At 39.8% G+C, this 1,153,433-nt stretch overlaps 5 protein-coding genes and 3 long non-coding RNA genes across 14 annotated transcripts; 4 read left to right on the top strand and 4 right to left on the bottom strand.

The window, feature by feature from the left end:
* Nucleotides 1–163,642: 163,642 nt before the first annotated feature.
* MSC (musculin) lies at nucleotides 163,643–166,552 on the bottom strand. Its single transcript, XM_027064394.2, has 2 exons — nucleotides 165,776–166,552; nucleotides 163,643–164,844 (listed from the first exon to the last, which is right to left on the bottom strand). The coding sequence occupies exons 1-2, from the start codon at nucleotides 166,283–166,285 to the stop codon at nucleotides 164,758–164,760; spliced, it is 597 nt and encodes a 198-aa protein (XP_026920195.1). The 5' UTR covers nucleotides 166,286–166,552; the 3' UTR covers nucleotides 163,643–164,757.
* On the top strand, nucleotides 166,277–299,502 carry LOC106968359 (uncharacterized). Its single transcript, XR_001429118.3, has 11 exons — nucleotides 166,277–166,412; nucleotides 167,114–167,173; nucleotides 285,877–286,086; nucleotides 287,111–288,996; nucleotides 290,213–290,312; nucleotides 292,009–292,067; nucleotides 294,066–294,201; nucleotides 295,375–295,530; nucleotides 297,090–297,196; nucleotides 298,127–298,306; nucleotides 298,518–299,502. It is a non-coding gene; the product is annotated as an uncharacterized LOC106968359 (long non-coding RNA).
* Nucleotides 299,503–314,494: 14,992 nt separating this feature from the next.
* On the bottom strand, nucleotides 314,495–369,117 carry TRPA1 (transient receptor potential cation channel subfamily A member 1). Of its 2 annotated transcripts, none has more exons than XM_053208206.1 (27): nucleotides 368,658–369,117; nucleotides 362,849–363,005; nucleotides 359,359–359,534; nucleotides 354,594–354,701; nucleotides 351,587–351,695; nucleotides 351,257–351,402; nucleotides 350,706–350,842; nucleotides 347,883–347,931; nucleotides 346,065–346,164; nucleotides 345,317–345,417; nucleotides 343,629–343,798; nucleotides 343,377–343,541; nucleotides 341,797–341,911; nucleotides 340,700–340,866; nucleotides 338,997–339,090; nucleotides 334,399–334,458; nucleotides 333,788–333,886; nucleotides 331,218–331,288; nucleotides 330,131–330,293; nucleotides 329,258–329,347; nucleotides 327,480–327,649; nucleotides 325,809–325,938; nucleotides 325,231–325,413; nucleotides 321,948–322,016; nucleotides 318,232–318,342; nucleotides 316,503–316,600; nucleotides 314,495–315,758 (listed from the first exon to the last, which is right to left on the bottom strand). In XM_053208206.1, the coding sequence occupies exons 1-27, from the start codon at nucleotides 368,766–368,768 to the stop codon at nucleotides 315,467–315,469; spliced, it is 3,441 nt and encodes a 1,146-aa protein (XP_053064181.1). In that variant the 5' UTR covers nucleotides 368,769–369,117; the 3' UTR covers nucleotides 314,495–315,466. The 2 variants fall into 2 exon arrangements, with proteins under 2 accessions (XP_053064181.1, XP_026920194.2); XM_027064393.2 differs by having other exon boundaries at nucleotides 314,495–315,671; nucleotides 368,658–369,115.
* A 226,532-nt stretch (nucleotides 369,118–595,649) lies between these two features.
* KCNB2 (potassium voltage-gated channel subfamily B member 2) lies at nucleotides 595,650–978,755 on the top strand. The gene is made up of 3 exons (XM_015064708.3): nucleotides 595,650–596,184; nucleotides 622,288–622,971; nucleotides 975,533–978,755. The coding sequence occupies exons 2-3, from the start codon at nucleotides 622,393–622,395 to the stop codon at nucleotides 977,687–977,689; spliced, it is 2,736 nt and encodes a 911-aa protein (XP_014920194.2). The 5' UTR covers nucleotides 595,650–596,184; nucleotides 622,288–622,392; the 3' UTR covers nucleotides 977,690–978,755.
* On the bottom strand, nucleotides 959,371–1,038,903 carry LOC113600689 (uncharacterized). Its single transcript, XR_003421814.2, has 4 exons — nucleotides 1,037,774–1,038,903; nucleotides 1,035,926–1,036,002; nucleotides 988,113–988,242; nucleotides 959,371–959,949 (listed from the first exon to the last, which is right to left on the bottom strand). It is a non-coding gene; the product is annotated as an uncharacterized LOC113600689 (long non-coding RNA).
* Nucleotides 1,038,115–1,071,935, top strand: TERF1 (telomeric repeat binding factor 1). Of its 5 annotated transcripts, none has more exons than XM_053208311.1 (10): nucleotides 1,038,115–1,038,468; nucleotides 1,044,668–1,044,763; nucleotides 1,048,829–1,048,950; nucleotides 1,050,656–1,050,742; nucleotides 1,053,809–1,053,958; nucleotides 1,054,632–1,054,741; nucleotides 1,058,171–1,058,214; nucleotides 1,059,741–1,059,836; nucleotides 1,066,334–1,066,437; nucleotides 1,070,795–1,071,935. In XM_053208311.1, exons 1-10 carry the CDS (start codon nucleotides 1,038,162–1,038,164, stop codon nucleotides 1,070,969–1,070,971), a joined length of 1,293 nt encoding a protein of 430 aa, XP_053064286.1. In that variant the 5' UTR covers nucleotides 1,038,115–1,038,161; the 3' UTR covers nucleotides 1,070,972–1,071,935. The 5 variants fall into 5 exon arrangements, with proteins under 5 accessions (XP_053064286.1, XP_026920190.1, XP_026920187.1 ...); XM_027064389.2 differs by having other exon boundaries at nucleotides 1,059,741–1,059,832; nucleotides 1,070,795–1,070,852; XM_027064386.2 differs by having other exon boundaries at nucleotides 1,038,117–1,038,468; nucleotides 1,058,171–1,058,233; nucleotides 1,059,741–1,059,832.
* A 1,535-nt stretch (nucleotides 1,071,936–1,073,470) lies between these two features.
* LOC128312850 (uncharacterized) lies at nucleotides 1,073,471–1,092,204 on the top strand. Its single transcript, XR_008292682.1, has 4 exons — nucleotides 1,073,471–1,074,777; nucleotides 1,087,116–1,087,380; nucleotides 1,087,500–1,087,709; nucleotides 1,090,825–1,092,204. It is a non-coding gene; the product is annotated as an uncharacterized LOC128312850 (long non-coding RNA).
* Nucleotides 1,080,434–1,106,971, bottom strand: SBSPON (somatomedin B and thrombospondin type 1 domain containing). Of its 2 annotated transcripts, XM_027064392.2 has the most exons (5): nucleotides 1,106,618–1,106,971; nucleotides 1,095,598–1,095,792; nucleotides 1,085,938–1,086,028; nucleotides 1,084,137–1,084,313; nucleotides 1,080,434–1,082,153 (listed from the first exon to the last, which is right to left on the bottom strand). In XM_027064392.2, the coding sequence occupies exons 1-5, from the start codon at nucleotides 1,106,829–1,106,831 to the stop codon at nucleotides 1,082,036–1,082,038; spliced, it is 795 nt and encodes a 264-aa protein (XP_026920193.1). In that variant the 5' UTR covers nucleotides 1,106,832–1,106,971; the 3' UTR covers nucleotides 1,080,434–1,082,035. The 2 variants fall into 2 exon arrangements, with proteins under 2 accessions (XP_026920193.1, XP_053064287.1); XM_053208312.1 differs by lacking the exons at nucleotides 1,095,598–1,095,792; nucleotides 1,106,618–1,106,971 and adding an exon at nucleotides 1,095,826–1,096,149.
* Nucleotides 1,106,972–1,153,433: the final 46,462 nt, after the last annotated feature.

The following is a 1,153,433-nucleotide window of genomic DNA, read 5'->3' as shown; positions in this document are numbered from 1 at the left end:
CAAGGGTGTCTAAATTTATGTCCTTTCTGGAACTGCTCAGGAAAGAATGAAGGAAACAATGAGAGAATTGGGGAAAGAAGAAAGCACAGAGGCAGGAAGGATTAGGTTGAGATGCAAGGGTAAGGTTTACTTTTTTAAGTATCCGCATTGTACGGACAGGACATGCCATCAAAGGGTGATTGCAATAGGCAGACCCTTAGTTAATTCAATTCAACTTTTTCAATGGAGAAGTTGTAAGGATGAGCTTATAGAACTTAACCAGGGGGGTTAAAAGGCATGCTATGAATTGTGGTTTATGTGAAGTACCTACCAGGGCTTAGTCCCTGTGACATGATTGAGTTGTAGGTTTTTGTTGTCTAATCTCTTAAGGTGTGACAATTGCTTAGATCTGTGATTTGGAATTAAAGAGCAGCATTTCTCGACGAGTCTTAGAGGATATCAGGCAGTATTTCCTGCATGCGGTGGGCTCAGGGAGAGCCAGTGTTGCACCGAGGAAGGCCTCACGCACTTTGTTGTAGGACAAGTTAGTTCTGGGCCAAATCATGCAATTGAGGTGCTAACCCAGGAGCTATGGCCCGTCCCTACATCTCCCCTGGCTCTCATTGCAAGGCCTTCCCCTGGGGCTTAGCATTCTGGTGCTTCTCTGGACAAGGCTGCAAGAGACCTCACAGCAAAGACGAAGAAAGAGCAGGCTCAATAATAATGTCCACCATATAAGCATCAGCACTAACTGTGGGCCAGGAACGGTTCTAAGTCCTTATTGTATATTAACATACTGACCCTCATCACGACCTTGGGAGTAGCACTAATTATCATCATCTCCATTTTATGGGGAACTATGGTACAAGGAGGTGAAGTCAAGATCACATATCTATAAGGCGTAGAGCTAGGATTTGAGTCTAAGCTGTGAGGACCCAGAGTGTGTGTGTTAACCCCTCACTATGGCTCCCATCACCTTTTCTTAGAGTCTTCTTCTGAAGCTCTCTGCCCAGATCCATTGTTGGTTCTTTTTGTTTTTAATTTTTTAAGTTTATTTATTTTGAGGGTGGGGGGCGAAGAGAGAGAGAAAGAGAGAGAGAGAGAGAGAGAGAATGCCAAGCAGGCTCTGCGTGGTCAGCAACTGACTGAGCCACCTAGGTGTCCCCACTGTTGGTTCTTAAAAGGCTCTGGGTAGGGACGCCTGGGTGTCTCAGTCAGTTAAGCATCCAACTCTTGGTTTTGGCTCAGGTCATGCTCTCACAGCCGGTGAGTTTGAGCTCCACATCAGGCTCTGTGCTGGCAGAGCAGAGCCTGCTTGGGATTCTCTCTGTCCCTTTCTCTCTGCCCTTCTCCTTCTCATGCTCACTCTCTCTTTCAAAATAAATAAGTAAACTTAAAAAAATAAAAGGCTCTTTGTATCTGGCCTCTCTGGTATTGTCTGGTAACCATGCCCTTTTCACTCCAAAACCCAACAGCCTGAGGGGATGATAAACTAGCTTCTTCCACTGTGTTCAGAAGAGGAAGACCCAGGAGAACAAACAAAATGCCTGTGCAAGGCAGAGGAAAGAGAAAAAAAAACAAGCCCAAGAATGGATGGAGGGAAGAATCAGCAACTAACTGAAAGAGGAAGGAAACCAGAGCAATAGAAAATGAAGGAACAAAGTGAACTTCAATGTAATTACAGTTTCAGTCCTGGAAATAAGGGGAATAGAGGGCACTGCGAGCCTGCAAAATGTGTACAAACTCAAGGAGCCACTCTCCACTACGGTAGGCAGGCCTATGTCCCCGCACCATGACAGGGACAGTGTCTTAGCATCCGCAATGCCAAGTGTGGGAGTGGGCACTGAATAACTCCTCACTAAAAGCGTGTGGGAGGAAGAATAGACATTTATGATAAGAACCCAGGAAATCCAGAGGAAGGGAGGATTAGACAACACCTGAATCTGGCATCCAGGACTAGGAAACCAAAGCAAATCATTGAAGAGCAGAGGTTGAAGGTTATACTTGGATTTAGAGACCCTATCAGGATGCTTTTGGAAACTGCAGGTTTCATCAGCTGCAACTCAAAAAGCCTTGAAGTTCAACACACACACAAAATATTTATCTCCACAGAGGAAGTCCTGAGATATGCAGCCCTGTGGGTCAATAAATTTAGGACCTCGGCCAAAAGAACCCATCCTTTTCCTTCACAGCTCTACTATCCTGAGGCTGACAGGGAGCCCGCTGTAGCATTCTAGGAATCACATTCATAAAAAGAACATCCAGAGACACAAAAGGAAAAATCCTTGCCCGTGGCCTTTTAACTAGTGTAGACATTTTCCTTAGAAACTCTCCCCAAACCCACTTTCCCTTATAGCTCATTGTCCACACTTGAGTCATGCACCACAGAGGAAGCAGGGACCCTTAGTCTCATCAGACCGCCTGGAAAGGAGGGGATTCCATCTTCCTGAGGACCAGCTCTGCACGGGAGAGGAGTAGGCACAAAAACAAAATCCACCCCTTTTTAGGAAGGAAGGACCAGGAAATGCAGCAGACTCTGGTATGGACGTATACAATTCCCTTCAGGATATTTGTAAACAAATAGACACTGAATTTAAGTGTGTATTAAATTATCAACTCATTTAAGACCCAATTTAATAATTATAGGGGAGTAACCCAAGTTTGTTCGTGTCAAAATTTGCTAACTGCAGTACTTTTCCAGTTGCAAATGGATTTCTGACATTTCAAAGAGGATTTTCATTAGGAGGGACATGTAGCAGCCCAAACTGGACGGACGGTATGTTCTAGGCGGGAAAGAATAATAAGGAAGATGGCTGAAGGTGGCCATCCTGCTCCTCTCAGAACTAGCAGACCCTGGATGACCAGATTCTGGTCTCCCTACAAATGACTTTGAAGGATAGAAGGTGTGAAATACAGCTGCATTTACACCACTGTCATCAAGAGACTGATAAAGAAATGGAACCAACACATTCCACATGATAGAAATCTGTCAGATTTCAGGGCTATATGCGGTTTGTAACATTCAAAAGAGAAAATCTTAGGTACTCCGTGGTTTTAGTATTACTAAAAAGTTACACAGGAAAAGTTATTAATTATATTATTGAACAAATGTTTCTTCAATTTTTGTTAGCCATTGAAGATACTGTGGCAGAAAAGCTATAAATCAGACAGAGATGCAGCCCTCAAGAATTTAGTAACAGAAATAAAACATGAACCGACAATATTCCCTTTTTGTTTACAGAATGCCTTTTACATGTTTACTTATTTATTTTTGAGAGAGAGAGAAAGAGAAAGAGAGAGAGTGAGTGGGGAAGAACAGAGAGAGAGGGAGAGAGAGTCCCGAGCAAGCCCCATGCCATCACCACAGAACCTGACGTGGGGCTTGAACCCATGAAGGGTGAGATCATGACCTGAGCTGAAATCAAGAGTCAGACTGACCCACCAGGTACTCTACTATTCTCTATATCCCTAACATCTAGGTTTTGGAGTCACCAATCAGTTGTTCAAAGACTGCCAATTTATCAGATACGTATTTTATACCGATGTTATGACAATTCAATAGATGAAATGGATAATAAGGAAGACAAATTAAAAATCCTAACTGAAAAGCAAGAACAGAAGCACTGGAAAAGCATGAGCAAGTCCAAAGGATACTGATGGCTCACTGCTAAGAAAACCTCCTGTCTGGGACCCCTGCATAATCCCATGGTCTGTGCAGGTACCCAGGCTGGGACTCCTCCATAATCCTGTGGTCTATGCAGGTACATGGGCTGGGACTCCTGCATAATCCCGTGGTCTATGCTGGTACACGGGCTGGGACTCCTGCATAATCCCGTGGTCTGTGCAGATACACGGGCTGGGACTCCTGCATAACCCCATGGTCTATGCAGGTACATGGGCTGGGACTCCTCCATAATCCCGTGGTCTATGCAGGTACACGGGCTGGGACTCCTGCATAATCCCGTGGTCTGTGCAGATACACGGGCTGGGACTCCTGCATAACCCCATGGTCTATGCAGGTACATGGGCTGGGACTCCTCCATAATCCCATGGTCTATGCAGGTACTCAGGCCATGGCAGCTTTGCAGTGTAGGCAAGTTTGTGTGGCGACTCATCCAAGGTAGATGCTAATTTTAGTTCATGGCTCTCAAAACTGAGGAGCCCTTAAAGACTCAGCATGTAGTCCTTAGGCACACTAAAAAACACATTCTGTGCAACTATGGGTGCTTCACCTGTCACAGCTGAAGAAAAGACTTAGATTTTTATTATTATTAGGTGATAAAAACTCTCATAACACATGGATGCTGATCACACTTGGAGAATCAGTGATATATGAAATCTTATTCCTTATTGGATAAAGATTTGAAAAAATGGTAGGATTATCAGACAACATACCATCACTCTTAAATCCTATCATGCAGTCAACTTATGGCCAGGGTTTGAAGAAGTGACAACTCAAAGTGTGTTTGTTTGAATGGGAATAAAGCCCTTATTTGACCATACACAGATGCCAATAGAAGCAGTCAGGTCATGAATTAAAAATTAAAAGCTCTGTGATTTTAGTGCTTATCTCTATAAATATCTGTGAGCTTGTTTCTTTCTGGGGCACCTATATTTTAGCTGAGTCATAGAGTCAAGGAGTTGCTTGGCCCGATCCAGGGACTTAAGAACCCCACACATCTTTCCAACCCCTGACTAAGCCAAACAAAGTAAAGGGAAGATAAAGTAATGTACTTCCAGGACAACTCCTCTAGTGCTCCCTTCCAACCCAGAACTGTGGCTCCTCAACTCCTTATACACAGATATTCTGAGATGTCTTAGTGTTTAGTTGGTATATGCTGGTCACAGAGACTCCAGATCTATAGTCGTTGACATAAGGGAAGCTACCAGAATGCTATTATATAATATATACCTTGCAATTGCCATCATCTCTATAAGAACAAGGAAATTGGGAACATTATGTTCTGCAACTTGGGATAAGCAAGCATTCATCAATAGAAATAAGCAAGATTTTCATAAACAAAGGCACACCCAAGGATAAAACGATAAAGGGAAATTCTGCTAGCTACATTTCTCATTTAACTGTTTCTGTCATCTGTAGAAGTTATCTTGTTATTCTTCTCCCACAGTTTCCCACTTTTATTTCTAGAAATCATTGATAAACAGTAAAGGCTGTGATGCAGCTGAGCTGCAAACCAGTCCTGTGGCTGAAGTCATGGTTTCAGAGATGATGCTCGCATTGAGATACAATACTATAGTATGAAGCTTCCTGCTCAAACTGAAAGCGTACTGTGGAGGGCAAGGTTGCATGCAAAGAAAACACCGGAATTTTGTGAGAAGTAAGGGAGATGATTCATTTTCAGAAATACCAAATAAAAGCTGTGCTGTCTAGTTAACAGGTTTACAACCTCCTGGAAATAGGTACAACAGTTCCCCCCCCACCCCCCCAAGACCACAGTGGAGTCCCAAACTCTTAAGCACTTCACTTCCAGGTTCTTCTTCCCCCTCTCCATTTTGCGGGCTTATTTTCATGGGCTTTGCAATGAACATGTGCCAAAGAACAAAGGGGGGAAGGACTGAAAGTCTCTGCCTAACCTCAGGGAATCTACTTTGTTCCAATTAGACTAGTTTTTGCCTTACAAGGGCACAGACAACTTCTGGGTAAGGCTGTAACCTCTAGAGTACTCAGCCAATGAGGAACCAGGGGAGGGACTTGCATGCTAGGAATTAAGTTATCTGCTGTAACTACCCTCAGGGTACCCACTCTTGCAAGAACATGGATTAAAGCCTTGCTTCACTGTGCTCTGAGTTCCTCCTTTGATTGGGTCAGTGGGCTTATTTCTCACAAATTTCTAAGGAAAAACTTACATTTGTTTTGAGAACATGTAATTGTATGTCATTTAAGCTTTTTTATTTTGTCTTTGCTTCCTGCATTATTGACCTGAGGGGTCTTTATGGAGATTGAGATGCTTAATCTAAGGGCATTTTTCTGATAAAATTATTAATAAAAATAAATAGTCCAAATGATTCAGGTCTTTTATGTATATATATATATATATATATATATATATATATATATGTGTGTGTGTGTGTGTGTGTGTGTGTATATATATGTGTGTGTGTATATATATATATATATATATAATTACCAACGAGGGATTAAGTAGGCAAAGCCTTGCAAAGCCGAGGAGGGCAAACTGATTAAGTTGGGATCTCACAGATGTTAAAATTAAATACAAAAAGGAGACTAGACTTGAAAATTCACTGAGGAGACAAAACCATTTAAGCCACATAAGCAAAACTAAATCTAGCTTATTTCATGAACATAAACAAAACAAGTTATTTCTTATAAATGCCTCTGCTAAGTCATAAAAGAAACGTAAATCATCTTCCTAAAATTGATAAGGAGATAATCCTTTTAACCAATTCCCTGCTGTCTCTAAGTTCCTATTTTAATAACCAATCATCATAAAGATTAAACAACGTCCTCATTTTCACTTCACAAGACTCTCCTCCCCAACCCCACCCCCACCGTGTCAGGCCCCTGAGCTTCTTATCAGTTTTCAACTTGAAAGCTCCTAGTTCAAGAACTGTACTTTGCACAATAAGCTCTTACTAAATACCACCATCTGATCTCATGGTTTTAATTTTGCTTTTTCTGAATTTTTGAAAAGAGAATACAGATTTCTGGAAGAATGAGAAAGGGACGGAGTCCCAGAAATTGCCTGATGAAACCCTTAAAAGACAAGAGCCTTGTGACTGAAAAAAGGAAAGGAGATGGAACCAAACATAGAGGCTGACAAAGGAAACTGTATTGTAGTCTCAGGAGTCCCAAGAATCAACCTGGTGATAATATTAATGGCTTTTGACTGTTTAAGTACCTTCAAATGATTGCCTGGAGCCGGCGGTCCATTCGTTTCAAGGCCGTGATGTTTTCCTTTATCTTTAAGACTGCAGTAGAGGCTTTGAAGTAACAAGGTCAAATTCAACCACTTTTGCCCAGAGTCTGTGCAAAAATACGGGGTTTGAGTTTCCAGAGAACATGAAGAAGTCATTTCAGCCAAGCTTTTACCACCCAGAAGTCCTTTTAAAAGACTTTCAGAAGCATCCCGAATTTGCACATTACCTCCTTGACCTTTCGAGCAGGAGGTCAGAGCTGGAGCACGTGGTTTCAATTGTCCGATAAGATACTTCACTTCAGTGTTGGCCTGGTGGGAGGTTAAGCCAGCTGGTTTCTATCTCTTCTTCTCTAATCATAAGACATTAGGCAAGCCATGAAAATGTTATCACGGCATTTTATTAAAATCGCTACCAAGCCACAGGATGAATGGGAAGAAAACAAACAAAGCAAACAAAATGAAACTTCTCTAAAAAAAACCCAGGCTCCTAAATAAATCACAAAAGCCCATGACTCTTGGTTTTGAGGAGGAAAACAAAACAAAACAAAATAAAACACAAAAAACGTTCTTAAAGGAGATGGCAAGATTTATTTTATACCAATCATCTGATTTTAATATAAATACCTTGCAAATAAAAATGTTACAGCTTTTATTCTTTTTTACTTTATTTTAATTCAGGTATAGTTAACATACAGTATTATATTAGTTTCAAGTGTGTAAAAACATTTTTTTAAAGATTTGCTAGGAAACTTGTTTCTTCTGAATAACTGACAAGCTTCCTTTGAAAAGATAATGGAAATTATTAAATCTCCTCTAATTTTCTTTTGGCTTTGGTTGCTAGAAAGCTACCATGTATTTTTTAATGACAGTACCAGAATTCCATACTCCTTTTTTTAGTACAATGATCTCTCCTTTCTCTTTCTGATTTCCTATTAAAATTTTTGGATTCGTTATTATATAGTGTCATTTTTATTTAATTATCATATTAATAGTCTAACCAGGCATATCTTAAATCTAGTAACAAAACCAAAAATAAACAGCACAAATTGTGACCATGACTCCAAGACACTAGTTTGTTAATTATATTGAAATATAAGTCAGCCTAGTAGAACCAATGAATATATCACTTTCCAATTGGTCTTTTGAACCGTGTGGAAGCTAACCGTGACTTGGAAAATGTATTTGCTACCATCTAAGAGTCAAATACTCCAGAACTTAATGGAAACTGATACTTTTATAAGGTAATAGCTCCTATATGAGGACTCTTGCAATTGTATGTGATGAAGAATTCAACTCATACTGGCTTCAGGTAAAACCAAATATATATAATTGCAAACTGCTAGGGTGAACTTGAAGTACAGCTGGATCTAAGGGCTACAAAATGTCATTGGATGTGACTCCCTGCCTGCCTTCTCCCTCTTGATTCACGCCTCCCTCCAACGTGGACTCCATATTCCCTGGAAATCACCTTCCTTATGATGGTACAATGGCTGCTAGAAAAACTACCTTATAGCCGATCCATTCATCAACCCTGGAAGAATGAGAGATTGTGTATTTTTAACTGGCCAACAAAGCCCCGTTGGTTTCAACTGCTTCGCAGTGCTTTATCTGAACATCACCTAAGTCACATGCTCACACATGAGCACAGCTCTTTTCCAACCATGTAACTAGAAACAGGGAATGAGTATTTTTGAGAGGAAATCATAGCAGATTTTAAGGGTATGGGCAAAACTCACAGGTGTCTGCTACAACATTTCACTCAACCAGATCATTTTTTTGGACCTTGTTTTTCCAGGAAATCTGCTGCTTAAATATTAAGATTGATCAGTGAGCCTACCAGGAAAGAAAATCCTGGTCTTAATTATTCACATGAGACTTCCATTAACCTCTGATGAATTCATTAGTAAAAACGGTACAGTGACGTTAATGAGTGACATAGACCAAATTTTCTTTCCACCACCAAAGTTGTGGGAATATGTCAGCTTATCACACATTTAACTGCACATTATGCCCACAATCTTGCTAAAATATTTCATATTCATGTGTTGTTTATAAAATTTCCAAGTGGCATTTTGCATACCCAGTCTTTTCACCTATTTTTTTACTGGCTTGGGTGATAAGATGGGAATTAGGGCCTCTTTGACTGAATTTTTTCAATTACCTTATTTAAATTCCTACAGATAAAGTACACTCAGAAAATGAATAGATCTTCTAATGACGCTCATTGCCTTAAAAATAAAAAAGGAGTAAAGAGACATAATTTTGGGGTAAAAGCAAATCAATTTAGTTACATGCTTGAAGTTCTTCAGGGAGACAAAGAACCATGTTCCAGAAATGTTTGCACCTCATCTAACTTTCCATAATGGTTTTATTTGTGTGGGATATGGTGTCAGTACAGAACGTACAGCTCTTGAGCAATTACAACAAACAAACAAAAAATCAGATCAACAATAGGACAGTTAGACACAGCAATAGGCCAGGTCTCCAAAAGCAAAAGAAGGCATCAGCTTTTCATCCTTTCTGTTAGCAAACATTTACTGAGACTTTAACTCTGTGAAAAATACCATCCTGGCTCTTAGACATAAAAAGAACTCAGAAGATTTACAGTCTACCTTGCAACAAACAAACGACAAAACTTATTTAATCATATAAATAACCTTTGGGTGCAAACAAACCCAGGTTTGGATTCTGGCCCTACCTACCATGTCCTATCCATATGAACTTAGGCAAGTGACTTGACCCTTTAAAATATCAATTTTCTGATTTGCAATATGGAAACAATACCTATTTAGTAGGGTCAATGGAAATACTAAATGAGGTCATAAAAATGGTAACGGCAAATATTTATAGAAACTTACACTGGGCCAGTCGGGGTTCTCAGTACTTTACCTGTATCCACTCACTCACCTTCACAGAAGCCCATGAGGTGGATACGATTATTTTGGAGGGAGGGTTATTTTAGGCCATCGGGTAATTGGTTCCTGTTACCCCACCTTGGTCAGAAGTGGAACTCTTATACCCATTTTTTGAAACATAAAAAAAGGTGTTATGAAAATATGGAGTAACTTAGATTTTTTGGAATTCATGACAATTCCAGGAAATCTGATTTCTTTTTCCGGTACTATGATATTTCATCTAGATCCCTGCCTCAGAGCCAATTAATATATCTCCTAGCTCTTAGGACTATCTGCTGCTGAGAGGTCACAGATGTGCCCCTCACTGAGAATTGCCTTCAGGATTACTGTGCCTAGTTTCAATGTTAAAGGAATGAGTGCTAGTCACCACAGTCTGTTAAGTGCCTGTGAACCATGGGCATGTAAGAGTCTAGATCACTACTCCCTCCCCCTCCTGCCCCTCAACTGTTTAGTCCAGCAAAAGTGCTTCCAAGGGGGAGGGGAATCTAGAGTAGGTGGTGAGGAGGGGGATGGTAAGCATCAGTTAGTTACACCTTTGATGAGAACTCTTGAGGGGGCTACAGTTCCTCCTTCTAACCCCAACTTTCCTACGAAAAAAAGCCTAATGGGGATTATGAAGACCCTGTTTGCAGTTGGGATAAAACTTACAAAAATAAATAAATAAATAAATAAATAAATAGATAGGATCCCAGAAGTCCAAAAGGTGGACAATATTTGGTGCCATGGTGCTCCACAGAGATCCTTCCTCAGAGCCAAAGAACCATCCCCAGCTGCTATTCAGTATGGGGAGCTGATGCTTCACAGCCATGCCCCTCCCTGGACATTGCCTCCAGCCACAGGAACAGCCCCCTCCCAAGATAATGCACCTTCCCAGAGTATGAACCATGGCCAATAACTAGCTGATGTGAGGGTATAGCCTAGCCCCCTTGCCTTCAGCATAACTCTGAAGAGCCAATCCTATTGAGTACAGCTGAGCTGGAGAGAGCATGAGAAGCTGTCAGGTGTTGCAATAGCCAATTAAAGCAAGCCAAAAATGAAAAAGCTCAACTTTGAATCTCTTGCTGCAATGGCATAAGCAAGAGGCTGAAACCAGAGAAAGCACCGACTCCTGGTCCGTTTTCCCCACGGAAGAGCGCATTGGTTGAGAGTCAGATGGGTTAGTGCAGATATGGGGATCTTCCCTCTATTGAGGGAGCCCTGAACACAAGGCACTGGCAGTTTTATGGACCCTGGAGTCTGAGTGGGAAAGCTAGGAGTGGAAAAGTACTGGGCACTGTGTGAGAGTGGAAAAAAGCGTATTAAGTTTCCTCCATTAAGAGTCCTCAGCAGAGGCATCTGAGGAAAGTCTTGGTTGAAAGCTTCAGATGACGACCCTGGAATGAGGACCAGATGAATGCCAGGGCTAGGAATTTATTGAGCAACTCTGTGTCTGGAAATTGATGAAATCTGCATAAATGGCTTTATTTTTTCTAACACCAAGTCATTGATTGGCAATTAACCAGGAGTGTTCATTCTTGGGGCGCCTGGGTGGCTCAGTTGGTTAAGCATCCGACTTCGGCTCAGGTCATGATCTCACGGTTCATGGGTTTGAGACCCACATTGGGCTCTGGGCTGACAGCTCAGAGCCTGGAAACTGATTCAGATTCTGTGTCTTCCTCTCTCTCTGACTCTCCCCCATTTGTGCACTGTATCTCTTTCTCTCTCTCTCTCAAAAATAAATAAAATTATAAACATTTTAAAAAGGACTTAACTCTTCAATGCACTGTAAGGAAATGCTCTGATGAATATTTGTGTAGACAATACTTCATGATCACAAATGTACATGTGCTAGAGAAGAGCACAGGCTTTGGGGCCTAATAGACTAAGAGAACCCTCCCTCTGCTTCGGTTTACCTAGTTGACTGTATCAGACACACAGTAGCTGTGCTGATTATGTGGGTAATGGATATTTCTGCCTAAGTATCTACAATGATTGGTGCATAGTAAATATGTGTTAAATGGTAGCCATTTGTATTAAATGACAAAACTGCTTTGATTATTTTAATATGATAAAATTAACTAGTCCTTTTGACTAACCAACTACTCAATTGTGTTAAAACAGTAAACATCCAAGTTTGACCCATCAAATGAGTTTTCCAAGAGCCCTTAGTATATAGCTCCTAAATGTGCTATCTTTGGCCAGGTGCAAAATGCCCACTGAGCAGAATCACAGAACTAGTTAATGCTAGATACTCAGCGTAATTGAAATCCTTTTGTGTTTATTTCCACACCTAAAATTATAAATTATATTACTTGTTTAGTTTTTCTCAAGTAATCTTTAAAGGTGACTTTGTTTTCTTTTGTGTAACACCTGCTGTTCTTGACCCAGAAAACTAGATTTTACTTAGATCTTTGCCAGCGACATTTCATAGATTAAAATGTTCCCTTTCTTTCAATCTGCCTGTACTAAAGCAATGCAGAAAGGTTAAGGCACTATTTCGTTGCTTTGTCAACACAATGAGAAAAAAATAGGTAACTTCAAATTCTTTGACATTTAACTGAATTTTGTTCAAACATTTCACATTTAAGCATACTGATGTTTTCTCGGCGTAGACTCAAAATATCTGATTTTTAACAGCTATTTTTGTCCATCTTTATCGGGCTGTAGCTGTTGACTTCAGTCACTGGGTTGGAAATGGAGTTAAAAGAGGATCTCATTGTTTGCCGAATAGATGTATCAGATTTTGTGTCTCCTCTTACGTGGAAGCTGCACTTTCTGAAGTAGAGGGATGATGGTATAAGTGTGCTGGGGATGTTGGTTTCTTAGTCAAAATTACATCCAATTGCTTTGATCGCCAAGTCTCCAGGAAAAACTCAGGTGTACCTGAAGTCACTTGTTCTGGTTTGGTATGGAGTTACAGGCAAGTCTCTATTCTTTGTTTTAATTTTCGCAGATGTTTTGTGTATTCCGTTTTGAGTTTCTTCAAAAAATAAAGCAATCCACCCATCAGGAAAGTAAGTACATTATCACTTTTCCAAGAAAGATGGGGGAGGGGGGAGGGGAGAGTGAAAAAAAAATAGTCTGACGGTAAAGGAAAAACAAATACGTGTGTAAATAAAGATCATTCTAAATTGATTCCCAGAACCATATAAAATGTAAACCATATCAATCCAGTCGAGGACACACAAAACACAGTTGTCCAAGAGCACTCTCAAAACTCATACTTGCAATGCTGGGCTTGTTTGATCGGGCCCTATTTACTCACTGGGAAAATGTCGTTTGGGGAAAGAATCAGCCCAGGACAGAATGCATGGAAGACTGAAAGCCACGAAACTGGAATCACCTGGTAGCAATCCAACAAAAGGCTTGTTTTGTGCTCTTTTAAAGTGGGTGGCAAGATTTCTCCAAAGCAGTTAAGAAAGATCTTTTTAGGATAACGAACACTTTCTCAGACCCAAGTTTCCATCCCTATACGTGTGCACGCACCGCATTTCACAAGTAGCTTAGATAAAGCTCGCCTTACTGAGAGGTGTCTGCTTTCAGTGAGCCATAATCCAACTCAGCAGTCATGTATTAATTTAATAGAGACCAGGCACTCTATGTGAGGCACTTTCACACACGTTATCTAATTTACTCCTCTTGCTATTACCGGTAATAAGTTCACCATCATGCCCTCAATTTGGCATAGAAAAAGAAAAAAAAAAAGTAGGAATCTTTGGGATGAACAGTTAGGCAACTGTAGCTGTTTAAAGCCTCCTTTGCCCGAGAAATACTGAGAAGAAAAGAAAGAAACACAAGAAAGAAAGAGAACGAGGAAGGAAAGAGAGAAGAAAGAAAGAAAAGAAAAAAAGAAAGAAAAGAAAAAAAGAAAGAAAAGAAAAAAAGAAAGAAAAGAAAAGGAAAGAAAAAAAAAGAAAGAAAGGAAGGAATAAAGAAAGAAAGAAAAGAAAAGAAAGAAAAAGGACAGAGATTTACATCTATGGGAGAGGTCACGTGTATCAGACTCAGTGCTAAGCAGACACTAACTTCACTCCATTCAATCCCCCCAGGGGCCATATGAAGCGAGCATGTGTATTTCTACCAGTGTAGTTTCGTTCTTAAGGCTTCTTCCACTGGCTTCTTTCCAGACCTGGAGAGATGTCCTAGCAATGCATTCATGTGTCACAAGTCTTCTGATGTTTGTGGTATATGTCAGGGTTTTCTTTTTAATTTATAATTTGATGTATACATTCATTCTAAATAAATATTCACTTTCACACCAATTTTACATTCATGTTACTTTTCATATTACATTTCATATTCCTTTTCTTAAGAAAGGCCTCCAAAATTTTATAAGCTTCAGGCCCTACGAAATTCAAATCTGCCCTGGGAAGTAAGAATTATATCCCTTTGTGGGGTTTTTTGTTGTTTTTTTTTTTGTTTTTTGTTTTTGTTTTTGTTTTTTGTTTTTTGTGTTTTTTTTTACAGATGAAGACACCTATGGTTGGACAGGATGAGTAACTATACCTCCTCACAGACCAAGCAAAAAGCATACTTAGAACTTAACTTCACTCTTCATGACCCCAAGATCACATTTTTGTTTGCTGACTTCTTTTAGTGATATCAAAAGCATTTTTTACACAAATGATATAGATGTACTTACATTTAAAGATAAAAGAGGGGTGCCTGGATGGCTCAGTTAAGTGTCTGACTTCGGCTCAGGTCATGATCTCATGGTTCGTGGGTTCGAGCCCCATGTCAGGCTCTGTGCTGACAGCTCAGAGCCTGGAGCCTGCTTCTGATTCTGTGTCTCCCTCTTTCTCTGCCCCTCCCCTGCTCTCTCTCTCTCTCAAAAATAAACATTAAAAAAATAATAAAAACTTAAAAGAAGGAATAATCACATGGAAAAAAGGGTAATTGTTGTCACAATTGCCCCAAAGATTAAATACAGAGAAATGTATTTACAAATGAGAAAATTTTATATAATGAAAGTCTGAAAAACAGGGAAGAAAGAAAACAGAAAAAGAAAAGGAAAAAATAAAGTCATATCTAGGGTTGGTGAAAGTTTCAGGCAACAGGGCTCCTGTATTTTGCTGATGTGAATGAAACTTGATAGAATCATTCTACATTTCAAATTGGCAAGAGGCAACAAAGCTCCTAAAACAATGAGTATACTTTGAGGTAGCATTTACATTTAAAAACTGTGGCCTAGGAAACACAAATGACCCCACAAATGTTATCTGTGCAAATGTTCATCAGAGCACTGCTTTTAACAGGAGAAATCTGAAAAGGTCAAAATTTCTAATACAAATTCAATTATGTCATTTTGCTCATTCACAAGCGTTAATCTATAGTCAAAATGGATAAGGAAGAAGTGAGATACACACGCGCGCACACACACACACACACACACACAATGGAATATTACTTAATCATAAAAAAAAAAAAGGATGAGGGGCACCTGGGTGGCTTAGTAGGTTAAGCATCTGACCTAGGCTCAGGCCATGATCTCACTGTTCATGGGTTTGAGCCCCACTGTTAGCACAGAGCCTGCTTCAGATCCTCTCTCTCCCTCTCTCTGTGCCCCTTCCCCACTTGCATGCTCTCTCTCTCTCTCTCTCTCTCTCTCCCCGTCTCTCTCAAAAATAAATAAACATTTAAAAAAGGGATGAGCTTTTGTCCTTGACAACATGGGTATACTTAGAGGGTATAATGCTAAGTGAAATAAGTCAGACAGAGAAAGACAAACACCATGTGATTTCACTTATAAAGGAATCTAAAAAATGAAACAAATGAACAAACAAACCAACAAAAAAACAGAAGCAGACCAAGAAATGTAGAGAACAAACTGATGGTTACCAGAGGGGACGGAGGTGGGGGATGGGCAAAATGAATGAAGGGGAGTGGGAGATACAGGCTTTCAGGTATGGAATGAATAGGTCAGGGAATAAAAGGTACAGCGTAGGGAATATAATCAATACTATCGTAACAGCATTGCATGGTGACAGATGGTGGCTACACCGTGGTGAACATAGCATAACATGCAAACTTGTCCGGTCACTAAGTTGCGCACCTGAAACTAACGTAACATTATCAACTGTACTTCAATTTAAAATATTTTTAAATGATAATGTAGATTATTCAATAACATGGAAACAGTTGTGACACTCTCATTAGTGAAAAAGCATATTAGAAAATCCATAACTTATATTTATAAAATATGTGTCAACGGGGGTGCCTGGGTGGCTCAGTAAAGCGTCTGACTTTTCGAGCCCCCACGTCAGCCTCTGTGCAGACAGCTCAGGGCCGAAAGCCTGTTTCGGATTCTGTGTCTCCCTCTCTTTCTGTCCCCCTCTGCTCATGCTCTGTCTCTTTCTCTCTCAAAAATAAATAAACATTACAAATAACCTTTTAAATATATGTAAATTATTTGTATGCCTCTTTGTATACAAAGATGATACAATCATATGTAAAGATACACATATGATTTCCTCTGGTGAGAGTTTGGTGGTTTGTCTTTATTTTTGTTTATGAGCTTTACTTTTTTCTGGGTATCCTTTTTTAAGACTTGTTTTTCAATAAGGAGGAATCTTAAACACAGAAAAATGAGAAAACAATACAAAACTATTGTATCCACAACTCAACGTGAATAATCATTAGTATTTTAAATTCTTCCTTTACTTTAAGAATTTACAAAGTTGAAGTCCTTCCTGTCTCTGTCTGTCTCCCTCAAAAATAAATCAACATTAAAAAAAAGAAAAGAAAAATTGTATCTCTTCGTTAGTTATATTTGGGCCAATTCCCCTTTTATTTTGTAATTACAGCGTTGCAGTGAACATCCAGGCACACGAACAATTTTACACATACCCAAGAATATAGAGAGATATAAGAAGTAGAATTAATGGCTAGATTACAGACTATGCATATGTTCGACTGTATAATTTCCGAACAAAATCAAGGTTTCGGTTCAAGGGGAATCTTTATTGTGTCCACTACATATATCTTTTATTTGATTTATTATTTAGTAACATTTTGTTGCTACTGCAGATGGGATTGTATTCTTTTTTATCACAAAATTCAAATCAGATGGAATATGAAGGAACTATAAAAGTCTACAATATGCTTACTACCTAAGTTTTGAAAGTTTCTATGGACAATTTGCCAGATTTACTGTGTATTTATTTTTTTAAAGAAAGGAAACTATACTTTACAGAAATAATTGAAGTCTTCTCTTTATCCTTCCCTAAACCCACCTCCTCCCTTCCTCTCCAAATAATTGCTCTCATAGTTACTACCCACCATGTTTTCATAATTGTACTATGTATGTATTTTCAACACTGTAAATCATTATTTTATTAATTGTCAGTGCTCTGTGCTGCCAAGAACATCCTTGCACATCCTGTGCACATGTTCAATCTCTTGGTGCCGCATAAGAAGAGGTGGCGTTTCTGAATCTTAGGGTGTACACATTTTCATCTCTGCTTGATTTTGTGAGGTTGTGGCTGCACCCTATGACTTTCTCACCAACAGTGTGTAGAAGAGTGCTCATTTCACAACCTACTTATCGACACTTGGTGCCACAAAATTTTAAAGTTTTAGGGGCTCCTGGGACGTTCAGTTGGTTCAGCGTCTGACTTCCGCTCGGGTCATGATCTCCCCGTTTGTGAGTTCGAGCCCCGCATCGGGCTCCGTGCTGACAGCTCGGGGCCTGGAGCCAGCTTCTGATTCTGCGTCTCCCTCTCTTTCTCTGTCCCACCACCGCTCATGCTCTTTCTCTCTCAAAAATAAATAAACATTAAAAAATATATAAATAAAATAAAATTTTGGTCTGAACTTGAGCCTCTTGTTTTAATTTGTATTTGCCTGATTGCTAGTGACATCGACTAATCATATATATATATATATACACATATTTATGCACGTAGGTAGGTATATACTATATTTCATTATATGCATTTTTCTTTTTTAAAAAAATTTTAAAATGTTTATTTATTTTTGAGAGAGACAGTGTGAGCAGGGGTGGGAGAGGGGCAGAGAGAGAGACACACACAAATCCTAAGCAGACTCCAGGCTCCGCACTGTCAGCACGGAACAGGGCTCAAACTCACGAACTGTGAGATCATGACCTGAGGCCAACTTAGCCTTAACCAGCTTAACCAACTTAGCCACCCAGGTGCCCCACATTTTTCTAATGTAGCCAACTCTAGCACATTATGGTTTTGCTATTTTTTGCATGGTTTAGGAGACTCTTTTCTCCTTTGTGATTGTGAAGACATTCTCTTATATTGTCTTCATTAAAGTTTTGTCTTTTTACATTTAGGTATTTAATCCATTTAAAGTGTGTGTGTGTGTGCATGCGTGCACTGCACGAGTGTGCACATACATGCACGTGCATAGGTGTCGGTGTGCTGTAAAAGAGGGATGTAACTTAGCGTTTTTCTTCGTATGGTGATCCAGTTGTGCCGGCATAATTTATTGAAGCATCCACTCTTTATTCGTGGATTTAATGAACTTGGTTTTCAAAGTAATGAAGTGAGATAATTTTCTCATGCTCTAAGTATTATTTAATTTTCATATAAATTTCTTCTCTGGTTCATTAACATGAATTATTTAGAAGTAGGTACTTTATTTTTCATTTGTATTTTATGTCAAAAGACTGCTATACACTTATTCATCAGAGACACACCTAAAATGTGAGGACACAGAAAGATCCTGACCCAGAGAAACCTGGCATAGCCATATTAATTGACCTAAAGTTGGACAGGTTAGGTGATGGGTGTTAAGGAAGGCACTTGTGATGAGCACCAGGTGTTGTACGTCAATGGCGAATCACTAAATTCTACACCTGAAACTAATATTACACCATATGTTAACCAACTGCAATTTAAGTAAAAACTTGGAAAGAAAAAATAAATAAATAAAAAAATAAAGAGATGCCCAGGAGATCTGGGTGTATCACGCAGAAAAAAAAAATACATATGTACATACATACATACATACATACATGCATGCATACATACATACAGAAATAATTTCCCCAAGGGTGTAATAATCCTAAATTATTCCATCCTTTTCCTTTCGGTCCTTATCTTTCAGTTTGTCTCTTCATGAAAAAAACAATATGGCAGTATTTTTTTAAAATTTCCATCTGTGACTCTCTTGTGTTTTGTCAAACAAAATCCATCTACATTCACGGGGATTGCTAGTATATTTGGATTTATTTCTACTATCTTATTTGTATTTTCTATTTACCATGCCTTTTTTGGATTTTTTCTTTATTTTGTTTTTACTTATTTTCTGCTTCCTATGGAATATTGGAATATTCATGATTCCCTTTTAATTCTCTACTTGTTTCAACGTTTTACATCCTCTTTTTGTTATCTTAATGGATATGACTTACTGTTTTTCTATAATCAATACTTAGATATACACCTTTTTTCTCACTAATCTTGCATTTGACTTCATTTTTCTTCTGGCTAAAATGTACCATTTAGAAGTAATTTTACTGAGGGTCTGTGGATAACAGTCTTTCATACCTGAAATATATTTTAGTTGTATATAATTCTATTCTAAGTTGGCCGAATGCTACCAATAGGATGATTTGCTTTTGTATGTTATTTATCTTTTCTCTCTAGTAGTCTTTAAATTTTTATCCTTAATGTTCTGCCTTTTAAATATGGTATCTGTGCTTATAAATTTTATTCTTTACCCTGTTTTACATTCGATATGCTCTTTTAATCTAAGGACTTCCATCTTCTACCTTTCTTTAATCCTAGAACATTCTTAGCCATTTAGCTCATTAAATACTACCTTAGTCTCATTCTATCTGTCCTCTGAATTTTTTTAAGTTTATTTATTTATTTTGAGGGAGAGAGAAAGAGAGACAGAGTGTATGAGTGGGGGAGGGGAAGAGAGAGGGGGGGAAAGAGAGAATCCCAAGCAGGCTCCACACTACCAGAGCAGAGCTCAACGTGGGGCTCAAACCCACAAACCATGAGATCACGACCTGAGCTGAAGTCAAGAGCCAGATGCTTAACCAACTGAGCCACCCAGGTGCCCCTATTCTCTGAATTTTCTTCAACTCTGCCAAGCCAAGTGACACAGGCTTGGACTGGGAACCAGAGATGGATAGGAAAGATGATGAGATCAGACCTCAAGTTCAGGTAGGAGCAATAAGGAATTAAAGTGTTCACTAGATGTTTCCTGTGTTTTTCTGCTGGAAAGCCTTGATCTATTCACAGTGTTCTGTAGTAGACTGACATGTTTCCATTACTACTCTTTGGACTGAGGCTGTTACCATGGATTACATATAAGACACTAGTATCTCCTATAAAATATACTCCTGCTCTACATGGCGGGTTCTCTGGTCAGACAACTGTGGTACAGTTAGAAGGGCATGTTAAGTTCCCATAAGTCATTGAAAGCAGGTACAAATAGCAGAGGAGGCCCATAGGCTAGGAAGTTTATTTGTTTGTCTCTGCCAGCTTGCAAGTCTCTAAGTGTTACTCTTAGAGCCTCCAGGACCAGCAAGTACTATGTATGTTCCAGAAGGAGAGCAGTATGTGTCTCCTGCCCAGTCTTCCCCTCCACATTACTAGTTGCTCATTGTTCTGGTCCCTAATATTCTGGAAGTTATTCTTGAAATCTGGTTAAGATTCTGTAGCCTGCTTAAGTACTGACTTCTATCCAGGATATCCATGGTATAAAGGGATCAAGTAAGTAGTGGGAGTAAAGACAATAATGGCAATGGTATAGGGTGTTCCATGCAGAGGAATGAAGCGTGACAATATACGAAAACTCTATGGTTAGGTTTACTAGCCTATTGGTAGAATGTTTACCAATATAAATTGAATTAAGAGCTTGCTATTCTGTTTCATTAACATCCATGGTAATGATAGTGATATAAAGGTTACCATATGTTGCTGTTAAAGTTCCTTTTTATTAAGACTTCTAAATCCTGGAGAATAATTGAGAGCTGCAGCTAAGTACTCAGTGCGACGATCATATTAATAATTAGGCTGGTAGTTACCGGTAAAAATAGAGACTCAGTATAGGGATAAAGACTGGCCTCTTGGTGGATTTATTTACCATCACCAGGCTGGTGTTTTCTTCAATGTGAAGAGGTAGATAAGAGGAAATCAAGGATACTATATCTCAAGGGCCTTCGAAGTAGAAAGGAAAGGTGATCATTTTTGAGGAGGCTGAAAATGGGCTTACATGGTTACATAACAAACAGGGTGTTGTGACTGCTACAATACCACCAGAGGTCCCTGGAGCCCCTGCACAATTTATTGAATGCAATAAATGGGCCAGAGTAGCACTCTCAGGTGGTGCCATCACATAGTGCAAAATGTGGTTACAGGTATTTCCACATGCGATATATATATATCACCAATCCTTTCAGCAATCCAAATGGAACCCATTTCCTCTTCTTGTTGTCTGAGATGACTTTCATTCACTTTTCAGGGCTCATTTGAAAGGTACCTTCATCAAAGGCGCAGTCTCTGGCCCTTTCCCCCCATTCCATCTATCAACCTGGAGTGTGAGTCTCCTTTGCTAAATGAACTTCAAGTATCCTCCACATTTATTATCCTTGTGATCATTTGTTCATTTCTGACTTTTCCACTAGACTATAATCTCCAGGAAGGCAAGGACGCTGCTCATCTACGACTAAGTACAAGGGTTCCAATAATTATCATAGTTGACTGAAGGAGAAAATGAACAATGGCCATCATAGCGTAGCCTCCGTGCATCCCTGGAACTCTGAAAGAGACTTTTGTTTCTTACCCTTAAAGAAACACCTCAGCTGGTAGCGTTGAATAGTTTCAGGAAAGTTCAAGCAGAGGACCATGGCATGCAACATACATCACCTTCTAGTTTTCTGGCTACTGGGAGGAAATGAATATCTCCCAGTTTGGTGATACAAAATAGTGAGTTCAAAAACTTTAAAATAATGATATAAACAGGCACTTTGTAAAAATAAAAATATGAGTGCCAATAAGCACCGGAAATCATTATTTATGAGGGGAATTCCAATTAAAACCGTATGAGATAACACTGCATACCTACTAGAATGGATGACTGAAACTTAAAAAGGCTGAGCAGTACCACGTATTGGCAAGAAGAAGGAGCAATCAGAATTCTCAAACCTTGCTAGTGGAAGTAAAAATGATAAAACCACTTTGGAAAATAGTTTGGCAGTTTCTAATAAAGATAACCATATAACTATTGTGTGACTCAAGAATTCCACTCACAGACCAGAGAGAAATGAAAACAGATGTCCACAAAAAGACCTACACATGATGCCTACAGTAGCTTCATTTATAATAGTAAGTAAAAATGGAAACAGCCCAGGTATCCATCAATTGTTGAATGAATTAAAACATTACGATATATGTTACACAATGGAATACTAATCAACCATGAAAAATAACAAACTCTACACACAAACATAGGTGAATCTCAAAAACATTATGTTGAACAAAAGAAACCCAAATGAGTATACTCTGTACGTCTCCACTTACACAGAGATGGGAATAACAGTTGTCGCCGGCTGGGGTATTGACTGGGAAGTGGCAAAGGGGAACTTTATGGGGAGGATGAAAATATTCTATATCTTTATTTGGATGATGGTTACATGGATATATACGGAAAGTGTAAACATAAGATCTGTGCATCTTACTGTATGTAAGTCATACCTCTTTAAAATTTTTAAATTAACTCGCAATGAGTAAACAAATAAGAAAAACCCACTTGCCTATAACCAACTGGGTTTCCATGTCTGTTCCAGCTCAACAGACTGCAGTGGTCAAACGAATCATACACTCCTGGATTATGGGAATCTTCAGACCCATAAGGTAGTCTTTGGAGCAAACAATTCCTATTTCCCATTAAACTAGTTGACCTTTGTTGGGACAACCCTACCAGAAAAAATAGGTAACCATGTGCAGATGCACTGAGCTAGGGACAAATGTTTCAGCCAAGCCAACCTGGGTTGTGGTCAGCTCAACTAGAAATGCCATAGTGACGTCTAAGAACCACACTAGTTCTTTACCCTTTTTAGGAAAAATTCTATTAGGCTATTGTGGGAGAAAAATGAAGAATGAACACCAGTAATAGATGGGGAACTCCCTGAGTAGAGACCGTCTGAACTGAGATTTAAAGTGAAAAACAAGAAAAGATTTAAAGTGAAAGGTTAGCAACAGGGAATTGAAAAAAAAAAAAAATGAGACCAGAGGCTTGGGAACCAGGGGAAGAAATTGCTTGCCTCACAGTGGAGTGTGCTTTGAAAGTCCCCCTGCAGAGGCACCTGGGTGGCTCGGTTGGCTACGCTTCCAACTTTGGCTCAGGTCATAATCTTGTAGTTCATGAATTCGAGCCCCATGTCGGGCTCTGTGCTGACAGCTCAGAGCCTGAAGCCTGCTTCAGATTCTGTGTCTCCCTCTCACTGTGCCCCTTCTCTGTTCACAGTCTGTCTCTCTCAAAAATAAATAAACATTGAAAATAAATTTCAAAGAAAAGTCTCCCTGTAGATGATCTTGGGATTGAAGACAGAGCTGTTCAAGATGCCTTGGATTGCTTGGACAGTGGCAGAGTGTCGTTTTGACAGAATGTCATCTTTTTTAAACCTGTGATTTGCATTATGCAGGCATAGCCACTGCCTGTGTTTTGTGCACACTTCAAAGTAGCATTTTAAAGGGAAAGAATTATAAATGCTAGAAATCTGGAATCTCTCTTTGAAAAAGAAGCTAAAAGTAATTTAAATTAAAATACACTGATTAAAACAGCCCTGTTTCAGATGTCGAGGCATGCTGTTTCTTTCTGATTATTATCTCTCAGTTACCTAATATAAACCACTCCTAGATCAAGAGAATCAGGCAGAAATTTTGTTATAAAACTCAGGAACTATTCACAAACAGCCACAAACAGCTTCACAGATAGCCTTCTGAAGACATTTAATAAGTCTGTCATAATCAGCACATGATCCGCAAGACACAAGAATAAGAAACAGCTGCTTTGTAGCAAATCCCAACTACGGTAGGGATTAATTCCGAACTCGTGTCGCGTTTAGTCAGTTTTCATTTGGGACAACAAGGAAAATCTTTGCCAGGCTAAGGGTAATTATGTATTTGCCAAAACAGATGAAACATAAAATGTTAATTTTGTTTTTCTCTCAGATAAATATTTCTGAGGAACATGGAATCTTTTAATGTTGGAATAATCAGTGAAGAAAGAGTTCTAAAAGTTCTCATTGTGCCTTGCCTTTTCTCCTCTACTTCACTGCTTTAAATCTGGACTTCACTCATTTTGAAAATTCTTCGGTGGTGATGATAAATCTCTCTCCCTCCTTGCCTTCTTTGTCTCTGTAATACAGTCATTCTTAATCAAACATGGTGGTATCAGAGGCATGGCTTCCAATGGGTATGACCATTTTCAAGGATAAGAAGGCTACTTAAGACTCAGACTTAAGGGTTCAAAGGACCTACGCTTGACTCCCAGTTCCACCATTTCCAAGCCAAGTAATTTTTCAAGTTCCAAAAGGTTTTTGTATGTCAGTTTTTTCATCTTTACAATGGGAATAATAATGGTCATAATCACCTTGGAGGGTGGGTAGTTAGAATGAATCCTGATTCAGTAGGGCAGGGCTGGTGACGAGTCTGAGAGTGTGTCTATCAAACACATTCCCAGGTGAGGCCTGTGCTTCTGGTCCCTGGACCATACTTTGAATAGCAAGTACCTCTTTTCCTAACTCTAGGCAATCTGGTCCGTCTTCTGCTTCATTGTCAGTCATGTGTTAATTTGTCTTTCAGTTCCCGACTATGTGCTTTAGTGAGTTTGTATCTTTCAAAAGACCAAAACAACCAGGAGAGAAGCCAAGTTTTTAAATTACCCACATGTTTGGTCTACACCATGCCAAACTTCTGAATGTCATGGAAAGCAAATATCTAAATTACTGGCTATTAGTTCCTAAATCTTTGAATCATATATTTTTGGTCTTACATAAGGACAGACTGAGTACTTAGACATTCTTTCCCCAAATGATATGGCCTGTCAACACCCATTTTACTCACTCATAAGTCTAGGTTTGTACTTAGGAGTTTGTCCCTTCTGTACCTTCACCAATGAACCAGGATTTCAAAAAGGCTTCTGAGCCATGTCTGACTCCTTTGTCTCTGCTTCAATCAGAATTGTTTCAATCCTCTTGTCCTCTGACTGTCCCACTGGGTGTATGCGGTCTTTGTGCCTTGCCGCCTGCTGAGTCCAACTATTCTTAACAAGTAGAAAGAGGAAATCAGAAGGTAAATACCTCCCCCTGTTAATCAGCCCCCTCGGTCTCCTCCTCACTTCTATGTGATGTTGCCCTGTCTCTGGCTGCCCCACTCGTGCTCTGCCTACCTTAACTACAACATCTCTGATTCTAAAACCTAAGGTTTGCTATTTATCAGTGTCAACTCTAAGCCTTCTCTAGCCTCCTTCTTGGCCCCCCACTACTCACACACTCAGTGGCATTAGTTCAGTGATGCTTTGAGTCGCAATACTAGCTGCAGACGTGTATCTTATTATGCCCTGATTCTCACACTTGTCTAGCTAGTGTTATTTGAAGATCTGGGCCACAGTAGATCAACTGCTGGGGATCCAAAGGAATCTACAATGTATTTTCTCTCTGGAAACATCACCCACTTTTCAGCAGTGGTGGGCGGTCAGGCACAGAGCCACAGAATTTACCCTGTATCCAAAGCAATTTAATATTGTAAAGTTCATCAGAAAGGCATCCTTCCCCTATTGGGACTCTATAGCTGATGGGTTTGTGAGGTAGAATGAATTGGCAGACAGTGAGGGAAAATTTGCTCGTTCATGTTTAGAGACAGTGCAGTCAATGTAAAGTGGGGACGGGGGGGGGGGGGGATCCTGAGATGACGTCACATCAGGAACTGGATTTCAGCTTCATTTCTTACTAGCTATGAGAACTTGTATAAGTTTTAACATATACATACATATATGTATGTGTGTGTGTATGTATACATATATATATATATGTATATATATATTCCTCTTTTTTTTTTCTTTTTCTAGTTCCTTTAGGTGTAAGGTTAGGCTGTTTATTTGAGATTTTTCAAGCTTGTTAAGGTAGGCTTATATGGCTACAAACTTCCCTCTTAAAACAGCTTTTGCTGCATCCCAAAGATTTAAATCATTGTGTTTTCATTTTCATTTGTCTCCATATGTTTTTTAATTTCCCCTTTGATTTCTGCCCCCTTCTCTCACTCTTCTCCTTCCGGGACCTTTATAATGCAAATGTTATTATGCTGGATGATGCCACTGATTTCCCTTAATCTATTCTCACTTTTATTATTCTTTTTTCTTTTTGCTCTTCTGCTCATCCAGCAAATGGCCCCTGCGGGGACCAGCGCCACTCCAAAGTACTCTTGCCTGGGAAGAAGGTAAGATAACTATACACACTAGTTCGACTGCAGCCCCACTAGCCCAGCCTTACAACTGGCAGTACAGAGAGAGCACCCTGCCCATCAGTGGGTCTGCAGTCCTAGCAGATAGTCTGGGGCCAAGAATCTGGTCTGACTGCCATCTTGACCCAGCAACAAAAGCTTCCTAGGGGGCAGCACAAAGAGAGCACCCTACAGTTCAGTGTGACTGCAGCTCTAGCAAACAGGCTGAGGGCAGACATCTGGCCCGACTTGATGATAGCAACCAACTACAAGCCCATGGAAGCCCCAGACTGGCCCCTTAAATAGCATAGGAACCAAACCCTGTCCAAACAGGAAACATGGGCCATTGGAGAGCACTGGACTGAAGGCAAATGAGGCTCAGCCACAATAGTAAGTGCATACAACCCACATAGGAGACACCCCTGAAGTGCCTGGTTCTGGTGAACAGAGGTCATTGCACCACAGAACACCACAAGACCTCTTCTTCATAAGGCCACTACTCCCAACATGGGGAGATATAGCTGAGTTTCCTAACACTTAGAAACAAACACAGAGAGTTGGACAAAAGAAGAAACAGAGGAACATCTCCCAAATGAAAGAATAAGACAAAACCACAGAAAAAGATCTGAATGAAATGGAGATGAGAAATATGCCTGATAAAGAATTCAAGATAATGGTCATAAAGATATTTACTGGACTTGAGAAAAGAATGGAGGATCTCAGTGAAATCTTCAACAAAGAGATAGAAAATATAAAAAAGAACCAATCAGAGATGAAGAACTCAATAATGAAATTAAAAATACACTATAAAAGGGAAACCTGGGTGGCTTCGTTGAGCATCCGACTTCGGCTCAGGTCATGATCTCATGGCTTGTGAGTTCAAGTCCCATGTCGGGCTCTGTGCTGACAGCTCAGAGCTTGGAGCCTGCTTCTGATTCTGTATCTCCCTCTCTCTCTGCCCCTAACCCACTTGCATTCTGTCCTGTCTCTGTATCTCTCAAAAATAAATAAACATTCAAAAAATTTTTAAAAAATTAACTATAAAAAAAATCAACAGTGTATTAGAGGAGGCCAAAGAACAGATCAGTGAGTGGAAGACAGAGTAATGGAAAGGCAACAAAGCTGAACAGTGTGTATATTCATTTTAAAAATAAAATATTCTTGTAGAGGAAAAAAAATTTAAATGTGTACTAAATAACAACAAGCCCTAAAATACCTGTGTATTCATAACTGTGCTTTAACAATTACAAGCTCATAGCCAATGTTATTTCATTTCTACCCCCATCCGTTTTCCCCTCTGTATTATTGCAAAGCAAATCCTAGGCATCACATGAGCTCATCAATAAATATTTGGGTATATACAACTTGAAAAGATAAAGCCTCTTTAAAAAGACTAAACATAGTGTCTTAACTAACAAAGTTTAAAACTGCTTAGTATGATTAATATCTAGTAAATTTTCTAATTATCTCATTTTTTTTTTACATTGTTTGAATGAGGATCCAAAGAAAGTCCAAACATTGAGATTGGTTAAAAATGTCTTAGGTCTCTTATAATTTACCTTTTCCCCTCATGACATTTCTTCCCTTGAATTTATTTGTTAAAGAAACTGGATTATCTGTAGACTTTGCCATCACTTGAGTTTTGCTTAGCGCAGAACCATGCTGTCATGTATCAGGTTTCTTTATTCAGTTTCTGGTGAGTTGATATCTGGATCCAGAAGCTTTGGTCATTTCAAATATTTTTTTTCTTGGCAAGAGTACTTCATGGGTACTGTTGTGTTTTACCATCAACAAGCACATATTTTCTGCTTCTTTCTCTTTTGCGATATTAACAGCCATTGCTGATTCAGTGGTTAGATCCACTAATTCATGAGGGGTTGCAAAATGGTGATACTCAAAATCTATCACTCTTTCTTTATTTAATAGCTGGAATATCTGTATCAAGAGAAACTTTCCCTCATCTGCTATTGGGTTATCCAAAGGTGTAGTTTGCATAGGAAAGGCAAAACGAAGAGTTGATCCTTGACAAGCATTTAACAATGACCGATAACTTATCTTTATGAATTCACATACTTAAATGTACTTGAAATGCTTCAGTCTAATTGCAGTTATTACTCTTATTAATCCTCACTTATTTTTGAACAATGGGTGATTCTTTGAATTGACCCTGTATACTTTGATGTGATTTAAGTCTTCTTTTATAGCTTTGTTGTGATGAGGGATGAAAAATTGACCAGATATAGTATGTACATTTCTTTCCCAGACCTAAAAATTATTGAAATCTCCAAGGGGTTCTGATCCCTGTAGTGGGAACATATATTTGGAGATTATAATCCGGGCACTAAGAGTATTTAACTGCCACTGGGGTTAGTCATTATTTCTAGGTCTTTTCAAGAAACAATGCAAGGTAATTTTTTTTTGTTTTAAATAGAATTCATCACAAATTTAGATTGATATTTCGAATTCATATTGAGGAGTACAGGATTTTTATTTAACCTCTTTGATCTTAAATCTGAATCTCCTTTCCTCAGACCCTGAATGTGAGTTCTAATGATGCAGAATGACAGAATTAGAATATCAATATTTCTCATTTGTTTTATTCCCACTATGTCCACAATATTCTAAGAATAATAATAAAAATTTTCCCACCTGCCGTACGATTAGTGAAAATAGTATAAGATTTTTATCCTTGCAGTTAAAAAAAATTTGTTCTTAGGATATATCATATTAATGATTTCAGCCAAATTACAGTGTTTTAAGGTATTTTGAATTTCTATTTGGTTATGCTACCAACTAATTTGCTTCATTTTATTTTTGTTTTTATATATTGATTTTTCACTTTAGCTTTTTATAATTATGTATATGGTCCATGTCAAATCTATAAAACAAGTCTAGTTTCTATTCCTGACTACTTTACCCTATTTCCTCCCCCCAGACCATATGCAACTACTCTTTTCATTTTATGTTTTCTTTCCTGCCATAAAGAATTACCATAAACTTATTGACTTTTAGACAGCACAAATTTGTTATCTACAATCATGTAGGTTAGAAGTCTGACACGGCTCTCACTTGGCAAAACTCAATATGTCAGCAGAGCTGGGTGCATTTCTGGAGGCTCTGTGGGAAAATCCATTTCCTTGCTTTTTGCCACAAGAATGGCTTTCAGAGGCCGTCCATATTCCTTGTCTAGTGGCCTTTTTTCCTCTATCTTCAAAGTCACAATGCTGTATTTCTCTGACCATTCTTCACTAATCACATCCTCATCCTCTGCATCCATTTTGACCCTTGAGATTGGGCCAACCTGAACAATCCAGGACAATCTCCCATCTCAAAGCCCTTAATTTAATCATATTTGAAAAGTTCCCTTTGCCTTGTAAAGTAACATATTTTGAGTTCCAGGGATTAGGACCTGGGCATGTTTGGTGGGGGAACCATTATTTGGCCTGCCACAATTCCCCAATTTTTTAGATGAGTAGGTGCATAATGTACACATTTTCTCCGCCCTGCTTTTTTGCACTTAACCATACATCCACCCCATAGGAGCATATAGATATATTCCCACTTCCTCATTCTGTATAGTTGCATAGTATTAGGATATACGTAATTGTATCCAACCAGACCCTTATTAACAGATATTTGATTTTTTTTCTAGTTTTTGCTATTATGAATATCCTACAATAAATAGCCCTGTGCATTTATCTTTTTGTATTTCCCACTGTGCTGTGGAATAGATTCCTAAAAGTGTGTTGCTGAATCAAAGAGTAAAATAAGTATGTACTTTTTCTAGAGACTATCAGTCTCCTTCCAAATAGTTATATCATTTTGCATTCACACCAACAATGTATGAGAGTGCCCTGACATTTGGATATATTGTCAAACTTTTGGATTTTGCTAATCTCAGTACACTTTTAATTTCCATTTCTCTTATGAGTGATTTATACCTCTTTTCATATGATTAAGGAAAAAATTAATTTCACTCTCCATTTGTTCTATGTATCTCCAACCAATTTTTCTATAGGACTTTTCATCTTATTTTTCTTCATTTTTGAAAGGTCTTGCTCTTATTTTTTCATTTTGCTTACTGTATCTTTTGCTCGCCAAAAATTTTTATTTTGTGTAATTAAATGTACCTATAGTTTTCTTGTTCCTGGATTTTGAGTCATTCCAAGGTCATAAATGAATTCACCTCAGTTTTCGTCTAATACTTCTATAGTTTAATTTTTACACTTAAATGTCTGAAACGTTTGGGATTTATCCTAGTGTAAAGTATGAGATATGGACTCAAATTTACTTTTTCATGTAATATCTAATTCCTCTATTTTAAAGGTCTTTAATTTCTCTGTACCTCAGTTTTCTCAACCATAAACTCAGTATATTAATAGCATTATCTCATAGATTTGTTGTGTGGTTTAAATAAGATAAAGTCTTTGCAACATTTAGCATGATGCCTAGCACATTGTAAAGGCTTAATTAACGTTTTCTGTGATGAGGATGATGACGATGACCTAAAAGACAGTTCAGTGGTTTTAGCTCCTTATTCTTGTCCAACATCAAGTCACCATTGATAATCAGTGTAACTCTAACCTTTTACTCTGGTGCGATGCTGTGTTTGGTCTTATTCCTGAGGTACACTCCCCAGTCCTTTTGCCTGATTTGCTAACTGGGATTCTCTTCCCAAATCCATGGGGTAGCCCCTGTCTGAGTTCCTAAATTCTCTTCTTAGGGCAAGAGTCTTCCCTATCTACCTGTTTCCAGTCCCCTTCCCTGAATTTATCAACTTCATGAACTGACTGATTTTCCTGATGCTATTTGTATGGATTTCTGACATTGACTCCCCTCTCATCATCTTATTGGGCATTCTGTCTACTTGTTGGGAAATACAAATGCTATGTGTGAAAACTCTGCTGACTGTCGCTCTCCTGGACATCAGTTGCCATTGCCTTAGAAGCCAGGTTTTGCCTGCCAACCTCTTCTTTGGTGAACATGTAACTGATTCAGAGTCTTTCTCCTATCTTTTCATCCTGGAGGTGGGGTTGAGATGTGCTGGGACAGATCAGCCACTTACTGGACATGTGGTTAGGCTAGGGATGGTGTTCCCATGGGTTGAATCTAAGGGAGGGAGATTATGCTGTGGGTAAAGGATCCTCCTTATCACTCACCTGAAAACAAAGGGTTAAAATAAACTAAGTCCTGTAGAAGAAAACCAAAACATAGATAAAGGGCTGCAAAGCCAAGAGTCCAAAGATGTAAGGAGATGTGATTATTTCTAATGTTCAGTTATATGATGTATGGCTGCATGCTGTGGCTCAATGGTTCTTGACAGAGAGGACAATCATTTTCCCTAATGTGTGTCTTACCTGATGACTAAGTTTGGTAAAAAGCACATTCTTTCACCATACATCCTCCATTTTACATGGAACTCCTGATCGTGTCACAAGACAGGACAAAGAGTGTGTTTCAGCCAGTAACTAATATCTGACTTCATTAAACAGAGTAATGCCTTGCGTAAAGTGTAGATTTACATATCATTTGAGTAATCCATTACCTCTGTTTTGTAATTTCAGGACTCCTCCAGAATATTATAACTTAAAACATCCTGTCCTCATACAGATCTCTTCTTGATATTTGACTCTTTCATGTCTGTTTGCCAAATACACATCCTACTTGAATGGTGACACCTCCATTCCTATCCTTGCGTACTTCCATTGTCTTGACTGCTGTCAGAATAAGATTGAAGATATAATTAACCTACTCTTCTAATTTAAACCACAGTCAGTGGTTCCCCTCTGCTCTCAGAATTCTTTGGCCTGATCACAGAAACACATTTCTTCTCAATGTTTGTAGCAGATGAGATGCCACATTTATTTCTTCTTAAAACCAACTCGCATCAATCTCTGAACCCTTACTGACCAAAGTTGTTGAAAATTCAGTGTCCATATGTTTCTATACTTTATGGTTCATGCCTCCCACCTTGCACTGGAATAAGATTCTAGGAATTGAACAGTTTAGGGCATATGGGGCAAGAAGCCTCTGAATATCAGTCTTCCTGGGCAGGCTGAAGACCTTCCTTATCTAGGTCTCCATGGTCTGCTTAAGGACTAGTAACCTCATTCACTCCTCATAAAGCTTGGCCTCCAGGCATTTAATGAGGCCTTAGCTCTTGGACCTAGCTTCCGTATAGACATGTGCATCTACCCTGATAGGAAACACAGCCTGTCAGCAAAACTGCAAATGATCTAGAGGTAAAAGCCTACCCTCCATAGGACTTTCTATCTTTCTGTCTGCCTTTTCTCTGGAAAGTCTATTTATCCCATCTACCATAATGTCATGGAGTCAAGGTGTGTGTGTGTGTGTGTGTGTGTGTGTGTGTGTGTCTTCAGGGATACCTACCTCATCTGAATGCCACATCTACCAACATCTTCCTATAGGACACAGTCTCAGGATCAATAATACAAGACTCAATTGTCTGTTCTTTAAGGAGAGAGAAGTAAACTACCTTTTCATATTTAAGATAGTTTATTCTAACAAAACAAAACAAAAATGAATAAAACAGAAGTACAGAGTATTTCTGTATTCAATTATTAATAACTGATGCTACATCATACTTAGCATACTATTACTTATAGGGTACATCATTACTTTAGGTACTCCTACAAAAGAAAAAATGCCAATTAAATTGTGGCATAATGCTTTTTATCACTTAGAATTCTTAATTTTATTTATTTCAAGAATGCTTTTAGATTTACTTGCTTCTCTAATATCAAATGCAAGCCTTGATGCTCTGTTTTTGTGCCTTTCTATATAAACAACTGTCCTGTCTTATCTCAACACTGAATTATGTGTAATCTTTTTAAAGACACTATAATGGCATTAATTAAACATGTTGTACATAATTCAACTGGAACCTGGGGCAACTATGACCAAGCTTGTACATATGCTGGCAATAACCACAACATCCCAAATGACAGTGACTGCGAGACATTATCATGTGGAAGAGGAAGCCAAACCCAGGGATGTTAAAAGGTAAAAGTATATGCATCTTAGAATTGATGAAATGCAATGTATCTGTACATCTTATGCTCTACCTCCAAAACATATCTTTCCCTTCCTTGAACCCAATATTCCAGCCACTCAAGCCGCTGACAGCATTCTGCATATGCAAGCTATTTTACCCTTTGTGCCTTTCCACATACAGTACCCGCTTTCTGGAAGTCCCCCATTCTTCCTCCCCTTGCCTGTAAGCGCAACTTACTGATCTTTTAAATCAGAGCTTACATACTTACTCGTTTGAGAAAGCTTCACTTCCCCACAAGCATAATTCCCTCCTGCATACCCCTCTCCCTTGAATCTTGGACACATGTCAATTTCTGCACTAATACAGAGGATTGGGAATTTGCTCTGCTCTACCAGAACTTCTTAAGACCAGGAGTTGTTTACATTTTGATTCCCCGATGTCTTTCATAGTATTGCTATGTAACAGGCAGTAAAAAGGTCTTCAATAAATGATTGAACAATTTCTCAGATCACTGTCCTTCAAGAAGAGGGGTGGTTTTCACTCCAGAACTGGCTAAGTTAAAGGCATTAGAGGGTGGCTGTGCTAAGGACAGATGAAGGGACTGTATAACAAGAGTGGAAAGAATCACAAGAAGCTAAAGATAGATTTACAGACAAATATTTCAACTTGTTCAAGTTATACATGAGCCAATAGCACACTTTTAGGTCTGATTTCTACAAAATTGCTTTTAATAGCTAGGCAATTACCATTCTGGACATACTTAGTGACCAGGGTTAGGAAGAAGAAAGAAATTATAGTGTGTAGTGAAATCTTGTCAGTCAAGATCTTCTGTTAAGCACAGCATGTTTATAATTCTGATTTTCATGCATATTTTAATATCAGCTTCCTTAATCTTATCCAGCTATTTGCCTTGACCACCTGCTTGTTATAAAAGAATTATAAATGAACAATGCATTTCTATATCCAAAAAAAAATGATGTCCTTTCAGACATAAGGCATATGTTTCAATGATACTTTGATGTATTTTTTTTTAAATAGTATGAAATAAGACTTAACATAAATGTGAAAGATCCCCAGTTTATAATAAATATTCTGCCTGCTGTTCTGAGGATCAGCTGAAAATCAGTATTCATTTAAAATGCCCATTGACTATGTCTTATCCTCTTTTGAAAGCTCCAAGATGCTTATAATATCTGCTGTTAAGTCTGGGTGTCTCTTTTAAATGGAAATTGCATAGCACAGACCCCGTCCAAAGTATCTGTTTGGATGAGATAAATTAAGTACACAAGAGTTTACATTTCTAAGCTGTTCTGTTTGTGTGTACTAAATATGATAAGCTTAAGGAGATCCAAAGTAGGTAATATTTTTAAACTTCTGGCCATTTAAGTAGTAGCTTACAGCTTGTGTTTTCATTTTAGATAGAAAGTAATATACAGTATAGATATAATTTACATTTATCACCAAAATATCACATACACTATACTGCCTCATTATATTTATTATATGGGGGAGGGAGGATTGAGGAAACAATTTTTTGAGCACTGATGGTAAGTGCTTGCATGCCAAGAATGAGTTAATGTATACTATACAACTATTTTTCTTTTTATAACTATAAGATCATATTATATAGATGGTTAATTATATAGATAACTGAGTTGTTATATCCCTAAAATAAAGTTATTCATAAGCATACAGTAAACATGTCATCTGTTTCCTACTGTGATAGAGGCGTGGTTGAATTGAATGTAAAAGATGTTGGGGCGCCTGAGTGGCTCAGTCGGTTAAGTGTCTGACTTTAGCTCAGGTCATGATCCCACGGTCCGTGGGTTCAAGCCCCACCTCAGGCTCTGTGCTGACAGCTCGGAGCCTGGAGCCTGCTTCAGATTCTGTGTCTCCTTCTCTCTCTGCCCCTCCTCCACTCGCACTCTGTTTCCCTCTCTCTCAAAAGTAAGTAAACATTAAAAAATAAAAATGTCCATTGAATATATATGCGACACCTGGGAAGTGGAGAAATCTGCTGATTTGTTAATATTTAAATATTGTGTACCAGGTATACTTGGGTGACTCAGTTGGTTAAGCATCCTACTCCTGATTTCAGCTCAGGTCGTGATCTCCCAGTTTGTGACATCAAGCTCCATGTCAGGGTCCATGATGACAGTACTAAGCCCGCTGGGATTCTTTTCCTCCCTCTTTTTCTGCCTCTCTCTCTCAAAATAAATAAATAAACATTTTAAATACATAGATATATAGATAAACAAATATTGTGTGTCAATTACACTAAGAATCAGTTAATGAAGGATTGTTGAAACGGACAGTCTGTCTAGAGACCCATGTGGAAATGTCAGTTACATTGAAAATGTGAACATAAATCTCTGAGACGGCATAACTTTAATGTGAAGTTAATGAGCAACAACTATGCAAAAGCTAATTCATATTAGGGTCTAATAAATTTATATAAAAATTAGGTACAAGTGCAAAAGATAATAGACTGAAAATAATTCAATGAAAAAAACTAAGTAAATCTGTAAGCAGAGGACAGTGATTGAGAAAACCACTTCAGAATATCACTACCTTCACCATTATTCTTTTGCTGAGTTATATATGACAAATAGATACAAAGGAATGGAAAGGGGAAGCAATAACAATAACATAATATGTTATGTATTATATCATTTTATAATATATGCTCTAACGTAATGACGGTTAGTCTGGTCAGCCTGCTATAACAGAACACCGTAGACTGGTTTATAAATAACAGAAATTCACTTCTTACAGTTCTAGAGGCTGGAAAGTTCAAGATCAAGTCACTGGCAGATTCAGTTATCTATGCAAACCCACTTCCTGGTTCATAGATGCTTGCCTTTTTACTCTAACTTCACATGGCAAAGGTGATAGAAAGCCCTGTGGGGTCTTTTAAATAAGGCACGAATTCCATTCATGAGGGCTCCTCCCTCATGACCCAGTCACCTCCCCAAAGCCCAGCTGCTAAACACTATCACATTGGAAATTAGAATTTAACAAGTGAATTTGGGGGAGACACATTCAGTCCATAGCAGACACAAAGACTTGGTATGTGCTCTGGCTCTGGGTGGTGTGGAAAGCTCTCATCTCTGAGTTGGGCCCAGAGCATAAAAATGCACTATAGCAGATCCAGGCTGTGATATAATAAGCCTTGCCACATGCCCATATAATTGTGGTGACCGTGCAGTGTTGGAGGTGTTACCAGTTGGAAATGATATGGTGTGATGCTTTGGGCAAACTCCAACGGGAAAATCACAGTCTAAGCCCATGGATTTCAAAGCAAGGCTATCACATCTACCACAAAGAATTGGACAGATTTTAGCAGGTTATTGGGCCCTGTAGAGATGGGATGTTTGACCATGAGACACCAAGTGGTCATGTGTTTAGAATTTGCCATTATAAGCTGGGTTCAGTGAAGCCAACAAGTCAAAAAGTCAGATGGGTCCAGATGGAAATGATATATTTGGGATTAATCCAAAGCAGGACTAAAAGGTATGAGTATAGGGCATGAGCAGGCAACCCAGACCTCCTTGTAACCAATGACAATTGCTCCTGTCCTCTCTTCCATGTGCACCTATGGTCAATTGGGTAGGTTCCATATAACTAGCTGAAAGAAGAGGGAAAAAGCCTAAGCTTGGTTTTTAGAAGGGGTTACTAGGCATGTGGGGCAAGCTAAAAATAGATGGAAACTACATTACATCCACATTCCAGGCTGATCCTTAAAGACAGTGGAGAGGAAAAACATTTTTGATGGCAGAGCTATGAGCAGTGAACCTGGTCATACACTTTTTTGTAAAAGGAAGAAAGGCTGAAGTAAAAACATATTCAGATTCCTTAGAATCTTCCTAGGAAATTCCTTTTCCTAGAAGGAAAAGGACAAGAAGATTGAAGGCAAGCAATGGAGGGGATAGATGAATGTATGGGAGTGGATAATAAGTGTGAAAATTTTTGCACTGCTCATTAATATCCTATATGGAAGAAGCATTAAAAATGTGATTGAGCCAGTTGATGTTAGCCAACTTTCCTTATTAGCCATCCCAAATTTGGAATAAGGGACATGTGAACTTAGTGGTCACAGTGTCAGAGATAAAGGTTCTATATGAGTTAGGCAGCAAGAACTCCTACTTACCAAGGCCAATCCAGTTCCTGCTGCCTCTGACTGTCCAATCTGCCAGCAATAGAGAGCAACATTTGGTCTCTGGTATGGCACTGTCATTCTAGGAGATCAGTTGGCCACTTGGTAACAAGTTGACCAGATCGAGATTTTTCGGCCTGAAAAGTTAGCAGTTTGTCCCGACCGAGAAACATAGCTATTCTGGGTATGGGCATGCCTTTCCTATCTGCAGAGCCTCAGCCAGCACCACTGCCTGAGGGCAATGGAAAACCTAATCTACAAGCACGGAATCCACACAACATAGGACCTGACTACAACACACATTTTGCAGCAAAGGAAAGTACAGATGTGGGCCCGTGACTACAGTATCTACTGGTTGCATCACATACTGCACAGCCTATAGGCACCCAACCTCACAGAATGAAAGAATTATCTAGATGTATAACTAACCAGCAGCTTGGAGGCAACATTCTAAAAGGATGATGTGCCTTTAAGATGCTGTGTATGCATTAAGTCAGAGACCCTTATGTGGTACTGTGTCTCACTAGGAAGACTATATAAGTCAGGGAACTAAGGCATAGGAACACCATTGTTCTCAATGATCCACTGGGGGATTCTTGTGCTTCTAATTTCTACAAGTCTGGAGTATTTGAGATCCTGGCCTCCAAAAGGGGTACACCCTTTCCAGTACAAGGATCTCATTGAATACAAGTTGTGTCTAAGGACAACTTACCTGGAATTTTTGTTCTAGGGATGAATAAAGGAGTAGATTCATCACAATAGTATTACCCTATTCAAAAGAAAAATGTTTGCATTTCTTTTATACAGTGTGGACAGGAAGAATACATGTGAAATGTAGGTGGTGCTCTTAGGCACATCCTGGTACTTCTTTGCCCCATTTTAATTATAAAGGGACACACACAGCAGCCATTGCCTAAAAAATATGATTATAAGTATTCAGACTCACTTCCTCCCACCTTCATGTATGGAGATTTTGGTCACCACCTATAAGGGGAGATTTATAATGGATAATGGGTAAAGAAGAAGACAGCCAGTTCCAGACCCAACATCAACCACGGCAAAAAAAGAGATAGAATTGGTCCCAGTAACATTCATCTTCTTACTGTTCCTCAAGAAGAGAGGTCTGCAGGAATCACGAAGGAACTGCTCTCTAAACTTGCATGAAGGAGTAGATCCGTGTGGTATGACAGTGACTCTGGCAGCAATGAAAATGCATCCCTCAGATCTCCAAGTACAGGCAAAATAATTGCCTGGTGGCCCAGCAGCTGCACTTTGAAATCTATTATCATTGTCTCTCCAAGGCCATGTTTCCCATGGGCAGAGTGCAGCAGATTATTAAGGTTAATTCCTGTTTCAGGAAGATGTGAGATCCCTCTGATTGATGACCTTGGCTCAAGGACTCCCCATTGTGCCTTGTCAAACTTTCATCAAGTCTCACTTCAATCTAAGTGGCTTCCACTTCACCTTCCTTCCTTCCCTCTATGCCCCACAGGGGCCATATCAGCATTGCAGTCTGATGGCTCTCTCTGCTGCCCCTGCTCATTTTTCCTCACAGGCATTTTCCCTAATAAACCTCCTGCACATCTAATTCTGTCTTGATGTCTGCTTCTTGGAGGACTCTAACAGAAAGACCCTATTTAATATTATATTTAATAGAAACAGAATTTCTAAAAATGACAAAGATAGCATTTTAAATCAAAATCTCAGGAGGCTGGTTTAAATGGCAGATTAGACATGGCTGAAAAGAGAATTCGTGTCCAGGAAGTTATAGCTGAAAAAAAAATGCACAATAATGAGGCACAGAGCACCAAAGAGATGAAAATATAAGAGAAAATGTAAGAGACATAAAGACTCAAATGAGAAAGCAGAACATGTATCTAATTAGAATTCCCGAAAGAGATAACAGAGAAAATGAACAAAGGGCAATAGTTGACGAAGTCACTGATAATTTGCAAGATTGATAAAAGATATGAGTTTTCAGACTGAGAAAATAAATAATCCAAATAAAATAAACAATAATAATTATGTGCCTCACACTTTATAGTGAAACAATACTAAAGACACAACTTAAAGGATTTTTAAAAAGCAACAAAAAAGAAAAGATAGTTAAATAACAGCTGATTTCTCACAAGCAACAATAAAGGCAAAAGAAAAATGTAACAATATTTTCCAAGAAACATAACTGAAAGAAAATAACTGTCAGTATATCATTTTATGGTCAGTAAAATCACCTTTGAATAACAAGTATAAAATCAAATCATTATCAGAGAAACAAAAACTAAGAGTATTTACACTTTGAGACCATCTTAAAAGAACTTCTAAAATACCTATTTTAGGCCAAAGAAATTGATCCCAAAGGCAAGGTCAGAGAATCAAGAAAAAATGGTGGGCAAATAAAATGGCAAAGCTATGTGTAAATCTAAACAAACATTGACTGTATGTTTAAGGACAATGTTTAATTGTGGAGGTGGGGCAAAAATGAGAGAGAAACAAAAGACTTATACAATGACATGTATGCTGGATGTGAGCGGGTGATCAAGTTAACCCATTTAAAAATCCCTGTCCTATTTGGTAGGAAGAAAAAGGTTTTGATCCATTTTATATTTCAGTAAGCATTCATGTTAGAATTTTAAGAGTAACCACTGGAAAAATGTTATAGACTGAAACTTCCTGACTATGATAAAGAAAATATGGAATAAAAAAATAAAAACTCAATCTACATCAGAGAAGATTTTTGTAAAGAGAGAAAAATAGAATAAATAGGTAAAAAGAGACTTCAGCAGAAACCCAAATATATCAGCAATCACATGATATTATTTTGAGATGTATGTGCATGTGGTAAAACTATGAAGAAAAACAAGGGAACGATAGATAAAAACTTCACGATAACGCGTCCTTGGGAATGACAAAGTTGAATGCTATTATGAAGGGTACACAAAGAGCCTCAAATGTTACGAGCAACATTGTTTTTCTCAAGCTGGCTAGTGGCTGCAGAGATATTTCTCTTTCCCTCTCTCTCATTTATGTCCCAACATACACATATGTATCATACTTATTTCCATGTGCTTCACAAAATTTCATAACAAATTTTAAGAGACAAAATTACAAATTACAGAAGATGCAGAGAAAAATAACCATGGCAGAATCACTAGAATATGGACATCTCATTTTACGAGGAAAACATTCAAAATTATAGCTGAAAAAAAAAAAAACTATGATACTTTAATTCTTCTATTGTTTAAAGTCTAGCTGAATTACTTTAAAACCGCAGGTTTGAAGACCTCATTAACATACAAAGTTCTCCTCTTTTCTCATTAGCCTGAAGTTCAGAATTAATAATACAATGGTGGCTGATGCTATGGAGCAAGTGAAAGCAAGCTCAAACATGAAGTTAAGAAGTGCAAACGCTCGGTGAGAGACATTTAGGTGAGCCATAAAGTGTTTCATTAACTTTTTAAGATAGTCATCCAAAAAATAAACACATAGAATGAAAATATTCTCCTGGAAAACCTGCAAACCTCCCAAATGAGCTATATGGACCACAGCTGCAAAATTTTAATTGGATCTATCTTCGTTGAAGTTGAATAAGCATTTCTTAAGATGCTGGGGGAGCAGTGTTAGACAATGGTTAAGCAATTTTCCTGATAAATTCCATGAGATCTACCAAGTGGAAAGCTTCACTTTCTGTTGTTCTATACCTTTTTACTGAAGGCAAAAGATATTTCCTTCCTGCGGCAATAATAGCTCTCATGGTATACACATTAATCTGAGAACTCAGAAACTTTGACTAAGAATTTTGAATGCTAATGGCTGTGGGTGGAAAACGAAGTAATTTATGTGTCATAGCTAATTAAGATTACAGTATTTCAAGGCGCTTAAAATTCAAGTTCAAAGAACTTGCAGTGCTTTGGTCTGATAGGTGGTGTCAAAGAGCCCTTAAGAGGGCTTCCTGCCTACAGCAGTAGGCATGCAGTAGCTCATTCACCGTATCCTATAATTAAAACAATAAAACTCACCCTTACTTCTTTTGGGTGCTAAAATTTGTTCAGAAAAAGGTAGTCATCATTTGCTACAATTTTATTTTAAAATGAAAAGTTTTGTGGTACTTATTTCATTATATTTTCATTAGGAAGGGCCTTTGATCGATGTGAGCTCTGTTTCTGATACTGATGAAGTATGAAATGATAAGCAGACAGCAAGAGAAGGCAACCACTCAGAGAAACAGTGCAGCTTTATCTACTAGAGTGGAAGACATCCATTCCTATGATCCAATGATCCTACTCTGAAGTGGTGAACATAGTATGACATTGTGTGCACATGTACTCTGAGAGCCAGGTACAAGGATACTTAAAGCAGTAATATGCAGGATAGGAACACATTGGAAATGACAAAAACGTCCACTGACACTACAGTGGTTAAATAAATATGGCACATTCATATGACAGAGACTCACACAACACTGCAAAGGAACAGATGACAACTACACACAACATGAATTCCACAGACAATACTGAAAGACACCTGAGGCCGAATAATACATTTTGTATGATTTCATTTATATTAAATTTAAAGTAGGCAGAATAATCCATAATGCTAGAAGTAAGGATAATGGTTAGTTTAAGGGATAGAAGACTGACTGAGCAGGCATGAAATGTTCTAATATAGTGGCAGCGTTTTATTTCTTGAGCAATATTTACTGAGTTCTCATGGTTGTGCTCCTGAAACATTTTAAATTTCACTTGTGAAATGGAATTATGTCTATCTTGAGAGGTCATTGTAAGGATTAAATAGCAATGTATGTAAAATGATGCACAGTGTACCTGATACCTGCTCAGACAGTTGTAATTGTCATTGCTATTATTAACAGCGCTCTGCTGCGCATACAATAAATTTGAAAACTTACATAGTTAACCATGCTCTTCGAAGGGTGTTCATTGAATCTCCATTTGGTGTTATACAATTCTCAAATACTGAGGTATTTCCTGGAAATACCCTTATGAAACCAGCTGCTTCATTATTGTAAGGGTGTTGTTGAGGGCATTGTTCGAGTACGTGTGTTCTCGAGTACGTGTGTTCTCTTGATAAGGACCTACAGAAGAAATTTCTTTTCTATCTCCATAGGAAAATAGTTGTACTCCTGAGCAACAGATTCTAAATTTAATTTTACACATACTGTGAATCCTATAAAGAAAACATCTTTCTTCTTGACTTTCTATTTGGATACTGAAAACCTCAGACTTAAATCTGTGCTCTAACATTATCAAATGTGGAGAGATTTACAACTTACATTTTTTGGATAGATTCCATTTTCTTTAATTACTTGTTTTTATTTCATTTCTATATGAGCTGTCTGAAACTATTTTTGGAGTACGAGGAAGATATAAATAAATGAAGAGCCAACAAATCACATCATGTTGAATTCAGTTATGGGAATATCTTCCAAGATAGCAGTAATTAACAAAGTTGCCATTCCATTGAAAATGTGCTGAATAAGTGACTGCAAGAATGACTTGGCATTTTGGGATGACTTCTTTAAAAGCAAGGTTTTGGGAAAACAAAAGCCTGTGGTATGAACAATGGACTGGAATGGATTGAAAACAAGAGACAATAGAAACGAGAAGGAGGTTAAAGCCAGGATGGCACTGTAGTCAACGAACATTCAATACAGAGAACTCAAGAAGTATGGAGCATTGTTTGTTGATGATAGTCATGTGGGACCACAGTGATAGCAGCAAAAATGGAGAATAAGGGGAAATCTAAGTAGAAGAATAGACAAATTATATAGAATATTATATAATATATAAATATATATATATATTAGACAAATTATACAGAAGGTACAAAAAATGAGATTTCAGGGGTGAATTCAAGATTGAGCTTAGGATGAGAGTTTGAGGATCGGCACACTAAAGGGTAGGTCATCAGTTTACAAGGTACATATAGATATCTAGGAAATTAATGCACTTCTCCAATATAAATCATTTACAAATTTAGAATGTGTGAATTCTGACAACTCAGGCTTTATATTCCATGCATTAAATGACTGGAATATAAGAGTGCTCTTTTTGGGTGTAAGCAAGGACCAGGTCCATTAGAACTGACCAATGGATGGGCAAAAGGAAAAACAAAATCCATGATGATTTTCGTACTTTAAAAACAATACAAAATATAAAAGCTTGGTTTGTGGGGTACGTGAGCGGTTCAGTCAAACATCTGACTTCGGCTCTGGTCATGGTCTCACGATTCGTGAGTTCGAGCCCCGTGTTGGGCTCTGTGCTGACAACTCAGAGCCTGGAGCCCGCTTCAGATTCTATGTCTCCCTCTCTCTCTGCCCCTCCCCTGCTTGCACTCTGTGTGTGTTTCTCTCTCAAAAATAAACGAGGTGTGCCTGGGTGGCTCAGTTGGTTAAGCGACCAACTTCGACTCAGGTCACGATCTCATGGTTTGTGAGTTCACGCCCCACATCAGGCTCCGTGCTGACAGCTTGGAGCCTGGAGCCTGCTTCAGATTCTTGTGTCTCCCTCTCTGATCATCCCCTGCTCTCTCTCTCTCTCTTTCTCATTCTCTCTCTCTCAAAAATAAATAAACATTAAAAAATTAAAAATGAATAAAAAATAAACAAACATTAAAAAAAATTTTTAAAGCATGGTTTGTTTTAGAAAAATCAATAAAGCCATGTTGAATTGATCTATGTACATACATTAATTTATCCGAAACTATATGTTAGAATAAATTACATGTGAGATGCAATGGTGGATAAGATGGACATAGTTTTTGACTTATCAAAGCTTTTATTTTGAAAAAACACACACATATATATGTATATATTATTAGATATAATTTATAAACATGAAAACAATTTATAATTTCTAGGAAAGTGGCTGAAGTGACTGATAGAATAGCTTCCTTTCTCTCTTATGCCATAAGAAAATATTTCCTACAAAAATACAAGTTGCTGTCTCTTCACAACTTTTTTTGTAGATTTTAAAATCACATTACTATTCACAAAGCAGCATTACTAACATAATGAAGACTTCTTCCTTATTGATTTATCTGAAAGCTGCCTTCTTTATTTCATCTACACTTCACATATAATTGGGAAAGGGGAAGCACTGAATGGATAAATTTTACAGGGGAGAATATATCTTGAATATGAAGCGTTATTACTGTTGACAGTCCAATAAAAGAGACACAATGGAAGAATTTATGGGAGTTCTTGAAATTGGCTGAAGCCATTTTCAACACACTGTATTTCATTCTTGGGCAAAACTGAAGCTATATTTCTTACACCTTTTTCTAGAAGTCAACATACAACAGGCAGTATATACTTCTCAAAATGTACTTGGCATTCTCCAATGCCATTAACTTTTAAAACTAAAGTGTTTGAGTATTGAGACTTCTAATTGGGATGTCTAGCCATTTAATAGTTCTAATCGGCTTATTTTACAGAGTATGAGCCTGACAATAAACATTCCATAGTTGCTTAAATGCCTCATGTTTACAAACGGCATGTGGAGGTTTCCTGGTAGTTACACTTTACTTGGGTACCACGTGTTTGCTGGGCAAATAAGGAATATTTACCTAAATGACCTTGAGACATCATCTGCTTTATTTTTCAGTTTCCCTACCTTTCATTTGATTTTTGTGTCTTTTTTCCCCTGTAAGGCAAGTTTCTCAGAAAAAGCTGGAGTCACTTCCCTTAGCCCTAACAACAAATGGAATCTTATTTTCCTTTAGCTTGAAACATGTGTATCAATCAATTCTTTCATTGAGCAGCTATGAGGGTCCAGGGCAAGAACTTCAATCTGAGGTAGAGATTTTGAGGATATGTATTTTAAGAACATTATCTTCAATTTGAAGGTGAAAATGTCAAGTTTAAGTGAGTTTCCCAGAGCAGAGCTGGGATGAGAACTAAGAAATTATATACTAACAGCACACCAACAATTAGTAGTGGCCTCTTGATTCTTATTTTTCTGCATTCTATATTTTTTCCACACATGAGCTTTATCTGTATTTTTCTCTACATATCATCATCGTAACTGATGTCTCTTTGAGGTCAGATTTGGTCAAAAGCAGCCAGTAAGTTGAGAAGAGAACCCTAATGTTCTGAGTACAAAACAAATTGTTATGTTCTTTGTAGTTTAAAAAATGACCTGGGACATACCATTTAATATTAAATTATTTTAGTACATATTTTTCATTTTTGAAAACATCAAAATATTTATCCCTCAAAGATATTTTTCAGGACACAACTTTTCTTCCAATACTGATATTGTAACAAGAATAGGATGATTTGGAGAAATTGTAGTGTGTGTGTGTGTGTGTGTGTGTGTGTGTGTGTGTGTGTGTATTATGTGTGGTAGCCTTCCTGCCTATTATTCCTGCAAATACCTAAAACACCCCAAAAGCATGTGTATTACCAGTCTGTTATTCACATATATTGTATGTTGAGCAATTGCTTGCTCAGCCTTAGAAAGGAAATACCCAATTGGCTAGTTTACAGAGAGGTTGCCCTTCAGTTATTAGGAATGATTTTCATCCATGTCATTTTCACACATGGACAGTTTTGATGGGGCTACACAGACCACAGAATAAAGCTCAACTTTGGCTCCTACCTTTGCATCTGCTTCTGTCTGCTCTCACCTTCCACCAGAGGCGACAGATTCACATGCCAGAGGACTTGTTAGGTAACACACCCAGATGAAGCAGTCCAGAAAATGGACACATGCGCAGTGTTTGAGTGATGGCTGGGGAAAGTGCCTGTGTCTAAGGGGTGGTGGCTGGGTCAGTTCCATCTATTGTTGCCTTGTTGGGAGGAGAGTTGCTAGATTCTCTACTTTTCTTCTTATAAAGGCAGAAAGATGGCTATTTTGATCTTGAAATATCCTAATCTCTTTCTAACATTTATTCACTCTGTTGGCCATGTGGATGAACCAAACTGCACAGCTGTGCTCTAGCAACCCCAAATACTTGGAGTTTGCTCAGAGTGCAAAATTTTGTCATACCTTGGAGTTTTGTCTCATGTTGTCCTCCCTCCCTGCAATGCCTTCTTCTGCTTATCCACTTGACAAATTTGTGTGCAGCCATCCTTCAACACGGGTTCAAAGTCAGTTGTGCACAAGTCTTTTCCAATTTCCCTCCCCATCTGATCTCCCAACAGCCCAGCAGAACTATTCCTTTTGCAACAGTTCACTTAATATCATTCAATAGAAGAGGTACTACACATACATAGCTGTGACCAATATTCATCTCCTCTACTAGCATGTAAGAGACGTCGATTCCTCTGTGTATTCTTGATGCTTTATATTGTGAACAGCACTGAGAATGTCCAGTGCTTGTTGAAGCACGTAGAATAAAGAGTTCCCACAAATTTCCCTGACTGCATCCTCATTAGTCCTCATTTTCTACGTATGTCAGAGCAAGAAAGCCCCCAAAAGGTTATGCAATATATAGACTAAAGTTCAGATTTCAGAATTATGTATGCCCTGACACCATATTTTCATAAATAGAATGGCAGTTTGCTTCTGTCTCATGTGGTGTGAATACACAAACGAGCCTGCTCTCAGAGGGCTTACATTCTAGGGGTGAGGCCATAGTGTTTTATTCCAATACTGACTGTCAATCAACTGCCTGCTCTGTTGAAAGCAAATACTAGCATTCCCCTTTTCCATCATTATTTTTTTTTTTTTTTTGGTGCAGAATCTGAAACATTTTATCCAAAGATACACAGGAAGTTGGTGTTAGAAGTGGCGGTAGAAATAATTTCTAGCATTGGGTGCAGTCAAAAGTATTCCAGACATCTTCTTTGTTTCTCTTTTCTTAAACGAGGCTGCCAACTTCTTATCAGTCCACACTCTACACACACTAGATGCACACACATACAAAAACACATGCACGAATGTTTTTAAAAAATTAGGGATCAGTCACTCTTCCAGATTTTAATTTAACTTCAAATTGTCTTATTTTGCACTCTAAATTTTGAGGTGAAGTTGGCTCACAGGCTGCAGTCAGGGGGCACAGAGCTTGAAAGCCTACGTATGGAACCCTCTAGTGGCCCATCCCTCTTTGACACCCTCCTCTGGCTTAGGTCCCTCATGACAATCCTACACAGGTTTACTTTACCTCTCAAACTTCCACATTCCAGCACTTTCCTGACCTGCGCTTCCCCCTAAGCTACCCTACTCTCCACATCACCATTCCCTTACCCTTGTGACCCTGTCCTTCAGTCCCCCGCAGAGGACCATGGTTGTGATCCACTATGGGAATGAGAGGTTGTTACTGTTCCTCACAGACATTTGTACTGTGACAGGGCCTTCTGTCACAGGCTAGGTCTAAGGGTCAAAGAGCAGTCCATACACATTGAGAATTTTTGTCACACAGGCAAAGGGACATCTGAGGCCTCTGATACCAGCCGCATTCTGTATGCTGCTACTTCCCCTGTTATGTCATCTTCTGAAATATAGTTGGATCATGTATTAGTTGGCCAGGGTGGCCATAACAAGGTACCACAGCCTGGATGTCTTAACAGAAATTCATTTCCTCATAATCTTCGGAGCTAGATGCCCAAGATCAAGGTGTCAGGAGGGTTGGTTTCTTCTGAGGCCTTTCTCTCTTTGACATGAAGACCCATCTTCTTCCTATGTCTTCACACAGTCTTCCCTGTGTACCTATAGTTGCCCTAATCAACTCTTCTTGTAAGGATACTAGTCGTGATGGATTAGGGTTCACTCTAATGATCTTTTTTTAACTTAACTACTCCTTTAAATACCCTATCTCCAAATACAGTCACATTCTGGCATGCTGGAGGTTAGGGCATCAGGATGGGAATTTGGTGGCAGAGATAGAGGTCAGCATATAACAAATGTGATGGTAAAATTCTCAAGTTCATCCACTTCTCTTGTATTCCACTTCATATCAGAGCAATTTGGTTGGTGACAAAGAAGGGAGTTGGGTCACTTGGTGAGGAGATCCGTTTCATTTAACTGTGCAGCCCCAGGCACAGACACACAAATGCCTTAGAAATTGTTCTTCTTCTTCTAAGCTATGTTTGGTGGGATCAACCCCAGAGGGTAGCTTACAGAGCTTACAGCAATGAAACACGGCTTATATTTGTTTTACACCATGGAACTTCTCTAAAACATTTGTACTAGAATGAAACAGTAAAAAAATAAGTTTCCAGTACAAATTGTGCTATCACAATTTTTCTTTTGATATAGTGAGTGAGCATCTGTGTTCTAGAATCTGCACTTGCTTAGCTCTACAGAATACTCCTTCCACTGAAATCTCTTAATTTTTTTTTCTAAAAAGAATTTCGTATTGCTATTGTCTAAAAAATATTTTCCTTTATGTTTTTAAATTTTAAACGTGTTTACCCAATTACATTTGCGATATTAATAATAAAACCTTAAGCAGCCCATTTGGATTTTGCCCTTAAGTACATGTATAATAATTTTTGAAAATGTTAATTTCTACACTCAATAATCTTTATGACTAAAGAAAAAATATGATTAGTGTGCTCATTTACCTTTTCTGCAATGGTTTTGTAAAAATTGATACAGTTCATTCCCATTTGTCTCTAAGTCATGACTATTTATGATTCAATTACCAATGAGGTGTTCCATTAATGAACAACCAATGAAGTCCCTTCATTAAGATAAATAGAATATAGCATGATCTCCTCCAGGTAAAATATATACACTCACTTGCCCGGAAAAAGAATAGAAACACAATCAAAACCTTAAGATTGCTTACGTTTGGCTGGCAAGAATTTGGGTACTTTTAACTTTCCTCTGTTATTTTTTTCTATATTTTCAGTACAGCGGTATGTTTTAATTTTATAATTGGAAAAAACAGGAAAATTTGTTTTTAAAACAGAATACAAATATACACATCGTCAATCTAAATTTTGATTGCCATATCAAGTTGACCATTTAGCATATTAGTCTATGGTCTACTTGTTTTTTAAAGTGGCAAGACTTTATACGACCTTAAAATGGTTAAACTAAATTCTATTATAATCAAGATTAAATGACATTTAAACACAAACACACATATATATGAGGTAATTGTAAAAAAATAAAATGTTCCCACAAGACCCCCACAGACTTCCATAGTTTGCACATAGGCAACTGTACTCTGGTTCAAAGAGAATTGCCTCAGGGAATGTTTTATGATTCCTTGTCAACAAATTATACTTAGTAGATTTATAGGCTATAGTCCAGGTTTTTCATTTTAAAACATGGATAATAAGATCTATCTCTTCCCTTTCCCCTGTGTCTTTTGGAGCCATACCAGCTCTTAGAGAATAAAAACATAAGACAAAAACAGAAGTTTCTAGAACCCTACTTAGTAGAGCTGGAAAATATTTACTTAATGTAGGGCTGATGTGAGGGTAAGAAAGTGTTTTCACTGTGTGGAAGAATCCTGAAAATATATTAATATTCATTCATTTATTCAATAAATATTTTTGAAGACAAAGTGCCAGACATAGTCCTTAGCCCCTGAGACTGTAATGAGGAATAAGAGAAGGATCTTACCCTTGAGGGATTTACAATCTAGCAGACAAGGTAGACAACAAATAAGAAAGTGAACAACAGGTAAGATAATCATCTTATAATTGCCCTATTAATTCAAACAATAGCAAATCACATCATAGTTTCACAATTCCAAAACGTAATAGAAATTCCTTCTAAGAAAATTGCACTGTGATATAGAATAACAGAAAGAACCTATCCAGGATGAAGATTGTGCTGAGCATAATTATTTGTAGGTCTTATGTAGGTTGGGGTGGTTGTGTTTTGCCCTTCAAAGTGGGGATTGAATATTCAATGAGAAATTCTAGTGATACAAAATTAGCTGCAGTAAGAAAAACTAATTATTAATTACCTAGAAAGAAGTACTTCTTAGTGATAGGGACATTTGTTTCTCTGGATTTATCTCATCTTTAAATCACATACATAAACACAAACAATCCTTTTACTTTCCAAGTTTTTGCAGCACCTTTGACTTTGTGGGAAATCTTGGAAAATGGCTGAACCTTTACTCAGCCCCTACAGAGCCATTATAAACCCATTTTGTGAAAGTAACAAGTAGAAGGATGGGTGGAAAAAAGAAAAACAAATTTTGTCACTCGTGAAATATGCCCAGATCCAACCTTCACTAACCCCATTGTATAAAACATTCAGAATATTATTGAGAGAAAGCTTACAAGTGTAAATATACTTATTCTCAATGAAATCAACACCATCCAACTGATTTGTAACTATTCCCTTAATGCTGCTATAAACTTTATTGCAGTGAAAACACTGGTTCTACAGATTGCTTTCCTCTTCCTCAGGATGTGTTTGACCTTTGTGGCATTGCCACTATAAATCTCATGGCCCAACAACCCCTTGTCTGCAAGTGATTTCAAGCACTATCATAAAAATGAAACAGACAGACTTAATTTGAGTTCCAGACTTGAGGAAACTCAACTAAAATATTAGCATAATTTCGCTGAGGACAGAGGAAATTGTTAAAATATGTGTATTAGAGAGTGTCTGCAATTCAATCCGTCTTTTTTCTGGCTCTTGGGTGCCACCCAGTGATTAACTTAGCGGCAGGTTTCCGAAGGGGTCTGTGGTGCACAGTTAGCCACTGATCACAGGAAAGCAGGGCCAAGGATGCTAAGGGTAGTGAGGGCTGAAGTCTAAAATGTAGGAATAAGACAATATATCTGCTTAGAGATCTTTGTCCCATCCACAAAAACCTGGCCGTTGATGATGTGTTCCTCCAGACATCCAGACATCGCAAATGATCCCATCTGTGCATAAGGAAAATCAGATCTTCCGAACACAGAGGAGGTCCACAGGCACATGGCGGAGAAGAATAGCAAGGAAGTAGCCAGGACCCTTCAGCCTCCCCTTTCCTAATCCTCTTCTCCTGTTCTGTCCTCCACTGTCTAGACCCGCTCCCCAGTTCCATTCTAAGACAGAGCTTGAGAAACTCTATAACTGCAGAATCAGAAGCTGACTGAACCAGGCAATTATCTTCATCTCTCAAACTCACTAGTTTCCTATCCATAAAAATTCATGAAGGTGGGTGTAAGACAAACACTTCCCTTAGCCTCCCACTTTACAAAAATCAATAGCTCTCCAGTGTTGTTGCTGTGTTCAAACTAAGTTCTCTCTTTTTCTCTTAATAATATTTGTGACACATACAATACATTTTATATCAAGGATTAGTGTCGTTTTTTGGAGGTGAAGCAATATGTACTCAATTTAGTGGGCCTTCTACTTTTTTCTAGAAAAATATAATGAGCTTATAAATAATAGTTCTCTATATTATATATTTTTAGATTTTTATCACCATATATTATGTATTTACTTTATTATTATATGTAATATATTACATGTATCATATGTAATTTTATATTTATTTAATATATATATACATATATATATATACACATAATACATAATGTTATCTACTTTGTCATTTGTCTAGTCTCTCCTCTACTAAATTCTTAAGAGGAATTTAAGGAACTTAAGTGGTCCACTTAAAGGCCCACTCAGGCCAGGCTGAGCACAGGGGCAGATCCCACACAGAAGGATGAACGTGAGATGGATTCCTCGAGCCATTGTTTTCTTCCCACTCAGTGACCTTCGTTAATGGTTTCTGATGGAAGTAGGACCGGAGGACAGACAGCTGAGAAAGAAAAAGAAAATATATGCTCCAGAAGACTAGGAAGATCCCTAGGAAAGGCACAGAAATAGCTGACCAAAATCTAAAATTGGAAATGGCACCTGCACCAATTCCCCAGTCTCCAGAGGTATGCTGGCTCCAACACCGCTTTCCTCAGAATTTCTTCCTCCTCCACCTTCTCAGCTAAGTTCTACCCTAGAGGTACAGTTTGGCTGAATAAAGGGCTGATGCCAGTGGGTCCAGTTGTTGACTCGAAACAGGAGGGGACAAGAGGACTTCATCCACAGGAACATCTAGGAAACACTAAGATGCCTATGAGCTCAAGAAATGGAAGACACAGGGCAAACTGGGGACAGACACAAAGAAATGAGCCTCAGAAGGAATTTTTAGATGAAACCCATAGGATCTGGATTGGCATTTCATTAAATCCCATGTGATTTGAAGGGACAGAGAGGGTCCTCTCAGGTATGGCTTACCTGGTAGGTGTCCTGATGCCTTGAGGTGGAAAGAGAAGGGGAAGGAGCCATGTTCCCAGACCTTCTCAGTTACATGTTCCTTTCTCACAAGGAACTGGTTTTGCCAAAAACAAATAAATTGATGATTAGGCCCTTATACTGGCCTACAAAAAGATCCTTGAGACCCCTCCTGATTTTAATTTCTCACAGTGGTCTCACAATAGGAGGAAGATGAAATTGTTTGGGTTTGTAATGAGATCATATTCTTTGACCAATTTTAGTCATTTATGGACTGTTTACATATGAGAGACATTGTACCTAAAACTTAAAACCTCTAAATGCATATCACCATCATCATCCTCATCATCATCCTTTAGTGTGTTAACTGAGGCATAGCAGGGGTATTTGCCCAAACTTATGTTGTTGGTAACTAGTAGGTAGAATTTGTCTTCTGGAAATTTGACCCCCATAGACTTTTAGTAGCTCATCATTTGATACAATTCCTGAAATGTCATATATAATAAACTTAAAAAAAACTTGCAAATAAAAATTATTCAAGTCTTGATATGGATTGAACAAACTAACTTAGTCTCAATATGGATTACATAAATGTTAAAAAAGCTAATTTCCATTAACACCATTATAATATCATTATTTTTAGAAATGCATTCTGACTTTGTATTGACTTTCAAATATAATTTTGACACACAACCAGTTGGTAAGTTGGGTATTAACTATGTACATAATTTACTGGGAAAACCAACCAAAATCATTACTTGCCACACAATCTGATATTTTAAATCTGTAATTTCTGAATTCCATTCCAGTCCTTCATTAACATTAATGAAGATTAATTCTTTTATCTCGTAACTGCTGACAGTCAAGACTTACTTAAATAGAAGGTTTGGCTTCATCTAATGCTTAATTGGGTGCTTCATTGAAGCTCCAGGTTTCTGAAGTTCGAAGCATGAAAGAAATAACCATCCTTAAAGAGATGCTTAGTGTATGCATTAGCAGGTCTCTGTTTCTCAAGTGAGACATCTGGTGAGCATTTCATTTTGTTTCAGGTTTCATCCTGATGCATCCGTTGAAGGAAAATTACCTCCAAATTCATCTTCAAATAACTAATATGTTAACATATTGAGTGGAAATGTTTTATACTGTCCAATTGGATATTTAAAAAAATGAGTCTGACTGAGAATAATTATTATTTGCCTCTAAAAATAATTGATCCAGGAGTGCCTGGGTGGCTCAGTTGGTTAAGCATCTGACTTCGGCTCAGGTTATGATCTCAAGATGCATAAGTTCGAGCCCCACGTTGGGCTCTGTGCTGACAGCTCAGAGCCTGGAGCCTGCTTCAGATTCTGTGTCTCCCTCTCTCTCTCTCCCTCCGTGCTCATGCTGTCTCTCTGTCTCTAAAAATAAATAAACATTTTTTTTCAAAAATAAAAAATAAAATATAAAAAAAAATTGATCCAAACATACATTTACTGGTTGATCATTGACAACAATGGCTCTCCTGGAATTAAGTAGAAGATTCTGTCACCATAATATTAATGGAAGAGTATTCTTCCTGTTTGTTATAGGAGGAAAGAATATTCCAATCCATCTAAAAGTTTTAGCAGGTGGTCATACAAACTTACAAAGAAGGGGCTTGGAAAGACCTTATTTTAAGCCATTTAAATAAAAATATTCTATGACAAAAGGCCATCAGTGCTATTCTAATGCTCTGTGTTGCACTGCAACAGAAACTCTAAAGGAGAATGACATCCCAGACTGCTGTTAAATTCCATAGCTGGGCTTGGAATATGGTGGTGGTGCCTGAATGGTCACTTGTGCTCTGGAAACAGACTGGTCTCTGGGACCCAGGAAGCCCAGGAATTGGCTCCCTTTGAAGATGATCAGATCTCAAGAGCTCATTTGGACTGTTTAAGAGTCAACAATATTTAGGAAGTAGAAATTCAACTATCAGCAAGGTTTACAACTTTGGAATTGTACAAATGGACAAATCAGACAAATACACAAATACCCTAGGTCAGCCACTTTTCACTGCTTTGGAGAAGATATTTACTTTCCTCGTGCTTGCTTAAATGTCACCATATCAGAGCTCCCTTCACCACTTCTCCCCTGCCCTCCATTCTCTCTTCCCCTGCTTCATCCTTCAGAGCACTTATCATGACTGAATATGTTATTTATATGTTTGTTTACTGACAGTGTCCACCAGCTAAAATGTAAGCTCCATGAGAGCGGGGCCTATGCTGTGCTCATGTAATAAGCATTCAGTGACTGGTGAATGAATGAACTATGGGGGGACTCAATTTATCCCCCTGTAAAATCTTGTTTGTCGAGACGAGACAAGCCATGTTCCTTACATACAGTAGGTACTTTTCTGCACATTTCTCTCACTGGTTGTAGGGAGAACAACTTGGTTCTGGGAAGCTGTCAATCTTACATCCCCTAATGTACGTCACCACAAACAGCAAAGCCATATATTCTTTTATGAGTCACGGATGGATAAGATGGCATATATAGGGATACTCTGAAGTTTCATGAAGGTTCCTGGAATCTCACAGCCCTGAAACCTTCATTTTTCCTGGGCCTAGAATGCTCCTAAGGTCAGACTGCTGCCTCTCGAGCCCAGCCTGAAAGATGGCAGTGGGTTTCTCCAGTGAGGGCCCTTCTTCATTTCCACAGCTTCTTGTTGGCACAAGAATCGTGCTATTTTTGTCTTTCCCTTACTCAGAGTGAACCTCACTTCTTTTAAGCTCTTTCATCTAGAAAATTATTTTTCCTAAGGGCAAATTTCAGAAAATGAAAAAATGATCTCAAATGTAATGGCAGAAACCCTTGGTTTAGCCCCCTAGTCCTTAGCAAAACCTCTTGTTTGCAATAAGAGAGGCAAAAACAGTGAAAAAACAGCCACTAACATATGTTCTGGTATTAAACACTTATGCAACTATAAATCTGGATTGAGTTAGCCAAGGATCTTACTGATGTGTATCTCAGCAAAACAGATTATTTTTTGTACTCACATGGAGACAGATGTAGCATCAATCTTCTAACAATCCCTCTCATTGTCTCCTTAAGTCAGTAGCACTTCCCAGCTGGCCAGTTATTTGCTTTGGAAAGATGAGGTAGGATAGTGAAAATCTGAGCAAGGCTCTACCCAATGAGTTCCTAAAATCCAACTGATAATTGCCGGAAACAATGGCACCTGGGAATCTGAATGTTGTGAATAACTGGCCCTGATTTCGTGTTAGCATCTCAAGTCTGAGATGGAAGGAGAAGCACTATGAACCACCTTAGCTGATTCATCAGAACACAAATTCATCCTGCAAAACTCAGATGGAGTTGGTCAAAGTCTTTTAATTCACTTTCATGGATAAGAACATGCCTTTGACAAAGTAGTGATGCTTCCTTCCAATCCTTGCTTTCAAGCTAAGAAATCCCAGATACCAAGATAATGCAATGGTCACCTTCCATCATTGCAGTCCACCTGCAAATGGAATGTTTTATGGCTGAAGTAATTCATGTTTATCACTTGGAGATAGGTTTAATTCCTTGGTAGTTTGCTTACTGTGTCTCCATAGTAAATATACGATACCAAATCTCTAAATCTTAAATAATCATGTGATTTGACTTGTTATAAAAGATGGGCCAGAGTTTATTTTAATATCAAAATGCCTAATGATAGTGGCACAACATGATTTGGGTACTCAGTGGCAGGACTGAGTGCATTTACTATCATTCTTTAGGGTTGTGGGTGGTTGTGTCATCAGAAGACCTTAACCAAAGATACATCAGAGAGGCTGGAAAAGTCCAGATACAATTTTTGATCACTATATATTTTAAGACAAGACCATAGAAGTAACTGTAGAACTTCCTGATGCTGACAAAAATACTTTTGTCAACTTGCGTTAGGCTCTGGGATTCTAGTCTGTCTGCTTGTTTCCTTTTTTTTGAACAATGACGAGTACACATTTTGCTAGCACTGTGTAGCAAAGCATATCCCCAATGCAGTAGTAGTAGGGCCCTCTTGAGATTACTCGGAAATGCTAAAATGTGCCTGTGGCCCTAAGTTTCACATGGGAGATCACCTTTAGATATCAGTTTTCATAAAAATATTGTTTTGTATTGAAACAAAATTATTTCAGAACAGAACCCAAATTCTAAATATATTTTAAAGATGAAACACGAGATTTCAAAGCAGTTATAACCTTCTTATGCATCACTTCTGGCTGGGCCCCTGACCTAGGATATATGTAACCTTCTCTCTGCTCTTGGGGATACTTAGCGGGACAGGCTAAGAAGCAGTGCTTTATGCTAGAGCGTCAGTGATAAGAAATTTTAAGGCGGGCACACGGGTGGGTGAGTCAGCTAAGCATCGGACTCTTGGTTTTGGCGCAGGTCATGATCTCACGGTTGGTGAGTTCTAGCCCCACATCGGGCTCCACACTGATGGTGAACAGCTTGCTTTGGATTCTCTCTCTCCCTCTCTCTCTGCCCCTCCCTTGCTTGTACTCTCTCTTTCTCTTTCAAAATAAACAAACTAAAAAAAAAAAAAAAAAGAAATTTTAATGTGTTCACAAACTTAGCAGGGAACGGCCACTTCACAACTTAGAAAATTATCCTTAAACTACAGTTCAATATCACGGAATGCCTTTTTCCTGCAAGCAGTAATGAGGCTCTACAATGGTTGCCTTTTATGGAAGAAAAATGTGGTAGAAATCCGATAGTACCTGAATGACCTGAAAGGCTTAGTTTGCTTTTGAAGGAGGTGCATGGTCCTTTATCCCCTGGCTCCCTATCTTGAATGAAGCAAGTGTCAGTCATTCTGGGCATTGACTTAATGCCACTATCACTGTTCGGGTTTTACAGTTTTCTTTTTCCGCTGATAGGTCAAAGCAATGTAGGGCTTCCTAAAATAGTTCTGTGAGTTTATTTCCAGTTGATGCCATAACATATTCATCCAGTTGTCCCGAGAGCCCTTGAACCGATCAGAGTCCTAAACCTTCGTTTCTTCCTCTATGCTAAGGGGTTGGCAACTTTTTCAGCAAAAACCCATGAGATCTCTGCCACAACTACTCAGCTGTGCTGCTGTAACAGGAAAATAGCAGTAGACAATAAGTAAACAAATGGGCATTGGCTGTGTTTCAGTAAAAGCTGATTAACATAAGTATGGGGCAGAGGCGCCTGGGTGGCTCAGTGGGTTAAGCGCTGGCTTGGGCTCAGGTCGTGATTTCACGGTCGTGGGTTCCAGCCCCACATCACGTTCTGTGCTGACAGCTCAGAGCCTTGGAGCCTGCTTCAGGTTCTGTGTCTCCCTCTCTCTCTGCCCCTCCCCCCCACACTCTCTCTCTCTTTCTCTCTCTCTCTCAAAAATAAGTAAACATTAAAAAAAAAACTCACAAGTATGCGGCAGGTGGAGAGGAAAGCAGGTACTGATGGAAGACTGTAATTGGCTGAGCCCTGCTCTATGTTCTTGCTTAGTGGGTTCCATTGCTGTCCATTCACTCCCCGATATTCAAAGTTCTCTCTCTCCATTCATGTCCAAACAAACATTAAAGCTTAGTTATTTTACCATCTGTGTTAGTTTCCGAGGGCTGTTGTAACAAATTATAACAAACTTGTTGATTTAAACAACAAAAATGTTCCTCTCATAGTTCTAGAAGCCAGACATCCCAAAATCAAGAAGTTGGTGAGGCCTTGTTCTCTGAAGACTCCAGGAGGGAAGCCTTCTTGCTTTTTCCTTGCAGCTTCCTAGCTTCTGGGAGTCACCAGTAATCCTTGGCGTTCTCTGACCTGTGGCTGCATCACTCCAATCTCTGCCTCCGTTGTCACCCATTTCCCCCCACCCCCTTGTGTCTTTAAATCTAAATTTCTCTCTTATAAAGATACCGGTCATATTGGATTTAGAGCCAAATCCAGTATGGCCTCATTTGAACTTTATTAATTTTGCAAGGACTTATCTCTAAATAGTAGCATATTCACAGATTTTTGGTAGACATGAATTTGGGGGGCACACTTCCTATTTTGTAATCTGCCTTCTACTTTCCTTCTTAGCCACCACAGTGCTAATGAAGTTCTTTATCACCATTCTCATTTGACTCCAACAGCACCCTCCCAGATCTTGTTCCCCACTATCCAGAGCGACTTTGCTAAAATGCAAATTTCCCCATATCTCTCTCCTTTCTGAAATACTTCTTGTTATCTCAACAGTGTCTTTCCATCTTTTTGCCAGCACACGTGATAGATGAGTTCACTGTGAGACAACCTATTGGGGTGCCCAGATCATGTGTGGACTGACTACCCCTCCTCTCCTTTTTTCTCTACTCAGCTAATCTAATATGCTTTAATTTATAGGAAAAATAAGTCATTTCCTTTGTAACTGTTGATAACATCCTAGTTTTAACTGACCACTGATTGTGCCAAACAATCTTTCAATTCTACGGCTGAAAATTGCCAGTGTCGTGGATATAAATTCCTCCACCATGGGACCTTACTAGCCCCTATTCTTTTCTCTCTGTCCTCTAGTGACTGAGCAACTGTGCAGCTTCTCCTTACTGGTTTACCCATCCAATTCTTGTCTTTCCTTCTTGGATAATGCAGAGACTCTGCCTTCAGGTCACTTAAAGATAACATGGTCTCACCTTATCCTTGAAGTTCACTTGGTGTAGTTAGACAAATCTGACAAGTACAAGTGTACGTTAAGGAATAATGACACAGGGTATTTGAAATCAGGCCTATGCCAGAAAATCTAGGACACGTGGCTGCCCTAAGAAATATAACAATATATTAACAGGACTTTTTCTTTAATCTGTATTTCCAAATTTTCTGCGATGAGCAGATGTTGTCCGAAAGGAATGTGATAGACAGAAGTCTATCTCCTGGTCTTAGACATCCTTAGCACTAGGTCAGTTCTGTGTTGGCAGGACAATTGCCCTCAAAAGCAAATCTCATCACTTGCTCCTTAGTGTCTTCTGGGAAAGGCCCTTTAATATGATAAAATAAGACCTTTCATAGCTTCTTCCCATCAACCTGTCAGCCACCAAGGAGCCTAGCTCAGAGTCTGGCACTAAGCAGTTCCTCAGAAAATATCAGTTGCATGAATGAATCAATAAGTAAATGACTAAATGGAATTTTTACAACTTAAATATTGAAAAATATTCCATGGCTTATTTCATCACACAAGGAAGTCTCCTTTAGACAGATGAAAAAAGTGAAACACAGAAAATGTAAATAATGTGCCAAAGTCACACATGTGAGCCATAGGTACTCTGACTTCAAACCCTGCTCCATAAAAGAATAATACATCTACTCTCATTTTATCATTTTAGGCATTCCCATTGAGCTATTCTGCTATAGTCAGTATTACAGTTTCTTTTTTTTTTTAATGTTTATTTGTTTTTGAGACAGAGAGAGACAGAGCATGAACGGAGGAGGGGAGAGAGAGAGAGGAAGACACAGAATCCAAAGCAGGCCCCAGGCTCTGAGCTGTCAGCACAGAGCCTGACATGGGGCTCGAAGCCACAAGCCGTGAGATCATGACCTGAGCCGAAGTCAGATGCCCAACTGACTGAGCTACCCAGGTGCCCCCATCAGTATTACAGTTCAAAAGCCATTGGCCTGTTGGTAAGTTTATGTTAGGTTGATGTAATTTTTAATGAGCCCGTAAGATAGATTCTGTATTGTAAACCACTGAACACTGAAAGCGACTGTGTTTTTGTTTTTATTTTCCTTTATTTTGTAAAACTGTTAAAAATTAAATAACCATCTCTCTGTTTGGCCTTTATAATGTATAAACATCATGGCTAAGTTACATACTCATGTAACATGTTCAGAAATTTGAAAATATGGCACACAAAAGTGCATTTTCTCTTTCATTTTCTCCCTAGCACCTGCTTGATAGTTGTTTATTATTTATGTTATTAAGGTTCTTAGGTAAAAATACATGCACACATTCCTCTGGGTGTGACTAGTGCTCTCTATTAACAATGCTGATAAGAAAGATAGGACTTGTCTGAAAGGGATGATGATGTAAAGATAAATGTGTAACAACTTGACAAATTAAAGGAAGCCTTGTAGACTGTCAACTAAATTATACTGTACAAGCAATCAAAAGAAACTGAATCTAAAATGACAGGATGTCTCATCACTACTTAATGCTAAGACAACACAGTGAAGGGAAAAATATAAAAGTAAACACCTTCTTCTAATGTCGGAGGAAAGTGAAAGACCCGTAGTTTGGTAAAATACATTTTTTATTTTGATAGAGTAGCAGCACGCACAAATCAGCATTATTATTCTGCTCTCTTGATATAACAATCAAACCGCTTTGTGGCTATAGACATAGCTTAATGTCAGTGTGCCAAGAGCATTTTAGAGCACTGTAGGGAATACCGTTGTAAGCCTTGTTCTTGCGTCTTGTGGATAAAAAGAAGAATGTTAGAGACCAAACTCCCTCAGCTTCCCTCACTTCCTGGCTTTCCTGTTCAAAATTTCCCTGCATCTTCATCCAACTCCTCCCCCGCTTCACCTCTTTCCCTCTCTTCCATTCTAACCCTTCTTCTTAATTCCTTATTCCCATCCTGAAACACTGCTGAATCAATTGACTGGCCCCCACCCACTCCCCACGAACAGTTGTTACTATTCCTCTCTTCAAAAGTCCCTTCCATTTAGCCTGCCAATAGGCTATTGTTTTCCTATCCAAACCCAACTTTCTCTTGATCCTGCCATTCACTTGAACTAGCCCAAGTTTTCCATTTTTCTCCTTCAGGTCACTGCCAAACTTCTGGAAAGATGATTGTCCACGTTCACTGACCACAGTTGCTAAGTGTCTTCTCAGACCACTGATCTGCTCCTCCCAATTTCTGGAAACATCTCTTTCCAAAACTCACTGACTTTGGCATATGAGACTCTCATTCATCACTCCCGGTTCTCTTACTGCTCTGACCATGACTTTTTCATGTTGTTGTCGTCGTCTTCTCTTTCTTCTCCTTCTTCTTTGTAATCTCATCCAGTGTCAACTATTGATCTCTATAGGTAACTATCAAATCTTCGGCTTAACTTGAAACTCTTCTACACTCTGGGCATGCATTTCCATCAGTATCCTGGATATCTTTATTTTAATGCTCTAAGTGAGCATTAAATAATAAAATAATCTTTATTTTAATGCTCTAAGCTCTAAACTCTTCAGCTCACTCGTTAATTTATTCACTCATTTAATATATATTTAAATACCTACTGTTAAATAAGATGAAGGGTTAAGCTGCTACCCAAATACAATGGTTTTAATAAATGTTTATTCTTTATTTAACAAGATGACAGAGCGCCTATGCTCAGTGAAATCATTCAAGGACCCAGGGTCCTTCCAACTTATAGCTGTGTCCTCCCACAGTATTGTCTACAAATGTATGGCCAGATCTGGATCACTTTCCTGTCAGCATGTGAAAAAAAAAGAAAGACAAAAATGGGAGAGTGGTCTACATGACTCCCGCTCATGCGTCATTACCCTGACTTAATCAAGTCTCCACCCCTAACTTGTAAGGGAGGCTGTCTTTAGGTGGATGCCCATGCATTCTGCTAAACTCTATTGTATTGGAACTAGTGGAGGGCGGGTGCCAAGAGCAACTAGGGTCCGTCATTCTTATTAGAGCTACACTTTGTGTCAAGCATTGAAATTCACTATTTGGAATAATTCTCATTATATTGCCCTCTAAACCTGGCTCTTGCTTAGTATTTTATACTTAGGCAGAAAGCACTATCATCATTCCAGCGATGCTGTTTTAAAGCACCCGGGTATCTTTAATGTTTAATCAAACTTTCCTAACTCTCTCCCTCCAATAGTCACAATTTTCCAAAGGGTTACGTCATCTTCCTCTGTGATATATCTAGCTTAGCTCACCCTTTTCTGCTTTCCCTAATACATTTGAAGAGTTAATTAAATATCGTTTATTTGGAAAAAAGATAATAACCTCCTTACTTCCTTCCTCATGTCCAGTCTTACTCTGCTCTTACTCATCTTATACACACCCCAGCAGCCTCTCTGAAGCAAGTACAGCCCTGAATATAAAGGAATGAAGCATGGAATCCTCAGCATGGCATTCATGGCTTATAAGGATATGAGTCCTTGTCTAGGATTGGTGGGATTGGTTGCAGCTGTCTTCCCATCCATGTCACTGGCCCTGCTATGTTCTACATTGAGTCATGGCATACGCTCTACATTTTCTTCCTCTGCACATGTGTTCATATTTTTCTGTTGGTTGCAATGTCCTGCTAGATCCACAAATCCAAACGCTATCGATATTCCAAGGCCTGGTTTATTTATTTTTTTTAATATGACATTTATTGTCAAATTGGTTTCCATACAACACCCAGTGCTCATCCCAACAGGTGCCCTCCTCAATGCCCATCACCCACCCTCCCCTCCCTCCCACCCCCCATCAACCCTCAGATTGTTCTCAGTTTTTAAGAGTCTCTTATGGTTTGGCTCCCTCCCTCTCTAACTTTTGTTTTTTCCTTCCCCTCCCCCATGGTCTTCTGTTAAGTTTCTCAGGATCCACATGTGAGTGAAAACATATGGTATCTGTCTTTCTCTGTATGACTTATTTCCCTTAGCATAACATTCTCCAGTTCCATCCACATTGCTATGAAAGGCCATATTTTATTCTTTCTCATTGCCACGTAGTATTCCATTGTGTATATAAACCACATCTTCTTTATCCATTTGTCAGTCAATGGACATTTAGGCTCTTTCCATAATTTGGCTATTGTTGAAAGTGCTGCTATAAACATTGGGGTACAAGTGCCGCTATGCATCAGCACTTCTGTATTCCTCCAAGGCCTGGTTTAGATTCGAACTTTTCCAAAAAGCTTTCCATGGTTCTTTTAGGAAAAAGTTATTTCTCTCATTCCTTTGATCTTGTGGAAAACTTTATCTGTACTTCTCTTGTGGCACTTAATTCTTTATTTTTTGTATTATAATACAAGCTTATCAGTACATGCCTTCTTTTCCACAGTAAGCTCCTTGATTTAGGGACCAAGGCTAATTCTCCCATATATCCCATTTAGGTTCTAGTACAATGCATGAGGCATATTGTGTGTTCAACAGATACCAGTTTAATAAAAGACTATTTGAAGAATGGGTTATAAGCAATCCAGAATATGGTAAATAGAGAGCAGGGAATCTGTTAGGAAAGCATGCTAATTAAGTAAAGGACTGTTACGCCATTACCTGTGGAGCAGATTTCCACTTCGTGAAAATATTGGTAAAACATTTAGAAAGACATGTTTGGAGTAATAGTAACTGGTATCTTTCTCTTGTAAGTTTAGTAACAGTGATACGGGTTTAAAAGAATTATCATAAAAGTGTAAATATTTTCCCCAACAAGACACACTTCACTTATTATCTAAAATGCTTGTGAGGTCCTAAGTTATTGAACTACTGTAGGGTTTTTGGTTGTTGTTTTTTGTTTTTTTTTGCACTACATTTTCCCGTGAAGCCTAAAAATATTGAAATAATTTTCATTCTGATTATTCTGTGGTATTTCCAGTCACAGTCAGAAGTAAGGCTATGAAAACTCTTATTAGAAAGACCCTTTTCATAGTATTTTCCAATTGAATTTTATAGCCTGGAGATATTGCAATTCTTAAGATAATTTTCCCCCAAAGTCCAACATTTTTCCAAGCAAGAACTCCAACTCTTTTGACATTTATTTATCTGAAGCATTGGTAAAATCAGACCAGCTTTTCACTCGTAGCAACCATACATTTGCCTTCTGGAGTTAAGGCAACATTTTAAAGTGGCAGGATCTCATAAACGTTTCATGGAAAATAAGAAAAACATGCTATAAAAATCACCAAACCGTGAGATAAGACGGAAGAGGAAGGAGTGGGTGATCAATGAGGCCCTCTGGGATGATTGTAGAATAAGTTCTCTTGAATATTGGGCCAGATTTTCACTACACATAAGCATGCATTAGATAATTCTGGAAATCGCTTTAACCCTTTTAGAAACCATACCACCATTATCCACATAGCTAAATTTGGCCGTTCCTATATAGTCTGTGTTTTTGTTCTGAAGTCCAACATTTCAGTTAAAAGTGGTCCCTTATTAATTGTGAAATCTTGGCAAGTTTTTTTTTTTATTCTCTCTGAACCTCAGTATCAAAATCTATTAAATGTCTGTAAGAGAAGTTTCAACTATATTGATAAAGATGGGTACATGGGCTTCTGTTTTCTTATTTTTTTAATGTTTAAAATATTTTATTAAAAATGTAATATGTGGTTAAAACACAGGCAAGATTTGTAAGAGCATAAGGAGATTATAAATGCAAACTATCGAGCTCAGCACATGGCTTAATAATTGAAAATTATTGTTGCAAATAATGATGCTGCTGCCTGCCAATGATGGTTACTATATTCCTATAGCGATAGTTATGTACAGAGGAATATATTGAAAACTGGGAGAGAGAAGATGGTGATTTAAAAAAATAGTAAAACCTAATCCCAGTCCTCTATAATCTAAGTATTTTATTTTGGGGTGATATAACTTACAGGCATGAAACTACTAAGTAGTAATGCAAGGCGGTATATGATTAAGGTCAAAATGAATTGTGCAGATATGTGTTCCAGAGTTGAGAGAACCATGTGTTCAAATAATGTGTCTGTGTGTGTGTGTGTGTGTGTGTGTGTGTGTGTGTGACAAATATTGAAAAGTACCTTGCAGGACTTTAGAAGAGCAGAAAATTTCACGTTTCAGCCCAGAATGACAGAGCGCTATCAGAGCTTGTTATTTAAGAATTCTTTCTGAGCCCATTGTTGGAAACCCAGGGACCTGTTTGTAACAAGAGTTTCCCCTCCTGCCTACAAATGCCACCCATGTACCATTATCTTGACATATATAGTAAAACATAAAATATGTAGAAGCCACTTAATTGATGATTGAACGAAATACACATGAGCGCCAGGAAATTAATAAGATGATTGTCCCAGGTTAGCATGAGGCATATAGCATTCTGCTCGGTGTGGTTTTCTGGCGTGCTTATTAGACTCCTGGGCAAGGAAATGCCTCTACCTGGAGATTTAGACACTAGAATTGATACTCCCAAGCGAAAGCACACTATTTGAAATAAAAGCAGTCTTTGTGTGGAGAAAATAAAACTGCAAGTTTTGTAAAATTGTAAACCACCACTGGCTCAAAAGTTATTATTCCTGTTTTACTCTCAGATTGAAAAAAAAAAGGCTTTAAATCTGATATATTTTAGTCTGCAACAAAAAAGAAAGAGAGAGAGAGAGGGAGAGAGCAGGTTTCTGTCAGTCTAATCTCATTACACATGTAGCCATTACAGTCAAAATGAGTTTCCACTGAGTAAGTTTGGGTGAGTTTCAAAACCAATTCTCAGAGGAAAAGAGTCATTACACTAAAGTAGTGTGTTATGAAATGGAGCTTCCTATTGTACCAGGGAATTCACATTCATGTTTGCTTAAGCCAGGGGGTGATGAGATGAATAATCCAGATTTTGTTCAATACGACATTGAGCTGAATGAAAGAAGGGGAGACAAAACATTTAAAATGCATGATGTTAATACCCTGTTAAAGTTTAAAGAAATCGCTCTGGAAACATATGCCCACAATACATCACTCTTGCTTCAGATTTACACCTTCCTCGTCTCTCTATTGTACACTTTCTACTCAAAATCATTTGTCAGTTGGCCTGTTGATTACCCTTGACCACGTCGCTTCTATTCCCTTCTATTTTCCTTTAGGTAAAATCGTGTCCTCTCAGAATATAAACTACTTGATGGCAAGGAGTTGGCTTGGTCTTTGCTATTATCTTTAGGGACAAGAAAGGTGTCTTGTCCCTACTAGGTCCTCAGTAAATGTTTGTCAAATTCTGAGTATTTTGGAAGCTCTCTCTGCTGGTGATTCCTCATGAACTTAATGTCATAAAAGATGGTATATATTTGAAGAGAGAAGGGGAGTAATGGCTACATGTGTAATGAGATCAGGCTGATGGAACCCTGGGTTCTAAAACAAACTTCAGAAAAAACATTGATTGTCAGTCAATGTTAAAGAAAAGTCAACTTTTTAACCATACGAGACTCTTAAATACAGAGAGGAAACTGAGGGTTGATGGGTGATAGGGGAGAGGGAAAATGAGTGATGGGCATTGAGGAGGGCACCTGCTGGGATGAGCACTGGGTGTTGTATGGAAACCAATTTGACAATAAATGTTATTTTATTTTATTTTATTTTATTTTATTTTTATTTTTATGTTTATTTTTGAGAGACAGAGAGAGACAGAGTGTGAGCAGGGGAGGGGCAGAGGGAGAGATGGAGACCCAGAATCTGAAGCAGGCACCAGGCTCTGAGTTGTCAGCACAGAGCCCAACATGGGGCTTGAACTCACAAGCCGTGAGATCATGACCTGAGCTGAAGTCGGATGCTTAACCCAGGTGCCCCTTGACAATCAATTATATTTTAAAAAAGAAAGGAACAACTAATCTTTGATTTACTTGTCATATACCTTTATTTCCTAATTTTCCTCAAAACTTGATCAATGATACTTTTGATTTTGGTATCATTGTGAACTATTATTGCTGTTACTATTCTTATTGATGCTCAATTGTCTAATAGTTGGCCAAGGGGAATCTTTTTTTAAGTTTATTTTTGAGAGAGAGAGAGAGAGAGAGAGAGAGAGAGAGAGTCAGAGTGCAAGTGGGGGAGGGGCAGAGAGAGAGGGAGACACAGAATCTGAAACAGTCTCCAGGCTCTGAACTGTCAGCACAGAGCCTGACGCGGTGCTCGAACCCACTAACTGTAAGATGATGACCTGAACCGAAGTTGGATGCTTAACAGACTGAGCCACCCAGGTGCCCCAAGGGGAACCTTTTTAAGTTGGCTTCTTGGTTCTTTTCACACAACACTAAATACCTTCCATGCTTTGTAGTTGTGACAAGATATAGTAGCCTTATCGTGCTACTTTTTTTGCCCTTTACCTGAAATCAGCTATTTCTCTAAGGAGTATTAGTTCTTTTCAGTAGGAAATGATATTTGGAGGCCACAATTTGTCCAATGGAGCCATTCATTGCTCCTGCATTGGTTATTGTTCGTAAGTTTCTTCAGTGGACACATTAGGGAATGTGTGTATGTGTGTGTTGTAATAAATCCTTAGGTCATATTGATATTTCTGATTCAAATTCAGGGATATAGGGTTTTTACTTAACCTCATCAGTGTTAACATCTGTATTTACTTTCTTACACAACAAAAAACTTGGTTTCCCATATAGGGAAGGAGATTCCAGGAAATGTAATTACCAGATCTCTTCTGTAATACAGAGGATACCTTAAAATGAAGTAGAATGGAGGCAAATATTAACTAGTCTTTGCTTGGTCTTTAGGGAACACATTTGTTTTCCCTCTGCTTTAAATTCATTTTATTTTTTATTCACTTTTTGAATGGGAAGAAGAGATTGTGAATCCAGCCAATAATAATAAAAACAACTGCCTTTACTGAGCATTTATTATACACCAGGTACTGTCCTAAAGTCTTTACATGAGTGGGATGAGAAGGGAAGTTCTTATTTTTGCAGTATTCTTTATCTCCATTCAAGCAACTATAAGACTATGTAGGAAAGAAAATATACTAACAGGCCAATATTCACTAATGAACTGATATATACTTAGACAACACTAAAATACCCTACTTTATTTTTCTTAGCATCTTTTCTTGACCATAATTTAAATTTCTTTGTTGGCTAATCTCTTATAGATTGTACAATGTTGTAAATATCGAGGAGTAGAATAGCCAAAATACTTTTGAAAAGGAACAAAAGTACCCAGTCTGTAGTCTTCAAATACTATTTTCCACTAAAAGCAATCAGGTTCAGAGAAATATACAGAAATAATATCGGGAATATTATAAGATCAGCCTGGGAGGTCTTTTTGTACCAGACGGAAAGAAAATAATAGCAACTATTGGGGTGGCACCAAAAGGACTCAGATTATTTGAATAGAATCCCACTGGCCAAAGATCGGATAATTTGAATATTAAGAGAAGCTTCAATGGGTTGCAAGATATCTTATGTTTGAATCCATGAGTTTACAATGATACAGAAGGGTCAGGGTGTGGTAGCAAGGAACTTCATTGGTTATCTTTAGAGGATGCTAACGAACAAACTCATTATTCTCTAAACTGATAAATAAAGGGGGGCAATGAGCATTTAGCCTGCCTTTCCTGCATGACCCATACCTCAGGGTAACCAAATAATTTATGGCAAGAAATTCCTTTTTTTATAGAAATTTTACACCAAACAAATGGAGATGGAATGATAGAACATCAGCACTTTTCAAAATGCTAATTAATGGATCTTGACAATAATCATCAAAGGCTGCAACATCACAAAATGAGAAACTGGAAATTAGGTCCCCATTGCTAGAATTACACTTGAACTATTCTTGCCCTCCCTCCATCTAATCTAATTATAACTACTTTTTCACAGGAGACTGAGGAACATGTTAAATGACACTGCAGTGATACAATCATCAAATTTAACTGTGGGAAATTCTGTAGAACAAATGGCCATTTTTATCAGGTAGTAAACTGCAAGGAACCAAACGGGACTGGAACCTATAGTTCCCAGAGTTAGTTGATTTTTGGAATAGTCCATCCACACATAGCTGATAAACATACTTTTCATATCCTGTGACCTTGGCCTTCAAAACGAAGATTATGAGACAAAGCATAGGAAGGATTAGCAGGCTAAATTGCGAATGCCCATGTTAATGAGCATTTCCTTGTAGTTCTACTGAGCATAAAGTTTCCTGACCTATCCTTCAGAATGCAGATGGTACTACATTGTACAAGACTGGCTTATCATTGCTTCGTTATTTAATTCTCTGTATTTGTTTCTTAATTTTATAACTTTTATCTTCAACAATAGATTATATTATCATAAGGGACATACAATTAAAATGAAGCAATTGATTTGTCACATTTATTTTGGCCCTAAAATATACTCAAGCTAAAAATATTTTACATTTCCCTTACCTGTCCTATTTTGCCTAAAGTAGTGCCAGATTTTCATTTTTTGATAAAATATATGAAGCATTTTTTTTCCTAAGTGTTTTTTTAAGTTGCTCCATAGTGAAGCTCATTATTTTTAAGTAATGGTGAAATAATCAGATCCCTAAATTAGTAGAAAAGTAGACAATACAAATAAAGACAGTAAAATTACAAGTAAAGAATACAAGTAAAAGTAAAACTACAAGTAAAGACAGCATTGTTACAGCTTCATAGAATAAAGTATGTTTCATTTTACTTATAGTTTAGTTCCCAATGTTTATAATACGTGCTCCAGTGTATGCAAACTACCATAAGATGAGTGAAGAAGAAGAAGAAGAAGAAGAAGAAGAAGAAGAAGGAGAAAAGAAGAAGGAGGAGAAGAAGAAGAAGAGAAGGAGAAGGAGGCGGGGAGGAGAGAAGAAGGAGGGAGAGAGGGAGGGGGAAGAAGAAGAAGAAGTGGTTGTTTTGCAACACGAGTCCATTATCCTCCCCTTTGGTTTATGCGTTTGTTAAAAAGCCAGTAGAGATTCTAGAGTAGGTGAGAAGGCTTGGAATTTACTGATCAATGAGATGTCACTGTGAAATACTCAGAATGTGCTTAGTCTTCACTTTCTTTGAAATATTTTTCTGATACCAAATGCCAATTAAAATTCCATGTTTGAGTTGGTTTGATTAGCCACATTTAGAGCTAAGAAATGGACTTCCTTAACCACTAAACTTATTTCAACATGTTATTAAGAAGAGAGGAACTCAGCAGAAGAGAAAACAAACCGGTGACAAAAGGGTTCCTGTGACCTTCAAGGAAGACTAAAAAATGAGGCTCCTTGGTTTCATATGTGACTTTGCGTTAAGTAGGGAAAGGCTGATAGAAGCTCAATTTCCCAAAGTCTTTGAATTTTACCAAAATATATTGACGTCATTAGTCTATGATATTTATCTTGAAAATAAAGGCATACAAAAGTGTAAGGCTATAGAGACACAAAAATTGTGCTGTTCTAACAGGTACGTGCCCATGAGGACACATTTGCCCAGAGTGGGTGCCTCTTTCTAATTCACACAGTAGCTAGCAACAGCCCTGCTTTTGGCTGGGGAAGGATGAGCAGAGAGGGATGACAGGACATTTTTCTGTGAGGCAACAGTTCTTTCAGCTTTCAGTTTGAGAAGAATGGAAGAAAGGAGGTGTCTCCATCAGATAGTTTTGAAAGAGAACAATCTCACATATGCGCAAGAAACTCACAGACATCATCAGCTACGGTTCAGCTTTATATTTCTCCAATTACATGCTCTATAAAATGTTTTTTTAAATATGCTCTATAAAATATTTCTTCTTCATGCGCTATAAAATATTTCTTTTTTGTCCTTTAGTGATATCTTGGGCACATTCCATTGCTTTCTTGTCACTTTCAATTTTCATGAAGTATAGATTGGTCCAATTTAACACATCAAACTTATATCCTACTTGATGTTTGTCACCTCCCCTGCCCTCCTTCCCACCCAGGCTGGGGGTAAGCTGCAAGGGAAGAGACAATGCTCTACTCTTTTATTTGTCATTCCCTCCCTCTTCTGGTTCAAGGGCTGCACCAGTGGGGGGATAAAGATGTGCCCATGGGTTTATTTATCTGGCTTTAGATGTAATCTTCTCTTTGTTGTTCACAGATAATTCAGATAATATTGTTTTAAAAAATGATGTACTCTGGTACTGATGTTGATCTGTTTGATCTACAGAGTGTAAATATCCACTCCCTTCTAGTTCTCGATCTCAGTGAGGCACCCACGGACTCTGGAGTTGGGGTCTATTCACCACACAGCCAGTCTTCTCAGGTGAGATACCAGTAAGATAGTTCCAGCATGCCTATGAATGCGCTCTGTTGTCTGCCTTTATTTTGGCCTTCTTGTCTTTCTTTCTCTTTTTCCCCTTCTGAAATGGGAGTATTGGTCAGCCTATTCATCTTTCTAATTATTAGATGTGATGTCTATTCAACTGACAAATGAAGTGACCTTCTCCTCTTCTTAAGGCACCTTCAATGTTGGCAAGTAATTCACTTCAAGTTCCTTCTGTTTGGCTTGGGAGAGGTACAAGCACCTACTCTCTTCCCTGTTCCATTCCAAGATGGGTAAGAAAAGGCCAGCATTCCTCTTTCAAGTCAACAATCACTGATTTCAATAATTTCCTCCTTCTCCCTTCTCTCTCTTCAATTTCTAGTCTTCTGCCTATATAAACCTCAGTTTAGAATGGCCACAGTTAAGATTAGGCTGCTATATAATAAACCTGGAAAATTCTGGTTTCTAGTCCTTTGTAACCCTCTGGTTCTAGTCATTTGTAACCCTCTTCAGAATGTAGCTACTTTGGCATCTTCTCAGTCTCGTTTTTGGGTCTTAGATGCCAATTATGGGGCAACAGAAAAATCCCACTCAATGTAGTTTTGTGTTAACAGCTTATTTTATGCACATATGTTATAATTTCTTTTCTCCTTCAAGATTACCTTTCACGAAAATTTTAGCCTGATTTCACTGGCCCAAGAACTTTAGCAGGAAAGGTAGATAATATTGCCTGTGTGTAGACACAGCTAATCCTGTGGAGCAGATTCAGATTCAGATTTTTGTATGGGATGAGCTGGTGTGTGTGTGTCTGTGTGTTGGGGGATGGAAGTGTCATTGTTAAAAGGGAGAACATATTGAAATTTCATTTATGGAATTCTTTATACTTTGTTGAGATAATAGCAATTGTTAATCTCATAGAAGAGGGGCCCTATGGAAATTATGGAGGGGAGTCTTAAAGCTCCCTAATGCCTGATAGCTAATATAATGCTGCTACATAGCCTTAGACAATGGAGAAAAGTATCACTGGGCTCCTATATTAATCTTGGGAAGAAAAAGATGCTACACTTCAATAGGCAATTGAAGATAGTTTAACAAATGAACTACTTACAAAATGTGGGAAGCTAACAGACATGATAGGCACCTGGTAGTTAGCAATAGCAGGAAGCCATTACTACCCATAAGCTGAAAGAGTAAGAGGAGAGAAAGTTTATTGAAATCCAGAGAGAGATGTAGCTGAAGTTACAGATGAAAACTCACAAACAAATGTCGCCTTTAGTAGGGAAATTCAGTCACTGCCAGCCTGTAACCTCACAGGGAGAGAACTGATGTCTTTCTCCTTCTTTTCTCTGACCTCCTGACCTTCTTTCATCACCTCCCATTGGACGAACCAGTCCTGAAACCAACTGGAAGCCACAGGGCAAGAGAACCCACTGCGACAGTCCATAAAGGTCAGTCTCCCGGGGTCATGTCAGCAAGTCGGCAGTGTAGAGAAGGGGGAAATGGAGACAATCTGCCATAAACCCACTTCTTGTCTAGGGAAAGTCACCATTTTTAATACTATATTAAATCTCTGCCTTTGACATCATCAGCAACCAGGCGAATTTTCCATGATTTTATGCCTTCGGCAGAAATTTAAGTTCTTTCGAATCCTGTACATCCCCAGAGATTCCTCACATGGCCATCTATATTCTGGCTAAGAAAACAGACCACTCACCATTTGGTTGAGTCCAGTCTGGTTCTCAATGCACCTTTACTCTATTCCCCTTGTTCAAGTCTGAACGACTATTGCATTTCCCCCTTCTTTTCTCGTGGCAGGAATCATCAGTTCACCTTCGCTCTCTTTCCTGATGAGCTAAAATGCGGTCTCAGAATCTTTCTTCACCTGGTGCTTTAGCAATCAAATTAATTCGAGTTGGAGTACAAGACGAAAGTCATTGCTTTTTTATTCCTGGTCTACGGGCACCTTGAACGAAATGTTTCCAGTTTTATTTAAGAGGTTACTTTCCACCGGCTCCAGAAAATGTTTGCTACATCCATGGTTTGTTTGTTTTTGCCATCTACAATAACATCAGTGTCATCATTAATTGGAAGCCTTTCTTGAGTTTTGTAAATAACAAGGCCTCACTACTTGACTTTTATTATAAGTTTCTTTTCCTTTGTCTAGCATAGGTCTAGCATTTCATCTTTAGTTTACCACTGCTCACCATCTCTGACTACTCTTCCATGGCCAGACTATGGTTGGAGTTTCAGTCTCTAATTTGGGACATACCTCTTCAAATTCTTATTATCTTACTATGGTTTTTAGTCACCTTCTTTTAAAAATTTTAGAGCTTCTTTTTTTGCCTCACAAATTTTACTGCAATTACATAGGTAATTTTGGCTCTACAGAGTTGGTCAAAGGAAGTAAGCCTTTAGAAAAATAAATGTGTAAAACAAACCTCCAATTTAGGAATTGAACTACAAACACTTTCTTCCTCCAAGATGATATTTGACAACCGAACTTATATAAACCATAGTTCACATACACATTTCACAGCGATTTACTCATGATATTAGGAATATACAATCACTTTTAAGATATTTTTTCTTAAGAAGGATTCTTTTTGAGGATATTAGTGCTCCAATTGCTTCCTTTCTTTAAAAAGGGGAAACTGTTTGACATATTTTAGCTGGTCCTTAGAGAAAGTCACAGATGATTTTTACTACATTTCCTGTGGTATTTTTTTTTTAAAGGGGACATTTTTTTTAAATCTTTTTACCTTTTTAAAGCATGCTACATCAATGCCTTTCCTCTTAGATATAATTCCTCCAGGTGCTCCGGCTAAGCTTGTAAACCTTTCTACTATGATGAGTCTTTCTTTAAAATGGAAGCCTTCCTGAACTTTTTAAAATAATGAGACCTCGCCAGGTAAATTTATGATAAGGTTCCTTTTTTTCCAAGCCTAACCTATTGAACCTTGCATCAATTCATAGTTGGCCACTGGAATGTAAGACAATGGTAATAAACAATAAAAAGGGTTTCCTAGGTGTCCAAATTTCTTTATGAGAAAGAGGAAATGACTAAGTGATTTCATGTTAACCTATAAAGTCATCAAATAAATTATGATGCGTTATTAATCTTGATTCCTGATTCTGGCTTTTTTTTTTTCTTTCTTCCCAGACTGCTTGCTTCCCTTATGACATAAAGCCAATGCCTATGGTACAGACCCTCAGCTGGAAAATAGAGAAAGGAAAATAAGAGTTAGGGTTTCTTTTAGCTTCTCTTAATGTTATTTCTGTTTCTTAAGGAGTTTCCAGATCATGGTTAACCTGGAGTCTCCATCTCTAACATTCTTATGGAGCTTTGTCTCGTCTATAATTCAGGGCCACTAATGCCCCAGGGAGTGTCTTTAAAACAGGAAGTTGCTCAAGCAAATTATTATCTTTAGGAGGACAGATCTATGGCCAAAACATTACAGAGGCCAACTGCCTTTTCCTCTGGGAGGCAAGCAGACAGGGGCATACTTTGGGGGTGGAAGAACTGAACACACAAGGCTGCTGGCTACTCTCTCTTTTTCTTACTCCTCAGAGAAGCTACAGGCTGGACTACAAGTAAGAGTCACGGCAAGCGATAAGGAGGAGCTGTCATATTCAGTTGAGTTATCTCACGTGTTTAGTAAAGGTTATGAATACACCCTTCGTTTTCCTCCTATGTCCCCACCTTGCCCATGGTTCAGTGGCAGGTGTCACAAAGACCTTGTTCAAGTTTTCCTTTTGTCCCTATTTCATTGGCCACTGAAAGCTACAACTCATGCGTGCCCATGCAGTTGGCTCCTGATCGCCAGGGGCATGGGGGAAGCGGGAGAGTGCCCTGGTGAGGAGATAGACATGTTGTGAAATCTAGCCATGCTTTCTTTACTGCTTTAAGGGATTGAAAATTCCTGAATTTTGTAGTCTATGGCCCATGACAGGCATGGATGTAGGGGGAATCCTTTGAAGGATGCATTGAAAGTCTCCATATTAAGGTTGACACGGATATAAATAAATGGATTTCAGATGCAGTGTTAAAATCTCTTCTTCAGTAAACTTGAAAACTTTCATTTTGCAAAGCTGGAACAGTAAACAATAAAACGAAGTCATAATACATGTGTGTGTTGGCCCTCTGATATGGGAAAGACGTGGTCAGGTAGTCTGCTTAGAGTTTGAAGGGCCTGCACAATGGACGCTGTGTGGGATATGGACCTCTGCCCTGGGATGCATTTCTGCCTGTGGGCCACCATAGGCACCGCACACAGTAGGCCTTCAAGAATGCTTGTTGAGTAGATAGCTGAAGAGCAAACTGAGTTAGCACTGAACCCTAAATAATTTAGGCAAGTGGTTACAGAAAAGAGGAATAGAAAGAAGTGACAAAAGCCCTCCATTCATATCGACTCTCTCCAAGGTAAGTGGACACATGATCCATAGGAGATTAACCTGAGGCTATAGGTCCTTCCACGTTTCTTCTACTTGCAATTTTTTAAGGGAAAAAAGGTTCCTTTTTAAAAACAAAGTATAACACTATGAAAACACTGAATGTTTGATGTGGAAGCCTTTTTAACATCAGTAAAAAAAAGGGGGGGGGAATGCTTTCATTATTTCAAAAACAGGGAAATGGTTTTGGATTTCCTTGAACATTTTAGAATTTAAAAGAATTTCCCATGCATGAATAAAATCAGATTTTCATCAAAAGGCTTTTAAGCAAAACTTCACACTTTTCTCCATAAAACAAAACAAATATTTTTCAGAGCAATATTCTCTTACACAAAAGATTTTTACAAATCATTAGAGTGTTCCATGTGAGGAAAATAAAATTCAAAATTATTCAGTAAAATATTTTTCTTTCATTTTTTATTGCTACTGTGAATAAGAAAGCATTAAAGAGGATGAATGACTATAGATGAAAGTTACCCTGCCACACATAAAAAAAAAAATTCTTTTAATGTTTTGGTCACGAACTCTGACAATGATAAATCACTTTTCAACAGCTGCAGACAGCTGTTAAAGTCTGGAGCCTAAGACGCTTAATTGGGGAAGTGTGTTAAAAGTTAAAGGGCCAGTGTCTTTTTAGGCTACGTGAATACTTTCTTCAACACACCCCTAGGAGTGCCCTCTAAGGTTTGGGAAAGAGCATGCTATTCTCTAGATTCATTAATCGCAAAACTGTAGATGAACAAATGTAAAGCACTCCCATGTACATGTATGAGCAAGAAATAAGCTGCAGCGTATGATAAAGGAAGACACTCAAAACGCTTTCATTGGGTAAATGGTTTTCATATATTCGGTGAAGTGACTGGGATTCATGGTACTCTTTGATTTCAGATGTTTGAACTGGCAACTCCTAATTGCTTCAATGTGGGTCTTATTGCAATTAATATATTTGCCCAGGACTAATTGGCTTAGTGATGATTCCCAATCCTAGTGAAATCAGAACAAGAGATTTTAAATAAGTTTTTAATTGCTACTTTGTGTTGCTCATATTTTATTCTGACAGTATTTGGGCAGTGAGATATTGCAGTTAGTTTAGGGGCTGCCTCACTTCCAGTTTTTGTTCATTAGGGTTTTTCAGACCAGTGTGCTGTCATAATATTTATCCGTGGCATACAATTGCTAAGATAGCATCCTTCTGAAGCAGGCTTTGTTGATTGCACAGCATTCTTTCCAAAGCACGTATTTATATATCACATATGCAAAATGCATATATATGTCGTATATATACTTACTGCCTATTCTTGAAGTATCACTGAGGAATACACTTTATGTATATACACTCTACTAAGCTCTGCAAGAACTGGACTGATGGGTTTTACTTTTTCCATGGGTACCAAGTGTGTAAAGTTAAACATCATGTATCTGTTTGAAGAGGGACGTTTCCCGTTGAGTAACTGTCGGTAGGTCATTTCTCCTCTGTAAAACTCCTGACATTCAGGAAAGGGAGTAGTTCTGTTTCACACTCTGTAGCAAAGGTCTTCTCTGGGAATTGTTTGCCGAGTAATTTGCTCTTACACGATACATCATTTTTATTGGTAATAAGGCAGATGTCACCAACAGTAGAGTTTGTCCAAGGTGGGCTCTGAAATTTCTTTTAAGACATTATGCTCCCAATCAGGCAGAAAATTGTCATCAGCTAGCACAGATTGAAAGATCATGTTGCAGTGTCCAAGGACTGTTTATGATTTTTCCAGCTATCCACAGAGTGGGTGGTGAAGAGTGGCCTCACGCAAGCATATTTGTTCCAGCTATGATGTATTCAGTGTATAAAATTTAGGGAGAAATGTACCATAAAAATATGTTGTGTAAAGTTTGTATTTTCGGAAGCAGATATATCTATATCAAAGATGGAGGGGAAGAAAAAGACCCATTTTTAAGGCCTTTCTTCTGAAAATGTCCTTTTGAAAAATTTTACCTATTGCTTAATCAGAACACTAAGATAAATGGCTTCAAATGAAAGCTCTTCGCTGCTAATTTTAGAGAGACAGGTTTACATATTTCTTTCATAGGAATCCCGTGAGCCATTCGTAACACACTGGATAAAGACCTAGTGTCATGATCTGTATCTCAGAACTTTAAAAGGTTCAAATTCACTTACTTTGAATGGGAGGCAGGATTGTACTAATTCTCTAAATTTCTAACTTCAACCTCCTATACATGTGGAAAGATATTACCCCGCTACCCAAATAGGTAAAAGCAGCAGAGTGGGAATATAAATTTCATGTACACATCACGGGAGTGGGAAGATGGCTCCTGTCCAACATTGTGCCAAGACATACATCCTCTTGTTGCTCCAATGCTTATGGTGCGACAAAGACCATTTATAAAGCTAACATTAACTGTTACAGGGATACTCACTTATATTTCAATGGCTTAATAAAATAAAGGTTTGTTTCTCATCACAGTCGAATGTGGGTCTTCCTGGTCAGGTGGATGTCCCCCAAGTGGTGATTCAGGGACCTACACTTCTTTAGTCCTGTGGTTCCACCATCCTCAACATGTGGCTCCTAAAATGGCCCTAGGAGATGATATCCACTAAGAGAGGGAGAGAACAGAGGTGTTTGGGGTGCTCATCCCACTCCCCCACATGCCACTGTCACTCAGTCACAGTCTGGCCGAGACACAAAGAATGCTGTAGAATGTCATCCCTCATTGGGCAGCCCTTGCCCAGCAACTTCATCTAATGAAGGCAAGCAGGAAACTTGAGTGGACAGCTAGCCTCTTCCACCAGAGTATAAAGATCTCATTCTGTCTCTCATTCCCTCTCATTCATTCATTCATTCATTTGCTCTCTCTCTGTCTCCATTCAACACTTGTTTATTTGTTTTAGGGCTTACAAAGTGGGGCAAGACCTACAGTAAAAAGAAACGAGGAAAGAAAGAAAGAAAGAAAGAAAGAAAGAAAGAAAGAAAGAAAGGAAGAAAGAAAGAAAGTCCTATTTTGTGGAACTTGCTGGAAGAGTTCCAAGGAAGAGTTCTTTAGCTGCTTTTGTTTTTAAGGTAGTCAACAAGTTAATGATATACTTTAAGTATTGGAAATTAACAAATATGAAGAAAATGTCTTTATCTGTCTCCATTCGTCCTCCGCCCTCCCCACACACCAACAAGGCTGGAGCTCATAGTCAGGCACACAGTTTTGCTCAGTGTTCAAAATTTGAGCACGTGTGTGTCAGAAAGTTTGGGATGTTTGCCTACAGCATGCATGGATGTGCGCATGAATTGTGGGAAAGGGTGAGTACACAACACACTGCGCCTTGCCCCTGCTGGAGACTAGGGGGAGGATGCAAAAATCTAAATCCTAGACATAATTCTAGACATGAATGAGGTTGAGAGCTTCCAAAAACAAGAAGGAGGGAATTTAGTGAAATTAGGAAAATTTCTCTCAATTATACAGATTACTTATGCTTATCAAGTTAAAACATAATGCATGGCAAAAAGATTACAGATGTGTTTTTAAGTGCTGAGCCTCAAGAACAGCAATAACTATGACACAGCGCTGAGGACATATGAAAAAAATGTCAAACATAAAAGAAACAATTTCCATAATGACAAAAAACAGGCAATCGAAGAAACCTCAATGGAAATATACGTGCCAAAAAGGGGAAACTGGCTGTTGATTCCCCAAGGATAAATCCAAAGAGAAAGCTAAGGTGGGTAAGAGTAAAAGGAAAGGAAATGGAAAGCAGTACTTGTGTAGGAAACAAAAGTGTGATAAATGTTAGTATTTCTACTTAGTTACACAGGAAAAGGAACGGGTATTTTTTGAAATAAAACCTTTCCCTTAAAGATAATAACTAAAGCCAAGTAATGCTTTTAAAATGAACAGGAAATCACTTTGTATAAGAAATCATTTGATAAAACCTAGACTAAAAATAAATGACTTACGTCTTTGAGAAGACATTGAATAGACACAAGGAAGAACCAGCATTGTGCATAGTTTCTTTTTTAAAAAAAATTGTTTTTAATGTTTACTTTTGAGAGAGAGAGAGAGAGAGAGAGAGACAGAGTGTGAGCAGGGGGTGGCAGAGAGAGAGGGAGACACAGAATCCGAAGCAGGCTCCTGGCTCTGAGCTGTCAGCACAGAGCCTGACGCGGGACTCAAACTCACAGACTGTGAGATCATGACCTGAGCCGAAGTCGGACGCTTAACGGACTGAGCCACCCAGGGGCCCCAGCACTGTGCATAGTTTCAAAGGAAAGGAGAAGACTCTACTTTTCATTCTGGATAAGTAGGGAAGACAATCAAAACAGGATCCATTTGCACTGACAGACAAGGGTTTACAATCACCAGGAACAGATTCTGTCGAACTGTGCAAATATCTGCCTACAACAAAAAGAAGAGCCAACATGTGGCCAAGAGAATTTCACACACCTTTACTCAGCATACTCAGAAAAGGACCCGAGACCACGTAGCTCAACTATTTTCACACCGACAAAGCACTTTTTTTGAGAAAATGGGTGACAACAAACCAGCATCAATCTTAGAAACATCACAAGGGCTAGCAGGCAAAGATTGGTCTTGCTAAACCAGTGCCATTTTCAAATGACTTTTGCATGCTTCTTTCTCAGGAAAGCCACAGACTGAGCTTAATTGATTTCACAGCTGCCCCACTGCCTCTCCTTTATAGCCCGTTTTTTAATTGTAATTTAAATCATTGTCAGTGTAATGATGTGTTTCATATCTGTCTTCCCCACTAGACTGAATGCTCAGTGAAGGCAGGGCTCCCAACTGGATTATTGCTAGATTTCCAGTATCAAACACTGTCTCTGGCATATAATCGTCTCCCAATAAGTGTTTCCTAAGTGAAGAAATGATCTGAGGGTTGGAAGAATGTTCTTACCTCCACTCCTTGCTTAGTCAATTCCTCCCCATCCTTCAGATCTTGACTTGGGTCTGGCTTTCTCAGCAAAGTCTTCCTTGATTCCCTGGACTGGGTAATAGTTACCTGTTCGGACACTGCTCTTGTCAAAGTTGCAATTTTACCCTTATTTATGGTATGATTTGATATCTCTTCTCTCTCTAGTCTGAAATCTTTATGAGGGTGGGTCATTTTATTCCTAGAGCCTGTCATAGTAATCAGTATATAATAGGCACTTATGTAATTTAATTAACCAACCTAAAATTGGCTCAGATAGCTGAATGAAAGAATAAGTAAATGAATATATGAACAAATGAAAAGGTATTTATAATGTTTGCTATTAAATATACACTGAATCTGGGGGTAGTCTATGTACATACTATTAAAGAGAATAAAAATGTGAAGTGACATTCTTAAATTGGCATGGTAACAACAACAGCAAAAACATTTGTAACACAGTAAGCTTAAAACGAGATGCCCAATACAATGATGAGAATGATGTGCATTAGATACAACTTTGTGAGACATGAGTGAAATCAGGCTGCCAAGATTAACAACCATTTACAGCCCAATACTGAGACCTCACAGTTACATTAGGGGGACAGCACAAGGACTATCAAATGCCCACTCAGAGAGAAACATGTCCACATATGCCTTACTACTGCGAATAGTTAAAACTTGAAGCGCATTCCATTAAAGCAGAGACTATCAATCAGAAGAAAGAAGGATTGAAAATTAATGCTTAAGGAAAATCTTAAATGGACAAGGATCACTGAGCTTCAAGAACAAGGAAAGAAGCAGCACCCTTCAGCACCTTTTACACGGAAACTGTAATAGAGGGCTATTTTCCAACTCTTTATTGCCAGAGCAATAAAAATGAGCAAAATGCATCAGATGGAATCTATGTTAGAGGTAAGGATAACTGTGTGAAATTGAGCTTTTCAAACCTTGGACTAACTCACTAATGACACCATGTCCCTCCCCAAAGTCCGTAAGGACAGATCTGTTCTCACTGGGATGAGATGATTTAGGGAAGTCAATGAGGGGAGGTCCAGGACAAAGGCCTCCGTGACCTCCCCAGTGCCCTCAGCCTTTACACTGAATGATGAGAGTGGGTGAGATCATGAAAGAGTGTTTTTCAATGGAAATCTTTTATTTCTTCATTGTAAATTTGCACTATGCTCAACCACATGATCTGCTTACTTTGTTAGTGAAACACCTTCAGGACTTTATAACTAAAGGAGACAATTGTCATATATTTATCCAGAATATGAGTGATAATGCAGAACTATTGGTTCATATGACATCCACTGGGGATTTTTTTAAATTTGGGGTGAGGGATCATAAATTGAGACTTTATTGGAAAATTCATACTATTAAACCAGAAACATACTGAAATTGGTGCTAAGTTTATGAAATGGAAAGTTTTCCAAAGTTAAGTATCTGTTGACTTAATATACCCAAGATCAAGTATCTGAGTATTGAGAAAGCTAGCTTTGTTGTTGTTCTTATTGTTCTGAAATGTTCAGATATCATTGGTGGCCTTGTTCATGGTGGAGTGTAGGACTGCCACATGACCAGCTAGTTCACTTTATTTTTTCACTCAGAATGGAGCATTAATTGGACACCTATTGTTTCCACAGTGTTGGGTTTGATGGAACTCAAGGACTTTAAAACAGGAAACCTTCCCTCCTGAGGTTTGTAAAATAACTTTCATTTGATTCAGTGTCTCAGAAACTGACTGAGCAAACTAGAAAGGATCTATATTTATGGTGTCCCAATGGAATTGAACTCATTTATTGATTCATTCAATCCACAAATATTTATTGCAGGAGAAGGGAGGCCATATCTTGTCTCAAGGAGCATTTGGGTTGGTAGGAAATAAAATCAGTTCACACCAGTATCTAAAATATTAGGCAACATATTTTCAGTGCCTGAGTCAGGTACTATAGGTTGAATCTCTAAATATTTCCATTCCCAAACCACTTTTCTTTCCTTTTCCTAATATATCATAGAAACAAGAAAGCCAAATGTTTGATTCTGCGGATTCCCTTGCAGTTAGAGGTGGCCCTGTGACCGTTTTTTCCAAAAGGATGCAAGGCCAAGTCTGCCGAGGGAGATTCTATAAATGCTTTTGCTTTCCCCCTAAAAACAGACACAGTCTTTTATTACCTTCTCTCATGTTCTTATGTAGAATGAAAAATGATTTATGGAGATGCGGAAGCCATTTTGTTTCAAGAGGCAACAAATATAAGAATGAAAAGTCAATATAACAAGGATGGTGCAATCTCAGCGCCTGATGGCATCAGTAACCAGTTAAATCAACACTAGCAAGGGCCTGCCTACCTCCAGACTTAGAAGAAAAACAAAGTCCTATTTGTTTAAGCTACTATTAGCTGCATATTGTTATATGCAGCCAAATGCATTCCAACTGACCCAGATATTAAGTCACTTCAACAGACGTTGTCAAGCACTATAATGGCCCAAGGTTCGGCGCACAGAACCTTGTTCGGTGCATAGAAAACAGTGTTCGGCGCATAGAAAATTCTCATAAATTTTAGTTCAATAAATGAGTGTTTGTTTTCTTTCATACAACTTACACATAACAAGAAATAGCAAAACATTGTGTCATCTAGTCCGATTCTCTAAACTAGTGTGACTGTACATTTTTGGTCATGAAATTCCACTAGTACATCATGAATATTATATGTGCATGTGCATATACAGAAACACATATACGTGTATATGTGTATATATGTGTATATTATATGTGCATGTGTATATACATATTTTATGCATGTCACAAAATATTTTTAAAAATGAGAAGGTGAAAGAATTAGATACAAATACATATAACAGACATTGTGACCCTCCCAAACACCACTGCAATGGGGAACACTACTCTAGAGTAGTATAGAACTATTTTATGGCCAAGGAGCAATTGATGAATCTCACAGATTATATCAGTATCTCAAATCACAATATAAATCATTGTACATCATTTTCTTCTAAGTTTTCCTAGTTTCACAGCTGTAGGAATTGGTGCACTGTGGCTAAAAATAAACTAACAGATTACTAGGAATCTAATCAGCTGGGCTCACTTCTATTTACTCTAAAATGACATAAAATGTACCTGGGCAAGCATTTATTGAGTCTCTACTGTGTTCTAGACACCATGCTAGGTGCTGGGGATATAAAGATTAACTGTCCCCTATCTTCAGGAACTCAGTGTTCACTGGTAAAAGAGGCAGGTGAATAGATGAAATACCATAGTTTCAATGGTAGAAGCTTGTCCCCATACAATGCAGCCATGAAGGAAGCATTCCAGTGAAATCTTCATCATAGTCTGTGATACGAGTAGACAAAGAAGTCGTTTAAAATGGGGTTTGCATTTTTACTCACTAGTTTGTGCCAAGTGAAACATCCTTTACGTTTTAACAACTAATCAAGTTCTTCTCAAATTGCCTTTTATTAGGACTAAAATTTTTAATTAACTGTTCTAATAACAGAGTATTTTTTTCTTTTGCCCTCGATGGAATGAAGTAGGCTTTGAAAAATGGTCTTGGAGGCTCACAGCTGATGTTCTGCCATAATGTTTTGTACAGCACAGGTCAGTCTTAGAGTCAGCAGGGATTTATTTTCAGAAATAGAAAAGTGGCCCTTATCATAAGGTGGTGTTATAAAACATTTGTCCTAGGGTTCACGGCATGTCTCCCATGTGTGTTATTTCAGTAAGGTTCTGGGTTAGTATTTTAAGAAATAATATTCAAGCGATTTAAAAATGAATCATGTATATTTGCATGTCTTTGAAGAAAGATAAATATAAGTGTATTAACGTTGTATTTTATACTACACTGAGTAAAGAGAGAGATGATGAGAAAAACTTAAAAGAAAATTAATTCTTCCTTTGATTTTAACCATTGAGCCCCCCTCCCCAGTTATTCTTAAGGTGACTTCTGCACACAGCACATCCCCGTTTGTGGATCCCACGAAGCACAGGCTCTTTGCTGCAAGTCCTTTGACCTCCATCCCTTCCCCCACCCCTCAACTAACCCCAAGTGACTTTTCATTCAACACTTCCAAGAGCAAATGAGTTTCTTTTGTCTAAAGTCGTCTAGACAGATACTAGGGATCAGGGAGAACTCCAGATCCTTTTTTCTAGCATAATTGTGTCTGTATTAACTTACTCCGTAACAGTTCATACTAAAAAGAGCTTAAAAACTGCTAATTCAAATTCGTTTATTTTGTTAAAACTATGGTGCTTTGTTGTCTCCTATGTGGTGGTTCTGAGCAATGTGAATACTGTGTTAGCAGAAATAATCTCCTACTTAGCTCAGGATGAATATCTTGCTGTTTAAATCTGTTCTTTCACAAAGCCCTAAAGTACAGGCATATTTCTGCTATTGGGAAAGCAGAAAGCCTAATTATTACATTCTTGTATTTTAGTTGAAATGTAGGCTTTATTTTCACACTTCTGGCAGCTTTTTGGCTTGGACAAGATTTTGATAGTAATTTTTATTCACAAAGAGAGTAACAAGAATTCTTCTCAGCTCAGTTATCGATGGACATAATAGATGACCTCGTAAACTCTCCAGCAATCTGAATCTACTCCTGAGGATTGTCAGCTGGATAATGAAGAAATACGTTCCAGGGTTCAGAAGTGACTGTTTTCTGCGTGTGTGTGTGTGTGTGTGTGTGTGTGTGTGTGTTGCTGTGTAAATGTATTAGTGTGGGATGCTGTGTATGTGTTGGTATATGTTAGTGTGTCTGTGTATGTTAATATGCATATGAGTACATGTGTATTAGTATGTGTTCATGTGTATTGGTAAGTTAGTGCACATGTTTTGTGTGCTTTGTGTGTTGCAAAAACAGGGGCACTGATAAACTGACAAGTAGGAATAGGAAATTTGATGAGCATAGTAATCAAGCAGAACCATGTCTTTTTTGTTTCTTTTTCCATGAAGATGTGAGTTGGAACTATTCGATAGAGCACTGGGGCAGAAAAGTTGGTAAAAGAGCAATAAATTGAGAGAGAGCTAGAATGAGAGGAGACAGTGAGAGCTAGACAGGCAAGGAGAGGGAGAGAAAGAAATCAGAGCATGGAAAGGCAGCGACACTACCTGGGCCAGTGGACATCTCAGGCTTCCCCATGGAACAATTACCATAGAGCATGTGAAGAAAAATTATTTAAGGTCAAGTTCAACCACATGGGCTGAAATCCATCTCACCTTGGCTCTGTTTTGCTTTTTTTGAGGAACAGTAATGATAAGCCTGATGAAGGACAGTGTGTAGACCAAGATGCCTGAAAGCTCTAAGCCTTTTGGTGACTCCCTGGGTCTTGACAACATGTCCTCATGTCAACGCAGCACTGGCTCTGGAATGAACCGGGAGAGTTGCCCTGTAATTAATTCCTTGTGAGTGGTGGGGCGGGGGTGTGGTGGGGGGGGCGGTAGGGAGAGGAGAACAATAGTGGAAAAGAGAAGCCTAATTTCCCCATATATTGAAAGCTTCTGTAGCTTTCAATAGTCCTACCTGTTTTCATATTGAGATTTGATTAGATGCATTTTAGTATGATATGTAATAGCAAAGACTTAGCCATATAATATATCTACACAAAAGTCTGCATTCAAGAGCCTTGCCTTACAAAACAAAATAAACTACGAATTCCAATTAAAAATAAGAGAGGTTAAAAAATATAAAAAACAGGGCACCTGGGTGGCTCAGTAGGTTAAGAATCCGACTCTTAGTTTTGACTCAGGTCATGCTCTCACAGTTGGTGAGTTCGAGCCCCACATCGGGCTCTGTGCTGATAGCATGGAGCCTGCTTGGGATTCTCTCTCTCTTTCTCTCTCTGTCCCTCCCCCACACATCTCTTTCTCTCGCTCCCTCTCTCTCCCTCTCTCTCTCTCAAAATCAATAAATAAACTTTAAAAAAATAAAGAAACAAAGGAGGAATCTTTATAAATACATAATACATGCATACAAACAGAACATGTTTGCAGGGATAAACATTCATTGCAAACACGAAAATGTGGCTTGGACCAAAGCCACAGGTAGGATAATTCGCAGCAACAACAACAACAACAACAACAACAAACACTAAAGGATTTCTGAGAGCTGAAACAAAAAACGAACCGCACCAGAAGGGTGACGCTCTTTCCGATTCTCCCATTCCTCGTGCTCAGCCCCCACGTCAATCACCCCCCTCTCAGCGGCCACTAACCTGGCTATTTGTCTGTTTCCACACTACTGCCTCACAAAACATCATGCCCACTTGCCTGGAAAAGATAATATCTCACACATATGGGGCCTGCCTTTGATCTCTGTGGTCGAGCGAGAGGTCAAAGGCCTGCCTTCTCCAGGCCCTTACTTCAAATGATTCCTTTCATTTCGTGAGAAACCAAACGTTAGGAGGGCAAAGGCAGGAAAATAAAAGCTGTGATTTAATAGCAATTTATGGGTTTGGCCTATTTCAGTTTGGGTTTTATTCTCTTTGGGTCACATCTAATCCTCATTCCTCACTGCCGCCTTGCCCTCCCTCCACCACCATTTGTTTGTTTTGTGGCCCTCAGACAAATTGGCACTCTAAGGGACCCTCTTCCTGGGGACATGGCGTGTGCCACTGTGTCTTTCTGAAATGTGGCATCCAGTCAGAGACTCCATTCGCTGTCTCTTTCTGACAGGAAGAGAATGTTGTACGTAAGCCAGAAGGCACAATTATGGAGTGGGCTTTTGGAAATTTAATGTTTTCAACTGTGGATATAAACAGCCTTTTAAAACTCACATGGTTCGCTGAGAGAATGGCCTATTTGTACACAAATGGGGGAAAGACAATCCTGGAGCAGGTTGGACTCAAAACTGGATAGGACTTAGACGTTGAAATTATTTTATATTTTCTCTTTCATGAGTTAATAAAATAAAAATCATGGTATCTAAAGGCGCTCCAGAGTTTAAACACAGAGATTGTCATGAGATATAATCGGTTAGTTTGCAGCTATTTTACGGGTCATTAATGATAATCACAATGCTGCACTTCACCGTATAATGATGTGGGATGTTCTCATTTATGCAAGATGCCCCATGTATATCAGGCACTAGGTAGGGTGCTTAGTCATGTTTATGTCAGTTCATCCTCACAAGAAGCAGAGGCAGATATTATTATTCCTCCTTTTTAAACTACAAGCAGTTAATCAGTGAGTTGCAAAGAAAAAGATGGAAACCAGTTTTGCTCCCCCTGGAGTAAACAACCGGCCTGGTGAGATCGACCTGAATGGATGCATTTTACTTAAAGAATGTGAAAATACCATCCACTGCTCCTACAGAGGAAGGACTGGAGGGCTCAGCTCAGTAATGCAGTGCTTCAGTCATGGCAGCTCGTGACTTAAGTCATGGAGGCAGCTTCACTGAGGCCTCTGGAATCCCAAAGCCAATGTTAGCGTGTGCCATGGGCAAGTTATGGAACCCCCCTGGGCCTCTGTTTCTCTGTTTCTCTCTACTATGGGCATAAGGCGTCAGGAGAACACCCACCTCACAGGGCTGTCATGAGGATTAACTGAAGTGGCACATGTGACACCTTAGTCTATGGCTTTCTATAGTCCAATACATGTGTTCCACATAGCCACATTCAAACATTCTATATATAATATATATTATATATGATACATATGAGACATATCCATAAATAGAAGTTATGTCTACACAATATATATATATTCCAATATATACATCCAATGTATACATTATATATATATATATATATATATATTCCAATATATACACTCCAAGGTCAGCTAGAGCTGACCCCATATACATATATATACACACACACACATATATACATATATATGTATATATATACATACGTGTGTGTGTGTGTGTGTGTGTGTGTGTGTGTGTGTGTATGGGAGGGGGAGAGAAAGAAACCTGGAGACTGTTGTACCACTCCAGGGGATAGCACTGTTGAGTGAAAGCTAGGACTCCTGGAGACATAACAGCCATGCAGTATAACTAGATCAAGACTTTTACTGCTCTAAAAGGCAAAGTAGGGAAAAGTTGGACCTCTAGACATTGTAGAGAGGTTAGCTTACGGTGACTTGGAAAAGAATATAAGAACAGGACCTCGATGCATGGTATTACCTTGACACAAAATATACAAACAAACATGGAATTCAGTTAATCTTCCACAGCAGCTTTATATATGCAGGAGGAAGGCAAAGACGCTGTCCTAGGGATGCTTCCTGGGGCATGACAAGTCACTGAGGACAAGGTCACACTATTATAGTATCTTGCTCAATCTTCTGTCAGTAAAATGGCAGGTGGAATGGCAGTTCAGAGCCTGGACTTATGAGCCAGGCAGCCTTGGTTCAAATATCAGCCCTGCTGATTATTAGCTGTGGGACCTTGAGCAAGTTAACCTCTCAGTATCTCCATTTCCCCAACTGGTAGAGTAGATATTGGTGTGAGGGCTAAAGGAGTTCATGCGTGTGAAACACTTACAACACTGCCTGGAACAACGTCCATGCTCAATAGATGTTCGCTATATAGACCAGGTGTCACATGGGGTATACTGATCTCAGTGCCTAGAGGCTACACCGGAGGTTATGCAAAGCTTTCTCTCACAGCGCTCAGAACTCACTGGGAACTTTATTAGGAAAAAAAGATGCTAAATTGGGAGGGGTCTACATGGGCTTTCAAGAGTTTTCTAGTGTCTCCTCTATTTTTCACTAGAGTAAGTTCAGTGAGTTCTGAGACAGGGACACCACCCCTTGTACCAACCAGGGTACCATTTGCTTCCTATGCTCAAACCAGAGTCTGCTGAGTAAGATATTTACAATTCAAGAATAGCCTAACTGCTGAGGAAAAAAACTCTGTCTGACGGTACATAAGATTACAGATGTTGAAGAAACAGGGGATGGTAGGGAGCCAATGTCTATTTGTACTGGACGGTTTCACAATATTTAGGAAGATTTTGAAGGACACATTGGTACCTGGAGCTAATATAATGAGAACAAGTGAAAACCCTAATCATAGATGACTGCTGAGCATGGGAAACAATACCCCTGTTAGCACTGTGTGACATTTACATGCTCATCAAGCAGTATCTACACTCCATTGACAGATTTGTGACTGAGAAGCCTTTATGGTAAGAGTTTAAAAGGTAGCTTTCCCCATCCCCCTGAAATGGGTGAATCCCAAGTTTGGGAAAACTCATTGCTGACGCCACAGGGGAGGGGGAAATTACACAACCAGAGAAGAAAGAGAGACCCCAATGGAGATGTAGATATTAGGAAAAGACGTGAATTATTCATTGGAATTAGAGAAGAGGGCCGGGGGCTACAGACACAGGGGAAGCCTGTGTTCCTCTCCAGGTCTTGGTCACACCAGCTGAATTCTGTTTCTCAGGTGTGCATTCCACAGCTGGAAATGCGGCGACAAGGGATTAGACCCACAACACCTGTGATGATCTAAGCTCTCGCTGACCTTGGAATACGTGAAGATAAGCTCTTCCAGTAAGAAATCCTTACTTTCAACTTGCCTGAAGTGAACCCAGGGCCGGTTTCCCACACTTTCCGCTTACCAGAGAGGCACCTTTCCCATTGATTTTTAAAGTAACTTTCTTGAGGTCTCAACCTGGATCCTGTGCTGATTCATTCCTGCTCACTAATCTCCCCACTTATAAAAGTTTGAGGTCCTGGAAACCTGCGACTCTTACCCACCTGCTAATCGTTAAAACAATTACATGGTTAGGAGTCACAAACAAAGCAATTAATAATGTACCCGGGTCATGTTTCCTCCTTGTCCCTTCTGCAGGGGGATGAATTATGTCCTTGTCCCTTGTAGGAGCTGTGTCTCTGGAACAATGACACACACACAAAGGAAGGGTGGAAAGGGGGAATCTTTTTGACTTCTCCTGTCTAGACACCTAATTCCTGAAACCCTCACCTGACAACGCGACCTTGCCCCCAGTCCGCCTCATGTTATAATAGACTTTAAAAATCCTGTACCTTTTTTGCCCCACCGCGGGTAAATTAATTTTAGCCCATTAATTCAATATTGACCACATACTTATTTAGCACTTACCGTTCTTGGTGCTGGGATGCAGAAGTGGACCAAGCCCTTGACCTTCTGGTGCTGATGTCCTTGTGATTATGTGGTCTATACTTTGCATCAGTAGTTCCCAAGCTAGATGAGAAGTTTTATGATGGTAGACAGGATGCTTTTAATCTTCTTTTTGTTAATAATATGAATTTCCACACCAATGATCATTTGTGCCACACTTCATAATGAAACTTATAAGCATTCTGGTCGTGTTATTTTACTTTTCCCAGTAGTAGCTACTGTCTCCTCTGGGGCTGCCGTTTTGTGACAAAGGTATTCTATTTTCTAGTCCTCAGAAGTCCTCAGAACATTCCACATCGGTACAGATAGTGTGGTAGTGTGGTTATTTTAAATTTCCTTTTTTTTTTTTTTTTGGTTAGCATTTCCTACAATAAAAGTTCTGCTGAAATAAAACATTAAAATATATACAGCAAAGTATAAACTTTAAATTCAGAAAAGAAGGAAAGGTGGCATTCTGGCTGACAAAGTGAAGAGGAGGGTGAAACCCCTTTGCACAGAGGGATTATGGAATCCATGACTGCTGCATCATGGGAGCTGCCTTTTCAATGTAGCTTTGACCTGGAAGTTGATCTTTTTACTCACCTTCCCCACCTCAGGCCAGCATGGCTCAGAACAGAAGCTTCTGGAAGAAAAGGCTATGAACTTAAGTAAATAAGGAGGGCACAGGGAATTTTGAGGAGCTTGGGAATACGGCAACCCTTTTAAAGTACAACTAATGAATTCATTCCATTTAATAAGCACGTGTCAAGCCCCTTCTCTGGGATAGGCTTTGTGCCGGGTGCTGTGGGAGGGGTGGGCTGGGGAATTAAAGATTGTAAGTAGAGATATAATTGACTTTGAATTTAAAGTGTGATCTTGGTAGTTGTAACTATGAAACTTAGAATTATCATGTAATAGTTACAAGCCTCCTGATATTTGGAAGCAAGAATCCCAGCATGTCCTAGAGTGACCAAAAAGAGTTAATAACATAAATAAAAGGAGAAAAAAGAAAGGGGGTTGACAAGAAAACCTGGTATCAACTTGAATAGAGACAGTTGCTGGCAGACAGATTCAACTAATTTCTGGTGAGGAGGAATAGAAATCAGTATGAAACCACGATCACACATAATTTGTTGTACATGGTTATGCTTAAATTAATTGTATAGGGAACTGTGTTTACTCAGGCAATAGATATATATTGAGCGCTAATACAAATGATTTCCACCTCTGGCCAACATTAACACCACTTGGGGAGATTTGATACTCAGAGCTCCTGTCCCACACCAAGTAGATCAGAATCTTGATGGTGGTACTTACTGCTTTAAAAGTTCACCCTGAGAACTTGAATGTATGACGGAGAGTTGGGAACCATTGTCTTAGTGCAGTGGTTCTCGCATCTGGCTGTACATTAGAATCCCCCGTAGAGCTTCTAAAATGTACTGATTCTGGGTCCCAACACCAACCAATGAAAGCTGAGGAGGGTAGGACCTGGATAGCAGTACTTAAAATCTTCCCCAGATGATTCTAACGTTCAGGCAAGGCTGTGAACCAACCAAAACGAAGCACTCCTGTTTGGTACTTGTAAACGTAGAACAAAGCTAGTGAACAAATCTGACATCACCCCTCCCCTCACAGAATTTGAGATTTAATGAGAAAGAGGTAAAGATCACATTACAAGCAAATTATAGTAAAAGCAAAATTATGGTAACGAGTGCAATGATAAAAAAAAGGCAATAATTGAAAATAATGATGGAGTATGAAGGGATGATCACATTTAAGCAGAATGATTCAAGAGGGGACATTTAACTTGGGAGTTAAAGGACAGCAAAGAGCTATTCTTTGGAACAGAAGGAGGGGGTAGGAAAAGAAGGAATAGGGAATAGATATTTCTAGCAAACCCAAGCAGCACATGCAAAGGTCCTGGGGTGAGGCAGAACTAGATATGTTCGAGGAAAGTTTCTGCCTGGCAGGGAACAAAGATAGGAGCAGTGATATAAAAAAAAAAAACCTGGAGAAATTAGGCAGAGGCCCCATCATGCCACGTTAAAGAACTTGTATTTCATTTCAAGCTTGATGAGAATCTATCCAAGATTTTAAGCAAGAATGGGATGTGCTCCATTTGGTTTTCTAAAAGATGACTCAAGAAATAAGATAGGCTTGTTTGAGGGGTGAAGTATACCTCCTATTATCTAGCAATCACCCGTGGTTGTAAGTAACAGAGACCCACAGTAATATTTAATGTAGGGATTTAGTTTTCTCTTACATTGCGAGCATTCTGGGACTAAAATGGCGGCTCCTTCAGCTCCCCCCTTACCTTCCCTAGAGTGTGCCTCCATCCTCAAAATGATTGTATGATTGTGACATAGCTGATGCAGTCCTAGCCAGTGCGTCTCCACTCCAGGCAGGAAAAGAGAGGCGGAGCAAAATGGTCTCTCACACCATGTTCCCCGCTTCCAAAGATCTTTATGGGAAGCCCTACCCAGTTCTGTCCTACATTCTATTTACCAGGACTGTGGCTACCCAATCTGCCAGAGAGGCTGGAAAATGTAGCATTTCAGCCAGGCACATTGCTACCTCCAACAAAATCAGAATTTTATTTAAGGTAAGAAGGGGAACATTGATATTGGGAAGATATCGCTGGGTTTGAGATATATTTGGAGGTAGAATCTCTAGACCTTGCTGAATTGGAATGGAGAACCGAAGGAAAGGAAGCGATCAAAAGAGGGGCCACAGGGAACTGGGGAAAACCATGGAGCAACAGGTTGGAAAAATCAGAAGACCACCTGGAAATGTGAAGTCCCAAATACCTATGAGATGGCTAAATGACATGGCCAAGCAGGCACGTAAATGGGCAGGGGGGAGGGAAATGTCCAGAGAAAAGGTTCCTGAGCTGAAGGTACAAAGTTGGGAGTGATAGGTTAGTTTGAAATTGAAGCTCTGGGTAGATAGAACGAGGTTGCTCTGAGAGAAAGTATATAGGAACAACAGAAATTCAGGAATAAACCCTGAAAAGCGCCAAAATGTCAGATTCAGGCTAATGGAAGGGAGCTAGCAAAGGGAACAGACGAGAGGCCAGTGGTTTGAGCAGGATACAGGGAAAGTATGTCAAGGTAGCCTAGTGGAGAGCATTTCAGGAAGGCTGGAGTCAACCTACCCAATGCTTTCAAGAGGCTCAGAAAGTTGAAGACAAAGACATGTTTACCAGATTTGGCAAATGGAGGTCACTGGTGACCTTGAAAAGAGCAATTTCAGCTGACTGTGAGGGTGGGAGTTGACTGAGGTGAACTGCACAGAAAACAGAAGATGAAGAAGGGCTGAGAGCATATTGAAAGACCCCCTTTAAAAGATGTGTGACCTGGAGACGAGCAGAGCCATAGGGTAATTGCTGGAAAAAAAAAAAAAAAGATTGGAAGAGATTGTGTTTGTTGTTCATTTTTTTTTCTAAGATGGGGGATACTAGAGAATGTTTGCATACTGAGGAGAATTATCCAACAGAGGAGAGAAAGGTGAGGGGGGGGGATGGGGAAAACAGGAGGGCTGCGTCTGTGAGCAACAGAGGGCAAAGTGAGGGGCCCGGCTTGTGATGGGGGGCGTTCCTCATCCCCCGTAAGCTATACCCCCCCCTGTGTGAATGTAGTTTCAGAGTTCAGGCAGGGTCACACTCCAGTGATCTTTTTGTTTGGTGAAAATGTACCTATGAATTGAAAATGAACCTATGGTGAAAATCCTATGAATTTCTATCTGAGACAGGATAGCAGTTAAAGTCCTTGGACCCATTGTGGGCTCACCAGGTTCCCAACACTGCCTGTAAAATGTAAGACCTACTCCCCTGTACAAGTATGAAACAAACTTTATAGGTACACTGTTATTTTTCTTTTTCAGTTGCACACATTGAATATAATATGATTCCTCTCTTCCTTCTCCCCTCTCCCCCTCTGTTTCCCTTAATAATTTTCTTCCAGAATATATTTACATAGATGCATACCTCAGCTGGGATTGGGGACATGGTGTTTTAATTTTAAAAACTCACTTCTAAAATTGGTGCATGGCTGGGAAACAGTCCATCACACTTTGCACAGGCATGAAGGGTATCCCAGGATGCAGGACTTCAGTGTTATAAACTGGGGAAGTCTCCAGCAAACCTGAATGGTTGGCCACCCTGAGCGTGGGTTATGGTTTAAAGGCCTTTGGTCTTACAATAAATCTATTGAAACATTATTTCTTCTCATTACTCAATCAGGTTTATCAAGGCAACTATAATCTGTCCATACCAGAGTCTTTGGAAAACAAGTTTGCACTATGTAGTGCTTAAAAGCCTGACTTTTGAGTTCAGAAAAACTAGGTTCAAATTCCTGGTACTAATGCTCTCTGAACTTGGGCAAGTTGAGTCTCTCAAAGTTTCAGTTTCCTTATGAAATGAAATGGCATGATAGTAATCAGACCTATCTTTGATTGTTCTGAGTCTCATCCGAGAAAATGCATGTGGGGCTCAGTGCTCAGCAGAGGAATAGCTCAGTATTTGACAGTCGGTATCGATAATTATAAGTAGACCTACGTTAATAACATCTGAACTATGCTCAATTCCATATACGTCGGAACACTTGAATCGCACTTCCCTTATTAGTCTCATGACAGCCTAGAGACTGAAAGCTTCTATATCCTGTCTGTGTAATTGAAAATATGTGTTTTTTTAAAAAAAAAATTTTAAATAGAAGGAATACAGCATTATGGTTCAGAGCACAGACTGCCAACATCACTTCGTACCAAGTGAGAAATCTTGGACAAGTTATTTAACCATCTGTGTCTCTATTTTCTTGTCTCTAAAATGGGTATAACATCAATTCTTCTGTCACCAGAGGATTCAAAGACAAATTGAAATAATACATGTAAAATTTAGCACATAGTACGTACCAATAAAGGTACCTATGATTATCCTATTGATAAGGGTAGTTTAGGACGGTATTGATACAAATCCTTAGTTACGAACAATTTAACTCCACACTGAATACCAGATCTTAAGTTTAAATTTAAAATCAGGAAAATATAAATGCTAGAAAAAAGTAATAAGAAAAATGCTAATTGATGTAATAAACCCAAAATGCATGCTTGAACATTAAAATTTTATTGTCTCTCCCTTCCCAGACATATTAATTCAATATTTCAAAACCTAAACCAAAACCTATTACTCCAGGTGTTCCATGTTGCCAAAATTTTAAAAAGCCATCTTTTAGTTATAAGGTTATAAGTTAGACGTAAACCTATACCAAGAACGACAGACATTTTCAGTTCAGAGCTTTTGATAACGTTTTTCTCAAACCAAAAGAAACATGAAATTATTGTTGAGGTATTTTTATTACAGAAAACACTAAAAGTGAAAAGAAAATCTACCTCAAATCTCATTATCCAGAGATTAACATTTTGGTATATGCATTTTTAATTTTTTCTACACATCCCCTGTTTTATATTTTTTCCTAAAAATCTGGACTCATATTCTACACACTGTTTCTCAATGTCATTAAATATACCTTCTACAATATCGCCAGTAGATATTTCTGTACCACAAGATGCTTAACCAATCACATCTTTTTGGACACTTAAGTTTTATCCAATTACTGAACTTATAAATAAAGTTGCAATGTCTATTCAATAACCTCTGAAGAAGAATAATTCAAAGATTTTTGTTTTTATGAAAATATTTCAGTTAATGAAGCTGATAATGAAATAGTAGAAAATTAGTAGCTATAAATACAAGCGAAAACTCAACAAACCTATAATTGTAACATCTTAAAGAATGAAATACTTAAAACAAGAGAGTTGGGTTTTTTGTGGATTTTTTTAACGAATTTCTTTTATGGTCTCTACTGAGCTAAAGTTGAGATTCTCGAATTCTCTGCTGCTGATTCAGTTCTCTACCAAATTATTTTTAGATGTGTCTTAACTTTACTATTTGATGAGAAATTTCAAAATTCTGAGAATCTCATGTTGTCTGGCTATCTTTCCCCTTTGGTCCCCCCTAGCCCAGTGACAAGGTCCGCATGCCTAAGACTAAATAGTACTCAACTATATGTACTAATTTAAACCACTATAAATATTTGTCATATTTACTTTCTTCAAAACAAAGATGAGGGTTGAGTATATAACACAAAGAAAATGATTACAGATTTTTCTCCAAAAATTCTCTAAATGGTGACAGTAAAAATGAACCAGTTAAAACACAACAATGAAGGAAAGAAAGTTACCATGGAGAAGTGTTTTGAGATTTCATTTTTAAAGTTACTTCAAAAAACCCCAGAAAACAAACAAACAAAAAAACCTAAGACACCATGATAACTAAATATAGCATTAGACTCTTGGCTGAATACTGGAACAGAAAAAAGACACTCTTCAAAAATCTGGTGAAATCTGAATAAGGTCTGTAGGTTAGTTAATAGTATTATACAAAGGCTAACTTCTTAGTTTTGATAACTATAGCATGGTATACCAGATGTTAACATTAGGAAAAGCTACAGGAAGCTGAATGAAGGGTATATGGAAACTCTGGACTATTTTTGCAACTTCTCTCCAAGTCTAAAATTATTTCAAAATAAAAAGCGTTTTACTTATGTATTACGTTATTTTTTGTTTCATTTAAATTCAAGTTAGATAACATACAGTGTAGTCTTGGCCTCAAGAGTAGAACCCAGTGATTCATGTCTTACATAGGACACCCAGTGCTCATCCCAAAAAGTGCCCTCCTTAATGCCTGTCATCCATTTGTTTTTAAAATGTAAGGGGAAGCATAGGGGTGCCTGGGTGGCTCAGTCTGTTAAGCAACTGACCCTTAACTTTCGGCTCAGGTAATGATCTCATGGTTTGTGAGTTCAAGCCCGGTGTGGAGCGCCCCCCTGATGGCACAGAGCCTGCTTGGGATTCTCTCTCTCCCTCTCTCTCTGCCCTTCTCACACTTGCACATACCTGCACACATCTCTCCCTCTCTCCCTCTCTCTCTCTCTCTCTCTCTCTCAACAACAACAACAACAACAAAAAAAAAAAACACCTGAAATTTAATGATAAGCCATAAAGCAACAAGCAATATCATTTTGGTTTCCTAAAATGTTACAACCCAGGCAACATTTCATAATTATTTATTCTGAAGCTTATTAAAAGAGGAAAGACTAGAAAGCATCGAAACATCAAAGTACATGATGGAAACCAGTATCAGACGTTTAAAAGTGTCCATTTCTATATAGTTTCAGCTCACAGTACAACTTTAAAGAAACCAACTTCTGTACTACTGAGGCTGTATCTAAAATTGGGTGGTGAGGAGATGCTTTAAAATATTGATCTCTAGTTAAACGTAACTTCTGACAATGTTGCGTAGTTTCACAGTCTAAATAAATGATTTTCTTTTCTTCCAAATGCCTGAAAATAAAGTGCCTAAACCTCAGTTTTGTCATTAGATTTATCTAGATGCCACATGTACTTAAGAAAATGGAGTTTCTGTAGATAAAGTCATATGAAAAATGGATAAAGCAAGGAGAAACAATCAGATGGCAGTTTATATGAAATGCCCAAGCCATATAAATTATTTTTTAATTCATTATGGACTTGTTCCCTTTTTATCACTTTGATTAATTGGTTATATTTTGTATTTGATTAAAGGGCTTAAAAGTGTAGAATTTAATAATTTCCCCTAAGTCTTATATTTTATAACATGAATAAGCCCAAATATATAAATTTTATGAAATATTCTCAGCTGCCTTAGGGACCTCCTTTTTATATTAAGAAAGTGTCATCTGATAAATAAGAGTGGAAAAGATAGACAATACTTATTAAAGTTTTGTGAAGCCAAATATATATATATATTGCAATTTTTTCCCTTTAAAGTATATCTCTAAAACTCAAATGATTACTTTCCATTAATATGAATATTTCCAGAAACTAGAGAAAAATAAAAGATTGTAATCCTTTATTCAAAATTCTCCTAAAATTCTGCAACCCTGTAAATGGACATTTATTTTTTTATATAAGAAAAATGCATCTATCCCAAAAATAAAGGGGACTGGAAACACTTTGGTGATATTTTCTCCATACTAACTGCTATTGAAAAAGTAAAATTGCTCAAGGTTAATCAGGCTAATCTGAAGAAGAGGAAGTTCACCCTTCATTTCCCAACAGATTCTCTTTAATTTGGAACTACATTGACAGGTGGCCTCAACACTCAGGGCATTACAGACCACCTTGAAGGTCTCAGTGCCAGTAGCCTTTGAAGTCAGAATAATCAACAAGCTATTTGATATCTGATCAGACAAATGGCCCCATGGAGAAGGCCATCTCTCAGGTAGACTGATTATCTATCAAACAGGAATAACTTGATACACTTTGCTGAGCCAATTCGTAGACTTGATGGAACCCTAACATGGAGATAAATGTGAATTAAAACTGATTTTCAGTGCTCTTACTTTCTATATGTGTTACTATGTTTTCTTTCAAGAGTGCCTAAGTATCTACCAAAATATAATCCCTCACTGAAAATGAAAGGAAGAAAAATGAATTTGTATTTTATGGGCAGATAAACCTCCCTCCCCTTACTTTTTTTGGTAAATGGCAAATTGTTTGATCAAATATCTTGAATATGGCCATTTAAATTCATATATAGTACAAAGAAAAAAAACTAATTTTTTTTTCCATAATGTGTAAATAAGATGGAGACAAAAACTTCCATTCTTAGCAAGGGGAGGTTTTCTTTTTCTTTTTTTTTTTAATGTTTATTTTTGAGAGAGAGAGAGAGAGCATGAGCAGGGAGAGGGGCAGAGAGAGAGGGAGACACAGAATCTGAAGCAGGTTCCAAGCTCTGAGCCGTCAGCACAGAGCCCGACATGGGACTCAAACCCGTGAACTGTGAGATCATGACCTGAGCCAAAGTTGGACGTCCAACTGACCGAGCCACCCAGGCACCCTGGGATTGATGTTTTCTTATCAGAACAAAATAAAATATTCCAGACATCAAATATTCTCCACTATCTGAGATTTCTACTTATCAAACCTGATTCCAATTGCATTTATTTGAGTTCTCTGCCTTCAGTTAAGCAGGTAAATTTATGTTGTTACTTCATGTGACCAATCTTCCCTGTTCAACTGAAGAGTCATTCATAGTTGCCTTGGGTGCTCAGGAAAGGCCTGACACCACGTATATGTACATTTGTAATACTCCTATGGTCAGCATTAATGTCAATTCAATTTAGTACAATAGTTTCTGAACCCCTTCTATGTTTCACACACTGGACCAGGTGCTGTGAAGGGTATTCCATGGTTTGCAATGGCTTTCTCAATAGAACTTACAAATATCATGAGCAGTCTCCCCAGTGTGAATGATGTGCTTGACATCCTTTCCCTTTGTGGCCACAGTTCCCAGAAAACCAGTTTCCTAGTTCACAGGAATGCTTGACCTTACAGAATATGAGTGGTTCTCATTAGCAGGGACAGCTCCCATGATTACCTGGAGGCACCGGAAAAAATACTGCTATTGTTAACCTGTACAATACTTACCATAACCTTCCAGTCTCTAGAGATGTTCTAATGTAGTAAAGAAAGAGAAGAAAAAGAAAAAGGTAGAAAGAATAATTCTTTGACTATCAATCAGTAGCATTAGGAATGTGCCAAAATTGCTGCAAACTCATCTGCATGATGGCTGAATTCATTGACCATTTGCCTTATCATTGGTGAGCATTTGCCACCTAATGACTGTGGCATGACACTATGGCAAAGTTAAACATAGGCTCTGGAGTCAGGTCAGGAATCAAGTTTCCACTCTGTCATTTACTAGCTAATGACCTTAAGTTGACTACTTCAGTTTTCCAAGTTTTAGTTTCCTCATTAGTAAAATATGGGAAATAATATATCCACCACGTTCTCAGAGGCTATCACGAAGATGAACTGAGATCATATATGAAAGTGATCAGCACGTAACTTAGAACGGGATCAATGTTCAATGTCTTATAGCTTCTATTGCTAATTGGAAATGTTCAAGTCTTCCTCACAGCTACTTGGCAAAGCGTATAGTATATTTCAAGACCCTGTTCCTGTTGTTATTATTGTTTAACTATTAAGCCACCATTACTCTTTTCCCCCTTCCCAGAAGTCAAAAACGATATGTAATGAGTAGACGAATCCAGATCATGCAGAATGTTCTGTCATGGAGTGAGAGAAAATGTTTGTAAAGACTCTCTTGAATACTATTTTGCAGAGGTTATGCACAAAGCTTTGTAATCTGAGTAACAGGAGGAAAGTTGGGATTTAGGAAACTGGCGGAGAATGACATAGTGAGTATACTAACTGGAGACACAGAAGCCAATGACAGAGACTGTCAGGATAATCCAGTGTTAACTGGAGGAAAAGGGGGTAGGCATCAGAGAGAGCGTAGTGAAACTAGGCACACAGTTTGAAGAAATGAGCCTCAAAAATGAACCCAGGAAGTAGTACCATTTACAACAGCACCAAGAATCAAAACGTTTAGGGGAAAAGTCTAACAAAGTACGTGCAGGATCCACATGCTGAACAATTACAAAACACTGATGAAAGAAAACAAAGACCAAAATAAATGGAAAGATATACCATGGTCATTTATTGAAAGGCCCAATATTGTTAGGATGTCATTTTCCCCCAAACTGATCTCTAGATTCAGTGTAGTCCCAATAAATACCCTAGCAGGGTTTTCTTTAAATATGACAAACCTGATTAAAAAAACTGTTTTGAAAGGCAACACTCACACACACACACACACACACACACACACACACACACACACACAAATAGCCAGAATAATCTTGAAAAATAAAAACAAAGTTGGAGGATAACCTGATTTCAAGAATGATTAAAGCTGTAATAGTCAAGACAGACAGTGTTGTCAAAGACACATAGAATTATGCCACAGAAAGAGCTTAGAAACAGATACACATATAAATGGTCCACTTTGGCAAATGGGTTTTTGCCAAAGGTACAAAGGCAAATGGTGAAAAATAGCCTTTTCCATAAATGGTGCTGGGACAATTTGGATCTTCATATGTAAAACACATGAAATTCAATCCATACCTTGTGCATAAAAAAATTAATTTAAAATGGATTATGGACATAAACATGTGAAGTCCAAAACCAAAAAACTAAAATTTCTAGATTAAAATATAGGAGAAAATATTTGTTGCCTCGGTGAGGGAAAGATTTCTTAGATGTGCCCCCAAAGGCACAATCTACAAAGAACAAAAATTGATAAATCAGACTTTAAACTCCAAATTTAAAAACTCCAAATTCAAAATTTCTATAAAAGCTACCCTTAAGAGAATAAAAAGAAAAACCACAGACTGAAAGAAAATATTTGCAAATCATATATTCAACAGAGGACTTCATCTAGTATGTATAATAAAAAACTCTTAAAACTCAACAATATAAAAATAAACAGCCCAATTTTCATGAACAAAAATCTGAACTGACTTTTCACAAAAGAAGACAATGCGATCACACATAGTCCCATGAAAAGATGTTCAACATCATTAGTCATTAGAGAAATGCAAATTTAAACCATCATGGGATGTAATTACAAACCTATTAGAATGGCTAAAATTAAGAAGTCTGACAATACCTAGTGACAAAGAGAGTTTCAGGGACAAGTGAAACTCTCATACTTTGCTGGTGGGAATGCAAAGTGGTACAGCCATTTTGAAAAAGAGCTCATCAGTTTCTTATAAAATTAAACGTATACTTACAATATGATTCAGAAATACAAACACAAGAGAAATGCAAACTTATGTAGACATACAAAACCTTGTACGTGAATGTTTTTAGTGTCTTTATTCATAACAACACACAATAAACTGTAAAGACCCCAAATACCTTTCAACTGGTAAATAAATTATGGTTCATCCAAGCAATGGAATACTACTCAGCAACAGAAAAGAAAAAAAAAATCTGATAGATGAAGCAATGTGGGTCACATGAAGCATGAATGTAGTATGCTAAGTGAAAACAGTTACACTCAAAAAGTACGTACCATATGGTTCTATTTATATGATATTCTTGAAAAGGTAAAACATTAGGAAAAGAAAATAGATGGATGGTTGCTGAGGGACTGGTGTGGAGAAGGGGTTAATTACAAAGGGGCTGCAGGAGAAAATTTGGGGAGGCGATGGAACATTTCTGCACTTTGATTGTGGTGATTGCTATACACCTATAAGCCTAAACTATATATCCAAACTCAAAGAACTGTACACCAAAAAAAAAAAAAAAGTTAATTTTACTGCAGGTACAGTTTTTTTAACTGACTAGAATAAAAGTAAAACAACAATAACTAAAAAAAAAAGAATCAAGGTTTTGAACTGGCGTGGTTAAAAGGAAAAACAACTAGGTGAAACTCGGGAAGACCTCAGGGAAGTAGAAAGAAAACCAAAAATATTTAGAGTCATGGAAGGGAAAGGAAAAGAGACTTTTTAGAAGCAGATGATGGCAAACATTTAATGTGAAAGAAATTTAATCGTTGCCTTTAGAAAGAATTGTTTTAGCAAAAGAGTTACCCAACTAGCAACTACGGTATCTTCTCTTAGGTCAACAATACATTAATTCGACATTTAGATATCCACTCTTGTAAGAAATCTGGCAATGATAAGAAAATTCTAAAGTAGTTGCTAGATGGAGCTTCAGGATGGGGATAAAATTTTCAAGATGGGGATAAAATTGGAAATGTAGGATACAGGGGCAAAGGATTCGGAGAGGAAGAAGCAACTAAAGATGGTGAAGAAGGAAGAGGGAGGAGTGAGAACATGGCCCCTGTGACGATGAGAATAGATAGAGGTTAGTCTTTAAGGAAGGATGGGCCTCTTTTCCCTGGAGTCAGAGGGCAAGACCAACAATGAGCAATGAGGCACTACGATTCTAACACTGAGGGGCAAAGGGCTGTAAAGGGCAGACATTACCCCAGATGGCTGGTAAACTTTATTCCTTGTCTCTAATGGTGATGAGTCTCTAGACATTGCAAAAGATTTTCATACAGCTTCTTCTTTCTCATGCTAATTTCAAATTGGGTGGTGAGAGTTCTTTTCTGTAGCTTTGGCTACTCTCTGGCAAGCTTACCCTCTCAGTGGTGTATCCAGGAAGGTGTTAAACTAGTGCCCCCTTGTGGGCGTAGGGGAAAATGGGGCCCATTGTACATTTGCAAACACAAACTTCTAGGTGCATGATGCTCTGTTAGAGGAGTATGAAGGCTCTATGATATCCATCACCATTTTCTTCTCCCCAAGGTAACCAAGGTTTAGTCAAGTGTCACCTTGAATAAATATTCGGAGATACTGTGCAAAGGAGAAATGTTAATAATCAGTAAAAATAATGTTTGAATGAATTTTACTTCCAGATGTGTTCAACTACATTCACAGCTTTCATGTAGACAAGACTGGTGCGTATATAACTTTTGGCATTAGAAAAAAAAAAAAAGGAAAGTAAAAAAAGTTCTGAAATTGTTCTAACTATTCCTAAGCTGTTACTTAATGGGTGCCCTTCATAAATCTATTTGTAAGGCTGTGGACCATTGACAGTGAAGCAATAGAAACCAATTTGCAGTGATGTTTGGAATGGGAAACTTGGGATATAGATGTTAAACATCAGCAAATTGAAAGCAATTTTTCATGAAAAGTCTAAGAATTTATGAAATTTGACATATGTCATACCATGTTTGCCAATTAGAGAAAAACCCTACAGAGACACACATAGTGCTTTAATTGCAAAAATAACACCTATGGTAAGGAGAGGTAGAGCAAGAATCCTCATGATTCTCATTACCTCTAATTGGAATCAAACAGCAAAATCCCTGGCTACCACAGTGGTATTCATTTCACAGCTGACATTTGTTTTTTTCTCAATTGATATTTTAAAATTATCACATAGGAAGAAAAATGTTTTAGGGCCCGGCTTAGCTCAGTGTGCTAGCCTTGATTTGTAGGCTACATTCATGGGCCAGGCTGAGCCCTTTTCCCACACTCCTGTAGGGCCAGGACAAAAATAGAATTACGTAACTGTAGATTTTCCTTCGAAGCCATCAAAAAGTGGGAAAGTCCTGTGGAGAAGCAGAGAAAAGTGTGAATTTCTACACTCATAGCCAATAAATAAAGAAATAAATTATTTTATGGTTGCCATCCTTAAATAGAAACAAAATGGCTTCACTTTTGACTCATAACAATTTTGTCCACTCCACCCAAGTTGTTCCCAGAGGCCAAGCACTTTCAAATCTGGAAATGATTCAACACAGCAAAAGTAAGCATCAGGATGTGCCCAAATGTGTATGCTCAGGTTGACTATAAAAGGCTGATACACTGGAAGCTGAAATTTATAACAGCTTCGACGCTACCATGGTATTTGTTTCTTGAATTTGCCTGGTTGGGGATTAATAAATCTATTGAGAACTATGGGGAAATTCCTTCCCTGGCTGTTTGTATAGTGAAGAATTAAAGTAACAGGGCTGATTGCTGGAATAGTATTTGATGACGACCCTAAGTCTAAATAATGGCAAACACCTGAATGAAAACTAAAACAGGCAATATATTACCCTAGATTATCTGGCCTGTCCAATACCCAAATACACAAAAGTATAAACATAATAACTTGCTTGTAGCACTGTCCTCAGGATTCATCAGAATTCCCAATGAGAAAACCAGTATATAATGACCATTTTAGATAAAATCAACCAGAAGAATGAAATGACCCTTGAGAATAATAGTAAAATCCAAAGCAGAAAGGAATAGATACAGACATAAATTTAGAAATTGGCCTTAAGGGGTCTTATGTGAGCAAATGAAAGTCCTAAGTTTTGGAATACATAGAAGGACAAGCAGAAGGTCAAAGATAGATGTTTGGTAGATATTGGTGATTAATGGCACCATTCCCTCACTGAATTACCATCACTCTCTTCTTTATCACCACCCGACATATTATATACTCATTTAGTGTCTGTCCTCCTGACCCCACCACTGTACGTAAACTCTGTAAGGGCAGGTGTTTTCTATTGCTCTTGTTAATGTCCCCAAGCCCAGACCATTGCTTGTGATGCAGTAAATGCTCTGAGGAAAACGCACATAGCTGGTTAATAAGGCAGCAGGAAACACAAAGAGATAAGAACCAGCAGAAAAACTGTAGGGAGAAATACACACACTGTAGGTAGCTCATTGCTGTCAGGTGAAGCTGAAAGGTACAGGAGCAAAATATCTAGGAAGGGGACCATATAGTAGGATAACGCATTGGGGAGAGATTTAGTGGAATCAGGAGCTAGGCAGGCCCTGTTTTGAGTGGCGTGGCAAACCCCCTACTGAAAAATGCCCCTTCCGCTGGTATTCCATAGCCCCTGTGAGTCTCCACTGAGTTAAGGTAAAGCATCTGTTAACTCACAATGAAAAAACATGAGGCGTAACAGAATATTCGAAGCCATTGCATGAATTTGTTTCTCAGATTGTCACCTTCCCTTTCCTTATGTGTGTGCTTTTTCAGATGACAACATAAACGTGTGATACAATACATGATAAGAAATATTTGGAAAAGTTTCTAAAATTAAGATTGCTCACAGAGATCAGAATCGAGACATATTTGGAGTACATGATGTGATATCTTTTCACAGCCCACGGAATTTCCTATTTAGATCAGGCTAATGTTAACATAGCTTTGTTGCCTATGAGTATTCACAATAAAGGCCCAAAAAGTGACCCCAGAGGCTAATATGGCACAGAGAAAGCAACTTGAGATATAAATGTGCTCTGAATACTTTACATACAACTGGCCGTCTAATATTTCTGAGTTACAATTACTGTTCAAAGTCAGCCAGCCAGAGGAAATGCGTGCACTAAAATTCTCTGGGGGTTTGGATTGGGCATGAGATAATTTATAATAAATGACATAAAATATGATAAAATATATTGTCATTAAATATGTAGATAACCCAAATCAGGCCACTGTGCTTCCATAAAGAACCAGATTAAATATAACAAAGCAACCTTGTTAAATTGTCGCACAGAAAATGAAAGCATATGTGAACAAGACAGGATTGAGTCATAATCTGACAAGAACTGAATCAATGAAGAGGAATGAGGAGGAAGGGTTAGGAAGGATCCATTCTGTGCAGAATTAACAGAACAAGGTTCAAAGTGATATGTAAAATAAACACTAGCCAGTAAGGTAAAATGTGTCTTATGGGCTTTTGTGAGAGTGGCTATTAGCATTAATGCATGAATAGGCGTGTGGGGGTGGGTGGAGGACATATACAAGTTGTTTTTTGTGATTTTTTAAATTCCTATTAAGATTGAAGTCAAGCAGCCATGGCAAGCTGCCTTTGCTACTCAAGCCTGCTGCTGAGTATTAGGCTGCTGAGATCTCCCGAAATGAAGCCATCTTTTCACAGCAAGATTTCCACATAGTTCCCACCCTCTTCCAGGCAATGCTGACAATTCATCTTGAGCAATCTCTCCTAATGTCCAGCCCACAGTTACGTGAACATGAAGACTTAGTAAGAGGGCACTGCCCCGTGGGGAGAACTGGGGAGCAAGTTCTCCAGTCCAGTTGCTTTGCCAACAACACCTGGAAATTAGTGGCCACCCTTTGCAGCTGGAACGATTATCCTGTTACTTATTGAAGCACACTTAACCATCTCACCATTCTGACAACATGCCCCACAACCCCCACCCCAGTCACTGTTGCCTCCCACCTGTCATCACTAGTGAGACATAGGAGCTGGCTGGGAAGGTAAGGACCTCGCTGGGACAGAGGTGCCTGGAACACACACAGGTCATTAGAGACCTGATTGTAACTTCAGTGCGGTGAACCAACTTGGAAAATGCTCAAAAACAAGGAGTTTTTTAAAAAATTGATTATGGGTTTGGGAACTTGATCTGGAGAGGAAAAGAAAAATGAACCGTATGAATTTAATGAGCAGAAGAGAATCCTAAGGACTTGATTAAGCGATCCTGTTTGTGATAGTTAGCTGCCATTTTATGCGCACTTGAGAATGGTGCAAAAGCCTTGCTCTGCAGCATGATGGCTTTAAGTCAAACATTAAGATCTTCCTAAGTGAGCAATTTACTGGGATAATGAACTTTGCTGTGGAGCCTTTTGGAACGTTTGAAGTCAATTGCACTGAAGGTATGTGAATTTTGAACTATCACCAACAGAAGAACTTCTTGGGACACATTCGTACATTGATGGGAAAATATAATCTTCAAGGAAAGCTCAAGTGTACAGGGCCTTCCCATAAGCTGGCCTTGAATACTGCCTTATTTTCTCCATTCTCCAGACATTTTTCTCTTGAGCTCTGGAGCCATATTTCAAATAGGATCATGCTTAAAGTTGAAGAAAACTTTTAGAGTCATAGGAAAGGCGCATGGAAATGATTGAGTAGGGATAGAGGTATGTCCTTCTCACACCGACCTTTCCTAAAAGGTCAAAGAGGCATGGAAGTGTTGGAGTCAGGCAGCCAGGCTAGAGACTTTGTTCCCCAGGTTAGTGACTTAACGTGCTCTGTGATCCTGAATTAATTACCCTTGCTGAGCCTAACATTTTTCTTACATGTAAAATAGGGATAATATAATGATAATGATATCTACTTTACAGTGATCTTTATAGGATTAGTATTGATTTAAATAAGACCCTTGACATACAGTCGGTACCCAAATTGTAGCCGTTATCACATCTGTCCACTCACATTCCCCACCCAGAGCTGTTATCCATATTGTGATGTTTATCTCTGTAAACATGGTAGCCAGACACCCAGCTAAATTTGATCTGACATTTAAATTTCAGATAAATAACATTCTTTCTAGGATAAGTATGTACCATACACTTTGGGGGACATACTTATGTTAAAAACTATTTCCTGCGTATCTGAAATTCATACTTAGCTGAGTTCTTGCCATTTTTATTTGCTAAGTCTGGCAAGCCTACCTACTCAGCATTTATTCCTTATTCACCCCTTTCTAACCGCATGTAGATTTTTATTCTAGTAATGAACTGTCCCCTGTAACAGTTGACTCCACCTGACCCTCAGATGGGCTATGCATGGATTAATCCAATCAACCCATTTCATCCCCCGCTGGCCAAAAGTATTGGTTACCTGGTGGGCATGTGACCTAAGTCTAAGTGAGTCTAGGATCTCTTGTGTGGAATATAGAATTAGAAATACTTGTTCTCTCTTGGATGTGGGTGAGAAGTAGAGGCTTCTCCCAGATTGTCGGTAATCATTTGACCACCATGAGGGAAACTGATCCACAAAATACACAAAGCTGGAGAACTGTTCATCCCTGGAGCTAGGAGTGGGATCAGTTTCCCTTCAGATACATGAACACAATCTTTCTTCTCCTTCTCCTCTTCCTTCTCCTTCTCCTTCTTCTCCTTCTCCTCATTTTTCTCCTTCTCCTTTTCAAGGAAAGAAGAAGTAACAATTGATGCATCACAGGGAACTGCCAGTATCCCCTACAGGGTAAAATACTGGAGAGAAAAATGTATCCTTCTATGGGTTACAATGCTTTAGCTGCAAGCAATTTAAAAAAGCCTAACCCAGACAGGTTCAAACAATGAAGGAAATTTAAGGTTCCGATAACATAAAACCTCAAGGGTAGGTGAGCTTCAGGTTTATCTTCAGATCCTCTCTGGAGAAGCTTTCTATTTAATAGTGAAATATTGCGACAAAGAGAAAGGGGATTTGTTTTTTTCAACGTAGCCATTTCTTCTATTGTTATTATTCCATAATTCTATGATGATTTGGCAAACTCAAAATGCAGCTGTACTCATCAGTTTTCCAAATTAATATCTATACAACTTGATGCATTATCCAGGGCCAGATTCTTGCAGTAGTAGATGCATTATCCAGGGCCAAATTTTTGTAGTAGAACTTTGCAAACATTTCACTGAATTTCAGTCTTATCTGCTTGAGAAACGCAAGCGTCACATTTTCCTATACGTATCCCAGACTGACTTCTGCCAACTCAGGATTTCATGAGTTTTCACGATAAGTTTGCATTTGTAAGCTTCATTTCCTGACTACTCAGTTTGTGCCCTTGTAAATTATAATTCTGTGCATGTTCAGAATTAAGAAGACAACAAAAAATAAAACTCTGGCCTATAGTGGCCCTTGCTGCCAAATTTGGATCTCTGATTTTTTAAAGATAACTTTTCCTACAGTTGATTTTAATACAAGATGTAATGATAATTGCTTTGAAAATGGAGGACGTGTGATAAGGAAGCTTCCTTTCAATTCAGCAAGCACGGTTTGAACATCTTTGTATCTGGCACTAGGATGGTCTTTACATACATAAACTACTGATATGCATATGATAGAACATCCTTGATCCAGGAACCTGAACGCTGAAAACATACGTATAGTGGAACTGTTCTGATATCATGTTTTCAAATGGCCACCTATTTTTAAAATTACACATTAGAATACCTGAAAATACCATAGTTAGGTGTCTTGCGAGGAGCTGAAATGACAGCTCAGTGTTGCCCTCTGGCCTAACAGCTGTCACGGTGGCAGTCAGAGCAGGATTGCCCCTGGTAGGCTTATGGGTACCACAGTCACTGCCTCAGCTCAAAGCTGGTGCATAGTTCAGAAGGCAACAGCTTTAGAGGGTAATTTTCCAAACGCACAAACTTGTGTTCTGTAAATAATTCCTTAATTAGCGTAATGAGAGAAATACCACAAGAATGCACCTAGTGTAACAGAGCAAGACTTTCCTTAATTGCCGGGCTCCGGTGGCGTTCCGGTATCTTGGCTCCAGAAATACTATTGATTTGGCCTAGGACCGATTGCAGACTGTCCCACTAAATTACCCCCTACTGGAAAAACTATTCTATTAATAATTAAAACAAGAATGGCAAATATTTACTGGGCTATTACTAGGTCAGGGGCTGAGCTGAGTTTTACATTCACAACACTGTCCACATTTTGGGGATAGATGGGCATCTTTCTGAGTCCAGAGGGATGAGGCGCCCCCTGGCCCAAGTCACTGCAATTGCAGAGCCAGCATAAGGACACCAGTCACCCTGAGTTTTCCGGTATCCTACGCGGCAGGCTATTCCCCTTCATATTGGGGCTATGTGAGACCGGTACCAGTGTTCCCATTTTACAGAAGAGAAGAGCTAGTCATTTCCTAAACCCACTCTGATAAATGAAGAGCCTGGATTGAAATGTAGACTTCTGGGGGCGCCTGGGTGGCGCAGTCGGCTAAGCGTCCGACTTCAGCCAGGTCACGATCTCGCGGTGCGTGAGTGCGAGCCCCGCGTCAGGCTCTGGGCTGACGGCTCGGAGCCTGGAGCCTGTTTCCGGTTCTGTGTCTCCCTCTCTCTCTGCTCCTCCCCCGTTCATGCTCTGTCTCTCTCTGTCCCGAAAATAAATAAACGTTGAAAAAAAAAATTTAAATTTAGACTTCTGAACTCAACTGCATTGGTCTTCCTACCACTTATCTGCTACAATCCCATTCAAACGCTTTACCAGTTTTTTACTTATTTACAACCAAAACCTTAGGAATATAGATGACATCTCCCTTGATAAGAAGAAATGTTCAGTGACAGAGCTAAGACCAGCCAAAGAACTATTGTGAATTCATAGATTTGGGCGCATAAACTTTTAAGAGCATAGTAAGCTTCAAAAACAACACCCCTTTTGCTCAGCATGAGTGAAGGTAGCTTAATCCAAACAATAATGTTCTAAACCCACATGTTTCCTTTACCCATAAGACAAACAAATGAAACCATACAAACGACATTAACTTGAAGGGAGATGTTTTCCTCAACCATGCATTCAAATGGCATATACAAGCTGTTTTTGGCATTGCTGAAAAATTGTTTCTTTTATGTAATTTAAATGACCCTGCATCTTTCCTTCAGGGTCTGGCTACAACTCAAAAAACAACAAACTACCAAGTAAGACCTCCCTTTTCAAATTATTCTTTCATTCTGCAGACCTGGGAGACTCGCCCTCCAAGTCAGAGCAATTGAGATTCCAGCAGAAGGCTGCTTTAAGCCCGAGAGCCTTTAATAGGGAAGGATTCTCCCTCAGACTGATGAACATTTGCAATTTCACTCCTACGCAGCTTAATTATTATAATCTACCTTCAGGAAATACCTCTTTCGCTGTGAGGCCACGAGAAGTACTTGACATATTCTAAAGGTCAGCTTGCCCAGGTCACCCTCTACTCTGTTCTCATAAAAAGAATCATATGCGTCAGGGGCACTTGTCATCTCGCCTGCATGGGGCAGGTTCTAGAGCACGTTGTCCCTAAATGTATGGGACTACATGTTTGTGTGCGTACATCTGTGTGCATCTTTGTGTGGGTGCGTTTTAACATTTTTCCACCTGTCATCTTGGGAATGGTCACTTGCCCTTCTGGGCCTTAGCCTCCTTATCAATAAATGAAGGTACTGGACTAGGTCAGTGGTTCTCAAAGAACATCTGGGGGATCCCAAGCCCCTTTCAGGCTATCCCTAAGGTCAAAACTATTTTCATGGTGACACTAAAGGTGTTTCTTTTTCACTCCATGTTCTCACCAGGGTACAATGAAGTTTTCCAGAGGTGCCATGGCATGTGACGATGTCATCAGTCTGAATGTGTGCTTATGTTTTCTTGTGTTTTTAAATTATTTTTAGTTTTTTGGGCGCCTGGGTGGCTCAGTCAGTTGAGCGTCCGACTTTGGCTCAGATCACGATCTTGAAGTTGACAAGTTCGAGCCCCGCGTTGGGCTCTGTGCTGACAGCTCAGAGCCTGGAGCTTGCTTCAGATTCTGTGTCTCCCTCTCTCTCTGCCTCTCCTCCACTCATGCTCTGTCTCTCCCTGTCTCAAAAATAAATATAAACATCAAAAGAATTTTTTTTAATTATTTTTAGTTTTAGTATCTAATACTACAAATATCAATAGATATAATCCACCTACAATCTACTGGGTTCTCAATAATCTTGAGGCATGAAAAGGAGAGATCCAAAAACTTGAGAAATGCTGGACTAGGTCAATTGCCCCCATGATTTCTAACTGCAAGTACTAGAGTTAAAATATCCTATTTTTTTAAAGATCTTTAAGAAATGCTTATTCACTTATTTTGAGAGAGAGAGAAAGAGAGAGCACAAGTCAGGGAGGGGCAGAGAAAGAGTAAGAAAGAGAATTCCAAGCAGGCTTTTCACACTGTCAGCAAGGAGCCTGACGCGGGGCTCGATCTCATGAGCCATGAGATCATGACCTGAGCCTAAGCCAAGAGTTGGACGCTTAACCACTGACCTACCCAGGTGCCCCAAATATCCTATTTTTTTTAACGATAGTGATGGTAGATGTCAAATATTTAAATACGTTAAAATTTTTCCTATTTAGTAAGATAAAAATCTGTGACCGATTGTCAGTTCCTTTGTTAAAAAGTAATTATACTGCTAGTTTGTATATAGGCAGCCATATGAACTCTTCTGATCACCTCCTATAATTCAGAGAAAATAATTCCTTTCTGTGTAGATCATTATCACCCAAAGGAGTCTCAGGTAATGCTCTGTCAAACTGTCCTCATGCCCTCCAAGCTTTTACGTACAGTTTGTACTTGGCTGAAAATCTAATTGATAAGAACACACTTCTCTTTTTTATCAATTCTCTAATGTCAAAGTTCTACCCAATTTTGTCTTTACCTGGGCTTTTCTAGGTTTCCCACAGTTGATTTTAAGTCAGATCCTGAGTCTTGAGCCAAAAGTTTCTTTCTTTCTAAAACATTATTTTAAGGTGTCAGAAAAAAGAATTGATTAATGTAAACTCTTCCAGTGGGTGCTCAAAAAATGCCTCCTGGGAAACTCCAAGGGGAAAATTCCCAAGTCAAACAATAGATCTCTTTGGAACACCATATGTCTTTGACAGATGACTTCTGGATAAGTTACAAAGCTGAAAGTTCAATTTTTAATTTTGAATAGATATTTTATACTTAATTAAAAAGGTTGCAATTCAGGATGCTATCAATGAACATTTTCTTTCCCAAACCTATTATATGGCAAAATAGGATTATCATGTTCATTTAATTTAGATAAAATCCATACCACTAAATGATGATAAGCTAATTAATTGCTTCCAAAGCACTTTGGTTTTGGTAGTGCTGAAGAATGATCTTCATATTCCCAGACTTCCTATTTCACTGGATTTCCAATACATGGTGTATTTCTCTTGATTTTAAGTACTTCTTTTTATTCTTCTCCATTACCTCATCTTTTTTCCTCCTTGTTGGACCGAAGTGACAAGGGACCTTGAATTCATGATGAAAGAAGATGTAATTGAGCCTAGAGAACTAACCACAGGAAAATCTGAGTTCAAGCTGTGGCACCATTTCCCTTCATTATCAAACCCTGGAGTTTCATAATCAGGACAATGTATATTGTTATAATACTTCATGGAGACGTAAAGATTACTGAGTACGTTTCCTTTGGCATCACTAGTCTAAAGAGCTAAGCAGAGATAAGTGCTTTTCCAAATGCACTTTGCCTCAGTGAGGGTGCAAGGTCTGGGAAACAACTCTCTTCCAAAATGCCAATCAAGTCAACAGCAGTAGAAACAAGATGACTAGAAGTATGCCTTTTTTTACTTGTAGGAAGTTGTAATTAGCCTAATTTCCTTGGGAGGGAATCTGTCTGTAGCCTAGGAAGTAGAACCTGTTCTTCTTGCTGTGAAATTGACTTCATTCTGGTATTAGTTTCAAAGGTAGGTGAAAAGAGCAGGGAGCAGGTCTCAGATCTGAATATCCACACTGCTCTGTTACACTGACCACTTGTCTTTCCATTTGTTCTCTGGGAAAGTACTAGTCAATGGTTCTCAGTGCATGATCCCTTTGATCACTGCAGAGTTCCATTATGCTCCCATGGAAGAACCTGCACAATGGTGACATCTCAGTCTGTAGCAGGGCTTCTCGGTCTGAGCACTACTGACATTGTGGAGTGGATAATTCTTCGTTTACAGGTGGGAAATTGTCCTGTGCATTGTAGGATGTTTAACAGCAACCCTAACGTCAACCCACTGGATGCCAGTAGCTTTCCCTCCCCACAGGCAACAATCAAAAGTATCTCCAGACATTGCCAAATATTCCCCCGAAAGGCAAAATCACAGGCAAGTGAGAATCGCTAGCCTATAGACTCCTAGTCTATGAAATGTCAGAATTAAAAGAAACTATCGTTAACATGTAATTCTTTTTCCCCCAAATTGTAGTTTACTGACTACTTGTGGTATACTTAATGATTTGAGGTAGAACACAGCATTAAGTGGCATGGAAGCACATAAGAGAAGGTAATTATCATTTCAATAGTCGGTCAGGTGTTCCTTTAGGAGAGAGTCTCTGTTTCGTACTGGAGCACTTTTAACACCTCCTCAGTATTTGCCCATGATAGCAACCAAAGCAAGGGAGGCCTCGGCCTCGGGTTCAGAGCTTTCGGCAGACATTACCTAGCTATTACTTGGTAACGTTGTTTTTCTCTTTATGGTACGTGTTTTGTATGGTTGTCTTCTGTTTGTGGTAAGTGGCGCTCGTTGCCCTACTGATGTAAAGGTTTCTTTTAAAATTAATGTATCTGGGGTCGCCTGGGTGGCTCAGTCAGTTAAGCATCTGACTTGGGCTCAGGGCATGAGCTCATGGTTCGTGATTTCAAGCCCTGCACCACGCTCTGCTGACAGCTCAGAGCCTGGAGCCTGCTTCGGATTCTGTGTCTCCCTCTCTCTTTGCCCCTCCCCCGTTCGCTCTGTCTCTCAAAATTGGAATAAACATTTAAACATTGTTTTCAATTAAATTTAATTAACATATTTGATAACCACATTGGAAGACATCCATCTATGATTCAGCAATCCCACCTCTAGGCACTTACCCCATAGAAACATATATTTATATTCACCCAAGACACGTGAAGAATGTTTTAGTAGCCCTGCGTATAATGGTCCCAAGTTGGGTATTATCCAAATACCCACCAACACAGGCACAAATATGTTCATACAATGGAATGTATGCAGCAAAAAGAAGAACCAAGACTACAACAATGTAGATGAATCTCACAAACAAAATACTGAGTTGAAGAAGTCAGACCTCTCCTCCTAAAAACAGAAAATACATGATTCCATGCACATGAAGTCTCAAAAACAGGCAAAACCAATCTCTTCGGTTGGAAATCAGGAAAGTGCTTACCCCTACAGAATAATGACCGTACAGGGCCTGAGGGACCTTTTGGGGGTGCTGGGGACATGCTGTTTCTTGATCTGGTGGCAAGGGTGTGTTCCATTTGTAAAAAAGTTCACCTCACATATAATCGTGATTTTCATGCCTTTTTATCCATGTTATACTTCAATAACATTTCAACTTTCAAATAAATAAGTAAAACAGTAAGTAGATTAAGAGAAAAATACTAAGCAATACTAAATAAATGAGTGTACAGATCGTATGTAACTCCCAATGCTTTTTGTGATGAAACAGGCATGCACCAGATTTCCTACCACCTGCTCTCAACCCTCAGTTTCAGGCACACCCCCTAGTTTCTTCCTGCCTCCTAACTCAGCCACTTGCCATGGTCACACCAGCACTTTGGAATGTCAGATCTCAAATTTACTGATCTGATGCACTCTACCTTCTTTGCCCAGCTTCTCCAGAACATCCAAATACCCATGGGTCTGGGATAGCACTCAGCCCTCTGCCTCCGCCTGGGACGGTCCCCTAATCTTTTCCTGTTGGTTGAAATAAATGAACAAAGCAAACAGAGAACTCCCAACCACAGTTGTTCTCAGTATCTTAGTAGTAAAGCACACTGATAAGTTCTCAAACCTGACACTCTTTCCAGTGAATTTCCAAGTGTCATTGTGCAACATGAAAGTAAAATGCACAAACCCTGATTTAGAAAAGAGAGGGGAGAAAAGCAAAGGCTCCCTGTTGTTTCAGGGAAAAACACCAACTTGGCAAGGTCCTCGCCAGGCCCCTATAGGGTAGCAGTCTCCTACCATTGTATTCTGGTGCTTACTCATCGGCTCTTCAAGCAATCTGCTACTGCAGTGGAGTGTAAGGGTACTGGGCTGGGTGTGGCATGCTTCCAGGGAGGTCACTTACCTCAAGGTCACTTCTCTCTCTGTCATCTATGAGATAGGGATGAGCACAAAACTTGTCCTATTTATCCTACAAGGCTGTCATTGGAATCAAGTGTGACGAAGTGTGTGGCAATGTTCAAGATACGTAAAGTAAGGTGCATTGTTTCCTCCAATAAGCAGCTCAAATACTTTACCTCTTTTAGTGGACGTTATATGTGGCATATCTTAAAATTAAAATAGCAAGGCTAGTTAGCCCCACATTTTAATGTGGCAAGATAAAGCATGTTGGAATTGCCTAATTCGTAAGAGCGTGACCCCAGGTTCAGCGTTCTATAAGACGTTTTACATTTCAGAGCAACAAGACACTTGACTTTAACAGATTTACAACTACCGTGTCACTAGGATGATTATTCTTCTAGATGGAAGCACTTTTCCACAGTTTTCCCCACGATAAGCAGGGCTGCATTCTGGGAATCCAGCCAACTCCAGGGGAGAACGGGGCATCACGGAAAGTTCAATGTGCTTAATATACACAGCGACTCTATATCAGTGTGAGAAATTATGCAGATGACACACGAAGTGACTGAGCTAATATTTCTTCTCAAATGCTACTACATCTCTTCAAATACTAAATCAAAGGGAGAATAACTTTGATCTTCGGCATGCACTGCCCTGAGATGTGATTTGTTTTTCAAGTGATTTTTAAGCCTAACTGGTATGATTTCTTCTTTCTCAGACCAAAATTATGTCACCGGCAGAGGCGTAATCGCTGTCCTGTCAATGTGTTTGGGTACAATGAAAGGCCCTTGTTTCTACTTAGGTGTGACGGTGACATCAGCCTGAAAGAACAAGAAAAGCTACCAGGATGAGAAATTCTGCAGCAAAGGGACCCAATATTTGCAAGTTTACAAGTTGTTGGATTTCAAACGGCAAGAGAGGAAGCCCTTCGGGCCGGAAGTTGACATGTCCTTCTGTTGCCCTTAGCCTGACCTTCTCTAAGCATAAGCTCAGACACAAAAGGCACTCTGCTCCAAATGACTTTTTTACCTTCGGGCTGGTAACCCTATCATCTTCCTGAATGACACCTCTAGCACATCCATATCCACTCTTGTCAGGAAGGAAGTCTTTTAATTCTTCAAAGCTCAAAGCCAGCAATGTTCTTCACAGTGACCTTGAGGGACTACTCACCCTTTGGTACTTGGCATCCACAGATTAATTCCTATTATTTAGCCCAGAGAAACCTGTCAAGGAACTATGGATGCATGTAAGCCTCCCTGATGGGCCAAATCAGTTTAAATTTATTTGCAGATGAAGTTGTTTGTGATTGATATTTTGATGGGAATTACAGAACACACTAGGCTGTTACAAGCTCTACTAGAAAAATAGTGTGAAATATCAGTAGAGATGAATTTATTCGCCTCCACGTAAGGACTGCAAAATTATGAAAAGGAAAAAAAAATAGATGTTAAACTATTCTGTTAACTCTACCAAGAGAAACAAAGCCAAACACTAGATTTGAGGGTTGGCCTCAAATAGTTTCCTGTAATGAAAATCGGGATGAGAGAAACAATCCAAATGCAACGAAAACCAAGTTTGATTTAAATGAAGTTGTTGAAAGCTCTGAGAGAGAGTAGCTTTCCTTGCTTTGTTTTCCATTTTAAAAATCTTCTTTCTCACTCAGGCTACGTGAGAAATTGCCCGGAGACTATTGAAAACACTTGTGAGATGAAACATCTGAGGTACTTTCCTTCTGATCAGCACAAGAAAAAGCTCAGGGGTCCATCAAAGACACCAGTCAAGAACAGAACCATGGAGAGTTGAATTTGGAGATGCTTTTTACAGTTCTGCATCTTGGCATTGAACTGAAATAGAAAGGGGTCTTCGGGACTGCTGCAGAACCATGCACTTTTGGTTGCCCTGCGTGTTTCAGGGCCTGTGTAACCCTGAAGTGTTTATGAATGTATGTGTGGGTATCTGCGAGATGAAATTCATGTCACACAGAGTTAACCATCTTCAAGTGTACAACTCATTGCTCTTTGGTATATTCACAGTGCTGTGAAACCATCACCTCTCTCTAGTTCTGAAACATTATCACCCCTGCAACGAAATCCCACACCCACCGAGCCGTCACTCCCCATCCACCCCTCCTGCTAGTCCCTGAGCAGCTATTAACCTGCTTTTTGTCTCTAAATATTTGCCTGTTGGGGATATTTCATATCATTGGAGTCACACAATATGTGACCTTTTGTGCCCGGCTTCCTTTGCTCGGCATAATGTTTTCTAGGTTAATCCATACTACAGAATGCATTGGTACTTTATTCCTTTTTATGGCTGAATAATATTCCGTTGCATGGGTATACCACATTTGTTCGTCTATTCATCCGCTGATAAACATTTGGGTTGTTTCTACCTTTTAGCTAGTGTAAATAATATTGCTATGAGCATTTGTGTATAAATATTTGAATGCCGATTGTCATTCCTGTGGGTATATACCCAGGAGTGAAAGGGTTGGATCGTGGTGTAATTCTAATTTTGACCTTTTGAGGAACCACCAACTGTTTCCCACAGCACGCTCTGATTTACTTGGGTGTATAATCCATCTCTTCCCTTTATCATCTTTTTGAACAGGATCCAAGTGAAGTAGATAAACCTTTAGGTGACCTGATCTTGAATCTTTTCAGTGTGGAGGGGAAGCAGCAGCAGTTAACTATGCCATCTGGGAAAACTTTCTGGGGGCCTGATAATATGAGAATTTGTTCAGCCTGCTTTGAGAATCACCCCAAGCCCCAAGTCTGTCTCCATAGGGGAGGATGGCGTCATATTTGAGAAGTATTAAGTGCAGTTAATAATCATGATGATGCAGCCTTTTAAGGGCGCACCGAAAGTCAGAAATCCTCCTCCTTCCCTCACATTTGTGTAGAGCAGCAGGGAGATTTTCTAAATCAAAAGAACCAAGCCTCTGGGTCCTTTGAAGTCTCTGAGATCATTGTGTCTTGTTTCTTCTCTCAGATCAGACTGCCTCTTCTTCTCATCCTACTCCTCCACATCTCCAGGGACTAGATCCCTGAGTCTTGAGAAAAATGGGAAGAAATCTGTCACGTGGGCCTACAGAGGAAGGAAACTTCAGGCAGAAAAAAATGCTCCATGGAAACACAGACATTTGTAAAGGGTAGATGAGGGGGAAGATCTCTTAGGAAGGGTATGGAGCATTTTCAACCTTCCCTGTGGGCAGTGGAACAGACAAATCAAAAACTGTCGAGAGGAAGTAAGGAATCCCATATAAGACAGGAATCACCTCTTTTAAAATTATTTTATGAGTTTCTTCTTTTTTTTTTTTTTAATTTGCATCCAACATCAGAAGGAAAGCTCCTTTGCTCTGCCAAAAAACCCAAAGACACTTCTGAACCCTACACATTCCCCAATTCATACATAGAAATAAGGTTTTTGACATTTTAGAAAACCATTCAGACCATTGTTTAAATTTTGAGACTATACTTGTCTTTACTCAGCCTTTTGTGGAGGCTTTCCAGTTCTCCTAAATAGATAGATAGATAGATAGATCGATCGATCGATCGATCGATAGATGTCATTTAGCCATTTCTGTAAACTGCTTATGTTAGAAAAACCATTTCTTGTCTGTAGTCTCCTAGCATCCCTTTACTGTTTGCAGATGAGTGCTGATACAAACATTCCCTGATTCCCTGAGTGTTCAATTGGGCTAGAGTTTCTCATTAAACATGGATTAAACATGGATTCTCTCTGTATTCAAGTCATAATGACTTCTCCACCTCCATTCATTCATTGGGAAGACAACTTCCTCTTGGAATCACTTTCTTGGCTCTTGAAATGTCACTGACTTGAATTCTTGCTACCAGATGGCTTCCTCAAGGGCCTTGTTTACTCCCTTGCGCCCCCCAGTGGTGGATGAGGTCTTGGCTGACACTCCCAGCAGTTAACTTAGGACCCCAGGCTTACTTGACCACAGAGCAGGGGCAGATCGGTCTTGAATTTTTCTTTTAACTGATATATTTAAAAAACTTTTTTTCTCTTTATTGATAGACCATCTTTGTTTGTACTGATATATCCTATGTTGTCTACTCTTCCATTTTACCCTTGTGTTATAAAGTCTTTGAAAATCCTGCCTCTATGTTTTCCCCTACCATGGAATACTATTACTCATGAGACCAGGAAATTTTAACAGTATCTCAGCTATCACTTCTTCTCTCTAGTAGCCAAAAATGGGAGAGCTCCTATTTAAGATTTGTGTTTCCAGTGACTTGAATAAGTAGGTTATGAGATGCTATGAGAAAGGGGTTGAAAAGAAACAGATCTTCTCCCAGGTCTTCTGGAACAGCCAATGTAATGGCCTGTGTGTTGTTCCGGGGCGGGGTGGGGGGGCGCGGGGGGTACAGATTGAGCTAGGGCAGGAGCCAACACTGGAGACAAGCTGGGGTGCTGGGTTACAAAAGAGCCACTGCTGAGCTCCCTGGAAGGAATTTAGTTGAATCAATTATGGAATAATCCACACGATTTTCTCAGCTATTTTCAAGATGCAGGGCTAAATGACATAAGTGAAGTGTTGAGAACTCTGGTCTAGGGTCATGGCCTGTTTTATTAGGTGTTTAAAAATGTAGTTAAGAGGTTGGTGGTGTGAATAGAGAAACCATCACTGAAAAGCGAGTGTGGACTCCCAGACAAACCATGTTTGAGCTCCTTTTGCACGCTGCCAAGCCAGGCCTTCAGGTTTAACCTGATTTGGATGTCAGACAGTGTCCCTTTATTTTAAGGGGGCCATGGATTCTGTTTTGCTTTCCATGCTTTTTCCTGAAAGTGTGCCATAGTGTTACTGTACCTTTCCCCAAAGTGAGTCAGACGTGCTGACCATTAGAACACCAAAGTGGTGGTTCCCATAGCAGCCAGAACCACACAGAAGAAACAATAAAATACCAACACTGTTCTCAAACCCAGTGGAGAACTATGATCACTAGAGCAAATCAAGGATGTAGTCAAAATGCTGTGTCTTTCTGAAGTTGACATTTCTTTTCCAAACTGGAAGAGCTGCACCTCCTCCTCTGAAGGCGTCTTCACAAAGTGAATATTAGAGCCACTCAAACTTTCCACGGAAGGACGCTCAGGTTTCCTCTTGAACACATGGTTATGGCTAGGATGACGTTATATGGTGGAGTCACAAACAAGACCCTTTTGTGGGCTTTCAAAGTAAAGCCAGATGTTAGTTGCTTCCACAGAGACTAAATGAGGTTTCAGGTAAATCAGATATATGCATGATTATAAAACTGCATGGTCCAGTTCATTGAAATCCGCACTGGTGCAGAACATGATCTCCATGGTACAACCTTAACATGTTGAGCTGAGCATTTACCTGGAAATATTTTCAACTTACATAGAATCATATTTGGGTAAAATAATTCTAAAGACTCACCAGTTTTAGGATATTTACCTTTGGAATATGGGAACAGAACACATGTTCTTAGAAATATGACAAAAAAAGATTTTCTTGATTCTTTTAACGTTTATTTATTTTTGAGACAGAGAGAGACAGAGCATGGACGGGGGAGGGTCAGAGAGAGAGGGACACAGAATCTGAAACAGGCTCCGGGCTCTGAGCGGTCAGCACAGAGCCCGACGCAGGGCTCGAACTCACGGACCGCGAGATCATGACCCGAGCCGAAGTTGGACGCTTAACTGACTGAGCCACCCAGGCACCCCAGATTTTCTTGATTCTATGCAAATGAGACCCAGAAGACATTAACAAGGAGGCCAAAAAAAAAAAAAAATTCTGAACTGATACATTTGCATGCACAATAGGGAGACAATATAGCTTAGCAGTTAAGAGCATATACTCTGGAGTTAGCACATCTGAGTCTGCCTGTGACCTTAACATCTCCAAGCCTTGATTGCCTTCCTTTAAGAGAGAAATTATAGCAATAGCAATAGTTCCCATTTGTTGAGCATTTCCTGTGTCACAGTTTTATCATTTATCTCTCTTTAAAATCATTTCCTTCAAAAAACTTTACAAGGTAGGTACTATTACTGCCCAATTGCAAATCAGGAAAGTGAGGTAGAGATAATGTAAGCAAATTGCCCAAGTATATCACCGAATCGATCTGTGAATTCAGCAGTTACTACAGTGTCTGATATATATCAGCACTAATAGATGGCACCTATAGTGGGATTGGATATTTTGTATGATGTGTATCATTTCAAATTATCTTCTGTTTTATTTTGTGATCTACTTTTTCTCTTTCTTTTTTCTCTACCTTTACTGAGGTATAAATGGTCTACAAAAAACTGCACATAATTAATGTATACAGTTAGATTCGTTTCAGAAGATGTATGCATTTGTGTTACCATCACCACCATCCAGGTAATAAACATAATCTCTAAAAGTTTCCCTGGGACCCTTTGTTTTGATTTGGTTTGGTTTTGGTGGCAAGAGTACTTAACATTAAGCCTACCTCTTAATTGTTAAGTACACAATACCTTGTTACTATTGTTATTATAATATAATACCTTATTATTAACTATAGGCACTATGTTGCACAGCAGATCTCTGGAACTTACTCCTCTTGTATAACTAATTTTATAAACATTATCAAATTTCAGATTTTAAATCCTAGAAACTAATCATCTCCCCTACAAAAAACAGGCAGTAGATTCTCAAAAGAAAGGCTGTTGTATGCTACTTTTTCTCTATTTGGAGTCACCATTAAATACCAAAGGGCAGTTTTACTTTTAAAAAGCTGCTTTTATGCTATTCTAAAATGGGTCACTTCACTTCCAAATTTTTTATATCTTTTTTTTTTTCCTGTATTTTTGAGAGGGCATTTCACCACTAGTTTTTAAAGATTTGCTTTCTCACCTATCATGGGAAAAGTATAGAGCGAAATTTCTTTCGGGTTAATTTCTTCCAGTGAAAAGGAAAAGCCTAAAAATAAATCTGAGCAATCCAAATATCCGTAAGGGCTTCAAAAGAAAATATAAGGATCCCCATATTTATACACATATAGGGATATACATATTTTCTTGAAAGTTGGACAAGAACCCAACTCTTGACAGTTTCTGCAATGATGAGGAAAAAAAAAATAAATGCACATGTAGCCATGATATAGTGAAAACTCTCATAAGCCTTATTGTTTCATGCCAGATAAAATAAAAGTGAGTTGATTGGGAAAGAATTCCTAATAATGCCAACGTCATCAAGAAATAGGTTAAAAGATCTTGTAGTGAAATGAAGGCCAAAACAGATAATCATGGGCTTACTACATAAATAATAATCTGTCCTTCATATTGTGGTTGTGGCCCATAAATCTTGATTCATTTTTCTGGCAATGGGAATGAATGTGCACTGACCCCTTCACACAGTCTGGTCTGGACCACCTTGTGATGAGGGTCAGGAATTTATGGACAACGGGTGGGGTTTGAGTGCAATCCAGAACATGAATCAGGGGCTCGGCTTGCTGGTCCAAATCCCGTCCTGACCATGCTGATATGGGCCTCTAACCACAGGAAACTGACAGCTTCCATACAACTTTATTTCCAGAGTTTCAAAGGATATCCCATTTACCTTTATTGAATTCACACTTCTAAAAATACAGCTCTGATTAGGGTTGACAACAGCAGGTATGCCCTGGGATTCCATCTCCTCTGAATATGGTGCCCGTGAGTTAGAGGTTAGTAAACATTGGAATACAACCCTGAGTGATTGTAGAGTGCAACAGAACCTGTTCGTGGAACATATCTATCAAAAGTCTGAAAGCATATTAGATTTGAAAAAGATCAATGCAAAATCAGACAGTCAGAATCTAATGTTTAAAGCTGGCCTTGCTCAGTCCATTCAGATATGAGCTTTTTAACATTTTGCTTTGCAGATGAATCTCCTTCCAGAGTTTCCAGTTGAGTGTTGATAAATGATCTTACAAGAAGGCATAAACCTCCACTGTCAAAGAAATTATTTAAATTAACCTTCTGTGACTATAGGATCTACCCGCTTAAGCTAATCACTGAGTCTAGGGAGAATCCAGACTTCATAGCACTTTCAAAATGTACATTTAGACATCACAGTTTTGAAAAACGTCCAATACATTTGCCAAGTGCCTTCCCCCTTGCTTTTAATATTTGAACAGATTTAAGGGAAATCTAATCCATATGTTTCTGACTCATTTACACTTGAATCATAAAATATATTCTTTTCTAAGAGCCATTTAATATCCAACAGCCTTTGTCACTTGTAAAATATATATTTTTAGACGTTTTCCCCTTAAAAATAAAAAAAAAATCAACTTTGAACCAGCTAACATAAAAAATAGGTACAATTCTAGTTCAAAGTTCCTGTTTTTGAGCTCATCTTAAACTTGGCAAGGCGTGCTCCTTACATGTTCCCTATTTGTTATGTTAACTTCAGAAGCATGCCAATTTTTCATTCTTTTACTATATAATTATTAACTTTAGTGCCATTGTGGTTCCTGTTAATTCATTCCACACGTTGAATATCCTCTGGAGACTTTTATTTTTCAAGTATCTTTAAGCTTAGGTCATTTGGGGCTTAAGGAGTAAGAGAAATGGGGTGGGGGGGCGATTTTGCTTTTTTTGGAATGTGAATCATTTTTCAGCAAATAATTTCTTAAAAGGCATATACACTGTGTGATCCATATCCAGCTCGGAATTATTTTCTTCTCCATTTTGAAAACAAATAAATAAAATTCCAGACAGCACAACCATTCTAGGAAAATTCTCCAAGGAGGCCAATAGGCATTAACGCAGTCCTTGAATTTAAGGTGATTTGAATCAAAATCTGCTGTTTCCAATGCACTCATGAATAAAGAGGATTGAAGGACTAGGAACCTCAGGAACACTAGTATTACACATTACTGTATGACAGCCAAGAGCTTTTATTTTTTTAGCAAATATTATTTTTTCACTTTCTCCAAAAAGTTCATCGTGTTTAATGCATTTCAGTAATGGCCATAGATATGTTTCTATTTCTCACTGAAAAGATTTCTATTAATTGCTTCCATGTGTTGGTATCCATGCTGATGTAAAGTTGTCTTTGCTGTGAAGCACCCAGTTATTTATTTTGACATGACATTTTAAACATCCTGTCTTTTCTTTGCATTTATTTAACAGCTTCATACACTTGATGTAATACAATTGCTGTCAGGTTGGTAGATCTATCGTGAGAAATAAAATAGAAACCAAGAGTGTTCAGAAGAATAATTGCTGCTGGTCCCATGAGATATTTCATGCATCTGTATGTGAGCTGGCAAGCTATCTTCCAATGCCCACTCAGCATGAGGGATAATTAACAGGTGGCAGGAATATCCAAGCTCCACGAAGCTATTTAACTCAAGATCGTAAAATTCGCTTTTCATTTAAAAAGCACCTATGTGCCTCCAAATATATCCATGAAAGTTTGTTTTGATTAGCAGTTCTATCAGAAGTTATTAGAAGGTACGGTAAAAGAGTTCAAACTATGTCTACACGATAAATTCATTGTAGTTCTGCAATATGTGAGTTTGCAGCAATTCATGGCAGGTTCAGAATGAATGGCACGATCACAGGAATGCCTGGTGTGGAAGGCCTTGTCTTTGCAGCCTAAAGATTTGTCGGTCCCACCCCAGGAGCCACTTTTATCAGCCTATGCCCCTGACAGACAACATCTCAGGCCTTTCCTTTCATTCTTCCACTTCTTTGCTACCGCCAGTGTCACTTCTCACCCTGTCACATTTAAGACATCTTACTCCCGTGCCTAGCTCCCACCAGCATCTACAGAGACAGTAGCCTGGGATGCAACCTTGCACTCACACAGAGGGAAGCAAGCTAATATTTTTGAAAAACTCATAGCAATTCAGAAGACTTTTGCTGCCATTTTCCATTGGCCCATTGATCCAAGGCAGAGAACATAGGAAACTTTCAGGGATCCATAAAATCCTAGGATCACACTGCCATCCTAAGTACGCTTTGGAGAATCAGCTGCTCAGGGCTAGTCTGCATGGTGTAATTTACCTCTTTGGGTTGGATCTTTCAGGGAGACACAAAAGATTTTTGTCAACTCCTTTAGGAGCCACAGCACGTCAATGTGAATGGCACGTGTCAAAGAAACAACTGCTAGTATGAGCAGTGCCAGGAATGGTCAATTCTATAATTAAAGCCATGTTTTAAACCTCTGTTCTTGTCTTAGAAATGAAAATTTCTGTTCTGATTCCTACTTCAAGCCAGGGAAACAGAACACACGTTTGACAGTATTGGACAGTATGGGGAAAGTCTCCAAGCAGAAGCCAGCTCCCTTAGAGTTGACGTCCCAAAAGCTTGTTTCTTAAGGACTCACGGTCAAATGTTCAGAGAATTTATGTTCTGGAATCCGAACTCTGCCACTGGCTCGGTATGCAATCTAGAATATGTCATCTGGATACCAAGTATCATGAAAAAGTACTATGTTGATCTGCACAATGTAAATACATGGGAAAATCTGAAAGCTTTATTTTAACATGTATCTGCAGCAAAGCCAAAGCCAAAGAGATGTTAAAATAAAATGGATGTGTTTACAGAAAGAGGCATGTGAGAACTAGATATGGTTCAGAAGTAGGAAAAGTGAGAGCTCACACACACAAAAGATAAGGTAAGGTGACTTTTGCTTAGATAAAATTAATTTTTGCTAATATGCAAGTTCCTGCCGATATACACCACTCCCACATACAGCGAACTTTTTACGAGGAATCCTGGATACTAGCCAAGAGTAAATGTTCATGAGATAGGAAGTTTAGGGACCACAACCTCACCCTTGGGGAGACGAGTGCTTGAGGATAATTCATATCACCCCAGCTGGGGGCTGCCTCATGCACACCTGCCGCAGGAGACATGGTTACATGGGTTGTCTGATAAGCCCATTTACGGTTCCTAAGGGAAAGAAAAAGTTTCTGATGGTCACTCTAATGGGCTTAACAAACCACTCCTCCTGGCATTATTTGAATATAGTTAACAAACAGGGTTAGAGGCCCAGGAACATAATGGATCTGAGAATAGGGAAACAGTGCAATGTAATGGGGGGAAGAAAGAAAAAACAAAAACTACATGGAATTCAGAGGTAGAAAGCTCAACTTCCATTTGATCCTTACTGTGTGACGTTAGAATAGTTATTGAAACTCACTGAGCTTCCTTAGTTTTAAAGTGGGAATGATATTACCACCCCGAGGGAGGATTAAAGCGCTCCATATATAAATAAAGCCATGCACAATTGTCAGGCATACCATTATTTATTAAAAAATCATTTAAGGAGAATCTGTTATAAACCAACCAAGCATTATTAACATGCTCTCGGCAATAGTAAGATGTGTGGGTCCCCACTCTCAAAGAACCTAGGGACACTCTAGTGGGAATTATAAATGAGAAAGTAGACAATGTCAATAGGATGGAATATAAAAAATACAAAAGTTATTACCTAAATCATTTAAGGTGGTAACTATCTTTGTTTAGAAAAAAATACCTTGAAGGCGAGAAGAGGAAAGGCACATAAGTCAGCGGGGACTTTTCATGTAGCAAATATTTACTGGGAGCCGGCTATGTGCTAGATTCCCTTGGCTCTGGGGATCCATCAGTAAACAAAACCCAAGACTCTCATTCCCATGGAGTTTATAGTCTATTGAGAAGAGACAGCCCACCATAAGCAATGATTTAAAGGCCAAAGTGCTGGAAGAGGGTGAGGAAATCAGCCATGTAACCATTTGGGAAACAGTGTTCAGGGTGGAAGCAGCAGCCAGCACAAATGCCTAAGATGGGAACATGGCTGCATCTCCTAAGAGCACCAAAAAAGCCTGAATGAGCAGAGTGGAGGGAACGTCTGAGAGAGTGGTGGGAGAGGAGGTTGAGACTTGACCTTATAGGTTTCTACAGGCTTATCCAAGGCCAATAAGGACTTGATTGTTATGCCGAGTGAGACTTTTGCAGGCCTGTCAGGGGCCAACGAAGGACTTGACTGTTGAGATGTTGAGTTTTGAGTAGATGGAACCATGACTTGTGTGTGGAAAGGATGACACTGGCGACCAAATCATCCTGAAAAGAAAAGAAAAAGAAAAAGAAAAAGAAAAAGAAAAGAAAAGAAAAGAAGGAAGGGAAAGGAAGGAAAGGGAGGAAGGGAAGAAAGAAAGAGAGAAAGAGGAAGGAAGGAAGAAAGAAAAGAAGGAAGAGAGAGAGGAGGAAGGAAAGGGAGAGAGAAGGAAGGAAGGAAGGAAGGAAGGAAGGAAGGAAGGAAAGAAAGAAAGAAAGAAAGAAAGAAAGAAAGAAAGAAAGAAAGAAAGAAAAGAAAGAAACAGAGAGAGGGAGGGATAGAGAGAGAGGTAGGAAAGAAGGAAAGAAGGAAAGGGAAGTAAATAAAAGATGGAACGGTGGACTTGGGAGGGGAAAGAAGCACAATGTGGAGAGGGCAGGATGAGTGAAAGCAGACAGACTCCATGGAAGGAAGCTGGAACTGCCAAGAAAAGTGAGAAATTCCCAGCAGGGGGCTGGGTGCCAAAGGACATTTAATCCAGGGATGTTCAATGTTTGGTTCCACAGGTGGTTTCTGTGGCCGTGATATAAATTTCTAACACCTCTGCAAATCCTCACTAAATTCAGGTACTCATACACCCTAATATGATAGTTTCGTGAGGAATAAAAACTTATGCCTTACCTTATGATCCCTCCCATCTCGGTGCCGGTGCAAGGGAGAGGCATCTTGTCACAGGGAAGAGTGGTCCAGGGTTTCAGGAGATGAACAGCAGTGGAGCTAAGCATGGAACAGAGAAACAGCTATAGAGGGAGGCAGCCTGAGAAGGAGGGGATGTGGCCCACTAACAGGTACTATAACTGACAGAGTCTCAGGGTGGGGAGGGAGCACCACATGATGGTTACCTCCTCGTATAGTCAGGAAAAACATCTGATGAGAAGTGACTTCTAAGGGAAGACCTAAGAGAAGGCAGAGTGGGGGCTGAGCTATGACACTGTAGGGTTCATGCGGAGGGGCTAGCCTGCACTCGGACCTAGGTATAACTACAAACATGGACATAGGAGAGCCCCTGGTAGTTCACAGTATGGCTGGGGACTAAAGGTGAGGGAAAGTAACAGGAGAGAGGACCTGGGCCGACTGAGATGAATTCTTCAACCATGCCCGAGCTTCTACTTTATCCTCACGACCGAAGGAAGCCACTGATATGATTAAGCAGGGTGTTGACAATCATTTAGAAAGTTCACCCTGGCTAAAAACACTGTCTTCTTGAGGTTTGAGATCAACAGAAACACTATGTACCTTAGAAGGCAACTTGGCATTATTCTAGTAGGCTCAGGGGGAGGTATTCTTAATTCTGATAATTATTAAAAAAAAAAAAAAAGAATAAGACAGTTGGTATTGCACGAGTTATTCTAATGGCATAAAAAAAAAAGCCTGAAAAACTACTAAGTGCTTCCCCAGTGCACTCCCTTCTATGGCTAAAAGAATGGTCTAGTAACAGCTTTTACCACTTGATTAATCTGTAAGATTGCTATTTATATCTACCAAATTATCGAGTATATGCTAGGTGGCAATAAATGCAAACGATTCCAGCTTATTCCAGGTCATCATTGGGAGTGAGACAAATTCATCAAATTCTCAATATGATCTTCAGATGTCTTAATGTGACAGTGACACTGAATAAATTGCTAATGTCAATAACGGACACATTTCCTCCTATTCCAAATAAAATATTATGTCATAGCAATCATTCTTTTGAATTAACTCAAAATCCATTCCTGGACCACTGGGCTTCTTTAAGACCTATCAGCCTCCGTAATATTTCTTTAACTGTGGCACCTGGAGGGGACTGTTGGAGAACTTGGTCTGGTGGCCAGAAAGGGAAAGAGCAGAAAAGAGGGACAATTTGAGGCAGGAATTGGGAAAAGATCAAGTGGGAAAAGAGATACAGTCATCTGCAAAGGGAATTTTGCTCAGGACAGAGAGAATTTAATTTGGTCCAAGCCAGGGAGAATAGTTGCTCTGTGATTGTTATTACATCTGATTGTGGAGTTATTCTTCACAGGTCATACATTCATTTTCCAATGGAAAAAAAATATTTATTTCACCAGTCGCTCCATGGGACATGGCTAATAAATAATAAATGGAAACAATAACTCCATTTGGTGCAATTTATTTCAGTGGGTCAAGGCACATTTTTATTGCTTGCTGTCAGGGACCTTGTGCTGGGACTGTGTTCATGTGTCTATTTATCAAGAGACAGGTACTGATATTGGCGGAAGACGGGGACCAACAGGAACTAATCAATTCCAACATCGTGGTTTCTCTCGAGTTCTTCAGCTGCCAGTGCACAGGCTGTATTCAACATTCTAAGAGCCTAGGAAACCGCAAGCCAGTAAAACCTGCTTTCCCCTCGCAGTTATACATCCTGTAGAAGGACAGATTTCCCTGGTTTGGGGAGCACCGTGACATTCGGTGGTGAGAAGGAGGTGGGGGCCGACACTGGCCTTCACAGAAGGCCTGGCACTGTTGACTGTTGAGCCAGCTGTCTGGCGTCACATTACTTGGAAAACAACCCTTCATTTTTCACTCCCCTGAAGCTGGAGGGCGGTAATTCTTGGGCTCATTACCCTTGTCTGTAAAATAGAGGAATGTGAGAATGTGCTGGAGTAGGTTTCAAAGCCGTCGGACTTTGTGGTCTTGATATCTACTTGGGTGCCCAGCTTTGCATTTTATAAAACCATCGCCTTGTGTGCGTTGTGGGCATCATGCTGGATAAGCACTTTTCTGCTGCCAGCACTCGGAGGACCTGGAGTGAGAAGACCAGTGTACTGCCTGTCATTAAAACACTGATTGCGTAGCAGCATTTCTAGGCTATGGATTGTGAAATTAAAAAACAAACGGTCACCAAAGATAGAGAGATCCATATGTGTAATACATCTGATATGTAATATCCCAAGGGGAAAACCTGGAAAGCTCTAAACAGCGATGTTACAAACAGTTCCTTCTGAGTAGTGAGATTTGGGTTCGTTTTTCAAGGGTTCGTTGCCTATATTCCGTACTATTTTAAGAGAGAAGACTCTATCTAGGCTTGCTTTCTGCCTCCACTACTCCAGAGCCAGGTGATTACAGATGCTATCAACTCCTCTAAATTTCAGCGTCTCCATTTGTACAAATGAAAATAATAAGTGTCCACTATTAAATGAAATGAAATGAGGTTTGATATATGCAAAGCTTAGTTCAGGTCCGGGCTCACAGGAAGCACCCAATAAATGTGACTTATTGCTCATACAATACTCTTCTAGTACCGCTGTTATTGACGTACTATATGTATTTGGTGAAACTAACAGAAGCATTTCCAGACCTGTGATTACCTGCTCATGTGAGTGTCACTCATAGACCCTAACGGTCAGGGTTGCCTCAGCAGCACTTTCCAAGAAGGGTGGGACTGGTGAGTTCCAAGCCCACCCACACCACTCACCAAACTGCTTTGGTCCATACTTTAAGAAAATCACATATTCTTGTTTGTGCCTTAACTAAAAAGGAAATAATGCTCAGACCATGGCTTCTCACGGGGATCCTTTGAGCTCTCTGAAACCATTAGGGTTGCACTGAATGCCACAGGCAAAGTAATTGAGCGTCTCGTGAGAGAATTCCAGAGTGAGCATCCCACTCTTGTCATCAAGTCTCTCATCTTTGTGAGGCAAGAAGAAATAGACTCTAGTGCATGGTCCTTGTAGACTCAAAGACCCTGAAAAGAATTAGATGACACATTAAGAATTGCATATTCGGAAATTGTGTTTAGTTAGGATGCTGAATCCTTATGCTTTCATATGCATCAAAGCTGAGACCTTTGGTGGGGGGGGGGGGGTGTTGAAAATTTGGACTGGCCTCCAAGTATTTTAAGTGTCTCTGCTGGTTTAAGACATTTTACCTGATTCTCCTTTCTATAAAGCCATGTAGATGAAACTATGTGTATGTGCATTTTTTTATGAAATTTATTGTCAAATTGTTTCCATATAACATCCAGGGCTCATCCCAACAGGTGCCCCCCTCAATGCCCATCACCCACTTTCCCCTCCCCCCACTCCCCATCAACCCTCAGTTTGTTCTCAGTATTTAAGAGTCTCTTATGGTTTGCCTCCTTCCCTCTCTGTAACTTTTTTCCCCCTTCCCCTCCCCCGTGGTCTTCTGTTAAGTTTTTCAGCATCCACATGTGAGTGAAAACATATGATATCTGTCTTTCTCTGCCTGACTTATTTCACTTAGCATAACACTCTCCAGTTCCATCCACATTGCTACAAAAGGCCATATTTCATTCTTTCTCATTGCCAAGTAGTATTCCATTATATATATAAACCACATCTTCTTTATCCATTTGTCAGTCGATGGACATTTAGGCTCTTTCCATAATATGGCTATTGTTGAAAGTGATGCTATAAACATTGGGGTGCATGTGCCCCTATGCATCAGCACTCCTGTATCCCTTGGGTAAATTCCTTGCAGGTTATTGCTGGATCTTAGGGTAGATCTATCTTTAATTTTTTGAGGAACCTCCACACTGTTTTCCAGAGCGGCTGCACTAGTTTGCATTCCCACCAACAGTGCAGGAGGGTTCCCATTTCTCCACATCGTCTCCAGCATCTTTAGTCTCCTGATTTGTTCATTTCAGCCACTCTGACTGGCATGAGGTGGTATCTCAGTGTGGTTTTGATTTGTATTTCCCTGATGAGAAGTGACGTTGAGCATCTTTTCATGTGCCTGTTGGCCATCTGGATGTCTTCTTTAGAGAAGTGTCTATTCATGTCTTCTGCCCATTTCTTCACTGGATTATTTGTTTTTCAGGTGTGGAGTTTGGTGAGTTCTTTATGGATTTTGGATACTAGCCCTTTATCCAATATGTCATTTGCAAATATCTTTTCCCATTCCATCGGTTGCCTTTTAGTTTTGTTGATTGTTTCCTTTGCAGTGCAGAAGCTTTTTATCTCGATGAGGTTCCAATAGTTCATTGTTGCTTTTAATTCCCTTGCCTTTGGAGATGTGTCAAGTAAGAAATTGCTGCGGCTGAGATCAGAGAGGTTTTTTCCTGCTTTGTCCTCTAGGGTTTTGATGGTTTCCTGTCTCACATTCAGGTCCTTCATCCATTTTGAGTTTATCTTTGAGAATGGTGTATGAAAGTGGTCTAGTTTCATCCTTCTGCATGTTGCTGTCCAGTTCTCCCAGCACCATTTGTTAAAGAGACTGTCTTTTTTCCATCACATATTCTTTCCTGCTTTGTCAAAGATTAGTTGGCCATATGTGCATTTTTTTACAAAGAAAACCTATCTTATGCAGGAGCACCCGCCTACTGATGGGATTTCAAAAACCTCAAAAAGTCATGGCTTCCAAAAAATAGTTGCCCTACACATCTGCCAGGATGTTGCCCTCCCCACCTCTAAATGGTTCTGAAACTCCCCAGTGGAATTGTTTGCCTGGATGAGCCATTGACACTAGAAAACTGGCATGTTGATGGTAATGGGTTAGGATTCTAGCTTGAAAAGCACCCTCAGCTTATCCTCTCCCCACAGGCCTTCTAGCCTAGGTAAGCCTGCTCGATGAGCACCTCCTATCTGCATAACACTCCATGCTTTCCAAAATGCTTTTAGCAAGCTGAGCCCTGCACACATTGACAGATGCAGAGAGCAGGAGGAAGTAAGTGCAGCCAAGGCTGATTACGTTTAGTGAAGGCAGGAAAAGTGAACTTGGCTTGGCTTAGGCAGTGAGAGTGTGAGTGAGGAGTTGTAGGGGAGGAGCAGAGGGAAAAATAGGCTGGGACTGTCATGGGGGAAGTACCCCAAAGGGAGTGGGGAGAACCAAAGTGTGTCCAAGGTGACTTTCCTGTTTTTGTCTCAGTCGATTCTGCACTGTAATTATGTTATTAGCACAGGAAACTTTAGAGATCATCCTGTCCAATGGCTCTTGATGTATTGTGTGCATCAAGAAAGGCGTGGGGAGCCAGTAAAAATTCAGTCTCCCAGCCCACTCCTGGATCCTCTGATCGGCATATCAGAGTAAAGGCCAGAAATCGGCCTTATGACAAACATTGTGAAACTTCTGATGCAGGTTATTTGTGAAGCATGCTTTGAAAAACTCTTCTAACCATCTCATTTTATGAATGAGGAGATGGGAGCCCAGAGAGGTCACATGACTTAGCTCTGTAACACATTGATAACTTGCAGTCAGACTAAGCTGGAATCTCGGTATCACTTATTCACAAACCTGCTGTGTGCCAGAGACTTTTCTACTTTCATGCCAGCCTGCCCCCCTCCCATGAAAGTAATGGTCTCCATTTCCTGGAATGTGAATTTTCTTCCCGGCCCCTGGAGAGTTCGTGGAATCCCTTGTATGTTAATGGCAGGTCAAAACTTTGTGTCCAACAAAATATGTCAGAAGTGACATTCAAAGGACACTGGACACCAACTGGCCACATAGCTACAGACTGTGTAACTATAGATTCCCCAGCTCCAATCCCGCATAATCAATGCCACATAAACAGAAGGCCCAGATGCTCTGAAATTCAGTCTCACAGACCCAATCCAGGACCAGGTGGAGACAGGGAAATAATTCTCCAATTGTACAACCATAAGAGCAAGAATCCACAGTCACCTCTCGTCCTGTGTCCTTTTCTCCTGGGACAGCCACCTTTATTTACCATGGAGGTGACCTGAGCATCCTGTTCTCAGGGAACAAGTCATGGCAAGATCACTTCTCAAAGTCACCCATCATCCAACTCAGAAACCTCATTTACAGCTTCTCTCTGGGATAGAAGCTTAGATGATATAACTCTACAGATCCTCTATTTAAAACTAAATTATGGTGGAAAACATCATAATCTTTGGACAAAGCCATTTGGACATTAGTTTTAAGTTCTCAGATACTCCCAAACCTCCCAGTGTGACCTTCCATCAGGTTGGTCGGTGCATTGGCCTTGGTTCCACTGATGCCACCCAGCAACTTCAAGGCCCGAGCTGTTCTGTGGGAAAGGGCCTCGAGATCCACAGGGAGGGCAAGATGTGATGCTCAATGCCTGATGGTGGAGGGCTCAACTGAGCCTCAACTCAGAACAACTGAGTTGTTCTTCAACTGAGAGGTCTTCTTGAGGGTACAGTTGAGCAACCTGTACTGTTCTGGGATCTTGACCTCCCCAAAACCAGCAACATCCTGTGTCTGTGGTCGTTGTTCAGTTCAATCCTTTCAATCTTCAGATCCTTAGATTTGACTCAGTAGAGGTCAGGGTGGCAGGACATGGTTGGAAGCTTCATTTTTTCACTTCTCTGGCTCTTGAATGAAAGCCCACATTGATAATTATGCAAATTAGAGGCTGACATAATAAGACAAATGTGACTTAACAAATATTTTACATGGAGAAACTTGCTCTGATAATGAATCAAGCAGTTAAATGAAGCACTCCACATGAAGTCTCTCTCTCACACACAGACACACTCACACACAAATGCACAGAGAATTGCATCATATCCGAACAACTTTTGAACTTTTGAACTTTTGAAAAAAGGTCATATACTGGAAAAAGAACAAGTAAGCCCAGAGCAGCTGAATTGTGATTTGAACATTGGAATAATATTGGGAGACGTTATAAAAAACACAAAGTGAGTATTTCTGCTCGCAAATTTTGACATCTTGGCAGCCAATGCTATCATTCTGAACTTTGCCATATAGGTCTATACAGTTAAAACTGAGCTCCTAATCTGGCTTTTCTTCGTCGTTTGCCCTTCATTACAAAAATGTTCCAGAATATAGAGAAACCACGTCGCTCAGAGAGATTTAATCATAAAGCACCACTACAGAGAGATGATGGAGGTATCTGACTCATGGAGAGTGGCAAAGTTCCTCCATCCATTCCTTCATGCACTGCATTCTTTCATTCTTAGGCAAGTATTCTTTCACTTGTTACCTGAGATTTACGTGCTGAGTTCCACCCCAAGACGATCTCATCCTCCTTCCTTACTCTAGCCTCTTCTCCAATGTTGACTCTCTCTGGTAATGGCACTATTATGCTCTCCTCCTCTTGTTTCCTCACTTCCCACACCTTTCTCACCACTATGACAAACATCCTTGAAAATCTAAGTGATGACTAAATTATCTTCCCCCTCACCTCCAATCAGGGATTCTCTGATTTCTCTTTGAGTTCCCCATATGCGGCAGGTACCTAGTCAGAGCAGGTGTTTAATAAAACTGGAATGAATGAATGAGTAAATGATTCATCCTATAATTTCTCTGACATCCGTATTCTCTTTCTGCCACGAAGGTTATAACTCAGGTCTGTAACGCCTCTGAATAAACCACGGAAGTCACTTGCTCACACAGGCTCCCATTCCTATTTTCTCCCTACCTCCATTTCCTGAAGTGCTCCCTCAAGCAAGTTCTGATCTCATAACTCTTCGCAAAGTCTAAAGTCCTTAACCTGGTGTTCAAAGCCCTCCACACTCTAGCTCCAATTTCTTTTCAGTGCTACCTCATGCTGTACCCCATCCTGAAATCCCCATTCTAACCAGTCCAGACCACACATGTGGTCTTGCCAATTTCTGAATCCTTCTCTCTAAAATGTTCCTGCTTGTATGCCATGCTCTCTACATCTCATCTTAATCAAATTCTACCCACTTTGAAGGCTCATCTGTACAGAGCCTCCATTGGTATTTTTCTCCGTACCCTCAGGGTAAATTTTACTTCCAGCACTCATCATATTCTTTCTTATATTGTGGATGTTTATAAGAATATCTTATCTTCCACTACCAGGTAACAGTCTCATGATGGGGAGAATTTGTGTCTCATTTATCTTTCCCGCACAGTAGCTAACAAATGCCTTCTACATTTTAGGCACCCTATAAATGACTTGCATGGAATTGAGTTGAAGACAAAAATACACTATCGTCCTTACTATTGAAAAAAACAGGGAGAAAAATACATCAAAGAACATGATAAAGAGAGTCATCAGCTTTTTTGCCTCAGAGGTATTTTACTACCAGCCAGATAATGTCGATTTATGCCATGTGCAATCACTGTCTCTTATGTGCCTGGCACTAATTTTATAGGAATCTCTCCACCCCAAGACCCCCCGGCCAAATCAGGAGATTAGCAACAAAAAGTTAGACACACATACAAATTGGCCTTTTCAATTGATAGCAGACTTAGTGATCTCTTCTAAATGCCCCATTTTAAATATGAAGAAGTTGAACGAAGTCCAAGGAGGTTAATAATGTCCTTGTACATTTTTTATGTGCCAGATGCTGCGCTAGATACTTTATATGCAATTCACCTTGAATCCCTAGCACCCTATGAAGTGGGCACAGTTATTAGGTCCACATTTCATAGGCAAGGAATCCGAGGCTTGGATGCAGAATCAGGGATACAACCCACATTACTGTGACCCAACCGTGTTCTTTATTATTCAGTTAAGTAAAGGTTTTCATGATCTTTCAGTAAGTTAGAGATGGGTTTGAGATGACAACTCCAAACTTCTGACATCTTTTCCAGGTCTCCTTCATTCGCCATGTTCATTCAGATTTTGGTAATAAATAGGACAAGTTGGCAAGTGCTTAGAAAATGCAAATTAAAATCTAATAGAATTTGCTCCATATAGCCAAGTGGTGGGTACTTTTCTTTATCTCTTCCAATGTCTCCCGTGCTTTTCTCTATGTTCGAAATTTGCTATAATTTTTAAAAAGGCCTACATCAAGGAAAAAAATGAAACAAAACAGGATTTGTTATTCTGTAATACGAGAGAATGATTCTCTGGGGAAGGGCCATGTCCAGAGCTCCCTGGCAGACTTCATTTTACCAAAAATACTTGTTTTCAAGAAGATTGTCTACCAAGACTCATCTAACACCACAATTTGACACTTTGGTAATGAATTTTCGGAAAAGATGTATCAGAAAGAAGACGGGAAAAGATCAGAGTATTTTTGAGATCTCCAAAGGGGGGGCATGGGAGTCTTAGTAAGAATCTTATTCCTTTTACAGGCGTAGGCTGCCCTCTGCTGGAAAAAATAAGCTTTTACAGCCTCCCGTCTGATTCAACAGCACAACTCTTGCATCAGATGTGCTACACAAAAGGGGACTGTGAGGGGCAACATTTATGCTCATTATGTGATAAGCTTATTGCCTTGAATCTGAAAAGCAGAATCTGGAGATTCAGGCAGGTGGGTTAAGTCAGTGAGATGATTTTCATGTGAGCCTCAAAAATGACCGTTTTGATTTTATAACGATAGCTTGAATGACCAAATCTTATGTAACGAGAGGTCAGAGCCACTAGCCAGAGCATCGCTCTTACTCTCCTGTCAGAAGAAAGAACCAACCGGCGAGACAAGCACCCACCACAGGACTCAGATCCCAATTAAATGACACCTGCAAAGCACCAAAACCTGGCACGTAGTAATTGTTCCGCAAATAGTTTTCCTCATTCGCTTTTTCTTCATCACAACCATATCAAGAAGAGTATATCAATCTGGTAGCGTTGTCACCACAGAATATCACAGACTGGGCAGCTTACACAACAGGACTTTATTTTCTCACAGTCCTGGAGTCTGGAAGTCCAAGAACAAGGTACCAGTAGGTTTGGTTTTTGGGAAGGCCTCTCTTCTTGGCTATGTCCTCACACGGACTTTCCTCCGTGTGTACATGAAGAGAGAACACTCTGGTGTGTCTGTTCTTCTTGTAAAGACACCAGTCCTATTGGATTAGGTCCCACCCTGTGACCTCATGTAACTCTAATTACCCCCAGAAAGTCCTTATCTCCAAGTGTAGTCACATTGAGGGTTAGGGCTTTAACATCTGAACTCTGGGGGGACACAAGTTCACTCCATAACAGGGAGAAGAACCATCTCCCGGCACATCTTGAAATGCACAGACAACCGATTGCCTTCCCTTTCACCACGTAGGTCTGCAACTCGGTAAAATGAGCATCCGGGTGTGATCAAATGACTCTCAAGCACTGTGCAATTCGTCTATACCTCCTAACATGGATTTCACAAGGCTGGCCGTGCACATTTCAGGAAGATTTTCAATGAGGGCTAAAACAATTTAGATTTAACGCAGAGCCTTAGTTTAAGCTGGAAATTTAACAAGAAAACCCTGTCCTCAAAGCCATCCCATTAACAAAAGTTTTACTCTTATTTTTCAATGATTTCATCTCACATCTCAAAGCCAGAACAGATTCCAGGGCTGATAAACAAGACAAATAATGAGTCTGTCCTTGCTGATGCCAACACCCCAGGAGAATCAGTGGCTCACGGTCCTTGGTGGAAGGTCACTTTGTATGGGCAACTAATATTATGTTGCACTCACAGGATTACTTTTTAGCCTGCAAAATTGCGATTTCATTTGCAAGCTATTTAGGATCCAAGGCACTGTCTGGTATAAGGTAGTAACTACAGTAGAAACAGTGCAAGTGCTAAAATCTTTGTGGGTTTAGTGATGATGATGATAATAATAATAATAGTTTAACAAAATAAAAAAAAATATGAGGGATTGGGCCGGAACATCAACTCTCACCAGGCTGGCCACAACATCTCTTTCCAAGGAACAATTCAGGAAAACAAGATGACACATCAACATCGTTCCTACTTTGCTTGCTTGACGTTTAAATTTTTCTTGTATTTCTTAGGGGTGAGAAGTCAAATAGGGAAAGAGAACAAATTCATACAGAGAAGAATATGATGAATCTACCCCATTTAGAACAATGAGTGTCTGGACTTCCACGTCCTCCTTCCTTTACTATGGAAAATATGTCATCCTTTGACAAGTAGTCAAAACTTGTTGCCAGAGAGCGCTTTCCTTTCGGAAAATAATAATCTTTGTGGTTTTAAAAATCTTCTTTGTTAACCCAAAACTATTCCCATCAGTGTTCCGACATGTAGCAGACACTTTTGTAACTTCATTCACTCTGGGATCACTCTGGGATCCGAAACTCCTTGACAACACTTCCCCGGGCTAATCAGACAAGAATGAAACTTCTTAGCAAGGCCCCATAAAACTTTTGAGGATCCAGCCTCAGGCCCCCTTTCCAGACACAACTTTTCCTCACTTTCTCCTCCTTCCAACCAACCAACTCACTGATCCCTAAACACACTTTAATTATTCCCTTCAATCTCCATGCCTTTGTAGAAGCCATTGGTCCTGTCCAGAATACATCTCCAATGGCATCTTGCCTGTCAAACTTGCAATCATTTATGTTTTAGAACAAACCTTCTGACACAGGAATGTCTTCATGATCACGACAGAATTCACTTTCCTAAAACTTACCTCTATTAGAGCACTTCTTATAATGAAAGGCAACCATTTCTTTATATAATAATAATAGCTGACATGTTTTGAGTACCTATAACATGGTAGGAGTTCTGTTGTGTATTTTTTGTGCATTATTTCGACTCCTATTAGCCACGAAATTGCATAGATGTGGGAAGTGAGGGTTAGGGGAATTAAATGGTTTGCCCATGATGACACAGCTTGTGTGTTTGGAGCTCCTATATAAATCCATTTCTTTTCAGGCCATACCCATACTATCTGTTGCCACCTTACAGTGCCATTCCATCCACCATGCCCACCAGATGATGAGTTCCTTTATGCCATGCACATGGTCAGTTTCTTTCGGTATTCCTAATGTCAAGCATGGTACCCTACATCTAACTATTATGTCAAAATGCATGATGAATGAAGAAATCAATGATTCATTGCAAAACTTTCTTGAAATAAAGATCAAATAGTAAGAACTTCATTTTCAAAGATTGAGAGAGGAGGTCCTCAGAAGGAGTCAACATGATTACTCTTGGTCCAGCCCCATATCCTCCCCTCCCATTTACTTCCCTGATTTTCTCTGTCCCCTGTACTTTGGTCTAATAGGGCTGTTTAATGGCCATTCACAAAATCCTAAGTGCAGTTTCCCAGGAGGCAGCAAACATTCTCACTCGTCTCTCCCCTTACTTGCCAAGCCCTTTCTCTTTTTCATCCATGCAGCTTGTGAAATCCAAACTACTTGACAATATTTCCCTGGGCTAACCAGACAAGGGGTAATTACAAATAAGAAATGCTGTAGAGTGCCAACCCATGAGGGGCAGCAGTGTGGAGTGGTCAGCCCAGAGGGCTCTGGAGTCAGACCACTTGAGTTCGTTCCATGGGGCTGCCACTTACTTGCTTCATCACTTTGGGAAAGTCTCTACACAGCCATCTTTTCAAATGCGCCCATCTCTTGAGAACTCATGCCTCCAAAGCTCAGGATTTGGTACAACATAACTCTCAAGGAATGTTAGCAAATACTATTAACAAAACAGAAAATATAAAGAAAATGTAACCTTTTGTAGATGAGTTATCAAGCAAAATGAGAAGGGAGGAATGGCTTCCAACCTCTCTCCAGATTTCAAACCCAACTTTCAGTGATCTTACAAAAAACAAAAACAAAACATAATGCCTAAGCTACATACATGGCTGCAGCCATTGTCTGTGAGTCTTCCTGTGAAAACACATTGGATGGGGATGCTAGTCCTCCACCCATTAAATCACATAACAACTACATACTCTGCGATTTGGGGCAAGGAGATTGATTCAAGGGCAACCGTTCAGAGAAAACAAGCCATTTCCTATTTTTTTGGAAATTGCTCATAAGCACTTGGGATGTAGTCTTTGAAGTGAAGCATGACAGGTCTCCAGTGACTCACGTTCATAAAATTATTAATTGCAAATCAGGGACACTTAACAAGTGTTGAGTCCCAAAATTAATGATGATTTCTTCAGTGGTGCAAAGAGGGAGCAAAGGGAGACGCGAGAGGAAGCAGGCTCCAATAAGCAGCAGGGATCCATAGAGAGACAAGTGGGAAGATACATTGCCCCGCTGACTTGCTTCTTTTTCTAGTGAGCCACGGACTTCCTTTACCCCTTTGGCCATAGATTTCCCTACAACTTCTTTGACAAGTAAATGTGACATTTTCTCTTCCCTAATGTTCCTTTGAACTAAAGGCTATGCACAAAAACAAAACTTCCTCAGGGAGAAAATCTTTGAAGAAATCAATAGAATGTGGTAGTCAAAAGCATGGGTTTGAAAGTAAGGTAGCCCCGGGTTTAAATCCCAACTGTGTCACTCAATAGTTATGTGACCTTAGACACTTTATTTAACTTTTCTGAATCTTGGATCTTTTCACTGTAATAATGAGGGTAACTAATTCCACTTCAGAAAATTATTGCAAGGATTCGATGAAAATACTTATGAAACATCCCTAGCATAAAGCTAGCATGCAGTATTTGCTAACCATTATTATTTTAATCATTATATATGTGTGTATACGTTTGACAAAATATTTGTAAACAACCAAAATTATATTTGTGGTATACTGTCAAGGCCCTATGATAATATATCTATTTAAAATGCTAAACAGAATGTCCATTTGGACATTCTATTGAACAGAGAAAGTCCATTTCTGGTCCATCCATTTCCAAAGTCATTTTGCCACTCTAGGAAACCATGAAAGCTGTACTGACGTGTCAGGTCATGCCATATTTTTCACCTTAGGGTGTGTTCCAGTTTGGTTATAACCAATGGGAAAATCCACCTCATTATTCCCGGGTTCAAGCCATTTAACCAGGTTAAAGCTGAGTACGATTTGCTCAATGAGCAATTTAAGCTACATCTGAAGAGTAAAGGCGCCCGTGTAGAATTTCTAGAGGTAGTGTCACACTTCAGATTCCCACCCTCCCTGATGTGGAAACATTGCAGGTCACACACTCGTCATCAGGCAAGCACCTGACTGCACTTGAGAACTATCCAACTATCCTGTTATAAGAGTTGGCATTGGCTTCTCAGTCATAATCCGAGGTAAGGAGGGAAGGTATTGACAAAAACAACAACAACAAGAATAAAATCAGTTCAATTCAGCATTTCTGCCTTATAGGAATTATTGTATGATTTATAAGTTTGCTTATATTAAAATTCAAAACTTCTAATCATCAAAAGGTACGAATCCTAAAAGCAGAAAGAGCGATCTTCAGATGGGGATGAGATATTTGTAAAACTCATAACTAAGAAAGAATCATCATCTAGAAACTAGACTCACAATTTATGTCAGATTACAACTTGAATCCACAGCATTCACTTTTCAGGCTGCAGCCTAGGATGCTCCAGATGATGATGTCATCAGCATTGGATCTGCACAGCCTTCCTATCACTATATAGTTGCTCAGTAATGTGAACAGATCAGACATTGAGATCAAGTTCAGATAGTTTGTTTGGAGACCACCCAGAAAATGTGTTGTCTGTGCGAAGAAATCTGACGTCTCCAACGACAGCCAGATTAGGCAAGCTAGATGATAGGAAGAAAAGAAAAACTGTGGGGTAACTTCTGGTGACTGATGACCTTATAAAGGAAGCTTAAAGGTAAGAGTAAAAAGCCAACTGAAGTAACAACGAGAGTTCTTGGTATCATAGAACTTGAGGGGAGAGGATGGTCCAGTGTCACGGGTTCAGTGGTGCCACCCCCAAAGATATGTCCATATTCTACTCCCTGGAACCTGCAAATGTGACCTTATTTGAGAGAAGGGTCTTTGCAGATGTAACTAAAGATCTCGAGATGAGAGCATCCTGGATTATCCATGTGGGCCCTAAATCCAATTATAAGTACCCCAGAAGAGACAAAAGAGAAGCCACAGAAGAGAAGAAATCATGTATGTGTTAATGGAGGCAGAGACAGGAAGATATGGCCGCAAGCCAAGGATTGCCTGGAGCCACTGGAAACTTGAAGAGACAAGGAAGTATTCACCTATGAGGGCTTCGGGGGAAGCACGGCCCCACTGACACCTTGAGTTTGAATTCTAGCCGGTAGAGCTGTGACAGATGAATCGATTTTTGTTTTTTGAGGCCACTAAGTTTGTCATCTGTAATAGCCCTGGGAAACTCAAATACCCTTATTCTATCAAAAAGCCATCTAGGGGTACCTGGGTGGCTAAGGCTATTATGCATCCAACTCTTGGTTTCAGCTTAGGTCACGATCTCAGTTTGTGATTTTGAGAATCATATCGGGCTCTGCACCGACAGTGCAAAGCCTGCTTGGGATTCTCTCTCTCCCTCTCTCTCTGCCCCTCCTCTGCTTGCTTGCATGCTCTCTCTCTCAAAATAAACAAAAAAAATTTTTTTAAGCCAACTATATTCTCATTGCCTAGCTTTTTTTTTTTTTTTTTAAAGTAGGCCATTTCAAATATTTAAAGTATTGTATACTTGGCCTCCTCTGTTCTCTGTTAATCTTTGGACTGGCTGAGCTGACTCTTTCATGGGAACATTGTCTTTCAGTCTCCCAAATAGGGAAACAAATTCAAGAAATTAATAAAATCTCACACCCAACGACTCGATACTCCAACACCAATCTATTTAGGGCCCACAACTGAATAACTTACAAGCTAACTTTAATTTTGCTAGTTTAATGTTAAAGGGATACACATGCAGAGTTGTGAATTAAGGATAAGAAGATACAACTGTGCAGGTAGAGATTAAGCAGGTTATCAGTAGAACATGTGAAACACAATGAAGCTAAATCAGTAACAATGGAAAGCCACGCGCTCGTCTGCAGAAACAATCCTGGGCTGCCTTAATGAACAGAGCAGACAAGACAGCGGGCTTGGGTCTACCCTGCCTGATACCATTCCTGGAACCCACTGCACGCGGACAGCAACATATGCAAACTTGAACCCACCCAAGGGAGGAAAACTATGACTCCAGACTGTGGGTGTGATGACAAAGGGCAAATGAAAGGCTTAATGATTCTTAGCTTAGCGAAAGCCTTTAGAATGAATGTGGTGAACACTTCATGCCTTCGAGTGCTCTTTATAGGAATTAAATTGGGCTCCTGGTAGCAGCAGGGAGAAAAAGGTAGGAGACGGTGAGCCTGCAAAACAGATGAACAGGAAGTGGCCAAGGGGGAGGGAGAAATGCCAGGAGCACGTTGTGTCTTAGAAGTCCAAGGAGAACTATGGCCTGGCGATGTTGTGGGAAAGATACCCACAGCGCCCTGCGGTCTGCTCATCACCACGACGGTGCAAACTGAGGTATAAAGAGGGAGAAACCTTTGAACACTCCCACATTTACACTCTGGATACTGCCACATATCCATGTGCTCTTAATTTTGGCAAGCGTGGAAAATAACCCAATTCACCTGGTCTCTGCCTTCACTCAGTGGTTTCTAAATGGTCACCCACGGCTGCGGACCACCTGGGGGGAAAGTTCCTGATGACCATCAAAGCGAGAGAAAAATACAAACAGGGCAGTAAGTTTTCCCAACTGGCAGCACTGCCCTTCCCTTTGAATTAATATCCTTGATACATTTTTCCTGAGTGTTAAAATGCTCTTGCTGTTTTTATTTATTTATTTTTTAATGTTTATTTATTTATGTGTTTGTTTTTGCCCTTGCTGTTTTGCAGTCATGATGACCGTTAGAAACTGGCTTTTTAAAATGTCTGATCAGGTGAAATTAAAATTGGCAATCCCATTTGTGAGTTTAAAAGACAAAAAAACTCTGTGAAGTCCAAAATCTGGGAAGTGCAAAAATCTGTGAGCCGGGACTCCAGATTACAATAGAAGGAAAAATAATTTTTTTTTAATTCAAAGACAGAAACCTCAAGATTATTATCGAAGAATTCTTTTTCCTAAGAAATCAGCAATAAGAAAACACAATGTTTAGATGTGTTACTTCTGGCTTCAAAGGGCCTTAAAATCGACAGGATATATGCATTTTCGCATAGAATCAAGTAAATTAGAATATGGTTTGGACTAATTCAGTTACAAGCTTTGACCTTTAGTGTTTTAGTTGAGGTTACTAAGGGCTGGCAGATGAGGGCATTGACTCCTTTGCGCTTACCTCCAGCCAGGCACGGAGCACTTTTCCTGCTTCATCCGCTCACAGCAACTCTCTCAGGGAAACCCTCACATTCCATTTTATGGGAGTGGAATCTGAAAGTGTAGAGACCAGAAGCCACAACGAAAGAATTAAATGCTGTGCCACCGTAGTCACAACCAGAGCACAAGCAGATTCCCCAAACAAATTGCATTTCTTTGCCTCCGGCTCACCCGCATTCCTGTGATAACTCCCATTGACCACCAGGGGGAAGTATAGACTCAGATTTGAAAGGGTGTTCATTTTTCGGAGACCACAATTTCACCTAGTCCCATGGAACAGTTCAAAGTGTAATACTGTACGTTAACAATTTTCTCTGTGCTTCTTTTTTCATCTATAATATTATTATCTGGCCTGAGGGAAGAGCCAAGCTGAAAAAAGCGGACAGAACTCAGAACTGCTGTAGAATGTGTGTTCTCTGAAAACAGAAAACTGGAGATAATGATCATTTTTCCTACTTACCTCACACAGGACAGTTGGAGATTCCAATGAAATGATCAGCTTTGGCTCTTCCTTGAACTAACTACTTCCCCCCCAAAGTCCTTTAAGAATTGTAACGTTGCTTGCAAATATGAGACAGTGAATGACAAGGCACCGGAGCTAGCTATACATTTGATAAATAAAACAGTTGTGGCTCACTTCCCAGAGCGACTTTCTAGAACAGCTGTAGCGGTGATAGTGTTGTTGCAGAATTGCTACAAGGGATCCGAGAATCCATAGATGGCCCACAGACAGAAGTGGCGGCCCTGGTGGGCGGGGGAGGGGGGGTTGCCTGATGTTGATACGTGCACAGGTAAACTTGGGATTCCTTTCCGCAAGGTTATGTCTCTAGAAAGACCTCTTTGCACCAGCTGCTTTCTTGAAGGCTGCAGAGAAAAAGGCTCCATCTCCAAGGAAGTGAATTTTTGCACTGGACCCTGAGGCCAGGAGGGAATCACAGCGTAAGGGGCGGCGGCGCGACTTTTTCCAGGCTGGCGGGGACCGCAGAGGAGGGCTGGGGTAGTCCCCCAGGTGGTGCCTAACACACGCGTAGAGAAGACTCTTCATGGGGGCCCCGCTCTAAGGAAAAGGAGATGGGGAAGGCGGGGAATTCTCTCTGCCGCTCCACAGGACACCCCTCCCCCCACGCCCGGCGCACCACCACCACCACCACCACCACGTAGGAACCCTCTAATTCCTGCCGCCTCTCTGAGGCCGTCCTGCTGGTCCCAAAGCTGTGGCCAGCGTGGGCAAGCGCCCCCTGATGTTTGCTCTCTCTCCTTCCCTGCCTCCACCACCCATTTCCCTCTAATAGTGTGTTAGCCGGAAAGCTTTCTGCTTCTCCTCGGGCACGTCAAATAAGGCAGAGTTATTTGTTATTTTAGAACTTGAGGTCTTCAAGAAAGCGTTAACCTTGATCCTTGTATTCATGACCAGTGACCACAAGCACCTGAGCTTAAAGAAAAGGCAGAAATTAACCTCAAGGGTTAATATGCACGGGCTCAGGGCTTGCTGCCACTTGTATGCTGACCACCAGATGGCGCGCGAATCACGTTCTTTCAGGACTGGGACGGGTTGCCTGGAGCTGAGACAATTGGCCTCCCTCCAATCGATTATTTTTATGATTGAATCCTGTGGTAAGAACTGGAGCCGCAGAAACTTCCCCAAATGGCAGAAATAGTGGGTTATGTAAGCAAATAATATAGCGTGGAAACGTCCATTGACAAATGTATTTACTGCCCTTAACGGTGGGTTTCAAATCACTCTGCTTTTCTTATAGTGGGTAACGTATATTACTGTCTCTTTTAAATCATTTTTTGAGGTGAAATTCACATGATATAAAATGACCCATTTCCAAATGAATAATTTAGTGGCATTTAGTACATTGGCAACGTTTTGCAACCACCATTGCTACCTCCTTCCGAAACATTTCCATCATTCCAAACGAAAACCCCTCTTAAGAAGTTTCTCCAATTTCCCCTCTCCCCAGCCCCTGGCAACCAACCAATCTGCTTTTCGTCCTGATGGATTTATCTCTTCTGGATATTTCGTATAAACTGAATCATGCAGTATGTGTGTTTGTGTGTGTGCCTGGTTTCTTTCACTTAGCGTTATGTTTTCATGATTCATACACATTGGGACATTCACTCCTTTTTACGGTTGAATAATATTCTGCTGGATGGACATACTACAATTAGTTTATTCACTGAGGACATTTGGGGTGTTCCCATCTTTGGGATATTGTGACTAGTGCTGCTATAAACATTTGTCTTCAATCCTAGGCGTGGAATTGGTGGGTCCTGTGGTAATTCTATGTTTAATTTTTTAAGAAATCACAAAACTGTTTTCTACAGAAGCTGAACCATTTCACATTCTCAGCAGCAGTGTGAGAACGTTACAATTTCTTCACATTCTTGCCAATACTTGTATAGTTATTATTATTATCAGTATTATTATTACCATCCTAGTGGGTGCAAAGTGATACCTCATTGTGGTTTTGATTTGGATTTTCCTAATAACTTAATGATGTTGAGCATCCGTTCATGTGCTTGTTGGTCATTTGTATATCATCTTGGTAGAAATGTCTATTCAAAAGCTTTGCCCATTCTTAAAAATATTTTCTCCCGTTCTGTAGGTTATCTTTTCACTTTCTTAATAATATCGCTTGATGTACAAAAGTTCTTAATTTTGATGAAGCTGAATATATCTATTTTATCTTTTTTGCCCTTGCTTTAGATGTTACATTCTCTGTCAAATCCAATGTCATGAAGATTTACCCTTATGTTCTCTTCTAAGCGTTTAACAGTTTTCCCTCTTATATTTAAGTCATTCACATATTTGAGTTAATTTTTATATATGGTGGAAGGTAGGGGTCCAACTTCATTTTTTTGCATGTGAATATCCAGTTGTCCGTTGGGACATTCTTCCCCATTGAATGGTCTTGGCATCCTTGTCAAAATCAATTGGCTATAGAGTATAGGCTTATTTCTGGATTGTCAATTCTAATCCATTGGTCCATAAGTTTGTCCTCATACCAATACTATACTGATTGCTGTGTCTTTGTGGTAAGTTTTGAAATTGGAAAATGTAAATCCTCCCACTTTGTTCTTCTTTTGAAGATTGTTTGGCCAGTCAGGGTCCTTGCAATTTCATGTGAACTTAAGGATTGGCTTTCCGATATTTGCAAATGTCATATCCAATTAAGGGTTAGTACCTAAAATATATAAAGAACTTATACAACTCAATACCCCAAAACAAATAACCCAATTAAAAAATGAGCAGAAGGTATAAACAGGCATTTCTCCAAAGAAGATATACAGATGGCCAACAAGCACATGAAAATATATTCAACATCATTATCAGGCAAATAGAAATCAAAACTACAGCGAGATGCCACCTCACACCTGTCAGAATGGCTAAAATCAACACAAGAAACAACAAGTGTTGGAGAAGATGTGGAGAAAAAAGTGACCCTCATGTCCTGTTGGTGGGAATGCCAACTGGTGCAGTCACTGAGGAAAACGGTGTGGTGGTTCCTCAAAAAGTTAGTAATAGAATTACCCTATGACTCAGCAGCTCCACTACTGGGTATTTACCCAAAGAATATTAAGATACTGATGCAAAGGGATATATGCACTCGTAGGTTTATAGCAGCATTATTTACAATAGCCAAGATGTGGCTATAGCCCAAGTGTCTGTCCATCGATTGATGAATGGATAAGAAGAGGTGGTGTGTATATACAATGGAATATTACTCAGCCATAAAAAGAATGAAATCTTGCCATTTGCAACAGCATGGATGGAGCTACAGAGTATTATGCTAAGTGAAATAGGTCAGAGAAAGACAAATACCATATGATTTCACCCATATGTGGAATTTAAGAAACAAAACAAAGGAGCAAAGGGGAAAAAAAGACAGAGGCAAATCAAGAAACAGACTCTTCATTGTAGGGAATGAACTGATGGTTATCAGAGGGCAAGGAGGCGGGAGGGATGGGTTAAATAGGTGTCGGGGATTAAGGAGTGCACTTGTTGTAATGAGGACTGGGTGTTCTATGGAAGTGTCGAATCACTATATTGTACACCTGAAACTAACACTGTATGTTAACTGTACTGAAATTAAAATAACAACTTAAAAAAATACAAAAAATAAAAATAAAAAAGGATTGGCCTTTCCATTTCTGCACCAAAGTTCACTGGAATTTTTATGTAGATCACATTGAATTTGTAGATTACTTCATGTTGTACTGATAGCTTAACAGTATTAAGTCTTGTAGTCCATGGACACAGGATGTCTTTCCATTTATTTAGTTGTTCTTTAATTGCTTTATGCGATGTTTTATAGTTTTCAGCTTACAAGTCTTTCTCCTTAGTTGAATTTATTCCTAGGTGTTTCACACTTTTAGACGATATTGTAAATGGAAAGCAGAAAAACAGGTTTCTTGATTCTCTTTTCAGAGTATTCATTGCTCGTGTACAGAAACACAACCGAGGTTTGCGTGTTGATCTTGTGCCTTGCAACTTTGCTGAATTCACTTATTAGCTCTTGTAGCTTTTTGTGGATTCTTGTTGATTCTTTCATCTACATAGGTATATAGAATCATGTAATCTACAAATAGAGATAGTGTTAACTCTTCTTCATTAATTTAAATGCTTTTTATGTGCTTTTCTTATCTAATTCCTCTAGCTAGAACTTTCAGTACAATGGTGCATAGCAGAGGTAAAAGTGGCAACTTTGTCCCTTCCTGATCTCAGGGGGAAACTCAGAAAGCTCGGTCTTTCATCATTGAATTTGAGGTTTGCTATGGGTTCTTCATAAATACCCTTCATGACATTGTGGTAGTTCCCTTCTTTTCTAGTTTTCTGAATGTTGTTGTGTTTTGTTTTGTTTTGTTTTTTTATCATGAAAGGGTATTGGATTTTGTCAATGGCTTTTTCTGTGTTAATTGAGATGATCATGTGAATTTTTGCCCTTGATTCTTATACTGTAATGTATTACATTAATTGATTTGCTTATGTGAAAATCACTTTCCATTCCTAGGCATCTATTTTTAACACTTTTTTTTTAATGAAGACATATATAAAGTTCTGTAAGAATGTAAATGAAGTAGAATTGATTCTGCAGGTCAGAAAAGAAGGCATTGGGAGGTTGAAAGGGACGAGGAGGAAGATAAGCCAGCAAATGACAGATAGCAAATGACCTTGAATGATAAGGATGAAAGCCAAATTTACAAGCAGTCTTTTTCTAATCCCTGATAGATGAGAAGCCATATCCAATTTCCAAAGATCCACCTTCACTTTCCTTATCTGTATAGCGAATATATTATTTTGGTTTTGACTCTCGTTATTCTAATTTTTTATCACGCTCATATCATAAACCTTTCCAGTGGAGTTATGCAGTTTGCAGGCTATAAATTTTAATTGTTGCATAGCAGCCCATAGACAGGTAATCACAGTACGCATTTAGATTCGTCTTTCTTTTTCATTATTATTAGCATACTCTGATGAGAACAAAGTAGATTATTTATGAGACGCCTTCTAGATCTAACATGTTGTGGCTTTCTAAATCTATGAAATCTATGCCACTGGTTCCTTCTTAATTCTACAAAGTCCTAGTCCCTAATCCCGGGTCATGAGGAAAACTCCCTATCAGGCAATTTCATTAAATATACCTTAATTCTTGTATGACTGAATTCATACTGTCTCTTGCTCTGTCCTTGCGAAGATGGAAAATAGTGAATTACCTGTTCCTAGTGGAAAGTTGTGTCTTTTTCAACTCACTCAAACAAGTATCCATTATGCACATCTAAAACTGGATTGGCTATTCCAGTCAGAGGAGGGAAACCATGGCAGGACACTTGTGAGAAAGTGCCACAGTCACAGCTTTTCGGGTTCTCCCCACCTCAGTTTTTCCCCTTCAGCTTTTTTTTTTCTCTGATCTTCACAATGGCCACTTCCTGCCTCCATTGCAGGGCCCTCCCAGAGTGTGTAATCCTGTGAGCTAAAAATCCCAGGTGAGGGTAGATCTAGCCTCTTTTCAGCTCAGCACACATACATTCGACATTCTGCAAATCATCTTCATTAGAAGCTAAAGAGAAAAACAAGACCAAAAAGAAACGATCTCTTTATAGATGAGTGCCTCTCTCTGGGTGGTTTTTGGCTAGCATTGCTGGCCAGGTACGCAGAGCCCGGCCCCTTTCTTCACTCCCATACTATTTTAAGCACTCAGAACTGGGTATAACTCTGTGGTTCATCTAGTGTCCCAAGTTAACACCCGAAGCTACAGTAACCTTGTTGGTAAGCACCATTTTCCCACCAGCTTCCTTTCCATCTGGGAGAAGTATTTGGGGAGGCAATAGGATCCGATTGGTTAAGGGATCAGATTCTGAGCTAGAGAGAACCAGGTTTAAACTCTGACTCTACCAATTATTCCCCGTGTGGCTCTCTGCAAGTTATAAAAGTTTTGCGAGCCTGTATTTCTTTCTGTAAATTAAAAGAATAACATACTACTGATGGTCTAACGAGAAATTTAAAGGGGGCACCTGGGTGGCTCTGTCGGTTAAACACCTGACTCTTGATTTCAGCTCAGGTCACGATGTCATGGTTCGAGAGTTCAAGCCTGGCTTTGGGCTCTGCACTGACAGTGTGGAGCCTGCTTGGGATTCTCTCTCTCTCTCTCTCTCTCTCTCTCTCTCTCTCTCTCTCTTTCTCTCTCTCTCTTCTCTCTCTCTCTCTGCTCCTTCCTGCCTCAAAATAAATAAATAAACTTAAAAAGAAGAATATTATCTGTAAAGTATACAGCACGAGAGTTAGCATGTTGATGGTATTAATTCGTCTCTTTCAATTTTAAAGCTTTTGCCTTTTATTGTACTCATTCAAGTTTCCTTCCCGTCTGGGGGATCCTGAGAACCACCAGATCATGTACAGAGCTGGTGTGTTTCATGAGCAGCAGGAATTAGCATAACTCATAAAGCAGTAATGACTAATGATACCAGTGTCCTGGTTGTCCGTGATGACTACGCATCTCAGGTGGCTCCAGAGAATGGACTTTCCCAAATCGTCATCCTTTCACAACAGAAAAATGAGTTCAGCCAGAGAGTAGCAGGAACTATTTTCTGTTGCGAATAATGTATTAAATATTTACTGAGTACTCGCTTTTGTACCAGACAGATGGGGGTTATACTTTCATAAAGATACAGAATGAAAACCCGTGATTTCTGTTCTGAAGACATTTACAATGCAGTGACAGAAAAAAAAAGAAAAGCCTGCTCATGTAGAACCCAGGCAAGGGCATAGTTTCCTGACTTTGTGTCTCTGTAGTCAAATAGTCCTTGTCTCTCTTTAAGCTTTTAGTTGTTGGTGTTCCCCGCTTCGAATCTGAATCCCTACAACAGGACCAAATTTGATAAGAACCCCCTTAGGCCAAAGGGCAGTGTTCCCAAATGAATGGCATGGTTTCTAAATTCTGTACTCTTTTAAACTCGCCCTTTTAAACTTTCATGATATATGATGACTCACGATGACTTTGCTGTTCACTGTCTGGCCCAAGTTAGAAACCCTGTAGTCAACGTTAATTTCTTCCTGTCTCTCCCCACCCACATCCAGTGTATAAACGAGTCAATTTGATTCTAGCAGTAAAGTGTCTCTCGAATGCACCCCTTGGGTCCCCACCTCCACTCTCAATCTGGGATCTCTGTCTGTCTTGCATGTCCTGTCTATTTCCTACTTCCTTCAGTCCATCCCACACACAACCAGCCAGTGAGGCTTCTAAAAACCTTCTAAAAACCTAGGTTCAGATGAATCACTTCTCAAGGTATGAAAAAGGCATAAAGGTGTGAGTCTAAGGTACCAACAGTATTTCTGAGACGTCGTGGAGAAAGGTAATGAGTGCCGCAAGACAGTGGTGGGGAAACATCCTACCGAAAAGGGGGAAAAACTTGCTAGATTCTTGAAACAATAGACTGCATTTTGGTATTTCCCAGGCTTCTAGGCATTTAAAAAAAGTCATCATTTTTTTTTTCTGAGGATTCTTTTAGTTGGATGTGATGTTTTCCAACTATAATCTTCATTTGGGTCAAATCAAACACTATCATAGAATGCTTACTAAAAGTTCTGACAAATCTCGTTTTATCATTTTTTAATACTAGTGAATATCTGCCTTTAGAAGGAAATAGCTTAAATACCACAACTGCTGTGCTTATTTGATTTCTCTAGCATACTGAAGAAGCCTTTTTGTACACTGGTGAGATGAGTACTTATAATAGAAATGGAGGGTCTATAAGTCTGTAGTGAAGTTTATGGTCAACACTCGAATCACATAGAAACAGCACAGTTCTGTGTGATAAGTCAAAGGACACCTGAGGGGCTTGAGCTCATCTCAGACGCTTAAAAGCAGGTTGACTTTGTCCATCTGCTCAGGCTTTAAGCCTCCGTATTTGTAATATACACTGCAAGCTTCCGAATCGATGCTGTTCAGAAGGCCCATAAGAAAGAGAACATTTTCGCAATGTAAAGGATTTAAGGCTCCATCTAGCTCAGGTGGCTCGTTTTCGGTGAGAAACTGAAGCTGGAAAAGCAAGTGATTGCCCAGGGCCACCCAACAAGTCAGGTCCTCAGAACAGTCTACTTGTCACCCCAGGCAGACTCCCCAGTGCTTGGCTGGGGCGCATCGAAAGCAGCTGCAGAAAATAGCTGTCATAGTGCCAAATTCTTATCTGCTGGTGTCCTTCAGATTGGGTGGGCTGCATGCCAAGGGGAAACTCAGAGTCTATGAATTCTAATCCTGGACAGTTCTGGTCACAGGGTCTTAAATTTCCCTCCAGAGCAGAAGTTCTGGGACAGATCACAGGGGAATGAAAAGCATGAATGCATCCTGTGGACGCATCTGAATCAGTGCATGCTGTGGGTGCTAGTTTTAACCCCGACTTCTTATTGTGGCCATATCATCAATCTACACATCTTCCATCCAGCTGTCCTGACCACGCGGATACATATTTTACCAATCTATTCTCACACTCCAATAGGAGCTAGATGTATGGCTTGTCGTTTACATCAGTACCTTGAAGATTTAAAAATTCTGAGCTTGCCCAACTTTAGAAGACAACTGAAACAGAATCGTAGGTAAAGTCTCAGATTTAAGGAAGAGGAAGGGACTCTGCATCATCAGGGCTATGTTCCCACCTCCTCAAAGCATGCCAAGGGGACACGCAGATCGCCTCAATGTGATGCCCATGTGGATGCTGATACTAACAGACCAGCATTTGTTGGCTAATTACTATGCCAGGCCCTGGGCTAAGCGTTTGACATCCACCATCACCTATAATCTTTACCAGCCCATCAGGTAGGTTCTATTATATCTTCATTCTGCAAGTGAGAAAGCTGAGGCTCAGTGATTTTAAGTCATTTATGAAAGTCCACGCTCTTGACCACCATACTAGATATTAGCCCCGGTCGCCAGACTGGTGTCACTTACGCTTTCTTTCTGGTAAGCCCTACTCTTGTCTTGACCAGTGCCCACCTCACCTGTCAGCATCGTGGGAAACCTTCTATGCCTCTCCAAGGAGGTGTATTTTGTGCTCCTCCGCCCAGAACACCACCTTCTGTCATAGCACTTGGCACGTTGTATTTCAATTATTGGCGCATTTGTCCATTTCCTCCTTTAGAGCACTTTGAGGCAAGATGACTTCATTTTATCCAACACTGTGCTGGCTCATAGCGGATGACCAGTATGTTCCCTGGATAAATAGCTGAGGTGAAAATTTACCTGAGAAGATGTTTTTGTTATTTATTGCTGAGGAACGACGACAACAACAACCGCAACAGCAAGCTAAATTTAGTAGCTTAAAACAACAAAAATGTTATCATCTCTCAAGATTCTGAGGGTCAGGAATTAGGACAGGGCCTAGCGAGGATGGCTCACCCTTGCTAGCTGTCCTCAGTAGCTTCTTCGCTCTCCACTAAGACACCTCCACAGTTGGCTGTAATGGCTCCCCTGCGATCAGCCCAGCCGTCTGGGGCCTCAGGCCTCACTGACAGCTGGGATCCCAGTTCCCCTGAGCGTAGTCTCAGGGCTTTCCTCTCATGTGGTATCTTCTGGGTTATTGGACTTCTTACATGGAAGCTCAGAATCTCAAATAAGTAAAAACAGAAGCTTCTAGTCCTTAAGGCTTAGACCTGGACCCATCAGTCCTGCCAGTCACTTCTGCCACCTACCATTGGTTGGAGCAAATCACTGGACGGGCAATACACACACGTGTGGGTAATGGAAGCCTGGTTTCTCGAAGGCCATCTTTGATATCTAAGTCCCTCTACTTCAGCAGAGGCAACTCCATCCCTGCCCATGTCTGCAAAGAAATGGATGGCTCGGAGGATGACTGAGTCAGGGAAGAGAATAGCTCAGCCTATGCCTTCACCACAATTTGAGGGAAAACTTGTAATTAAAGCATATAAAAGTTGGAGATTCCCAGGGAGGTTTGTGCACATAAACAGCCAGTGATCTAGGGGCAGGTAAGAGACACCTAAACTGTCGTTTTAGAAAATTACATATAGCCAATGTCTAGCAACGCACGGGAATCAATATGTATTATAACTAGGGTCCTTCCTCCCCGTACAGCTCTCTCTGTTCTCTGCATGTGTGGTTTAACCACCTTGTCCCCTCAAGCCCTTGATGCCTTGGCTTCCAACTCTTAGAGCACCGCCCTTTGTGATTTAGATATTCCTTAATTGGATTTAGCTAGAAGAGTTTCTGTTATTTTTTTATTTTTATTTTTTTTACATTTATTCATTTTTGAGAGACACAGAGAGACAGAGCGTGCATGGGGAAAGGGAAGAGAGACAGGGAGACACAGAATCCGAAATAGGATCCAGGCTCTGAGCTGTCAGCACAGAGCCCCATGTGGGGTTCGAACTCACCAACTGTGAGATCATGACCTGAGCTGATGTCGGAGGCTTAACCGACCTAGCCACCCAGGTGCCCCGAGTTTCTGTTATTTTTGCACAATGATAGATAGTCCCTCCCTACTCCTTGGCTCTTGGAACAGTTTTCCTTAAGGATCATCCAAATCCCTTGGACCTCATGTGGCTGAGCTTTTTATTTTATGGGATCCTTTCTTTGCCCTTGAAGAAGTTTGCTTCCAAAGCCTTTGAATTTTTGTTTTTGTGTGTTTGCTTGTTTTTGTTTCTCTTGTACTCAGGTTTTGCATGTCAAGGCATTTAGTTACTTCAGTGATGTGTCCTGTATAAGCTAATCAATATCACAAATAAATATATTTGCCTGCCACTTGGCAAACTCACAGATAGAAGAAAAAAAAAACCTCTTTGTTGAGGATCAGTGGAAATGATCCCCACGTTTCCTTAAATAAATTTCTTCATCAGGACAACACAATGCTATGATTCTAACATAGCCCTCAGAGAATATTAATATATGGGCAAAAGAAATGGGATTTTGCAGTCACGAGTTTGGGGCATCACTTTCCCTTTCAGCTGAAAGCCAGATCCAGCCCTGAGACTAGAAAGGCTTAAAACACAAGGACCTAAAGAGCTGGGAATGGGGCAGAGAGTGGGAAACATTTCAGAAATCCTTCAGAAAGCAACCTATATGACACCAGCTCAGGCATCGGCCCTGCTCTGCTGATTTGCCTGGCAAGATTAAGGCAGTATTGCATAGGGAAAGTCTGCCCCATCTAATTGTATATCTTAACCGCTCTAACAAATCTTTCTGATCCCGTGTTTGCTCCTATATCTAACCTAGACGTGGTCTACTTGTTCCTGTCCTGCTAAGATTGCCTCACCGTCAAGAAAACATGGAATCCTATCTACGAAAAGGGCCTTAGGAATTACCTAGGTCAGTGGTTCCCAATTTTTTCTTGTCTCTGGTCTCCTCACATTTTTAAAAATTATTAAAGACCCTGAAAAGCTTTTGTTTATGTGGTTTATATCTGCTGATATTTACTGGGTTTGGAATCAAAACTGAGAGAAAAATTTTTTCATTCATTTGAAAATAATGATAAGCTAATTACACGTAAACATGACAAACACATTTTTATAAGCTTATTTATTTGTTTTGAGAGAGAGAGAGAGAGAGAGAGAGCGAGCAGGGGAGGGGCAGAGAGGGAGGGAGAGAGAGAATCCCAAGCAGGCTCTGTGCTGTCAGCATGGAGCTGAACACCAGGCTCAAACTCACAAACATGAGACCTGAGCAGAGACCAAGAGCCGGATGCTGAACCAACAGCTGCCCAGTTTGTTATACGCACCAATTTGTTATAGGTGCTCCATAACAAACACATTTTTAATGAAAAATAACTATATCTTCCAACACATTTTCATGGGAAGAGTGGCATAGCGTTATATTTTTGCAGATGTCCTTAACATCTGACTTAATAGAAGATGGCTGGATTCCCATTTCTGCCTTCTACATGATTCTGCTGTGATACACTGTTTTGGTCAAAGTAAATGAAGCCTCACACAGATACGTAGTTGTAAAGAGAAGACGTATATTAATGGTCATTTCACGTTAACGTGGATAGTCTTTGACACCACACCAAGACTCCACCAGTGTAGTTTCTGAAAGATGGGCTGCAGTGTGAAATCTGAAGTCGTATCAATGAGCTTTTTGTATTCTATTGCATCAAATCCTTTGGTCTACCTTGCACAACTACCTGAGTCTGTTTCTTACACCACTGGTGATTTTTGACACTGAGTGTGATCATCTTTATTTTTCAAGAGGAAACTAAAGAAAAATTTCTTCTTAGTGGCCAAAAAAGAAAGATCCATTAGTTTAGGAAAATTACATGTGGACTAAAACAAGCAAGGTGATAACAGTGGCAAAGGGATGATGGGAAATTTTTCAGATGAGGAATAAGGACACCTGAACTACTGTTAGAGGAAAGAAAATGAAGAATACAATTTTTTTTAAATTAGCATTTATGGAGCATTTCTCAAGTGCCTTATAGAATTATTTCATTTAATCCATTTTCTGTGGGGTAAGATATATTGTTCTTGCCTCAGGAAGAGTGGCAAAATACCCAAAGAAGCAGAGCTACAAAATTGTGGGATTAGACTGGAACCAGCTACATTTAATATGGTGGTTTGCAATCTTTTAAAAATATTTAAAAAAAAAAGATCCAAAAAGCATATAAATCTTTTAACAAACTAGGAATGGTCAAAGACAAAAGCCTCTTGCTTCTTGCTCCCCACCCCTCCCCATTTCTACTGCTAATAGTAATAGTCAATACAAGATACCGTATTTTCACCAAACGGAAAATCACTGCTCTTAACTGCTCCATGATCCTCTTTACCACAAGCAATGAAGGACCCCAAAGTTGGTCCATAACCTATCTTGCTGATAATAGAACTAACAAGGGCTGAGATAATTGGAGATAACCACTACAGTAGTGCTAATTGTGTTTACACAATTACATGTGGATTTCAGGTTTCTGGCGACTTTCTAGACCTTCTTAGTGTCATAGACTCACCTTTCACTGTTGTGGGAGAGAGAAGAAAGATAATACAGAGGGCAGATGGAATATAAAAGGAGATTAATGGTGAGTGCAAACAAGTAACCAGTGGCATCGTGGGGGGCCTGGCGCATGGGGGTGGGGGGGAACCGCCCTCAGGGGGTAAGCAGAACTACCCAGTGAAAGGAAAGTAGCCAGGTTCTCTGTTATAAAGGGAGGAAATCCATACATTCTAGTGAATTTTCCCAGAAGTTAGGTCTTTGGCAGTGAGAAGACAATTATTAAATTATCTATTTTTTGCTCTTCCAAACATAACTAAAATGACTTTCTTAGTTATTGTTTTTTCAAAATCAGTAGCCAAGCTATTTACCTATTGCCTATTAAAATAGGATGTGTATTAGTGTTTTTTATGGAGGGGAATATCTTTAAAAAAAACTTATTAAGCATTTATCAAACATGGGGGGAAACTGTACCTATAAAAAAATCTCCTTTGTAAATTGCGATGGTCGATGTCACTATCTGTTGAAGGAGCCATCAGACTAAAGTGAAGTTGTAACTTGAAGTCCAGGGCAAAAGAATACGCACAAAATCAATTCAACATCCACAACCAAGAGAGACGCCTAGGTGTTTCAAGATTACAGTGCCGAAAGCATTTCTTTTAAAATATTCATCTTAGGAAGAGCCTGTGAAAGGGGATTTTTTGTTCTCTTTGATTGAGTCAGTATCACTAATAATAATGCTTTGGTTTCTCAAAAAGCCCCCTGAAGACTATTTTTCAATTTACTCATTTTTATTTGCTATTCAGTACTTTTTGCATTATAGTCCTTACAGCTTTTTCTCTCAACTCTTCTCACACAGCAGCAGAATCGAATTGAAATAATCCTTCAGAGAGACGTTCTTCTTTTTTTCTTAATCTTCTCCATAGCCAGCCTCAACTCCTATTTCTTCAACCCAAATTCCTAAAGGAAAATAAAGAAAAAAGAGACTAAGGAAGGCTTTGGGCTCCCTTTCTACTACTCAGAGTGCACAATGGTCATGGTCCATCAATAAAAGACTGTTCCAAGGTGCTTAAGACCTCTCCTACAGCCACTGTTGTCCAAGAAGCTTGAGCAATTGATACAGATTCACTGAGACTTACTAGAAATTGGTCTCTTTCCTTCTTCTTTTTAAATAACATAATTCTTGGCACTGGACTTTTTAAAGAAACCGTGGAGCAAAAATAATTCTTTTTTTTTTTAACGTTTATCTGTTTTTGAGGTGGGGTGAGAGGGGCAGAGAGAGAGGGAGACACAGAATCTGAAGCAGGCTCCAGGCTCTGAGTTGTCCGCACAGAGCCCAAAGCAGGGCTGGAACTCACAAATTTGAGATCGTGACCCAAGCAGAAGTTGGACGCTTAACCAACGGAGCCACCCAGGCTCCAACGGAGCCCCCCAAAAATAATTCTGAAGATTTTTTTTCTTCCCTGTAAAGTAGCAACAGAAATGAGTTCGCATGGTACGACAGTCTGGACACATGAGTCAGTAAAGAAGGCCACTTCAGTGTGGGGAGTAGTGATAGAGGAAGGGCAGGAAATCTGTGAGTTTACCCCTGAACTGCCCAGAGGGAATATAATTATAGACACAAATATTTAAATTTTGTTTATGAAAATTTGCCCAAATATTTTGTCTATTCAAATGCTTCTTCTTTTCTGTATTTACTACAAACACAGCCTTTTTCTTTTTCTTTCTTTCTTTCTTTTTTTTTTTTAACTTTTTCTGTTTCTGCTTTTGTGGGACACGTCTGTTTTATGGTTGTAATCCAGGCATTTTAAAGCTGGGCCACGAATATTAAAGACTGGAATCCTGACATGCCCCACCTGTTTAAAGTGTCCCCTTTGCCAAAGCATGTCTCCCCACTTTTTTAAGGAGTCATTAGAACCCGCTTATTAGAAGGGTTGCATAAATATTTTCACATTTATTTCTGATGGCACTCTTCCTAGGTAGGCACTATTATTATCATCATTTTGTAGGTGATAAAACGGAGGCTTAGAGGGGTTGCATATGGTCAGTATTCTGTGGGTGGCAGAGTTTCAATTTCTAGTTGGGTTCTGTGGACATTCAAGGTCACCTTAACAACATACCACACTGCCCCCTTCCCTTAAAACGGATCGAATGTGATGGAAGCTTTGGAAAAGACACTAACAGCTGGCCTCCAGGAGACACCCCACCCCCAAGAAGCGGGCCACCCAGAACTTATCAGGGGACCTAAGTGCCTTTAAACCACCATACTAGGGTTTCCCGTCACTAGTTAGCAAACCTGAGTTTGCTTTTACCAGAGAGCCCCTAATGCCACAGAAACCAAGAAGTGTAATCCTGTGCCAACTTCTGCTGTTGTGGCAGATTAGGTCCTGAGGGCCGGGTCCCTCCCCCTGTGAATAAAGCCCAAGAAAATCGTCTCCGAAAGCAGTTATCCAGAGTTTTGGTTTAGTTTAGTTCAAAACAGGAAATCATGCTCCCCTACCTCCCTCTCACCTCCTAAACCCCAGCTGTATTTTCTCTTTCTGGTCAAGAAAACTGCCTTTCGATTTTATTAAATAACGAACATACTCCAAATTGGGCAGTTGTTTAGGTAGTTTTCTCCTTCACACTTTTCCAAATTTTCTAAATGTTCTACAACGAGAATGCAGCTTTAAAACAGACGGGCGTTGAAAAATAAATAAAATAAAATAAAATAAAATAAAATAAAATAAAATAAAATGACTGGCGTTTGAAAAACCATATGATGGTTTTCCAGGTTATTACTTCTTGAGAATATTGCAGTGAAAATGGAAGAAAATAACAAGGAAAATGAGGTGGTGTACATTAAAAGCACTATATAAACATTATTTAGGGGAAGAAAGAAAAGCTGTAACTGAAACACAACTTGGCGCCTTGTATTATGGTTTTATTCTGCCAATTAGACCTGAGACCTACTCCCCACTCCAGTGTGTGGGCTGTAGGGGTTTAAGCTGGAGAAAGCATCCGGTGTGTGTGTGTGTGTGTGTGTGTGTGTGTGTGTGTGTGTGTGCGCGCGCGCGCGCGCGCGCGCGTAAGTGTAAGAAGTGTACCTACATTACCCTGTAGAACATATACCTTTCAAAGTGGCCCTGGCCCCAAAGACCCTTCTGGTGTAACAAGCCTCTGGTTCTTGTCTTCCAGTAACCTCGGCCTCCAGAAGAATCAAATCATAGAAAGTAATGAGAGTTCCATTTGGAAGCGCAGTAATTTAAATGTGATCACCACCCGTTCTGCAGAGAAAGAACCAATCCCAGCGCAGGGAGCCAAGAAAGCACCTTTAAATGAACTTCCGGACCAAACTAGGTAAAAGGCAACAAAGACCACATTCTGCCGCGCCCACGGCCACTCGGTTTTCACAACGCGTTTTATTATTCATAAAAAAATAAATTTATTTACATTTGCTAGTTGCTGTGGTAGTGCAGCCTGGAGACAGCGGCGCATTTCCCCTGAGCGGGGTCACTGGGTACGTACAGCCTCAGCGGACCACCCAGCGCACTCCTCCCGCGAGGCAGAGCCTGGACGGTGGGCCGGGGGAGGCGTCCAGAGCATGGAGGCGGCAGGCCCGCTGGGGATGGTCAGGGGCCGGAGGAGGGGTGCTGCAAGGAGGCGTGGGAGGAAGGACTGGACGGAGGCCTGAAGGGGACGCGAGCCTGGTGGGGTGCGGGGTGCGGGGGTGGGAGGCTCTAGTTTAGACGGGAGGCGGGTGGAGACAGAAGCCTGGCTGGGAAGCAGCGGGAGCCTGGGGGGAGTGAAGGGCTTGACTGCAGCCGGGAGGCAGAAGCGCCGGGAGCGCTCCGGGCCAACCCGGGTCAGGTGGTCTGGGAAAGGGCGCCTCCGTCCTTCCCTAGACGGAGCGGGCGTGCCCCTGCCTCCCGGAGGCTGGGGTCCCGTGGGGGGTACAAACCTGGCCCAGGTGTGCCACTCCCCTCTCTTTGCAACTTAAAAACATGCTCCGATGTTGGTCTCGCGTGAAGACTGCTGTCTGTAAAGCCACTCATCCAGAGCACGTTCTAACCACTGCCTCACCGTAACATGCCTGTGCTGGGCACGGCCCCGCCATCGTATACGTCTATCTGGCTCAGTCGGGAAACTAACTCGTAGGCGGTTTGGCACGACAGCGCGGGGGTCAGTCTACACTGCTAAAGCCCGAGGCTGGATCTGGTTGCGCGTTGTAGAGACAGAAGGAAGGTCTTTTGGAAAAGAAAACTGTCGTCGCCAGGATCCCCAGCAGCCGCAGCCCTTGGCGCCCTGGGATGACGGCCACACGGCCAGCCCTCAGGCTCTGTCCCCAACGCCCGCCTCACGTCCTGCTCACAGTTCGGGTGGGTGGGGGGTGTCCGAGGAGGATTTAGCAGAGTCCGATGGCACTTTCCCCCATTCTCTGGGGGTTCTCATGCTCCCTTCTCTCCGTGGCCCCCAAACACACGCGCTTGAACAGTAACTCCAGCAAGTGACTTCGATCTAAGCGGTGGTCCCACATAATCTGTTGGCTGCGGAAACTTCTTTGGTGTCGGTGTCAGGTCGTCCTGAGACCACGAACGGCCATGTCTGTAAAGTCAAAAGAGAATCAGACATCGAAGGAAAAAAAAAAAAAATACCGTCTCAAAGCGAAACCGCTCTCTTAAATGAACCCTGGAATACCCCTGGCTTGGAGTAGCTCAGATTTTATCCGTGTTCTGGGAATTTGGGTATCTTCTCTCCAAACTGGGATTTTAATTTTACTGGATTTTGATTGCGTGAGACGTTAAGACTTCCGTCCACGCTTCCTCCTGGACTTTGCCCTCAAGATGATTTGGTGAAACTTGCAAAAGTTTGGGATTTTGTGTTTAATTCCCTTCCCCCAGCACGCGCGCGCGCGCGCGCGCACACACACACACACACACACACACACACACACACACACACCATCATCAGCCCTCCACTCTAAGTAGGAACTGGAATAGGTTCTTTCTCAAGCCTGGAAAGTTGGCAGGTTAGAAAGGGACTTTCCAGACAAATCCCTTTTGGGGAAACCTCTGCTATTCTGCAAGAACTTTTTAACATCCAAAGGCTGATTAAATAGAGCTCGGCCTTCCCTCCTTCCTTTCAGTAAGTAGGGCTCCTTACATGGAACCTGTCTGACTCTTAGATGGAAACGCTTAGGCGACAGAGACTTGCCATTGAATCTGCAACCGGGTAGTGGACGCAGATGGCATCGAGATTCACCCCGGAAGTAGGATGTAAGCCAGCTGCTGTCACAGGGCAAAGTACCAGGTACAAAGATCCGAATGAAGAAGCGCTGAAGGGTGCACGGTTCTTCCCCAGGAGAACGGCCTGGCCCCTCCCTTGACTGGGAGAAACTAAACTGGACTCCTCACCACCCATTCCAGCACCCCCTTTCGGGTTCTTGCCAGGGGGCTGACCCTGCCTGGCACGCGGGAGCTCCCTCCCTGAGCATTTCCCGGCCGCTCGCCCCGAGCCTCGCGTGCGGCGCCCCTACCAGGTTCACCGGGTGCACGTAGCCGTTCTCGTAGCGGTCCTCCTGCAGCAGCTGCCGCAGGTGCGCGATGTAACTGGAAGCCAGCCGGAGCGTGTCGAGCTTCGAAAGCTTAGTGTCTGGGGGCACCCAAGGCAGACTGGTCTTGAGCCTGGAGAAGGCTTTGCTCAGGACGCGCATCCGGGCGCGCTCGCGGGCGTTGGCGGCGTTGCGCTGCGACTGCTTGCAGTCGGCCGCCGAGCCCTTGGGCGGGAGGGGCTTCTTGCCGCCGCCGCCCCCAGCCACGCGCGGCCGTTTCCTCTTGCAGCCCTCCGCGCCGCCGGCCGCGCCCAGCGCGCACCGCTCTTCCTCGCCGTCGGGGTCTTCCTCCTCGGCCGAGGAGTTGTCACTGGGCGAGATGTAGCTGCGCTCGGCGCCGCGGAGGGGCGGCCTCTTGGAGGCGGGGACCGGGTACCCCCGCTGCAGCCCCCGCAGCTCCATCTCCTCGGGGTCGCTCACCGAGCCGGTGGACATCACCGCGTCCCCCACGCCCACGCGCGCCCGCCTTCCTGCCCCAGGCCAGCCTCGCGGTGTCGGCCTTCCGCTCCCTCTGGCGGAGGCGGGGGGCCAGGCAGCGTTCGGAGCGAGACCGGAGACCCGGGTAGGCAGCCCCGCCGGGGAGCGAGCAGTGCCGCGGACCCGGGAGAGCGCGGGCCGAGGAGTCCGCGCCCCCGCCCAGGCCCCGCGCGCACTAGCGCTAGCTGCGCCTTTTGACAGGACTATTTATTTGTACTCCTCGGGACAAACCACCCGGGCAAAGAAGAGGGGGTTGGAAAGGGGGGCAAGAGGTGGGGCGGGGGCGTGGAAGGGGTGGGGACCGTTTGTCTGCGCTCAGGATCTGCTGTTGGGGGCAGGGAAGGGGAAGTCTCCGCTGAGCCACGATTTGGGGCCCCGGGTCCGTGGGACCCTCAGATTGTCAGTGAGAGGTATGTGTCGGGCAAGTGAAGGAGGGGACCTTGTTCGCACCCACCCCACTTCCACGCCCCACTAGTCTTAGCGATGGCGGAGATTGCCAGACGCTTCAAAGCCCTAGGATCGCGACCTCTGCTTCTCTCCCGGGCTTTTCAGCGGAACTGTTTCCCAAGTTCATAACGCATCATGTAGGACTGCCTATCCTGGGCTTGCCCGACCACAGCTTAAGAGCAAAGCAAGCAAACAACACTGACAACAGTTAACCTCTCCCTTTTCCGTCCTCCTTTTCCCCTAACGTGGCTTTATGATTTACAAAGCACTTTTAGGACATCGGTTCGGTTCGTTCCATTTTCAAACATCTGTGACTTAAATGTTATCTCCACTTTGCAGAACTTCAAGCTAAGCCACAGAGATAGAGATTTAAGTAAAGGACCCCCAATCACCGGGCTGGTAAGTAGAATACGGACTGGAGATCTGTGTCTAGCATCCCCGGCCCCTCGGTCTTTAGTCGCTAACACGCCTCCCTCACCACACATCACAAGCCGTTATATCCATTATTTTCCACTGTCTTGAGAATTTCATGCTTCGTTTTGTTTGTAATACCACAATGCGTAAGAGAGAAGCTCTTGCCCCAACTCTTTGCGTTGTAGTCTAGGGAATCGATTCCTATTTTAGATTGTGTATTGAAGAGCACACTCCTGGATGCAGAATGCTAAGTCAATGCAGTCTCCAAAAAAAAAAAAAAAGACAAAACAGCATCCAGAATTATGCCAACCAAAAATAAGCCCTCTGCCCACTCCCCTCCCCCAAAGGAAACAAAACAAAACCGTGGCCTCATTATTTTCTAACTCAAAGGACCTTTGCAGTAGGTGCTCTTGGAATGGGTACTTCACTTTGGAAGGAGGCACCTATGGCCAGCTACTGAGTGCCTGCTGTGCGCCAGTCACTGGGCTGGGCGCCATACGACTGCCCACAGGAATTAAAAGAAAGCAACAAAACAACAAAATGGTTAAACCACTGCGAGGTTGGGGTATGGTAACTCCGTTTAGCAATGAGGAAATCGAGTCGTCAAACCGGAGTTAGGTGTTTACTTGTCCTTTCCCTGAAAGCTCACAGGCTCCCAAACGGAGCCAAGTGCGAGGAAAGAAATGTGCAGTCAGCCCAGGACAGAGTGGGCAGAAGCCATGGGGCCAGCCTCCCTCCACCAGCAACTCCGCAGAACAAATGCTCCGGGCTTCGTGCCTGAAGTGCCACAACAGGTGGCTGGCCTGGGCTGACTTCATCACTCAGGCATCGTCCACCTTCGTATCCCAGGCCAGGCCTCCCTGGTGGGGGATGTTTCACACAAGCCCTCCTGGTCGCCCTCATTTGTAGAGGTTTTCTCCCTATACATTTTGTCATTTTGTTAAGGGATGGGGCAGGGGCTCCTCTGGGGATCATTTGAATGAAAATATCGCTCATTTTCCGTTCTCTCTGGGCTGGGAAAAGGCAGAGAGTATCCACAGAATGTAGAGTTCTTCATAGGGGTGCTCGAACTTGAACTTGACTTTAGGTGCCACAGGCCAAGGAGGGAGGAAAAAGTGAGAAGGGGGAGCGAAGGAGATCGTAAGCTAGATTTCTGCATCACCTATTGGTGACTTGAATCTATCAGTATAAATACATAGTCTCACACATTAGAGGCAGGCATATAGGTTTTAAAAATCTGGATTGTTTATACAGGTGCAGAACAAAGTCTTTCTTTAGAAAAGATTAATGGTGGGCAAAGTGCTAGTTTTTCTCTAAACAGTCGCAAAAATCTGTACCCAGTCTCAAAGCTAAGCAGGTCATGGCCAGTTTCTCTTGCTTGTAGGAACTGACTGACCCCAAATGTTCCTGCTTATTTTTTTCATAGCTCTTTCCTGTTTCTCTTCTCTTCTTTGTGCCTCTTTATCTTTCCGTCTTTCCATTCTTTTTTCCTTCTTCTTTATCTCTCTTCCTTCTTCCCTCCTTTCCTGTGTTCTCTTTCAAGAAAGGCAGCTATTTTCATCTTCTTTCATTATTCCTTTCCCTCCTTTTCTTTCTAGTAATATTTTTCTTTTACTCTTTTTTTTTCAAGTTGCAGACTCCCAATAAAGATCAGGAAGTGTATCTTCAAATGCATTTGATATTAGTGTATAACTGCAGTTTGCTTTAAACATGTTTATAATATATGACGTCTGTCACCTCTTTCCACTTTGAATATGCTTTTACTTTCCCTTCTCTCTCAATACAGCAGCCCCGTGAGCTGAACAGTGCAAGTATAATTATCTCTTTTGAAAGCTCAGCTGTTCTAATGTTTTGGCAAGTTGTACACTGCAAATGAATCGCAAAGACTTTACTTTTGTATTTTAAAAAAAGCATATTGAAAATAATTCCTATCTGCCCGTGCTTTGCAACATGTTTTCTTTAATTTTTTTTTAAAGTTTATTTATTTATTTTGAGAGACACAGAGAGAGTGCAAGTGGGGGAGGGGCAGGGAGAGAGGGAGAATCTGCTGCAGGCTCAGCACAGAGCATCACCTGGGGCTGGAACTCATGAACCATGAGATCATGATCTCAGCTGAAATCAAGTCCAGTGCTTTTCCGGCTGAGCCACCCAGGCACCCTGCTTTGCAACCTTTTAGATTTGTGGCCTGAATATACAGATGTTTATGGTATACATTAATCGTCTTGAAATTCTTTAAGACGTCCTTTTTAAGTAGGCAAGGGAGGCTGGGTGGGCTAAAAGTTACATTATAAAACAAACATTAATACATTTAATAATGTTTTCTAATCCTGGTTTTCCTGCTTATTGGCCGTATGACCTTTGGCAATTTCTTTCTTCTGAGGCCCAGTTTCCTGATCTATAAAATGAACTATCTGGCTCATAAGGGAGAGGAAGGGTATGAGCAAATGCCTGGGCCAGAGCCTGATACATGGAAGAAGCTCAATAAATGCGAGTTATTTGCATCACTATTAATTGCTTTGTCCAATGTCATATAGCTAATGAGTATCAGGTCAGGAACTGACCCAGATTTTGTACTCCAGGACTTGCTCTGGGTTTTCGATGGCCCCAGGATGCCATTTGCTTTAACCGCAAGCTTCTAGGGTTTGAAGTACGTGATCCCATTTCCCATAGATCTTGTAGGACACCTCACTGAGGGAAAATGGATGGGCCTGCATTTCTTTCTCCAGGTTCTCTTCCCACGAAGTCACTCACTTCTCCAATCCTCACTCTCCTTATTTAAAAACTGGAATAACATTCCTAAATCAGAGTTACTGAAAGGCTTACGTGAAATTGTGGTGTATGTGAAAGCATACTCAGATGGAACACGGAAACGGCACGTAATATATTAAAATACTTTTCAGTGCAATATTTAAATATTTCAAATGGTTTAAAACGTTAAAAATATCTAGGGGTGCTTTGGTGGCTCAGTTGGTTAAGCATCTACCTCTTGGTTTTGGTTCAGGTCCTGAGCTCATGGTCTTGAGATTGAGCCCTGTATAAGACTCCCTGCTGAGCTTGGAACCTGCTTGAGATTCTCTCTCTCTCTCTCTCTCTCTCTCTCTCTCTCTCTCGCTGCCCCTCTCCCACTCGTATGTACATGTGCATGAGCTCTCTCTCTCTCAAAAGAAATATTTAAAAATGTATTAGAAATATCTAAAACTTAGGTTTTCTAAAAAGGTAGACCAAGGTAGGTTAATAATTAGAGACCACAGAAAATAGGCCATTTATGGCCACTGCCCCTTCTAACTCTGTTGGAAGACTAGATGCGAAAGTCTGAATTTGGGCTGGTCAGGTGGGTTTAGGGTTTTGGGAGAGGAGCGGTTGCATCTACATTCTGGGAACACCAGGCCGAAACATTAGTAAGTAAATGCTTAAGAAATGATTGCTGTGACAATGCATTTGAATGGAAAGAGCCCTCCCTACATGACCTTCCTGGTGGTATCTTCCTAAAGTCTCCTGATATTCTGAGCCATCTGGATGGCTGAAGAAATTGCCATATCTTTGATCTACAAAAACAGAATCTCCAATTGGCCAATATGGAAGCCACTAGCCACAGAAGGCTATTGAGGACTTGAGCTGTGGCTAGTCATGTACAGTAGAGTAAAACACACACCAGATATTGAAGACAAAATGAATAAGATCATGTAAAATACCTCATGAATATGTTTCCAAAATTATGTCTAACAATGATAGCATTTTGGATATATTGGGTTGAAAAAAATGTGATTAAAATTATTTTCACTTGTTTCTTTTTGGTTTTATAACGCAGCTACTAAACATTTCGATTTATATATGCGGCTCAGATTATTTTCTTTTGGATAATGTAGGGATTAACTATGCTACTATAGATGGAGTGTATAAGGTTCACTGTGAGACCAACTCCCACCTACTCAGGACACACTCTCGTGGGAAAAAGCATGATCATTCGGGAAGCACACATGACATCACGTATCTTGTCCCTCATCCCTGTCATCTCCCCTGCACCTCACCACACGTCCTCAACCTCACATAATCCACCTGACCCTAGAACGTGCTGAGAAACACTCTGCCCTACTATGTAACGGAAGCCTTAGCCCTGGAGAAGCATTGAGCTTAATCCCCCCAGGCATAACAGACACTCTGCAGACATCAGCCAGAGCTCCATGGCCCAGTTCATTAGGCTTTCAGTGCTTAAGGAGCAGGACACCTATGCCAGTGAGGTGAAAGATCTGGGGAACGCTATGCATGGGTCACGTGGACTGCTAGTCACGTGGTGTGCCGGTCACACGGGGAGCAGGTCGGTTGGAGGCACAGTTAGGCCAGCCTCACCCCAGGCCTTGTCTCTTCTTTCTCCGACTACACAAAGCCACGTGCCCAGCTCTAGGTCCCCTGCAGCCTCCGTCCCCTCCACCCCCACTCCCAGCCCAGGAAGGAAAGGGACTCCTGACGTTTGGGCGCCACCAAGGAAGCGGCCAAGCACCTGTGGGAACACTCGGAATGGACAAGAGGAGTTCTCTGTCATCTATGACACAACCAGTCGTCCACTGCTGGCTTCTTTATCCAGAAGTTGTGCCAAGATTTTTGCTTCCTTGGAGCCCCAACAGGCCTCAGTGCGTAGACAGGCCAGTGCCTGGACACATCAGGTCTGCGGAGGCTCGAGGGCGAAAAAGTCTGAGTATGTTTCAGAGACCTGATTTTCTCTGCCCTCAAGAGGGAAGGAAAAAATCTTCACTGACTGTCTTGACAAGTAAAAATGCAGGTGGCTTTGGGAAAAGATTTTTTTAAAGCAGTATCTGCGGATTGAAAGCGTAAACTCTTCTGCCCCTGGCATGGTGTGTATCTCCTGAAAATGACTTTGACTGCTCCACTAGCAGAGTGAAGCACACCAGCTCTCAGGAAGAAAAAGCCCTGCGGTTGAAGGCCTCCGAAGGAGGCCTGTTTGAAGAATCTCTGGACCTCATTGATTTGGGGGCATTCTGAAGGGTGAGCTAGTCTGAGTGCAGTCTTATTTTTTAAAGAATCTCTTGGGGCGCCTGGGTGGGTCAGTCAGTGAAGCGTCCGACTTCGGCTCAGGTCATGATCTCACTGTTCGTGGGTTTGAGCCCCGCGTCGGGCTCTGTGCTGACAGCTCGGAGCCTGGAGTCTGCTTCCGATTCTGTGTCTCCCTCCCTCTCTGATCCTCCCCTGCTCATGCTCTGTCTCTCTCAAAAAATAAACATTAAAAAAATTTTTTTTAATCTCTTGAGACAGACTTCCACTTTTGGGCAGAAGCTAAGAAACTTCTGTGCCAGGAGATTTTTAGTGTTTATCGGCAGTACTTTGGAAGTGTGAAAATATTTCATTATCAAAACACCCCTTGAAATGTAGCACACTGCTCTGGTCTCCAATATGTGGTCCCAAGCCTTGTTAATTGTGGAGTTAACCTGGGAGAGAATGACATCCTGCCATGTGGCTCCTCCCGGAAAGAGCCCCCTTTGCTGTGGGCTTTAGAAGATTTCTGCATTTGTCAGCTGAGTGGTCTTGGGACACTTGCTCACCTTCTTGGACTTGTTTCTCTGTGGATAGCCCACCTCCCAGAGACTTCCCAGCGTTCAGGCACCCCTGGACAATGTAGGGCATTGCACAAGGTTAGTTCTTGTGTTATTGTCTCCATCCTCTCTCCTAGGGTCCCATTCTTTTTGTACCCCCTGGAGCAAAAGAGTCATTCCCCTGCTGAGAGTTGCTTTCATTTTAGCAGCCCTCCAATCCTCCACGACCCCCGCCCCACCCAGTGCCTCATCCCCTACAGAACACCCAAGTGAAAACTAAATGCCTCCTGGCGCCAGAAGGAAGTTCTCATGTAATAGATACTTTGTGGTGTCAGAGAGCAGGGATTCTGTGCACTTTGTCCACCAGGCCCTTAATCAGCTCTTCTGTAAAAGAGGGGCCTGGCTTATTTACATACAAACTTTGTTTCTCCAGGCCCAAGCCCCTCTGACCTCCAATTCTAAAATGAGCTCTCATAGATGATCAGAAAACAGGGAAGTGTTTTGGGAAATGTGCCCACTTTTTCTTGATTTTTCCCCCTTTGGCTTATCTGTGCGGCTCTGCCCAATTAGCAAGGAAAATGAGCCAATTAACTTGCAGCGGGGGAGAAAAATCCACTCTGTTACATTCCTCTTAAGGTCTGATTCTCAAGCAGAGCTGCTTGAGGATGTTGCAAACAGAACTACCTAAGGAACCCTCACGCCTGGTTACATCTCCCTGCTCCCATCCCTTCTTAGACTGCCACATTCTGGCAGCTTCCTTTAGGGAAGAGAGGGGCAGAATTAAAAAACAAACACAACAACAAAACAACGAAAGACTTAACTGTAAACTCAATGAAGGCAGAGACTGTGTCTTGTTCATCTGGGTATCCTCAGTGGCTAGTAGCTTAAGAAGGCACTACCGAAATATGTGGTGATTGAAAACATTCACAAACACATGAGCACAATCCAGCCTTCACCCATAATTAAAGGAAGGTGCACACTCAACCCGTAATTTGCCCTTCATTTAACCAACTCGGTTTATTCCTATGTACTCTACCCTACTATTAATACTTACAGAGACCCAATTACATTTCTCACTAACTGAATGGACTTTTAAGAGTTATTTCCTGTTTTCAAATGTAGGTTATATATCCGTCTACTTTTCATATGATATACTTGCCACAGTCCCAGGGTTCATTCCTACTAGCAGAAGAATTACATTTATTATGAACATCCCAGCAGCAAGATCTCTTCTTATAAAAATGAACTCTAGCTTTAAATACCATTTGTAACTTTTTATTCCTGATTGGAAAAAAAAAATCAGAATTTTTATAAAGTTGCAGAGGATCACAGACCTACAAAACCTCGGATTACGCTTTTTCTCATAGAATGAGGAGAGAATGGGACCCTTGAAACTTTCATGGGTTAGCAGAGAAGGAGGACTCAGAAAGACAGGAATCTGTGAGGTGAGAGGAAAACCAAAAGTGAGTAGTGTCATTGAAAACAGGGGAGGAGTTTCAGGAAATCATGGGTGGGGACTTCCAGTTGAGATGCTATGGTAAGATCACGTTTTGAAGCTTCCCTTGTGCTCCAAACACATGGTAATAAGAGTTAAGATGTAAAGATAGAAAACTAAAAAGACATAGTCACGTTCAAGAGCAAGAAAAAGTATCTCTGTGCACCAGGACTGGAACAGAAACAGAATGTTGAGTAAGGTTGAAGTTCCTGGTGGGTCCTCGGCGTCTCCTTCAGGCAGGAGTACTCCAGAGTTGAGAACCTTTGCAGAGAAGAGGAGCCTAGCTGTCCCCTGTGAGGACGGAGACTCCCCTGGGTCACTCCTTAAATTAGGATGCTGGAACAAGGTGCTTGCAGCCGCTAAGGAAACACACAGAAGCAGGCCTAGCCAGTGTATTGGCTCTTCGACTGGGTCATTTTCAATTGTTTTAGTCTCTTAATTATGGGTCACATTTTTCTGCTTCTTCACATGCCTGGCAACTTTTGTTTGGGTGCCAGACATTATAAATGTTGTCTGTTGGGTTCTGGATATCTCTGTATTCCTGTAAATACTGTTGATCTTTGCTCTGGGATTCAGTTAAGTTACTTGGAAATGGTGTAATCCTTTTTGGTTTTCCTTTGGAGGTTGGTAGAAGGAATCAGAGCAGGGCTCATTTAGGGCAAATCATTCCCCTACCAAGGTACGAGTCCTGTGAACACTCAACCCAATGCCCTGTGAATTCTGAGATTTTCCAACCCAGCTGGAGCGGGTATTATTCCTGGCCCTGTGTGAGTACCTAGCACTGCTCCCTTTTATCTCTTTTGGTGGTTCTTCCTTCAGCCTCTGGTAGTTATTGATCAGCTGAACACCCCAGGGGGCCCTCTGCAGGTCTCTGAGTTCTGTCCCTGGGTAGCTCCCTGCTTTCTGGTACTCTGCTCTGTGAATTCTAACTGTCTTGTTCTCTGCAGTCTCTCAGCTCTGTGCTCTCCATTCAGGGAGTCTGCCTGGGTTCTCCCTTTCTGCTCCTTAGCTTGGAATGTTCTGTCATGGCAATAGCTGGAGAAACTATAGCAATTTTAGGGCTTGCATTATTTGTTTCCCTTCTCTTAGATTCCACTAACCACTACCTCATGCCCAATGTTTTGAGAGTCTCTATTTCTTATATTTTGTTTGTTTTGTGGTTGTTTCAGGTGGAAAGGTAAGTCTTATCTGTTTTGGCCACAACTGCAAGTCTTTGGACTTCTACCTTAGTGGGAAACTAATTTTTCCTTTTTTTTTTTTTTTTTTTTTTTTTAAGGATGAGAGTTGCTTAAACATGGTTGTATTTTGATGAAGATATTAAAGATATTAAAAAATATGAGAAACAGAAAGGAATAGTGATGGGCTGACTTCTCAGAGGAGGTGGAAAGAATAGGGACAGGGGCTGGCTTTGAAAAACAAGAAATATACCTCTCTGCCTAAAATGAGATGAAAATAACATGGGTTGCCAATGTAGATCAGCAGAGGTTTGTAACAGGAAGTTTGAGAGGTAAGCTCCCGATGGTCTCTGTTTTCTCAATAGAGTATAAATTCAGGTTACTGACTTCAGATAGGGGAGTAGGCATGAGGTATCCAGATTTTAAACAGTGAGAAATGTGAGAAGTAACCATTTTAGAGACTATAAGAAAGGTCTGATGAGGTGTAAGGAAAATTATTTGAAAGAAGTGTTAAGGGCTCTGATGAGGTTGACTGATTAGCATTTAGAGCCATTAACAACTGTGAAGTAATCTAGCATAGTGGCTGATACGTAGTGATTTTCAGTTAGAAATAGCTGAATCTTGATAGTAAAATTGCCTGTTTACATCCTTGGTAACAAGAACTGGCAAGAATGAGCCATTAGTGGGTGAGTTAGGTTTTGATGAGGTTAGAGAGGCAATTTAGGAACATGGTGTCTAGGGGAGACACTCACAGAGATTTAGATGAAGCCTCTATAGTTGGAGACCCCTGATATGCAAGAGAAAGACAAAACGAAGGCATACTCACACAGTACATATATATATATATATATATATGTATAATTTTATTTGGGGGTTAAGTGAAGAGGGAAGGATTTGGAGAGAGGCGGTAACACTATGTTGCACAAGACTTGAGGGTGCCATTGACATAGAGTACAATGTGAAAGAATCGGTATATTTCTTCTATTTTTTCTGTTGTGCTTTGTCTATATAAAAGACAAAAAATCTATAAATGCAGGCATACATGTATATATAAACACAAACTATTCTTCAAAATTTAGGTTGAGAGTATTAGCAGATTTCTCTCAATACGTCCCACAGCCACCTAGGTCACAGCAAATAGTGGGTATTTTACATCAATACTAAGCCTCTGATTTCTTAATATTAGCCATAAGGTATGGACTGGCATGTGATGTATAATTTAATGGAGGGAAAAGGTGAAATAGGTCAGATTGTCTGTCCCGCCATGGACCTTATTTTCTTATTCTGCATACTAAATTTCAGTATCTCCTCACATTTTACAGTAAACATATTGAGGTTAACAGAGGCAAAGTCCCTTGCTGAGAATCATGGAGATAGTTGAAGGGGAATTCAGAGTCCCGGGATAGGAGTCTAGCACTCTTGTTACCATATCATGCCCATGATGGCTAATTTTATGTGTCAGTTTGGCTATGATACAATATCCAGATACTTGACCAGACGTTATTCTAGATGTTTTCATGAAGGTGTGTGTTGTTGTTGTTTTTGTTGTTGTTGTTGTTTGTTTTGGGTTTTTTTTTTTTAGATGAGCTTAGCATTTAAATCAGTAGACTTTGATTAAAACAGATTATCCGCTGTAATGTGAGTGGGCCTTATCCAATCGGTTGACTATCTTAATAGAAAAAGACTGACCTCCCCAGAGGAAGTGTAAATTCTGCCAGGAGACTGCCTTCAGACTTGAACTGAACTCCTTCCCTCCATCTCTAGCCTGCTGGCCTACCCTATATCTACTGTTCTTGGACAAAGTATGCTAGTCCTAGACAATTTAGTAAGCAGGATAATATGTAATGCTATGCACTCTGTGCTTAAATTGAGAAAATTAAAATTATGAAGGGATATTGAATCTCATAGTTCTTGAAATTTAGTCCTTATTTTCAATGTCATGGAAAAATTATTCTATCCAGGGAGGAAAATGTTCCAAGTAACTATAAAATATCAAAACATTGACTTTTCATATTTCTTTTAATATTATTATGCTACTTTGTCAAAAAATATAAATTTTAATTAGAAATTTTTCTTCATGTCGCTTGGATGGATATAGCCATCTTTTCTTTTAATAGAATTATCATTTTCAAATCACAAAATTCACCCTTTACATATATGCAGTTCATTGGTGTTTAGTCTATTAACAGGTTGTACAATCATTATCATTATGTATTTCCCAGACATTTATGTCATCCCAAAATGAACTCCTATACCAATTAGCAGTCAGTCCATACCTCTTGGAAACGACTAATCTTTCTGTTTCTGTGTGTTTGTCTATTCTGGACACTATTAGGTAAATGGAATCATCTAATTGCATTTATAGGCCATTCATATTGTAAGTCACAGACCTTTTGTGCCTGATTTACTTCACTAAATATGATGGGTTTTTTTTTCAAGGTTTACCCATGCTTTTCATGTAATAGCACTTCATTTTTATATGGCTAGATAATATTCCATTGTTTTTATGTACCAAATTTTGTTTATCCATTCATCAATTGATGGATGTTTGATTCGTTTCCACTTTTTGGCTCTTGGGAATAATGATGTTATGAATGTTTGTATACGGTGTTTTGTAGAACATATGTTTTCAAGTTTCTTGGGTATATATCTAGGAATGGAAATGCTGAGTCGTATAGTAAGCTTATATTTAACTTTTTGAGACTCTATCAAAATATTTTCCAAGGCAGGTATACCATTTTATATTTACAGAAGCAATGTAGAAAGTTTCCAATTTCTCTCCATTCTCACCAGTACTTTTTATTGTTTGTTGTTTGTTTGTTTGTTTTGATTATAGTCCTCCTAGTGAGTATGAAGTGATGATGTTTCATTGTGCTTTGATTTGCATTTTCCTAATACCTAGTGATGTTCAACATCTTTTTGTGTCCTTGTTGACCATTTGTGTATTTTCGGAGAAATGTCTATTCCGGTTCTTTGTCCAGTTTTAAATTGGATTGTTTGTCTTCTTGTCGTTGAATTATAAGTATGCTTTATTTATTCTGGATAAATACATGATTTGCAAATATTTTCTCCTGTTCTGTGCGTTGTCTTTTCGTGTGATTCTTTCCTTTAAAGCACAAGAGTTTTTGACTGTGACAAAGTCTAATTATCTGGTATTTTCTTTGATTGTTTAGGTTTTGATTTTATGTCTAGGAAATGATTGTCTAATCTTTGGTCACAAAGATTCACTTCTGTGTCAGCAGTAATGTTCTCCATTTAATTCCTGATTTTAGTAATTTGAGTGCCATATCTTCATTTTGGTCATTCTAGTTAAATGTTTAATTAAGTTGACTATTCTTTATTTCTTATTCTCAGTTTTATTTATTTCTGCAGTAATCATTGTTTTGTCCCTTTTGCTTATATTTGGTATGGTTTATTACTATTTTCTAGTTTCTTAAGGTAGAAGGTTAGGTTATTGGTTTGAAGTCTTTTTTTATTCTTTTTTAATATAGGCATTTATTATAAGCATGGTGGATAATTTTATGTGTCAGTTTAGACTAAAGGGTGCTCAGATAGCTGGGAAAACATTTCTTCTGGATGTTTCTGGGAAGGTGTCTCCAGAAGATTAATATTTGAATCAGCAGAGTGCATTAAAAAATACTGCCTTTGGGGCACCTGGGTGGCGCAGTCGGTTAAGCGTCCGACTTCAGCCAGGTCACGATCTCGCGGTCCGGGAGTTCAAGCCCCGCGTCAGGCTCTGCGCTGATGGCTCAGAGCCTGGAGCCTGTTTCCGATTCTGTGTCTCCCTCTCTCTCTGCCCCTTCCCCGTTCATGCTCTGTCTCTCTCTGTCCCAAAAATAAATTAAAAACGTTGAAAAAAAAATTTAAAAAAAAATACTGCCTTTACCAACGTAGATGTGTGTCATCCAATTCCTTGAGGCTGTGAATGGAACAAAAAGGTGGAGTAAGGGCAAATTCACTCTCTCTGCTTGAGTTGAGGTATCTGTCTTCTGCCTTTGGACATCAGCTGGGCTATTTCTTAGGCCTTCAGACTCAATCTGAATCACACAACCAACTTTTCTGGTTCTCTAGCTTGCATATGGCAGATTTGGGGACTTCGCAGCCTCCCTAATCTTATAAACCAATTCCTATAATAAATCTTCTCTTATATATATATACTATTGATTTTGTTTCTCTGGAGAATCCTGACTAATACAACAGCTATAAATTTCCCTCAAGCACTGTTTGTATTGTATTCCTTAAGTTTGGTTTGTTGTGTCTTTAGTTTTTTTCATAAGTATTTTTAATGTGTTGTATGTATCACACCATACCTAAGTATAACATTTTCTTTTCAGAGTATTTTCTGATTTCCTTTGTGATTTCTTCTTTGACTGTTTTTTTTTTTTAAAGGAGTGTTGCTTACTTTCCACATATTTTTGAATTCCCAAATGTCCTTCTATTACTGGACAAATACTTTGTATTATTTCAATCCTTTTAAATTTATTGAGACTTCTTTCATGATGTAACATACATTCTATCCTGGGGAATGTTCCATGTGCATTTGAGAAGAATGTGTATTCCACTGCTGTTACATGCAGAGTTCTATAGATATCTATAAGGGCTACATGGTTTATAGTATTGGTCAAGTATTCTGTGTCTTTGTTGACTTTCTTTCTAGCTCTGTCCATTACTGCAAATGAGGTATTGAAGTTCCAACTTCAATTATTGTTGAATTTGCTAATTATTCCTTTACTTCTTAGAAATTCTGTTTCGTGTATTTTGGGGCCCTGTTGTTAGGTTCTTCTGGCTGCTCAAATATCCTGTTGAAACCCCTTTAGTGAACTTTTCATTCAGTTTAGATATTTTTCAATTCCAGAATATCTTTTGGGTTCTTTTTAGAATTTTTTTAGTCCTTAGACATGGTTTTCTTTTAAAAGCTTTTTGCACATATTTAAAATAGCTAACTTAGGGGCACCTGGGTGGCTCAGTTTGTTAAGCATCTGACTTCAGCTCAGGTCATGATCTCACAGTTCTTGAGTTCAAGCCCCACATCAGGCTCTGTGCTGACAGCTCAGAGCCTGGAGCCTGCTTCAGATTCTGTGTCTCCCTCTCTCTCTGCCCCTCTCATACTTGCACTCTGTCTCTCTCCCTCTCAAAAATAAATAAACATTAAGAAAATAAAAATAAAATAAAATGGCTAATTTAAAGTACACGTATAGTAAATCCAGTGTCTGGACTTCCTTAGGGATAGTTTCCTATTGGTTGCTTTTCTCCTCCTCCTGAATGGGCCATACTTTTATTGTTTGTTTGCATGCCTCATGATTTCTTTGTAGATAAGTGGATGTTCAAAATAACATAATGTGGCAATTCTGGAAATCAAATTCGTCCTCCTTCCCAGGGTTTGCTGTTGTGTGTTGATGTTTCTGTTTAATGACTTTTCTGCATCAATTCTGTGAAGTCCGTACTGTATGTCAGGTGTGGCCACCGAAGTTTTTACTTGGTTCGCATAGTGGTCCACTAATGATTGGACAGAGGTTTCCTTAAATTTCTGAACTGCCAAATCTCCCAGTCTTCGCTGAGGGGCTTTCTCTGTGTGTTGGGGCACTACTTCAATGCTTGGCCAAATAATTTACAATTTTGCCTTAGCCTTCACTTCCTGCTTGCACAGAACCTCAAGGTCAGCCAGAGGTGAGAGTTTAGGGCCTCTCAGGTCTTTCTTAATCATATGCACAGTTCTGGGAAGGTGCACAGACCTACCTGCGTTTGTGACTTTCTCAATCCCCAGGAGCATCTCAGAGCTTTTCAAAGCCTCTATGGAATTCTCATTCCCCAGAGTTTTCCTTTTAAAGTTTTGGTTAGCCTATTATTTCCCCCAACTGTTATTTACCTCTTTAGGCTGCTTCAAAGTTAAACAATTGCCTATAATGGCTTCTGATAATGTGCCTGGGGAATAGATTTTTTTTGCACTGAATGAGCTCTGAATCAGGTTAAATAAAGACATCTTTACAAGTAGGGTCTTCCAGGAACTAACAGGTCAAATAATGACAATTCTCTTGGAATCAACTTTCATAGGAGTGCCATTTTCTACCTTCCAGTGGCTTCAAGGCTGCTGGGTTTCACTGTGATTTTGAGCTGTCCATTTTCAAGGCTACTGTGGCGTCAGAGAGGAGGTATGGGAATAGGGTAAGTTAAAATGCCACAAATCACACAGTCCTTTCCAAGATTCAGATGTTTTTCTTAAAAAAAAAAAAAAATACTACCCAGGTTTCTGGAAGCCTTTGGTTAATTTCTAGCATTCTGAAGATATTGATTCTGACAATTTTGGTGAGTTTTCTTATTGCTTTTATAGAGAAAAGACTTTTTGGAGGTCCTTAATCTGCCATTTTTGCTGACATCATCCCCTTTCCCACTGAATCTTGATATATATTATGTATGTCATTAGATCCAATCATAAGGGCAATAAATTAAGTGCCAATTCTCCTGTTCACCTGTAGGAAGGAGAATGTTAAGAGGTCCCCCATATGTTGAGGAATTCGTGTTCAGTCTTTTCTGAAGTTTTTAACTTCCCTTGATGCAAGAATCAGGCAGACCAGTGGAACCAAGGAACAGCTAGCTGCAGGGATTCGAAATGCTTGTTTAACACATTCTCATAGGTAAACACTCTCCTGTGCATTTGTGTTTTAGCCTCTTCATCTTCTGAATAGCTTATCTGCAGTGAGACTTTCCCTGGCGGGGGCTGAAACATTCTCTTGAGAGAAGTGGGTTGTAGGAACAGCTGCGACTCAAAGGCTTTCCCTCCAGATACGAGAGGAAAAGCTACTTAGAGGAAGAGGTGGGCTTAACTATTTGCATCTATGCTTATACAACTTGATATTCTCTGATACTTTTACAAAACAGTCCCTAGGTGAATAAAAATAAACAAAAAGTATTTAGCTTCTTTTATTCTTATCTCCCAGCTATGTTCACATACAAGCACAAGTCTGTCGCTACTGCCGAGTGGTGGCGATTCTGGAAATCAGTAGTCATTCCAACTCTGGAAATGACAATAGTCATTTAACATGTATTCAATCAATACATTCTGTGATGAACCCAGTTAAATGAAGTTCATTCTTTCAGCAAAGACATGGTGAGCATCTACTATGGACTAGGCATGTGATTACATTTGGCCATCATTCTCCAAGAATTCCGGAATTCTATTTCTTCTATATCTTGGTTGCAAACATGGACTATGGAATTGACTGCATTTTTACTGCCCCTTCTTTTAGTATAAACACAGCACAAAGTGATCCAATGTCACACAAAATATTCAAGATTGTTGTGTTTCCTCCTCTCACGCACAGACGCGTGCACACGCACACACGTGTGCATGTACCCACACACAAAGCGAAATAGAAAAACTACCTATAAAACCAAGGGATGTTAAGTGAAAATAGTTTCTTAACCTCATACCACTTCCTAGTATGAGACAAGGAATACTAGAGAACGGGGCATCAGTTAGTTCTTTTTTCCGCTGGTGTGGCTCAACATGCAGAGACATACTTCGATATTAATTTGAGAGAATGAGATTGTGGGAAAATTTTCCTCTTGAAGGATTCCACCTCTACACCAAATATGTTCGGGGTACCATTTCCAAAGAGATCTCATTACTTTGTCTGGTTTAGTATTCAGAGCGGTGTGATTGCCAAGGCTTTCCTGTTTACTGGCTGTCACCTTGTGTCCTCTCTGTCCACAAGCAGACACAGTTTGCATGTGGCTTGATATTCCCAGTTATGTGGGGGAGGGTGGGAACACTGACAGCTGCCAGAACGGCTGTGGTGGTGGACGGCTGGATGCAGGTGCATACGCTGCCTCAATTTGACAGGCTTTCAGGCTTGCATTATCTCTAGTGATATCCAATATCCTATCCAATAATGTCCTTAAAAACAACAGAAGCAGCACACTTACGCGTATTCACCAGGGCGTAGAGTTCCATAACGTTCACTCAGATCTGCACGGATAAAACATCTGCAATGTGTTATTTTTGTGATCTGCCTGGTCACAGTGTCACAGTAGCTTAGAAATTAAATCATGCACCTGACATTATGATACTTTGTTATCTGAACGATTTTCTTTTTGCCTACATCCTCTGTAGTACATAAGGATTCGACCTCTTAAGGTTTTATAACAGTTCCTTGCCAGAGTTGTACAAGGGATAGGTAGTCACTGCTGACCGAGTTATTCTTCTCGTCAGAGAACAAAGAACCTCAAAGAGAACAGAGAACCTCAGAGTCAGGGGTTCTGTTCCAGTGTCCGATCACTTCAGTTTAGTCCCCCTCTGCCACGAACCCACTAGGCTGTGGTTGAGTCTCTTAACTTTCTAAATCTCTATTTTCTTGGCTGTAAATTAAAATGAATAATCCCTGCCTGGCAGTACCACAAGGCAGGCGGAGAATGAAATGATGAGGACAAATGTGCAAGTAGTCTGGAAATGGCTGTCAGAGGTAGACCAGAGCCAAAAATTACCTCTCCTCTCTGTCAGGTTCTCACTCATAAGAGAGGAATCACTAGCCAAACGGGGGTCCAAAGGATCATCATTTTAGGCAAAGAAGTTGCGAATACAATTCTCGGCTCTGGGAAGTCGAGATTGGAAAATGTGGCTTAAACCTGAGGCCCAGATGGGGTTTCCTCTCACCCAACCCAAAGAAAAACCTCTGCATTTGCAAAGAGAGCCCAGTCTGCTGTGCAGCCTTCCAGTCCCACTTACTTGAAGTTCAGAGACGGCTTCTGGAGGGCAGGAGGAACTGGAATGCAGAGAGAATGGCAAGCATCCCTACCGACCGGAGTAGGTTCTCCCAACGTGGGCTGGTACTCAGAGACAGGAAGTACCATGGCTGGCACCAGAGTAGGAGAGGGAACTCACTGCCTTAGCACAGATCTGTCAAAGGGAACTAGATGCCGGGCCACAGGCGAGCACAGGCTCTAGTGGAAGCCAGGCTCCCACCAAACAGATTAGCACCTCTCCCCGCTGAAGGGGGGAACAAGCAAAGGGAGAAAGAGGTTGGGAGTGTTGGCATCGTCTCTCTCCAGAGTGAGGAGGAGACCGTACGTCTGCCCCTCTGTGGATTTATGACGGAGAACGAGAGTCTCTCCCTCTCATCCGACCATGGCAATGAGATGTGCACATGGCTTAGGGTTTGCTTTTATAGGGTTCGCCTCAGTGAAAAGTCTGAGGAAATTGTTTATATAAGGTACATTAGAGGCTACTTACACAGTCCCCTAATTTTACAGTAAGAAGGGGCCAAGAACAGGTTGGTGACCGGCTCAACTAGTTGATGGCAGTCGTCTAGTTCTTAGGAAGAAGATTAGATCCGGAAAACAGGGCACTCACCAGGGAAGGTAGGACTTTGGCGAGAGGATGTGGGTTGCCAGAGAGCAGCGGGGTACCCCGGGGAGCAAGGGAATGTGTTCTCATACAGGAGAGGGAAGAGGGAAATGGATGTGAAGGAGATGAAGGTCATAAGTTTGTTTAAAGCAATTTTATGCAAATGTTAAATTGTAGCTATAATGGAGATAACCAAGTTAAGCCATTAGCATGATTTGCATTATGTGAGGAAGGAATAAGTACTTCCTTCTCACTGCCCTTTGGAAGGTGCATTTTCTCCTCGGTAGTATTTATCCTTCAGTCCTTATGATGGAAAAAGCACGCAGGATTCCTCTGGGAAGTGGGATTCTCAGTCCACCTGGTAAAAGTGGGGCTGGCCTACTCCCAATGCTAATGGGCCGTGTGCCGACTTAGACCTGGGCAGTCAGAACATTTCCTTTCTCTACCGCGGGAACTGGTTCCAGGAAGGGCATGTGACCCAGTCCGGGCAAATGACAATCTTTTCCTGAACCTCTTACAAATGAAAATTCCCTTTGCTGGAGAGTTTGCAGCTGAGGTCGTGTAATATAAACAAAGAGCTACTGTTGACCATCTTGTCACCATGAGGAAGGAGTCGCTTTGAGAATGAAGGCAGCCCAGAGAAAAATGAAGCTGCAAGATGGGGAGAAAGCTATGTTTTATTATATCTTTGAGCGTCTTAATCGGACATATCCAAGGACAACATCCCACTACAGTTTTCGGTTACATGGGCCAATACGTTCCATACATCCCTTTTGTTTTGGTTTAAAGCACTTTAATTAAGATTTCCGTCACTTCAAGTCAAAAGAATCCTAATTCACTTTCTCTTTGGTACCTCTCAAAATGTTATATGAGGGCATCTTTTTTTCTCCTCTTCTTTCTTTTTCCTCTTTATTCATCCAGGTATATCTCAACCTGAATAATAAAGCAAAGAATCAAATCCTGTTTTTTAAAGGTCAGGAGAATGTTCCATTTTTCAACAATATTAGGCCATGTCTTTACCCAAGACTGTCTTCAGGTTCACAGCATGGTTATATAAGAAAAGAAAGCTTTTTATAGTTATTTATTGCTGCATCACCCACCACCCCAAAACTTTGTGCTTATAGCAACAATCATTGTATAACATTTGGTGATTTCGTCTGTCAGGAATTTGTCCAAGGATCAGCCAGGCGATTTTTCTTCTCCACATGGTATCGACTGGGGTCACTTGGAGATGTTCAGCTGATGGCTGGCCTGGCTGAGACAGGCCAGGATGGCTTATGCCTGACATCTTGGTGAGGATGTCTGGAAAGCTGGGTTCAACTGGGGATCCTTCCCATTTAGCCTCAGGGCTTCTTCACCTGTTCTTTCACGGTGGCTCAGGACTTCGTGAGTGATTGTCCCAAGTGGTCCTGGGTGTCAGCTGCGAGACCTCTTGTAACCTAGACTCAAACGTCAAAAGATGTCATTTTCACTTCATTCTGTTGGTCAAGCAAGTTACTCAGGCCAAACTGGCTTCAAGGAGGGACGGAATTAGGTAATTAAACTCCATCTCTCAGTGACAAAAGTCGCAAGTTGTCTGTTGCCGTCTTTAATCTACCGCAGGGTGGGGTAGCAGTGAGGAGAGCTTGAGCTTTGGGCTCGGACAAACCTGTCTAAGCAGAGCTTCATCATTCCCTAGCTGTGATTATGGAGATTCCGTGTAAAATAGGGAATACTAAAACATCATGTTGAGAATCAAGTGAAACAATTTGTGTCAAGTGTCCCAGGACAGTGCTTGCTACCTAGTAGTCTTTCAGTAGGTTGTATTTGGATTTCTTTAGAGAGATCTAGAGCCTTGATTATATGTTTTCTTTCTGCCACTTTGTGGAGGCACTCATGAACTCTAGGGGCCTCTTCTTGGTTCCAGAGCTGACAATGTTGCAGATTGTTGCAGATACTATCAGTCTGCCTGGGGCCAGGATCATTTACTTCCGTAGACGAATGGCGTCAGCAGAAGGTAACAAATTCAGCATCTTTCTGCGGGACTGCAGTTCCTCTGCAGCATGGGCTTTCTCACCTCACTGTAGCCCTGGCCACAAGCTAGACTCAGATCAGGTCTGAGTACAGCTCAGCATGTGCTGACATTGAAGGGCATTAGAAAAGCCAGTTGAGGGGTCCCTGAGTGGCTCAGTCGGTAGAGCGTCCGACTTCGGCTCAGGTCACAATCTAATAGCTTGTGAGTTTGAGCCCCGCGTTGGGCTCTGTGCTGACAGCTCGGAGCCTGGAGCCTGCTTCGGATTCTGTGTCTCCCTCTCTGCCCCTCCCCTGCTCACGCTGTGTCTCTCTGTCTCTCGATAATGAATAAACATTTTAAAAAATTAAAAAAAAAAAAAAAAAGGAAAAGCCAGTTGAGAGCTCAGCAGTTCATCTGTGTAGAAATCTCATCTGTGACATCTGGGATCCCCGTCAGCCTCAGAATTCCCTTGATATTGACGTCAGTGTTCTACATTCGTGAAGTCCCTTCGTCTCGAGCCACCACCCCCCTCCTCTCTTTATGTCATCATAATCATAACAAATTGGCTGTACATGCTGGCTGTCTGGGAGGGAAACAAATTTTATGGTTCTAGTATAATGGGAAGAAAGGAGACACACGCACAATGCTTGTACTTGGAATTACTAAACTCTGGGAGCCGTTATTATCATCCCCACAGCTGAGTCTGTGGGTTTGCATTTGGTATATAAATTCCTAAGGGCTACTGCTGAAAGTTATGTGCGGAAGGGTGTTACTGATGAATGAGGAGTCTTCTGTATGATAAAGCTTAATATTTTATTCGGTGTTTTGCATAAAATTAGTGAAGTGTCATGAGTATATGGATGTTGTCATAATTTTTCAGTGGGTTGAGAAAAATAGTGCCTTTTAAATGAGGCTCCCCCTTTAAAGTTTTGTAAAATAGCGTTTTGATTATCATTGGCTGTCTCAAGATATTTGTGTTGTCACTTCTTTAAGTCATCTCATGTTGCAACATTGAGGCAATCTGGAACGTGGGTTTGCAGTTTCTGTTCTGAGGAGCAGGCCAGCTGGGAGCCCCACACAGATTATATGCTCCGCTGCTGTGGGAAAATAGAAACCTCGCTCATCACTTAATGACCCCTATAGATTCAATAATTTTTTTAAGTATATTTTAAAATAGCGGTTATTGAAAAATCTCTACTTTTTAATAAGGATATTTCAACTCAAATATTTGAAAGAAGGATGATCAATTATTATATATTTTTTAAATTGATTGGAATGTCAACCAGGTCAACAATGGATTTTTTTTTTTCGTATTTATTTATTTTTGAGAGAGAGAAACAGAGCACAAGAGGGGGAGGGGCAGAGAGAGAGGGAGACACAGAATCCAAAGCAGGCTCCAATCCGTGACATCTGGGGCTCGAACTCACGGACTGTGAGATCGTGACCTGAGCTGAGGTCGAAAGCTTAACTGACTGAGCCACCCAGGTGCCCCAACAATGGATTCTTAAACAAGGTGTTATATATCTTATCCATCTTACTTTAAATTTTAAGATCACATTAGCTAAGGATATAATTTTAAGAGGATATATATTGGGTTGAAAATTACAGTCAGCCAATGGTGTATTACCACATTATTTTTCTGACAATTCAGGCATTAAACTCAATTTATGGGAGGGAAAATAATCCGAGTTTTGTTCTTCCTCATTAAGTACTTCATGGATGCTGTCAAGCCATTTGAGCTGTGTTTGCTCCAGTAAACTATGGACACAGCAAGACCTCTTTTATTCTCTTAAATGGAAGTGTTCGTTGGGTAATATTTGTGTAGTGGTTTGAATTCCTCAAAATATACACATTGTTCCCTAAATTCAATTGTATGTGCTAAATGTCTCATAAAACACACAAAATCATTTCCCACTATAATTACTTTAAAACAATACAATTTTTGAATATATAATGAGGCCTGTTAACTAGAATATCTACTTCCCTTTCACTTTAGCAGCATTCCCAAGATCTACCTATTGTCTCTGTCTGAGTACATTTTATCCTACAGACAAAATAAGTATCTCTCCACTAGTGGAAAACCAGTCATACTGAACCAATTAAAGCAAGCAAAGGAAAGAATTAGCCGAGAAAATCTGTGGTGCTTTACGGATGAGATGGCCTATACAATATCGTACCTCACATTATCATAACTCACAGACTTCTTACTTTCTTAATGAGTGACAATAGCAAATCTGGAAAACATCTGCCTTGGAAAAGAACACTAACTGCTCTCTGCTTAAAAAATGTTGCTCGGCTATGACCATACAGCAGCCATGCGTATCATATTGTGGTATGAGATGTCTTGGTTGTGAGAAATTAATATTTTCATGTTTGATTTCAAATGGTCTAGACCAGAATTCTGGCATAATTCAAATCAATGTAAAGCGATAGTTCGAATAAAGAACATGATTTACTATTAGCAAAACTTCAACACTGCTACCTAGTTCCCAGCGATCGTTATGACTTGGGTGAAGGAAACTTAGCAAACTTTTGTGATTTTGTGCCATCTAAACAGAAAGTCTGCCATATAAAAAGAAAATCTCAAAATAACCTCTCATTTATATACCTGACCATTTCAACTGGTAAACATGTTTTGGCTGCACAAGTAAAATATATTTTTTAAGAATCCCATTACCCCCCATAAAAACCTCTGCCATCAGAATAAGTTTATGAACATTCCCACCTGTGTTTTCATCATGGGCAAGAGTATCCTTCCTTTCTTCTCAGTACCAATTGATAAGTGTTTGTAAGATCAAAGAATAACACTTTTGGAAGAAGGAACAAGAAACAATTCTTTTGGAAGAAGGAACAAGAAACAATTCTTGTATCAGTCTGTGTTTTGCATGACCTCCCGAATTTTTCCAAGTTATTGTCAACTAGGTCTGTAACTTAAAAGTAACTGCTCATTTATTTTTATTCCTCCTTATAGTGAGAGGTAAGATCACAGTAGTAAACTGCTTTCACACTTTGGATACATGTTCTCATTGCACAAATACTACACTGTCAATTTGTAAACTGCTGCAGAATCATGGGAATTTGGAAAAATGATAACTAATTCTTTTCTGGCTTAGAAGATAAATTCAGTCATGGAAAAGAATTCATTTTCAGACCATCTCAGATATTTGTCATCTTTTTTTTTTTCATTTCAATAGCAATGCATTATTACTACAAAGTGTGAAAAATTTCATTCAAGAGTGACTTTATCCAAGACATTATCTAATAGAACAGCTGGTACTCTTGTTCACATTGACCCTGTTTTTTGCAGACCTTTCACTTGCCCTTGTTATAAGGCAAAGCAGGGTCTAAGTTACTTGTATTATTTATTTAGCTCATAGTCTGTTATTACATTTGATGACATCATACACAGGAACTGAAGACAGAGTTTTCCATGTGCCATTTGAGTCTTAAATTACATAGTTAATTTAATCTCATTTTTAACTACTGAAAATACTCCCAAATTGTGCGGTTGACATTTTTAATATATCTGTGTACATATAAAAATACACGTATATGGTTTCAGATAATTCTACTTTTGGTCCAAAAAGCAGATTTGAAGTTCTAATCTTGTTAGTTGCAGAAGACAAACCTAGCAGTGTAGAGAGAAGACTGAGTTGAGTTTGGTGGTAGCTTGTGAATATTTCTGACTCTAAACAGAATCATATACTATTTACAGTTGTCTTTTGGATGCAGGTGCATTGTGGGAAAGTAACCCACAACTGAAGTCACACAAATCCTTTGCTTCAAGTCTTTTAGTCACATAGTAAGAAATTAACAATGCTGTATTTGTTTTCTTTTTAATATTTCTCATATTTCTTATTCTCATTCTGTAGGAATGCATTCTAATCCAAGGACACATTCTCATGCATTCATTAATCCTTGTGCTCCAAAACGATTCACATGAAAATTCAAAATCAGATGGTTTCATGTGTTCCAACTTAGCTTTTGCTAAAACAGGGTCATCCTTGAACTTGTCATCTGCTGAGGTATTGAATTCCCTATTTGACTCAATTACATGATCTTAAGAATGTGGCCATTTGCCATTTCTGTCTCAACTCTGAACACATGTTTTTGCATCTAACTGTTCAGCTTTAGGAATCCCTCAATTATAAATGACCTACTGAAAAAAAAAAGAGTAAATCATTTAAGGAGCTACCTAAGTAATACATAAAAAATGCTTCTGTTTAAAGGTAAAGTATTATTAATGTAATTTTCTGGTGATGACAAGTTTTAACTCTTTAATGTCTGAGTTTAATTTTAATTTAATTTAATACTACAGTGTCTGAGTTACAAATAGTTTATAGAGTAAAGTATTTCTTTCATTGTAAGAAGAATTTTTATGCGTTTAATGAAGTTGTAATCAAGGCAATATTTTGAGAGAAAAGTAGTTGTCATTTTCTTCTAATTTAAAACAGTATCCTAATGTGGAATAATTTAATTGTAAAAAAATATTTTGATATGTATTTATTGTGTTACTCAGTTTTCTTTTTTTATTATTTTGAGAGAGACAGAAAGAGAGACAGAGAGAGAGAGAGACAGAGAAAGACAAAGAGAGAGGGAGAGACAGAGAGAATGAGCGGAAGAGGGGCAGAGAGAGAGGGAGAGAGAGAGAGAGAGAGAGATAATATCCCAGCACAGAGCCTGACATGGGGCTTGATATCACCAACAGTGAGATCATGATCTGAGCCAAAATCAAGAGTCGGACACAACCTACTGAGCCACCCAGGAGCCCCTACTCAGTTTTCCTCTAAAATGAAGTAGACTGATATTAGTTTCAGATATTTATAATTAAATGATTGAATCAAATTAAACATGTATTTGTCTTCTCTGCTGGACTAAAAACTCTTGAGGGCACAGATTATGTCCTGTTCATTCCTCAGATGAATAGTTGACTAGGACAGAGTTTGGCAGATAGTAGGTGCTCAATAATGTTGAACTGATCTGAATGAACCTTTATGTGGCCAGATGTAAACACCTATTGTATAACCTCTATTGATTATATATATATATATATATATATATATATATATATGATCTTGAACTAAAGAATAAAAGATAAGCTCATACTTTGCATTTATTTTAAATGTACACACACACATATATATATATATACACACTTATATATATATATATAATTTTTCTTGGCTTTTCAGATCACTTTCACATAGTTATATCATTTGAACCTTTTGGGGTGGTGGGCCTAAGAAATTAGTCCATTTTTCTTTTTTTCTTTTTTTTAAGTTTATTTTTGAGAGCGAGAGAGGGAGAGAGACAATCCCAAGCAGGCTCCACACTGTCAGCGCAGAGCCTGACCTGGGGCTGGAACTCACGAACTGTGAGATTGTGACCTAAGCCGAAATCAAGAGTCTGCAGCTTAACCTGTTGAGCCACCAGGTGCCCCAGTCCATTTCTCTTGTTTGAAGTCATACTCCTGGTTAATTTCATAGCAGGAACTGGAAACCAGTTTTTGGTTTTTTTTTCCTTTTAAAAACTTGTAGTTTCTTTACCCTATTCTTACCCTTTTATGAGAAATAGGCGAGGTGGGTCAAATTGCCTCTTTGCAAAAAAAAAAAAAGCCTTGTTAATTCAGCTTGCAGAGGAAGAGTGTTGAACAAACTCTCACTCCTACTCACACAACAGGAAAAAAAAAGTCAAGAAGCTGGAAACTAATGACTTTTCTTGAACCCATGAGAGAATTGAGATTGCAGGGCAACAGCTCTCCTGAGATGTGGGGAGAGACAAGCGCTTGCAAAGAAAGATGTTGTCAAAGTCCAAATAAGCCAAAAAGAAGACCCAACGAGGTATTTTTAATGAATTGCTAAAGGCTGAGTGGGAATGTAAAGTTCCTGGAGGCTGAATACATGTGTGTATACAGGAAGTCTCACTCTTGAAGGATTTTCCTTTAGGAATTCACAGGGAAAGTTGGGGAGAAGCCCAAGAAAACATCCCCCGTGATACTGGCTGAAGCAGGGGAAAGAACAGAAGCCACTACCGACTTGCAGCCAGACTCCTCTTCGCTATCATCTCTGAGGAACAAGAGCCTTAACATGCAGGGAAAAGGGAACAAAAGTGTAGACAGAGGTCCTTGGGAGGCGGGTGGGACTCTGTGTCGGCCCATTATAACCTCTGGAGAAGGAGCAAGAATACTTGAGAATGTCCCAGATGCAAGACCACAATGGCTGCCTACATCTGAGGCTTCTTAAGAATGCCTCCTTCTGCCAGTCCTCCTTCTTCAACACAGTTGAGACTAGTGGCAACACAGTTAAGAGTGGAATATAGCTAGGAGAGCTGGAAGAGCCAAATTCTGTCTCTGTTGCGCAAAGGAGAATGCCAAAGCCCCTGGGAGATCCAAAGCCAGTAAGGAAGCAAGCTTCAAACCCAGACCACCTTCTGACTAGATTCAAATGAACACCTACACTAACAACTCAGCGGAAGGAAAGGTGTGCTCATCTCCAAGCATAACAATTCTTTATCTCCACATATATCCTCTTGTATAATAAGTCCAACTTTCAACAAAAAAACATGAGGCGTACAAAGAAGGAAGACAAAACACAGTTTACAATGGCGAAGAAGTTAACAGAGCCAGACTCAGATGTGACCTACCTGTTGAAGCTATCAGATGGGGAATTTAAAATAGCTATGGTTAATATGTTAAAGGCTCTAGTGGAAAAGGTAGACAACATGCATGGTCAGGTAGATAACGTTGAGCAGAGACCCGGAAACTAAAAAAGAATAATTCAGTAACAGAGATGAAGAATGCCTTCAACAAATCAAAAACATAGCTTTGACATAGCTGAGGAAACAGCAAATGAGCTTGAACATGTAGATCAATAGAAATTGCCCAAAGTGAAACACAAAGAGAAAAAAAATGCGGAAAAATAGAACACAGCATCCAAAAGCTGTGGGACAATATCAAGTGAGACAGCCCAGGCATAAATGGAAATGTCAGAAGAACAAAGAGAGAAGAGGGCATGAAAAATATTTGAAGAAATAATGAGTAAGAATTTTCCAAAAACCCAGCCCCGGTGAACATCATATTCAGACTTCTGAAAGCCAAAGACAGAAAACCTTAAAGGCAACTGGAGGAAAAAATGATACTACATCAGGGTAACAAGGATAATAATTACAGTGGACCTCTCAGTAGAAACCCTGCAGACAAGAAGACGGTGGAATGGTGTCTGTAAAGTGCTATAAAGGAGGAAAAAAACTGACTTAAAAATATATTTCAAAGGTGAAGCAGACACTTTTCTCAGACAAATAAAATTTCAAACAAACCTTTCAAATAACAAGTCTTTCTCAGACAAAGACAAAGAAAAATTAATGTAATTTAATAACTACAGATCTGCTCTATAAAGAATGTTAAAAGAAGTTCTTCAGGTAGACGAGGTATGATATGATTAAAAAAATACTTGGATTTATGCAAAGAATGCAGAGTGGAGGTCAACGGGATATTTTTTTCTTATATTTAATTGCTCTACAAGCTAACTATTTAAAGCAAAAAGTTGTATTAATGTGTTTATCCTAGTGAGAAAAGAGCAGTGCATGACAACAGTGGTACAAGGAGAGGAGAATTGGGGAATGTATCGTTACATTGTGTATGAAGTGGCATAATGTTATTTGCAGATAGACTCGCAGACCATTAAAAGTTAAATGTTAAACAAAAGGTATCAGTCCCCTGTGGAGAAGACACTGAGACCAGCTCCTGACTCACCACTTTTCCTTCTTGCTCAGGAAATCATGCTGCAGCCATGGGGCAGTCATGGCTCGCAAGGATGCCGGAAGGACTGGTGGAATCAGAGGGAGGCAGTTCATGGAGTTAGAATCACCCAAACCATCCACGATGTAAAATCCCTGCGAGTGTGCATGACTGGACCAGAGGTGCAAAGGAAAAGAACCTTCAAATGAAAGGACTGGCTGGGATGCCTACCAAGACTGAGAATCACCATGAGAAAATTTGGTGGTGAAGGATCCAGGCATGGCAGCATTTCTAGATGCAGATCATTGACTTGCGCCGTCCTTCCAAGATTGATAACCACATTACTTCTATCGGCATTGAGCCGGGGGTAGAGATTGAAGTGATTATTGCAGATGCTTAAATCAACTATTTTAGTAATTATCCACTGTTAAAAAAAGAGGCATAAATAACTATTAAAATGGAATAATAAAAATCTCACTAATTTAGAGAAGGCAGAAAGTGAACCAAATAAATAAATAAATAAATAAATAAATAAAACAAGAAAAAATAGAGCATGTAGAAAACAGCTAGCAAGATCATAGGTTTTAATCCAACCATCACAATAATCAGTTAAAAGCAAAGATTATTAGATTGGGTATAGAAATAAGACTCAGTTACATGTTGCTACAGGAGACTTACTTTAAATATAGACATAAACAGGTTAAAAGTAAAAGCATATTCCATGCTAACAGTGTTACCCCTCTCTCCCACAAAACAAAACAAAACAAAACAAAACAAAACAAAAAAAGAAAAAAAGAAAGAAAAGAAGGAAAGAAAAAAGAAAAAAACAAACAAACCTGGAGTAGCTGTGTTAAATTTAGTCAAAGCAGACTTCAGAGCAAGAAACATTGTCGGATATAAAGTAGACCATTACATAATGATAAAAGGATAAGTTCTCCGAATGCACCTAACAGTCCTGAAGGTGAACGTATGTAATAGCAGCGTTTCACAATACACGAGGCAAAAACTGGTGAGTCTGAAAGGACATACGGACAAATCCATAATTATCACTGGGGACTGCAGCACTTTTTTTATACTTGCTCACAGAACAAATAGCCAAAAAATCAGTAAGGATATAAATGATCTGAACAGCACTATCAATCAACTTGACTTCAGTGGCATCACTACACCAAAGAACTTCAGAATACACATTCTTGTTAAGTGCACATAGAACATTCACCAACATAGACCATATTCTGGGTCACAAAACAAATACATTTAAAAGAACAGACATGATACCAAGTGTGTTCTCAGATTATTACAGAATTGTATTAGAAATCAAAGAAAGAAAGATATCTGGAAGATCTCTAAATATTTGGAAATTAAACAATGTATATTTCTAAATAATCCATGAGGCCAAAAGGAAGTAAGCCTCAGGGGAATTCTAAAATATTTTGAACCCTCAACAATAGGAAAGCAAGCAACCCAATTAAAACAGGACAAATGATCTTAACGGAGACCTCACCAAAGAAATAGATAGCTGCAAATAAACACATGAAAGATACTCAACATCATTTGTAACTGGGAAATTTCACATTAAAGCAACAATGAGACACCACTATCCACTTATTAGAGTGGAGATAATAATAATAATAATAATAATAATAATAATAATAACAATAATAAAATAAAAATCTGACAATGCTAATTGCTGGCAAGGATGTTTAACAACAGGAACTCTCATCGCTTGTGGAAATGAAAAATAATACAGCTACTTTAAAAGACAATTTGGCAATTTCCTACAAAGCTAAACATAGTCTTATCTTTCAATTCCAAAATCACACTCCTACATATTTATCCAATTGATTTTAAAACATGTCCACACAAAAGCTTACACATGAATGTTTGTAGCAGCTTTGCTTATAATTGCCCCACAAAAAGTCTTAAATGGATATTGGTAAGTGAAAGAAGCCACTTTGAAAAGGCTCTATATTGCATGATTACAATTATATGACATTCTGGAAAAGTCCAAAGTATAGAAACAATAAAGTGATTAGTGTTTGCCAGGAGTTCAGGGGTAAGGAGAAAGGAATGAATGGTTGAAGCACTGGGAATTTTTAGGGCATCAAAATTATTCTGCATTCCACTGGGGATCTTGTGATAGATGTGAGACATTATGCATCTGTCAAATTCACAGAACTTTACGGCACAAAAAGTGAAGTTAAATGTACGCAAAGTTAGAAAAAAAAATCTTATAGCAGGTTGGGGGAACCCAGGATGGAATACAGAATGGGACAAGACAATCCAACTGCTTTACAAATGTATGAAGGGGGAAAGGTGTGTAGGGGGGAAAGATACTGAACTATGTAATTTTGGAAATGAGTGGAATATGTAAGACTGTACTCGAGTTGATAAAGTTGTTGACCATAGGGGTGTAGTTTAATAATTCTGATACCACTATAATGTATCCTGGGATTAAACAACTAAGCAAATGGATGGCAATGGTGGGAGATAGGTTTTTCACTGCTGACAAAGGAGTTTAGAGACGAGCAAGAGGAATAGACTAAAATGATCCATGGGGTCTAATTTATATTAGAGTTGGGGACATCAGTATGAACTTACATTTAGCGTAGTGTAGATACAGATGGTGATGTATAGAAATGCACACATACAGCTTAGGATACACACACATATTTTCTTGCTCTGTTAGCTGAGGGCCTGAAACAATGAAAACCCTAGTAGCAATGAGTATAACTACCCAGATCTGGGCTTGTAAAATTGTTTTCTAGTAAAAGGAACAGGGCTTCTTAGAGAAATGGCTGATTCTAGGATTGGGCAGGAAATATAGAAGATGAGTCTGGAGCATCTTACAGTGGCATAAACTAAAAAACATAAAACCAACAATGATGGGATGTGTGAAAGAGACACAAAAGTCAACCAAAAAAGCTCCTAGTGACCAGAGCTAGAGCAAGTTGAGCAACAGAATAAATTGTATTGGATTATAACCCAAAACATAGCATGAATATTCATGAGTCACACTGATAAATGAATTAGTGAATAAGTGAAGAAATAAATGAGGTAGAATAGACAAATCCTCATACAGAAGAATTCCAAATAATTTATACAGGTATTCCACTCTCAAGGAGATGGTACATAACTTTCCACTCCTTAAGGGTGGACTTTGTAAACTTTGTAAACTTTCTTCCCAAATATACAGTATGGAGAGGGGAGAGAAGAGTAAAAGAGTAAGTCTTCTGTGGAGACACATCACAAACACTACCTCAGCCAGGTGATCAAGATTAATATCAACAATGATAAGTCATGTTCACACTATATACCCTTGAGAAGATGTAGTGAAATTTTTACTTTATCCGATGGTCTTCCTCCTCAGAACTTAGAGCAGAAATCAATTAAACTGGAAACAGAAAAAGCTAAAGAAAATCAATGGAGTTTAAAGCTGATTCTTCGAAGAGATCCTAAAATTGATATGCTTCTAGTCAGGCTTAATCAAGAAAAAGAGAAGACAGAAATTACCAATATCAAGAAGAAAATAAGAGATATCATTAATGGTCCCACAGAATTTAAGGTATAATAAAGCAGATATGAACAACGTTAAGTTTCTGATTTTAACTATTTACATGTAATTAACCAATTCCTTGAAGACACATCAAATTCCTTAAAGAAATTATTAAAACTCACTCAAGCACAGATAACCTGAATAATCTCATAACAATGAAAGAAATTGGATTTGTAGTTAAAAACCTTCCGAGAAAGAAAACTCCAGGCCCAAATAGTTTCCCTAACAAATTGTATCAAATATTCAAAGGAAGAAATAATACCAAATTCCTCAAAATGTCTTCCAGAAAACAGAAGAGGGACACTTACTAATTCATTCCACAAGACCAGCATTACTCTAACACCAAAACCAGAGAAAGAAACTACAGAACGGTATCTCATGAATGTAGATCAGAATTCCTCAATAAAATATTTTTAAATTGCATCCAGCAATATATAAAAAGTATAATGTATCATGATTAAGAGAGGTTGGTTTAACATTGGATAACCAGTTAATATAATTTGATGCATTGACAGACTATAGAGAGAATACCATCTCAATAGAAGCAGCAAAAGCATTTAATAAATTTCTACGTTCTTCCATGATAACAGCATTTAGCAAAGTAGGAATAGAAAGGAATTTCCTTGACCTAATAAAGGGCATCTACAAAACCAAAACAAACAAACAAACCCAAACCAAAAAACAAATCTACTTGCTTGTATCATATTGAATGATGAGACATTAAATTTTTCCTCTAAGATCAAGAAAGGCAAGTATGTCTCATCACTCCTATTCAACCATGTATAATAAGGCAAGAAAAAGAAATGTGGTACATAGAGGTTAGAAAAGAAAAAAATAAAACTGTCTCAGTTCATGGACAATGTGTCTATGTAGAAAGCTCAGGGGTTTATACAGAAGTGCCTGGAACTAATAACACAAGTTAGCAAGGTTGTAAGATGAAAACTCGATATAAAACAGTCAATTGTATTCCTCTTCATTAGCAATAAAAAGAAGGGGGGAAAACTATTGATTCAACAATTCAGGTGTTGATTCACACAACAATACAAATGAGGCTTATTTGCATTTTGTCGGGTGAAAAAAGCCAGACTCCAAAGTCCAAATATTTCATGATTACAATTCTGTGATACTCTGGGAAAGGGAAAATTATTAGAATTGAAAGCAAATCAGTGGTTGTCACAGTTTCAGGAGGGAATAGGGGTTGGTTACAAAGTGTAAAAAAATTAACTAAGATGTTGGGGGATGTAGGATGGAATGAAGACAGATTATAACTGCATTTCAAATGCATGACATAACCTCACTGAAGGGGTTAGAGAAAAGGGAACTGACCTAAATTACTTTAGAAATGAGTGTTTGGATATTCTAAGGATAAAGACAATAAAGAACTGTACATAGAAATTATATTCTAGTTGGTAAATTAGAGCCTCATGGGGTTAGCAATTCTGAAACTAACTTACATTTATGTGAGGGTTAAGCAAATACGTGAATTAACTGTATTAATAAGAATCAGATTTCTCACTGTCAGAGAAAGAAGTTCAACATAAGCAGGGGTGGGGAAGCTAACTCTGTTCCCTAAAAGGGCCTATAAGCCATGAGCATACCTAGTGCCCAGATCTTAGTTGTAAATACCATTTGGGGAGGAAAAAAAAGGAAGTGAGAAAATGACTGTTTCTATGGCTATATTATAAGGTTGATGATACAGTGTGATGACAACAGTATTGACCTTTGTGGTGTTCTCCCCCAAATCTATATTCACTGTCTGATCATGAGAAAACATCAGGCCAATACAGATTGAGGGTCAGTCTACTAAAATCCCTGACCAGCACTCTGCCCAAGTATCAAGGTCATGGAAAAAAAAAAAGATTCAAACAGTCACAGATGGGGTGAGACGAGGGAGAATTGATGGATAAATGCATCTTGGTATACCGGATGGATCCTGGAACAGAAAAGGACTTTTAGTGGAAAAAACTGGTGAAATGTTTTGATAGATGTACTATACTTATGTAAAATGTTAACTTTAGGGGAGGCTGGGTGAAGAACATACAGAAACTTTCCATATTATCTTCGCAGGCTTCCTGTAAATCTAAAATTATTTAAAAGTAACAAGTAAAAAGAAAGGCATGTTGTAAAAGGTTTTGATATAACAAATGAGGCTATTTAATAGTTCTTTGATCTAAACAGAGAAACTTACAAATTAACATAGCCACAGACATTTATCTAAGGATAAGAGTCATAAAATAATTCTGGTGCAATATACTTTATGCTAGAAATACAAGTAGCTTTATCTGTCTCACAACTGTTTAATATCTATGCCTTTTTTAATTTTTTTAATGTTTATTTAATTTTGAGAAGGACAGAGACAGAATGCGAGTGGGTTAGGGGCAGAGAGAGGGAGACACAGAATCTGAAACCAGCCCCAGGCTCCTAGCTGTCAGCACGGAGTCCAACGCGGGACTCGAACTCATGAGCTGTGAGATCATGACCTGAGCCGAAGTCGGCCGCTCAACCGCCTGAGCCACCCAGGTGTCCCTTAATAGCTATTCTTTTTATTCCTCCTAATAATGCAATCTCAATGGTTACACTATCCAATGAAACTCTGCAGTGATAGACATATTTTATATCTGTACTGTCCAGTATGGTAGCCACTAGCCACATATGGCTGGTGTTCACATATTGTTCACATATTGAACGCTTGAAATGTGGCTAGTGTGACCGAGGAGCTGAAATTTTAATGTGATTTAACTTTAATTTAACTTTTAAGTAGCTACATGTTGCTAATGCCTATAGTATTTACCAACGCAGCTCTAGGTAATAAGCCCCTTTAGACAGCAATTTGTCTTACTCAGTTTTTATCCCTTGTGGTGCAAGCAGGACTAGACGTATAGGGTAAATAAAATGGACATAGCCAGTTTAGGGAGGTTCTGGTCTAGTGTGGTGGATGTTATCCTGCGTGCGCAGTAGAATCACAGGGAGAGGACTTTCAATGAAGTTTAATTTTGTGATCTCCACCCCAGAAAATTAAATCAGAATCACATTGGGAGTAGGGGGCAGTCTGGATCAGGAAGGAGATGTCCAGAGACAAGTATTTGTTTTAAAAGTTGCCAGGTGATTCTAAGACAGCCAGTGTTGAGAAATGCTGTTTTCAGGAAAAAGAGAATATATAACGCAATGGTATAAAATGAATTTAGAGTCCTTACCTTTCTGCAGTGCTCAGACTTCCTCACGTTATCTAACACCATTGCAAAGTAAAATTATACTTTTAATTTTTTTTAATGTTTATTTATTTTTGAGAGAGAGAGAGAGAGAGAGGGAGAGCGCTTGACCAGTGGAGGGGCAGAGAGAGAAGCAGACACAGAATCTGAAGCAGGCTCCAGGTTCCCAGCTGTCAGCACAGAGCCCAGTGCAGGGCTTGAGCCCATGAACTGCGAGATCATGACCTGAGCTGAAGTCAGAAACTTAACCAACTGAGCCACCCTGGTGCCCCATAAGTAAAATTATATTTTAAGCATATAATTTTAAAAAGTAAATGCCAAGTAGTACTTTAGGAAAAAGAGACATTCTATCATCCTTTAGGCTGATGTAACTTATGAAAAAATACGTCTCACTGGTTTAGGCCATATATATGTATATAAAACATTTATATATTTTACATAAATTATTTACATATATTATATATATATGTATATATATAATATATATATAAAATAAAGGAGAATAAGATACCTTGAACATGTATCTCTGCGGTTCAGAAAAACCAGATAGATAAATCACAAATTACAGATACCAGAAGTCTAAATATTCCCAGTTTACTGTTTGTTGTAGTAGAAAGTGCTTAAAGAAAATCAGTGCTTGAATCTTTTTTTTTTCTTTCTTTTTTTTTTTTTTGGTCTTTATAGTACCTAGAAATCTAGAGAGTAAGTAGATTTGTTACCTGGGCTCTAAATGGTAAATTAACAAATGAAATAAAAGGTTTGCACCAAGCCAGAGTAGAAGCCAGGAAGGTGACCACCATTATTCTCTCACTCCCTGTGGATTTCTTCTTCAAATTCCTGGATCTCTGTCTTTAATTTGGTGTATAGGTTGGAAGATTATGTTTAAACCATTAGAGGATTTTAACTGGAGAAAGGTGAGAGCTGAGGGGTAATTGTTACTGGATGACAGTATAAGGTGCTATCAAACATTCAGCTTCAACTTGGATAATCATTTATCTTCTCTGCATCTAGAATGTCAGCCATAATCATAATCAATTATGTGTTCCTTTCCTGTTGACTTTTTCCCTTTTTTTTCTAATAGAGTAAGTGGGGGTTATTTTTGGTGGGGGGAGCACTGAGAGGCATAAAAACCCCATTAGTCACAGATAATTATTTGTTGTATAGAATTACTTATTACTGATGGTGAACCGTTTTTATGGGCCATTTACAAAGATTGGGAAATGATTTACCTAGTGTAGTGGGAAGAACATGGACATTGTACAGACAGACCTGGTTTTGAATCTCAGCTCTGACTTACCACCTGTATAATCTTCGGCAGGTTTACCTCTGTGAGTCTCAGTTTCCTTTTCTGTGTAGTGGGGATAGTACCAGTCTTAAAGACTAAATGAGCTGGGGCTCCTGGGTGGCGCAGTCGGTTAAGCGTCCGACTTCAGCTCAGGTCGCGATCTCTCAGTCTGTGAGTTTGAGCCCCGCGTCAGGCTCTGGGCGGATGGCTCAGAGCCTGGAGCCTGCTTCTGATTCTGTGTCTCCCTCTCTCTCTGCTCCTCCCCTGTTCATGCTCTGTCTCTCTCTCTGTCTCAAAAATAAATAAACGTTAAAAAAAATTTTTTTAAAAAGATTAAATGTGCTGATATTATAAAATACATGACAGACACTTAATACATTCTCGTTTCCTTCCTTTATGACACCTCGCACTTCTGTCTACAAGATCCTTCCCCTTGCTCCCTCCGGCTCCCAGGGGTCCCACACTGGTCCCCACTATGTCTATTCTGCAACCTTGCTTTCACCCACCCGTATTACCTCTCCTGTGGTCTTTCAGTTTCCTTTAGGTTTCAGCACACTGTTGTTGCTACTCCTTTCACCCCACCCCTCTCCTCCTCCCCCTCCAATATTTATTGAGTACAGTGTTAAACCCTTTAGATGTGCGTCTGCCTAATTAATAGTAACATGATGAACTGTGTCCACTTAATCTCTACACCAGAGTTATCTCTATTTTACGGAGGAGGCAACTGAACCGGAGAGAGATGATTAGTAGGACACATAACTAGCCAATGTGACACAGCCAGTCCATCCTCTTGGCTGGCTCCAGTTTGCCCACAGGTCCCAATAACAACCTCTTAGGACAGAACACAATACTGATCACAATTGGGTCCCAGCCTTATCTCCTCATCACAATGCTCTAAGCTCCAGCCACACTCAGAGCTATTCCTTGGGTCTTCCCTTTCCTTGGGTTACTCCCTTTCCACGTGCTATTCCCACTGCCCTGTCCTTTTCTACCTAGTAAACTTTGTCTTCTGCTTTGTAGTCCGGCAAAGATGTCAGACCCTCTGAGGATCTCCCTGTGTGTTGCAAGGCCTCCAATTTTCATAGCCTATTGCACAGACCGGTAACCATAGTACTTTTCATACTCTTTGGAAATTAATAATTCATTTGTCGCTTTCCCTGTCTTCACTATTATCATCCCTGAACTGCTCTTGGGGAGAATTTTTGCCACCTAATTGGTGTTTAATAATGGGGTCTGGGTTCAATTGAAATTTCTGTTAAGATTAAATAATTTAGATAATTTTACATTCACATGCAGTTATTAAAAAATATTAGAGACCCTTGTACAGGCTGCTCGTTTTTCTCCTATGGTAATGTAAAACAATAGTATAATATGAAAACCAGGATATTGTCATTGATGAAATTCACCAGTTTTATTCAGATTTTCCCAGTTTTACTTGAACTTGTGTGTGTGTGTGTGTGTGTGTGTGTTTATTAAGGTTACTTAAAAATTGTCACCTGTGTAGGTTAATGTATCCACTACCTCAGTCAGAATACTGAACAGTTCCAATGTCACGGTGCTTCATCCTATGCCCTTTTATGACCCCATCTCGATCTTTCCACCCCTCCCCTATTTCCCACAGAATCCCTAGCCTCTGGCAACCATTTATCTGTCTTTACTGTCTAAAATTTTGTCCTTTCAAAATGTTAATAAATGGAATCATACAGTATGTATTATTTGGGGACTGGTTATTTTTAACTCACTGCAACGGCCTAAAGATTCATCCAAGTTACTGCTTATATTGCAGTGACTACATATACTTCATTCCTTTGTATTGCTCCGTAGTATTCCGCAGCACACGTATACTCCAGTTTGTTTAACCATTCGCCTTGGAAGGACATTTGGGCTGATTCCAGTTTGGGGTTATTAGGAATGAGGTTGCTATGAATATTCACGTTTCGATTTTTAGGTTACCACAAATTTCAATTTCTCTGAGATAAATATCCAAGAGTGCAAATGCTGGGTCATAGGGTAATTACATGTCCAGTTTTATAAGAAGCTGCCACGTTGTTTTCCAGAGTGGTTTATATCTTCTTCCCAGCACCTTATAGTTCCACTGGTAATGCATAAGTGGTCCAATTTCTTTGTATCCCACCCATCCTTTGGTACTAGCATTATTTTTTCTTTTGGCCATTCTGATCTCTCTGTCTCTTCCCCGCTCCTTCTCTCCCTCTCTCTTTCCCTTCTTTCCTCCTCCACTCCTTTCTTTCCTTCATTCTGAGCCTTGCCCCTTCATCATGGGCAGTCTGCTACTGTAAGGGTGTTTTCCAGTACGTGCCCACTTCTCTCCTTGGATACTTTCTTGCCTCCTGTGCATAGCCAAGTAACATTCATGGAGGGAAGGCAGGGGTCTTTAATTGTGGGACAGAGTGCTGACCACTCTTCCTGCTATGGTTTCCCTTTTTAGCACCCGTGGCTCTTCCTTATTCCCAAGATTCGTTCTTCAGAAACTGTTCTAGGAGACTTTCAATATGCTTTTCATGGACTAGCCTTTGCTGTGTTTAGCCAGATATCTGTTGTTTCCAGCCTAGGATTCTGAATGATACCATTACTCTTTAAAGTGTAAATGGTGTTTGGGGTGCCTGGGTGGCTCAGTTGATTAAGCCTCCAACTTCAGCTCAGGTCATGATCTCACAGTTCATGGGTTCAAGCCCCGCGTCCAGCTCTGTGCTGAGCCTGGAGCCTTCTTTGGAATCTGTGTCTCCCTCTCTGTCTCTCTCTGCCCCTCCCCCACTCGTACTCTGCCTCTCTCTCTCAAAACGTAAATAAAACATTTAATAAATAAATATAAATAAATAAATAAATAAATAAAATGTAAATGGTGTTAATCATTAGTTATTCATAATGAACATCTAACATGTATTTCAGTGTCTATTCTTAGTGATATACAAACACATGGAACTGTGATATGGAACAGAGCTAAGTATAAAAGGAAAATTATGTAGGGCCAGAGGGAGAACAATTCTATTTACCTGGGTGGAGATGGGGAAAGGAAATCAAGAAAAACTTTGTAGAAGATACAGAATTTGACTTAGGTCTTAAAAAGCAAATTACATTTGGGCAAATCATAATCCAAATTGAACAGCCATTTGCTGAATCTTGGTTTTGTGCTCATTGAAACAGACCACATAATATCCGCTGAATATCTTTTCTGCATTTTCACTACCTCTATATTTACCCATTCTATTTAGATAGAATATCTATTCTAAATAGGTAGATACAGATCCAGTGCTCTAATGCAATCTGATTACCTTAGATTGCTGTAAGTATATCCGTGTCTGCCCTGAAAGAGGGTGATGGCAATTGTAACCAAATGGTCAGGGGAAGAGAACGCAATCTGACATGTTACTACTAGGTTCTTTACAATATGATACCCAGAGGTTGGGGGGGGGGGGGGGGAGTTTGAATTTTTTTTTTTTTTTTAGTTTTTCCTAAAAACATACTGAGTTTTATCCAGTTGAGAGCAAGATGGAGGTATCGGTTTTAAAAGTACACCTTTGAGTTTGCTAACAGGAACTGCATCACTCCCAGAGGCCCTACCCACCTGTGCTGTGCTTCCGGGTGGTAAGGAGTGATAACAACGAAAGGAGCATGAGGTAACCATGTAAAGAACTTCTTCGTGTGTGACAGACATTGTTTAGCATGTTTATTGTAACTCCTGAAGCCGGAGAATGGATTCCTACATGGAGTGTTATGACCTCACTGAATATTGTATTTCCCTTAGCTCTAGAAGCAATGGAAACTTTATCAAGTCATAAATTATATAAGATAGATGAAAGTAACATCTGAAATACAGTTAATAGATCAAAGAGAACAGATTTTAACTTATATGAAGAATTGAATTGGTGACACTGTTGAGCAATATGAATCACAAAATAATGATAAATCCTGGAAACATACATTACCACCCACATTTTTTCATTATGACATATGTCATTCCCATAGAAGAGTATAAATAATATATATGCACACTTTAGAGAACAGTAAAATGAATCGCCATATTCCCAACACCCACTTTAAGAAATAGAATGTTCCCAATATATTTACAATCCTCATTTTCCCTGTTGGGTCCCTTCTTCAACCTGCCCCCCTGAAGGTTGTGGTTGTGAGCCTAAATTTTGTGTTTATCATTCTCCTGCATTTCCTTATGATTTTATTACATATGTATGCATCCACACACAACAATATATTTTTTTAATGTTTATTTATTTTTGAGAGAGAGAGAGTGTGTGTGTGTGTGTGTGTGTGTGAGTAGGGGAGGGGCAGAGAGAGAGGGAGACACAGACAGAATCCCAAGCAGGCTCCAGGCTCTGAGCTGTCAGTACAGAGCCTGATGTGGAGCTCAAACTCATGAACCATGAGGTCATGACCTAAGCTGGAGTCAGACACTTAACCGACTGAGCTACCCAGATCCCCCCCCAACACAATAATATTTTTAAATTTTGCAAACTACTGAGGCATATATAAATGGAATCTGTTGTATGTGTTCCTCTCTGGCTTTTTTTAAGTGTTACATTGAACATTTAATCATGTTGATGCCCAAGCTGCCATTATTCCTGTTTATTGCTATGTAGTGTCTGTAATAGTGTCCCACAGATATTTTTATCCATTCGAATGTCACAAACATATATTTCAGGGCCTACTTGTTGTGGATGTAAGCATACAGAATGTGAAATAATTTAGAAATACTGTTTTTCCGTTATAGATGTGAGCTGAGCTAGAAGACGTTCTCTAGAATAGTATAAGTTGTTCTCTTCATTACCTGAGTAATATATAAATTAGTTTTGCAAAATTTTTACAAAACAATACTTTGAGGGGTATCTGGTTTGAGCATCCAGCTCTTGATTTCAGCTCAGGTCATGATCTCAGAGTTTGTGGGTTCAAGCCCCTCATTGGGCTCGGTGCTGACAGTGTGGAGCCTGCTTGGGATTCTCTCTCTCTCTCTCTCTCTCTCTCTCTCTCTTTCCCTTTCTCTCTCAAAATAAATAAACTTCAAAAAATTAAAAAAAAATACTTTGATTTCAAGGGATGCTTTTTTGATGCTTTCTAGTCCATTCTCTTCTGTTCCATTTCACTTTATTTTTTTTATTTTTATAACATTTTTATTTATTATTTTTGAGAGAGAGAGACAGAGCATGAGGAGGGGAGGGGCAGAGAGAGAGAGACACACACACAAAATCCCAAGCAGGCTCCAGGCTCTGAGCTGTCAGCACAGAGCACAACGCGAGGCTGGAACCCACCAACTGTGAGATCATGACCTGAGCCGAAGTTGGATGCTTAACTGACTGAGCCACCCAGGTGCCCCTCCATTTCACTTTATTTTAAAAATTCTGGTTATGTCCCTTTATGTCGATCTCTAGAGCCACTAATGGGTCATAGCCCGTCGGCCTCAGTTTTGAAAATACTGCACTGGCACTGGGAAAGGGGCTGCTGGATGGCAGAAAGTGCCCCAGCTTTACTGGACAGTGTCAGAGTGCTTTCCAATCACCTGGACTAAGTCACTTCCCCAACAGCAGCAGCACATGTGTTCCCTTTGTTCTACAGCTTTGTTAACATTTGATATTGTCAGATTTTTGCATTGTCTGGTTCACTACACTCCATGTTTTTAATAAAAGAAAGTTGAACAGGAACCTAATTTTAAAGCTCACCACTGATAATGCAAATTAAGGTAAATCTACTCACTCTGTCAGTAAAAATTACACATTCCGACGACATCAGAAGTTTCCATTTGTGGGCAATCTAGTGTGTGAGATTATTTTAGGAAAAAAAAAAAGTGATGTGTGCTAAGTGCATGCACTAAACAATGATCTCGAATCAGCTGTTCCCAAACTGACTCTCTTGGTGGCTCAAATTGTCCACATCGATAGTCAGTGATGAAACACATCAACCTACAGTTGCAAAAAATCTACTTGGGGTTTTAATCTGAGCCGATAGAAATTTTAGCAATTCTAATAAGCAAGTGAAATGTGGTTTCTGGAGTGCATGTCCACCACATATTGAAGGAATTCCTGCTGTTGTCTTTGTGCTCTTTCTGTTTAAGCGTGGACAACTCTATAATTCCTTGACTTGCCCACTGTCTTCAGTGAACGATAGGAAGCCATTAGAATAATCTGCTTCTTTCACTCTTACTTCTAAATCCTTGACATAAATTTCTGGTGAACCTGTCACTCACTAGGGGTAAATTAGGGGCCTGGAGGCACAGTAACTTGTACTCGATGACTTGTGTCTCTAACCGGCCTGTGGAAGGTTCAAGGAGTGCAGAATCTCTAGATTTCCATGCACACAAACACAATCCTTCAGAGGCTTGCAGCATCCCTGCGCCCTCAGTCATTCCTGTTGTTGAAGCAAATTAGCAAGACCAAGGAAGTCAGTTAAGTTATCTTCTTGCAGACAGGCAGCAAATTTATTTATGGCAAATTCTTTGGCCGCTTGCCAACATAAAACATGTTCACACAAAACCGGCTGGGGAAGGGAGGCGGAGAAAGGAAGACGGAGAAGCTGAACCCTGGCCCGTAACATCATGAGGGCTTCCAAAGATGACAGCTTCCACAGGAGTTTTTAGAAGAACTATGTGAGGGGAAGTTTCATACTCTGGCTTAGGGAAAAAAAAAAGACGTATCCTAATATTAGGTGGACCTTTCTGCTGCCTGGAAAATGATATTTTGCAGGATTTTAATGACCATGTTCCCTTTGGCAGAGCAGAACATAACACACAGGAAAGGGGGCGTAACACTGGTAGGAGTTCAGGTAGGGAGTTTTGGCCTGGCTCTGTTGGCAGTTTGGCAATTAAAACAAAAAGAAATTCCAGGGGTGCCTGGGTGGCTCGGTCGGTTGAGTGTCCGACTTCGGCTCAGGTCATGATCTCACGGTCTGTGAGTTCGAGCCCCGCGTTGGGCTCTGTGGTGACAGCTCAGAGCCTGGAGCCTGTTTCCGATTCTGTGTCTCCCTCTCTCTCTGACCCTCCCCGCTCATGCTCTGTCTTTCTTGCTCTCAAAAATAAATAAACATTAAAAAAAGAATTTCCATTTAGAGCTTGTCAGGAGATTTTTAGATCCATAAAGTTTCATCTGTATTCACAGATTAAATGCAACCTTACAGCACCTGTTGCCATTTAACTCTCCGATTATGTTTCCTTATTTTTTCTTAAAAAATAAAATAAAATAAAATAAAATAAAATAAAATAAAATAAAATAAAATAAAATAAAATAAAGTAAAATAAAATACTGGTCACTACTAGCAGGACTCTATGCAGAGTATTTTCCATTAGTTAACTGTGAGTTCTTAAAACTTACGGTTTTAATAAAATTATTTGAGTATTCACATTTATGTTTTAAAGAAGTAGCTCTGTTTAAATGTGAGTTGAAAAGCTGAAAAAAATAAATTTTAGTTTATAGGCTAAACTATAGGTTTAACACCAATTGATATTCAAGTAACAATGTTCATTTATCACTCATTCATTTAACACCACGCCAGACACACACCTAACATTTACGAAGAACTTTGTGCTTTGCAAAGTATTCTCACGCGTCATTTCATGAAAGCCCAGAAGAACTCTGAGAATGTCTTAGTGGGTCTACTCAGATGGGGAATGACGACATTGCTGGGCTGCTGGAGATCTGCTCAAGCAGGCTGAACCTGACCGTGTGTGCCAGGGTGCAGCCGGCTGGGGAAGCAGGGTGTCTGAAGGCATTGGGACCTCGGTCACAATTTACCCCTTCCTCCTCTCGTTCTATCCTGAGCGAGCCCCGACGCTTTGGATGGCAAGGATGAGATAAAGACAACACTGATAGTGATTCCCCATTCCATCTTCTAGGAATATCCACCTGAATTCTGTAGCACAACCAGGAGGAGTTTTTCATGTTGGAAGTTCACGCGTGGTGAAACCTAGGTGGAGGGCACATTTTTTGCTAATTACCTATCCCCTGGTCCGGGAAAACACAGGTGATAATTTTTGTATTGACCAAACTGCCTCATTAGTGTTATTTTTTTTCTTTTTAACAACTGCGAGACTCCTGATTATTTTGTGGCTATTTTAGCTGCTCCATCAAGTAAAAAATTTCCCAAACGGGTGATCCCAAGTTGGAAACATTGCTGAATAATTATGGAAAGGAGTGATTCTTAATTCTACTCAGGAGGTATCCAGAACAGCGGGAGGCTGTGCCGAAGTCCTAAAAAGCAGATAAAATAACCTACGGACAAACCAATCAGCTAATGATGTGCACTGAGGGATTCCACTAACGAAGCCGGCAGCCTGTTGTGAAGACAAGCGAGCTTTCTGCCTTCACCTTTCGTCCGCAAGCATATGTTCGATAGTATCTTGCATATGTTAACAGATTACAGGGAAACAGTTGCCAAGTCTTTCACCCCCGTGTTCCTGGCAGTCCTAATGGGGACAGATACTCTGGCAAAGCAAGGAGGGAAAAGAGGAAAACGTTGGCCACGATGAAAACAAGTAGTGGGTTTCATGTCCCCCCGGGGAAGTTTGAATGGGCACATGTGCCTCAGGTTAAGAAAACACCAAATAAGTTTCAGCTGCTTTGGGGTCTGCATCTTGTTAGAAGATGGGAAAGAGATTGACCAAGGACTTGGCTGAATGCTGAAGACACGAAGAATTACAGGAATTCTCGGTTGCTCTCAAGATTCAGTGCACAGAGTGAGGTTTCAGCAGCCGGAAAGCTGGACACAGGAGCCAGTGCCCTCAACGTCTCACCTGCCTAGTGGGGAAAAGTAACAAGCCCAAGGAGGACAGCCAAGGACGGAGGATAATGCAAACTGCCGTTGTTTTCTCGCCTCCAGCTGCACTTTCTCAAGTGCAGACCATGAATTGTTCGACCCAACATGCATGCCCAACTGTGTACTTCTGCTGTAGCACCTGGGAGAGCCAGATGCTTGCCTTCACAGTCTTGTCTCCCCTGCAGCATGGTGGAGACATGGGAGATAAGCAGAAGACTGCAGTGGGGTGGTAAGTGGAGGTGTGGAGTAGGATTCTGGAAAATCTTTTGCTTTCCTAATAAAATGGCCAGATGTGCCTTCTTTGCTCCTAATCCCTTCTTTTCATCATTCTAGTTTAAGTGGAATGTGTTGCCAGAATCTGGGGGTCACTGTCTTATAAAGGAGGGAAAGGACTTTCGAGTCACTGTCCCTGACATTGTTGAACTGCTAAACTAACACCAGCATTTGCCTACCTGTAGAAAGAATTCTTGTTGTATGAGAAAAATAAACCCCTATTTGCTGGGGTCACTGTAAAACTTTTTTGATACTTGCTGTTGAAACACTCCTTACCGTATGACATGTGCATCATGCGAGTTTTCTCTTGATTAAAACTCCTCATAGACTGCTACAGTGAACGTGGTCATCCTGCGTCTCAGATATTTCTGGAGAGGCTGGGGAAGGCGGCAGAGGCCACACCCCCTGACAGTATTCCATGACTCCACCTGGAGGAGTTAATAAGCTACCGCTTGTGTGGGTGAGCTACAACATGTAATGACAGGTTATTCAAAAATGAACTTACTGACTCACTGACTTTTTTTTTTTCTGAATTATGATTCCAATAATTGATAAATTTAGTATTCATCTGCTCTCATGTCATTTCCATTCCTGCAGTTTGGACACCATCAGTGGGGGACACTTGGTATGGAGAAGAACCTAGAGAAGAAAGCCTGTAAGAAAGAGAGCTAGAGAAAGAAAGACCATTGTAGGAGGGGTGGAACAGAGGTTCCGAGAAAAATTATGTTCTATTTATTGTGTTTTCACTCGGTTAATATTTCTGGCACGTTTAAAAAAATTTTTTTAACGTTTATTTATTTTTGAGAGAGAGAGACAGAGACAGAGTGTGAGTGGGGGAGGGGCAGAGAGAGTAGAGGACAGAATCCAAAGCAGGCTGCAGGCTCTGAGCTGTCAGCACAGAGCCTGACGTGGGGCTTGAACCCATGAGCTGTGAGATCATGATCTGAGCCGAAGTCAGATGCTTAGCCGACTGAGCCACCCAGGTGACCCTGGAAGGTTTTCAATGAGATAGCATTATTCATCTGAAAACAACAACTGTGTCTCTGTTGTTCTTGGTTTATTTTAGAATCAAAGCCCCAAATTTACCCCAAGGGAAACTTTTCTTCTGAAATTTGCAACTCCTGCCTCCCCTCTACCCATATTCAGAAAGGATTAGAAACCTACTAACAATGTATAATCTTCTGAGCTCTATGGCTCTGTTTTCAAGCAGAGGGGGATCAAGTTGGGTGATCTATATACCTTTAGAGAAGGGATGGCATCTACTGAGTTTTCCATTTTGCTGAGTGAGATGAAAACAAAATAAAACAGGCGCCCTTCAAATGAAGGGCTGAAATCTGCAAAGGTTTTTCCATTCAGCTTAACTGTAACGTGTCTTTCTGGTGTCAGATTTGGCAAGGACTTAGAAATTGAGTTCTCCCTTCTGTGGGGTATTGTGAAGGGAGATGGTTCTGGGGCCAAATGTGAATGTTTGAGAGTTAAAACTCACTGTAAGTGTCTTCTATGACTATATTATTTATTTCTGCTCTTTTTACCCCTGTAAAGTCAAATAAATCTTCAGAACTCTTCACATTTCAAACACAATATTTTTTCATGTCCATGAAATGATTTTCTGAAGCTCTCAAGTATCCTAGCTCAGTGCATGTGGCTTTTATGTCTGTTCAGTGCTTACCAAGAACTTTATTAGTTTTGCCTCCTGAGAACTCTGGGGCTGAACTCCTATCCATGCTGTTAACCTGGTTAGATATTTAAGAAAACTGGCAGAGACTTATCAGAGGCCCTCTCCGTGAGCTCTTGGAATGATGATTGTGGCAAATGGCTGAATCACTCTGTCCTTTGTGTATGTTTTTAAAGGCTTCTTTAAACCTATTTTAAGATGAAAAAGGAAATGGCTTCTTAGCTGTATTGCCACTTTAAGGTATATCTTCCAGTAATCTCGTATCTATTTTATAATTCACTTCCTAATTTACAAGTGATACTGACTTGTGTGTCTCTGTGTGTGTGGAGCTTGGACGAGGCAAGGCCTGGAAGAAAATCTGTAATCTACTCACATGTAATACCCTTTCCTGAAATGGTGCTCCAGTTCAGGTAGGTCTAGAAGGGGAGCACTGACATGGGCTCCCTGATTGAGGGAACCGGGAAGTATTCGATCAGCTAGGGAGCTCGGGCCCATCTTTGATACATTGTGTAGGAGACTCACTGCATATAACTGACTTATCTCCCCAGAGCTGGCTGGGGCAAGACTCGGTGGGGCTGTACCAGTAGAGAGAATGGTAGGAAAGGGCTTTCACTAAGAGCCAGTGACTCTCCCCTCTGTCACCCTGAAGATACACTTATTTTGGCTTCTTGCAGGACTGTTTGGCATTTGGCTCAGAAGGGAATGATTTTAGAATCAAGAATGGCCACGACGATGATAAAGAGCTAGATTCTTGGTACTCACTTTAGCTATTTTTCAGGCTTCTTGAGCCTTGTATGCCAAGAGGGCCATGTTGAAAGGGTTGTGCTGGCCAAAGCTAGGGTTCAGAACTGCCCAGAGAAAACATCAGTGGCATATTCCAAAGTCATGTTTTTGAGAGGAGGAAGATTTGGTAGCTAGTTTACATTGATTTTATGAGTTAATAAACTGTTGGCAGTTTGGAGATATAGTTCTCTCTTTTTTTTTAAGTTTATTTATTTATTTTGAGAAAGAGAGAGCGTGAGCAGGGGAGAGGCAGAGAGATGGAGAGAGAGAGAATCCCAAGCAGACTCCACACAGTCAGTGTGCAGAGCCCAATGTGGGGCTCGAACCCACGAAACCATGAGATCATGACCTGAGCCGAAATCAAGAGTCAGATACTTAATGGACTGAACCACCCAGGCATCCCATGGAGATAGTCATTTCTATCTAATAAGTCTCTATCAGCTAGTTAACGCTACAGTTGTAAGAAAAACCGGTGATAACCATTTTTTTAAATTATGTATTTAATCTACAAAACACAGAATACTGAAAAATCAAATTGTTGGTAAGATTATGCAAGTATGAAATTGGGGATTTTTAGATATCAAATATTGTTATGTTACAAGAACATTTACTAGGGGAATTTGGGGAAGGAACAAGTTTTGTTAGAAAAATGTGAGAGCACATGAAATTTCCATCTCTGGATTTCTCTTTCCATTAGGGGTGAATGGTTCATTTTGAGGAACTGGAATTTATCTGGTTTTGTTCTGTTTGCTTTGTTTTTAAAGGCACAGGATCTATTTCTGATCATCGGAATAGGCACTTACCTAATCTTAGTTAATCTATGTAGAGCCTGAAGGTAAGGTATATTTCTGTTGTGAGATAACTCTGAAGACTTAGATTTTCCAGTGTTTCTTTTGAAGTTGAAATTTTTATTTGAAACATTGGGAAAAATCATACAGGGACGATAGACAGCTGGTAAAGAGTAAGGTTTTTTTTTTTTTGTATTAAATATAATTTATTGTCAGATTGGTTTCCATACAACACCCAGTGCTCATCCCAACAGGTGCCCCCCTCAATGCCCATCACCCACTTTCCCGTCTCTCCCACCTCCCATCAACCCTCAGTTTGTTCTCAGCATTTAAGTCTCTTACTGTTTGCCTCCCTCCCTCTCTGTAACTTTCCCCCCTTCCCCTCCCCCATGGTTCTTTGTTAAGTTTCTCAGGACCCACATATGCGTGGAAACATATGGTAACTGTCTTTCTCTGCCTGACTTACTTCATTTAGCATAATACCCTCCAGTTCCATCCACGTTGCTACAAATGGCCAGATTTCATTCTTTCTCATTGCTAAGTAGTATTCCATTGTATATATAAGCCACATCTTCTTTATCCATTTGTCAGTTGATGGACATTTAGGCTCTTTCCATAATTTGGCTATTGTTGAAAGAGTGAGTTGTTAACACAGCTCCAGTGTGGACCACAGGAGCTCAGTTCCCTAGGGAAAACACTGGGAAATTGTGCAGGATTCTCAGAATAATTCCTCTGAGGAGGCAAGGAAGCTTGAATACTTACATACCAGTTCTCAACATTATTAACTGATTTTAAATTTTCCTATGACAATGTATCCTGGATGGGATCCTGAGACAGAAAATAAACATTTTCTGTCCGCAGGCTGCCTCCAGGGAGTGTTAATTCCCTGCCACCTGTACCTCCGTAGTTCTGGCAAGAGTCCTCTGTCACTGAGAGGCAGACCGTGCCCACTGGAAGTCATCTGGAGTAACTGAGTAGTGGGGCTCAAGGAATATGAGGGAAACGCTGACAGTATCAGACACAATGGAAAGCGGTCCAAGAATCTGCACGTGGAGTACAGGGAACATCACTGGGGCTGTTTTGTTGTTGTTGTTGTTTTGTTTTTTAATGTTACGGAGTCATCCACATACATGAAAAGTTTGAAAACCATTAATACAGGCTATTAATCAATGAATCATAGATTACCAAAGGATTGTCTAACGCAATTCTTATTTTGCAGCCAAGGGAATTAATGTCCAGACAGTTTAAATGACCAGTGAATGTCAAAGAACTGCTTTTGGTGCAAGGGTCTCATGATTTAATGAATTGTGATGGACAGATGATCTGGTTATCATTAATTTGGTTATCCAGAAATTTCTAAAAGATGAATGAGTGGCATGGAGGCACCCTGGCCTCCACTTTTAGCACATTTCTCCGGGTCCCTGCAGGCATCCCCACCCCCAACGCCGTGTGGCATTCCTTTCTGAGCTCCAAGACTTGAAAACAATTTTCTTACTTTACTCCAGGAGCTTACTTTACTCCATACCCTTCAGTACTTGCTTAGGAAAAGGCCTTGTAAATTTATCGATACTAAAACATAAATGACTAAGTTTATTTCCTATTGAAGTATTTGTTCAGTAACAGTAGAGAATTTGCCTTCACTGATGAAGCTTTAACATTTTCAGGTGAGGAGAAGTTCATTTTGGGTTCAGAGGGCCTCGGTTAAATATTCATACACACGGATTGTCACATAGCTTTTAGACAATACTGATCTTATAGCCACGAAAGAAAGCGCTTTATATCCGATGAGATTGATTTACCCTGGGGCACAGCAACGGTTTTTAGAAGAGAGACTGTTTAACAACTATAATTCCAGGGAGTCATGCTAATATAATCGTTACTAGAGTTTTGCAATATGGAAATATCTAGTTGTATTTTTATAATATTGGGTCAAATACAAAGATAAAGCCCGTTTTAGATTATAACCGCATATAAATGGCAACTATTCAGAAAGAATCAGAAAATATCCAAACTGCAACTATTTACAAATTCAGTATTTGCCTTTTAACTGCTGTAATGTTTCCCAAATCAGGTTTTGCAATAAATTGCATTTCATTATATTCACTATTAATAGCTATCTATCATCTTTTGAACTGTGGTGCGCCAGACAAAATGTTAGGGGACTTATACGCTGTGATTCATTTAACTTTACAATAACCTTGCATGATAGATACTTTTATCTTAATTTTATGAACGTAAATGTACTTAGGCACTTAAGTAAAAGGTTCGAAGCCTGGCACATAATAGACATTCTGTTAATATCTTTGAACTCAGAATGAGTGACGATTTGCCCGAAGCCATGGCTTGGGCACTGGAGCCCGCCAGAGGGCTCTCAGCCTTTACGCTGGTCTGGCTGTGAGTGCAGGGAGGTTTTCAGTAGCGAATCTGAAGCTTCGGAAATCAGAATCAGCTTGGCCTAGAGGATGATCTTCACAGTTCGAGCTGTTCAGTCCAGTTAACGTCCTGGGGTAACTCCCTCTTGAGAGCTGAGTTTGTCTTCTTCAGGTCCACTCTATTCGATACTATCAGCTCACAACTCCGTCAAGGCCTCTGGCTCCCCCTGACTGCTCAGGGTCACATATTGTTCATTTGTTCCTGTGCTCATCACCCATCTATTGAGAATCTGCTCTGTTCTGGGGAACTGGCTGGTTTCTAGAGACACAAAGAAGGAAAACTATTGAGTAAGATGGATACTGTGTCCGTGCTGTGCACAAGTAACCTAGAATATGACTGAGCAGACCGCTTGCGTTCAGGATTCCAAAGAAAAATGCTTTCGTGCGGAACATTTTAGTGGCTCAGTGAACTACTGAATAAATGAGAATATACCACTCAGACAGTGGCTTTTGAACTTCTAGATCATTTAATATAAAATGCTCGAGAGGTAAGCAAGCTTAGAGAGAGGCATTTTCTTACCTGCTGGGTCGGTCCCTTTCTCCCAGGCTAGTGCAAGAATTCCTGAACCATTCCTCACCACCCATCTAAGAAGGATCTTGGATCAGACCTACCCTGACATAGACATACCCATCATAAAACCTAAAAGGCAGGTAATTGGGTGTGACAGCCTCGGCAGACACCTTTTTTTTTTTTTTTTTTTTTTAGCTGGCGTTATTCCCAGAGTATGATTGTGACACTCCATTATGCTGTTTTGGTGTCGGAAAGTAGCTGTTGTTTTTGCAAGGTCTGTGCATGGTCTGGAACACGGTCTTAAATAAAAATACAGAATTGTAAGAAGGAAGTTCTTACAATCTGAAGGCTTCCCTACACCAAAGATCTATTTTGTCACAAAACAATGTATTTGTGATAGTCAGAGTATCTGAGTTTGTGCATAGACTTTTGGGGAAGGCATTTCCAGTGCTGAGTTTTACTGCTGAAGGCTAGCCATAGTGTCACGAAATACTTGAACTGTCCTTTACGAGTTTTTCCAGGGTTTCAGATAAAGTGTTTTTGTAAGGAACATTTTCTTCCCCCTTCAAGGCTCATGTTAAAATAAAGGTCAGGAAATTCAGTTGAGTAAACAAGTTAGCCACAACTTTCATCCAAAGGGGCGCGCATCACAGGCTGCTGGAGTTAGTTTAAACACATTGGTTATGGTTATATATAGCACTTAAAGTCCAAACATTCACTGCAATTCCACCATCGCTTACTCAGGTTGTCCCAGCTAATTCCTCTCGGACTGTTTCTTTGCCAAGTTTAAAAAGCAATGGATTCTAAACTGTAACAAAGAATCAACTTCTCCGTTTTAGAAAAAGGTAAAGTTTTCCCTCACTTCTTTCCCTTAAAAAGAAGGCTTTTCATATGCAAAGGATTTTGTAACTGAGGACATTTAATGGAACAATGAAAGCAAGAAGTTCATCGTGGTAGATGAAAGTTTTATCAATTAAAGTCATAAGAAAATTTATTATTTTTTTTGTATTTGTATTTTTTATTTATTTTGAGAGAGAGAGAGAGAGCGAGCACTCCAGCATACGAGCAGGGGAGACACAGAGAGAGAGGGAGAGAGAATCCCAGGCAGAAGTGTTTGGGGGGTGGGGGTGGGGGTTCCAATTCATGAACCCTGAGATCATGACCTGAGCCAAAATCAAGAGTCAGATGCTTAACTAACTGACTGAACTACCCAGGTGCCCCTGTATTTGTATTTTTAAGTTTTTATTTTAATTCCGGTTAGTTAATATACAGTGTTATATTAGTTTCAGGTGTATATTATAGTGATTCAATAGTTCTATACATTACCTGGTGCTCATACAAGTGAACTCCTTAGTTATTGTTTTTAAAAGCCATTGAAAATAAAAAGACAAGAAATGGCCAATGAATGTCCCTATTTTGGGTTTTAAGTAAAATTTTCTTTGAAGGAAAATATACATAGAAAAATATACAGTTCATAAGTGTACCGCTTGATATTAACTACACCTGTGTAACCAGCACTCCTCTCTAGAACGAGATCATCACCAGAGCCTTATCTCCAAAGCCCTTCTTTTGTTCTCTGCTAGTCAATACCATTTCCTACCTGGAAGGGTAATCAGAACCCTGACTTCTAACACCATAAACTTCTTTTGCCTGTGTTTTTTGATACTTTGTATACGTGGAATATACCTACTGCATAATATACAGTAGGTATATTTTGGTGCCTGGATAATAGTGCTGGTGGGAACATGGTCGTACATGTCGTTTGTTGAACACATGCGTGCATTTCCCTTGGGTGTAAAGGTGGTGGGTTATGGAGTATGTGTATGTTCCCTTATGGCAGCTAAGGCCGAACTGTTTGCAAAGTGGCTCTACGTGCTTGCTTTTTATGCGTGCCTGTGCTGCCCTGTAACGCTTCTCCCAATCTCATTTGCCATGAGATTTTCTGAAACCGAAAAGATTATCTGAAAAACGCTCTGCTGCATATATTTAAAAATAATTTTGCCAATACAGTTATTTCGAGTGACACTTTGTGAGTTAAATCGTAATTGTGAAAACATATCTTCATAGGGGTACTAACAACTCCACCTAAAGGCCAGGCTATAAGTTCTGCAATGAAAGATGAATCACCATGAAGCAAGGCTATAGTCTGGCTTGGAAATAGAGTGTATATTCTAATGTTACATAACCAAACTTTCGATGTGGCAGAAAGATACTAGGTTGCTTTCCAGGAAAATAGGTGGAAAAAAAATAGGTAAAAAGAGTTCCTCTTTTCCCATAAATACATCAGTTTTTAATTACAAGGAACTGAAACCAACACTGGTTAATTTAAAAGAAATTTGGTTAAAGGATATTTAGTAACTCAGTGAGTCTCTCAGAGGGTCAAAGAACCAGGCTTAGGGACATTTCAATTCTCTACAGACCAACTGCCATTGCCATGGGGTACAGATCCCACAGCCTGCTGGGTAGCCAGTCCCCCAAGATGGCCCCAGTCAATCTCACACCCTGGTATCATGCTCTTGTACAATCTCCGTCCATCTCCACACACAGGGATGCTGTGTGTGACCAGTAGAGTTTGCAGAGGTGACAGTGTGTGACTCCTGAGGCTGGGTTATAGAGGACACTGAAGCTTCTGCTTGGTCTCTGAGATAACACAGGTGGGGACGGGGAAGAGGGGAAGCCAGCTGTCATGCTCTAAGGATATGCAAGGAGCCCTGTGGCTAGGAGCAATGGCCTCCTACTGGCAGCCAGCACTGACTTACCAGCCAGGTGAGTGAGTCACTTTGGAAGGAGACCATTCATCTCCATCTGCGCCTGCAGATGATTGCAACCCCAACTAATGTCTCACCTCCAAACTGCTGAGGGACTCATCTATGGCCACTCAAATGTGCTGCTCTGAATTTTTGGCCCACACCGTAGGAGAAAGAAATATCATTGTCTAAAGCCATTAAGTTGGGTAATTTATGACACAGCAACAGATAGCTAATCACCAATCATAGATCTGGGATACCACAGTTGGAACTGTTGCCACTCTTGCCTTCGGTAACTAGATGTATCTGCATGCAGCCTCACCGAAATGGATTCTGCACAGTCCCCTCTTCTTCAATTTCTGGCTTCTGATTCAAAGTCTGGGATCTTTGGGGCGCCTGGGTGGCTCAGTCGGTTGTGCGTCCGACTTCGGCTCAGGTCATGATCTCACGGTTTGTGGGTTCGAGCCCCGCATCAGGCTCTGTGCTGACAGCTCAGAGCCTGGAGCCTGATTCGGATTCTGTGTCTCCCTCTCTCTCTGCCCCTCCCCCCCACTCACACTCTGTCTCCCTCTCCTTCAAAAATAAATAAACATTAAAAAATTAAAAAAAAAAAACAACAACAAAGTCTGGGATCTTTGCATTTGACTAACACTACCTGGCTTGAGGTGCCCATATTTTAGTTGCATAGAAGACTTGGAAATGGAAGTAGGAACCTTTTCAGCTTCTAGAATGGAAGGGGAGCTCTGCCTCAGAAGGAAACTCCCTAAACCTAGGAAGACAGTTCTAGATACGAGGCCTCCAAGAAGAAGGCCAGATGTCCACTATGCTAGGGCTCCTCACAGTGTGCTTGTCTGTGAATTTGCTGTTGTGGGTGCATGATGAGATACACAAGGAAAAGGAGAACAAGCATTCAGAAACTTTCACAGCAGTTTGACATTGCCGCAGTAGTTTCATTATATGTGACAAAAGTACTGACCCACAAGTTGAAAACAAAACATGAAATTGGTTCTTCACTACAGATGATTTGAGAAGCACTGGACTACACCATGGCTATCCCACAGCTTGTTTGAAAACACTGTGCCTCTCAACTCTGCCTTGGGGGCTTCAGGAGGAAGTTGCTTTTCCATGGGAATGATATCACTGAGTGGTAATTTTCTCTGAATTCCTTTAGTTAATCAAAGGTACTGACACTGTGCACAAACTTATTGCTTCAAAAATCAGGTTATTGGGAGGCGGGGAGGGCACCTGTGTGGCTCAGTAGGTTAAGCATCCGACTCTTGATCTAGGCTCAGGTCATGATCTCATGGTTGGTGAAATCGAGCCCAGCATAGGGCTCTGCGCTGATGGCACTGAGCCTGCTTGGGACTTTGTCTCTGCCTCCCTACAGCTTGTGAGTGCTCTCTCTCTCTCTGTCTCTGTCTCTCTCTGTCTCTGTCTCTCTCTGTCTCCCTCTGTCTCCAAATAAATAAACTTTAAAAAAGTAAAATAAAAATTAGATTATTTTGGCCTGGAGATATGATGATGGGGATAATAGTCATAATCCTGTAATCTCATAACAAATCTATGAGGTAAATATTATGGTGCCCGTTTAACCAGTGAGATAACTGAGGCAAAGAGAAGTTAAATGACTTGCTCAGTCACACAGCTTTTGCGTGACAGAAACAGGCTTTGAACTCACACAGCTTGGCTCTATTTGGAACTTGCAATATGGATCACTCTCCCATACAGCCTCTCTAAGGTAACAAGAAAACGATTGATAAGCTCCAAAATATTAAAGTCATGTGGATATGGACTTTGTTTTCTCTTTAGTGGCCTTTGTAGAGATCGCTCAAAGAATTTTGAGGAAAATGCTATTTGCCTTAATTGCTAATATATCTTACCAAATATCTGGTGTCTGCTTTTTACAGTATTATAATGACCTTGAGACATAATAAATAATTACATTCCAGTGTTATGCTTAAGGCAAAGACTTTTGTGGTTTTGTCATTTATGAATATAGAAATATTGGAACTATTGAAGTATCTCAGTATCTATAGGAGTATTGGAGTATCTTGAGATCAACACACAAATCTTATAAATGAGATATATTTATCTCACTTGATCCTGTAACAACCATGAGGCATTTAGCAGACCATACAGCTGATTTCCAGAAGCCACAGGACCAACCCACAGTCATGAAGCAGTGGTCCATGGCCTCAGAGCAAATCAGGGCCAATCTGGAATCCAAGCTGAAGGCTTTTCCACATCATGTAATAATCCACCCCTAATTGACAGAACCCTAACTGAGGGCTTCGAGCTCTATAAATTCTCAGCAGACTTCTAGGAAGTAGAGGATGGCTAGAATTCATGTCCCAGGAGGATTAATTTGCAGCCAGAATCAACCAGCCTTTGGACTCATTTTTGTGTCGTTGGATGATTCTACCATCAGATCTGTTTCTCTGTATAAAATGTTTCCTGTTTGAGTTTCCTTTTGCAAATGAATGGATTTATTATCCTAGAGGAAGACTTGGTCTTGTTGTTCTGAGAAGGGAAAGATGAATGAAAGGTTACAGATCAAATGCATTTTATGTGGGTGACCTTGCCAGATGAGAAATGGTTTATGTGTATGATTTTATGGAAAGCAGAGGAACAGTAACACACCTATTGAATTTATTGAGTCAGGTGTAACGGCACTGGGTAGGTCTAAGGAAACAGGCACACGTGCGGAAAGAGAGGGAGAAGAGCAGAGTTAGTTCATGCGGTCCCTTCTTATCTCACTTGGAGAAGTCCAACATGTGTGGGTGAGAATCTTCCATTCCATTAAGTGAAGTAGAAGAGAGTACAATGTTGGAGAAGACGGCATAGAAGAGCTGGACTCTTAGAAGCAGGAGTTGCATGATAACATTGCTTAACACTTACTGAATACCTGATCTCATGTAATTTTTACCACAGCCATTTGAAGTAGGTACCACTGTGTTTCATTTTCTATTTTACAGTCCGAGATGGTAAACTGCCCCTATCACATAGCTAACGAGAAGTAGCTGGAATTCAAGGCAGACTGTACAGCACAGACTCTTTAAGCTTCTCTATGCTGCCTCCTCATACTGGGCAGAGGAGAGGTGCTCGGTCCAAGGAGGAGCTGGGAGACGGAACAATCTAAACCGAATTGGGAGGTGGACGAGAGTATGTTCTGGGGTCAGCGCAACTGGCCTGACCAGGGGACGGTCTAACGTGGAGGTTTGGGGGCAAAAGTTGTGCTTGATAAAACTGGAGAATTGTACAGAAATTAAAGGTGACTATCGCAACGGATTCTGAGAAGGAAACGATATCCCAGAAAACAGCATTTCTTTCAGAAGGTGGACCTGGCAGGCATGTGTGGACAGACAGAAGGAATCCTCTGAGAAGATGTTGCACGGGCCGAAAGACGTGAGTCCGTGAAGACAAGGACAAGCAGAGCATTTCTCACAGTTTTGATCTTGGGACTATTGACGGAGACCAAAGTCCAACTGCTTTTGGGAGGACTCCCAACTGCTTTTGTTTATGTGGGTTTTATCCATCTGTGTTCCTCAGACTTGAAATTCAAACAGAAATTTAAAAATAGTTTATTAAATTTTTGAAAAATAATAAGGACATATACATTAAAAGCATCTTCAAGAAACAATAACGTGAAAGCAAAAGATGTAGTAGGAAGAGTGTCGCTGGTTTATAGTTTTGCAAGTTTCTTTACTGTCTGGCTTACTAGAATCCAGCTGGATTGTCATACGTTCAGTTGTCACATCTTCAAGCCATTGCAATGTCACGTGACATGTGGTCTCTGGAAAACTCCACTGGACACTTTTGAGAAGAAGTGAAAAAGGCAAATAATACCTTGGTATAATCACAAACAGTGTTTTGACCTCATGACACCCTGAGAGATTCTTGAAGATTCCCACGGGCTCCCGGATAAGTTTGAGAACCACTGGGCTAGAGGGTGACAGAGGAGTGGAGACACTTAACCAAGGCAGAGACACAAAACAGCAGCACCTGGGGAGTGATCAGATATGGGGGGAAGGGTGGGGGACTGCAAAGGAAAGATTCTTCCATGATCCGGCACGGTAAACCTGGGTGACCTGGGCAAACTGCAATGCGTCTTACAGAATGAGGAAACACATAGGGGAAGGCAGTTTGGTAGGGAAGTTGGTAATTTCTGGTTTTGGTTGTTTGAATGTGAAGTGACAGAGAGACATCCAAGGACACACAGAATTAGGTCACAGAAGATGACAGAACCTTTTGTTACTAATGAAAGTAAATCTTCAAAAGTTAATTTGACAAGGAAATTGAAAAAGGTAACTTGAAAATGGAAAGTTAATTTACAAATGAACTGGAAGCAGGTACTGTAATGTCTATTCAGTTCATCACGAAGTATTTATGAAGTGGAACATTAGAGCACTTGAATTGTATTTGAAAAAATTTATTTCTTAAGATAGGGAATCAGTATATGGGCATTTATTATACTATTCTTCATATACGTTTATATGTCTGGAATAATTTATAATAAATTTAAAATTTTGAAGTTCGCACCACAGACTAATCCACACATCTCTCTCTCTCACACACACACTCTCACACACACACACACTATTTACATTCCTTAGATCAGATATCATTTTATTTCCAGATGTTAGGGCCAGGGATGACCCATTTAGAAAAAGAAACAAAGAAAAAGGGAGAGAAGACCTATACTAAACTCAAAACGTTGCATCTTTTCTTTAGATATTGAAAAGCAGACCGTAGGGAAAGGATTTATCTGCAGCGCTGGCAAAGTACAGGGAAAGCATAAGGCAAATAGGAAGATGCCAGTATTTACAAGATACCAAAGACCTGTATTTTATTAAGTGTGCAATGATTCGATCAGACCTGAAGTCCCTAGAGGAGTTTACAGCACTCAGTAGGAGAGGTGAGTGGGAAGCAAAGAATTACTGTGTGTGCTAAGCTTCCGGTAGACCTAGGGATGTTGGAAGAACAAAGCACTTGGAGCAGAGCATCTGCATGCGCCTGGAAGGCCGTGGAGCCAAGATCTGCTCTGGAGTTGGAGTGGACCTGGGTGTGAGTTCCGACTCAGGCACAGAGTCAAAGCTTTGAGACTTTGGCAAAGTAACGCAATTGTGTAATCGCTAGTTCTGAAATATTTTTTATTAATAAAAATATAGTAATACTAGCTACTTCTAGGACTGCAAGTGGGGCCCACTGAAGCAGGTTAGCCCCAGCGAGCCCCTCTCACTCTGTAGCGCTGACCAGCAAGCCTTCAGCTGCCCTCCAGACTTTAAACGCAGCGCGTTCTAACTGCTTCGATTGCAGCCCGCACCGCCATTGAGTCAGGAAACCTCTGAAAGCCTGGGCCCCAGAGTCCGCCAGCTTTCCTCATCCAACAGCACCTCTGGAGGACTTTTAGCTTCTTTCCTGTTAGTTTCACAGGCTTTTTATTTTTTGATTCTTCTTTAGCTTTATAACTATTATCCACCGTATTGCATACTTTTCTTTGCCTTAGCATTCATTCCAGAGTATGACCTGGAGTCATTTTAACCAATGAATAAATGAAGTGGGAAAGACTATGTAAATGGTTTCATTTTTTAGACAAGAAAGTCATATGACCAAAGCTTCTAAATTCTTTTTAAAAACATGTTTTGTGTGTTGTTTGAGTGACTGAGGGCAGGATAAGAGGCAGTGACCATTAGAAGAGCTTAGATCATTAATGAGCCAATTCACAGGCAGAAGGAGGCTATCATTGACCTTCAGAGTGAACCGGTGAACTAGTTAGTGAATTTACTCTCACCTGGGTCCCTGAACTAGAAAACCAGAACTAGTAAACCTGAACTAGTAAACCAGGTGAAACTAGTAAACTCCTGAAGCTAGGTGTTTCTTTCAACAAATGAGTGAGTCGGATGGATGGATGGATGGATGGATGGATGGATGGATGGATGGATGAATGAATGAATGAATGAATGAAGATAAACAAAAATATATGAAGCTACACTTTCTTGACAATCAGGAATTTTGTTTTGGTTTCCTTCCCCCCCCCCCCCCCCAGCGACAGAAATCATATAAAGTAAGGATAAAATTGGCCTTAATGCCAAGATCATCTTTCTGCTAGTAATTGTTTCATAAATATATGTGTTCTATAAACTGTCATAACCTTCATTTATTTTTGGGGCGTTGTTTCATGACCTTTGCAAACAAATGAGAGGACTCACATTTGCTAAGTTCCCATTAGTACTTGATTACTAGAAATATAAGGACCTACCAGGGACTGCAGCTGTTCTCAGTTTCAATTATTTTTCTGCTTATCTCCCAGGCTAATAGCTGGGGGCTCTGGGCTGAATAGATTCCATTTTTAGCAAAGGGAAGTATCAAGAGAGTCTTGTTTCCCACATAACTGACTGGAGCTGGAGAACAAGCTTCAGAAACCCTCCTGGAAGGGCTCAGAAGATAAGCAGGAACATCTACACTACTGGGAACAATTGGTTTCAACCAGGAGAGTCAGTGGTAAAAGCCAGGAATCGGCCTGGACCAGAGTGCAAATAGGGAAAGACTTCCTGAATTGTCTGTGCAACATAATGGTATGTGTTCTTTTTGGTGAATCTGAGCATTATTGCTGTGGTTTAGCACCAAGACATTGAATCGTATGTCTCACATAGAATCAAAGATTTTTACAGAGCCAAGTGGGGTCTGAGGCATTACTTGGGTCAATTTCTTTATAGCCAGAGAATGGGGGCCCAGAACGATGAAAGGACTTAACCAGAGTCACACAGCGAGTCTGTGGCAGAGCTGGGAACAGAACACATTTCCTATTCGCAGTCAGTGCACTTCCTCCCCATGACGTCGGCTTCCTCTACTCCTCCAAGCTTCTTTTCCCCTCAGGCAAGAGCTCCAGGCTTCCTGTGGGTATTCTCAGCCCAATCCCCGGATGGCTGCTTTTGACACTTCTGGGTCCGGGCACCTTCTTCTGACTTGAAAAATGATGGCTCTGTAAAATTACTAGGTTTCATGGTACAGTCAGGCACTGATGTTTGAGAATTTGTTGCATTTGGACAGTATCTAGATAGCAACTAATAATATATTGAATTAAGGTGTGTTTAGAGAATCATACAGCCGGAAGACATTATTTGGATCAAATGATCTGAGTCTCTGCTTTGCAGGTTAGGAAACAAAAGCCTAAACTATTTAGTGGCCATCGGTTTAACATACAGAAGTCCTAATGTCACGGAACACTCTATCAAAGCAAAGTTTATGTGTTTCAACTTTGACTCTGTCAGAGATTTAACAAAGATGGTCGTGGGTTTTTATGACATTCAAGAGAAGGCTGTTTATAGTTATTAAATGTTGAAGCATATTACTACATAGTTCATTGTTTTATTCACTTGGAGGAGTTCTACTAGGAAGAGCATGAAACCATCAACCATTCAAAATTACTGGGATGCTGGGGCCAGTGTGTTACAGGAAACCAAATAGTTCAGTGTAATCTGAGCAGTAAGTCACCGTGGTCATCAACATTACAATTTTGATTAGATTGGCTGTCACAGTACTCGTCATACATGTCTCTGCCTGGACATCATAGTTTCTGCTGTTGCCATGTCACTATCCTACAAGTGCACCTGTGAAATCCTCCCAACTTCAGAGCTCAGGCCAAGTTGCTGTCTCATCTGCAAAGCTTTCAAAAGATCCCCGTATCCATGGGATCCCTTCCTCCTTAGCATCCCCAGGGCATGGAGTACTTCTCATCTGTCATTTACCACACCAGTCTGTGTTTTACAAATAAATGCTTGTGTTACCCTCATTCTCATTGAGTTCCATAAGGGAAGAGATTAGGTCTGTGTTTTACAAATAAATGCTTGTGTTACCCTCATACCCTCATTGAGCTCCATAAGGGAAGAGATTAGGTCAATAGTTTTCGTTTCGTCGCAGTATCTTGTACTTTGGAGATGCACAGTATTTGTTGAATGAATGTATGGATGAATAAGTAAGAAAGCACTTGGCTGAACACGAAGCATTATGCTTCAGAATATTGATGTTGAACGGCACAAACGTGGGAAGTCCTAACTTGTTAAAGTCGAGAGTCAACTGGGAATTCATTGAGAAACTGAGTGTCCCGAACGTATGCCATAAAGAACGTTTTCAGTTCCTCTCTGCGATGCCTTTATTCACAGAATACTCTGGGAAATAATAGTTTGTGAAATACTAAATGATGCCACAAATTATGAGTGGAGTTTTCATAATATTCAGTTCCCTGCAATTTAAAAACCATATGTTGGCCTTTCAATAACTCTTTTAGCCATATCAGGTGCATGAACAGACTCCAGGAACCATCTGCTCTATGGCTGACAATTAACTTTGCTGTGTTCTCCCTGACAGGCCGACTGTTCCATTAAACAAGTGGCTTTTCCAGGAAAAAAAAGATCTGGGGATTTTCCTTGGTCATTAGATAGCTCTACACCAGATAGGAACATAAAAATTTTCTTTGTGTAGGGAAAGAGGAGAGCTTTCCTGAAGTTTGACTCATATTACAAAAATGGGGGAAAAGGGATTTAAGTGCTTTTTTCAGTTCCTTTTCCAAACATGGAAAGTTAAATAGTAGTTCAGCCTCAATCCTTTCAGAGGAAGATCTCATTGCAAATGTAAACTTCACTACTCACTCACGGTGTTTCATATATTGCAAATAACCCAGACTCAGGCTTCAAACTGCCACATGCAAATCCTACTTTAAAGTCCAGAAATGGTGGTGAGATCAAAAGCAAAAAATTCTGATTTAACCCTATTTCTTTTTAATATCTACATTATGGAACTCTATGTTTTATGCTTTCAAGTGTAAAAAATAGACAAGAAAACTCCTATTGCATTATTATTAATTGGCTACACGGAGCAAATTTGCGGCAGAAACGGAGCATGGCCTTTGAATATTAAACTTGCTCAGGTTCATGAGTCCAGATCGCCTCCTGCTTGGCTGTGCTACTGCTGCTGTGTGGTGAGGATGGCTGCAATATACTTGACCATTGTAAGCACTCCTTCGCTACGGACAAAAACTTCCAGAGAATGTATCTCCTGAAACAGTGCACCGACTCATAAAATCTCATCTCTAATTACATCTCTACAGTTGACTTGAGTCTGTGAGCTTTGTTGTTCCCAGTTTGCCAAACAAGATTAATCTCTTACCTTGCATATCTCTTAAGTTCATTGCAAAAATCAAGATAGCCTTGAACATTGTGAAGTCCCGCATAAATGTTATTGTAACCGCACAGTCCTCTGTGTGCTCACCTCCTGAACCTTTGGTTTTCTTCCCTGGAAATACGGAGATATACTGATTATTGGGTAGCTCCCCAGAGCATGCCGATGGCTCCATAATAACTTACCTAGCAAAAGAAAAAGTCCTCCTATCCAGAGAGGAGTAGAGAGGACAGAAAATCTTGTTAATTAGCAAATAAACACATATAGGGAGTTTTCTGTTACCTGAGGAAGAACTTTCCTTCTGTCTCCCTCCTGTCCTATCTCTCTTTTCATAAACACACACACACACACACACACACACACACACACACACACACACCAATATAGACTCATCGATTCTTTTTTGTTTCTTCTCAGTAATAATCCATTACTTTCAGTAATTCATTACTATTCATTTTGTTGCTCAAAGTGTCATAGATTTGGTCATGGGGGAGCCCCCTTTAAATTGTCTCCTGTGCTTGGGGCACCTGGGCGGTTCTGTGGGTTGAGTGTCCGATTTCAGCTCAGGTCATGATCTCACTTTTTGTGTGTTGGAGCCCTGCATGGGGCTTACTGCTTTCAGCTCAGAGCCTGCTTTGGATCCTCTGTCCCCCTGTCTCTCTGACTCATCCCCGCTTGAGCTCTTGCTCAAAAATAAACATTAAAAAAAGACTATAAAAAAATAGTTTCCTCTGCTTTTTAGCTCTTCTAGTTTCTTTGCCTTTTGGTATGTTTTATAATAATCTTTTCTGTATCTACAATAAAAAATCTTGAAAGCTTATTAGGAATTTGTTAAAACTTTATTGTTATGTCTTCTTAATGAGTGGTCTCCTATAACATTATGATGTATGTCTCTATCTCTTGTAATATTTTTATTTCATAGTCTAATTTGTCTAATATAAAAATTACCACTCCAGCTCTCTTATGTTTTTAGTATTTGCATGGTATATCATTTTAATTTTTTCACTTTTATCTATGTCTTTATATTTAATTTTTGTTACTGATAGACAACATATACTTGAGGATTAAAAAAAAATTTTTAATGTTTATATTTTGAGAGAGAGAGAGAGAGAGAGCAGGGGAGGGGTGGAGAGAGAGAGAGAGAAAGAGAGAGAGAGAGAGAGAGAGAGAGAGAGAGAGAGAGAAAGAGAGATGGAGACAGAATCTGAAGCAAGCTCCAGGCTCTGAGCCATCAGCACAGAGCCCAACGAGGGCTTGAACTGCCAAGCCATGAGATCATGACCTGAGCCGAAATCGGATGCTCAACCAACTGAGCCACCCAGGTGCCCCTACTTGAGGGTTTTTTTTAATCTATTTTGATAATCTCTGACTTTGAATTGCTATGTTAACACTACTTACATTAAAATAATTATCTATATGATGTAGTTTAAATGTTTTCTATCTTTTCTCATCTTATTCCCTTCTTTCCTTGTTCCTGCCTTCTTTTGCATCAATTAAATATTTTTTGTACTTCATTTTCCCCACTATATTTGCTATCTGTGGTATTTAATTTTTTGGTTAATGTTGCTGGTCCATCTTTAAATAGTATTATACCACTTTATTTATAATAGAAAAAAATTACAACTGTTTATTTTAGTTTATCTCATACATTTTACCTCTACGGAGCCTATAAACCCACAAAACGTAATTATTTTTGTTGTAAGGAATCAGTTTCCTACCTCTTAAGCTTAAAAATAAGGGGAAAAAGGCTTTTACATTTACCCACATATTTGCCATTTCTGATGCATTTTATTAATTTATACAGACCCAGGTTAACACTTGATACCATTTTCCTTCCAACTGAAGAGCTTTTCACATTTTTTTTGTAGCGAAGTTTTGGTGTCAACAAAGTCTGTCAGCTTGTTTGTTTCAAAAGTTTTTCCCTTTGACTTTCATTTTAAAGGACATTTTTCTTAGCTATAGCATGCTGTGGGGTCAGGTTTTAATTGCCCTCCCCACCAGCATTTCAGTATTTCTCTTGTCTGTTGTTCTCTTAACCTTTTGGGGTCTGTGGTTTGACACTTTTCATTGATCTTAGAAATATTTCAGTCATTCTTCCTTAAAATATTTCTTGTGCCTAATTCTCTCTCTTCTCCTTCTGGGATTCCAGGGATATTATAGTGGACCATTTGATTTTGTCCCAGACCTCTTTGGTACTCTACTGCACTTTGTTTTCCACTATTTTTTTCTTTCTGTTTCAGTTTGGGTAATTTCTGTTGACCCGTTGTAAGATCACTGAGTCTTTCTTCAGTGGTGGCAAGTCTAGTAGTGGGGCTTGTCTAAGGCAGTCCTTGTATTGGTATCATTTTAGTTTGATTCTTTTATTTATTTATTTATTTATTTATTTATTTATTTATTTATTTATTTATTTTTAGTTTACATCTCTCTGTTGAAATTTCCCCATCTTTTTCTGGATGCCTACCATTTTTTTTTTATTTTTTTTTCAACGTTTTTTATTTATTTTGGGACAGAGAGAGACAGAGCATGAACGGGGGAGGGGCAGAGAGAGACGGAGACACAGAATCGGAAACAGGCTCCAGGCTCTGAGCCATCAGCCCAGAGCCTGACGCGGGGCTCGAACTCACGGACCGCGAGATCGTGACCTGGCTGAAGTGGACGCTTAACCGACTGCGCCACCCAGGCGCCCCTGGATGCCTACCATTTTGACTAGAACTTTTAACATATTAATTATAGTAATTTTAAACTTTTTTTGGAAACCAGTTTAGACTTAAGAAGAGTTGCAGAGATAGGAGAGAGTTCCTGTAGACGTTTAACCAGCCTCCCCCAACATTAACATCTTGGGTGGCAAAGGTATACTTACCCAAGCTGAGAAATTAACTTGGGACGACACTGTTCACTAAGCTACAGACCTCACTGGAATTTCACTAGTTTTTCTACTAGTGTCCTTGTTCTTCTATTCCAGGATCCTATGTAGGGTCCCCCATTGCATTAAGTTGCCGTGTCTCTTTAGTCTTCTCCAACCTGTGATAATCCTCAGTCTTTCCTTTCCATTTATGACCCTGACATTTAGGAGTGTCAACAGCACTTGCCAAGATTTTTGTAGAATGTCCTTCAGTTTATTTGTTATGGTGTTTTTCTCATGAGTAGATTGAGATTATTGCTTTGGGGGAGGAGTACCACAGAGGTGATGGGCTTTTCTCAGTGCATTATACCAGGGGGTTTATGATATCAATATCTCTTATTGGTGATGATGTTGATTTTGGCAACTTGCTTTAGGTGATATCTGGCAGGTATCCTCACTGTGAAATTACTATTTCTCTATTTATAATTAAAAAATACTGGCGGTGGGGGGGGGGGGGAGATACTTTGAGGCTATGTAAATATCCTGTTTCTCCTTAAACTTTTGTCCGCTAATTTTAGCATTCATTGATAGATTTGCCTGTAGTGATTGTTATTATAGTGTTCTAATGGCTAGTTGCATTCATCCGCTTCATTCCGTCTACATTTATTCTATAAGGATGAGTTGTCCTCTTTTTATTTATTTGTTTATTTACATCAGTATGGATCCCTAACAACCACCAATCTCTTTTCCATTCTGATAATTTTCCCTTTTACAAGTTGTCATATTAATGGAATAATGCAGTATATCACATTTGAGATCTGGCTTATTTCACTGAGACAAGTACATTTAAATTTAATCCATGCTGTTATGTAATTCAATAGTTTATTTTTTTATTGTTGAGTCATATATCACTGTATGATTTACCATATTTTGTTTATCAGTATATCAGTTGGAGAACACCTAGGTGTCTAGTTTTCAGCATTTGTGAATAAAGTTGCTGTAATCATTTGTGTATGCTTTTGTGCAAACATAATTTTTTAATTTCTTTGGGTAATACATAGGAGTGGGATTGCTGACACATGTAGATATATGTTTAACTTTATAAGAGACTGACAAACTGTTTTCCACGTGGTTGTATCATGTTGCATACCAACAAGCAGTGTGTAAAAGTTTCAATTGTACATATTTGGTATTGTCAGTTTTTATTTTTAAAATTTTAGCCATTTTAGGGGCGCCCGGGTGGCTCAGTCAGTTAAGCATCTGACTTCGGCTCAGATCGTGATCTGGCAGTTTGTGAGTTCGAGCCCCATGTCGGGCTCTGTGCTGACAGCTCAGGGTCTGGAGCCTGCTTCAGATTCTGTGTCTCCCTCTCTCTCTCTGCCCCTTGCCCATTCACACTCTGTCTCTATATGTCACAAATAACAATAAAACATTTGAAAAATAAAAGTAAAAAAATAAAATAAAATTTTAGCCATTTTGATGATACGTGTGTTTTGATATCTCATTGTGAGTCATAGTCATTTAACTTTTTTGTTTGGTATGTTGGACATCTGTCCCATCTGAGTATGGTTCTGATGACTGTTTTACCTCTTGACAGTCATGTGGGGTGTTTGTTTGTTTTTTCCTTCCATTTTTTTGGTGTCTTATAATTTATTGAAATTCAGGCATGATGTGTAGGATAGCAGAGTGAGATTACTAGTATTTGTACCTGAGCATGAGCACAGACCTTCTACTCTGGTCTTTATTGTGGGGGTTTAAGTCCTTCTAGTTAAGAGCTGAGCTTGGTTTGAGTGTTGCTATTGCTACTCTTAATGGGCCACTGGCTTCAAATGTTTCTAGCATTACTTTGTGCTCAGGGTGAGGACTCAGTTACTGGCAGGTTTTTCTTAATATCCTGTTTCACTCCTAGCTTTAGACTCTCCTGTGAGCCTGTACTTCCAGGAGAAGTGCTTCTGGATCTCTCTCCAAGCTCCTGTCTGTCTCCAAGTAGCAGACTAATGTTATTTGTTATTCCAGTCTTGCTAGCTTGGTGATGAGAGAATGGCAGACATTATCTGTTGTCTCCTTTCAGCCTCATTCTTCAGCAGAGTCTGTGTCTGGGCCTCAGGCTTTCTCACTGATCCTGTTTCCGTCAAGTGGTGGTGAGACTCTCTTGCATTGTAGGTCCATGCCAGTTTTCTACTATTTCCTCAGCGGTACTCGTTTTTCTTCTGTCTCTCTTCCCCAGATGCAATAGATTTTCCACTGGTGCATGTGAAAGGCTGAGACCTGGTGAAGCAAGTGAGGCATCTAGGAACCCTCAGTATCCGTTTTGTGCAAGTACAAGGTTAGCACAAGTGGTAACAGTGAACAATATGGAACAATAGTGAAGGCATCTTTATATATTGCCCGATAGGCACCTCCTACTTGTGGCTTGGGCCATAGGGATGGCAGAGTTTTCTGCTCTTCCTCTAATGACTTAAGGCATTTCGTCCCATTAGAAGAAGACTATGGGTACGACTTTCTGTCTTTCCAAACTGGCAGCTGTCCCTCTACTGTAGACCCACACACAGGGGAGCTTTTTAGGTCACCTGTCCTGCTTCAATATTTCTTGTGAGTAAAACCTGTGGAGAAAAGTCTGCAAGTGGGTGCAAACCCCTGTTATATTTGTGATCTTCAGAGGATGTACACTTTAATTCTTGCTCCCAATTGGCCTTTCATAATATGTCAAATAGTTTAGCTGACATTTTGCCAGCTTTTTTGAGAGCCCTGCTTTCGTCCCATACCCTGCCCCAGATAAGCCTATTTGGGGAGGTATTAGCTTTTTCTTAGATGTCAGAGTATTTGGTTGTCCCATATCTTCATTTCCAATGGGCTTAAGGAAAGTTTTGATTTTGGGAATTATCCAGATTTTCTTGTTATTATTGGTTCTCTCTCAAGCTTTCTACATCTCAGGTGCAGTTTTTTGATACTTTAAAGTTATCATTTTATTGTCTTCTGCCTTTTTTTTTCCTTTGGATGAAAAGTTAGCAGTCCTTCTGGTCTTTGTATCTCTCTGTGTAGTGTCTCTTTTTTTTAATATCTGACTTTATAATTTTCTGTGACTTTTCTCTTATAACTTTCAATTTTAGTTTTCAGGAATTTGGTTATGATCTTAGTGTAGTTTTCTTTGGCTTATCTTGCTTTGAGTTCATTCACTTTCTTGAATTTGTAGGTTTATATTTCTTATAAAATGTAGAATTTTTCAGCTTTTATTTCTCAGAATATTGTTTTCTATACCCTCTTCTCATCTCTTTCCTCTAGAACTATAATTATAGCTATCATAGACTGATATTATTCCACACACTTTTGAGGCTTTGTTAATCTTTTTAGTCTTTTTTATTCGTGCTTGCATTTGAAAATTTTCATTACTTGTCTTTAAACTCCCTGATGTTTTCTTCTGTACAGGCTCATAAGTTCTTCCTTCTATCCAATGATCTAGCTTTTTTATTTCATATATAATTTTTTTTAATTTTTTAAATGTTTATTTCTTGAGAGAGAGAGAGAGACAGAGTGCGAATGAGGGTGGGGCAGAGAGAGAGGGAGACAGAGAATCCGAAGCAGGCTCTGCACTGTCAGCACAGAGCCCAGTGAGGGGCTTGAACTCATGAACCATGAGATCAGGACCTGAGCTGAAATCGGACACTTAACTGACTGAGCCACCCAGGTGCCCCTATTTCATATATATTATCTCTAAACATTCCATTTGCTTCACTTTATATCTTTAATTTTATTAGTATTATATTCATCTTTTCTTTTAAATCCTTGAACATCTTTATAGTAGCCTATTGTTAAGTCCCTGCTGCAAAATATATCATTTCTTTTATTCCTGTCTGTTTCTATTGACTGATTTTAATTTTGGGTTATGGGTCACACTTTTCCAATTCTTTGCCTGTCTAAGCAGAGTATAGGCATTGTACATACTACATTGCTGGATTTTGTGGTTTTTTCTTAAAGAGTGATGGGCTTTCTTTTGACATGATAAGATGTTATGTGGATCTAGGTGATCCCTTGGAGGTTTGTTCTTAATCTTTATTAGAGAAAGTTCAGAGTAGACTTTACTCTGGGACATGGCCCTTCTAGAGTTTTTATTAAATGTCCTGGGTGTTCAACAAGGATTCTTTACTCTGACATCAGAATTTGAGTATATCCCAGTGCTATGTGAGCATGGGAAATCGTCCAGCCTTTGACTTCCTTTTTTTTTTTTTTTTGGTCCAGTTTTATGGAATTTTACCCTACACAGATATGTATTCATATTTATCCAACAATACTGGAAGAATGATGTGGAGAATTCTGGAACTTCTTCTATGAAACATCCTCTTCTCTCAAACCCTAACACTCAAATCCCAGCTGGTTCAGCCTCATGAACTCTAATCTCTGCCTCAGTCTCAGTGAGATACCCCTGGTCCACTTGGGCCACCCCCTTGCTGCATTGTGGGCCCAAAAGTGCCCCAGACTGAAAGCCTGAAAGACCAATAAATAATTTTTCAAATAAATAATAGTTAAACCAAAAAAAAAAACCCACCAAATTTCAAAATGTTGCCATATAGCTACAAAACTTTGGTGTTAAAAATGTGGAATATGACTGGTTTCCTTATGTATGCTTTTATTTCTTCTTAGTAGTTCATAACACAGTGTGCATAATAAGTATATGCTGAGTGAGTGATGTTGTGCAATCAATTACACTTTGGTTCTTTTTCTTTAGAGCCTGTGGTTATTAGCACCTGAGACTTGACAGTAACTGAACACTTTCACATTTTTTTAAAAGTCTGTTTATTTAGAGAGCAAGGGGGCAAAGAGTGAGGGAGAGGGAGAATCCCAAGCAGGCTCCGTGCCACCAGCGCAGAACCAAGTGAGGGGCTCCGACCCACGAACCGTGAGATGACCTGAGTCAACATCAAGAGTTGGACGCTTAACTGACTGAGCCACCCAGGCACCCCTGAACATTTGCACATTTTATTTACAAATTTAACGAGCCAATTTCTTTTAAGATATGGGAAGATTCTAAATCTGGTCAAAGGTAGTAATGTTGCGAATGTAAGAAAATGCAACAGCATGTGCTTCATTAGCCACCTTAACCCCCAAAATGTCCCTCGTTTTACTTTTTTGGATCATAAACACTCTGTAGACTCACACTACCGTAAGTATATCTGTCTCACTCGCTGATTCCCCAAATGGATGCTGGCCTTTTCTGTAACTAATGATAGGCATTTGTGGTAGCCAGACACAAAAATGTTTTAGTTGGGAGGGAGAACAAAGGTTATGTTTTAATGTAATGGAAAATTAGGAATCCTAAACAATTTGCTCATCAATCAAAACACTGAAATTTTGAGAAAAAAAAAGGAGGCTTCTAGTTAACAGCGTTTTCACCTGGGGCTCATTAGTGCTTCAAAAGTGGTTCTTTCTCCAGTTTCTAACTAATGCATGGCTGGGAGTCAGGCCAGGTGTTCCTTATACTTGATTTCCACTCTGAGCAACTCTATCTGAAAACTCATCCCCTTCCTACCACACAAATGCAACCTGTTTGCTGGTTCCATTAAATTAGCTCAGTCTCTACTACTGTGTACAAATCAAGCCAAGTGGCTGATTTCAAATAATAAAAGCTAAGAACTCTAAATTCTTTTGCCTGTTTGTCTCTTGTTAATGGGAATTCGAGCTGTTCAAATTCAGAAAAGTATTTTTTGGGGTTGTCTTGCCACATTAAAAGAATTAAATAAGAGACAGTTTTCATCGTCACTTTATCAAGTGCGTTGAGCAATGTAAGTATTAAGATAACATTTTCAAATGAAAAAGCCCAGAAATTTACAAAGAATATCCATTTGTCTTCTTCCATGTTTCAGTGAGAGAACAGCAACGGTGCACGCGGGCGGAACTTGCCCCGGATCGGTCTGGCTTCTCCTATCAGACTTTCCCTATGGTTTTCCAAAGCTAGAGCAGACTTCCAGTCTTCCTGTGGTGCACCTTGGTGAGAAATGCCTTGTCATACTCTTTCCTTTAATGTAACGTAAGATCTGGCCTTGAAATCCTTCTGCGTTATGGACTTCCTTTTCCAATCACAGGCAGTGCTGGCAACTGAGAATGTAAAGCTGCACCAGACTGCACATAGCTCATTCCAAGGACAATTCAGTGGGGTTTTATTACATGCCAAATATATGTGAATATATTAAGAAAATAACACAATTTTAATGGCTTGGGGAAAAGGGAAAGGGGTAATAGGCTGTCTTAAGGGGGAAACAACCTATGAGTCCAGCGTAAAGGGGGATTCAAAGACAGGGAGAAGTTTAAGACAAGTCATGGCAGAATGAATACAGTTCTGAAATGAGCTACAGCACAATAGGGGGATAGATTCCATGTGTGTCTTCTAAATTAAACCAGGACGGTTTCATTGACATGACAGATAATTGTCTCTTGTATGGTCAGAGGAGGGCATGGGCTCCCGTCTTCTTTGGGAACGTGTAAAGACTGTTTTTGAGATCACTGATTATATAACTGTCAATATTAGACTGACCACATCCTGATCTGCGTCAGGAGAAAATGCACATGGCAAGTAATCTTGGACATGAAGCATCCTTTAGCGAGGGGGTAAGTGTATGCTTTCCTTCGTCTCTTTTCAAGAGCAATAAAAAGTTTCACTCGGAAGTAGCATGCAGCTGGGAATAGCCCCTTGTCGTTGAACGGAGAGTAATTTATGACAGCAAGAAGAGCCAACTCCTGGATTGGTTCATTTGACTTGCACTATGGTATCCAGAGAGTTTTCCCCCAGTGAGACCTTTTCTGGGTCTGGTACTGATTAAAATGGCTGCCCTTGTGGATGAGACAGAACGAAGAAGGACAGTGCCTAGTTGTGCTGTGCTCCCTGTTCACCATCAGGACAAGCAATGGTTCCACATCTCAGTTCTCCCGTGCTCAGGGTGAATGTGTTTACGGAGACCCAAGTGGCTGGCTCTTCTGTGAAGTAACTCAGGGCATACTTCCTGCTTTGATTTTGGTTACAAAAATCCTAAAATCTTAAATACACATCCTGGATCTTCCTGCCTGTCTGCTTTCTTTGGGAAAGGGGAGCGAGTGGGGAAAACCCCACCTTCTTTCTTTCAAAAAGAGAGAGAGAGTAGCTGTTTGTATTTGGAATTCTAGATCACTCTAGGGATAGTGTTTGAAATCGTTTGCTTTCCTTGATCTAGGACAGCCCAGGACGTGGTCTCTACAGATAATCACAAATAACCATCATCCACAGATCATTTTGTTAAGTTGGGAAGGACTTTTCTCTCACATCATTTTTTAAGAGTTCAAATAACCCTCGAAGAGTAGATAGCTAGTAGGGCTTCTTGGACAGGTTGGGTGAGGGAGAAAGAAATCACATATATTTATATTTGTGTATTTATTATATTAATGTATATATTTATATTTAAAACAACACTAAATCACTTTTTTCCCCATAGTCCTGTACTGAAATAGCTTCCTGGTCGTTAAGCGTTACAAAAAAAACACAACTCATTCAAGCCACCAGGAAGGTGTCCCAGTTATGGTATGGCACCTATGGTTCAAGATAGAGTCACTACAATCTGGAAATAGAAATGATTCCAACAGAGCTCATAAGTCCTGGTGATATTTGGGTCCAACAGTCTACAATACATTAAGAAGGTTAACTCTGGGTAATTGTTCCTTTCAGAGACAAGTTGAGCTCTTTCTGCTACTCCTATGAGCCTTTGAAAAAATTACACATACTCATTCAAACTAAAATATGGGTCATTTATGGTTCTCAGCGGGTATTTATTGGAGAAGGAAATCACAGCAGGGCCTATTGTATACTCGTGTGTGGCTGTCACAGAATTAGCCTGCTGACTGCCTTTCAAGCAATTACACATGTCTCCAGTCTTTGCTTTGCTTTTAATGATACTAATGAAACCAAGACCTTCCATTTATCTGGTTTGGTAAGCCGTAAGTGGTACTGTAGGTTCAGATTAAGGAAGCCAAAATCTCAAATCAAAACTAAGGATACAAATAAACTCCATTTTTGATTTGCAGGACACAGAGGCAAGTCTACAGTTTTAAACTGTATTTTGCAGTTAAATCCACCCCTTAGAAAACTAACATGAGGGTAAGAAAAATGACCTTCGCTTCATAGGAGACTCTGAATGTCCAAACCTCTTATGTCCAAAAAGTGGGGGAGGGGTAGGAAAGAAGGAAGGAAGGTGAGAAGGATGAATGAATAATCACAGGTCTCACTTGGATTTTATTCTATTTAAGGTTTATTTTAGCTTTTGTTTTAAAAGTAATATTGGGAATTATATAGCATTCCCTACCTAGCATGCTGTATGTGCTATTATTTTAGTGCTTCCTGCCCTGTGGCTCCTTCCATCTCCAAGGTATTAATTATTTCTGTAGGCTGCCCACCTTCCATTCCTCCCTCCATTTCTTAAGAATTCTCTTCTCGTGGCTTTCTTTCTAAATGTTCCTTTTATACATTTTTTCTTTTCATTCTCTACACAAAGAATAAAAATGTCCTTGTGAGTTTTACATGTGACCAAATCCTCAAGTATTGCATGCATCTTTGTTGTCGATTTTTATAAACTAGGTTTTACTTGCCATTATTAACTTACTATAAAAACTGCAGGATGGGGCACCTGGATGGCTCAGTAGGTTAAGGGTCCAACTCTTGATGTCGGCTCAAGTCATGAACTCATGGTTTGTGAGATTGAGCCCCACATTAGGCTTCAAGCTGGCAGTGCAGAGCATGCTTGAGATTCTGTCTCTCCCTCTCTCTCTGCCCCTCCTCTGTGCTAAATAAACTAATTAATTAATTAATTAATTAATCTTTAAAGAAAAAAAAAACCCTGAAGGACTATAGCTTATCTGGAATATCTTATTGGAAAAAAACAAAAAAACAAAAACCCAAAGAAAGGGAAAAGTCCTAAAAGTTCTTGTGGGAAAAAGATTACATGTATCTATTTACCACACTGGTCTGATCTTTTTCCAAGTCAAATGGTAGGAGGGTGTATCCTTCAGATATCATCCCGACTAAAAGGAGACTGTTTGTCATAGCTTTTGGCCACTTCAACTAGTTCCGTAAAGTACTTGTGACCTGATAAATTCAATTTACTCTCAGATTATATAAAAAGGTGATTGTCAGTGATGGAAACCTCTCTGAATTCTTAATTTCCTATGTGGTTTCCATTTCGTTGCAAGGATTGTTTAGATATATTTTACTTTCTAAAAATTTTTATTTATAAATATTATTTTATTCCTAATATAATTTTATTATAAGAAAGAAAGCAAATTATTACTTATCATTTAGAATTTACTTAGGCCTGAATTTATTTATTTTTAAGTTTATTTATTTTTGAGAGAGAGACTGTGAGCAGGGGAGGGGCAGAAAGAAAGCTTATTAATTATATTGTTCATATTTTTGGCATCTCAATTTAACTCTGGTCACTTGATTCGTTAGTTTGTGAGAGGGACAATGCTAAAATCATTAGCTGTAATTGCTGATTTTTCTACCTGAAGTTCTGTCAGCTTTTTTTTTTTCTATTTTGGGGCTGTGTTGTTAGGTCCATGTATGTTTATGATGATCTATATTCTTTTTTTATTGTTCCTTTTACCAGTATATAAAATTCACCTTCATCTCTCACCATTGTATCATGTGTCAGGATTGCTCCTGTAGGTATCTTTTGATCTGTATTTGCCCGGCCAATCTTTTTACTTACTTTTATTTTCAGCGTCTCTGTGTCTTTTGTTTTAAACGTGTCGTTTTTAGACAATATATTGTTGGGTTTTATTTTTTAAGCCAGTCTGGAATTACTGTCTCTTAATTGGTAAGTTGAACTCCTACGCATTTATTGTAATTACTTTATATTTGGACTGATTTTTTTCATCTCGCTATGTATTTTCCCTTTACTCTTTTTCTCTCTTTCTTTTCTCTCTATTTTTTATGTTTTCCATAAAACACATGTTCAAGTGTTCTTCTATAGGTTTTACACCTTCCAATTTTGTCCTTACGGTACAAATTCTTGACTCAAATTCATATTCAATTTTAATCACTTTTATTGAATTCTTAGGCTCATCAAGTTCAAAAAGATAACCTGAAACTGTCTCCTCCAATGCCACATCATAATGATATTACCTAGAATTTTATTTACAGGTTAGTGGATGTACTTTCTTTTGTTACTTTGGTTCTTACTTGTTGTTGTGCCTCTTCTTTCGGATAAACAATAGACTCCATAAGATACTTCTTTAACAATCCATAACTCATGAAATATATACCACATTTTCCTCTCCGTATTATTTGAATACTTTCTCCACAAGGTGGATCTTTGTGAAAATCTTCTGAGCCCTGTTAGGTCATTGAATATTTTTATTATATCCTCACATTTTAACCAGCTTGATATCAAGTTCTGGGAAACATTATTTTCCCTTAATAGAGTAAAATATTACTGTATTATGCATCCAGAATTGCTGTTGGTAAATGTACTATATATAAATCTTGTTCTTTTGTTTCTATTATTTCCCTCTGTAAGATTTTAGAATCTTCCCCTTTTCTCTTTACCATATGTTACAATATAGTAAATCAAGCAAGCAGATTGATTGATTTTTGCTTCAGTAGTATATGTTTAGTTTCTTTGTCGTCTGAACTATTTGGTTTTATGATATTCCCTACAGTGTCAGGCGCTCAGCCAGAAAGACAACATGCGTGGGGAAGGAACTCAAGTCCATGCTCTAAACTGTATCAGTTCTGTTGAGCTTAAAGAGAAGGGCTAGGATGAGCCCCAAGGAGGAGAGGCCCAAATACCCCGAATCCACTACTGATGATTCCTGGTAGTGCCACTAAACCGAGTAACTCTCTTGGGCAGGATTTCACCTTTCCACACTTATTAGGAAGACGCAGCACTAGGAAAAGGTAGCCTCCTTGGGTGGTGTTCCACCAGCCATGCTGGTTTGGATGAAAAGGGATTGGAGAATGAGGTGCCTGAGGGCATCTCCTTGGTGGGCACCCACTACCACTTTTATTAACTGTTCCAAAACGCAGGGTTCTTGAACTGTCCTAATATCCAAGGACATCCGTACTGGTGCTTTGGGCTGTTTTTTCCCATTTCTAGGTACTGGACGGACAATGATTACACCAAGCCAATATGAAGTGAAGAAACAGAAAATTAAGTGATTTCCTCCAGTGCATCCATTTCACACCACTGCATCTTGCTCGGGTCCCATACGTATGGGCTGAAGACAACCCGTGGTTTCAGCAAGAGGTTACCAGGGTCTTTTCTTGTGGTGGTTCCTGTCGTTTCTGGCCCTGGAACCACACTTCTCTTTAGCTTCTATACTTGCTCCAGGTTTGGTTTTGGGGGAGGGAGCTAACTGCAAAAGGATTTCCAACTCGTCTAAGCAAGGTCTCGGCCTAATCTCATTTACTCATTGACAGAGTATCTTTACTTTTAGTAGCTAGGGAAGATACTGGAAATGCCCTCAGCCTTCTTATCCAACCTTCAGAATTCTACAGGAGCTAGACAATGACTGTCTGTTTCCTAATATTTTTAAATTCTGTGATTGGCTACTCGGATAAATAACATGGGATTATTGAACATTATAATGTTTTTTTAATTTTCTGTATTTGTTATCACATATTTTGTATTGCCTAATTATTCAAGTCATTAGTGGCTGTTACTTAATTATCAAGAAAAAGCAAGCCTGGTCAAGTCAGTGATATATGTAGGCAGTCCTTGCTTTGTGCAGGTCTATAGAATGTGTGAGCTGAAGTCATACAAAGCAGTGTTAATAATCAATGGGAAGAAATTATGATTGTTCTATGACCTTTAAATTTTTTTTGTTAAACATTAAAACCTCCCTGATTATTAGTTATAAATATATAGGGAAATGAAAAAATGTAGTAAAACTAACATCTCTTTAGTACCCTGTAAGTGCCTTATATGCTCTGATAAAATGTTTAACTTTTGTGAGGAAGGTTAATAGTAACCCCAGGAGAGTTTCAGCTGGGAGTGGGGGTGAGTCGCATTTGGTGGCAAATCATATTTGCATTTACAAATGATTACCCTGGCCCTGTTGGAGAGGGACTGGAGGGTGATAGTTTGCAATGGGCATTATAAGAAGGGGCTGGGAGCAAGGGAGTGCCTTAAGGGGCCGTTTCAGGGATCCATGTGAAAAAAATAATAGGAGTTTGAAGGAAGACAGGGGCAGGGAAAGGAGATAAGATGCATGTCAGGAAAACTTGGAAGTAGAAGGATTAAGACTTGGTAACTGGATGTGATGTGAAGGAAGAGACATATAGAATGGTCTTCAGGCTTCTGGCTCAGATGACTAGATGGGAAGCTGAAGGTGACACATTCCTTCATGTAGGTGAAAAAGAGGAGAAGCAGGTTTAGGGGGAAATTTAGCTATGGAGATGCTGAGTTTGAACCAATAGTGAGATGTCTCAGTGAAAATATCTAGAGATAAATGGATATATATGGATGTGCATTCAGAATACAGATGTGGGTGATATTCACACGTATGTTATACAATATGTGCACGTATATGGCTCATATATATTATATATGTACTGCATGTATAATATACATGACCATGCTTATGTGTATGTGTATCTATGTATATATAAACTATCATGTTTTTGGCATATTTGAAGCCACAGAATTGATTGAATAATCCAGGCGAATGTATAGAAGAGGAGAAAGTATAGAAGAGTAATGGAGAATAATCCAGGAGAATGTATAGAAAGAGGAGAATAAGACTACAATCCTGGAGAACCTTATATTGGAAGCATGGGAGGAAGAGATTCCCCTAAAAGTGACTGAGAAAAACTGGGCAGGAAGCAGAGACAGAAAAGAGAGGAGGAGTCCAAAGGAAGGGCTCCCTTGAGCCTGAAAGAAGGAGAGATGCACATTGGTCAAGTAGAACTTGGGTGTGAAGGAAAATCAAAGTTCACGCTGTCTTTATGACATTGCGTTGTCTCTAGAAAAGTGCCTATCACTTTGTCCCAGAGAGCAGTTTCTGTAGAGTCACATAGACAGACAGTAGTTCGAGAGCAGCCTGCAGAGTGGCGGGGGGAAGTTCGGAGACAGTGGGTGGAGACCATTCTTTCAAGAAACTTGAGCACTTCTAATGTGTAAGGCAGTTAGTTGCTCTGCACTAGTGAAGATGCTTGGCAGTTGACATAGTGTGCAAATGATAGTAACCAGTGTGTAGTCGCCCAACAAGGATATAGTAAGTGCAGTAATGACAGAGCCAACCATGTGGCATCCCTCTGAAATACTCCCCATAGTCCGAGTTTCCACTCTGATTATGTGATTGTTCACTGGGTGTCTGTGTCTCCCAGCTGGCCTGTAAAGTCTGGGAGGGCAAGGACTATGTTGATTTTTTACTCACAATTTTATCCCTGAAGCTTGGCACGTGAGAGTTGAGTAAATACTTGTTTTATGAATGGCAAAACTGTAGTTCAATCTTTTTTTTTTTAATTTTTTTTTACATTTATTTATTTTTGAGAAACAGAGTGAGACAAAGCATGAGCAGGGGAGGGGCAGAGAGAGAAGGAGACACAGAATCCGAAGCAGGCTCCAGGCTCCGAGCAAGTGGTCAGCACAGAGCCCGATGCGGGGCTCGAACCCACAAACTGCGAGATCATGACCTGAGCCCAAGTCAGACGCTCGACCGACAGAGCCACCCAGGTGCCCCTGTAGTTGAATCTTTTTATTCCCAGCTATTCGATTTGCTGATTCATGGACAAATTTGTGTAGATTTGGCTGTATAATTAAGCTTGGTTATTAGGATGGTCGGTTTAAAAAAAAAAATCATTTTATTAATTTCCCGTGGCTGCTGCAACAAATTACCACAAACTAGGTGACTTAAAACAACAGCAGTTTATTCTCTCACAGTTCTGGAAGTCGGAAGCCCGAAATCAAGTGTCAACAGGGATGAGTTTCTTCTGAAGGCTCTGTGGGAGGTTCAGTTTCTTTCCTCTTCCCACTGCTGGTAGCTCCAGGTGTTTCTTGGCTTGTGACTACATCACTCCTATCTCTACTTCCATGGTCATATCATCTTCTCCTCCAGGTGGCTTAGGGTACATAGGTCTGATCTCTCTGCTTCTCTCTTCACGTGACCACCTTCTCTTCCATCCATGTGTCTTTCCTCTGTGTGTCTCCTATAAAGACACTTGTCGTTGGATTTAGAGCCCACCTAGATAATCTACATTAACTTCCTCGGAAGTACATCTACAAAACTCTTTTTACAAATAAGTTAACATTTACAGGTTCCATGGATATGACATGGATATACTGGAGCAGTGGGGAGGGAGAGGAGAGGAGGGCGGGGACCAATCCGTCCACTATAGCCATGAAAGGATAGTTTCCGATTTCAAGTCCCCAGGGACTTGCCTCATTGTAGCATCATAAAATTATATATGGACCAAGGTCGTTGTCGTTGCTTCATTTTGCTTGGTGGCAGAAATGCAGTTGTTAATTTTCAGTAAAAGCACTCATAAAAGAAACTTTCTTCTTGTGATTAGATGGACCTGGAAATGTAAATAGACTTGCAAGTTACCCCTTTAAAATGTTTGTGGAAGGTGTGTAGGTTTTTTAGAAGGTTCAGTCCAGTTAAGTTCCCTCGATTTCCGTTCTGAATCCTGGCTTTTAGGAAGTCATTGTTCAATAGGAAAGCCACTTGCAGCTTCCATTTCCAGCAGATCTCTTGCAGTTGATGTTTATTCTAATAATTAAAAGAGAATGACCAGAGGAAGTTTTTTTGTGGAGGCTCAGAAGCCGAAGGGAAGTAAAAAGTGGCAAAAAAAAAAAAAAAGATTGAGAATATTCATAAAAATTTAAGGTTGTGGAGTGAAGGACAGCTTTGTTCTAAAAAGCTTTTTAGGGGCACCTGGTTGGCTCAGTCGGTTAAGCATCTGACTCTTGATTTTGGTTCAGGTCATGATCTCAGGGTTCATGAGTTCCATCCCCACATTGGGCTTCATGCTGACAGCATGGAGGCTGCTTAAGATTCTCTGTCTCCCTCCGTCTCTGCCCTCCTCCCCCCAATAGACAACAACAATAACAAAAGCTTTTCAAAAGAACGGACTTATCAGTTGCTCTTGGATGTATATGGCTCTTCTTTTTTTTTTTCTTTTTTTAAGATGCACCTTTTAAAACATTTTTTTAATGTATATTTATTTTTGAGAGAGAGAGAGAAAGACAGAGCATGAGTGAGGGAGGGGCAGAGACAGAGAGGGAGACACAGAATCCGTAACAGGCTCCAGGCTCTGAGCTGTCAGCACAGAGCCCAGTGTGGGGCTCGAATTCAGGACAGTGAGATCATGACCTGAGCCGAAGTCAGACGCTTAACCGACTGAGCCACCCAGGTGCCCCTAAAGTGCACCTTTTTTGTTTGTTTCTCTCTCTCTCTTTTTTTGGATATCTACAGCTCTTATCAGAAACTTCACTTTAAAGAACCTGGGTTGACTGAAGCTAATGCCACTGATGTTACCTCTGGGCGATTTATTTCTTTTTTCCTAGAAATTAGAATGTATGCATTTGGGGAGTATTTGTTTTGTTTTGCTTTCCTTAGGGAGATAGCAAATAGAATTGGGAAGTTGATGCATGAAGGATCAAAATTTATTCTCAGCATTGTTACAACTATTACTTGATGTTTCAAACCTGAAGATCCAAAGCAACGCAAGAAGAGAAAAAGATTTTTTTCTGGAAAACATGGATTTTGGATTCTTTGAGCTGTAGGGAGATAGATCAAATCCCTTTCTGGAGTTTGCCCGAGGATTCTGTAAGAGCAGGATAAAATGTTATTTTTATAGCTATGTTTTTATTTGTTAGTAGGACATTAAAAGTGGAATTGATGAGAATTGAAACAAGCCCTGATTGGGCATGATTTGACTGATAACAGAAAATAGTTCTCTCATTATTCCAAATGGATTTTCTAGGGTTCCCCCCTACTATGCTCAATTCCAGATGCTTCGTAAAAGCCATCAGTGTAATGAATTAGATCGAAATATGAATCCTTCATCTGGTGTATCTTGACCCCAGCTGGTAATAGGACTGTGACCTGAGGCAAGCATTTCCAGAAGCCCTAAATGCAACTGGAATAAGCAGGAACAGATATTGGTCTCAGTTATCATGATACCAGATTTTCGCCCTTCTCCAGCCTGGTGCTTCAGGAGGAATATTAGCAGCACTGTGGGTCACTTCTCAAGCTGGAGCTTTACTGTCCGGCTCCCCAGGGTCTCAGTCCCTCCTTGCACACCACCAAGTGAACCTGCGACGTATCTGGGAAATGAGAGTTGGGACGACAAACCTACAGTTCGTCAAGAATGTGCCCAATGTGGCTCACAGCCTGGTGCGGACAATAAAGACACCAGCCTGGGGCACAGGGGGAGTTAAAAGATGCTCAGCAGCTGTTCCCATTTCTCTTGAGGCCCGGGGAGGAAATGGGCTTACGCCGGAGCGGGAGGGATTTAGACGGGTATATGAAAGGCTTTCTGACTCAAGGTAATGCTTTCCCACAAACAGAACAGTCACATCTCCTGCTTCTGTTATTCAAAAACAGAATCTGGTGTGTCTTCCGATGGCAGGTTAGAGGCAAGTGGTCCCCAGAGGCCCGCGGGGCGGCTCTTTTTAATATTTCAAAAACCCGAACAATGTAGATGAAGCATTTAAACACCAGGAGTTGAATAGACAAATAAGAATGTCTTTCGGAAAACCCTTTGACTGAAATGGTATCAGCTCAGCATCTTATGTTGGTCAGACCCTTGTATTTTAACAATTTTTTTAGGACTACAAATGAGGAATTAGTTGTCATTTAATTCTTAAAATTTGCTTGCTGGTCAAAATTCTATCAAAAGTTGGGTCCAATGGGAGGGAAATAATACATTAACGAGAGGCTCTTGGGACACTTGGTGGTTCAGTCAGTTAAGCCTCCAGCTTCAGCTCAGGTCATGATCTCACGGTTTGTGGGTTCAAGCCCCATGTTGAGCTCTGTGCTGACAGCTCAGAGCCTGGAGCCTGCTTGGGATTCTGTATCTCCCTCTCTCTCTGCCCCGCCCCCACTCAAGCTCGCTCGCTCGCTCTCTCTCTCTCTCTCTCTCTCAAATAAACATTGAAAAAAAATAAAAACAAAACAAACAAACAAACAAAAACACAAGAGGCTCTTGGTGATGAGAAGGCAGGAGTCCATTCCTTTGGAAGGGAAAACAGGATGTGTTAAGACATGAGACATAGGGTCCAGATATCTCTGGGTTAGAGGCCTAATTCTACACACTGGGCACACACATTTTTCCTAGCTTTGCTAAGCCTTTCCTTTGCTCATTCTAAAATAATAACCAGCTTGTGGACTGTGAATATTACATGGGAAAATACATGCGGACTTGGGTGAGAAGATCTCTGGTTCTGAGGAAGACGGAAGCACAGACATAAATTTTCCTGGAAGGAAATCAAGAAATCCATGGGGCATTGCTATTAGAGAAGGAGACATTTTGTTGCGTGGGCTTAAAAATGACACTGTCCCATCGCTGTTATCTCTTACACACACATGCACGTCTGTCTGTTTATCTTCACTACATACGTGGAAAGGACCCATTTGCAAAAACACAAGTGATAAGAACGAAGAGTTTTGAAGAGTGATGGCAATTTTATTTATTTATTGCTGTCTCTGCCTTGTTGGTTATTGGTAATTTTACTAATGCAGTTTTACTATAGTTGGTTACATATCCAGCTCATTTATTGTTTATGGGACCTATGTGTTGTTATTCCCTCATTGATTTCTCAAGACTTAGATATTATTTTATCCATGGGAAAACAAATGCAGTGGAGTTCTTAGGCTTTGCTTTCTGTGTTTCCCATCTTCATTTGGTGTCATGCCAACAGCTGACTCTTACAGAGGAGAGAGCTGGGAACCCATGTTTGTGTTAGACCAAATCCTCTGATGCTTTCCTGCTTCTCCTACTCAAGTACAGGTAATATTTTGATTTGTCTGCCTGGAAGGTTCCTCAGGTGCTATCCTGGCAAGGCTGAATAAGAGCAGAGGCCTCAGCTTCTAAAAAGGACCTATGGGGGCTGCCCATGGATAGCCAGGGTTTCGGAGACAGAGAACAATCCAGTGCAGACATCTGTGTGGCTCTTCTGTGGATAGTGTCAGACTGTTTCTGAGGAACATCTTACCTGGAATTTCTCCTTCTGCTTTCCTACTGGCAATTTGCCACCATAGCCACCAGCCATGTATTTAAACTCTTTTAGAGGTTTCTGAATACGGATAATTCAAAAGTAGCCTCAGATGGTTTATTAGGTAAGATACATACAAGGCTATGATGAGTAGCAGTTCATGGCAAGATAGATTTATAGACTTTCTTTAAGCAGCAAGAAAACATCTCTAACCTTTTGAAGTAACAAAAATAAAATTTCTAATCTGGAATGTGGAGTGGTCTTTTTTTTTTTTTAAAGCAAATCAGAAAATAATAGTGTGACTGCATATGGTGATAAAGTTTGGATAAGCTCATCTTTTGAGGCAAAATTATCTCAAAGGTTAGAGCATTTTTTTTAAATGAAGAGAGTTGTATAGAAATTATGAAATACATCATGCCCTTGTATGAGACTAGAATTCCTGAGAGTCTGAAGTGTTCATCCTCAGAAGTTTATACTTGAAAGATAAACTCAAGCTGCGTGTTTTCCCTATGGGGCTGGCTCAGCCACTAGAAGGCCAACTGTGGACTCAAAGGCCACGACTGTCAGCCTGTCCAAAGTTCATCTTCCTATTGGGACTTGCCTCGAAATGCAATTAGTAGGACATTGCTAGACATCTTTTTGGTGTATGGTTACAGAGAGTGTGGGATCGGCCTAATATAGAGGACGGAGGACATCAGACGATCCTATGCTATTTTCTGAAGAAAGCAAAGATCGTTTGTTTGGATCATGCCCTATTTAACTTTCTGATGCATTTAAATACCCTCAACCATAGAGCTCCTAAACGCCCTTTCCCCACCAGCATTCATCAAGATGCTTCCCAGGACATTGCATGACCAGTGGCATAAACCCCATCCAGGCCCCTCACTCATGATGTGGAGAGCCTCTGTCATATTTTTTTTGCTCTGTTTTTTTCTCACTTCTGATGTGGATTAAAGTCTGTGCTCACAGCTCTCTCCAATAGTTTAAGGATATTTGATCCTTGAGTATTTATCCATTATTGGCTCTGTTTACCCAAGGGAAAATTAAGTGCAGGGCCTTAGAACAGTGAGCGCTTTAATACGCGGATGCATATGCTGATCTCTGACAGATGTTGGTCTTTGGGAACAACAGAAGGGGAGCTACGTCATCCGCCTGGGAAGCTGCTTGTGCAAACTGACTGATCCCGCAGGTGCCCAGGCCGCGCGGCGCAAGCAGCCCGCAATGCTGAGAAAAAATGCCTGGTGCAGGGACGACTCCCGAAATGTTACGGTTTTTCACACATGCACCCCACCCCAGCCAGCTGGCAGAGGATTCTGAGCAGTGCCTTGTAGGAAACGCAGTGGTTCGAACAGGTTTTGATTTGAACTATGCATTACTGAACTATGAAGTTTAACTTCGTGTTTCTATAAGGAGAATTTTTTTCTTTTATTTGCCACCAGGTAATCTGATTTCTAAATCTATCCAGGTATGGCTCTTTTTCTCAGGCTAAAATAGGTATTAGGTATTAGGAAAAGTGACTTTTGTGTATGTAGATGGGGGTAGTGGTACAAGTGTGTGTGTGGGGGGGTTGGGGCTGTGTGTGGGTGTGTGTGGCCTTGTGTATATTTAAGATAGAAAAAAGCCCTTCTGGCAGGTTTTGGTTAAGACTCTTTTGTTTCTCTCTCTCTCTCTCTCTCTTTAATGTTTATTTATTTTTGAGAGACAGAGTGTGAATGGGGGAGAGGCAGAGAGGGAGGGAGACACAGAATCCCAAGCAGGCTCCAGGATCCGAGCTGTCAGCACAGAGCCCGAGGCGGGGCTCGAACTCACGAACAGTGAGATCATGACCTGAGCTGAAGTTGGACACTTAACCTACTGAGCCACCCAGGCGCCCCAAGACTCTTTTGTTTCTGAGTTAACTACCCCCCCCCATTTTTGCTGTTATGGGAGCCTCTTAGAAACACGGTGTTGTCTTTGCGAACATGCCACTTTTCAGTTGCCCTGAGTTAGTGTGTGTGAGGTGTAGGACTGTCCCACTGCCCCAAAAGGATACTGAGGGCCAGACCATCTAATTCTCCTGGGTGTCCCCTTGGGTGTCCCCAAGGCCCTGTCCCCTTGGCCTAAAATGGTACCTGTTACACTGTGGGTGTTCATGAGTTCAACAAAGGCACACCCCTGACCCAGGCAGGTGTCCCAAGAACCCCGTGTAATTGTTTCTGTGGATCTTGTTCCAAAAAGGAAAGAAACCCTATGGGGAAGTCATGGCCTCAGCACTTTGTGTGAGAACTTGAGGAAAACATAATTCTCATCGTGTGAATAAAATCCTTGTTTTCTCATCCACTACCCATTATTGAGACAGCATCAGTCTACATTACCAGCACTATCTTGTCTGATTCAGGCACCCTCCTGGGACTGTGTAGATAGGCGCCATTACCATCCTGAGACCTCATCATGAAGAGCAGTGGTCCTTGAGCCAGTCAGCCTGGGTTCAAATCCAGGCTCTGCTGCTCCCTGGCTAACCCTGATGATTTAGCCTCTCTCTAAATCAGTTGATGGTCTGAGGATTCGATGAGTCACCCGTACGATATGCCCAGAGCAGTGCCTGGTGTCTACTGCGTACCCCCTACCTATCAATTATCACGTGTGATTACTGAGTTCTTTGGTAACCTCCTTCCCTCTATTCACTCCCAGGGAATGAGGTGAAATCCAGAGGGATCTGTTAACTTCTCCTCTTCTCCGGGGATTCAGAATGTGGGGTTATGAGGGGCACTGGGGCTTTCTGCGACCTCCGGTCTCCTCCCTGTTCCGCCTGCTCAACTGGGGTCTAACTCTCCCCTTGGGCGCTGCTCCATCTGGTGCCCTGCCTGGCCCATTACCGTTTCTGGTTCTCAGTCTGGACACCAACCCACATCTCCACTCAGATGCCTCCTGGTACCCATCACTCTCTCTACGCTGGGTGGTTTTGTATGTGGCTGAAAGGCTCTTTTTGAAATGTTAGCCTAAAAGACTTGACTCAAGTTCCCCTTCCCTTGAGGGGAACCAAGGATTCACTTCTTGAGAATGTTGACTGATTATCTATTCACTGAAAGACACTGTTCTCTATCCCTGGGACACAACAAAATCACTGTATTCATGGAGTTCACATTCTAATGAGGGAAACGGACAGTTAGCAAATAGGTATCTAATTGAGTGTTGGGTTTCTGGTGCACCCAGATTTTCTCGGGGGTAGCAATACAGGTACCATAATAACCTCCATCTAAGCATGCTTGTCCCTGTTGGGCTTCCTAGAGCCCAGGATTGGGCTCGGGCCCATAGCCCGGGCAAGTAGAGCCCAGGACTGCCTCAGTCATTACCCAGCCCTTTTAAGTGAGCAAAGTACTCATGCTGGCTCATGTTCTTCCTTCCAAGATGTCTGCCGAGCTGCACGAGCTGCAGAGCTACGAGCTGCAGCTCAAGGTTGGTCCCTTATTCTTGGGAAGAGATCAGCTTCTGCAGTCAGAGCACGTCCCAACACCACTGGAACTCGCAGGGCCACAGAAAGGCAGCTGAGGACTGTGGTTATAGGTTCAGGCTTTGGAGGCAGACAGGATCGTTCAGTGCTTAGTGTCAGCATCACTTAGCAGCAGAACAACCATCCACAAGTTACTTAATCTCTCTAAGCCTCAGTTTTCTCATCTTCATAATGGGGACAATGGAGTATTTAGATCCTACAGCTTTGTGAAGATTAAATGAGGCTATGCAGGCAAGATGTGACACGGTACAACAGAAATTATAGCTAATGTTTAAAATCAATGAGCTCTCTAGCTTGGAGTTGGAAAGAGCTACTTACTCTAGGACAAAATCAGGAAGAGGCCCTCTAGAGACCTCAAAAGGAATTTGGTATTAAAGAAAGATTACCTAATAAAGCCTTTGCAGGGAGTGCTGTGATGGGAATACTGTGACTCCATTTGGGCTCTCTTTACACATGGTGGTAAAATTTCAAATAATAATTTCTCCTAATAACTGATTAGTGGTATCTACCACAGCATCGTGATAACTGAAGCTCTTAAGGTTTGCCTATAGGAAAGAAAGCAATTTCAGAGTCGGTGGATCTTTGTTATTACTTCAGTGGCCTTCGCCAAAGCATCACAACCAGGTGGAAGTCCTTTGCCTGCATGTTCCAAACTGTCGGTCTTCAGCATTTCTCCTGTGGCCACTGACTTTTGCATCCAGCCTGTCCACACCCATGCATTGCTTCTAATGCGTGGTCATACTCCTCTGCCTCCTATTCCATCCCAGCAAGCATCTCAGAGTACAAGTGAAAATAGTCTTGTGGCAGAAATAAACCTGACGTTGCTCTGAGTAATTACAAAAACCAATTTCTAAACTCCACGGAACCATATTGTTACTAGTAAATCACTTGCAACAAAATTCATAAATGGTTGTGATTTATCAATGGTCATGAATTGCTGTTCTGTTCAAGTTCACCAGTCATGAATTTGTGTGAATCAAAACACATTGGATAATAAAGCAAATGAACGTTTTGAGCTTTTAAAAAATAAACACCCGCATGCAACTAGTACCTTCTTCCTTAAATCCTAATTTATATGATCTTCACTTAATCTAGACTCTTTGATTAGCATTTGCCTTTCTATTTAGTGGTCATAACCCTCAGAAGTGGGCCCAGTGGCGCACATAGCAAAAGTCAATTGGGACAAGATGGGTCTCTGGCTCATCCGAACCAACGTGACGGTGGTCTTGACCCCTAGGAACTCAGTTAGCTATTTTATAGTATTCAAGGGGGCACTGCTAATGTTTCTTATCTGGGCTGCCACAAGGTGGGGTGGTGAGGTTGCCTAAGAAACAGCAATATTTTGTTAGACTTGAGGCAGTCTCTTGGTTGTGTGGGAAAACCAAATATCTTAGGCGTCCTTTGAGAATACGGGGGCCAGATCAGTCCTTCGGGAGAAGGCATACTTAGGAAGCAGGTGGGGAATTAGGTGGACGGCCTCAGAGCAGGTCTTCAGTAAAGGTGGGGAGCAAGCACGAAAGGGAAATCACGTTGACACAAAAGCTGGGAAAGAGGGGGAAATGCTGAGCCCAAAGGGTGAGAAGATGCCCAGTATTTCACCAGGGCAAGCTGGGCCACAGGCTTGCAATAGCGGATGAATCCTAGTTGCTGAGCGCCAGGACTGTTAATGTGCATCCTGGCTGGACTCTCCTGAGGCCATTGGCTGTGCTTACAGGATTGCCGACTTACTCACATGCTGCTCACCTATGCAATGAAGTGCTCCATCTTTATTTTTCTAAACTGATCTAATCTCTACAGGCACCACCTGCTGGATGATGGGATGATGGGGAATTTACAATTGAATCTTAAACTCATTCTCTTCCACTGTAATCATTTCTTTTGAATGACTCAGTCTCTATCACATAAATATTTCACCAAGGAAACTGTGTTAGTTTGTCTTCAGATGTGAGAGAGGGCCTTGAGAAAGACCTTGTGTTCTTCACAGATAATTTTGAACAAAACATGTAGGTAGGGAATCTCTACCGATGTTGAGTTTTCATGCTGGCTTCCTTTCTGTTTCCTTTCCCTCTCTGTAGCTCTCATCCCCTTCCCCTCTCCCAGGGGGCTCCAGAATTTGCATTCGTCATAAAGGATCATGGGCTGATACATGAATCCTCTGTCCAGAGTAGGCATTCCTCCCAAAAGGACATGCAAAAGAAAGTAACCTAAGCAGATGCATATTTTTTAAGGTAGAATTTTAGGCCCCAACATTCAAAGTGAGGAAGATTTTTTTTTTCCTGCACATTTCAAGTGTTACCTGACTAGTCACATAAAACGGGTGTGGAATCAGCCATGTTTACATAGATAGATAGATAGATAGATAGATAGATAGACCATCATGTGTCTTAAGAACCGTTATCTTAAGAGATCTAACAAAGAGATTTAGACATGGGAAGAAAGCTTGTTTATTTAAGAAAATAATGCCCAAGATTGGCGGTAGAGCACATAGAAAAAGAAGAGTTCCCAGGTTTGAGATAATAAAAATGACTGATTATTTAGCCAGTGAGTATGGAGTTTCCTTAGTTCAGCAGAGGTGGTCTGTTTTCAATATACTCGTACACTTTGGGCATCATTACATATGCCAGGGGGCTAAGGAAGGGAATTGACCTTGACCCTTCTTTTATTTTTTTTTTAATGCTTATTTATTTTTGAGAGAAAGTGGAGAAGGGGCAGAGAAAGAGAGGAATCAGAGGATCTGAAGCAGGCTCCGTGCTATCAGCACAGAGCCAGAGCGGGGGCTCGAACCCACAAGCCGTGAGATCATGACCTGAGCCGAAGTCTGACGCTTAACTGACTGACCCATCCAGATGCCCCTAGGCTTCTTTTTTTTAAAAAAAATTTTTTCAACGTTTATTTATTTTTTTGGGGACAGAGAGAGACAGAGCATGAACAGGGGAGGGGCAGAGAGAGAGGGAGACACAGAATCGGAAACAGGCTCCAGGCTCTGAGCTGTCTGTACAGAGCCCGACGCGGGGCTCGAACTCACGGATCGCGAGACCGTGACCTGGCTGAAGTCGGCCGCTTAACCGACTGCGCCACCCAGGCGCCCCCCTAGGCTTCTTTTAAAGAGACCAGATCACCCTGGCTGAGCCCCCAGTGTACATGCCACTCCCATCAAGTCTTCATCTGAATATGTCTTCATTCTACTTGGCATTGCCTTTCAGCTAAGGATCAACTGGACTGAACAGATTGAAAGAACCCACGAAGTCAGCCCACTCTCATGCACAAGAGCCAGTGCAATAGTCCTAACTCCTCCCGGGTCTATTCTATCCGAGAAAGCATCTCGGAGGCCTTCCCTTCTCATCCAATACTTTGCCTCCATAGCTCAGGCAAACAAATACCAAAGAAGCTGCTTCTTTAGAATTCCTCTTCTGTTAATAGAATCCTAGATGTTGAGAATGTCCATTTATGTCCAGGATCGATACATTCCTGATCCAGAAACCCGAGTCCTATACTTTTAATACAACATTGGAACAAAAAAAAACCCCAAAATATTAACAATCTACTTTTATAATTGGTATGGCCCAGAAGTAGTTAATTGTAGAAATACACAGAAGATACTAGAAATGCACATTAGAAGTCATATTACCATTTCCCCTAGATCTGCAGATGCAGCCACACACCATTCTACAAAGACAGGAGTCTTTCCTATTGTGAAATTACTCCCTATCGAGCTCATTCTAATATGTAGTAGGCTTGCCAACTCCCTTCTTGCCTGGACTATAACAGCAACCTGCTAATTGCTCCCCTTGCCTTCAAACAATGACACTTCTAGCACTTAACAGTATTAGCATCAATTTATTCCTTTAAAAACAGAAATATGGTCATGTTTGCATATCTTAAAACTTTTCAATGGGATGTGATTATCCACAGCATAAAATTCAGGTTCTTTAACATGGCATGGAAGTCCCTTCCTCTGTGGCTTCCACATGGTTCTCTAGAATGACCTCCTGTCACCCTTCCGTGTCTATTCACATCTCCAAGCTTTTCTATTCTCTTGTGCTATGAGGCCCATAATTTCCATGCCTCTAGGCCCTGGGGTTGAGTTTTTCCTTCAGTGGATGCACAAGAAAAGTCCCAGTCCTGTGAGTCCCTTCCTCTATCTACCTGGGTTTCACCTTCACTTTTAGACAGGGCTGAATTCTTTCCTGCCTCTCTTCTCATATTAGCCTGTGTTCTGTTGAAGCATTTATCATTCCTTTGAATCTGTTGATCAGCGTGTCTGTCTCCTCATCAGCCTTGTCAACTTAAGGACAGAGATTTTTTTCCCTCTCTTATTTTGTATGCTCCCCCCCCCCACCCGAGGACAGGATAGAAAAGGGTGTTAAATATGTGTTTAATTGAGATTAATCATTTCAAAATCTCACAGCCCCAAATTTCTTTAATCCTTTGATTCTTGATCCAAATCTACTGAATTATAAAATGGCTTTGAAATATGAATAGTGAAATAGTGAAATATGCATAGTGGGTGCCTCTGGATATCTGTCATTCAACAAAGATATTATTCTAAACACTCAAAGCCAAAAGTCATTTTTAGTTGGGGAATGCTAAGGTCAGAGAGTTATTTGGTGGTCGGTTCAGAAGAGCTGTTGACAACAGTGGAGAAGAGAAAAGTCCCAAATAACTATCATATAATATAACCTATGTATAATGCTGTATCATTGTAGATGCAAATCAAAAATATCTATCACCACGTTTGAAAATAGTTCTGTTTGTTTATTTGTTCTCTTGGGCTTCTCAGATAGTGAACTTGGCCTGTGGATTGAGTCTGAAGAATAAGTTGGAAATGGCCAGGTGGGTGAAGGGGAAATGTCCTATAGTAAAATAACTCAGCAGAAAAGAAGGCTAAAGAGAGTCCACGGAAGGGTGGGAGCCCCTTGTCTGAAGCACCCCTCTTGTCTGTAGAAGAGAAAAGGCTAGAAGGGGATATGGGAGTAGATCGTGGGGGGGGGGGTTCTCACAAACCCCACAAATTTCAAAGACCCATGGAAGGTCCCAGAAGCATTCTTTCCAGAAGAGGGAAGTTATCAGACATCCAAAAAGAAGACCTGGAAACAATTCGAGAGGTGGCGTAGATGCTGAAAGAATAATAACAACTATTGACATTTAGGGAATCCTTATTCCCGCCACGGTCTCTTCTAGGCACTTTACATCTCTTACCATACTTCACATTTTTCACAGCAACCTAGCAGGTGAGTGCTAGCATTTCTTCTTTTACCAAGCCACAGAAACAATAAGTAACAAAGCTGAAATTGGAACCAAGGTCAGCAGGCAGGAGACTCCATATGTTTAACCACTTGGCTGTAATGCCTCAAAAGCATGAGGGATCAGAAACCGGAGGTAAAGAGCTTAGTGAAAAAGCGAAAGCAATGTGATCGGACAGAAATAATAATCCATGCCAGTGATACGACAAATACAGAGATGAATGTAGGAGATACTCAGGAGATACAATTAATTAGCTTAGATAATGCATAGGGGATCGGGTAGAGGGGAATCCTGAATATCTGCCCAGGGCAGGTGGAGGTGCTCACTGGGATATGGGAATAGGAGAGGATACTGGGTTTCGGGCAGAGAGGAAATTTGATCATGGAGTGGGATTCAGCTTGTAAAGCTAGCAATATCGAGCAGTTTGGCAAAGGACGTATTCAGAGTTACGAGTACACACAGAAGTGACCCTTTCTGCTTGAGGATGACTCAGATGAGTCAGCTGGACTTTGAAGCATGTGTGGGTTTTCTACAGTTGCAAAAGGAAAGCGAGAAAGGTCATTACAGTCCTAGGGAACATGACGTGCAAGTGTGGCGTCAAGGAAAGCAGTGCGAGTTCTAGGACACAGTGAGCATTTGGGCAGGGGGTTGGGAGCTGCAGGGAGCAGGAGGAGGTGACGCTGCAAGGATAAGCAGGGGCTACGTCAGGAAGGGCATCTATATGTTTAGGAGCCTCTTGTCTCTGCAGACTAGTGAAAGAAAGGAAGGAAGGGAGGGAGGGAGGGAGGGAGGGAGGGAGGGAGGGAGGGAGGGAGGGAGGGAGGAAGGAAGGAAGGAAGGAAGGAAGGAAGGAAGGAAGGAAGGAAGGAAGGAAGGAAGGAAGCCTCATAAACCTTAGGGTCAGTCAGCACCCAAGTATGGTTGTACCTTGGAAGCTTACACCCAGCGTGAATGTGACAGCTGCCTGTGAGCTTTAAGGAATCACGAAGGAACCTAAAGCCTGAGCTGACCCGCCCGCCAACTGCAAAGCAGCGTCTGTTCCCAGGTGAAGACTGCTCTGCACCAGCTGTCACCAGGATAGCATTTTACACACTGGTGTGCTCCCTACCAAGAAGATACACCTCCCGGGGGACCGGTGGACAGTGGTGGGCACTATTTCCATGCCCTCTTAGGTGCTGGGTCTCTCCCAGAGCTGTGTATGTGTGGGCCTGCTACTGAGGACAGATCGAATTTATGGGGCAGCCTGTTGTCCCTTGAGAGCCACCTTGCACAGTAAGGAGCATGTTCTCCCCCAGTCCTGTCCTGGGCCTCTGTCCCTCATGTCTCATTTAGGAGCCTTTCCCGGATGGTTTCATAGCAAGTGCCCTGTGGCAGCATCCCGGCATTTATCACACAGATTTAATGATCTGGTTATTTGTCTCCTCTCCCAGACCGTGAACTCCTCCTTTTCCTGCTCCCAGCCCCTTATGTCTGAATCAGCTGAGCCTAGAACAGAGTCTGGCACAGAGTAGATAGTCACTGAAGTTTCTTATTGAGAATAGTAGTAGATAAGAAAAAGGGAAGCTTATTTACTTACTCAACATGTAAATTTCCCTCCGTGTGATTATTAACCAAACCTTTCTTCCTTCTTCCTTTTCCCCCTCACGGTCAGAACCCCTCACTTTGGAAATGCAATCCTTATGGAGCAGTATGCTCGATTACCTTCACAGAGGATCAAGATTGTACTCCTATTCCCATATTTCGAATGATAATTTTTCTTGATTATGTGTGAAATGCGCTTGTCTGTGGAGGCCTGGATCAGTTATGACGGTTCTCGCGGTTCACATCTGTAGGAGGAAACTCTTTCATGAGTAAGACACAGTGAAGTTCATAATCTGTGAAATCATTTTAGCCCAAGTGAGCTCTTTGTGTCTTTTGTTCATGGAGATTGTGTGAAACAGGGCACAGATGTTTCAATAGTAACTGTAACCCCACTGAGAAAAGAAGTTTTTGAGTTGTATGCTTAAAACTCGTTCTTGCATATGTGAGAAAAGAGAGAGAGACGGTAGAACAGAGGGCAGTCATGTAACAGATAAGAACGTGAAGCTTCATTCTCTGGAAAAAGCAGAGTGCATTTACCCTTCTTTAATGTGGCCAAAAGTACACAGTTTGCCTCCGATCCCAGTGTTCTCAGTGAACACCAACCATGGGCATATTCCAGAGCATTCATGCCTGATCTGCTACCTGTTAGGAGCAGAAAAGGTTGTACGTTCTTAACACTAATGTATGGACACAAGGGAAGGAGATGTTGACTAGTAATCTTGGCAATTAATTATTAGAAAATGCACATTTTGTCTTGAACGTCTACGTCATCTTAGAAGGAGAGAGACAGTGGGCTTCCCAGAGAGGATTGTACCTCAGTTGAATTTCGAAGCACGGGAAGGAATTAGCAGGCAAAGGTGGTGTGGGAGGGGCATCCTAAACACAGGGCACAGAATGTGCAAATACAGAGAAACAAGAGGCCACGGTGTCACACGCCCGTAGATGGTTAGGTCTACTCTACATTGACACATTATGTAGGATGCAAACATATTTGCCGATACTGTGTGCCAACTCCATTCATTCAAGAGTATTAATGAAGGTCCTGCTATCAGAACATCTTAAAACTTCACAGGATCATAGAATCCCGGGAGCAGAAGAAACATTAAATGGCTTTTACTAATCTACCTCAGCTCCCAATCCATAGGATGAGTCCTCACTGTCCAGTGAAAAGCTGGACGGATATTAGAACCACTGTACGGGAATAAGGGACCAGCAACATTTTCTTTTTTCTCTAGCTGAGGCACTTAGCTGTATGATTGAATATATATGACTAATGGCCTACTGACGAACATGCTGAAAGCAGCAGTAAGCATTTGTTTACTTTCATTCAGCCAATAGTGGCCTAGCATACGTTTGTTGAATAAATGCAAAGTTATTAGGACATGGACACCTCCTTTGCCAACGAAAAGATTCCAGTAGAGAAAAATCCCCAGAAATCCAATAAGACACACAAATACCCAGTACCGAAGATAGAGACAGCTAGTCTTATAGTCAGACAGCCACAGTTATTTGTTTATGGACGTATACATTGCCATAGAGATTTATACTTGAGAGAGATCATCCCATTGGGGAATCAGAAAGTCTTTTATGGGGAAGTGGAATTTGAGTTGGATTTTGAAGAACAGATATGTTTGGACATGGAAAACTGGTGGGAAATGGGCACCCCGGGGAGACTGAAGGGAGGAACAAAGGCACAGGGCCACCCAGGCACAGGGTAGGTCTGAGAGCAGAGAAGGCTTCAGCTACTACTCTAAAGCACGTGGAGAACTGTGTGATAGGAGAAAATGCAGGACATATGGGCTGAGGTCAGACTGCGGAAGGCTCAGGCATCTGGGCTTTATGCAGGAAGCCGAAGCAATGCCTGCACCCTTTATTTCACCTGGATATTTTCTGTTTCGTATGCTTTATTCTTTATAAACAAAAATGGGAGGTAAATTTCCTTACTAAAATTTTCTTACTTACCCCTTATTGGCGAGATCACCATTAGGGAGGTGACCACTGATTTCACTACACTCTTTGTTGAGGAAGGAGGGAGTGAATATCATGGTTGTTTGGCAGCAAGGCAAGTGGAACTTTGCTTTGTGACCTGATGTCTGGAGGTAAGAGTGGTGTTCATACCTTATCCACTGTCTTCACATTCTGACCCATCAGCTATTCTTACACAATAAAACTTTTTAAATAATTAAGAATTCCTTCATCTAGCAATTTATTTGTGCTAAATCCAACCGACTGTATCATATTATTGATTATTGCTCTCGATTTCCATTCACCAAACTCTTCTATTCCCTGAGAGAGAATTTCTTCTGGTTGGTGTTTCATCATTTTTCCTGTTAGGTCTCAGAGTAAAGAACCACCTTGAATTAACTGATGTATTGACAATATGTGACTGGAATCAACTGAAAATTTTAACAATTTGAGGATAACCTTAACAGATACCACAGAGAATCACAGATTTTTTTTTTCACAAAGGAAAAGGACAAAAGCCAAAATTTTTTGGAGACCCGCAGAGCTAGCCCTGTCCCTGTGGATGTCTTGTGGAGTTTTGGTAATTTGAGTCACTATCCGGGTTCTCTTTTTACTGAAGGAGGTGTCTTATTAATTAGTGAATGATTGAAAACTTTATAGAGATATAAGATGTTTGGAGTATCATTTTTGTTACTGACATCATCTAGTTTACATATTCTTGGAAAGCTTCCGTGTGAAGAAAGCCACATGAATACTGATGATAATGTGTTACAGTTGAGGATCAACGCTACTAGGGAGCGGCTGTGCTTCCTTTCTACCTGACTCCCTAACAGCTGTCTCAGTTTCCAATTAAAGCTCTGTATGTTGGGTCTTGAAAAGGGGCGGGAGGAGGGGAGCAGGTGAGGTAGAACTTGTGAGAGCAGCAAAATCTTCACTTAAGGGATATTTAACACTAGCCCAAAATTTCTTCAACTAATTGGACTCAAAAACTTGAGTGCAAAAAGGAAGAGCAAATCAACTAGATTTTCAGTTAAAAAGTTATGTTGTGTGGTTGTTACCTATAATTGTTTATTTAAATATAAAGAAGTATACTTTTGATACATTGGTTAACTTCAACCAAGACCCTTACTAAGTTGTTCTCCCAGACACATTGCACTGTCTTTAGCAGATCTGTTGGTTTAGAGAAGCAGAACTTGATGGCAAATTACTCTTTTATTTGGAAAGAGTTTTCATATTATATTATTATACACATGATTTGGGTAGATTGCATATTTGAACATTTTTCTGATTGTTTTGACATATTTGATAAGTATTTATAGGTTTTTCCTAAGACATTATGAAAATTACAAGTTTTATTAATGAGTGGCTAATTAGGTAAGAATGTGGAGATGTATCTTGAATTTCCAATCACTATTTGGGGAGGGAAGGAACAAAGGTTGCAAAGCCAAGAGCTATTGTGCACAAAATCGCCATCTAGTAACCAGAAAGCGTAACTGCATGGACATAATAGGAACATAAAGGCAGAATCCATTAATGCACTGGGTACAGTAACTGGCTCCCATGGGTTCACTCTTCTACCAGTGTCAGTGTTATCATCAAATGAAAATAAATTAGTAATTAATCAGTAATTAGTTTCAAGCTCTACCTTTATCTCCTTTCAGTAAATTCTTGGGTTTAATGTTTTTATGCTTTCTTACCCTTTTCAGTATTGGCTGTTTCAAAATGACCTGATAATTATACTAATTTGTAAAAGACTTATAATTGACCTCAACTCTTCTCCCAGAATATATGTAAATTTTGAAAGACAACACTCCGTGAACAGTAGAGGGATCTTGGATATTATCTAGACTTATTGTAGTAATCATGTCGCAATATATACCTATATCAAATCATAATGTTGTGCACCTGCAACTAATATGTTGTATATCAATCATATCTCAATAAAAAGATCTTATGGGGTAGTAGGCCTTTAGCTATTTTTGATAAAGAAAAAGTCCTCTACCATTTAAAATAGTTGACCAACTATTAATAGCATAAAATTTTCCCTGATTGGACTGCATGGCCATTACAAAACCACCTGGAAACATCACCAAGACATTAAAATTGCTGGCCTTTGGGGTGCCTGGGTAACAGCGTCCAGCTTTGGTCCAGGCCATGATCTCGTGGTTCATGAGTTCGAGCCCATCACTGGGCTGTCTGCTGTCAGCACAGAGCCTGCTTTGGATCCTCTCCCGCCCTGCCTCCCTGCCCCTTCCCTGCTCATGTGCTTATGTGGTTTCCTCTCTCTCTCTCTCTCTCTCTCTCTCTCTCTCTCTCTCTCTCTCTTTCTCTCTCTCTCTCAAAAATAATAAATAAATTTTTTAAATTGCTGGCTATTAGTACTTTACTATTGCTTAGGAGAGCAATGCATGTAAAGCAAAACACTACAGGGTTAGTTGATATACACTGATATCATGTGTTATTTTTTTTTCTTATGTGATACCATGATTTTTTGTCTTTTGTTTTTTGTTTTAATATCCAAAATAGAGCTTACTAAAAGCTAAGAGATGGCTGGTGCCGCTTATGAAGAAGGAACAGAATTCCTGAGAGTAAATCCAGATGAGTGTATTACAATTTTTTTCAGGTTTGGATTTTCATTCCCTGTCTGCTGTGCAATCTGCCTATTAAGGATGCTCCTTCATGCTTCTGTGGCACAAACAGGTGTCATTTTTATCATCGGGGGTATCCCTTCTACTTGTGAGGAAAAAAGTGTCCACAAACTAAATGCCCACTAACAGTAAAATGATGAAATAAAATATAGCATATCTCTATGCTGGACTAACAGATAGACAGCAAAAGCGGATTGTCTAAGATCATTAAGTGACATCAAAAGATGCTTCTGATATACTTTGATGAGATTTTTTAAGCCTACATAACTCTATTTTAGTTTGATATCAAGTTTGAAAATAGTAAAAGAATTTTTTACATCCCTAGAAAAAATAGTGGAACAATGATATCATTATAAGTCATGGTTATCTGTGAATGTTGGGATTAGGGGATACGTTTTAATTTCTTATTTATTCTCACTCGTCTTTTTAAAAATTTCAACTCCTGTTTTTGTCAGATTGTATTAGTGTCCTCAGTTGTTCATCTGTATGGTCTCACACTTCACCATGGAATTCTGTAGCTCCCCCAGTAAAAAGGGATATTTTCACCACGCCTTATATTTGGGCTCAGCCTTGTGACTTGCTTTGGTCAACAGAATGTTACCAAGCATGCCACAAGCAGAATCCCGAAAAGCGGTTTTGTGCTTCAGCTAGCCCTTTTGCACCTCTGCCGTGTTCATGAGAAGACTGGCCCTAAGCTAGCCTGCTGGTCCCGGGAGAAGGATGAAACATGCCTGGAGCAGTGCCCAGCAGAGCTGAGCCTGGCTGAGCCCTGCCTCCCTGCACATTTTTGCTGGCGACTGAGATTTTGTGGTTGATTATAATGCAATACTATTGTAGCAATAAGTATCCGATTCGCTGTCATTACAAGGAAAATCTATATATGTGATTCAAACAAGTAGTGTCCAATGTAATTGCAGAGTAAGAAAGAGAGCCCCAAGGATGGGACAGCTGTCTCCTCACTGCTCAACAGGCCCAATAGTGCTCATTCCCATGGCTTCCTTTTTTATGTTGTCTTCTTAGACAATGAGGTCTCAAACACTTTGAAATCTTTAGTCCAGACATAGAGATTGCAAGGACTCTGGGTCACCCAACTTCTTTCTATGCTTTTCCTGGGATTTTTCCTTCACGTTTCCTTTTAGTCATGAATAAGGAAATTTATCAATAAAATGGGTTTTTGTCGTCAAAGAAGTCACTGTATTATTTTTCAGTTTTCCATGCTCCAATTTGCCTCCCTTCTTTCTCTCTCTGCTCCTCCCTTCTTTCCCCCATCTATGGTTTTCTTTATTACAACAGTGAAACAACACAACAGGCAGCGATTCTAGTGGGTTCTTTTCAAGGACCATTCCTCTGGACCACCTCGATTTAGTACAGCACTATGTCACTACATTTTTATTCCTAAAGGTGTTACTCTTATGTGCTATCCATTTTCCACTTTATGGAGACTCCAGTGCCTTTGTAGACAGTATTTGACTGCAATGACCAGCCAGGCCTAGGGCAGCAAATTCAGTCACTGTTCCCCCCCCTCTCATGCCAAAGCAAGTAGAGTTTTAAGGAGATAGAGGACTCAGAACGAGTTCATCCAGCATGGGCTCTGAGCCACTTCTCTCAGGGACCTGGGGTGCTAGGACTGGCCTTAGATAGTCAGCAATGCTGAGGAACCAGCAGTGTCCCACAGGCCCTGAGCTAGTCAATATGTGGGCATCTGATACACAGAGGGAATTACGAGCCAACTCAGGGCTGCAGAGAAGGCATGACAAATGACAGGAAAAGATGGCAACCTCATCATGGATCTTCAAGCAGGTTAACACACTCTGGCCTCTTTTTCCCTCCTTCCTACTCAACCACAAAAGAGTAGCGGGAAGGAAGAGGGAGCCCTACCCCACCTCCACTCCAGGCCCCTCCCACTTGTGCTGGCTTGGGGATGAGCAAAGCTTGAAATGCCTATGAGGTTCAAGTGTAAAAGAAAAAATGAACTTCGGTACATTTTAAGAACTAAAATAAAACATTCAATAAGTCGAAGTGACTCAACAAGATGTCCTCAGACTGATATCATTGAGGACAAGTGAAAGCAGCCTCGAATGCCGAGTTTGATAGAGCACAGCTGAGAGCAGATACTGGAAAACTCAAAGTATTTCATGTTTAAACTCCCAGTCAGCTGAAACTGCTTACTAAACCAGCTTCCTCAGCTTATCAAACGAGGCACAAGGGATGGGGAGGAAGAAGAGAAAAACGGATGACTCTTCCTTTGACTGCTCATGGCAGGATGGCCGTCCCCTGTACTTCCGTGTCTCCAGCCCCTCTAAGGACTTTGCTGCTTTTGTGGACTTACAGTTACTTTCAGACAAGAGGCAGCCTCATCAGGCATCCTTCAATCTCATATGAAGAGAGGCCAGGTGTCTGAGTCAATTTAGGAAGAGATCATTGATGCTCCACGCACTGCGTTCTTCATAAAACCTCCTTCCCCAGTTAGAGGCCTCATGCTGTGTGCGCATGCGCAGTGGGGTATTGGGGGGGGCGGGGATGGGAAGGGAGATGGTCCTTCCAGTTCCCCGAAAACGGTGCCTTGGAAATCTTGACCCCTGTACTGGGCGGCACGAAGTCCCTTGGGTCCTCATCAGGAGGCTGTAGTAGTTAATTCTAGGAAAATAAGAATCACTTTCTCCGCCCTTCACGCTGGCCCGTTTGACGTCTGTAACTCTTAAGAGGGTAGCTTGCCCACACCGCTTCCCGTTTGCCCAGCCAGCCCCTTGGCTTGACCCAGCGGCTTGGACTTAACTCTCATTCCTGCCGCTGCAGCCATGAATGCTAACAGTAGTTTACAAAATACTACTGGCACGTCTAGTCTACACCAGGTGCTGTACCTGCTTTTTGTCATTAAATGCTCACTGCAACACAGAGCTTTATTAGTCCACCTGACAGGCGCGGAATCTTTGGCTTTGGCCACCTGTCTCCCGTCCAGTGTCAGAGTTCTGGTATTTCCTTTTTGAGCTTGTGCCCCTCTGGGGCCAGCTTGGTGCCTTCACAGCCACAGCCCCCCCCCCCCCCCCCCCCCCCCCCCGCCCAGGAAACCCTGGGCCGTCCCAGTCTCTACCAGCGGCACTTGCCAGAGAAGCGTCTGAGAGTAAGTGTCCAGAACCAGTTAGGATGATTCACGACAATGACAGGCAGCTATCCTGGTGGCAACAGCACGCAGATTATTCTTCAGAGTAAGGTAAGACTGATTCCGTACAGTGTGGGCAAGAGGCCTCCCGCTTTGGTGGCTTTTTGCTGACCTTGGCCCCCTTTGATGGGGGCCCTCCTTCGCACATTCGCTATGCACTGCCTGGCTTCTCCCCGGTGGCTTGCCTTCCGGGTGGGTTCCCCCCATCAGGTGACACAGAGGCCTCAGAAATGCTAGATGGGATCCTATGAACTAGCCACGTTTGTAAGTCCTAAAGTCAGCGCCATGATGTTGTATGCTTTAGCCTGGCACCTCACCATTTCCAAACCCAAGCAAGCCTAGCGGAGGCTTTATGTTATATGAAGTCAACTACTGTATATTTTATCGGAACTTGTGTTAGAAGATTTAATATATCAATGGACCTAGTGAAGATCTTCTTATGACTTACGGTTTACTTTTATAATAGAAGTCCCTGTGACCCATCTTTGTTTGCCACACTAGTGTTTTGTGTTTGGTTTGTTGGTGAAGCCAAACACAGCCGTGTCTGTTTAGCAGAGTTAACTGTCCTATATCGGCTAAGTGTCCTATATATAAATGGTCATATATCAAAGTTGATTGTCCAATTGAAACATCAATAAAATAAATAATGTTAAGCTGTCTGAAGTCCATGCTAGACCCAGAGAAGCTAAATCCAAAAAGTATTCATGGACCTGTTTATTTGGGGGTGGGGGGAACCCACTTATAACCATTGTCCAAAATGAAATTGAATTCACATCAGGTGTTCTCAGTTCTGCGCAATGAGTGTTCTAAGTGAGAGAGAATAGGGTGTAGCGTTTCAGGGAAAACGTTCTCTGGAGTAGAGTGGTTCTCTTTAAATACTCCTCAGTCAGCTTCAGAGCCCAAGTGAGCTCCTATGCTGCTCAGCCCTCTCTGATTCTAACTGGAAGCATTTAGAAAGGCCCCTTTCCTTGTTGTTCAAGTCACACATCCTAAAATCCTGCAGCTGTTCACCCAAGATTGCCCGCAAGATAACAGCTATAAAACTCAAACCGTAAGATGCACATTTGTGCACATTTTCTCAGTTCTAGCCTAGCAAAAATATCCTGCACCTTCCCTGCTTCCTAAGAGCTGTTGCGCCAGCGTGGGGGTGGAGGTGGGGGATGGGCTACCACTGTTCACAGGGAAAGGAAGAACCCTGCAGCCCGGTTGAGCTTACCGTGGGGCTCCGCTTCTCTGAGGCCTACGGTTTACCCAGGAGTGACTTCGTTTAGAAATGCTGTGATTGTTTCAAAGGACAGCAAGCGCAGGAAGGGCCATCTTTGAAGTGAGTGGGCACAAGACCACCCTTCTGCTTGTGCCAGTGAACAAAGGCCCAGCCTCTCTAGTTCTAACGGTTTGAGCTAATACGGTGTGAAAAACTAAATATAGAATACTTTTGTTAAAATCAGATTAGACTAATTCTATATGAAGTGCTTTAATGAAAAATGTTTAATGGTTGAAATACTATAACTCTGGAGGTAAAGCGCAGGTGCAGGAATGATATTCTACACTCCCGAGAGAGAACGCTGCTACATACTGTGAAATGTCAATTAAAGTTTATAGTTGCCGGGGTTGGCTAAATGTCTTTTTCATGGGAAATTTTCATTCTCTTATGAAATAATCATTTTGGGTTAAAATATGTGCTGAATTATGTGGGCATTCCAAGTTATTAAGAAATGGCTTTCTTTTACAAGCAAGCTGTAAGCATTCTTTGCTGTTTTTATGAGGTCATCGACATGACTTTTAAATGGGGCTCCAGGCCAACTCCGATTCTCACGTCAGTTCATTAATTCACACAGCTGTCTCTGAAAACTACAAGAATAATATATACTGCAGACAGAGGGCCAGAGAGGGGTGGGGTGAGATTTCCAGGCTGTATTTCAGTCGGGAGATCCTGCTGACATCATAAACTATGAGAAGACAGCTTAAGCTGTTTGGGGAACAGCGGGAGCCCCCCTGATGGAAATATGGCTGGTTTAATTGATTCTTTTTCGCTTCAGAATATACAGAGTGGGGACACCCAGTCGTTTTTATTCGGAGCAAAGTCAGAACATGAAAGGCAGGCACTGCAGGAACGCATTAGCAGGGAAACCCAAGCAGCACCCTGAGGTGCAAGAACGGATTTGATTGTGTTCATGATACACGAGCGGCCGCGCTGACACGGGAAGGGCATGGGCAGAGTTGACTGCACAGTGATTTTGTTTCACGGGCGATTGTGAACTCACTGTCTCCATGAAGAGTTTTCTTTTTCCAAATGAGATGTGACCGGGATGATGTGACTGTAGCCTGGGTGAGGGCTTGGGAGAACCAAATCCTCCGGCAAAGCCTCCTTCCCCTCTCTCTCTCTCTCTCTCTCTCTCTCTCTCTCTCTCTCTCTCTCTCTGCTTCCTGGTGGTGAACACCGAGTGTGGAGAATGAAATAAGCCGTGGTGGGACTTCTGACGGCTTTTCCCACTTGCTCCGAAAGGGGCGTTGCCAACATCGGCGCTGTGGACTCGGTCTGCCGGGAGCCCAGCTCACGAGGGGTTGACACCAAAGTGAATTTGGAGGCAACTTCTGCGAAACGAATGTGTAGGAGGCCGTCCTGGTCTCCAATGCCCCCTCGAGCATTAAAATGATATTTTTAAAAGGAATAGCTGCAGTTTCATATCCTTTAAATCCCAGACTTGTTTGGGTTGCCATGGGAAGGTGGTGAGCTAAGCCTCTCTGAGAGTAGTTTTAGTTTTACAAATACATCCAGCCACATTTTTATGTCTTTGGATGGGGGAAAGTTTCATGAAATGTGACATTTTAAGTGTGCTCTTCAGTGACTCTTCATTAAAACGTTGATACCTGTGGGGGCGCCTGGGTGGCTCAGTCGGTTAAGTGTCAGACCCTTGGTTTCGGCTCAGGTCCTGGTCTCACCGTTTGGTCCGGGAGATCGATCATGGTGTCAGGCTCTGTGCTGATAGCATGGAGCTTGCTTGGGATTCTCTCTCTCCCTCTCTCTCTGCCCCTCCCCTGCTTCTTCCCTCCCTCTCTCTCTCTCTCTCTCAACAAATAAACACAAAAAAATTGACACCTGTGTACACATGGATAGTGGAGGTGTGGATGCCCTCGTCTTTTTTGGATACACGGATGTCTTTTTGTACATGTGAATTGAAGCTTTGCATGAGAAACACATGTGCCCTCGAAGAGTGCTAATGCATAAAAAAAAAAAGAGTGGAAAAAAAATAAATTTACTGAAGAGATCAGGGATGAATCCCCTCTAAGCTTTCCCTGTACACTTTTCATTTCCCTTCTATACTTAGTTATTCCGGGGACAAAAACTGTGGGTTTTCCACTTAGGATCTTGAAAATTCTGTAAAAGCCTAGCATGTTGAGCAGAATTGTTGTAGTCTGTTCAGGCCACTCTAACAAAGTACAATCGACTTGCTGGATTATAAACGGCAAATATTTATTTCTAACTGTTCTGGAGGCTAGGAAGTCCAACATCACAATGCCCACAGATTCTGCGGACACAAGCCTTCTTGCTGTAACCTCATGAGGTGGAAGGGGTAAGAGCGCTGTCTCTGGGGGTCTCTTTAAGGGCATGAATCCCATTCATAAAGTCACCACCCTCATGGGCTAATCACCTCCCAAAGGCCCCACCTCCAAATACCATCACCCTGGGGGTTGGGTTTCGACATAGGAGTTTCGACATATGAATTTGGGGGCAGCACAAACATTCACTGTATAGCTGGATCCCCGACAAGTAGGAGGCAATCCCCAAACATTACCTGAGAGGCTCTCAGGTTGGCACCTGGGGCTCTGCACCTACGACCCCAGGCCCTGTCATACCTTGTAGCCTCTCCCCCAACTCTGTGGGCTCTGAGATGTTAGACCAATTGAGAGCGCTTCTTCATCAAGGAGAGTTTGAGCAATCCTCATTGAGAGCATTTGAAACCTTAAGACAGGTGCACCTTTTGATAGGCTTGCGGTGAGAAATCCAAGTTTAGTTAAACATGTTATTAGTTTTAAAAAAGATGCTTTGTGGGGCGCCTGGGTGACTCAGTCTGTTAAGCGTCTGACTCTTGGTTTGGATCTGGTCATGATCTTGGGATTCCTGAGTTTGAGCCCTGCATCGGGCTCCGCACCGTCAGCTTGGGCTTCATCTCTCTCTCTGCCGCTCCTCTGCTCTCAAAAATAAGCATTTAAAGACAAAAATAGGTAATAAGTTTATAAATTAGACCAGGAAACAGGAGCTAAGGGAGAAATATTAGGTTAAGAACTTTAAATGTGTAGCAGCTGGCATTCAGGGAGTTGGTTGAAATCAGAATCTAATCTTGCTAGTGTTATAAGGGATAAGACTTCCAGAGTGAATAGCTGGCAGACATTATGGACTGAGGTTTGTGTTCCCACAAAATTCATAGGGTGAAGCCCTAACCCTTATTATAATGGTATTGGGAGGTAGGACCTTTGGAAGCTAATTAGGTTTAGATGAGGTAATGGGGGCACGGGGGGTGTGAAACCTCATAATGGAACTGATAACCCATAAGAAGGGGAAGAGACACCAGAGCGCCGTCTCTCTCTTTCCGTCTCTCTTTCCGTCTCTCTTTCCGTCTCTCTTTCCGTCTCTCTTTCCGTCTCTCTTTCCGTCTCTCTTTCCGTCTCTCTTTCCGTCTCTCTTTCCGTCTCTCTTTCCGTCTCTCTTTCCGTCTCTCTTTCCGTCTCTCTTTCCGTCTCTCTTTCCGTCTCTCTCTTTCCGTCCCTCTCTTTCCGTCCCTCTCTTTCCGTCCCTCTCTTTCCCTCCCTCTCTTTCCCTCCCTCTCTCCCTCCCTCCCTCTCTCTCTCCCTCTCTCCCTCCCTCCCTGTCTCTCTCTCCCTCCCTCCCTCCCTGTCTCTCTCTCCCTCCCTCTCTCCCTGTCTCTCTCTCCCTCCCTCCCTCCCTGTCTCTCTCTCCCTCCCTCCCTCGCTTTCTCCCTCTCTCCCTCGCTTTCTCCCTCTCTCCCTCGCTTTCTCCCTCTCTCCCTCGCTTTCTCCCTCTCTCCCTCGCTTTCTCCCTCTCTCCCTCGCTTTCTCCCTCTCTCCCTCGCTTTCTCCCTCTCTCCCTCGCTTTCTCCCTCTCTCCCTCGCTTTCTCCCTCTCTCCCTCGCTTTCTCCCTCTCTCCCTCGCTTTCTCCTCTCTCCCTCGCTTTCTCCCTCTCTCCTCGCTTTCTCCCTCTCTCCCTCGCTTTCTCCCTCTCTCCCTCGCTTTCTCCCTCCCCTCTCTCCCCCCCTCTTGCTCTCTTCCTCTCGCTTTCTTCCTCTCTTTCTCTCCCTCCCTCTCTCTCTCTCTTCCTTTCTCTCTCTCCCTCCCCCTCCTCTCTCTCTTCCTTTCTCCCTCCCCCTCTTCTCTCTCTTCCTTTCTCCCTCCCCCTCCCTCCCCCTCTCTCCCCCTCCCTCCTCCTCCCTCTCGGTGTCCTGTGAGGACACTGTGAGAAGGCAGCCATCTACAAGACAGGAAGAAGGGTCTCACCAGGCACTGTATCAACCAGCATCATGATCTTAGACTTCCCAGCCTCCATAACTGTGAGAAATAAATATCTGTCATTTAACTCATCCAATTTATAATTTTTTGTTACAGCAGCCCAAGCTGACCAAGTGGGCAGCTTTGTTATGAATGTTACTAATTTATTCCAGGGAATGAGTCCTTTTTATTTTTTTTTTAATTTTTAAATTTTTATTTTTGAAGACAAGAGATACAGAGTGTGAGCAGGAAGGGGCAGAGAGAGAGAGGGAGACACAGAATCTGAAGCAGGTTCCAGGCTCCGAGCTGTCAGCGCAGAGCCCGATGCGGGACTTGAACTCACAAATCCCGAGATCATGACCTGGGCTCAAGTTGGACGTTTCGTCAACTGAGCCACCCAGGCACCCTGAATGAGTCCTTTTTTTAGTTACTGAGTTTTCTTTGTTATAAAGATTTGTTTCTTTTATTTATAGATTATAGGTATACAGACTGTCAATTGTTTCATTGCAGCTGAGTCCTCTCAGTTGTATATTTCAGGTCATTGTACATACAGTGCAAGTTCATAAGAACTTCACAAGTTCACACCTTACCAGCAACTGGTAGTCTCAACACTGGAATGCCCAGGTGACAATGAAGACGTCAAAAGAATTTTTATAAAGTGTGGACTATTTAGGACTCGTGGGTCTTTAATACGTTTACCTACTGAATAGATCTAGTGTTTTCCTTGAATAAAAATTTAAGGTATTAAAAATACATTCTTTTCTTGTGAGAATATGTGATACTGATTCAATAATGATTGAAGACATCCCTGTCTTTGCTCCTTGGATCTTCTTTCTTGTTTTCAAATAGAAAACTGACCTGGGAGAGAGACTCTAAACATTGAATAGATTCATTCTGTGAATAGTTTCTATGTCACCTCTTTCAAATACAGCAAATTGTTTCGAGTCTGATTTCAAGTAATTTTCATGTAAGCAATAAAGTATTTTTGAGATGAGTAATGTATATTTTTTTTAGTTTTTATTTTTTTGAGAGAACGTGCACAGGCGGGGGGGGGGGGGGCGCAGCAGAGGGGGAGAGGGACAATCCAAAGCAGGATCTACGCCTAGTCCGGTGTGGAGCCCTATGAAGGGCTCAATCACAGGACCAGGAAACCATGACCTGAGCTGAAATCAAGTGTTGGACCCTCAACCTACTGAGCCACCCAGGCACCTGGAGACCAGTGATATTTTCTAATGGCCAGCCATTTTTTGGAGATTAGTTTTCTTTTTCTTTGCCTTTTTTTCTTTCTTCTCTCCCTCCCTCCGATTCTTTCTTAGAAACAAAGGGGAGGCCACTTCAGGTAATCCCGTTATTTTCTTAAAACAATTTTTCTTACTGATTATATTTGTCCTCAGGAGCACTAGGAAACTATTCAACCATTGAAGGTGGAATCTGCCTATCTGCTGTCTGGAACTGTGGTCCTTTGTGGAAGTAGGTGGTTGGGTCAGTGATCCAGTCCTAAAGATCAGTTAGACTTCAGCCTCCCGTCCCCTACACAGGTCTCCATTCCTTAGTTATCTAGTCCTTTCATGACTTCCCCTCACTGCTTCCTGAGCCCTCTGGAACAGTGTTAAGTGGTAGATAAAAGCATGGCTTCTGGTTTCAGACCTCAGTTTAAATGTTGGTTCTGCTATTTAAATATATGACCTAGGGAACAGCTCTATTTCTTCATCTGTCAAATGGGCATCCTAACGAGCTTCCTATCTTAGGAAATGGGTGTGGGTGTTCAAATGAGACCACGTATGTGAATTACCTGGGAGTACCTGCACATCATAGGAACTCGGGACACATCAGTTCCTTTCTGCTCTCCACACCTGGACCCATTTCTTCTGTTTGATTTGCCCTGGTTCAACTCGAAGCTAAACTCAGGTAGCTATCCCACTGGCGCATATATGACAGATCTATACATAGATATCAACAATTAACGAAACTGAGTTTCAGGGAAGTCATGCAACTTTCCCAAGATGTAGAGTTAATGGCAGGGACAAGTATCAAGTTCAGGGTGGTCTGATATCAAAATCCATGCCCTTGACCACTCCACCAGACCGGTTCCCAGGAGCTGCTGTCAAGACTCCAGGCAATGGGGAATTCTCCCCAAAGACAGTTCAAAGTATAGATGGTAAAAAGAACAAAGTGGACACTAAATGGCTAAAAATAAGCAAATGTTCTTTAGCAAAGGATTTATAGTATTCTCTCTCTCAACAGTGGAAGCACACCCATTTCTCAACAGATTAGGTGATTCTGAATATTAATGACCTTAGCTATTTTGACTCTCTAATGAATGAAAACTATTACTTTGCTGGCCACTTGTATTCTTCGCTAGCAGGTTCAGTCTGATTTTCACAAAAAATTTTTTCAAGTGCTTATTACTAAGAGACAGAGACAGAGCATGAGCATGGGAGGGGCAGAGAGAGGAGAAGACGCAGAATCTGAAGCAGGCTCCAGGCTCTGAGCTGTCGGCTCAGAGCCTGATGTGGGGCTTGAACTCACAAACCATGAGATCATGACCTGAGCCAAAGTTGGACACTTAACCGACTGAGCCACCCAGGCGCCCCTGATTTTCACTGATTTTTAATGTCAGTTCATTCAATGGCATCTTCTAGTATACGTGCTCCCGAAGCAAGCACTCAAAGGTATTTTCTAAAGGCAAGTCTTATTTTCTAAAGGAAATAAGAAAAGAGCTTACTGGTAAAATGTTTTTTAGATGATTTAAAGTGAAACTTTTATATACTAGGATGATTCAGCTGTCTTCGGACTAATGAAGTTAAAATAACATGTTGAATGTGCTTGTTGTATGGTTCTTTTGAGTAAGATACATCGAAAATCCCTAAGCCTGATGTCGATTGCGACAGACCTACACCAAATCTTAGGTCTCTGGTCAGGATTTTGTGCAGTATTTGTGTCAGTCATTTTGTCTTTCTTAGGTAATTGTGTTTTCCTCCAGTTGTGCCATTTTCTTAATGCATTGCACTCTTAATGTCAAGGCCTAAGTATTAGACAAAGGTAGTATAGTTTTGGAATTTGTTTTTCAGCAGTTGATATTACAGAACCTAGGGATAGGAATGAGGCCCAAGTTTGAGATCTCATTAAAATGTACATATACACTGGTATACATTTGTGCACAATGCACATATCCATACAGATCTGTTAGTAGAATGTTTTGTTGGGACCAATGGAACATTAACAAAAATATTTCCTATACTAGAGTTCAACATAAATTTCAACACCTATCAAAGAATTTTTGTACAGACTGTATTCTATAAGTAGAGAGGAACTAAATTTTAGTGCTATTTAATCAAAACATAGCCATAGTCTCCAAATGAGGCGCCTGGGTGGCTCAGTCGGTTGGGCGTCCAACTTCGTCTCAGGTCATATTCTTGGGGTTCATAGGTTCCAGCCCCGTATCAGCCTCTGTGCTGACAGCCCAGAGCCTGGAGCCTGCTTCAGATTCTATGTCTCCCTCTCTGCCCCTCCCCCATTTTCTCTCTCTCTCTCTCTCTCTCTCTCTCTCTCAGAAATAAACATTGAAAAAAAATTTAAAACCATAGCCTCCAAATACTTTCGGACTATTAAAATCACTTCAAACTAACTTATGAGTCAATGACAAAAATTGTAATTGAAATTTTACTCTTGAATATAAAAGAAATATATTAAGTGATTGCATATTGAATCCACTAATATTCTGGGAAAATGTTAGGACCAATTATTATCATAGCAATGGAAAGATGAGTTAACATTAGAAATTCGGTTGAGGTAATGGGGTGCCTGGTGGCTCTTTGTTGAGTGGTTGAGCATCTGACTTCGCCTGAGGTCTTTATCTCAAGGTTCATGCGTTTGAGCCCTGTGAAGGGCTTACTGCTGTCAGCCTGTCAGCAGGGAGCCCACTTCAGATCCTCTGCCCTCTCCTCTCTGCCCCTACCCTGCTCATACTCACTCTCTCTCAAAAAATAATTAAAACATTTAAAAAATGTAAAAAATTCCATTGAGGTAAATTGTCATCTTAACAATTAGTTGGGATATTACATAATAAATTAACAGAAAAAAATGACAGCCTATTTCGTTAAAAATTCAGGAACAAATGGCTATAATGTGCAAAAAATAACATTAGGTAAATAAACTCCAGTTGCTTTAAGGGACTAAACTTGAAAAGTTAACCTTAAGACTTCTGAAAGAAAACAAAAAATTATTTATGACATCAAGATAAAGATTGCTTGAACACAATATAAAGTGAACAAAACAAAAAAAATGAATAAAATTTACATCATTATTTTCAAAAACTGATGAAAGTATCTTCTATAATAAACCAACATACAAATTACAGACTGGGAGAGGATATACAACGTAATTTAATAAAAAGGAATTCATAGAATTAATATATTGTAAAAGTCCCTACAACCCAATTAGAAAATGGGCAAAGGATCTGAATTTAAGGATGAATATACAAAATATGTTCACCTTCACTAGTAATAAAGAATTTGTAGGCAACTGACAGAATGGGAGAAGATATTTGCAAATGACATATCAGATAAAGGGTTAGTATACAAAACCTATAAAGAGCTTATCCAACTCAACACCCAAAAAACAAATAATCCAGTGAAGAAATGGGCAAAAGACACGAATAGACATTTCTCCAAGGAAGACATCCAGATGGCCAACCTACACACGAAAAAATGCTCAACATCACTCATCATCAGGGAAATACAAATCAAAACTACAATGAGATACCACCTCACACCTATCAGGATGGTTAACATTAACACCTCAGGCAATAACACATGTTGGTGAGGATGCAGAGAAAGAGGATCCCTTTTGCATTGTTGATGACAATGCAAGCTGGTGCAGCCACTCTGGAAAACAGTATGGAGGTTCCTCAAAAAACTAAAAATGGAACTACCCTATTACCCAGCAATTGCACTACTAGGCATTTATCCATGGGAAACAGGTGTGCTGTTTTGAAGGGACACATACACCCCCATGTTTATAGCATCAGTATCAACAATAGCCAGAGTATGGAAAGAGCCCAAGTGTCCCTCAATTGATGAATGGATTAAAGAAGAAGTGGTATATATATACAATGGGAGTATTACTCGGCAATCAAAAAGAATGAAATCTTGCCATTTGCAACTATGTGGATGGAACTGGAGGGTATTATGCTAAGAGAAATTAGTCAGAGAAAGACAAATCATATGACTTCACTCATGTGAGGACTTTAAGAGACAAAACAGATGAACATAAGGAAAGGGAAAGAAAAATAATATAAAAACAGGGAGGGGGACAAAGCAGAAGAGACTCTTAAATATGGAGAACAGAGGGTTACTGGAGGGGTTGTGGGAGGGGGGATGGGCTAAATGGGTAAGGGGCATTAAGGAATCTACTCCTGAAATCATTGTTGCACCATATGCTAACTAATTTGGATGTAACTTAAAAAAAAATAAAAATTAGATTTAAAAAAAAAGGATTTGTAAATGTGCTAAATTTTCACACCCACCATCTGAGCAGGTATCCTGAGAATACTAAGTGTTGGTGAGGAGGTGGGAAACGGGAGTAAGTGGGAATATAAATTGGTCTGATCACTGTGTAGGAGATATGCGCTAACACCAAAGAAGCACATACCTGGAACCAGGGATTGCCATTTTTGTGACAAACCTTGTAGAACTATTTCATTCTCAAAGACATGGAAAATACAACTTGAAATAAAAATTTAAGTATTAATTAAAAACAGAGAAATGAGGGGCGCCTGGGTGGCTCAGTCGGTTAAGTGGCCAACTTTGGCTCAGGTCACAATCTCGCGGTCCGTGAGTTCGAGCCCCGCGTCGCGCTCTGTGCTGACAGCTCAGAGCCTGGAGCCTGTTTCAGATTCTGTGTCTCCCTCTCTCTGACCCTCCCCCGTTCATGCTCTGTCTCTCTCTCTGTCTCAAAAATAAATAAATGTTAAAAAAAAAAAAACAACAACAGAGAAATGAAGAACTATGCCTGGAAAGATAGGCTAAAGTCGAACTTGAGAAGTTTCTGAGTATCAAACTAAATTCTATCTGTAATGGATTCAGGTGGTAATGGTAAGCCACTGAGTGGTTTTCAACAAGGAAGTACTGAGACCAAAGCTGTTCTAAAGATGGTTTAGCCAAGAGGTGAAAGATGGTTTGGAGTGGGTCAATGACCAGGGAGGAATCATTGTATTAATATGGGAATAGGTGACAAGCTGAACTGGGTGGATGGTGCCAGGAATTGAGAAGAGAAGATAAAAAACAAATTCCAGAAATATCCCACCTGCTGTGTCAAACTCCCTCCCTGTTGCCCTGCGTGTCCGTTAATCTTCTACCGGTCCAATACTTCCTCTCAGCCTCTTGAGCCTCTGGGCCATTTTAGACAAGACAGCCTTTGAGACCATGGTCTAACTCACAGCCGCCTCCTCCTGGCCTTTCCTGAGGTTGAGCCCCGTAAGTACCATCTTGCTCTTCTGGAAGATAACAGAATTTTCTCACATACATACCAAGGTAGCAAAGTTTGTCCCTTGATTTTCTCTTTGTCTTTGGTTGTATGACCATTCTGTGCTCTACAGAATTCCAGTGATTCCATAAACTAAGTACAATCTCCACAATTAATGTCCTCACTTTTGCAAGAGTTAATATTCCTGTGAACTAGCAAACACACTTCTAGATATAAAATGGCTTTGGAAATATTCCTTCCTCTTCAACTTTTTGGAAGAGTTTGAAAATGAATAGCATTAGTTTTTCTGTAAATGTTTAGCACACCTTATTTTTAAAGATAAAATCTCCACATATGTGATGTTGAAGGAGTAATGACAGCTACCTCCTAGCTTTAGGGTAAAATGACAAAAATAGATATAAAGTCCTATCAGGGAGTCTGGAATATAAAAGAAGCTTTTTTCCAGTAATAAAAAAAAAAAAAAGTTTTTCTCGGCTGCCTAGCTGTCTCAGTCAGTCGAGCCTATGACTCTGTATTCTCAGGGTTGTGAGTTCAAGCCCCACATTGGGCATGGAGACTACTTTTTTAAAAAGAGTTTTTTTTCTCCCCTCTACCTCAGTAGACCTGTCAAGAAAACTCAATAAATGTTCACAGAATTTTTAAAGTTTATCTACACACAAGTAACATATACATTACTGTAACAATAAAACCTTATTTATCATTGGTACCCAACAGTGAATGGCACCTGATAGAAGCTTCCAATTTTTGTACAATAAACTATACAATTATTATGTAAAAAGGGATGCTTTAAAAATATTTGATTAGTGATTTGTTATGACCTTTACAAAATTAGGATAATAAGTTTTTATCTTTTATTAATACATTAACAGATTTTCAAGGTTAACCTTAAAATCTTTAATAACATTTTTATAAAAGTCTATTACTGGGAATTGTTAAGTAAATCCAGGAAACATGTTAAACCATTGGAGTCTAAACCATTACCAAAACACATGAAAGCTCTTTTTCTGGAAGGCTGCAAATCCCTTCCAAATATATTTTTCTGGAATTATTTACTCTACTTTTATTCTGTCTACTCTTCCCCTAAGTTTTGTGAGTAAAATTTCAAAATTTCTGATGGGTATATGAAATGTTTCCATTTTATTTGCATTCTACACTCACTTCTTTGTCAGTTACAAGGTCAACTCAGTAAAGCTTTTAGTATCGATTTCCTAAATGTATTGATTTCCTAGATGTATTGATTTCCTAAAACCCAAAGCTTGGTTTCCAACCTTCCTCATTGTGTTAGGTTGGAATTTTGCTAGTGTTATTCTTTCCCTTTGAATATGTGTAAGTAAGGGCAGTGCATAATTGGAAATTGGGGACAAAATTTCAAATCCATTTACTGATGTCCAAATGACTTTACCTTAGCAGTTTACAATTAAATGTTGATAGTTAGGAACCACCTTAGCAACATTCATTTTATTAATTACTACATGCGGTACGATTCTTTAAATTTACCATTTATTTCACAAGAGGAAAGATTTCATTATCTCATTAGTTTAAGGCACTTGCTTATTTTTATAATCCTCAAGTTGATTTTTTCAATGCCGAAGTATGTAAATGTTCTGATTTGTTTTTCTCACAACTAGAATTTTTCCCCAAAACTGTATTACCCTTTTAATGGGATTATTTGTGGCATAGTTCACAGAAACAAATGGGTTCAAATTAGTTTATATCAACTCTCATTTAGTTTTGGTCCATCTATGGTTTTATATAGTACTGTTAACGTTTCTCCCCGCTTTTAAAATGAGATACTTAAAATAGAAAGGTTATTAAGATAGAATAAAATAGAAAAGCCAAATGAAAACCACTCTATAGGAAATCTGCCTCCCGCCTGGTAATAGAAGTGACTTTTAGGTTTATGATGCTGGCAATGTAGCAGGTATTGGCTGTGGAAGCGGCTGGGTGTTTTCACAGGTAGACAAAGGCACACGATGGGCATAACTTGATCTAGATAGAATTTCACATTGAAAGAAGTAATTTATTGTGTATTTGACTCATGAGATGTCATAAAAATATTCCAGAAAAAATATAGCACCTCCTATAAAGGATTTCTTAAATGAATGTTCTGTGCTATCTTAACTTTGACCAGAACGCTTTTCCTTAGGTCCTTGTCAAATAAAATAATCGTCCATCAGACTAAAAAGAAAATGCATAGCTTAAAGTTTACTTGAAAATGAACTAACTTTGGGTCACAGACTGAAGCTTATTTGGGGATTGAAACGCATATTCTATAATTGAGTGTGGAAAAGTGTGTGTGACCGTTGTTAAAATTCTCCTTCAAAATTAACTCAGCTTGTGGAGTTTGACACAAAGCCTCCTTTTCGTTATTGTTGGACTCTCTTCTTGAATCAGCACAGGTATCATTAACCCGAAAGGAGGTTTTGAAAGGGTCTGAGGGAGAATTTTCTGCCCCCCATCTGCCTCTCAGTCAAGTTGCCACAGCATTTGGTATCTGCCATTACAGGCCTCTCCCATTACTTTAAGTGGTGACTTTGTTCCACGGTGTGACTTGCCCTCGGGCCCCTCAGGCTGGCGACTTGTGTATCCTTCGCCCTCTCTCTCACTCACAACCCCTGCCACTCAGTCGAGATCGCAAACGCCTCCCAGACTCTGTCCTCTGGTCATTTCCCAGAGCCTCTGAGAACCCCATCTTCGCTCCCACGCTGTTAGAAGGCGGCTCCTAGGCTGGGAGCTCCTCAGCCACTGATCACTTGCCTTTGCTTCAGGCACACGAAATTCTTACCTTTCCTGGAACATTTCTGGCCCTTTCACAGCTCCATGACTTTCTCTTCCTGGCTGTACCTCTCCTTTAGCCCAGGAAAGAACAACTTGCCAGTCAGACTCCATCTCGAATGCCACCATCTCTGTGAAGCACATGCCTGCCAGCACATGCCGTATCGCGGTATTCAGATTTCTGACTACACACTCCCCACTAGACCAAGCTGCCTGAGAGCCGGGGTGACTTCTAACCCTGTCTGGGTCACCGACACAACTGCACTACGCATCGCTGTTCCCGGCACACCTGACATGCTCAAGATATATTTACGTGGTGCGTAATTGGCTGAACAAAACCCCAACGCTTGGGAGTAAAACATCAATCTGCTACCTCCAAATATGTTCATTCCGGTTCCTTTCTCTGGGTTTGGAAGTACCGAGTAGCAAGAAGACATGGGGGCTTGGGGACACTGATGGAGCAGATGAGAGGGATGGCAGGGGCCGAGGAGGCCATCAGCCACACTTCACCCACCTCACAGTGGGCCAGGACCGGGCCTGGTCAATGTGACCGATACCAGGAGGCTTAAAATGCAACCAAAAGAAAGCAGACGGGAGGAGGGAGGGTGGGGGAGGATATTGCTGGACACTTAGATCGTTTAGGTGACTGCTCCGTGGATAAATACATTTTGAAAAAATAATTTATTGAGGTGAAATTAACATCACATAAAAGTAATCACTTTTTAAAATGGTTTCTTTATTAAGAGAGCGAGCAGGGGAGGTGCACAAAGGAGGGAACAGAGGATCCTAAGCAGGCTCTGTGCTGATAGCAGAGAGCCCAACACAGGGCTCGAACTAACGAACCGACCATGGAGATCGTGACCTGACCTGAAGTCAGACGCTCAACCGACTGAGCCACCCCAGGTGACCCTGAAAGTAACCACTTCAAAGTGAGAAATTCACAACGCTGTGCCTCCAGAAGTGCTAGAAATGTCTTGGAACCAGATACATATTTTTAATCCTTCCTTCCGACCGCTGTTACACACAATATCCCTTCAGTAAAGGAATACACTCCCTAGTTCTCCTCCCTCTCAATCTTGAAGCAAACGCACAGCTCAGGGATGAGAAGGATGTCCCAACGTCCACGACGTTTGAATCCCGCCTATTTCAATTCTGGCGTAGTCGGGTGATGGTGGATGCTGAGTGACGAGCTGGAAATGCAGATCAGGTGGATGACACTAGACCGGGACTAAAACCCACATTTCTGCTTTGAGGTTTGGGACAAGAGATACACTTCTTGTAACTCTTCTATGTTTGATTTCAGAGGAGAGGTACCCCACAAGGAAATCCCCTTATTAAAGAGAGGAGCAGAGGGGCGCCTGGGTGGCTCAGTTGGTTAAGCGTCCATCTTCGGCTCAGGTCATGATCTCACAGTTTGTGAGTTTGAGCCCCGCGTCGGGCTCTGTGCTGACAGCTCAGAGCCTGGAGCCTGCTTTGGATTCTGTGTCTCCCTCTCTCTCTGCCCCTCCTCTGCTTGCCCTCTGTGTCTCTCAAAAATAAACATTAAAAAAAATTTAAAAAAAAAAGCAGTGAGCACACAACGAATGAATAGTGTAAAGTTGTGCCAGATTAACCTGTACCTGGGCTGCTAGGGAGGTGTCTGTGCACCCGAGCACGTGTGTGTTATGCTAAAGATCGGTGTGCTCTCTTCACAAGGGTGGTAGATGTTGGTAAGCCTAGAGATTTGTAAATGTATAGTTGTGATTCTTTTTGTTTTCTAATCATTAAAATGTCCAGTGAAAAGCCATGTAGAGACCAGTTTTGGCGAGAGCAAACATAAGCATTTAATTTCATTCTAGAAATCTGCCAAAATATCTGAAATGTGAGTAGCACAAAGACCACATTTCTTTGTAAGACATGGAGACTATGTGACTGTGGATCTGTGTTAGCTGATGAATTATAATGGGTATAGTGAATGCTGTAAGAGCATGTACTTCAAACCTGACGATTAGAGCTGGCAACCTGGGCTAATATATTTCATTATCTTGTGGTTTTTTTTTTAATTTATGTTTATTTATTTTGGGGGGAGAGAGAGAGAGAATGAATGGTTGAATGAATGAATAGGGGAGAAGCAGTGAGAGAGGGACACCTAATCCTAGCAGGCTCCAGGCTCTGAGCTGTCAGCACAAAGCCCAATACTGGGCTCAAATCCACGGACCATGAGACCATGACCTGAGCTGAAGTTGGATGCTCAACTGACTGAGCCACCCAGGCACCCCTTATCCTGTGCTTTTTAACATTATTTTTAGGTTACATTTCTTCTAAAAGATTTTTTTTTTTTTAGATTTAACCACAAGTATGCTTTCAAGGCATGGAATACCTCTCTCAAGCTACTGTGACCATCCTATCACCAAGTCTGTCCCCACACTGTCCACAAATGCTTGGACCAGAATAATTCCAAGTGACCAAAGAGAACTGGCTACCACCAGCTGCAAAGACAGTGCTCCACTGTGACGGAACTACTAGACTGTTGGGAGATTTGCCCTGATACTTGGTATGTGCTTTCCTTCCAGTAACACTGTCTGTTGCACGTTCATTTTAAGGCATGGCTTAATTGATGCTATGAAACCATTTTCTAGCTCCTGTAAGAAGTCAGTGCTTCTGAGTATTAGCTTTGTTTTCTTAGTGACATCAGTTTGTTTTAACGTTCTCATCAGGGACGCTGTTGTGAGAGGAGATGTAAATTAGGCTTTACTCTGTTTATTCTGCGTTTCTTACAAGCAGGATTTTGATGAAATAATCTTTGGAAATCCAAAATCCTTATGTACTATGGTAGCATAATTCATTTTCTCCCTCACATCTCATATGACATCCCTCTGAAAAAAAAAAAGAATATTTTCAGCAGGAGACAAACACAAGGGAAAGAAGGGGCTTTGGGGGTGAGATGGGGGACAGATGAGAACCGCAGAGTTTGGTGAAATGTATCTGCTCGTTCAGTGTGCCGATTCTCAGTCGTCCGGCTTCCTCTACATTTCCACCCATTTGACTCCCCACCTGTAAGGGCAGCTGCTCCAAGGAGCAATTTATAAAGTTGCAGTTCATATTGTGGTTGCAGTTCCAGGACTGACATGAAATTAAATCAGTCTTGAGTGCTGTAGGATACAAAGGTACCTTCCGAGTTTGCTGAGCCCTCTATGACTCCTAATAAATCTTAGAAAGGTAGCGTTCCACCAGTAACTGTCCAGGCTCCCCTGTCATGAAAGAACCTGGCAATAGAAACAATGAAGCTTTCTTTGCGGCCGTATTTCATACCACGAGAACAAGATATAGGTGGAGGCCGCATTCCGCAGCACCCTTTTCCAACTTTGGGATAAGCACTTTGTAAGTTAAATGAGCCCTTAACATGCTACTTCGTGTTCCAAATGGCTGGGGCCACGTGCTAGGGAAACATCCATGAACAGTTGACTGTGCCCACAAAGGTTCTTTATTGGTTTTCAACAACAGAAGGTAAGTCTTTAAAAAGTCTGGGAGCTGATAAACTTGCCTTCGCAACAAATGTGTCATCCTTCACTCTCCAGGGACACCCGCGGAAGCCCACGAGTCCTCCTTGTGGCGGAGAAGGAGTGTGAAACAGGTGCTATCAGATGGTAATGCTGAATCATGCACAGTGCTAACTTAGGTTTTCTAATGTTTTAAAATGTAACCTTTATTAGTCAATCGGCCCCAAATCTTAGGACACAAAGAGTCAGTTATTGAGGCCTGCACCAAGTGTTTTATTGGCATTTGCACTTAATTTTCCTCAGACCTATCTGAGCGAAATGTTACCATGATGCCCTGTGATGGTTAACTTTACGTGTCAACTTGGCTAGGCTGTGGTACCCATGGTTCCAAGTTTGGGGCCAAACACCAACCGAGATGTGGTTCTGAAGGCATGTTTCAGATGAGACTAACATTTAAATCAGTAGACTTTGAGTGAAGCAGAGTGCCTTCTATAATGTGGTTGAGTTCATCCAGTTCATCCAGTCCGTTGAAGGCCTTGAGAAGAAAGATTGAATTCCCCTGACGAAGAGGGAGTTCAGCTTCCTGAACACTTTGGACCCGAAAGGGCACCAGCTCTTCCCTGGGGCTCTAACTGCAGATTTTACTTGTCAGCCCTCACAATCCTGTGTACCAGTCCCTTAAAATACATCGTTGTCTCTCTCATGTGTGTGTGTGTGTGCGTGTGGGGAGCGGGGGGCTGTGTATTTTAACCCTGGAGAACCCTGACTAATGCATCTCTCTTTTACAAATGACGAAACAGGTCCCAGAGATAGATATTAATTAGCTGTAGGACACGCAGCTAGTTAGTGGCAGGGTAGAGTGTGGGCTGCTGGTCCTTGAAGGGCCACCCTCCTCCTAGTCGCACAGAGAGCCGGCATTCCTCCCCGCCTGTGGCCCGCAGCCACATGAGGGGCACATGAGGAGTTGCTTGTGTTTAATCCTGTCATCGGTTTATTGGAAAGCTTTTCGCTGCAGCCTGCATGAGGGAAAACGATTTGCTTGGGATGAATGTGGCCACCAATGTGCTATTTCCCTTAATCTAAACAGGGCCTCAGGCACACTTCATTGATCATGCCTCTAAGCTGAGAGGTCGCCTTCAGGCTGGCCAGCAAATATTATGTTTCTCAGGCAGCCCTATGCTGTCAACCACATTTCCTGATCTACTCTGATTAGATATATAAACAGCTTCAGTAAAACAGAGCCCGAGCTTTGCTGTTAAAAATGTAAGATAAGGCTTCCATAAAGATTCATCAACAGCAGAGACGCTGTCTAAGTTGGGTCTGAGCCCTCAGAGCTCACGGCTTCTTTTTTCGGTGTTGTAAGGAAGGTCAGTGGGCAAATGCCTATGATTTATCATCATGTTTTAATAGTGCTTGTGCTTTGGTTAAGGGACACCTTGGGGAGAAGAAAGGGTTAAAATATTTGAGCAGGGTCACAAAGTGGTCTTGCATTAAGAACCCAGCACGGAACTGACATTACTAAAAGTTACTTAGTCATTTTGTACCTGCTAAGAGGTATCGCCCAGTCCCAGCTAAGAACCGGGAAGAAGCGGGCTGATACCTGCATGTTGCAGAAAGTTTATGAAGACCAAACACTCCCTTGAAACTCAGCTGGGGAAATGAAACAACTAAAACCAAACATCTTCTACCTTCAACCATCATGACTGTTTCCGATACATTTTGTAAGATACTCAAGTACAACGCAGGAGAAGTTTATGAAATTTGATTATAGAGACGTGTGTTTAATCCGTGCATATTGCAATATCCTCTTCCACTGTTTGTCCCCAGGATAGATGAGATGATCTAAAGGATTTGTCCACCTCCAGTTTCTTGGAATGAGAACATATGCCTTTTCCAGATGATTTTCAGTATTTATTTTTCAGAAAGAAAGGGATCGATACCAGTTTTAAAGAAGACAAAGCAAGGTGAGAGTAAGAAGAGGTCTAGCCAATATCGCTTGGTGGGAAAATGTAAGAAATTAACATACCAGTGAAGTTTTAATTTGTTTTGATATTTATATATAATTTCTGAGATGCATTTTGCTCACATAAAGAGCTGACCATTCCCCACTTTAATGATCATTTACAATTTCCCCAAATTAATCAATGCAATTTCTACTCAATACTAAAAATAATTGCTAACATTTATTGAGCATTTTCTGTGTACCCAGGCCTGTTTAAAGCACTCTATACAAATGAGCTGAGAAAATCCTGCCAGCAATCACATGGCCTGCTGCTTTCTCCCCCCTCTTAATCTCAGTCTATAAAATTATACATGCTAAATGTAAGCCTTTCTTGAATTAGGATTGTATCCTCCCAGGTTCATGCCTGGTTTGGGTTAACATCAAATGCAAATATGTCAGGGCACCTGGTTGGCTCAGTCAGTTTATCCTCTGACTTCAGCTCAGGTCATGATCTTGTGGTTCATGGGTTCAAGCTCCCGCATCAGGCTCTGTGCTGTAGGGCAGAGCCTGGAGCCTGCTTCAGATTCTGTGTCTCCCTCTCTCTCTGCCCCTCCGCCGCTCACGCTGTTTCTCTCTCTCTCTCTCTCTCTCTTAAAAAGTAAGCACACATTTTTTAAAAATGCAAATATGTCCCTTATTCTTCTGAGATAATTGTTTTATTCTCTTGGAATCACTGTAATCAACCAGTGGTTCCTATGTCTGGCTGTGCATCAGGATGGCATGAGGAGCTTTCCAAAAATGCTGTTCCTGGGCCACACACCCGACTGCCGGATCTTTTTTCTTTTTGGTGTTTTTAATGTTTGTTTATTTTTGAGAGAGAGAGAGAGCGAAAGCGTGAGAGGGGGGAGGGACAGAGAGAGGGGGAGACACAGAATCTGAAGCTGGCTCCAGGCTCTGAGCTGTTAGTACAAAGCCCAATGTGGGGCTCAAACCCATGAGCCGTGAGATGATGACCTGAGCTGAAGTCGGATGCTTAGCCAACTGAACTGTCCAGGTGCCCCCTTACTGCTGAATCTTTTAGAGTGGAACTCAAGAGTCGCCCCTTTTGTAGAAGTGGTAACTGAATCTCATGAATGTGACAGCCAGAAGTTTACCCTGAGAGTAAATGGGTAGTAAGTGGAATTGTAGTTGATCTTAGTGCTAGTTGTGCTTATAACGATCTATTTTCTTTCTATAAGGTACTCAAATACTAAAGCTAAAATGATACTGGCTGCATGGAAGGGTACATTTGAGGCACTTTGGCCATCTCTCTGAAACGACTAGAAAAAATGAGGATAGGTGGGCTTTCATTCTTTCCTTTAGATCAAGCATTCTTAGGTATGTTTGACACATGCCAGTGGGTTTCAGTTATTAGAGTGACTGGAGAGAACCCTTCCTTCAGATGGTTGTGGGTCTAGAAGCATGGCTGCATGGATGTCTGGGACCTTCAGCATTTTAGGAGAAGCAGGCATAACCCTGAACCCAGAGTCAGAAGCCCAGGGTGCCAGTGCTGTCCCAGTCACCTCCTATCTGCTCAGCCCTGAGCAAATCTTAGGATCTCTTTGGGAGCACTTCTAGCTTTTGCCTCTGACATCTCAGTGAAGGGCCCTGAAGGCCAATACCCAGGCGTTCTGTAATGACGAAGCCTGATGGTTCTCCGAACAAAGGTGCAGAACAGAGGTGCAGGGCACTCTTTTGACGAGCCCATTTCTGAAAGGGGCAAATTCTTCATGAGAGACAAAAAGCGAATCTCTGATAGTATCCAGGCACGGGGAGCCTGAGAGAAGGGTCTCTTCGGCTTGCTTGATATTTATAAGTGTTGGGGAAGGACAGGGTGCTCTCAGCTTTTCATCTGCAAAAGGAGCATTCTGTTCTGCATGTCATTTTAAGAGTTCCTGCAACAGAGTTCCCCACGTTTCTTAAGGGAAGGAATTTTATGTTATAAATACTGCACTCAGGGCCTTTACTACAACAGTAAATTATTTCCTTAATTCTTTCGTAATTCCCAAGTACACAGTGCAGAGGTAAACAGATCTAGCCTTTTGCCATTTAAAGCTCTGAAGTATTTATGTATAAATCCAAGGGCACTGCAGTCCACAGTGTGCAGGTGACACACAGCAGGTTACTCTGTGTGTCCTTTAGTTGTAATTTCCTGTTTACCTAAGGTGCAGAAGCATCTTGCTACCACAGAGCGGAATCAGATATACGCCATTTGCACCCCCGAGAGCCAAAGTTACGAGGACCGAGGACCGTGTCTGTTTTTCAGACAAGCTGTGTTTACTCTGCCTTCAGTCCTCGCTCTAGCCCCGCCCTTTTCCTCGTCATGTTGATGTTCCATGGCTCTATTTACATACTTCTCCCCAAACCAGGTGCACACATTGCGATTTCTTTCCCCTGTAATAGAAATAGATATCATATATAATCATATAGAATAATTATTACATTAATATCAAAATATAAACAATATGTAATACTCAGTTGTATATAACATGCAGTAATAATCACTATAGTATAAATTTCCCTTCTATGTTAATCCTACAACTGCTCAACCTTTACAACCTTGCTGTCCCCCTTCTCTGCTGCTGCTGGTCACTGTTGATGACCGGGTCACATCTGAAAAAAACATGAAGTTGACAACGATCCAATCTGTAAAATAAAGAAACAGGACAGTTTTCTGAAGCCCCAACCTTACAAAATGCGATTCATTCCACCGTATCTGTTGAGTTAAACTGAAAGAAATGTCAGTCTTACTGGCTGAAGTGTGAGCAATGCGACCAGGAGGCCAAGCTTTGCACATCCTTCATGCTGTCACATTACCAGCACGGTCAGGGCCCCCGCCTGGCTTACTGACTGTCTCCAAGTGCATTCGTGCCCTACTTCTTGCTGTAATGCCTTTCGGAATGCAACTGTGATTGGTGATTGAGCCCTTGGCCTTTGAAGCAAACATCAAAAAAGGTGCTCGTTTTGGGGTTTTGACTAATCTTTCTATTTTCAGATGCAGTGCTGACTAATCTGCCTATTTTCAGATGTGATGCTGAGTTACAGAAATGCAAAGTAAGGAGGTAGTTTAAGAATTAGCAAAAGTCTCTTAATGAGAAATTGATCTAGCATCAAGGGGGGCATCCATGTGGGTAGCTAGAACATATTTTAAGAGTATCTTAAAATCTTAGAACTACATCTATGAATGAGTCTATGCACTGTCACAGGAGATAAATACACCAGATCTTCTGGGAATTCTAGAGAACAGTTAAGTGGTGGCCCTTCTCAGTGGCTGTTTCAACTCTTGCAAGGTGTTATAGACTTGAGATTCTAGAGTCCTGAATATTGTTCCTCCAATCCCATGTCTGTCCACCTCGGGCTGTGGACATTTGGGGAATGAGCCTTTGTCGTGGGAGCTGTCCCGTACATTGTAGAACATTTAGTATCATACTCATTAGATGCAAGTAGCATTCCCTGCAAGTAGCATTTTGGATAACCAAAATGTCCTTATCCCTCATTCTTCAAACTAAATGAAAACCACACACATTTTGCATTTAAATTGCCATTAGGAAATGGACCAGATGTTCAATGGGAAAAGAAAATGCACTAAAGAAGAAAAATACAGGCTGCTTCTGTTCACAGGTGGCCTGGAGGTCATCCCAGCTCCGCCTGTTTCGGCTTCCCCTCCTGTAAACGGTTGACTTTCCTGGGCATTATGTTCTGGCTTCTTACATTTCTTTTAATGTCTTTATCCTGTATCCCATAGTGATGAGACATGTCACAGCCCGCTCTCCTCTCTCGATTAGGGGGCGGGTAGCCACAAAGCTCCAGCTGCATCCAAGCCTGTTAAAGGACACATTAAAAAGTGGGACTGTAACCATAGGAAGATGACAGAGGTGTGGAGAGATCTAGATAGACCATTTCATCAAAAACACTGGGGGAAATGAGCTTGTATAGAGAGAGAAGGGAAAGAATGAAATAATAGAGTACACACTAACAGTCTTTCAATTTAGTGAATTGTAAAGGAAAACTTTTGTACTAACCAAAGAAGGCTAGCTAGGGCAAAGGCTAGCAGGACTGAAGTTAGAATATGGACCATCTTTCTAGGACTTGGCCTGTGCAAGGGATTTAAGTGTATTTAAGTTCAAGGTATACAATGTGTTGGTTTGATACATTTATAAATTGCAAAATGATTACCACCATAATATTTAGCTGTCTTCTCCATCTCTCCACATAGTTCCGATGTCTTTTTTTGTGATGAGGACATTTAGGATCTACTCTCTTAGCAACATTCAAGTACATGATACAGTATTATTAACTCTAATCACCATGCTGTACTTCTTTTTATCTTCCCCTTTTGGAAGTCTAGTCTCTTAATCATGAATGAACCTCTCAGCCCCTGGCTTTCCTTCTGCTCTTACGTAAACTCTTTCAGATAACTGCTGATATCAATGTGATCATTTACTCTGTCCACAGTCTGGGAGAGACCATGACTTCAGGGACTCTGGCTGGGCCATCAGCCAGGGAAGCTCATTCTCTGTGTTCACCTGCTGCTCCCTGTAATAGGTACTCAACAAATATCTGTTGAATGAATGAATCAGTCAAGAAAGCTTAATTTTATTTTAATTTCAGGGGAAATATTTTTTTTCTGTTTTCATAGCAGTAATAGGATGAAGACCTGTCTTAAAGTAATGTCTATCATTTAATTAGAAGGATTAATTGTGTGTTCATTGGAAGATAACTATCATAGTAGTGAATTGTTTGCTTCAGGTTCTGGAGAAATTAAATCGGCTGAAGCATTATGAGTAGAAAAAGACCAAAGAATCACAACAGAACTGGCAGAAACTGAATACAGGAGAGAGTTCCATTAATATCCAATTACCATAGAAGAGGGGAAGTTACTTAGAATAGCACCTGACACACATGAAGTGCTCAGGAAATGTCACTGTGATATATCACCCTCATCATCGCTATGATGACAATTTTAAGTGATGTTCCGATAAGACATTCAAAAATATCAAATCACACATTGATGGAGTGATTTCCTGTTTGTTTGTTTGTTTGTTTTGAAAGAGGGAGAGAAGGAGAATCCCAAGTAGGCTTTGAGCTGTCAGCATAGAGACCGATGTGGGGCTCGATCTTGGGAACCATGAGATCATGACCTGAGCCAAAATCAAGAGTCGGATGCTTAATCAACTGAGCCACCCGGGTGCCCCAAGTTATTTCCTTTCTGATTTCAAGTGTTCTCATGACCGCCAGAAGAATGTGGCCAGGTGGCACTAGTTTATCTTGTACACGCATTGCAGTTGACTCTGAGCAGACCTCAAGCTTAGCTGGAATTTAACAGCATTGTTTTGTTTTCATTGCGGTCATTTTTTTAATGATTACTTTCTATTTATTACAAACAGTATTGATTTTCCTTAATGGTAGTGCCTAAAGTTTCCCTTCAAATATTTGTTTTTGGGGCTAAAGCAAGCCAATTTAAAGAAAACATGAAGTTATTGATGGAAGAAGAGGTACACAGATCAGGCAAAATCTTGATGGTGGAAGGTTTGTGTCTAAAGTTTAGGAGAGTGCTTCAGGGGCATTTACTTGAACTCATCAAACCTCCCTAACCCAGATGTTTCTGTGGCACCACATGTGGGTGTCCTGTCTACACTACCTGGCTGCCCCATTGGCACAGATGGCCTAGGAAGTAATCCTTCCTCCTCAGATTACTGATGTAGAGAAGGGAAGGGACACCCACTGGTGGCTCCCTTAGCCTGACGTCAGATGCCTGGTCCCCCTTCCCAGCTCCCCCGGCCCAGCTGGTAGTTGGAAATGCTCACTACATCCTGGTTAGTAGTAAGGGTGGAACCCTCCACAAGATCACACGCTTATCTCCAATGCTGTGCGGGTGAAAAGTTAACAGGCGCTCTCGGGTAAGGACTGGTTTGTGACACTGGTTTGTGACTGGTTCTCCCACCTTAGCTGATTTCAGTCACGGCTGTGTTTAACAACCAGCTGACAAAATTCCTGAATATCGAACAGGTGTCCTGGGGCGCCAGCCCCAGCAGGCTTCGGCACGCCACTGTAAGTTGCAGTGTCAGCATTTGATGTTGTAACTGGGTTATTCCTCCGTGTCAGCCTTTTCCTCTAAAGGTGAAGCTCCATGAGAGAAGAAACCACATCTGTCTCGCTCACCATGGTAACTCACGTGCCCAGCGCAGTCCTGACACTTAGCAGCTGCCCCACGAATACATTGGCTAATACTTACTGGCAGGCGATCTGAGGTTAAAAGGCGTTCCCACAAAGGCCCCAGTCCCTTAAATCTTGCAGCTTTCTCAAGCTTAGTGAAGTTTGAGGGCGTTTTGTTTTGTTTGTGTTCTTTCTCCTTGAGCAGCAGACCAGCTTGGCTCCACAATGTCAAAGAGCAGATGTGTCTTCCTGGGAGCCTGAGAAGAGCTGGAGCTGGAGCTGGAAGGAAGCAGAGCCGGGCTGACCACATCAGGTCCCCTGCTTCAAGGGCCCCTGCCTCCCGCAAGGTGCACCGCTGTGGGTAAGAGCACCCCGGGGCCAGCCGCTGTCCTGCCGGGGTCCTGTGGACTCTGTGCTCTCACAGGTTCTCTCCGAGAGGCGGGAGAGCCCGCACTGACAGCCTGGCCTTGCTGACAGGTGGGGAGCATTCCTGCCTGTGCCACCCCAGGGAAGGGGCCTCGGGGACTGGGCCGGAGGAGGGGAGGCATCAGGCTTCAGAAAGGACGGCTGGGTCTGCATCAAGAGGCAGGGACCAGGCAGGAGGTGGTGCACGGTCCAGGCGCTGTGGCGGGCGGGTCACGGGAGCTGGTTCCCTGCCCTGCCTTCGGGCTCAGCTGTGCATCCGCCTGTGTGGTCCCAGACTATGCAGCTTCACAGATAGAGCCCCAACCTGCCAGCCTCCTTTAAGTTTAGGATCCGTGACACCCGTTTCCTCCTGAAGGCAGCGACATTCGGGAACTTTCACTCTTTGGAGGGGGATTGCTCCAGTGGCTTAAAAGGAGCCTGTCCTTCATATCACACCTATTTGACTGTCCTGCCCCTAACTGAAGCTTACAGAGCCTGCGCGGGGCTTCTGTCCCATCTTGCTGGGCTTCAAGGCCATAGAAGCCAGCTGAAAGGACATGCCCATAGACAGGACATTACCCCCAACCTGGTACCTTAGCCTGGAGAACCTACTTCTTCCACTCAGCACCTTTGGCCTAGGAGCTTATAAAAAGTACTGAAGAAGCTATGCAGACCAAGATACCTTGGTTCTATTTCTAACTTCGTCACAGATGGGCTGTGTGACCTCTAGCAAGTTACTAAACTTCTCTGAACCTTAGTTACTTCATCTGAAAATTTGTACCATGTGACTGTTAAGGCCCCTTTCAGCTCTGATGGTCCAAGACACTAAAGTTCTACTTCCTGAGGATATACAACTATAACAGTTTCTTCCTTAGTAATATTATACACTTTCAGTAAATAAGACTAACAATTGGAAAACAAATACCACAGGCTTACTTCACATATGGCAAAACAAAAAACTAATGAAATCTATATTTAAAGGATTTTATTAAGGACCCTCCAAGTCCAAGACATTTAAAGCATTTGAGTAAGAATTGATAACAATGATAACCAAATAAATAGAAGGATGAACTATGCTCCCTGTCTTTAAAGAGCCTATATACGTAAGTATATGTATATGCATATATGCTTTCAAAGAGAAATTTACACTAAGGCACATAAATATGAAAGATCACAGCACCAAAATGAATAGAGAAACTGACAGTAAAGCAGAAGACCGAAACAAAAACTATAGTTACCTTTAGAGAAGGGAAAAACTTTAATAGTTCCTTTTTTAAAGGGAAATGCCTTTCATATTTCACGTGGATTATAGCAAAAACAGTGAAATAAAGCAAGAGTGGAACAGATGATTTTTGTTGTTCTATGTCAATACTCAAGACAGTCCAAACATGTCTACAATGTCATTATTAATGATGCCGGAGTCCTATTTCCAACTAAGTACTATCATTCACTGCCATCTAGTGTTAACCAGATAAATTAATTTTTTTCATATTGTTTCTTCAATTCCTCTCCCAGCCCTCTGTATTCAGAGTAAAGGGGACCACGCATACCATCTCTCCTGAACATCTAGTCTTGTGCTGTGATGTCCATGTCCTGACAAATCGTGGTTCCTGCCTACTGAGGTGCGTCCTGTGGCTCAACCTCACCTTATTCTCTGTTCATCTTCCCCAGACCTCCATCACTGGTATCAGCCCTTGTTCCATGGACTTTTCCATGGACCATCATCTCATAGGACTAGATACTTCCATTGCTGGGCAGAAAGTTTGTAGCAGAAAGAGAGAGTGTATAACTCACAAATTAATTAGGGAGATGGTGAGGAAAAGGACTTCTCCACTTTTGTGAATGAGCTTGAACTTTCACTTTAATAAAACCCCAAGAGAAGCGTCTGAACTTTATATTAAAGACTCAAGTTCTAAAGGCTCTGAAACATTTTCTAAAAACCAATGAAGCTATTTAAGCAAACACCAAGTTGCTTTCATGTTTGTCTTATAGCTATGGTAGTTACATCTCTGGGCGTATACAGAAGTGGCCTTTGTTTCAAATATCTCCAGTTACTTCATTCAGGTGTCTTCAGTTTGCCTCAGATGTCTCCAGTTGTTCATATAAAATTCCTGTTCTGTTGCCTTTTGTGAACTTTTGTTAAATAACAAAATCAACAAAATACTGAACTTAGACTACTTAGAATCAGAATAAAAAGAATATATCGTATTCAGAGTATTCAAATTTAAATTATCCATGTTTTTCGAACACTAAGAATTATAATTCTCTCAAGATTGACTTCAATCAATTTGTGTAATCCTTAATAGTAGTGAAACTAAAATACAGAAAATTAAAGTCCTATTTTATGAGAGATAAAAATTAGGACTGCTCTTCCTGGATCTTCAGAAGTAAGCTTATCTGAAGGTTTAAGTAACTTCTGTTCTCAGGATATATGGACACGGAAGTAAACTCAGAGTTCGGTAGAGACATTTCACAACGCGAGCAGGTGCATCAGAGAGGAAAATCTCCATTCTGCTTACTCAGTTCATTCACTATTTTCCTTCCTATTACAGTTTCCTGATACAGCAGTGTTATGCTTTTCTGAAGATGGGGATTTTCATCCAAACCCTCTTTTAGGACTGCCTTCACACCTTCACACCTGAATGTATTCTTCGTTCTTCTGGAATGTTTATAGGGCTGCTCTGGCTCTCGCCACTTGCGACTGGATTTTGGTGCGACTTCTAGAATCTGAGGTAAATCCTTCTTGTTATGTCATCCATCAGTTCAACAGCCAGTGGTGTGCTAGACCTTCCCACGCCAGTGTGAGAGCCTAATGTGACATTTTCAGGATTTTTTGCAGGTGTCCACGGATTCCTTTGTTTTGCTTTGTTTTCCTGGTTGTGGATTCCTGATGGTTGTCGGAGCAGGAAGAACGTTACTAACTAGTTCTTTTTTTTGGTTAAGCATGGACCAGCAGCTACAGAATTCAGGGACTGAGCAGAGAGGAGAAATAAGGAGAGAGTCTGGGAGTGAAAGTGTGTGCAACAGGCTGTCTGCTCACAGTGATGTGAGTGCAACACACACACACACACACACCCCACACACACACACACACTCCAGAGTCAGCTTGAGTAGAAGTTCTAGTAGGGAAGGATGGGGTGATGGACCATGCAGGACCACACCTGCAATTAGAGTAATTACCTCTCCTGTCTTGGCCTGGCATGGGCTCGCTTTACATTCAAATGTTCTGAGCTGAGTGTGAACAAAAGCCCTTCACTCAACAACTGGCTCAGACTTGAAATAGGAACAAAATGTTCAAAAATAAACGATAGTAAATTCATGGGTGAAAAGAGAAACGGAGTATCATAAAACTAGGTAATTTGGCTTGCGAAATAAGTGTTTGCTCTCTGGGAGCTTTCCCCTGCTATCCACTTTCCTTTGGACCTCCAGAAAGGAAAGGAAGGCCTTGCTTGGCGTATGTCATTAGTTTCCATCGTGCTGCCTTTGAAACTAGTTTTCTATTTAACGTCTAGCCTCTTGCAAACTTTTGTGGATACTTGTGCCATTTTAAATACCAGATTGAGCAAATTTCTCCCTTCTGTTTAGCCAAGACTCATCATCCCAGAGAATGTTTCTATTCTAAGACTCAGACCTCCCCCCTCTCAAAAAAGACTCGTGTCTTCCCCATCAGATGAGGTATCTGACATCAGAAAGAGCTCCCTTTTTCAGAGCCTGCCCTCTCTTAACAGGTGGTGTAATTTTGAATTTTCCCTTATAATCTGTGGTAGAGATTGCTGGTTAACCGGCAACATCTATTGGCCCATTCTTCCAAATAGTAGCAAATTCCACAATTCATCTAGATGAATGGAATAAGAACTAAATTTTTCAAACTTTCTTAAGGTAGAGCGTAGTCGTCTTACTAAGTTCAAGTAATGGCATATAAGCAGGGTAATGTGGACAGATTCCAGATTTATTTTATGTGAACTACTTTGCATGAGCCATGTCATGATGTGCTGCGGCCGGTTTGTACTGGCTCACAAGGACTGATAATGTATACCTTTTCTGATTCTCCGAATCCTCCCATCCCCACATCCAGTAACTTGAACTTAGTAGCTTGAAATTAATTGGTCCTGTGAGAGTATATACACCGTGGCAATTGTCAAACAGTACACATCAGGGGCTGGGTTGCCCATATGCCATAAATTCTGTATAAATGTTAACATCATTATGATTCTTAGTAGGCACTCTTTACTCCCTTGTGGTTTTGAGAAAGCATTCTGCTAATTAAATAAATTCTGAGTTGAAATACCACTGATGGGATTCATTTAGCAATTGATTACCTCAGGGGAATTCGTGCATACCTTTGTGGTCTATAGATCTTAAGCCTTAATTCACATGAACTGATCTTTGGCTCCATGAAAGTAGGAACCGTGTCCGCTTTTCTCATTGCTGCAGCCCCCATGTCCCCAGCACGGACCTAGGAAGGAGTAGACACGCATAAATACTTGTTAAGTGAATAAATGAATGAATGAAATTTCTCTCAACACTCATATTTTCCACAGGGCTTTCACATCTATTTCACTTTTTCCTCCAAAGCCACCGTTTGATTAATTAATTAAAGGTCACAGTGTTGTCCACATCAAATGGGTGAGGAAACTGAAATCCAAAGTGTGCCTAATTGGTGATTTGCTCTCATTCATCATATTATGTTCATTAGTCCAGCATTTCCCAAAATGCTCCATAGATGTGAATTCTGAAGGATGTTAATAGTTATCGTGTGACAGGGGGATCCATGGAAGAATAGGTTTCAACAAGACTGAAGCAAAAAGAAAATTGGCTTATTCAATACAGTTTTATCAGAGACTTTATTAAGCCAATGTACATTGTGAAAGTGGAGTGGGGTTGGCTGGACACGGTATTGAATGACGTATCCAACGTTATTAGCAGAAAATAGTCACTAGACCAGTGCTTCTCAGACTGTCATGTGCACGCGAGTCACCGGGCAATCTTGTTAAGATGCAGATTCTGATTCGGTGGGTTTAAGGTGGGGTAAGAGATTCTGCGTTTCTAGCAAGCTCCCAGGAGATGCTCGTGCGGCTGGTCCACAGGCCACACCTTGAATAGCAAGGCTCCAGAACACATTAGAGTCAAGAAAAATATTTGGTATCCCCATGAAAGAGCATATACCACCACTGAAGCATATACTACTCACCATCGGGACCAATTGTTTAAACCAGTATGCTGCTTAGAAGGGATGAGGAAATGTGGGATCAACCCATACGGAAAACACGTTTTGGAGGAAGCAGCAAGCAAGACTAAATTGAAGTAGCTTAAGTAGGGCAGGTTGCATTCGGCTAACATTTAGATGGTGGGTTAACTGGAGAGGGACACAAGGATAGTTAAACAGCCCCTAATTGGCATAGGGACTAAAGGAGGTTCATTTTGCCATGAAAACCCAGGTGGGAGGAGGGGATGGGGGCGGGGAGAAAGACACAGTACTCGTTCAGATTTGTTATTTTCTTTCTCTACCTACAAACTCAAGTTCTGTAGGTTATGAAATTTTAAAAACGAACTCATTTTTCAAAATGGGATATTAATGTCAGAAATTGGAGGGGAAAATGGACTGAGATAAAAAGAGGTTAACCTGAGTCAAGTGTAGTAAGGTAAGTAAGGTAAGACCACAAAATATAGTCAGATATGTAAAAAGGTTCATAAACCCTTCTCCCTCCGAAGACCCATCTTTCTGCCGAGGCCCTGTTCTCGTCTGCCAACCTGGTTCTGGCACCTGTGCTACTCCAGCGGCTGCTGATCTCTGCTGGCTGCCTTGGCCTGGCAGACTCTTCCCTCCTGGTTCCTTGACAACCGTGTTTTAATAACCTTTGTGGGTCACACAGTTCATAAATGCAGAGCTTGGGATTAGTCTAATGGAGGTGTGATAAGGTTCTCCCATAATATTTCTATCAGTGATTCATTTCTACCAGTTATGGCTTGACATATTTTGGTAACTTATTTGAAACAAAAAGGCTAATAACTCATGACTCCTTAATAGATCAAAACCTTTATCAGTGGAAAGCACTATTTTTACTTAATTTCATAATTTCTCCCTTCCGTTCTTTACGTTCATTGGATCACTACCATTGTTTACATTTTTAGACTTATCTTTGTTTATCTTTCTACACTGCTAGCTTATATTATCCTCTAGTAATTAAATTTCTTCACTCAATTGATTTGTTGTCAGAGTCGACAGGTTTTGTTTTATTTGGGTAGTCTTGTTTATGTGTTTGGATTTTGGCATGTCCTGGCGTTTTCCTTTTTTTAAAAGAAAGCTTCTCTTATATTGCTCATTTGGTTAACTTTCTGCTATTTTTAATCGTAGGTATTCTGTTGAAAGTATGTTTGTGGTTACTTAACAATTTTTAAAAGAAATTGTCTAACCTGTATTTCTTAAGTTTCAAACATCAGGTATGAAACGGTATCTTTACTTGATTTGAATAGAATTGACTCCTTGCTAAGAAAAATGATTTAATACATTTGCCATCCCGTTTACCACCATAACTGCGAAATGCAAACAGCTGGACTTTTTTTATCGTTGTCAGAGCTGTCATTGATCAGTACTGAAGGTATAATCTACAGGTACACAGCTCTGGCAGTCTTTCAAATGGATACGGTGGAAATTTACAAACAGGTTAGTTTCTTCCCCCATAAACATCTGTGTCTTGCGCCATATACATCCACGCTGTGGTGTTCCCGATCTCTTGGAACTTTTGTTGATCAGTGAGAATTCATAGTTGTTTCTGCTCCAGAGTTTGGACTCAGGCATAGTCAGTTAAAACTGAGTTTTAAAATATCATAAAACAACTATCCAGTGCCTAGTAGAACCTTAGTTAACATTATTTTCTGCATGTTTCAGCGCTGCATTTTATTGCTCTTGTCTTATCTAGTGGAATTGGTGCACATGTCAAATGGTGTTCCTCATTACGTTGAAAAATGAAACAAAAGGTGCTTTTTTCCCATTACCTTGTATCCTGAAATAGCCAGAATATATACACATGGCACCAGAAGAACAGAGAGCTTGCCTTTTTCTAACTTGTTTTAAAAGTTCAGTGCAGACAGGCTAAATCCATCTGGGAATTCTGTGGGTCACAAGTGTCATTAGTGGTGCAGAGTTGAAGCCGTCTAGAGCTGACTCTAGAATATTTACATGGAAAGGTTGTTTGTGTTGCCTTAAATCTTCTTTGAAGGTTATGATAGCCACTTAATGACTGGCTATTTTTTTTTATCAGTGATACATTCTTTGTTTAATTCAAAAGCATCTGATACTTCTTACCTAAATACAGAATTTTAAGTCACACACATAATACAATGTATATTAACATTACAGCCCAGATACATAGCCCTAATTTTCTATTTACTCATGTGATTTGTGTCATTTGAAATGTACTGTTCAAATCAGAGTTTACGTTTCAAAAGTTATCTTTAGTGGTAACTCTCAATATATTCACTTATAAATAGTTCTTAGGATGTCATTTTTCAGAATATGAAGATATATGAGTGTATCCTTGGGAAGTTAAAAACCACAGCTAATTATTTTCTGAGACTGTGTGTGTGTGTGTATGTGTTTTCCTATGATAATGGTTTCTTAAAATATTTAAAAGCAAATATTAACCATAAATGGAAACATCCATGGCAATTACCATTTGAAATGGTTTAATCAAAACACCCATCCTGACTTTTTCTCTGTCATCCTTTCCAAGCAGGTGAGGCCCTGAATCTTAGGAAACATTTTACCCAAGCAGCAAAGTTCTGCCCACCCTGAAAGGCCTACCCCAGGTTTCTGCTCTAGTAGCTGCTTCTCAAAGTAAACAACCTTAAAAACTAAAAATAGAACAGAATGGCTACTTTAAGCCACTCATGGGTTATGGTAAACTGTGTACCAATCTTAGGGAAAATTAAAGCAGCAGTTTGCTGAATTTCCACATGAAAAGAACATCAGTAAAGCCAGCACAGTATTATTTTTTGTAAGATTTTATTTGTTTAAGTATTCCCTACATAAGTATGATGATTCTTATAAATTCTAGGACTTAAAATGGCAGTTTCAAACATACCTCAAAAAACATTTAATTTCTCTCTCACTCGCTTTTCTTCATAGCTAAAACACACACACACACACCTCTATTTTAAAAACTTAACATTGTGAAAAATTTGGCCTGCCACATAAGCAGTACTTTCATGTTGTGAAATTAATATATTCCGCATTTCAGGGGTTTGATAAATTCTGTGGACTGTCACTCACCAATGTATAGAAACTTTGAAAATCCCTGATCTTCTGGCTGGTCATTTGCTGGCAGTGTCACCATGACAAACTTGGGTCGAATCCATTTCAAGGCATTAAGTGGCAGCATAGCTCTTACAGGGTGGCAAGAGCTTGTTACCAGTACTTGGACTGGTCAGGGCTTGTTCCCAGTGATTGGATGAGAAAAAGGCCACTCTATGCTCTTAGGAGCTGAGGCGGAATGGCGGAGGCTGACCACTAGATGGCAGTGCTCTGTCTGCCACGGAACCGCAAGGGGGGACAATTGGGTTTAACATTTCCCGTGCTATTGAGGAGGGCACCTGTTGGGATGAGCACTGGGTGTTGTATGGAAAATCAATTTGACAATAAATTTCATACTAAAAATAAATAAATTTGGATGAACACATTTTTTTAAAGCAAATTTATAATTGGCAAAGTTTTCAAAGCGACATTGGATGGTGGTAATTGCATACAATTTTACAGGCAGTTCAATACCGCAGCTCTCCAGTACTTTTCTGGTTCCTGTAGTACACCCTGGACTTGAAAGGCAAAACCTGTCTGGGTCACCATGGTGGAGAGGAACAGACTTGGAGTCCCTTTTTCAAGACAGCAGTGTGGCTTGCTTGTTTCATTTCTTCACAGGACCCATCCTGTATCTCCAGGGCTGGGGACACCTCCCAGAGTCACAGTAAACTTGGGACTTGCGGGTTTACCTGGTTGTGAAAGATTTTATGTCTAACGTAAGGTGTCCTGAAAGTAGAGATGTCTGCTCTTCATCCCCAGCTCCTGGTTTTTCCCACTGCGATTTTCTCAGCTTTGGCTTCTTTAGAATCAGTGTCGTGTGTCTGTGCAGCGTATGGTTTGCAACTGACCGGTAGTGTTTTCACTTTTACTGAGTCTGTTTGTAGACAGGAAAACAATTACCTTTGTTGAGCCACTTGATTCCCCACCCTGCCTCACACACACACATTTCCCTCTTCTTGTGGACACACTTAGGCGGGGGCTTACAATGAGGGTCCTGCTTTGCTCTGAAACCAGGCCTGCAGCAGGTGTTGATGAGAAATTTGCATTTGGAGAGCAACTGTTGCTGTGGGGCTGTGGAAGAAGAGTTGGTTGTTATTCTAACAGGTTCCTGAGCTCCAGGATTGCTTCAAAATTAGATTCTTGAAAGCTGGTTTAAGAAGGTCCAAGAGAAAGTGTCCTCTTCAGGTTTTGCTGGTACCACTGAGACCCCTTCTGTCCATGAACCATAATAACCTTGCTCCTCCCTCTTTTTCTGCTTTTCTTCTCCATCAGTTTTTTAAAAAACAATTGAACAGTTGAGGTTCCTACTGATAACTTTGTCTTCTGAGACTTTTATTCCTCAGTTTACTCATTTTTTTTCGGATTTGGTTCTAGAGAGGGAACATCTCCTTTAAGCCACTAAATACTTGTGATTTACACAGAAGTATCATTTACTGGCAGCCTAAATAATGTAATGTTGCAATTCCAATTGAAGCCTTTGGTAAATTAGTACCACCATCTACCTTTGCCCTTGCAAGTGATCAATACATTTCAGTAGGAGAATGGGCAAAATTGTATGTAATTGCCAGTGGAGATTTTCCTGTGATTTAAAAAACAAAACAAAGCAAAGAAGAAACCTGTGGCACAAAACAGGTCTCTGGCAATGAGGTCTTCCGTTCAGGCTCAGTATCATTCACACCTCTAGGGGGTACTAGTTTTATTGTTGCCATTAGTGGAGTTGCAGTTCAGTTGTCTTAAATCTCCTTTCATCTCCTGAGAACCTGTGGAAATGCTTGAATGCCTTTTTGCGGGCGAGTCTAGAGTTGGAAATGGCCAGGGGTGGCCTGCAGCTTCCTGTCTTGTCTCCCACTGAAACTGCTCTTCTTTGAGAGCAAGTTAATGACAAAGATGTTGGTGTCAGGGACTCTCAACTAGAAGGCTCAGATGTAACAATGAAATTTAACCCATCCTGAAGCCACGCAATGACAGGAACTGAGACAGTCCCCAGAATCAGAGACGGGTCCTCTGATTTTTAGACCCCATTTCCATAATGTCATCAGGAGTTTTCTAGCCCCGGATTCCTGCAATTTCCCTCTGATTACACTGGAGATCTTGCAGCCAAGCAGGTGCTGCTCTGCAGGTTTCAGTGACAGTCTTGATATGTGAGATCCCTGGGTTACTGGGTCACTGGCCCCTCCCTCAGACCCTAGGCCTGCATATGCTGCATGCACTAAGTGATGTTTAAGCATTTCTTAGATGTACTTCATATTTTTAAAAAAATTTTTAATGTTCATTTATTATTTTTGAGAGACAGAATGTGAGCAAGGGAGGGGCAGAGAGAGAGAGAGAGGGAGACACAGAATCTGAAGCAAGCTTCAGGCTCCAAGCTGTGAGCACAGAGCTGATGCAGGACTTGAACTCACGAACCATGAGATCATGACCTGAGCCAAAGTCAGATGCTCAACTGACTGAGCCACCCAGGTACCCTGAGATGTTTTTTAAAAATAACTTCAAGGGCACCTGGTGGCTCAGTCGGTTAAGCGTACAACTCTTGATTTCCGCTCAGGTCATGATCTCGCGGTTAGTGAGATAGAGCCCCGCATCTGGCTCTGTGCTGACAGTGCGAAGCCTGCTTGGGATTCTCTATCTCCCTCTCTCTCCCTCTGCCCCTCCCCCACTTGTGCTTTTCCCCTCTCTCTCAAAATAAGTAAATAAACTTAAAAAATAAATAAGTAAAAATCACTTTCTACCCTGGCCAATGATTATTTGTCTTAGAAGGATGCTAATTTCCAGGCTGCATTTTTAAATCTCATTGCCCTTAAAAAACCAGCCTTTAAAATAATTCTGTGGCTTAAACATACCTGGCAGATGGAAAGAGAACCCAGGCAATTCCTATATGCATTAACCTTCATTACCTAATCTTCAAATGATATGTTTTATGTTTGCCATCTTCGTATAATCACTGTTACTTGAAACAGATATTAGATTCATGAAAGGGTTACCAGGCACACAATGCTCCTCTATCTTATTCATAGTTTTAAAAAAAAAAAGCAATTTGCCCATTTGAGTTTTTATAACTTACAAAATGTCACCATGATCTGGTGGGAAGATAGGTCATATCAAGCACATGAATGAAATTAGATTTGAGAAATTTGGGAATCAAACCAGGAGGAAAATCTGAACTAGGATATGATAGCTAAATTTTTAAGATGGTCCTTCTACAGTTCACATTTTTCAATTTGAATAAAAAGGAAAAAATGCTTTAAATAAATAGTTGTTCTTCCAGAACTTTGCAAATGATTTATTCTTCTATAATGGCTAGTAATTTTTGAGTGCTAATACTCAGATTAGTGCCAAATTCACTATTCCAAGCATTTTACCGGCACGAATTCACTTAATCCTCAGCACAACTCTGTGAGGCACATACCCTTACTATCCGCACTTGACCAAGAGTTTAAGTATGTTGTTCAAGGTCACACAGAACGTCATTTGATGTGGAGAGAGACTCGGGCAGCCAGACTTCAGAGCCTGCGTATCTAATGTCATTATGTCTGCAGTGTCCCACGCCTCCTAACCTTCAAATGCACGTACCTGTGAATATTACATTGAGAATATCCACTCGGTAACCTTTCATGCAGAGTCCCCAAGAAACAAAATGATCTTCCTGATTTTTATTTAAGAGACAGGATAGATAGCTTCATGATGAGAGCGCAGCATCCAGAAGTAACCCTCTGAGGTCACGTCTCAGCACTGTAACTTTGGACAAGCTACTCTACCTACAAGTGTCATGATTTCCTTTGTAAAACAAGGATGATGAATAATAGCACCTACCCGCTTTTGGCTGTTTTGAGAATCAAATGAGTTCATACATAGCACTGGAGCAGTACCTGATACAGTAAACTCTTGGATTGCCAGTAACTTCTTCTGGGACTGTTCTGCGAGATGAACAAGCATTTCTAAGAAATTTCAACTTGATAAATAAGCAATGTCTTGCAATATAAGTTGTACATGATGCCAAATGTCACATGATCACAACTGAGCCAATGATTCTCCCTTTCTCTTGCTCGCTACAGGATTGTGGGTGATTGTCTCCCATGCTCGGATGCTCAGTCTCAGGCCACAGTGTTTGACAGAAATCAGTGATTTTTCAGAATGTTGGAAGGTGCCCAAAACTGGCACTAGAGTTTTTTTTTTGTGTCACTTCAAAGCACCTATGCACAGTCCTTTGCTTTTCCATACCAAGAGTAAGCTTAGGAATGCTTTGCTTCATTCTAGGTCAGGCTGCCTGCAGGTATAGGCCCTTTCCTCTGCTGCCTTATTGCCAGTTACCTTAAATACAGTAGATGACAAGAGTTTATCAGTACTGTACTGTAGTCAGCATCTGTGTGAGCGTATACAATGGTCCCCATGCAGAAAAAGGTTGAAAAGAAAGGCAGTAAGGAGGAGGAGATGATTATGGTGGAACTTAAGAAGGAAATCATAGAGATATACAAACGAGGTATGTGAGTGGCCGAAATTGCAAGATTTTATGAGAAGTCTATGTCAGTACCTCTCCTGCAGAGGAGAAAAAGGCAGAGGAACCCCTCACTTGATTTTTTTTTCAATATATGAAATTTATTGTCAAATTGGTTTCCATACAACACCCAGTGCTCATCCCAAAAGGTGCCCTCCTCAATACCCATCACCCACCCTCCCCTCCCTCCCACCCCCCATCAACCCTCAGTTCTCAGTTTTTAAGAGTCTCTTATGCTTTGGCTCTCTCTCCCACTCTAACCTCTTTTTTTTTTTTCCTTCCCCTCCCCCATGGGTTTCTGTTAAGTTTCTCAGGATCCACATAAGAGTGAAACCATATGGTATCTGTCTTTCTCTGTATGGCTTATTTCACTTAGCATCACACTCTCCAGTTCCATCCACGTTGCTACAAAGGGCCATATTTCATTCTTTCTCATTGCCACGTAGTACTCCATTGTGTATATAAACCACAATTTCTTTATCCATTCATCAGTTGATGCACATTTAGGCTCTTTCCATAATTTGGCTATTGTTGAGAGTGCTGCTATAAACATTGGAACCCCTCACTTTAAATGAGATTAGGGAGATGTGTAAAATGTGAGAAGCATTGCAAAATTTTGTAGAAGAGCAACGCCCGAATAAGGCTGTAGCGGTGTGAGCGATGAATCTGTTTAATAACAGTGCAAGGTCACATTTCTGCAAAATCCTCAAAAGGAGGCAAAAGCAAGTGCCGTTGGATAGGTTCCTTGTTAAAGTTGCGTGAAAAGAAAAGGATTCCATTGAGTCAATAGATAGCAGTGATTCCATTAGTGATAGTGAAAGTCTTCCTAAACAATAACCCTCCCCTCTCTTGTCTCCCTCACACCAGCCAAGAAGGTTTTCAAGGGTAAGTGCAGGTTAATTTGTTTATTTTTCTTTATATTTTGTATTTGCTTTATTATTTTGTATTACAGTATTGTAATCATTTTTATATGAATATTTTGGGGTTGTGGAATGAATAATCTGAGCTTCCACTATTTCTTATGAGGAAATTTGTTTTGGTGTACAAGTGCTTTGGATTACAAACATCTTTCCAGGACAAATTATGCTTGCAAACTAGGGTTTTCCTGTACACAGTAAATACTTCATAAGCCTTTTTCTTATTACTGTTGTTTAATCTGCTAATATCCAGGGGTGTCTGGATGGCTCAGTCGGTTGAGTGTCCAACTTCAGCTCAGGTCATGATCTTGTGGTTCTTCAGTTTAAGCCCCACAGGGTGCTCACTGCTGTCAGCTCTGAACCTGCTTCAGATCCTCTGTCTCCTTCTCTCACTCTGTGCAACCCCCCCACGCTCTCCCTCTCTCTCAAAAATAAACATTAAAATTTTTTAAATGGGGTTTTTTTAATCTGCTCCTATCAACATGTCAAAAATGATTTCAAAATACACAATGCTGATGGGTTATTCTGGCTAGCAAAGAGCTGGTGCTCTGTTGATGTTTGGTCATTTGAATCTGGGGCAAAGACCAGATAAGTGCTAGTACATATTTTAATTATTCTTCTCTAAATGTGAGATTTTTATTGTGGTACACACTCCAGGATTTGTTTGGCTAATGAGATCCAGAAGTACCCGGGAGTGCCAGCTTGTATCAGGCTGACAATTCATTCATTTCTGAGGAAATTCCATGCATAATCCATACGATATGAAACTCCTGTGTTTCGTGATCCCTTTTAGTTCAGGTAAATCAGTTCTCTTAAACACATTGCAATAGCATTTACTGTGGTAGGTACTTTGCATGCATAGTTTCCAATCCTACCCACACCATAGGGATATATGCTCTTATCACCACTTTACAGATGTGGAAACATATCCAGAGTCACTCAGCCAATAGGAGTTAGGGTCAGTATTAAGGCTCCAGTTGTCTTATTCCAAAGCACAGACTTCACCCAGGCTAACCATAGTAAAAAACCATAATCAACAACAACAACAAAAAGATTGAAGCAGTAGAAAAGGCAGAAAAGTGGTATTTTAATGTCTCTTCCACCAGTTAGGGGCAAATTATTCAACTTTTGTAGGGCAAAGAGTCAACAGAATAGGAACACTAAACTTCTTTTCTGAGGCAGATTGAACTAGTTTTCTTGCAATATGATTCAGGCCTGTGATATTTATTGTTTTCACTGATTTTTATTATTTATGTGTGTGTATTCATTGGCCTCTGTCATGTGCAAGGGCCTGTACCAGGAGCTACAAAGCATGGGAAAAAAAAGTGATTTTTGGATCTCTTGAGACTAATGACGTTAGTGAACCATGGACCCCAGTAGAAAAGAGAGTCATGGTCAACACGGCAGGCAGAAGTGCCAGAGGAGAAATGCAGTGTCACCAGGTCAGAGGAGGCAGGAGCATCATCAGTTGGGATGTTAGGGAAGACCTCAAGGTGCAGGTGCCATTTAAAATGAACTTGAAAAGAGTTGAAGGGAGGACATTCTCGGCAGAAGACAGCATTTTACGAGGCAAGGAGGTGGGAAGCCATGATGTGGTTGGATGAAATAGTGCTCTTCTGGTTTGAAGGAAGTGCAGAATACTGGAAGATAAGGCCAAGCTAGATTGAAAAGCCAGGTTAGGAAGATCAGTTTGCTTATGAAAGAAAAGTCTTTTAAAGAAAGCTTTACAGCATGAGTGTGAAGGCCTAGAGCTAGATTTTAGAAAGATTAAGCAATGCAGTATGTCAGTCCCAAGTCTAGGACCCTGAGAGAATGCTGGTACCATGGACAGGAAATAGGATGCCAGGAGGAAGTGACTGGTTTACCCTCCTCCATTTGTATTTAGTGTATTTAATTTGAAGAACTATGGAAATGCAGAACTGGACTTTGGGAGAAGGAGCAGGAGAGATTATATCAGTCAGTCCATTACAAACATAAGTGAAGGTGTGATATAGCAAGATTGCCAAGAGGTGAGTCTGTAAGAGAAGAGGGCCAAAGACAGACCTCAGGGGTGTAAACATCTAGCTAGCAGGTAGTACAGAGAAGTCAGTGGGAAGCAGAGGAGGAGCAGTAAGCAAAATAGTGGAAAAAGCAGCAGAATTCAGTGTTTGGGCGTAAAAGGAGAGAATTTCAGAAAGCTAAATGATTTATTCAATTGTAAACTCCCTGAGAGCGGGCTAGATTACCTACTTATTTCAATATTTCCCCAGAATAGATGTAGTAGAGTATTGCACACATTCTTGGTGTCCAGTAAATGTTAAAGGTCTGTAATATGCAATGCTATTCAATGTTTGAGGAGACCATTCGTTTTCATGATTAGGACATCCTGGTTATTGTTCTTGTGTGCTTCCAGCCTTTCTGTTTTAAGGAAAATAAAGGACAAAGACCGTGTCTGAATCAAAGATTAAGGAACATACATTGTCTCTAGGCACGTGTTCTGCTGGACCTCGTATGCAAAAATGTCTGGTTTCCTCTTATTTGTGACTCAGCACTCTGCGTGTTCGCGTGAATGTATGGTTGCGAATGTGTGTGACAGCAGGAGGTGGAGGCCACCAGGATGTCCATCTGTGGAGAAGAGATGAGCCCATGCAACGGAGGTATGTGCAATGAGAGTAACATCTGTCGGCACCCTTGTACTAGATGCACAGAGGGTACTACAGCTGTACCTTGTAGCCATCACATCAAGTGGAGAGAAGAGAAGAATCCTAGCGTAATAACACCTATGTAAATACAAACACATACACTGTTCAACATAACACAAGGGTACATACATGGCCAAAGGCATTCATTAGAGTGGGCATCTCCTGGGGCAAGAGAGAGAATAAATGTGAGAATCAGGGTGAATGGGGAAAAAAGAATAAAACAAAAAGAAGGACCTTGAAAAGATCAATGATGAGGTATGTGATGATTCATACTTTGTGGTGGATATCAAAAGCAAAAAGGGCATATGTGATGGATGCTTTTTTTTTGCATCATGATAAATGTGCTCTTTAATCCTCATCCCCTATTTTACCCATCCCCCAACACATCTCTGCTCTGGTAACAGTTTGTTCTCTATAGTTGAGTCCGCTTCTTGGTTTGTCTTTCTCCTTTGCTCATTTCTTAAATTCTACAAATGAGTGAGATCATATGGTGTCTTTCTCTGATTTTGCTTAGCATAATATTCTCTAGCTCTATCCATGTTGTTGCAAATGCTGAGATTTTATTCTTTTTATGGCTGAATTATATTCAACAATACACTATACTATTGTGTATATACTGTATACACATGCTATATGCAGTGTATTATTGAATATAAATATTGTGTATATATTGAACGTATATTCAATATAAAGTCTTTGCCAATTTGGATGTCTCACATCTTCTTTATCCATTCATCTATTGATGAACACTTGGGCTGCTTCCATAGTTTGACTATCGTAAATAAAGCTGCACTAAACAAAAGGGTGCATGTATCTTTTCAAAAATAGTGTTTTTGTATTCTTTGGGTAAATACCCAGGAGTGAAATTATTGGGTCATATGGTATTTCTATTTTTAATTTCTGGAGGAACTTCCATACTGTTTTACACAGTGGTTGTGCCAATTTACATTCCTACTAATAGTGCATAAGTGTTCCATATTCTCCACATCTTTGCCAACACTTGTTTCTTGTGTTTTTGATGTGACTCATTCTGACAGGTATAAGGCGATGTCTCATTGTGGTTTTGATTTGCATTTCCCTGATGATTTGTGATGTTGAGTATCTAAGTGTCTGTTGTCCATCCGTAACTCTTCTTTAGAGAAATGTCTGTCCATGTCTTCTACCCATTTTTAAACTGGATTACTTGCTTTTTGGGTGGTGAGTTGTATCAGCTCTTTATAGATTTTAGAACCCTTTATTGGATATGTCATTTATAAGTATCTTCTCCCCTTCAGTGGGTTGCCTGTTTTCTTGATTGTGTCCTTCATTGTACAGAAACGTTTTATTTTGATGAAGTCTCAAAAGTTTATTTTTGCTTTACTTTGCTTGCTTCAGATGTGCCTAGAAAAATGTTGCTATGGTCAATGCCAGAGTGATTACTGCCTGTGCTCTCCTCTAGGATTTGTATGGTTTCAGGTCTCACATTTAGTGAGTTTGAGTTTATTTTTGTGTATGGTGAAAAAGTGGTCCAGTTTCATTCTTTCGCATGTGACTGTCCAGTTTTCCCAACATCATTTGTTGAAGAGACTTTTTTCCATTGTATATTCATTTTTCCTTTATTGAAGATTGACTATTTAACTTGTGTACTTTATTTATTTCTGGGTTTTCTGTCCTATTTCACTGATCCATTTGTCTATTTTTGTGCCAGTACCATACTCTTTATACTACTGCTTTGTAATGTAACTTGAAATCTGGAGTTGTGATCTCTCTAGTTTTTTTCAAGACTGCTTTGGCTGTTCAAGGTCTTTTGTGGCTCCATGTAAATTTTGGGATTGTATGTTCTAGTCTGTGAAAAATGCTATTGGTATTTTGACGGGGACTGCATTAAACCTGTAGACTGCTTTGGGTAGTATGGACACTTTAATGATATTCTTCCACCCCACGAACATGGAAGGTCTGTTCTTTTGCATTGTCTTGAATTTCTTTTATCAGTGTTTTACAGTTCTCAGAGTACAAGTCTTTTGCCTCTTTGGTTAAGTTCATTCCTAGATATTTTATTGTTTTGGTGGAATTATAAATGGGATTGTTTTCTTAATTTCACTTTCTGCTGAACTCAGTGTATAGGAATGCAACAGATTTCTGTATATTGATTTTGCATGCTGTGACTTTACTGATTTATCAGTTCTAGTAATTTTTTGGTGGAGTCTTTAGAGTTTTGTATATATAGTGTCATATAACCTGCACAGAATGAGAGTTATATTTTTTCTTTACCAATTTGGATGCCTTCCATTTCTGTATATAGTCTAATTGCTGCGGCTAAGACTTCCAGTACTATGTTGAGAAAAGTGGTGAGGGTGGACATCTTTGCCTTATTCCTGACCTTAGGGGAAAAGCACTCAGTTTTCCACCATTGAGGATGATGTTGACTGTGGGTTTTCCATATAAGGCCTTTACAACATTGAGATAGGTTCCCTGTAGACCTACTCTGCAGAGGATTTTTTTTTTTATTATGAATGGATGTTGTACTTTGTCTAATGCTTTTTTGGCACCTATGATATATGATTTTTATCCTTTCTCTTATTGATGTGATGTGTCATGTTGGCTGTTCTGCAAATATTGAACAACTCTTGCATCCTGGCAATAAATCCCACTTGATAGTAGTATATGATTTTTTAAAAAATGTATTGTTGGATTCGGGTTGCTAACATTTTGCTGAGGATTTTTGCATCTATGTTCATCAGATATATTGGACTATAGTTTTTTTTTGTAGTGTGTTTCTCTATTTCCATATGTGATGGAAGCATTTTTATAAATCTCAAACTAATTGCAATAAAAAGCTCACACAATTATCAGTGAGGTGACTATATAGGCTTTACATTTATTATGATTGATTATTAGCAAACCAAAAATACAGAAATAACATATACTATCTATATCCATAGTAAAACCCATGCATATCATAAGGTCTATTTGAATCCCAACTCAGAGTGACATCAGGTTTGTTAGGAGCAACAAGAAGGGTGTGGCAATTTCTTATAGTTGGAACAGAGGACACAGGGTTCCACACACAGGTTCTTCCAACACCAAAAACACGTACCTGAATGGTATAACCTAATATTTTATTATATGATGTACTTGTACATCATATAATAGGTAATCAGGTAATATGAATATTATACAATTATCAAGCAGGAATCCAGTATTAACATTTGTGTTACATTTAACAGTTGCATTTACTTCTTATTAAAATTTGTGTTCTACCAAATTAGTTTTCTACCCATTCAAATAATGAGGAGTGAAGTGCAACTTGAACTTGCTAGCAAAGACATTCTCTATACATAGTAACTGGCATAAAATATGAAAAGAGAGAAAGATGTAGTTTCTTTACAAAGAATGCAGGAACCACCATTTTGCAAATCATGAAATCATAATCCTATTTCTACTTTTTCCTCACTTTCCAAACTGGAAATGAGACCCAATAGGGTCCTGCAAACCACCGCCCCCACGATAGGAAGCCCCGTTGCAGGCTAAGGGCAGTGTGTTTTTGCCTTTACTGCTTTCAACACAGAATTCCATTTGCTATTCCTTTGTTCTAACTGCTCTTTTTTAAACCTGTCTTGAAAAGAATGATGGTTGTCTTCATCCTCTGTCTCAGAGATGATTTCCATCTTCTGAATGATGAGTTTAATAAGCTCATGCTGTTTCTCCACAAGAGAAGTGAGATCCTTCAGCCTAAAAGGATATACAGGGCTCATGAACTTGTTTTCAGTTATCTTCTCAGTCTCTGAGTGCAGGAAGGCCCAGGTTACTAGAAGTGTCCTAGATCAGATGAGCTGTGCTCAGGTCACAGCATCCTGGTACTTATAATCTTTGTAAGCAATACATATTTTTAAAAAATATTTTAATGTTTATTTTTTGAGAGAGCGCACACGAGCAGGGAAGAGGCAGAGAGAGAGGGAGACACAGAATGCAAAGCAGGCTCCAGGCTCTGAGCTGTCCTCACAGAGCTGGACATGGGGCTTGAACTCATGAACCAGAGATCATGACCTGAGCCAAAGTCGGATGCTCAACTGACTGAGCCACCCAGGGGCCCCAGCAATACATATTTTTTAAGTTTAAGTGTTTTTCCTAGTTTATTTTTGCTCCCATTTTAAAGATTAAAACACAGTTGCACAGAAAGATGAAACTGCTTTGCCCAGGTCAGTGCATTAGGAAGTAGTTGAAGAGGGCCTTAAACTCAGATCAGTTGATTCTAAAGCCCTCATGCTCAACCACTGCACACTCTATACAGCTTCTCTTGGAATTCTCCAAAAGCTTTCAAAGCTTTGATGTATGAATCCGGATGGATCATGGGAATGTGGTTTAAAACACTAATTGGCAAACTGGTGAATTGCAGCACATAAGTTGTTGGGTCTAAAAATGATTTTCAAATGATTCTCAATATGCTATGACATCAGTCAATTAAAAGTACGACTTAATATGTGAAATAAACACAACTATACAACATAACCTTACATCATTATTTAAAAGTTTTCTCAAATACAGATAAGGAAAAATACATACCGATATTTCTGCTTCAATATTTCTGTTTCCAGAGATGTGTCAACATTTGGAATTTCCTGCCTTTCTTCTTGGGTATAAAAAATAAAATGAAATATAGCCTGCAGGATAAAAGATTCATTATTACTCAGGTTGAACTCAATTCAGAAACTATTTCTTGCACATGCGCCATGATTCAGCTACTGAGCCAGGTACGATCACACCACAGATATTCTAAGACACGACTATGACCCTCAAGGCGCTCACAGTCTTTTGAGAGAAATAGACGTATAAAGAGCTGTAACACAAACTCATACATAATTATAATAAAGGGAAGTATGATATTTACAGATAATCTAGAAGAAGGAGAAAATTGGAGTGGTGGATTATTTATGAAAAGGTAAAACTGAATCATTTTATATTTTCTCATGAAAAATGTCCATCGTCAGTGGTATTCCACACAGGATTAGTTCTTTCTCTAAAACTGCTCTGCACAACTGAAATTTCCCATGAGGAAATTTCAGAAATGCCATTTTAATGTGTGTTTTCAAAATTTAGTGTTTTTTAAACCATTGGTAGACTGGAAAGCATTAAGGGCGGACGTGAAATGACCAGGAATCAATGAGTCAATCCTAGGAGTCCATGGAAGAGAAGATGGCAACTTGCACAGGCCAACCAGGAAGACTGATCAACCAAACAAGGGAGTGACTGGGTGTGAGGGGTGAGGAGAGGAAAAGGAGGTCAAGGATGACCTCTTGCACAGGCAAATGAATGGTGGTGATGTTAACTGAAGCAAGAAACTTTGGAGAGAGGAGGCTCTGTCATTCTTTCCCTGCAGGGAGACTGAAACCTGGGAGGAGTGAAAACTGTGAGTTCCTTTTGAAGAGTTTATTCTGAATATGCTGAATTTGAGGTACCTTTGAGCCATACCAGTGAAGATGTCAGGTAGACAGTTGGACAGAAGAGCCTGGAACTCAAAGAGAGCTCCCGGAAGAATGCCAAGCCTTCTGTGTTTCAGGAGTGAGTAGTTGCAAACACGGGTATGAACAACATTATACAGGGAGCTAGTGTAGTTAGAATAAGGCCTAGGCCAATACCCAAATCAACTTTATCATTTTATGACCACAGCATGGAAAATTAACATGCAAAGAACTCAGAATGTTCATAGAACTAGGAGGAAGCCCAGGCATGATCAGGATTAGCATCCAGTACTTCTGACTCTCAATACAATCCCTTTATCATTACAATGCAGTGGCCTTGTTTAGTCTTTGATATCTAGTGTATTTTCTATAATGCACACTCTCCATGCGCATGTGTGTGCATATATGTACCTGAATGTACATATGTGCTCTATATTTTCACATAGACACACACATATTTGCACATGCATATAAATGATAGGTGACTGGGAAAAACAAGAAAGGTACACCTGCACTTTAAAAAAAGATACTTACAAGGTACAGTCAGTCCACCCACCCACCCATGTGCTCTCACAGGGATGTGGTACATGTTTAACACTGATGCTGTGAATGAGCCACTAGGAAGAAGGAGCACAGGTCTCCCTCCCACTGCCCATCACTTTTCACACTGTTGGGTAATCATGCACTTTGTTGTTTTTTTTAAGTCACAATTCCTTCTTTTCCACAGGCACAGTGACTCAAAGTCTATAGAAGGGTACCCTTAAGGATAACACAACGAGTGAATGTCAAGCAGCAGCACATTCTCCACGCTGGTATTTTTCACATGTACTTACTAATAACCCTGTACATCTGGGTCTGTTGGGATACACGATGATGGATTTCTGATCTACTTTGCGTAGGAACCACAGTGGCAGCTTCTTCTCTAAGCTGGTATGAAGTTCCACCTAAAGCGCATTTTGGATTTATTGAGAGAAATGATTAAGAAGTATCTAGAATCCTTACACTACACAGAGACAGCGATGAGTACAGTAAACTGAAAAACGACTCCTGTGTCCTGCCTTACGCCACGCAGCTGGGCTGGCCAGGTTTCCCATCTCTCCTCTCAATCACCGACAAGACAGGGGCAGCAATATGCAGTTGGGGCAAATTGTTTAAAGAAGTTCAACTCAAGTGAGCAGCTGTTCACTGTTCAGGGGCTGTGACTGACACTGGGCCCATAAGAAAAAGCCTTTGTCCATCCCCTGGGGTGTTAACAGAAAATGCGCACGACTGCGCAGTGTGCTGGTATGAAGGCGCGCCTGTGGCAGGACAGGAAATGATGCTTCGATGGAGGAAAACAGTGGTAAGCACTGAAAGGATTACAACCGGCACACCTACGAGTACTTCATCGACGTTTCACCCTGTGCGATCTGGTGCAAAATGGGTTATCCATGCTGTATCTTGACTACAATTTTTTTTTTATGTTTATTTTTGAGATAGGACAAAGTGTGAATGGGGGAGGGGCAGAGAGAGACACAGAATCTGAAATAGGTTCCAGGCTCTGACCTGTCAGCACAGAGCCTGCTCTGGGGCTGGAACTCGGGAACCATCATGAGCTAGGCCGAAGTCGGACGCTTAACCGACTGAACCACCCAGGTGCCCCATATCTTGACTACAGTTTCTATTTTCAGAGATAACAATCCTTTGTCTCATTTAATGGATTTACCTTGAGTTGATAGTTTCTCATATTTTCAACTTTTTGTTTACCAAATTTGTCTTCCACTCTTTTTTTATAGCCCTTTGTGTCTCTTGTTTAGAATGGTTTATTGTAATTACCATATAGATGAGAGTTTGCTAAGACCATAGGCTTTTTTATATGTGGGTATTTAAGTGGCTTCCATCCACAAATGGTGAGATGTTTAAAGCTTTGGGCCCCTCTTCCACATATTGCTTCCCTATTTTTGTAGCACTTACCACCACATAACATGCTATATATTAGTTCCAGTTTCAAGAGAAGCTATGTTTTCTTGTATTTTATTAATAATACCAATTAGATGTTTGAGTTTCTATAATAACTTCCAAGGTTCCTTTTCCCCTTGGGTCTTAAGGTCAATATTCCTTTCCCTTTGCAATAACATTTTTTTCAGAGGTCACATGTTATCATTCACTTACTTAAACTTCACTGAAAAAGATTTATTCAAGCCTGGTGTTTGCCAACAGATCAAGCACATGTTTTGTCTTAACCTTATTTGTTTTCCACATAGGACCTGCCAGATATTCTCTCTCAGGGTCCTGGGGAGGATGGCAAGCAGCCCCCCTTGGTGGGTCTGGTGGGACCCATTGCCCATGGCTTCTCTGGGCTCAGGGAGCATCTCCACCTCCTCTAACTGGCAGGTTTTCCGTGTTGAAGGTAAGAGCACTCTGTGCATTTCCTTTTGTGATTTGCGGCCTGGACGTGAACATCTGTGGAGTGTCTACAGCTGCCAGCCTGTGCTGGACTTGTGGTCACCAAATGTTAAAAACTAAACAGCTCTAAGCCCCTCACAATACTCACAACTCCTGTCCCTGTGTAACTGTTAGACCTCCCAGCATGTGCTGTCCCCACTTAGGTCTGAGACGACTCTGTGAGAAGACGAATGTCTCTCTCTGTGACACGTGCTGCTGCCTGTCCCCTTATGCCCTCGTTCTGATGCAGCCTCAGACTTAGGTTATAAGTCTGACATAGAGAGTTGTACATGGATGTAGAGATTTGCTTTAAAAAAACTCAGAGAACTAAGAGAATGGCTTCCTGGTTTTCCAGTCAATGCTCTTTGTGATCCAAAACAAGAACCGCTAACACGGGAGTACTTGCTTTGCCGTTTACTTTATAGGCCTTTGTGCCATTGTGTTTCAGGGGAGAGATCAACTCTGATATAGAATTGTGCTTTTCAAATCATCCGCACTGAAACTGCAGTTTAGTGGCTCTCCCCTAGACATCTAGTGCTGTTGCTTATATTGTTCTTCCTTGATCTTTTCAGGAATTACTAGTTATGAAGTAATGACATGTCTGTGAAGAGGCCTTTTTGCATCTCTTTTCCTCTCTTCATCCACCTACCTGGAGTCCTACACTCCATCCTTGTTGTGGTAATAACTGGTCAGTTAGCTCTTCCTTCCTCTGAACTTTCCCCGCTAAGGTGATAATAGATCATCTTACGTACTACTCCCATTTTGTTCCCATTCTTTGGAAGAGCTGGTAATGACTTCCCACTAACAAAATAACTTGGAGCACTTCACCCTTTACTGCCCTATCTTTCAAAGCTAAGGTTTTCCTCATTTGTTAGCTCTTTTTTTAATAAAGCGCTCTATCATCTTGGGCCACCTTAATACTCTCTAAGGAGCCATCCCTCCAGGCCAGGTGCCCTTCACCCTTCCTTAGCCATTTCTCCTTGTTCCGCCTTTAGCCCATTGCTCCTGCTGGATCCTGCCTTTCTGGACCAGTCTTGCTGTTCCTCTAAATCCCATCTTTCAACATCTGGTTCACGTGCCAACTCTTCCATGTAGCATTTCCATAACTGTTTATTTTCTGTACCTAATATTTTAACCATTTAATTTATGTACTTTGGTTCTTTAAATGTGCCAAGTCCTCTGCATAATACGCAGCTTAGTCACAGAGCATAGAGTTTAAGGATGGTTCTAAGTTGATTTTGAGATTTTAAACTCTGACTGTTTAATTGGTGTGCTCTCCAGTTAGACTTATTTTACTTAGTGAAGTCAAAGGTCACACAGGCCTTTAACTCCTCTGGGTTCTCATGGTCAGTTGTACTCTGCACATACCACGTACTGGAGCATTTTTTAGAAATAAATATGTGCTGACGTATAGCAGAATGAGTAACAGAGAAGAATGAAGCGTGACAAAGAACAGTGAAGAGTGAGGGGAGAGTTACCTCTTAACATGAATTTGTCTTTCTCTTGAACTTGCCTAAGTTTTTTAATGTGTACGTTCAACTGGTCATCAGGTATTTTTGAAGCATCAGATATTCCCGTTCAAATCTGATAAACACAATGCAAATGAGAGCATAGAAATAGTTTTGCATTGTGTAACAGGAACCACCTCACAAGATTCAGTAGCCAAGGAAAAACGTAAGGGAGGTCACAAAAGAACAAAACCTCATGGATGCAGTGAACACTTCAATATAACACGTTATGTGGGAAGCTTGCAATGCGATGGCCAGAGTATCAAGGGGTCCTAGGAAGAGCTGGGCTGTGACAGGACAGAATACCTCACACCTGCGATAATTCTTATTTAGCAGATAGCTAACTGGTTGGCTGCATGTTGACATTTTAAAAAGCTCAGGTAATGTCTCAATTTCTCTGCTCAGATTGTTCTGAGAAAATGCTGTGGTCAGAGAGTAAAAACTAATGAAAACAGGCACGCCAGAGAACGTGCACAACAAGGTACCGTATGGTGCGGTGCTTTAGGACTCACAAAGTACCTGTCTTAAATACCTGTTCTCAGAAATCAGCTATTCTTATACATGGAAAATTAGGGTGGTGCTAATTTCAATACGTTTTAAATAAACGTAAGACTTACCTGCATAGCAATCCTCTTCAACAATGCGTGCTTCTGGACTTCTGCAATGTCACCAACTGCCAACCCAATCTGAAGTACAACACAGCATTGAGTCATTGCCAGTTTAATGGCGCACCTATAAATGCACTAAAGGTCTCTCTAGCTGCAGTGGGGGAGTGGGCATATAACTGCCTACTAGTGGCCTTAACATACTTTTGCCAACACATCTTACAGGAAACTGCAAAATCTGTACACCTTTGTAACACTGGTGGCCACACTGGTGGGTTCAGTAACCTTAAGTGTTATCATAAAAAATTAAGACACGTGAATCTGAAATTATTTAAAATAAAAATGTTCTTTTTGAAGAGGACAGGGGTCATATGGTATCAAATGCCATTGGGGTGGCCATGCAAATGGTTGCAGATTCCAGGAGTTTAGCATCTAGGTAAACGAGTGAGCAGACAACACAGAAAAGTTAAAATAGTAAACTGAGGCAATGCGGGAATTTATACCTTACGTATGTTTGGCAGGAAAAGGTACACTTCAAGGGTGGGTGTGGCTTTGATTAAAAAAATAAAGCAGTAACTGTATCTAGAAATCTGTGGCCAGATAGAATTAGGTGAGGGGACGCTCACCTCTACTCAATCCAAATGAAATCGCTTACTTAAATTAGCTGACTCATATTTGTTAGATAACCAGTACCTGTCTATGCTCGACCAGCCTCCTGGATGCTGACGCTCTCAAGAAGCTCAAAGTCAAGTAAATTCCATGAGAGGGGCTCTGTTTGGGGCACCACTGGATGCCCAGTGCTTAGAACCATGCAGAGCATGTAGTGGATACACAGAATAGTCACTGAGTGAATAAGCAGTGAAGAGTATATGCTAGGGTGTGCAGACTAGCATTTAGAGCTATCTACAGTCAGACACTTTATTTGGCAGGATAATGTTTATTTTTAACGCGGAAGCCTTTAGGTAGGCATTATCTCTAGTTTATATCAGCCACCATCAAAACTAATGGTCTTGGGGCACCTGAGTGGCTCAGTCGGTTGAATGTCCAACTTTGGCTCAGGTCATGATCTCCTAGTTTATGAGTTTGAGCCCTGCATTGGGCTCTCTGCTGTCAGCATGGAGCCTGCTTTGGGTTCTCTGTCTCCCTCCCTCCCTCCCTCTCTTTCTCACACACACTAAATAAATAAAATAAAAAAATAGTCTCATACTGACTGCTTCACCCATTTAAGATACTTGCCTGAGATCTGAAGACATCTGATTTTGTGAGTCACAGAGTAGATAAGTTACTAATATTTAATAGTAGCTAACATTTACTGAGTGCTTATCATGTGCCAACCACGGTTTTGAATGCTTTACTTTTACTTAAGAAAGAGAATATAACTGGGGGAGAAGGGAAGAGGGAGAAAGAGAAGATTTTAAGCAGGCTCCATACTCAATGGGGAGCCTGATATGGGGCTCAATCCCATAACCCTGAGCTGAAATTGAGACTTGAACGATTAACCAACTGAGCCACCCAGATGTCCCTCAAATGCTTTGTATTAACTCCTTTTGTCCTAATAACCTAGGAAGTAGGTTTTATTACCTTTTTCTGATTTGTGTCCTAAAAATTTTGAGAATACGAGGAAGGGGCATCCAATTTAGATAGGATGATGGGGTGGAGGGTGTTGGTTAGGAAGGTCTACCCAGGAGATCTGATGCTTGAGAGCTGAGTGTTAACAGCTTAGAAAGAATTAACCCAAAGTGGGAAGGTCTTCGAGGAAAAGGAACAGCTTGTGTGGAGCTCAGGCACAAAGGAATGTAGGGCATGCTCAGTGAAAGTTGACGGTACATGTCTAGGCAAATCTTGCCAACAGTGGGAGGGGTGGATGAAATCTGGGTAAGACCCAGATCATGAGGATCCTTGCACGCCATGCTGATGGGTTTAGACTGAGTTGAAGAGGCATAGAAGGAAAAAAAAAAAAAAAAGGCCTGACAGGCCCAGCTTTTCCTTATCAGAATATCACTGTGGTGACAATTTCAGGAAAGATTAGATAGAAGTGAGAGGAGACAGACTGTTCGGGCTACTGCAGCAATATGGATGAGGAACCATGAGGGTGTAAGGCAAATGGAAGTGGGTGTAAGAGGAAAATATTTACCGGAAGAACTGAGCAAAGGGCAGGGCTGAATCTAGAGTATCTTCCAATGATCTGAGTTAGAGGACCAGGAGATGGTACTGAGAGGCGGCAGCAAAGTTTGAAGGAAAGAAAACATGGAGTCTTGGTTGGCTCTTTTGGGACTGATTTTCCTCTGGGACATGCAGGTAGAGATGGCACTAACATGTACTAATGCTAAGCCGAATCTTCTAGATAATTATCTTCTGAAACGTCAGCAATTCTAAGAGAAGAATGTGGGCTTTATGTCATTCTTAATTATTCTGAGCGCTATCCTTTATGTTTCTAGGTCATCAAAATAGAACTCTGGATTTGTATCAAGTAAGTGAATCAAAACATTAAGTAGTATTTTTTTTTTTCTTTCCAGAAACATTGTACAGGACAATCTCTGGTGCATAGTCTCACTCAGAAAATGTATTGAATGTGTGCATATATACATAAATAAGGAAAAAACATGCACTGTCAGGTCAGCTTGGGCTCTCCATGGACCTGAGATGTACTTCTGTCTTTATTGGCTAACGTGGTCATGGCTAGAGCAGGTTCTCTGTGAAGGGCATGTTCACATCTGCTGAGGATTTTCAACCTGTAACTGGTTTAGAGATGGCATCTGAATGCCACAGATGCCCTCATGCCTGAGAGGCTCTTTGCCACTTGAATATCTGGTCGATGAGAAATATAAGAGCAGAGATGAGGTTTAATCCTTTATTCCCCCAAGGTCTCTGCCTAACCTCTGACCCCCACCCTAACACCAGACCAGTACACACCATTTATCTTTATTTCCTTATTCTGCTTTATAGTTCTTCATAGATAGCATTTATCACTCCCATAACATTATACTACATAGTTATTTATTTACTACCCCATGACTAGTTTATAATGTAAGGACGGGGTATTGGTCTATTCACCACTGTATCCCAGCACCTGGATCAGTGTCTAGATTATTCATAAGTATCTGCCAAGTGAATGCATCTTGGCATCCCCTGGGCTTTAGTGCTGTGTCTGGTACTAAATAAATGTTGAATGAGTGGATTTTACAATAGTCCCTAATTCCTTTCATGGAGGAAAATTAAGGAGGCTAAAAATAATGATCATTGTCAAATGCCCCAAATGATCAACAAACAGAAAACACAAGGATAAATTACTTACAAGTAAATTCATGAGCACAATTGGGACAAACATTGTGAAGGCAATAAGCTGTGCAAAAGACAGAACTGGATATACCAATTCATTTCTCAAAAATGGTTCTAGGAAGGCATCACGGTAATTAATATCTCCTAGCATCATGCTGAAGGTCTGGATTATAGAAAGCAATGGAGAGCTGAAAGCATCCTGAGAAAAGATGGTAAGGTAAAAATGCAATGCAAAACGTGTACAATGAAAAAAAAGTTTTCTGAAGAGTAAAATGATAAAAATCATATTTAAAATACTCTTTTAAATCACAGGACTATGGCTAATGATAAGAACTACTAATAAATTGGTGATAAAGTCATCAAGAATATCTTTTCTACACATATAACAAATACTCATGCATTATATTTAAACTTTTTGACAATGGGAAAAAGTCATGAGGTAGGGCTGCGATAAAAATCATTTGAAGGCTATTTTATCAGACAAAAAGATAAAGTCCTATTACTATAAATTTTCTAGGCCATTCAGATTTGAGTATAAATATGTACTCCCAATATTCACAGCAACAGAATCAAGTACTGATGCAAGTGCCTCACCTGTATACTCAGGAGGACGTAGAAACTGAGGCCAAAAGCCAAAAGTAGAAAGACAAACACGACTGTAGACCTCAACAGAGTTTTCATAATTACCTCCAACATAACGATGAAAATTCCACAATTTTCAAATCTAGGCATATTTAAAAATTATATATTCACTTTTCTGGCCAAACTGTATTTCATTCAATGTCTATATTTATCATGCATTAGGTACTAGGTTTCACAGGTGAGTCACGCTTTCAAAAAGGAGACAGAATTCATGAATAGTCATCTTACTTTCAAACTGTTCACTAAACAGCTTTGCTGTTTCTTCCTTCTTGTTAACGTTGATCTTTGTCCTACAACTTGACCACTAGGCATTACTTCACACAAAGGAGGAGAGAAAAATCTTCCCAGTATCAAAGAAAGTGCTACCAAAGCTTGATAAATGGATCTGAGAGGTGAGATGGGTGATGCAGCCAGTGGAGACCCTACATGAGCTCATGTACCTGAAGGGCGCCTGCGTATGGTTTATTCACCATCCTCATGACCTCCTGAGGGTTCTTTTTTCTTTCCCAGCAACCAACATTGTGAAATGTTTGGGTAGATAATGGGTGTGCCATCCAGCCACCAATGTGGACATTTCCTTTGGCAAAGACAACTTGTTAAAGGGGGAATCACAAGAGTTTAAAGCTGCAAAGGACTTCAGAGGTCTCAGAAACTTAGCTCCCAAGGGTTGTCTAGTAACTCGGTAAGGTCACTGATGACAAAGCCAAAGGAATGACAGTACCTAGACTTGCCCTGAAGCCTCTTGATGTCCAGACCACTGCTCTTCCCACTATACCATGTCCTTTTAAAGGAGCTGGCTTCAAGCCTCCAGCATTGTGTGCATGACATACAGAAAATATGGTAGGGAAAGCATTGTCCCTGGAGTTGGAAAGATGGGTAAAAGTGCTTACATCTTGACTTACTAGTTGAGATCCTGGGAAAGTTACTTAGCCCTTCATCTTCTTTTATATACCACAAGCGATTACAAGTTATCTTTACAATAACTAGAGGTAAATGTTAAGATATGTGAAATAACAAGTATGGGAGGTAGGAGAGCTTTGCCCTTTGTTCCCCCTCTAGAATTAGATTCTTTAAACTTATTTTCTTCTCCTAAATCGCTATTATTCCCCATACCTATCACTTTATTTTGATTGTTTTAATCTAAAGTAAATGCTTAGCAAATAATACCAAGTAAAACCAAGAATAGCCAATACTTTTATTCCCATTTACTCCCCCCATTTAATCTAGATTTGTCTTGACCTGGAGTAATGTTGCCACTCAGAAGATATTTGGCAGTATCTGGATACACTTTTTGTTGTCACATGGTGGGGAGGGGGGTTCTACTGGTCATCTAGTGGATAGAGGCCAGGGATGCTGTTAAACATTTTACAATGCACAGGACAGCCCCCCACAACAAAAAATTATCTGGCCCCAAATTTCAGTAGTGCCAAGGTTGAAAAATCCTGGTCTATACTCTGAACTCCAAACCTCCCTCCCCTTTTCCTTAATACATATTAAAGTACCTCCACAGTCTAAAACAATTGGAAAAGGAATAAGCCAATTATAAATATGGTACTTAAAACAGTTATTGTTTTAATATTAAAAATGTCTAAGGGATACAGAAATCATTCAAGCTGGCTTTACCTTTGGAGATACAGTAAGAAGTTCATCCAGTAGAAGTATATAGCAATCGCTCCACATTGCCACTGCACATAAGCTGGTATACCAATGAATAAGGGTGACACAAAAATGATACTTGTTGTGTAGATAATCCATTCAGCTCCATTGGCATTATCCAAGATGTAATTCCTTTTCTGGGGTTAAAAAGAATTCAGAATTACCACATGTAGAGACCAGGACCTAGCATCTTATGGATGATTATATATATATGTATATATATACACGTGCATATATATATATAAATACATGTGTGTATATATATATATATATACGTGTATACATACATATATACACATATATATATGTATATGTATATATATAATGTTGACCAGTAGCAACAACTGTCTGGCATTGCAGCTGGACAGGTTTAGGACCAAGGAGCCAGCTTCTGCCATCCTGGACTACACTCAGCCCTGGGTATGGACCAGTGTTGAAGGTGGCCCAATCTCTTCTGTTGAATTGGCACTTTGGGAATCTGATGCCTAAGTAAATTCTACAACTTTGTGGGCTTTCTCTGAGTCCATTCCTTCTTAAGGAAAGTCCTGGGGAGCTGCAGGTTGGTTTAGTGATTCCTTTATGCCTGTGTAAGGACATGCATATAGATTTCTCAGGATACAAATGAACTAAAGCTTCTTCTAAGGAGGTTTGAGACCTATGCTAAGACTTAATTGCCGTAACAATTTGATGTCATTTCCTATCATTAAAAATTTCAAGTTTTGGACATCAAATTTTCTATAGAGGTGACAATTTCAGTATCAATTAAAAAATGTGGAAACCAAGTCTGTTAGAGAAATCATATAACTTAATAGTTCAATTTAGAGTATAATCTATAAAAAATGAGAATTATGATGAGATTAAACAATATGCCCTAAATCATTCATACTACAATGGAACAATACAGTCTAACTCTCAGAATTGTGACAATCTACTGAAACTATATACAGACACACACACTTGCAAATATATAGTACCAAACAAATGCAAAGCATTGTAATGGTCATTGACATTCTTTAAGGCAGGTATCAATGTGCTTATATAAAAGTAAATTTTCACATAAAATGAGGTACTTATAAAAGTTACATATCTTATAAAAATAACATTCACAAAAATACAAAAAAATGAATAATAAAAGACTTTAAATAAAAGATTGATGCCATTTATTAACCAAAGCAAGGACCTGTAGATAATTCACATAATTCTTGAGTCTGATCTGAACTTGGTTCATCCATTTCAATGTATGAAGTAAAAATTATGCTATAAAAAGTTCCCAAATTTTTATTATAACTTGAGAATTTTATCCAGTAAAGAAAATCATTCTTATTAAGAAAGGAATTAAAAGACCCATTTGAAATGGAACCATGGGCCAAGTAAGTTCTTTATAAATAGTTATATTCAAACATACCTAATTCAAAATCCAGCTATCATGTTAGCAAAATATCAAACTGATAGAGAAAATACAGAAAAGTCATTCATAAGTTCATTTGTAGACAGACTCACACAGACTAGTAGAACTAGAATATCTCTACTTCAGATTTATCAAATAGGCACCATCTGATGCAAGAATCGTGTCTAAAATCATGTGATTTCTACGGTTGAAAAGTTTATGTTTGGTACTGCCAATCTATACATTGGTCAAGTTATGTGATTTTATTCTGACATATATTGTTCAATAATAATTTAGCAATTTATGTTCTGCATATTAAAATATTTGCAACTTTAGAGATATAAAATGTATCACGTACCTGTTGGAAAATTTGGACCACTTCTTTGCAGTATCCAAATATACTTGATAAAAAAACTAAAATCATACAAACTTTTATAGAATAGGAATTCTGAAACAAAAATGTGTAAAACACAGTTATGAAAGATAGCAAATAAAACACTTTTGCTTTTGCATAATTTCCACTATTTTATTTTCTTCTGCTTCATTTCTATGTACCGTTATATTTGCTTTAAACAGAAAATTACTGTGATACCAATATAAAGACACATACTCATTTCATAATGTCCTAAGAGGTTCAAAAATCACCAAATGAACTCTAAAAGAGTATGAATCTGTAGACCTATGTAAAATTTGTTTTACTATGGTAAAATACACATAACATAAAATTTACCATTTTAAAAGTTTTACATTTTACACGTACATTTACATTTCAAAATGTATAATTCTGTGGCATGAAGTACATTTACTATATTATGCAACCATCGCCACCATCTATCATCATCTAGCTCTATAACTTTTTTTCTATCACTCCCAAACAGAAGCCATGCATCTAAGACTGACCCCCTCTTCCTAAAATCCCAGACAGCCATAAATCTGCTTTATTGTAGACATATTTTAAAGTAGTATATACTTCAGTATTAAAGCTACTATCTCATATGTCAATTCCTTTAAATTAATTTACAAACTCATTTATTGACCAAATTATTTATATTCCCTCGCATTTCACAAAAGATCTTAGGAAAAATTGTTCACATATGAATCATACAGTCCATAATAATAAAAGCCTTAATATTTCAGATTTACTATGAGGTTAGCATTTCTGAGGAAAAAAACACACTTGTAATAATCTTTTATTTTAAAAATTTGAAATATGATGACCAATCAAAAATACCTTGGTGTCTAATATTTCTGAATGGTCACTAGTTTCATTGATGATTCCAGTTGAGTTGAAAGCCATACCTGGCTTTATACTGACAACAAGAAAGGTCATAGGCAGGAGACCAAGACAGTAAGATCCTAGGTTCATCATATGGGCTCTAAACCCATAAGCCAACCTACAAATATAAATCACAATCTCAACAAAAAATATTTACTTAAGATAGCCTGTGGAAAAGGTAGTTATAATCTCTCTCAGAAATCTATTTGGTAAATTCATTGAACTTTAGAACCAAGATCTTCAAATTCACCTTTTTTCATTTTCAGAAAAGAATCTCAACTTCCCAGGAAATCATGACTTACTTAAAATATCTCACCAATTAACGGAATAACAGAGACTTTAGCTCATATTTTCTGACTTCCATGTTGATTGCTCTTCCCAGGTACCCCTCTCACTTCACTGTCCACTAAACTGCAAGGCCCAGGAATGATGCTTCATATCTCACACAAGGGTTTCTACCTCCTAAATATTTCATTGAATGTCAAAAATAAACAATATCAGCATTCTTAATACCAAAACATTTGCCTTTGACACATTTCTTTTTCAAAGTGTAACACATTAATATAATAAAGTCCAGGGGCATCTGGGTAGCTCAGTTGGTTAGGTGTCCAACCCTTGGTTTTGGCTCACATCATGATCTCACATCACATCACGGTTCACAGGTTTGAGCCCCGTGTAGGACTCTGCTCTGACAGTGCGGACAGGGGATTCCCCCCTGCCCCACATCACTCTCTTTCAAAATAAATCAATAAACTTAAAAAAATCAAAAACATATTATTTAAGAGACTTTACATTATTAAAAAGAAATACTACTTGGAGCACCTGGATGGCTCAGGTGATTAAGTATCTCACTGTTAATTTTAGATCACGTCATGATCGCATGGTTCCTGGGTTCAAGCCCCACATCAGGCTCCATGCTGACAGTGCAGAGCCTGCTTGGGTTTTTCTCTCTGCCTCTCCCCTACTTGCTCGCTCACTCTCTCTTTCAAAAATAAACTTAAAAAAAAAATACATACATACATACATACTGCTTAATACCCACCATTTCATAAGTAAATATTCTTTACATACAGGATGATTGAGAAGCTCTATGCGGTTATGTTGTACCATTGCCTGAGAATAATAAAAATAAATCATATTAAACTATTAAGTACAAACTAAGTTTTTTGTTTGCTGGTTTTATAACTTTAATATTATAAAAGTAACACTATGAAAATTTGAAAGATCAAAAATTATATCAGGAATGTATTTTTAAAAAACCACAAGCTAGAACCATTTTATATAAATGCACTTACTTGATTCATTTTGTCTCTTTCAATTTCTTACCAGTTGAGATAGAATAAGCACTTTAATCTTACATAAAGTTACAACTGGAAAGGATATTAAAAATAAACGAGCAAGAGCTACACTCATTCTTTCCTTGAAGAAACTCAGGCTTATCTCTCTAGAAGGATTTTAAATAGTAGAGTACACATAGTCATTAAATTAGCTTGTGGATTAAGTTTTCAGGAATCATTGGGAACTACTAGTATCTATTTTAAAAACAATTTTTAATTATTCAAGAAATACACAGAGGAAGTGACATCAGCAAGATGGTAGAATAGGAAGTCCTGGACCATCTATGCCCATGGAGACAAGACATATCACAACTTAACAATACCTGGACCAATTGCCTTTGTGAGAAATACAGAAACCAGTTAAGAGGTTCCTGTACCCCAAGTGAACCTGTAGCCAAGAAGAACCACATCAAAAACAGTAGGAATATTCATGGCATTTACTTGCCATAGCCCCTCTCCCAGCACAGAACAATGAGATCAAGAGAAAATCCCCAACTCCTGGCTTCCACCTGAAGAGGAAAGCGATATGTGGAATGTTCTAATTGTTCAGGGAGTGGCCCAAGGGACTGGTTTCTGTCTTGCCTGAATCTAAGCACTGACAGGTCCATCCAGTCTCTCAGACTTCTGTGCACAATAATTTCCTATCGCAGACCAGCTCTCCTTCCAGAAGAACCCCACTCAGCTCAGATATAATGAGAGATTTGTTATGTTATTAAGGCATTATTCAATTATGCCAAAAGTCAACCACTAAGTGAGGTGTATTTATTCAAGCAAACCTGTGTCATATAAATTATTCTGAGTCTATAGTATACAAAGCCTATTTCCTCTTAGAAGCTACAAAGTTTTATTTCCTCCTTATTCTGCTGGTGGAAACAAACTCTGGTAGAAGTATTGCCTGTTCTTCAAATTATAATTTAAAAACCTCCACATACACACACAAAAATTCTAAGTAGAGCTATAGTATAGTTACTTTTAGGTGACTTTGTTATTCAGTCTGAACTAAAATAACAACTACAAAACATGACATACTCCAGCAGAGCTAAAATGTTTTGCATAGAGCCAGTGTGAGGTTAGTTTCCATTGTCAACCTTGTGGGCATAAAATCCATAGGACTCTGCATCCCTCCCACTCCAAGTACTCAGTAAGCCTTCTAGATATCACTTAAGCTCATGGATGGTACCATGGTCTCTGTCAAAGGCTCCCATATAGAGAAATGAATTCATTTAAAGTGAATAAAAATTCCCAATTGGTCTAGACCAGTGCTGTCCAATAGAACTTTCTTCAATGATGGAAATGTCCTATATTTGTGTTGTTCAATATGAGAGCCACAAGGCACATAGTCTACTGAGCGCTTGCAATGTGGGTACTGCAAATGAATAAATAAACCTTGAATTTTAAGTAGTCACACATGGCTAGCGTTTACTGTATTAGACAACACAGATCTAGACCCTAGACCACAATTTGGAAATCACTTTCAAATAGGTTTTCTTTTGCTTGCAACAGGGTTAATTTGTTGCCAGTGTGTACAGGGCTGGGCCGCCATTCCCACATGGCACCAATCTGTTGATGCTGCTAGCTGCTCTCCCTTTAGACGAGGAGCCCACTCATCAGTTATGTCTTTCCTCTGCAGTTATGTATTTGAGTTGGAGACCCCTGATTTAGACTGCAGTGGATCATCTTGCATGGCTTTTATTGTCCCATCTGCTAGAAATGTAAAATCCACTTTGGAGTAAGAGCTGGTTTGGTCTTAAGTCTCTCGGGCAATTTGGGTCCATACTGTGCATGTTAGGCCTGCTTTTAGATTGGGATCACTCCTCCAGAAGGATCAAAGAGCTTCTGAAAGGTCAGAGTTTACCGTGGAGCCCCTTAGATTGAACTTAGAATCTGTGATTGCAAAATGTCGCCCCTACATTTTCCTGTGGCTTGCATGGAGAAAACTCTTAAATATATAGGTCTATATTTAGATGGATGGAGTCAGGGAGTAAGCACTGACTGTCAGCCTATGTTGTCCATGGTTTATTGGATTTTGAACGAGGCAGGTTTGACATGACCATTAGAACTAAAGTGATTAAGAGTGTAGAACTTTAAGGGGACTAAAGTAAAGGATCCGTGGAAAATGACTGCTTTCTTCACTAAAAAGTAAAGGGTTAGGACACATGGCAGAGAGAGACATCAAACTGTAAATGTGGAATTCTCTCCAGGCCCCTCCCTGGAAACATACCAAAACACAGAACCCATGTAGAAACTACCTAGATAGTGAAAACACTGGACTTACGTTGAGGGTTGTAAGAGGCTCATATGTAACATCCTGTGCAGGTGTTACTTTCTTGGTAAATTCTAATGGACACTGAAGATACCTGAAATTATACTCAATCTGTAGAAGACACAATTTTTAAAACATTAACAATCTAGTATACACCCCAAAGCAGGTCTTGACAAATCAAATACGTAAGTCTACCATTCTTCTGAAAATTAAATATTTCAAATAAAATTGAGTCATTTTGTCTGAAGAAATGTAGATTGTTATTTCATCTTAATTAAAAAAAATATCCTGAAAGGCTGTTACGTAACCTTCTATAACCCACAGTCATGGAAGAAGATGAATTCTCAAAAGATCACTCAGATCTTTGGAATTTCATTCTTCAGGTTAGTACTACCCAAAAAAATACAAAGACTAGAAACAATCCTAAATAATGCTATTAGAAACAATTAAAATATTGGGGGGAAACCAAGGAAAAATTCTCTCACAAGCAGAGGATATAATCATATGACAAATGAAGACAGTAATTACCATCTTCCGAGACTGTGGAACTCTAGTAACATTGTTTTTAGTATTCATTAAAGAATTATAATAAACTTTCAATGACCATGATAAAACAAACTTACATAATAGTCTTGGCAGGACTTGTCTCTTTTGGAGGGCATCATGCAACAATCTAAAAGGACCTTTAAGAGAGAAAACATGGCTACGACATCGGTCAGAAAACGAAATGAGAGATGGGATTTGATCCCATTTCAAAAATTATACCCAAGACACTCCCCTCTCCCTTTCCTTTATTTCTGGTACTTCAAAGATAAACTATAATCCATGTCATTCAGGAACAAAGTTTAAAATATAAAGTTTTCAACTAGTACCACATGTCTCAGAAATACCTAGTGATTCTGAAAAATATGCCTAAGAATGAAATCACATTTACTAAAATTTGAGTCAAAAATATTTTGTGAGTTTTACCCAAGAGTTGATGTCCTTCTGGCCTTCTACAGAATATATAGCTTATAAAGGGTTCCTTTGCTCCACCTATATCTCATCTTCTATACTGCTCCAGCATGGAGTGCTGTGTTGGTTTCTGTCCTCACTCGCTAAACAACACTGACAAAGTATTTGCCCAGAGCAGCATGAACAGCATACTGAAGGACAGAGGTTAAATGAGGAAATATTGAACGCCCTTCAGGTGCTTGAGAAAAGGGGAGAACACTTAAGGGATCATTACAGCTACCTCTAGGACATGTAGGGAGAAATATTTTTGTGGGGCCCCTGTTAACATAAACTATTTCAGTCACCCCCAATCTGTGTGCTGGCACCTTTCTGGTGCCCAAATTCATCATCCCAAGAAAGGAATACTGCCCAGTCAGATTGTTCTCCTGGAGAAGAATCTGGACACAAAAAGCTCCAGATGATTCCACCAGTGTGTCCCCCAAAACTCCTGGGGCATCTGGTCAACCCCACCTGCAAGAAGCAAGGATAGAGGACTGGACAGCACCCCTTCATGAAGGAGAGAAACAGGGACCCAGGCCCCATTGGGAGGGCACCCCTGTCCTGCTGGTAGTCTCAAACACCCGGAGGGACTTAAAAAATTTTCAGTCTCCGGGCACCTGGGTGGCTCAATCAGTTAAGTGGCCGACTTTGGCTCAGGTCATGATCTCGCAGTCCGTGAGTTCGAGCCCTGCGTCAGGCTCTGTGCTGACAGCTCAGAGCCTGGAGCCTGTTTCAGATTCTGTGTCTCCCTCTCTCTGACCCTCCCCCGTTCATGCTCTGTCTCTCTCTGTCTCAAAAATAAATAAACATTAAAAAAAAAATTTTCAGTCTCTGTTGGTGACCAGGCAGTGATACTAAGGATCATAAAAAGCACCCTAAGAAATAAGGACAAAACTAGTCAGTAGTGCTGTGCAAGGCAGAACCAGAGAAGCAGGTCTGAGACTGTTTGAGACCTTTTTAATTAATAATCAGCATAAGCTACAGAAAGGAAGGTGGAAACATGGGGAGGGACTATGTAAATTACTCAAGTGTATGATGTGAGGCTAAACTAAAAGTTATTTAAGGACAAATTCACAATACTAAAATGCAAGCAAATTATCGAAAATGAACTAGAAAATATATAATCATGTAAAGAAAAGAAAAACTAATCATAATCCCACAATTGTGGTAATTCTTATTAACATTTTGGTGTAATCTTTTAAGTTCCTTTCCATGTTTTCCATATGTGAGTATTTCTAACATATTTTGTTTACTGTTAATAATGCTACATGAAACATTACTATATGTAAATCTGTATCTCTGTTCATTAGGACAGATTCCAACAACTAGAATTATTAAGAAATTCTGAGATCATTTTCAATCCTGAATATTTATGTTCCCTTTGATGAATTTAAGTACTTGAAATGCTAACCTATGAACTGGACGGGCTCCAATTTCTATTGGATATTATAAAGAAAAAAAATGCATGTGAAGTACTTAGCACATACTCAGTGCTTACTGACAAGTAAAAACTGTTAAGTGTGAGTAGCTGTAGTGCTAATAACCAACCACACAAGCAGTATAACAGTAGGTTGTACAAGGTATGACAAGCACCCTCCTGAATACTTCATGTATCTTGCCTCTACTTTTTGTAATCACTTTGTAAGATCAGTATCAGTGTCACTTGTTTGAAGATGAAGCAGAAAATGAAGTTCAGGGAAAAAATGACTCACTTAAGCAGTAGCAAGAGCCAGGACCAAAACCCAGGACCATCAGGCTCTAATTTTGTCCCTGTGCCCCTGTCTTACTATGTCTCACTGCCTCCTCCATATTTGAATATATTTTCCCTCTGAATGACAGCCAAAGGCATCTTTTTTTTTTTTTGATTATTCTTTGTCCCAATCTTCAAATATCAACCTTCTCAGGAGGTTTTTACCTACATCCTTAAACACGCACATGCTCAACAGTTCATGGGTGTTTCTCTTGTAGTGAAAGTCCAGTTACACGCTGGGTATATGTTCAATCCAGCACAGAGAATCACACACTTGGAGGCCCACAGAAGCCAGGGGGTAGTGTAAATGAATGAACTGTGCCAGCATTAAGAGCTCTTTTCCACTGTTTTTGAAATGTTGTCTCTCCTTGGGCTGGTTTCTGTCTTTACAATTTGGGTAAATGCATACATAGAGAAATATCTCTCAACTACAAGGAGAGCAGCTGCACCAAAATGACAATACACGGCAATGAACGGTAGGCATTAGACTGAGTATACAAAAGGAAGAGGTGGGACTCGCGGGCCAATGGTGGAGAAGAAGGGGGACCCGAAGTTCCCTCGTCCCTCAAACACAGAAGTGTTGAGGCCAAAGGACTTTGAATTCCAAGAGTCTGGGCTGCAGAGGGACAGAGATGTCCCTAAGGACCCACCAGGACAAGCTGGTGGGCCATAGGTATATGACTGTGGGAGAGAGAAAACAGGCTGTGTAGGCAAGGCGGGGAGGGATCCCGTTCTGCGGAGAGACAAAGGGAAGAGAAAGAGAAGCTGGGGAAGCATAGGACTGTATCTGGACGAGAGGAAAACCATGGAACAGGATGGAGAAAGATCCAATCTCTAACCTCTTTGACCTCAGCCACAGCAATTTCTTGCTTGACATATTTCCAGAGGTAAGGGAATTAGAAGCAAAAATGAATTACTGGGACCTCATCAAGATAAAAAGCTGCTTCACTGCAAAGGAAATAATCAACAAAACTAAAAGGCAACTGACAGAATGGGAAAAGATATTTGCAAATGACATATCAGATAAAGGGTTAGTATCCAAAATCTATAAAGAACTTACCAAACTCAACACCCGATAAACAAATAATCCAGTGAAGAAATGGGCAGAAAACATGAATAGACACTTTTCCAAAGAAGAAATCCAGATGGCCAACAGACACATGAAAAGATACTCAATGTCACTCATCACCAGGGAAATACAAATCAAAATCACACTGAGATACCACCTCACACCAGTCAGAGTGGCTAAAATTAACAACTCAGGAAACAACAGATGCTGGCAAGGATGTGCAGAAACGGGAACCCTCTTGCACTGTTGGTGGGAATGCAAACTGGTGCAGCCGCTCTGGAAAACAGTGTGGAGGTTCCTCAAAAATTAAAAATAGATCTACCCTAAGACCCAGCAATAGCATTGCTAGGAATTTATCCAAAGGATACAAGAGTGCTGATTCATAGGGGCACATGTACCCCAATGTTTATAGCCACACTTTCAACAGTAGCCAAATTATGGAAAGAGCCTAAATGTTCATCAACTAATGAATGGATAAAGAAGATGTAGTTTATACATACAATGGAATACTACTTGTCAATGAGAAAGAATGACATCATGCCATTTGCAGCAACGTGGATGAAACTGGAAGGTATTATGCTAAGTCAGTCAGAGAAAGACATATATGTTTTCACTCATATGTGGAACTTGAGAAACTTAAGGGGGAAGGGGAGGGGGAAAAATAGTTACAAATAGGGAGGAAGGGAGGCAAAACATAAGAGACTCTTAAATACAGAGAACAAAGTGAGGACTGACTGGGGGGTGGGGGAGAGGGGAAAATGGGTGACGGGCATGGAGGACGGCACTTGTTGGGATGAGCACTGAGTGTTGTATGTAAGCGATGAACCATGGGAATCTACCCCCAAAACCAAGAACATATTGTACTCACTGTATGTTAGCCAATTTGATAATAAATCGCATTAAAAAAAAAAAAAAAAGGAAGAGGTGGGATGTATCAAATGGGAGAGTGCTTGCCCTATCTCAAGGAAGCAGCTGCTACTTGCCCGGAAGTTTCTGCCTCACCAGATCTGATTTTTACAGGAAGCCAGATATCTGGATCCTTAAGAGAGGCATACTGGTTTTAAATATTAACAACTAACGCAGATTTGAAACAATAACATACGTGCCCCCCAAAAACTACCTGGAGGCTGTATTCCACCAGCAACCACCATTAATAGTCTCTGTTCTCGATTTGGATTATTCTAATAAAAAAATGTTGACCATATTTTCCTATATTCCATATAAAAACTAACATCATTCTTTAATTCAAGTAAACACTTGTTGGCTAACTTCTCTGATCAATAGCCTATTGTTAGAAACTTTACTTTAAAAATGAAAATTACATTTACATTATGATTACAGCAATAAAACCTCATATTATATTATATGCCAAGCATATACCCAGAATCAGTTTTGTCTGTAGAACTTACCTTCATGCATTCAGGGAGGTATTCTACCATTTCCATAACTGGACATTTATTGCTTGGAGAATAATGACTAAAAACCTTAAGGCATTCTTCCCATCTATTAAAAAGCAAAACAAAACAAAAAACAATGGTGATAGTAATAAAACAATCACAAGTCATAATCCTTCTGTTCTACACCACAAAGATGCCAGTTGAAATTCAAGATTATACCTTTAGGAGAAACCTGAAATTGTTCCAATGGAACCAATAGTTCACGAATCAAGATCAAACCATTAATAGGGTCCTTGTCCATTAGTGGAAATTAGAAATGTGGGAAAATTCTAGGATGGATATAATCACTGTTCTTTTTCTCTAAATTCCTTCTTAAAAAGGTAAGCTTTTACCTTCTTTTCTCCTGAAATCATGAAATAGTATGAGCTGGTCATGCTGGGTAGAGATACTCACATTCACATATATACAACAGCAACATAGTACTGAACATGATATATTTTTTAATTTTTTCTAATGTTTATTTATTTTTGAGAGAGAGAGAGAGACACAGAGTGTGAGCAGGGAAGGGGCAGAGAAAGAGGGAGACACAGAATCTGAAGCAGGCTCAAACCCACGAGCTGTGAGATCATGATCTGAGCTGAAGTCGGACACCCAACTGACCCCCCCCAGCGCGCCTGAACACGTGATATTTAATGGGTAATCCGTGTATATATATCGTGTTGAATTAAACTACAAAATAACATGTGTCAAGTACGTTAATAAGCATGGATTCTGCCAGGAGATTACAGAGTCTGCTCCTTTCTTCCCTGCCATTTGTTTGGACACGATAAGAAGGTGCTTTTGATACCAAGGAGGAAATAAATCTCCAACAGGAAGTAAAGAAGAGACCATTTATCTCCAAGATCCTATCTATGTCATAGGAGACTACTTCCAAAAAGTACCAAACTTTCTGTTAACAGTATCAGTAAAATGCATCTAGAACATCTGCATAATCAGTGGCAAACTTCTGGTTGCACACTTGCATTGGCTAGTGTTTCAAAGGAATAATCATTGGTGACGGGTGGGTCTTGAGATTGCCCATGCTTAAAAACACAGGCTTATCTGTCTCGAATATGAAATGGCTCATCTCTGTGTCCACAACTGGGTGATACGGGGCCCTTGAGCATATCTGTGATTATACAGAAAAGTTTATGTACAAAAACTAGGACAAACTACCCTCCAACTTTATCATTAGAACTCCTTAAAATATGGCATAAAAACCCACAACCACAAAAGGTTATGTGTTAAGGGAAATTCCAATCGATGGCCCTAGTAACAACCTGGATATACCCCGGAGAGGATTTTCACCAACATCCGGTTTTCACATTCCTATTGGCAAGAGAGTGTTGGCAGATTCAGGTTGAGCAGGGAAGAGTGTGCTAGACAATGACCATAGTGCCAGATACTACCCATGCCCGAACCCCATGAGTGTCACATGAGTGTTATGAAGGTGATCTATGCTCCCACGATTTAGAAATGGAAACCAAAAACCAGAGAGTTCAGTAACATGTCCGTTATTACCCAAAGAGTACATTAAAAACTTTATGTCAACAACTGATGTTTAAGAAATGTTGATTAACAGCTGAAACTTATTCTTTTTCTGTTTCCTTTCAGGTTATAAATCATCCCTCGTGCCAGAGGACACGAAATGACAGTGGGATAGGAAGAAAGCATACCTTTTGTTCTTGATGGTCGTAAGAACCACGTCCTTCCTCTTATTGTGAATTGCAACATGCAAAAAGGAGGCCTGCTGCTTGTTCAGGACGATGTCAGCATTATAACTCAAAAGAAGTGCGACGGCTTTGGCATGGCCTTCCCTTGCAGCAAAGTGCAGTGCAGTGTTCTTTCAGAGAGAACAGGACACAGAAAATCCAGTGACAATGGCTAGTCATCCTTTGGCTATCGTACTGCTTTCATCTTTGAACTGCTTAAAATAAATTATTGACAAACCCAACTATTTAATACCAAAATACGTAAAATTTAAAGCCAATGCTCAGAGTCAAGCATCAAATAAGGAGTTTCTAGTTCACACACGGGGTGTGTGTGTGTGTGTGTGTGTGTGTGTGTGTGTGTGTGTATGCGCACAAGCAATTCCAAGTGGTTTGTTTTACTTTGTTTTTATATTGGGATGATTCCGCAAGGACAAATGACAGACTTTCAGAGTAAAGATGTTGGAGTGAACACAGAATACTTCTAAGAGGTTTCTTGTCTTAGTAGAGCAATGATTTCCAGATGTTGGTTTTTTGTAGTCTGGTGAAATTTTTTAAAAATCAGGAATAGCTCTAAGGTTGCCAATCTTTAATTTGACACATAAAGACATCTTAAAATGCAATAACAACCTTCTACCTCTATCATTTCATGAAAGAATGTGAATTTTAATACTCTCCATAAAAAGAGGAAGTATATTATAGCAGAATAAAGGATAGTCTTTCAAATCAAATACACTTAGCTATATGAAAACATACCCTGGACCTCTTCATTTTTCTCAGTTCACCAGGGAGTACTGAAAATTTTTTCATCAATCTACGTGGGCCTGTGGACTCTCTGCAAGACTCAAGAGGTGTCCTCAACATGCACCCACCTGTTGGCATTCTCCTTATTCTGTTCCCCTCTTACTCATTCCTCACTTAGCGTCTGCAGAGTAAGAACCCAACAAAAGACTATGAATGCAGCAAGGAAGGAAATAAAATGGCTGGAAAGGATGCTTTCATGCAATTTTGGAAGTTTCTTCAATGCCAAGACTTTGGGTAGGTATGGAGAACACAGTACATACCCCTTCTTCATCTAGCTGATCTGTGCACTTCATGTTAGTGTCAAGAATGACCTTCATGGTCTGAGTGTACCCGCCCAAGGAAGCATGATGCAAAGCAGTCCAGCCACTGTGGTCACTGTTAAGAGTTAAGAAAGGACTGTTCATTCACTTCTCAGATGAATCCTGGGAAGGAATGCCACCCATTTGAAAGGTGAGTCTGATGAGTACAAAAAATAAATGCATATCTGAGTTCTAGCAACTAAATACGTATTACACATTTCTAAAAATGAGCTAATTTCAAGACTAATGGTCTTAAGTAATCTTCCAATAATGTGATTCACACATATTTTTTAATTTAGTAGATTAACATATAAAAGTATATAAACACATCAAACATCTGTGGGTGGGTAAAACTTGAAAAAACACATTTTTCAAGACTATAATGTACTTATACACACTATTTTAAATCTTGTTTTATTCTTTCGTTGAATATTGTATCAAAACTTTTCCATGATGGTGGTTATTAGTCTTCATGGCCACTAATTGCTGCTGCTGCTAATAATATTTTACAATACACGGCCTTAAGATGCTTAGCTTAATGCTACTTCTGTTTCTAAGACTTCAGGACTGAAAAGATCATTCCTCCAGTGCTCTCAAAGACGCTTATTAATCCCTTTAGAAAACATCCTTTCTCTCACAGAAATTCAAGATGTAAATACAATGAAGCCTTGTCATCCTTCCAAATTACAGATGGAAAAAAAAAAGTATGAGATCCTGACACAACTTAATTTCAGCGCTAGTGAGCACCTATTTTAGGTTGCAAGGGCCACCTCGCCATTTCAATTGTGAGGCACTTAAGCAACAAGTGTCTGGCCGGGATCCATTTGGGGTCCCCCACGCATGTCCGCTGAAGGCAGAAAGGAACTGAACAGAGCATTCACTTCTCAGCTGCAGCCCTACCTTGCAGGACTGGTGCTCGGATACAGAAGTGTGTTTTGAACATTAGCCTAATGAGCTCTTTGCTTCCACATTGGTAAAATTAAAAGATAGCTCACCACACTTCTGTAAAACTTGGCTTTTTACAAAGATGTCATTTAATTATGCTATCTTCTAATTATGTTTAATTATTTTTAATTTGTTTTTGCTCCTTGTGTTAGACTTAAGTATAACTAAATTCAGGAATTCTTCATGTTTCGTGTTGTAGCATAAAGAGAGATTTTCACGTCCATCGTTCATCAGACAGAATGAAAAAGTCTTTGAATTTGTATGGGGTGTGTGTGTACATGTATCTGCATAAAAGGATAGTAGCATGACAAAGCAAAATATGAAGAATTGTGTCTCAAACTACTTTGCACCAAGCCACTTATTCTGTGAACTCAAATGAAGTCTTCAAATCTATAAACCTTGATGTCATTGTCAATTAGAAATAAAACTGATGTCCTGTTCAACATATGAAAAATCATGTAGGTTCTGAGAATTAAATAAGATGGACAAAAGCACTTAGTGACAAAGTTAGATATCATAATTCAGAATAAAATAGAAAAACAGCCAAAAAATGGCTAATGAAAAAATACATAAATATTCTGGTCACATATCCTTACCTGAGAAATAATGCACCTTTTTTCAGAAGAAGTTGAACTACCTTATCATGCCCATTTTTTGCAGCCAGGTGCAAAGGCGTCATTCCATGGAGGTCACCTTCATTCAAAAGCCTCGTGTCATTCATATCTTGCAGAAGCCTCTGACAGGTGTTGATACGCCCATAACTTGAAAAAATTAGGTTTCATGTTTTCAAAGCAAATATTAAACAGAAAGAAGGCACGATCACAGGGTCAAGGTAAATGGACCCTTACCTGGCTGCAAAATGTAAGGGTGATTTCTTATCTTTGCTTTTGGAATGAATGGACACATTAAAGTCAAGAAGGTTATCTACAGAGACAGGAATCCCGTGTCTACATGCATAATGTAGAGGAGTACACCCGTCATCATCTTCATCCATTACCAGCTTTTTAATATGTTGCATCTATGGAAAAAATTAATATTCTAAATATAACTGTTCTCAAGCTCATGTAGTGTTTTTCAAACTATCCTGTAGGACAGAATTTTCCAATGGTCAATATGTACACCTTGAGGGCAAAAATATAAGTAACTCAAAGGTACTAGAGTAAAATTAATTTGGATGATGGTGCATGCTCTGTCTCCCTGAAATGTAGACTTCCATATTAAAGGTTATGCAAAGTCCTAAGAATAAGATGTGTACTTAACTTATTCAATCCAGCATCGCTACAGGCCACCCTCTTCAGCCCTCCTTTCACTTTTTTGTCCCAAATAACACTTAAGAACTTAATGCTAATGTGTTCCATTAGACAAAAGGAAGGAGATGTTAAAAATTAGGTTTACTTTATATTTATATGAATATTAAATTAAAAAATGAATGGAAAATGAGCACTTAGTCCAATCAATAAACATTTTTACTTTTAAACATGCAACTACAAGGATTTTTATTCTCAATTAAAGACTTTGACAATGTTAAAAATCTATTTATTATAAAAATATGGTGAACTTCAGATACACCTAATAGTCACTTCATAAGTATTAGCTGGTGAATATAAATACAGAGATAATGTTTCAACCTGTCAAGTGAAATATGTTGAATAGTTTTTTTTTTTTAATGCTTATTCATTTATTTTGAGAGAGAGAGAGAGAGAGAGTGCATGCAAGCATGAGCGGGGAAAGGACAGAGAGAGAGAGAGAGAGAGAGAGAGAGAGAGAGTCGGGCGGTGGGGGGGGGGGGAGGGAGGGAGAGAGGGAGAGAAGAATCCTAAGCAGGCTTCGCATTGTCAGGGCAGAGCCCCAGGCAGGGCTGTATTCCAAAAACCGTGAGATCATCATCTGAACCAAAATCAAGAGTCAGACGCTTAACTGACTGAGCCACCGAAGCACCCCAAATAGTTTTTCTTAATTGATGATTAAGTATTATGAATTCACTCCCATACTTGGCTTTTCCACTGATATGTAATTTGTAATAGTTAAAATACTGATGGAAAGCTAAATTATAGATGGGGATATAGAGAGGGCACCTGGGTGGCTCAGTCAGTTAAGCGTTCAAATCTTGACTTTGGCCCAGGGCGTGATCTCACGGTTTGTGGGTTAGAGCCCCACATCTGGGCTCCATGCTGACGATGAAGAGCCTGCTTGGGATCCTCTCTCTCTGCCTCTCTCTTGCCCCTTCCATGCATGCTCTCTCTCTCAAAATAAATAATAAACTTAAGAAAAAATAGATGGGGCATATAGGAAACCTCTCTAACTTGAAAAATTCAACCCCAATGAAATTTATTATCATAATCATCACCATCATGTTGTAAATATTAAAATATGGAATTTTTACTTTAAAATAATTTTTAAATTCCAAAATGAGACTTCATAATAATAAAAACCGTAAGCAAAATCATTTTACCTAACTCAGTTTATGGACATCCACATATATATCTTTTACCTGAACCCGACTTGCTTTATGTAAATCCACATATATATCCATTACCTGCATAAACTCAGGTCGCAGATTTTTTAATCCATGAGGTTGCTGTACAGTCAAATGCAAAAAATTACGTCCAAGATGATCTTTTATGTCTACATGGGCACCTATAAAAACATAATATAACTTCTACTCATTTATTTAAAGCATGACCTATGGTTGATTTTCAGTTTAAGAAAATCAAAGATTTTTTACTTAAAACTTTGTCAACCATTAGCTTACAGGAAACTTTATTTACAAAAGAAAACTGTATTTAAAATGGATTTACCTTACTGCGTATGTGTGTATGTGTGTGGGGGGGGAGTAGAGAATCTATGATTTGTTGCATTAATTAATGTAGGAGATCTCACCTTTTTAAAGCATAAAATATAAAGATGGAGAGATTAGATATCAAGAAAAAAAGGGACAGTAGTTATCTTCTTTGTTATCTTTACATCAGGTAGTACCTACAGTGGAGACAGTTGCAGTACCTACATCACAGGATTAATCATTGAGAGAATGTAGATAAAATGTTCAGCAGCATGCACACAACATAAAACTTGCTTTATAAATGTCATCTATTATTGTTCGAAATTATCTTTTTAAGGGTCACTCCCTTACTGAACTTAACAATTTTTCTAGACAGGGCAAGTGTTCTATTTATCTCTGTATTCACAGCACCTGGTCCAATGCCTGGCACATGATAAGTGGCTAATAAATGTTTAATATCAAATTAAGTAGTAGTTGTAAAGCTTGGCCTGGTCCCTCATGGTACCTTTAGACAGTAGCAAATTTACAGTATTCCAAGATGCAGAAGCAGTTGCTAATATAAGTGGAGAACGTCCTTCCGAATCAGTGCTATTGATATCTGCTCCCTAAAATAAAGAGTTTATGAACAAATTAGCTTACAAACTGCAATCTGTAAATAATGTTAATTCATTGAAATAAAGTGTCCATATATGGCTAGCATTCAAATGTATAACTATATAACTACTTGAAATCTCCCTAGAATTCATATCTTGTAGCATCAGAACTCAAGGCATTCTTTTATAATTTCAACAACAAATTATCCCCACGTGTTAACCTTTTGACTGACATCTGGTGACAGATCAATGTTATTACCGAAATCATAAAACTAAAATCCTTTGACCTATACCAATAGTTTAGTTCTCAATGTAAGAAAACATTTTTAAATATCCATGATAGGGGCGCCTGGGTGGATCAGTCAGTTAAGTGTCCGACTTTGGCTCAGGTAACCGTCTCACGGTTGGTGGGTTCCAAGCCCCACATCCAACTCTGTACTGACAGCTGGGAGCCTAGAGCATGCTTAGGATTCTGTGTCTCCTTCTCTCTCTGGTCCTCCCTCACTCACACTCCCTCAAAAAGAAACATTAAAAAGTTTTTTTTGAATATCCATGATAAAAAAATCATCCATATTTATTGCATATAGGATTTTTAAAACATTCACAAGAAATAGTTCACTTAAAAAAATCTACTTCATCTAAAATAGATGAACTTAAATAACTGAAGTAATTCAGATCCTAAAGTAAAATTTTAGTCAAATATCTGATAAAATGTATACTTAAAAATCATATCGTACAGATAGATTTTAAATTAATAAGTCAATATTTAACATTATGTGTTACGGTTATAATATTTTGCAGGACCAGAAACAAAAGCTTAAAAAAAATTCATGGGAAGAATTCTGTCTCTGGGACAGGGATAAAATAGCTTAAACTCTGACTCTGGATATTTCCCTGTTCTTTGGGGACCAATAAATACAGATGACGACAGCACCAGTACCCCCCTTTGAAAGCCTGATATTGGTTAGTGAGCTCCTGCCACAGTTCTCTTGCCAGGCAAAGACACAGCTGTGTTCGCAGAAAACCACGCATGACAAAATTATGGCATATAATGAATCTTTCCAGGATTCCTCTATGTAAATATCACAATTTCAATAGTTGCTATTGACAACAAACACCTGAGGAACACGACAAATGGAACTACATTCATTGCTGATATGGTGGGGCTTAAATACATACATCATATAGTCATCTGTGTAAATGACTTGTTAAAATTTAACTCGAAAGTCAACTGAGTACACCTCTTAGAATGAAAAAGATTGTGTGCTTTCAGCTGTAACAAACTCTGGACAGTATTTTTCTCAGTTTCCATCCTTGGGAAGACGGCGCTGAGGCAGCCGGGGTGGAAGCTTACAGAGAATGTGGAAGGTGACGTGTACTGCCTGTCCTGTGTCCCTCTCCAAGCTGCTTGTGCATGAAGAGTCAGCAGAGCTGTGAAGCCTAACACTCCTCGAGGACTGCTTCACAGAACTGTCCTTGCTACGTACCCACCAACTCCCAACACGAAAAACACAGGTACAGTTTCTGCCCAACTTGGTGGTAATGAAGTCCGGCCATTGTGGATTCGTATACAACATACTCTATTTGTAAATGTGTCAGTCATCTTTTTGTAAACTTTTTTTGCTGATAAGCAACAAAATATGGCTTAGTTTTGAAAATCCATTATGTAATTATATGATTTTCTAACTGTAAATAGTAATAAAACAAGAAACTGTCTATAGAATAGTTACCACTGAAATTAAGTAGTCTGCCAGTTCATGGTGATCAAATAACGAGGCTCTGCAAAAGGAGAATGATACGCATATAAAGTACTACTGATAAAAATATATAAAATAAAGCTATACTATACTCAAAAAGTTTATTTATATTATCACTTAACAACATAATAAAATGCTAGAAAATCAACAGCCTTTCAAAATTTATAATTGATTGTGATTTAGGGTAATATTTTCAAAGTAATAGTAATCGAGAAAGTTCAAACACATCACAATATTTTCTTCCTCATCTTTTAGTAAAGTGGTTATGTCCTCATCAAATCATCTTGAACATGTGAAGTGAGTAGTAACATCTGTCCTAAGAGCTTAAAGTAAACGACAAAAGAACAGGCTGTTATCACTGTGATCATGGGGGAAAAAAAACAGTTGCATGCAAGGTGCATGCAATTCACCTGCAATATTCAAAATGCCCTCTCTTCACCAAAGTTAACAAAGCATTAGCTTTCCTAAGGTTTTATGAAGCCAAAAACAAATTATGGGGACAATTGAAGTCATTGTGGCATTATGTCATAGCCAGTCACAAAATGACATTAATAAAGCAAACCAAAGTTTTCAATCTAAAGTGCCTCCATAGCAAATGTTAATGCTAATAATTGAAAGCTTATGTTTCGTATTAAAATATAATTTCTTTGTCCCTATTTAAGATTATCTCATCTGTTCTTAGCCTCATATATAAATTTCAGAATCAGTTTGTCAGTTTTCACCCCAAATTCACAAGAGGTTGCTTTATATTTAAATTACATTAAACCTGTTTAGTAATTGAAGGGAAATGAATAATAACATTATGAGCCCCATATGATTTGTTCTTGTACCCCCCCCCCCCAGTCTAGAGCTTTGCTACTTGAAGTGTGGGCTGCAGACCAGCAGCACTGGCACCACCTGGGAGTTCATTAAAAATGCACATTCTCAGTAGATGTTAGCATTGAGGCTTGGAGAGGTAAATGATTTGCCAAATGTTACGTAGCCAGGTAGGGCTGGCACCCCATTCCCCTTACTCCAAAGCTTATTGTTTCAGCCAGAATAATGTACCGAGGTCTTTGCACTGTGGTAAAAAAAGAATTCTAGCCCAAAGAACAAACCTTCCTTTGAAGTTCAAGATAAGCTCCAAATGTCACTGGCTATTAGAAGGATATTCCAGGATTCTAAGTATTAGGTTAATTAGAATTGGACTGAATTGGTCCAAGAAATCTACAGCCAATCCAAGGTGAGTATGTCCAACTAGAGTAGTCACCAGGCTAAAGACACTTATGGGTAAGGTGAATGGATTTTTTCCTTAAATAATTCCTTCTTATACATACTTGTACATTAAAGCTGTGATCTAAATGCACACATTTTCACTATATCCAGATCACTGGGGTTCTAAATTGGATATAACCTGGAAATAGTTACCAAGTTTTAAAAAGTTCCTAAGACCATCGTGAAGAATCTGATGTAATCTGGGATATGAACTGGCATGAGGACTTTATAAACTACCCCCATGATTCTAAGGTGCAGCAATTTGAGACTCTCCAGTGTGGACGTCAATCTATCTTTTGTTTTTGTTCTGATCAGCCATTTCATATCACCAGTCTTTTATTCCAAATGCCAATTTGTTTTTAATAATCTGTCATCTTAATCGACTTATTTTCACATAGTTGATTATTCCTTCCTTTAAATTTCTGAACATCTTAAATAGCCTTATTTTCAAATTATTTTCAGCTTGCTCTATTATTTCTATTTCCTTGGAAGCAAATTACCCTTTCGTTGATCTTGCTGTCCTCTATAAATTTTCCTCATTGCTATGAAATTTTGCTTTGCAAACACATCCTAAGTGGGAGGTTCTTTCCATTCGCACATAGCTCATTGTGGCTGGTGCTTTTACTAATGTGGACATTCATATCCACCTCCCTAGTTGAGAACTAGATCTTCTATTGGTAGCCAGAGTTTCTTTGTCCCTGAGGGATAGTGTAGATTTCCTGGTCCAGTTACCTATTGGGAATACTCAGCTCTTTCCTGCCATTCAGGGCTTCTGCATACTCACAGTGTGTGCGTGAGAGAGAGAGAGAGAGAGAGAGAAAGAGAGAGAGAGGGAGAGAAAGAGACAAAGACAGAAAGAGAGAAAGAAAGACTCATCTTGCCTACCTCCTTCACTCACACAGGAAGCATTTAATCCTTGTCTTCCAAAAGGAATTGAACTCAGTCCACATTGCCTGTTTCCCATCCTACCATCTAGTAAGCCTACAGTTTCAGATGCTTTTTTTTTCTGATGTGGATTTCTGTTAAGCCTCAAAAAAAAAAAAAAAAAAAACCCACACACATTTATCTTGTTTGGTGCTTGGTGACCATTTCCTAAAACTGGATGCTTTGAAAACATTTGTAATTGTGAGAGTGACTGGAAAGGGTAATGGGGTGAGAAAAGTGGAACACCCCTATGTATCTGCTCCATTATCTCTAATAAACATGAGAAGACACATATGACGAAGCGAAACAGATCAGAAAAAGGCTTGGAAAGGACATGTCTGTTGACCTCCTGCGCATACAGAGAATTCATCTTGAGCCTATTCCGCTGGCCTGAGAAATGATCCAGAACATGCCACTGGAAATTTTATTTTATGAAAATCTATTTAACGCTCTAATTTTAGAGGAACACAGAGATTCCAGCTGAAACACAGAATCTTTATGTTATTTTCTTCTGAACTATAGAATCTGTTACTATAAGCACTAACTTTTTCTGGCAGCGTACAATTTAATACATGAAGACTGAAAATGTGTACTCACAATGATAGGTAGGAAACTTGCCTGTGAAGGAGTGTCTCCTGATTTCCATCCACTGCATTGACGATATCACTGCTACCAGAATAGGAAGATATCATCAATTTAACAATCTCAGTGGCTCCCTGGGTGGCAGCAAAGTGAAGGGGTGTGCACTTCCCATTCTGCAAAGAGGTTTAATACCAGAACCAATATTTAAGTCCAAATTTAAGGATATAACCTAAATTCAGCTCTGGGTTTTTTCTTCCCAAGTCAACAAAATCAAGCATCAATATAAGAATCATGGCTAGCAATTTTGTTTCCATGCAATCTGATAGCTCTTAACATCTCAGTATCTCTACCATCATTATCAGTATCATTACCTGTACTGTATTTGCATTTGCAATTGTTTTGGGTAGCTCTTAAAATTCTTTGGCTAGGCTGAAATTTGGGATGTTTTCTTGTTCTGCTTCTACAATGAGCCGCAAAAAATAATACCTACTTCAATCTAAATTAAATGTAAAGGAGTTATAAAGCATTTTGGAATCTAATTTATGACAATTCTAAATAAAAGTAGCATGTAGAATATGAACAATTACTTCCATCAGATCCAACTGTGCGCCATTGTCCAAGCACATTTTAATCATTTCCAAGTCACCACTTTGAACCGCCATGTGGAGGGGACTAGCTTTTGCATTATTCACAAAGTTAATATGAGACTCTCTGCTATATCCATGTTCCTCACCTTTAGAAGAAAACAATTCAAGACAACAATTACTATAAATAAATAAGAGGAATTTTAGGGAAAAAAGGACATTTAGATTTATATAGAAGCAGGTGTATAAACTCTATTAAATATTTTTCAAATTAATAGCATCCACCAGAATAGGATTCTTTACAATATATAATGTACGAAAGCCTCTACTCACCAAACTTTAATATTATTTCCATGCATTTTTTGGCACCTGAGAATGCAGCCTGATGAATAGGGAAACATCCCCATTTATTTGCCTTACATGGCTTAGCTCCTTTATTTAACTAGAGTCAAAGAAAAAAGTCAAACGACACAAGTTAAACCTCAAATCACAAGGACAGACAAGAATTAAATGCCTCTCCCAGACCATTTCATTATTCTCGGCAACACTACATAGAAAAGCTTCATAGACTATGAAATTTAGGCACGAAAGTAATTTTGGAAGTAGGCTAGGATAATGAACTAGAGACATTTTATATTTCCAAAGATGAAGTAACAATGTGGACATAAACATAATCAATCCTTATACTCCAAACTAAAGTCAACACATTTTTCAATGGAATTAATGAAATGTTTAAAACATTACCATGACTTCTATATCCATGCTCAATTCTTTATGTTAATAAAGTGATAATATTTCCCAGATTCTTTCCTCTCACTTATGTAAAATTTATAAGTGGTAAGACCAGCACTCTTGTTAAACTATGAAAATCAAGTATTTTCATTAATGGAAATACTCTGCTAAAAGGACAATAGAAGAACCGAATCTAATGTTATCTTGATCTGAGTCCATCATTTTCAACTATCATTTTTTAATACATCAATGAACTTCAGTTTTAAGTGCCTTTTATTTTCACAAAAGTAAAGAATTTGAAAAAGCAGAATAGTGTGAAGAGGCTAATATTACCTGGAAACTCACCTTTGAGGAACAGTGTTGGTTTACGTTTTAGGAGACATTTGTCTTATTTCTTTGCAAAAGTAATTACGTGTATACTGTGTAATCACACTGCTTAAAAAGATGTTACTTAATGACATTCTTTAAAACTATGATTTTATTAAGTACATATTCCATTTTTGGATACACAAAAGTTTATACAATAAAATCTCTATTACTAAACTTGTTTTCTCAGTTTTCTCCGATATAGATCTATAGATAGATCGATAGATATACATAGATATGTTTCTATATCGATATGTATATATGTATGTAACACTAGCATTAAAATCAGTAATAGCTTTAATTATATCCTTGGAATGTATTCCAAGAATTGGAAAATCAAAAATATTCATATTCACAGTGAATGAAATTCTCTGATTCATCAAAATTTCTCTAACCCTGAACATCAACAAGGTTGTTTCGTCCTTCCAATTTAGGAGACGAAAAAATGATCTCATTGTTTTAATGGGTTTCTTTTTCATTATTAGAGAAATTAATTAAACTTCATGTGTCCCTTGCCAATCTTCTGTAGAGCACTCTCTTTTCCTCACAAATTTGCAAGAATACCTTATAGACAAATTTTTATCCATTTAAAAATAAACAAATGGATGTAATTACACACTTGGTCTGGTTCAGCTCAACTGATGTGCTCCCATCCAATACTGAACTATCTGTACGTTCCCTGGATAAGGCCAACATGGTACTATGTGTTACTCTTAACTATTTCAATCAATTTGCTAGTATTTTTAAGATTTTGCATCTATGTTTATTTACAAGTAAAACTGGTCTCTATTTTTCTTTTGAGGAAAACTGTCCAATTTTGGAATTATTATTACTTTTGCTTCTTAAAATTAATCTGGAGGTTTTCGCTCTTCTCCAGTGATATAAAACAGTTACTTGAAATGGAAACTTTTCCCTGAAAGTTTGAAAGAACTTGTAAAATCTACAAAAGCTTATAAATTAGTTGGCTCCAGAGCTTAATAATGCATTTTTAAAACTTTTTTATAGTTCTCTACAGGTCTTTAATTTTTAAATTAATTTCTAAATTTCAATTCCTTTCAGCTACTCATCCATTTTTAGAATAGGATTATGCACAGTGATCTTTTATCATCTTAAAATTCTCCATCATATCCAAATAAAGTCCTCTGTTATTTGCATTTTATCTTTTTCTGTTTTATTCAGACTTGCCAAAAACAGCTCTATTTTATCATCATTTTCAAAGAAACAACTCTTGACTTATCATATAATGATAATGATATAATGATAATGGCTTTTTCCCAAAAGCCATTAATTTTTGTTTTCAACTTTATTCCTTTATTACAGTTTTGTTTTATTTGGGGCTCTTTTTCTAAATTCTTGGCCTGAGTGTTAACTTATTTTTATTCTCTTTTTGGTCCAATCATGACATCTTATAGGAATATGTATTTTTTTTCTCCAAAACATCTAACAAACACATTAGAACATATTTGTAAATTTAAATATTCAGAAAGCTATTCTAAAATTATTTTTATTCTGTTTTCCTACTCTCTGGGATAGTGAAGAAAAAAAATCAAGTGGTAAAAATATATAACCTGGCCTGAATAACATACAAGTGATCAAGGGATAGTTGAAAGAAAGCTATTTTCTGGAATTCTAATACCACACTCAGAAGGGACACGATGTAGTCAGTCATTTAGATGGGCATCTCCAGAGTTTCTGTGGATCACATCAGAAAATCTCACCAGGAAGAAAGGGCTGGCTCTTGTTTTAGGGCTGTGGTTAAGGACCTTGGTCATTATGCCATGCAGGGCTCCCTTTCTGAGAATCTTCTAGTCCTGCGAACATGAATGGCTTCTTCTCTTGGTTTATATTTCATGAGCCCAACAGTAAGTTTGTAGTTGACTATGTTTCTCTCTCCCTAGACCATTCAGAAGCTCAGATCCACTTTTACTAGCACACAACCCACTATACTTTGTATTTTGTAGTCTCGCCTGACCACCAGCTTCATATTCATTTCTGCTGTCCATACTTTCTTTTCACTTGTATTTTCCTTATTGTTTTCCTGTTAGCCTTCTGTAAGCGATTTCAGATGGACTTAAGACTTAAGGGGTGTGTATAACTACAAAAACATGGAGAACTTTTTTTCTGACATTTTCTGCATTTTACATTTTGCTAAGAAGAGAAGCTGAGAGCTGTTATAAATGCCAATGACTCATGCTATCCTAATGGAAAGAAAGAAGATGGGGACAGGGGTTAAAACACAAACCAAGATTTGCAGTGCTTCACTATTATCTTTGGCGCATGCGATTATCACAGCTGTGTTTCCATTTTCTCCTTCCAAATTAATATTAGTGTTGTTGTGCTCAGTCAAGACCTACACAAAAGAGGGGAATAACGGTCAGAAAGTTAGCTTTCAAGTTTCCAAACACGGTACTTGTCTTCCATTAGATTATAAGCACCTGCATGCTAGGGACCATGTCCTCATTCATCTTTTTTTCATCTTTCTCCCACAGAATCTGGCACAACATAGTTGGTACTACGTAAGTTTCTCAAAAAGATGAAGTAATGGTGATTTCTATATCACATCGATTTAGGCAATATGGAGTTGTGAAACTGGAAATAGAATACGAATTATGGATGCTAGTAAATGTAGCTCACTTAATACTTTTCACTTGTATTAAATGAACTATGTTGACTAATATCTTCAAGAAAATAAATCTGTGGAACCATCTGGAATATGTGAGTGTGGAGCAGAAAGGGAAGGGAAGAAAAAGAGGGAGAGTGAAAGCGAGGCAGGGAGGGAGAGGAAAGGCTGCTTTCTCCTCTCTAGCCATCTTTCTTGTACCTCTGTTCCAAGTATTGTGGGAAATGTCAATTAAAACTCCATTCTCTTCAGCATAGAAAAGAGAGTTCACATAATGCTGGTATGGGTTAACTCAATTCATTCAAACTTAGTCTGGAACAGAAATTTATTGTAGGATGTAATAAATTAGCATTCCTGATAAAATGGTTAAGCAATTTTTCTGATGGAATTTAACGACCTGTTGCCCCCTCACCTGGCTGACTTCTATCTGATTATTGGCCAAGAATCTATATATCTTTAACCAGTCTTCATTTTATATTAAATTTAACAATAATTATCTCATATAAACATCTCTCCCAAGACAGAAATCTTTGAGTTGGCCTCCTAGAGGTCTTTTCTCTCATGGTAAGACTATAATAAAACTATAATATGTGCTTACAATTAAATTGCTTAAGAAGAATTTATTAAATAAGCTGTTTGCTAGAAACCTTGACTTAAAAAAAAAAAATCACACAGAACTCCTTGTTAATAGAACGTGTCCTGATAGATCAGCAAATGAATTAGGCTTCCTAATTAACTCTGCTCATAAACCAAAATTAAATTGAGATTTTAGTACATAAGAACACGTAGAAAATTATTGACAGATGAAAGAATGACAGCACAAGTTCAGTCTGAACCTCAGGCACTTTCACATTCTGTTCTCAACAAACACTAGATTCTCATGCAAAGTAACCTACCAAGTCTGTAAGATTTTTCTCTTTGCCCTCTTAGAATCAGAGACCATAGATTTATGGCACTTATTAGGGTGTTATTGCTTACTACCATAAGCACAGTTTTCCATAAAGCTGTGTAAAATTCTATGTGGCAGAGGTCCCAGAGAGAGCAACTAAACTGTGCCCACTTCAGATTCACTCAAGACCAGGCAAGTCTGGAGGTTTGCAGGTGAGGCCTCCAGAGGTCCCTTTAATAAAAATCCAGGAAGCCTCATGGGAGGCTCAAACCACTGGATACTTAAGGGTTAAGCCCTAAGGACAAAGGCCAGACTACCTGCTAACCCCCAGGCCAACGCGTCCCAGGGAACACTAAACACACCACTGGTGTCTGCACAAGAACCCGAGGTGACATGTGAATAACAACTTTCTACTTTACAACCATCTAGGCAGTGGTGGAAGGCCTGGGGGAAGGCTAGCCAAGGAGACAATGGAGAAGCATTCTACATTACGCTGGTGGGGTACAAGCCAGACCCAGGGGCGCAACTGGGAAGGGTAACCCCAGAGGCTTGTTTGTAAGCACATAAACACACCAAAATTCCTCCTCCTTCCATTCTCTTCATCTCTGGTTCAGTAAAGGGGTTTGGAGACACTTTTTGATGAAGTTATGACTGGTAAGACCAAGCAAAGGAGAGACCACTAATTTCAATTCTCTTATAACCCAGCTTTTTTTCTTGTTCTTGTGTCACCAGGAAATTCTGTTATATACACCATCTAGTTTACAAATCAGTTATGGGCTTATTTCTAAACTCTATTTTGTATTTCTATGTGATACCTTTCTGTATCTGAAGATTTCTGATATCTAATTAACAGCCTTTCAACTGTTACCTGCCTTTGAATTCCCAAATCAAACTTTCAGAGTCAAGATTAATTAAGTACTTGGGCACTTGCTTCTGAAAAGAGCCTTCAGAGGAAGCACAAGAGTTCCTTGAGGAAATATGTGGCCTCTCTGGGTGGGGAGGGGAATCCCCACAGTCACTAGTTTCCAATGCAAATGGTAGAGAAGGAGCATTTGGCTCACAAATAAATGCAGACAATTAAAAAACAGTTTACTGCCAAAGGCCTTTTCAATAACCTCTTCAAGGGGCTGTCCTGACCCATCTTCTTAGGTGCTGAGACCTAAGTTCCTCCATTCTCCTTTGGGCAAAATGCCCATTCACTCATTCATTCACTTATTCAAGAGCCATCCTTTACCAGGTGAGAACTGGAGAGATTTATATTAGTTGCACACAGTCCCTCCTTCAAGGATAACCAGCCAGAGCAGGAGAAAACCAAATGAACATTTGATTACAACATCATGTGTTAAGTATTATGGTAGAGCTATATACAATTTATAGTGGGAAAGCAGAACGCAGGCTCCCCTCACACCCTCTATGCTTGGCTTCAAGAACCCAAGGACCCAAGAGGCTGAGAGGAAAGTGTTTGGGTTAAAAGGGGCATGGAGCTCAAGAACACCCCTAGGATTTCTTTGGTAATTTATCAACAAGGTAAGTTTTCATGTGGTATGATGGACCAGAAATTTTTCCCTCAAAAGTTGAAATGCTAATCCTCAATTTGATGGTACTGGGAGGTGGGGCCTTCAGAAGGTGATTAAGAATGGCATTAGTGCCCATATAAAAGAAACCCCAGAAAATTCTCTTAACCCCTTTCACTTTGCAAGGACACTAAGATAACAGCCATCTGTGAATCAGGAAGTGATCCCTCACCAGACACCGAAACTGCTAGTGCCCTGACCTTGGACTTCTCAGCCTCCAGAACCGTGAGAAATGAATGTTTGTTATTTAAGGCCCACAGCCAATGGTATTTTGTTACAGCAACTTGAACTGGGTAAGATATGTGGCTTAGCACAAAATCCAAGTCATTATGTGCAGTATAATTTCCTTAGGAAAACTTACTCTCGGTTCCAAATTGCCTCCTTTAGAAATGGATATCTGGTGGCTAACAGACACAAGAAAAGATGCTCAGCGTCACTCATCGTCAGAGAAATACAAATCAAAGCCACACTGAGATACCACCTCACACCTGTCAGAGTGGCTAAAATGAACAAATCAGGAAACTACAGATGCTGGCGAGGATGTGGAGAAACGGGAACCCTCTTGCACTGTTGGTGGGAATGCAAACTGGTGCAGCCACTCCGGAAAACACAGTGGGGGTTCCTCAAAAAATTAAAAATAGATCTACCCTAAGACCCAGCAATAGCACTACTAGGAATTTACCCAAGGGATACAGAAGGGCTGATGCACAGGGGCACACATACCCCAATGTTTATAGCAGTGCTTTCAACAATAGCCAAATTATGGAAAGAGCCTAAATGTCCATCGACTGATGAATGGCTAAAGAAGATGTGGTTTGTATATACAATGGAATACTACTTGGCAATGAGAAAGAATGAAATCATGCCATTTGCAGCAATGTGGGTGGAACTGGAAGGTATTCTACTGAGTGAAATAAGTCAGAGAAGGACAGGTATCATATGTTTTCACTCATATGTGGATCTTGAGAAACTTAACAGAAGACCATGGGGGAAGGGAAGGGGAACAGAGAGGGAGGGAGGCAAACCATATGAGACTCTTAAATACAGAGAACTGAGGGTGGATGGGGGTGGGGGGCGGGGGAGAGGGGAAAGTGGGTGATAGGCATTGGGGAGGCCACTTGGGATGAGCACTGGGTGTTGCATGTAAGCCAATTTGACAATAAACTATATTTAAAAAATAGAAATGGATATCTGGAACATATTCCATTTGTAAATTTCATTGCCCTTTAAGTAAGCATGTGTGTCTTCTAATGTGTCTATGAAACTCTGCGATGCAGTTTAAAAGCCTTGGACTAAACCTTACCCTTTAGACATTCACCAGTATCTCCACTATTTGACAGAACTCACTCTGCAGGTTTGGAAAAAATAAGAAATTCCCCGAAAGTATGGTTCTTCTTCTGCTAAGACATGCCAGACGCTAAGGCATGCCGTCCATCCTAACAAAAGTCGTAAATCACACTTATGTTTTCTGTGTTCACTGAAGCACTCATCACTGTCTTCCTTTTCATCATTAAATCAGGCAGGTAAAAAAAGTAAAGCATTAACTCACAAACATGGAAATGAGAACAAAATTACTAATTTTTGCTTCCAACCAGTTATGCAACATTAGGCAAATTATTTCATTCTATCTGTGCCTCAGTTCCTCAGCAATGAAATGGGGACAATAACAGTCTGACTACAATGTTCTGTTTCTTTTAATGATGATTAAATAAATTAAAATATATGAATCTTTTTAGAAAATGCTGCTACATAAAAGCAAGACTATAATCACTATTCATCATTGGCTGGTCAGAAGTAAAACGAACATTATTACCACTATTTCCATTTGCTCTGGTAAGGTTAGGTTGGCCACTCTGGCTCAGGCAGAGACCACAGGACGTGGGTCCTATCCTATGCTATGATGGGGAGATGGCAGAAGCCTTACCTTCATCACCTCATTGTGTAAGCCCTGCACAGCGATGTGAAGAGGAGCCAACATGTTGCTGTTTCGGAGGTTTGGGTTGGCTCCTTTGCTAAGAAGAAACTTAACACTTTCAACTTGGTTTTTTTCTGTGGCCCAGTGCAGAGGGGTATTTCCATAATCATCCGTCACATTCAGCACTAGAAAAAGACACCAAAGTAAGGATTAGATTTTGCTTGGACTATACCCAACACCTACTGATGCCTATTCACTTCAAAGCTCAGTGCCAAGTGCTACTAACATAGGCTTCACCTTCTGTATAATAAAATGAAGGGGTGGGCTCAGTCAGTTAAGCATCCATGTCTTGATTTTGGCTCAGGTCATTATCTTGCAGTTCAGGAGTTTGAGCCCCGCATCGGGCACCATGCTGACAGTACAGGGCCTGCTTGGGATTCTGTTTCCCTCTCTCTCTGCCCCTCCCCTGCTCACTTGCTCTCAAAATAAACATTAAAAAATTGTTAATTAAAGTATTGCTTCAGTTCTTAAGACACATCTAATGGACACCTGAATATACAGCAGATATGCTGACGAATGGCATGGACTTTGTCAAATGAGTTAGATGTCTGTCTGCAGCATCTGTAAGAAATAGATTCTCCTACTGCTACAAGCTTTTATCTGTGGTATGAATTTGGGGATAGTTATAAAATATTGAGCTCACCTAAAAGCAGAAACTATATGCCAGGAACTCTACTAAGTTCTACACAATCATTATTGTACCCAACCCTCTAAGGGCCCACAAGGAACCATGAACATTTTTCAGAAAGATAAAGAAAAATGAGCCCTGGAGAGTTCAAAACCTTGCTAACATTACATAGCTAGTACAGAGTTCTACAAACTGCCTTACCTCTTTGAACCTCAGTGTTAGTATATTCAAATTTGGTAAGAGGGAAGGAAGAAGAAAAGGATGAGTGAGGGGAAGGGAGGAAAGAAAGGGGAAAGAAAAAATTTTAAATATATATATATTTCACAATGTTTGGGGGAAAAGAGTATCAAATCATGTCTTCGAAGATCTTAGTAGAGTATTTGGCCCCTAGCCATGGTTCAAAAAATGTTAATGAGAAAAAAAGACATATCACTAATAAACTAGAAGACTGGAATTAGGGCCTGTGCTCCTGATGCCATAAGTGGTTCCCACTTATTTCTAGGATACAACATATTGTACTATTTACCCTGTGGGCTCAGCCTAAGAATATGCCCTTTCATACCACAATGTCTTACATCTGTTCTAAAATAGACTTGACTGTCTGCTTTTTAATTAGTGGCAAAATATTCTTATGTCTGAGGCGCGAGGAAAGTATTCAGTCACAAATATTATTTGAGGACCATCTGGAACCATGCTGCAGCCACATTTTGCATTTTTTCTTTTCCTTTTTAAATGTTCATTTATTTATTTATGTATTAATTGAGAAAGAGAGAGAGAGGGAGAAGGAATGCGGGGGATGGGGCAGAGAGAGAAAGAGAGAGAGAGAATCCCAAACAGGCTTCATGCCCAGTGCAGAGCCCAATGTGGGGCTCGATCCCACAACCACGGCATCATGACCTGAGCTGAAATCAAGAATTAGATGCTCAACCAACTGAGCCACCCAGGTGTCCACCCCCCATTTTGCTCCTTTTAGAATGTATCTTTCCATTCTTTTCACTCACCCAAGTACCTCATTCTCAGCAACACAAGTGTGCACGCACACACACACGCCCTCTCCCTCATACTCATACACATTCTTTGATCATTTTGATTGATCAGGACAGTCAAGTATTTCATTCAGCCCCAACTTAAATAGGGGCTTAAAATTATAAATTCCCATTCATTAAATAACTTGAATTTGACTTTTATCTCCATCACTTTCCAGAAATCATTTTTACAAAGGTCACTGAGGCCTTTTAATATAAGGGTTATTGGGATCTTACTTCTATTTGATCTCTTTGATACAGTATTTCTCATTACTCATCTATCCAAAAACTCTTCTCTTGGCTTGTGTACCATTAATATCTTCTCCATCACATCTCACCATCCTCTTGTTGGTTTTTCTTCTGCCATCTGATCCTCGGTATTTGTGCTCTACCCTTAGCTACCTTTGCGGGCAATTTCATGGCCTCCTAAAGGATCTCCATGCACTTCCACAGCCTCATTGGCCCTGTGGGGGCAGCTCCCTTCCTTCTAGAGTTCTAGTCTACTAGAACACTAGCTATTAATCTACTAATCTACTGGACATTTTCAAGTAGCTGTCCTCTGGGCCTTTCAGACTCAGTATGACCAAACCAAATTCACTATTCCTCACATCTTACTCTGAGTTTTCTTCTGTTGTTTCTTTATTTTTTTTTTTAACGTTTATTTTTGAGAGGGAGAGAGACAGAGAAAGAGACACAGTGTGAATGGGGGAGGAGCAGAGACAGAGGGAGACACAGAATCTGAAGCAGGCTCCAGGCTCCAAGCCATCAGCACAGAGCCCAACACGGGGCTTGAACCTGTGAACTGCGAGATGACCTGAGCCAAAGTTGTATGCTCAAGAGACTGAGCCACCCAGGCGCCCCTGTTTTTTTTTCATATGCCTTCTTTTCTGGATAGCTATACTATCAGCCTCATCTCCTAAATTAGGAATCTCAAAGTCAGTTCAACCGCTTGCCACTTTCTCTTCACGTCAAATCTCTTATCAAGCACTGCCTGCTCTACATGCAAAAGAGCTCTTGATTCTTTCTTTTCCCTATTCCAATCTCAAAACCCTGGTGGACTCTCACCTTTTCTTCGCTACTAAGGTAGCTTTCTCATTGGGCTTCCACTTCCAATCTATCTTCTACAATATTGATAGAATCATCTTAAATAATGAAGGTCTTATCATAACATCTCACTGCTTAAATCTCTGTGGCATCCCCCTTCCTTGTTACAGTTGAGTTTCTCCAACAAGACGGTGTATGCACAAGGCTGAACTAGGGGACAATGTTCCATCTTCTTGGAGTCTCAATATTATTTAATGATATGAAATTTAAGTGCAGAATGACCTCAATGGAAATAATAGAGAAGAATACATAAAATGCATATGAGAGAAATCTGTTCATGTTGTACAGCATCCCAGGTATCTGTACCATCCTTTGCAGTATTTCAGTGGAAATATATATTCTTTTTTTTGAGAGAGAGAGTGCACGTGAGCGGGAAAGGGGGGGGAGGGGGAGGGGGGGAGGGGGAGGGGGAGGGAGGGAGGGAGGGAGGGAGGGAGGGAGAGAGAGAGAGAGAGAGAGAGAGAGAGAGAGAGAACCTCAAGCAGGCTCCACATTCAGCATGGACCTCAGTGGAAACATTTGAGGAACACTGGCCCAAAGGGCAAACCACACTCCTGAGTAAGATATTCAGGTCCCTTATAATCTGGAACTAATATGCTCTTCAAAATTACCTCATACCACTCTTTCCAATGAATCTAACGGATGATGGACTTATGTAGCACTTATTATAACATTTCGTCACCTTCAAAAGAGGAGTCATTGATGATCATCCCCATCAGCTGCACTTGACCTTCTTCTGCAGCATGGTGCAAAGGGGATGCGTTCACATCATCATATTTGCTTAACTTCTTTCGTTTCTTCATCAAGTTAAATCTACATGTACTTCCTTCAAAAACCACCTGGAAGCATACAAAAAATTGTTACCTCCAACAAGTATATATAAAACTCAATACAGATTAACTGTTGAATGGTTACTATCATCCAAAACTATTTATCATGCTTATGATAAAATATTTTTTAAAGAACACAAAATGCACACAGACATATAGAAGGTACAAGTAAATGCTTGAAAAGTTTTGAAGTAATTGTAAGGGATATGATCTAAGAAATAGTAAGTATAGTGAAAATACAGAGAAGTTTTCTTTGTCAGGTGAAAATGTACTTAAATTAAAGCATGGGGGATTTTGGTTAGATAAAAACATTTTCATGAATGCAAGGATCAAGTCATGTAACTTACGTGGTCAGTACCCTAAAACAGCTGCCCACTCACCACCCTGGGATTAAGTAATTCCTCCTCTTCTGACTACTGGAATCCTGCACCACGCCAATTCAGGTCAGGTTCACCTCCTCATTGTTCTCTGCACACTGGAAATGCCAGCATTTCTGTGCACTTACTTAGGACCAGATGTCAGGACACTGAGAGGTGACACAATTTGCCCAGAGGCACGCTAAATGGCAAAGTGAGAACTTGAACCGGAGATGCATGGAATATATATTTTGGCTGACTGGTGAATGTTGGAAAAACCAACATACAGTAGAAAGTAAAGCCAAGGTAAAAACTATCATCACAGAATGAACTCTGATACAGTAAATGCTTTAATCATAAACCATAAGAACAGACTTTGTAGAGTAAGCTCAGTAAGCTTTTGGCACAGTTGATGTTGTCACTGGCCTATAAAAGTGTAACTCCAAGCACACGCTCACTTCCACTGATGCCAAGGGAGGAGTGTGAGCTTTTATGAATACCTGTTTTTCTTTAACACTCTTTTCTTCCTGTTTTTTAAATTATTTATTATGATCGGACTGAGGATGATTTATCATAATCATAATTCTTCCTTGTAAAGTTTGTGGGGACAGTGTTGACATTCTGCTTTTGATTCTCACAAGATATGAAAAATTCCCAAACAGAACCTTTTCTAGAAAATCTCATGGCCTAAACAGACTAAGGTAACTAAAAACTAATCTTCAAAAATAATTTTATTTGATGTTATTAGTGTTACTCTAGCAAACAAAATTTTTTAAAAGCCTTCATGTGATAAACTTGTTTCTATTATCCTGCCTTGCATTATTTAAATTTTCATAAATACTTCAGATCAAAAAGTATGTTCCATTTTTCTAAAAGTTAATTAATGTATCCTCTCTTACTACCTGTATTAGCTGACAATCTAGTTCCCTATTCAACTACTGGAGAATTCTTAGTATTGGTTTTATATAGAAAATTAAGAATTTTCAAAATAATTATACTCATTTACAAATTATACTTCAATTGACTGATAAGAGATTTATTCAAAGTTGCTTCTAGAATTCCCCCTTATATTTGAAAGTGAGTACTAGGTATGATCCATAAATATGAATGAAATACCTTATTCTATTGCTAACATTTTTATATTGCTTAGATATGATGGTATTGATTACATACCAATTTGGAGACACTGGAAATTGCACTGGATTAGGTATTTTGATGTTTGCTTGCCAAAGCCAAATTGCAGATTTTGGCCCCCAAATAAGGCTGTAGCCAAACCCTGGCATGTCCCTGAATGGTATACAAGTGTTCTACCAGAAGCTAACCTCTTCTAGCCCCACGCTGTGCTGTGTTCATGGGGGACTTAGCGAGAGTTAAACCAGGCTGTCTACCAGAGTGAAGCGTGCCCTTCTCTCTCTTCTTGTTTCCAATCCAATGCCCTCCTTAATTCTCCCTCCTCCTTGAGGCCTTCATGAGAAATACAAGATGCTATTCTCTAGCCTGGCCTTGCTTTGTCTCTCAAAAGTGCCCAATAACAGGCCACAGGACATATGGGGACATTACAGCACTGACAGTTGCTGGAATGTGTGCCATGGACTCCCGTTTTTTTCCTCCATTTTTAAAAAATTTCCGATACAGGAAATATTGGTGGCTCTAATCCCAAAACTAGCATTCTTTGGAATCTTCAATTTTAAGTTTAAAGGGATTCTATGACAAAAAAAAAACAGTTTGAAAAACACTCGTTAGTTCTTTCCTCACACTGTCTGTACTGAATGTGTACCACACATTTGGATACTTATTTTCTGTGATACTTTCTACATGTAAATAAGTATGCCAGAAAGAGACAGTGGAGGAAGGAAGGAAATAAGACCCAGAGCTCTTATAGAGCAGCAGGTGGGGCCAAATGGATCATTATCCACTGAAGAATTTCCCCCAGACTACCTTTTTAAAAAGCAATGTGGAAAATTAATGGAACCTCATTCCATTGCTATGGTAATATATGTACTAAAATTATTTCTCAATGGCCCTTGCAGCTTTGCAAATATGTGACCAAATGAGACATTTGTCTGATTTTTTTCTGAAGATATTTCTTAATATTTCATCACATGAACCAAAAGCAAAACGTTTTATAAGATAATAGTCCTAGAAACCACTGTAGAATAAGTACTTCCTGAGAATGCTGAAACCTTCTTCAAACAGATGATCCAGGTACTTGCTTTAATTCTGTCTTTAGCTATGACTAGTCACATTTGACACACATGAAATAAAATGAAGTGTTAAAGTACTTATTTTATTTTATTGAGAGAGAGAGAGCAGTGGAGAGGGGGAGAAAGAATCTTAAGCAGGGTCCATGCTCAGTGGAGCCCAACGTGGGGCTCAATCCCCTAACCCAGGGATCAAGACATGAGCTGAAATCAAGAGTCAGGTGCTCAATCAACTGAGCCAACCAGGTGTGCTGTACCTAATGCATTTTAAAACATAGTTAATAAACATGGAGCATATTAGCATTCACTCATCAAATGTCAGGCTGAAATAAATAAAACAAAATCCCTTAAAATTTTGAACTTTGGGTTTTGCTCTGTTATCATGGAATAGTACCAGAGAAATCACTTTTCCAGGACAGTCCTTAAAATACATTGTATCACTTGTCAACGACTAAATTCTATGTAAGCTACACATAATTTTAGTGGATGAAGGACAGAATAGCATCCAACCATTTCCAAATTTACAGATTCAGTTATAAATTTAAAATGAATTTCTTACAGAAATAAGCGAATTCTCAATGTCTCACCCAGCAAAGGCAGGGTTTGTCTAATTCCATTTGGAAGTATTTTAGCCACTGAATTTGATGTTCTTCCAGTGATAATAAAGGGATTACACTGCCCACCCCACGGTGCCAGAAAGAACAATTCACATGTCTGCTCAACGATGTGCGGTTAACACAAACCCAATTACACACTCTGAGAACAAGTACTAAGTTCAGACACTCACAAAGTACTGCTGAATTCACAATGACAAAAGAGCATCTAAGTACTTTATATAAGCTCATCAGATGTGCTCAACAGTCTGAATTCAGTACATGATATGTTAAGGCAGGCTTTGAAGAGACTGCTTAAAGAAAGTTCTGAAAGTAAGCCAAGGAGGTCATTTAGAGAAAATTATTATACATTCAATATAGTTTTTTATGGTCACAGAGTTACTTCAGATTCTTTTGATTTCTGAACTATATGACTAGCTATGGAACATGATGGACTAGATCACTTTTAAAGAAGTTAATTCTAAGCCCTTTAAAACAGAGATATCAAATACATTTGTTCTAGGTTGCCTCAGTGAAATACATACAAGCAGTAATGGAGTAAAAAAGAGGGAACCTAGGTGAAAGACTGTAGCAAATGAAGGGTCAAATGCTAATGAATTAATTCTCTTGAAAGAAAGTCATGAAAAAAGCTAAAAGCATCAGATGGTTCTTTTTCCACATTTCTCATCTTGTAAAGTTTCTCCCATCCTTTGATTTTGTTAGTACTCCTGAAATAGTGGGTCTATGCTGGAGAAAATATACACCATATCTTTTTAATAAGGAAATCCTTAGAGTAAGAACTCTCCACAGTATTACACGTACTTATTTGTAATTAGTCTCACCACTGACATTTCTACAGAATGATCTGGAATTATTGTACATAATAAAATACATAAATCCCTCAAACTACAAGCTCTATTGTGGCTTCTAAAAGTCTTAATAACCTAAATGGCTCCACTTGACTTAGGCAATAAAACTAAAGACAGTTAAATAAAAACCATGAAGAAAATGAAGTTTGAGACTTTGTGCTGCAGAAAACCTCCCGTAAATATCTAAGACAAAACCACATTGGTAAGTGAAGGATCTCGGATGCGATTTTTGAAATGTAAAATTTTCTTCCATTCCATAATATTAATTCCAAAGACATTATCCTAGTGCTTGAAATCAACTCGAGAGCTCAGGTCTTTGTGTTAACCCTATAGATGCCGGTTAATACTCTAATACTAAGGAGGAGGAAAAAAGTCAGTGTTTAATCTGGAGGTGCAAACAGAGTCACCTTGGGAAGTCTGGTTTGTCAGTTTATGTGACTTACTACACGTGCCTGACTTACATGATTGGCAGCAGTGCCAATCTGGTGATTTCAATCAAAATTAAAGCTTTTGGGGCACCTGTGTGGCTCAGTCGGTTAAGCGTCTGACTTCCAGCTCAGGTCATGCCTTTGAGCCCCCTGTGTTGACAGCTCAGAGCCTGGCGCCTGCTTCGAATTGTGTCTCCCCGCCTCTCTCTGCCCCTGCCCGTCTCGCACTGTCTCTCTCTCTCAAAAATCAATAAACTTTTTTTTTTTTAATTAAAGCTCTTGATCCTGCTGGGACTTTTACATACATGCATTTTCACTAAATGTACTGACAAAAAAAAAACTGCATCTACACTCAGACACAATCTCACCTGTGATGCAAAACAAAAACCCTGTCCACTCTTGCTGGACCAATGAATGACAAACTCATACAAGAGACTACTATAAAGCTGCAGAATAAGAGTGAAGTACACCTCCAGGTGCTGAACTTTATTCTAAAATATAACATAGTAAGTCACGGGCGTGTATTTGTGCAACCCGCGTCTCCCTCCCTGTGCGCTCTGGAAAATACACAAGGAACTGTTAACATGGATTCCACCGTGGAAAGGGATTCCAGGTGGGGCACGGGAGACACACTTGGGACGTTTTAACGCTTAAAAAGAGACCCTTCTTCCCGCCGACCACGTGAAGACAGCCAGGGGCGGGTTTGCAGAGCCCCCAACAGCCTCGGCGCTCAGACTGCGCCCTGACTCTCCGGACGTCAGCGTGTCCCGGGAACCGCGCAAACAACAGAAACCCGTCCTAGCCCTCGGGGTCTCGCGAAGACCACCTACCCTGCGTTCAACGGCCTCCTCTTTCACAGTCCTTCCAGAAGCCCCCACTCCCTGGAGGAACTCGCCAGTCCCGCCATGTTCGGTACTTTGGGCTAAGTCCCCGAAGCCGCAGGTGCCCGCCCGTGAGCAAAGGCGGGCCGCGCAAACCAGAGGACAAACACAAAGGACCCGGCAGGCTGCGGGGGCACCTCGCTAACGCGCCCCTCGGGGCCCCCAGTGCACCGCACACACGCCCTGAAACCCGCCCGCCCATCTCGCGGCGCTCGGCGCCCTCGGGTCCCGGGGCAGCCGGCTGGGAAACCTTGAACGCAGGAGCGCAGAGTTCAGCAGAGCCGCCCCGGCCCGTGCTCCGGACCCGTCCCCACCGCCCAGCGCCTAGGGTACCTTCAGCGAGTCCTTGCGGCCGTCCATGCCGTTCTCCACGCCCTGGTAGACTGCGCCCTGGGGCTCCTGCTTACCCCCAGGGCTCAGCATCTTCCTCAGGCTGCGCCTCATCGACCGCACCCCGTCGCCACCTGCGCCAGCTGCTCCCCACGTGCGCGAGCACCTGCGGCGAGAGATTGTGGGGAGGCGGCCGGAGGCCGAGAGAACTTCTGGAAGGGGTTCTTCGGCCCCGGGGCCGCTTGCAGCGCAGGAAGCAGGAGGGACACCGGGAAGAGGCAGGGACACAGACCTCTTGTCCGCGCGCGGCGAAGGGGTGGCCGCGCCGAGACTGTCCCCCGCTCGTCGCTTCGGGCCCAGAGCACGCACGACTCGCCTGTCCGACCTGCGACCGCGGCAACGCACCCCCTAAGTCATGGTGTCAGGCCAGTGTGGATCCAAGGAATCTGGAATCTTTTATAATAAAAACAGTAAGAACCGCCCACCCGCACAACCGGGGAGAGGGGCGGGGAAGGAAGGGAGGCGGGGGTGGGGGTGGGGGGGGTGATAGTTGAGAATGAGAGAATAACTGGGTACATTGGGAAGATTTTTAATTTTTAGGATGCCCCCCCCCAAAGCTTCTGAGGTTGTGTTTCTCATTTCATTTTAGAAGTCTAGCTCTTTGACTTGGAAATAAGGTTTTTAGAAAAGCGTCTCTTTCCAAAAAAAAAAAAAAAAAAAAAACAAACCATGGGGGACTAAATCCTAGCACTGGTTTGAGCAACTAGATCAGGTCTCTTAGCACCTCAGGTTCCTTTTCCTGTGGATGGCAATGCTTATCTCATGATTTGGTGTTTCAATGGCTGAAAAAGTTACTTGTTAGGTTACAGGTAAATCCTATCTGCTGTTTACCCTCAGCTTTGTTTGAAAGGTTTATCTTCACGGGCCTGCACTGCATTTGTTAATCAAGGGCATGGGTGTAAATTGTGGGGTGGTAGGGTCTCCTCTCAATTCCAGAGGCCACTTCTCTTAATGTTCATTCAGTGGAGCCTCTGAAACTGTTGCAGTGATGTTTAGGCTACAAGGTTAGAAAGAAAAACAAAAAACTTCTTTCCAAAACTGATTAGCTTTGCACAGGCCAGCACTTAGCTTTGGCGGTCTCTTGTCTGGACAATCTGTGTGCTCCTTTAAGGCCCTTGATTGTCATATTCACCTGGGAATCTCCAGCACCTGTCACACGTGGCTCCAGGACCTGGCCATAGATCCTACACTAAATAAAGATTTGTGGACCACTTGGCATAGGGGCCACACTGGGCTGAACTTAAGGGCAGGTAACCTAGCATGGTGATATTCTGGAACTACGAAGCCCTCGCCCTCAGTCTATCAAGAGATATTGCAAGTTGTTATCAATTTCACCTGTGAAGTGGAATGCTTTAGGGTAATATTGAAGTTCTCACCATGTATCAGTTTGCCATCTACCAGTTGATGGACATTGGATTGTTTCTAATTTTTGTCTACTGTAAATAATGCTGCTATGAAATTGTTCATGCACATCTTTTTGTGGACATGTACATTTTCATTTCTCTTGGTTAAATACCTAGTAGTGAGTTGCTGGGTCGTATGATAAGTTCAGCTTTGTATGACATTTCCAAACTGTTTTTCCACAGTGGCTATGCCATTTTACGTGCCCACGAGTGCAGTGTGAGGTTTCCAGTTTCTCCATATCCTCACCAAATCTTGGTATCAGCAGTCTTTTTGATTTTAATCAGTCTAGTGTGTATAGAGTGGTATCTCCTTGTGGCTTTAATTGGCATTTCCCTAATGACTAATGATGTTGTCTGTGTTTTTCATTCCTCATTAGCCGCTCATATGTCTTCACGGAGTGCTTCTTACTTACTTTGCTTTTTTAAATTGAGTTGTCTTCTGAGTATTGAGTTGTAATATTTCTTTATTCTGGATACAAGTTTTGTATCAGATAAATGATCCACAAATATTTTTTCAGAGTCTGTGGCTTTTATTTTCTTATTGGTGTCTTCTGAAAAGCAAAACTTTTAATGTTGATAAAAAGTCTAATTGGTTAGTACAGATTGTGCTTTGGGTTTCATATAAAGCAATCTTTGCCTATGTTAAGGTTAAAAAGAAGGCTTATGGTTTTGGTCTCTTACGTAGATTCATTTTGAGTTCCTTTTTGCATATGGTGTGAGGTAGAGGTCTAAGTTTATTTTTATTGCATATGGATATTCAAATGTTACCATTTGTTAAAAAAACAACAACTACGCTTTCTTCATGATTGCCTTGGAACCTTCATCAAAAATCAATTGGCCATAAAATATGGGTTTAGTTTCTGGACTTGGTATTCTATCCCACTCATCAGTAGGTAGGTCTCTGTGTAAGTAAATCAGTACCACACAGTCTTGATTTTGTAGCTTCCTGGTAATTTGGAAATCAGATAGTATAAATTCTCCAAATTGGTTCTTTTCCCAATTAACTGTAATAACTTTTTTCTGGATTTCTTAGAAATTTATACATATAGGATCATATTTTTTGCTGTAAGGACAGTTGGCTTCTTTCGTTCCGAACTGTATGTCTTTAACTTCTTTTCTCCACTGTCATGCACTGGCTAGAAGTTCTAGGGCATTGTTGAATAGAAGTTCAGAGAATGGACATCTTACCTTTTTCCCAGTCTTAGGGGAAATGTATTCCCCTTCACCACTGAGTAGGATGTTAAATTAGAGTTTTCTTGGTTACCTATGAGCAGATTGAGGAACATATCTTCCATGATTACTTTGAGTTTTTAATCATGAGAGGGTGTTAAATTTTGGCTGATGCTTTCTCTACAACTATTGAGGAGATTATGTGCTTTTACTCATTTATTCTTTTACGTTAATTGATTTTCTAATGTTAAATCAACTTTTTTTTTTAATGTTTATTCCCCCTTGAGAGACAGAGCGTGAGAGAAGTAGAGAGAGTGAGACCCAGAATCTGAAGCAGGTTCCAGGCTCTGAGCTGTCAACACAGAGTCTGATGTGGGGCTCGAACTCACGGACTAGACCGTGAGATCGTGACCTGAGCTGAAGTCGGATGTTTCACCTACTGCGCCACCCAGGCACCCCAAATCAACCTTCTATATGTTGCTGAATTCAGTTTGCTAATCTTTTGTTAAAGATTTTGGTGTTTATATCCATGAAGAGTATTGGTCTTTAGTTTTTCTTTTGTCTAATGTCTCTGTATGGCTTTGGTAGCAGCGTAAATAGTGGCCTCACTGATAGGGTTGAGAAATGTTCCCTTCTATTTTCTGAAGTTGTATATATAGTATTGGTATTATTTCTTTCTAAAATGCCTGATAGAAGTCACCAGTACAGCCTGGTGAATTGGGTTGTCTGGGCTTTTGGCTTTTTTCTGGGAATATATTTAATTACCAATTCACTTTTCTTTTATAGATCTTTTCTGAATTTATATTTTTCTTCAGTAAATTTAGGTAATTTGTGCCTTTCAAGAAATTTGTTCATCTGAGTTGTCTATTTATTGACATAGAGTTATTCATAAGATTCCCTTACAATCCTTTAAATTCTTGTAGGGTCTATAACAGTGTCCTTTCTTTCATTCCTGATTTTGGTAATTTGCGTCATCCCTCTTCCTGAGCTAATAGTTTATCAGGTTTCTTGATATCAAAGAACCAATTTTTAATTTTATTGGTTTTCTCCATTGTTTTTCTGCTTTAGGTTTCATTGTTTTCAGTGTTTCTTCTCTCTCATTTTTCTTTCTAGTTATTTTGGGTTTCATTTTTCTTTCCAGTCTTTTTCTTTCTAGTTATTTTGGGTTTTATTTGCTCTACTTTCTCTACATCCCTGGTGTGTAACCTTAGGTTATTGATTTTAGATATTTCTTCCTCCTAACATAAGCATTTAAAGCTACGTGATGCTTTCTAAACATTGCGTTAATGGCATCTCATAAACTTTGATTTGTTGTGTTTTCATTTGTAGTTTCTTCTTTTACTCACAGGTTATTTTAGGGAGTATAATGTTTAATTTCCAACTATGTGGGGTTTCCCCACATTTCTTTCAGTTGTTGAATTCTAGTCCAATCTGGTTGTGGTCAGGGAACACACTTTTTATGATTTTGATCTGTCTAAATTCAAATATAGACTTGTTCAAACATGTTTTATGGCTGCCATGTGGTCTATCCTGGAGATTGTTACTTAAAAGAATGAGTATTTTGCTCTGATTTGGTCAAGTTTCTGAATATGTTACTAGATCCAGTTAATACTGTTGTTCAAGTCTTCTGTATTCTTAGTGGTTTTCTATCCTTCTATTAGTTACTGAGAGGGGAGTATTAGAATTTTCAATTATAACTTAAATTGTCTATTCTCTTCTGTTCAGGATGTACCTCATTTTGGGGGAGGGAGCCTGTGTTCTTAGATGCATGCGTATTTATAGTTGTCACTTCTATATTTTTCCTTTATTGTAATGAGATTTCTTTGTATTTAGTAGTATTTCTTGTTTAAAGTCTATTTCAAGTCTATTTTGTCTGAGATCATTACTCCAGATATCTTATATTTGCTTCTTCCATGGTATATCTTTTTCCATTCTTTTACTTTTAACCTGTTTGTGTTAAACACTTAAAGACTGTGTCTTTAAAGTGCATTTCTATATATAGCATAGAGTTAGATGTTACTCTTTGATCTGGCTTGATGTCTCTGCCTTTTAATTAGTGTTTAGTCATTGACTTTTAATGTAATTGTTGCTGTGATACTGCTATTTTGATATTTGTTTTTCATGTCTCATGTCTTTTTCTGCCATGTTCCTTCTTTACTGCCTTCTTTTGTGTTCAACAATTCTTTTAGCAAACCATTCTCATTTATTGGTAGGTTTTTGTTTTTTAAACATTTTTTTAAGTTTATTTATTTTGAGGGGGGCAGGACAGGGAGAGTAGGGGAGGGGCAGAGAGAGAGGGAGAGAGAGAATCCCAAGAGGCTTCATGCTGTCAGCACAGAGCCTGCTGCAAGGCTCAATCTCAGAAACCGTGAGATCATGACCTGAGCCAAAATCAAGAGCTTAATCAATTCAGTTACCCAGGCACACCTGTTAGTAGGTTTTTAAAATAAGTTATTTTTTTATGTTACGCACTCCAAAGTCCCAGGACTCATTTCTTCTTGTAGATTTTGAGTTACTATCTGGTGTCATTTCTTTTCAATCTCAAGGACTTTCTTTAATATTTTTGGTAAGGCAGGTCTGCTTGAAAACTGCTGGATAGAGAACTTTTGTTTGACAGGTGTGTTTTTAAGGACTTTGAATATCATTATACTGCCTTCTGACTTCCACTGTTTCTGATGAGAAGTCATCATAATATGATATTGTTGTTACTCCCTTAAACTTAAGGTTTTTGTTAATCTCAAAAGTTAATGATTGTCTGTAACTTGCCCCATTTATGATAAAATAAGCTAGCATGCTTGCATTTCTCTTCTTCCTGATTTTCTCTTCTATTTGTATTAATACAACCAGTATTTTAGTTTGATTTTTAAGAAATTAAACTTTATAAGGTATTTAGACAAGTATAAATTGTATTGTTATTACACTTTATTTTGCCATTTCTCAAAATCTTTATTCTTTTTCTTGAATTCATATAATTTTTTTTGGAATCCACATGTAAGTAATTCTTCTAGACCAACTATGTTGGTGGTAGAATTTCTAGTCCTTGCATGTCCAACACTCTCCTTATTTTGGCTTCCTATTAGATAGCAGTTTAAATGGATACAAAACACTTTCAAAGTCATTTTCCCTTAGAAAGTTGAAGACTTTATTGCTCCCTTTTCATCATCCATTTTTTCAGGTAAAGTGTATTATGTCAATCTATTTCTCATTTATTTCTTGGCACTTTATTTCATTTCTTTCTCTGAAAACTTGAAGATTTTTATTCTGAAATTTTACCATCATGCAATCCAGTGGTGATCTTCTGTTGTTTGCCTGTTCTGTATTCTGTGGTCACTTTTAATCTAGTGATTATCTCTCTTGGACTCTGGGAAATTTTCTTTTATTTTGTTTATTATCATTATTTATTTTTACATAGGTTAAGCGTCTTTTCATACCAAGTAATAGAAGAATGCAATCAGAAGTGGCTTAACCCAAACTAGAATTAATTGTTCCCCAAACTAAAAAGGCCTGTGGTAGAACTAGCTTCAGACCCAGATGGATCAGGAACTCAATGTCATCAAAGCTGTTCTCTTTTTTCATCAAGAGCAAGAAATTTCTTCACTTCTTTGAAGGCTCACCTACAGTAGCTCCTGGCTGAAATCTTTCATATACATCCATGGGTATCATCACTGAATTTTCTACCAGTCCTACAAAATTTCCTGATGTACTGCTGGCTCTAATTAGGTTACAAATAAATATCTTAATCAGTCACCATATCCAGAAAAAACTATGATCTGATTATTCAGGTCTGAGTTACATGCCCTTCAACAAAGTCATACTTGGGAGTCAATGAATTGCATGGACTGAGAATGGGGAAAGGATAATTGCCATCACCCTGAGATCAACCGAAGTAAAATTGGCAAAAGAAGGGGGAATTGATGGTATCTATTTCCAGCTGAATTTATAGATGTTTATATACCTTCATTCTGTTTGATTTTTCTGGTTACATATTAAAATTTCCTGACCCATTTTCCTTGTACCTTAAGCTGTCATATATATATATATGCATTTGTGTGTGTGTGTGTGTGTGTAATTTCTTTTTCCCTTTATACTCTATCATGGGAAAATTCTTTGACTTGATCTTCCACTTCACTATTGTGCTCTCTAGTAATGTCTATAATTCAAGTATTTTTTTTAATTTTATGAAGAAATTTTTATTTCAAAATCTCTGGTTAAGTCTCTGTAAATGTAATATATTGTCACATTTTTATTTTATTTTATTAAGTCCTGATCTCCTTTTCTCTTTACAATAGTGCTCATTTCCTTCAATTGTTGAGTAATCCCTATTTACTCATTTTTGTGTTTGGTACCTCTATGCCTCTGCCTCTGCTATTCAAGGTCAGTCTCTGGTGATTGTGTGGTAGAGACCAGATGTCCTGTTGGGAGGGATGCAGTGTCCCTCAACTTCCCTTCTGGGCGGAGCAGCTGTCTCCCCTTTAGATCATTGCTCTGCTTCCAGGGTCCCATGCCCACACTGTACTTTCACTGATGGGCAAACACAATTGTGTCCACTGCCTACCACAAATCAGAGAGGGGAGAGGTGCTGACTAGCCTCACTCTGATGGTTTCTCCCTCATTAACAACCACTGTGAGGCATGCTTGAAGACCACCTCTTTTTATGCTGTGGCCCGTGGTTCCCCCACCCTCAATCTTCTCATCACAGTATACTTTTGCTTATGCTTGTGTTTTCCTTTATTCATATCTCTATAGATCTGGTCCTGCCCACCTTCCATCTTTCTAGAGTTCTTTAACATTTCTAGACTATAGGTGGCATTGTTTTTTGTTTCCTACCTTTGTATTTACTCCTTACTTTTTATTTTTATTTTTATTTTTTCAGCCTTTATTGCAAAAGGGTCTGTTACAGGTACTCATAAAGTTCATATTCTCACAGATCAACTCAGAGAAATAAGATAAATATTTGCAAAGGTCATAATTAGCACAAAAGATACAGAGAAGCTCTTCAATAACTTAACATCAGACTGAACTTGGAATACTTTCTTTGAGAGGAGCTAACTTTGTTTTTAAATATCACATTAGGTAATTCTTTTGATTGTCATAGGAATATAACTGTAGATGATAACAAAATAATTGTATTATTATCTTTATTTTTGAGTGGTATGAGCAAATTGTGCTAATTTAAGTATCTTTTTTTTACACCCATTTTAATTTTATTATTTTTTTAAATTTGCATCCAATTTAGTTAGCATATAGTGCAACAATGATTTCAGGAGTAGATTCCTTAATTCCCCCTACCCATTTAGCCCATCCCCCTCCCGCAACCCCTCCAGTAACCCTCTGTTTGTTCTCCATATTTAAGGGTCTCTTATGTTTTGTCCCCCTCCCTGTTTTTATATTATTTTTATTTCCCTTCCCTTACGTTCATCTGTTTTGTCTCTTAAAGTCCTCATATGAGTGAAGTCATATGATACTTGTCTTTCTCTAATTTCGCTTAGCATAATACTCTCCAGTTCCATCCACATAGTTGCAAATGGCAAGATTTCATTCTTATTGGTTGCTGAGTAATACTCCATTATATATATATATATATATATATATATATATATATATATATATATATATATGTATATATATATAATATACCACTTCTTCTTTATCCATTCATCCATTGATGGGCATTTGAGCTCTTTCCATACTTTGGCTATTGTTGATAGTGCTGCTATAAATATGGGGGTGCATATGTCCCTTTGAAAAGCACACCTGTATCCTTTGGATATATACCTAGTAGTGCAATTGCTGGGTCATACAGTAGTTCTATTTTTAATTTTTTGAGGAACCTCCACATTGTTTTCTAGAGTGGCTGCACCAATTTGCATTCCCACCAACAATGCAAAAGAGATCCTCTTTCCCCACATCCTCACCAACATCTGATGTTGCCTGAGTTGTTAATGTGAGCCGTTTTGACAGGTGTGAGGTGGTATCTCATTGTGGTTTTGATTTGTATTTTCCTGATGGTGAGTGATGTTGAGCATTTTTTCATGTGTCAGTTGGCCATCTGGATGTCTTCCTTGGAGAAGTGTCTATTCATGTCTTTGCCCATTTCTTCACTGGATTATTTCTTTCTTGGGTGTTGAGGTGATAAGTTCTTTACAGATTTTGGATACTAACTCTTTATCTAATATGTCATTTGCAAATATCTTCTCCCATTCTGTCAGTTGCCTTTTAGTTTTGCTGATTGTTTCCTTCATTGTGCAGAAGCTTTTTAATTTGATGAGGTTCCAGTAGTTCCATTTTTGCTTTTGTTTCCCTTGCCTCCAGAGACATGTTGAGTAAGAAGTTGATGTGGCCAAGATCAAAGAGGGTTTTGCCTGCTTTCTCCTTGAGGATTTTGATGGCTTCCTGTCTTACATTGAGGTCTTTCATCCATTTTGAGTTTATTTTTGTGTATGGTGTAAGAAAGTGGTCCAGGTTCATTCTTCTGCACGTCACTATCCAGTTTTCCTGGCACCACTTGCTGAAGAGACTGTCTTTATTCCATTGGATGTTCTTTCCAGCTTTGTCAAAGATTAGTTGGCCATATGTTTGTGGGTCCATTTCTGGGTTCTCTATTCTGTTCCATTGATATGAGTGTCTGTTCTTGTGCCTGTACCATACTGTCTTGATGATTACAGCTTTGTAGTATAGCTTGTAGTTCGGGATTGTGATGACTCTTGCTTTGGTTTTCTTTTTCAAGATTGCTTTGGCTATTCAGGGTCTTTTCTGGTTCCATACAAATTTTAGGATTGTTTGTTCTAGCTCTGTGAAGAATGCTGGTGTTACTTTGATAGGGATTGCATTGAATATGTAGATTGCTTTGGGTAGTATCGACATTATAACAATATTTGTTCTTCCTATCCAGGAGCTTGGAATCTTTTTCCATTTTTTGTGTCTTCTTCAATTTCTTTCACACGCTTTCTATAGTTTTCAGTGTATAGATTTTTCACCTCGTTGGTTAGATTTATTCCTAGGTATTTTATGGTTTTTGGTGCAATTGTAAAAGGGATCAGTTCCTTGGTTTCTCTTTCTGTTGCTTCATTGTTGGTGAATAGGAATGCAACCGATTTCTGTGCATTGATTTTACATCCTGCAACTCTGCTGAATTCATGAATCAGTTCTAGCATTTTTTTGGTGGAATCTTTTGGGTTTTCCATATAGAGTATTGTATCATCTGTGAAGAGTGAAAGTTTGACCTCCTCCTGGCTGATTTGGATGCCTTTTATTTTTTGGTGTTATGTGATTGCAGAGGCTAAGACTTCCAATACTATGTTGAATAACAGTGGTGAGAGTGGAAATCCCTGTCTTGTTCCTGACCTTAGGGGGAAAGCTCTCAGTTTTTCCCCATTGAGGATGATATTGGTGTTGGATCATTCATATATGGGTTTTATGATCTCGAGGTATGCTCCTTCAATCCCTACTTTCCTGAGGGTTTTTATCAAGAAAGGATGCTGTATTTTGTCAAATGCTTTCTCTGCACCTATTGAGAGGATCATATGGTTCTTGTCCTTTCTTTTATTGATGTGATGAATCACGTTCATTGTTTTGTGGATATTGAACCAGCCCTGCATCCCAGGTATAAATCCCACTTGGTCGTGGTGAATAATTTTTTTAATGTACTGTTGGAGCTGGTTGGCTAATATCTTATTGAGGATTTTTGCGTCCATATTCATCAGGGAAATTGGTCTATAGTTCCCCTTTTTAGTGGGGTCTCTGTCTGGTTTTGGAATAAAGATAATGCTGGCCTCATAGAAAGGGTTTAGGAGTTTTCCTTCCATTTCTATTTTTTTGGACAGCTTCAAGAGAATAGGTGTTAACACTTCCTTAAATGTTTGGTAGAATTCCCCTGGAAAGCCATCTGGCCCTGCACTCTTGTTTTTTTGGGAGATTTTTGATTACTAATTCAATTTATTTACTGGTTATGGGTCTGTTCAAATTTGTATTTCTTCCTGTTTCACTTTGGGTAGTGTATATGTTTCTAGGTATTTGTCCATTTTATTGGCATATAATTGATCATAATATTCTCTTATTTTTATTTCTGCTGTGTTGATTGTGATCTCTCCTCTTTCATTCTTGATTTTATTTTCTTGGGTCCTTTTTCTTTTTGATCAAACTGGCTAGTGGTTTATCAATTTTGTTAATTCTTTCAAAGAACCAGCTTCTGGTTTCATTGATCTGTTCTACTGTTTTTGTTTGTTTGTTTTGATAGCATTAATTTCTGCTCTAATCTTTATTATTTCCTGTCTTCTGCTGGTTTTGGGTTTTATTTGCTGTTCTTTTTCCAGCTCTTTAAGGCATAAGGTTAGGTTGTGTATCTGAGATCTTCTTTAGGAAGGCCTGGATTGCTATATACTTTCCTCTTATGACTGCTGAATCCAAGAGGTTTTAGGTTGTGTGTTATTTTCATTGGCTTCCATATACATTTATAATTTCCTCTTTGACTTCTTGGTTGGCCCGTTCATTCTTTAGTGGGATGTTCTTTAGTCTCCAAGTACTTGTTACCTTTCCAATTTTTTTCTTGTGGTTGATTTCGAATTGTATAGCATTGTGGTCTGAAAATATGCATGGTATGATCTCGATCTTTTTGTACTTGCTGAGGGATGATTTGTGTCCCAGTGTGTGGTCTATTCTGGAGAATGTTCCATGTGCACTGGAGAAGAATATATATTCCACTGCTTTAGGATGAAATGTTCTGAATATATCTGTTAAGTCCATCTGGTCCAGTGTGTCATTCAAAGCCATTGCTTCCTTGTTGATTTTTTGATTAGATGATCTGTCCATTTCTGTGAGTGGGGTGTTCAAATCTCCTACTATTATGGTATTACTATCGATGAGTTTCTTTATGTTTGTGATTAATTGATTTATATATTTGGGTGTCCCACATTTGGCACATAAATATTTATAATTGTTAGGTCTTCTTGGTGGATACACCCCTTAATTATGGTATATTAATTATGCCCTTCTGCATTTCTTGATACAGTCTTTATGTTAAAGTCTAGATTGTCTGATATAAGTATGGCTAGTCCAGCTTTCTTTTGTTGACCATTAGCATGATAGATGGTCTCCATCCCCTTACTTTCAATCTAAAGGTGTCTTTAGGTCTAAAGTGTGTCTCTTGTAAACAGCATATGGATGGATCTTGTTACCCTATGTCTTTTGATTGGAGCATTCTGTTACCCTATGTCTTTTGATTGGAGCATTTAGTCCATTGACGTTTAGTGTGAGTACTGAAAGATATGAATTTATTGCCATTATGTTGCTTGTAGCTTTGGAGTTTCTGGTGGTGTTCTTTGGTCCTTTCTAATCTTTGTTGCTTTTGATATTTTATTTTACTTTTTATTTTATTTTATTTTAATTAATTTATTTATTTTTCATCTTTTCTCCCCTCAGAGAGTCCCCCTTAAAATTTCTTGCAGGGCTGGTTTAGTGGTCACAAACTCCTTTAAGTTTTGTTTGTCTGGAAACTTTTTATCTCTCCTTCTCTTTTGAATGACAGCCTTGCTGGATAAAGAATTCTTGGCTGCATATTTTTCTGATTCAGCACATTGAATATATCCTTCCACTCCTTTCTGGCCTGCCAAGTTTCTGTGGATAGGTCTGCTGCAAACCTGATCTGTCTTCCCTTATAGGTTAAGGACTTTTTTTTTTCCCTTGCTGCTTTCATAATTCTTTCCTTGCCTGAGTATTTTGTGAATTTGACTATAATATGCTTTGTTGATGGTCAGGTTTTGTTGAATCTAATGGGAGTCCTCTGTGCTTCCTGGATTTTGATGTCTGTGTCTTTCCCCAGCTTAGGAAAGTTTTCTGCTATGATTTGTTCACATAACCCTTCCACTCTTATTTCTCTTTCTCTTTGGGACCCCTATGATTCTGATGTTGTTCCTTTTTAATGAGTCACTGATTTCTCTAATTCTTAAATCATGCTCTTTTGCTTTAACTTCCCTCTCTTTTTCTGCTTTATTATTCTTCATAAATTTGTCCTCTATATCGCTGATTCTCTGTTCTGCCTCATCCATCCTTGCCACTGCAGCATCCATTCAAGATTGCAGCTCAGTTATAGCATTTTTATTTCATCCTGACTTTTACTTCTTTTATCTCTACAGAAGGGCATTCTAATCTATTTTTGACTCCAACTAGTATTCTTATTATCGTGATTCTAAATTCTGGTTCAGACATCTTGCTTGTGTCTGTTTGATTAAGTCCCTGGCTGTTGTTTTTCCTGCTCTTTCTTTTGGGGGTGAATTCCTTCATTTCATCATTTTCAAGGGAGAAAAGGAATTGAGGTATAAAAAATTAAAATAAAAAAAATTAAAATTAAAAAATATTAAAATTAAAAAATTAAAAACAAGCACACAGAAAAAAAATCGAATAAATGATGCTATATGCTAGGTGTGTTTTGGTCTGGGTGTTGAAAGTGGCTTGATAGATTAGAGAAAAACAGGAGGAAAAAAAAGGAAATCATTTCAAAATTTGAAAAAATGAATACACTAAAGGTAGACTAAAATGAAATGATGGAAGTAAAATAGAATTTGAAAAAAATTACACAAAAGTAAAAAAAATAGAAAAAATTTAAAGAAAAATATTTTTAATAAAAATTGAAAATAAAACTTTTTATGTATTCAAGAAAAAGAAAAGAAACAAAAGAAACAAAGAAAGAAAATTGAATAGTTGGACCGGCGAACAGACTGAAATACAACTGAAATTACTTTGTTTTCCCCTAGAAGTCAGTCTATGTAGCACCTTATAGTCCATAAACCAAGCAGGTGGTGAGACTTGTGTTGTTGAAGAGCAAGGTTGGCCCAGTTGGGTGGGGCTTAGTGTAACGGCTTTGTTCTCCACTAGATGGCGCTGCTAAGCTTACTGGGGTGGATTGTTGTGGCACTTGTAGGTGCATACGCACAGGCATGGGGGTGGTGAAAATGGTGTCACCCAGCTACCCAGTCTCTAGTATCAGAACTCTGTTCTCCCCAATCAGCAGTCGTGCACCTGTCCTTCATCTTTGGTTTCCGTCTGCTCCCCACTTCCACATTGTCTGTGACCAAGCCCCAGGCAGCACCTCCCTCCCAAGTTGTCTCAGATGCGGCTGTTTCCCCTGGCCCCCCACTTCAGAGGGACTGCGGCTTTGACCTGCTTCGCCCCTCTGCGGAGGGTCTCACTGAGCAATGGCCGGGTGCCGGTCGTACCCAGGAACACTCGCGGGACTGTGCTGCTGCTGATGCCCAGAGACTGTCGCCAGGTACCAGCCCGCCCCAGAAAAAGTTCACGAGATAGTGTAGCAGCAGCATTTTGGGGATTATGGAAAACCACAACACCCATCTGGCACCAGGCTTCACCCCCAACGATCTTGTTCCAGCACCAGTGAATGTTGCTGTTCTCTGGGGTCTGCTGGGCCCAGGTGGCCTCACGGCTTCTACCAAATGTCCTTCCAGCAGTGGGACCACTTCTTCCCGTGTGGCCCAAGAACCTCCCAGACCCCACTCTGCTCCTGGGGATTCACCCTTCCCAGCAGAGCACTGCCAGGTATCGAGCTGCAGAGTTTCAGACTCTGTGCTCCCCCTGTTTACAGTCTTAATGAAATTTAAACCCTCTCCTTTCTCCCTTTTTAGTTCAGTCCCTGCGGCTGTTTCCAATTTTCCACTTTCTCTCCAGCTGCTTTTGGGGAGGGGTGCTTTTCCCATATTGTCCGCACCCCCCCCCCCCGTCCTCTCTCCGCACACAAAAGCGGCTCCCTGCCCTCTCTGGCTTCTCTCTCCCCAAGTTCACCCCTCCACACCGTGTACCTGCTAAATTCTGTGGTTCAGGTTGTGCAGATTGTTACACTAATGATCAGATCAGTTTACTAGGTGTGCAAGATGGTTTAGTGTTGGTCTGGTTGTATCTCATGGATGTGAGACACACTGTATTTACTCTTTGTTAAAATATATATATATATATATATTGCCATTATTTGCCAAAATATATATATATTGCCATTTCATAGGTTTTCAGATGGGAAATAAGGCATATATGAGTACTCAGACAACTGTCTTAATCAAATCACTTTCTCTTATTTTTTATGTAATTTTTAAAAAATTCTACCCTGTTTATGCCAAATTGTATGCAAAGGAGAAATTTTTTACATAGCGTGTCTTGAAATACTTACATTAGAAGAGAATTGGAGCAGGAAGGAAAGGAGGAAACTAATGTGCATGAGATTCTACTACTCACCAGGGTGTGTCGTTAGTTTGGTGACAGTTGAGTCTCAGGTAGAAAATTCTGCTTAATACTGATAAATCGTGAGATGAAATACACATAGACACACATACACGCATTGCTGTGGACACTTATAAAATGCTCTTTTCTACCAGGGAATCAGAGAAAGTGTACTTTGTTACAGAGAAACCTGAAGCAAATTCTGCTCTGCTTCCCAGAAGACCAATTGCTGTGCATAGATTATCCAAACCACCATTCCCGGGGTCCTTAGCAACCATGGTCTACAGAGATTACTGGAACAATTAATAAAAATGCAAATCTGATACGATTATTTAAAATGTGATATATTTAAAAAGCTAGTTAAATTGGCCTTCTAGATAAGGAAACCCTTGCTAAAAGTTAGTGTGTCATGCCAAATAATATCTCAAATTTGGGGATAAAATAAGGTATATAAATTTATTTTATTTTCATTATATTCTTATAAATGTTTAGTTCATAACTTAATCAGATTATGGAATTATCTTTATGTCATGAATTTTTATTTCTGTTTAACCTGAAGCAATAGCCAAAATTTTATGAGGAAATTAATCTTTACATTGTGAATTTTTATTTCTAACTATTTAACCCAAGGCAACAAAATTTAAGATATTTCCATGATATCTGCCAGTGAATGAGAGGTGATGGGAGATTTCTCATAGTAGCAGTATTACTTTATGAGATTTGAAAGTACAGTTCAAGCTGCCCGCTGGTTATAAAATGCCTGTATGGTGCAACTTTACTTGATATGCACTTAATTTTTAAATTTTTTAATATTTATTTTTGAGAGAGAGAGAGAGGGCTCACACAAGTGGGAGAGGGACAGAGAGAGGGAGGGAGACACAATCCAAAGCAGGCTCCAGGCTCTGAGCTGCCAGCACAGAGCCTGATGTAGGGCTCGAACCCACGAACCCTGAGAGCGTGACCTGAACTGAAGCCGGATGCTTAACCGACTGAGCTACCCAGGTGTTCCTGATACACACTTAATTAATTTATACCTGGATCATTTTAGGCTGGAGAAGTATTAGTACAAAAGAAAGCTCTTTTCTCTTTAGCATCTCTGCTTTTTACCGTGACAACTTTATTACATATAGAGCTTTTCTAGTTAAATTATTTTTTAATTATTTTAAATTATTTTATTTTATTTAAAATATTTAAAATTACTTAAATTTAAAAGTATTTAAAATATGAAAAATTTTATTGAATTTGTCTCAAGTAGCTAACACTAATAATGTCTATAGTTCAGTTTGTCTTCAGTTGTAGAGAGATTCTTGTTACTGTTTCAAGGCTATATTAACTTATCCCAGTCTGTGAAGAGAGAAACTTTAGGGTGTCGAGTTTTAAGCTTCTTTAGTGAATTTTGGACAACAATAACTTAAACAATTCAAATACAATTAGTTGTAAAATAAAGTTCTTATTTCATCCAATTTATGATAGGAAGTAGATCATATTAAAATTAAATAACATCAAATGTAAAATGAGAGCCTACCTTCCTTTCAGATGAAACCCAAACTAGCATTTCAGATGTAAAATTAGAATTAAAATTACACCAATTTTTCATATCCGAAAACTTGACTTATCTAACTTCTGAAATACACGCATTATCCTTTAAAACTATGAAAGTCACAAGATAGTAAAAATTACTCTTACCTTCATTAATGGAAATTGACATCCTGTTTCTCAGGGTACACAAGTATAAATGTCCAAGCACAGAACTGTTCTTTTCTGACAGAGTTCATAGGTTGCACCCACTTATATAGTTCCATATAATTACACAAGGGGTAGTTCATTCTAAGAGTCAATATTATGCCTTTTTATTAGACTATCTTACATAAATAATGAGTAAACACAAAGATTTCATAATTTCAGTTTTAAAATTTGATTATTGGTTACTGAAAAGTAATCACCTAATTTTTCACCTGCTATAACCCTTTTATAACGCAGTACCACAAATCAATGTAGTTAATTAACAGTGGTAGTTAATTAACAGTGGTTAACTAGTAACAATGTAGTTAGTTCTCTTAGGAGAATTATCTACCTTTTTCAGAAAACTAGTTACCATCTTCCTAGTGAGTAAAAGATTGCTAAGAAAAGTAAATAAAAGATTACAGCATTGTCATTAATCTGTTACAATATGTTACATACCAGTAAATTGAGGAAAAAACACTGACCTATCCAAAAAAGAATTATCTAAAATAAATTATTATAGATGCCTCATACAGTAAGCATACATCTGTGTCTACCATAGATATGATTTGAAGAAAATTACATTTGTAAAGAGGGTAATTATCAAGTTACCTTATGAAAGCTATAATATTTAAAAATAAACTTTTTGGGGCACCTGGGTGATTCCATTGGTTGAGCATCTAACTCTTGATTTTAGCTCAGGTCATGATCCCTGGTTTGTGGAATCAAGCTCTGTGTCAGGCTCTGTGCCAAGTGCAGAGACTCCTTAAGATTCTCCTCCTCCCCCCCCCCTTCTGCCCCTGTGCTCTACTCATGCTCTCTCTCTCAAAAACAAAAACACTCCATTTTCTGTGTGTCTAACAATATTGTGAGCATAAAACACACATAACAAGAGTAGAGTCAGTAAAATCAGTAAGGATGGCATAGTGGCCATAAAGTTGGCAAGGAAGATGTCCTAAACTGTGGCAATGAAAATAAAGAGGGAACAGCATATGTTAGATGTTTGGGACATAAACACTACAGACATTGGAGGACAATTGGAGGGTGAAATGAGTGACAGTAGATCATAGAATGATTTCAAGGTTTCTGGTTTCCTTGCAATGGAGAGCACAGGAAGGAAAAAGTGAGATGTGTTCAGAGAGGAAGGAGAAAAAAGATCCTGCCATCCAGAAAGCCATGAGATGAGAGATTTCAAAATGGTAGAAAAATTAATTTTGCAAAATTCGCAAAATGGTAAGGAAAATGAGAACCAAAAGATAACTTTTCACTGTTGGAAACTAGAATCTCACTAGTAACCTTGCAAACAGCAGTGTAAGAATTTAAATGTGTTGGTTAATGCTAAACACTGTAATAACATTGGAAATAATATCACATTTGCTATGATAAATAATAAATAGGGGTTCCTGGGAGGATCAGTCAGTTAAACGTCCGACTTTTGCTCAGGTCACGATCTCATGGTTTGGGAGTTTGAGCCCCGTGTCCAGCTCTGTGCTGACAGCTCAGAGCCTGGAGCCTAGTTCAGATTCTGTGTCTCCCTCTCCCTCTGCCCCTCCGCTGTTCACGCTGTGTCTCTGTCTCTCTCTCTCTCTCTTAAAAATAAACATTAAAAAAAATTTTTTTAACCAATAGTACAGCTTACTTTAGTGTTTAAGCGATTTGGTTATAGATCAGAAGGGGATTTAATATTTATCACAATGATATTAAGCACATAAAATTAATGATTATGCTCTGAACATTAAAAATTATTTCTAGGGGTGCCTGGGTGCTCAGTTGCTTGAGCATCCGACTTTGGCTCAGGTCATGATCTCGCGGTTTGTGAGTTCAAGCCCCACGTCAGGCTCTGTGCTGACAGCTCAGAGCCTGGAGCCTGCTTCAGGTTCTGTGTGTGTCTCTCTCTCTGCCCCTCCCCCACTCACACTCTGTCTCTTTCTCCTTCAAAAATAAATAAACATTAAAAAAATTAAAAATTATTTCTATACAAAATTACTGGAGTTTCAATTCTGACATTTCTGCCTAAGTTTGTTGGGAAATTTGATGATGATAATGCATGTGAGTATTATTACTAACATATCATGCTGAGTGTTGTAATTTACAATAATTTTTAAAAAAATTTTTAAATGTTTATTATTGAGAGAGAGAGACAGAGCATGAGCATGGGAGGGGCTGAGAGACAGGGAGACACAGAATCTGAAGCAGGCTCCAGGCTCTGAGCTGCCAGCACAGAGCTTTACACAGGGCTCAAACTCACAAACTGTGAGATGATAACCTGAGACGAGGTCGGACACTCAATCAACTGAGCCACCCGGGTGCCTCTCCAATAATGTTTTTAAAGTTCAATGTCAAAATGATAGAAGATCATACTATATGCAGGAATGATGATGACCTTGTGGAATCTATGACAACGAAATTTCAATGTATGCCGAATAAAAAAAATATTTTTTTCAATTCTTATACCAAATAACATGCTTTAGTTATTTATTGTCAATATTAAACATTTTAATAACAGACATTTAATATACAATACCAAATCTCTGAAGGATAAGAAATAGCTTTTAGGAACTAGCAAAACTGGATGTGGCAGAGGGCAAAATCGTGGTTTTACTAAGAAAATAATTTCTCAAAACTTAAAATGCAATGCTGCATTCTCTGGAATAGCAAAATCTCAAAGAAACGAAAGTGATGCAGAAATTGGCCCGTTAAATATATTTGGTAATACAACCACTGATACCCTTACAAACTGAAACGGAACACTTTTTCACTATGTATTCCATGAGAAGAAGCTCAAAAACTTAAGTGGTAAATGACCTGCATTTATTTTAAACTTCTATTATGCTGAGTTCTTACAAAAACAAAAACAAAAAAACAAGTAACCTGCCTTTTGCTTTTGCTCATTTTGGGTTTTGTTTTTGTGGATTCACCAGGAATGAAGTAAATGCAATAATTCCACATTGGAAAGTAAAACAACTCTACCCTAATACAGAGGACACTGCAAATGTTGGTCTGTCACCTCATTAAGAAGTCAGCAAACCCATGCCCAAAGCACCGTCTACTCACCGAAGATCCCACAAATGCTCTGCTAAACCAATCTTTTCTAGGCCGAGAGACCTAGACATGGGATTTGAAGTAAGATCAAGACTTGAGTCGCAGCTTGCCCATTGGACAATTTTGTGACCTTTAATTGGTCATGTATCTTTTCTAAATTTGTCTTATACACAATATGGAAATAGTAAAACCAGCCTCACTGGGTTATGTTACAAACAAATTGGACTGTGTATGAGCAAATGCTAATTAAACTGTAAAGAGCTGTGCAGCATAGTCATCTGGGTTTTACCAGCAGGATTGCAAAATGCTTATTTATTATGCTGATGATCAGTAATAGGAGAGAGCATTAGGATCACAATGCAAAACAAAACGTTTATGAACCTTTCAGGTGGAGAAGCATTAAATCTTGGACTCTTCTAAAGTCAAAGTTGCTTTATTGAGGTTCTTGGGAATAGGACCAGCCTTTGGGGACATGACTAGAGTGTTTTTTTAACTGAGTCACTGTAATACAAGGGAAATAATACTTTATGCTTCCTTTTTATTCCAGAGTGATGAAGCAACAGTAATTACTGGAAAACTGTTCACTAAATTGATAGCAACATTTATTAATGATCACAGTGAGCCAGGTTTTATATTTATTATCTCATTTAAGTGCTTCACTTTATTATCTCAGTGAATTCTCATGACAACTTATGTAGTAGGTCCTTTATTTTGCCCATTTTACAAATGAGAAAATTAAGGCATAGAATGGTAGAGTGATTTTCCCAAGTCAGTGTATACTCCTTTTAAGGACTGTTATGAATAGAGGTTCTGTAGCATCTTTGGTTGGCAGTTCTAACATTTAATGGTCTCTGTGCATCAACAAGTTGCCTCAAATACTCCCTCTATTGCTCTGCTCATGTAATTGTTATTTTTATCTGTAAACACTGAGACTTGATAGTCTGATTCATCCTGACTGTGCTCAATAAATACTTCCAGGCAAATTGCCTGCCCAAGAGGAAATCCTTCTAGATATAAATTTCCCGTGTTGTGGTTGAAGAAAAAGAAACAAATTATGACTGCTTACATGTTCAATAAGGTACAAAATTAATCCAAATTAGGGTTAATATTGGACAAATCATCTGTCACCCTCATTGAGAGATTCCAAGCACAGATCCAAGGGAGATAACCAATTAATCTCTAATAAAGGCCAAATGGAGAGCCAGGGTGAAGATTATTACCCTCTTTCTTTAAAAATCACTTCCGTACTATTGAAATCAAGAGAAATATCACAGTTTTATTTTCCATGTAACAACATTTAAGATAAATCTTAGTGGACAAATTGGAATAAATACATGGTCAAACATTAATCCCCTGTTTTAAATGATATGTTTATTCAATTAACATTTGCTGAAGACCTTCTGGACTAGATACTGGAGATAAAAGGAAAAGAGAATAAAAGAAAGAAAGGCATGGTTTCTGGTCTGAAGACCTCTTCTAAGGGAAAAAGCACATAGGTATGTTTACAGGAGTCAAAAGATGGTGGGTAGGGCATATCAGGGAGAAGAAACAGAATGGACAAAGGCTTGAGGGACTGGAAGTCTGATAAGTTTTTCAGTGTTCTTGGAGCATAAAATTGATAGGTGAGTGGCTGCATCATAAGGTGGAAGTGAGATTGTTAAGGGCTTTCTTATCCTGTAGATTGTAACCGCCACCCCTGCCCCTGCCGCCAAAAAAATATATATATAACATTCAATTTTCTTAGAAAAATTTGTTTGGTGATGATCTGAAGAATAGGTTGAAGACAACCTACAGATGGGATAGGTTAGGAGCTTTTAACAGGCAAGTGATGGTAAGAGTCTGGTTGGGGGTATGACAAATGCACATGGAGAGCCTGGCAGATGGATAAGATTCATAGGAGGCAGAAACGGCAAAAATTCTAAGCAATTGAATGTGGGTAGATGAAAGGGAACTCCTTTCTGGGATTACTCCATTTCTAGGTGGTGGATGGTATCATTCATCTAAAAATCAAGGGAGAGCTCTGAATTTGAGGAACAATTGACATCATCAGAGTGAAGGAAATCAATCAAAGTGAATAGGTAGAGCAAAGATTATAAGCCAAAGTAGTATCATAAGTGAGCAAGGATTGGTGGAGGAAGAAAAAGTACTGTGAAAGTAACATCACTGAGAGTGGCAAATGTGGGTGACTACATCCGTCTAAAGCCCTGCTACTCAAAGCGTAGTTCATGGATTGGCAACACTGACATTGCCTGAAAGCTTGTTAGAAATGCAAAATCTCAGGCCCAGCCTCAGAGCTCCTATAACCAGCTATTCATTTTAATAAGACTTCCAACCGATACTCAGGTTCACTAAAGTTTGAGAAGCACTGATCGAAAAGGTCAGATTGTTTTCCTGCTGTAAGTAATTTTTTTGATGTGAGAATATGGGCCTGGTATTGTCAAGTATCATTTCCTAAGAGGGACTTTCCCAATTTTGAGAAATGGCAGCTGTGTGGTCAAGGTCCCAGAAAGAAGCAGAATTACCACAGATGATTCAAATGTAGAAACTTTAATAAAAGGCCTTCTTGTAGAGGCAGGTTAGTATTAAGAGAACCAACAACGGACTGTCAACCTTCCACTGGGTAGCAAAAATGCACCAGGAAGCATTACAGCCTGCTAGAGCTGAAGGAAAGAAAGAAAGAGAGTTTGCCAAGCCCACCAGGGCCTAGAGTGCTAGGAACAAGGCCAGTGTCCGAGAGACAGCACCAAAGGAGGGAGGAAGCAGGAAAGAACCGCTTGACTTCTCTCTCCTGCCGTCCTTCAGTGTTCTGCTGGTGTCTTCTGTCTGTGCCCATCAGCAAGCTTTAACGGTGCCCACCAGAATCACCTCCCAAGGCAACTGAAAAGGGCAAGAACAGGTGGGGAAAGAAGAAGACTGTAAGCCAAACTAAAACCTTTTGGGGTCGTATCTAGAATCAAGAGAGAGGAGAGCCAAGAATGATGTCCTAAGGAATGCCACCTGCACCCCACCATGTGGGTGTGGTGCATTGCCTCTTTAAGTGGTGAGGTAGGGAAAAAATGTGGTACAAAGTAGTAGCTTGGGCTAAGAAGGAGCCCCTGAAATCATCCAAGAATCCCCACAAGAAGGAACTGTCATCCTCTGTTTATCTTGTCTTACCATCCTCCTGTTGTTCCCCAGTGCTATCTTCCTTCTGCTTTTTCTCCTGCAGCCTGCATTTCCAGATTAATATTTTTCTCTTGGGTGAGCTACCTTAAATGAGGATTCCAGCCCCATTCAGGGAAATCCTCTAATCCAATTCCTTCATCTGTTCAAATAGTGAAAATCCGAAAATCTACTCCCCTTATAGAGCATGCTCCCACAAGATGCTGGCCAACTTGACCAGACACAAGTACAAAGGGTGCACTGCACATTTCAGACTTTGGCACACAGTGTTTCAGCAGCTAATTTTCTTTCTGAGCAGATGTTAGTCTTCCATTATGGTCATGTGTTTATATTGCCAGATGTTGCCTGATTTTCTGTAAAGTTGCCTCGTCACTGTTTTACAGTGTTGTTGCCTATTCCCAAGGGTGTTTAGGCATATGAAAAATTTAAAACACCAAGAAAGCTATCTTAGCAAGTGAAATAAATATTTGGGGAGGACATAAACTCAGATGTGTTTGTTCCGGAATAGTAATCAACATAGAATCTCCATTTTCAAATGTTGATTTTTTCCTTTGGTGTACTTTTGTGCTATCTTTTGGGATTCTCTGATACATTTGACAGTGTTATTTTATTTTGATTTCACAGAAATAACATGATCATCTGGGGTACAAAGGTGAAATACCTGAGGTTCATAAGCTTGTACTTATTTTTGCATGGTGGTGACGAATTTGCATTCATCTGCTGGCATCTCTTTCTACCGATTCTTTGTAGTGTTATTGTGGAATTGAAAATGTCTGTTCAAATATTATCTTCACTTCAGTTTTCTCATTCAGCTACAGCAAGTTTATATTCCAATATGTGACCTGATCTGTGAGCCTACCATTAAAATATATACACAGGTATTATGTCAGTGCATTAAAATATTAAGAAACAATTATTTTTATTTTTTTCTTGTTGACCTACATGTGGCATCTCATAAGAGACTGTGATGTTGGAAAACTCAGGTTGAAGACTTTTGTTCAAAATGGTGCATGGCCAACAGCCACAGTGCAACCCAGAATATATGTTGTTACTTGCCTACCTGATGTACATTGCAATTTTTTCTTTGAAAATCCTGAGTTTTGGAGCACCTAGCTGGCTCGGTTGGTAGAGTATGCAACCCTTGATCTAGGGGTTATGAGTTTGAGGCCCATGTTGGTTGTAAAGGTTACTTAGAATACTAAAAAAAAAAAAGAAAAAAGAAAAAAGAAAATACTGAGTTTTGCTCAGTGAGCCCCAGGGACGAGGCCATAATAAGGCTAAACCGATCATGGTAATTCCTCTGAGCATGAACACCTAGAACCTGAGACATAAAGAGTTTGGCTAGGGAGTAGTGGGTTTTTGAGAATAATTTTCTCCTTGATTAAAGGAGAGGACCACTTGATGAAAGGCCCTTTTCTTCCTTCTTACCTACTTCTTTTAGCTTTGGTTATTGTCCTGTGAGGATTTAGTGCCTTGATCTGCAGCAACTGTTTTGTAGCATAAGGCAAACTGCTTGGATGGAAGACGGCATGCTAAGGGTGACACAGAAGACAGGTTCTACTGTCCGTGACACAGTTGTGGAGCTACACAACCAACCCCAGAACCCCTTTTCTCTGTACTTTTTGTCAATAAAACAAGCCTTTATTTTATTTGCATTTAAAAACATCCCTTCAAATGCATAGTCTCTCCCAATTTCTCATCGAAATGCCAATGGTGGCACAGGAAAAATATTAGTAACTCATTATAAAAACAAAACAGCAACAACAAAAATCTCACTACTTTTTCTTTTTATTAAAAATGACAGAAATTCGTAAGATGTCTCCTGAGTGCTAGAGGAAAAAACCAATCAAAATCAAGCAGCGATTAGCCCCCCCCTCCCCCCCCCCGCCAATTTTGGCTTTATTTTTTATTGAGGGAAGTAGAACTCATTTCCCATATTTTCAAGAACAAAACAAACTAGCAGGAGGCTCCTCCACATTCTCCTTATGTTCTGTTGTTGAAGCCAATTACAGTGAGAGAAGAATCAGTCCTGACAGCTTTGGAAATGTACTCCTCTGCTTTTGTCACCATGGAACCTTATTAATTAAAAAATTACCCAGGAAAACACCACTGTATTTCTTTTTTTTCTTTTTTTAAATGTATTGATTTAAATTCAAGTTAGTTAACATACAGTACAGTATTGACTTCAGGAATAGAACCCCGTGTTTCATCACTTACATATAACACCCAGTGCTTATCCCAACAAGTGCCCTCCTCCATGCCCATCACCCATTTAGTCCCTCCTCCCACCCACCTCCCCTGCAGCCACCCTCAGTTTGTTCTCTGCATTTAAGAGTCTCTTATGGTTTGCTTCTCTGTTTTTGTCTTATTTTTCCTTCCCTTCCCCTATGTTCATCTGTTGTGTTTCTTAAATTCCATATATGAGTGAAATCATATGATATTCATCTTTCTCTGACTGACTTCACTTAGCATAATACACTTAAGTCCCATCCATGTTGTTGCAAATGGCAAGATTTCATTCTTTTTGATCACTGAGTAATATTCCATTGTGTGTATATACCACATCTTCTTTATCCATTCATTGTTCAGTGGACATTTGGGCCCTCTCCATAATTTGGCTATTATTGATAGGGCTGCTGTAAACATTGGGGTGCATCCTTCAGATAAATACCTAGTGGTGCAATTGTGTGGTCATAGGGTAGTTCTATTTTTAATTTTTGGAAGAACCTCCATACTGTTTGCCAGAGTGGCTGCACCAGTTTACATTCCCACCAACAATGCAAAAGTGTTCCCCTTTCTCCACATCCTTGCCAACATCTGTTGGTTCCTGAACTGTTAATTTTAGCCATTCTGACAGGTGTGAGGTGATATCTCATTGTGGTTTTGATTTATATTTCCCTTATGGTGAGTGATATTGAACATATTTTCATGTGTCTCAACATATTAGCAAATCAAAGTCAACAGTACATTAAAGGAATTACCCACCGTGATCAAGTGGGATTTATTCCTGGGCTGTAGGGCTGGTTCAATATTCACAAATCCGTCAATGTAATATATACCACATTAACCAAAAAAGGATAAGAGCAATATGATCCTCTCAGATGCAGAAAAGGCATTTGACAAAATACAGCATCCTTTCTTGATAAAAACTCTCAAGAAAGTAGGGATAGAAGGATCATACCTCAACATGATAAAGGCCATCTATGAAAGACCTACAGCTAATATCATCCCCAATGGGAGAAAAACTGAGAGCTTGCTTCCTAAGGTCACAGGGATGTCCACTCTCACCACTGTTGTTCACATAGTACTGGAAGTCCTAGCCTCAGCAATCAGACAACACAAAGAAATAAAAGGCGTAAAAATTGGTAAGGAAGAAGTCAAACATTTACTCTTCGCAGATGACATGATACTCTGTGGAAAACCCAAAAGACTCCACCAAAAAACTATTAGAACTGATACATGAATTCAGCAAAGTTTCAGGTTATAAAATCAATGTACAGAAATCAGTTGCATTTCTATATGCCAATAATGAAGCAGCAGAATGAGAATACCATTGTATTTCAGGGGCGTAGGCCAATGTTTTCAATGATGACTCAGGCTCCTAACATCAAGACACGTTGAGTAAAATTAGGTCATGATAATATAAGTTCCTTTTGTCATCTTAAAGGAGAGTATCGTTGGTTTAAACATCCTGTGCTCAGGAAGCACTGTAATTCATTTATATAAATATCCAAACCACAGTGATAAACATGGCCATGTATTATTGTATCACTTGAATCCACAAAGCTATAATTTGCTACAGGAAGGTAAATTTCCATTTTCTGCTACTTGAATTCATGTGAACCTTCTTACAATTTTAAATTCAAATACTGATTTTTAAAAAGCAATTTTATCAAACATAATTGCTCATGTGCATCATTACAAAAAATAAAATGTGGGAAAAACACTTAAGAAAACTAGAAAACTCTAGCATAGAGATCCATAGGAATCAGGGACATTTTACACATAGAGTTTAAGTGTGTGTGTGTGTGTGTGTGTGTGTGTGTGTGTGTGCGCGCGTGTGTAATGTTCAGGGAATATTTCACAAACTTAACCTGTGTAGTTGGTACTCAGATAAAGAAACAAAATATTACCAGAACCTCAGGAAGACCTCACTTGTGTCCCTTTTAGTATTAACTCCACTTTCCCACAGTTGACCACCATCCTGGCTTCTCATATAATTATCTTTGCCTAATTATGTGATTTCTGTAAATGAAACAGTCTTTCATGGCTTGGTTTTACATTCAATATTACGTTGAGATATTTTGGAGTTGTTTTATGTAGCTGTAAATCATTCATTTTCATTGTTGCATTTATTCCAATGTGTGAGTATGCCACCATTTACTAATCCATTCTATTTAACATTTTAAATTCTCAGGTTTTTTCTGTTAACAATAGTGCCACTGTGAACATTTTCTTTCATGTCTTTTGGAAAATATATGTTCATGGGTTTTTTTTGTGGGAGTATATATGTAGAATTATTGGGTCATAGGGTATGTATATGTTAAGCTGTAGTAGATGCCACTGTCTTACAAAACAATATACTAATTTACATTCACATCTGTGGTGTACAAGTGTTCCAATTTATCCACATCTCTGCCAGCATTCAGTATTTTCCATTTTTTTCATTTTTTATTTCTGGCAGGAATATTGTGATATCACATGGTTTAAATGTGCAATTCCCTGGTAACTGTGAAGTTGGGCATTTTACATTTACTAGCTATTTGGATATGCACTTTTGTGACATATATATTGAAGTATTTTTTCAATATTTTGAGTGTATATATATATATACATGTATACATGGGTGTGTATATATATATATGGGTGTGTGTATATATATATAATATATATATATATGTTTTTCTTACTGATTGGTAAGAGTTCTTAATATGTCCTGAATAAGACCCCTTTTTTTAGCTATATGTAAGAGGTTATCTTCCCCCACCTCTGTGAGCTATCTTTATACTCTTCAGTAGTGTCTTTTAATATACAGATGTTCTTAATTTTAACATCCACTCTGCCAACTTTTGCTTTTATCTTTGGTGCTTTTTGTGTATTGTTTTAAACAATCTGCCTACTCTGAGTCATGAGATAACTTCTGACATTTCTTTTTAAAAATGTTGATACTTTATCTGTTACATAGACATCTACAATTTATATAGTATTGATTTTGGTACATGGTGTGAGGTGGGGAGTCAAAATACACTTGTCTAGCATATGAACATCTAATTATCCACAACCATTATTAAAAAGCTGTTTTTGTCTAGTGTACTTCTAGGTCATTTTGTCATAAAGCAGGTATCTAGATCTGTGTAGACTTATTTCTGGCATATCTATTTAGTCCTTCCGTTCAGTTTGTCTACTTTGCACCAATTAAACCCTGTCTTAATGATGTTGATGGAATTTTAATGCCCTTGTCTGTTAACCCCATTATCTGGGTCATTCATGGGTCAGCTCTCTGTCTAGTAATTGCTGATTCTATGTGAGGCCAAAAAAAAAAAAAAAAAAAAAAAAAAAGAACCATAAAGAACCATATTGGATCTAGTATTAAAAAAACCATAAAGGTTCTAGTTGATGTAATTTCCCACCGGAGAGGTTTCCATATTTCCTTTTTTAGGAAAAGAAGGAGAAAGGATGAACATCGCAATTCAGTCAAGGATTGTGCTAAGTCATGCCTGAATTGCCGTTTTAATAAGACTGATTCTAGGTCTGCTGCATATCAATGTTAAAGAAGTGTCCTTCTGGGATTTTAATTGAGATGAGGTGCTTGCCTCCTTAATCTTGAAACACTGTAGATTTACTTCTGCTTTCAGAGGTGCTCAGGTGATCTCTTTAGATCTTTACCCCACATGGCTCTACATTTTGTCAAGGAGCTTAAGGGGTACTAGCTATTGTTTTTAGGCAGTAAAACTACGCAAGATCCCATTCTGCCTTTTAGAAGTGTTTTGTATTCCTTCTCAGCCAGTCTCCTATACAGACCTAGATATCAGAAAATGGCCCGTGGGAAAATTTGCTATTCAGTGGAGTCCCTTATGTCTCTCCCCAATGTATTACTCCAGCCCCATGTAACCACTAAAAGCTTTGCTTGTCCCCTTTTCTCCTGAAAAGGCCCTCTGTGTGTTTTCAAGTTTGTCTTCAGCCCATGCTAAGAATTTTCAAGCGCTTCCAGAGAAAAAACGTGACTGTCATCAGTTTACTTTGTAATGGATTTATTTCTCTATTTCAGTTAATTTCATCCTGTTGCTTCCACAGTTCAACAATACCTTTAAAAATCTAGTTTGCATAACTTATCTGGCTTTTTCTAGTTGTTTCAGCGGGAGGGTTAGTCTGCTGTTACTAACATATGACCACATGCCTATTCCATCTATTTTGCAGAATGTATACAATTTCCCATTATTAAGTATAATAAGAAAAAAAATGTCTACAGAGGGAGGAGTGGTGCTAAGTCAATCCCAGTTAGCGTCCTCATAAAGAAGGTTTATATAATGTCATCAAGAGTAGTATCCAGTGCTTCATTCATATGATTCCTGGGAATGACTTTTCTATCTCTCCCAAGAAGCCTTAGTGAAGAACCAAAGGTTCTTCAACAGAGTTGAATTTCAGAACCCTTATTTAAGAATTCTCCCTTGCTAGGGCAAGAAGCCAGAAACGAGAAAGGATGATATATAGAAGAATGCCCTAGAGGGTGAAGGTAAAAAAAAATGACCTCTTTACTTTTCAGGAAGGAGTAATGTTAAGTCTGCAATGTCAAGTAAGCAACCACAACCACTGAGGAAAGGAAACAGCTACAGTTATTATGGCAGAAAAAAAAAAGTGAAATGCTGATGAGAAGAAAATCAACTCATGGATGTTCAATACTAGCACAAGGTTGGTGTTTTTCCCCTTATATAATCTGTTCCAGCAAATGAAAGACAACTTATCTTGGCCAAGCTTTGGTCTTCACAAAGCCAAGTAATTGAGGACAAGAATATAGGGTTGATAAATTGAGGGTTTTGGTTGCAAATTACAGAGATTCCAACCTAAATTGTCTTAAAGACATTATATGTGTGTGTGTGTGTGTATACATATAATGTACATACACATATAATGTATATACATACAAACACACAATTAAGCAATGATGAAAGAGTAAAAGAGGTTATTTTGAATTGTACTTGAATTATAGACTCCCTTGAGACTCTGACAAAAATCATACACTATTCCTCTAGGAAAAAAATACACATTAATACATGAATAAAAGCATACTACTTTCAGTAGATCATGCACTCCCTGAAATCCATTGTGGCCCCAGGAATCCATGGGGCAATAACTCCTCAAATTATATAATAATGGGAAGGAGGTAACCAGGACCTTTAATGAATAATTTATTCAGAACCTTTGATTTTTGTGACAACATGTGTTGTAGTAAATTGAAGTCTCCTAGGCACTTCAAATTATCTTTTTGTTTCTAAAAACAATCCTGTTTTTACTATGTAGAAGAATAAATCCCATTCATATTAGTATTCAAAATAGCTTTAGTAATATTCTAAATTTTCTTTTATTAAAAATACTTGATTTTATTTAACTATTAACAATTTTTCCAAGAAAAATAAGAGGGGAAACCTTGTAACACGTTTAGAAACACAGTTTACAGTTGTATAATCAGTTGTTTGAATATATCAGTGGCATTTTTTAATGAAAAATCTTTCCCCTACTCCAAAGTTTCTGTAATGTTATTATTTGAACTATGTGAACACTTTTTGATACCCATTGTTTTGTCTTTCCCCCCTAAGTATAATATACTGCATTAGGAGAAAATAGTTGTCCCACACACTGAATCACACTAAGGTATGATTCAATGTTAGAAAGTACATGCAGACACATGGGTCATTTTCAAGATAGCCAAGATTTGCCCTGTGCATACACTGTACAATTACAGCTTAGGGGACTAGAGACAAGAATTTAAGGGAAGTGAAAGGCAAGGGGGGAAACGACTGTGTCCATCATATTTCTTCTTTGAAAAATGTAAATTAAAAAAATGCCAAAAGCATGAGATATTGAGCAGTGGACACAGAAACCAAAAATATGTTTAGAGTAAAATCCTGAAGTGAGATGTGAGAGGCCATGTCCATGGGTGAAAGATTTGATTTAGCCATATGAGACAATTAAAAAGAAAAGGGCAAGAAAACAGAAACTATAAATAAGCAGAGGTAGCTTAAAAGTTTTCAGACTTTTTCCCCCAGCAACAATTGTCCTAACAAAAGTTTTCTCACAGTCCCAGTATGTGATGGGTAAACATAAAACTACTCTGGTTGTATCAAGGGTAGGGGGCCCCAAACCCTCTTTCAACTCCCTCTAACTCACTATGGCAACCCCTACGGGGCCACCCTGGAAACTTAACAACTTTACAAAAATATATGAATCCTATTGAGTTAGAGAAGAGTATTATGCTAGTCCTTGCTGACAGAGTATTAGGAAACAGTTGATGCTAATAGAGAAGCAATGCAGAGTGTGGGAATCTATTGGACATCCTCAGGGATTGCTGCAGAATCTCTGACCTCTCTAGAGACTCAGGTTCCCACTGGCTTTCTAGTTCCTGCTTCATTTCCAATCCAGGAGTGTCATACAACAGACTTCAGTTTGCTCTTATTTCTTGTAATGCCTTTAGTGAGCTAAGTGATTTTATGCAGCTCCCATCCTATAGCTACTTAGGACCCTACCAAGAGTCACTTCATTAAAATAAAAGACACTTTGATCACCCAGGAAATTCCAAAGGATTTAGGAGCTCTAGGTCAGATAAGAGCAAAGACCAAATATTAGAAAGGTATTCTTATCATCCCTATAGCACAGGAAATTATAGAATTTTAGGAGCTATGTTAGGAACCAGGAACAGAAACCCAAACTGTATTGCTTATTATGCCACACATCTGTTTAAACACAGAAATAACTTTCATAGCAAAGCCTGTATTATAATGAATTTCAGCCAGGGTAGTTCTTTTTGGTTTTGGAATTTTACCCTCAATTTTTTTATTTCTTAGACTGGTAAGTTAATAAAGCTTTGAGATTTAATAATAGAGATTTTTTGTCATGATTTCTTTCCCATGGAGAATTCTGGTGATCAGCATTTTAGGCAAGAAAGAATTATAGAAACAGACCCTTAACTATAGATAACAAATTGATGGTTACCAGAGGGGAGGTGGGCAGGGGGATGGGTGAAAGAGATTTATGGGGACTAAGGAGTGCACTTATCGTAGTGAGCACCGGGTGTTGTATGAAACTGTTGAATCACTATATTGTACACCTGAAACGAGTATTGCGTTAACTAACTGGAATTGAAATAAAAATGTAAAGAGAGATAGAATCTAATGAAAATATATGTAAAATTTTTTCTAATGAAAAATAGTTATCCTATTGGTCTTTACAATTTATCACTTTAAAAAAGTGAAAACCCTTGGCAAAACAAAAGGCTAAATAAATCTCTTAGTGTCCTTTGATAATCACTTAATTTTCATTTACTTTGTTAAATTCATTTAGTCTTTTGAGTTTTATCTGGGTGTTTTGAGATTAAAAAAGATTTGTGTTCTAATTATGTATTTTGAAAAATTTAATAAGAATGTCACAGTAGAGTCTTTGCTATTCACTGCTTGGAGAAAAGTACCCTTTTATGGTGTGAGGGCACATTTTATGTTATTACCACCACATGTTTTGAGGTCATTGGAAATCATAACTCTTCCACAGTTCTATTTGTGGAATACCACAGGGAGGGAGGATTAACCGGCACAAACACTCATAGACTTTCCAGGATGAGTACTGAGTTGGTGATGGGCAGGCCGTTCCCTGAAGCTCTGGGGTGTCAGCTTTGACCTCCTGCAACTAGAACCTGCTTGGAATCTAAAACTGAGTGGCAGAGATCTGTGGGGGTCTTAGAGGTTTGAACCAAGAGATTTGGGGTCTTTTTGTGTTGCTTTATTGGATTTAAGTTCCGAATGGGCATTTTTAACATTTTCTCTAGGAAATAGCAAGATGGAAAGACATACGGATTCCTATAAAGTGGCAAAAAATAGCAGATAGTCAGGGAATCAGAAAGCCAAGTGAAGATTCTATGCCAGTTATGCCTGCCTTGGACTTGTGTAGCCATATCTCACATAAAGACATATATTTACATATGCCTTTTTCAGCCTCTTTTAAGTATAAGAATAAGACACAGAATCTGAAGCAGGCTCCAGGCTCTAAGCTGTCAGCACAGAGTCTGATGTGGGGCTGGAACCCACCAACGGTAAGATCGTGAGCTGAGCTGAAGTTGGTGTTTAACCAAATGAGGCACTCAGGTGCCCCTGGGGCTAATAGTTTAAAGGAGAGATAATGAATTCTGGAGAGTCAGGCCTAGAAAGCGCTCGGAATCCTGAGACAATTTCTTGAGGTGGGTCTAAAAAAGCACTTGTGTGCACCTGGGACTGCCACATTCCATCCAGAGACTCTCTGCACTGCTCTGCCCTGCTCAAACTGCAAAAGTCAATGTTCATGAAGAATGTGGATAAGGGATGTCCTTATCATAAGTATTCATTAAAGAACCCTTACCGGGTGTGGTTTTTGTGAAAGTAAACATTCTTTCTTCTAAAATGTTGGAATATGACTTAATATATCGAGAAGAGACTTGCTTCTAGTGTCTCAGCAGACTGGACGTACTCAAATGACAGAACGGACCAGCAGTGGTTCACAGCGACACATTTACCGCTCTTAGTTGGAATTAGTCAAATAAATTCTGAGGGTTCGATACGCTCTCAGCCGGCCTTGAGAAATTTCTTCTCTGCCCTTTATTATTGCTGTTGAACTCAGTTAGGAGAACTGTGTATTGTTTCACTGCTGCATCTGCTTCCAGTTATTGTTGCTGTCCAGTTCCTACACTGTCACTACCCATCAGGGTTGAGGTTTTCTTCAGCACTTTTTTTGTATAAGAACCCTTGATTCAATGTGAGAAGGTTAATAATGTTAAAACTGTGCTCTCAGAGAGCGCTTTTCATCTTCCAGATGCTTAATGCTGCCAGTCAGGGTACTCAGAGATGACGAGGATGAGGCTTTTAAAACCCATTAGCCTTCCAAGAGCATCCCCCCCTTCTTCCTTGGATTCAGATCATTTTCATACTGTTTTCTTCGGGGAGTGACACTAGTAGCAAGGGAATTGGCAAGTGAGTTCCTGCAATTAAGCCCATTAAAAAGATTCTTTTCTAAGACCATGTTGATCTCGGGTCCTACACTACAAAAATCTCAGTTTAAGCTTTTCTGAGTTATGATTCTACCAAATTTTAGTTAGAACGACACTTCATCTAGACATGCGGTCACGTAAACTAGGTTCTATTAGAAAGCATTGAGGCTTTTTTGGCAGAAGTTAAAAACATGGAGTTTAAGAATATCATAATGAAGGAAATAGGTTTGTGTTTTAAAGATCAAAGATCTGTATAAAACTTGAATTAAATACCTTGTTGTGATTTCCAGGTGTCTTTCATATTCATGTATTATGCTACTGCTTCTGTAGAGAGGCCATATGGCATGCTAAATAACTGAGCGATGATATATAGTAACAGATCAGAAAGGTGTTTTCATCGTCCTTGGAAAATGAACAACACTAATTTACACTGTGGTGACTCTATAACATGTAGAGAATTTTAAGAGTCTTTTTGAAAGATGTATTTTTTTTCATATTAGTGAATGAAGTCAAAGGTTAAAATGAAAAACTTTATGAAGGGGTTCCCTCTCCATCCTATAATGCCAAGACCTCCTCCCTCTTTCACCTAGTTTTCGTGCCTTTTTATCTACCATGGCGATAAGAGCACCAAAAGCAGAATCAGACCGGGTTGCTTCTGATACAGACCATCTGTGTGATTTGGTAGGCTATGTACTCTCTCTAAGACTAGATCTCCCTGCCAAGGGGTTTGGAGTGCTTGTGCTCACCCCATAGTTTCATTGTGAGTATAACATGGTAGAATATTTAAAGCATGTATTAAGAGGTAATGTTCTTATTACATTCAGTGCCTAAAATATTGTACTTATTTTAAAATTACTGTAGACTTGTAGGCAGCATTCAATTCCATACCCATATTATTTTGTTACTATATAGCTAAAATTATTTCTAAAATATTTTGTTTCTACAAATACCACTAAGTTGTAAATTAATTACAAGTTGCAGCCCTAATACACAGATGAATAGAAATTTTATCCTAAATATTTACTCGGTATATTGCTACAGAAAATTCAATACAAATTGTGGTTAAGTTTCTAAAATCAGCCATATAAAACATTATCCATAAAATAGCTGAAACCCTATTAATTTATATGTACCAGATCCCTTAATCTCCAAAGCCCTGGGTTATTCTAAGCACAAGTCCCTTTGATGTTTAGCTAAACCCTGCTAACTACTGAGGCTTCATTGCTTTACTATCCCTCTTGAGCCTATGAATGCAGTAAGGAGCTACAGAGAAATTGGGAGAAGAAAACAAAGAAGAAAGAAAATTTCAATGAAACACCAAAGGGAAGAAAGACATTTGGAGACCTTTGAGGAAGGGTCTGAGCAAAAGCAACATTAATTAGAAAGGATTATATTGTACATCCGTGTTCACGTTCACAGCAGCATTATTCACAACAGCCCAGGTGTGTGAAGGATGAATGTATAAACAAAATGTGACATGTGCATACAGTGAAACATTATTCCACTTTAAAAGTCAACGGAATCCTGACACGTGCTACAATATGTATGAACCTTGAAAATGTTATACAAAATGAAATATTCCAGGCACAAAAAGACAAAAATTGTATAATTCCACATATATGAGGTACCTAGAGTAATTGAATTCATAGAGACAGAAAGTAGAATGCTAGTTGCCAAGCTGGGAGTTGTTGCTTATTGGGTACAGACTTTCAGTTTTGCAAGATGGGAGAATTCAGGAGATTGGCTACATAACAATGAGAATGTACTTTACTGACTACTGAACTATAAATTAAAAAATGGGTAAAATAGTAAATTTTATGGTATGTGTGTTTTACCACAATTTTTAAATAGTGAAAAAAGAATTCTGGGATTCAGGAAACTTTACGTGTGAAAACAATATGTTCTGTTTATCTTTTGTTAGCTCCTCAAGGGCTAGAGATCTATGTAATACCCTTGAGCAAGGAAAGAACTCTTACTCATAAGTGTCGAGGGGGACTCTATAACCAGGTTGTTCACTTTGGTTGTCAGCACTCTTTGGGACCCCTGGGCATTATTAAATATCCTCTTGGCTGGGGCACTGGGTTTGCTCCTTAAGATACTCTAGTGGGTAAATGTATTCATTTGCTAGGGCTGCCAAAACAAAGCTTCACAAACTGGGTGACTTCAACAGCAAAATTGTATCGCCTCACAGCTCAGGAGGCCAGAGATCTGAAATCAAGGTGCTGCCAGGGGTGGTTTCTTGTGAGGGCTTCTTGTTGTTTGTTGGCCATCTTTGGCATTCCTGCTCCCAGCTTTCATCTTCAAGTTGTGTTCTGTGTGCGTGCGTGCGTGCGTGTGTGTGTGTGTGTGTGTTGAAATTTCCTCCTTTTATAAGGATACCAATATTGTATTAGGGGTTCACTTTATCCTAGTATGACCTCATCTTACCTAATCACATCTGCAAGCACCCGATTTTCAAATAAGGTCTCATTCTGAGGTCCTGGAGGTTAGTACTGTAATATGTGCATTTTGGAGGGGACACAATTTAACCCATAATGTAAGCAATATGCCTAAAGAGATTAAATAGCTTCTGGGAAACTACTCAAGTCCCAGAGCCTCTGTGATTTTAGAAAACCAATGAAGAAAGGCATATAATACAATAAAAGTTAATCTGAACAAAGCATATAATATAGTGAAATTTATTTACAAAATTTTACCAACTAAATGTGACATACATTCAGTTTCTTGTGTTGTTAGATGTGACACACACACATGCTTTTTTTTTTTAATTTTTTTTAACGTTTATTTATTTTTGAGACAGAGAGAGACAGCATGAACGGGGGAGGGGCAGAGAGAGAGGGAGACACAGAATCAGAAGCAGGCTCCAGGCTCTGAGCCATCAGCCCAGAGCCCGACGCGGGGCTCGAACCCACAGACCGTGAGATCATGACCTGGGCTGAAGTCGGACGTCTAACCAACTGAGCCACCCAGGCGCCCCTCACACACATGCTTTTAAAGATAGACTGAAGGATTATTTGAAAGTCTGTCTGAAAAGTAAAGCCCACCATCTAAGGTGGAACATTTACACACACACACACACACACACACACACACACACACACACATTTATGCAATTGTCTGTTTACCGTCCTAGAAAAAAAGAGAAATTTATTCTCTGGATATGATAAAAAAGATACATGTGGATCAGGCAGAGAAAGATAGCTCAGTTGAAAGTAAATATAAATAAATGATTTATTAAGTAAATTTTTATCTATCAAATTTCAAAACCCCAGCTTTCCTCTCCATTGGAATGCCAGATCTCTGGCAGCCAAAGATATTGTCCTCAAGAGGAGATTAGAAGATACTTGTTTTTTATTTTATTTTTATTTTATTTTATTTTATTTTATTTTATTTTATTTTATTTTATTTTATATTTATTTATTTATTTATTTATTTTTTAGAAGATACTTGTTTTATATTGAATTCCCTGGGAACAGACTCTGAGACATTTGGATGCAGAAGGTGTATTGGGGAAGGCAGTTGTGAGACAAAACTGCAAGAAAGTGAAGGCAGGATTGGACAAATCTTGTAAAAGCCAGGCCTCAGCACATTTGCTGCTGAAGACTTAGCCAATCTTATGGGCAATTCTGTCTCTGGGATATCTCTTCAGAAGTGCCCCAAATTGAGGAAAGGAGTCAGAAATTTGTGTTTGTGCCACAGCCAATCATTTACCAAGGTTTGACACCTGGGTTGGAGCATAACCTTAGATGAGGCAGTTTCCTGTGGCACAGGGCAACCCTAGTGAATAATGAAGCTCTGAGTTCTCAGTAGCTGATATATGCAGCAAGCAAGGGATAGGTGCATTGGCCCTGAATAAAAGAATGCACCACAGCATCCAGTAAAATATTTCTCTACGAAGTCTCATCAGCTCAAAGAAGAAAATTAAAAACACTGATATTGGTGTTTGCCAACAACAATAAACCCAGTCATGTCAGTATTTAGTGAAGCTCGTGGCCAGCAAGCCCTCCAACATTCATTCAGCTTCAGTCAGCTTTTTAGTGCTCTGCTTTTCAATAGGAGTAGACAGCCAAGAACCACCAAGCATGTAAGGGAATGTTAAAATTTAAAAGAAGCCAAAATGAACAAATAGACACGAGAAAAGTATGGCATAGAGATAAAAAGAGGGAAGAAAGGATTAAAATGAAAAGAAAAACTAACACTAATATAGAAGAGAGAAAAGAAAGATACCATGTCCATGAAACTATTCAAAGAAAAAATTCCTGGAATAATATGTAATAGAGCATTTCAGAAAATTTTAAAGTTCAATAAAAAGTTTAGAAAATAATATTAAAATCTTACTGAGTAGGACAGAGAAAAATAGATGAAAAATAGCAAGAAAATAAGGTAAGTAGAGCACATCCAGATATTTGGGCTTCTAGAAAAAGGAAAAAGAGAAAATGGAAGGGGGGAATACTTTTAAAAGTAGTTCAAGAAAGTTTCAGAGGACAGAAAGATAGGAGTTTGCAGACAAAAGGTCCCACCAAGTGCCCAGCACAGTATATAAAAGCGGAGCAAAACTGCAAAACAACAACAACAGCAAAAAACCCAAAAAACAAACAAACAAAAAAAACCAAAAACAAAACAAGCTTCCAAAGAGAAAGGAAAAATATTTTTTATAAAAAGGAAGAAAAATGATTTTTAAAAAGGAAAAGATAGAGCGCCTGAGTGGCTCAGTTGATTAAACATCTGACTTTTGATTTCGACTCAGGTCATGATCTCACGGTTCTTGAGTTTGAGCCCTGAGTTCAGCTCTCTGCTGACAGTGTGGAGCCTGCTTAGGATTCTCCCCCGCTCGCTCGCTCGCTCTCTCTCTCTCTCTCTCTCTCTCTGCCCCTCCCCCACTTGCGCTCTCAAAATAAATAAAAAGTGAGAAGAGACTTCTTGACAGCAACACTGGAACATTGGAGATAATGGATTCATGCCTTCAACGTTTTGAAAGAAGTACATCTCCAAACTGAAATTTTAAGCCCAGAACTATCAATTAAATGGTCATATAGGATAAATAGCAAGCTCAAGATGTTATCTCCCATGCTTTCTATTTAAAAAAAAATGTTTTTCTTTTTACATTTTTTATTTATTTTTGAGAAACAGAGTGAGACAAAGCGTGAGAGGGGGAGGGGCAAAGAGAGAAGGAGACAGAATCCGAAGCAGGCTCCAGGCCCTGAGCTGTCAGCACAGAGCCCAAAGCGAGACTCAAACCCACTAACCGTGAGATTGTGACCTGAGCCGAAGTCAGAAGCTCAACTGACTGAGCCACCCAGGCACCCCTCCCATGCTGTCTGTTTAAAGAAGCTTAAAGAGGATTGCCACACCATACCCAGGGAATGGAGTGAAGAAGACATGGAATCCAGGAAACAGGAGATTGAGGACAGGAGGAGAGGGGAGGCTAATCCCCCAGGACAATGTGGAGAGGAGACCCACCCCACAATGACCCTGTGCGGGAGGACTAAGAAAAAAACAGTCCAGACTGAAGCAAGTCCAAAAGCTCTGAGAGAAACATGCTCAAGACAAAATTGATAGATTATCTAAAGCGTTTGGACATACTGACTTATACAACTAAAGGAGAGTTGGAGGTTAAAGAAGTAATAAATACATAGAGAAGTTAGCAAATAAAAATAGGACAAGTATTAATTCCAGTGAGAATAGAATGTATAGAAAAGGAAAACTAATCACTGTATATTAAAAAAATTCAGCTTTCAAGAACATTTATAGTCCTGCTAAGGTAAAATTATGATCAACTAAAGTTTAGGAAGTGTATGTGTTATTGTAGGAAACTGAAAAAGAGCTTATGCCTCATTTTCAATTTTGAACCGTTAATAGAGGACTAAAATTGAGAAATCAAGAAGTGTACAATCAAGAAACATTTTGTGATATGGAGATAAAATAATTAGGTAAGAAATTGAAAATTATTGCCTTTGTGGGGTTGAAATGGTGGGGGTATGTGAAGACTTTTTTTTTGTTAAGTTTTTAAAAACTATTTGATTATTGAAAATAATTGGTAAAAATCATAGAATTTTTTAAATACCAGGATATTTATAACACTATTGATTTCTGCCAAAATGATAGCCCTCTTATAGTAATTAAAGCAATTCTCACTTTCCATTTTAGAAGAAAAATTTTCCCACCAGTTCTTGGAGCCAATGGATGGTTGCCACCCTGTTGACTTCTAAATCCTGTCTCTCCTCAGAGAAAATTTTCTTTATATGAGAAAACAGGAAATAGCAAACATGAGTAATTCAAAATAAAAATAATATAATAACCTGTATGTAACAATGGTAATACAACAGTGCCAACTGAAATTTCCTGAGAAATTTAAACACGTAAAAACATATGTCACAGATCATGTCCTGACAAATTTAAAAAATTCAGTCAACACTCCTAATACTGTTTAATTTCTGTGCCAGATGTTTCCATTACATAGGAAGGGAGAGGGGGAAAGAAAGAACTAACAGCCAGGCCTTGAGCTGTGAACAGTGACAAGTTTTATACCTCCATAAACTGAGGTTTACAAATGTGGGGAGTTTAGAGCTGGGAGGAGTGTGAGACACTACCTAGTATAAAGCCCTCACAGAAGAATTTTAAAACCCAAAGTAATTAGTTACTGACCTGTAGTAACTTGATGAAAGACTAATTTTAAAATAAAACATGTTCATTTTCTCTAGATAGCAGGTCATTTACACAGAGATACAACTTACAGAGTATGTATAAAACCACAGGCAAGCCTTCATTTGGCTCCTGGCTTCCCAGGACCCAATTACTAGAAGGGGCAGAGTCTCTAGGTATTGGGGAAGAACTGAATCTTAGACCTGTTTTATCGTATTGTGGAGAAAGGGGAGTGGTGGAATAGGGAAGCAGATTTCCTGAACAAGTATAGGTTCTCAAAGAGTCTGGCTATTTTTATCTGGCCAGGGGAAGGACAGAACTTTACTGGAGGTTCCCAGTAAAGGCAGCAGCTGCATGAGCTGACCATGTGTCCTGCTGCCTCCTGCCATCATATTGAGTGGCTCTTGGGCCTTTCTGGAAACCCACCAGGCTATCGTTGCCACCTACTTGTTGCCAGGCATCCAAGGGTAGAACCTGGTTTTAGGAAGGGGCTATTCAACAACATAAAAGGGGGCCAGACAGTTAAGGTCTGGAGCAATCCATGCAAAAATAACACTAATTCTTTAAAGCAGCATACGTAAGTCAATCAAAACACAGAGTTTAAACATACATCAGTGCCAGAAATTCATGGTGCTCCAATGTGAAGTTTCATCAGTTAACGGTATCTTAAGCTTCAGTTCAGAATCAGTCTGTGGTCAAAGAATCTTTTCTTACAAAGTGGTTTTGGTTTGGAAGGGCCTATGACCCTAAATGGTTGTATCCCACCAAAGAAGGTAAATGGATGGCAAATAAATACATGAAAAGCCATTCAACATCATTAGTCATTACTGAAATGAGAAGCAAGTATGCAATGGTACATCACTATACCCACTAGAATGGATAAAATTTTAAAAGACTGAAACTTTCAGATACTTGATTTGGGAACTAAATGCTTGTGACATCATAGACCAATGCCAGATTAATTATGCTGGGTGAGAGAAAACAGATGATAAAGGGTACGTATGATATGGTTCCATTTATTTAAAATTCTGTTTAATGCAAACTAATCCCTAGTGTCAGGAGACCAATCAATGGTTGCCTACGTACAGGGTGGGGCAGTGAGGAGTGGGAAGAAGGAATTACAAAGGGTCACGAGGACACTTTTGTGAAAGATTTATATTCATTATCTTTACTGAGGTGACAGTTTTACACATGTGTTAATAATGTTTATAATTTTAATCAAATGTGAAGTTTATGTCAATTAAAACTCAATTAAGCTATAGATATGTTCCACCAAAACTGTGATAAATCAACAGGCTATCTTCTGTATCAGTTTTTAAAAGTGCATGTCCCCACTGGCTGGCTGGTTCGCAAAGTTCCAAAAGCAAAGAATCCTTGTTTTGACCTTGAAAGAAGATAAACAACTGAGAATGGCAATATTTTAAATCTTTCAGCTCAGCACAAATTCCATAAATTCTACCCACAGCTTCCATCTCTCGCCACCTCACCTGGACCCCAGGCATAGAGAGTCACAGCCACTTCTTCCATGGTCTTATTCACATACCTGCATGGCTTCTCTTCTGCCCTCTACTCATATCATCCCTGTGTCTTCTTCCATGTCGGGCCACCCCAAGCATCATGCAAAGTAAGGTTGATCATCTGTCAGAACCAACCACCTCCACCCATCCCCTGCTCCCCTCCAAACCCCGCTCAGGGTGGATAGAGTCCGTTTTCTATAGATTCCTGTCGACCTCTATTATCACACTTTATTCGATGATTATAACATCCTGAAGGCAAGAAATAATCTTTCTATAGAAACACAAAGATGTTTTGTTCAACTGGCACAGTGTAAAGATTTGACATTAAAAGCAGGACACTCACCTGGGCTAGCATTCCTGCATGGAGCAACCCAAAGCTAAAGGCTTTAGAGAAGCTCCATCCCCTACAGTCCTCTACTCCCTATTGCTCCCAGCACTGTCAGTTGCCACATTTTTTTTTTGCCATATTTCTTTAATTTGCCCAACCGTTTTGAATTAAGACATGTATAGTTTAGAATAAAGAATAGCAAGAGAAGGCTTTTCAAAAGGGGAGAAGATATATGCCTTTTAACACGTTAGTTTTGGGTGTATATTGCAAATTGTAAATGCAAATTCTATGCATTACTGAGTGCTCACCATGGTAGATGTAGTCATCATCTGTCACCCTAGAAGAGTATTACGGTATTATTGACTATATTCCCTATGCTGTCCTTTGCATCTCTGTGGCTCATTTTATAACTGAAAGTTTGTACCTTTTAATCCCCTTCACCCATCTCACCTTTCTCCTACCTTCCATCCAGCAGCCACCAGTTTGTTTTCTGTGCTTAAGAGTCTTTTTAGTTTTTTGCTTATTGTTTGTTCATTTTTTTTCTGTTTTAGGTTCCACATATAAGTGAAATCATATGGTATTTGTCTTTGTCTGATTTATTTCACTTAGCATAATACCATCTAGGTCCACCCATGTTGTCACAAATGGCAAGAGTTTATTCATTTTATGGCTGAGTACTATTCCATTGTATATATATATACCACAGCTTTATCCATTCATCTACTTATGGACATTTAGGTTGCTTCCATATCTTGGTTATTGTATATAATGCTGCCGTAAACATAGAGGTGCATATATCTTTTGGAACTAGTGTTTTTGTTTTCTTTGGGTAAATACCCAGTAGATCTATTTCTGTTTTTAATTTTTGGAGGAAACTCCATACTGTTTTCCACAATGATTGCACCAATTTACATTCCCACCAATATGTGTGAGGGTTCTTTTTTCTCCACATCCTCACCAACACTTGTTATTTCTTGTCTTTTGATACTAGCTATGCTGACTAGTATGAGGTGGTATCTCATTGTGGTTTTCATTCCCTTTTCTCTGATAGTAACTCACTTATAACAAAATACTGGATTCTAATGAAAGGATTCAGATTTAATAATCTTTCAGTCAGAATCTTAATAATATTTGCTCACGGATCCTATGATTGCTAGTTGGCACCTCTTCCCATCCCATCAGTAAAGCAAACAATTTCACGAAGTAGTTTCATTGGTGTATAAGTAAGGAAGCGACTTATTGATTGTAGTTAAGTGATGATGTTTAAAAAGCCAATCTTCAGAGGGCCATCCTGGAGCAAAGATTAAGTCCCTCCAGTGAAGTCCAGTTAGCCCATGTGAAAATCTTTCATTACCTATGGGCTTCTTGAACACAGGAGAGGGGATATGACATTTAAAGTGTTTCATAAAACATTTTCCATAAAGTCAATGAACAAAAGAAGGAGATAAGTAGAAAAAAATGTATTGAATATTTCAAGATAAAATTATCCCTAACTACATAAATATTTTTTCACAATGTACATGAAGATAAGCAGTGCACATTGTAAGGGTTTTGAGAAAATTGCCCTTTAAAATGGGAGAGGTATGGGGCACCTGGGTGGCTCAGTCAGGTGAATGTCTGACTCTTGATATCAGCTCAAGGCATGATCTTGTGGTTTGTGAGTTCGAGCCCTGCATTGGGCTCTGCACTGACAGCGTGGAATCTGCTTGGAATTCTCTCTCCTATCTCTCTGCCCCTTCCCTGCTCTCTCTGTCTCTCTTTCTCTCTCTCAAAATAAATAAATAAACATTTTTAAAAAAATCTTTAAAATGGAAGAGGTATGATTTATTATAATCATACAATAATAAACTACCTATGACTTTATTAATCGTTGTGTTTCTAGGTGACAGGGCTTCACTTGGTGAATGTCCAGGAAGTAGGGACCCTTAGAGACTGGACCCCTTTGTAAGGAGGAGCTAAATGCTGTAATTAGGTTTTTCCAGACCTTGGAAACACAAAACTTATCATAAATTGAAAGAAGTCCTGTGATATGGCTCTACCTTATAACAAAGGTAGAGTCTTTTTCCTGTCCAAGGCATCATTAATGAATGGCTGCAAAAATGATATCTGTATTCTTATAAATATCCAGGTTAATAGTTAATTACTAATGTATGTGCTGTCCCCACGTGCCCCCCCCCCCCCGCCCGAGCCTTATACATAGTGGTTGCACAGGAGATAGTTGTTTAATTTCCTGGATGTGACTTGTAATACCCCCAGCAGGAGTGTGGCTGAAGCATCAGTCCATGAGAGGCACTATTTAATTGGTCAACAGAGTCTGGAATGCAAATGCCTCTTAACACTTTTTGGAATGTACTACAGCACCAGAGAGAGGACGCTGAGAATGACTGATGCCTCTATATGGGATAAGATTGGTGGACAGTTTTCTATGTAGTTAATTATGGAGGGAGATTAAATAGATGGATAGACATATAAATGTAGAGATAATTAGAAACAATTAAAACCTATTCACCTATTTCTTTTTCTTCTTCCACCTATTTATCCATACATGAGTTATATGAATATAATTACAAATTCTGTACAGTAGTATTCTGGTAGTTTTAATACTTCCTAAGGAACTGGTTAAATAAATGTATTCATTTGCTAGGGCTGTCATAACAAAGTGCCATAAACAACCAACATTTATTGCCTCACAGTTGTGGAGGCTAGAAGTCCAAGTTCAAGGTGTCAGCAGTGTTGGTTTCCTCTGAAAGTTGTGAGGGAGCATCTGTCCTATGGCTCTTTGCTGGGTCCTGGTGGTTTGATGGCAATCTTTGGTATTCCTTGGCTTACAGACGCCTCACTCCCATCTCTGCCTCCCTCGTTATATGGCATTCTCCCTGATACATCTGTGTCAGGCTCCAAATTTCCCCTTTTTATAAGGATACCAGTCACTGAATTAGGGTTCCACTCCACTCCAGTATGACTGCACCTTAACTCATCATAGATGCAACGGTTCTGTGTCCAAATAAGGGTACATTCTGAGGTACTGAATGTCAGGAAGTCAACATGTGAATTTAGGGGGATGATGGTGAGGACATAATTCGACCCATAACTGAGAGATACTTAAGAAATGTGTCTGTTCGCTTTTGCTATGCTTCCCAGATAGTCTGTTTGTCATATGCTATTCTTATCTTGTGTGAAAGTGTCCTGGGGCTGTTTCTGCTCCATATCAGAGGCTGTTGCGATTAATGGTAATTCTTAGACCAGGTTTTAAGACCAGTCTTCACCCCCTTTAAGTGAAGAAGGGTGCCCCTCAGCCATGATGTCTGGCGGTGAGAAATGGCTTCTCTGGGTGGCTGTGCCATGGTAGAGCCCTGCTTGTTGTCTGCTTCCAGTCTGCTGCTTAATGTCATGGTGAGTAGTGGCCCTGACAGCAGAGTAACCGCCAGATTGAGCTGGAAAGGCTCCTCCACTGCCCAGAAACGGTCTGACAGTCCTGCATGTGATCATCGATCCATCTCTGTGGGCTTTCTTAGTTACTAGCTTCACCCCCACAACCATATGGTCTGCCTGGATGTTATCTGGTAAACTACCAGATTGAAGTTTCTCATTCACTCTTCAGAGGTATCATACTTACAGCTTGTCATTATGAATACAGATAGAGAAATTGAAAGTTTTACAAAACTGGGTTTTGTATGTATGGGTTTTGTATGTCAAACTGGGTTTTGTATGTCACTGGGTCCGTTCCCCTTTATCTATGTGACCTATGACCCTGTCACAATTGAAAATAAAATTTCTCATACTTCACGTTCTTCCCCAAAGGTTAGACTAGGTAGACACAATGGAAGTTTATTTTACATTGGTCATTCAGGTAATAATAAATAGTGTTTATTAAGCTCACACTGAGTAGGTTAATAATTAAACAGCAATTCGGTTATCTAGAATCCTTGGGCGATAAGTCCATCTAAAGAGCAGAATTTCTGGATGACTGAACATTATGACTTTCAGCCATAAACCTTAATAAATCAGTAAATAAATAACCTTTGGGTATGATTTTTTACAGACTAAAATCTGTTTTGTTAGTTACCGTAAAAGCTATTTACCTTTAACTTTTGTTGAAAATATATTCATCTGTATCAAATATTGTTCTGAATTTTAATATAGCCATTACCACAGAATCAGTTGAAAGTCCTACTGTTTGTCACTATACTAAAGAACCTGAAGTTGCTCTTTTGAAGTCTCATGTTACATTCTGATTTTTTTCTGCCTTTTCTTTAGATGTTTGGTATTTATATAATAGCCATATTAACCCTCTTGTTTCGTGCCTGCTTATATTAATTTGACCAAAGTTTCTAATCTGTGGAAACCAGGTACTCAAATTTGTTACGTTTCTATACAGAGTAAGCAGAAATGGGTTCAGATGTGGCCTCCCATGTGAAATGTTCGTTAGCCTTAGTGTTTGGATACTATGATACTTATTTGGGTTTCTTAGATTCTCTCGATACTTTTTCTCATCTTATTTTGTGTCTGTTAGTTATGTTCCCAGAAGTTTGAGATTTCCAGCCAGAGTCCTAGATAGGTGAAGCATCATTCTACGAATCAATAATAATAAGCAGACTTCCACGTATGTGATCTCTTCTCTGAATCCAGTTTTATATCAGGCTTGCCTGAGAATATGAAGTTTTCACTTTCAGAGTTCACAATTCTGTTGAACTACACAAGGCATTCAAATCAAGAAGACTGAGAATGCTTACAAAGGAGTAGGCGTTTAAAGATCTTATTAACATTTATAGGATATAAAATGGAGTGGTACATGGGTGAAATTAATCAGGAAAGAAGTACCTGTACCCATGAGACTGACCAGAAGCTGAGATGAGAGGGCTTTCTAGCGGGTAGGGAATCAGACAAAATTATGTAAATGGAAAGAGCTCTTGGAGGTGCATGAGGAGGAGTGAAAGCAGAGGGCCTGAGACTAAGTTCTAAGAAAAGCATCTTGGTAATGGCTGGGAAGTATGAGGAAAGGAGCCACAGGGTGGGGAATGATGATATCATTAGCTGCCTCTCTATCAATAATCTGTGCATTGTGCACTCCATTCTCCTGGGTGGAGTATTCAAATGTGTTATTTCCCAAATGGAACAGAGTTGCAATTATACTTTTGTCTCTTCTTCAACATGTTTACCTGGGGTTCTAGTTAATGTTAGTGCAATAGATACAAATTAAGCAGTGCCCTAAGCCTCCCTGTGTACTCCCTGTGGCTTCATCACTATTCCTTACCCTCAACCCCCTCTTTCAAGGTCTGGAGTGTTTTTGAAGGTTCTGCTGTGGTCATACCTCCTGTGGAGGTCCAGCCTAACACTTCTCACGGTGTCATTACTAAGGACATGATATTACTAAGGATAACAGTATTTCTGCATTCTTGATGCCCAGTGCCACATTCCAGGAGAATTGGCACTCGATACCCACACGTATGAAGCAGAAATATTTGGCCGAGGCATATCTGATTTCCAATATTGTCCTACAAAATCGGCCATAAAGTTCAATCTAATATTTTTATTCCTACTCCCTCCTTGTGAAAGAAACTACTATGTACTGCTCTCCTTGCCCATTGGTGTGTGGTTACATAGACTCACTCATCCGAGGAAGAATTCATGGGGTGGTGCTGTTATGCAGTCCAGCATTTTTTTCAACTTTATACCAAGTTTATCAGACTTTATTTACTCTTGAAAAAGCCCTCCTTGTTCTTCCTCAATGGAGGTATTTTTCTTTTTGCCTGCAACAGTTTCCTAGTGTTGTAGCAGGAAGGGTGTTAAGGTTTGTAAAATTAAGGGAGCCGATAGATACACTATCCCATTTCTTCCACCGTGTGCTTAAGAAATCCTCTGCAAATTTTTTTCTTTGAGGACACATTTCAACGTGTATTGAAAAATTATTACTTTGGAAATAAAAAACTAAGAGCTATTGCTTGTTGGAGAGTTACAAGTGGTAGTAACAAAACCCACATTACATACAGTGTTGCACCCATTTCCTTTAGAGCAAGATTGCCTCTTTGAAATTTAGAAATGCGGACGTATATTACTCCTAGGTATCATCCAAGGAATGAGTTCTCAGAAAGTACTCAAAATCATAGAATTCTGAACTGAAAATGCGATTAAAAGCTACATAGTGCAACCTTTAGAGTTTTTAGAGTATGAAACAGAGAAGTAAATTAAGAAACTCATCCAAGGTGTATCTCTAGTTGGGAGAAGAACTGGGATTTTAATTGAGATTTCTTAACTCCAGGCAAATATACTGCCACTGCCATGCCTCCTGAGTGAAAGACCGAGCCATAAAAAAGTAAGAATGATTACCATTTGGGGGGTATGCTGGATAATCCTAGGGCCACTGAACTAGACATGGCCAGACACCACATGGAAAAATGTCACCTTCTTTGTCCTTTGTTTTTTGTCCTTTTTTAGGATTTCATGGGGATTGACATTTGCTGGGAGCTAGCTCAGTTCGTTTGCTGCAAACTGAAGCTGATATTTAATTAGTCTCCTGAAATGTCAGGTAACCAAAGGTGGCTCGTAATGTTCTGTAGGAGTTGTGGCTGTCTTATGAAACTAGACACTGAAGTTTGGTGGCTCTGATATGATTCCTGTGGAAGCATGAGTATGGTGTTTACAGATGAGTGAAACAGTGCCCTCTTGTCAGGATTACTATTCAGTCATCCAGGCTGAGGGATGAGTGTGTACTTTGGCTTAATACAATGTGACAGCATCTGGAAAAAAATGTTTTAATTGTTCCCTTCCAAGGGCACCTGGGTGGCTCAGTCGGTTAAGTGTCCAACTTTGGCTCAGGTCATGGTCTCGTGGTTTGTGCGTTCAAGCCCCTTGTTGGGCTCTGTGCTGATGGCTGAGAGCCTGGAGCCCTCTTCGGGTTCTGTGTCTCCCTGTCCTTCTCTGCCCCTCCCCATCTTGCACACGCTTTCTCTCTCTCAAAAATAAACATTAAGAAAAATCTTGAAAAAAAATCTTCCCTTCTTGCCGCTGTATTGCCTTAAAGGTTCTGGTGTGCCCTAGATTTTGAATGTATGTTAGCTTAGTCCCAGGATGTCTACTGAGCTCAGAGTTAATCGGACCAAATAAGAATATAAGAATATGAGTGTAAGAATAAGGCCCCCTGGGAGTGGGAAGAACTAAGGGATTCATTCATATCAACCTCTAGGTTCCTTCTCTTTTAATTCACATTTAGAGGTTGGTTAGTTAACAATTTTCCTAGGATTGGATAAAATCTAACTTTAACTCTATGAAAACCTGGACTGGCTCAGATTCAAGAGTTTGATCTTAACCTGACATAGACAGTTGAAATGCATAGTGGTCCCCCCACCCAAAAAAAGTTATTTATAAGTATAAAGGAAAAAGTTGCCATATGTATGCAGATCTGGTTGGTTTTTCATTACTATAATAATATAAACTCTTTTACTTTCTCTTCACTGTGGACATTAAAATATGAATGGAGAAATTGATGCAAATATCATATGACTAAAACGAGTATCTTTTGTCCTATGAAGAGTTTGACTTACAGTTGAAACTGTTATATCACTATATGCTATTAAAAATAGGTAAGAGTAAGAATTTAATGTGAAAGAAATTGATAGCTTAAGAACTTTTCAGTTCAGATTAGCTGGGTTGCTCTCTGTCATTACTCCTTCACCGTTGCCTGATTGGCATGACAGATTTGGCTCCTGGCCTCCCAAACACCTCCTCCCCTTCTTGCTTTATAATAAGCACTGTTAACTGGGCACATTCCCTGCCTCTCTGGTAGCTAGGGACAGCCACGTTACTAAGTTTTGGCGAAGGAATTAAACATACAAGTGTTGTGTATGATTTGAGGAAATTTTTATAATAATGTAGGGCATACTCTTGTTTACTTCTTTCTTTCTTTTTCCTTCTACACTGAATATGGGTTTTGTATGATGGCTCCAGCTCTAGAATCTATCTTGTGCCATACGGAAGAGGATTGGTAGAGAGAATAACACAAAGGAGGCTGGACCTTAGATGATGATGAAGCTGCTAAACCAGCCTGTACTAAAAACATCTGAATTTCTTTTTCATGAGAGAAATCTGCTTCCTTCTTGCTTAAGCCACTGTTTGTTTGTTTGTTTGTTTGTTTTTAAGCATATGAATTAGGTATAATCTTAAACCATGGAGTCATTTAATGATCAATGACGACTTGTTCTAAGTATTCTAAGAACTTACTGAAGATGGGAAATTTGGTAGCATCAACTGTACTCTCTGTCAGCCTACAAATTAGGAATTTATCCCTTTTCTCTAGTGCTGAGAGGTGTACCTCACTCACCTTTTCCCATGGGAAGAGAAATGATCTTGTTGGTGAATTTAGGGAAAGGAGTGTGTAAGAGTATGTTTTTCAGGCTAGACTGCTCCCCATCTCTTCTTTGTGATAAGTTGACCATACTTGGCTCTGCCGACAACAGGAGAATCTCACAGGCATGGAGGGAAAGTTAACCTCAGTGAGGGAGTTATATGGCAGTCTAATGTGGCCTCACATCCCCATTTAACTTGATCGATTTGTAAACTAATGTTTTTCATCTCCACTAGTGTGTTGTGTTTTTTAATTGGCTTTGATTTGGGGTAGGGGGGATAGCGTACATAGGGAAATGATTACTTGTCACTTTCAAATTCCAAGATCAACGATCACTAAGAAGATGAGAGGTTGTCCATCAGATTTTTCTAAGGTATTTTAGTAATTCAACTTTTATTGATGGTTTTATGCAGCAAAGGTAACATGACTGCTATTGGATTCCTCCTGGGAGAGAATTGACAGAGAAAATTCATATTTCTAATTCCTTAAATCATTTTTATATAAATTCTGTCCCATCACTATTTTATATAATTTTTTTTTCTGCTCTGGAAAGTGATAGTTGCCCAATTGTTATAGAGATATTGCTTAGCTCCAGAATTATACAGACATAGTTTACAGGAAAAGCATTTCAGAGTTTTCAATCATCTAGACCTATTGTTAAAGCACTGCAACCTAGCAGAATAACTGCATAAATATCCAGCAAGACATATTGTGGGCTCTTTAGCACAAAGTTGGAAGGGACTTGGATTTCAAAACAATTTGCCACAGTCTCTCTCCAGGACACAAAATTGAAACCATTGGCTCTTTCTCTAAAAATGCATAAAATGTAAATTTATTAAGGTCCATACTTGAAGCTCTTCATTATGTTTAAGGACCATTATTCTATTAAAAGAGAATTTCTTAGAAATAGTATTTAATTTAATCAAATGCCTTTGTGATAGAATTGAAAATTCTATCTTTGTGATAGAATTGAAAATATAGGTAGATATTCCTCCAAGTTTGAGATACCACATATTAATGACTTCCCAGGTATGGAATCACCCCATTTTCCTTAAATCATTTACAATCAAGGCATAATATTTAAAACATATAGTTACATTTTGTTAGCCGATATTCTTTGGATTTTCAATTATATATATTCCTTGGAATACATATATATATACATATGTACATGTATATACATATATATATTCTCAATTGAAATGTGTTGGGGGTTTTTTGGTTTTGTTTTGGGGCTAAAGATACCTTTTTGGTTTTTTCTTTGTTAGACTGAACTATGAATCATACTATATGTTCTGAAACAATTTAAGAGGACAGAAATTAAATTTTCTTTGAAATATTTAAATAATTTACTTATAGATATCCAAAGTACTTTATGTAGACTGTTTGACAAGTGTTTAAATTTGACCTTTGGAGATAGTCTATTCACATTATAAGCTTCATACTGAATCAATTTGGTAGTTTTCCAGAAAATGTTTATTTTAATTATGATTTCCAAATGTATTAACATACCGTTGGCCATGGTATTTTGTAATAGTAGTAGCCTTCTTTAAGTATTTGTCACATTGTCTTTGTTTTTCAATTTTCACCTTTATTTAGATTTTCTAAGGCTTGTATACTTCTTCTCCCAAAAAGCCATATTCCATTCTTTTTAAGTAATAAGCTCTTAGATTAATTCCATAACTTTTCCAGTATAGTAGTTCTTTTGAAATAACTATAATGCCTGTATTTAGAGGTAGCAGTTGTTTAAACAAAAATTTCAATAATGTGTAGAAGACAGAGCATGGTACTGTAATAATTGTTTCTATTTGGAGTCTTCAATGTATTGTTAAATTCTCAAACCTCTTTACTCTAAAGCAATTCTCAGTCTGGAAAGGAACACAGACATACAAGCAAATAACAATAATATAGACATGCAAACCGATAATTAGCATATTAGCTAATAAGAACATCCTGGAGATACTCTCAATATTTTGCAGAAACACAGAGGTGAGTTCACTTATCCAGCTATGTCTGGGGAATCAGGGAAAGCCTCTTGGAGGAGGTGATATTTGAGCTGAGTGTTAAAGAATGTGCAGGAAAATTCAGGCAAAGCTGGGAAAGGAGAAGGGTTAGAGTATTCTAGGTATAGAAGAGAGTAGGAAAAAAACACAGAAATGAGAAAAGGCCTGGGGGAAGCACTGAAGTTCAGGATTGCTGGAGTATCAAGTGAGACATTTGCTAGGGAGAGATGAGGTTAGGTAAGGAGGCATGGCTTCCTATGTCCAACTCAGGAATTGAACTCTGTCCTAAGTGACCTTAAAAGAGATGCTCAGATTTGAGATTGGGCAAATTTCCCTTTTGGCTGTAGGAAGGATATGAGAGACAAGAGAATGGGAAACAGATTAGGCTGAGTTGAAGAATGAATGAGAGATGAGAAAATAGAGATAAGGAAGTATTGACAGTGGTTTCCAGAAGTTTTTGGCTTATAAGAAGAAGAGTAAAATTTGGTGGTGGCTGTAGGGAACAAAGGTCAAGAGAGGTTTGGAAGATGGAAATATTTCTCTCCTTACATGCTGAGGGGAAGGAACCGATAGAAAAGGAGTGTTTGAAGAGAAAAAGAAGAGAAAGGGTGAGTTTGAGAAAAGGTCCTGGAGGAAGCCAAAGGTTTGGAGTCAAGGTCATGGATGGAGTCAAGGGCATAGGTGGAAGGGTTGGTCTTGGACAAGAGTAGAGGCTCTTCCTTCACTGAGCATGGAGAAGCAGTGCAAGAATCTCCCTTGATAAAGGGTAAGCTCTCTGAAGGCTGATACTGAATCTTAGCAAATGGTCAACACTACATCTTTGATGAGTGAATAAATAAGAGAGTGGGATGAAGGTACGTGTTGCAGGTAGAAATGAATGAAAATTGAGGGTGGTCACCCAACAGCCTCAGTTTGCCTAATGGCTTGTGTGGGTCATATAGGCCAAGAGTCTTTGTATGCATTGGTTTTGTTCAGCATCCCTCACTTCTTCAGTGAGAGCGTCCTAAACTTTATTTCCCTTGGGGCTCCATTCCACAGTGGACAGTCTAGCCACACTTTCACTGCACCCTTTCCACACGGTCTTTTCTGTTAACCAGGTTTCTATTGGACCCTGGTAATGAGTTTCTCCTTCTCTAGAGAGTGGCCTCAGAAGGCGAGTCCCTCATGACCAGCCGAGAATGCCCGGGGCAGGGGCTGCTCATGAATTCCTAAATAAGTCTTTCTCCATTTAAGTGGCATTGTATCATTTTAAGTCCAATAATGCCAAGATAAACTCAACATTTACCATTAGCCATTTACACTCCCCACCAGGCCACAATGGTTTCCTGGCTTTGAGCAACATGGTCCTAACAAATTTACAGGGGCTGGACTGATTTACGAGGGCATGCCCTTGTACTTGCATGCACTCAATGCTTAATATGATGCTGACATAATATAGTTGACTTTTAGAAAATTGTACCTCCCCCAAACACTACCTGATCAGCCTGAATGTTCCTACCTGCATTCCCCCTGGCGGCTTGGCCCCACGCCCCTCTCTCCTACCTTTTCTTAGATTCCAACTGGCTCTTAGCCTTGTCTACACTTTGGTAGCACCTGGTGATTTAAAAACACAGATGCATTGGTCTTCTTCCTGGATATTTTTTACTTGTTTCATCTGGGGTGTGACTCTCTTAAAATAACCCAAGTGGTCCTGCTGTGCAGGCATAGCTGAGAACTAATGCTCTTCTCACATTAGCGGCACTGTCAGCTCTGGTTCCAATAAGCCCTCCTCAGCACCTGCATCCTTGTGTTCCATCTGCTCTTATTTTCTTTTCTTTTTTATTGAGGTTTAGTTGACATACAGTATTATATTGGTTTCATGTGTACAACATAGTGATTCAACACTTGTATCTGTTGTAAAATGGTCACCACATCCACTTACCATCTGTCATCATACAGAGTTAATACAATAGTATTGACTATATTCCCCATGCTCTACATTACAATACATCCCCATGACTTATTATTTTGTTAATTAATTTGTTTTTTAATTTACATCCAAATTAGTTACAATATAGTGCTATAATGATTTCAGGAGTAGATTCCAGTGATTCATCCCCTGCATATAACACCCAGTGCTCAAATGTCCTCCCTAGTGCCCCTTACCCATTGAGCCCATCCTCCCTCCCATAACCCCTCCAGCAACCCTCAGTTTGTTCTCTGTATTTAAGAGTCTCTTATGATTTCTCCCCCTCTTTGTTTTTATATTATTTTTGCTTCCCTTCCCTTATATTCATCTGTATTGTATCTTAAATTCCTCATATGAGTGGAGTCCTATGATATTTGCCTCTTTCTGACTAATTTCACTTTTCCTATGACTTATTTTATAACTGGAAGTTTGTACTTCTTAATCCCTTCACCCTTTCAACACTCCACCCACTCATCCACCCAGAGACCCCCTTCCTTCCAGCAACCATCAGTGAATCTGGGTTTTATTAGATTTGGTTTTTTGTTTTGTGTTTTGTATTCCACATGTAAGCAAAACCATGCAATATTTGTCTTTCTCTGTCTTATTTCACTTTGTGAAACCATGCACCTGTCTCTCCTATCCATCCAGATGTGGTCGTTTTATCTTTTGTCGTCAAGAGCAGTTCATCTAGTTTTTGGATCTTCTTTTAGAAGGATGTGATCCATATGTAGCCGTAGATTTGGCGTGTCCATGGTAGGAGGTGGGTTCATGATTTTCGTACACCGCCATCTCAGACCCTTCTCCCATCTGTTTTTCATCTTTGTAATCCTCAAGCACTTGTCAAGAGCTGTTCGCTCTCTCCTGGCAGCAGCCCTAAAGCAAGCTTCCTCTGTGTGCATTAGTGACACGCACCAGCAACAAGGGCTCAGTCGCTCTATTCCAATCGTCTGTGATATTGCTTCCAAATATCTGCCTCCCATGCATTAGGGTTACTTGTAAGAGTTTTATGAAGCCACAGAAAACAAGAAGTCATTCTTCCCAGATGGTCTCCTCTAGAGTGGAAGTCTATCCACTTATCTCATGTTTGGACTCTTCTTATCCTACCCCCACCTCACATCACATTCCTGCCTTTGAAGTTAGGCTGTAAGTAAGCTTTCTGTAAATTGTGTTTTCAAGATTAATTGGTCATTTGACCAATTTCCATTGGTAATTTTCAAGATTAAAATAGACTCCTCCTGAAAATATAGATTTTAGATTATGCTTCTGGCTTGACGTCATAAAGAGGTATGATTAGTTAAGGTTGATCATAAGTTTACCCTGTTTCAGTTATAGTTAGCAAAAAGAGTATGCTCGTTAACTACAGCACTGCTGCCACCTGCTGGATGGCTTTAGAATAACAGTTTTCCGCAAGGCATCTCAATTTTATGTCTGTGTTCCTTGAGCAATGAGACCCACTATTTGGGGTCAACACACACACTCACAAAAACACTGTTAGCCATTTATGCTTCCCCTGTTAAGCGGGCAACCACATCGGTTGGCAGTGAACCACGTGGCCTCACACTGCGGTCATCCAGACTGGCCAGAATCCTCCACTTGGCCAGCATCTCGGGTAACCGTGGCATAATTATTAAAGCAGCATCAATGCCATAGCAAATGAGCTACTTAGTGAATTCCTACCTTCGTCTTCTGAGTCACTACTATGACAGATAACTAATTTCGTTTGAATAGTTTATTGTTATTACCAATGTCTGCTTCTCAGTAGAGGCTAACGTTACTACTCTCCAACATGAAGAATTTTTACTTTTCTCCTACTTTTTTTCCTCCAGTGAAACAGTATTTGGGGGTCCTCTGATCTCTCACTTTATAACATTGAACGATTTAAACTTTAGACATTGGTTTGGAATAGAGACAATGAAAGATTGTTTTCAGCAAGCAAAATATCTCTGATACACAAAAGGCACTTAGCAGATTTGGGGAAAATTAATACAAACTTTCAATGGTCAGATTTGGTTCAGTTTTCCTACTCATCCAGATGGTGGCAGCATATCCAAATTTTGTTGAATCTGAACACCGGAAAAGAATTCACTTCTGCTTATTCACTACTGCAATACTACTTTTCGGTATTAGCTCCATGTAATTTCAACCTTCGAAGTATTTCTAATTCTAATACTATGATGCATTATATCTCAAGCATAGGACTGCATAATTACTGTGACCACATCTACCGTGTTCCAACCGATGAACCGCATTTTGCTTAGCACATGGCTCCTTCCTTGGGCAATAACAAAAATTAGTTATTTTCGAGATCAGTAGCGTCTCCCAGAGTTGTCTTCCATGGTGACAGTATTATATCAATGATGTCCAATACAGTAGCCACAGGCCACATGTGGCTGTTGAACTCTTGAAATATGCTGGTGCTACGCCTACTACTAGTATGGTTACTACTAGGATAGTGGATGTACTAGTGCTAATGAGAAATTAAATATTTAACTTTATTTACTTTGAATTAAATACATGTAGCTTTGTGTGGCGGTAGTTAACTGTACTAGACAATACAGTGCTAGATGGCACAATGACTTGGCCAAAAGATCAAAATGCTTCTCCTAATATCAAATGGACTAATGTTCCTTTGTAGGTTAAAACTTGCTCAACTATTTTAAGTGCACTTAATCAGTGAAGGCTGTCTCAGAATTAAACTTTTAAAGGGAGCTTATGGTCTTATTCCAGATCAAACTCTTTATGACATTCTCTGTAATCCCTCTGGTCCTTTCTAAAGCTCATCCCCTATTATTACTGCAACCCATGCCTTCCTATGTCTCCTTTTTACTAATAGATTCTTTTTTTTCCCTTCTTTTATGGGCCTCTCATTCATTTGCTGCTTCTGATCACTGACCTCTGCATGCTGCACATTCTCCCTGAGTTATCCCATTGACTTCATGTTTTAGTTCCTATGTCTCCACCGCTGACTTCCTAATCTGTAGTGTCAGCTCTAACCTTGGCTGTGTCCCTCAGCACATATCCAAATGCCTAGTGGACATCTCCACTGGGGAGCCCTAATGTAAAGTATCCAAAACTAAACTTTCCTTCCCTTCCCTATGTTCATCTGCTTTGTTTCTTAAAATTCCACATATAAGTGAATCACATGAAATGTCTTTCTCTGATTGACTTATTTCACTTAGTATAATATATTCTAGTGCCATCCACATTCTTGCAAATGGGAAGGTTTCATTCTTTTTGATTGCTAAGTAATATGTGTATATATGTGTGTGTCTATACATATACATACATCAGCTATCTTTATCCATTTGTCAGTTTGTCATTCGAAGGACATCTGGTCTCTTTCCATAATATGGCTATTATTGATAGTGCTGCTATAAACATAGAAGGGGTATGTGCCCCTTCGAATCAGCATTTTTGTATCCTTTGGAGAAATGCCTGGTAGTACAATTGCTGGGTCCTAGAGAAGTTCTATTTTTAACGTTTTGAGGAACCTCCATACTATTCTCCAGAGTGGCTGCACCAGTTTACATTCCCTCCAGCAGTGCAAAAGTGTTCCCCTTTCTCCTCATCCTCGCCAACATCTGTTGTTTCCTGAGTTGTTAATTTTAGCCATTCTGACAGGTGTGAGGCAGTATCTCATTGTGGTTTTGATTTGTATTTCCCTGATGATGAGTGATGTTGAGCATCTTTTCATGGGTGTATTAGCCATATGAATGTCTTCTTTGGAAATGTGTCTATTCATGTCTTCTACCCATTTCTTCACTGACTTATTTGATTTTCAGGTGTTGAGTTTGGTAAGTTATTTATAGATTTTGGATACCAACCCTTTATCCAAGATGTCATTTGCAAATATCTTCTCCCATTCTGTTGGTTGCTTTTCAGTTTTGTTGATTGTTTCCTTTTCTGTGCAGAAGATTTTTATCTTGATGAGGTCCCAGTAGTTGATTTTTCCTTCTGTTTCCTTTGCCTCTGGAGATGTGTTGAGTAAGAAGTTGCCATAGCCAGGGTCAAAGAGGTTGCTGCCGTTTTCTTCTCTAGGATTTTGAATGATTTAAGTCTTTCATCCATTTTGAATTTATTTTTGTATATGGTATAAGAAAGTGGTCCAGTTTCATTCTTCTGCATGATGCTGTCCAGTTTTCCCAACACTATTTGTTGATCTCCTGCTTTGTTGAAGACTAGTTGGCCATACATTTCTGGGTCAATTTCTGGGTTCTCTCTTCTGTTCCATCGATCTATGTATCTGTTTTTGTGCCAATACCATACTGTCTTGATGACTGCAGGTTTGTAATACAGCTTGAAGTCTGTAATTGTGATGCCTCCAGCTCTGGTTTTATTTTTCAAATTACTTTGGCTATTCGGGATCTTTCCTGATACCATACAAATTTTAGAAGTATTTGTTCTAGTTCAGAAAAATGCTGGTGTTATTTCGATAAGGATTGCATTGAATATGTAGATTGCTTTGGGTAGTATCGACATTTTAATAATATGTGTTCTTCCAGTCCATGAGCATGGAATGTTTTTTTCTATTTCTTTGTGTCTTCTTCAAATTCTTTCATAAGCATTTATAGTTTTCAGCATACAGATCTTTTACCTTATTCAACCACCACATTCTATTAATTTTAGCTCTTGAGAGGTCTCAAATCCATCTCCCTTTTTCATCCCTGTGGTTTTTGCCTTATTTAGTCCTCCATCATCTCTCTCGCACTGCAAAAGCAAAAAGCATTGAAGGTTTCCTCCTCCTCCTCCTCCTGCTTCTGCTTTTTTTTTTTTTTTGTCTGCTTGAATCCTTCCTGCACACAGCCATGTCTGTCTGTCTGTCTGTCTGTCTTTCTTTCTTTTAACGTTTATTCATCTTTGAGAGACAGAGACAGAGCATGAGCGGGAAGGGGCAGAGAGAGAGGGAGACACAGAATCCGAAGCAGGCTTCAGGCTGTGAGCTGTCAGCACAGAGCCCCACGCAGGGGCTCGAACTCACGAACTGCGAGATCGTGACCTGAGCCGAAGTCAGACGCTCAACCGACTGAGCCACCCAGGCGCCCCGCCATGTCTTTCTAAAGACATCTTCTCCACTTCCTCTAGTGGCTCCCACATTGCCTAAAGACAAGGTCCATACCTCCCTGTATGTCTTGCAGTGTTCTCCATGACCCACTCCACATAACTATTGAGGCACGACCCCCACCCTTCTGTCCTCATGCCTTGCCCTGCCATGCTCTCAGCTGCTTGTGACTCTTTAGCTATGCCTCTGTGATTCCCATCATTTTTTTCATGCCTCTGAGGTTTTATTCATTCTACTCCCTCCACTGTAAACATTTATTGTCTTCTCTCCAACACCACTGCTACCCCCATTTCCTGGTTAATCTGTCCTTTTTCCAGCACAACTCAAGTGGTGTTTTCTCTAGGAAGCCTTCATTCAGTTCCCAGGCTAGACCAAATCACCCTATTCAGTCTGTTTGTATGTCCTTATTATTGCAGGTATAATGGTTTTCTCATTTAGCTTCTTGAACACAAGGATTTTATCTTATTCAGTGATCACACCCAGTAGGTGCTCAAAAATTTTATCAGACTTTTGAATGAAACTTATGAACAGATTATAAGAACTGTGCCACCCGTTGTAGTAACTGCATAGAGAAATGGAGGATGGGTTGAAACAAAGAGACTTACACATCTGCTCTAGATAGGACTTTCCTATATCTACATGCCCCAGCCTCTCTACATTATCTTCTTAGTCTTGTGATTACTTTCTTTACAAAATCATCCCAAGTCACCTGCAGCTCATCTCAAATGCATACTTTGAAAACATATGGTGTCAGTTCTACCAAATAGTGCTGGTGATAGGGCATCAAAAACACTCACTAAAGGAGATAAACTTGCAAGCTTTGCCTTTATGTATGTTGTTAAAAGCCTGATTATGAAGACTTAACCTTGGCCTTACCTGTACCTTGCCAGATTTGTAATTCATAGTAGATGTATTCCTCAAGACTCAGGATTGAATTCAGCACATGAACTGTGGGGCTAGCTCAGCATCTGGAAACTTCCTGTCCTGTCTCCACCCTGTGCCCTCGGTGCCAAGCAGCACATCCACACCCCAAACCCACACTCTGTGCACTGATCTGTATCTCCATGAACCACTTCTACAACTCACAGATCAGGCTACCACCAAGAATAGCGGATGTCTCTTCTGAATGAGAAATCAAAACAGTTAAATCTTTGCTAACCCTAAGGCATTACATTTACGTAACCCCTTCCTTCCTCACGGAGGGGTATTAATGAAAAATAAAGATGTGATTTTCCATTGATTTCATTGAACTCCATTTGTCTTCAGGCATGGTACTTTCAAATTTACAAACTCTTGGGTGTATTTAGGTTTAAATGCTCATATCAGTTCCTTAAAACAAATCTAAAAGCTTCAGATTTTAGAATCACACTACAACTGTGACCTAGAACTTTGCTTAGTGATGTCCCTGTGTGGCTATCTTTACACCCATCAGTTTGAGAGAAATTTGGGGAAAATCATTGACATTTTGAAATGTCATTCCAGAGTAAAAGACACATACAGATATGCAATAAATAGTTACAAGTTGTTTCGAATCGGCACACTTGTCAAAAATTTTACAATCCAATCAATTTCCAGAGTATTTTCTTTGATATTTATAAAAAGTAGGCTGCTTTAAAGTTGCATTTTGAAACTCGTTAGTTTTCTTATTACTCACACTGAAAAACTTTTACCATAGTTCCACAAAATTAGAGTGCCACAAGGAGAACTCTCATGAACTCAACCCTTTTCAATGTATTATATATTTAAGTCAACTTGGTTACAGTTGGTGAATTTGCAACATTAATCTCTCATCTTAAAACTTGATAACTAAACACAAATCTTCAGTGAGGTTGTTCTTTTTTAGGAGGGGAAAACTAGCTTAGGCTTCATGCACCTTTGTTACAGCTAGAAAACAAAGCTATAAAAGACAGAAAGGTGCAAAGCAAAAATCAATCCCTTAATTATCGTTCCTTTTCCAATTAGGAAAATAGAAATCTTTCCATTTGACCTACTTCTCCCACTCATTGAAATTGGACCCTTTGAAAACTTTTTTTTTTTTTTTTTTTTTTAATCTGCAGGTTTCTGGGCAGTTTTATAAACCAAACTGGGCTACAACAAAAACTTCGTATATCTTTTTATTTTTTTAATTTTTTTTTTTTTTTTACATTTATTTGTTTTTGAGAAACAGAGTGAGACAAAGTTTGAGCCGGGAAGGGGCAGAGAGAGGAGACACAGAATCTGAAGCAGGCTCCAGGTTCCAGGCTCCGAGCAAGCGGTCAGCACAAAGCCTGATGCGGGGCTCGAACCCACAGACTGCAAGATCATGACCTGGGCCGAAGTCAGACACTCAACCGATGGAGCCACCCAGGCGCCCCAAAAACTTCATATTTCTTAAAGTGCTTTGCCTTTAAATTCTGCATACAACTTTTGAACGCAGAATTAAATAGATCTTAGGTTGCTTGTGCACACAGGCCTTCCACACCTTACAAAAACAGCCTGCATAAGCCATAGAAACTGACTTTTGAAAATGTTTTCTTATTCAGTGTTAGGGAACACCAGTGCTGCTGTCTCCTTTCACCACTTCCCTCCGTCTCTCCTGTGGAAGGCAGAACACCCATCTGGCTGATAAATATCAACTTTGAGGACCATACCTTTCTGGAAGATTAAACCAGATGTGCATGGCTCAGTTATTCTTCCTCATGAGACAAGGGTATACAGCTTCCATTAGTGGTACCTTTGACCACCAAACTAAGCTACATTCTCCAATTTCGCATTTGTCATAATAAACTTTATGTCTTCATGTTTTATTTCTCACCTTATTCAGATCTCAAGTTGAGATAGTGCGCTTTTATGTTAGGTCCTGTCAGATACCCTAAGACTTGGTGCATGAACCAGAAACATTGAAATCGATAAATGAAAGTGGAATTTGGGGAAGAAAAGTTGTTAGAGGAGGAAGGATTTTATGGTGTTGGATTTTGGACTTCAGTGTATAAGCAGGTGTTTTGATCTGGATGGTTTCTTGATCTTACCCCGGGCCAGACAGGCTTTTATTTTATTTTATTTTTTTAAATGTTTATTTATTTTTGGCAGAGAGAGAGACAGACAGCACATGAGTGGGGGAGGGGCAGAGAGAGAGGGACACACAGAATCCGAAGCAGGTTCCAGGCGCTGAGCTGTCAGCATAGAGCCGGACGCGGGGCTCGAACCCACAAACCGTGAGATCATGGCCTGAGCCAAAGTCAGATGCTTAATTGAGCCACCCAGGCGCCCCCAGACAGGCTTTTAAAAGCCATCAGCCTGATGGCTGATGGTGGTGTCGTTATCACACTGGTAGCCTAACTTACGTCAGTTGCCTGTACAAGCAGCGACTGTGTGGAAGTGGGTCTGTGCTTTGGAGACTGGAGAAAGTGGCGCTCAGATTTTGCCGGCCTTATAGGAGCTTGGGCCTCAGCAAGGGGCTGAGAAGGACTTGGGAAGGGCCCCAGCTTGAGTGCGAGTCTCCACAGATGAGACTGTAGCAGCTCACCGAGCAGGTGGGGCTTCCTAAGCAAGCGGTCACTGCCCGGGTGAAGATGCACCTGCAGGAAAAAAGAGGCTTGCTTTATTGGGACTTTTTTTAAAGACTTTATTTAGGATGTGGTGGGGAGAGAACAGTTTTGCACAGGTTTTACTGTCTTAGCTGAATCTGCTAAGGCAGTTCTAAGTGCTCGGGCACTTGCGGCCATGCCCTAGATGCTACCTGTAGGTGATTAGTACCAAGCACCGTAACAGAAAGGGCTGAATTGTTGCCCCAAATTGCATCTGTAAGCAGGACCAAGGAGCAAACTGGAGAGACTATCTTAGAATTCAGTTACCTCATTTTTAGACTTGAGAGTTTAAAAACAGCAAATAGCAAATAACTTCTGGTGGTAATGCAGTTAATGTAGGTGTCTTGAAAGCGCGCCTGGAGGGGAAACTCATGACAAATATATGGAATTCAACAACAAAGGGAACTAAGTGTACTGGGTGCCCAGGTCCGAGGTGTGTTCTTCACTCATCCCCTCAGGCAGTGGTTCTCAAACAGTGAGGAGCATCAGAATCCCCTGGAGGGCTTGTGAATCCACAGATGGCCAGGCCCCAGCCCAGAGGCTCTGATTCTGTAAGGCTGGCTGGGACCTGAAAATGAAAGAAGTCCCCAGTGCACCGGCCAGTGCTGGTCCAGGGACCACACTTTGAGAACCAATGCCCCAGGGGAAAAAAACATAAGGGTAGAAAGAGCAGCTTCAATTTAAGCATCTGCCAAACATGATTTTCCCGCTGAAACAAACCTGGGTTCGAAGGGGAAAATTTTTTCTAGCAGTGGGTTCGTTAGGGCTGAGTGATGGTACTATAAGTCACTTGAAAACCTGAAAAGAAAAAGGGTGATAATTATTGAACCTCTGGAAAGACCTCACCATTTCTTTTCCAGTTAAACTAGAAAATCAATCCACCCTTTCCTTTTCGTGGAAAGTAGAATGGACAGATGTTTGGGATCTTAGATGTTGCCTTTAATGAGAACAACCTTTTGTCCACATTTATTCACTTGTGTCTTTTATTGAGCACCACTAATCATAATGAACAGATTATTTATCCAGAGTTTACTGTGTTTTAGGCCCTGTAATCATTGTCTAGATTCAGATTTTGACCATTTATCCTGAAGAATTATTCAAATTCTCAAGCTTCCATCTCCTCCATTTGTGACTGGTGACACCAGTAATAATACCTACTCCTCTGGGCTGCTGTCAGAATTTAAAAGGAGTCTAATTATGTCACTTAGCATCGTACCTGCAGCATAGCAAGTGAGTTGTTAGTTCTATTACCTGAGTGTTCTGGAATACAAGTACAAGACTCCAGAGGAGTGTATTACTTGGTCAAGAAATGTCACAGACCACAGTGTTAAAATAGTGACCTCAAAGAAGCAGATTTATTAGCTGACAAAAGTGAAAGAAGGTCAGGGTGGGAGAAGAATATCCAGGTGACAGGAGAATCTGTTGTGAGTACTCTTAGATAGAAAGAATCTGTCAGATTTGAGGAACTGACAGATGACTGGAACGTGGAGGGGAAGGGTAAGAGTAGCTGGACCAAGACTGGAGAATTCTAGACAGGGCTAGATTGTTCCAGAAGCTCGGGAAAACATGTGATTCTTATCCTTTAACACCATATAATTGAGCTGGGGTACTAGACTCACACAGATAAATATCAAATGCAAGACAGCATGTGACATATTCCAAAGGACCTTGGAGAAGTGGTATCAGGAATATGACAAACGACATTCTTTCCACTGCTGTTTCCACTTTAATAGGTTACCCCCAGTAACATCTACCTGCAAAGTCCTGAGGTTTGCGTGTGCTTTGGCCCTAAATGTCCTGTTCTTGGGAAGTGCCAGTTTCTTGCTGTGGCTGCACCATCCTTACTATTAAGATTCCCTCGGTTGCATTTGAACCTTGTGACCAAGCTGTCTCTAGATATTCTATGTGCTTCCTGGGATCTTCACTTGTCTTCCTGATCCACCAGGCACACATTTTTGGTATACTGCCTGTGTCCATCCAGTCAGTGTCCAGGCTGTTTTTCTAGCTGTAGCCACAGGCTCACCCTGAACACAGGGTAGCTAATTGGACCTTGGCCTTGGTGTGCATCCTTGCATACCCATCCTCCATTCAGCAGTTGTCCTGAATCTACAAGGCAAATCCCTGTATCCTACCCACTCCTTATCCCAGTAATAATGGACATAGAACCGCTGAAGGGGGAAAATCACTGTGGAGTTGGTTCGAGGGGTTACATATAAGATGCGGGGCTTAGATGGTGTGACACGGACGAGTTGAACATAAGGAAGGAAGGAAAAGTTGGGGTGGTTATTTAATGTGAAGAAGAATGTAATCAGAGGGTTTGTGCTGGGGAATAGTGAGGAAAATGTCAGAAAGCAAGAACTGGAAGGCCAACAAACTGAGATGCAAAGAAGGATCCAGCAGACACATATTATCCAAAATACTTTAAATGGCCATCTGTGATATGTTACGAGTTGTAGTCAAGATTTGATGCATTTACATCCTTATTATTGTTTGTGGGGAAATAATTCTTTAAGCATGCTCTACCAGAGACCACCAGAAGTCAAATGACATTATGTCCCATGACACACAGACAAGTATAGTTTTATATAAAATTATTCAATGGCCACTGGAGCCATAGTTCTTGGATTTGAATCCTGGAATTATACTAATATCTATGGATAAAATGTATGTATACTAGTATGTATGGATAAAATTATACTCGTATGTGGATAAAAATAGCCCCTATTTCATACAGTTGTTAGGGAGGATAAAATCATTTAATACATTGTGCTTAGAATAAGGTCAGTTATTAGTAATTTTTCAACACAGTAACTTTTCAAGTAATATATAATTATTACTATGTCATTACTAACATTCATTTTTTCAAGTGCTGCATTAGACAATAGACAATACTACTCATATCAATTGTTTTTTTCTATTAAAAATGTTTTACTGTGAGATATAATACACACCAAGAAAAGTGCTAAAATTTATATGTACATTTTCATTAGCATGCCCATATAATTTATCTCCCAATATGGGACTCTCGAACCAGAAGTGAACCTCTATTGTGACACTAAGACAATAGACATGGGCTGAGGTGTGTTGTCATCCTGAATCAGTGAATAGCTACAAAGCCAGTTTCTAGGTAACTACCAGCCAGATCAAGAAACAGAAACATCAAGAATCTCAACAGCCTCCAGTATATCTCTTCTAGGTCACAGCCTCTTCCCTCCACCCATCATGTAACAGCTAGCCTTTCTTCTGTGACAACAATTGATATGCTTTCATTTATATTTCACACCTAGATTTGCATCCTGATGAAACTATAGTCTAGTTTTCATGTTTTTAAATTTTTAGAAAGTCATACTTCTGTACTTTCAAAGTGCTTTCAGTCTTAGGTTTTTTGCTCAACATCACTGTAATATTCGTTTCTGAGGTATCATGTAGCTACAGTTCAAGTATTTTCTTGGCTATTTAATATATCATTGTATAAACATCCCATGCGTCATTTATCCATTCTACTTTCTATGGTTTTGATGGATTTCCATCAAAATTTCCATTTTTAGCAGGGGAATAACAGTATTCAAAGTAATGTTTTAGGAAGAGCAATCAATAGCTGAAAAGAAATGCAGCAAACATTAGCTGAGTGCTTTCATGTGCCAGGCACAGCACAAGCCACTCTCACAGGCAGGGGCCAAGTCAAAACCTCCGAGAGGCTGGTCTCTGGTACACTGCAGCTGGGCTGTGTCAAGACTTTGACTTGCATTTGCTTTCGCAGCTCTGGCATACAGGGGCAGACTGTGACATATGCTGCCACAGAGCCCTGGGTTCCAAGACTGCCTCTACCACTGCCTTCCGTGCTTAGTATCAAAATGCGTCTGATAACACCACCCTCCTGGGATTGCTGTGACAATTAAATGCAACCACATTTTCAGGAGTTAGTTACTTCATGCACACTCCATAAATGAGGACACTTAGAAAAGTTAAATTTAGTTTCTATTCTGGCCTTTGTATCCCCATTCCCTTATCCAGTGATAGTTACTGAAATTCCTACCCTTGAAATACCAAAAGGACCAACTTTTGTGCAAAAGTGCACAGCACAAGATAAGGAAATCTCCTGAGGCAACTCTCAAGAAACACCATGTCATTTCAAATTCTGTATCTTCATCATAACCCCTACTGTAGATACACATTTTATGTTACTAGCTTCTATACTTTTTCAAACAAATCCGCCTGAGACACAGGATTTACACCTCTCCGTCTCTCTTTGAGCCCCGAGCCTTTGAGTTTGGCTAAAGATACAGATTATCTTCTTTGACTCTGAAGTTCTCTTCCAAGATAACAACATGACAGACAGTCCATTAACACCCAATAAGAGTTGGACACTCTTCCCTGAATAGCTCTTTGAATGATTGAGTGATACTCCTCACATGTATACACCATTGTATCATCTCCAAATAGTTAAATCAGGTCCAAGTCACAGAGATGCTAGCCTTTTTCAAAGAAAGTTAGCAGAGATTACAGTGGAAAGATGTGAATACATTGCATTGGTCACCATCAGCAAATTTTTTGATGAGTGTAGACCTGGCCCATTTAGAAATGGAAGGAACTTGGGGGCGCCTGGGTGGCTCAGTCGGTTAAGTGGCCAACTTCGGCTCAGGTCACGATCTCGCGGTCCGTGAGTTCGAGCCCCGCATCGGGCTCTGTGCTGACAGCTCAGAGCCTGGAGCCTGTTTCAGATTCTGTGTCTCCCTCTCTCTGACCCTCCCCTGTTCACGCTCTGTCTCTCTCTGTCTCAAAAATAAATAAAAACGTTAAAAAAAAATAGAAATGGAAGGAACTTGGATTTGGTAATTAACAAGTTCATCTTCTCAGTATGCCCATATTTATTCACAATGTTCACATATCTGCCAAGTGGTTTGAAGGCAGGGAAAAGCATAGAATGCCAGGGAGAGGTCTCTGCTGCTTAGTCAGCCTGCAAGCTTAGCTGTCAGCCCAGTAGGTCTCTATGTGGAGACACCTATGGCCTGAGTAAAATTGCTAACTCTTGATCTGATAACATGCATGGTATAACATGGCTATTAATAACCTAAAGCCTTAATACAAAACAAAACCTTCAGGCTTACAGAAAAATTTAGCACTAGGCTTCACCCTTTCAATCTGAAAGAGCTGTTACATCTCACTAGGTTACCTAGCTTACAACAAGAGAATGAGGCTTTCGGAAAATACGGCTTGTCACGTACAACAAAAAATAAATGTGTGAGTCCTAGGACAGTCCTTCTGCAAGAATATCATGGAAGGAAAAAAAAAGAATAAATTCTTGATTAAATTAGGACTGATTTTTCTAAATCATAGCAGATGGTAAACTAAGGGGAAGAGATGACTCATGTATCTATTTAGAGAAAACCAGTGAACAGACTGTTATCCATCCTCTTGTGAGTTTGTTTGCCTCTGATTTAGCCTAAGAAATTTATCAAATAAATTGTCCCATTGTAAAAATGGCTTCATGCAAAAAAGTACAGGAAATCACTGTTGACCAGTCTTTATAATACAGAGAAATACACACCCACCAAACTAAGGCCCAGGAAGGAACATATTCCCAACTGGGTCTCTCCGTGTTAGCAATTGCCCAAGTTTGCTTCTGTAACTCAGTTGTCTGCAGTGCCCTTGTCCAAAGGCTGATGATTTCAGCCCCATGTCAGTCAACATGCATAACTCCATCTCTACCAGTTTCTACCACAGTTCAAGCACACTAAGCATTGTGGGATTTGTGAGTCATACTGCACAGCATGCTGCCCTAACATTGCTCCTTGACCTCTTTCCAATCCTCACGTCCTATGCTAATGCATGCACTCTGCATCACAGCTCACCTCCCATCCCATGGGTGCCAGCCTGCCTTGCATTCTCTGTTTTCTTCTCAATTCTCAGGAAGTTATAGTGCAAAGCAATTCCTCTGTCCCAAGTTCTACTTCAAACCTATGTGCCATCACCCACAAAGGCATTTAGCATTCTGCTTAGAATATCCACCCTTTTGGGAAAGATTCATGTATGCAAATATTTTTTTTTATGTTCTACTGAAATATATTGACATATGCAGTGGATTTCTTCATAATGTTTAGCAAGAATCTTAGCTACATTGTTAAAATCTGTTTCAAAAAGGTCAGTTTACATCTTTAACCCTATTTGAGTCGAAGCTAAGTTTTCACATATGTACTTTCAATGGTGAAATTTTTAACACCTAAAATTGAGTTCCATTTATACATCTTGGTAGGAAGGATATATATGTATAGAGTAAGGTAAGGTAAAATTAGAACAGACTTACATCCTTTCAGGTGTCAGAACCTAGAGATGAATAAAAAGAATAGGACAGGCAAATAGTCTGGAGATAAACCTGACTAAAACAAATGTAATTTGGTTTTTGTAAAGCTCCGTACATAAGGCAGAAGTACTTTGTACACACAAGCCCTGCACCCACACAACTCCCTGAGTTACCAACCCTGTATTATATTTTCTGTTCATTTGAAAACTCAGAAGTTACTACATTCTTTGGAACTACTATACCTGCAAATAAAGCCACACCTAAGTACAGAAGCCTGGGAGTTGCGTGCAGGCGTCCTGTCTCTTTTACTACTTTAACTGGAATGGTTCCAGTCTTTCTTTGATTTGATAGTTTTGCATAATACCTTTCAATTTGAGCTTTATCTGATGCTTCCTCATCACTTGGTTCAGACTGCATTTTTGGCAAGAATGCCCAAGAAAAGAGTTGCGATGTGTTCAGGGCATTGTAGCAAGGGGCTAATGATATGTGACTGTCCCATGACAGGCAAGGTTAACTTTTATTTCTCAGGGTAGCATCTGCTATGGTTCTCTACTGTAAGATCACTAGTTTTACCTTCCAAATTAATTAAAAAAAACACCTTGTGAGAGGATACTTCGAGACTATGTAATATCTCGTTCCTCATTAAACTTTCACCCAATAATTTTGGCAACTATTGAGAATTTTTTTGTACCAAATTGTTTATTACTACAGTGACTACGGTGATTTTCTAGCTCCGTCATCTTTTTATGTTTATTATTTGGCAATCTGTTGTAAAGAGGAGTCCTTTTCTTTTTCTATCTATCTATCTATCTATTTCTATCACATGAGAGCAACTCATGAATTCTCATTTTATTTGGTGGTGGATTTTTTTTTTATCCAATACTGCATAGCAAATCATGTCAAAATTTATGATTTAAAACAATAGCCAATATTGTCTCTCATGCATTCTAAGGGTCATGGATTCAGGATGCTTGGCTGGGTGGTTCTTGCTGAGGACTCTGGTGGAGTTGCAGTGGGTATCTGCTAGTCTGTAGTACTTAGCAAGGTTGACGTGACCAGAAGGTCCACTTCCAGGGTGGCTCGCTCGCAGCTGGCAAGGTGGTGCTGATTGGTGATAGGAACTTCTCCACAGGGCTGTTTGAGCGTGTTTATAGTTGGAGTCTGGGTTCCCCCAGAGCGAGCAATCCAAGAGGCCAAGGGGGAAGCTGCAAGCCTTTATGGCTTGACTTTGGATGTTATTTGCTGCTGCCTCCACTGCGTTCTGTGGGTATCAGGCCAACTCTGATTTACTGTGGGAGGGGACTGTATAAGGGGTAGATATTAGGAGGTAACAAGCATTGTGGACCGTCTTGGAGATGACCACAAGCAAATTTTGCCCTTTGCTATCATTATTTATTTTGAAGCTCACTTTTCCCAGATTTTGGCCAGTGTGACCCCCTTTAGACTTGGTTCCTCTGGTTTTTTGACATGTTCCCATCATTTTTTGAGGTCCTTTTTTTTTTTAAAATTTTTTTATGTTTATTTTTGAGTGAGAAAGAGAGAGACAGAGCATGAGTGGAGAAGGGTCAGAGAGAGAGGGAGACACAGAACCCAAAGCAGGCTCCACGCTCTGAGCTGTCAGCACAGAGCCCAATGAGGGGCTCAAACCCACAAACCATGAGATCATGACTTGAGCCGAAGTCAGATGCTTAACTGACTGAGCCCCTCAGGCACCTTGACGTCATTCTTAATTTCAGTTCCCATGAGAACTTCCAGGCTCATCTTATCCCTTCTCTGCTTTAATTCTAGAGTCCTTTTAATGAAGAATGGTTTAAAGAAGCCAAGATCTGGGCTTAATGTATGAACACTGATACTGGAGTATTATTGCTTCTAAACCATTTCAGCAGAAAAAGCTAAGACATAAATTGTGTGCATATAAACATATACTTCTATGTCTATATCCAAAACTATGTTTATACTAATACCACCAATTCCAGTCCAACATCAGAAGGTTCATACTAGCCTTCCCCCTTTTTATATTTTGACCCCCCTTCTTCAACAATGAGAAATCTGCTTTTCATTTTCATCGATGCATTTGCTTATTTTCTCAATTGCAGAAAACATAAAAGCAGTTTCAAAATTGCTAACCCACACCACAGGGAAAACAAACCTACTAGATTAATATTTAATAATCATTAATAGCTCCTTTTGTCTTTAATCTGTGGATATATAGGCAAAACATTCTGTTCAAAATTACTTGTTTTTTTCTTCCCTCAGTACAGCTATATTATTCATTTGAAATACAATTAGATACATTTGCTCTTGTCTATATTACATTTTAGTTCCCTCCTTCATTTTTGATGTTTTCATTTGGTTATTTTTTTTTTGGTATGAAAAACGTTGATATGGTTACAAAAGTCAAAAATATGCAAAGGTTTATACACCTGACTTGTATCCCCCGATAGGTAATCAAACTCATTACTTTATTCTTTTTTCTTCCTGTGTTTCTTTTTGCCAAAATTAGTAGATATGCACAAATTTTATTATTTATTATTTTCTTTCACAGAAGTTAAAACTTGCATCCTGGGAATGAATGCCTCCTTAAATTTTGTGTGATGGGTGCATCCCTTTGCGTTATCATAGTCCCACCCTGCCAATCAAGAACTAAGGAAGAAAAAAACAATTTGTGCCTGGTTGACAGGTGGATACGCAGGGCATCCAGTATCAGCTGGAAGTGGGGTGCTACAGCACTGTAATATCACTCAGAGGAGGACGGGGGGAAGAGAAACCCTCCCACCAAGCATGTTTAGCAGTTCATCTGATTGTCCACATTGCCTGGATGAAGAGATGGCCAGCAGAGTAGTTATGTACTGATTCATGGACAGGTGCTAATGAGTTGTCTATGCTATGGACTGAATGTTTGTACCCCTTCAAACTCCTATGTTGAAGCCATAATTCTCAATGTGATAATATTTGGAGGTGGGGCATTGGGAGGTAATTAGGTTCAGATGAAGTCATGAGGATGGAGCCCACATGGTGAAATTAGTGACCTTATAGGGGAAGGAAGAGACCAGAGAAAGTGCTCTTTCTCTCTCTGCCATGTAAAGATACAGCAAGAAAGCAGCTATCTCCAATGAGAAAGAGGGTTCTTACCAGACACTAAATCTGCCAGCACCATGATCTGGGACTTCTCAGTGTCCTGAACTGTGAGAAATAAATTTGTGTTATTTAAGCCACTCAGTCTATGGCATTTTATTATGGCAGCTTGAGCTAACTAAGACAGCCTATATGATCAGAATTTAGAAAGCATAAGATTAGAGAATTGATGGTAAGGAGGTTTGGGGAAAAGCAATGTGGAAGAAGCTCTCAAACTGAGACCAGTGCATGAGGATATTTGGTCACCAATGGCACTAGCTTTCAAAGGAGTCTATCAATAAGCAGGTGGGCAAACTCATTCATTCTTTGGATGTTAGCTAAACTCTTCCCCCAGTCACCCTAATGGTACTCAATGGTATCACCTGCAAGTACTTAACAGGGCAGAGATGGAAGATATGCAGAAACTCAACAACGTGGATTCCCTTCACTATCGCTCATCTGGATGCCACCATTGTTGACTTCCCAGATTGCTAGTAGCGTAGACCAACACCAGGCTCCTGTAAGACACCTGCCACCTGGAGGCTGATTATAATGGGCCCCTTTTAACCTTACAGGGAACAGTTACATGTTCTCACTGGAACAGATGCTTATTCTGGATATAGGTTTGCCTTTTTGCCCAGTGTACTTCTAGCACCCCTCATACGTGGTGCTGTATTTGCCTTCTCATTTCCCCATATAGCAAAGAAGCTCATTTTATAGAAACGGAGAGAGGCAATGATACTTCAACCAAATAATTCATTGTTCTTATCATTTACCTGATAAAATTGGCCTATTGAATCCCAACTACGGAGCTAATTCTCTGTGAAGTTTCTAATCTGTGTGTGCGTGTGACCTAATAATCACAAAATCTTCCTTCCCGTCTTTATATGATTTGTTCCCCGGAGACACAACAATTGTTTGCCAGTTGGAAATTGGTCCTGCCACCTATTCATTTGAGTCTCATCATTGTACAGACAGAATAGGCAAAGAAGCAGATTCCTGTGCTGGCTACTGTTATTGACCCCAATTAGCAAAACGAAATTTGGTTGCAGTTATACATAGGCGTGGAAAGGGAGGAGTATGCTTGGAGCCTACAGGATTCTGTGGGATACCCCTGGCACTTCCATGTCAATTAGTGCAATTAAGAGAAGACAGTAAGAACTCAAGGTAGAATCATTGAGAACCTAGATCCTTTAGGAATGAAAGTTTGGGGTATTTAGGTAAAATATCCTAATCAGCTGAAGTGCTGACAGTATGCAAAGAGAACACAAAGAATAGTGGAAAAAGGAAGTTATAAATGTGGACTAAAACCTTATGACATGTTACAGAAATGATTATAGCAGCTGTGTATATTTTCTTCCTTGTTTGTCATGGTGACAAGCTTCCAAGATGGCCCCCATGATTCCTGCCTCTTGATGCTCCCACCATGTGTAACCCCCTCCCAAATCAAACCAGGGTTATCTGTGTGTCTGAGAGGATACAGCAGAAATTACAGTATGCCAATTATAAGACTGTGATTTTTAAACAGGGCCCTGACACTTATGTCTTGGTCTCTCTGTCGTTTTCTCTTTCTGATCACTTGCTCTGGCAGAAGCTGGCCACCCTGTCATCGTGAACAGTCCTATGGCAAAAACTACATGGCAAGGAGCTAAGGGCTCCAGCCAACAACCATGTGTACAAGCTTAGAAGTGAACTCTGCAGTTACAATCAAGCCTTCAGATGACTATAACCTTAGCCAACATCCTGACTGCAGAGCATGAGAGGTCCCTGAGCCAGAACCTCCCGGGTAAGTTTCTTGATTCTCAGAAACTGACATAACTGAGGTAATAAATGTTTGTTGTTTTCAGCTCTTGTATTTTGAGGCAATTTATTATGCAGAAATAGGGAAACAATCCACTTGTTATTTCACATGTATAAATATTAGCTTATCCTCCTCCTTTTTTCCCAAAATTATTTTTTTTTTATTTTATGAGTATTATGGTGGTTTGCTTTATAATATGGACTCTCAGGTACAGAATAATCAAGTGAGATGGTGACTGAACTAAAAAGGAAACTACTGTCATCCAAAGATAGATAAAATGATTGATGGATTTTTGTGTCTCAACTTTTTGTAGGAGAGGGTAAGGTTATCTTTGTTTGTACTCTTGAGGCACTATTGAGGAAAAGTAAAGAATATTCATCGTCTTCATATTACGTGGAAGTGTAAAGTAGTTGTCAGTGTTGTGTGGAAGCTTAAATGTGGATAGAACGGTGTGTTTGAATACTGAATAGCCAAAAGGGCTGCTTATTTTTCGGATGTGTCTCAATCCCCATGTTCTATTCTTTGCTCACTACTGCTGGGTTGGGGAATCTGAAAACTACGTCTCCCATGTGCCTTTGCCAGCTGGTTTCCCGTTTGCTTCTGCCCATGGGAGACATGGAGGGAGGCCAGAAGATAAAAACTTCATGGTTCTGGTTCTGACAGTAGTTGACAGTTACTAGTGATGGGTATAGAGCAGGAAGAGGCAGACTGCTGTGACTCCTGCATCCCAGGGAGTGTACTAACCTCCATGGGGATTCCAACTGCTACCTTGGTGACCTTTTATGATTCCAACCCTGACAGAAAGAACAGCCTCTCTGTATTTCTAGTATTGGCAGCTGCTGAGTGACTCAGGGCATAGCAACTGGCTCAACACACAGGTCTAGCTCAAGGGGTGTCGGCAGCCTTCTGATCTTAACTATTACCCCTCCTCCTTTTATGAACTCCTGCATACCCTCTAACTACTTTGTAAATTATTCAGTATATCACTTCTATTTTATTTTTTTTTTAACGTTGATTCATTTTTTTGAAAGACAGGGAGACAGAGCATGAGTGGGGGAGGGGCACAGAGAGAGAGGGAGACACAGAATCCGAAGCAGCCTCCAGGCTCTGAGCTGTCAGCACAGAGCCTGACACGGGGTTTGACTCACAAACTGTGAGATATAACCTGAGCTGAAGTCGGACGCTTAACCGACTGAGCCACCCAGGCGCCCCTATCACTTCTATTTTAAATACCTTAAGTGGTTTGTGTCTTCCTGACTTGAACAAGACTAATATACATTCATACTTGATGGAGATGCACTTTGGGGAACAGCAAGCTTAAACATTTCTCTGAAAGTCCCTTCTTTATCTCACAGTATTTTGCAAACACATAAAAAATATTGTATTTTACCTGCATGTGTTCTTTTGAAGACTATGCATCCAACCAAAATTTGTTAACATCTGGAAACTATCACAGTGCTGACAGATATTTCCAGTGAGAAATAATGCAAAACAATCTATAATCCAGAAACTATAGTGAAATGAGCCATACCAAATTCTGTACTTAAATATTTAGCTACAAAGTAAAATTGGCCTGTACTTATTTACCTGGAAACTGGTATCCTCATTAGGGTATGTTGCACATCAGCACAATGTTAATGGATCCTTTCAAATCTTGTGTTCATTCCTTTGTTCCTTTTTTGTTCTCTGGTTTTTAATATGCTTTCCATGTCCTGAATGCATAAACAAGGAAATTGAAGGTAAAAGTGTTGATGCAGAGATGCATATTAATTGACAAATGTTAGTTGTGTATGTACCTGGGTTGGCCCCTGTCTACTTCCTCATCTTTCTCTATGCCCCTGCTGCAGCCACAGCGGCCTCCTTGCTGGTCTTCAAACAAGCCCAGTCTGTTCCCATCTCAAGACTTATCCATTTGCTGTTACCTCTGCCTGAACGCTCTTCTCCCCTATCCTCACCTGCCTCACCCCTTCACATCATTACAATCTTTACTCAGATGGTAACATTTTAGAGATTCCCTCACTACCCTGACTCAAGTTGCCGACCCACCTGCTCCCTCTCCAGCCACTGGGCCTGCTTTGCTTTTCTTCCCAGCCCTTAGCTCTCCCTGAAATCATATTCTGTGTATATAATCCTATTTTACTGTCTTTCTTTCACTGAGTGTAAACTCCAGGAGCCAGGAAACTTGTCTTTGTTCACTGCCTTATATCCTGTTCCAAGAACAGTGAGTCTTGGAACATTTGCACATAGTGAGTCTCTATAACATTTATTAAATCAATGTTTTCATTTGTATATTTTCATTATTGTATGTATTCCATATTTTTACTTCTGCAGTCTTAGCTTTACGATATATTTTAAGCATTATATGTTTTAAGCAATACAGAATGTGATGGTTCATTTTCTGTGTCAATTGGTCACAGGGTGCCCAAATATTTGGTCAAACATTATCCTGGCTGTTTCTGTGAGAATGTTTTTGGATGAGATTAACATTTAAATTGGTAGACTGAGTGAAGGAGATTGCCCTCCCCAAAGTGGGTGGGCTTCATCCAATCAGTGGAAAGCCAGTATAGAACAAAAAAGCTGACCTTCCCCCAGGTAAGAGGGAATTCTTTCTGCCTGACTGCCTTCAAGCTGGGGCATCAGTGTTTTCCTGCCTTCGAACTTGGACTTAAACATTGGCTCTTCCTGGCTCTAGAACTTGCCAGCTCTCAGACTAGAACTACACTTTAGGCTCTTCTGGGTCTCCAGTGTGTTGACTGCAGATCCATAATCATCCTGTGAGGCAATTTCTTATAATAATACATACATACACAAACACATTCTATTTATTCTGTTTCTCTGGAAAACCCTGGCTACTACACAAAAGCTATCTTTGTTTTCTATAAATGACAGACAGACAAACACTATCCATGTCAAGAGACTATCGCACAGGTGCCATTAGTCAAATTTTTCCTCAGGAGAATGATTATGGATGGTTTGATTCTGGTTACACTACTATTAAACACTGACCTCAAGGATCTTACAAGTCTTGGCTCGCTACTTTCATTCAAATGTGTAAACAGAGGTCAACACAATCAAGTTAAACTGAATAGCATTTCAATAACAATTTGCAAAAAAAAGTACCTTCTTTCATGCATTCATATATGGTAGAGCCTGTGGCTCAGTTCAGAGCCTGTCATCACCAAGAGTGCGTTCATTTACGCCTTTCTATTGTGATCACAGCGTGTATATCGCCCCATCTTTGAACTGTGTTTCCTAAAAAAAATGAGTTAATTTTGCTTGATGAGTTGGTTTTAGTTAAGAATATATTTGTCTCTCACATTTGAATTACTTAAATCAAGTTCTTTTCTTTTCCCCGTCCAGAGAAAACTAGACATCACATACATTTTGAATTCTAAAACATTTGTGATGATTTTTACTTGAAAGGAGTTCTAGTTGTAAATATTGAGAAATTAACACCTTAGATACAAGAATCAATTTCGTGTTTCTTCACATTTTCCTATACCTAAGAACAGTCAAAAGTATGTGTTCTCTTCTCCATGCTAATTAAAGTTTATTGAAATATTACAGAATAAATTATAACTCAGTCTCCTCCCATTGCTTTGTATTTTTTTTTTTTAGTTTTATTGATTGTAAGTCAGAATTTAAAAGAGGGAGAAGGAAGCCCAAGAAGGTTGTGTGTCAATTCAAAGTTATTTTTGTTCTGCCTTTGCCACTCTCCTTTGGCATCTCTGTCTTTAGAGCTGTTTTCTTGAGGTAGTAGAGACTAATCTCAGCCCTCTTCATATCTTCGGCATCTTCTGGCATATAGTAAGTGCTCAGTAATGATTTTGGATAGCAGTAATTGCTCTTTATTTAAATAATAATTACTTAAATAAGAATTACACTTGTCCATGCCTTATAAAATGTGATCAATCAAACATTGGTATGGATTTGACTTGCCTGCCAAGATTTATACTATTTTGAGTAGTTCTCCTCGTTCTGTGTCTGTAGGTTTTGGTTGCTTTTGTTTGCTGAGAAGGCACGCTGTCCCCCCCCCCACTTCTAGTTTGCCCCAGTTACCCAGGTACTTGCATTTTTACACTAATGCTCTGAGATCATTTGGAGGGATAGAGTTTACTTGCCAATGACTCTCCTCTAGAAAAATATAAAGCACATTGTTCTGTTTTCTAACATTTTATGAGACAAACTTACCTCTCTCCTCTTTTTTAATTGTCTTGACTACTTCCATTAGTCTTGAACTAGCATCTCTGTAATATGCAATTTCCAAATTCTCAAAGGTAGACCCATCACATGTTCTAGCCTTGGTCCAAGCTTTATTATGTGGGTGTGGCCACCAATGGAAGCCTGTGCCCCTCCCTAAAGTTGATTCAGTGGAACCATCAGTTGAAGCAGGTGGGTGTTTTCTGTTTTTACAGTTTAGAGAGAAAACACATTATAAGGAAATTTGAAGGATTTATTAGGTTAAAGAATTGAATGTGAAAGGTAACTTTTACCATCATACATTTTCTGATTGACGTCAAGAGAGTCTTTTGCTAGTACTATAACAAATTAGAGATCAAAGAACTAAAACATTTGAGAGCAGAAACCTATTGGTTAAAGAAAGATATGAAAATCACAGAATAGGGGCACCTGGGTGGCGCAGTCGGTTAAGCGTCCGACTTCAGCCAGGTCACGATCTCGCGGTCCGGGAGTTCGAGCCCCGCGTCAGGCTCTGGGCTGATGGCTCAGAGCCTGGAGCCTGTTTCCGATTCTGTGTCTCCCTCTCTCTCTGCCCCTCCCCCGTTCATGCTCTGTCTCTCTCTGTCCCAAAAAAATAAAAAATAAAAACGTTGGGAAAAAAAAAAAAAAAGAAAATCACAGAAAAAAAACCACATAGCCAACATAGAGATAATAACACAATTATTAGCAATTGTAGTGAAGTCATGCTAAAGTCAATGCCAGAATATTTTAACTTATCTGGTTAATTTAGATGAGTCAGATGTTTAATAATCTAAATAAAATGTCTACTTCAGCATTTTAAGTTTCAGACTATTGTCTCCCAAGGACAACACTAAAAATGTCATCACTAACAATTTTAATATGAATAGGAAAATGAACAGGGGTTACATTATGAACATTCTGAAATTACAAGGGAAGTGGTTTATAAGAGACAGATTTTCATGAAATTTCTGAAATGCCCCAAAAGGTAGTACTTTAAATGTTGTTCTTTTAAAATAAGACAAGTATATCATAAAAAAGTAAACTTACCCTAAAAGGGTCGACAACACAGGCTGTTTAGTAAATGTGACTTCCTCTGGTCCAGGGAAGGGGGAAGTTCTCTCTCATATCATCACAAATGAGGCAGAGATTTGGAAATAGAGCTTGATACGTGATCTACTGGAAAGAACTATCTAAATTGAGAAGTACTTTGAAGAATTCATAGAAATGATACTGAGATTGTCCTTCTGACCAGGGATTACTGCAAAAACTGTAAAACCCAAAGATGTGTTTCTAATTACACCGATGAACACATTCTACAGCATGCAATGATTAGATAAACCTTATTTTTGCTCATTTACAAATGTTGACCCTGTCAGGTGCCAGGTAGTCAGTGACTTGTATAGAAATCATATGCATTTGGGAACGTTTATTTGTCTAACCTTTTTAAAATCAAGCTCAGATTTCTATAGCACATCAGCTAGTTCAAACTTAAACAGTGCAAAAAAAAAAAAAAAAGATTTACATAAATTACATAAGCACCCAAGCATTTATTTATTTAAATATAGTCTTAAGAGCTATAACAATGGTTGAACCTTGGATTTGAATTCTGGAAAAATCATAGAGGAAAGATTGATGAAGTATTAAAGGAGATATCCATCAAGCAGCAGGACCTGCATGAACCCTAGAGAACCTTGAAAAACAGAAGAAAAAATGGAAATAGATTAAAACCAATAACATATAATTATCAGATAAGAATAATCATCTAACTGCAATACATGTGGAAGGATATAAAATAAATATACTCTACGACTATAAGCATAGCAATGCAAGCATGGCACGTCAATTATAATATCTGTATGTATTGACAAGGACTCGTTTGAATAGTTAATGTTTTAAAGGACTTAGTTTTTTAATCAGTTCTATATTATAATTCAGTATGAAAAAGGATTTAATTTTTGGTGATTTGTGATTATAAAAATTTGATTATAAGTGCTATATTAGTTATTTGGGGGAATAGTCTTTTATTTAATGAAACACCACATTCTTCCACTGGATGGCAGCAATGGTTCAAAAACCAAAAGAGTTTAGAAAGGGGGCTTTAGTGTTGAAAACCTCACAGGACAAGTGCAAACCATACAGATAAACAGATAACTACTAAACCACAGTAATCCAGTTACCTAACCCATGACACGAAGTGTGTAATTTTTTGGAACTGTATGTTATGTCAAAATGAGCAATTAAAAACAAATATCGGCTTTTGTCTTATATCTTATTGGCAATATTGATTATGGTTTCGTAAGTTAGGATAAAAAAACCAGTTTAAATGGTATCACAAATGGATTAATTACCATCAGACATACAAATAAGCTACAGAGATGGCAACGTATTTCTTTTCTCCAGCACACATTTTAAAGTAACAATTTGTTTTGAACTACTTTCAAGTAGGAATAATGTCATAATTATTTTAGTATTCCCTATGCCCAAACCTTTGGCTAGTGCCCGTACATATTCATTAAATACTTATTGAACAGAAGAATCAAGCTGAGGACATAGTCGATTTTATGTGGCTGTGAAAATTAGGTAAAATTCCCTTGCAGTTATCGCTGGCTTGCCATCTTTGCAATTGTTGTGAAGGAGTGTCAGCATTTATTTACTCAGTCAATAAAAGTATTGAAGACTTACTGTGTATCAGTTATTTGTTAGGTGCTGAGAGGTTAAACATGAATAATAGCAGGTTTGGGCCCTCAGAGAATTAACACTTAAATGGTATAGAGACTTGTAAACAAATAACTTTAGAAGACTCTAGAAATACTTACATACATACACGAACTGCTGTGGGAGAAGAGAAAAGGGGACAATACATTCTAATAAGGGACAGGTCTCAAAAGTCTTTAAAAAGAAGTACCATTGAGGTATTTTGCAACCTGCTTACCCAAACTACCAAAATATTTGAATTGCTCATTGGTCAGCAACATAGAATATTGGAACCTAGTACTTACCAGAGAAAATATTGCACTTGAAGTCATCTGGCTCCTGTTAAAATTGAGGCTAACAACAGTGGGATTCACAGAAAACATTCTAAGTGTATGGAAGACATTATTTACTCTCGTAGGAAATAGCACAGGTTTGGGTCAGGTGCAGAACGTGTTTCTGCCTCCCCATGTCCCTCTCGATCTCGGTTAAGAGCTGTGTGAGTGGGCTACCCCTCGCCCCAAAGGCATCATTAAGAAGAGTCCCAGAGAGCCCTCGTGGAAGCTCCTGCTCCTCCTCCAGCATCCCTCGGCTTCTAATCCCTCCTCTGCTCCCTCCTGCATCAAGGCTTCTGCCTAAGAGCCCTTTAGGGAGATCAGCATCCTGTTGTCCTTGTATCCAGGAGACTGGCCTCCTAGCTCCCTTCTACAGTGTTTGCAGAGAATTGAATGGAAGGGAGCGTTATGTGGTCTTTGCATCGTCTCTGAGCCATTTACTTCTCTCGCACACCGGATTTCAGTGGCTTGACTTCTATGAATCCAGTTTTCCATCAGACACTTACTTTGTTTATTTAGTTCTGTTGGTAAATACTGAAACACACCATCCTAGTCATCCCCCAGAGCTAGGACTGTCGGCTACCAGGAGCTAAGAATAAGAGGGACTCAGTATTTAAACAAATACTGACATTTAAAGAAAATCTCTCTTTCTTTATTCTAAGAATTCAAAAACAAGATCCAAGCAATTATTTCTCACATACTTAAGTACACTCTAGCTAAAAATAGTGCCATGTTTTAATATCTGTAACTTAGAATTCTCATCCAAGCAAAAATGTTCTGACTCCCTGTGACCCTGTTGTGATAAACATCTCCTAGGGAGAGTGATCCATAGATTTATCAGTACTGTATTTTAAAAGTATGAGTCCTCCCTAGCGAAAAACATATTTTCATTGGCCAAAAATAATTCTCTCACCCTCTCAATGATTTTCCCCTCTCTAGTATAAGTCCTTATTAGGAAAAGTGGGAAGGAAATTGACATTATTTTGGTCTCTGATACATTATGACTGTCTAATAAGCAATTTCCATACATTGCCTCCTCTAGGCCTTATAACAAACCTCTTAGGGAGACATTATTCTCTCCATTTTCCTGAGGAAAAAACAGATTCACGGGATTAAATAACATATCAAAGATCATGTAGCTAGAAAAATGTCAATCCTGGGTTTTAAGCCATGGTTGATCTGATTTTAAGTTGCTGGTTGATCTGATTTTAAGTTGCTGCTTTTAGATTTGTGAGATTTTATCTATTCTTGACATGTGTAGTAGACTGTCTTCCTCTAGCCCTGACTTCAGAGGAAAGGAGTGGAGTAATGAGACAGTTTTCTGTAATGTACCAGATCATGTACCCAATATCACATCAATAATTAAATGTGGTTTGCTTATATATATATAGTTATGTTTTGGTGCAGGTGAGACTCACAATTCAATAGCAACAATAGAATGAATTGGCATTTAAATGATAAAATCCGGCTTATACGCTGTATCTTTTTTACCCTCGTTGAATATATTGAAATGAAACCACCACCATGTAAAATGGCTAATGGTGAACTAACAGCATGTCCTGTAGTTTTCAGTGTGTGGTTGGATCTTCCTGATGTTTCAATTTTATTCAAAGCCAGAGGATTACAACCTTCCCTGCCCCTCCCAAAACCCTCCGATCATTACCTTCTCTTATCTTTTAAGTTACCTGACAATCAAGAAGATGGACAATGGCCTTTGTTCTTCACGTAAGAGAGCAGAACATGATAGGCCTTTCGTGGATCAACAACTTTTTGTATTGGCCTTAAGGCTCTTGCATCTTTGTCTTACTTGGTAAGAATTTTGGTGTGGTTTGAAGTCATCCTTTGAGGTGCAAGAAAGTAACTCCCACTTCCAAGTTCTGACTCCATTTGTATTTTTTGATGTTCTCTCGTGGCTCCACCAATCTCTTGATTTTGGTACCACATTGGTCTTTTCATAAAACCTAATCTAAAAGTAGTCCCTGTTCTTCATTCTAAATTTGCTTGTATATTTGTCTTAAACGCCTCTGATTTTCTTCCTAGGCATGCCTGCATAAATTTAACTATACACAGTCCTTTTTGACCTCAATATGTCATTGGTGCTCAAAATATGTTATTACTAGAATAGTTTTTGCTGTGAGTAATAAAACTTGGATTCCAATGGTGATATCATCAAGGATCCAGCTTCTTTCCATGTCTTCTCAACCATGCCAGGTTTGGTTCCTTCTTTAGGTTGGTAGCAATATAGCTATGGAAATTCTAGTCCTCTCGTTCTGACTTATTATCTAGAAAAGAAAAGACAATCCTTTTTTTGAGGTCTCTCTTTGGAGTCAGGGAAATGTTTCCTGGAAGTCCCTGCAGACCTCCCTTCATGTCTCATTGGCCCTATTTCCATTCTTGAACCATGCTCTGGCAAGAGGAATAGACATGCCATGATTGGCTGAGGCCAGTCACCTGGGTGGAATGAATGTTAGGGAATCAGCTATAATATTCGTATGCAGTGAATTTCTTGTAAGCATGTTATAGTTAATGATAATGCTAATGTACTATTTGTTTGTGTGCATGGTGACTCTCTTGACATTAGAGTCTATTGAAAATAGAGAAATATTTCATACATTCTAATATTATTGGTTGCAGAACTATAAAACATGTTTCATGCAATGTTCCTGTTTTGTTTATAGGTCTTACCATATGCAGGAACTCTCTAATATAATGTCAAGAAATTTATCCAAAGCTACAGTATGATTGAATTATATTGTCTACTTTATCCTTGTATAACAAAAATGTATCCTTAAAAATGCAGGGTATTAAGTGATGCCTTTTACCATAGCCTGATTTTAGCAGAGGTCCAGGGGCTGAGAAAAAGCATAGGAATCAGGATAGCTCTGCAATTATGCTAAGAGACTGTGACACTGGTTTTGCCAGCATTAGTAGATCATCCACTTCCAAAATACCCAAAAGAAGGAAATTGAGAACATCGATAGATTTCTTTGATTAGGGTTGTCATTGAGTTATGCTTCCCTCCCATGCTGTGGGTGAGAATAAATGGGCACTTACTCCAAGTGAGAGGAACTGTAAAAGTACCACAAACATATGTCCACTAGTATTTGGAGGTACCTGACGAATAGCTGAAAAGGTCTAAGGGGAAGGGGCTGTCTAATCACTCTCAAGGCAGAGCAAGGGGAGATTAAAAACTAATAAAATAGAGTAACATACTAGTTTTATATTTTGTATAACAAATTACTACAAATTTAGAAACCTAACATAATACCATTTATTTTTTTTTTCCAAATCCATAGATCAGAATCCAGAAGAACTTGACTGGGTTCTTTGCTTAGGATCTCATAAGACTAAAGTCAAGGTATCTGCCATGCTGGGCTCTTATCTGGAAGATCTAGGAAAAATCCACTTTTAAGCTAATTCATGTTGTTGGAAAAATCCAGTTACTGGTGGTTGTAGGACTGAGGTCCATATTCCCTTGCTGGCCATCACTTGGAGGCTAGTCTTTGCTCCTGGAAGCTGCCTGGATTCCTCATTGCATGTTTCTCTCCATCTACAAAGCCAGAAATGGCCTGATGCTTCATGATCTGTCTCATGCTTGAAACCTCTCTTAATTTCCTTTTTGCCACCAGCCAGAGAAGGCTCATGGTTTTTAAGGTCTTATGTGTCCAGATTATACCCACCCAAATAATTTCCATATCTGGCAGTCAAGTGTTCCCTATAACATAACATAATCATGAGAATGATATCTTCTTATATTCATAGGTTCTGGGGATTAGGATACAGCTCTTTACTTGGGCCAGTTTAGAAGTTCTGCTGACCACAAGCATTTTGCTTCATCACAGTGTGGTAGCCAAGAAATAAATACAGCCTGTTAAAATGCAGGTCAGGTCCCAGTGGTGTGGGAACAGCAGGGGGTGGTGATTATTGGGATCCATCTTACCATGGTCTGCCTGCCATACCATCTAATATCCCTGTTTTCTCCATGAAGTAGGAGGCTGAGAGTAAGTGGGAGCTGCTATGGCCAGAAGTTTGGAAAGAGTCACAGAATTTTCAGATAGTCATAGTGGATAATGAGGAAGCACATAGACTAGGGAAACACAGAAGGCTTGCTGGGCAATATCACATGACTCCTTGAGGTTGGACATTTAAGAATTTAGATTATTTAAAAGACTTACAAAATGTTTCTGGTTTTCAAAAATCTCAGTCTAATCTGTGTGGTGTGTATACCAGACAGCATTTCTAGATTCATGAATGGTCTGAGGGACTGTGATTAATTTAACTATAGCAAACATGCCATTCTTTTCAAGAATATCTGATGGGCAGCCATTGCCCCAAGGAGATTTTCTACCCAAAGTCTACAGATTCACACTCAGATACATGTTTATTTTAGAGGAAAATAACCAAAAAGTTAGCCAATATGATAGTATAATTAAAATGTGAAATTACTACTGAGAAATCAAGGCGGGCCACCTGAGTGGCTCAGTCAGTTAAGCGTCTGACTCTTGATTTCGGCTCAGGTCGTGATCTCATGGTTTGGTTTGTGAGTTCAAGCCCTGCATTAGGCTCTGCACTGACAGCGTGGAGGCTACTTGGGATTCTGTCTTTCCCTCTCTTTCTGCCCCTTCCCCACTTGTGCTCATGCTCTCTCTCTCTCACGCAAAATAAATAAACTTAAAAAAAAAAGAAATGTAAGGTATAGTTGGGTAAATGTTTAATGTTAAAACAATTGAGCTAACACTGAGTTGGCAACTGTGTCATCTGATCTCAGTTTTCTTTAGGATCCTACAGCCTTAGACATTTGGAACAACCTTGCATTGAACAAAGCTACTGAATGAAAATGGTACTCAATACGCAGATGAAAAGTATATAATTTTATAACTCTAATGTGTATTACTGGGCAATAGAATCTTGTTCTGACTTTAGACAATGTACTTAATCTCTCTGAACCTTAGTTTCTTTATCTGAAAAATTGCAACAATAATATCTCTCTCACAGATTATTAGTATTAAATAAAACAGCATATGTAATTAGTACAGAGTGAGCGATATAGGTATTTATTTATTATAAATGCATTTTGATTACCCAAGTTACCCTAAAAAGAATTATTAATCCACATGTTGTCATTCTAACCTAAATAACTATGAAACCAAATCAGTGCCCAAGATCTAGTCTTGAATTTTTTTTTCTTGTTGGGAGGGGAGTCTAAAAATAAATGCAAACCCCTTTTCAATAATAGATACTTTATCTTAATTTTCAGCTTGTTCAAAAGGTTGATTTATAATCGCTTATTGTGTTCTGATGCTGTCAAAGAACCCAATTATTTCTCTGATGGAATTGACCTATAAATGTTCATACTTCAGAAGCCTTAGTAAATAAATATTAGAGAATCTCACAAAAGCTATGAATGAAAAATGTACATTGAGTTCAACCAGGAAAGAAATGAATATAATCAGACTGTACTTGGTTTTGAGATTGGAGAACAAAGAGAGTAAGTGGCTAATTTTATGACAAATTGGAATTCATTCATTGCCAAAGTATATTGAATGGTTTGTTGTAGATTCAAAAAAAAAGGTTAGGATTATTAATTGAATTTTAATTATATTGGCCTTTTCAGTGACCTTTTTTGTTCATATAAAACTTAAGTTTTGCTATTCAATTGAACTGGACTTTGAAAAAGAGTGAAGTACATTTCAGTTTAGCATCTGCTGTTTTTAATAAGTTAATCCATCATTGATAATCAAGGAATGTATGCATGCAGATAATAGTGCCATTCATATCTCACAAACCATATTTACTGTCTCATTCAAGCTAATAATATATACACAAAAATTAAAGGCTGGAGTGATCATTTAAAATTTCTAATCACTTTTGACAGTTTGATCCTACTCACTTAGTAAGCAACATTTACTTCCAACATTTAGTTCTCACAATAGAATTTATTTGGATGAATTAGAACTATTACATAAAACACGGAACTATCAAGGCCAAGACCAAACACAAAATCCCACACACATGCACACATGCACACTCGTGTGCACATGCACATCTTTGCTGCGGCACATAAATGTTTGTGATTATACACTACTCGTTCATTAATTCAATGAGCAAACAAAAGTGAGGTCCACGTCGTGGTGTCAGGCATTGATCTATGTTCTGTAGATACAATATTAATCAAAAGATAGTCACTGACCTCAAAAAGCTCACAGGTCAGAGAATACAACAGGCAATCATAATACCCTGTTGTAAGTGTTCCAAATAGTAAAAGGTATCTTGGGCTCATATAGGAAGACCAGCTTCTCTCTTCTCTTATCCCAACAAACAGACCGTTTCCTGGTAGGTAACATTGGCCAAGTGGAGACAAAAAAAAATATATAGATGATTTTGTACATAGGCATAGATTCCCTTAGAAAATCAAGTTAATCCACATGTAGTACTGACTCTCACTATATTTGAATTACATTTTTTCAGATATCTAGTTTACTGTAGGAACATCCAGTTTTACCCATGCCCTGCCACTTTAATTTTTTTCAAGGAGCATCATGGTTATACTTATCTGAATAATTATTTACATGAAACACAACTGAAGGAATTTATATTAACTCTTAATAATTACTTTCTTGGTGTTGAAAATTGGGAGAATATCATCTTGTGCATCATCTATTTCTGTGCCTTTGAATTTTTCAATGTACATGTATGACTTCCATGATCAGAAAACAATAAGGATATTTTCACTAAATATTTTCACTAAATATTTCCTAAAGACCTCAAGAACTTTTCTAGCTATCACTCTCTTTCTCTTTTACTTCATAATCAAATGTATTTAAAGAATGTTCCATACTCCTTTTCGGTTCATCTCCCATTTCTTCCACAAACTAGTGAAGCCGGCTTTCCCTTCCTATTTTCCCTCACCCTGTGGTATAACAACAAAAGAATATCTCATCTCTTTTATTTTTTTTGTAAAGTCAGATGTAAAATCTTTATCTTATTCCTTTCTCCCTTGAGCCACTATGTCCTATCATTTTAATTTTTCTCTCTTCTTTCTCAACTCCTTTTCTAAACTGGATTGCCAACAAAGTAACAAACCAATTTCCTTTCTGTGGCCTTCGCCCTGTTATGTATTCTCAACACAGCAGCCTTTTATGGCTATGTTACATCTGTCATTCTTCTTCTCAAAGTCCTCCAATGGCTTTCCAACACACTCACAATGAAAGTCTTCCATTGTGTCTCTCTGCCTTATCTCCCACTGCTCCCTTCCCAACTAGCTCTGTTGCAGCCACATTGGCCTCCTTCCAAGATTCTCCCACTTCACTCATTTTTATGATAGACTTTTGTCTGCCTAGAGTGTTCTTCCCTACCAAATTCACATGATTCTCTCTCACTTAACAATATTGATTCAAATGTCACTTGATTTGTATTCTCTTACATCCCTACTTTTTCTGTTAGCAAATTATTTAATAAATAATACTTTATTCATTTAACTGGTATTTACTGAGTACCAAATACACGTCAGAAACACTTCTAGGTATTCAGTGCACACTGGGAAACCCAGACAAAAGAAATCCTATCCTCATGCAGCTGTAATGAGCAACTAAACAGAAAATACAATTTTGATCTTTAAATATATCACGAAGAAATTTAAGGCAAGATAAAAGTGTAGAAAATATGGGAAGATAAACACTAGTGACAAAAATAGTAAGGGAAGATGTCTCTATAGAGGGGATATTTGACATGATGATGATCATAATGATGGAGGAGATGGTAATTACATAATGACAATGATGAGAAAGAAAGTTATAAAGAAGGGGCCAAAAGTTAAGCAGAAAGTTGCCGGGCACTGGAGCATCTGGGTGACTCGGTTGGTTAAGTGTCCAACTCTTGATTTTGACTCAGGTCATGATCTCACAGTTCATGAGATTGAGCCCAGCATCAGGCTCTGTGCTGACAGTGTGGAGCCTGCTTAGGATTCTCTCCCTCCCTCCCTCCCTCTCTGCCCCTCGCGTGTGCCCTGTCTCCCCAAAATAAAGACATAACCTTAAAAATAAAAGGAAAGAAGTTGCTGGACACTCAAGTGCAGCTCTATAACATCCCCACTACATAGTGCTGATTCCCTAGAACAAGTTGTCTTCTTGTGCCTAATTTGTTAAATGCTTGAATAAAAGATTGTGCAAAAATGTGAGAATAGCACCATTAGTACTGTTCCTGGTTCCATTACATTTTGTTCTTTTCCAAATTGCTTGTTTACTCTCTTAAAAAATACATCATTTATACTTTCTAGGATGGATCACAATGTATTTTAAATAAGATCATAGCTATCACTATTTCTTATTGACTGCAAAAGTTCATAATTCTCAAAGAAAGTAAACAATAAGTTCTCATTTTAATGAAGACTGTGACCTAAAGCAAATTGGACATGCCTAATCTCTTTTCAGTAATCAGTTAAAGTTTCCAGCAGGAGACCAACCAAAGAAGTTCCAAGTAATGATTTTCCTTGGCATTAACATTATTATTTCTTCCTCTGGGTAGCTAGTCCTGTTCCTCCCCTCACCCCCCACACTCCCACCCAGAAAGCTTTTAATGGTGGGAGTCCTTTCCAATAGAATCCTGACACTTCGAGGCACAGAGCAAGAATATATATCTGAAATAAGCAGTCCTCTTAGTTACTTGAAGCATAACATCATTTTCACTTCTTTCAGAAGTCTTGATCTTTTGCAGTCCTATACCTATTTGATTCCCCTTTCTAAATCTTTTTGCATTCAATAATTCCAATCACCCTCCTCTTCTATTTATTTACACCCAAAATAGACCCAATAAGAAGGATATTTTGACTGATATTTCCATTTTATAGGACTGAAAAATTCATGTTCATATTAAAAGGCAAAATTGCTAGAGGCAAATTAGCTATTTACTGGTCTATTTCAATAATTTTTTTAGAATTAAAGCAGTGTTATTCTTCTGGATAATGACAAAAACATAAGCCAATTACAAATTTTTACTTTATTGTGTGAGGCCAAGGGCTTGGCATAGCCCATGTAAATCATATAAAAGGTTTTTGGTTTCCATGTACTTTTGTAAGTCTAGATATTTGAATGTGACAATTACATGATCAAAAAATAAGTAAGCAGATAGGACACACGTGGCATGGGATTATTTCAATGACAGTGCAACATATGTGGATCTGGCATATATCGCAAAGCTAATGCAGAAGAAAAGATGTGAAATCAAAGTTGTTGTTTTTCTTAAAATATGAACTATGAAATACATCCCAGTGTATTCCCATTTGTTTATAAATAACGACTGCGGGGCACCTGGTGGCTCAGTCCATTGGGCGTCCGACTCCAGCTTAGGTCATGATCTTGTGGTCTGTGAGTTCAAGCCCCACGTCGGGCTCTGTGCTGACAGCTCGAAGCCTGGAGCCTGCTTTGGATTCTGTGTCCCCCTTGCTTTCTGCCCCTCCCCCACTCATGCTCTGTCTCTCTCTGTCTCAAAAATAAATAAACATTAAAAAAAATTATAAATAACGATTGCAAAATACCTTAAAATATTAATCTTCCTGCCCTGCTTTCCTACCCTTTCTTAAAATTTGTTTCTTCTCTTGAAAGAAACATGCAAGGGCCTGGAAGAGACAGAATTTTTATAGTGCTGGAAAAAGAGGTCCATGTTTATTTTTTTACATAAACTTATATGTGAAATCAATGATCTCCTAGTCTTGAAAAGCCAGAAACCCTTGAAAATCAATGATGACAAAAACGATTTTTCTCTCAGGTATCCATTGCCAAAATGGAAAGAGCACTATTATGCTAGTAATGGGATTTGCATAAGAAATAATTTTAATTTGATATAATTTAAGAACAATTCTTCTTAACAAATAGGGATTTCCACTCCTTTGAAAATAAGTTGTTCTCACAATGTGTTTTTATCCTATTAAAAAAAATTGTTTGCTCATTTGAATGTTAAGGATTTATCTGTGACAGATTCCCAAAAGGAGTGGCATCTTGAATTATGTGTGCCTGTTGGAGTCGGGGTTTAAGGAGTAATTGCAATTGAGGGGGGTTTATAAGCAAAAATGACCCTTCTCAAAGAAGGAAGCTCCTATTAACTAAGCAATGCTTTACAATCTCTGCACACTCAGAAGAGTTATTTTCTGCACTAAGCTACTATCTACTCCATAAATTGCCCAGGAATGGATGTAGGTTGGTGCCTCTTGAAGGCAGAAATGTCCACTTCAAACACCCATGACTTGCAGTGATCACCTTTAATCTCCTCAGCAGGGAGGGAGACCATGTACTAGGCGATTAGCTTAATAACTAAGAGAGCTAATTAACTCTATTAACTAATAACTAAAAAAGAGAGCCCAAGACTCTCTTTTCTTTATCTTGCCACATTTAAAATCAAGTTATTATGAGACCAATTTAAGTAGCAGGCTTTCAACGAAAGGCTTATTCAGAGATTTGGTTCTACTCTCTTGGCCTTTGTTAGGGGTTGAATTGAGTCCCTCAAGAAAGTATGTTGAGGCCCTAACTCCTAGTATCTGTGAGTGTGACCTTATTTGGAAGTAGGATCTTTGCAAATTAATCATGTTAACATGAGGCTATTAGGATGAGACCTATTCCATGGTAACTGGTGTCCTTGTAAAAAGAAGGCCATGTGAAGACACAGAGAAGTAAGATGCCATGCAACAATGGAGGCAGATATTGGAATGGTGCATCTACAAGCTAGGGAATGCAAGGATTGTGGGTAACCACCAGAAGCTATGAAGAGGCATAGAACAAATGAGCCCTCACATGGAGTCAACCCTGCTGACACCTTGATTTTGGACTTCCAGCCTCCAGAGCTAGAAGGCAATACATTTCTGTTGTTTTAACTACAGGATTATGGTACTTTGTTAGAGCAGCCCTAGGAAACTAGCACAGTCTTGGAAAGCACTTTACCACACACCCTGTTTCCCCCTCATCTTCAAATCTCAAGGGACTCAGATGATAGCAGCTCACCTTTCTGACCGCATTGTAGTCTGTGCCCTTACTACTTACTCTAACCTATCCCTGGCTAACTTCATATCACCATTTCAGGAAAAGGATACTGTAATATCTCTTTCCTGGCTGCCTTAGAGATACTCTAAGCCCTATCATGACACTTTCTGGTCATTTCCCTTCTTTGAGAAAGCAACAGCTTCCACACAAATCTTATATTTATATTTAATTACTTTATTCTTTTATAAGGCAAGAATACCCTCAAATTGTGATTATTAACCTCCAAAATTATTGATGAGTCTGTTGTGAATAAACAAAGTTACCTTTGTGTCCAGAGAGGGAACATAGTTCATTAGATAAACTTCTAGGTTTAAATTCTGCCCCTTGGCATCAGTTTTCCTGGGAACTTGGGGAAAATCACTTAATCTTTCCGTACCTCAGTTTAATAATATTGGCTTACCTTACAGAGATGTCCTGAAGATTAAGTAATATTGAATTGAAAAACATTTGAGAACTATAAAGATAAATGTAAAGGTTAAAAAAGATGACCCTTCTTGACCTGAGAGGGAAGTTGAGGTCTTGATTAATTTACATTATGTAGCCACATACAATTCCCAAAAGATTCTTCTTGCAAAAAAACAGGCTGTCCATTAAATTTGGAGTGATAGAAAGTCACCTCACAAGGTAGGACTGATATATCTTTCACTGATTGCACATTATTCACATATAATGTGAATGTAGTTAATATATATTAACTACAATAGCAGGATATTAACTACAATATTAACTACAATAGCAGGATAAAACAGTGTTTCTGCTGGCATGCACTATATGTTCACATTACTTTTTTTTCTGCAGTATTTCTTAGAGGAAAACTGCCAGAACTTATCATGGTTCTAAGTCATAATATATTACAACTCCCCAAACCATAGACAGACTCTCTGTTTAGAGCAACTGAGATGTCTTCTATGTTTGAATTTTGGTACATTATATCATTTGGGGAGGACCATGGGTTATTATAATTCACTTCACATCCAGATTTACATGGCTTAAAATTGTTTTCCTTCAGGAGTGTACGGATTGGGCCATTGAGATCAGCCCAGGAAATGGAAGATATAAGTCATGGTAGTTCGTTACTTCATTTTACAAGTAGTTTGTTCACTGCTGCTTCATTCTGTGCCCTTGTTGAACACTGTTGCTTTATTGCATTTAAACCTTGAGATTATTTTTTATTTGCTAAATCATTTTATTTGCTAATTTATACAATTGTATCATTGGTAGATTTCTCTTTTAAGGATCTGGGACCTAGATATTGAGAAGGTGGTAAATTTAGCTACTGTTGCATCCTCCCAGGCATCAGAAGAGGGATGGCTATAATGCTCACTCTTTGTGGTGTTAAGGAAGAATAGCACCAACCCCGTATTCAGTGATAGGATGAAATGAACCATGGAACTCAGTTGCCTGGTTGCTCCTTTGATTAAGCTTCTTTGTTTCCTGTTGGCTTAAAGGCAGTCTATAGATTTCTATGCTCTTTTCTGGGTGTCCTTGAGACATTGTAGCTTGTTAAGTCCTAGAGAAGATATGTGACTTAATCTCCTTTCCCATACCTTTAGGAGAGGAGCAAGTGTGGTTACCTGTCAGGACTTAGGACATCTTCTGGAGGCAGTCTCAACTGGTGGTGGGAGACCACCCTGTCCCAACCTTGAAGCTGTGAGTGGACTCTCCACCTCACATCATCTCTTGCCTTATCCATCTCCTACCTGAGAGGGGTCTCCTTGTGAGACTTTGCTATGCAGCTCCCTGAAAAAATACACTGCTTTCTTTCTTCTGTTTTCTAAACTTGGCTAACAGAGAATTTTAAGCCTCTATCAGGTCTCTAATCAGTGTGAGCTTACAGTAAATAGTCCTAGAAGTGTGTTATTTTAATAGAGTGGTTATACTTTCTCTTCAGTAATGCCCATCTATACTACCTATTGCAACAGTATTTTGGATTCAAACCCATAAGTGAAATCTCCTCTTTGCACAGTCAAAATTTTTAAGTGAGAGATCCAGGCACTACCAAATATTACCCAGAGTGATTTCCAAAATTGAGTACCATTAAGAATTTCTAGGGTGCTTCCTCAAATTGTAGATTACCCAACATGACCCAAGAAATACTGATAGCAAGTGAATCTTATGCAGCATGTGGTAGCTTTCTCCAAGATGGCTGTCATTAGTTCTTTCCCTCCTTGTATGGGGATACCATTCTGCCGTCAAGAAGTGGAGTCAGTTCCTTTACCTCTTTTGAATCAGGCTGGCCTATGGCTTTGACCAGTATAATACAGAAGGAGTTATGCTGTGGGCATTTTAAGCTGGTAGCTTGGACCTGGTTTTCTTGGAATTCTCATTCTAGGAGAAGTTAGCTGCCACTGAGAAGACTAACTACCATGAGAGCACCATGCTGTAAGAACCATCCAGGCCATAGGTGTTGCATATTAGCTCCATGGTAAACATAGCCTTCTGGGTCAATCTAGGGTAGTGGTTTAGAGATACAAATGGGTCCTTTTTCAGAATTAAAAACACCCCAGGATGAGCTACTATCATGAAACCCAGATAGAGGACTCCCCATGCTCTGCTCAAGAATCACCTTTCTCTTGCATGTACGCACCATCATTAAAAACAAACAAAACCTGGAGCCTATACATCTGCAACATATGCATAATAATTTAGTTATAAATTACATATACACAAATGCAACTTTTAAATGGCTGAGATGACAAACAAATGGTGTGAGATAATAGAATATATATCTGCCCCCAGTTCCTGGCACAGAGTTCCTGAAACCCTTGTAATTTCTTCAGTGATAAGAGTACTAGGAACACCTCTTGTTTTCATATTTGTCTTTCACCCTGTCCCTACACAGGGCTCTTAGAAACCCTTGTAGATTCCCAAGTGACTAGAGTACTAGGAGCATCTTTTGTTCTAATGAGGTGACTCTGGGTGGGCCCCTGCATGGCTCCTGGATGGGAGCTGGTCACCAGAGGGACCAAACCATGATGAGAAGCTTAGAATTTTCAGCTCCATCCACTGCCCTCCAGAAGGTGAAGAGGAGCTAGAAATAGTGTCGATAATTGATTTTGCCTACATGTTGAAGCCTCCATAAAAATCCCAAAATATGAGGTGGGAGAGCTTCCAAGGTTGGAAAATGGGTGAGGTGGGGGGAGAGGGGTTATATTTAGAGACAGCATGGAAGCTCCCAGTCCCTTCCTACATCCCTTGCCCTATGCATCTCTTCCATCTGGCTATTTGTTTATATCCTGTATCAGATCCTTGTATAATAAACTGGTAAATGGTAAGTAAACAGTTTTCCTCAAACCTGAGAAGAGTTACCTCAGATTTATAGCTAGTTAGTCAGAAACACAGTTGCAACCTGGACATCTGAATCTGAATCTGAATTGAATCTGCAATCTGAAGGGGCGGCAGTCTTGTGGGACTGAGCCCTTAACCTGTGGGATCTAACACTGTCTCCACATAGACAGAATCAGAATTGAGTTAAATTGTAGGACACCCAGGTGGTGTCACAGAGAATTGCTTGCACCTGCCCCCCCCCCCCACATTTGGTAACTAGAAGTGTCAGAAGCAAAGTGTTCTGTGTGAATAGTAAAGGACATACATAGTAGGGAAGAACTGAGGTCTTTTAATACAAATGGAAATATATTTTAAAGCTTATTTATCTTGAGAGAGACAGAGAGAGCAGGGGAGGGGCAGAGGGAGGGAGGGGAAGATTGAGAGAGAGAGAGAGAGAGAGAGAGAGAGAGAGAGAGAGAGAGAGAATCCTAAGCAGGCTCTGTGCTGTCAGTGCACAGCCCGATTTGGGGCTTGATCCTGTGAACCATGAGATCATGACTTTGAGCTGAAATCAAGAGTCAGATGCTTAACCAACTGAGCCACCAGATGCCCCACACAAATGGAAATTTTATTTTCTTTTCATACCCCAGAAGATCATCTTGCCCACCTGTCTTGGAAGCTGCTGGTCTGGGGAATGAGGCTGGCCTCATGTCCAGTCCTCAGTGTGTTTGTACTGCAACTCCACTGACTTATGCATGCTTCAGTGGATTCCTCTGCCAAAAAGAAAACCAAAACCACTTTTTATTGTATGAAATTTCAGGATATGCCAGAGTAAAGAGAATAAATGATGAACTCCCACTGACCCATCATCCATCTTAAAGAATTAGCAAAGACTGATCAAAGTTGTTCATCTGTTCATCTCCTTCATACCCCGTTCTCCTGTCCTCAGTATATTATTTTGAACCAAGCCATATAATTTCATTTACAGCCTTTTATTTTACACATCTAAGAGTTAAAGTGTTTTTTTAATGCATCATAGTGCCACTATCACATTAACAAAAATTAACAGCAATTCCTTAATAGTCTAAAATATCCAGTCTGCATTCGCATGTTCACAATTGTCTTATGTATTTTTAACTGTGTTTGCATCAAGAATGAAAATAAGGCTGATTCGTTTAATTGGTTGTAAAGCTCTTAAATATTTTTAAAATACCCAGCCTTCTATTTTTTTTTTCAGATTGTTTGTGTAATGACCTATTTTTTTGTTTGTTTTGCCCCTTTACATCTTCTGTGGTCTGGATTTTGCTGATTGCACCCCTATGGTATTTTTTAATGTGTTTCTTTGCAGCCTGTATCTTCTGGAAAGCGGTAGTTAAATCTTTAGACTTGATCAGATTCAAGTTCAATTGTTTGCCTTCATTTTTGCATTCTCCACATCCAGGTCAAGTGTAGCAGACTTCACTGATGGTTCAGGTATAGCTATCTATCATTGTGTGGCAAATTGCCACAAATTTAGTGTCTTAAAATAATACACATTTATTATTTCAAAATATCTGTGGGTTAGGAGTACAAGCATGACTTTTGCTGAGTTCTCTGCTTAAGGGTCTCATTGGCTTTAATCGTGGTGTCAACGAGGGCTATGGTTTCATTTGAAACTCACCTGGGGAAGGATCTGCTTCCAGACTCACTTAGGTTGTTGGCAGATTTTGGTTCCTTGCAGCCATAGCACTGAAGACTTCAGTCTCTTACTGGCTTTCTGTTGGAGGCCACCCTCAGGATCTGGAGGCTCTCACAGTTCTTTGACACATGGGCCTCCAAACACAGGCAGTTTCCAACATGGCAGCTTGCTTCTTCAAAGGTAGCAAGGGAAGGAGAAAGACTCAGCAAGACACTTGCTACAATCTTAGGTTCATAATCATGCACACATAATGAGATAAATCCCATCAGCTTTGCTGTGTTCTATTAGAAGTAAGTCACAGGTCACCAACGTGAGGGCATGAATTTCAAGACACAAGGATCATGTGAGGGCCGCTCTATAGCCTATTCACCACAGTTGAGCATTCTGGTGGGAAATACAGCATAGCAGAGCATGGCAGATAACTTTCAGCTTAGTATGTATTAGATATTCCTTTGCTTTGGTCAGACCTGCCACTAGGAACTTTTCACTGGCCACCTCTCTCTCCTTGGCTCTGACATATCCCCTTATATCTAGGTTTTGTGCTCTCCACTCTCTGGCATCACCCCCTCTTTCTGGACTGTTCCTAAAAGTTTGCTTTTCTTAGGCAAATAATTTAGTTTTCTTTGTTCCAATATTTGCTTTTCTTGGTCATTCCCTAAGGCCTATTTTTTCCTCAGTTAAATGGCTTGGCAAGTTGTTTTGCTAAAAAACAAAACAAATCTATATTATCCATTGTGTATCTAAATGACCAACACACTATACTTACTGTGTTTACCCTAATATTCTGCTGAATTACATATACTTTTGGAAACTGAAACATAAAGAATGGCATGGACAGGTAACTGCTATAAAAGGTCTTTTCCTTGCTTGATTTAGGGTGGGGGTGCATGCCTTTTTAGAGTTTTATAGGACTACAAAATTTCCCTTATATATGGGTGAGAAATTGACTCATTGAATCAAGTCTACACTGTTGATAATGGTGGGCTTCTATATAGACTTCTGTCTTCCCATCCAGTATTCCAATCAAACAGATGTCTTATAGAAAAAGACAAAAGAGTAAGAAAATCCTGACTCACTGATAAATTTCAGGTACAAGAAGATAAAAAAAGCTTTTACCCCAAATACAATCTCATACAGTGATTCTCAAATGCTAGTGAACATCAGAACTATCTGGAGGGCTCATTACAATACAGATTGCTGGATCCCACCTCCAGATTTTTATTCGGTAAGTCTGCAGTGGGGCCCAAGAAGTTGCATTTCTAACAAATTGCCAGGTGGTGCTGATGCTGCTGGTTGGGGACCATACTTTGAGAACCACAGCTGTAATAAATTGCCCAAAATATCTCACAACACAGAAAAATGAGATGTGATGAAGTGGAGAAATAGGTCTTTGAATTCTGAAGGCTATGCAATATTAGCAATAACCATACCAAGTAGGGTAGAAGACCAAAGTCCAGGTAATTAACACTCAGTGTCAGTGCTACTGAGTTTCCCAGTGTTTTCCCAACTTTCTAGGGAGAGCTATATAACTACAAGATCTGAGAGAGCATATGGCTGTGTTTATTATTATTATTATTGTGTAATTGATATACAGTATTATATTTGTTTCAGTGTACAACATAGTGATTGGATGTTTGTATACATTGATGAATAATCACCACAATAAGTCTAGTTACCATCTGTTGCTATATGCATTTAATAAATATTATTGACTATATTCTCCACGTTTTACATTGCATCTCATGACTTACAACTGGAAATTTGTACCTATGTCTTTGAAGAATATCTGAAAGAATTGAGGTATTGATGACTAGGACTTAATTTCATTAGGCTCAATATAGCATTGCAAGAAAAGCTGAACATGACATTATAATCAGTTATTAATCAGTCACTAGCAGTAACAATTTTTAAATTAGAAGGTAATCACTAAGATGTCTTTTGTAACTTTACAGGTTTCAATACTCAGATTCATTCATTGTTACCACTTAAGAATGCCTTGTGCCTAAGTTTGGCAGAAAAAGATTTGTAATCACCTTTCTTACTTTGTGGTAGTATGCATTGTTTCGTTTTTATTGTTTTGATTTGTTTGTAGTTTTATAAATAAGTTTACTGTTTAGTTCATTCATAAAATGATACGTAGAAAGTAAATCCCCAGGGGTGCCAGGGTGGCTCAGTCGGATGAGCGTCTGACTTCAGCTCAGGTCATGAACTCGCGGTTTGTGAGTCCGAACCCTGCATTGCGCTCTGTGCTGACAGCTCAGAGCCTGGAGCCTGCTTCAGATTGTATCTCCCTCTCTCTCTTGTCCCTCCCCTGCTGTCTCTCTCAAAATAAATAAACATTAAAAAAATTGGGGCGCCTGGGTGGCTCAGTCGTTAAGCGTCCGACTTCAGCTCAGGTCACGATCTCACGATCTCGCGGTCCGTGAGTTCGAGCCCCGCGTCGGGCTCTGGGCTGATGGCTCAGAGCCTGGAGCCTGCTTCCGATTCTGTGTCTCCCTCTCTCTCTGCTCCTCCCCCGTTCATGCTCTGTCTCTCTCTCTGTCTCAAAAATAAATAAACGTTAAAAAAAAAATTAAAAAGTACATTTAAAAAAAAGAAAGTAAATCCCTGATACTTAAATAATAAATTAATCCCGTATGGACTAAATAAAAAATAATCAACTTCAATATAAAAGATTTCTATATCAAATATGTCCCAAAGGAATTAATTTTATTAGTAGCTTGCACTTCTAAAAGAATTCTTTTCAGAGACAACAACATACTTTGTAAGGCATTTTTTTTTTTTTTTTGGAGACAGGCAAATGCCTATGGTTTTACCACAACCCAAAGGTGAAAACCAAACCAAATCAAAATGTGTCCTTTTAAGTATAGTGTAAGAAAAAGAAGTATTTCTACTGAGTTATACAGTGAATCTCCTCTCCAGTGCTTCCATTTGTTACATGAACAATGTTCATAGTTAATGAGTTGTGTAAAAATTGGGGTGAAAGGAGTGGAAAATCAAAGAGGGAATAGGTTTATCCCTATGTGAATTTTATTTTTATTTTTTAGGTTTGGTTATTTGTTTTTACTTCTAGTATGATTAACATACAGTGTTACATTAGTTTCAGGTATACAATATAGTGGTGATTCAGCAATTCTGTACATTACTCTTTGCTCATCATGATAAGTGTGCTTTTAATCCCCTTTCCCTATTTCACCCATTACCACCCCCCCCCCCCACCCTCTGGTAACCACAAGTATGTTCTCTATAGTTAAGAGTCTATTTTTTGGTTTCTCTTTTTCTGTTTGTTTCTTAGATTTCACATATGAGTAAAATCATATGACACTTGTCTTTCTCTGACTGACCTATTTCACCTAGCATTATGCTCTGCAGATTCATCCATGTTGTTGTAAATGGCAAGATTTCATTCTTTATTATGGCTGAGTAATATTGTGTGTGCGTGTGTGTGTCTATACCACATCTTCAGTGTCCATTCGCCTATTGAATGATATTTGGGCTGCTTTCCTAATTCAGCTATTACAAATAATTCTGCAGTAGCTATAGGGATGCATATATCTTTGAATTAGTGTTTTCATATGCTGTGGGTAAATACCCAGTAGTGGAATTACTGGATCTTATGGTAATTCTATTTTTAATTTTTGGAGAAACCTCCATAATGTTTTCTACAGTGGCTGCCCAAGTTTGCATTCCCACCCATATTGTACAAGGGTTTCTTTTTCTCTGCATCCTCATCAACACTTATTGTTTCTTGTGTTTTTTATCTTAGCCATTCTGAAAGGTGCGAGGTGATATCTCATTTTAGTTTTAATTTGCATTTCCATGATGATGAGTGATGTTGAGTGTCTTTGTGTGTCTGTTGACCATCTGTATGTCTTCTTTGGAGAAATGTTTGTTCATGTCTTCTGCCCATTTTTTAATTGGCTTATTTTCTGTGTGTTGAGTTGTATAAGTTCTTTATATATTTTGGACGATAATCCTTGATCATGTATTCCATTTGCAAATATCTTCTCCCATTCAGTAGGCCGTCTTTTAGTTTTGTGGATTGTTTGCTTTGCTGTGAAAAGGTTTTTTTACTTTGATGTAGTCCCAATAGTTTATTTTCACTTTTGTTTCCCTTGCCTCAGGAGGCATATGTAGAAAAATGTTGCTATGACCAATGTCAGAGAAATTACTGCCTGTGTTCTTTTGTAACATTTTTATGGTTTCAGGCCTCACACTTAGATATTTAATCAATTTTGCGTTTATTTTTATGTGTGGTGTAAGAAAGTCATCCAGTTTCACTCTTTTGCATGTAGCTGTCCAGATTTCCCAACACCATTTGAGAGACAATTTTTTTTCCTATTGCATATTCTTGCCTCTTTTGTTGAAGATTAATTGACCATATACTCGTGGATTTACTTCTGAGCTCTCTATTCTATTCTGTTGATCTATGTGTCTATTTTGTGCCAGTACCATATATTGTTTTGAATTACTGCAGGTTTGTAGTATATCTTGAAATCTGGGGCTGTGAGATCTCCAGTTTTGTTCTTCTTTTTCAAGATTTCTGTGGCTATTTGGGGTTTTCTGTGGTTCCATACAAATTTTAGGATTGTTTGTTCTAATTCTGTGAGAAATGCTGTGGGTATTTTAATAGAGATTGCATTAGCTCTGTAGATTGCTTTGGGTAGTATGGACATTTTAACAATATTTGTTCTTCCAATCCCTGTGTATGGGTTATCTTTCCATTTCTTGGTGTCATCTTCAGTTTCTTCCTTCGGCATTTTATGGTTTTCAGAATACAGGTCTTTTACCTCTTTGGTTAAGTTTGTTCATATTTTTGGTACAATTATAAATATGATTATTTTCTTAATTTTTCTTTCTGCTACTTCATTATTAGCATATAGAAATGCAAAGAATTTCTGTATATTGATTTTGTACCCTAAGATTTTACTGAATCCATTTATTCTAATAATTTTCTGGTGGAATTCAGGATTTTCAGTGTATAATATCATGGCATCTGCAAATGGTGAAAATTTTACTTCTTCTTTATCAACTTGGGTGCCTTTTATTTCCATATGTTGTCTAATTACTGTAGCTAGGACTTCCAGTACAATGCTGAATAAAAGTAGTGAGAGTAAGGGGCACCTGAGTGGCTCAGTTGGTTAGGCGACCGACTTCAGCTCCGTTCACAATCTTAGGGTTCGTGAGTTCAAGCTCTGCGTCGGGCTCTGTGCCGACAGCTCAGAGCCTGGAGCCTGTTCTGGATTCTGTGTCTTCCTCTCTCTCTCCACCTCCCCTGCTCACGCTCTGTGTCTCTCTGTCTCTCAATAATAAATAAACGTTAAAAAATATTTTTTTTAAGTAGTGAGAGTGGACATCCTTGTCTTGATCCTGATCTTAGGGGAAAAGCTCTGTTTTTCACCATTGAGTGTGTTAGCTCTGGGTTTTTGATATATGGCCTTTATTATGGTGAGGTACATTCCCCCTACAGCTACTTTGTTAAGGGTTTTTATTATGAATGGATGTTGTACTTTATCAAATACTATTTCTGCATCTATTGAAATGATAAAATGTTTTTTTTTATTGTTGATGTATTGTATCCCATGGATTGATTTGTGAATATTGAACCACCCTTAAATCCCAGGAATAATTTCCACTTGATTGCGGTGAATGATTTTTTAATGTGTTGTTGGATTCAGTTTGCTAATATTCTGCTGAGGATTTTTCATTTATATTCATCAGACATATATTGGCCTATAGTTCTTTCTTTTGGTAGTGTCTTTCTCTGGTTTTGATATCAAGGTAATGCTGGTCTCAGAATAAATTTGGAAGCTTTTCTTCCTCTTCTATTTTATGGAATGTTTGAAAAAAATAGGTATTAACTCTTCTTTAAACATTTGATAGAATTTACCTTTGGAGCTATCTTGTCCTGGACTTTTGTTTGTTGGGAATCTTTTGATTATTGATTCAGTTTCATTGCTGGTAATTGGTCTGTTCAAATTCTCTATTTCTTCCTGTTTCAGTATTGGGAGATTGTATGTTTCTAAAATTTATCCATATATTTTAGGTTGTCCAATTTATAAGCATGTACTGTTACATGATATTTTCTTATAATCCTTTGTATTTCTGTGGTATTGGTTATTTCTCTTTTGTTTCTGATTTTGTTTATTTGAGGCCTCTCTCTTTTTTTTTTTGATGACTGTGGTTAAAGGTTTATCAATTCTGTTGATCTTTTCAAAGAACCAGCTCATCATTTTATTGATCTGTTCTTTTGTTTGTTTGTTTGTTTTAGTTTCTATTTTGTTTATTTCTGCTTTAATCTTGATTATTTCCTTCCTTCTGCTGGTTTGGGGTTTTTTTTTTGTTTTTTTTTTTTGTTCTTAGTTTTCTAGCTCCTTTAGTTGCAAGTTTAGGTTATTTGAGATTTTTCTTGCTTCTTGAGGTAGGCCTGTATAAACTGCCCTCTTAGAGCAGCTTTTACTGCATCCCAAAGACTGTGGACCATTATGATTTCATTTTCATTTGTCTCCATGTATTTTTTTAATTTTTTCTTTGATTTCATGATTGACCCATTCATTGTTTGGTAGCATGTTATTTAACCTCCATGTATTTGTGGTATTTCCAGATTTTTTCTCGTGGTTGGTTGATTTCTGGTTTCATAGCCTTATGATTGGAAAAGATATGTGGTATGACTTTGATCTTTTTGAATTTGTCGAGACTTGTTTGGTAGCCTAATATGTGATCTATTCTGAAGAATGTTCCTATGTGCACTTGAGAAGAATGTGTATTCTGTTTCAGGATGGAATGTTCTGAACATATCTATCAGATCCATCTTGTCCACTGTGTCATTCAAAACCACTGTTTTCGTATTGGTTTGCTGTTTGGATGATCAATAGATGTAGTGAAGTGTTAAAGTCCCCTGTTATTATGATTTACTATCAATTACTTCCTTTGTCTTTATTGTTAGCTGCTTTATGTATTTATGCTTCCATGTTGAGTGCATAAATATTCACAATTGTTATATCTTCTTGTTGGATTATTTTTATGATTATATAGTGACTGTCTTTATCTGTTTCTGCAGTCTTTCTTTTAAAGTCTATTTTGTCCAGTGTAAGTTGGTATCCTGGCTTTATTTTTACTTACATTTGCATGATGAATGCTTGTCCATCCCTTCACTTTCAATCTACATGTGTCTTTAAGTCTGAAATCCATCTCTTGTAGGCAGCATAAAGATGGTTCTTGCTTTTTTATCCATTCTGTCACCCTATGTTTTTTTGATTGGAGCATTCAATTCATTTACATTGAAAGTAATTATTGATAGGTATGTACTTACTATTTTGTTACTTGTTTTATGGTTGTTTTTGTAGTTCTTCTCTGTTCCTTCTCCTGCTCTATTCTCTCACTATTTATTGATGTTTTTTAGTGACCTATATATGGACTCCTTTCTCTTTATTTTTTTGCACATCTGTTATTAGTTTTTGATTGTGGTTACCTTTAGGTTCATATATAACATCTTATGAATATAGCATTCTATATTAAGTTGGTGGTTACTTACATTTGAACCCATTCTTTACTCCTTTCCCCCTCATGTTTTATGGTATATGATATCATACTTCCTTTTATTTTGTGAATCTTTTGACTGATTTTAATATATCTACTTACTTTTACTGCTTTTGTGCTTCCTACTTTTCTTATTCCTACTTATGGTCCTTACTTTCTACTCAGAGTACCTTTTAACATTTCTTATAGAGTTAATTTAGTGGTCATGAATTCCTTTAGCTATTGTTTGTCTGGGAAACTCTTTATCTCTCGTTTTATTTTATTTATTTATTTATTTATTTTTTTAATGTTTATTTATTTTTCAGACAGAGAGAGAGACAGAGCATGAACGGGGGAGGGTCAGAGTGAGAGGGAGGCACAGAATCTGAAACCGGCTCCAGGCTCTGGGCTGTCAGCACAGAGCCTGACGCGGGGCTAGAACCCACGGACCGCGAGATCACGACCTGAGCCGAAGTTGGACGCTTAACTGACTGAGCCACCCAGGCGCCCCTTATTTTATTTTTTTAAATAATTTTTTTATTTTTTTATTTTTTTAATATGAAATTTATTGTCAAATTGGTTTCCATACAACACCCAGTGCTCATCCCAACAGGTGCCCTCCTCAGTACCCATCACCCACCCTCTCCTCCCTCCCACCCCCATCAACCCTCAGATTGTTCTCAGTTTTTAAGAGTCTCTTATGTTTTGGCTCCCTCCCTCTATAACCTTTCTTTTTTTTTTTTTTTCTTCCCCTCCCCCATGGTCTTCTGTTAAGTTTCTCAGGATCCACATAGGAGTGAAAACATGGAATCTGTCCTTCTCTGTATGACTTATTTCACTTAGCATACCACTCTCCAGTTCCATCCATGTTGCTACAAAGGCCATATTTCATTCTTTCTCATTGCCACGTAGTACTCCATTGTGTATATAAATCACAATTTCTTTATCCATTCGTCAGTTGATGGACATTTAGGCTCTTTCCATAATTTGGCTATTGTTGAGAGTGCTGCTATAAACATTGGGGTACAAGTGCCCCTATGCATCATCACTCCTGTATCCCTTGGGTAAATTCCTAGCAGTGCTATTGCTGGGTCATAGGATAGATCTATTTTTAAATTTTTTGAGGAACCTCCACACTGTTTTCCAGAGCGACTACACCAGTTTGCATTCCCACCAACAGTGCAAGAGGGTTCCCATTTCTCCACATCCTCTCCAGCATGTATAGTCTCCTGTTTTGTGCATTTTAGCCACTCTGACTGGCGTGAAGTCATATCTGAGTGTGGTTTTGATTTGTATTTCCCTGATGAGGAGCGATGTTGAGCATCTTTTCATGTGCCTGTTGGCCATCTGGATGTCTTCTTTAGAGAAGTGTCTATTCATGTTTTCTGCCCATTTCTTCACTGGATTATTTGTTTTTCGGGTGTGGAGTTTGGTGAGCTCTTTGCAGATTTTGGATACTAGCCCTTTGTCAGATATGTCATTTGCAAATATCTTTTCCCATTCTGTTGGTTGCCTTTTAGTTTTGTTGATTGTTTCCTTTGCAGTGCAGAAGCTTTTTAATCTTCATGAGGTCCCAATAGTTCTTTTTTGCTTTTGATTCCCTTGCCTTTGGGGATGTGTCAGGTAAGAAATTGCTGCGGCTGAGGTCAGAGAGGTCTTTTCCTGCTTTCTCCTCTAGGGTTTTGATGGTTTCCTGTCTCACATTCAGGTCCTTTATCCATTTTGAGTTTATTTTTGTGAATGCTGTAAGAAAGTGGTCTAGTTTCATCCTTCTGCATGTTGCTGTCCAGTTCTCCCAGCACCATTTGTTAAAGACACTGTCTTTTTTCCCATAGGATATTATTTCCTGCTTTGTCAAAGATTAGTTGGCCATACGTTTGTGGGTCTAGTTCTGGGGTTTCTATTCTATTCCATTGGCCTATGTGTCTGTTTTTGTGCCAATACCATGCTGTCTTGATGATTACAGCTTTGTAGTAGAGGCTAAAGTCTGGGATTGTGATGCCTCCCGCTTTGGTCTTCTTCAAAATTACTTTGGCTATTTGGGGCCTTTTGTTGTTCCATATGAATTTTAGGATTGCTTATTCTAGCTTCGAGAATGCTGGTGCCATTTTGATTGGGATTGCATTGAATGTGTAGATAGCTTTGGGTAGTATTGACATTTTAACAATATTTATTTTTCCAACCCATGAGCACAGAATGTTTTTCCATTTCTTCATATCTTCTTCAATTTCCTTCATAAGCTTTCTATAGTTTTCAGCATACAGATCTTGTACATCTTTGGTTAGATTTATTCCTAGGTATTTTATGATTCTTAGTGCAGTTGTGAATGGGATCAGTTTCTTTTTTTGTCTTTCTGTTGCTTCATTATTAGTGTATAAGAATGCAACTGATTTCTGTACATTGATTTTGTATCCTGCGACTTTGCTGAATTCATGTATCAGTGCTAGCAGACTTTTGGTGGAGTCTATCGGGTTTTCCATGTATAATATCATGTCATCTGCATAAAGTGAACGCTTGACTTCTTCTTTGCCAATTTTGATGCCTTTGATTTCCTTTTGTTGTCTGATTGCTGATGCTAGAACTTCCAACACTATGTTAAACAACAGCAGTGAGAGTGGGCATCCCTGTCGTGTTCCTGATCTCAGGGAAAAAGCTCTCAGTTTTTCCCCATTGAGGATGATGTTAGCTGTGGGCTTTTCATAAATGGCTTTTATGATGTTTAAGTATGTTCCTTCTGTCCCGACTTTCTCAAGGGTTTTTATTAAGAAAGGATGCTGAATTTTGTCAAATGCTTTTTCTGCATCGATTGACAGGATCGTATGGTTCTTTTCTTTTATTAATGTGATATATCACATTGATTGATTTGCGAATGTTGAACCAGCCCTGCAGCCCAGGAATGAATCCCACTTGATCATGGTGAATAATTCTTTTTATATGCTGTTGAATTCAATTTGCTAGTATCTTATTGAGAATTTTTGCATCCATATTCATCAGGGATATTGGTCTGTAGTTCCCTTTTTTTACTGGGTCTGTCTGGTTTAGGAATCAAAGTAATGCTGCCTTCATAGAATGAGTCTGGAAGTTTTCCTTCCCTTTCTATTTTTTTGGAATAGCTTGAGAAGGATAGGTATTATCTCTGCTTTAAATGTCTGGTAGAATTCCCCAGGGAAGCCATCTGGTCCTGGACTCTTATTTGTTGGGATATTTTTGATAACTGATTCAACTGATTCAACTGATTCTTTGCTGGTTATGGGTCTGTTCAAGCTTTCTATTTCTTCCTGTTTGAGTTTTGGCAGTGTGTGAGTGGTTAGGAATTTGTCCATTTCTTCCAGGTTGTCCAGTTTGTTGGCATATAATTTTTCATAGTATTCCCTGATAATTGCTTGTATCTCTGAGGGATTGGTTGTAATAATTCCATTTTCATTCATGATTTTATCTATTTGGGTCATCTCCCTTTTCTTTTTGAGAAGCCTGGCTAGAGGTTTATCAATTTTGTTTATTTTTTCAAAAAACCAACTCTTGGTTTCATTGATCTTCTCTACAGTTTTTTTAGATTCTATATTGTTTATTTCTGCTCTGATCTTTATTATTTCTCCTCTTTTGCTGAGTTTGGGGTGTCATTGCTGTTATGCTTCTATTTCCGTTAGGTGTGCTGTTAGATTTTGTATTTGGGATTTTTTCTTGTTTCTTGAGATAGGCCTGGATTGCAATGTATTTTCCTCTCAGGACTGCCTTCGCTGCATCCCAAAGCGTTTGGATTGTTGTATTTTCATTTTCATTTGTTTCCGTATATTTTTAAATTTCTTCTCTAATTGCCTGGTTGACCCATTCATTCTTTAGTAGGGTGTTCTTTAACCTCCTGTTTGGAGGTTTTCCAGACTTTTTCTTGAGGTTGATTTCAAGCTTCATCACATTGTGGTCTGAAAGTGTGCATGGTATGATCTCAATTCTTTTATACTTATGAAGGGCTGTTTTGTGACCCAGTATGTGATCTATCTTGGAGAAGGTTCTATGTGCACTCAAGAAGAAAGTATATTCTGTTGCTTTGGGATGCAGAGTTCTAAATATATCTGTCAAGTCCTTCTGATGCAATGTATCATTCAGGGCCCTTGTTTCTTTATTGACTGTGTGTCTAGATGATCTATCCAATGTTGTAAGTGGAGTATTAAAGTCCCCTGCAGTGATCACATTGTTATCAATAAGGTTGCTTATGTTTGTGATCAATTGTTTTATATATTTGGGGGCTCCTGTATACGGCACATAGACATTTATAATTGTTAGCTCTTCCTGGTGGTTATACCCTGTAATTATTATATAATGGCCTTCTTCATCTCTTGTTACAACCTTTAATTTAAAGTCTATTTTGTCTAATATAAGTATGGCTACTCCAGCTTTCTTTTGACTTCCATTAGCATGATAGATAATTCTCCATCCCCTCACTTTCAATCTGAAGGTGTCCTCAGGTCTAAAATGAGTCTCTTGTAGACAGCAAATAGATAGGTCTTGTTTTTTTATCCATTCTGATACCCTATGTCTTTTGGTGGGAGCATTTAGTCCATTTACATTCAGTGTTATTATAGAAAGATATGGGTTTAGAGTCATTGTGATGTCTGTAGGTTTCATGCTTGTAGTGATGTCTCTGGTACTTTGTTTCACAGGATCCCTCTTAGGATCTCTTATAGGGTTGGTTTAGTGGTGATGAATTCCTTCAGTTTTTGTTTGATTGGGAAGACCTTTATGTCTCCTTCTATTGTAAATGACAGACTTGCTGGATAAAGGATTCTTGGCTGCATTTTTTTTCTGTTCATCACATTGAAGATTTCCTGCCTTTCCTTTTTGGCCTGCCAAGTTTCAGTAGACAGATCGGTCACTAGTCTTATCGGTCTCCCTTTATATGTTAGAGCACGTTTATCCGTAGCTGCTTTCAGAATTCTCTCTTTATCCTTGTATTTTGCCAGTTTCACTATGATATGTCGTGCAGAAGATCTATTCAAGTTACGTGTGAAGGGAGTTCTCTGTGCCTCTTGGATTTCAATGCCTTTTTCCTTCTCCAGATCAGGGAAGTTCTCAGCTATGATTTCTTCAAGTACACCTTCAGCACCTTTCCCTCTCTCTTCCTCCTCTGGAATCCCAATTATACGCATATTATTTCATTTAATTATGTCACTTAGTTCTCTAAGTCTCTCCTTACACTCCTGGATTTTTTTATCTCTCTTTTTCTCAGCTTCTTCTTTTTCCATAATTTTATCTTCTAATTCACCTATTCTCTCCTCTGCCCCTTCAATCCAAGCTGTGGTCGCCTCCATTTTATTTTGCAGCTCATTTATGGCATTTTTTAGCTCCTCCTGACTGTTTCTTAGTCCCTTGATCTCTGTAGTAATAGATTCTCTGCTGTCCTCTATACTTTTTTCAAGCCCAGCGATTAATTTTATGGCTGTTATTTTAAATTCATTTTCTGCTATATTGCTTAAATAGTTTTTGATCAGTTCGTTAGCTGTTGCTACTTCCTGGAGTTTCTTTTGAGGAGAATTCTTCTGTTTTGTCATTTTGGATAATTCCTGGAGTGGGGCAGAACTGCAGGGCTCTTCTTCTGTGCTGTCTGGAGTAACTTGCATTGGTGGGCGGGGCCGCAGTCAGACCTGATGTCTGCCCCCAGCCCACCGCTGGGGCCACAGTCAGACTGGTGTGTACCTTATCTTCCCCTCTCCCAGGGGCTAGACTCACTGTTAAGTGGTGTGGCCCCTGTCTGGGCTACTTGCACACTGCCAGGCTTGTGGTGCTGCTTCGATGGGATCTGGTGAATTAGCCAGGGTGGATCCGCAAGAGCAAGCTCAGCTGGCTTTGCCTTCGGTGGTCTGCTTTGGAAGGAGCCCTGTGGCACCGGGAGGTAGGCAGACCTGTCAGCAGGATGGATCTGCAGAAGCACAGCATTGGGTGTTTGTGCGGTGCAAGCAAGTTCGTGAGCAGAACTGGTTCCCTTTGGGATTTTGGCTGGGGGATGGGCGAGGGACATGGTGCTTCCCAGCACCTTTGTTCCCTGCCAAGCTGAGCTCTGTCTTCCAGGGCTCAACAACTCTCCCTCCTGTTGTCCTTTAGCCCTCCTGCTCTCCGAGCAGAGCTGTTGACTTATAACATTCCAGATGTTAAGTCCCGCTGGTTGTCATAACACACTCCGTCCAGCCCCTCCGCTTTGTACAAGCCAGACTCGGGGGCTCTGCCTTGCTGGGTGGGCTGGCTGCCCCTCCACTGCCCTGGCTCCCTCCCCTCTCTCATTTTATTTTGAATGATAGCCTTACTGGATAGAGTATTCTTGGCTGCATGTTTTTTTCTTTTAGTACTTTGAATATATCATGCCACTCCCTTCAGGCCTGCAAAGTTTCTGCTGAAAAAATCAGCTGATAGCCTTGTGGGGTTTCCTTTCTATGTAACTGTCTTCTCTTCTCTTGCTGCTTTAGAAATTCTCTTTATCACTACTTTTTACCATTTTAATACCATATGCCATGGTGTGGATCTTCTTGAGTTGATTTTATTGAGGCCTGTCTATGACTTCTGGATCTGAATTTCTGGTTCCTTCCCCAGATTCAGGAAGTTTTCAGCTATTATTTCTTCAAATAAATTTTCTGCCTTCTTTTCTCTCTCTTCTCCTTTTTTTTCCCTCTCTTCTCCTTATGGGATGCCTATAATGTAAGTGTTGGTGTGGCTGAGTTCCCTAAGTCTATTTTCATATTTTATTATTATTTTTCTCTCTCCTTGATTACTTTCCATTACTCTGTCCTCCAGGTCACTGACCCATTTTATGCTTCTTCTAGTCTACTATTTATTCCATCTAGTGTATTTTTATTCTTTTTAATGTTTATTTATTTGAGAGAGAGAACATGAGCAGGGGAGGGGAAGAGAGAGAGAGAGACAGAGAGAGAGAGAGAGAGAGAGAGAGAGAGAGAGAATATCTGAAGCAGGGTCCATGCTGTCAGCACAGAACCTGTCATGGGGCTCAATCCCATGACATGAGATCATGACCTGAACCAAAATCAAGAATCAGATACTTAACCAACTGAATCACCCAGATGCCCTGATCATATTATTTTTTAATGTCACTTATTTATTTTGAGAGAGAGAGGGAGTGCAAGCAGAGGAAGGGGAAGACAAAGGGGGAGAGAGAGAGGATACCAAGCAGGCTCCACACTATCAGTGCAGAGCCCAACGTGAGGCTCAATCCCAGAGACCATGATATCATGACCCAAGCCAGAATCAGGAATTGAACACTCAACCAACCGAACCACCCAGTACCCCAGTCATATTTTTTTAATAAATAAATTTATTCCTTTTTTTTTAGCATCCTGGTAACTGACTAGGCAGACCACCACTGGAAGGGGAAAGAATTACCCAAGTGTTTTTCTTCTTCAGTTATAAAAAGATTACTTAAAGTGATTATTGAATAAACAACTACAGAAGCAACTTGAAAAATTATAAATTTCATATATAGATGGAAAACTAAAATCCTACAAAAAGTTCATATTGTATCTTATAATAATCTCCAAAATACAGATCAGATTAAATCTTAATATATGGACTTAGTCAACACACAAGAGAATACTCAGCAATACATTTGGGAAAAACAAGCTACATTCATTCATTCATGCATGCATGAATGCATTCATTCATCCATCGCTTCATCTTGTTGACATGTGTTGAGTGCCTCTCTTATGCCTGGCATCATTCTACCAACTGGGTTTACACTCATGCAAGAGACAGGTATGTTCCCTCCTCTCACTGAATTCACATTCTACCATAACCATATTGCCAATAGGGAGAGTGAGATGGTCTAAATACCCACACAAAGTCTATTGGATGTCTATCCCAAATTTGTTATGGTGTTTCTTATATATCCGACTTTAATTAGAAGAATAGTTATAAGAAGCATATTGAAGCTGATGATGACATATTTTCATACAATCTGGATTCTGTAATTTAGCATATGTAAAATAATTTTTAGAACTAAAATTTCTTAATATTAATGTTATCTACAACATGACTCTATATGTATGTCCTGCCTCATATATATTAAAAGAACTCTAATTATTCCCAGTTCCTATGGTTAAAGGAAATTGATTTTCTGGATCAGTAGTTCTAAACCAGGGGTGACTTTTCCCTATTCCCTGCCTGTCCACATTCCCCCAGCTCTCCAACCTAGGGACATTTGGCAATGTTCAGCAGGTTATTTGGTTGTCACTAGTGGGATCTGGTGGATAGAAGCCAGGGACATCACTAAATCCTACAATGTACAGTGTAGCACACACCCCCATAAAAAAAAAAAAAGAAACCAAAAAAAATTCCTGCCCAAATTGTCAATAGTACTGAGGTAGAGAAACCCTGCTCTCGCTAATGAGAGAGATGATTTCCTTCTTCACATATTTTTCCTTTCTCCACCCCTCACTTTTACAAGTTTAACTCCACTGGTTTAACCAACTATTCATTTATTTACATTTCTCCAAAATTCACTGTTAAGACATTGTGGAGGACCATAGACATAAAATAGGATATCTGGTTTCTAATTTGTATCTGACTGTAAGAACCCAACTTACATTTAACTGGAGGATTATTTGGCTTTTGGAAAAGGATGAGTGACCAATTAAAACATTCCTTTAGATGATGATACCAGGAGCTCTTTTGTGCGTTCTGCTTATCATTCCAGTTCTCTCCATCTCCAGTTGAATACCATTTAGCATGGTAGAAGTCTTGTTCTGAATTCTCTGGAAGATAAAAATGCAGTTCTATTGTTCAAATTGCATTAAAGGCAGAACCATGTGGGGGTGAGAAGGACAGGAAAATACGATCCTTTGTAATCATAATGTGGGGGTAATGTTTGGCTTAATAATAGGTTACAAAATAGATTTCTTAATCTAAAACGATAAAATCTCTTGAATAAGGGCAAGCTGATACCTCAGATCATGTACAAATAAGGCAATATTTAATTGCATTGTAATCCTGGAATACATCAGACAACTAACCCTTTCTTGTCTGCTGTTAGTCACATTTACATCTTGACACTACAAGGATCCTCCTCATTTGTACCCAAAATGACAATGAGTCGACCCAAGAAGAGAAAATAACATCAGAATTATGTAATAAATCCCTATCTGAACAAATTTGGGTGTTCTTTGACTGCATTTGGGTGAGAAAATATAGAGACACAGGAAAGGTAAGTATGAACAAAGAAAAGTTAGTGGTTTTCAACATCAATGACTATGACACATACACTGTGTGTGTGTGTGTGTGTGTGTGTGTGTGTGTGTGTGTGTGTACTTATACACATATATTCTGTATTATCCAGAAGCATCCATATAATAGAGAGGTACCCTGCCTGTCTTTTCTGTAAAGAGCTGATTAAGTGGTTCACAATAGTGCATCGTGCTATTTGCTCTTATCCTCAATTTTCCTGATGATTCACCTAGAATATGGCTCTCTCTCTAGAAACAGCTAAAATTAACAGAACAATTTAGAAAACCCACTGAGCTAAAGTTGCACAGTGCAGACTAAAGAATGGAGGTAGATGGGTGACTCAGGGGATTCTTAATGGAATTTTAAACCTTTCGTCTTCAGACTCTCTCAATTTATGGATGAGGCAGTATTCTCTTGGATACTTCCAAAGTGCTTTTTTGGACAACTCATTACTTCAAATTAGGGGAGGCTGATTGCAGGTGTGGTGTTTCAGGAGACATTCAGTATTAGAGGCCAAATTTCCCACTCTGAATTGCTGGTGTTTAGAAACTTGGTTTACAGGGAGCCGCATCAGGGGTTCAAGGGCTGGTACAGTATTTGGTCTCCTGGGAGGCCCCTTCCAGTGCTGATAAGCTCCTCACTTAAATCAACACCAAGTTCTGAAAGAGGTTCTAAGAATCCACTGGTCTCAGGATATAATGATACAGTGATTCCTCCCAGACCAGCTTGCATTCCCAGGGGGATATAGGGGGTTAGAATACTCCCAACAGTCACACACGATGATCTCCCAGGCTGGGAACCAATCCAGGGCAGGGCTCATTTTCTGTGAGCTCCCTACCTCCAAAGACCTCTCAGGTTCAGAACATAGTATTGGAGTGGTCACAATATCTGGAATAGTTGGAACATTTAGAAATCTGAGACCGCAGTACTGGGTACTTTTCCTAAAGTAGATAATCATAATTTGTGCAAATCTTTCCCAAGAGCCTGGTCACCCCACTGTTCCCTAGTATCTCAGAGCAAAGTGGATGGTGGTGGGGCATTTAATGAAAGATATTCACTATTTACTCTTGTTATTATGGGGATAGATTCTCCCTTTAATTCATGACCGTAAACCTGAAGTGGGCCTACCAGCCAAAATGAGACCAAGAAAGAAGAGGTTCTAGGGAGGTCTATGAGCAGCTATTGGCCCTGTGTAGGGTCTACCGCCAATACCTGGTGGCAAGTCTGGGGTCTGTATTGGATAGCAGGGCCAACAGTCAGGAAGAAGCTAGATGCATTGTAGACGGGAGCAAAAGCAAACTATTAATCTATCACCACATCTCATAGCAGCAAGTTTCTGAAGGGAGTAACCACTGTCTACCTGTTTTGGTGAACTCTAACCTGGAAGCAAACAAGGAAGAGAATTCTAGGAAAGGAAGCCAGGAGGCTTTAACTGAGTTAACAATAGCACAGTCCAGCAAGCAGTGATAGTCAAGTTATATAAAAACTGAAAATTAATCGTTGGATCCATCAATGGGGACTATGGCAAGAACAAATTTGATGGCCTGATGGGAACAAGAAATTTCTTGGTATAGATTTATGAGAGGTCAGATGGAAAAGGTAAATATTTTAAGAAGTTTTACTGAAGAGAGAAGCAAAAAAAAAATGTGGTAGTAGCTGGGTGATAAAGAGGGGCCAAGGGAAGGTTTAAAATGTAAAATATTAATTTTTTGAGCATAGTTGACACACAATGTTACAATAGTTTCAGGTGTACAATATAGTGATTTGACAAGTCTATACATTATGCCGTGCTCCCCACCAGTGTACTACCATCTGTACCATACAGCACTATTATATTACTATTGTCTGTATTCCCTATGCTGTGTCTTTCATCCCCATGACTTAGTCATTTCGTAACAAGAGCCTGTATCTCCCACTCCCCTTCCTCCTCTCTGGCCACCATTAGTTTGTCCTCAGTATTTATGGGTCTATTTCTGCTTTGTTGTTGTTGTTGTTCATTTTTTAGAGCCACATATAAGTGAAATCATATGGTATTTATCTTTCTTTGGCTACTTACTCCACTTAGGATAATGTCCTCTAGAGCCATCCATGTTGTCACAAATGGCAAGATCTCATTCTATTTATGGCTGAATAATACTCCATTATGTATATAAATATACATATATATACATAAATATAAAATATTTATAAATATAAGTATATACTATGTAAATAAATATGTAAATATTTATTCACTTATTTTTACCATTTAGAATTTTTATTGATTCATTTATTTATTTATTTTGAGAGGGAAAGAATGCATGTGTGCACATGGGAGCAGGGGAGGGTCAGAGAGAGAAGGAGAGAGAATCCCAAGGAGGCTGCACACTGTGAGCACAGAGTCATTAGTTAAAACATTTTCTGCTCTTTGCCGTTCTCATACCTATTAACATTTTAATCTGAGCAGTTTGGAATGGGTGAGTGTGAAGAGACCAAGTTAAAATATCAAATTCGGATTGCAAGTATGTACATGTAAAGAGACGAGCATCTAGAAAAGGAATCCATGTGTCCATAAACTCACTTTTAACTACACTCCAGAAACCTCCTCATATTCTAAACCTGGCCAGAATTTCATAGTTCAAGATCTAAGCTTCTCTGGCCCCTGGAAGAACCAGAAAATACTTTTTACTGCTTCTCTCTGCTGGTCTGTTTTTACCACTGGGGGAAATACAGAACAGAGGAAAACAATATTCTTATTTTTAAGAGATCAAAATAATACAGGTAACAATGTCTCTGGGGCTTTTATATCAAGTTATGATACAGACATTCTGCATTTATCTAGATTTATCAATAAGAAGAAGAGGCAGAGAAGTTTCTTCCACCTAATGTAATGAAACTATAAGTAGGTTGGATAACACTAACCTAATAAGTAGTCTAACACTAGTACAAACCCATTCCCCAAAGTGATTAGCAGAATAGTTTCTTTCTGAATGCTGTCTGGCTTTTATTGGGCTATTCCACTAAATTTCCATTAGACCCATCTTGATTTCTTTTAAACACTGGTCATTTATCCACTGATTAATTTCGCAAACATTTTATTGAACATCACCCATGTGCTACAAACTGTGCTTAGTATCTGGGAAACAGAGATGAGTTCAAACCAGTTCCAACCCTGAGGGAACTTATAGCCTCATGAAAAAAACAATTACCCTAACAGGTAATCATACTATAAAGTGATAACTACAGTGAGAGATAGTTATATAAGAACCTATGCCTTGTAGGACTGTTTTAAATCAGATAATTTCTTCTGCGCATGAAAGCAAATTAGAAATAGAAACTCTCAGACTACTGTGTGCAAAACTCTTTCTCAAACTATACAATGCATAGAGCCATGCTATATTAATCTCAATAAGAGAAAAGAAAAAAAAACATAACTCTAAAAAAAGCATCCGATCATTAGATATAGGGTATGGAACTACTTCATTATAGTAGCCATAGTTTTAAAGGTAGCACTTTACATAATGTACTTTGTTATTTTTAAATTCTTAATTACCAAGTTTTAATCAACTTTGAACCTCTAGTTCTTCTGAATCATAATAGATTTCTTCTGTCTTCCTCTTCTTGATTGGCTATATATTTTAAAATTTGTATCTGTGTTTTTATTGAAAATGTAGGTTTGTTTCAGTCTGCCTGGTTTTGAAGTGCTCAAATGTTATTTTCATGAATGCCTTGTGCTGTTACCGATTGGCAGACAAGTAGAATTGTCAAACTGCAGAGTAGCAGGCTAATCTTGGTTCTACTTCCTGTTAGCAACGGCACATCGGTGTTATTCCGCCAGGGGTGGGATGCCAAGATGCCACTTAAACCCACACTGACTAACACCTCTTCTACTCTCTATGGGGGGAGTATGGGTTCTATCACCAGGAAAGTAAGTTCCTGTACTTTTCAATTTGACATATGGAGACTACTGGAACAGGTAGACAAGAGAGGGAAATATGAGATCTTGGCAGGTTCTTGGCAAGCATGGGAACCTCTATAGATTTTGAGAGGGATTTTCTTGATCTACTTACATGTTTTCACATGTGCATAGTCAGTGTAAAGATCTGCTTTTCTTGGCATAATCAGGTAGAGACTTGAAATTTGCAGTGCTCCTTGGAGGAACAGAGGTGAGGTGGATACAGAAGGAGAGTGGAGGGGACAAATAGGTCAGTGGCAGGCAGAGGGCCTGGAGAGAAAGACAGCCACAGGAAATGAACAGCATTGGGTTCGATAAAGGGTTTTAAAGAACAAAAGTACCATAAACACCCACTTTGTAGTTTTGGGCCATACTATAATGTAACTGCCTCAGATACCCACAAGCCTTCAATAAAACTCCACTACATAAACCAAACATGTATTTGAGGTTATTTAGGAACAAACAAATAAAAAGATTTGTGGTGCACCTTAAGGTCATCTGAGGCCCAAAAGAGGAGACCCATAGGAACAGAAGCACAGGAGAGGCTCAGGTTTCAATGGAAAAATAACATTGCAGGGAGCTAGGATGACAGCATGGTGGGAGGACCCTAGGCTTGCCTCGCTCCTTGAACACTGCTAGATAACTATCAAATCCTTCTCAATACTCAACATACTGACCTGAGGACTGAGAACAAACTGCACAACTAGAAGAGAGAAAAGGCCATAACGAGGAATGTAGGAAATGCAGAGACATGTTTTGGGAGAGAAACAGATCACTAATATTATCCTCAATGGCCTCTACAGGCAGGAGCAAAACAGGGATGTCCACTCTCACCCCTGTTACTTAACATAGTACTGGAAGTCCTAGCCTCATCAATAAGACAACACAAAGAAGGAAAATTGACAAGGAAGAAGTCAAACTTTCACTATTTGTAGATGACATGATATTCTATAAATAAAACCCAAAAGACCTCACCAAAAAATTGCTAGAACTGATACATGAATTCAGTAAAGTCTCAGGATACAAAATCAATGTACAGAAATCTGTTGCATTCTATACACCAATAATGAAGCAGCAAAAAGAGAAATCAATGAATCTATTCCATTTACAATTGCACCAAAACCTATAAGATACCTAGGAATAAACTTAACCCAACAGGTGAAAGGTCTATACTCTGAAAATTATAAAACATTGACAAAAGAAGTTGAAGATGACATAAAGAAATGAAAAAACATTCCATGCTTGTGGATTGAAAGAACAAATGTTGTTAAAATGTCTATACTACACAAAGCAATCTACAGAGTTAATGCAACCTCTGTCAAAGTACCAGCTGCATTTTTCACAGAGCTGGAACAAACAGTCCTAAAACTTGTATGGAACCATGAAAGACCCCAAATAGCCAATGCTAATCTTGAAAAAGAAAAGCCAAGCTGGAAGTCTCACAAGTCCAGACTTCAAGTTATATTACAAAACTATAGTGATCAAGATAGTATGGTACTGGCACAAAAACAGACACATAGATCAATGAAGCAGAATAGAAAACCCAGAAGTGTACCCATAACTATATGGTCAACTAATCTTCAACAAAGCAGGAAGGAATACCCAGTGGAAAAAAGACTGTCTCTTCAACAAATGGTGTTGGAAAAACTGGAAACCAACATGCAAAAGAATAAAACTGGGCCACTTTCTTACACCATACACAACAATAAGTTCAAAATGAATGAAAGACCTAAATGTGAGGCAGGAAATCATCAAAATCTTAGAGGAGAACACAGGCAGCAACCTCGTTGACAATGGCTGTATCAACTTCTTACTAGATATGTCTCTCAAGGCAAAGGAAACAAAAGCAAGAACAAACTATTGGGACTTCATCAAAATAAAAGTCTTCTGCATAGTAAAGGAAACAATAAACAAAACTAAAAGGCAGCTTACAGAATGGGAAAAGATGTTTGCAAATGACATGTCTGGTAAAGGGTTAGTAAACAACATCTATAAAGAACTTATCAAATTCAACAACCCAAAAAACAAATAATCCAGTTAAGAAATGGGCAGAAGACATGAATAGACCTTTTTCCAAAGAAGACATAGAGGTGGCTAACAGACACATGAAAAGATGCTCAACTTCACTCATCACTGAGGGAATGCAAATCAAAACTACAATGAAATATAACCTCACACCTGTCAGAATGGCTAAAATTAACAACACAGGAAACAACAAGTGTTGGTGAGGATGCAGAGAAAGGGGAACTGTCTTACACTGTTGGTGGGAATGAAAACTGGTGCAGCCACTCTGAAAAACAGTATGAAGCGTCCTCCAAAAGTTAAAAATAGAACTACCTTATGACCCAACAGTTGCACTACTAGCTATTTACCCAAAGGATATAAAAATACTGATTTGAAGGGATACATGCACCCCGATGTCTATAGCAGCATTATCAAGAATGCCAGATTATGGAAAGAGCCCAAATGTCCATTGACTGATCAGTGGATACAGAAGAGGTGGTATATACAATGGTATATATATACAATGACTATTATCCGTAAAAAATAATGAAATCTTGCCATTTGCAGTGATGTGGATGGAGCTAGAGTATATTATGCTAAGTAAAATAAGTCAGTCAAAGAAAGACAAATATCATATGATATCACTCATATATGTAATTTAAGGAACAGAACAGATGAACATGGTGGGGGGAAGTAGAGGCAAACTAGAAAAAAAAACTCTCAACTATAGAGAACAAACTGAAGGTTGATGGAGGAGAGGTAGGCAGTGGGATGAGTTAAATGGTTGATGGGTATTAAGGAGGGCACTTGTGATGAGCATCAGGTGTTGTATGTAAGTGATCAATCACTAAATTCTACACCTGAAACTAATATTACACTATATGTTAACTAACTGGAATTTAAATAAAAACTTGAAAAAATAAATTAAAAATTTGAAAAAAAAACATTAAAGTAAAAACTTGTAAGAGAAAGGGAATGCTGAGAATTCCTGGAGATATCTCTGAGTTCTATAAGTACATGCATATGTTTGTTTAGGTGTGTTTTAGAAAGTAGTAGAAGATGTTAGATTTCTCACTATACATGGAAAGGACTTCCCAACACTTTAATTTAAAAACAGTTTAAACAGCAAAATTAAATTAGCCCATAATTCTAAAGGATTTGGGGCTTCTTAGGCAAATAATACTTAAATTACACAATGAACATCTTTCGGATAAAATGGTGGTTCTACCTGTAAAGTACACTTGAAGTGAGAGATATTTATTGTTTTATGCTTGTTTGATAAATTGGATAGCTCAGCTGATTTGAGTCTCTGCTAATGAAATCATTTACGAGTTTACTTTTCACTCCAGACATTTCTTCTTGTGCAGAGGAAAATTCTGTGCCAAAGTCAGGGCCACTCCAGAGTGACTGACACAGAACAATGCAAAGTCCTACCCGGTTCTAGGCCCTGGCAAATGTCGTTCTAATCCCTGCCATCCCACCCCAGATAGAGTGGACTGTCACACACCTGGTGAGACTCAGCAGCGAAGTTATTGCTCCATACATCATGGTATGCTCCCCACTCAGGAAAGAATGTCCTTTCCCTCATTCTTCTTCTATCCCATTGTGCTCTATTTGGACTTCTTGAGTCCCGTTGAGAAAGTCAGCCACAGTTACCAGCTGGGGTAACTAGTAAGGTTTTAAAGAGAAAAATGCTTTTGACAATTAATTAATTAACATCTGTAACACTTGATTACGTTGCACTGTTATGCTTGTATCATATGCGAGGTTCACCATATTATGCAGTGAATCATTCCAGGTTCAGGGACCCCATCTTCTAATCTTATCCTTGAACCTTAGGTTCTTCCATAACAAGTGCTTATTTATGTGTATGTTACAAAATAAATTAATAAATTGGTGGATGGATGGTTGGATGAAAGATTAGATAAATCTCTTGCCCCCTTACACTTGCAGTTTCCCCAGAAAAAAGCCAGCCTTTTTGCTGTTGCTATATTTTGCTTTTCTTTTTTTTTTCTTTTTTTTTTTTTCAGCGTTTATTTATTTTTGGGACAGAGAGAGACAGAGCATGAACGGGGGAGGGGCAGAGAGAGAGGGAGACACAGAATCAGAAACAGGCTCCAGGCTCTGAGCCATCAGCCCGGAGCCCGACGCGGGGCTCGAACTCACGGACCGCGAGATCGTGACCTGGCTGAAGTCGGACGCTTAACCGACTGCGCCACCCAGGCGCCCCTGCTTTTTTCTTTTTTTTAATCAGTGGAGAAGAAAATATTTATCTGTGAACTGAGGTAAAACTGAAAAGGAACTGCTTAGGACCAACCTTGTCCACAATCATAAAATACACCTTATGTAAACATCTCATAAAGAAGAATAAGAAAGAGATTGCAGATGGATTAGTGACAACCTGTCATTACAAGTAAGAAAATAAAACTAGAAATCTAGAGGTTAAGTTAGATCAATTATATATATACAGAACCTTAACATACACACATATATATATAGGCGCACACACACACATACATGCATATATATATTTGTATATAAATTAGAACTGAGAACAGGACAGACCCTATAATTAATGGGGATCCAGTGCAAAATGAAAATGCAGAGCCCTGTGTTCAAACATTATTGAGAATTTTTAGATAGCGACAATAGAGCATTAAACCAATCTCAGAGTCCTTCTTAGTGTGGGTCCCCATGTAACTATATGGTTTTCATACCAGGAATTCAGCCCTACAATTATTCCTTTTTTTTTTATAGCCCTTAGATATAACAACTTTTGTTTATTTACAATTGTATACAGTTGTCTATCATGCTGTCTTCAACTGGAAGCTACAGCATGTCAAGGATTATGTTGCTTGGATATATTCCACTTTGTGGCTGTTATACATATTATTTATATCCTCAAACACTAATGCTTTTGTCTTCTAATCAGGATTGTTTACATAGCGTACTTGCTTGGCATGTAGAAACTCTTGATAACTTTTAAAGAATTTGTTTTTTTAATGTTTTTTTTTTGTTTATTTTTGAGAGAGAGAGACAGAGAGAGCACAAGTGGGAAAAGGGCAGAGAAAGAGGGAGACACAGAATCCGAAGTAGGCTCTAGGCTTCAAGCAGTCAGCACAGAGCCCAATGTGGGGCTCGAACCCATAGACCATGAGATCATGACCTGAGCTGAAGTCGGATGCTTAACCGACTGAGCCACCCAGGCTCCCCTTGATAACTTTTTAAAACAGAAAAAAATGTCTATTCTCTTTAATCTTAATAAAATAAAAGTTTCATCAAAGTCCCTGGATATTGGCAAGTAGAGGCATTGGTGAACAATAAATTTACCACACAATGTATGTTTATATGTGTGAATTTTGAACATATACAGTATCTTTGGGAGGTATATTCTAAAACCTTCCCTCGAGACAAAGGTTAAATATTGCATTTTATACCAAATTCTAATGATGCCAATTATACCTCAGTTGGGAAATGACCTTTTTTACTCTTTTGAAGATGCTTTTCAAGTCAGAGTATTAACTGCAGATGCTTTGCTCTGGCTCCACTCAGAACACTGATTCCTCTGCCCTTTCAGTAGTAGCCAGTGAATGCTGGCAGTATTCTATGTGTCATTTGGCTACCAGGTTCCGTTTTGGGTATCTCTTGCATCAATTCCATTGTTCTAATAGGTGTGACTTAACCTGATTATATTCTGAGTCCTTCAAATCAGCTCTGAAAAATTAGCTTTATTTTTGTAGCTTTCTTAAATACCAGAAACTTGCTTTAATCTGCTGCTTTAATTCAGTTATTATCACAACTCATCAGACACTTATTGACTAATTTTTCTGAATGATACACCAGGTACTGTACTAGATAACTGTGCCTCCATTATCTAAAAGCCAGAAATACTGGGAGAGGTAATAAGGCAGAATCTTATTACTAAAAAAACCTCAAAGTATTTAAATGTATTATTAAGACAAAAAAAGTATCTAAATAAAACTTATATATTAAGGTTATTGGAAATCTAGAAGTCATGAATTGTCTAAAACTCTCTTCTTTTATGGTACTCGGGGATGGGGGAGAATGGGAGGTCTAAGATACAGTTTTCCCTCATCAGCTCTTAGTAAAATATACCATGCGGTGTTTTTGTGGCCTCTGGACTTAAATGATTCCCTGTCATTTACATTTCTCTTTTCAACTAATTAGCAGGTGAAACTGGTATAAAGCCCTTGAATAAATATTTTTTACATAAGTGGGACTGATTTACTAGACTTAGTAAAATCAGATCTCCTAAGGGCTCTTACAGCAAAATTTTCTTAGAAGCACCATCATCGATGTTAATTATACCTCTTCACGCTAGAATCCATAGCACGTAAGAATTTTTGTTTAATTTTATTTAAATTTTACCTGTTTCTTTATAAGCTATTTGGAATAAACCAATGCAGACTAAGAATAAGCCATGACAGAATGTATCTACTTTTCTTCCCAGCTGATTTCCAAAGGTCATTTCCAGGTAGCAATTGACACATCCCAGGGCTCAGTTCCCAAAGAGGCATGCTGGAGAACACTAGATAAAGAATAGACTGACTAATGATTTCTTGGAAGAGTGGCAGTGCCTTCTATAAGAGAAAAGCATAACTGCTTCTTAGTAGTAGCAGGGGGAATGAAGGGTTGGCAACAGGTGAACAGACTGTAGATGTGAGGTCAGAGAGAACTGAAAGAAATAGAAGATTTGGATTTTAGAAGTATTTTTGAGTACGTTCTACACTGCACGGTTTACAAACTGAGCCACATTAAAATATGCTGAAAGTAGGGAAACTGACTTAGAGACAGAAAAGATGGGGTAGAGATAAATGGAGAAGAATAAAAATGCTAGACCAGATCTTACCTGAGTGAGATTGCATGGTATTATCGCTCGATTCATAGATATGTCCATTAGGAATCTTTGGTTCTGAAAGACAGGGCTCAATTCAAATAGCCTAAACTACCATGGAGGCTATCGGGTTACTTAACTGGAAGTGCAAAGGTACACTGGTTTTCAGGATGGATTAAATAAGCAACTGCAGCTCCACTTGTCTGCAGCTTTGTTACTTTTTTGCTCTTGTAGGTGTCAGATTCATACTTGGGCTGGGAATAAGATGGTGGCAACTGCTCTGGATCTATCTATAGATGACAACTTCCCCACAGAGGGAAAAAGGATCATTTCTTGGAGTTCTTTGGTAATAGAACAAAAGAATAGTCCAGAAACTTCTTCTTTAATCTCATTGGCCCATGTTGGGTCATGTGCCCACTCATAAACCAATCATTGGCAAAAGAGATGGTATTCTTTCTCTTTAGACTGCAGGGCCCATTTCTAATATTGGGGTTTGATTGACTTGAGGTCTCCTTGGCCCTGCATGGGAACTCTATCAACTGTCCAACACTGGGCTGCTTTTCCACTACTGGATATATTTGAGAATATTTGGTTAGCATATTTTTGTAGTGAAACTCTTTCTATTATAAGAGAAAAAATAATGATTTCTTTAGAAATAGAGATTTCCATCTCCTATAATGCATTTTATTTTTTATTATGGAAATGATATTACTCCCTTTAGAAAACTGTAAATACAGAAAAGTATAAAGAACAAAATAAAAGTTATATACAATTTCTCACCATCATTAACATTCTGAAAGCTTTGTTACTCTGTTCTTTATGCATATTTGTTTATCACATATTCTGTTTGTTGTTAATGACATAAACCCATTTAAAACTGATTTAAACAAAAATGAGAATTTATGTAAAGTACACCGGTGATATTCCAGGGAACTATAGGATATCAAAACCATAGGTGAGACGAGTACCAGAAACTGGGAAACAAGTGGGAACTTAGGGAGTAAAGGTTCTACCCTCTCTCTTTTTGTAGCATGGCTTTCTTTGCCTTGGAATACAGATACTCAGACATAGCCACCTCATAGGTCCCAACTGTGCACTTTATTATCTCTCTCATTTACTAAGAACAAGCCCATGTTCCTGGGAAGTCAGTCAGGTTTCCCAAGCTTGTGCATGGTTCACCCTTAGTCCAATCAACTGTGGCAAGGGAACGCTCACACAGAGTAACATGGCTGTGGGGAGCTCTTGTGTGTAGGTAGTGGGTCATTTCTCAGAGAAAGAGAACCACTGTCCTCTGAACAGATGCCCCCCAAATGAGGTAGCATATTTATAGGCTCTGTAGATTAAGGCATGGATGTCTTTGAGAGGTCATTATTCTGTCTGCTTTAGATAGGAAATTAAGGAAACTTGGATAGAATGATTTTTTTCCAGTTGATTTTCATTTATTTTGAGAAAGAGGGGAGAGAGCATGTGTGTGCACATGTGCAGGCATGGGGGAAGGGCAGAGAGAGAGAGGGAGAGAGAGAATCCCAAGCAGATTCAACACTTTCAGTGTGGAATCCTATGCAGGGCTTGAACTTACAAACCGTGAGGTCATGACCTGAGCAGGAATCAAGAGTCGGAGGCTTAACCAACTGAGCCACTCAGGTGCTCCAAATGATTTGTTTTTAATTAATGAAATTGAAGACTTAATCATTTCCTCAAAGTGAGAAAAAAGGGATAAGGCTGGAACTATTTTCATCTTTACGAAGATAAGTAAAAGAGCACACAACTGGCAACAGCTTTGGCCAGCATTATCCATCTACTCTGATAACCAGGATTAATTTATACCCTGGTGTAAAGATTGCTTTGCTTACTTGGGATTGTTTCATTCCTTATTTCCACTTATTTGTTTAATGTCTGTTTCTCCTTTAGTTTGTAAACAACATGGCCGGTGTGGGAGCAGCTGTGTCTTCTTCTTCTTTTTTTTTTTTTTTTTAACAGCTATATTTTCTGTACCTAGCATCCATAGTAGGCACTAAATAAATATTTACTGACCAATTTAAGTAAATCCTACTGGACAGTCTGACATTTCCACACTTGCAAATTTCAAATGGTTTTACTGGTAATGAAACTCAGAAGCTTCCACAATAACCTACAGCTCAAGACATGGTTTCCAAGCCATATGGTTCAAAGGCTCTCCTAAGCTCAGCAAGCCTAAATTCCCCAGTCACTCCCTTGGTCAGCAAGTGCTGTTCTAGATTGATGCTGGGCTCTCGTAGGCACTTAGAGGCATGCCAGGGTGGGATTTATCTTGACACCTGATGACTCATTTTTCTCACCAGAGTCCAAATTCCTGATTTCATTTTTTTAATTATTTTTAAATGTTTATGTATTTTTGAGAGAGAGAGAGAGCGCACAAGTAGGGATGGGCAGAGAGAGAGAGACACACACACAGAATCAGAAGCAGGCTCCAGGTTCTGAGCTGTCAGCACAGAGCCCAATGTGGGTGCAAAGTCATGAAACACAAGATCATGTCCTGAGCCAAAGTCAGATGCTTAACCAACTAGCCACCCAGGTGCCGCTCCAAATCCCCAATTTCAAAGTCATGGATTAGATAGTCTTTTCTTCTAAAAGTATACAACTGCTTGCCCCTAATATAGGTGGAGATGTTTTTTAATAGCTTTACTCAGCTATAATTGATATACCAAAAAAAAAACCCTACAGATATTTAAAGTATACAATTTAGTGATTTTTGACATATGTATGTACCATTGATGAAGTCATAAACCTGTCTATCACCTCCAAAAGTTTTCTCCAGCATTTTTGGTTTTTATTGGTTGTTTTTTATTTGTTGCATTGTGTTAAGAACACTTAACATGAGCTCTACCCATTTAAGACATTTCTAAATGTACAGTATTGTCAACTGTAGGCACAATGTTGTACAACAGTTTTATAGTAGCTTCTCAAAGAGTACTGCTTTCCTTCTTCCAGAATTTATAAACTGACCCATTAACCATGAGGTGCCCATTGCAGTGTTTCTGGTACAGCCAGTTGTCCCCAGGTCCTCCTATCATTCTTCTTTGTGTGAAGTCCTCCTTGAGGGGTGGAGATTGCCCTGACTCTAGGGTGGCTCTTGGGAGCAATGTTTAAAGCAATAGCCATTACCTCATATTAAATTCCAGCCACAATACCATGTGCAATCTGGCCATGACCCTCACATTTCAAATTACAGTGAACTTGGATTACGTAATTCTGAGCTACATATTTCCTTCAGACATGAAGTTGGCTCTTCTGAGTCATTGAGATCAGGGAAATTTCTAAGCGTTGTTTTTCTATTTGGAATGATAGATTGGTGTTGATCTGCCCAATTCTTTTGCTGATCAGGAAAAACTAGACCATGAACTGAGGTCAAGAGTAGTCTCTGATGATCAAAAATAATAAAGGTAAATTAATCTTTGGTGATTTAACCCTTAACAACATAAGAAATTTTAAGATTTTAAGTAGTTTAAAATATTAAATACAAAATTCATTTAATTTTGCTCATTAGAAGGCAACTCCATTCAGAATCCCATAACAAGAGTCCGTGAGTCTTAAAAGGAACAAATTTAACCATTTAGGTGAAGCAATCGGTTTAAGAATCTTCATCTCACTTCCTACAAAAGAGAAAATTCTAAGTAATTTGAAAAGCTAAACATAAAATTAAATAATATTTTTTAAAAAACAAGCAAATATTCATCAAACCTTTAGGAGAAGAAATGTGCAAGCAACTGAAGAAATTACAAAATATTGAAAGATACATCTACATAAAATATTGAACATATCTAAGAAAAAACATAATAGCTTTTTTTTTCCTGGTTGTGGCGACTTGCATTTAGGGGCTCTTGTCTACATCCACAATCTTGGGGTCCAAGAGTCCGTGGCTGTCGGTGGTCTTCAGATGCAAGAAGACCGAAAATGGCCACCACTGTGGTGCGCTGCAAGCCGGTACCAGCCTCGTCAAGATGAATGAGTGACCCCTGGGGATGATGGAGCCACATGCGCTGCAGCACAAGCTATTGGAACCAGTTCTGCTTTTGTACAAGGAGTGATTTGCCAGGGTGGACACTGAGTCCGAGTGAAGGGTGGTGGTCACGTGGCCCAGATTTAGGCAATCACTTGTCCATCTCCAAAGCCCTGGTGGCCTATTATAAAAATACATGAAGGAGGCTTCTAAGAAGATCAAAGACATTCTCATCCAGTTCAACCCACCCCTGCTGATAGCTGATCTCCAGCGCTCCGAATCCAAAAAGTTTGGTGGTCTTGGTGCTGGTGCTCGCTACCAGAAATCCTACCAATAAGTCTGTCATGGGGATCAGGGTTCATGCCTATAAGAAATAATTGTCAGGGCACTGAAACAAAAGAAAAAATATAATGGAAATTAAAAGTTAAATAGCATATTGGAGAAAATTATTTGTTATACCAGAAAGGATTATTAATTTTTGTGTAAAGATATAACATATTTTGATAAAAGCAATGAGATCTGATAGGAAAGTGGAAAAAGAACAAGGATACTCTTTTTGGTTTATTTTTTAAATTTTTTATTTTTATTTAAATTTTCATTAACATACAGTGCAATATTAGTTTCAGGAGAATTCAGTAATTCATCATTTACATATGACTTCAGTGCTGATCACAAGGTGCCTTATTTAATACTGGAGAACTCACAAACTAAAAATAGAACTACCCTACATCCACCAATTGCACTAGTAGGTATTTACCCAAAGGATACAAAAATACAGGTTTGAAGGGGTACATGCACCCCGATGCTTATAGCAGCATTAGAAATAATAGATAAACTACAGAAACAGCCCAAATGTCCATTGACTAATGAATGGATAAAGAAGATATGGTGTATATATACAGTGGAATATTACTTGGCCATCAAAAAGAATGAAATCTTCCCATTTGCAACAGTGTGGATGGAGCTAGAATGTATTATGCTAAATGAAAACAGTCGGTCAAAAAAAGACAACTACCATATGATCTCACTCATATATGGAATTTAAGAAACAAAAAAGTAACCATATGGGAAGGGGGAAAAGGGATACTCTTGATTAATTAAAAAAAAAAAAACACTAGTTGATAAAAATACAGAAAATGTTGTGCCTTGTGGTCATCAATGAAAAATTTTAAGAACCAAGATACCATTTTAACTTCTTTAGTTATTTATTTATACAGTAGGTGATTCACTCCACCAGCCTTTATGAAATGGGAACAGGCAAGGTGGTTAAGGATTAAGTGATTAAACACGCAGAGTTCTTCCCTCAGTGAATTTCAGACCCTTGGAGAGAGAAAACCCCAAAGAGAGAAAAAAGTAGTAAAATATACCTGGTGTAAGAAATAGCTTCAGAAATATTTCATATCATTAATAATATTACTGTCTTATACTGCAAGAGCAAAATTGTTATCACCTTTTTTGGACAGAAATTTGTCAAAGTATTTTAAGAGCTCTAATTCATGAACTCTAAATTCATATTCTTTGATTCCATCATTATTTTTCTGGGCATCTAGCCAAAAGAAAGCATTTATGTTCAGAAAAAAAATTCACAAAGATCTTCATAACACCATTATCGATCAGTATAAGAGCAAAAGATTGAGAGAATCTTAAATGGCCAAACTATAGAGAAATTATGGTTCCTCCACTTAATGAAATATAGCCATTAAAGGTAAGTTTCATGGAAAGTATGCTATAAAGCAAATGTTTGAAATCTGAAATTGTATATGTACAAAAAAATCTATTTAATAAACTGTACCTAAAAATATCCCTGAATAAAGATGTTAGCAGAAGTTATGTTTGAATATAGCAGTTGTAGTAATGTTATGGCTCCTAATGATTCACTTTGTTCATAATTGTGTTTCCTGCCTTATCACATTCATTCTGGGCTTGGCCATGTGACTTACTTTGGCCAGTGGAGTACGCATGGACTGTATCCCAGGAGAAGCTTTAAATGCAATTTCATGAGAATAGCACATCCCAAACAAGGACTACTCCTCCAGCCTAGATCTTGGGATAAGACCTGAGTCACCCCACAAATCTCCTGTAGTGTGATAGGGAAATGAATATGTTATTGCAAGTTGTTGGGGTTTTAGAATTGTTCATTTCTTCAGCAAAGCCTAATTAATACAGAAACTTTGTGTTTATCTTTTAGAATTCTGATAAATTCAGAAATTCAGAAATTTTAAATTTCTGTTTTCAGAAATTTCTTAGTAAGTATTTAACGATTTTCAAAGTTTCAAATGCAAACAAGTCTCTCTCCCCCAAAACAAACAACAGCCCTTGAGGGAAATGAAAATAGTTATTTTCACATGAGATGGAAGATCATGTCTGAGTATCATGGGAAATTATTATGACCTGTCCTGAGGACTTAAAAGAAGAAACAAACACACCTCGGTTAAGTAACAGTTTTTCACTCTTAAACTTTATTTTTTTTTTAGTTTCTTATTGAAAACAAGGGGGAAAGCCATGGGGACTGAGAATCAGGAACAACTAATAAAGATCCAGATTCTGGAACAAACTATATCCTTCTACGGAGCATTCTTTCCCTTCCTAGCTCATTCTTACTCTTTCCAATTCATGTTCTCCTTATTGCCTCAGAATAGTACAAATCAGCTCAACCGCTATTATGCTGGCGATGAGTGCAGTGGCTCTGCCTGTTGGCAGGGGTGACAATAAGAGACCCCTCATATTTAAAGTACACAATGAGCCCTGAATAAAGCAAATAATACTCAAAGTATTCATTAGAGACAGTATTTTTCTTGTTCCAGAAATGAGAATAAAAACCAGTCTGTAAACTCACTGCTGCCAGCAACATATCTGAAATAGCAGGAAATTTTATCTTAGGGGGAAATAAAGAGATTTCCTTTGTGGAAGAATTGCCAATACTACACAGGGAAGAGAAATGTCAACCATGATTGGTGTCTAAAGAGTGGTCAGATCACTAAGGCAGGTAACACAAACTATCTTAAATTTTTTTTTAACGTTTATTTATTGAGAGACAGAGAGACACAGAGCATAAGCAGGGGAGGGGTAGAGAGAGGGGGGGACACAGAATCTGAAGTAGGCTCCAGGCTCTGAGCTGTCAGCACAGAGCTGGACGCAGGGCTCAAACTCACAAACCATGAGATCATGACCTGAGCCGAAGTCGGATGCTTAACCGACTGAGCCACCCAGGCGCCCCATCACAAACTATCTTAAAAGATTTATGCCATACAGAACCTCAATGAGAACAGCTTCGTAAGTAAAATTCATCGTGCCTCACTGAACGTAACTTTTTTGATTTTGCAAGTAGCAATGTCATGTGAGATGATTAGTAATTAATTGTTTGAGATTTGCTTTCAATCATGTGCTGTTACATATATTTTCTCATGATTGCCCTTATAGCTCATAAATAAATCCATCTAAATTAGTAACTCCCATTAGTCTCAATGAATTATGAATATTCCTTTCAAATGATTGTTATAATTTTAGTTACATAATTATAAATAAATTCTTTAATATTCATTTCTTCCACTAGACTCACCACCATATTCTCAGTGTCCAGTATCTGGGAAGCATGCAATAAATATTTGTTGGTTAGTTGGTCAAGTGATTGCATGAGTTAGGAAGTTAGATTATATGACCAAAAGTTGTGGGTTTTTTTTTAAATGTTTATTTATTTTTGAGAGAGAGAGAGACAGAGTGTGAACTGGGGAGGGGCAGAGAGAGGGAGACACAGAATCTGAAGGAGGTTCCAGGCTCTAAGCCATTAACACAGAGCCCGACGCAGGGCTCAAACTCATGAACCGTGAGATCACGACCTGAGCCGAAGTCAGATGCTTAACAGACTGAGCCACCCAGGTGCCCCCAAAAGTTGTGGTTTTATGATATCCATATTTCTACAGACAAGGATTTCTATGCACTCTAGAAGATCTGATGGATTTCCTCCTGCTTCCCCACAGTGAGAAATACACCATAAATAAAGTTAAAGCTCAGAGAAGTTAGTTTTCTGCATATCACACCATAGTGGTTAAGAGGATCTGGAGCTGGACCAGCCCCATGCTGCCTGTTTAACAAGCATCTGTGCGATAATAGAAAATAGATGTATTGGCCTCTGCCCCTGGTTCCTGGCACAGAGATCCTAAAGCTCTGGTAAATTCCTAAGTGATAAGAACACTAGGAACATCTTTTGCTCTATTGAGGCAATTCTGGGTGGGCTTCTGAATGACTCCTGGAAATGGGCTGGTCACCAGAAAGACCAAGCCATGATTAGAAGCTTGGCATTTTTAGCTACCCTCTGCCACATCCTCCAGAAAGGGAAGAGGGACCAGAAGTGGAGTTAATAATTGATGATGCGTATGTGAGGAAGCCTCTATAAAATCTCAGTAGCATGGGGTTCAGAGAGCTGCAAGTTGGTGAACACATTGACGTACTGAGGGGTGACACCCCCCCAACTGCACAGAAACAGAAGTTCCTGCATTCTGGACCCTCCCAGACCTTGCCCTATTTATCTCTTCATCTGGCTGTTCATCTGTATCCTTTATTATATCCTCTAATATACAGGTATATGTAAGTAAGTGCTTCCCTATGTTCTGTGAGCCACTGTAGCAAATGAAGGGAACCCAAGGAAGGGTCATTGGAACTGCTGATCTATAGCTGGTTGATCAGAAGCACAGGTGGTAACCAGGGCTTGCTAATGGCATCTGAAATGGATGGTGATGGTGGGGAGTAGTCTTATGGAACTGAACCCTTAACCTATGGAATTTCAGGTGCCTCCAAGTAGATGGTGTCATAATTGTGTTGACTTGTAGCACACCCAGCTAGCATCACAGGGAATTGCTTGGTGTGGGGAAGACAAACCCCACGGTTGTTGTCCAGAAAAGTAAGAAGTATTGTGTTGTGTGTGAGTAGTAAAGGAGGCACACGAGGTGAGGGTGGGAGGGAAACTGAGTCTTTCTTATTCAATGACCATGGACAAGTCACCTAAATGCTCTGTGTCCTGGGTTTCTCATTTATAAATTGGAGATAATAAAAGTACCTACCTCATGTTGTTGTTTTAGGATTTTAGGTCCTTAAAAGAGTGTCTGATACATAGTAAGTGCTATATAAGTGTGAGCTATTATTATTCAGTAATTGAAAATAATCTAGGCTCTCTGATTCCTAGCATCATGGGTTCAACTATCTATTTAACACACTGACCTGGTATTTTCTGTGTGAGGTATGAATCTAGGGTTTGAGGATGCAAAAACAACATAGACAGTCCTTTCTCTTGAAGAACATGCAACCCAAGAAGGATAAATAAGGCAAAAGACAGATATCCCAGTGAAATCATGGTCAATGACACTGCTGACTCACACTCCAAATGCTTCTGGAGTATAGAGGGCAAAATAACCAACCCAGCTTAAGGCAAAATGAGGAGTGCTTAACAGACAATTTGCCACGTCAGCTGGGCTGTGAAGGATGTGTACGAGTTGGATAGGTCCGACAGATCCACATCCGTGACACCCCCTGTTCTCTGAAAATGGAGTCTTATTTTTTCAAGAACCCCAAAGAGATTTCCTGATCTTGAGACAAGTCCTATGGGCTATATTGAAATCAGTTTAAACCAGTCCAGGTAACATCTGTCCTCTTTGCCATCAGTTGGTTCAATCTGTCAAATTAGAGGTAAGGGAAGGCTGGCTGAAAAAGGCTGCCCTTCCTGAATTAAGCAGACAAAGCCTTATGAATCGAAGGCTGCTGTTTGCTTTCCCTCCCTCCACCTGCCAGTATACAGATAACACTGCCTGGAAAGAGATGTGGCAGAGGTGAAAGCCAAGTGGCCTCCAAGGAGAGAACAGGGAGATGGAAGGAGCCCATTTCCCTGACATTGTTTTGGGTCACCACAGCATCCCTGAACTTCCTACCTCTAGTCTTGTTGAGGGAGAAAAATAAATCCCAATTTGTTTAAATCACTATGGTCAGGTTTTCTTACTTAACAGCTGAAAGCACTGCTAACTTACAAAGAGGCAAAGAGGGAAAGTGGGGCTGTATTTAAACAGAGCAAAGTCTGGGGCGCCTGGGTGACTCAGTCGGTTAAGGACACGTGATCTCACAGTTCGTGGGTTCAAGCCCCACATCAGGCTCTGCACTGACAGCTCAGATCCTGGAGCCTGCTTCACATTCTGTGTCTCCCTCTTGCCCCTCCCCCATTGTGTGTGTGTGGTGTGTGTGTGTGTGTGTGTGTGTGCCCTCTCTCTCTCAAAAATAAATAAATGAACATTAAAAAAACAGAGCAAAATCTGTGCAAAAGCTTGTTTTGCCTACAAATAGGTTAGAAGCTTAATAAGGCAGGAGTGAGTATGGATAATAAAAGGAAGAGAGAAGAGTTGTGGGGCTAGACATGTAAGGAAATGAAGCTAGACATGTAAGTCCCTAATGCTACATGTTTGGATTTGGATTTGTATCTTACTGATAATAGCAGCCAACAGAACATTTTAGGCAGTTAAATGATGTGATCAATAATGCTTATATAGGAAAATAACCCAGTCATTTGTGTACAATGCACTGGAAACCAGTTAAGAAATGGGAGTAGCAGTTTAAAAAAGAAGATGAACCAAAATAGCAATATGGAATGAAGAAGAAAGGTCAGCTGCATGAGGCTTTCCAGAGGATCCTATTTTTGGCAAGAGGAAGCTTCCTTATTGTATTGGTCCTTCAGAAGCTGGGAAATTTATGGAAGGGGTTGATAAGTGAACTTGGCATCTGGAGTAGGATGCCTGAATTGAATCACAGGTCCGCTGTTTGGCACCTGTGTAAGCTCCCACATGACCCTCAACCTCACAAAGCCAAGGTTCTGACCTGTAAAATGTGTTCAATAACACAATTATTTTCATTTAATTAATAGAAAGTTACATGCCACCTACAATATGCCGGGAAGTTTCTAAGTTCTTTACAAATAGCATTGCAAAATGTAGTCCTCATGTAGTACTGCCTCATATTATATTGTTGTGGGAATTAATTGAAAACAATGATAGTAAAGTGTCTGACATACTGAATGCCCTCAATAAACACTAGCTTCAGCTACTCCTTTTTTCTGTTGAAATTGTTACAGTGAAATTTCTCTTTTTATTTCTTACCCTTTGCATGTGTACATAGTAAATAGCAGTACAGAAATATCCCATTTCTTTTATTTATTCTCTCTCTCCCTCCTCCTATCCCTCTCTGTCTCTCTTTCTCCCTGTCCCTCTCTGAGAAGGAATGGTCAGGTTTATTGCAATATAAACTATGTGAGGTAAATTCCACCCTTTAAATGATTGATGCGTTTTAACAAATGTATACAGTCATGTTGTCATTACCAATTTGAAACAATTCTGTCCCCTATTTCTATCACCCAAAAAGGTCCTTCTTGATCTTTTGCAAATCAACACTCTCCTCCATCCCAGAGCCCCTAACAAACCACTAGCTGATTTCTCTCCCTCTTTTAGTTTGTCGTGCCCCAAAATTTTACATACATGGGATCATATAGCATCGCGTTCTCACTTTTTTCACTTGGCAGGGTGCTCTTGAGATACTGTAGTATTTGTAGTATTCTGAGTATGGCTGAGTACTTTTTAATGTAGAAATGTACAGGTAGTTTATCAAATAAATTGTCTTCAAATATTTTGCCCCAGGCTGTAGCTTAGTTCACACTGTCTCCAGAATGTCTCTCAAAGAGCAACAGCTTTTAATTTTGATAGTTTATGTTTTTTGTATCTTAAGTCTTTGTAACTCTAAGTCACAAAGATTTTTTATGTTTTCTTCCAGAAGTTTTATGGCTTCATGGCATACATCCAGGATTGTGGTCATTTTTGAGCTGTATTTTGTATATGGTCTGAGATGTAGGTTACAATTCATTAGTTTGCATATGGATGTCAAATTATCTAGGCATCCTTTGTTCTGTAAGACCACTCTCTGTTCTTGAATTACCTTGGTAGCTTTGTTGAAAGTTAATGTCTGTACATGTTTATTTCTGAATGCTATTCAGCTTCATAGAACTATGTGTTTTCATTCCATCTTAATTGCTAGAGCTTACAGTAAGTTTTGAAATCAAGTAGTGGGAGAGTCCCTAACTTTACTTATGTTTTTCAAAAACTTTGGCTACCTTAAGTTTTTTTTTTGTTTGTTTTTCATCTAAATCTAAGAAGAGCTTTTCAATTTCTAGAAAAGGAACTTCTGGAATTTTGATTGAGATTGCAATGACATATACAAATCTATAGACAATTAGGGGAGAACTGACATCTTAACAAATTTAAGTTTTCTGACATGTGAAATGATATATTTCTCCAATATTTAGAACTTAATTTTCCTAGTAATGTTTGTTTCACTAATATTTTAGATTTTATAAATATTTTGTTATATATATCCCTAAATATTTCCTGGTTTAATGCTATTATTCATGGTATAGACATTTGAATTTTAATTTACAGTTGCTTGTTGCTACTATATGGAAAAACAATTGATTTTTATATTTATTTTCTATCCTGCGAATTTGTTAAACTCACTAATTCTAGAGGTACTTTTGTAGATGATCTAGATTTTTTATATAGATGACCTTATCATATGCAAATAAAGCCGTATGTTTCTCTATTTCCAATCTCTATCCCTTTTATTTATTTTTTCTTGCTTTACATCACTGACTAGGACTTCCAATACAATGTGAATAGAAGTAGTGAGAGTGGATACCCTTGCCTTGGGTATCTGAGAGGAAAAGCATTCAGACTTCCACTATCAAGTCTGACGTTAGCTGTCAGTGTTCATGGATGACCTTTATTAGGTTTTAGAAGTTTCCTACCATTTCTAGTTTAGTGGGGATTTTTATGATAAATGGGTGTTGAATTCTGTCAAATTATTTTTCTGTATCTATTGAGCTGAGTACATGGTTTTGCTTTTACAGTCTGTTTAAATGGTGAATTATATTGATTTGGGGATGTTGAAACAACCTCAGATTCTTTGGATAAGCTCTGTTGTTCATGAGACAGTATCCTTTTTATATATAGCAAGATTCAGTCTGCTGGCATTTTGTTAAGGTTTTTTTTTTTTTTCCATTTGTGTTCTATTTTCTGTAAGAGTTTATGTAGAATATGTATTATTTCTTTCTTAAGTATTTTGGTAAAATTCATCAGTGAAGCCATCTGGGCTGGCAGTTTTCTTTATGGGAAGGTTTTTAACTACAAATTCAATTATTTTAATAGATACAGTGCTGTTCATGTTATCTGTTACTTCTTGAGTGAGCTTTGGTTTGTGTGTTTCCAGGAATTTGCCCATTTCATGGGCATTGCCCATTTCAAGTTTATTAACATAAAGTTGTTCATAATATTTACTGGCTACCCTTTAATGTATGTAGAGTCTGTAGTGATGGCCCCTCTTTCATTCCTAATGCTGTTAATTTGCTATTCTTCTTCTCCTGCTTATTCAGTCTGACTAGACATTTATCAAATTGTTACTCATTTAAAAATAACGAGCTTTTAATATCATTACCTTTTTAAATAGATTTACTGCTTTTTATTTAATTGATTTTTGCTCTTAGCATTGTTTTCTTCCTTCCTGCTTTGTTTGTAATTTTATCTTCTTTTTCTAGTTTTTAAGATGAATGCGTGATCATTCAAGACTTCTTAAAATTTTCCAATATAAACATTTGTTGCCATAAATTTCCTTTTCAGCACTATTTTAGTACCATCTCACAAATTTTGATATGATCTATTTCATTTTCATTCACTTCAAACTAATTTCTAATTACTTTTGGGTTTCTTCTTTAATCCGTGGATTATTGGAAGAGTATTTAATTTCAAATATTTAAGGATTTTTTTCAGGTGTCTTTCTGTTTCTTTCATTGCTGTGAGAAAACTTATGTTGTATGATGTCAAACATTTTAATTTACTGAAATCTGTTTCGTGGTCAAAAATTTTGGTAAATATTCCAAGTGTATTTTGAATATTTTTTTTGCTTTATTTATTTATTTATTTATTTATTTATTTGAGAGAGAGAGAGAGAGCGTGCGAGCATGCATGAGCAGAGAGGGGCAAAAAAAGAGGGAGAGAGAGAATCCCCAGCAGGCTCCACACTGTCAGAGCAGAGCCAGACGTGGGGCTCAAACTCACAAACCATGAGATCATAACCTGAGCCGAAACCATCATGACCTGAGCAGAAAATAAGAGTTGGACACAACCTACTAAGTCACCCAGGTGCCCCTCCCAGGTGTATTTTAAAAGAACGTGTTTTCTTCTGTTGAAAGTTGAAGTAGACTATAAATGACAATTAGGCTCAGATATTCAGATTTGCCATATATTTGCTAATTTTTTTAAACTTCATTTTCTACCATTTTCTGAGAGATCAGTTGTAAAGTCACTGAGCTGATCATTGACGTATTATTCTCTTTTCACTGTCTGTTTTTGCTTTATGCATTTTGAAGCTCTGTTACTATGTACAAGCACATGAATACTGTTTTATCTTCTTGATGAATTGATGCATTGATAAAATGTAATGGCTCTTTTTATCCTGGGCTGTATATATATCCTGTGTTCTGATGTCTACTTCATCTGATAGGAATATATTTACTTCATCTTTCTCTTGATTAGTTTTTCCATGCTACATATCTTTTTCATTTTTTCTCCTTTAACACTTTAACACTTTTCTCCTTTGCCCGCTTTAACATCTACATGTTTAAATTGAATTTCCCTGCAGATAATATAATTGAGGCTTGCATTTTGATTCAATTTAATAATCTTTGCCTTTAATCAGGATGTTTAGGCCATCAACACTTAGTGTAATGATTAACATGATTGGATTTAAATCCTCTTCCCAGTTTGCTATTTGTCTCATCTATTTTTTTGTACCTTTTCCCCCTTATTTCCTGCCTTCTTTTGCACTAATTGAATATGTCTTATTCCATTCATCTTAACTATGGCTTATTACCTATGCTTTCTTTTTCTAGTAGTTGCTCTAGGGCAGTGGTTTTCAAAGCAGGACATTTTTTTTTTCCTTAAGAGTATATATGTTGATGTCTGGAGACATTTTTGACTGTCATGACTTAATGGATGTAGTGTTGGCATCTAGTTGGTAGAGGCCAAGGATTTGGTTAACCATTCTGTCATACATGGGGCAGTATGTCTGAGAAGCCCTCTGTGACTTCATATTTCTCTTATTTCTCCCACACGACCTAACAACCCTCTCACAGGTGATGACCTCCTCTTGTACTTCATGAAGCAAAGGGAAGCCATGAGACACAAACCCATTCCCCTTATTCCACCAGAGCTGCACAACTCACATCTGTATTCTTTCCCAGTGGATGTTCCCTCATCAGGTCCTATCTCTATACAACTACTTGGGATCCCATTCATCCTCACCACCATCTCAAGGGCTTTGCCCTAGTTAAACCCTCACACTCTTGCATCATCAATCAATTTCTGACTAAAGGATCATTTTCATCATCATACTTATATGCTCTACTATCTCCTTCTAAAAGCAAATAAACATGTCTCTGTTGATCCCACATCCCCTTCTAACAACTGCCACATTCACTGCTCCCTTTCATAGACAAATGTAGTTGAAGAGCTGCCCATGCTTGATATCTGTCTACCTCCACCCATTTCTTCAGTTCCAGTTTCACCTTATATGTCTCTCAGATGGACCGTCCCTGATCACCCTACCTATTTGTGTGTGTGTGTGTGTGTGTGTGTGTGTTTCTGAAAGGCTAATTGTTTGCTCCGTCACCAGAATATAAACATCATGCAATAGGAACCATATCTAACTTTCCCACTATTGCATTGTACTATTATCTGTGACTGTCATGGAGCCTGGCATATAGTAAAGGCTCAGAATATTCCATAATGACTGACTGACAATAGGAACCAATAAGCAAATGGAACAGTGCCATTGAAAACAGGGTATTAGTTGTAATGTTTAAAATACACTCTTTGGGGGGTGTCTGGGTGGCTCAGTTGGTTGAGCATCTGACTCTTGATTTTGGCTCAGGTCATGATCCCAAGATTGTGGGATCGAGCCCCATGTTGGGCTCTGCACTGAGCATCAAGTCTGCTTAAGATTCTCTCTCTCTCTCTCTGTCTCTTTCTCCCTCTACCCTTCCCCTTGCTCATGCGTTCAGTCTCTCTCTCTCTCTGAAATAAATTATTTTTCAAAATATTCTTTTTGGAATGTGGCATGGCTATTTTAAAATTTTCACTGTATTCATTGTTTTGAACTTGAAACTTCTTTTATTATAATGCTGAAGTGACAAAGTTGTAGCAATATCAGGTTGTCCCCTTGACATATCCTTTATGGGCAATTTAATTTATATATATATGTATGTATGTATATGTATATGTATGTATATTCACCAATCACTATTTCCCAAGCATGGCTACAAATCTTTCAGAAGTTTATAACTTCTAATTTTAAAGAATTCAGAACTAAATGATTTACAGTGTTCCAGTCCTCTGTAAGGTACCTTTTCCCATTTTTCCCTGTTTTTTTCCTTAATCTTGGACCCTGTGTAGAGTTGCAGTCTACAAAAACGACAGGCAATAATTTTACAAAATATATGAGATTATCGTTTCAAACTGCCTACAATTTAACTTTATTAACATGCTCATTTATCAAGTTTCTTGCAGTTTTCAAGGAGCACTAATGTAAATTCAAATGAGCTTTAAAAAAATGCTTACAAAAGCCCATTAAAACACCACATGCTTCTTTTCCTTTTACTATATTTCATTTGCCATTACTGGTGATGACCACCTGAGTATTTTTATATAAATCACAACTGCTTTTTCCAGCCTCATTGCACAGTGTCGTAGAGCATTGTTTATGACATCATGGTGCTTTATCAGGAAAGTACTTGTGATGATGTGAGCAAAGGTTAGTGTGTTCAGTCCTTCATCTTAGCCTCAACACAACCCACTGATGGCCTTTTCCTCTCTTGGAACTTATCAAAACTATGATCCTGAAAGTATTCTTAGAAACAAGAGTTTGTGTTCAAAACTATGTAATGTTAAACAGAAGCACTTCAAATGAAAATAAATTTTATAAATAACTAAAATCACCTCATTTTGGAGTGCTAGAAATATCAGGAAGGCAGAAATTCTCCCCCAGGCTTTCCCCATGTCACTCCCTTGGATTTCAGGTTGCACCAGAAACCCCAAAGCAGGCAAACCAATGATGCACACATTCCTCTGAAAACATTCAACTGTTTAGCCATCTCATAAGATTTCAACCAGTTTCAGCTTCAGTTTCTGAAAGATGTCTTAAGAAATTGTGTTCTAGTTATTTTCATAACTTTGCTGATCACAAAGTTCTCAAGTTGAAGGGGAGATTGTTGAAGTCAAAGGCATCTCTCGTTTTTATATTTCAATTTCTTTATTTGAAATGCTATTCCATTTCAAATGGACTCCGTCAATTATCAGTTTCTTCTAGCATCATCATATTTGAGCAGAAAAGGGGCAATTGTATGTTTTGATTAATGGTTTCCAAGAAGCTAAAGTCACATAATGCTCATTATTTTAGCAGAAACAGTGTCCTTTGTTCTGATTTATTATACATATTCTTAAACTGGGCTTATCATGTCGCTCCAGTGATTTTTGCCTCAGAGGAATATTTTGAATTTTGAAAGTCATAGTAGCATTTGGTGACTGATTAAAATATAACAACTTATCTCAAAGATGGCTCCTTGTTTCCTCTCCTCCAGAGAACCTTAAAAAATCTGAGAAATGTCGATACTAGAGCCTTTAGCTATGTGAGAATCCTTTAAGAAGAGATCTTTGAATTACTTTTAAGAAGCATTTTAAAAAGTAATTGCTGCTATTGTCAAGGAGAAAGGTTTTCCTTGTAATGGTTGTGGAGACCTTAAACATAGTAATTGTAAAATGTCTTTTCCCCCCTAGAACTTATTAATGTACCTGATAGGAATGTGATATTGACTCACTTTACTACACTTTGGAGTTGGTAATTTTTAAACATGGTGAAAATGGTCAACAGAGGACTTGAGGTTAAGATGCCCTTTCTGTGATGATGGTCATTGTTCAATTATGTAAGAATTGACAATTTCAGAACTATTTTTTTAAACCGTCATTTGCTTTACCACTATTCATTCAGTATTATAGTCAAAATCCCTGATGCAGGAGAAATGTAATTTTGTGTTTATAACTAATGGTAACAAAAAATATATGTGTGTTTTCTAAACACAATTGAATTCTGACTGCTTTAAGTTCACCCTCAACAACTGATGTGAAAAACCCGTATTACTAGAGTTAGTATTAGCCTACTTGCTGGGGAGTTCTTGAAGCCCCTGTTGTTAAATAGGGAGACTACACTGTCTGGACACAGGGCTAGTATCTTAATCCATTTGTAAGTGCAGGCATACTTCTCAATGCAGTAAGCCTCTACAACAAGGACAAAATAACATTGCTCCTTTCATCAGTTATTTTGTGGTGATTTATGTTTTTAATTTGGATGTGAAAGTAACATCTAACTATGATAGTTTCCAGTGTCATTCCAGAGCCATAAAGGTTTAAATACTGGCCATAATTCTTCATTGAAGTAATATTGGATTTAATCAGCACCTATTATGTACACTCTTTGCACCAGATGACATCACAATGGACGTTATAGCCACCAGGCCTCAGAACAGTAGTATGATTTTAATTGCAGTGTCAACAAGGACAAAAACCTTAAAAGGGACCTTTTAGCTCACCATTAGTTTTCCCTTATCAGTTTCCATGCTATCATTATTCAAACTTGGAGATCAACTCCAATTTGGTTATAAGATACTTATCAATATTACAGATACTTTAAAAGAGATCTTTGCTTTCAAGTATCATCCACTCCACTTCTTAACTATAAAAACTATTTGGAGTAAAGAAGGTAATTTTTAAGTGCCTGATGCTGTTTTCTAACTTTTTCCTCACCATGAGGATGAGAATCACGGAGGACAAGACTGTTGTGTTATTTTAAAAGTTTGTCCACATAGTTTTGATAATCCTTCCCTTGAAAGGTGGGTCCTCTTCTCCTTGGATGTGAGGTAAATTTAATGGCTTCTAATGTGGCAGAAGTGGCCATGTATGAATTCCAAGACTAGGTCATAAGAGGAATTGTGACATCTTCCTTGCTTTTGCTTTTGAATATTTTTGAGAGAGAGAGAGCGAGAGCGAGAGAGCATGCATATGCGAGTGGGGTGAGGGCAGGGGTGGGGGACAGAGGATCCAAAGCAGTCTCTGTGCTGACAGCAGAGAGCTGGATGCATGCCTTGAACTCACAAACTGTGAGATCATGACCTGAGCTGAAGTCCTACACATAACTGACTGAGCCACCCAGGTGCCCCTCTTACCCTTGCTTTTGGATCTACCATTCTGGGGGGAGACAGCTGCCTTGACATGAGGACCCTCAAGAAACTATGTGGAGAAGACCACATGCTGAGGAACTGAGGCCTCCTGCCAACAACTGTGTGAATGAGCCACTATTGGAAATAGATCTTATAGTCCCAGTCAAGCCTTTGGATCAGGGGTCAGCAAGCTATAATACCTGGGCCAAGTCCCTCCCATGGCCTGTTGTTATATGGCACTCAAACCTAGAATAGTTTGTTACATTTTTAAAGGAGGTAAAAGAGGAGGAGGAGGAGAGGAGAAGAAAAAGGAGAAAGAGGAAGAGGAGGAGGAGAACAAGGTGTGACAATGTGAGAGACTGAGCTTAACATACCTGCTATGTGCTGACCCACCCCCCTCTTTCAGATTACAGTTCTGAATAACAATTTGATTGCAGCCTCAGGATATACTCAGAGCCAGAACCACACACCTAAGCTGTTCCTGAATTCCTGACTCTCATAACTGAGAGATCATCAGTGTTTACTACCATTTTAAACTGCTGGGTTTGGGGATAATTTAACAGCTAAAACTACTGATTATATGATGAACTCCATCTTATCTTAGTCCTCAATTGCCCAAATTTTCCTTCACCAACATTCTATTTTGAAAAACGTCACAAAATCTTGATTTAATTGATTTCTTCCTCAAGATTAGATTCAGGTTAAACATTTTGTCAGGAACATCAACTATATCCTATTTCCTATCTTTCCTACTTATCCATTAGGTCTCAGATTAAACATCTGTTTTGCAAGGAAGTCTTCTTTGAGGCTTTGTTCACCTACAGTATACAGAATTTTTCTTTGTTACGCTCTCTCATACTACAAAGCCCTAAGTGTAATTGGGTTAATATCTGTTGCACCCATAGCACGTACCCTGCAAGACCAGGGATTGCATCTCTGTCTCAGCCAGTATTAGCACTGCCCTCAGGAAAGAGTAGATTCTGAACAAATAGTTGTTGAATCAATACCTTTATGAATATAAAGTCATTGATTTATAGCTATTATATCCAATTGCTCAAATATGCATATTAATTTTACCTAACATTTATTGGATGGCTACTATGTGTTAGGCCTGTGTTAGGCATTTACAAAAAATAGGTGTAATTCAATGAAATATGCAGTATTCACATATTCATTCAGTGAATTATTTTTGAGTGTCTACAACGTGTAATATTTTGCATTAGGAACTACTGGCTAGTTGATGCAGTTATGAATCTCAAACTCTTTGAGCAAAAAACCAAAAATTAGCCATAATTTCTTTCTCTATGATTTCTTGTTTTAAAGAATTCTAGGAAGGAACTATATGTTATAAAATTGCTGAGAAACAATGGTGTTCCAAAAATATGTGGCCTCAGTCCACCAGCTAATCTAGGTCCAAAAGGAGACAGAAGCTAAACTTTCTGTTTTTCTACGGAATTTGGGGAGTTTGAAATGGGTCTCTTTCTTTGATCTATGGAAAAACTGATTTGTTTAGTTTAGCAAAGATATTTATGAATTTTGTGATAGAAGACTCTGAGCACAGATGGTCAGGAAAACAAGAGATGAACACGGAGAGTTTAATGGAAGGAATTGAAATTGCTAAGTTGGGAAAGGTTCGTATTTGGTGCCAAATGTAGCATAGAAGCAAATGCATCATTGCAGAGAAACATGTATCAACTTAACTCATGCCTGTTGTGTGACTACATCACACCTGACTGTACTGAGCATCCCCACTCAATGGAATTGGCTGGAACCTCTTTGTTTACTTTTCAATGTGGAAATCTGTGCCCAGAGCTCAAAAATTCTCTGGGTATACCAGCCATATCAATTACCAAGCAAAAACAGAGGACAAAGGAAACAAGATAGCAAATGACAAAAGACTCAGATGCTCTTCCTCTAAGGTGCTGTTTCCAATCAATATGGTGGAACTAAGAATGAGCATGAAGGTCTGTCATCTGGCCAAGTTTGTGCCCTCAAAGGACATTTCCTGATTTTATTGTTTTCCTTTGGTTCATACAAGTAGTAGGTCAAATAAAGCAAATCACACTTGATACTTCCTTTTTCATATTTTTACACAAAGTCAGAACAGAAACATTTATTGAGGGAAAAATTGGTTCAAATTTTAAAAAGCAACTATTTTACCATATGGGTTCATGTGTATTTCTCTTTTAGCCTACATGCACACACACACACACACACACACACATTTTATGTACCATAGCCAGCTTTATATACCATAGCCAAGTTAGTGAGGTGACATGAAAAATAAAAATGGAAAGAAACTATCTGTAAGCTTATTAAACCTGAAATATAATGTCAAGCCTCTTATGTTCTAAATCTTTTCTAGTATAACAAAAATAATATACTCATCTAAGAAAACTTGAGTTTGGCCATTGGATATAGTTTACAAAAAAGATACATATAAAGTTGATGAGTAAGGTCATATAGAAGCTGAGATTATTCTTAGTTGACACCTTGCAAATTTATTTACCCAACTCTATAAACCAAGGTCAAGAGCCATGGACTTTGTAGAATTCCTTATTGGATCTGGGTATTGATCTCTCCTATGATGGAGTGAATTAAAAGGCTTAAGCTAAATAAAGTGAGTTGGGAAGATTGAACCACCAAGGGACTGCTGTGAAACAGTGAATACTAGTCTTTTTTGTTGTTTTTCTTTTTTTCTCTTTTCAACCCTATGGATGGAACTCAAAGTACAGTCTAATTTTTAAAAAAGGAAATCTTTGGTGTTATAAAGACATTAAACTCAATAGCTTAATGCATTCCATTTGAAATTTGTGTCTCCTTTTTAATAGACTATAATCCTGGAATCCTTTCAAATTTCTAGCCAAGGAGCAGATGACCTAATGCATGGCATTTCCATTATGGCAACTATCATATATTTTCCTCTTTTAGAGAAGTCTGCTGAGAATACTACAAGGTTATTTGCAGGGTTTTTTTTCTTCTTTTTTTAACCTTAGCCTTTGACTTAGATAACTGGCTAATTATGGGCTATGATGGATGGATTTAGTACAGATTCCCATCTGATTCCCATACCAAGCCCATAGCATAATGCTATTTCGGGAGTTTGGGAAGAATGACATCTTGAAACACAAAACAATTATTTCTAGTTGTCATTTAAAAGATCATGTGTTCTGAGGGCACCTGGGTAACTCAGTTGGTTAAGCATCTGACTCTTGGTTTTAGCTCAGATCATGACCTCAAGGTTTCATGGGCTCAAGCCCTGCAGTGGGCTCTGTGCTGACGTTGAGGAGCCTGCTTGGGATTCTCTGTCACCCTCTCTCTCTCCCCACCCCCAACTCGTGCATCTCTGTATTTCTTCCAAAAAGAAATAGTAATAATAACTTAAATAAATAAATAAATAAATAAATAAATAAATAAATAAATACAAAAGATCATGCCTTCTGCCATTACTCATTGCCAACCTTACCCATTTATAAAACTTTTATTAAGGAAAAATTCAAACATATACAAATAAAATAGGATGGTATAATAAAGTTCTATGTACCCAGCACCAACAATAATCAACTTTATAATTTCTTACTTCATCTATATTCCTCAACATACTGTCCAGAGTTTCACTAGATTATTATTTCTTTAGAAATCATAACCTTTTTTTTTCACCATTTTTTTTGCCACCTGTCTTTTTAATTTATTATGTGACTACTTGATGCCATCTCTGGATTAGGGTGGATGTGTACCTCCTACTATTAAAAATAGCAATACGTGTAAGCATTATTTGTACATACAGAAGGCAAGTATTTGTCACGATCTGGCTTTAATATACAAGTGGTCTGTCAATGCAATCCCTGCCAAAGAGAAGAGCTACAGATAACAATTCTGAGAATAAAGTATTGTTTCTTGTCATTGCCTAATTTTTAGCCTACCCAGTATTTCTCCCCCTTCTGGGAACTCAACCATTGTCTTTGCTGAGCCTGTTTCTTGTCGTGCTAGTAGGCAACTCTGCCCTGCCTAGGAGTGAACATGGGATCCAGACTGTCCAGGGAACTCCATTCCTGTGGTAATTAGAAATCATGAGCACATGATTTGTGGACCCTGAGGCAGAGGCTCTTACACTGCTTTTCAGAGTGTGAACTATGAGGACTATGAACATTTGAAGCTAAAAGTCATTTCCCTGGGTACCCGCGTAGCTTGGTCAGTTAAGCTCAGGTCATGATCTCATGGTGCGTGAGTTTGAGACTCACATCAGGCTCTGCACTGACAGCATGGAGCCTGCTTGGGATTCTCTCTCTCCCCTTCTCTCTCTTCCCACACCCTCAAAATAAATAAATAAAAACTTAAAAAATTTTTCCATCAGGAAGAGAGAGCCTAAGAATCAAGCATTACAGAAGAAAGAAAAATAGAAAGACCAAAGTAGTCAGAGACAGATGGAGAGAGACTGAGAGAGAAAGAGGAGAGAACAATATCATTTGGACACTTGAATATCCAGGTGTGCCTGGGGCAGTCCTGACTTTTTCAGATACACGAAGCAATAGAGTCCCTTTGTTGTGGTTTAAATTGGTTTTCTGCCCCTCAAAACAGAATCCTAATACAATAAATGCTTCCCAACATTTTGTAGACCACCAGCCACAAATTCTGTGCCACAAATTCATTCAGTGTTAAAGCTACCTGGCAGCATGTTTTTCAGCCACCCTCCAGGGAGCAGGGATGTAGAGCCATGTCTCTGAAGAGCTGGGATGGCCTGGAATCATGAGTATATGAGTATGAGAATAGCATGTCCAAAAATGAATTCTTGATCTTCCTCTGCAATTATCCTCCTCCTTTGGTGTTTCCTAGCCTGTAAATGGTATCTCCGTCCACCAGTTACATAAAATGGAAACTTAAATTCCGTGCTTGCCCCTTTCACTCCTTCATATGCCATCAAGCCATCATTAAGTCTTGTCCACTCTGTCTTTGAAGCACAGCTCTGTTTCATCCATTTCTCTCCAAAGCTGCGGCCCCTGCCCTCTTTGAGCTAGGTCAACTCTCTGGTGCACAGCTCTACCCAGATTGTTTGCTAAGTACCAGATTTTGTCACTCTCTTCCTTAAAACCAATGGCTTTGCATCCCACCTAGAATGATTTTCAACCCACTCAGAACAGGCTGCAAAAAGCCCCACATGATCTGGTCCCTAACCAATCCAGTCCAGGTCCATGATCCATGGTGCCCTGGCTCACTCATCATTCCAGCAAAGGACCCTTTCTGGTTAGGGCAGGGTACCCAGCTTTTTATCACCTCAGCATCCCCAGGCAGACTGTCGTCCTCTTGCCCCACTTTTCACTGTACAAAATACCACTTACTATTTTGTTATCAATTTAATGGCACCCCTGTAGAGAAGCCCTCCCTAAACTTTCTATCTGAAGTAGTTTCTTCTGGGTGACCCTGTAATTTACCTTTATTCTCCTTTTTACCTCAGAAACACATATCACAATTTTTAGTTTTGTTTATGTCTAAGTTTACATGTTTATTGGTTGTCTCTCCCTTTGTGCTGTAAGCTCCGTGACAGCTCCATGGCTCCTGTCACTATTGTATCCTGAGGGCCTGGCACAGCTTTTGGCACATAGTGGACACTTAATAAAGCACTTAATAAATAAGTTACTTAAAATAATCATTGTTTAATGAATCTTTAGTAAACAGTGACAGCGTATAAGTAGCTTTCTAGGAAAGTATATATATTTAAAACTTTTTAAAAATAAAAAATTTTTAAAAATAAGTTAAGCCACCTGGGTGGCTCAGTTGGTTAAGCCATAAGCTCTTGATCTCAGCTCAGGTCATGATTCCAGGGTGGTGAGTTCGAACCCCATGTTGGGTTAGTGTGGAGGCTGCTTGGGATTCTCTCTCACTCTCTATGTCCCTCTCCTACTTGCACAGGAGCCCACGCGCGCGCGCGCTCTCTCTCTCTCTCTCTCAAAATAAATAAATAAACTTTAAAGGGGCACCTGAGTGGTTCAGTCAGTTAAGCGACTGACTCTTGATTTTGGCTCAGGTCATGATCTTACGGTTCATGGTTTCAAGCCCCACATCGGCCTCCACAATGGTGGCACAGAGCCTGCTTGGGATTCTCTCTCTCTGCCCCTCCCCTGCTCGCACTCTCTTTTTCAAGATAAATAAATAAACTTGAAAAGATTTAAAAATAAGTTAAATTATATGGAAGTGTATATTAAATATATAGAAGTTAAATATATAGAAGTCTAAACAAAATTTTTCATATGATCTGTAATTAATCTATTATTATTATTACTATGATTATTATTATTATCTGTGTTTACGTCAGGTTTTACTGGAGACAGCTACCTCACTTTCCATTCACTGGTTATTAGTTATGCTATAAATTCATAGGAGTGATTTGTGTCTACACACGGGACTAAGGGCAAGATTTTCCATTTTCATGCTGAATGAAGACATAAAGCAGGGCATCCTGACGAGTTCTGAAATCAGAAATTGGATGATTGAGACTGTGGTAAAGCCAAAATAATTTTTAGTTTTAGGAGTTTGGTAACTCTCACATATAAATTAACTGTGGAAACAAAATTACTTTTGTATGTTATAAACAGCCCTAAACGACATATGTTTGCACTGAAACAGTAGACCAGCAGAAAATCCACCAAATTGTTCACTGTGGTTTCTTTCAATAGTTGAGTTTTAATGTGGTATTATATTTTGCATTTCTAATTTCTACATTGCATTACATTTCAAATTTTCTACAGCAAGCTACAAATCATGTTTAAAAATTTATTCCATAAAATAGGATATAAGAGTATAAATCCCATTAAATAGGTGAAATTATAACCTTGGAACCCCAACATCTGCATATTTTGAAGGCCACTTTCGAGCAGGAAACAGAGTAGAAGATTTGTTGACCTCGCATACTGGTTGACTTGTGGGCCGCAGCATCCTCATGTCCAGTATCAATATGGTATACTTCCATCTCATAAGAGTTTTGTGACTAACAGTAACTAAACTGAACTATAGTTAATATTATTGGGATTCTGTTATGCACTACGTGTTGTGATAAACCCTCATGGTGTATTACCACATTTAATTCTTATCACAGTCTTAGGGCCTAGGTCAGCAGTTGTCAGCATGTGCTCAGGGACTTCTGGAGATTTCTAAGATTCTCTCAGGGGGTCTGCAAGTTCAAAGCTATTTTTAAAATAATCCAAAGACATTATTTGTCCTTTTCACCTACAGGTGAGGAAATGGGCTTGGAGACTTAAGTAAATTGACCAAGATCACACCAAGCTAAAATTTAAACCTTTGTCTCTCACCCTGAAACCTGTGCACTTAACCACTACACTTCATCATTTATATTTCTTCCACTTCTACTCCAATGAATTTGCCATTTGGCGTCAAGAAAACTTTTGAAAGTTGCCAGTGCCCTTGTTGGTTTCATGTAACTCTGCCTAACAGGGTGACCTCAAAACTTAAGATTTTGATAGATTGAGAGAGCCCACAGAAAACCATTCATCCCTTCATGTCTGTGACTTAGAGCTAAAAGTTTGTTTTCTACTTTAAGTTTGGGCTGAAACTTCGTAGTCATTCAAGGAAGATGAGAGCAGTTCCTTGGCTTTTCTAGAAGGCTCCACCTTATCTTACCTCCTTACTTGTCCATCAATTCCATCCCTTCTGTATTACTAAGATTTTCTTACTGGAGCCACTTTTTGGTTAGAGGCTCTAGTATTTTTTAATGTGGCACTTAGCAGGACATATAGAAACCCTGGATTCTGGGACATTAATGAACGATAACACACCTCCCCTCACTGAAACAGTAAAAAATGTGGGAGCAAATTCATCTCTTACCATAGAGGCAGTGTGTTCATAATCCTCAATACAACTGTTTATTATTAGCAGCAGTAATAATACTGAAGTAATTGTTCAGAATGGCTAATTGCCATCTTGAAGGGCAAAAGAGATATTGACACTTGGAAGATGAATTCGGAAAACTTCCACAAGCAGATAAAGGCTGTCCCGGGCAAACCAGATGTGTGGTCACCTTAGGCATACAGTGAATCCCTATATTAGAATGACAACTGAAGGTATTCTGAGCAACCTGGACCCCTGGAGGTTAGGACTAGAAACGGGTGAGCTCTGGAGAAAGCCAAAGATGACCTCTATCTCTTCAACATTGTTGCCCAGATTTTCCTTGCTCAGCACACAGGAGAGAATTCCTAGCCCAGGCTACTAGAACTAGGCAAATGTTAAAATCCAAATTAAAAAATTATAATTTCTTCTCTGCCTGGATGAAAAGCCAAAATTGTTTTGGTAGCCTGATATATACTCCCCCAAAACAAATCTCCAATTCTAAGAATCTTAAAGATTGAGAAAGTAAAGGATAATGGCAGGCAAGAAGCTATTTGCAGAGAGATCAACAAAAATGGGATAAGTATACACTAGCCATTACTGGAAACAATATGTTAGGAAAGAAAGTCACATGCATAAAGTGTTTTGACCTTTGAACAGTTACATAAGAAAATGTCCTGGGCCTGGAACATTTCCTTATGGAGAAATAAAGAGCTCTGTCAGTTCTATGTTGGGCATATTTGTTTGGAAATCTCTTTTCCATGTTGGGATGTTCTGCTTAATTGTGTGCATCATATGGCACCTGACCAATCCCACTGCTATATCTGTTCCTGGCAGGGAGGGAACAAAGTCCTCTGCCTACAACACAGACCACCTCCCTGTGTCAGCTGCAAGGTGAGACCCACTGGCCAATGCGAGACTTAAACTCACTATTAAGGCCGATCCTGCTTTGTCCCTCTGTGAGTAAAGTGTTGTTCCAGCATTGCCTGTGTGAGTGTGCGAGTTGTGTCTTTCTTGGTGAGCCTCACAAAGTGGGTTGACAGCCTGAGACTTTTGCTTCTGGTGGAAGGCAACAGTTTTCACTTACTTGACACAACAGTCATCACCTCATCCTCAGCTCATCCTAAGTCATAGAACTCAAAAGTTCATAGCCAAGAGCCCAATCACATTAAATCTCAAGTCAATACTTTTTTCACCAAACCAGCCAAAGGCATTGTTTACCCAAAAGTTATTATTTACCCCACCTGAGACTTCCACCACTACAGGTTAAACACCCAAAGCAAAACAAAAACAGTCCAAAAGTCCTTGAAGGTATCTGTAGTTCCAAGGAATAAGGCTTCTTCCTTACCCAGTTAGATAAGGCTAAAATACTGAATCCAGACTACACAGTCTTATCCTTTCACTTATCCTTTTCTGCCCTCCTCTAGAGCATTGAAGTATATCCCAACCATTCTGGTAATCAGTTAAGTGTTATAATGGGAAATGAGTTCCAAGTTCAGGTTCAGAGAAAATAGTACCAGTGTATCAAAACTTATCTCTCGTAGAATATGGTCTCACATTAGAGGTTTTCTCATTATCTTTTTCATAGTTGTCAATGCAGATTGATAAGTAATGATAGCTAGTATTAATTGAGTATCTTCCATATGCCTGAGGAAACACTGAATGTTTTACATATGAAGTGGGTCTGGAACTCATTCCATATATTCAAGTATGTGAGAAATAGATCCTATCTTCATTTTAAATAAATCAATTTAAACCTTATTTGAACTCCCATCCCTCTGGCTGGCAGGAAACTTAATATCAGTCATTGTCAGGCTTTCACCCCCAGAAGTGTGATACCAGAATCAGGGGACACTTGCTCATCAGCCATGTATTTTCAGGTTGCCACTGAAACGTGAACCTTCCCTACCCACCTGGCTTCTCTGTGCCAGTAGTGTTCAGGTGATACCAGGCTACTTTTGGGTCAAAAGGAACCACTATGGGATTTCCTGGGGCCTCATCAGCCTCCACCTACCATGTAGTCATTCCTTTCCTGGGTTTTGCTGCCTCTGTGGACATTGCCAAAAACAGCATGAATACTGCCGGCTTCTGGAATCCATGGTCCTCTCTGTTTCTCTCGAATCCCAGGGTATTGGGGTAGACTGAGAGCACTCCTTCAAGTTTTTCCAGATCCTTTCCTTTTGCATACACCCCTTTCTTCCTTTTCTTCCCTTTGCTAAAACCTGTAAGTTCTCCTATGAGCTTGTGCTTTTGGAAAAATCAATCCAGACAGTCTCAGGCTACTTCTGCTTCACTTCTTCCCTCTGAAACCTTCCTGGAGGACGTCAAGGAGGCCAGTTACTTGTGGGAACTGACAGAAAGAATGAGGAAGAGGAGGTCAGAAAACATGCAAGGAGGAAAAGTTAGCCTCAAAATATCCAGCCTTATATCAAATCAGTACGACATCCAATAAGATATGTGTTACTGGTTAAATTTTATAAATAGGAAAACTGAAATTTGGAGTGGTTACCCAGGTCACATGACTATTAAATAACAGGCTGGGAATGTAACTCTAGGTCTAATTGCCCCCAGTATGTTCGATCTTACTTGCAAGGTTCTTTGTAAATAGGCTATATCATAGGATGTGGACTATATTTCTTTATAAGTATCTAATTTACTTGGATTATTGAGTCTAATTATTTTTTTAATTAAAGGAGAGACACTTAGCATTGTTTGAAACTGACATACAGATGTATATATTAAATGTTTTTGCTTCTTAAAAAATTTTCCTCATGAACTTGCCTAAATTGCATTAACTCTACTAGTACCAACCTGGGAACAAGTATTTTCAAGGCAGCTTGACAAGTTTTCATACTTAGAGGATTTGAACAAGAACAATCACTCAGTGGGGCATTTCTTGCCGAGATTCTCCTGCTTGCTGGGTTTCTGGCTTTTAGGCATTTTGACAATATGTAGTCTTTAATTGGCCTCTTTGCAAATGCCTGCTCGTCACTTTTGGCATTAATTGCTAATTAATAAAAGCATGAAAATGTCAGTGTGTCAGCATATGGGCCAGTACCTCGACATTGAAGAATTAGGTAGAAACACAGCATTTAGATTTGAGATAGGAAAAATGAAAAAAAAAAGTAACAGTTTCCAACATCCCTTCTTCAAATTTCCCCTGAAGTTTAGGAGAGTCAACTTTTCCAGGGTCCTCAAGACTTTCCCTTCCCTAAGAGACTTAGATAAGAAGGTTCTGTATAAGTAGGGTGCTGGGGAACTCTCACCACACCCTGTGAGGCATTCGCCTGTCACTCGAAGTGAGGGGAGATTTGTTTGACCTGAAATCACAGTTAAACTTGGGATTCCTTAGGTACAAATATAAATACACACTTGAATGGTCCCATTACTGCAGTTTTTGGCACCTGGGGTAAGATGTGAGTTTGTCCTTGGAAAGGGAGAGAAGCTTTCACTGGGCCATGAGCCTCAGCCACAGACATAGCCCTGGCTTTCAGAGGGCAGGAGCCCTTCTGGAAGGAAGGGGCCCTCCAAATTCCCACTTGCTAGCATAATGCCTCTAAATATGTGTCTTGGGAGTCTCATGGGGACGGTTTGCAAATATTTTTCTGCACTAATGTCCACCAAATACCAGGATGTACCATCATTCACAGTCCGAATGTAAACAATAGAAAGTTCCTTTTCCTACAACTCTTTCTCCCTCTGCTCAAAGCCTCTATTAAGGGGAGAAAAAAAAATCTATGAATTAAAATGGAAGGAGAGGGCCTAGCATTTCCTGAATATGGTGGGGATTGTAAAAACATTATTTTGAAATGGGCTGTCTCTTACCCTGCTTGTAGCACAGTCTACCTCCAGGTATCAGGCAACTGAAGACTTCATCACTGTTGATAAAGGGCACTGGATATTGGACAGGGATGATTGTCTCAGTTCTCTGCTCTGCTTTTATAGAAACAAATTTACTTTAGAATATTTTTTACAGAAAAATTACAAAGGTAATAGAGACTGTTTCCTATACCCCTCACTCAGTTTCCGCAAATGTTACATTTTACATTACCATGGTACATTTGTCAAAACTGAGAAACCAATGTTGGTACATATTTTTAACTAAACTCCAAATTTTATTTTTATTTCACTAGCTTTTCCCAAGATCCTTTTCTGTTCCAGGATCCAATTCAAGGGACCATACTGCATGTAATTTTCTTGTCTCCTTAGTCTCCTCTTGTCTATCACAGTTTCTTACCTTCTTTGTTTGTCATGACTTTGACAGCTTTGAGGTGTGCTGCTTCAGTATTTTGTAGAGCATCTGTCAATTTGGGTTTGTCTGATGCATTTTCTTATGATTAGACTGGGACATGGGTTTTATGGAAAGAATATCACAGAGGTGAGGTGTCCTCATTCTATTATGTCAGAAAGGCATTTGAGGTATTTGAAGAGGTATTTGGCAGCATGATATAACAAGGGGATCTTAACCTTCATAACTTGGTTAAGATAGTGTAGGGGTGGAAACATTTTTCCTTTTACCCTTCTAGGCTCTTTGGTTGGCCTAATAATTAAATTGGCATAAGACAGATTAAGAGGAAAATAAAACTTGATTTTGTACATGTGGGGCCCCATAACAATATGAGACTCAAAGAAGTGACCAAAGTAGGCAGCTTTTATACATTTTAGACTAAGAAACAATTTATGAAGAACTGACAAGACAAAGAAGTTTGTACTTGGAGTAGTAAATTAATGAACAAGTAGTAAGTTTTGTTTAAACATCCTCTGTGGCCCTAAATTCCCTATATCTGATAAGAAGGATGCCTTATATCCTCCAGGTACAGGCAGGGTACCCTTCATGTGGGGAATTTATTTCCTAATTTCAGGGGACAAAGGAGGGTTAGCATGCTTTCGTTGTACCTGCTCTTTCTTACTAACTTAAATTCAGAATAATCAAAATGCCAAGTGGCATATTTCGGGGTGGCACATTCTGTTGTCCTTTAACAGTGCTTGCCAGGTTTATACAATGTGGAATTACTATTAGTTTCTTTCCATACTCTGTTCCTTTGAAGCAAATCACTAAGTGCAGCCCACAGTGAAGAAACGGAGGGATTAAGCTCCCCATTCCAGAGGAGGGAGGAATATGTACATATATTATTTGGAATTCTTTAAGGAAGTTTTGTCCCTTCTCTGCCATGTATTTATTCAATCTTTTTTTTGGGGGGGGGGTGGGGAGTGAGAGAGAGAGAGCCTGTGCACACATACATGGGGGAGGCGCAGAAGGAGAGAGAATCTCTCTGAGCTGAGCGTGGAGCCTGATATGGGCTTGATCTCACAACCCTGGAATCATGACCTGAGCCAAAGTCAAGAGCCAGACACTTAACTGACTGAGCCAGCCAGGCATCCCTATTCATTGAACATTTTTTGAAATCATGATGAATTTATCTATTTTATACTTTGGATTATAGATTAATTTTTATTTTGCCCAAATTATTTCAGCTTTGGCTGTTGGAAGTTCTTTTATGTTGGCTGTGTGTCCGTTTGAAATGCTCCATTTGCTTCTTTTTTGAGCATTGCCTTAATTTTGGGCACTGCTTAAGGATCATCCTGTGTTTTCCCCATCCCACTCAGAGATTCAGTCATTTCTCCAAGTAGCATGGTTCCTCCCTTGCAGAGTGGTATTTAGAAACCAAGATCTGGGCACTGAGTGTACTCATTGCTACTGGGATTCATGCTTCTAAGGGCTCTGAGCTGACAGAGCTAGGACACACACACACACACACACACACACACACACACACACACACTATACTAAGCCACACATTTATAATTATTTCTAATTTTTTTTTACATTTATTTATTTTTGAGAGACAGAGAGAGATAGAGCACAAGTGGGGGAGGGGCAGAGAGAGAAGGAGACACAGAATCCAAAGCAAGCTCCAGCCTCTGAGCTGTCAGCACACAGCCCAACATGGGGCTAGAGCTCACAAACCGTGAGATCATGACCTGTGCCGAAGTCCGACGCTTAACCGACTGAGCCACCCAGGTGCCCCACATTTATAATTATTTCTATATCTATTCACAATATACATATTAGGATTAACATGAGTTCTAATTGCTGTCTCTGATTCTAATCCAGTATTATAAGATTTATTCTAATCTCCCGGCCTTCCTTATCTGTGGCTTCTCTATGTGACAGTGAGAAACCTAGCTCCCACCTTCCACAATTCATATACTCACTTCTTCAACCCCAGTACACTTTGCTTTTTTTAATTTGAAATTTATTGTCAAATTGGTTTCCATATAACATCCAGTGCTCATTCAAACAGGTGCCCTCCCCAACGCCCACCACCCACTCTCCCCTCCCTCACACCCCCCATCAATCCTCAGTTTGTTCTCAGTTTTTAAGAGTCTCTTATGTTTTGGCTCCCTCCCTCTCTAACCTTTTTTTTTTTTCTTCCCCTCCCCCATGGTCTTCTGTTAAGTTTCTCAGGATCCACATAGGAGTGAAAACATGGAATCTGTCCTTCTCTGTATGACTTATTTCACTTAGCATAAAACTCTCCAGTTACATCCACGTTGCTACAAAAGGCCATATTTCATTCTTTCTCATTGCCACGTAGTACTCCATTGTGTATATAAACCACAATTTCTTTATCCATTCGTCAGTTGATGGACATTTAGGCTCTTTCCATAATTTGGCTATTGTTGAGAGTGCTGCTATAAACATTGGGGTACAAGTGCCCCTATGTATCAGCATTCCTGTGTCCCTTGGATAAATTCCTAGCAGTGCTATTGCTGGGTCATAGGATAGATCTATTTTTAATTTTTTGAGGAACCTCCACACTGTTTTCCAGAGCGGCTGCACCAGTTTGCGTTCCCACCAACAGTGCAAGAGGGTTCTGTTTCTCCACATCCTTGCCAGCATCTATAGTCTCCTGATTTGTTCATTTTAGCCACTCTGACTGGCGTGAGGTCGTATCTGAATGTGGTTTTGATTTGTATCTCCCTGATATGAGGAGCGATGTTGAGCATCTTTTCATGTGCCTGTTGGCCATCTGGATGTCTTCTTTAGAGAAGTGTCTATTCATGTTTTCTGCCCATTTCTTCACTGGATTATTTGTTTTTCGGGTGTGGAGTTTGGTGAGCTCTTTGCAGATTTTGGATACTAGCCCTTTGTCAGATATGTCATTTGCAAATATCTTTTCCCATTCTGTTGGTTGCCTTTTAGTTTTGTTGATTGTTTCCTTTGCAGTGCAGAAGCTTTTTATCTTCATGAGGTCCCAATAGTTCATTTTTGCTTTTAATTCCCTTGCCTTTGGGGATGTGTCAGGTAAGAAATTGCTGCGGCTGAGGTCAGAGAGGTCTTTTCCTGCTTTCTCCTCTAGGGTTTTGATGGTTTCCTGTCTCACATTCAGGTCCTTTATCCATTTTGAGTTTATTTTTGTGAATGCTGTAAGAAAGTGGTCTAGTTTCATCCTTCTGCATGTTGCTGTCCAGTTCTCCCAGCACCATTTGTTAAAGACACTGCCTTTTTCCATTGGATGTTCTTTCCTGCTTTGTCAAAGATTAGTTGGCCATACGTTTGTGGGTCTAGTTCTGGGGTTTCTATTCTATTCCATTGGTCTATGTGTCTGTTTTTGTGCCAATACCATGCTGTCTTGATGATTACAGCTTTGTAGTAGAGGCTAAAGTCTGGGATTGTGATGCCTCCTGCTTTGGTCTTCTTCTTCAAAATTACTTTGGCTATTCGGGGCCTTTTGTGGTTCCATATGAATTTTAGGATTGCTTGTTCTAGCTTCGAGAAGAATGCTAGTACCATTTTGATTGGGATTGCATTGAATGTGTAGATAGCCTTGGGTAGTATTGACATTTTGACAATATTTAATCTTCCAACCCATGAGCACAGAATGTTTTTCCATTTCTTCATATCTTCTTCAATTTCCTTCATAAGCTTTCTATAGTTTTCAGCATATAGATCTTTTACATCTTTGGTTACGTTTATTCCTAGGTATTTTATGATTCTTAGTGCAGTTGTGAATGGGATCCGTTTCTTTATTTGTCTTTCTGTTGCTTCATTATTAGTGTATAAGAATGCAACTGATTTCTGTACACTGATTTTGTATCCTGCGACTTTGCTGAATTCATGTATCAATTCTAGCAGACTTCTGGTGGAGTCTGTCGGGTTTTCCATGTATACTATCATGTCATCTGCATAAAGTGAACAATGCCTTTGATTTCCTTTTGTTGTCTGATTGCTGATACTAGAACTTCCAACGCTATGTTAAACAGGAGTGGTGAGAGTGGGCATCCCTGTCGTGTTCCTGATCTCAGGGAGAAAGCTCTCAGTTTTTCCTCTTTGAGGATGATATTAGCTGTGGGCTTTTCATAAATGGCTTTTATGATGTTTAAGTATGTTCCTTCTATCCCGACTTTCTCGAGGGTTTTTATTAAGAAAGGATGCTGAATTTTGTCAAATGCTTTTTCTGCATCAATTGACAGGATCGTATGGTTCTTTTCTTTTATTAATGTGATATATCACATTGATTGATTTGTGAATGTTAAACCAGCCCTGCAGCCCAGGAATGAATCCCACTTGATCATGGTGAATAATTCTTTTTATATGCTGTTGAATTCGATTTGCTAGTATCTTATTGAGAATTTTTGCATCCATATTCATCAGGGATATTGGCCTGTAGTTCTCTTTTTTTGCTGGGTCTCTGGTTTAGGAATCAAAGTAATTCTGGCTTCATAGAATGAGTCTGGAAGTTTTCCTTCCCTTTCTATTTTTTGGAACAGCTTGAGAAGGATAGGTATTATCTCTGCTTTAAATGTCTGGTAGAATTCCCCTGGGAAGCCATCTGGTCCTGGACTCTTATTTGTTGGGAGATTTTTGATAACTGATTCAATTTCTTCACTGGTTATGGGTCTGTTCAAGCTTTCTATTTCTTCCTGTTTGAGTTTTGGCAGTGTGTGGGTGCTTACGAATTTGTCCATTTCTTCCAGGTTGTCCAGTTTGTTGGCATATAATTTTTCATAGTATTCCCTGATAATTGCTTGTATTTCTGAGGGTTGGTTGTAATAATTCCATTTTCATTCATGATTTTATCTATTTGGGTCATCTCCCTTTTCTTTTTGAGAAGCCTGGCTAGAGGTTTATCAATTTTGTTTATTTTTTAAAAAAACCAACCCGGGGCGCCTGGGTGGCTCAGTCAGTGAAGCGTCCGACTTCAGCTCAGGTCACAATCTCGCGGTCCGTGAGTTCGAGCCCCGTGTCGGGCTCTGGGCTGATGGCTCAGAGCCTGGAGCCTGTTTCAGATTCTGTGTCTCCCTCTCTCTGCCCCTCCCCCATTCATGCTCTGTCTCTCTCTGTCTCAAAAATAAATAAACGTTAAAAAAAATTAAAAAAAAATAAAAAAAACCAACCCTTGGTTTCATTGATCTGCTCTATAGTTTTTTTTAGATTCTATATTGTTTATTTCTGATCTGATCTTTATTATTTCTCTTCTTCTGCTGGGTGTGGGGTGTCTTTATTGTTCTGCTTCTATTTCCTTTAGGTGTGCTGTTAGATTTTGTGTTTGGGATTTTTCTTGTTTCTTGAGATAGGCCTGGATTGCAATGTATTTTCCTCTCAGGACTGCCTTTGCTGCATCCCAAAGCATTTGGATTATTGTATTTGCATTTTCAGAGGCAGAGGAGATAATAGGTGAATTAGAAGATAAAATTATGGAAAAAGAGGAAGCTGAGAAGAAGAGAGATAAAAAAAATCCAGGAGTATAAGGGGAAAATTAGAGAACTAAGTGATGCAATCAAATGCAACAATATCCATTTAATAGGAATTCCAGAAGAGGAAGAGAGAGAGAAAGGGGCTGAAGGTGTACCTGAACAAATCATAGCTGAGAAATTCCCTGATCTGGGGAAGGAAAAAGGCATTTAAATTCAAGAGCCACAGAGAACTCCCTTCAGACATAACTTGAATTGATCTTCTGCACGACCTATCATAGTGAAGCTGGCAAAATACAAGGATAAAGAGAAAATTCTGAAAGCAGCTAGGGATAAACTTGCCCTAACATATAAAGGGAGACTGATAAGACTAGTGGCAGACCTATCTACTGAAACTTGGCAGGCCAGAAAGGAATGGCAGGAAATCTTCAAAATGAAGAACAGAAAAAATATGCAGCCGAGAATCCTTTATCCAGCAAGTCTCTCATTCAGAATAGAAGCAGAGATAAAGGTCTTCCCAAACAAACAAAAACTGAAGGAATTCATCACCACTAAACCAGCCCTACAAGAGATCCTAAGGGGGATTCTGTGAGTGAAATATTGCACAGACCACAACATACCAGAGATATTACTACAAGCATGAAACCTACAGACATCACAATGACTCTAAACCCATATCTTTCTATAATAACACTGAATGTAAATGGACTAAATGCTCCCACCAAAAGACATAGGGTATCAGAATGGATAAAAAAACAAGACCCATCTATTTGCTGTCCTGAGGACACCTTTGGATTGAAAGTGAGGGGATGGAGAACTATCTATCATGCTAATGGAAGTCAAAAGAAAGCTGGAGTAGCCTTACTTATATCAGACAAACTAGACTTTAAATTAAAGGCTGAAACAAGAGGTGAAGAAGGGCATTATATAATAATTACAGGGTCCATCCATCAGGAAGAGCTAACAATTATAAATGTCTATGCCCCGAATATAGGAGTCCCCAAATATATAAAACAATTGATCACAAACATAAGCAGCCTTATTGATAACAATGTGGTAATTGCAGGGGACTTTAATACCCCACTTACAGTAATGGATAGATCATGTAGACACAGGATCAGTAAAGGAACAAGGGTCCTGAATGATACACTGATCAATGGACTTGACAGATATATTTAGAACTCTGCATCCCAAAGCAACAGAATATACTTTCTTCTCTAGTACACATGGAACATTTCCAAGATAGATCACATCTTGGGTCACAAAACAGCCCTTCATAAGTATAAAAGAATTGAGATCATACCATGCACATTTTCAGACCACAATGCTATGAAGCTTGAAATCAGCCACAGGAAAAAGTCTGGAAAACCTCCAAAAGCATGGAAGTTAAAGAACACCCTACTAAAGAGTGAATGGGTCAACCAGGAAATTAGAGAAGAAACACTTTGCTTTTTGAAGCAGAGAAAATAAAAATAGCTACTAATATCAAAAGATAGAGAATTAATGTAGTGGTCTATGTGATTCATGAAAAACAAGACTTTTAACTCTCTCCCACCCCATATAATGCACATAAATTCAACTTAACTACCATTTAAAAAATAGTTAAACTCTGTATTTGTAAAATGCAAAGACTATTAATTTCTACCTCATGAAATTATTTGTAAGAATTTAAATGATACAACACATTTAAAGATTTTAGTAAGTACATAGTAAGTTTGGGAAAACTACTAGCTGTTCTTATGCCAAATAATAACCCAAACTGTTAAAATGGAATTTTATATAAATGTATATTCTAAAAAGATAATTTTCTCCTCTACATAAAATCCCTTGGATCCTCATTTAGAACAAACCAGAAATGGGTTTTCAGACCAAAATGATAGGGATGACCATGTTGGTAGACCAGTACTAAAAGAAAATTCTGCAGTGAAATCATGGTTCTGCAGATGTGTTGCCCTTGGTGGGTCCCCCAAAGACTAGAAGGCCTGAGACTTATGTGAATCCAAAAAAGTATCAATGAACAGAAATTCAGTGAGTACAATTCAGGAGTTAAAGGAGCACTTAGAAATTAAGCCCAGTGCTGAGGAAGACAGCCCAAGTGCAGTTTACTAAGGATAAAAAGAGGAGTCTTGTTTTTCCAAAATAGATAGAGGGTACTGTCTCCCACTCAGCAGTGTGCAAATGCAAGGAGCCAAAGATATAATACAGATTAAAATATAAGCACAGAAGATGAAAAACAAGAGCAGATAAGACAGCAAACCTCAAACAACATCATCTCCTCTGTGAGTGAGGCTGCAAAAGCCCCAGAGCCAGCAAAGTCTAATGATGGTACAGTGTCTGAATGTTAGTGACTCTGAAAGTAGGGTCCTTGGCCAACTGCTGTGAGGGTCTTGTAACAGGCTGAAAACTGATACAAAATGAAAATCCTTTCTTTAGTTTTAATCAATTAGATTATATGCATTTCTATGGATGTTCATTTTTACATACAGCTAAATCACTCTCGAGGAGTTACTGGGTTATTAAAGATTATATAAACCACAAGTGGTACATTATTATTTAGTCCAGCTGCCTTGCAAAGTTTGGCAATGTTGAGAAGCTCCCACTATGTGCCTCCACCCTCAGACAATTGGATTTTGCGAATGAATCATTTTCTGAAGGACCATTCTTTATGAGTGCACTGTGGATGTTGGCTGAAGGGGAGCAGAATATGCCTCCCCAAAACGTGCCACTTGGCATGTGGCATGTAGATTATTTTGAACTGAGGACAGTCAAGACCAGCAGACTCAGGAAAGACTTTTTAGTTCCCCATAACTGCCTAAGAGAATTTAGAAAGGAGGTTTATACAAGAGAGAATGCTGTTACCAGAGGTAACGTTTTCATCTGAGACAGCTAGCTGCATGGCCTGGCAAATATTCATTCACCAAACATTTCCTCCTCTCGCCTTCCTGTGAATTGCCTTCCACCTATTTGAAGCCCCAGGCCCCTCTCCCTTTCCTTAGCTCAGGATGGTATCTAAACCTCCATTGCTTTGGCTGCCTTTGAGTCTTTTATCTTTATGGGGCTCCCATACACATGAAATTAAATTCATTTTTCTTCTGTTAATCTCTTTTATTATTATAGGAGAGTCTTAGCTAAGAACCTAGAAGGTTAAAGGGAAACTCATTTTTCCTCCCCTTCCTGTCTTAAATTGGTCATGCTTTGCATTTATAGCTATTCTTGCTTTTGAATTATAAAACACCCCCTATTTTCATTTCTTCACTAAAGTTTGGTCAGAGATTATTTGGTTCATCCCGCAAAGGACTTCTGTACACTCACATAAACACTATTTGGGGCCGATAGTTCACGTTGTATTGTTATGTTACCATAAATCATTCACACCATATTGTTAAACCATAAATACCCAATAGTTGCCAATATCCACTCCCTAACAGAACAGATGTGCCTAGGGCATTATGCCTTAACCATTCCCACCTAGCTGTTTTTTCCCTTCTAAATGAAAGGTTGAAATAGATGAAGCAGTGAGTCTTTTACACTAAATTTCTTAGCCTAGGACAAAATAAATGAGGTGTGATCGGTGTATCATATTTCTGCTATGTAAATTATGACTTGTTACCAGTGTATCTATGAAAAATATGCCGATAGTGAATCATGCAGTATTGTGATTCTTCCCAACCATTTATTCATCATCAAAGTTCAAATTGAAGAAATTTATTTAAGTAATGTGAAAGTGTAAAAACTCTGCCTAAGTGGTCCAAAGGAATACCTTGGGGATAGTAGTTACCAAGCACGGAGCTCCTTGACTACATCTGTCTCATTCTGGGTGATGAAGAAGGTTTTTGCCAGGTTCCTCTTACAGAAGCGTTTCCTTAGAATTTAACACCAGTGATTATTGAGGAATAATGATCACAGTCATCCCAGTTAATGTTTCTTTTCGAGATGAAACTGAAAGTTTAAACATGACATTCTGCTGGCTTCTGTCTATTCTTGGGAGTTTGTATCTCTTCTCAATTTGATCTCTTAAGTGAATTTTTTTTATTTTTTTAATGGTTATTTATTTTTGAGAGAGACATACAGAGTACAGTGGGGGAGGGATACAGAGAGGGAGACACAGAATCTGAGGCAGGCTCCATGCTCTGAGCTGTTAGTGCACAGCCTGACTTGGGGCTCGAACCCACAAACTGCAAGATCATGACTTGAGCCAAAGTTGAAAGCTTAACCGACTGAGCCACCCAGGTGCCCCTTCAGTGAAACATTTTAATTACCTTAGTATACATCTAATTCTTTAATTTGTATTTTTCAAAACTAGGTGGATTTGAGCAAATTCTTACTTGTATGACTGATAGAAATATGTTAAAACAGTGTCTTCAGAATCTCCCCCAAGAGGAAGCTGACGTAAGAATTCAGTTGCGAGTGGCTTGGGAGGTGATTCCAGTCATGAGAGCAAGGCGGGAGTGAAATGGGGAAAGAGGAAAAGCGTAGAAGCGGATTAGTTATCTACTGAGACCAGATTCCCCTGGAAGCTCTGAGAACCGTTAATCCAAAGGACCTACAGCAGGCTCCTGTCTCCATGGGTTGAGGGTTGCTCCCAGAGAAGTTAACACCTTCCTACTTCTGGATGAGAAGGCTCTGTGGCTTTAGGGAAGACTGGAGGCACAAAGGGAGAGACCAAGGGTAGGCTGGAGGTGGCAGCTGTCCTTTGAGTCTGTTCGCCCACTGAACTGCCCCCCAGCTGCAGCTGAAATCAGAGGGAGACCAAAGGTGTGCTCGGGGCACTAAGGCCACCTGTTTCAGATGCACGAAAGTGATCTGTCCCATCACATGGAGCCAGGATTACTCTACTTTAGTCAGAACTCTCTTATCTCTTTTTTTTCTTCCTTTAATTTATTGTCAAATTGGCTTCCATATGACACCCAGTGCTCATTCCAACAACTGGCCTCCTCAATGCCCATCACCCAGTTTCCCCTGCCCCTCATCCCCCATCAACCCTCAGTTTGTTCTCTGTATTTAAAGAGTCTCTTATGGTTTGCCTCCCTCCCTCTTTGTAACTTTTTCCCCCCTACCCTTCCCCCATGGTCTTCTGTTCAGTTTCTCAAAATCCACATATGAGTGAAAACATATGGTATCTGTCTTTCTCTGACTGACTTATTTCACTTAGCATAATACCCTCAGTTCCATCCATGTTTCTGCAAATGGCAGGATTTCATTCTTTCTCGTTGCCGAGTAGTATTCCATTGTATATATAAACCACAACTTTTTTATCCATTCATCAGTTGATGGACATTTAGGCTCTTTCCATAATTTGGCTATTGTTGAAAGTGCTGCTATAAACAAATAAACTCAAAATGGTTGAAAGACCTGAGTGTGAGACAGAAAACCATCAAAACTCTAGAGGAAAAAGCAGGCAATAATCTCTTACCTCTTTTAGGATGGCTTGTTTCATTCTCAATAGCCAGAGACTGATAGACCCCAAAGACAAGGAAAGTATCATGTGATAATAAGTATCTTCACACTTTTAAAATTTATATACCCTATCAATTTAAAAAAGTTAAAAAGTCCAAATATATGTATGTTATTATTTATACATTCCATAAATGTGTACTGTCACACTAATAAATTATATAAATAGTAGATATATGTACATATATGTATATATAAATATGCATGTAGGAACATAAATATACATATATGTATATAAATAATATACATAAAATGATATTAACAAAGTCTAAATAAATACAAACAGAAGTTTGAATAAGTTTTTCTTAGCCTCATATATCATCTGACGTACTCCTGTTTTGGAGACTAGGGATTTTGATGTTTACATATACATCTTTTTTTTTTTATAACTCAAGTCTGGAAGAAGGAAATTAAACTTGCGCTGTTTAACTCCTGTTTAAATTTGTTTGTGTCTGGTTACCAAAAGCCACCAATAAATTTCATTTACATGAAGCTCTTTAATGTTATAAACTCCATGAATATGTCCTAATTCCTTTATTCTCTGGTAATAATATGCTGGTAAAAGGAAGTATATTCTTCTATTGATTAGATTTACTGTCTACCCTGAAGCCCAGGCCATAACCCACTAATCATGTTTGGAAAGACATTCTCCTCTTAATTTATGAATGAAATGAAAGAACACTAATTATATCCCTGCAATGCTGCCAATGTATGCAAGTAATTAAGTACTTGGTTCAGGCCTCAGAAGGAAGTTTTAGTAATTCCAGACACACACTAGAAAGAGGCACTAATATGCAAACTTACAAGAGGTGAATTCCCATGTTTTTATGAAAAACAAATATGTGAGCAATTTAACATGAATTGTTCTCTTTATTTATTTTTTTAATTTTTTTTAACATTTATTTATTTTTGAGACAGAGAGAGACAGAGCATCAACAGGGGAGGGGCAGAGAGAGAGGGAGACACAGAATCTGAAACAGGCTCCAGGCTCTGAGCTGTCAGCACAGAGCCCGACGCGGGGCTCGAACTCATGGACCGTGAGATCATGACCTGAGCCGAAGTCGGACACTTAACCGACCAAGCCACCCAGGCGCCCCTGAATTGTTCTCTTTATATAAACACATCTTGTTTTATCCAGCAATGAAAATTGCTAATTGAGTGGGTTTTTTTGTTTTGTTTCTGTGTTGTTTTTGTTTTTTGTTTTTTGTTTTTGTGGAGGTCAACTCTAACACATAAACTTACCTGTTGGAGAGTTGACAGGAAGTATAATCTGACCGTGTACATCATTTTATAACCAGCTTTCAGGGAGACTTACTTCCTACCCCATCCCTAATCTCAAAATTAGTATTTTTTTTTCTTACATCAGGTTTTTCTGACTGCTTTGTCCTTGTCTCCTCTGTTTAAACAATTTTTTTTCTCCAATCTGCTGGTATGTAGCACTGGCATCAGCATGACGCCATGGCATCTCATTTTTAAAGGTTATTTAGGAAATAAACAATATATCATATTTATCTTTTGATATCTTCATCTCCTCTATGATTATGAAAGATAACGGTTACTCATTCTATTATGGAATTTGGCCTAAACGTATTCACAGGGCTTACTTCACTTTGTTTTCAACCTAGGAGTCCATGCTAACAGATGGCAGGATTTTCCAACATTTAGATCCCAATATTGAAAAAATTCACAAAAGTATGAGCTTAAATTATGAGATTATATTTAAGTCAATATTTATATATAAAATATATAAATATATAAAAGCAATATTTATACTGATTGGAAGCAAAGGTTCTATACTGATAGGCAAAAGAATTTCATCAGGACAAGAAGGAAGGAGATATTGAGGGGTAAATAGAGGGTGGAGGCCTTTTGAGTTGATAATTAAAGTATCCTTTGCCTGTCTTATCACTGTCTTTCCACCCACCACAAAGACCTGCACCATGGCTATTGCTTTTGTTGTCATTCTTCTGGAGGCAAGGTAGTAGTGGGGAGGGAGGCCCAGGTAGAGAGTGATAGGACCACACGTCTACCTGCGGGAGAGAGGATGGCTGCTCCCAGACATGCAAGGTCCAGTAACAGACAAACCGCAGCTATTGTTTTTTCCCTGAGGATTCTGAAAAGCCCTGGGAGTTATCTCAGTGGTGAATATTAGAATGCTTAAAAGCATGAAGGCTTTAGCTAGAATGCCTGGAATTGAATGCCAGCGCCATCTCTTACAGCTCCAGGATTTCAAGCCAATTACCGAGTCTCTCCACGTCTGTTTCCTCCCCTGTAAAATGGGGGATAAAAGGAGGGCTTATTTTATAAGGTTGATCTAAGGTTTAAATTACTTATGTATTTGCAAATGCTTTCAAGAGTGCTTGGCATTTCAAAATCATATGTGTTTTGTTAAATTAAAAAGTATAGTACGTAAAATATTACTCCTCTCCTTAAAACTATCTAATTCTTTTCATCTCACTCTGCAGAACTTCAAGTCCTTTCAGTGGTCTGTCCTATATGATCTCTCCCCTGTTCTTGTCCAAGTTCACTCCGTCTGTTCTAGCACTCAGCTAGATTGCATTTTCTTTCTTTTTTAAAAATTTTTTTTGAAGTTTATTCATTTTTGAGACACAGAGAGACAGAGTGTGAGCAAGGGAGGGCAGAGAGAGAGGGAGACACAGAATTCAAAGCAGGCTCCAGGCTCTGAGCTGTCAGCACAGAGCCCGACGCAGGGCTCGAACTCGGGAACTGCAAGATGATGACCTGAACCTAAGTCGGACACTTGACTGAGCCGCCCAGGTGTCCCTAGATTGCATTTTCTAAGCCCCTTTGCATTATGTGAGGCCATGCAACTAATTCTGGCCATGGCATGTGGACTACCATGATGCACTTTTAGGCCTGGCTGATAGTCACCAACCTTCCTTGTGTGCTCAGTCCCAGTTTTAATTCTGCAAGTCTCACATCGGGGAAACCTGGAAAATGGGGAGTTAGTCACCCTGGCATTGGCCTATAAGAAACCTGTTTGGGTGCATGGATGGGTCAGTTAAGCTTCCAACTCTTGATTTCAGCTCAGTTCATGATCTCATGATTCATGGGATTAAGCCCCATGTTGGGCTCTGACAGCACGGAGCCTGCTTGGGGTTTTCTCTCTCTCCCTCTCTCTCTGCCCCTCCCTTGTGCTTGCTCTTGCTCTCTCTCTCTTTCTCTCTCTCTCAAAATAAATAAATAAACTAAAAAAAAGCCTCTTGTAATTCTTCATACTCTCTTCTAGCATCTTCTGGATATCAATGTCCAGAGTGACCTTGAAAGACACATGTTAAAGATGACAGAGCCACCATCAGCCTTGGCTTCTGAATGAAGCAGTTACTGCCTCTGCTCCCCATTGGACTTTATGTGAGCAAAACCAAATTCTAGTCCATTAAGAATAATGAAACCATTAAAATTTCATTGCATTAGCTTAACCAATAAACTGATTACCATGCTGGTCATTCTGGCCTCCTTCCTGTTCTCCGAACAAAAAAAAAAAACATGCACCGACTGTTCATTCTGCTCAGAATGCTCCTTTCCAGACATTTGCACAGCCACATCCCTTACCTCCAACCATTGTTTGCTTAGCCTTTGTTTCCTATGGCACCTACTTGACCAGTTCATTCAAAAATATCACCCTTGATATTCTCCCTCTCCCCCTCCCCACTCTCCTTCTCCTCTCGCTCTCCCCCTCCCCATTCCCCTCCTCCTCATCTCTTCCTCTTCCTCCTTTTTCCTCTTCTTCTTCCCTCTCCTCCTCCTCCTCCTCCTCCTCCTCCTCATCTTCCTCCTCTTCTTCCTTTGACACAGTATCATCATCTAATTTATATAGTAGTCCCTCCTTGTCTGTGGGAGATATGTTCTAAGGCCCTCAGTGGGTGCCTGAAACCATGGATAGTACCTATATATGCTATAGTTCCTATATAAACTATGTTTTCTCCTATGCATTCATACCTATGATAAAGTTTAATTTATAAATTACGCACAGTAAGAGATGAACAACAATAATAAAATGGAACAATTATAACAATATATTATAATAAAAATTTTGTGAATGTGGTGTCTCCCTCTCTGTCAAAATATCTTATTGTACTGAACTTACCCTTCTTACAATGACGTGAGATGATAAAATGCCTACATGATTCTATGAAGTGGGGTGAATGACATAGGCATTGTGATGTAGGGTTGGGCTACTATTGACCTTCTGAGGATATGTCAGAAAGAGGATCATCTGCTTCCAGACCTCGGTTGACCATTAGTAACTGAAATTGTGGAATACGAAAACATGGATAGGTGGGGGGGGGGGGGACTACTGTACTGTATCGTTTACTCTCATTTCTTAGGGTTTATTGTTTATTATCTGCCTTACTTCCTCCCTCAGAATATAAGCTTCACACGTGTTGAGAACTTTATTTGATCACTTTATATCTCAAGAGTCCACAGCACTGCCTGACATACATTAGGTGCTCAATATATACTAAATGAATGAGTTATTTCAGTTTATTTCATTTTCAAAGTATCAAGTTGACAAAAATAAAATTAAACCTACAAATGACTCCCCTCTCCAAGAATATATATTATAGTTTCAAAATGGCAATTCCTTCCACTCATTTTCAGAATATTATTGTAGGTTTTAGAAATTATACACAGAATAATCCTCCTATTTATTATTCACAATAACCTTTTTTCCTCGTGTGTATCCAAATTTCTCCAAAACATAATCTAAATAGAATATGTCTAAAATCAAATATTTACGTCTATCAGTATTTTGGCTTTTGTAATCACCTTAATTACTAGTGAGACTCTACAATGCCTCAAATCATGTTCCCTATTTTTTTTAACTTATTGATTTAAATTCAAGTTAGTTAACATACAGTTTAGTGTTGGATTCAGGAGTAGAAACCCAGTGGTTCATCGCTTACATATAACACCTAGTGCTCATCCCAACAAGTGCCCTTCTTAATGCCCATCACCCATTTAGCCCATTCTCCCATCCACTTCCCCACCAACAACAGCCCTGTTTATTCTCTGTATTTAAGAGCCTCTTATGGTTTCCTCCATCTCTGTTTTTATCTTATTTTATTTTCCTTTTCGTCCCTTCCTGTATGTTCAACTATTTTGTGTCTTAGATTCCACATAGGAGTGAAATCATGATATTTGTCTTTCTCTGACTGACTTATTTCACTTAGCATAATATACTCTAGTTCCATCCATGTTGTTGCAAAAGGCAAGATTTCATTCTTTTTGATCGCTAAGCAATATTCTGTTATATATATGTATAGATATATATCTATATCTATCTATATATATGAAACATTCCTATATTTATGTGTGTGTGTGTGTGTATGTATACACACACACACACACATACATACCACCTCTTCTTTATCTATTCATCAGTTGAGGGACATTTGGGCTCTTTTGATAATTTGGCTTTTGTTGATAGCCCTGCTATAAAAATTCAGGTACATGTGCCCCTTTGAATCAGCATTTTTGTATCTTTGAAGAAATATCTAGGAGTGCAATTGCCGTGTGCTAGGGTAGCTCTATTTTTAATTTTTCGAGGAGCCTCCATACTGTTTTCCAGAGTAGCTGCACCAGTTTGCATTCCCACCAGCAGTATAAAAAGGTTCCTTTTTCCCCACAGCCTCACCAACATCTGTTGCCTGAGTTGTTAATTTTAGCCATTCTGACTGGTGTGTGGTGGTATCTCATTGTGGTTTTGATTTGCATTACCCTGATGATCAGTGATGTTGAGCATCTTTTCATGGGTCTGCTGGCCATCCGGATGTCTTCTTTGTAAAAGTGTCTATGCATGTCTTCTGCCCATTTCCTCACTGGATCATGTGTTTTTTGTGTGTTGAGTTTGATATGTTCTTTATAGATTTTGGATACTAACCCTTTCCCTGATATGTCATTTGCAAATATCTTTTCCCATTCCATCAGTTGCCTTTTAGTTTTGTTGATTATTTCCTTTAGTTTTGTTGATTATTTCCTTCACTGTACGGAAGCTTTTGATCTTGATGAGGTCCTCATGGTTAATTTTTGCTTTTATTTGCCTTGCCTCTGGAGACATGTTTAGTAAGAAATTGCTGCACCCAGAGTCAAAGAGGTTGCTGCCTGTTTTCTCCTCTAGGATTTTGATGGTTTCCTGTCTCACATTTAGGTCTTTCATCCATTTTGAATTCATTTTTGTGTATGGTCTAAGAAAGTGGTCTAGTTTTGTTTTTCTGCAGGTTACTGTCCGGTTTTCCCAGCACCATTTGCTGAAGAGACTGTCTTTTTTCCATTGGATACTCATTCCTGCTTTGTTGAAGATTAGTTGGCCATAAATTTGTGGGTCCATTTCTGAGTTCTCTATTCTGTTCCATTGATCTACATGTCTGTTTTTGTGCCAGTACCATACTGTCTTGATTATTACAGCTTTGTAATACAGCTTGAAGTCCGGGATTGATGCCTCCAGTTTGGTTTCATTTTTCAACATTCTTATCTTTTTCATGCTGTAGCAACAGCTTACTGTTGACACCTCACCTCTTTTTGCCTCACATCAGCCCTTGCATATCTCAGTAATTCTGGGTGTTTCAAAGAATGTTAAAGACTTTTTCCAATATTTATCCAATATCTTCTGCAAGCTGGAGGCATTGCATCTTTGAGCAGAGTGAAGAGACAACAGAGTGAAAGAGTTTTCCTTTTGTTTCATATCTGAAAATAAAGGACATATTTGTTATATTTAGTTTCTTAGAAAAGGTACTGTGTACCAGTCCTTAATGGCGGTAATTATAATGCAGAGATCTGCAAGTTACAGTTTATATCTTCTTTTCAGCAAACAGAAAACAGGGTATCACCTGTTCTTTGGGCACTCTTTTTGGTCCAAATTTCCAGCTAATTGAGATTTGGATTTGGCAGGTAGAGTATCCCTGAGTGACTGCTTTAAGATTGCACAGAGCTTTTGCATTCAAGGGAATGTTACCATGGAGAAAGTCCTCCGTCCACTGATGTGATCAGTATGATTCTGGAAAAGATTAAATAGGCCACCACTGTGTAATTCCATTGTTTATTTATATACTTCTGAGAATGGTTTCAGAGCAGCTATTACCATTGAAGGGTGCATATTCAGAGAAGCTGCCTAATGAGAGATAAGTTTTGAATAACTATTTACAGATGATCTAATCCAAAATATCTCAGAATTAATTTTTTGTGATTTGTTTTGGATTTATTTCCCTATGAAATTTTCAGTCAACCCCAAAATAGACTATGCATCAGGAACTGGGCTAGGTCCTCTGTGACTTCAAGGAGCTTGCACGCCAGTGGTGAGGATGTGATGAGTGAACAGAAGAATGTAAATCAGTGCCTTCCCCTGGTATGAAAGAGGGAAGTCCTGAATGCCTTACCCAGGTTTACTTTGCCTCAGTTGATTAGCAGATGGCAGATAGTGGAGGTAACAGCAAGTCTGGTGTAAAAGGGCAACAGGTAAATGATGCACTGGTTCTTAGGGAGGCATTGAAGGAGGGTTGACTACATGGGCTGAGTAGGGCTTAAGAAGTTCTGTCTATTTACTGTACAAAGGAGTTTGAACTCTATTAGAATGTAAGGAAAAGCATGAAAAGTTGTAAGAGAAGAACACTGTCAATGTGCCTGTTAGAAAGTTCACTCTTCTGTAAAGAGGTGAAGGAATTTTGAATGGTTAATACAAACAACACAAACTAGGAGGCCAAGAGATCTATGTTGGCAGGCCTTCCTTGAAGAGGGTCTGTGGTGATCTGAAAAGTGAAGTGGTGGCCAGGACAATGGAGAGAAATATTATCCAGGCCAAAAATGTTTATCGGTGCTGCCATTCAATGAGCCTGGGGACATTGAGAGAGACATAATTTTGGGAGACATAAAAATCTGAATTATTGGCAGGACAACTGAAGAGACACCCATCCAATGTGTGTCAGCTTCACATTCCTTGTCTTATTAAAAGTCCAATTAAGAGGAAAAAATGTTTCTCTTCTAAACAGGCTTTCAAATTTTCAACTACAACCCACAGCAAAAATGATATTGTACATCATTATACACATGTACACAGAAATGGAAATAAAAAAATCTACAAACCAGTAATTACCGTCACCACTTTCAATGCTTTCTGACGTCTTCCACCCTGGTGCCATTTTTATTATCTCCTCACAACAGGGTACATGTCATGATCATGGATACAAAAGTTCAACTTGAGTAACAACAAGTAGCGCTCTGAGGACATTTTCTTCCTTTGAACTCAAGACTTTACACAGGAAAGTATACTGGAAAAAGACCTAGACTTTGAAATCAGATTGAGCCCTGCCCTAGAGTCACAATTTACTAACTATGTGGCCTAAGGCAATATCTACCCCTTTAGGACATATGGTCATGCTACCAGCTGTCATTTCTTAGGTATTTTCTCCATACCAGGCATTATACTAACCTACACAAAAACAAAAACAAAAACCCACCAAAGTAATTGTACAGTAATAGTAATACCAAATTAGAGGATTGTTCTGATTAATGGAAGAAGCCCTAGCACAGGATCTGGAATATAATAGTTCAAAAGTGAGTGAATAGTGTCGCCAGGGTGGCTCAGTCGGTTAAGCATCCGACTTCAGCTCAGGTCATGATCTCAGCTCCTGAGTTTGAAACCCCCCGCCCCCCATCACGCTCTGTGCTGACAGCTCAGAACCTGGAGCCTGCTGTGGATTCTGTGTCTCCCTCTCTCTCTGCCCTGCTCCTGTTTGCACTCTCTCTCTTTCTCTCTTTGTCTCTTTCTCTCTCTCAAAAATAAACATTAAAAATTTTTTTAAGTGATTGAATAAAAAATATGTATAATGTGAAGCATTTATTAAAACCCTTATTAAACAGGAACTATTATTATGTACTTTTTTTTTTTGTCCAGGACAGACAATCTTTATTCACAATTGGGGCTGTAGAGGGGAGATACCCACAGGTCGGTCCAAAAGCAGAAATAATGGGTGGAGCAGATGGCACAGGGCAGGGACTCAGTACTGGCCCTTGCCCAGCAGAGTGTAATGTTTTCAGGCAGCCAGGCTAGACCCTGGAGCTGAAGTTGGGGTGTCCTCATCCCCTTCACCCTCATCTGCAGCTTGGTCCTCCTCTCCCTCCTCCTCACAGGAGCTGCTCAGCTCTTCCCCTTCCTCCTCCTCATCACCACTGACCCCACCCTGCCCTGCAAACCCACCAGCTCTGTGGTCTCCCAATGGGACTCCCAGGTGCTTTTCTGTTCACTGAGCCCCAGGGGATAAAAGACAATAGCAAACCATTAACTCAAGTGCTCAGCAATCAGCTTAAGAAATAAAATACTAGCAACACCTATGAAGCACCCTGGGTGTTCCTCCCTATCTCATTCCCCTTCTTTCTCCTCAGAAGTAATCACTATCCTTAATTTTATGTTCATTTTCCCCTTCCTTTGCTGCATTGTTTTCCCACATTTATATGAATCTTTAAAAATATATTGTCTCAGGGCACCTGAGTGGCTCAGTTGATTGAGCTACCCACTCTTGATTTCAGTTCAGGTCATGATCCCAGGGTGTTGGGATTGGATTGAGCCTCGAGTCAGGCTCCATGCTGAACATGGAAGCTGCTTAAGATTCTCTCTCTCCCTCTGCCCCTCTCTCCCACTTGTGTTCTTTCTCTTTCTCTCAAATAAAAATAAATTAAAAAATTGTATCCTGTTGCATAATTTTGAGGTTACATATGTGGAATCACTGTGTATCTCTTCTGTGACTTGTTTTTTTTCTTTTTCTATTGAGTTTGTGATACTCAGCCAAGGGAATGCTTGTAACAGGGGCTCATCCACATTTACTGTTCGATACCCCACAATTTATATATATTCTCCCATTGATACATATGTGTATTTCCTTTTTTTTGTTTGTTTTATATTACAAATAATATTCCTAACAGCAGTCTCGTATATGTTTCCTGGTACACGTATGTATGAGTTTCTATGGTTGCCAACTAAATACAGGACATCCAATTAAATTTGAATTTTAGGGAAACAATGTGTAATTTTTTTAGCATAAGTGTGTCCCATTCAAAATTGAGACATACTAATACTAAAATTTACTGGTCATGTCTCTGGAATTAAATTTAACTAGGTATCCTGTAGTTTTATTTGCTAAATCTAGCAACCCTATGAATTTCTCATACCTAGGAGTGGAATTGCTAGGCCACAGGGAATTCACAACTTCAACCTTTAGAAGTTCTATCAAATGTCTTCTAAAGTGAAACAACTTGTCACACTTACCACCCACCAGGGGACTGAGTTCTCATTGCTTTATATTCTCACTGTTATGGACAGAATCATCTCCCCCATATTCATATGTTAAAGCCTTAACTCCCAATGTTTCTGTGTTTGCAGATTGCTCATTTAAGAAAGTAATCAAGGTTAAATGATGTAATAAGGGTGGGGCCCAAATCCAATATGACTGATGTTCTTATTCCAAAAGGAAGAGATGTCAGAGTTCTCTCTATATATACAGAAGAAAAGCCATGTGAGGGCACAGTGAGAAGGTGGCCCTCTGCAAGCCAGGAAGAGATGACAAGTTGTGTTTCAATTTTCACTTAGTACAAAATATTTTTCAATATCTCTTGAGATTTCTTCTTTGACCCTGGTGTTATATAGAAGCATACTGTCTGTTCTCCCCAAGTATTTTGAAAGTTTCCATCTATTTTTATGTTATTGATTTCTAGTTTAACATCATTGTGGTCTGAAAGCAGGCATTGTATGATTTCTATTCTTTTAATTCTATTAAGTTATACTTTATGGCCCAGAATGTGGTCTGTCTTGGTGAATGCTCCAGATGAGTATGAGGAGAGTGTATTCTGCCACCGGATGAAGTATTCTGTAGATGTCAATTATATCCTGTTGATTGATGGTGGTATTGAGTTCAACTAAGTGCCTACTGATTTTCTGCCTGCTGGATCTGTCCATTTCTGATAAAGGGATATTAAAATCTCTATGATAGTGGATTGATCTGTCTGTCCTCACAGTTCTATCAGTTATTGCCTCAATATTTTGATGCTCTGTTATTAGGTGCATACACAGTAAGGATTGCTCCATTTTTTTGGAGTATTGGCCCCTTTATCATTATTTAATGCCTCTCTTTATTCCTCATAACTTTCTTTGTTATGATGTCTGGCCTGTCTGAAATTAATAGAGCTCTTACAGTTTTCTTTTGATTAGTGTTAGTATGGCATCTATTTCTCCATCCCTTTACTTTCAAGCCATTTGTCTTTATAGTCTTTAATATTTAAGGTGAGTTTCTTGTATATGATGTATAGTTGGCTAGCTTTTTATCCACTTTGAGAATCTGTCTTTTAATTGGTGCCTTTATTTATTTATTTATTGGCCTCTTTATTTTATTTTATTATTTTTAATATTTTATTGTCACATTAGCTAACATAATTGGTGCATCTAGACCGTTGACTTTCAAAGTGACTACTCATACAGTTGGATTACTATCTACCATATTTGTTAGTGTTTCCTAGTTGTTTCCCTTATTTTCTATTCCTATTTTTGTATTCACTGCTTTTCTGTGTTTTTTTTTGTTTTAATCAAGCATTTTGTGATACTATTTTCTCTCCTTGCTTACCATATAAATTATACTTTTTAAAAAATTCTTTTTAGTAGTTCCCCTAGAGTTTGCAACTAATCTAAGTCCACTTTCAAGTAACATTACACCACTTCACTAGGAGCGCAAGTACCTTTGAAGAACAAAATACTCTTAATTTCTCCCTCCTTTCCTTTATATCATATATATACACACATATGTAATCAAATGTATTGTTGCTATTCTTATTTTGAACAAATTGCTAGTTCTTATATTAAGAACAAGGAAAGTTTTAAAGTTTTTATGTTGCCTTCACTTATTACCCTCTGATGCTCTTCTGTTATATAGATCTGTTTCCAAACTATATTATTTTCCTTCTCTCTGAGGAATTTCTTTTAACATTCCTTACAAAGCAGATCTGCTGGCAATAAATCCCCTCAATTTTTTTGTTTGTCTGATAAAGTATTTCTCCTTCACTTTTGAAAGATAATTCTGCAATGTAAAAATTTCAAGTTGGTGGGGTTGTTTTTCCTCAATACTTGAAATATTTCATTGCATTCTCTTATTTCCATGGATTCTGAGGGTAAGTCAGATGTAATTCTTATCTTTGCTCCTCTATAGGTAAGGGTTTTTTTCCCCCTGTTCTTTCAAGATTTTTTCTTTATCTATTATTTTTTGGAAGTTTGAATATAATATGCCCAGGTACCCCTTTTTGACATTCATCCTGCTTGATGTTCTCTGGCCTTCCTGGATCGACGGTGTCTGACATTAATTGGGGAAATTCTCAGTCATTACTGAGAAAGGAGGGAACTATTGTTTGTTTCTTTCTTTCCTTTACTTTATTGTATTCATAATGCATATATTGTACCTTTTGTATTTGCCCCAACAGTTCTTGGATATTATGTTCCTTTTTTTCAATTTTTATTCTCTTTACTTTTCAGTTTTGGAAGTTTCTATTGACATATTCTCAACCCCAGAGATGCTCTCCTTAGCTGTGTCCAGTCTAATGAGCCCATCAAAGCCCTTATTTATTTTTATTATAGTGTTTTTGTAGCATTTCTAATCTTTTTTGGAGTTTCCAACTTTCTGCTTACATTACCCATGTGTTCTTGCATGTTGTCTTCTTTTTCCATCAGAGCCCTTAGCATATTAATCATAGTTGCTTTAAACTCACATTCTGATAATTCCAGCATCACTGCCATGTCTGAGTCTTGTTCAGTATGTTTGCTATGTCTCTTCAAACTGTGTTTTTGCCTTTTAATATGCCTTATGACTTTTTGCTGAAAAGCAAAAAATCATGATGTCATTGATGTTCTCCAGTAAATATACCTTTAGTCACGTGGTGGTAAAATTTCTGGAGAGGGGAAGTGTTTATAATCCTATGATTAGGGCTTGATCTTTTAGTCTGCCTTTTTGTCTGTCAGCTGTGAATTTCATAAGTGATTCCTGGTTTTTTTATCCCTCTTAAGTGGGACAGTAGGTTAGAGTGAGCTGGGGTTGGGTATTTCCTTTTCCCAGCGTGGAAACCTAGAGGGGCCAAAGATTAGTATTTTCCTTCTTCTGGGTTGGTTAGACACTGATTAAACCCCAGTAGGTCAGGCTCTGTTAAAATAGTTTCTCTTGAGGAAAGGCAAGGAGAACAGAATGCTCTTGAGTATTTCAAACTGGTTAATTTCCCCTCACCTTGCCTGAAACAGAGGGGGATTTTTCTCCTTTATTCAACCATGAGGAATTAGTAGATCTCTTGGAGGTAAAATACACAAAATGTGAGGGCCTCTTTATTTCTGAACCCCTCTTGACTTTTAAGCTCTCACATTTGTCCACTCTGAGCCTCTAGCAATTTGTCAGCTACAGTTTAAGTTTTCCTAGCCTGATACTCGTTGTTGTGAAAATGTCTGCTTGTGGGTTTCTATTCTGGTCAACTGTGATACTCTGTCTTCATCTGTCTGTCTCTCCAGTTTTGGGGGTAATAGTTTTCCAGGTAACCTCACTTCTCTTTTGGATCTGAGAAGAGTTGATTTCTCAGTTTGTGTAGGATCTTACTTGTTGTTAGTCTGAAATGATGATTTCTAAGTTCCTTACATGCCACATTGAAAACTGGAAGTGCAGACATCTTCTATTAGTATTCTATTAATTTATCTATAGACTTCATTTGGGTTTTCTATGGAAGTAATCATATTATCTGTTAATATAACTAGTTTTGTTTCTCTTTCACAATTTTATATTTCTTTTTCTTGTTTTACTGTACTAAGACCTTGAAGACACTGTTGAAGAGAAGCAACGATGTTGAGTATGGTTGTCTTTTTTTTAATGTTTCACCATGGACAACAATGTTTACATTCTATTCCTATTTTACTAAGAAGTTGTTTTTTTATATGAATAAATATTATATTTTATTAAATGTTCTGCATGTTTTGAGATTTCATATGATTTTTCTCCTTTAATCTGGTAATGTGGTAAATGATAGTTATAGACTTTCCAATGTTAAGCCTTCCTTGAATTCCAACTTGTTTGATGTACAAACTTTTTAAAACATCACTAGGCTTGCTATTATCGTACTTGGGATTTTTGCATCTGTAAGCATGAATGAAATTTTACTATATATTTTTTATTCTACTGTCCTGTCCAAGTTTATGTTTCAAGGTTCCACTATCCCTTAGAATGAGTAGGGAAGTGTATAGTCAATTTATGTTTTGGTAACATGTAACTCCAAAATTGAATGACTTAAATATGAAATATTTACATCTTTCACATGGGTCTGAAGATCAGCTTCAGCAAAGCTGCATAAGGCTGTGTGCAGCTGGGTTCTAGATGTCTTCTCATTCCAGGACTAGCCTGAAGAGCAGCCACTCTCTGAGAATGATCTTCACACATCCAAGCTCAAAGTCAGTGAGAGATTCACCTACAAACTACCACAGGGAGTATTCCCTTTTGTTGTGTTTTAGAAAACCTTACAAATAATAGAAATACTCTGTTTCTTGAATATATGGTGGTGATGCTTTATTAAAACATCTGAACCCAGTGTTTTCTTTGTAAAGGAATTTTAACTATTGATTTACTTAATGGCTATGTGTATGTTCAGATTTTCTATTTCTTCTTGAATCTCTTAGGTAAGTTACATTTTTCTAGAAATATATAAATTTAATTTAGCTTTGCGAAAGTATTGGAATAAGACTGTTTTTCATGTTATTTAATTGTTTTTTAAATTCTGCTGGATTCACACCTATTTTTGCTTTGTCATTTCTAATGCTTTTTGTCTTTATTTTACTGCTCCATATCACCATAGGTTTATCTTTTTACATAATTTTTTTAAAAAACAATTTTTATTATATTGATCTTTTTTGTATTCTTTATTTTTCTTTACGGTGAATTTTTAATCCCATTTTCTAAAAACACTTTAAAGTTATCCTATATGTGATGAGAAGCACTAATTTTACCTCCATTTTGTCTGTATAAAAAATGCCCAATTTTTATCATTATGTCAATGGTTGGAAAAGTTGTTAGCAATTGAGTGCAAATATTTATAGTGGAAATTACCTGCAGTATAATCATTTTCCATGCCGCCTAAAATAATCTTGACAAATTTAGGTACGTTCTTAAACTAATTAAAAAATCTCAAATAGCTTTTTCTGAAATAAGTATGTACATGTCGCAGAGATGTTTCTGTTTTTGTTTGCAACTTAATAATAACCATACATGTTGTAACACACACAGGTATGCTTCTTTTGTTCTAGTAAATGTCACTTCTCCGTATCAGTGCTACCCAGTATGACAAAATGCATAAGGCAAAAATATTTATGGAAAGTAGGTGTTTGAGAGTAATTATTTTATTTATTTATTTATTTTTATTTGAGAGAGAGAGAGAGAGAGCGCGCGAGCACACTAGTGGGGAAGAGGGGCAGAGGGAGAGAGAGAGAGAATTATAAGTGGTCTCCATGACATGTGGCTCAATCCCACAACCCTGGGATCATGACCTAAGCTGAAATAGAGTCAGACACTTAACCAACTGAGCCACCCAGGCACCCCAAGAGTAATTATTTTAAAATGTTAATGGTTGTGTATGCATCAGAGAGACCATTACAAATCATACAGCTATCACTAAAAAAAAAAATTTAACATTAAATTATTTTAAAGTTTCTATTTATTATTCATATTTTTATAAAATTTTAAATGTCATACTTATTCTAAATCATGGCTCACTAATTTAGTTTCTTTTTTCTTCATTATGTAGACTCTCTCAAGCCATATGTTGTCTACTCTATTTTGTTCTCATTCTTTTACATTAATTTTTTACATTGAAGGATCTCTTTCTCTTTCCAGTTCTTTTCAGTATATAGTAACTTCAGTGAGTATCCTTGACATTTATAAAATGTAGAAAATAAGAGAGGAATACAAATAAACAGAAGTATAACAACAGGTAATTTTCTACCTTTTACATAAGACAACATGATTTCTTTCATTTTTGTGAGGCAAAGTAGGAAAGATAGGACATGTTATTGTGAGTATTTCATGTACTATTTCTAAAATATAAATAAAAGTATATAATGGGTAAAATTACATGATATCTCTCAGCTTAATATACTTTATTGCTAAACTATGATTATAATTAATTAAATCATTATGGAATACCCAACATGTAAAGGGACAATGAAAGTTACTTTATGTTTTCTTCTTTAAAATATTTTTCATAATTCACAGGAAAATATTCTGTTTCTGCAGCACATTGAAAATTACAAAATTGAGATGTACAAAGTTGTTTGATAAGAAAGTTGAACAAATCTTTCTTACCAAATTAGCACCTTCGTCTCATCAGAAAAGAAAAATAAAATTGAGGCAGCAAAACAAGATTTTCTTGTTTTACTCAAGGTGAACATACAAAACATAAAAATTAAATTCCTAAGGATGAAACTTTTCTTATTTTTTAGTCTTTTTAATAGATAATTGCTGAAACAAAAAATGATAGGGTCATTATTATGCAAGCTTACAGGTCAACCAGTAGTCATGTCCTCTCAGTGACTTCCCTGAACACTATGTGCTTAATATCAGGGCTTCAAAATACAAAAAGCAGAACTGAAATAAGAAATAGACAAACTCATAATTATAATCAGAGATTTCAGCATCCCCCCCGCCTCAGTATTAGATACAAGTAAGGATATAACAGAAAGGATTGAACAGATTTGAACCAAGGAAGGCAAGGGTAGGCTGGAAATGTTGTATTAAGTTAAAGAGTCAGGATCTTGTAGGGAAAGGAGAAGGAATCAGAAGAGGGAGAGAACAACAATGTAAACATGAATATGGTCAATGAGTGAAGACTCCTGAAAATGCTGGAAAGGATGGGAGCAAATGCAAGGATGGTGAGTGAGTCAAGGCAAAAAGACAGGCAAGGATAAAAGGGAGAATGAAGATTGAGGAGCTTTTGAGTTGAGAGTGAAATTAAAGAAGCCTATATATCCTTCTCCTTTCCCATAGATGGGTGAGTTGCTTAGTATCACTGCAGATACTATGTGGTCCTGCAGATGAATGCCAGTACAGATTGATGGTGTCCAATCATTAGTGTAGATGTTTGCAAGGCTCTCTCTCTTCCATTTCCTCAATCTTTCCCTCCTTTCCTCAAGTTAAAAATCCACCCCCCCACACCGACAATCTTATGCATGTTAATTACTTTATATAATCTTGCTACTTTAACTATAATCTTGCTAGGACTCCTAAATTTATAGCTAGCACAAATGACTTGTCCCTTCCAGATCCTTATGTCCAGTGTTGATGCCTTCTACTTTGCTCTACCTGAAAAACTTTACAAATCAACATGTTCAGAAACATACCTATGGTTTACATCCATTGTCATATAACTCACACACAAGCATCCACCTACTGAAGCCAGAAACTTAAGAGTTACACTAAATTTGCCTTTCCCTTATTCTATATTGAATCAGTCAGCAATTTCTATCAGAACCTCCTCTTCTATCGCCCCTACCAATGCTATTTTCCTACTTTTGTCAGTTTTCCCTTGTAGAAGAACCAGAACTTCCTAACTGTTAACCAAATGAAAAGGCAACCTACTGAATGGGAGAAAACATTTGCAAATCTTATATCTGATATGGGGTTAATACCCAAAATATATTTTAAAACTCATATAACTCAATAGCAAAATAAACAAACAAACAACCTGATTTTAAAATGGGCAGAAGATCTAAATAGATATTTTTCCAAAGAAGACATGCAGACAACTAACAGGTACATAAAAAGATGCTCAACATCACTAATCAACAGGGCAATGCAATTTAAAACCACTCTATACCTCACTATTCCTGAAATTCCTACTCATCCTTTAGATCTCCCCTCAAAAACCTTCCCCATAAAGCTTTCTAAGATTCTTTCAGTCAGTCTTAAGTGCTCCTTCTCCTATATACCTCTGTGCACTTTCAGTTTCATAAGATTAGGGCTGAAAGAATTTGGTACAAATAAAATTACTATAAATCAGGGGCGCCTGGGTGGCTCAGTCAGTTAAGCCTCTGACTTCAGCTCAGGTCACGATCTCATGGTCCGTGAGTTCGAGCCCCGCGTCGGGCTCTGGGCTGATGGCTCAGAGCCTGGAGCCTGCTTCCGATTCTGTGTCTCCCTCTCTCTCTGCCCCTTCCCCGTTCATGCTCTGTCTCTCTCTGTCTCAAAAATAAATAAACATTAAAAAAAAATTACAATAAATCAGAGCATGCCTTCACATCAATAAGATTATACAAAGATTTCCAAAGTAAGAAGATGGAAGTAGGAAGGAAATTTCAGAGGAAAGGGAGTTTGGCTACTGGTCGAACTCTCTCTAGGAGAGAAGACAGGGTAGGAGCAATAAGTGATAATACAGTGTCCAGATAGATTGTAGTATCTGAGTAGATATCAGAGCCTCTCTCCCTGAGCAGACCCTCAGGGAGGGATGGAACAATAGGAGAAACATGGCAACAGAGTGGATCTCAGCCAACACAGCCGCTTAGGATGGAACAGAAATAGGATGATGACATCATGGGCCCGAAAGGTGCACATAGATAGGGTGTCAGCCACGCAGTGAATTCTCAGAACCCATGGGTCTTGTGGCAGCAAAATTGATTTCTGTGCACCAAGGAAGGGCACAGAAGTAGCAAGAAGAGCACTAGAACTAGGGCCCTCACATTATTGGAGCCAGCAATAATGCATCATGACTTCCCTAGGCAAATGACATTGAATCAGTTAAGATCTACCCTTGGTATTGCTTAGGTGTCCAACCTTTTTCCTCATCTCCAACTCCAAAGGTAAATTGCAACTGATAGCTGGTCTTGGTAGCCATGCCAGGTCATGGTGATTTTACTGGAGCATTTAGAAAAATCTTTGCTCACTGCATAGAAGGAGGTTCTGGAAGAGACAGTCTCTTTCTGTCTCTATTGCTCTCTCTTGATATCTCTGCAACCCTTGTAGCCATCTTAGTCATAAGGCAAGACAACCTGAGAGCAACATAGGGAAGAGCCAGAGAAAAAGAGGAAAACCAAGGTCCTTCATGAGTGTGACAGTCTGAAATCGTGAGGAAAGGTGAATAGATGTAATAGCAACAAAGAAGCGGCAGAAGATGGTGGGCCAAGGGAGGTATTGGGACATCTAAGAGAGGGATTAAGCGAGGAAGGCCTAGGATGTAACTAAGCTGGCTGAGTAAGCCTGAAGGATGGGGTGGGGAGGGGATTGGAGGGGTGGGCAGGGTAGGACAGCCAGCAGGGAGAAGCCCCATGATGGCTTGTTAGGCTTGTTATCCAGTCATCCGTATGCATGGGAAGAGAAAGGCCACTTCAGGAAGCAGCACAGTCTTTCATTATTGGCCAGATATTCCACACACAGAGATTAAAAATTGCATTTAATGAAGGCACTTAGCATAACACTAATCATCTCTTTTTACTTTGAAAACACAAAGACATACGGTGCCTATTTTATGCCTTAAATGTTTGCCTTAATCTGCTTCAAAATGCAGTCACCAGTCACCGTACAACCTGGCTTGCTGAGCCATTTCTACGGGAAAACTATGAGCTGGTTGTAAAGACCATTTGATTAGCCTAACCATAACTGGCAGTATTCTTTTTAAAATTTCCTTTGCAAGGCCTGATATTTTATGACAACTTTCTGCTCTGTTTACTAAAAGTTTGAGATGAAAAAAAATTTTTTTAATCTTTTGATTTAATTGCTTCCTTCCCTGTGTTGACTAGTTTCTTTTGGCTTTTATTCCTCATTGCTGCAGCTTCACTCTCAATATACAAACTTTGCAACCTCGTGGGCACCATAAGCCCCCTCCACTGAAGACCCAGAATGAGAGCATTGGATCACATGTCCCGGATGTTCTCTAACAACTAGTTAGACCTAAGGTCTTTGTTTCAATACTTCTCTTTGAGAACTAAGACTAGTATATGTAATATGGAATGATAAAACAAAACAAAAACTTGGACTTTAAGATCCAATGGATCTCTTTTTCCTAACTATGACTTCTAGAGAAAGTTATTTAACTTTTCTATGCCTCAATTTCTTATTTGTAAAATGAGGGTGACAATAATGTTCATCTTTCACAAGTCTTAGTGATGTGGTTTGAAGTGTTTGGGTTCGGAGCTGGTGGCCAAGAAAGAATTCTTGTGACGTCTTCAGTGCAAAAAAAGTGGTCTTATTAAAGCACAGGGAGAGCCAAAGCATAAGAGACTGTTAAAAACTGAGAACAAACTGTGGGTTGATGGGGGGTGGGAGGGAGAGGAGGGTCGGTGATGGGTATTGAGGAGGGCACCTTTTGGGATGAGCACTGGCTGTTGTATGGAAACCAATTTGACAATAAATTTCATATATTGAAAAATAAAAATAAAAATAAAAAAGTTGAAAAGCACAGGGATAGGACCCATGGGCAGAAAGAGCTTCACTGGGGTTGTGACAGGTCAATGATTGTATAGCCTGGAGTTGGGGGAGGTAAAGGCAAGTGGAAGTTTCCAAAAGGACTTTCATATACTAAAGAATTCTTAGAGGCTCCTAGAGGCCTAGCTATTGTCAAGCTAAGGTTGTTTTTCCTCGTAGCAAAACATTAACTAACATTAAGACAGTTGGGAGTTCCTGGAAGAATGGCCTATCTCCAGGATCTGTCAATGGGCTGTGGGTTATGTGGAAATTTAATTTTATCTACAGTTCCTTCTGCCTTTGTCTCCCACATCATTATGATGGTTAAGTGAAATAATGTATTATGATATCTGATAGAATAAGTGTTCAATGAGTAGTAATTTCCTCCTCTAATTTTCTTCAGATAGGTAAAGACTCAATTTTTTAAAGCAATAGAAAGACTTCATTTGGGTCTTCAGTTCCACATTGCTTATGCCTCTGTGGCTCATGGGAAATAGAAAATGTGTTTCCAACCAAGGTCTAATCTTGGCCTTTATGTCCGATTTAGACTTTCATCATCCAACTTTCCCTGAAATTATCTCTCTTTTCTTCAAATAAGTCATTAAGGTCCCCTTTATGATGACCTATTAAAGTCGCACTAAATGGACATTAAAGGACCACCATGTGCCATATAGTGAACATATAACAAAGACTTTTTTCTAATGCACTTTGCAATTGGCATCACTTCAAATAATATGCCACACTCATTAACATTAAACTTGCAAATGAAAATAATTTTCTTTCATTGCTGAATGTTTAAAGCACAGTATGGATGACCTGTGTCTCTTTGAAAAGTTTTCCCTAAAATGCTGCTGATGTTTTTTTTCTCTTTAATCTATTTCCCTGAGCAGTAGAGGCATCCCAACCTGTGTCACCAACAATTACCATTAAGTGACAATTGCTGCATATTACAGTGGAACAAAAAACATTGAAATGAAAGTCAAGAGACTTGGTTTTAGCCCCAGCTCTCCTATCAACCAGCTGGGAGAATCTGAACTAGCTTACCAAATACTCTGCTACATTTAGTGATTAGAACAGAATTGCTCTTTCCTAGTCTTGAGCCAACATTAACAGTTTGTTACTTAGGAAAAAAAGAAAAAAAAAGTGTTTCACATCAGATGAATCAGAGTAAAATGTTTCTTAACTGCAGAATTCCTCAGGGCCTTTAGTACACTAATGATATGATGAATCTTTAGAAAAATGTGTATGCTGAATTTCCCAAATTTTTGAACCAGTCATTACTATTTCATGATATTACTGCAGAAAATGGAAGACAATTTGGGAAATCTTCACGGGACAGTTTCTGAAGTCCCTTCCTCTACCATAATTCTGACTACTGATTGATTGATATTTAAATAACATTGGATTAGTTCTTGCTATATACTAGACAATGTAGTAGCATTGGAGACACTGAGAAGAAAGATAAATTCTCTTTCCCCCAAAATTTACTAATCTAGTTAGGGAGAAATATGATAACAGAGTTATTCAAATCTAAATCATTTCTTAAATTTATTTATATTCCCTCCCCACACCCATCCTTATTATTAGGTGGAACTAGGTATGTGTACAGAGAGGGTCAGTCAAGCCTCTTCGGTGACCGTAAGTTGTTTACGCCAGCAAAGGAAACCCTTCTGATCATTCCCACTGCTCTCCTAGAAGAGGTGCTTAATAACTATTTCTCATTTTAATCATCTTTAAAGGGAGGGATTGTTGCAAGGGATATTCTACTACATAAAGAGATCTCACAAACAAGAAAAATATAAATACCTCATTAGGGAGAATAAGTAGAGAAAGGACACACAAACTAAAAATCTACAAGGATAAAATAAATCTTAAAATGAAATGAAGTATCATATAGTATAATATAGTATGATAGGATAGGATATAATACGATTCACACACACACAGATACACCCAGCACCAGGGTGGACAATGGAAATGATAAAAAATGACTACACAAAATTCTTTTCCTCAAAGATCTGATAGATTTACAAGAAGACAGACCCATAGACAAGCAATTACAAAACACTGTGGTAATGGTAAAATAGAAAGTTCCCAGAGTCCTACTGGAGAAGTTATCTCTCTCTGGACCATGCTTACAAAGGCATCTTAGGAGAAGTGGTGTCTTAGCTGAGTCTTGAAGGACCTAGAACAACAAATGAGGGAAATGAGTCTAATAAGTATTCTTCTTTTTCTGTGGCGTGATCTAAAAATAGTATGGCCCAGTAAGACCCCAAATTTGTCAAACTTACTGATTGTCACTTACAAGTAGAAATAAAGACTGTCTTCCTATCCTTTGGCTTTATTCCTAAAGCTTCTCTTTGGGTATTTACTTTGTTTATATACCATTAGTCCCTTAATGCACAACCGTAAATATCTTAATTAGCCTGTTTTCGAACAAAGGGCTATAGTGAAGTGTGTTTAACAGATTGAAGCCCACTTGTTAGGTACAACACCACATCCTCTTGACCCACCTGATTTTAACCAAGGAATATTGAACAGTTACCTGTACTCTGCTGCATATTTCTGTGTGGCTTCTCCTAAGCTCTAGGGAGAGCCTATGTGCAGGGACCATCCCCAAATAGGGAGGCGTTAATGTCTCCAAGCGCAGCGGAACAGGACATCATAGAATGCTTCAGTCTCCCTATCCTGAAGTGGGACAATTGTGATATGAATTCTTCACGGCTCCTCAGAGGGACCACCAGCAAGATTGCATCCCACAGGTTAACACACTCATCAAAGCACTGTTGATTGGTCTTCCTACCACTCTCTCTGTGGCATGCAGAATAGTCCCCCAAAGATGTCCACATCATAATCCCCAAATACATTACTATATTACCTTATATGGCAAAAGAGACCTTGTCAGTATGATTGAGTTTAAGGACCTTGAGATGGGGAGATTATCCTGGATATGGCACACTATCCTGTGATCCTCCTGGATCAAAGGAGGCTTCAAATGCACAGAACCTTTCCTGACTGTGGTCATAGAGAGATGTGACTGGGGAAGAATGGTCCTAGGGATGCAATGTTGCTGGCTTTGAACATGGAAGAAGGGTTCATGAGCCAAGGAATATAGGCATTGTGTAAAGCTGGAAAAGGCAAGGAAACAGGTTCTCCCCTGGAGCTTCCAGAAATGAATGCAGCCTGCTGACATCTTCATTTTAGCCCTGTGAGACCTCTGTTGGACTACTAATCTACAAGGCTCTAAAATAAAAAGTTTGTGTTGCTTTAAGCTGCTAAGTTTGTGGTAGTTAGTCACAGAAGCAATAGGAAATAAAAATGCCTGTCTCACTTTTCTATTTCTTCACTTCTGTTTCTTAGAATAATCTCTGAGATAAACTACCTGCAGCCAAGTCCTTGTCTCAGGGATCAAGAGAACACAAAGGACATGCTCTTTATTGAGGAAATAAGAAATGCCAATTGTTGGGGACACTGTCATATTTGGATAGTTTTAATGATGACTGTTCTCTAAAGTCCAGGATACAGAGGAGGGGATGTTGCCATGGAACAGACTCTATACTTTTGGTGGAGATGATAAGCTTCCAGAGTAGCAGAAGCCAGAAGACACTGCAAAGATAGACATAATTATCATAGTGGGCAGCTAGGCCAGAGGAGTCACCAACAAAGCTTGGCCTATCTTGATCCATCATGACAACTAATGGGTCATTATGTTGGGGATGAGATAGGTGGGCAGTAAAATACATGAAAATGTGGTTCTGACTCTCATTTCACCTATCACTATTGAACTGACATTGCTCCCTCACATTCTACCTATGAACTCAGGAATTTCCGTATGACCAGCTGATGTCAGAGGAAAATTGACAATTTTCCATAACCATTTCCATAACCATCCATAGCCCTCACTTAATGGATGGGTTGGCTCAATATATTGGTGCAAGCCAAAAATGGACGGCTGCTAAATTACAGTCCCACTCAGAGTTGGCCCTAAAGGATAGTGAAATCCTCTCAGTGGAGGATTTCTCAGGGAAATCCTCTCAGTGGGTAGAACTGCAAACATTCCAGGTCATCAAATTTGTATGAAGGAAGAAATGGCCTGGGAAATAATATAAACAGATCTCAGCGGTTCTGATGGTTGATCAAGAGCCTGGAATATTAGAATGGAGGCAAGGAGTTTGAGGGGTGAAATGTGTGACTGGATTTGTGAAGTAGCACAAATTGTGAAGATGTCTGTGCTCACGTCATGCTCCCCAGAGACTAAACTTCATAGAGAATATACTCATGAATCCAATGGGCTGGACATTAGCCAGGTTCCATCTTTGTTCACCCCAGTGTACAAGAGGACCGTGAACAGAGTACCCCTAGTGTAGTGGTGAAAGCTATTCATGGACCCAAAACATGAGCTCCCTCTCACCAATGCTACTGCTGAAGACTGACCTATCAGCAGCAGGGACCAAATTTTAGTGCAGATGTTCCCCCTTAACACCAGACTTATACAGCCAACCTCCTCTTAATATCTCCACATACATACTGAATAAACATCTCAAGAAGAAAGAAAGGGAGGAAGGGAGGGAGGGAAGTATAATAGATTGAATAGTATCCTCCAAAAAGATAAGTCTAAGTGTTAATGTCTGGTACCTGTTATTGTGACCTTATCTGGAAATAAGGTTTTGGCAGACATAATTAACCAATTAAGTTAAGGATCTCAGGATGAGAAGATTCGAGATTTGGGGTGGACCTTATAAGAGAAAGGAGAGGAAGATTTGAGACACAGAGATGCTGAGGGAAGAAGCAATGGGAAGACAGAAGAGATTGGACTTATGCTTCCACCAACAAAGGAACACTTGGAGCCACCAGAAGCTGGAAGGAAGGAAGGATCCTTCCCTAGAGCCTTCAGAGGGAGCATGGCCCCATGGACACTTTGATTTCATACTTCTGACTTCCAGAGCTGTGAGAAAATAAACTCTTGCTGTTTGAAACCACCAAGTTTGTGCTAATTGGTTGCAGCAGCCCTAGAAACCTAATACAGGGGAAACAAAACAAATAAGCAAGTGCTGCAAATACTTGAAAAGAGCTTACTCTTAATGTTTATTTAGTTGTTTTGAGAGAGAGAGAGAGAGAGAGAGAGAGAGAGAGAGAGAGAGAGAGAGAGAGCGCGCGCACACACGCGCACATGAGCAGGGATGGGGCAGAAAGAGAGGGAGAGAGAGAATCCTAAGCAGGCTCTGCACTGTCAGCACAGAGCCCAATGGGGGCTGGATCCCATGAACCGTGAGACCATGACATGAGCCGAGATCAAGAGTTGGACACACAACTGACTGAACCACCCAGGCACCCTGAAAAGAGCTTAATCTTTGCTCTAATTTATAAACTGAGTGCTAGTAAGTGATTGCAGTGATACCTTCTAGACTGAAACAGGAAGAGGGAATTCTGGTGTCCTCCCTTAGCTGTGCTACCTCGAGGTTCTCCTGCATTGTGGGTTGTGTGCACTCACTGGGTAAATCTTTTCTCCATTAATGGAAATAAGAAAGTTTCCTTTGCATTGTTCTGTGAAGTGTATGTGGGAAATTGTCCTGTAAGAACGCAGTGAAGACTATTTGATTCCAAATAGTTAACACAATTTTTATATGTATGGAATAAAGAAAATATATTTTATTTTAGTCCTAATGCAGCAGAGATCCAAGAAAATGGAAAACACAGATGAGTGTAATCCCCACCTAGAATATATAGTGAAATGAACTTAATAAGCAAATTGGCGTCTGGCCTCAATGTTAGGTTTCAGTTCTGCAGGTAGAATAATTATGTAAAAACAAAACTAACATTTTTAGTTCTCAATTTTGTTAATTAAGCAGGAAAGTTGGAAGGAAAACTTTATTCTACTGGTTCTTAGGCAAAGATGTATGGTGAACAGGTTTAGGATGTGCATCTCAGAAATTCAAATATAGAGAAAAACCTACAGATGTTCTGGTACTTTTGAACATTGGTATTCAGGTGTAAGTAGTACAGATTCACTTGCTTATATGTGCTTTTATTAACTACCCATTTTTACTATCCGCAATCACTCCCTGGTGAGCTCATCTAAGTTTCATGGCTTTAAAATACCATTTTACTGCCAACAACTCCCAAATTTATATCTCCAGCTCAGACTTCTTCCCTGAACACCAGACTCATACATCCAACTGCCTCTTGACATCTCCACATACGTACTGAATAAACACCTCAAACTTAACATGTCCAAAACCCCTCATGTCCGCCCCACGCCTGCTGCAGTGGCTCCCTTCTCTGCGTTCATTAGTGGCATCTCCCAGTTCATTGTCACTGGGTTTCCTCTCACATCCCACACTCAGTCCTTCATCACTCAATCATCTCTCCCGTTGGAATACATCCCAGTTCTGAGCACTTCCACGACTGCCTCCCTAAGCCAGTTCCAGCATCCTGACCTGACTCTTGTAGTAGTTTTCCAACTGATATTTCTGCTCCCACCCTCCTACAATCTAATTCTCAAATAGCTGCAGGAACGATCCTTTTATTTGTTTATTTTTTATTTATGTACTTTTGAGTGAGAGAGAGAGAGGGTGGGGGGTACAGAGAGAGGGGGACAGAAGCAGTCTCTGTGCTGACAGCAGAGAGCCCAATATGAGGCTCGAACTCATGAACCATGAGATCATGACCTGATGCCGAAGTCGAACACTCAACCCCTGAGCCACCTGGGTGCCCCTTATTTATTAAAAAAAAATGTTTATTTACTTACTTAGAGAGAGAGAGAATGGGTCAGTGTGAGCGGGGGAGGGGCAGAGAGAGCATCCCAAGCAGGCTCCACACTGTCAGAGCAGAGCTGGATGTGAGGCTCAATCACACAAACCATGAGATCATGACCTGAGCTGCAATCAAGAGTCTAATGCTTTAATTGACTGAGCCACCCAGGTACTCCAGGAAGGATACTTTTAAACATAAGTGAGAAGCACTGACAGTGTGGAGCTTGCTTGGGGTTCTCTCTCTCTCTCCCTCTCTCTCTCTCTTTCTCTCTTCTCTTTGCTCCTTCCAGCTTGCACTAGTGCATGTACGCTCTATCACACACACACACACACACACACACACACACACACACACACACACTAAATACATAAACTTAAAAAAGAAAGTAAAATTCTTGAAAAAACCATAAGTGAGATCATGCCATTCTTTTGCTCAAAATCCTGCAGTTTCTTTCCTTCTCACCCAGAGTAAAAGACCCTCTTACCCATTTTCCTGCAGCTACTGGATCCCACCCCCTCGTCCCCAGCTACACCAGCTTTCTCCCTCTCCCTGAGTACAGCAGGAAAGGCTCCTCTCAACGCTTTGCTACTGCTGTTCCCTCACCTGGAATGTCCTTCCTCCATATTCCCTCATAGCTAACTCTCTCCACCTCCTCCATGTTTTTGTTCAAGTGTCACCTTCTCACTTAGGCATCCCTCATCCACCCCTGTTCATCTGCATCCACCAAGAAGCAGGCACCAGGAAGGGGGCAGATGTGCAAGGACTTTATTAGGGGAAACAGCTATGAGGGGAAATTAGCAGTGATCTTGGGAACGCTAAGAGAATAATCAGACTGTGATACAAGTCTGATCCCGGGGGAAGGAGGGAGGAAATGAATTTGGGGTGGAAGTGTCTGAGATTATGCTGTCTTGTGGGGGTAGGGACTTTTGCAGCATATTCCAGAAAAACTGAGATGCTAGTTTTTACTAGGGAAGACTTGGCTACCTCTGCAAGCCCCCAGATTCTGGAAGAATGGGTGTGGTAAGGTCAACATCCTCAGGGGCATCCACTGCATGGTTCAAGACCCACCACCTTTGTATAGCAGGCCTGCCCTTAGCTGAGCTTTCAACTATGTCTGCATCTCTAACCTCTATCAATTAGGTCTTGGGCCTGCCCTAAACTGTGTTCGGCCTACCACTATAGGAGATAAAGGCCTCTTTATAAGCTACCAAATTGGTCTCATTTTGTTACTATTCTTCTGTAGTACACGAATACAATTTAGCAGTAACTGACCAACTCTGACGCCTTTGTAGGTACAGTTCCCTCAATATTTTACAAATGCTTGTATATCACACTTGCCATTGCATTTGCAATCTCACCAGGGCATGGCACCAGGTTACACCAGTGAAACCCTCAGCAATGCAGGTGCTACCTTGTGTCAGGAACTATCAGTGTCCCACCCACCAACCAGCACAAACAGCATCCTCCCCACCTGCTGCTGGGCCATGGGTGAGCTACACCCAATGCCCATCTTTGCCTGCTGGTTTTCCCTGGCCCACTGGTGGTACCACTTTTCTTAGTTCAGGTCTTCTAAGAGGCAGACACTGAGATGGGATTAAATGTGCCTGGATTTGATAAGGGGAATTCCTATGAATTCCTACCTTAAAGTAGGGAAACTCAATTAGGGTCAAATGTAACCACAGAAACCCTTAAAAGCAAAGAACTTTCTCTGGCTAAGGGCAGAAGAACTGTGAGGGAGGATAGGTCAGGGCAATTCAAAGCATGAGAAGGACTCCCTCTACTGTTGCAGGAATGCAGTGTTCTTGATGAGCTGAGAGTAGATCTAGCTGATAGCCAGCAAGGAAATGAGGACTTCAGTCTTACAGCTGCAAGGAAGCAATTTTGCCAAAGACCAGAGTGAGCTGGGAAGGAAAGTCTCCTCCGGAACCTGTAGATAGAAGTCCAGGCCTGCCTACACCTTGATTTCAGCCCTGTGAGACCCAGAGCAAATGGATCCGCCAAGCCCATCTAGGCTTCTGACCTACAGAAACTGTGAGATAGTAAGTTTGTATTGTTTTGAGTTACCAGGTTGGGGGTAACTTGCTATCGGGGCAAAAGAAAACCATTACACATTCCCTGTGTTTGGAGGGCTGTGAGGCCCATTCTGCAGGCCTCCACTCCATCCTACTTAGAGACACAGCCCAACCCTTCACTCCCTAGCTTTTGCCTCTGCCTTACTCTCTATGGCACATGTCTCTTTCTAATAGTCCATATCATTTCCTGATTGGTTTGCTGTATTACCTGCTTCCTCCCACAAGGACAAAGATTCTCATCTGTGTGCTCACTGGTGGGCCTCTGACAGTGCCTGGAGAATACTTAAGTGTTCTTTAAAAGGGAATGAATAACTATTAATACCTATTAATACTCCTGCATTTGCATTTGGTGTAGATTATGGTAACATGCAATTGAATACATGAGATGTGGGTCAAGAAGTCCAAGAATAGAAAAATGTAAAGCTAGGGGCACCTGGGTGGCTCAGTCCGTAAAGTGTCCGACCTCAGCTCAGGTCATGATCTTGCGGTTCCTGGGTTCAAGCCCCGCATCAGGCTCTCTGCTGTCAGCACAGAGCCCAGTTCAGATCCTCTGTCTCCCCCCATCTCTCTCTATCCCTCCCCAGCGTGTGCATGCTCTCTCTTTCTCTCTCTCAAAAATAAACATTAAAAAAAAGTGTGTGTGGGGGGGGGGGATGTAAAGCTATAAAAATTGAATATCAGTGCCATTGATCTGCTGTCTTCCTGCCTAGGATTTGTGTGGTCACTAGTCATGTCCTATGTGTATGCTCAGATTGACTAGTAATTTGCCGCGAGGGGCACCTCCTGCATTGTCAAGGAGATGGCTAGCCCCTTCCTCTCTCCTCCTTCCTGGAGCTGCCCACTCAGTCCAAGAAAGCTGGTAAACCCTGACTTTGGTATTTCCTAGTTTACAAATCACATTGACACCTGTGATCGGTTATTTTGGTGAGCTCATTCACCTGAGGCCCAGGTGATACAATCTCCAATTTAGAGATAAACTGAGGTTCAGACAGACAGTCATTTGCTCAATGTTATGCAAATAATTAGAAGCGGAGGCTGCACTCAAACCCATAATTTTCAACTTCAAATTTCATATTCCAAACATTGTGATACGTTGACTTTTGGCTTGATTGGTTTAAAAATGATGAATTTGAGAAAGAAGGCATGTGGAAACAGAGAAATTAATTTAAGAGAGCTAATCGTGGAAGAGTAAGAAGACTTTGAAAAGAGAAAAAAAACTGGGGCTAATAAATTGAGGAAGAGTACCAAAAAGCTTTATTTTTGAACATGCCTGAAAATAGACCACATGCATTAAATATGTAGACAATCACTGGTGACTCAGCTGTATATTTCATTAACCTGGGCGTGACCCTGGGAAAATCCTAATGAAAACCAAGACTCTGCATGCTCTTTTTTCAACGCACTGAGTGACAAATGAAGACAGAATCATAAGCATTGCTGAAGTCAGAACATCTTAAATTATCATCTCTCCTCAAGCTCACCATGGCTTATGCATGACTAGATAAGAGCATCAGGTACGGATGAGAAGGCTTTTCTCATATCCCATGCTGACCACTACTCAGTTTTTCTTCTAAAATGGAGGCTGCCATGATTGTTCCCATAACATGGATGGTTAAAAAACATAGAGGGGGGACAATTATAAAATTAATTATTAGTCATTTTAGAAAATTTAAAAAGAAAAATGTAAAGAGTAGGAAAAATATTGCTCAAGGTTCCACAATCCAGAGTCTCTGCCTATTAACATTTTAATATACCTCTGTTCAATTCACTTTGTGAATTTTTGAACATTATAAATAAAATGTTATAAAAAAAACCTGAAGTACTTTAAATTCTCCCTCCCCAGATCCATTTTCATTTCTCCACAGAGGCAATCACTCTCAAAAATGTGACACACATCCTTCAAGTCAGTATTTTATATTTTTGTTATATACACATTTGCATTATATTATTTTTGTTTTTAAAATTTTGCATAAATGCTGCCATACTGTTCTAAAGCTTTCTTCAACTCAGTGATTTTTCATTCAACCTATATTTTTAATCTATCTTTATTGTCAAAGGTGAATGTATTGCTCATGAATTTTAACCTCTAGATAATATTTCATTATATGACTAGACCACAATTTATTTATTCCTTCTGAATAACTTCTAGTTCTTTTCAATTTTTCTCTTATATTTAAAAAACACTACAGTAGATATTCTTAAAATATGACTTCCTGGAGCACATTTGCAAGAATTTCTCTGGACAATATTTTTAGAGGAGAAATTGCTGGATCATAAGGTATGCACAATTTTAGCTTCACTTGATATTGACAAATTACTCTCCCTGTAATGGGTACACCAATTCACCTGCAGTGTATGAGAGGTCTTTTGTTGATATTCCTGCCAATATTTGGTACCTGCACACACACACACACACACACACACACACACACCCATATATAAATGCACGTACACACACACACACACACACACACACACACACACGTATCCATCCATACATGAATATTCTGGTTATGAATTTTATGTTGTTATATTTCAGATATCTTCTTTCAATCTGACACTTTTTATTTAAACTGGGTAATTATACAAGTTTTAAATTTGAGTACAGTCAAATTTATCAATCTTCTCCCCTAAGAACTGTGTTCTTTTATGTCTTATCCAAAAAGTCCCTTTCTTGACTCTCGTTGTGTTTCTCCATAATCCCTGTTTGGCCTTCCAGATTCACCCTCCACCCTTCCCTACTCTGTGTTCTGTGTCAGCTGGGCTCACTTGGCATCTAGCTTCCAGCTGAGTTTGGCCAATAGGAAGCATCTGCAGATCAAGTCCTGGTTTCCCTTAACTGATCTCTTTCCAGCCTAGGGATTGTAACAGGACTGTTTGCTGTTTGCTGTTGTCAGTCCCAGAATACTTCATCATCCCATATTTGTTTTCCTTAACTGTCCCCATAACCTTGTAAATGGTCTAGTCATTAAACTCTCTTCAATTACCACTTTTGAGTGACCACTTGTTTCCTGCCCAGACCCTGATCAATATAGTCATCAATATATTCTTATATATATTCTTCTAATAATTTCAGTGTTTCTTTAGAGTTTGTTTATGTACAATATATGGTGTGAGGCCAGGACCTAATTTCATTTTTTCCATATATATGGAAAACCATGTGTCCAACACCATTTATTGAACAGTTCCAGTCTTTGCCCACTGACTTTCAATGCCTTCTCTATTGTACACCAAGGTAGCATGTACAAGGGTCTGCTTCTAAGTTATTTATTCAGTTCCACAAAGGCAAGACACTTAACCTCTCCACGTAGGTGGTACTAGAATGTACTTCATATTGTTGTGAGGATTAAGTGAGTTAATACTTACCTGTTACTTTGATCAGTACAGGACACAGAGTAAAAGCTAAAAAAATACACTATTATTGTTATTAATATGTATAGGTCTTTGCATGAATCCTGCAGTACTTTAATGACAACAGCTTTATAATTAATGTTGATATCTGCTAAGCCAAATTTTTTTGTGTTTTCTTTTAAATTAAAATTTTCTTAAATATTTTAAACATTTTTGCTTTAAAATTATAACATAAGCATTTCCCTGTTAGTAAAAATAATTTTTAATTGTTGAATAATATTCCATCGTATGTACATATCTTAATTTACCTCTCTATTTTCCTGATCTGGGACCTCTCCCAGCTTTTCACTATTGTCAGTAATGTTAAAACAAAAATTTTATGTAAATTTTTATCTGTATTTTATATTGTTACTTTAGGATAGAGGTCTTAAAGTAGAATTACTGAATCGATATGGGTGGAACTCAGGGAGCTAAGGTTATTGGCCAGATATTCTTTACACTTTTGAAAGAATAGACTGTTCAAAAATATCCCTAAGGTTAGTAGCTTCTGGATTTAGTGTATAGTATGACCAAAAGATCCCATAATTATATGTGCACTGCTGTACCTCTTTTACTATAAAAGTTAGAGGCAATGATACATGGAATCATATGCCAATATTCAGATACTCCATAAGTCTTATGATGGTGCAGGCTGAGATCTGCATAGAGAAAGGAGAATGTATAGTTGTAATATGATACAATTCCAATAAGGAAAATTTGCTGACCTTTTCAGAACAGAAGAGATCTTTTCAGGATAATCAACTTGCCACCAAGTAGATGATTAATTTCCTCAAAAATAGTAATGTATTGGAGGCTTAAAGTCAGTCGTTGTGGCTCATGAGTTGGACATTCAGCAGCAGTAATAGATGTATCAGCCTTGGTGAGAGAACCGTGGTGGTGGGACCATGTATAGCCTCCATTCTGCCATAGCAGAACCCATTGCATGACACTGAAGTAGCCAAGGACAGAGACTGACTATCATTTACTGGACTAATTATTCAGTTCACCCCTATGCTAGTGTCTCTTCTGTAGTGGATGCTGTCCAGTGGATGTTAACATGTTAACCAAGACTCTTACACTTTTGGCCAACTTCCAGTGGTCTGTCAACATGTCTCTTCCCCGACATCTTTGTGCCCGATCTTCCAGTCTTACTCCTCTGGGCCCTAACCAACCATCTAACACATTCACTACCACCCATAACTTCAAGCAATTCCTTACCTCAGGTACTTTTATCTCAACACAAAGTGGACGACCAAATGGTCATTAGGAAGACTTCTCCTTACCATTATCTTTCAGAAGCACCCTTAAATGGGACTGTATTGCAGTGGCAATCCATTTTCAGTTCACCAACATACCAAGCCATGAATCAAGTTCATTTCTTCTCCATCAGTCAATCATAGGTAATCCCCCATGAGGCCATACACATGAGCTAAGGGAGAGAGGCTGGTGCAAAAATGATGAGTCCGGAAACTCTTTGGGCCTAAACTCAGATGTATCATCTTTATTGCACAATGGATTGCAACTGAGCCCCTCCAACCTTAAATCTTGGTGGGTCTGCTGCACGCTTTAATGATGGCTATCCTGGGCTGTATAGTTATAGAATGTCTCATGGTACAGACAATCAGTCTCTACCAGGGTCCAGAAAAATATTAAAAGCAATGTTTCAAATGGTATACAGTTCTCTGCTGCAGATGACATGATCTTGACTTAGAACCCAGGATTCTGTGCTGTGACATACCTATTGTGACTTGCCAAAGACTCCTTGTAGCATTTTTATCTTCCAACAGATTCTTCTAGCATGATAGGATCTGCCATGTCTGTAGGGCCTGATTGGCAAGTAAAGGTGAATCCCAAAGCTCAGCCTAATCCCATAGGAAGGTCTGGAGTAAATAATGGCAGTACAACAGTCTGTTGTATGTTAAGGAAGAAACTGTTCTTTCATATTTCTGTATCAGTCATTGGGCTGCTCCAGGTTAGGCGAGAAGAGGTAAATTCTTGAGCACTTCGACCTGTCAGTTGTCTGAGTGAAGCAGTTTGAATAAGCCTAATGATAGTTCTTGAAGAAAGGTGCAGAAACAATCAAATATGAGTGAGCATACTGAAATAGAGGGAAGGTCAAGAGGCTCTGGAGGGGAATCTGAGCAGAGTACCAGCATCGTCCATTACAGCAGGCCCAGCCATGGAATTACCGAAGGCATGAGTAGATGGGGCTCAGAATTCCAGTAGATGTCAGATGTCACAGCAAATCCTCAAGCCAGAACCAATCCTTGATACCAATAGAAACATGTATTAACCCCCAAAATCCTATCTAGCAAGTTCTGTATTTTTGTATAGGATGTACATGGATACATGTAATATTTGTCAGTGCCTCAGTTCTTATACTTTTCTTCTTTTGACTTCTTGTTCATAAGGAAATTTTCTATGTTTTAAATTCATTCCCTTTATGCTTTGGAGTTACTTTTCTTTATTCTAATTTATTCAAATTCACATTTATTATTATTGTTGTTGTTGTTGAAAATTAAAACCTTTAGGCCTCATGATGTTGCATTTCCCAGATTTAAACCGAGTATGTTGGCATGAAGTTGAAATTACTGATGGTATTTTCACCAAAATAACTTGATTATGGATGATGTAAAGAATTCTCAGTAACTACCATATATGGCCCTGGTTTTAGAATGCTGATGGGTATTTAGGTGATATAATAGGAAACTATTTGTGACAATGGCAACCCTGAAATAAAAGGAACATGTGAGCAAATGTCATTATAGAAGGATGAAGTTTACTTTTGTGAAAATAGGACAAAACAACTTGTTAAGTATTATAGACCCAAATGGATAAAAATGAATGCAGTTTTGGTGATAGCTATTTTACAAGGAAAGAATTCTCTATTTTCATATAACCTTGAAGAAGATTATATAGTGTTTAGGGTCATATACTCAGAAAAGGTGTGATAAATATTATGACATTTTAAAAGTATAGTTTAGTCATTGGGAAAATCTCAAGTGAAAAATGAAGCGATTTGTTCTTAGACCCAAGAGATCATGAAACCTAATTATTCCACTGCTTCCTCAGGCATAATCTCCATGTCTGTTGTTGTAAGAAGCTAATTCTCTGAGGATGCTATTAGTAACTCACTTCTGCACTGTTTGTCCCACACTGGAAATAGTGCAGGTGTTACAAATGTCACTGTGTTTCCAAAGCATAAACCTCCATTAATCTTTTATATTTATGGTTTATCAGGAAATAATGTTACTACATGGTAATAGAATATTATTAGGATAAGGCAGATACGATACTGAGGATTTTTAGTAACAGTGCACACTTTCACGCCTCTGTGCCTTAGTGTGTGCTGTTCCCTTGGCCCAGGTTCTTCTCTGCTATTCAATTTCTGCTTGTATTCAAGGCCCAGATCAAATATTAGCCATGTGAAGCCTTTTCTATCTTCCTCAGTAAAAGGCACTATCTCCCTCCCCTTTGCTTCTGCAAATATTTTAATACTGACCAGGCTCTGACTATGTGCCTCTCTCTAGCTCTCTGCCTGCTTCTCATCTGTCTACTCTATTACATTTCAAACTCTTAAAAAATGGATCCTTCTCATCTTTGCTTCCTCAATACGCAGAACAATGCTTGACACACAGTAGCTACTCAATGAATGCCTACACCATGTGTTATTTTTCTTAAAGGTTCCTTCCCTCCACCGATGCCTTTGTCAATACCTGTCAATATGGATACCTCTTTGCAAATGTTTGTAGGCCTGAATAGAATCCATTTACATGTAAGACAAATATTCGCTGATTATTTTAATTTTCTTAACACTCTCCAAATGGCACTAATAATAGTAGGTCGATGCTTATTTCTGTTGCTACAGGCAGTCCATAATGGCACTTAGGAATGAATAATTGGCTTCAACTTTCTTCACTAAAAGCCTATAAACTGAAACCACTATATGTGTATACTGGAATTGGACAATTAGGTAAATGGATGGTAGAAGGTGGGAGCCGGGTTTCTCACTGTTGGAGGGGGACATTACAGACAAGCAAGGGGAGAAGGCTAGAATGACCCATGTAGTAATAGATAAGAGTTGGACACAGCAGTGTAAACTCATGTTTAGCTTAATATAAATAGAGATGGATATATTTACATAGAGACATGGACACAAATATAGGGATTTGTATGAACATATGTATTTCCTTGTTTTGTCAACCTAGAAGTAACAACACCCCAGTAGCAACACGTGCACACCTAGTGTCCACATCTTGATTTCTTTTTGTTTTTAAATTTTTTAATGTTTTTATTTATTTTTGAGACATAGAGCATGAGCAGGGGAGGGGCAGAGAGAGGGGTAGACACAGAATCTGAAGCAGGCTCCAGGCTCCGAGCTGTCAGCACAGAGCCCAACGCAGGGCTTGAACTCATGGAGTGTGAGGTCACGACCTGAGCTGAAGTCGGACAGTCAATTGACTGAGCCACCCAGGCTCTCCTTGATTTCTAATACCACTATCCAAAAAAGGAACCAGGCATCCATGGACAAATGGCTAATTATAGAACTGGATCAAAAAATACAAGATGAGCCCAGAGCATCTTACAGCATCAGAAAGGAAGAAAGTGCTCAAAACACCAACAATGATGGGATATATCAAAGAGGCACAAAACTAAAACAGTTCCCAGTAGCAAAGTGGTAATAATTTGAGCAATGAAAATAAATAAATTAGCATTGGATGATAGCCTAAAGTATAAATATCTATAAGTCCATACCAATATAAATAAATGATGGGTAAACACATAAATAAATAAATACATACATAAATACATAAATAAACAAACTAATAGGGAGAAGAGACAGATTTCTCTGTAGAAGAATTCCAATAATTTATGTAACTACTCCATCCTCAAGAAGGTGGAACATCATTCCTTGATCTTTAAGTGTGGGCTGCTTAGTGACTGACTTCCAAAAAAGTACAATATGGATAGGTGAGAAAATAGTAGAGAAACCTGACAAATAGTACCTCAGGCAGGTGGTCAAGAGCAGCATCCACAGTGATAAGTCATATGGTTATTATGTAATGACAAGAATGGCATTTTAACTCTGTGGGCCTTCTTTTACCTCCTTTGGGATCTTCTTGCCTAAAACCCATAACCCCAGCCGAATCATGAAAAAAAATGCAGAAACCCCCCCCAAAGAGTACATTATACAAAATGCCTCAAGATCATCAAAAATAAGGCCCCAAGTCTGGGGTACCTGAGTGAGTCAGTTCAGCATCAGATTCTTGATTTTGGCTCAGGTCTTGATCTCATCGTTGTGAGATCAAGCCCCGTGTCCGCCTCCACACTGAACGTGGATCCTGCTTCAGATTCTCTCTCTCTACCCCTCCCCCCTCTCAAAATAAATAAATAAACTTTTTTTTTTTCAATAAGGGAAGTCTGAGAAACTGTCAGCCTGGAGGAATGTAAGAGGATATGACAGCTAAAAGTAATATGGCGTCCTTAGTGGAATCCTGGAACAGAAAAGGGACATTACGTGAAAGCTAAGGAAATTTGAATGAACTTTTGACTTCAGTTAATTTTTTAAAAAATCTTTAAGGGGCGCCTGGGTGGCGCAGTCGGTTAAGCGTCCGACTTCAGCCAGGTCACCATCTCGCGGTCCGGGAGTTCGGGCCCCGCGTCAGGCTCTGGGCTGATGGCTCAGAGCCTGGAGCCTGTTTCTGATTCTGTGTCTCCCTCTCTCTCTGCCCCTCCCCCGTTCATGCTCTGTCTCTCTCTGTCCCAAAAATAAATAAACGTTGGAAAAAAAAATCTTTAAGTACCCGATATAAAAATATCAACCCAAATGTAGGGTATGGACTGGCATATGGTGGACATTTAATGTGTGTTAGATAAAGGAGTGTGGGAACGATTAGTCCTCCCTTACATTTATGTTCCTCACCCAAACACGTGTAGGGACCATAATAATAAAAACATATATATTTATATCCATATATGTCTGTATGTAGAATAAATAATAAGTAAAAGTAGATAAGCAATTATATACATTCTGGCTTTATTGGTTTGACCTTGTTTTCAGATCCTGAGCCATTTATTTTTATTCTCCATCTCCCATTTCAAAAGAATATAAAAATGTCTACAAAGTGGTGACACAACTGTAGGCCTGTTGGCTTCTGCATTTCTATAAAGCTCAGAGGTAAAGATGTAGAAAAAACATTAAACCACTTTATTTAGACAACAACTGCCAAGTGTAGTTGCTGATTGCTTCTCTTAACATCCCAGTGACAAATGGCCAAACATTCATTCACATCTTTCCCAGGGATGCTGGACCCATCACTTTTCACAATCCCTGGCCACATGCAGCTCATTCTCTGTGTACTGAGGGACACAGATGGATGAACAAGCAAGTCAGTGCACTGTAACAAACTGCACCTGAAATCAGGGAAGGCTTAACCAAAGAGATCTGATGCAGCTGGACTTGAAGGATAAGTAGGTGTTCAATCAGGAAGCATGACCATACTAAATGCTGAGGAAAGAGGGATGCTTAGAAAAACTATTCATTCTGTGCTTCTATATGAGGATGGGGCAAGAGAAGCTTAGGAACAGAGTGACCCTGCTAAGGAAAAATTGAGGCAAAATGGCAGAGTTGCTGAGGGTTGTTGGTTTTTGTGCTTCCTGCTCTTAGGTGAGGTGAAGAGAGTTTAGGATCTGGTTTACGACTACCTGAGCTTATAGCCCAGCCCTACTATTTATGATTAAGTGAGCTACTGGAGCTCTCTATGCTCCAATCCTTCCTCTGTCAGATGGGAAAATAATAGTGCCTACTTCACCTGGTGAGAGAATCACGAGATACCATATATTTGGTCAAACACATTGAGTAGCATCGGACACATGAGCATTCAAGACAAGCTGTTTTCATATTACTGCTGTTTTTGACGATAATGCACGACAGTCCTACTGAGGCTGCATGGTCTCTCTTGGGTGGATATGTCTGTATTTTGGGACCTGCCATCAGAGGATCAGTGGGACCAGCCTATGGCTACAAAGAGCCTACTTTTTAGGCTTTACCCAAGCATTGAAAATGAATAATCTTTGTCATAAAATTCTATCCTTACTGAGTTAGATGCTATCTCTGTCATAAAATAAATTCCTACATGTTTTAGATCTAGATGACACACACATTATATCATAAAGGGTTACATATGAATTTCTAAAATAGATGGATGGTAAATGCTAAGTGTCTACAGCCCTGAAGGAGTACATTATTGTGAATAACTGAATCTTCCAGAGAGCTAAGGGAGTAGTACCTCAAGATTCAAAACTTCTAAAACTATCAGTTTTGAAGGGATATTATTCTATATGAAATACTCCTATTTTGTCAAGCTTACTTTTTAATTTATCCTTTGAGTTACAACTCTAATTTCCCTGTAACATTTCAAACTCTAAGGGAAAACTCACTTTGGCCCTATTGCAGACTAACAAAGAAAATTTCATAATTATAAATTCATAGAAATAAGGGATGAAATAGAAACACATTTGAAAAGATACACAATTAAGCTAAAAATAAATAATTAAATAAATAAATAAATAAATAAAAGAGGAAAGGTCCTGTGCTGAAACAAAAGGGGAAATTAAGAGCAGAGCTCTGAACTCACTAGCCAGAGCAGTAGCATCCTGAGGAATGTGGAATCAGAGATAGAAGGAGGGTCTAGAAGCTGGGGTTTTATTTATTTATTTATTTATTTATTTATTTATTTATTTATATGAAATTTATTGTCAAATTGGTTTCCATACAACACCCAGTGCTCATCCCAACAGGTGCCCTCCTCAATACCCATCACCCACCCTCCCCTCCCTCCCATCCCCCATCAACCCTCAGATTGTTCTCAGTTTTTAAGAGTCTCTTATGCTTTGGCTCCCTCCCTCTCTAACCTTTTTTTTTTTCCCCCTTACCCTCCACCATGATCTTCTGTTAAGTTTCTCAGGGTCCACGTAAGAGTGAAAACATATGATTATCTGTCTTTCTCTGTATGACTTATTTCACTTAGCATAACACTCTCCATCCACATTGCTACAGTCCCATCCACATTGCTACAAAAGGCCATATTTTACCCACTGATTCCCGCATCAATTGGATTTCTAGGACTGTTTTCGTTTATTGGTTTGTTATTTCTTTGGAGAGAAATTGATACTAAAACAATTCTCTAATAAATTGCTGCACTCTTTATTTTATTTTTTAATGTTTACTTATTTATTTTGAGACAGAGAGAGAGCAAATGGGGGAAGGGCAGAGAGAGAAAGAGGGAGAGGAAGACAGAATCCCAAGCAGGCTTCGTGCTGTCAGCACGATGTAGGGTTGAATCTCATGGACCATGATATCATGACCTGAGCCAAAATCAACAGTCAGATGCTTAACCAACTGAGCCACCCAGGTGTCCCTAAATTGCTGTACTTATTTTGTCAGTTCCCAGAACTTAAAGTTTGGGGGTCAAAGAATATATACATTTTAGATTTTAATAACTATTACCAAATTGGTTGCAATAACAGCTGTAATATTTTATAGTCCCACCAACTGTGTTTGAGAATGTCAGTTCCATGTATCCTGGCCAGCCCAGAAGTTATTAATTTTTTCCATCTCTGGCATTCTAAACTACTGGGGTTTAATTTTGCATTTCCCTAACAGCTTTCCTATGTTCACTGGACATTTGTGTTTTCTTTGAGAATTACCTATTATTTTTAATAGATATAGATAGATATAGATATAGATATAGATAACATCTTCTTTATCCATTCATCAGTCGGTGAACACTTCGTCTGTTTCCATGATTTAGCTATTGTAGATAATGCTTCTATAAATGTCAGGATGCATGTATCCCTTCAAATCAGTATTTTTGTATCTTTGGGTAAATACCCAGTAGTGTGATTGATGGATCATAGGATAGTTCTATTTTTAACTTTTTGAGGAAGCTCCATATTGTTTTCCTGAGTGGCTGCACCAGTTTGCATTCGCATCAACACTGCAAGAGGGTTCCCCTTTCTCCACATCCTTGCTAACACCTGTTGTTTCTTGTGTTGTTGATAGTAGCCATATTGAGGTGATATCCATTATAGTTTTGATTTGCATTTCCCTTGTTAAAACTGGTGTTGAGGACCTTTTCATATATCTGTTGGCCATCTGTATATCTTCTTTGGAAAAATGTCTATTCATGTCTTTTGCCTACTTTTAATAGATTATTAGATTTTGGGGGTATTATCTATTTTATCTATTATCTACTTGGGATATAATCTATTTTAATAGATTATTCATTTTGGGGGTATTAAGTTTTATAAGTTCTTTATATGTTTTGGATACTAATAGTTTGTCTTTTAAGAAATTTATAAATTTGCATCCTGATTCTCGTGTGTTTTCCAAGATAGATTAAGGGGTCAGATACTCGAGTTCTGCGTCAGTGAAATTTTGCTATGTTTATAGGCTGAGACACAATCTAAGCATTTTTAATTGCCTTCACTTTACAAATAAGTTATTTATGAATTGAGTTCTTAACAAATAAGTTATTTATGAATTGAATTTTTAAGGAAAATCATTTAAGCAAATGATTTACATTTTCATTTCAGACACAGTTTAAGATGAATATTTAATAGCTCTACTTCTCTCATTTTTGCTTGAAGACCTTCTTTATGAGGCAGTTTATGATCTAGGAATAACGATGAAATGCAGATGGCACCTTCCCTATTTAAAAGATGTCCATCACTGAATCCTTAGTAAATTGAGTAATATTTTGTAATCAAATCAGTACTCCATATTATTCTGATTTCTGAATTCTAATCCGATATCACAATTTCTTTTCTTAAAAAAATTTTTTTAACATTTATTTCCTTTTGAGAGATAGAATGTGAGCAAGGGAGGGGCAGAGAGAGGGAGACACAGTATCTGAAGCAGGCTCAGACTCTGAGCTGTCAGCACAGAGCCTGATGCGAGGCTTGAACCCACAAACAGTGAGATCATGACCTGAGCCAAAGTTGGACACTTAACCGGCTGAGCCACCAAGGCATCCCATGATATCACAATTTCCTTTATTTGGCATTACACTTTGTATTTTACTTTACAAATGTCAAAACAAGATATGCATGTGGTTGAAAAGTCAAACAGATTGAAGAGTCTGCTGCTACATCTTTCCAACCCACTAGTTTGCTCTTTAGAAGCAACCCTATAAAAATGTTTGTTTCTAGTTCCTTTATGATGCCTCAACAATCTCTTGTTCACTAATGCTCATTGCTCATTAGTCTTTGTGTTTTTACAACATTTTAGACAGTACCTACTGACTTCCTACTGATAAATGAAGGTTTACCTCATATATATCTCCCTACTTCACCTTCCCTTTTTCTTTACTTCCCCATCATTTTTCACTATTTACACTTCTTCTAATTGATACCTTTGCAATTTTAAACGGCTTGTTAAATCTCCACTTCCTAGCCCAACAACCACAGCCAGTACCTCTTCACTTCCACTATAAAGGATCAAAATATTGATACACCACTTTTCTACTATCCATCTCTCCTAACCCATCTCCTTATTTCATACCTTTTATATTATCAAGATGGATAACCTTTACATTCTTTCTTGTAATGCAATTAAGTTCCTGATTTGTCTGTGGGTTAATTTTTTTAACTGGAAGTTCAATGAACAATTTAAAGTCTGCAGTATCATGAATATGTAAATTTTGTTTCCTGCAGAGCCAAGTTGTGTAATTGGATTACAATTTCATCTACAAATTCAATGTCATGAGCACTGTACCATTCAAAGGAAACACTCCTATAATCAGGTTCAAATGGATTCTCCTTTCTCTGTTCTGCCACATGTCTGCTATATTCCTAAGGTTATCAAAACTCTCATTCTATCTAATCCATTATATCTCCTTCTTTCCCTAAGTCTGGATTGGGAAACCTTGGTCCCTTGCTCGTACCTGGACTGGTTACTCCTTAAGTCTCAGTAAAACCCAGTTTGGGGGATTATACACCATTGATCTTCTGGTTTGGCACCTCTATCCCCTAAAGCCTATCTTGTCTTTTTTCTTGGTTTAGTTGCAACACGTCTTTAAATAACTGTTTAAAAATGGTGAGCATCATAGAAACAGACAGACCAATGGAATAAAGGAGAGAGCCCCAAACAAACTTTCACATACATGGTTAAATGATTTTTAACAAGGATGTCAAGATCATTCAATGGAGTAAGGACAGTCATTTTAACCACTAGTGCTAGGAAAACTGGATATCACATGTTGAAAATGAAGTTGGACCCTTACCTTATATCACATGCAAACATTAATGGACCAAAATGGATCAAACACCTAAACATAAGAGTTAAAACTATTAAATTTTTAGGAATAAACATAAAAGGAAAGCTTCATCATGTTGGACTAGGAAAGACACCAGAAACACAGGCAATAAAAAGAAGTAGATAAACTTTATCAAAGTCAAAAGATCTAGAACATTATAGGGCCTACCAACAGATCAAAAGGCAATCCCGGATGGAAGAAAAGATTTACAGATCATCTGATAAGGTGTTGATATCCAGAATATATAAAGAATTCCTAAACTCAACAACAAAAACAGCCCAATTAAAAAATAGGCAAAGAAAAGAAAAACAGAGACAAAACCAAAGATTTATAATAAAACCTTAAATTTCAAGATGGGAAAAAAATAGGCAAAGAACTTGAATACACACTTCTTTCAAGGAAGATACACAAATGGTCAATAAGCATGTGAAGAAATGCTCAACAGCACTAAGCATTAGGGAAATGAAATCAAAACCACAATGTGATAATACATCATACCCGTGGATGGCTATTATAACAAACAAAGCAAACAAAAAATAACATGTATTGGTAAGGACGTGGAGAAATTGGAACCCTTGTGTGTTGCTGGTGGGAATGTAAAATAGTGCAGCTGCTGTGGAGAACAGTATAGCAGTTCCTTAAAAAGAAAAATAAACATATAATTACCAGAAATTCCATTTCTGGGTATTATCTAAAAGAATTTAAATCAGGGACTCAAACAGACACTTGTACACCAATGTTCATAGCAGCATGATTGATAATAGCCAAAAGGTAGAAATAATCCAAACATCCATTGACAGGTGAATGGATAAACAAAATTTTATATACACATACAGTGGAACATTAGTCAGCCTTTGAAAGAAATGAAATTTTGATACATACTACAACATGGACGGAACTTGAAAACAGGTGAACTAAACCAGACACAAAAGGTCAAATATTGTATGATTCATCTTGGATGAGATCCCTACAATAGTCAAATTCATAGAGGTAGAAAGCAGAATAGTAGTTACCAGGGTCTGAGGGAAGGGAGTCAGGAGTCTTTATTGCTTAATGTGTATGGAGTTTCAGTTTGGGATAATGAAGAAGTTCTGGAGATGGAAAATAGTGATGATTGCACAACAAATGAATGTATTTTAACACCACTCAACTGTACACTTAAAAATAGTTAAAATCATAAATTGTACATTAGGTATATTTAACCATGGAAAAAATAATATGGAAACAAGTAAGCTACTTAGAATAGTTTTTAAATGAAAAAAAATATTTTGACTTCTTCAAAACCTAAAAATCTCTTTCATTTTCTGTCAGATTTTATTGACAGTTTAGCCAAGTATACAATTCTAGATTGGAAATAGATTTTACTCAGAAATCTGAAAACTTTTTGCCATAAGAAGTCTAATGACAAACTGACTCTTGTTTCATTTTTCTCAGTTCTTAGAAATTTAACATGTGCTCTTAAAATAAGACATACCTATTGGATGAGACCTACCTATTAAAGACCTAAGAAATTCAAGGTGGACTTTTCCTTTATGTTTTTAAATTACAGGTTAAAACGGGTCACCTGGTGGCTCAGTCAGTTGAGCATCGGACTTTGGCTCAGGTCACGATCTCATGGTTCGTGAGTTGAAGCCCCATGTCAGGCTTTGTGTTGACAGCTCAGAGCCTGCTTTGGATTCTCTGGCTTGCACTCTCTCTTCCCCACCCCTGCTCATATTCTCTCTCTCTCTCAAAAATAAGTATACATTAAAAAAATATATAGATAAAGCTTCAAGCTTAAGTTATAGGCATATGATCTGTTAAGATATCCAAAGATTGAGGGAGCCTGGGTGACTCAGTTGGTTGAGCGTCCAACTCTTGGATTGAGTTCAGGTCATGATCTCACAGTGGATTCAAGCCCCGCACTGGGCTCCATGCCGACAGCGCACTGTCTCAAAAATAAATAAACATAAAAAAAAAGAAATCCAAAGATTGGTTATGGTATTTAAAAATAACTCATTCTCACAAACTTCAGAGTCTGCAACTAAGTGACCATGGACATCAAATTATTAAGAAAAATGTTCTATACTTATTCCAATAAGGAGTTTGAATCCTATATGGGTATTTATTTCTTTTTATGCCATGTTATAACTTAGAAATAGTGAAGCCAAGGGGCACCTGGGTGGCTCAGTTGGTTAAGCGTCTTGACTCTTGATTTTGGTTCAGGTCATAATCTCAACAGTTTGTGAGGTCAAGCCCCAACTTGGGCTCCCCACTGATAGTACGGAACCTGCGTGGAATTCTCTCTCTCCCTCTCTCTCTCTGCCCCTACCCTGCTCGTGCACGCACATGCTCTCTCTCTTTCTCTCTCTAAATAAATAAACTTAAAAAAAACCTTTAAAAAAAGAAATAATGAAGTCCTACTGCCTAAACATGCACTATAGATCTAGATCTAGATAGATAGATATAAAGATATGTATATATATCTCCTAATATCTATCTATTCTTTCTTTCTATATCTATCTATCTACATCTTAATCTAAAAAATAGCATGAAACTAATGATTGACTGTAAAGACAAAAGCACTGTTGGGGTTGATTTTATCAAGAGAGACTGCACAATACCTTTTGATACTAGACATTTAATTAAAAGCCCTATGTATTTCAATTTTTCATTTTTTTCTTACCTTAAATGGGAAGACTGTCAAGCCTGAGGGCTTAAATACAAACCAGAAATAATTAAAGTGTATAATCAAAGCTAGACTTTTAAGTAAGCTTTTTTCATATCCTTATGCTCTGAGTTCATTTTCAGTAAAAGGAAGGCTAGTGATATTAACTTAGCTGGGCTATCCTCTAAATATCCTATATGCATAATAGACATTATAATCCAGACATTTATAAGCTTATTTCTTTATATAACATGCTTTTGTATTACTTATTGTTACCAAAGAAACATAATCTTCTTTTCTGCAACCAGAAAGTCAATGATGAATACCCCTAAATGATACCAAGGAACATAAACCATTTTACTGGTTATTACTTGTTCCTTAATTCTGTTTACTGTTTGTGGGCATTTTCAAATTGTTGATTTCTGAATTTGAATTGAATTATCTTTGCTTCATAAAACCATACAACGTTTGGGGCCTGATTGCATTCTAACATCTAACAACCTGATTGCATCTAACAACCCAGCAGCACGGCCAGCTAAGATGCTGCTGTCCACTGTTCCCGTGCCTGAATGCAGAAACAGCAGTGTCTCCATATGGGGGCTTCCTCACTACCATTCCCTTGTTCATCCTTTGGGCTCCAAGCAAAATGCATGGTTTTGTTTGGCAACATTCTGTTGGATTTAGTTTCATTTGATGTAATGCTATTACTTTTTTTCTAGTTGTCGATGTTGTCTTACACATTTAGCAACCAGTCAAATTACATTATTTTGTTTTATGGAATTTCCGCCTGCTTTTGCAATCTGTCAGCACTGAGAACAGGGAAAGAAAAAAGGACAAATGACAGTTAAGTGTGCTCATCTTATAGGGATCACTGCATTTGGTACTGTTATTTATGTATTTTTTCTACCATTAGCCCTCCTCTGAAATGGGAATTCACTCCATTACTTAGTTGTTTAACTCCCATCCCACCATAAACGTAGACCCACATCTTATTTTTGTGTGTGTTTGGCATTATAAACCATATAGTATATTTCACCAAATCTAAAGAATACTATAATCTAAGAAATAGGACACATATGTCACTTTTAATATTTTACATTCATGTGGTACCTCATGTCTTATGAATTATATTTTACATATTCAATCACATTTGATCTTCAAAGAAGTTCCACAAGAAGAAAATTATTAGTCTTATTTTACAGATGAGAAAACAGAAGCTCAGAGAGTAAAGGGATTTGCCTAAGGTCACACAGCTATTGATTTTCAAGGCCAGGAAGTTAGCCTAGCTTTCTGACACCAAGTCCATGCTCTTACAAATATCTAGCAACTGCTCTTCTTTCCCTTGGTTACTTCTCACATATTACGATGGGGACAAGTTAAAAGGAGAACTTGCCTGTCAGGTCAAGTGTTGCAGCATGTCATATATCAGATTAGGTGAGAAAAACCGCTCGTAGCCTGACAGTCCACATCTTCCTCAGTCTTGTGCCAACTTCCCTTGTCAACCTTACTACTCTCTATTCTCTTGGATGTACTTTTGGTCTAGTGAGACTGAGCAGCTTCTTTTCTAAGAAATGTTAAAAATTTAAATTGTTAAAAAATTTTGTTATCTGTTAACTCTGACCAAGTCCCCACTATAAGCTACTTGGAGACACAAAGGGAAAAGAACTCACAGTTATTGAGAGCATTCTGGGGTTGTTATCTGTCCATATGTTATCTTAATTAACCTTTAATACAACCTTTTAAGATAGGTGTATTCTCTTCCTTTTTGCAAACAAGAAACCTGAAACTTAGAGATACTCAGTAACTTCCCCATCCTCATGACATGTTTTGAACTTCATAGATTACTGTAAGTTCAGAGCTAGTGAGTTTTAATTTTTTCTTTACCAAAGTTCTCTTGTTTATCACCTAATTAGAGAAACAGATGTCCAGTGAAACTCTCCTTGAAAAGTATTATGAGATACCACTTAATACATATGTTACATTAGAAATCCAATGTAATATCTGATAGATTAGAGTATATCTGTTCTAAATGCTACCATTTTCTAGGAAAAATGAGTTGCAGATAATGTGGTATAGCTTAGGAGAGAACAAAAGCTCTTCAACGAGGCTTCAGGGAGTAAGTGGGATTTTTCCAGACTTCTGATTGATGGAGAAGGAAGGAGAGGGTATTTCAAGATAAGAACATGGTGTGGTTGGAAGAGTGAACTGGGAAAGGCTGAATCTCTGAGGGAAAGTGACTAATGGAATGTGTGCGGGGAATGAGTCAAATTATGGAAAGGTTTGAATGTCAGACTAAAGGGTTGGACATTTATTTTACAGGCAGCAGGGAATGATCTTGGAACCCAGGTTGATAGTAGTGTTTGAGGAAGGTGAGAGTGGGAAAGTGTTCATACTGGAGGGAACACTGGAAATGGGACAGAGTATGAGGCAATGTGTCTGTGCACACGTACAAGACTAGGTCAGAAGCCATTATGAAAGAAAATTCATAGTACTTGGTAAGCAGCTGAATCATAGTACTTGGTAAGGAGGGAGCAAGCAATGAGTTAAGATGGCTGCCAAAGCTTCGATGCAGACAATGGAAAGAATAGTAGTACCATTTCACAGGCATGGTGATCAAGGGGAGGAAATATGTCAGATGAATTAATTTGAAGTCATGATAGTATATCCAAGTGAGAAAGTCCAATACACAATTAGAGATGTAACACTAATTGCAATGATAAAGGATGATAAAATGTGGCTTTAGATGTCATCTACATATGGACAAAAGTCTTAGGAACAGTACTGGTCACCACAGTAGGAAAAGGTAGAAGCATCAGGGAGGTGGGCATGGCCAACCTTGCTGGCTTTCCTAATTTCATCATTTTCATGCAATTTTCTAAGGGGTAACCCAACTTGTAATAACCCAAATTATTACACATTTTTTAGCTACTAAAACCACTAGTCAGGCTGTGATATATATAAAACTATTCATACAGTGTGATAGTGGGAAGGAAATAGGGAAGGAATATCCAATAGGAACACTGAAAACTTTGCAAAATCCACACATTTCTTAAGGAAAAAATGCATGACTTTGTATAGAAATCATTTACTCTGAGATAGTCAAGTAAGTTTTCATTTGGACAGAAGACTTATTAGAATTTCAAATCTCTAAATCATAAATAACTTTGGGATATAGCAATGGAACAGGCAGTCCAAATATTTAATAAAGTCAATGTTCATTACTTCATATAACTATATTTTCAACATAAAATGGGTCCCCAAGATAGGTAATGTGCCTTATTATTTAAATGATCAAAGAAAGTATTACAGTTCTTACGTGCTCATTACATTAGCAAGTATTATTAGGAAAAAAGATCTAATGAACTTTTTTTTCTTAAGAATGTGAGAAAAGTAGCTCTTTATCATGAACAAGTTATATTCCTTAAGTCTACGTATCTTTTTTGTTTTATTTCACTTTGTTTTGTTTTAAAGAGGGGCTTACTATACTTAATACTTTGAGAAAAACTTTCTGTATCCTGTAAAATGATGTTTTATTTATTTTTTTAAAGTTTACTTTTGAGAGAGAGAGAGCATGAGGGAAGTGCAGAGAGCTGTCAGCACAGAGCCCAACACGGGGCTCGATCTCACAAAATGTGAGGTTTTGACCTGAGCCAAAATCAAGAGTCAGATGCTTCCCTGAGTCACCCAGGCACCCCATAAAATGTTTTAAAAATAGAAGGTATGTAGGGGCGCCTGGGTGGCTCACTCGGTTAAGCGTCCGACTTCAGCTCAGGTCATGATCTCACAGTTTGTGGGTTGCTCGAGCCCCGTATGGGGCTCTGTGCTGACAGCTCAGAGCCTGGAGCCTGCTTCGGATTCTGTGTCTCCCTCTCTCTCTCTCTCTCTGCCCCTCCCCTGCTCATACTCGGTCTCTGTCTCAAAAATAAATAAAAACATTAAAAAAATTAAAACAAAAATAGAAGGTATGTTTATCTTTAACCTCATTCTTTTATTGTACCTAAGTCACTGATTATAATCTCAATGTTATCTCCATTCATACTGATGTCATCATTCTTTAGACACAGGATTTCTAGATCTGTTTCCTCGTCTTTTACTCTAATAGTACAATTTAAATGTTCCTCTTCCTATTTTTCTCTTTGATCATTTGTGTTACTCTTTTCCAAACTCCCTCTAATCTGGCCACGTTCCTCTGGTAATAAAGTGTACGGAGTGGACTGTAATTTTCCGGTCAAATCTTAACGGAGTCATTTAAATGTCAACAGCCACATTTTTCAAATGGGAATGCCAGGAGTACTTTATAGTTCTGCAAGCCAAACAATAATATTATCTATGGGCACTCAAATCTCATGCCTCAGGGAGTAAACTGGAGAGTTTGTAAAGAGAGAGCAAAGTGTTTTTTCCTTCTTGGGCATTCACATTTTAACTAATTCAATTTATCCACTTGGATTTTAGTGTGTGTGTGTGTGTGTGTGTGTGTGTGTGTGTGTGTGTTAGTTTCCAGTTCTACAACTATTGGTAATTGCCATAGGCAATATACAAAATTACATAAGCCAATAACCTTACATTGAAAGTCTTGTGCCTGGAAACTCTCTTGAGCTTGTAGTTCTTAATAGGTAAATTTCATTTGATGTATTATACAGACACACGTTCTTCTCCAAACAATAATTTCATGATATCCATATGGTGCCCATCAAATTTTCAAATAAACTTTGTGCAAAATGATGAACTTTCAAGATTTATCATGGGAATGTAAGAATTGGGAATGTTTTTTAATTAATGAAATCAGTGACAGAGAATATGATGGGCCTTACACTAGATTTCTTTTGTGTCAATTATTATCAAAGGCAGTTGTCACAATTACTGCATTGAGTAATTTCAAAATTTCAGTATAAGAGGATGACACACTCCTCTCTGTGTGTGCTACGACTAGCTACCCACTCCCCCAGGTACCAGTGATGCACACCCCAAACTATATCAGGGGCTTGTTTGAGAGGTAGATACAAGTAGTGATTATTGAATGCAGGTGAGATTTCATCTCCATGCTCCAACTAGCATTAACCACAGGAGACATGTGGTTTTGACTCTGTTGCTGTTGTTGGGAGAGGTTACTTTTCTATTGCCCTCACTTTCTTACGTGGTGGAAAGGAATATGATTGGAGGAGTCACAGCTAACTTAAAGCTCATGAAGATGTGCTTCTTTAATGCTGCTAACAGCTCTGTCAACACAGTGTCAGGTGAACTGATCAACAGCTGGGGCAGTTGGGGGACTCATTTGATAGCAGGAGCAGAGAGTCCAATTAAATTGCTTTCATGCCAGTTAGATTGATTTAAAAGACTGAATTTCCATCTCCTTTCCCATGAGTGATTATCTCTATGAGCAATGTGATTAGCTAAATCAAATATGAAATATGACAAACTCTAAAACCTACTTGGGTCTGGTTTGGTTATACTTAAAGTAGAAGAGGTGGTGGGGGGAGTAAAAAGTAGTTGTCTCAAAATTTTCATTTCTGTATTTTACATTCCAGTCAAAATCACTGGTTCTTGTGTTCTAAAACATGCCTGTGTTGTTGAAACAGGGTTTCGTTATTTTTTCATTGAAAAAGATTATATAAATAAATAGAACCAAACATGTAAAATGCACGTTGACAATATTTAACTTCAAATAATATACATGACATAATAATATATGTTATATGAAGTAAAATGATGAATATGTGTCATAATTAACATATATATTCAATTCCATAAGCTGAAAATTTGCTGGTAATCAAAGAATCTGAAGGTTAGAGTTATTGAGAAAAAACATTCTTTCATTTCTGTAATATGTTCTAAGGAAAATGTGCTTGTATTTGAGTTTCTATCCCTTCTCATAAGTGTCTATCAGTTTTCACTCATTACATCTATTCATTTTTAATACTAAATGCTTTTTGGTAATTACTGTGTTAAATTCTTGATATAATTTTACTGAATACATAATGCTAGGGTGCTTTTTAAAAGTTCTGATTTTACATTTATTACCATAATATAGTTTATTTAGAACAAAACATTAAAGCATGGCCCTAATTAGTAGTGAGAAATGATCATTTTAAGGCTACAGACCCTAGTAAAGATTAATATTCCTACTTGATATTGCAAAGAAGGTTTTACAAGTTCACGAGTGCCAATTACCAGGAAGAGCAAGAAATATGGCAGCATTACTCTTTTGTCATTTTGAGAAATCATGGCCCTATTAGAAGTATGTCTCTGTTGAATGTACTATCAGCTCAGACTTTATTCTCAGAAGGGAACAAAGGCATTGTTAGGGTATCTACCACAATCTAAACCCAATTGCTTTGTTGAGTCCTGGGTCCACATGGAAAATTTTCAGAAAAGACTATGGGTAACTAATTTAATTTTGCTTATTGTAGTTGTGATCTTGGCTTCTGACGGCCATGGTCCTTGCCTGGCCATGAGGGACATGTTACATCATTATATCCACTTTTGGCTTCTAATGGGACTGAGAATAATGCCCTTGTATCTGCAAAGAGAGCTCTTTTCACATGTGACTGCACTTGCTCTGTTATTGGAGATTATTCCATTTCCTATTTATCCAAACCCCAGATTATGCTAAGAGTTCCAGAAGCTTTCTGAGCCACCATGCTGGTGACATGTTCACAATATTCAGTCATTTTGGGTGGATCATGATTCACACAGGTACCTTCTGTATGTAAGTCTGGAAGCCTTTATCCTAGTCCATGGCAACATGCCTCATCCCAAATGTACCCAGCCTTGTCTGGTCAAATCTCAGGAAAATATCATGCAGACAACTAGTGAGTTGGGAGGGGGGTGGGGGGTGGGGATCAGCATCAATGTACCTGTTGGAAAAACAAAAGGTGTATGTCCTACCTCCATCCCCCTTCAGGGCCAGCATCAAATTCTTTTCTTCTCTTTATATAGATTGTGTTTGGCAGCTCCCACATTTACCTTAACCAGATTTCCATCCTGAAAAGTAAAAATATTTCATGTAGTATTTTCCCACATGAACTTGAGACAACCTAGTGCAGCAGACAGAAAGGTAGTATCAGTGTGGTAGTATCAGTATCAGAGGGAACATAGCCTAAAATTTTAAGGTCACCCTGCCTCAGTCACATTCCAATTCTGACAGTGTGATCTTAGACAAATAATTTAAATTCTCTAGTTCAGTTACTCCTTTATTAAATAGACTAATAATGATGGTACTCAAAGAACTATTATGGATACTGTATATATCTATGTGTGTGTGTGTGTATACATACATATATGTATGTATACACACACACACACACAACCATATATATATATATATATATATACCCGTAAAGAAGTTAGCTCAGTGCTAAATTCTCTAGTTCAGTTACTCCTTTATTAAATAGACTAATAATGATGGTACTCAAAGAACTATTATGGATACTGTATATACCTGTGTGTGTGTGTGTATACATATATATATGTATATGTATACATACATACATATATACATGTATGTACATATATACATACATACATATATATGTATATACACACACACACACACTCTCTCTCTCTATATATATACACATACCTGTAAAGAAGTTAGCTCAGTGCTAAATTCTCTAGTTCAGTTACTCCTTTATTAAATAGACTAATAATGATGGTACTCAAAGAACTATTATGGATACTGTATATACCTGTGTGTGTGTGTGTGTGTATACATATATATATATGCATACATACACACACACTATATATATATACATATATATATATATATATATATATATATGTATATATATATACCTGTAAAGAAGTTAGCTCGGTGCCTACCACATAGGAACGTCTTGGTAAAACTTACCTGGTATTATTACACAGCGTAAATACGTAACAGATGTAGGACTGAGATCTAACCAGAAATCCAGTCCTTGTTTCGTCATGTCTCAGAATAACACAGTTACATTTTAAATCCTAAGAAGCGTAGTTTTGAAATTTGCAGTTCACTGGCCCTCATCCTAAGCCTCTTAGATTTCTAAGAAATTAAATTCCAGACTCATGATGTCTGGAAGTATCACTAAGGACGAACTCAAACACAATACTTACAATCATACTACTAAATGGCAGAAAATGTTGTGTTTAAGCATCTGGCATTTTTCAAAAGGTTCATGCTCTGTCCAAGAACTGCTTAAAAAAATACAAATACAGTCACTCAGAGCTTATCTCTTACTTTAAATCTTCAAAGGACAGCCAAATCTGTCTCAACTAAATTCAAAAGAATCAATGAGATAGTACTTATCTTCTCAATGAAGAACACACAGACAGCTCATTTATTTTTCAAGCCTTCACTGCAACGTGCAAGTGTAGGATTTCTGCAGCTGCTAAGATTCTGAGAGTTGCTCTAAACTATCCCATCTTTTCTACATTTTCCTTTAGAAGGGCAGAAGAGGCATATTAGGTCTAAGAATGTGGTAAATTCCACTTATTCTTCAATGATTGCTTTCTTGTATGACAATAAGCCCCAGTGTAGTATTAGCCCCCATTTAAAAAGAAAGTATAGTCTCAATCTATGTATACATTTGGTGTGTTATTAAAAATGTAGTATCCTCATGGTGCTGATATTTAAAGAAGATTAATATTCACCTATCTTTTGGTAGAATCAGGTTATACCAAATAAAACAAAACCTGCCCCTCAAACTCTTACAGATAATTTCTTTAGCTTATTACTGTATATCCTTCCAGAATACATACACACACACAAACACAACACACACACACACAAACACCATAAATGTTTGTAAATTTTCCCCTTTAATAGGGTTTGCATCATTTTAAAATATTGTTCTGTTTTTAAATTTTTTTAATGTTTTTATTATTTTTGAGAAAGAGAGAGACAGAGCATGAGAGAGGGAGGGGCAGAGAGAGAGGGAGACACAGAATCTGAAGCAGGCTCCAGGCTCTGAGCTGTCAGCACAGAGCCGGACACAGGGGCTCAAACTCATGAACTGAGAGATCATGACCTGAACTGAAGTCAGACACTTAACTGACCGAGCCACCCAGGTGTTCCTTTAAATATTGTTCTTTTAGAACTTGTTTTTGTTTGATTTTACTCCATGTGTCATATACTTCTTGTCGTCTGACTTTTTAAAAAACTGTAAACCCAACTCTAATTCTTTAGTCTTCAAAAGCTTGTAAATTATTACCTTTATGATTTTAACATTTTAAAATATTTTCATTTGGGGCGCCTGGGTGGCTTGGTCAGTTAAGCGTCCGACTTCGGCTCAGGTCATGATCTCACAGTCTGTGAGTTCGAGCCCCGCGTCGGGCTCTGTGCTGACAGCTCAGAGCCTGGAGCCTGTTTCAGATTCTGTGTCTCCCTCTGTCTCTGCCCCTCCCCTGTTCATGCTCTGTCTCTCTCTGTCTCAAAAATAAATAAATGTTAAAAAAAAAAATTAAAAAAAATATTTTCATTCAAGCCTTTACTACTTTATTCTAATCTATATAGGCTCTCTCTGTAAGTCAATTTCCTAATGAAATTCCAACTTGAAACACATTATAGTCAGTAATGATGTTATTCAGATTATACTAAATATTTTTCAAATACCATATTCAACAAAAAATACCAAAAACCTATTATGCTTAATATTTTTGTGTATATAAATATATATTTCAATACACCAGCATTATGATATATGAGGAAACACTTCATCTAAATTTTATCTGCAGATGTGCATAAGACTACTGCAGGTTAAACTTATATTAAACTTATTTCACCAAGCATTATGAGGGAAGCATTTTGACACACAAAACATTTATCCTCTTTCATATTGATATAATTCCATCAAAACTCAAGGTAAACCAGAGAAACTGAAATATAAGTGAAAGGAATGTTTCCATAAATATCAATAAATGGAAAAAAAAATAAATGGCTTAAGGGACAATGTGAAAACATGTCTGACTTTTCAGGTAGATCATTTTCATTTTTGGTTTGGAGAACAACTGAAAAAATATATATACAAAGGCAGTAGAACAATATGGTAACCAACACAAGAGTCTTTGCAGCCATCCGGAAGCCAAGCTGTGCTTGTGGAGAATTCGGTTACTCCAAACAATTTGTATGCGAGGGGTTATTCTCCATAACTCATTTGGGCCATGAGTAATTTAGTAAGCGGAATTAGATTTGATTTCCAAAGACTGTTTTTTTCCATATCACTGCATAGTTACAGACACAGTTCAGGTATGATGGATATGCTACTCCCAACACCCCACTTCCACAAATGGACATAGCAGCAATGTGTTTTAGCCAATAGATCATTTGACCACTTGACAGATGATCGCTTAGTCGGAAAATGAATTTGGATTTCTAAACTCTAATGGAAATTTAAGGTCAAAAAATTTTTAACAAATACTTGTCAAATTTTTAAATTCTTACTGAAGTGACCAGTAATGTTGATGTAGGGCAGTAAAGTTAAGGGGATTTTCAACACCTCTAGAATTTATGAAAGATTATACCACTTAAATGTAGGCACACCTGAAATCAATCTTCAGCAGTCTTTCTAGACTTAAAATATTTTATAAATTCTCATTTAACAAATATCACGTGCCTGAAAGAAGTTGCAAAATAAATGTTTGGTGGATGAATAGGTATCTCTTACGTGTGTGGCTTTGGGTTAAATGTAAGGATTGCAAACAAAGTGATATGGAATCTATCCTGGAGGAACTTAAACAGTAAGACCTGTACAGGGAGAGTACCTATATTCTATAGAAAGTGGAAGGCCTTTAAGAAGATAGCTCCAACCATGTGCTGGAAATCAAAGGCAAAGAGTCGGAGGAGGCAGAATTTGAGGTGGGACTTTAAGTGCTGGAATGATTTTGGATGTGAGACCAGGAGAGGGACGTGCTAGAAGGAGAGATTTCTGCGTGCAAGGGCACAGATGTGCAGACACTGGTAGGCAAGGGGAAACTAGGGAACCTTTGGGATCAGGGAAATGAGATGGTCAGGATTGTGCCTGGGGAAGACTAATCTGCAGAAAGCACATGAGAGGTATGAGAAGGTGAAAAGACTGTAGGATAAGGAGTGGAAATCCTTCAGGTCCCTGGAAATGTGGAGCTGAAGCTTGGAAACAGGTCAGAGTTGGCAATAAAGGTGTGGGAATCTGGGAGTCGTCTTCCTCTTCCTAATGTTCACACTTGAGAAGCCTCTGGAAGAGCAAAAGGACCAGGACAGGTCCTGGGTGGAGGGTGGTGGCGTATGTAGTACCGACTTCTCTGCAAAACATCCTGCCCAACATCTGGCACCTCGGGGGCGGGGGGGGGGGGGGGGGGGGGCGGAACACCCAGAGCAACGTAAGGCCTGTGGAGAGTTGAGAAATCAAGGTGTAGAGATAGATGATAGTGCATCCCAGCAGGTCAGGGCTACTAAAACAGAGAAGCAAGGTCTAAGTGCGATATATTTAAAACGGAGTGTGTTTGGACCCTCTTCAATAACCATCTTCTTGGCCTAAAGAAACTCCGAAGGGAGTCCGGCTTTAAATATACTGCCATGGCTTTTAAAAGGGTGTTTTAAAAGGGTGTTTTAGGCAACTTTGTTTGCCTAACAGCCCCTGTAACCGTACTCACTAAGAAGCATACAGGTCGGGAACCTGGAGAGCCCAGTGATGTTATTATTGAAGTCCATCCTGTCTTTACCGCGTCCTTAAGGTAGGGAAAGGTCTGGGTGTCCACCAGGCGGCCTCGCCAAGGAGGAACTTGGCACTAATTCTCCAGATCTCAGGGAGAGCGGGCAAAAGAACGAAAACGAGAGTACGAATAGCGCCCCCGTGGGAAGTAAGAGTTAAGGCTGCCACCAACCCACCCGGCGTTCACCTCAAACCCAGGAAAGAGAGATTACCGGGGCTGGCGACGGCCCTTGAACCGAGATGTAGGTGCTGAGAGGAAAGTCAGAGCCTGTCTGCACTCTCGGGTAGCCCTTCATTCCTCCGGGAAAATACTCCGGGCCGTATCACTCAAGGGCCATCTCTCCTCGCCCCAGGTCCCCGGGGTGGGCCCCGGGTCAGGGTCGCGCGTCAGGGCGGGCGCGGGGAGAGCCCAGCAGCTGAAAGTGCAAGGACCCAGGGAATCCCGCGAAGCCACCAGAGCGCTTCTCGGCGGGGCACCCCGGGCTTTCCCCGCCGCCGGGTGCTCTGCGCCCGCCGAACGCGGACCCTCCCGCTCCGCAGAGCCGGGGCCACAGAGGGAAGCAGGTGGGTGTGGAGCCGGGCCCGCGGCCCGAGGGAGCAGCGGGCGCGCCCGAGGAGAGGGAGGCGCCCGCCGAGGTGTGGGCGGCGCCCGCCTGCCCGCCCGCGCCCCGGCCGCGCCCTGGGTTCGGGGGCGCTGTCCCAGGCCGAGCGCACGGCTCCCGCGCCGCGAGGCCGAGCCTGGGCATCCCTGGCGGCGCCCGGTCGGCAGTACAGCCCGCCACACGGGCCCGCCGCCCACCTCGAGAGGCGCGAGCACCCCGGGGGAGGCGGAGGAGGAGGAGGCGGAGGCGGAGGCGGTGGAGGAGGAGGAGGAGGAGGAGGCGGGCGGCGGCCGCTTCAGCCCGCGGGTGCGCGGAGCGCGGGAGGAGGCGGAGCGCGAGGCGGGGTGGCCGCGGGCGGGTGTGCGCGCCGGCCCGGCGCCCCGAGCGCCCTGCCTCGCCTCCAGCGCCCAGCCTCTCCCCGGCTCAGCCACAGACACACACCCACCAAGCACCCGCCACCCTCCGCCCCCGCCGGCCGCCGCCGCCTCTCCGTCCGCAGCCCGAGCGAGGGGCAACTCTCCGGCCCGCGCGGCTCGCCTTCCCGGCTCCTTCCGCGCGGCGAGCTCAGCCCCGCTCGATTTTTCCTTTTCTATCCCAGCCCTTTGCTTTCTGGGCGGCGGCGGCGGCAGGGGGATGGGGGCCCGCGTGGGGAAGGGGGCGAAGATCGATGAAGATTATTGTTCTTTCTAAGGATACCTTAGCTTCCTCCCGCCGCCTCTCCGTTGAGCTTTCCTGCCAGAGACCGTGAACAGAGTCAGGGATGTAAGGAGAGGGGGAAAAACGCCAGGAGCTCCAGCCAGCCGGGGAGACCCTCCTCTCCGTGGAGGGGAGGGGGATTTCCAGCGACAGATCATTGGCGAAGGGGACCGTCGCAGGGAGAGGAGCCCGGAGGGAGCGGGGAATCCCACAACCCTTTGTGGTGCCCGAGCCCGTGCCGCCTGCTGAGCGGGGTCTGTGGGAGCTAGGTAAGTGAAGGGGGCATTGCTGCTCCCCGAAGGGGTCTTCCTTTAAGAATGGATCATCGCGGGCAGCCTAGCCAGACTTGAGTTGCTAAAGGAATTGGAAACTGCCATATGGCGCCGAGTGGACTTAAAACACAAAGCTGAAGCTGACTTCGCCCTGAGAGGGTTGTTGTGTAAAGGCTCTGTCCCCGTGGGGAAGGCGCTCCAGTGTTAGCCCCTGGAAAGGTTCTGAGCAGCCTGCCTGGGAAGGGATGGGGAATGTTATTTCTAGGAGACGAGCTCTTGTTGCCTTCTGTTCATTTGTTGGTAAATGCCACACTCACACGCACACACTTGTGGGACCGGATTTAGGGAGTGTGATGTCTCTGATGTATGAACAGTACTCAGAGCACAGAGACATGCATGCATTTTATCCTTCAAGAGGTGCGCGTTCTCCGTTCTGTAGCAAGGTTCCCAAGAGGGAGAACGAGTCTCTAAGGAAAGAGCTTCATGGCTGTTTCCAACACACTCTGCTAGGGGACTTGAGAATACAGTTGCCCTGAATGGCACCAAAAGACACCGACCATTTCCCTCATCGTCTGCTTCTAGTGCTTAATGACCTTTTTCAAAATAGTATGCCGCCATCCATTTTCTCGAATTATAAGCACTTTTGTGTATTCATTCATAAAAATCGTCAGTGTGCAATATGCACAAACAGGCCATTTATACACCATTTGTGACTGCCCGAGCGATATAATAATAGAAACAAGATTGCCCTGAAACATTTAGGATGCACAGATGTACACTGGGTTTATTTCGTGCAGGTTCAACCTTCCTTCTGATCAAGTTATGCAATAATGTCAATATTTTAAATAGCATTTCGCATTTCTGCTTTTGCACTGGTTTTTAGATTTTGTTGGGATTTGATTTTGTAAGCTCAGCTCAAAAGAGAAGTAGGAATTTGTAATTGTTATCAAATGTGTAGCATTGTGTGCAACAGTGGTCTCTTGTTTATCAATAACCATCAAGTGAGGTATTGAATTTCACAGGACAAGAGAAGGATAAATTCTGGTCAAAAATCTAAAGGCCAACTTGTCAATACTGCGTAACTTGCAGGAAAGATTTTGAAAAAAGAGCGTAACATTTAAAAAATATATCTATGTATAAAATAAAGTTTTACTTTATTTCACTGTTTAGAGAGAGAGAGAGTGTGTGTGTGTGTGTGTGTGTGTGTATGTGAATAAATACAAAGTTGTCCAAAGCTTACTTGTAAGACATGACTACGATGGAGAGGCATCTAAATTAAAGAGTTCTTGATTCTTAAATTAACCAGTACTTAAGCAGTTGAGTAATTGGGCCCATTATGTATGTGTATGTGCATTTAATTGCTGCTAGAGGTGGTGTTTTTAACGTAGGGTGTAAAAAATGTGCTTTCTTGTGTGGCCGCGTAGACTTTCTGAGATTATTGAGGGTACAGTGTATAAATAACTTTCTTCTCCACTGAAAAAAAGTATCGTCTTCACCTGAAAGAATGAATATGCCTCCACAAAGTAAATACTATAATCCCCTCCCTCTTGCTGCCAGGCTCAGACCAGTTGTTTACCACGAATAGAATTGTGTCTAATGTAGTCTTTTTCCTTTTCTGGCACCGCTCAGACTCTTGGAGAAAGGAGTGAATCAGTTGGCAGTTTGCTTTCTTCCCCCTTTTAACCTTCACCATTCCTTCTGCACGGTGGTGCTTCCAGATCTCTCTCATACACAGACACACGCACCAACTCCAAAAAATAACTCCACTGCCTGCCTCTTTGAGAATTCTAGCATCTCTCTTTTCTTGCTCTCCTCTCTTTTTCCAAGTAGAACCACTCGGTGTGTGGTGAAACTCTTTCCAATGTCACTTTTCTCCCAAATCCCACAGTTTAGCTGTCCAAGCATGCATGTTTACTGAATATTCAGATGGGATTAGTGAAATAGGTCCTTCTCTAATCCTTCCTGTTTGGCATTTAAAGATTCCTTGGTGACACCATAGAGCAACTGTGAACAGGGACCCATGCTTCTGCTTTCCAGGATGGTGACAAAAGTGAGACAGCTAGGAAAATACAGTGGCAGGATATGCTTTCAGTCACACATTTCTTGGCAACTCAAAATAATATCTGCCCAGGTGTTTTTGCATACCTGCCTGCACATCTGTGGAAAATCTTCATTAACCATTGAAAAGAATATTTTTTTCTTGAATTTATATCTGGCATTTTGAAATGGTATTCTAGAGAGACTGGCATGTGTTGTGTACACATTATGAAAGTGGACCAAATTACTGGTAAAATCTCAGAAAGCTACAAAATCTATTTCATTCTAATCTAATGCATTTTTCTTGATAAATTATAAAGAAGTAATTAGATATTTGAAGTGTGCTATCCCTTAGAGACTAAATGCCTTAAAGTTGATAGGGCATTCTTCTCGTGTACATTTTAAGGTAAATACATAAAGTTAAGATACTCTGTTTACTTCAGAATGTAATATTCTTTGGGATTTGCCTATATTTATCAAGTGGGTTTTGCATAAAATCACTATGACTGTTATTTTCACAAAGGCTTCACAGAGAAGAGTAGACATGCATTATAAGTGATATTTTTTAAGTTCAGTAGTTTTTCAGAGTAGTTTTTATAAAGTAAGAACTTATGACCTTGTTATTCTTGAAGTGATAAAAGTTTATAGAGCAGCACAGTCTTACATTTCCTGGTTATATACTACAAGTATCTTCATACTCTAGGTCTGTAGCCCATTCTTGTTCCCTGGTTGTTTCCTTTTTGAGTTTCCTGAAAACATATTCCCACTGACGCTTTATTGCAAGCCCCAGCTTTCGGACTTGCTTTCGATCCAGTGTGTGGGATCAGAGGCTCCTTGGCCTGTATAAGCCAACCCCTACCATGTTATCTTTAAAGGAAAAGTACCTGTTCCTGTAGGTTAAATTGTACCTATCTCTACTGTGATTTAATGTCATGTATCTGCTCACTAACTCATGCATTAATTCACTTGTTACTTATTAAGTGTGTATAAGGAGAAGAGTGCTTGATGAGACCCAGTACAAAACAGATAGAAAGCATAATCCCTGTTACTCAAAGATTTTTTACAGTGTTGAGAATAAAACTTGAGTACTTAACTAGTTGAAGAATTACAGAATTCAAAATCAGGTATCTCTGGCATACACACATGCATTTAACAGTTTGATAGTTAATAAATTAATTAAGGCAAATTCACAAAGAGGATCATGAAAATTTGTCACAGTCTATGCATTGGGGAATTATTAAAGAATAGTAATAATAACTTTTATTAAAGTGATTACATTTTAAATTGAAATTAAATTAAAACATTATTATAAATATTTCTATTATATTTTAATAATTTTGTTATTATTTTATTTATATAAACAAAATGAGTTTATTTTTACTGTTATTATTATAGTAAACACTTAAGCCAGGAAATGTTTTCAGTGTTTTACTGAAAAACATTAAATATTTTCACAACCACCGTATAAGGCATCTATCACTAATACTTTTCATTACATAGATATGAAAATTCAAGTACAGAGACTTTTCTTGTGTAAAGTCACATAGGAAGTAAATGGTACAGACTTGAACTCTGGCGTTCTGGCTCTATTTAACCACTATGATATCAAGAAGTATTAAGTGTGATCCCAAACAGAATAAGTAAAGATGTTCACAGCTTCTAGATTTATTTGAAGTTCTATCTTCCCATTAAAGGATACCACTGTAGTTACGATTACAGGGATACTTGGAAAAGGTCAAAAGAAGGGACTTTCAGTAGGTGAAAATCTCAAAATTTTCAACTTAAATTTGAAATAAGAAGGTACGTTAGTTAGAAGCAGATCTTTAAAAGCTGGGTAGACTTCTATCAGAATGCTAAAACATTAGGAAATACTGCCCTTAGAGTGACCACAGAGAGTAAAGCTGGATGAGACAGATGACTGACTGGCCAATGTCTCTTTTTTATTTTTATTTTTTTAATGTTTATTTATTTTTGAGAGAAAGAGAGAGACAGAGCACAAGCAGGGGAGGGGCAGAGAGAGACAGAGACACAGAATCTGAAGCAGGCTCCAGTCTCTGAGCCGTCAGCACAGAGCCTGATGTGGGGCTTGAACTCAAAGACTGCGAGATTGATGACCTGAGCTGAAGTTGGACACTTAACTGACTGAGCCACCCAGGTGCCCCAGTGTGATAGTTTATTTTATTTTCACTTCCAGTTTTTAAAAACTTTTGTGAATTATTTTGAATAAAGTATTCTAAATATCTTTAATTTATTATTTTTAAATTATATATTCATATATTAAAAGAAAATTATTAGTTTTCAATATAATTTTCTTTTACTTGTGTCCCTATATTTTCCTCTGTAAGATCTACTGCCCATATATTAATGGAAATTGGAATATAGTCACTTAACAGGTTTACTTTCTAGTATATTGTCTAGAATGTGCTTATTTTACTAAGTGACAACTATAAAAGCATAATCAAATTATAAATTGAGATTTTCATCAAGAAAAGTTTATATAATGTTTGAGGTAAAGTTCTTTCTAAATAGCCACTGCTTCTGTTTTTGTGAAAAATACCATCAGGATTAAATTTGGAAGATAAAATGGCCAAATATTCCCTGAAGGATGCCCTATATTTAAATATTTAGATATATCCTCATGATTGGCATTTTCATTTTTCCCACAGATGTTAGGTCTTACCGACTCAGTTGCATATTGTACAGACAGCTCTCAACCTACAATTGGCTTATAGCTTATAAGTTGATTTTATAGGTTTGGTTTTTTGGAACTTGTAATGCATTTAGAGAAAGAGTACTTTAAATGATGTTTAGGTCTCCAGACCAGTCCACAAATGCCCTTTTTAAAACCAATAATCTACCAGAAGTATGGTACTGTTAGTACTAAAAACATAACCATTCTGTATAGCAATATCCCTGGGGAATAATTTGATATAAATCATATTTGTTGACTTCTTCTGCTGTGCAGGGCACTTTGGGGGTACAGAGGTGAACATAGTACTGCTTGGGTCTACAAGGAAGAGAGAAAATTGAGGAAGTCTGTACCTAACTCACTCTGACATTAGGCAGAATGAAGAAAGCTTAATAATATTGGTATAGGCAAAATTGTGAATAACTGATCCCAAGACCTATCGGGAGAGCCAGGGACTGCCTGCCTCCTTAGGACTCTTACTTGGTGTTTCATCTTCAGGGTATCTACTGAGCTCCTCCTCTGTGCCAAGCCCTAAGCTAGGTGTTGGGGACATAAATATGAATCAGACAGCACGCACTCACCGCATGCACATGCAGACAAGTAAATCATAACAAAATGTCATAAATGCTGTTGGCAGAACGGGATGGCAATTCAGTGGAGTAGTTGCCTAACAGAAGCGTCCCGAGAGTAAAAAAATGTGATTCCTTGAGTTCCTAGATGCAGTTAGTCATGATTCTCTACTCAGTCAGACCCAATGTTCCCTTCATGTAAGTAAGGTTTTTGTAATGTCCCTTTTACGTTCCTGAAATGGTATTTATAGATAATATAACCTGTCTTCACAAGTAATATTTAAAAAAAAATCAATGCATTCTCTGTCTGTAATAGAAGGCAGAAATAAAAGGAAAGCAGCTTATGGTAAAGTTGTCGGTAAACCAATATGTGTATGCTCATGCAAGGCTACACTAAGAGATGTACTAAAGTAGTCAGATGCTTGCTACTTAAGATGCACCAATTTGGATTTGAGAGAAAATATTCAACTGAATACTGGTGATACTTTTGTATAGTTGGCATTTCAAAATAAGAATGAAGTAAATCTCTCCATTGAGTGTGACAGCTACATTTGCAAACATGTGGGTGTCCTGTATTAGTGAATGAGTTAACATGAGCAGCATTACAGTCAGTGACATGACTCTCCAAAATGGTGAGTGAATCTTGGTGAAGTTCCAAACATGGTAGTTCCTTTCCTAGAAAATTCCAATGTAGAAAATATTTTTTTGTACAGCAGAGTTAAGATCTCATCACAGATACCAATAAGCAAGTATTTCACGTACATATTTGTCTGATGAGTAGTGTAAAACTTCTGGGGGTACAGGACTTCTGTACATGTTATGGGGTTTCTTGCATTCCTAGGCCTTGCCTTCCAAATATTTTACAATTGTAGTAAGACCGGGTTCATCTCATTCCACGACACTGATTATGGCTATAGTCTCCCTCTGAAGGAAGCCGATCTCATTCTAATGCATCACTGGGCTGTTTTGAAAAAGCAGGACTCTCTAAGTTTTTAGTAAGAAGATAAATTTAGAGACTGACTAAATAACAAAGAAAATAAACAGCAACAAAATCAAGCCATGTAGATAACTAAACAATGGAAACTTCCTAATAGTAGGCACAATATGTGAAGCTGCCTGATCTGATCATAAATGTCAGAGATACGTTTTCTATGTGGGAGTGTCAGACAAGACTTCACAGAGGAAATGACAAGTAAGCTCATTTTTAAGAGATGACTAAGCATTCTCCAGGCTAAAAAGGAGGCAGATGGAGAACATTCTAGGCGGAGGGAACAGCATTTGCAAAGCAGTGTCATAAAAAGGGCTTAGCTGGTAATTGGGGTTCAACGTTGGCAATGGCAGGGAAATGAGGGGAGATGAGGCTGAAGGTTGGAGATTAAATAGGAAAGGTGTTGTGTGCTGTGCTAAGTCACTTGGATTTTATCCTAAAGGACAGGCAGTGGGGGTTAACTACAATTTTAAATAGAGTGACATGGTCCACTTTATGTGGGGGATGGTCTCTGAGCCAGCATGAGGAAGACGGACTGTAAGAGGAGAAAAGATGGAACCCAAGGAGACTCTTGAGGGATACAGGTAGGATAAGTCCAGGACTTACCTTAACAGAAATGGCAAAGAAGAGAAGGGTCTGAATCCTCCATAGCAAACATGTGTGACCCAGGTGTCCCCAAGTCTTTCAGCTCCCATCCTGGGTTGGAATAACAGGAGTTGAGCCCCACTTTTTCTTCTTCAAGGGCCATTGTATTAGTTGTGGTAACTTGAGCTTCTGGAACAAAACTCCATTATTTACTCCATATTAGTGGAGTAGAAGTTTATTTTGTGCTCATCTGACAGTCCAATGTGTGTGTTTTGTGCAGTGATGTGGCAACCCATATTCTTTCTAAGGACCAGGGATTTGAAGTTCTCTGCATCTAGCTGGCAGTTGTGGAAGAGAGTGAGCAGAGAGAAGGTTTACCCAACAGGTGACACACCTGGCATGCATTCGCATTCTGTTGGGGAGAGAATCACAGCACTCCGTCTATGTACAAAAAGAACTGGAACATCTAACCCCCGGCCAGTTAGCCACTCCCCAGCAACATTTCTGTATCATGGAACGAATAGCAAAATTTTGCTAATCAGCTATTCCCTCATATTTTGCCTCTCTGGCCACACAGAGGAAAACCTCAGCCCAAGGACACTATCTGAACCCCTCCTGGTCCTGGCATCCATCTCAAAGTCCAGGCTGTAAGGGTGAGGTTAAGTCCTCCCCATTAAGTCTGGATATGGCTCCTCATTGTCCGGAAACCTTTATACTAAAAGACAGGTTGTTGGTCTCCCATGACATAATGATGGATGAGGTATAGAATAATTGCATTCAGAATTCCCATTTGGAAAAGGGAAGAATGGGCAATAAAGAGCAGTCATTGGCCCATGACATGGAAGAAATCCTACTGGACATTGCTAAAGACCTCCAGCCCTGGTAATAGGGGAAATTCTTTTTTTCTTTTTTTTTTTTTTTTGACTCTGGTTTTGCTGTCTTGGTATGACTCTTTTGTTCATTGTTATCTGTATCCCTAGTCACCTCTGAGAGGTTCTTCCCTATCCAATATTCACCGTGGTCACACCCAAAATGGATGTTGGGAAGTATGCCCTTCTTGGGAATTATATTACCTTCTCAGCACACTTCTTGCTTGTTCAAGTTCAGATGCCTTACAGGTTTTTATATAGTCACTGTTCTTTTTTGTTCTCCTCAGGCCAGGCTTCTAATTTCTTTGACAGTACAATTCCCTCAAAATCTTCATAGGTTTTTAATGTACGTGCTTTGTGTCAGTTACACTATTAACTACGTTGAAAGTTCTTTCCTGTTCCTAATTCTTGAACCTGCTTCATTTCTTGGTTCATGTCACAACCACTGTGTCTCAAGTGGTTACTTTGAGGTCATCTGAACAAATAGTCTTGGGTGGTTAGGTGACGTCCTTAATCAGATCTTTGTTGCAAGGCTGAGTCACTTAGCCAAACACGGGTATCTGTTATTCAAAGCCATTTTCAGTGTTCTTCCTCACCATTAGAGTCCCTGAAGCAATGTACTATTGCAGCTTTGTAGTCTTAAATTTCTAGACTTTGGCAATTCGCCCTAATCTGTGTCCTCCAGCCAATTCCTTCCTGAACTCATCCATTATCTTGTTACACCTTTTGCTATGAGCAGTGAGAGGCAACCATCACAGAGTAGCATTCTGGCTCTTCCTAGCCATTTCCTCTAGAGCTATAGATCTGCCCTGTAAATTAGTGCAGTTTTGCCAGGGCCTAGCAGTGTTCCAGGCCTCCAGTCTTCTCTGTCAGTCTCCTTGCTGAAGCCCATGCCCCGTATTTAGATTTTTATTAAGGCAGCACCCACTTCAAGGTATTAGTTTCAGAATAAGGTGGGACAATGCTGGCTGCTGTAACAAACACCGAAATGTTAGTGGCTTGACGTAATATAAAAGTTTTCACTCCCATATCAAATGGGGAGAGGGGTGGGGAGAATAGAATGCTCACATCAAATGGGGGAGATATTTGGGGAGAAAGGGAGAATTAAAAAGGCACATCTAGTTCTTAAACATCTTGGCTCAGCAATGATGTCAGTAACACTTCTGCTTCTAAAAACTATTGAAAACTAGTCCGATGGCCCCCCCAGATGCAGGGGGTGGGGCTGAGAAATGTAACCCCTGGCTTAACTGGTGCTTCCCAGTGACAGTTCTCTCCTGTAAAAATGAAACACAAATTCAGACAATTAGCCCATCTCTGCTGGGGGCATCTTCCTCCAGAATAAATTGCAAAGGAAAACGTATGTTTTCCTCTTGTATGTAACAGGGTCTGGCTGATGCTTTGGGATAAAGGATGGTAATTCTACCATAGACAAAAAACTAATTCTAATTGAATCCTAGATGTCAATGCTTTTAGAAATGTCTTTACCATTTCTCACCGTAGGGGTTTGCTCACCATCCCAGATCTCACTGGGGCCCAGATACAAGCCATTTTCTAAGCGTTTTTCTTCCCCTAGACTCTTCCTCACATCTTGTCATGTAGGATTGTCCCTGTATCCTCTCTCAAGGTGCAGTGGACTTCGTGTGCAAGTCCACAAAGGGACTTGCCTGTAATAGCCAAACAGTCCATTATGTGTTTTTTTCCCCAAAACAAAGCAGCAGTTCTTTCTCTAAGAGGACTTATTGCTTTCTCATAGCCAGTTGTCTCAAAATTGTAGCCAGCTTTTTAAAGACATGCACTTAGCAAATATTCATTAAGCACTGTTCATATAGAAAGCACTCTTCTAGGTCACCAGGTTAAACAAAATTGGTCATTACCCTCTCAGGGCTTATAGACTATTTGGAAACAAACAAAAGCTCCCAGATCCCTCGCTAGTGGCAAGGGCAGCGAGTCTGTCCTGGGTCCAGATGATTGCAGCTTCTTTATGAACTCTTTGCAAAGGAAAGTGATAGGCAAAGGCAAGCCTGCTGGAAATGAAAGGGGGAGAGTGACACTTCTGGAGTGAGGCGCATCATGTAGGCTGTGGTGTGCCAAAGTGGCGGAGTGGAGACATTATGCCGCCATTATTAGCCAGAGACACCTTTATGTTCTGCTTCCGGTCACCTGGTTTATTTTTTGTAGACTCCAGGACCTAGTTATTTGCTTCTTTTTCCACTCCCTCCTATCTTCTAGCAGTGGGCACTCAGTCATGTCAGGGTAAGCTGGTCCAGAGAGGAAATCACCCAGGCAGGAACGCTTGGTATCTGGAAAGAATAGAGATAGATGGCAGATGGCAGTCCAAGTGGGCAGGAAGTTAGACTTGTGAAATACTGGGGGAAGTCCTGGCCAAATTATGGGAAGGGGAGTCTGGGAACAGGCAGTATTTGATGGGGCAGGCAGGATTAGGAAGATCCAGCCCCATAGGCTCAAATGCTATGGTTTATAGACACTTAAGAGTTTAGAAAGAAGTCTATTGTATGTAGCTAAGCAGGAGTCCAGACTAGTTTAGACATAGGTGTCTGGAGTCAGGAAAACTATGTGATGGTCACATTATTTTTAATGCAGGGTTTCAGGCACAATGGACAGGACCATTTCCTATGCCATCACCAATTGCCAAAACCTCTTTCTGGATTTCCACTAAAGCTTATTAACTGGACTCCTGGCTGCTTTCCTTGTCCCCTCATTCCATTTTGCCCTTTGCTTTTCATTTTTTACAAAAGCAAATCTAGTTCTATCACTCATCATCTACCTAAACCCTTAAACGATTTCCTGCTTTTCTTAGAATAAAGGCCTAAATCTTTAACTTGAGGATTACCATATTCCTTCTTCACTTTCCAAAACATCTCTAGTGTAAGGCTGTTGTTTAGAGAGGCTCTGGTCAGTCTGATCCCTGCCTGCCAGCCTCATTTCAGGCCACTCACCCATCATTGTCTGCTATGATTTCTGGCTTTCCTTTAGTTCATCCGAGGTGCCTGAGATTAGTTTCCACAAGGCATGGTTGTTTGGGCTACTCTGTATTCCACCTTTTACCTACCAAACTGTTACTCATGTCTCTGATCTCAGGTCAAAAATCTCTTGGTCAAAGAAGTCTTCTTGGTTACTTCTTTGTGCCCAACGATTAGAGTGGGTCTCTCCATTATTCTCTTTCTTAGCACCCTATATTCTTCTTTGTAGCACTTACACCAATTCTAAATTGTGGGTCATTTTCTTGTGTCATTTTGCTGCGTGAGAATGCAAGCTCAATAAAGGCAGAGATTGACCTTATTCACTGCTTTCTCCATAGCACCTCTGCAGTGCCATGCACATAGTTGATGCTCATTGTTTATTTGTTGAGTCCCTGCGTGAAGGAATTGATAGAACCAGGACCTACGTCAGGTTCTAGGTCACAGAAGAGCACCAGGAGTGCTCTTACCAGGAGGTCTTACCAAGAACTTCTGCCTAGGGTGGAGAAGAGTAGGGCTAGAGGAGGATCAGCCTGATGATGAACTCCCTGCACTGTTTTACACTCACATTCTCTTCATGTGCTTCTTGACAGGGGCTAGAATGGTCCTAGAATCTGGGATGGAGCAGAGTTTGTAAGTCGAGGTTGGAGGCCACTGGTGGAATGATACAGACAAGGAAGAACATGGTACTTCCAGGAGAATTTTTCTCTCCCTATTTTCAGAACAAAACTCAGCTTCATAACTTCACAGGAGAGTTGTATAGACCAGTGCCTTCTGACAGAACTTGATGCGATGATGGACGTTTTCCATATCTGGGCTCTTCAATTCAGCAGACACTAGCCATATAAGTTATTGAACCCTTGAAATGTGACTTATGATGCTGAGAAATTAAATTTTAAATTTAAATATCCATATGTGGCTAGTGGCTACCATATGAGACAGGGCAGGCCTGGATTATTATTAGCATGAATTACTTTAGGAAGCACTAAGTTTCAAAAGCAATATGGTTTAAATTCTAGAAATACCCATTTACAATCAACATCAGCCTCCAACTAACCATATATAAACATGCAAACCATCTGTGGCATCCAATGCCTACTTTGATTCAGATGAGTATCTCCCAGGTACATCTGAGTGAAGGGATTTGAATGCACTATGACTTGTTTCCCTCCATTGGAATTGTTCTTTATTGAAGGCATTTCCTTCTTTATATGAAACTGTACAAAATATAAAGTATTATACAAATGTAGAACATTATTTTTGTAAGTATCTATCTAATGTGACCTTAAATGCTTTCTCATGCCCACTTTTCCCAGACAGGATTATTTTTTCCTTCCTTCCTTCCTTCTTTGCTTCCTTTCGTTCTTTTTTTCTTTCTTTTTTTTGTTCTCATCCATTTTTTTTTCTCTATGTCTCCTTCCTCTATTCAGGTTTCTTCCTCTATTCATGTCTCCTTTCTAACCTCTAAAATGACACAGACACAACACTGTGTTCTTTAAACAAGTTCTTTACCATTTGCATATTGATTTCTTTTCTTTTGTGCTTATTTAAAAGAGTTGTTTTTATCAGTTGATTATTAACAACAAAAAAACCATATGAAATGATAATAGCTCTTGACATGCCAATTGATATATTTTTGGAGATTTGTCAGATATAATAATTTCAATATTATGTTACTGTGAAGTTTGGTGCTGGTTGCTTTTTTTTTTTTCCACAGTTGTCATCTAGATAACATTATAGTCGCTTTTAATCCTTTGAAAGTTCTCATGTGACTGGATCTCTTGAATTCTTTGTCCTGGTTTTCACAAATGAAAAGCCCTATCTTCCAGTAAGATAATACCAGAATGAGAAGTGGCTTTTAGAAGGCACAGTTCTGAACTATAGCAGTGAAGGAACATTTGAGAAGAGATAGTCCAGCTTTAGTTCTGTTCTCGAGTCTGTATGGCTTAGAACAAATGTGTCTAGGGGCTTCCATGCTAAATGTCCTCCGTTCATAAAATCACAATTATTAATTAGACTACAATTAAATATTAATTTACTTTTGAGATAAATGACATTTTAAATTTGGAATTCTAGGTTCTTTTTTTCTTCTAAATCTGAGGAGAGCATTTTCATCCGGCTTTATAGAAAGAGCACACATAGAAAGCTTAGATGCTATTAAAGCGTTACTTCTTAAACTTGGCTTCTGGTTTCATTCAGGCCCAGCAAAATACTTAATAATAAACATGGTTTGTAATCATACATGTGCAGCTAAAGTAGAACATCGTAGTGAGGGCTTTTCCTTTTTTCTCTTTTTGAAATTAGGGAACCATTTTCTTGTAGGCATTTTATAACTGGAACACAGTGTTTGATATAGTGCTCGATATATATGTGTTGAATGAATTAATGAAATAATTCATTTAATGTCTTAATTCATTTAAGACCTCAAAGAGCTTTTAAAATCGCAAATGGTGGCTAAGGCTGCAGCTTCTATAGATGAACATTCTGTTCTACAAAGCCCCATGAATTAAGACATCGGTGTCATTTGCTGGTATTTGATACTTTTCCCTTCCTTCACATCGATGTGTTTAAATTAGGTATAAAGCTTTAATTAGGTGCTAGTTAAAGAAATATTTAAGTCCATAATATTATCTGAGCCTATAAAACAGATGCTGAAAGCACAAATCCAAAAATTCTTGTAATATTCTTTACAGGCAGCCTATGCGCCCCTTGAGAGCAGGGGCGTCCTTCCCCAATTTTGTATTCCCTGTACTCAGTGTATAGTGATAGCCAAGGAACACGTTGTTTTGGAAGGAAGGGAGGGAGGGAACAAGAAAGGAATAATGTATCTAAATCAGTAGGTGTTATTTGTAATTTATGATCTTTTCCCATTCTGACCATTACTGGAATAGTAGAAATTATAGATTTATGTTGTAGTCAGGATTCATTAATAATTAGGTTCAACTCATCAGTATTTATAGGTTTAGCTGAGTATGAGATAGTTAGATTGCTCTTCACATTTTTTTCTCTTCCACCATTCTAATTTTATATTTATTTTTGGTGCCTTATTATTTTTGGTGCAAGTTCTAGTAGAAAGAATATAGACTCAGGAACAAAAGAGTTGGTTTCTAGCCCTGGTGCTGAATGGGCCCTGGGAAAATCATTTAAACCCTCTAGTGTTGCCCTTCCAAATGCTATGAATTTTCTATTTTTAAAGCATCTATCTTGACCATAAATCTCAAATACTAAGGCTAATAACATTACTTTTGAAAGTCACTTACTAAAATTTATTTAGTTTTAAAAATTTAGAACTGCAAAAATAGTTGCCAACCCTACCATCTCTATACATAAGAGAATATAACCTTTCATATCTTGTATACATGCCACCCAGGCCAAGGGACAGACATAATGTTATAAGAATTATTTGAGTTTTCTTCTTATTCTTTTTTTGTTTTTTAATTTTGGAGAGAGAGAGCAAGTGCGTGAGTGGGGGGGAGAGACAGAGAGAGAGAAAGAAAGAGATCATCCCAAGCGGGCTCCAGGCCCAGCATGGAGCCTGACATGGGACTTGATCCCACAATGCTGGGATCATGACCTGAGCCAAAATCAAGAGTCAGATGCTCAACAGACTGAGCCATCCAGGCGCCCCTGAGTCTTCTTCTTCTATGTCGTGCTAAATATATTTCTCAATATTGGTTCTATGTTTTCATTTATTTATCATTCTGAGTCATCCAGAATCCTGCCATTCAAGGAAAATCTCCAGCCTATTATGAGGTTAAGGACATGGGGTTTCCATTAAGGTACTGCTGGGTTTGAATCCTGGAACCAGTACTCACTAGTTATGTCATCTTGAACAAGGAACTTATCTTTCTGAGCCTCACTTTCTTTATTTCTAAATGAAAGATAGTAATACCCATCCCTAGATGGGTTGAGAATTAATGAAATTTTCATTCTGAAAATTAAATTTAAGGGGTAAGTACAGTGGCTGCATATAATAATCACTCAATATGTGATAGATGATAAAAATGGTAATTATTAACAAAATTCACAAAGCAAATGAGATCATAACTTTGGCTTTCCTTCAGATACATCTCCAAGAATATCCCTGCCTTCTAAGAAATACAGTTTCTGCTTATGGACATTTTGACCTTAAGCTGAAATAAAATCCAAATTGCAAATCTGGATTTTATAGCAATAGCTTATTGTACGCTGACATGCTCTTTGCCCATAATCCTGACTACATGAGGCTCGTAAAAGTGAAAAGGAGTGCTTTAAATATCACCATACCTATATCCAATATTATTGATTCATTTTTGGAAGAAAAGAAATCCAGAAAATAATATAACAACATTAAACAAGAACTGGAAAAGGGGCTAAAAGTCCTTAATTTCATCATCCTTAAACAGACTACTCCTTTCAATGAAAACAATAGCTGTCCTTAATTTACAAATATTTTCACCTTCTCTTCAAAGTAGCATTCCTTATTGTACTATCACAACCATACTTTTTACGATTTTTCCACACTGTTTTCCAAAGTATTTATTTCAAGACTGTATCATCTGGTACAAGTCACATGAACTCAAGGCTTCAGTCAGTCCATCTGTGGTCCTGAGTTTTCACATTTTTATTTTAGAAAATGTTGATGGAATATGATTAATTCATTTTCCTCATCCAATTGTACTAAATCATATTATTAGCAGTGAATTTAACATTCTAAGTTTCTTAGATACTAGTAGGTCATCTCATCCATCTGCCTTACATTCTTACCATTAATTACTTATTATCATTGTAGCTCCCTAGCGTTTTACACAACAGAGACACATGGTAGATTGAGAAAGGGGGCAGGGGCGAGGGGAGGGATATTTATGAAGTGCCATATGCGGATGGATGCTTAATAAATGCTGTTTAATGATCCTCACTGATGACGAGGCTAGATGGGAAACATTAATTAAAGGGGATGTGGAGATCGATGTCTACAGTTCAGTGAGCCTCCTTCCTTTTCTACTTAACGCACAGAATAAAAACCAAGCATACGATTACTTATGACACATCCTGATTTTTTAAATTAGTTTCATTAATGAAGGATACCAGTGATTTGTTAGAAACTGTGTTTTCAGGCCAGAAGCTAGAACACATGACAGTATTTTGAATATGCACAGTCTGGAAAGGTACCTTTGGCTGTGGTTACACTGAGTATCCTCAGGTGGATTTTGGCCATAGTCTGCTTTGAGTCTGAAGATGTGGTCACCTATTCATTGTGATTTAAACAGATTGGGAGAGATCGCTGCCTTTCAACTTACGCTATTTTCCCAACCCAGGTACTGTTCTTCTATTTCCATTACTGTCAGGGCATTCCTTTGAGTAAATTTTGCCTCCCTCATATGGTCTTCCCATGGCAGACTTAGAAAAAGAAAAGATCATTGTTGAAGGGTGTAAGCTCATCTTTTGAGAAAAAAAAAATGGACTCACTAATTCTAATACCTTCTTTTCTCTTCTTTTATTCTTTTATTAGTGGAAATTCAATCACATTGGGTCTTTGGGCTTGCATATTTTTCTTAGGCATGAGTAGTGTGAGCTGAGAAATAGAAAATTCACTTTTGCAAAATTTCAGCTTAAGAAATTGACAAGGGTGAACTTTTTCCTGTTCTTCATTTGTCCAGTGGGAAATGTAGATGAGTAATAGTTACTCAAATCTCATAGAATCATAAAATTTGAGTGATAGAAGGCACTTTGTGGCCATCTTCTCAATCTCTCAGCAGGGCAGCAATTTCTCCTGGGTGTACCTGACAGATGGTCACCTGGCTCTGCTTGAACATTATTACGAGGTCCAGTAGTGTTTTCAGGCAGCATATTCCAATTGGGACAGCAATAATTATTCGAGAGTCTTATTTATTCATCATTTCTTCCCTACATGTTTCCAGAAAATCTAGCTCTTGTCTGAACCCAGGCCTTGTCAAAATAGGTAAATAAAGGCCAGTAGAACTTCTAAACAAATTGGAAGTCACCAAGATAAACTGATGATGTTAACCAGAATGTTTGACCAAAAAAAAAAAAAAAAAAAAAAAAAGAAAAGAAAAGAAAAAAAAGAAAAAAGGATAATTATGCCTTGAAGTTCATTATTCATTCATTCATTCATTCTCTTGGATAGTCCAAACATTTGTTAAGCATTTGCATACCAAAGTTGCAAATATCAATAAGAAATGTTCATTACTTTTAAGAACCCACAACCAAGAAGATATTTTTAGTTAAAGCTCACAACAGTGTCTTCTCCACTGTGGTTTACATCACAGTTGCAGTTAGTTGCTTGTGTGTTTGTAGAATGCCTACCATGATGTCAGAGACTGTGCCTCAAGCAGAGTAGGGCACATAAATATCTGCTGGATGAATGAATAAAAAGAATGAATAAGCAAATAGCTATGATACAATGATAAAAGCATTATAATATATAGGACAAACTTCTAATCCATTATAGCAGAATAGATTAACTCACCCTAGAACAAGATATTTGTTCTTGACCTTGAATAATGAATAAGATTTTCTCAGATGGAGGGGTACCTGGGTGGCTCAGTCAGTTAAGCATCCAACTTTGTCTCATGAACTCGTGGTTTATGGGTTCCAGCCCCACATCGGACTGTATGCTGTCAGCACGGAGCCCACTTTGTATCCTCTGTGTGCTCTCTCTCTGCCCTTCCTGTGCTCTTGCTCTTTCTCTCTCAAAACTAAACATTAAAAAAAAAAAAGAGTTTTATCGGATAGAGAATTTGGAAAAGAGCATTTCATTCATGAAGGTCATATTGGATTTGGGGAGTGGCAGGTAATATGAGGTAGCTGGAATGAATATGATTTTTAAATAAATGTTAAGTAGGGGCTCCTGGGTGGCTCAGTCGGTTGAGTGTCCGACTTCGGCTCAGGTCATGATCTTATGGTCCATGAGTTCGAGCCCTGCGTCGAGCTCTGTGCTGGCGGCTCAGAGCCTGGAGCCTGTTTCAGATTCTGTGTCTCCCTCTCTCTCTGACCCTCCCCCATTCATGCTCTGTCTCTCTCTGTCTCAAAAATAAATAAACATTAAAATAAATAAATAAATAAATAAATGTTAAGTAAAATATAAATCTAATCATTCACTTTTTCATTCAACTAATCTCATTGTGGCTCTACTTCGTGCCAGACACTTGGGCTACAATGGTGAATAAAATGAGACATGATCGCTGCCTTCAAGGAACTTAGAGTCTAATAAAGAAGATGGATATTAGTCAATAATCAAAATACTCATCCCAATAAATATGAAACGGCTGTTGTGACAAGTGCCACATGTAAAAGGCACCTAATTCTAGATGTTCTTAAAATAGGGTTATTGCATAATCAAGGTAATTGGGGGATGCTATCTATGATGTGATTTTTGAATTGATTTCTGAAGGTGAAGAAGGGAGAGAGTGGAAGGTGTCCAAATTCCCTGTGGTAGAAGGAGGGTACACATTAAAAAAACGAAAGGAAAAGCTAGAACACAGAGCATGAGAGGGAGCAAGGTACATGATAGAACTGCAGAAAGAAGTAGAGGGCAGACCTTGCAATCTTTGTATGTAGCTTGTCTTTACGTGGAGAGTGGGAGGCATGGAAGCATCTTCTACAAGAGATGACTCCAGTCTGCTGGTGTTGAGACTGCAGTATACACGACTGACTGAGGGGTCCGGAGGTGGTTATCATGAAAACTGGCACTAGGAAAGCAGAGGCAATGAAAAAACGATTCTGTGAAGTTCACCTTTCTTCCTAAGGATACAATCAAGTTGCCTGGCTACAGCCATTACCCTTTTAAGGGTGCCCTTTAAATGAACAATATATAGGAAATAACACATCTCAACTTTTAGTGGAGTTTGAATCAATATTTTGACATGGAGGCAGACAAAGAAATAAAAGCTTTTAAAAACTTTGTCTAGAAGGTGGAAAGCAAAGAATAATGAGGCGGGGACGTAATGGAAAGAGACTTATGTAGGCATTTATAGATCTGGATTCTAGTCTAAATATAGCAACTACCAGAGAGAGATCAACCAAGTCACATGACCTCATTGGATCTCAGATTTGAAACCTGGAAATAAAGAATTGGAACAGATCATACACAAGCTCCCTTCTACCACACTTTGTGATTCTAGTCTCCAAATATGAGGGGATATAAAGTATGGTATAATGTTTAGGCCATAGAGACTCATCTCAAACCAGACTTAGTATTTGAGCTCTTAATAAAAACCACATTGCCTGTAATGTGTTTGATTAGGGAGAAGTAAGGGAGTGGAATGTAATTGGAAAGTGTAGTTTTGCTATTAAATGGAGCTCAACTGAGAGAAACATTCCTTGTCAAGAGTGTTACTAGTGAACGTTCCAGACCAATCATTACATGATCTAAAAGCTGATTTTGATGGAAGAAACGTAACAAAATGTTCAAATCCTATCCAAATTGCATGAACATTTTTTTTACTTGGTTTTATAGAGGCTAAATCTAACTTACAGATGCCAAACACCCAGATGGCATATGAAATTTAAGTCCATCACCCAAACTGAAGATTGCATCATCCACATGGAACAGCAGGTAGCAGCTGAAGTTTGTGATTTTTATCAGGAGGTCACAGGGTGGCCCAGCCTTGTTTTTATTTCTTTCAGTGGCACGACACCAGTGGTTTCTCTGCTGGTTGCCCTTTTTATTTTTCTCATTGCCTTTCATCTTATTTATCCCCTTCACTGCATTGTGACTCTGGGAAGACTTTTGCAGGAGGAAACATTTAAAAGGACACATCTTGGGCCCCAACGTAAAGGGCACTTTTACTTTCATAATAGTAAATCTTCCACCAGCTGAATGGCTGAATGCGCCCATGAAAGTTTTAGCCTTTTTTGTGTGTTTGGAAATAGAGTGAAAATTTTCAAGCCACAGCTATACCTTGTAGTTTATAAGTGGTCCAAGATGCATTATAATAACAGTGTTATATTTTTCAAAGTAGGGAAGCATTTTTTTTTGTCAGCTATGTCTTGTAAAAAGCCATATTTTCTAAAGGCAAACCTAGTGTTTTGCTGTCTAATTGTAGCAAACATATATATATATAATTATTTAAATAGTTCTCAGTCCTGATGAAGAAAAATCATATTATGTTTCTAAATAAAATAATTTATTTATAAATTTGGTTATTCAGAGACATCTGTGCTATTGAAAGTGCTCATATTGCATATTCTACTTATTACTTGTCTTTTCCCCTTCTTACTGCAACACAATGCTTCCTCTGACCACTGAAAGCAAAGCTTTTATGATTTTGTTTGAGTGTATCTAAAAAAAGCATCGGTTATATCAAGGATAAAAGTCCTGGATTTTTTTTAAACTAAGGACTAAAGAGTTGTGCTAAAGTCGAGGAACATACTGATATTAGCAGCTTTTGATTGCAGGAAAGAAATGCCACCTTTCACCATTCTGATGACAAGGACAGTGTTTCAGTTATTAGTAGAACTTGACATATTAAAAACCAATAAACACCATGAAATTCATTAGTATTTCTGGCCAGGTTCTAAAGTAATTCAGCAGGTTTGTTGAATTTCTTAGGACAGGTGAGCTTCTAGGACCTTACTTTAAAGTACTATCTTTCTTAAACAAATTTGATTTGCTTTTAACTTGTTATAATTTTAATCCTGGAAATACTTTAAAAATTTTCAGCAAGTACTAACATTTTTTTAAAAAGGAAGCATTGATGGGGGTGCTTGGGGGGCCCAGTCGATTAAGCATCCGACTCTTGATTTCAGCTAAGTTCACGATCTTGCAGTTCATGAGTTCAAGCCCTGCATCAGGCTCTGCGCTGACAGTGCAGAACCTGCTTGCAATTTTCTCTCTCTCCTCTCTTTCTGCCCACCCCCCACTCACTCTTGCTCTCAATCAAAATAAAATAAACTTAAAAAAATAAATAATAAAAATAAAGCATTGATTACATTTTCAACTAATATGGTGCCTTTCTCTTTGGATATCTACCACAAATTACAAATCAACTTTGTGGCTCTCTGAAACAGAAATAGCCGTTACAAAAAAAGATGCATTTACTACATAACACCATACATGAAAATTGGAGAAAATGCTTTAGAGCATTTAGAGCATATAGAGAGAGTGATTTAGACTTTAAGGTCGCAGAGCTATTGTGTGCAAATGACTACTCCATGTGTATTAGCAACACAGAAATGAAATGTTAAACATCACTTAGAACTTTAGAAAGATTTGCTTTTCTTCTTCACAGGATCACACATAGGACTTATCCTGCCTTGCTACCCTGAGGAAGTGTCAAGTATATGACATAATGGTAGTATTTTTGAGAATACAGTTACCCCCCCACAGCCACAACCTGGAGTCTCAAGCTGTAATTATGATGCCATGATCAGAAAGTTGTGTTTTAGGTTTGGCCCTGAACGGGTGGCAGTATAATTTTACGCTGCTGGTAAGAGCACAGTGCAGCTGTGCAAAACGAGAATGTTTGTTGTTGTTTATTGTTTAAAGAGTCGCTTTTTTCTCTAACAGACTAATGAAGGGAATTTTAGTACATTTGCACTGGTCGACTGATTGTTGCAAGCTTGACTTTCAGTTGATCAAATGAGGTGAAATAAATCAACAAACTGCCAAAAGAAAAATTTACTTAGATTTTGCCCATGAAATAAAAATGTCTTCAGTTTCTAACGTAAGTTCTATACAATGGCCTAACATCTATATCGTTTAAACATTGAATTATTATATTTTATATTATACTTATATGCTAACTTTAATTAGATGATTAACTTTTATGGAGTAAAATTATTATGATAGACATAATTTCACTTATAAAACTAAATGTGAAAAAAACATCGCATCATATCCATTTTAATTACTAAAATTAAAAACCTAAATTCTTTAAGCTCTTAAGAGTGTCAAGACACAGTACCTAACCCAGAGGGAACTGGCAGGTTCACTGTGAGAAGTAAGATAAATATAGCAGAAAAGAATGTAGATGAAAAATGAAAACTCAAAATATAGAAATTTAAACACTAAATAAAAGACGTGAAACTTTTATGATGGTCTGAAGGTATTTTCAACCTCTGGTAAACATGAAAGAGTTCTTGAAATATGGAGACGATATTTTTTTTTAAAACTTTTTTTTAAGAAGCTGGGCAGGAAAAGTCTTCACTAACTCTAAAGTAGTATGATGTGTTTACTTTTAGCTAAACTGAAGATGGTGATTGGAGCAGAGGGCGGTAGAGGTCATGGAATCATAGCGGGAGGAAAGATTAGCCAAGTGTCATAGGATATTAATGACTTGTAGGCATAAAATGCCATTGTTTAGTGGTGGAAACAAGTCCAACCAGAAAGATGAGGGGGAGACAGAAGGTCAGCCCAACTGTACCCAGCGGTCCTGAGCCTCAGAGCAGAGCCTTGTGCAGTTTCATACAACTTCCCATACAAAGCAGCTCAATTTAGATGTTCTTCTTTTCTTCTGGATAGAGATGTGGCATTTTCAGCTCAGGAGGATTTCATATTAAGGAGATAGAAACAAGTTTGCAAATATAGTAAAACCTTGGTTTGCAAGCATAATTTGTTCTAGAACATGCTGGTGATCCAAAGCACTCCTATTTCAAAGTGAATTTCAAGAACCATTGGCTCAGCTGTGATCATGTGATGTTGTTTAGCATCGTGTCCAGCTGGTAATACAAGACATTATTTTTTTCATCAAGTTAAAACGTGTTAGAAATGTTTGCTCATCTTGCAGAGCACTCACAGAACAAGTTACTCGCAATCCAAGGTTTTACTGCATATAGTTTGATTTTGCGGTTGGTCAAAGGATCTGAGGGTAGAAAAAGTGAGGGAACAAGACTGGAACAGCGGGAGAGGAATGGAAGAAAAAGATAAGCAGCCCGTGGGGAAACAGAGACAGGAAAGTGGGAGGGAAAAAGTGCAGAGAAACAAAGAGAAGGGAGAATGACAGGCAGGCGAGCAAACAGAAAGGCTCAGTGCATTTCAGAGGTACTGTGCTCTGCACTTGACTTGAACTGTGGGCTCCAAATGCGACCATTTGTTTTCTACTGTTATTCTGAAAGCTTGATGAATTCAACACCATTCACAGCTCTTCAACTGCTTGAGAACTTCTGTCCTGGAGCCTCCATTCCTCATCAGGCAACAAGCAGAACATTCTGGCAAGGGAAAAGAAAAACTTAACCACTGTAACAGTAATCAGAGTCTTAAGAAAATTAAGTCTTAAGAAAATCAAATCAGTGGGTCACATTGTCTCATCCTAAGTTGCTCTACCCCTGCTTTGAAGATGGGGCATTGAATTTCAGCTGTCTTTTATGGTAGGATTTGCAATCGACACTGGATTTCCTATAATAGAAAGATTTTGAACTGTAAAAAAAGATATTTTGAAATATGTCTTATGATCTCCCTTCACTTGAGACATACAAACTACAAAAAGGAAATTCACTCTAAATCATGTGTGAAATTAGCTGAGAAAAATGGTAACTGTGAAATAACATTTATACGTTTAGTAATGCCTTTTACAAGATAGAACGTCACACTAAGCCCCTGACCATGAACATGAGATGTTTGTATCAATGTTGGAGTCTGTTCTCACTCTTTCCGGGAAACCTCCGATTCTGATATTCTAGTCAGTTCCAAAACTGTTTATCTTTTTCATATTAGTGTAAGACATGATATTTCAGAAAGCGTAAATTCATTTTACCTTTATTTGTAGCCAGTTAAAAACGGATTAGCCTTTGTGTATTATTCATGTGGTCTGTTCACATAATCTTTATGGATTGCTGAGATGTCATTGCATTTGCCACCCAGTTATTTAATGCAGAACAGATATTCCGATTTGCTACCGGAACTGCCCATCTCTAATATTTTTAATTGTTTTCCCTGATCCTAATATTGTTGCTCAATTTTTTGTATGTGTATATATACACATTCTTTTGTCACCCGAGTACACAGTTTGGGCATGGGCATTGATGGCATCAAGGATACATGCTGTGAGGTGCCTATCATGTGCAGGTACAGTGCAGGTGCAGAAAAGGTGGGGCCAACAGTTCCTCGCCTTACAGAAACCAAACTTAAAATGAGAAATACAGATTTTCTTACTCTGTTCAGTCTACCGCCCTGTAGTGAGCACTTCACCTAAACCAGCTCACTGAGTCATCATAATACTGCCTGTGATACCGTAGATACTGTTATCCTCATTTTGTAGAGTAAGAAATCGAGACTCGGAGAATTTAAGTGATTTACCCAGTCATTGTGGCTCTTCTTTATTTTTGTAAAAATAGGTATTTTGGGGACCTGAGATGAAAGTATTTATCTACTCAAAATATTTCTGTCACTATGTAGTTGAAAAAACTCTCAAGTCAACTGTATTTATTGGCCATATATGAAATACTTCTTATATAGTCCATCTACTTTTTTTCCACAAATATGACTTGTTTTCATTTGAGAGGATGCTTGGCTTCCAGATGGAGAAATAAATTCAACTCACAGGAGTGGAGAAATCAGAGACATTGCAGACATTGGTGTGTATCTTAAAAGAGAGTTCTAATTATAAGGACCTCTTAAATCTGAGAGTTTTTCCCTTTGGTATAAAGGCATTGACTGTGAAACATGGTGTTTTGCATTACAATTGGTGTTTTGGAGGTATTGCTTGAAACTCCATGATTTTCTGCAAAAACATTACAGGGGCAGATCAAATAAGAAGATGCTTGCTGCTGCAGATCAAAATAATAGATCAACAAGAGGGAATACTAGAGCAGTAGTGTCTTAAAGAATTAGGAGAAAAGAGCTGTGGAACAAAAGACTACAAACACAAGCACACATACACACACACATTCTGACATATACTATGCACACACAAACATATACATACACAACATGTAAATAAACGCATTTTAGGCAAGTCATTCAAATAACCCCATTTATGCATTTTTCTGGCCATATACATTAGCCCTACTTGGTCTTTTGTCAGCTGTTTTGTGGAAAACAAAGAATTGATCCATTATTTAACATTTATGAAACCCTCACAATCTATGAGCACTGTGCTTCAGTGACCAGGATACAACAGACAAGATACTTTTTGTCTTTAAGAATTCCCCATGTCCTGTGGGAAAGGTGTTATTGCAGTGGTATGATGACATAGAAGTGACATTCACAGAGCTTCATGATCCTAGAGGAGGGATATCATGGAGGCCTTTTTTGGAAGATATGGTGTCTGAAATGGGTCTTGAAGAGGAAACAGCAGTTAGTCAAAAGGAAATGGGAGGGGCGCCTGGGTGGCTCAATTTGTTAAGCATCTGACTTTGACTCAGGTCATGATCTCCCGGTTCCTGGTTTCAAGCCCCACATGGGGCTCTGTGCTGACAGCTCAGGGCCTGGAGCCTGTTTTGGATTCTGTGTCTCCTCTCTCTCTCTCTCTCTCTCTGCCCCTCCCTTGCTCACTCTTTCTCTCAAATAAGTGAATAATAACAAAAACCAAAAGGAAATGGGAAAGCTAGAAGCCCTTGCAGAACACAGCATGAAGAAAGCTCCAGGAACTTGAGACAGAAGGATGTGTGTAGTCTGGGATTGCTGGAATATAGTGATGAAGGAGAGATGAGAGGTGAGGGTGGAGAGGTAGGCCAGATCTAATAAGGCTAACTGAAATTTTATACTGCTGAGAATGATGAGCCTTTGTAGGATTTAAAGCATGGGAAGGTCAAGTTTGTATCTTAGCAGATCATTCTGGTAGCTGTATGGAGAATGGTTTTTAGGTTGACAACACCAGAGTTTGGGATCCAGTTCAGGAAGCTGTTGTAGAATTGTAGGCAAGAGATGCTGAGGGTTTGAACCAAAATCATGGTTCAAGGGTGACAGGCACTGGGTAATGGTAGTGGAGTGCTTAAGCAATGTTTAGAAGGTACGGTTGGTTAAGGCCTGGTGCTTATTAGGATGTAGACACATGGATTAGGATTTCTCAGAGTTTAGCTGGGGATAGCTGGGTGTGGGTATGAGGAGAGCCAGAAATCTGAAATGGAGAAGGGACAGGAGCTGGTGGGCAGGTTGGAGGTGTGGTCAGTTTAGTTCAAGGTGTTTGTGGTTCATCTAGAACGAGCTGTTCAACACAGATATTTGAGCCTAGAGCTTGAGAAAGTGGTCTCTGGTGATAAATTTGGGAGTTGCCAACCTCTAGATGTATAAAATTGAATGCACAGCCTCTTCTGTGTGTGTGGTGCATTGTTTTGCCTTTTCCTCTTTTCTCCTATCTTAAGGCAAAGATTCCTATCTCCATCAATACGTGGTAATTAATACCATATATACCTCCTGGTTGTGCACGAACAACAAAGCGATCCCAGAGAATGGGAAATGCCTTAGGAAAGTGGAAGTAACTGACTGATTGTTGCTTTTTTCCAGTTGTGTCGGTGGACATGCCTGCCTCAGAGGGATATCGCTTCAGCTGACCCTCCCACAGCTCAGACTTTTTGAGGATCCTGGCTGTGTGGCTTTGCCCGGTTCAAAATGGCAGAAAAGGCTCCCCCTGGCTTAAACAGGAAGACTTCAAGGTCAACGCTCTCCCTTCCGCCGGAACCTGTGGACATCATCAGGAGCAAGACGTGCTCGCGGAGGGTGAAAATCAACGTGGGGGGCCTCAATCACGAAGTGTTGTGGAGAACGTTGGACCGGCTGCCGCGGACGCGCTTGGGGAAGCTCCGGGACTGCAACACGCACGAGAGCCTCCTGGAGGTGTGCGACGACTACAACCTCAGTGAGAACGAGTATTTCTTTGACCGGCATCCGGGGGCCTTCACTTCCATCTTAAATTTCTACCGGACGGGGAAACTCCACATGATGGAAGAAATGTGTGCGCTCTCTTTTGGCCAGGAGCTCGATTACTGGGGGATTGATGAGATCTACCTGGAGTCCTGCTGCCAAGCCAGGTATCACCAAAAGAAGGAGCAGATGAACGAAGAACTGAGGCGGGAGGCCGAGACGATGCGAGAGCGGGAGGGAGAAGAGTTTGACAACACCTGCTGCCCGGAGAAAAGGAAGAAGCTCTGGGACTTGCTGGAGAAACCTAACTCGTCCGTGGCTGCAAAGGTATGAAAAGCGGGGCGTTGCTTCCCTGTGTGTGGTCGGAAAGGTGTTGCCTACTTCCCAGAGAGCGCGATTGTGTTCGTTTTAGGTGTTATGTGGCTACAGGGTGAAAGACACTTTCCAGAAGCTTAGAGACTCAGAGTTATTCTTCCCATGTAATGTCATCTGATGGCATTGCTCTTTCTTAAATATGGTTATTGGGTAGGAACAGGCCTGGGCAACAGAGGCTTTGGAAGGGTTCTGGTTTCCATGGTGCTGTGTGGTGGTGGTGGCTAGAGTTTGAGGAGACAGCCCTCACTGGGGCCATCACATGCAGAGTCCTGCAGAAGGCTGGGGCCTGGGCCCCTTGGATAGAGGCACGGTGCTGTCACTGAGGTTGGAGGAGGTGCCTCCTGGCCTGGTTCTTTAGAGGATCATGGTAAAGAGAGAGTATGGCCCGGTGTTGTTGAGAGGGCTGCAGGAGCAGGGTGGTCTATGCGTGAGGAAGAGGCCATCTTATGAAGCTGTGCAAGGTCATGCAAAGTCAGTGTCCAGAATGCATCCGTTTACCTCCCTTGTGAGGTCTACTCTGACAATAATGTTTCCTACTGTTGGTGTATCGTTTTTTTCCACAACTGAGGCATTACTCTACCTCAGAGTTCATCCTGTTTGCTTAAAATGAAGGTAAATTCATGTTTCCACTGTGCCTGCTTATGTCTAGATCTCAGAGTAAGTTTGTTTTGTTTTGCCATGAATTGCAGCATTTAATTCAAATGCATGATTCTGTTTGTCTAATTTTATTTAGAGCTTTGGGGGTTAGTGCAAACTGATTTTCATCCCATATATTTAGTACTGTATTGCAATATGAATAATGAATAAAGTGTCAAGAGTCATCTTTAGCTGCAGAAGCATAGTATTGGTATTTTGTGCATAATAGATGAAAATGGAATGTGGAATAGAGAGAAGAAAAATAGCAGAAAAACGTGTCATCATATGAATTCTTTGAATTACTTAGAATTTTTTCAATTATTATTTCTTAAAAACAGTAAAGATAATAGGCCATATGCACCATTTGGCTGGAAATTAAGATCCTATCTGATAATCTACAACATGTAAATAGTGTATACAAATGAACTGAATGCGGATGGTCATAAAACCGCCTCTGCATTGTTTGATGTGCCTAGTTTTGCATCTTGTTTTCTTCTAGAGGTGTTTTACCTTGTGGCCAGGACACAGAAATAAGTGAAATAAAATAGAGTTCTGTTGTACACGATGAGGAGAATGCACATCTTACAGCAAATGGACAGATTTCAACTAGGTCTTTTTGTAGTTATGAATAATTTGTTTTCTTTTATCTGTAAGAAAGAAATAGATGTGCTACACTTGTGGGTTTTGGTTGAGAAAGGTTACTGCTCTTTCTAGCATCAAATATTAGGTTGCATATTTGAGTCACTGCTAAAAGTATGGAGTGAATTTTGAAGATGAATGAGATTGTTTGGAGGTGTTAAATGAACTCTTTCAAGCCTGTAAGCAATTGAGGTCAAAATCATTGTTCCATCAAATGTTCCAGAGGGTGGTAGCCAAATATGTAAAAATAAGCAACTAAATCACAGAAAATTTGAAGGTTAATACGGCTTATTTGCTTACAACAACATTATTAACAATTAGGTACTGTTAATAGAAAAAATCTTAAGGTACACACATTTGTTTTTCTGAAGAATTTCTATTAAGGGTAGAATAGGGTCAATAACCTGATTTCCCAGATGAGGGAGTTCATTTAATGCCTAAATTTTAGACAGCCATCTCTTCATCTCTAAGAAGGTAACGTTGATAATGGCCTATTACATTATGCTATTATATACCCCTACGCATCAGATAGATTGTTGAAACTTGCTTCAAATTAGATATCAGATAAGATATCTACCTACACTTTATACCTAGCAGCTAAGGACATTGTTTTGGAAATTTTAATGTAGTTATAAATAATAAATTTGTTTCCAAATTATTAATCAAGCTAAGCAAATCTTTGCTAACCTGCGTAGATTCTTTACTAAACTTTCATAAAGGGTTTGTATTTGTTTATTTAAATATCTACATTTTCCTCTCTGTTTGAATGGAGAAATATTATGGAAGTTATTTACATTTGATTATATGGTATTTTAGTGAAAATATTGTTCATTTGTCTGAGGTTTGGAACCTTTTAAAAACAGCTCTGCACGATGTCTTATATAAACCACTACCTTTTCCTGTACTCTTCTCAAATCATATAACTTGTTATTTCTCTAGAATAATTCGTGGTGAGGTGAGTGCTATGTGTGAATAGTATTTTTACAACTTAGGAACAGTTTGTTTTGTTAAAACTGCAGTAGGATGATACTCCAGCCCTCACTGTTTGTGTGATGGGTACATCAGGATCCTGCTTATACTATGAAGCTCTTGGTTGGAATGCTTGGAATCTATGTGTTTTTCCTGACTTGCTCAGGAGGTGAGATATCTTTGGAGGAGAATCTGTTCACCTTGTGATTACCATGATTGCTTGTTCAGTTTGATAATTCAGTTGAACATATATAGAATTCTCTCTGTGGGTTACACACATTAAAGTGAACATGTAGAGGGGCATCTGGGTGGCTCAGTTGATTAAGCGTCCAACTCTTGATTTCAGTTCAGGTCATGACGTCACTGTTCCCAGGATCAAGCCCCATGTGGGGCTCTGAGTTGACAACATGGAGCCTGCCTGGGATTCTCTCTCTCTTCTCTCTCCCTCTCTCTCTCTCTCTCTCTCTCTCTCTCTCTCTCCCCCTGTGCCTCCCCAGCTCTCACACACATATGTTCTCTCTCAAAATAAATAAACATTAAAAAAATAATAAAATGGACATGTAGAAAGACACTCTTTTCTTCAGAATTTAAAAAATAATCTCTTAGCTTAAACAGGTATTGCATATCCTTGAAAGTGGTGTTTTTTTCTCTTTTGGTTTTTCTGTATTTTATAATTAATATTTCTACAGTAAAGAAAGTTTAAAAGTTATGAGTTTACTTACCAAATCCCTGGCATAAAAGGAAAAACTTGACCTTTTATGTCAAATATTCCACAATAGGTTAAAATATCTATTCAGTGACATGGAATAAATACTCCATAATCACTTCAGTTATCATGCCATAATCCATGCTACGTGTATCCGCTGTGATACACAGCATCACAAGGCCTGTTGACCTGTTGTATTTTGTCTTTGGGCATGACCCTGAAGGTAACAATTTGGCTGTTAGAGAACATTCTTCCTGGTGTCACTTCTATTAATTGAACTTTGTAGTACAGTAATCACTGACAACCATGCCAAAGCAGAGTTCAGAAGGATGGTATATTTTAAATGTCTATATTTAACAAATAGACATTTTTACACATACACAGCATAACATGGAATAGAATTGTACTTTTCACAAAATAATAACAGGGCTAATAGAAATTGTTGTTTCATAGTTTCCTGTGGTGTGGTATGATCTGGTACTGGACATGAGCTTATATCTGTATGATGGACTTTGTGTTCTTTCGGTCTCATTAGTCAAGTACCTGGGTAACTGAATCCCCTTGCATAGAGACAGGGGACAAAATTTAACCTTGAGGCTGTTTGTGAATGTAGGACCCACCAACTGGATGTATGGGATGGTTGGCCCAACTCTCTGCATTACCATGACATGGAATCCTGGTGCTGGCATGCGTTTCATGGGAATGTGCAAGGGGAGAAGATGGGCCTTGCTGGCTGCCAGTTTCCTGGGCAGTGAATTGGAATTAGACTTGATCCTGTGCCTCTTCCAGCCCTGGGCAATTTAGGCAGCCTCTGCCTTGGAAACATTTTTCTCCCTTCTCTTTGGCCTTTTCCCAAATGGACTGCAGGAGCTGTTCTCCTTTAAATTTTGCACTAGAGAAACTTTAGTCCAAGAGGTGTTTGAAAGCATTTAAGGGAGGTGGATCCTGTGGCAGGTGGTATTGGCAGCCTTTGGGATGAAACAATAGCCAACAAGGAGCATGGCCCACCCGAGAGCCGAAAGGAAAGAGGCTCAGTACTATACAGTGCCTTCACTTTAGATACCTGAAGAAGGTCAAGGACAAAGGAAGTCAGCTGTCTTCAGGCAAAGCCAGTTAGGAAACGGCTGAGCCTTTGGAGGCAAGCGTCAGCCAGGGCACATAGGTGTATGTGGTGCTCAGGACGATGCCGGCCAACAGACCCATCTCAAGAGTCAGGTCAGGAAGCTGGACGATAAGCAGCTCTTATTTGATAAGAACAGTATTAAGGCTGCAGAAAGATATTTCTGTTCATCTGAACAAGTGCAGTGAGAGCCACCCAACAACCCTGTTGGGCAGGGTTCAAGGTCGAGTGGGGGCAGGGCACCGCTTATCATCTGCTTCCCCTTCTCACTTTTCCTATGTATCTACAGCCACCACTTACTTACTTAAGGATTCCTCCCTCATCCTCTTATGTTGTTCCCATTCTCTCCTTCTCCATCCTGCCTCCTTGCCTCCTCCCTTCCTTCCTCTCTCCACTGCTCCCTCTACCTCCTCCCTCAGGAAAGGGAAGCAGATTGACTAGAGAATCATTTCTCAACCTTTTTTTGTTAGTGGCCCCCCTGCGGAGAAAAATTAAGTTAAATTTAAATTCTCCCTAAAGACAGAAACTAAATACTAAGGAATAAGATTTTGTCAGGTAGGGTGGAGCTTGGAGAGCTACAGACTATTGTAATATCTAAGATGTTTTTTTACCCTTGCCCACAAGGACCAATTTTCTCCCTTTGGCAGTGACATTGATCCCATGGAGAATGCATGCAACAGGAGAAAGGAGACTGTGTTTCCCGCCTCCAGCTCATTACCTCCACACATGACCTTCACCACATGACCTTCACCATTGACATGGCACAGCATGGCACCTAAAGCAGGCATGGGAAGGACTGGGAGACCATAGACAGTTTTGGGTCAAGAGGGAGGCCAGTAGTAGCAGATGAAGAGAGTCCGTCCCTGGAACTCCAGCTCTCTGGAGAGCCAGAGGTCAAAGTTCTGAGTTTCTACCTTCTAACTGAATTAGAGTGTGGGCGTCTCGAGTCACAGATACAGTCAAAAGAAAATAAATCCAAATAAAATTAAAACTCCTGTGTACTCACCAATGGGAAAAGAATGCATGACATTGCCATTCTATTTCTAGTTTACAGATAAGTTATTCTAATGCTTTGGATTAAAAAAAAGAAAGATATTGGAACAGTACCACCAATTATTGACTTTTAGTCCAAGAACAGAACTTTCGTGTGTGTGTGTGTGTGTGTGTGTGTGTGTACATGTGTACATACACAGGTTTCCCCCATTATCTGAAAATAGAGCATTCCTATGAAATCTTTTGTAAGCTGAAGTGGCATAAAACAAAGAAACAGCATTTCATAAAAGTGAAAAATTCTATTCCCATTTTCTCTCATTGAGTGAAAACAGGTACTAATATGGGTCTTTCATAAAAGCAAAGTGGCATAGGGGTGCCTGGGTGGCTCAGTTGGTTAAGCTTCTGACTTTGGCTCAGGTCATGATTTCGTGGTTTGTGAGTTTGAGCCCCATGTTGGGCCCTGTGTGGACAGCTCGGAGCCTGGAACCTGCTTCAGATTCTGTGTCTCTCTCTCTCTCTGCCCCTCCCCCGTTCACATTCTGTCTCTCTTTCAAAAATAAATAAACATTAAAAATCAATTTAAAAAAGCAAACTGTCATAAAGAGAACCTACAGATAGCAGGGGAAGCATACAGTGTATGTGTATGTATAATATGTGTGTATATATATGTGTATACACACACACACACACACACACATACACACACACACACACACATAAACACACCCATACACAGAGTCAGGTGAACAATCTGCCCATACATAGCTCTGCATTTAGCTTTCTGATGAGCGTTTTAGTGATACAACAAGAGTAGCCATTAAAACCCTAAGAGGACTCCCAAAACAATCTGATGCAGTGTGAGCACACACGGAAATCTCCCTTCATCAGGGCACCTCTGTGGACTGTGCAGTTCCCTGGTTCCTATCTAGGATTGCCAGTGGCCTAATTAGTGTGCCAGTCATGCTGTTTCTGTGTTGTTTATGGTTTTCTCTTCTTGCCCTTTCCTTTCCACAGCCCAGCTGTACAGATTATGTTGTTCCTGCTCTTCCCATAACATGGCATGAGAGTTCAGACAGGATAGCTTAAAAGAATTTTGCCAGTCTGTAGAGGTTCAGATTGGAGATACATGTTTTTTTCTTTCTAAAATATATAATTCATGCAGACTAACTGGTTGAAAGCCTGGAATAAATTAGACATAAAAAAATAAAACAGATAAGACAGAAAATGTTGGGTTTTGATTTAAATGTCTCCAATATTCCATTCTTTAGCTCTAGTGGTCCTATTTTGAGATCCATGCTTCTCCACTTTCCCTGAAAGGCTGCCCTGAAAATGCACCACTTTTTGTCCACTTGACCTCATTTGATCAGGGAAAGGATGGTGAGAACAGAAGAGGAAATTGATAAAAAGCTCACATTGCACGTTCTCTTACCAAGGGTGCCATAGGCCCTGGTTTTACTGAGAATGCCCTGGTTAATGCCTTTTGTCTGATGCTAATTATTAGCAGCATCTCCTTTCACTCTTAAAAAATGTCCCAGTTTGGGCAATAAACGAAATGATTACCTTACATGTGAATATTTTTGAAAAAAAAAAAGAAATTACCCAAGAGTCATGTACTTTTTCTCTTTGCTTCTTTGTTCCATTCGAGGAAGGCCTGTCTTAATTTTCAGGCAATTTTTCCATCTCTTTTGAAAAATCATTGGTTTTCATTAACATTAGAGTAAGATTTTCAGATTCCCTTCCAACTTGGTTTTTAAACCTCAATAAGTAATTATAATTTTCAAAGTAAAAAAAACCCACAACAACAACAAAACAAAACTAAGGAGTTCTTTGTACACTATCTAATTTTATCACAAACAGAGTATGTTGGAAGTATTTAAATATTCTGGTTTTGAAAATTCATGTATACTTTGGTTATTAACAGATTTGTTTTCTTTATTTCAAGTGAGAGACTTTACAAAGTGAATGATGTACTATTTCAGGTAAGCACAATTACTATGAAGGAATGGTCACAATAGTTAACACTTCCCACTTTGGAAGACTCTGGAAATGTTTGAATAATACTTCAGATTAAGTGTTCTTATCTGAGCTCTATCAATGTGAATTGACCATTCTAATGAAGAAAGATATTTTCAATATAATTAACAAAGTTGATTCTAAAAGAATTACTAGAATAAAAGTTCCTTTTTGATCAAAGCATGATTACACAGGAAAAAACAACAACAACAAAACAAAACCTCCAGCTGCTGATGCATAATTCATGAAGTAACCATAGATTACAATAGATTTTTTTTTTTTTTTGGTTTTGGCACTCATTGAGCATTCGTGGTTTTGTTCTATTTGAGAGCAACCTCAGAGTTCTATGACATTCAATAATCTATAATGTGCTGAGGCATAAATCTGAATTCCATATAATATAAGATTGGTTTGTTGGAACTAGTTGACTCTGATAGAGAGTAAGCTTAGCTGGTCACTCAGAACTGTTAGCCGAAACCCATTTTCCACTTCTTATGGTTACATATACCAACTCTTATTAAATTTCCTGTATTTTATAGAGATTATATGGTACAGTAGACATTTACAAAGCCCTCATGACATATTCCTCATTGAAAATACCCTAGTTAGGTATTCCAAGAGTGACAGAAGCTTTTTAAGGTAGCAGCCAGCCTGGAAATTATTCTTGCCCACCAACAGCCTGGTCATTAAAACCCCTCCTACCTCTGTACTGGACCAGAGAAGGATAAAGGAGTCTACAGGCCAAGAGAGCTGGCATGTTCCACAAGCCACACTTTATGTATCTATCACCAATATTCAGCCCTTCACCCAACCTACTGTGTCCCCACATCTCCTGGGATAGAGTTGATGAGGACTTTATAATTTACAATCAGAACTTTGAAGGACTTGAGGAGACTGAGACTTCTCTGTAATTGCTATGTCAGCCTTCATCCATACATATGACCAATCTAGAGTAAAGTAGCTAGACATGGACCAATGGGGAGAAAAACACGTAGTGACTGGCACAGAGACATGTGGAAAAGTGGAAGAGGAAGACATTTGCTCTCATCCCTCCAAAACTTTTATAGGATTCACTAAAAGCTAACATCAAAACTATATCAGATTTTGCATCTATGTATTAATTAGTTTTGGCTGTGTGTACATCTATGTTTGCATTAACTTCTTTTCTAATGCATAAAGCAAATGTATTTCCCCCTTAAATCGTAATGTCTTTATAACGCTTTAAGTGAAAGAACTCTGGATATTACTAAAGACAGAAACCCGAAGTATATAGATACAACTAACATTTGTAGTGAAGTTTGTGTGTCTAGGGTAGGTGAACCAGGTAGTATCAGTCTTCACTGACTGGGACCTGAACTAGGTCTGTTCTTGTGTGTCTGTGCGTGTGTGTGTGTGTGTGTGTGTGTGTGTGTGTGTGTGTGTGAAGGGGTGGGGAGTACCTGTTATTTATATACACTGGCACCTCTCCATAAGAGCATATTATATTAAAAAAAATCTACCTGCACAAAAATACAATGAACTTCAATGAACATTTGGTAATTTAGGGAAGATGCAACTTTGTCATCCAAGTAAGACAGCTATTCAGACTTTTGTGATAACCCGATCAGGCATGAAGTCCATGGAAAGTACTCTAATGGTCCAAGAATAGCAGCAAGAAGTATTTTCATTAGTCTCCTAGGATTTTGTTTCAGGATGCTAGAGGTCATTGCCACCCTAGATTTCACGCTTTTACTTATGTCTCGTTGAGTCACTCCTGACACAACCACAAGTGTTGAATGCCACTTTAAATAGCTTCTCTCTTCTATGCCACAGCGCTGCCAAGGACAGCCAAGTATCCCCTATGCAGCTATGAATGGGGCTGCTTGGTTGTGGTACCCTTCACTGAAATAGACCTCAGGATATTTGCACATGAGTAAAAGAACTCCTAGGCTTCCATTGTTTTAGCACTAATTAATATAAAACTGAGAGCACAATTTTGGATATTGAAATGCACATGTCCTCGCTGGTATCATCTAAATTAAATCCTCAACTATATTTGTTCCTTGAATTAGGTTTTTTTCTTCTAAACATTCAAATTTCAGTTTACATACATGTTAGAGTTACACTTATCTTTGGTAACATTTTAGAACTTACTTTTACATTGGTATCCAAACATACGGTTTCAACCAGAATTTGGTTGGATTGAAAAATAATTCATTGCCGCTATCTATGAAGGATAGCAGCATATTTGTGCTGTGAAAACTTAGGTGAATTTTATTAATACAGTGGAAATGTTCACTTTGGCAAACTAGCAGGGGGCCTCACGTAATATCCTTAAGGTGAGCAACCTGTTCCATTTCAGTGCAGCTTTTAGTTTAGAGGTAGAAAAACATTGGTGGGCAATCCTGTTTTTTAAAAAGTGACAATTTATCATACCACAGCTGCAATGGACTACAAGTGCAATGAAAGAAAATATGAAATAGTAGGCTAGAATCTAGTATAACATGAACTTGCTATTATATATTTGCTATGTAAAAAACCTAGCACATTTTATTATATTTCTTAAGTGAATTCTGCAGGTGTGAAAATTGTATTATGTAAGTAAAAAGTAATTGCATTATGAGCAATATTAAAATTCAAAGCAAAAATCTGTTTTTTAAGCACTGGTCTTTATTTTTCAAACTTTAGCTCATGAGCCATTATAAATAATTTAAATTACATGGAGTATTTGCAAAGTGCTAATCACACTCTTTTTTTTCAAAGTTTTATGTATAGGTTATACATGAGGTATTTTAAAGGGTACCAAACTGTGTTGATAGGCATATTTTAATAATATGTGAGGTACATATATGTACTTAAAGAAAGAAATGTTATATTTCAATGGAAAAAATTGTTTAGGGTTCTATGTTTTCCATCATTGTTAAATCATCCATCATGTGCCAAAGCCAATGCTTTTCTATTCTGCCACACTTTGATGCACACATCTCAAGTTGAGTCTGAAAGTTAGATGATAGGTCTCTGCTGTTTATTGGGAATGCAAAAGAGAACCTGTCTCACTGCCCACTTCACATACAGCCCTGCAGGTGCCCTCATGAACCCTCCCCATCAGGGGATGTTTTAGTTCCACTTCCCACAACAACTGTTTCTTTTTTTTTTTTTTTTTAAGTTGAGGTGCAGTTGACATACATTACATCAGTTTCAGGTGTACAACATAATTTTATATTTATACATATTGCAGGATTATGGCCACTAAAAGTCTAGTTAATATCTATTACCATACATAGTTCATACATAGTTACAAAAATTTTTTTTCTTGTGTTGAGGAGGTCTAAGATCTATTCTCTTAGGAACTTTCAGATATAACAAATACAGTGTTACGAACTCTAAGTCACCATGCTGTACAGGAAACTATTGATTTTCCGTTTAGTTCCTTAGGCTCAATTGGATTTCACTGTTTTTAAAGCCTGGTTTTAATATTTTTTTTGAGCTGATATCTACTTAAATTTCAGTGGAATTGAATTTAGTGAAGATTCCAAATTAGAGAAGGTGGATAAACCTGAAAAAATACAGACTTCATTTTGTCTTTAGCTTATAAACAGTCATTTGTTTTCTTTTATCCCAAAGCATCAGAGTCTAAGAGTAGATAGACTTTTTTCTTCTAGACACTTTAAAATCAGAATCTAAATAGTACTTTTCCTCTCCATTGGAAGGAATCTGTTTCCTTACCCATCCTATACCCTTCCTTAATTCATGAGCTCTGGCTGCTGAAATTAAGCTGCTTTTTCTTTCCACTCCCTGATAATAGTTGTCAGTATCCCCAGAGCCTTCTGTTTTGAGCAGAAATTTAATTCTGGGGGAAGAGACTGGTTAATTGATACCTGATACAGTAACAGATGCTTTTTGCAAGGCTGTATTAGCTAATGTTTTCAAAGTCCTCTGTGAGGTGTAGCTATAACTTCCTGATATCATCAGAGTGTTCTTGCAACACTTAGCCTTTCTTCTTATTTTAAGCCCGATTCTCTTCTAACAATACTTCTTCCTTCACTACCTGGAAAAAATGAACCTTGTTCCCTACTGCCCAGAGTCCTGAAGTGAAGGCCGTATTTTCTCGTCCCTTCGATAATTAGTGTGACCTTCCTTGAAGAGCAGAAGGGAAAACGTTTATATTTGAACATTGGCCGTGTGCCGTACATTGAACTCTGGGGTTTTCCACACGGACCCTTTACAACACAGGTCAGCAAACATTTGCTCTAAAGGGCCAGAGAGTGAGTATTTTCAGCTTTGTGGGCCATACGGTCTCTGTCACAACTACTCAACTCTGCTCTTGGAGTGCGAAAGCACCCCTAGACAGCACGCAAACAAATGAGCATAGCTGGGTTCCAGGGAGACTTGACTGCCGGCTGGAGTTGGCCCTTGGGCCCTGGTTTGGCTAGTGTTACTTTGTGTCAGCCCTTTGCGGAAACATCATTTATCCCATTATACAGATGAGAGAGGCTGAAGCCCAGAAATAGCACATTTGTGTCTCTTGTCCCTCACCAAGAGGCATATTGGAATTTCAATCCCATCTACCAAGACTTCCCCACAATTTTTCTTTCTGTCCAGTTGCATTTATCATTCCTTTCCCATCACTATCCGGTACTCATTGGAGGGTTTGGTGTGTGACAGCTAGTCCTCTGACTGCTCCACCCCCTTGCCATCCTGCAGGACAACGAGCTCTTATAAATCCCAGCCTAAACGTTTCCCATCTTGAACTCCAGTCATGGATGAAGCTGCTCTCCTTTTGGAATCTGGAACTCTGATTCCACTGCCCACCAAATCTGTACTCTGTCCCTATTGCAGTTGCTTTTGCCTCCTTTTCTCCTCACTTGGAGCCCTGGACCCACTGCCATAGGCGAGGCTATGACCACCTCATACTTGGGTTGGGGCGATGTCGTGAAGTGGACTTTATCCCCCTCCCGGTTCTAATCTGTTCTCCACGTAGCCAGCGGAATTACCTTTTGAAACGTGATTGGGTCCCTTCTGAACTGTGAGGCGCAGTGATTTCTCATCGTCTGTGCTGTAGGTCAAACTCCTCAGCCTTGCATTTGGGATTCTTCCCGACCTTCCTATCCAGTCACATGCCTTTCCACCCCTCATACATATTGCGCCGGTTATTCCAGATTATTAACCATTTCTGAAGACAGGGCTCTGCTCTAGACAGGTTGTTTACTGCACTCAACAAGCAGTACTCTTACGTGGCTACCTCCATCCAGAGAGGACATCTTTTTTCTAAGTTGCATGAGGGCGACTCGTAAACTGGCTGCAGCCACACCTGTACGCAACTAACACATTCGTGGCTCTGTGGCCACACCGCTTTCCTGACCTAGAATGCCCTTTGCCCCTTTTCTCTCCTTCCTTGTGTCTCAGTTTGTGTGTCCCTCTTCCATGATGTCACCTCCTCCTCTGTTTTTCCCTAGCTCTTTCCTCATACTTGTAATCTGGATATTCTATCTGTGCTGGGCTCGTCTCGCCAACCGGGTTGTACCCTTGAGGGATCAAACCACGTCTCTTCATTTTCAGTTCCTGATACCTAGTGCAGTTCTCGGCACATACCAAACACTCATTACTTGCCACCAAATGGCACCAAAGGGTAGAAGTAAGAGAAAGAGCAAATATTTCACAATACTTCAATTTCTCTGTAAAAATTAAACGACACAGATAGAGATTGAATATCTCATCCCCGTGTTGAGACCAGAGTAATGCTAGGTTTGTTTTAGGCAGTTTAAGGAAGCTGGATATCTTACTCATTTTAAGTGGCTTTATGTTTTTGAAATAGGCTAAGAGCCATAGATGTGGGTTTTCCATTTTTACATTGTATAAATTCTTCCTCTAGAATAGCGTGTAGGCTGCTCTGTATGCCACAGAGTTTATGCAGAGAAAGGCGTCAGGTGCTGCTGAAAGGCAAGCTTTCAGATGCTTTGCTTTGTTAAGATTGCTCATTTTATCTGAACTGCAGGTTCTGAGAACCCTTGTGATAGGGAAAATGTAGCTGTGTATGAATTGGGGAGTGGGGAGAAGAGCTTGATTGGGCCCCCCAGTGGACGTGCAGTCCTTCCATGCCCTCTAGAGGATGGAGAGATCACTTCTTCACATTCAACCATCCAACCTTTGGAAGGACCTTGGCCCCAAGTGGAACAATCCCATTACTCAGAAAAAGTCACAAAAAGGGATGAGCCCCAGATTTGAATCCAGGCAGAACTCCAGTATGGCGTCTTTTTGTAGGAGTAAGAAGAGAGTCTGAAAAAAATAAATTCTTAATGACATAATGTAAGAAAAGGAGATCAGAAATCTATTTTTACTACAAAAGCTAAAAGAATCATAATGTTTTCAACTTAGGGGAACTGGCTTTTGTTGTAATCCAAAAATATATTTTCTGGAAACTTGTAGTTTGAGTTTGTTTGTTTTTTTGTTTTTATATAGAAATTAGGCATTCCTTTTTAAGCTCAGTATTGCTATCTGCATGCTACTTGGTATGTTCATATATTATTCTGCTACTTTAGACTAAACTGGTGGGATTTTCTTATTTGGGTTTTCTCATTTGGGTGGGTTTTTTAGGAATAACCTTAGTCAACACCTTTTAAAAATTCCCAGTCACTTAGGAAGTATTTTTGACGTGTTTCAATTTAATAATTCATAAAATTAAAGTTTGAAGACAAACCTCTCAGCTTTCTATGTGCCTTCTAAGAATTTTCATGAGGTGGCTGCTAAGAGTAAAATCATTTTCATTTGCTAATTCTTTTGACCTTATCATATCTCAGTTTTTAAGTTTTTAGTAGTGTTGTACTGTAATTTAATTCTTTTGATTCTACTGCAAAAGGAGACTGTCAAGTTAATGTATACTTTGAGTTCTGCTGTTCCAGTTATTTGTGCACTGACCAGAGGAGACATAATCTTTGAGGAGATCTTAAGACTTTATGGGAGACAAAAGTGATAGGTATAAAATGATCAGGAAATGTCCTTAATACAACAAACTTAAGTAATCTTCCATTTTGTATGGCATTTAGAATTTCAGAGGAGGGATCTAATACTATGAATTTGTAGCAGGTAGGGAAAACTTTGTAAGTGAGAGGGAACCAAATTGGAGAGATAGGAAAATATTTTGAGAAGAGGGAGGAAGGCATAAACTTAGGGGGAAAGAAAGGGGTTAGAGCGCCCAGTGCATGCATGGGACATTGGGGAAATTGTCAGTATGAGGAATTGGGTTGGAAAGGTCAGGGAGGGCCGTGCACTGACCCGGCTTGAGTCCCTGCTTGAGAGTCTAGATTCCCACAGCAGGTCATAGGTGGGTGACAGTTGGGCCTGTAACTGTGTGTTGCCGGTGGGAAGCTGCTAGGGAGGTGGGGCAACACAGTGGTGGGGAGCACAGGCTCAGGGGTAACACAGACTTAGGGTGGAGGGCTGGTTCTGCAACTGCTGATTGGGGACCTCGCTGAACTGCAGATCCTCAGGGATAAGGGAGAGGCTACGAATTTGAACCTGATACTGTTATCATGCGGACTGAATGAACCAGTTAGTTGAATGCCTAGTACAGAAGCACACCTAGAGTATTTTACATAGTAGTGTTATAATTCTTATTACCATTATGACTCAAAATAATTCATTTTGAACTATCACCAAGAGGATCTCCTCCCCCACCCCCGTAAATATTTGGTATTCTTCTGTTGCACTTTGTTTTTTTTAAAAATTTTTTCAACGTTTTTTATTTATTTTTGGGACAGAGAGAGACAGAGCATGAACGGGGGAGGGGCAGAGAGAGAGGGAGACACAGAATCGGAAACAGGCTCCAGGCTCCGAGCCATCAGCCCAGAGCCTGACACAGGGCTTGAACTCACGGACCGCGAGATCGTGACCTGGCTGAAGTCGGACGCTTAACCGACTGCGCCACCCAGGCGCCCCAAGTATTTGTTGCACTTTGAATTTTATGAGACTGTGTAGGTAACATCAATGTATGTAGGTAACATCAATGTATCAAAGTTAGTTTCATCTCATTTTTAGAACCAAGCTTCTTAGAAGCAGCTAATGAAATTGACGTTTTTCTGTTTGTCCAAGTTTTCACTATAGTGATACCTTAGTAATGGAACCTGGAGTACAGATTAAAATTTAAATCTTGAAAGGTCTATTTTTGGGAAATGGATCTTGATGGAAACAATGAAAATAAAAAGAATGAACTGACCATTCCAAAGTTTGATTACAGTATAGCATTTGCATTCATTGCTCTTCTGATGGTCGCCTTTTGTGTTAATCACCGGTATTAATATAACAGCCTGGAAGTTGAGCAGTTATAAATAGCTCTATTCTTGTTCACAAACAGGGCCTTTGCCTTGAGAGAGGGAAGTGATCAGACTGTCACTTTGTGCTTTCTGGTTGGGCTCATTGGCTCATATTTCTTATCTAAGTATCTGTTAGTAGGGTATGAAATCGAACACAGATCATTGACCTTCTAAATCCCTTGTCATTATGATACATTAATAGTAATATGTTTGATTGCAAATAATTACTTGGCTCAGAAAAATTGGATTCAAAGTAAATGTAGACTCAGCCATAAAATTTTCCATGCCGAACCTCAAAGACTCTCAAGTTTGTTAGAAATGCTATAATAACTCAGAAGTGTTTAGAACATTTTTACTCATAGAAAATAAATAGTTTTGTAATTAACGAGTTTTTCATGAAGAACGACATTTTCTGAATTTAAGATTGAGACAGGTATTTAGCACAGCACTTGTTTTCGGATGTGTAGATTTAAAATAAATAATAAATGTTGTCAGAATCAAAATATCAGATTTTAAGATTGAGATTAGCATTCGGAAAAATCATTTTCTTGATTAAGGACATGTATTACTAGACCTCATTTCTCTTAAATTATTTCACTGCACCTTACATAGATATATAACATGACAGGATGAGAAATGCCTGAACGTACTATAGATAGGTAGGTAGATAGATAAATGGATTCCATGGAAAGGTAGACTAAATAGAAAGCTAGCCTAGATAGATGATAGCTAGCCAGCTAGCCAGCTAGATAAAAGGCAGAAAGGAAATATGGATAGAAAAATAAAGAGGAAACTGGGAAGGTTAGCATATGAAATATTCGTGACACAAATGCCTATTATAATTGGTGAAGGAGGGTAACAGGCTTTGAGTGTTCTTCATGCTAAAGCAAACAAGAAAAAATAAAATAAAAAGAATAAAATTACATAAAATATGGACTTTGCAGGCTGGACTTGTGGTCCTTTACTGAGTAGGTCTCTTGGAAAGGGAAGAGGTATGTATAGTTAGCAGTTCGGACGACCATTCATTGACTGAACAAGTTTATGGAGTACAGGCTCTGTCCTAGGTGACGGGTATCCAGTCTCTAACAGAATAGGCACAACCTACTGCTGCCATGGAATTTACGTTCTAAAGGGAGGAGACAGATAATAAACAAAGTGAGTATATGACGTATATAAAAGCGATCAGTGGTATGGGAGGAAATAATGCAAGAAACAAGGTTAGGGAGTGACTGGGGGTTGGTGGTTTCATTTTAAGAAAGACTTTCCAGGAAAGCTTTGTTGGAAAGGTTTTTGAGCAGAGTGCCAAAGGTGAAGAAGCCTTGTGGATGTCTGGGGGAGAGGGTTCTGGGCAGTGGTAGACGCATGACTGGCAGCATGGCTCTCGACCTGGGTGACTTTGTCCTTCAGGGAACATTTAGCAATGTGAGAAGTTCTTGGTTTTCAACTTTGGGGGAGGAGGTGCTGCTGTGATCTAGTGGGTAGAGCCAGGCATGATGCTAAGTATCTGCAGTGAACAGGACATGCCCCGTGACAAAGAGCCATCAAGTTTGGACCATCTAGCCCCAAATGTCAATGGTGCCAGGGTTGAGAAGCCCTGTTCTACTGCAATCTGGCTGCCGGGCAGTGAACCTGAAGGAGTGTTGTAGGACATGCGGTGAGAGACAGGAAGGGTGTCCAGATCCAGAAAGGGTGTCCAGATCCCGGAGGATCTCATTACCTCCTACCTGGGACTCTCAGATTTTCCTTGAGACAGAATGGGAGCCACGGGTGACTTCTGAGCAGCGGTGACCGGACCCACAGTGTAACAGGCTCAACCTACCTCCAGTGTTGAAAATAGATGTTAGCTAGGGGAAAAGATGAACCCACTTGGAGCCTGCCATAATAAATACATTAAAGGCTAAAATGATACAGAATGAGTATGTTATTTATGCAGCACAGTATCATCCAGAATACTTACATTTTGTGTCTTTCATCTTAAAACTGGGGTTTATGGATATGTTCTTTTAGTTACCCTTTTTTTTTTAATTATAGAGAAAAATTGTTGACTGTCAAAACTTAGGCTTCAACAGAGAGTAGAGCATCTCAAAACCCAAAACAAACGTCTTTCATATGTATAAACCAGTGTAAGAATGTCAGTAATGGTAGGTTTGTCTTCAGCAGTCCTTATAATTAATTAACTTGTTCGGTGCAGTCTAAAAAGAGGAACATTTAGAAAAAAATAAAACCAAGCACAGACAAATCCAGATACCTTTTTAGGGGCATCTAAAGAGGATTGCTTTTTTTAAAAAAAAAGTCTGTCAGAGAAGATTGATAAATACAGGTTAAAAAAAAAAAAAAGAGGCAAATCCGGATACAGGTAATCATGAGGAACTACAAAAGCAGGGAAATCCAAAGTCAAGGAAATGCTGTAGACCTTGTTTGGCTCCGTGCTTGGAGTGGGGCTCCACGCTCACGGTCCTACAGGCCCCCTCTCATGTCAGCTCCCCAGGGCTAATTCAGGACAAGTAGAGGATGCACTTTTTTTCTCTTCCCTTTACTGAAGATAAATACATACTTATATTTATGTATACGAATGCTTATATTCATAACATTTCATTAATTATAAATAGCAAGACTGATTTACAGGAAGTGCAACAATATTTTTTTTAGAATTTAGGGCACATCGAGACTATCCTATGAAGCTCCACCAACTGACAGCGTTATAAGCCATTCCCCAACTCTGTGCGAAAACATGAACTATCTCTCAGGAGAGCAGATACACAGCAGATATCTAGAAGCTTGAGCAAGTAAAATATTGCTGTTCCTATGGTATGAAAAAGGCATGGTCTTACGCACAGAGCACACTTTGGGGTTTGGTTTGTGGTTACCTGCCATTGGCAAACACTGCCATCAGAAGCCCTGATTTGAGGGGCTGGAGATACAAAAGCCTTTGCCCCTTTCTCTCTGCCAGTCTCTCTTGGCTCCCCTACCCCAGATTATTAGAAGGGGCATGAGCTGGTGAAGAGGGGCCTCTGGAGCCTCCCCTTGCACATCGTGGCTGTGGAACTCAGGGACATGTTAGGCGTTCGTGCAGGTAAGCACCTTGTGCCATACGCTCTTTCTCTGGAACACGGGGTGGTCACAGTCCTGGCTCACTGGGTCTGGCTGAGGACTGACTTGTTTAATTCATGTGGCTTTGCAGAATATCTGGTAAATCGAAAGCACCAAACAGGGGGATTTGTTGTTGTTGTTGTTGTTGTTGTTAGTTTCTGTCCCTGGCCAAGTGGCAGTGTGTAGGCAAAAGATGCCATCAAGCTTTGTGAACAACTCTCAAGTAATGGGGAAAATTTGCAAGTAATTCCCTAGGAATTGTTCATTGTATTTAAATTGATAATGCTTTCTTTTAAGAAATCATCATGCATTCAGTTATCTGTTTCTTCTTCAGTTTTCTGTGTATATGTGTTGATATCCCCAGTTAGATCTTAAACTCTGTGAGGGCTGAACTCCTGTTCCCTCTCTCTCTAATACTCCAAGTCATGTTTACAGTGCGGTACAAAACATTCAGCATGTGATCAGTAAGTGCTTAGTTTTTGAACATTTTCTTTAAAAACAAGTTACATCAATGGTGACAAAAGGGGAAAATAAGATTTTATTTAAAAAATTATTATGATAGACCATGATTTCTTGCAACAGATATCTACTGGGGTTTTCTAAGCACGTTTGGGAAATACCTTATATTTCAGCCAAATAAAGGCAGCTGACATTCGTTTGAACTTGTCATTTGATGTTTTTTAAATCTACAGTTTCAAAAAAGAAAGGAAACCGAAAAGGCAGTAGTTTGAAACATTTTAAAGGGTATGGCATTTCTGTCTACTGAGATCTCTTCCAACAATTAATTGCCATTTCGTGTATTCTCTGTCCCACTAAGTGCCCTCTATTAGCCCACTGGCATTCCTGAAAAGTGACATACTGATGTCTCTCCACGTGGAGCAGAAGAAAAATGTCCACCCTGCCAGAGAGATGCCTTAGGCTTAGCAGAATGAAATCCTGCATTTCTGTCCCCTGCCTCCTTACTGCAGATCAGAAAAACTTTTACAGAATTAACTGCTTAGAAATATGTGGGACTGGTTACCAGTGCAGAACGCATTACTGTGCTTCTATTTTGAAGGACCATCTTTGAGGCATGGCAAGCAATGGTCTGTTTGTAGCTGCTTTTTTATCGTTGAGGTTTGAGCTGGGGTTCCAGGTGCTACTTAAATTAGGATTTCTCTTTTTATACATAAGCTCTAGGTCATGGGACTAGTTCACCAAAAAATACAATAAAATGTATCAAATGATATCATCTTTGAAGCAAATGTGTTGAGCTTTTTGTAATTTCTGCACTTAGTTTAAAAAAAAAATCTTCATAGAAAGGAGCAAAGCAAATTGAGGAGCATGGTGATAATGCAGAAATGTGAGATGTCTGGGAAGGAGACGAACATTAATTATCTACCAGAATACCTTTCACATTTTTCTATTTCGGCCACACAGTAATTCTGTGAGTTGGGTGCTTTTATTCTTGCTTTGGAGGATGAAAAACTGAAGCTCTGACAGGTTAAGAAACAAGATTGGGGCATTTTCAGGCACTTTGGATCCTGGTTTGAGTGACTCCATCACCTGTACTGCCAAGACAGTATAAGTCATCCTTGGATAAAGAAGGCAAACTGCAGTCAACAATCTGACCACATCACAGTTATGAAAAACCGCCTCACCTCCTAGAACTGGGGTCACTTCCGGAGTTCATTTATTTGATTTTCCAGCCATCAGGAAATGCCACTCTTACCCTCTACACAATAGGTGACATATATTATCCTTTCTCAAAGGTTGCTGGGTACTCTCAATCTGAGGTTAGCATCTCTGAGTTTGTTATTAAAATATGGTCTATGGAAAGCAAAGATAAAATCTTAAATTTTCCATTTGACTAAGTACTTACTACCAGTGTATTGCTCTCAAGAAATGGTTCTTTGTTGATGGTGTTTTCCTAGAGTTTGCTTAGTGTGTACAGACTAGATAGTGAAGAAATTAAAAAGTCTTGACTTTGTAACTCTGCAAACAGTTCACCAGCAGAGCCTTAATAGGACAACTTTACCCCATGCTTGTTAGATTCACATGGTTTTTCACAGAGGGCCAATCTGTGTGTGTCAGCCTGTCTGCCTTAAGAGACCGAGAACTTGTTGAAGATAGGGATTATATCCCTTAGTTCATTATTTCCAGCTTCTGCTAGTGACAAGAAAATGGTAAATTCTCTGTACACGGTGGCCTAGTGAAAGAATGAATGAAGGACTCTGTTACATCTAAATATGCTGATAGAGCATTTAGTATAAATGTTGCAAATGTAAACTTCAAAACAGGATGAAACTTTATTTTTAAATCACTTCTTATTGAGGATTGTTATGCCTTGACTACATTAGGACAATAGGACTAAGTGTTACTCTTCATAAGCATGTGTATAATCAGAGTTAACTTTATGAAAATGGTTCATTTAGGTGAGGAGACAGTCTTTTCCCCAGTGTATATTCTTGACTCCTTTGTCATAGATTAATTGACCGTATAAGCGTGGGTTTATTTCTGGGCTCTCTGTTCTGTTCCATTGATCTAGGTGTCTATTTTTGTGCCAGTACCATACTGTTTTGATTACTACAGCTTTGTAGAATGAATAAGTCACAGGAAGAAAAGCTATAGCATAGGAGATATAGTCAATGATCTTGTAATAGTGTTGGTGACAGATGGTAGCTATGCTTGTGGTGAACATAGCATAATGCATAGAAATCCTGTACGCCTGAAGCTAATGTAACATTATACTCAAATTAAAAATTTTTTAAACTAAAATGATTCATTTAAAACCCAAAAGAGAATAGATTTAAACACCCATCCACATATAAGAAAAAGGTTAATGTTATGCTCTGTGCACTATTTTTGTGGAACGCTTACTGAAAAGCTATTTTCCTGGTTGTTGGATTAGAACAGAACTGGCACGTGGACACATGGACATATCTTTCAAACCTGAAATTTCTGTCTTTCTCATAAATTTTCATAATGACACACATTAGAGTTTATGATTTTAAATTTCTAAGTTTTCTTCCAATCTAAGGTGTCTGAGACTCTCTGGGATGATTCTCCACCTTAAAAGAGACTCTTGAATATCATTCATGTCCATTCACTTGGACTGTGGGACCCACGATAACAGTGAGCACCTACTCCACACTAGGTACTAAAGTGCTAAGCACTTTAATGCATTAGCTCACTTAATCTGCACAACAAACCAAAGATATTGGCTTTTTTTTTTTCACCCTATTTTACAGGTGGAAACATGCCCTGAGTCACAGAACTGTTAAGTGGCCAAGCTGGGTCTGAGCCCATAGTCCGCTCCCACATTCTCTGTACTGACTTGCTGGGCACACTGCTCTACTCAGGAGGCAGTGCAAAGATATGCAGAAACCAAACCAACCAGGAGAGGACACCCAGCACTGGAAGGGGGCATAGCTCAACTGAGCCATCCACCAGGGTCAGCACCAACAGTGTATTACTCAGAGGTCACAGCAGTGTTAGGTGACCTCTGAATGTATGAGTGAACATTGCTACTTCCTCGGGACGTATGGGATGGATATGGCAAATAAATCAATTAAATTGAATCGTTTAGAAGGCTTATTTGTAATTTTAGACTGTACATCTGTTGTCTGCTTTCAGTCAAAGTTTGTGGTATGGAGAAGCCTCTAAAAACATAGATATCTAGCTTTTCAATATAAACTTTCCTTTTAATATATAAAGTAGGACAGTGATTCTTCACAGGGCTGACACCTCTCCCCAGGGAGACGATATGTGTAGGGGGAGGTTGTCTTAATGATTGTGGTGCTGTTGGCACTTAGGAAGTGGGGGCAGGGTCCTCAGCCTCTGCTATGCACAAGGCCATCCCATCCGAGGAAGAGTTGATAGATTTGGGAAGCCTGTCTAATTATCCGATCCTAGAACCTAACACTGTGATGTATTTATAAACCCAGTTTTAATCAACGGTGTTTTTTTCAGGGACCCAATAGAAGTGTACATCTAAAGACAAGTGTACTTACTTACCCTCTGATTTTTACAGGATGTTCGACATTCCTAAAATCACATCACCGGTAGCCATGCTGCTCATGGTATTTGAAGCACTAATGGCACACATTTGCAGATACCATACGGCTTTCGTGGTGATTATATAGCTAATAGCAGGCACGTGGTTGTTCCATTCCAGTTGTCCAACCTGAGAATTTACATTATAAAAATACAGATTACTCTATTATAAATTCATTTCCTTTTATCTCTTTTATATTGCAGTTAGATTCTGATAATGATTTTTTTCTTAAAAAGTGAATGTGTAGGTAAGTTAAATTACCCATGAATTTCATTTCAATATAGTAAATGAGACCACACAAAATGATGTTTCTGAAAGGAGATGTTGTGAGTGATAGAACTGAGAATCCCTGGGTTCTATTCCATGTAGGGCCATAAACACCCAGAGTCATTCATTTTACTCTGCAAAATTTGTAGCAACTTTAACTATAGGTAATTTAATCACCTCAGAATTATCTCCTTTTTAAGTACCATGTAGTACAGTTAACATATATATACACGCTGTATGTGCTTTGTAATTTGAGTTTCACTAAATCCAAAAGCAATGTAAGAATGGAGATGTCTTCCTGAAGATGGTTCTCCTCATTTCCCTGGTGCTGCTTCTGTTTTTTTGTTTGTTTGTTTTCTTTTTTTTTTTTTTTTACCTCTTCTCTGAAAGAACATTGGAATCAGACAGAATACAGCTAATACCATTGAGCAAAGGGGCAAAGTTACTTCTTTTAAAAGAAAAGCTCATTTTTCACCATGGTAACCAGCATATCCTATGACACACACACCACATGGCCCGTGAAATATGAACCCTTTCAGAAATAAATTTCTACCAGAGCATAATGAGCTTTCGTGCTAGTGTAGCAAGGACTGGAATAAGGTGACACTTCAGGTTGATTTGGGTCAAATGATTCCTTTTAGATCTTGTAGCGTTTCCCTTGCAGTTTGCGAGAGGGAACACTAGCATTTAATTTTTTAAAAATGCTTAATGAAAGTGAATCATATGCTATGAACACAAGATAAAAGCATTACACCGAGTCCTACATACGGCACGTTTCCATTTCCTGTGAGCATTAGGACCAGGAAAAGACCCTGAGATTTCATCTTGCTTCAGTTTCTCAGGATGTGTGTTTGTCACTGCAAACTCAAGTGAAAACATCAAGAAAAGTTAAAAATTGCAGCCGAGCATAGTGTAGCTAGGGAGCTACTGCTCTTTCTTTTAATTATGGTAGCTAAAACCCTTGTTTCTAATTTAAATTTATGGTGCTTGACCAATGACTCATAAAGAAAAGGAAGAAGAAAACCTTTTGTAGGTATGCGTCACATTTTGGGAGCGGTGAAAATGAAAATGTGTCCCTCAACTTTCAGATATCCTTTGCCCTTTTTGCTTGGAAGCACCTTTTGTTCAGTCAGCTCTTTCCAGTTAATTTCTTTGAAAATCTCTTCTAACCATAGTACTTCCTAAGTGTACTTTCCCAGTGCTGGGACACTTTATATTCAGTTGAGCTAGTTTCATAGGCATTCAGAAGCTTCACAGGTACCTGAAAGCTCTGGGTAGCTTCAGATCCAGTGACTCCCAGAAGCACAGATTTCTACTGATCTGTCCCTTTCAGGGCATCCAATGGGTTATTAGTGGTTTTGGGACCAAAAGATTTCTTTTCAAGTATATAAATCAACCAAAAATATCTTGATAGTCTGGAGGAGAGCTGGAAGGTGATAGGAACATAGAATAAGCTTCTTTTGAAGGTCACTCAGAAATGTAATAGAAATTAAATATGCTATCTACTTATATGAATAGATGCTATTTATTCTAGTAATCCTAATGGTAAAATTATAGAATCCTGTAATATATTTGGTCATCAGCAAAGAGAAAAATCAGGAGTTATATTTCTATTTCTTAATCCAATTCCTTCTCCTCCTCAAATTTTCCTATCTGCATAGACATGAAATCACAAGCTTTTAAGGAGGGGATGCAAGAAAGATAAGATTCTTATACACAATGGAAAAAATTCACTGTAGGGTAATCAGACCAGATTATCAAAGGATTGAATATCATAGTCCTATTTCATTCAACTTTGGATCCCTTGTAGGTAGCGTGGGGCTTAGTAGATACTCAGTAGATGTTTGGTGAGCTAAAATTATTTTGGTTATTATTTTATGTAAAGCTTTTCCTATTATAATGTTAGCCTTTTGAATTATAAGAATAGTATCACTGAGAATAATCTTATATAAGCTTATGTAACTAAGAGCTAGATAATCTCTTGAAATGAATATTTAGCTACATCAAAGTATACATCTGAAACTTAAAGCATAAGAAATTTACATTTTGGCTTTAGAGATTCACATTATTATTGAATTATGCTATGTCCATCTGCTCAAGTACTGGATATATTTAGGCTCTAGTGAGCCAAAATGAAAGATTCAATGGATTATTCATCTGCCTCATGCTCTGAAACATAGAAACCTTCTGATTTGTAATTTTACCCAAAAGTTGTCTTCTCTCTTAGTTTCATGGTGAGGAAATTATGATATGCATACTTGGGTTAAGAATGACTTTGTTATTTTGTTCTTCACTCTGAAAGAGAGAAAATAGAGTTAAGTACAGTAGAGTGAGTGCTTGCATTGATGCTGAATTTGAGAATGGCTTTTCTTTTTCTTAAACTAATATCACATGCAAGTGTGTGTGTGTGTGTGTGTGTGTGTGTGTGTGTGTATTTAATACATATAGTATAATTTAGGATATAAATTAAGTGTAAGTGGTTCATTTCTGGGTACAAGTTCTACCTAATATTGTGGTTGTTATTAGGACTGTTCACAAATATGTCTTTCAGGTGCCATGGCCATATGACTTGCACTGGCCAATGAAATGTGATTTTTAAAGTGGATGTCACTTCTGGGCAGACACTTTAAGATTCAGTATGTAGATTGTCCATTTCTTTTTCCTGTCTTGGTAAATATGGAAGTGTGTATTGAGATGGGTCTTCCATCAGCCAGGGTCTCTTGGTGACTGTTGAACAGAACACCCTGAAGGTCCATGTTAGTCCCATGCCATGTGAATGAGAAAGAGACTGTTGTGTGGTAAGCTTCTTGAGATTTTGGTGTTCTGATTTTGTTTTGTTATAACAGAATAACCTGGCACACTGAGGCAAAACCTAAAATACTCATCCAGATCATTTTTGTCCTATATCCTTAAGGTAAAATGTAGGTTTGTGTTTGTGTAGGTATAAGCGTATATAAGAGAATCTGAGGGAATAAAAATAAATAAAAGAGTTTTGAATTTGAGCTACTTTGAAATTTATAGACTTTTATTTTAGGCTTCTTTTGTAGAGTTGTCGTAAGAGAAGAGAACATGTAAAAAGAAGTTTTCTTTGATTACATTGAGTATTTGGCATGCTGGGTGGTTGGTGGTTATAACTTAAATTAAAAAATAACAACTACTATAATTAGTGTTCATGGTTGTTTATAGACATCTTTTAAAGTTTGTATAATATTTACATTTAGAAAGATATGCTGAGCCCTAAATATCTGTGTGGAAAGATACAAAACACTATAAAAGAAATATGACTTATGGAAAGAGTTCCATTAAATTCTTTGTGTTCTCAAGGTAAACTGGTTTTTGTTTTGGGAAATACAGGCACACTACTTGGAGATGTGTTAGATCTTCCTCTTTGGCTATGGAAGAGGCAAAAGAAACAGGCTCTGGGATCTTTAGTAACTAAAGAGAAAGATGTCAAAAATTCAGTGGGAGAAAATCTAGGCTTTTACAGAATGTGTCACTCCTGAGGTGTGTGTTTTACAGAAAGGAGGGTAACTGCTTTCCTTTCCTATTTGTGTTAATTCCTGGACAGCTCCAGGGAAGTAGTTGAGACTGGATGTGAGGTCAGGACTATGCTCTGACAACTTTCTCATCGTAATGAGTGTTCAGGAGACGGTGTCCAAATTGGGACCACAGGAGTTAGGGACCTCTTCAGGGTCTGAGTGAATTTCCAATAACCCCTTCCTGATCTGGAGCCATAATCTTTGCCATGGCTGAATCGGTTATGTGGTGATCAATTGTGAAGACCATTGTTGTGGCATCTAAAATGATTGAATCTGCTGGGTTATGGTTCATTTCATAAATATTGAATGAGCTACAGTCTGCCAAGTGGCTCTGCTCTGTTTATTGGGCTCATAGGAAGCAAATGGAAACGTGTTCATTTTTTTTTTTTTAATTTTTAGATTGAAGAGGATAGAAAATCTCTGTGTAGAATGTTAGTTACTACAAATCTTTTAGTAAGTTTCAGTGAAGGCTGTTTTGCTTATCTCTACTCAACAGTAATTAATTGAATAAGACATTATGCTAAACACTGTAGGGGATAGAAAGATGAGAAAAGTTAGCCTTGATTTCAAGGAATTTATAGTGTAACTGAGGAAATGCTAATCTAGTTACATACCTCATCTTGATATTTCATATGAGCCAGCTCCATTGATATTTGTGATAGCCTTTAAAGAATTTGAAAGTAGAAATAAGAAGATAAAACATGTTCCTTATTATTAAAAATGTGATGTGTTTTCAATTTGAAAAGTGTCAAAAATTTAACTCTACCGCAAGAAGCAAAACAACTTGGTCCCCCCCTTATCCTTGCTACCCACCGTAATTTAAACGCCTGTCTACCACATTCTCTGGTCCAGATCACAGAGAATATATTTTTCAAATGAAATCAAATCAGGCAGAAGAAATTTAACATGCTTTGACTTGTGATAAATAGCCTTGGAGGTATGGCTGAGGATGGGGGAAAAGGTAACATTTCTTTTTTTTTTTTTTTTAACGGCGTTATTGTGGTATAATCAACATACAGTTGACTACATGTATTCAAAATGAACAATTTTATGTTTTTTTAATGTTTATTTATTTTTGAGAAAGAGAGAGTGCAAGTGTGGAAGGGGCAGAGAGGGGGACAGAGGATCTGAAGCTGGCTCTGTGCTGACAGCAGAGAGTCCGAGGCAAGGCTTGAACCCACAAACCATGAGATCATGACCTGAGCCAAAGTCAGAAGCTTAACTGATTGAGCCATGTAAGTGCTCCGAGGTAACATTTCAAGTATATTTTGGTGGTTATGAAAATAAGAAAGTAGAGTATTTGAGTTTGGTGGCTGTAGCCTAGACTTTTCTTTTGGTAACGACCCAAATTTCTAGACAAATGTGTCAGTAAAAAAGCATACACATTTCAGCAAGCTAAATGCTCTTCATATGGCAGTACTTTTCTTTACCTGGGGATCATTGACTCAGCAATTCCAACTAAGGCGACACAGGTGGCGACAGAGCCCTCCACCCCTGTCCTGCATGCTATTTATGAAAGTTCAGTTAGCCCACTTACTTACTTTTTTTTTTTTAAATAAAAAACTAAAGCTTTTGATTAAATAGTTTTAAATATTATAACAGACTAGAAGTGGCAAATGAGATTAGAAAAAGTTTCCTCGGTGTACTCACATTAGTCAGAAGTGATGGTTGACAAAGAACTGGACAAGTGGAGACAGAAAAGCTCTGAAAACCGGGTACAAGAACAAAGAGCTCAGCAACCTGGGACCATTTAGTGGAAGGGAATTAATTTTTCATAGGTCAGCAACCCCTGAGGGTGCTGCTGTTTTACAGATGGGACCACAGTCTGATTCTGTCACTCTTCTGGGTAAAACAGCAACCTCTTCCCATTAGCATCAACTCAAAACTCATTCACAGAGCCTATCCTGTACTAGCCCTGTCTTCCCCTGCCCACCATCATTTCCTGCCCTGCTCCATCCATTGAAAATCCTCACCTCAAATGCTTCATGTATAAATCTTGTCTCTGGGACTCCTGGTTTGTTTGTCTGTCAGTTTGTTTGTTTGTTTTTCCTGAAGTGCTTCTTGCTAATTTCTACTCGTGCTTTGATTATAACCTCATATGTCACTAGCTCTGAGAAGATGTCACTGATCCTCCTAGAATAAGTGTCCCTGCCATGTTGGTTTCCCATAACATCCTATATGCACTGTATCCAGCTCATTCCATGTTATATTGTAATGGCTTGTTTCATGGTCTTGATCAGGGGTTGGTGATCAGGGGTTGGCCCATGGACCAAATCTAGTTCCTGCCTATTTCTGAAAATAAAACTTCATTGGAACAAGCCATGTTTATTATTTTTTAAAATGTTTATTTATTCTTACGAGACAGAGAGACAGAGTAGGGGAGGGGCAGAGAGAGAGGGAGATATAGAATGTGAAGCAGGCTCCAGGCTCTGAGTCTGCCAGCACAGAGCCCAACGTGGGGCTCAAACCTGCAAAGTGTGGGATCCTGACCTGGGCCAAAGTCGGACGCTCAACTGACTGAACCACCCAGACGCCCCCAGCCATGTATATCTCTATGGCTCTTTTTACACTGGCAGAGTTGAGTAGTTGAGACAGATATTTTTATGTCCCACCAAACCAAAAATACTAACTGTTTAGGACTTATACAGAAAAAGTTTCCTGACTCCTTGTCTCAAGAACAGGGAATACATCTACCTTATTCACTACTGAATTTCTAATGCTTGGCACAGTGTGTTTGTACAAAGGAAGTGTTCCATATGTTTTGAAGGAATGAACTAACAGTAAACACAAGGAAAGTGGTCAAGGAAAAATTAATTATTCAGCATCTTCTGTGTGCTAGGCACTGTTCTCTGTGCTTTATGTATATGCTTGCATTATCCTTACAGCAACACTGTGAAATAGGGGTGGTTCTGCCTAATTTGCAATTAAGATGCTGAAGTTAAGGGTGAATAAATGATTTCCTTAAATGTCATGAAGCAAGTAAAAATGGCTTAGCTGGAGTTTGAACTCAGATTTTCTTCATGGTAAGGTGCTCTGTCTAACATGGAAAGACTGTCTAGTATACTGAGGTGGTAAGAGTAGAAGCTGGCACTAGAATGCTAGATTTAAATCTTGGCTCTATCATTTACTGCTTTCATGATCTTGTTCAGGAAGTCACTGAACTGCTCTGCACCTCATTCTCCACAGTTGTAACAGGTTATTTAACCTCTCTGGCCTTTGTCCCTGCAGCTGATAAATGAAATGATTTTCGCATCTCATTTGTATGTTGTGAAGTTTAAGTGAGATATTACACATAAGGTGCTTTGAGGTGCTTTGAAGAAGCATTGAAGACATATTAACCTTTGTTGTTTTATAAAGTTGCCTCAAAATCATTGATCAGAATTTTCAAGAAATTCCACACTGTTTACCACTTACGTTTGCCTAATTTCAAAGAGGATTTGCAGCAGTATTTTGCTTTGTGTTCTGTATACTATATCAATAAAGGTAAAGAAGTGGTTCGAGGGACAGCTTATTACAAGCAGCACAAAGTATTATATCTTATTTTCTCCGAGGAAGTAAAGAAATCAGGTGCCATTGCCACTGGCATTAGCTGTGCCTACTTTTTGGAATTTTCCAGATATCATATACATGCTGTCAAAATGTAATGCCCAAATCAGCGTGTGGTTTACCTCCTAAGGATTTTCTGTTTGATGTTATTGACTGTGCTCTTGGCCCCAGCACTGCAGAAGCACTGTATGGCAGCCAACTTATTTCCATTGCACATTGCCTGAAGCTGATGTGTTTTCCTTTTATAAGGAAAGGATCAAACACCTGTGTCAAAAAACAGAAGAAGCCTAGCATCTATATACAGTTTTTGACTTTTCGTTTGTTTGGTTTGTTTTTTAGTTAAAGCATCAATGGGTTATCAGGGCACCGTAAATTTTCGAGAGCATTTTGTAAAAGCAAAAATCTAGCTACTCAGTGAAAGTATCTTTGCCCAGGCAATATAGGAATTGTCTTTGCAGTCTTGATTCAAGTCTGTCCCAGCTTCTTGAAAGTTCAACCTAACACAGAGTAGACTATTTCCTTCACCATCATTGTTAGAAAGAGAATTAAGTTTGTTGTACAGAAGGGTAGACTTCACCTCTAATGATATGGTTAAGATTATTTGTTCTGGCCTCATATGAAAATATGAAGCTGTCCTAGATCCATGGTTCTAGAATTTATCCCCAACTTTACCAGCCAGTGGGTCCCAACTCATAAATACATAAAAGGAAACAAGGATAATATGTTTTAGTCACAAGGAATCCTGAATTTTGATCTTAAAATTGTAGTACTACCTATAAAGAAAGAACATCAGCAAATTTGTTAATTGTCTTTTAAATATTTTAGTTGGTGAAGTAAGAGCATTTCATTTAACTTTCTCTTAATCATAATTTTAACTCTCAGAAGGAGTTGATGTACTTGAATTTCACCATTTGTGTCAATTACATTGGTTTTATAATTGCCAGCAAGGGATTATCCTTAATAATCAGCATTTTTCCCCACAAAATAATTCCAAAGATAAGATTGTAATAATCAAGCTATTAATACACGTTCCATTAAAAAAAAGAAAAACATTCCAGCAGGAGTACTATCCTTAGACCTCTATCAGTTAGCATTTTGCTTCCTATGACAAAGCCAGGGGAGGATTGTGAGCCATGAGTTTGAAAAAGGAAGCAGAATTAGAGCCACATACTTTTCATCAAGCAGTAACATAGGAAGTTCTGGTTCTGAACTTTATTGGCTTCTTATGAGCAGTGATATCTACATGACAAATTAAACTTCTGTAGGTTGAACACCTGACTACTTTTGTGTGGAGTCGAATATTAAATCTTGCATCAACCACGGGATAGTGATTTGACTCATTGTAACTCAGTCCACTTTACTTCCACTGTTATGTGTTGAAGGGGCAAACAGGCAGGCTACTGAATACTGGAAATGGGACTATGGTCCTAGTAAGGTAAGTCTTAACTCTTGAAACAGGTGCCGATGTGGTTTATTGACCTGGGTAGCTTGAAATGCCAATTGAGTACAGGACACCCTAACACAAAAACTGTGTGTGGAGAATATCACTGGAGCACTATTTGGACAGCCCTAAATAATGTTGGCAGGCCATGACTGAGGACAAGAAGTCATGCACTGAAGCCCCAGAGGCATGCATACATTTGCAAATGCATTTTAACTTGCTTAGGTCCTCAGAATTGCAGCTCAAGTCTGGTCACCAATCAAGTAGTTGAAGTCTTGTGTTTTTCCAGACAAGCTCTATTTCTGTTCACTCTGTGTGTGTGGGCAGAAGCCCTGGGAAAGCTTTGTTATCATTCCTGAAATGCAAAGTGTTCTATTTAGCTTAGAAGCTCTATTCTTGGTACTAATAACTGATATTAGGCAGCTCCGGCCATTTTTAAAACTATTAAGAGAGAATGAACCTTGGTATTTAATTTCAGAACATCTGTATTGGTAACTAAGTGGTCTGTCATGATTGTACCAGACTAAATTTGGGGAGGAGGCCTCAAGTTTGCCTAAATTCCTCCCCTTCCTTTGGGTGGCAATAACACAATAAGTCATTTTTTTGCCACTGATATCCACTACTGAATCGCTACTAGAATATTCTGCTACCCTACCGAATTTTAATCATGGGGTAAAAGTGCATTTTCAATTACCTTAATTTCTGTCACCCTCAGTATTTGCTCATTTAGCTTTACAGAACATCTCTGTGAGACTAAATGAATCATGCCGCCTCATTTTACTCAGGGGTTCCAGTTCTCTTTCCCAAACGACCCCAAAATGTAGTGGCTTCAGCAATAACTATTCATTTTACTCTGACTCCCAATTTTACTTACTGGGAATTCAGGCGGAGCCATAGCCTGGCAGTTCTGTAGTGTCAGGCACCATCATCTGAGGTCCACTGATGGAATTCAGCTGGCAGCTGGCTGGTCTTCGCTCACAAGCCTGACAGCTGCCTGGGAGCAGCTGGAAGGCTGGGCTCATAGGGGTTTCTTTCCTTTTCCATGTAGTCTATGGGTATTTCCACATGATATCTTCAGTAGGATAGTCAGATTGTTTACATGGCAATCCCAGCTTACTAGAGGCACAGGTGGGAGCCGCAAATCTTCCACTGACCTAGCTCCAGAAGTCCCAAAGCATCATGGAGCACCCCCAGAACCAAGGAAAGGAGACACAATAGAAGGGATATCAAAGATTAAGCATGCCAAACAAAGCTACCATGTTAGTAACTGACCATGAAGCCATGTCTCCTACATGCATACAAACCTGATGTATATTCCATCCTTCCCTTACTCCCGACAACCAAATTATCATCTTGAATTTTACCTCTGGAATTTAGTTTTTGGGCACCTCTTGTATTATCTCCCAACAAATAACCCTGTCTTTGCTGCATCCTCTCCATTACTGCCAAAGCGACGTACTAAAGCACACGTGTGTTGCGTCACTCATTTCTCATTGATGGCTTCAAGTGGTCTGTAAGGCAAAATCCAAATGTGTTAGCCTGACCCACAAGGCCCTCCATTATTTGGCCCTAGTCTTCTTTTTAACCACAGCACCCATCATTTCATTCCCAACCTTCCCCCACCACTGCTGTCCACCCTTCATCTTTCGTGTACTCTGGCCATGCTGTTTCTCAAACAAAGCATGTTCCTGCATGATTATGTACCTTACTTAGCAATTGTTTTCCTGAATACTTTCCATTCTCCCTATATCTTCCTACTGAAGGTGAACAGCCTATTCATCTTTCAGTATTCAATTTGAATGTCACCTGCCCTCTTCCCATAATACTATGTTGCACCCCTACACTACCAATGCAAGAATGGATCATGCTTTTGTCTCTTTTTTTCTTTGTTCATTTGTTTTGTCCCTTAAATTACACATATGAATGAAATCATACGGCATTTGTCTTTCTCTGAATGACTTATTTCACTTAGCATTATACCCTCTAGATCCATCCATGTTGTTGCAAAATGGCAAGATTTTTTCTTTTTTATGGCCGAGTACTATTCCATTTTGCGTGTGTATGTGTATACAACTAGACAAAAAGACATATATATTTACATATATATATGTGTGTGTATATATATCACATCTTATTTATAAGCTATTTTTATGTGTTTATGTGTGTACCTTCCAGTAGGATGGAAATCATGTTCTGTTTTTATGCCTTATTTTGAGAAGCAGTGTGCCATAGCAGAAAGAGTCAGTGCTCAGAAAAATGAACACCCTGAGTTCAAGTTCCAGATATGGTATTTCAAAGTTACTCCATGATTTTGAGCCTGGCTCCTCATCTGCAAAATGAGACCAATGAAACCAATTTTGCAGTGCTGTTGTGGAAATTAGAATTAATATATGTCTTATACTCCCTCAAGTAATGGGAGAGCTATGCACTTTCCCCAGAATCACTTAGCAAAGAGCCATGAATATACTAATTGCTCAAAAATGCTTTGCAATTGGATGTACTAATTAATCCCTTTTACCTGTTCAAATGAACATTTTTGGCAATTAATTTTGTAGTTTTCGCCCAAATATTTTTATTTTTATGGTTTTAAATTTTGTGTCCTTTCACTTAAACTCCAAAGGTCATCCCTATCAGGGATTAGAATGCCAAATGGAAGCACATGATTCTTTTAAGCTGTATCTTTCATTATTTTATGAACTAGCCATCAATCACACCTTCTCTTCTGTTTTGTGAAGGAGCAGAAAATGATTTTAACATTCTCGACAAGCTTTCCACGACTGCATCTTGATGCCAAGTTGGTTTTGTCTTGTTCTCATAACTTTATCAGCAGCCTTGCTTAGAATATTTTATTTAGTTCCTGTTGTGCTGTCACTTTTGAGACAGCCAATCAACCTAAGTGTGGTTCACCATTGTGTGCCCCTCAAATGTGCAATAAGAGAGCATTTGCAGCACAAGGCTAGGAGATGAAGTTAATTAATAGAAGGAGGCTGTAAAAAGTCGCTTGGGGGAATGTCAAAAAGAAATGCAATGCCCCATCGCATTGCTGCTGTGCTCGTTAGCAAGCCTGACACAGCACAGCTGGGACGTGGTGGTGACAACAGTGCCCACACAGCCATCTAGCTTCTGGGCAGCTGGCTGGTGTCTTGGCCACCCTGAGGGCTCTGCGCATGACATCATTAGGGGTTTTGCGGTGTTGGCAGCTTTTGATTTTGTTCATTGGGGTCATTGTTACAAGTCTGAGACATGAAGACTTTTAACTAAGGGGAATACTATTGTATGGCCTTAAACAGTTTTCTTAGAAGACAACAGGATTTAAAGAGAGCCATGTGGTCTTATTAGAGCAGCTGACTAAGTCATTGCTAAGGAAAGAAACATCTTTCAACCGTTAGATGTTATAGCCACACACAAAGAAAGATGTATGTAAGTAGAGTGTTTTTTAGTGCTTTGAAAACTACTCTAAGAAAATTGTGGTAAGCCTTTTATGTTACACACAAAGCAATTTACTTGCAGACCAATCTCATTGGAAAGAAATATTCCAAATGAATCTTTTTTTTCCGATTTTCGCTTTGTCTCTGTCAAGATGTGTGACTCAATAAAGATGCTAATGATGGCATGGAAGCATAAGTGGCAAAGACAAGTGGTAATTAAATGGAATTTATTTTTATAGGAATATAAAAATCATAATTTTTATGCTCATCTTTCAGTAAAAACTATAAAAATGTCATATCCTTAATATTTTCCCAACCAGAGGAAACAATAAAAAAAAACAATTAAAAAAAGACAATTTACAGATTAACCAAAATATTACCAAGGAAATATAGATTGGAATAGCAAAATCACTTATCAAATTGTACAATGCCAAAGATTGCAAAGATTAAAAAAAAAAGAGGACTCAGTGCTGGTGATTATGAGGTGAGACAGGTCCCCAGTTTAAGCTAAATTAGTATCATTTTCTGGAAAACAGTTTGGCGGCATGTTCATATCCTTTGACCCTGTAGTTTTATTTCTAGGAATTGGTCCTAGGGAGTAATCAGAGACTCACTCAATATTAGGTAAAGTACTTCTTTCATAGAATTATTATAAAAGGAAAAAACTAGAAACAATTCTAGGGGAATGACTAATGCTAGAATGACTAGTAACAAATCCATGGAATCGTATACACGGCTGATGAATATTTGATAATATCTGAACCTGCTCATGATTCAAACAAAAGAAAATACAGACTTGTAGATGGAATACCATACCATTGCATAAAATTTATAATATTTTAAAAGAGAAAAATGGACAAACTCTTAATGATTATCCATGACTAACAGAATAATGGTGAGTTATGATTTTGTTATTAATATTTATCTTATTGATTACTAATTATTATTTTACAATCAGAAAGAAATGGAACATTAAGTGTTTAGCCTAGAGGCGTCGAGAGAGAGGTCCCCTGCTTCCTAGCCCCTGCAGGGGTTTGGCCCTTTATGAGGCTATGAGTTGGTCTGTTTGGCCAGTGTGTGATTTTAATGAAGGGCTGGTAAGCCATGGAGGAGAGAATAGACCATGGTGAATAGACCATCAGGGATGCTCCCCATGGAAAACAGATCCAAACAAATAGAAACGGATATCTACCACTTAACTGCTATAGCCTGTGGGCACCAAGTAAAGTACCATCTGCAAGACAAAGCAAAAGTTGAGGTAGAAAAGTGTACTGTGGGTTCCAGGACCTCATTGCTAGGAATGAATATTTGCCAATGGGCCGAATCCTAGAAGGAAACTGAGATTGGTGTCTGGGAGAGCAGGCCTAAGGAACCAGAGTTGGAGCCTGCGACTGAGGTCGTACGGCTGAGGGTGCAGTCTGCCTAGAGGAGAGCTTGAGGACAAAGTCAGTTTTAGAATGATGGACTGTATTGTGTGTGGATGGAGGGAGAGAAGGTAAGTAACGGGGTTAACTACCTCAGCCACTGACTAGTGTTCGCCAGGTCCCTCATTGCTTCCTTCCAGCAGTGTTTGGGGCAACGCAGGCAGTGGTAATGCTGAAGAGGTGTAAGTGTCAAAGGCAGCCAGAGAAGCAGCAGTCACTGGAGTCGGGAGAAGGTCAGGGGTTGGGTGGGGACCAAAACAGAGGCACATGAAGAACAGAGGAAGGAAGGTGGGCTTCATAAAGTAGAAAAGACTGTCCTTAAGAGTGTTGCAAGGCACTCTAAGAACCCCTTCTTCCAAATGCAGTAATTTGGGGAAGAGAGATGAAGGGCTGGGATTTTCACAATGCATTTATTGGAGACTGAGCTAGAGAATTTAACTGTGTTACTTGTTATAGTGACTCATTCTTCACTACTGCATTCCCAGGCTGGCGGGTCCTGGCAAATGTGAAAATATCGAGATGTATGAAGAATAATGAGGGTAAAACACTTCAGTTTCTCTGTGACTAACAGTAATACAAAGAGCAAGAAGATATGATTTTGTGATTTATATTTTATGATCTATTTAAAAAATAATCAAGTTTTTTTTTAACTTTCAGATATAGCTATAGAAAATTTGCCTTCCCCAGTCTCTGAAGATTTTATCACTTCCGTAGTAGATAATCAGTCTTAGGAAAGAAGCCTATGTATTATAAAATGGAGAAGATCTATAGATGCACATCATGTAGAAGTGAAACAAGATTGGATAGGAATATGGGGGCGCTGGGTGGCTCAGTTGGTTGAGCATCTGACCTCAGCTCAGATCATGATCATACAGTTCATGGATTCGAGCTCTGCGTTGGGCTCTATGCTGACAGCTCAGGGCCTGGAGCCTGCTTTGGATTCTGTGTCTCCCTCTCTCTGCCCCTCTCTCGTTTGTGCGCGTGCGCTCTCTCTCTCAAAAATAAACAGTAAAAAAAATTTTTCTTAAAAAGATTGGATAGGAACTTGAAATATTTTTAAAAATTGTAGTTGATCTTGGGTCGCCTGGGTGGCTCAGTTGGTTGAGCAGCCGACTTCGGCTCAGGTCATAATCTCGCGGTCCGTGAGTTCGAGCCCCGCATCGGGCTCTGTGCTGACAGCTCAGAGCCTGGAGCCTGTTTCAGATTCTGTGTCTCCCTCTCTTTGACCCTCCCCCATTCATGCTCTGTCTCTCTCTGTCTCAAAAATAAATAAACGTTAAAAAAAATTAAAAAAAAATTGTAGTTGATCTTTCTAAACACATTGGAATATCACATGTTTACTTATAAAATTAAAATTAGCATTATGAAAGAAAAGTGACACTCAGACTGGGTCAGTAAATGAAAAGGCAGAATTCATTCATTTGTCATTATTAAGCAAACATTTATTGAGCATCTTCTACGTGTCAAGCGTTGTTCAAAGAGTCTGTGTTTCAGTGTGAACTGAAAAGACAAGATCCTGCTCCAGTGGAGCTTATATTCTCATGGGCGCAGAATGGCAGTAGCCATGCATATAGTGATGAACTTTTGAGGGATTTTAAAGCAGAGCAATGGGATAGGGACTTCCGGTGGCTACTGTAGATTGTGTAGTGGAAGAAAGCCCCTTGGAGAAGGAGCCTGCCACGCGTATACTCGCAGCAGGATGCAGCGGGCTTCCCCAGCAGAGATGGGAGTGGCTGGGATGGGGAGGTAGGAGTGAATGAGGAGGTGGGGAGAGGCCAGGTAACAAGAGCCCTGTTGGCCAGGGAGAGGTGGCTGGACATGGTTTTAAGTGCAGGGGGCAGACATTAGTTGGTCTTAAAATCAGGGGTGTGGTGAAATCTGATTTATATTCTTTAAAAAAATCACTCTGAAAAAAAAAATCTGTCTGCTATGTGGAAAGTGGACTGTAGGTTGGCAAGAGTGGAAGCGGAGAGGATATAAGTTCAAGACGCCTGTTGGTGCGCACCTGGCAGCTATAAGGTATAGACGGGAGGGAAGGGAGCCTGGGAACCAGGCCTTGAGCACTACTGATGTTGAGGGTGAACAGAGGAAGGGGAGGCAGCACAGGAGGCTAATAAAGACTGACAACCTGAGTGTGGTCTCTCAGAAGATGAGAGGGGAAAGCGTTTCAGAAAGGGAGGGATGAGACGACACCACTGTGCAGATCAGTTAGCTGGAAACCAGGAGCCTACTCAGCCTCACCACCTGGGCCAATTTACAGTTATGATAGAGATGTTAACCTTCCAGAGATTGTGTCAAAGGATGGCTGTGAGGAGGGGCACCATGAACAAACACGTGATTTCACTCAACAGCTCATCACATGGTGCGGTTGTATGTAATAAGTAATTTTCTCTGATGGAGGTAGAAGTTTAAGAGATGTGGTGGGGAGTGGGTGAAACGTTTCATGGAGTGTCAGAATGAGAAGTCTCTGATTAAGTCTAACGCCCCTTTCATTTGACAGATGAGGAAATTGAGTCCCAGAGCATTTAAGAGAATTTGTTTAAGATCATATGGTTAGTTAGTAGAAGAACCAAAGCTATAACCTGGGTCCATGTTTCTTAGGCCAAATAGCTCCCCCTACACATACACATTTTCACACATATTCACAAGTACATGCACACATATGAGCACATGGTATTAGCTGATAGTTATTTGCTTTTAAAAAGTGATTTAAAAGAGTAATGCTGAAAAATAATGAACTCTCCTGGAGCATTTTTAAAGGTTTGATTCATAAAATTTCAGTGAATACTTCTTTTCCATGAAGTTTCTTTATAGACTGTATTGTATTTGCCCTCTAAGGGAAAACAAAAACAAAAACACTTTATTCCTTCTAAATCAGAAATGTTAGCATAAGAAATCTCTGCATCAAGGTTTGTGATTTTACTCTTTTTTATTCACTAGGTACAAGAATTTACCCATAATAAATATTATTAGTATTTTCTCCTGTTCTTGTATGTGTGCTTGAACATAAACTAGAGTAGACACAGATCAAATGAGATTTGGAATGTACTGCAAAATTTGATATTAGGCAAAAAGAGCAAGAAAGAAATATTTAATATTTTATGGTACAATGTCAATTAGGCTTGGTTTACTATAATTTTATTTGCGGTTCTTGAAAGATCTGTAAAATATTTGAGGCCATCCAGCATTATGCACATGTGCATTTACCTAGACATTTTTCTTTATGGTCCTCAACTGACTCCGGCATCATCGCTGAGGCATCTGCAGTGGGGCCAAGCTGGCAGCCAGCTCCAGGGCCCCATTCACCTAGAACCTGACCCAGGGGCTGCTGTTCACAGGGAGGGAATATGTTCCTGGCTCTCAGAGGCTTGCACAAAGTGTGGCCCTGGGTATCTTCTTTTTTCTTATATAGAGGATCCTGACAACCGAAAATAGCTTTTTCTTGCTCCTATTAAAGTACAATAAAATAATAGTATTTGAAAAGAATTTGATGACTTTTCTGACCATAGTGTTATGACAAGGCAACAGAGAAAAAATCTACCCGTCAATGAAAAGAAAAAGATCAAAGTGAGAAGTTGTTGGAAGAAAAAGATGAGGACTCTTAAAGCACTTCAGATCATTTCTCTTGAAAAGTAGACGTCGTACTGAAATATAATCTCCTCGGCTTCAAGGGTTTAGCATCCCAGTCTTCCTGCTTAAATCAGTGGGATTGCTTCTTCCAACTGATGTACAGGCAAACTGAGCTCCAAGCTAGGAACCAAGTGGAAAATAAAATCCAGACTTAAAGTAATTGAATTTACGATGATACGAAGATTTTTTTCACTTTTTTTCTTATTTGGCTTTATCAAGCATTATTTTTAAAAGCCTAGACATGCAATTTCTTTGTCTCTTTCTTAAATTTCCTTTTCTTTAAAAAAGGTATATTTATTTAAATTCAAGTTAGCTGACATACAGTGCTGTCTTGGTTTCAGGAGTAGAACCGGTGATTCATCGTGTACATGTAACACCCAGAGTTCATCCCTAGTGCCCTCCTTAATGCCCATCACCCATTTAGCCCATCCCCCCACCCACCTCCCCTCCAGCTGAAATTTTAAACAGATCATGCCTAACAGAAGGATAAGGATGTGATCTCCTACGACATATTCAGTAATAATTACACTGATAATCACCAAAAATTATAGGGCACTTTATATATGCAAGGCACTGTTTTAAACACCTTGCAAGTATATGAACTCGGTCCTCCCAACCAACCATATGATGTAATGTCCACTATTACCTCATTTTAAAATGTGGGTGAGGAATTAAGACATTATTAATTTAAAAATGGAACCATTCCAAAGGCAAATGAAGACAAATCAACGATTAGATGGGGTAAATTCAGAAGATAGTTTACATAACACAGGATTTTGGTATTTTAAAACATGTAAGAATAAGGCAGCTTGGGTCATGAAAGGGATAACAAGGTGACTTAGGTCAAATCCAATGAGATCAGATTTGTAGGGAAATGGTGTTATCTCAAATGAGTACTGACTGCACAGGCTGGGCCTGGGTTGAAGAAACCATCTTTAGAACAGTGCTTTTGTCACTGGTACTGATTAATAACCGTTATGCTCAAAGAATCAAGGTGTGTATGGTGAGATTACTATAGACTCATGTGTCTGTCATTTTGTAGGGCGTAAGGAGCATTTCTAAAGGGAAAAGATGTATGTGCTATAAATCTTTAAACTGAGGCCATATTTCAATTCTCAGCATATTCTCAGTATTTTTAAGAAATTCCTGAAAATTATGCAAATAATTGATCTTAAAATGTCATTTTAGAAGGTGACTCAAAAATGATAGCTGTATTAATTTTGCCAATACCTTTACCAAGGTAACCAACCTAGAGAAATCTCTTAAATAAGGATGGGGTCACCCTGTTTCCAAATGCCACCTGGGATTAGAGCTGGTCTGATCACCAGTAAGCTTGCAACTCTTGGATTTTTGTGACCCTGGTATATTTTTTTCAACGTTTATTAATGTTTATTTATTTATTTATTTGAGAGAGACAGAGACAGCATGAGTCGGGGAGGGGCAGAGAGGGAGAGAGAGAGAGAATCCCAAGCAGGCTCTGCACTGTCAGCACAAAGCCCGACGCCCGGCTCGAACTCACAAAACCGTGAGATGGTGGTGACCTGAGCTTAAGTCAGACCCTCAACCGACCAAGCCACTCAGGTGTCGTGGCCCTGGCATATTGCAGTCCCCTATTTGAGTCTGTCAACGTCTCGCGTATTATTTCAGTTACAAAATATTACATTTATGTGGTGCAGTATATGATCTTTCACTGATCTATATGCTTCCTGTGATGAGAAAGATTCCCTTGCCATGTGAATTGCATATGACCTGTTTGGCAACCTTAATGGACATGCGTAGCAGTTTGCTTTGCTGCACGGCACACTGGCTCTTCACAATGGACTGTGGAAGGAACACCTCCTAGTGCATGTACCTTCCACACTGCAGCACCTAAAGATGTAAATAAAATATGGTTCTTTCAATTTCAGCTTTTTGCTTTATGTTAGTTATATATGGGAAAAGAAAATATCAGGCCTCCAGTTAGGACTTCATATCCCAGGTGGCCCACTTGCTACCTGACTTTGAGGAATCCATTTATTTTTTTCAGATTCTCACTTTACTCATTTGCAAAAAGGGACAATAGGATTGTGATAAGGATAAAATGGGTACCAATTAATTAATAAATGTGCCTGAAACATGTTTAACAAGTCACTAAATCCTAACTGCAGTATAAATAAAAGTGGAAAAGTAATGCTAGCTTGCCTGTTACAGATTTCAACTAAAGCACATAAACCTTAAAAACATTACACAAATGTCAGATACTCTTAAATAATATATCCCATGCAATGTCATTATCAGCTCCACATTTTTCTTAATATTCTTACTCATAACTTCTGTGACTCTTCTCAATTCATTGCTGTTCCAGCAACATTAAGGATTAGCATAGAAAGCCTGAGTACTGCCTCATCCCAACTTAATTCCTTAACAAATATAAATTTATTTATTGTTCTAAGATTGCAGGATTCATCAATGCTGGGTTCTGGGTGAGTCGTGATGTTTAACGCGATCATAAGTGACTAAAGATTGGTTATACTCAACTTTTGGCAAATGTAAACACAGGCAATATAATCTTTGAAAACACTAGGAAATAAAAGCGTGTTGAGGAGTTGCTGGAGACTTTTTAGAATGAGACATTCCTTCCAATTCTTCTTTGTCATTTCAGACTGATGAAAATTTTATCCTGCTTTCTTCTTCCCTTAAGTTTGCTATCTCTTTTCAGCAAATTGTATCATGGAATATGCTACAGGAAATAGAAACAGGTGCCCCTGAAAATCTGGTTCTAATGGGAATATTGTTAGTAAAGCTCCACACATTGAAGTAGACAGTGCCAGGAACCCAGACATCGGGGTCAAAGTCTAGAACAAGATAAGTAGAAACAGTTGCCTTGGGCTTTGTGGGGGTAGAGTGGACATCTGAATGCTGCTGGATGAAATAATTGCTTTTTTCCTGAGGCAAAGATTATTGTAGTCCTTAGAATTCCTAGGCTTTTTCAAGTTTTAACATACAAGGAATTATTTGTTAATATAAAGTGAGGTGTGAGAAAATAATCTGGAATGTTCTTTTCAGTAGATTTCATAGATTCCCTGTGTTCTAACACTCTTTTGGAAAGTTAAACATAATGGTATTGGTTAGAAGATATGATCCCCTGTTGACATAACCTCTATAAAGTTAATGTCAAATGTCATTTTATTCATTCTCACACATGCACACACACACACACGCCCCTGGGCACACACACTGTAGAATAAAAATGGACAACTAGTTAACAGTGGATTAAGAACTGCTCCATAGTTACATATGGACTAATTTGTTTCTGTCCTGCTACATCATTATAGGGTTTTCCACACTATGGCCTGATAGAGTGAATCTGAATTTAGACAGATAAGCTGAAAATAAAAATGAAAGCAGTGGATTTCCAACAGGCAATTATCTTCCAGCTGAATTCAATCATAACAAGCAAAAACCGGATTATCACATTTGGCCTCTGCAAGTCCTTAGGGAATCTGCTACTATGCCTATGATAACCATGAATTTATGTTCCTTGGAAAGGAGGTTTTAAATTCCTTTTATACACTGTTATCCGATCCACATCGAGTCACTGACTGTGAGATCTGTGGTATAAAGAATATTTCTGGGGGCGTCTGGGTGGCTCAGTCGGTTAAGCGTCTGACTTCGGCTTGGGTCATGATCTCACAGTTTGTGAGTTTGAATCCCGAGTCAGGCTCTGTCTGTTCTAACAGTTCAGAGCCTGGAGCCCATTTTGGATTCTGTGTCTCCCTCTCTCTCCGCCCCCCGCCCCCCCCCCCCCCCCCCCCCGCTCACTCTCTATCTCCCTCTCCTTCAAAAATAAATAAACATTAAAAAAATAAAAAAAAAAAAGAATATTTCTGATCAGTGCCATATTTCTTCAGCATTTGCCTTAGAAGAAAAACCACGTAAAAATAAAATCCCTCTTATGCTGAATCAGTGTTTTGCTATATATTAAGATCTGGCCATCAGTGGAGTGTGCCCAACTGGTGATAATTCATGCCTCAGTTTAGGCTGTGCCGATGGAAGTGAACTTCAACCCACTCTGGCCTATTCCAGCCATTTCTGGGACGTCTGAGAACCATTTCCGTGCATCTAACACAGTCGCGTTGTAACTCCGATGTGGTTCAACAGTGGACTTGTCAGCTGCTGCCCGTTGGCATGTGGAACATTTACGTAGCAGAGTTCTTTCCTCCACTGGTAAATTCTGAACGGTCCACGTTTAAAATTCATCCCCAGAACAAAGTAGTGCGGAAGAGTGGTTTCTTGAGCTCCTGCAGTAATTTAGACTGAGTCTTATCCATTCTCAGTACGCAGAGATGATGGGTTTAAACTCCCACACTGCCGCTGGGATAATGACACCAACTCAAAGCAGAAGCGTGGACGATCTAATTTCAGTCGGGTGGCAGTGAATGCGCCTGTAGAAATGCTGCCTGTCACCCTTCTAGGAGGGGTGGGGAGACGCACCGAGCCACACCATTGAGGCCAAAGCTAGTTTTGCTCTTGCAAGAGTGTGATGTGCGGTCTGCACTAAGCACCTCTTCCTTCTGACACATCCTAGGCTCTTCTCCCAGCACTGTTGATTTGGTAAAAAGAGTTGAACTGGGCATTGATTCAATTCCAAAGAGGAAGGAAAGACCTTCTAATTTATTTCTAATATATTTCTTTATGTTAGCTCCTGCCACTGAAGGATTTTGCTGTTGTTGTTCTGCAGGGTGAATGCATGATGGTAAGTGAAGAATCAGAGAGGCCTCGGGTTTAAATTCTAGGTCTGCCCTACTAGCCCTGTGAATGCAGGCAAGGTTCTTAACCTGTACGCTTGAGTTCTTTTGTAGTTAAATGAGTACCCCCAACCTGCCTGTATTATTCTTACAACTGCATGAGATCACACAGTAAAATAGAAGACCAGGCAGAATAGATGGATACCAGTTCATGACTGGTACAGTTGTTCACATGTTTATCCTCTCTCTGTGGGCTGGACAGAAGGTGTTTATGAGGGTGTGTGCTTGGGGTGCCTGGGTGGCTCAGTCAGTTAAGCATCCAACTCTTGATTTGAGCTCAGGTCATGATCTCATGATTCAGTTAGTGAGTTCCAACCCTGAGTCGGGCTCTTTGCTGGCAGTGCAGAGCCTGCTTGGGATTCTGTCTCTCTCCCTTGCTCTCACACACACACACACACACACACACACACACACACACACTGTCTCTCTCTCTGTCTCTCTGTCTCTCTTTTTCTCAAAATAAATAAATAAACTTAATATAAATATATATAAATATAAATATACATAAATATACATAAATATATATAAATATACATAAATATATATAAATATATATAAATATAAATATATATATATACACATATATATAATATATAATATATATATATATATATATATATATATATATATATATATATATATATATAAATGTGTGATCTTGTATGGCTTTTCCAAGGAGAATTGCTTCAGGATACTTTAAATCCCCCACCTTGTGACCAGATGCTCAGAGTCTTTGTCTCCTTCTGTAGGTTCTGTCCTTTCTGAAAACAACTTACATCATTTCTTGAATAATTTTCTGTTCCTACTCCACCTGACAGAAAAGTTCAGAGGTGGCATGGTTTCCATGGAGACCTGGAGAGATGCCGTAACTAAGTGATTGAACGCCGAAATAATTTTGAGGAACCAAAAATATCAAAGAAGCAAGGACTGCTCAGGTTGTTGTAACAAAATACTATAGACTGGGTGGCTTTACCAACAGAAGTATATTTCCTCACAGCTCTGGAGGCCAGAAGTCTAAGACCAGGGTGCCAGCATGTTGGGTCCTGGTGAGGCTCTCTTCCTGACTTACAAATGGCACCTTCTCACTGTGTCCTCACATAGCAGAGAGAGAGAGGGAGAGAGAGCACAGGCACTCAGGTGTCTCTTCTTATAAGGACACTAATCCCATCACGAGAACCCCACCCTCATGACCTCAGCTAAACCTAATTACCTCCCAAAGGCCCATCTCCAGATACCATGACATTGGAGGCTGGGGCTTCAACATATGAATTGATGATGGTGGGACATAGTTCAGTCCACAGCAAAGACTATGTGTTGTTACTAAGAGGCCCCGTAATTGGGTGATAGAGGCGTCCAGGGCAACAGTAGCAGTCCACCACAGTGAACAGATTTCTTTCCAGCTAGCACTGGCTGCCTGAGATATCCCTTGGACTTCACATTTGCAATGGGTGGGGGAAATTATGGCCAATCCAGGAAAGAGGAACATGGAACTCCTTAGAAGACCTAAAATCCAGCCCCAGGTCTGCCTCTTGCCTCTTGCTAACTACCTGTGTTGGGCACATCATTTGGGTTGTTTTTTTGTTTTTTTTTTTTTTTTTGGACCTCAGTTCCCTTATCTGTAGAATGAAAATCAAAAGATCTCTTCTGCCTCCCTTGAAGGGTAGTTGTGGGAATCACTTAAGACATTGTATGTAAGCGGGCTTACATACAGGCTCTAGCTGGAGAGCAAAACTCTCAATAATGCTGTGGAGTTTGAGTTTTCAGTTGCATGAGAATTACCCAGGGTGCTGGTTTAATGTATAGATTTCAGGGCCTCACTCCATGCGTTCCTAATCTATTTGGCCCATAATAAAGCCTGGAATATGCATTTTTACAAACATGCATGTGATGGTTTGGATAGAGCTGGACCTTAGGCCGGATTTTGAAAAATGCTGTTCTGCCCCATAAAAGGGGCAAAACCAAAAAACTGAATGAGATAAAAAAGATTTCTATCAATCTATAAATTTGTTTTTCTTGGCTCACATCAGGCACACGCATTTTTTCAGAGCGAATAAATGGATGAAGGAAGAAAGAAAAGAAGATTCACCCTCGCTGGAGTCCTTCAATTCACAGCTTCAAGTATCAGAATTTGTTTTAAGAAGTTTATAAAGTCAGTGGACAAAAGATAATTTAAGTTTAAAACTTACAGAAAATAAGGTATTGCTTTTGAAATCCCAGCTGCCTTGTGCAGGATTGTGCCAATTAGGAACCATCCCTAGATCATGAAACCCAAGGCTAAAGGAGAAAGCCTCCCTGAGCTACCTGAAGAGTCAGACATTTTAAAGTTCATGGGGAACGGGGAACCATCATGTTACCCTTTCTCTTTTACTTTTAAATGTTTTATTTATTTTTGAGAGGTGGGGAGAGGGGCAGGGAGAGAGGGGGACAGAGGATTCCTAGCAGGCTCCGTGCTGACAGCAGCGGGCGATGCGGGGCTCGAACTCAGAAACTCAAGATCACCACCTGAGCCGAAGTCCCACGCTCAACTGACTGAGCTACCCAGGTGCCCCTCCCTTTTTCTTTTAAATTTTGTGTTAAAGGATTCCCTTTGAACTTACACATTTTGTTGGAATTAAGTGTAGGTCCTTTCTGAATTGTCACCTTCTGTTTCCTGGCCATTCAGAGTTTTAAATGGAGATTTGGAATAGCTATAGAATTAGATCTGGGGTGGAAATACAGCAGTAATTTTTAAAGCAGTATAGATTTTGGTTGTGCAAGCAGCATGTTTATGAGGTGTGGAAGCTAACAACAGAACAATGTCATATATAATGTCCTCTGTGTTAAGGGTCGCTTGCATGAGGCTTTTTTTTACCCCAAAATTTTTTGAATTTTTTGAATCACCAAAGTCAGGCATGTTCCTGTACATCTTGATGTGAAATTCTCCAGTTTTTAGGCTTTTTTTTTTCAATCAGACCTTGTTAGAAAGGGGACAGTAAAGTATCCTCTAGACCAGGAAGATACCTTGAGACCGAAAACTGAGGCAAGTTGGTCCATACTGTTTACACAGAGTTTTATTCAGGGTAACTTACTGACAGGGGGCATGCGGTGGGTGATGATCCAAGCTCTGCACAGCTATTCTCTGCAAAGTCCAGGTCTTAATCCCCAGATTTTATAGCATCAAGGGACATGCACAGGTCATTGTGCTGAGGTCAAAGGGTCGTTAATCTAGAGTGGAGCCATCTGCGCTGCAGAGGGACCATCAGAACAAGCCTTTGTGTACTCAGGGAATACATTAACCTCCAAGGGGCCTGGAACATGTACCCCGAGGGAGGTCATTGCATGGACATGAACAAAACGGAGGGCCAAAGATGGAGTCCGCATTGTCAGCACCCTTACAGACCTCCATTTAAATATTCAGTGTTGTTCTGAGTCCATCACAAACTACACCATACAAAGAAACCCCTCCCTGTTCTATCACGTTACTTAGTTTTATTTTCATAGCCTGTAGGGCTCTCTGAAATTTCCCTATTTCTGTATCCATTTGCTATCCTCCCAGAATGTGAAGTTTATGAGAGCAGGGACTTTTGTCTGTCTAGGCTACAACTCTTTCCAGTTCCTAAAACTATACCTGTCACACAGACAGAAGCTTAATAAATATTTTTTAATGTATGGAGAGGAGGCTGATATAATGCGTGCAAATTCCACAGAGGCTCTGCATCTGCCCTTTGCCTTACACTGAAACGAGGAAGGAGGTTTGGAGGGGTTTAAATGAATCACAGCTCTCAGGCATTCTTTGTTAACTTCTAGAATTCCTTCCTCTCCCAGAGTTCTCTGACTTCACACCATGGGCCAGTTTCCAGCTTTCATATGGTTTATGTGTACAAATTTCAAGTAGCCAGTGAACTAGTAATTGAGTAATTAAGGATCTACTGTAAAAATGCCATGGTTTATTGTTCATTTTGGGGTTTCCATTCTACCAGTCTATGTTAAACACATGTGCTGGTTCCTGTTTCATGTTGGAAGCAAGGTAGGGATCAAATGGGAATCTCAGGAATGAAAGCTGAATCTGTCCCTCAAAGATGAAAGTCCTTCAAGTCTGTCTACAGTTAGAAGGAAGAAGTAACAAAACCTGATTTGGGCCCCACAGGCCTGCCTTCCTAAAATGATATCCCCCTGCCTTTATTCCACATCCTTCCTTTGCTCTTTCTTTTCCTTATGAAACATACATCACCAGACACATATCTTTGTTTTTGGAATCAGAAATAAAGATGTTTTGTTCTGAAATACTGTTCAGAAGCAAGGTTAGAACCCATTATTTAGGAACAGCTGGAGGGTTAGAGCAACTTAGATCATTAGATTACTCGTTTGTCAGTGTGTCTAGCCGTGGGTGGAGCTTTAAGTTAAAGTTTGATTAGTCAGGCAGAGGGAAGGTTTGGAAAAATTGAGGAAACAAAGTGACATCTACAGAATCAGTCCAGCATAGGCACACAGGTTGCAGATAGCAATATCTCCTAGTTAAGAAGCCTGGAGGAAACAGAAGGAAAGGAAAGGAAAGGACACAGACCAATTTCCCAAACTCACTGACATGCCTGCAACTACCCTACTTGTCTCAATTATCTGGGTTTCATGCCTTCTTCTCATTTCGAAACTCTCCATCTCGTGGCTTCCCCAGACACTAAATTCCCCCACACCCTTCGAAAACATAAGAATCTATTAAAAATAGAGCAATTTTTGGCAAGTGCTGTCTGCAACCTTTTCTTTTTTTCTTTTTTAAAGAAAACACACACCATAATATTATCTAAGCATCTTGGCTCTTCAGCGAGGGACATGTGGGAAAGAGACTTTTGGACTCACAGGAGAGAACATCAGCAATGACACTGAGAGTCATTCACCCTCCTGTTGCTCTGCAGCTTCCCACGCCCCAGTACCCCACACACTGCTGCTTCCCATACAGCCCCTAGTGTTGCTGCACCTGTGTGATGGAGACGCTAAAAATACCTGCCAAGATGGCAGTGTAGACTGACATTATCTCACAAGCTTTTCCAGCTACACGACATACAGAGGAAAATGATCCCAAAGCACTGGCATCTTGAATGATGAATCTAGGATCAGAGGAGTAGGTCTAAGATCAAAAACAAATAGTGCCCCCAAGTAAGTTTTGAGGTCTCTTCCCCTTAGAATCAGAGAAACTCTCCTTTTTTTTTCTTGCCAGTTAATTCACCCTGAATATTAACTCAAAAATAGGTGTCTTGCTGTGTTGTCATGCATCCTTGTCACCGATAAAACTAGATTTTAATAGAAGATGATTTCAATAAAAGTATATTTTTGTTTTGCAATTGATATGGAGACAAGAGCAGCAGGGACAAGCTTTACTTATTTTCACTTTCGAAACATTATTTTAGTGTCTTCAAATATTTGGCCTAAATCTCAATCCAAAAAAAAAAATTTTGTTCCACATTTTCATGGTATTCAGGCATAATCATTTTAAGTGACAATTAAAACAATCTTCAAAACCACAACAAAGAAAGTGACATGTGAACAAATTTTAGAACCATTTGGTCGATATTAAAGGATTTAGTTATTTATTCATTGGATGTGTTAATACTTAGAAGTGTGTTGTCCAATATGGTAACTACTGAACACTTTGAAATATAATCTGAGGTAAAGATGTGCTGAAAGTGTAGAGTATACACTAGCTTTTGAAGACTTAGTCCAAAAAACATGCGAGCGATCTCATTCAAAAATGCTTATATTGATTGCATACCAGAGTGATAAATTTTAATATATTGTGTTAAAGTACATTATTATTTAAAAAAATTTTTTTAATGTTTTTTATTTATTTTTAAGACAGAGACAGTGCATGAGTGGGATGGGGCAGAGAGAGAGGGAGATACAGAATATCAAGCAGGCTCCAGACTCTGAGCTGTCAGCACAGAGCCTGATGTGCGGCTCGAACTCACAAACTGTGAGATCAAGACCTGAGCCAAAGTCAGATGCTCAGTCGACTGAGCCACCCAGGCGCCCCTAAAGTACATTATTAAAATGAATGCTACCTGTTTATATTTACTTCTTTAAATGGTGTATAGAAATTTTAAATGACATGCGTTTCTGTTGGACAGTACTGCTTTAGATAAGTAGTTTTCTGGTTAGTCTACTGGGAAACAGTTAAATACTATGTTGTCATGCAAGAAGAAATATAACAATTAGTTTATATGTTCTGCCCAGAGAGCTGACCGGTGCTCTTCTAGAAGAAACGAGAAAGGCACATCTGGAAAGAAATAGGCAGGTTTATTGTCTGTGCTGATTCAATCCTGAATTCCTCTTTGGCAATGTCAACAATATGAATTTGTGCTAACTAGAAGTTACTAGATCTTAAACTTTCTGGAAAGAAAAGTTTTCAAATGCACAACATATGCAGTAGAGGCAGGCATTTTAGTGCCCTCTTAAATTTGTGATAAATCCCAGTGTCCCTTTCTAGCCGAAGAGTATCTCTTAGAACCATTTCTGTCCAAAGATGTTAGGTCCTGCAATATCCTATTTTAGATATGTTGATTCAGTGGATTATCTAGGCCGTTAGATATAGAAGCCTCTGGAGTTTTTCATTTTAATCATGTGAAATGCACATTACATAAAATTTGCCATCTTAACCATTTAAAAATTTTTTTTAATGTTTATTTTTGAGAGAGATAGAGCAGAGTCAGGGAGGGGCAGAATCTGAGGCAGGCTCCAGGCTCTGAGCTATCAGCACAGAGCCTGACATGGGGCTCGAACCCACAAACCATGAGATCATGATCTGAGCCGAAGTCGGACACTTAACCAACTGAGCCACCCAGGCGCCCAATCATCTTAACTATTTTTAAGTGTATTGTTCAGTACTGTCAAGTGCATTCATGTTGTACAACCAATCTCCAGAGCCCTTCATCTTGCAGAACTAAAACTCCATCTGTACCCATCAAACGACTTCCCATTCCTCCCTACTCCCATGGTAGCTGGGCTTTTGTCTTTCTGAGACTTCTGTTCTTCTGAGAAATGTAACCAGCTTGTATGTGACTGTCCTAGAACAAGAAATATTACTACGTTGTGATTAGTATAAGTGATTCTGTACATATGGTTCTTCCTTTTTGATATAAGAAATAAGACTGCAAATTCATGCAAATGTGTTTTCAGAAGAATCCCAGTTGAAATTGCATCTATCTTAACCCTTTCCGATCTGAATTTCTTATTCGGTCAGAATGATTTAAAATTTTTTCTTCTTTGAGTATAGTTGACACACAATGTTACATTACTTTCAGGTGTACAGCAGAGTGATTTGACAACTCTAGACGTTAGGCTGTGCTCACAAGTGTAGCTACCGTCTGTGACAACACATCCCCATTAAAATACCATCCACTATATTCCCTATGCTGTGCCTTTTATCCCTGTGACTTATTCTGATCCAAATGATTTAAACCAAAGCATGTCAGGAGCGACCTCCCATCCATACCCAGTAGCTTCTGCCATCTGGTGGTGCACCTGGAAGACACAGCCATCAAGACCCTCAACATGGTCACATCACTCAGTCCACATCCCGGCTTCCAGACCTTTCTACGCAAACAACTAGAAAGGCAGAATAGATCATCAGTTCAGCCAATGACTCTTTCTTTTGCTTCCCAGGAAACATTTTGTTTGTTTGTTTGTTTGTTTGTTTGTTTTGATATAGTAGTAACATTAGTTGCTCAAATATTTTCCTTCATTCATTTATTAATCAGCAGCAGAGTTTTTTAATAGAGATAATCCAGTATAAATACCAGAGTTTTAATAAAACTTAGACCAAAATCTTAATTAATTATAAAAATATAATAGAGATCTAATGAAATCTGGAGCTTAGCTTAATCACATTTTGAAATTCCTTTTGAAAAGTGATCTCCTAGTTAAATGTGGAAGGCTGGTATTCACACATCTGATGTGTTTCTGTCATACCAAGCATATATAGAGGCAGCGTTTCCCTCATAGTGCTGTTTTGTCAGCTATATTTGACCCTTAGACAAACTATTTAGAGTTAACAGTTTGCCTTTTAAAACATAAACTTGTGTTGCTTATCTATAATCTAATAACTCATTCTGTGTATTACTGCCTGGTTACTGAGTATCTGCACTGTGCCAAGCCCTGAGTGAAGTGTTGGAGATACACTGATAAATAAGTTATCATTCTGATCCTCATGAAATACGCAGAGAAAATGAGCATGCTTTAAACTTTTCTTAGGGCTTGTTTTGTTCTGTGAAACAAGAAGAGAAATATTTGCCTGGTTTCAACATATGATAAACATTTTAAAAATTATTAGCAAATGATTTCAGAAGGAGAAAAGCCCTACGCCTCTGTAACTGGCCTTATGAATGATATCTCCCCAGTCTGTCGTCATTAGCCAAGAGTATTAAGACTAATTGAAGCATTTCTTGATCCTCCAATAAGAGGAGATTCAAACATGTTACATGATCTGTCATTGTACACAATAGCTGAAATAATGTGCTAGTAATCAAGATCCATCTAGGAATAAATATTACCTTGACGACAAGCGATTGAATAAGCATCCTGCTACATGTGCAGAGTGGAGTGGCATTTCCTCTCATGTCAAGCCTCCAAAAATGTTAATTTATTAATCAGAGTAGTTCAGGCGAATTAAAAAAAAATAGGAATCTAATGAAAAGGAGCATGAATAATCTACATGATGAAATCTTACTGTGCAGTGTTCTTTAAAAGTTAGCCTACAGGGGCGCCTGGGTGGCTTAGTCGGTTAAGCGTCTGACTTCGGCTCAGGTCATGATCTCACGGTACATGAGTTCGAGCCCCGCATCGGGCTCTGTGCTGACAGCTCAGAGCCTGGAGCCCGTTTCAGATTCTGTGACTCCCTCTCTCTCTCTGCCCCTCCCCTGTTCATGCTCTGTCTCTCTCTGTCTCAAAAATAAATAAACATTAAAAAAAAATTAAAAAAAAAAAGCCTACAGTTAGTGCCATAAGAATCTGATAAGACAACCCTAACGTTTGATTGTTCTGTCCTATATAGAAATCTTCACTCAAACGTAGTTTGTATGCAGAGAATTTGATTTGAAGTGGGTTCATATTGGACCCCTATATATTGAAGTGCTCAGCGCATCTTCTAGTCAGAGGTACCTGAAAGAGAGTCCCATGGAGCAGCTCCAGGAGCCCAGGATCTCAACACTTCCGTACCTGGGATCTATTCCAACTCGTTCTTGAACTCATTGTGTGGGCTTGTGTGAGACACTTAATCTCCCTGAGCCTGAATTTCTTCGTCTACGAAACAAGGGGGTGGGCTCAGCATTCTGATTTTACAAAATCAGAATAATATAAAAAGGAAACTGGAGGCTTGTAAATGTTATTTTTGGTGTGTTTTCATTGACTGGCTGGTTCATCATGATGCCATCTCATAGCAATATTTCTATTGTAAAGAGTTCTGTTCCAGTCAGCCAGAGTCAATCAATGTTGAGGTTAACTTTCTCTGACTGTATCGATCGGGTGAGATAGTTATCCCCAAAGGTGGAGGAAGGAAATAAATTCCTTCTACCAACTTAGGTCATAAAGATGCCCATCACGATTTAGTGGCATTTCTCATCCTTTGACCTTCTGAAGTTGACATGACTCAGGAGTGCAGATACTCAACTTCAGCCTGGAGGAGGGCCAGTCAGGAGTCGTGGGAGTCATCTCAGGGCCTCGGGAAGCCCGCACTGAGGAAGGGGTTGGGGAGAGGACTGAGGCGTCATTTACTGAAACAGGGAGGGTGGAGACAGAAAAGGCAGCAGTGAAGGCTCTGGTATGCAGTTACAGGTTTTTTTTTCTAATGGAGGGCTTTAGAACCCCAGCCATTTGGACACATTTCAGGGGACAGCGAAGAACCCAAAATGTTTTACAAAACATTTTGGAAGGAAGGTTGATCGGTTGTTAGGGGAAAGATGAGTCATGACTTTTTGAATAAACTGAAGGAGGGAGGCTTCTAGCACACAGGAAGCTTAGACCAGATTTCAAAGATTACCCATTTGTAACATTTCAGAACAGACAGCCTGCATTTCATTGTTGATTTGGAAAGAAAAGGAAAATGGTTCTCAGTAGTAGTGTATTCATATGGCTTCTTCTGAGGTTATCAAAGTGAATTTACAAGCATCTTTTTTTCTGTTTTGCACGTTTCTGTGAAAGAAAGTATTTGGGTGCAGTGCGATCTGTTGAATGAGTTTTAAATCTGTTTTTCTAAAAAAAGTATCAAATCCTACAGCTAACATTTATTTTCCTGGCTGTATTCTAAATGAATTACCTGTATTAACTAATTCTTACAACATCCATTGGAGGTAGGTCTGTTCGTCTCCCTATTTGATGGATGAGGAGAAGTCATGGGGAAGTCAGGTGCCCAAACTCTCAGCTCTGAAGGGTCACACTCAGGCTGGCCCGTGAGACGTGCTTCCATTTCGTAAAGTGTCCCCTCTAGCCACTGCTCCCTGAGTGTCCTCATGATCACCCCTTTCTTCTCACAGACAGCCAAATGTTTCAGGGCTAAGTGTTCATCAGCACATAAGCCTATGTTCATTAGGTAGAGTGGTTTATCTGGTCCGCAGCTAATCCTATAAATCACTAGAGACACAGAGCTAAAAACCATGCCTCCTCCCTTTTTTTGTCCCCTCCACCCTACTATTTAAATACTCTAGCTTATGTGATGTTCATATTAGTAAAATATTTAAGCATGAACTATTCTACAAATGCATGCTAACTTCTTAAACATCTTTATTCTGCCCGATGCATGCTTCACTTTCTGTACTGGTCTGTCAGTCAAAGCATATGGAACTAGACAATTTTGAGGGAAAACTTCTCCAGTTATCTATATGTTCAGAAAATCTGGGAGAGCAGCCTAAAAGAGGAAGCACACATTCAGTGCCTTTCCCTTGACTGAAATGTCACTCAGCCATGGTACACAGTCCCTTTGTGCCTGTGGAAACACTCTTTTTAAAAAAAAAAATTTTAATGTTTATTTTTGAGAGACAGAAACAGAAGATGAGTGGGGGGAGGGGAAGAGAGAGAGAGAGAGAGACACAATCTGAAGCAGGCTCCAGGCTCTTAACTGTCAGCACAGAGCCTGACTTGGGGCTCGAATCCACAAACCGGGAGATCATGACCTGAGCTGAAGTCAGATGCTTAACTGATTGAGCCATTCAGGCGCCCCATGGAAACACTCCTTAACAACAAAAAATATGATACTGCTATGGTTCCGTGGTACATTTACAATCTCCTATACATTTTATAAGCCTGAGATGGCTTTTAAAACATTTTTTTTCCCCTCAGAGGTATGTTTTTTACATGCTGGAGGCTTCAATTCTTCTAAATTATCATTTCTAAGTACAATGTTCACTAGCTTTAGCTAAATGAGAAAGAAAATCTGAATTTACTCAAAATCTTTGTTGTCAATGTGGTAGGTATTTTCACATTTGAGGATTTTGTTTTCAGTCCAAAGGAGAAAAAAAGTTATTCTGAATAAATGCTAGTATTGAATTACCAGATGATACTATTTTTTTTAATGTTTTTTTAATTTAGTTTGAGAGAGAGAGAAAGAGTGTGAGTGGGGGAGGCACAGAGAGAAGGAGAGAGAGAGAATATCCCAAGCGGGCTTTGAGCTGTCAGCACAGAGCCTGATGCAGGGCTCGAACTCACAAACCGTGAGATCCTGACCTGAGCCGAAATCAAGAGTCTTACCACTTAACCGACTGAGCCCTCCAGGCACCCCCCCCCCCCAGGTGATACTATTCAAGGAAAGAACATGGGGACAGCAGTGTCAGCTGCAGAGAGAGAGTTCTGTGGGGACTTCAGCTTCAGGATCAGAACTTTGCAGTGTCCTGAGAATGCGGTCACACAGTACATGTAATCTTTTCAAAAACAAGATACTTAAAAGCTTAAACTGCCAAATGTCACCAGAATCAAAAAGCAATTTCAAAATCAGCCTAGCAATTCTATTTCTATAGAAAGGCTACCACCCAAAAGAAAACCTAGAATCATTCAGAAGATTGAAATCACATTTATTAGTGTGGCACACACATTAGTTCTGGTGTCTGGCCGGAGAGCTAAGGAGGGCAAGGGCTTGGCTTGAATATCTGCACACAAGCCACCTGGCCCGGTGTGCAGCCCCAGAATGCCTGGGCACACAGCCCACAGCCCACCCTAGGTCATCTGTCCACAAGTTTTGTGCTGCTAGTCCCTCGGGGGACCAGGAACCTGTGCTTGTTCAGCAAACCACAAAGCTAAGGCCACATTTTACGGCATGATCTTAAGTGTCTTTTGAAATTGATAAATAATCCATCATATTCAGAGCACCTTTGGGCTACTTATGTGTATAATGTGTTGCATACAATTAAGTGACTAACCTCTGTGTGGGGTACAGAGGGTGTCCATAGAGCCAGCTCGTATTGAATTCCTGTTATTGTTATTAATAACATGTATTGAGCACCAGCTCTATCTAGACAATGTGCTGAGCCCTCTGATATGTATTTAATATGATTTTCTTAAAAGGATCATTATCCCCATTGTAAGGATGAAGCGCAGAACCTTGGAAGCAGAAGAGACATACCTAAGCTCCAACCAAGAGGGGCGGTGGGGTCAAGACTTTAATCCACATGTTCTGATTGGGTGCCCTCAATCATCACTCGCACTGCCTTCTGTTGATGTGGCAAATGCAATGTCAGAAACCACGTTCTTCCACTTGTCCCTCATAAGAACCCTGTGAAAACTTTTTGAGGATGGCGAGACGCACCTTGAACAACTCTCTTAAACAACTGGTATAGGGAGGAACCATCTATACATCTGTAAGATGTAGACATGCATGTTCTGATGCCATAGCCACTCCTTAAACAACCGGGATAAAGTGGGTACTGAGGGCTATTGTTCTGGGTAGATGACCTTTACATGCGATTTATGAAGTATTTGGAAGACTGCTTTACCTCAGGTAGCAGCTCTCCCATCCGTTTGATAATGCCTGACATCTGAAAATACGTGCCGACTTCCTTTACTTTGCCTTGAAGTTTTGATCACTACAAAAATTTTTCCTTATCCTTTTTTTTAAAGTGTATTTATTTACTTGGGGAGAGAGAGAGAGAGAGAGCGCGCGCTTGTGCATGTGAGCAGGAAATGGGCAAAGAGAGAGAGGGAGAGAAAGAATCCCAAGCAAGCTCCATGCTGTCAGCTCAGAGCCCAACGTGAGGCTTGATCTCACAAATTGTGAGATCACGACCTGAGCCGAAATCAGGGGTTGGATGCTTAAGCATCTGGGCCATCCAGGAGCCCCTGTTCCTTCTCCTTTAACCTTATCAGTCACATATAAGTTTATCACACTTTTTCATGAAAGCAGATTTTCGTGCAGAAAAGGACACAAAAATAGAGAATCCCAGGTGCTAAGTCTAGAGGCCGCTAAGGAGTGAAGATAAAGGGCAAGAGGGGTTTAGCCTAATGATTAACAGATGCTAAAACACTTTCTGGGGGCTCTTGGGTGGCTCAGTCGGTTAAGCGTCTGACTTCGGCTCGGGTCATGTTCTTGTGGTCTGTTGAGTTCAAGCCTCGCGTCTGAGCTGTCAGCCCAGAGCCTGGAGACTCCTTTGGATTCTGTGTTTCCCTCTCTCTCTGCCCCTACCCCCCACCTCAAAAATAATTAAAAACATTTAAAAAACACTTTCTGGAGGTTTTAAATTTGGATTTTCCTGTATATCTAATTATTTTATAAATCAAAGAGAACCTTGTTTCCAACCTAGATTCAGTAGAAAGTATAAAGTCAAAAATCAAGGTACAGTCAGTTCTGCTGTGTGCTTATTTAGAAAATACATTTGATATGTTATGGGACAGTTTGAGCATAACAGAATTTCTTGTTTTCTTATGCATGATTTGGTCCATGATAAACACTAATGAATGCATAAAACTGCACCCAGCTGAAACATTAAAAAAAAAAAATTAAACGGGGCGCCTGGGTGGCTCAGTTTGTTGAGCGTCCGACTTCGGCTCAGGTCATGATCTCACAGTCCGTGGGTTCGAGCCCCGTGTCGGGCTCTGTGCTGACAGCTCAGAGCCTGGAGCCTGATTCGGATTCTGTGTCTCCTTCTCTCTCTGTCTCTGCCCCTCCCTCGCTTGTGCTCTCTCTCTCTCTCAAAAATAAATAAACATTAAAAAAAGAAAAAACTGCACCCAGCTGGAAGGGTGGGCTGCACACATCTCTAACATTTGCCTTTTTTTACAGCCACTTCAGCTCCCTGTGTGTGTTGGGAGCCACACACACCCATATCTGGGGTTCCAGTTTGCTTCCTATGTTCGGATCACCCTCCATCGCCCCCCCCTTCACAATAACTCACAAGCTGCAGTCCTTCCAAAGCCCACTTCCATAAGCAAACTGCAGGTCGTTTCAAGATAAAGTGTTATATTTATTGCAGTATTTATGTATTTCGGAACCATTTAACATGCGTAAAGTTTTGCTACCATGTTTATTAGGTGACTTTTTCCCTAATGTTTCACTGCTGTGGTTTCTAAGCATCCATTTTTCTCATGAGCCCTGTGGTTTTTACTGTGCGATTTTGCATAGCATGGTGCTCTTTCGAAGCCATGTGTAATGCTATAGCAGAACTAACTGTCTTGTGTCTTATTGTGTGGACTGTGTCCCTGTTGGGGAGTGTGTGTGCTATGCACCGAAGGAGTGGCCGACATTATCTGAAGCACTTCTTTTCACAGTGGTTTAGCAGGTTAGCAGGTTTCTCCCAGGAAGAAAGTGCTAACCAGGCATCAAAATCACACTTTTTAGGAGAGTTTCTAGAGGATTGATTCTTTAGATTGGTATCTCAAGAGAACTCGTGCTAATAAGTCTCTGCAGTGCGTTGAGAGGCGGCTTCAAGGTAGGAAAGTTTTCACCTTTGCGTTCACCCTTTTATCCTTGATAATATTGGGAGTTGGTGGATTTCTCCTAGGGTCAACATTTGGGAATAGGCCCAGCCCTGTTCTGTGCACACATGTGTTGTTGAATGTGCTTCTTGAGCTATGTCAACTCCAGAAGGAAATGTAACTGAGGAGAGTCAAAACCGTTGTCAGGAAGGGAGTGGAAGACAATCACACCAAGGACAAAAACATGAAGACATTTGAAGCACTGTGCCACAACAGCTCTGACATAAAGGAAAGCCAGATGTGGTAAATCTAGGTAGGGTAAGTCCGGGACTTCTGAAGAACAAATTGCAACTCATACTCAGTTAGAGAAGGTTCAGGTGTCAGCAATGGGAAGAATCCCATTGATAGGAGGAATAGATTTGTGGTGGTTGGTAACTCCTTATTTAGAGAACTGATGTCACCAGAGGTTAATCTCAGTTCTGTTTTTATCCGTCTGAGGCAGGCTCTCTCTTCCTTAGAGTTCTATGGCTTCCAGAAGCTCCAAGCTTCTATAATAGCCTCTTAGCAATCCCAACGGAATACCAATTTGTCTATCCCAGAGTCCACAAACAATAGTAATGGTAATGATGATAACTCAACCCTGGGCTATATTGGTCTGGTGTGAATCACGCGCTGACTCCTCGGTTAAGCGTAATAGGTAGTGTGGCAAGGGGAATGTGATGCTCTGATTGGTGTTTAATTTTGAGCCAGGAAAGGAGTAAATTTCACTTGAATCACATGAACTGAAAGTAGAAGTTAAGTTCCTCAAAGAAAATGACAGTGTTGTCACCAGAAGGGGATTGGGCTCCTGGATATGCATGTGTAGCAGATGACCACTCTCAGAGCCTCCTAAGCCAGGCATTGTGGTAGCCACTGAAGCTAACCACGGGCAAGAGAGTGCGTTTACAGTGAGTTTACACTGGTTTAGAGAGTGGGAACATTAATTGAATGAACACCCAGATGAGGAAACTGAGGCCTACAGCGTTGACTTCCCTCCCTTAACATCACACAGCTAGTTAGAGGCAACACAGTGTCTAGAAACTTTGGAATCACTTCAATACCAAGGTGCTATCTTGTCCTATTCCTCACAGAGGGCTAACCCATTTGAAGCATGAGTGTCTGTCAAATGTACAATCATGTAAGTTAATATTGTTATAACCAGTTGTATTCCGGACCTGGCTTGCACCTACTGGTGAGAAATGTCCTTACTAAGTGTTCAGTGAAATAATACTAATAACTTGAAATCAGCCATGGCAGGGATAGTGACACCATAGAAGTTGACAAACATGAGAAACCAGACCTCTTCCCCCAAGAGCTGGCTATCAAACATTTGCCCCCACACTATTAGTTATAATGGCTATAAGAAGTTAATCTTAAGGTAAATTATTGTGCACAGTGTTTAATAAAATTCCCATAATTGTTAACATAGATGGAGAGAGATAACAGGATAGGAAGTTAATAAGCTGTATAAAATTTTTGTTTCTTTTTCTTTTCATTCTACTCCAAATCCAGAGGTCTTCAACTTTACACACTTGGTGCAATTGATACTTCATTTCTACATTTAGTGCATGGTGATACAACTGCCCCTGTCTAGTATCTAGGCATCTGTAGACAGCATGTATGAACTTCTAGGTACTGACTTGACCTCACGAATGTTGATTTTTTTAACATAACAAATAAAAGGGCCACACTTTAGGTATGTTCTTTTTTAACAGTGCAGACTGGTAGCCAATCTCCCATGCTACCAGATTTGTTAGCATTGCCCTTTCTACCACCAGGCAGTTATTTCGATAAATGAGGAGAAAGAAGATACATAGAGATACCCCTTTATATCATAACTCTGATGGGAATAAAAAGGCATTTGTATTCATTTGCTAGGGCTGTCCTTAACAAAATATTACAAACCAGATGGCTTAAACAACAGAAATTTATTGTCTCATAGTTCTGGAAGCTGGAAGCCCTAAATCAAGATGTCAACAGTGTTGGTTCCTCCTGAGGTTGTGAGGGTAGAAGTCTGTTCCAGGTCTCTCCTAGCTTCTGGTGATTTGCTGGCCATCCTGGTGTTCTTTGCCTTGAACTGAATCATCCCGATTTCTTCCCTCATCTTCCTGTGTGCAGGTCTGTGTCCAAATTTCTCCTTTTCATGAGGATATTAGTCATATTGAATTAGACCACCCTAATGACCTCACCTTAATTACATCTGTAAAGACCCTATTTCCAAATAAGGTCATATTCTGAGTTACTGGGGGGTTAGGACTTTTATATATCTTTTTTAGGGGGTGGGGGCATAATTCAACCCATAACAACATTGTAATTAAATTGTTAAATTGTCAGACATTAATATCAATACATGAACAAACGTTCTTTGTCAAGCTAGACAAGAATGAAATAGAAATAAATATTTCATTCTTTCAAAAAAAAAAAAAAAAAAGATGTTCCTGTTGAGTTGACTTGCATATTATTCAGAATGTCCTGAAGGAGTTGTCGATCCAGCCTGGCCTTTAGCCTTGTGCCAGTACCTCCTTTGTCCAAGCACAGCCTTAATTTTAGGATTGGGGTCAGCTGACTTTAACCTACTGCCTGTTACTGTATATGGTCTCCCAGCCTAGAATAGTTTTCACATTCCTGAAGCGCTGAAAAAAAAATCAAAAGAAGAATATTTCATGACAAAAGAAATGCAGATTTTGGTGCCAAGAAAGTTTTAATGGATGGCAGCCTCTTTCATTCACATAGTGTCTATGGCCTCTTTCACACTACACTGGAGGAGTTGAGGAGTTGCGAAAGAGACCATTTGGTCCACAAAGCTTAAAATATATACTATGTGGCCATTTACAGGAAGAGTTTGCTGATCCTGCTTTTAGGATGCTACTTCTGTGAACTACACCTCACACAACTAATTGCTGCCACTCCTGCATAACACAGCCTGGCCACCCTGGCAAATAAGTTATGATGGTGCCAACCTTCGTGCTGTGAGAGGATGTTTTCATTCATGAGTGATAACACCATCATGATTTGGCCTAATCTGTTACTATGAGAAGTATTATGCAGTTAATTGGTAAGCATGTAATTAAGAAACTGAATCAACACCCCTATAATGGGCATGCTTAATGTTCCATTGACAAAATTAACTCCTGGAGATCAAAAAATTGTGTTCATTTTCACTTCTAGCCTTCCCCCCAATATGGCAGCATTTTGATAAACATAACCTCCATGTGTAACTGTTATCTTGGAATAATTCAGTTCAGCTAAATTCAGTGGGTTTGTGTTTTTATCCTTTTTGTATTAGTTTTTTCTTGCTGCCCAAACAAATTACTACTAGTGGCTTTAGACACATGAATTTATTATCTCAGAGATCTGTGGGTGTGAAATTCAGTAGGTTTGACTGACTTCTCTGTTCCTGCATTCCTTGCCTGAGTGTCTATAGTCAAACTACCAATGGCACCTCAAATCCTTCTCAAGTTTCAAATCTCTCTGACTTCTCCTTCTGCCTCATCTTGCCCACTCACAGACAAAGAACATTCTCTGCTTGTAAGGGCTCATGTGATTAGACTGGTCCCTTCAGACAATCCAGGATAATCTCCCTATTTTAAGGTCTGTAACCTTAATTACATCTGCAAAGTCTGTTTGCCATGGAACTTAACATATTTAGGTTGCAAGAATTAGAGCATGGGTATCTCTGGGGAGCCATTCTGCTAGCATACCTACTATGGGTACCATCTTTCTAACCCTCACATTCTGCGTCTCTTTGTTCCCCTTGGAGCCTGGGAGATCAGCACTTGGCCCTGATGACTGCACTCCCTCACTTGTCTAAATCTGGTTGATGTCCAAGTTTGGAAGAGTTCTTAGACTTGATCCAAATGTGTGAAAACTTGAAGCATTCTGAAAGTTCAGTCTCAATTATAATTTCATTTAGGAAGTGCTGGATAGCTAACTGGGAGGGATTCCCAGCAAGATGGAAGGGGAAATAGTCATGCTGTACTTCTCTTTCTGTTCAGTGACTGTGATTGTAGTACTGAGAGAAACTCAGAGAGAATATAGACCAGGGCTTCCCAAATGCTAATGTGCTCATGAATCAGCTGGGGACCTGGTGAAGGTGCAGATTGTGATTATCTGGGTCTGGAGTGGGATCTAACCGTCCGCATTTCTACCCACTTCCCTGGCAATACAGCCTCTGTCAGTCCTTAGGCCACACTTTGCATGGCAAGAGTTTAGACTGTGAACAAAATGAATGAGTTTTTTCCCAAAGGGTTGTTTCCTTTCCCATATGAATTGTGATGTCTAGATTAAATATATTCACATTACTGGGAAAGTTAAGTGGCCCAGCTTCATTATTTTTTCTTGGCTTCGGGATTTAAATATAATTCTAATGATGCCTTATTCCCTCAGTCGGGAAGAACAACCATGAGGAATGCCATTAGCTCTAATCAACTCAAATCTAATTAAAGAGAATAATAAGTTTATCAGAGAATACATCAAGTTAAAATTTGGACGCAAATAGGGTCTTGATGGGGTTAGCATAAGGAAGATAATGTCTTTAAAATGTTTTAAGTATAATTGGGGAATGGAGACAATACGGTCCAATAATTTGTGTTGGTGGGGAGACATTGAGGGCTGGGCTGAAATATTCCCTTCATTCTCTCCCTCCCCTAAATCTCTTCTAAGCCACCTGGAATTCTCAAGGAAGCCCAGAAACATGCTAGCTTCTGTCATCTTGGGAGCTGGTCTAGGCAGTGTGAATCTGAAATCCTTACCACTAGTTGGAGCACCTGGGTGGCTCAGTTAGCTAAGCATCCGACTTCAGCTCAGGTCATGATCTCACAGCTCATGGGTTCAAGCCCTGCGTCTGACTCTGTGCTGACAGCTCAGAGCCTGGAGCTTGCTTAGGATTCTGTCTCTCTCTCTCTCTCTCTCTCTCTCTCTCTCTCTCTCTCTCTCTCTCTCTCTCTCAGAAATAAATAAACATTAAAAGAAAAGGTTTTTTTGAAATCCTTACCATTAGTGTAACTGCCCAGGTCTGGCCTGGATGGATATAGCACAGGCTCCACTTTCAAACCTGTGGGGGAAACCTAATCCCTTCGTAATGCTTTGTGATTCCTGATGCTGGGCATGAGGGCTGGGCATTCCTGTCTGTGTTTGTTGGCAAGGCTGGACCCAGATAGGCGTCTTCTCCTCTTTGGCAGTAAGCTGTAACTCCTGGCTGAAGGTAGGCAGGTGAAGCACCCAAGAGGCAGATGTCATCTCTTTGACTTTCAGAGATCGAAGGATTTGAGAGTGTTTCTGAAGCAACACAATTCAATTCATGTGACATTCTGAAGCATCAAGATTAGATTTGGTTACCATCAGAAAGAAGGAATTACCATCCTCCTGACTTTTTATTCTGTCACTCAGCTGAGTTTGCCTGATTGACAGAAAAGCCCCAGAGGAATTCCATGGGATCCTTCTTGGGAATATGGAGGCCAGAATTGATTGGACAGTGCCCTTATCTCTGCCCCTGAGATCTCACCCTGTGAGAAGAGGAAATGTTCCTGGTCTTCCCTTTTATTCTCTTACCTCCGACGTCATGGGGTTTGCCTCTGGCTGTTTTTGTAGATTGGAAGTACATGACAAAGGCTGGTAAATACACTGCGTTGTTAATTATGAAGAAAGGTGCTGAAACTTCATTTGGGGCATGAAATGTAAAGGAGAAAAGATAAGAGTCTGTGTCAAAGAAGCATCTAAAAAACTCCCAGCTGCCTGCCTTCTGACCAAAAGCATTTTATAATCCATGAGTTTTCTGTGGCATGGTGGTTAACAGGACAGGCTTCAGAGAGAAATGGTCTGGTTTTGCCTGGCACTTGTGTCACTTTGGACAAGTTCCTTAATTAATTTTCAGTTTTCCTAGTCTATCAAATGGGAATAGTAGTACTCCCTTCATAGGGTTTTTGTGAAAACCGTAAGTTTACATTTCTGAGTGACTAGAATGGTATCTGACACACATGCGTGATCAGTGAAGGTTCGCTCTTGCTGTTGTCAGTTTTCTGATGTTCAGAGAACTTGAGGCAACAGCAATGGAATCAGAAGACACGGGGTCAAATCCTGACTCTTGGCACTAATTTGGGCACTATTTCACAGTGTCTCTGAAACTCCTTGTCCAAAAAACAGGGAACACAGTGTTGTCTCCTATGGTCATACCAAGTAGAAAGGATAATTTACATGAAGAGTCTGGCATGCATTTGTCACTTGGAAAGAAGTGGTTGAAGTCCAAATCATTATAGCGAATATGTACTACTAAAAGGTACTCAATTAACCGAGAGCAAGCAAACTAGTTTTTTATCTAAATTAGAAATCTGTTTGCAGATGAGTATCTATTATGAACTATGGAGCGGATTGCAGTTTTTCTCTAGTTAGCTCTAATCCTTTCATTTTGATTGGATTAGGTTGTAATCATGAGAGCGCCATTTATTAAATGCTTTACATGCTTTATCCCATCTGTCCTCACCACGTGAGGCAATATTATGGTAGTGAATATTATGATCCTTTTTTTAAAAAAATTTTTTCTTTAATGTTTTTAGTTATTTTTGAAGGAGAGAGAGACAGAGTATGAGTGGGGGAGGAGCAGAGAGAGAGGGAGACACAGAATTCAAAGCAGGCTCCAGGCTCTAAGCTGTCAGCACAGAGCCCAATGCGGGGCTTGAACCCACAAACTGTGAGATCATGACCTGAGCCGAAGCCGTACGCTGAACTGACTGAGCCACCCAGATGCCCCTATGATCCTTGTTATACTACATATTAAAATCTGCAGCTCAGAGGAGTTAAGTAACTTGCCCAAGGCCACATGTTACAGAGAAGCAAAGGCAGGGCTGTTACCCAATTCTCTTGGACTCAAAAGACAGTGATGTTTACAACTATGATGTTCTCCCTTAACTAAGTCAGGTCTTGCTTTCCTGGAGCAATCTTTGTCATGACAGTTCAAATTATAGAAGATCAGGTCTTAATTTTATTTCAAAGTAAGAAGCAATGTAGTCAAAGGAGAAGAACAAAGAGCCATAAAAATTAGGTGTTAACCCACTTCTGCCTCTGACCAACTCTGACATGCCTTAAGACTGAATGACTGCCCTCCAGTCTTGAAATATCTGCTTCCCAAATCATCTCCCCCAGGAGGACCCTACAGGCAGTAATGGATTGCAGGGGGAGGGGTGGTGGTTGGTGCTCTTGCGTCCAAGGTGCATTTACTGAGCAAGTACATGGTTTGTATTAAGGTGCAATGCTTGTTGGGATAGTTTGACAAGGTTGATAGAGATTCCGGAGCTAGAGCCCTTCTGCCACCATCACTAGTTGATGCAAGTCCACGGACTTTGACTCAGTCTCTGCTAACGATAAGCAAAAGGACATGAACATGAAATGGTCTGCTGCACCATATGGCCTGGGGGAACCCAGAGTTTAGCAGCGTTACCAGATTAAAGCCGGCTGCAAAGAACAGTCCTACTCTAAAGGAACTCTGTAGTTTTTAATAGCCTGTATTGAGAGAGCTAATCTGTTTTTGCTTGGCAAATTGTACTGAGGGATGTCAGTTTAGCTCATTGCTTTTATAAACAATGCTTTCCTCCTCTTTCTGAACAGATCCCTTTTTATAGGGAAATTAGAGCTATCAATCCATCCAGAGTGATATAGTCACTCTTTTCCAGTTACTCTTTCCAGTTATTCTTTCCATCAGATGATCCCTATTAGCTAACAAGGAGCATGTGTATAGGCTGCGAGACCAGGGGAATGAGGAGGAAATGTGTGCAATGTTGCTGGTGACGCTAATGAAGCAAAGATAAGCTTCAGTGTTCATTGTCACTATTAGGTTCATCCTCTCTCTTTCTCTCCCCCTCTCCCTCCCTTTCTCTTATGTTTCTTTTTAAATAACTAATTCTTGGAAGACCTTTCCAAATCCCTCTTCTTTCATATCTTTTACATAAAAATTCCATTTAACAGATAAGCTGCCCCATTTGTTATGAACTTGACTGAAAGACTGTTAAACTTACAAGTCTTGAAAGACTTGTCATCAGCCAAACATGAGAACAGAAATCAGAGTGGGTGCTGAAAAGCCTACAAGAGACCAGATTGGAAGGTAATTGAGTGAGATAAAGAAGATAAAGAAGATGAAGAAATGGGTTTTGAAAAAAAGAAAAAACTAAAGGGATAGTTGGGTAGGTGTTTCCTTGTTTCTCCTCTTACCAACTGCAAGACGTTGACCAGCTCATGTTCTCATCTGCAAAATGGGAGAATCATAATGTCTATCTCATATAGCTATGAAGATTGGTTGAGAAAGTGAATGGAAAGCAGTTAACACATGTTAACACTTACATCTATCCACTATTATTGGAATTCTCATTCTTTTCCCCAACACTAGTAATTAGAAATTCCTACCACAGCCATTCAGAATTCTGCAAGGGATCATTTAAGGTCCTGTGGGCTTTGCAAAGGCTCAGAACTCATTCTGTCATCTCTTCTTTTTGTCTCTTTGTCTTTCACAATGCACCAGACCTAGAGTGGGTGCCCCGAGGTTTCCCCCTTTAGATACATGGAAACTTATACCGGGTTGGCACACGATCATGAAATTCAGCCTTTTTGTTATTTAATCCCCAGAAACTATTTACACTGAGGGCATGGGCCACCATGCGTCAGTGGTGTGGCTAATTCTTTGGCTTCTCTCCAAAATAACTTCATGCCCGTCTCCTTTACAGCTCCGGAAAATCCTCTTACAGAAGCTGAGTTCTTCTTTTAATGAGTATTTCTAATTGTGCACTTTGCTTGTAGAAAACAAACACATATATTTTCAAGTCAGCCTTAAAATCTTGACTATTATCTAGTTTCTGCCTCTTAAACAAACCAAAAACACACACAATGCCAACAGTGCCCCCAGACTTCTGCAAAATCCAGTTTCAATAAATTTATAGCCTTTTATAGCTGGAAGAAACTCAGAAGCCATTTGATGCCATTTTCTCCACTTTATTGTTGAAGAAATCATATTGGAGAGGTTGGATGACCTCCTAGGCCATGTGGTTGTGAAAGAGCCTAGAACTTTCCCCGCTGCACCACATTGTTTCCCGCCCCAAAATAGAAAAACTCCTAATAAAAACACCCTTGCTGCCTTTAGTCAATAAATTTCTGAAGCAAGTACTTCTGAGGCCAACTTTAGACAGTATTCAATCTATCATCCAATTTAAGTAGATTCATTGCAACTTCTTTGATTTCTCATTATTAACTCCAGTCATGCCCAGTGTGCACAAATTATCACCTAGAAAGTTCCTTCTTTCTATCTCCGATGATGGCGCAGACTAGCAATATAAATTGGTTTTAAAAACTTGAGGTAATTTCATGGCTAACAAACCCATCATGATATAGAGGAAGCTAGGATTTGGGGGATTAGGTCCCTGATCTTTGAGGCCAATGAAGCACACCTTCCCCAGCGTGGTCTTTGTTACATCCTAGGAAATCCCAGGGCTGCACAGCTCCTGACTCTGACTTAGCCTGACTGTTCAAGAGCTGGCTCTACCACCCACAGGGGAAGCACAGAAATATAACCAGCAAGCTCCAAATCTATTGACTAGACATCCACCAGCTAGGTTACTAATTACCAGCTCCTCAACCTTCGGGCAGAGAAACATGTTTCCAGCTCTCATTCAGTCATTTATTTTATTGATTTTAAAACTCTTTAATATTTTGCATTTTCTTTCTTTGGTTTTAGATTTCTCTGCCTCCCTCTGTGAGGGTTGCCTTGTGTTATTATTTGACAAACAGAGGCTGCTTCATTTGCCTCTCTTCTGCCTCCACCCAGAGGGAAGGAGAGCACCCCCTCCTACATAGGGTTGTCCAGGGATGCCAAGGGATGTGTGATTTCACCCAAGTTTGGCTCCTCGGGCTTCATCATCACCAGTAGAGCAGTGTTTTGGAATCCCAGCTGTTTTCTAGAATCACCGACAGAGCATTGAAAACTAAACTTACTGTGGAAATCATTTTGCATTATGTGCAGGTCAAGTCATTATTCTGTACATTAAGCTTATATATAGTGCCATCTGTCAATTATATCTCAAACTGAAGGAAAGGAAAAACAGAAGGCTCTGATATGGGTCTATTTTTTAAGCTCCCAAGTTATCCTAGTGTACAGCCAGGGCTGAGAACTATGAGAGTTTTCCTTAGAGAATAAGACTAAACATAGAATAAGGAATGGAAACCCCCCCAAAAAAAAAAAAAGTGGCACAGTGTCAAACAGAGAGCCCATGGCAGAGAAGGCAGGAACAGGGGTGCATAGGTATGTCCTGGATTTTTTTTCACTGTCTTTTCAAGAACAGTTGGTCAAATGCATCAGAGAGTATGTCTAGAGCCATAGCCTCAGGGTGATGTGGCAGTCATCCCACCCCACGATGAAGGGGCTCTTTCACCCTATTAGACAAGTGGAAGTGGGAGAAAAGAGTAGTGTGTGCTCTGTGCAATGAACAGCAACTGTTAACTCCGATTCTGGGTTTTGCTTGCTAGTGTGATACTGACTATTCTTTGTATATCGGTCTCCTTTAAGACAGTGACTTCTCCAGTAGTGGGAACGTGTCTGTCTCTAGTGCCAGACACATCACAGCAGCTCTAGATGTGGCTGAGGAACAAATGAATCCGGGAAGAATGAGTGAATGAACAGCCAAATTGTACCTATGGGGCAATCCTCTGTTTTGCCGGGTTTTACTGTGGCCGTCAATGATCTGATGTCAAGGCATATCATGGAAATGAAGTAACCCATATCCTGCTTTATCAGAGTGAAGTCCTTTAGAAAATTATATCCTGATCTTTCAGAAAGTGCTGCTTTCAATGGATATCTGTAGTAGCCCTTAATCCAGTGTGCTGGAAATGCTGGGGAATACCAATTTAAAAAAAAACAACTTTGTTAAAAATTCCATTTTTGAGCTCTATAAAATCAGATGCTAGGTGATAAACTATTAGGAAGTCCATAAAACAACTCATAATAAAAAATAGGAAGAAGGATATTAATTACAGTGTGTAAACTGTTAATATTACGTGGGGCGCCTGGGTGGCTCAGTTGGTTAAGCATCCGACTTTGGCTCAGGTCATGATCTCGTGGTTCATGGGTGCGAGCACCAAGTTGGGCTCTGTGCTTACAGCTCAGAGCCTGGAGCCTGCTTCAAATCCTGTGTTCCCCTCACTCTCTGCCCATTCCCCACTCGTGCTCTGTCTCTGTGTCTCAAAAAAATGAATAAATGTTAAAAAAATTTTTAAACTTTTTAACATTACAATTGACTTCAGTATGGGCCAGTTGACTATTCATGAGTTGGCGAAAAACTTTACATTCTGAACCTAAGGTCTTTTAAATGATGCTGTTATCAGCTAAAGAATTCATTCAATTTTATATTACAAATGGTGCCAGATGAGTCTTAAGGAAAGGTCTAAAAGCAAAAGAAGTTGGTCTTTGGTGCACTCCCCACCATAATCATGGACACTTACATAGTGTTTATTCTATACAATGTTCCTATTGGAAGAGGAGGTCGGGGGAGGTGGGGTGGAGGAGATCAGTAAAAGGACAATGAAAATTTTTAAAATGTCAAAAACGGAAGCAGAAGCGCAAGAGATCGGGCAACAGCTTCCTTATGTAATCATGCCATGGATGCAACTGCCTAAATTCCTTCTCTACAATCTAACAGCACTTTCCTATTTAATAAAAATTTTTATGAATCAAAGTACTGTCACATGCTTTAATTTGGGGCTGATTATTTGGATGGTAATGGTTCTACTGGTAATATACTTACTTGCTCCCTGTTTGTAGATGCATTCATTTTTTCACATCCCCCAAACCCCATTTTACAAAGCACCTTCCAATGTACTTGTTTTTCTGTAACTGCCTGGGTGGGTTAAATCAAATACATGTCATGAATTCTTCACTCTCCACTCGAGACAGGGACTTACTGTGTGTTTCTATGACAGGCAAGAGAAATGGACATTCAAATATCTTGGCACATACTTCCTTTCCTTGCTTAGTTAGCTTTTGTTACTAACGCTTCCAGTCCTTTTAACTTTAGTTTTTATATCACGTTAAATTAGAAACCGAAGAAATTGTATACCTTTGGCTGTCCTTGAGTCGTCTGAATACCATGCATGCCTGGTGAGTAGCGTCCATCAGAACTTTGTGATCAGGCTGTCTAGACTTGAATCTTGATACTGCTTCTTACTAGCAGCATGATTTGGGCCAGCTACTGAACTAAGACTCCGTTTGCTCCTCGGTAAAATGAACACAATCATACCTCAACGAGCCTAAAAATTAATAAAATAATATATGTGAAGCACTGAACACAGTGCCTGGGCCAAGGGAAGAACTGGATGGGTGCTAAGTACCAACACCAGATTATTTTACGTGCAGTCATGACCGCTATAAGCCAGAAATACTTATCCAGTGAATTTTCAACTACTTATTAATCATATACTCTGGACACAAGGACAGTGTTAAGCCCAGGATTTGAATTGAGCCTTGAAGTTTAATTAGGTAGGATTTAGTTAAGTATATAGAGAGGAAGAACAATCTATATACTATCTAATATGGTAGCCTCTCATTCCATGTCGCTACTGAGCACTTGAATGTGACACGTCTGAACAGAGATGTGCTGATTACACATGTGCTGATACATGATTTTGGAGACTTTGTGCAAAAACAAAATTTAAAATATCTCTTTAATAATTGAGACTGATTATATGTTGAACTGATAGTATTTCATATATATTACACTAAATGTGTTACTACAGTTAGCTTCACCCATTTCTTTATACTTTTTAAGAATATGACTCTTAGAAAATGTAAAACTACCTATGTGGCTTACATTATATTTCTAGTAGGCGGCACTGTTCTAGATGGTACAGCCCCTCGTTAAAAAGAAAATAGTGGGGTGGGGCACCTGGGTGGCTCAGTCGGGTAAGCTTCCGATTTCAGTTAAGGTCATGATAGCATGGTTCGTGAGTTTGAGCCCCATGTCAGGCTGTGTGCTGACATCTCAGAGCCTGGAACCTGTTTCAGATTCTGTGTCTCCCTCTCTCTCTCTTCCCCCTCCCCCACTCACATTCTGTCTGTCTGTCTTTCTCTCAAAAATAAACATTAAAAAAAATTTTAGAAAAGAAAGAAAACAGTGGGATGGGAAGTGACTCAAAGAACTTGTAGTTTAGAGAAAGGAGACAGTACCAATACACACGAGAAAAGAGCCACTTTACCTTACGTGACCTGGTTCAGAACACCTGGGGTCTTTGAGGTCACCTGTATCTTTCGTGTTCGGGTGGAGTTGGTGGACAGAGTGGTGGCAATGACTGACCTCCTCTGAAAACCCACCTAAGCAACAGAGGAATTTTCCTAACCGTTTTTGAGAACTTAACAGCACCCTGTTTGTCTGCAAAATTCAAATAGCAAAATAGCAAAATGAAGGTAAAATAGCTCACTGATGGGTCTGCAGCCTTAAGAGCCTCTTTGTTCAGCAAACAAATTTTTTTTTTTTTGCATTGGTTTATGTAGCATTTTGGCCAGTAGAGTTGAGACATATTCTGGAGTACTTTGTTGAAATAATAGAAGATGGGAAGGAAGCAAGCTTGAATCTAGAGGACTTGAAACCAGAGGCAAAAAGGCACATTCTAAAGCTCTTAGCCCTGTCAAGAAATAGCCATTTTAACTTTCAGAGAGATAACTTTTGAGCCTGCCAAGAAAAGGAGACAGAATTTCTACTAGCCTACCAGAATTTTCTTTTCCTTTTCATAATCTGCAGAATTTGAAGTAGCTGCTCTGTGCTCTAGTTCAAGAACATGCTTTCATTCTGTTTCCAGGACCACCCAGTGGGTGCACTCCAGGTATCCTTTCCACTCACAGCCACTAAACACAAAACATCTTGCACCTTCAAGTTTGGAAATGACAAAGGGAAGGATGAAAATAAGGATGGAAAGAGCAGGCCCTTTATGGAGCTTCTTCGTTAGGCCAGGCACTGTGCTAGGCATCTTCTCTTTTAATCGAGGAGGTGTGAGATGGGCTGGAACTCTCTCACCCACTGGGAAGTGATGTAACGTGTGGAATTAGAAGCTCCCTAGTCATCCCAGGACAATGGTGACTGTATAGCATACCCCCAAACCTGCATCAATCGCTAATCTAGACAGAGACCATTTAACAGTTCCTTTCTGTCCATTTTCCATGTCTGACTCATGAAGTGGCCTGAAATCCCAGATTCACCAGGGGGAGGAAGATCCCTCTGTGATGTGTAGAATGAACCATTTACTCTGCTGAGGTGTGTTGGTCTGCCATTTTTTTTTAAGATTTTATTTTTGAGTAACCTCTGTACTTGATGTGTGGGGCTCAAATTTACAGCCCCAAGATCAAGAGTCTCAGGCTCTTCTCACAGCCAGCTAGGTGCCCCTGGTCTGCCTTTAGGTAAGAATGTGGTGCACATTTTTCAGGACTACTCATTTCCTTCTGAGTTGCCATCACTTTGCTCACTGGTAGGTGTTTCCTTCTGGGAAATACTCTGTAATCCCAGGAATCCCTAATGGAAAATACAGACTCTAGACACGTCCCATCCAGAACTGATTTTCAGAGGACTTCTGCATGAGTAAGAAGATACATCTGATAAACAAATTCTCTTGTCTCTGAGGAGAAGCCTATAGAGAAAACTTGTTAGGAGAATACCAACCATACTTGAGGAAAATAACAGCCCTGCAAAACCATGGAGAAAGGGAGTTTAAATCGACTTTTCTCTCATGTTCTCAGCAATATGAAATTCGCTTAAATGGCACAAATCAAAAGAAATAATCTTTGTTTGCCAGTGGGTTATAGAGCTTTGATCGTCAAGGGAAGGAATGGCCCTTCATTCATTGAAATATGTGTGTAGGCAAATAAGTAATAACATTATGATTGGCAACCCAAATTTGTACATAATATGCCCATGTTCTTTGGAAGCAGATTTTGTGCTGTACATGAATCAATTGTTTTTGGGCTCTGAAAACCATAATTCATACCAGAAATTTAATTACCCATGTGTACCGTAAATTATGCCAACCACATTAAACCCTGATTTTTAGAAATCCTACACCTTCTTCTCTTCAGATGAGTGCTATCTGGAAATGAAATAGTGTTTTTGTTTTTTTGTTTGTTTGTTTTGTCCTGACTTATACTGCTTGATGATGAAGTAACTGCTTGAGGTAACTGGTTACTTACCAGGTTTGTGTCCCATGCCAATTACTAACAGTTTGGCCAATTCTGATGGTATACAAGTGGGGGGTCTTTGCAACTAAATCAAAAGAAGCAAAGGATGAAAATTTATTCAGCTTGCAATGCAGTATGGTGGTGCCACATACTAGAACCCAAAAGTAATAATACCCCTCGCTCCTGCAGTATTAGGACAGACTTTGCCAAATTGGAGCTGCCATGTTGAAACTGCACATGTCTGTCTATATATAGAACATAAACATAATCTTAGAATAGCATCTAACTAGAAGAACTCTGGATATAAAGTAGATAGCCATCGTTTTAAGTGTCATTTTTAATATATGCCAGGTGTTTGTTTGGATCTCTAACTGTATTAACTCATAATGCAGTTAAGATTTGTTGAGTATTTTCCTTATACCCAGAAATACGAACTGTTCGTATTATCTCATTTAGTCCTCACAAAGGTCTGTGAGCTTATTTCTCTTGCCTATAAACCAAGAAACTGATGTCTAGAATTAAATGGCTTGACCAAAAGAAATGAAAGTTAGACTCAAATCCAAGTCAGCTGATCCCAACAAGCCCACTGATAGGCTTGTTGGCCAGGAGCCAATGCTGAAGGGCTAGAGACAGGAATGCCCCAGGTTGCAATAGAGAAAAGCAAATGATGCCAGGGTTTTCTTTTAGAAAATGAGAAAAATTGTATTTGTGATCTCTGTGGAATATAATTGAGTCACAGCCCTATAATGCAGTCTGTTGCCAATGAGCACTGAGAAGAACGTAATCAGTACCACACCAATGTTAACCATGTCTGATATGCAATGATGCAAAATCCTGTCTCCCACCTAAGAACCACGTCTTTTGGAGGTGGCGATTCACTCCCAGAACTTGGTGTTTCAGGTTCTGGATATATACTCCAGATATCTGCTACTTGCTTCTTTATATAGGCTCCTGTTAGAGACCGTATGTCCCATTATTGGAATATGTCTTGTTTTCAGGAACATCAGAGTACTCCTGAACTCTTCATAGGAGCAGCTACAAGATGGCGGTAGTGCATTTTATGTTCTCAAGTGCATCTTTTATATATGTATTTATCACAACATCAATTCTCTTAGCTAGGCCTAGTAACAAAGCTGCCACCTTCCTCTACTGCTGAAGGCAGCCCCAGAGAAAGTATTATATATAGTTCACTTTGATTCACTTGGCTTGGCTCTTAGTGATATCAGAGCTTCTGGGCTCCTATTTCAGAGTAAGTTATGGGTGACCGTGTTCCACTGAAGCTCAGAGAGGACATGGGGCTGCTTTAAATTCAATCAGCTAACCTGCCTGGTGATCTCAAAATTGAACCAAATACCAAGTTATGTACTGATGCTTCCAATTGCCAGCCTTAAGCACTTGCTGAACCACACCTACTCGAAGATAAAACTCCAAAAGGAAACGTGAACAATTTTACTGCCTTTATTGGTTTTAGATACTGATCCACCAACAATATCACCTTCTCGTTAGATGACAGAGGGCATTGATGAGTCTTTGCAGCTATTGTCATTGTTACTCAATAAATATTCTGTTTCACAAATTACAAATTGGTACATCACTGAAAATGTCACTTGCTTGCAATTAGTTTTATCTTTTCTTCTTCTTCAGCTTTTTCATTAATGTCGACAGCAAAAATTTTCACCTTCATTTTAAAACATGGACAAAAGATCCACCAGGTTGAGTTAGGGAGTGGTTTTGAGTTGTGAATCAGTTACACTTTCACTATTTTTCTAGGTGTATGTATGTTTAATATAATCTGATATACCTATATCAGAAATACTTCATATCTTCAAATAGTACAATATATTTAAATATAATATATATGTTAAACATATATACATTAATATTGCCATTTGAATTGCATATTATTTTGTGTTTGCATTTTTGCTGATATTTAGGGTTGAATGTATTATAATTCATATATTATCAGAAGTCAAATTAAGAAATATATTTTTCCTAAACTCTTTATTTCTTATGAGAGAATATAGTGATAGTTCCTTGGAGCTGAACCCCTCCTTCCTTCCTTCCTTCCTTCCTTCCTTCCTTCCTTCCTTCCTTCCTTCCTTCCTTTTTTTCTTTCTTTCTTTCCTTCTTTCTTTCATCTTTATTTTTGAGAGAGAGAGAATGTGAGTGGGGGAGGAAAAGAGAGAGAGAGAAGGAGACACAGAAACTGAAGCAGGCTCCAGGCTCCAGGCTCTGAGTTGTCGGCACAGAGCCCAAGGTGGGGCTCAAACTCATGGATGCTTAACCAACTGAGGCACCAAGGTACCCCAGAGCTGAACTCTTTCAAAGAACTGAAGAGTTGGTTTATAAATCTTCCAGCATCTATTGCTGATGAAAGAAAGACAATTTTCACACAGGGGTTATACTTCCCAAAAAATCAGATCAAAAAGTAATCTGTATTTAGCCTTTAAAAGGAAGAAAATTCTCAGGGCACCTGGGTGACTTATTTGGTTGAGCACCTGACTTCAGTTCAGGTCATGGCCTCACGGTTCATGAGTTCAAGCCCCTGCGTCAGGTTCTGTGCTGACAGCACAGAGCCTGCTTTGGATTCTCTGTCTCCCTTTCTTTCTGCCCCTCCCCTGCTTGTGCACACATACCCTCTCTCTTTCTTAAAACTAAAGAAACATTAAAAACAATTTAAAAATAAATAAATAAAGGAAGGAAGGAAGAAAATTCTTACCTATGCTACAACATGGATGGACCTTGAAGACATTATACTAAGTGCAATAATCCAGACCCAGAAGGACAAATGTTGTGTGATTCTATTCCACTCAAATGAGGTACCTTGAGTTAGCAAACCCTTAAAGACAGAAAGGACAGTGGTGGTTACCAAGACTTGGGGGAGAAGGAAATGGAAGCTAGTGTTTCACGGGTATGAAGTTTCAGTTTGGGATGGTGAAAATGTTCTGGAGAGGGATTCTGGTAATGGTTGCACAACAATGGGAATGTACTTTAATGCCAGTGAACTGTACTTATATATAAATGATTAAAGTAGTACATTTTATGTTATTTTTATGTTATGTGTATTTTCCCGCAATGTTTTGAAAATGCCCTTCTGACACGGTTTCCCTGTTACCTGAGAGTGTGATTCCCTGAGTCCTGAGGGGTTTGCAGACAGGAGAGAATTGGCAGGGGTGGGTGATGCAGCACACATTTAACGCTGTCTGGTTTGGGGGCATATAGCTTTTCTTACTTTTCAAAAGTTAGTGCAAGAGTTGGAAAAAATAGCACATTCTTCTATTTACCACAACTCTCAATATTCCTGAAAGAGGTGCTGCTGCAGTTCTGGAAAAGGTGATAGAGATGCAAAAACTAATATGTTTTTATTTAAAAACACACACACACATTTTTTTCCTGAAATCTTGTAAGGAAAATTATGATGATTTATATTCTTGGCCAAAGCTCCAAAATAGAAGAAGGTTAAGTAACCTCCAGATCACTCACTAAATAAATGAAGAGCTAAAAATGGAACTAAGGATTCCCCCGACTCTTGGCGTCTTGATAAACACGTTCACATCCTTCTCTACAGCAGCGAGGTTGGCAGGATACGTGAGGGGCTGGCAGCATGAAGAGAATCTTCCATGTCTTAAAATAGTTTTTGAGTTCTAAAAACCTATCGTGGCAAAGCAGACTCTTACAAATGCTGACTCTGCATCCCAGCCCATCACTATCTACTAAGGGAGAGGAAAACTTGAGGAAGTAGCTTTCTTTGAATAGCCATGTTGTCATTTCTTGATGAATCCCTCCTATCTGGATGCTTAATTGTTTGGCTAATTTTTAACACTGTTTTTCCTCTTATAAAATAACATCCATCAAATTTGCTAAAAACTTTTTCATGCCAAGGAAACCAACGGGAATTTAAGAATCACTTCAGTTTCAACATATTACTCTTCAATTTACTCTTCAATGAAGATAAACTCCATTCCTCGTAATAAGGGGCAGCCAGGCCTCAAGTAGAGTCAAAGTTAGGATTCTTACTCTCCTGCGGGAACCGAGGGCCTTTCCTTCCTCATGATTACATTTCAGAGGAATGGCTTTCAGGTCCTTGAGAAAGACACCCCTGCGTTGTAGGATATACATTTCCATCTCAGATGGACAGAGGAAGGATTCACATTGTAAGTCCTCTTTAGTAAATACTCTAAGGAATAGAGGTCAGGGGCCTACCTCTTCAGGTGTTGGCTGAAAGAACAGTAAATTCTTTCGACAGCCTTGAGCCTTTCAAGACAGGAATTTAGAAGGAGGCTGGGTCTTCCCAGGGACACCACATTGGGCTGCTAGAAGCCATGCTTAAGTTCGTCAAGGATCTTAGTGCTGGAGTTTGAATGGAGTGCTCATGGAGAGAGGTGTATGCAGTTCTCAGTAGTCATGATACTATGTCACTTTAGAAAAGAGTATAGTATCTGATTCAGAGAGTGCAAGGAAAAGCTAGGTTTGAAGCTATGCTTTAGTTCTGTGTAAGGTTAGGTATGAGAATCATGAGTGAGGTTTAACTTGTCTTCAGTAACATCTTGTCAATGGCTGGTTGCCTTGGTTTACTTTAGGATGAAAGGAATGAGATTTAGCTTTTAAATTACACAATAATATTTTTGCATCACATGCATTACAAATTCCAATAAATTCTTACTGTGTTGTGCATATTTTATATTTCAGTTTTCAAATAATAGAAATTCATAGTTTGAGTAAAATATTAACAAATTAGTATTAATGAATGGTTATTCAATTTCCCCCAACTTCTAGCTCACAAGCCAGAATGTTCCTGGTTAGGTAGGATATAAGATTTATTAGTGTATCTAGGGGTGCCTGGGTGGCTCATTCGGTTAAGTGACTCAGTTTTGGCTCAGGTCATGATCTCATGGTTTATGGGTTTGAGCCCCACGTCGGTCTCCACACTGCCAGTGCAGACCCTGCTTGAGATATTCTCTCTCTCTCTCTCTCTCTCTGCCCTTCCCCTGCTTATGCTCTCTCTCTCAAAATAAATAAATAAACTTAAAAAAAGATTTATTAATCTATATATAGAAATCCATATGGAATAATGCGTATCAGAAAAAGAAGAAATTACTGTTTCAGAAATGATACACTATCTGTATAGATTTTATAGCAAGTAAAAGACTACATTATTCACCAGACCAAGTAGTGATACCTAAGAATCAATAGAAAATATCTATAAAATAGGTTACTTTATAAGAAATATATTTGCTACTAAAGTAACTTGACATTGTCTCTCAGATTTTACATTGTGCAGTTTTCTTTAATTGGCTTTTTCTTGCATTATGTACTTTTTTTATAGATATGTACATAATACAAAACTATGCTATGTTTTTATGTTAAAGACATATTTATTGTCTACGTTTAAAAGAAGAGACTTACTTATTTCTGATAACCTAAGAATATATATATTTTTTCCTATTATTCCTCTGTATTTTACAGAATGGAATAAATTGTGCTTATTTCAAAATTTTCTCACTCATAGTTTCCATAACTATACCATGTTGGATTTATGGATATGGGTTTCTATTTTCAAGTTATTCATCACCGAGAGTCTGTTGTTTGTCTTGTTCTAAACTTCTCTGAGAGGATGTCGGAACACCACCTTCCATTCACTTAAAGGGTTTGACATCATTCAGTTTGCAAGAGGGAGATTGAAGGATGAGTCATGGGGCCTTTAACAGCTGTATTTCCTACTAATCATCAATGAGAATAGACGCTTCCATGACGGAGATGTGGGGTCACAAATATCAAGCAGGGTACTATGAAAGTCTTCCCAGGCCTCCATCATATACTAGATCCCATTAGAATCTTAGTGAATTTCTAAGAACGCTGATCTTCTCCTCCTTGTGGGATTTTTTTTTTTTAAATGTTCGTTTATTCTTGAGAGAGAGAGAGAGAGAGCGAGCGAGCAGGGGAGGGGCAGAGAGAGAGGGAGACACAGAATCCCAAGCAGGCTCCAGGCTCTGAGCTGTCAGCACAGAGCCTGACGCAGGGCTTGAACTCATGGACCGTGAGATCATGACCTGAGCCAAAGTCAGACGCTGAACTGACTGAGCCACCCAGGCGCCCCCTCCTTGTGGGAATTCTTAACAGTTCCAAATACGATATGATCAGATAAAGTGATTGACACAGCCACCTGGAATAATTCCAACAGGGGAGTTGGATTACATCTGCATCTCACTAAACAGATGACTCCTCTGATAATAACAGGTCTTTTCTTGTTTAGTTGGTGACCAGAAGGCAGTGAACCTGGAAGCACCCCCTCCCTCCACCGAAGGCAGGGCTGGGTAAGAGTGGCCCAAGGTTCTAACCCATTTCATGTTACCATGGATCATAAATGAGCGAAGACTCATTAAAAAGAAAAAATAATACTTACAAGTCTGTAAACTAAAGTAGTCACATACATATTTAATTCCTTAAATAAAATATACTTTTCATGGGGACAAAATAGATAGGTAACATCCTGTAGCTATTTCATAGCCCCTGCCTATAAACCACTTTTACAGAGAGTCTGCTTTTATTTTCACAAGTCCATTCAACCTGAGATTCCAGGTTTTTTTCCTACCTCAGACACTTTTCTAAAATTTAAACCTGGGATTTCAATCTGCTGGATGCCCCTGCATCATCTTCTAGCTCCTGCTTAGTGGCTGCCTTTTTCTAATAGCTCAGCTCTCTTACCCACCTGCTCTTACTTAGGTCAACAAGAGACAGGAAATGACATTGGAAGAACTCTGGCCTTGAGTTAGGTTTCAGTAATTTTCTCATTTAATCTTCACAAAAATTTCCCTTTTGTGACGAGGACACAGTGGTTGAGAAAGGTTAAGTTAACTTGCTCAAAGTTATATTGATGACCTTTTTTTTTTAAATATATGAAATTTATTGTCAAATTGGTTTCCATGCAACACCCAGTGCTCATCCCAAAAGATGCCCTCTTCAATACCCATCACCCACCCTCCCCTCTCTCCCACCCCCCATCAGCCCTCAGTTCTCATTTTTTAAGAGTCTCTTATACTTTGGCTCTCTCCCACTCTAACGTCTGTCTCTCTTTTTTTTTTTTTTCCTTCCCCTCTCCCATGGGTTCTTGTTAAGTTTCTCAGGATCCACATAAGAGTGAAAACATATGGTATCTGTCTTTCTCTGTATTCCTTATTTCACTTAGCATAACACTCTCCAGTTCCATCCACATTGCTACAAAGGGCCATATTTCATTCTTTCTCATTGCCGCATAGTACTCCATTGTGTATATAAACCACAATTTCTTTATCCATTCATCAGTTGATGGACATTTAGGCTCTTTCCATAATTTGGCTATTGTTGAGAGTGCTGCTATAAACATTGGGGTACAAGTGCCCCTATGCATCAGTACTCCTGTATCTCTTGGGTAAATTCCTAGCAGTGCTACTGCTGGGTCATAGAGTAGGTCTATATTGATGACCTTTGTCAGGGCCAGAGATCCCCACCAGCCAGGTCCCTCTTGAGGCCACCTGGACATCCCATATCTCAAGATGTAGTCACCCACTGGTGAGTGAGTGTATCTTTAATAGTCTGCTGGGAAAAGAGTGGTTTGGGGATTTATAGGGTATTTTTTGTTGCTTATTTTTAAAGGGAAAGTCACCATTTATCATGCTTTCTAGAGTTACCTGTCAATGTCTGATGAAGGCATAAGCTCTGATGAAGACATAGAAATAAATACAAAGATATAGAGATAGAGAAAGAGAGATAGAGGTAGATAGAGTTAGAGGTAGAGATAGATGTAGAGATAGAGATAGAGATAGAGATAGAGATAGAGATAGAGATAGAGATAACCTTCCTCCAGTAAAATGACTTTAATCTCCCCAGCAACACTTTTGTATTTACTATCTGGCAGCCAAGACCTATTTAGTAGACTGATACATTTGGGAACTTCAAGATAGCACTGGGTGTCAAAACTGACATTAATTTTCCAAACCCTAGAATTACTGTGTCACAAGGCTGTGGGAAGCATTGGAAAAAATGCCTTTTGCTGTGCTGTGCAACATCCATTGAGAAAACTTTGGTGAAGAGAGTATAGAGAATGAAGAAAAGACAAGGCATAAGCCTAATGCTTTTCTTTCAGTATGAATATGTTTAGAATTTACTTACATGAGACATAGAAAGAATTTACTTATGACACAGTTATGTGTCATCTTTCATTTTCTACAAGCATTATCACAATCATTTATTAACTATTTTCTCTTTCTATTAATATCCAGTATGACATACAGCTGATTAAAGTCATTATTTCACATAAGTAAATAATCTTTCAGTTAAGGGTCAAGGGAGGCTGTTTGGGCAAAGGAATAATAAACAATTTTCTCTGGGGAATCCTTTCCAAAGTTGCATTTCAGTTCAGATCGTGTTGGATAACAAAGGCAATGTGAAGTGGAATTATAGATTTGAAGTACTTACCATCCAACACTAAAACAACTCATTAAACTCCTACTGTTAAAGATTACTTAACATTAACATCCATGGAGACTTTCTGCCCCCCAAAGTCAATGAAGGCAGTGCTGAGCCACACATACCAGTGATAAAAGGCTCAGCAGTGACTTGGCTAGAGGCCCAGATGTGGTTCATCCACTATAAATTTTACCAAATAATCACAATCAATTCCAAGCACCTTTTTGAAAAAAAAAAAAAAAAAAAAAAAAAAAGGGTTTTGTTTTTTTTTTTTGTCTTGAACACTAGATACACATACAGTTTATCCAGTCAACTTTACACTATGAGTAGGAAATGTGACATCAATTTATTACTTTATTTGAAGATACAATAATGCTGGACAAGAGATGATCAGAAGTTAACCCGTAATTTAGTATGTGCAGCTGTCTACTAGATCTCTTTACTTCAGTGTTTAACAGGCATCTCAAAGGTAACATGAAGAAGTTCACCCCACTGCACACAAATACCCTACACACCAGATGAGCATTACCCCATTTGCCCCATCTTGGTAAATTATATCACCCAGTGACTCAAATTGAGAATTTTCTCTCACGCTCACTCCCACAGCAGCAAGGCCATCAATTCTACCTCTATAATCTACTTTGAATTTGACCTCTTCTCAGTACCTTGTCTCTAGTAGCCCAAGGGCCGAGCATCGTTAGCTCTTGTGCAAATTTTAAAACGCATCCCTTTCTTGGGGCCCCTGGGTGGCTCAGTCGATTAAGCGCAGACTCTTGATTTTGGCTCAGGTCACGATTTCACAGTTTGTGGGTTCAAGCCCCACATCGGGCTCCATGCCAGCAACTGCTTGGGATCCTCTGCCCTTGCCCTACTCGTGCACATGCTCACTTGCTCTCTCTCGCTCTCTCTCAAAAATATAAATAAACTTTAAAAAAATGTATCCATTTCTCAAGACACACTGTTGGAATATTGCTGTTCTGTACTGTTTTGCTCCAAAGAAGACATATCACTGGATATATGCTGGAAAACTATTATATATATACATACATATACATATGTATGTATATGCCATGTGACAAAATATACAGTGTTCAGGCTGTGTATGGCACCCCTGGGATTGTGCTGTGCAAAACCTGTGGAATTCTGTAGCGCCCAGAATCAGGCAGCCATCGTCTGATGCCTGGACTCCTGCAAGAGCTACCTACTATCCTACTTCCTCTCTTGCCTTCCTGCTACAGCCCTCTTTTTCCACAGAGCATTTAGAATGATCCTTTCAAAATCAGATGTCCAATCATCTTCCTCCCCTACTCAGAACCTTCCACAGACTTCCATTTACACTCAAAGTAAAATCGAAACTCCCATGACCTACAAATCCCAGTGATATCAGGCCTCTGCCTACCTCTCCGGTCTTTTCTCTGAACTCTCAGTTGGAAATGTATCGGTATGTACCAGCAGGCTTTAACAAAAGGCATCTGTTCTGATGGGTGGTGCCTTTGTCATGTTCAGCCAGTAAACACTTTAAATATCTATCCAGATTACCTCTTTTGGTTCTACCCTCATGGCTGTAGTTACACTGGTTTTGCTGTTCCTTTAACACACCAAGCATATTTCCATCTGCATTAGTTTCCTAGAGCTGTCTTAACAAATTACCAGAAACTGGGTGGCTTAAGATAAAAATTTATTCTTTCACAGTTGTGGAGACAAGAAATCCAAAATCAAGATGTTAGCAGGGTTGATCCTTTCTGGAGGCAATGAGGGAGAATCTGTTCCATGTCTGTCTTCTAGCTTCTGGTGAATGTTAGCAATCTTTGGAGTTTCTTGGCTTGCAGCTACGTAATTCCAGTCTCTGCCTCTGTCTTCTCTTGTCCTCTGCCCTCTTTTCTCTTTGTCTGTTTCCACTTTCCCCTTGAATAAGGACTTGCCATTGGATTCAGGGACGACTCTAATCAGGATAATCTCATTTCAAGGTCCATAACTTAATTTCATTTGCAAAGACCCTTATTCCAAGTAACGTCATATTAAAAGGTTCCTGATAGCCATATCTTTTGGAGAGCCATTATTCAACCCATTACACTATATAACAGCTCTTTCATTTGCAGTTTTTTTCCCCCTAGAATTTCTGTTCACTTGACGGACATGGCATTATTGCTCCTTCATTTTATCCTGGTTTCTTTTCAAGTAGTCATTCCTCATGGTGGTCTTCCCTGACTTCTTCTCCATTCCCTCACTCATTACTGTTTATTTTCTTATTCTGTTTCTGTTTTTCTTCATGACACTTTAATACGATCTGCCATTTCATTGTGTATTGTTTGTTTTTTGTTTATTGGTTATTGTCCCCACTAGCATGTAAACTTCATGAGGTCAGGAATTTGTCTCATCTCAGTATTACCTAGCATAACAGTCAACAAACTGGGTCCCACTTGCCAAATCTGGCCTGCTACCTGTTTTTGTTTTGTTTAAGTTTCACTGGAATACAGTCAAGCCTATATGTTTACATGTTATCTATGGATGCTTTCGTGCTATAACAGCAGAGTTGAATACTCGTGACAGAGACTTTATGGCCCAAAAGCCTAAAGTCTGTACTACCTGGACCTTTAAGACGAACTACATGTGTATGACAGATGTGTCTGGCTTATAGTATATATTTATTGATTTACATTGTAAAGAGTTATTTCTAAGCAGAGAAATTAAATTTTGTCTTAGGGTTGACACTCTGAAAAGGAAGATATCTGGGTTCTTTTATTTCTGTTTCTAATTTAAAATAATTCGGGTAGTTAAAAAAGGAAGAGGGAATTCTATTAAGATAAGAGTACAGAATGCACTTCTTAGATCACAAATTACTTTGAAGACTGTGCCATCCTGTTTAATTTTCATAATTACACAATTAGGTCAGTATTATGCTCTCTATTTCATAGGTAGATAAAATGAGATCACTCAGCCAGGAGGAGGCAAAGCCAGGACCCCACCTGGACTCTAACTCAGAGCTTTCCTTTCCTTTTTGCCTACACTAAATGTTATCTTCACACGACAGCAAATCCAGATGCTTCACTAGGGCCACTTCATGCTCTAAACAGTCTCTATGAACATCATGAGGCATATATCCTGCTTCCCAAATCATAAGTATCATCTTACATGTTAGTGTAACACTTAAAGATTAAAGGTGATCAACTACCTCAGAGCATAAGTAATGCTATGTATTTTTTGTACCCCACAACATCTAGAAGAGTACAAGATACAAACTGAGGTAAGTAATAAATACTTAGTGAGTGAACGTAATTGGATTCTGATACTCAGTACAAAATAAAAAGAAGTGATATTTAAAGGCTTAATATTTTTCTTGGAAATACTTCCTTGAAATTTCAATTGGCCATACAGAATATAAAGTAATAGGTATGTGGGTTTGTTAATAATTTAGACTTTCTGTATCATTAACTGCTTTTTCAAGTTCTTCAACCATTTGCTTTAAAAAGAAATATTAAATAAAAAGACAGTTAATATTAGAATGGATATTAAGTGGGTAAACCTAGTGAATAAGAATACTAACTTCAATAATTGTCCTAGAACATGGGGCAGAAAGATAAGCAGGGAAAACTATGAGAGAAAAGGCAAAAGATATGGAAGACAGAGTGATAATTTCACTCTATGTAATAGGAGTTTCAGAAGGAAAAAAAAAAAAACAAATGAGATGAAGAACAAACTATTGTCAAGCAAAATCTTGAGAATTAATTAGAAAAGGCTTAGGAATTGACAGGATTAATGAATGAAGAAGAGATACAGCTATGTTCTGGGAATTACTGATTTCCAAAGTAAGTAGAGTACCTATAAATCAATAATAGGCTGCCCGTAAAGGAAAGGCAGTCTAGCAACAGACATATTTTGACCATGATACATTTAGGCATAATGCTGGTTGTTAAGCTGTTTGCGAGGTTATTGAAGGGGTCAGAGAGTACTCCTAGTCATAATTAAGACTTTGAGTAGAAGGGTAGGAAATTTCACCAATCATTTCATTCTAAAAGATAGGGTGGATATAGCTACCTCAGACTTAGTCCTTTCTTGTTTTTTATTCATTCATGCACTTCCCAAAGGTTCTGAACACTCAGTGCCAGATGCTGGTGACACACACCTGAATAAGGAGTTCTACTCACATTCAGGGAGCACATAACCAGGTGGGAGACAAACAATTTCAATAGGTATGGCATGGGAGAGGTCAAGGAAGTCTTCTCAATGGAAGAGACTTCTGAACTGGAGATCAGGGAGGAAGGGCATGATGGGCAGAAGAACCAGCATGTGCCAAAGTGCAGAGGCAAATGAGTTCTAACTTAATTCTCATAGTCACGTTCTCCTTTCCATTTCTTCACGCTTGTACTGTCAGTGTTGCAACACTGGAACACCAGACTGACTATTTTCGGAGAATGAACGTCTTCATTCATTGCTTCAGTTATCTTCTCCAAGTGAAAAAGTTCACAAATGAAGGCAAAAGGTTACAAAGGGTAAAGAAAGAAAAGGACAAGTGTCTTAAAGACATAGCGACTTATACCTTTGAGAGTTAGCTATATCCAGAGTTGAGAGTTTTAATATGAAATATTTTTCCCATCTAATTCATTCAGTAAGCCCCAAGGCAGACACCATGCTTACTCTATGGCTTATGCAATGCTGAATTGTCTGTCAACATTCAAATCATAAATAACAATAATGACACACAAAAGCCAGGCAGTGCAAAAGTGAAGGCTTTCACCGTAATGTTAACTCATCCAAATTGTACACATATATTGTCTCTTAGTATCTAGATAAACTTTCCAGGGTTGTTTTATTATATGAAAAAATGTGCAGTAAAGTCAAGTTAAGTCTGTAATAAGAACCTTAGATTTTCACAATTTGGACCTTTTCTAAGCATTATGGCCCAAAGCGTTCACATTGTATTAGCAGGAAGTTTCATATTAGGGATTAAAGGGGCTGCCCTTCACATTTGCAGGTAATTCTTCCCTGCAGGAGCAGGAGCACAGGTGCTGTGGCAGCTATTTTTCAGCAGAAGTCATAGATTTTCTTGATTAGCTTTGTACTTTCTCACCAAAACCAGTTTAAGACTAGCAGGTTTCTTCCCCTTGTCCCCAGGGATGCCTGAGGGGAAAGGAAGAGTCATTTTGCCTGAGATAGAAAAGCTGATAGTCTGTTCCTGTAAGCACCCATGTGGGATAGAACCCCTGGCCTCTTAATGATCACTAGCCACAGGTTTCTGGTGTACTATAGTAGAAAGCCACTCAGTGTGTTTTCAAATTCACTTTACTTAAAGTGAGTTTAATTCAATTTTATAAGCATCTGTTGACCACCTCTGATGTTCGTGTGTTTAAACATGCACTAGTTATGCTGCAACACACATGGGCTGAAACATACTACATGCTCCCACACGCACAAAATCCCAATCTATAGGAACAGTGGTCAATTAGACAAGGATTTTGCAAGATAGTGTACAATTAAAGTGGCTCAAAGTACTTTGAGAATTTATAGGGAGAAATTATAGAAAAGAATCAAAAGCAAAATCTTAGCAAGGAAACCACCAAGTGTAAAATTTTAAAGATGAACAGGAGTTTTAAATTGAGATTTTATAGTTAAATATGGTAATCTTGAGTAAATTCAGCCCTAGTTACACAGAAATAAACTTTGAGTTTCAAATGTCTCCATTTGCAAGTTTGTTTGTGTAAAGCTCCTAACTATAGTTCACAGTAAGGAGAACTTGTTAAGCAGCAACAACTGGAAATTTTATCCCTAAATTACTTCTGAGAAAAAGAAAAGGAAACATTTATCCATGAAAATCACTTTATTTAAAAAAAATTTTTTTTTGATGTTTGTTTATTTTTTAGAGAGACAGAGACAGAATGCAAGTGGGTTAGGGGCAGAGAGAGAGGGAGACACAGAATCCAAAGCAGGCTCCAGGCTCTGAGCTCTCAGCACAGAGCCCGACGTGGGGCTCAAACTCACGAGCTGTGAGATCATGACCTGAGCCGAAGTCGGACACTCAACTGGCTGAGCCACCCAGGCGCCCCTAAGAAAATCGCTTTAAACTATATTTATAAAATACTCTCCTAAGAATTATATTTAACCTCCATTGAGCAACTTGTACAATCAATTAACTATAGCAGTGAAACTAAATAAGAAATTCAAAACTACTTTAGAAGAAAAACAAAAAAAGTTTCTGTATCAACAGAAGACATTTGTTAAATAGTTGTAATGACAATACTATACTTAGACTATCTAAAAACCAAATAAGGTAGAGGTAGGTGCCTGAGTGGCTTCCAAATCTTGATTTTTGCTCAGGTCATGATCTCACGGTTTGTGGGTTCGTGAGCCTGCTTGGGATTCTCTCTCCCTCTCTCTCTGCCCCTCCCCGACTCATGCACACATGCTCATTCTCTCTGTCTCTCTTAGATCAATAAATAAACATTTATAAAAAACAAAAACCAAATAACATATATAAACCACTTATTAATAAGGTTTCCATTTATATAATGTATATCTGTAAAACCTTCTCTTAAGAATGACAGTACTTTCAAGATTCCATTTGAAATATTGTATTATTACATAATAATAATAAAACCAAAATCAAAATTATATTAGGAGAAATAAACATTTTTTTCTGTCTCTGGATGATTTTAATGGACTTAAAAACTGTGATTATGCTACTTACACATAGAATTACAAAGATGTAACTAACCTGTAAGACTCACATTTCAATAATCCACAATTATAAATTATCCTAAGAATTATAATTCTCTCAAGCTTCCATTTGAGCCATAATCACTTAATGGCAGTACAACTAATGGAGAAAATATCAAATTATTTTAGTCTGAGGGTGGGGGCAAAAAACTGCTTGCTATGGTTTTGGATCTTCAGAAGGAGGCTTATTAAGGTAGGATCAACTTGGAAGGTGACTCACTCCTATTTTCACGTTGTGTGGAGGAAGACCAAATTTAGAGCTTGGTGTGGAGATACCTCTTGTTGCTAGTAGAGTGTGTTCTGGGCCAGGAAAGCCCCCCAGTAGTGAGAGAGAATTCCTAGGGAGGTTTGTCCTTGCTTTCACAAATAAAGGAAGGAGGGGTGCCTGGGTGGCTCAGCTGGGTAAGCATCTTCTTTGTTTCAGCTCAGGTCATGGTCTTATGGTTCGTGAGTTCAGGCCCTGCGTTGGGGTTGGCGCTGACAGTGTGGAGCCTGTTTGGGATTCTCTGTCTGCCTCTCTCTCTGCCCCTGTCCCCTTAAAAATAAATAAACATTAAGGAAAAAGAATAGAGGAAGGAAAGGGGGTTCTTAGGAACTATCTCCTAAATGCCCTGGATAACATCTGACCAGTAATGAGACCAAGAGATAGAGAACCAGCACTGTGGCTTGTGGCTTCCCATTCAGGTGGGAGGGTTGAATCGAGAGAAGGTCCAAGTGCCAGTGCACAGAGCCCCAGGAAACGTTCTGGCATGCCCTCATGGAGGATCCCCTACATCAGTAGGGAGGTGGCCTCATGGAGGGATTCTGTCCCAAAGGTTCTGGCCCTCAATAGGATGGCATCTGATGCATATGAGATGCTGGACCTGAATCCCTCCACCATCACAACCTTCTTCCATGGGGATCTGGTCATCCAGAGGATTCTCTGGTGCTCTTTGCAAGCTTCTGCCAAATACCCCATTTCTAACATAAAAGATGTAAGTATACTGTTCTAAATGTTTAAATTCTTCCACAATATTTTTTTTTCCTGATGTATGCCTTTTCTCTCCTTGAATAATTGAGATTTCTTTCTGCCAGTAGGGCTCTTAAACACGGACTCATCTTTCATGAGCAATGAACTGGCTTTGATAAGAGTTTGTGACTCATTCAGAGTTTTCTGCAAGAATTTTGGCTTATATTTTAGAGATGTCCAGCATGGATGTATTTGACTCAGTTGTATCAGTCGGTTTCTTCAAAAATTCCTGTTTCAAGAGCTCTCCAGTTGCTGGTGCATTCTTTCTTCCACTTGCAAGTTCCCACCACCCAAGTTGCTTCTTCATGAACAGCAACCCAGTCTCTCTTCTTCAGCAAGAGGTCCTCCAAAGGCTTCATTTGACTTTCTCGGTCATTTAAACTTGTCCCATTGGCACTTCAGCCTCTTCTGCTACTTTATTTTGACAGGTTTGTTTGCTGTTGCTTCCATTCCTTACATTCTTATGAAAGCAGCTTATACTTCGTTGAGAAGTAGGATTTTCGTCCAAAGCATCTTTTAGTGCTGTCTAAAGTTGCTTTTTATTTTTCTGATGTGTTTCGAATGCTGTTTCAGTGGTGGCTACTTGAAAGTGGATGTTTGTTGATGCGCCTTCTGAAGACTGAATCTTGAAATGTCAGGCATCAGTTCAGTCTTTCTAAATGTTTATATTTCTCCTCTCGAAGACCTTTTAAATCTAAGTAAAGAGCTGGATGCCTCCGGCTCTTCCCTTTCACTTTCAGTGAGGCTAAGCTTCTCAAGAATTTGATGTCATTTCTCCTGAAGGGCAGAATTGCCAGTAGCCAGGAGTTCTTTGTTCTACCTGCACAGAGTACACTTTTGATGGTGAAGACTCCTACCATGAGAATCAATACTGCCACTTGCATGGCAGTCGTGGGGCTCTGGTTCTGGTCTCGGGGCCCTGGTAGCACTGCTACTGCCTGGCACAACATCTCCAGGTGCAGAGCATCGTGACCATCTGTGGGTCCGCCGTGGCTCCAGAGGCCACTGCTGACATGACTCTGTTTTCCAGAACCACAACAGACTACAGAGAACACTGGTGAGCCTCCCAAAACCAAACCCGTGCAGGGCAACCAGCACAGATGTCCAGGGGAGGTGGGGGAGAGAGGACGGCTCCTCCCAAAGTTCCTCACTTTACGAAATGTGAAGATAATGATAGCCTTGTGTGGTGTTGGGGGCTATGAACTGAGACTCTAGAGGATGTGGATGATGTCCTGGAGCCAGACCTGATGACCCCAGGACTAAGGGAAGCAATGACACACCATGATACATTTAGTGTCACCCCTTACACACCTTTACTATGGAGGATTTGCAGGCCCCCAGTTGGCCAGCACTCTTCGTTTCCAGTCTTCCTATTTCACGGCTCTTGAGACCTCATCCTCCTCAGACGAATCACAGAAAACTACTCTCAGGCCCTCCTTAATCTGCATCTAGCCTGCTTTGAATAGCATGAGGAGGAGGGCCACAGGATTTTGGGTTTTGCGCATTAATTTCATTGTTAAAAACTGAGGAAGAAATAAGTGGGATTTTCACAGTCCACACATTCCAAGAATGTGTCACCAACTGTGAGCAAGGAAAGCACAGTTTTCAGACTCTGTTTGGTGACATGGAAGCCTTCAAGCCACTGATGTTCAGAATGAGCATCTTAAAAGGGTATTAGAGCTCTCTTTGAAGTTGCAGGAGTGCTAGGCCCCCTGAGCCTCTCCCCCATGTGGAGGCTGTTCCTGGGCATAGGATACTCACCAACACTTACGGGCATTTCTACCATCCAGATGCTAATTGCTTTTCATGGAGTTGCTCATAACAACATTATGAGGTAAGTAATTGTGCTTTCGGCCCTTGTAGGTGGATTAACAAAGGCTTTTAGAGGTTCTATAACCTGCTTAAGGTTCACATAACTAGGAGGCACTTGATTCCAATCCAGTGTTTATGGTATGAGACACTGCAGAATAAAAGTGAGGGAATATTCCAAGTAGCGACGACTAGGATGCGATGGTTTCACATGCGATAGCTATTGCATATTGAGAGAGAATAATGGAAAGGTAATTTGGGGTCATGATTTGTGGAAGGTCTTGAATAGCAGAGTGGGGGGGGGGGGAACTATTTAATCTTTCAGGCCAGGGTCTTGGGAATGGCTCCACGGAGCCCGAATGTTTGTGAATATGTGTGTGCAGTGTTGGGTGCTGGTGGGGATGTGTTTAAGAACCTGTCAATTGGTTTATACATTTTCTGTCCCACCCTACTTAAAGCAGAACATTTCTACTTTTATCTGTATTACATTTTGATATAACCCTTATTTTTAAGAAAGGGTTTTATTGCTTAATTTTAAAAATCTCACCAACCACTGTTTTAAACAATGAAAAGTCACTGTGGATATCTCAGACGGAGTAACATGATCTAGGCTGAACTGTGGTAAGATTAAGATGTTGATAGAATATGGATTGGAGGGGTGCCTGGGTGGCTCAGTCTGTTAAGTGTCTGACTCTTGATTTCAGCTCAAGTAAATGATGTTATGGTTGGTGACTTTGAGCCCTGCTTCGGGCTTGCCCTGACAGTGCAGAGCCTGCTTGGGATTCTCTCTCTCCCTCTCTCTCTATGCCTCCCCTGCTCAGGTGTGCTCTCTCTCTCTCTCTGCCTCTCTCTCTCTCTCTCTCTCTCTTTTTCAAAATAAGTAAATAAACAAAAAAAGAAAGAAGATTGGAGTAGAAGGAGATGAAGGATAGAACACTCAGGGTGATTTTTACACAGATAAAATAGTAGTTTTCATATTTCTGCATTTTTATTGTTTGTGTTGTAAACAAAGACATTAAACATGTTAAAGTATTGCTTCCAAAACACAAGTACAGTTTGTCGATCTGTCAATGCAACATCAATGTCTCCTTATAATTTTCTTTCCATAAATAAATGGGCCTCCTTTGTGGTCTTTAGGTGCGGCCCTGCCTGAGATGAAATTCTCTTTGAATTTAAAAGTTAGGTTATTTTAGCTTTTTGATATGCTCCAGTTTTATGATTTCTGTTAAGGGAAAAAGGGGCATTTGTTTTTGCTGCAGGAATTACATGACTCACCTGGGCTTCCAAAGCTGTAAGTTCCCAAGGGGATAAGAATGAAACTTGCTGACCTCTCTCTTTCCAGGGGTCAGCTGTTCCACCCCGTGTCAGCTTTGCCTCCTGACTCGGTTCCTCTGCAGCTTCCTCCCAGATGAAGTTGCACATGGGACTCTGTGCAGGGCTGGCCCAGGGCTTAGGTAAAGGTAAAGTGATGGCATCGAGGAAGGAAGAGTTCTACTGCATTTTGTGCTAAGGGCTAATCTGAGATCAAATGAGCATTCATATATTTCTGTGCTGAGGATAAAATTCCATAAACACATCCAGAGATCGCATCTCCAAATGCCTGTCACTCCTCCCAACCAAAGCTCTAACACTTTCCATCACCTCTGGTTTGACTGATGGTCTTGTTGCCGAGGGTCAATATAAAATGCCTCCTACATCACAAACACACTTTTTATATTACAGGGACCACTTCAGTATAATCTCTTATTTCAAAGGATAGACTACACTTCCTGATTTGGAATAGAAAAAGCATCTCTCTCATTCTAACGTTCATTCATGTAACAAATCTTTATTGCATACTAGTGCTAGACACTGTTCTGGGTCCTGGAGTTACAGCAAAGGAAAATGAAAATCCCTCCCCACCTGGCACTGCTTTCCAGTGGGCAGAAATAGATAAACTAAATAAGTAAAATCATAGTATGTTAGGAAACAATAACTGCTATGGGAAAAAATAACGTAGGGGAATGGTTTTGGAATCATTGGGGGATTACAGGTTGAAGTAGGGTGATCAAAGAAGGGTGTGGAAGCAAACCAGTTAGCGTAGGCAGAGGAACAAGGACAAAGGCCTGAGGCAGGAGAATGACTTCAGTGTTCAGCAGGTATTACACACTAGGGAGGCTGATGTGCCGAGAACTGAGGGAAAGGGCAAATGAGGAGTCCAGGAGCACACATGAGGAAACAAATCCAGAAAAACCTTGTAGACTGGCATTCACTCCATGTGAGCTGGGAAGCCCCTGTAAGTATTGACAAAGGTGATGTGTTGCCATGAACGGACTCATTTTTTAATGTGATGCCATGGTTGCTGTGCTGAGAATAGGGGTAAGGGGAAAGCTAGGATTGGGTAGGTCTATCCTATGTCAATTGTGATCATCCAAACAAAAGGACCTCAGTAGTTGCAGGAGAGATGATGAGACCTGGGTAGATGCTGGTGAGAAAACCATCTCTGAGACTCTGAGAGAAGACAAGGATGTCTCTAGACTTTTCCCCCTATGTATGTATGCATGTATATACGTTTATTTTAATCTTATTTAAATTCAAGTTAGTTAACATATAGTGTAATAATGGTTTCAGCAGAATTTAGTGATTCATCACTTACATATAACACCCAGTGCTCATCCCAACAAGTACTCTCTTTAATGCTCATCACCCACTTAGCCCATCCCCCCATCAAACATCCCTCCAGCAATCCTCAGTTTTGTCATTCGCTAAGGTATGGGAACTGCAGGGGGAATGAACAGGTTAGAGAAAAGAACAGAGAAACCCTGTGAAAAACTTGTTGCTTGTCCTTCATATCACCATTTAAAAAGCTAAAGGTATATGGGGCACCTGGGTGGCTCAGTCGGTTAAGTGTCTGGCTCTTGTTCTTGGTTCAGGTCATGATCTCTTGGTTCATGGGATTGAGCCCCATGTTGGGCTCTGTTACTGGCAGTGCAGAGCCTGCCTGGGATTCTCTCTCTCTCTCTCTCTCTCTCTCTCTCTCTCTCTCTCTGTCTCTCCCCCACTTGCACTCTTTGTCTCTCTCTCAAAATAAATAAATAAACATTTAAAAATAAATTTAAAAAAAGGTATAAAACCTATTTACAAAAAAATATATATATGGAATTCCCAAATAGAGATTTTTAATCAACATTATAAAAATATTATACAGGCAGATCATCAGATTATTTGGGGGAAATCTCTTATTCACTATTGTACTATATCCTTACAACCTAAGATGCCCTGATGCAAGGTACTCAATGGATATTCGTTGAATTCAGTTAAATTTGCTACTGTGGAAGTTAACATAGGTAGATTTGTTTTTTTAAATCATTCCTGCTTTTAATGGGTATTTACAAATTGTAAGATAGAGTTTGTCCCAGCCAAAAACTTAGTTCCATCCAGATGCTTATGTTTTATTCAACTATAAAAGCAACTTAGACCCAGCCAAAACAGACCAGTTGCCTCCCATCAAGCTAATCATTAAACACAGTAAAACTCTTCCCTCCTAACCAGCTGCCATACTGTGAAAATAACCTGGTTACTGCAGCGACTAAAGAGGGTGGAGTTGTGTGCACTCAGAGAGAAGGGGAACTCGCTCCCCGTGTCCACGTGGCGGTGGTTTGGAATCCCTTATCCTTTTATGATTTGCCACAGACTACAACTGTCTCTCTCTCTCTCTCTCTTTTTTTTAAATAAAACCAGAAAGAGTATTCCTCTTCAAGATGACATTTTTAAAAAATTGCCTATGAATATCTTCAACTTTCTTTTTTTTATCAAGTTTTTTTTTAACGTTTATTTATTTTTGAGACAGTTTTATTTATTTTGAGACAGAGCATGAACAGGGGAGGGGCAGAGAGAGAGGGAGACACAGAATCTGAAACGGGCTCCAGGCTCTGAGCTGTCAGCACAGAGCCCGACGCGGGGCTCGAACTCACGGACTGTGAGATCATGACCTGAGCCGAAGTCGGATGCTTAACCGACTGAGCCACCCAGGCGCCCCCAACTTTCTTTTTTTCAAACAAAAATAATAATAATACATTCACTACAAAGAAAAGTTATTATACAGATGCTTCCAGCAGACCTCATACCTGATACCAGCCCCTGTGCTAGAAAATAACATTTTGGATCCCTTTTTTCTATCTCTGTCTTTATTCCATATATAATCCACCTAGAGAGAATGTGATTTTGTCCATTTTCTAAAGACTTTAAGAGAACAGTGATTACCAGTGTCTTTAACACTTTGCCAAAACACTTTTGAGTATATTTCCAAGTGTAATTTTCTTACCATGGTCTTGATTTTATAGATGAGCAAATAAAAAGCTTGGATTGAATTCTGAATGAAAGGGTGTGGAGAAATATGGTGTTATGCTTTTTATTCATTTGGTTGCCTGAAGTATAGACAATTTTCTATTTTTTTTGGTGACTTTCAAAAAGGAAGTGGAAAATTTTCTATTTTCTTTGGTGACTTTCAAAAAGGAAGTGAAAAGACCTTTTACTTTAGTGATAACTTTTTTGTGTGTTATTTTTCCTAATCCTGGAAATTATAACTACTAGAAATTCCTTCAGTCCTTGCCTGTTTTTTTCTTTTTATTTTGTTGTTTTTGTTGTTTTCCTTTCTATTTATGGCACTGAAGTAGAACAAAATACCATGGGTTTTGGAAACAGATTTTGGATTCTGGTTCTTCCATGTAATTGTGTATTTATGGGGAAAGAGGTAGTGGGAAAGATACCACCCCCCCCCCACACACACATAGAAACTGAGATATTAAGTTATCTGAACTCTGAATTTTCTACATCACATTTCACACCTCTAAAAAGTGGGAATAATAATTGCATTTGTGAGGATTAGCTAAGTCAGCTCATGATATGTAATAAGGCTGCCTCTTCATCCTCTTCCTGAGTTCTGAATGTTGGAGGTACTCAGGGGTTAGTCCTGGGCCCTGTCTCTTTTATATGCATACATTATGTCTAAGTGGCCACATCCATTACTGTAGCTTTAAATATTATCCATCTACCTATCTGCTTTCACCTGTCACATTTATGTCTTTGGTCCTTTCCACTTAAGAATCTCACAGCGACCTCAGACTTTACCTGTCTAAACCTGAACTTTTGGCCTTTCCTTTATCCTACAAACTTGTCCTTCCTCCAGTCTTCTCCATTATAGTGACACCTTCATATAAGCAGTCAGTTGAAACAGAAACCCAGTAATAGTGTATGATTTTTCCTCCTCAACCCTCTTGAAATACAGCCCACCACAAAGTCTGCTTCCTCCTTATCCATTTTATATCTCCATTGTGTGTGTGTGTGTGTGTGTGTGTGTGTGTGTGTGTGCGTGTGTGTGTGTGTGTATCCATTACATATCTCCAATCATCCAGTTTTATTCATCTCCACCACCCTCCCTACCCCAGCCCAGTCTGAGTTACCATCATCCCCGTCCTGGACAGCTGCTTAATCCCTCTTTCTCCACCGTACAACACTCAAAACCTTTTTCCACACAGCAGTCATTGAGACCTTTGGAATATGTAAATCAGATCCCATGCCCTTACTTAACACCCTTCACTGGAGTCTTGTTGCACATAAAGCATAAAGTCTGTAACCTTTAGAATCTCCATGCCAGAGATGCCTCATGATTATGTGCTTGTCACTCACTACCCTCTGCTCTTACGGACTGTGTTGAAAGGCTCCAAGACCACTCTCAGGTTCAGTGATTCACTAGAAGGACTCACAGAACTCAGACAACCTGTTGTACTCGTTGTTGTGGTTTCCTGCAGCAGAAGGATACATATTAAAATAAAATTTAAAATAAAAAAGGCACATAAGTCAGAGTCCATAAGAAACCAGCCATGAACTTCCAGTTCTCTCCCGTTGGAGTCGTGTGAATAGCACTTAATTCTTCTATCAGTGATGTGTGTATGGGACAATATATGGAGTATTGTCAACTGAGGAAGCTCACTTTAGTGTTAGTTAGTGGGGGTTTTACCAGAGACCAGTTGCGTAAGCGTGGAGCACCCATGTGGCTGACCTTGGTTACTCAATGTCTGGCCTATACCACATGACCCAAAGTCCCCATCATAAATCAGATTGTTAACATAAACTATACATATAACATAACATAAATATAATACCCTTTTGCTTACTACAGCCCTAGGTAAGCAAAGGGGGTATTACAAGGGTTTAGAGGAGATGGTCAAAGACCAGACATTTCTTTGTGATGTGCAGGGTTTGGAGGACCCAGGCCTGTCAAGTTAAGCCTGTATTACACACGGATCACCTGGAACTTTCTATAGCAGCCAATCCCTTTCCCTCTCTGGGCTTTTGCACCTGGTACCTCCTTATCCTTCAGATCCTACATTAAATATCACTCTTCAAAGAGGTTTTTTCTGACCACCAGACCTAGGTCATTACATCCCCTTTATAACTCTCCATCACAGAACCCTCATTAGATCCTTAGTAATACTTATTTCAAAGTCATGATAATGTTTGTTTGTGCTCATTTACTTGCTTATTGTCTGTCTCTCCAACTAGATTTGAAGATCCACTAGGATAGGGACTATGTTTGCCTTGTGCCTAGCACATCATCTGAGACGTGGTTGTTACCCAAAGACATTTTTGGAATCATGAGAGCTATTTTTATGTGCGTATTTGTTTGCTTGGTTTTTATTTGTAATTTTAAGAAATGTTTTATAAATCATTCTAATCTGTCAGTCAGATCTAAGGATATTCTAGTTGCCCTATCTGTAACCTCTTGACTTCATCAGACTAACCTAACTGGTCAGGCAATTTGTATTTTTCTGCTGGCTCTTCAGATTTGTGTTTGCGAAGCTGCCCACTCTGTGAAAGAGGAAGAGAGGGAAAGCTACTTGTTTCTTCGTTATTTTTTACCAGAACCACAACACAGCTCAAGATGCATTGTAGCCCATTTGATCATGTCTCTATTTGCTTTGTGAATTGCATGTATATGACATTTACATTTTGACTAAAACACTACTAGAGAGTTTGGTAGAATTAAGCATCATAGTTCAGTAAGATTGTAAAGAATGTATAACACATTTTGAATTTAACTAAAATATTTAACTAATAACAATTGTAGAAATAAATGAATAAAAGTACCTTTTTCAGTTCAAAGAAACTTGACACAGAAAGAGATAAATACTTCCAAAAGATTCTGATTCACAGCGATGTGTGTAATTTTAGAAACGCCACTATAATAAACAGAAACTTCTCTCAGTTTTGAAGCTTTTGTAAAAATCTAATTGCCTGCGGCAATTTTCAGAAAATTTATTCTTTCATAGTAATGAAATCGTGTGACGTGTATTTCATTCAGATTTTGTACAAGAATTTAAGGTAATACAATACTTTTAAATAAAGCACAGTTGTAAAACCCTTCCATGATATCACATTTTCTATTTCAAGGGATTTCAAATCCCCTAGCTTGTCATATAGGGTCCTGGAGAACAGGAAGCAGCTGAAATTTATAGCTTCCCCTTCTAATCACAGAGATCTACTCCATACCACCCTTACCATGCTACCCACTATATTCCCTGTCCTCAAATATTTTGTAGTTTAGTCAAGGATCCCATGGTTGAGAATATTGACTTAAACATATGAACGGACATGACTGTGCCTGCATGCTAATTAGTGTCATACAGAGGGTACCAGATGAGCATGGTGAGGAGAGCTGGGCTTTGGTCTCAGTCCTAATTAGCTGCATCACTTGACTCACTGAGCCTCATTCATAAAATAAGGAGATTGTACAAGATAATCTCTAAAGTGCTTACAGCTCTGAAGCCTGGATTCTGTCTTCCTTGGGTTGATGGTCTAGAAGACTTCATTAGTTATAAAGAGATTAGGTTGTGCTCAACAAGCCAGGTGGGTAGTTCAGCCTGTTGAAAGGTGAATGACCAGTGAAGTGCTTCTAAGGGTGGTTACTGCTTTTGGTGATAAATCAAGTTGAGCTTCTCATGACTCTAGTGATGCTTTCAAGACTAATTTCTGTGACAAGGATCTTTGTCTTTGGTAAAACCTGGCTGTGGAGTAAGTTCATTGTAATAGAAAGTTTGGAGAAATTTTGAGGACTGCTATTTACTGTAGGGTATATAAATTTGGCATATAATTTGACCGACTTACTATGAAAAAAAATTCAATGAGCAAGATGCTGGGCTATTACTCTTACCCACAACCCTCTTTCTTTCAGATTCCCCACTCTCACTGCCATCTTTCTAATTCAGATCCTCATTATTTCTCACCTAAACAATTTCAATAACCTATGAACTTATCTTCCCACCTCCTCTTCCTACACAAGGCAGTTCTGTGCAGTGCTGTCAGATCAGTCTTTCTAAAGCAGGTATGTCTGCAGAAATAAGTACTAATTCTTCAGTTTGCTCCTCAAAGCCATAAACAATATAGACCCAACCTGTGTTTCCAGGTGTATCTCCTACCAATTGTCCACATTTACTCTTTGTTCAAGCAAAATTGGATCACTGCCTGTCCCTCATTATGCCGACCCTCACTTAGCTGTGCACCTTTCTGTCCTCCATTGGTTTTTAAAGTCCTGCAAGTCCTTAAATGTTCTCTCCCCCATTGTCTTCATTTTCTGACTACAAATGAATATGACCTTTTTTTCCTTTAAATTCATCTATTATTCTGGATGCCTTTCTGCCTTCTATTATTTTATACCTAAAATAATAAGATTGTGGAATTTCAGAGCTGAATAAAACCTTATAGATCATTCTCATATGAAAGATATTTTATGCATCCTACAGAATTCTACACAAGGATGGAGTCTGGTTTTTCATCTCTCTCATTGATTTTTCACTAGAGAGGTATTCACATTCCTGAGTTCTCATCATAGTGTGTTGTATAAAAGAGATTCACATTTCGTATTTGTTGGATAGATTGGATGCAATCATCTCAACATGCAAACATAAGTATACATGTAGAAAATCACCAAATACACATTTGTCTTCTGTTAATACTGTTACAAGTCACTACCATGTTGAACACTATAGCCTGTAGAACCTTTCCTTCTTTTTTTTAAATTTTAAAAAATTTTTATTTTTATTCTTATTTATTTTTATATTTTAGTTTGTTAACATACAGTGCAATATTTGTTTCAGAAGTAAATTCAGTGATTCATCACTTACATATAACATCCAGTGCTCATCACAAGTGCCCTCCTTAATACCCACCACCCATCTACCCCCATCCCACCCACCTCCCTCCATCAACCCTCAGTTTGTTGTCTTTTGTCAAGAGTCTCTTGTGGATTTTTTCCCTTTCTTCTCTTCCCTCCTCTCCCCACATGTTCATCTGTTTTGTTTCTTAAATTCCACATATGAGTGAAATCATATGGTATTTGTCTTTCTCTGATTGACTTATTTTGCTTAGCATAATGCATTCTAGCTCCACCCATGTTGTTGCAAATGGCAAGATTTCATATTTTTGATGGTTGAGTAATATTCCATTGTATGTATATATCACATCTTTATCCATTCATCACTCAGTGGACATTTGGGCTCTCTCCATAGTTTGGCTTTCATTGGTAATGCTGCTATAAACATTGGCGTGCATATACCATTTCAAATCTATATTTTTAGATCCTTTGGGTAAATACCTAATAGTGCAATTACTGGATCATGGGGTAGTTCTATTTTTAATTTTTTTGCAACCTCTATACTGTTTTTCAGAGTGGCTGCACCAGTTTGCATTCCAACCAGCAGTGCAAGAGTGCTCCCCTTTCTCTGCATCTTTACCAACACCTGTTGTTTCTTGTGTTAATTGTAGCCATTCTGACGGGTGTGAGGTGGTACTTCATTGTGGTTTTGATTTGTATTTCCCTAATGATGAATAATGTTGAGTATCTTTTAATGTGTCTGTTAGCCATCTGGGTGTCTTCTTTGGAAAAGTGTCTATTCATGTCTTCTTCCCATTTCTTAACTAGGTTGTTTTATGGCATTGAATTTGATAAGTTCTTTATAGATTTTGGATACTAACCCTTTATCAAATATATTATTTGCGAGTATCTTGTCCTATTCCATGGGCTGCCTTTTTGTTTTGTTGATTGTTTCCTTCATTGTTTCCTTTCCTTCACTGTGCAGAAGCTTTTTTTATCTTGATGAATTCCCAATAGTTCATGTTTGTTTTCATTTCCCTTGCCTTTGGCTGTGTGTCCAGTAAGAAGTTGCTCCAGCCGAGATCCAAGAGGTTGCTGCCTGTGTTCTCCTCTAGGATTTTGATAGTTTCCTGTTTCACATTTAGGTATTTCATCCATTTTGAATTTATTTTTGTGTATCGATGATGTGTATGTAAGGAAGTGGTCCAGTTTCTTCTGCATGTCACTGTCCAGTTTTTCCAACACCATTTGTTGAAGCAAATGTCTTTTTTCCATTGGATATTCTTTCCTGCTTTGTCAGTGATGGCATTAACCATATAATTGTGAGTCCATTTCTGGGTTTTCTTTTCTGTTCCATTGATCTATGTGTCTGTTTTTGTGCCAGTACCATACCGTCTTGATGATTACAGCTTTGTAATACAGCTTGAAATTCATAATCATGATACCTCCAGTTTTTTCTTTTTCTTTTTCAGGATTGCTTTGGCTATTTAGGGTATTTTCTGGTTCCATACAAATTTTAGGATTGTTTGTTATAGCTCTATGAAAAATGCTGGTTGTCTTTTGATAGGGATTGCATTAAATATATAGAATGCTTTGGGCAGTATAGAAGTTTTAACAATGTTTGTTCTTCTAATCCATGAGCATGGAAGGTTTTTCTATTTCTTTGTGTCCTCTTCAATATCTTTCATAAGTCTTCTATAGTTTTCAGAGTACAGAGCTTTCACCTCTTTAGTTAGGTTTATTCCTAGGTATCTTACTGCTTTTGGTGCAATTTTAAATGGAATTGATTCCTTGATTTTCTGCTGCTTTGTTATTAGTGTATAGAAATGCAGCAGATTTCTGCATGTTGATTTCATATCCTGTGGCTTTGCTGAATTCAGTTTTTTTGGTTGGAGTCTTTTAGGTTTTCTATATAAAGTATCATGTCATCTGCAGATAGTGGAAGTTATTGTCGATTTATATGCCCTTTATTTCTTTTTGTTGTCTGATTGGTGAGATTAAGACTTCCAGTACTATATTAAATAGTAATGCTGAGAGTGGGCATCCCTGTCTGTGGTCTTCTTCCTGACCATAGGGGAAAGGCTCTCAGTTTTTCCCCATTGAGGATATTAGCTGTGATTCTTTTGTATAAGGCCTTTATGATATTGAAGTATATTCCATCTATCTCTATTGGTTTTTTTTTTTTTATCAAGAATGGATACTGTATTTTGTCAAATGCTTTTTCTGCATCTATTGACAGGATCACATGATTCTTTTCTTTTATTAATGTGGTGTATCACATTGACTGATTTGCAAGTATTGAACTAGCCTTATAGCCCAGGACCAAATCCCACTTAATCATTGTGAGTAATTCTTTTAATATACTGTTGAATTCAATTTGCTGGTATCTTGTTGAGAATTTTTACATCTATGTTCATTAGGGATATTGGCCTGTAATTCTCCTTTTTAGTGGGATGTTTTTTGGTTTTGGAATCAAGGTAATGCTGACTTCATAATGAGTTTGGAATCTTTCCTTTTATTTCTGATTTTTGGAACAGTTTGAGAAGAGTAAGTACTAACTCTTCTTTGTCTGGTAGAGGGGCTCCAGGGTGGCTCAGTCGGTTAAGCATCTGACTTGGGCTTAGGTCATGATCTCACGGTTCGTGGGTTCAAGCCCCACATCAGGCTCTGTGCTGACAGCTCAAAGCCTGGATGCTGCTTTGGATTCTGTGTCTCCCTCTCTCTCTGCCCCTCCCCTGTTTGCACTCTGTCTCTCTTTGTCTCTGTCCAAAATAAATAAAGATCAAAAAAATTTTAAATAAAATAAAATAAATGTCTGGTAGAATTATGCTGGAAGGCCATCTTGCCCAGGACTCTTGTTTGTTGGGATATTTTTGATAACTGATTCCATTTCTTTGCTGGTCTTGGGTCTGTTCATATTTTCTATTTCCTCTTGTTTCAGTTTTGGTAGTTTGTGAATTTCTAGGAATTTGTCCATTTTGCCCAGTTTCCAGATTGCCCAGTTTATTGGCATGTAATTTTTTGTAGTATCTCTTATAATTGTTTGTTTTTCTGTGGTGTTAGTTGTGATCTCTCCTCTTTCAGTCATCATTTTATCTATTTGGGTTCTTTCTCTTTTCTTTTTTTTTTTTTCTGTTTTTTTTTTTATTTAAAAAAATTTTTTTTAACGTTTATTTATTTTTGAAACAGAGAGAGACAGAGCATGAACGGGGGATGGGCAGAGAGAGAGGGAGACACAGAATCAGAAGCAGGCTCCAGGCTCTGAGCCATCAGCCCAGAGCCCGACGCGGGGCTCGAACTCACGGACCGCGAGATCGTGACCTGAGCTGAAGTCGGACGCTTAACCGACTGAGCCACCCAGGCACCCCTCTTTCTCTTTTCTTTTTGATAAGTCTGCCTGGGGGTGGGTATCAATTTGGTTTATTCTTTCAAGGAACCAGCTCTTAGTTTCATTGATCTGTTCTGTTTGTTTTCATATGTTTTTCTTTTCTGCTCTAATCTTTATTATTTCCCTTTTTCTGCTGGCTTTAGGCTTTATTTTCTCTTCCTTTTCTTGCCCCTTTAAGGTGTAAGGTTAGACTGTGTTTGGGGAACTCTCTTACTTCTTGAGATAGGCCTGAATGGCAATATACTTTCTTCTTAGGACTGCCTTTGCTGCGTCCCAAAGGGTTTGGACTCTTGTGTTTTCATTTTCATTTGCTTCCATGTATTTTTTTAAATTTCTTCTTTAATTTCCTGGTTAATATTCATTCTTTATAGTTGGATGTTCTTTAACCTCCACGTATTTGAGGGCTTTCCAAAGTTTTTCTTGTAGTTGACTTCAAGTCATATAGCCTTGTGATCTGAAAATATGCAAGGTATGATCTTGATCTTTTTGTACCTGTTGAGGGCTGATTTGTGACCCAGTATGTGATGTATTCTGGAGAATGTTCTGTGTGTACTCGAGAAGAATGTGTATTCTGATGCTTTATGATGAAATGTTCTGAAAATATCTCTTAAGTCCATCTGGTCCAGTGTGTCATTCAAAGCCATTGTTTCCTTGTTGATTTTCTGCTTAGATGATTTTCTGTCCATTGCTGTAAGTGAAGTATTAAAGTCCCCTACTATTATTGTATTATTATCTTGAGTTTCTTTGTGTTTGTTATTCAATGATCTGGGGGCATAAATATTTATAATTGTTAGATCTTTTTGATGGATAGACCTCTTAATTATGATATAATGGCCTTCCTTGTCTCTCATTACAGTCTTTTAAAAAAAATTTCAGTGTTTATTTTTGAGAGAGAGAGAGAGAGACAGAGAACGAGCAACAGAGGGGCAGGGTGAGAGACACAGAATCTGAAGAAGGATCCATGCTCTGAACTGTCAGCACAGAGCCTGATGAAGGGTTTGAACCCATGAGCAGTAAGATCATGACCTGAGCTGAAGTCGGATGCTCAACTGACCGAGCCACCCAGGTGCCCCTCTTGTTACAGTCTTTGTCTTAAAACCTAGTTTATCTGATATAAGTGTTGCTACTCTGGCTTTCTTTTGACATCTGTTAGCATGATTGATGGTTCTCCTCCTCCTTTCATGAATTCATTCATCCAGGATTTATTGAAAAGCTACTCTGCATTAGACACTGGGTTGAGTTCTTACTGCCCTATTTACAGATTTGCATTATACTTGCTATGGGACTTGTGACTGAGCCAAGAGAAAAAGAGCCCTGCACCAGAAACTTTAATAAGAAAAATTCCATCACAGCCCAAATATACAAAAGTGAGTGTGGTTGGCCATTAGCATTAATGGCTCTATCTTTCATCCCTCTTTGTATCCAATTTCTTTGTCAATGTAACTTTGAAGTTTCTCCCTTCAAAAGATGAAGTACATTTTACTACCTCTTGATTATGAATTTAGTCATATGCACTTTGTCAGTATGATGTTAATGGTTGTGCCACAGTTAGAAACTTGAAAATAACACTTGCCTGTCTCTGTTTTTGCTCTTACTTCATTGCCATGATCACAAGAACACACCCAGATTAAGCTTGCTGGAGGATAAGACAGGGCCACATCTCCCATATCATTTGAGTTTGGCTGTCTTGGGTCAGCCAATAGTCAGTTAACACCTAAACATGTGAGCAAGTCCAGTCCTCTTCAGCTAAGTCCCAGTCCAATCAGTCCCTATAGACTCATGGGCTAAATGAATGGTTATCCCATTCCACTGAAGTTGAATGGTTGTTCGTTATGCAGCATTGTGCTGGTAGATGGCTGATAAAATGAGAGTGAGGACAGTCCTCAGACTCTCATAGTCCTTAGCAAGGAAGTGACAAGTACTGTAAATGTAGTGGAGGTTTTATTGCTTATGCATCTAAGGGCAGCTTAGATCCACTATTCATTGAATACCCAAAGGTGTTCTGGAAAGCTTATTTTGCTACAAAATTATTGTTTTTAATTGAGTTAAATGAATTAGAAAAATAATGGAATCTCTATTTAGAACCATAAAAGATGATACTCACCTACTTCATTTCCCTCAAACTCATTAGCATAGACATTTTCTCTATGGTTGCAGCAAATTAACATGGGCTATTTCTCTTTTCCAGCAATTACCAACATGTTAACATGTCCTGAATTATGATTGGTTTGATAAAATTTGAAACAATGGCACATTACTCTTTGCGGGACAAATCTAGGGGCACCTTGTGGCTTTGGGAAAATTTGATCAATTAATACAGTTTATTTTTCTTATAATTGCCCTGCTACTTATTCACTGATAACTATTTCTAGTGAAAGATCAGTTTATGCTGTCTCTTTATTTTTTATTTACTGATATCTGCTTCCAACGTATCTAAAGTCTGTTTATTGAAAGGTTTCTGTTTCAAATGCACTGATATTTCAGGAGTGTAAATCTCAATCTCAAATACAGTTCTGCTCCTCCTTACAGTGGAGATCTCAAGACCACTAAAAATTCTTCACATTCTTATAATTCTTATCTTACACACTGTGATCCATGCATTGCAAATTAAAAATCAGTAGCATTATTAAAACAACAGAAAATAACAAGTGTTGGCAAGGATGTAAAGAAATGTGCACTGTTGGTGGGAATGTAAAATGGCAGTCATTATGGAAAACAGTATGGCAGATCTTCAGAAAGTTAACATTGAACTACTATATGATCCAGCAATTCCACCTCTGAGTATATACTCCAAAGAATTGAAAGCAAGGATTCAAACAAATATTTGCACACCAATGTTCATGACAGCATTATTCATAACATTATTCACATCCTTTTGGTGGAAGCCACCCAAATGTCCATTGGCAAATGAATGGATAAACAAAATGTGGTATATACATACAATGGAGTATTATTCAGCCTTAAAAAGTGATGAAATTCTGATACATGCTACAAAATAAGTGAACCTTGAAAATACTATAAAAAGTGAAATGACCCAGACACAAAAGGACAAATATTGTATAATTCCATGTATATAAGGTACATAGAATAGTCAAATTCATGGAAACAAAAAGTAGAGTATTGGTTACCAGGGTCTTGGAGAGGTGCTGAATTGGGAGTTGTTTAATGGGTACAGAGTTTCAGTTTGGGATGATGAAAAAGTTCTGGAGATGGATGGTGGTGATGTTTTCACAACATTGTGGATGCACCTGATATCACTGAACCATATACCTTTCTAAAAGTGGTTAATATGGTAGAATGTATGTGATGTATATTTTACCATAATAAAAATATAAAATAAAAATAACTGTTAATTAGTAGCTTAATATGATATGTCCCACAGTCAGCTTGAGGATATATTTCCTCAGCCTCTGGACTGCCCACCTTTGCAGAAAGAACTAGCATGGTGTGGTATCATATGGATAAGGTTATAGGCTATAAAGTCAGATGCATGGGTCCAAATCCCAAGCACATCTCTTATGGCTATGGAGCAAGTTAATTAACCTTTTATTCCCCTTCGTTTTATCTTCTGTGAATGATGATGACAATATCTATCTACAAAGTTTATTTTAAAGAATTAAATATCTTAGAATTCAAAAGTCCTTCACTAAGGATTCTGATTTGCCTTCATTTTGGTTTGCTAAACACCGCTTATGTTAACATTTTAAGTTATAGGTTTCATCAAAGATCAAGGTGCATCAAGGTTCACTTAGGTTTTAGAAGAGGAGAATGGTATCGTGAAAATAGTTATTTCCCATTTGCGACTTCAGGCTTTTGAAGAGGTAATGTACAATAATCAGACTTTACAGACATAATAGTTTTCATTCATCAATACCACTGGCTTAACAAAGAAAAGTTCAGTGTAAATTAGAGGATGCTTTTCAAATATCGTCATGGGAAAGATCATAATTCTCTTTATTAATAAAGACAATGTGAAGTCATTTGCTTAAATCACTGGTGATGGAAGACATGCCATTTGTGTTTGTAACCCTAGCATTGGCACAGAGTAAGTATTTGATAAATATTTTGAATGGAAAGAAAAGGCCCTAACTTCTGACTCATAGAGAAGGATTTTGTAGGTTGAAAACTACATACAGTAGTGTAACTATAAAACTGCTGGTAGCACAAAGACATAAGAGGAAGATTGGATAGTTGAAAGGGTTATTGGAAAAGTTTATCTGTTGCTACTGTAGGGCGCTGGATGAAGTCATATCAAATAAAAAAGAAGGATTTTTTTTCTTGTATAAAAGCAAAAAAATAGTATTATGTGGGTATGAGAGATCAAACATGCTCCTGAAACAACCCAAAAGTAACTGCTGTGGTTTCGCTTTGTGGGATAGATTGACTATTTGTTCTTTTAGTCATTTGCTGGCTTATGTACAACTAAATGTACAAATAACTAATGGAGGCTTAATACCAGTCAATGAATTTTGGGAAAGAACAATGTGAAAGAAAAAAGGACTGTTTTTATCAAAACGCAAGGTTGTATATGCAGGTACATTGGGGAAAAAAAGTTAATAAAAAGTGCTTAAGTATCTTTGCCAAGAATTTTTTTAATCAAAGCTTTTATGTTTATGAGTTTCCTGATGGAAGCAATGAGCACAGTCTTTGCTCAATTTGTTTCAAAGCAATATTGAGGAAAATTGAACAAAATATGCAATACGAAAAAAATTCTGTGCCAGTCCACAGGGTATGAGCATACTGACAATATAATAGATGTTTTCCATTTCCCTGTGTCTAGAGTTCTAGGTGTTGCGGGCCATATTTTACCCTTGGTCCACTCCCACCATTTGCACTGACATTAATGGAAGGCCCGTTACAGAAATAAGGCAGTCTGCTGTCCTATTTTTATATATGGAATGAGATCATTTTATCTGGTATAAGAGCTCCATTGCCCCTCATTACACACTCACGATAGACAAAAAATGCTAATAGCAATTATGTGAGTGCTTGGAGGAGAATTAAGCCTCGGAAAAGTGTAATGTTGGAAACATTCATTTAAAGCAGGGATGTTTTCACTAATACAGCAATAAACATTCCAAACAGGGTGCATTGCTTTTGTTCACATCTGTCTCCTCCACCTTCCAACCTAACCTTCACATATGCTTGGAACCTCTTCAGAGTTGCAGGTGAAAAGTGTGGGGAAATGACAATGTTCCTTTTGACAAGATCTTCACTGCAAAATCAAGTGTACTAATTGATAAATGTGAAGAGCTTGAAAGAGTTCGTTTAAATCATAAAGTTATTGAGGTCAATAAGCAATGCACATTCACCTCGATTCCCATGGATAGTGAAATTGTTGTACCTCTGTTCCGGGGTTATTAAAATCCACATTAAAATCCCAGAGCATCCTGAGAAAATCATCATATTTCTCCTGCCTTGAGGAAGGCATCTGTTTTTGATCTGTTCCTTCAGCTTCCTATACTCTTGGGCTCATTATCTCCTCCCATTATCCGAAGTTTATGTAACCATTAACCCACCATTCTAGTTAGTATTAGAAACTTTTTCATATTCACACTAGATCGTAACACCTTAATTTCCTAAATCATAATTGCAATGAGAGCTTTTCTGAACTACATACGTTTTTTTTTTTTTGTATAGTAGATTTCACATTTAAATGTAATGGGACTCACTTAAAATTTGAGTGGCCAGTATTCAGCAGAGGGTTTAAGTTAGTAGGGTAATCAGGGGTTAACCATAGGATGTTGACATTGCCTTTTATTTCACTGAGAAAATAGAAACAACCAGGAGAGACCTCTCACAGGTCCCGCCACTGCTGCTAACCCTCTTTCAGCATCAGAATCCATATACATCCCTTGGCTTCCTCCTATTGCAAACACCAGCCTTTCCACTTTGCATTGGATCCTATTATGAGTTGACTTGTGTCCTTCCAAAATCTCTGTGTTGAAATCCTAGCCCTAGTGCTCAGGATGTGCCCTTATTTGGAAACAGGGTTGTTGCAGCTTAGTTATGATGAAGTCACACTGAATAAGGATGGGCCCCTAATCTAATATGATTGGTGTCCTTATGAAAAGAGAAAAGTTGGACACAGACTCACAAGGAGAATGTACAATGAAGATTAGACTTATGTAGCCATAAGCTAGGAGAGAGGCCTGGAACAGATCCTTCCCTAACAATCTGAGGGAGCATGGCCCTGCTGACACCTTTAGTCTTGGACCTCTAGCCTCCAGAACTGGGAAACAATGCATTTCTCTTGTTTAAGCCATTTAGTTTGTGGTACATTGTAGCAGCTCCAGGAAGCTGATACAGATCTTGCCGAGGTCCCCATCAAGCCACTGTCCTCACCATCGTTAGTAAATCCTCTCCTCCACTTGGACCATCAGCACACAAACACTCTGTAAGCTCCTCCACCTAGGGACCATAGCTTCCAGCTCCCTCTTACCAAAAATCACCAAAAAAAAAAAAAATGTTTTCCCTCCCTGAGACTACCTCTTCTCCATTCTCTTTGAAACCAACTCCATTCAGACTTTTATCAAAACTGCTCTTGACCATGCCTTATTCAATCCAGTGCAAGTATCTGAGTACATATTTTACTTCATCCGTCCGTAGCATTCACTTGGCCTCCAGGACACCATTCTCTTTTTGTTCTCCTAACTCATTGGCCTCTCTTTCTCAGCCCCCTTTGCTACTTCACCCCATTTTTCTGCCCATAAACAGTTGTGTTTCAATTATATCTCAGTAAAGATGTTATAAAAACAGACCAGTAGAGTACTTCGGGTCTCCGTTCCCAGACCTATTAAGATGCTCTGATCTACACTCATTTTTTGATGATCTTAGTCTCTCTGCCTTTAAATAAAGTTATCACTATGCTGAGACTTCTAAGTTTGTCTTCAGCTTGGACCTCACCCTGGAACTCAATAATTCTGTATCCAACCACTAGTAGGCATCTCTAATGAACATCTCAAGGTAAAGCTGTCTCCCCCAAACCTCTTCTTCCCCAATCTTATAACTGGCAACTCTGTTCTTTCTGATATGTGAACTAAACATTTTGGAAACATCCTTAACTCCTGTTTTTCTTACAGATCATGTTCACTATGCCAGAAGATCCTGTTGGCTCGACTTTGGTAACATTCAGAATCCAACCACCATTCACCACCTCCACTGCCTGTGCAAGCCATCATCATCTCTCACCTCATTTATCACAAGTGCCTCCTAGTTGAAAACTTACTGTGTTAATAATTGGCCTATAGTCTACTCACCATGTAGCTGCCTGGACGATCCTTTAAAAACAGTACTGATCACATCACTATCTTCAGTGGCTTCCATCTCAGTCCTTATCATGACCGATGGGCTCCATGACCTTTGCTCCTCACTCACTCTGGCCTGGCTTTTTGTTTTGTTTCATTTGGTTTTCAAGCATGCCAAATGCAATCCTGCCTCAGGGCCTTTGCATTTGCAACTCTCTCTGGTTTTGATGCTCTCCTGCTAGGTGGTTACCTGGCTCTCTTCCTCACTCCCTTTAAGTGCTCAGATGTCATCTAACTGGAGAGCCCTCCCTGCCAAATCCTTGTCTGTCACCCTCTATCCATCTTACCTTATTTTATTTTTAAAGAACATAGTTTATGACATCAGGAACTTCATTTTGTACCATTGGCCATTAAAACAGGTCCTGCCATACAAATATATACCGAATGAATTACTGAATGATCCAAGGTTAGCCTGGTAAGGTTACACTACCAAGTATAGCCTGGTATCTCTGTAGTTATGATATGTCCGCCAAGGATCCTGCTGTGTATTCCTGTGTGAATTCTTATGGTAATGCCCTCTGGGGAACACTTCTGTCTTTATCTTTATTTTCTGGTGTCTAGATGAGTGCCCATCACATGGTAAATGGTTCTGAATGACTTAAGTGCATAGTTGGTTTTTAGGCCTTAGATTTTTAATCCTGAGCTATAATCCTGACCCAAATTGATTCCGCAATAACCTTGTTCCATGAAAGATTTGTCTTAAAGGGATTTAGATTGCACATCTTCCACAACTTGATAGCTAAATCATGTTTTAGAAGATCCAGGGTACATTCTGAAACCTCAGTTAATAAGCTAAAGCAATAAAAGGAATATCATGGACAATGTTCTTATTGCACACAGGTTCACAAAATGTAATTCTAACCTTGTTTTTTCACATATGTATTAATGGAATATGATCTTTATGTCTGGCAGGAGCCTTTCATCACATGATAACAAGATCACTGGGTCTTGGTCCGCAACACGTATTAGCATATTACATCAGCATTTCTCAAGCTTTTCTATTGAAATATTTCTAATATCAGAGGATAGCAACATGCACTCCCAAGAGTCTGGCTGCGCAAACCAAAGGAGTCAAATTCAGAAGTGGTTCATGTTTTATTATAAAAACAATGTGGAATTTTCCATTCTATTCTATAATAAGCCCATGGAGTTATTATGTTTTGACATAAAATATTATGAGGTATTTAAAGTTTAATTATTTACATTTTTTCCTGAATCCTCAAAAGTGAATTAAAGATGAAACATGTTTATCCTGTGGCTTTGAGTAGCCCCTGGGACCTGGCATCAGTTTAAATCCCTGATCTGGGACTGACTATATGATCTCTAGAGAACAGCAGAATTGACCATCCTTGTTAGACATGGCTCTGACAGCTATTGAACCAACCCACTGCCTAGGAGGGCTGCTCTCTGATTGTAAGGCTGGTTTGGCAGCTGATAACTTCCTGTCTGATCCAATCTTCATCTCTAATGGATGGCGCATCGCTGTGTAATGGGTCCTGTTTTATCCATCCTGTTCTGTTAGGCCAAGATCAATAATGCAGCTAACATCCCAAAAGCTCGTATTATACCCAAGTTTCACTATCATATCGCCTTCTTAGCATAAAACTTGATTTAATAATATTGATTGCTTAATAAGACTTTCATTACCTAAATTTCTAGAGCACTATAACACACTTTCAGCTCTAATATATTTAGGGGTTTACCCAGACCTGTACTCTGGGGAATGAGGCCTTAGAGTACATCTAGAAGAGCTTATAAGTGAAGGGTCACAGTTTGGGTAAAAACATCGAGGAATAAACAGGATGGGTTAAGGAATGGAGATTCCCAGTGTAAGGAGCCATAGGAGGTCAAATGAGAAAGGTAAGAGAAGTCAGGTAATGGAGGAGAGCTACATCTCACATGGCTTTTAATGCCAGAGTGATGAATTTGGAATTTCTTAAATAAAAGCAGTCATTCAGTGAAGGGGAGGCCTTTGGAAGCTTTTGACTCAGAAGTGATACGATTAATGCAGTGTTTTATGAAATTTAATTTGGTGATCCCATCTGGGCTACTGTGGAGTGGAACAGCAGGGTTGTCCCATAGTCCAGGCATGGGGAAAGGAGGCATTGCAGGGTAACAAAGAATGTGGATTTTGGAGCTACTTCCTGGCTCCGGGGCTGCATGTATACAGTGAGGACATGACCCAGCTCACAAGATCTTACTGATAACTAATGAGATAAGAGATAACAGTGTTTAGCTGAGTGTCATGCCAGGGAGTACTAGAGGCAGAATGGCATAGCTTGGACTCTGGAGCCTACAGCCTGGGTTTAAATGTTGGCTTAGCTACTCTTTGCTGGATGGGGCTTGCTGCACAATCCTTAGCTTCTCTGAGCCTCATTCTCTCCTCTTAGAAGATGGGGATAATTATAAAACCTACCTCAAAAGGCAGTTGTAAACTTGTAAAGATTAAATATACTAAGCATTCAATTCCTGTTCTCTGTAGTATCCCCTCTGCCCTCTTATCATAGCCTCTAGACTGCATGCCAAAAGAAATCAAGGAGCAGTCATGGCAAAGGTAGCCAAGAACTGAGAGCTGGTTTTATATAAAGAGTGATACAAAGATTAAGTCAAAGATAACCTCAAAATGGTTAAGTCGACAGAGAAGGAAATCAGGAAGTGGAGTGAGTCTGATTTGGGGGATGAGATGATAGAGTTGGAGATGTTGAACTGGAAGTAATGGTGTAACTTCCCACTGGAAATATTAGAAGAGGTTTATTGTTAGGCCAATGTCAAGTTCAAATGATGAACTTGTTATTGGAGCAATGTAATTTATTTTCACTACATTGAAGTTGGTTGTTAATATTTTCACCATGAGGTTCTCAACCCAAAGTTGTCAGTTGTACTTTCTGGGGGGCAGTGGAGCTTCATAGACTTTCCCATACTTTCCCATATGTGTGTGTGTGTGTGTGTGTGTGTGTGTGTGTGTGTGTGTGTGTGTATTCCCCCCTGCCAATGAATTTTCTAGCTGGAGGGGATCATCTGATTCAACCCCCTCATTCTTTGGCTGTGGACCCAAGGTGATTTGCTGAGGGACATACAGCCACTACGTGGACAATCCAGGTGGGACCCCTGACCCCAGGCTCCCCTTGCTTGCTCTTGGGATATCTTGCTGCCTTTCAGACCTAGCTCTCTACATATTCACTCTACTATTATTGGGTAGATGCTAGAATTAAACAACTAAAAAGTTTTTTATTTTTTTAAGTTTATTTATTTGCTTTTTTGAGAGAGGGAGAGAGACCCTGAGGGGCAGAGGGCAGAGAGAGAGTAAGAGAGAGAGTCCCAAGCAGGCTTCACGCTGTGAGTGCAGAGCCCGATGCAGGGCTCAAACTCACAAACCATGAGATTATAACCTGAGCCGAAATCAAAGAGTCGGATGCTCAACTAACTGAGCCACCCAGATAGCCCAACAAAAGTTTCTTTAATCCCCTAGACTAACTATATAGATACTGACTACTAATGCCAGAGCAAACTGCATCTCAGGTATGATACTCTGTGGGAATAGATGTTGGGAGAAAAGCCCAGTATAGACTCTGGGATTTCATAAATGAGATTTCTTCTCATTTAAATAATTCCATCTTTGATTCTGGAGGAGAACTGTGTTTCCTTTCAGCAGGAGATCACCTGTCAACAAGCAGAGTTTCAAGACAGGAACACATAGCCCTTGAGTGATATTTTACTTTTCCATCTGAAGTGCAGCATCACTGGATGAAGGTACCAATGGCCACAGAAAGAAAGGTTTGCTCTTTCCATGTTGCAATCCCCAGTGAAATGCACCTTTATTTACTTTTAGCGAAATGGCCCCTGGTGTCCATGAATCCCTCTAAGCTCTGGCTGAATATATGAAGATAGGGATCAGTCAGGTTGACTTTTCTGGGAGCCTCTGCACTTCTGGTTACCACACAGGCTGCTCGCGCTCTCCGCTGGTACAGCCTTGATGAAAAAAGTCCAATGCAATGGACTCCTTTGCACAGTGGGTAGAAATGTGGTTCTTTGGGGGTGCCTGGGTGGCTCAGTCGGTTGGGCATCCGACTTCGGCTCAGGTCATGATCTTGTGGTCCATGAGTTCGAGCCCCGCGTTGGGCTCTGTGCTGACAGCTCAGAGCCTGGAGCCTGTTTCAGATTCTGTGTCTCCCTCTCTCTCTCTGACCTTCCCCCATCCATGCTGTGTCTCTCTCTGTCTCAAAAATGAATAAACATTAAAAAAAAATTTTTAAGAAATGTGGTTCTTTGATCTCTTGTACCACCTCCTTGCCGAGTACAGTGTTTGTGCCCCTGTCTTCTAGGTCCAAGTTGAAGGTCTTAAATCTGCTTCTGCTCAGGATGTCATCTTCTCTTCATTGATATTAACGAGGTCTCCCTGTCTGTCTGTGCTTTCCAAAAGTCTCCGGTGATTCTGCACCTTTCCCGAGGGCCTCGGAAGCCTGAATTAAGCCCCATAGGTGCCGTCCACCTTCAGCATGTTCTACTTCACCCTCAATTATCCTGCTCTTACTCATTCTCCGTCTGTCCAAAAGGACATGCACGCTCGCCCCTTGGAAAGTCAGGCAGCAGCTCGCTGAGAACAGACTTTCCTGAATTGCAGATACCTGCCTGTAGAAATGGAGTATGTTTGGGGTTGAATCTTTTCCCAAAGCCTCAGCGGAGAGCAGTATCTCTGTGCCACAAAAAAGGGCTAACCTTTTAGCTAAAGAAAAACCTGAGATGAGAGACAGTGACTTAAGATCTCCGATTCTTCAGTTAGAGCCTTTTTGAAAACTGTCTGAATCTGGGGGTTAAGAATTATATTTTAAAGCCTTTGTTTCTCATCAATGAACCAAGACATTTTACTTCATGGGCTCTAATGAGAAGGGTTTCAATTTTCCTATTTTCTTGACCTGTATATTTAGTTTTCTTGCGATAATGTGTTAATGTTACATGATTATCTGGCTTCTATATGAAACATAATGTCCTTTTAGAAAATAACTAAGGCTAAGCTTTTCAAATATTTATATTGGGTTCAGGCCGTGATAAATGTCCTCTGGAGTATGGTTATCTGCTATTTTCCCTTGAAAACTCACCATGATTTACTTGGGAGTTACAGACCAAGACAATGGAATATCTTATACTCACATAAATTATATATATATTATTATATTATATGTATTATATGATATTATATCCTATTCTATATTATATTATATATATTATATATTTATATATAATATATATTTGTAATTTATAATATTATTTTTATTTATAATCTTTAATTATAATTAAATTATTAAATTATTAATTTAAATTAAAATAAATTAAATTAAAATAATTAATTTAATCAATTAAATTAATTAAATTATTAATTAAATCAAATTATGGTATATAATCAAATTATAATTTATAATATATATAATTATATATATATCAAATATATAATCAATCAAATATATAATATATATATATGATTGTACTGTGTCTTCTGGAATTGAGGAAGCCTGCTGACTACTATTATGAAGAGGTTGCTAATTGCAGTATTAAGATCACCCTGTTCACACAGGAATTTCTGTAAGCTCTAAAGTCAATTCTAGTAAATTCTAGAAAATCCCTGTATTTGATTATGGCTCTCTTTCTCCCTGTGTCACGTGACTCGGCCATGGATTCTTTCTCACCACAATTGCCCAGGTACTCATTGGCACGGGAGCTGAATTCCAATTGTCACCTGGGCAGATTTGATAAAATACCATCATTGAAATAAGATTGCTTCCAAATCCTAAAAGTTACTATTGTTTCATATTTATTGTGTATCCATAACACCTTAAGTGGAGAGAAAATCAAAAGAATCACATGATCTAGTGCTGATGAAATAATAAGGTAGATGCTTGTGAACATTTATCCTGACATAATGAAAAAACTCTCATCATTTCATTTGTAACATTAGGAAATATGAAAGGACAGTACTCTGTTGTCACCACTGAATGGTGTCAGCTCCTTTCCATTGCTTTTGACCCATTTTTTTTCCTGTTTCCTCTCAAAGGTTCTGATTATTCATGTATGCAAGCATTAATTAATTAATTCAATAAATGTTTATTGAGTTCTAGGCACTGTGCCAGACCAGTATAGGAAGAAGAATAAAGCAGTAAAATCCATTTTTTTCCAAGAGCCTTTTCAGTTAGGGTCGTGTGTGTGTGTGTGTGTATGTGTGTATGTGGTTTGAGGAGGGCAATGTGTGCAAGCAACTTAAAAAAATTTAAAGGATCAAGAGAAAAACTAAGTTTTAGGAATGCCTAGAGTGAGGATGACTCTTGGGATCTAGATAATGGAATTGGTGGACGGTCCCACCAAGGACGGTCCCTGCCGACGTGAATCAGCTCCACCTCTTGTCCATTTGTGGTCATTCTACCCAGTTACAATTCCGGGAAGAGCTTCAGCTGGCCTGGCTTAGGTCAGGAACCCACCCCTTGGGTTTGATTAACAGGCCCTCCCTGGAGCCCAAATAACTTCAGAGTCCTGCTTCCAAAAGAAAGAGAATAGATTGTGCTCCAGAGGGGGTCACCTGGCTACAATTCCTCCTACAGTGTGAGGGATGGGCAGGGTGCTGGGGGAGCCTAGAGGTGGAGATTTTGGAGAGAAGAAGGAAATTCACATATCAGAAAGCAGCTAAAGAGGAAGTTGGATAGACTGGCAGGGGCCAGATCACAAAGGGCTTTAAGTGGTGTGCCCGTGAATGTGTACTTTATCCTGGGAATATGCGTAGAGATTGAAGGATATTAGCATAAAAACATGAGTTTAGAAAAATTACTGTGCTGGTGAGTCAGTGGGCAGACCAGAAAGTAAGACCAGGATGGAGATCGTGTATTAAGAGAAATGACAAGCCAGAAGGCTGTGGTATATAAGAATTTACTGAGGAGCCCAGATGTCAGGCCTGGAGATTGGGCAGTCAGCAGTATATACGGGTAGTAGCTGAGTCCTTGATGCAGGCAAGATTGCCCAGGGTAAGAGTGGAAAGAGATAAGAAAAGCAAACTAGAATCCTTGGGAATCACCATATTTAAGAGACAGGAGGAAGAAGAGGGGGCATGAGGAAAAAGGAAACGTCGTCCTCTGTCCCTGGCTGACCCCTACGTACCCTCAGACTCTAAGTAGGTTTGATCAATCTGTAGAGATTCAAATAAACCCTTTTCTCTAAAAAAAGCATGTCTCTAGCACAGTACATCCTGGTGCCATGGGGAGCTTTGAATATGTGAGATTTGAAGAGAATATTTGATCAGTGACCAAGAGCTGAAAGCAACCGTCACTAAGAAGGCTTTGAATTTGTTAAGAACCGGACAGACAGAATTGTGTTCAGAGTGTGCATTAGAAAGCCACTGAGTGCACCGAGGAGATGTGTGCACCTGCTCTGAGGTATTCATACAGATGTATTCGAGTTTACTTTAGGAGGTCCACCCAACGTGGTTTGAATGTCACCCTTATTGTGCTTCTACCCTCTGAATAAACACAGTCATTCTTGTTCCTTTACACTCTTCATCCTTCATCTTTAAATAACTTATGTCAAAACAAATGTAGGAGGTTTCCAAGCAATGAAAAAAAGTTATAATTTCACTAAGGTCGAGGAGAGCAAGAAACATTTCTCTGAGGTATGACAGGCCTCCATTGCTATTCGGAAACACGTATGTTCGAGTGAGTACATAATATGCCCTTCTTAAACATCAGAAAAAAATGTCTCACGTGTGGCTATTGTGACAAGCCATACTGATATGTATATAACCCAGAAAAGAATGACGCTGGGTTGGGGACACCTCACTCTTGGAATCAGCACCCCTTATTCTTAAAAATGTTTTATGGTATTTTTGACAATCTTATTTTTCTCCTTCTAAGTTTTAAAAACGTGTACAAAGTGCATGTTCATAAAGACTGGGGGGGAGTTAATTAATTCATGAGCGAATAATCATTTGAGTTCCTGCTCTATGCCATGCCTTGTCCTGGGAGATGGATCTACATGGCTCCTGTCTTCTTCGCTTGCTGTCTAGACAGAAAGGCAGTGCATGGTATTAAGCACAAAGATGGTGGGTGCTCTGACCCTCCAGGCCCAGAGAGTCGTGGGAGCATACAGCAAGAAGCTACTTATTGGGGCTCCAAGAAAGAAACCCAGGAGAAGAGAAGTTCAAGCTGAAACCTGAAAGTAAGTGACAGAAGAGGTAGGGAAAGATCAGAAAGGGAAGACAAAGGGAACTACAGTGTAAGAAGGTCCAGATGCCAGAGAGAGCATGATATCTGGGTGTGTTTGTAGAAACAGAAGAGTTCAAGGTGCCAGGAGGGCAGCATGTGAGAGGGAGAATTCTCCTGATGCTGATTCTTTTTATTTAAAACTTTGTCTCTAAGATTATATCTTCCCCATTCGAAACACAGAATTTCTCAGCGTATTGCTCTGTCAAGACCTTAAGCTTTCGCGTAGAAAAATGCTCTATCCTAGAGATGGGGTCTGTAATGTAAACCTATTATATCTAACACATATGTCCTAATATTAGTCTTAGAAGCTCTGTTTGAGCTTCTCCAAGGCAGCAGTGTATGATCCTTCTTTTGGGGGGGATTTCGTATCTAAGAAACTTGAAAGAGAATGAGGAGCAAAGCTACAGGGCATTAAGGTGATACACACGAAAAAAGCAGTCAATAAATTATTTTGCCAGCATGGTAAGTGACCTAAAAACAAACTTAACCTCAAACACAGTACATCGTTGAGTGTCTTGTAGTGACTTCTAAGTCACTTCTAATTGTTTCTTGTCACTAGGTGGTGAGTAATGTTCTGAGGATGAAAACGATTGTTCACCCCATGGTAGAATTACATATCCTGGGTGATTTTGTTTCGAAACAGAGCCCTGAGGCACAGAGCTGAGAGATTAAACCCGTATCATGTTTACAAAGATCAATACTTAGAATTAAATGTATGTCCTAAATAGCCATCTTAAAATTACTTTGCTCTCCAGAACAGTAGTCTTCTTCCAGATTCAATGGCACAGAATAATGAGGATGAGATATCCACCAAATTTCTGTGGAATTCCCTTGAGTGGTCTGATCCACGTGAGTGCTCACCTCCTAACATTGGTTACCCACTTGCTGTGAAGTCACTTGGAATGGGTATTGAGAATAATGAAAAGCATCCTCTCTCACTGACAGGAAGCTGATGAGGTCTTTGTAAATCTTTGAAATGAATGAAGATGATTCAACTCACTCTTTGATGTTAATAGTTCTTGATAGTAACATATTGGAATATCTGTTCCTGAAACCAAAACCATTTTTTAAAAACCGATTAATCAGTATAAATGTTTCTATAGTATTTTCTCATGGCATGGTGAGCATTTTGGGGAAGAGTATTCGTGTTTTTCCTCCCGGCTCTATTGTCATCAGCCAAGGCAAATTTTAGGCATTCTATGGACAATAATAGAAAGTTTTCATCACTGAAACATAATTTTATTTTGTGTATATGACATTGAGCCTGTTTTCAAGCCTGACCTGTCATCTTCCTCCCTTTGTGAGTGATGAGAATGCTGCCTAAGGAGATTTATTCTCTGTCATTTCCAGCAAGTGTGCTGCCTTGGGGTGGGCATGTGACTTTCTCTGTGGGGGTGGGGCTGCAACAATGGAACTCATTAATGATAAGACTACAGCAATGAAAATACGAAAATAAACCATGATCTAAGTATTGCGCCATTAAACCTAAAGACACAAGCTATATTGTTCCAGATAACTTAAGAGTTGGTTCTTTCAAACCAAAATTTTGTTTCAGTAATTTCATTTTGACCTTAAACAGTGATGGTTTTAAAACATCATATTCTAGAAGGACACAATGGCCTTGGAAATGGAGACATTAGTTCATATTATTTTATCTGAATATCTTTTCAAATAAGATTTTTGAATGACACCTCAGTATCCTATGTTGCAGAGGCCCATGGGTGGCCTGCCCTACGCACCTCACAAGGAGCTGTTGCCGGGAGCTGGGGGTGTCTGTGCCGGAGGAAGGGTGGGAATTCCCATGCAGGGCAGCTGGAGGAGGTTTGACTGCAGAGGGCAAGGCAGGCCAGAGCCGGTGGTAGGAAGTACAGAAGCGCCAGAAGCCAACTGAAGCTCTGGTTAGTGAAGATGGAATCACAGTCTAAAAGCCTGGACGCAGAACCCAAGAGATGGCTGAGAGCACCACTCCTCTGGAAAGGGGATCCTGTCTGTTCTCCACACTCACATTGAAATGATCTTTCTAAAGTACGCATCTGATTTTCATTCACCAGCGTGAAACCCTTCATGGGATTTCGGGTTCAGAAATCTAAGACTCTTTCTGCAATCATTAGCTCGCCATAGTAGGCCTTTTCTGAACTGGCATTGGTTCTCCATTCTGGCCTTGTTTTCTGTGGATACTGGGCGAGCCCTAATCACCTTACTCTGCAGAAATTACACAAGTTCCCCAAGTATGTTGTGCTCTTTCTGCCTCCATGGTGTTCCTTCTGCTGGCATACCCATCCTCCTTGAGCCGTGGTAGCTAATTCCCATGTAATTTTCTTGAGATGGCTTGTTGAAAATCATCTCCCCTCCACAATATCCAGTATATGCCTTTGTCATGATATTCACCACATTTTACTCTAATTCTTTATCATTTTCACTACACTACACGTAAGCTTCTTGAGGGCAGAGACCAGGGCTCGTTGTACTTTGCATTTCAGTGCTTGGCAAAGTGCTTTATTTAAACTTAAATATTGAATAAACATCAATATTAATTTAAGTACTTGAAAGTATAATAACCATAGGAAAAAGAAAGGAAAAATGGCAATTCACTCATTCTTTAATTTGTGGTGCATCACATTTATAAATAACCTTAACAGTTTGAGCCAAAATAGATATATAGGTGGATACAGAGGTAAGTACAGAGAGAGATAGATTATACTTTAAAATCTAGTTATTTCATTTGTGTAATTGCTCCTCAATACATATATGTTGAATAGCTGTTATGTTATTGCAGTAAAGTTTACGTACCATAAAATTCACCTGTTCTAGGTGTACATGTCAGTGATGTTTAGTGTGTTGACAGAGTTGTGCAACAATTACCATGTCCTAATTTTAGAACATTTCTATCAGTCCAAAAAGGAAGCTTGTGTACGTTTGTAGTCACTGTCTATTCCCCTACCTAGCCCTAGGCACCACTAATCTACTTCCTAGATCCATAGATGTGCATTTTCTGGACATGAACATAAAAGTAATGACACAGTATATGCTCTTTTGTGTTTGGGTTCTTTCACTTAGGTGTATCCATGTTGCATAGATTATATCAGTACTTTATTTCTTCTTATGACTGAACAGCATTCCACTATATGAATGTTCCACATTTTGTTTATCTGTCCACCAGTTGATGGACATTTAGATCGTTTCCCTTTTTAGGAATAGTATGAACTCTGGAATTAAAAAAAAAACCTTCTGATTGTGAGTGTTGCTTATACCTTGCATTTATTCTGTAACATCTGTCTTTTACATTTGGTAACCAGAGTGGGACTAACTTATTTGGTGACAGTAAAACAAAACCATTACTTTTCCTGGGATTATTCATTCCATGAACAAATCTGTGTTAAAGCTTGTTCAAACCATGAAAAAAAAAAAAGTTCAACCTCTTAACAATTTAGAGCTATACAGTCATAGCAGATACTGTAAGAGCTTTGAAAGATAGGAAGAACCTCATTTAAGTCACTCACTCCCATGAATAGCTGCTGTGTAAAAATGATAGGAGTGGAACATCTTGATTCCTCAGTCCACATGAGAGGAACCATGTGGTTCAATAATTACTGTTTCCTTCTCTCCCAACAAGCAAATCGCTGTCGTTACCAACTGTCCTCAATTAAGTCAACTATCATCTCAGTGTCTGTAGACCATTTGAAGATCCCCTTTTTAGAGGAAAAAAGCCAAAAATAAGCTCTCGCATTTCCCAAAAAGTCTTTCTGCCTTTTACATGGTCTCCACACATGCCTGTACCTCTCATAGCACTTTGCACTTTCTATAATTCTCAGTTTGTCTGTCACACTCACTAGACTGCAACCTTCTTGAGGACAGCAACCAAGTCCTACCTGGCCAGGACCATCATTTCTAGAAATGCACAATTTCAGATTTTGACAGGACCTTTAACAATCTATCACAAAAATTATATATGACCATTCTATTTCATTGTGGTATCAGATGAATAGCTATACTTCCTTAAATTAAAACTGTAAAAGGATACTATGGTTATCTTTTTTTTTTTTAAATTCAGATGCCACGAAGCATCCAGAACCATCTGTTAAGTTATTTTCATGCAGCAGGTAAAAGAGGAATCTCACAAATACCCTCACATTTAGGATTAGAGAAGAGCAGTTGACTCTCACATTTGCAAGAGCTTCAGGTTCCATTCTTTGAAAAACAAGGACAACTGAATTTGTAGAAGTAGTCTTGAGGGTAGCCAGATGCTTGTCCTATTTGAAAGATCCATGGCAGACCTTGAACTTGCTACATTGATGGAGCTGAGTGTCAAGTCAGCTTGGTGCCCGTTTCATAAGATGGGCTGGTTCAGCTCCCCCAGGCTGAGGGGACATTTAATGTTTCCCTTTTGAATTAAGTGTTTATATAACTTGATGTTTTAAAAAATAGGCTTAGTCTTCCCCAGTGCCTGCCGTTCCCCATAATACTCTAATTTGAGCTCTGGCAGCAGACATCACTGTGTCTCCCTGTGCACCTACCTTTCTCACAGAATAAAAATGAAGTGTCATAACTGTGAGGACACATTCTGTCACTTTGGACAAATAACCAGTTGACTTAAATCCTCTTAACAGCCAATGCTGAACTTGCAGTAAAAAGAAAAGTCTTACATACTTGAACTAATGCCATTTTGCTGCACAATGGGAAACTCCTTCCAGTTGATAATCGGTTTTAGATCCAGAAATCTCAGAAGTAGTAAGCCTTATAATTATTCTAGTGAACGTAACTGGTAGTTTTTATTCATGCCTAAGGAGCTAATGTGTTTGCTGCAATAATATTCAACCTCTGCAGGTGCCACAGGTTAATTATACACCGTAGTGCGTGTACAGTAGCTCACTAATCATTGATATCCTTAAAATTCTCCAGAGATCCTCAGGGAGAATCTGCACATTTCTTGATTCTTCAAAGCTGATCATCATGGAACTTTAATGGCAGCTTATATTTTCATGACGTCATCATCTCCCATTAATATCTACATGCTCAATTCTATCTCCTTTCTATCACTGCCTTTTTTCTTCTCCAATTTCAGTATTCCACACGAGATGACTAAAGATCCCCAACTTGCTATTTTGATGCTACCTAAAGTGAGTTGTCAGTGGCCCATGATGAGATAAACACAGAAATGGAGAGTGAGAATCTATATATTACAGTTGGACTGTGTCTGCTGAATCTAATTATAAAACCTGAGGGGTTGTGTGTTTTATATTTTTTATTTGTTTTTCTATTAATTGATTTGTATTGTGTTTTATAGGAGTATCAATCTGTGAAGAATTGGGGTGGGGGAAGCAGATCCTTTACCATAGATAGTTTGAGAAACAGTATCCTGTTCTAGCAACCCCTGGTTTGTGGGAACAGTTGACAGGTCCCCGTGTTTCCCACCCAACAAAATGGTTTGTTATTATTAATGAAAGAGAATAGGCAAGTTCTTCACCTCCAGTGGTCTGTGTTGTCTTCTGTCTAACATTATGCCAACATCCAAGGATCACACTGTGGGATCAAGAGACACTTGGGTCTTGAATTCACCAAAGTGAATTCCAGGCTTGTATCCACCAAAGTGCTCCCCGTGCATACATGTCATATCATCCCAGACAGGTAATCTCACAAATTAAGTAAAACAGGTTTCTGTTTTATTTCTGAAACTGCATTCCATATTACTGAGGTATTTTTCTCATTTGGAGGTTATTGGTACTTGATTTTGGATTATTCACTGGATCTTAAAATACAGTGATGTCTTTCCTAATTCAGGATAGGTTTTGTTCAAAATGTGCGAACTAGGAACAAGCCTTGGCCCTTGAAAAATCTCAAGTCAAATAATACTACTGCTGGTGATGTGAGTCTCATGAGTTTTGTTTTCAGGCTTTTTGCTAATGGCGAAATTATGCAGCTTGCTTTTGATAATGAAGAAACTCGAATACTATGATTATAATAATATTATGATATCATTATCACTGACAACCCTCTTTTGGTCACCAGAATTAGCTGCCTTGTCTAATTTGAACAAATGAGCAATTGAGTACCTTTTGCACTCCCTCCTTCTGTTTGTGACTGGCCGATTTTCATTCACAGCCAGATTGTGGATGATGTCTGTGTGGATCCCTGTTTACCCAGGAAAGGTGCACCAGGGCTGGGGCTTCCCACAGCCCCTCTCTCACCCCTGATCTGTTATCTGTCCTCTGCACAAAGTGAGACCACTCTTCTGAGGCCTAGATCTTATTTTGCAAAAACACCGCCGTAACACGTATTGTTGTGTCTGAAAGTACACCTCCTTACGAGAAGCTTTGTCCTTCCCGTGCCCTTGTACAAGGTTCTCTGGGACTTGTTGAGAGACCATGTCATACAAAGAGCATAAATCCTACTGTCAGTCAACCTGCACATCCACCCCACAGCCAGAGAGAGGGCAAGCTCTATGTTCTAAAAAAAGCAACAACTCCCTGTACAGAATGTCACTCATGCTGCCTGGGATTTGGGCCCAGGCTCAGAAATATATAGGCAGTTCATAATATTCCAGAAATATTCTCAGAATGACTTAAAATTTAGCCAGTTTAACCTTATCTAAGGAAGCCTGCTTCTCCCAGCGGTAATAGGGTTCCTGTTCAGAACCCAAAGAGAAGAAAAAGAAGCAGAGAGAAACAGAGGACCAGGGCAGGGAGAAAGTAAAAATGTCCCTTGTCTCTATCATCCTCTGCATACAGGAAGCATCAAATCCACTCACCTAAAAATCAGCAACCTAGCCCAGACCTAGCTTTCCCCCTGACATGGCTACTGGGCCTCACCGTTCAATATTCTGTCTTTCCTTTTCTTGAACAACAGGAAAACTGGCATTCAAATTGGCCATTATTCCAAATATAATGTAAGGTGTTTATCCTGAGGATGAAATAATATATGTACATTGGGAAGGAAAATGGAAATGTAGTATTAAATGTGTGCATTTTTATGCCATCTATTGTCCTTACGACAGGAAGAGGAATAATTGTAGCATAACTAAATTATGAACTATTAAAGGATATGGAAGTGCTTTGGGCCTAATTTAATTTTTGTGTGTTTATTCTGCAAAGGTCATTTCTTAAAATATCCTCTGACAGGCATGCAAAGCCCTTTCCTTTGCATAAGGTGGCTGGGAAGAACTGGCTTTTGGAGTCCAGTCTCCAAGTTTGCATGTGTGACACAGCCACATCTGTTCCCTCTCTACATGTGTGCCTTGCCTTTTGTCTCTCCCGCAGTAAGGCCTCCACAAGACTCAGAAACACCGGGATTTATACACTGGGTGCATTTGCTCCATTTACGTATTCCTGCATTCTAAAGAGAAACCTGCCTTAAACAACCATTCTAAAGACCAAAAATAAATCCATCACATAGCAGCAGTTTTTAAATAACAACATTTTTTAATGTGTATGGAAAAATTAGATCAAAGTGTTCTAGAAGATGACAATTCCTATAGAGACATAGACATTAAAAAACAGTGTTTTCAAGTCTTGTCCGATATAACAAAATAGATGGTATTTTATACCGATGCATGAGTATGAATGAATTTTTTAAATGGGGAGTATAGTGTGTTGCCTCTCGTAAATGAATTTTTTAAAATGGGGAGTATAGTGTGTTGCCTACATTATCAAGCTGGATCAAGCAATAAGTAACAGTAGTAGCAGCAATTTTTAATAAAAAAAGCATTATGGCATCTGTATATCCATCCTTTCTCATTAGAAAGATAAAATCCAAGTTTTTGAAACAAAACTAGTATTTTCTTTGCTCACCTCGTTGAACTTTATGTATGTTTCAGGCACTTTAATTGATAATTTCCCCCTGAGAAGGAGGACACCTAAATCTTTGCCCCAGTTAAATCTATATATAAAACTGAAGAGTTAACATTGTCTTTATGAACCTGTCTCTCCTTATCTGTAAAATGGGCTCAGTTTTCCAGGGGACTTTTGAGTAATAAATGACATAATCAATATCATGTAAATAACACAGTGCTCGGCATCAAGTCAGTGCTCAGCATATTCAAGTTGTCATTGTTAGTTACAATGAGCTTTCAGCCTCTTTTCTAGTGTCTCCATGATTTCTCTCCTCTAATTTGGAGAAGGAAATGAGGAAATAAAAAATTTCACCTTTTAATGAAAACAGAATATATAATGATGATTCTTCTACCTGAAAACTTCAACCCTGTTAGCACGGGAAATAATTTTCTCAATACAATAAAATATCTGCTTCAAAAGGTAGGGACTAGGTATTCAAGGATGGTATTTACTGAGAGAGTGACAGAATTTCCTAAGTGCACATGATTATGAGACTCCAGTAAATGTTTTCAAAGATGATGGATTTTTAAAAGTTAATTGAGTGATCGAACAACTGGGCATTTTTTAAAGGAAATAGCAGCCTTCTTAATCTGTATTGGATATCTCCTTCCATTCATCCGTAGAAAATCTTATGTTCAGAGGAAAATGTTGCTTTAAACAGAATTGTCAGCAAATTAAACCGGAACACTACCAGATACCCCTTTTTTCTGGTATAATTTTTCTATTCTTGACTAATTAAACTCATCCGATGTGTTTCCTAGAACGAATTTTTGATGCATCAGTATAATTCATTACCCCTGAATGAATCACGGACAGAACTTTGATCATTGTTTACCACAGACAGCCAAATCATTAAAACAATTTCTTTGTCCTAATTGCTTAATACTTTCTGGGTCTGTTTTGTATTTTCTAAGATGCTTTGCACATTAAGTATTAGCTGTACAAGGTGACACATTAAATTAGTGGCAGAGATAGAATATAGATTGGGTTGAATCATGGTCCTAGGTTGTAGTGGGTGAACCGCACTGAGAAAGTGATTTTTCTGAAGTGATTTAGTAGCTGACACTTGCAGAGTCATCCATCGGAGGCGGTTTGGTGTAACCTTGTCAGCAGACGAGGAATGAATCTGATGGTTTTTGAAGTTTCCCTCCCTGCTTTCCTACCTTGATTCTTTCCTTCCTTCAGTAAATATTTATTAAGGGCTTCCTTGGTGCTAAGTGCTTTGGCAAGAACCCAAGGGTGAATCAGGCATGGATCCTGCCCTAAAGGAGTTTATAATCTAGTTATAAAGCAGGAATAACTAGAACACATACGCTACATAGCATGAGTGTTGCCTAAAGTGATAGGATAATTCACAGGAGAGATTATTTCCATTTTGGGAATTAAGCAAAACATGAATCTCTTGCAGAACCTGATAAAGGCTATAGACCTTCATAGACCAGAAGAATATACCTCCCATTAAGCATGTATTTACAAAGAGTTTCTGGAACCACTGGAGGTATGTGTGTGATGTGTAGCATGTGTATGTGCAGTGTGTGTGCGTGTATGTTATATGTGTATGATGTGCATGTGGTGTGTGTGGTTGTGTGTATGTGTGAGGTATGTGTGTATGTATGTGCATACGTGCGTGTGCAGTGTGTATGTGTATGCGTATCGTGTATGGGTATGTGTGTGTTCTGTGCGATATGTGGGCTATAAGTGTGTGCAGTGTATGTACGTGCAGTGTTTGTATATGAGGTGTGGGTGCGTGGTGTGTGCATGCAGTGTGTGATATTTAGGGTATGTGTTTGTGCACGGTGCGTGTGTACACAGTGTGTATTTGCCGCTGTGTGTGGTATGCGGCATATGGAGTATGTGTGTGTGCAGTGTGTGATGTGTGATATGTGGGGTGTATGTGTGTGCAGTGTGTTTGTGGGTGTGTATATAAAACGTGTGGTGCATATGTGGTGTGTGTATAGTGTGTAGTGTGTATATGTGAGGTGTGTGTATGTGTGTGGTACGTCTATATGTTTGTGATATGTGTGCATGCAGTGTGTGATATGTGTATATGTGAAGTGTGTGTGTGAAGTATCTGTGTGTAGTATGTGTATATATGTATGTGGTTTATGTGTGATGTGTGTGATGTGGTGTGTGATATGTGGTGTGCAGTATGTAGGGATATGTGCATTCAGTGTAAGTGCAGTGTGTTTTACATGTACATGGGAGAGGGTGTGGTGTGTGTGTATGGGGGGAGAGAGAGGTGCTAGCCCCTAGGTGAAGAATCTTCCTGACTTTGGGGTGCTTGGGTCATTCAGTTGGTTGAGCCTCTGACCCTAGATTTCAGCTTAGGTCATGACCTCATGGTTCATGAAATTGAGCCCCACTTTGGGATCTGTGCTGACAGTGCAGAACCTGCTTGGGATTCTCTATCTCTCCCTCTCTCTCTGTCCCTCTCCTGCTTATGCTCTCTCATTCTCTCTCTCAAAAAAAAAAAAAAAAGAATCTTGCTGACTCAGAGAATGAGCATTTGACTTGACCCTTCAAGTCAGAATTGGATTGGCTGGGGAAGACGTAATGAAAGGATCTCTGGACAGAGAGAGCAGCAGGAGAAAACCAGGAACCAAGAAGGCATGGGGATCAGAAAGGATCAACTCATTCTGGTCCTGGATTCTGCTTTCTTATTTGAGGACCAGTTTTCTGCATAAATCTCCCTGCTAAAATCTAGGGACCTTCATGGGCCATAGACATGCCAGAAGTTTCTAGTTTTGATAAGATGCTTTCTCTTCATCAATGCTTTAACTGTCACACTTTCTGTCATCCCAGTATGAAAAGTTAAAACGTACTACCTTAACAAATTACTGCTGAGTCACTGTAAACAGTGCTGCTGCCTTATTGGTAAAGCTTATTACATTGTCCTTGGGCATTGTTGGGGGGTGTTTCAAGGTCCGTATTCAAAATAAACAGACTGGTACAGCAGATAACTAAATAAACAATTCCCTTTCCATAGCCTGTGAAATATGCCTCAGCTTTCTCATCTTAGGGAAAAAAATGGGATAGACCCAGTTTCTACAAGGGAAGTGCAGATTGAATGAGGTAATACTCAGTACAGTGCTTATGAAATTCCCAAATTCAGAATAAGTGCTTAGTAAATGTCAGCCACTGTCATCATCATCATCCTCCTCATCACTGATATTTTTACTTTTACCTTAGGTATTATATATGCCGTTTTAATACCTGATTCTCCACCTAACCACCTTGCACATGCTACTCGGCAAAGATTTTATACAGGGAATCATCGCCTTCTAGTAATCAGATTTGTATTAGAAATAAAGGCCGCTTAAAGTCCATCCATTTTCAGAAAATTTCAACTTACAAAATAGACCATTTGGGGAGCAACTATTGATATATCTCTTGGACTCTTTTGGGCTGCTCTAACAGAATATCCTAGACTGAGTGATGTATAAACAACAAAAATTTATTTCTCACAGTTCTGAAGTCCGGGAAGTCCAAGATCAAGGTGTGGTGTCTGGTGGGTGCCTATGTCCTGTTTCATAGGCTCCTGTCCTCTTGCTGTGTCCTCACGTGGCAAAAAGAGTGAGGGAGTGCTCTGGGGTCTCTTTTACAATCACTTCCCAGAGACCCCCACCTCCAAATAGCGTCACTTTGGGGATTAGGTTTCAATATATGAATTTGGAGGGAGCAACCAAACAGTCTATAGAAACATAAAAAGTGATTTTTTTTAAACATGAGGCACCATTTGAATCAAAACACAAAAGTTCTGCAGATTCTTTAAGTTTTCAGTAACTTTAGTTCCCAAAGTCTGACCGTGACACCATCAGTATCAGCATCCCTTGGCAGTTGTTAAACATGTACCTGCTCAAGCCTAGTCCCAGCCTACTGTATCTGAAACCCTGGAGCTGGAGCTCAGCATTCCATGTTCTGACAAGCCCTCCAGGTGATTCTGATGCATGTTAAAGTCTGACAACCACTGCTCTCACACATTTCAGATTAAAACTAAACTTGTTTGTGGACTAGGCACTGTTAGTTGCACATTAAAAGTGTTATTATAACCATTTTTCTTTACATTCATTATTTAAGAGATTAACCAGTTGCATTAAAGCAAGTGCATCTCATAGCACTGGAAGTCATTTAGTGATAAGTTATCTATTAGTAACACCAGCCTATCTAGCATTTTTGCTGCTCTGCATCCCACAGCATGTTGATACTGTAGAGATGTAGTCTGAGCCATGGTTTGTTAGCATTCCACCTGTCCCTTTATGTAGGTTTTCTTTAACGTCCTCCTACTTGCATTTTATCATACTTGTTGACTAGATAAGAGGATATGATGGAGTAGACAGAATTCACATTAAAGGGACCTTTTTCAATACTATTTCTAAGAATTTATCCTGAGGAAATGCTCATGCATGTGTTTACATGTGCAGAGATGCAGCTACAAGGACATTAACTAAGGATGGTTATCATTGCAAAAAAATGGGAAACACCTAAATGTCCAATAGTTGGGGAAATGGTTAAATAATTTATGGGACATATACACACACATAAATAATTTACGGAACATGCAACTATTTATAGTGATATGGACATATAATTTATTTTTTAAATATTTTTCATGTTTATTTATTTTGAGAGAGAGAGTGAACACAAGTGGTGGGAAGGGCAGAGAGAGGGGGAGAGAGAATCCCAAGCAGGCTCCACGCTGTCAGCACAGAGTCTGATGCAGGGCTTGATCCCACGAACCTCGAGATCATGACCCCAGCCAAAGTCAAGAGTCAGATGCTTAACCTACTGAGCCACAGGCAACCCCCCATATAATTATTTTTTAAGCTTATTTATTTTTGAGAAAGAAAGTGAGCAGGGGAGGGGCAGAGAAAGAGGGAGAGAGAATACCAAGCAGGCTCTGCACTGCTAGCACAGAGCCTGATGTGGGGCTCGAACTCATGACCCATGAGATTCATGACCCAAGCCGAAATCAAGAGTCAGGCGCTTAACCAACTGAGACACCTGGGTGCCCCTGGGTATATAATTTATTAAGTGAATGATACTTACAAGGTAGTACTTTTTCACATATGTGTATATAAAATATCATGTGCACAAGCATTCTATATGTTATCCAAAACAATAACAATAATTATTTCTGGAAGTGAGATTATAGGTAATTTTAATTTTCTTCTTTTCAATGATAGGTCTTTTCTGACTTTTCTACAATGATTATTCTAACTTGAGTATGAACTGCCCAGCAAAATGCAAAGCATTAGGCAGACTCGCCTCTTTACCTTTGTTATTGATGATGAGGTCACAAGCCCACCCCAGCACTGTATCAAAACATGATCTCATCAGTAGGTACACATAACTCAAATTAAGTTGACATCCCTGGATCACATGTTGTGTACACACCTGTTTAAGGATGGAAGAACTCACTGAGCAGCTGCTGTCGTTTCCAATGAACTCGGCTTTTTCCCCACCCTCCAGCTTGTCATCTTCCAGAGAATTCCCCACTGAGACAAAGAGTTTATGAACACAGAAATGTTCGTCTTCAAATAACACCAAACAAATTGGGCCAGCAGGATAGAGTTGGTACCACTTTCTATCGTCAGTGTCCTAAAATTATGTACACAATCTGTTTGTGGCCTGGTTGCAGGTCTGTCTCAGGGAGAAGTCTGGTTTTGTTTTTGTTTTGTGTTTTCTCCCCCAGAGCCTAGAAAATAGGGCATGCAGTCAATTACTTTGCTAGTGGCCGTTGAGAAACCTTGGACTCCCAGCACATCAGAGAGGAGGGGAGGGCTGACCTTTTCAGGCCCTCACTGTCTCAGGCCACCACTCTTCGAGGGAAAGAAATGATGTGGAGAAATTGAACCACGATGCACCATTTGTTTAATTTAAAAGCCAGCTTTCTGCCAAGAATCTGCTAGAAAAAATAGTGAGCTTGAGCTGTTAAATGTTCTGCTCTATTCACCCTGGTTGGGACACAGCTCTGGATAAGAGTTGTGATGTAGGTCTGTTGTTACACCAGAAAAGAGGTTTAGAAAGTAGCTGGAAGGAGTTTGGGTCACCGGGTTTAGGGGACAACTTTAGGGATCCTCTCCAGGTTTCCGAATCCATTCCCCAGAGCCATGCTGCCCTGTATTTGGACTGTTCTTCCTCCCACTGACCTGGCTCCATCTTTGGGCCAGCAGGGAGCATTAAGGAACTACTTCTCTGGCCTGGTTCTACCAAGGAAGCTTTTAGGTTTGCTTCTCATCTTGCTGGGGCAACAACCGAGAACTCCTATATAAATATCAAAAAATGCTCAATCCTAAAGCCGTGAGAGAAGAGTATGGAAGTTCAAGACCTTTCTTTTTCTAGCTGCACCATTTTTTCTGCAGTTTTAAGCTCAGTTGTGGTGCTGCCAGAGGGAGAGAGCTTAGCCATCAGCTTGCACAAGGAATTAGAGGCACTCCTCTTGTTAGGAGTTGAGGGTATTGAGGTCCAACTCTTGTGGAGCATCTCTGAATGGAGATTCAAAAGTGCCACCTGATTAGGAAATGCCGTTGGACTCACTATCTGTGTGGGAGCATGGAGAGCAGGACTGGGCAGAGGAAGTAGAGCTCCGATGTCACCACCTTGGCCTCAGATGATCCCACAGGTTGCTCAGGAGCTGGATGGCCCTCCAGACTTGTCAGCAGTGGGGATGATGAAACTGGGCCTTTATACCTCTACTTTGATCACTCCTTGGGCGCAGGCTGTTCCTGGGAAAGAGGCATGATGTTGAATGAAATGACTCTTCAGCTTCAGTCTCTAAAAAGGTTCTGAGCTGAGAGCTGCTGTCTGCTAGTACTTCCAGTATCTGAGAGGATGAGGGCTTTGTTCCTGAGGTCAAGGTCAGGGATAGCCCTCCACCCCCAAATCTGAATGTAATAAGTAGTTAAAGTGGCTTATGGGGGCAGTTCCGGGGCAAGAGGTATGATATCATTGAACTCCCTAAAAGCTACCCATGAGAACAGTGTATGCTCAGGGAGGAAGGATTGAACAGCTAGTTATTCATGGAGAACAGATTAATGCTTCCAAACATCATCCTATTAATGTCACTCTAAGAGTATATTGCCTTTGATTCTCTGCTTAAAATTTAAATACAGTAGTAAATTTTCAGAACTAGGCCAAAGACTGATGTCTGCATTTGAATTCTCAATGTACAGCTGCCAGAGGGTAAGCATCCCACATGTAAACCTTACGGCTCAAAAATCCATTCTTGGATAATGTCAGTGACTGTGAAAAGCGGACCTTTGCTACTAGAGTTAATTGAGGGAGTTCAAGTCCAAATTACTTTATCAGTCATTTAGTCAATGACATTTATTGAGCAAATAACCTTTTATATAAAGGTTGTAGGGCACTACCAAAGTGGAATGGAAATAATTACTAACATTTGGCTCATTCTTCATTGTCTGTAGAATATTTTAGCTTAATATTATCTCACTTAATGAGTTGTGTTAGTGTCCCCATTTTATAGATGAGGAAAGTGAAGTTCAGAAAAGCAAGCAAACTGCCCAATTTCAAGCAGCTAGTGATAAGTGGTATTGTTACCTTAAAAATTTGCCAGGAGTCTGCAGTCCAAAAAGAGTTACTGAAATGGCACAGCTATTACATCTCTCAGACAGGGTACCAGAGGAAGCTGGTTGTGTGTGTAAAACAGCCAAGCAATCCTGGACTTAGGGTATCGATAGAATGTCCTTGAAACAATCTCAGCCATCAGAAGGAATCTCCTACAAGCACCAAAAAATGTGGAGTAGGCTTCAAGATTAATCAAGAGTTATTCTTTTGAATGATCTCTCTATAGATGAGGAATCGATCAGCGACTCCAGATCTGCAGATGTGAGAGGTAACAAAACCAAAGGTGATTTAACTCTTAGTTAGTTCAGAGGGCTCTTTCTGTCTTTACCAGTGAATCCTTTTCACATATTTTCTCAATTCCTCAATCTGTCTTGTATCTAATCATCTGTGGAGCCTGAAGCTCAAGCTATTTACTAGTAAAGTGATTTAGCTGAAGATGTATCATCCCTGGGACCTATTTCTTTAGAAGGCCCCTCTCTGTTGCCTATAGCCGTGTAAGGTTATCCAAGTCCTACCTGGTTATCCTCTCACTGGATTTTATAGGCAAGAAACAGCCCCCATTTACCAACTCCATCAAAGAATTCCCACATAGAGTCTAACCAGTTTTTCCAATGGAATGTAAATAAATGTAAAATGCAGTGTTTGAAAGAATCCAAGTTAGATCGTATTAGTGGAGAGAAGGGAAAAAAAGACTAGGACCCTCTGAGATACTGTGAAGAAATAAATCTTACTGTCAGGTCATTTTAGTTTCAGCAAAGATGGACATGATGGGCATGTTTCTCTTATCTGCTGTAACACTAGGTGTGGTAGTGGTAGGGTGGCTCAGTAGGCTGTAAGAACCCACTAAAACTGTGGTTTTTTGAGGGTGGAGGAAAGCAATCAAGACAGGCAGGCTAGAGTACCCATGGGTGTCAGTAGACAATGTAAGGTCCAGACACATGTAGAGGAGGGATCCTAAGAGGCATCAGAGTTTTATTTTGTCTGGTGTGTGGAGTATGGGAGTGAGGTGTTTCTGACCAGGACGGCTGGCAGCAGATAATGGCACCCAAGTACTCTCAATGAGGAAATGGGAGTCCAGACAAGAGGTTCAGTCTTTAAAGACCCAGGCAGATTCAGACTCAGAGGGACAAGGCAGGGACCCAGTTCCTACCTGGAAGACACTTTGGGATGGAAGACTGGAGTGGAAAGTTTACTCCTGGAGCTGTAGTTTCCCAGCCAGGGGGAACCAAAAGCAGACCCACTGGACAGGAAGGGATGCTAGATGGAGCCTCCTGGAAGAAGGCTTCCATGGCCAGGGAAAAACTGAAAGACAGACTGCCAGATTCATCTGAAGAAAGCTGAGAGAGAGCTGGGCTGGACAGGGAAAGGGGACTGAGAGAACATGGAGTAGCAGGTGGATGCTGAGCATCCTGGGAAATGGAGAGGTGGAGGGTCAGGCTGAGAACTTCTGTTTAGTTAAAAGGTGAACACGATGGTGTCTACATTTCCATAGGGCCAAAAAGAGGACTGATAAAACCTTTCATAAGCATCCAGCCCAAGCTGAGCCATGACTGTGTGTCTGGTCAGCATGGGTTGAGGAATTTATCGAAAGCAGTCTAAGTGCCATCTCCTCTCACTAGCTGGAGTCCTGAGTTTCCACAATTAAAAATAATATGTAGCACTGATCTAATAGCTAAATATTGATACTTGTCTATGGATCCATAGATGGAAGTGCATCAAGGGTTTTGGCTCAAAGTATTGGTTTCAAACCACTAACCACAATTTTTTGAAAAGTGAAAAATAAGCAAGTATAGTCCACCAATGACCCATATTGAATAAAATGTCTTTCCTTTAAGGTGACTGTGAATTCTTCAGGCATCAGGATTGCTGTTTCTTTTACCCAGAGAAGTAAATTATCAATTAGTGCTATGATGCCAAGTTTCTCCTCATGCATATAGACACAGGGATTTATTAGTTTGGTTTGTTTATTTTTTTAACTATCCCCTGAATCATATTGTTTCCATCTCTATATAGTGCTGTGATAACCGCTCCATGAGTTAGGAAAATAAACATGATCTGTCTTTTCATTGCTTCCTGCGTAATTATTAAAAAATGCTTCTAGTTTTTGTATAATTAATACAAGGACGCTTTCTCTGAAGGTGAATGATGAGCAAAGTTGCTACGAGTTTGTTAAAATAACAATTTGGTCACACCTCCTCATAATCACATACTTCTCAAAAATTTTTCAAAAAATGGGCCTGCGTTGCCATTTTGTTGCCCACAGCTCCAGTCTCTGCTCATGAACCTGTGTTTGTTTAGGATGTATGCTGCTCATTGCCCCTCTGGTTCTCTGCTGATTCACTCCCACAGGTGTCACCTGCTTCCCATGGTCAGCTGTACAGCTTCTTTGTTTAATACTAATATTGTATCCCTTTCTGTCATTACCTGGTAAATGTTGGTGCTTTCTGATTGGTATTTTATCGACTAAGAAGGGACCTTGAAAGGTTATTTAATCTCAGAGCTTGCCTTCAGAGAGAGTCAGAATGAAACCATCCCAGAGAAGTAAGCACCTAAATTTCAAAGACATCCAGAGAAGCTAATTTCACAGCTTTCTCTACTAAGACACTTCAGTGTTTTAACAAACAATAACCTTCATAGACAGAAAGTGACTCCTTTTTAAAATCTCTAATTTAGGTTCCTCATGTTGCAATTAAAATTCTTGGGAGCCCAGAAGGAATAGAGAATGGTTGGTTGGATGCTCTTTATATTCTGAAGGAGCTTCCTCATTGTCTTTATATTTCTCTTCTCCTTTAGCTACCTGATCATTTATCTTTAAGCACTGCTTTTTTGCTCAGTTTGGTTGCTTGAGTTTTTGTTTTGTGTCTCCATTTCACAGAATGCAGAATGCAACAAGAGGAGGCATGATGTGTCATGACACAAGCTGGAGAGTATCACAAAACCTGACCCCATTCTCTCAAGCATGTGTCGCACCAGCACGTTAGCCCTCACACGTGCAGAAGTGCCACAAACATCTAATGTCCCATCTTTATCCAGAGCACAAGAACTAAAAGGGCCACATCCTGTAACTAAGAAGGTTGAATGGATACGGTTTAACATTTTCCTGTTCAGGGTTATCTTTCTCCCACTTTCCAGATCATCAGAATGTAGCCCAAGAAATACACGTTTTCACATTCAAATAAACTATCAATCAGAGCATCAGCCAGCAGGAAACATCACACAGCACACTCAAATCAGGGTAATTTGAGGAGAGTGTAATAAATGTACTCTTTATAAAGGGGGAGCCAAGTGAGCTGGTAATAGTAGGAATCTGTTCCCATCTTGAGACCTGAAAAGTTAAGGAAACCAGAACCGAGACCCAGAGGCCTGTGTGGGGAGAACTTCTGAGAGAAGCAGGATTCCTGGGTGACAGATGTAGCCAAACCCCTGTGACTCTGTGGCTCGCTGCAGCTGGTCTCCTGCCAGTGTGCCCCATCAGACAATTCCAACAGGAAGCAGGGGGCGAGGGAACCTATTGCTGTGGTCCATTTCAGTCAGCCTTCCAGGGCCCAGAGAAGAATGGAGAAATGTGTAGAATGGACCTGTGGGTGAATGAGAGACTTTCAGCATGGATGGTAAGGAGAATTTTGTCTACTTATGAAAAGTGGAATGTAGGTTATCTGTTCAGCTTAGTTTCTTCTTTCTCTGGAAAGTACATTATGTCAGCAGGGTGATTGTAGAAGAAACAGCTAAGTGCTAGTGGAGGTGAATCTACAACTTTGTTCTTATTTGCTGAGATCATCTAAAGTGACTTGTCCTGTACAATAAAGAATCAATAGCTGCGTACGGACTGGACGTTGCCATTGATTATGGGGAATGCCATCTTCTGGTGCATTATCTTACAGTTAATGCTTCTCTTATCAAGGGATGGGATAAGCCTCAAATCTTTCTACAAGCTTCTTTGTATCAGTGTTAAATATTCAGACACTTTACCCTTTAATAGTGGTAGAAGTGATTACTTCTCAATCTTTGACCTTACTATCTTTACAAATCTGTCCTTCCCTCTCTCCCCTTAGTCAGGAAGCAAATACAGAGTTGTTTTGTATCAGAATTTTATGTTTTGATGTGGTTTTCCCAGTTCCTTTGGACTTCATAATAATGTCTTTTTTCCTCTATGTTTCATAAAAGTGGAAGCAAGATGTTTCTGAAAGTCTGACATAGTTTAAAGAATGAGAATCTGGCAGAAGCTTATTCTTATCTCCATCCAGTTCATGTCCATAGACTGAGTGACATGAGAGATTTTAGAACTCAAGCTCTCCCAGGATTGCCTTTCTGCCGGGTGGACATCAGTAGCCTAATGTGTAATCTGGATATCTGCCCTGCCAGGTTGTTAAGGAACAGCTAATAAAAAATGGCAGACAACTGGAAAAAGTGACACATCATTTACCTTTTGATAATATCGCCTTCTCCAAGTACTGACATTATTTCCTACCCTTTTACATATTTCCCTCAAGTAGCCAGTGATTTGAGCTTACCTTCTCTGGTTAAATATGTGTAGAACAGAAAGAGGAATTCTGTTTTTTTCTACTGAAAGCAAAAGAAGAGGAAGGTGGAAGAGAAGGAGGAGGAGGAGAACAGAAAAAGAAAAAGAAAAATCTCCCTAATCTGTAACACTTCCACTGTAAAACAAAACAAAACAAAATATAAATTTTCATTGGCAGGCAGTAAAGACAAAAGAATATCCCCAAAACAAGTTTTTAATTGTTTAAAATTTGGTTAACCTTCCTAAATAACCAGATTCTTTCAGTCTTTCAGCTATCTTGTCAAGTATGTCTCTGTTTGATGGTAATGGAACCACTCAGTAAGTTACTTTGTACCCAGAATGTTCCATGGTTTTTACAGAAATGCCTCTTATAGTCCCATGAGTGCTCAGCCACAAGAAAAAACTTTATTGACCCTGGATGAAGCTATAAAATGGAGCCTTTGAATTTACCACCTCTTGCTCTGTGAATAACCCAACCCCTAAGTGTTCATGGCCTTCAGTCTATGCTTACCTGTCCAGGGAGTCTATCATATCCCCTCCACACCATAAAAATATTTTATCCCTTGTTCCACTGCTCTCAGGACCATTAGCTGGCAAGGTGTTTGAAGACAGTAATTAATTTTAATCCATCCCCAAATGACATACCTAAATTTCATAAAGGACTCTCAGAGACACTAACACAAAGGAATGTTGGCAATTTGAGGGCAGTTATGCCTTATGGCTCCTTTCAAATCATGTGACCCACAGGATGTGGCTAATACTTTGTAGTTCTACTTTGTGTCTCGTATATTATCTCTGTTAAGTTTCATAATAACTCCCAAATAAGAAACCAATACTTGGAAATGATAAGTGATTTGTCCAAAGACAGATAATTAGAGCCAATAATGAACTGATACAAGGAATATGGTCTTAGTTATTGTGTAGTCTCTGCATTTTTTGAGCTGTAAGGAAAAATGAGTGTGTGAGTGTGTGTGCGTGCACGCGTGCACATGTGCACGCATGAGCTTTGAGAAAGAGCAGAAACTAAAGGAAAAGTGGATGGGAAGAGCAGTGGGAGCTCACCTACCTCAGCGATGGTGAGAATTGGCCTCAAACTGAGCCGAGTTACCAATGACTTGGGCACAATATATCAATACCAATAGCATAGTGAATCCGCAAAGTACCCTTCAGTATTGCCAAGGACACTTTATATGTCATGCCCTTGGTTAGATACAAAGAATTCCCCAACCAAGACATGATTAGATATCCAAATGTATTCTTGGTAATCTCTAGAGATTCTAAGAGACTAAATTTAAAGCATGGTCTTCCCCAAAAGAGAAGCAATGGCTTAGAAGGTCTCTCAAGACTATTAAAGCAGGTAGAGAGGGCAGAGTGCTATTCTTCTTTATTTGTTCATCAGTATTGTGGACTTCATGTATTAGGATGGGCTAAGTTATGCTAATAACTTAAACTATTAGTTTAAGCTGGCAACAAACAATGCCAACATCTTGTTGGTCTAAAATGACAAAGATTTGTTTCTTGCTTGTGCTGTGTGTCCATCACAGTTGGCTGGGGGTTCTGCTCAGCTTCATCCATCCCCAGGATCCACACTGATGGAGCACCTACTCTCTGGGAACTTGCTGGTCCCACGGCAGAAGAAAAGAGAGTTAGGCAGGTCTTGTTCTAGCAACTGATTGTTCTAGCCCAGAGGTGACACCCTTCACAACTAATTGGCCAAAGCACATTGCATAGCCCAGCACAACCACAAGTGGGCCAAGAGGTACAATCCTACCATGTGCCCAGGAGGCAGATAGCCAGGAGTATTTGTGAACAGCCCTAATGACTGCTGTGCTGCTTACAGGTGCCAGGCTCTCTATAAAGTCCAGGCTTAGTTTCTCTTCTGGCTCTCTGTACGTTCACATTGAAGAGTCAGGTACATAAACAGGCAACTTCAACAGCATTTCATAAGGTCTCTGAAAAAGAATGCACACATATCTAAGGGGAGCTAACTTATTCTTAAACTTAAGAAACGTTGTTGAAGAAATCATATTTATGATGCATGCTGAAGTGTGAATAGATTCTAACCAGACAAAGAAAGTGGGTGTGTCTCTCACCATTGTTATTCAAGATAGTATTGGAAGTCCTAGCCACAACAATCAGACAACAAAAAGAAATAAAAGGCAACCAAATCAGCAAGGAAGAAGTCAAACTTTCACTATTTGCAGATGGCATGATACCATATATCGAAAACTGAAAAGACACCACCAAAAAATTGCTAGAACTGATCAATGGATTCAGCAAAGTCGCAGGATACAAATCATGTACAGAAATCTTTTGCCCTTCTGTATACAAATAATGAAGCAGAAGAAAGAGAATTCAAGGACTCTATCCCACTTATAATTACACCAAAAACAATAAAATACTTAGGAATAAACCTCGCCAAGGATGTAAAAAATCTGTACTGTGAAAACTATAGAACACTTATGAAAAGAAATTGAAGAGGACACAAAGAAGTTGGGAAAACATTCCAGGTTCATGGATTAGAAGAACAAATATTGTGAAAATGTTGGTACTACCCAAAGCAATCTACACATTTAATGCAATCCCTATCAAAATACCACCAGCATTTTCACAGAGCTAGAACAAACAATCCTAAAATTTACATGGAACCACAAAAGACCCTGAATAGTCAAAGCAATCTGGAAAAGGAAAAGCAAAGCTGAAGGCATCACAGTTCCAGACTTCAAGACAGACACATAAATCAATGGAGCAGAATAAAAAACTCATAAATGAACCCACAACTATATGGTCAACTCATCTTTGACACAGCAGGAAAGAATATCCAATGGAAAAAAGACTGTCTCTTTAACAAGTGGTGTTGGGAAAACTGAACAACGATATGCAAAAGAATGAAACTGGAACACTTTCTTATACTACACATAAAAATAAATTCAAAGTGAATGAAAACCGAAATGTGAGACAGGAGACCATCAAATCTTAGAGGAGAACACAGGCAGCAACTTCATTGACATTGGCTATAGCAACTTCTTACTAGATTTATCTCCTGAGGCAAGGGAAACAAAAACAAAAATAAACTATTGGGACTTCATCGAAATGAAAAGCTTCTGCACAGTAAGGAAAACAATCAACAAAATTAAAAGGCAACCTTCAGAATGGGAGAAGATATTTGCAAATGACGTACTGATTAAGAGTTAGTAAACAATATCTGTAAAGAACTCAACATGCCAAAAACAAATAACCCAGTTAAGAAATGGGCATAAGACATGAAAAGACATTTGTACAAAGAAAACATTCAGATGGCTAACAGACACCTGAAAATATGCTCAAAATCACTCACCATCAGGGAAATACAAATCAAAAGTACAATGAGATACCACCTCACACCCGTCAGAATAGCTACAATTAAAATACTTGAAGCAACAGATGTTGGCAAGGATGCAGAGAAAGGGGGACTCTCTCATACTGTTGGTGGGAATGCAAACTGGTGCAGCCACTCTGGAAAACAGTATGGAGGTTCCTCAAAAAGTTAAAAATAGAACTACCCTATGATCAAGCATTTGCACTACTAGTTATTTACCCAAAGAATATAAAAATGCTGACTCAAAGGGATATATGCACCCCTGTATTAATAGTACTATCAACAATAGCCAAATTATGGAAAAAGCCCAATGTCCATTGACTGATCAATGGATAAAGAAGAGTGGTATATATACATAATGGAATATTACTCGGTCATAAAAAAAGAATGAAATCTTGCCATTTGCAACAACATGGATAGAGCTAGAAAGTAGTATACCAAGTGAAATAAGTCAGTGAGAGAAAGATACCATATGACTTCACTCATATGTGAAATAAAACAAATGAACATAGCAGGGAGAGAAAGACAAACCAAAACACAGGCTCTTAACTGTAGAGAAAAAACTGAAGGTTGCTGGAGGGGGTGGTTAGTCAGGAGGATGGGTTAAATAGGTGATGGGTATTGAGGGGGTGATTGTTGTGATGAGCACCGGGTATTGTATGTAAGTGATGAATCACTGAATTCTACACCTGGAACTAATATTATACTGTGTGATAAATAACTGGAATTTAAGTAAAAGTTTGGAGAATGGACAAAAGAAAAGCCTATGAGGAGGGGGAAAATAAAAGAAGAAGGTTGGTGTGTGGTAATCCTGAAAAGGAACACCATATGCAAATGCCAAACATTGGGCTCTTTATAACAACATTTTATAACAAACATTGGGATCGTATAAGAATTTAATTAACTTGACTTTGTCCTAATTGATTATTTATGTATTAGAATTACTTATAATATTCTAAATATATGTTCGAGTATGCTTTTATTTGCTTTTATTTAATGATAACTGGTCTCCATAAAAGGAAAAGCAAATAATTCATAATCGTGTTTCATTCTGTAGAGTCATCTAAACAAGTTCAATCTAGAAGGGGAAGGGAAAAGCAGAAAGGACAAGGGGAAGGAGAAGAAGGAGCACATTTTTTAAGGCATGCCATGTACCACATTATGCTATAATGTCCCCCCAGTCTTGCTGACGGAATAAGTAGTAGTGTTTTACTCACTGATTCTTTGCAGTGGCATCTTTTTTACCCTCTTTTATCCTGTGATATGCATTGTACTTGAAAACCATTGGCCTAGTGGCTGAACTCAGAATGCCAAGTACCTTCCTGGACTGGTCCTATGACCTGGGCTGACATTGAGTTGGATAAAGTGATTTTCTTCTGTAACAATAATACAGCAGGGTGCCTGGATGGCTCAGTTGGTTAAGCATTCAACTCTGGATTTCAGCTCCATTCATGATCTCAGGGTTCATGAGATCAAGCCCTGCATTGAGCTCTGCGCTGTCAGCACAGAGCCTGCTTGGGATTCTCTCTCTCCCTCCATCCCTCCCTCTCCCTCTCTCTCTCTCTCTCTCTCTCTCTCTCTCTCTCTCTGTCTCTCTCTCTCTGCCCTTCCCCTGCTCATGCTCATGTGCACACTCTCTCTCTCAAAATAAATTAAATAAATAAATAAATAAACATTAAAAAAATAATAATACAGCAATAGCTATCACTTATTGAATGGTTATTAAATATTAGAGATGATAAATATCAGAGATGCACTATACTTTATGTGCTTTAATGTTCTGATGTTTAGTAACCACTTGGTCAGGAAATTATTCATTATTATTATGATAAAACGAGTATTCTTTTTGTGGGTATTCCCCTACTTTTTTACAAATTAAAAAAACAGATTCAGAGATGGAAGTAAATTGGTAAGATCATAAGTTGAGATAATCTTTTTTCCTTTCAGTAGATTTAAGTACCTCAAATGTTAAGATGAGCATTATGGCAATGAGAGGAGTATGAGATATGAAATGTGGGACAGGCATCAGTGTTCATTGTCTTGGATGATATATCTTTTACGTGGAATAATGCCTACATATTGAGAAATAAATGGAACAGTCTCTCTAATCACTGTTTTCGACTCCTTTTGATTTTACCATCAAGCTCTGCATAGCCCATGGTTTCAACAACATCCAAAAGGAAGAACTTAGCTCCCAGCAATGTCTGACACTCTTCTAGAAACAATGGAAGCATTAGGAAGACATGCCCTTACTTTTCTTTTCCCTGGAACTGAATTTTTGAAGGGATTTCAGGCATAAAACTGTATAATTTATTAATCCTTTAAAATGTAGAGGATAATGACATTCCTCTCATCTCAGATCTCTTCTGCTGAAAATATGCTGTTGTGTTTATTACTAAATACATTTCTTTAACAAATTAAACACTTGTTTGGTTTATAGAGTAGTTGGGGGTCTTTCTTTAAAATATATTTTCTTTTTAAAAAATGTAAATTATCCCTTAATTTTCTTTTTTTTTAATTTTATTTATTTATTTTGAAAGGGAGAGAGAGAACACAGGCAGGGGAGGGGCAGAGAGAGGGAGACAGAGAGAGAGAATCCCAAGCAGGGATTCTAGATGTGGGGCTTGAACTAACAAACTATGAGATCATGAATCTGATCTAAAATCCAGAGTCAGATTCTTAACCAACTGAGCCACCCAGGCACCCCTATCTCTTAATTTTCTTTCTAAGTAATTGTGAATGTCCTCCCACAGATTTCATTTTAGTTGAAAAGTGGAAAGAAGCCTTGGGGCCTGAGGGTTAAATCTCTCCCTTGCTCCTGCTCAGTCATTTTATAATAAGGGAGAAATTATGAGTAGGTGGTGAGAGCTGGCATTTGTAGTAATCTAAAGATGAAGAGGGGGGAGGGGGGAAGGGAGGAGGGAGGAAGGAAGGAAGGAAGGGGTAAACAAAAAGAAGGAAAAAGAAAAATCAATTCTAATTGAAAAACAGCCAAAAAGACAGAAGGAAAACCCTGGGAAAATGGATTTTATTAGAAAATTTAACAGGAAAAAATGGTTTAAAAAATCGGAGAAAAAATGGCCAGGCATTCCAGTCTATATTCTGAAGGAAACATTCAGAGGCTGTGAAGCATTCAATGTGGCAATTCTTGATGTTGAAGAAAATGGAGGCCAAACCAGTGAGTGACCAAGGCTGGGCTACTCATCCATTTCATCTTCCCACGTGTTTCACAGTGTGGCCTTGAGAAACTGTACCCTAAGCCAGATATTCTCTTTTTAAGCATATTTTTGTGCTACCTTTTCTCCAGAGATGAGATTTTAGTTATTGAATCTCTAGATACCAGCACACACTCTGTTCTACCTAGTTGTTTTCACATTTCTCTCCCCTGTCCAGTCATGGGTCCTGATCTCTCAAGGTTGATTAATAATTGGTGCTTGGAATGGGGCGCCTGGGTGGCTCAGTCAGTTAAGCATCCGACTTCGGCTCGGGTCATGATCTCACGGTTTGTGAGTTTGAGCCCCGTGTCAGGCTCTGTGCTGACAGCTCAGAGCCTGGAGCCTGTTTTGGATTCTGTGTCTCCCTCTCTCTGCTCCTCCCCCACTCATGCATGTGTGCTCTCTCTCTCTCTCTCTGTGTCTCTCAAATAAATAAAGCTTTAGAAAAATTTTTAATAAAAAAAAATAATTGGTGCTTGGAAGAAGACACATTAGCTGCCAGGTTTTCTGAGACTGAATTGGAAGGTGTCAGAGAGCAGAAGATAGTTGTCATGTATAGATGACCTTTATCCTTCCTTCTTTTTTTCTTCTCTGTTGTGGAGAAATCCTATTTGGATCTCAGCCCTTGCTGTGTTGCTAATTCTTCACCTAAAAATCATTTACCTTAATTTCCATCAGAACATGTCTTTCCCAGCTTCTTTCAACTCATCTTCAAATCTTCAAATCTTCCTTCCAGAAGTCCTTCACGGCCAAGTTCATCTTTTCCCAAAACATTTCCCACTTCCACTGACCTCCCCACCATATTTTGTGGTTTCCCTTGCTGTGCTCCCATCACCCTTTATACTTACCTCTTGTAGCCTTCACCACGCTCTGTTGTACTTAGTTGTTTTCATGTCTCCCTCTCCTGTTCCATCATGATTCCCATTTGTCTGCTGCCCAGAGCCCAGCACAATGACTGGCACATAGTGGGTACTTGATAAAAATTAGTTGAATGAATGCATGAACATAGGTTGGATTCAGTCATTTAACAAACATTTTGAGCATCTCAATAGTATATAATATGGCCCAACTCAATTACCGTCAACCTTCAGGTAATCTAAATACTTTTTTTTTATAAAAGTGTTATGACTTTCCAAATATTTATATTATAAAGTTGCTGAAGATTTTTTCTTCTGTTTCTGTTAAGTCTTGACATGATGTTTTGTACCATCTAGTAAAACTAATTCAGTAGGGCCTTGTGCAGAAGAGGCAGAGAGAGGTGAAGTTCTATTTGACCTTAGTCTCAAAGTCACAAAGGACCCCAAATTTAGACTTCATTATTATCTCCAAGGCTATGTCTACATGAGAAGTTCACTGGAATACTTGAAAGAGGGGACGTTCGTCATCCTGCCGTAAGCTTTTTATCCCATTCTTGGCTCATACTGCTTCTGGTGTGTAGACTCCTATTTTTATGACCTTCATTTTCGCATTTCTTCACAGGGTCTCAAGCGTAGTCTACACTACATAATCTGTAGGTTATGTCTTTGCTGGTGAACCCTTCTGATGAGTTACCATGTGGGAATGAGTTTGATAGAAGTCTTTTCTCTTTTCTCCTTTAAAATAGAAGTGTCATGAGGGCAAGCACTTCTTCCTTTTGTTCCAGCCATGCTCTCACTATCTAACACGAGGTATGGCAGTTAATAGTTCCCTAATATTGTTACGTCCCTGATGTCTAAAAGAAGGTGAGAATAAGGTAATGGATGGAGTAGATGTCAGAAGAAAGAAGTGAAATGTCCGAGACTGAAGGAATGGAAGGATAACACTGGTTCAATGATCTGTAAGAGCCATTCAGCCTTGGTGTAGGACTCTGCAGTTGACTGTGTGCCTTCATACATATGAGGTCATGTAACACAGACTTCACCCTACGTCATTAACAAATGAAGAGCTGAGACTGAATCGATCTCTGGGTTGAAGCCTTCTGTTCTGCTGGCTCCTGCCCTGTAGAACAAACATGCACCTTCATCTCTGATGCACCTTAGGCAATAGAAACTTGAACCAGTGATTTTTATGGGCCTTCTCTGAGCTCCAGATCTGTATATACAGCCATCACCTGGCCAGATTCCTCTGGATTACCCAGATACACTCTTCTCCTCATGCTTGGTCTGTTTCCAGGGTTCACTGTCTTAGTGACAAACATCTTGGCCTGCACAAATGAGCAAGCAGGAAACTGCAAGACCCTCTCTCAAAGCTCCCCTCACTGAGTCTGTGGCATCTATCATTAGATCCTGTTGATTTACCTCCTCATCACTCCCAAATATGACCACACCTTCTCTACCATCACCTGTCCAAGCTACCCGTGCAGCTTGTCACCACGGCAATATTGCCTCCTGATGAGCCAGCCTGCATCCACTTGGGCCTTCCCTCAATCTGCTCTACACACTCTTGGCACCGTCCCTGAAACACAGTAGATGGTGACCGAATAAGTAGACCAAATGGGTCAAAAATGGTTAAAGCAGACTTTGTTCTAGACATTTACACTCTAAGAAGAAAACAGTTAAGAAGTCAAATTAAAATAAACCTGCCTATAGGAAATATAGACAGTGGTATTGCAACAGGTTGTGTAGTGACAGACGGTAGCCACACTTGTGGTGAGTGTAGCATGATGTATAGATTTGTCCAATCACTATGTTGTATGCCTGAGAGCAATATAGCATTGTGTGTTCAACTATACTTTAATAATAAAAAACAAATAAATAAACCTGTCTAGATAGGTGTCAACAAAGTCAACTAAATTAAATACAATATTATTAATTAAATTCAACAAACTCATTTTGTACCTGCTGTAGAAAATGCCAGATATTGTATATCTGCTAAGCCCAGTTCACACCCTCCTCATCTAGGTGTCCAGAAAGCTCCGTTTGTTAGAGGACTTCGTTTTCTCACCAGTCACTCCAAAATTAAATTGCCCAAAGCTTTTGGAAGAGCCAGCTTCACTTTTCCTTTTGACATTAGTGATATTATGGAAAGCACATATCATTGCGTGGAGAATTTATATTTGCCTGAGTGGGCTAAGAAGCATTTAATTTGGGTATGTCTAGTCATTTGGAATTTTGCTTTTTATCCTGTATAATTATTAAAAAAATGGTTAATTCTCAATTAGACTGGGAAGTACACAGAACAGAAATTACTGTTACTCACTTTCTCTGCCTTGCTTTAAGTGCTGAGAGCATGCTTTGTATGATGTGTTTATTTCAACTGAAACATATTTTAAATGGGGGTAACACTAGAGCTAAAGATACTAAAAGCCATAGTATCCATTCAAAAACCGGGCCCTGCTGTCCCAAAGGAATTGATTATCCTTATTTCTTCAGGGTCCAGTATGATAACAATCCCTTTACGAACTGCAGCCTACACGCCCTCCTCCCAGTCTTGCAGAACATCATCAAATTGCCCTGGCCAACATCATGGCCTCCCCGGAGCCCAGAATCTTGTAATTACCACCTGGGGAGCCCAATGGGCTATGCCTTCTCTTTGATGGCCGCCTTGCCTTCTGTGTGGCAGCCCCTCCTCTGCCTAATAGACCCCTGGCACACACTAAGCCTCAGATACCAGACAGGATTGCTTCCCTGTCCTGACAACCCAGAGACCCAAAACACATAAAGCCCAGAATAATGGTCCTGTTTTCCAGTTTCAAATCAGTTGAACAAATGTTCTTGAGCAAAACCAAGAGATGGCAGAATTTCCCATGCCCACCCTAGGACATTTGCTCATGGAACATTGTAAACCAAACTTTTCTCTCTGGCAGTTTTCTAGAGGCTGAAAGGCTTAGCTGTGACTTGTTAGCAAGTTCCCTGTGTGCATGCATTCATACCATGATCACTCCTTGTATTGATTCACGTGGGCATATTAGGAGTTCCTCTTCATCCTGTCTGATTACAATTCTTGCATGTTGTGCCTGAGGAGTAGTACTCTCTTTCCGCTTCCTTTGTTCAGGTGCTAAGTACCTTTCCCTTACAAGTTAGAGCTTTTTCCTTTTCTGCTCCCAATTAGCCTCTTGCCCTTTTACTTGCTCTGCCTTCTTGTCATAATGTTATGGTTCTATTTCATAATCTTGAGAATATCTCATGTCATTGTCTGCTTTGTATTTCTATTGTGTACCCGCAGTTTCATAAATTAAATATGAGTGAGTGGTTATGGCCAGGAAAATCAATCTTTAAACAAATTAATATTTCAATGCCAGTTGTATAGCTATTTCCCCATTTAATGTGTGCCTTGGCTTAGAAATGGAAAACAGTGAATGTATCATTTTGGAAAAACTTAAATCAAAATGCAAAGAAAGCAAGCCAAATATGCCATAAGATTCTGAAACTGAATGTCAGAGGAGAGCTAATGCCTTAATTTGCAGAGACCAGATCTTTTAGGACAAACAGTGGCACCTTTATTTGATTTCTCTCCCGGCCATTTCATTTCCATAGTATGGAAAGTGGAATGTGAATCACCATACCTACCCCGTTTGCCAAAAATATATATAGAATGCCAAGTTAAATTTGAATTTCAGGTAAATAAGAATTTTTAGTATAAGTGTGCCCCACATATTTCATGGGACATATTTATACTACAAAAATAGTTGTTGAATATCTGAAATACAAATTTAACTGGTGTCCTGTATTTCTGTTTTTTGCTAAATTGGATAACCCTCCTATGTAAGGCAACTGTGAGAAGTAAAAGCAATTTCTTGAAATAATAGAAATGAAAGAATCTAGCATAGTGCCCAATACACTTTCCTTTATAAGTAAGTGTATGACTTTCCCTTTCTGTTATAAATGCAGAAGTCATAGGTTATCATTCTGACAAAAATTCTTTATTGTTCAGAGAAATGGTTTAGGTTTGAGAGCTTGAGCACCAATGACATGTTGCCTTTCTTCTCTCTTTTTTTTTTAACCCTAGACATGTCACAATTACTTCCCTAAATTGTAAAATTTCGTTCTCAACACCTCTAAGAAATCCACCACTCTCCTCCATTAAAGGAAACCATATTTTAGAAAAGAAAATTAAACTTTTAGTTGCATCAGTGGTTTTCCCCTCAGCAGATTACTCCAAAATTAAAATGTTAGGCAAGAGATACTAAATATTTGGAAATTTTCACTTCATTGTATTTTTAGAACAGGGTGTCTTCTTTGATATCTCTGGAGTGGTTCTAGTTACTGAGCCAGCAAATTGATTACTAACAATTTTAGACAAAAGCAGCAGTTTCAGTGATGTGGCCAACAAAAGTCATGAGGACACAGTGAGCAGGTGCCCATCTACAAGCCAAGAGGAGAGTCCTCACCAGACCCCTAGCATGCTGGCACCCCAATCTCAAACTTCCAGCCTCCAGAACTGTGAGAAAATAAATTTCTGTTGTCGAAGCCACACAATCTGTGGTATTTTGTTGTGGCAGTCCAACCAAACTAAGACAATATCCAAGAAGAGAATATTGGGTAAAGAAATGTTGGTAAATCCATGTGTAGATGATTTTGTAGTTCTAATCATTCTTTAAAAGACTTATGGTATGGGAAATTTTTCGATAGGTGAAAAAGCAGACTACAAACAGTATGTATGGTGCTGTTTTTTAAAAAACTAATACAGATACACACATACATACACAACATATACAAACTTCTGAAAAAATGCAAAGTCATACACTAAAATGTGAATAAATAATCGTCTCTGAGTGATTGAATGGCAGGTTATTTTTTTGTAATTTTTCTTTGTGCTTCACCATGTTTTGCAAGTTTGGGGTTGTGAATATATTTGACTTTTGTAATCAGAAAAATAAATTAAGAGATTTCCTTTAGTTAATGAACTGAAACCCACCTTGGAAAGTGACATTGAAAATCAAGAGGCAGTCTGGGAGATACGTTCTTAGCCCTGGGGGTCTGTCCCCATGGTGGTTGATAGCTCCCAGTTGAAGCCAGCAGCCTCCTAATGTATTAAGCAACATGAACCCCACCCAATGAAAATACTCTCAATTTTCCTCTCTTTGCTTTTAATCTCATCACCCTTCATTGCCAATATTCCTGATATTTATGCTCACTGGATGAAAAGACTAGTGAACTAAAAAGGAACCAGGAAATCTTTAACAAGTAAGGAAAGAAAGATTTTTTTTTAATGAGCTACAGAGATCTTTAGAAATTGAGACAAAACGAAGAGAAATGTTTCAAACAGATACTAGTTGTTTCAAAGGTATCACTTGGCTTCTCTACACCTCCCCCGGACCTATTTTAAATCCCCAGTGCATTCACCCATTTACTTCATCAGTGCACAATTTGAAAATTTTTCTAGCTATCAAATATTTTAGCAAATTCAGTAATAGGGGTATCTGCCTTACTTTCCTTTGGCTCTTACAGCAAGCTCATTAACCAAGACTTGTGCTCCCCTTCTGTGGCTTCTTTTTGTCATCCAGCTCGTTATAATAGTACATCTATATAACTGTGTTCACTGTTAGAAAATGGAAGCATTTTTATAGCTTACAGTCAAAAGCCAGGTAAAGCTGCCAATCTATTCATTTACTAGGTGACCTCCAACCCTTAGCATAGATGAGGTCTTTATTTCCTGGCATGAAATATTGGCAAAATCTGTACCTAGTTAGCAAGTCACAATTGAAACCTTCCAAAGAGTAGTCAGCCTTGCTCTCTTGTGTTTTCACAGCTATATGTAGTGACCATGAGCCTGGAGAAATGCCTGAATTACATAGACTTTGTGTGAAATGGCTGGTGGCACACAAATTCATAACAGACTGTCACAAGGAAGAATAGGTCAGGGATCATAAACCATGAGAATATACAACAGAACACTGAAGATGGGTCAGAACCATGATGTAAGGAGGGTATAAACATGATTCTTTAAGTAGCTATTTTAAAGCATAGCTTTATGGAGTGCACATAAGTGATGATCTTAGCAATGCTTTTTAAACATTTTAGACTTTATTTAAATACCAAGATTATTTATCCCCAAATGCAAAGAAAACTAAGTAACTTGGGAAGCATGAAAGCCAGTTCAAAACTGTAGGAAACAGAACATGGTCTCTTTCTTGGGGAAGTTGGGATTGTCCCTCCACCAAACTGCATTGCAGTTGAGAAACCATGCAAAATGACTGAAGTCAACTCTTCTCTTCCAATTCCAGGGCTTCCGAATATGTCCCTGAGATACCCTATTCTCAACATGGCCCTGTTCTTCTGACATTTCTGCTCACTTTTTAAATTGGGAGGGAGGAAGTAACCATTAACTCCAGGTATAGTTGACTAATTATATGAGTAAAAATCGTGTGATTTATAGTGCTTTCATTTAGCCTGCTGGTGTGATACTTAGTTATTCTTCACAGAGAAGCTGATCAAGAAGTGTCACAAATGGCACTGCTCCCCGTGCCTGTTAATACCGATTTCTGGTCTTGTTTCCGTGGTCTGATCCCCTGCTATTCTATTAATGTCCTGTGTTTTAAGAGCTAGATGAATGATCATTCAAGATTAGTTTTGAGAAAGACAGATGTTTGGTTCAACAAACCCTTAATGAACACCTACATGTATTGCATTTCAAGCACAGTATTCTCCTGGAATACAAATATGCAGGAGCCCTCGACGTCTTCACCGTCTGGTGGGACCAGCAGAGGTAGACGGATAGCCACAATATAATGTATAGTGTGATACTTGCTGTCATGGAGGTATAAAAGAGCACTACGGGAAAATTAATTATACCTTAGTTAATATCTTAGTTAATAATTTTTTTTTTTTTTACCTGTGAGGTAAAGGAGGAGGGGAGGGAAAGTAATACAAAATTTGTAGAAAATAAGTAACACTTAAGCAGGGCCTGGAAGTATCATGAGTTTGCCAGATAAAGATGTAGTGCAACAAAGGCATTGCAGGAAAAAGAGCAAACTGTCTATTTATATCTGATGTGACTCTTCAAAGAATTTGAGGTGAATACCATTCCAATGCCCCATTTTCTATTTTTAATTTGCAAACATTTCTTGGGGCCTCAGCTCCAGGATTCTAGAAATAGAGGAACCTGATGGTGAAAGAACTGACTCCTAACTGCACACAGATAGGGAGGCTGTTACCCTGACCAGCCATGGGTACTCTGTGTGTTTCCTTCCACTGAGAAAGATGAATTTTCAGTGAATTACCATCCAACGGAGTCTTACCTGACATCAAGATACTCTGGGACACCCGCTTCCCTGATCAGATTTCTCAGGGAGGAAAAATTTCACAAATTACAAAATGTTCAATAACTCCATCTCCTATGAATATATGGATCTTAATGAGGGTCAAAGAATAACTTTCAATACAGTAATTTCAGTAACCAATAGGAGAGAATTTTCCTGCTAGTTCTGTGACTGCTCTTAGTGTTTTTTATGTTGTTTAATCTAGCATTCCTCCTTGATGCCCCTAGTCACTGTCCCAAATAAGAGAAGCCACCAATTCTTGATGCTCCTGAGAAAGACCCTATGCTATACATTAGTAGCATATCTTTCAGATTTGCTAGGTGGTGGGGAAGGAATGGGCTGGCTAGACCCCACAATACACTCATGGGTTTACTCTTGACACATTTCTCCTTCAGTCTGTCCTTATTTTTTAAGCAGTCACCCACCATTCCAAACTTATTGCAATATATTTTAAACTGGATGTCTTCAGGGGTGCCTGTTGGCTCAGTCGGTTAAGCCTCCAACTTTGACTCAGGTCATGATTTCCTGGTTCGTGGGTTTGAGCCCCGCGTCAGGCTTTGTGCTGACACCACAGAGCCTGGAGCCTGCTTTGGATTCTGTCTCTCCCTCAGTCTCTACTTCTCTCTCTCTCTCTCTCTCTCTCTCTCTCTCTCTCTCTCTCTGTCTCTCTCTCTCAAAAGTAAATAAGCATTAAAAAATAAAAAATAAATTGGATGTTTATAATAGCCTTTCACGAAATTGAGATTGATTTGTATTAATTTCAAGTGAAATGCCAATTGAATACTAAAACCATGTTAAGAAAGAACAGAGTACAAAGCGCATCTTAATGATTGATTAAATTTTACTTGTTGTGATTGGCCTTTTTTTAATCCAGCAAAGTCTTACTGAGTGTATAAGGTAATAACTTGTGAACTAATTTGTTTGTCCTGGCCTCTTCAAAATCAGTGTCACCTTTTTTGTTTTTCCTTTCCAGTGAATAGTGAAATTGGAAGAAAAAAAAGCAATTAGCTCTATTTTAGGTATTCTTACTTTCAATCCTGTACCTCCAAAGGTAAAATGGCCAATCCTGTACCTCCAAAGGTAAAATGGCAGAGGTAAACCATCTACATAAAATACAGTATGTGTAGAGAGAAAGAATATATCGTATCTTTTTTTAAAACATCAGAATCATAAGGTTATAATCAAGCCCAAGTTTGAACTTCTATAGACCAACCAACTTAGCCCATTTCTTAAAATCTTATTATGAAGAAATTATTTAGATAACTGTCATCAAAACAAACCAGTGTGGACTCTAAATGATTGGGAAATTTAATACAAAAAAAAATGTTATTTTTACAAAATAATGATGGCAGATGTAGCTCTCCTGACCAGCCGTATTCCCCTGACCATGAAGCCCTCTCCCCATCCCCTCCTTTCTCTTGAGTACCATCCCAACTTGTCTAGAAAATAATTGCTCGAAATGAGATGTGGATTTTTGGTGATTCTGGTGCAATGCGCACACTACAAAGAATAGGGTTGTGAGGATGGATTGGATAGAAAGGTGGATGAGTGGGAAAGGAGAGAGTAAGAGGGAAACATCTTGAATTGTACATAGAGTATCCTACATTTTAAAAATAATGTTTATTTATTTTGAGAGAGAGAGAGAGAGCGTGAGTGGGTGAGGGGCAGAGAGAGAGGGAGACACAGAATCCGAAACAGGCTCCATACTGTCAGCACAGAGCCTGGTGGCAGGGCTCGATCTCATGAACTGTGAGATCATGACTTGAGCCAAAAACAAAAGTCAGATGCCCAACCAAGCCACCCAGGCACCCCTAATTACCCTACATTTTTAGAGAATGGAATATTTCACTTGCACGAAAGACAAAAACCCGCATTGGGCAGAATTTCGTTTTCTTTTGAATGATTCAGAAGACATTTCAGGATCTTGCCATCCTCATTTTGAGTATCAGTCATCATTGTATGTTAAACATGTAAGTATCTGCCAAGAGAGTTTGCCATCAACCAAGTGTTACTATGTTTTTAAAAATACTTCACAAACAAGATGAAGGCAGACGCTTCATAAAAAGGTACCAGTTTAGGACTGATTTGAGCAAGGCCCCTTGCTCAAGGATAAATATTGCAATGCAGTACAGCACTTACAAGTAAGAGGCTGTGCTCCATCGGAGGGTGAACACATCGCTTAACCTTTCTCAGCCTGTTGGCTCTCGGGCATCATGGGATGAAAAGGTGAACTCCTTTCAGGACAACTGTGGGAAAAGAGCTAAGAAAAGGAGAAAAAAAAAACACATTAGAAATCAATGTATGTCATAGAACTTCTAATAGAAAGTGCTCTATGTTTGAACAGATAATTGATTTTAGAGACTCTGATTCTTTGATGTCATGCCTGGTAAGCTGGATCCTTTCCGTGGCAATCTTGCCAGTCTGGGGCCACTTTGCCTTACTAGGAACCAGCTGCCTAAAGACAATCTCTGCTAAAGTCACATGGCATCTGGCAGTGCTTATGAGTTTAGCTAATTCATCTTCCCAGAGAAGAAGAAGTTTTCACAGTTAGATTTGAGTCCCTTGCTGATTCTTCTTTCCCTTCAGATGCCAAGAGGATGCATCAGTTGGAAGTCACTGCAGCCACACTCGTGAAGTTGATTCTGTCTGGTATAGGCTTTTTTGTCTGTTTTTCACAAAAGGTGTTTTCTTCTTTTTTTTTTTCTTTTTTTTTTTTTTTTTTTGGTCTTGGGAGTCACTTCTTCACTTGTGTCCACAGTTGTCCATCTACTTACTATATGTCAAACTGCAGGTCTTTTGTTGGAAAGTGCTGCTCCTTAGCTAGAACCCATGGAAACTACAGATCATAGGTCTGTCTGCTCCAGACTTTACAAGTGAGTGTGAGGCAGAGCTTACTTTGCGTGACAAGCTGTGATCTTCACTCCTATAGCCAGTCTTCACTCTGACCTGACCTCACTGCTGGGAGGCAGCCCATTGGCTTCTAGGAAACACTTGGCAACATCATGCTGGTCGCTCTACCCTTTAGACATTTACACATGACAAGAAAGTAAGATGAGTAGATTTGAGATGCCTACTAAAGAGCTAGATTTTTTTTTTCAAAAAAAAAAAAAAAGACATGTAAGAATATCTTGTACCTCTCTAAGTGAGGCTGGGTTCACCGTAAGTGTTATGACAGTACTCAATGTGATATCCCCATCATAAGATGTCTCAGTCTGTACCCACCTGTGACTTATCTGTCTCCCCAACTAAAAAGTAAGCACTTTGAGAGCGACAGTTGTATCTTTGCATCTCTTGCATCCAGCACTGTGCCTGGTGTGTTGAAGGCACTGAAGAAATAATTGAAGAGATAAAGGCATGAATAAATAAATTAATCTGTAATTAATTTAGGGAGGGGAAACTAGAGACAGAGATGGAAGAAGGAAAGAAAGAAGTGGGATCGCTCTGCAAAAGCTAAGGCTGTTGTTTCGCACAGACAGATGTTATACTACGAGTTAAAACTCTATTTAGTCTCTTTGAGCCATGTGTTCTCATGGTGTATTCCAAGTTTTGACAAAACTCTATCCCATTGTTTCTTTACTTTTCACTTATAGCACCTTTTTAAAACACAGGTCAGCGAGACTCAATTATTTGAGTTTTGGTTTGGGGAGGGGAGTGATATGTGGCTAATTGACATCCTCCCCCTTACCCCGCTGCCCTGTAAGAGAGCACTAAACCTGTATGTGTGACCAGACGGGCAGCTCAGCAAAATGGCTGAAAGCAGGGTTGAGAATCTGCTCTATCACCAAGCATATGTGTGCCCATGGACAAGTCACCCGAGCCACCATTTCCTCACAGAGCTGTTGGAGGACACAGTGAAGTCCTGCATTAAAGCATTCAGTACATTGCGCGACACCTTGTATATACGTTCTGAACGTTAGCACTAAAACGTCACCCTTCCCAGGAAGGTGGTTGTTAGAATGGCGAGGTGGAGGAGCGTGCGGGAGCCAGCTACCTCATGCCCTGGCTTCCGAAGGAGCCCTGTGTTTGGTGCCCGTGACTTGAGGGCGCCTGCTATGGGCACTGAACGCACCATAGAAATCGTTTAAGGAGATGGAGGGGGCAGGGAGGCAGAGTGGTTGGCGGGGAAGCCTGACACTGAAGTGAACTAAATCTGTACAAGTGGCTATTTTTGTCAGCCCAACCACAGTGGGGGTGTGATGGGGCGTCTACTTTTGATCCAGGTCTTTTTATAGATGCTGATTTTTCTTAAAGGCGACTGTCCTTTCCCAGGATGCTGAATTGATTTGGAAGACTGCTTATGGAGTGTTTAGCATCTGCAATCTGGAGCAGACAACATTTAAATTAGTGATTAGATACTCCTTTAAGATGTAAAAACAGTCTCATTATGAACACTAGCATAGATTCAGCATAACAGTGTTTTACCCATCAAGACTGCAAAAACAGCATTACCATTTCAAAAGTGCTTCAGACTAGTGGTATGGGTTCAACCTATATAGGAAATTTTGGTGCAAACCAGAGCCAACATTAGTACACCACAGCAGCCTATCCACTTTACCCTTTGAACTTGAACCATTTCAAAACATTATCCCATTATTATTAGACTGGTTCAACGAGTGCTTCCCTGTGCTTCCCAAGAGTGTGTATATGAAGTCACAAACTGTCTGATACAAAAATAGGATGTCTGTGTCATTTGGTGCTTTTAAAATATTTTTTAAAGAGTGGTCTGAACATTCCCTACCTGTATCACCATACTGAAAAGTTATTTTTAAGAGCCTGGATGCAACTATTACCATCCCAACACTTTAACCACAGAATCCATAATGGCGTGCCAATGCATATATACATGTGTGTCTCTTGAGGAAGAAAGCTGAACGAGACTCATTGCCATTGCCTCTGAGACTTCAGTACCTAACATCCAGACTGAAGTAGTGACCTCTTCAAAGAGGAAATGAATGTCATTCTGCTGGGGTGTGCTCTAGGGGGTTACCTGGCCATGTGGTACACACAGCATCTCACTATAACAAGGAAGATTTTCCACAGTTTCAGACAAAGGTCAGCCATTTGAGAAAAATGTGGACTTTTTTCTCCCTTGTACTTTGCTCCCACAGCCAGGCAGGTGGTCCACGCAAGCTTGTGCTAATGAATTAGGCAGCTTGTACTGTGCAAAGTGCATTTTCATTACTGTGAACAAAGCAGGCTGTGGGGGAAATTTGATAGGTGGCTTCCACTCAAAGGACAAGATGCATTTATCTGAAGGCAATTCAGTGGTTTATAATGGACAGCGGGGCCCTTTTGTCTCCTTGTCACAATCTTCCTGTGAGCATCACCGTGATTCATAGTCAAATTATAGTCCCTTTCTACCACCCCAGCTATTTAAATCGCAGACTCCCCAATCTACGATCTTCACAATTTTAAATAGCATCCAGGAGTGCAGTTCCATTTTTAACACAATATTTTGCATTTGTACAAGTAAGAATTGGTCACCAGGAAGTGACTTTTGATTATTTCTTGTGCTTTGCTATAGATAAGTATTGAGTCTTTTACAAGTACTTTGATTACAAGCAGTTGGAATCACATCATTTCCCAGCAAGACTTATTATTTTACTCATGAAAGTCATTGTATATCTTACCAAAAAAAAATGCCAATAATTTCCCATTTCCCACAAGAATCTGTACATCAGCCTTGATACTTAGCCTGGATAAAGGTCTCCCACACATGAAAGTCATGAGGTTATAACATAAGGTATTGTCTAGATGAGGGGTTCTCAAACTTGACTATGTAGAGTCATCCAGGGAACTTGCTGAAAATTCAGGGTCTGGCCTTTGTATTCCTTATGGTCCCTCCAGGTGCTAATATACATTAGACTAGGTCATTTCACTTCTTTAGTTTGTTAAGGAGAGGAACAACTATACACTGTCTTCTGGGAGCAGTAATGGCACTGTGGGTCTAAGAATACACATAGGGTATGCGTGGTATGCAGAGTAGACATTTAGTAAACAGATTGTCAATCCCTTAAGCTCATGGTTTGCTCAAATGCCAACACGATTGTTCTTAATGGATGCCATTAAGATGTATTACAGAAATTGGGCAGCGCTAACTCAAGTTCAAATTTCACAGAAATTACAGCTTGCCAGTAAATCACACTGCAAGTTGATAGACAAGTTGTTTATTCATTGCTCCTGCTTAGAGAATATATATGCTAGAAAATAATTTCCATGCATCCATACAGGACCACCATCCTTAATTTACAATTCCAAAATCCTACTGAAGACTGAAAGACTGCCCAAGTTTTGCACCAAAATTCACTTGACAACAAAATTTGGCTTAAACTGACATGAGGCTATTAATAGCCTTTGCTTATTCCATAATTACATAATTTAGTGTACATATTGAAATGTTTTACTGCAGAAATACCTGTTGCACATGTTATGTTCTAGTCAGTGTATACCCCCATTGCCTTTCATCATTTAATTTTTTTTTTAATTCTGAAATACATTTGACCCCAAATGTATGCCCATGGACAAGTCATCCGAGCCACCTTCTGGTCTGGTTGCAGATCAGAATTATATTATTCCATATTTATGATGGAGTACTGGGGACTTGACTGCTACCTTGACTTAGTCTCAAGGGTTACTACTGATAAAATTCAACAAGGTAAGATTCATTTATTCAAACTTGAAATTATTGCAAATGATCAACTCTTTCTATTGAAGGACCATGACAGATGTTAATGCTCACTCTCTACTGAGCCATGCATTGTCCTTACATCTTTCTGACAAAATGCCCTACTTGAAACAAACAAAAAGAGTTTGTTTGGATTTTAGATCCATATCCTACCCTCCTATACCTACTGTAGTCTTCTTCTTTTTCTCAGACTGCAACTGACAACATTCTAGGGATAATATGTTCTACATTAATAAGACTGAAATCTGAAATGGAGGTAAATAGGATGGTGAAAAATGGGCCAAATTAATTGTATATATGGTTATTTCTGATTAATGTCAGAGATGTCTGTGGGAGAAATCTGCCACAATAGACTTTAGCATCTGGGAAACCCAGTATCATTCCTGCTGCAACAAATGTACTAGCAATTGCTTGGAAGATATGCCCCTTGAAAGTATGTGTGTGTATATATATATGTATGTAATATTTATTTATATACTTTTATGTAAACATACAACATATAACCTACATATTAACTTAAAGAGTTTCACAATTATATGATATTTGGAGCATAGTTGCTATTATTTGTGTTTTTGTGTTGTGGTTGTTTGTGCTTATTTATATGATTGAGCATACAAGAAACCACAGTTACTTAAAATATATTTTATAATAGTAAAAAATATTTTTCTCAGGATATTTAAGCTATTATTTACGTTTTGTGAAAGAATCAAATGACACCTCCAGCTGATTCCTAACAGAAGTTTGGGTTATAGTTGAGTTTGCAAATAATTTCTCAACTAAATAAACAGCAATGTGCTTGCTTTACAAATAAGGACTATTAATTGTGATTTATAATGTCTGGATTTTGCCAACTATATTAAGTAATGAGTGCTCCTTATGGACAAAATCAATTGCCTGTTCTGCCTAAAATCTTGGCTCCAATTCAGAGTCACCATGGGACAAGGTTACACCTTCACAGCTTGTAAACATGCCTACTTAGCCAGCATTCATTAATGCAAATTATGCATTAGTGGAAGACAAATTTTTTCAGTAACAATATTCAAAGAGAATGTAGATTTCTTCTGTGATGTTTTCCAGAAGATAGCTGGATCCAATGTTTAGTTTCAGCTATTATAATTGCCAACTTTATGGCAGCATGGAAGGTATAGTGACCTTTAATAGTGAGCCAAAGATTAGGGCCTCTGCAATAGGATGGGAAGATTACTAAATTAACTAGTACTAACTAGTAGTTGGGTATGGAAATGTGGGTGAAGACAGAGGACAGTGGAGGAGGACTGTTCTGCTTTAGGTCAAAGAACAAACAATAGTCTAGATTCCCTCTCAGAAGAATATATAAATCTGAGTACTTGATTGTTACATAGCAATTTAGCAATTATTTTTCAGATTCATTAATTTTGGTGATATTTTTACTGAAATTTAGAAGTGCCTGTATCAGGTGCTGCTAAAAAACTTGAATGAGATGAGGGATTTTCCTGATTTTCAACATGGCAGCCCAATACCCACTACAGACCTGCCCCACATAAATAGAATCAAGAATTTTCCGACTATTTAAACCCAAAATAAATCCCCTTACTCAAGTTGACACATTCTAAACAAATACAATCTTCAGAGATTCTTTAAAGAATTCTCAACTTGAGGGGCACCTAGGTGGCTCAGTCAGTTGAGCATCAGACTTTTGATTTTTGCTCAGATCATGATCCGCAGGGTCGTGGGATCAAGCCCCACATCAGGCTCCACACTGAATGTGGACCCTGCTTAAGATTCTCCCTCTCTCTCTCTCTCCCTCTCTCCCTCTCCCCCTCTTCCCCACCCCCCAAGCACTCTCTCTCTCTAAAAAGAAAAAAAAAGAAAACTTAGGAGTTCTCAACTTGAGGGGATCTCTAAGGAGCAGGGACAGGTTCTGTATGTATGGGAATTGTATGTTTTCGTGAAATGTCCACCATGTCCATCAACTTCGCAGAGGCTCCATGACCCCTCAAAAAAAGGGTAAGAGCCCTCATTTTAGAGAAAATAACAACATACAGTTCCTAATCTTACGAGCATTTATCTTTCTGTTTTTCATTAGAAGTTTGTACTGACTTGTACAACTCACCCTGTATTCTGACCCTGGACAGGAAGTCCCCCTGGGAGTTGATTGCCACATCATTGCTCGATTGCTCATTCTATCAGAAGTGACTTCTGTGATTGCTTCCTGATGCTTAAAGGGCAGTTGTCTAAGTTGTCCTCTAAGGGAGCACCTGCCAGCTCCAAGTCTGTTTCCTCTTTTCTTGGCTCTCCCCCATGTTGCCTCTCCATTTCAGAGCCAGCCCCTGGCCTTGGGTACACAAATACATCATGGTGGATAGTCACAAGCAGCAGTGTTTGCCCTCCACCAACCAGTCTCTGGGAGAAAAGCAAACCACCCAGCCCACTCCTTGCTGCCTGCTGTGATTGTACACAGCTGGCATATGGTAATTAAAATTAATTGGTTGCTCTGGCATCATTTTGCAATTCAGTACCAGGGCAAAAAGAGTCAAGTCTGAGTATCCCTGGCAAAAAAATAACACACTGAATTAAAAAGTAAGCTAAAAATAGTTTTATCGTATTATGTTACATCTATGGTCTAGCCAGACAGAGTGTTTCTTCAATAGAGGCATCTAAGAACATTATGGCATAAGATGTAGTTTTTATCTTGACATCACACTACAAATAAAAGGAAAGATGTAACCTTAAAATACTGTTTATGGATAACCATCCCTAACTTTAATATTTAAAAAAAATATTCATGCATTCCAACTATACCACTTGTTAGTATTAAAACATCCATTTAAAAAAAAAATGTTTTCCAAGTATGGAGTGATTGGTCTTGGCTTTAGAACATATCATGGGATTTAGTGGATAAGCTTATCTCACCTATGTCCTGTTGGTTTCATAGGTATCATTCCATAACCACTCTACCCTATTGTACTCCATAATTTCTCTTTTAAGTTTATTTATTTATTTTGAGAGAGAGTGAGAGAGAGCACATAAGTGGGGCAGGGAGGGAGAGAGGGAGAGGGAGAGGGAGAGGGAGAGAGAGAGAGAGAGAGAGAGAGAGAGAGAGAATCCCAAGCAGGTTCTCCACTGTCAGTGAGGAACCCAATGTGGGGCTCAAACTCACAAACCATGAGATCATGACTTGAGTCAAAAATCAAGAGTCAGACGCTTAACTGACCGAGCCACCCAGGCAGCCCTATTTTTTCCTTTCTGATAGTCACATACTTCAACCCAATGGAAGAAAATCTACCTGCCATCTGCTTCCCATCACTATGTTGGAATTCATTCAACAGATATTTATTGACAACCTATTTGTGCCTTGGTATCACATCACGTGCTATGGACACAAGTATAAATGAAGGACAGATCTTCATCCTCATTTCATACCTCACAAAAACTAGGTAACAAGTGAACTAAACAAACATATAAGAGATTTCAGTCCAATGTGAAATTGCTATTATATGGTTAAATACAGGCATACAATGGAAACAAATGGGAGCGGCACAAAAGTTTTTAGAGATTAGGGGAAACTTCCCAGTGGAGTAGACTTTTAAATGGATGAGTAGGAATTAAGCAAAAGTGAATGGGAAGTACCTTTCAAGCAGAAAGAATGGCTTTTGGTGCAAAAAAAGAAAGAAAAGAAAAAGAAAAGATAAATCTGGAAAATTGCATATGATTTGGTGGAGCTGAGTCTTTGGGTTCATGAAATAAAGTGCCAGAAGATGAGGCCGGAAAGATAAGCAGAGAACCAAATAGAAAGGGTTCCCTAAAACTGGAAAGGATTTGGATCTTGTCGTGAAGATAAAAAAGGAAAAAATGGAAAGCAAATCAGTCATCAGTTCTATGAGTACCTCACAGTTCAGCCTTTAATTTTTTTTCCTGATTGTTTCATGGGAATTTTATTTCTCCAACTAACCAGAAGAGTAGAACCACATCAAATTGTGCCTTGTATAATAGTGTACACAAAACAGGCATTCAACAAATAAATGCTCATTGGTTGATTGGGTCAGTACTGCTGCTTCTAGATAACTCTACTTTGGGCCCAGCTTAGTGACTTCATGAGTATCCTTTTGTTGTAAATATTCATCTTCTGAAGGGTTCGGACTCTGCCTTTAAAAAACAACTGCCTTGTGAACTCATGTTTTTCATCTTCTTCTATCTAAATGTGTTAGATATGGGTACTCTTTGAGGCTAGATAATATTCAAATGGTGGATAAATTCAGAAAGAGTTGAAATCAGCCTATTTGATTTCTTTAATTTAAAAAATATATATATTTATTTTTGAAAGAGAGAGAGACAGAGCACATGTAAGGGACAGGTAGAGAGAGAGGGAGACACAGAATCCAAAGCAGGCTCCAGGCTCTGAGCTGTTGGCCCAAAGCCCGATGTGGCCTCAAACTCATGAACCGTGAGATCATGACTCGAGCCAAAGTCGGATGCTTAACCAACTGAGCCACCCAAGCACCCCTATGATATTTGAAATTGTGTCCTGCCAGTCAGCTACTATTTTCACTGACATTGACCCAGAAGAGCAAATAGGATATCATTTTCTGAAGCATAAATTTAGAAGCAGATTTATGTCTAGGACTTTTGTGTTGAATACTAGAGCTCTTGGAATGCCCCAGATCAAGATTCACCTCCTTACCTAATTAATAATGCCTCATGTTCTTCAGTAAGAAATTTATTTTATTTTTTAAAGTTTATTTATTTTTGAAAGAAGAGAGGGGGTTGGGGCAGAGAGAGAGAGAGGGAGACAGAGGATCTGAAGCAGGCTCCACACTTGACAGCAGAGGGCTTGACTTGGGGCTCAGACCCACGAACCATGAGATCATGACCTGAGCCGAAGTCAGATGCTTATCCGATTGAGCCACCCAGGCGCCCCTCTTCAATAAGAAATTTAAACCCTTGTCCCCTACCACAAAGTGAGTATGACAGGCAAAGACCCCCTATTTAAGCCTTAGCAGGCATTCAGACCTAATATGAATATGATTATAAAATCCTTCTCAAAGAGCAAGTTCCCCTGAGGAAACATGATGCCCAGGGACCAATGGCTGCCAAAAGGAAAGGATAGAGCAAAAGAAGGCTCATATGAAGAAGCACAGACTTGACCCTCTCTCACAGTGGACTTGGCCAGCCCACATTCTCCTTTCAGTGCTTGCATCTCAATTACAGCTAAAGACAATCCCTCAGCCTATCTTTAAATCCTAAATACCTACCTCAATCCTCTCAAGATCTTTTATTTGACAGTTCTCCCAACCAAATAAGACATTTTGGAATTTATGTGAGAAGTATTTGTGAATCTAGACAGGTGGCATTTGTAGCAAGAGGGAAGTGAATTCTAAATTGTTCAATGGGCTATTGCATTTTGCGTATTATAACTTTAATTGATCTTAATTGATGTCTTCATTTTCTCACTGATTTTAATCAGTGTATTTTTCTCTTTTCAAGATATATTCACTTCTCAGGTCCATTCCCTAACTGTGAGCTGAAATACCGTTGGTTACTACTACAGAAAATAGAAAGAAAACAAACAAACAAACAAACAAAAAAACAATAAATGAGAAGTTTCCTTCCAGTTGAATACAGTCTTAGGGAAATAAATATCCATGGGAACTAAAGGAAAGGAAATGAGCTGAGATATTTTGAAAATGGTACAATTATTATTTAAAATAATCTTGTCAATAAAGCCCCCAATAATGCAAATTGGTATTATTTCTAACATTGTGTTTAAATTCTATATTTTTTCTATATCTCCCTAAGAGTTCTGGTTAAAATCTGACATTTCATATGTGCTAAGTTCGATGACATTGGTTTGAGAGGAAGAAGACCAGATTTAGCACCCGCTTTTCCAGACTTTATTTTGCTGCTTCCCAACAAACACCTGGTTTGTGTGATACTCTGTGGGAGTTTTACCTTTGAAAACAGCCTTATTCCTCTCATTGCCTGCTAAATCCCTACTCATCCTTTGATCCTCGGTTAAAAAGTCATCTCTTTCTTAACTCCCCTGACAAAATTAGTGGCTCCCTTGTCTGTGCTTATATTTCAAGTTGTTGATATTTTTGCTTACCTGTTTTCACATTGCATTGTGATTATGTTTTCGGTTTGGGCTTCTTAGATTTTGCCATGGTTTAAAAGTGTATTTGTTCACCATTGATCCTTGAGTCTCATTTCCTCCTTCTGTATTCACGTTTCCTTTTCTTGATGTACATTCTCTAATAGTTATTTCAAATACAGATCTGTAATGATTAATTCTTGTGGTCTCTTTGTGAAAATGTGTTTTTCTCTCACAGCCTGAAAAATAGTTTAGCTACATCTTTGCTTAGGATTCCTAGCACCATAAGGGTGGTATAAATTAAGACTTTACACCTATGGTTGGTGAAGCTTGGGGATTTTTATTTATCCCAGGAGACACCTCCCACCCTACCCTTCCACATTCCAGAGCTAGGGGCAGAAATAAGCTGGTCTGTTGCCTGTCGATGATCCCTGCCTCCCAGCCTCAGGCATCCTGATGGCCTCTAACTTTGCACACCACACATAATTTAGCAATGAACATCTTTGTACATGTCCTCTTTGTCACTTGTATGGGAAGAATGTTTCCTGTTCTCCCTTGCATGGAAGGGGCATTTTTCCCCAGGGTTCTGGCTCTTGTAGCATTCTCTATCCTGGTTACCACTCATACCTGTTCTTGGGGAGGAAGTCGGGGTTCAGTACATAGTGGGTCCTCTAGTCAGCTTATGACTTTACCAAGCTGATGATAACCTCTTCCTTCAAATTTGGCTCTGCATTTTTTAAAAAAGATGGTTACATTTTTTGTAGCATTTGTATGAATGCTTGCCATTGGAATTGGGGTAGAATCTGTATTAGCTCAGTCCATATGTTTCTAGGACTGGAAACATGGTATGGGTAATGTGTCATTCTACCAGGAGCACCTTTCAGACAGGTAACAAATCTTAGTCATATATTTTTAAATTTTTTTAATGTTTGTTTATTTTTGAGAGCTAGAGAGACAGAGTGCAAGTGGGGGAAGGGCAGAGAAAGAGAGAGAGAGAGACATACACACACACACACACAGAATCCAAAGTAGGCTCCGGGCTCTGACCTGTCAACACAGAGCCCGATGTGGGGCTCAAACCCACGAACTGCGAGATCATGACCTGAGCCAAAGTCGGACGCTTAACCGACTGAGCCACCCAGGCACCCCAGTCATATTTTATTTTTAATGAAGTGCAGTCTATGTCCATAAATATCTGTGGAATGAATAAATGAGGACATGGGTACCAGGTGAGACCTGGTGCAAGGCGAGGGGGGTCGTGGGGAGATTTGTCCCTTGAAAGTATTAGAATGAAGGCCTCCATCTGTTCGTTTCTAAAATGAAGTTCTTAAATTGCAACTAGACACTCTAGAAGGTCTCTTACAGCTCTAGTATATTCTGATCTAAGAAATACTAAGATACTCCCTCTAAATATTAGGCATTAAAGTTGCCTATCTAGGGGCACCTGGGTGGCTCAGTCGGTTGAGTATCTGACTTCATGAGGTCATGATCTCAGGGTTTGTGATTTCGAGCCCCGCATCGGGCTTGCTGCTGTCAGTGCAGAGCCTGCTTCAGATCCTCTGTCCCCCTCTATCTCTCTACCCCTTTCCCTGCTCATGCTCTATCCCTCTCTCAAAAAAAAAATTCAAAAAAAATTTTTTTAAGTTTCCTATCTATAAATGTGGCACTGACCTAAGAAGTTATGGTCCAGTGAAGACACATGACTGCTCTTGTTTCTGTCATCCCTAACCATGACCTGTACTTTATCTAACATATGTTGAACATATTTTTGTAATTGCATCTATTTATCTTGAGGGTAAATAGCCCAGGGAGGTTTTGTTCCATTTTTCAGATAGAATGCCAATTTTCCTTTAAAAACACACCCTCTATTTCAAAGGGTAGTATTGGATGGCACTTAAAAAGGAATTGCAGCTGGTTAAATTTAGGGTGTTGAACAAATTCCAATCCAAGAATATTCCTTGGCGCTGGGCCTATGGCATTTTTAAATGATTCTAAATTGGATAAATTTTAATTCATTTTAAACTCCTTGCTTTCTGTATTTTTTCCTTCTGAGACAGGCAACCAATTGTTGATTTTTATTCTATCTTTAACACTACAGCTAAATTATGACATGTTGTATACATACTATCACATTCCCTATAAATTTTACTTATTATCCAACTACCCTTTAAAATTTATCTGTCACATCTAATGAAATCTCAATAAAATACCCTAAAAATAATCTAAGAAAATAATCACACTTATAAGTCTTCTTCCCTTATTTAATATGGCCTTACATTTCATGGTATAATTTTAGCATATTTTGAAGTCCTGAATCTTACTTTCCTCTACATTTTTTTCCATTTTTTTGCCTCTATTTTATGTTTCCTGGGAGGCAATGTTAATTTTTTAAAAACAAGAGAAAGAAAACAGGCCTATTTTGCTAAGACCATATGGAACAATTGAGGAATCAGCCACATAGGATACTATTTAAAGTGTGGGCAGGTGGGGGCGCCTGGGTGCCTCAGTTGGTTAAGCGTCAGACTCTTGATTTTGGCTCAGGTCACGATCTCACAGTTTGTAAGTTTGAACCCCATGTCGTGATCTCACTCTTTGAGTTTGAGCCCCGCGTTGGGCTCTGTACTAATGCCCAGAGCCTGCTTGGAGTTCTCTCTCCCCCTGTCTCTCTCTCTCTGCCCCTCCCCTGCTCACACTCTCTCTCTCAAAATAAAAACATTAAACTTTTAAAAAACAAACAAACAAAAAATAAAGCCTGGACAGGGAGAGGTCCACGAAACAGGAAAAAGAGAAAGCCAAGGGCGCAATCTTGAAACACACATTAGAAGCAGCCACAGAAATAGCTGGAGTTCTCTCCTTATGTTTATGTGCCTCCATTTCTCAGGTTCCTTAAAAAGGAAACCAGTCTTACACATTTCCTGCAGTTCTCATACCACTTTCCACAGCGAGAGCACCCGATGCATCCTTTCATTCAGTCATTCATGCACTAAGAGCTGCCAGTTACTGTTCCGTGGGCCAAGAATACAGTGTCAAGAAGATATGCAAAGCCCCTGTCACCTGTGTTTATATTAGAGTTGTATGTGTGGAAAAGGTAGAAATGGGAAAGAAGCTTGTAACCAAATAAATAGGTAATATAATATCTGTACCAACAAGTGCTATAAAGGAAATTCACCAAGCAATAGCCTGGGAAGGAGCTTCAGCATGGGGCTCAGGGTGGTGGTGCTTTACCAAGAATGGTGTGGGGTACCTGTGGGAGGAAGTGACGTTGGAGACAAATGGTGTGTGCTGACAAGGAGCCACCATAGGAGTTGCTGAGGAGGGAGCATACCACAGAAAAAACAAGGACCTGAAGCAGGACCTAACTCAGTTCTTAGGGGGTAGGAAGAAGGCCAATGTGACTGGAACCTAGTACACAATGACAGGAAAAAGCCACAAAGGCAAGCCAGTCCCGAGGCCCCCTTGGCCACGAAAGGTGCTGGAATTCGATTCTGTTTGCCCTCCTATTGTAGGCAAATCCACTTGATCCTACCAGTTTGCCCTTGTACTGCTAGAGCTCCTGCCCATATCGTCTAGCTCTTTGGTCCTGTCTGACTGAAGAGACGTGGAATGCAGGCAAAAAGAAGGCACCACTTTGCTACCACAGCTTTCTCTTTTACCTCCTGAATTAAATGTGCATATTGGGCTCCCTTCCCCCAACCCACCCAGAGAGATCTGGTGCCAACCACCCACCCACCCTGAGAAAGAAACCAAGCATATCCCTGGCAAGATTAGAGTGAAGTGAGCAAGCTTAAAACTGCATTAATAAAATAAATGTAAGATAAGGAGTTTTCTATCCTAAAAATATGTGGAGTGTTAATTAGGAAGGAGGAATGAGAGAGAGAGAAAGAATGAATATGGATATTTTAGGGCTTCTGTACTCCTAGATGCCCAGAGGTTAAGGGCACAGTCCTCCACAGACTGGTTTCATTTCAGACAGCAGCCACAAGTTTGGGAATCCCCAGGGCCACCCTTACTTCTGACCAGCTGGCCGCAAATTCAGGCATTCCCACTACCCTGTCAGGTTTGATAATTCACCAGAAAGACTCACAGAACTCACTAGAAGCACTGTGCTTATGATTACAATTTTATTATACCAAAAAGATACAAATCAGAAGAGACACACAGGGCAAAGTCTGGCAGGATTCCAAACATGAAACTTCTGTCATCATCAGGAATGCATTACCCAGTTAGCACATTGATACGTGACCATATGCAGACAATTACCATCCAGGAAAGCTCACCCAAGCTTCGGTGTCCAAAGCTTTTACTGAGGTTTCATTAAGTGGGCATGATTGATCAGATCATTGGCCAGGAGGCTGAACTCAATCTGCAGTGCCCCTACCCACCTCTAGAGGTGGATCTGATATTGTCTGGCTCAAGGCTTCCACCGTCTAAGGTGCAGTTGGTCTTTCTGGCATAGTCAGCCCCCATTCTGCCTCACCTCATTAGCATAAACCATCAGGTGTGGTCTCCGGGACCACCATGAATAACAACAATGACACCCCTGTCACTCTGGAAATTCCAGGGGTTTAGAGGCTTCCTCCCCAGAACCGAGGACAAAGGCGACTCAAATTCTTTATAGTTATAGTTATAGTTATAGTTATAGTTATAGTTATAGTTATAGTGTGTACTATAACTCTTAAATCAGATTTGTAATCAATCCCTTATTCTGCATACCAGTCCTGAGTATGATTCAGATTGCTTGGGTAAAGAAGAAGCAGTACGCGTTGTTGAATTTTGTAGCAGACTCCAGCTATGGAATTTAAGGCATCATTACACAAGTATTACAGATTCACATGGCCTCACACTCTCCTTTTTCAAGCATTTCTTTATGCTGCCTTCCTAGCTGACAGTTGTCACAACTCAGCTCTATCCTCAGCTGGAGCACAAGTTGGATATTTGCCGATGGCTGACAAATGTTACATTGCACAAATGACATAAATATTATGAAAAACAGTGGGGAAAAGGCAACAACTCTGGCTCACCCTCTTGTCCAGTTGAGATTGGCCATTAATAGAACTTTGATGTCTTTAACATTTAGAATCAGCGGCAGCTGTCAACTTTTCAAAATGTTCTTTATCTACCAGCAAGTTGCACACACACACATACACACACACACACACACACAAAACTAGGTGACTCAGGAAGATGGTGTAAAGAACTTAATGTCTTACTGCATCATGAGCGAGGGGATGTGTGTCCTTAGGTACTGATTTTCCAGATGACCTTGAACAGTACACAGAAACTCTGCATTTCCCAACATGTGTGACAACTGTGAGGTGTAGCCTGAAAATGATTACACCACTCTTTGAAGGAGCTGCAATACATCTTTCCATGATTGCTAGGTCTGCGCTGACCTGAAGAACTTTATGGAAGCTGACGATCACATGACAGCTGACTTCTAGATGGAAAGCTACAAAATTGAATCACCCAAATGATTCTAAGTATTGTGTAGACTAACCATCCAGAAAACTGAATTTTCTTCTAGCCAAATTTTATTATCTTGGAGACTCAGTTTCATGCCCTCTCCACCATTCCAATCCATTCCAAGTAAAGGTTTACTTGACCACAATTCCAGGGGACATGTGATATCATCTTAATGGGTTAGTGAGGTATTTTAAAGCATACCTGGGATTTGTTTAAATCAAAAATGGTAAGACATGCAGATGTGGAAATGATTGTCATGAAGGAAGATTACTTAGGTTCTGGTTTTATAAACGAAATCCTTTGTATTTGCAAACCCAAAGATGTTGAAACCAACACATTTTGGGGAGAATATAGAGGTTATTTTTAAAAGCAAAGGAAATTATCAGGATGATTATCAGCCTACTATAATATTCTCATGCTCAGTAGAAAGCTCAAACATAGATGATACACTTTTTCTTTTAGAAAGCCATTGAAATTATATATTGAGACATTCAACTAAAGCAACTGCAATTTTACTCTGTTTAGGAACAATCTGGTACTTCCATCTTCAAAGCTGTTATTTACATATCAACAGCTTTGTTCAGCTCCCCTGTTCTTTGGTCAAGTGTGAAATTGCAATGAAAAGTAGAGAATAGGGTGACATTCACAGACAGCAAGATAAAGAAAATTCAAGGAAGGGGTAAACAAGAATATTGGAACAAATAAACAATACTGATTAAAAGTTCAGGTAGGTTGTCTTAATTTAAAATGAATTGAATTTTTTTTTGTCACAATTTGTTAACATTCTGGATATTTATTTCATCATCCGTTTACAACTCATGAACTTGCAAAATACAAAATTTTGTTTTGTTTTGTTTTACTATTAAGAAAATTGCTGAAGTGACAGTAGCAAGTAAGATGATTTTATGTCATTCAGCATATTTCTATCAGAATAGCTTCTACAGATTCTTAACAACCTATCCCTGTGCTGGACAATTGATCCCACAACTAAATCCATTAGAAGAACAAACTGTCATTGATTAGGCTTCTAATATATTATTATGCCATGGTAGATTTTGTGCTATTTTTATTTCCAACCGTACAGATCTTTGAAGGGATGGATCTTGGGGAAGAGCGATCAAGCTGAGATAGATAGATAGATAGATAGATAGATAGATAGATAGATAGATAGAGTTTTCCTGATTTTTTTGATCCTACTGAATTTATGAAGTACCCAACCCATGATTTATTTTAGAAATCAGAAGCTAAAGAAATAGGACATGAAATTTTACCATAATGGTTTATTCTGATACATATCTGTGCTTGGCACTTATCCCACAGCCTTTTCTGGTTCATTCATAGATTCTAGCATGACCAATCATTTTCTCTGGAATTTTGTGAAAAAAGTCATTTTTAGCTGATAAATATGTGTGTTTTATAGCAATAAATGATCACTATATTTTTCTGGACTCGATAGGTAATATCATTCTCCCACATGCCAGGAAAGGAGCCAAAAACTGTGTTTAAGTATCAATATAAATACTTAGGATCCAACCCATTTCTTATTGCCTAGAACTATTCAGATTAGGGAAGTAACATTTTAGACTCCCAAACCATGATACAGCTTAAGAAGATTCTCCTAATAAGTATACTTGGTACATACAAAAAGTTAACATGAATATATATGTTTAAAAAAATGTAGTCATAAGGACCCACAAACCCACCAACCAATTCAAGATCTAGAACATTAGCAGTATTCTATTTGAAGTATTACTTGTGTGCTCCTTTCCGGCCTCCCCACACTCACAGATAGTGAATTTTGTGTTTATCAAAAGTCTTATCTATATCCACATCCTCAAACCACACACTGCTTGTATGCTTGTTTTGAGCTTTACCGAAGTGACATCATAATGTACAAAAGCCTTCTGCAACTTCCTTATTCTTCAGCATTGTGAATCTAATATTCAACTATTTTGTTGCATGTAGTTGACCTTCATTCTTTCTCCCTGTTATATAGTATTCCCTTGTGTAAACATACCACAATTTAATTATTCTTCTAGCAGTGGACATTTGTGTTGTTTCAAGTCATTTGCCATTATCTTAGTAGCAGTGTATGAGAATTTCTTTTAAATACTTGGGAGTGAAACTCCTGGGTCACAGGATATGCTTATGCTCATCTGCACAAGAGAATATCAAATTGTTTTCCAGATTGGTCATACCTCCTCTATCAGCCATGTATCTTATTGTCCTTTGTATATCAAACTTAGAGATCTAAAACCATCAATGTTTGCACCACCGAAGTGATTTGAAATGATGATTTCTGAGTTAATTACTTTTCCAGTTTTAAAGAGGGACTGAAGGTCTCAGTAAGGTGATTACAACACATGAATTTTGTCTTCTAGGTTTTTCTGCTTAATTTTAGTTTAGTTGCTCACAGATGCCCCTTTCAACCAATACACCAAGCCCTTAGTCTTTACTTCCATAATTAGTTCCATCAGCAGTATCTGTTTCTTGCTTTCTGAATAAATACACATTAATGGCTGCATATTTTGCCCTACTTATGCTCATATTCATTGGTGGAGAAACTCACGAAAGGATGTCGTCCATGTATTGGGCCCTGACATGGGGGTCATCACAGGGGAAAGGAAACTGTTCGAGAAAGGACATTCAGCTCAAAGGTATGGAGGTAGGAGGTAGGAGACAGAGATAGACAGACAAGAGATGGACACTTATGTCGCCTCATAAGTGTCCACCATGGGACAACATGGTCCACTGGAAGCCAGACTCACCCCTTTGATATAGCTCATTTCTCTTCCTGAGGAAGAAATGAACTGCTGTGTTAAGCACTCCATATAAATTACCTCTCTTAATCTGTCCAACATCCCTATGTGTAGATATTAACATTTCATTACCAGGTTATAAATGAAGAAACTAGGGGAGCCTCAGTGGCTCAGTTGGTTAAGCATCTGACTTCAGCTCAGATCATGATCTCATGGTTTGTGGCTTTGAGCCCCGCGTCTGGCTCTATGCTGACAGCTCCAAGTCTGGAGCCTGCTTCAGATTCTGTGTCTCCCTCTCTCTCTGCCTTTCTCTCTCTCTCTCTCTCTCTCTCTCTCTCTCTCTCTCTCTCTCTCAAAAATAAACACTTAAAAATTGTTTTAAGTGAAGAAACTAAAGGATTAACAATCTTGTAAAGAATTTCATCGCTAAAAGTGGTAGAGCTGAAATCTGAACTCAAGTCTACTGACTTCAAAGGCTAAAAGCCTGGTCTTACTCATTCCTATACTGCATCTCCTTTTATCAGGAACCCTTTGGAGACCCAGTGCTTTCATTCAACGTAGTAACTGTGATAAAACCAAGTCCTAGCACAAGGGCAAGTCATAGGGACATGCTTAGGACCACTTGGTTCCATTTAAAATACACATTGTTCAATCAACCCTGACTTTGGGATTCCAAATTTGACACTAAAAATCTAGGCTAGTAATGTTTCCACTTAGACATTTTGATACTTAATTAAACAAACAGCCATATGAGGCTTAATATGTGTGTGACACTCTTTTGGGTGCCCTGTGAGCTCATACCACACATCCAATGAGAAAGCATAATGCCTGCTCTTAAGCTTGAAATCCAGTAGAGGCCAGGAGGGAGGAGATATTTCCTGGGAAGACTACACTTCTGAGATCTTATATGAGTCAAAATGTTGAAGGAGAGATTGAGACTGAAGGTGAGATTCTGCCCTGAATGTGTCAAGACAATGAGGAAGGATGCTGTAAGGTTGCTAGAATTTCCTCTTTAAGGAGTATCTTGAGAGCAAACTTGAATCTTTGAATAGGATAATGATTTGGGCTAGTAGGAGTCATGGTGGAAATCCATCTTTTCGCCAGAAAATTAATTTCCATTAATTATTCCCTTTGACTTAAAGCCTTCTTTGGTTCTTACTGAACATGAGTTTATGTCGATGAGCACAATCTGCCATTAGATATATAACATAATAATCATATAATAATGACTTTAGCAACATCACTTGTATAACAGTGCAATTAAACAGATCTTTGCTTAGCAACTTCTGTGCCTTGGGAAGATAGTAGTGAATCAGGCAAATACAGTGCCTAACTTTATGGCGCTTATAGTCTAGTCCAGAGAGTCATTTAACAAGTAGTTTACAGTTGGCATGAGGGTTGTGCACACTGAGAAGTACAGATGTCATGGGAACCTATAAGAAGAAGATATAACCAACTACGAAGCTTGTCAGTTGCAGAGTTTTATTTGACACTGTCTCATTCTAAGGCTAACAGACTTAATAAGCTTAATTGACTTGCCCCATAGCTAATAAGAGTCCACGACTAGAATTAAGTCTTCAGTGCCAAATCCCAAGCTCTCTCCACTCTATCAACACAGAATAACAAGAACAGTTTAGATCAAGTTACTCATAAATGTGGATAAAAGGGAGAACTGGTTATTCAGCCTACCAAAATTCTGCCTTAAAAACGCTTCCTGAGATTTTTGGTCTCTAATCATCCAACAGAACACTCATTAAGAAAGATACTCTCAGTGCTTTTCTATTTATTTAAACCTGTGAGAACTGGAACTGGGAGCCCTGCTACTTTGTACCTGTTAAATGTGGGGAGGAGTCTGCAGGTCAAGTGCTACTACCCCCATGGAGCCTAAGAATGGCCCAGAATTCTCCTTTAGACTAATTCAAGCCCACCTGGACCTGAAGCTATAAAGCCTGGGCCACATGCATGGAGCCACTATTAGAAGACTCTGCAAAGTGAATGGTAGCAGGCAGATTGGGGAAGAAGGTTAGAATTTGAAGCACCATCAATGGCAACAAGTTCCCCATTTCCCTCTAGTATTCTACAGCCCAGAATCAAGGTTCAGACTCAAGATGAACCAATGGGACTACTTACAGGTTTTTCCCTCAATTCTGTCATGGCCCAGCCCTCAGCCAGTTCCATAGCAGCAGCTGTGCGGGGTCTACAGGTGCCTAAAACCCTGAGGAAGAATAACCTTTTTCTCTGGTCTGAAGAGCTGTGGTCCCAAAGAGGTGCTGAGAACCCACCTCTCTGGCTTCCCTCCACTTAGCCTGGAACGTGAGTGCAGTTGCTGAAGATGGAAGTGAGTAGAGCCCCAGCTTTCTGGCTTTCTGGAGGACTGATGATGGAGAATTTGGAACTCAGTAAAATTTAAAACCTTTGCTAACAGAAGCTACTATTAAGAGAATAAAGAGAGAAGCCAGCAACTGGGAGCAAATATTTGCAATTCATGTATCTAACAAAGGATTTGTATGCAGGACATCTGGAGAACTATTAAAACTCACAAGTAAACAATTAAAAAATGGGCAACAGCAATAAAAAAGAATGAAATCTTGCCATTTGTGACAACATAGATGGACCTTGAGGGTATTAGACTAAGTGAAATAAGCCAGACAGGGAAAGACAAATACCATATCATTTCACTTATATGTGGAATCTAAAAACAAAACAAACAAAACAAGACCAATAGATACAGAGATCAGACTGATTGATGGTTGCCAGAGAAGGGGGTTGGGAGTAGCAAAATGAAGAAGTACAGACTCCCAGTTACAAGACAAATAAGTCATGGGAAATGTATTGCACAGCATGAGGAATATAGTCAATAATCTTATATTAACTTTGTATGGTGACAGATGGTAATAACTTACGATAGTGATCATTTTGCAATGTATATAAGGGAAGAATCACTATGTTGTACACCTGAAACTAACATGATATTGTATTTCGATTATACTTCAGTTAAAAATGTACAAAAGCAAAATTCTACATGATGTATGTAGCTAGTCCACTCTCACGGAGGAAGAGTACAACTCTCCACTACTTAGGTGCAAGCTGCACATAATGACTTCTTCCCAAAGACTACAGTATGGAAAGGAGAAGGAGTGGAAAAACACTACCTCAACCAGGTGAGGTGATCCAGGTTAACATCAACATAGATAAGCCATGTTCCACTATGCTATGATACGATGAAAATAGCATTTTTCCCTTTTTTGTCCTTGCTCCCATAAAACCAGAACCCCAGTCTAACCATGAGAAAAACATTTAGACAATCCTCAACCGAAGTATGTTCTGCAGAATACCTGACCAGGACTCTTGAAAACTATCAAGGTCATCAAAACCAAGGAAAGTCTGAGAAACTGTCACAGCCAAGAGGAGACCAAGAAGACATGGTGACTAAATGTAATGTAGTATCCTGAAATAGAAAAGGTAGTTTTTACACAACAGCTTTAGGTAAAAACTAAGGAAATCTGAATAAAGTATGAGCTTTAATTAATAATAATATATCAGCATTACTTCATTTATTGCAGCAAACCCACCATACTAATGTAAGATGTTAATAAAGAAAATTGAGTTTAGGATGCATGGGAACTCTACCATCACTGCAATTTTTCTGTTACTCTAAACTGTTCTAAAAACTTTATTTTTAAAAATTACATTTAAAAGGCAAAAAAAAAAATAAGCAGACATTTCAGCAAAGAGGATATAGGAATGGCAAAAATCACAAGAGAAGATGCCCAATGGTGTTGTTAATTAAGGAAAATACACATTAAAACCACGATTAGGTACTACTATACACCTACTGGAATGGCTGAAATAAAAAAATTTAGATAATATTAGTCCTGGTGAAGATGTAGAGAAACTAGAACTCTTATACATTGCTGGTGGGCAAGCAAAATGGTACACCGTGGAAAACAATTTGGCAGTTTCCTTCAGTGGGTACATGATTAAGCAAATTATGGTACATCCATACGGTGTTAAAAAAAAAAAAAGCCATACAAAGTATTGAATGATTGAAAGACAACAGGTGTTGAAGATATGGAGAAATTGGAAACTTTGCACACTGTTGATGGAAATACAAAATATTTCAGTCACTAAGGAAAACAGAAGTTCTCCAAAAATTAAAAATAGAACCATTATGTGATACAGCAGTTCCACTTCTAGGTATTTGCCCAAAAGAACTGAAATCAGAGATATTAATACCTGAGATACTATCGTCTCTTTGTTCATTGAGACGTGGCCAAGACATGGATGAATGGATGAATGGATAAAGAAACTGTGGTATATACATACAATGGAATACCATTCAGCTTTAAAAAGAAAAAAAGAAGAAAATTCTATATTATATGACAACAGGGATGAACCTTGGGAACATTATGCTAAATAAAATAAGCCAATCGTGGAAAAACCAGTAACTTCATGATTCCACTTACATGAGGTATCTAAAATTTATTCAAATTCATAGAATCCAAGAGTGGGATAGTGGTTGCCAGGGGCTGGAGGGAGTGGGGAAATGGGGAATTACTAATCAGCAAGCATAAAATGTCAGTCAAGGGTGAATAAGCTCTAGAACTCTGCTGCATGACATTGTACCTATAGTCAACAATACTGTATTGTACACTTAAAAATCTTAGATCTTATGTTAAGTGTTCTTTCCAAAATAAAGTAAAATAGCCATCTATTGATACATGCAACTTGGATGAATCTCGAAGTTATACTGCTGAGTGAAAGAAGACAGAATCAAAAGGTTACATACCATATGGTTCTATTTATAGGACATTCTATAAAAGGCAAACTGTTAGAGATCAGCTCAGTTTTGCCAGGGGCCAGGGATAAAGGGATGGTGTGACTACTAAGTGGTAGTATTGGGGGGATCATGGAGTTGTTCTGTATCCTGGCTGTGGTGGTAGTTCCATGAATATACACATTTGTTAAAACTCATAGAACTGATCACCAAAAAAACCCTCATTTTACTCTTCTTAGTTTATTTAAAAACATTTTTTTAATGTTTATTAATTTTTGAAACAGAGACAGAGCATGAACAAAGGAGGAACAGAGAGAGAGGGAGACACAGAATCCAAAGCAGGCTCCAGGCTCTGAGCTGTCAGCACAGACCCCAATGCAAGGCTCGAACCCTTGGACCATGAGATCATGACCTGAGCCGAAGTTGGAAGCTTAACCAACTGAGCTACCCAGGCACCCCACTGTTCTTAATTTAAAGTAAATAGAAAGAGGCGCACCTGGGTGGCTCAGTCAGTTGAGCAACCGACTTCGGCTCAGGTCATGATCTCACGGTTTGTGAGTTTGAGCCCTGCATCGGGCTCTGTGCTGACAGCTCAGAGTCTGGAGCCTACTTCTGATTCTGTATCTCCCTCTCTCTCTGCCCCTCCCCCACTCATTCTCTGTCTTTCTCTGTCTCAGAAATAAATAAACATTAAAAATATTTTTTTAATTAAAAAAATAAAATTTAAAGTAAATAAAAAGAGGGGTGCCTGGTGACTCAGTCAGTTGAGCATCCGACTTTGACTCAGGTTATGATCTCATGGTTTGTGAGTTTGAACCCTGCCTCAGGCTCTACACTGACAGTGCAGAGCCTGTTTGGGATTCTGTGTCTCTCTCTCCCTCTGCCCCTCCCCTACCCCTTCTCTCTCTGTCTCTCTCTTTCAAAAATGAGCATTAAAAACATATATTTTAAATAAGTAAAAATAGATCCTAGAAAACCTGTTCAACTCTGTTAAAAAATAAATGGGCCTTTCTAGAGAATTGCCTATCTGAAAGCTGGAAAATCTGACTCTCCATGAATGTCCACCCCCTGCGTAAAAGAAGCAGAAGATGGAGACTCATCTGTGGCCCTGATGCAGGGATATCATCCTTCCCGCAGAGGCTGCTCAATGACTATAAATTGTCACAGATTATGAGTCTAGAGTTCTTTCTTGTCCAGCAACAGAGCAGATGCAGAATTGAATACAAGAGAGGCTAATGTTTGGGAGGAGACAAGAGCCCTGAACAGGCATTCAGTCTCTGTATTTATTGATGAACAGGGATTCCGTCTCTGTATTTATTGAGATCACAAGATAGTACCCACATGGTGAACATGAAGAAAACAATCAGACAGTAATCATTAATGTATGTGGAAACAAAGGGTCTGGGAGGCAAGTGGCGCTTGTGATCAAGGTACACTGGCATCAGATAGAAAGTAATTTCCTGCAGATGTTATAACAAGTTACTCGTGATCCCACTATACTATCTCCCTAGCTAACCTCGGGTGCTTTCACTCTGTGGTGAGGGCTTTCTGTCCCAAACTTTCTTCTAACCCATTTATGTAAGTATAAGGAATTCTTGAACCTATTTCCCCACAATAAATGACATCATGGCTGATTTTTCCTTTGGGGGATATTTGGGTCAGTGAAATTCCTAGAAGAAAATTTTTTAACATTCAAATATCAACTAAAAAGTGTGCAACCTCATGCTAAGATGGTTTTCATGAGGTCATTATTCAGCTAATAAATCAGACTCTTTAAAAATGTAGCGGTTGATTTCACAAAGGAGTTTGATCCAGGCATTTTAAAACTTTATGCAAATTGTATATCTGTTGAGCTTCTGTAGAGTAAACCCTGCTATGGGGTAGGGGTGTCTGCACTGAATTTTGAAAGAGACCATACCAGCATATGGATATGTAATGCTTAACCTCATTTCTGTGTTGGTGCTGAAAATGTGTGACTGCCTGTGGATTCAGATACAGGTATTATACAAAATAAAATAAAGGGGGTGGGGGTGGATGTGTGACTATGGTAGCTATTCCCTGGAAAAATTGCATTATAGCATCCATATTATTTGGATTATTTGAACTGCCACAGTTTCTAGACTAATTACAGACTCACTGGTCTGGATGGCAGTTAAAATATAAAATGTCTATTTGGGATTTTTTTTTTTTTTCAGTAAACTGGCCGTCTTGGGATTTTTTTTTTTTAATCCATCAGATACATAATAGACCCAGACTGTCAAGAAAATAAAAAGAGGAATAGTAGCCCCAGGCTGGCCAGGCCTGGATTCCTTAGGGAAGGGTGCCCTGGGCCCACTGATAAAAATGGAAGGAACGAAGCTGGAGTCAGGATGGCATTTCTGTCTTCCCCCTGACATTACAGACCTATGAAGGACAGGAGACTCTTTTTCCTGGGAGAAAATATTTGCAGATCATTAAGTCTGGCAAAGGATTTGTATCTGGAATATATAGAGAATTTTTAAAACTCAACAGCAAGTAAATATATTCACTTAAAGAATAGATGGAGTGGGGCACCTGGGTGGTTCAGTAGACTGAGCATCTGACTTCGGCTCAGGTTTTGATCTTACGGTTCATAAGTTCAAGTCTCATATTGGGCTTTGTGCTGACAGCTTAGAGCCTGGAGCCTGCTTCAGATTCTGTGTCTCCCTCTCTTCTGCCTCTCTCTCTCTCTCTCTCTCTCTCAAAAATAAATTAAAAACTTAAAAAAAATTTTTTAAAGAATAGATGGAATGGAGAGAGTTTGGGTCCCTCAGGCCTACTGTAATATCTCAGTTAAGAAATGTTGGTTGGGTCAATGATTAAAGTCTCCGTGAATTGCTTTATAACTCAGGGTGGGATCATGGCACATTCATCAAGTAGAACAGCCATCAGGGTGTCCCAGCTTGAGCAAAAAGCCTGTAGTCACCAATTAGTTAGCAGACAGATGCCCACAGAGTCCCTGCTGCTAATATCTGAAACAAGATCTGCACCACCAAGGGTCTGAGGAACTTACTGTGCCCAGGAGGCAGCAGGCTATGGTGAAGTTGGCAAGGCCTTAGAGACCAGGTTGGCTTGGGCCAGACTCCAAGGCCTGCCCTTTCTTAGCTTTCTACCTTTGTGAAGTTAGTGCTTCTGAACATCAGCTTCTGTATCCTAAAATGAAGATATTACTACCTATGGCATAAGGTTATTGTGAAAATTAAAGGTTATAATATAAGTGAGACCTAGTACATATTAGTCAGGCATTTAATGGTAGCTAGATAATTCATAAGGCAATGGCCTTTCCTATCTGCAGAAGGTAGTGAGGAAAGCTTTGAACCTGCACAAAGAAGCGAGTAACTGATGTCTGCACAGAACAGCCTATGGAGGATTGGAATCAGGAGAGGTTCACATTACTGAACAATACACCTACCTCCAGACGGTTCTTGGGCTAGAATGCATCCCAGAGAGCCTGCGCCTCTGATGATCGATAGTATACTTGGTATATTAGTGTTCTAAGACATAAGTGTTCTAAGGGGTATAATAAGTACCCCAAGCTGTGTGACATAAAAAAACAGAAATTCATTTTTTCACAATTCTTGAAGCTAGAAGTCCAAAAGCAAGGGCCATGCTCCCTCTGAAACTTGTAGAAGGATCCTTCCTTGCTTCTTCCTAGCTTCTGATGGTTTGCCAGCAACCTTTGGCATTCCTTGGCCTATAGATGCTTCTGCATTTCTGTCTTCATGTGGCTTTCTCCCTTGTGTCTTGACAGTGTTTACCCCTGGGATAGGTAATGTGTCTGGGATGGGTCTGTCTCTGTGTCCAAAATTCCTTTATTTTTATAAGGATGCCTGTCATATTAAATTATGGCCCACCCTAAAGACCCTATTTCCATTTGACTACCTCCGTAAAGACCCTATTTCCAAATAAGGTAACATTCTAAGGTAGTGGAGATTAGGACTTTCAACGTATCTTTTCTTAGGGGACACAATTCAACCTGTAATACCTGGTCAACATGAGTTAGAGGTCTTGGTTGTCATTTTGTAGCAATGTGGTGACAAGTAGGAGATTGCTGCTTGCTTTATAAAGCAAATGTTCTGACTTTCTTGAGCCAAGAGAAAAATTCCATTTTTTGTAGCTCAGTGAGGACAACTTCCTCCACCATGCCCAATTCTTTACTTCCTGCAATAACTCCATGTCTGCAGTAGAAGGGTCGGGAGGAGTATGGAACAGGCAGCATCTTCCTCCTATAGAGGCCAGCTGAAGAAGCGTGTCCAGGAGTCCTGCCAGCTGGGGAATGCTGCCTTCTGCAGGCTTCAGCAGTACGGGTGATGTCACCTTCTAGCCAGGGCTGCCAGAAAATTCTAGATCTTCTCACAGTAGGCTCAGCCTAGAAATGGACAGTATTAAGGCTCACATGCCAGGACGAGGCCCAGCCCATAATTGGCTGGAGGCACTACGTGGGCTGTGCAGTCAGAGGCTTGCCCTGAAGCACCTGAAAGCAGGTAGCAACCTTCTTGGAGGCAGATGTTCTGTGACATTGCACACACAGGCCAGTGGGTTTCTGGGGCTGATGGCTCCCCCTTACTTCCTGCCATTTCTGCTTTCCCCCTTTCTGTAGATCTATGTTCCCATTCCATCCCTGCACCCATCCTGTTATCCTCATCCATCCTGTTATCCTCACCCATCCTGTTATCCTCACCCATCCTGTTATCCTCACCCATCCTGTTATCCTCACCTGTGGGATATCTTAACACCAGTCTCCTATATGCACATAGACTGGGTCTTTACATCACAGAACCACAGGCAGGGCCACAGCTCTCAACCTAACAGGTACACTTGAGTCACCTGGGGCATTTTTTTTAAATCTCAATTCCTAGATCTTCCCCAGACTAATTACAACAGAATATTTGGGGATTGGGATCCAAGCACCAGTATTAAAGCTTCCTACGTGATTCTCATACTTGTCTAAAGTTAGAAACGACTGATTTGATGGGAAGCAGGGAAGAAAAAAGGAACCAAGTTACTATCTGGCCCTTCCTATAACCAAGTTAGAAAGTTACTTCAGTAGATCAGGTAAGAGAGGACAAGAGCATTTAGGGATGGAGAGGTGAGGCAGGTTCAAGCAATCACGAAAGGCGAAATCAACAGAGCTTGAGGAAATGAGACAGGGAGTAAGAGGGAAGAGTCTAGATAAGGCACAGGTTTAGGGTTCTGTTAAGTCAGTATAAAAAACACAGAAAGAGGGGAAAAATTATTTTGGTTTCAGACGTGTTGAATATCACATGGTATGTTAGATGCTTAGGATAGAGGGGGACCAGAAATATCATTTAGGAATCATTGTCATAAAAGGATACCTGAATCCTTGGGAGTCAATGAGATTGTCTTGGGAGAACAGGTGGAGGTGGGCACCCATGTGCTTACCGCTAGGGCCAAGGAAAGCGGGCCAGCAAAACTGGGAGCTTTGACCTAACAGACACCTTTGTTTTATTTTTTTTGTGTGAGCCCAGAGAATCAAGGAAGAGCTCTATAAGGAAGGATTTGTTATAAAAACATTTTCATTGGAGCTTTTCCTTGGAGGAGGCCAGGGTTGGTGCAGTGAAGGCTGATGCTGGAATTTGGGCACTGACAACAGAGGAAAAATGAGATTTCCAGGAACAGAAGGAGCCAAGGAGTGAGTGGAAGCTAAATCCCAAGAAGTGCTGAGTCTCAGTCAAGGAAGTCAAGAATGTTCTTCTAGTTAAAAGGTTCAGAGTGGGGCCAATACCACTATATTAAGCCAAGGTCAGGTGTCCATGAGATGTGCATGGTTTGCAGGGAAGAATCAAAGATAGTAAGGAGAGTCCTGAGAGCTGATGCTTTCTCAGCCATCGCCTGGGTCAGTCATAAAGTTGCAAGACTGCCCACCTCAGAGCTGTTCTTTCTTTCTGCTCTGAACAAAGCAGGGTTGGTGGTGTCCGTTGAGCAAAAGGGAATAAGAGTGTGGTAAGGAGATTGCAGGAGAACAGTAAAGCTTTGGGATGGCCACTAAGGAGAATAGAAAAGGAAGCTGATGAAAAACAAATGAAAGAATGGTCTGGTTAAAAATGGAGATGAAAAATTTGTAGCAGCATCGGCCCTTGTGGTTGAGTTGTTGAATTATTGTCACCTCAGCAGCCCAGGTGTTGCAGCAGACAAAGAGCCTTGCGAAACTGACCTGCCAGGCAGGTGTGGCAGAAGTCCAGGCCTGGGCAGTTGAGGGGGCGGGCAGAGAATGAGCCAGATAGGTGCAAAGGCTTATAAACACATGTATGAATACAGCTCTACAATTATATAGCTAATGAATGGCTCTCACAGTTGTCAAAATTAACCGAGGCCCATTTTTAGATGGCACTTGTCTACTTCTAAGAAAAATCCCTGGTTCTTTCACTCAAGGAGATCACCTTGCTCCATGTTCTCTCCACAGAATTCTGTTTCCATCCCTCTGGAAAGGAGGATGTTTTACTCTCTCGTATCACTGTTGCAAGTTATTGGACAGGCAGAAAAGCAGCTGAAGTTCCAGAGGTACTTTTGCAGGGAGTACCTAATATTTAAATAGTGATTGAATTGGCAGTCACTGAAAACTCAGGGCCCACAGTTCCATGCTTTTTGAAGAAAGAACATTGGTTATTTCCCATGGGCATCCCATTAATGGAGAAAAAGCAGACTCCACAAACTAACCTGGTTTGACATTTACTTAAAATATGCCAAGTGCTATTTATCCAGATTACTTATTACATGCCCTAGCTCTGCCAGATAATTAAAGGGCAGCTGGGAATGAGGATAAAATTGTGCCGATATTTTACAAGAACTTTTAGCGGTTCTCGCACCTTTGTTTAATGAACTTAGTCTGAACCAGTCAATGGCTGTGATGTTGGGGCCAGTGTGGGGAGGATACAGTGGGAGCAGAGGGAGGAATGTTACTTCCCCTCTTGTTTTACAAAGAGCCTTGTTTTTCCTGGTAAGTAAAAGAGTCAGCAGGATAGAAGGAAAGGTATGAATCTTTTCAGTTTCAACAGAAGAAATTTCATTCTTGGCTCATTTATTCTGTTTTGTGACATTCCATTGCATTATAAAATATGGAAATGAAACTCACTCTGAGGAATAAAGAATGCCACCTTTCTATATTTTTACTGGAAATTAAGGCATAAAATATGTCTTAATGAGAATTTATGGGGGGAAAAACCTGGATCATCTGGGAAGAATCCTGCACAGGAGCATAGGTCCTGTAGACAATAAATATTAATAGATGGTCATGAGAATTTAAATCTGGTTCCCTGATCCAACTCTGCTGGCTTCTTTTCCTACCACAGTTACCTAAAATTATGCAACCACAGCATGCTAGGATTTCAACAGAATGTGTATTTCTGCCTTTGTGTGAAGTGAATTAACCAAACTATAACATGGCTGATCTGGAATGCTATGACCCACACCATTTATTACAAGTGACAAAATTACCATTCCTGTTATTTGGAAGAGGTCAAGCTAGGGAGGGTGTGATGGGGCATGGGGTTTTGCCCCAGTTATGAGGGGCACGAGCTTAGGCAGGTGGTATGGCAGACGATTATATTCATGGGAGGATTCACCAGGAACCTTTGCAAGATAAGCAGGTTGTTCAGAGGTAGTGGTGGTATCTTGATACCTGAGTGAGACCAGATCAGGGTCAAGGTCTGGGCAAAGCTATAAGAATTCAGATAATTTTACCAACGTTTCAGGCAGAAACAAAGAAATTCAGCATGGCTGGGGTGGAGCGTCCGGAATTTGGACATCCTCTGCCTAAAATAAATGAATCCATGGTCCATGTAATCAACTCAGATGTATGCCTTGACATAGCCTTGCTTTCTCCTTCTCTGGAAGCCCTGCAAGATACCCTTTACACGGATGAAGGCAAGCTGGTGTAGGGAGAGGCCTGGATGTCATACAAGGTCTAGAGGTTTGGAACCAGACCAACCCAGATTGAATCTCAGCGTGAGCACTTACCATCTTCGTGAACTTAAAGCAAGTGAACTGACTTCTCTGTGCTTCCATTCTCCTGAGAAGTGAGGGTAAAAACCTGTCAGGTTGTTGTAAGCATTAAACGAGGTAATTTATGAAAGTAACTAGGGGTGCCTAGGTGGCTCAGTCAGTTAAGCAGACAACTTTGGCTCTGCTCATGATCTCGTGGTTCACGAGTTCAAGCCCCATGTAGGGCTCTGTGCTGACAGTTGGAGCCTGGAGCCTGCTTCAGATTCTGTGTCTCCCTCTCTCTGCCCCTCCCCTACTCGGTCTCTGTCTTTCTCTCTCTCTCAAAAAAGATAAACATTAAAAAAAAGAAACTATGTAACACACAACAGTTTCTGAATAAACATTACTCTCTTTCCCTTTAATGAGTAAACATTTGAACAGCCTAAATAATGGAAGCCTGTGTTCAAATCCTCGTTTTTCAAATAGGGTAAAACAAGTCATTCCCTTTGCCCAAGGTCTGGGAAACAAATGTAGAGCTCATCACCTTGCTGCTGCATGAATCGAGTTCTTTTTTTTTTTTTAAATAAACGGGAAGATTATTTTTTCCAATAATATTTTATTATATTTGACCTATAACCTTGTGTAAGTTTAAAGTGTACAACATAAGGATTTGATATGTGTCTATATGGTAAAATGATTAGCACAATAAGTTTATCTCACACATTACATATTTTGTTCTTTTGAGAAGTTTTGAGATGTCTCTTAGCAACCTTCAAGTGTACAATATAGTATCGTTAACTATAGTCATCATGCTGTACTGCGCGAAAATCTTCTTAGTGGGCACCTTCAACCCCTCTGCCCATCCTTTCCGCTGTTATTTGGTGACTGAATATCAAACTGGCCACTGAGTACCCTGGGATGCTTTCAACTATTGCGGAGTCTCAAAAATAGTCATGACCATGAGCAGTCCAGAGAATAAGCTCCCAAGAGGCCTTGATAGTTCAGCCTGGGGATTGTGAGGAGTGGGGGTCAATCTGCCATTTCTGACTCCCCCAGTCTAGTGTGGAGGTGGAGCTAGAGGCATGCTGCCCTGCCCTCACCCTGAACCCAGTCATGCAGGCCCTGACTGGGTGCTGCCTCACAGTGCACTTTGAAATGACTTTTCACCCGGGGTCCGTCATGCTTTGGATTAACTGTACACCTGCTTCCTCTCCCTCACTGCCCTCTTCCATGGAAGAGAAAAACAAAACACAGCCTTGAGCTTGTTGAAACACATGCATTCACAAATGAGCCCTTTTCAACAATGCCCAAGGAGATTTGGAAAACAAAACCAGCTTTCTCTCTTGTACATACAGTGGCCACCAAAGGATAAATGTTGTTCTGTCAAGGTCTAACACTTGCCAGAGTGATTGCTGGAATCTTCAGGGAAGAGAGGTTGTGTTTATAATGAGAGGAAAGTGGATTAATCAAAACTCTAGCTAGCCTTCAGCTGTCAGCACTAGAATACAGTATGTCATTTGGAATATGAGGTGGCTTTGACAAGAATACCATCTTGCTTGCTTTAGTCAATCCTATTTGGAGCAACCTGATGGAAGCAATGACTTTCTCTGCAGCAGATAAATGCATACCAACAAAATCCATTAGCTATGAAAGTTATGGCATTGATTTTAGAATAAAATGCTGTTGCAAAAGAAGGAAATCATATTCTAGTATCTCCACTGCCGACAGCCTGTATAAGCCTTGGGAGAGATGTACTTGCAAAAGTATAACCCTTTAGTAAAGCACAAAATAATGTGTCTGTCTCAATCAGGAGACTACTGGAGTCCATAAGATCCCCAATAGTTATATTTAAGTTCAACATCTGAAACAAAAAATTGGCTTAAAGTGGTATTACTTCCTGGGTTTGTAGATATTCATATCTCGATAGGTTCTTTATGGAATTCATGGCGCTTCCAATGAAGAGTTCTGAGTAATGCCTTCCTTCCCCTTGCCCTGAATGAACATAGGCAGTCATGTCACCAGAGTTACATTAGGAAGTCACTGCAAGTTACCACCTGCTTCACAGCAGATGGGATTTTCTGACACAGAGAGTGGCCAGAAGAGGGAACTTGTGAGTTGGGGTCCTTAAAAGTTTTATGCATAGCGTCTATATTTTCCAGGCGGGAATGATATGATAACTGTACCCATTCCAATACAGTTGCATGAGCCATCTTAAAGTGATCTGCCCACGTGTTGGGGCATATTGGCTTGGTATGCCTCAAAGCCAAAACTGATAAGAATATAGTTTTTAGTGGAATCCCACTTAGAATCCACCCTTTCAGAGCCCCCGTCACCACTGAGCGTTTCCAGTCTCCCCAGGGTGCCCACTGTCTTCACACCATTCTGGACCTTACTCCACCTCATAAGGACTGTTGCCCTCAACTTCCTTGTATGTGAGATAATATACATTATCCGCATTCATACCTATTCATGGGGTTTTAGAGAATTAAATGAAAATAAGATGTATTGGTCTATAGAAAGTGCTCAATAAATGTGAAATATCATTATTATTATTCTGTTTATGCTTACCTGCTCCAGGAGATATAAGGATAGATAATTTAGGGTTTATATTTCTCAGTTTGAGCACTGAAAAGTTGACTTTGTTTCCTGGTGGCTAAGGAAAAAAAGGAAGTGAAGAGCAAATAATAGTAATAATAAATATGTGTATTTTTGTGTATATGAACACAAAAATATGTATATGTATATATAAAAAATATGTATATTTTTAAATATACACATACATACAATGGGTAAAATCTTCATTTTGATAGCAAAAGAAAGCTTATAAACTTATGCAGAAAATCCTGTTTTGAATTATGTTCAGTATGAAGTAATATGTGGGACCCCTGTACAAAAATTGTTTGGTAACAGCCAATGATATCTTCAACCAGGGCTTTGCAAAAATGCTCTTAAACAAGCTGTTCTTGAAACAGTGCTGCCCTAAAGCTGAGAGTCTGATATCAGGTAGTCACTCAAAAAGAATTTTTCTCTAGGGATTTTCTCATTGATGACATGTGTTAGGTCAGAAGCAGAGCCTGTGGAATGTAGAACAGTGCATCTGAGGACACCGCTTAGTAACAGTACCCACCACTTATTAACATTCACATTCCCAGGCCCAACGGCGACCTGAGAAATCATAACTTGCCGAGCAGCCTGTGACTCTGCATTTTTAACACACTCCCCTTCCCCAAGGCAATGCTTTGATACAACACTGAACTATCAGAAACACTAGTTTCTTGTCATCTCTGACAACCTGTTAGCAAACATGCCTCTCAAGATGGGCATTCGGCAGATTCTGAACACATTAAACCTGTAATTGAGTTCATATGGTAGGGTCTGCCATATGAGCGTCCGAGTGGAGAAGTGAAATGGAGACCCATGTGCTTAACATAGAGCCCAAGGGGGGAGAGGCACCATTTAGCTGTAATTATTTAAAAACCAAACTTCTGTTTCTCAGAAACAGCTTAGCATGGACTTGGGAAATTGGGTATCTACAGGCAATGCCAATAGTTGCCAGTGAATTTAAAAAAAAAAGAATCCTTTAAACACTTACCCAAGTATATGATTGAGATAGTGAAGTTTGGTATTGCCTAGCACAACTCAGATATCCAGTAAGCTTATGTTAAATGATTGAATGGCAAAAATAATGTATCGTAGACTTAAATAAGTGCTGTTGTAAGGGCCTACATACGCACTGTTGGAAAACAGACACAGAAAGCTTTCTGGAGGTGAGATTTGAGTGACCCCTGAAGAAGATGCAGGACTTTGAGACGAAGAATGGCATCGCGGGCAGAGGAAACAGTATGTACAAAGGTATGGACATAAGGGAGACCTTGTCTTGTTTAGTAATTCCAGATAGTTCTGCATGGCAGGTGTGCCACAGGTGCAGGGCCAATGACTAAGAAACCATGATCCAGCAAGATGATTTCAGAGGTTGAGGTGGAAAGGAAGACTGGTAGCTAGATGCAGCTTCCTCCATGAAAGAGATGTGACTCTAAGAGTTGGGAGAGCACAGGGATGGAGACATGTGGAAGGGATGGGTAGAATGAACCTCTCTGCCGGGTGATAGAGAACCAACATCTGAACAGAACGATGGGGGAGAGTGTGCCATCTTTACTCAAGATCTGGCAAGGGAGAAAGTCAGTTTTCACTAAAGGTGAGGAAAGTGGAGATGACATTCCAGGAAGAGGTTGAAGATGTAGGGAAACTGGATTCTGAAGGGCAGAATAGGCATGGCCAGGAGGGAGGATGGTATGGGTAGGAAGAGCTAGAGAAGGAGGAAAAATGTACAGGGCTCATAGTTCAAGCAAGTGGTGCAGGTTCAGGAAGCACAGCAATGGGAAAGAGGTGCTTCTGTCCTCTTGACTTCCAATTCTGAGCAGAGATTCTGTCCTGGGCCCCAAATTGGTTGTCGGATTGTTGGTGACATAGGCAGCTCACTTGTAGATTGAGGGCAAGGCTGCTTGTTTTGCCAGTGTCTCTAGTTTTAAATTCCATTTGCCTTTGTTCTCTCTTAGTTGAGAAAATATGCAGTAGTAATCACAGAATAAGCCTACCCAACTTCTGTTAGGAAAGTATGTTCTCAAATTTATCAAGGAGAAAATGAGCAGTAACAGGCTAATTTGCTTTTGGTGCTTTCCTACCCAACAGAAGAGTAGACCAGAGTTAGTGCCTATTGTGTAGGAAATATATCTATAAAACTCCCTGGAAGAAATTCCCTGGCAAGCAATGACAGGGGTACTTCTCTCAGCACAGAGTCTGAACTGACTATGGCAGCTGTTGTAAAGGGGAGGGTTTACCTTTTAATACAGAACAATATAATTTAATACAATTCAACAAACATTTTTAATAAAGTTAATGGCTCTCCATTAGGGACTATCCCAAGAATCTATAAAGTAGGAAGAGACTCACATAACCCTCAATAACTGAGGGGAAGTGTCTGTCCAGTCACTGGCAAGCATTGTTTCTGGATCCTCATTTCCTGTGGGAAATGACATCCTAACCCATTCATTATTGTCCCCTACGGAGTAGCCCAACTTCCACACCATTGAGAGAGATGGACTCTCTTACCCAGGGTTGTTTGTTGACAGTTTTGTTCCATGGAGGAGGTAATTCCTGGGAAAAGTATCTAAGCTTGGAAAGACCTCAAATGGGATTATCTAGGGGCGTCTGGGTGGTTCAGTCAGTTAAGCATCCAACTCTTGATTTGGGCTCAGGTCATGATCTCAAGGTTTGTAAGATTAAATTTTATGTCAAGCTCTGTGCTGACAGCACAGAGCCTGCTTGGGATTCTCTCTCTTTCTCTCTTTCTGCTCCTCCCCTGCTCACATGCATGCTCTCTCTCTGAAAATAAATAAAGAAACATTTTTTTAAAAATGGGATTATCTGATTTCCATTTGTTTGTTGTGCTGATATATATGCCATTCGTTTCACCACCACTGTCCTCTCTGGGAGATTTTATTAAACCAGATATAATGGCAAGCTCTCTGCTGGTTTTCAGTCAATATGTTTTATGTCTTTTTTAACTAAAGAGGATATTTTTCCCAAAATCAGTGTGAAGGATGGTCATATCCAAATTTTTGTCCCTGGGAGGCATCTTATTTAGCTTTAACCTTCTTCTTCCTCAAAAATAATTCCAATTGTGTTTTGTTAACTATTTTGAAGGTCAGAGTAAGTTTAATGGAAAAGAGTCCCTTCTAAAATAATCTGGGACCTCTATCTATACAGTTGAGATAAGCACAATCTGATGATTATATAATCAGTAATACTCATTAGTTTATTAAAAATGTATGTGTGATTGATTAATGCTACACTTTATCCTGGCAGTTCTCAAACTTTAGAATACAGCAGAATCACCTTGGAGAGCTGTTAACACAGATTGCTGCCCCCCCCAACCCCTTGGAGTTTTTAATTTTCTAGGTCTGAGGTTGGGCCCCTGTTTTTAAATTCTAGCAAATTCCAAGGTGATGCTGACTGCTGGTAGTCTGGAATCCACACTCTAAGAACCATTTTAAAGATTCTGTCTGTGGTGGTAAGTTAATTAAGCCAGATATTTCCCTCTTTCGTTCATAAAGCTGCTTCTTGAAGTATGGTCTAAGGACCGCGTATATCCAAATCACTTGGGATGGCTGTGACCACTGAGTGGGACCTGACCCAGACTTCTAGATCAGAGGCTGGTGTGATGAACGAGCTCCCTAGAAATAGGGATGAGCTGCCCTGCAGCAGTGATTCTCAGCCTTAGCTCCATCTGGGAATCACTCAGGGGTTGGGGGAAGGGGGAGCTTTAAAAAACACAGATTACTGGGCTCCAACTACAGAGATTGTGATTTAATTGATTTGAGTGCAACCTGGACCTTGAAATGTTGAAAAGCTTCTCAGAGATTCTACTGTGCAGCCAAAGTCAAGAACCACTGCCATGGAAAGATAGCCTATGGATAAACTCTTCCAAGTTTGTCCTTTCTTAAACTGTGTTCCTCAAGAGAATTTGTGATCCAACAGATGTTTGTACTTATTATCTTTTTAATCTAATATCACCAGGGAACACTGGGTTAAACCAAGTTATTAGGTCGATTTACACCAGGACTCCTCAGGGCCCCTGCAAAACCACTCTTCCACATGACAGGTCCCAAATTATTTTACCAAGGAATATTTTTTGAGGAACACCTTATTAAATAGGTTTTGAGTTTCAGAAAACGTCCTAAAATTGTGTGTGTATGTGTGTATGTTCAGGAATTGACATATCCATTTATATGTTTTCTGGAGAGAAGGTCCATACTCTTCATCAGACTTTTTAACCAATTCTGAACATAATCCCTGAATGGTTAAAACTCACTCACCTGGAATATCAGATCCTCTTTGGGGTTCTAAGAAGACTACGAGAAGCAAATAAAAGAAGCAGATAATTTTTCCTTCGTGACCTGAGACATGGGATGTCCATGTCTTTGCACAGATCCTTGCTAGTCCCCATCTTTTGGATCTTTAAAAATACCTTTATCATTATATAATTCACATAGCATAAAAATCATCCATTTAAAGTACACAGTTTAATGACTTTAGTATACTGAAAGAGTTGTCCACTCATCATCACAGTCTAAGTTTCCCACATTTTCATCACCCTGAAGAGAAATCTCACACTCATCCAAGAGTTACTCACCCCTTCCCTCCTCCCTCCTCAACCCTAGGCAGCCATTAATTCACTTTCTGTACCCTAGTCCACATAAGTGGAATCATATAGTATGCAGCCTTTTGTGACCGGTTTCTTCCACCTAGTATAGTTTCTTTATTTTTTAAGTTTATTTATTTATTGTGAGAGAGAGAGAGAGAGCACAAGCAGGGGAGCATCAGAGACAAGGAGAGACAGAGTCCCAAGCAGGCTCTGCAACATCAGTGTAGAGCCCATTGTGGGGCTTGAACTCACAAACTGTAAGATCATGACCTGAGCCAAGATCAAGGTCAGATGCTTCACCAACTGCACCACCCAGTGCCCCATGCTTAGTATATTTTCCATGCTCATCCACGTTGTAGCATCTATCTGTATTTATTTTTATTTTCAAGTGATGTTTCATTGTATGGATGTACCACATTGTATTTATCCATTCATCAATTGATGGACATTTGAATTATTTCCACTTTTGAGCTATTATGAATAGTGCTGCTATAAACATCCATCTACAAGTTTTTACATGGACGTGTTTTCATTAGTCTAGGAGTGGAATTCTTGGTCCTATGGTAACTCCATGCTTAACATTTTGAGGAATTGCCAAACTGTTTCCCAAAGTAACTGCACCAGTTTGCATTCCTACCAACAATGAATGAGAGTTTTGATTCTTCCACATCCTTACCAACCTTTGTTATTCTTTGTCTTTCTTATTATAGCCATTCTGGTGGGTGTGAAGTGTATCTTGTTGTTTGAATTTTCATTTTCCTGGTGGGTAATGATGTTGAGCAGCATTTCATGTGTTTTTTGGCCATTTGTATATCTTCTTTGGAGAAATGTCTATTCAAACCCTTTTCCCAATTTTTAACTGGGTTAATTTTGTATTGTTGAGTTGTAAGAGTTCTTCATGTATTCTAGATAAAGATACACTGAGGGGTGCATGCTTGGGTGGCTCAGTCAGTCAAGTGTCTGTCTCTTGATTTCAGATCAGGTCATGATCTCATAGTTCAAGAGATCAAACCCTGCATCAGGCTCTGCACTGATGGCATGGAGCCTGCTTGGGATTCTCTCTCTCTCCCTCTCTCTCTCTCTCTTTCACTCTCTACTCATGTTCACTTGCTCTCTCTCTTTCTCTCTCAAAATAAATAAATAAACTTTAAAAAAAGATACATTGATAAGTCCCTTATGAAATATGTGGTTTGGAAATATTTTATCCCATTCTGTGTGTTGTCTTTTCACTTTCTTGGTATTTTTTTTTCCTACTTTTTGTGCTGTATTATTTGTAGCACAAAAACTTTCACTTTTGATGTAGATCATTATATCTACTTTTTTGTTGTTGTTTGTGCTTTTTGGTCTCATATCTGAAAAACCATTGCCTTATATCCAAGGTCACAAAAGTATGCCTATTTTTGTTTATGAACTTTATAGTTTTAGCTTTTATATTTAAGACTATGATCCACTTTGAGTTATTTCTGTGGATGGTATGAAGAAGGGACCTAGCTTCATCCTTTTTCATGTGGGTATCCAGTTGTCCCAGCATGATTTGGTGAAAAGACTGTTTTCCCCCATTGAATTATCTTGCCCCCCTCCTCATTCTTTTAAAATTAAGTGACATAAAAAGATAAAATACTGAGATTTTCATAGATTAAAAGATAAGGTAGATATGTATGCTGAATACTGTTAGTGTCCTGGAACAATTTAAGAGCCTTACTCAGCACTCACTGGGCACTGATTAAACACTTCCTATGTGCTAGATTATGAGAAAGAAAGGTGAATTAACCATAATTTCTGTACAGTCTCTCAGTCTACCTGTAAAAATAAGTAAGCAAACAAATATAGCAATATGCTAAATATTCTGATAAGGAATATGTACAAATAAAATAGAAACAGAGTGGCCTAGTTCCTTACTCAGTCTGGTGTGAAATTTGAACTCAGCCTTGAAGGTGGGAAGGGCACTCCTGGAAGAAGAGAAAGGACAGTGGAGTGGAGAGAAATGATCCATAGGGAGTTCTCTTGGACTGGAGGCTTGGAGTGTGTGTGAAGGATAGAGAGTAGTTAGAAATGAGATGGAAAGGCAATCAGATTGTGAAGAGCTCTGTGTGCCCTTTTGTGGAGTTTGGGCCGCATTCTGTGGGCAAGAGGGAACCACTGAAGGACCTTAGGCAAAGGTAGTTCAGTGAGTTCCTGGGAGGTTGCCAGATCTTCTTTGGGAATCTGGCTTTGGCAAAAGGTGATCCCAGGTTTGACATCACTGGCCGAGAATGAATCATAGACCTTTTATTGTCTCCAAACCTTGCCATAGGTGCTTACATTTCTCCTTAGAGAGTAAGTATTTCAATTCAAGGATTCCAGTCACAACTCAAACTCCCTTCTTCATACTGAAGCTCTGGGCCCAATAAAAATGAAAGCCTAAGTAAGATAAATAATAACTTCTCCAAAACTTAACAGTATCTAATCAGAGGCCAACCAGTCCTCATCAATTTGGAGTATTTCATCTTATTAGGAGAAAGGGACTAGTCCTTGAAGCCATGGAAACACCGTAGCTCCAGAAACCCCATAGCTTACTCTTAATGACTACAACAGCTCAAAAATACCCCTTCACTAACAGTCCAGGGATAGCTCAGTAAATAATAAAAAGCATTTTTCTTATGCTGATGGAGCCAGAACACAAATACCTACCTGTAACTGTCTGCCCATGTGCCATCTATGTCTCCAAAGACCTTAATGGTTTGTTGATTCCCATTAAGACATAAGCTGTGTGCGTGTGTGTGTGTGTGTGTGTGTGTGTGTGTGTGTGTGAATTGAAAAGCCCTCTTAAGAGAACAATCTATAATGGCCAACTTGAGCTCCAAGGAGGAAAGTCTAAGTGCTGTTATTTGTAAAAGTAGAGCAAGAAAATGTTCCAAAACACTGTAACAGATAAATAAAATCTTCAAAATTAGTGGGAAGATAGGTAGCATAGTAGTGGAGTATTGAGGCAGTCATACTACTGTATTTAAACCCTATGTCTCTCACTTACCAGCTCTGTGATCTTGAACCAGTTACTTCTTGAAGCTTTAGATTCTTGATCTGTAAAAGAAGGATAATGATAACACCCCTTTCATAAAGCCACTGTGGGGATTAAATGGGATAATCATGTAAAAAGCTTTGCTACCTGGCACAAATTAAGTGCTCAGTAAATGATCTCTGCTGTTATCATTAGGGCCAGAGAGATTCCTTATTTCACTTCAGAAATCAACATAGATACAGTACACTGAAAATAATGATGTATATTCATTGTGTATAAAAGTTTCTGAACTGAGTTCTTGGCCAAACCACACAGCCATATGCATATTAACTGTAAGCAACATTCATTCACTTCTGAGAAAATTGTACTGTTCTTCTGTCTGTCCACATGATATTTTTTAAACATTCCCTTGTGATAGGAATCAGCTACATTTGTTTATGATTATTTGTGTCTTGCTGAAGAAAAAACTCCCAGCTATTGGGTGACAGATATGCCCAGAGCTAGATTTAGCTGAAGTCCATGGTTTCTCCAGAAAAGTCATCTGAGGTAGCAATTACTACACAGGAGATGGACATAAAGTATATAATTAAGAAAAGGATACATTACCAAAATGTTTATGGTGATAAAAAAGGGGAAGATGATATGTAATTAGCTTTTCCAACAGCTAACATCAGTGGTTACCTAAGCCTCTTTTCACAGAACTGCTGTCTTGAAAAGCATCCAGTTTTGCTGTGGCATGTTCTTAAATGTTTAATTTACCTGCCTGCAGATAAAGTAATTTCCTCTCTCTGTTTTTTTTTGTTGAGCTACAGAGTTCTGCTTTCACCACATCAACATTCAAAATTGTATTTTATTAAATGAATAATTTTTAAAGGAGCTGATTTTTCTCTGGATTCTCTAAATATAAACTAATACCTGATAAATATTAGTCATGAAGAGGTCAGCCTAATGTTTCAGTATTATTGAAGGATTAGCTTGGGATGGGGATTTTTGGTTCTCCAATAACCGGTCTCAGTGAGTCAATGATAGGACAGGCTGAACAGAATTAGAGAGCCAGGGGACCTGGGGTTCTGGGCAAGTACAAGCAGAGGGTATTGGGGAATTTTGGTCCAAAAGAAGTCTAGCCATCATCAAAAGTCAGGTATTCCAGGAACCAGGCAGAGCAGACCATTTGGTATAATCTTGTAAACAGAAAGCCTACCCTGAAACCTCAGAGGGAAGCATGGTTAGTCAATCCTTATAGTCTTCCAGAATGTCCATGGGGCAGAAAATGAAGCAGATAAAGTAGTTGGCATCAGGAAGATCCCATGGCAGGCCACAGAGGCCAGGCCCAGAGTACTGGAGTGCAGGACTAAGACTTTAGTCCCTAAAGGACTCAGATGAAAGTTAAGCCCACACAGTTCCTGGTGAAGCAGGCAAAACATCAGTCAGGAAATTAGAAGAGAAGTCAGTGATATGGATAGGGAGAGAAAGCAAGGACCAGGCACCAGGGTTAGGAGCAAGGCTGATGCTCTTGAGCCACTAAGGTACTGGCTAGCGGACCCAGACCAGAACCAGCATTAGCCCAAATCTAAGGCAGGTGGTACCCATAGCTAAGAGTCAAGTCAGGGTTTCTCAGCCTCAGCACCGTGGACATTTTGGACCAGATAATTCTTTGTTGTGGAGGCTGTCCCGTGCGCTATAAGATGTTTAGCATACCTGGCCTCTAGCCATCAGCATCTAGTTATGACAATCAAAAATGTCTCCAACCATTGCTAAATGACCCCTGAGGAGAAAAATCTCCCCTGGTTGAGAACTTCTGGGTTAAGTGGGCAAGGCTACCCAAGTTTGAAGAATACCAACATGAAAAGTCAGTAGGTGATTAGGCAGTCACAACTTCTGTTTTGTTGTTGTTGTTGTTGTTGTTTATCAAGTTTGTTTTCTTCACCTTCCCTATCTGGACTTCCTAGAGGAACTTCCTTTTTGTTCTTAAGCACCAAGTCCTTTCTGCTCATGTTTGACGTCATTCTGGATTCTTCTGTAGTGTGCTAGTAGGAAGTAAATACAGTATTCACTATTTACCATAGAAGCAGTTACATACCTGCGTAATTTACAAGGTTATATTACAAATACATTGGCTTGTCTGTGTAATATAAATACCTAGGTGGGGGATGTTCTGTCCAGAATCCTTGTTTACACTGTCCATATACAGTGTCCACTATTTGATGGAGAACTCCACACTTGCTCCAGTGGATGTGTGACACTGATTTCCAGTCAGTTCTTGTCTCTGAGATGTCACATAAGGCATTCTGAAAAGTCCACAGGTTCAAAAATATCCCTTGGGGAGCCTGGGGAGCCCAGTTGGGTAAGCATCCAACTCAGAGCATGATCTTGCCTTGTATGGGATCGAGCCCTGTGTCGGGCTCTGCGCTGATAGCACAGAACCTGCCTGAGCTTCTCTCCTTCCCTCTCTCTCTCGCTTTCAGTCTCTCTCAAAATAAATAAGTAAACATAGGAAAAAAATATCTCTCTTGCTAGCTGGTTACTAATGCTTGAAATGGCCAAGGGAATGGTCTGGCCCTTGCTGCCCACTGGAGAAATTTTGCATAGCCTTTTTCTTCAGGCAGTTCTCTCAATTGGACATAGTCAGTGAATGGAAGGACCATACTCATGTTTTAATCCAGAAGGGTAACTCAAAAGATATTAACAATTTCTGCATCTTTTCCGGACCAGGCATGTTCTAGGTAACACTTCTTAACTTCGGCCAAGTGCTGTCTTTGTTCTATAGGAGGCAGTCACTCTGCTATTGCCATGTTGAGCTGAGCATCATGAAAATTTACCCAGCCTGCTTTGTATTGCCCAGACCTACCAATTACTCTGGTATCTTTGAATATGTGGTAAAAATAGGCTGAGTTTTTGTTAGGGTGGAAGAAAATATAATCTCACCTGGTCTTGCCAATGATAATTAATAAGTTGTTAAAGATCTTCATGAAATCCCACAGAAAAACCTGTCAAGGCTATTTGGGCCACCTGAGGAGAACATGATGCAAAATTTACCATTTGATTATTCATTCAATTTCTTATTAACATATATAGGGTAGCTCCAGAATTTCTCCATAAAAGGGGTATAGAGATTTTACTTAACTGATTATTTTTGATGTGACATGGCTTTCAGGGTGCTGTTGGAAATTGGGAAGTGGGGCTAAAGTTTACCCAAGCTATTCTTTGCAATGTTAAATCTTATTACTAGGGTATTGTCTGGGATGTTAGGTAAAAGTCTTTCAGCTTTTCAAGTAATTTAAGCTGGTCAGTTTTCACTTTTATTTTCCTGGAGTTTATTCACCTTCATAATTAATTTTGTACCTGAGAATTTTAAGAACTAAACTGTAGACCTCTATGCTAAAATATATTTTTTGGCTAAAATATTTAGATAAAGTATTAGGCAAATCACCCATTCATCCCAAGATCTGAGCTGTGGTTGACATGAAATATAACCATCAGTGAGAAATTCAAGAATCTAGAGTGGTAGTCTCATAAAGCTTCTGAAATTCTTTTTTTTTTAATTTTCTTGTTTTTTTTTTGAACGTTTATTTATTTTTTTGGGACAGAGAGAGACAGCGCATGAACGGGGGAGGGGCAGAGAGAGAGGGAGACACAGAATCGGAAACAGGCTCCAGGCTCTGAGCCATCAGCCCAGAGCCTGACGCGGGGCTCGAACTCCCGGACCGCAAGATCGTGACCTGGCTGAAGTCGGACGCTTAACCGACTGCGCCACCCAGGCGCCCCAAAGCTTCTGAAATTCTTAAAAGGAGAATCGTGAAGGTCAAGTTGTTAAGTTGTACTAAATAGTAACAATAACAACAATAAAAAATGTATCAAGGGCTTATTATGTGCTACTGTATCGAGAACTTTCACATGCATTTCTCACAAAATCTTTTTATAACCCTGTAAGATTTTTACTATTATCCCCATTTTATAGATAAGGAAACTGAGGCATAGTAAGTGACTTGCTTCAGATTAGTCACAGGTTTAGTGAATCATGAAGCCAGCATTTTAACCCAGACAATTTAACTCCACAGAGTTTGCACTTTCGTGACTATACTATTCTGTCCATTTCTCTTATATATGAACCAAAGGATGCTGTTTTTGTAATTATACTTTCCACTTTTTTTCACATTTATCTCACTTTCCATCATTATAATTATATAGATTTTTTAAAATCCTGTCAATCATAACATATAAATAAGAGAGTTCTCATGCCCTAGTATACATTTGTATGTCCCTGAATTATAGTTGGCAGTGTGTTTAGGGCAACGGAACGCTAAAATGATGAGGTATAAGTAATAATATCTGATATTAAGTCAATCCAAAGCCTCCTATGTAGAGACCTGTTGAAATTCTTCATCACTGTCATTCAGGGAATCCAACTTCCTACAGGTTCTGGAGGTAAAGAACAACTCAAACCAGTTTGCATTGGGAAAAGGTGGGGGAGAAGCCCATTAGCAATTGGCTGAGTGGAGGCATCTCCGTGTGGAAGAGGTGCCAAGGGACCAGGGAAGTCACAGGTCATCCCCCATGCTGACACCAAGGTAGAGAATTTGTGACACAGCTCATACGTCACTTCCTACCCTGAGCTCAAAATTGTAAATTCCCTTGGACAGAGCAGAGTGAGGAGGAGGCTGAGGAAGGGCCAGGAAGGTCATCCTCCCCTTGCACAGTCAGAGCCTTCACAGCCTCCTCTCCGCCCCCCTCCACCCCCCAGAATGGACGGCACCTGAAAGCTCAGGCCTTGAGGGGCTGGCCCCTGCTCACAGGCATCCGGACATGACGGTGGACCCCAAAGAGGAGAGTGTGTAGGCAGTGTTGAAAAACATGACAATTCTAATTTTTTTTTTAAATATTGCACCTACAGAGAAAAACCCTGTGCGGCCAGATTGTGGCCCCATGCTACCAATTTTTGACCTCTGTTAAATGCTAACCACCCATAATGAGAAGGCTCAAGGAATTCCTTCAGAACAGAAGCAGTTTGACCTAAGAGGAACTGTGGCTCTCCCTTCCATCACAAGATGTGTGCATGTATTTTTAAAAGCATGTTCTTTATTCTCCCTTAAGGAAATAGATATTTAAAAAACACAGATGCGTGACTTTACTTTGTGACTCAGAGTAAACAATAGAAAGGCAACGCCCCTTGGCCTTGTAGCAAAAGCAAAAGAACACTGTGTCTCTCCCTACCACTCCCCACCCCCACCCCCACCCCCACCCTCACCCCCACCCCCACCCTCGTATCAATAAAGAGGACAAGTTTAGGTGGGCCGTATTAATGACCTTTTAAAAAATTACCTACAGGTGAGAACAGCCAGGTAGCTCGCACTTACACTACAAAACCCAAGGCTGTGTCCTTCTTTAAAAACGATTTAATTGTTTCTTGTGTTTTTACAAACACATTGCTCTTCATTCATCCTCCCGTCCTTATTTACGTATGTTTGCTTTATGTGGGCATCAGGCTCTCCGGAGGATGTTATCAACTCCACTGGTGAATATTTTTGGCTTTTTCGGTGTAGAACTCCTCGTTCACAGCATCTTGTGTTTCTATGATTGTGGCTGACCAGTATCCTTTACAAACATCTGTGGGACGGGAACTTGGGGCCTGAGGGAGATGAATGTGACAGGGCCACGAGAAGGGTACTGGGGTGATCATCATGATATACAGTGCAGAGATCAGCATGCATTAATCCAGGTTCTGTAAATCAGTTCTAGATCACGGCATCGGGTTGAGGGCCTGCAGAGCAAAGCCCCAGGGAGAGAGGAGACCCTGTGCCAGCGGAGTGATCTTGGACCTAAGCTCTTACATGCTCAGCTGGGAAATGAGAACGAGGTTGAATGACTTCAGAGATCCCTTCCAGTTTTAACACTCTGTGACTCAGATTTGTTGTGATTCTTTGATTTGATGCTGTGTGTGATTTAAATGGAATAGATCTCAGAAAAATTCACAGGGAATATAGAAACCATCTTAAAGCAAACACGATGAATTCCCTTATTTAACTAAATCTGCATTGCACCGGGACATTAAAGAATTCTCATGTTAATTAATTTAAGTAGCATCTGATTTTTTGCTGAGTGGCACATTGTTTTACAAGTACCTGGAGGCGAAATGGTTAGTGCTATATAAACATGAAGCTTAACAGACTGCTGAATAATATCGTATTTTTGTTATTTTAGCCTTCTGTATTGCAAAGTGTTACTAAGTCATTTTGTGAACCAGTTTAGTGTGGCCTTTGGCAAATGAGACATTGAGACTCTGAGATTTGGGAAGGGGCTGGAAGCAGTGAAAATTTCTTGCCCGTCATTGGAAATGATGGAGATTATGAGAAGATTGAGCTGTGGTGACTCAGCAGGCTGAGTCATTTTAGGCAGCCCCCTAGGGCAGGAAGTCAGGGGCGCATGCATTCAATGTGCCTTATTAGGAAAGTCACCCTGTCTCCCCTTCTTTATAAAATTGATGTTATAAAGAGCATTGTCTCCATTCATTGTTGCCACCATGTTTTTTTCCCAAGAATTTCCAGAATCCCAGATTTTCAAAAAGTGATAAATGAATGTACAATGTGGTCCTATTATTAGAAATACTCTTTTAAAATAGTTTGTGTGTGTATATGTGCGTGCACATGCACACTTGCTTAAAATATCCAGTTTACTGCTTATATTCAGGTTCAGCGGTCACAGAAGTGAAAGGAAGCATAGTATCACATGACGTTCTGCCTGATTTTAAGACAAAAAAATATGCATACAGCTCTTCAAAAAACAGTTGCCTGGTACAGTCTTTGGGGATTTTACATATCCATTGATTGGTTACTGAGCATGTAATTTGTTACTTCTCCCAAAGAAAACTCCAGTACTGAACTTCCATTTGAAGTCTCCTCCTCTACTAAAAATAATATTATTCCAGACATCTGAAATAAAGCTGGCCTTTTTTCCCCCTGCTCTCTTTTCTTTAGCACAGGATATCAGAAGTGCTGCTGTTTCCATGCTTTTGTACTCATAAACTAATGTTGGACTAAAAATGAACTGTCTAAAATAGCGTGTATGGAGAGTTAATAGCTCTTGTGGGTGGGCCATATAACTCTGCCATCACTTGCTGTGTGATATTTATAATTAATACTCTCTCTTCTGTAGCCAGTAGTTATGCAGCTTAGTTTTCTAATTATGGAAACAAAGAATGAGTTTGCACACAGAGGTATTATTGTTTTTACTTCCCTGGAAAATGAAGAATTATGAAGAGAAACTAATTTCCCTTGGCCTCTGGCTTCCTACCAATCCTTATGTTCAGTTGTGTTACCTCACCTCCCTCCAAGGAGGTTAAGAATGCACATCTCCTTGTTTGGGGGATATTCAGTGGTAACTAGATTTTTAACATCTCCTTTCTCTAGAAATCATTCAGATTCAGTGAGGTTCACAGTAGCAGAGTATATATTCTAATCCCAAGACCAATTTCCTCCTGGGTCACTTGGAAAGCCAAGTGTAGGGCTTGGCTGATGCATTCCCTTTTAGACATAGCTGCCAATGTTACCTGCAGAGCAGGTGGTGGTAAGAAGCCAGGTAATACCTTGCTTGGCAGCCGGTTGTCTGTGGTGATTCCCTGTGCCCCAGTCAGCAAGTACAGGAACTGCTGGAGAGGATCCAATACCTGCCTGGCTTATGGCTCAGTCACAGCTTAGCCTGTTGCTTTGTGAGTAGAAGCCAACCAAGACTTTGGTATAGGAGGCTCAGGAAGAGAAAGGTGGGCTTTATCTTCAATCTGCAAAGCAAAAGATAGCACAGTGTTTTCATCACTTCTCTATTCTGTAGTCCTTATAAAATAAGTTTTGCCTCCGTTAAATGAAGGCAGTGGTCTCTATTTAAGAGAGAACCTTTTCAGCACCCCCCCCCCTTGTGTTGACCATTGGAACAAAGGATAAAAATCCAGCCACACAGAGATTTGCATGCAGGACAACTTCAACACAGAATGTCCCTGTTTCTTGGGCTGAATGGCCAGACAGGCCGGCCTGTCTGAGGCTGAATTAAAACCAGACACCTGCCTTTCAGTAGCGTCTCCAGCCTTTTTGTGGTACCCTGTTACACCAATGAATCAAGTACCTAGAGGTGAAATAGTGCTGTATAAATACAAAGCTTAACACACTGCTGCACACTGCCTGGTGCCTGATTTCCCCAATGAGGACACGAACAAGAAAGTGTCCAAGTGCATTTGACACGGTGCTCTGATGCTGATCCTATTAATTTTCATTTACCCTTTTCCAGAATTCAGTCTGTGGATTTGATTTGAAAGTCCTCGATTAGCGAATTGTAGGTCTCTTAGAAAATCTGACCATCTCTGGCTGTGGAGCACTTCTTTTAAAAAGCAACTTGACAGTTTCAGAATATAAAATTACAGATAAATGAAGAAAAGGTGCCAGATGAGAACACGTAAAACCACAATGACTGAATGATATAGAGGGTAAGTCAAGCTGAATGTTCCTATCCTCAGCTCGGCACAAAATTGAATATATAAGAGCTGTATAAAAATGGACTGCTGCTTCCCAGTGACCCAGTATTTCAATATCCTCCACTACTTTTCAGGATTATCCATTTAGTTTGAACATGTTATTGAGATTTATTTAGTACCCTTCTTCCAATTACTATGCACAATTCTTGGACCAGACGATGGGCCTACCCATTTATTCTGAGCAGCTGCTATGGATAAAGCTGTACTATAAAGCCACCGTTTCGCTGTAAATCAAAGCCTCTATGTCTGAAATGTTATTTAATAATTTCCAAAGCTCTAAGTGGAATCTAGTGGTTCAAAGTCAGAGCTAGGAGCCAAATACTTTTTGTTTCCCACTCAGCCCAGACACCTTTACTGTATTGTATGACTTCCAGCCACTTCTGTGCTCAGAGGGAATTGAAAATCTGAGGCCAGCTTGACAAATAAAGATCAAAATATCTGCAAGGTCCTGAAATTGAAATCATGTCATCTTAAATGATAGGGTTAATATATGCATCCCACTTTGGTTTGCATTATTCCATTTCTGTTTCTTCTATGACTATAAGTATCTTCTAGCTGCTGAAAAATGTTAATATTCTCAAATAGGAGGAGAGCTCTAAATTTAAACCATTCAAGACCAAAGAGCTTCCCAAACTTGGAACCAAATTTAAACCTGTTTCAGTTTTTAAATTAATTGTGTAAATCTCAAGTCATTAAGAAATTATCTTTTTTTCCCCTTCAGACTAAAGTTCCTTGGTGATTAGCATTGTGCTTAAATCATATTAGGAAAGTCCACTCTTTCCAGATAGCATTTTGGTATAAAATGTCAAGAAGTTTTTGATTGCACTTACTCCCAAGTGTCTACTCCTCACGTTATTAAGAATTCCAGGGCAATCCATTTAATTATTTAGCCTTGTTCCGTTTTGATTATTTAAACCTCTGAGAAGACCCCAAGCCTGGAGTGTTTTATTATAATCCATTGCTTGTATGAGATGGCCATCCTTCCAAGTTACCGATCCTAAGTGGCTCTTTCCAGCTACTTTTTCTGGCTAACTCCTGAATAAGACCCACTTCACGTAAGTGATTTTTCCCAATATTTGTCTTGCTGGCTAGTAGTGAAGTTCAAGTTGAAGTTCAATTTCATATTGAAAAATTTCTGTTGACCTTGAGAGAGTATTTGAGGAAAGTGCTTAGCTATTAATTTTAAGTTTTTCTCTCTCTTGGTCTTGTAGTTTTCTGCTGTACATTTGACTCTACTACAAGTTTTAGGGGTTTCTAAAGTGTTTATTTATGTATCTGTTTAGAGAAAGAGAGAGAGAGAGACAGAGACAGAGAGAGAGAAAGAACCCCAAGCAGACTCGTCATTGTCAGAGCAGAGCCTGATGCGGGGATCAGTCTCAGGAACCATGAGATCATGACCTGAGCCAAAATCAACAGTCGGATGCTTAACCAGCTGAGCCACCCAGGTGCCCCTACTACAAGGTTTAGTTTAAGAATCCTTCAAGTAGATATTATTGTAACTTAATAGAAAATGCTTTTACTATGCATAATAATGGGGATGGATTCAGAGCGAATTAAAGTTGTAAGAAACTTTAATATTTACCTCCTGCAACATCATCTGATGCTTGCATCTACTCTACGATATAGATAGGTCTCATGGCGCATCTTACAGAACTCTTCTGCGATAGTTCTAGAAACTTTACAAACATCTTATGGGGATCCATTTGTTTCCACTTTACAAAATATTCAAGCCACCATCATTTCTAGCCTCCTACAAGGGGCCCCAGCTTCTACTTTCCAAGTGCTTCCCTTAATTTATTCCCCACATAGCAGCAGTTGTGACTTTTTTAGAAGAACATACATCAGCTTGCAGCCCTTTACTCCTTGCAGGGGCTTCCTGTGGAATCTAGCCCCTGCCCTGAGCTTCAGGGCCCTTCAGGACTGACCTTGAGCACACTGTGCAGTCTCCTTTCCCACCATTCTCTCCTCTTCTCACTATTCTGCAGACAAACCACTCTTCTCTCAGGGCCTTCGGCATCCAGGTTTATCCCTACCCCAAACCTCTTGCAATGCTGCTCCCACTGCTTAGGAAATCTCTTTCAAAGAAATCCGGTGTTCTTCATGGTTCAATGTCGCCTCCTCCAAGAACCTTTTGCTGCTGACTCACTGTCTAAAGAGGTCTGCCCTTCCCACATCCCCGGACTCTCTATCCCATTAACCTTTTTTGTTTGCTTCACAGAATCTGATGCTATCAGAAGTTACTTGTTTGATTCCACTAGGTGTAAGTAAGCTCTTCAGAGCTGAGGCCTGCCTCTCATTCAGTGCTGTAAGCCATGCACATAGTCGTTTGGGCAAATGAGAAATTATGATCCAAGTTCTTCGTAAAACTTGCTGCCAGTCACACTATGAGTAGGAAAAAACTCCTGTTGCTATGAATATGCCACAATATTTCTGATTCCGTGACCTTGCTCATATGCTGTTCTTTCTCGAAGATCGTGGGTCTTCTGGATGGACTCTAGCATGCTTTGATATTAGTCCAGCTGCCTGCCACTTAGGAAGCCTTCCCTCACCACCTCAGGCTGGTGAGGTAACCAGTTCTCTGCTCCCGGTAGTCTCTACCATTGTACTTAACACATTGTTTTAGCATTATGGATTTGGTTTCTGGGCTCTTCCAGACCAGAATCTACTGCAGGGAGGGGACCGTTCAATTCATTTTAATTTTCCACCAAGAGCATGCCACTAAGCACACGTTCAATTCAAATTTGCTGAAGGAGACCAGAATCATAAACCAGGGACTGTGGTTGATTGTATTGCCAAAATACATTGTGTGTTCTACAGATGGAAACCATCAATATCTCAGCCCACATTTCATTACTTACAATTATTTAGTTAGACCTTCAGAGTTAAAAAACAAAAATCACCTCATAATCCAATGCCACTAGATTTAAACTGTTTTCAACATAAGGGGAATGTGGTTTACTGCTATAATTTTAAAAATAATCTGAGTAGTTGCTAGGGATAAGTTAAATCCACAGATAATCCCCAAACCTCATTGTAGAAATTAATCACACCAAACATTTGATCAAAGTTGATAACCAATAAGGAACTGTATTTGATATGAGCTTAACTTCCTTACATTTATCTTCCTAACAAAAACATGTGGGAGAAAGGGAAGAATAAAAGGAATTATAAACAGCCCACATGCTGGATAATGAGCTCCTGAATAATTGAGAGCTGCCTAAATTTGTGTTAGTCATTTCTTGCATTTCCCTCAGACTGTCAGGTCCATCCCAGGGGGTGATGAGAGCCACTGAGGAAATAATAAAATGTGTTTTGCTCCTTTTTTTCTTCCTCAAGGAAGTAAATGACATTAATCCAGTTAACAATTCAGATACAACCAGAAAGAAGAATGGCTCAGGTTTAACCATGTTCTTAATTAAAAGACATTTTTTTTTTGCCATAAAGGAAGATGATACCATTAATCAGGTATTTCTCTGACATTCTGTTTTGTGATTATAGATATCTTTCATGAATAATAAGTCATTTGTTTTGCTGATGTATGTCCAAAATTTCTTCTTGGGCAAAGTAACTTTGTCTTCCATAGACCTCTTTTCCTTTGCCAGTGATTTATATAGCTTCTGAAACTTGATATAGAAGATGTGATTCATTCTTTCAGTAACTATTGAGCACCTACTGTGTATCAGCCATGGCTCAGGTGCCAGATGAGTTACATCGTGGGGTTTATATTTAATGAGACCTTTCCCTATAACCAGCATATTGAAAAGGGCAATTCCATTTTTAAATTCATAAGTATTTCCATATCGAAATGTGGATTGCAGATACAAAAAGGTCACTGGTTTTCTGCAAAAATAAAATTGTTCATAATTAAATGCAAAGGGGAAAAAAGTCCTGAAAACAAAAAAGGCAAGAAGGCTTTTCTCACATCTTCACAGGCTCACTGTTTATATGTTTATAAAATCATAAATTAGCCTCGATTTTCATGTCAGATATTACAAGCACAAAAATAATATTATAACTGTATTGTTTAAAATATACAACATAGCCATGTTATTTAAAATACATACACTCATCCCCAATGACATACAGAGCATTGCATTTATCAAAATACGTTGCGTGTTATATAGATGGAAACCTTATATATGTATATGTCCATATTTCATTACTAATCATTATTTAGTTAGGTCTTCAGAGTTAAAAAAAAATCTTCATTTTGCTTATAAATCCCTGTAATCCTTAAAGGCTTTGTATAGCAAATTTATTTTTAGTTGCAATTTTAGAATGAGTAATCTATAAATACATGTCTTATCAGAGGTTGCTCAGTGAGTTTGAGACATTTTTAGGAAGAGTACCCATGTTTTAAAAATCTACCCAACACCTTGCTCCTTGTATACATAGAGAGGATACTTTCCTCCCTTGCCTGGGTTACCCATGCTCAGCCTTTGTCAGGCTCTGTGTAGGGCAAGACAGGGTGCAGCGTGAAATTTTTCTGGAACTGCAGGATTTCCCGTGGGTAATATCTCCTCTAGCCATACCACTAAATAAAGAGCCATGGCTTAGCTCTGAGGTCATCGATTATCACCGTGTCCTGCCAGCTCCACTCTTCCTCTGTTGGATTCATTAGGCAGATTGTTTTACATGATCAGACAGTTCATCGGGCATCCTTAAGACCAGGATAACTTGAGGATATCTTCTGACATCCTTGATTTGCTTAACTCCAAACATCTTAAATTGGGTATGTCTACCCTAAAATAGAAACAGTCTTTAAGGGACTGTAATACAAACAGGAGAGAATAATACTCAATCATTTGAAAAAGAGACTCTTTAAGAACAGACATCTCATTTCCCATTTTCCTTTCACCATGAGCACCTCTCCTGGAGCTCAGGGATATAGTATTTCATATAAATTCACAAGTGAAGGTGATAAGAAATCAATGCCTAAAGATTATCTTTCATTGCTACATGCTAGTACTTCCCACACTAATCATTTGCTGACTCTAAACTATCCCATTCCGCTTGTGACATACTTGTCATTTTTGCCTCTAATCATAATTAGAAAATGAGTCTAATTTTCTGTCGACCTATGAAGTAAATCATAAAATGATAAGTGCTTTGCCCAAGAACAGCAAGTCACATCATGAAAACACTGAGATTAAAACTCAAAATACAAAGTTTAAATGAATGTTGAAACCATTTTCCAAAAGTACCAGTGGGGAAGGGGTGGGATACATAATCACTACGGCAGAGGCTCTCTTGACCTACTTCATTTAATCAAGTACCCATATTAACCAAGGCTCTCTGTTCCCTTTTAACATACACTGAATGGTTCCAGAGCATACTGACCACCACACAGGGCTAAGAGGATACCCACTCACTTTCTGCTCCCTCTAGACTCAGTGACTTATTGCTCAGAATCTGTTGTATTTGCTCCCCAACCTATTTATGCCAGTTGAGATTATTGTACTTAGGCGACTTAATTTAATAGTGTATAAAACTCATGAAATACACGCACAATAAAAAAATGGGTTGTTACTTTCATGAAAACTAAAGTGAGTATTTTAGAGAGATAAGTAAGGGTGTGTGGCTCTATACAATGGAATGTTACTGAGCAATGAAAAAGAATGAAATCTTGCCACTTGCAATGATTTGGATGGAACTAGGGTGTATTATGCTAAGCAAAATAAGTCAGAGAAAGACAAATATCATGTAATTTCACTCATACATGGAATTTAAGAAACACAACAGATGAACATAGGGGAAAGGAAGGAAAAATAAGATTAAAACAGAGACGGATGCAAACCATTTTATATAGAGAACAAACAGGATTGCTGGAGGGGAGGTGGGTAGGGAGATGGGCATTAAGGAGGGCACTTGGGATGAGCACTGGGTGTTGTATGTAAGTGATGAATCACTGGGTTCTACTCCTGAAACCAATACTACACTGTATGTCAACTAACTTGAATTTAAATAAATGACTTTTTTAAAAGTTCTTTTGAATTACGTGTGGGAATGGCAACTTTCAAAGATTGGGGAGAGGAGGACAGACCAAGGCAGATATTCACACAACTTGCTTAGCAAGAGATTTTGAGGATCCATTCCACTTTGAAATAACTAAAACTGGAGATTGTCAATGATGCATTTCAGAGTAGGCTTCTGGAAGAAAGGTAATACAGAATTCCAATAATGCATATCAAAGAAATAAGCATTGCCTTGCCTCTTCTTCTTCCCCAGGTAAAATATTGGCAAATGAATGTTCATTTTTTTCATTGTACATTAAAATGACATTTTAAATTATGTATTATATTTTTATTGATTCCCTCACTTTAATTAATTTTTTAATTAACCACTAATATTCTTGCTCATGCCAGATAATTCGGTTTTACTACATAGCATAGTGGTAAGTACATGGGCTCTGAAGACAGACAGCCTGAATTCCAGACCTGATGCTTTTTGTTATTTGTTTCTTTGGGCAAGTTGCCTAACTATTCTGATCTTCTGTTTCCTCATTTGTAAAATGACGATAAGAATAGTATCTACTTCTTAAGTTTTTCAAGAAGGATTTAAGAAGATAATGCATATTAAGGATTTAGCATTGTGTTAGTGTCTGGAACATAATATCACATAATATCATAATAACATAATATCAATTTATATATTTTAATGATTATAGCAAAAATTATAACACAGGTATGTTAGTCAGCTTGGCTGCCCATGACAAAATACCACAGAGTGACTTAAACAACAGAATTTTATTTTCTCACAGCTCTGGAGACTAGATGTCCAAGATCAAGGTGCCAGAAGTGTTGGTTTCTGGCGAGACCTCTCTCCTCAGCTTACAAAATGGCTTCTTCTCACTGTGTCCTCACATGGCCTTTCTCTGTGTAGAGAGGCAGAGAGAGAGAGAGAGAGAGAGAAAGAGAGAGAGGAAGCTCTGGTATCTCTTCACCTTCTTAAAAGGGCACCCATGATATTGGATTAGGGCCTCCATCCTTATGACCTTGTTTAACCTAAATACTTCCTTAAAGGCCCTGTTTCTAAATGTCATTATATTGGAGGTTAGGGCTTCAACATATGAATTTTGGGTGCACACAATTTAGTCCATAACGTCAGGTAAATTTGTACTCTACTTACAATGAATGAAACCTAGAAGTAGCTTTGGGATGCAGAAATGACTTGGCATGTAGGATGAATCCCAAAGACAGAACATGTTTCAGTCCATAGTGACACAGATTCAAAAGGGTTAGAAAACCTTAGTTCCATGCCTACATCTCCTGATCCACTGTATGAAACTGTAGTTCTTCATTTCCCTTTTCCCTAGACCCAGATCCACATATAAAATCAAATTATGAATGAGTTCATAATCTGCTTGCTTCATGAGAATGTATTAGGACTAACGTGACAACGTGACATTGTTCAGTAATGAGTCTGAGATTTCTTCATAAAGTAAATGCCAAGGGGCAAAACAGGCTTGTTCCCCTTGATATTACATTTACTTGTTGTTCTGTTCACTGATTAAAGATGTATTGATTACCTACTGTGTGCCACATAGGGTTCAGAGGAAACAGTTTCTAGAACACAACCCTAAAGTAGCTCATGGGCTTTTGAGAAAGGCAGACATATCATTAACTATAGTAAGTCAGAAACATAGTGTATACTTATTTTCTGTAAAATTAAATGCAATGAAAATGTAATAATAGATATCATTTACCAGGTGCTTACTTTGATATTTCAATTATCATGCCAAGTGTTTTATATTCATTATCTCATCCAGTATTTACAGAAATATTGACCTCTATGTGGTTATTGTCAACATTTTGCAGATTTAGAGATATTACGTGTTTTGTCCAGTGGCTTCTAGTTGTGAAGTTGTACAGCAAAGAGGAGAACTTAGTGGTATCTAATTCTAGAGGGCGTTTTCTTAACTATAATCTGTCCTGCCTCTTTGTACCAGAAGTACAGAAGAGTATCTAAATCTCTTTGAGCCATGGAAGATTTATTAGAAGAAGTTACTATTAAGCTGGATCTTGAAAGATGAGCAGAAGTTGTCAGGTGGTGGAAGAGGAAGCAAGAATGTAGGAAGACAGAGAGGTGAAGGAACACAGCTTCCTCAGAAATGGAAGGTAGGACATGTATGTATGGCCCTGTATGAGACTACTTTGAGGACAACTGCTCAAGGACCTAGGAAGTCATGCTTTATCTCAAAGACAGGAAAGGACCTCAGAGCAGAAAAAGTAATGCAAAATGAGATATGCTTTCTATTTTGTTAGGTCACTCTGGTGAAGATGCGTATGCTGAGATGGGGAAGGTGGTATAGCAGAGGGTTGCAACATTTAGAGAGAGGAAGAGCAGTTTACAACTGGAGTTGTCCAAGCAAACAGTGGTTTGGATCTGAACTGAGGAGGTGGGAGTAGAGCTCGGAAGAAGAATTTTGAAAAGATATAGGTAAAAGAAAGACTTGTAGTAGTTTGTAGTTAATCAGACATGAGAAATGAGGTTGAGTGAAAAGGCAAAACTGACCTTCAGGTTCCTGGCTCAAAGAATTGGGTGAAACACCATGTTCTGAGGCTAAAGAGGGAAAACAGGAGGAGGAGGGGCTCAGACTAGATAACGGGGTTTCATTTAGGTTGCCTTACTTTGAGTTGTTTGTGGGATATCTAAGTGAATGTCATCTATAGACAATCAGAAATGCCGTTCTGGAGCTCTAAGAAAAGAAGTCAGGGGGGCGCCTGGGTGGCGCAGTCGGTTAAGCGTTGGACTTCAGCCAGGTCACGATCTCGCGGTCCGTGAGTTCGAGCCCCGCGTCGGGCTCTGGGCTGATGGCTCAGAGCCTGGAGTCTGTTTCCGATTCTGTGTCTCCCTCTCTCTCTGCCCCTCCCCCGTTCATGCTCTGTCTCTCTCTGTCCCAAAAAAAATAAATAAACGTTGAAAAAAAAAAAAAGAAAGAAAGAAAAGAAGTCAGGACTGGAAGTGATGATCGAGAAGCTACCATCACATCGTGAGTGACAATTCAAGTCAGACAGTAAATGAAAGCCCCCAGGGGAACAGGTTAGGGAAAGAGAACCCGTTCAAGGTCAGCTCCCAGAGGAATGTAGAGTAGATTAGGAGACCCTGGGGAGGTCAGAAAGGCAGGAAGAGTAGAAGTCTTGAAGCCAAGAGAATTCAAGAGGGCAGGGTTCAGTGCTGCAGAGGTTAAGTAAGGAGGATTTCTTAAATATCCATTGAATGTGATAATTAGGAGGTCACTGGTGACATTGCTGAAGTATTTTCAGTGGAATGTAAGGATGAAAGCCAAATTGTAGTGGTTAATGGAAGGTGAGGAAATGGACGCTTCTAATAAGAAATACGGTTTCAAGAACTTTGGCACTTGGGGGAAGGATTGTTCTGTGACAGGAGCCAGCGGGGAGGCAGGATCAATGGAGTGCTGTTGGGTTTTTCCCCATTACATCTAATGTTTCCATTAATATCCTGACTTTTAAGGATCAAACAATATCCTAGCTTTTAAGGCCTTTGAAAAACACCTTACAGACCTTCTTTTTTAAGTTTCACTTCATTTGGTAGTGATAAATAAAAATTTGTTTGTACTTGAAATTTGTATATAAGATTTTCCTATGCTTACTACGTGTCTAGCTGACAAATAAGCCTTAACAAAAATATCTTTGGTAAGGAGTATCAAATTCAGGATACTTTTATATTTGCTTTTTCTGGCAATGTCAATAAAAATTACCTGTAAATCTGTGAGTTATTTGATTTATCCTAAAATATGATCAGAGTAAAGAAAACATCCCATATGAGCATTTCCATGAATAAGCAAAGACCAGGTAGGGGAAGAATGAGTAACCAAATGACCCCTCCCAAAGATTTGCATATTTGGGGCACTGAAAGGGAGAGATCCCCAAAATTTGGCTGAAATGTTCCAAATGTTCCAGTCCTTCTGGGCTGCCAGAAGGACACTGATCAGCAGTAGAGAGGACTTGGGTCCAGGCTGCACTTAGTCCTTGGAGGAAACAAAGTAGCCTGGATGGAAAGCCATCTTCAATGGAATGACAGAGCTCCCATCAGCCGCTCATCTTCAAAAAATGCTGACTGATAATCATTTGAGAGCAACCAGCATATTCAATAATCTTTCACTCTCCAATTTTTCTGGCTTGGTTACCTGTCCCAGAGACTCAAAAGTGATCCATACACTCCTGAAAATGAGGGAAAGGAAAAAGTTAGAAGAAGATGTTTGAGATAATACCTTTAGGGCTTGAAGTACAATTTGTCCACATCAAAGAAATTGAAAAACAGTAACAGACATTTCAGACACTCCTTTTCCACTTAGGGTGTGCCAGGCACAATCCTATTGATAGATGTACTTGTAATTCAGAGAGAGAGAAGAGAAAGAGAAAAAAAATTACCAAGAATGACACTTTACATGCATTAACTATGTGTAAAACATAGCAGTCCAGTAAGGAAGATGTTAGCATCCCATTCTGCGGCAGAAATAAAAGAGGCTAAGAAGAAAAGCTCAGTAACTTGTCCAGGGTCACAACTGGTAAATAGCCAAGTAAGTCAAATGGAACGTTCTCACCCTGAGGCCTAGTCTCCATTGCCCCCAGGCTGCCTTCTTGCAGCCAGATAGTTGAGCTAACAAAAAACCCTGAGTCCCTTTCTCAATAAACTGCACATTCTGCATTTCTCTGGCATTATCAGCATTTTAAAAATATTTTTCCTCAAAACAAAACAAAACAAAAACAAAACTCTATGTGTTTTCTTTTTATGAGCACTAATAGCATTTGTGACTTTGTAAAGCAAGATGATGGAATAAAAATCAATGCGTTTCAGGGTAAAAACTGAACATTTCTCTTGTCGGCAAAGGATTTCTCTTATTGGGGATATTTTCTACCTGTGTTAGCGTATTTAATAGGTTTTTTATTCCCTTTCCCCACAGGCAAAATTGTGTTGACTATCAGTGGCTCTAAAACCTGACTGCATAGCAGAATCACTAGGGAAGCCTTAGAGAAAAAAAAAATTAAAATATTGATATCAGGGCCCCATACTCAGAAATTCTATATTAATTATTTTGTAGTGGAATCCAGACATATGTGTACTTTAGACTCCCCTAGAAGGTTCTAATTTCCAGAGTTGGAAACCACTGAGCTCCACCATCTGATAACCCAACCCATAGCCTCAGAGCCAAATCATGTGTTTATAGGACAGCCAAGAATCCTCAGTTCAGTGTCCTGCCTTAATCTTTCCATATATCATCAGCCAGATGGCGGAAGATAACGTAATGATGGATCAGTAAAACATCACTAAAACCATTGGCTGCAAGAAATTTTTTATTCTTACTGATTAAATATCTTAAAATTTAAGCTGTTGGAACATTTGGGAAAAAAAGAACAGTAACACCTCTTCCTTCTCCCTTCCTCAAACCAACGATTTATGCTTTAAACCTAAGACTGCCTATGCAATTTTAAACATTCTAGTTGTTAAGCAACTAAAAAGCCCTAGATCTTCCAGGGAGGTATGAGTTTCAAGTATTCTTTCATTTTTTTCTCATGATTACATGGATACCACATTCATTTGTTCATTTATTAAATATTTGTTGAGAATCTATATTTTAAGTACCGTGGTTAGTTCCTGCTTATATCAGACCTACAGTCTAAAGGGATGTGCAGGAATGAACAAATAAACAGACTAGAAACAACCAAGGCTAGGACAAAAAAACAATTTTGGGGTGTGACAGAGACCAGTGGGTGGCTACCTGAAGAGTTACTGACTAGGGAAGCCTTCTCTGACGAGGCTACCATGGAGCTAAGAACCGAGTGACATTTATCTTTTTGAATTAGTGTTTTTATTTTCTTTGGGTAAATGCAATTCTTAGTGGAATTACTGGATACAGTATTTCTATTTTTAATTTTTTGAGGAACCTCCATACTGTTTTCTAAACTGCCTGTACCAATTTACATTTCCACCAACAGTGCACATGGGTTTCCTTTTTTCCACATTTTCACCACTTGTCATTTCTTGTCTTTTTGATATTAGCCGTTCTGACTGGTATAAGATGGTATCTTTCTGTAGTTTTGATTTGCATTTCCCTGATGATTAGTGATCTGGTAGATGAATGTATAAAGAAGGTGTGTGTGTGTGTGTATGTGTGAGTGATGGAATATTATATTACTCGGCCATAAAAATGAATGGAATCTTGCCATTTGTGACAACATGGGTGTATCTAGAGAGTGTAAGGCTAAGTGAAATAAATCAGATAGAGAAAAATACCATATGATTTCACTTATACATGGAATCTAAAAAATAAAACAAACAAACCAACAAACTAAAACATTCTCATAGAGAACAAACTGGTGGTTGCCAGAGGGGAAGATGTGGGGGAATGGGTGAAATAGATGAAGGGAAAAAAGAGGTACAAATTTCCAGTTATAAAATAAATCACTGGGATGACAAGTACAACAGGGGGATATAGTCAACGATATAGTAATAACTATGTGTGAGGACAGATGATAACCATACTGATTATCATGATGAGCATCTCGTGATGTATATAAATGCTGAATCATTGTGTTGTATGCCCAAAACTAACATAATATTGTATGTCAACTATACTTCAATTAAAAATGTTTTAAAAATAACTGAATGAAACTGAATGACAAGAAGGAGCCAACCTTGTGAAAATCAGAGGGTAGAGCAAGTCCCAATGGCAGGAATAGGCTTACTGTGATGGATGCCACTGGAACTAGAACATGAAAAAGGACAGCAAGTACCAGAGAAGACATAGACATAGAGGTAGATGACCATGGAAGCATGGTTTCAGCCCTATCTGTACATCCTGGGGCATTAAGAAGAAAAAACCCAAAGCCTAGGTCCACTGCATATCTATTTATTCAGAATCTCTAGGGTTTCAAGATTAGTTTTCTATATGAGTTCCTAACGTGTAGAAAGGATTGAGATCCACTATGCGAGGCCTTAAAAGCCAGGGTTAAGGGGTTTGCCTGGGTGGCTCAGTAGTTTGAGCATCTGACTCTTGATTTCAGCTCAGTCATGATCCTAGGGTGGTGGGGTTGAGCCCTATGTCATGCTCCACACTGAATGTGGAACCTGCTTAAGATTCTCTCTCTCTTTCTCTCTCTCTCTCTCTCTCTCCCTGCCTCTCCCTCTCCCTCTGTCCTTCTACCCTTCTCCCTGCTCATGTGCTCCCTCTCTCTAAAAAAAAAAAAAAAAGAAAAGAAAAAAGGAAAGCCAGGGCTAAGAAGTATGGCATTTTATTCTACATAGAATAAGAAGTAACTAACTGAATAGTTTTACACAAGGAAATGACACCACTTACTGGAAAATGGATTGGGGTAGGCTCAGCAAGATCAGAAAGAAGCAAATCAATTAAGAGGTAATTGCAACATTCCAGAATAGAGATGATGGTGGTTTGTCCTCGTCTTGAACTAGTAGAAAGAAATGGTCAGGCTTGGCATGTTAAAGACATGTGGTATACAGTCAACAACATTTTACTGGATTGGAGGTGGGATTACTCCTAGGCTGAGGTGGAAAAGCAGTGTGGATAGAGGTATTCTTTACTAAGAGAAGCCTGGAAGAGGAGCAGGTAAAGGGTGGATGACTAAAATATGAATATGGAGACCCTAAAACTCATTCAGCTTGTCTGTTGGTCAGCTGAATGATGATATCAAGTAGGCAATTGAATAGATTATTCTGGGGCTCAGCTCCAATTTGAGGCCAGAAAAGCCCCCATTGTATTAAAACTACATAAATGACCCCAAAGTCATGAGAACTGCTTGAGAGTGGATGGAGAGAAAATAGTCAAGGTAAAAAATGTTTGAAGAAGACAGAATGACCAACTGGTGCAAATGGTACTGATCCATAGAGACATAACCACTGGAAAAGTCTCCGTCGCAATTTAGGGTTTGGGAAATACGGTCACCAAAGGTAACTCTGTTACTAACACTAAGATTCTTGCCACAAGTTAATGGGTACATTTGGCAAAATAGATCTAGATTGAAAACATATAGGTGAAGATGTTAAAAGTGGATGGGTGGGTGTGTGGGCGTGCTTCTCATGCAAGACAAGTGCAAAATTAATGCAAACTCATTAAGAGATAAATACGATTTAGAATTTTAATACCACGCAGAAAAAAAGCATATGTATTACACTTCTTTCTAAAATAGAGTAGGCCGATGCATTCCAAAGTAGACAAACAGTGACTCCATAAATTTTACATATTTTCTACTTTCCTTTTTCTTTAAAAATTCAGTAGGACCTAGGAGAGTTGATGTGTAAGAAACAACAGTTTGGGGCTAGGCTCAAAATTTCAATTGGTCAAGTGACCTACTTTGCGACTAGAAGGAGCAAATTTACAAAGACCCCTCAAAAAATAACCTGAACATTTTCTACTACTAGTCTGAGATTTCCGTTGAACATTGTATAATGCGAATGCAGTACTAAGTTTTTTTTTAAGCAACCTTAATTTGTTTAAAGGAGAGTGCAACACACGAAGTAATGCACGTGCCACAGGAGTCCGCTGTTTCAATGACTACAGGAAATCAAACGCATATTAGTTACTGTGAGCCTAGTGATTTATTTATCAGAGATTCTCATTTCCAAAATCAAACAAACAAAAACACTGGAACTAAAATTTCTCCCCTCAAACGTCCTAGAATGTTCCATATTAAGGTGAATTGTGAAAAATTAAGATAATGCAAAATCCCTGGACATGACTGTAACCTCATATCAAATAAAGCCAGAAACATTTGCACAACCACTATTCATATTAATGATAATGAACAGCATATTTTATTTATTCTTCATACAGCAAGCACGCAGGCAAGCATCTGTCTCGAGAGATGCATGTCTAATGATGCATCAATAACTAAATTAGTTTCTGTAATTTTAAAGAGTATGAAAGAAGGTAAGTGTTTTGTTCCAAGTGACTGAAATGTGAATACGTAGCCTTAAGAGCTGTTGTTCATCTTGCAATTTAGTGTGTAACACCCGGGAAAAAGGTATACCCAAAAGGTAAAGTTCTCTTCTTTCAGTAATAAATAGATCATAATAGCCACCGTTTTAAGGCTCCATCTGGCATGCCTTGCGTTAAGCAGCCACATTTATGTCCCGTGATCTTTTAGATCACCAGAAATATTTACCAAAGGAAATATTTGTTCAGGTTTGTTTGTCATGGGGTGACCACCTGTGCAGAGCTGTTGGGATAACCAGTGCTCGAATTAGCACAGGCTCTTGATTGCTGTTTACAACAGAGATGTAACATTTCTCGTATGTTCCTGTGTCTTCGTCACAAATACAGAGAAGCTAAATAAAAGATCCTACGTATAAAAGGATTGGAGAGACAAATGTTTGCCTTTTTTTAATTGAGGCAAACAGCTGGCTAATGTTAATTGTAGAGTTAGCAATTTGGTAACTTCCCAAAGATTTAGACAATACATTTATTTCATCACTATTCCTGTGACTTTGGGACAGTTTCAGAAAAGTGAGTCATGTCGAATGTAAAAATTTTGTTTTTCAGCTTTTCACTAATGCTGTGGGAGAATATAAACATTCAGGGAGTTTATTGAGATAATAACATTGGAATTTACACACGTATTCAGTCTAATCAGATTTACTTTAACTTACTAAAAATTACAAAATCACAAGGCCCTTCTATATGCCTCTGGAAGTGAATACCAGGGAAATAGTTTTTAATCTATTGTGCAGAATAAATAAGCCAAACAGAGATATTTTAGATCTTATTGTGGCTAAAGTAATCGTATGAGAACTTTGATTTGTCACCAAATTCTTACCAACTGTATACCAGAAAGGATGCTCCTGAGTGCGTGTGTCTTCCGTAGAGAATTCTAGTTGCACTTTGCAAGTGTCCAGAAAATTATTTTCTGACAATTCTTGAGCAGAGCATTTGCTAGATATTCTTGGAAATGTTTTTTAGGTGAATCTGATGACCAGTTGGGATCAAGCATGTGAAAGTACTTTGTAAGCTATAAATAATTCTATTTATTGTATGCATCATGACCTCCATGGGTTAATAATGGTGATATGATATATGATATGTGTATGACAATAATGAGAACTTCAGATCCCTCTATACTCCTCATTTCATGATTGAGGTGATGCTGGTGATGACATTTGTAATCTCTAAGGAGAATATTTGTTTACCTAGATTTGTGAGGATTATTGTCAAATTTGCAAGGACTGGGGTGCCTGGGTGGCTCAGATCATTGAGCCTCCGACTCTTGATTTTGGCTCAGGTCATGATCTCAGGGTTGTGGGATCGAGCCCCACTTAAGATTCTCTCTCTCCTTCTTCCTTTGCCCCTCTTGCTCGCTCTCTAAAATAAAAGAAATTTTTTTTCAGTTTTTTTTTTATATATAATTTATTGTCAAGTTAGTTAACATACAATATATAGTGTGCTCTTGGTTTTGGGGGTAGATTCCCATGATTCATTGCTTACATACAACACCCAGTGCTCATCCCAACAAGTGCCCTCCTCGATGCCCATCACCTATTTTGCCCTCTCCCCCACTCCCCCCATCAACCTTCAGTTTGTTCTCTATATTTGAGACTCTTATGGGTTTGCCTCCCTCTCTGTTTGAAACTATTTTTCCCCTTCCCTTCCCCCATGGTCTTCTGTTAAGTTTCCCAACTTACGTTAAAATAAAAAAAAATTTAATTTGCAAGGAGTATTGTTAAAAAGTGTCTTAAAAGACTATCAACACAGTGCCCACAGGAACTTCTGAAAAGATTGTTTTACGGTGGAATGAGTCTTCCTATTTTATCATCTCAGAAGCCTGAAGTTCTGGCTTCTATGCTGTACATATGTATGATTGACAATAAATTACCTCAAAGCTATGAGCATAATAAAAAAGTAACCTCAGTTACAATGGGGGAGTCAGCTGCTGAACTCCCCCAGGCCATGTCCCAGAGGGGGCCCCTCCAGCAGTTACCTGCATGTGCTAGAGACCATAAGAGTCAGCTGTTAATGTCTATCAATCTGATCGGTTTATTCTTGCACATATATTTTTAACTTTATTGCCAAGAAAATGTGCTACAAATGGGAGTAGCTTAATAAAATGAAATGAGGTTTGTGGGATTCAACATCTAGCACCTGCCAGGTTTAGAGCATTTTCTCATCCATCTGGGATAACCCATGCTGACAAAGCTTAGTTCTGCGAAACCAATTATCCACATCGCTTACAGTAACGTGGCCTGAACTATATTGCGGTTATGCCAACTGTTGCGAGGACATGAGAGCTTCCAAAGGGTTGTTTGTAATGCTCTTAGGACATATCCCATGCATGTCTTTTGGGGAGTCAGGGAGGAAGAGATGGGCAAACAGCAAGAGAACTCCCGCTGTCTTCCAATTTTTTTTGAATGGTTTCTTATACAAAACTTTCAAAATTTTATGTGTCTAACCATTTCCTAGATCCCTTTTTCTACCTCACTTGCCTCTACAATTTTGTTTCCTTGTCCTTTTATCTAACCCTCCCCCGCCCCATCTTTTCCCTTCTTAATATGTATACACTGAGCCCTGTTCTCCAAGGTACTTTCATTAGGATGTTTTAGGATGGGTCAAGGTTGGAAAATGTACAGAAGTCTACATTTGTCCTTAATCCTGAAAAACAATCTATATCTTTTGCATGTTTATAAGTTTGAAGAAAATAGCCCCAGGCTTGAAACCCTGTCGGCTCTGCCTAAATGTGTGATACCCATGGGAACTTTCTTAGCTATGCCTACAAAGACAGAATTTTACTCCAAACCTCTGCATCTCCATGATTTGCTAATCTAAACCAGACATGCAGTTAGTTCTTCAGTGACCCAAGCATGAATGCCCTGACACACCCACTGAAACTTAAGCCCTTTTTGAAGGCAGGCTCTCTGTGTATTTTTTTGTATCATACCTACCACTGCACTGAGCATAATACCTTACTCGTAAGTACTCATAAGTACATGAAAGTGGATTTTTCCTTTATCTGTTCTGCCCTTCTGCTGGAAACCTCAAAATAATGAATGGTAAAGCCAGCTCTGCCAACTTGGGAATCCTGGTGGTGAGATATGCTAATAAAAGATGGGTTTCTTTTTGATGGGATAGAGAAGGCCTGCTTTCCCTCCTACCTGGCTCACTCCCCTCTTCCCCCCATGTACACGGACCTTTTGGTATTCCATTTCTATTTCCCTACTTCATCCAGCCCCGTTAGTACAAAATAACTTATCTTAATTGTAGAGACTGCCTGCCCTGTGCTGCAGCTTGGTAGGTTTCTGGCAGATTACTTTGGAGGCCAGGTTCCTGTTAAGAATGGTCTTTCAGGGGAAGAGACACTGGATGAGCATATTCCCAGATGACTATCTGGTCGGTCAAGGAAGTGATAAGTGAAGAGAATCTCTCACTGTCTCTCTTGCAGCATCTTGATGAGTGGTGCTTCTTTAGGACCATCTTTGCCAACACAGCACCATCTCTGGGGGACCCTATCACTGTGAAGTATCTCCAGTTGGAGTCTTAAGGCACAGCTCTTAGTTCCAAAATGCAGACACTCACGCTCCATATACCCTCTGTGAAAATAATGAGAGAAGGGCTCGTTATCATCTCCTCAACTCTTACCGATGGCCCTTTAGTCAAATCATCACACTTGTTTTGCACGATTCAGAGGGCTATGTGACATGTTCTAGAGAATATCTCTCCCAAGTTCCAGTCTAGGGCTGACACCTTGAGCAAATCAAATGCAGCTTCCTTGACAATAAAACAGAAATAGCAATACTTTCCTGTTGACCCCCCAGTCTAAAAAACTAAATAAATAACAAATAAATATGAGGAAAGGACTCAACTTTTGTCAACTAAAATACACTGCCCAAGAACACATCACTATTATTTTCCACAATACATGTTTGGTTTTCAGAACTTCACAAAACATGGGACTATTGAAACAAAAATAACACTTTCAAAACACTGATGAAAACAATTGTCTTAGCTTTCCATATGTTCTAGAAAATGAAAAACCACAATGTGACTTATAAAAAAGAGTAGACGATTAGACAAGAGAATAACCTCCATGACCATAGAGTCGTAGAATGTTAGGCCCATCAAGTATCTAAAAAGATGGTAACGTTATACTCTAGATTTTGCAATTAGGAAAACCCAGGAAGAGGACAGTGACATAAAGCAGCAAATATGTATTCGGCACCCATGGGCCAGGCACTGTGCTGGGTGCTGAAAAAGGGAGGTATCTCAAGACATGGACATACATAAAACCGAAGGAGAAATTTGAATTTGTGGGAGGTCTGAGATTAACTTTAGTCAGAAAGGACTCTTGAAAGAAGCTGCATTCAGTGTGAACCTTGAAGGGTAATAGAATTTCAGTAAGTGGAGCTACAAATACCACATGCTCATGGCAGGAAAGTTTATATGTTGGGGTGCTTTCCGGGAATGCCACACTCCATTTGCCTGGTACATTGGTGCAAAAGGGAGAATAAGGGAACTTCAAGCTAGCCTCATGTTGAGGCTAGTGCAACATAAAAACCACATTAATGAGTCTGAGTTTCATCTGTTCCCCTTAGCCTTTGAAAATTTTTAAGATGGGACTGAATGGATCAGAACTATCTGTATTTAGGTGTTTTTACTCAAGGCTTGGGCTTTTACTCAAGTGCCCACGGAATACCTTGAGGGGTGTGTGTGTGTGTGTGTGTGTGTGTGTGTGTGTGTGTGTATGCATGCATGTGCCCACACTCAGAGTTGTGTGTGAATGTATTTTGTTTTGCTTTTTGTACTGTCTTCATAAGATGAAGAGGGCAATTTAAAAAATGTTTAGAAGCCTAGCTTGGCAGAAACATGGTGTCATTGGAATATAACCATCCTCCTTCAAGAAAGCAGTCCAGTTTATTCAATGGAAAATACAGCAGTCTGCATTTCTACATTTTATTCAACTATAACTCATGAATGTTTGCAGAGTTCAGCTGCTAACTATGGGACACTATGTCTCTTGGCCAACAAATTTTGGTTATTGAATAAGTTTGAATTTTGTATAATAAAAAGATCATGAGGTAGCATGTTTATTCCTGAACAAAAACCTATGTATGTTTGTAAAGAATCCCCAGTGAGGCTAATAGCTCACTTGAGTTAGTGCCTCTAGTTCCCTAAGGCTCCATATTTGAGAAACTATGGTCATTACTTTAGAACCCCATAAAAGGCCCAATAACTAATTTGTCTGCTGGGAGTCAATAAATAAGTTTTGCCAGTGACACAACCTCTACTACTTTTTCATAGATTTCTTTTTGTCCCACAGCCCCCCAAAGCCAAGGTTGCAGTTGGCTGTGGTTATGTTTATTATTGTAACAGAATTTCAGATTCTATTTGAAGTGACACTTTGTAGAGTGATGTTGCTTTTACAGTTACTGATGACAGAACTGGCCCCTAATGTGCTGGTGTTTGGCTTCCAATAATAAAAATGCCAACTGTGTCAAGCCTTCCTCGCAGGTCCAGAGTCTCCCTAAAAGAGTGAAATGTTTGTTCCATCTGACGTTGGTGCAAGACGCTCTTTGTAAAGTTTCCCTCTTGTTGCATTCTTTCTGTGTCCTGTTTGAGGTGGTTCACCAGTGGCTCAAACCATGAAAGGGAAAAACCTTGACTTGAACCCTGAGATTCATGTTCCCCCCTAAGGAGGACAGTGCCAGTTAAATCCCTGTTAGACCTGGAAAGAATGGGACCAATACTAAGTCCTGCTAGAGTCCTTTGATTCAGAAGGATGCTATTGTTTGACTGAAGTAAAGTTTTCTATAGCATACTAGGGCATCATATACTGTCTTTCTTAGATGCTTGTCCCAAAGACCCGAGATACCTTTATTGACAGCAGTGTCCCTCTTCCTATGTTTGTAAAAAGAATAGAACATACTCACTGATGTCCCCGAACCCTATTTTGGTGAGCCCTCTTGGGAAGATGGGTATGGTACCAACTATAGTTTATGCTTTAGAATCTACACTTTGAAGGTCAGATAATAAGACACCTTACTTTTGTAGATCATTCTGTTGCCTTAATATTTTCCAGAATCCTTAATTTATTTTCTGGAGCACTTCTTGATTTCAAAATACATTTACTATGCATGAATTTAGGCAGGGGATATATAAGAATAGATAATACAACCCCTGCCCTTGAGTCTAGTGAGTCTAGTGAGGAAGACAGACTGAGCGAACCCCCCTGTAAAGTATTATATAATGACAGCTATAAAAGAGGTAGGATCAAGGCAGTAAAGCCACCAAGAAGGAGATTCTTTATCCAGGCACATCAGAGAAGGTATCTAAGAAGAGGTAGCTTGTATTCAGAGCTTGGAGAGAAGTTTTCCAGATGAACCAGGTGAGGGCTGTGAGAGAGCCAAAAAGCAGCCACTTGTCCTTATCTCCCATTTTACACATTTGCTAACACAAATGCAGAATCATTTAAGTCACTTCCTCCAGCCTCCAAGGAGGGGAAAACTTAACATTTAAGGAAAAATTAAGTAACTGATTTGCTTATTAAAACTCTCTGAAAGATGAGTTTATTATTAGTCCTATTATCCTGCCCAGATCTGTTTGGATAATTACATTCCTCCTACCTAATTCATCCCTGTAGTTTTAATTGGTTTCAGAATTCAACTGCCCTTCTCTTCAATTGTTGTGTAGTGTCATTATTTGGTATCAAACAGCTGTTACGTTCTACCACAGAGCCGAATATTCTTGTGCAAATTGATTTCAGTCCTGTAGGGCAAATAAGGCAATCTGCAAGGGCTTTGAGATGACAAATAATCCCTAAATGCGTAGATGCGTGGCATTAATTATTGATAGCAGTGGTTACTACTCATAGACTCACTGCTCTTAGAATAACCCAGAGCATCATCTTTGGTCTACAAATTCACATATGCAGAGAAAAATCCTTGTTTCTGTAGATATTGTCTCCGGGTTGACCTATACTCAAAAGTGTTGATGATCTTCTACTTTGCTGAGATCATATTGCCTTTAATTAAATATACCGCAGTGTACTAAGAACAGATGTTCATTTTGTTTTTTAATCAACTTAGAGGAAGTTTGTTAGGTCATTTCTGTGTTTGGCAACGTGCTGTGTAGCCATTCTCCTTTCAATCATTTGTTTGTTTATATCTGACTGGGGATGACAAAGATTGAGAAGTCTGCAACTAAAAGCTACTCTGAAGCCTGACTTCAGTGTGTTAATGAATTCAGTGCTCCTCTTAGGGACCCACATTATTGCCACTGCTGTGGTGAAGTGCCACGTTTGACACCCCTAATGGAGATGAGCCGTCTCTGCCATCCATTATGGCTTTCACTTTTGGTTAGCGTTCAAGCCCAGGGTAAGTAATAATGACCTAATCAGTAGAAATGTAGACAGCTTCCTTTTTCTATCTTTCTCACATCAGAAGTTTTTCTTTGCTCTTTGGATGAATATAGTACAGCATCTGAAATATCATCCACTAAGAACTGATGTTCACTAAAGGATGTAATTTCTACCCAAATGTCCTTAAACATTATCACTCAGATCTTTGCAGTCACATGATCTAGTAAATGTGGTCACCACTGAGATGCACATACTCACCGCTGACAGCCGTAGCTCTGTGCCAGTGGCCTCAACCTGTAGAAATACGTAAGACAGGAACCTCTTCATTAGCTTTAGGGGACATGTGACAGGCAAAGGCAGCACAGAGCAGCCAGCATCTGCACCAGGGAAGTCAGCACAAGCGGCTACTGCCCTAGGCTGGGACTGCTAAGAACTAGCCAGCCCCATGGTCTTTGTCTTTCCTGGGCAGTCCATCCTCATAACATTTCCTGTATTGCCTGCTGCCCTCACACCTGACCCACACCAGATGTGCATGTTTTGATTTGTGATAATAGCATCTCACCAACATTTGCCACATCTTCCCTAGTGGCTGAAAAATCCCTAAAGGGTGACCACCACTCTAAATAATTAGGAACTACGTACCCATGGTAGCAACCTATCTGCACCACCAACATCACAGCTCCATAAGTCGGGGATAATAATACTTTTACAACATCTGTGAAAACTAAAAGGCATATCAAGCTTTCAGAAAAATCCTGGCACCTAGGATTATCTAGCAGATACCAGTTCCTGCTCCTGATTCCTCCCTATAATCCTGAGAGTTCAGTCTGGAGGAGAAGGAGCAAACGTTGAGTTCCTATAGACGGTGACACCAGAACTGAGTGTCTCAGAGATAGTTTTTGTGCACAGACAGGTGGACTGTGATAGAAACGTGAATGAGAACCAAGGTTCTGGGACTTGATGCAGGTGTCTGGCAAAGGCAGAGAAAAGCAGGAAGCATGAATGAGGAGTTCCAAACAGCACTTCTAACAGGCTGCTGTGATAATGGGGTTGGAGGGCCAGGACAAGGTGGGAAGGAAGAGCCGAGTAGGTAGGCCTGGCTTTGAGCAATAGCTTTACCTTTCCATCCTCAATGAAGAAGGATATGTGTGGGGGCAGCAAGGCATTTTCTATCGACACGACTCTGTGCAAAGGCATATGAGGGTGGCATGTTCCAGAAAAACAAAACAAAAAACCATGGTTCACTGTGGCCAGAGAGAAGAGAGGTGAGTGGACACAGTAGGGTGGTGGACACAGTAGGGTGGAAAGTCTGGAAAGGAAGTTGAACCTAGCTGTGAGCCCTGTGTATATATGGAGTCACCCTTATCCCGAAGGCAGTGGGGGCTGTGAAGGGACTTTAATGAGAAGAAGGGTGATGAGATCAAACTTCTGTTAGCAGAATAGTAGCATATATACTGAAGTGGGGAGAGATTTAGGGAAGCCAAAAGAGTGTTTTACGAAACTTCCTTGTAGTCCAGGGCAACAGCTAACAAGAGTAAGTATACCTGCCTGTTTCTTGCTTTTTGTTTTCAAGTGTACATATGACTGCATATCATTGTCTTTACTCACTGTTGTGATGGAATATAGAACCTAGAAAATCTAGTCTGTTTTGTGTCATAAAGTATCACTAGGACATAGAAACTGCTGATGCTCACTTACAAACGGGATCCCAGTGGGAAAGATTGAGTGCCTAGGGACAGCAAAAATGAAATAAAATGAGTCTTTTGATGAGGATTAGTATTCATATTTGACCATGTCCCACTAAAGGCTTTAATCAATATTGTCCTTTTTTTTCTACTTCCTTGCTCTCCACACTGACCCCATCCACACAGGTTAAGCCAAATTAACTGCTAATTAAACCATAACATTTGAAAATGACTTGTGAGGCTTTGCTTTATTATTAATAGAAGGAAAGGAAAGGCAGTCAATCAGTTTGGAAAATTCATTCGCTCATTGGACAAACACTATTTGAACATCTGTTGTCTGTATTTGTCAGCTAACAATTGGCAATACCAAAGTGAAAAACAGTGTCCCTGCTTCTCAGAGCTGGAGCAGAGGCATGAAGAGGTGACCAAAGATCTGGTCAAGTGGCTGCTTTGAAAAAGGAAGCAGGGCTTCACAGGGAAGTGGATCTTTTTGCTCCTTAGAGTAAACGTTACAATGAGAGTATCAACTTCAAATCATGAGCTTAAAAGTGAGATGCAGTGACCGTGTGGCTGGGCACTGGTGCCACACTGCCTGGGTTCAAATCCTATCTTCACCACTTACTAGCTCAATTCCTTCATTGGTAAAGGGCGGGGGGATCGTCACCTCATAAGGATAATTGTGAGGCTAGGCTGGTACCTATGAAGAGCTCAGAGCAGTGCCTCACACACTGTAGCTGCTCAATCCTTGTTATCTACTATTATTACTATTAGGATCAAACTCCAAACAACTTACGATAACAAAGTAGAAAAAGTTTAACAGTCAATAGTCAAATGTATTATGAGAGAGATGTTTTCCCCAGATATCTGTCCTCCCTCTACAGAGGTAAACTTTCTCCTTTTGTCACGGTTATTTAAAAAAAAAAAGTTTATTTATTTTTGAGAGAGCACAGGTGAGGGATGGGCAGAGAGAGGGGGACAGAGGATCTGGGGGCTTGGCACTGACAGCAGTGAGCCCAATGTGGGGTTTGAACTCACGAACCACAAGATCATAACCCAAGCCAAAGTCGGATGCTCAACCTGGCCATGGTTCTAATCAGAGAGTTATCATCTCTGAAACCAGACAAGCACAAGAAGGATATTACTGTTGTTCTTGCTTTCCAAGGATGACATAGCAGAGTGTAGGGCCCCTAAGGGAATTATAAGATGGAATTTAAGAACATTATCTTAGAGTACAAATCTGTCTCCCTGCATATAGCTATGTCTTCAAGAGTTATTACTGCTGCAAATAAAGATCTTGAGGAAACAGTGATATATAGAGTTGTCCCAATCTATTGACCCAGTAGTGTTTTAAATTACCCCCTTTTACGCTTCATTTACCAGATTGATTCATGCTCCTCTCAACTTCAAACCCATTTTCAGTCTCGTTCTTTACATAAAATAACAACTCACATGCTGGTATTTGTTTCCAAGGTATGGGACCCTACCGACGTTATGACGTCCTTCTGAGTTTACAAAGTACTTATCAGAATACTTTCTCTTCAGTCAATGTGCATGAAGCCCACAAGGGTAACCTTTGTGCAAAAAAAGACTGACCATCGGAACCTTTTGTATATCATCCTTCTCTATGAGCGATTAAGTTGTGGTAGGAAAGGCATTTGGCTGGATAAGGAAAAGTGACCTGGCTGTCATCCTGACTCTGACCTCAGAAAAACCACAACTTCTAGGACTTCAATTTCATCATTTGTAAGAGGGTGGGAGTAGTCTATGTGAACTCTGCGGTTTTAATGTATCTTAGGTTCCCAACTAATGAAAAGCGATAAAAGTTTTGGTCAATGATATAACTGAGTGAAAGCCTTAATAGAGAAATGTTACTTATCTCAGTCATTAATCAACAATAAAATAATTTATTGTTATTTTAAGTGAATTATTTAAATTATGTTATTTGTAATGAATTATTTATTGTTATTGCAACAGTTTTTGAATGCCTGGTATATACCTGGACCAAGTACAGTGCTTGGGGCATGGTGGTAGCAAAGATAGGTCCCTACCCACTTGGTGCATATTTTCCAATGGGGGATACAGACCATAGTTAAAAAAATTATCAAAATAATTTCAGATCGTGGGGCACCTGGGTGGCTCAGTTGGTTGAGTGTCCGACTTTGGCTCAGGTCATGATCTTGCAGTTTGTGAGTTCGAGACCCACATCGGGCTCTGTGCTGAGGGCTCAGAGCCTGGAGCTTGCTTCAGATTCTGTCACCCCTTCTCTCTGTCCCTCCCATGCTCATGCTCTGTCTCTCTGTTTCTCAATAATAAACATTAAAAAAATTTTTTTAAGTAATTATTTCAGATTGTTAGTACTCTGAAGGAAATAACCAATTAATGAAGGAATAGCAGAAGGGGGCTCGTACATCTAGAGAGAGTGCTCATGGATCTCTCCCCACCCTTCTCTATGTCTCTCCATGCTCCCCTCTCTGAGGCAGGCACATTTTAATTGTGACCAGAATGATGAGTCTGCCACAGAGGAAAAGGAGGAGAGAGAGGTTTCTAAGAGAGAGGACAGCCCACTGCAAAAACCCTCAAGTAGGGAAGATATTTGGGTCTTTTAATACAACTCCCAGGCCTAAATATGCACATAGTAACAGCCAGTGGGAGATTTATAGTTGTTTTTGGAAACTGTAGAGATCTGGTTTCACAGCATGCAGACCGTGCAAGTTATGTCGTATATCTCAAAACATGCCTGCTCCCAATAGAGCTCTTAATATGAAGCATACGAACCATATATTGTGTGCAAGCCAACACGAGCAAGCTGTTTTCTGGAATCCAAGGTTGTTGTGAGAATCATACGGTCTTCTCGTAAGTGCGTAAGCCCTTGTAAACTTGAATCACCCTGCAGGTGTGAGTTATTATTATGCTTACTGCTAATATAGACCTTGCAGATGGCTTCTGGAAGCACTGTTCTCTTCTAGACATTCAGCTTGGTTCTTTGGGCAGCCCTGTTCTTTCTTGCCTCTGTCTTCCTTTGCACAGACCCGACCAATCTTGCTTGAGATCCTGCTCATAGTGTCACAAAGGTGAGGTCTGACCTGTAATTGCTCATACAGACAGATTTGTGTTGGATTTGCTCACAGAATCCCAGGGAACTGCTCAGCAGCACGAATCAGAAAACAGCATCTCGATGGCACCTGGGCAGGGGAGATATAGCCACTTCTGTATCACACAGATGTGAGATAAGAGTAAAGTTCTGTCTCAGTCTGAGTCCACATGTCTTCAGTAAACAATAGGTGAAAGAAAGAAACCTAGGTAAAAATGAGCCAAAAAAAGAAGCAGATGCTTTTCTAAATCCTCTATTGAGTTAGTAAGGGACTTTGGGAGAAATAAAAAACCAGAAAGAAGGAAACAGAAATACTATTTAAAAGACTGAAAAATTGCTAAAATATCTTGCCATAACAGTTTTCCTGATGCTAACCTTCCCAGCAGTTTCAATGCAAGTTATACAAGAGCCAGGAATCTTCATATTACAGTGCTTCTTGGTTTGGCCAAAAATAGCCTTCCACTTGACCTCACTAAGTCTTACATGGCCAGGAATCTGTTCTGCTCTGAAATACAGTCTTCTAATATGAATTCTGGTGCCATGTAATTGGATGAATTCTCTTAGCAATACCTGCACATTGTTGATATATTTCAGGATATGTGCTTTAATCAGTATATCTAAATCTGTGCAGTAATCTCACAATATTTCTTAATGTTTCACTATGTTCCTAAAGTAGAATATTTAGATGACAACAAATGCTTGGGCCATCAAGTGATTCATTTCATATCACAGTTTAAAAAACAAACAAACACCTAGTATGGTGCCATACTATATGCCCAGTATGGCGTGTATGGGGCAACTCAATAATTTTCTTAAATGGAAACTGTAGTCTTTTTGTAATGTTAATTTATTTACTTATTTTGAATGAGAGAGAGAGAGAGAGAGAGAGAGAGAGAGAGAGAGAGAATCCCAAGCAGGCTCCATGCTCAATGTGGAGCCTGACATGGGGCTCAGTCTCACAACTGTGACATCATGACCTGAACCAAAATCAAGAGTTGTATACTTAACTGACAGAGCCATCAAGGTTCCTCTAAAGTAGAGTCTTTATCTCTAAGAAATGTCATTGTAGTCTAGCCCCATACTAATCTTGAATGTGAACTGGAATCCATATGCTTCAATTATGAAGTGGAAAAAAGTTTTAAAAGATGTTTATAGTTAGAAAATATTAGTCACAACACACTTTTAGTGTCTTTGGGAGAAATTTGCTAATACCATTGAATATTAGATCATTTAATGGGAAAATAGACAAGGACCCCCTGTACTGGACATATTCCCTCACCCCATCCCAAGCCAGCTCATTATCAAGGTAATGCCTACTTATCCTCCAGACTATGAGTCCTATCCTAAGGGAAGCTTCCTGATCCTAAATTTGCACTGGATCTCCTTTTACACACGTATAGCTCCAAGTACATGGCCTTGAAATATTAATCTTGCTGAGACTTCTACTCACATAAAAGGTGAATCCTCTCTAACTGTTCACACAATTATAATTTTGTATCTGTTTGGTTTATTACTTGATTCATGCCTGTTTTGCACATTAGACTATAAAGTTCTTGAGGACAGGATCAAGACAAATGTTGCTTGCTATTCTAGCACAGTGTCTGGCCCTAACTGAGTGTCCAATAAATATTTGTTGGATAAATGTATGAAGTGTTTTTGTGTCCAGGACCTGTGTGGCCCATTAGTCATCTTAAGTAATCACAAAAGCAGCCTTTAAATCTAGTAAATTAAAATCCAGCATTTTAATCTGAATGCTCGGCTCAACGTGATGATGTGGGGATAATACTGTTCCAGGTGGAGATAAAGTTCTGACATCAAATACCCTGTCTCTTTTTCAAGACCAACCTTTTAACCAATATCCCTAATCAATTTTTCTTCTAATATATGAGAATTAGTTGTCCTTTCTTTTATAAACCTTATTTGTACCCCCAAAGTATACATGGCATTTACAAATTATAATCAAATTACAATTAAAATTAACAGACAGAAAACCGAACTTGGAGTAGCTCTCGCTCCTCTGTCAGCTCCATGCAGCCAGCTGCCATTTCTCTGGAGAATTGAAAAAGGTTGATTACCTCTGGGACATCGGTCTCTAAGATAAAGCAAGGCTTCTCCCTCAAACCTTACTAGAGAATAGAGAAATACTTTTCAAAAATGAATTCCTACTGCTACTATTGCCCCTAAATAGCCTCTATCACTTCTCTGGCAAGGGTAATCAATATGCAAAAATGCCTCTTCCTAAGGAAGCCCCAAAGATCCCAAATGCTGTAGATTCTCCAGTATATTCAGTGCTTGCCATGGCTAAATCAGACTTTATGCCTTAAAATTTAGAAACAAAGGCCATTCTTAAATTGTAACCCTTTTAAATTCTTTTGAAAGAAACAAAGAAATACCGTTATATAGGAATGTGTTTTTATGGTTTTCTAATGCCACGATAATGCAGCATAACAAATAACATATCAGTGCACATATCAGTGCCCTACATCAATAAACATTTATGTTTTGCGTGCGGGCACATGTGCGCACACACACACACACACACACACACACACACACACACACAACACACACACAGAAACAAAAAGGAAATAATCACCTAATGCCTTTTCCAAGGGTATTAGCCTTTGCTTATTATTTTTCTTTATATATATTTTTGTTAGTCTTATCTTAGTATCCTTTACTCTAACTACAGTTACCACACTCTTTTAATTACTCTCAAGGGGACCAGAACACTAAAACCCCATTGGCTTAAATCCCTCTCACCTTGACTGCTTCTTGGGTGGTTTTTACCTGTAGCATCAAGCTGCCCTCTGGCCTAGAGCCTAAGTAGTTGTGGGGTGGATACATCACTTGCACTTGAGATGCCATAAGAAGGAGGAATATTGTGAGATGATGCCAGTCAAAAATCAGAACAGATCATCCAAACAGTCTGAAGAAACTCAGCAGAGAAGGGTCTATACCAAGGGGACAAGGATGAGAAAACAGATGAGACATAGAGGGCTGATGGTTTAGGGACAGAATACCCATATAATTTATCATCCATTTTGTGTTGAGAATGAAAGGAGGCACTATAGATAGTTACACCACAATGAGAAGCATGAACCTGGACTGTCCCTGATATAAGCCAGATGATGGCCATCATCAGGGAAAAAGGATCCAGAGTAATCCTGCAGGTTCTTCTATGACAGGGTCTTTGTCTCTCCATCCTTCTTTGTCCAGATGTCCACTTCCGGCCAACTGCACTCTGATGGACATGTAGATTCCTTCTCTTGTTTAAATAAAGAAGTACCTTCAGTCAGGTGTAGTCAAGTCTTGTCTTTGTACCACCCAGTGTCTTTAACATGAGTGTTGGTTTTATAATATAGCTACAGAGGAAGACAGACTTATGTCCTTTATTTTCAAGTTTTTGAAGAATATCCTCCAATATAGTTAATACAAAATTTTTCTTCCATTTATTAGAAGAACATCCATTTAAAAAGGAGGTATTAATTTTCAAAGTTTTGGAACTGGACATCAAGTAATTTGGGGACTTGGAAGAGGGAAAACATGGGATGCCCCCTGAACATCCCAACCTAAATCCTACATGTCTTTGGGTGGACATTCTTAAGTATTTAAGATGTGATAAAGTCTATCAGAAGGGCATGGTATCAGCTATGTAAGTTGTGATATGTAAATTATGGCCCAGTTTGTTATATAACTGTCATAGTTGTCAAGCTAGAGCATAAAAGCAAAGAGAAATGATGAACATCATCATCTCATGAAGAGAGACCTGTCCAAACTATATTTATGCTATCTATTATCCTACCTTTTCAACCATTTATTGTTCAGCTGACATCTTGCTTAAAGCTCAGTTATCTAGAACAAGTACACACGATGACAGATAATGAAGGGATTTCCATCTCTTTTCTTTTTGTTTTTGTTTATTTTTTTAACCTTCTTAATTTTGAGTGAGTTTAAAATGGTTTTACCTATTCTGAGGTTATAGATAAAGGTATTCTGTCATTTTTTTCTATAACTTTTATGCTTTCATTTACTGGTAACATTTATATCTTTGACCCATTTGGAATTTATCCTGTGATAAAAAGTGGATCCAACTCTCCTTTTCCATTTGGCTAATCCCCTATCCCAAGGATGCCACATTTATTCTAAATACCTATAAGTGATGGGGTCTATATTTTTAAATCTTCTACTGTTGGCCTATTTAAGTACTTATGCCACATTGATTTAATTATGAAGGCTTTATAGTGTGTTTCAACAAATGGTAGGGTTAGTATCGTGTTATCCCTCTTCTTTCTCATAATTTTCCTGGCTTTTTTGCTTATTTGTTTCTCCATATGAACTTTAGAATCAACTAGTTTGTTTCTTTAAAAACCCATGGATATTTTTTTAATGTTTATTTACTTATCTTGGCGGGAGGCACAGAGAGAGGGAAAGAGACTCCCACGCTGAGCATGGACCCTGACATGGGTCTCAGTCTCATGACCATGAGATCATGACCTGAGCCAAAATCAAGAGTCGGAAACTTAACCTTAACTAAGCCACCCAGTTGTCCCCAGTTGATATTTTTATTAGGATTATGTTAACTTCATCAATTCCATTGGGGGAATAACCGCTCTCTCTTGCCACATATTCTGATCCCAAGTCTTTTCATTTGCAAAAGCCTCCTATTCTGTCCTTCAGAAATGTCTTAAAGTTTTCATATGAGTTTCCACATTTCTCATTAAATTTGATCTTTGGGAGGACTATTTTAAATGGGGTCTTTTCTTTTATTATATCTTCTGACTTGTATTTGCATACGAAGACTATTGATTTCTAATTCATGTTGTGTCTTACTGAATTATCTCATTGTATGTTTTTGTTGTTGATTCTCTTGGATTTTCCAATTAAAAACTCTTATCCAAATACAGTAATAGATCTGCTTCCTCCTTTTTTATACTTTTTTTATACTTTGTGCTTTCGTACTTCTAATTCCTTTTTCTTATCTAATTTTATTAAAAAACCACAGTAGTAACTGTGAGGGCCCTTGTTCCATCTGTAACATTAGCAGGAATGCTTCTTATGTGTCTTCATTAATTTTAATGCCAGTTTTTAGTTGTCATGGATGATGGATGGATGAATGGATAAAGATACAGAGATATATTTATCATGTCAACAATTCTTACTTTAATTGACGTTATTTAAAAAAAAAATAGTTGCCGGACTTGTACAACTACATTTTCTGGGTCTGGGGACATGATCATATGTTTTCTTTAAGTCTAAAAATATGATGTTATATTAACACGTTTCCTAATAACAATCCATTTATTTCCAGAATAATCTTTATTTAGTCATGAAGTTTTATTATTTTAATGCGTTGCCAGATTCAGGTTGCTACCCTTTGATACAGGACTTTTATACTGATATGCGTAAGTTTCATTCAGCTGTAGTTTTCTGTTCAGTGATTGTCAGATTTTGGTATCAATGTTGTACAGATACCATATAAAGAATTTTGAAGGTTTCTTTATTTCTCTGTGTCTTAGAAGAGTACAAATTGTGTGGGAACCAGATGATCTTTCATGATATGGTAAAATTCCCAGCAGGCTTGATTGATTGCCTACCCTACGTCGAACACGGTGCTTGGTCACTGGAGACAAAGAGGTGAATGAAAGATAGTGCTAGCCTTCAAGGAACTCGTGGTTTAATGGAGGTGATAAGCATGTCAATAATATGTTACAAAATGGAGTAGTATGTTTCTATAATAAAATTATGTAGAGGAGGTGCCATGAGACTGTAAAGAATGGTTAAGAAAATGCCAAACTATGTGCAGTATTGGCTTGCTCATGAGGAAGGCAAGCCTAAGCCTAACCGGTATGATTTCAAAAGCACTATTTCCACCCCTCTGCCTCCAAACCTGCCTTCAGCTGCTGAAATTCACTTAACTGGTCACTTTGTATTTCACATTAGAAACATTGCAAGGCTTAAAACACAGCTACTCCTGAGGAGGTGAAACACCCATTTAATTTTACACTCGGAAGGAAATGATTGATAGACATTTGTTCCTGATCATAATTTCAGTAGAGAAAAAGAAAGGGTAGAGATTTTAAAGCCCCCAGGTCCAATGATGTGAGATGAATGAGGAGGTCCCAAAAGAGAAAGAAAGTGGCGTCAATGGTAGACTTTGTTGAACTGGCTCATTTGTCTGAGTCTATTACCGCTCTCTCTTTCTTTCTCTCTCCTGTTCTGTCTCCTTGGAAATTTTTATTGAAGAATTATATACATACACAAAAGTACACAAATAAAAACTAGATAATTTGATTAATTATTACAAATTAAACACCCTCCTGTTACCATCAGCCCCTTCAACCATCTGCCAAGGGGGACACTCCTGACTATTAGTTGGCCTGATTTCCAACTTGATATAAATGAATCTTCTAGTAAATTTTTTTTGTATCTACTTTCTTTTGTTCAATATTTTGCTTGTGACATTCAGCCTTGTATAATGTGTACTGAAATTCTCAATTCAGTATAGTATTACATCATATGAATACACCACAGATTATTATCCATTCTAATACTGGTAAGTGTTTAGATAGTTTCTGGTTTGGAGAGATTATGAATGCTCATACTGCTGTAAGCATTATTCATGATTTTTCATCATCCTTCTTGTGGTTATGTACCTAGGAGTAGAGTTACTAGGTCATAGGATAGGCGTATATTCAGCTTTCGTAAGTACCTCCAAACAGCTTTCCAAAGTGGTTGTACCCACCCGTTTTACACTCCCTCCAGCAATGTATGGAGTTTAGTTACTCTATATCTTCATCGAAACTTGTTAATTCTCCTCATTATCGTTTTAGCCATTCTCTGAAAGCCACACGTGAAAGTGAGTTTCACCGCTTAGTAAATCTTTGGCTAATTTTGATTAAAGGACTCATTTAAAAAATAAATAAATAAAAATATAGGAAGAAAGTTTTTAAATAGACAAAGAGTTTATTCATTCAAAGGGTAAAATCATTCTGCTGAAGCCATTTTCATTTAAATCAGTACTGGGCAAAGTCCCAATATTAGAAGGATGCACTCTTTCAGACTTCTTAAATTTTTTCCAGTGGCCGTGTTGCTACTTTATTCTGCACGCCATGTTGTAATAAATGACATCTCCAAGTATGGGGAATAATAATTGTTCTGCATAAATAATGCAAAATAATGAGCCAAAAAATAGTGTCTGAATTACAGAGAAAACAGTGGGATGAACTATCGTAATTACTGGCAAAATTAAAGAAATCTATCAGAAGGTCAATAATAGGTAAAGAGGAATTATGCAGAACAGAGAAAGGAGACACATTTTTTTTTTTTGAGGTTGGAGAATTCCTTGCAAACTGGTAAGTTAAAGGTCATGAAGAAGGAGTTGCAAAAATGTGCACTTTAATTGTAGGATGTCTTCTCCACCATGATCCAGGAGCTCTTTAACAAAATCTCCCCAGGTAAAAGTCAGCTCTACCCATTAAAACAAATACTGAACACATCCTCCTTTTATACTGAGGAATGAAGAAAATGGAAATGAACAAGACACAGGCAGAGGAGTTGGAATGTTCTGAAATGGTTGCTGATGGATATTTTAATTTTTTAGTGCAAACTATCCCCAGAATGTACTCAGACATAAGGGCTAAAAAGATAGGAAAATCCTGTTTTATCTCTTCCTATTAATTCTTAAAGATAAAGTATTAAATATAAAATAATAACGTGCACTTTCCCCTTCAACAGCACTTATCAGTGTTAAACTTGTCTGTTTGTCTTTTTCCCCCATATGCTATACAGAGAACGCAGGGACCTTTGACCCTTCGCTGTCCTCTATTTGTATCTCCACTGCTTGCCATAGCACCTGAACCACTCAATAAATGTCTTAAATACACGAATGAATGAACAAAACAAATGGGGACTGAATCCTAGTTAACACACTTTCCTTTGTCTTTTATTGACAAATCCCCAGATCTTTTCTTTCATAGCTTATGTTTCAAACTGAAGGAGAAGGTTGAGATCTAGTCCCATTATACTAAATTTCTTGTCCACAAAGAAAATTCTTGCTGAAGGATTCCAAAGAGTGGGGGAGAGAATTAAAAGCCCACCTTTGTCCTTAAGGAAGGTCAAGAGAGGGTAAAAAGAATTTCCTAAAACTCTGAGAACAAACCCCAGAATGAAAACCTTAGTATTAAAAGTTTCTGAGAATCACATGAGGGTATGGAGAAACAGACATAATAGAAAAGACAAAAAAAAAAAATTTGAATACAGTTATTTTGAATTAACTATAAAAGACAATCATGGGAGAAGAGAGAAAATAGGAAAGATAAAGATGTCATAATTGACTCAAAATTATATCACCATACGTAGGACAAACTCTAGAATATTTTACAAAGGGGGAAAAAACTGACAAGCAGTAATGCATGAGACAGGAAGGGAAGATAGATCCCTTTTAAAATGAAAACAGATTTCCTTAAAGAGGGAAGATTGGACAGATTTCTGCAGAATGTGAGTAGTAATGCTTATCACCATGAGAAGTTAGTGAAGATAAGCTTCTTGGATTTAAGCTAGATCCCTGAACCTAGGTCCTTTGCAAATTGCACAGCTGCCAATGCATCAGCTGGGTTTTATTTTAACAACATTTACAATTTCCCTTTCAGTTGAAGCAAGGCTGGGGGACCATCTGAACAGATAATGAAATAACTGTGAAAGTTCAGAGCATGCTGAACAAAACAAAATATGTTTTGCCTGATTTATGCAAACTAAACATATTGTCAAGGTTTTGAAGCAGTTAGTCCAAAATATGCACAAAATACAGCAATTTCTCAAGTAGCCTGGCAGCAGATGAATTAAATGGAAATGTGCTCTGAAACAGTTTAATCAGACTGTATAGATGTGCTGAACATTTTGATAGTTTCACAATAGGAATTCATGAATAATGCCTTTTCCTTAGTGAATACCCTACCAAGTTTACCCTAAAACCACAACTCTTGATCCTTATTAATGGAGTTCTTCCATTACGGGTTGTAAGAACATGTTTATTTTTTAAACTTCTGCTAAGGAAGAAATGAAATGAAATAACATTACTTGCTCCTTTCCCCATGGTAAACAAAAGAGATCGATGGTGGACCTCCATTGCCGGTGCTTTCACAGGGAAAAGGTCCAGGACCTTGACTATCTGTGGAGGGTTTTTCTACCTCTCACCCTGGCTACGGTGAAGAGGTCAATGAATTCTGCAAATATCCAAAGCCAGAGAATTCCTAAACACATTTGTACATCCTGGTGTGCAAGATCCTGAAAGAAGACACAGCCTATAGAAAAATAATCTTCCAAGAGGAGAGAAAAACATGGTCTCCAGAGAAGACTCTAAAGCATTTTGAATGAATAAAAGGGTTTCTGCTTATGACAACTTCTCAATGGTTTTGTATTTCTGGAGCAAACTGTGATTCATAGGGCAAAACCTTGGTGAGGGCTGTGGCAAGCAGTGCTTAAAATAGCCTTGCCCTCCTGTCTCCTAATGTTCCCCCTCACTAGGCAGGTTCATGCACAGTCTAGCCTGTAGAAACTGAAAACAGGCAATGCCTACTCTCACTGACATCTTTAAAAGATGTGATAGAACACCCAAATAGTCATTGATTTTTCTGTAATGTCTTTGGAGCAAGCAGAGTAATCAAACTTTTGACTCAATATTATCTCAGATTTTGGTGTGAAGCGTTTCTCTGCTCCTATAAAAAGCAAAATGGCATCATTTCTCAAGAACTTTTAGGGCTATGGGTCAGATTTCTAAGGTCTTTGCTGTTCACCTTACCTCGTTGGATTCTGTAATAGTCACCCTAGATCTAGAGCATTAACTTTTCTTTCAGTAAATTTCTCACCAAAAACCCAAAGAATTGTTTCTCTTAGACATAATGGTGACTTACCAAACCTACTCTCCCCCTTGTCAGCCTTTCTGCTCAGTTTATTGTTAGCAATACCAGCAGCCAATTTTATTGGGGATTCTTCAGACTATTAAAAGTGAAGACATGGGGCACCTGAGTGGCTCAGTCAGTTAAGCGTCCAACTCTTGGTTTTGGCTCAGGTCACAATCTCATGGTTTGTGAGTTCGAACCCTCCGTCGGGCTCCACTCTGGCAATGTGGATCCTGCTTGGGATTCTCTCTCTCTCCCTGTCTCTCTGCCCCTCCCCTGTTTGCACTCTCTCACTGTCTCTCAAAATAAATAAATAAACTTTAAAAAATAAATAGAAGTGAAAACAATTAGAATGTCTCACAATTCTCTCCACATAGAAATCTTTACATTTTCTCATAGTGTACTAGTGGACATGTTTTTATTCACATTCTTTATGGTGTTTTTAAATTCAATTTTGTTTTTAAAAATTTAAATAGGTTATATTAAACTGTGTACAAATAAAATATTTTGTAAACATCATGGATGTCTCCCCCAGCACCAAATAGGAAATTTTAGTCTGGGATGAAGGACTGACTAATAATATTGTTATTTTACAAATGTAGAAGTGTGTAAAAGGAGGAATTTGATGGATATATATAGCTTTGCCTCATAGTTAATGGCCTATAACTTAATGCCAGATTCATAGCCTTTGAATTTCATCCTTAAAACATGCTGCCCTTTCTAACTCAAAGTGGGAAAAATATCTTGCCATTATTCTATTTGTAGGCAAGTGAAATGTATTATCCTTTAAGAAAAATGAAAAAAAATTAAATGCCAGGACTTACCATCCTGTATGCAACAAAAATATTATATAACTTCTTTAATAATGTCAAGATTTTTTCCCCTGACAATCAACTTGCTAAATTTAAATCTGTTACTCCTACTAAGATACATCAAGACTCACACCAGGTCCAATACTTCTTGTACCTTAGGAGAGAATCTGGTTTGGATTAGTTATATAGGGGGCAGCAACCCTCGTTCCCCTCCCCCCTTGACTTGCTCTGTGACCTTGAGAATATCACTTGAACTTCCTAGGACTCACCTGGAAAATGCATAGTCATACCTCCTTCACACATCACTATTTTAAGGACAAAGTAATATGAACTAACACTGTGCCATGCCAAGTGGGTGGAAAAATCTTTTAGGTAATAATGATGTAAGTTTTCAAATTAAGTGATATGAGTGAACATAGTTTATGATGTTTTTTTAGAAACTATCTGCTTTACCTTCTTAATGCTGATCATTAGGATGTACATTTCCCTTCATTAGCCTAAAATAAAATTCTTCCTCTCCTGCCCCTCCCGATGTGCTCCATAGTACACCTAACTGTGTACCAAGAGACAGTGTGGTTAGTGACTTCCCTTTCATCGCCCACATTTAATCACCAAGGTTGCCAGTGCTTTCATTCATGGCTCACTTCTTTTCCACCTTATCTTCCAGTTTAGACCCTCCCGGTCTCACGCCTAAACAACTGCACGTTCAAATCCAGGCTAGACTCCTTACCAGCAGCATGGACCATTCTTCTGTGTCTCAGATTCCCCAACTATAGAATGGTGACAGAGTAAAACCCAGGAGGAGAAAGTAAGATTCACCCTGGTAACTCTCAGGCTGTAATAACAGACTAAGTCAGAGACAAAGCCAACACAAAACAATGATTCTTCCGAGGTCAGCTACAGCCACAAAATGTCTTGCCTCCTTTCTTGGGAATGGTGATTGCTCTCGTATCAACAACTTCCCCGGCCCCACTTTGTTCCTGAAAAAAGATTGCTGAACTACCCTCACTGCATGGCAGCAACAGCCAGGCAACAGAACAGGAATGGCCTCCGTTCCTTAGCTCATCTTCACTGTCATTCAGCCACGCCCAAACCCTGCAAAAAGCCCCCTACCTCCCCCCTCTTCCCAAGACTCTCCATGACTTCCCATGAGGTAGGCTCTCCCTTGTTGCAGCAAGTTGAATAACCCTACCTTGCGGGACTCATTGTCCCGGGTGTGTTTCTAATTGTCTCTATTACCTGGGATCTATCAATAGGAATAACATCATTCCCTTAAGGATGCTGAGAGAATTTAGTGAGATGATGCATGCAAAGCAAAGATAGGTGGCACATAGTAAGCACTGAATAAATTCTAGCTGCTCTTTTTGTTACTGTTATCACGGGAATTATTATAATGCCCTCCTTACTGGTGTCTGCCATCAGTCTCTCCCTCCCAAGCTACCCTGCATGGGGCTTCAAATTATTCTCATCCATTTATACCCCTGTTGTGAAATTTTCAGTGTTTCTCCATTGCTGTCAAATAAAGTCTAAACTTAGTCTAATATCCAGCCCCTGCTATATGGACAATAAAGACACTCGTCTTCATGTTGTCCTACAAGGAGCCTCCATTCCAGGAGGCTGGTGTTTTCCTGGCTCCCAAAGTAGGGCTTATGTGTGGCCTGCACACTTTTACTCAAGGCAAATTCCCATCTTGTGGTGGCCCCCTGACTTCCTTCCCAACTCGCCCAATACTGCTCACCCTTCAGCCCACTGCAAAGCCCTCCTCCTCCAGCACGGACCCTCCTTGAGCTCTCATCCCCTCTGAACCACACAGAGCCTTGCTGTTTATTCTACAGAGTTGTCGCATTTTGTGGTTACTTGACATGGTTACTGTGGTGTGCTCTGGTTGGATGGGGGCTGGCGGCGGGGGTGGTGAAAGAATTCACCCAGGGCAGAACAAAGAGATGGAAGTTTAGTGAATACACTGTATGCTGTAAAGGAACGGTGGGCAGGACAGCAAAGGAGAAGCTGTCTGCCCTGACAGCAGTGCTGAGGGACTCTACTTCTAGGGTGGAGTGAGGGACTATGGGAAAGTATGGGATTTTCCCTCTTTTGATAATCTTAGGAACTGTGCCTGGTTGTAAGTAGCCCACTGGTCAGTTAGGGTCTATGGCTGTTTTGAGGTGGGTCACTTAGTGAGCCTGTTTTCATCAGCTCAGTGGTCACTGTGGGCCCTTTTGCCTTGCTCAGGTCTCCAGTGCTCAAGCCTGTGGCCTAAAAGTGGCCTCCACAGTTAACTCTTCTCACAAATATATTTTTATCTAGATTGTAAGCCCCCAGGATTACTGGATTATGTATCTCTTTGTATTATAAATAATTTTGTCATAATAAATTATATCCTTTGAATAAATAGCTTCACAAATCAACCTTTCCCTGAATAATATATTTATTCCATAAACTCCTTTCCGATTAATTTGCACAACGAATTTCTCCAAACATGTGGGCCTTCCAGGTGAACTCCTCAAACATGTTCAGGGTGGGATTTTCAACTCCAGACTTCAAAACAAACACATAATTTGCACATAATCACATTGCCTTTATCTGTCTCTCTGTTGCAAAATCCTAGCTAGAAATCCTTGCCTGGATCCAACCTATGATTTGTTTTTGCTCTGTGGTGGTTTCCCTTTAAATTTTCAGTTCTTTTACTTTATGAAATAGCATCATTGTGAATTTTGTAATTAATTCTAATTCTGTCCCCCAAATTAAATTAATATTATTTTCTTTATTTCCTGAAGCTTTCAAAACTGTTCAACTTATCCCCTCTAAATTTATAACCTCACTTTTGATTCCCTCTGTCAGATCTTTTTTTTTTTTGTCAGATCATTTTATAACAGTCTTTCACTTCACTCATTCTGATTTATTCAGACAGAACATCCTATTTTCCTTAAGCTCATTGGTTATGTTACTTTCTTCTCAACATTTCCTTGGAGACTCTCCTGCTACCAAGTCCATGGCATGTTTCCATTCTTACTCATTCTTGTCATACAAGCCAAATGTATTATTTTCTAACCTCCTCGAAAAGAACTATAATCTACTAAGGTTTCATTATGATATTCTTTAGCATGTTCTAGCATTCTTTGCCTAGAGATTTAAATGCCCTTATCCAATGAATTAGGATTATATTTTCTTCCACAATTTTCATTTATCAAAGACAATATTTGCTAAGAGGCAAAATAAAGAGGTTAGTCACTTTGTCTTCTTATGACTTGCTTTTAACCATGAGTATTTATTGACCCCCCCCCCCCTTCATATTCTTATCTGGTGCCAAGAACCATCATCCTGGTTCCTGTGTACTCATGAGGGGTGCTGTTAAGGAATGCTGAGCTTTTCTGTGAAATCTTTCCATCTGCTTTTTAAAACTATTGAATAAATATGTAGTATTTATTAATAATAGGACAAATTATTAGTCCTATTATTATTCTGTTAGTCTTCTAACACATGACTAAAGAAGATCTGCAAACACTTGTGGAGGGGACAATAAATTTAGATGTAAAGACCTAAAATTGGAGTCCTGGCTTCAACCCCTTACAGCCAGATGACCTTGGATGACATTTAGCTGCTCTGAATCTCAGTTTCTTCCCTGAAGCTGAGATAATACAGATAACCCTTAAGCAATGCAGCGGTTAGGGGTGCCGACCCCTGTGCAGTCAAAATCTGCGTATAACTTTTGATTTCCCCCCAAATTAATTACTAATTGCCTATGGTTGACAGGAAGCCTTACCGATAACATAAACAGTTAACACATATTCTATATATTATATGTATTATGTACTGTTTCCTTACAATAATGTAAGCTAAAGAAAAGAAAATGTTGTTAAGGAGGGGACACCTGGGTGGCTCAGTCGGTTAAGCTTCTGACTCTTGATTTCAGTTTAGGTCGTGATTTCGCGGTTTGTGAGATTGAGTCCCACATTGGGCTCTGCACTCAGTGTGGAGCCTACTTGGGATTTTCTCTGTCTCTCCCTCTACTGCTCTCCCACTCACACTCTCTAAATAAATAAATAAATAAATAAACAAACAAACAAACAAACAAACTTTAAAAAAAAGAAAATCATAAGGAAAATGCATTTATAGTACTATATTGTATTAGAAAAAAACCCTCATATAAGTGGACATATGCAGCTCAAACCTATGTTGTTCACGGGTTAACTATACTAAGTACATAATACAGCAGTTTAAATTTTATATAAGTGTGAAGTATCAGAATCTGTTGAAGAATGTAAAGCTAATGATCTGTATTTTTACCCATCCCAAGTCAGTTTCTACACTCTACTAAACTGATTACTCCATAAAACACATGCACATGCACACACACACACACACACACACACACACACACACACACTGAGCCCCACTATGCATGGAACTGGAAAAACTAGACAGTGATTAATAAAATGTAGCCCATGAAATTTACCTCTTATAAGCAGTCATGGATATCTCTTTACAACAACAGTAGAATTTGTTGCTTTTATAACAAAAATGAAAGGAACCAAAAGCAAGAGAAGAGAAGTCATGAGTCATCTTTTCCTCTTGTTTCTTCCTTGGTGCTCCCTCCACCATCCCCTCCATCCAGTCAGTTACCAAGTCCAGGGGCTAAAGTGGCATCCACCTCCTAAATGTATCTCACATTCATCCCCTCCCCTCTGTGTTCATCCTCACTTATCCTGCACGAGATCTCATCTGAGGCTACTGCACCTGTCTGCTAACCAGTCTGTCTACACCATTTTTGCCTAGTTCCAATCCATTTGCCAATCTGATGGAGTCACCATCCTCCATGAAACTCTATGGGGACTTCCCAGGTCATTGTAAAGGGTCTTTCTTCAAGGAATAGTTGTGTGCTCCTGTGCCTGCTGCCCTTTCTCGTCTAGCAAGATTGGTAGCTTTGCTCTTGTGGCACTTGCCATATTCTGTATTGTCTGCTGGTTAATTGTGCGTTTGCCTTATGTTCCTTCCAGTCTGATGAGTTCCCTGGTGGGGAGGACTAACGCCACGCACATGGCAAGTGTTTGGTGTCTCTGTATTGAACGATGGGCAGAGACAAGTTGCAAAGATAAGACACAGACATAAAAATGTGGAGAATGACTTAGAGGCAATATTTACTGATTACGTACTACAGGCAGTTAATGTAAGTACTGCATGGGGTGTTCTTGTCTTGCTTGCAGAGTAGCAAGCACATTCAATATCTCTCACTTACTTTCTTTCCACTTCTACCACCAAGCACCATCATCTATCATTCAAATAATTCAGTCTCTTTCTGCTTCCCTCCTGCCACCCTGCCTGCTACCTACTACTGGATTCAATCTCCAATAGCAGCCACAGTGATCTTTTTTAAGTAACTATAAATCAGATTACATCACTGCCCTGTTTAGAACTCTTTCATGAGTTTCTATCACACTTAGAATAAGGTCCAAAGTTAGTACAGAGTCCTCCAAATTCAGACACTTCTTTAGTTCTCTGGCCTCTAGCTCTTCTGTGTGGCTGGTATGGTTTTCCCATGTCCTAGATCCTGTCATTCACATCTCACCTTCAATACCCCCACCCCATTTTCTCAAGCACTCAAAGACTCTCTTTGGGTGGCAGTTATCACTGTGGGTAACTTCTGGCTTATTTATTTATGTGTACATGGCCTGTCTTCCACTGTGCCCAGGCCCTCTCGCTAGAGAATGGCAACCTGTCCATCTGGCTCATCACCAATTTCCAGGTGCCTAGATCAGTACCTGGCTCCTGAAAAGCAGGTGGCAAATATTTGTTGACTTCATGAACACTCCCTCGTATCCTGAGCAAGTCGTTTTGCAAATCCTACCTCTCTGCTTTCACAAACATGCCTTCTGCCTCAGAAGATATCTCTGTAACTTAGGAACCTCTTTTACTACCTGTGTTTGCTCAGCATTTATGATCCGGCAGATAGCAAGAAAGAGAAAGCCATCATGAGTCATGCTGTGCAATTTCGAGTACCTTGAGAGCAGGTGATATTTTTCACAGTGTCAGCTGCAATTCTTTGCAAGTGCTTCCCTGTTGCCATGGTAAAGGCTTTATGAAGCAAATCCAGCCAAAGAGAAAGAAGCAGGTTCTCCGCTGTTCCTGAAATCTCTGCACAGGCACCATCCCCGAAACGGACCCAGCAAAGGACCTTGCTCGCGGTAGGCCCCCTATTAGTGTTGATCTGAGTTGAGTTGAGACTTTGACACCTGATATTCTGCTTCCAAAACCCCTTGCCAAATGCACAGTTCCAGGATTTCAGAAAGGAAGGCGATATTCTTTGTTGGAGACTGAATTCTCAAAAGGCAAACACCCATAATTTTTTTCCAGCCCTAATAATAATTACAGCTCACGTGTATTAAGCACTTACTTTCATTGTCTCATTTAATTAAAAAAACCATCAAGGTGGCAGATATTATAATTAGTTACATTTTACAAATGAAGGAACCGAGGCTCAAAGAAGTAAATTATCACAGAGAACACAAACATAAAACCAGAAGAAAGCCCAGATGTTGCCATGGGGGCCATTGACTTTCTTTTCACCTCTAGGGGTTCCTGCATCAGTTCTTTACGGACCCCAATGGAACCTCCATCTTGTAGCTGGTCATGGTTAGTGATCAAAATGCAGCTACATTTTTGTCTCCTGCTGGTCCTCTGAGCTCTGTGCAATAGAAGTGATATTCCTCTTCTCCCATAACTTTTCTGCTCACTCAGTGGTAGCCACTGCATGGGGCAGTCTTAATTGAGACATTTGAATGTATACAGTCCAAGGGATTAGTTGAAACTCAGAAAGTTGCTTGAATCTGCTCTCTGGCCTTGGCTTGCTTTGGGCCTCCTTGGCTTCATCCCTTTCTTGTGTCCATCCCCCTCAGATGGGTAGGGAGGCAAGGAAATAAGTGTTCTTACTTGAACCATGGCTCCTGAAAACCAGCTCCATGCTCCCTGGCCTGGCAGATGTTTAAAAATTGACTCTCTTGCACCATGTGCCCATGAGTCTTTGGAGGACCCCAACTGAATCTTCCTGTCCCATGCCTTGGCCCTCCCTCAGTGGCCCACTGGTCACTTCCTAGGCTTTCCTCATCCGCCAGACATCCTGTAGTGTCCTGCAGACCATGGCTGCTGAGGTACTCTTGCCCCTGAGACAGGCCTGGTGGGTGGTATCTAAGAAAACCCAACAACTCTCTCTCTACTTGGACCATAGGCACACTCACGTCCTCTGTCCCTCAGAGCTCTGCAAGTGCCCATCTCAAAACAGCAGTCTGTGGTCCTAAGACCAAAGCAGGGAGTCTGCCCTTCTGTAGATATCCTGGGTATCCCAGTTGCAGAGTCAGCCCATCCCCTACTAGACCTGCAGTGAAAAAGATAGCGACCCCCCGAGATGAGAAAAGAAGATGGAGATCCAGGGCAAGCCTCTTTTAGCGAGCCTCTTCATAACCACCCTTCTCTCTCTCCTACGCTCTGACTTCTGTTTCTACTCTGATAATATATACATAACATAAATATTTACCATTTTAACTATTTTTAAGTGTACAGTTCCTGTGGCAAAAAGTATATTAATGCTGTTGAGCAACCATCACACCATCCATCTCCAGAAATTTTCATCTTCCTGAATTGAAACTCTGTACCCCATTCCCGCCTCCCCACAGCTCCTGGCAACCATCATTCTACTTTCTGTCTATGACTCTGACTACTCTTTGCACTCATATAAGTGGAATCCTACAATAGTTATCTGTTTGTGAATGGCTGATTTCACTTAGTATACTGTCTCCAAACTTCATCCATGTTGTAGCATGTGTCAAAATTTCATCTTTTTTTGAGGCCAAATAATACTCCATTATATCTATATACCACATTTTCTTTATCCTTTTATCCATTGATGGACATCTTGGTTGCTCCCACCTCTTGGCTATTGTGAATAATGCTACAATGAATATGGGTGTACAAATATCTAAATCTCTGCTTTCACTTCTTTTGGGTGTATGCCCAGAAGTGTAATTGGTGGATCATATGGTAATTCTGTTTTTAACTTTTTGAGGACTCATGGTAGTACCTCATGGTGTTATCCATGGTGGCCACACCATTTTACATTCCCATCAACAGTGCACAGAGTTCCAGTTTCTCCACATCCTATTCAGTAATTATTTTCTGTTTATTTTTAATATGATAGCCATCCTAATGAGTGTAAAGTAGTATTTCACTGTAGTTTTCATTTCATTTCCCTAATGACTGGTGATGCTCTCATGTGCTTATTGGCCATTTGTATGTCTTTGGAGAAGTATCTATTCAAACCCTTCCCCCATTTTTAAATTGGGTTATTTTTATTTTTGTGGTTGTTGAGCGGTAGAAGTTCTTTATATATTCTGAACGTCAGTCACTTATCAGATACAAGCATCCCTTGGAGCTATTGCAGATTCATTTCCAGACCACACAATAAAATGAATATCACAATAAAGCAAATCACATGAATTTTTGGGTTTCCCAGTGCATATAAAAGTTATGTTTACACTATATTGTAGTCTATTAAATGTGCACAGCCTTATGTCTAAAAAACTGATGTGCATACTTTAAAAATACTTTATTAAAAATGCAAACCATCATCTGAGCGTTCAGTGAGTCATAGTCACTGATTACAGATCATCGTAACAAATATAATAATAATGAAAAAGTTTGAGATATTTTGAGAATTATCAAAATGTGACAGAGACATGAAGTGAGCAAATCTGTTGGAAAAATGATGCTGAGAGACTCACTCCACTCAGGGTTACCACAAACCTTCCATTTGTAAAAAAGCACAGTATCTACGAAGTGCAAGAAAGCAAGGATACTTTTATGTGATTTGCAAATATTTTCTCCTGTTCCGTGGATGGTCTCTTCAATCTGTTGACAGTGTTCTTTGATACACAGAAGTTTTTTTTAATTTTGATGTAGCCCATCTCATCTATTTTTTTCTTTTGTTGTCAGTGCTTTTGGTGTCCTATCTAAGAATTTATTACCAAATCCAAGGTCACAAAGATCTTTCCCTATGTTTTCTTCCAAGAGTTTTATAGTTTTAGCTCTCATTTTTAGGTCTCAATCCATTTTTGAGTTAAGTTTTGTATATGGTAAGGTAGCTGACTCCTTTTTAAAGGTTTTATTTTAATGTTTATTTTATTTTTAAAGAGAGAGTGTGTATGCATGCAAGTGAGGGAGGGGCAGAGAAAGAGGGAGAGAAAGAGAATCCCAAGCAGGCTCCATGTTTAGTGCAGAGCCTGACACGGGGTTTGATCTCACAACCATGAGATCGTGACCTGAGCTGAAATCAAGTGTTGGATGCTTAACTAAGCCAACCAGGCACCCCAACCCTTTTTAAACTTTTGATCTGCTATGGATTAGGGGTTTTGTTTAGAAATCTCATATGCAGGTTTTCCTTACACTTTTTTCAGTATTTATCATATTGATACTTTAGTCAGAGCTGAGTCAGAAGAATCTAAACCTAACATCTGTATGGTAGGAATACAGGAAGTAAACACTACGTTATCAGCTGTTCCCCAGTTGGATTCCATGTGGCAGAAATCCTACTAGGACAGCAGGTCTGCACTTGGAGTTTCCTATCCTAAGAAAAGTGAAAACAGTGTAAAATTTTTGGTATCTATGAACAATAAAGAAAGGCAAAAGGAGTATTCAACTTAAAGAGGAGAAGACTTGAGAGGTGATAAGAATAGTTTGCAAGCATATGACAAGGGTTGCAGACAGCTGTTCCCTTACTTCACTGAGGAAAGAATAAAAGGAAATAAGTTTAAATTGAAGCATGAGGGATTAATTTAGATATTTCCTGAGAATGTGTATCTAGGTTACCGAGGATGGTAAATTTCTTTCTTTGGAGATTTTTCTTTTTAAAGAAAATAAAGAATGAGTGGGGGTGGGGTGAAATAAAGGGCTTCTTAAAGTCTCTTCCCTATTGGGAAATGATATTGCGGGGGGAAAAATACATGATTTGAAAGGAATTAATTTCCTTATCTGACTAGTTAATAATTCTGAACACTAAGAATTAAAACCTAAAGTGCTCTCAGATATAACTTCCACATATGTTGCTGACTATTCCCTTTATACAATTCCTGTGCCATTTATGACAGCTAAAATGTAAGCAACAAAAATAGCATCTTTGTGTTACTTTCGCTTTTTCATTCTCTGCCATATTTGTTTCATACTTGAGCATTGCTATTAGAGTCTCCTGTTAGCTGATCACTTTAGCAAAGGGAACCTGGCTTAAATATCTATAACATCAGAGAACCCAAGAATCGGTTTTGTTTAGAATATATCACCTGATTCAGCAGAGAAAGATTGACCTTTGCATCATAGCTGAATGGGAGGGAAGCTGAATGATAGTAATTTTTTTTTTTTTTGCATATCTGAACACATACCAATGACTCAGGAGAAGAAGGGAGAGGGAGAGGGGGAACTTGGATGTATCTTGGGAGTCATTTCAGCACTGAGATTTTTTCCACAGGGAATTCGTTAACTAAGCACACGTGAGCTGACCTAATAACGGCAGCATTCTCAGGCCTCTTTTTTTTTCTTCAAAAATTCAAGGAATCCTCACTGACATTGCACTTAGGATGTTTACCTTCCCAGTCCGGGACCAACCATATCACTGCACTATTACTACTTCCTTCCTTCCTAATGGGAAAAGTGAAGCTGTCAGATGTTGCAGAGTTATAGTTGGCTTTTCCCCTGTAGCTCATCCCTGGCTCTAACCTTTCCTTGCCAGTCTAGCCTCCTCACCCACCATTTCCCCACTCTGTCTCAGCCCAAGCCCCTCCCCCCAAACAGAAATCCTCAAGGCCGGCCACATCGCACTATGTATCCTTTCTTCTGGGCACGTTGTGCTCTCTCGTGTGGCCATTGCTTTGCCCTGAACACATAGTGATTTTATCGTTCAGGCTCTTCAAAGCTTTTCTACTTCTTGAGCTTAATCCAGGAAGAGTATCATGGGTTTCCCCCATCACAGAAGTCAACACCATGTAGTTGTCCTTGTATGTGGCAGCCCCAACATTCTCTACACTCCTACTAAGCTTCTCAGTGAAAGGAATGTGGCCCGTTCACCCTTGAAACCCTTGCATCTGGCATATATAAATGTTGGTAGTAAGTAAATGAATAAATCATTATCCCAACAGTAGCTAGAATTTCTAAAGCATTTAAACAGGTATTTGTAGCTATTGGATTGTTTTAAGTCAGGAAACAAAACCTACCCTTTAAAATACATCACAGAGGGTTGCCTGGGTATCACAATGGGTTGAGCGTCCAACTCTTGGTCTCAGCCAAGGTCACGATCTCACGGTTCCTGAGTTCAAGACCCTTGTCAGGCTCTGCACTGATGGCAGAGACCCTGCTTGGGATTCTCTCTCTCCCTCTCTCTCTGCCTCTCTCCTTCTCATGCTCCCTCCCTCTCTCTCTCTCTCTCTCTCTTTCAAAAATAAATAAACATTTTAAAAAGTTTAAATACACCATAGAGATCTTTTAAACCTTTATACTCTACAATGGTAAAAAATTCCAACCAAATAGTTCCTTAGCCATGATCTTAGGAGAAATGAGTAAATTAAGGACACGTGAGGAAAACACGTTTAACTGCTACACAGCACCTAAGAATTGTGAATAGATCCTAACCTCCAATTATTTAGTTATTGATTCACTTAGTCATTCAGCAAACATTGATGAATACCTACTTGATATTTACAAATAGATTACAGTGCCAACACTGGCGATATAAAGCCTCAGAAAGGCCTTATTTCTTCCTCACGTTCTGTTCTGTGCATTCAAAATCCAATAGATATTGTTCTTTCTTCAACAAAATATCTTTTTAAGGGGCGCCTGAGTGGCTCAGTCGGTTAAGCAGCCAACTTCGGCTCAGGTCACGATCTCACGCTCCATGAGTTCAAGCCCTGCGTCGGGCTCTGTGCTGACAGCTCAGAGCCTGGAGCCTGCTTTGGATTCTTTGTCTCCCTCTCTCTCTGGCCCTCCCCCCCGTTCATGCTCTCTCTCTGTCTCAAAAATAAATAAAGTTAAAAAAAAATTTTTTTAAATATCTTTTTAATTGCAACCATATAGAAAAAGAAAGAGTTGATATAAGGAATAATATGAAATATGTGACCGATGAACAAGGTCAAAATATAAAGTTTATTTTTAACCAGTTCTCTCAGGACTCAGCTTAAGGATTGATTATTGAAAAAATATAATCAAAGTTATTACAAAATTATTGATTATATTCTCTGTGCTGTATTTTTTGTTCCTGTAACTTATTTTATACCTGGAAGTTTGTACCTCTTAATTCCCTTCTACTTATTTTACCCATCCGCCTCTGCCACCAATCACCAGTTTGTTCTCTGTATTTAAGAGTCTGTTTCTATTTTTGTTTTTTATGTTCTACACTCATTTTTCTTGTTTTTGAGATTCCACATATACGTGAAATCCTGTGGTATTTGTCTTTCTCAGTCACTTAGAATAATGCCCTCTAGGTAGGGCCATGTCATTTCAAATGGCAAGATCTCATTCTTTTTTATCTCTGAGTAATATTCCAGTGTGTGTGTGTGTGTGTGTGTGTGTGTGTGTGTACCACATCTTTTATTTTTTTTCGTTCATCTCTTGATGGACACTTAGGTTGCTTCCCTATTGTATAGTGATAGATGGTAACTATGTTTCTCCTGGTGAGCATTTCATAGTAAATATAATTGTTGAGTCATTATGTCATACAACTGAAATTAATATATGTCAAACATAATTCAATTTTAAAAAAAAGAAAAAATATCAAAATGTATTCAGGGCCTTAAATTATTACAGTATCTTGTTAACTAATGTGATGTAAGTATATGGGAAATTAACCTAGTTTTTACAGTATTTCAGTATGATTTTCTATTTGGTCTAATATCCTGAGTGCTTGGATTGTTATAGTAATAAGCATCTTAGAAGTACTTATGCATATTTTCATCAATAAGAAATGGATTAATGCCCATGCTCTGAGACCATTTATCATATGGCCCTAGCAGAGAAGTTGGCAGGAGTTCCTAGATTTTTTTTTTTTTTTTTGATGTATGTATTTGATTAGACCAGCTCTCCTGATCTCCTAGGATTTTGTTTGAGAAAGGACAGATTTACGCCTGCAGGGTTTCAGCATTTATCCAATTTTAAAACCCTGGACATGTTACAAAACAGCACATGGGCTTCCATCTGTTAGCTCTTTCTATGGATCTATTTTTTGGAAGGATTGAAAGGATTTATTATGCTAAAAATATATTCTATTCTATAGTTTTCAAGCCAAGATAAGATCATTCATTTTCCAAACCCTCTAAGAATGAGGATGATATATCCACCCATTCCTAATACTTTAAGCCTTGAAAGTCCTTAGTACTACTTTGAGCAAAAGTCTCAAAGTAAAATGTAAACTGGTAATAATGTTTGTGCCTTTTCTCTTCTAGCACTCAAAGAAAGCTTGACACTTTAGGTAGCTTGAAAATAGCACATTAGAGTTCTTGTTTCTGCCTCGTTCAGAATACTGTAATAAGATCTTATTAAACATAAATGCAAGGGTGCCATACCTGCACGAATTCCTGATCTCCGGGGTAATGATCTCTGTTCAACTCTTTAACTTTGAGGCCCCTTGAGGCAAGCTTCCTCCTGCAACTCATTGTCACTTCATTTGCCTCCTCATGGTTCTGCCCAGAGAAGATTTTGAATATTTGCCCTTAAAGACTAAATTTTACTGCTGAAAAGTGAAATGAAGAGTCAAGCCGGTAATTTATTTGCCTGGAAGTATTCCCCAAACTTAAGGATGTGGGAGGCCTGAATTATTGTTACTAATGACAGTCTTACAGTACTTATGTACACGGACATGCTCACAAAATACATTATGTATGTAATCAGATTCAGTAGTTATCCAACTCTGCACATTACTTTGGAAAAACAGCCTACCACAGATACAACTTCGTCAGTAAATGGGCCCGACTGAAATCTTCAGAATGAACGGAAACTTACTAATATTGTCACAGTGGTGTTCTCTGATGCAGTGCTAAAACAGCCCTGGTATAAAAGAGTCTATGGAATAATAATGAAGAGGAATGAATATTTTCACAGTTCATAATTTCCAAAGACATTTTAAAAGAATATTTTCTCATAAATCCTCACAACTCTCTAAGAAGGATCTTGTTTTTTACCACTTTCCTGATGGGGGAAGTGAGAATTATAGAAATGAGGTAACTTGCCTCAGGTCATATTACTAATAAATGTGGGTCAGAACGACAACCCAGATTTGGCACTTCTAAATTGCACGTTCTTTCTGCTTTGAACAGTCCAAATATTAGCTCTTAATATACTATTCTATTTGGCTTTGTAAACCCTTCCCCAGGACTTGATGATTTAAAACAAACAAAGCAAAAATAATATGTCTGTCTGAAATGAAAATGTCTTAATAAATCTTTGTATGTGACTGGCCTTTTAACCACTGGTACAGGTGGCTATGTTTATATAAATATTGTGAGACAGTGAGAAATCGTGTCAAGAATTCTTATTCTTTGTTACAGTAATAGCAAGGTAAGGGTAATAGGAAGAGAAAGAGAGATGGAAAAAAACTGCTGCCTAAAACAAAACAAAAAAAGCCTAGTTATTCCATAATTGGTTGCTCAAAATTGCTACTCTTTGTCAACTGAGAATATCCAGTGTTGTTCAAAACCGTATTTCTTCTGCTGTTCACTATTTCTGCTGCTTTTAGTGTAACACAACCCACTCCATCATAGTCTCTTTGCCTTCAAATGACATACTCCCACACATGTTGCTATAACCGTAGAAATTCTTAGAGCTGAAAGATGTCTTTATAGATATTTGCCAAAAAGGAAGGGAGGGAGGGAAGGAGACTTCAGCTTTCCTGTTCAGAAGGTAACACAAAAAATAGGTTATCCTCACATGTGAAAATATGCTCACTCACCCATAGGGCCTGCTCATCAAGATGTGACTATTCAAAGAGAACCGCATAGGGCCATTCAAAACCCATGCTAGCGCTAATTCACACCGAAAAATAAGGACCCTTGGGACATTGTGTACTAAATAGAGTAAGCCACCCTCGCCCACGTAAGAACTACTTGTCAAGTTCTCATTACTACCCATCCCACCCATTCCAGAAGTAACTTCTTCCATGTTTCATTTAATCTCCTAAGTCCAGATGCATGGTAACTTTACATCTTAATATCTACTGATTGTTTTTCTTGGTTATGGACTATTTGTCTGTCAGCGTTTGTGTGTACTCGGGCAGACATCTGGCTTGGTGGCAGGTAGGCATGCATGCCTCTGTCCTCTGCGTCATACCACAGCTGAGAATCAGTGCCTGGCCTCTTAGTGTTTCGGACACTATTTGAATCTCATCCAGACATTTTTTTTTTCTTTGCTTTGCGACACGAGGCAAAGGAAAACAATGAAAATTTCGGAGCCACTCTGTATGCTCTCCAGGAGCCAGACAAAGGACTTTATCACTCACAGCAATAGAAGTACCTGTGGTATCAGCATTTTTGTGTACTTGTTCCCCTAGGCCCAATTCCCACAGAGTGACATAGATGAGTGGGTGACACCTGGATTGCATTATAGTAGAGGAAACCTACGTTTAAGGATCCCAAATCTTTTGTAGCGAACAGTAAGCAAACTTACCCTTTGCTCTGAAGGGAAATACTGTCTCTGTCTTCCAAGGATATTTGCTATCCAAACATCCTTGGAGAAGTAGTCCAAACAAAGGTAGCCCTGCCTCTGTTCATAGATATGCAGAAAGTCAAGAGACCCTTGGAGAATTGTTTCTCAACAGTAGGTAGAGAAGTTGTTGGTGGAAAGGGAAATATTGATTACCATAAAATATAAATAATTAATGGCAAGTTTCTAGAAGAAGTTGAAAGAGCTAGAATTAAGAATACTGAAGGAACCACTGGTTTGGGAAAGGAGAAGAGATGGTTTCTATCTCTTAGGAGACAGATATGATAGAGCCAGAGAAGAATAGGTATATTGTGGTAAAATATTAAGGAGAGAGGTGGAAATCGGCAGGAACTTTGATCAGAATGCCCTTATCTTGGGAGGTAAGGAAGAGAGGAGGCCAACTGTGAAGACCTACCCAGGATGGATCAAGGCTGAGGGGAGGGGGAAGGTGAGATGAAGAAGATACAAAAAAGTTTCATAGATTTTAGATAGCTGCTGTGGAGCACATGACATGCTGCCAACAAGGAATGAATAGCAGGGCTGCTGGAAGTAGTGAGGGTCCAGCCAAGGAGAGAGAAATTGTGGGACTTCTTAGTAGGGCAGATCAGAACGGTTGGTGTCTTTGACCTACAAGCTCCGCTTTATGAAAGAGGAACAGAAGCAAATGGTAGCAACTATTTAGGGTGGGAGTGGCGGAAGGTCTGGCGAGGGGAAGAACAATATATAAGTAAATCAAAATTAGTGTCAAAGACAAGGAGCCGTCCATCAGAAGTATGGAAGGACAAGAGCTAGAAGGTAAAAAGGTTGTGGTTGCAAAGAAGGAGTATGAACTTTGACAGAGGAGCAATTCTAAATAAGAGGGGGCTTTAGGAGTGGCTGGTTAAAGTAGAGTTCAGATGAAACCATCTAGAGATGAGGAAGCTAATAAGGAACTGCACATTTGGGAGGAAAAGGCCTGTCCATCAGTTGAATTATTATGAAGGCAGAAGAAAACTGGGTGAACAACGAAGGGATCCACCATCACTTCCCCTTAATTTTGTGTCTTTTCTTAAAAAAAAAAACAACAAGGTTTTTAAAGCAATGCTAAACTGAGAAAGACATACTTGTGGCCTTGTGAGTCATTCAGTTTTCCGTATAAACTAGTTATTTCTAATTATCTATGTATTTATACATCTGTGTGAGACAGCTTTGTAAAATGTTTATTTATTTATTTTGAGAGACAGAGACAGAGAGAGAGAGAGAGAGAGAGAGAGAGAGAGAGAGAGAGAGAGAATGAATCCCAAGCAGGCTCTGTGCTGTCACCACAGAGCCCAATGTGGGCCTCGATCTCACAAACCGTGATGAGATCATGACCTGAGCCAAAATCAAGAGTCAGATGTTTAACTGACTGAGCGACCCAGGTGCCCCTGTGTGAGACATCTTTTAACCTGTACAGGAACCATGTATCCTAACTTTTAAACATTGCATCGATCCATTAGCATCCTTAAGTTTCTCCCTCTATTGGATGTCCAAGCGGCAAATTATTTCATGATAATGATAAGGAAAGATGGCATGAAGAGATATCTGACCCTGCAGTTACATACTATGAGGTGATTCTAGAATTTTAATTAGCAAGATGTTGGGAGGAACATTGGTAGAGGAAGAAGGAAGAAATTCACTGGAGAAAACAACATCTGGAGTAGGCAGAGCATGAATTTGGATTAGGTCTGAAGAGATCAGAGGACCAGCCTTGACACAACCTCCTGGGAAACACTATTCTGAGGGACTCATGATCAAACCCAACTTGATCATGGAGCTCACAAAATAACTGAAAGTTTTTGATACCCACCGCAACCAAACAAAAATTCCTTGCCGGAAGTCCTCAGACACATACTCCAAGCCAGTCCTGGAACAGTCTTCCAAGGAGCTGTGACTTTCCTAAGACGTCTTCAGTCTGCCATTTGGTTCAGGACTAGTGAGGTGAGCTCCATGGCCAGAATACTGCTGGACCCAAACTAGTCGTGCCTTTCTAAGTAGGACACAAGGCAAGGTGCCCCCACAGATATTTTAGGGAAATCATTACTATGATGACTGTAGAAAAAAATTAATCACCATCTTTGAGTATAATTCAGGGAGTCACGCCAGAAATATATACAGCATTGCCTTCTCGTTTCTCTCACTCTGCATCAAGCCCTGCACACAGGACAACTGATTCCTCCAGACCATGCCAGTGCTCATGAATGGAAAACTGGCAGAACACAGGAAATCGTGCTAGTCCTCTAGTGAATATTCCTGTAGGGAGGCTCATTTCTCATGTTCCAAAAACAATTGTACCTTTGAAGAGTGACTCAACGTATGCATGATTTGGGGTTGGTGGTGGGGGTGGGGGGGATGAAGTGAGTGAAACATGCATGCAGGACAGAAACAAACCAGGCACATGCTAACCAAAGCCACTTTGTTTATAATACTTCAGATTATAAGGATGCTCCTAAGACTTCACATTAACGCTGGACGTAATAGAGTTTTCAGACGTTTTAGCCTAATTTGCAAATAAGACATTTTATTATAAGAAGAAGTAGTACATCTCACCATCCTTAAAATTAAGGACTCGTCAGAAAGAAGGAAGCAGTAGAAAACAAAACAAACCAAAAACCAAAAAAGCAGTAAAGGCTAAGCAGAAACTCCGAGATGCTGAAAGAAAGATGGATAGTGCCCACGGTAGAGCATTCCTAGACTCGTGTCTTCTTCATTACAACTCTGGCAGGATAATCTGCGCACTAACAGCCTCTGTCTTTTACGGTTGGCATTGTGAGTTATGGAACTGGACTTGACGGTATTTACAGTACTTCGAAATCAAAACCTGCACTTATTCTGAACTTCCCCTGCAAAGACTTCCCAGATGTGTGGCTCCCAAGGATCCTGGTGGTGTGAGTGAACTAGGAAGCACAGATCACACCTTAAAAGTCCAAATCATTCATGGCACAAGTTGAAATTTCGTAAACATCTGATTGATGGATTGGTAGACAGCCAAATTGGATAAATCAGATTTAAAAAACCTACCTCCTGCCCTAGTCATTGCAAATTCACTTCTAGAAAACATCCATTCATTCACATACTCATTTACTCCTTCAGAAATCCTATGAATAGTCATTATATTCAAAAGGGTGCTGTGCTAACTGTGAACATTAGCAGAACTCCAAGTATACAGGCATCGACATTTGGCTTTTTGGGTGCATGTCATCCTTGGATTGGCCTCCTTTTTCTTTGTCCCTTCATAGCAATTCATATTTAATATTCTACCCTTTATTAATTTTGGAGTATAGCAGAAAAATTTCAGTTGGGCTCCTTTGCTGTAGATTTAAAGTTAAAATGTCAACACCAGATCTGTTCCACTTGTGTTCACCTGCCATGGTTTCTCTTCTCTTGAATTTGCCAAGCACGTGAGAAAGAAGTAACAGAAACTATTGTTCAAAAAAACATCACCAATGAGATATTATTCAAAGCTATCATACTGAGGCTATAGTTTTGCTTTTTTTAAAACTGGCTACAGTGTGCAAAGTAAACTTTTTATTTTATTTTTCTAAGTTTATTTATTTATTTTGAGAGAGAGAGAGAGGGAGAGAGAGAATCCCAAGCAGTCTCCATGCTATCAGCACAGAGACCGACATGGGGCTCCATCTTGCAAACTGTGAGATCGTGACCTGAGCTGAGACCAAGAGCCAAATGCCTAACCAACTGAGCCATCCGGGAGCCCCAAAGTAAACTTATTTTAAAACTAGCCTATTTTGTCATCAATTTATATTAAATCAAGTAACGAGAATGAAAAATCCAGATGTGTTTCTTTGGGGAAAAAAAATCTAAACGTGGAGATGCTCTGCAAGAGGCATGACATCCCTGTTACCACGGCCGGCAGCAGGTAGATGCTCATTGCAAGGGGTAGTGCGAAACTAAGTTAACTCTTTCTTCTCAGAATTTTCATTGTTTCCTAGGAATTTTACAAGTTGGAGCATCCCTTTCACAAGTGGCTACTCTGTGCCAAGGAATGTGGAAGTTACTCTGTTGCCTGTTAATCGCCTTATTCTACGTTCACTACCCATAACGTTATCAGTTGCTCTCTCCCTTTGCTGAAGTATTTCAGATACAAGGTGGACCACAAAAAACACTTCTCCACACTGGGCACTGCCACTTAAGGTCAGAACATTTCCCCAGATGGTGGCTTCTGATTCTATAAAAAGGAGTTTGAGCCCAATTGTATCAATTCAGTGTATTTAGAATCATACATACATAGTACGCTTCAGACTACAGAAATGTTTACTAATAACTGGTCTCTGGGCTGCAGCTCTCAAGAATAGCACCCTATAGCTTCCCTTCTCTCTCAATCAAAAAGGCCCCCTGAGGTTTATGGGTCTTTCTCAGATGAGCCACATCCTCTACATTACCTGGAGCTTTGTGCCAACTGGCACTCCAGGGGTACCTCCTCCAATTCGGAACTCTTAGAACTGTGCTCGTTGACTGAAAAACTGTCATGCCTTCGATGACTAACTGCTGGGATAATGTGGACCCTCTTGGTTTCCAAAGATATTTCTTAAAGACCTGGATTTATTTTATTTTATTTTTTAAATAATCTCCACACCCAGTATAGGGCTCAACCTCACAACCCCAGGATCAAAAGTCTTATGCTCCACCACCTGAGCCCACTGGGCACCCCAGGACCTGGATTTTGATAATTACCAGGGATCTCTCTGGAATCCCCTGGTACCTGAATGGATTCTTAAATGAGACTGATGAGCACTACACTTAGAAGTTGCACCATTAGAGGTTGAGTGTATGACTCTTGATTTTGGCTCAGGTCATGATCTCAGGGTTGTGAGATCGAGCCCCATATCAAGCATAGAACCTGCTTAAGATTCTCCCTCTTTCTCTCTCCCTTTTTCTCTCCCTCTTTCTGCCCCTCTTTCCGGCTCATTCTATCTCTAAAATAAAATTTTTTTTTAAATGTTGCTTTTTAAATTGTTCGGACTTTTCCATTGATTGGATGATTTCTCAATCTTCCCTGAACCTAGGCTATTTGAGTGGAAGTTACTAAGTACACATAGAGGGGAATCTGTTTAATTCTAATCCTATCAGTAAAGAATCGTGATTTTTACATAATAAGTCTTTAAAGTCTTATCATCTCACACTACCTGGTCAACAAAATGTTATTGAATTAATTAATAGCATAAGAAGATCTATTAATCCCATAGCAATTATTCCCATAGGAAGGGCAAATGTTACAGAATGAAACACAAACCTTTTCAGGCATTTTAAAACATTTGCTCTGCTAATTTCAAGATTAGTTATTAAAGAAGTAATTTACTAAAAACCAACCAAGATTATAAAATATTATATTAGCAATGTTTGGGTCTGTACTAATATTTAAAAAACACAGATAAATTTCTTTAAAATTATTTATGGCGGGGCACCTGGGTGGTTCAGTCAGTTGAGCGTCCAACTTCGGCTCAGGTCATGATCTCACGGTTCATGGGTTCGAGCCCTGCATCAGGCTCTGTGCTGACAGCTCCAAGCCTGGAGTCTGCTTCAGATTCTGTGTCTCCATCACTCTCTGCCCCTCCCCCACTCGTGCTCTGTCTCTTTCTGTCTCTCAAAAAATAAATTTAAAATGTTAAAAACTTTTTTTTAATTATTTATGGGGTTTGATTTATAGATTCCTACTGGCATTCTTTTTTAAATTACATTAATTAGGCTGTGGTGTTAATATTATTATCTTTATGAAATGCACTCATCCAGCATACTCTCTTAAATTATTCATTAACTAAGTACTTGAGTAAATGTTGTACATATTATAGCTATTTTTCTGGTATGGTAACTTCACATTAAAATTTTTGGATCTAAACTGTAACATATATCTAACTTTAAGTCTACATATACAGCAAAGTGGATAAAAATAATACATAAAATGAAAATTTCATACATGTGATTTTTGTGAAATTTTAAAGAAAAACAATCCTTGATTCATATGAAATTTCCAAATATTTTGAAGCCAACATGAATTTAGGATATTGAATAAACAAGATATCCTCTTCCACTTTTTTTGTAAAATAATAATTTTATAAGTAAAACTTATTTTCAACATTATCCTAAATTTTTTTTATTTTTATTAAAAAGGTAACCTAATATAATAAACTATGTAAAACAACAAATTAAAGCAACACATTTTTACATATATTTATCTGTTTATATATAACAATCTATTTTTATATTATTTAGTATGAATATATAAACTAATATATAAAGATATATATAACATGTATTTACATATGTAAATTTGTAACAATATATTACATATATCTTTTTTTTTTTTTAATTTTTTTTTTTCAACGTTTATTTATTTTTGGGACAGAGAGAGACAGAGCATGAACGGGGGAGGGGCAGAGAGAGGGAGACACAGAATCGGGAACAGGCTCCAGGCTCTGAGCCATCAGCCCAGAGCCTGACGCGGGGCTCGAACTCCCGGACCGCGAGATCGTGACCTGGCTGAAGTCGGACACTTAACCGACTGCGCCACCCAGGCACCCCACATATATCTTAATAGTATATATACCATATACTTATACTTCAAATAATATTTCCTATACATAATATTAGTAAAATGTCACTCCTTATAATAAGATGCTCATCATTCCAGTACAATTATTTATCATTTTGCATTTCTCTTATGTTTCTCATTATCAGATGTATACATTTTTTTAGGTAACTCATGATTTGCATAATGTTTTTCTGAATTCAGTATTTTCCACATTTTGTACATAGTTATTTGATTTTTAATATTAAAGTTATGTTAATGGTTAAATACCATTTAAATGGCAGAAAACAGGGGCACCTGGGTGGCTCAGTTGGTTGAGCGTCCAACCTCAGGTCATGAACTCGCAGTTTGTGAGTTCAAGCCCCACATCAGTCTGTGTGCTGACAGCTCAGAGCCTGGAGCCTGCTTTGGATTCTGTGTCTTCCTCTCTCTCTGACCCTCCCTTGCTCATGCTCTGTCTCTGTCTCTCAAAAATAAATAAATGTTAAAAAAATAAATAAGTAAATAGCAGAAAACAATTTTATAAGAGTTGTCCTTTTTTTAGAAACCCTCACGTTGTATCTTCATTCAACAAACATCTTTTGAACATCAGTTGTATATTTTGCCACATAACTAGTCATTACAGTCTAGCAATGAATAAGAGGTTGTCTTTGCCTTTCAGGAAATCATAATTTAATATGGAAAAAAACACACCAAAAAAATATTCACCAATTCCTGTAAGTGCTATTAAATAAAATACGTTTTTCACTTGCAAAGGGAAGGCTAAGAAAAGTAATGAACAGTGATCCTTCAGCTGAGTTTTGAAAGACTCCCACATTAAAATTTGAAATGATTCCATGAGTTGGATTAGGATTCCACTCAAGAAACAGCATAAAAATCAGCTCCCTCAAGAAGAGATTGGGTTTAGAAGCAACCTTGAATGTTTTGCAGTGGCCAAGCACTCCCCCAGTGCCCTTTACAACATCGCCCCCAAGTGGCCTTTCAACTTGTGGTTGAATGTGGGACCTCCCAGGAGGCCAGCCTTCCAGGCATCTTTCAGTCTTACTGCTAGGATTGCACAGTGCTTCTATAAACAAGTTGCTTTACAGCTTCCAGCCCACAGTTGCTACTTTAACTGTTTACTTTCCTAGATATCTGTTAACATATGCATAAATTCAGTATTCTTGCATGGAAATGATATTTCCTTTTGCATCTGTATAGCCAGTAAAGAGTGAGAGCTCACTTTGAATATGTAAAATATGAAATTTTAATTTCATTTGACAGAATCAAATACTACCAATACTGACCTAGGAGTCCTTGGTTTTTCTGAGACATCACCAGGATTTTTTATGCTCAAACTAAAGAAAACACAAATTAGAAGAGATTGTCCAAATAAGGCAAGGCACAAAACAACAAACATGTTTGTTTGCCACAGTATCCTGGATTTTCCAGGTAGATCGTGGGTTGAGGGAATCCATCGATGAATGCTTCCCCCATGTAGCTCAGCTAGTCATCTCCTTCCCATCTTACTATAAATAGACAGACACACCCATCCCCATATTGGCTTCAGCAGGATAGCGAGGGTAGAACAGGTCTCTGTGGGAAGTAAATTCAATTCTCTTCCTAAACATCATTCTTCTCATCATATATTACAAGCCAGGCCTGCTCCATTGCATAAAGCTTTTCCCTTTCCATGTATTCCATGTGTGTGTTTCTTCCTGCCTTGCATTGTTTCTGGCATGAATCCTAAATACTGGTGTTGCCAGGGAGGCTGTCATTTACATCAGTGAGGCTCCATTTGCATTTGGAATATAGAAAAATAACCAGGTCTGTTTTCATTTTATCAGTAAAAATGGGTCATAAAATCAAGCCCTTAGCTGGAAGATTTATCTTTTTTCCAAATATGAAAGCTTCAAGCTTTTGGCTCTAACAGTCCCAAGGCTTACTGGCTAATTGTCTTATAAACTGTGGTTTCCTTATCAGTAAAAGAGGGGATTGTAGTACATATTTTAGGGCAGTGCTTCTCAAACTCTCTGCTAAAGGATTCGTTTCTGGTTCATTCTCTTTGGGTTTTTTTCGTAGATTCCAATTTGTTAAGGACTGATACTTTTATAAATAACAATAAAAAACATAAATTGGGATAAACATGATCATGCCCTTGGCTGTTTGGGCAATGTCAAATTACTATAAAAATAAAAAATTCTCACTGTTTACTAACATTTCCTGTACCTATGTCATCGTGGAATGTTACAAACAATTGGCAGATGTGCACAGGTCCACATACCACACTTTGAGTAGTACTACCTGCCTTAGAGGACTGATCTATGACTTACTCTGTAAAGCACCTTAAACAAGACAAGGCATAACACATATTAGGTCTAAATAATGTTATTTTCATCTCCTTTCTCCCGAATTCATTCTTCAAATAATTTATTAATTGAACCATCCACCTATTATTCAACAATTATTTATTAAGCACTTATTTAAGTTTATTTATTTTGAGAGAGAGAGAGAGAGAGAGTAGGTGAAGGGCAGAAGGAAGGAGAGAGAGAATCCCAAGCAGGCTCCACGCCTCCAGCACAGGGCCCTACTGGGGGCTCAAAATGAACCTTAAGATCATGACCAGACCCGAGATCAAGAGTCGGACGCTTAAGTGACTGAGCCACCCAGGCGCCCCTAGTAAGCACTTATTAAGAGTTGGGCACTGGGGCATCTGAGTGGCTCAGTCAGTTAAGCATCTGACTCTTGATCTTGGCTTGGGTCATGATCTCACAATTTGTGAATTCAAGCCCCGCGTCCCATCAGGCTCTGCGATGACAGTGCCGAACTTGCTTGGGATTTTCTCTCTCTCCCCCAGCTCTGCTCACTCACACGCTCTCTCTCTCAAAATAAATAAACTTTAAAAAATAAAAATAAATAAAAACGGTTTTTAAAAAAGAAGAGTTGGGCACTGTGGTAAATGCTAGGGATACATTAATAGACAGAGCCCCATTTCCAGCCTCAAAGAACTTACTACTGGAAATATTTTCAGTAGAATTATCCAAAATATTTGAGATTAAAAATCTAATGTTATAAAATTATTATACATTTTTAACTTTTATTTCTAACATTATTTTTAATTTTTTCAGTAGTGTCATCATCTTTGAGATTAATACACACCCACAACACACACACATACACACACACACATATTATTTATTTTAAGGCCCAGCGAAGTATTCATTATTCTCATTTTCTTAGCCACAAAAAGAGGGTCTTTGCTCACCAGCCTTGCAATTCTTTATTACAATATGCAAATTAAAATTTCTTTCAGTTTCATTGGGATTAGTTCTAGCAATCTTTCTAATTCTAAGCATGCATATGATAGAACTATAAAATCCATTTTTCCTAAATACAATTTCTCTTACTCAGAGTCTGTCAATCATCATTTAAAATAGAGCATATAAACCATCACTCTGCTTACTTTTTAAAATCCTCTCTCCATTGAAAATGTATAGACCTTTAAAATGAGAAAGTTAAATCTGTTTAATGCTTTGGAGAAGAGCTGGCTAAAAATGCTCTTGAAATGCAGATGCTGTGGTGGGATTCATTTTTTAGTCATTCTTCAATAGTACAAGGTATCTTTTTTTCTATAATCACTGCTGTGAAATATGAGGCTTGGGAGGTAGTCTTCAAAAACAAAATGAGACTTCAAATTGGCAACCTAACATCCAACAATGCTGTGTGTTTGGTAATTAATGCCCTGCCATCCAAGGTATGGTGAGGTCTAGTTGTCTACCCGGAACTTTGTCAAACAGAAATATATATGTCCTGAGGACAAGGATCATACTTAGCCTGTCTTTTGTATCCCAACATCAAGCACCATTGTGACACACAGTAGAAACCAAACAAATGTTTGTTGAGTGAATGCTAAAGGCAGTAATAGCACATTTTCAGTTATGGTTGTACATAGATTTAATTTTGCATAATCTAAAGGCTGTACATATTTAAGATTGTTCTTATCATTTACATTTGATAAATTGCAAAATTCCTCCCTGTCCATGGGTGCCAGATGAGTAATTACGGCGCAAAACTCAGATTCTGCTTTATAAAAAAATTATTTGAATGAGACTTTTATGAGGTACAGTAGTCTCCATACAATCTTATAAATCCCAAACTCCAGTGACTGTGTGAGGGTGGGAGGAGAAATTTTAACAGAACAGTTTTGTAACCCTGGGTGAATGAGATGTGGAAAGTTAACGCACGGCATAAATTAGAAGAGACTAATTATTCAAATCATTTCCCATTTGTATGTGTGATTATAAGACAGGACTTCTTTGTGTCAATCTTAAAAATTCCTTTTTCTACAGTCATATGATGTTGAGACAGTCATTTTGATTGTCATGTAATGGGAATCCAGTATTTGTGGTTGCGTCTAATTCTGTATCCCATATAGCTCCTAATGTCATCCTCCAGTATCTATGTGCAATGAATAACTCTCCACCATGATTAGCAATACCTAAACCACAACAACACAGACACAGACACTAAACTACATCCTATAAAAAAGAATTGATAAGGAGTGCATGGGTGGCTCAGTTGGTTAAGCATCTGACTCTTGATTTTGGCTCAGGTCATGATCTCACAGTTCATGGGTTTGAGCTCCACATCAGGTTCTGTGCTGACAGTGTGGAGCTTGCTTGGGATTCTCTGTCTCTCTGTCGCTCTCTCTCTCTCTCTCTCTCTCTCTCTCTCTCTGCCCCCCCCCAACTCGCACTCTCTCTCTCTCAAAAATAAATAAACTTAAAAGAAAAAAGAATTGATGATCACCAAACTTGATTATTTTCCTAGAAGCTAATACAGCGATGCCAAAAAGTATATGAACATACTGAGCCTTTCTATAGAATGAAGTAGAACATTTCCCAAAGTGAACTACAGAAAATTCCACCTCTCCTTATTTCTGCTGACATCTAAACATAGGAAATTCTCAGCATCACTGCCTTATATCCTCGAGTACTTAGGGAGCTCCTCCTGTGAGATTAGCCCCGAGACCTGAGCACAATGGGGTTGCAATAAAGTCTAGTTAGGAAAAACAAAATATGCCACCTAAAACAGTAAATAATACAGTGTCTGCACTATATTAATTAGCACCCTGTAACATCGCACGCTCATTTTGCATTATTTCTGTAATTTGAGATTCAAAAATTAATTTTGATGTGGAGAATTTGAAATGACCTTAAATCTCTCTAAAGACTTGGACACGAATACCAGAGCCAGATCTCTCCTCCAAAAACGAAACTTGATACACCTCTCAACTGAACTTCTGTCACGTTGTAGTAAGTGGCACGAACCCTTCCAGAGCACGTGAGTGACTTCTCTCCAGGACTCCCACTGAACACCTATGTACTGAGGTCCCACCGCTCTAAAATGTCAGGTGGCCGCATGCGAGGGAGGGGAAGATTCCAGCAGTACCATTGGTGTGATGTATTCACCAGGCATTTGTGCGGCCCGGCAGCTCTACCGGAGGAGCGGATGTTTACCTGAAGTGAGCAGAGTGTTCTTTCTTTTCCTGTCCTTTCCTTCTTTTTTCTAAATATAGGGGCTAGTAGAAAGCCACCTGCTGCTGAGTTCCAGAACTTTCCCCCACTGTCTTTGCAGACTCTTGATTAGATATGAGAAAATTTGATGGGTATATATAGAGAACAAAAAAAGGGACATAGGAAGCAAAGAACTCATTTCTTTTATCCAGTATTGAAAGAGTGTATAGCTAGCACTCTTATTTTTGAGAAAGAAGAGGGGTCTCTTAAGTTTAATTCCAGCAGGCCATGCCTCTGTTCTCAAGAGGCCAATACGGTAGCCACTACCTACATGACTACTGAGCACTTGAAATATGGCTATTTCACACTGGGCTGTGCTCCAAGGGTAAAATACACACCAGATTTTGAAGACTACTTGAAAAAAGAGAAGAGAATTTTAAATACCTCTTCAGTAAATTTTATATTGATTATATTTTTAAAATGATAATATTTTAGATACATTGGGTTAAATAAAACATATTATTGAAATTGATTTCACCTCTTCTCTGTGACTACTAGAAATTTTCACATCACACCGGTGGCTCATATTACACTTCGGTTGGACGGGGCCACTTTAGATAATGTAAGTTAATATGCAGTTTATTCTGGAAGATTTTCGCTCCCTCAGTATCTCTTCATTGTTGGAATATAGTCAGGAAAACCATGGGAAAAGATATTAATTCTGTCAACAATGCTTAATGCTTGCCATACACCTTAAAATCTCATTCTCCAGATAGTTTTCTCTCTGCTCCCTAAAAACTGAATGAAGGAAACCTGTTTCTTTTGAGGTTCCCTAGTATGGCACTCAAAAACAGTGTTAAATGGGGGCGCCTGGGTGACTCAGTGGGATAAGCATCCGACTTCGACTCAGGCCATGATCTCACAGTTCGTGGGTTCGAGCCCTGCATCGGGCTCTGTGCTGACAGCTTGGAGCCTGCTTCAAATTCTGCATCTTTCTCTCTGCCCCTTCCCCCATTCTCTCTCTCTCTCCCTCTCTCTCTCTCCTTCTCTCTCTCCCCCTCTCTCAACAATGAATAAACTTAAAAAAAAAGTATTAAATGATTTATACTAATTAAAAAGGCTGCCAGTTCTTACAGATTTAGCTTCAGTGAAGACAGTTTTTAAATGTTTCTGAAGTTCTTCTTCCCAGATATATTCTTTAGAACAGATTTATCCTTCTTTTACTATTGCACCATGCATCCCATAGCCATTTCTACTGCTTTTCTACTAATCAAAAAAAAAAAAGGATTTATATTATTTATCGGCTATATTACATGCTCTGTTATATTTACTGCCTTGTGTATGCTCGTGCTGCTCTGGTACAGACTACAGTTGAAATATTGCAGGCCCTATAGTTCTATTACATTAATCTTAGTTTTATAGCAGAATGTATGATTACATATTCATGTGGGATGAGAAAGCAATCAATAGCCATATTCTACAGTGGGTAATCTACAACTGAGTCGGTTCATCTGTAATCATTTCTCTTCACGAGATGGTGGAGATACTCCAATGGAATTGGGCAATTAATTTCTCAGTCTTATTTCTGTTACAGAAATATTATAGAATATTCTATACATGAATGCTCAACAACAGTAAGCAAATATTAACAAATTATTTAGTTGCCAGTGGTTTTAGAGGCTTGGTCGTTTGTATTTTATCAAGTTGAGCCTTTTGTTATATCAGGTAGCCTTTTAGGTGATATGGATGATTCACTTCTGGATCTCACATGCCTAGAATTCGGAAAAGAAGCCTATGATCGTAATGTGTGCTCATGAACACAGTATAATGAGTAACAACAAAACTGACTACTTGGAGAGCTAATCAATTCTACCTCTGCATATAGCAATAGGCCTTTTTTTCTTTCTCTTTTTTTTCTTTTTCTTCCCCCCCCCGCTTTAAGTGAAATCACTGGTTTCTATTCAATTCTATTGAAAAGAGCACTAAATTTGGAATCAGTAGATTTGGATCCAAAGCGTACTTGATGCCTATTATCTGAGTAATCTTGCACAGTCCACTTACTGTAGACATTGTCCCTCAACCAGATTCCCTTTACTGGGTCAGTGCACCCATCCTCGATTGTGCTAACAGAGCAGAGTTGTTCCCTACCGGTGGAAGGCCAGGAGGAGCCGCCTTGCTGAGGAATTTACACATCCTACCTCATGTGCTCCACCCAGAACAGGCTGCAGCCAATGGCTGAGCTGGCACAAGGTAGAAAAGGCCACCCCCCTTTCCTTAAGGCGGGATCAACATACCACATGCTTCAGAGTTCCTGTGGGCTCAGGCTGAAGCTGATATCCCCCTGAGGCCATGTTCTTGCAAAGCTTTTTTCCCTTGTTCCCTCCTGCTCTCCCCACTCACCTGCTCCTGAAAACACTCTCCCAGTTCATCATTGAACAAGAAAATCCGTGTCTCGGGTTCTGCTTCAGGGAACCTGACCTACCTAAGTTTTATCGTCTAACCTGTGAGCCTCAGTTTCTTTAACTATAAAACGAGAATAATAGCTGACTCAGGGGATCATTGTGAGAATTACGGTGGTATGTCATTATATGGAAGTGCTTTGTAACCTGTGAAGAATTAGACAAATGTTAGCTATTGCCATCTTCAATGTTATTACTAAAACTAAGGAGGGGCGCCCGGGTGGCTCAGTCTGCAAAGCATCTGACTTTGGCTCAGGTCATGATCTCACAGCTCTGTGCCAACAGCTCAGAACCTGGAGCCTGCTTCAGATTCTGTGTCTCCCTCTTTCTCTGCCCCTCCTCTACTGATGCTCTGTATCTCTCTCTCCCTCCTTCTCTCTCTCATCCTCAAAAATAAACAATAAAAAAAATTTTTTTAACTAAGGATAATAAGCTGATTTTTAAAATTCTCTGGGCCTTACTATTTCTCCTCTCCCAAAATGTGTTATAACTGCCCTTTCTGGGTGCATCAAAGGTGACACATCTTTCTCTGCACTTTCACATAAGCCTGATTTAAATGAAGAATTTCCCAGTTGCTTCCCAGTTCTACTTATTTTTAAATTCTAAGTGGCATTTTTCCATGCCAGTGGATATATACTTCTGCAATGTTCAGCTTTCTTTTCTTACCCTCCTCACTATCTGTGGGATATTATTCTCTTATTAGTGTAAATAAAAAAGAATTGATAAGTCATCTGTAAGTCTAAGACATTTCTTCCCAATTAAGTTGGAAACATTTTAGAACTATTTTAATTACTTTGATGAGATATTTACTTACTTATTTATGGGATATTTACTTATTTATAGCATCTGATTGCTTCCTAGACTGGTCAGTCTTCATCAGGAGTTATTATGGCATTCATCTGATTGCTTCCTAGACTGGTCAGTCTTCATCAGGAGTTATTATGGCATTCCCTAAACTGAATCTTGCTACCTTTTGGTTATTATGCGTTTTTCTCTAAGCAGAAAAAATAAAATCAAAATGAGTAAAATCTCATGTTCCTCTACACATACTTAGCAAATGTAACTCAGATAATATGCAGTTGTCAGTTATATATATATATATATATATATATATATATATATATACATATACACATACATATATATATATACACACACATATATATATATATATATTTTTTAAGCGTTAGGAGAAGACTATTTAAAATTTAGCTTTTAATGTCTATTTTCAGACAAGGGATTGTGATGTTCCATAAAAGCTGACCCTAGGATTAGTACTTTTTCAGATTTTCACAATGTCTTGAAGAGTTAGAATTCATTTGTCTGCTTGATGTTTATCAAGTTTCTTTTTTTTTAAATGTTTGTTTATTTTTGAGAGAGAGAGAGAGCGAGCAGAGAAGGGGCAGAGAGAGAGGGAGACAGAGGATCCAAAGCAGGCTCTGTGCTGAGAGTGGTGAGCCCTACATAGGGAAGGAACTCATGAACCACGAGATCACGACCTGAGCTGAAGTCAGACGCTTAACCAACCGAGACACCCAGGAGCCCCTCAAGTTTCTATTAGGTGTCAAACACCGTGCTAAAAACTTGATAAGCAGAAACATGAATAATGCCTGCCCTCTTCAAATGCACCGTAGATAGCAAGGCTGACTTTAATCAGAGAATGAGTAAAGGTAACCACTAGAGGTGCCAGGAAGAAAGTGGAAGTTGAGCAATTCCGAGTATCAGAGACTTCCCAAAGAAGTGATCATTAAGCGGACATTGGAGAAAAAGTAGAAGGAAGTAGAAGAAGGAAGAGCATTCCAAGGAGAGAGCACAGTATGTGCAAAGCCGCTGTGGCAGGAGGGAACATGACCAATATGTCACAGGTGCGGTTAGAGGGCCTAAAATGATAAGACAAGCATTAAACCTAAGAGCAATAACCCAGAGAAGCCAAGTACAGAATTGAAAAAGAGAAGAAGGTCACTCAACAAGGAGTTGTATCAATCCAATTAAATGTATTTTGTGCCCCCTGCATGCATGGGGCCATCCTCACTTTAGATCCAGAAGGCCTTCCCAGTGAGGACCCCATGAACACCTGTCAGCACCATTGCACTGGTCCCCTCTCCTGCTTTTCAGAGGTCACCCTTGGTCAATCTTGAATTGTTCTTGCACCAAGGCAACTAACAGCTGGTACGGCCTTATCACACAGCTATATTTATGAAGGCTAAAATCTATTCTCCACTGTAGCTTTTTAGGTAATACGCCTGATGTCTCCATGCTTTAAACCTTGCGTGCATGACACAGTTAGATTTTGCAGAGAAAATGCTTCAAGACTGGACTCTCTCTCCACCTCTCTCTCTCTCATTTCTCCCAGCACAATTACATTTCAGCAACTCCAGACTGCTTTTGGTTTCCCCAAGGTTCTCATCAAAAGTGGAACCTACCATAATAGCTGAGGCCTCTGGCCCCTACTCTCCTTCAACATTCAGCTCAGACAACCTTCCTCTCCAAGGAAGCTTTTCCTAACTCCTAACCTCTCACTGCCCTAACCCAAACTAGTTACCTGACCCTCTCCTGTGTTCCAATATCATCTTTCCATATTCTTTGTTGAATTTTCCAAGCTATTAACATTATTCAGTTGTATAACAAGAACCACTCCCCACTAGACTAGACTTTGAGTTCCACAAAGTTGAATACATTATCTGTTTTGCCTCTGTATCTCTAGGGACTAGCATAATTTCTGGCAAAGCATAATCAAGATTACTGGACAGAACTGAGCAGGCAGTGGGTCAGCTTACTCTCCAGATCCATTAAATCAACTGCTGGGAACCTAGACTAGCACTGTCAAAAGGAGATATAATAATGCAAGCCACATTTAAAATTTTCTGATAACCATATCAAAAAAGTAAAAATAAACAGGTGACATTAACATTACTACTATATTTCATTTAGCCTAATATATCCAACATATTATCATTTTAACATGTAATCAACATAAAAATGACCAATACTTTACATTCTTATTTTTCATTCTTAGTGCCAGAAATATAGTGTGTATTTTACACATGTAGCAGATCCCAGCTTGGTCTCATCACATTTGACATCCTCAATAGCCACATGTGGCTGATGGACAGTGCAGATCTAGATAGTTAGTATCCAGGTAAGGCCAGCGACAGCAATAACCAAAACAAAACATAACAAAAACAACCTGAGAACAAGTTGAACAGAATTGATTTGGGACTCATTGAAAAGACCTTGAAGGAGACAATTGTCTGAGAATTTAGAGGCTTGAATTATCTGATTTGGCTTTCTGTGCTGCTGGAATAAAATGTTTCCACCAGTTTCTACATAATGTCTGGAAATAGTTTAAGTATTATTATAACTTGCAAAAAAACCCAGTATTTCCTCTATTCTTTATGGATCACTCTTCTTGTTTCTAAAACTACAAACACATGAAATGGTTGGATGCAGTCAAGGAGCATTATAAAGTGGTTTTAAAAATTCGTATTTCGGGGGGGAGGGAAGCCAACGAGTGCAATACTTTGCCTAGTAACAACATTTCTCTCTACTCCCCAGAATTGGCATTATAGCTTTTCTCGCTTGACCAATTTATTAATATTACTGAGTGACTGAGATTCAGCAAAGTATCTTGCCTCCCCTCCCTCACCACAGAAACATATGAAAACACTGAAGTAGACTACAGATAGAAGGACTGTGATTCTCTTTACTATGTCTATTCATCCTTTGTATCCAGTTCAAGGACTGGCATGTACTTGAGAAATAGAATCTTATTTCCGTCATTCTTTTACTCATTTGTTCACTAAATACTTACTGAACGCTTACGTGCACACCTTGTGCTGGACTCTGGGATGACGCAATCACTCCCTTCAAGGAGCATGCATCCCCTTGGAGAAGTTAGATCATGGTGAAAGGTGATATCCATGGTGAAAGGTGTGAGAGCTCGTAGATGGATGATAGATGGATGGAGAGCTTTTAGATAGGTAGATGGAACCTGGTCGAGGGACTCAGGGAAGGCCTTCCCAAGGAAGAGTCACTAAGCTGGGAACCGTGAGAGGAATAGGAGTTGGCCAGTTGAATTGAAAGGAGCAGATCAGCCAGACAAAGGAACTTAGAGCATGTAGAAGGTACAAATTTAAGAGAGCATGTGGCAGTCTTGGCTCCTTGAAGCAAGACTTTCCAGGAACTGGGAGAATCCATTGTTAACGAAGGGTAGAACTTAAGGGCGGGAGTGGGCCATTAATGAGGCTGGAGGAATCAGCTCAGAAAGAGCTAAAATTGTTCCAGTTAGAGGTGCCTGAGGGATGGCTGGTTCAATTGGCTAAAATGACTAGAAGCAGGGAAGGAGTGACAGAGTGGCTGGAAGTAGAGGTACATAGATGAAATGGGAACAACAGGGCAAGACAGCAAATAGACAAAAGGTAAAGAAGCATGAAGGTTCAGAAAGAAATTAGAAGACATCATTAATCACAGTGAAAGATGAAGACTGGATTTGAACCAATTACCGAGATGCAGTAACCTGGGAAGGGAGATTCATTCATCAAAAAACTTGGTATTTTCAGCCCTGGCACATATGATTTTATTTAATTCTTCCAACAGTGTATTGTGCAATGAAGAAACTGAAGCTCAGAGTGGTTTTGTAAACTGCCCAAGACTATATATTAGTAAGTGGTGCGTAAGGGGTATAAACTCAGTGTCTTCGCTTTTTCCGTGATGTTCATCAAAATAGGCAATCTTAGGTGGTGTTTAAAGAGTGACCTTTAGAGTTAAAATGATGTGCATGCTCTGACATTAAAAATTATATCGGAAAAGTTGTTAAAACTTCATCTGTTTGGCCTCAATGTTAAAACTGAGAATTTTGCTAGTTCTATTACCTTTCTACATTCACAGTCATAAGGTAATATATGAACTAGCAGAAAGGTGACACATATTAATCCACACGTATTATCGCGTTTCTAAATCCTATAGCTCCCATTTTAAAAAATTATCACTTGCCTTAAAATATGTTTAAAAAGATTGGCCAAATTAAATTGCACTGGCCCAATAATATTTTGTGAAACGTATGTTATAATTTTAAGATATGCCTTAGAATGAGACCATAACCACATCTATTAAAAATAGCGCTACACTGATTTTTATAAAAAGAAGAGTGCTTTTACAATAAAAAAAAATACACTCAGAGAAAGGAGTAACTTTACTCCTTTGCCATAATGTGCAGTGTACCCATCTTTGTACTGCAGTCGTTGAATTATTTTCCACAACTGCCTTTTTGAGGTGTTCAGATACAGAAACGAAGCAGGAACCCCATTTTGCAGGGCCGAAGTGGCAGCACAAGTTCACGGCTCTCTACAGCTTAACACTGAAGTTAAAATCAGTTTTATCGAGAAGAACTTTGGAAACAAGGTGGGCAATATATGAGGTTTCGAGATAGTTGTCACTATAAATCTATAAGGCTCCCCCATGGGAACCTGCGATGATTACCCGTGGCCTCACAAAGTGACTACAGGATGGGACCACCTGGGAATCTGGCTTTTATCCTGGCTGCCTCTCCTCCTGAGTGCATATTGTCTTACGCTGTATGAGTTGCTCCTCTGCCTGGTAACTTTCCCTGAATACATGCAACTCTCCAAGGGGAGTAGTGTTCTCAGTGTTCTACACCCTTTATCTCGTGTAAATTACTCTTGCCTTCAAGAATGGAGCTTTTAATCTTGTTTTCCTCCATTACAGATATAAGATTACACAAATGCTAAGACTGTTGCTCCTGCAAAATGTCCTTATGGGTGAGCCCTAAAACCTTTCGTTTCCACACTAATGCCTCCAATTTTGAAGCATGAGTCTCCTTAAGAAAAAACAAATCTCAGCGTGAATCGAGGACACAAAAGTGTTGTGTCTCACCAGGTCCCCATGAGGACAAAAGGGGAGCGTGGTTTGCCATGGTTATTGCCATTTTACAGATGGGGAAGCATCAAAAGGGGTTAACCTGGGATTCCTCAGGGATAGCAAGCAAAATTGAGAATTCAGGTGTGAGTTATTATCAAGCAGTGCTGTTTTCTTTATAAGTTATCAATATGCTTTGACGACTTTTTAAATAAAACTTTATTGAAATGTAATTCACATTCCAGTCAACTCATCTGTTTAAAATGTATAATTCAGTGGTTTTTAGTGTATTCACAGAGTTGTACCTCCACCATCACAATTTTAGAATATTTTCCAAATATTCTAAAAGAAACTATGTCGATCCCTTAGCCATTATCCCCAATCTCTCCATCTCCTTTGCCAACTCTAGGCAACCACTAGCCTGCTTTCCATCTCTATTCATTTGCCTCTTCTGGGCATCTCCTATAACTGGAATCATACAGTATATATACTGTATATATACTCTTTTGTGACTGGCTTTTTTTCACATAACATAATAACTTCAAGATTCACCCGTGTTGTAACATTCTTTTTATGGCCAAATAATATCCCGTTGTATGGATATACCATGCTTTCTTTATACATTCATCAGCTAATGGACATCGGGTTGTTTCCACCTTTGGGCTATTAATGCTAATGCTGTGATGAGGGTTTGTGTATAAGTGTTTGTGTGGACATAGGTTTTCATTTCTCTTGGGTATATATCTAGAAATGGAATTTCTGGGTCATGCAGTAACTCTGTGTTTAACCTTTTGAGGAACTGTCATACTGCTTGTCAATAAGGCTACACCATTTTACATTTCCATCAGCAGTATATGATGCATTCCAGTTTCTCTTCCTCCTCACCAATACTTGCACTTATCTTTTTGATTCTAGCCCTCCTAGTGGATGTGAAGTAGTATCTCATTGCGGTTTTGATTTGCATTTCCCTGATGGCTGGTGATGTAGAGCAGTTCTTCATGGGCGTATTATTAGCCATCTGTATTGATGCCTCTTTTTAAACCTATTTCTTTGTTGGGTTTTAAAACACCACTTAAATGCCAGGTAGTGAGTGGCCAGAGACTTTCAAATAAAGGATTGGCTCTTTGGGCTGTACTTTTTCTACTTGTATCTATAAAATTGTACTTCCATTCCCTGGAGATGCATGTCCTGTAGCAAACTGGCCCTTTACTGGTGACTGAGGGCATATTTTTAAAAAGAAGACATCATTCGTACCCTCAAGGTAATAAGGAAATTGAAAGGCCAAATACATTCCCTTTCCCTTTTCTTAATCCATTTCCAAACAGTCAAGAACAGATGAGTATTTCCCCAGATATTTTTCAAATGCATGATGCATCTTCTTGAAGGATGAACCAATATGACTCTTAAAGGAGACTCCGTTTACCTGGAAAATGGTCAACTTCATATGAACGTACAATTAATTCACCTTTGCTCAAATCCAAAACCAAATAGCTTAAATAATTGATGGAAAAGTATTTAAAGTTAGGGTTTGGACAGTGGTTTTCTTACATGGTTTTCTTATGTGGTTTATTAAGTTTGAATGTTGATGTCTGTAATATGTGAAATTACAAGGGTACACATTTTTCTAAGTGTCAGAAAGCTGGAAAGGACCTAGGCTCCTCATTTCACAAATGGGGAAAAGCAGAATCAGACATTGAAGGACTCATCTCATATGCATACATAATAGTGAAGGTGGGGGAGCCTGCATGGCTTAGTCAGTAAAGTGTCTAGCTCTTGATTTTGGCTAAAGTCATGATCTCACAGTTCATGGGTTTGAGCCCCACATCGGGCTCCATGCTAACAGTGCAGTCTGTTTGGGATTCTCTCTCTCCCTCTCTGCCCCTCCTGGAATGGAACCAGGACCTACTTGTCAGGTTCCCCAGTTCAATATATTTTTCACAGCACCAGACCCTATCTAAGGTCCCTGCTGGTTCTAAGTTCTATCACTGCCTGTGAATGACTTCAAATTTATATTAGGAAAATAATGTTAAGGTTCTAGCTTCGTGGAGATGAATTATGAGTCCAGTGTCCTAGAAGAGAAAAGCCATTTCCTATATAACTCAGACTGAGGAAATGACTGGACTTAATATATTCATTTCTACAGAGCTGCCCCTAAGCCAGTGGTTTTCAAACTTCAGGTCTCAATCCAAATGGGGATCATAAAATCAGAGAGAGAGAGAGAGAGTGAGTGCGTGCGTGCATGCAGGCACACATGTGCATGTGTGTGTTTTATAGTATAAAAGTTTCCTTAAGCAGAGACAGGGAAGGATATAGTCACACACATGAGGTTATCTTCAAGGTACCAAAAGGCCCATGAACCACAAAGATGTCTCTGCCAAAGTGTGGGAAATTGATTTCATTTCCCCAATCTGCAATTTGGATTAAGCTATTATTGGAGTAACAACAGACACACTTATTAAGCACTTAATACGTGTGAGTGCTTTACACGTATTATTAACTCCTTAATCCTATATATAGATACAAAGGTATCTGCAGAGTTGTTTGCAGTCACACCACTAGTTAGTGGCAGTGGTAGGATTTGACCCCAGGCAGACAGACTGGTTCCAGAGTCTGCCTTCTTAACTACCAGACCACACTGCCTCCAAAACCGCTGCTTACGGAGCCTGTGACTACTATGTTACTACTGACATGAATTAACTGATTTAGTTCCTTATTGCAGGATGCTAATGGCGCATCTCCTTTCCAATGGTAGTTTATTGGCAGCTCTCTCTATATATGGATTTGGGGGTGGGAATTTGGTTGAGGGATGGGACCTTTGACAATTCTTGAAGCTACATGTGCGTAGAAAGAACACTGCTTTAAACCTAGCTTTATGTTTCTTTGGGTGGTTTTGTGGGTAGGCTGGTGGAGATGGGGGTCACTCTACTATTGGTATCCAGAGTCTAGGATATGGGGTGACCCTGCCAAATGGGGAGTAAGAGGCAAGAGATGGAGGGCACAACAGTGAAGAGTCCCTGGTAGCCCAGGGCAACCAGTTAAGTGTGAAAGAGACTCAAGAGGAAGACCAAGGGCGGGAAATAAGTGTTGCCGTCTTCAAAACCACACCTAGAGGCAAATCCAACTGGGCATATAGAGCCAATTATTACCTGCTGTAGATTAGTCTGGTTAGTGGGGAAATAATTGATTACATGGAAAGAGGGCGACAGAGGCTAGAATCCATGTTTAACTTTTAAGAAAAAAACTACTACAATGCTAAAATTTAGGGACAAAAACAAAAATCTGCCTGCACAAAGTATCTGAGGGTGTATTGTGCCCACCGAGCAAACAAAAGTTCTTCTTTCTTGCACAAGTGTAATTCTGCTGCCAGAAAATTGTCTCTGGAGCCATAAGGCCAACAGCAGCACACAGGCTACAGTTGTACAGGCAGAGCTGAACTTCGAGATAAAATCTGCAAATAGAATTCCTTGTAACTTCTGGTGTCCTTCTAGTGTCCATACCAGTATTCCCTTTCTGAGAGGGTGAGAAGGGTAAGAAGAGTGAGGTTGCTTAGGATATCCCTTCCCTGCTACCTCCTCATGAAAGGAATTTGCCAAAAAGCTTAGGAAGGCTCCAGACAGGTTTTGTTTTCCTAACTTAATTCTGGCTGTTATCTCTAAGCCCTGGCTCATGCCATTCTTCTTTCCAGAAGTGACTTCACTGCTTCAATCCAACAGTGTCTATTGTTTCCTTTAAAACTTGGTTTGAAATTTCTTCCTCCTCTGAGAAGTCTTCTATGATGATAAAGCCTTTCTCGTATCATTGTGTTCTGTTTGCTCAGCATTTGAATAAAAAATTTTTTATCACTACTTAAAGACACATTCACACAACAGAAAACAAAGCAACAGTACTGAATGTGTTAGACGATGCTTGAAAATATGCAGTCTTTAAGAACATTCTAGAGAATTTTTTGAAACTGTTTCCTTCCTAACCAAAAGATTATACATTTACTTTAGTAAAAGTTGGGGAGAATTTTTTATTTATATCATCATATATCAAGTGTATTGTAGGCTTTAAATCCATATCATTACATGTATTAATTACATGATCACCTTTCAAAATATGTAATTGCTGTTTGGTTTTTGTTGGTGGTGATAAGTTTGGTTTTTTGGCGTGTTTTGTCTCGTTTTTTAGTCATTTAGATACAGTAACCAGTGGCCCAATATAAAATTTTTTTATGTATCCTAACATATAGTTATCACTGTATGATGTTAGCTTATCCATATCGTCTATAATTACACACCAGTTGTTTTGTTATATGCATACATGTATATACTGTATTATAAACCACTCTAAATTAAGGACTGTGTTTTATTTTTTAATGACACAAAAGAACCTTACAAAATGCAGAACATACATAGCTGCTCACAAATAAGTACAGTAGTAAGCGAATTGTCTAGTTTAGAAGAATCTACACATTAAACTCACCTAAAAAAGCTAGAAGGACACAAGAGTTTCCTTCCCCATACACATTTATTTATTTATTCTCAAAATAGTACAGTCCATAATGAGGAGAGTGACTTTTCCTCCTTTTCAGCTTAAGTGCTTGTCTTGTCTGAGCAGAGGCCATTTATGACGTTGAGCTCCTACACATTTGGCTAATGTCCCCAGTGGAAACGAATAAAAATGATCAAATTCACTAATTGTGATTTTTCTGTATATATCTAACCTCAAAGCCATTATGTCACTTGGCATAATGCAATTTGGGTAAAAATAAGCCTTTGCTCATAGCCATGCAATTTGAAGCCAAGAAATGCTTACTAACTCCTCTTGCTTGCAACCTTTTCAGAGGTAGTTTACAGCACCTCTCCCCAGAGGCTGGTCCTGAGGTGGTCAAAGCTCACCAGAAGAGCCTGACAGCTCAAAATCAAATGCATTACATTAGAGTCAGGGGTGTCCTTGTGTAGAGAATGTGGGAGGGGGCCAACCTGGGTTTGGCATTGACCCTTCCTGTGTCAGGACTGGACCAGATGCTCCCTGCCAAAAGGAGAATCTCAATTTTGCCTGACCTGGAAGACAAAGCAAATCAAAGTCTGTTTCACAAAATTTCATTCATCTTATTAAAATAAATGCTGTGCTTAAATCTTACTGTTAATTAAGATGATTTCTTAATGTCCCATGAGTGCTCTATAAAACAGGGATGGTTTATGTCTTTTGTGGTCAAGATTATCTTTGGTAATCAGAGTTGTTACCCAGTTCAAATGTTCAGTTGGGTTTTTATTTCATTGAGAAGCACTAAAATTTGAAACTCAAAGAGATGTGTGAAATGACCACCATTTTTTATTTTTTCAAGTCTAGAAACAAGCCAGATGTAATTTTTTTATTTAATTCGTTAAACAAATCATTAATTTTCAGGTATAAACAGAGATTTAAAGAGGAATAAAAATCATGAGCTTGCCAGTGTTTTTGCAAGCTGTGGACATTAATTAAAAGTGGCCTTTAACTATATAGTCAATCCCTTTCTTAATACTCTTATATGAAACCTAAGACCTATAAAAAATTTAAACTGCTGTTAAATATTTAAAACGTATGAAAATTTCCAAAATATTTGTATTAAAGAGATTTTTATGAATTTTAAGATAGCATTTTTATTGAAAATTTTTTCTTTTCTAATTCTAAGCCACTAAACGTAACACTAAAGTTATAAAGGACAGAAGTTGCCACAGTTTTTTCATCTTTAAAAAGAGGATTCTGTAATAACTGATACTTAGTAAATGGAAGCTATTATTTTTACTATTATTATAATCGAATCGCCATTCTTACTTTGTCTCCAGTGAGTGAGATTGTATTGTATTTCTGTAGAGTCATATTTTTACCTCTCAGACCCAAAGGCCATCTAGATAGCAACACAAGAGGCGCCTGTGTGGCTCAGCTGGTTAAGTGTCAGACTCTTGATTTTAGCTCAAGTCAGATCCCAGGGTTGTGAGATGCAACCTCACATCGAGCTCCCTTCCCCACTCACGCTCCGGGTGTGTGTGTGTGTGTGTGTGTGTGTGTGTGTCTCTCTCTCTCTGTCTCTCTCTCTCTCTCTCTCTCTCTCTCTCTCTCTCATTAAATGAATGAATGAATAAATAAATAAATAAAAATTTTAAATAAAATAATAGAAACACAAATGAGCCTTTATTACATGCTTACTGGTTCTAATAGTGTTATATGGAACTGTGGTATTTTCACAATAACACAAGGTCAGTATAGAAGCTTCACTTTGCCTACAAGAAAAAGGAGTGTCAGAGAGATTAAGCCACCCCTCCAGAGTCACCAAGATAGTTGAATGAAAAGGGCTGTGATGCAAATCCAGATTTGCTTGATTCTCAATCCCATGTGTTTTGCACTATTCCAAGTAGTTTTCCTTCTAATTACAATAGAATGTTAAGAAGTGCAGTTTGGGTTCTCAAAAACACATACAATAACTCAAATTAAGCCAATTCAGTGTTGCCTAGTAGGGAAGATCTGATTTAATTAACAAATTCTAATGGTTTGTAAGCAGCATGTCATTTGTTTCTATGTAAACAGCACTCCTACAGGGCTTGTCAGTGCTGAAAACAATTTGTCCTTTAAGTATTTTAAACATTCCCTCTACAATCTGGTTTGCACTATTAATTTTACACTATTAAGAAAGTGTTTTACCAAGCAAAAAATAAGGCAGCCCAGCTTGGTCCTGTCAAAACGATAATAAATTCTGAATTAGTGGAATTTTTATTTGGTGTTTGTATATTTTAATGGATTTCAGAACTCATACTTTTGATTATTAGCCAAAAACCCATCAGTTAATGCATCCAAGAAAGGGGGGTTTGTATCAGCTTCACCGTCAGTATCTCCTCCTTTTAGCAGGAGTGCCACCTGGGTTGCCCACCATCAATGTTGTCGTCAGTGGTCACCATTCAAATGTAGAGACGTCAGTTGGCGTCTCTACACAGAGGCTGTTCCTTTCACTGGAGCTATAATGGTCCCTCCGTGGGCCTCCAGCCTCTGACACAGTGTGGAGCCCCCATGGAAGTCTGCCAACTTGTGAAAGTGTGACGGTATACGCAATATCTCTGCGTGCTCAGTCCAGGTGGCAGCGTGAGGGGAAATCACTGTCTTCTAAAACCCAATTTGAGCCTGCCTCCTCACTGCCTCAATTGATCCCTGATCCTAGTTCAAATCAGTTGTAGCTCCTGTGTAGAATGGTGGGTGATGGATATGATTATGGAATCAGAGCTTAAATAATACAGACGTCATTGAATGAGCTATAAGTCTTCATCAGGTTGAAGAGTCTGGCGGTCTGGGGCACCTGGGTGGCTCAATCTGTTAAGCGTCCGACTATCGATTTCTGCTCAGGCCATGATCCGTGAGTTCGAACCTCAAGTCAGCCTCTACCCTGGCATTGTGGATCCTGCTTGGGATTCTCTCTTGCCCTCTCTTTCTCTCCCCCCAACTCACTGTGTCTGTCTCTCTCAAAATAGATAAATAAACTTAAAAAAAAAATTTTTTTAAGGAGTCCAGTGGTCTATACACTGTCCACCCAGAGGACCAATGTCAGCCCTTTCATGCTCCTTAATCAGAAAAACAAAAACAAAAACGTGCTAAATAGATCTATGAAAACATGAAACTATTGTGCTGTAAAGTCCATCTTTTATATCCTTATAGTGGGCTATTTATTCTACAGATGTATCTTCTCTTTGTCTCTTCTGGTTCATAAGAACAGGAACAAAAACCAAAGCAAAAAGCCCTCTGTGAGTTCTTTTAGTAGACACCTTCTGCCTGCTGTAGAGGAGGTATAAATAATTTATTGAGTTTCCATTAAGGTCAACCAGAGTGTATATTATGTCCAGTGTGTATGTGTCAGAGGAGTGTGAGCTCTGAGCTAATGATCAAGGATCAAGATAGGGAAGGTTTCTTTTGCTTTCAGTAAGTACAGTTGTGTCCTGACATGTAATTTACCAACACAGATATGAAAAATAACAGGCAGACAGAAGATAAATGTAATAGGATTCTATATATAGTATGTAACGTGGAGCCGTGCTGAGCACTCACTCTTCTTTCATTGCCTGGCTTGATTCAGAGCGTTTGTTTCTTTAAGAGCATTTGTAAAAGAATCGGAATTGCTGGTGGCCAGCCTCTATTAGAGCCCTGCTTAATTAAGTCTCTCAGAAGGGATTCTGTTTGGTTTAATGAAATGGTTTTAAGAAGGAATCAGAATCAGCATTGTATGAAATGTGTTTGTCCTGCTGATGCCTCAAATCAAAACCTCTACTATAGAACTCATCATCTCCCCACACCTCCTGCCTGGCCCACTTCACCTTCCACCTGTCTCACCCTTGTCTTCTCCCCTCTATCTGTGGCCATTCTTCTGGCCTTCAGAGTCTCTTCCTAGAATTACTGCAGCTGCCCCCTGGCTGGCCTCTGAGGACCACCCTGGCCCTCTCTTTCCTTTCACTTCACCCCCACTGTTGGCAGAGTTATAGCCACAAAACTATCTGAGTTTGTCTCACCTCCACTCAGAAATGCCTGACCACTCCCGTCCTCATCCCCCATCTCGGCAGCCAACAGTTACCCATTGCTTGGTCCCTAGGTATCACTCTGACCAGCTACCAGGTGTCACTCTGCTAACGTAAGAATGCTCTTCTCCAAGACATCCTGTCCCCAAGATGTACCATCCTTTCTGCTCTGCCTTATTCTTCTCAAGCTTCTTTCAGAAAGACTGGAATGCTTACTCCAATGCATACTTTATTGTATAGATTTTGTGAGGAAATATACGTTGAGTGCCTATAGCATAGCATTTAGCACTCACTAAATAATCAATAAAGAATAATGATTATGATGATTTTATGATTATGATTAAATAACTTAGAATAATCCTTGACACATAATAATTGCCTAATAAATGTTAGTCTTTCCTCCTCTTCAAGTTGCTTACATGTAAGAGGCATTCACAGACTCCCCGAAATGTGACAGACTTTCCCTCTTAAAAGCTTCTAGGAATACATGGCTGGCTCAGTTGGCAGAGCATTCAATCCTGATCTCAGGGTTGTGAGTTTGAGCCCCATGTTGGGTGTAGAGATTACTTAAAAATAAAATCTTTAAAAACAAACAAACAAAAAAAGCTGCTAACTTTCAGAATTAATGAAACTTTTTTTTTAACTTTTTTTTTTAACGTTTATTTATTTTTGAGACAGAGAGAAACAGAGCATGAATGGGGGAGGGTCAGAGAGAGAGGGAGACACAGAATCTGAAGCAGGCTCCAGGCTCTGAGCTGTCAGCACAGAGCCCGACGCGGGGCTCAAACTCACGGACCGCGAGATCATGACCTGAGCCAAAGTCAGACGCTTAACCGACTGAGTCACCCAGGTGCCCCATAAACTCTTTCATGCATTTTTGTGGAATGCTTGTCTTCCCGCTCCTCAGCTTGCTGCCTCTGATTTACCCTTTTGGTCTTCTCCAAAATGTCACCATCCCTGACCATCCGTAAGGAACCCCCGCCTATCCTAACTTCACTTTGTCTCACTTCTTCGTGGTGCTCAACACTACTTGTAACAATCTGTTGGCAGTAGTTCATGTGTTGCCATCTGCCTCTCCCCTTTTCTGTCGGGTCCCTGAAGGCAGAGGCCGTGGTGTCCTATTCACTGCCGTATCTTCAGCTCCTGGTACGAGACCTGTCCCATTGTGGTCACTCCATAAATATTTGTTCAGTAGTATCACTTTCAATCAGAAACACATGTGCAAAATTTACATGTACATTCAGACAATGAAAATGAGGACTGCAAAGAACTTATCAGTAATGACAAAAGCTAACAAGTAAGTCTGACTATGCCGAGGATGACTTAAAAAAAAAGACATTCGCATTGTGAAACTTGTCCCGTGTTGCTCCTGGAACATGCTCCCATCGCTTTTCCCATGTATGGCTTGACAAGCCAGTTGCAGTTAATACTCAGAGCGTTCTGTTGGACAACAGAAATGTTCCACCCCAAACACTGAAGGGCTCCTCCCCATTCAGTAGAGTCTCCTCTATGAAAAGTAGATGGAGCAAAGCTCGGAAGATGGGAAAATGCCCTTTAAGTGTATTTTGCACAGATTTATTTTTACCTCAGTGTCAATTACCTAATTTAAATTTCTATCGAACACTTTTGCATTAACAAGTACAATATAGACACGCACAGAGTCTGAAAATTAGGAAGTTTCCCCTGCCAGAAGTGCTTGACTTGGTGAGTTAAAAAGCTTAAAAGGAAGACTCGGAATATTCTTGTCATTATAGTCGCTCTGTTTGAACACATTTCACACAGAACAATCCTTTTTTGGAACACACTTTTGTCAAGATAACATTCTTGAGCCTGTCAGAATTTACTTGCAGGGATGTTCAGAGAAGTAGGTGTGCTTCCTACAAGCAACCACAACTGCTCTAATGACACTTTGCTTCGTGAATTATCTTTTTTTGTAAAAAAAGCCAAGTTATCATGTCATTTATTTTAATGCTTTGAAGCAGGTCAGAAGGTATTACTTTTTAAAAGGGTAGGACTCCCAGTGAAATCACTTGCAGGCTTGTGCAATATAACTGTATTGCACACTATCACAAAAGACACACTCCTTCAGGACAGGTACTGTGTCTTTCAGCTCTGAATTCTAAGACATTTCTGTCTCCCAAACTATGTGCCACATTCTGCCTGGCACAGAGTAAGGGCTTAATAAGTAATGATGAGGGAATGAATGAGTGAATGAACAAATGAGTTAGTCAAAGGCTTGGAGATCAGTCAATTGCTCATCCATTTATAAGCTGCTTTATTTTACTCTATTTTAGACCTCATTCTATCTATATGAGTAACACCTGATTAAATATCACTGAATATACCATATTGTGAAGCATATGGCTTGATATGAAAGGTCATGTAGCTCCAGATGTGAATATTTACTCAATTTATAGCAAACGGTTCTTTTTTTTTTTAATTTTTTTTTTAACGTTTATTTATTTTTGAGACAGAGAGAGACACAGCATGAATGGGGGAGAGTCAGAGAGAGAGGGAGACACAGAATCCGAAACAGGCTCCAAGCTCTGAGCGGTCAGCACAGAGCCCGACGCGGGGCTCAAACTCACGGACCGCGAGATCATGACCTGAGCTGAAGTCGGACGCTTAACCGACTGAGCCACCCAAGCACCCCTATAGCAAATGGTTCTTACCTATGTTCTGGGCAGTAAGTACCTTAAAGCTGCAGGCCACAGATTTTCTTCTTGATAATAAATAATGGCTCTTATTTAAATTTAAATTTGTCAAATGAGTCTGTGATCTAAAAAGAGACCTTTATAAAAAGTGGTCCACAGTGGTACAAGCTACCTTTCTCATGAACCTAACTAGTGAGCTGGGACACATTTATTGTTCCTGTTTATTGGGGTTTCAATAAGGCCAGACCAACAAATCCATAATAGACAGGTGTGCCCTGAAACATTCATCTAGTGACAACATTCCCATTTCAAAGTCTCTTTTTCTTATATGTCAAATGAAGATGGCATTTCTACTGTTTTCTAGATCAGAGCAGAGGAGCAATGGCCACTTGCTCTAGGAATATTCTAATGTTCCTTGACTATTATGTTTTCCTCCCCCTCCCCCACCCTTTTAAAAAAATTTTTTTTAATGTTTTATCTATTTTTGAGAGAGACTGAACAAGGGAGGGGCAGAGAGAGAGGGAAACAGAGGATCCAAGGAGGGCTCCACGCTGACAGCAGTGAGCCTGATGGGGGGCTCGAACTCATACACCGTGAGATCATGACCTGAGCCTAAGTCGGATGCTCAACTGACTGAGCCACCCAGGCGCCCCACTTCTTCCCACCTTTTACTTCACAAGGATGACATAAGGATTCACAGGAAAAGTTCTGTCCAGTTCTTTGAAATGAATAACATAACCATGACAGATATCCATGTCATTGGTCAATGAAATAATAGTCTACAAGCCAGTGGAGGCTGGTTTCCATTTTATTCTAGCTTTTATAAATGTAATTATTGCACATTCACGTTTTCCGATTCAATAAGGACCTTGTTATTAAGAGATTCTTTGAAGTTTGTCTATGTTATAAAGTGAACATTTAAAAAATACCACCTTAGTTTTCAGAGTTACAGCCCAGACAGGAAGATGTAAAATGCACTATTTCTGAATTGATTTGGTGAGAAAAATAAAAGCACTCAGAACAGAGGGAGTATCAGGGGAAGAATGTGTTTGGGCTAAAGATGCACATCTGCATCCATGGACGATGTAAAAGTGCCTCTTCCCTGTGTCCCAATATTGCCACCATCCATCACTGCCATGCACCCTTCCATGGGATAGTGTTTTCTTTCTTCCTCCAAAGTCCTCATTTATGAAAATCGGAACCAGGCAGGTGGCCAGAATTGGGGGCGGGGGCAGGGGGGTTGTTATAATATGGGGTAAAAACAATTGATCGCCCAGGAAGGTGGGCCTCCAACCCTAGCTAGCACCTGTTCCTTCACTGCCTGCTAAAGGAGGGGAAAAGCCATTCACTCAGGAAGCAGCCTGGAGGTAAGAACTGGACTGTGTTTCAGTTGTCTGTCCTGTGGGTGATGACAGTAACAGGTTTAAGTGACTTTGGAAAGCAGGGAGAAGTGAGTGTGTGCCTCCAAGCTAGCTAGGATTGGAGGGAGAGACAAACACACAGAAAACTCACAGACTCTCTTCAAGGGTTTATATACATGAGGAAGGGAGCAACGCAACAGGGCTGCATTTTGATTTTAACAGACCCGAGGCACATCTGTGTTTGTGGACGCTTCCCTTCATGAAAAACCCTTTTTAAGGGGCACCTAGGTGGCTCAGTCAGTTTAGCATCCGACTCTTGATTTTAGCTCAGGACGTGATCTCACGTTTATGAGATAGAGCCCCATGTCGGCCACACTGACAGCAGGGAGCCTGCCTGGGATTCTCTCTCTCCCTCTCTCTCTGCCTGTCCCCCATTCAGTCTCTCACGCTTTCTCAAAATAAATAAATAAACTTTTTTAAAAACCATATTTTTTAAACTATATTTTATGTCTGCATTGGAATAAAGATGAATATAATCCAGGCTGGATTCATTATTATGTATTAGTTGCTATGTTCATTTTTTCTTCTGATTTTAAATGAACGTAAAATGAGAACATTTAGTGGGCTCCTAAAGGTATCATTGTCCTGGGCACAGTGCAAATTGCACCTAAGAGACAAGGCGGCCACATCAGGGAGGACCTGAACATTGCTTATACTACACTCTCATCAGAAGGAAACGGGGTGTCTGAGAATAGAAAATGTCATAGCCTAATGGCTCTAATGTCACTTCTTCTACCTACGAGCTGTATAACTTAAGCAAATTAATTTATCTGAATCTTGGCTTCCTCATAAATTGTAATTTGAGTATTTAAATGAGATATATACAAAATAATTTGCCTACTACCTGTTTCAAAGCACTAAATTAATGGTAGCTATCAATAGTAACAGCAAGTTGGTGATAATTTAGAAAAACCCTTTCAATGGAGTCAAAAGAGGTAGCTTCTAGTTCTGGTGTTTTGTTGTTGTCGCTGTTGTTGTTTTGCTGTGTGACCTTGAGCCAAGCACTTAACCTTCCTGAGTCTCAGTTTCATCATCTATAATAATATCTGCCCTGCCAAACTTATAAGATTGCCTGAAAGAACAAATGAGATAATGGATGTAGAAGCATGTTTATCACTAGCTAAAAGCATTACATATAGGAATTACTATTACCAAAGAAGTTGAAAATTCTGTAGAAGGAAGTGTCCATTGCCTGGCACACAAAAGCTGTTTGGTAGATGTTTTTTGAATGAATGGATGCCTCACAAAGCTTTCAACATTTGGAACGCTAAAATCGCCACTGGTGTACTTAATGGTGAAACGCATTGCAAAGGCAGCTGGAGAGAAAAATGACAAATCATTTCGTTTGAGGAGATTGTAAACTAATAATTCATAACGATAACCTTCACTAACATGTTAAGTGTCTTAGATTACAGGCTTTGGGAAAGTACACATGTCTTGTATTTTTGTAGCCCCAACATTTCCCATCCCATTGTTGATACACAATAGGCATTCAGCAAATGCTTGGAAATTGAATTGAATTGGAATTATCCAACAAGACTTGCTCTGGTAGCCAATCTTAATCTCTCTCCATACTGAACATTCTTAATTCCATTCTTTCCCCCAAGTGCTTCCTTGGCTACTTGTATCAGTAAGACTCTCAAAAAATTGTTTTGATAAATATTACCTGAATGAATAAGTTTCCCACTGTACATTTATTTTAAATTTGTGTTGCTAACCGTATAGCGAGAAGATGCTTGAGAAAGTACACCTTTGTACCGTGGGGGATACAATAGAATAGCTTAAATTCATATAGTACTTTCATCAAATTAGACTTCAGAATCCCATTCATGATTCTCGCTTGTATAAATCATCATACGAATCCATTATACCTTGGAAGAGAATTGTGACCAAATCTAGGAGTTTCTCATTGATGGGACCAGCCCTGCATACTCTTTTCTCAGTCCTGGAGGGTGGCCCCTCATTGTTCAAAAACTATCTGCTCAAGTGTACAGAACTCTCATGCCAGCTTGCCAACATCACACAGCCTGCTGAATCTCCGAAGCTGTGACCACTTGCCTGTTGCAATAGAGACTTTCTTTGGAGTATTAGTGTGTGGTGCACTTTGTGAAAATTGCTCCTTTTGGTAGCGTCTGAGTTTAAATTGGCATCTCAGCGGTGCAGCTGTGATTATAATTGACTGAAGTTCTCAGCACAGAAGACACTGACCATCTTTCTCAGGCAGATAGCTCTGTCAGAAAAGCCTTGCAAACATCTCCCGATGATCCTTTAAAAGATACATCTTTCGCTGTCCCTCTTTGATGTGCACCTTCTACATGGCTGTATCCTTTCCCCATTAGTCCTAATGTATTGTTGTTGTGTGTGCAGTGGGAAAGTCCCTAGAGCGTTGTTGGATGTTAATTATCTTTGGTTCTGGGGGGGGACAATGGAAGTCTTTAGATTCCACTTACAGTTTGTGGAGGTTTATTTGATTTACCTCTGTACTGAAAATGACCAGGAAATTTTCAAGAGTGGCACATAACAGTTAATGATAGCAAGATGTTCTACATGAAACAGCTTTTCAAAACAGAAACTTTTACCTTTATGTGAAAGAAGCATAAAGCTAGAGATGTGGCCCTCAACCGGTGTCTAACCTTATCTCATTAGCATAAAGCAATTCAACTCTCAGGATGAAAAGAAAGTCCTGGCACATAGTCTTGTAAAATATTTTAGGGGGTTACCTTATCGGCCTACCACAGCTTCTGCATTTCTCTAGATGGGGCAGCTTGGTCCTGAAACCGTTTGAAGAGTTGTGTCTCCTCCAAATAAAGGCTGTGTGTGCGTATTCCTTTTGAAGCCCTGCACGCAGTGGGAGCTTAACAGAGTCCCTCGGCTGACAGAGTCACATAGACCCATGCACGTGCCCTGGATCAGCAGCACTAGCACTTGGCCTAGCAGAGTCCAGTTCTGCCCTCTTCTAGATCCCCTGGCCCCTTCTGCATCCCGCCATGCCCCCATGGGGTGTCTCAGTGATGACGTTCGTCTTCAAAACCCCTATCATGAAAATCCAAACTTGGAAGTAAGCCAGAATGGCCAGTACTTCAGTGTAGTCATCCGCTCTTACTCCACAGAGGGTACCATGCAGGTGAAGCCTGCTTCATTCATTTGGGAACCGCAGAGCAATTCACAAATGCAAGGAACCACCATCCCTCCACTGTTGTGCAGAACCAAGAGAAAGGACACTAAGAAAGAAAGGACACTAAGAATCCATGTGACTTTGAAACCTGGCTCTGACATATATGCCGTGCACATATGCATGCATAAATGCAGCCTTTGATTTAAAAAGCAAACAAAAAACTACAAAGAACTTAACCTAAGTTCTGTTTTCCCATGGTTGGAATGAAAGAAACGGTGCCCCGCCCCCGCCCCACACTCATTGGAGTGGGATTAGGTGAGGCACTTGAAAGCACCTGGCACAAAGTAGTTTCTCAACGAAACTTGGTTGTTCTTCCTAAGAGCCCCCGGCAGGGCCAGACTGGGCAGCAAGGGAGCAAGAAACTAGGATCATAGGTGATGAGTGCATGGCAAAGGAGAATAAGGCATAATTTGGTGTGCCATGTTTGTGTGACAGCAACGGGGAGGCAGAGATAACGATGCAGATCCGTGATCCTCCACAGGGGATGCCTCCTACAAGAGGCTTCCCATTTAGAACAAAGGGACACCCCTGTCTTCCTCTGCAAGTGATCATGGTGGGACAGCTGGGGATTGGGAGGCTTGCAGCATCCACACCCAAGTCATACCTGTTAGCTCACCTACCTTTACATGAGCCCACCTACTTCTCCCCGTACAGATTCTCCCTTAGCATAGCTTTTCCTGAAGCTCCTGTTTTCTCGTAGCAGATAAAGCATTGCTTACAGTTGTGACAAATGTGGCATTCCATGAAATATATGTAGTGTATGTAGCACTTTCCTTGTTTCCGGAAGAAGCATCCATAGGCAAGTGTGGACTTGCCTACTCATGCCCATTCATATCTTCAATTTCAATTAAATTAGGTTATTTGCTCCTTTGTCAGTTGAAGGCCATATTTTATTTTAACTTTTTTCCCCTTAGTTTCTGTAGGACATAATTCTCATTAAAATAAATATCCATAGGGGCACCTTGCTGGCCCAACCAGTAGAGCATATGACTCTTGATCTTGGGGTCATGAGTTTGAGTCCCATGTTGGGTATAGAGATTACTTAAAAATACATATTAAAAAAAATCTTTACCATAGCCCAAAATTATTTTTTTAAGTTTATTTATTTATTTTGAGAGAGAAAGAGAGAATGAACAGGAGAGGAACAGAGACAGAGAGGGAGAGAGAGAATCCCAGCAGGCTCCGCACCGTCAGCACAGAGCCCGGTGTGGGGCTTGAACTCACGAACCATGAGATCATGACCTGCTCCAAAACCAAGAGTCGGTCGCTCAACTGACTAAGCCACCCAGGCACCCCACCACTGCCCAAAATTATTTAGGAAGAATCTTGGGTAATGTGGCTTTGTCCTAGGGAGTGATCAGAATTACTTGGAGACATTCCATAGTAATTAAATGTGTCCTAAGATGAGGCCCAAAGGCTCCGTTTTATTCCAGACATGGATGGATATGGACGTGCCAGAGGCTTTCACGGCATGGTACTGAGCCAGATTCACCCACTGGCGTGTCCTGACAGACTATGGGTGGGTGGGGTTTCCAGCCAGGGCGGCATCTGGGGCTTCTCCAACTGCTCATAAATAGCAGGCAGGGCCAGCTTGAGGGGAACACTGTAACCCCTGCCTGTTGAGAGCTTAGCATCTTTAACGTGGAAAGGTGGATGCAAAGACCTGTCACAAGACAGTTGTTCAGAGCAGCGGTGGGACCAGCTGACTACACGAGATGTTTGCCTTGCGGATGGGGCTCTTGCTTGGCCATTGGAACCGAACATCTGCAGCGGTCCTGTGGGGCCCACAGGCCCTCATCACCTCCATGTCAGAAATAGGAGGGGGCGGGCCCAACTGTGACACCATCTGTGTGCCAGGGATGGGGGCCAAAAGGCCTGGCACCCAAGGGCTTAATTTCACTCCATCCAGTCTGCAACAAGGAAAATCCTGGAACAGACTAACAGCATTTTCCTCCTCCTCTCACTTCCCTAACCTGCTACGGCCACAAAGCAAGCACACGGCTGATACTTTCCTACTTCCATGAGTCCAAGGAGCTTCTTTCTAGGACACCCCCTGACCTCAAGCTCACCTCCTCCAGAGCTGCTGTTCTGAGAACGACTGCTGGCAGTGTCATCTTCCTCCACAAAAGATCACACGTGTCCCCCGGGGCCCTTGCTGTTTCAGCCACAGCCAAGCCAGGGGCTTCTCCCGGCAAGGCTCACATGACAGATTATCATCCTGGGCAAGAAGAAAAGGCATATCTTCAGAGTGAAGAAAGGGAAGCTGCGCCCCCCACCCCACCCCTTCTCTTAGCCTTGACCTCCCTTGCTCCTGAAGGTGCAGTTCACGGGCCAGGAACATCAGTAGCACCTGGGAGCTTGGGAGCCCTGCAGCATCTCAGATTCACCCCCACCCACACCACGGGATCAGCATCTGCATTTTTAACAAGACCCCCAGGTGATTCCTATGCATGGTCAGGGTCAAGAACAGGGCTCTGAGTCTTATGTTAACGATCAGATGTATGATCACTTTATATTAATGCCAAGTGGAAGAAAATATCTGCCTATTCCAAATCTTAGAAGGAAAAGTAACTAAGACACTCAGACCTCTGCAGATTGGAAAGCAGGGCTACACAGATGTCGGCTGTTGGTATTGGCAATGTTCTAGAGAGGCCTGGCCACCTTCGCCCTGCCCCCAGCTCAGAGAGGTTCCTGAGAAGAGAAAACAGCCTGTGCTGACAGTTTGTTAAGTAGAAGCACCTAGACAATGGGGAGGGAGTGTTTCCTCTGACTGCCTGTCTGCCCTCCGAGCAGGGGAGACCCAGGCCCGCACCTCCACCTTGTGCTACATGCAGAGAAGAGCCAGTGAAAGCCACTTGGAACTTCCCTGTCACTCAGAGGCCATTAAATTTTCACAAGATGAAAAGTACTTTTTCCAAAAATAAAACTCAGAGTTATCATTTCAGTAGGCTGGGGAAATGTACGGTGTCTTTTTATAGCTGCAAATAAGAGCAGTTCTGTAACAATTCTAAATGTCTTCCTTTGATTCTACAGTCTTCTCTCCTTAGCAGGAAAAAACTGGAGTAAAACACACAGGTGTCATTTAGGCCCTCAGGGCACTACCTGTGCCCACAGAGCACACTCACATTCCTCCACGGCAGGGACAGTTTCTCTTGATGTAACAGTACAGTGCAGCCCTCGTGTCTCTCGTCCTCGGTTTCCCCTTTTTACAATAAGCTGTTATAAAAGCTCAGATGCCATCAGGGGCCACCAAAGGAATGAAAGTGAATGAGGGGTGAGGAAGGGACCGTGCAGCAAAGGGAGAGTGTAACAGGAGGTCATGGTAGGGAATTTCCCTGTCTCCTTCTGGCTCATTCAGGGGTCTAGTTTGGAGTTCACAAAGTTGACCTGGCAAATCTTTGCATTATTTTTGACTATACCAACTCTTGAAGGCATGGGGGGAGGGGGGAGAGAGAGAGATGATTACTACCCCACAACTGTCATTCCTCTACATTACGGAGAAGTAATGGAGTGATGCGACCCGTCATGGCTCCCAGCAGCTGGTGCTTTCTCTGTGAACTCCAAACAAGATAGTGTGCTAGCAGAGATCCCCAAGGAGCGTCTTGCTTATGTCTTGTTGCTACTGTTGATGTTGTTTTGTCTTATGTAATTTTTTTAAATGTTTGAATCAAAACATTTAAAAATCAGGAAATTTACTTTTCTTTAATCCCTATTTCTGGCCTCCTTTGACTTGGAAAGTCTGATGACACTCACCCACATTTCCATGTGGCAAGAGTCAGCCTAACTTGTAGCCACTTCCTACTTTAGATGCCCTTTCCCATTCCCCGAGGTCCCCCATCCCCCCACCCACCCCACCTCGCCATTCCTGCCCATGGCTGCCTCACTCTGGGTTCTGACCTACCTGGTCCAGGAGGGCATTTCTGACTCCAGACCCTTTTTGCTGGTCTGACTCCAGACCCTTTTCCCAGTCAGGGCCAGGGTCTGAGAGGCCAGATGGTTGAGAATGCGGCTGATGGGAGGCTCTACTTCATTTGGTTTACAAAGCTCTAAAATGTTTCTTTGTCTTAGAACATCAGATTTTTTTTTTTTTAAGGCATGCATTGAAAAGAAAATGAGGAAACTGTGTGATGAAACTACATAGTGATTAAACAGGGCGCCAGCCTAATGGCAGTTTAACTAGCAGGTTCCTATTGCTGTCAGCCCTCCTCTGGGCATCTCTCTGGCTCAGCTACTCCTCAAGAAGGTTCTGCCATCCAAGCCATGTATTATCTGGGTGCAGGCCCTTTCATTCTCACTGACCTGGCTGCAAGGAAGCTATCAGTCTCTGTTTACTCAGCGCCCCTTGGTGCTGCATTTCACTTTAATCCTAGAAAAGCGACGCCTCTCTAACCATTCCTTTGTTTTAATTTTTCATTGTCAGTTATTTCAGATATGTAGAAAAGAACTGAGGACAGCATAACTTATCCACATCCCGACTTTAGTGAAACCTAACACATTGCTACAGAAGCTCCATATTGTTTTTTCCTAAGGAATAAAATAGTACAGGTATCCCACCCTGCTCTCATTCTCTTGAACTTCCCAGAGGTTACCAGCAGCCCAAATTATCTGTCTTACATTATATAAAATACAGTTTTTAGATTTAACTATTCGATACAGGTTCCTTTATAAGTGCTATGTGGGGTTCCATGGTAAGCTGCACCACGATGAATTATTGTCTCTTCTTGATGGACATACAGATTGTTTCCTACTTTTTATACTACCAACAACGCTGCAATAAATGTTCCTGTATCTGTCTTCCTATACACATGTGCACAAGTCTCTTTATATGCCTGGAAGTGGAATTGTGAGTCACAAGGCAGCACTTCTTTACCTTTATGTTATTGCCAAATCCTTCTCCAGAATAATTGCCTTGCTTTAGCTCTCTCAGCAGCCATACATGAAAGCCTCCTCCTACCTGCCCCCCGCCCCCCATCTTTTCCACTGCTTGGCATGTTAGGGCTCTTGATTTGGGCCAATTTGAGAGTGAAATGACATCTTTTTATTGTGTGACTTTTTCTCTGATTCCAGGAAAGGCTGAGTATTTTTTTTTTTATGTGTTTAGGGACCGTGAGAATTTCTCATACTGTGAATTGCCTGCTCACTGGTTTTGCACTTTTTTTTTCTTCCATTGGGTTACCTTTTTTTATTGATCTGTACACATGTTTTCTAATTCTAGTAAGAAATTGGAAGTTGTAGGCATCACAGATTTCTTTTTCGTTGTGGGGGGGAGGGGCACACCCATGCAGTTGTGGGGGGGGGTGTTTTATGTGGGGTATTTTGTTTTACAGAGATTTTGAACTTTACTATAGTATAGTGTGTTAATATTTTTATGTTTTATGCTTATGTCTTACATAAGAAAGATTTTCCTACCTTGCGATCATACATACATTTCCCTATGTTAAAAAGTTTCTTTTAAGTTTTAAAGTCTTTTCTAGGGGCACCTGGGTGGCTCAGTTGGTTGGGCGGCTGACTTTGGCTCAGGTCATGATCTCGCAGTTTGTGAGTTTGAGTCCTGCGTTGGGCCCTTTGCTAACAGATCAGAGCCTGGAGCCTGCTTCGGATTCTGTGTCTCCCTCTCTCTCTCTGCCTCCAGCTCGCACTCTGTCTCTGTCTCTCTCAAAAATAAATAAATGTTAAAAAAAATTACGTTTTTTTCTAAAAGTTTTAAAGTTCCACTTTTCACATGTAAAGCATTGATCCCTCTGGACCAATCTATGTTAGGAAATAGGTATCTTATCAATTTCCCACTTTCATTGAAGACTTTTTTTTCTCCCCGTGCTGATTTGCAATGTCACCTATGTCACAAGTATATTTTCATATATGTTTGGAGCTGTTTCCGTTTCCCTGGTCCTTTCTAATATATCCCACACCCCTACCATATGACTTCCTTACCAAGGAAGGCTTCAAGTGAAAGCAAGTCCTGCTATCTTTTGTATATCAAACTTAACTCTTTTGAACCTTTGGTTCCTCTGTAAGAATTTTTACATCAGCTTGTTGTGTATCTTGAGAATCTCTTTTGAGACTTCTTTTGGAATTGCAGTGCTATAGATTGATTTGGAATTTTGTTTCAAAGAGCTATTATCTTTTATCAGGTTAAGGAAGTTTCTTTTTATAAGTAGTTTGGCAAGAATTCTTAACCTAAAGGAGTATTGAATTCTATTAAAAAATGTGTCTATTGATATGATCATATGGTTTGGGACATAATCTCTTTTAATCTGTTGATTAGTTTCATTAATATTTCATTAATAGGTTTTTAATATATTAAGCTACGTTTACATTCCTTGAATATATTGTCCTTGGTCATACATACCACTGACCTAATTTGCTAGTATTTTACTTGGGGATTTTTTCAATCACATTCATTGTTGAGAGGAGTCTGTCATGTTCTTGTACTTTGTATTCACTTTTAGTTATTAGCCAAACGAGCTGGATGGCTTTCTCTTTTCCTAGTCTCTAAAATAATTTATATAATAAAGAGATTATTTTTTCCTTGAAGATTTGTTACGCATCATGTGCAAAACCATTCAGGCTTTGTGTCTTTTGATTACTGATTTCAGTTTCTTTAATGATTGTTATTTTTTTCGGACAGTCAACTTCTCTTTGAGTCGTTTTGGTAACTGATGGTTCTAGGAAATTATCCATTTCATCTTAGTATTCAACATTATTGCCACAGGGAGACACATCATAATACTTCATGATTTTTAAAAATCTTGACAGTATCAGTATAGTCCCTTTACAGTTTCTATTCTTTTCTACCACTTTTTCTACTCCTCTGTCTGTTCCATCATTTCTTTCTCCTGTCTTTTTAATTTTTTCATTTACACATATCACAAAGCACAACTCTGAAAAGTAATTCCTTCTGCTACAATTTTGAAATTATAATTGATTTCTGAGACGGTAAGTAGGACTATTTCTAAATACTCATGAATTTAGGTAGAATGTGCTGCCAGAAAGATTGTCTTCTGGTAGTTTCATCTCCTGTCTTCCATGGCATTTTTTAAATTCTGACTAAAGATGTCAAAGTTGCAACTTGGAGTATAATCAGACCTCTTCCCCCCCCAACCCTGAGACTTCCAAACTAGCTGCTCTAGAAGAAAAAAAAAGTAATGGTTTATCCTTCCCTGCCTTCATACCCTACAAATGATTTTTCGCTATGTCAGAAATAAGTTTAATTGCCAAATTTTATGTATTTTAAGTTATTTCAATTAAACTTATTGAAGAAAAATACATTCTTTTTTAGATATTCTTTCATATGTTCTTGTGCTTAACTACAAAGAAAGCCCACGAGCTTCTTCATTTGCCCCCTCATCTTCGCACCCTGCCCTCCCACACCTTACCCCCTTTCCTCAAGCCGTGCATTATTACCCTTGCAGGATCTGTGGACTTGTTTCACCTCAGAGACCCTGACATGTTTTTATTATCCCAAGGGCTGCTCTGTCATAGTCTCTCTTTCTCTCTGCCAGATACCATGAAGAAAACCAAATCAAATGGAAAGCAGGGTGGTGAGGGTGGCAGCGCATTCTTGTGACAATCTCCTGGCTCCTGGCCAGAAGTTTTACTTCGAAAGATCTCCTCCTCCTTTCCTAGACAGTCTGCCTCCCTCAAAGAGTTAGATGTAAAGCATCTTTCTATCTGGGAAGAGTAACTCCCCACCATCTAGTTTTCTCTGAGCGGAGAGGGGTATTTTTTTCCAAAGCAGGTTCCTTCAGGAAGGGAGAGAGCTGCCTGCGCCCCTAATCTCATTAGGCCTGTCCCCACAAAGCCCAGGGTAGCGCCAGCCCTGATGGGGCAATTGCCCTTGGCACAACCCCTGGCAGTGTGGTTCACAGAAAGTTTCAAGTAGCCCAACTCTTCCAGCGAAACAAAATAGCAGCAATTTCAACACATAATCAGCTACTTTCATCACAGTGGCAGCTGGTACATTGTGAACCTTCAGTAAATATTAATCAATAGCTATCCAGTGGCACTGAAGAGAGACAAAAGCATAATCTGACGGCTTAACCAAGGTCACACTAAACAGACGCTGGGCCTTAATATTCAAGGGGATGGTACATGTTCCACCAGCTAGAGCTGCTCAGGCCAGGAGAATCTGTCCAATGCCAAAGCACTTTGCATCCACATGCAAGCTCTCCAGGACAAAGGACATGTTCTGCTTATGGGTGATCTGTATTAGTGAAAGGAGATTAAGAATACCCTAAGCCAGCCTCATGAGAATTTTCTGTAACTGTGTTCTGACCTGACCCATCAAGTGAGGGAGCTAAGTTAGATCTTGACTGTGGACCTTAAAACAAAACCACAGCATTAACAAATGCCTCATTCCACCCCAAAATGACCTCTTTGTCTAATACAAATGCAATCAGCATCATACCGTACGCAGTTTCCTATATCTGAAAGTTGGTCACGCTGGCGATGGCACTTGACTACTTAGTGGACAACCTTCCAAGATCTAAAACAAGATGGAAAACACAAAGAGAGGGAACTTTGCCAAAATATATACTAAGTTTAGTCTTTTGGTTGCATGGATGGGGGCTGACATGGTTCCTGGTTTTCTTGGATGGTCCAGTCTTAAACAGTCACCCCTTGTTGAGCATATCAGAAGGTTGGCCCACTCTCTAGGCAAGAATAGGGAGAGGGCTTCTGATCAAGAGCCACTGTCTAAACCGACAGTGCATTTCCCAGAGCAGAGCAGAAGTCTCGTGGTAAAAGGCTTCCTTCCAGGGCAAACGGTGGCTCCCAGGGATATTTCCAGCTCTATTTTCTTAATTGCTTTACTCTCTGACCTAACTGGTTATCCTTCTTGGATTTTGCTCCCCTCTGCCCTACACCCACAGGCAGGACCCACCCCAATCCTGCCCCAACTGCCCTCACTCCATCAAGACCAGCTTTGAAACCCATCCCTAGCCCAGGCCATAGACTTCCTCTCTGCCCAGATGGGGAGCTTGGATGTGAAAAGGCTCCAGGGAGGGAATACCCCATCACAATCCTTCAACCTGCTCCCTGGTTCCTGGAAGTGTGCAATTTGGAAGACACACCCCGTAAATACGGTCTGCCTCATGCCATGTGTATCTTGTCTCCACCAGATTTTAAGCTCCTTCAGAGAAGAGCCTTTACATTTTAATCAAGTGGTTTGCACACGGCAGTCTCCTAATAGAGATGTCTTGATTGGTTTCCAGTCAGTTAATTTTCTAATCTACCTATAATCATAGTCATGATTATAAAAGCTATTTTTTAAAGCTACTCAGACTTCGCTTTTGATACATAAAATTCATGAAAAGCCAGGGATGAAGTAAGTGATTCCTTAAGCCCTTGACTTGACCTGACTGTTGCTTTTGACACAGCCATACATTTTACAACAAGAAAACCTTCCACAGACATAAAGGTAAGCTACACGCAGCACCTTGCCATAACTGAAGCCTTGGACTTGAGAAAACAACAAAATCAAGCTCCTTGTTCTTTAGTAATAGAGGCTGATGTTATGACTCCCCAGTAAGACTGTGGTACATAAAGTGCTGCTGCCTCTCAGCAGAGGGGCATAAAAGCCAGTCTCCTTTGTAATTATTTTATTTAGAAGGCATGGAAGAGACATATAGAAAAAAAAAACAATGTGAAGAGCACAGGGAGAACTCATTTCTTGGAGCAGGTTTTAAATGAATTAGAAATGTATTTTCACCATCTGCTGCTGCTACTGCTCTTATGAAATTTGGGAGTCACAGATTGCAGTTTGTATAACACCGACTGTGGGACTCGGAAAATCTACTCGGGATCTGTAGCCTGAGGGAAATGTTCTGGATGACTTCTGCAAGCTCTGGTGCACGAGGAAGAGCATGCTCTCTGCAGGGCTTCCCCAACATCTGACAGGCAGCACCACGTGCTCATCAGGGGAGAGGGAGGGCGACAGCAGCGTAGTACTGGGTACTGTCCCATATTTCATGGTGGAAAATCCTTCACAACATTTGCTGTGACTGCTCCCGGCATCACTGAATATAGAGATCCTCATTATCCACCTAAAACGACATGCTCACTGAGGCTAAAAACCAAGGGCTAAGAAAAGAATGGAAAGGTACATTCTCACATCATCTCTCTCAATGAGGAGAGGCTAATCAGAAAGTTAAAAAAAAAAAAACCATGAACAATAAATATGAAATGATAAACGCCAAACCCCTCATTTTTTCATCTTCATGCTTCGTTAGGTTGGAAGGTAGAAGGAAAGATAGGGATGGAGAACAAGTTCTCTAATCATCTATCAAAGGATCAGATTCAGATTCTGCAGTTCTAGAACATTCTCTGTAGCCAAGTAACCACAGCCAGCCAATCTACCTAATACAAATACCTAAATGTCAGTTCACTCATTCTGCCAACAGTGCCAGGCAGTGGGACCACAGAGGTGAAAAGACAAGGCACAGAAGGCGCTTCAAGTCTAGTCAGGGGGCGAAGACACTGGCAATCACAGTAGGTATGACCATGCTTTTATGGAGGAAGGTATAGAGTGTGGCGGGGCAGAGACAGGGCGCAGGACCAGTAAGTCTCTGTCCACCAATCCAGTGTTCTCCATACTTGTGGAGCTCAGGTCCCCTCCCCCACCCCACCACCCTGAAAACCACCTGCCACCCCTGTTCCCACCTGTCACTACATGAATCACAGCACCAAACTTGTGCAGGGAAAAAGTGGACGCGTGTGAATTTTGAGCACCTATTTTCTACAGAGGCTGTTATTTTATGTATTCCTCACCACAACCTTATTTTCCAGATGAGAAAATGGAGGCCCAGAGAAGTTACGTGGTACCATTATCAGAGAGTAAGAATCGAAGGAGCCACCTCTGCCCTCAAAGACCACGTTCCCTTCGTTACACTTCACTGCTCCCACTGCTATTGCCCCAAAATAATTGCAGACAACAATGATGGAGATAGCCCTGTCTACTCAGGGCTACTCCGAGTAGACAGGACTCGGAGAAACGACTGATTGCTACTCAGAGCAAATTACTCTTTCGTGTAATTTGCGATCCACAGCAGAAATTTAACTTCCACCAAAGGTGGCTCATGATGTGCACTTTAGGATTACACTGAAGAATTCTCAAGAATACCAAGCACAGCTCTCCTACCATGAGACTGTGGGCCCAAACCACATTGTCCTCAGGGCCAATACAGTTATGTACAGGGAGCCTGCATCCATATGACACATAGTTCAACATGAGCAGGGACCAGGATTGTCACCTCCCTTAATTCTAATCACGTCAGTCTTACCCATCATCTATAAATAAATGCGATTAAAATAGAACACCAATTTCCTGGCTTGAGACAAAAATCTTAGTGGCTATAAAAGCACAGGCTGCTTACATATTTTCAGTATAAAATACAATTTTTTTTTCTTGGAACTGTAAACACTGTGGCCCTATGTCATGGTTAGGCAGCAATGACAGAAACAAATTCAAGGAATACAGAAGTAGAGCTGGAGATGATAACGTTTACTGCTTCCCTTTGCAACATGGTTACAAGGTCCTGCATAAAGTTTCATTGCTTCCTTAAAAATTATCATACATGTTTACGTAGCAAGAACTGGAAAGAAGGAAGATTAATAGCAAAAGGATAAGCTAATAAAATTATTGATGGACAGAGTTTGTATGATGCAATTGTCTGAAATGGTAACTCTCCCACTTAGATTATAGAAGACTTACATCCTTTCCAAGGTGTGTATCAAGAAAGCCAAGGCTAGGGGCACCGGGGTGGCTCAGTCAGTTGAGCATCTGACTTCGGCTCAGGTCATGATCTCACAGTTGGTGGGTTCAAGCCCCACCTCAGGCTCTGGACTGACAGCTCAGAGCCTGGAGCCTGTTTCAGATTCTGTATCTGCCTCTCTCTCTCTGCCCTTCCCTTTGCTCCCACTCTGTCTCTCTCTGTCTCTCAAAAAACAAAAAAATGAATAAACGTTAAAAAAATATTTTTAAAAAGAGAAGGAAAGAAAGCCAAGGTTAAAAATTTGGGCAGCCTGGTGTCTTGTAATCCACTTTAGCACTTACATACAGCATCTGAAATGCAGGCAAGCACTCTGATGAATAAATGACTGATTGAATGAATAATTTCATTAACCATCTACTCATGGTTCATAAATCTTTGCATTGTGGAACATTTTCTGACATTTTCCTAAAGCTGATCCTGGTCAGACAGAGCAGGTGATGCTTTAGCCTAATCTAAAGAGATGCTGTGGCCAGAAGTACCTAGGGATTTGTTTTTCCTTTTAATAAACAATGAGGTCTCAAAAAACAAAACAAAACAAAACAAAACACAAAAACCCAATATGCTCTCAGGAGTTAACACATCACATTCACTATCAAGCATTACTTCTTAGTGTAAATAATTGAATCAAATGTCATCTTTGGTTGTTTTTTTTTTTTTTATTTTTAAAAATTTACATCCAAATTAATTAGCATATAGTGCAACAATGATTTCAGGAGTAGATTCCTTAGTGCCCCCTACCCATGTAGCCCATCCCCCCTCCCACAACCCCTCCAGCAACCCTCAGTTTGTTCTCCATATTTATGAGTCTCTTCTGTTTTGTCCCCCTCCCTGTTTTTGTATTATTTTTGTTTCCTTTCCCTTATGTTCATCTGTTTTGTCTCTCAAAGTCCTCATATTTGTGAAGTCATATGATTTTTGTCTTTCTCTGACTGAATAATTTCGCTTAGCATAATACCCTCCAGTTCCATCCATGTAGTTGCAAATGGCAAGATTTCATTCTTTTTGACTGCCAAGTAATACTCCATTGTATGTATCTATACGCCACATCTTCTTTATCCATTCATCCATAGATGGACATTTGGGCTCTTTCCATACTTTAGCTATTGTTGATAGTGCTGCTATAAACACGGGGGGGTGCATGTGTCCCTTCGAAACACCTGTATCCCGTGGATAAATGCCTAGTAGTGCAATTGCTGGGTCATAGGGTAGTTCTATTTTTAGCTTTTTGAGGAACCTCCATACTGTTTTCCCACGTAGCTGCACCAGCTTGCATTCCCATAAGATGTCATCTTTATAATGGACAGCTGATCAAATGGGAGTTTAGGTAGGCTCTGAGTGGAGAGAAGAGAATTTGGGAGCTTGGCAGTTGGATCTGAGGTGTGCTCACAGATCTGAGAAGCCAGAGCAACCTGAAACAAGAAGAGGGTTAGAACCTGGGGGAAAGCCAGGTTTCATGTCTACACCCTCATGTCTACACCCTCATGTCTACACCCTCAGTTTTCCTCCATTCCCTTGCCACTGCTCGCTGAAAACAATGGTAGGGGAGGAAATCTGCAGTTGTTCCCTCGGCTTTATTAGGTTGTCCATTTTAAACTTCTTTCCCTCTGGGAATTATTCACGATCAGTATTTTCCCACTATTGGGCTCTCACTATGTGATTCCTAAGGTGCAGGACACTCACTGTTGTTCCCTCGTGAGAATGGAGAGAGAACACAGCTGGGGTGTGGACAGAGGTGCTGGGGGCAATGACCGCAGGACAGGGCCCCACATCACTGGGAATGGCAGCCAAACAGGAAGCTGCCAGCTGGGCCACCACCATTGGAAATCAAAAATGACCTCTTCGGCGAATTAAAAGGCCCTGGCACAAACATCTAAGCCTCCTTCATCCTTTTCTTTCATTTTTGCATGGGACAACTGGCTCTTCTCAGTTAATCCAGAGACTTTTACTAGGTACCCAGCACATATCATGTGTTTCACACAAATCACCGCACTGGACCTCCGACCTCCTGAAAAGTTGGCAGACCATCCCTATTTTATAGATGAGGAAACTGAGGTTCCAAAAGGTATCACAGCTTGCCCAAGGTGTATGTCACTGTAAAGTGACCAAGCCAGAAATCAAACCCATGTACAGGACTTCCCAGACTCTGCTCTTTTCTTGCTCCCACACTGCCTCATATCCTAATTCTGTAGTTCACTCAATTCTGGCTTAATTTTTACTAAATCTCCTAAGAAAATTGTTGCCTATGAAAATTTTTCTGCTGTCTGATGACTCTGGACACAAAGCCATTAGGTTGTAAATCAAATTAAATCACTGTTCAAACGAGTATGCAAAATAATCTTTAAAAGCAGCAAATGTGCTTAAGGAAATGGCCATGATAGCATCTCACTTCTGAGACCATGAGCTTTGCAGTTTCAGCTGATCAACCCTCGGGAATATTAAATGATTTTGTCCCGGACTACTGCACAGCCAGAAAATTCAGTTGGACCTTAGGATGATGAATGTGTGTGATTTAGATCTGAGGGCTGATAAAAGGAAGGAGGTTTATGCAAGTTGACAAAAAACAAGCTGGCCATGGCTCCGTGTGATTTGCTCTTTATGAAGAGATTCTGTTTGCTTTTGTGATAGATTTATCTACCCTGACATTTATTCTGCTTATTAAAAAAAATTCACACTCATCAGTTCGCTATCTGGGCATGGTAAATACATTTCCTGTCCCCAAGTCCTATTACTCTAAATTTATTTTCCATTCCAGCATTGGGCAGAAAATATATCTTTGATTTGTTCTTTCCAAGTCATTTGAGTACTTTATCCTGTGATTTTATATCAGCATTTTATACTTTTAGATACTTTACTTGCACTTCTGGGACTTCTACCTGTTTTAACATATTAAGCCCACAATATTAGTAAACATAATCAAGACCTAAAGTTTATTTAATTTTTTTAAGTTTATTTTTGAGAGACAGAGTGAGAGTGTAAGTAGGGGAGGGGCAGAGAGAGAAGGGAATTGAGAGCGAGAGAGAGAGAGAAAGAGAGAGAGAGAGAGAGGATCCTAAGCACTAAGCAGGCTCCTCACTGTCAGTGCAGAGCCCAACATGGGGCTTGAACCCACAAAACATGAGATCATGACCTGAACCAAAATCAAGAGTCGGATGCTTAACCAACTGAGCCACCCAGGTGGCCCTGAGACCTAAAGTTTAATCATACAACCTTTCATAGTAGCACTAAGTAAGCTGTGCAAAGTTGTTTTTATATATGCATCAGCTTATTCAATCTTTATGTATATTAATTACCAAAAATAGCTGAAATAACTAAGATTAAAACACCTCCTCAGATTATTATCTCACTTTTGGGAGGTCACCTAGCAGATAACACAGAAAAAAATGTTGAGGTTTGGGTGATGTCTGCACAATGCCAAAATATCTAATGAGGTTTTTTTTTTTTTTTTTTTAATCCAGGGGTCTATTATACAAATTTAAAAGCCAGCTAGTTTGATTGAACTGATTTGCTATACGGACATTTATTAGAAACGTTCACAGAGAGCAGAGTAAATTCTACAACACTGTAAAGTCAGTTTTGAACATAGATGTTTGCCAGCCCAAATGATACCATAACAAAGTCATGTATAAACCCAATTGCACATTCTTGCATGTTACCCGTAATTGAGCCCCTTCTCTCTGCCAGGCACTGTTCTGGGCACAGAGGATACAGCAGTAAGCCAGATTGGCACCTACCTTGTTCTCTTGGAGCTAATTATCTAATTAACAAGAAAAATCTCAGAGTTGTGATAGCGCCGTGCCAGGAAGTAAAACAAGGAGTTGGGGTAGAGAGATGACGAAAGTCTCACTAAGGAGGTAACATTTCACTGAGGTCTGAATGACAAGAAGGAGCCAGAGATGCAGCAGTCTGCAGGACAAGCACTGCAGGCGTAGAGACCAGTGAGAATGCTAAAAGTGGGGAGGAGCTTGGCAAGAGGCTGGTGATCAAGGTGGAGAGTGGAGGAGATGAGGTCAGACAGACCTCATCTTTGTATGAGATGCAAGGCCACGCGGGGCTTTCCAGGCCTAGGCAGGGAGTCTGCATGTCATTCTAAATGCGAGAGGAAGCCATTGGAGGATTTCAAGAGGATTTTTAAGAGGATTTACATTTTTGAAAGTTTTCAATGTGCAAATTAGCACTGTGACTGTATACTGATTCTTAAAGAATGAACAAATTACCTGTTGATCAGGTCAAATTGCATGACATCACATCACTTCCTCACTTCACTTCTCTCCGTGCAGCATGACCATAAAGAGGCCATATTTGACACGCTCACCAGTCTTTCCAAGGGCTTCTCCTGTGAGGCAGGAGTCTCCTTCCCAGTTCATCTTGCTTCGATGTTGTCTGGTCTAAACTCCCATTTGCCAGTAGCCTTACATGTGTAGCCTTACACAGTGGCCTTACAAGCAAGCCTCCATCACTTCCTATAACTTTATGAAATCCTGTCTCTCAAGAGTATTAATTTCACTTTACAACAGATTTGCATTGAATGTTTTAGAGCTCGTGGACACTCAGTGAGGAGTCAGTCATGGTGGCACAGATAGACACTAGACTTAAGGGGGGGACATTTGAGAAGTATTGTAAACATTCAGGTTAAGCATTTTTGTGCTTTGTTCCAATAGATCCCTTAACTACAATGAGTGAGGTAGCAAAAACTCCTGTGATCCACTAGCCTTGCCCCTAAGGCCCTTAGAAAATGGTCAGGAAAATGGACCAACAGTCATGAAGCAATCAGTGAGCACAAAAGAATGATACTGAGTGCCTGGGTGGCTCAGTGGGTTAAGCATTCAACTCTTGATTTCAGCTCAGGTCCTGATATGGTCGTGAGATAGCTCCCTGTTGGCTCTGCACCGGTGTGCAACCTGAATAAGATTCTCTTTCTTGCTCTCCCTCTGCCTGTCCTCTGCGCTCTCGCTCTCTCTCTCTCAAAAAAAAATGATACTTATTAGCCTTCTATAATAATGTGATAGGCAAAATGACACTCCAGAAATGTCTATGTTCCTAGCACATGTCAATGTGTTATGTTATATGGTAAAAGGCAATTGTGGCTGCAAATGGAATTAAGATTACTAATCAGCTGACTTTAAAATAGGGAGATTATCCTAGAATATCCAGGTGGGCCCCGTGTAATCACCAGGGTCTTTAAAAGTAGAAGAAGGAATCAGAATAGAGTCATAGGAACTTGTGACAAAAGGAGAAAGGCATATGTTGCTGGCTTTGAAGACAGAGGAGGGGGCCAGGATCCAAGGAACTTGGCCCTGAGAAGCTGGAACGAGCAAAGAAATGGGTTGTCCCCTAGAGCCTCCTAAAAGGGACACAACCCTGTCAACACGCTAATTTTACCCCAGTGAGACCTCTTTCAAACTTTTGAACTACAGAATCGACAGATAATAAATTTGCATTTTGTTAAGTTGGTAAATGGTTACCACAGCAACAGAAAAGCAGTAAGTAGAATAAAGCCCTACATCGTGGAGGAAGTGAGGAAGTGCAAGAAGTGAAGACGGGAGTGATGAACGAGAGTTTCTCACAAAGGACACAAATCGTGGTCCAAAAGTCCTGTGATAGAGAACCTTCTGAAGAAGACAAGACAGACAAAGCTCTTAACATCCTCAGGGCCAGCAGTCATGACCAGCAGCCTGACTAAATTAATGCGGGGTACCGAGTGTTTTTGAATGATTTCTGTATAAATTTTAAAATGTTTGGGCTAATTAATATGGCTGCTGATTAGAGGATAGATCTTGTTCCTAATTTTAAAAGTCTATATTTCATAACCATTTAAGTTGTCATTTACTGCTCATAAAATTAGCAGGGCATAAAATCCTAGAGCTTTTATTTTTTTTCAAGTTTCTAAAATAAGTTTCTGTAAACTTCCTTGGATCTTTGAGAGGCGTTATGATGAAGCATAATCTATACTCTGGCAGAGTTTTATTTTGCTGAATGTTCCAGACTAAGAGAAAGTTAGCTCAGAAAATCCTCTTAAGTGCCCATCGATATTTAATAAGCTCGACTCTGATGACAAGTGTCAGCCGGTCCCTCTTCTAGAAAGTTGATACTGTCTGTGTTTGTCCGTTACATAAGCCAGTTTGGGGAGGAGACCATCACCTGCGTGCCTTGCTCTGGGAATTGCTGTGGACTTGACATTTGTCTCTCTCTAAATTTTCTCCTCCCTTAGGACAGATGTAACATCTATCTTTCACCTTTGTGTCCACCCACCTACAAGCACAGTACCTTTCACAGAGTCAACATTAAATGATACTTCATGAATAAAATAAAGGAAATATCCTATTATAGCTGAGATGTTGATCAAAAAGTAGCCTTTTTAGATTCATAATTATGTATGGATCTACATGCTTACAGAAGAAACTTCTGTATTTATACATTTGTGCAGATATGTATATATGGAAATATAGCAACTTCATCCTAATACATCTAATTTTGTCAGCTGCAAAGTATCAGACTATTGAGCCCTAAATTATTAGGTCAGAGACACTAACTCCAGTGATCCAGAAAATGTTTCAAAAGAAAGCATTTGTATTGAACAGTCAGAAATTCTCTTTCTTGCCATACTTTTTCAAAATGACTGATTTCGATATAGTATCTTAATTGAGGGTTCTTCTGGATCCAGGCTCTGTTGCTAGAAAGAAAAAGCCAAGATATGAGTCATTCAGAGAAACTCATGTTGTCAGCCTGATAAAGACATGAAGGCCAGAAAACTCTTTTTCCCTTTTGTTGTCAATATCTATTTACCCCTAATGGGCATTTTTAAATAATATTTTTGTTGTTGCTCTGGACTGCTGGGAAATCGAATAGCCCTATGGAAAATATAAGAATGGTTGTGCCTACAAAGTATCTAAGTTGAAGACAATTCCAGACCAAACTTTTTCATTACAGCATTACAATATTGGAAAATACCTTGATCTTTCCTGTACATACCCCTATATTGGGACAGAGACCACACTAATTAACTGTATATAATGCCTTATATTTAGAACACTGTGGCCCTCTAAATTTTTGTCGAATTTCACTCTGCAGATAATAGGAAACTAACAAAACAATGCAAAATCGAGTGAAAGTAAAAACTTATCTAATTAATGTTAAAGTTTAATGTGATAATAATAAAACTGGATAATTAAAGCATCCATACCCTAAATCATTCAATTTAGCAGGATAATAGGGAACTTAAGAAATTACGTAAACATCAAATTTTGAAAAACAACTCTTGCTGCTACCGAGATGTTTAAAGTAGAAGTCATCTTCATCACAAATTATCCATAGAATATTCCAATCCCCTCTCCTTGTTTTGCATATGTACTCATAGATCAAGATTAAGTGTTTTATTTAAGAACCTATTTAAAAGACAGGAGTGGCTAATCATTTAAAATTAGCTCCTTGACCAGAACTACACAGCCATGCAAAAACAAAGCTTGGGGTTTGATCCTAATTATTCAGATTGATTGTCTACTTCTCCCAAACTCATTAATTCAGAACTCCTGTTTCTAGCATTCTCCCTTCTTTGCACTGTCTTTGAAATCATTATTGCTTGGGGAGGAAGGATGACTGTTGGAAATAAATCCTAAATATGGGAAATCAATATAAAATCCCATCAAGTAAAAGAGATTCTCACCCTGATATTGTATTCTTCATTTGCAATTTGACTTCTTGGATACACCCTATTCTCAGACATGGGAGGACTTGTGTGCCTTAGAAGAGAATATAACAGACCATGATGGAAAGACAGGGGCACCCTAGACATTTACACAGGGCGCCCTGTGTGCTTTGAGGGCAGTCACCTCTGATAGCTTTAGAATTTTGAGGATTGCTTGGGCTTTCTGAAAGCAGCATGTGGACTCTGGGAACTGTCTTACCTGTCTTTCATTTCATCCTTCAAATTCTGGGTTTTTTTTTAATGGGGATTTATTTCCCTATGGAATTGGAAAAGATTTGCATGTCTAACAAGGACTAATATATTTGGAGGGAACTAAGGAGTCTTTTGTAACCACCGAGGTGTCTACAGATTACAACTACAGGCAAAAAACACCACTGATGTTGAAAAGCTGACCGCCTATTGTGTCTGGAATAGTAGTTATTCCCTGGACTGCATTATGGAGGCCAGAGCAACATTAGCCTAAACTCTACTTACCAAGTGTATTGAAATTAAGCCAGGGCTCTTATCAAACCAAGCCAGAAGTTTCCCTTACTCTTTCACATTTCTTTCCACTTTTGCTGAGCTACCTAGAAATTTATTTTAAGAGGTTGTTTCTTCATGGGCTAATGAACATTACTTTACTTTTCAGACAGCTTTACAAAAGCTATCTGAATTCAACAAATATTCAATAACTATTCCCTGAATATTCACTATAGACCCAGCACTATGCCAAGTCAATAGAATTCCAAGGGTTTCTTTCACATGTACCAATGAGCTTGGCTTCTGATAAATTTATTCTAGACTTACTTTAATTTACACACTTCTCTAAGTGAAAGCCTGTCAGCTTACTTTATCTTTTTTGCTCCAGGAAAGTGATTTGCCCAACCGAAGGGCACTTGCTTTAACTGAGAACTTCTGCCCTTAAGTACAGGAAACAACAAAATACAGTTTCCTTTTTTTTTTTTTAAGAGTGAGAGAGTGTGAGGAAGGGTTGGGGGGTGCAGACAGAGCCTTAAGCAGGCTCCGCACTGAGAACAGTGAGCCTGATGCGGGACCAGAACTCATGAACTGTGAGACCATGACCTGAGCCGAAGTCAGAGGTTTAACCGCTTAACCAACTGAGCTACCCAGATACCCCTAGGTTGCATTATATACATAGTAAGTTTAGTAGTCCTGAATGCCTATAGGTTGCTTTTGAAACCATCATTTATTTTGTAGTTTCGGCCCTCTGCATTGCTCTCGTCTAGAAGTGGTAGGTCAGAGAGGGTTGTGGGAACACAGAGCCAGCCAAGCAAGGACAGAGAGCTGGAATCTGGTGGGAGAGGCACAGACTTGTGCTAGAGGGCAACACTGGCAACACAGTGAGCAGGGTGCGGCAGGGTATCCAAGCAGAATGACAATCTCAGGCGCATTTTAGCAAGTGACTGGCAGGAAACAGTAGCAGAGTTTCCAAAAACTGTAAGAGTCAGAGAGCCACACGTTGCTTAAAAAAAAACACACACAAGCAAATGTGTATATAGATTCCCTACCGTCACCACCACTTTTATACCAGAAGTAGCATATTGTAACTTTTCTCCTACGCCTTGCTTTTTCCACTGAATGAATGCAGAAGATCACACGATTATAGTCTGTGGAAGCTTCCGTGTGGAAAGCTTCCGCCTTTCTTTTTTCCAGCTGCATGGTGCTCCATGGTGGCTGTGCCATAGTGTATGATCCTGAAGGACACTTGGGCTGTTTCTAAGCTTTTCTTCTCGCAAACAGTGCTAGAATTAATAGCCTCATGCATAGGTCACTTTGTGTTTTTGCCATTTTATCTTTGAGATAGATTCCTAGAAGTGGGTTTGCTGATTCCAGGTGTGTGCACTCTTGCCAGATGCTGCCAAATCCCTTCCATACAGGTTGCACCATTTTGCATTCCCATCGGCAATGAAGATCAAGTGCGGATGATGAGACGTTGGAGAAGCAGATTCCTAAACCAGACACTTGGAGCCTGGTGCTTCTATTTTCTGTTCAGATAGAAAACAAGGTCATCAGTGAACAGAGAAAGGTGGGTGTGGAACGGGTGTCTAGAGGGGAGCAGGGAAGTTTCTGAACAGCCAGGGAAGGAGCTAAGCAGCAAAGTAGGATAGAAGTGTTCAGCAGTGTGGAGGGTTCAGGGCTCAAACTAGACTCTGGCCTTTTGAGTTTCTCCTAGCATCAGTCAGTCAGGCACATTTCTTCAGCAGTGGTGCATAGGCCCAGCATAGGACTTTAAAAAGATGAAAGGTTGGATTAATCTGCGGCAGGGTTGGAGTGGCAAAGACTCAAGGGGTCAGTCGAATTGGAGGTATTGCCAAGAGAATGGAGTCTCAGCTAGATGGGAAGGAAGTGAAGCTAAACAAGGGCCCAACCAGGAAGGCGTTACAGGACAGAACGTCATGATGAAGAGTCAAAGACAGGTGTTGTGGGAGGAGAGTAATGGGAAAGCCAGCAGGATGCAAGCCTGTGATCAGAGTGTGCAATTTTAGAAGTTGAGATCTCAGCTACGGAGAAGTTCCAGGTGACACCAAGGTCCTGGTGAGACCACGGAAGTTGACAGAGGAAGTGGAAGGGAATTGAAGTTAAGATTGAGAAGCTGAGAAAAGATTTAGAAGGGGCTATGATGGAAAACAGTATGGAGGTTCCTCAAAACACTAAAAATGGAACTACCCTATGACCCAGCAATTGCACTACTAGGCATTTATCCATGGGATACAGGTATGCTGTTTCGAAGGGACACATGCACCCCCATGTTTATAGCAGCGCTATCTCCAACAGCCAAAGTATGGAAACAGTCCAAATGTCCATCAATGGATGAATGGATAAAGAAGATATGGTATATATATACAATGGGGTATTACTCGGCAGTCAAAATGAATGAAATCTTGCCATTTGCAACTACATGGATGGAACTGGAGGGTATTATGCTAAGTGAAATTAGTCAGAGAAAGACAAAAATCATATGACTTCACTCATAGGAGGACTTTGAGAGACAAAACAGATGAACATAAGGGAAGGGCAACAAAAATAATATAAAAACAGGAAGGGGGACAAAACAGAAGAGACTCATAAATATGGAGAACAAACTGAGGGTTACTGGAGGCGTTGTGGGAGGGGAGATGGGCTATGTGGGTAAGGGGCATGAAGGAATCTACTCCTGAAATCATTGTTGCACCATATGCTAACTAATTTGGATGTAAACTTTAACAAATAAAAAATTAAATAAAAAAAAAGAAGGGGCTTTGAAATCCCCGGCAACAGGAATTGACCAAATTATGTGATCAATGGAGAACATGTCTATTATCATTTCACTCTGATAGAGCCTATTGCCTAACATACAGCTGAAGTTCATAAAATAATTGTAAAATGAAAAACCCAATTGCTGTAGAAAAGACTTACCAGCTTTGGGGAGACAATCTAGTTTAGGGATATTAGTGACATTTGCCAGTAGTATTTGGGATGGCATTACTGACTTATTCTGGGATTTTTGAGAGCTGACTAGTAAGGGGAATTGGCATATTTATTTCCCTATATCTTATTTTGCTCTGTGAAGAAATACATAGTAGAAAGAAGTATGAAGGATAAATTGGGAAATCAGAGTTTTGGTATGCTTGTTGCACTCCTTACCTGTTACCTTGAACCTTCATCTTCAGAAATAAGTATTGTTCTGGATACTCTCTTGATTCCCTTCTAACTCTGAAATTAAGATTTCTGGGATGATGTAATTTGAAGTAACTCAGAAAGTAAAGTAAAAATTCTTCTTATATTTACATATCTAGTCTGAAATTTTTTGGTTTCAAATTATTTTGAAGGTATATATTGAAACTCTTGAGTTAACCTTTTAAAATTACTTAAGGGAGGGGCGCCTGGGTGGCGCCGTCGGTTAAGCGTCCGACTTCAGCCAGGTCACGATCTCGCGGTCCGTGAGTTCGAGCCCCGCATCGGGCTCTGGGCTGATGGCTCAGAGCCTGGAGCCTGCTTCCGATTCTGTGTCTCCCTCTCTCTCTGCCCCTCCCCCGTTCATGCTCTGTCTCTCTCTGTCCCAAAAAAAAAAAAAAAAAAAAAAGTTGAAAAAAAATATTTAAAATAAAATTACTTAAGGGAAACAATGCCAGTTTTCTTGCCACAGAATGAGATTCAAGATGGTGAAAACATCTCTCAAATATTCCATGACCCTAAATCACAGGTTGGCTCTGAAAAGATGATCTTCCCCATGAAATCTAGACATCTGAGAAGCCAAATCCTCAGTCTTGATTAGGTAAATAACATGTTTCTCTTTCTACCTAGTCTAGATTTAACAATGAAAAATATATTTCTCTATTCAACCAAAACACAATTTTGTGTAGTGGTTGGATGGATAAGACATGGCTCTTTGCCCTTGAGAAAATTACACACCAATAGGGGAGATAAAAACACATGGAAATATAAACAAATAATCATAGTCCAAAGCAGGCCAAATCCCATGTGAGTAGTATAAGTAAAAATAGATTTCTAGGTTATTTTTTAAAGGTGTTCAGAAGTGGGGCGCCTGGGTGGCTCAGTTGGTTGAGCGTCGGACTTCAGCTCAGGTCATGATCTCAGTCCGTGAGTTTGAGCCCCGCATTAGGCTCTGTGCTGACAGCTCAGAGCCTGGATGGAGCCTGCTTCGGATTCTGTGTCTCCCCCTCTCTCTGCCCCTCCCCTGCTCATGCTCTGTCTCTCTCTGTCTCAAAAATAAATAAAAACATTTAAAAAAAGGTGTTCAGAATTACAGAGTACTTGAAATATTTCCATTTCTCATTTTTATACCATCTTTACTCTATTTTCAGCTCTTTCTATTTTTATCTAAGTGATATGCTCTTGTATACAGAAGTTGGCCATATTGCCAATTATTTTTATTCAGTGTCAATGTGCTTACAGGTGAGAATGGATAGCATTACTAAGATGCACAACCACAATGCTACTTTTAAGTGTGTATAAATAGGTTTAGACTCTTGCAATTTAGTTATCCGAAGTGGATTATTCACTTTCTGTTTAATATTAACTCCTCCCTGTTTTTCTTCACCTTGAAACAATCTTAGACATTTCAAAGATCACTTTGTATTCCGTATACCTTAACAATTAGACAAGAGAAAGAAACAAAGATACGCATTAAATTAGCTTAGCTGGTTGCTTCTAAGTAGCTTTGGTATTTTAAAAAAATAATATTGGGGCGCCTGGGTGGTGCAGTCGGTTAAGCGTCCGACTTCAGCCAGGTCACGATCTCGCGGTCTGTGAGTTCGAGCCCCGCGTCAGGCTCTGGGCTGATGGCTCAGAGCCTGGAGCCTGTTTCCGATTCTGTGTCTCCCTCTCTCTCTGCCCCTCCCCCGTTCATGCTCTGTCTCTCTCTGTCCCAAAATAAAAAAAAAAAAAAAATTAAAAAAAATAATAATAAAGGCTTCTTCGTTGATATCCTCGTAACACTTTATGTGAACTTATACTTGAAAATTTATCACATTATACTGTAAACCTTTGCTCAGATGTCTCCCCCGACCTCCTCTCCCTTCCTCCCTCTTTTCCTTCCTCCCTCTTTTCTGTCACCAGAACACAGCATCTAGGAACCTTGTCCTATTCACTTTGTATTCCTTGTACCTTATACAGAGATAAACACTGGGTGGGTGTTTGGAAGGGTGGGTGGATGGATGGATGGATGGGTGGGAGGCAGCAACAACTGAAATCTTCCACAAGATCTGGAGAACCACTCATGATTGTCTTTCAGCCATGAAATACCTGTCAGGTATCAACCTCACCTTCAATGGGATTCTGACTCCAGTTGTATCAGATAGTGTATTTAAATGGAAAAAGAACCAGTGTCTTTAAAAGTTTCTCAAAAACTTCTGCAAGTTAAGCTTAGCCTTTGAAAACAAAGATAACTGAATATTTTTAAAGCTCACGGCAGACTGATAAAATGCGCTCTTAGGCTGAATTCGCAGAGCTTTATTGAGGATTCTCTCCTCCCGTTCTTTCCTCCAGGCTGGCCACCTAAAAGATTCCCAATTAACTGGATCCTGCAGTTCTCTACCTCACTTTAGCCATTCAGATGGAACGTAGAGACGCTTGGAAGTGTAATTGCAGAAAATAAAAGTAAAACTCAGGACCTAAGGGAAGATGCTAAAATGATAGGCAAATTAGAAAATTGTGAATTTTAATGATGTGAGGCATTTTTTTTTTTTTACAAGGAAGACAGCTTTCAGCAAAAGAGCAGAGTGTGCAGAGTGTGCAGAGTGGAGGGGCTGCTCAGGGCAGCTGACTGCAGTCCTGTGCTGGGGACACTTGCTTCTGATAACTTGAGAGCGCACACACAGCAATGCCGCTGACTGTCCACCAAGAAGTAGAACATTTCAACTGTTCTACGTGTGACACAGGCTTGATCTTAGCAAAGGGCCATCAGTCAGATGCCTGTCTGTTGCAAAGGCCCCTGCTTGAACCTTGAACCCACTAAGAGGCTTGAGAGATTGATTATCCAGCTCAGTCCACAACTCCTGCAACATATTGTGCTTGGCAAAGCCACCAGGCCATCAGGAATTAATATGCTATTTGAGATGCAAATCAAGAGTGCCAGTGAAGGAGTGTAGAATCCCATAGGGCCACTGCCCACAGTAGGGACACCTAACTCCAGGCCAAATCCATAGGATTAACCCTAAACAAGACCTTTCGCTTCTATCATCAAAAGCAAGCCAGTATTCAATTTTCTGTCTTCTTCTTCGTGATGTTTTTGTTATGTTGTCAGGCAGCCCTGGGGCTGCGATCTTCATTTGCACATGAACACCTTAGGGTTCAGTTCTGCATATAAGTAAAACTGTGCACTGTATCTAAGGAAGTTTTAGGGGAGGGGGAAAAAGGCAAAGCAAAGTGAGAACCTGGCATTATGCCTTTTGCACTTTATTCTCCATTAAAAAAAATTATTTCTGATACCTTATTTTCTGAAGCTTTCTACAGTTGTTAACCTAAGCCTCACATTTTAAGAAGCCAGTGAACCTTTTGCTTTATATTCCTCTCTAGATCTTACAAGTTTAGCTAGTATCTCAAACATTTCCAGGGAGAGACTTGGATCATCTGCATTAGTCCTAGTACTGGGTAAAATTAAACAAGATAATTTTAAAATTTGGAAAAAGTTCTTTGTTTCAGTTTCTTTACAACAAAAACATTCAGTGGTTTAAAAAGAGTTTAAACGGTCCTCTGTAGAATTTAAACCGTATAGTGAAAGAAAGCTGCTTAGGTGATTTTATGTAAAAATCTTTTCCTCTGTTAGAGTAGAAGAAGCTGGTTTGCAAATTAACAAGGTGGAGCCAAAATAGAGAATTGCATTGTAAGAGAGTGACTCAATGTTTTGACTTTTTAAAATATATCCTTCCAGACAGCAAAGACTGCCTTGTCATTTGATTGCTTTCCAATTAATGTTAAGTTTTCCTTTATAAATATCACACTTTTGCCATCAGAGCTACCAGTTGTGACCTCGTATTACCTGTCCTTGAAGGACGCACGGGGCAATTACGACTGTGGGTATCTATCATTACAAAGATGTATCTCCTCATATTCTAACCCTCGGTGTGGTCCAATCAGCACCACCATAAGATTGCGTCTATTAATTGCAGAGAAGCAAATCAATGTTTGTTTGCTTAGAAGTAAAAATAGGTACTTGCTGATAAGTATGTGTTCCTTGCTACTTTTGTTTACAAAGAATTAACCAACCATTAAGTATCCTCAATAAATAAAACTAACCTGCAATCTTCATAAGCTATTTAAAATTATAATTTTTACCAAAGAAAGCTGGACATTATGCAAAGTAGATAATAGATTGACAAAGTCACTCCAAGGTATACAATATGCCCAGTAGAACAGAGCCTACTTGAAGTTCCTGACTAAAGACTTCATGAAAACATAGAAGAATTTGACCTGGAGAAATACAGGGACCCATCTGGATTCTCTGAACACAAAAATATTTGGAAATGGAAAATTAAAGCTGTGCTTAAAAGACTCCAAAGTCAGAATGTGCCAAAGGTAGGGCCTGAAAGTGTCAGTAACTCTGTCTACCTGCTGCCCACCGTATTTAGTAATTTAGGTCCTGGTGGTGGGGATGGCCTCCCTACTGTGAGGGTCTGTGAACCCAATGGACAAAGTTTAGCTTTGGTACCTGCTGAATGTTATGTGATAAGGTTTACATCCTGACTTAATCAGTTCTTACATTTAACTTCCAATTCATTTTTTCCTTCCTACTTGAGATAGAGAAGCAATTTTTCCCAGCCTCCTAAGACGCTGGTACCTGTACACCTGTCTACAGAAACTGTCATCCTCCGCTTGAAAAAAGACTGTGTGCATCTCTCTTCTGGCACATCCTAGAAACTCCCAGCATAGCTTGGTTTAAAGTCCTCCTCCATCATAAGGTCTAAATTGACTTTTCCTCAAGTGGTTTTTTTTCCCCCACCATTCCTGATCATTCAGCAGATATTTATTGAGCCCCCTTTCTGTGTCATGCACTGAGGGAAGACTTTGCAAGGTGAAGGAGTATAAATTTTTCTCCCCATTCTACACTTATCTAACTCTTCTTTATCCTTCATATTAACCATCACTTCCTCAGAGAAGCACCCCTGATCCCCAGTCTAGGTCAGTCTTCTTTGTTGTATAGAACCTCAGCCTTTCCTTCATAAAACATGTTTGTTTGTAAATAAACTCATTTATCGATTATTTTACTAATGCCTGTCTCGCGACTTGAGGACAGGAATCATGTCTGATTTTTCTCACCAGTTTATTCTAGTGCCTGGCACACAGTAATGCTCCATTACTTGGTGAAATGATTGGTGGGGAATGAATGGATGGATTGATAAATGAAGCATAGTTTCTTTTCCAAGAGCTCGTAGCGTATCATAGGGGAATAAGTCTAGCGGGGCATGGAAAAAAATGGGTTTGGAGTAAAATTAAAAACAGCCTTGTTATGGTGCTTCAACATGATCTTACAGGCAATGAGAAGCCAACAAAGATGTTGAAACAACAATGATTAAGTTAGCGCTTCAGGAAGCTCCCAAAGGTGGCAGGCTGGAGAGCAGCCAGGGAAAGGGGGAGTCAGTAGGCAGGGACAACCAGGGAGGTGCTGCAGTGGCTCAGTCATGGATGAAGAGGTTTACACAAGAGCAACAGCTGCAGAACAGCAGGAACAGAGGGGTTGAGTCACAGTATCTCAGACATCCCTATACTTTCTTAGGTTAGTATGCTGTGCAAGGGATATCCTCCAAAAGATGAATCCCCTGCTATAGAGAGAGTAAGAGCTGGTTTGTAAAAACTTCCTGACCCAGGGGATCCACATAGCAAAAAAAAAAATGTCCTTGAACCAGGGGCTAATCCAGACTTGGATATGACAGCTGGGCAGTATCAGCCAAATGACAATTTGCTATGTTTCTTCCTGGCCATTTCTCAGACAGTTTTGGGGAAGGTTGAAAATCTGGGTTTAGCCAGACAGACAGTCTACCAGTATTTATAAATCATTGGCCATATACCAGGCAGTGGGGATAGAAGGGTAGAAAGATGGACATGGTTATGGCCACTGTCCTTGCAAAGCTTAGGGACTAATGAGCAAAACAGCAAATGAGCACGTGTGGCTCAGTGTGGTAAGTGTCCTGATAGGAAAGGCACAGAGTGCTGTGACATATAAGAGAGTAGCACCTAGCCTAGTCCCAGGGGATGCACGGTCCCAAAGAACATGTGATCGAAGTTGCAAACTGAACGCCAAGAGGAGTTCCTCGGTGGAGAAGCAGAAGGACATTCCAGGCAAAGGGACTACCATGTGCACAGACCCATAACAAGAGAGAACACAGCACAGAGAGGGAATGAGAGGAATTCTAGAGCATGGGGTGCAGGAGACGAGGTGGGGGTGGGGGCAGCAAAGGGGGCAGGAGGTAAGGGAAAGCCTGAAGAGTTAGGCAGGAAGAAGGGCACACAGTGCCTTCTAATCCATGGCAGGGATTGAGTGTCTCGGTGAGAGCAATGGGAAGATGGGCTCTGCATTTCAGAAAGGTGATTGGTTACAGTGTGGATAATACACTCCATAGGAGCCAGACCTGGGGAGGAAAGACAGTTCCGAGGCTGAGGCATCAATCTGGGCAAGAAATGACAGTGACGCGCTCAGGGAGGGGCAAAAGGGGTGAAGAGCAATGGATGTATATGAGAGATATTTAAGAGGTTGATTCTTAGGCTTTGGGGACTGACGGGTGAGAAAGAAGGAAGAGAGGTATCGGGGATGCTGGCCTCACTTCTAGATGTTGGGGCCTGGCGCTGTGCCATGACACACAGAAAAGGAATAGCTTGAGGTGACAGAGGAGAGACGAATTCAGTCTGAGGTGTGTTTGGGCAAAAAGCATCCATAGAACATCCCAGGGAAAATACTCAGTTGTCAGTTGGACCCACACACCCGGAACTAAGGACAGAGATTTCATTCATCATTGTGACTTCTCTTGCTGATTGTTATTCCTATGTTGGCAGCATAGTCCATAGTGATAGGGGCCTTTGAGTCGGGGGGAGACCCACACTTATGAGGTGTGCGAGTTCGGGCATTAAGTTATTAAACCTATTTCTTCATCAGAAACCAGGGCAATAACATAACCTCCTTCACAGAAAATTGGGAGAAACAGTTGAAATAGTGCTCGTAAAGCACTTAACCTCAACAAATCTTTATTGGTGGTGGCTGTAGTAGGAGGATCATCTACCCTAGAAATGTAGGCTTGAGAACTACCAGTGTTGAAATGTTTGGAACCACTGAAAGAGATGTTGAGAAGAGGAAAGAGTAGGTGAGAGGAGAGAAGAGAACATCAACCCTGAAGGGCTACATAAAGGACAGAGAGAGCCAAGACTGAGAAGTGGCCAGGGAGGTAAGAGGAATAGGAAGAGAGTGCCATAACATTATGGAAACCAAGGGAAGAGAAGGTCTCAAGAATGGAAATGGTCAGTAGAGTAAAATCCTACCAATGGGTCAAGAAAATTAAGGGCTCAGGACGCCTGGGTGACTCAGTCAGTTAAGCCTTCGACTTTGGCTCAGGTCATGATCTCATGGTTTGTGTTTCAAGCCCCGTGTCAGGCTCCATGCTGACAGCTCAGAGCCTGGAGCCTGTTTTTGATTGTGTGTCTCCCTCTCTCTCTTCCCATCCCCCACTCTTGTGCATTCTCTCTCTCTCTCTCTCTCTCTCTCTCTCTCTCTCTCTCTCAAAAATAAATAAAATATTTTTTAAAAAGAAAGGTAAGGGCTGTAAAGTGACACTGAATTCTGGGACAAAGTAGGATCAGTGACCCCTGAGACAACAGTTTCAGTAGAAGGGCAGGGACCAAAAAGCAAGATGTCAGGAGCTTGAGAGAAGTGGGTAGATATGGATCACTATTTAGTATGTGAACACTTTTTATCAAAAACAGCTCGGGGCAGGGGCATAAGAGAAAGTTAAAAATGTTTTCTGACTATAGAAATCTGATTTTGCCTCGGGCTCTGGTTCAGTGTGTAACAAAAAGATCCTCAGGGTCTGGATGTGGATGCCCCATTCTAGGTTTTTATCATGCATTGTCAGGCACTGGCAGAGGAAAGGGAAAATAATAATTCTAAAGTCATTTCGTATAGAGGAGACTTCTTGAGTACACCATCCAAGCATAATGTGTTTATTCTGTTCTCAAGGCTTTTTTGAAAAGGAATTAAACTGTATGTAGAATGAGTAGCAGTTTTCTGCACTACGTGCGCATTCACTGGGAGAATTCATTTTCCATTTAGAGCGTTATGCGGTCTCTATTGAGCAGAAACTCTGACAACAGCCTACATCTCTAGGCCCCATTTCAGGGTCTTCTCGGTAACTTTTGTGGATTCAAAACCAGCCTTGCCTCCCCAGCAACACTAACATGAAGAACACACAGATTCGGCATTCACACTCAGGATTTACTTGTCCTCATGTGGACGTTATATGTGATCTGTGTTATGGCCTTTACCCTCAAAGCAAACCAACTCAATTCCCTCCAGACACATACGCACACAGAGGCACACGATTTCACTCATACACAGGTGCGCACATTCATACATGCACACATACAGACCACTCAAAGCCATTTACCTGCAAATTGCGTTTAACAGACAAGGCGACTGAGGAACCCAGAGATTCATTTTTAGACACGAGTGCTGAGGCATCACTAGTCACGCTGGAGCAGAACCCTTCTCGTGAGTCAACACCGCCCACACAGCCAGGGTTTTCCAGGCAGCCACAGGAGTCTTCAGTTTTGAGTGTCATCTCAATGGGATAAGTTCCTGCAGGTGATTCTCACTGGGCCACCTCAGGTTTCAGAACTGCTGCACTAATTCCCTCCTTAGCAGAGCCCTCTCTAGAGCCACACTGGCTGGGTTCAAATCCTGGCTCTGCTGCTTACCAGCTACGGGCAACTAGTGAATCCCTCTGTGCCTCAGTTTCCCACTTGGTAGAATCAGGACAACGGTCATATCAGCTGAGGACAGTGGTGGTGGCGAGGACAACATGAATTAACGTATGTCAGATATTTAGCACTGTGCATGGCCTTTAGCCATTGGGTCTTCCCTCCTCCCCTCCGTAAACTGAGGATGACAATAGGGCCTACTTAAAATGTGTTTGAGACACTGGCATGAGTTGATGCATGGAGGTCTTTAGTTGACACCAGTAACCATCTCCCTCTAATTAGTTTATGTCCTCATCACAGCTTGCTTGGAAAATCAGGATAGCTTCACCCAAATTTTTGTGCCTCTTCATGGTGGCTCGTTGCCCCCATTGATTTAGTCCCTATTTATATCACTCACTTCTCCATTTTTCTAGTTGTGTTTGTAACAAAAGCTTGAAAGCATGAAACCCAATGCCACATGCAAAGGAGCTTCCTGGGTTGTGACGGATGGAAGGTGTCTGGTGGCTCTTTCCTTATGAAACTACATGGGTTGGTTGAAACAGCCAACTTCAGGGAACACCTCCACAATATTTAGTTGTATTATCCTAACGTCCATATTCTTTGAGAGACCAGTCGCCAGGAAGGGGCACATATGCCCAACAGTAGCCTTGAGAACAGCTATGCCAAAGTGGGAACTAGCTTTTATTTTTCACATATATGATATCTGTTATAAAAGATAGATATATTAAACACATAAAAGATATTTATGTAACCGATTACATGCCATGCAGTGTTCTAACCACTTTATATAGGTATATTTATTCTTTATAACAACTTATCAGGTAGTATTCATACTACCATTATTTTAATATGGGGAAACAGAAGCACAAAAGGAATGAGTAGCTGAAAGATCAATCCAGTAATGAGAAGCAGAGCCAGGATTTGGACCCATACAGTCTGGATTCAGAAGCTACATACTTAAAAACTGTTATACTGCCTAACCCATCTCTTAATAATTAATACCTGTGACAGCTCCAGGGGCTGCTCAACCCAGGGCTTGGTTTTATGGGCAAGGAAATAAATGTTCAGGAGAAAGAGTCTGACCTTTTGAGCAGCCTCACATACCTAGAAACTTAGTTATTGCTGTTTTGCTCAGAAATGCACCACTGATTCAAGTGAGATGAAGCCTAGCAACAAAGCTAATCTAAGTACCAAAAAGTGAAAAGGGGGTTTATCTTGAAAATGCTCTCCGACGTTATCGGCAACCAGTGCTGCAAAGAAAGGCCAAACTCAGAATTACAGTGAATATAAATAAAAAGAGAAGTCATCTTATATCTTCTCTTTAAAGTATACCATTTCTAAAGAAAAGATACCTTTTATGTAACGTCTGTATTTCCAGGGGAAACCTAGGGGAGTTTGCTGGACAGTGTGATGGAACAGAGACACCTGCTGGTGAGAACAAGCCTCACTTCATAGATTTCTATCATTTATTTTATGAATGACAGCAATTCTCATTATTATTTGAAATGTATTGGGTATTAACCGAATCTTCCCATCAAGATATTACACTTTAAAAGGAAAAAAATCAGATGTATCCAACTAGTTATGTAATGACTCAAGCACAGCATCTCTATTGTCCCTTATAGGAATACCAAGCTACTTTTTAGGATCCTGCATCAGTCAGCTCTGTCTGGGGGAGGCAAACACCAGGCTGGGTGCTAGGTCCCTTGGGACTTTCATTACTCTCACTTTGAGTCAACAGACTCTGATTGAATACTTTCATTCCAAGGATAGGTGAGAGAGCAGCCTATCCCACAATGCATTCCCATCTCAGAAGGCAGGAGCCAAGATGCCCATCATGCTAGACATCTCAGGGTGGCCCTAGACAGGAGCTCCTCATCCAGTCTGGAGCTCCCAGAAATCTGACCTGGTCTGATAAGATCAGACATTTTCATCTCCTCTGGGGCACTCAGATGTTACTTTGCTTCCCCAGAGATGACACTCTTCCCTCAAAAACTTCATGAACGGATAGTCATTTGAATTCTTTCCTATACCATGTCAGTTGGTTGGAGTTGCAACTGTACTTTGAAAAGTATACTTTTCTTGGGGCACCTGTGTGGCTCCGTCAGTTGAGTGTCCGACTCTTGATTTCGGCTTAGGTCATGATCTCATGGTCGTGAGATCAAGCCTCGCATCAAGCACTATACTGACAGTGTGGAGCCTGCTTGGGATTCTCTCTTTCTCCCTCCCTCTCTGCCCCTCCCCAGCTTGTGGGCACTTTCTCTCTCTCAAAATAAATAAATAAACTTTAAAAAGCATTTATTAAAAATGTTTTTAAGTGTACTTTTCTTTTTTTGATTTTTTTTGTTTATTTTAGAGAGAGTGCGTGAGCGGGGGAAAGGGGCACAGAGATAGAATCTTAAGTAGGCTCCACTCTCAGCACGGAACCTGATGCGGGCTCAATCCCACGACCCTGGGATCATGAATGGAGCCCAAATGAAGAGTTGGATGTTCAACCAACTGAGCCACCCAGGTGCCCCTGAACAGTGTACTTTTCTTTTTCCTAAGAGAAGGAGTTTAGAAAAACTAAATGGATGGAGGAAAATGAAGTTTAGGAGAGGAGAAAACTTTGTAGGGAGATGGGATTATCACTCCTCTTTTGCTTTGGTTCCATTAGTTAAAACACTTTGGATTCCGTTAACCTTCTAAACTTCCTAGCAATAACCATGTATATAATTGAAAAGTCTTGATGGCTTTAGGAGAAATAGTCCTCAGTTGGGTTGTTGGGATGTAATAGTTTATTTTGCTTTGTTTTAGTTTCGATGTGGAATTTGGAGTTAAAGTAAGAGAAGTTGCCCACCTGAAAGTGCAATTGAACGATACAAAAGTCATTAAGGCACCCAGTGATCCAAACACGGTAGTTTCATGGGGGAGATGAGACAATTGAAAACAAGTTAATGAGAAATGTGTATATTGACATTGAGAATATAGCCAATTATTGAGATGTACCACTAACTATTAAAAATAAATTCGTGAATACTATTAACTAGATTAATTACTGGTTAAATTGTGTTTATTGAGCACCTGAGTATAAGCATTATGTTTCAAACTCTAAAGAAAACAAATTTCAGTCAGATCTGTCGCGACCATTGAGAAGTTGTAATCCAGAGGGAGAGATGAGACAGATGACTGATCTCTAAGACCATAGGAAAAAATCCACTGGCAGCGTGAAAAAGATAAGAGTGAGGAAAGCATCCTATATTCTTTGAACTCCTTCTTCCCTCACATCTATTTCATCCCCAGACAGAAAATAGGCAATGCAGGAGGTAGTTGAAACAATTGGAAGGTTAATGAAATTGTTTAGGAAGGAAAAATTAAGGGGCTGGGAAGGGGAAAGAAGAGATGGATTGGAAAAATGGGATGAATGAATAGAACTTGAGGACTTGGGTGTGGAACTTGAGGAAGAAGAGCTGTACGTAAACATAGACACAGAAGTACAATATTAGAACTGGGGGGAAGTACTTTAACTCCCGGGTTCGAAAAATGAAATAAAAGCCATACTGATAGAAATAGAAAAAAATCAAGAGGGATTTGCTGCAGGTAGGTGGGGTGGAGGGTGACATCAAGAGCTTCCTTTTTCAACCAAGATGGACCAGTGGATAGGCAGGTGGAAATATCACCTGGGAAGTTGGAAACTTTGTAACTGGTCTCAGGAATCTATTTCTAAATCAGGAGATCTGTGGCAAGAGTCTGAAATCTTGTGAACCCCCTGAAACCTGGTGCAAAGAAATTATATTAAATGATTATATTAGGGGGTAATTTGAAATCACTTTCCCTCCCATGTGCTTTTGTAGAAGGTTAGTTCAATATACAAGACTGTTCATTATAAAGGAAGTTTCTAGACATGAAAAGCAATAAATCATTCAGCTAAGAAGGAAAATTTTCCTTGTGAAACTTTTTCGATGATTACTGAAATTGAGAAATGATTGAAGTGTTTAGAGAGTGAATAAAATGAGATAAACCCAGCTATGGCTAAGAGACACCAAGAATCAAAAGGTTGAAGTTAGCACCAAATATACTTCCAGTGGAAGAGAGTAAATACTATAATCAGTTGCCTAAAAGCAGTCATTAATATGTGAGATATCACCCTTATTATATTGTTCAGATAAAAAAGCCAAAACAGACAATGGAAATAAGAGGGAATTTATTCATACTATCCTTAAATGAGTATATGGTCATTTTATTAAGAACAAAGAATAAATTCCAGAGTTCAAAACCTGAGATCTAATCAATAGGTCAACTCTACTTAAAATGTCCTTAATTGGTAAGTGTATGTCACGTGAATAAAAGCAAGTATCTAGGTCCAGTTCAAGCAGAATTTTTATTCTGCCAATGAGGTTGAGACTAGGAGAGAAAAAAAGCATTATATACCGTTTATTTAAGTGGTAAATTTTTTAAAAGAATGATGACTCCTTGTACCAGAATACACTTCTCCAATAATATCAGCCTTATAATTAGGCATCATAGGTGAATGTTTTGTGGTATAACTTAAAAGATTCTAGAAATCGCAAACATCTCCATTGCCTGAAATTCTACGATGAGGACATATTCCTTTGGGTCAGGATACAATCCAGCTCTCATAGTGCCATCAGGTTAGTAGAACACAAGCCAGAGTTAAAGGCTGCTGGACAGATTATTGCTACAGAGAACGGGGACACTGGAAGGAAGGGGCCTTAAGAGCCCTGCTCAAAGCCCTGAGCAGCCCCAAACAGGCTGAGAACTTGATGCTACAAGTCAGGGAGGGGTAGGCAGATGTGTGAAAGGTGCAGAGGAGAGAAGTGGAAGCAGGCTGAAGAGAACCCAGGATAAATAAAACTTGCCCCACAACATTTCCCAGGCTAGCCCGGAATGCCAGTATACGGTTGGGCAATTATGTTCTCATTTTCAACCTACCTCATCATGGTTTTGCAGAGAGCAAATTAGTTCTGTTCAAACCATTTCTATTGTGTTTTGGTGTTCTTTGCTTTTATGCCAAAGATGTGGTACCTGACAGTCTCCCAATCATATCATTACGATGAAAACTTTAAAGCAAAAGGATCAAGCAGCATAAAAGTTATGTCTTTTGTGGCAGTGCTACACCATCATCTGTCTGTGCTTTGTTCTCTTATCTGCTTAGATTCTCAGAAGCAAAAATCTATTTATGCAATGAGAGCATGGGGCTGTGGGAATGACACTGTGAGTTTTTATGATTATTTTTATTATATTAACTTTTTTATTTATATATAAAGCTTGGAATATGTTTTACTCAGCTTAATGTCTTAGGAAATAAGATTTAGAAGCCCTAAGGGCCACAGATGGTATTTGTTGGATTTGCATTTGCATAAACAAAAATCTGATGAGATAACACACATCTTCAACGGGCATTTTTGGGTTGAATACTCAGACCTGTACAAAATCCTAGAAAATGCTTTTTAAGGAATTCTAAGCCAATTTGCACATAATGTGGCAAAATGAATTTTGTATATTATGTTTATCTAAATGATCCAAAACCATAAAATGGTACTCTGATACTATGAGAAAACCAATGATTCGGTCTCGCCTGGAGCCCAAACCTCCCGGCCTCCTAGAGGCCATTTAATGTGGTACAGCTGGCCGGTGACAGCCAGGCCTCTTTGGATTGCAGTTTTATGTGTTATCTTAATATAATGTGTTAGTCATGCCCTCTGCATGTTTGGGGAGGTCAAATTTTAGCTTTTTGGCATATATAAAACTGGCCTGGCACACAGAAGACCTAGAAGTCTAAAAGACAAAGCTGTCCTCTGTAACCAACCCTGCGAACAACAGCTGTGGCCACAAATAAAATAGCCATTTATTTGTGAGTAAAAAGTGTGGAAAGTCTTTTGGTCACACGTAGTTCTTTTCCAGGACATCCTCAAACATAGGAGGCAATATTAATCCGTATTGTCATCTCCAAAGGAGAGATAGAGCTGTTTGTGTATATAAAGGCATGCATTTGTAGGTGTGCATATGTTACACCATGAAATTAAGGTCGTTCTATGAAAAATGTCCACCTCTTCACATATCTGTGTGTCTTAGGCACCATATGGAAGGACAGCATCCCCCATAAGTAACCAGGATGGGGTTCCCATTGCCCTGTCCACTAGCTCCTCTTTCTACAGTGGCCCCTTAAGGCATATCAATAGAACACAAAGTCTCCAGAAAAGCCATTTTGAAAACCAAAGAAAGAAGTGATCCTCACTATGGAGATCAAGAAAGATCTTAGAAGCCATGGCATTTAAACTGAGCCTGATTCAAAATAGTCGTATACCACCCAGAGCATAGGCTTCTGAACAGACACTCCTTCCTGCCATGAGAAGGACAGGGATGTGTGGTAGCCTTTAGACCTGACCTTCCACCTCTCTTTGTAACTGGTGAATATTTTACAAGCTGTAGGAAATGAGCCATGGCCAGAGGCTGTGACAGGGTGACTATGTGTAAGTCAACAACTGACAAACTTCTACCTAAAAAATAAGAAATTCAGACATGAGGATGTTTAGGCTCTATATGAAACAGATCTGAACATTTGTCATTATATAATCAGTATATTTTTATATGTAGATATCTGGGTGGTTGAATTTTGCATGGCTAACCAGGAATCACTATAGACATAAGTCTTCATCTGTAAACTATCTGTTGAATATATACAAAACAATAGCCACTGTTAAATAAGGACCTACTGGATGCTGTATATATTTAGGCTCTAATCTTGATCTTATCAGCTCTGTTACCTGAAGAGTGGATGCCTCATAGTTGTATGAGTGACAGAACTGGGATTTGAATCCAAAACGTGACCTATAAACTAAGGTTGTAGTTTAAAATGATGGAATCAACTATTTTAATATTAACTATGTAAGTCATATGTAACTCTTATGGGATAAATCTTTACCTAATCAAAAATTGGACCTTTTATTTTGAGACAAATCATATAACTGAAAAACCCACATGATATTTAGAAACCAATAGAAATCAATGGTCTGTGTCAATAATACCAACTTTTATTCAATTTTGAATTATTTAATTCAGAGGTTAATAAAAAATGTCCCCAAATGGCAATAATCACCAGGCATGATTTACTATATGACAGTTCCTTACAACAAAGGTGTATAACCTTATGAACTTTGCAACAACGGTTTACAAATGGGTTTACTAGTTATTAATGAAAATTTATCACTCCAGCTTTATCGTAGAAAATATTATGAAGTAAACCACCTGGATCCATTTAAAACCCAAGTAGCAAAAGAAACACAAAAAGTGGTCAATAAAAGGCCAAAAATCTAACTGTCAGAATTAAAAAAGGGCTAATATGAATATAATACAGAAGCTATATATAGATAAGTCATCGAAGTCCTAAGTCACAAAGTAATATTGAAAGAGTTTGGGATGCCAGGGTGGCTCAGTTGATTGAGTGTCCGACTTCGGCTCAGGTCATGATCTCACAGTTCGTGAGTTCGAGCCCCGTGTCGGGCTCTCTGCTGACAGCTCAGGGCCTGGAGCCTGCTTCTGATTCTGTGTCTCCCTCTCTCTCTGCTCCTCCCCTGCTCACACGCTGTCTCTCTCTGAAAAATAATAAAGATTAAAAAAAAATTATAAAAAAAAAAAGAAAGACTAAGGGTTTGTCCTTTTTGGGAGGTGGAGAAAGTAGCCTTCCTTCTCTCCCATTGATAAAAATTATCTAAAGCTCAGCTTGGGAAACATTAGGATCATGTCAGCTTCATATAGGTCATCAAAATAAAGTAGAAAGTATAATTTAGTAACTATTGTTATTGTTACCATTATATAGGGGTAGGAATTATGGGTCAACAAAACACTCTATAAAAACATTACTCACCCTTCCTGATATTCTCTGTTGTATTTTCAGCTATTTCACTTTTTTTAAAAAGTGCTGGTAATAAAGGGCACGTGGGCAACTCAGTCAGTCCGTTAAGCATCCAACTCTTGGTTTCAGCTCAGGTCATGATCTCACAGTTTGTGAGTTTGAGCCCCACGTTGGGCTCCGTGCTGACAGCACAGAGCCTGCTTGGGATTCTCTCTCCCTGTCTCTCTGCCCCCCCACCCACCTCGCTTGCTCACTCTCTCTCTCTCTCTCTCAAAAGTAAATAAACTTAAAAAAAAGTTTTTAAACCTTAAAAAAAATTGCTGGTTATGAGTCAAAGAACTGATTTATGATCCACAAAGGGGTTGCTACTCAGTTTGAAAAATGCTATTCAGAGGAGCTGTACATGTGTGCCTGGCTTACTCAGTAGGTAGAGCCTGTAGCTCTTGATCTCAGGGTTGTGAGTTTGAGCCCCATTTGGGAATAGAGCTTCCTTTAGATAGGTAGATACATGATAGATAGGTAGATAGATAGATAGATAGATAGATAGATAGATAGATAGATAGATACAGATGATAGATATAGATGATAGCTAGATGATAGATAGAGCTTACTTTAAATAAAGTAAGTAATTTTTAAAAGGAGCTGTACACACGTAGCTATTTTGGTAGGACCTGCTTACCAGGGACTTAAATAGCAGAGAGACAGGGATACACAGTACACTTACTGGTGCTTTTTATGTAAAACTGGTTTATCTAGACAGCAGCATGAGAATTCCCCAATACTTTCATACAGCAACACTACAGAAAGTGTTTTAAAATTGGGTTTTTTAATTTCCTAACATCAGAGAAATTTCTTGTTGCCTACTTTACCACTTTAATGTTATTTTGTAGTATTTCCTTATTTATCTTTCTCCTGCATGTTGCTGGTATAAGTGACTTCCACAGCTTCTGGACCCACATGTTCTAACTTATAATGGGCTGCTATTTAGAATGCAGGTGTTAATTACCTACTTAACAAATCCTAGCTATTTACTTCCAACAGTAAATACAACTTAGTTTCTCCCAATTAAACTGTTTTTCCTGCTGACTAAGGTTCCAAACCTCTTTGATTTTCGTCTCCTTTGCAAATAACATCAAATCCACTTTTGAAGGGAATATATGGAATGGCTTTAAGTGTTCTCAGCTCTGGGTGGCTCAGTCAGTTGAGCGTCCAACTTCAGCTCAGGTCATGATCTGATGGTTTGTGAGTTTGAGCCCCACGTGAGGCTCTATGCTGACAGCTCAGAGCCTGGAGCCTGCTTTAGATTCCATGTCTGCCTCTCTCTCTGCCCCTCCCCTGCTCTTGCTCTCTCTCTCTCTCTCTCTCTCTCTCTCTCTCAAAAACAAATATATATTTTTAAAAAGTTCTTTCTCAGTAATAAAAAAAAAGGCATTCTCAGCTCTAACACTAAACATTGGACCCTCTCATTGAAGAACACAACCTGACTATTCTAGTTTCCTAGCGTTTGGGTGACAAAATACCACAAACTGGATGGCTCAAAACAACAGAAATGTATTCTGTCACAGCTCTGGAGGCTGGAAGTCTACAATCAAGGTGTGTGGGCAGAGCTGTGCTGCCTCCAGAGGCTCTACAGAGGAATCCTTCCTTACCTTGTCCTAGCTTCTGGTGGTTGCTATCAATTCTTGGGATTCCTTGGAGCCATACCACACCAGTTTCTGCCTCCACTGTCACATAGCCATCTTCCCTTTGTGTGTCTTTCTGTATCTCTCATGGCCTCCTTATAGGGACAATAGTCATCGGATGTAGGGCCCATTCTAATTGAGTATGACTCCACCTTACCTAATTGCATCTGTGAATAAGGTCACATTCTGAGGTTCTGGGTGTGCATGAATTTAGGAGAGGAGAGCACGATTCTTTTTTTTTTTTTTTTTAAGTTTATTTATTTGGAGAGAGACAGAAACAGTGCAAGTGGGGAGGGGCAGAGAAAGAGAATCCTGAGCAGGCCCCCCCGCACTGCCAGCGCAGAGCCCAATGTGGGGCTCAAACCCACAAAGCTGCGAGATCATGACCTGAGCCGAAACCAAGAGTCAGATGCTCAACCGACTGAGCCACTCAGGCACCCCAGGAGAGCACTGTTCAACCCAGTATGCTAACTTTCCAAAAGGACCATTTATCTCTACCAAACTTACTGAAATTAGGCAGCAACATCCAAAGAAATGAGCTCAATAGCAACTTTATGGGGAAGAGTGTGCCAACTTCAAACAGGAAGTTGTAAGAATAAAATTGTTCTACCTCTAACACTATATACTAGCTAATAATTCTGTCCCAAACTCTGTAGTCCATAGGAAAAAAATGTATTTGGTTAGCGTAAAAATATTAGCATTTCAATGGAATTGTATGACCTCCGGAACATTCTCACACGCACTATATAATGTCATCATCACTACAACCCAATAATGTAGATGAAATTGTCATGAGAAACCCCCAGGCTACACAAGGAGAAACAGTGGCTCCCGTCTTGACTCAGGTCATGCGGTTAATTTACTAATGTAGACCCAGAGAGAAGGTCAGGTTCTCTGACTCCTAACCCAGCATTCTTACTACGGTCAAGCTGAATTTTATTATGTGAAAGTGTTTAAAGCAATGGCTGTCAATTGCAGGCTAGACAGGAGGTCAGGGAGGAATTGGAAGCCACATCAGCATCACCTGTAAGACTTTTTTTCCAGTAACTATACCTGCCCATCCCAGAACCCCTGAACAGTGTTGAAAAGCCCACAGGGCCTCACAGCCCACCCTGGTTTCCAGAACTGAGATCCACTTTAAAAATCTGTAGAAGAGCCTCTGAAGCTGATTTTTTTAATGGCATGGTTTTGTGCCTTAGGTCAGAGCTGCTCAAATTTAAATGTGCACATGAACCCCTCATGAAAACAGATTCGGATTCAGTGGGCCTGTGATGGGATCTAAGATTCTGCACTTCCAGTAAGCTCCCAGGTCATCCTGCTGGCTCAAGGACCACCTTCCGACAAGGCCTTTTAGCCTCCCGACAGAGAATACAGGAGCGACTCTGTACAGATAACAGAATGTATCTAAGGGATTGTAGAAAATGACCACACCAGACAGATACAAAAAGCAGGATCCCTCTGCCCAATAAACCCCTCCTTAGTTTCTAATAAGTACAGACGTGCTTAAGCCCATTCCCATCATTCCCTGATCAGTGCTGTCAAAACCAGCCAAACAGGATTCAAATAAAGGCCCTTCTTTGGGATATGCTCTGCTTCCTGGCCTGAAAAACACCTGTCATTGTGCAAGAGAAGCTGCTGCTCCTTTCGGACCCCGGACCGCACAGCACCCTGCCCCCAGGATCAGCTGTAAAGTGAATCACGCAAGTTTGCTGCAGGCACAGCCTGATTGGCTCTCATCCAACAGTTCCTTTGGCAGAGTATGGCCCTCACACGTCTTCTGGCTTCTGGCATCCTGTAATGTGGTCTCAATGATGTTGACCCCAAAGTATTTTTCAGAAGAGCTTTACTGCAGAGATTCATTAAAGGGAAAAATAATGATTGCCTTATGGCTTTTTCTTTTCTTTGAAACTGCTAGGACACAGTCTTTAGATACGGGGATAATGGTGGAAATAAACCCTTGCATTTCTCTGTCCATGATGATGGATGAACTGATGAGGCCAACGAGGTGGCCAAGGAACAAAGCCAGGTTTCAATGGTGCTCTAATTCGGGAAATTTAGAAGACTTCCTTGGAGAAACTAGAAGTTGGAGTGGTTGAGAAATAATTCAACAAATGAGCGCGCTTTCAGGGAACAGCTGATATAAATGGGTTCCCCCACTAGTCTTTGCCCTGTGTGATGTCAGAATGTACACGTAAGGTAAAATTTTATAAAAGAAAATAGCTCTGGCAAATAACAGTGTGTGTCTCATAATGTTTTCAAGTACCAATAAACTGTTGTTTAACTCTAAGAGATTTTTCTAGTTCTGTTCCAAACGCTGAAGTGCTTATTAGAATTTTTTGATTTGAAGAAATACTGTTTTCAAAGAAAGTGCTGATTTAAGTCAAGGATCACTCTGGGTTTTCTACCATCATGAGATACTCATGGAGATAGGTCAGAGCTGCTGTCTTCCTGGTAAACTTAGTGGTAAACACGGTGCCAGGGGCGGGGTTCCTAGACTAGTCATCTTTGCAGCAAGTGAGGTCGAGATTCCACCCTATAAACGTAGTAACATACTTCCTTCTTGAACCCCTTTCCTCCTGCCACTGCAGTAGAAACTTCTCTTGTTTTCAGTTGCTCTCCTCCTCCAATCAGCCCTACACACTGTAATTAGTGATCTTTCTACAGTGCAAATCTGAGCATGCCGGTCCTCGCTTAGCTTTTTTGTTTTGTTTTGTTTTGTTTTTGTTTTTACTCCTTCCCGCAGTGCCCTCAAGCTTTAGCAAGCACCAGAATCACCTGGAGGACTTGTTAAAACATAGATTTCTGGGCCTCTCCCCAGAGTTTCTGATTTAGTACTATGGAGTGGGGCCTGAGAATTTGCAATCCCAACAAGTTACCACATGATGCCCATGCTGCTGGTCTGGGGGCCACACTTGGAGGAAAACTGGCCTTTGGAGGAGGCCCACCAAACTCTTCATCAGTGCAGTCAGTGCCTTTCAGAATTTGTCCATTGTGTGACTTCTGAGAAGCACGCAGCCCCACTCATCTGTATGTCTCCACCTGCATCCAGTCATACCATACTACTCAGTTCCTGAAATCAGCGTTGTGGGAAAGTTGTGAAAGTAGCACACTGCACAAATGATGGAGGCATCACTCACATGGTCTCTTTATTGATACCCTGTGGCATTGCGTTGACTAGTGCACAGCCTACACCCTTACATGTAGCAGCCCTGGAATCACCATGGACTCCTTCATGCCATGCCTCCTTGTAGATATCCCTACCCATACAAAGTTACTTGGAATTTTCTGAGCAAACCATATGTCTCGGGCTTCAAAGCCTTTGCCCACCTAATGCCCCATAATGCCCTTTATTCCCTTTTCTGCATTGGCAACTTCAATTCATCCTTGAAGTCCTCCCTCTCAAAGAGCAGATTTATAAGTTAGAATTGTCCTTAGAGCAAAGGAAACATTCTTCCAACAGGAAAAGGAAGAATGTTCTAGAATTTGGATACAACTGTAAATACTCTAGTGGCCAGAACATGCTAAGTATTCAAAATCTGTTTTTTCTCCTTCAGGATTACATGAATTATTTTTTTCAAAGAACTAGAAAGTTAATAAGGAAAAATGGAGGGAGGCTTATTTCCATTTATTTTGTTGTAGTCTGGACATCTCTAAGATGTGTTTTTATATGACATAACAATAATAAATATTTTTTTAAGTTTATTCATTTTTGAGAGAGAGACAGAGGGAGCATGAGCGGGGGAGGGACAGAGAGAGACAGAGACACAGAATCCAAAGCAGGCTCCAGGTTCTGAGCTGTCAGCACAGAGCCCAGTGTGGGACTCAAACCCACCAACCGCAAGATCATGACCTGAGCCGAAGTCAGTCACTTCACCAACTGAGCCACCCAGGTGCCCCAATAATAAATAATTTTTTATTATTTTAACAAATTACTTTAACAAATAAATTTGTATTTTAACAAATTACATTTGTAAATAAACATTGCAAATCGAACGTACAGCATTCTTAAGTTTACACCTTTATAAAGTTTTTTACTTCTTTTCTGTGATGCTTGACTTTTGATTACACTGATGTGTGTGTGCACATATTTATATGTAAGTATGTATATATGAGTGTGCGCATGCATGTGTATGTATTTTTGAAGTTAAAGTATAATTGGCCTATAACATTCTGTTTGTTTCAGGTGTCAAACATAATGATTCGATATTTCTATACACTGTGAAATGATCACCACGGTGGGTCTAGGTAATATCCATCACCATACTTAGTTACAAAAAAATTCCTTGTGATGAGAATTTATAAGATTTATTCCCTTAGCAACTCTCACATATGCCACATAGTGTCACTAACTATAGTCACCATGCTACACACCACATTCCTATGACTTATTTTCTAACTGGAAGTTTGTACGTTTTGACTCCCTTCACCCATTTCTTCACCTCTGGCAAACCACCAGTCTGTTCTCTGTACTTGGTTTTTTTTTTCTTTTTTTTTTGGTTCTGCTTTTGTTTTAGATTCCACATATAAGTGAGGTCATATGATATTTGTCTTTCTTGTGAATGTTTTTTAATGGATAACCTCCATTATTAATTCTTCTCTGTGGCTGAACGTTTTATTGCATAAACCTGAATCTACCCTGGATCCGTACACGGAACTATCACTTCCTTTACTGGTTGAATGAACTGCAGATTCCAAATCATACTCAGCAAAAAATGTGACACAGAATAAATACAGCACTTTTCTTTAATAAAACGTATCCTTCTGTGAAGGTGAAGCCCAAAGCTAATATATAGTCAAAAGCATGCTTCTTGAAGAATAAGATTAAAAAAAGAAAAAAGTCTGCTCAACGTGATGAGAAAAGAAAGGATTAATAAAAAGTATAACTTAAACCTATAAAAAGATTATGTTGCTGAACTTGTAAAGCTGGTCTGTTATCATAAAGTGATCTATGTATAATATGAATTTCTATTGTTATAAAAATGCTATTGCTGGTTAAAGCTTTTAGGTTGACGTTGGGCCACATGGAAGCAATGGAACATGACTAAGAACCTGTTTTATTCTTCTGGGTGTTCTGTGGTAGGCACTGTAAGAAATTTTATGAAAAATCGGGAGTTAGTGCCTTCCAGAATTCTAAAATTTTGGCCTGAGAAACAAAAATATCTCCTATGAAATTGTCAAATGATTATTTAAGAAAGTACTGTCCCAAGCACTGTCCCAAGAGACTCCCCACGATTTAAATTTGTCACTCCTCCTTCTGGAGCACTGCTGTTAATGTGACTCCATCCTAGCACCTCCTAAGCTCTCAGTTCAAACTTCAGACTTCCAGGAGCAAGAAAATCTGATTAGGCAAGCCTAGAGCAATGGATTAACATACCAAAGAAGTAAGATTGCCAGAGCAAATACAGAATGCCTCGTAAATTTCATATAAACAAATTTTTGTAGGTTTTTTTTTTTTTTTTTTTGAGAGAGAGAGAGAAAAAGCACGAGTTGGGGAGGGACAGAGAGAGAGAGAGAGTCCCAAGCAGGCTCTGTACTCATAGTGCTGAGCCTGATGCAAGGCTCTAACTTACGAACCATGAGATCATGACCTGAGCCAAGTCAGACGTTTAACCGACTGAGCCACCCAGCCGCCCCACAAATTTTTCTTAGTATAGGTATTCGCGTATGAAAGTTTGATTCAAATATAACAGCATCCTGTTTTCTGTTTCCTAAGTCTGGCAGTCCTCCTGGGAGGCACCTCTCTGAGTACAAGCAAGGCTGCCAAGGGAGACCATGTGAGTCCAAATAACTGCAAGATGTGTCCTCTATACCTTCTGTGTATCTGGTAAACCCAGGAAATCAATGCCATAAGCATTCAGGAGAGGCCACTGTAATGTGGAGTGCCAAGGGAGGACTTCTGGAAGGACAGATGGAGGACAGTGGGATGAAGGGGATGATGTACCCAGGAAGCATATAATATATGGATAGATTCAATAGATGGTAGATAGATAGATAGATAGATAGATAGATAGATAGATAGATAGACAGACAGATAGATAATGTGTGGAGAGAGAGACAGAAACTATATATGTAGATATAGAGGTATATAGTGAGACACACAGAGTGGTAGCCAGGAGTTTTCCAGACTCTGTCTTGCAAACAGCAGGGACCAGCCATGGTGCAGTAGTCAGTGCCCCAGTGGTAAGATAAGTTTAAAATAAATGCTAATACATTATGTATACATAGACATAGAGATAGAGAATGGATAAATAGATAGATAGATAGATAGATAGACATTAGAGATGTGAGAAAGAGATTATGAGAGAGATTATGTATGCAGCTGACTCTTGAACAACATAGGGGTTAGGGGCACGGAACCCCTGTACAGGTAAAAATCCATATATTACTTTTGGCTCCCCAATTCTTAACTAAGAGCCTATTGTTGACCTGGAGCCTTACCAGTAACATAAACAGTCGATTAACATGTACATATCTTGTATGTTATATTTATTATATATTGTATTCTTACAATATATAAGCTAGAGAAAAGAAAAATGTTATTAAGAAAATCATAAGGAAGAGAAAATACACTTATTGTCCTGCACTGTATGAAAAAAAAATCTGCATGTAAGTAGACCGATGCAGTTCAAACTGTCAAACTGTGCTATCCAAGAGTCAACTGTATATATATATATATATATGAGAGAGATTAAGGAAGTAACTAACACAACTGTGAGGACCAGCAACTTTGAAATCCATACGGCAAGACAGCAGTCTAGAAATTCAGGTAAGAGTTGATGTTGTAGTCTTGAGTCTGAAATCCACAGAGCAGGCCAGGCAGACTTAGGCAGGATTTCTGTGTTGCAGTCTTAAGATCAAATTGCTGCTTCTTTGGGAAACCTGTCTTCACCCTTAAGACCTTTAACTGATTGGATGAGGCCTATCCACATTGTGGAGGGTAACCTGCTTTATTTAAAGTCTGCTCATTTAAATGTTAATCACATCTAAAAACATGTGATCTTAAAAACTAAAAATCTAAAAACCTTCACCACAACTTCTAGACTGGTGTTTGACCAAACAACCAGATACCACAGACTAGACAAGTTGACCCATAAAATTAACCATCAAGGTCCTCAAAACAATACTGTGTAGCTAAGTGAAACAAGTATTTATTTTCCACATTTTCTATATGGGAATACAGAGTCCCAGAAAAGCTAATCATAGTGCCCATGGTCACAAAACTAGTAAAGTTTATCAGAACAGGTTTCAAACTCTAACCTTTCAACACTAAGCCCTATATTGTCACCACCCCCTCTCCACTTCCCAGGAACTTATGAGGCTCCCTGAATCTTCATTTCTTCCTCTATACAATGAAAAATGGAATATTTCCAAATTCTCCTCTAACTTGAGTGTTCTATGATTTGTTTTTACAGCCTAGTATCAAGTTAAATGAAATCTGTTCCAAGGATAAACTCCACTCATTCTCTTCTTGTGTCCCTCCCCCCAAATCCATCATTCATTCACAGACCAAATGGAAGAATCTAAGCATTTGTGTTGTGCTTTCTTGGGGAAGGAGGGGAGGCGAAGCAGTCTACAAAACCGGAGAGCGATGCTCGCTGCCCTTGAGGGGTTAGGAGGGGCAGGAAGTTTGTGCTCAGCCCAGCTTGGCCAATCTCCATCTTCACTCTCTGGCTCCTGAAGACTTGCAAGAAGGAATGACCTAAAAAGAAGTTACCCAATGGTTGGAGTGTGTGTAAGATGAAAGGTATCTCCATCTTTCTGTTGCTCCTTTCTCTGCAGAGTTACTGTGAATAAAATTCAAGTTTCCTTCACCAGCCTTCTACCCAATCACTTGCTTCCTAAAACCTAACCTTTTAAAATACAGAAACATATCATCATGAGTAGTGAAACAAAGCTTATTCCCGGAGATACCAAGAAACTATTAAAACAGTGTCTTCAGTCAGAAGATAACCAAAAACTCTTCTCTCAAAGAATTGGTTTTGTACGTGAGAATAAAAAAATTGAAAGAAGAATTCGATAGTATGTGGAACTAGAATGTTTCTCACACCCTTCCCCAAATGAAAGGCATTATACAGGCTGACTGCTGACCTCAGTTTGACCGTGGATGACTAAGTCTTTTCAAACCCTCATTGAACAGCACACAAATAGAGGTGGTGGAGGATTGAATTCCTGGGTTCCTGTTACCCACAGGGCCAAAATAACGGACAGGCAACTGAATTTTTCAGTGATGCGCCTGCTTTGCATGTGTCATGCTCACATCAGTTAGCACATAAGGGCTTCATGCTAGCATGTGCAGATCAGCAGAGGGTACTTAAGCACAGATTCCCTTTTGTCCTGGGAGAGCCAAGGGAACATTCTGGAGAAGAAAGAGCTAGTAGTCAACTGAGGACCACCAGTGTAGAGGACAGCACCAGGTATTCTAGGAATATGAGAAGCTAGAACTGCAAATTTAGATGGTTCTTCCAAAGGATTTACTTTCTGGTTTGCTTTTCTTAAAACCAAAGGATTTACTTTCAGGTTTGCTATGGTTGATAGTGTCTTTAGAAGTAGGATATCTGCGCGCGCGCTCTCTCTCTCTCAATGAATAAACATTAAAAAAATTTTAATAAAATAAAAAAGGGGCACATGGGTAGCTCAGTCAGTTAAGCGTCCGACTTCGACTCAGGTCATGATCTCACTGCTCATGAGTTCGAGCCCCGTGTTAGGCTCTGTGCTGACAGCTCAGAGCCTGGAGCCTGCTTCAGATTCTGTGTCCCCCTCTCTCTGCCCCTCCCCTGCTCATGTGCTCTCTCCCTCTCTCTCTCTGTCTCTCTCTCAATGAATAAACGAACATCAAAATTTTTTTTAAAAAAAGTAGATCAGTGGGTGAAATCATGATATTCTAACCAACTTCTAGTCTCTTCCCTTGACAAATGGTTTAAACTTTGGCTTATGTGTTCATGCCTTGTCCTTTTTCTGAAAGTAGAAAATTATTTATGCTCCTAATAATGTTTGTCACAGGATTTTTCCTTCCTGTCAATTTAAATAAGCTGGTTCAGAAAATCTTTCTTTTTTAAAGAGTTCTTCTTTTTTTTTTTTTTTAATGTTTGTTTATTTTTGAGAGAGAGTGTGAGCGCAGGGGAGGGATAGGGAGAGCCGGAGGTACAGAATCCAAAGCAGGCTGCAGGCTCTGAGCTGTCAGCACAGAGCCCGATGTGGGGCTCGAACACACAAGCCATGAGATCATGACCTGATCCGATGTCAGACACTTAACTGACTGAGCCACCCAGGTGCCCCTCTCCTAAAAATTCTTATCATCACATTCCCCATATTGTTTTCTATTTCTGATGTTTTGTTTTTAAATGTGTTCTATCCCGCTAGGAAGAGAAAGCCCGTATTCTATGTAGTTCAGAGCTTAAAACTCAGTTTCACCTTCCAGTTTATATTCATGAAGGAAGGAAGAAGAGGGTAGGGAAGAGGGGAGAGAGAGAATGTACCCACACTGACCTTCAGTGCAAAGCACAGACGTTTCCATGTGCTTTTGTGGACTATTGGACATCAGTGAATTTAAAGCAAATATGAAATTGTATCTAAATGGGGGATAAACAGTCCAAGTGTATTTCATTTCCTCTTGATGCTGGCCAAAGACTGTGTCCAGACACATGTCCAGCATTCCTTGCACTTATCCGACTTTACATTTTATAGGTTGCTTCATGTGCATTATCTAGTTTGATCCTTACCGACCCTGGGAGGCAGACAAGACAAATGTGGTTCACCTCATTTTACGGATAAGGGACCTGAAGCTCAGAGAGGCAGCCGGCTTGTCCAAGTGGCCCACAGAGGTAGAGGCATGTGTTTTAATTCCCTGTCTTGTGTTCTTTCCACCACAAAACACCCAGTAACACCATTATATCCCTTCAAAGGATATCACATCAACAAGTTGGTGCAATTGAGGCAAGCCTCCCAACTGCCTTACTTCCTCTCACTGATATCAATGCAACCAATTTTTGGTACCTATTAATGCAAGTGTCAGGGGCCCTAATCTTAACTCCGTGTGATCCTCTGAATTTCTGTGTTTATGTGAAGAATTAACGTCATTTTCCAGGTGATTCAAAATGAAAGAAAAGTTTTTTCCAGAAAGACTGTCTATTCCCAGTAACCAAATGCTTAGAACAGAACAGGGCAATAATTTTCAAAGTCTTCTCATCTGACTTTTTATTTCTTAAGCAACAAAAGTATATTTTGGCCATTCAACCAAATGATAGGATCAGTTGCGATTTGTCCTTGGTATAGATGGCACACGACTGGAATTAGCAAAAGGTGGTGGTTTAGAAAGAGAATCATCACACGTAAGAGGTGGAGGGGACTGTGGAGGGGCGCCTGGGTGGCTCAGTCGGTTGAGCGTCCGGCTTTGGCTCAGCTCATGATCTCGCAGTTTGTGGGTTTGAGCCCTGCATCGGGCTCAGTGCTGACAGCTTGGAGCCTGGAGCCTGCTTCAGGTTCTGTGTCTCCCTCTCTCTCTGCTCCTCTCCTGATCGTGCTCTGTCTCTCTCTCTCTCTCTCTCTCTCTCTCTCTCTCTCTGTGTGTGTGTCAAAAATAAATAAACATTTAAAAAAAATTTTTTTAAAGAAAAAAAGAAAGGGACCATGGAGATGACCTAGTCCGTATCTCCAAGGGAGTCGGCCAATATTGCACAGATAATTGTTTGGAATTTCTGCATTTCCCCTTCATTTGCCATGTGCAGACCTAAGTCTGCTTGCTAGAGCTGAGATACACAGCCAGCTCTAGAGTCCAGTTGTTGGAGGCGACAGGAGTTCAACATCTAACTTGTGCGTGGTTAGGCTAAAAGAAGTAATGCCTAAGTGCCATAAGGGTTTGCTATACTAAAAAATATCCATGTTTAGAAGTGTATCCTGTAGCTTAGACCAAAATGTCACATTTATTATATTTATTTTGTTTAAACACTACAATAAAACAATAAGCTCGCATTTGGCTTATTGCACCACACATCATCTTTGGTATATACTGAATAATTTATCTAAAGCGCTGTCTTTCTGGGAGAACTCCAAGCTTCACAAGATATTTAAAATAACCATTTCTCTAAACTGAGAGCAAATGGATTTTGACAGATTAAATTTGAACATGAGACAGAAAATAATGCGCTTCAGTACCTATGGTTTCTTTAATATAAATATGGGGTTGCTAAGAGCTTGAGTGTTTGGTATTTTTAGTCATTCTTTTCCTTCAAGAATGTACTCCAAATCACGTTGGGCATGTGCTGAATTTACAGGTATAAAGGGCAGCCGTGTTTGTTAAGTTGCTATCATCTGGCCTATAGACTGTATTAGGACTCTACAGTGTTTCATTAGTTCCCCAAGTTAGCTACTGAAGTCAAATGAATTACAGTCAAAATGTGATTGTGGAGCCAAGGAAAACTGAAGGTCCACCCTGGACCATCCAATTTTGCCCTTTGTCCAAAAGGTTGGAAGATAATGGAATGGCTTCATTTGTAATTCTACTCTTCTCCTTGATCTTTGAAGTGACAGTCATTAGTAAGATGCATCCAAAATGGGCAGGTGAACAGATAAGATATAGAAAACCTAGAATATGGATTAATGTAAGAATGATGGCAGCAACCCCAGTACTTAAAATGCCCACTTAATAGAATATACTTACTAAACAACAGTGTGACCGCCTAGAAAATACAGAGGGACTGGTTACTTATGGTAAGAGCATAATAATGGATGGGACCTGGCCAGTGCTCCCTAAGGAATCTTGTAGTGACAGAATTTTGTTAGTGCCGGCCCGCCATTGGCCTCTGCGGGTGGAAATTTGAGGTGAGCATTCCCAACTTGCCCTTAATAAACCCTCTGAACCCATTATCCATGGGTTTATCTAAACCTTCTAGGAGGATGTCTAACTTTAGCCTCCACAATCTCTTAGAATAGAATGAATAGAACCTTTTTTCTACTGCGATTCATTGATCCACATTTTTAAAGGAAATTCTGAAGGATACTCAAGTCAAAAGTACTTACTTTAGTTTTGTTTAAGAAAAAGATTTAAAACACTAAGAGTAAAATACTGTTAAGTTAAGGAAACATACATCTTTATTCAATATCTGTAACACACTCTTACATATGTTATACTGTGGTTTTACTTGAGAGAGATTTGAGGAGAAAGATGGAAGCTGGAAGAACAGGAACAAAAAAAACAATGAAAGGTATAAAGGAGGCATAAAAGGAGAATGGGTAAGGAGAGTAACCCAGAAGTAGAGAAACTGACAAGGATAAAGAGAAGAAAATGGAGGGAGAAAGATGAACAAGAGAAGACTCTTGTTTAGAAGTCCTGATGTCAGAGACAAACTAATTTTTTCATGATCTCAGGTTTGCTGTGCTATAGGGTCTCAAGCTGCTTAATCATCATCCTTTGAAATATTTACTTGATGCTGAATCTTTAAATTAAATGGTCACTGTCAGGATATTTTTCTTGGAGCTGCACATAGTAACTGAGACCAATGACAGCTCTCAAGACCATTGACAAAAGTCAGATGAAACCAAGCAAGCCAGACCTAATCTAGGTAAGAGAGGCTTCCTATATCACCAAGAATTGTGTGTCCCAGATGCACCATCTTTACAAACCAAAAAAGTGCTTCCTCCTGTTGCTCTCAAACTTTCGTCTTCATTCTCGTCCTTATAAATCTAGAACACCAGCTTACAGTAAAGAAGTCCCTACTTGGGCTGCCTCTATTGTGCATGGTTCCACAATTTCCCACATACCTGTTCTTGGCCTTTGTCTTCCCAGAAAGATGCTACCAAGTTCCCCTATTCATTTCAGCCTCTAATAATATGGGTACCTTTCATTTGTTTAGCAATATTTGTGTGTCATGCAATTTTCGCAACCACCATGTAACAGCTATGACTGCTGTCTTCATTCTACTGCTGTCTTTCATTCTAAAATTTATGAGATTTTCATTCTATGACTGCTGTCTTTCATTCTAAAATTTATGAGATTTTCCTTGACTAAATTAAGCTAGCTCTAATCTTCCTTTCCCACACGATGCTGGCCAGAAGTCCGCACCTCCCAGGATGAAGGCTGTACTGACTTGGTTCTGCCATCAGTGCTTACCGCATAAATGGTATCTGTTGTACGAGAAGCATTGTTGTACTGAGTGCCATAGTATCTCTCCATGTGTAGGTCTGCATTCATGGTTTTAGTTGTAGACCAAAGCTTCTAGAAACCACAAATTCTGTCTAGCCTATTGTGCCTCTCAGGCAATTTCACTTAAAGAAACACAAACCGGGTGGTTGAGAGAGAAAAATAACCGACAACTAAGAGAGGAGAGATTGCTCCCCAAAGCGATTCCAAAGGGTGGTTACTGACACAGGTGTGCCTCGGAGCAATGGCAGGGGTGAGGGAATGGACTTTTTTCAAATTTCTTAGGCCCTAGAATTTAAATGTTTACTGTGCTGGGCTTCTAAGTGAGATGAACTCATAAAAAGTGAAAGTGTTTGCATTGGTTAGGGAATTTTAGGTTGTAAAATTCCCTTCTTGCAATATCTTTGAGCAATCCAGATCATTTAAAGAACGGGGAACCCATATGTCTCCCAGCTGCCTAAGCAACTAAGAGGACTTGCTAACTTGGACTTCCTTCTCTTTTCCAGATCTTGGCCATCGTGTCTATCCTGTTCATCGTACTCTCCACCATTGCTCTGTCTCTCAACACTCTTCCAGAGCTGCAGGAAATGGATGAATTTGGACAACCCAATGACAACCCCCAATTAGCACACGTGGAGGCTGTGTGTATTGCTTGGTTTACCATGGAGTACCTTTTACGCTTCCTGTCCTCACCAAATAAGTGGAAGTTCTTTAAAGGCCCACTAAATGTCATTGATTTGCTGGCCATCTTGCCATATTATGTCACCATCTTCCTCACGGAGTCCAACAAGAGTGTGCTGCAGTTCCAGAACGTGAGGCGCGTGGTTCAGATCTTCCGGATCATGCGCATTCTCAGAATCCTGAAACTCGCCAGACATTCCACAGGCCTGCAGTCTCTGGGGTTCACCCTCAGACGGAGTTACAACGAATTGGGCTTGTTGATATTATTTTTGGCCATGGGGATAATGATATTTTCCAGCCTGGTGTTTTTTGCTGAGAAAGATGAAGATGCTACCAAGTTCACCAGTATCCCGGCATCGTTTTGGTGGGCCACCATCACCATGACCACCGTAGGCTATGGTGACATTTACCCGAAGACATTATTGGGGAAAATCGTGGGAGGCCTCTGCTGTATCGCCGGGGTCCTGGTTATTGCCCTTCCCATCCCAATCATCGTGAACAATTTTTCTGAATTTTACAAGGAGCAAAAACGCCAGGAGAAGGCGATTAAAAGGAGAGAGGCTCTTGAGCGGGCCAAGAGGAATGGCAGCATCGTTTCTATGAACTTAAAAGATGCCTTTGCCCGAAGCATGGAACTGATAGACGTGGCCGTGGAGAAGGCAGGAGAGTCGGCCAACACGAAGGACTCAGCTGATGATAATCACCTCTCTCCAAGCCGGTGGAAGTGGGCCAGGAAAGCTCTGTCGGAAACAAGCTCCAACAAATCTTTCGAGAATAAGTACCAGGAGGTTAGCCAGAAAGACTCCCACGAGCAGCTGAACAACACTTCTTCCTCCAGCCCCCAGCATCTGAGTGCCCAGAAACTGGAGATGCTGTACAACGAAATCACCAAGACCCAGCCTCACTCTCACCCGAACCCAGACTGCCAAGAACAGCCCGAGAGGCCGTCTGGGTACGAAGAAGAGATAGAAATGGAAGAAGTGGTCTGCCCGCAGGAGCAGCTGGCTGTGGCACAGACCGAGGTCATTGTGGACATGAAGAGCACCTCCAGCATAGACAGCTTCACTAGCTGTGCCACCGACTTCACAGAGACGGAGAGGTCACCCCTGCCGCCACTGTCCGCCTCTCACTTGCAGATGAAGTTCCCGCCCGACCTCACAGGGCCAGAAGAGCACCAAAGAGCCAGGGGGCCCCCATTTCTCACACTAACCAGAGAGAAAGGGCCTGTGGCCAGGGATGCCACCCTGGAATATGCTCCAGTCGACATAACTGTGAGCCTGGATGCCAGCGCTTCCCAAAGCGGGCTCCACGGCCCTTTGCAGTCTGACAGTACCTCCGAGAGCCCTAAGAGTTCGCTGAAAGGCAGCAACCCGCTAAAAGCCAGATCCCTCAAAGTGAACTTTAAGGAAAACAGAGGCAGTGCCCCACAGACCCCGCCCAGCACTGCCAGGCCACTGCCGGTCACCGTGGCTGACTTTTCCCTCACCACCCCGCAGCTCATCAGCACCATCCTCTTAGAAGAGACCCCCTCCCAGGGAGACAGACCCTTGCTGGGCACCGAGGTTTCGGCACATTGTCAGGGACCTTCCAAAGGGCTGACCCCTCGGTTTCCCAAGCAGAAACTCTTTCCTTTCTCGTCCAGAGAGAGGAGGAGCTTCACGGAAATAGACACTGGCGAAGACGATGACTTCTTAGAGCTCCAGGGGCCAAGACGGGACATGCAGGCCGACCCCAGCCCAAACTGCTGTGCAGATAAACCTAGTGATGGAAGAGACCCTTTAAGAGAAGAGGCCTGTATGGGCTCTTCCTCCCCCCAGGACACAAGTCACAACTGTAGGCAAGACATTTACCATGCTGTGGCTGAAGTAAAAAAGGACAATAGTCAAGAAGGGTGCAAGATGGAAAACCACTTGTTTGCCCCAGAAATTCATTCCAACCCAGGAGACACAGGTTATTGTCCAACACGTGAAACCAGCATGTGACTAGTTACAAAAGCAATAAAAAAAAAAAAAACTTGTTTCTTAAACATGAGGTAATAATGCCTGTGAACTAAAAAAATGGGAAGCCCCCCCCCAAAAAAGTGCATAAAATGTTATTTTTGCATGGCATGAACAGTTTAGTTTAAGTACTGTTTAAATAAAGAGTCAAGACTGCATTTTGTAACAAACACAAAATGACTGAGGAACGGTGAACAAATAAAGAGAGCTCTATTAGGAACCAGTATTCTGCAATGTCTGACATTTTTGATCCTTTCATTTCAAATTGTAGACAGATTTTCAACTTTTTGCTTTTCTGTTACAATGAATTTTAGAATTTGCACATGAAAGGATGAAATGTCACTGCATGTATTCATAATTATGAGGATCAAGGTGCTTTGAGCTTGCAAAATGCCTAACTTTGTAAATAATGGGACCTGGGATGCAAAATTGTCAAGAACATACGGAAACAAATTTCTGAGACACAGGTACTTCCTTCACAGCTACTGCCCCGAGGGGCTGTACAGACTTCTTGTTGCGAAATTGCAACCTCTTCTTAAACCATCTCACATATCTTGCTTTGGGTCATAAAGCTCTTATAAGTACATTTGTTTAAAGGAATACAGTATTTTTATTGTGACATAATTCATAGGGTGCATTTTTCTTTTGTGCTTCTGCTTACTCGTGGCATTTGTGGTTCTATTTATAAATCATGAAAATAGGCAAGATTTAATGACCAGATATCAACAAATTTGAAATTTAAGCTTGAAATTTTTCCAATTATATATCCTGCCACAGCCTAAAAACCTGAAAATATTTCAAAGGCTATACAACTAAACTTTTTTTTTTTAATGTCACTCCACATTTGGAAATCACTTTCTTTTTCTTTTTTTTTTTTTCAGTTGTATGTTGGCCATCTAAAGAAGATTGTATTTTCCACTTGTATCCAACATCAACTGTTCTGTCTAAAGAACTAAAGATAGAATGCAGATATGCCAAAATGGGAATTCCAAACGTGATTTTTGATGAACTAAAAGCAAAGCTATTTCAGTGAGACTGCCACCCCTCTCATAGATAGCTGGGTTCAGAAATGAGTTACCATAAAAAGAGCCCTGGCCTGGCAACAGGTCATCCAGTATTTCCCAGTGGGGAGAGGGACGGCTGCCGCCTGGGGAGGGCTCCAGGTGCCATAGCACCTGCCAGTAAGTGCAGCAACTGGAAACACCCTCACGTTTCCAATGTCCCCAAGCATCATCAGGATCACCGTTATTGAAAGCCACTTCCAGCATTTTCCACTGAAAACACTGAAATCCAGAGGACTTAAAACACTTGCTGGTGGTTACCCTGCTGGTGAAGTCTGTACTAAGAACCCAGGTCATTTGAATGCATTTTGCTTCGCAGGAAATTAAGGCTCTGATTCCAGATCTGCAACTACCAGATGTGTGATGCTGGATAAGCCTTGTAAACCTCTAAGTCTCAGTTTTACGCCAGTGAAACCCAGACAAAACTATTTCTAAGCTCCCTTAAGACTCCAAATTAATATGATTTTTGGTTTCTCAGGAATGTCCAAGTTTTGCCTCAGCATAATGCATTTTGTATGTATGTGTGTGCATTGTATGTGTGCGTGTGTATGTATGTGTGTGTGTGGTTCATGGAAAGAGTTGGGAAAATTCTGGACCAAATTTAAAGCACAACTTTTATTTAAAGAAAAAATGCTAAATTTTATTCTGTTTTTCAAATTATGATAAAACACTGGAAAAGACAACCCACATGTTTAGATCATCAGGCTTTAAGGAGTAACATTTATTAGCAGAATCTGGTCATTATATCTCAGATAAGAAAACAAGTTAGATGCTTAGTTGAGATCCAAGCATCCCTACTGCTAAAAAACAATTTTAAATATTTCTTTTTCACTGTGCTTAGAATTTCTTAAGGTTTTTATGTTTGTCTCAAAACACAACCTGTCGGGTTTGTGGTCATTAACTATTGATATTTACATTATTCATACTTATTTCAGTGTCTAAAGCAAAATGTTGATCTGTTTTTGTAAATCTAGAGTGTTTGAATTTTCTACCTAGAGTTTTTTAAGTCAGTTACGTCTGCTGTTAGAAGAGCAAATAAGTTATGAAAAGCATTTTCTTTACATAGTCTCATGAATTATTTTTTAATGTCTGTTATTGAACTAAATTTTTTTTAATTTATCTGTATGCACAGGTGGATTTGTCTTACTGCCCTGATGGTTCACAAATGCCCACTTTCATGTGTCCATTAGGCTTTCTACTGAGAATCTTGCTCCAGAATGCTTAATGTTAGAAATCTTGCCTAGATAAGGAATCCTAAACATTGCACCCTGGAAGCATTTTCCCTAAAAAGTTTTTTCCCTTTAATATTTTTTTTAGTTTCAAAGAGTTTTCAAGAACATCTTATAGAAAGCTTGGCCTTCACTTCTTCTTAGCCCTTCTGAGCCTAAAAGTCTTCAGCTAGGAAAGAAAAAAATGCTCCTCTAAAAAAAACAAAAACAAAACAAAAACCTGACTTTGTTGTTTCATAGGGAGGCAGTTTGGGAACTAAGGGATCCCAGAATGCACTTCTGCAGCACTTGCTAAACCTTTTCAAAGAACTGCACCTGACGCAGAGAATGAACGTGTGTATGCCTGAGATGGTCTGCAAATATACCAAGCACAGAATTCTTTCAAAGTCTTATTTTTACATTAAAAATTCATGTAAATGCTGCATTTTACTCCATATGTTTCAATATAAAAGAAATGATGTTTTATATTGCTTATCAACTGGTAAAACTGATACTCTTATAACTTCATATACCTCTTTTGTACCCCCCTGGAAAATATATCCCTAGTTTAAGAAGCACTGTATGGATGACAAGGACATAGATTGGCTCCTTGAGGCCCCTGGGAAGTTTCTGCTGCTAGGAAAGTGTCCTCATTGGTAGCTAGCTCAGTGACCAAGGACAAACTTCAGTGAGTAGAGACTATTTGAATGAATGAAAAAAGAACACAATCTCAAGAATGGTTAACTTGATTCTTCTAGCTATCTTAACAACCAGTGAAAATTGCCACAAGATCATCTTAGCTCAAAAACTGAGATCAATTATAAAAGTATAGAAATGGGAACATGGATAAATGTCTCGGGTTGGATCACAAATACAAGAGTGACATAATTGAGTGAGTCCCTGGAGTTGACCTAAATGGTCTCTAAATATTTCCACTAGAAATTGTCTCCACTCTGGCAAAACCAACTGCTTTGAAGCCAGCATTCAGATCAAACATTATCCTGATATGACTAGATCTGGTTACAAGGAGAATTTATGCCAAATGTCTGTTCCCATTAATTTCTTGTCAAAACAGTCTCACTCTCATGTAGATACAAGCTGGGGAAAGCCAACAATTCAACTATTTTCACTTGGAATTTGAATATCAAAAAAAAAAAAAAGCCTTATATACGTAGAGTACCTTCTAGTTAATTTCTTGTTGAACTTAATCCTCACGACAGCCTTCTGAATTAGCTATCATTTATCAATAAAGGACCAGAGAAGTTATGCATTTTGCTCACGTTGACACAGGTCACTGGTGAATAGTAGAACGTGGCCTCATCCATGTCGTCTGGCATCAAGTTCAGCATTCCAACATACGATAGTATATTTCATTACGGTTTTTCCTATTAATATCTGAAATTATGTAAAAACAAACAAAAATAAAAACAAAAAAAACCTAGAAGTGCATTTATAGTCCTGCAGTTTGCTTAAAGCAGCAGTGGGTCATGCCAAATGGTAATGACTAGAGATAAATGATATTGACTGTCTTTAGCACATACGTTTGACAAATTTAGAATTCTCATTTTAAGAGCCACACGCCTGGGTTAAAGAAAAGAATCCATAGCTCATGATGTAACATGACATACTTATTAGAGGGCTCAAGGAAGCCACTTGATTTTCTGAAACAAAAACAAGTAGAATTTTAGAACTGCTTCTAGCCTAAGTTCAAATATTTTGTCTACTTGAATTTGTTATTTCATTGTTTGTTCATTCGGCAGATACTAGGTGAGCACCCCGATATTACTAAATACTAGGTATTACACCCGTGAATACTAGGTGAGCACCCCTGTATTCCATAGAAGGTACTGTGCTTGGTGGTAGAGTACAACCCTTAACGTCACGGAGCTAACTGCCTGGCCTCATTTACAACCAGGCCGAGGATCATTTGGGTCACTGAAAAATATCTCTTACTGAACATGGAAAAAAGATCACTCAATTATCAAACCAGGGAAGCATATGACCAGAACAAGTGAGATACTTTTCCAACAAACTGTTTTCCTAAGAAACAGACAAGATGGTATGAATGTAAATCTGATACATAATTATCTTTGAATCACAATTTAAATTACACGTGAGACAAATTGTTAACCTGATTGAGTGAGGTTGCTATCCGTATTATCTGATAAATAGAAAAATAATTTTTAATCGGATATATTGCTTGTCAAAATAGCTAATAATGGTCTAATACTAATAACTAGAGCAAGATTTAATACCAGTGACAAGTCTATAACACATTTTATATTTTAATAGTTTGATGATGGTTATGCGGTTAAAAACAAACCATTTTAAAGGTTTTTCTTAATTCCCATTAACTATAGGCAACATTTTAGCAATGTATCACTATTCTCTGTTTAGCCCTCTAAGTTTCTAAATGCAGGATATTTAAAATTCAATTACATAGCTTGACTCAAAGGATTTATTTACGAGGTCCATGTAAATTTGAAAATACATTGGGTATCTTTCCATTGTAATTGTCCTCACCCAAACAGAACTAAGAAAAGAAAAAAAAAGAAAAAGAAGATTCTACAATATCCAAGTAAAAACTGGACACATTCAAAGTCCCTGCCCTGATAGGAAAGAGGAAAAGGCCCCAACTCTAAAACCATGGTTCTATATTACTGAAGTTAGTTCTTACTATAATAGAATGCCACCCTGCATTATAATGCTATTGGTTTCAATAATTGTTTCTTTTACTTGCCTTTTTTAAAAACAGCCTGAGTTAATTGCATAAGTCCTATTTACCATTACCATTAATGCATAATCACTTCATTATTAAGTCTCAAAAGGTTTTAATCTATAAATACACATATAAAGGGAAGTGGGGGAGATTCTCTTAGTAATAAGACAGCCCAAGGTCAGCAAAGGATACAAGTACCAAAAAAAGGAAGAAAGGTAAAGAAATGTGTGAGTAAATTAAAGAGGTTTTTTTAAGCATAGAAATTTATATTAGGTACATATATGTACTTTCATAAAATTTAGACTTACTATTGACATGAAATTCACAATTGAGACCATAATTCCAATTTTAATCTCTGCCCTGAAGAATTTGTTTCTTATGATTTAACAGATACTTCCAGATTGCTGTGATTTATGCTCTACCATGTGCCAGAAATTAATTTATGCACAGTTTATCCCTCAATTTTACAGTCTACTAGAGATTTCTATTTAAAAAGATTATATTCCCAAGCGAAATCCAATTCCACAGGGAGGGCTGGAAATAGTATGCTTGAGTTTATAGTCTGAAAATTCCTATAATCTATTTTTATGCTCCCTCAGAATCAAATGATTTCATTCCCCAATCTAGAATCTGAATGACCACCACATACACTTTCTAAACATACATGCTTAAAATTAGAGCTAGCTGTCTGAAATCTAGTGACGGTGTATTTCAATGTAGATATTGCCCTCTTCCACCAAAGGAAACACTATTCTAGCAAAAATGATGTTGAAAATCATTTTTATACTCACATAACTGTTTCATTTAACTTTTTAAAAATCTTAGCCTATATGCTGTGCCAGAAGCCATCACAACCTGCTGATCTGATGAAAACGTAATGCCGATCTGAGCAAGTAGTTTATCTCCCATCCACTGTGGGCAGTGCTGGCAAACGATATGCCTAAATCGTTCTTCTTTTAGTTATTTTTGTTTCATCTTAACCTAAAAATATTTTGAGGTGGCATACCAACCAATAAAAATCTACTTTCAAAATTGAGATTCAGGGAAACAGACACAGAATAGTGAAAACAGTCCAGAGGCAAACACACAAATTCAGAAAAGAGGTCATGGGCTGCCCTCTGCTTTTTATTCTTCATGTTGAGCACCTCCTAGTGGTCAATCTGAGAGAAAGTGGAATTCTCTATTTGCCTAGAAAAGAAATGGTAATGAGAATTTGAAAGAAAATTTTCTATCATTTTACAACTTCCATTACATATGCATATAGCCAAAATCAAAACTACATCCTAGACATTTTTGGAGACCTGTTTTTCAGTGGTCATTTCTCAGTTTTTCTTATTCCAAAATATCTGATAAAACTGTTGCTACTTTCTGCAAAGCGCTTTCAGAATTTTTCTACCTGCCGCCTTCAAATCAAAATAGAATCACAAGTTTCACTCAATATTTAGCAGAGCCCCAGTGTGGACTCTGGCTGCACAGTAAATGCTACTTTGACCTTTCCACTATGAGTGGGAAGCTAGAGAGAATGTGAAAGAGTGATTCTTTTTTTTTTCTTTTTTCTTTAAGAATCATGAACCCGTGAAGACAAAGCCACTGGGTTGATTAACTCCAAAGCCCACAGTCTCCATTTTCCACTGTCTGAAGATTACGAATAGAACCCAAGCTGCCCCTGAATTTACCCTGGTGAAAAAAATAGATGGTTTCTACTCCCAAGAGACATCTGTGGATGCTGGCCAGAAATTCTGTTACAGCCAGATTTCTGCCATCTTTAAACCACGAGGCTTCTAACATTCTTATTTATAGCATATGGGTTAGGCTGATTTTAACCTGCAAATACATCATAATGTTTAACTGAAGTCAGGAGGATTTTTAGAAAGAAAACACATATATAGCAAGTAATACGTACTGGGGCTCATTAGGTTAAGCGTCCGACTTATTGATTTTGGCTCTGGTCATGATCTCAGGGTAGTGAGATCGAGCTGACAGCGTGGAGCCTGCTTGGGATTCTCTCTCTCTCTCTCTCTCTCTCTCTCTCTCTCTCTGTCCCTCCACCCCCAATTAAAAAAAAGAATTGGCAGAATTTTCCTGTTTAGTTCGAGACCAAAGAAAGGAAAAAAAAGAAAACCTATAATTTACAACACATTCAGGTTTGTCGTACAATAGCCACATTTCAAATTTATGCAATTTTAAAGAGGTATTAAACCATTAAAAATTCAACAGTGAGTGTAGAGAAAAGGTTTATAAGCAAACATAAGGTACCATTAGCACACTGAAGCATTTTTAATAATCTTTCATTTGACTGTGTAATAACTATATCTTGCTCTTAGCACCTTGTTTTCAATCCGAAAGCTTTTCTGTTTTATATCGTTGCTTGAGTGTTTGCTTGCTTGCTTTGTTTTGTTTGAAGAAGTGAGGGTAAGTGGAAAAACGTGTTCAAATGGGAAGTTACTGGACAACTTATTAACATCACCTACTGTGCCCGGGGTTACAATGGAAACCATTTATAGAAGAGACTTGACCTCACTCCCTTCTACTTTCCTCTCAAGTTTCACGATCCTGTTTTGGAAACAGATTCTTTTGATCAGACTCAGATCCTGCTCATCCAGGTTTTCAATTTCTCTCTTGTCTGTAGTGCCCACCAGTAATCCTTCCCTAGGGTCTGCCTGATTATGGTACTTCAGGTATCAAGTCAAGGGCAGGACCAATTGAGCCATTAGCAATAGCAACTTGAAGCCCATAGCAAAGAGTAACAGGAAGCTGCCCAGTGGTCAGAGAAGCCTAAGGACAAAGGAAGTGTCGACACAGGGTGATGATACAGTTGACCGACAAAGCAATGACACTATATATTTCTCTCCCTATTAACAAAAGAATCATTTTTAAAGCCTCTGGTAAGTTCTTGAACTTCAAAGGTAAATAACTAGGTTGATGAGAAAAGTGGTGTCTAACCCACTGATTTGTTACCAGGTATCATCCTAAATGCACATTCCACTAAATTTCTGTGTGCAACCAATTAATGTGTCTGTTTTTAGGGCAGTATCCAAAAAGGAAAATACCAATATAACCCTGTTTTCTTTTCAATGGTAACAAACATTTCAATCAGGGAAAACAGGTATTATTCTGGTAGTTTTTATATGCTTCTTGGCCAAAATTGTAATAGTAATTTATAGAACTTCAGCAAAAGATATTAGGGGTGAAGAAAAGGCCATCTTGAAATAATGTACTTTGCTGTACTTCCAATTAGAAATAATTCAGATTTGGATTAAGATTTCTTTTTAAGTTCTTTGTATAAAAATATCTTTAGGTGGTCATTTGAAATTAATATTTCCCATTTTACTATGAGTTTCTTAAAAAAGGCTACTATAAATTAAACTAGATAGTATATAGTACACCACCTACCACAAACCTGACAGGAGGCATTTGTTCTCTTTTTTGAAACTATTCCAAAAGAAATCATTCAACTTGCATTTGTGTGCTAATTATTTAGTCTTCTAAAATTTTTCTGTGGCTTTCTAAACAGTCAAAATCTTAAATGTGTGTGAGTATAAATATAGATTTTCACTCAAAATGTGTGTGAGTATAAATGTAGATTTCCACTCCCTGTTACCTTAAAATAGAGAATATTTTATTTGCTAAATTACATACATATGTATCCTACTTGTTTATATATATATATATATATGTATGTGTGTGTGTGTATGTACATATATACACACACACATACATATATATATATATATACATATATATACGTATATATATATATGTATATATATATGTATCTCCACCTCGTGTGGCTTTAAAAAGAAATTGACATTATTTGGACAAATAACATGCTATGAAAACTTAGGTAATGCATTCTTTTTTTTACTTAACAGCTTTACATTTTTAATGTTTAATAGAAAAATGTCAATTTCTCCTAAAGAAAAATCAGCTTCCTACAATTATAAGACTTTAGCTTTATCTATCTGAAGATTCTTTTACACTCTCCTTATTACCAAAAAATTAAACACACTTAGTCATGTAAATATTCAACATACTCTTGCATCTTTATGCTTTAAATATTTGTAAACATATGTATATATGTATATATATATATATAGTAATTCATAACCAAATTGCGTTCTAGATTTACCATAATTGACTATTTGCCAGAATAAACTATAAAATGAGAATAAAAGCTTTCAGTGTTAAAAAGAATTCTTTATTAAATTTTGTTTTCATATTCTAAAGGATAGATTATCATTAGGTTTTACCAGAGACTTTTTGTTTTGCCTTTTTGTTAATGTTAAAATTTTACTGATGAAGAAAGGTAACAGAGGAGGAGGTTCATTTTCTATTTCATTTCATTTAAAATGCCATGTCACAAAAAATTTACGTAGAACCCACATTTCCTACAAGGAGCTTCAGAGCTGAGTCATGACCAGGGACTATATATGATGCAGCCTGCTGCAAAGTCTTTACACTAAGTGCAACGACTCCAAGCAAATTAGAGGGAATCGGAGGGTGCAGCTATCTCCAAAATTACAGACTGACTTGGGGAAGACCTTCCACTGAATCTGCAAAGGAATTTCCAAGATACACTAAAATCTCACCTTCAGATATCCAGTATCCATCACTGGTAAACTGAAAATCGTATTTTTATTTTAATGGGGGTTTTGTTTTGCCTAGTAATTTTATGAAAGCTTTAGTATAATATATTCCTTAGTTTGGGGTTTCAACCAACTTCTGATGCTTAGAAAAATAATTCGTGTTCTAAAGCAGAATTGCACGACAGCTTAGGTCTTACTATTTAGTTATAGCCTAACGAATACTGTGTTCCTACCTGTTCTCGCAAAAACTAAAGATCCTAGCTTATTTAAATAGTATTCAGGTAAAGCACTATGCCATCCGACCAGCTCACTAAATGTATTTATTACCTGTCTCTACATAGCTTATGTAAAAGCTCGATGTTGACTGTCCATGTCTGCCGCATTTAAAACTGCCAGAGTGATTATCTCATCTAATTATGTCAACACACTGTGTTACAGTGTCCTGTACATAGGCCACAGAACAAAAGTGACTATAAACTGCTTACTCAACACCTAGCCCAAAAAAGGGCTGAGGCAGTACAGTAATGCCTTTAGTTAAAATGGCCCATTGAATCATTTCCATCTGTGCATTTTTTACCATAAATACTGAAGTAGTATTTTTTAACTGTCTTTTCAGGCTTGTAAAACAAATCTCTGTATCACATCTACATAGTCTAAATATGTCGAATAATTCAGTTTAAAAAGCGTTGCCTACTAACTAAAGAAAAATAGCTACCAATTTTCCTATTTAGTTGCTTAAATCATTTTCCATTGCCATTGTAGAACTGCCTTAAATGGTTTCTTTCACCACTATTATGTGCAAAACAAAAGGAGGATATTGTAGTGCATTCTCACCTGTCTTACATTAGCTGTTTTCACTAGTCCAAGGGTAGACATTCCTCAGGAGTGACCCATGTAGTGCTGTCCAGTAGTCAAGAGGATAACGTTATTTTCACTTCGGTCTCCAAAAACTAAAGTTGGAAATCTACAAAATTAACATCTATAGACTTTCAAAGGCCACATCTTGGGAGGTGGGAGTGAAGAGGAAGGAAGAAGAAGAGAAGGGAGAGGGAGAAGAGAGAAAAAAAGAAAAGCTAATAGAAAAAGCAAACCTGCAGCTGAGTTAAATGGGGGGAAACTAAAGTTCACAGTGTATATTTTTTGAAAAGTTGATTGACTTTTGGGAAGGCTGTATGTATTTGTACATGTGTGCATGTGAATATGAGTGTGTTTAGGATCAGGAGGGAGAGCCTGTATCATCCATTGCTTTTTTGGTTAAATAGAGCCATATATTAGTAAAAAAACAACTATGTCTAACTCCCAAATTCATTCATTCAATGTTTAATGTTAGAATTATAATCTTATTGTTAAACTCAGGACAACTCTGTGAAGATTTACAAAGTAAGTGTATGAAACCTTATGGCAAAACTACAAAGCTATCAGTAATTAATGCATATAAAAAGCCTTGCTGGGAAAAATCATGGGTGATTTCCCTACAAAACAGGTTGACATGCAACCTATTCTTTTTTGTTTCTCAAGTTGTAGAGATTTTAATAGTTTCTATTAAGTCCTTAACATCTTCCAAATTAAAAAGACTGAAAATTATTTTTAAAGCCTAAGGAATATAGAGTAACAGACATTACAAGTTAAATGAATAGTTCCTACAATTGCTGTGTACGTTAAGTAATACAATTTCATATTTCCATGTTATTACACATGGTATTAGATTTATAGGTACAGTCGCATGAAGCATCATTCACTTTTATCAACTTCAATGTTTTAGAGGGTTTTCATACTACTCTATGAATGCTCTGAATGCTGCAGAGAAAAAGAAGCACAATCAGTATTTTATGTTCTGAGATTTCTCAGTTGGGTTATCCTGTCCTGCCCACACACATAATAGCATTAGCATTTCATCTTATACTATGTTGAAATACTTTTAATACAAACTCTCGGTAAAAGCTAAAGCTTACGCATAAGTGGTAAGTCTCGTCTAGTGTCATTCACTGCATCAACATGCTTTATTTCATCATATTTGCACACAAGGTGTTTTGATTTCAGTTTTGTGAAGAGATACGATTTAGCATACGCGTGTTTGTTCAGCTGTCCATCCTGCACCATTAATACAATGCCTTTCTCTCCCATTTAATGGTGTTTGTATCAATGTCCCCATATCTGCTGCATTTTAACTCCATAAAAAGAAAATGTGATTTTGTATTAGTAGTTTTGCTGATCAATTCAGTATTTCTGCACCAATCAGCATACTTATATGCATGTAGTAGTCTGTACAATTGTTCAACATCAAAATACTTGTTTACTTTATGTCAAAATGTCTATAAAATTGCTGGCATTGTTCTCCATTTCAGTCTGGTAGAATAAGCAAGATAGAAAATAAATGTTTAAATGAATCATCTGTGTCATTTCACTTCTCTGCATGAAGTCACTTCACATTAAGCATGACGCACACACCCGCCACCCAACAATCCATGGTTTCTTGACACCTCATTACTGACTGTTGAGGCAGGTAGCTTTTGGATAGAACCGCTCAGCCTGGGGAAAAAAAAAAAGTTGGATCCCTTACTCTCCTTTTCAAATGAACCCTCTCAGCCTACAGATGTATGTCACTTGGTTTATATTTTTTAAAAATTCAGTGCAAAGCATCTTGCTGAAACCCGGGTAAGCTCATCAAAGATTTTGGAGGCAGTCTCCCAACTGCCATTCCTGAAACCAATTCAGGACAGCCCTTGTTGGGTAAATCAAGTCTTAACTCCTGCTCCCAAGGTCAGCTGCATCCGTACGCGACCTGTGCAGTTGCTCAGGGTACAGACACATTGAACGGCCCTCACTTAATTTAATGCCCTGCTTTTGCCATCTTGATATTCTTAGTAACTTTTGAGCCAGGGACCCTGTATTTTCATATTGTATTAGGCCCCACAAGTTAGATACCCAGCCCTGCCTGACCAGTGAAGCAAACTACCGATTGAGTCAGGCTCTCCAAAGCAAAAGGTTAGCGGATAGTGAGAAGAGAGGCTTATTTATTTAACAAACTCTTATATTGCACTTACCATGCACCAAGACCTATACATATATTTGCTTATTTAATCCTGACAATAACATCCACCATTTGACAGAGGAGGAAACTGAGGCACAGAGAAATTAAGTAGCTTGCCCAAGGTCACAGCTAGTAAACCCAAAAGTTTGAGTCAGGCATCTGGCTAGTTTGGACACCTGACTGTCTAGGCCAGTGCTGGTTCCTTGCTTTGCTATGCTGCCTTCCCATCAAAGAAAATTTCCTTACTTTGTTAGAGCACTAGGGATTCAACAAAGACCTTTGTTGAACAGTCTAAAAGCTTCAAGGATGATACCTTCCAAGAAATTCCAACTCTCCACAGCAACATTTTCCTGCTCTTAATGCCAAGGGGACTTGCCTGAGTTAAATTAATGAGATGATTATAAATATTGAGTAAAGTATTGCCAGTATATTTGTGGCCCAACACAGATGTGACTACAGAGTGCCCAGACTCTCGATGCCCAACTCCTGTACTGGTGACAGAGGGGAAAGGAGTGACGAGAAGAATGGGCTGACCTTGGTCTTGATGACGCTTTTCTCCATTCATTCCCTCTGCCTCCCTAGCTCAGGTGCCACCACACACCTTCCTGAAAGCAAGAGGGCCCCATCTGGCTGTCATTTCACTCAAAAGAGGAGGAAGCACACATAAAGGATGCAATCTGTATGGACATAAGAGGTGATGTAGAGAAACTCAGTGCAGGATTCTAAACATGAGACAAGGAGAAATGTGCTCACTGCTCATCAGTCTACAAGAGCCCTTCTGGCTCTGGGCTAATGCTCAAGATCCAAAACCATTGAGGAGGACAGAGGGATCCTCAAAAGTCTGCTGTATTCACATTCTCCAGGCTTAACGGTACCACCCAGGAGCAGCTGGGTCAGTCAAAACGTCCATAGGATTCTCTGGTCATCCCAGAGGGTCAGCAGCCCCTAGGGCAATGGCAATCTAGCCACAAGAGGAAATGTAAATCTTTTCCCACATAAGCTTCTCCATTCTATCCCCCACAGTCCGTTTCCAGAATCCTCCTTTTCAGAAACTTCAAGAGACACAGACTAAGAGAGAAAACAATGGGGAGCTGTCAGGGAAAGAGTCACATTCCCAGAATTCCATCTAACCTAAGACAAATGGAATAAAAGCAGCACTCGGCTCCTCCCCCTGTTGACGGAGGTGAATACAAAATTCTTGCTCCTTTCATACGGTCTCTTCTTTCTGCTCCAGTCTACCCCATTCACCATCCACCCTCAGCCCTAGAAACACAAATCCTACAATGCATAGATTGGGCCACAAAAAGATGGAGGTGGAAGGGGAATAATATCATAGAATCTACGCTAAGAGAACTAAAAAGGATTTCCTTGCTCCCTTTTCACCTTTTCTCATCTCCGACCTCCTCGTGTAAGCAGATGGGTTTAACTGGTTTAACTCAGGCAGCTTTGGAAGAACAGAGAGAGTCCTGGATCCCAAACAGTCCTTACCCCAGCCCCACGGTTTGCATTCCTCAACCCTGATGACTCTTCTGGTTGTCTTCTGAGAGCAAAAGATGATAAAGCCCCTTAGCAAGAACTTTAGAGGCCGATTTGCAAACTGGTCAGCAACTCTGATCAGGGCAAAATTTTGCGTGGAAGCCTCTGATTCCATTAGCCGAAACACTGTGACACCTCACAAGGCTGTCAACTTTATCATTCCTTACATGCACACAAAACCAGTGTGATGCCGGGAAGCATCACCACAGAGCATGAAATATCAGAACTCAACACAATGCTCAAGGTTGTAATGAGACACAGAGTCTAATTCTGGACTCTACAACTCACAAATAGCCTGGATGAACTTAAAGCACCTTCAGAGGAGAGTCACAATGACCCCTGTGTCCAAATAAAAGAGAATGCAAAAGATGAAAAAGAGAAGGTTGGCCTGAGAAACAGCAATATGTTCAAGGTCAAATTTTTTTAAGTTATAAATCATATTGAAAGACAGGAATAATACTCATTTATAACGTAAATATTTTGTCGAGTGGTTTTCATAATAGTCAACACTTAACTATTCAATTCATATTGTGTCTTTTTATGCTCAGCACTGTGCTAAGTCCTAAAGACCCAAAACTAATAAGTTGGGGTCCCGGCCTGCCAAGAGCCTGCGGTCATCATCATGGGGATGACAAACAGCTGGCACCAGTGTCACCATTCCTTCTATGCCCTCTGCCATCCCCTGTGTCAACCATTAATCATGCATTCCTTCCCCTGAGCCAGGAGGCAGCCTTGGGATACGACACCACCAGGCAGTCAGAGCAGCTAATCCCCAAATCACCTGACGTTCCTTTATCACCAAAGACCCTGAGGATAATCATGATAATTATTATTATGGCATTAAGAGAACCCATTATGTTCTAGACCCCATTCTAACCATTTTATACCCACCACCTTCTTCAATCTCATTTCTCTGAAATGGTTGGTTCACAGAAATTTTATGTGGTCGTCATTGAAGACTCATTTAAAGAAAATGGGATAAACTCCAGTATGAGGAAATTAGATGTCCTTCAGACAAATTTTCCACAAGTGATGGATGTTTCACATTAGCAATAACGAGAAAGCTGGTGAGTCCTCTTTCCAGGATGTCTTCAGAATTAGGATAGATTCTCACCCGGCTGTAATGAGAAGTGCAAACCTGTCTGAATGAAGAAGGACAAATCAGATGACCTTTCAGTGTTCTTTTCATTTCCGAGATTCTACAATTTGTGGTGCTCCAGAATCAAATTTATTTTTTAGTAAAGTCTGTGGTAAATTGTATTCGCTAAATTGTCTCCACATCCACTTAGCACAGATGACAAATTAGCGAAGGGGGGAGGCAAGCAATTTGCAAAAACATATTTTTAAACCTCTATTAATCACATATCTACATCTTATGCTGAAGCACACATCCTGTTTAAAGAATTATTCTCAAAAATATCTCAAAGGACACACAAGACATGATGCAAAGGTAAAGTCCTAGGAACCCAAGCAAATGAATCACTATAACTAGTATGAATAAATTAATTTGTGCTAAAATGTCTTCTTTTAGGGTGGATGTAATTTCATAAACATTTATTCCTTGTAGAAACAGATTCTGAACTACACTCACAAATAGCCTGGATGAACTTAAAGCACCTTCAGAGGAGAGTCACAATGAACAGAGACTTAAAAAACAGTGACTTAAAAAACAAAAGCAGTAACATTAGATAACATTTTTCTATTTTAAGAATTCAAAGTTTTCACTAACTCTAATACAGGAAAACATAATTTGTTGCATCTGACTTTAGCAAGAAATTGTTTTGTGATGCTTCAGAGTAGAAGTCATTTCCCAAAGAAGTTAGAGCTTTAAATAAGAAAACCCCATTCCATTTCTCCCCTTTAAATAAGGCCATCCCAACACTACGTGCTATTACATAGAACCATCTGACTTTATCCATTCTTAAACCCTTGTCTATAGTGTGAAGTCCTATCTATTAGGCTCTTGGTTCCCGACCCCACCCTCCCCGCAGAGTAAAGTTGACCTAGATCTTCCCAAATAAATTTAAATTCCAGTTTCCACTGAATAACTTAGGGAAAGAACAAATCGCATGCCAGCTGAAATGGAGAGAAGAAAAGGGACACAGGAGAAAGGAGAAGCTGGAGGAGCAATTTATAAACTTCAAGATCATTGTCAAGTCAAGAAATATGGCACAAGAAAACATGCGAAGGCTTCTTTCTCTTCATGGAGAGAATTGTTTTTATGTCTTCCTTTTTTAGTTCCACACCGCATTTTGGAAAAATCAGAGGGAAAGAGAGAGTCTAGCGTATCATGAGTCCTGAGTACTGCAGCCCTTTAGAGACTTAACTCGGCCCGCAGCCAAATGCCAGCCTCGTCAAATGAATGCTTCCACTTTAAGGGCACAGACCTTTCTGTGGCCTCATGTGTGGTGGTCACATCACAGGGTGCAGTGTCAAAAAGGGCTGCAGGACCCAGAGATTCAAGAAGGGCACATACCTCACACAAGGAGCTGAGCTACTGTTGAAGACAGAATCGTTTGTCACTAGTCAACTCCGGACATCTAACCATGATGTTCTTTCTCTATCACATCTCCCTGATCTACCTTCTTCATACCTTGTCTTACTCTGAAATGTTCTCATCCATTTATTTATTTATTTATTTGTTATTTATTATTCCCACTCCCACCACCCCTCCCCAACGAGGGTGAACATTTCCTGTAGGCAGAAGCGAGTGTACCTGCTCGTCTTGATAGTGCACCTGGAAAGTGCTCCGGAAATATATTATCGAATGAAACAGTGACTATCCAAAGAGAAAAATGAGCGTGGAAAGAAAAGAAAGAAAAGCTGATACCCCAGAAAGATGAGAGCAGGAATAGACATAAGGAAGTCACAGTAATTGGCTCAGAAACAAACAGTATTAATGTGGATGGGAGCCAGGACATCCTTTTTTAAGGAGGTACCTGAAAAGGCTGATGTCTTCAATGAGCCCTGCCAAACTGGGCTCCTTGTATTATCATCGATTAAAAAAAAAAAAAAAGGGAAAAGTAGAATAAATACTAAGACAAAATGCAAGCAGAGCACAGTGGTGCTACAGGGGATATAGAAATTAGATGTGGAGATCTCAGAGGGCTTCTTTAGCAAGGTACGTGCTAAAGAGTTTTTGAGAAGCCAAGAAAGGAAAAGAAAGTGCCTAGTTTGAGGGACACCATGAATAAGGAGATGGAAGTCCCCAGTCTGTTCCACATACAACAAAAACCTCCCAGAGTGAACTGGGGCTATAGGTATAGGACCTTGAAAGTCATGCTAAGGAATGTCACCTTTACTTAACAGGGAGTGAAGATTCCTTCAAGAGGAGAATAACATGATCTGTTGTGAAGCAAATAAGGCATTCAAGCAAAGGGCAGGTGGGGGGCGGTGGACCTGAGAGGGGAAAGCTGTTATAAGCAGTTGTTACTAGGTAAAGAATATGCTACTGTTCTTTTGTGCCTAATCTTACATAATTATTGTAATAAGCATATAAGTGGGAAAAGTGCTACTGCTACCCCCACTTTATAGAATGGAAACTGAGGGTTGGAAACTGAATTTTGGCAGCAGGAATATTCTTTTAGTGATTGCGATGAGAGGGGGATGGGCAAAATGGGTGAAGGGGAGTAGGAAGTACAAGCTCACGGTTATGGAATGAGTAAGTCACAGGGATAAGAGGCACAGCATAGGGACTACAGTCAATGGCACTGGAATAACACTGTATGGGGACAGATGGTAGCTGCACTGAGCTCAACATATACAGAAACTGAATCACTATGCTGTACGCCTGAAAGTAATGTAACATTGTGTGCCAAGTATAGCTCAATAAAAATAAACGACTAGAGGCGCCTGGGTAGCTCAGTTGGTGAAGTGTCCAATTCTTGATCTCGGCACAGGTCATGATCTCATGGTTCATGAAATCTAGCCCCAAGTCGGGCTCTGCACTGACAGCAGGAAGCCTGCTTGGGATTCTCTCTCTCCCTCTCTCTCTGTTCCTCCCCTGCGCGTGCACACGCATGTCTGCGCACTCATTCTCTTTCTCTCAAAATAAATAAACTGTTAAAAAAATGAGTAAATGCGTGAATGAATTAACTAATTAAAAGATATTATAGCCCCCCCAAAAAAACAATTAGATGAGAAATGAGAGTCTGAACTAGGACCCAACAAGATCCAAAAGGAACAAAAAGAACGAATGGTATTTTAGAGAATTGCATTTTATATGCATTGTCCACTATTGTTTGTATTTGGAGATTTTGTCTTAAAACAAAAAAAAAAAGAAAAGCTCACAATAGCTTCAGTGATAAAAGGAACCTGTTGGCTCAGAATGTGAAGACTCCAGTGCTAGTAATAACTTCAATTGTGACCTATTCAGCGTCTCAAGCTGTGAGACCAAGCATCCAGATGTTCCCTTTGTCTACCATTGCTGGAGTCAACTTCAGCCACAGTCACTTCACAGGACTCTGGAAGTTAGTAGTCGATCCCAGTCAGCTTTAAGAATTTTCTTGGAAACCTGCATCTCGGGGCGCCCAGGTGGCTCAGGCAGCTGAACGTCCAACTCTGGATTTCACCTCAGGTCATGATCTCACAGTTCATGAGTTCGAACCCCACATCAGGCTGCTGTGCTGACAATTCCTGCTTGGAATTCTTTCTCCCCTCTCCCTCCTCTCTCTCTCTGCCCCTCCTACTCTCTTTCTCTCTGTGTCTCTCAAACTAAATAAACTTGTTTAAAAAGTTAAAAAAAAAAAAAAGGAAATCTGCATCTCTACCTAATTTCAGATACTTTGGTCATATCAGGCTTTCATAAGACCATGCTTTTAGTCTCCTTGTTAAGGTCATTTTGTCCTATGAAAGGACCTTTCAGAAGTCTTAACAAAAGCTATGATGGCTATATCCCTGATTTGGTTATGGCCCTGTGGTGAAGCTTTGTAAGACTTTCTTTTTATTTTTTTTTTTAATATATATTTTTGAGAGACAGACAGAATGTGAGCAGGGGAGGTATGTACAACTAATACAATCATATGGCTTTTTGGATTTGTCTTTATGATAAAAATATAGTCAAGATATGCATTAAAGGAAACGGGAAAAATTCAATAGCTACTTGATAACTAAAAAAAATATATAGCTACCTGATCATTAAGAAGAGAGCTTCAGGGATGGCATTTCATTCACTGACCTCACTGACCTTCATATTTCTACTTACTTACCAGAACTTGTAAGTGCAACTTTATTATTATTATTATTATTATTATTATTTTAATGTTTATTAATTTTTGAGAGAGAAAGAGAGACAGAGCACAAGCAGGGGAAGGAAAGAGAGAGAGAGGCAGACACAGAATCTGAAGCAGGCTCCGGGCTCTGAGTTGTCAGCACAGAGCCTGAAGCAGGGCTCAAACTCACAAACCACCAAATTATGACCTGAGCAGAAGTCAGACACTTAACTGACTGAGCCACCCAGGTGCCCCTATTCTAACTCAAAGGATTGAGGTGCCCCTTTCTAACTCAAAGGATTTCTAAACTTTATCTATTACTGCTTGGAGATTTTTTTTTTTAATTCCATTTCTCAAGCTTACGTATCTCAGAATTTCTGGTTCCTCTACAGTCCCTCTCAATTCTGCTTGCAAACTAGCCAGTTCATTTCTGAGCTCATCTATTTTTTGTAGCACCTTATCAAATGTAACTGTTACAACCAGTTCTTGGCCTCAACATTCCACCTTGAAACCTTGTGATGAGGCAGTGTGGGGTAAGCTGAGGGCAAAATACAAGCTAACAACACCTGCCCCTCCTGCCCAGGGGAATATGTGTGATATTCCTCAGACACTCCTGGCTACCCATGAACAGAGGAAAGGGGTTTACATGCTTGCCATGGTAATGTGGGAAACTAAGGCAAATGAAAACTTAAATTCCCTTACTGCCTACAGCCCATACACAAGTCCTTGAAACCAGAGGAGTGACCTCCCTCTAAGAGCTCAGCTGCCTCAATAATGACACTTTGCTAGGGGCAAAAGGGAAGTTAAGTCTACTTCCTTTATCCCAACTGCCCCAAGATATATTCTGGCAATCATACTCCAAGCTTATAAGCCCCCCAATATACATCTAAAGGATCTCATGACTGAGGTTTTATTAAATGGTAATAAATGGTGTTTTCCTAGCAACACCTAGCCCCTCAAGGTCCTGAAAATCTTGCTTCCAAAATACCTTAGATACTTACTCTATCCCTGACCCCCTGCCAACCGGAGGGTATATAATGAGTTACCCGTCATTACCCCAGTGCAGCTCTTCCTGCCCATGGGTCCTGTCCCCATGCTTTAATACAATTACCTTTTCGCACCAAAGACATCTTCAAGAATTATTTCTTGGTCATCGGCTCCAGACCCCCCCCACTATCACCCCAAAATTTCATCACGTGTCCAATGCCATGAGTTCACTGGGTACATTTTTCTTCCATTTTAAGATAGGCAACACTACAGACAAGGACAGCTATCATGTTTTCACTCATATGTGGTCTTGAGAAACTTAACAGAAGACCATGGGGGAAGAGAAGGGGAAAAAAATAGTTACAAACAGAGAGGGAGGGAGGCAAACCACAAGAGACTCTTAAATACAGAGAACAAACAGGGTGGATGGAGGGGGAGGGGGAGAGAGGAAAGTGGGTAATGGGCACTGAGGAAGGCCCTTGTTGGGATGAGCGCTGGGTGTTGTATGGAAGCCAATTTGACAATAAATTATATTTTTTAAAAAGATAGGCAACACTTTTATCCAATGTTTCTCCACTACATCACATGGGTTACCACCTTTTTAATACCCTATTTCTTTCCTGTTCACTGCCTGGCCCAAAGCCAATGCCACATGCACTGAAGGCAGCACCCTATGACGGATAGCAACAACTTTACCATTCTGCGTTCAGTTAAGAAAATTGAGTTGCTATAAAGTATTATAGAAATCAAGCAATTTAATATATAAATTCATAGAATTTTATATAGGACACACAGAGTGTGGGAAGAGCTGGGGAAACAAAGGGCAGGAAGGCTACAACCTGACTCCAAAGCAAATGGCTCACAAATCTCACCAGCAAACTACCACAACTCCTGAGTTTCTCTGAGGAAGCTTCTACCAACTCTCTGAGTCCGCAGCAGTGAAATGTGTACTCCTTGAGAGGGATGAAAAGCTGCAGCACCCATCATCAAAGGCCTCCCAAGAGTGATGGCCTCTCCTTCCAAATCTCACACTACCTTCCACTACCTTCCAAATCTCACACAAATTCCTCTCGATGGCAAATTCAAACTCAGACTCATTCAGGAGAGAAGATTCTGGGAAGTGTACTTCTTGGCAGAGGAGACCATAGAAGAGGGGTGTGGTGATGGTGTAGGGGGAGAAAAGTTATCTCTGGTGAGAGCTCTCTTTCTGAGCCAGCCTCCTCTCTAAATCCTTTCAGGTAGTTAAGGGAGAGGTAAAGGTTTTGTTTTGTTTTGTTTTTCTTGAATCTGCTATGTCTTGATTGCCTTAACTCGAAATAATTCACATGCAAAGTGGCATATTTTGGGGTCAGGCGTCCTGCTCCCCTTCAATACAAAGTTGAGAACAGCCAGTCCAGCACAGAGAATGGACCCCAGTCTGGAGCCACACTCCATGCCTTTAATGAGTGGCTGGAACTGCTGCTTTCTCCCCCAGTCTCCAGAGAACAGGAACCTTGGAAGGGGATGCCTACCTATGAGGGACCTGAGATCCTGGTTTCATGAACTTTTTGGTAAAAACAGCCACTGGGATTCATAGTCCTCACCATCAAGGAGCTCATAAGCCATACTTTTTCTGTATAGTTGAAATGTATCAGATGCCACTCAAACACGCACATGCACAAACACATGTTTAAAAACATGAATGAAAGCCAAAACCTAATTATTGAAAATGTTATAAAACGATACATTTGGAGAGCTACAAGAAAACTTAGAGGTCACCGAGCACCTTTCCCCTTAGGGATGAATTGAAAATAGAAAAAAATCTTGAAAAGAAATACATACAACAGTACCATAAGCAAAGATGGATGAGGTCATGTATAAAACAAAAAATTCACTTTTGAGGTTCTAGGAATAAACAGTAGGTGTGATTTGACCAGGATTATTTTAACAGACACTGGGAGGAGGGAAAAGGGAGTATGTTCTATGATGTGATGTCAAAATGGAAGTTAGTTATTGTTTTCACTTTTTCCCCCTTGAAAAATTATTCCACCCACTAGATTAAATGGAGGGTAAGCAGACATTCCTTAGTTTTTAAATTCTCTAGATGTCAAAACAGAAGAGCAAGATTTAAGTGATTTAGAGATAATAATCTGGTTAGTTATAAAAGAGCACGAAGGCAAGCAGAATTTGCCACCCTAAGATATGCCTCTTTGACATAAACGGTTATTTCAGGCTGATTATTTTTTTTTATTAAAAATTTTTTTAATGTTTATTTTTGAGACCGAGACAGAGCATGAGCGGGGAGGGGCAGAGAGACTGGGAGACACAGAATCCGAAGTAGACTCCAGACTCTGAGCTGTCAGCACAAAGCCCAATGCAGGGCTGGAAACAGTCAACCGTGAGATCATGACCTGGGCCGAAGTGGGACACTCAACCAACTGAGCCACCCAGGCGCCCCTAGACTGATTATTTTTTATCAACAGCAGACATAAGAAAACCCTTTTGTAAGAGACACTTACATTTATAAGGGAAATGTCCATCTGTAAGGGTGTCTCCCTCTCTCTCTATAGGAAGTTGGGGATGAGTAAATCTCTAGAGAAAGCAGAGACTTAAATCTGCATAATAACCATACCCTCCTTTACTGTGCTTTGCCTGAGAACTTTCCATCATGGGCTGCCCACCCCACCCCCAACATCTTTTTTCTTTAGCTGGAGATGGTATTTAAGGTGATGGTTTAGGCCATTTGGGGGGAATTACTCAGTTTTCCAGGGTATCCTCCATGACATGGAGATACAAGAAGTACACATATTATTAAACTTTTGTTTGGTTTTCTTCCTGTTTGATCTTTTTATTATGGAGGGGTTTCAGCTAAGAACCTAGAAGAGTGGAGGGAAAAGTATTTTTCTACTCCTACAAGGGAAATAAGCATATGCAAGACAACAGACATGAATCTCACAGTGGGCTAATGCCCCAGGTTAAATAACTATAGCCATGGCGATTAGTATACTAAAAATTCAACTAATTAGAATTCTCAAATGAGTGGAGCATTTCTGCCAACACTTTGAGGAAAAAGAATCAAATCAGAATGTATTAAACTCAGAAACAAGCATCTTTCACTTCTGTTTATCAAATGTTTGTCAACCTCTCTTCTAGGTTTAGGATCCATTCAGCCCTATTTTTCTCTTATCTAAACCAGAATTTCTCAACCATTGACATTTTGGATGAGTTATTCTTTGTTTTGGGGGAGCATCCTGTGATTATTAGAACATTTAGTAGCATCCCTGGCCTTAACCACCAGATGCCGGTAGCACTCCCCAGTGGTAACAATAAAAAGTGTTGCCAAATGGTTGAGAATTACTTATTTGGCTAATGACCAATAAGAACTGACATTCAGAATGATGAAGCTGAGTTGTTATACCTTGAATCTCTTTTTTTGGTAAAGATTAAATAAAGTTCTTCTTTATGAAGAGATGGAGATCTGGAGGTACACGTTATTAAATTTCTGTTTGTTTTCCTCTTGTTAATCTGTCTTTTATTACACCCAAGAACCTAGATGGGCAAAGGGAAAATAATTTTCCCTCCCCTACACTATGTTACTCAAAAAGATTTTGTCTCTGGTTAATTGAGAATTAACTATACCATTATTCTTGGGTGTTTCTAACTATTTTTTCACTTTACTAAACGATCTTTGCATGTAATATTCCTCTTGCCTGAAATATTTCCTGGAACCAGGTGGGGTTTAAATAAATCAATAAACTAGATAACTAACAAACATTGGAATCTCATGTGAGTAGTCTTGTTGTTTTTTAATATGGTAAAGTTGAGATTCACAAATGCAATTTCCTGTGCACATTACATGACCCATTTAAGTGAAAGAATTAAATAGATTTCTAGCATCTCTACATTTTTACTTAAATTTCTATGATCAGATTTTGCCACTCATGGTAATTTCCAACAGAGGAACACTTGAGAATGTCCAGCTATGTCTCTTCTCTAAGAGCAGAGAGATGCAGAAGAGAAGTTGGAAGCAGGAAAAGAGTTAGAAAAAGACCTAGGAAGGAGGAAGGAGGGAATGCTGTACTCTGTCAAATGTTGTATACAGAATGAGGAGTCGTCACTGAACTTGATGATTGATGAAGACCTCTTCATTAATCTTGATCACAAATTCTAGAATCGACAGAAAGAAAAGGTTGATCAAACTGTAATAGAAAAAGACAGGATTCAGTAGGCAGAGAGAGAAAGCTTGGGACCTGAGGTCCCAGGGTGGGGCAAAACACATATTTTGGAACAATTTTCGGAGTGTCTGACCACAGCAAACCCCCTTGGGTGGAAGGTCCCTCTTAAGAATGTAAAAGACACATTGGGGCACCTGGGTGGCTCAGTCGGCTGAGCATCAGACTTCGGCTCAGGTCGAGATCTCGCAGTTTGTGAGTTCCAGCCCCGCATTGGCCTCTGTGCTAAGAGCTCAGAGCCTGGAGCCTGCTTCTGATTCTGTGTCTTCCTCTCTCTGCCCCTCCCACGCTCACGCTCTGTCTCTCTTGCTCTCAAGAATAAATAAACATTAAGAAAAGCTTAAAAAAAAAAAAGAATGTCAAAGACACCACCTCCTCCCCCTCTGGTTCCCTGTGGGAATTTGAGAATCAAAATACCTAACTAAAAAAAGGAAACCATAAAACTTATGTTACAGGAGGAACAGTATGACCAGTCTGACTCTTCACACAATGGAATTGAGGCAATTAGGAATGGACAACCCAGCACCTAGCGTTGCCAAGCCAATAAGAATAGGACCTGAGAAGAAAGGAGGGGAAAGAGAAGGGGGTGCGGGGGCAGGATCAGAACCTTATAAAACAAGGACCCTTGCCTATAGTCTAGCAGGCATTCACTTTCGAATGCCCCCTCTCTGTTAAGAGAGCTTTCCTACTATTCTTATTTTCTGATCTTATACTCCAGTAAACCTTTGCCTGCTGCTCATTTTGTGTCCACCTCTTCATTCCTGGGTATTGTGGTAAAAAATCCTGCAACAAAACTGGCAACATAAACTTTAAAAGATACCATATATAGATTTGAAAGACAAATTAAGAGCTGGGAAAATATCTTTGCAACACATGTAACTATAAAAGGGCTAATTTACTTAATTTACAGAGAGCTCCTCCAAATCAGGAAGAAAAAGAACCACCCAATAGAAAAATGGGCACAGGCCTTGAAGAAACAGTTAACAACAAGAATTCCAAAGGCCTTTTAAATGCCTAGAAAGTACTCAACCTCATTCAAACGGAATGCAAATGAAACCACCATTAGATTTCGCCAATCAGATAGCAAAGATTTATTTTAAATAACACAAACTATTTGGCCATTGTGTGGGAAAATAGCATTCTCATACACTGTGGGAGTGTTAAACTGCTATAACTTCTTTGGAGGAAAACCTAACAATATCTGTTAAAAGACGAAAATTTGATTTGCTGTGGCAATTCATCTTTCAGGGATTTATCTTAAAGAAATGTTCCCACACAAGCAAAAAGATGTTTGCCACAGCTGAGTTTAAAAAAGCCACACTGAAAAAAACCTAATTAATGTCCACTGTAGAAGTTCAGGACATACTGCCCCACAATGTGGGGCTTTGATGTGTTGATTTGTTTTGAACTGCAGGCACTTGAAGAAAAGCAAATGCAGGGATAGGCTTTCTATGACCTCCTCTTTTTTGCCCCAAAGATACATTCTCCATCTGTCATGAATCAGGGAAGATTGATTCCTATGCCAAGAGAGAAGACTAGAAGTGGACACCACACCCAGACAAATTTTGTCACAAACCATCATACCTCTCTTCTATTCTTCTAAGTGCTGTAGGGGCCAAGGGCAGGCTACCCCAAGATGGGCCACTTGGGCATGAACATTATTTTTAATTAAAAGCAATCAAAACCCAACAGATTCAGGAAAAGCTCTTTACCTCCCTCTCAACTGCCCGCATGTATAGGAAGAAAGCTATTAATGGAAATTCCTCTTTACTTTATCTGTATTACAAGGCAATCTTTGTTGCCCAAATATCTCCTTTCATCTTTCTTTTTTTAATTTTTTTTAATGTTTATTTATTTTTGAGAGAGACAGAGACAGAATGCGAGTGGGTTAGGGGCAGAGAGAGAGGGAGACACAGAATCCAAAGCAGGCTCCAGGCTCTGAGCTGTCAGCACAGAGCCCCATGCAGGGCTCGAACTCACGAGTCATGAGATCATGACCTGAGCCGAAGTCAGACTCTCAACTGACTGAGCCACCCAAGTGCCCCTCTTTTCACCTTTCAATTGTCTTCCTTTTGTATCCTCAGACTCCTACCCCTCTCCTCAGCTCAAATAAGCATCACATAACATCACTATCTTTGTAATTTCTGTATCTTTGTGAATTCCTTGTATGTATGCTATTAAATTTTATTTTCTCTGGTTAAACTGTTTGATGTCAATTTGATTCTCAGTCTAGCTAGAAGAACCTTGAAGGGCAGAGAATATTCTTCCTTCCCAACAGGCTGATTCATCTGTCCTAAAAATCATTTACTCTCCCCCAAGAGGTTTACAGCCCTCCTCCCCTTCTCCTATTAAGATAGAAGCTCTCAAATCTCATGGGGTTTTTTTAGGATATTCACTCTTTTTTCCTGTGATGCCCCTGTGCATGTACTACTAAAAACACATTTGTATACCTTTTCTCTCATCAATCTGCCTGGTGTCAGCTTATTTCATAAACTCGGCTACTTTTGAACCAAAGAGGGTAGAGAACGTAAAAAAGGAACAGGCCCAAAATGGAGTCACTTGGTCCCACAACAGGGAGAAAAGACTTAATGGCACTGTCACCCACTCCAGGAATGTGACTTTTTTTTTTTTTTATGTTTAGTCATTTTTGAGAGAAAGAGAGACCTGGGGATGGGCAGAGAGAAAGGGGGACAGAGGATCTGAAGTGGGCTCTGAGCTGACAGCAGTGAGCCCGATGTGGGGCTCAAACTCATGAACCATGAGATCATGACCTGAACCAAAGTCGGACACTCAACCAACTGAGCCACCCAGGCACCCTCCCAGGAATGTGACCTTTAATTGTCAATCTGTAATTACCTGGTCAGCACTCATGAGGTCATCAGCATGATAGACCCCCACCTTCCCACAAAGGAAAGTGTGCCTGAAACAATCTTTTCTTGCACTTATGACTTCCTTGTCCCACTCGCCCCACCCCCCACCCCCTGTGAAAACACAGCTCCTTGGAGCTTTTTCTGTTTGCTAGATGGGATGCTGAATCTTTGAATATAACCAAGTAGATCTTTAAATTTACTCAGTTAAATTTTGTGATTTAACCAGAGACAATTTTTTCTCCCCTACACTGTCAATAAGGGGTTTTACTAATCCTAAAATAGAGAATGGAATTCCATGAAATACCAGTATCTCCAAGACAAGTCCTCAACTGAAAAAAGTGAATGGTAACCATAGCCATCTCTGTGAAAGAGGGTCAAGGGCTGGATCGGGGAGGAGATGTAGCACTTTCTGCTATAAATTTTTGTACTATTTGGATTTTTTCCTACGTTTGTAGCTTTTTGTTCCAAATTAAAAAAAACAAGTTGAAAAACAAAAATGTGGTCATAACATTTTCATTAAAACAGGAGAGACTGCAGCTGGAGTGCACAGGAATTAGGGGTAATCTAAATGGAAAAATCCATGAAATGGAGCATCTGGGCTCACCTTCCCTTCCTTTTAGTTACTCTGGATCATAGCCCACTCTGTTACTTATCACGGATTCAGGGCTGGAGAGCAAGACTAAGGGAAGTATTCTCAAAATAAGAAGGGAAGATAAGCAAGAGAAGGCGAGGTGATGAATTCTGTACTGGGCACTGCTGACCCTGACCCTGACGTGGCTGTACAGAATCGTAGCTGCTTCCTCCCGGCAGCCCATTGCCTGCTGAGAACACTCTGCTTCCAGACTAGCCTCCTAAAGCACCTCCTGTGAACATTCTTCGGGGGATGGGACTCTCTCTCAAACTTGTTTGATATTGCCCTGGCAATCTCCAGATACTGAAGCACTGAAAGAAATTTCATAAACAGACTAAAAATTCTTCTTTGTGGAAATGGAAAACTTTGCTCTCACTGAACAAGTAATCAACCATTATTCTCCAAAGAGCCATTTCCCCCTTTGTGAGCAGTGATGCCCATTTAGGAGTTTTCATAAATGTAACTGTTTTATAAATGAGCAGCCATCAAAAGAACCACTCCACCATTAAAGATGGAAGCAGCAAGCCAGGAAATAAGGGTCTGGTAATAGAGGAACAATTCCTTTAGCTCTGAGAAATTGTCTACATTGCCTTTTAGGCTGCAGTGTTTAAAAACGGGCCAAGCAATTCCAAAACCCCAAGTATTATTAATAGTTTAATCATCAACATAAAAATCAGGCAGATTTGAATTTGTGAGGGAAAATATCACTTCAACAAGATTAAAACTCTCCATTTGTCCAGATGAACCAAAATGCAGGGTTAAGATGAAGTCAGCCGCCATTTTTGCAAAATATAAAAGCAATACAATATAGAATTGTCACAATTATAAAAAAGATCTGGAGCAATTATCTAGTCTCTATCAAAAGCGGGTGATAGTGGTTTCTAACCTTTTTGAAGTCCAAGCTGTCTTTAGAATTGGATAAAAATGCAGATGGTTAAAAATCCAAGTCCAAAAGTTAGATGGGCTGAGTGAAAATTCCTGCCCACCATTTATTACCTTTGTGCCTTAGGCTACTAATCTGACCCTTCCAAACCACAATTTTCTCACCTATAAAATGGAAAGAATAATAGTAACTGTTTAATAAGGCTGTCTTGAGAAATGAATGAGATAACCCACATATGGTTCTTGCAGCATTACCTGATAATTAAGAAGCACTCAATAGGGGCACATTGGCGGCTAGGTCGGCTAAGTGGCTAACTCTTGATTTCAGCCCAGGTCATGATCTCATGGTTCATGAGATTGAGCCCTGTGTCAGGCTCTGTGCTGACAGAGCAAGGAGACTGCTTGGGATTCTCTCTCTCCCTCTCTCTCTGTCCCTCCCACGCACACGAGTGTGCTCTCTCTCTCTCTCTCCAAATAGATAAATAAACTTTTAAAAAGAAAGAAGCACTCAGTAAGTGTTCCCTATGTTTATAATCATAGGGACTCAAGTAAGTATTCAAAGACGCAAGGATTTCTGGCTTTAGACAGGGCTGGATCCAGTGACTCAAATAATGCCCCCTGCCCCCCTGCCTTCCCTGTGATGGGTTCCATTCTCAAGCAGGCTCTCCCTAACAGTGTATTCTATCAGAAATCTCAATGCCTCCTTAATATTCCCCAATTAGAGTCTTGGTGCCCAACGCTGAACTGTGCCCAAGGGAATGCACAGCTCTGACTGGTCTGGCCTGGATCAGCCAGGATAGAGCAGATCAAGCACAGGCCTGCACAGAGGACCTTAGAGGTGAGTGTTCCCCTAAGAAAAATCAGGATGTCATTCATTCCTGTCACTCATTCCTAAGAGTGAGTGAAAGCAGAGAAAACCTACCTGGGGTAGGTAGATAACCACCTACCCCAGGTTAATTGCCTTTGTTTCGGGCAAATACTTCTTCAATTATTAGGGAAATTGAAAAGATTCCACAATTTCTTCTTTTATCCGTTCAATGCTTAGCAGTTCTGAATATGAAGAAATTTCTTCTTTTGTTTAGCTTTGAATCTTTAAGAGAAAGTAAAACTCATTTTCTCTGAGACTCTAGAGTCATTTTCAAAAAGAAAACTTGTTCTTACCACATCTTGACTCTGTGGCGTTTGGTTTCCTGGGTCTTGGTTACGTTGTCTGTAAAAATGAAAGGGTTGGCTTGGATGATCGCTAAACCCCCTTCTGAACATCTGTGGTTTCTAAGAACAATCACAATGACTCAACAGAAAATTTGCTTGTTACCATCAATTCTATGTGGCCTAGAAAAGTCTTCCTTTCGTCTAGGCTGCTTCTTCAGAGCTCATCTCTAAGTAACAGATGGTGTTGTGAATGGATTTAGAGGGAAGACACTGGACCCAGAGGCTTATCCAAGTCCTACCTCTGTTCATTATAGATGTGTGACTTTAGGCAACTTGCATAACCTGTTTCCTTATCTATAAATGAAGGTAATAACAGACCCTAACTCACAGGGCCGTGTGAGCCTTAAAGAATTTAATCCATGAAAGTGTCTGGCACTATTATATTAGTAAAGTACAGTTAGTGAGAAAGCAACACCAACATGAGTGAAGAAAGATAGTGAGGCCCCGACAGGCTTGATATTTTTCATTTAAATATTCCATCTCTCCCTCCAAAGGCCTCTTCTGCCCTTCCAAATTATAAGGATACTATTTTCCGTTGCCTTGAGTTTGTCAAGAAAGCATCTGACATTTTAAGTAGCTATACAAAAGTTTCAAATGAAGGCTCCTTAGCCCAATTTATATCCAAGAGTAGAAAAAGAACTATCCAAGTTCACTATATTCGTGCACTTCTTCAAGCTACCAAAACTTTGATTTGGTGTACCCATACCACTGAGGTCTCAGGCATAGCTGAAGGTCCAGCTAGATGATGAAAATCCTGCCACATCAGGTAAAAGGGCATAAGACCCACGTTAAGGTCAAACAGTTAAACTTTTAAATCCTGATGTCTTTAGAGAATCTGAAAAACAGGAATTATCCAAATGAAAATACAGATGCTATTTCCAATATATCAATATACAGTAAGGACTATTTCAAAAAGGAATAATGTTAGATGCTTACATTGTGAGGTTTATCAAGATCTTATAAAAATTAGACCTTAGTAAAGAGAAGAGACTAATTATTAACAATGAAACTTTTTTCTAATTTAAGCTCATCTGGGTCCAAATTTACAATGGCAGCACTATGACATTCATTAACATAACAGTTTAGCATTAAGTAAAATCTGATCTAACATTAGAGTCCACCAATATATAGAAGTTTCTCCAAACTAACTTTCTATCTTCTTGAAACATTTAGATTCTATCCAGGGATTTTTATCCCCCAAATATTAAATACTCCAAAGGGACATCAGACAAAATCTTATCATCAAACACCAAATGACAAGTGGAAAGTTCAGTTAACTCTCTGTGCATTTCCAAATATCTTCATGTGTTATCTGGTATGTAATTGATTTTCTTCATTTTTGTATGAATTCACAGAGAAAGGGAAGGTTAAGTAACTAGTATATTTTGTGAATGTACTCTTTTAAAAATAGGGATTTATCCCACACACCCTTCATTTCCTGAGACCAAGTACTATAAAACTTTATTTTACCATAACTCACAGCAAAAAATACATTTGACATTGTGACCCAGCACATACATACATAGAAATACATCAAGATTCATAAGCAAAAGTTCAATGAAACAATATTTAAAAAGTATAAGCTGAGACTGATATTTCTCTACTATCTTATTATGTTTCTTATTTTTAAAAAATTTAGAGACCCCTTAAATATATTTCAGGACCTACTACTGAGTAGAATTTTGAAGTTTAAAATAGTCAGCCTTAGAAACACCTGGGTGGCTCAGTCAGTTAAGCCTCTGACTTTGGCTCAAGTCATGATCTCATGGTTCACAGGTTCAAACTCCACATCAGGCTCTCTGCTGTCAGCATGGAGCCTGCTTTGGATCCTCTGTCCCCCTCTCTCTCTGCCCCTCCCCAACTCTCTCTCTCTTTCAAAAATAAACAAACATTAAAAAAAAATAAAATAAAATAAAATAGGCTTAGAGAATTCAGGTGGTGCATTAAGGCACTTAATAAAAGGATAGCCACAAGGATAACTAAAACGAAACTAAAAAACTATGTTTTAGTTAACTGAAATTGTCTACTAATTAAGACCTTCTTAGTTTCCTTCCAGCTAGAAGGAATTGCAGCCTTCTAGTAAACACATAGACTTGTTTTCTAAATCGGCCTGGTCTATTTTCCAGCTGTGCTATGAACTCCTGAGAATATAGAAACTGTATTTCATGTGGTAATAAGATATAGTAGAAAGAGCTCTAAATTTGAAGTTGGAAGATCCATGTTTGAAGTTAGCACTGCGATTTGTAAGTTGGGTTTTTGGGGGGTAAGTCACTCAGTATCAAAGAGTTCCAGTTTCCTCATCTGTAAATTCAGGATAATAATAGCTACAGAAAGTCAACTAGAACTTCCAGTTTTAGCTCCAACATGTAAAGAGCTTGAAAGTTGCCACTCCCATCCTTACAACAACAAAAAAGTCAAATTGAAAATCAATGGCTTTTCTTGGACCCATCAGAGAAATGAAGTCACCTGGCAAACTGCCATCCATAATCTGGAGAGAGAGGTTGACTACAGAGAATCACGGCCAAGACCTGCTTACAGAGGGCTGGAGGGGAGGGGGAGAACTCCACTGAAGTTACAAAATTGTAGGAACATTTTAACAGTAATAGTGACAAATAGCTAGAGGCCGAGTGTGGATGAACATGAGAATGACAAACTCCTCGGAACTGTAGTGATAGGAGAACCCTCACACTTCCATGGGCTTTACCTCCAGGAACTCTCCCATGTTTTCCCAGTGAAAAGCCAGGAAAGATCCCTTTGTGGCTCTGGGAAGAATGGGAGGGTAGTAGCCCTGTTGAGATACAATCAGAGCCCCAGAACATTCCCACTAGCAAAGGCTCAGTCCACAGGCAGAAAGACTTCACCAGAGCCTATTCCACCAACAGAAAGGGCATCTAGAAACTCCAATCCATCCAGCCTTCCTGTCTCACTTAAGGATGGAAAAAAAAGAGCTCAGAAACATTTGTGAAGTTGACAAGCTAGGGACACAGACCCACTAGAAGACTGAGATTTAATCATATGATTGTAGAATGCTTTCCTCCCCCACACTGACCACCACATCAGCAAGGCTCCAGTATAATAACTGTGCTTACAGCTGGAAGAGTTGTAAGACTCAGACTCTGTTTAAGGAGGAGTCCTTAGGGGAGCTGAGTGACAGCAAGGGAGGCAAAAACAAGGACACTGGGTTAATTTGATATCTGTGGCAATGGCGAACATTAAATGTAGCTCAACTCTTAGCCAAATTAACATAAAACCCCATACTAAAGGCCTTTACCCCATTCCCTATTGCTTGATACAACATACCTGGCTTTCAACTGAAAAACAATTTGCAAGATATGATAAAAGGCAAGAAAAAATACAGTTTGAAGAGACAAAGCATCATCAGAATCAGAGCCAGAGAGGACACAGATCTTGGAATTATCTGACAAGAAATTTAAAATAACTATTACTGATTTGTTAAGGACCTTATAGGAGAAAGTAGATAACATGGAAGAACAGATGGGTAAAGTAACCGGAGAGATGAAAAGTTTAATAGAGAATCTAAAGAAATGTGAGAAAGAGAAAACACTGTGATAGAAATGAAGAATGCCTTTGATGGACTCATTGGTACATAACTGGACATAACTGAAGAAATGAGCTGAAGATATGTCAATAGAAACTTTTTAAACAGAAAGGCAAAGAGATAAAAGAGTGAAAGCAAAACAAAACAGAAATGAACTGAATATCCAAGAATTGTAGGGCAATTTGTGACATATGCATACTTAGAATACCAGAAGGAGAAGTGTGAGCAATGCAAATGAAATATTTGAAGTCGTGATGGCTGCAAATTTTCCAAAATTAATGGCAGACACCAACTCACAGGTCCAGGAATCTCAGCAAACATCAAGCAGAATCTACATCCAGGCAAATCATATTCAACCTACAAAATCCAAAGACAAAGAGAAAATCTGGAAGCCAGAGAAAAGAAAACTTTACCTAGAAAAGAATAAGAATGGTAATTACAGTGGACTTCTCATCACAAACCAGCCATGCGAGAAGACAACGAAGAGAAATATTTAAAGTGCTGAAATAAAAAGGGATTTAGGGATACTGGTTACACAGGAATACACATTTGTCAAAAATCCATGGAATTGTACCTTAAAATGAGTGCACTTTATTTTATATAAACCAGAATGCTCCCATAATAAACTCTACCAAAGTTTACCATAGCCAATTACCTCGAGGGCCTGGGAATTTTTAAAAAGGGGGGTTAAAGCATAATCCTTATCTTTCATGACTTAAAGGCTGAAAGACATAGGCATGGGGTATGTAGGAATGATTTGTGCAGTGAATTAAGTAGCCTAAGAAAAATATGAACAAGACCCCAGGGAAGCCAAATGATAAGCACTCAGCTGTACCTGGCAAGGTCAGGAAGGTCTTTAGAGGAAGTGACTTTTGGGCTAAGGCCTGGGGAACAAGCAGGTGCTTACAAATGTTTTCCTTTGCCTATTCTTATTGCTGCCTCCGGTTACCATCATATAAACCCATGCAGCATGGCGGTCTGAGGAGTCTCTCCTGAATAACCAACCCACTCTCCCCCAAGAAGCCTTTTGCTAGGAAGAGAATTCTGAAATTTCCCTGCTGGTTCAGGCTGAGAAAAGACAACCAGGCTGAGTGCTGCTTTGTAATTTATTACTCTGAATCCTCTAGAGTTTGTAATTTCTTTCCCTTTAAGCTTGAAACAATAAATGTCCAGGATACAGTCAAATTTCAGCTTATAAAGTTTTACTATGATTTAGAATCCTTTTCCAAAAAGAACAAAATTACATGCAGAAAAAATTGTCGGTGTCAGAAAGATTCAGAAGGCCATTTTTCACTTTGTCCAAGTTTTGTGTCCAGGAGTGAAATGTGCCATGCTGTTGTTACCATTACTGTTTTTCTAAATGTCCCACTTGCACTATGACTGAACCTTGGAAAATTAAAAAGAGAATATTAGTCAATCTTTGTTTTAAAGCAGTCTTCCTGTATGATTGCTTTCTCCCCATTCCTCTCTGCAGCCCTTCTTCCCATTCACCTCTCTCTGCTCAGCAGAGCCCAGGCTTGCAGTTCGTCCCGCCCCAGGAGGATCCACTTTCTGTGAAGGAGCAGCTCACTACAAGGGCCCCTTCCAAGTCCCTGAAGGAGCACCAGCTTCAGGCCACACAAAACCTGGATCTGCTCTGGGCCTATCTCGTGTGACTTGAACCTTCCTTAATCTGGGGACTGCTGAGGATTTTTACAGTCACACTCCACAGCAGCTCCCAGACTGAGCAGAGGAAGAAAGTTATCAAGGGACAAACCCAATCCCTTCTCTCTCCCCCCTAAGTCAACTTATGGGTGACCACTGTACTCATTAGCTATGAACAAACCTTAATAATCTAATTAAACATATATCACCACTACTTTCATTTTGTGTGTTAATGGGGACACATACAGTAACAAGTAATGTTTCTCATTAGAGAAAGAACAAAATTAGCATTTATGGGTTCTAATTAAATGTTGGCTTCCAAACATGATGTTTTTGTTTTTCGCTAAAAATAGTGAAACTTGTAAACTAGAGCAGGAAATAATAAAATGCTCAAATAATTAAAAGGAAATCGATGTGTGTAGCACCATTTTGTTTCTAGAGTTTCATGAACCATGGGAAACCCAGACTGACCAGCAAGGCAAAATAAGATTAAAAAAATAAATAAGAAATGTGAATGTACATTTAGAAAGGTAAACATTTCTCTTAAATATTATTTGTTTCTTATTATTGTTGTCACTGTTGTCATAAAAATACTAGCCCTTGGGAGTGGAAAGAGAATCTGTATGGACACAGAATACTGAATGAATAAAATTGAAAACATTTATCACCTTCAGTTCTGCCAAGGTCAGGAATATCAGAAGCGGTTCAAAGCTTAAGAAATAAAAGCCAAAAATAATTCCATGTGGAATGGATGGTTTTAAAAAAAAAAAAAGGCACTTGGAGCAGTAAGAATTTCACCTGGACCTTGTATAGCACACTCAGACAAAATAAGCCTTTATTTTCTTCCAAAACACTCTGCAAAATGCCTACAACTGCCTAGTTACTACCAACAGAAGATGTCTCCTTCTATTTTGGTGGCCCTGCAGCTTTCTCTCCCTAATTAGAGTCTCCATATTGTCTGGCCATCTGCTTCTGGGTTCTGCCCAAGCTGTGGTGATGGAAGAGGTATTTTATGATCTCATTCTTTTAGTGGGAGGATAAACTCCACATTAGTCTGATCAGGACAAAATGCTTTTGGGGAAGATACATGGACCCCCTTGGTGTTTTCAAGGGAACATTCCCTCTGGCTGCAGAGGTTACAGGGTTTTCTGTTTAACCACCTCACAGCAAGCTAACATGGTAACACTGTGTCCTGAACGTATTCCACCTACTTTCTCCACCATTATCCTTACGTTGTCTCTTTCTACCTGATTTGCTACTTGATAGAAATCTTTGTATTTCCTTCATGTATAGTTGCCTTCTCTTATGTTGAGTCATTCTGACTATAGCTACAATGTGTTTGGGTAGCCACCAGCCTAGACGAACCCTTTGACCCTAGCTTCTCACTTTCCACATTCAGTCAAATACTCTGGTACATAGTTCACAAAAAGAGCCTTCAACAGTTCCTTTCACCCCTGTGCAAATTACGTTCCTCCTCCTATCAAGAGGTGAAGTCTACTTGCCCACCATTTAATCTGGGATGGTCTCATGGCTTGCTTTGACTGAAAAGGCAAGGAAGAAATGACACAGTGTGGCTCTGGAACTGGGTCATGAGAGGCTTGAGTATGTCTGTTCTCACTCTTGGAGCCTAGCTGCTATGGAAAGAAGTTCAGTCTATCCAACTCAAGAGAGAGGCTTTGACGATGGCTCTAGAGGACACACCATGTGGAAGGAAAGGCCACGTGGAGAAAACCAAGGAGCCAGACATATGCATGAGCCCAGCTGACACCATGAGAAAAGAGAGGCCCAGTCAGCCCACACAGATGCCTATCATTTGAGATATCCCTGATGAAATGCCAGACATGTGACTGAGGCTATCTTGGGCCCTTCAGTCCCAGCTAGCTGTCCCAGTAAGCACCACGTGGACCCAAAACAAGCAAGCCCCATCAAGATGTGCCTGAGTTCCTGACCTACAGATTTGTGAGCAACCCCTAAATTTGGAGGTGGTTTATTATACAGCAGTATATTCCTGATTCAGAAATACTATGATGATAGTTATAATAATGGCCCCCCAAACATTATGATACCCTATGTCTATTCCCCCCTTGTCACACGATACTGCTATATCTCTTATCAAGCAACAGGTGGAAGCCTGTGACTTCCTTTGCCCCAAAGAATCTGCAAGTCCTAGGGCCTAGACCACAAGAAACGATGCAGCTTCAACCCTCACTTTTGGAACCTGAAGATCCCTACACTGGAAAAAGCTTAATCTAAATTAGTGGAGGTGGAGAGGCCACCTAGAGAAGAGCCAAGGCACTTCAGCTAATGGCCAACACCATCAGCCAGAAATGTGAGTGAGGCACCTAGAACCCAATCCAAGATTACTGTGAACATATGAGTAATCCCACACAAGACTATCCATGTTACCAACCCATGGAATCATGAGAAATAACTGTTTAAAGCCACTAAATTTTGGAGTAGCATTCTACATAGCAAAGGATAATTAGGAAAAATACCCACTCACGTGGCTCTTGGCTGGTTCATCTGGCCTGGCTTCTCCAGGCTCCCCACTCCAGTACTAAGTCCAAGGACAGAGAGCAGCCTAACAATGCAGCCAAGCTTCTGCCTCCATTTGATGGCTAGAAGCATAGAGAAATGGTCAACTGCATGGGCTCTAAAATTACACTGCCTCCAGTTAATTAGGGCTGTGCCACTAATAAGATGAGCAACCTGAGGCAAGTTATCCTGTTTGTTAAATAAGGATAATAATAGTAAGCACTCAACGGAGTTCTTGTGGACATTTAATGTGATAATCTACATGGAATATACTCTGAAATGTTAGACAGCCTCATTTTTCAAAAGCATGAGATAGGTTTTTATGGAAAGTCTTTACAAGTTCTGAAATGAAGTCATATCCTTTAAAATCTTTTTATAAAATGAAACTGAGAATGAAAAGCCCACATTCCATAGCCCTCCAAACCTTCTTCAGGGAGTTGTCATGGTAGTACTGGAAGGATTAGAGAAGAAATGGTACAGGGCATTTTTCACGGGATACATCTGTAGGAGGGAATACTTCTAAATGATAACTTAAAATATTTTGGGGCAAAGCTTTAAGCTCTGCTTTAAAAAAGAAAACTGCTACTTCCAGTTACTTCTTAAATGAAGATGTAAAAAAATTGCAGACTTCTTGTCAATATGAAAATAGGCATCTAATATACTTATTTTATTCTGATGCTGCACAACAGAATCACTGATAAACCAGAGGAAGTACACAAAAATGTGACTCTTGTTAGGTTTCATAGAATACAGTAAGGGGTTTCACTGAGACCATACAACAGTAGAAGCACAGAAAGGAAATCAACAGCCTAAAAATCAGAAAATAATCAATAAAGATTGAAAACTAATGAAAATTTATTATGCTTATATGTCACAAATTTTAGCCTGAGAATGCCAGGCAAAATAAAGGTAAATGCTCCAATTTCTTGGGCGATAATGCAATTAATTTAATTTAATGATATTAAGGGCTTTCACCTGGAGCATTGCTCCATATAATTGAGATGTTAACAAAATTTCCAAGATGGTGCATTCAAAATGAAGCACCTTCTTTACTAAGAACAAATAATATGAGAATTCTGTACAGCCAGAGACCACACCATAGCTCTGGAATATCTGTAAAACTCAGCACAGAAAAATATGTAGAAAAAATTTATACTCTTCAGTTGTCTTAGTTCGGGATGCTGTAACAAGATACCATAGAGTGGGTGGCTCAAACAACAGAAATTTATTTCTCACAGTTTTGGAGGCTGGGAGGTCCAAGGTTAAGGTGTCATCACTTCAGTTCCTGGGAAGAGCCCTCTTCCTGTTTTGGTTCCCATGTGGCACGGAGAGAGGAAAGAAGCCAGCTCTCTCCTTAAAAGTCTCTTCTTATTAAGAGCACTAATCCCACCTAAGTGCTCTACCCTCATGATCTAATTACCTCCCAAAGACCCTATCTCCAAATACCATCGCACTGGGGATTACAGTTTCAATGTTTAAATTTAAGGGGAATACATTTAGCCCATAGCATTAATTAAAAGGCTACCATGGCAAATTATATTTTCCAAAAATGGCCACAAATAATTTTTGTCCTACATGCTCGTCCAAAACCTTGCCATTCTCCCATAAACAGATGGAACCTGAGCAGGCCTTTGTGACTGCCTCAAAAAATAGAGCAGTGGTTTTTACCTAGTGGTGTTTTCAACTCTAGAGAACATTTGGCAATGTGTGGAGTCATTTTTAGTCATCACAAGTGGTGGGAAGGGTGCTACCACTGCTGAACATCCTAAAATGGACAGAGCAGCCCCACAACAAAGACTTATGTGGCCCAAGATGTCAATAGTGTGTACACGAAGCAATTCTCTAAGAGAGTATGGTGGAAGTCATGCTTTATACCTCTCCAGGCCAGGTCATGAATGGCCATACAACTTCTGCCTAGCACTCTCTCTATGGGAGATTCCTTTCCTTTGGAAACCAGCCACCGTGCAATGAAAAGCTGGCACCAGCTGCAGACCACATTCTGAGTAAGTAGCACTGACGTAGTACATAGCATGGATGCCTCCTTCCTGAGAATATCACTTAATGAAGATATTAAATGTAGAAACCTTAGTCTTCTCAGTGGAATATTTTATTTGTGTATTTGTACAGTCCAGCGAGTCATTTTAAGAGTGAAAAGAATAAGGATTTGACATCAGCGCACATGGACTCTAAGCCTAGCTCTATCACTTGCTAAATACATGGCGTTGGTCAGGTCATTTAACTTTGTGAGCTTCTATTTTTCACACTTAGAATATGTGGATAACATATGACAGGGACTGTGTGAGGATTAGCACGATGATGTTGTAAAGCATTTAGCAGTGTCTGCAATGTAGCCAATGAGCAATAAATAATTGTTCCCATTTTTGTTTTATCTTGAAAAACAGGTTATTGTTGTTGTTGTTGTTTTAAATACATCTAAGTTGTCTTTCTAGCACCAGATGCTGCAAGAGGGTTTCTCTTGGGTGATATTTTCTCATAAGAGTCCAGCAACACTAATAAATTGGGATAATATAATCATCATTTGATATTTCCCAAAATAAAAGGCAGCACTGATATTATTTAAATTTCATATAATAAGATTAAAGGCATTATAAAATAATTATTAAGCAACAGAGTATTCATTTCGACTGGCCCCAAATTGTTAGTGTTTTTTTTTTAATTTTTTTTAATGTGTATTTATTTTTGAGAGAGAGAGAAACAGAGAGTGAGCAGGGAAGAGGCAGAGAGAGGGAGACACAGAATCTGAAGCAGGCTCCGGGCTCCAAGCTGTCAGCACAGAGCCCAAGGCAGGACTCGAACTCACAAACTACGAGATTATAACTTGAGCCAAACCGATGCTCAACCGACTGAGCCACCCAGGCGCCCCTCTGTCAGTGTTTTTGACCAATGTGAGACATACTTTCCACAAAAATCCATGAACTTGTTTCAAGATGAGAACAACCACAAAAGTAGGATTGTAGCTATTCCTGCTTTTAAAAAAACATAATGTATGACCATCCAGATTTTCAAAACAAGTAAATTAGAAGATAATATTTGAATCACAAAAATTCTTTGATTTAAATTATTTTACTATTCTTAAATTTGCAAAATATAATGATAAAGAAAACATCCTAAAAGTATTAAGACAAAGGAAGTCCCTAACTTACAAGGGAAGATCCATAAGGCTAGCTGCAGATCTCTCCACAGAAACTTGGCAAGCCAGAAGGGAGTGGCATATTTTCAACATGCTGACTGAGAAAAATCTGCAGCAAAGAATATTCTATCTACCAAGGCTATCATTCAGAATAAAAGGAAAGATAAAGAGTTTCCCAGACAAACAAAAACTAAAGGAGTTTGTGACCACCAGTCCTGCAAGAAATATTAAAGGGGACTCTGCGAGTGGAAAGAAAAGATCAAAAGTGACAAAGACTAGAAAGGAAAAGAGAAAATCTCCAGAAACAGTGATAAAACAAGTAATGAAATAGCACTAAATAAGTATCTGTCAATAATCACTCTGGATGTAAATGTTCCAATCAAAACACACAGGGTATCAAAATGGATTTAAAAAACAAGACCCATCTGTAGGCTGCGTATAAGAAATGCATTTTAGAACTAAAGACACCTGCAGATTGAACGTGAGGGGGTGGAGAAACATTATCATGCAAATAGATGTCAAAAGAAAGACAGAGTAGCCATACTTATATCAGACAAACTAGGTTTTAAACCAACAACTGTAACAAGAGATGAAGAAGGGCACTATATCATAAAGGGGACAATCCAACAAGAAGACCTAACAATTGTCAATATTTATGTCCCCAACTTGAAAGCACCCATATATATATATATATAAAACAATTAATAATAAACATAAAGGAACTCATTGATAATAATACAATAATAGTAGGGGACACCCCACTTACATCAACAGACAGATCATCTAAGCAGAAAATCAACAAGGAAACAACAACTTTGAATGACACACTAGACCAGATGAACTTAACAGGTATATTCAGAACATTTCATCCTAAAGCAGCAAAATACACATTCTATTCAAGCGCACATGGGACATTCTCTAGAACAGATCACATACTAGGTTACAAATCAGGCTCAACAAGTACAAAAAGATTGAGATCACACCATGCATTTTTTTTTTTTTTTACCACAACACTATGAAATTTGAGGTCGACCACAAGAAAAAATTTGGAAAGGCCATAAATACATGGAGGTTAAATAGCATGCTACTAAACAATGAATGGGTCAACCAAGAAATCAAAGAAGAAATTTTAAAAATTACATAGGAACAAAGGAAAATTAAAACATGACGGTCCAAAACCTTTGAGATGCAGCAAGAGCTATCCTAAGAGGGAAGTACATAGCAATATAGGCTTACTTCAAGAAGCAAGAAAAATCTCAAATAAGCAACCTAACCTTACACCTAAAGGAGCTAGAAAAAGAACAACAAACAAAGCCTAAAGCCAACAGATGGGAAATAATATTTTAAATCAGTTTTTCTCAATGGAGGGCAATTTGCCCCCCCTACCCCAGGCATTTTTGGTTGTCACAACTGGTGGGGGGTAGTGGGGAGAGCTACTGACATCTAGTGGGTAGAGGCCACACTGCTATAAACACCCTAAGGGCTCAGGACAGCACCCCACAATAAAGAATTATCTGGTCCAAAATGGCAATAGTGTCGAGATTGTGAAACCTTGCTTTAAATAAATGCACTCTTTTTTGTGTGTATTTAAGTATTTGAAATTGGTATATTTAACAGCACCAATCATGACTTAAACCAAACTCACCTACTTTTTTTCACTTCATCTTTCTTCTAAATGAAATTTAAAATGTGAAATTTCGTTTCATTTATTTCATTTATTTTACCCCAACTCTTGATGAAAATTACTGCCAAATCCCTGACTTTATTGTTCTTCACTCTTAGGTCCTATCATCATTGTAATGCGCAAATACAGGCCAAATACGGGAATTCAAATGTTTAGTCCAGAAGGTTGATCAAAACTCTGAATTTGATTTAGGGTCTTTTCTTCCCATAGCTTGAGTGTGGTTCAGGGTGGAAGCATGGTATGCAATGGGGAATGGGGACTTGGTTGGCATCTCTATTTCTCTGTTCCCTTACCACCTAAGTGTTATGCCTCCAGGGCTGGCACAATGGAAGAGAAGAACAGGAGAAGTAGGAAAGGTCTTACTTGAACTATTACCATCATCAGCTGGTTTTTCACATTTTGGACCAGGCAGAAGTTTCAAGATGACTCTGCCTCCTGTTGCTTTCATGGGCTCTTCAGAGTTTCCCACCAAACCTTTTACCGCATAATAATTTATCTTGTCTTTGTCCCAGTTTCCTGGCAGTTTCTAAAAGCCCTTGGGATTTCCTGAATGGTAAGAATCTTTGTAATGATAATGAGGTGACTATTGGTAGGCCCAGGGATAGGGACTGGTCACCAGAGAAACTAACCATGAGATTAGAGGGTTTGGAATTTTTGCCAGCCAGACCTCTGGGAAGGAGAGGTAGGCTGGAGATTAAGTTCAACCACACAGCCAATGATTTAATCAACCATGCTTATACAATAAGACCCAAATAGAAACTCTGGAGGGAAGCTCAGTGGAGCTTCCTGATTGGTGAATACATTAATGTGTAGAAAAGTGGCAGACCCTGACTCAACAAGGAAAGGGTGTGGAATCTCCACATTCTTTCCCAGACCTCACCTTCTGTATATCTTTTATAATAAAACCATAATCATAAGTACAGCACTTTGTTGAGTTATGTGAGCATTATAGCAAATAATTGATTGAGAGGATAGTGGAAACCCCTAAATTTATAGCTAGTTGGTCAGAAGGACAGGTGGATCTGAAGTAAAAGCAGTCTTGTTGGGGAGGATGCCCTTGAACCTGTACAGTCTGACACTGACTCCAGGTGGTTAGTATATTGCAATATACATAGTACTCCCCTCTTCCCTTGATAAATTGCAGGAGTATCTCTATGAAATATGGGTCTTTAGCACTGCTGTATCTTCTAGGCATTGACCTTCAGCTTCTTGCTGCTGAGACCCAGACCACCCACACTGACTCTGTTGGGTGCTACTCACATCTGGTCCATGAGAAGCACCCATACCTCCCTTGCCCTAACAAACTCCCAAAACATTATTTTTTTTACACTCCCATTAAAGTAAGACATAGCTCTTCCCTTAAACTCTACATTTTCTGAGAAGGAGTATACCTCTCTCTACTATGCCCCCAACTGCTGGGCCACAAATTAAGATCCTGGTATGAGAAAATTCACCAGCTCTCTGTGGAAGCTTCATTAGACTTGATAAGGACATTGAAACTACTCTCACACCTTCCCCAGGGAAGAGGTGCAGGATTATAATATGACGACAACTCTGTGCAAAGAAATTTTTCATAAAATCACCTTTTCCATTCTCTAGACAATTCTACAACCTTAAAATGGGTAAGGAGATTAGAATAGGCTCTAAACTATTTCCTCTGAAAAACGTAAAAACCTATGGTGATTTGTGATCTCTCATCTGAAATTTCACATTTATTATTTCCTGATGGCAACTTCCCTGGCATTTTAACATCTATTACATATTTCACTGAAGACTGCAAACAAAGATGAAAAACTAGATTAGACAGAAACTTAAAACAAAAATTACAGGAAAAAGAAAGGCAATTCTCAATTAGGACAAAACCATCCTGAGTTAATCAGGCAATAGTAGGAACACTAAACTTACAAAAAGTGATCTATATGAAACTTTTCTGGAAACCTCTGTGTTGCTCGATTGCTTTGAATGTTTAAAAATATACATTGTGATTTGTCATTTCAAAGCGAACCCTGCTTTTGTCATGTTGCAAGAGAGGTTAGAGAAGGCAAGATAGAAAATGGGTTCTGGAAGTTCACAGAACTAAAGGGTTTCCCAATAGCTACATAGCTCACAGCTGTAAAAGGTAACTCATGCCACTGACATTATCTCGTGTGGTGGGTATTTGTAACATTACCTGTATCCCTCATTAGAGAGGGCCATTGGAGTAAATGTTAGCTTCTCTGCCACTTGCTAATTTAGGCAAGATATACCTCTGTGGCTTTAACTTTCTTGTATGTGATATGGTCAAAACAAAACAACAAACAAACAAACTTACCCATTAAAACAATTTAAGTTTATAATGGTGATTGAACATATTCTTATCTCCTTTCTGAAACTTCCCTAAAATGAAAGTCAATGACTAAATAAATAAATTAAAGACAGAAGGCCTCAGTGACATAGAGACTAGATGGGGAGACAACAGTTAGACAACAGATGTCCACAAAATTATGGAAAATAGCTAGATTAGTGGTTTTTAACTTTGCATAATATAAAAACTAAAGTCTGGTAATGAGGGAATTCTTAACTCTAGAAAACCTAAGAAAGGAGAAGTAGGGACCTCTGAAGGCAGAGGTGCAGCATGAGGCTGAAAAAGTGTGGGTAAATCCCAGCTATTTCAACCACCCATGCACATGATTAGATTCATCAGCCATATACTCAGGTACACAGACCCAGCTGAGGTGAGCTAGGGCACTGTGCTGGAAACAGGAGTTGTCCCTCGAGAAACCATCCAGCTCAAGAGAAAACACCTATGGATGCCGCTATGGACTGAATGTGTGTCTTCCCAAAATTCATATGTTGAAGCCTGAATGCCAATGTGATGATATTTGCAGGCAAGGCCTTTGAACGGTAACCAGGTCATGAGGATGGGGCTCCTATGAATAGGACAGGAAAGAATTTGCTTCCTCTCCCCCTGTCCTCCCCCCATGTCAGTATACAACGAGAAGTCAGTCATTTGTAAATCAGGAAGAGGGCCTTCACCAAGAACCTGACTGTGCTGACACCCTGATGTCAGACTTGTAGCCTCTAGAACTGTGAGAAATAAATGTTTGTTGTTTAAGCCACTCAGTCTATGGTATTTAAGTTATAGCAGCCCAAACTGACTAAGAGATCATAAAAATTGGCAGAGGTTAGGGGCTCTCATGAAGGATCATAAAAATTGGCAGAGGTTAGGGGCTCTCAATCATTCTGTATGTGGCCCACAGTAGACAAGTCCCACTAACATATATGGCTGCTGACTAAGTTCAGAACGAGTCTCCCCAGAATGTGCCACTTTGGCATGCTGATTAGTCTTGAGTTGAGGATAATTAAAGCCCCAAAGATTCAGGAAGAGCTTTTGACCCCCTCCTCAACTGTCTAAAAGAATTTAGATAGAGGGCCTGGTCCAGGAACAGAGCTATCACCAGAGATAACTACAAAGAGTATACAGGCTCTGTGTGCTAAGCTGTGGGGGAACTTGGCAGGGCCTGTTTGTTCAAAGTCTTCTCTTTGAACATTGTCTCTGCATGACATTGCAAACATTCGTTTACCAAATATTTGCTCTTCCTATCTTCCTGTGAACTGTCTTCCTTCTCTTTGGAGCCCCAGACCCCTGTCCCTTATCCTTTGTTCACGATGGCATATAAGCCTCAATTGCTTGGCTGTTCTTTGAGACTCTCAAATCTTTGTGGTGCTTCTGCGCATATGTAATTAAATTTGTTTTTCTCCTATGAATCTTTCTAATATCAATGTAATTAATAGACCAACCAAAAGAATCTAGCAGGGTAGAGTAAACGTTGCTTCTCCCCTACACTTCCAGTTAGGTGCTTAGTATTCCATTCCCAGATATAAACAAGGATTTTGAGGCAGTTGAGAAAAGCATTTAATATATTTTTTAATTTTTTTAAGTTTATTTATTTTTGAGAGAGAGAGAGGCAGAGTACAAGCAGGGAAGGAGCAGAGAGAGCGGGAGACACAGAATCTGAAGAAGGCTTCAGGCCCTGAGCTGTCAGCACAGAGCCCAATGTGGGCCTCAAACTGATGAGCTGTGAGATCATGACCTGAGCTGAAATCGGAAGCTTAACTGAGCCACTCAGGCACCCAGGAAAGCATTTAATATTAAAGAGAGAAACCAAAACAAACAAGCAAGTAACAAAGACATCAGATAGAAAACATAAGTAATCATAGTAAAGACAAACCATAATATATATCCTATGAAAGATAAAAGAAAATATGGCATCTGTGAAACAAGAACAATAAACAACTTTTAAAAAGGAATATTCCAAGGAAAAGATAGAGCTCTTAGATATTAAAAAATAAGTTAATAGAAATAAGAATTTCAAAAGAAATATCTCAATTGAGAGTATTTCCCCGAAAGTAAAACCAAAAAGATAAAGAGACTATTTTTATAGAGAGAAAAGACTTTGGAAATGACTAAATTAGTCAGAGGGTCATTCTTTATTAGGAGTTCTAGAAAGAGAACACAGAAAAAAAAATGGAGGGGAAGAAATTACCAGAAATAATACAGCTTATCACATATATGAGATAGCACTAAAGGACATGACTTTCTAAATTCAAAGTAATCACCAAGGGATTAGTACAATAAATAAAAACAAAACTACATTAAGAAAGAGTATCATGAAATTTCAGATGACTATAAATAAAGAAGAAATTGTAAAAGCTTCCAGACAGGAAAAAAATTTCCAAACAGAGATTAAAAACTTTAATTGCTGGGGCGCCTGGGTGGCTCAGATGGTTAAGCCTGCGACTTCAGCCTACGTCATGATCTCACTGTTCCCAAGTTCAAGCTCCACATCAGGCTTTGTACTGACAGCTCAGAGCCTGGAGCCTGTTTCAGATCCTGTGTCTCCTTCTTTCTCTACCCCTCCCCCACTTACACTCTGTCTCTCTCAAAAATAAATTAAAAAATTAAAAAATTAAAAACTTTAATTGCAACAGACGTCTCTATGGTATTCCTGGAAGCTAAAAAAAAAAAAATGGAACAATTATCTCCCAGCAATTCTTTTTTTTTTTTAACGTTTATTTATTTTTGAGACAGAGAGAGACAGAGCATGAATGGGGGAGGGTCAGAGAGAGGGAGACACAGAATCCGAAACAGGCTCCAGGCTCTGAGCTGTCAGCACAGAGCCCGACGTGGGGCTCAAACTCACGGACCGCGAGATCATGACCTGAGCTGAAGTCGGACGCTTAACCGACTGAGCCACCCAGGCGCCCCTCTCCCAGCAATTTGTAATTGTGCATTCTGTATTCAAACTATCCATCCAATGAGAAGGGAGAATTAGTATATATTTAGGCAAGAATAGTAAGGTCCCATACAGAGAGTAAGGGCACACTTTTACAGATGTTGGTTGCCAAAAGAGGAAACATAGTAAACCACATTGATGTATGTTACTTGTTTTTGTGCAGAAGATTTCAAACCAGCTTCACACATCTCTGGCCCCGATCCCACCTCACATTCTACCCTCTTGTATGTTGGCCTTACAAGTAAGCTAGTAATAAAGAATATGACAGATTTTTTTTAAGACTGAAAATCTTTGCGTGAGGGGGCATTATATACTATGTATTCTATTGTTTACCGGAATATTCCATTAGATAGTGACCTCTGCTGGGAAGAAGAAATATATCACCAAAGCTGACAAAATAAGTAGTCAAATTCATCTCTTTAGTCAAGGAATTGGTTAATTTGGAAAGGCAATGCTGGCCAAATCTGTTATTAAGAATTGTTAAGGGGGGCCCTGGATGGCTCAGTTGGTTGAGCATCTGACTCTTGATTTCAGTTCATGTCATGATCTCATGGTTCATGGGACTGATCCCCGTGTTGGGCTCTGTGCAGACAGCATGGAGCCTGGCTGGGATTTTCTCTCTCTCTCCCTCTCTCTTTCTCTCTCTCTGTCTCTACCCCTCTTGCACTCTCTAAATAAATAAATAAATAAATAAATAGGAATTGTTAAGGCACAACTGTGCTCTGAATATCTTTATTTCAAAAATGATTCTATGAAGTATTTCAAAGTTGTGTAGTATAGAAAATAATATAATAAACACATACCTGTCACCCACCCTTATCAAATCTTAACATTTTCCCATTTTTTAAGTAAAATAATTACATATATGTGAGGCCTCTTACATCCCCCTTCCTGAAAACAGTTCCTTCCTCCCCTGTCAAGGGGGCATTACTTAGTATTCATCTTTCTCATGAATTTTTTTCTCCTTCATATGAAAGTATCATATATAATATAGAGTGTAATGTGTGGCAGGTTTTAAATTTTTTATAAAACTGGGATTTTATAAAAATGGGATTACACACACATTTCTTTCTGAAATTTACCCCTTTCTGCTGATTGAATTGTCCTGTTAGTGTGATCTTGTCCCCCTCCCTTGGGGAAAAAACCCAAAACACTGAGACTTAAACTGATAAGGAAAACGTGATTCTTCATAATAGAGGTAGGTAAGGTAATTTCTAAAGGGATTCTGTACAACAGTGTTTGAATATCAGGACAAAGGAGAAAACCAGGAGGAGTTAGTATTATTGAGCACTTACAATATGCCAGACAGCATTTTAAGTGACGTCGTTGGTTAAGTAATTTGTCCTCATGGCAACTCTTCCTCAGGGACCTCCACTTTTCAAAGGAAGAAACCAAGGCGAATAGAAGTTACCTAGTTTGTAGGTATCAAGTATGTCACACTGCTGAGCTGCAGGCCAGGAGACCAACCTCCCTCTGACTCTCTGTTCTGAACTCTGATACGTAGATAAGGCTTATAAAGAATTCTAGTGTACTACTGATGTGGATGCACTTGATTTCTACCACGTTCCCTTCCTTGTGGCTTTCTGAGACTCCCAGCTGGGGCCCAAAGGGTGGTGACAGTGGCTCTCTTCTCTCTATTCTGAAATTCAACTGACCAGAAATTGAGCATCCTCCTGCATGCAAAACCTCTTGGTCCCTTGACATGAGAAAAACTAAGACCGTGGTCCCTTGGCATGAGAAAAACTAAGATTGTGGTCCCTTGGCATGAGAGAAGCTAGGATTTGTTCTTGACTCCAGCAACTGGGACTTGAGATGAGTCAAATATAACAACTTCTCTGGATCCACTCTTTTAAACAAGGCAAAATATTATCCTTTTCCATTTGAAATAATCTTGTTGTGAGAAAGAATAATTTAATGTGCTGTGACATCCTGAGTCATTAAATAGGAGCGTCTAGCAGTGCTATGCACTTATTTGCAAAAGTTGATATGCATGAGAGCTTTTGGCTTTAATTCTTTAGCAGAGAGAAAGGGGAAGTAGACCTCCAGGCCTAAGTAAAAGTGACAAAGAAAATCGACTCTGGTTCATGTCTGCTCCCCTAGAGGGAGACTTCTAGGGATAAGCGGGAATAGCATGGGGTCACAGTACCCGGTTTCAGGTCCTGGGTCCCTAATCTTACGCAGTAGCTAGCTCACTTACCAGTCATGGGTGAGTTAACAACCCTCTGTGCTGCAGGCCCAACCTCTATAAAACCATAGGATCATAATAGTATCTACCTAATAAACTTGCTGGAAGATTAAATGAGACCATGCATACAATGCCCTTAGGAAAGTCCCCAGCACCCATTAAACATGCAATAAATATTAGGTATGGTTGACATCAACATCATCATCATCATCATCATCATCATCATCATCATCAGTATCTAGCTGATGGAACTTGCTCTGACCTCCTGAAGAGAAAGGGGGTAAGGACAGAATTGGAAGGCTCTGGGTTTTTTCTGAATACATGCAATAAATGTTAGAGTATTATTTAGTACTTAATAGCTGAAGTTTTCAAATTCTATAAATCTCAATGGTAAGAATGTTTTCTATTCTTTTGGATATCAATTTCTTCTAGTCATGTCTAAGAAAACTGCAACATACATTGACTCAATAAGTACTGATTGAACACCTACCATGTGACAGGGATTTTTCTAAGCATTAGGAATACAGTAGTGGACAAGACAGACAAAATACCTTCCCTCATAAATCTTATGTTTTAATGAAAGAAACTCACAAAGGAAAACCTAAAATACAAATACGATCAGTTAGTGATACATGCTATGCAGAGTAGTGCAGATGAGAGATATTTAGATTGGTCAAGGAAAGCTTCTCTCAAGTCCCAATAGTTTATTTTTGGTTTTGTTTCCCTTGCCTCAAGAGATGTATCTAGTGTGGCCGATGTCAAAGAGGTTACTGCCTGTGTTCTCCTCTAGGATTCGAATGGTTTCATGTCTCACATTTAGGTCTTTAATCCATTTTGAATTTATTTTTGTGTATAATGTGGATGGAGCTGGAGGGCATTATGCTAAGTGAAATAAGTCAGTCAGGGAAAAACAAACACCGTATGAATTCACTCATATGTGGAATTTAAGAAACAACAACAACAAATATGATCACAGGGGAAGAAAAGATAGGCAAACCAAGAAACAGACTCTTAACTACAGAGAACAGATGGTTAGCAGAGGGGAGGTGGATGAGGGGATGGCTTAAGTAGGTGATGGGGATTAAGGAGTGCAATTGTTGTGATGAACACCAGGTGTTGTATGTAAGTATTAAATCACTAAATTGTACACCTGAAACTAATATTAGTTCACTGTATGTTCCCTGGAATTTAAATAAAAACTTAAAAAAAAAAAAAGAAAGCTTCTCTGAAGAAGGTGGCATTTGAATGAAATGGGTTACCAAGAGATCTATGCAGTTATTTGAGAGAACAATCAGGTCAGAGGGAACAGCAAGCGCAAAGGCCCTGAGGCAAGAGTGAGCGTGGCTTATTTAAGGAATAGCAAGAAGACCAGAATGGTTACAGCAGAGTGAGCAATGGGCAGAGTTTGCAGGAGCTATGGTTAGAAACATAAGTAGAAACAAGGTCATATAATGCATCTTAGTCCTTAGTAAGGAGTTTGGACTTCACTCTAAGAGTGACCACAAATCAGGGGTGCCTGGGTGGCTCAGTCAGTTGAGCGTCCGACTTCAGCTCAGGTCATGATCTCACAGTCTGTGAGTTCGAGTCCCGTGTCGGGCTCTGTGTTGACAGCTCAGAGCCTGGAGTCTGCTTTGGATTTTGTGTCTCCCTCTCTCTCTGCCTCTCCCCTGCTCATGCTCGGTCTCTGTCTCAAAAGTAAACAAACATTAAAAAAAAAATTTTTTTTAAAAGAGTGATCACAAACCATTATAGATTTGAGCAGGTGGGAAAACAAAAGATTGGGGTAAAAGCAAAGAGATCCATTGGGAGGCTACTGGGGTCCAAATGAGATGATGACTACGTGACTGAAGGTGGAGATGAAGACTATGGTTAGTCGTCACAGTCTGGATCTATTATGAAAGTAGAGCTGAGCCAAGCTATTGAAGGACTACAAGTGTTGTGTGTGGTAAAGAAAGGAATTAAGGATGAAGCCTGTGTTTGGGGCCCAGTTAATTAGCTAAGTGTGTGGAACTGCCATTTACTGAGGTGTAGGGGAGGAACACTCTTCTCTCCTAGTTTCTTTGGCTGTTCTAATAATTAAATTGACGTAAGGCAGATTAACAGGAGAAAAATTTAATCTTGTATGTGCGGGAGCTCACAAAAATAGGACAGAGAAGTGACCAAAGTGGGCATCTTTTAGACAAAGAAATAATAAATTTGTGAAAAACTGACAAGACAAGGAGTTTGGGCTTGATGGAGGAAATTGATAAAGAAGTAACAGGGTTTGTTTATACAGTCTTCCTGGTCCTGAATTCCCTATCTCTGGCGATAGGGATACCTCTTACCCTCCAGGTGAAGGAGGGTGCCCTTCGCATGGGAATTTATTTCCTACTTTTAGGGGAACAGAGAAGGCTCAGAGTGTCCTTCTTGTACCAGCTGTTTCTTAAGTAACTTTAATTTTAAATAATCAATATCAATCAAAATAATATCAATAATCAGTAATCAAAGTGGCACATTTTAGGGTGGCCTGCCCTGAAACCCATCAGGGGGAAGATGAGGGGTGGGTCTTGTTTGATAGAGTGGGGTTATATACAGACTTGTCAAATTTAGATGCATGCAATCCAAGCAGTGGTATGGGGTAGCTCAGCAGAAATGTTGGGGAGGGAGAATTACGTCTGAATCTCAACAAGATCTAAATGACCTTAAACAACAGGAGGAAAAGGGGCACCTGGGTGGCTCACTTGGTTAAGCGTCCAAATCTCAGTTTCGGCTCAGGTCATGATCTCATGGTTTTGTGAGTTTGAGCCCCGCATAGGGCTCTGCACTGACAGTGTGGAGCCTTTTTGGGATCCTCTCTCTCTCTCTCTCTCTCTCTCTCTCTCTCTCTCTCTCTCTCTCTGTCCCTCCCCTACTCACGGTGTCTCTGTATCTTTCAAAATAAATAAATAACCTTAAAAAAATAAAACAGGAGAAAAGGAGATCAACAAGAATGAATATAGTAAGAATCGAGAAGAGGTTCAAAGCTGAGGATGAGGTTTTTCCAACATTTGGAGTTTAGCAAGACATGAAATAGCCAACAGGAATACTGACAAGTGGCTAGTAAGTATGAGGAAAACTAGAAAGGGATGACAGCCTGCAAGTCCAATAAAGAAAATGTATCAGGAGGAGGGTGTGATCAATTGGTCCGTGATGTTGAGTTTTCCATAACTCTTAGGTATCACAGAATAATCTTTTTTGTTTTTGTTGAGAGAGAGAGAGAGGTGAGGGAAGGAAAAGGGAGGGAAAGAGAGAGAGAGAGACAGAGAGAGAGAGAGACAGAGAGAGAGAGAATCCCAAGCAAACTCCATGCCTGGTGCAGAGCCCAACACAGGTTCCATCTCATGAACCGTGAGATCATGACCTGAGCTTGAATCAAGAGTTGGGACACTTAACTGACTGAGCTACCCATGCACCATGGGTATCAGGAAATAATCTTAATAGCTGGTATCTGCATATATCTGTATGGCAGTTTACAGTGGCAAAGCATGTTCTTTGGTACAATAATTATACAGAACATCCTGTGAAAAATGAGTGCAATGATCAATTATGAGACATGCTGTCTGTGATGTTTCACTCAGAAGTTCATAGTCCACATTAATGCAGGCATTTAGTATGTGGCTCTGAGAAGTTAATGGAAAAGAAAACTGCTAACTTTTTTAAAACCAGGAATTTCCCAAATTATTTTTTTAAATTTTTTTTAATGTTTTTATTTTTGAGACAGAAAGAGACAGAGCATGAGCAGGGGAGGGGCAGAGAGAGAGCGAGACACAGAATCCGAAGCAGGCTCCAGGCTCTGAGCTGTCAGCACAGAGCCCGACAGGGGGCTCGAACTCACGGACCGTGAGATCATGACCTGAGCTGAAGTCGGACGCTTAACCGACTGAGCCACCCAGGCGCCCCTCCAAATTGTTTTTTTAATTGAGATTTTGGGGAGTAATTTATAAGCAGTAAAATCCAACCATTTTAGGAATACAATTTTATGAGTTTTTATACAATCATGTAACTACCACCACAACCTAAGTGATTTTAAATCACAAATTGGGCCAACGTGGAATGTCTCTAGCTCCACTTTGGGAAATGTTTATTAAGGGTTTGTGAACATTTGCACATATATTATCCCACTTAACCCTCATGCCAGCTCTCTGAGCTACACAGTGATGGGGCTCAGGACACACTACCCCAAAATGTGGCACCTGGACACGTTAAATATCTTAAGCTTAAAAAGTTTTGTGTAAATGGCAGAACCAGGAAGGTCACTCTGGCCTCCATCACTCTTTTTCCCTGAAACAGGCCATAAAACTCCCGTGTGAAATGTACCCTCCCTACGCCAGGAGGAGGGAAGACATCACTAGAGACCAGGAATTTGGGGCCAAGAAGTCTATATAAACAAACCTTATTAAACCAACCTTTATCTTCCTAGACACTTCTTCACCATCTACTACCTCCCGCCCAAACTTCACAAAATGACTGTTTCTTCATCTAAAAGGTATAAAACCTTCCTACTCTGGTCACTTCTTTGGCTCTTCATTCTCTCGTGGAGGCTCCCCTGTACACGTAAAAATTCAATAAAGTTTGTATCATTTTCTCCTATGAATCTGTCATTGTCAGTTTAATTTTCAGACACAGCCAGGGACCCTAAGAGGGTTGAGGAAAAACTTTTCCCCATTTGCAATACCATTATTTCTCTGTAAGACAGAGAAAGAAAGAGGCATAAAGAAGTAAAGAATCATGCCCAAGGTCTCACAAACCTCCTCAGTGAAAGAGGTAGATTGAAACAGATCCTCTTTTCACTTGGCACAGTGGGAAAATAACAGATAAAACTACCAACAACTAAGACTATTTACGGAGTCCTTGATTCATCAAGCATCTCTTTAAAGCAGGTGTCGTAATTCTTAACATATAGGAGTTAAGTGTTGAGGGGTTAATCAATTTGCTCAAGGGTAAAGAGTTAGAAATTAGCGGAGAAAAAATTCAAATCTAGGTCTTTCTGAATTCAGAGCCTGAAATCCCAGCTGCATCATACTGTGCTGTCCTATACAGTAGCCACTAGCCATATTTGGCTATTGTGGCTACTCCAAATTGATATGCGTGTAAATGTAAAATATACATAGAATTTTGAAGACATTTTAAAAATATAAAATATCTCAGTGATTTTTTATACTGATTACATGTTAAAACAATATTTTGGATGTATTGAATTAAATAAATTATCGTATTAAAATGAATTTCATAGGTGGCTCAGTCGGTTAAACATCCGACTTCGGCTCAGGTCATGATCTCACAGTTCGTGGGTTCGAACCCTGGATCAGGTTCTATGCTGACAGTGCAGAGCCTGGAGCCTGCTTCAGATTCTGTGTCTCCCTCTGTCTCTGCCCCTACCCGGCTCATGCTCTGTCTCTCTCTTTCAAAAATAAATAAACATAAGAAAATAATAAAATGAATTTCACCTCTTTTTACTTTTTAAAATGTGTCTCCTAGAAAATTAAAAATATGTAGCTCTGGGCGCCTGGGTGGCGCAGTCGGTTAAGCGTCCGACTTCAGCCAGGTCACAATCTCGCGGTCCGTGAGTTCGAGCCCCGCGTCAGGCTCTGGGCTGATGGCTCAGAGCCTGGAGCCTGTTTCCGGTTCTGTGTCTCCCTCTCTCTCTGCCCCTCCCCCGTTCATGCTCTGTCTCTCTCTGTCCTAAAAATAAATAAACGTTGAAAAAAAAAATTTTTTTAATAAATAAATAAATAAATAAATAAATAAATAAATAAATAAAAATATGTAGCTCATACACTGCTTTAATAAATAGAAGCTGACCAAACAATTTATTTCTTAGTGTTGCAGTCAAGAGATTTCCCCTTATTTTTCCATCCAGGGTAGAACACATCACCAGATACATTGTTTTATCCAGACTTGGTTTGTTTCTGGAGGAAATAGTTAGAAACAGGATTCTTCCTCTGGTCCCCAGCTGTTTACAGTCATTTTCTTTTGCACCCACACAAGTTATTGCTTTCACTTTTGGTAGATTCATTTTTATTAAAAATATTAGCTAACCAATGACTTGTTAAAGACATACACCAGAAGGTTGCTTTTTTTTTTTTTTAAATAAAGCAATAAAATACAATGATCATGGGGAGTCAATACTGGACATTCAGCATTTAACCCACTGCATTTCCTTGCAGGGTGAACTAGCACCTGGGTGATGCCTGCATTCTGTCAGTCATGTCGCACGCTAATCCTGAAAAGCACATAATACCTCCGAAAATATCTCAAGGGGTTAGAAAGATCTTCTAAATATTTTTAAATCTCTAAAGAATAAGAATTGCCTAAAATATGTTCCTTCCTGAAACCTGCTTCATTTTAGTTCTAAATATTCTTTTAGTCCTTGATATTAATTTGATTCTGACTAAGGAAGAAGTCTTCATAAGTAAGAGTGTGCTTCTTTACTGGAATTATGGTGTATGTATATATGTATATATGTGTACACATATATAGTACATATATATGTGCATATGTGTGTGCATATATATGTATATGTATATGCATATGTATATGTATACTTACATATTTACCTATAGTGCCCACTACCTCCAAGTGGAGTCAAGATCTGGCACTTATCTATTATCATTTTATTTGTGTGGTTCAGTAGCTATCAACCTGTTTCTGTATTGGAATCAACTGGGGAAATTTTGAAAAACCCAAATGTTCAAACCTTGCCCCTAGAAATTCTGATTTAGTGAATATGAAGTTTCCCTCAGCCCAATGAGAAAATCTGACGCACAACTGAGGTTGAGAACTATTTGTGAGGACAGTAAAACTAGTGTTTTAGGCTCCCTAAACTTACTTCCTTTTTTAATAAATATTTATTTATTTTTGAGAACATGGGAGAGGCAGAGAGAAAGGGAGACACAGAATCCGAGCAGGCTCCAGGCTGTCAGCACAGAGCCTGATGCGGGGCTTGAACTCGAGAAACACAAGTTCATAACCTGAGCCGAAGTCAATGCTCAACTGACTGAGCCATCCAGGTGCCCCTCCCTAAACTTACTTTTAAAAAAGAAACTAGTTTGCACCCAGATCTCTCTTCTGTCCTCTGTGCCTGCAAGGATACTAAGCATCTCTGCTCAAATTTCTTACCAAAATCTCTTTGGCTTAGATGCTTTCCCTCAACCAAACGCCTACTAGGGTTTTTATAAGCATCACTCATTAGTCTGATGTTTATGTACGGTGGGTATATATGTGCATGAGTGTGTCCCAACTGGACTATAACTCTTTAAGGAGAAGGATAACATCTTTATGTTTACCACACCCCATTTTAGGCAAATGCACATCACACACCGGGTACTTACTTTAAAAAAAAAAAAAAAAAAAAGAATGTTTCAAAAGTACCTACAATAATCCCCAACTTACAGTGGTTTGACGTACAATTTTTCAACTTCTTGGTGGTGTGAATCAGTGGAAACCATACTTTGAATTTTGACTTTTGATCTCTTCCCACTAGCTGTATTTGATAAGATATTCTCTCACGATACTGGCGGCAGCAGCAAGCTGCAGCTCCCTGTCAGCCACAGGATCACAAGGGTAGACAACCAATATACTTACAACTGTTCTGTTTTCCACTGTCAGTACAGTATTCGGTAAATTGCATAAGATATTCAACACCTTCTTATAAAATAGGCTCTGTATTAGATGATTTTGCCCAACTGTAGGCTAATGTAAGTGTTCTGAACACATTTAAGGTAGGCTAGGCTATGCTGTGATGTTCAGTAGGTTACATGTATTAAATGCATTTTTGACTTACAGTATTTCCCACCTATGATAGTTTTATTGGGGCATAACCCCACTGTAAATAGAGCAAGGTCTGTAAGTAAGATCATGATGTGCTCTTAAGAACATCACAAAACAAATCAAATCCCTCCCCTAATAAACAGCCTTTTAGCTGAAGATAATTGTAGCAGTTATGGATCTCAGTCCATATACCCAAGTTTGCAAGAAACGTAATCTTCTAATATTACCCACAATCATGATTTTCTCCCCACTCACCCATTCCTTCACCTCAGATTACTAGAATCCATCACCTTGAAAGCAGTCCCGAAGGAAATGATACATTATGAACTTTCCTGCCAGAAAAAAAGAAAAAAAGCACCATCTCAGAATGTTTACGAATTGCATAAGTTTTCCTGAAATGCCATGTGTTTGAATTATCTATCATACCATTAAATTAAATATGGCTAAAGTGTTATTGGGACTTTATGTATTATAAGTTTTATTGTAGGTATTTCATACTTATTACAGCTGAGTTTTCTGATCATAGTGATGTCAAAGTATTATTTACAGGAACAAACCTACCATCCATGTTGTTGTTGATGGGCAGGTTTAAAAAATTAAGAAATTTTTTTTTTTTCTGAGAGACCTCCTCCTCCAGGCCTATTTTCTGGCCCACAACCCAATAAAACTCTGTATTACTGACTTTCTGTTGGGATAAAATTTTAAAATAACTTTTGACCCACCCTATTAGGCCAGCGCTTCTTAAATTCTCTTCAGTGAAATACCAGCAAGGGAAGAAGACAGAGAATGTAGTATATAGCTGGATGTAGCCCCAAACTAAAATTTTGTTGTTGATTAGGATTAAATCTTAATGAAATTCTTCACCTCATTTCATTATACACCATTGCTTTAAATAGTAAAAAATGTTTCACTTCCCTGAATCTTTCAGTAAATTGATTTCATAGAAAAATATGTTTACTTTGTGGCTTTGAATAAATTGGCGATACACTTAAGAATAACCCTTAACTCCAGCTGGGAAGAAGAGGAGGCTTGGAGGAAAGGAAGGAGAAGCAGGCTCCACGTGAGAGCCTTGCATGGCAAAAAAAAGTTTCAGTTTGGAAACCCAGTGTTTGTTTGCTATGTTCATAATGTACCTTAACCCTTACTCCCTTAGACCCTGTTCCCCATTGTTTGCAAGCAGGACTTACCTTCTATAGGGCCATTAGAGCTTGAAGGTGCATTCCCGTCTGACTCATGACTCTCTTTCCAGATAGTACAAATGCCCTGCTTTTCCAGCTAATATTGAGCACTTATTATGTACCTGGTTTCGTTTTAAATTCTTTATATTTGTCAAGTCTTTTAATCTTCCCAACAAGCCTTTGATGAGGCTATTATTATTATACCCAATGTACAGAAAAGAAAATTGAGATATAATTCCTTCAAGGTCACCCAGCTAGTGGATAACTGGTAGGGGACATTCCAACCTAGGCATTCTTAACCGCTGCAATATTGTGCTTTAAATGACTCAACATTTAAACTGTGTGTAAAATTAAAACACATAAAGGATTGATAATGTTGGATGTGTTATAAAGGGTTTTAAAGTAAACTTTTTATTCATATTGAATATTGAAACGTGCATAAATCATGTTCAAAAGTAACTATCACCCACATAGAGAAACAGAACATAACTAGAGGCCCCCCCATCACCTCTTATGCTCTAAGTTTCAAAGTTCAAAATAATCATTCACTTAGTGTTGTACAAGCTGACCTCTATATCTATTTAAGACTCTAATTAAATTCATTTCCATAGTAATATACTCTTTCCAGAGTAGTGATCCTCAAAATGTGGTCCCCAGACAAGCAACCTAGCATCATCTGGGAACTTGTTATACTTGCAAATTCAAGGACCTCCATCCAGACCTACAGAACAGAAACTCTGGGCATGAAGCTTAGCAATTACGTTTTAACAAGCCCCCGAGCTGATTGTGATGCACGCTAAGGTTGGAGAGGCTTGGATGTAAGTCCGTTGTAACGGTTTTGGTTGGTGATCACGTATTGTGTTAAGTGAATACTACCGCCTAAAGTGTTAGGCGTGGATAACGGTGACAAGTTCTAATCACCTACCTTTTTGAAGTACACTGCGGGTAAAATGCTTTCTATTTTAACTAACCGTGTTGCTGTTGCCGTCAATGTTGCATTTTATCAGGAGTATAAAGCAATGTTGCCTTTATCAGGCTCCTCACCTCCTAACCTCACTAGTCGCCCAGTCCGTAGTAGTCCAGTTTACCAACAAAGCCCGGCTGCAGCGTGGCGGGGAATTCAACATCCTGAAGCGGGAGCAGGCCTCGGCCAATCAAATGCAAGGCTTAAGTCGCTCGCCCACCCTGGCGGTGTGATTGGTGGTTTCCCGCCGGCGGAAGAGACCTTTCGAGGCACCGCCCAGGGCCCTCCCGCACTAGCCAATCGTCGCTCGGCGCCTGGGGCGGGGGCGGACTCGCGCGAGTGATTTAACATGGCGGAAAATGGTGTCTTGGCGGCTCCGAGCCCGCGGGGGCGTGCGGATGGGGAGGACGCGGAGCCCCCGGAAGAGCGAATGGCAGAAACGCCGAGAGATGATCAGGAGCAGTTTGAGTGCCAGGAACTACTGGAATGCCAGGTGCAAGTGGGGGTCCCAGAGGAAGAGGAAGACCCGGGCCTAGTGGCCGAGGCTGAGGCGGTCGCTGCTGGCTGGATGCTCGATTTCCTCTGCCTCTCTCTTTGCCGGGCCTTCCGCGACGGCCGCTCTGAGGACTTCCACCGGACCCGCGACAGCGCAGAGGGTGAGTGCTGGGCGCGCCCGGTTCGGGGCTGCGCTGAGGCCGGGGGCGACGACGCGGAGCGGGGCGGGAACCTCTGCGAGCTGTCAAAGCCCAGTTTGCAGCGCAGTACCCCTGGGGGGTCGGGGGACCCGGGCTGCTGCGGCGCAAGACCCGAGGCTCCGAGTTGAGGTTGGTTCGAATCCCGCACCCGCCTGTTTGCAGCTTCTCAGTTTTTCTCAGATTCTGTTTTTCTCTTCAGTAAAGAGAGAATTAGAATTAGACCGCCATTTAGAATTGATGCAGGGTCAAACGAGTTAAAATGTATAAAATTGCCCAGCGTCTCAAGTCCTTTTTCTCCTTTGGCGCTTGTATTTTTTGTTTTTATCGACTCAGGTATTCCTGTGATGGCATTTATAAAGCGGTCACAGTGGCCTCCAAGTGACCCAGGCATCAGTGTATTCTATTAATTTGTGAGCTTTTTAAATCTCATTTGGCTTGGTTGCCTGCAGAATAAAAGTAACTGTCAATGAAATTTACTGCCTGCACAACACAGTCTGTAAGCGATGGACAAAAACAGATTCAGAGAAGACTGGCTTTTTCAATGAGAACAGAAAGATACGCTGGTGTTTAATATAAAATTAAACACTTCAGAAAACAGTATCGACACATTTCATCTTCATGGTCATCCCGTAAATTAGGCAGGTAATCTTAGTTTATAGAGGAGTGGACTAGTCAAGCAGTCTAAAGTGTTGGTAGGTTAAAAGGAATGTTCCACACCTGTGCCTTATCTTCCGCTCCAAGAACCTTTCCATATACTGACTGTGTCAGATAGCACTAGAGCCATGGTTAATTAACCATTAATTAGAAAGTTAAATCCTGAAATGAAGCCAGTTCGTTATACTTAAAATTATTTAAAAAGTCCACTTTGGGGAGAAAGGTAGGATTATCTGTGTATTAATGAATTTGAGTTGGAAACATTAGTATCAGCTCCTGTTTGGCTCAATACAGGCATAAATGGTGTTAAGAAACATCATTCATTGGGTAAATTTGTGGATCCAATTGGCTTTATTAAACAATTTCGTGAATTGGGCAGCATCCCACCCAGCCAAGCGGGGAGGAGGGTGGAGAAGTTGTACAAAATGGAAGATTTTTATAGGAAGGAGGGCAGGGCAAGAAAGTTATAAGCAAAAGAAAAGGATTGTTCCAGTCTAGGTCCATTCCCTTTAGGAGGAACAGCAGGCGTCTTACGCAGATTACCTCATCCTTCTTTGGGGGATGGAGAAGGCCCATTTGGCAGACTTTGGCTCCAGTCACAAAATTCCTACCAACCGGTTTAGACTATTTGGGGAAGGCTGAAAGTGCAACCAGATTTGGTAGTAAGCCCAGTTTGGGGACTTAGCCTGAGTGATGCCATTTTGGGCCTGTGGTTTTCTTTTAACAATGATTACGTATAGAAATGTTTATGCATATTTCTATACATGTTTAGACACAGGTTAGTTAGTATATATTCATTTACTTATTCTGTTAGACGAAAGGGCACAGAAGCAGTGTAACCCTACATAGTAACCTAGCACTGGAGGCTTGGTTTCTAATACCATTCCTTAATAAAGGGAACCAGCGCTCTTTGGAGAAATGGCCTGAATCTGACACTGGGACAGGAGATAGGACAGATGAACCTGGAGCATCTTGTGCCAGGAAGTAAGGAAGTGCTAACAGCAAACCCCCAGACAAAAAGAACTTTTGGGGGTACAAAGGGAACAGGAGCCAGCTGTAAGAGCTCCCAATGGCCAGAGCAACTCGAGCAAGAAAATAGTTTGAATTCTAACCCAAAGGTAAAATATTTATCTGTGAGCCCATACTGATGTAAATAAATGATGGAATAAATAAGGAAATGAGATAAGAAACAAATCTCCTGCAGAAGAATTCCAAGTAATTTATGAAGCTACTATGTCGTCAAGGAGGTGAAACCTAACGTGTGGGCTGTGCAGAGTGACTTTATTCTGAGAAGTACAGTATGGCATTGGGGGAAGGATAACTTTAAAGTAGAGAAGCCTAACAAAGATTAATTCACACCTAGGTCATCAAGGTCAACAGGAACGGTGACAGTTTGGCATTATATATACTTTATAGGATGTATTGAATATGGAACTTTACCTCTTTGATCTTCCTCCCAAAACTTCTTAACTCCAATCAAATTGTGAGAAAAACATCAGACAAAGCCCACTACAAAATATCTCAAAACTGCCAAGGTAATCAAAACCAAGGAAAATCTGAGAAACTATGATGATGACTAAATGTAATGTGTCCTGGGTGATATCAGCAGAAAAAAAAGGACATAAGTAAAAACTGAGGCAGTCAGAAAAGAGCATGGACTTTAGTTAATGATATATTAATATTGATTTATTAATGTAACCTGTACCATACATATACAAGATGTTATTAATAGGGGAAAGTGGGGGGAGGGTATATAGGACTTCTGTCTTCACAATAATTCTATAAATTGAAAACCTTTCTAAAAATTAAAGACTTCTTTTGAGGTTCTAGGTCAAGACCCGAGGAATAATCTAGGCCACCTCTATTATTTTTAGGATCAGGGCACAGAAAGCCAGAGAGAGTAAACTATTTTTTAAAGTTGCACTGCTAGTCAGTGACCTATAAGCTGTGAACATAGTGTTGTCACTGTATTTCCATTTTGACTGAAAGGACTTCCTTTTATCTTTTATAGGATTTCATTTACTTTTCAAAACTTTTCAAAAACACACAACTCTTGATGCTTTCTAGAAAATTCTTAGCTCTTTCATTCTGACTCACAATTATTCTCACACCTCACTTAACTTAGGCCATTTCCAGACTGGGAAGCAGTTTAAGATAATGATTAAGAGCATGGGCTCCGGGGGGCGGGGGTGGGGGGGTGACCTGGGTGGCACAGTCCATTAAGCATCTGACTCTTGATTTTTTTTCTGCTCAGGTGAGGATCTCAGGGGTCAGGTCATGGGATATAGTCCGGTCTCTGGCTGACGCTGACAGCAGAGCCTGCTTGGGATTCTCTCTCTTCCTCTCTCTGCCCCTCCCCTGCTCACTCTCTATCTCAAAATAAATAAACTTAAGAAAGAAAGAAAAAAAGAGCATGGGCTCCAGAATAAATTGTCTGAGTTTGATTCCTGGCTCTGCTACTTTATAGCTGTTAGACCTGAAGCAAGTTACTTACCTCTTGGTAGGTCAATTTTCTCATCTTTTTATTTGGGGTGGGGGGCAGAGAGACGGTGAGAGAGCCCAAGGAGGGATTCTCCTGTCTGTCAACACAGAGTCTGATGCGGACTCGAACTCAGGAACCATGAGATCATGACCTGAGCCGAAATCAAGAGTCAGACACTTAACCGACTGAGCCACCCAGGCGCCCTCAGTTTCCTCATCTGTAAAGTTCTGATAATAGTATCTACTTAAGAGAGTTGTTGAAACACATGAACTGATAGATATAAAGCAAGGTTTCTCGACGGCTTCAATACTGTTGACACTGTGTGTTTGCACCACATGATTCTTTGTTCTGCGTACACACGAGTGGAGGGGGGTGAAGGTGAGGGTTCTCCTGTGCTTTGTAGGACGTTCAGCAGCGTCCCAGACCTGAACTACTAGATGCTAGCAGCATCCCCCTTCTACTCGTGACTTTCAGAATTGTCTCTAGACACTGCTGAATGTCCCCTAAGGGACAAAATCACCCCCATTTGAAGACCACTGGTATAGAGTGCTTAGAGTAGTGCCTGGTGTTAGAAGTGCTTAAATACAGTGGCTATTGCAGCCAGTCAGTAGATCTCCCTAACGTGTTTCTGTCAGCAGTGTTTGGTTACAGGTGAGGAGAAAGCAAATAACCAGGTTCAACCAGGGGAGGTTTTCATTGTTTTTGTTTTTTGGCTAGCAGGTACAAAGAACAGAAAGGCAGTGGTATTTGTAGGTACTGCATATGGACTAAATTGAATATGGAGGGAGGTGAGAGGTCTGACTTTCTTCCCTAGCATAGAGTAGATTCTTTTGTTTTGCTCCTATACCATACTTAATCTTTGTGGCATTAAAATTTTAATGGATCACTTGGCGTAACTTTTGGTTTCTGTCTTTAACATTGGCTAGCAGTAGCTGTTAAGTAAGTATTGAACTGTTTAAATTTTATATTAATTTTGTGCTCTCTCTGAATCTTGTTTAATTAAATTGTAGCTGGTTTTGGTCCAGATAATCTCTGGTATAGTTTAAGATTATGCTATTTTAGAATTGAGGAAATAAATACAAGTCAACGTATTTGTCTTTTATCTGCTTAGTAGCTGCAAGACCACTTTTTGGTTTTGCTAGTTGATTTAATCTTTATATACACCAACCAAGCCCTGGGTGAACTGTAACTATGGAACCTTCAGGTCTTACTTTAAACATAATTTCCTCAGAAAAGCTTTCCTATCTCCTTCCTCCAACTAGCTACTAAAACACATTCTAAGCTTTCTTTGTTATATGCATCCATAGCATTCTGTACTTGTCTTTTTCAGTTTTCTCCACGTTTTTACTTTAATTGTTCAATCATTTGTCTTTCATTGCTACATAGTAATAAATTCACTGAGATCCAGGATTATGGTTTACTCCAGCATCATACTCAATGCCTAGCGTAACATCTGCGTGGGCATTCAAATATTTGGAAGACTAATATTAATAAATTTTTTTTATACATCTGCAGTTTTATTTCTTCTTTGGGGTTAGGGTTGAGGAGAAACAGGTTTTGGCTGAGAAATAAACTTTTTTTGCTGAAATTGTATCCTGAAAGTTTTAAATAAGTAGCAGAAGAAAGGGAAGATAGGTAGTTGGTAAACTGAGGCCTAAAGTTGCTGCCCCCTTTCCGTGTCTGCTCCTATGACTTCTTGTCCCAAACCAAATTACAATAAAGGAAGTATTCTGCTCTTTATTTTGCTCCGGTAATGATCTAGACTGGAGACCAAGAGGGGATTGCCACCACAAGTTCCCAAGAAGGAGCGCCACAAGTTCATTTATACTATGGTCTGTGTCTGAGACACAATCCCTAAAACATCTATCAAAGAGTAAAAGGTAGCAATGTGGACTTGATTTGTTTCCAGAGCTTTTCTGCCCAGCTGTCACTGATGAACACAGCGAACACCAAGGGCACGTCTCTGACGGCCCCTTCGAATTTCTGGAATAAGTATTCTACTGGAGCTGAGCAGCAGCTTTTGAACATTCCTCTTAGATGAGCTGCATGTGATTTTTCTCCACATACCCTGTGGAAGCACACTCAGGTGGTTTTAGTCTGGAATTCACACACGGAGCACATTTTCCTGCCACCGCAGGGTCCTCCACCAGCCGGCAGGGCAAGCCGGAGGTGCTCCCTGCCATCTCTGCCTGCACAGGGGCCACTGCTTGCTGAGCATTGAGGTGAGAGCGCAGAACCGCCAGTAGAGGGGGCTCCCGCTCCTGTAAGCCTGGGGCGCTGGGTGGCGCACCTTTCGGTACAGGGGGACCAGCTTGACTGGCCTCGTGCCTCAGTGGAGCACTCACACTGCAGCCCTCCAGGAGCTCCAAGGTCAGGGCTGCGGAGTGCCAGAGCTGCCAGCTGCCCCGGCAGAGGCTTTATCAGGACGTTCCCATGGCTATGGCGAGAAAGCCAACACGCTCTTGTTGGATCAGGCTGTGCGCTCACTTCTTTGGACCCACAAGGCTTTCTGGAAAGGCCACGGGGCCTCGGGTGCAGCAGGTGGCCACACCTCGGGCTGTCTCCTCGCTGCCAGCTTGCCCCAATAAATAGGTTTTTTAAATCTTTGTAAGTTTAACAGACTCCCTTAACTGAAACCTTGACCAAAATAATATAAAATATTTCCTATAATATTAGGTAGGAGTTTTAAGGTATAAAATAAACTTCCAGCTAATGATTAGACACATTTTACAGTTTGAGTCTAAATCTCCCTTTTTGTTCGTATAGAGTGCTACCTGTGAAAGTACTTTTAAGTATTTATTATTCTGCATGTGAAAATCTGTTTTTATTTTACAAGAAAAGTGCTCATTGCTGTTTTTCTCATTTTTAAAAAAATTGCCTATAAATAAAAGCATATAGCTCTCGGTTTATGATTTTTGCATGTTTATAACCTATTACCTCAACCAACCACACAGAGGCACTGCTGGGTCAAGTTTGGCTTTTTTTTTTAATATTTTAATAAAATTCATATCTTTTCTTTTTCAGCTATTATTCATGGGCTGTCCAGTCTAACCGCTAATCAGTTGAGAACTATATTCATATGTCAGTTTTTGACAAGAGTTGCAGCAGGAAAAACCCTTGGTAAATATGTGTTTTTATCTTATTTTGGAAATGTTTTAATCTATGTCTAAAGGTAAAACAATGAGAAGAAACACATGGAAGCTGTTAGTTGTTTTTGAGAGTTTGCACTATGTATTTGGCATGTACATCTATACAAGCATTTTTAAAGGAAGTAAGAGAAATACAGTTCTCATCTCCTTAGAGCGCTGGTTGTCAAACTTAGCTTGCTTCAGAATTATTAGAACACTTGTTAAACAACAGAATGCTGAGTCCCCTTCCCTACCATGAATTCCTGATGCAATAGGATGGTTGGGAGGGGCCCTGGAGTTTATATTTCTAATAAGTTCCCAGGTGATTGTGACACATGGGGAGCCACGCTTCATGGACCTTCCTGGAGATTTACTTTAAATTTGACTATGGTAACTTTGTGGTGACTCTTCCATACACATTCTGTTTTTTACTCGCAACTATGATAATTGAAACCTTTTATTTGAACTTGATTTCAGTACTTATTTAGATAGGTGAATATGATTTATAGCTATAAAAGCTCTCTCCTTTATCTCTACAGGTAATTTTAGATTGTAATGGGCAAGCCTGCTTCAGTTTATTAGTAATGGGTGATATTTACAACATGGTCACTTAAAGGACCTTTTGCTACAAATAATTACATATTTATATTGGTGTTTACAATTTACACAAATGCTTTCCCAACAGTGCTAAGTGGTAGGCAGTACTTAACATGAAACTGTTTACTTATAATCCTGTTGTAGTATGGAAAATCCCAGTGTGTTAGTGCCACTCTCGTGACGTTCACTGTCCAGCTCTGGCTCATACAGTATGCTGCGTGTTGGGGGTAAGACTAGGGCTGCAGTTAATGCCATGACCATAAGTGACTAGGACTAGAAGCAGAGTAGATATGGGGAGACAGAACTGTAGGTAGTCTGGGCCTGGTAGCTAAAGAAGAAAAGCATCTGGATGTGGACACAATCGGAGAATTCCTGACCATGCGGACAATAAGTTAACATGGTTGTTAACAGTTGTTTTGTAAATTAAATATGACAAAATATTCTAAAGTGCCCAACTGTGTTTCACATGTTAGCAGTTGTTCAGTGGATCTTAACTTTCTCCCGGACGGCCCTTCCTCTAGCCTCTCCTTTCTTTCTGGAAAGAAATGCAGAATGTGTCTGTGGCGCCATGGTTTAATCTTGAAATTCACCAGGATCCCCCTTTGGGTATATCTTAGACATGATAGGCCCATGTCAATTATCAACAATCAATGTATTTCACCATAATGGACTCAAGTGAGGCAGCAATTAAAATTTTATTTTAATTTATATGGTAGACTTTCAGCTGTATATATAACTCTTCCTTTTTTTTTAAAGTGGTTGCTCAACAGCAGCACTGCCTAATAGAAATATAATGTGAGCTATATATATAATTGAAAAGAAACAGATGGACTTAATTTTGACAATATCTTATTTAACCCAATATTTCTAAAATACATAAACATATAATCAACATAAAACATGTTAATGAGACATTGTACCCCTCTTTTTGCAGTAAGTCTTTGAAATCTTGGGTGTATTTTATACTTAAAGCACATTTCCATTTGGAACTAGCCATATTTTACCTGTTTAACAATTATGTATGACAGTGGCTACCATATTAGCTTTAGTCTCTGCCCCACATAGCTTTGAAATGTGGCAGATGTCTTGAAGGGCAAATGTTTGTTTACGACAGGTTCCATTCTCTCATGGGACTTTATTTTTTAAGTTCCGTGCAGCTCCGGGAGACTTCCCTACCTTTCTACCCCAGCTTTCTGAACTGCCCCAGAACTCAGCAAATGTCCTGAGGGGAAAACCAACCATGTGTTTTCAGTTCTTCTATCCAGTCCACCAAGCTAGCCCCAAGGAAACCGCCAGAAGCTTTCCTTGTTGCTATTACCCCAGTAAAATCTCCCTGCCTGGAATGCACTTACTGAATCTTCGCCTTATAAACAAATGAAGCCAGGGAAGAAAAGCTGCCCCTCATCACCTCCCCTCAAAAGGATTCTCTCCCTGGAGATGTAGTTCATCTAGTTCTCTCTGCTTCCACCACTATCCCGTACCTTTAGCAACATGCTTTTGCAATTTATCCCACTTTTTTCTAGCTGTAATAGGAATGTTGGCCTACCACAGTATCCTACATTCTGCCTGAAAGTGAAAGTCTACTCTAAAGGTTTTGAAATTAAGATTTGACAGTGATACATTTTTCCCCTACATCTCACATTTATGAGAAGGAAGGCAGATTAATGAGATGGGTTAGATAATGTCCATCCAGAAACCTAATAGGAAATATAAATATTGAAGTGAGTTTTTATTTTTGTAAGTGTTTATTCTGAGAGAAAGAGAGCACTCACACAAGGGTGGGAGGGGCTGAGAGAGAGGGAGAGAGAATTCCAAGCAAGCTCTGCACTGTCAGCTGATGGGCTCACTCTCACGAATCATGAGATCATGACCCAAGCCAAAATCAAGAGTCGGACACTGGTGTGACTGAACTGCCTAGGCACCCCTGAAGTGAGTTTTTAAAAGAAAAACAAATGTGAAATTAGAAGGATTAGGCAATCTGCCTTTGCATTTTCATCTTTCATGCTTTCCAGCATGTACTCTAGCCTTACCAAGCATCTTGTTATTCCTGAAACACACCTTTTTTAAGACAAAGTAAGTGGTGTTTAAGTGTTCTGGAGTCTGCTTCTACTACTTGTTAGCTGTGTCACCTCTCCAAGTCTCAGGTCCTACTTTATAAAAGACAAAGTTGATAACGTTGTATGCCCTTTTAAAGAAATTGTGTGGATAAAGGAGCTACTGCATGTTAACCACTTAGCATAGTGCCTAACATGTAATAGGACGTTAATATGTGTTGACTATGAGTGTGAATATCTTTTGTACTCCTCTGCCTTTTGTTCTGCTGCTGTCTTCCTGAAATGTTCTCCTTCCCATCCTTATCCTCTTCACTTGGTTATCTCCTATTTGTCCTCAGTGTCCCAGTTTGGATTGTTTCTCTTCCATGAAGGATTCTCTTCTAGTATCCTTTCGTAGAGTTGATATTCTATTCCTCATATACACTAGACCCTCCTAGAGGGTTTTTGGGAAATACAGATGCATGGGCTCTACCTCGTACTAATTAAATCAATCTCTAAAGGATGGGTCTAGGTTATTTGCATTTTATTTTGTATATTTACTTTGAGAGAGACACCACACAGAGGTGGGGCAGAGAGAGAGAGAATCTCAAGCAGGTTCCACGCTCAATGCGGAGCCCGACTTGGGGCTTGATCTCACGTCCTGACTGTGAGATCATGACCTGAGCCAAAATCAAGAGTCAGACTCTGTAGAGGCATCCCTGTAGTTTTTTAAAGCTCCTCTGATGATTCTGAGGTATAGCTAGAGCTGAGAAGTGCTGGCATAATACATAATTCTAATAAAGTACCAGTCACATCAGTTTGTCTTTCTTCATAGCTAGCAGTCGGGTTTCATAAAGGCAGGAACCATTTCTTCTTCCTGGTCGTATCCTAAGTACCTGGCACAGGGCTGGGAATATAAAAAGACTTACTCTACAAATTAATAAATTTTTATGTTTAAAACGTTGGAGGGGTGCCTGGGTGGCTCAGTCAGTTAAGCGTCAAACTCTTGATTTCGGCCCAGGTCATGATCTCACAGTTTGTGGGATTGAGCCCCACATCAGGCTCTGTGCTGACAATGCAGAGCCTGCTTGGGATTGATTCTCTGTCTTTCTCTCTCTCTCTCAAAATAAGTAAACATTAAGTAAATTATCAAAATGTTGAAGACACAATTAGAAGACAACAGGAAATAAAGTAGAAATCGTTGAAACTCCTAACATTTAAATTGCATGCTCCTTCAAATTTTTCAAAGGAAGAAAAGGAAATTAACTTGAATCAAATCACTTGCCTAAACTGTTGTGTACAGGAATACTGCCTAGCACAGAGTATATACTCCGTAAACATTTAAAGAACTGAATTCATTAAAAATTGACCAAAGTAAAGTTCTATTCAGCTTCCTTAATTACTTATTTTTGTTCTGGTTTTAAAAGATGCACAGTTTGAAAGTGATGAACGAGTTACACCCTTGGAATCCGCCCTGATGATTTGGGCCTCAATTGAAAACGAACATGACAAACTTCATGAAGAAATACAGAATTTAATTAAAATTCAGGTATAAGTATTACTTTATTATTATTATTATTATTATTATTATTATTATTATTATTGTAGAATCGAAGCACACAACATCTAGAGCAATTAAGAGCTACTTAATAGAAGTTGGGCGGTAAACCCAAAGTAAAATTTAATATACTTACTCTCTTCAGAAATTTGACCTCTGGTTTATATTCTTTGACACAAGCTCTGAGAGTTGGGACTTAATGTTTGCTACCTAAGTATGTATATATATATATATTGCCCCCACTTGAGAAAATACACTGCATCAGTTTAAAGATCACAAAGCAACTTTCAAAAATCAGTAGTATGTACTGTCTCAATTTCTATTAAAAATTACAAATATGAAAAACAATATTTGATAAGAAATTCATAGGTTTTTGTGAATAAGGGAATGTAAAATTTTAACTATGTAGAGGGAGTTTTAGGAGTAACCTATTAAAGAGTGAGAGCCAAAAAAGTCATTCAAAGATACAGTAGCAGGGAAAATATGTTTTGCTAACGGGCAAAGCAAATACTAAGGATTGTTCTAGTTAAATAAATTTTTCCTCAGTTTTAGAAAATTATTTTATGGTTGGGTAGGAGAAAAAACTCCAGATGAAAGCTCACCTTCCCAAAAATGAATTATTGTTAGTGTGTTGATTGCCAAGTGGAATTAAGACCAGAAGAGAACAGGCAAAAATATAACTGCTACTTTTAAGAATTTCAGCCTGGGATGAAGAGCTTTGTCATGTTATCCCAGTTTTTGGAGGGGATTCTAGAGGAAGCAGGCCATCATTAATATACTAAGGTAAAGTTGAGCAGGTTACCATAAATTCATAGCAAATATAATATATTGCTTGCTATTCGTCACGTACTATTCTAAGCACTTTTCACATAGAAGTCTAATCCTTACAATAGCCCTATGATATAGGTACTATTATTTACATTGTTTTACATACAAGGAAACTGAGGCACATGAGGTTAAATAGCTTGCCAAAGTTTACCAAACTATCCAGATGGTAATATTAGTCCCATATCTTACCATAAAATATCAGAAAGGCCAGTTTATAAAATGATTATTCAGAAGCATCTGGTTTCCTAGGTTTCTATTAGAGATTTTTAAGGATCCTAACTAATTTTACACATCCTAATCATCAGAAGCACCATCCACCTCCTCTCTCATTTCCCTTTTGCTCATATTAATATTTAGGTGGGCCCTAAGTGTACATAATGTAGCTCCTAATTTATTTGTTTATGTCTGCTTTTTTGGTTGTTTATTTTATTTTAGAGCGTGTGAGTGGGGAAGAGGGGCTGAGGGAGAAAGAGAGAGAAGCTTAAGTAGGCTCCATGCTCAGTGCAAAGCCCAGCGTGGGGCTCGAGCCCACAACGCTGGGATCATGACTTGAGCCAAAATCAAGAATCAGATGCTCAACCAACTGAGCCACCCACGCACGCACCCCTTAATGTCTGCTTTTAATTGGCCTAAATTCGAAAGAGGTAGAATGCTGGGCATTTACTAGTAAAGATACAAGGGGCCAATGAAAAATTGTTACATCCTTTTCAAACCACAGTTACTTCATCTTTGAAAAGGTATTTTAAATCATTTATCACATTTTTTAGTGAAGTCGTTTAGATTTAACAGGACTTATTTCAATATTAAACCACAATTATACGTTTTTAAAAAGCAGCCTAAGGTATGTATTTGTCATCCTATCTTTTAGGCGATAGCTGTTTGTATGGAAAATGGCAATTTTAAAGAAGCAGAAGAAGTCTTTGAAAGAATATTTGATGACCCAAATTCTTATGAGGTAGTTGGTCAAACTAGAACCATAAGTTTCTTTTCTTTTCTTTTTTTTAAAGTTTATTTATTTTGAGAGTGTGTGTGCATGAGCCAGGGAGAGGCAGAGAGTGAGGGAGAGAGAGAATCCCAAGCAGGCTCCATTCTCAGTGCAGAGCCCAACACAGGGCTCCAACGGACTGTGAGACCCATCACCTGAGCCACAACCAAGAGTCAGACGCTTAGCCAACTGAGCCACCCAGGCGCCCTACAGTCAGAATTTTAGAACTGTCTGTATGGAGTGAGGTAGATTCAAAGAACACTGGAGGAAGAAGGGGGTGCTTTCTCTTTTAAACAGGATAGAACAGTGCTGTCCAAGGGAAAAATAATGCAAGTCACATATGTGTTTTAGTAGCCACATTAAAAAAAGTCAAACGACTGAAACAAATTTTAATATTTCATTTTACCCAATATATCCCAAAGCATCATTTTCAGCATTTAATCAACATAAAAAAGTATTGACGGGATATTTTACACTCTCCTTTTTGTACTGACTCTTTGAAATCTGATGTGTATTTTATACTTATGTCTAAATTCAGGTCTCACATTTCAAAGGCCCAGTAGCTACATTTGGCTGATGGCTACCATATTGGATAGCATAGGTATAGGAAACATAATTATTTTTAGAAGTCTCTTATGTGATCATTAGTAGTTTTTGTGTGTATGTGTAATGTAATGTTAAGGTCAGTAGAACTTGTCTTTCAGTATTACAGTGTTGGAATAAATTAAGTTTACTTAAAGAAATAAAAGATATATTTTTTTTGAAAAAATTTTTAATGTTTATTTATTTTAGAGAGAGAAAGAGAGAGTAAGCTTGCGAGTGGGGGAGGGGCAGAGAGAGCGGGAGATACAGAATCCGAAGCAGGCTCCAGGCTGTCAGCACAGAGCCCGATGCGGGGCTCGAACTCATGAACCGCGAGATCATGACCTGAGCCGAAGTCAGACACTTGACTGACTGAGCCACCTAGGCACCCTGTTTTTTTACGTATTTTTTTAGTGAACTTTTTATTGAACAGTAGTATACCTTTAGTAGCATACATATACCATCAATGTATAAATAGATGTCTTTTCACAAAAGAAACATGCTTGTGTGATCAGCCCCTATATCAAGGAAAAGAACATCACCAGCACCCTCCAGTCACTATCTTACCTTCTCAAGGATAACCACTACCCTGACTTGTAACATCCAAGATTAGTTTTACATGTTTCCAAACTTTATATATTACAGTCATATAGCAAGTTTGTATAAGATTGATCCATGGTGTTGCTTCTAACAATATTTCATTTATTTCCATTGTTCCATTGTTGGAATATGCAACTTACCCATTCTACTGTTGAGAAACATTTGAGTTATTTCCAGTTTTTGGCTGTTACATTCCTTTTACACGTCTTTTGTAGAATAAATGTATGTGTTTCTGTTGGGTATATACTTAAGAATGATTTGGTGGGTTATAAGGTATGCACATACTCAGTTTTAGTAGATAACTGCCAAATAGTTTTCCAAAGTGGTTATATCAGTTCCTTCAGTAGTGTGCAAGAGTTCCAGTTGCTTCACAGACCTTCTCTGTTGTTTTCCTTTTAGTATGCTGGCAAATATGTAGTACTATCACGTTGGGTTTTAGTTTCTCTGTCTCTCATGAATAGTGAAGTTGAGCACCTTATCCTATGCTGGTATACAGTAGAAGAGTGGTCACCTTAATCCACTTGAGGGACTGAGCTAGGTCAAGAGTAGGTTGTAGTTTCATTTGGACTTCGTTTTTCTCTAATTTGGCCCTGTTCCTAGGGTGTAACCCTCCAGAGATCTCAGCTGAAAGCCTGATATGTTTATTGAGTTTCCTGCCCCCACTTTTTTTTGCCTTAGCCCTGTGAGGCTACTGAAAACTCCACTCTACCTCACAGAAGGGGAAACCTTCCTTACAACCAGGAAGCATAAGAGGAAGCACTTAATCTCACTATCATGAGTAATCAAGGCAATCCCAAGTAATATATTGAAATAGTATTTCCTATACCTCAGACTGGCAACAATTAAAATATCTTAGAATACCAACAGCTGGCCCAAAGAGTGGAGAAATGGTAAGGCTGCCATACCTTTCTCTCAGTGGTGTATGTAAATTAGTACTTAAACTTAGGAGAGCATTTTAGTAAAATCTATAAGTATGCATTCCAGCAATTCTACTTCTAGATAAATACCCTGGAGTAACTTTTTATTTTTACTGCACATTTTAAAAGCCATGAAGTTTTATTTAAAAACAAACAAAAAACAGGCCCCACTAAGACAATTGGTCTGGAATAGAGCCTGAGAAGTAGAATTTTTTGAAAGCTCTCTAGCTTTAATTGTGCAACCAGCCTTCAAAGAACTGATGTCTAAGAAAAACTTGTAATGTGCGCAAGAAGACATGTAGAGAAATGTTTACCAGTGCTGCAGTAATAGAAAATAGCCTCTAACTGCTTTCAAAAGGCTGGAAGAATGAATGAATAAATGGTATTTTTGATCAGTGGAATATTGTGCAGCAGTAAAAGTAGCTAATTCTATAAAAATATTATCAACATGAATAAGTGTCACAGAGCTGAGCAAAATATAGCAAGTTTCAGAAAATACACTATGCTAAACAGTACCATGTATTTATGGGTGCATACATACATAGTGCAAGTTTAAAGGAATGCATGAATATGATAAATTCTATATTCAGGATAATGGTTACCTTGAGCAGAGGAGAAGCTGGAGGTGCAATCATTTTGGTAATAAACAAGAGCTTTAGTTGTACAGATGATGTTTTATTTCCATAAACTTGGCAGTGGACATTCAGGTTCATAATTTATTTTTTAATCTTTTTGTTATGTGTGTGAAATACAATGTAGTTTTTTTTTTTTTTAAGTAAGAAAAATATATTGGTGGGCAATTTGAAACAGAATTTTTTAAAATCTCCTGTATCCCTGAGTTTATAATGTGACTTTTTTAAATTAAATAATATGTGACAAAATTTGTAATATCTTATTTGTGATTTATGTATTAATATGTTTTTCCTGTTTTCTTTAGCCTTTAAAAAGGAAATTGCTTATGGTAATCTCTCAGAGAGATACATTCCACTCCATTTTTCAGCACTTCAGCTACAACCACATGATGGAGAAAATTAAGAGTTATGTGAATTGTGTAATAAGTGAAAAATCATCAGCCTTTCTTATGAAGGTATGCGTATTTCAAAGAGACTCGAACAATAAGCTAAGGATAAATTGTTATAATAAAGGAGAATACTTGGAATAGAAATCCTTAAAAACTAATTGGAATTTTATTTAGTGATTTTGTAGAAGAATGGCAAAACGTTACAATTAGTGAATCTCAAGAGTTTTTCAGTGATCTTCGCAGTATTTTTTAAATTTTTTAAAATAAGAGTTGGGCAAATTTTTCAAAATAAAAAGTTGGGAAAAATAGGTTAAAGAAAATTTTTGCATTTTTTTGTAAAAAGTAAAATTGGACTGAAGAAAGGCCTTTAAAAAATTTTTTTTGTAACATTTTATCCTCAGTGGAGCAATGAGTAAGGGGGTTTTGTCTTAAAATATCTGGAACTTTTATTTATTTATTTTTTTAAGTAACCCTTTATCTTAATATTGCCTAGCAAGCATTTTATATATGAAATACATGTACAAGGAAAGACCTTCTCCATAAGGCTTAAAAACCAAGCAGGTCAGTAATGCAGCTGCTATTGATATACTTCCTGGAGAAAAATACAGCGCAGTCCCTTTATTGACCTGTCAACAGATACTTTGGTTATGACTCAAGGAATTAGAAGGCTTAATTTTAATGCTCTTTGTTCACAATGGCTTCATGAATTCCTTCCTCTTTCACAACCCCATTTTTTAAGGCAGCAGCAAAAGTAGTGGAAAGTAAAAGAGCAAGAACAACTTCTCAAGAGAAACCTGATGGTAACAGTATTGAAATGGAAACTGAAGCTAATTTGGATGTAGGAAAAAGGTTTGTAAATTCATTAGTATATTTTTTGTCTCATGGATACAATATCTTTATGTGAAAGTGTTGCTAGTGAGCCATTTTTAACAAAAATCATTATTTTAGAGGGTATGTTTTACTGATTGTTAACATTTGGATATTTGAAGTACTGTACAGTTACTTCATGTTTTATGTACATTGTTATATGTGTTCAGCGGAAATAGTACAGTTTAAATGGTATGAGTAATACCATTTACCATTCTCAGGCAACGTGTGCTCTGGAACAGTGTTGAAGTTGGAAACTTGAATCATCTGTACCCCTTAGTTCTCAGATCCCACATGCCTTCATCATGTGACTCACTATCCTGAGGATTATTCTAGTATTTTAAGATACTGTTCCTACATCTTTAACCTTAAGCTAACCACTTCATCTGGTGCTCAACTGAAGAAATTGGGATTTGCTCCAACGCAGGAGGGAAATAGGCTATGTTAGTCCTACACATAGTAATCCCTCTTATCCATGGGAATGTGTTCTAAGACCCCCCAGTGGAGGCCTGAAACTACAGAAAGTACCAAACCCTAAATATGCTATGTTTTTACTATACATACATACCTATGATAAAGCTTAGCTTATAAATGAAATACAGTGAGACATGAACCACAATAATCTACTGGAACAGAAGTTATGTGAATGTGGTCTCAAAACATCTTCATGTACTGTACTTCCCCTTCTAGTGACCATGTGAGCTGATGAAATGCGTAGGTGATGAGGTGAAGTGAGGGGAATGACACAGACACTGTGATGTAGTATTCGGCTGATAAGATCCTCAGGAGGACGATCATCTGCTCCCAGATGCAGTTGATCGGGGGTAACTGAAACTGTGCAAAGCGAAACTACAGATGAGGAGGACTACTGTATTGAGAGACAAGTTCAGTCTCCAAAATTATGTTTTAGAGATTTTCAAGGGTAATTTTTACCTTTTGTCTTGGCTTTAGGAACTAACCTTATTGAAGAAGATACACTCTACCATGATAAAGTTCTTTTCTGTTGAACTTATGGTCCATTCCCTCTATTCTTCCACCCTTAACCCATGGCCAGATAGTCATGTGGTCTCCAGATGGATGTATTTTGCAACTATGTAGTGTCTCTCGTTTTGGTGGGGGGGTAGTGGGGGGGGGCGGGGCTGGCCATCACTCGAATGCTGCAGGTTCCTCATCTTAACTACTTATTTAGAGGTGGGGATTGGGGTTCAAGTTGGATAGACCTCAGGACTAAGCTTAATCGTCTTATAGTTCCTGCTTGTCCCTACCTATTAATGTGATCTGCTCCCTTACTGGTTCATCTCCCTAAAAACTCTATTAAAGTCTTAGGATTTTCTAAGATCCATTTTAAGAAGTAGATCTTTTTTTTTTTTTTTTAATTTTTTAATGTTTATTTTAGAGAGCCCAAGAGAGTGAGCACAAGCAAGGGAGGGGCAGAGAGAGGGAGACACAGAATCTGAAGCAAACTCCAGGCTCTGAGCTGTCAGCACAGAGCCTGATGTGGAGCTCAAACCCACAAACCATGAGATCGTGACCTGAGCCGAAGTCGGGCGCTCAACCGACTGAGCCACCCAGGTGCCCCCTAGGTCTTTCATTTTTATTGGCTCATTTATTTTATTTTGTTTAGTATATCACAGTTTAGTGGTAATACTGAGACCCAATACATTCCGGTGGCCTAGCCTTCTTGCTCAGGCTAGTGCTGCTTTAAAATAAAATTAAAACTTGCTGTGATTTATGCAGGTGATGAATACATTTCCTCTCATATAGTACTATCCACTTATGTCAAATGTCCTCTTACACAAGACACAGTTTAATCATTGTGTGTAAACAGAACTCTTGATATTCTCATCTGTCTCTGTACCCTGACTCTCCTCATACATCCAGTTAACTCCCCAAGTGTTATGAATCCCATCTCCATGCTTCTTTAATATATTGTTTATCACTTGTGTCCTAGGTTATTACTTAGCTTTGTACCATACAAATCCATCCTTGACATGATTTCTAGAGTTAGCATCCCATAAAAATAAATCTGTTTAAATCACTTTCCAGCTTAATAATCTCTTTTGGCTTTCTGTTTTCTAGTTAGAATTTATTGCCATGGCTTGCAAAGCCTTACATCCCCCCACTTTCTGTTTTCTTCACATACAACCTTACCCTTAAGCATTAACCTCTCCCTGCCCACATACATGGTACTTTCTAGCAACACAGAACTTAGTCCTGACCCTCAAATATGACAAGCTTTTTCATGCCTGGTCTCTTGCTTTAATTTTGAATTCCCTTCTTTCTGTTCTCTCCAAGGCGTGCCCTTACTTGCCATTCAAGTTCTAGCTCAAAACATCACCTGATCTCTGGATCAGTCGTCACTTCTGTGCTCCCACAGCATTGAGTCATATCTCTGTAAAAGGACTTAACTTGGATAGTAACATACCTATTTACTTTTCTGTATTTCTCACCAGATTGAGGATCCTTTAAAGGTTCTTAGTTAGCCTTGTATCCTTGGTATTTAGTTCATTACGAGGCATACATTAGAACTTGCAATGCACTAAACATGGGGAGCAAAACTAAAACTAGAGACAAAATAAAGATCAAGAACCAAGCAATTATCAAAACGATTCTAGAAGCAAATAGGATCAGGACAAGTAAAACATCAGATTTATCAATATGAGGACAAAAGTTAGCAGAACATAAGTGAACAAGGATAGAATCAAAAGTGTGATTGTGAAATCAGACAAAAGATGAAGCCTTCATGTTATCAATGGTAGATGCCAACTTTGCTCTGATAAAGCTTATAAACTATTTCAAGGCATTGAGAAGTACAGACATGAAACACGAACAGTACCTAGTTTTTTGTTAAAATTTATAGATAGACTTAAATGCTAAAGAAGTTGAGATGGGTAGCTTCAAGGAGGGGTGAGCATTGAGCAGGGCCTTGAAGGATAGTTAGGATTTTTACAGTTGGTTGAGGAGGAAGTGTCATTTTAGGAGAAAAGAACAGTTCCAGTGAAGACACAGAGGTATGTAAATGGTCATGCTTTTTTTGTGGAAGCTTAAGTTTAACTTCAGCAAAAGAGATGAATTTGTTAAAAAGTTCAGTTGGAGACTCGTGGGGAGGGCGAGAAATTATACTTGCATTCATGGAGATAAGGATCCATGGGAGAGTTTTTGAAAGTGACATGAATGCTGGAGTACATTAACTTTGCTTGACATATGTTTATGAAAGCTTGATTTAATATCTATCTGGTCTCGTATCTGGGCAGAAATTATCCATGTTGTAATGGACTATCTGTATGTCCTAATGTTACCAGGGTTTCTTTTCAAAGATATTTTGTATAAATTGAAGTATGACTTGATTATATAGTATTATCCTTGTGAAAAGTTTCTTTTGTTTATATTCTTACAAATTTTCTTTTAAAGTGTTACTACTGACAAAAAGTCTGCTGGAACTGAATCCTCAGAGGGTACAGTATCTTTATTGAGGTGAAGTAAATTGACATTTTTCTTCTCTGTCTTTAAAATCTTTGATTGAGGCACTTCATGCAGACCTAAATATGTTATAACTGTCATATAAATGGTGTGATTTAGAGAATATTGCAGGTGCCTGCTTACCTCAACAGATATTCAAGACCCTGACATGTCTTGAAATTCAAAAGTATAGAGATCTGCCTCTGGGATCCTGGGTTGTCACACATTGTTTCCACAAGGCCATTTTTGGTAGACACATATAGGGAGTGCTTGAACTTAAAGCAGATGTTTAACAAACTCTTATTCTGGCCCAGAAACAAGGATCTGTTGCTAGGGAGTTGATTACATTTCTGATGAATATCCCAAATTCTGATTTTATGAAATTACTTGAAAAAGTGTGTTTAATTTACTAGAAATTTCGTAACAGACAATCTAACATATTCAGAGAGCAGAAAGTCTACATGAATGATTTCAGAGATAGAGCATTTGGGATGTGAACACTGAAATAACATGATAAAGGCATCACTTAGGGGTAGAGAAAGATCTGTTAATGATAGGAAGTGCTTACAAGGATAGTGAATGATCCTGAAGAATGGTAGCAGGTGGTACACGTCAGTGGCATGAACTGCAAGGGCTAAGGTTTCTATGGAAGCAGGCATTCATTAGGAAATGAAAAGTATAGAGACCCATCTCTGGGACCCTGGGGTCATAGAAGGAAGAAGATTAAGCCTGCTCTACTTAAGCAGGCCTGCTCCCCAGCTTTGTTGCAGCCAGGAGGCTGGGCACCAAAAGGCTGCCTCCTAGCCCTTCAGGAGCCAGCCCAGTCTGGAGGGCCTTGGGGTACCAGAGCCCTCCCTAAGAGGGAGCTAGTTTTTAGACAATGGGGAGAGGTGGGGGAACTGGTGAAGAGATTGAAAACAGCATTCCAAAGAGCACAATAGAAAGTTCTGGAAGGGAGAGAAAGGATTAGCAGGTTGCGGGGTAAAAATAGAGATTTTAGGTGGTGATAAAATCATTTCCTAGGCTTAGATGAGCTACTTTTTTCATCTAAACTAGCTCCTTTATAAAGCTGAGATAATAACTTTGCAGGGTTGTCAAAAAAATTTGCCACATTCTGTATTTCCAGCCTTCCTATCAGAAAAGCTCTCTTTGGAAGCTATAAAGATAAGTGATACCTGCCATTATGTGTAAAGGAATTTTGGAATTTCTCTTTTGGGAAATAAAAGGCATGGGAAAGAATGAAAGTTCATAGCTGATAGTCTGAGGTGGTTTTTTTTTTTTTCTTCATCTAATTAGAAGGTCAAAAGAATCTAGAGTTCTAAGTAGATGAGATGGAAGAAATAAGTGATGGGAAGAGAGGGAAGTAAAGACCACAAAAATCTTAAGAGGCCAAGGTTAATATGGGGCACTCAGCAAGGAGAGCACCAAAGGAAAAAGGCCAAAGTAGAAGGTCCTAGAACAGAGGTTAAGACCAATCATCTACCCTTTTTATAGCTTTTCTATGCTTTTATGTTTAATTTAGGTCTCACAAGAATCTCTTTCTATCTAAATGGAAACACAGAAGCCGACAGCAAGATTTTAATAAGAAAGAGGAAAGAGTGGAAACTCTTCAAAGTGAGTACTCTTATTACAGTTTTTAGAAGTGGAGAATTGAGGTGTCCTTGAAAGTGATCCAGCCTTTGACCTTCCCACCACAGCACACAGACACACTTCAGAAAACTGAAACAGAGGATTAGATGCCATAACCTCATAGAGTTAATTTAAAAAGTTAGTGATTAATTTAGAAAGTTAACCGTTCTGATTGCCTAGTTTAATTTTGCTATGCTGGTACACTGCTTTTCTACCTTAACTTTATTCAGGAACTTGAGGTAGTTACTTACCTGAAACGTATAGTTGTGATCATGGTAGTTTTATGTTCAATGAAGTCACCATGATTAGTGAATACTGAACCATTACAGGGGAATTACAAGACCAGATTCTTTTGAGCTTCTTGTCACCACAGTTTTGTTACCTGGTAAATATATAACCTTGTTCAGTGTGTTTATATGTTTCTGTTTAAAGACACTTTAATATATAATGTTAATGCATTAACCTTGAACTCATGGCCAGTAGCACCGTAATTCATGCCTGGATGAAGCTTACCTAACACACATATTTTTTCTTTTGGGAACATTACAGTCTTCTTGCACTTAGGAACTCTAGACAGCACTTCCACAACGCTTTTGGGAGCCATTTTTAAACAGCAAAATTACCCAAACACACAAAATGTAGCATTAAATAGAGTGTAAAAAAGACAATTATTTATAACAGAGCTAAAACATGAAAGACAGAGCTTCACCTTGCTTAACCTCAGCTAGGAACGTACACTTCAGGGGAGTTAAATTTTTTGTTGTTCTGCGGTGACCACAAAAGCACTCTACGTTTTGATTTTTGAGTTACAGGTAATTAGTAGGGAGGTGAATTCACAATTACAGAACCCAGGAATAATGAGGATTGACTGTAGAATCTAGCTACCCTCTTCATTGCATTTAGAATTTATTCTCAAAAAAGGCATCGCTGGATTTAAAAAACAAGCAACAAGAATCAAAAAATCTTGAAAGCAGTCCATAATTATTTAAATTACAATTTGATTGTAAGTTTCTTCTTGGTATATATTCATTCAGCAAATGTTTATTGAACCTACACTATGTTCTGGGTACTGTATGAATGAATGCAAGGATATTTAAACTGTTGCTGCACAGTATTGTTTACTGATCCATATAACACTAGTAGATGTGCCAGCTTGATGCCAGGGACAGAGTGGGGTTGCAGTAGGTACTAAATGGATAAATTTATTCATAGCTGATGGCTGATGACAGGGCTGGTATTCATTGATATTTGTAAATTGCAGCTCTGAAATGTTTACATTCATAGATACTATTATCATCCTCATTTTAAAGATGGCAAAGTTAAACTCAAAGAAATACTTGCTTCGTGTTGTTCCAAAATTGTTCTGCATCTATTGCTGCAAAATAGGAATCAATTATAAACTAAAATCATTTGGGATTCTGGACTTTTAATTTCATAATACAAAACTCAAAGAAATGGAAACATATACTTTTTTACATTCTAAATAGTTGATCAGTGGCTAAACTCTGAGAACTATAAATAAATAACCTCATTGCAGAGTGGTTTGACAGTGACTGTGGATGTTGAGCCTGGAAGATCTTATGTGTTTTTGTACATTTCTTGACTTTTTGTTATGTTAGTAATACATACATACACATTATTTTTTTTTTAACCTTCCAGTTTGGTTAAAAGGCATGCAGTATCCTCTCTTCATAGTTAGAGGATATTAGTTTTGTTTGTGCTAAACAGTTTTTTTCAAAAATTTTTAAAACACCTTTTTAAAAAAAATTTTTTTTTCAGATTTGTAAAACTGCCATGTACTTGTAAAAAATCAAGTGATTCAGAAAACTTGAAAGAAAAAAAATCCCCTAAATTCTTTCTGTGCAGAAAAAACTTACCAGCATTCAGTGAGGTGATGATTAGTATTTGAGTTAAAAGCTTTCTGTATATAAACTCATTTAATTCTCAGCGGTCTTACAAGTGCTTTTTTTTTTTTTTTTTATCATCCCCATTTTACAGGTGGGGAAGCTGATACAAAAAGAGATTAAGTAAATTGCACGTGGTCACAGAAACAGTGAACAGAAATAGAATTTGAAATTAGATGTTCTTTTTTTTAAGTCAACTCTATGCCCAATGTGGGGCTTGAACTCATGTTGCCAAGATCAAGAGTTTCATGTTCTTAGCAACTGAGCCAGACAGGTGAAATTAGACATTCTGACTGAATAGCCCATACCTTTAATTGCTGGGCTAGACTACTTCAGTGGAAGAATAGATAACCAAATAAAAATTTAGAAAAATGTGATCAAGTTACATGTTACTTTAAAATATATTTACATTTAGTTTCAGGGGCACCTGGGTGGCTCAGTTGGTTGAACGTCTGACTTCGGTTCAGGTCGTGATCTCACAGTTCATGGGTTTGAGCCCCGCGTCAGGCTCTGTGCTGACAGCTCAGAGCCTGGAGCCTGCTTCGGGTTCTGTGTCTTCCTCTCTCTCTGCCCCTTCCCTGCTCACACTCTGTCAATCTCTCTCTGGAAAAATAAATAAACATTAAAAAAAAAAATTTTTTTTTAATTTATTTACGTTTAGTTTCTAAAGAATGAAACTGAAAAATTCACTGACTTTATGTAAATACTTCATGTTTCATAAGAAGTATATCAGTAATCTATATGATTCCTCCAAAATGAAGGATAAAGAATATGAACTGCTTCGAGAGGTTGGGTCAGGTTGCCTCTGTAATCATAGATTTAAACTTTAGACTGTTGATTGATTTTTATTTAAAAAGGGTGAGATTAGCATAAAAAAAAAAAAAGATCTCCCCCAGTTACCCAGTTTTTCTTAGTTTCATTTCATATATTCAAAGTTTGTAGCATTCTTTTCTAGCCATAATTCCCAAAGTAGTTTAATCTGTATTTAAATTGATTTATTGCTTACTACTGACCCTTTGACCATGATGTCCCCATTCCTTAACTCTTGTTTGGCTATGGTTTTTTAATCTTTATTTATTTTTGAGGGAGAGACAGAGACAGAGACAGAGCGTGAGTGGGGGAAGAACAAAGAGAGAGGGAGACACAGAATCCGAAGCAGGCTCCAGGCTCTGAGTTGTCAGCACAGAGCCCTATGCAGGGCTTGGACCCACAAACTGTGAGATCATGACCTGAGCTGAAGTCAGATGCTCAACCGGCTGAGCCACCCAGGCACCCCTTGGCTATGGTTTTTTAAAGATGGGATTATAGGTGTTATAATTTCTAAAGATTTACATCACTGAGAATGTCTATTCTTTTTTCTTTTTGGGATGAGAAAGGGAATTTACTTGCTCATGATACTTCTAAGTTCAGATATACATCGCCTTCAGGTGTGGCTGGATCCTGCTCCTTAAGCATTTTCATCAGACCTGCTTCCTCTGTGTCTCTTAGCTCTACTTTGCTCTGTTGGCCTCCCCTCTAGGAAGACCTCTTTTTTTTTTTTTTTAATTGAAATATAGTTGACACAGAATGTTACATTAGTTTGATGTATAGAGCATAGTTATTATAACAACTCCATACATTATGCTATGCTCACCCTAGGGGTAGTTACCATCTGTCCCCATACAGTGTTAGTGCAGTGCCATTGACATAGGGATCTATGCTATATCTTGAATGTGTAGTGTTTTTTGCTTAAAGGGAAATTTGGCTAAATGTAATATTCTTTGGAAATAGTTTTTTTTATAACTTTATGGATATCAATTCATTATTTTTTTACTTTGTGAGGGCTGCTGTGGACAAGTCTGATGCCAACCTGACTTTCTGCCCACTTTGTATATGAGTTGCCTTTTATTTCTAGATTCACAGGTCTTTTTTAATATTTGCACTTAATACTATAAATTCCCCTTTAATTACTGCTTTAGTTTTATCCCACAGATTTTGAGATGTTGTTTTTTCATTTAGTTCAAAATATTTTTTCATTTCCCTTAAGACTTTTTCTTTGACTTACGGCCTATTTACAAGTTCTTTGTTTAATTTCCAAATATTGAAAGGTATTCCAGATAATCTTTCTCTTATTGCTTCCCAATTTAATTCTGTTCGGGACTGAGAAAATACTTTGTAGGATTTCTTTCTTTTTTTAAGTTATTTGTTTTATGGTGAGTAATATGGTCTGTCTTGGTGAGTGTTGATGTACACTTGAGAAGAATGTGAATTCTGTTGTTGAATGGAGTGTTGTAAAATGTCAGTTAGGTCAAGTTGGTTCATAGTGCTGTTCCGATTTGGGTATGCTTATTTTTGCCTACTTGTTCCACCAGTTTCTGAAAGACAATACTGAGACCTCCAACTGTAATGATTAATTTAGTTATTGATCTCTGCTAATTTGTTAATTTCCTTTTTGTTTTTATAGTCCTCTAGCACCTGTTTAAACAATTTGCAATAGGAAAATCTCTGTTCATAACTAGTGTGTTTTCCATTTTCCTGGTTGGAGCCTGACTAGAATATACGGTCTGTTCCTGCAACAATACCATATTGTATCAATTACTGTAGTTTTATAATAACTCCTTATGTGATAGAGCAGTTCCCTTCATCTTACAGAAATATTTTGACTGTTCTCGGTGTTTTGGTCTTCTGTGTTGTCAGGAAAAAACCCAACTTCATAGAGGATTCTGCAGGTGCCACAAGTAGACAATAAGACCTAACAAGTCAGAGCAAAACAGTTTGTTATAGCACAGCAAATAGCATGGCGTCCACATAGTTGTGCTGATTCCTTTATCCCAAGTCCCATAGACAGTGTAATGGCCCCAGATAGACACTGTGCAGGCAATGGGTTGTATGGTAACTGAGGAACTTGATGCCAAGGGCCTAGCACTTTTTTAATAAGCAGCAAAACATGATAGCAAACAAGCTAGTTTCCCCCCCACTTCCCCACCCCCACCCCCCCACCCCCCTCCCAGCCCAAACACCCCTGCAGGAAAGAGTAGTTATGTGGTGCTCAGGCTGTGGTTCCTTTGACCTACTTAGGTGCCTATTTGACTACAAAACTGCTTCGTATCAGGAAACAAAGAAGCCTTGTACATTCAGCAAAAACTGAAGGGATGCTCAGGACCATTGGCGGACTACTTCTCATAACACATATAATTTTAGAATCATCTTGTTAAGTTCTACAAAACACCCTGTTAAAATTTTTATTTGAAGTTGCATTGTAGGGGCACCTGGGTGGTTAAGCATCTGACTGTTGATTTCAGCTCAAGGCATGATCTCATGGTTTGTGACGTGGAGCCATGCATCAGGCCCTGTGTTGACAGTGAGGATTCTCTCTCCCTGCCACTCCCTTGTTCACACAGGCTCGCATGCTCTCTCTCTCAAAATAAATAACGAGAAAAAAATATCTTAGGGGCACCTGGGTGGCTCAGTCAGTTAAACATCAGACTCCGGCTCAGGTCATGATCTCACAGTTCATGAGTTCAAGCCCCATGTCAGGCTCTGTGCTGACAGCTCAGAGCCTGGAGCCTGCTTCGGGTTCTGTGTCTCCCTCTCTCTCTCTCTGCCCCTCTCCCACTCGTGCTCTCTCTCTCTCTCTCTCCTTCAAAAATAAACATTAGAAAAAAATGTTTTAATAAAAATATTTTAAAAGATGAAATTCCATTGTAAACAATAGATACTTTTGGAAAAAATGGACACAGTTATTATATATTAGTGTTAATTATAGACTTTAGTTATAGACTATATTATATGAAGTCTTCCTATGCAGCATATTTCTCTTATTTAGATTGTCTCATATATTTTCTTATAATGTGTAGTGTATATATATACACATACATAGTAAAGCTTTATAATTTACTATATACATACAGATTTTGACTACTTTTGCTAGATTTATTTATAAGAATATTGTATTTTGTTACTATTGCATATATTATCTTTTGCTTGTTTTAATTATTTTAACTGTTGCTAATAAACAGAAATACTATTGAGCTTTGTTTAATGATCTTATATCCAACCATCCTGCTAAACTCTTTATTTGTAGAGATTTTCAGTGTTTTTACATAAACAGTTTTCTTTCAATAGTTAAGTTCTATTTCTTTTCAGTAACATGTACATTTATTTTTGTCTTACTAAACTGACTATATGTAAAAAAGAAGGAATGGGGAAGGGTTACAATTCTTACACTAGGTCAGATATTCCTTAAGCATTATCCTAAGTAAATTTCAACAATCCTGTAAGATAAATATTACTCAATTTTTTTTTTTTTTTTTTTTTTTTTTTAGCAGATGAAGAGAAATGGTTCTGGGAGGTAAAATAACTTGTTTAAAGACATATAAAAGAATCAGCATCAGCATTCAATACCCCCTATGATTTTCGGAAACTGATCTTTGCATTGTACCGTGCTGCTTCCAGATTCAAAGGGGAAAAAATTAAACAGCCAGAGTTCTTTTATTTAAAATAGCTAAATACTAGATAGGAATTTCATGGAACCTTTCAAAATATAATCCCCTTTTTTATTTTAATGTGACACAGTTTTTGATGACTATATTTCTACATTTAGGTAGAGGAAAGGAAAAAAACAGACAAACCACTGAAAGCAAGAGAAGACACATTTTGAACAGTCAGCCAGTAACTTCCAGAAAACGTCGATCTAGGAAAAAACAGGTATTCATTATATTTCCTTATTTTTGTCTCCCTTCCTGTCTTTGGTTTTCCCTAGAGACTCCCTAGTAAGAATTTGAAGCAGCTTTTCCAGCTGAGGCAGTTGTTTTACAGGAGCCCAGATACCATGGTGAGATGCAGGAGGAGGGGAAGTATTCTATAGTTTTGTGATTTTTCTAATTCGTTGACTGAGTTGTGTCCCGGGCTAAAACCATCCAATGTGCTTCTCAGCTTTTATTTCCTCTAGCGGGGGCTGAGTTGGCTGGAGATGAGTTGGAGTTGTGGGCGCCTGGAGTTTTTTAATTCAAACTTGTCCACAGTGAGTCTCCATCACTTCACCCATCATAGTTACGTGTTTCTATCAGTACTGGCTCTAGCTGTGAGCTTCTTTTCCTGATAAGCTGTGATTCTCTATATCGCCCTTTTTGTTTTTCTAGTTTTTATGTTAGCAGTTTGCCTATTGGCGTTAATTCTCTAGTGGATCTACAAAGAGTCGTTGGCTTTCAGTTTAGTTTTTTTCTTTTGAGAACTGGAGTGATCTTTCCAAGCTTTTTATATGTCCCAGAACTAGAAGTCTCAGCCTCATACATTTTTTTTTTTAATTAATTTATTTTGAGAAAGTGAGCACAAGCTGGGGAGGGGAAGAGAGAATGGAAGGGAGAATCCCGAGCAGGCTCCCCACTGCCAGCACAGAGCCCCACTCGGGGCTTGATCCCATGAACCACGAGGTCACAACCTGCGCTGAAACCAAGAGTCAGACGCTTAACCAGCTGAGCCACCAGGTGCCCATCTGCCTCATAATTTTTTTTTTTAATGTTTATTTATTTTTGAGAGAGACAGAGTATGAGCAGGGGAGGGAGGGACAGAGAGACAGACAGACAGATGGACACAGAATCCGAAATAGGCTCCAGGCTCTGAGCTGTCAGCACAGAGCCCAAGGCTGGGCTCGAACTCGGGAATGGCAAGATCATGCATGACCTAGGCCAAAGTCAGACGCTTAACCACCTGAACCACCCAGGCACCCCTGCCTCATACTTTTAATTGACCTTTCCCTGTAGTTCTTCTGGCAACAATTCCAAATGAGATTGTACATGTTGTTTATAGATATATATTAAAAAAAAAAAGTTTTTTTCTTTTTTTGGTATTTTAAAAAAAACACGGGTTATCAACTACATAATTTAAATAATAGAACATAGATGGTATTGTCTGTCACTGTTTACTATTGCCAAAAAAGAATTCTTTGTCTATCACAAGTACCTCATTTTATTTTTAGCTTTCCACTGTTGGCTTTTTGGTGGGACAATTTTTTTCAGTTGAGTGACAGATTTCATCTTATTTGTGTTAACATTTTCATTCTTCTGATTGGACAGATTCTCCTTGCTGCATTTGTCTGTGAAACAGACAAAGGTATTTCTGCCTGCCTCATCACAGTTTTATGGGTTTTTGAGAGAGAGAGAGTGCACATGTGCACAAGCAGGGGAGGGGCAGAAGGAAAGGAGAAAGAGAGAATCTTAAGCCAGCTCCACACCCAGCACAGAGCCCCACTTGGGGCTTGATCTCCTCGATCTCTTTGATCTCCTGACCATGAGATGATGACCTGAGCTGAAATGAAGAGTTGGATGCCTACCTCAACTGAGCCACCTAGGTGCCCCATCGTCACAGGTTAAAAAGAGACTTCCTTTTGTAAATGTATTCTATTAAAGAGTAAAAGTAAATGTCTTTCGACAACAAAGACTTTTTTCCCCAGAGATGGTATGTAATGGGAATTACTGTAACTGGGGGCTTTTTGGTACTATAAATAGTATCATTTTAAGGCATTATAGAGCATTGGTTTTTTCTTCTGAAAGACATTAAAAATGACAATACGATTTTCAAATATAAGTTACATAAAACATTTTTAACCATAGGAGAGAAAATGGTGCGTTTTAATTTGTTATATGCTCTTTATATTTTGCGGGTTATGGGCTTGACCAGGGTTGTTATCATTTTTTTTATTGATTCTATGTATAATATTTCAAGGAAAGCAGGGGCGCCTCAGTGACTCGTTTGAGCATCCAACTTTGGTTTAGGTCATTATCTCAACAGTTTCATGGGTTCAAGCCCCACATCGGGCTCCACACTCTGTGGAGCCTGCTTCAGATTCTCTCACTCCCTCTCCATCCGCCCCTCCCCCATTCATGCTCATGCGCACACGTGTCCCCCCCTCAAAATAATTAAATAAACTTAAAAAAAAGAAAGCAAAAGACAGAAAAGCACAAGGAATACAGATTTTTTATGTCCCAAAATGTCATCTTAAACCCTTTGTTCATTATATGATATTATGAATGGAATCTAAGAGGTCAGATATCGAAAATGAAGAAACGAAAAAGAGGAAATGAAAGAGTAGACTCAAATGAAATTGTACTGTCCTTGTGTTTTCTTTTTGTTCTGACACCGTGAAGCCAATTGTGGCATCAACTCCTTTTATAGAAGGTAGGAGTGGGCCTCTTTAAACTTTTAAAGATGATGTTATTATTTGCTATATGATCACATGTTCCATATGATGTTTTGCAAGACCCTTGCCTTTAAATCACAGATGAAATTAAGTTTGCAAGATTGCAAACATTCAGATCAAACAAAAGAAGGCATAAACAATCACAGAGTAATAATGCATCAAATTAAAGTAACTCTTTTTCAAGAAGAAAAAATTAAATACTTAATGTTAAAAACTGAGGTTAACCTTCACTTGACAAAATTATAACTAACTTCTAGGTGAGAGGTTGGCAAACTCTGCAAAGGGCCAGGTAGTGAATATTTTAATAGGCTTTATGGGCCATATACTGTTTCTGTCACATATTTTTTTCTTCTTTAAAAACCTTATTTTGAAATGTAAAAACCGTTGTTAGCTTCTGGTCAGTGCAAACAGCCAAAGGCTGGAGTTTGGCAGTAGCTTGCTAACCTCTGCTGTATGTGATCCACTGGAAAATAGTTTAAATTTGTACCCAGAAACCTAAAGGGGATTCAGGCAGAGAATATTAATTTATTTTTTAAGAGATCTGAGCTTTTGTGTTGTATCATGTACCATCTGTGCATTCTATTAAAAGTAATTAGCTCAGCTTAGAACAAGAAAACTGTGGTGTATATCTGAAATTTGCATAAACCAATGACTACTTTTTATTTTTTTCATTATTTTTTTAATGTTTATTTTTTTATTTTTGAGAGAAGGAGTGCACACATGAGTGGGAGGGGCAGAGAGAGAGAGAAACACAGAATCCCAAGCAGGCTCCAGGCTCTGAGCTGTCAGCACAGGGCCCGACGCGGGGCTCGAACTCACGATCCGTGAGATCATGACCTGAGCTGAAGTCCAAAGCTTAACTGACTGAGCCGTCCAAGCACCCCGATACTTTTTTAAAACCAAACAAAACTGGAGTGCCTGGGTGGCTCAGTCAGTTGAGCATCCAACTCTTGATTTTGGCTCAGGTCATAATCTCACGGTTTGTGAGTTCAAGCCCTACACTGGGCTCTGTGCTGACAGCACGGAGCCTCCTTAGGATTCTGTCTCCCTCTCTCTCTCTGCCCCTCCCCCGCTTGCTCTCTGTTTCTCAAAATAAATAAAAATAAACTTAAAAAACTGAACAAAACTGTAGCAACTTCTTACATAACAGAAATTCGTAACTTGGAGATTGTAAAAGTGATAGATTTTTTTTTTCACACTTATTTTTTTTTGTGAGAGAGAGCATGAGCAGGGGAGGGGCAGAGAGAGAGGGAAACACAGAATCTGAAGCAGTTCCAGGCTCTGAGCTGTCAGCACAGAGCCCAATGCGGGGCTTGAACTCACAAGCTGTGAGATCATGACCTGGGCCGAAGTTGGACGCTTAACCGACTGAGCCACCCAGGCGCCCCATGATAGATATTTTAAAGGAGAGTCTAGGTAGCCTCTGAAATGTTATGTAAAATTTTGTATACCTTCTGTTGTCTGTGAAATGGATCCACAGCTTATAAGCTGTTACAGAAATCTAAGAAATGTACATGCAAATTCTTCCTCCTTTAGAAACTTTAATACTGGGGTGCCTGGGTGGCTCAGTTGGTTAAGCGTCCGACTTTGGCTCCAGTCATGATCTTGTGGTTCGTGAGTTCAAGCCCCGTGTCGGACTCTGTGTTCAGAGCCTGGAGCCTGCTTCGGATTCTGTGTCTCCCTCTGTCTCTCTGCCCTTCTTCTACTCACACTGTCTCTCTCTCTCTCTCTCTCAAAAATAAACATTAAGAAAAAAAAAGAAACTTTAATATTATTTTGATTAAAAACAGTTGGATTTATAGTATGTTCTTTAATTTTTTAAAGAATTTTATTTCTGTGAATAACTGTTCTATATTTTATCATAAGGCATGGCTCTGGGAAGAAGACAAGAATCTGAGATCTGGTGTGAGGAAATACGGAGAGGGACACTGGTCTAAAATACTATTACATTATAAATTCAACAACCGAACAGGCGTCATGTTAAAAGACAGATGGAGGACTATGAAGAAGCTAAAACTAATTTGCTCAGACAGTGAAGACTGAATGTGTTTGTAAAAGCTTGGTAAAATGGCAGTTAAATAGTTTGATCACGGCATTTTGTTTGAAACCGGTGGTCATTGATGTGTCTTAAAATTCTTATCTAAAGCTTTACAGTATGATTACAGTGTCACTTTAATCTGAAGATTGATGCTATAAGAGTAAAATTCTATGCCATCATTGCATTCTTAAAGAATATTTTTCCTTTGAAAAAATGTAAATTTGTTGAACCCTGGTGCTTTCAATAATCTTATCCCCAAATCTTATCCCCCCGCCAAAAAAAAAAAAAAAAAACCATGAAAACCTGGTAAGAGAAAAAATGTATTCCTGTTAACCTATTCTGCATCTGTAGGCTGACTTCACCTTGGTAACACACATAAAAGTAAAGTTTCTCTAAGACTTGATTTATGGCTTTAATATATTAGTTACTAATATGCTTATTTATAGAATGTACAAAGCAATCCATGACTTGTAATATACTTAAATTTTCCTTACAGTAGTTTCATATAAGGGAGAAAACTTAAAAATAGTAATATCCATACAACAAAATTTGTACTATTACCAAGAATAGCTTCATGTCTCATTTAGGTACATTTAACTTTGTTTCAGTGTTAAAAAAATCTGCTTTATAATATGGTCCCATAAATACCAGTTTCTATGATATTTTCATTTAATACGTCAGTATTGGGCCTAAGTAGTATTCTGTAAATGCTTAAATTGGTATTAACCATGATTATTTGATGTCTGTGTTAAATGCTAAATAAACAATGTCATAATACCTTAACAATTTTAAGTTCTCACCAGCCTTTTATTCTTTAGAGGATTTAGTCATAAACCAAGAGCATTCTTTGACATTTGGAGTCACATGTGCTTTATTTAATGAGTGAAAATATTGAAGTATTGGTGTACAAAATTAAATGGGAGTATTTTGTAATCTGTATTGCATTTCTTATTAAAGTTGCATACATTACTTTCCCATTGTTCCTGAATTTATTTTCTTATACATCTAGTAAACGGAAATGTGGATAATTACTATATGCTTCTTGACTGTCCTTTACTAGTTACTGCCATTGCTTATTACAGACATTTTGATGGTTTGTGCCAAAGCTAGCGACAAGAGCCAAAATGGACCTGTAAGTAAACCTCATTCCAAACATACCATAAATCATCAAATTCTAAGTTTCCATTAACTGTGAGATGTTCAATTATTTTATGTGCCACTAAAAAAGATCAGTGTGTTTATGCTATACTATGGTGCTTTCTTGAGAATTTTATTTTACTTATTAAAAGAGGTATTTTAGTTTAAAGATAAATTTCTATCATATGACTTGTGGATATGTAAAAAGGAGAAGCAAAATAAGTGGAATAATGTATTTCTAAAACTTCATCTTAAATCTGAATTTTTTCTTTAAAATTTTTGAGATAATTGTAGATTCACATGAAGTTGTTAAGTGATACAGAGAGGTTGCTTGTACACTTGTTCCTCCAATTTTTTTCCCCACAATATTCATAAAACTACAGCGTCTCACCATCAGGATACTAAGACAATCCACCAGTGTACTGAACATTCCCCGGTTTTTGCTTGTGCCGTATGGTGGGTGTGTATTTAGTTCTAAATAATTTATCACTTGTGTAGGTTCACATCTTCACCACCATAGGCAAGATCCTGAGCAGTTCCACCACCACAGGGCTGCCTCCCCTTGCCACTCCTCTCCCTGTTGGCGTCATGCCTCCAGCCCCTGGCGGCCTCCATCTCTAAAGTCTCATCTTTGTAAGATGCCACGTAGTGACATTCACCGAAATGGTGGAGTAGGGAGCTCCGAAGACTTTTCCCTTTACTGAGGCAACCATGAAGCTGGCAAATACTATGAGAATCTAATTTTTGAAACTCGAGAATATAATTAAGACAACTGGAGGAGTGCTTAATAAAGAGGCTACTACATCTTGCATGAGAAATTTTTGGTGTTCCTGCTTTCTGCACTTGGGACAGTGGCTGGTTTTCTTGGTGTGGCTTGATGGTGCCGGAGGGGCACCTCATTCTCACCACACTGTTGTGTTTTGACCTGTCTGGCATTTCTCTGAGAGTTTAATCCAGAAGTTTCCCTTTGTCTTACCCCTTTTGAACTCTCAAGGGGCTTTAAAAACATTGCCTACAGCTGCCTAGAGTCAGGAATGGCACACAGACTAAAAAATCTGGGGAGCAAGATACGTGGGGGTGGAGAGGTGCGCAGGAAAGGCGCTTTGAAGGACTCATGTAAACCAGAATCCAGAAGGCCGCCCACGTGCCCAGGACAGCACAGTCTCAGACCTGGCAGGACCCTAGGCCTCTACCTCTAATCTTTGAGCTTCACACATACAGGAGGTGGAAGATAAAGCAGAGTGGTAAGTGATCGGCTGAACGTTGAACGAGCCCCAATTCAACCAATTTGCAAAGGCCAGGAGAATGTCTTGTTTCTCTTTTTGACTTGAGGCATTTAAGCAGATTAAATGAAACAACCAATTTTATGGTGTTTTTTCTTTCGATTCATGGATGTAGCTGTAGTTCATTTTTATACAGTAATATATGATTATATCACCTTTACTATGTTGAATCTTTGAGTTGTGGAGATAAAAACCACTCAGAAGTGAGGACAGGCTGTTTTCTTCAGGGCGTGTTATAGCGAGGGAGTCAGCCACGACTACTTGTGTTTTGCAGAGACACAGGCCGAAAGAAGTTTGTAAATGGGAAAGCTTTACGGTGAAAACACAAAGCTTCAGGCATGCTCTGTTTGGAAGCCATTGGCATGAGGAAACTGGAGCCTGGCCAACTAGCAGCAGGCATCTTATGTGATTGTTTTGGGGAACATATTTGGCTTACTCGGATTGGTCCTTAGTTTGGACAAAATATCAGGATGTTGGCAGTCATCGACCAAGTCCTGACTGTTCTGGGTGGATTGCTACAGACGTTTCATTTGGCAACCTAAACTGGTTGCTGCAGAGTTTGTGGGTCAGGGTTTGTTGTCATATAAGGTCTGTAAGGTCATATGAGGTACATTTTTATATTCAGTCTCAGAATTGCTTCAGTTTATTGCCACAAGGCTTTTCCAATTTACATGAAGTCTAATATTAGGAATAATATTGATTCCTAAATTAACTGAATAGTTAGGCATGATATTGTAACTCTTAGGAAACCATGTTAAAGAACCCAAATATATAGCCAACATAAAATGGAATATTAAAAACTATTCAAATAACCCAAAAGAAAATGAAAGGTGATGGGGGGGGGGGGGAGGGCAGGAAGCAAAAACAAAACCACAGGGGCAAACAAAAATATGGCACACTGGAATCCAACCATGTCAATAATTATATTAAATATCAATGGTCTAAGCCAGGGGTTGGCAAGTTTTCTCTCTAGAGGGCCAGATAAAACAGTTTAGGCTTTGTGGGCCAAACAGTGTGTCAAGTCTTCTTGGAGTTAGCCATACACATAAATACTGAGTAGGTGTGGCTGTGTTCCAATAAAACTATATTTACAAAAACAACCGGCAGCGAGATTTAACTTGCAGGCTTTAGTTTGCTGACCTTTGCTTTTGAGTTCTAGATTTTATTTTCTTTAAAATATATTGGACTTTGTTCGGTGAGCAGTTACTTCTGAAGCTGGGAATGTCTTAATTCTCTTTTTTTTTTTTTTCTTCCAGGTTTGGAAGTTTCCAAATTTAGAACCACTTTTAAAGTAAGCTAACAAAATGGGGTTTCTAAAGACCAGCCTGATAAGGAGAATTTGGGGCACAAATCCACAGGACAGCAGACTGTGGTGACAGAATTAAGCCAAGGTAATGCTCCCACAGTTCCTTAGGGAGAGGGGGAGAGTTTTGGATTTACTTCTGGTTCAGTTTTCCTCCAAGAATACAGTCTTTTGGGTGTCCCTGTTTAATTCCCCACTTCAGTGTCGCGTTGGGCTTGCATTCTGCCTCCCTTGCTGAGGAAGGCGATAATGGAACTTCTGAGTGTAAAATGGCGCCCCTTTCCTCTGCCCAATGGCGGAGCACAGCCCGCTGGAGGTGAAGAAACTGGCAGAGGGTGCAGGTGGTGCTGCCCTGGCAAAGCAGCCCACCATTGCTGGGCAGTGTGGGGAGGCTGCAGCTGGAACTCTACCACAGAGCTAGCACGCTGGATAATAGGATCTCTGGAAGGAAGGGCGTGGGCTGCTGTCACTAGGAGTTATTCCAGCGCCCTCTGTTGATAAAGCTTAACTGTTGGGTCAAGAGATGTTGGCTGAGCCCAGCTCCAGAATCACAAAGGAGGGCAAAGGAAGAGGGAACTGCAGCCCAGAGCCAAAAACTTGTTTGTTTTTACTTACCCTTCCCCACCACATACCCCTTCATATGTCAAAATACCTCAACGTTTAAAGTAAGGCTTCATTGAAATCTAATCTGTGTTGAAAGAGCAAAAATAGAAGACAAATTTGACATAAGAAATGTGATGCTTTGTAAAATCTACAAGTCTCAAAGGAAAAGAATAATACTTTCTCAGTGTTTTTGTTTTTTACAAGAGAATTATTTAAAGAATGTTTTCCTTTTCCACTTGAGTCCTTGAGGCGCTCACATCTGTCTTTGTCTTTATAAATTTGTGAGTGCTTTGCTTTGCATGGATTATAACTCTTACAAAACCCTGATGAGGTGCAACGGTTTTAATAATTACAGGTCACCGCTGAGGAATCGAGCTTCAGTTATTTTGACTTGCACTGGCAGAATTACATTGTGAGTGACAGAACTTGTGTTGCTGATGGCCCATAATTAACACTTTTCTCTATCAAAAAAAAGAAAAAAGACAGAATTCTCTCCCCTCTTTAGTCCATGGAAGTTGATGTCCCTCATAAAAAAAAGCCCAGCTCACTGTTCTCAATACCAGTGGAACTCAGCAGGAGCAGCAGCAAGCATAACACACAAGGATTGCTCAAAATGCGCCTGTAATTGAAGTGTATTTTTCATTGTCAAGTACATTTTCATTATTTCAGAGATGCTTTTTTTTTTTTAAGCATCTAATTCTAAGGCTTTCTACTACTACTAAGTGGTTAAAAACTACAGTAACAACTCTGCTGAGTTGTTAGCCAAGTGAATCCTGTGATGAGTCATTTTGCTTGTGCTTCCCGAGTACTTACCCTGGACTGTTACTATTAACAGTAACTGCCTGATGTGACACAGGAGACATTTAACTCCCCTCCCCCTCCACTTTCCTCCCCTCCCGGTGCTCCTCCTGAGTTGTGTTCAGTTCAGAGTACTTCTTTGAGTTACTGAAGCTCCTCTTAAGCCATCAGCTTCAGACAGGATTCCTTGGCTCCATGATGTAGGATGAGGAAATCAGGACCCCCAAACTCTGCGTTTCTGCTCTCCCCAGCTTCCCACACCCTCCTATTACTAGCACATGGTCAAGGGCTCTGTTTGCATTGATTTGGTTCGTTTTTAGCCTTCAGTCTAATAATTATAATGGAATATTTTGTGCTTTAGATATGCGTTGATTCTAAAAAATCAGAAACCAATAAACCTGTATTATGATTATAGAGTGACTATATTATTCACATTAGATCCTAGAAGTGTGACTAACTCAAAAAATGTAATCTTATAGCATGAATTTATGCAATTCAAAGAAGTGTCAAGGTAAATTGTATTCTCTCTCTCTCTCCATTCCCCCTTCCCCAGTAGCTCAAAATCATGCCATATTTTAGTTTGCTTCACATTTTGACCATACTTCCATTTTCAATTTTTCCTTGGAATTTTTATCTCCATTTTTAAAGCAATCCATGTTCATAGTTTGAAAAGTAAAATTTTAACATGGAGCTTAAAATGGAAAACATTCTGCCCTTTCACTGCCCCCACAGTTCTCCTTAAAGGTGACCAACCATTCTGAACTCTTTGAACTCTCTTCTCAAGGATTGATTTTTATAGTTAATAAAAATATGCTTGTACTGCTGTTTGTTATTTTCCAGTTGGAGCTGTTAGATTATTGACCCTCCGCTATATAGGATGAGGTTTTTGGGCCTCTTGCATGCTCTGCCCCGAGTTCCCACAAACACACACGTTGCACCATATGCATGCTTCTCCTCCCCGGTTCTTCCAGGCTATTTGTACACACATTTGGTTAAATCAGGAATCAGTGTTTGTATTATTACAACTCTCCGTTACACCTGAGCTGTATGTACCCATCATTTATCATCTCCAAATTCTCTGACCCAACTGAAAATCTCTGAATACATTGAAATATGTCAGATATTCTGTTGATTTCATTGTTTTCTTGATGTCACCCTTCCTCCTGCTCTCTTGCATCTCGTCGCCCTCCAGGCCTGCCACACAGCTCTCAAGCTTATCATCTTTGCCCTGGGGACTCCAGTCATCTCTCCTGCATTGGATTTCCTATTTCCTGGATCCTCTTTCATGGTTTACACTCTCATTTAGGTACAGCACCTCTTTCTGTACCTTCTCAAGAAAAAGATGCATAGGATGGAAAATTATTACATCTTGCATGTTTGAAAATATCCTTATTCTATCCTTGTATTTGACCGATAATTTTATGGGATATAGAATTTTAATTTGGAAAATACTTTGTCATAGAATTTCAAAGGCAATGCTTTCTTGCCTTTGTTGCCAAATACTGCTTTAGGTAGTCTGATAACCATTGTGATTACTAATCCTTGGCATGTGATCTACATTTTTCTCTCTGGAAGCTTTTAGATTCTCTTATGTCTCCAATGATCTAGAATTGCATGGTAATGTGCTTGGATGTGAATTTTTTTTCTTTTTTTTTTTTTTTTTGAAGTTTTATTTATTTACGTAATCTCTACATCTAACATGGGACTCAAACTCAGCCCTGAGGTCAAGAGTTGCATACTTTTCCAACTGAGCCAGCCAGGCGCCCCTGTTTTTTGTTTTTTGGGTTTTTTTTTAACTAATGAGATAGACACCTAGTGGCTTTGGAAATGCATATGCTAAATTCTGAAAAACGTATTATTCTTTAGTAATCTCCCTTCTAGTTTCTTTGTAATCTCTAGAATTCCCATTATCCAGATGTTGGGTCTCTGATCTTCTGATTTTTTATCTTTTGCCTCCTAATTTCTCTGTGTAATTTTGTTGTTTACTTTGGGGGGGAAATGTTGCTAAACTTCCAAATTTTACAATATTTCTATATCTCCTATCAAACTTTTTAATATCCAAGAGGTTTTAATTCTCCTTTTTAAGGTTTTAATGTTCCCTTTTCTGGGCATCCTGTTCTTATTTCGTGACTGATATTATTTTATCTCTTTTCATTCTGGCATTGCTTATTGCCTCTGAGTTTGTTCTGTTGTTTGATTGTTTTCTTCTTAATTTTGGTTTCTCTGTTTGCTAGTGGTTTTCCCCAAGTGTCTGCTTGTCCTGGACTATTCATTTATATTTATGAGTGAGAATTAAAAAGCTGACAGGAAGCTCTGTGAGCACTGATGGACACTCCCACGTCGATATCCAGGCATCCCTGGACAGTGATCAGACAGGAACTTGGCTATTTTAACTGTCAGTACCTGCAGTCACTTCTCTTGGATGATGGATTTCCTCAGAGAGGAATCTAACATACTGCTGCGAGCGAACGGGAGTGGGAGTGAGGGAGGGAAGCATATGCCCCTGCTTGCAGTATCTCAGAGAACGTGGTGGAGAGACCTTGGGGGTGGGGGGTGAGGGGGTCACAGTTCAGAAAAGAGACTCACTCAGTTTCTGTTCTCAGTTGTTTCTGGCATTTCCAATCAGGAGTCCCTCCCAAGAGTAGACCTGTGAGGCTGTTGCCTGGCTGCAGAGAATCTAAGGCTCTGTCTCATGTGCCAGTTGTCAACCATTCCATTAAAGGAAGTATCTGGAACCTTTCCAGGGTGCTGTAAATTACCTTGCTTGCTCAGATTAACTCCAGTAGGCATTTGGCTGTCTCCTCTCTTCTTAGACAGCCATCTGCTTTTCTGGTCCCAGAATCTGGTGGCCATCCCTTTTCTGCTATCTTTTTCTCTCTTGAGCCTCTTATCATTAAATTTTTTATCTTAAAAAAAAAATCCTTTAGCTGTAAGTTTATTGGGAATTGGGAGGCAAATATATGTTCAACCTGCCATGTTTAAATGGAAAAAAAAAAAAACAAACAAACCCTATTTAGGACCCTAATAAGGCTTCTGAATCCTTGTACCTCTGGAAGTCTTTATCTTGCCTTCACGCTTTATTGGTAGTTTGGCTGATAGAGAATGCTAGTTTTAAAATTATTTTCCCTTAGTTTTTGGAGGACTTATTCCATTAGACCTCAAGCATCCACGAATACTGATGAGATGTCCAGGTCTCTGTTTTCTAAACAACTTGAGTTATATATATGAACCTTCACTAGAATATTCTTAGAGGGTAGAACCAGTTTTGCATCGTTTTACGCATACCTAGATATGATGGCTACATTATTGCTGTTGGTATTCATGCTTAATTATTTATAGCAATCGCAAATAAAAACATCCCAAGAAAGATCGTAAAAAGAGAATAATGTGGTTATAGTTTACCTTGATCCTTTTTCTTTTTTTCCTCCCATCTCTTCTTTTTCATGCTCCCCTTCTGAGTGATCACCATTCCTAATTCTTTCCTTTGTCCTTCCTGAGTGGGTATACATATCTTTTGGTATATTTATTTTTGTTCAAATTACTTTCCACATACACTTTTGAAAATCAATCTGTTAAGTAATTCTACGATCTACACATCGTTGTAGAGTGTCTGTGGAAAGGACCCTAGCTGTATGATACTCACTGAGAAAGTATACTGAAGAGGTCTCAAATACTCTGATCTTTAACTTTGAAAATTGAATTGTTCTTCTTTAGTTCCTTGGACTATAAGTTTCAGTCATGAATTGTTTCCTTGGACTCTGCTAGAATTAATAACAAGCTTCTCAAAACCATTATTTAATACTTAAGTCTTCTAGCCTATGAAATTCTTCTCAAGAACAGAAATAACAAAAGTATAGTTCACTGTGGGGTGCCTGGGTGGCTCGGTCGGTTAAGCGTCTGACTTTGGCTCAGGTCATGATCTCACGGTTCGTGGGTTCGAGCCCTGCATTGATCTCTGTACTGACAGCTCGGAGCCTGGAGCCTGCTTTGGATTCTGTGTCTCCCTCTCTCCCTACCCCTCCCCCGCTCACACTCTCTCTCAAAAAATAAACATTTAAAAAAATAAAAAATAAAAAGTGTACTTCACTGTGAAAGTAATAAATGGCCAGCACTAGAAACTAAATACATAAGGTGAAAAATGATTTTATACAACTCAAATATGTTAAATGATAGAACACATCCTGGAACTATAAATACAGCATAGCTTTACCGCTGATAGTCTTTATATGTATGCCTATCACTTCTGAATGATTTTTTTAAATTTTGTTTTTGGTGAAATTTTGTTCATTCTCTGACCAGTCCAGAAAATTGGGGTATTTTCTAGTCAAACAAGTCAAGACCTCTTAAAAATGTGAGCAGAAAGTTTATTAACTGGTATAAAAATTTTAAGTAACATTAAAATTACCCAGGAAAGCTTCAAAAATCTTGCTTTACAAATGTTAGAAATGGTCTTAAAATGTTAATACTGAACTTACAGTTTAAGTTTCCTAACCTTGATGAGACTCAAATTTTTTATTATTAACTTCTGAAGAATGTAATTTACCATAAAAACAACTCTGACAGTTAAATGAATATATAGTCAGAAATATTGCTACTCTCAGCATCAAATATCGAGGAATTTTTCCATCCCTAGTGATTTGCTATTGTCATTCTGTCATTACATGATAAGTACCAAGAAATACGTATTTTAGTAAATCATTTGTTAGTGAATAATATCTTATACAAATGAAACAGAAGAAGTTTGAATTTTAAGATGCCATTCTCCAGAGAAAATATCCTAGGTTTAGAATTTGTTTCAAAATTGTGGAAAGGGCTTAGCTTTCACGGCTGTCTTTGACATCATCTGGCTTTTCATCACAGCTGAGTCTGGCTGAGAGGCAGAGATTCGGCTCTGGGGCTGCCTGCTGAGTGACCAGTCCTCCCGGGTCCTTCAACAAGCCACCTTGCCTCTGCTTCACTGGTTTTCCAATTATAAGATAAGAAGACTAATACTTCTCTGTGTATGTGTGAGAGCATCACATTTGTAATAAAGTCCACGTCTTCCATCATTTATACCTGTGCCTTCCACCCCAAACATAAGAAAATGTATGCTGTAGAGAAAAAGCAGTAAGCCTACCTTGGTTAAACTTGAACTTAGTTTGAACTGAAATCTGAAAGATTATTTTAGTCAGCATCAAGTTTTAAGCCTTGGAAATCATCTTAGACGCTAATGGTAAAATTTTCGCACTCAAACCATTGTTTCATCCGTTGGTGCCAAAATTCTCCTCGTGAAAGTTACCGCATTTAAGGAACTTGTGTGGACCTAGAATGGACATGTGATTGGTCTTGTCAATTAACGAAAAACAATTTCTTCTTCAAAAAAGCATTTTTAACTTAGCTGTTGGTTTCCCATTACAAAATGCTTCCTAAATCTTAAACGACATGTCCTGTTGAAAATTACTTGTGACTATTTTCTTGAAAGTATTCTTTCACAATTTATGGAATAATATATGGGCAATGTATATGTGACCGTGTGCATATACACCTGTATAACATATTTTAAAGTGAGAAGATTTTAAGAGATTACAGAATAGAAAGAAAGAATGCGACATTCAAAGCTTGGATACCTTAAATGACAATTTAACCCACCAATACATGGACCATGTTGTAGTAATTTTAGTGCAAAGAGACATGTATTTTGTGTTGTGTGGGCCACCTCTTGAATGAGACTAACTCTGCAGAAGGCCAAGGACCACAGGAGCCTCGGTGTAGCAGAAATGAAAATAAAGGCACTACGTATCTTCGGAACTGGCCCGTAAATTTTCTTTCTCTTCTTCAGAGTGTGGCAATGACATGTGTTCAGGGACTTGGGCCAAACGGTTTTTGAAGGTTTATGTAGCACTGAACATGACTTGGTAAATATTTGGCATGTTTACAAACATATTCTGAAATATTTACATCGCCATCTATATAAAAATAAAGCTGTGAACAGCTGGACAAGAGCACTGATCTACTCGCCGAACTTTTTTCCAAGTTCCTTGACATCGAGGATTGCCAATTGCTTGCCAGTGGAGAGTTTGATTTCTGAAACGATATTTTGAAAATGGCAGTTACGCTAAAAGCAAACCAAAGAAAATTCTAATTTACAGAATTATAAATTGAGGGGTTTTGTTGTTGTTTAAAGAATGATTGTATTTGGAATTTTGAAGTGCATGACAAATTGAAATTTAAAAAAACAAAGTGATCACAAACTGAGCTTCCCTTCTTTGGGTTCTGTCAAAGCAAGTTACAAATTCATCTCTATTTGAGGACACCCTCGTTGAGAGAGCAGTTTGAGGTTACCGTGTTCATTTCTCTCACTTGATCTGAATATATGAAGTGTTACACAGAGGAAAATGGCTCCCTAGTTCATGTGTATTAAAATTAAAGGGCTCTGCCCAAACGATCTTTTGTAATCACCTCCAACTCTTTGATTCCATAATGAAAAAAACAGGAGAAGCAGGAAGAGTGAAGCCAGATTATTAAAATTATTTTTTTTAAGGTCACTGGAAATTCAGCCAGGGTTCAAGGTACTTTATGGATACAAATTAAATTATAAGTTCATTTAAAGACAAAATATAGATGAGATATTCAGAAAAATTTAAGTCTGAATATCTGGTTTCTTACCCACTTTACTGCTCATGTCGTGTACTCCTTACAAAGGCTATTAGGCACAAGTGACTAATAAACATAAATTCAAGTTATTAAATATTAAAATCACTTTGGGAGCAATGACTAGCTGAGAAGGTTCATATTTTACCTTCTAATCTGTACTTTTACCAGTTCCACCTGATATACTTAAAACTGTAATCTACGTGTGACCGAAATTGGCCCTTGTCCGATAGCTGACCAGCATGAGGTCTACTCTTCTCTTGGTTAGGAATAGTGCCATTGGATTTATCTGATAAATGAGTACAAGACTGGGATAGATATTCAGGGTAATTAAATGTTTTCAGGGTCAATTCTTTTGGCCAATCCATAGGTTTCTATCAGTTTCTGATCCTGCAAACCTGCGCCCACCACCGTCTCAGCCGTGGTTTTATGACCATCCCACTGAGCAGTGGTTCTGAAACATCGCTGTGGGAGTGAATCATCTGGGCAGGGGTCAGCAAACCACAACCTATGGGCCAAATCCAGCCTACCTCTTGTTTTTGTGTGGTCTGTTAGTCAAGAATCGTTTTTTGTTGTTTGTTTTAAAAAGTCAAAAGAGGGGCACCTGGGTGGTTCAGTCGGTTGAGCGTCCGACTTCGGCTCAGGTCATGATCTCGCGGTTTGTGAGTTCAAGCCCCGCATCAGGCTCTGTGCTGATGGCTCAGAGCCTGGAGCCTGTTTCAGATTCTGTGTCTCCCTCTCTCTCTGACCCTCCCCCGTTCATGCTCTGTCTCTCTCTGTCTCAAAAATAAATAAACGTTAAAAAAAAATTAAAAAAAATAAAGTCAAAAGAAAATCAAAATAATATATCATGACACAGGAAAATTATATGAAATTCGAATCTTCGTGTCCACAGATACAACGTTAGAACAGAGCCAAGTGCATCTGTTCAGTGTCTGTGGCTGCTTCCATGCCATGATGGTAGTTGAGTAGTGAGACAGACCATACGGCCCCCAAAGATGAGAGTATCTACTCTCTGCCAACTCCTGACCTCGAAGATTGTTAAAAATCCACCCCCAAAGACTCTGATTCTGTTAGGCTCACGTGGGGCTTGGGAATCCGTAGTTTTTAAATCAGCATCCAAAGAGGTTCAGATTCAAGTGGTTTTCAAAACACTGCTTTGGAGTGATCATGTTTTCAGTGGTCATTTGGCAGCATGGTCCAAACCAAGATCCAAATTTACCCATTCATCACTGATACAGAGCCTCTGAGTCCCGCAGTGTAAACGGGGCCCTGGATTCAGGAATTGCTAGACAGAAGATTCTCCTTACTTGGGTTTGGACTCCCAAATCATGCCCTGATTTGCTGTTCAGGACACAGAACAAATATCTCCAAATAAAAACCAGAAAGACCCTTCAGCGAATGTCTCTCCCTTACCCATCCGAGTCCAGGCCATCTCCAGAACAGCGAAGGCTCACAGAGTTCATAGCTGGGGGTTGGCAGTCCACGCACACCGTGTACCCCTCCCGGAGATACTGCATCCATCGAGTCAGGGGTCGGTTTTCCAGAGCACAGTGATGAGTCAATGACTCAGTCTTGAACTCCATACAGTATCTAGAGCCAAAACAAAAACAAAACCAAAAACCCACAAGAGTTGCAAGTGCTGTCATTAGCGGTAGCCTAATGCCGCAGAAAGTCTCAGGAAGCCTGCAGGCGCCGAGGATATGTGACAGACTGGAGAAGGTAGCGCCGGGCACTTTCCCAAGCTACGGCACCAGTCACACGATGCCTTGTCAAGCCTCTCATTTGCCGAACGAAGACGATGGGTGATGTCCGACTGGCAACCCCAGTGAAGTGTGTGGTGCTTTTCCAAACCATGATCGAATGACCTGGTCAATGTGAATTTGCAGAAATTTGGATATCCCGTATCCCATCTAGTCTAACCACCAAATTGTGTGTAAAAAGCATATTTCTGTAGGAAAATGGCCCTCAATAACTTTGCTGATATCTTAGAGAATGATAGAAATCGAATAAGAACTGGCTTGAGCTTGAAAACATGTAAGCCCCTGGAGAGCTTACCCTCGATGCCCCGAGCAGCACCCAGGCTTTTCTGGCCCCACGGGCCCTCCCTACGCACCCCACCGGCTCACCTGCGTGATTGGCAATGACGGTGAGTTTAGACTAGAACCCCAAGCATCACAAATTGGGCATCACAGATATTGGGCATCGCAGATAAAAGGAAATGGGAAGCAGAGATGTTTTTCTGTGACAGAGGCTCGTGTCGCCTTATGCTGAACTGTGGAAATCTCTGCGTGACTGGACTCCAAAAGCCCAGGGGGGAGCATCCAGACATGGGTGAATATTTTAGAGCCTTGTACTAAAAAGCAACATGATTTTACAATTCTTCAGGGAAGCAAAACATATTAAAACTCCTGCAAGTTGCATTTTCAGTTCTAATTAAGTAAGCTACAATGGGCTAGTTTCTTATCCTTGGAATTATGAGCTGTCCTAGGTTAGATGGAAAGCGACTGGAGAGTCTGCTTCAAAGAGCTTTAACAGTGCTAGGCCGTTTATTAGGTACCTTTAGGTCCTGAGGTAGGAAATTCTATGACGCAGCTTCAATCAACTTTCAACAGACAGCTTAACCCAGACGTCTCTTCATTATTTTCTCATTAAATTCTCCTAACAACGCCATGTGGTAGGCATTAATATTCTCATTTTTCAAGAAGAAAAACCGAGGTGGGACAACATCTCCAAGGTCTTACGGCTAGTGAGTGGCCATGTGGAGGTCTGAACATACAACTGTCTGGTGTCCCTATGCTGAGCTGAAGAGCGGACTGCAAGTAGGCCCAGAGCTCCCTCCCAGCCTGTGCCTTCCTTCTTGATAAAAATCCTCAGAGCTGAGGTGTGGGCCATATTCAAACACATGGGTGCTGGTGTCCGTGTTCCCGTAATGACTATAAGAGGAACATCCTTAGTATGATTGAGAAAGTGATATCCTCATTTTATATAGCATGTTTCTTGTTGATCAGACCTCAGAGACAAATCTTTGCAGCCCCACAAAAACAGGGCCCAGCCCTATGGTAAAGAATCACATTTTATCCAGAGTCAAAGAACAAGTAACAGAAGAAAACCCATCACACCTACTTGACCTTTATGGGCTGACTTGACCATACACTGGAAAAGCAGGAGCTGAAAAACTCAACCCAAACAATACAAAACAAAAACAGCAAATTACCCGCTGTCCTCTGTGTCTGTAGACCACTGTGGAGATGTGGATTGTCGTGTTCTCTCCTTGTTGAATGCAGAGGTAGTTATGAAGGCAGGGACTAGAAAAGAGAGAATGGCATTGCACACGTGCAGCCTAAAGCCCTCAGAATGACCTTTCCCAAACTTGGCGTCTGTCCTTTCGAGAGCCCCCCATCCCTAAGTACAAAGGTCCATGGCACACCACCAAGGACTGAGACGAGGCCAAGGTACAGTGTCCCCAGAACCCAGCTCAAAGACTGTGTGGACACAGACGGGCAGCTACAGGCAGGCTTGTCCACGGTAACAAGTGACACTGTGTGAAAAGGGGGCCAGGGTTAAAAAAATACAAGAGGAAGCCATAAAAGATGCAGAGGAAACCAAGGGGGAAAAGGGAGAGAAGGTTTGTTTGTTTTTTTTTAAATGAAAGGAAGAAAAATAAAAGAGAAAAGGGAAAGATAGGAAGAACAAAGTAAGGGAAGAGGAGGAAGAAGACAAAAGAGAGAGAAAGGGGGATGTAAGGAGAAAAAGAGACAACCAGAGAGAGAGGAAATGTGAAAAGGAGGAAATGGAAGTAGCAGAGGAAGGAAATGTAAGTGGCCCCCCGGGTCTCTGCAACAGCAGCCTGGAAGCCTTGCTGCCTGCCCCATGGTCTCAGAGTGACTGCCTAGTGCCGGCCAGCACATCGTCCTCCCCGTGCCAACCCTCAGCCTTGGAGAAGGAAAGTCAGTTTGGCCCTCTCCTCCTTCCTGTCCCCAACCCCAACCCAACTCACTGCTCTAGACAGGAGAGAAGAAAGGGAGCCAGGAATCCTCACCTCCCACCTCTGCTCTCTTCTTTCGCTGATTTTGTTTGTGCGTCTCCTTCCTATTTGCTGCTAAGCGTGGGGAGGCATCTGTTCCTATGTACAGTATAGCACCTGGAGATAACCTCCCGATGCCGCTCTGCTGTCACCTCAAGAAAGACAAGGCTTTGCTCTTTCCATCCCTGTGGTCCTCACACATTTACGCACTTAGCAAGCATGAAGGCAACAAATGGTGGCTTGGTGGGTGAATGATGTCACGGAATCGCCACTGGGACACACAGATCCTACTTCCCTGTGGTCTTCTGTTCCCACACTGAGCCTTGCGGCTGAGATGGCTCAACAATCCTTCCTCCCTTTCGTTTCAGAAACTGGACCATCCCAGGAAGGGCAGACACCAGCTGATGTTGGCTTGCGCGATGCCAGAGTCATCGTGAGCAAGCTGGACGAGGGTACCAGCTGGAAAATAGATGCCTCGAGACGACATGCTCACTTTTCCTGGCTCCTTGTTGCCACAAGATGGCAGCCCTAATTCTTTTTTAGATTTTCTTAAGGAGGTTTTTTCATATTACTGGGGAACGGAACGCAGGAGCGGCCTCATACCTGGTGGCCTTTTCCTCCTACGAGTTGCAGGTATTGTTTGTGTCCTGGGTGCTTTGGTGCTCAATCTCTTCAGTGCCATCTAGCGTGAGCCCTCAGAGTCTCAGCTGTGAAGCTCTGTGGCTGCGCTAACGTGTTTCATTGTTTTCCAGAGAACACGCCCCTCTTTCTAAATGTGACCGTGGCTTTGGAACTTCCAAAATCCACGGACAGAATTGAAAAGAACACGTAAGCGCGTGTATGTTAGGATCCTGCCGCCTCCCTCAGACCTCGTCATCCGAAACACGAACATCTGAAGGATGTTAGCTTTCCCACCGGTTGTTCCCGTTTCTGTCCTTCTGCTGCGTTTCCCAGGTTATTCAGTGAGTGGACGATTCAATTGCTGTTACGTCCATGTGGCCTTGTACCAAACTATGACATTTTCGGGATGTGTTTCTTTAGCTCAAAACATTTATTTGATCTCCTCATTTGTACTGCATGTTTTATTACAAAAGTTCAAAGGCAATGCACCTAATATATAGCTGGGGTGGGGGGGGTGCGCAGGGAATGAGGTTAGGAAGGAGAGGGCAAGAATAGGACTATAATATCTGATATCAAATCCTTTAAAAAAGCGCTGTCATAATAATAATGATGAAAGTGAACAGTGACACCCTTCTAGGTTTCCAGGCATAATGCTGAGCACCTTTCATGTGTTAATGCCTTTGACTCTTACAACAGCCCTCTGGGATAGGTGCTATTATTTCCCCCATTCCACAGATGGGGAAACTGAGGCACAGAGAGGTTGAGGAGCGTGTTTAAGGCTCCCGTCTAAACATGGCAGGGTCAGGCGGTGTCTCTGAACCCACGCTGTCACTGCCTGGAGACTAATGTCATGTGGATCACAAGGTTTCACTATTTTATGCAGCATATTTCCTATGAATTGCTTACATTCTGCTTTATTTTCCCTTTCCGTCCCTAATCGCTATCTTTAACATGAAGTAACCTTTAAAAGAGGAAAAGAGGGGGCCCTGGCTGGCTCAGTCGGTTGAGTCTCCAACCGACTCTTGGTTTTGGCTCAGGTCATGCTCTCACAGTTCAGTTAGTGAGTTCGGGCCCTGAGTCGAGCTCCTCTTGAACAGTGCAGACAGAGCCTGCTTAGGATACTCTCTCTCTCTCTCTCTCTCTCTTCCTCTATGCCCCTCCCCCGCTCACACTCTCTCTCTCTCAAAATGAATAAACTTTTAAAAAGTAAATAAAGAGGAAAGGGGACTTGGTGAGCCCTTTCCCAAGTCCCCTCAGGCCCCAGGAGAGAGGAAGGGGTGGCGTGGGAGCTGTGGCCCTGGAGGGGTGGGGCAGGCTCACAGCACAGATTAACGCCTGCTAGGACAGCACCTTGTATGCTTACAGCCTGCTTATTTACAAAGTACCTTCTCCTCATGTGTCACTGGTCTTCACAAAAGCTTTATACAGAGAGGTGCCACGAATGAGGTGCTCTCGGCAGAAAACTGAGGCTCAGACAAGTTAAATGAAGGGAAAATACATAGTAAATGATGAAGCAAGAACCCCAACACAGGAGATAGCTTCTGGTTCTTAAGATCTACCGTCCACATTTGGTGTCAAACCTCTGAGGGTATGACCCATCATAAAAGCAAGCCAGTGGGGCACCCGGGGGGCTCGGTCGGTTAAACGTCCGACTTCAGCTCGGGTCATGATCTCACAGTTCGTGGGTTCAAGCCCCGCATCGGGCTCTGTGCTGACAGCTCGGAGCCTGGAGCCTGCTTTGGATTCTGTGTGTGTGTGTCTCTCTCGGCCCCTTCCCTGCTCATGCTCTTTCTCTCTCTCAAAAATAAAAAAAAATTAAAAAAATTTATTTTAATAAAAGCAAGCCAGTAACTCTGGGACTTGTCTCTTCTGTGTCCTAACCCCTCAAGACCTGGGCTTGGTTTGGTGGCACATTTTGCAGACAGGGGGCACTTTCTCCCCACATGAGTCTTCAGAAAATAGACCAGGAGCCAGATTGCCTGGAGGTCTCTGACCCAGCACCGCTTTTTAATATTAATTTAATTTAATTTCCATTACTTAAGAGTGGTAAGTAATTTAGAAATTATTTTTGCCTTCAGTTCCACTGCAGCTTACGTGTGGAAGAACGTAGCCGGGTGCCCGGGGACAAAGGCTCTCAATAAAAGCTAGTTCCCCCTCCTTTCCCCTTCCTGGCAACAATATTCAAATGTAATAGAGTCTTTGTTAAGAGGCTATTTGCCAACTTTTCTGGCATCCTTTCAGCCTACCATTGTTCGGTTTTATAACAACTCGACTTCTAAAAGCGTGGCGCGGCACATACTTACTTTGAACATGAAAGTAAATTGAATTTGCTTAGAAAATTTCATAAAGTCCTCTGACACAATGGGGTGTCCCCAAAGCAGGCTTAGAACCACTGGTCTGTAGGTACAGTGTAAACGAGGACAGAAGGAGAACATGACAAAACACCAGCCTGGACACATACAGGTTATGATACACATCGATCTCCTTTCAGAAGGAGTCCATATGTACAACTAATACAATCATATGGCTTTTTGGATTTGTTGTTATGATAAAAATATAGTCAAGATATGCATTAAAGGAAATGGGACAAATTCAATAGCTACTTGATCTTCATTAATAAGAGAGCTTCAGGGATGGGGTTTCATTCACTGGCCTCACAGGGCCGCCCTATTTCTACTCATTTACCAGAACCTGTAATTGCAATTTTATTTTATTATTATTTTAATGTTTATTAATTTTTGAGAGAAAAACAGAGCGGAAGAGGGAGACACAGAATCCAAAGCAGGCTCCAGGCTCTGAGCTGTCAGCACAGAGCCCCAGTGTGGGGCTGAAACTCACAAACCATGAGATCGTGACCTGAGCTGAAGTCGGACGCTCAACTGACTGAGCCACCCAGACGCCCCTATTTTATTATTATTTTCTAAAATTTTTATTTATTTATTTTGAGAGCGAGAGAATGCATGGGCAAGAGGGGAGGGGCAGAGAGAGAGAGAGAGAGAGAGAGAGAGAGAATCCCAAGCAGGCTCCATGATGTCAGCACAGAGCCCCATACGGGGCTCGTTCTCATGAACCATGAGATCATGACCTGAGCCAAAATCAAGAGTTTGATGCTTAAATGACTGAGCCACCCAGGAGCCCCTATAACTGTGATTTTAGCTCTAATGATAACAGGAACAGCAAAGCAATATCAGGAAGAAACACCCTGGGGCCCCTGGGTGGCTCAATCGGTTAAGCATCCGACTCTTGGTTTCAGCTCAGGTCACGGTCTCATGGTTTGTGGGATGGATCCCCGCATCGGGTTCCATGCTGTCAGGGAGGAGCCTGCTTGGGATTTACTCTCTTTCCCTCTTTCTCTACCCCACCCACCCCCACTCAAAATAAATAAATAAAACATAAAACTTTCTCTCAAAATAAATAAATAAACTTAAATTGTGTTTTGTTTTGTTTTTTGTAAAGAGGGAAAACCCCACAGGATTTAGAGCCCTGAGATCCAGGGTTAGATTCTGGAAGTCCTTCACAAATGCTGTCACCTCCCTGAGCTCCAGTGTCCTCTTGGTTTCAAGGATAATGATGCTATTCTACCTCCAAGGTAAGCAGAATAATGGCCTTTCAAAGGTGTCCACATCCTAATCTCCAGGACCCGTGAGAATATTATGTTATTTCATCAAGAAGAAGGAAAGTTGCAGATGGAATGAATGGTCGACCTTAAAATGGGGAGATTATCCTGGATTTTCTAGATGGGCTGAATCACAAGAGTCCTTCAGAGAGGAAGTCGGAGGATGTTACTACAAAAGGAAGCACAGACAGATGCAATGCAGCTGGTTGTGAAGATGGAAAAGGGGGCATGAGGAAAGGAATGTGACAGACTCTGGATGATGGAAAATGCAAGGAAATGGACTGATTCTCCCCCAGAGCCTCCAGAAAGGAACACAGCTCTGCCAACACCTTGATGTTAGCCCAGGGAGACCTGGGTTTAACTTCTAGCCCACAGAGCCCTAAGATAATAAAGTTGTGTTGTTTTAAGCCACTAGGTTTGGGGTAGTTTGTTACAGCAGCCACAGGAAACGAATAGGCTCTCCTACAGGATTGCTACGAACACTGAATCAATAATGTCTATAGGAGCTCTCTGCCGTGAAAGTGTGAGGGATTGCTACTCCATGCACCAAAGGCTCCCGCTCTGTGCATAGAGTCTAGTAGGGCGCGGGGCATAACAGGTGACCACACAGCAGGACGGAGAGCCCCCGGGGGAGGTGGGTGCTCCTTCGCCACGCTTCCACACCAATCTGAGCATTCTTCTATCATGGCATTTGCTCATCACCCTGAGTTACAATTAGCCGTGATATGTTTGTTGTTCAAGTCTGTTTCTCCAGACCCCAGCACAGTGCTGGCTGTTGTTAACACTCAGTGGATCTTAAATGAATGCATAGGAATCACAGTGACACAGGGCTTAGGGCAATCCACCAAATTCGATTTTCATGTCACTGCTCTCATTTCCCTTTTGTGGCGCATCATTTTCCAAGGTGCATTCCACAGAACACTAATGATTCACTGAGATCCCCTTGGGAAAAGGGTCATTAATTTTTTTTAAATTTTTTAAATGTCTATTTATTTATTTTTTAAAGAGAGTGAGCAGGGGAGGGGCAGAGAGAGAGAGAATCCCAAGAAGGCTCCATGCTGTCAGCACAGAGCCTGATGTGGGACTCGATCTCACAAGCCGTGAGATCATGACCTGAGCCAAAATCAAGAGTCGGAGGCTTAACCCCTTAACCGACTGAGTCACCCAGGCACCCTGGAAAAAGGGTCATTTATTCAAATAAGGGGGGAAAGCAGCCCATATCGTATCTCCCTCTTACAGAATGAAAATGGTTATTAGCATAATAAAGCCTCTGAGAAGTTCTTCCATAGAGAAAACTGTCCAATTTATCCCACATTTTCCTGACCTACACCCTGTTTTGCATTGGCAAGCTTCTGCCTTCAGGGAAGTGTCATTTAAGTGATCCAGCCATGAGTCGGGACTCAGGGAAGAACCACTAGCCATACTTGGGTGAGAGCAGTGGTTCTGGAACCTCGGTGAACAGCAGAATCCCCTGCAAGCCTTGTTACAAGCACAGTGCTAGGCCTGGCTCCAGCCATTCTCATCTCGTGGGTCTGGGTGGGGCCCTGGGAACTTGCATTTCCAACAACTTCCCAGGTGAGGCCGATGCGGCCGTCTGGGGACCCCACTTTAGGAACCACCAGACTGGAATATTTGAGGAGTCCTGTCCCCCCTGACAAGCTTGTGACAGCAGTCATCATTTCTAAGACATTACAACAGGAAAGTGCATCTCAAGGACCAAAGTAGGGCTGCAAATGCCAGTGCCCCTGGCCCAGGTAGAGATTTCGCCTCTCTTCCCAAACTGGATTTCACCTTACCTTAGTAGGAAAGGAGGCCACTGAGTCCAGATTTCTCCTGTTGGTGTTAGTTCAAAGTCACTAACACTTTATGGGGAGTCACATATGAAGACTGCTGTTTTAGAAAGTCCTCTTACTGGAGTTCGGTGGGAGGGGGAGGAGACAGGGAGAGGACATGAGGAGGAGGACAGGCCTGTGGGCTGTGCCAGAGGACAGAGGAGCAGCCACCTCCAGGCAGAGAGGAGACCCGCAGGGGGCAGGGGGCGGGCTCAGTGCTCCCTGGTGCCCTTGCTCCATGTTCCATAGCCTTCCCTTCCCTGGCCTTCCTGTCTGTCTTCCTGTGACCTGAACTAAGCCGAAGAGATACGGAGAACCGGGCTTCGAAGCGGTCTGTGGCAGCCTGGTGAGCACTGAAGGGTCAAATGTACTTCAGAAATACTTTCCACCAGCCAAACCCTGTAAATGAGCAAAGTGGCTGCTTTCCTGATACACCAACACTAGGTTTTAAGAGGCATTCAAAAAATCAGTAATGTCCTAGAGCGACTTCCTCCCTGAGCATTTTCTATAGTGCTTCTGTAGAGCTCACGAGCTGAATGTGGTTTTGTTCCATGACCGCGTCTGTGAACACTAAACTATTTCCCTGGGAGTCGAATCTGACTGCCGTATCCATGAGAGGCCACCGCCCTGGCCCTTCCGCTACCCACTCCTCTACCAGACCAATAGTTTCTTTTCTTTTCTTTTTTTAATATTTATTTGTTTATTTTTGAGAGAGAGAGCGTGAGCAGGGGTAAGGGTGGGAGGGGGGTGGGGGAGACAGAGAATCCCAAGCAGGCTCTGTGCTGTCAGCGCAGAGCCTGCTGTGGGGCTCAAACTCAGAAACCATGAGATCAGGACCTGAGCCGAAACCAACAGATCGACACTTATCTGACTAAGCCACCCAGGCGCCCCCAGAGCCATGTTTTCAAATCACAGCTCTGACCACAGCAGAAAATGCTACAGTGGCTCTTAAGATAAAGACCAAAATCCTAAACAGGGAGCTCTGGGGCCCTGTACTGAGGGGCGGTGTCAGTACAGATGCTTCTTCTCTCAATGCCAGCCTCACTCTCTGTGCTCCCCAGACTCTGGCCTTCCTTCAACTTCTCAGATGGGCCTTGTGCTTCCCCATATTATACAAATGAGCCAAAGAGGGTCCCTAGGTTATTCACTTCCTCACAGCAGGCTGAGACCTGTTAGCTCCAAAGCCTCCTGGCAGCAAACTCAAATTTTTATGCATCCAACTGTTTTTAAAAAGTGCCAAACAAGCAGATTTTTAGCCATTTAGGCCCTGCCTGCCTTTCATACCCTGTGAAACTACAGCTGGCACCTGTGGGCCATTGATGAGCTTAAAACCTTGTAGATGTAAGACCCCAAGCTGCTCCCACCCTTGCTCTTTGAAACTCTGCCCCAGACACTCCACATCATGCTGGAGTTGACATCACTTAGACACAGACCCCTGGCGGATTCCTCTTCTCCCTTGTTGGATGGTGGTCCCCACAACAAAGCCTCTGCACTCCCCCTTTTCCTGCAACACTATCCAAGCACTGCCTGATAAAGCTTACTGCCTATTACCACCTCTTGTGGTCAACCCCCAAATCCCCTGAAGCCCCTATACCCGATATCTGGTTCACCATGCCAGTCTCTGCCTGGAAAACTCTAGGCTTCTCAGCCTTACCTCCCCATGCTTAGGGAAGTCCCTTCCCCTCCCCCTCCTGTGGTTCCCCTCCTCCCCCAAGACCAGGGGAAACCAGCTTATTACATACACGCTTGCTCAGAACATCTCCCCCTTGTTTGGTTCCAGTTGCACCAAATTGCAGCTGTAATTTTCTGGGATTACTTTCCTAAGATCATCTGATTATCATCTTCCCCTGGCACCAGACTGTGAGCCACAGGACAGCATGCTCCAGGCCAGCGTATGTCACCAGCGTAGCCCTGGCACCAAGCCCAGTGCCTGGTATCAGGCAGACTCTTAATAAGTATTTGTGCACAGAATGAAAAAAAGGGCCAAGATGGCTTGATGAGGCCATCAAACGTTGGCCTCAACGTATGACGTTGGCATAAAAACGTCCAGGTTCCTATGAAAAACATACGATCTTTGTGATCCTGAGAAGGCAGTGTTTTCCTCCATCAGATTCAATCCAGATCAACACATGGTCGGTAGCCCTTTCGCTTATTTCTTTGTCCGCTTCCCATGGCTCCCAATTCATTCGTGAGCCGACTTCCGGTCCCTCCATTGGCCACACCACCAACAGCATGGTCTTGCCAAATCACAAATCCGATCACAACAGCCCCAATTCAGCCAGCTTGAGGGGAGAACTGGGGTTTTAGGAGGGTAATTTGACATTGTTTAGAAAGTAATCATTTTTCTACTACCTTCACACGTGTATGATGAGTGTACCTGACTGAACAGGAATTAAAAGGGCAAGATGGATGGTTACCCTTAAGGGGCACTTACTCCAGTGTGAAACGCTGTCATGCTCCCTGAAGTCGCCGCCTTGAGTTTGCCACAAACCACAGTGCACATGTCCTTTACCCCGAGCGCGCACAGAGAGGAAGGGGCCACCACTGGGTTATGAAAACACCGAGGGAGGGCGGCGTGGCCTAGGGAGGCACCGATGCAGCTGACACTCATTCCTTTATCAAGCATTTCCCGAGCTTCCTGCCTACTCCGGGCGGACCGGCCCAGCCCACTGCCTGCAGCGCACGGAACTTTCCCCGCTCGGCTCAAGGCCTTTTACGGGACAAGACATGGACAGTCACGACAGACAGCGAAGGCAGCCACCACCGCGAAAACCTCAGTACCGAAGGAGTGCCCGCAGTCCTGGCCCCGGGGCGTCGAGTAGTCCAGGCAGCCGGCTCTCTCTTCCAGGGGCGGGCAGGGCGCGCCGCCGTTCCGAGGCTCCTGCCGCACCGGGCGCCTCCGCACGCGGGCCGCCGGCTTGCACTGGTCCCCGCAGCCGCTCCAGGGGCTCCACTCCCCCACGATGCAAGGGCGAGCTGAAAAACAGCACGGTGGGATGGGACGCTCACCTGGGTGAACCCAGCGGCCTCCAGGCTGCTCCCGCCAACATCCACAGGCCAGTTCGGCCCACGCAGGCCGCGCCCCGGAGCAAGGAGGGACACAGTCACAGCGGGGGCTCAGATGACATGGCCTCCACCCGCCCTGATGGTTAGCTGATAACCGGCACCTCTCGGTGGCGGGCCGGCAGCTACTCTGGGATCCTGACCGTGACTCTGAGCCAGGGACGCACCCCAGGTAAAGAGTGACGCCTGCCTTCGGGTACTTCCTCATACTCCTTGGGCTTAGATAAGATCTTTGCTTCTGTTTTTCCTAGATTTTCATTTCATCCTCCCCTGCCCAGAACATTTTCATTGTAACAGCAGTACATGTTCATTGTAGAATACGTAAAGGGGAAAAAAAATAAAATTCCCAAGTCAATTCTTATCCCCATCGTGTGTCCGTAAGACATGGTTTAGGGCCACACCAAGGGACCTCTACACTTGAGGCTTCTCTTAGGTGCTCTATCATCCTTTATGCCTCTTAGACCCCGAAACTGTGAGGGCTGGAGTTTAAGGAAGAGCAACCAGAACCCACAGAAGTAAATTGTATTCATGGTCACGCATGACGAAGCAGAGTCGGGGGCAAGAATTTGGCTGTGGGGACAGTGCTCTGGCCAGGACCGGAAAATCAATGCGGTTATACATTTAACTTTCCCATTTAAAGTCCTAATGAAACTTTTAAAAAGACTCTAATGGGTTTTTAGGTGGCTTGAAACTGTAGCTAAGAAAAGAATAAGAAAACAAAAGATGTACCTATGAACTAGAGACGAAAACTCTTTCTTTCTCACAAAATGTGACCCACTTTCCCTACTATGTTCATACTTTCAAGCTTACAGCATCTTCACCAAGAAAGCACTGTAACTTCTCTGAAATCTGGATTTGGACTTCTCACAGCTTGTACTTGAAGACTAATTTGGACCCACAGTGCTCTCCGGTTGAGGGTTCACGGATGTGGGAAGACTGATCGTTCAGCAGCACATAGCTAACCCTGACATGAAAAGGGTCACATACAACATAAACATGTCAGTAATTCAAAAACTTCAGACTGTTGTAAAACATGCATTTATTCATCATCTAAATACTCATAGGCACCACATGTCAAGTACCTAAGGGAGCAAGAATGAGGCACATGAGACTGGTTCCCAATCCCTGCTACCCGCATATCCTTCAGAAAATCAGTAACAGTCCACTTCCTGCTCCGGTCATTTCTTGTGGATTCCTCCCCTTTTATTTTCACGATCCCGTGATTTAATTGGGCCATAGAGCTAGCGGGATTTAAAAGAGTCTGCCGGGCTAGGAGCTGACTGAGAAGGACTCCTGTCCTTAATTCTTCCAAAACTCTGTCACCCAAATCTCTTCATCCCTGAATCTAGTTAGTCTTGCCCTGATGTGTTGGCCTTGAACGCTTAATAATGCACTTTATCTGTTTTTTTAAATTATTTTTTAGGGTTATTTATTTTGAGAGAGAGAGCGGGGAGGGACAGAGAGAGAGGGAGAGAGAATCCTAAGCAGGCTCCGTGCTGTCAGTGCAGAGCCTAACGTGTGGCTCAAACCCATAAACCATGAGATCTTGACCCAAGCTGAAATCAAGAGTTGGATACTTAACCGACCCAGACACCCCTAGTAATTCACTTTAAAAAACAAAACACTTGGGGCACCTGGGTGGCTCAGTCAGTTAAGCGTCTGACTTCGGCTCAGGTCGTGATCTTGTGGTTTGTGAGTTCGAGCCCGGTGTTGGGCTCTGTGCTGACAGCTCAAAGCCTGGAGCCTGCTTTGGATTCTGTGTCTTGCTCCCTCTCTGCCCCTGCCCTGCTCACGCTCTGTCTCTCTCGGTCTCAAAAATAAATAAAACATTTAAAAAAATTTTTTTAAATAAATGAAAAACAAAACACTTATTTCAAAGATTAACATTGGACATCACTATAAAATAAAAATTTGCCATGGCATTAGCTCAGAATTTAGTGATCTGGCCTTGGTTTGAATACATGGTATCCATATTATAAAAGATGACACTGGGGACACTTTTCTGACTGAATTTAGTTTCCCGGTATCTCTTCAGCATTTGTGTCTCATGTGCAATGTTTAGTTTGACCCATAGTTAATGTCCTCAGATCACAGAATCACTGAATCAGTTGTTGTTCCTGTCAGTTCAGGTTTGACTTTGGAAAACACTATGTCTCTGGTTTCCAATCCACTGGTTTCCAATCCATGACTTTAACAGCCTCATAAAGAAAATCAGAAAGTTCTGGGTCCTGAACATCATCTCGATGGCTTCATTGTAAGATAAAATGAAAAAAGTTCACCTAGTAAAAGTTCACGACTCAAAAGGTGTTCCGCAAAATATTTTGAGTTGGAAGAGGAATCTGAGGTATTTATTCCTATTCTGCGCAAAAGATTATATTCATGATTAATTTGTGAGCTTTAAAAAAATTTATTTTAATGTTTATGTATTTTTGAGAGAGAGAGAGACAGAGAGACAGAGCATGAACAGGGGAGGGGCAGAGAGAGAGGGAGACACAGAATTCGAAGCAGGTTCCAGGCTCTGAGCTGTCAGCATAGAGCCCAATGTGGGGCTCGAACTCACGAACCTGGAGATCACGACCTGAGCCAAAGTCGGATACTTAGCCGACTGAGCCACCCGGGCGCCCTTAATTTGTGAACTTTTGATTGTTTGGGTTGCAATTCATCATAGATCATGAGAGATCTTTGGTCACAGAAGCTAGGGGAAGTACGGGAATTTCTGACAGATTTATCATTTCAAGTCATATATTAAACTGCATGACACAGGTTTCCTGTGAACTCGTCCATTAGTATTCACATCTATAGCCAGCATATCAAAATATTCTTTCTTAAAATCTGACTTTCTCAATCTTCACATTTCACTAGCTGTTACTGGAGGTCAACAGACCTGGTGAGCAACATGATCGTCTCTGACTCCAGGCTTGTCACAGCTTCCCAATGTCCTAATGGTTAGAGTTTAACGACATCATCCCACCCCTTGTACAATAAAACAAAGCTTAGGTTTAGTGGATGCCAGAATGCTGGGCAAGCCGTTTTCTTTCTTCCTTTGTTTCAACTCAACTTAATATCCCGGTGGAGTTTGCCAGAAGCAGACTCTGAGACATGGATTTGAATGCAAGTAACTTATTTGGGAGGTGGTCCCAAGGAGTGTAATAAGAACAGAGACAGAGAAGGAGACACCGAAGAGAACAGAGACATAGACCCCCTGCTTTAGGCCCAGTGGGCACCCCTGACTCCCAGCTCCCTACGAAGTGGGATAACGGATAGATCCAGACTCAACGATCATCAAATCCTTCCTGAGGTAATGGCTAGTCCTCCCTCCTCGAGAGCTTTCTGGTTATCAGATGTTCCTACCACAGCCACAGGGAGAATGGCCAAGAACAGTGAAGTGAGTTATATATTTCAGTAAGGAATCTGCACAAAAGAAGAGTTGAGCACATTTCACATGTCCTAACAGGGGTATCCAGTCATTTCCAAGTACAATTACCTTACCAAAGATACCACTAATCTTTAAAAATATAATAATAATAATAGTAGTAGTAGTAGTAAATGGCTTTTTAAACTCTCTTAATGGTTTGCTTTTGAATTTGGAATAAAATCAAACTCTTTGCTGTGGCCTACAAGGTGCTGTATGACCCAGCCTGTGCCCCTCCCCCGCTCACCCGGAGTTACCCCCCCCCACCCCCACCCCACCTCCACTCCAAGCTCCAGCGACTCTGGCCTCCTTACACCAAACTCTGTCACACTCTGGAAGCTTGTTATGTGTTCCCTCTGCTGGGATTGTTCTTCCCACATTGGGCATGTCTGGGGTCGGTTCATTCCCTAGGTCCCAGATGAATTATTTCCTTTTTTTTTTTAATGTTTATTTTTGAGAGAGAGAGAGAGAGAGAGAGAGAGAGAGCGAGCACAAATGGGGGAGGGGCAGAGAGAGAGGGGGAGACACAGAATCTAAAGCAGGCTCCAGGCTCTGAGCTGTCAACACAGAGCCCAACATGGGGCTGGAACTCATGAACTGTGAGATCATGACTGAGCCAAAGTTGGACTGTTAACCAACTGAGCCACCCAGGCGCCCCCAGATGAATTATTTCTTTTTCAGGGAGTCCTTCTGTGGCCAGTTTATCTAAGTACTCTCCCAGTGCCACTCCCAGCCTTCCACTTGCCACACCACAAAATACTTCCTCTCAGAGCTCAGTGTTCCCTGCTTTATAATATTTCCATGATTCATAATTATATAGCGTACATATTTATTTATTGTATTTATTGTCATTGAGCTTTTCATTTCATGCCTCGTGCTTGGTACTTGGTAGCTGCTCAATAAATATTTGTTGAATGGATGGATGGACAGACAGACAGATGGATGAAACGGCATTGGACAAATTCGTCCTCCTTCCTAAACAATTTTCTATGTTGAAACCAATTCTGGTTTGCTCCTATCATTAGTTAGAAGCCAAAGAACTGACTCAGGCTCCAGAGTGGGAAGGAAAGCTGGTGGAAGGACAGGAGCAAAACCAGAAATTCCCATAGCCAAAAATATGGGAATTCTTTTTTTTTTTTTTTTTAATGTTTATTCACTTTTTGAGAGACAGAGACAGAGTGTGAGCAGGGCAGGGGGCAGAGAGAGAAGGAGACACAGCATCCGAAGCAGGCTCCAGGCTCCGAGCTGTCAGCAACAGAGCCCGACGCGGGGCTCGAACTCACCAACTGTGAGATCACGACCTGAGCCGAAGTCGGACGCTCAACCGACTGAGCCACCCAGGCGCCCCCAAAATATGGGAATTCTTAACCCGGGCAAGAGTTGTCTGAGCTCTGCTGGCAAAGGTGCCCCCAAAGGGTGTTGCTGGAAGGAGCTTGGTTCTCTGTGCCTTCAGGTTACGTAGCTCTTGGCTTCTCCTGGCAGCCGCTAGTCCTTCAAATCCTTTCAAATCCACTTATATCTCCTGTCAGTACCACATCTTGAAAATGACAAGCTTCTTTCATTTTATTATCAGTGGCATGGGGTGGTATTTCCTTTAATTTGATCCAAATTTCCCTCACTCAAGAATTTCAGAATATGGGGAAAAAATATCTATGTTTATCTTATCCGTGCGGCTCATGGACTTAACGTTTCAGTGGTTCGCCGTCCCTCTAGCATGGACTTTTCAGGTTGATGACTCCAGCTGTCGGACCCATCTTTCTATAGACACTCTGCTCTCTCAGAATGACCCTTGGGCCTTCTCCAGACCCATTCACAGCCTTGGTGAGTGGGGGCACCCAGAACTAGACACGCTATTCTGTCTTAGGCACCAAAAGGTAACTAAAAAAAACATATTTCTAATGTTTCTTGTTATGCTACACAAGCGCGCATGAACACACACACACACACACACACACACACTGAGCTGACAGCCAGAGTCCTTCATTTCATAAATATAGTTTGGGTTACTTCTTCTTAATATAAAACCTTGCTCTTATTTTCATGCAGTGTCTCCTTGGTTAATCACAGATCTGGCCCTGCCTGCTTGGCTCTTTGCCACCTAAAAGTTCAAGGCCACCCACGAACAAGTGCTTTCTTCCTCATGTCGTTAAGTTCAAACAGTCCTAGCCATTCCTGCGAAATATTCTTTTTTAAAAAAAATGTATTTAAATGTTTATTTATTTCTGAGAAAGAGAGATAGAGTGTGAGTGGGGGAGGAACAGAGAGAGAGGGAGACACAGAATCTGAAGCAGGTTCCAGGCTCTGAGCTTGTCAGCATAGAGCCCGACGCGGGGCTCGAACTCACAAACTGTGAGATCGAAGTCAGAACTGAAGTCAGACCCGAGCTGAAGTCAGACGCTTAAACAACTGAGCGACCCAGGCACCCCGGAAATATTTTTGTAATTTACCCACAGCAGTACCATTACCACATAGCATTTGTTTCCTGACATTGTGTGGGAGAAAAATACAGCATCCCCTTTACCACATACACACACACACACATCTCATCGTGACACAATTTTAAATGTCATAGGCCTTTCTCTCTCTCTTATATATACCTTTTTCTGAGAAATCTTGTCAAATCTTCTCTGAGGGTCAAATGAGACTACATTGCCCATGTTCCCATTTGCTCCCTACCCCAACCTCCCTGGAAAGCTCCAACAAAATGATCAAGTATTTTTTTTTCATCTTGCATAAACCATTACCTGGCCACCAGTGGGTTTTTTCTTTCTTTTGAGACATTAACTGGTCAAGTTCATGAAATGCTAGCGAGACAATAAAAAGGACTGCCTCATTAGAAAAACAGAATTTTAGGGGCACCTGGGTGGCTCAGTTGGTTAAGTGTCTGACTCTTGGTTTCAGCTCAGGTCATGATCTCACAGTTTGTGAATTTGAGCCCCGCATCAGGCTGTGCATTGACAGCATGGAGCCTGCTGGGGATTCTCTCTCTCTCCCTCTCTTTCTGACCCTCCTCTGCTCTCTCTGTCTCTCAAAATAAATAAACTTAGAAAAATTAAAAAAAAAAGAAAAATAGAATTTTATATACCATATAAATGCAGAAAAAAAGGTATACAAATCAGAAAGATAATTATGCTTTTACTGGGTAGTAAGTTTCCAGGGGAGTTGTTTTCTTCTTTTGTGCATCTCTGTATTTTCCAAATTTTCTGCAACAAGCATATTTTTCAGTGAAGGAAGGAAAATGTTATTTTTGAAAGGACAGGTGGCTGGGGTAGATAACATCCCCTCGGTGGAATGACGGCTCAGGTTGTTCTGACAACCATGAGAGCTGTCAGGGGACTGTAAAGAGGGGCAGGACACATTGTTTGCCCTTGAGGAGTGAGTCAAAGGAGAGAGAGGGCTCACTCACTCCACCAGTATTTATCTGGGGCCTACCCTGCAAAGTGCACAGCTTCTCATAAAGCCTCATTTCTCTGAGGGTCCAGACATCATGTTTAAACATGTGGGCTCCAGACTCAGAGTTCCTGGGTTCAAATCTCACTCCATCACTTATTAGCCGTATGCCTTAGGACAAATTGCCCAACCCCCCAGGGCTCTGCTTACCATGGTGGTGGGTCATGAGACCTAAGTAAGAGTACAGCTATGAGGTGCCTGGCACAGCGTAAATGCTGGAGAAGACCTGACAATTTCACCCTCCTGCACTGAACACCCAGGGCTGCCGCCCAAGCCTGCAAAGTCAAGTCATGTTGAATGCTGGCGCCAGGCTCTGCTCATTTTTCCTGCAGAGACAAAGGCAGGGGAAGCCACACGCTGTCTCTTGGGCCGCTATGGTTCCAGGAAAGCCTCAACTTTCTAAATCACCGTAGACTGTGACATCCTTTCCTTGGGTAAGCTTTGGAGCCCATAGTTTCAAGGACATTGCCCCTTCTCCTTCCAGTTATGAAGTCAGCAGATATGGGCCAGTTAGTTTCCTAGATTCCCCATAAATCTAGGAGAAGAGACTGCCTCACACAGGCTACTCAATTTTTTTCCTGCTCCACTTGGGTTAATTATGACTTTTTCCTGAACTCGCTCCTCAAAAATCTACAGCCTCCTGTTTCTGTGATCTTAGAATGCAGACTCTAGGACCACAAGTGTGGTGAGCCTGATATCTAAGAAGTTCTTCCAGAGCAGGGTATAGATTTCTCCCTCCTCTACCTCTCCCACCCCTGGTCTCGCACAGCCAATGGAGAATTTTTCTATTCTTTTGTTGGGGGGAGGGTCAGTAATGGAGGTATAGAATTGTTGCTGAAACCTGTGCCGTCACCATAACGAGATTTTTTTCTGAGATCATTCGTCTCAGAAATTTCTGGCAGTTCAGCAAATCCATAGGCCCAATAACTTATTTTTATTTTTACAAAGTAAAAAAAAATAATAACTTCCTATTTAGAAAGAGAAATTCCAGGATTTCATCTCTTAGCCACACCAAAAAAAAAAAAAAAAAAAAGTGTTTACAAAGAAGAAAAACATCAGAAGGAAGAGAAGTAAGGCATGCTTAGTTCTACAGACATGGCTCATTTTTGGTTCACATATAATGTAATTTCAGTCAAAAAGGTTTCAGACAGCATCATTAGGTAACATCACATGGGGTAAGGAGAAGAGATTCTAAGGGTCTTAATGGTTCTATGTATGTGGAGTGACTGGCAGGCCCTGAGCTGCTACACCGTGATGTGTTTAGGAGTAAATCACAGCCGTGCGCCACAGATGTGCCAGGTGGCAGCCTGAAATCAGGCACAGTGGGTTCAGATGTCACCGTGCTGCCCGTTCACGTCCACTTAGCAATGGGGGAGCCCTGGGAAGGTCCCAGCTCCCTCATCTGTAAGCCGCTCCCACAGGCCCCGAGAGTCAGCACAGTTATGACGCTGGCGTGGGGCTGAGGCACTGAGCATCTTAGCTCCGTGATGCCCCTCTCACCCTCAGCTCTGCAGGGAGAGCAGGCTCCGTCTTCCAAGTGGCCCACTTCCAACTGTGTCTATTTTCTTCCTCTTCTCCCAAGAAACTTCAGGCACAGAGAATTTACCAACTAGGAGCCTTTTAGGTCCTGTGTCTGCTTCTGCTCAGGCCTGCGAGGGTCTCCGCTAACTCCCTGGGGAAGGGCATAAGGCTGAATATGCTTTTTAAGATTCTTTTGGGCCCCTTTCTTTGTCTGCTTTCAGTTCCCCATGCCCACTGTTCACAGCTCTTGCCCAGGCACCAAGTTGCTGTGATTTCTTTCTGAGCCCTTGCCAAGGTGATAAGGTCATCTCTTCTCTGCTCCTACGTACCCAATATATCCCCACTCCCAAATGACAGACTCTTTGTTTTAATATTTCTACCTCCTGGACCGAGAGTAAGGGATTTATTTGTGACCACGTACAGACAACTCCTCATAGCACTGTAAGGCTTCACTGGAAAGTTCTTCTTATGACTCTGGTCTGTCCTTCCCCATGCCTCTTCTGTGCCCGAATCTCTCAATATCTAGCTGCGTTCACTGTCTGTCCTGCTGGCCAGGGCAGCCTCAGGGCCCCGCCTAGTTCCCGGCACAAAAGGCAGACACCCACAGGTAACTGCTGAATGACCATGTGATACTTTCCTGCTAGAATTCCCCTTCCCCTTCTAGAGACTTCTTGCTCATTCTCCAGGACTATGCTGGCACATTACTTCCTCTGGAAGGTCTTCTGAGTTTTTCCTTTCTTGCCTCCTGGATCCCTTATTTTGGCACTAAGCACGTAGCAGGTGGTTCGCAGGTGTATTTCCCTGCTTGACCGTGAACTTGTAGGGAGCAGAGACTGTGTCTTCATCTTCTTTGTATCCCTGTGCTTACCACAGACTAGGGCACATTATCTGGTCTTCAGGAATTCTGTATTTACAATGTAAGTGAATCACTTGTGAGAAAGTGATTCTGCCATAGTGACAGAGGCTTTGCTTGAGGGACCTAGGTAACTGAGGCAAATGGGAGTTTTAGTAGGATGCTCTGCAGGGCTGGGGACCCTGGACACTACATTTCCTAAATAACTGACTCTTTACCTTACTTCAGTAGCAAAATACCGTGGCCTTGGAGCAGAAGAGGGAAAGAAGCTTATCAAAAAGAGAATCAATATTCACAAGTAAATCATTAGTTTTCAAGCAGGGTCAGGGAAATCTTAATGTTTTTCAATCGTGTTCCTTCAGTACCAGGTCTGGGTGATATCTTGCCATGGGCCAGTGGCCTCTTCCAGCAAGGCGGAGGCAGACAGCGCCCTCCCCCGGTTCCCCGAGGAATGACTCAGACCCGCGGGTTACTCTCCCAAGAAGATGCGGAGGAAGTCACAATGTGGAAGTCCTTGAGGTCAAACCCTAACGTACACAAGGCATTTTGGGTGATGAGATTAACAGGAAACAAGGCTACTTTTATTTCTAGAGCTGGCTTCTCTCAGGTAAACCTTGTTCTTTAGAACCATACTCCCCATTTCATCTTTTAATTTAATTAAATCAACATCTATTGAGCCCTTAACCAGGGGCTGTGCTACTGAGGGAAATTTAAAGATGAAAAAGGCGGACCCTCAAGGAAAACCAGCAGGATTAAAATATAATAGGAACCCCCAGAGAAAACCCTTTATCGTGCTAGATAGAGAAAATTGAACGCAAGGAGCAGATCAAACTCCTCTTATGAGAAAGGGGCTGTGCTACTTGCTGGAGTCTAGAGGTGAGGACAACTGTGGTCCTCCAAGAACTTGCTCTGCACAAGTACTCTACCAGAGCAAGCCCTTGGCTCTGAGCGGGAGAATTACACACCCCTTCCCTTATCACTTGTCACAAGTCACTTCAGATCCCTGCGGGTTAACAGAATGAAAATGGTGGAGCCTGGCCCAGGGGCATGCCCTTGGAACCTGGCATGCCATCTTCCCAGGTAGGAGGTGGCCCCACCAGACTGGGGTTCCTGAGCCCCAACAAGCTTCCAGGAGAACAGATGGCTCCAGGCCCTTCCATCCAGGTTCCGGTGGGGAGAGGTGCTTTGGAGTGGTTATGTCCACATGGAGAGCACTGCGAGATCCCTGGACGCAGGTGTAGCTGAACGGAAGGGACTGGACAATCTGTGCCTGGACACAAGGAGCTGGAGGACCCTAGGATGGAGGGAGCTAGATGTACCTGGGTGGAGGGGTCACGGGTAGGCCAGGCTAGACGGTCTGGACACGCCAGGATGGAAAGGGCTGGGGGAGCGGGGGGGGGGGGGGGGGTCCTGGCTCTGGGGCCGCGGTCCTTGCTGTGGGACCCTGTGCCCTTCGGCTGCTGGTGAAGGGCCGACGCCCCACCCTCGGCGCCGCCACCCACCTGGGCACGCCCTGGCGTAGTCGAAGCAGCAGTCCCCCGTGAGGCGGCAGGCTTGGTCGCAGAAGCACGTCCCGTAAACCCTGTCCAACCTCCAGCCACGCACGAAGCAGGCGGCGTCCCGGCCCGGGCAGCAGCGCCCCGCCTCGGCGCAGCCGGCCAGGGTCCCCGGCCACAGCCGCGCCAGCGCGCACAGCGCCATCCACAGGGTCCTCATGGCCAGAGCTCCGGGCGGCGCCTGCCGCGCCGCAGATCTTCGGAGCGAGCGGTGTGCTCCTCGGAGAGCGGCGGCCCGGAGCAGCCCCAGCGGCCCGCGACGCGCAGCCCGGCCCGGCCCTGCCCCGCGCCGGGCCCCCGCCCTCGGCGCCGCCCCTCCCCAGCCCTGGCGGCGCGCCGGTCCGGGCGCGGGCGGGTGCCGCGGCTGCCCCCTCGCAGGTGGGGAGGGCGCCTCGCCCCGGGGCGCCCCGCAATCCGCGCCCCGCCCGCCGCGAGCCCGCGCCCCTAGCCCGAGGGAGCGCCCCGGGAGAGAGAGGAGCGGCAGGTGCTCGGGGATCCCGGCGACCCAGGGAGCGCCGGAACCGCCAGCAGCTCGGTCAGGGCGGCCGCATTCCCAGCCTCCAGACTCTGCTTCCTAACACCTGGGGTCACGTTCATGCGTGGGCATTTTCAGCAACAAGCCTGGAGACGATAGCGCTTGATGCGCAGCAAACGGGTCTCAGCGGCACAGTGTGAGCGAGGCACCCTGACTTCGCCCAGGAAAACTCAGACTGTAGTCCCCCCCACCCCGCCCCCGCCACCCCCACACCAGTCCCTGAGGACCACAGCGGCCCCTTAGAAACGACGGGATAAAACCAAAGAAACCATCCTTTCTTTCTGCTATATGTCAGATGACACTTTCCTGCCCCAAGGAAATGCCAGTTTGCTTCACTCAAGAGGCAACTGATGAATGTTAAGGAAAGGATTAAAAAATAAATAAACTGTGCTCCGCTTTCTGTCAAAGCCGATTTCCCCCGGAAGAAACCCTGTTAATGATATCCTAGCAATAACGTCTGCTTTAATAAAGCGCTTGTCTAACTTCTCATACATTTCCTTCCCCTTTCTCTCCAAATTTATTGCATTTTCTTCACCTCTTTTTGTTAACCAAAAATTATCATGGAATTTTCATTTGATTTTATGTTCTAAAATCACTTAAACTATAATGGTTTTGATAAGAAACCAGGAATATAGAGTTTTCTGTGTCTGTGAACCCAAGATTTCTAATGAATTTCAGAGACTGATTTTCTTCCTTTTTCATATAGAGATCTCTTATAGAGGAATTTCCTCTACTCTTTAGAGAAACAAGTGACAAAAGTTTTTTTAAAAATCCTTTACTATAACAGTAGTAAGACAATGCAAAATAAAAAGGTGTGAAGTGAAAAACCATCTCATACATTATAAGAAGTGTATCTTATGAACTCTACGGGACCCTAAAGTCAAAAAGAAATTCTTTCTTTGTCATTATTCATACAAATAAATCTCAAGGTTGCAAATTCATTTTTGTTTCACTCTTTAGTTAAGTCTCAGCTTTGCAATTTAACCAAATAATACACAGTTTAAAAATGTTTTATTCTTTAAGTTCTTCGTGGTTGGTACTAAAAATCTTTGTCAGCAAATTACACCCTTTGACTTTTACCTGTGTTGTAGGTTTTATTAGCAGCTTTGTACGAACACATTCATGTAAGTTATCCCCTCTTCTTCCCTAAGGCTGTCTCGTTTATGGAATGCCTTTAGCTGGAGGCTTATTCTGTAATGCCACAAGAATCTGGAATTGTTCCAGAAACAGAGGAAAGGAAAATTATCCACTAAGTTCATTTTCAGGAATAAAACATGAAATGAAGTGACACAGAGAGTGGAAGAACATCACCTCTGGTTTACAAGGATTAAACATATAATGTCAAATGTCTGCTCAAATACCTTTTTCCCCCCCCACTGCCATTTTCCTTATACCCAAAACCAAAAACCAGAGCCAGGAAGGTCAGGGATCTGTGCTCAGGAGGTTTCGGTCGTTTGATTCTATGATTCTATGATTTCTGACTGATCACCTCAGTGCTCTCATCTCAAACACAGAGTGCTACGCCTTTTCAGATTACTGTGAGATGTCTACAGAAATGAGGGGATGTGTGTAATGAGCACACAGTAGGCACTAATACCTACTACCGTCCTAATGTCCCCTTCCACTCCTACAACCAAGTAAAAGATAAACTCAGTTTTAATAGTGTGCAAAATAGAGGCAAGCACAATGTTAAAAAGAAGAAGAAGAAGAAAACCACAAATAAATGATTACTACTTTAATGTCAAATATAAAAGGGAGCTTGCCTCTGGTAAATAACATTGAAAAAAAATTCACAGTCTCAAGTTAAAGCTTGCACCGTCTTGCAAACATCAAGATAAGACTCCCCTAACAGGCCCAAGCAAAGGAAACAGTTCCTACAGGACGGGACAAAGCTGGGGACACTGACATTTAGAGCATTTGAGTCCGCATACTTATTGGAGACTGGGTGCAGTCAAATGTAACAATCTGTCACTTTGTTTCCCATGTCTGGTAGATGTTTGGAGAGCAGGAATCATCCCAGTGATCATGTGGGTGAATATAGGAAGTAATCAAATGCACCTTAAAAGTCATCCTTTCTTCTGAAATGTTGTCTTTGGAAGCTGTCCAAGATTAGTAAAATTACAGAGGGGAACAGAGGTCTTTCTGTTCATCAGATTCCAGAATGCAGTAATTTTAAAGGACATCCACATATATGATCTCACTCAACCTTGCATAACTGTGAGGAAAATATTGGCACCCCCATTCAGCAGATGACAGAGATTAGACATGTAGCTAATTAGTGACAAAGGGGACTAGAACTAAAATTATTCTTTCCAAAACATTACAGAGTTCTTCCCATTACTTAAAGCTTGCTGCTGGTGGTGGGATGGTAATGGAAAATAAAGACAAGTCAGATTAAGTGCTATGCTAAATACTGTAACTAGTATAATATGTGGAAATGAAAATACAAATAATTTCCCAAAGCATTTGGATACAAATAAAATATAAGATAGTGCCTGGGTGGCTCAGTCAGGTGAGTGTCTTGATTTCAGCTCAGGTCATGATCCCAGGTTTGTGGGTTCGAACCCCACATTGGGCTCCATGCCGAGCCTGGAGCCTGCTTGGGATTCTCTCTCTCTCCCCTGCTCATGCTCTGTCTCTCTCTCATTCTCTCTCTCTCTCAAAAAAAAGAAAAAGAAAAGAAAAAGAAACCAGCACAATCTTAAAGAAAAGAAAATGTGAGATGGTTAGAGAGTTATTAAAGGCATCCAGAATGCTGTGAAGGATGTGGAGGGACCCTCCTGAGGTTGACAAACAGAACGGTGGGTTCTGAGGCTGGTTTGGGGGCATTTGTCAGAGGCAGAGTCACGTGTTGTTGACCATCAGACAGCTTTGATTGTAAGAGTCGCCATTATCTCATGCAGCACTAGAATATGGTACGTTAAACAGAAGGAAAAAAACTACCATTGATTAAGGTATGGTGCATATTTATGCATGGATTGCAGGATTATCTCAGTCTGCTTGGCTGCTGTAACAAAATGCCATGGACTGGGTGGCTTATAAACAACAGAAATTTATTTCTCACAGTTTTGGAGGCTGAGAAGCCCGAGATGGAAGGGCTTGCAGCTTTGGTGTCTGGTGAAGGCCTGCTTTCTGGTTCCTAGACAGTGCCTTAGAACTGGAACCTCACATGGCAGAAGGGGGACGGGGGCTTTGTGGGGTCTTTTTTATAAGACCACTGATCTCATTCGTGAAGGCTCAACCCTCACGGCCTAAGCACCTTCTAAGGATCCTATGTCCTCATACCAACACCCTGGGCAATAGGGTTCTGCATATGGATTTGAGGGGACCATACATGTTCAGTCCATTGCAAGAATGGATCTCAGTTTCAGAGATGTTAAAACAGGGGAAAACGTGCAGCTTAGAATTAATGAAAAATTTAAAGAGATAGCACTTTCCTCACTTTACATTTTATAGCCCACTTGTTGGTTCATCCTGTGAGGCGGATGTTGTTAATTTTCTCATTTTGTTGAAGGGGAGGTTCCCAGGAGCTACACGGCTACCCCAGTATTCCATGGGCACAAGCCCAGCTCTCTCCTCAGAGCCAGCACTGCTCTCTGGGATACAGGCATTTACTATCTGTGGGACAGATGCTTCTCCAGGCTGAAAACCAAAAATGGGTAAAAAATGGCCCTTTCCTAAGGAGACTAAAGTCTAATGGAGACACTCGACATGTAAAGTTATTGCAGTTTGTTGAGACAAGAGTGGTCCTGAATGGAGGCAGACGGGGGGATGTTGGAGACACTGACATTGGAACTGGCCAGACGAGTTGGAGACTGATTTGTGATGAATTCTTAGATACAAAGACTGAGTAGTTATACAATTCCTAGTTATAAAGAGTAGCACTGGGTCACCACTAGTTCCTTTACTTTCTTCCTGGAAAGTGCGGATTTAGCCACTAGGAAAAGCTTGAATACTTTTGGGGATAGGCTCATCTATATTCATTTAACAATGCCAAAAATGCAGGTAAGTATCCAAAGAAGCTTGTTTAAGATTGGTGTACTCAATGTGCTGTAGCAGTCTCCCCTTATCACCTTCTGGCGAGTGGTCAAGAACACAGCTGCCAAGGTTTATGCTGCCAGTTTTGCATTTCTGACAATATCAATTAGATAAATGTGGAATGGTGGAGAAAAAAATACAGAAGTAGTAGAGAAATTCATTGGTTGATCAAAAAAACATTGATTCTTCGGCCGCTTGGGTGGCTCAGTCAGTTAAGTGTCCAACTTCATCTCAGGTCATGATCTTGCAATTCGTGAGTTCGAGCCCTGCATCGGGCTCTGTGCTGGCAGCTCAGAGCCTGGAGCCTGCTTCCGATTCTGTGTCTCCCTCTCTCTCTGCCCCTCCTCTGCTCTCTCTCTCTCTCAAAAATAACCATTAAAATTTTTTTAAAAAAAACATTCTTCCCCTCTTCTTTTTCTGAAGCCCTCAGATTTTCTTTCATGGAGGGAGCAGCCCTTCCCTCCTAGCTCCAGGGATAAGCTCTGAGGGTTAATTCCACCCTCAGCCTGTGGACCAGTCCAGGAATTGCCCAATCAGAGCTCCAGCATTGGGATACACATTGTTCCATACACGATTTGGTTTCACCTTTTGCCCTTAATGGATGTGGATGAGGACACAGGATGGCCTATGTGAAGCCAGCTTGCGATCTTAGCCAACAAGCCCGGAAAGGCAGAGCCAGGAATCACAGGGTTTGGACGGAATGATGCTTGAAGTCATACTTCCTCTTTTCAGTCCCCTCTCCCCCATCCTTCTTATTTGTGCCAGTTTGGGTTGTGATTTCTGTGGCTTTAAAACAAAAGCACCCAACAGACGTGCCGTGGAAAGTGAAGAGCTCAGATTTTAAAGAGAAAAGTAGATTTGAACTGTGGCTCTATCACATATTAGCTATGTAACATGAATAAATTATTGTAAACTCTTCAAGCCTCAGCTTCCTGATCTATAAAGTGGAGATAAATAAGGAAAGAATTAAATTCTGCAGTGTATGAATGCCTGGTAAGTTCTTGGTATATAACAAAGAGTGGGCAATTAATGGTAATTATTGTATTTGTTCTCTGGACTTTAAAACAAAAGGTACACTTTAATTACGAGTAGTAACATTCCTTTACATAAACTATTGTGTCAGGCAATATGGTACAATGCAAACAGCTCTGTACTGGGAGTCCAAAGACCTGGTTTCTAGATCCAGAAGTGAGTGGTTGTGGGTAGTTCATTTAGGCTCTCTAGATCTTAATTTCCCCCATATAATTTTATGGTGTGAGCCAAGAAAATCTCTAAGGACCCTTTTAGCTCAAAATTTTTAACATTTAACTTAAGTAGCAGTTTAAGTCATGAGAGACGTCTCACTTGCTATCCTTGACCCTAAGAGCAGGTTGCAAGCAACAGCTGAGGAAGTCATTTTGCAGAATCCAAGTCTCTCCCAGTTGAGGTCAGAAGGGCTAATGTGGAGACAGACATTTATGTCCACAGATTAATTACAAGGTCATCATAGAGGCTTGCATGGATGTGTGCAAGTCATGGTAATTATTGAAGAATGACATGTTTTTTTAAAAAAATCTGATTTAGGTGGGGTGCTTGGTGGCTCAGTCAGTTAAGTGTCCAACTTGGGCTCAGGTCACGATCTTGTGGTTTGTGGGTTCGAGCCCTGCATAGGGCTCTGTGCTGCCAGCTCAGAGCCTGGAGTCTGCTTCAGATGCTCTCTCTCTCTCTCTCTCTCTCTCTCTCTCTCTGCCCCTCCCCAGCTCGTGCTCTGTCTCTCTTCTCTCTCTCAAAAATAAAAACAAACATCCCAAAAAATGTTTTAATCTGATTTGGGATTCAGGAGATAGAGATTATAGTTTTGTCTCTGTAACTCACTAGCCATATGACTTTGAGGAATGTATTTCATTTCTCTGTGCTTCAGAATCTCAGCTATAAAAGGAAGCACCTAGAGAAGGTCTATAAGGTCTCCAGCAGCTCTCACACTGATTCTGTGACTATAATCTTTTAGTTCAGGGATAGACAAATTCTGACTATTTTCATATGGCCTGTGGGCTAAGGAAAAAAATTCCAAAAATTATTTTGTGTTGTGTGAAAATGAAACGAATTTCAAATTTCAGTGTCCACAAATAAAGTTTTATTGGAATACAGCCATGCCCACTTGCTTACATATTGTCTATGGCTACTTTCATGCTACAAGGAAAGAGCTGAGTAGTTGCAGCGTATAGAAACTACAGGGCCTGTAAAACAAAAATATTCACTACCTGGGCCTTTCCAGAAAATGTCTGGCCGACCCCTAGCCAATACATCTACTCGAAAATTCTGTGAACTAATGTCCATTAAACACTTTGTAAACTACATAGCATTCATCCATATGTGAGGGGTTCATATAAAATGCAGTTCTGAAATTAAAAAGGCACAGCCAGAAAGCTTCTGCCCTGCAATCATTGTTTATGACGGGTGAAGCTATGGATGGTGCCAAGTTAAGCCTGTGCTGCTAAGAAATACTGTGGAATTGTAAGCAAAGCTGAAAAGATGGAAAGGGGAAAATCATCTGGATGACATTAAAGAAGTCATGTAACTTGCTCCTTTTACGGTAAAATAACCTCCTCCCATCCATGGCAGGGACCTTTATAGCAAATTGTTCTTGCTTCCTACATTCAAAACTCCCACTTAGTCAGTGCAAGGCACAAAGCCCTGAGAAGTGCCTGACATGTGACAAGCCAGAGAGAAATGTGCCTCTTCAAGGCAGAGGAATGTTGCTACCCCATTTAGTTCTAAGAAGTGGGAAGTGAGCACGTTCGCTGACTGCCCGGCAGCCCTGTGTGGGTGTCAAGTCTCTCTATGGCTGCGTATTATGACTTTGACCTTGATCCTAGTCATTTGCTTGAGCGAAAACATGTTCTCTGCACACTAGACCTCCAGATACTCTCTTATTTATGAGGAATTATGGAGCTACCATTTATAAAGGACTATTGGATTCCAGGAACTACATTAGAGACTTAATGCATCTTATTTTTTTGAAAGCTTACGAGGTCAAGTATTACTGTTTATTTTTGACAGTTAAGGAAATTATAGTTTGATGACGTTAAATAACTTGCCCAAACTAGAGAGATCCAAACCCGTTCTGTGCAATTTCAACAGCCTACATTTTTTTTCCTATTCACAGCTAATTATATAATTAACAAGTGGACTTCTATTAAAATTTCATGGGCTATTTATGATAAATATCTTGACAAATAGCACATAGTTCGATCATTAAAAACTGGGGACATTAAACCGTGTGGTGTAATTTTCTATTAACAGTTCCTTACATTCTTTTTTTTAGTTACAAACTCTTGAGATCTACTGTCTTAGCAAATATACAACATAGTATTATTACCTATAGTCACCATGATGTACGTTATATCTCCATGACTTATTTACTTTCTAACTGGAAGTTTGTACCTTTGACCCACTTTCACCCATTTTGTTCTCCCTCCACCCTCTACCTCTGGTAACCACCAATCTGTTCTTTGTACCTGTGAGTTCAGTTTTTGTTTTTAGATTCCACATATGAGTAAGATCATAATATTTGCCTTTCTCTGTCTCACTTGTTGCATTTAGCGTAATGCCCTCGAGGTCCTTCCCTGATGTTACAAATGGCAGGATTTCTTCCTTTTTTTATGGGTGAATCATGTTCCATTGTATATATGTATGCATGCCTATGTATACATACATACATATCACAACTGCTTTATCCATTCATCCATTGATGGGCACTTCTGGTTGTTTCTGTGACTTGCAAATAATGCTGCAATGAACATGGGGGTACAGATATCTTTTCTAGTTAGTGTTTCCATTTCCTTGAGATAAATACTGAGAGGTAGGATTAATTGCTGAATCATATGGTATTTTTATTTCTGAGGACCCTCCATACTATTTTCCAGAGTGGCTACACCAATTTACGTTCCAGTAGCAGTGCACAGGATTCTCTTTTCTCCACAACCTTGCCAAAACTTACTATTTCTTGTCTTTTTGATAAGTAGTCGTTCTGACAGGTGTGGGGATATCTCATTGTGGTTTTGACTTACATTTTCAACAGTTGCTTAAATTCTTAAATATTTAAGCAATGACAGAGCATATTGAATCGGGGGTTGAAAGTACGAGGTTTGGTTTTTCTTCTGCTACTCTCTACTTGGGCTTAAGTTCTAGGAGTCTCAATTCTTCTCATCTGTAAAACAGGCCATAAAGCCTGTGGTGATGACTTCGTGCAAAAGTGCTTTGTAAACACTTATTATTATTTCTTGGTCACTGTTGGGATTCTTTTTTAATATAGATATTGAAATTTTTATATTAAAATGATAGTTAATAATATTCTAAGAAGAAAATAGGGGCATACTTGAAAGACTTAAATAGATGCAAATATAGGCTTCATACATACTATTGACTTAAAAATGTAATTTTTAAGAAAAAAATGATCTTTTTAGTAAGCTTTTATTGAAAGGATAAAATTGTTGTCACAAAGAACAACTACATTCTGACTTTGTGCAAAACCATATGCAAAGAGAACAACAGCACAGCCGCAGCCACAAACCCCTAGAAGTTTGCCCTTTATTCAGATGCAGCAAAAGTTAAAATTCCATGCACATACCACACTGCTCACCCATCTGGTTATAACCACCAGAAATATTTCCCACAAGTCCCTGTTTGCAGTTTTCCAAGAATCACAGAGGATGCTGGACACAGCTTAGCTGTGGTCTGCATGTCCAGCAATAACCACTTCTGGCCACTCCACTTGCCAACAGCTGAGAAATTGGAAAGACCCACGGGCTTTCTCCCCCACCGGAAAGCTGTTCCGATCAACAACGCCATCTGCTGGCTGGCACCGGGAACTGATTCAATGTCCTCGCCTTCCTCGGAACAGTCTTTGATCAGCTGTCCCGTCCCATATTTTTGTAGTTCACAGTTCACAGCTCAGTTCATTCCATTTTAGGAAACTATTCTTTCACATGCACACACACATCCTCTTCCATTCCTAGATTAATTGGCTAGGACTGCTGTAACAAAGCACCACAAACTGGCTTAAACCACAGAAATTTGTTGTCTCACAGTTCTGGAGGCCGTAAGTCTGAAATCAAGTTGTCAGCAGGTCCATTGCTTCTGAAGGCTGTGAGGGAAGGATTTGTCCCAGTACTGTCTACTTGCCTGTACATGGCCGTCTTCATGTCCACATGGTGTTCTTCCTGTATGCGTGTCTCCGCGTCCAAATTTCCCCTTTTTAAAATAAAGAGACACCAGGGGCCACACTAAAGTCCTCATCTTAACATAACTAACTACATCCATGACATTATTTCCAAATAAGGGCACACCTGAGCTTCTCAGGACTTCAATAGATTAATCTGGGGAGACACAATTCAACCCATAACAACCCCTGCTCCTTCCTTCTAACTTGCTCCAATACCCCCAGGTGATCTTTTACCTCATCCTCTTCTACTCCTCCTCCTCCCTTCCTTGTCAGCTGATAAATTATCCTATATAAATGGGAACACATAAGAATGGGCAAGTCTAGGGGCGCCTGGGTGGCTCAGTCAGTTAAGCGTCCGACTTTGGCTCTGGTCATGATCTCATGGTTTTGTTTGAGCTCCACGTCGGGCTGTCTGCAGAGTCTGCTTCAGATCCTTTGTTCCCCCTCCCCCCCATTCATTCTCTCTCTCTCTCAAAATAAATAAATAAACTTAAAAAAAAAAAAGAATGGGCAACTCTAGAAAAAAGAAGGCCATGTGCTCTGAAACGTTACCTGACCTGAGAGGTGTGAGGGACTCCTAGAAACACTCAAGCTCTTTCTTTAAACACTTCCTCACTCCCCTCTATTTAAACCAGTTTGTTTTCTCTTCCTTAAACACTGTCATTTAAAGTAAATATTTCCAACACAGCATTTTTCTGTTTTACTCACTAATATTCAAATTGTATTACATCCTGCTATATTGTCATTGTCAATATGTAGTATTTTAACTGTTATAAAATAATTCAGAATAAAAGTCCTATGAGATGGTAACGAACACTCCCCACAACCACCCTGCCCACCATCACTACAAATCTTGTTCTCTAAGCATTTATGAGTAACAGTTATATGCTGGGCATTGTGATAGATGTAGGAGAGAAGAACATAAGAGAGTGATGATGTCTGCTATAAAGAAATATAGAATCATAGGGACAGACAGACACAACTAATACTCTAAGTCTTATGATAGTGGTATTTATAATATAGCAGCACAGAAGATGGAAAGGTTAATTAAGCATTAAGAATCAGAAGTCATCAGCCCCTATCTACCCAATAAAGGACATCATTCTTGGTGAAGGTAAAATGATTGAATGATGATAGAGAAAGTCTGGCATGCACAAGAGAAGGGCATTCTGGCACACTGGGGGCAAACTGGAGAGTAGATGGGGGATGCAAGTCGGATAGCAGATGAAAGAGTCTTTGAGCCGTCTTCCATCCCCAAACTGGCCTCCATCTACCACCATGGATTAGTTTGAATCGGTTAAAACCCCAAGTATGTCAAAGTGATGGATCTCATCTTTGACCTTAGGGACATACACATTGCCCAGTGGAAGTGAATGAAGTATTTCTGAACTTGCATTAAAAATTGCAATTCAAGCCTCTTCATCAATTTACAAGAGTCATTATAATCATCCAACCAATGAATTGTTGACACGCTATTTCATCTAGTCTGGAGATGACTATTAAAAGCTGCAATGTGACCAGTCATCCATAGAAACTTTTAATTTTCTCTTGGTAGTTAGTTTCACATCATTTCCACTTGTACCAATTCTCGCAGTTTGTTTGCGACTGAATTATTTCAGCACTTACCACGTACTCACTGAGCTAAAACCTGGACACGCTTATATAAGCAGGCTTTAGAATTATTCCTTTGAAAGGACAGTCTCAGAATCCCAATTTTCATTAGAACCATTTGATTGTGTCATCATAAGCCAGAAGGAGCATGTTTGCTTTGTTTGTTGTCTACAACACCAAGATTTGGTCAAGATCTTGAACATAAGATCCTTATTACCACTGATTTCTCACTTTTACTTCTCATCAATTAATATGAGGTGAACATATTCATGACCCAAACTGCTCCCACCAAATCCTATCCCCTACCCTGGAACGACTTCTTGTCCCCCAAATAGTGATACAGACCCAAGAGATCTCTGAATGTTAAAGCTGAGAGAGTTAAAGATCATCTTATCCAACCATATACTTTTACAGTAAGGTAATTGAGGCCGAAGAAGTCACAGGACTGATAAGATTATGCAGAATCCAAACCAGAACACGGGTCCCCAAGTACACAGTTCTGCTATTAGTTTTTCCCATTTAAAAAAAAAAAAATATGTTCCCTACCTCTCCATGTAAGCCACATTAAGGATTTTGAGCCTTATCTAAAAAGACAGGCATTAACTAAAGGATTATAAGCTGGAGTAAGCATGACCTGATTAGGATATATTTTTAAAATTCCCCAGTGGTAAGAAGAGGACGGATAGGAAGGAGCACTGTAACAAATATGTCTCACGGAGTTTGCCCAGATCACAACTCTGAAGTCACCCCATGGGGCTCCTGAAGCCCACCTGCCTTGGCCACAGCTCAGGGTCCCTGGATGGACCCCCGACCACAGGGCAACCAGTTAGCAGCTATGACAGAGTCTGCCTAGATAGAGATGTGCTGGCTTATTGTTCTCTCTCCAGAGATTCTGATTGTGTCACCTGGAATGGGACACCAAGACTCTCGATGTTTTATAAAGCCCCAAGTGATTGCAATGATCGACAAGACAACAAAAGAATGAAAACTTAGTTTTCAAAGGAAAAAGGAAAAGGAGCAAGCAAGAAAGGAGGGGAGGGAGGGAAAACTTTAGAATGGCACTCTCACTGTTTAGACGCCATGGTCAGTCCTGGTGTATATTTTGTTGACTTGCTCTATGGAGTGACGGTTTTCCAACCTTTGTGTGTGAAGGGTGGAGGCAAAACGCACCACCAGGAAGAGAAGCAGAGAGACGCCATCTGCACAGGGAGAATCCGCTCTTCTGACGGAGGATTTACTCAATAGTAAAAACACTTTGTTCCTGTTTCAAGTTTAAATTATAGCCACAGTGATACTGAGAACTTGATGAAAGGATTGTTCAGGTCAACTTCAAAGTGCAGCGGAGACTAGGATCTGTCAGCGGGGGACAAGCCCCACCTCACCTCCACCTCCCCGCAGACCCGCCCAGGGCCGGACGACAAACACGCCCCCTCACTTTGTGTGTCCTCCAGGGGATTTAACTGATGGAATCAAGATGGGGAGACTTCAAACACGCTGCATTCTTGTAGTTTTCTGATCCCTTCTTCCCTCACTTGCTTATTTCCTTGTGTCGGTTTACTCTGTAGGTCTCTCTCTCTCTCTCTCTTTTTCCAAAGGCCTAGGATGAAAAGTCCTCAAAACCAAAAGCTGCCCGGCTATATGCACACAGGGCATGATTCTGTGACTCACAAATTCATTCCTGGCTGTCCAGGGGGTGATTCGCCTTTCTTCTGGGGCGCAGGTCTTAGCTGGGGGCCGAAAGCTAACTTCTCATGTGATGAACATTGAACCATTTAGGCTTGAAGAATGAAGAGTGAAGAATCCTTTTCATTTTGTTTTTAAGAGGACTTTAAGGATCCCTCAAGGACCTCCTTTTTCTTCAGAAAAATACATTTATTTTAATATCTCAGATACCAATAAGCCTAAAGTGATATCAGACAGGTCTGGTTAAATCAGCATTCTAGTTATCAAACAGCTATTTAAATTCTGGGTTTCCGAGGTCAATGGCCAAATGGTCAGAGAGCATTTCCCTCCTTTACTCATAACAGTAATTAACGCCTGTATCTTGGTTTTGATGCATGCAAGGCATTTTTACATGATCTTAGGTGAAACTCTGCCCAGGAAACAGGACGTGCATTATATTATCTCCAGGGTACAAAGGCAGGAAGTGGAGACTCAAAGAGGGAAGTGACACACCGAAGAAGGTAGTCTCCGGCACAGGACTGAGGCACAGCTGTTCTGGCCCCAGCCTGGGCTTCTTCCAAACCCACCATTGCTCAGCTCCATTCCCAAAGAGGAAGTCAAAGAGCAGACCTAGGCAGGCCGATTAGTGACTATGTCCCCAACATGGCCTGGCTGCAGAAAGAAGTTCCCGCTCAAACCTCAGACCACGCTTCCTCCCCTTGAGTAACTTATGTTTTCTAAGAAAGCAGGCTACCGATTGATGCATTCTTCCGAAGTCTAAGGTGGGAGGAAGGGGAGTGTGAGAGGCGTGGAAAGTGTGAGTAGAAGAGGAAGGGCTTCTCTCAGGTAGGGGCCAGAGGCAGGAGCCCTCAGCCCTGTCCAGGCTTAGAATTAACTGGGAGCATTTTACCCCTCCCCAAACCAATTAAATCAGAGTCTCTGGGGATGGTGTTTGGTGCTAGGTATTTATATAGCACAGCAAGGCTGACAGCCAATGGTTAATAGGTGACCAGTGAGAAACGTTCTGTATACACTGAAGCCAAACATGTTAGAGACCCTCCTCAGACAGAGTGGTTCTCAAACGTCAGGTGCATCAGAATCTCCTGGAAGACTTGTTCAAACACAGATTGCTGAGCCCCACCCCCAGAGTTTCTGATTCAGTGGGTCTGTGACCACCAGGCCCAACATTTGCATTTTTAACAAGTTCCAGGTGACGCTGATAATTGCTGATCTGGGACCACACCTTGGCAGCCATTGTTCTATCCTTCCCCAGCCAATCAGCTGAGGCCACGACCCTTCCCCAGCCAATCGGCTAAGGCCATGATCCCTATAAAACCTTTGTGCTCTTGAAACCCACTCTCTCTCTCTGGTGTCTCACCGCTGCCACAGTGTAGGTAGGGGATTGAGCTCGAGCTAGCTCGAATAAAGGCTCTTTGCTTTTGCATTGGACTCGGCTCCCTGGTGGTCTTTGGGGATCACGAATTCTGGGCATAACAGAAGAAACTCCTTTCCAGGAATTTACTTTGCTGTCGACAGGCGTCACATGCTGGGGAAGAAGTCGGAAGCTCTCTGAAGCACATTTCCAGTCAAATTGTATGTTTTATGTCTAATATTTATTAAATATTTTACTATGTGTATGCCATTTCGAGCAATATTTGATAACTCACTCCACAATACATTTTTAACCTTTACAGTCTTAGAGACATAGGAAATCGAAACATTTAAACTCATATGCATATTTTTATCGTAGAAAATTATGATAGAGTGGTTAATAAAACTTCCAAGCATAACAAGATGAGAGGGTGAAATTCAATGGGAGAAGTGGGGTGGAAATAGAAGTTCAAGGCGGCAGAGGAACATCGCAAATTTCCCACCACGGAAGAAGTGTTTCCATGTATTGCAAATGGATGACAGCGGTCGAAAAATAACTATGGTGTTTGTAGTTCAGTGAATATATTCAGAAGGGTAATATGATAGTATTAAGTACCAATGTTTATACTCCAGTGGAAATGGCATTATTTGCATCAAATCATATCAATGATAAAAAAATTTTTTTAAGTTTGTTTATTTTAAGAGAGAGAGAGAGAGCATGAGTGCGGGAGGGGCAGAGAGAGAGGGCGAGAAAGAGAATCCCAAGCCAGGTCCGCACTGTCAGCACAGAGCCCCACGTAGGTCTTGATCTCCCAACCGTGAGAACATGACTTGAGCTGAAATCAAGAGTCCAACCCTTAACCAACTGTGCCACCCTGATAAAAAAATTTTTGATGTCGTTTTTTTTAAAGCATGAGAGTTACAAAGTTTACAGCATTTTTTTGTGGGTGTGGGGGCATAAACAAATATTTTGAAAACCACTGCATTAAACACATGTGGCCTCATCTGAGGATGGGCCAAGTAGTGAAAAGTGTTTGTCTTAATGAACTATTTAGTGGGAGAGAGGAACTGTCAACAGAATAATACAGGTCAATCACTAATTTGGATATGAGACTTCATTTTAGACTCAACTAGATCTGACTTTTTAAAAGCCCAAAGTGACCCAAAAGTTGTAGGACAGAGTATTATTGACAGAGTATACTTAAAGGCAACAATTGGATAAAAAGATTGAACTAGTTTGTATTTGTAATTAACCAAGTTCTGAGGGTTCAATAAACCACTTATGCCACATTCTCCTTGGAAAAATCAGGACTTTTCCTTTATTCAGTTGAACTGTGAAAGGGCCGAAGAGAACCACAGTGGGTTGCCTGTAAATTCAGCCAGCCCAGCAGCCAGTGTGCACATTCCCAAGAAAGGGGGGCAGTAGAATAAATGCTTCTCTTACATCCACAGAACCTTTGAGAAGGTATCTCAGTAGTGGGAGTCCCTGGGGTATCCTGAGGGAAGGGGGTTAGGGGTGCAGGAATGGTCCTGAAATATAGCTCTTAATGAGTTAGCTGGGATTTTTTAAAAAACTCATTCATACAGCCATGAATAAATATACTTATTCCTATAATGAGATAGGGTTAGTATAAATTTTATTCCTCATTTTATATGAGCACTGAGGAAACTGTTCAGGTAAATACGTGTCTGAAATGGAAGATATTTCGTTACAACAAAGTCCCTCAACACTTTGAACTCCACTAGAGCATTCTGTCATTAAAGATCACTTTTAATGAGTAGCTTACAGCTCAAAAATGTCATCCTTCAGTTTCATTGAAAGTAAACATGTGGAAAACACCTGAGTTGAAAAATATGTGTTACCTGATCCTTAGAACCACTCACCTTCTCCACACTAACACAAAGACAATCTGTCACGTTGTCCCTTTGTTAGGCACCCCAGAGGTTTGTCGGACCCAGGACGGTGCAGAGTAGTCAGATTAGAAACGAAGTATCTCTTTTTTCTGTACAATGGAAGAGGGACAATTATGAAAAGAGAGGTGGAAAATGAGCATCTTCCAGCCGCCAGGGTCCCCACTGGGCAAAGACATCTTAAGAAGTGTACGTAGTAGTCCCCCCTCCTCTGCAGTTTTGCTTTCTGTGGTTTCAGTTACCATGGTCAACTGCTGTCCAGAAGCAGACGATCCTCCCTCTGACGTATGGTCAGAAGGTCAATAGCAGCCTAACACTACATCATGATGCCTACATCATCCACCTCACTTCACCTCATCACACAGGCATTTTATCATCTCACGTTATCACAAGAGGTAGGGCGAGTACAGCACAATGAGACATTTTGAGAAAGAGAGACCACATTCACATAACTTTTATTGTAGCATATGTTACAGTTGTTCCCTTTTATTATTAGTTAGTGTTGCTAATCTCCTACAGTGCCTAATTTATAAATTAAACTTACTCGTAAATGTGTGTGTATGGGAAAAAGCATAGTATATTTTAAGGTTTGGTACTAACTTGTTTCAGTCATCCACTGTGGGTCTTGGAATGGATCCCTCCATGGATAAAGGGGGGACTATTGTTTATAGATGTTGATGTTTAGGAACATGTTTTTCCTAAAGCTGTCTATGAGATGCATGTCTACGGGAAAGTTTTTGTGTACTCCAGGGTAAAGTGTTTGTGAGCTAATGAAAAATATATATTCCTGGCACAGAACTTCTGAAACTCTTGCATTTTCCTGGGTGATAGGAGTATCACCTAATGTGGTGACTCTGGGTGGACTTTAGGATGTCTTCTGAATGAGGGCTAGTCACAGGAAGGGCCAAGCCATGATTAGAAGTGTGGAATTTTTAGCCCCACGCCCATTATCTTAAGGGAGAAGGGCCAAAAATGGAGTTAATGACTGATCATGCCTACATGATGAAGTCTCCATAAAATCCCCAAAGTATGGAGTTTGGTGAATTTCTTTGTTGGTGATCACGTGGAGGTTCTGGGAGAGAGGCACGCTTGGACAGGACATTGAAGCTCTCTGCCCCTTCCCACATACCTTTATATATCTCTTCCATCGGTATCCTTTATCACATTTTTTGGTAATAAATAGTTTACATAAGTAAACTCTTTCCCTGACTTCTGAGACCTGCTCTAGCAAATTAGTTGATCCCAAGGAGGAGGTTATAGGAGCCTCCAATCTATAGTTGGTTGGTCGGAAGCACAGGTGACAGCTTGAGCCTGCACCTGGCATCTGAAGTGTGGGTGTGGAGGGGGGCAGCCTTGTTGGACCAAGACCTTACGCTGTGGAATCTGATGCTATCTCCGGGTAGAGTGTTAGAATTGAGTTAAATCAAAGGACACACTGCTGGTGTCCCAGAGACTTGCTTATTGTGGGGGCAAACTCTACACACTTTATGACCAAAGTAGTAAAGGAGACACACAGGGAAGAAACACAGAGGTGGGAAACTGAGTTTTCCATTACAGCTCCAGCTTGGGGACCACTGTGCAGGCCATCTTTCAGGCTCCACCATGTCTCCCACTTATCTGTCTTATCAGCTCTTGTTTTTGCCCCTTGGCACCTTCCCTGGCATCTGCCTGCTGCACAATCTCCTGGGTGGTCTCTTGGCTCCACAGTGCTGACTTCCCAAGAGTCAGTTCAATCCTTTTTCTCTTTACCAGCCAAGCATCTCAGAGCTCAGCCTGAGTCTAGTACAAACCAAACAACAACAACAAAAAAATGGACATTTGTTTTAAGCATACTTGGTTAGCACCATATTAAAAGCTCAAAATTAAGTAAGGAGGTCATCTCGGGTACCTCAGCAAGGCTCCTTTCCCATAAAGTTATCCAAAAAGAGAAGGAGAAGAGGTAAAGCACTATAGAAACAGTAGCTACTAGAATAATTATGGTAATAGGTATCCGTTACTGCTTTTGCTTCCTTATTCTGTGGAGGGAAACTGGCATACATTAACTGAAACGTTCCTCATGATAAAGACATTCTGTGGTCAATTTTATCCTCATTTTACAGATGAAGAAACTAGGAATGTATCAGGCTAGACTGCCTGCCTTTCTACAACTAACTGGTAGAGGCTGAATCAAAACGCACACTGTTCTGATTCCCAAGTCCATGGTCTTAACCATTATGCCTCCTAGTAGCAAATGCATAAAAAGTAACCATTTATGGTTCACGTTAATACTAAGGATCGTTAAGAGGTAATGTTCCAAGAGCCATTGCCTTTTTATTGCCTTTACCTTCCTGTGTCCTTTACACCCGTGATCTTCCTCTTTTGGCTGCTCCCATTTTTCTTTAGGTGTACCAATGTTTTAAGTTTCTAAAGGGCACCCGTGAGTATTGCCTCATTCCTCCCAGGGTTAAAAGGCTCAGTACATGCTGGTCTGGTGGGCAGGATATTCAGGGTTTGGATCCGTTTCTAATGTCACATTCCATTTCTGGACTCTTTTTTCCACTGAAGCCCACACAAAATAATTAATATCAAATAGTAAGACAAGTTCTTCAATAATTAACACCTGGAGAGAAGCCAGCCAACTGGCACCAAAGCCAGACTCCATGCAATTTGGTTTCACTGAGCTGCACAAATAATGAAGAAAAGAACATTTAGTCACCACTGGAGTATTTGGGCTTTAGTGGAGTAATAAAAGCTGGACAGCCACCAGAGATAGGAGATAGGAAATTGGAAGCCCCATGGAGTAACAATGTGGACAGAGGCAGCTAAACTGAAGTGACACATGAATTAGAGATGGGACGTAGCAAAAAATATCATGTGGCCCATGGACAGTGGAAGGCTTTATATGGTTAAAACCACAGATCTCACTGAGCTTTCCTAAGTTCTATGTTGGCAGTCAAAAGAGGCATTTGGATTAGCTGAACAATCGTTCTGAAACCCGTTCCATTCCAGTAGTGCAGGCTTTACCACTGGGCTTGACAAAATGCATGGAAAATGAGTGGAAGTCCCACGTTCATGAACGCCATCTGTTTATTACTGCCCAGCCTTGGCGCTTCAAATCGTCCCCCCCCCCAAAAAAAAAACTAGTTATCCTTCTAGATTAAAGCACTCGCGATGCTATTATGACATGGAACTTAAGAGCATGTTACAAGATTCCAACAAGAGAGCCAATCATTTTTCTCTCATCAAAAAAAAAAAAAAAAAAAAAAAAGTCAGTAAGCTAACTATCTGGCTAGCTTTCCCTCTTCTAACAAGCAAGGTTCAGGACCTGTGCATTACTAGGTAGTAGGGCACACCCACCCACCTGGGCAGGTACATTGCTAGCTCAGACCATCCATGCTATGACCGAGCAAGAGGGACCACATGATCACGGTATTGCTCTACCATGGCAGGGAGAATGCAGTTTTACTTTGAAAAGCGATACAAAGTCCAGAGTTTATTACCAGTTTGTTTTGCCTTTTTCTCTTGCAAAGAAAGTAGTTCTGCGAAATCTTCTCAGGCTTATAGAAATATAGTAGAAAAGAAAATCTACCTTCCATTTCAATAAAGTGTTCAGTGCCCTGAAAAATCACCCTCACTGGCACGTGAGTAATTCACTTCAGCTTTTTTTAATTGTTAATTGATGTAACATAAAATTAACCATTTTAATATGAGCAGTTCAGCCATCAAAGCCAGACTCAGTGCAATTTGGTTTCATTGAGCTGGACAGATAGTGACAAAAAGGAACATTTAGTTACCACCAGAGTGTTTGAGGCTGCAGTAGGGTAATAAAACTTAGACAACAGTGGTATTTAGTACATTCTCAGTATTGTGCAACCAGTGCCTTTACCTAGTTCCAAAACATTTTCATAACCCCCAAAGGAGATCCCCTACTTACTAAGTAGTTACTCTGAATTCTCTCTGCCCCCCAGCCCCTGGCAACCACCAGTCTGTGTTCTGTCTCTATGGATTTACCTACTTTGGTTATTTCATATAAATGGAATCATATAGTGTGTGACTTTTTGCATCTGGCTTCTTTCACTTAGCATAATGTTTTCAAGTTTCATCCAGATTGTAGTATGTATCAGTAGTTCAGTCCTTTTTAGGACTGAATAATATTCCATTGTGTGGATAAACCATATTTTGTTTATCCATCCATCTGTTGATAGACATTTGGGTTGTTTCTATCTTCTGGCTAGTGTGAGTAACACTGCTTTGAACATGGGTGTACTTGTATCTGTTTCAATACCTATTTTTAATTCTTTTGGGTATATTTCTAGGATTAGAATTATTAGGTCATATGGTAATTCTGTTTAACTTTTCGAGGAACTGTTAACATGTTTTCCACAGACAATGCAACATTTTACATATCACCATGACTCAATTTCTCCACATCCTCAAGAATACTTATTTCCTTCCTTCCTTCCTTCCTTCCTTCCTTCCTTCCTTCCTTCCTTCCTTTCTTTCTTTCTTTCTTTCTTTCTTTCTTTCTTTCTTTCTTTCTTTCTTTCTCATAGCCAATCTAGTGAATGTGAAGTGGTTTTCATTGTAGTTATGATTTGCATTTCCCTAATGACCAATGATTTTGAACATCTTTTTATGTGCGTATTGGCCATTTGTATATCCTCCTCGGAAAAATGTCTGTTTAAGTTCTTTGCCCATATTTTAATTGGGTTGCTTGTGAGTAATTCACTTTAAAGAGTAATGTTTATGGCTTCACAAAACCATTCATAATTGGTATTTTCTAACTTTTGGGGGAAATAACAAAATCCTGACTCATTATATCTTTACCCTGACACTGTTCCAAGAGATGCTCTTCTGTGATCACAATCCCAGATAATAACTGCACTAACATTTGCTGAGTCCCTACTATGTGCTAGATATTGTCTTAAGTGCTTTTATTTTTTTTTAAGTTTATTTATTTATTTTGAGACAGAGTATACATGCATGTGCAAGCAGGGGAGGGGCAGAGAGAGGTGAGAGAGAGAATCCCAAGCGAGCTCCACACCACCAGCATGGAGTCCTACATGGAGCTTGAACCCACGAACCATGAGATCATGACCTGAGCCAAAATCAAGAGTCAGATGCTCAACTGACTGAGCCACCCAGGTGCCTCTAAGTGATTTTACATGTATTAATTAGTCTAACCATCATAGCCCCATGAAATACATATCGTAGAAGAAAAAAACAAGACACAAAGGCAGTGGATAACTTGCTCCAAATCCTATGGCTACAAAGTGGAGGAACCAGAATTTAAACCCAATTCAGATAGACATTAGTAGAGGTAAAAGATTAGATTGAAGTAGTTCTCAACTTAAATTTTTGCCCCTTAATGGTCCCTAAAAAGTGGTTTTCAGGTTGGTTTATACTCCAGAGTTCTACAAAGCTATCATAACAGGAAGATGAACTACCATGTGCAGAACTAAACTTTCTCAAGAGAGAGACAACAACCATGAGAGTCTTAACATTTTATCTATGAAAATAGAAAAGATATTGACATGGGCACCTGGGTGGCTCAGTCGGTTAAGCGTCCAACTTCAGCTCAGGTCATGATCTCACAGTTTGTGAGTTGAGCTCCCACATCAGGCTCTCTGCTGACAGTTCGGAGCCTGAAGTCTGCTTCAGGTTCTCTCTCTCTCTCTCTCTCTCTCTCTCTCTCTCTCTCTCTCTCTCTCTGTCTCTGCCCCTCCCCCGCTAGTACTCTGTTTCTCTCTCTCTCAAAAATAAATAAAACATTAAAAAAAAAAAGAAAGGATGTTGACAAAAAATAAGCACCCATGGGGTAAAATGGACAACTTTCAGTAAAACACTGTATGAATATCCACTAATGAGTGGGATCAATGAGGGAGGACAGGCAGAATAGGAATGCAGCTTTGGGAGTAAGTAAAGTCCTCGGTAAGACTGAGGGCTCAATAAAGAGAACCCATGGACTGGTCACTCCCTTGTCATCAGGAACACAAGTGAACAAGCTGGAAGACTCATAGATGCATCATCACATGCCCCTTAATGTAAACTGGTGTTTCATACCAAAATTTGCTCATCAAAGAACTAAAAAAAAAAAAAAAAGCTCAGTGGCAAGTTCTGTGTTTTAACACAGAAGAAAAAGCCAGGCTAATTACACTAAGGTTGGTCTTTTTTCTGTCTTACGGTTTTTTTTCTTTTTTTTCTGTTGTTGTTTTTATTTGTTTGTAACTGGATTCATTAAGCATAGGATGTTTGTAACTGGATTCATTAAGCATAACATCCTATGCTTAATGAATATGTCACTGCACATATTTCTTCTTGAAAATATGCTAAGTACTCTTTGAAGATATTGTTGCCTCAATGAAATGCAATAATAAACCTAAAAATGTTAATATGTTTTAATATAAGTGAGTCATGAACATGAGCTACACCTCATTTCCCCACAGCCTTCATGTCTCCACCCACTTCCCTCCCTTTATTTACTTCCTATTCCTTTCTTTTAAGTCTTTTTCCCTCATTAAAAATGACCTATAACTTTATAGCAAGAACTGAAGTCTATAAGAAACTGTTATAAACCGGAGAGCTAAATGCCAGAACAGAAGGGAGGAGTTTGGAAAACAAAAGCAACTTGAAACAAAGTGGAGAGCAAAACTGGCAAAGAATGAGTTGAGAGCGAACTGCCCAAGGGCATGGATCTGATTGTGTGTTTCACGTCTGATAGTAAATGGATTTTGCAAATAGCCAATCGTCTAATGTATAGGTATTAATTTTTGAAATATCAGTAGACCTAGAATAAGCTGATGTTTGGTCAAGATAAATACCAGAGACAACTATGACATTGGCCACAGACTTTATGCAAATGCAGTTCAGAAAAGGCGCAGACAACAGTGAGTGTTTCCTAGTCGTTAATGAAATTGCCTGTTACTCCACTAGGCATGTTATCAAGTGATGCTCTTTTCAGAATCTGTTTCATGGATGGTTGAGTGGATGTGGTCATGGGAAAGTGGCTGGAGGAAGAGAGATTGCTAGACAGAGTTAAGAAAGATGTCCCTGTGGAGTAGGGTTTGGAAAAGGATCTGTAAGGAAGAGACAGGGTGACCAGGCAGGAAGGATGTGGGAGGCTCTTTCAGCTGGGGTTAGGGGTGGGGAACAGAGACATCCTGAGGAACAAGAGAGAGGTCAAGAGTGTGTCTGTTTGGGAAAAATGTGAAAAGGGGCCCAGCGAGGTGAGTGGGATAAGAACGTCACAATGTCACTGCACAAATGCAGAGAGAGGGGCTGACTTGTGGCTGGGTCAGAAAGCCTGGAGAGATTATTCCAGAAGCAGGATTTTGGTCTCAAAAAACCAAAAGCATTGAGTTGCTAAGAGTGTGAGTAAAAGCCACATTGGCAAGGTCTGTCCTTCCAAGCAGGTTTTTGTTTTGCTTCAGCAGATGTTGGAAATCTTTAATGCAACATTGACCTACACAGGCTGAGTGTCATTTCCATCTCCATGATTTATGTGGTAGGCAACAAGAAGACTAAAGACCAATGTGTAGAGTGGTGGTTCTCAACCGGGGGCAATTTGGCAATGTCTGCAAACACTGTTGGTCGTCAAGATTGTGTTGGGGAGGTGGTGGTCCTCGCATCTAGTGGGTAGATGATAGGGATGCTCCTGACCACCCTACGAGGCTCAGGACAGCCCCACCACAAAGAATTATCCAGTACAAAATGCCAGTAGTACCAAGGTTGAGAAGCTCTGGCATATAGTCACCCATCATTTTCCTTCTCTTATGCTTCATGCCCAGGAGACACACACACAGTGAATTCTGGAATGCGAGTCTGTGTCCTGGGTGTCAAGATTTGGACTGTCATCTGGAGACTAGCGAGTGACTGAATAGTGACAATAATAACAGCTACCAATTTTGAGTGTCATGTGCTGGGTACCAAGCTTTATTAATCTCTCATTAATCCCTATAGCAGCCCTGCAGGTCAGGTGCTCTCAGTTCAGTTCCACAGAGGGAGATGCTGAGACTCTGTTAGAAAACTTAGGCAGGATCACACAGCACTTAGGATTTGGAAGCCAGTTCTATAGATCCGAAAGTCATGTTTTTTCGGTAAGACTCTTTCAACATCCCCTGTGATGCCAGAGTCATTTTGATTTGGAAAATTTTGCAGTGGAGAAAAAAGGGTCATTAAACTCTCAAGCTATTTGCTTTAACCAATGACATTTTGGTCCATTCCAGACTCTTTTTTGATTGCCTGGGTGAGGCTGAAGCCTAACAAGGCTCAGAAATATCTGTTGTTTTAGGGCTTGGGGAAGTAATGAAAATAAGATGGCTTTCAGTTAGTCTGACTTTGCCCCTCTCCTGTACCCCTACATTTCATCTGACATTATACACACACACACACACACACACACACACACACACACACGTGTGTGTGTGTGTATCACCTTTTTTCTTCCTGCCTGCCTTCCTTCCCTCCCTTCCCTTCCCTTTCCTTCCTTCCTTCCTTCCTTCCTTCCTACCTGCCTTCCCTTCCTTCCCTTCCCTTTCCATCCTTCCCTTCTCTCCTCCCTCCCTCCCTTCCTTCCTTCTGTCCTTCCTTCCATCCTTCCTCCCCTTCCCTTCCCTTCCCTGCCTGCCTGCCTTCTCTTCCTTTCCTTCCCCTTCCTTCCCTTCCCTTTCCTTCCTTCCTTTCTTCCTTATTCCTACCTTCCTTCCCTCCATCCCTCTCTCCCTTCCTTCCTCCCTCCCTCCCTTTCTTTCTTTCTTTCTTTCTTTCTTTCTTGGACAGTGGACAGCCTACAATTCTTTTCATACATAAGTGTTCTATCTTAATTACTTCTGCCCCTTGTTGTGCTATCTCGGCCCCAGGTACATTACTAATTATTAGCCCAATGCCATGCCCTCAGCAAGCCTATCATAAACGTTAGCTGTGATGACTATTATTTCTTCATCTTGGTTCTTGTCACACTGTGGGGCTCTCTTGTCCATTTACCTGTCTCCTCTCCAAGAGTGGGACCTTCTTAAGAAGCAGAGACTGTCCCTTTCTTATCTTTGCAATACAGCTCCTCACACATGGCTGACACTCAATAAACGCTTGTTGAATGGCTTTTCAATTGGAAAGTAGGCACCAAACACAAGGTTAATGATCTAGGAGGCACAGTCTTGGTGCTTTCATTCAGCACTTCTTAAATTTCAAAACAATAACTGAAATGTTAAAAAACAAAAGTTTTAATGTGCATCCTTATGTACTAGAATTTTTAAATAAAAGTTAATTTAAAATCCAATAAAGAAGAGGAGAGAAAGTAGAGAAAGAAGCAAGTGTGGTTCTAACTCTCCTATCCCCTCATTTTTTTCTAAAAGAAGTATATGATTAGATCTTGGAGTTAGGAAACCAACAAATGTGTCCCTGAGTCAGAAAGTAGGGTTTTTCTTTTCTTTTCTTTTTTTTTTTTTTGCATTGATTTGTACAGTGCCAATTACAGAAAACGGTTTTTGTAGTTCTTGGCTTGATGATCACTCTGAAAATGATTTTGGAATGTTAGTGATTGCAAGAGATTGTTTATTCCACTACTTTCACTCTGATCAAGCCCACGTCTTTCTCTAAAGTATGTCTTATTTTTAGAGTTTATAAATCAAACGGATTGTAGAGATGGAATGCAGCACAAAATGCACTCACCAACAAAAATTCAGCCTGATTCTGCAGTCCTTACACAGCAGGAACAAAAGTGTAGCCAGTAAGACTTGTCTCTACCTGAAACTTTGGGCCCTTTTTGAGAATTGTAACATGTGCTATTATAAGAAAATCAGAAATCTACCTTTAAAGAAAATTTGATTATTTGAAGAAATATGTAGCAGGAGAGACAAAAACCAACACTTAATTCTCACTCATTCCAAACTTCTGAGACCACAAATTTCAAATATTTAGAGTCTGCTGAAGATATATAAATATTTTAAATGAGCATAAAAATGAGAACAAGCAGAATAAAACAATTCATAAACATGTGATCACTTCCATATCTAAAGAGGAAGCACGTGTCCTTGTGAACCGTGTGTCCTCTCTGCCCAGTCCCTCACCTGAGAGGTGAACAAGTTGGACCACGTGTTTTCAAGTTCCTTCCTGGTCTCTCCTCCATGATTCTCTACTTCTCATTCCCAAGTCTATGAGCCCCCTCATACATCATCCATATTTTACATAATGCCAATCCCACAGCCATTTGGAGGAGGTTTTTGTTTTTGTTTTTTTTTTAATGTTTTTTAATTTATTTTTGAGACAGAGACAGAGCATGAGCAGGGGAGGAGCAGAGAGAGAGGGGGACACAGAATCTGAAGCAGGCTCCAGGCTCTGAGCTCTCAGCACAGAGCCTGACACGGGGCTCAAATTCACGGACTGTTAGATCATGACCTGAGCCGAAGTCAGATGCTTAACCAACTGAGCCACCCAGGCGCCCCTGGAGGAGTTTTATTCTAGACACAAGTCCAGTGAAAATCTCCAGTTGGCTTGATAGTGGAACCAGCTTCCAGGGGAAGTCAGGTTATTCAGAGAAGGAGCCCTGGGTACTTGACCGCTGATGAGCTGCCCCTAGATACATTATAGAAAACCATCTTGTGTCTTTGCTGGTGGCATCCTGGTGCCTACAAATCCCCTGCTCCTTGTCCCCCTACTAGAGGCCCCAGCCACTGGGGACCTTCAATTGCCCATGCCCGTCCCCACTTTCTCACATTGACCCTCAGGCTCACCACTGCAGGCTGGTTTCCTTGCCTTGGTAAATCTCATTCAGATACATACCTTAAAGCCTATTGTGCACATTTCATATGAGCGCTTGTGACTATTCCTTAGAAAGTTTTTATGTCTATTAGCTCATTGGCTATTTCGAAATGGCAATATTCAGCCATGATCACAGAACATCTGGTTTCTAAACATAGTCCTACTATTAAAAAGAAGAAGAAACCTATGTGGTTCACTTTACCTTAATTATCTGGAAAAAATGAGAAATAGCCACAGCCTTTGCTCCCTTAATCAGATACTCTACGGATAAAATGAGATATATACGTAAAAGAGGTCTGAAAGGTTTTGGTAGGGCTGATATCAGTATAAAGTAATATTCCACGTGAAATTAATGTTAGAACAATCCCCAAGAAATATTTTTAAATGTGTGTGATGCCTCTTTATGTCAGGTGCCTGATAAATTACAGCTTTCAGATCTAAGTTAATAGAGCAGTGGGAAAGAGTCCTCCCTCTCCCCATGCCTCCCACCGCCTCTTTTCTCCTTGCTTGAAACATCTGGTGGCCCTTTGTAGTTCTGGATGATTTGATTTGGAATTCATTAGTAATAATTGATGTGCTTTCTGGAATTTGTTTAAACAGTTAATCGTGTGGTGAGTAACTAAGCCAAAAAGAATTGTTCGAATGGAGCCTGCCCACCCGGTAGAAGTGAGATGGGCAAGTACTGAATGCTTGGTGCCTGAGGCTCTAGAAAGCTCCCTGGAGCCCTGCCCCATAACCTACCTGGGTGTCAGGGAGGTTGTCCATCATGAGGGAAGTTTGGTGTCTTTGTAGTATTTTTAAGAGCTCCCTTTTGGCAGAGGATGAGGAAAACAGTCAAAGACATTTCGACTTTTTTTTTCTTTAAAGTTTGTTTATTTTGAGAGAGAGAGAGAGAGAGAGAGAGAGAGAATATGTACACACTAGTGGAGAAGGGGCAGAGGGAGAGAGAGAGAGAATTCCAGGCAGGCTCTGTTAGTGTGTTAGGCACACTGTTAGTGTGGAGTCCAACTCAGGGCTGGAATTCAGGAGCCGTGAGGTCATGACCTGAGCCAAAATCAAGAGCCGGATGCTCAACTGACTGAACCACCCAGAACCCCCCCCCCCCGCCCCTTTTTTTTTCAAAGACATTTGAACTTTAATGACTGTAGGTGATGGGGCCACACTAATACATAGAGCTAGGAATTAGCATTTGAAAAGTTAAAAATCTGGAAATCTGGAGGAAAATAGTGTCTACAAGGCAACCCAGCGCAGAGTGGGGAGGATTACTCAAAGGCAACTCTGGGGAAAAGCTCATCAACGTTTTCTGGGTCTGGGACCTATACGAGAATCTGATGAAAGCTATTGACAGACATGTGCCACACATGCACAACGTGTACGGATGTGTCTGTGTGGGTATTTGTGTGCAAGGCCATTTGGGTTTATAGACTTCCTGAGGCACTTTTCAAGGACCCAAGTCAAGAGCCCCTGGAAAGTGTGATGGTAAAATAACAAATACCATGTCAGTTATGAATCTGTCCACTATAAGTAATGGATAACCAATCTCTTTTTTTTTATAAGCCAAATTTAAAAATTATTAGAGTAATGGGCATAAAATTACTCTGTCAAATTGTTATAAAAGTTTCAAAATGTGTACTCTCAACTTCTGTACCATCTTGTCAAGGGTCAATAACACACTCAGCTGGCATGGGTCCATGAGCCGTCCTGTGTTGCCAGCCCTGAACTAGATCACAACTTGCTTATTCAGGGACATCACTCCAGAAATTCTCCCTTCTCTCTATTGAATTGTCTGTTTCTCCCTGTTTACTAGGTAGCTATCACAAACATTCATGCATACTGATTTTTTTAAATAACTTTTTAATGTTTATTTATGACAGAGAGAGCAAGTGGGAGAGGAAGTGGGGGAGGTGCTGAGAGAGAGGGGGACAAAGGATCCAAACTGGGCTCTGCACTGACAGCAGAGAGTGCAATGCAGGGCTCAAACTCGAAAACCAAGTGATCATGACCAGAGCCAAAGTCTGCCGCTTAACTGACTGAACCGCCCAGGCATTCCTCACATATACTTAGCAGAAAACTCAGTTCAAACTGACTTAATCATGAAGGGAATTAATTGATACTATGTTTGTACAAAAATCTGTTGAAATATTTTAAAGGTTTTTTTTTTTTTTTATTTTTTAATGTTTATTTATTTTTAAGAGAAAGAGACAGAGCACCAGCAGGGGAGGGGCAGACAGAGAGGGAGACACAGAATCTGAAGCAGGCTCCAGGCTCAGAGCTGTCAGCATGGAACCGATGCAGGGCTCGAACACACGAACCATGAGATCATGACCTGAGCCGAAGTCAGACACTTAACCGACTGAGCCACCAAGGCACCTTTTAAAGGCTATTTTTTCCCTAAATAGTTCAGCATACTTTTCTAAAAATTAAAATCAGCTTTTTACACAACAATCATGCTAATACCACACTTGAGAAAATGTAATGATAATTCCTTAATAGCATCTAATATTCTAATTTTCCCCAATCATTTCCCCAACGTTTGTTTATAGTTGGTTGTTTTCATCAGGCTCCAAATTAGGTCCACATGTTGCATTGTTTGCTCTGTTTCCCTAGACTCTTATAATCCTCAACAGCCTCTTCCCTGTTAATACACACAGGCTCATTTTCTTCCATGCCATTGACATGTTGAAAAGATGGCTCAGGTATATTGTAGAAGTTTGTACATTCTGGATTTCTCTCCTGGCTTCTTTATATGTTATTTATCCAGCTCTTCTGTCCTTTGTGTATCCTATAAACTGCTAAATTAGATCTAGAGTCTTGATTAAATTTGGGTTCAAACTTTTTGATAAGATATTTGATAATGATGCGATGTATTCATAATGCATGATGTTGGGGGCATAATGTCTTCTTCTCTCACTTCTAGTGAGATGAAAATTGGTCACTGGGTTCAGTTGATGACAACTTTATCCCTCCTTTGTAAAGATACCCCCCGCATTAGTGATCAACAAATCTTGGGTGAGTTGACACAAAGTGCTATTAAGTATCAAAGAAGGTTACCTCTGCAAAAACTGGATAAAGCTTGAGTTTGTGTAACTTCTTAGGTGAATGCTGTTTCTTTTAACCTCCCTTCCAAAACACATGTAATATTTCCGCTCAGTTTCCAGCCTCCAGCCCCCCAGGAAGTATGATCAATATAGAAATTCCTAGACAAGCCTGGGTAGTTTTTGCTTTAGTGTGAATTAAGTTTCTGCAGTGTGCTACACTGTTATCCGCTCCTAGTTCTCCTCCTCCAGAGCACAGAACCTGGCAAATTTTGAAAAGATTGATGACACTGAATATTTGGTAATACATGTTCCACAAAGCAGTGATAGTTGTTAGAAGTCAAATATTTTTCAAGTTTTCATTATATTTCCCTTTTATATCTTTCTTTTTTCTTCACCTGTAGAACCTCCTGTTTTTTTTTTTTGTCCTTTAGCTTACAACCAAACATTGTCAACATGGGAAGCCATTCATTAAGCTATATATGCTCCCCCAGAGCTTATAAATTGATAGATGATATCATGGAAAGTCTTGAAAGACCCAAGTGTTGATCCTTTTTACTACATATGTTGGGCAGAGGCAATTTATGTCTTACTGGTATTCACTCCATTTGAAGTAGTTAACTTTCTTTTGGAATTCTAAAAACGTGCCCTATCATTTTTTGCAGTAACATACAACAGTAGAAGAGTCGTTACAGATTACGGTTTCCAATTGTGTTACTGAAATAGGATGTCAGTAAATAAAATAAAAATCTTGGAACTATATTAAAGACAACTAATAGTACCATTTATAAGCCTCTGATAAACAAATTTACCATAAATCTTTACAAAATGTCCTTTCAGATGCAGAAATTCACATTCTTGAGGTTTTCTAAGTACATAAGAATTCTAGGATTTTATGGTTTTGAAGCATCGTAAAGTCATGGAGTCTAGCCATGCATCTTATCCGTGACTCTCAGGTTCCACCAAATAAAGGGTCAAGCACTCTGTGCTCTGGCCTCTCCCAGGAGCAGAGCATCCCCCTACTTCTTAAGTACCTGCAATGCACCAGCTGTTGTGCGGGGGGCTGGATGACCTCCAGAGGGAACGTTGTGGGTAGAGAGAATAGGAAGAGTACAGATGAGGAAGAAGAGATCCTTGAACAAAGTGAGATGATGCTAAAAGTCAAAACACAGTGCATCCCGGGATACCCGACAGGCATTCTACTTAGCCATCCCCTCCTGCCCCACCCCCAACCTGGCCATAGAGACGCCTGTTACAGCACACATACATAGTTGGTCTTCTGTCTCCATTTATGTTCTGAAAAACATCATTTCACCACTCAAGTAGTGTTACATTGACCCACATTTCCCGTGGAAAGGTCTGAGGATCTAAATCCTACAGTAGTCAAGTCAGAATGGGCAGGGTTGTTTTCCCAGTTTCTGTTCTCTTGCGGCTCCATCCAGTATGACTGAGAATAACTCTGGGGACTCTGTGGGACTCCTGAGAGCCAAGAGATGGCCTGCATGTCCATGTCATTTTCTAGCCCACCCTGGCCCCACTATACCCTTGAACATGGCCAGTGGGCAGTGCCACCTCACCTGCAGACATGCCTGTCTCAGATCCTGTCAGCCAGGGGGACAAGAGGGTGGAGGGGAGTGACTCTGAGCCAAGCTACTCTCACAAGGGGACGGGAAGGAGATGACAACTGCCATCTATAATGCCAACCACTCTGGGACACCCTATACCTCTGTCGGGCTTGGGATGATGTTTCTGTTCCAAGGGAATAAGACTATTATTCTTGTGCACTGGCATGGAAGGTTATGGCTCCCAATTGTGCTTTAGGGCTTTCAGGGTCTCTTCCCTTTCTTCTTTGTCTCTTTTTTCTTCTTTTCCTTATCCTTCCCAATTTTTTTTTTTATTCCCTTCCCTCCTTTACTCCTTTTGTCCCTTCTCGCTTCCTCTCTCTGTTGGTCTCTCTCTCTCTCTCTCTCTCTCTCTCTCTCTCTCTCTCTCTGGCTATGTGTCCTCTGCAGATGGGCAAGCATTCTGGGCATTGATGTAGAGACTGAGATAAAAGTCTTGCAGCAGCATGAGGAGGACAGAACAGGGGGCTAGGGTTCAGGAAACCTGGATTCTCTTCTTGGCTTTGTCATATTATTTGTGACAGACAGGATAAGATGAAAGATGTAAATGTGCTGTGAAAATTAATACAGAGCACAATTGTCTATTCTTCCTGAGCTACTGCTCTCACGGGGAGGCTGGGGATGCCCAAGGACAGTAAGAAATCTGTTCAATCACCCGTTGCTGTGCCTGGCAGCGGGTCAGAGGCTCCATTCAGCATATAGCACTATCTTTGAGTTTAAAAAGGCCCACTTACGGCAAGAAACCCTGAAGAATTTGTGCAATACCAGACATGCAGTGAAACATGAGAATATAGTAATTCCTGAGCTCGGTTTAAAATCAAGATCAATGTTGTCATTCTGAAGTCACTGTTCCATTTAGCTCCATGCCAAGGATTACTGCCATGCTGAGTGATGGGGCCCCTGGATCCAGCTCTGTACCATGAAAAGCATAACACAGACAGATGTTGTTATCTCTAATTACACTCTTGAATGCGCCACTACTGATCTCTCTGATCTGGGCCTGTCCCCAAACACATGCCGCAGGGCATACAAGTGACTTTTTACAAACTGCTGTGCGCATGCTCAGAGTGATAACTGCTTCATTACACCCATACTTTTTCAAGCCTTCGTTTCACTTCTGGGTTTCTCAACCCAAAGGATACAAAGGATGGTCAAATAAATCAAATGGGCCACTTTAGAAGCTGAATGGCCGGGTGCAGTTGAGGGCTCCAATGAAAGAAAGTAGGGGTTCTAAGTATGGTTTCCATCCAGCTGCACCAGCATCTCCTGGGAACTGGATGGAAATGCAGATTCTCAGGCCCCACTCAAGAGCTACTGAGTCAGAAACTAGGGGACGAGGCCCAAGAATCTGTATTTTATATTTTTAAGCTTATTTATTTTGAGAGAGACAGAGGGAGCGTGAACAGGGGCGGGGCAAAGAGAGAAAGAGGGAGAGAGAGAGAGAGAGAGAGAGAGAGAGAATCCCAAGCAGGTTCTGTGCATGGTCAGCACGCAGAGGCCGACGCGGAGCTCAAACTCACACAACCCTGAGATCATGACCTGACCTGAAATCTAAAGGTGGTCGCTTAACTGACTGAGCTACCCAGGTGCCCCAAGAATCTGTGTTTTAGTAAGCCTTCCAGGGGTCCTGATGCTACTGAATGTATCCTTTTCCCACTGCTCGTAACAAATTACCACAAACTCAGAGGCTCAAAGCAACACTACTGTCTTATCTTGAAGTTCTACAGGTCAGAAGTCTGGCTCCGGTCTCAGGCTGAAATCAAAGGGTTGTGAGGGCTCATTCTTCTCCGGAGGTCCTGAGGAAGGACTGTTCCCTTGCCTGTCCCTGCGTCTACAGGCTACCTGCATCCCTTGGCTCGGGGTCTTTTCCTCCATTTCTAAAGCCAAGAATGTGAGCCCTGTCCTTTTCATTCTCATGTTCTCTAATCCGTCTTCCACTTTGAAAGACTTGTGGTTATATTAAGCCTACCCAAATAATTTCTCATCTCATCTCGAAGTCAGCTATTTAACCACCTAGGTTGGATCCAGGCCTGTTGCCACACCGCATGACATATTCACGGGTTCCAGGGATGTCCAAGGTGTGGACAATGTATGTAGGGGCGGGTAATTCTCCCCACTGCAGTCCGTCCTCCAGCCCCCAGGGTTCCATGTCTGCCCCACATGCAGAATGCACTCACCCCACCCAGGTCCCCAGAGCCTCAGTGCATGACAACATCAACTCAAAGTCCAAAATCTCACTTAAATCTCATCAGCTCAAAAGTTCCCAGTCTCGTTATCTAAATCATCCAATTAAGATACGGGTGAGCCTCTGGGTGTTATCCATCCCGGGGCACAATTCCTCTGCACTTGCAGACCTGTGAAACTAAACATACAATGGTAGAGGAGGCATAGGATAATAGTTATAGACAGTTTTACTCAAAAAAAAAGGAGAAAGGGAAGGGAAAAGGGAATCACTGATCTCAAGCAATTTCAAAATCCAGTTGGGCAAACTCCACTTGGTTTCAGGACCTGGGAATAATCCTCTGTGGCTCATTCCTCTGCTCTTTGGGTAAGCCTGAGTAGCAGCCTGAGTAGCTGTATCCGCCTATTTCCTGAATTTTGGAGGGCCTATAGGCTTCTCTCATTTTATACTCTCTCTGACCCTTTCAGTCCAAGCTGGAGGTGTTTCTGCTGGTGTAAGATTCCCAGGAACTTTGTGGGTCTTCCATGGGAGTCATGGTGATTCACTCCACTAGACAAGGGGATCCTCCCCAAAATATTTTTCAGATAACCTCATGTTCATTTTTGGCTTCTGTTGAGTTGGCTGATGGGATCTACGAGGCCCACTTTTCATCTACAATAAGACTTTTTTGTGACCCAGTTTTCTGAATGTTTAGACCTTGTAGGGCATTATTAAAATATTGCCCAGCCATCCTCTCAGCTTTTCCTTGATGGCATGCTTTCCAGACACTGAGTCTCTGTCTAAGCATCTTTAGCAATCTGGGTAAGCTGAGAATTTTCCAAATAGTCAGATTCTGGTTTCTTTTGGTTTAACTCTTCTTCTTTCAATTTATCTCGTCTCTTTTACATTTTACTCAAAGCCGAGAAACCAAGCCACGCCTTCAACACCTTCCTTGGAAATCTCACCCACTGCCCAGTATCATCACTCGCTAGTTTTGCTTTCCATGTAAGTGCAAGACACAATTCCACTATGCTTTCTTCCCCCACATAACATGGATTCCCTTTCCTCTACTTTCCCATCACACGTTCTTTATTCCTTATCTATGCTTTTCTTTACCATGTTCCTCATTTGCCCCTAAACCCTCACTAGCAGAGCCATTAGCAGCATCTAAATTTCTACCGACAGTCTGTGCGAGGCCATTTGGACTTTTCTGTCACGCTCTTCAAAATTCTCCCAGCCTCTACCCATTGCCCAATTCCAAAGACACTTCCACATTTTTACGTAGTTGCTACAGCAGCACCCCCACTGAGGGTACCAAAATTTGTATTCATTTTCTATTACTGCCATAACAAAGCACCAAAAGTTTAGTGGCTTAAAATAATACAAATTTCTTATCTTACCGTCCTGTGGGTAGAGTTTCAACAAGGGTCTCAATGGACTGAGACAAGGCGTCAGACTAGTCAGCGTTCTTTGGACTTAGACTTTGACGTGGAGAGGTTAAAAACGTGTCTACAGCCACACAGCTGGCACGACAGTGGGACATTTAGCACAATGCTTAGGATACAATAGCAGTTTAAGAAATATTCATCATAGGTAGATATGACTGTAACTTTCATTGCTGGCCGAGAAGATATTAAGATGTAAACATTCAAAGAACTCAAAGAAAAATACAAAGAGATGAAAGCAATTAGAATATGGTAACTATAACAGACATAGATGCTCCACCATAAGAATAAATGGCATTCCTGAACTAACTAGCCTGACAAATGGATCAGAGAAAGTATTCTGAGATAGTATACAGGAAAGTTTTCCTGAATTGGAGGATAAAGTGAGTCTGTAAATGAAAAGTTCACACTATATGCCAGGAAAAACTCATACCAAGCAACCAAAATGAAAAACACTCTGGTTAAATTATTAAAACTCAAGAGTTAAAACAAAAACAAAAACAAAAAATCCTCTAGGCATCCATGAAGAAAAATAAAACTATCTACAAGGGCGAAAATTAGTATCTCAAGTTTCTCTAAAACAATATCTAATGGTGAAAGATAATGGAACAGTGTATGAAATTCTGAGGCAAAATGTAATTCAAGAGTATTATATCTAGTCAGATTATATTCAGAAACAAATGCAAGAAATAAATTTACGTTCCTTCCATACAATGGTAAATTATGTAGGCTTCCAAGAATAAAGCAGCTCTCTATGTCCTATCAGAACATTGATCTATCAGTAAATAATCTCCAGGATGTAAAGTTAACTGAAAAAAAAAAAAAAAAAGATGTTAACCAATAGACATAGAATAACAAATTTTATTTAATGTTACTTTGTAACTTTTGAATTTTTGCTGTGGCCACATAGTTTTTGGATTACATATATAAGAATATTTTTAAAGAGAAAATAAATACATTTTAAGTAAATATTTTAATAATAAATATATATTTTAAAATAAATATTCTAATTTATTTAAACCTTCAAAGTTGTTATCATGGGGCACCTGGGCGGTGCAGTCAGTTAGACGTCAGATTCTTGATCTCAGCTCAGGTCATGATCTCACAGTTTGTGAGTTCAAGCCCCACACTGGGCTCTGTACCCATGGCGCGGAGCCTGCTTGGGATTCCGTTTCTTCTTCTCCTTACCCGTCCCCCACTTGTGCTCTCTTTCCCTCTCCCTCAAAATAAATAAATAAAGTTTTCAAAAAAGTTCTCATCACAAGAAAAAATGTTGTACCTATGTGTGGCGAGGGATATTAACTAGACTTACTATGGTCATCATTTTGTGGCATGTACATATATCAAATCATCATGTTGTACACCTGAAACTAATATAATGTTACATGTCAATTATATCTCAATAAAAATATGTTTAAGAGAGAATAAATGTAAGAGACAATCTCAACATGAAATAACTCAGTTAATATGGTTTTTATGATTTTTTTTCTTTAAAAAAGTTCGTTTGGCGGAATTCAGGTATCTCACAAAAAATCAAAATAACACAGAGATGGAGAATCTGTAACAAAAGCACCATTGTTGAAGGCTGTTCCATGTAAGTATAAATTAAGACTAATACTTGGGGTATTTGGGATTGCAAAATGGAACAAAAATGTTATGAATTCTGCTTAACAAAACAAAAATAATACACATCACAAAGTCGGGAGGTGGGATTTGAGAAGCTGGAGGGCATTTTCATGTAAAGCATTGATTGACATTGCCTAAAAATTCTTTTTTTTTTTTTTTTTAGTGTTTATTTATTTTTGAGAGAGACAGAGACAGAGTGTGAGCGGGGGTGGGAAAGAGAGAAAGGGAGACAGAATCCGAAGGAGGCTCCAGGCCCTGAGCTGTCAGCACAGAGCCTGATACGGGGCTCGAACAACCCACAAACTGCGAGATCATGACCTGGGCTGAAGTCGGATGCTCAACCAACTGAGCCACCCAGGCGCCTCTTAATGTAAATAAAAATAAAATAAAGACTCAAACGAATGGCACACTACACTCACCTTTAGAAGAATCATAATATACTTGAGGTTTTAAAGGACTTGGGTAGCCATAGTAAACAAATGAATGGCATTTCTCAAATTAAGTACAGAAGACTTTTTCACAGGAGTTTCAGGGAACATATCTCCAAGAATGCAGCACCAGTCATAACAGATGCACGATGAGAACCATCAGGAATTATGCAAAGAATTGGGGCTATTTGATCCAAAGGAAGGAAAGAAAGAAAGAAAGAAAGAAAGAAAGAAAGAAAGAAAGAAAGAAAGAAAGAAAGAAAGAAAGAAAGAAAAGAAAAGTAGAGCAACCTTCATCCTCAAGCATATGATGAAGGATTGTTGTAAATAAAACAGTATACTGTTGGTCTCTATATACATGAATAAAACCAGAAGAAAAGGACTACACAATCCAATCAAGTATTTTTTGAATGTTAATCATCTACTCAGAACAGTGTGAAAACCACAGGAGATGAAGGCGTAGAAGAAAAGATCCACACTTAACACATTCTCCTTGGAGATAAAAAAAGCTTTCTGAAACATCAGTGTAAAACCACATGAAGCTTTGTGATTAAACATCACAATTTGTAGTGAAAATGACAAGATGATAGAGGCTGTGGGGTGAGGGGGAGCGCTGTGGGAGCTGATGGTGCTGTAAACTGGTTCTATGAAGTCATTGGGTAGGAAGCAATACTTTCATACAAGTTCTAAGCCACCGACAGACTGTATGTCAATGTGGAAATGTTCTTTTGGAAAAAGTACTACTTTTGCTTCTACAAAGAAAGGAACCAGGGTTTTTCACCCAGCGATCGGTAAGATGTTCAACACAAAAGGCTGAAAACCATAATCCTAATGTCCGCCCAGAGACTATTGTAATCAATCCAAACGATCAATTCTTAAGAGCTCCCCCATTGCTGAAATAGGGCACAATACTGCAGCCAATGGCAGCTTAATGCCGAGCACATTCTGAAGTGACAAATGCCTTTGAAAATATGATTCCAAAGTGAAGTACTGTGAGCCTTGGGATGACAGGAGACGTCAGTGGGGAAAGGACTTTGCAAAGGAAAGTACAAGATTCTGCACCTTACTATGGATGTTTGTTTTGTTTTGATTTGATTTTGGATCTAATCAATATTCTTTACTGGAGAGCGGACGTTCAGTAGGAACTGGAAATAAAAAGTTCAACCAAGGGTGTCACTTGTTTTGTTTTCAACACACATAGTCAAAACAAATAAGCAGAAAACGGCCTCCAGAGTCTTCCCTTTGTGACTGCTTTCTCCAGGTGACATGAAACGAACACAGCCTCCCACACCAACCGGGCCCTGTGCCCCTTGGGAGGCGGATGCGGAGGGCTCGCAATGATGCGTGGGCTGGAAGCATCCAGTCTCTGACAGACTGGAACAATCCCAGAGAGAAGGGTGGGGGATATCACACTGCATCCTTGGAAGCTGCTTTCACACTATGTGAAGGCCCCTTTTATATGGAGGTTTTTTAAATATATAAACTCAATTCAAATGGGAATTCATCAAGCCTCAAACTTCTTTTTCAAAGGAATCCTATAACAAGTCTAGTTAGCTTGTTTTTCATAACTTGTTTTAAAATGACTGTTTACTGGGGCGCCTGGGTGGCTCAGTCAGTTGAATGTGTCTGACTCTTGATTTTGGCTTAGGTCATGATCCCAGGCTTGTAGGATTGAGCTCAGCATCCTGCTCTGAGCTGGGCATGAAGGCTGCTTAATTCTCTCTCTCTCTCTCTCTCTCTCTCTCTCTCTCTCTCTCTCTCTCTCTTTCTCTCTCTCTCTCTGCCCCTCTCCCCAGCTCACACTGTCACTCTCTGTCTCAAAAAAAAAAAAAAAAAAGTAAAATTACTGTTTCTTGTATCACTTTTTGAGTATATATACCTCCTTCAGAAGACTGGTGTGAGAAATCTAGGAGCAGGAATATATTGTAATACACTTGGGGAGTTCAGAAGGGACACTCAGAGTGGCCAGGATGGTTTCTTCTGAGAAGCACTAAAAAAGGCGTTAAAAGCCTTCTGGAGTTGGAAATCCCAGTGACAGCCTTGTCCCCCTCACCTTGGGCAAGAGGTCACAACTACTCTAACCCACAGCTTCCTTATTATGAAATCTTTTTCAGAAGCAAATTGAATTGGGTCACTGATAAGTCAGAAACTAGGGGGTCTGAGATTTTAACCTACTTGAAAGCTAACAAGTTAGTCTGCCACAGGTTTACAGGAGACATGATAACTCTGGGTCAGAGACAAAGAGCATCTATTACAGCAAAAGCAACAGCTAGAGCAATATCTTGCTTTGGTCCCCAATGTGATGAGAACCAGATGTCACCTGCACATGCAGTGGGGTGTATCCGAGCAGATAAACTCTGAAATTAGGAAAACCTGATCTCATATAGGGCCTCTGGTAACCTTCCCATCCTCTTGGAATTTAAGCAAATCCCTGGGGAGGGAAAGAAATGGGCTTTATCGTTATTACTGTGATGTCTCCAGAGAGAGAGAGAGAAACATCTCTAAGCTTTACTATCCTGGAATGTCTCTTTATACAAACATTGGGTATAAATGCCTTTGCTCAAAGAAGCTGGACCATGCAGGAGTGTGAGAATTGCATACATAAATGTCACCCAGCCATTGCTTGCTTGTTCAAAGCCCTCAGTGCTTCCCCTCTGTAATAACATCCAACTCTGCCTTGTTGTGGTGCAGGAGGCCCTACTTGATCTGGTCCCTGCCTACATTTCCAATCTCATCTCATGTATTTCCATGAGGTTCCAGCCACACTGGCCTTTTTAGCATCCCTTAAACATACAAAGTTTATTTTCACCCTAGAGTCTTTCAACTTGCTGCTCCCTCTGTCTGGAACACTATTTCCTAGGACCTTCCCAGGACTGACTTCTGATCCTCATCTAGGTGCAGCTCAAGTGTCACTGCCCAGAGAAGCCTCTCCTTTCCCCAACACTCGTCCCTCTGGACCATACCACCATCTCTGTCTTCAGAGCCATTACAGTTATCTTCGGTTTAGGTCTCTGTTTTCGGGCTGTCTGCCCCTGCAAGAATGTAAGTCCTATGAGAGTAGAGAACTTGATCTGTACTTGATTTTTAATCTAGTAGCCAGAACAGTATGTGCCTTATTTCGGTAAAGATCTGTTGAATGAATGTTGGATCTGTAAAACGGGATAATCATAGTTATCTCATAGAAGTCTGGATAATTTAACAAATGCAAACATGCTTTATAAACTGTAGATATATATAAAGGAAATGTATTAATATTGAATCCAATCATACAAGGATTGAGGGGAAGCCATCACATAAAGGTTAGCCCTACATTGTTCTCTAAATAGTCATTAGTCTACTCCAGAACATAGCATCCTCTGGCAGAGGACATAAGCCAAATACACAAAATTCAAAAATCTGTGGGGGCCTCATTTGTAGGTCCACCTTACTTTTGACCTATTTATGAAAAGCTATAGAAATGCATGAGTGAATTTGATATAGCCATGAGAATTTTTTTAATTTCTTGAGAGTTTAGCCCAAATTAGGACTAGACACTCAGTAAACATACATTAAAATGAATTAATTATACAATGTGTAAATAAAACTGCTCTTGGGGCATAAAGATTGTTTTCTTTATTCAACAAAGGCTTATTGAGAATCCTCAATATGGCACGGAGATTTCCCCGTGATCTGGCACCAGGCAAAGTCCCTGACATTATCTTTTGCTCTTCCCTGCTTCACACTATACCCCAGATGCAACTGACCTGCTTTTGTGCCCTGACCTTGGTCTACTATTTCAGATTTCCCTTCCTTTATTTAACCTAGACTCACTGACTGGAAAGCCTTGAGCACAGCCACCTTCACCTGCTCAGGTAGCACTTCCCTTTGTCAGGAGGCAGTCCCTGCTTGATTTGCAACCTCCATGTTTTCTGGAGATGTGCCCTTCATCAGTGCTCCCTGTATATGTCTCAGTCATGCACTAACCCTGTTTTATGATATTCTGTTTACATATCTGTTTCCCCCCACTGTACTTGCCTCTTCTGTGACAGACTATGTTTGAATTATCTTTTCATCTCTAATACCTAATCTGTTATATGACAAAGTAGGTGCTCAAATGATACTTGGTAAAGGAAAGGAGGAAGGGAGGGAAGGGAGATTAATGAATGGATGGATGGAAAAAGGAAGTAAGAAATAGAGGGAGGAAGAATCATTTTTATTATGGAAAAATGTAACTTTCAAATACAATAATGTGGTTAAATAAGGTGATAAGAAAATAGAGACATAACCACTTTGATTCCGTCTTGGTTAAAATTGAAAGAAATTATAGGTGAGAGTCAATTTGGTACCTCGGGGTCAAAATTCTGTTATACCAAATACTAGTCATTAATACAGAGATGAGTTGAAGAACATTTCCATTCTAGTAATCTCCATAGTACAAAGAACAAAGAAATCAGACAGGAGAGAAAAATGGCTTATTTATATTTGAAATATATGGACCATGACTATTGTTATGTTTCCTCAAAAATATGAAGCTTCCTGAGATATTCGCAAGTTCTTCAGGGGCTTTTCTTTCCGGGATGGTCTTAAAAGTTAAATATAAATTTTCTAGAATGTAAACTTTAATCACAAAGCATGTAGAACAGTGAATTGTTTATTTAGTCTATACATACATTTGTTTTAGGGACCGGAAATTGTTCACTTAAAATGTAACTGGTCTCTCTCTCTCTCTCTCTCTCTTTCTCTGCCTTTTGTTGTTGTTGAGGTAAAATTGATATATAACATTATATAAGTTTCAGGTGTACAACATAATTCGATGTTTCTATACACTGTAAAGTGTATACACAACCATAAATCTAGTTACCATCCATCACCAGAGAATTGAGCCCCTTCACCCACCCCTAGCTGCCATCCCCTCTGGTAACTACTTTTGTTTTTATTTTCTTTGTTGGTTTGGTCTGTTAGTAAATTAACTGTTAATCTGATCCATCATTATATAAAATGTGTGAAAATCTTTAAAGAAAATCATTCAGGGGCCCCTGGGTCTAGTTTTTCTCTATGCCAATGTTGTACTACATAATAAAAATGAGAAAGTTCTGAGGCCATTTCAAACCCAAACACAATAAGTCTAGTATCTTTGAAAATATACTATCCCTTATTCAACCACACACTATTATCATGGATCCGGTTTTCTAAACACTGCTGGAGGTCCGGTCTTATATTGTCTCTGGTATTAAAAGATAAAACAGAGGCATATTGAAATTTTTAAGCTTATTTGATCATTTGTTGACTCAACTCAAGGTCCAGAAGTGGTTAGGAGCGCTGGGTGGGCAGGAGCCATGGGAAAGACCTATAGGGAACCTTCAGCAGCAAGGAAAGGCAATTATCTGCCTGGCCACAGTTTAAAGCCCGATGGACTGTTTGTGACTGCTTGTCCTTAGCATTTTGATTTTCTAACCTTGAGGCATTTACAGGCTTAGATTCTGGTTTGCTGACATGAACCAGTCGCCTCAGCATCCAGAGTCACCTCAGTCACATGGCACCCTGGTTTAATTCACTTAACACTGGATAGAAATTTCTTTCAAAATCTCACAGTCTTCATTTATGTTTTAACTTTTTAAATGTAAAAACTAATACAAATATCCTCTCCTTTACCACAATCCGAATTCCCAAACATTGGGAACAATTTGACGCTATTCCTTGATCATTTTTTCCATTTCAGTAATATTTTCCCCTTTCCTGTTAAAGGAAGAGATTAAGGTTATTTTCCATTTTATGACTCGGCTACTAATAACAGGGTATTCAAGAGACATGTTACAGGGCAGAGGGTGGGTGGGAGATCCCAAAAGCAGGTCCACGTTCACTAATTGCATCATTGGGTCCAAAATGAAATCCCTTCTCCAAGACGCATGGCCAGGTGACAGCCCAGTTTTTCCGGGCACAGGTAAAAGGAGACACCTAAGTGCTGATCTCAGAAACCTTTGTGGAGCAGGACTCTGATTCTGCAGAAGGTTTAGCAGATGCACGGCATGGCTCATCTGTGCTGCGGTGACCACCTGAGACACCAGCAGGTGCAGGCTGGGGGCGGGCTTCTTGCTGTGTGTGTTTATGGCCATCACATGAACAGCCACAGTTGTGTGAATGATAGGCTATTCAGTTGGAAGTGGTCTTAGGAAAAATAAACAAAGCCCAGCTGTATTTCTAACATCTCAGCTTCTCAGTAGAAGGGAAGGGCCTAGCTTCATCATCCTCTCCTGAAATTAGGAGATTTTTAAGATTTTGGATATATTTCTTAGATTTAGGAGTAGGAATAGTAATACTATTAGCTGCCATTTACTGGACACTTGATCTATGCTACATACTTTGCATTTATTCTCTCAATGAATCTCCTGAGTCACCTAATGAGCACTGCTATTCCCATTTTACCAGGAGGAAAGGTTATAGCTAATAAATGGCACATCCAGGATCTGAACCCCTAGTCTGTCTGACTCTGAAACCCTAGCCCTGACCATGGCCTGTGGCAGTTGCCAGATTTTGAGCCAACTGGAAGACAGGCACATCTGCTGAGAGAGGAAGGGCATCTGCCGGCCAGCCTTGGAAATAAGCAGTCACCAGTACCCTAGCACAAGAAGACACTCCCAAATGCATACTGCTTGAGCTGAGTATTCATGAGTGAGGAGGAAAAGGTGGGAGAGTAATCTGTAACTGAATGGAGCAAGCGTGGCTAAGGTTGCTGAGGCTTCTCAGGGCGGTGGGCAGACACAAGTGATTAAGAGCCTTTTCTGCAATGCTAGCAGTGAGCAACCCTCGAAATTATTTAAACAGTGGAGTAATACAAACAAATTTGTGTTTTGGAAGATGCCTCTAGCCACAATACGGAAGGTCAACCAAAGGTGAGCCACGATGGTGGCAGTGAGGAGGCAGAATTGGTGGGATTTGGCGACTGAGTGTGTGAGGGAGATGCACAAGCGAAGGATGACATCCGGGTTTCTAATCTGATGGGCTGGGTGGCGGGTGGTACCACCCACTGAAATAGGAAACAGGAAGAGAAGAAAGATGGTTCTTGATGATGTGCTTAGATATGGACGTTTTGGGTTTGAGATGTCTGTAGGATACCCAGGTGAGTGATAGGCAAATAAATTTGGAGCCAAGGAGGGAGGTACAATTGGAAATGGGAATGTGGATGCCACTAACTTACTGTGACACGTGAAGTCAGAAATATGGATAAGATTGTCCTAGGAAAGCCTAAGGAATAAGAACAAAAGCCTTGGTCCAGACCCTTGAGGAATAACAATCATTTAGGGATGAATAGAGGAAATGGAGCCATGAAAAGAGATTGAGAGGGAATGACCAGAGAAAGGAAAACCGAGATGTATTATTCTAGAAACCAAAAGAAGAAATGTAAAGAGAACTTGCCCACCAATCTCAGACATGGCAGATGGAGTCAGTAGATGCCCTCTGTACTCCCCAAAACACCCGCCAAAGCCTTTACTGTGTCACATACTGTTTGTTTACCTGTGTCTCTTCCCAGAGGTGGACAAGATCTTCAAGGTCAGGGGCTGGTTGTCTCTGTACCCTTAGGACCTGAAACTTGTCCGTTGGCTTAGGCAGCTGAGAAAGGCTTTAGTGAAGTGGTGGGGGTGGAATTCTGGTTAGAATAGACTGAGGAATGAATGGATGAGGAGGAATTTAAAATATTAAATCTCAATTGTCCACGCTGAGGGAAAGGAACAGAAATGTGCGTGAAACAAACAAAAAGAGGTAAACCCCAAAGTGATATTTTGACTTTGAACATAGACTCCATAGAAAACCTGTATTCTTTCCTAGATCCAGACAGTCCTTCCTCCAGTCCTAGCCCTCCTCTGATGTGGCCCTAACGCCTGCACCTGAAACTCACCCAAGAAGAGGAAACAAGGAGACAGTAGACACCTCCAAGGGGATGAGCCCTTGCTCTGTGGTTGAGAACTGACTAATATGAAAGGGGCCTAAAAACTGAAGCTTTGTGTAAGGAAACTCTACTGCTGTAGATAACAGATAATCATAAGCTGTATCATCTCTGTTTTCGTGACAAACAGAAGGCCTGAGTGTTTGCACACCAATAAAACATCCTCAAGCATTGGAGATTAGTGTACTTTAAGATTTTGGATGAATGCCATTCAGAAAACGTTTCCTTTCTGAAGGTGTCATTATAATAATGAATGTTTTGCATTTGGGGAAGTGGTGTAATATTCGGAATGTTCAGCCAAAGGGAAAAAGATTAGTAGCTAGCTCTAATGACTTCTGGAGAACATGAGAATTTTAGTTTCTTGAGTCTTCTTTTTTTTTTTTTTTTTCATCCCAAAGTCAAATGAAGGGTGGAGTAAAGAAAAATGGGAAACAAAAACAAGTGATTGGCTTGATCATAATAATAACAAAAGTACTTCATGTACATATCAATTTGTTTTTAAAGTGCTTTGACATACATTAAGCTGATTTGATGTATATTTATAAATAAGCCATAATTAAGGCAAGTTAGCTGTGATAATCCCATAAAAGAGATGAGGAAACTGATGATCAGATATAGCTTCATCCTTCACAGCACCATCCCTTTGCAAAATGTCCAGGCCACCCTCCCGCCCTCTCCTTTTCCCTCCCTCCCTCCCTTCCTTCTTTCCTTCCATAGGGCACGGAGTACTCTGCCATGTGATACTGTGATATAATAAGAAATGTATATTTTGGGCTTCATTCCTGGCTCCTAAAAACGGTCCCAGAGCAATAAAGGTGAAAGGAGCACCTTTTGTTATAAGATTTGGTTTCTGTCCCCAGTTCCTGAAACAGTGCTGGTTCAATAAGGATAAAAAGATTGTCTTTTCTTATTCATTTCAAGCCCCTTTCAACCCACTTGAGTTTATATTAATGAAGTGACTTTTAGAAAGTCCCTAACGATAGGGGCTGGTTTCCAGGGGAAGCAACCTTCTAAGTAGAGAGCTGGAACTTTCAGTGCCCCCCCCTGCCCCCCGTCCCCATTCCAACTGCAGGGAGGGGAAGGGGGGGCCAGAGTTGGAGTTAACCACTAATGGTCAATGATCTAATCAATCGTGCCTACCTAATGAAGCTTCCATAAATAAGAAACCCTAACTGAAGGGGTTCAGGGAGCTTCTGAGTTGGTGAGTACACGGAAGTGCCAGGAGAGGGAGGCATCCAGAGAGGTCATGAAAGCTCCGCGCATCCCTCCTGTTTGCCCTATGGCCATAGGGGAAAAACCCCACATATTCATGTTAGACGTGGGAGTAGGAGTAGTTGTAGTGGTAAGAGCAGTAGCAGTAGTGAGAGAAATGGAGTTTTCTTTTCAGTCATGTACGACACAAGGCACCAAATCTAATAAACGTCTCTTATTATAACCTGGGCTCCCAAGTTACCCTGTT

The sequence above is a fragment of the Acinonyx jubatus genome, chromosome F2 (genome assembly GCF_027475565.1).
Source record: "Acinonyx jubatus isolate Ajub_Pintada_27869175 chromosome F2, VMU_Ajub_asm_v1.0, whole genome shotgun sequence".
Taxonomy (NCBI): Eukaryota; Metazoa; Chordata; class Mammalia; order Carnivora; family Felidae; genus Acinonyx; species Acinonyx jubatus.
The sequence above is the reverse complement of the archived record's forward strand: the minus strand, read 5'-3'. Positions and strand labels throughout refer to the sequence as shown.

What these genes read in the sequence shown, in the direction of transcription:
- MSC (XM_027064394.2), bottom strand. Translation starts at nt 166,285, where the DNA reads ATGTCCACCGGCTCGGTGAGCGACCCCGAGGAGATGGAGCTGCGGGGG. An exon ending in ACGTGCACCCGGTGAACCTG is followed by an intron (nt 164,845 to 165,775) that starts GTAGGGGCGCCG and finishes TTGACTTTACAG; the next exon opens with ACATGGCCGTTCGTGGTCTC.
- TRPA1 (XM_053208206.1), bottom strand. Translation starts at nt 368,768, where the DNA reads ATGAGGCGCAGCCTGAGGAAGATGCTGAGCCCTGGGGGTAAGCAGGAG. An exon ending in CACAGTTGGATCTGATGGAA is followed by an intron (nt 350,843 to 351,256) that starts GTAATTGTTCAT and finishes ACCTCTTTGCAG; the next exon opens with AATGGGAAGTGCACACCCCT. An exon ending in AGTCCTGCCAAGACTATTAT is followed by an intron (nt 333,887 to 334,398) that starts GTAAGTTTGTTT and finishes TGTCTTCTACAG; the next exon opens with ATTGAGTATAATTTCAGGTA.
- KCNB2 (XM_015064708.3), top strand. Translation starts at nt 622,393, where the DNA reads ATGGCAGAAAAGGCTCCCCCTGGCTTAAACAGGAAGACTTCAAGGTCA. An exon ending in ACTCGTCCGTGGCTGCAAAG is followed by an intron (nt 622,972 to 975,532) that starts GTATGAAAAGCG and finishes TCTCTTTTCCAG; the next exon opens with ATCTTGGCCATCGTGTCTAT.
- TERF1 (XM_027064386.2), top strand. Translation starts at nt 1,038,162, where the DNA reads ATGGCGGAAAATGGTGTCTTGGCGGCTCCGAGCCCGCGGGGGCGTGCG. An exon ending in TGCAGCAGGAAAAACCCTTG is followed by an intron (nt 1,044,764 to 1,048,828) that starts GTAAATATGTGT and finishes TGGTTTTAAAAG; the next exon opens with ATGCACAGTTTGAAAGTGAT. An exon ending in AGAATTTAATTAAAATTCAG is followed by an intron (nt 1,048,951 to 1,050,655) that starts GTATAAGTATTA and finishes CCTATCTTTTAG; the next exon opens with GCGATAGCTGTTTGTATGGA.
- SBSPON (XM_027064392.2), bottom strand. Translation starts at nt 1,106,831, where the DNA reads ATGAGGACCCTGTGGATGGCGCTGTGCGCGCTGGCGCGGCTGTGGCCG. An exon ending in GGACTGCGGGCACTCCTTCG is followed by an intron (nt 1,086,029 to 1,095,597) that starts GTACTGAGGTTT and finishes TCTCTTTTCTAG; the next exon opens with TCCCTGCCTTCATAACTACC. An exon ending in ACAGACACAGAGGACAGCGG is followed by an intron (nt 1,084,314 to 1,085,937) that starts GTAATTTGCTGT and finishes TTTTGGCTCTAG; the next exon opens with ATACTGTATGGAGTTCAAGA.